This window comes from Pleurodeles waltl, chromosome 6, assembly GCF_031143425.1.
Source record: "Pleurodeles waltl isolate 20211129_DDA chromosome 6, aPleWal1.hap1.20221129, whole genome shotgun sequence".
Lineage (NCBI taxonomy): Eukaryota > Metazoa > Chordata > Amphibia > Caudata > Salamandridae > Pleurodeles > Pleurodeles waltl.
The window spans coordinates 1,570,471,392-1,571,614,187 of record NC_090445.1 but is presented as its reverse complement, the minus strand read 5'-3'; the positions used below and the strand labels follow the sequence as shown (position 1 = coordinate 1,571,614,187).

The 1,142,796-nt window shown below is 45.0% G+C and overlaps 1 protein-coding gene across 11 annotated transcripts; it reads right to left on the bottom strand.

The window, feature by feature from the left end:
- Positions 1-231,663: 231,663 nt before the first annotated feature.
- Positions 231,664-1,013,353, bottom strand: LOC138301142 (zinc finger protein 618-like). 11 transcript variants are annotated; one of them, XM_069241291.1, is made up of 17 exons: positions 1,012,692-1,013,195; positions 888,842-889,116; positions 849,309-849,350; positions 825,047-825,154; positions 800,666-800,743; positions 758,787-758,828; positions 670,999-671,088; positions 667,310-667,345; positions 624,974-625,063; positions 555,467-555,547; positions 555,288-555,323; positions 481,812-481,856; positions 384,058-384,213; positions 331,504-331,554; positions 308,037-308,114; positions 270,738-270,839; positions 233,561-235,843 (listed from the first exon to the last, which is right to left on the bottom strand). In XM_069241291.1, exons 2-17 carry the CDS (start codon positions 889,014-889,016, stop codon positions 234,333-234,335), a joined length of 2,721 nt encoding a protein of 906 aa, XP_069097392.1. In that variant the 5' UTR covers positions 889,017-889,116; positions 1,012,692-1,013,195; the 3' UTR covers positions 233,561-234,332. The 11 variants fall into 11 exon arrangements, with proteins under 11 accessions (XP_069097395.1, XP_069097403.1, XP_069097392.1 ...); XM_069241293.1 differs by having other exon boundaries at positions 233,567-235,843; positions 849,309-849,347; positions 1,012,692-1,012,829; XM_069241292.1 differs by having other exon boundaries at positions 233,567-235,843; positions 888,842-889,051; positions 1,012,692-1,012,772.
- Between the last annotated feature and the right edge of the window lie 129,443 nt (positions 1,013,354-1,142,796).

Below are 1,142,796 nucleotides of genomic sequence, written 5' to 3'. Positions count from 1 at the left end.
CTGGTAGTAGTGGTGATATGGAGGTACTGGTAGTGGTGTGATTAGTAAGGCTGATGGTCGTAGTCTTGATTGTGGTGTGATAGTGCTCTTGATGGTTATAAACACATTACTTGCCTTCGGAAACGCCTTATCTGGTGGAGCCCATATGTAGTTCCAGATTCCTTACCTTTGAATTTCCCCCAGGGGACCACTCAGTGATCCGTAGAATTTTTGTGAGCAGTACCCCGGCGCACAATTAGGTGGTGTTGATCATCTCTGCCTCTGTCGTCCACACCTAATATGATGTTGCAGTTCCTATATAGGTGCCACTCCTGCACCCTGGCTGGTTTCTTTTCACAACTTTCCATGCCAGAAGTGCAGAGCCATGAAGAACACTGACTGCTGCTTTATCAAAATTAACGCCCTGAAAGAGGAGTCCCTGCCCCTAGAAATCAGTTAGCAGAGGAGGGGGAAGATGGGAAGGTCGGTAAGGAATCTGCAGCTAGATATTGTCTCTACCAGATAGGCATTAACAAAGGTAAGTAACTTGTACATCCCTTGTCCTTACCTTTTGAATAGCTACCCAAGCAATACCATCCCCAGAGGTGGGTCTGCGACCAAGATCATACCAGAAGGTCCTGCAGGACTGAACGGGCTACACTTCTCTATGGATTGGACTGTCCGGGCAGTAGTGTTTGGTAAACATGTAGAGAAGCCCACGTTGCCGCCTAATAGATATCAAGGACTGGAACTCAACGTGCTAACGCAGTGGTCATGACTCTGGTAGAATGAGCATGCAAACCTTCAGGTGGTTGTTTTTTGGCCAGTGCATAGCAGATCTTAATGCAGAGTACTACCCATCTGGAGATGGTCTGCTTCTGTACTGCCTGACCTTCTTCACACCCACATAACCGACAAAGAGTCATCCACCCGGAACTCTTTTGTGCAATCAGGGTAGAACACAAACGCTATTTTTGGGCCCAGGCAACGGAGTCGCTCCTCTTCCTTAGAAGGGTGTGTGTAAAAAGTAGGCGAGCTGATGGATTGGCACACATGAAATGGCGTAACCACTTTTGGCAGAAAACAAGCCCTAGTGCGAAGCACCACTTTGTCAGGATAGATGCAAAGGTAAGGCGGCTTAGATGACAATGCCTGCAGCTCAGTCACGTTGCAAACTTATGTAATGACCACATGGAAGGCTGTTTTCAAAGTGAGAACCTTGGAAGGACAATTTCGAAGAGGCTTGAAAGGAGGGCACATCAAAAATGTCAAACCCAAATTCAGATCTCTTTGGGTCATAATGAATGGGGATGGATGAAAAAGATATGTAAGACCTTTTAGGAACCTATGTACAATAGGGGACTAAAAAAAAAAAAAAAAAAAGAAGATTGGTCAGGCAACCTCAAATAAGCAGAAATAGCAGACAAATAACCTTTAAGAGTGCCCGTAGCAGACCCCCCTGCTGGGCCAGGGAATGGATAAATAGGACCTCAAAGAGCGGATCAGAAACCGGGTCAGCAGACTTGTCTATGCACCATGTCAAATTTCTTCCAACGACCAGTGTATACTGTTTTGGTAGAGGGACGCCTGGCTGCTAAGATTACATTACAGACTTCAGGAGGAAGGTTAAAAGCTTTCAAATATTGTTTCTCAGTTTCCACCCAAGAAGGCAGAGTGGACCAGCTTGACTGCAGAACTCTCCCCTGCTGCTGCAACAGAAGATCCTCCTGAAGGGGCAGTCTGATCTGAGGATTGATGGACATGCTCGGGATGCCAGATTCTCCGGGTCTAGTCCAGAGCCACAAGGATTACTTGGGCCCGGTTGTTCTTGATCTTCTTGAACTCAGTGCAGAAGTGGTATGGTGGAAAGGCATACAGCAGGCCTGAGCTCCACTCGAGACGAAAAGCGTCTCTGAGCAATTGCCTCCTTGGAAATGCCAACGTGCAAACTTTTGACTGTGAAGTCTCTGCTGAGGCAAACCAATGTAACCAAGGTGCTCCCCACGGCTGAAAGAGACCTTGTGCCACCTCTGGCTGGAGATACCATTAGTGATTCGCTAGGCGTTTTCAGCCGATTTGTCTGCTGTAGCATTCAGAGAGCCCACAAGATAATGAACCACCGCGCATATGCCCTGTTGGGCCAGCTGCGTCCAGAGGCAGTCTCTCTTGACAAAGGGTCCACGACCCCACCCTTCCCTGTTTGTTGCAGCACCACATGGTGGTGGTGTTGTCCATGAACACCTGCACCAGTGAAGAAATGCATTCAGCGCTAGTCTGATCACATGGAGCTCCAACAGGTTGATGTGGAGTCTGGATTCTGTCGGAGACCAAAAGCCTCTGATCTCCACCTGTCCCAGATGATCGCCCCCATCTCAGGAGTGACGCATCTGTCACTTTTGTCAAATCTGGTTGGGGAATGGAACAGGATCTGACTCAACCGCGGTTTATTAACCACCACTTCAAATCTTGTGCAGTTCCCTCCAAGATATGGACCTTGTCAGAGATTCTCCTGATGATGCACCCACTGGAACTTGAGGTCTCACTGCAGAGCCCGCATATGCCATCTGGAATGTGTATACAGCAAGATGCAGGAAGCCGTGAGGCCCAGCCTCGGTCAATCTAACTGAAATCCAGGATAGAGGATTAAACAGCCTGAAAATCCTGGACTCGCAGCTCTGGAGGATAAACATGAAACTGCACTGTGTCTAGAACCGCTCCGATGAAAGGGAGCATGTGTGAGGAAGTTAGGTGCAACTTAAACACATTTATAGTGAACCCCAGCAAATGCAGGAGGTCTGTTATAGTCTGGAGGTGGTGTTGTGTAGCCATTTCAGCTATAGGTTTATACACCTTATTTTAGCTAACTAGGCTTGCTGCTGTGCACTTCAACCTAGATATGTTTTATTCTAGCTTCGTTATATTATTTTAATAATAGCCACATTTGCGGGCTTGTTTTATTGTCTCTATCTAGTTGCTCCTCGCCTAGGTCAGCACTGTATTCTTAAACAAGACATTTCTTTCACTCTGTGCCTTCTACAAGCTGCAGTGAGATAGGTTGCCGCAAAAGTGGTATGTTTTGTCTCCAATGTTTATAGAAACATACACACACTTACATGGGGATCCTTTTATGGAACATCAGCATTTTCATTATAAAAACACTACTTTGACCCATGTATGTTAGAGGGTGATTCCAGCCAGATGACCATGACTGTATGCTGTTTGCTGAATACTTTGCTGCAGCTGCTTATGTAGACTACAGGCCTCTTGCTCAGGTATGAGGGATAATGTCTGCCCAGGGGGAACCTGAAGGGCAGAATTAGAGCTCAACATGCTGTGCTATAACATAGCTTAGGGAGGAACTACCTTTAGAAACCCTAGTGACAATATGGTAGTGTTAGTCTTGTTTTACTTTACTTGTCACCATTTTAATCCTGTTGTGCGTCATCGTCCTAGTTATTACAATACATGCTTTATTCTCTAAGATGCAGCTACTTCAAGAAAACCTTATAAAACTTTATCCTGCCTCTGATTGTCCTTGCATATGTGAGACTAATGTAACTGAGAGAAACAGATGAGGTCTGAGTGACAACGATTCCCCTGAGGAGTCATTTGTCATGCGCTCAGTTGCCCAAATCATCCCTGCGCTTGGGTGGAGATGAGGCACTGCTAGTTAGCTGGAACATTTCATCACTATACACCTGCAAACATACCTGCACAATATAGTGCATATGCATATCTAGAAATACCTTTATCTTATCAAGAACATAATAATTGGCTTGATGGCGCCCTACTACATACAATACTACATGTAAGGTTAGGTCCTCTAAGTAATGATGGTCCTACCTGGCCTTTATTGGCCACATATACACACATACCCTGATGCAGCAACCTTGACGGTAGCTGAAGTCCGCCACTTATATGCTGAGCTGACAGAAATATATAGACGATTAGTACATTTTTTAATGCAAACATAAAATACAAACTCAGCACGTACTGCCCTGGCGCAACCACATGCAGTAACATCAGGTATTAATCCTGTGAATGTACATTCGATCATTAGTAAAGTACCCGCAAACCGAGAAGCAGTTACGTTTGGTTAGCTCAAAAAATAAATGCACTGGAAGTAGTATTTCCCCATACGGGACCTCAGGATGAGCATAGAATCTTAACTATGTGCTTGACATTTGGAATGGTTCCCACAATAGATAACTGCAATACTTGGAGCACGATATTTGCCACAACCCTATACTACCACACACTGTACACTAACACTTGCCCATCCACAGGAAGAGTTAAAACAGATTCAAGATGAATACGGGGCTGCCCCAGCCCTGGACTTGGGGGGTGCAACTCATGGGCAATTTTTCCACAGTATCTTCAATCATATTAAGTAACCTTAAAGGGGAAGTAGTTGCACTAGCAGTGTGCATGTGGCCCTGGGGCGTTCCTCCTCAGGATCAAGAGCGTGAGCTGCCAAAGAGTATCGCGGAGACCCACTCTAGTATTGGTCGAGATAGTCTGAGGGCCAGACCCCCAAAACCACAGTTTCAGGGTAAACCTAATAAAGATACTACCAAGCAAGCTCCTGAGGGTTCTAAAAAACGCTGGGATAAAAAACAACAAACACCTAAAAAAGAAGGGGGAAATCTCCCCATACGAAGACCCCACAGAATAGATATAACCTTAGAAATAGAGATTATATTAAAATGCCTGACATATCAATATACTGATACATGCCAATCTCGTTTCTTTCAGGACTCACTGGAAAAATGCAGAGAGAGGTGGGCGGTCAGAGCGAAGAAACCAAGACAGGAATCCAAACGCTCTACAGAAGTTTCTGTCAAAAAGAAGAGAAACTTCCCCAACACAAGACTCAAGCCACTCGAGAAGAGGGCTCTGTTGAAGAACAAGGAGTAGGTACTAGCTCTGCTTGACAGCGCAGCAGAGGTCACAATAGTGCGCCGGAATCTTCAAAAGCATCTGGAAGTGAAAGCAACTGATGACTGCTTACAAGTTGAAACAGCGGACATGCGTGTCTCAACGCCTGACAGGGTGTACAAAGTAACGTTACAGTTACAAGAAGACATTGAACACACAATCGATGCAATCTTTTGGGACCGGGTCGTAAACATGACATTCTACTGGCCTAAAGGGATTGGCCACTTGATTTTGTCCGTACTTTCCCATACGGGAAAGAGGTTATCAAACCTTCTTTTTCCACCCTTGTTCCAGATGAGCTTGCAGAGTCCTACCCCATTGATTGGGCACTGGCGCAGGCACTAGCGTTCTATCGCTACCACGTAGGGTAGGATAAAGATTCCCCCCCCATCATGTCATTCCAATTAAGAATCAACCCCAACCTCAACCACAGTATCCAAAAAATCATGATGGCAAAGCACCTGTGAGGGATATCCTCACACAACTATAGTACTAGGGCATAATCAAACCCTATGTCTCACCAATGAATAATACTTTGTCAGTAGCTAAACCGGACCATTCGTACAGAATAGTCTTAGACTACAGACACTTAAACAGTCATACATGCACATATGCTATACAAAACTTCATAGCACAGCACTTATGAACAACATAGTGCGCAAAAAAATCAAAAACAACTCTGGATATTTCCAACGGTTTCTTCTGCCAAAATATAGCGCCTGAGAGTAGAGACCTAACAAGTTTCAGCGCACTAGGCTCTCTGAAAAAATTCTGTTGCTTACCACAGGGGTACAAGAACAGTCCAGGGCTGTTCACGGCTCGTGTGACTTCAATATTGCACGACATTGATCCTGAAGCATTGTCCTATGTAGATTATATCTATCTTACGGATGATGAACAACTGCAACATCTAAAATGGGTAGCCCACATTGTTGTATGATTTGCCATATTTGGCTATAAATTTCACTTCAAGAAAACAAAAATAGCCTTCCTTAGCGTCTTGTTTCTAGGATGCAAATTATCAAGTGAAGGAAAGAGCCTAGTGCCACAATTCTTAGGAAAATGCGTGCAGTTACAACCTCCAAATACCATTTAAAAACTCCAATCCCTATTGGGTTTCTTACATTTTGGCAGAACGTACATCCCAGATTAATCATCATGCATAAAACCCTTATATGACTGCATACGTCCTGACTTTTCCAGTAAATTCTGGACAGTTGAACACACATGCATTCTCAGAGCTTTGCAAACAGACATGCTTGCAGCACAACACCTTCCCACAAGGGACAATAAAAATACATCTGGTCATCCGAGTAATTGCTGGTATCATTGGTTTCACCTATGTAACATTCAGTGAGGGTAAGGCGGTCCCAATTGCATACAAGTCACATCTGTATTCAGGAGCAGAGCAACGCTTTGCTCCCACCGAGAAAATCCTCACTGCTGTTCAGATGGCTGTCATTAAAGAAAGACCACAAGCCCAGGGGAAACGCATAATTGCCGTATCTCCAATCCCAGCCCTTGAGGCTGTTACCAAAGCCAGGTTTCCAAACGCTAAAGCATTACATCCACAGTGGATCCAATGAGCAACGTCTCTGACAGCCACTGATGTTCACTATATCTTTGACCCAAAGTTACAAACTCAAGAATTTTTGCAATATGAACTAGAATACCCAGTTGATCAATATCTAAGAGTCATGTACACTGATGCTCTGCACAACCCGCTTTGGCACAAAGCATCAATACTCCGCTGCTTGCACAGTCGTAAGTGGCTTTATGGAAGGTAGTAAGTTCTATCCACAACATACTTTCATGCAAACCCTAGGGGATTACACTGCACAACTAGCAGAGCTAAAGGCTCTGGTGATGGCACTGGAACATACGGATCCTGACCAGCCAACACTGATTGTCTATGATTCGTACTATTGTGTCCAGTCCCTCAATGAATATCTGCATTAATGGCGCTTGAATGGGTTCAGAGAGTCCAAAGGTAACGCCATCAAACACAGACTCCTGTGGGGGAAAGTAGCGGATCTAAAGGAAATGCTACCAAATGTCCATGTTGTACATACACTTGGACACCAGCGTGTTGGAATACACGTTGCTGGAAATACGCTGGCTGATGAAGCAGCCAAATCAGCAGTTGCTACGGCTTCTGTTGCTGCAGTAACTCATTCTAGAACGAAACTGGACAATGACATATGGGCTGCCATAAAAGCCACAGCTGAAGGCACGCCTTTACCAAAAGCATTCCCTGCTAAATATTCCTACTGGTTAGGAGGCTTCCTAGACGCAGAAGCAAAAATACCAGGCGTGGGAGTTTGAGTAATTCTAAAGACCTAAGACCAGAGTTGATCAAAGCAGCACATGAGGGAGTTGCTTCTGTCAATGCTGGTGTGGGGGCTACAATATCATTATTGCAGGCCCGTTCTTGGTGGCCAGGTGTATAAAAACAGACCAAGCAGTATGTCCTTTGTTGTGATATCTGCCAACAAATTAAGGGCTCCACCGTCAAACACCCACCGCAGACACCCCTCCTTATTTCTAACAAAGCTTTACAATGTGTGTACTTAGACCATTGTCGTCCCCTAACACCGAACAGTGCATACAAATACATCTTAGTCACTGTTGACTCCAGCTCCAGGTTTCTATTGGTGTGGCAGCAACGCTCAGCTGATGCTCGGACTGTTATTAAAGATCTGGAAGTCTTTATCAGCACATATGCAGTTGTGGCTTTCCACTCTGACGAGGGCCCTTCTTTTGCCTCACGGGCATTCAGTGATGCCATGCCTTCGCTAGGGGTCCAACTCCATTACTCATCTCCATTTCATCCTGAGGGAAATAGTGTAGTGTAGCGATGAAACTGAGATTTAAAGCAATACTTAACAGCCAGACTATTAGGTACGGGTCATAGTTGGCTTGATCACCTGTTTGGAGTCCAGAGAGCACTTGATAATCTGCCTAGAAGGTCCCTGGAGGGGTTGTGCTTCATACGAGTGTCTGCTTGGAACTCAAAAGTATATTCCAGATCTTGATGGTCCTAGCGTGGAGGCGGCAGAAACACCTTTTGATATAAATGAAGGTGTCACTGTCTTGCAGGAATTACAACAGTTCCGTGATGACAACCGTTCTGCCAGTGCTGCCTCTGTAGGAACTAAGGATGTACCAATAACATCTACCGGCTGGATTCCAAAGATTGGAGATCTAGTACGTGAAAAAGTTGCTGTGAAAAAGGAGTTTGATACTTCCTATTGTGCACCTGTCCCAGACCTGGGAATACACAGTACCAGAACTGTTATTCTACCACCGCTGCCTGGTTCTAAAGTAACCTGCGTTGTCTCCATCTACAATGTCAAGTTACACCATGTGGCTGATCCTGCACAGCAGACCAAGAGTAACAACTAGTAGTTCCTGAATCCCTTTCACTACTGGTCATGATGTCCATCAATAAGTTTTAAGCAGCAACGCTGACACCTCTCCAAGCTTGGGGAGGGTGTAAAATGATCTTGCATTAGTTCCACTAACATCTATTACAAAAAGCAACACAGAAATTGGTGATCGATTTGACTCGACTTCTACACAAACGGATGGCATCATTTACAGTGAAACACTGCGGGAGATCCCTACCAGTTCTCATCCTTCAAATATGGCTCCAGTTTTTGCACGAACTGCTTCTGGATGCTTTGCCGACATCAATTACACCTTTTTAGACTCATTTGCCTCTTCTACACCTGAACTGCCAAAAACACTTAAGCTGATAAATTGGCTTAAAACAAATTACTTCAGGTTTGCATGGAACTATGTGTGGCTTTCCTTGACTCTATTAGCTTTCCACCTTTTGGATTTTTTTTTTCTTTCTTTCTATTAATTCATGGCCATTACCTTCCTGAACGACCAACAGTTGAACTGGTGGATGATGTCCTAAAACCCCATTTTTCTTCTCACAAGGTCCGCAGAGACTTGTCTTTCGTGAACATTTCCGCTATACTAATTCCTGATGGGATTGTTTGGTATAAAGTCACATTTGATATATAAGGCCCGACTGAGGTCATTCAAAAACCATGTGTTTAAACTTTCTATGAATGATGTAATAATACCAGGAGTTGTTTCTGATGTCTGGAATGTAAAAACAGTTGATTCCATGATGACTGAATTGCAGTATTTGACTGTATTTTAAAGTGAGGGGTTTATCAATCCAAAGAAAATTATAGTGACATGTTCTGCTATAATTATTATGGATACCGTTTCATTCACAGAGTGAGTACCCCAAAGACTATTTTTAATTACACACAATGGGAACATTGTCCAACTCCACCTCAAGGGAGTTCTAAAACTCTGGAAAAAGTGCATGTTTTTCTGGGCACAGTGTTAAAAATGCTGAGTCATATTATTTAAAATTGCCATTTATGTAAAATGTACATATATTATTGACAGATACAAAATTCATTTATTCAGATTCCTTTGTTTACAGGTTGGCTAAAGAAGGCTTTGAATGTTGGTCGAAGTCGATTGACTTAAAAAGTGTGTGGGGAACAAACAATTGGCAAATGAGGAGAAAGGAAGCTTTGTTTAGAGCATGCCTGATAACTGTTGAGATGATATTTTTAAATGAAACTGTACCACAGATAGTTTGTTTAGGCTTAGCAAAAATTAAGGATTTGAATGCGCCCAGTATACCTGCCCCTGCAAAATTTGACAAATGGCAAAAGTATATCAATGCAACTGAAAGTCAGCTCGATGAATGGGTCTAAAATGGCATGTTTAATGCTTCACTTTCACATCCTGGTGGGTGGTTATTTTGGCCAATAGATACCAATGGGTGTCATAAATGTTTTGTAAACTCCACAGGGCTTTTTTTTAGAACAAGTAGGCCAGACCCTGCAATGTGTCATCTGAACATGCGGGTATAGCAACAACATACAGTGTCGAGAAACTATGCCAGCAATGGTTGAAGAGTTCCTCACTAGATGCTGTTAAAGAACACCTCCATCTCCTGTCTAACGATACTGACTTACAGGATTTCCTGTTAGGCCCCAGAAAACAACGCAGAAAGCACTTCTTATATGCAGTCTATAATGAAATTTGGAAGCTTTCCCAACAAGAAGCAGCCACTCAAGGCAAATAGATCAGGAAAACGTACAGAAGGCAATAGGTATTGTAGATAATGGGACTACTACCCTGTCCGACCAGATATGCACCTTAAACAACATTGTTTAGTCTGCAATAGACATAATACAAAGCGACATGTCTTCTTTACACCAAGGACAGAGTCAGCTAAGGTCCACTATGCAGTTGGGTTGGACACTACAAACATGGAAGGCAGGTCGCGTTCCCTGGCAACACATTTAGCGCAAGGGACATATTTTCTGCACTTAATTTAAATCGACAACAACAACTAATGGCTAAGAAAAAAGCGACTTATGTCATGGTTAATATTGAGAAATTAGAAAAGTTGCTATTTACCGTGGCTGAAATACCATCTGCTGAGTGGTTAATACACGGGGTCAGTAATCTGCCTATTTCAACATTTCAATTCACATCTGCTTCAATCACATTACAGTGGGCAGATATAAAAGGCTAGGAGACAGTTACGTCCATGAGGTGTGGGAGCTACCATTCTCGTATAAATGTCTCAGTGGCAAAAAAGAGGTCTTTCATAGTGGTAGTGAATGAGAGACTTCTGTCAGCCATTCAGTGGTTTGTAAACAGCTGTCCTTGCGCGTGGCGTGTAAAGCTTCGGCAGCAAAATTGGCTTGTTATCTGAAGGGAGTCCCAGTCCCCTTGATTAGACCTGTGTTCCAGCTATGTGCGCCTTAATAGTGAGAGCTTTTGTGGGATGCAAGCCAGAATAGTTTACATAGTTTCAGTCTCCAAAATTGTTACATCCTGCAGGGAATGTACTTTTTCCTCCTACTGGACAGAGGGAAGTAGCTGAGATTTGGCCCCATATCGCTACTTCAAATGTGAATTTTGACAAGTTGAGCAGAATCGAGGATTTATGTGGCACTCACATCTGCACGCGAGACCTATGCGCTTCAGGTTGCGAGGTCATCAGCAGAGACACAGTCCCTTTTAAGTACTAACTTTCCGAGACACTTTGGTGAACTCGTGGGACGGATATTTAATGCGTCCAGTACTACTGGAATCGCGAATTTTTTCAAGGCTGTTGGTTCTGGTTTTGTTCACACCTTCTCCTCTTTATTTGGCTTAATACCTTCAGCTATCCGCTCAATATTCTCCAGTATTTTGGGGGGATTTCTGATAACTTTGGCTATTATAGGTGGCATTGTGCTATTGTTACTTTTTCTGCGCAATGCCTGTCCCTTTCCAACAAGGGGGACAGAGGGCTTCCACCAGCGCAGATGTGTCAAGAATGCATGATGCAGTACTTTGGAGCACCACTCCTGGAACGATTGGAGTGTGACCGGTCTCTGTCATTCAGACCGGTTTTACATTGGCTCTGGTGCACCTTTGAATGTGCAATAAAAGTTTGTCTTTCTACGCAGGGCTTTCTTTCACTGGACGCTGATCTTTTGATGTTCTCGCTGAGGGCTCATTGCCAGACATGCACATTAAGGGTGCGTTTGCTACGGGAAGCTGTTTATGAGTTGCCCTTTGTGGATTCTGCAGCTCTAAACTCACTAGTGGGCACACCACGGAATGATGCTGCCTCAGTTGGAGCTCAGGCTTTGGAACACGAATGCTCCTGGGTTTTCCTTGGCGATGAACTTCCTACTTTACCACCTGCCGAAGTGGAGGATTTCCTGTCTTCAATTATCCTGAACTCAATTGGCGATTTTCAGAATGACTCAGACTTTTGAAATTCAGCTTTTTTGGTGCCTCAATTAACATTTTAAATTGTCCTTTTACTACATGCTCAAGTGTCTTTTGACTTGTCATTATTGACACTCCCATTTACATGCCTTAGGGTGAATTCTAGTAGCTTGTAAATCTATAGTTAGCCTTTGATCTACCTTTGAACCGGCAAGGGGAGGGTGTTGTGTAGCCATTTTAGCTATAGGTTTATACACGTTATTTTAGCAAACTAGGCCTGCCTTTGTGCCCTTTAACAAGATATGTTTTATTCTAGCTTTGTTATATTTTAATAGTAGCCACATTTGCGGTCTTGTTTCATTTTCTCTATCTAGTTGTTCCTCGCCTAGGTCAGCACTGCGTTCTTAAACAAGACATTTCTTTCAATCTGTGCTTTCTCAAGGCTGCAGTGAAATAGGTTGCAGGCAAAAGTAGTAGGCTTTGTCTCCAGTGTTCATAGAAACATACACTCTTACGTGGGGATCCTTTCTTGGAACATCAGCTGTTTTATTATAAAAACACTACTTTGATCCATGTACGTTAGAGGGAGATTCCAGCCAGAAGACCACGACTGTATGCTGTTTGCTGAATGCTTCGCCGCAGCTGCTTATGTAGACTACAGGCCTCTTGCTCAGGTATATGGGATGTTGTCTTCCCATGGGAAACCTGAAGGGCAGAATTAGAGCTTAACATGCTGCGCTCTAACATGGCTTAGGTAGGAACTATCTTTACAAACCCTAGTGACAGTATGGTATCGTTATTCTTGTGTGTTACTCTCCTTGCCACCATTTTAATCCTGTTGTGCGTCATCGTCCTAGTTATTGCAATACATGCTTTATTATCTAAGATGCAGTTACTCCGATAAAACCTTATTGAACTTTATCCTGCCCCTGATTGTCCAAGCATTCCTGAGACTAATATAACTGAGAGAAATGGATGAGATCTGAGTGGCCACAATTCCCCTGAGGAGTCATTTATGCCATGCACTCGGTTGCCCAAATCATCCCTGCTCTTGGGTGGAGATGAGGCATTGCTAGTTAGCCAGAACCAACCCCGATTAGGCTGACAGGCATCACCTGGAACAGGTTCAGACTCAGTTCCCCCTGCAGTCCAGGTGATTCTGCCACCCAAATCCAGTAGTCTCATTAGGATAATGAGAGCCTATGCAACAATGGGAAACGACATCCCGGGGCGAGCCCACCTTTAACAGCCAGTCATCGAGCTAGGGGAAGTCTAAAAACCCTAATCTGCGCAGATGAGCTACAACCACTGCCATCACCTTGATGAACACCTGAGGAGCACTAGTAAGGCTAAAGGGGAGCACAGTAAACTAAGGCCCATATTTATACTTTTTTGATGCAAAACTGCACCGGCGCAGTTTTGCGTCAAAAATATTACCGCCGGCTAACGCCATTTCTGGCGCAAACCACAGGTGTAAGTCTTTTTTTTTTTTTTACGCACGTCGCAGCGTCAAGTCGTAAAGCAAAACTACGTTAACGTGGTGGAAATGACTGTGGGTCGATTTACGACACCGCACACCGGATATGCAGCGTTTTTGACGCAATAGCGTCAAAATTCCCACGAACACAGCCATTTCAGCAGAGGAGAGCCAAAATGGATCCCAGATGCCTGTACAGACCCCAGGAAGATGACAACAGACCAGGAACCAGTCAGGAGGACCCACACAAGAATCAGGACAGTTTGAAGAAGAAAAGAAAGCATCGCTTCAGTGCAGAGGAACAGGAAATTCTGGTTAAAGAGGTGACGGAAACACCAGCACCAACTGTTTGTCACCTCAAAGTTGCCAATCAGTAGGAGAGAGGCAATATGGCAACAAATTGTTGACAAGATTAACAGTGTGGCAGAAGTACGCAGAACAGTCATCGAGTGCAAGAAACGCTGGCATGACTGCAAGCGCAGGACCAAGGAAAAGATGGCCAGGAACAGGAAGGCAGCACTGCAAACTGGAGGTGGGAGTCCAGCACACCAGGTGGCCCTGGACCACATGGAGGAGATCGTCACAGGGATTCAAGGACAGGACAGGACAGCGCAGACTACCAGGAGACGACACACATGCAGGGTAAGTTGCATGGGGAATTAAAATACACAAATGTTAACTGTAAGCGGTGGGGGATACGGACCACAAAATGTATGGAAGTCATCATATACATGGAGTGGCATGGGTAAAGGGGTATGGCATGAGGGCTGGGCCTGCACAGAAAGAAGCTGGGGCACACCATTACACAACACCAACAACAGTCCCATGGGGGCATGCTGCCATGCCAACGATGGAGCAAAGGTAAAGCCACGCCAGGAGGGAAGGGCACAACGTCAAACTGACATCCCACCACACGTCAGCCACTATACCCCCTACAATAACTAGGGCCCAATTAACAACCTCTAGTCATACCGACAACTGGAATGTAACAGTGACAACAGTTGCCACTACCACCTCCGCTCTGTGTGCAGCTCAAGTAGCCAATGGCAGTAATGTCCCCATGGATCATACACACCTAAATTAGAGGGTTGAGGATGACAACTTCAACAATCCCCTGAAACAAGACAAATGTTCCAGTCCTGTCAATTGTGAATGCCCATAGTTGCCGCTAACATCAGCCAATGTCATCAACATTAGGAGCTACACAGCACTAAGGACACACCCATGCTGCATATGTCAGGGTCCATCCTGTGCCTGGGTCACAATGCAACATCCCAAATGTCATACCGCTCAGACAACAGCATTGAGGGGGAGGACACATGTAACTGGTCACTGACATACACCTGCACAGTCAGAGGAGGAAATAGGACACTGCTACGACAATCAGGGCAATCCAATCTCCACACATTCCCCAACATCAGCTGTTTACATTACCAATGCTAACATCCATATCGTGCCATAACAATGCTATGCCTAGGACACGCTACATGTCAACTACGTATAAGTGGATGTAAAAGATCAGAGACTGGGGCAGGTCCAGATTGTTAAGTGTGCTGCTAGTGCCATCAGAGCACCCACAGCCAGTGAAAGGTCTCACCATGAGAATGGATGTAGATGGAGGCTTGAGTAGGACAAGAAGGTGGCAATTCATTATTTGGACTAAAACAACACTAGAGGAGATGATGCTGACAAGTATAATAACTTAACACAATACATGTGACATGCAGGTGGGCCATAGACCTGGGAGAATGCCCATCTGAAAGACTGGAGCAATGAACAGGAAACAAGATCACAATGTGAATTCATCACAAGGCAGGCATGTCACATCACAAATGCCACAACACAGACACACTAATTGTACCCTATTTAATTGCAGAAGACGATGGATTTCCTGCGGATATGCCTGTCCAGGAATACCCTGATGACATGGATGACGAGCTGACAAACATCCCCCAGCAGACCATCCAAGATGTCCTTGGAACCCTCTAGACCCCACCTTCAGTCACAAGGAGCAGCACAGAACAAGCAGCCATCGCAGAGGATCCACCCACCACCCCAATTGTAAGACCTGCCAGCTCCAATACAGCTGAGGACTCAGACGACACAGACACCAGCTTTGAGAGAACTGTAGTTGGAGTACAGTGAGAGCTGGCCAATGAGGTGCGGGTGGGGATGCAAACTATGGGAGCCAGCCTAGAGGGGGTGCGTTCGTGCATGATGTCAACTGAAGAACAGGCAGCAGCAATGCAAGGGCGAACAACTATGTTGCAGGAAGTAGAAAAAAGGCTGAAGGAAATCAGCACAGCTGTAATACAGTTGATTCAACACCTACAACAGCAATCCTGTCAACGTGTGCACGAATGCAACATTGAACCCCTCAGGGCCGACCTGGCTGCCTACCATCATGATGTGGCTGCTATTCTTAAGAATCAGCAGATCCTCCTTGCAGCAGTACTACCCTTAAGACCTTCACAGGTAGCAGCGACCGGGATGTCTGACTCCACGTCTTCTAACACGGAGGTGTATGTTTCCCCTTCACAACTACCACCACCAAGAACAGAGGAGGCAGCACACACATCAGAAGAAGGAGACATGGAACAGATCACCTTCACACGGAAGAGTACCCGGAAGCATTAGTCCCTGCCACATGGCCAACTATTACCAAGGTCCAGCGCTTTGTAACATGCCAGTCTTACAACAACTGTACTCAATGACTGTTCTGCAAACCACTGTTTATCTTGTCATCCTGCCCAGTGATTGTCTCTCACTTACTCATTGGCAAATCCTGTCCCTCTGCACTGTCTGACACATCACCCCAGCATGTCAAAAGCATTTTCCTTTACCACTTGTGGTGGATCACAATGGAAGATGTCACTATAATGGACTCGCAATCATGGCCAATGTACATATAGCACTACAGCACTTTTCAATAAATAGCACTTACACAACAACTTTGTCTCTGTGTAATGTGACACATCAACTGTGCAGTAGATAACTGAAATGTGACTCCTGTCAAATTACGTAGCTTGTCAATACAACTGTCCTGAAATTATGTAGGCAGATAACTTTGCACAGTGGCCAGGATTGCATCATACTCTGCCCTTCCTGAGGGTAATATCTGATGAAGAGAGAAAACATACACCATCATGCTGTGTTGGACAGAATAATGCTTCCTCAAGGGATATCTAAGTCATCAAATAGTGGCAGCAAAATGTTGTCACCGTGCAATACTAACACATATAACAGTGCCCAAAAATCTAAGCAAACACTCCAAAAACTGCATGAATGAAGGTGTCTGAGTTTCCATCCAAATAAGTAATCCTGCTGAACAGTGTCACAAATGATGTCTGTGAGTCATGAAGACAATACTACAAGAGTGCTTACGACCACTCACCTTATAAGGGTATCCTTGCAGTCAGACCTAAAACAGTTCCCCCAATATCAAATCTGGAAGCACTGTTTGTGACTTTGAAAACATACTTATTGACAAAAACACGTTGGGATCCATATTAACTGTGATTGGTGGTTGCAATGAATGGTGGAATCTTTGCAAGGTAGCTCTGGGGCAGCTGCCAATCTTACAGCTCAGTTGGGATTTGTTTGTAGCATAGGACACAAATGTAATAGAACAAAATTCATGTACACTTATGCCAAGGCCCTTATCAACAAGCATTTAACACATACTGTAAAGGGTTCACTATATATTTATTAAACGGTAATAACAGAAGAGGAAACTCGGGGAAAAGTCTTACCTACCCTAATCTACCCTAACTACTCATTACCCACAACTGTCCCTAAGCTAAACTTACTTATCACATGTAACAAAACGTTCTAAACATCAACTCCCCCACCCCCCCTTATGAGACGGGACACATGGAGGACAACAGATACTAACCTAAACACATACTATCCTATACTAAACAAATATATGTTTTTTTGTATTTTTTTTTTTTTTTGTAAACGCACAAGAACCCCAACATAGCCCCCCACCCACACACTCAAAAAGAAAAAATAGAAATAATCAGGACCCCCCACCCACTAACATTAACTAAGCTAACAGCCTATACTAACCTAACACTAAGCCCAGTAAGCATAAGAATAAGGAAAGAGGAGGGAGGGATTCATGTCCATTTTAAAAGTCTAGAGGTTGGCCCTCCGGAGGGTCCGCTTTATGGACCGCACAACCCTGTTCATATGGCGAACATCCCACTGCAGGTGACTAATTGTCCGTAGGACACAGTCCATTTTTCTTTCCATTGCCTGAAAAGCTGCAGGGTCAACTTTAGCAGCTGGGGCAGTGTGGGTACCAGCTGAGGATGTGTGTGGGCGTGTAGAGTCTATGCCTGTGGGCTGCCCTGAAGGTGTTCCACTGCTAGGGCCTGGAGCAACGGCAGACGTTGGGACAACAGTCCCAGCTGTGGGTGGTGCCACCTGGGTGGAAGTGGTGGTTGTGCTGGTGGTGGCTGTGGTGGGCAAAGTAGGGCCACCCTGTGGGAAAGCCCTCCATGCTCCGGAGGCCCATTCGTTCCGGTATCTTCGGGCCATCTGTCTGAACCCCGACTCTACCAGCAGGATATGCTGGTACCTCATTGCCCGCCTTTGGAACTCACAGACCTGGATGGGTGTCATGTTCGCAGCTGTGAAGACAAAGGCAAACAATTTACATTAGGAACTGCCTTGTGTGAAATGGCACAAGAAGTAAATCAGACAGTACATCTACTGTACTTGTAACAGTTCATATCATCCTACAGATCATTGAAAGTCCCTGAGGAAGTACATGGCAGGGCAGCCTACAAAGGTCATATCACATATAGCACATCCAAACCCTACAAGATGGGTAACAACTGGCATTAATTTGGCATCAGAGTTCTACCAGTTGTGAGCTAACAATTATGCTGCACATCCTCCGCCAATGCCAGGACTACAAATGTCAGTGTACGGGATGGAAATCTAAAGCCACATGATCTGCAAGTTGTAAATGGACTTGCTAGTATAGTACTCATGTGCTATACCTGAGTGTGTATACTAGGTTCCGACCAAAGATTCACTGATTTACATGTCTGTGTAACATACTGGTAGCATCGGTCCTAGGTACACTATTCACAAACCCATGCCTGTGTTTGAGGGTGGGGGGGTGGAGAAACAACTAACAATTCCAAACAACATGGACACCCAGGATTCTATAGAAAGCTGGACATGTGTTTGGCTCTACACACACACCACAGGTAAAGTCTATCAACAAATAGGAGACAGCAAACCCTTGACCAATCCTAGCGCCACACATGTCAGGAAATGCAGACTTTGTCCACATCATATACTTCCAGTAAGGCATGACTTACAACAGACAGAGTTGCAAGAACACCCATGATCATGATTTGCATGCACACCTAGGCCATTACACTCAAGTGCCACATACTTGTAGCACTACATGTGGAGCTACATGCTGCTAGGAAGTTCAACCTACAGTTTAATAAGTACTTTGGTGAATAGGGAAGCAGAAGTTTGTGGGTAAGCATTTTGCAGTCCCAATCTGGGAGAATGTGGGTCTGCAGGCAGACTAAATCGGAGATGAGTTCCAGTGCGACTCTTGTTGATACAAGTGTTATCCACATGACTCACCCCAGTTCTCATTGCGGGGCCTACAGGAATGACCTACAATCCCTAGATAATACAATAGGATACGCATTGGCCAACTAAAAAATGGTGAGAAAATGAAATCCCACTCATGGAACAAGACAAATGAAGGGCCAGCGCTTCATACTTTGCTATGTGTTCAACACACAGGAGTCCATCACACATGACCAGCAAACACAACACATAACCGACATATCAACACTTACTGGAGTTGTCGGGGTCCTCAAATGAAGCCACCGCTCCCACAGTGTAGGGTGCCGGTCCACCTGTAAGGAAGAAATGTGCTCAAAATCTGTTCTCTGACCAACAATTCCAAAGACAAAAACTATGTGTAAGATGACATAAGTAATTAAAGCCATTCAGACATGATGATACTGCATCCCATATAGCACGGCTAACATGTACATAGCATGGGTCTCCTGTGACAATTCTGCACACATGCAGTGGCCCTAACTATCATGTGGTGGCAAACATGCTCCTTCATTAGTGAGCAGAAATAATAATGGAGTGTAATCGTCTCATCATGTGCATCCAAGAGAGACATCCAAAGCCTGGTTACTTGAGGATTGCATTACCAGTCAAACAGCCTATGTGGCCATGACACATTTATGACACATAGGTACAATGTACAGAGGGGCAGGGACTTTTGTAAGCCCTCATGTTGTTACAGTTTCTTCATTTGATGTGGCCCAGCTATGGTGATTTGCACCAAACATAGAGATATGAACCCATGTGCATACCTTTGGACTGCCATCCCTAATTGGAATGTGGCACTACAAACTCCAAATACCAGTGTAAGATGTTAGCTGAGGGCACCTTACACCTTTTCCCGATGTTTTCAAATCCAGATCTGACATGTATCCAAAATGATGGAGGACCACAATAATCCCTAACATTCATAGAACTTCCAAAAACGCTTTCCTTACACACTCACTAGACACACATGAGACGTATGTCTGGCCCACATTGCTATCATCAATTGACGTGAAGCCAGCACTCATTTTCTGCATCATGTAGCTGCATCATGTAGTGTTTCTAAAGTCAGTCTAGCTATTGCGTCAACAAAGGTTGCCAATATTTTTGTAAATCTATACTTCACTGGCAAATGTGACCTATATAGACATGATTGGCTCCTATTTTGTGTTGCCGTCTGACACAAAGGCGGCACCAACTTACATTAAGCAAAAGTATTCTGTAAGTTTGCAGAGCACGTGCTTCTTGACAGCTAGCAATTGTGGTCCTTCACATAGTCCATCAATGACCCTGTATGTTTCCACAGCAACTTAGCTGGCAGATATTGTACAATTCATCTGATGTCACTACAGAGCTTTTAATTGTGCAGATTTACATGATTTGTACTCACCAACAGGGCCACCAATCACTATTCCCAGGTGGTCCAGCAGATCTTGCTCCCTGGTGATGAGGTCAGCCCAGCAGTGCTTCAGCTGGTGGTCATTCCTCTGGCTCCCATACACACGCTGCAAGTGATGCAGCACCCCCTCACCCCACCGGACCTCGTCGTGCCTCAGTGTGATACCCCTGTATCACCCTGCCTCGATCATCAGTGGGAGGAAATGGCACACCAGCCATATAAACCCCCCCAAGCTCCTCCTCACCCATCCTGCCAAGACATGGCCTACCCAACATCTCAGCACTGAAAAGGGGAATAGGGGATAAAGAAGAAGAAAGGAGAAAAGGGGGAAAGTAGAAGTACAAAAAACAAGTAAACTTAACAACTAAAGGAGCCCAACTATCCCCAAACTAGCACTACCCACAACAGACTCCTACAAACAACAAATACAATACAATACCAGACAATCGTAAACAAAACACACTCACAGTATACAACAACAATATTTATTTCACAAAGTAACAAGTAATGTAGCACACAGGACACAAAAGCACAATATCACTGGACAACACTCTGAACACAGCCACACTGTCTAGAAGAATCACAGACTGCAAAGTGAAAGTGAAAGTACACCCACTGTACATAATCTGTAAACAGGATATCCTATTACATCACTTCCTGCATAAAATGGCAGCTGTTTTTTATCATTATGCGTAATATTTTTTCCCGCATACAGATTGTGCGTCATATTTTTCGACGCACAGGAGTGAAAATTAGGCCGCATCCAAATAATTGTAAATAGTCTTTACAATTATTTGGATGCGGCCTAATTTTCACTCCTGTGCGTCGAAAAATATGACGCACATACTGCATGCGTGAAAAAATATGATAAAACGTCAGAATTTCAGGGCATGATCTGGTTCTGGGTATTTTTTCCATTTTAATGTAATGTTACATTTGGGATACAACTGAGATAGGCTGATTGCACCCACTTTTGGTGTTGATGGTGTATGTTCACATATGAGACATCATACTGCAGCGGACCATGACCCGCTACTTCCTTAACAGGATTTTGACGCTTGGCTGACGCACTAGATGGCCATATGTGTGGCCTACATATATGTATTGCACAATTTGGGCATGTTTGGCATCAGGAGAGGATAGAAAGATGATGCACATGAGTACAATACCTCAATGCCTAGGGCTCAATGTGTGTGCAGTGGCTACTAATGTATTAGTCCGACCCAGTGTGTGTGTGCGCATCACAAGATGCATTATTGCAAATATGCTTGTATGAATGTGAAGTCAATGTGTCCAAACCTTAGATGCAAGTCATTGTGGAAATGAGAGAGGACATGTGCTAATCATACATGTAGCAACATCTGTGTAACATAGACACCACAAATGACAAAGGATGCACCAGATAGATGGCAGACGCTTGTTCATGTCAATGGTCCACAAGTTGCCCATCCCATGTCCTAGATTTTTGGTAACTGCTTCCTAGGCACTTGTTGGTGAACCCACAGTGAGTCAGGCACATGCACAGATGAAGTGGGTACCATGTCATTGGCCCAGACAGCCAAAGGTGAACCACAAATGTAATATGACGCCACAATTGTGGTCATATGACGGAGCCACAACTCTCCAGTGGCAGTGGTGGACCAGCAGACGAGGCAGCACGTGTCCACATATTTCCAGTGATCAATTGCACAGAGGTGTCTTGTTCATGTGTGTGGTCCAATGTTGATCCTGTATATTTTTAGGGGTGTATGTTGTCACAGTTAAATCCAGGTCTCATCATGAGTCAGTGGCAGCTATTCCTGTTTCTACTGAGTATCCTTCGGAGAGCAAGGTGAGTTAAGTCGATGAGGACATGAGAACCTACATGGGGATGGTCCCACCCTGTCACTGAAGACGTGCTATGAGACTGTCAACAGGGCTACCTTGGTGTGCTGAGTGAGATAATGTCTCAGGTGTCATGTTCCGGCAGGTGTCATTACAGCATTTGTACACAGGTTGGCCTCTAAAATTCCCACTGCATCTGGGAACATCATAGTCTCTGTGCTGATTATTCTCGCAGCTATTCACCACGCATGGCCCATCAATATGTTGTGAGCAATGTGATTCAGCGTGTGAACTGTCAGGGTCCTAACATGTGTGGACTTTTCATGGACATTATCCAGGTAGCTGGTTCTGCTGGAGGCACCGTACCCAATCCCTGCATAAGGCCCTGGTAGACTGTCACACTTTGTCATTCATGCATACATGAGACTCAGACAAGGGATGGGCCATGATTTTGGTATTCAAAGACAATTTAACAAATATGGTACAATTAAAAGGCAGATGATGCTATACAATGTATTTGGGTATGCATTGATGAAGCACATGACAAAATACCCTCTGAGGAATGTGAGGTTTGGTAAAGCAAGTGTGGTACATATGTACTATTGTTTGTCTGTGTGTGTAGAGGAGGGAATATCGGGGTACACATATTACTATTCCAGGGACCTCTTCAGACAGGTGGGTTGTGACCAGGAGCATGGGTGTGTCAGGAGTTAGGAAATGGGCTGACATGTACATGGAATGTCATGTGCGCAATGCTTGTCATATGTGTGGCACTTGTGCTGTCTATGTTCTGCTTATATGGAACTCTAGTCACAGATAGTCCTTGCAAAGGTTGGATGCAGTTGGACTTACTGCTGTCAAGGGTCTGGTCATACATTCCTGTTACCAATGCAATAGCACATCAACTGCCTCATGTATGAGGCTTGTTTTCCCCTTATTGAGTGATGGTGTCTTAGTTGTGTGCCATATGCTGCGATGAACCATGTTTCCAACATGTATGTGTGAAATAGGTGTTGTCCTCTGCTATTGCCCTTCAAAGGTGAAATGTACAGGATATATGTCATTTACAGTGTTTGTGTATGTGACTGTTGTATGATACGCATCACAATTGCTCTGGGATTTTCTGTGTCCTGATCGGTATATCAGCTATGCTCCATGAGGCTACACTCTTATTCTGATAGTTAGAGATAAAGGTGAAAAAAAATGATTAGCCAGACCATGATATGGTGATTATTATCTGTGTTTAATTACATTAGTTAATACAGTGGTGATGGTGATTATTTTTAAAAGAAATTGTTCACAATATGTTGGCGCCTACGCAATCCAGCAGCCGTGTTTTGTTGTTCCCCCTCATGTTGCAGGCCAGCATCCTTCTCTTCCTCCTCTTCAGGCATGTGTGGCTCTGGTTCCAAGAGGGGAATGTTCATTCTTATGCAAATGTTGTGCAGGATGGCACATGTTAGAATGGTCTTACAGACCATTTCAGGGGAATATAGGAGGCTACCACCAGTGATGTCGAGGCACCTGAATCTCGACTTGAGGATGGCGAAGGTCCTCTCGACTATGCTGCGTGTCCTCCTATGTGCGTCATTGTAGGCACGCTCTGATGCAGTGCTTGGGCTGCCAAATGGTGTCATTATCCATGGCTGGATCCCATACACCTGATCAGCTGAAAGAGAAAATGATTGGGATCATGTTGATGTAGCTTGCCCCGTTAATATCACCTTGCATAGGCAGTAGTTGTCTTGTGTTGTCTGTGACTCTTTTGTGTTATTGTGTTGCTTCATAGGCTTCTAGGATGTACCATCTGCATTGTGTTGTTTCCTTGGCTGAACGAGTGTTTGGCTGCTGACCGGTTGTCAGCAGTATGTTTTGGGATTTGCAGTACAGTGTGCACTCCCTAGCATTGTGACTTGTGATACAGGTGTCCCTCTGTCTTCACTGGGGGGTGAGATGATAGTTCCATACACAGATTCATTTTGACAGTGTTGTTAACACATTCACATCTATGTACCCTGGATATCCCATACCTTTAGACTTATGCAATGGATTAATATAAACATAATTGAGATGCTTACATTTTGCAAGGTGACAATTAGGAAAACCACTCCAAACGTTGTGATCATTGACGTCTTAACATTAGTCTGTACACTAATTTCAGATGTGTGACAGGTTCAATGCTGACCTATGAAACATGGCTAACGAAGTCACGACCTCAGTGTGTTCCTGTCGACATGTTGCTGTTGTGGTGTATGTGTTGTGTGTCCTAGAGGGTTGCTGTGCAGTGTGTATATAAGTAGGTTTCTGTACTTACCAACAACTAGTCCATTGACATATCGTCCATCCTGGAAGTGTTGATTGATGGTAGAGTGACGGAAGATGAATGAGTCATGGACACTCCCAGGATATTTTGCCACGATGTTGGTAATCAATCCTTGGTGATCAACAATGGCCTGCACATTGATGGAATGTGTGTGCTTCCTGTTGCGGTAGAGGTGTTCAGTTGCAGCAGGTGGCACAAGGCGTACATGTGTGCAGTCGATTGCACCAAGGACGTGTGGGAAGCCACTAATGAGGTAAAACCCCTTTTTTGTTTCCTGCTGCTTCTGCAGTGTGTTAGGGAAACAGATGTGGCGGGTGTGAGTCCAATGATGGCATCCAGTACTTTGGGCAAAAAGGCAGAAAAATATGGCTGTGATATTCTGGCAACCAGGGCACCAGTTGTTTGAAAAGAGCCACTTGCCAGCATGTGAAGTACAGCTAGCAGCTTGGTTTCTGTTGGGATGGTGCAGGGTGTCAGCAAGGTGGGTGCCAACTGTGGCTCAATGTTTCGCAGCAGCTGCTGAATGGTCTGCCAGTTCAACCTGTACCTCTGGATATTGACATCTTCCCTGAGGCCATAAAGGGTTGTTCTGGTGCGGAATATCCTCTCCTGCCTTCTGCGCTGCCTTTGGAGTCCCTGCTGGTGTTGTGGTAGCTACTGTGGTTGTTGCTGGGCTCTGCGTCTGCGTGCACGCTGGATGAGAAGCACTTCCATGTCTCCCTTTTGCTTTTCTGCTGCTCTGCTGTTGCTTCTGTGTGTTCTGATTAAATACAGGTGTGTTTGCCCCATTTTAATACCTGCCCTGACCCAGGCGTTAATTTTTTATGCAAATCGGGCTGTGCGTCATTTTCCGGCTCCGCCTCCCGGCCGTGCACCATTTTTGCCCGAAAGCATAAATACGACGAATGGCCGTTTAAGTCATTTTTTGGGACCGGAACGCCTACCTTGCATATGATTAACGCAAGGTGGGTTGCCGTATCCAAAATATTATGCACACGGCGGGATTTTGACATCTGCGGGCTCAGGTGTCAAAATGTAAATATGGTGCAAGGTTTGCGTTGAATGTGCGTCAAAAATTTTTACGCACATTCGGCGCAGACAGAGTATAAATATGCCCCTAAAAGTGCTTGTGGCTCACTGTGAACTGCAAGTAACATCTGTGGGCAGGCAGAGCAGGAATAAGGAAATAAGGGTCCTGCAAGTCCAACGCTACCATCCAGTTTCCTGGGTCTAGAGAGGATAGAACCTGAGCCAGAGTGATCATCTTGAACTTCTCCTTTTTGAGAAAAAGATTGAAGGATCGAAAGTCTAGAGTAGGACAGAGGCCCCTGTCCTTTTTGGGTACCAGAAAGTAGTTGGAATATCAACCATGACCTACTTCTGGCACAGGAACCCTCTCTACAGCTCTGTTGCACAAGAGAGCAGTAGCTTCCTTGCGGAGAAGGGACACGTGATCCTCCGACATCTAATCGTAGGATGGTGGCATGGATGGAGGGGGTAGTCTCGAAGGGAAGGGAGTAGCCCCTTTGGGACTATCTGCAAAACCCACCTGTCGGACATGATGGATTGTCAGCAGAGTGGCTGATGCTGCCTCCCACTGCCCCTATGTGGAGGAGAGTCTGACTATGAAGGCTCAGAGGCTGCTGTGGGAGGTAGGGGTAGATGGGGGGGAGGGGGCTGGACTGGACTGGCCAGATCCCTACCTCTCTGATCCACAAGGTTGGTGGATCCCACGCCCTCTGCCACACAGAGGCTGGGCAGCATGCGCAGCACAGTGGCTGGCCGGGAAAAGATGCAGTGGGAGGCCCCTTCCTTAGCCATGAAAAGGGCAGAAGGCAGACTGAAGGGGACGAGGACCTGCCACGATGCTCAAGGACCTGGCGGTAGCTCAAGAATTCCTGAAATGCTGAGTCTGCCTTGTCTCTGAAGAGGCAGGTGCCTTCAAAGGGCATGTCAATCAAAGCACCTTGGACATCCCCTGAAAAGCCAGATGTCCTCAGCCAGGCATGTGGCACCTCGAGACCACTTGACGAAACTGCTCTGCCTAGTGAGTCAGTGTTGTCTAGTCCCCAACGGAAAGTGAACTTTGCTGCATATCTCCTATCAGCAGCAGTCTGGGCCTCTTCCGGGACCTGTGGCAATACTTGCAAAACTATATCCCACAGTGTGTGGGAATAATGGCTCAAAAGTCATGCAGTGTTCATGGACCCCAGTGCTTGGTTGGTGGGGAAAAAAAATCTTTTTCCCAAATGTATCCAGCTTTTTGGATTTCCTATCTGGGGTTGCAGATGGTGATGCACCCTGGGAAGTGAAGGCTTAGATAACCAAACTCTCAGGGGTTGGGTGTTGCATCAGAAAACTTGGCCTCCCCCTGGAGCGGGGTGATGGTGGCAGGTAATTGGCCTGTTCCCAGGAACTCCTGTGCTGGGATTGGACAAGGTACCCAGTAGGCCATCCATTAGGGTCTCATTAAACGGGAGCATAGGTTCTGAGAAGGAAGCTCGAGGTTGAAGCACCTCTGTCAGGAGGTTAGGTCTGATGGTAAGCAAAGGCGACTCAAGGTCCAGGACCTCAGTTGCTCTTCTCACCACCATAGAATAGGAAGCTCCATCCTCCGTAGCCATGGTAGGGGGGAGAAAGCGTGCCAATACTGGGGAAGTATCCAGTCCACTGGCTTCACCGAAGCCTGTATGCCAGTCAGTAGGTTCCTGGAGCTGGTATTCTAAAGGGTCCATTCTTCACTATAACCTAGCCCATAAGAAAGGGGCTCAGGATCTGACATAGGAGGCAATGTTCCTGCTTACGTGGAAGTCTGTTGTATGATGCCCATCCGGCTCAACGTCTGAGTCAGGATAAGAATGGGGATGGTGCCGTGTAGGTGGTGTCAAAACTAGCGTCGGGGAAGGTCAGAATGGTACAACTGATGTTGGTCTGGATCCATTGGTACCCCTCAGCACCGAAGCCCTTGGTGGGGAACCCAAAGGGGGGCCCCTTCTGACTGCAGGGCTCGAAGGCGCTCCAGCAGTGTCTGACTGGTCAAAAATGAGGTGCATGGCCTCATAAACTCTTTAAATTGGTCAGGGTCACTCCAGCTTCCAGAAACTCTGGGAGGTGCGGAGTCAGCCTAGGCACAGGCTCTGCAGAACAAGTTCTAAAACGTCAACACTTCCTCACTAATCAGTCGATGGACAAGGAGAAGTCAAAGAACGCTTCAACTTCTTAGATTTCTTCTTGTGCCCTGACTTACCTAATCTCTCTGAGGATTTGGAGTGGGGCGAGGACAATGGAGACTCCACGACCAATCCCGGGACCTTTCGCTCAAATGAGATATCGACTTCTGCAAAGTTAAGCATTTGGTTGCCATCAGCTTCATGGGCCACTCCCTGAAAGCCTTCAGATGCATGGCCCACACTCTGAGTACAACTTTGGTTGTGGTTGCGCTCCAGGCACCAAAGACACAAGAAGTGCGGATCCGTCCTGGACATCGCCTGATGACCGGAACCACAGAGCTTGAACCTGTTTTTTTTTGATGCACCAAGAATACAAAACTCAAAATAATATTTGACAAAAAGTAAAAAAAACACCTTTAAAAATGTCTATGGAGTAGCTCTCTTGGGACCAGCGCAAACTGTTGTGGAAAGAAAAGAACTGATTTGAGAGCACAAGGGTGCGTCTATATAGGAACCACAATGGCATATTCTGCGCAGCCCAGAATGGACACAGAATGGATCAACAACACTTAACGGCACGCAGGGGAGCTGCTCACAAAAATTCTTCAGATGCAGTCTGGCACCTGGGGGAAATTCAAATGTATGACTCTGCAACTTAAAGTCTTTATCAGATAGTTATATTGGCTGTGGGGGTGGTATTGTGAAAGTGCTTCTAATAATTACAGTAGTGGGAATGCTACCATCGAGTTTGGTATCAGACATCTGCTATTCAGCAACAAGATGCTCAAAGCAGTGAGCATGTGCTTTACAGATACACACAATATGTTTTAATGGTGGTGATGGAAAAAGTGTTGGCACTTTTCTACATCAAAAAAGGCAATAGATGGATTGAGGCTAAGTGTGAGTCTTTAAAGACAAGAGCCCTAATAGTCATATAAACCTAGACAAATTACTTGGGGAAACTCCACACAGGACAAGGTTCAACTTACAACCAGTAATGTTTCTTTAAAGTTAAGAATCAAATACAGGAGGCAGTGGTTAGTCAATCAAATTGAAATCCTCAAAAATCCAAATAACTGTAAATTGGCACTGGAAACTGTGCCCTAAGATGGTCGATAGCCAGAACTGATTTAAAAAAGAATAAGAATTAATGAGCATTTGTCATAAGGACTTCTCAGCAAGAGAGAAGGAATATAGGGGGTCATTCTGACCTCGGCGGTAAAATGCGCTTACCGCCAGTCAGAAGACCGCCATAACACCGCCGCGGCCGCGGGAAACCGCCACGGTCATTCTAACCCGCAACAGGCAAACCGCCAAAAACCCAACATCCACAAAAGTCCGCCACACCAACGGCCAGCGAAAAACTGGCGATGACCAAACCTCCACCGTCACGCCAACAGAAATACGCCCATTCCATTCCGACCCACGAATCCACGCGGCGGTCTTTCAACCGCGGTATTCCATTGGCGGTACACACCGCCGCGGTCAAAATACACACACAGCTCCAAAACTGCCACATTGGTCATTTTGAAACACACACACCTGATACACATACAAACACCACTCCCACACACCCAACACAATATAAAACACACACCCACATCACCCACAAACCCCTACGACCACCATTTATTGACTAAGGCCAGAGAGAGACACCACCAACTAGTACAGAGCATTCACAGGCACATTACACCATCATTCACACAACATCCACGCACAAAACACCACACACCACCACACTCACCACACTCATCACCACAAACACCACCCCACACCTCATCCACACCACCCCATGGCACCCCAAAGACACCCCAGGTTTTCAGACTCTGAACTCAGGGTCATGGTCTAGGAAATAGTTCAGGTAGAGCCCCAGCTCTTCGGGGCACAGGTGCAGCACACCACCATTGCCAGGAAGATGGAGCTATGGCAAAGAATAGTGGACAGGGTCAACGCTGTGGGTCAGCATCCACGAAATCGGGACGACATCAGGAAGCGGTGGAACGACCTACGGGGGAAGGTGCATTCCATGGTATCCAGACACAACATCGCGGTGCAGAAGACTGGCGGCGGACCCCCACCTCAACCCCCAGAATTTACAACATGGGAGGAACAGGTCTTGGCGATCCTGCATCCTGAGGGCCTCGCTGGAGTAGGCGGAGGAATGGACTCTGGTAAGTCTAATCTCAACTACTTCATCCCCCCCCACCCACCGGCATGCCAAATCATACCCCCACCCTCCCTCCCCACCCCCACCCCCACCCCCATCACACATCCTCCTTGCTAATGTCTCACCATCACAACCCACCCATCCCAACACCAAGCCCTGCATGCGACTACAAACCATGGACACCCATCACCTAAGCATGCCCACTTCACATACCCATCCCCCTCCAAACCACCGTCACAACAGCCCCCACAAGGGAATGCCAGCACTGGGGTACACGGGCACCCACCCATTGCACGCTATGGCACACACAAAAGCAATAACCATACTCATATACCCCTGCAGGACCCGAACGCCACGACACCGCCCAGGAGGGTCCAGAAATGTCCATTCCACCCCCAGAAGAGGCCCACAGTGATGACAGCAGCTCTGTCTCCCTGGACCCAGATGACCAGCCCGGCCCATCGGGGACCTCGGGACAGTCGGTTCTCCTCACACAGCCACAGGCCACAGCAGACCTACCCCCCTCTGGGAACACCAGCACAGCACCCACCCAGCGGGCCCATGCCTCTGTCTCCAGGACACGTCAAGCAGCGGTGTGTCCACCACTACAGGACACCCAGGTTAACCCATCACCCCAACAACAGGGACCTGGGGGCAGTGGTAGTGGGCACACGGTCCAGGGGACAGAGGCCCAGGGAAACAGGGGAACTGGGAGGGCTGCTGTGCGACAGGGGATGGACAGGCCCAGGGAACCCACTCTCCACGAGGCCCTCTCCTCCATCATGGGAGCATACCACCGCTCCCAGGAGACGATGGCGACGGTCCTGGCCAGGTTCCAGGAGATCCAGGTACTGCAGGAGCAACAGTTTATGGGGTTCAGGGAAGAACTCAGAAATATCAGTTCCGCAATGGGCACCATCGTTGTGGCTCTCAATCAGATTGTCAGCACATTGCGGGACCATGTGGCACCACAAAGGGCCCCCGTCACTAGCATGGACCAAGAACAGGCTACCACCTCCGCCGGCGCTAGTGGACAGGAGGCCCCGACACAAGAACAACAGGCCACCAGAACCCCACCCCCTGCAGAAGGAGAACCACCCCGCAAGCGGGGCCTGAGATCTAGGAAGAAGACCGAGTAGGATGCCAAGACCCCCGCCAGGAAAGGATACCCCCTGATTGTCATCCCACTGTCCCACATTGTTACCCTGTCCAACCTTATACTGCCCCTGCTCCACCTTCCACAGGCATATGGACAATGCACCTGTGAGACTGAAAATCTGGACTCTGCCATGGACATTCCTCCACCATCACCCATCACCGAATTGCAACCATTTCCCAAAATTTAACACTTTAATAAACACACTTATTGCACAAAAATAATCTGGAGTCTGCCTGTATTTTTGAACAAATGTATTACACAGAACCGTGCCTAAATGTGCAGTTACATTGTGATGACAACATACCACTGTCACACAGCTGTAGTCCATGGGGAAACAAAGCAGAGGTCACGGAGTGGGGCCCACATCTCTGAAATTGGAAGGGAAAGTCACAACTCAGTCAACATACACTGGGGGGAAACTCAGACAGAAGAGAGGCAGGAGACTTTAAGTAAAAGTAAAATGCCGGTGTTGATTCTTACCTGTATGTTATTGAAAATACTGCTGTATTACTGTGTCCCTGTTGTCTGTGTTGTCCTCTTCGTCTTCCTCCTCTTCACTCTCTGCAGGCTCCACAGCTGCCACAACACCACCATCTGGACCATCCTCCTGCAGGAAAGGCACCTGGCGTCGCAAAGCCAGGTTGTGAAGCATACAGCAGGCCACGATGATATGGCACACCTTCTTTGGTGAGTACATTAGGGATCCACCTGTCATATGGAGGCACCTGAACCTGGCCTTCAGGAGGCCGAAGGTCCTTTCTATCACTCTCCTAGTTCTCCCATGGGCCTCATTGTACAGTTCCTCTGCCCTTGTCCTGGGATTCCTCACTGGGGTCAGTAGCCAGGACAGGTTGGGGTAACCAGAGTCACCAATTAGCCACACACGGTGTCTCTGAAGTAGTTCCATCACGTAAGGGATGCTGCTATTTCGCATGATGTACGCGTCATGCACTGACCCAGGGAACTTGGCATTTACATGGGAGATGTACTGGTCAGCCAAACAGACCACCTGGACATTCATGGAATGATAACTTTTTCTGTTCCTGTACACCTGTTCACTCGTGCTGGGGGGGACCAAAGCAACATGTGTCCCATCAATTGCACCAATGATGATGGGAATATGTCCAAGCGCATAGAAATCACCCTTCACTGTAGCCAAATCGCCCACCTCAGGGAAAACAATGTAGCTCCACATGTATTTCAGCAGGGCAGACAACACTCTGGACAACACCTTGGAAAACATAGGCTGAGACATCCCTGATGAAATGGCCACTGTTGTTTGAAATGACCCACTTGCCAAAAAATGGAGTACTGACAGCACCTGCACTAGAGGGGGGATCCCTGTGGGTTGGCGGATGGGTGACATCAGGTCTGGCTCCAGCTGGGCACACAGTTCCTGTATAGTGGCTCTGTCAAGCCTGTATGTCAGTATGACATGTCTTTCTTCCATTGTCGACAGGTCCACCAGCGGTCTGTACACGGGAAGATTCCCCCATCTCCTCGCAAGTCCCAGCGGACGGTGCCTAGGAAGGACAACATGGAGCAGAGTCAATCAGCCCACAGGTACGTAACCACAGCTTGCACAGTACACGATTCTCAATGCATTGAATGGCTTGTATGAGTGTTGCTGCAAGGCCTAGGTATGTGTGACGCAGTAGAAATTAAGATATGGGGGCCCTTGAAATGGCGGCTGCCTGACCTGTGAAGTGCGACAGTGGGATGTGAGGTCAATGCGCTGGCGTGGCACACCGTGGCGGTAGGCGGTCGAAGACCGCAGCGCAAAGCCGCATTGGTTAACATTGAACCCTATGGGTTTCAGGAGCCAATGAGGATGTGCGCCGGCGGTCGCGGTACACACCGCTGCGGTACGCACCGCCGCGGGCGTGACCGCCATTTTCTATCTGCTTAATCACTTGATACCTGATCATCCACAGGAGAGGACCTATACTGCAAGTGCTGCTGTGACCTCGGTCTGGAAGAGACAATGGCTGCTGCGACTGGGGAAAGGGCCCCTGCCTTCACTTCTGAACAATCGGAGAAACTCGTGGATGGGGTCCTCCCCCAGTATGCGCTACTCTACGGTCCTCCAGACCAGCAGGTAAGTACACTGGGACCATGCTTTGTGGCCAATGCCTGGGTTGAGTGGGGTGAATGAAAGATGGTGGGGAGGGGAGCGAATGAGGCATGCATCAAACGAAAGATGAGAGCATGTGCCACATGGCAAGGGTGGGGATGGTGGGCCACTCACATCGAGCATGCAGAAGGTGATGTTTTTTTTTCTCCCCCTGCACATGTCACATAGGTCAGCGCCCATCAGAAAGTCGACATTTGGCGTGCCATCGCCAAGGACGTCCGGACCCTGGGGGTCCACAACAGACGGGGCACCCACTGCCGGAAGAGGTGGGAGGACATCCGCCGTGGGAGCAGGAAGACCGCGGAGGCTCTGCTGGGGATGGCCTCCCAATGTAGGAGGGGTGCCAGTCGTACTTTGACCCCCCTGATGTCCCGGATCCTGGCGGTGGCCTACCCCGATTTGGATGGGCGCGTGAGGACATCACAGCAGACACAAGGGGGTGTGTGCAAGCACATTCAGCTGATTTTGCGCACATTGGAGGTGTCTGGGTGGGGGAGGAGGGCTGTGGGTATCCCTAGGCCAGGGCGTTTTCTGTAGGCTAGGCCCCTACGTTAGGCATGGCCCTGTACCCCCGCCCCCCACCTCTGTAGGTTGCCTAGTACAGCTAATCATGGCCCTGTGTCACCTATGTGTGGAGTTGTTGTCCATAGGCTTGTAGGCCATGTCCCACGGATTGAGTAGTGTACCCCAAGTGCGCTGCGTAGTGCAGGGGGCTTCTGTGTCTGTCCTCTCCGCCAACGGTGTCGCCAATGCATGCACTCAACATGTCTTTGTTTCTCCACCCCCCCCCCCTTTTTTGTGGTCTTCCTGTTCATGTGTGCATGAGCATCATCAGGCGGAGGAGAAGTGGCATCGGAGCACGAGGGAGCTGCATCTCACATGGCCATGGAGGGCCATGCAACTGACTCTGATTTCACCAGTGAGACGGAGGGCGAGGGGAGCTCCACAGCGGGGACACGTGGTGACACCAGCGACACAGACACGTCCTCAGAAGGGAGCTCCCTTGTGGTGGCGGCAACATCCGTGCCCACCGCAACAACAGGTACAGCCGCCACCCAGCGCGCCAGCTCCGCCCTCCCAGCAGCCCCTCAGCCTTCGCCCCGTGCCCGCTCACCCAGGAAGGTGGGCATCTCCTTCGCCCCAGGCACCTCAGGCCCTGCCCCAGTTACCCCTGCTGCCCTCAGTGAGGAGGTCATTGACCTCCTGAGGACCATTATTGTTGGGCATTCTACCCTTTTGAATGCCATCCAGGGTATAGAAAGGGAGGTGCACCGGAGTAATGCATACCTGGAGGGCATTCATTTGGGTCAGGCTGCCCATCAGCGATCGTTCAACGCTCTGGCCTCAGCACTGACGGCAGCCATTGTCCCTGTCTCCTGTCTCCCTCCTCCAGCTTCCTCAACCCAGTCCCACTCCCCTGTACCTCTGCCTATCCCAGACACACCATCAGACCAGCCTGCACACACCTCAACACCCAAGGGAAGCTCATCCAGACATAAGCACCACACATCACACAAGCAACATCCACATGCAGACATGCCAACAGCCACTGCCTCCTCTGTGTCCCCCTCCTCCTCGTCTCCCTCCTCCCTCTCTGTGACGTCTCCACTCACACTTGCATGCACAACATCTTCAGCCACTACGTCCATCACCAGCACACCCACCAGAACACTCCGCACACGTGCAGTCACCACCCCCACTACCATTTACACGTCCCCTGTGTCCTCTCTCAGTGTGTCTGTCACCCCCTCTTCCAAACCACACAAACGCAGGCAGCCACCCACCCAACAGCCATCCACCTCACAACAGCCTCCAGCACAAGCACCTGCACCCAAAGACACCAGACTTCACTCTCCTACAACCACATTGTAGTATATATGCATGTTTTACTTTTGTTATTTGTTATTTACATTGTTATGTTTTGATACACTGTGTTTATTTTTGTTAATATGGAGTTTGTTTGTCGCGTGGCAATTGGAATCCTCTAGGGTTCTAGAGCCCGAGGAATGCCGAGCTCGGCATTGGCACTTTGGTCTACGTCCTGCGTGTGTGTGCCTCTGCCTGCCGTGGACCCGTAATAAATATACGCATATCTTTCCTGCTTCTTGTATTCAAATTATTTTAAGAAGATACCAGCGAAGCTATACCACACACATCCTCTTCCTCCACTCCCATACCCACTACAACTACCCGTCCCTGTCTTACTAAATTGCTTTTCCTTTCCAACCTTGACCTCTTTCCATCAACTGACCCACCCCTCCATCTCATAAGGCTCCAATCAGCACCTCAGCCATCACAAAACCTGGACCTACAAAGACAATAGTCCAGAGGATTTTGGAGTCCACCACCTTCAAGCCCAGCTACTTCGGCTAGGAGTAAAGAGACGGCCAGCCCACCCCCTGCAAAAAAAGACAAGAAAGCCAGTGCCCGGCGCGAGAGGCCAAAGACAGCAGGCTCAAAAAGCACTACCCTGGCACCGTCAGGGAGTGGGGTGCCACCTGGCACACCGGCAAAGGGAGGAAAGGGCCACAGACGAGCAGGGAAGGGTGGCAAGGGCAGCACGCCCGACAAGTCCGTCAGCAGGCGAGCTGCCCAGGAGGGCCCCGCCAGCCCCAGCCCAGCTGCCCAGGAGGGCCCCGCCAGCCCCAGCCCAGCTGCCCAGGAGGGCCCCGCCAGCCCCAGCCCAGCTGCCCAGGAGGGCCCCGCAAGCCACAGCCCAGCTGCCCAGGAGGGCCCCGCCAGCCACAGCCCAGCTGCCCAGGAGGGCCCCGCCAGCCACAGCCCAGCTGCCCAGGAGGGCCCCGCCAGCCACAGCCCAGCTGGGCAATGAAGGAGCGCCAGCCACAGCCCAGCTGGCCAATGAAGGATCGCCAGCCACAGCCCAGCTGGCCAATGAAGGATCGCCAACTCAAGCAACGCTGAACATGGCAAGGTCTGCCAAGGCAAGCACCGCTGAACAGGGCACCGCCATCTCAAGAACCGCTGAACAGGGCACCGCCATCTCAAGAACCGCTGAACAGGGCACCGCCATCTCAAGAACCGCTGAACAGGGCCCTTCAAGTCAAGAACCGCTGAACAGGGCCCTTCAAGTCAAGAACCGCTGAACAGGGCACCGCCATCTCAAGCACCGCTGAACAGGGCCCTTCAAGTCAAGAACCGCTGAACAGGGCCCTTCAAGTCAAGAACCGCTGAACAGGGCACCACCATCTCAAGAACCGCTGAACAGGGCCCTTCAAGTCAAGAACCGCTGAACAGGGCACCGCCATCTCAAGCACCGCTGAACAGGGCCCTTCAAGTCAAGAACCGCTGAACAGGGCCCTTCAAGTCAAGAACCGCTGAACAGGGCCCTTCAAGTCAAGAACCGCTGAACAGGGCACCGCCATCTCAAGCACCGCTGAACAGGGCCCTTCAAGTCAAGAACCGCTGAACAGGGCACCGCCATCTCAAGAACCGCTGAACAGGGCCCCGCCATCTCAAGAACCGCTGAACAGGGCCCTTCAAGTCAAGAACCGCTAAACAGGGCCCTTCAACTCAAGCACTGCTCCGCTGGGCACCGCCGTCTCTGCACCGCTCCGCTGGGCCCTTCATCTCAAGCACAGCTCCGCTGGGCCCTTCATCTCAAGCACGGCTCCGCTGGGCCCTTCATCTCAAGCACGGCTCCGCTGGGCCCTTCATCTCAAGCACCGCTCAGCTGGGCCCTTCATTTCAAGCACCGCTCCGCTGGGCCCTTCAACTCAAGCACTGCTCCGCTGGGCACCGCCGTCTCAAGCACCGCTGGCCCATTGGCAGAAGGGGCAGGCCCGCATCTGTGTCGGGCAGGGCTGCACGAAGCACTCTGTGCACCATGCCTCCTCCAGAACCAGTGGAGTCTGTAATCCACTTGTGAGACTGTGGCTTTGCACACCCCCGGATGGCACAGTGGGCAAACCACCCACTGTAGAGACTTGTGAGACTGTGGCTTTGCACTCCCCAGGATTGAACAGTGGCCAGGGAGGCCCCTCGTGGATCTGGCGTCGTGGACTCATCTGGCTGAGGTGCCCCCCCTTCCCTTCCCCCTGAGGTGCCTGTAGTTTTGCTATCTGATGCCCCTGCAGTGTTCTCTCCATTGGAGCCGGGTATCCTGTGTGGGCTTTGCCCATGTGTTTAGGCCCATTGGCCCACGAACAATGGCTGATACCCAATTTGGACTGGACAGTTTACATATGTATATATAGTTATAAATGTTTGATATATTTTTTTACTTAGCCGTACAATATACTTCATATTTCATGATCATTTTTTTTTGTCTTTGCATTCTTCCGGGGGGTTTGGGGGTGTCACTCTGAGTTGTTGCTCTGCATTGATGTGTATGTAGTTGTGGGTGAGGGTGAGGGTGGGTGTGTTGCGTATGTGTGTCCCCGTAATTTTTTGCCTCCCCCCTCCCCTGTGTCGTAGGTGCAGTACTCACCGTTGTCTTCTGCGCCGGCGTTCGTGCTCCTGGTAGAGGAGCAGGAAGACAATAGCTGGTAGGATGTGTAGTTCGGGTTCCATGCTGTCCAGATTCCTCGTGGAGTGTGTAGAGGTGAGCGTTTTCCGTTCGTAATGTCTGTTTCCGCCGTGTTTTTATCGGCGGGGCTACCGCCCTTGAAAAGGTGGCGGATTGGTGGGTTGTGATAGGGTGGGCGGTACATTGTCTCCCGCCTGTCTGTTGGCGGTGACCTCCGCGCTGTTTGTTTGTCCTGCCGTGGCGGTCTCTGTTGGCGGTTTCCGCCAGGGTCAAAATTCCATTTTTTTTACCGCCTGCCTGTTGGCGGGTTGGCCGCCGCTTTAACACCGACCGCCAGGGTTGGAATGACCCCCATAGTAAATATTCTACATTCTGATCAATGATGTGAAGTCTACTTCTGAAGAGCAAGGGGAAAATCTCAAGCTCATCCTTTAAAAGGAGAGTTTTTAACCATTTGTGGACAGAAAACCTGTACAGACACTATGGCTCGACATTGAAGTTACATATTACTACCCAACAGCAACACAGAAACCGCTTGACAATATGACTTTTAATGTAAATCTGTTGAATTATCCTGTATTATGCTCTTCAACAGAAGCGAAGGATCATTTGAAAATTTAAACAGCACTTTTTGTTTGAATACAGTTGTACATCCTTTCCCTCCAGGAACATCTTAAATAGAAAATAATACATTTTACAATTTTACAGTGCAAGAGTGAGCATAGAACTAACAGACTTTCCTAAATGTAATGAAAGATTGAAGGCCACGATTGAAGTGCCTTAGTGCACAGGCAGGGAAAGAGAAAACACAATTACGTGCTTTGCTTCTCAGACTCATTATAAATTTGGAGTTTGAAAACCCAGTTAGCCCTAGTTCAGTCAGCTCAGCACTTTGATATCAAACATAATTTTAAAACATCACACACACTCATTCTTTCTCAAACGCACGCACACACATCCATTAACAACACTCATAACATTCAAACATGCACACACGCACCAAACATTCATTTTAAAAGTTCACACACACTCATTCTTTCACACACACGCACATTCATTAACAACTCATAACATTCAAACATGCATACACGCACCAAACATTAATTGTAAAAGATCACACACACTCATTCTTTCACACACACGCACATCCATTAACAACACTCATAACATTCAAACATGTACGCATGCACCAAACATTCATTTTAAAACATCACACACACACACACACTTACCTTCAGCCTCGAGGTCCCAGGAGGGTTGGGACTGCTGCCTTCCCTCATTGGCTGACCTTATGTCAGCCAATGAGGGAAGGCAGCAGTCCCAGCCTCGTCACATAGTGGGATGGGGTCAGTGAGAGTGCTGACCCCACCCCACTCTGTGACGAAGTGTCACTGACACTCGCCCTGCGCGCTTCAGGGCTTAAACCTGAAGCGCCCAGGTCAAAATCAATGGGTGATGCTTTCCTCGTCACCCAGGGGAGGGCCTCGAGGCACCTTTGCTGAGCTGAGGAGCTCACGCCCATAGGAGCTGTGACCTCCTCAGACCAGCAAAGTTCAACTCAGGCAGCCAGGAGTCTGCGCAAATCGAGCATGTCTCACTCATGGTTGTCTGAGCTGAAAATGAAGAGTGTCTGTCAGGCTGACCTTTGGTCAGCCTGACAGACACTCTTCATGAGTGTCAAAAGGTGGGAGGGCATGGCCCCCCAGCCCGAAAGGACGGGCCACGCTTGCTATCGACTGCACAGTCGATGGAACTGTCTCAGACCGAAAAACTGATGACGAAAACCTTGTCTACGAAATCATTGCATATATCAACAACAGTTGCGGTGGTGACAATATCATAATCGACGGCAGATATAACAACAGTGGTCAGTTCACCATCAATGGCCCTCTTTTCGATGATTACTTCAGCAACCATCACACCACCGATCAAGAAACTGACGACTGCACCGTGGATGAAAGGAAAACGTTGTTCCAAAACCTTTAATGCCAGAGCCTATATCACCTAGTAAGATGTCACCTCTTCCACCAAGCACTTAACTGAGTGGAGAAAACCCAGTGGTTTCGGCCCAGTTTAAAGGTCAACGAAGACCTTCATGTTAAATTCCAGTAGTAGGATGAATATATGAAGGGTGAATATTTTTCTACGCAATTTGACAATTAAGAAGCATGCAAGGTCAGGCCCAATCAGTACCTTGAAGGTTATGATCCATATGAACAGAAAGTTCAGTACAACAAGGACATGATCCATGTTGCACGGGTTTTGGTTAAATACCTATGGCGTCTTTATGGCCAAGTGACAATACAGCAAGTAATCTTGCTGCGCTGCATCACAGGGAAAGGGCAGGAATGTGCCATATTTATCCCAATATGGCACATTCCAACCTTTCCCCAGCACTGGGGCACAATGGGCTGCCTAGCGCCAACACTGGCCTCTTGCACCATGGTGCAAGGGTGCCTCAGTTGCAGGTAGGATTGTTTTTTGTGGCGGAAGAGGCACCTTCCTGCACAAAAACAGTCCCTGAGGCTTTTTTTCCTCTTTTTATGTGTGCTGCACCTGTGCTCCTCACCTGTGGAGGCATAGGTTTTTGGCGCACTCCCAGGTTCACTACTTCTGGAAAATCTGGGAATTAATCCAGAATCCATGGATGTTGTCTGGGAAGACCCACCCAACACCCATGGAAATGCCTCACTGGTGCAGAGTAATGCAATGCAGTGATTTGGGCTGTGTTGCATTACTCAAGATTTAGGAAGCAACTCGGGCCACACAAGGTGGTCTTGCCCAGCTTCATAAATCTCAAAATTTTCAATTGCATCATTCTTGCACCACGTTGCATGGTGCAAGAGCAATGCAAAGGGGCTTGTAAATATGCTCCTAAAGGTTTATGTTGACAGATTACTTCAAAAGAGTTTCAGCGCTTTCAAAACCAGCATCGCCAAAACAACTTTGCATTTATCTACAATACCTGCTTGCTCGACCTAAAACTCCTTGCACAGCTCACACTCTTCCATCCTTTATAAGCCCTAAATCACAACTATTGTGAACACCGCAATTAAAACCATTTCACCACCAGTCAGTAAATTTACTTACTCTGGTGATTACAGAGAAGAGTGTGAAGTTCCTGATGACAAGGATGTAGACTTGGAATTTGACAACTACGTGGCCCGTATCTCCCTCGCAGCGGTCCACATCTGGATGACATTAGTGGGTTCCACGTACTCCTGGAAAGGGCTTCAGGCAGTTTGCTTACCTATTCCAGCCAAACAAACTGCTTTCTTTATGACTTCAAGGAACCTTCCTGGAAGTCTGTCAAGTTCCATAATTGATATTATTTTGAGTGAAGGTATCCAAGCCATGAAAAATCATGCTACAGTTTTGGCTGTCATACCTCATCTGAATAAGAAATATAAGGCTCCTCGAGACTTGCTTGCCTGTCTGATAAGACATCCAAGGGTGAAGCAATCATTGTAGCATCACTCAAGGACCTGTCCAAGCATACAGCACTCTACCAGACAGAGAAAGAATGCGTTTGGACATAATAGGCAATAGGGTATCTGCCATAGCAGCAACCACGGTCCTTAGTCATCCCTGGGTGCTATGATAGGCAGATGTGGTCAGACATAAACACTTACGTAGAATGTTTACCTGAAGACAAAAAAAATGGAAGCATTGAAAATTCTTCAAGAGGGAGAGCAAGCATCAATAAAGATGTTAGACTTTGTCTTGAAAATAGCACCATTAGTTTTAAACAACTAGCGGAAGCAACTTTTCTCCAGAGGCAAAGATGGTTAAAATCCACATGCTTCAGACTCTACAGGGAGTGCAGAATTATTAGGCAAGTTGTATTTTTGAGGATTAATTTTATTATTGAACAACAACCATGTTCTCAATGAACCCAAAAAACTCATAAATATCAAAGCTGAATATTTTTGGAAGTAGTTTTTAGTTTGTTTTTAGTTTTAGCTATGTTAGGGGGATATCTGTGTGTGCAGGTGACTATTACTGTGCATAATTATTAGGCAACTTAACAAAAAACAAATATATACCCATTTCAATTATTTATTATTACCAGTGAAACCAATATAACATCTCAACATTCACAAATATAAATTTCTGACATTCAAAAACAAAACAAAAACAAATCAGTGACCAATATAGCCACCTTTCTTTGCAAGGACACTCAAAAGCCTGCCATCCATGGATTCTGTCAGTGTTTTGATCTGTTCACCATCAACATTGCGTGCAGCAGCAACCACAGCCTCCCAGACACTGTTCAGAGAGGTGTACTGTTTTCCCTCCTTGTAAATCTCACATTTGATGATGGACCACAGGTTCTCAATGGGGTTCAGATCAGGTGAACAAGGAGGCCATGTCATTAGATTTCCTTCTTTTATACCCTTTCTTGCCAGCCACGCTGTGGAGTTCTTGGACGCGTGTGATGGAGCATTGTCCTGCATGAAAATCATGTTTTTCTTGAAGGATGCAGACTTCTTCCTGTACCACTGCTTGAAGCAGGTGTCTTCCAGGAACTGGCAGTAGGACTGGGAGTTGAGCTTGACTCCATCCTTAACCCGAAAAGGCCCCACAAGCTCATCTTTGATGATACCAGCCCAAACCAGTACTCCACCTCCATCTTGCTGGCGTCTGAGTCGGACTGGAGCTCTCTGCCCTTTACCAATCCAGCCACGGGCCCATCCATCTGGCCCATCAAGACTCACTCTCATTTCATCAGTCCATAAAACCTTAGAAAAATCAGTCTTGAGATATTTCTTGGCCCAGTCTTGACGTTTCAGCTTGTGTGTCTTGTTCAGTGGTGGTCGTCTTTCAGCCTTTCTTACCTTGGCCATGTCTCTGAGTATTGCACACCTTGTGCTTTTGGGCACTCCAGTGATGTTGCAGCTCTGAAATATGGCCAAACTGGTGGCAAGTGGCATCGTGGCAGCTGCACGCTTGACTTTTCTCAGTTCATGGGCAGTTATTTTGCGCCTTGGTTTTTCCACACGCTTCTTGCGACCCTGTTGACTATTTTGAATGAAACGCTTGATTGTTCGATGATCACGCTTCAGAAGCTTTGCAATTTTAAGAGTGCTGCATCCCTCTGCAAGATATCTCTCTATTTTTGACTTTTCTGAGCCTGTCAAGTCCTTCTTTTGACCCATTTTGCCAAAGGAAAGGAAGTTGCCTAATAATTATGCACACCTGATATAGGGTGTTGATGTCATTAGACCACACCCCTTCTCATTACAGAGATGCACATCACCTAATATGCTTAATTGGTAGTAGGCTTTCGAGCCTATACAGCTTGGAGTAAGACAACATGCATGAAGAGGATGATGTGGTCAAAATACTCATTTGCCTAATAATTCTGCACTCCCTGTAATTCCAAAGTAAAATCTTGGAAATTAAATGCTGCAGCACTTAAGACAGGCCTTTCCGAATAGATGATGAATCCATTTAAACCCATACACTAAGCCAGTGTGAAGTATCTTTCCTGGATACAGGCATTACTATAGGTGCTAACTTTGGCTAGAAGAGTTAGCAAAATACAATCTTTCATCTTCAAACAGACAAATTTAGGGATGATTACATTATTTTACAGACAAATTCCCGAGTCATTCCAAACGTTCTATTGCATTCCATTCAAATGAACCTCTGGTTTTAAAGACATTTTTCCCCCCAGAATCCTAAAGACATCACGGAAAAAACACTACACAATCTTGATGTTAATAAATGCCTTAAGCTCTGATTGGTGGAACTAGCAAAATCAGAAAAACAGATCATCTGCAGCAGCATATGGCACAGCTAATAATTGTTTTGCTTTGTTAAAACTAAGCATAGCACAATGGATTTCCACAACCATAGTATTGTGCCATCTTCCCTTGAATAGAAGAATAATGGCACATTCTTTACACTCTTATATAGCTTTGTTTGCTGGTGTATCTACGCAAGACATCTGTGAAGCAGCAACTTGGAAAATCCGATACACATTTACTCAGCATTATTGTTTGGACTCAACCCTACAGTATGATGCTGCAATGGAACAAACTGTGTATGGCATATTTTAAGCCTCATTTTACTATTTTCTAACCAGTATTCAGAATAACATTTAATGATGAACATATGTATATTGTTTAACTGCTTACTACTCTGATTCAAGCACGTTAATCTACGGAAGATCAAATAATGGAAAAGGAAAAATTTTATTTAACTGTAACAGTAGTGCTCCAATATTAGCATCTTTTTTAGATTGCCATATTACCCACTCTTCTTCCCTTAGAGATTCACCAATTATATCTCCCTTATTACTCTTCATACTTGTGCTGGAAAATCTGAAGTATGGTAGCCTCTGATGGGGAGTGGTTATGAGGGGGCTGCAACCTAATTAGCTGAAGTTTAGTTTTGTTTAATGATGAGAATACAATGATAAGGATGTTTCCTAGCCCATACAGGCAATGTATAACTTTGTAATACTTTCTAGGTATTCTGTAGGACATCCACTTTTACAACTGAAAATGATTCAAGCTTGTGACTATGATTGATGGAAGTACTAGAGAACTAGATTTACAGGTAAGTAACTTTTCTCCAGTCAATGCCTTTTGCTGTAAGCTCCTTCAGGAAAGGACAGTTTCATTTGCATTCTGACCTAAGTATTGCAGATCTGTCTTGCACATTCACAGAGCCCTTATTAGTGTGACCGCTGCACTATCAGGCTCAGTTTGTATTGCATTTTATTTTTAGGAATGTGTCACAAAAGGGAAGTCCCATCTTGCTTTGCGGAAACAAATACACTGTCCAATTTATGCTAAAACAAAACTCTTAAAGAACAGTGAAGAGGAACTTTAGGTTTTAAAAGAAAGAAAAGCTCCACACCACGCTACTGCAATAGTACAAGTCGGAACACCAATAGATGAATAACAGTAGAGACCTCAAATTAGCAATACATTTGGAATGGGAGCTAAATTCTGCTGTGCTGGAAAAAGTACTGTTATTGTTGCCGCAGGTGATTAAAAATGAACTGAGTTAAACGGAGCCAGGTTCATTGTGCCCTGAAATGCTGTCATCGTCACTCTGACAATTGCTGCTAAATAATAAGGAGAATGGACTTACCTCCCTCCTGCTTCCCATCGGTGTTTGATTCCTGCAGCAGCTTTTGATTTCTATAGAGTGCCCCAATCAAAAATTCCAATGTTGATCTGCAGGAGAGGTACTGGATCAGAGAATGTGGGCATCAGTTACCCAAAATGTCAGAGGTAGCCGAAGTGACATCAAACTCTCTATGACCTAAATTAAATCATATGACCTTTGACCCTGAATCATCCCAGGAAGTCATTTCACATGACAGTAATGTGTTGAATGTTCCATGGCTGACCCGTATGTGAGAAATTACCTCTAGTATGTCAGAGTCAGTACGATTCATGATTGCACAACTTCCATATGTCACAGTTCTCCCTATGCCAAGATTTTCCTCAAGTATGTTACCCGCAATTTCACAGGGTTGCTTTGTCTGCCAAAAATGACCTTGAGTATGCCAGTATTTATCAATGGGTACCTATCATGCCAAGAATTACCTCTAGTATGCCAGTATTTTGTCACAGCCACTCGTCAGTCTAAGAATTCCCTCCATTATGCTAATGTCAGTATTTTTCCCATGGGTATCTCTACAAGCCAAAACATACCTTTACAATTCCAGGGCCAACAGCAGACTCATAAACATAATGCCATATTCTGACTAATGCTTTCTCACTCACATGCTCTCATTCACTCTCATTTATTCTTACCCTGACTCATTTTTCCTCTTTCTCACTTGTACTCACTTCCTCATTCTAACTTACTTTCACTTTCTAACACATTGTTTCCCACTCAGATCCATTCTTATCCTCACTTATCCCCCCCTCACTTGCTTACAGTCTTATTCAGTCTCACTCAGTTGCACATATTGAGTTTTTTTTGAAAAATAAGAAAAAAGTGCTCTAGATAAAAGTGTCTTTTTTTCCCACTAAAAACGGCATCCACAAACGGGTTGTTGAACCAAAGTCACCCTCTTCACAGCTTTCAGGAACATGCAGAGCTGAATAAAAAAAAAGTACAAAATTGTACCACAGTTTTAGCATTTTTTTAAGAGGTAGCCTATTTTTCCTATTTTTTTTAGCTCTCATCCTATTTCCAGTGTGTGGGGAAACCAGTGTAAAACCCATGGATCATCCAGACAAGCTATAGATTTCTTAAAAGTAGGCAGACTTCTGGATTCAGTAAGGGGTCATATGTGTAGATCCTTCAAGGTTTTCCCAAGGAAAATAACTGTTGAAAAAAAAAAGAAATATTGAAAATGAGTGGGAAAAAGGGCATTTGTGACAACTATTTTGTCACGATGGCAGATTGACAAAAAGCAATATACCATTACTTCCATTAGACCCATCTGGTTGCAAGGATTTATTGGGTTTGTAGGTTCTCAAACAAACCAAGGTACCCCGAGCAAACGAATGAGCTGCACCGTACAATGTTTTTTCATTGAGTACCAAGTATAGACCAATTCTTATAATATCAAAATAGGCAGAGTGAAAAATAGGTATCAAGGAAACTTATGTATTTCTGAAATAGGCACAAGATATAGAGTTTAGGAGCAATGGATATTTGTGTATCTCTGAATTTGTTAGTATCCATCCTAGCGTATGATTTGGAGGGAATTTTTAAAAATGGCATCTTTCTTAAACGCTTGCTTACATTTGAAGGGCATAAATGCACTGAAATCCAATTGTAATAGCACATGTTCTAGTATTCTATGCCCATACAAGTCTCCTGATAAAAATGGTACCTCACTTGATTGGGTAGGCATAGTACCTACAACAAGAAACAGCCCTGAACACAACATAGACACATCACATTTTTCCACCAAAAACTGACCCTCTTTTTCCAATGTGTGTAGCTCTAGATTTTGGACCCTAGCTCAGCCGGAACCTACGGAAACCTAGCCAACCTGTACATTTTTTAACACTAGACACCTATGGGTATCCAGGGTGGGCTGACTTGCTTGGCACTCACCACGTTTTTTTTTTTACCCAGAATCCCTTGCAAACCCCAAATTTTCACTAAAACACATTTCCTCACATTTCTCTGATGGAAAGTTCTGGAATCTGTAGGGAACCACAAAGCTTCCTTCCACTTGGCATTCCTCCAAGTCTCCCAATAAAAATGGTACCTTACTTATGTGAGTAGTCCTGGTGCCCCTGCCAAGAAATGGCACAAAACACAGCAAGGACACAGCATGTTTTTCAAAAGAAAAGTGACCCTCTTTTTCTGATATGAATACCTCTAGATATTGTACCCTAGCTCAGTCAGCACCTAGGGAAATCTAGCCAATCTGTTCATTTTGAAAAACAGACACCTAGGGAAATCCAGGATGGCATGACTTGCGTGGATCCCATTAGGATTTTTTTTACCCACAATGCCCTGCAAACTTCAAACTTTGCCTGAAATCCTGCATTTTCCTTACAATTCCGTGATGGAAACTTCCGTAATCTGCAGAAATGCACAAAATTCTGTTATATTAAGTAATTTGACCCCTCCCCCAAGGTGGGAAAAGGCCCAGGAGTCTTGATTTGAATATGGGGTGTGGGGGCTTGAGTGGGGCCCCTTTCCCAGAGCCACTCCGGGCCCTGAGAACCCCAGGGCCAAATGCATATTCAAGGGGAGGCATATGCGGCCCCCCTCCCATGCCTCTATTGGGCCCTGGAGACCCCATCTCCTAGGGCTGAACACTAGTTCGAGGGGAGAATGGCATGCAGCCCTCTTCTGAGCCGCTAATGGGCCCCAGGGACCCAACCCCCTTTGACCGATTTTTCATAATCACAGCCCCCCTCACCTTCCTCGAATGAACTCTGGTAAAATTTGGCTTTGGTCCCCGCTTTAGAGAATGGGTCCCCTATTATATCAAGCCCCTATACCTATAGCAGCAGTTAGAGTTAATGGTGCTATGTCTTCTGAGTTCCGTTTTGGGAGGGGCACTAGGCAAGGCTGTCCCCTATCCCCTTTGCTCTTACCATAGAGTCTTTGGCATGTTTGGTCTGAGATCATCCTAAAATATACGGCTTCCAGGTTGGGAGAGGCGATGGAGTGGAAGGAAAATTTCTCTATATGCTGATGATATACTACTGTATGTGATGGAACCATCTGCCTCCCTATCGCAGATCTTTAAGTTATTTGAGGAGTATGGGAGCTACTCTGGTTAACTTAAGTGGGGCATCCATCAATACCCCACAGGGAGAGCTGGCCTTGCCCTCTCTGCCCCATTGCCTTCAGTGTACGCAGGTGGGCTTTAAATGCTTAGGAATATTTATGACACATATAGTGAACCTATGCTATGCCTGCTATCTGGGGAGAGTGGTGAGGGTATGCCGGATTGACATGGATAGATGGAAGTGTCTCCCCCCTTACTTTGGTGGGGCATACAGCCCTGATCAAAATGATCTCCCTCTCGAAATTGCTGTATAGTTTGCAAAACACATATTATCAGGTCGCACCAGAGGTTTCCACCACTAAAGAGAGGGACATGCTTTTCTTCCTGTGGAAGGGGAAACACCCTAGGATTGCTTTAAAAACTTAACAACATAACTAATATAATGGAGGATTGTCTCTCCCAGACCCAGAGGCATATTATTGGGTGGCCTACCTTATTATTATTAATGACTAGGTATTTGCCACCTGCACACCACCCCACGTTTCAACTGGAGAGATCTGGACATTGTGACTACATTACCCCTATGGAAGGAGGGGGAAACGGTTTCTTCTCCTGGCCATGCATGTGGCTCTGATAGTCTGGGGCAGGGTAACAACCCTCCTGGATTGGCACAGCTGACCTACAAGAGGGACTCCCTTGTGGAAGTTAACAATGGACTGAGTTGAAGAAACTGCATGGTTTTGAGACATGGGATTGTATTGGCATTTCTAAAATGGGGGACTTACTGGAAGAGGGTGATCTTATGCCTTTTGACTCTCTTCACCCAGTTTGCCCTAGTGAGACACAACTTTTGCACTATCTGCGATTAAGACACACCTGGAAGTCTCAAGGTCTCCCAGGGGAAGGGGAAGATTCCAGAATATGCCCCGTTGGAGGGACACTTGTTACTGGAAGAAAAAGGGGAGAGGGACCATATCATTGGCATATAAGTCCATAAATAATCACATGCCTGACTCCTTGATTAGACTGTGGGGCATATCGGAGGGCGATTTAGAGGAGTAAGAAGATGTTGATAGATCACGGCCCTGATTTTTCCAATACAAGATCCTGCATAGAGTATATTATCACAGGCAAAGACTACACGCTATGGGAAAAGCACAACACCCATGCTGATTGAGATGCCCCGGGGGGGAGCTGGCTCCTACCTTCATATGATTTGGGGGTGCACGTGGATCCAGAACTACTGGATAGAAATTGTGGATTGGAGCTTAGGGGGTGTTCTGCCCGAAAAAATACAGATGGAGCCCAAATTCATTCTCCTAGGCATCCCTAGTGACATAGACGTGCCCTGTGCTAAGTTACTGTTGGTGGCCTAGGGCTGGTAGGGCCAAAAGGGACATTGCTTGACATTGGGGTGTGCAAGACTGCCCAACGATGGACGAATGGAGTCTGGCATGGACACATTTGTGATGGCTGAGAAGGCTACCTATACTAACAGGGGTTGTCCAGAAAGTTCTGTAAGGTTTGGGGAACCTGGATGCAATTCAATTCTCTGGAAATTTAGATGGGGAGGGCACACAAAATGAGGAAGTACAGTGACAGGAGTGTGGAGGGAGGAAAGTGTGACTTAGATGAGTGGGCTTACAGAAGACAGCAAGCTTCTGCAACTGATTGGGCCCTTCAGTGAGCGTTGTTTGGGTTTGGGGGAGTTTGTTGTATTTCAGTATTGTTTTCTCTATTATGGGCGCTGGATGTATACTGCAGAAATACTGTATGTTGTTTACTTGGTTGCTTGATGTGCTCCTGAAAAACTGAATAAACATACAAAAGCAAAGTCCTGCAGGACCGAACCGGCAAAATGCACATCCCAACGGACCTGATTGTCCAGGCAGTAGTGCTTGGTGAACATGTGCAATGAGGACCACGTTGCTGCCTGATCAAGGTCCAAGACTAGAACTCTGCATGCTAACATAGCGGTTGCAGCTTTTGCCCTGGCAGAATAAGCATGCAAACCCTTAGGGGGTTGCTTTTTGGCCAGTGCATAGCAGATCTTAATGCAGAGCATGATCCAATGGGAGATGATCCATCTTTGCACAGCTTTTCCCTTCTTTTCTCCAACATCGCACAAAGAGTTGGACTTCCACCTAGAACTCTTTTGTGTGGTCAGGGTAGAACGTCAACGCTCTTTTTGGGTCTAGATAGTGAAGTTGCTTCTCTTCATTGGAGGGATGTGGTGGAGCATAAGCAGTAGGTAAGGTGATTGATTGCCTACATGAAACGGGGTGTGACTTTCGGTAGAAATGAGGCTCTAGTACACAGAAGCAGCTAGTCTGGATAAATGCTCAGATATGAAGGCTTTGATGATAAGGCCTAAATCTCATTGGCCCTCTGGGCTGATGGTATTGCCACAAGGAAAGACGTCTTGATAGAAGAAAGCCTGAGGGGACAATTATGGCTGAAAGGGAACATACATAAGGGATTAAGGTCCCACTGAGGCATGATAAAGAATGAAGCTGGAAACATGTTGGAATCCTTTCAAGAATCTGTTGATAACAAGGGATTGGAAGAGGGGTGGCTGATCTGGCAGCCGCAGGAAGACTGCAATGGCAGAAAGATAGCGATTGAGAGTGCCCAGAACAGAGCCCTGCTGGGAGAGTGAAAGAGTAAAGAGTAGAACCTGAGAGATGGGAGCAGAGAAGGGGTCAGTTTGTTTCTCCACAGGACCTGCCACTAACTTGGTCCAAAAACAGACATATACAGTCTTGGTAGAGGGATGCCTGGCTATCAAAATTATTTTGCAAACTTCAGAAGGAAGGTCGAAAGCTGTAAACTGGTGCCGCTTAATCTCCATGCATGAAGGTGGAGTGGTGACAGATGCGGGTGGAGAACCCTTCCCTGCTGCTGAGAGAGAAGAGCCTCCCGAAGGCCAAAGGACTGATGGTCATGTTCAACAGCTTGGGATACCAAACTTTCTGAGCCCAGTCTTGAACCACAAGGATGTCTTGGGCATGGTTGTTCCTGATCTTCTTGAGAACTCTGGGTAAGAGGGGTATGGGCAGAAAATCATACAGAAGGCCTCAGCTCCACTTGAAATGAGAAGCGTCTCCAAGCAAGAGCAGCCTTGGAAACTTTAGTACGCAGAACTGCTCACATTAAGCATGCTCAGCGGTGGCAAACAGATCTAACCAAGGCTCTCCCCACAGCTGAAAGAGAACTTGCCCCACCTCTGTATGGAGATGCCAGTCATGCTCTGCTAGGCATCTTTGGCTGAGTTTGTCTGCTCTGCCATTCAGACAGCCCACTAGGGGTCAGATTTATACTTTTTCACGCAAAACTGCATTAGCGCAGTTTTGTGTGAAAAAGAAAGGCGCGGCTAGCGCCATTACATGACGCCGGTCAGGCGCCATATTTATGGAATGGCGCTAGCCAGCAGTAATGCCCTGTTAACGTCCTTGGAAAGGACGCTAACAGGGTGGAGAAGGCGTAGGGGAAACTGGGGCTTGTGTGCTGAATTATGGTACTACACTGTTTAGAGGAAGAAAAATTGCCCCTAAGCAGTGTAGCGCCATGTTCTGGTGCACAACCCCCATGCACATGGCTCCTGTCTTAGTAAAGACAGGAGCCATGACCACCACCCCAATGGCCTTGCCCAGGGGACAAATGTCCCCTGGGCATGGCCACTGGGGCCAGCGTCATGCAGGGGGTCCCAGGTAGGGGCCCCTGAGAGGGAAAAAATAAAAAATAATACATACTTACCAAGACTTACCTGGGATGTGTCCCCCATCCTGTGGTGTCCCTCTGGTATGGGTGGGGGTGTCCCTGGGGCCAGGGAAGGGCAACTGTGGGCACTTTCCATGGTCTCTGACCATGGAAATATGCCTACAGGTCCCCTTATGCCTGCCCATACCCAGGCGTTAAATAATGGCACTAAGCAAGCTTAGCGCAATTATTTAAGGCCCCCATCTTCCCTGTGCTGGATTTTAGCACGGCGGATAAATATGGCGCAAAGGCCATATCGTCCTTTACTGGACGGAACGCCTACCTTGCATCTCATTGACGCAAGGTAGGTGTTCACGTCCAGAAAATGATGTTTCCATAACTTTGGCGCTAGACATGTCTAGCGCCAAAGTATAAATATGGAGTTAGGTTTGCGCTGAATTACCGTAAAAGAAATGATATTAATTCAGCGCAAACCAAGTATAAATATGGGCCGAGGTGTTTAACCACCAGGGATATGTCCTCATGTTCCATTCATACTCAGAGATGCATGGCCTCTTGACAAAGGGTCAACAATCCCAACCCATCCTGTTTGTTGCAGTATCACATGGGGTGGGGGTGTCCGTAAACACTTGCACTAGCCTTCCCTTGATGGAGGTTAGAAAGGCTTTCATTGCCAGACGGATTGCCCGGAGCTCTAGTGGGTTTATGTGAAGTCTGGATTCTAACAGAGACTAGAGGCCTCTGATCTACACCTCTCCCAGATGGCTGCCCCATCCCAGGAATTACCTTTATGTCACTACTGGCAAATCTGGTTGGGGAAGGCAGAGGGGTCTGCTGCTGACCAAATTGCGGTTTGTTATCCACCACTGCAGATATTTTGCAGTTCCCTCTGAGATCTGGACCATGTTGGAGAGATTTCTCTGATGCTGCACCCACTGGAATTTCAGGTCCCACTGCACAGCCTGCATATGCCGATGGGCATGGGTAATAAGCAGGATGCAAGAGGCCATGAGATGTAGCAGCCTCACTAAAATCCAGGACAGATGCTAAACATTGGTATCATAGTCTGTATATCCTGGGCTTGCTGTCCAGAAGGATAAGCCTGCAACTGCAACGTGTTTTGAATAGCTCTGATGAAAGGAAGCTTCTGAGAGGGAGTCAGGTGTGACTTTGGCATGTTGATGTTGAACTCCAGTGACTGTAGAAGGTTTGTCATAGTCTGGAGGTGGGAAATGGCAGCCTGAGGCAAGCCCGCCTTCAACAGACAGTTGTTGAGATAGGGGAAGATTGGCATCCTTGATCTCCGCAGATGAGCTGCAAACCTTGGTGAACACCCAAAGGGCGCTGGTGAACACCCAAGGGGCCCTGGTAAGGCCAAAGGGAAACACAGTGAACTCAAAGTGCTCATGGGCTACCATGAGCCATAGGTAATGCCTGTGAGCAGACGGGATGGGAGCGTGAAAGTAAGCATCCTGAACGTCCAATGCTACAATCCAATCTCCTGGGGACAGGGTAGACTCGACTTGAGGGAGCATGAGCATTTTGAATTTCTCCTTCTTGAGGAAGAAGATCAGAGGGCACAGGTCTAACATAGGAAAAATACCTCCATCCTTCTTTGGCACTAGAAAGTAGTGAAAATAACAACACTTACTTCTGGTGTTGGCATCCTCTCTATGGCTCCCTTAGCCCAGAGAGTTGCCACTTCATGGTGGAGAAAGGAGAGGTGATCCTCTGTCATCCTGTTGTAAGTGGGTGGCGTGGGTGGACGTGTAGTCACCAAGGGGAGGGAGTAGCCCCTTGGGACAATTTGGAAACCCCATTGGTCTGATGTTATAGACCATCAGTGGAGCAGGTGATGACGTATCCTGCCACCCACTGGCTACCCATGATGAAATAAGGGCAAACTAAAGGTGTTTGGAGGCTGTGGCTGCCGTGGGAGTGGTGGACTACCCTGACCTCTGGCTGTCTCATCCACGAGGTCTGTGAGTACATGTCCTCAGCTATGAGGAGGCAGGGAAGCTTGTGCACTGTGGTGGCTGGGCAAGACACAGCTGGAAGCCCCTTTCGTGGCAACGAAAGGAGTGAAAGATGGACTTGGGTTGGCTAGGATCCATGGATAGGTGCCAGAATCTAGTTGCAACAGTACTATCATTGATGTGCTCCAGCTCTGAGTCCGCTTTGTCTCCAAAGATACAGTGCCATCAAAGGCCGGTCATCCTCATCCAGGCATGGTGTTGTAAGGCCACCAACAATGAAACTGCTCCTTCTAACAAGTTTGTGGTGTCCAGTCCACATTGAGTCTTGAACTTTGCTGCATCTCTCCTGTCACCAACAACTTGGGAGAGTACGGCCCACGCCTCCTCCACGACCGACGCCGGCACATGCACAATCGCACAATCGTATCCCACAGTGTGTGGGAGTAACGGCCCCAAAGGCACGTAGTGCTCACAGATTTCAGGGCCAGGCTGGTGGAAGAAGACATTTTATTACCCAAAGAGTCCAGCCTCTTGGATTCCCTGCTGAGTGGGGTTGTAGGTAATGTGCCAGGATTTACATGGGAGGTTGAGGCCTGGACCACATAGCTCTGAGTAAGGAAACTAGTGTTCCCTTGGTTGGGGTGATGGCGGTTGGTAATCGTCCTTTTCACAAGAGCCCCTGTGCAGAGTTTGAAAAAGGCTCTAGCAGAACATCCGTGAAGGCTTTATTAAATGGGAGAAGCAGTTCTGAGGGGGTGACTATTGGCTGAAGCACCTCCATCAAGCCGTGACTGCCACTGAAGGCAACTAAAGTTCAAGGCCCTTAGCGGCCCTCCTTACCACCATTGGGAATGAGGCTCCCTCCTCAGTAGCCACTGTAGGAGAAGAGACCATGCCACTGTCTGGAGACTTATCCAATCTACTGGCATTCACCAGATCCCCACACCAGTCCAAGTTGGGATCTAGGGGATGGCAAGATTCAGTGACTCCTCTCATAGGAATAGGACGCGGGAACTGACCTGGGGGACATAGCCCAATCGGTCCCGGGATTGGCATCAGGTGACAAATCTCCAGCTCCAGCTCCATGTTGGAGTTGGGGATGAGAATGGGGATGGGGCGCTGCCGGGCAGTGTTGAGGAAGGTTGAGGTGGTATCACCGGCACTGGTGCTGTTGGTGGAGAACCAGCAGGGCCCCTCCCGAACCCACAGGATCCAACGGCGTGCTGGAGGGGATGGGATGCCAAAATATGAGGTGCATGGCCTTATAAAACTCACAGAGTTAGGAGGGGGTCACTTAAGCTCCCAGAAACTCAGGCAGGTGCAGACCCAGCCCAGGTGCTGGATCAACTGTAGAGCCAGGCCTCGAATGACGATGGTCCCTCGTCTGGTTGGATGACTTTGATGGATGGGGTGAAGTCCAAGACCTCTTCAATTCTTACTCTTCTTCTTACGGTGGGACTTATCTGAGTGGCCTGACTGCTTAGAGAACAATGAAAATATTGGATTTCTTCACTGATCTAGGGACCTTCCTCTTGACTGAGATTGAGGCCGTCTCAGTATTGCACGTCGAGCAGCCAGGAGCTTGAGGAACCGCTACCACAAGGCCTTGGGGTTCATGGCACGGTCGATGGAGGTCTTAATACCACAGTGGCACTCTAGGCACCAGAGGCAAAACAAGGTGCAGATCTGTCAATGACATTGGTTGGTGACAGGTGCCGCAGGGCTTGAAGCGGGCCTTCCTAGAGTAAATTCCTGCCACACCAGGAGAAAAACTTCTAAAAAAGTCAAAATCAAAAAAGTTCACTGAAATAGTGACTGGTGGGGAAGCTCTCCCTGGATCTGAGCTGACTGGCACGGAAAGAAAAGAACTGATGTCAGAGCTCTGGGGTATCGCTTGTATAGACAGCATGCATTTCCCTTCTGGCGCAGATGACGCCACGTGGAGTCGAACAATGCCACCTACCGGCATGCAGGGGTCCTGCTCACGAAAACAAATCTGAATTCCAGCTTGGGGAAAATTCAAAAGGTAAGGAATCTGCGGTCAGAAGTCCCTATTAGATTACATGTTTAATAGTGATATTAAAAGGAAAGTAGTTAGGCCCATATTTATACTTTTTTGTGCCACATTTGCATCATTTTTTTATGCAAAAGCGGCGCAAACTTAAAAAATATAATTGTATTTTGTAAGTTTGCGCCACGTTTGCATAAAAAAATTACAGAAATGTGGCGCAAAAAAAGTATAAATATGGGCCTTAATGTTTAATATCAGACTCTAATATAGATCTGCAAAACTGACCCACATACAACCCCTTCAGCACTTGACCCCCGGTGTTAGTGATGGTAAGTACTCACAGGCTTCTTAAAATGGGTGTGTGGGGTGTGCAAGCTCAAGACTCAACAATTAGTCAACAGTGGTGTAAGTGATTCTCCAACTCAATGCTTTATTTTGGTGAAGAAAAGTATTTCAATACATGTGTAAATATTAACACAGAACAGTCAACAGGTACAATCACTTTACTGGTGCTTGGGCTACTGTGCCTTGGACCTTGGTCTCTACCCCCTTTCCCGGCTGAACTCTCCTTCTGGGTTCAAGCTCTTTAGGACAGATGTCAAATAGTCCCTATGCTGTAGTTCTCACCACAGTGAGGCCCTCCTTTGTGGCTGCACATGTACTTCCTCCCTCTGATGGGAGGAAATGCTACACCTAGAGGTTCTTCCTGCATTTGGGTAGAGACCAGGGAAGAGGAGGCAGCGAGTCAGACTCCTAGCAGGTGTGCAAGGCTCCAGTGGTGATGCAAGCCTCTGTCTGTTGTGGTTGGGCCTTGGGGATAAGAGATCACAGCGGCACAGTCTGCCTCCGGCACAATCCTTGATGCAGTGCAATCTGCTTCGGTCAAAGTTTCTTGATGCAGCAACACAGTCCACTCACAAATATTTATTTGATATAGAGGCACAGTCCACTCAGACAGAGTTCTTTAATATACAGGTACAGTTCTTCGATGCAGTGGCATGATCCACTCAGCCACAATTCTGACTGCCACTGCATCAAAGAATTGTCTCTGGGCACATGATGCCACTGCATTGAAGACCCACAATGGAGGCCCAAAGAGGTGTGAGCTTTCTGCACCTTGTTATCAAAATCCACACTGAGACGTGATCAGGGAAGAGACAAAAGGCTGGACTCATCTAAAGGGGTGCGTTTGACCTTAACAACAGAGACTGTAGTCCCACCCTTAACTCCATTTACCCTACAGCAGTGCCACAGGAAGACTAATCAGCAGCTCCTCTCAGGAAATGGCCTAATTGAATTTCTAAAGGAACCTTCTCTCCTTTCTCCCAATTTAACTGTCTGTGTCTCTTTCGTCCAGCTTCTGGACTGCCAGCAATAGACTTCCATTGACTGGGAATACAGCCTCACCTTCATCTTGTGCACATAAATAGGCCAGTTGTTTCCAAAATGTAACAACAGCCAGTATCTGTGTTAATGTATGGTAGAGGAACTTTACATGAGTGTGGCAGTGGGTCTCCACTCCGGTGACACAGGTATAAAAGTCTGGTCACCACAATGGATTCACAAGACACACTACACTGCCAGCCCTGCTCTACATGCCAAATCTGTGACAGCCTCAGGAGGCAACTCGTAGTAAACGAGAGCACGCTCAGTGTGCCACTCCAGGTTAGAGGACAGGTCGAGGACCTCACTTATGTCGAACGATAGGCCTAGGGATCCCAACTCACATTGGATTAGTGTAAAGCTAGAGCTAGAAAAAAAGCAGGCTACCAGATGCTCTCAGTTGGCCACACTGTGCAGGGGAACATGACTACATTCCTGTCCCAACACAAAGCCTCACATGCTTGCTGTTTCACTTACACTGTCTCACATATACTCACACTTTCATTCACAAGCTTGATGCTAGGGCTGCAACCTCATCAGTCCTGAATAACATTTTCCATAGAAACCTTCATGCACCAGCTCAGAAAGATTTCATGGAGTCAAAATGCTTCTCCCTTGGGTCATCATTTTTTCTACCATAATAATAGTCAATAATAGTTTACTATCACACAATAGTTTACTATCACTATTATTAGAAAAAGGGGGCAGAAAGTACAAAGGCTGCAGCCCCAGTGTCCATATGAGGGAGCCACCCCTACTAACTTTTCTAATTTGGTATGGGGTTCTAAAAGACACATGGGCTATTCCTCAGGAACTACAACACTGGAATCTGATGGTCTTGAATTTTTATTTGGAATTATATTGCACAGATATGCAGTCTAGAAGATATATATATATATATATACATATACATATACACACACACACACACACCCACCCACACACACACACACTGAAAAAACAAAGGTTACAGGGATGTTATAGTTAGGTTCATGTTTTACCCACCCAAAACCATAGAAATTCAGCAGTTCTAGTTATACTTATATTAAGAATTTATCACTTGTGGCCTAAAGTTACTCAACAGCATGAGTTATGGTTTCTTCAGATTCTTCAGTTAGTTTCTTGAGTTACTCTGAGCCAGGGAGGCGTTCCATGGGTGTTGTGGTGGGTTTTCCCACACAACTCCCATGGATTTTTATAGTATCGCAGATTTACTTAATCATGTAAACCTAGGGCAGTGGCGAAACCTTACGCCTCCCAAAAGCAGGTGGAACAGGGAGAAATCAAAGAAGTTATAGAAATTCATCTGTTATAGTTAGAGTTACCTCAAGTAACCATAACTCATGGTCTAAGGTAATTATGACTTGCGCCTTCACCAGGCACTGCTGATTACCCCACAAATTACAGTACTCATGACATCTTTGATAACAATATTGATAATATCTGATATTTGCAGTAATATTTTTGATGAAAAAACTGTGCATGGCGGGGGCACTAGTTATAGCTACCTTAAGACACAAGTTATAGTTACTTGAGATAACTCCAATAAGTGAATTTCTATGGTTTTGTAAGTTTAAAATGTGAGCCTAACTGTAACGTCCCTGTAACCTTTGCTTTTTAAGTGAATTGCTGGTTTTTTTTAAATTCTATTTCCTAACTATAACGTCCCGGTAACCTTTGCTTTTTTCAGTGACTATATATAGATAAAGATATGTAGATATATGTATTAAATTACTTACTGGTGGTCACCAGTCAGTAGTTATAGTCAGAGGTGGGCAGTAAACTTCTCCCCGCTGGCAGATTTGAATGAGTTTAGCCCACTCCAAGCTCCACTTAGAGCATAGAGTTCCGGCAAAACTCTGCTTACGCTACGTGGTGGAGTTTACCGTTCATCCATAGCTTTTGCCCGCTATGCCATTCTACACAGGGGACAATAATATGCACATCAGAGATGTTCCTGCACTAAACAGAAATGAACGATACAGCTGAATGTCTGGTCAGAGACACCTACAAGGGGACAAAGAACACAATCCATTTCAAAATGGCCACCAGTGCCATTGAAAATATAGAGAATAGCCTGGCCATAGATGGCGGCCTCTCAGACAGCTGTGAATAGAATGTCATATTTTATCTGCCAATCCAACCTGCTACTACATCATCAGCAATCACCGGAAGGTGTTTATTTGAGCCACTCAAGTCCCAATTGGGGGCTCAACCTGACTGTCAGAGGATGCTGGGGAAGCCAGAGCTCAGCTTTGTAAGGTGGGTGGCCAAAGAGTGGAGGGTCATCACTATCCAAAACTGCAAGTCCCAGCATGCACTTTGGCAACAGTTTTAAAAATATCTACTTCCAGACATCCCAGAATGCTCCACGCAAAGGCTTTTCCAGTCCACAAGCCACTGAGTACAGTCTTTCATTTATACATCGCGAGCCTAATATCACCCATTCATGTCCGTTGTATTTGCCGCAGATTGCCTCTATATTATAATTGTGCCTGCTACTGAGGTGGATTGAATTATCTGCATCACTGATAAATGCACAGTAATGTCTTGTGAGTGGGTGCCTTAGGTGAAAAAGCCTCTATGTCAATGAGACTTGTGCAGCGGCACTGTGATTGACGACCGTCCTCTCTTCCTCTGCGTTGTGTGTGTAGCTTAATCATACACACTCACTCAAGGTGGGCAGGACTGCACATTATCCCATGGAGTTTTTTTGTGACTCACGGAATTCCACAAAGAAGAAATCAATGAGTTCCGCCCAACCTTAGTTACAGTTAGGACCTGGGGCCTGCTGTATGAAGCATTTTACCGGTTGCAAACGGCCCACCGGCCCGTTTACGCCCAGTAAAATGTTTTTTCTCATATGCCAACCCTATTTTGTCAGTAAGTAACCTAATACCGACTTGCAAAATAGGGTTTGCGAGCTGCTATTAGGAAGAGAAGTGTCAATGGCATCCCTTCCTATTAGCGAGTGGCAATGGTATGTAAGATTGTTTTGCAACCGGGAACCTTTCATTTTTATTTTTGAAAACGCATCCCGTTTTACTATAAGGTAAATGGTCTGCATTTTAAAAAGTGCTTTATTTAAAAGCAGTAACAGACATGGTGGTCTGCTGACACCAGCAGGCCACCATCCCTGTGAGTCCCTGTGAGTCCCAGCCATTCCCAAAGGGTTGCAAATTGCGACCTGCCTCATGAATATTAATGACCAAATATTAATGAGGTAGGTCCCCTGTGACCCACTTGAAAATCGCAAACAGTGTTAAACACAGTGTAGCACATAGCAGTTTGAGATTTCCTTATAGCGAATTGCACCAAAATCACAAAACACTTTTTTCTACATCTGGCCTCTAGTTTCCAATAAAAATGTGTTTTTTGACTTGCCAATATCTTTGGCACTGTTTGACAAATCTTCCTGAACGTTTCCAAAACAATTGCTTTCTGTAATCTTGTTGTGCATGGAAAGTTTTGGAGTGATCCGTCAAGCAGGGGCCAAGAAAAAGGGGGGGTAAAAAAAAGTGCATTACCCATTTAAATTCCCATTTTAGACGTAACAACAGCCCGAATCTCTGCACGGAATTACACCAAATTTGGCAGGAAGGTAGATCTTAGTCCAGAAAGAGTTCTTTTTGTTATTTGGTGAAAATCCATTCAGTAGTTTTGTAGATATTAAATCAAATCCAAATTTGTATATCTAGGGCCATGACAAATTCACGAATACTGCTGATCCTGTGCGGAGATCTGCTTGCTTGCTTACTTCAACCAGGAAGTGATGGCAGCCATTTTGAGACTCAACGTCAGCCGAGTCTCAAAATGAGAAAAAGAAAAGGGGGCAGGGTACCATTACTCTAACCCCCCTTGCCTTGGTCTAGAGGTCAATATGGACCCCGTCAGGGCTAAAAAGCTATTTTTTTTTAAAATAACAGTGAAAATCATAACTATTCACAAATTTCACTGTAATTTAAAAAAAAAAAAAAAAAACAAGCACCGTCTCCATCACTTGCTTTTAATTGTGTCCCTGGGTGGGTCAGGTCCCAGGCGCATTGCGGGAAAAATAGGAGAGGGGGTGCATGAGCCCCCCTCCTAGGGCTTATTAAAGCCCCGGAGACCACCCGTAGCAACATAATTATAACATGCAGAGGGGCCGCATGTCCCCCCATGACCCGGAGACCACCACCTCCCCGCGGCAATCACCTATTATGTATGGAGCATGACTGAGCTACCACCCCACAGCCCCAGGGACCGCTTCCTCCCTGAGGCAATCAGCATATTGTTTGGGGGCCACATGGGACCCCCTGCAACCCCGGGGATCTTGCTGTGGCAATAAACATAATGTATGAGGGGGCTCCATACCACCACCTCCCTAGGGCAATCAATATAATGTATGGAGAGGCTACATAGTCCCCTGCGCCAAAGGGAACCACCACCTCCCCAGGGCTCAAATAACTTAATGTAAGGAGTTCATCGCGGATCCCTGGCCCAAGGAACCCACCACCTCCCCAAGGCTAAATGCAAATGATGGAGGTTGGCTGCATGGCCCCCCTCTTGGAGCCATAGATGGCCCTAGGGACTGCCACCCCCCAGGGCCAGCTCCTGCAACCTCCTGTGGTATAAGTCTGCTTTCAGCAAGCGGGAACGGCCATACAATTCCCACTTGGTGAAAACTGAGTTTTCATCTCTTTCGCTGCATGCAAACATGCATGTAGGGAAAGAGATGAAAACATTGCTCCCGTAAGCAAGGAGTTGCTATTTAAAGCAGCTCCCTACTTGAGAGAGCAGTGCCGGCTCCCGCAGGAGACTGGTGCCAGCTGGGACCTCCGGGCATTCAGGCTCCCCTGTGGTCTCAAAAAGACTAAAACAATAATCACATTGGCAAAGTAAGAGACACACAAGGTCACTGAATACATTTCCTTGGCATCCTTTACGCAGCTGTACTGTAGGATATGTACTATACATTTACTTAACAAGGTCGCACTACCTAATTTGCCAGAGGAACTATTCCAGTTGGGCAGACATTTTGAACAAAACAGTGGCCTCTTCTTGAATAAATACACATGGCAGGATTCATTCTGGCATGATGCTCATTTTACAGTAATTAAACCTCAACGGGAAGCACTTACAGATATAAGCAAAGCAGGTGCTCAAGTTGAAGCTCCACTTGTATAAACTACTGATCACCCACATTTCTAGTGCATGGTCAAGGCAAAACATATTCACCTTGAAAACTGAACTCTAAATCTTGATGGAGGTGTTTGCATCCTTGCTTTTTTTTGTGTGCAATATCTCGTGTAGTGACTGTGATAAGTGGGTTCTTTCTTGTGAACTGCTGCTGAGAGCCAACCCACACCATGTATGACCAAGGGCTGTGCCTGATCTGGCTTCGGAGGGTATACGGGATTGGCTGCAGGCTCTGCAGCCAACCCCCGCCGCCTCACAAGGCCAAAGGCCATGGGTGACATGGAGTTGAGTAGTTATAGAGAGATAGCTGCAAGGCCTAGCTCTGTGGCCAACTCCTGCTCCTACAAAAATCATAAAACAAAAAACATAGAAATTCACTTAAAAATACCAAAGGTTACAGGGAAGTTATAGTTAGGCCCACATTTTAAACATAGAAATTCACCTATTATAGTTAGAGGTATTTCAAATAACAATAACTCATCTCTTAGGGTAACTATAACTCGCACCCTCGCCATGCATTGCTAATTTACCCGGATATTACATCACTGATGACATCTTCTATGACATCACTGATAATATCGATGCAACATTTGCAATGAAATTATTGATGGAATAACTGTGCATGGCGGGTGTACGAGTTATAGTTAACTTAGGGCACGAGTTATAACTATAGCAGGTGAATTTCTATGGTTTTGTACGTTTAAAATGTGAGCCTAACTATAAGGTCCCTGGAACCTTTGGTTTTTTAAGTGACTATATATATATATATATATATATACATATATATATATCTTCACACCAGTTTGACAATTGAGTCAAAATTGCAGCACTCACAGGATTACAGCAGGTTACTTTTATTTCATGACAGCACCCCAAACAAACTAACACCAACGCGTTTCGACCCTCACGGTCTTGATCACGGTAATTAACCAATCCATTACAAGCACTATTTATACTAATCCTCTAAGTCTAAGCCATGCCCTTAAGTGGCATTCTGGGAAATGTAGTCTATACAATGTGTGTTATTTCTAAAGCCAAACACAAAGCCTATTACACCCTAACGTGTGTTTCATATACAAACAAAACTAAGAAATAAATAAAAATAAAGACTTAGTGCACATAAACAATACTATTGAAGAAAAATGGACCGAACATAACAACAGCTATTCTATTCATCATTCCAGACTATTTTTTGTACCACTTTACACTTTGCTTGCAATCCCCCGTCAACAATGTCCATAGTTGTTAACAATTTTTATTCCAAATAATTTCTCTTTTCCCATTGCTCTGTAGGGATTCAATTCCCAATTACCATTTCACTTATTTCAATTAATACACCTCATTCAATTTTCCATTAACAATGGAAATTAATCCATGTTATACAACCAGGTTTTAAAGATGACAATAGAGTTCCTCATCGTGATTTATCCCAAATGGCATCTTAGTCTTTAACCTAATAATGTATCTGGATTCTAACCGTCTTATATATATATACGTGTGTGTGTATGGGGACTAGCACTACTTATGAATATTGTCCACATGACCGACTTTGCTGTTTGCTGGACTGCATGATTCCAGACCAGGAGCAACCTAAAGAAAAGAGGCAGCCAATGAGCATTCTCAGAAATGAAAGATGAAGCGCTAATCAAACTGCCAGCCTCGCTGTGGTGGTCTTACCGCCATGGACCTGTCGGTAAAGCCTGCCGCATTACAAGTTGTGGGGTTTGGCAGAAGCCAAACCGCCACAACGCTGCCTGGCCTGCAAGTGCGGTCGCACCAATGCGGCTGGAGGTGAGCTCCTCCAGCCCGGCGGCAGGCTTCTGCCTACCGGACGGATTACGAGGCTGCAGACCACCAGGCTTTCCATGGTGGTCACCCGGCACGAAAATCTTGGTGTTAACGCACCCAGCGACAGGAACCCATATTCCTGTCACCGGCACATGCACCCCACACGTCCACATACATGCAGACACCTCCCCCACCCGTCCACACACTTACATACCCCCCCACTCCTTCATGAACATATACATTCACACATACACCCCTCCGCATACGCATACATTCACACACACCCCCACTCACTTGCAGACTTGCACACATGCATCCCACTCACATGCATCCTAATACAAACACCTACTCACTCGCACCCCGACACACACCCTTCCCCTCAGCATACATGCAGACACACCCCCCAACCGCATCCATACATCCAGACATCCCCACTCGCTCGCTCACAAACATGCACTCAGACACTCCCATTTGCACACATACATGCACACACCACACCCCCACTTACACACATACACGCACACACCACACCCCGATTTACACACATAGACGCACACACATGCACCCAACACTCCCCTCCCCCTTTCGGACGATCACCTTACCTTTTCTGGTGAGCTGGTCGTCCGGGAGGGGATGGGTCCTGGCGGTTTTGCACCGCCAGCACCACCACCCCAGCAAGACTCCGCCAATCTGTATTACGGCTCATAATACGGCAGGCGGAGTTTTGCTGGCATGGCGGTACTGGTACTGGACCAGTCGGACTTCCACCCATAAATGGGCAGAAGTCCAACCACAACTCCAAATATGGCGGTCAGCATACCGCTAGCACTGGTGGTATGCTGGCTGCAGCAGCTTTGGCGGTCTCTGAAAAAGACCACCGAAGTTATAATGAGGGCCTCAGTGTAGAAACTGAAATTCATAGGGTTCTACTAGTGCATTCAGAACTTAGATGTGGGCTGAAATTAATATCTTTGCTGTGATGCTCCTCTGTTTGCTAACTAAACAGAGATTATGTGTGGTGGCTCGTTATGCAAGGTAGTTGGATGATGTAACCTGGCTGGATTTCTAAACATTTCATGCAGTGCAATAAGGGAAGTTGCTGCACTGTGTTGAGTCAAAGGGGCAAAGTAGAATTGTGCCATATTTTTGTAGAAATGGTGCAGTTTTGCTCCATTGGTGCACTTGCACACTTTGGTCTGCCTAGTGCCAAAGCAGGTATCCTTGCACCATAATGGAATTGTGTCTAAATTATGGTCAGGATAGCTCTATGCAGGAAGTAGTACTATCGTGCATAAAAACTAAATTTGGAAGCTTTTCTTCATTTCATGTTTCCTGCAGAATGCAACACACATGCAAAGTGGAAAAAGCGAGAACTAAATCTATTTCTCCTAGTAACGCCAGAAACATGCAGGCACGCCGTTTTGGTGCAAACCCATGTTTATAACTCTTTGTAAATAATGTACTGCGTCAAAATCCTTGGTGGAGTGGATGGGAGCACCATGCACCACCCATGAAATCGCTTCCATGACACACAGTAATTGTTACTGTGGGTTTTTATTTATTTAGTTTTTTTAACAAGGCAAGTTGCGCTGCTTTGTAAATTTTGCACCGGATCTGTGTCAAAACAATTAAGCAAACCTGACATAAAATCTTTGAAACTAGGGGGAGCATTTTATCTTATTGAGACAAGGTGTCTTGTGATGCATCATTCATGTGTGTCACGTTTAGCTACTTACATCTCACAGCCCCCTTCCCTCCTGATGTTAAATAGCTGCACCTGGAATGATTGGTATGAAGTTACAGATTAAAAGAATACTTAAAGCAGTACTCTTTTGCAGGGTAGCCACTGTGATCTGTTTGTTCTTTAAAGTTGTGCTTAGCTGATAAGTGTGGAACTGAGATGAGTAGAAATGGATCTGTGAACTTGAGATTTAATGGGAAATGTTTGATTACTGCATTTGTTTCTTTAAATTGTTTTCGACGAACCCAATTTAAGCTAGTTTGGAAAATAAATACCAAAACAAAGCCGGAGCGTGGTGACGGCGGAGCAGCAACTGCTGATATCCTTGTATTTTATAGATACTGACATCAGGGCCAATCAGTGCATCTACATTCACAGCCAGCTCAACCCTCAGACCTGAAGCAGGAATGCCTGGAAAGTCTGCTTCCCCTTGGGCAACGAGAACTTGTTTTAATACCAGTGGAATAAGAGGGGCATGATAATACTCAAATTGCTGAGTTCCATCCCAGTGGTACCACCATGATGTCCTCCCTTCCGGCTGGAAAAGGTGTGCCAGTCTTTTCAAGGTTCGCAAATCCTTCACTCAACGATCAGGGCTGACCTAGCTCTTCATCAGGAGCAGTCGAGAGGGGGTGTGTGGCCATATTTTCCAAGATTGCAGACGCACACTGACAGATCTCCGGACCCGATGGCCCAATTCCTTCATTAACCCATCCGAGCCCATTAGCAGCATCTACTCACAATGGGCACAGAGTGGGAGTGGCGGCGCCTGCTGGGCACACCACCGACTCTCCCTGGCGAATGCCTGTGGGCCTGTATGGAGCCTAAGCCAAGACCAGAGTAGTGCCATGTCTGCGGAAGTTGCAACGTCGCAAATGAATGCGTCCTCTCTCGTCTTCCAGCGTGACTCTGGCAACCGCTTACTGCTGTGCGGACTGCTCTACCTGGTCTAGATCCTAGTGGATGGCACTATGGAGCAGCTTCACCCACCGGAGAGGGCCCCTTCCAGAGCATGACCTGCGGGTCCTGTTTTCCTTGACCTGGAAGCTGCAGCCATACCTCCACCCCCTATTTGTGGCTGCCTTGACTTTTCACCCTAACTAGCAGAGTTGGCATTACTGGCTCTCCAGGCTCTTGATCACTTGTTGGCTGATGCTGGGCTGAGCTGGTGCACTTCGCCACAGTGCTTCAAGCAGAATGGACCCCATCCGATAAGCTCTGAGATGGATGGAGGACCGGACCACTGCACTCACATTGGCACCCGTGCCCACTGCTGCTGTAGACTGGATACACTGAGCCTGTACCCTCAAGAGCCCTCATGCTTTTGGCACATTGCGGCTGCTCGGAGTCTGGGCTGACGATTGACAAGCTCCGACACTGTCCAGATACAGCAGGTGAGTGCCTATTGAGTCTGAGTGAGCTTTGACATTGCTACTCTTCCATCAACATCTCACTATCTTAACAATGGGTCGCTACTAATCCGCTAAAACCCAAACGCACTCGTCCACACCTCCACCTGATGCCGAGCCAGCAATATGAGTGGACCGAGCCCCTCTTCCAAGGCCAACAACCTCCCAAGTCAAGTTCAATGTAAATCTGAAGGCATTGGAGACCTCCCATGCATCTGTGGAGGCGGAGATTGACTCAGTTGTAACAAACATTGGTCTCCTCAGGGATGACCACAGCAAACTCGTTGGCAGGGTAACTGAGGCATAGAACACGATGAAGGTGCTGCGACCACATGCACCATAACAACAGACACAGATGAACTATGTTCTGGACTGGCTCTGCTTCTTGGAGGGCAGGAATGAAGACGCCAAGGATCATGCCTGCTGGAGCCATATCAGGGTAGTGGGCTTACTAGGCAGTAAGGAAGGATCAAACATGGTAGACTTTTAAGAGAATTGACCCAAAACTTTCACACCTGCGTAGTCCCTCTCTTCATACTGGAACGTACCTACCAGGTGCCTACTTGGAGGCCCCTGCCGGGCTCAACACCACGGGCTGTAAGATGTGAGCCTAACTATAAGTTCCCTGTAACCTTTGTTTTTTAAGTGAATGTGAATATACATATATTCATGTTCATTAAACGCATGGATGTCACTGTGGATTGGTGCCTCGGCTGTTGTTTTGTGTGGATATATATATATATAAATATATATATATATATATATATATATATATATATATATATATATATATATATATATTCATATATGTATATATATATTCCAGATATGGCCAGAATACACCACTACAAGGGCAAGGATGCTATTCTTCGCAAGGCCCGGCAAGTAACATCACCCCACTGTTGAAGTTGATAAAGTGTTCTGGTGTTCCCCGACCATACTCTGGTGGTGCAGCATCAACAGGCCTCCTTTCTGAGGGTCAAACGTCTGCTCGGAGAACTGGGTCTGCAATACTTCCTACTGTGCCCATCAAAGTTAGATTATCCACAACCAGAAACCCACTTCTTCTCTGACTAATCTTCAGCCTGGGTTTGGCTAGAGCGCCAGGGTGGACTTAGTGGCATCAGTCGTCCTGGGTTACCAGTGCTAGGAACCGGCCATCTCCAACAGCAGCACACCAGGTGGCTGCCTGGTCAATGGCTGGCTCTGACACAGCATTCTTAGTAAGCATGGGATGACGAGTGCTGAGCTGCACGGTTGGTCGCTACTTCACTTCGAGACACTACCCTGAACACAGATCTGTGCAACTCTTCCACCGAAGATGATGCCTCCCAACAGTCACCTCTGCCCTGCTCTGAAATGGGATCCCTTGCGACCCTCTTAGCAGATATTGCCAGATGTGCCAGTGCAGTTCCCTCTTCTTTTTTGGAGCTTGGCTTGTCATTCCCCATGTGGTGCCAAGGCGTCCTCCTGAGCTTTTCCAGATGCCTCCTCCTGGAATAGCTGCTTCTATAGTACTCCCTAGGCGTCCATGTTTTAATTGATTGTGTAATGAGTTCAGGTCTTGTGTCAACTCTCCGCTCCCCCGCCCCTTGAAGAATGTACTTGAGCCTGCTACTCGAGAATTGTTTAAGCGTTGTAACTTGTTTGAATTTGCAGCCGTTTGCTGCAGGTCCTTAATATTTTATATATTTGTTAATGCCCTACTGGCTTGCTGAGCCAATGAATAACTGTGTATGGACCTGCTGTAGGAGGCGCGAGGGCAGCAGAGAAGCGGGGTGATCCCACACTACACCAGGGGACTCCTCTGAGCCCCTTGGCACTATCCACTACCTTCAGCACCACCATAACCCTCCCTACTAACCTGCACTGCCTGTCTTGGAATGTACAGAGGCTCGCATATGATATTCAATATATTCCTACATAAAGCAGCAAGGTGCGCACATCATCTTTCTTCAAGTAACCCTTGTTTTCTACCCTCTCAGACACACTGTCAGGCTGAGCAAGGATAGAGAGGATTTTTAGGGGAGATTTAAATTGTGTCCTCAGCATTCACTTGGCTTTATTGGATTACCCTTCACCGGAGGCGCCTACTACCTACGTTGCTGTGCATCTTGCACAAATGCTCTCACACTGGTCACTAACAGATGTCTGGAGGTGACAGTACCCAACCGCTTGGCTTTACTCACACTATTCGCCCTCCCACGACCTATAGATCCGCCTTTACCATGCCTATACCTCCATTGCTCTGCTCACTGCCTGCACCGACTACGCAGGCACAAAAATCTCAGACCACAAGACACAAATTGTGGATTTCTTTTGGGGTAGGTCACTCCCTTCAGTCCCGACCTAGCATCTTCAGTGTGAGACATTGACCACATCATCCACTACTTCGAGGAGAACCAGAACACTGCTTCAGTGCGAGGAGTGAAATGAGAATCCTTCAAGGTACTGACAAGGGATCACCGCATCCGCACGATAGTGGTAGCACACAGAGTTTGAGTGAAGTGTCATAGAAGTAGAAAAGTCTCTGACTTAACTGGAACAGGGAGTAACGCTGCAGGGGTAGCCACGTTAATGACCGCCAGCGCCAAGCATAATGCCCTGATAAAGGAGCTGTGCTGCTTGAACTATGGTGCATACACCTCTAGGTCGCATGCAGGGGTGGCAGGGCTGGAAAGTAGCCAGGCTCATACAACAGGATGCCCAAGCCACTCCCACTATATTCGTACATCTCCAACTGGACAAGACTCTGTATGCTCAAATTGACATACTGGACCTCTTCCACAATTATTACTCAAATTTATACTGCAGAACTCATAGGTCTACTACAGGTGCTGCTGTCCAATAAAAAACTTTCTAGCTATTGCGTCAAGAATTTTCAATTCTATTAAGGACACGGAGGCGAGGATTATGCTTTCTCTTTCTTTACTGACTTAAACAGCAGCCAATCAAATACAAGTAACAGAAAAAACTACACATCCCAGGATGCCTAACATCCTATCACATGGTCCAATCACTATCCATGTCCTCTGTCATGAGTCCTTTGACCTATGATGTCACTTCCTCTTTCTTTGGTCAGAACAGGTAAGATCAACTTGAAAACAAAACTTCTTACGCCATCCCGAAATCCGGAGTCATGAACTTCTTCTTCTTACTGGAGATCCGACTCCTGGATAGCTCAACGCCGGAGAAACAACCAGGTAAAACGTTAAAACCAAACTTCCCTGAAGATACGAATTTCAGGAATTCTTCTTATCAGAACCTGTAACAACAAACAGGCAGGTAATATCCCAATAAAATTGAAATGTCTCAAAATCTCTATAAGTGACAATAAATGGGAGGGATAAATAACAATAGATCATAAATATACCCAATAATTGATATTCAATATTCATTGTATATAAGGGGGGGATAATCCTCGCCTCTGTGTCTTTAATAGAATTGAAAATTCTTGACGCAATAGCTAGAATTTTTTTTATTCTATGTCAGGACCGGAAGCTCCGATTATGCTAGTATAAAGCTGTTCCATTTAGCTACATCCAATACTGGTTTGTGATAAAACTTATGAAAGGAATTTTCTGAAGACCAATCTGCTGCCTTCATAATGTCTTCTAATCGGGAACCTAAGGCAAACGATTTTGAAGCCATAGCACCTCTAGCAGAATAGGCCCTAAAGACAGAGGTATCTATACCTGCCTCACTCATCAACCATCTCATCCATCTGGCAAAAATGGCTGAGGTAACCGGTTTAAAAGGTTTTTGCAAAGAAATTAACAATTGACCTTTAACATCTTGTCGAAATTCTTCCGTGACAACTTCATAATCCTTTAAACACTGAACTACACATAATTTTGAATTTTCAGTATAAACTGGATAGGATACTGACCTGTAATTTGTTTTAGTCCTTCTTGTCACTGAAAATGTGACTCCTTCTGGTGAAAAGGTTCTGCCTGCTAAATCTAAAGCTCTGACGTCAGAAACCCTTTTGCAAGAGATAAGACATAAAAGCATGGTCAGCTTGGCTGAAAGCTGCTTACGAGACAAATACCTGTTGGTAGGCCAAGAATCTAAGAATTTTCAAATAATGCTAACATCCCATAATACAGAATATTTAGCTTGAGGAGGTTTAGAAAGACGTATACCCCTCAAAAGTTTGCAAACTAATGGATGTTCTCCAATGGGTTTACCTTCTAGATGAGAATGTCCTGCTGAAATAGCAGATCTAAAGTTATTGATCGTCCGATAAGCCAAACCAGAACTAGCTAGTTCTGCTAAAAAGTTAACAATCATACCAATATGTGCCTCCACTGGATTGGCACCCCTTCCATCACACCAACTAGACCATCTGCGCCAGGCTGAGTCACATCTCTTATGGGTACTACCAGCCCATGCCTGTTTAATGTACTCCGCAGCTTGTTTCGAAACATCTGGGGTACTCCATCTAGACCTGAAATTAACCAGGCTAGTAGAGTCAACTTCCCTGACAAGACCAGTGGATGTTGAAGGCCCTCTGGACTCAAAAGAAGATTCGGACGAGGAGGAATTAGAAGAGGAGAGGCACAGGCTAAATGAAGAGCAATGGGGAACCAAGGCTGTCCTCTCCAAAATGGAGTCACCAGAACAATCTCTGTCTTCTGTCTCCGCACTTGAGACAAAACACTGGCAATCATCAGAAATGGAGGAAAGGCATAACCTTGAAACTGGGACCAATCCTGAAGAAAGGCATCTGTCTTTATTGCACAAGGGTCTGGACGCCAACTGTAAAATTTTGGAATTTGGCAATTGAGTCGTGAGGCAAACAGATCCACTTCGCAACTGCCCCATTCCCTGACTATCTGAGAAAAAATCAGAGGATCCAATTTCCAGTCGCTGAAGTCCGACAGGTATCTGGAGTTCCAGTCTGCTATGATGTTCTGGTCCCCAGGAAGGTATTCCACTATGACCACTAGACGTTGAGTTAGGCAATAGTGCCAGAAGTCCTTGGCAATCTCCGCCAGGATTCTGGATTTTGTGCCTCCTAATTTGTTGACATACCTCACTGCTGAAACATTGTCCATCCGTAAGAGTATGCAACAATCTGTTTTCTGCGGGGAGAGACTCTTTATGGCAAAGGATCCCGCCAGAAGCTCCAGGCAATTGATATGAAGGGTTTATTCCCATTCTGACCATCTGCCCCCCGTCACTAGGGAGTTGCAACGAGCTCCCCAACCCCATCTGCTGGCATCGGATTCTATAACTACCTCTGGGTGAGAGCCGAAAATCGCCCTGCCATTCCAAGCTTCCATGTGGTGAAGCCACCACTGAACCTCTGATCTTATTTCGGCAGTCAATGGGATTTGTTCTGAATAACTCAGACCCTGTTGTAGATGTCTGATCTTGAGTCTTTGAAGTGCTCGATAATGTAGGGGTGCAGGGAAGATCGCCTGAATAGATGAAGCTAGTAAACCCACTACTCTGGCTATATTCCTCAATGAGACGTCTGACTGAATAAAACCGATCTCAATTCCCTCTTGATGTTGCGTATCTTCTGAGAGGGAAGAAGAAGTTGACATAAAATGGAATTTATCTGGAACCCCAGGAACTCTATCACTTGAGAAGGTTTCAACAATGACTACTGCACATTGATAAGGAAACCTAAGTCCTGTAGGAGACTGATGGTCCAATCCAAGTGTGAGAGTAGGACTTGAGGGGACTGGGCCATCAGCAGAATGTCATCCAGATATATAATCAATCTGACTCCCTTGGCTCTGAGCCACTCCATCACAGGTCTCAGAAGCTTCGTGAAGCACCAAGGGGCTGACGATAGACCGAATGGAAGGGCAAGAAACTCCAAACACTGTCCCTTCCACTGGAATTGTAGAAATATCATGTGGGGAAGAAAAATTGGAATCGACTGGTAGGCATCTTTTAGATCCAGCCGAACCATCCAATCCCCTTCCAAAAGGATATCCCTTAGCATGTGGATGCCCTCCATCTTGAAGTGTCTGTATAGGATGCAATGATTGAAATCCTTTAGGTTCAAGACTAAACAGTGACCTCCTCCTTTCTTTTCTACTACGAAAATAGGACTGAGGAAACCGTAAGGATGGGGAGAAGTAAACTGTACGGCTCCTTTGTCTAAGAGAGCTTGCACTTCTTTGTCTATAAAAATTTGATTTGCTTGGGAAAAACACATTTGTAACGGAAGGGAAAGTTGTATGGGAGTACTGATGAACTCCAGCCGAAAGCCCTCGACTGTTTGGAGAACCCATGGGTCTCCGGATATCCGTTTCCAATTTGCCAAACAAGATGCTACTCTGCCCCCAAGTCTCACCTGAGAGAAATTAATAATGCTCACCTGTGAAACTTGAGTCCTGAATGGCTCCTTGTTGCCCTCTGCGATGGCCCCTGCGGAAGCGGGGACGTCCTCCCCTGGGACGTGTGGGGTAGAAGGTGGAGTCTTGATCCCCGTACCAGCCACCTCTGCCTCTCGGGTAGTAGTTTTGGGGACTGTTATAGGATCCTCGGCCGGACATACGTCCCCCGTAACGACCGGCCCTGACAAAAAGGCCTCGTTTAAAAACCTTCTTGAGCAACATTTGTGCCTTGTCAAGGGAAGAAAAGGTGGAGCAGAACTTAGCCAAGTCTTTGATAAAAGAAGATCCAAAAAGAAGTCCTTCAGCCGAAGGGCCCGCTTCTGAGGTCGCAAGATCCGATAACTTAGGATCAATGCGCATTAGCACAGATTTTATGCGTTCTGCAGAAATAGCACAATTAGAGTTTCCTAACAGGCAAATAGCTCTTTGTGCCCATCCTATAAGAACATCGGTGTCCACCGGGGATCCTGATTCCTTGGCTACATACGCCATCTCAAGGATCAAAGGTCCCGAAAGATCGAACAGTTTGTCTTGGCAATTACGCCAGGATTGGTCCAAACCTTTTTTGGGGTCCTTAGCAAATTTCCTCATAAAGGTGACCATGGTGGGGTCTATTTCTGGGGTATCAGAAACCTTGCCCTCTAGGTCAGGTCTGGGGCACTCTGCTTTTAAGCGTGACCTGACTTCCTTATCAAAGCTTTTCCGCAAATTGGATTGAACATATTGAGCCACTTCGGGAGGGGGAACCCAATTTGAGGCTCTGGGGTGAATGATTTCTGTGGGATCGAAGTCTAGCACCTGGCAGGGAGGGGGCGCTTTCTTAGCTTTTTTGCTAGGCATAGGAATGTCGAAATCATCCGAATCATCAGAGGAGGAATTTTTATCAGAGGAAGAGGTAAAAAAGGAAGTTTCCTTTTTTGAGCTGTAATTATGCTCGCCACTGCGTTTCTTACGCAGTTTTTCGAATGCGTCTGCGTGGACACCACTAACCTCTGCCCCAGGTTCCAAATCTTTTGCTTTGTCTTTTACTTTTTTAGGTTCGTGTAGTGGTTGTTGTCCCTGAGTTGTCCCTGAGTCCAACCCTGTGATCGAGTGAAGTCAAATAGTTGCCCTGAAAAGGGACCCAGAGCTCTCACCAGGCCATCATTTACAGATTGTTGAACCCTGGTATCAAGGGCTTCCACCAGATCAACTTCAAGTTGATTGCCCAACTCCTCTTTATAATATTCTGCTTCTTGGTCATCCCACTGAGCCATGACCAATGTATAAAGGTACCAAAGTCTTGAAGAGAATTGCAATCAGGGATCAAACAGGGGGAGTGCAAAAACCCCAGTTCAGGCAAGGAAAAATGAGCCCTTTATTTAAAGTGTGGAGGGAGCTGCCTGAAAGGCACTCTCGGCAATAGCCTAATTAATATTTTACAACCCAGTCAGTAGATCTGCTGGGTGTCAGGGAGCAATTGAATGGGATAAATGGGGGCACACAGTCGAACACGCAGCACACTCGAGCCGATCGTTTCCAAAATTGGAAGGAGATCGGCTCGATAAGGTGCGCGCGTGCGTGCTAAAAATAGGAAGGAGACTGCCAGCGAGCAGATCCGCTCCCGCTCCCACTCCACCAGCAAAACGGACTCCAGAACTTGGCAAAACGCCAAGAAAACAAAGCGCGAGGACGCTTAAACAAGTATAATAAAAGCACGCTGAATCGCGACGCTTAAAACAATAATTCTTATAACGATTAACATTAGAAATAACACAATACGATGAGAGAGAATAAAAACGTGTACTTATCTGCTGCGAAGCAGCAAAGAAAGAGGAAGTGACATCATAGGTCAAAGGACTCATGACAGAGGACATGGATAGTGATTGGACCATGTGATAGGATGTTAGGCATCCTGGGATGTGTAGTTTTTTCTGTTACTTGTATTTGATTGGCTGCTGTTTAAGTCAGTAAAGAAAGAGAAAGCATAATCGGAGCCTCCGGTTCTGACATAGAATTTATTGCACCCCTCTTGCTCCCACACATACCTGCAGATCACCAGGAAGAACTAGATAGCCCTACAATTGAAAAGGAAATCAAAACAACCATTCGTGACCGGACAGTGGAGAAAACCCCAGGATTAGATGGGCTCCCACTCGAATATTACAAAACATTTGCTGCTCAATTGGTTCCCCGTTTGACTGTGATGTTCACTGAAGCCCTACAAATGGGTGCCCTATCTCAAGAGCGAGGCTCTTTTTGTCTCAATCCACAACCCTGATCAAGAGCAAATGCAGTAGTCTTCCTACAGACCATTAGCAATACTAGGCACTGAGAAACAAAGTCCTTAGTAAAATCCTAGCAGACAGATACTTACAAATACTGCCAGGCATTATCCATTCCCACCAAAATGTTTTTTTGTTCTGGGATGTACCACTTGTCTCAACAATTGTAGCCTACTTCATGTTATGGATAGAGTTTCCTTTAATTTACCCTATTCTGCCTACCTGATGTTGGACCTGGAGAAGGCATCTGATACATTGGACTGGAACTACCTTTTCCAGGTTTTCACTGGAATATTGGTTGATGGATGACTGCTTGCTCTTACTCGACTCCTGTATGCTGCCCTCTCCTTGCAAGTCCAAGTGGGTAGACTGATATATATATATATATATATATCTTCCCCTTTTCTCAGGGGCACAAGGAAAGGTTGCCCCATCTTCTCTGCATGTCATAATCTCAATGGAGCCCCTTGCAGTTTGGCTCTGGACCGAGGTCGCAGCATAGGGCATTCCTCTGCATATAATGAAATGGCACAGAGCATGCCATTTCATTATACACAGATGATATGCTGCTTTATCTTAGACACGTTCGTACTGGGCTTCCGACCACTGGTCCGACCTTGCTTTAATTAGGACATGCAGCTGGCCTGCTGATGAATTGGGGAAAATTATTTGTTTTCCCATTTAGGAGTGATACTCTTCATCTACCAGTAGATATTGGAGGAGACGGGTCCCCTGGGAGGAGCAGACATTTCGGTGCTTGTGTATCAAAATCTACCACATTGAGACTGACTTATACAAAGGAAACCTGGTCGGTGCTTAATCAGAGCTGTGGGCCCAGATTCAAGTTTGGAAAGTACCCCCATTGGCAACCACGGGTAAAATAGCCTTATCTAGGATGGTGATGCTTCTGCTGTTACTCTATTACAGGTGTCTCCAACTAGTAGCTCCCAGGCCCCTTCAGAGTAGCTCACAGCCTTAAGTTCATTTTAAATAAACACAGGGTCACATTTTTCCTTTGCTGAGGGAAGGCTATGTTTATTTTACATCATTATCTTCAGGCCGCAGATAGCAGGGCCTTATACAGAGCAGTGCTGAAATCAGAATTAGGACCCAGGGCACAGAGGTGAACAAATGAAGCACTGAGGTATTTAACTCTAGAATAAAATTCCTTGTCAACTCAGGATTGGAGGTGAGAACAAAATGATGTTTCTTGAAGCTTTTAAGTCGCTTTTAAGTCAGAGTAAATTAAAAAGAAACATTACCTTATGATTAAGTTAACTATTCATTTTAATTTTCTAAAATTGTTTTTAAAAGTGTTGCATTTACAAACTGCAGACCTCTTGCTCCCAAAGGCCAGTAGAACACTGTGCCCTATTTATAACTGTGCAGTATTTATAAATATATGTATTTTGTTTAAATGGGAAAATGTTTAAATGGGAGAAATGTAAAGTGCAGAAAAATGTTCCACATTATGACATTTTTTGTACTTTAGAAAAATTGTTGTATGTTTGTGTTATACATGTAATGGTGCCACACATGACAAAAGGGCTGTCATGTACCACAAGTACATACGATAGAGGCTCACAGTTACCCACACATATATATCTCATTTAAACGCACAGACGTTAATACATTTCCAAAGACCATGCTCTCACTGACACACATGGCAGTCCTGTCAGTGCCCCTAGTCAAAATATTTTGTTCAAGCAACAGTATCTGGCTCTACGGACATTAGAGTTAAAGCCAATGAAGCTGGGCACTTTGGTGTCTGGTAACATTAAGTGAATTATTTAGCCTTCAGTAGCTCATGATGATTTTCACTGATCAAAATTAGCTCTCACTACAGAAAAGGTTGGCAACCTCTGCTCATTACTTCTCGAACATCCTCACCCTTCCAAGGTAGTTCTTCCAATAGCTTTACAGCATGCTCAGTGATTTCATTTACAGGTCTGGACGCCACCCTGTAGCACTGAACAAACTTCAGCTGCCTGTAGGCCAGAGTGGACTGGGTGCTTCCTCCTTTAAGTAGAATTATCTAGTGGCTCAACTCCAATGATTGCCTCACTGCTTGCCAGCTGCTTTCTATGGGATGTCAGATGACGCCTGGGCTTGATGAACCCGGAGGCGTGCTGCAGCTTCTCTTCCCTAAGACTAAATTACAACCTGCAACCCCTAGATCGGTGACAATCATCAGATGATGCATTATTGAGTACTCCAACTCACACAACACGTCCTTCTATATGCCCCCCAGATACTGGTCTGGGGTCTGCCCAGAGGACCAGGACTTGTGATAATATGTATATGTATGTGTATACCCTCAGAGACCTCTTCTTAGATGGCCATTTTTTTACTTTTCAACAATATATGGCAGAACATGGCATCCCACCAGGGCAATTCCTAATGTACAGACTGCTCCAGCAGATCTTCTGTATTCTGTGCGCGAGTCCCCTAAGAGGAACCGCAAATCCATGCAGTGCTCCAAACATTGCTAGTAATGGGTACTGGTCACCACTTAATTATTCGGTTATTCAAAGCCCTAATGGAACATACTCTCACATGGCTACTTGAGTGCTGGGAGGTGGACTTTGGGAAAGGGATTTACGATTTAGGTGGATGTTTGCTCTGAAATATCCTAATCATGGGGCATATTTATCATGGTTTTGCCTTGCCCATCTGCGGCGCTAGGGGGTGCAAGGGTGTCGCAAAACATAAATTAGATTTTTCGTGCCACTCAAGGCCACCTTGCATGGCCCTGAGTGGCTTGATGAATCTGCAGTAATGCAAGGCAGTGAAAATTGCTGCCTTGTGTCCCCAGGGAGGTGTTCCATTGGTGGAGAGTGTAAGTTCGCACTCATCCACCCATGGATTTGGCACATTCCCAAATTTACCAACACTGATAAACCTGGGAATACGTCAAAATGCTATGCCTTCTCAGGGGAGGCCAATGAGGAGAAATATCTTTATTTCTTCTTTTGGTTTCCTCTTTCTAAGTGTGCTACATTCTGCAACACACTGAGAAAGAGGAAAAATCCTCTGAGGATTGTTTTTGTGCAGGAAGGTGCCCCTTACTCCACAAACCAGTCCTGTCTGCAAGGCAGGCACCCTTGAACCCTTACGTCTATTATTCCAAGGGTCTGTCAGAAGACCTGTGTAAACACGGGATGCTCTCTGATCCTAGTGGCTTTGGCCTGTTCGCTCCAGATTTAGTACTTGGACTTACTCAACCTACTATTGACAGGCAAACCTCCCACCGATCACACAGCTTGAGTTAATGGTTCCTGAGAAATTGATCTTTTAACACCTGGTCATTTACCTTGAGAACAAAAAACAAAAGGCAACAATGATTTTACTTAGCTGCACATCCCTCCTGTTCTCCTCAAATCAAATTGTACATATTTGTGGTGCTCAAACACTATAACACATCTGTTGCCACCACATGTAAACCAGAATCGGAAATACAAAACAGATAATCATAAATCAAAAAAGAACAGTGGAGCACACCATTTGTAATAATCACATGAATAATTACATCAGCTGCACAGATTCGATGAGTGAAAGAAAAAAATCAATACCTAGATATGTGGGTGTATATCGTCTTGGTACTTATTATCTTTAGTGATTCCATTAGCAAAAGTACTTATAAATATTCACATTCATAGTTTATATAATTTCATACATTTACATAATTTTAAACAATTTGAAAAGCAAACAACAGTTCACACAAAATTTCATTTGACAGTGGTTGTAAATCTCAGATGTTTCTTTGTAGATTCTCAGCCAATGAATGTAGACTTCAGCCGACAAGTGTTTTGTCACATTCCAGGGCTTTCTCAAGGCTTATTCCCGTTCCTAAGTACATCTTAATTTCAAAGAATGCAACACTTAAGCTTTGCTCAAAATGTGTTTAGTAACTCTGAAAATGTTAAGGTATGTCTCTGGTGTGATTGGAAGGCCTGATGAAACGTGAGCCTGCACAACCTTGTGATTTATGTGCACGTTCATCCGACCCTCTGTCAAAAACAGGGACATCTTTATTTTAACAAAGTGTCGGGACACCGGGAATGTCCTTATAAAACCTGGACTGTCTGGGCAAAACTGGGACATATAGTCACCCTAATGTTCGGCATCACGGTGGAGTTCATTCAGGCTCACCCAAGTTGATGCACATCCTTTTTTCCAATAGTTGACATCTGTCTCAGCGTTAGACTTCCGGACTTCGAAGACAGAAGTTCTCCATTTTCACTCTGCCGCCATTTCAGAGTACTAAAGAGATTTTTACTGTGTGTACTTTTTAGGGTCGAGCGCAAAGATCTCTGTCCCTGGAGTAATCTCTCTATAGGCTTTTATCCACGCCTATGTCACTCCCATCAGTTTGGTTGGTTTGTGGGCTTATCTTTTAAAATTCGCTTGATTTCATTAGTGAAAGTCATGCAAACATCATGCCTTTTGAGGTGTTTGCGCCACTCTGTAACCACTTGTGCTACATTATCCCTGCGCCAGGCATAATGCATGCAAAGGGGGTGTTCTCCCGTTTTGTGAGCCGGAAAAATAGCGAAAGGAAACCTATGAGATTTCCTTGCGCCATTTTTTACGGGACCTTTAATGCCTGCTAAAGAGCAGGTGCTAAAAGGGGGCTTCCATTCTTTAGAATGGGGATCTATGTACTCTGCAGGAGTAGCTCCAATATTTTCACATCAATAGCATCATGAGAAATTACACTATTGCCCCCTTGTGCCATGGTGCACCGTATTTTAAATACGACGCACACATGGTGGCCGTAGGGGGATGCCAAGGGGTGCAGGGAAAGTAGCACTGCACTCGGTGCAGCGCCACTTTCCATAAATCTGCCCCTTTTTGTTTTCTTTTGTGTGTCTGCTTTGTGCTGATGGCGGCCTTAGGCTTGCTTATGTGAAACTTTTACTTTTCGGTTTATGTGGCAAGAAAAGTCTGGTTAGTTATGTGAAACTGTTTTACTTTTCATTTTCTATTTATGTTTTTCGTTTTCACTCTATGTGTCCCAAAGCTTTGTTAGCTGCAGTAGACCAGCCTTTATGGCCTGTGCCTGGAACCCTGACCTTTAGCGTTGACCTAGTGCAGCACGCGCTCCTTGCCTTTTAAGCCTGAAACGCATCAGCATCGGTCCACAAGCTCTCAACGCGCGTAGCGTTTCTCTTCCTGGTTCTGCGGCATGTATCTATATAGATAGGTCATTTTATCTGCAGAGATCTAGCACGTTCATAACACACTGTGACATTATTTGGTTGTGTAAATACTCATATTAGACATATATAAATGTACACGGTATTAGTAACTCACGTAGAACAGCATGCAGCTATTAACATTTTCAGAATGTTCCTCCTTGGGCAAAAGAACACGTACCTCTCCAAAAGAGTGTTAGGTTTTGTTTTACCAAAATGCCCGGCTATATTAAAAAAAAAAATAGTCTGAATACCTCGAATGACTGATTCACACTTAAAACAGTGAACGTAGTTCCCAGACTAGTATAAAAAACAGATAAATACAGCAATCTGTCCACTAGATGGCAGGTTAAGCACGTAAAACAATACTGCACTAACCTTCAAATTGCCATGGCCCATCCAATAAATGTGGAAAACTAATACACACCTTGGACTTTTAGTGCAGGGTCAAGGCATATACTGAAGCTCCCCTTATTAATAACCTTGAATGAATTACTCACGTTCATCTAATACAAGCCGACATTATGCCAACAAACAATAAATAAATACCCTCGTCTTTCAGTAATGGAGGCAAGCCAGCAGATGGAGGTAGCAGACCTGAATAAGCATTCATAAAGCCATTTCTTTTTGCTCTTAAATCTATTTTTTTAGAGTCCAGAGCGTAAACGCTCTAGAGCCTGTTGTAATCTCTCTGTGGGCTTTTAACCATGCCCACTCTTGCTATTCATTCTTTGTTGTGCTTGTATTAAATGCTTAATTTTTATTGGTGCATTTTGTGAAATGTCCCTCCTTTGTGTGCTGAGTTCCCTCCCCTGGCGTATTAACTAAGTGAACCCTCCAGAATATTTCTGTTGGCCATCACACTATGTCACGCTTTCTCCTGTCACAGGGTGTGATGGCCCCTCCTCCGGTTTAGCTTTGCCTTTCATCCCACCCCAATCCTTTCTAGATTTTCAGGCAAGGAGCTAGTGACTTTCGCGCTCATGGCGGCTGTGGTGCTTTGAATCGGCTTGTTTTGTCTTGCTACTGATTTGTTTTGCTGACGTCATTAACCACGTCACAGTGCAGAGCGCACACGGACAGTCGGTCCGAGGCGGATCTTTGCCAGGCCTGTAATGTCAGGAGCCCTTCACTGAGGGAGAAGAGCCGAGGCTAACCCTGCACTCATGCTCAGATAATAGGTGTTTACATGCGCAGGAGTTGAAAAACTCTTTCTCCTATTTCCAACGATGTAAAGAAACACTCTGAAGAAGCAGATGCTAAACTGTCATTTTAACATTTCTTGCCTTTGGTAGTTTCCCTACAGTGCTGTTTCTAAGTAAACATTGTATGTTTACAAGCTATGTAAAGTTCTGAATTCGAACAGGATGTAGCCCATGTGATACTAAACAAACATAAATAAGAAAAGCATCTTTTCAACTTTCCATTCCTTTATGGTTCACGTCAACAATGTGCCTAAGTTTACAAAGCGAGACAAAGCACCAACAGGTTGCTGGAGACTTAAACATCCTTGCCCCGAAGACAGGCTACAGCCGAGAACAAGAAGTGCCGACTTGTCAGGTGCAGCAGTTTCTAGAAGCATAAATTAGTGCTTTTAGGTTCATTCTCTACTGAGGCATATCCAACGCCGCACTTTCCACTGCCACCACAGCACCTCCAGGGCTCGCTAGGCACCATCTGTGCAAGCTGGAGACCGCAGTATGCCCTAAGAGCCGACAGGCAGCTGGCGCCGCACCCTGGCACAGCCATTGCACCAAGGATGTTGCCAGCCACATATCTGAGTCAGACATCAAGGCATCACAAGGGAACTTCCAGCACAGATTAACAGCTGGGTGTAAACGAAAAGTGTCTCGGCTTCGGCAAATGCTAAAGTGTAACTTTCAAATCGCAGGCTCTTTCCACGACTTGGTGGGGGCATCTCGGTCTTTTCACTGCTAAGGTCGATAACACGATCATTATGTAATTAGACAGCGGGAACTACCGAAAGGGGTGAGAAAGGCCAGCGAGTACATTTAATCAGAGCACGGAACTCTCTGACACCACATGGACTACAAAACATGGAAACAAAGCAAGACGAGTCAAATCTTACTAAAAGCTGCAATTTTGCTGTGACTTCGTTTTTTTGGTGAAACCGTTTTGCAAGGATATGAATTTCTCAAAATGGCAAGTCTTGAAGGGCATCAAACTTCATAACGACATCATAATCACAATATGCATCATAAATTGTACTGTGATTTAAACTAATTTTTTTTGTGCGAGCCTGGGACATCATGTCCAAATAAGCGTAAACGAATGTTCTACTTCATCCCACTTCATTAAGGATGGTATTGGTAGATTTATGCCTGTCAATGGCGAACGACTGATTATTAAAACTTTTTCCTATTTGTTGTCATTTTAAACTGAACGATTTTTGCATCTGTCTAGGAACTGGATATAGATAAAATACACTATTTATTTCATTCATGGCTGCCATACACGAATCGACTTATAGACCGTTTCTAGTTTTTACTATTTTACAGGGGTGGGGCATTGGTCTTGGGCGGGCAGAGCTGACCTTTGTTTTTTTGACCCCCATGCATGAAATTAAGGAGTACAAGGAATGGCGAGTTCAAAGATTTTTTTTTTTTTTTACAAACCTCTTAAGTAAAGGCTATCAATACACAATAGTTTTTCAAGCAGATCGGAGGGAACCTGTTTTTTTCTCTGAAACGAGAGTGCAGAGGTGTTGTGGGCTACCAAAATTGTTTGTTTACGATGACCCGTGTCGTCCTAGTGCATGATGTCCTATCCTGCACATAGCGATTCACTAAAAGGGGTTAAACCTGGCCTGCCTTTGGTGTTAGAGCGGATTCTCCCTGCCCCCAGCAGTACATTGAGAGTGACCCCCCTCTCTTTCCTTGAAAACAAAGAAACACAGCCGCAACGTGAATAGCAAAAGAACTGTGACCTCAGCGTGAATCCTTGCTCCAACCAATTAAGCAATTACACGTTTTGTAAGAACTTACAAGGGTCTAAGAATGGCACCTTGAAGAAGACCTCACGTGGTGATCTACAAATCAAAGTACTAAATGACCACAAGCTCTTTCGGTGCTTGTCCAAAAAAAGAGTCACAATTTCTGAATATTTTTTCAGATCACTTTACACTTGTAAAATGAAGTGTTATGACCATGTTCCCAATTTCTTGTCATTATGTGTGTATTCCTGATGAGAGTTTTTGTGTGAACCACATAGAACTAGGCTTTGGGGAGTTATCTTAATCACATCGAGAGAGAAGGGGAGAGAAAACCCATACTCTCTCCCCTAAGAACATAAACAAATACACAAGGAGTATGGGGTATTTTATGAGTAAAAAATACATTTAATTTGCCCTTGACTGTCTACAGATCCCGAACTTCGGGACTTGTATGCTGTGGATGGTAGGCAGGGGAAAGTTTCCTTACGGACTAGGTGGTCTCACACACTAAATAGTGTCATGTTTCATCCTATGACCACCTAGCCCCATCCAGGGGTCATACCACCTGGACAGACTCAACCTCGTTGTTAAAAGAACTTGGAGGGAGTGCAGAGATGACATTTATCTGGATAATAATGGGATCCAGTTGTGCTACAGAAAACTAAAAACACCTAATCCATCCCCTGTATGCGTTTACCTTTATTAATGGTGATTGCTGATGAGACTGAAAACAAATGGGTCACTTCCAGAGGATAATGACTCGAAGAGTCACCTACTACTTACTGGCTTACTTTGGGGGGTTCTACAACTAGCCTCTGCAGCATACACAATACAAACAATTTGTGACCTTGAAAGGGCGTGGTTTTGAGTTTAATTGTCTAATGTGAAATCATTTTAAGATAAACATACATTTTACAGGCAAAACTGCTCAGTGGGTTGGTGCACCTGCTCCACAGCCCAGACCTCTGTGCAACCTGAATCTCCTGAGGGCAGTAAAAATGAGTTGATTTGGAGTGTGGAAAAAGTTAATACAGGATATTTACAGCTCCACCAAGCCTCTGCAAGGAAGGCTTTAATAGATTTAATTGGGATAACAAGAGTGTGTGTGGAGGGGGAGGGGGGTTGAAAGTAGGCGTGGTCTAATATCCTAACTAGTAATTCTTTCCAAGAGGAGTGGCATATTTGATTAAGGGCATGGCTTAAAACATATAAACTTCTGTGCTTTCTACAGTGTACCACCGGACCAGTATATTGGTGCCTCTGTGACCTTTGCATCCACAGTAATGTACATGCACCTAAATAGCTGCACCTAATGGCTTTACAATGCTTGTTAGCAGTATCTGCCAAATAACACTGATATCGTTGTGAATATTTATACGTGAAAATGTTTTGACTTTAGAAATATGACATTATGAATCAAACATTAGGGGGTCCATTCAAGGGGCAGTAGTCTTCGGAGTGTCACAGTCACTCCTGCCCTTCCTCTCACACCATTTTCCCCTGCAGTCTTTATGCCAGTTCCTTCCCACATCTTTCTGGAACCCTTTATCTGCATATCTCGCACCTCATGTTGTTTTCCTCAGCACCATCTTTTCACTCTCTCCTGCATGTCATTTCTTGTGTCTCCTTCACCGTTCCCCTACACACACAACGCACCCATTCACCACTAAGCACTGCATTTTGTTTTACTTTTTCCCCTCAATATTTCGACAGCTGCCTGCCTCATTCACACACACTTTACGGTAGAATCACAATTACAATTGGCACAAATTACCATAGCGCTCCGCGATCTGCAAAGAGGCCAAGGACTGGATGAGCATGTATACAGAACACCTTTATAAACCACTGACAGTCACTGTGAAAACTGGCACTACCTTCACCCTGAACTCCAAGCCCTCAGTTGTGGCATTATATACTAAACACCCATACACAGCCTCAGATTCAAACAGACACCCATAGGCAACTCAATTTAAAGTACGCTCTATACAAAATAAATATGCTGCCCGAAAAACAGAAGCATCGTTGGCCTCTATTGCTTTAGTGGTTTTTACAGTTATTGTTCTGAAAACAAACAGTGCTGTTTTAAGGTCAAGTGCACAAGCGCTCTGACTTGTTGTAATCTATCTGTGGGCTTTTAACCACGCCCACAGCACTCCCATCACTATCACTCGTTCATGGGCTTGCCTTTCAAAAATCCTTTGTTATCATTGGTAAATGCTTTACATTGGGCCCTTCGTGGGGCAGTTTTCTTACTGCCTTGGCCACAGACCCTGTTACATGGATAATTGCACGTTTGCCCATACCTTTGATTGCGAACAAACTTCTTTTTACTTTTGTGTCTCTCCGCACTCATGGCGGCCGTGGCACTTTGAATCGATTCGCTTCTGTCAACTGTTTTACTTTTCATTTTCAATTTAAGTGGCAAGAAAAATAACTCGAGAAAACGCAAGACCCATGGCATTGCCAATGCTTGTTTGTATTGTAACAACAATAGTTTACATGTGATGTAGTATCTAATCAGCCCTTTTCTTCAATTGTAAATAAAAAACACAGTAAAAGTCACCTGGTGGATATGTAGCGCCTAATATTGTAACAGGCATAATAGGCATATGCATTTAATTATAGAAATAGTAGCTTTAATTGGCAGTAATTTGAAATAAAAAAGTAACCCTCTTTGCAAGTGAAATTTAAGCAACAAACTTGAAAATCCCCCGTACTCTTGTCACGTGCGCACATGTTTAGCTGGTCCGCGCCCTCCGCTCTGCTGCGTGGGAGGAACAAGAGACAGAGGAAACCGAGCTAATGAGGATTCACTGTGAGAGAGAAGTAGAGGAGAACCAGGATGAAGTGGAGTTAGGAGGGAGAGGTAGGAGAGGCGAACATGCAGGCAAAGTAAAATCAGAAAAGTAGGGTAGAAAGAAAGATACAGAGAGGGAGGAAGAGGAGGTTGGAAGAGGTTGTAGCAAAAGACAGCAACAGGCAAAGTTTTCTTGTGAGGAAAAGAGGCAGAGGAGATAGGGATGGGGAAGGAAATGCAGACATGAGTACAGAGGGGTAAACTACAGAAAGACGAATACGGGAAGTGGCTAGTAAGAGGAGTGGAATAGACAGGTAGAGAGAGGGTGATGTAGTTAGAGTTGCAGACAGACGCGTGGTAGGGGAGTGCTGCAGTAGAGGGCAGAACTAGAAGTGATGTATAGAAAGGCCAGGCACAGAGAGTAGTGATGCAGGGAGAATGAGTGGGGGTGAAGGAGGGAAAGTAGAGAGACAGGTGAGATGAGAAAGAGTCTTAGGTTAATATAGAGGTAACAGTGAGGTAGATAGAAAGCGATTGGAGAAATGGAGGTAGCGAATGTGTGCAGAAATAGAGGTAGAGGAAACCTGGGGGAGAGCGGATAATCATAGCTAGAAAAGGTTAAAGGAAGAGAGAGGCACTGAGTAAGGAGCTGTAGTGAGAAGTGACATAACAAAGGAATGCTGAAGTGCACTTAGAGGTTATGTAGTGAGGGAGAGATGGGATAACTAGAAATGAGGTAGCAAATGAGATGTGAGGAAGAGCGAGAAATTAGGCACGGGGTGGTGAGGTACTGTATGAGAAGGTAAAGAAAGAGGGGTGAGAGGGAGGTAAGGAGGTGAGGTGTTCAGACACTGAGAAAGAGGGGAGATAAAGAGAGTTAAGCTTTAAAAATATATGAAGTACACAGAGGAGAGAGCCCGCGAGGGGAGTTAGAAACAAGACAGTGGCTCTATACAACACGGCGAAGAAAGGGAGAGGTTAGGTGGGAGGGACAGGCCGGGAGATGCCACAGAGGGTTAGAGAGGGAGGTAGAGAGAGGTGCAGCTGAGAGAGAGGGGAGGCAGACAGAGGTAGCAGGAGTGGAGAGGAAGACTGGATATACTGTAGAAATGAACAGATAGGCAGAAAGAGTGAAAAGTAAGGCGAGATGCCCGAGACAGCAAGAGAGTTGAGAAAGAGAGGTGACAGGTAGTCTAGAGACAGGCGGACAGCAAAGTCAGGTAGAGAGGAGGACTAGGATTTAGGGACCGATCAAGTAGAGAGATGAGGTACAACAAAATAGAAGTGAAGTGGAAGAAGGTTAGGTTGAGGGGAGTGAAAGGCAAGGTGGAGGTGGGTAAGGTGAAAGGTACGTTGGCCATCGGTAAACAGAGGAGTAAGAAGAGCAGGAAAACGTTGGTCAGGGCAAGTAGGTACAGAAATGACGGAGTAAGAGGTAAACGAGGAGAGACTGTGGCTAGGTAATGTGATTTGGTAGAAAGAGTCAAAGATAGAGGTAGACTGATACAGGGAGAGTTGAGAAAGATAAATCACTTTACCTGGGGACCCTTAGAAGGTGGGGTCCATAGGCAAATGCCCACTTCATACATGCCAACATTTTAGAAGAGGAAAGCGGTAGATTTAAAAAAATAATCCGGATAGTAGATTTCTCACTGATCTGAGCCAGGTCTCTAGTCATGTATGGGACTTCTAAGTGCGGATAGCAGAAATGCAAATATAAGGTGTTTTTTTCTTCCCTGTTAGGAACAAGGAACAAGCTCTACGGCAGGCAGAGAGTGGGTTACAAAAATGTTGTGCTGTGGCCTGCAGGAGCAGGTTACCGGCAGTGAGTACGCTGGGTCACACAAGACCAGTTCCTGTCAGCAGGAGTCCGCTGAGGAATCTGTTTTTTTTGCTTGCAGGAATGGGGAGACGGGAGACTAGCCTTGAAATCGGTAGTCTCCCGCCTGAATCGGGAAGGTTGGCATGCATGCTACTTTTTCCCACACATTAAACTCGCTCTGTGACAAAGAGCATAATTTCTGTAGTGGCAACTCTTAAATACTCTAAGGATCTGCCTTCTAAGTACTGGACTGAGAAGTTTCACAACGTCCCTGATGGCAGGTGAGTGTACATGTCTGTAACATAGTATTAGTTTCACACATAACATATGGGCCAAAGTCTCAATGCTTCCAGCCAGGTCAAAAGGGGAAGATCCCCAGAGAGATTGTGAAGTACACATTCTATGAGCAATAGGTTAAAGATTAATTCACAATACATTACAGCCCCAGCTTTCTTGGTGTTTTGTGCATGCTTTGCCAATGTTAGAGAGTTACGAGCCCTTTGCATTTCGAGCCCTTCATGATGTTCATTGGAGATAAAGGGGGTCACTGAATTGAACTTAACTGAACTCATTGCCGCCACTTCACCGCCAGTGCGGTAAAGCCCCCGCCGGCTCTATAATGATTTTCCTGGTGGGCTGGCGGGCGCAAACAGTGTTTCCGCCCAACAGCCCAGCGGTAAACAGGGCCTTCATATTGACACAGTCTTCTAATGGAGCCAGCGACAATGTGGCGGAGCGGCGGGTGCAGCAGCATCCGCCGCGCATTTCACTGCCCGCAATTCGGGCAGTGAAATGCACAACGTGGCTGTGCATGGGGGCCGCTGTACTGCCCATGCCCAGTGCATGGGAAGTGCAGGGGCCCCGAGTCACCCATTCCACCAGCCTTTCCCTGGTGGTGTACACCGCCCAGAAAAGGCTGGGGGAAAGGAACTCATAATCCTCAGGGCAGCGCTGCCGTGTTGGATTTGTAACACCGAGACTGCCAGGCTGCCTGGTGGCAGCAGCCTGGCGGTGGCGGCGTTTCTACCGTGGCATCTCCGCAATGGCGGACGGACCGCCACTACCACGACGGTCCGCCCGCCACCGTGAGTCTGGCGGTCCAAAGACCACAGACTCATAATGAGGCCCAAAGTGCTTTGTGTAACTCATGTAGGCATGAACAGAAGACTCAGAAAGTAGGTACTTACACTAAGCTATTTTTATTAAAATTGATCTATCGGCACTGTTACTTTTAATGATGAGGGAGCTTATCGCCAACGTTGCTGCTCTCTAAGGCTCTCTTAGCCTGGACTGTCTTGTTCCTCCCCAAACTTCTTGTCCAGTTTCTGTGGAAGGAACTAGTCTAGTGTTCCTGCTGCGGACCTGGGAGGACTCCAGTCTGCAGGGTCCTGGTGCCCTCATGACAAGTGTTTCTCCAGACTTCCTCTTCTTTTATTCTAAAATCATTGTTTGAATTCCATCCGAACAAAGACATTGTTCTACTGACGGTTTTTTACGCTACAGTGCCTTCTTGGCAAAGAAGATGGTGCACATATTGGGCATTATGCCTTGAACTTCTAAGTTGACTGAACCAGAAATCCGTTTTTGATAGACAAACATTTTGTGACTCCAGGGTGACAATGAGGTTTTCCGCGCAGCTCCTAAGGCCACCATTTCCAGATTTATAACATTATACATCACTCATTGCTGCTCTTAGCCTGGGGCCCAATCTCTATCTGGTGTCAAGGTACGTTCCACAATAGCTAAGACAAGCATCTATGGCATTCTTTAAGCATGTGGCTGTAAGAGGCATTTGCTAGGTGGCTGTGTGGGCTACCCAACATGCATTCTACGAACTTTTCACTAAAGGCTACAAAGTTTTGGTCAGAAATTCAGCAAAACCTCTTTAATTATGCAGAAATGCTCAGTGCTGGCATTTTTCTAGTCCCTTTCTTGTTCTCAATTGCTGTGGAATCTAGCCACCGGCTGAAAATGACAAAGAGATAGAATGTAAGAATATGATGTACTTCTTAGTGACTTTGTTAATGTTAGTCCATAGTCTGGCACCCATTATCAAATGCTTTACAGCTGACCAATCTTGAACAGGTCAGAAAACACTTACTGAATGCCTCCGTTTTAAAATTCAAGGGAGCTGACAAGGACACAAAGGGATGGGGTTTGTTGCCTAAGATGTCTGCATGCATACCAGGTATCAACTCGCAAAGCTTAGTACTACCAGTGTTTAACATCAGTTTTTGAGCCCATCATTGGTGGGAGGAATAGGGTGATAATGTGAGGGACTGGAAATAAAGGCCCTCATTATAAGTGTTCCGAAGTATTATCTCCAGGGGGAATAACACTCTGGGCCTTTCTGAAAGGTCCTGTGTTTCCAAGCCATGGGATTACTGGGTCTGAAATTACCAAACCCAGTGTTCCGAAGCCCAGAAGCAATAAATCCAAAACATTGTGGGATCTGTGGGCGTGCCTCCTCTCCTGGGAAGCAGCAAATGCTCCCAATAGCTCCCCCATCTACTCTGTCCTTCCCTCACTACCCGCACCACTGTTCTGCACACATTTGCCACCTTCCCAAACAGGTGGTAAATTGTTGTGAATTTGGGCCTATTTTGCCCTGGAAAGGAAACAAATATGCAGCTTTGGACCACATTTTCCCCATTCAAGAGAAATAAACTTTAATCCCCAGAATTAGGTGTGGTATTATAGTCTGTAATCGGAGACTTTGGTTTTCTGGTGGATGCACCTACTTCCAGGGAACTTGTGACAGGAACTACAGTCACAACGAAGGCAAACATCCCTTTTCTGTTACCTGCTAGTTTTATTTATGATTTTGACCCTATGAGTGGTTTGGCGACTTCAAGATGTGAGGCAAAGAGGTAGGTGTCATCTTTGCTTTACTCACAGTGTAGTTGTGGAAGATCCTAAGTAAGAATCACACACACATTATGCAAGCTCATGTTGTAAGACGCAGTGTTATCCCAAAGGTTAGAGTAGTTTTTCCCACCTATTCTTTACCGTCAAATTGCTAATAGAATACATGGTCTGTAATGTGTCCAGTGGCACCACTTTACATGGTTCTTGGGCTGAAAAGCTTGACAACCCCTGTTTGAATTAATCCAAAGTTAGCTGTATATAATCATGGGACCAGGATGGCAAGTCGGACCAAACAATCTGTCCAATGTGGAACCAATTCACAAAGGGCCTCCGCACTCGCGGCTGAGGCCCCACAATCATGGGTGGTTCGCACTTGTGGCAGGACCTCTGCTGTGCAGTTGGGAGTTCGAACCACAACTGCAAGGCCTCCGCCACGAGTAAGCAGGCCCTTTGTGAATCGGGCTGAGGATTTAGACATGTTACCTGCTTTCGCCCAACCATACAATAAAATGGGACAGGATCCCATTCTTCTCCTAGAAGTAGATCATCTGGAAGAAGTTGCAGAAAATTCCATCAACTGGCTCCAGGTGGCCAGCATTTATCTAAAAAAACACAGTGAGCATAGCTAGGATGCCAAGCAGCCAAGCCCAATCATAGGTTGGGCGAGGGTGAGATTTAAAGTCTTCAGCTAGCCACTAGAGCGAGCATCTTTGCAGGAATTGTATGTGTATGTATGTGTATGTATGTGTATGTGTCCTACACTGGAAAGACAGGCAAATAGTCTCAAGGCTGTGGTTGGGGATGTGAGAGGTCAGGATTCCAAGGTGAATTCGAGCTATTGCTGAATAGATCATGGGCTTGGCAGCTAAGTCAATTGGAGCATCAACTTCTTGTCTCAAGATGTGAGGTTACTGGGCAGGGAAACAGAAAGTAGTTCTGAATGCCATTGAACGAACCAGGAGAGCTCAGTGATGTGTCCCCTAGTTCAATTTAGGATGGTAGAGTGGCTTTGTTGGGGTACAAGCCACAGTGTTGGCGTAGACCTGGTGAACGATTTTTCTCATACCCAAGAGTGAGTGAGGAGGAAACCAGGACAGAGGAAGAAACTAGAACGGAGGATCGTATGCTTTGGACAACCATTTAAGCTACCTGTCTGGACCTAATTTCCGTTGACTGCAGTAAGGTAAACTACCCTTTAGTAACCTAGAAGTTCACATTGGATAATATTGCTCAAACTGGATCATATCTCGTCCACAGAACACGACAGAACCTACATATGTATGGTTTACTTCATTTTTATCTCTTCCATTTTCACTGAACAAAGGAACTTTTTCGATATTTTTACATTAATGACATTTTGTAAACACGGTTTCTAAATTTGAGTAGTGTCACCCCTTTAATGGTAATTTCTCCTTAACTATATTTGTTGTCATTTTAATGATTTTTTGTTATTGAAATCTTGTTTACTCCACCTTCCCCAAAGTTAGAAGTATGCTATTAGCCCCTTCTTTGCTCAAAGCTTGAGGTAGATTATGTGCTCCCCTCCATGCCAAAAACTAGGGTGGTGGGTTTTTATTGGAAACTGCCTTCCCCAAGTTTCAGTGGTAGCGTATTAGGTAGCTTCCACCTTGCCCAAGGGAAGGGAACTATTTAGTGCCCTCTGCCTTGCCTAAGCACCCGTCATCTGCCTTTTCCTAGTGGTGATGAGTGTATGTCATTCCCAAGGAAGGGGAGTAATCTGGGAGCACCACATTGTTCAAGAACATGTAGGTGTTTGCTAGATCCCCGGTCTTGCCCAAGGAGGGTATTTAGTAGCCACCTCCCCCACCTTGACCAAGGAGTGTCTTGTCAAAATTGAACCCCCAACGATGTACGGATGGTGTCTGCATGCCAGCTGCCTTGCCCATGTAGTATGTAGTGCCCAGCATGCTTTGACAATGTTGGGGATAGATGGGAGTTCTCCGTCCTTGCCTAAGGGTAAGGTGGGATGTGTACATTTTCCACCTTGCTCAGGGGTAGGGACTGTATTTGGTAGGCTACTATTAGCCCTAGTATGGGGTATTTTGTGCCTTTCTGCCTTGTCCAGTGGAAGTGGTGGTGGGGGAAGTACTTGTTTGCCCACTGTGCTGTGAAAGACAAGTGGGGGTTCTATTGGAACCTGCTTTGCTTAAGGAGTTTGGGGTATTTGTACCCTGTTGGGAGTAAAAGTCACTCCTGTGGCTCTAGAGCTCACGTCCCACCCCCACCCTATGTTGCTTTTCCTTCTTCTGGATTTGATGTTTTCCCAAGTGAGCCCATACTCACTGTGAGGCCTCTCTTTGATATGGATTGACACTACAGTGCAGTACTCTGAGGTCGAGGCAGGCACTCGGTATGTCCTGTCTTTGAGAAAGTGGCTACTGCCTTCTTTACCAGAGCTTTGTGAGAATGAGGACGGAGGCAGGGTAATTTATAGGGAAAGTGCAGGCCTTTTTTCCCTGCCTCTTTTCGGGAGAGATGCCCACCAGTTTCCCCTGTTTGAAAAGGTTGTTCCACTCTTCCTTAACCATGGGCCTCTACTGCCATCTGAATGGATAATGAGTGAAAGGTATATGTATTCTGTGAGTAACACAGGATGAGGATGGAGTCTGTTTCCATATGTGCTTGTGTGCAGCAGGGCTTCCCCGTACATGTATGTCAATAAAAGGCAAAGGAGGTCTTTGTGCAAGCCCTTGCTGGTCTATGACGACTTGGGAGCCTGCACCTCTGCATTTCCTCCCTTCTCTGAGTGTCTTACTCTAGACAGATGCTTTGTCCTGTGGGCAGTGGTGTCATGTTCCTCCCTTTGAAGTGGGCCCGCAGCTCCCCTGCCAGAGCACTGCCAGGTCTGTCCAGATCTGTACCCAAATACTCATCCAGTCCTAAATTGGAAAGAACCAGTCGACGACTAGCTCCTGTGGCCAATGGGCTTTGTGGTCAGACAGTATCTGACTGCAGGATCCTTTCCTGAAATCCAAACAGTGTGCAATAGCTGAGTGGTCAGTTTCGGGTTAAACAGTAAGTTGTTTGAGCAATACTTTGTTACAGAACTTTTCAATTGAAGGAGGAGTTACACCGCCCATATACATCTCCTGAAGTGCGCCCATTCAAATAGGGTTCTAGCCCACACTGGCACCCTGTTGAGCGCCAACATGAGAAGGCGTCCTATGATGAAGCATGCCATCCTCTGGCTGGGTGAGGACTGTAATCCTTGTAAAGGATTTCTCTCACAGTTGACAGACACACTGCTATCCTCCACACCATAAATGTTAATATAAACCACACTATAGCCAGAAACGAGACATGAAATAAGAATAAAATACATATTTAAACTTCTGTTACCTTCTTAACTGTCTCACGAAGACTACTAAATACTGCTGAAAATAAGCTGTTGAAAAGAAATAATAAATGGATAGAAACCGGGTTGAAACTCAAGCAAGAAAATGAGAGACTATAAACAAGACATTGATGATTAAAAGAATGAAAGAGCGTATTCATTTTGGAAAAACATTTCTGAGAATAAATGCCCCACACGTTTTTTTAATATACTCAAGGGATGCAGTGAGAGAATCTGAACATTCTCAAAGTTGTGAGAGAGTAGAAGAAGGCAGCGACCAGGTGGTGCCTGTGCGAAAAAAGGATAAAAGTGAAGAATGAGTAGATCCAATTTTGAAAATGAAGAAAACGAAGTGAACAATTTATCTGATTATAATTCACTAGTTGAGGATGAAAGACATTACAAAAAGGAGCTACATCTGTACCTGCAACTCACACGAATTTCTTCAAACGAAAATTGAGGTGTGTAAGAAAGTGAGGAGAGTAATTTACGATAGTCTTTTTCACAATCCCCGCAATTCTGGCCCAGATTAAAATGCTAGATTGAATGTAGGTTATTTTTATGAAAGGTTGCAAGTCATTGTCATAGGGTAAAAAGACAAGTTTCTGAAACAAACTAAGGAACTGTCAATTTAGTCCCACATTTATATGTCACCCAACACAATGCAGCAAGGCAACTTGGCGCGCTGCATGACAGGAAGAGGACCGGAATGTGGCACATCTATCAAGATATGACGCATTCCTATCCTCTTCTTGAAACAGCGTACTCAATACAGCCTAGCGCCAATGTAGGCACCCTGGCACCTTTTTGCAAGGCTACACGCGCTACAGTCAGGATTGTTTTTGTGCAGGGAGGGTCATCTTCATGAAAATAGTCCTTAGAAAAAAGGAAACAATGAGGAGAAATAAAGACATTTCCCCTTGTTGCACTTCTATCTGGACTGGCGTACATTTCTGATTCATTCTCAGGTCTACTAGTGTTGCTAAGTCTGGGACTGCGTCACAATATGTGGGTAGATGCATAGCAATACCCACGCTACTCCCATATAGCGCCTTCCCAGCGCAGTTTAACACAAGGCAGGGACTTGTGTCGCCTTGCGTTACACCAGATTTACCAAGCCATGCAGGGCTGCGCAAGGTGCCTCTGCATGGCATGGTAAATCTCATTCTAGATTTTGTGTCACTTTGTGGGGTACAAGGGCAAAAGCAAAACCTTGATAAAACTGGCTTTAATATCTAATGAAAATGTGCCCTTTAATGTAACTGCAAAAGGAGATGTTTTGGTAATTAAGGACTGACCAAAATGTCTGAGTCTTACAGCACAAAAGTGTTAAAATGTGGATTTGAAAATACACATACTATGGGCCTCGTTGCGACTGACCAAAATGTCTGAGTCTGACAGCACAAAAGTGTTGAACTGTGGATTTGACAATACACATACTATGGGCCTCATTACGAGTTTGGCGGGCAGCAGAGGCCGCTAGCTAAACTCGTTCCTCCATCAGGCCGCCTGCGCGACCTGAACACCGCCGGCCCTATTAAGAGTTCACCGCAATGCCGGCAAGCAGAAACAGGGCCTTAACATTGAGGCCAATGTGGTGGTGCGGCGGGTGCAGCAGCACCCATCGCCAACTCCACTGCCCGTAATTCGGGCAGTGGAATGCGCGACTGGGCTGTGCATGGGGGCTCCTGCATTGCCCATGCCAAGTGCACGGGCAGTGCAGGGGCCCCCGATGCCCCCATTCTGCCAGCCTTTCCTTGTTGGTGTAAACCGCTATGGAAAGGTTGTCGGTATGGGGACACGTAATCCCCAGCACAGCGCGTTTGCAGCGCTGCCCTGGCAGAATACAACCGCCAGGACCACCAGGCTGCCGGCATCCTGGCGGTGTTGGCGGTCAGACCGTGGTGGCTCCGCCATAGTCATAATGTGGTGTTCAGACCGCCCCGACTGCGGCAGTCGGACCGCCACCATGGGTCTGGCGGTCTGAAGACCACCAGACTCATAATGAGGCTCTATGTGCGTGGAAAGCAGTCTCTGCATACTGCAAGTGTAAAAGCAGCATGGATTAATTCTTGTGGTGGAAATTCTATTTAAGGAGTATCAGTGTTCACATCACAACATTTTGCGTGAATTGAATAAAGCACTAGTTACATAAAATTGTAGAAAAACCTCACAAATAGTACGGTTATTTTTATTGCTTTTTTAATCTGTTTCAAATCAAACATTTAGTGGAGGTTATTTATAGTGGGAGCGTCATGGCTTATCTGCACCAAGTTAGTCAGTCTTCAATGTTTCTTCCTGCGCTTGGTAATCCAGCAACTAAATGAAATTATGGGTTCCATTCTCTGAAAACTAACGGTTGCTATTGATTCCAAAAATCATGAACCATAAAGGAAAAGGCATTGGCAAAGCCAATAGATGTCACCTTTAAGACCTGCTGGATTTGTCAGTGCTTTTTGGTGATGCTGAACTACTTTGGTAAGAAAAAAAAAAAAAAAAAATTTTTTGTTTGTTTTGCTGGTGCACATTCAAAATCCCTAATCCCTCTGTTGGCAGTCACATCATTCTCTAGATGCTTGTATGCATCATCAGGCATGTGCGCATCAGGAGATCTTTTACTTTTTATTGACTGATCCAAGATGGCCACTTAGATCGGTTAATAATAATTTTTTTAAAAGACATAGGGGGTGATTCTGACCCCGGCGGTACTAGACCGCCGGGGCCAGGGTCGGCGGGAGCACCGCCAACAGGCTGGCGGTGCCCCGCAGGGCATTCTGACCGTGGGGGTTTGGCCGCGGTCAGAAAGGGAAAACCGGCGGTCTCCCACCGGTTTTCCGCTGCCCTTCTGAATCCTCCATGGCGGCGCAGCTCGCTGCGCCGCCATGGGGATTCAGACACCCCATACCGCCATCCTGTTCCTGGCGGTTCGCCCGCCAGGAACAGGATGGCGGTATTGGGTGTCGCAGGGCCCCTGCAGGGCCCCCGTAAGAGGGCCCCACATTGTATTTCAGTGTCTGCATTGCAGACACTGAAATACGCGACGGGTGCCACTGCACCCGTCGCACCTTCCCACTCCGCCGGCTCAATTCTGAGCCGGCGTCCTAGTGGGAAGGGTTTTTTGCACTGGGCTGGCGGGCGGCCTTTTGGCGGTCGCCCGCCAGCCCAGTGCAAAAGCCAGAATCACCGCAGCGGTCTTATGACCGCGTAGCGGTGTTCTGGAGGGGGGAACTCTGGCGGGCGGCCTCCGCCGCCCGTCAGGGTCAGAATGACCCCCATAGTAAGTGCACAAAAGCGGTAGAGGTGGTGACCACAGAGGAGAGGGTTGAGGGAGTGGGGGGAGAAGCACCCAAGGAACATAGGTGCACGAGGCGTGAATAAGCATGCAAGGGAGGCAATAATACAAAGGGCAATGTCAGGGGCATGCACGAGAAGAACAGAGGGCTAGTAACCACAAGAGAGAGCAAGCACGGGGAGGGAATATTGTGGGAGGGAGAGTAACACAAGAGGGAGAGAACTCAAAAACATGTTATGTTGATTTGTTTAGAGCACTAATCACCCATGAGGGTATTCAGACGCTTGGGCAGGTGAGTAGGTGTGTGGCCTCCAAGGTGCTTATACAAAGAGCCAGATCTTCAGCTTCTTGTGGAGTTAAAGAAGTGAGGAGGAGGCTCTGACGTGTTGACAGAGGTCGTTCATATTTTGGGTGCAATGTAGGAGAATGACTGACCTCCCGTTCTGCTTTTGTGGATGTGGGGAGTGTGCACAAGAGAGAGTGATGCAGAACGTAAGTGTCTGGTGGGTTGGTGAAAGTGTTTGAGTATTCGGCTCCTGTGTTATGTACTCTATTAGAGTGCTTAATCAAAGAGAAAAAAGTAGTTCCCAAAAAATGAGCTGTGGAAGGATATAAATCAGCAGTGAAAAAAGTTGCTAGAGAGACTAATGGCCTGATTTAGAGTTCGGTAGGTGGGTTACTCCTAGGGACATAATCAACACCCCAGTAGTACAGTCCCCAGTTTTGTGTACATTAATGTGGCCCCCCAGTTTGCTGGTGCTCTGTGGGTCTCTCTAAATCAGCTGCACGTGTGCAGTATGCTCTGGGCTGACACGGGCTGATCCAGGATTGAAGAGAAACAACATAATTATACTTGATTCTTTTCAGTGCCTGCGAGGCACATTGGAAGAGTGGGTGGGAGCCCATGAGAGGTAGTGTCCTCCATAGAACACTGCTCTCAGAGAGGGGAGAGGGGAGGGGGCAGCCCAGAAATGCAGGAGGCACAGGTAAGTTTGCCACCTTTCCCAGAGAAAAATACCATCTTATGTTCATATGTTAATGTTCTGCAAAGGCTTCAACATGATTCTTAAGTATAACTTTATATCTCCTGTATTAATTTTAACATGGCCTTTCTGTCTTTGTTTACTTAAATGATCTTTCATTGGTCATTAGGGCTTCTGTAGAACACATTTTAATAGGTAAATGATTTAAACCAAGGACTGAGGCTATCTGTCGCACCTGTCGCTGTAGTATCCTGTTTCCATCCCTTTGGTTCATAGAACTGGGGCGTCAGCCTTTCCCACCCTCTGTTTGGACAACAAGGTCCAAATATCAGTTAGAAAATAGTGTGTGCCAGCACCAATGTGTAGTTCTCTATTGGAATACTCTTATTTTTCAATTTCACGCATTATATAACATAATACTAATATCCACAGCAGAATGTATTAGTAGGTGAATAGAGTCCGAATTCCAGTACATGAAGCGACAAAATGTGTCCAAATGTCCAAAATATTTCATCCTTCCAAGTAGCAAATGCATTTCATCCCCCTCTGGGACCTTCTCAGGGCTTCAATGTTGCAGAAAAAAAATCCCCCTCATAAATATGGGACCAATTTCAAAACTCAATGTCCATCTTTTTATTTCTGTTATGACAAATTATCACTATGGGTGCTAAAAACCCTCCTCAGGTCCTAAAAGGAAAGCAAAAAGTACTCAGAAAGTGCAATGTTGTCAGCTAAGAGTCTTCCTCAAGATGAATTATCAATCTTCAGTTTATCTTATTGCTGTGATTCAACCTGCATCATAATGGGTCCAAAGCTCTCTTCAGGTCCTGTGGGTCCATAGCAGCCACTCCTCAGATTTTAAAAGGTTTTCCTCTCACATTAACTGTTTAAAGTATGTACTGATAAAGAGAAAATAAATATCAGCTTTAGGTGATTTTGCAATTATTTGTTTTTACTGACCGGGGCATTGCAGGGTACAAAATATAGGGAGAATTATAAAATGAATGGTAAAGATGTGAGGGGGTGATTGCACACGGGGTATTATGGTGGGTCAGAAGTGAGGAAATGCCCCTCCTGCAAAATAATTTTCCCAACACCTGCCTTTTTTGTCAGTGACTATAGTCCAGTTGTTTCTTGCACAGGGATGGATCTTTTTTTTGGAGTATACAGCAATAGCACTTTTTTGACATAGTTAAATGCATTAATTGTGTCACATGCATATGCTGTAAATGAAGGAGAGGTGTTCTCTAGGGATATGTGACTGCCAAGCACTAACCTGTTCATCCCACGGAGACACTATGTTGACCAGGCTGCCTGTTCCCAATTCCCCCTAAACGCTGCATGCCTCTCACTTAAATATACGTGATCAGCACAGCAACGTCCCGTGGGAAATGGGATGGATGAGAGAAGGAGAGAGACACTAGAATCACAGGGCTGGATTCAGACACCTAGTGAAGGTTCTTGAAGAGCCCGTCTTTCCTTTTGATAAAAAACACATCAGTCAAATAACGAATATCTCATAACCTATGTATACTCTACTGTTAAACTATGATGTGCAAGCTAGATGTAGCTGTTGAGGTCCCCTTTTCCACTTTTAATGGCTCTCCCTCTCGCAAGGAATTTTCGGAAACAATGAGGATTACCTGTACTTAAATCTATCCGACAGTCAAAGGAACAATTTGGTGACAATTTAGTGGCCTTCCCTTTATCAAAGACATCTGCAAAATCTTTGTATACCGAAGGTAACAAATTTTCTCATTTTTCTGCATTACCTACGCTTAAAGCAATACCTTTATCTGGTAGGGCCTCTGCCCAACAGTGGTCTTTACCAAACTGAGACTGTAAGGTAACACTTTGTGTAACCCAGTTTATGGTGGGATTATGTTTTTTTTAGCCATGGAATTCCTAATATTACTTTGAATTAAGGGGCACGTATCAAATCAAATTGTATGATTTCACTGGATGATTGGACTATAATCACATTGTTAAGTCTTGGTAACAGGGCCTGAGGACAAAGGGCTACCATCAATAGTTTTAACTACCTTAGGGCTATTTTTAAGCAGAAGCGGTATTCCAAGTTGTTTTGCAAAGTCAATATCCACGAAACTCCCAGTAGCCCCTAAATCTACCAGGAGGTTAAGTAGAACTGGGCAGTCTGAAGATAGCCATTCCATCTGTGCAGATATATAAAAGTGATGGAATTCTCTCTGGGAGCTAATTTGAGCCACAAAATGGGAGACATCTGGTCTTTTCACACCCAAACAACTAGTCTCCACAGTAGTTGGGTGTTCTAGTTTCCCTCAAACATTTCACGTTCTGAGCTTTTGACCCCTATGGACTCTTTCTTAGGCTTACAGTACAATCCTTAAAAAATGACCCTTTTTTCCGTAATGCAGACACAACTTTTAGTGGTGTCTTCACTGTCGTTCTTCTTTAGTAAGTGGGCCCCTAAGGGTACCAATTTGCATCAGTTCACCTTCATTAGTGCCTTTGTTGGTGTCTTGTTTCTTACCTTTAATCACCAACAACCTGTGGTCAGTGCAACCCTTGTCACTCCATCTCTCCGACAACCGATGATCCAATTTAACCACTAAATCAATTAGCTCTTCAGAAGAGTCGGTTGGATTAACTACTTGAGTTAAAGATCCTTAAGTTCATCTTATAACCCTCTATAAAACAAGGACCCCTCTCCTCTGTTGGCCAATCAGCTCCACTACAAGTCTTTTAACAGCAGTTATGTATGTCAGCAAATCCCTAATACCTTGCTTTAGATTGAGAAGCTCCAAGTCTAGTGCTTGGATAAATGTATGCTTTTCGAACATTTTTTTCATTTCTATTTTAAAGGCCTGATAGTCATAGAATAACAGATCATCCTGATCCCCTAACAGAATAGACCACGAGGCAGCAGTACTGGCCAAATCCAAGAGAACAAATGCCACCTTAGACTGCTAATCGGGAAAAGAGGTTGGTCAACCTAAAAAATGAAAGTGACATTGTGTTACAACTCTGTCGTCCCATTTCTAGGGGGTGCTGTAAGGGGACTGTCGGAAGCCTGGGAATCACCTTGAACACTTATCTAGAGTCCCTTGCTGACTCCCGTTTGTTTCTCTTTTCGCCATGGTATACTTTTGTAGTATTACATTTGCCTCCTGGGACTGCAAATCCCATAATGCACAGCCTGGTAGTCAGGAAAACCTGGATTCTGTTTTACATTGTTTTCTATGGAAGCTGTCCAGTTGCTCCTTTCCACCGGATCCTCTCCCCCAGGACTTGCGAGTGTCTGAAACTACACACACCTGAGACCGCTCCTGTGCAGCCCATTCATGTGATTCCACCTTGGGTTTTCTGCAGCTTGGAACTGCTTATAAGCAGCCATTTCCTCAAGATTCCCGTCGTGCATTGGAGTTCGATTCCTTTGTGTTACAGACCCTTTATCGGATGGTGTTCCAGTCTTGGTCCTGTTCTGTTCCAGCTTGAACCTGTTTTCTGTTTATCTGATTGTACAAGCCAGAGTCTGCTCCCTATCTCTTAGCCTTGTACCTGTTTGTTTCTTACAGAGCCTGCTCCCTGTTTCTCTGTTCTGTTCCTGCCTTGTTTCAGCCTGAACCTGCTCTCTGTTTCCCGGTCCTGTTTTCTGCTTATTCCTACTCCCTGTATTCCAGCCCGGTCCTTGCTTGTTCCAGCCAGAGCCTGCTCTCTGTTTCTCATTCCTGTCTCTGTTTGTTCCAGCCAGAAGTTTGCGCTCTGTTTTCCAGTCCCTTTCCTGCCTTTGCTTCAGCCTGAGCCTGTTCCCAGTTCCTGCCCCTGTCTCCTAGTTTGTTCCTTTTGTTTCTGTTTCCTCTTGGGTATCTGCGTCTGGTAAGTGTTCTATCAGTCTTCCCCAGTGTATAAGTGTTTTCCTTTGTACTAGGGTTTGCTCCTGGGTTCCAGGACGCAATTCCTGCCCCCATCCTTGTCTAGTGTTATACATTGTCTTTCGTGCCGAACAGTGACAGTGTGCTATTGCTGTTTTTCCAGGAATCGCCACTGTGTTTCCAGCTGGACCCACAAGAGCTTGTCTTGTGTATGTAAGTACTATCCTTGTTTGTGCTCTAGGGTACAGAGACAGAATCACTTCTGCTGACTTCTTTCTATGGGGCTTGTGGGGTTACTACCTATAAGAGCAAACTGCACAGAGGCATTGACATTCCCTGTCGCTGTGGGAGGTTCTGCGCCCTACACTGTGTACAACCCCAGTGTGTTTGTCCATTAGTAATCCGTTTCCTGTTTGTTCACACAAGGGTTGCTATGCTTTTACTTTCCTGTTTCCTGTGCCTGTCCATAGCTGTCCTTCACGTGTATGCCTTTAGCTAGTCCTCTGCCCCAGTACACTACCTCTTTGGGATATTCTGTGACCTCAAGGAATGCCCGAACCAGAGTCCTGATCAGACCCGCCCGAATCCGTGACACATTGATTTAAAAATATAGCGAACTTAGCATGATCCTGTGTATAGTGCTCTGGGGGGCTAATGGCACCAGAAATGGTGTATGGACCTGAGTTACCAATGCATTATTTTTTGATTGTTCTCAAGCAGCCCCCCACTTGAAACAGTTGAGGCCTTGCTCCAAAGAATGCAGGTTTACTTAAAGGTGGCGCTTCTGCTGCAAGTGTGGGGTGAAGAGCATCTAACTGCTGTGACAATACCTGGGTTTTTCATTGCAAACTCCCTAGCATGTGTGGCAAATCAGCTAGGGAAACCTCTTGAGCCTCCATTGTGTCTGGGTGGGAATTTAAATGTAGGCTTGCTGTACTGTCAAGCACTAACCTGTTCGTCCCATGAAGACACTATGTTGACCAAGCTGCTTGTTCCTAATTCCACCTGAATGTTGCGTGCCTCCCACTTAAATACACATGATCAGTACTACAATGTCCCGGGGGAAAGGGGATGGATGAGAGAAGGAGAGAGACACTGGAGTTGCAGGGCTAGATCTGGACGCCTAGTGATGGTTCCTGAAGAGCCGGTCTTTCCTATGATAAATGACACATCAGTCAAATAACTAATATCTCCTAACCCCTATATACTCTACTGTAAAAACTATGATGTGCAAGCTAGATGTACCTATTGGGGTCTCCTTTCCCACTTTTGATGGATCTCCCTCTCTCTAGGAATTTTTGGACATGATGTGGATTACCTGTAATTAAATAAGAGCCTTGATCCTCCTATACTGTCTAGAACTACTCCCACTGTGATCCCAGATTAGTCCCTTGTCACCTCAATTAAGCCTACCTAGATGTTCCTTGACATTCAGTGGATATCCTGCATGTTTCACCTTGATGAGATTTCCCAAGATGCTGACTCCCTCGACTCACAGACGTTTACATAGGCAACAATCATGACAAACTCTCAGGGAATTAGATTCTCCAGATAATCATGGGTTAATCATTGTAGTGTGCTAGTTAACGAGGAACACAATTCAGTGTTTAAATCACACTGAAAACATAGGGTTAATATCAAGGATCATGTTGTATTACTATGAAAACATAGGTTTAATCAATAGCGTTCAACTTCATGAACAACCAGCTTACCACTGTGACATCACAGCATCATTTGGAGTATGGCAAAGACAAGCTTCAACTTTAAGAGCCAAACACAGAATGTTCCACATCACCAGTAACAATTTGAAATGATGCAAATGCCACTTTGAACTCAGTGATAATAAACGTATTCACAGTACATTCTATTGCTAACAACAATAGTATGTCATCAGTACATGGCAGATAATGTTTATGCAAGTAAAAGAGTGAAAAACTAGTATAGAAAGCAGCACTAACATGCAATATAAATGCGAAATCGCTTGTATTTCAGAGTTTGACTTGGGTGCCTTTTGAATTAAATCATGTCAGAAGGATAAAAACATGTTAAAATGAAATTTAGACTCTAGACTAACAGTTTGTGATGAAACAATATTGATTTTTTTGTGATTAATCAAAGAATAATAAGTTTAAAAACATACAAGGGAGAGACATGCACTTCTCTGTTGTACCTAATTAAATCCAATAACAAAGCATTTTAATTTTAATTGAATAGTATTGCTCACACTAATGAGATATTATTAATGATGAATTTAGAAATTTTTATAATGTGTTTTACTACAATTTATAAATTAAATGCATTTTATATTTTTCTTGTGTTAACATAAGGGAGAACTGCTAAGCTTGCATTTTGTAGTCATGTAAAAGTGCTGAATTATAACACAAAGTCTTCTTTCAGATTTCGTTACCATGAGAAGCAAAGTCTTTATGTAGTGGACCCATTGTTTAAATGTGGAGAGATTCCCTGCTTTGGCCTTGAAAGAAATAACATTGCAGGAAGATGGACTAAGATCTATACATTTGTTTCAAATTTGTTTGGAGTCACAGGGAAAAGAGATGTTCCCATGACAGACCTGGGAACAAAGTGGACTGTTGCAGTTTGGTGTCTAATGATTGATTGCCATTGGACGATGCCCCTTCAATGTGACATGAACTGATACCATTGGCAAATGAAATTGATTTGTGAAAATTGAAATAATGATGGACATTTGAACTTTGGTCAATCCTGAGCAACCCTGAGCAGCTTGCTGAGAGCTCTTGATGCTTGCAGATGCCTTGCTGATTTTGGTGTCTTGCTGATGAAGATTCCCTGAATGCTGTACCCTTGGAGAGGTATCTTCCTCTCTGCCATTTGCCCTTACCCTTGAATTGCCCTTTATAGATTTGGTAATCCTTTTATTTGCCTCTTCAGATGACCTGTGACTGATATTCTGATATGCTGACGCTTTCACTTTTTACCTATCTTTTGCCAAACTTAGTTAGTGACCTATAGTCTGAGATTATCTTTTTCCAAATTATTTTTGTCCTTTTTGTATTTTGACAGCATGTGTTCCCCCCCCCCCCACACATGTATTGCCCTAATTTGGCTAGCTGTAGGGTTGACCTGTGCCCAGCCAAAGATTATTGACTCTGCTAAATTTGAATTGACTAATGATTGTAAATTCTGAGCAGCAAGTTATTTCTGTGACTAAGATATTCTTATTAATGTTATGGATTATTTTACTTGAATGCTTAGTTGTATTAATGTTAGTTTGCCTGAATTTATTCCAGTGCCTTGGGCAACCCTTACTGATTAGATATCTTTATAGCGTGGTTCTGCGCTCTGTATTCATGATTCTGAGCTTGTGTTTATAATAAATCTTTTAACTTTAGTCCTGATTGGAGTTTTCCTTCCATGGCCACATTGGTCATTGTGTCTAAATTGTTGGGGGTGTTGTTGAAAGTTTGGTTCACCACACTACTTACTGGGTACAAAAGGTCCATCAACCTTAATGAGCATTTGATTCCTATGAAGAATGAAAAATGCATCCACAGATTACGTAGCAGAGGATGGTTTTGTCCCATAAGAGGGGGAACCATATTTTTGCTATGTTATTGCACCGGCCAAATAGTGCCCTCTGTGTAATTCCAGCCATGGTCCATTCCAGAGACTGATGAAGTTCCAGGGTGCCTAAAAGTGAAGTGATGCGTGTGTATAAATAGGGTTTTGCGCTTGAAATGCTTTTGGCTTGAAAATTGTTGTGAAGTGCAATGTTCTAAACTGTTTTGTGGAGTCCTCGTACTCGAAGTGATTGAAGTTCTTTTTTGCTAAAAAAAAAAAAAAAGCCAATGGTTTCTGTTGTTGTTGTCGGTTCTGTCGTGGACTAAGATCCAGGGATAACGCACAAGTGTAGCAGACACTTGGTTAATTTATTGGTTGCAGTGAGGTACTTGTCAGAAGACATTGTTGACTGTGCCAATTGTTTTTCCTTGAATGAGTGCGAGTTGTTTGTTGGTATTTAGTGAATCCTAAAAGCCTACAGAGGATCTATATCAACCGGAGTGAGAACTGTTGGTCACATTTCACTCCTTGTGTAATTGTGAAAGCTACAGTCGGAAATGTAGCCCGTACAGCTTTTGAAGTCTTTTGAATTCCTACCCGTAGTGTGCAGACAAGTGGTTGGTTTTTGCTTGAAATATTTAGCATTTAGGTGTGAGTGAGCAGTTATGTGAGAGACAATTGCAAAGTATTTACAGGTGCTGAGAGAAGTGAATGTGATGTCAAATGTTTTGCCGCACTGGTATAGTTCAGTTAGTGTGAAGCCGCAGTTGGTATTGGTGGACAGTGTTGCGTTGCTATTGGTTGAGAACAGTTTGCAAAAAGGATTGTGGGATTGAAATTACTTCTTGATTCGATTGGAAATCATTGTAGTTATTTGAATTTGAGGAACAAATGACATTTTCTCAAGGCATTAAGAAGTGCGTCAACAGGAGATGTGTTTATTCCAATTACAGATGGTAAAGAAGCCCCACCAAAAGGAACCCCAGCTTATCATCTGGCATCATTAAAAGGAGTTTCCACATGTGTGTGGTTAGAACAATGGTGTAAAATGACTGAGAAAGAGGATCGCTTTTTCCTGTTATGGAACATTTAATTTGAGAGTATTAGACACCTTGAGGAGAATATTGTATGAGTCAAAGCCACCCCCAAGGCCCGCACAATTTGAAGCCATTAGAATTTGGGGACCTATTGCAAGACAGAAAACAATGACAAAATTTGGGAATAGATTGCAGAAAGCAATTAAGACATTAGTGGAAGCTAGATGAGACGCAGAACAAAAAATCTGGACAGCAGACATATTAGATGGAGTGAGAATGTTTCCAGCTATTACAGAGGAAGGTGATGGGAGTACAAAACCTAAGACTTGAAAGAAACAGACAGCAAAGGCAGAGCAGATAGCAGAAGATGAGGGTAAAAAGACAGTCACATATGGGAGTGTTTCGGAAGATGGGTTTATAAATCACCTTTTGATGAATTGTCCCTCAATGTATCATTCAGTTGTGGCACAAACAATTAGTGAAGCAGTACAGAATGTAGTCCCAAATGTGCCAATTGCTCCAGTTGCATAGATACCGAATCAGACATTTCCAAGTACACTTGCTAATTCAGTGACACAAGTGCCCATGTTTTATCCCCCAGTTCCAACTGTTAACATAGCACAACCCATTTCAAGTCCAGTTGTCAATCAGGTAATACCAAGTTGTAATGTGAATCAAACAGTGCGGACACCTAGTGTGACTAGGCCTGTGCAATATTTTAAGCAAAATCAGCCCTGGCCTATGTTTACACCAGTGCAGACAGTGTCAAATGCTTCCCCGAATCAAACAGAGCAGATTTTCAGTACTGTTTTAACAGGCCAACGTGCTGGAATGTCAATTCCACAGAGTCAGACACGTTTTATGAGTCCTGATGCACTAACAGTTTCTTTGACTATAGGTCCAGTTGTTCCCTTGTATGCTTCAGGTAATTCTGGAAGTAATGCCAATTCAATAAATGGGTTGACAGTGCCTGAAAGGCCAGCTCCATCTGCTGGGATACCACCAGTTGGTATGCAGAGATCAGTTAATTCAAACAATTCAGAAATGGAAAGATCAGCTTCTTTTGTTTCACTTTTGACTACTATACAAATTGCATACCGTAACCAGATGTTAAATCAGGCAGGACCAGTTCTTGATGCAAGGCTTCCACAGGGAATCCCACTTCCTTACATGCCCACACCTGATCAGTTCACAAGTGTATATTGCAATACCCCATAGGTAGATGAGCCCCAGAAAAATAATATCAGTTTGTAAGGTCACAGCAGTTAACAGATTGGTTAAACAATCTGATCCCGCAAGGTGCAACAGGTGCAATAAATGGCAATGTTAGATCAGAAGAGACACCAGAAAGAGACAGGACAGTGAATTTGCCCAGATTAAAATTAAAATTAAACACATTATTTTTGGGGACATTAGACACGGAGCAATTGGAGACATACACAGAAGATGCATTGCTAATTATGTGTATGGATGTTACTCAGCGTACAGGACAGGCTTAAGAAAAGTTAGCGGAATTGGCTGACAATTATGAAGTGGACCCCTGAAGAGAAGTTACAGATTAGAGTTTAGCACCAAAGATATTGTTAACACGGGATCACCCGAAATGAGAATACACATTAATTAATGAATTACATACATTCAAACATGGAAAGCATTAGATAAATGGGAAGGTAGATGTGCAAATAAAAGAGATCAGAAGAAAGCAAAGCAGAATTTGTCTCCGGCAATAGCAAATTAAGCTGAGGGCAATGTAAAAATGATGCCTATGGGAGAAATGCCAGGTAGAGGTTATGTGCATGTACCCTGGAGTAAGAATGATATATTGTAATTTACTAACGATTACTCAAGATTAAGAGAGAAGCCAGTGGAATGGTACAAGCAGACAGAAAGGTTTGTGAAGCTTTAAAATTGCCTGTGGGAATATTTGAATACTTTGTTTGACATTGTGGTTCCAGCTGACTTGTGGACTGAGTGCAAAGGAAGTGTTGTTTAGCAGATCATGAACCTCCGAGAGGTCCAGTAACAGATGTGCCATCTGAAAAGGTGATTAGAAGTTATTATACAGTAATTGAATTCCTGAAGAACAAAGTGTCTCCAAAAGATATTGACTTGCTGAAAATTGACAGGACATCACAGGAGCCCAAAGAGTCAGTTTGGGTTATTATTCGGGATTGTTACAAGCTTTCAAACAGCATAGTGGTACAGAGAACATAGAACTGATCAATATGGGTCATTTTGTGTTTAGGTTTGTGCAGGGATTGAAGCCAGACATTAGTTAAATTATTCAGCAGCATTTGATTTGTTGGCAGAAAACACCCATTGATGAGATCCTGAAGTATGCAAGGTACTGCAGCAATGAAATTGAATTGAAGCAGAAAAACTTGAAGGAAAAGTTGATGGTGATGCAACTGAAGGCTGCACAGAAAGGAAGTCAGAACCCACAGATGATGGTGAATGCAAGTGGAATGCAAGGTGTGAAACAGCAGATTAGCAACGTGGTTCTGTCTTGAGGTAGTGCACATGTTGTACAGGTAGATCATAGTGGAAATTTGGTTGTCATTCAGTCACTGAAGAAAACAAATCCTTGTCATGCTTGTGGAAATGTTGGTCCTTGGCAGAGGGAATGTCCCTATAATAAAGTGAATAATTTGACGCAGAATGCTGGTGTTGTTCAGACTCAAGGTAATACTCAGTCTCAAATTCAAAGAGTTCAAAGACCCCGTATCCCAAAGTTACAAGAGTCCCCAGGACAACAGATGCAGGTACCACAAGCCCAGATGATACAGCAGCAGGTGATTGTGCCTCAGCAAAACATGAATCAGGTGGATAATGCAAACATGAATCAAATTGCAAATGTAAACACAAATCAGATAGCATCACAATTTCCTTTGATTGATTTGAGTGATGAGGAATTCTTAGAAACATTTCACAATGATAGTTCTTACGATGAGGATTGCATGTTAGCCACATCCTTAGATGTAGATCAGCTAGTCCCTATGTAAAAGCCAACATTATGGAACACAATGTATCTTTCTTGGTTGACACTGGAGCTACACTTTCCACTGTTGAAACAGCAGAAGTGCCAAACTTGCCCCTATCAGGAAGGAGAATTCAGGTTATAGGAGTAGCAAATAAGCAGTTGACAAATCCTGTTACAGGATATGTTCCACTAAAAATTGAAGATAAGCAGAAAATTTGTGGTTTGCGATTCAAGTCCAGTAAACCTGTTAGGGCGTGACCTGTTGTGTAAGCTAAACTGTTCCATTAGCTGCACACTTAAGGGAACAGAGATATAAACAAATGAGGAAGAAGATGACCTTTGGAAAATTGTAGAACATTATCCACTTGTCTCACTGTATCCAGTGATCACATAATAACTTGCCCGAAGAATTGCAGGAGATAGTTTTTCCTGAGGTTTGGGATTTTTCAGGAAAGAATATTGGACTCATAAAAGGAGTTGAACCAGTCAAAATAACAGTGAAACCAAACGCAGAGTATCCAAGAATACCAACTTACAATATGACACCTGAGACAAGTGGAAGAATAACCCCCTTGATTGATAGCTTGATTGAGCAAAATGTTCTAAAGGAAATTTTGGGAAGCCATTGTAATTCCCCTATTTTAGGATTACAAAAGTCCAATGGAAAATACCACATAATTCAGGATTTGAGAAAAGTGAACAAGATTGTTGTTGGACTTTTTTGCTTACGCAGGGTCATCCCCAATCTTTTTTGCCTCCTGTCTCCTATTTTTTTCTGAACTGTTGCTGTTGGCTTTTGAACTCTGAGCACTTTACCACTGCTAACCAGTGCTAAAGTGCATATGCTCTCTGTGTAAATTGTATGTGATTGGTTTATCCATGATTGGCATAATTGATTTACAAGTAAGTCCCTAGTAAAGTGCACTATAGGTGCCAGGGTCTGATAATCAAATGCTACTAGTGGGATAGCGGCACTGGTTGTGCCACCCACATGAGTAGCTCTGTAATCATGTCTAGCTTTAACTGTAAATTTGACTTGGCAAGTGTACCCACTTGCCAGGCCTAAACCTTCCCTTTTCTTACATGTAAGGCACCCCTAAGGTAGGCCCTAGGTAGCCCCAAGGGCACGGTGCAGTCTATGGTTAAGGTGGGACATATAGTAATGTGTTTTTTATGTCCTGAAAGTGAAATATTGCTAAATTCGTTTTTCACTGATGCAAGGCCTGTCCCTCTCATAGGTTAACATGGGGGCTACCTTTAAATCTGATTAAAGTGTAGATTCCCTTTGGGAGCGGATGGACATGTGGAGTTTGGGGTCTCTGAGCTCACAATTTAAAAAGACATCTTTTAGTAAAGTTGATTTGAAGATTGTGTGTTTGTAAATGCCACTTTTAGAAAGTGAGCATTTTCTTGCTTATACCATTTCTGTGACTCTGCCTGTTTGTGTATTCCCTGTCTGGGTCAGTTTGACAGTTGGGCTGGTTGCACCTCACACTAGACAGTGACACAAAGGGAGCTGGGGTGTAGTCTGCATTTCCTGATGAGCCATCTGTGCTAGGAGGGAGGGGAGTGGTGGTCACTTACACCTGAAAGGGCTGTGCCTGTCCTCACACAATGCCGTCTCCGACCCCCTGGTGAGTGTCTGGGGCCTGGCCTGGGAAAGGCAGGATTTCACATTCAAAAGAGACTTTACTTTGAAGTAGGCCTACTTCAAAGGAGAAATTAGGTATAAGAAGGGCACCCAAAACCACAGACTTTAGATCACTTCTGGACATCAAGAGGAACCTCTGCCTGGAGAAGAGCTGAAGAGAAGTGCTGCCCTGCCTGTGACTGTGCTTTGTGGAGCTATCCTGCAGTTGCTGCTTCTGCCAGAGTAAGAGGGCAAAGACTGTACTTTGTATGCCTTCCATCTTGTGAAGAAATCTCCAAGGGCTTGATTTAGAGCTTGCCACCTGTTGTTTGAAGTCTCAGGGACAGCAAAGACTTCTCTCTGCCAGCACCTGGAGTCTCTGGAGAGACTCCTGCTCTGACAAGTGGTGCCCTATCCAGTCCCTGAGCCCTTGAAAGGAAAGCTGGTGGAAATCTGAGGAATTTGACTTCGGACCAACGGCGCTGCTGAATCCGGTGACGCCGCCTGCAACTGACTCAGTGATCTACGCTGGAATGCAACGACCTTCGCAGGCCCGACACCACTGCAACACCGCTGAAGTCCACGACTCAGTGGAAGTCGCCGCACCACGTCGTGACCGACGCCGCTCGAAGTGCGCGGATTCAACATTTCGCACAGACGCCGTGATCCCCGACTTCGCGCATCGACTTGTTTTCACTCTTCACCAAAGGTACTGTACTTGGGGGTCTACGCGACTCCGTGTCCGGCGCCACTGGTGTCGGCTTGTTGGGAACGACTCCGTCACAACGCCGTGTTAACACCTCATCGAAGCATTTTGTGTTTCTAAGCGCTATTTTTTAGTTTAATCTTGAAAAATTCATAACTTGACTTGTGTATGTTGGATGTTTGTTGTTTTGGTCTTGTTTTGTTTAGATAAATATTTGCTAGTTTTCTAAACTGGTGTTGTGTCATTTTGTAGTATTTCCATTAAGTTACTGTGTGTGTTGGTACAAATACTTTACACCTAGCACTCTGAAGTTAAGCCTAGTGCTCTGCCAAGCTACCAAGGGGGTAAGCAGGGGCTAGCTGAGGGTGATTCTCTTTTACCCTGACTAGAGTAAGGGTCCTTTCTTGAACAGGGGGTAACCTGACTGTCAACAAAAGACCCCATTTCTAACAATTGTCATTCCATGTTGTCCAGTGGTACTGAATCCATCAGTGACTTTGTTTCAGATCCTGTATGAAGCAGAGTGGGTTACGGTCATTGATCAATGCAGGCATTCTTTTCCATTCCCCTACATGTAGATAGCCAGTTCCTTTATGCCTTTAAATTTGGCAGTCTTATTTTAACATGGTGTGGTACTCCATAGGGGTATAGAGAGTCACTAGCAATTTTTAATCAGATTTTGAAGAAGAACTTGGAAACCCTTAAAATGCCCTATCATTCAGTTCTAGTGTAGTTTATTTACAACCTTCTGGTTGCATCAAATACTCGTGAAGCTTGCAGGAGAGAACATAGGTCTCTTGAATCATTTAGGAGAAAATGGACAAAGTTTCCCCAGCAAAATTGCAGTACTGTTAAAAGGAAGTCCGATATTTAGGTTATCTCATAGAAAAAGGTGCAAGGAAGGTGTCCCAAGAGAGAATTTCAGCAATCATGCAGAAGAATTCCCCAGTTACTCAGAGGGAAGTCAGAATGTTTCTGGAAATGTTTGGCTACTGCTGCCAATGGATTCAGAATTGTTCACTTTTGTCCAAGCCCTTACAGAGGCCGACACCCAAGGATGTGTCTGATCTGGTACCATTTGATGACAAATGCATGCATGCCTTCACCAAGCTGACAGGAAGCTTGTGCCGAGCCTTAGTTCTGGGAATGCCCGATTACAATAAATGTTTTTCTTTGTTTTGCTCTGAGAGGGATAGATGTGCTCCCTCAGTTTTTACAGTTACATGGAAATGCAAACAAGCCTGTGGCTTTTTTTCAGCCACACTTGATCCCGTAGCTGCAGCGTTGCCCAGTTGTCTAAGAGCTGCAGCAGGCTAGAGTGTCAGCATCCAACAATGCAAAGGTATTCTTATGGACCATCCACTGAACGTATTTATCCCCGACTCAGTGGAAATTGTGTTAACCCACACCATGACTCCGTACCTGACCAGCGCACGTTTGACCAGTTATAAGCAACTTATATTGGGTTCTTCAAATATCAGTATAAAGAGATGCAATGTATTAAATGTAGCTACTATTTTTCCAAATACAGTTAAAGATACAGGTAATCACGAAGATGGGGTTGAGCATGACTGTCTCGATGTGACTGAACCCTCCACCAAACCAAGACCTGATATTCAAGAAGTCCCCTTAGATGAAAATGACTGTCATCTTCATTGATGGTTTCTATTAAAGAAACCATGATGGTACCCTGAAGCAGGTTATGCAGTTCGCACAGTCTCAGGTGTGATAGAAGCTTCCTGCTTTCAAGGGGTCTTTTCTGCCCAAGTAGCCAAATTGATTGTTCTTACTAGAGAATGCTGTGTTTCTGAGCAGCTCAAAGCGACCATTTTTACTGATAACCAGTATGTGTTTTATGTTGTTCATGACTTTGGACAGTTGTGGTCCCAGAGGGGTTTCATGACCTCTTCTGGATCACCTACCTGAAACTGTGACAACGTTTATCAATTGTTGAAAGCATTACAGTTACCTATGACAATCGCAGTTGTAAAATGGCAGCACATCAAAAGTCAAATGATTATGTATCCTTGGGCAATACCTATGCAGACAAAGTAGCTAGGTATTATGCCCTGCATTGCACTTTCTTTAACGAGGAATGGAAATGACAATGAGACAAGTCAAAAATAATTTATGACAACCAATGATACTTGAGAAGAAGTTAAAAGATTTAAATTGGTTGCTGAAGCAGTGTGTCACGGATCTGTAACATGTCAATAGATGAATGTAGGGAAAAGTTACCCTGAGTCATTGAGGCAGGTCAGGAGAACCGTTCAACAGTATGCAGCTGGATTTCATTGAATTGCCAATGTGCTGAGCTATATTTTGGTTGTGGCGTGCATATTCTCGGGCTTACAGTGTGGTATGCTGTAAATTACATATTCACATGGCTTGATTGTATTCACAACAAGATGAGCATTGTTTATTTATTCACATATGTTTTTATCTTGGTATTCATGATTGTACCCTCATTTCTATGACTATTCTTGTCTGTAGGTGGCTGCCATGGTTTTTGCACTTCCTGTACCTCACAAAGACTTGCTCTGTGTTCTTTCTGCTCCCTCTAAATGGCCGTATGATTGCTCTCCCGGCATATCTGACTAATTTGGGTGCGTTCACCTCATGCATGGTTGCTTGGTTACAGGATCATATAGGATCATCGCGTATTGTCACGCTGCTGCTCTATGCGGGTGAGTGTTATAATTGTTACCAATTTGCATGGGACAGCGTTTTTTCTCGTATTAAAGTGTATTGCCTCGCTATTTCCTATACTTTGGCAGAAAAGAAGAAGCTTCTTTCTGCATACATGTTGACTATTGTTTTATTAAGTCACACATGTATTGTCCTTTGTGTTGGCGTTTGTTTCTTTCTTACCTTCTTTAAAATGGCTGCCATGGCTTCGCACTTCCTATCCCTTGTGAAGCCTTGCTTTGTCCTCTTTTTGCTCTCTTGAATGGCTACATGTTTGCTTTCCCGGTGTATCTGACTCTTTTGGGCGTGTTCACCTCAAGCACGGTTACAAGAGTGAACAGGATCACTGCATATTCTTGGGCTGTTGCTCTCCGCGGGTGAGTTTTAAAATTGTTACCAATTTGCATGGGACAGTGGTTTTTCTCGTATTATAGTGTAATGCCTTGCTATTTTCTATACTTCACTGTACCGAAAGAGCTCTATTCTGGCACGGTTTGCAATTGACCCATTTTTTGTTTTTTGTGGTAGTGATGGCACGTTTTTTTCCCAGCATTCTCAGTGTGACTGCTCTCAGCGAGGGCTGTGAGTGGGGCTGCGTATTACACTTAATTTCTGCCAAAAAGCTCTTGTGATGGATGCCCCCACATAGATTGGTTTTGGTTAGTGCCATTGTTTTATTGCATGAGCACTTCCTTTTCTATACTGTTTCGGTGGTTGATAATGGGTGATTAGTTTGCTCGTGCATGGTTTTAACTCACTGACTTGAGTCGAACATTTTCGTAATGCTATGGCTCCTGAATAAGAATGTCTAGTTTGTGCAAGCATGTTCAGACCGCACCAACTTCTATATTGGTTGTTGACCAATTACACTGAGTGATGGTTTGTCATGGTATGATTTCACTACACAGAGATGCGCTACTATGGATTGTCCCCAGCATGAAATATTTTCAACTACTTGTGGCACTAGTTGGTGAACGAGCCCTATTTTTTGGGACATAGTGACTACATTTCAAACTATAATTGTAACCTAGATGATTTAGGCATTGATAGCATGGTGCATTGCATGTCACGCACTGGCTGGCCCTAGCGGCAGGATTCCTATGATACATAGCATTATCTAATTCACTGCCCCTCCCCTCCTTTCCCTCGTTTTTCCTTTTCTTTGTTCTCAACAGGTTTTGGTTACAAAGATTTGCTATCTATTCAGGCTCATCTCAGGCATAATCATTATGTCCTGATGATGATCCTTAGATTGCAGCAAAGGGATTGAAACGTCGTCAACAATAGTACTTTGACCCATTACGAAAACGTATATTTGACAGGAGCAACAGTACTGTAATATTGTGACCTTTACTTAGTGTATACTCCTTGGTCACATATAAAATGCCTGAGCAATTTTAATTGGATTTTTTCTTAACTGAAACCGTTTCACGTTTGCCCGCTAAATTGCATTTGATTTTGTTTGCAATAAAAATGTAAATGTATATATATATATATATATATATATATAAAAAAAGCCACAGATTTCATTGTAACTCTATGTGGTATCAAGTCCTAAATAACTGTTTTTTTTAAGGTACCTCTGTTTCTCAGAAAAATACTCCCTTAGTACCTGTGGGTTGTCCCCTGTGTGTTTTGAAATACTGATGAGTATGTGCAGCACATCTGACAGGAAGACAGGATTGTCACCTCATGAGATCATCATGGGGCGTGCTATGAGATTGCCAGCAATGCCTGAAAATGCTCTTGGGAACATGATGACTTGGTGCTGGATTATTGCAAAGGACTAGCTGATGTGGTTCAATCTTTGTCTCGCCAGGTCTGAGAAGCAACTGTACAACCGCAACAAGATCTTCATGGGTGTTGGTGAAAAACAGTGTAAGAAAGACATGCTTGGAATCGCATTGAAAAGGGCTGTACCAGGGTATTTTAGTGGCAATAGCTGTGAAGTGTGCTGGTTTTCTGAACTGGATCCATGTAAGCCACACTTGCAAGGTTCTATGTCCTCTCGATGAAACAGCACCTGTTTCCAAAGGGTCGGTTACAGTGAGAAAGAGGGTCCAGATTAGTCAACCTGTGGAGACTGGACAAGTGGCTAATGCATAGCATGCATAATCTGGTGAAATTCTGAGTGTGTCAACTGCAGTTCAAGGTACAGAAGGGTTCAGACAAAGTCAGGTGACTCCTGCTAGCTCAGATCACCGTGGAACCACAGTGGTGACAAAGAAAAGAGTTGTACCCGTAGATGAGTGGCCTGAGAAAAGCCCACAGACAGTGATAAAAGTGCCTCCTACCATTGCTGAAGTAACTGAAGAATCAGATCAAAGTGACAGTGAAACTGAAGGTTGCGTAACAAGGAGGCCAAAGAGAAAAAGAGTGCCAAGCCGAAGATATTCGGCTCCTTAATGGACTTATTTTACAACTGATGACTGGGAGGTGGAGTCAGTGAAACTGAAGGTTGCGTAACAAGGAGGCCAAAGAGAAAAAGAATGCCAAGCCGAAGATATTCGGCTCCTAATGGACTTATTTTACAACTGATAACTGGGAGAAGGAGTCTGCTGCTTTTTGTGTGATAACAATTCGACTCCAGCTTCACATTTTGGAAATTGAAATTGCTTTGGAACTGAACTTTGAAATCTCATTGCCCCTTGATGAACAAAGACATTATTTGCTGGAACTGATTATCAGATGGTTTATTATTAGGGACATTTGATCTTTCAATAGGTAGTTTGAATCTTTGTAAATAAGGGATACTTTTAGAGAATGTTTGGATTTTTGTTTTTTCTTTGCTCAAACAAAGAAAAGCCTGAAAAAGGAGCGAAATAATTAAATCCGCCGTCGCGGGAAGCGCTGTTTGCTGCCGGGAGGAGTGTCACAGGGCAGGAGCCCTTTAAATTAACTTCGCGCTCCCGCCGTCGTGGGAAGCGCTGTTTGCTGCCGGGAGGAGTGTCACGGGGCAGGAGCCCTTTAAATTAACTTCGCGCTCCCGCCGTCGCGGGAAGCGCTGTTTGCTGCCGGGTGGAGTGTCACGGGGCAGGAGCCCTTTAAATTAACTTTGCGCTCCCGCCGCACGGGACGCGCGCGGGCGGCGCCCGGGCCCGTCCTTGCCCATCATTGCCAGGAAGAGGCAGGGCAGGGCCACCCCCCTGACATCTACCCAAAGACGTGGACCAGACAGCTAACTTGTCCATGGCTGCCTGAAGGAGATCCTAAGTTCCTCTGCTCGGTGCGTGGGCAGCCCACCCATAGAGCCCCCGGCCCCATCAAGCACGTGGAAAACTATCAACCTAAACCGGATACTCGCAGGTTTTTCTGTGTACCCAGTTGAATTTGCCTCAGTTCATCATATAACTGCTTATTGAATTACGTTTCTTGGAGGGCGGAAGGAGGCGGCACCATTCTTCTTCTCCCAAGGGCAGGAGCCCAAAATTCATTACCCGTTTTGCGCCTGTCTGCGCCCGATAAGTGGTTGGGCCAGGCTATATATATACGCTTTGGGCATCTCACTGTGGTCTTGTCTTTGGAATTTGTGAACAGTAGGGTTTGAGAAGCTCATTAATCACGCTATAGTGACAGAGGCTGGGTCCCATAGGCCTACATACCCCTATAAGCCGGGGGCTCACTAAAGGCCCCTGATTTAAAGAATAATGGGCCGACGACGTGGGGGTGGGTTGGAAGGAAAGCAGCACTCTAACAAAACCCTAGATGGTGTTCTGCAAAAGGCTGTTGGGGAACTTGAAAAAGAAATAGAGTTAGTGCAGCGACGCTTAGCTGCCCCCCCTTCTTCAACCAACAGCCTAGTTCAGGATAGCTCAGCCCCACAGCCTCCCGCGAACAGAATTACAGTCTGTACTGACTACCCCATTCCCCTCCCCCTCTAAAATCCCCCAGGAGAATCAGGATGTAACCCCAATCGTAATTACCACCCGTGCTGCACCAATTCTGCTGGCTCAGAGTCCCTCAAATGAAGGCCCCCTTACCTTAGCAGATTCTAATACCAAAGGAAAAAGGAAACGAAGGGAACCCGCTTTTAAAAACAAACGATCCAGGACTTTGAGCCCCTCTAACTTGGCCCAATCTTCTAATAAGGATACGGTATTAATCCCCTTACACAACACAAATGAGTGTCATGCTAATGAGTACACCAGGGATTTCATAAGAGATGAGCTTTCAAAACTATTTCTTCCTATTTTAACTCGCCTCCAATCAATTGAGGACAAATTGGAAAGCCTTATTAACAGCCAGCCACCAAAAATTGCTCCACCCGTAGAAATTCAATCCCATCCCCTTGCCAACCATGACCTCATCACTGCCAACAGACCCACTGGCCAAATACCCAAAATACCTTTTTCCTCTTTAAACCAAGATTGGCCCAGCTCCGTCAAAACAGCTAGTATTTTAATGAATAAGCCCCATATGGTCTCAGTTCCCCTTTCAAAAGGAACCGCCCCATGGAATAACTCAGTAACTATTCTGGGAGATGGCAACCCCACTTGGGAGCACCTGCAAACAGAACACCAGAAGAGTGACAAGATTAGGGGTCTGCTAGATCCAAAAGTGCTCCATTTACCACCAGAATCATGTCATTATGTGCTCATTATATCGAATGTTCCTGAACTCAAACCTCATTCCACTGAATCTTTTACCGAACTTAAAAACAAGGTCATCCATTGGTTGCACACGAATGCGGGGTTTGCTTTTTCCATGACACCCTCAATACTGATGGTGAGAAGGGTAGGGTGGGTGGGTTCCCTAGCGAAGATCGGTTCAGGGGACTGCATAGTTATCAACTTCAATTCTCCTGACCTTGTCCAACGGCTCTTTTTAAACGCTAATAGACCTTATCCTATAATTGAAAAAGCCTCTCTTTGCAGGTTACAAGTGTTTTATCCACCTCCCATGCCAGCTTGGAGTAGACAATTGCCAACGTTATACGGGGCTCCCCCGGCTATCCACACACAGTCTATCCCTGCACTTGGCCCTAGATGCCCTTTGTCATCTCTTTCTGAGACAGACTGACTAGGAGATGACCTTTCGGAAGTGGCTCCGAGCAATGGTGAGGCTGAGGACATTCACCCTACTGCCCTCAGCATCTCTAACTCTGTTGCCCCTTCGACCTTGGCAGATCCTGTTAATCAGGGATCACCCACAAGCACCACGAGCCAATCCAGCAAGGAATGTATTCCGTACCTGTCAATTGTTCCACACATTCTGGGGTCCACCCGTATGGCCAACCTACCAAATTTAAATATAGCTGGGGTCACATCCAGCGAGGTTTACAAGGCACATAGCGAGAAAGCTATTGGTCCTAATATACCTGAGGGAAATAGCATGGTTCCTAGCAGTTCCTCCCCCTGTAGGAAATATCCTCAGAATAAAGCAGGGTCCATAAAAACAGAGGATCTCGATAAGGTACTCAGCTGGAATATAGCAAGGTTGGAAAGCAAATTACAAAGCCCAGGATGGGGCAATCTCATTGATGATCACCTGATCTGCCTCTTCCAAGAAACGTGGGCATTAGAACCCAAATATAGACTAGGCTTTAAAAGCTATTGGGTTCCAGCACGCAAGTCATCTTCTGGGAGACCATCGGGAGGGCTGCTTGTGTGGATCAATACTTCTCTTAGGTGCAAGATAGAAGAAATAGATACGGGTTGCCCTGATTTGCAAGTCCTATTAATAATGATTTCTGAAGAGAGACCTTTACTTTTAATTAATATCTATAACAGGAATGTGAGCTCCCACCCTGATTCTGATGTTCTGTCCATTTTGGACAGTTTTCTTAAAAACAATCCCTCCTTCTTTGTTTTGATTGGAGGGGATTTTAATGTCACTTTCGAACCTAACCCTCTAGTCCAAGGAATATGTAAAGAAGAGGATGCCCATTGAGGCATCCCTCAGCTAGTCTCCAACAAAAGACCAAGGCTGAATAAATCTGCGCGCTTATTGGCCGACATCACACTAGCCCATGGCCTCCGAGCCTGCAACGGTCGCTCGCGCTCGGATGTAAATTTGCAAGCTACCTTTAGGCGCGGAGGGCACAGCAGTCGTATTGATTATATATTTCTTGACATCCGAGTGTGGAGCCACATGTTCGATATGAGGGTCCAAAAGCAAATTGAGAGCGATCATGACCCGTTGATCTTATCGACCAGAGGACTTTTTCCTTCGTTTAATGTGGCCTACTCTAAGATCCATGCCTCCCAGCTGGCCCTAACTAATAACAGACGCAACCTAAAATGGGAATCTGTTATTTCTTCCCCTAAACACCTGGCATCTATTTACAACCTGCTTGCCAACCAGATGGAGTGTATGATCCGGCTAAACGAGAATGGGGAGGGTGACAGACTCTTAGCAGCCCACACTGATTTGTTTCAATCTTTAAAGCATCTTTTTACAAAAAAGATTCTTAATAATCCTAACAAAAAGCACTGCGCTCCTTGGTTTGACAATTGTTGCAGAGAAGCACAACTATCTCTCCTGGAAGCAATAAAAGAAGGCCATGTTGGGCTGTTAAGAACAGCCAGAAAGGTTTATAAGAAGGAATGTTCCAAGGCACGCAGAAGCTGGGAAGAGGCCAGATGGGTTATTATTCCGGAGACTGCTAAATCCAATAACACATCTAAGTTCTGGAAACTAATAACTGATGACTCTAGTAATTCCCCTGCCGCACTTGGCTCCTCAACCCTCTCAGCATCATGGGTAGACCACTTTGGGCAACTATACGAAGGGCCATCTGAAGCATCTCTGTGGGCCCCTGATGCCTCAATAAACCAAGAGACCACCCCGATCACATTCTCTCTAACCGAAAAAAGAGCAGCAATAGACTCATTGAAATGGGGAAAGGCCCCTGGCCCAGATAAGATTCCAGGCGATCTATACAAATCAAGACCAGATATATGGGCACCATATCTCAACCTTATCTGCAATGCAATTGCAGCAGGGGCCCCCGCTCCACCCACTTGGAAAGGGGCTGAAATAGTACCCATCTTTAAAAAAGGAAATCCGAATATCCCTGCCAACTATCGTCCGATTAGTCTCCTTGATAACTCCCAAAAAATCTATGCAAAACATCTTCTGCTCCATCTTGAGGAATGGATTATGGAGTCTGACGCTCTTTCTGACCTACAAGCAGGATTCAGACCTGCAGTGAGTACAGTTGACCAAGCCCAAAGATTCATGTCAATAAAATGGAAGAACGTTGACCTGGGGAGGGGTAATCTCTATGTGGTCTTCATAGACCTCAGAGCCGCATTTGATTTGATCCCCAGGAACCTGCTGTGGTCAACATTATCAAATACGGGAGTGCCATCTGGTCTCCTGAAACTCATTGCTCAACTGCATGAAAATACTTTCGCTCAAATTAGATGTGGCCAGGGGGGCGAGTTGACTGACCCCGTAGCTATTAAAAAAGGAGTTAGACAGGGATGTGTCCTGGCACCCACTCTTTTTTTGCTATATATCAATAATTGCATCCACTACTTAGAGAACTGTACAAATGATTCACCTAAATTGGTTGGGAAAAAAATCCTGTGTCCGCTATATGCAGATGATACAATTTTGATATCAAAATCGCCAATGGGAATCCAAAACCTGATCAACCAATTCTGTGTTTTTTGTAGTGACTATGGTCTGGACATAAACATTAAGAAAACAAAACTTATGATATATAGTACCTCCAAGAAACGATCGCGCGTTAGTATAGAAATGAACTCGTTTCCATTGGAGAAAGTAGAAGAGTTCGACTATTTGGGTTTCAGACTATCGACCACAGGCAAATGGAAGGCAGCCATTGACAAAGGGACTCTCATTATAAGCCAGAGAGGCGGGGCCCTTGTCCGTACATACTTGCGGAGATTTACAATGTCCAAATCAGAGCAGCGGCCCTTTATGGAGCGGAACTTTGGGGGTCCCACAAAAACCTCGATACTCTGCAAACATAGGAAAAACATTTCCTTAGACAGATTGCCCGGTTAGGTATGGGCTAACCAATGACCTCTCTAAGGCTTGACCTAGGTTTAAACAGTATAAAACCACAGCGGCCCTAAGGCCTCTCTCCTATTGGATTCGTTTATGGAAATCTGTTTAACTCGAACCATATAGGCTGGCTATAAGAGAGCTCATAGCCGCCCCCCAGGCACTGGAGAAAATTCCATGGCTGAAGGAGATTAAATCTGCCTGGGTCAAAATAGGTTTTCCTTGCTACTGGAAATATCCGGATCAAATCCCCGATAATGCAAGGAAACTTGTCACAAAAACATATTGGGAGAAAGTTAATGAAGACTCCTTGCACCAAAAGGGGGCGGGCAGGCTCACAATGGAATTTCTCCAATTCAAGCACGAGCCCTGGGCTGAGAACTTCTTGAACCTTCCCATGCCTCCGTACGCCCGTGCTTTATATCTCCAACTAAGATATGGTACACTGCCTATTAATGGTTTTACGGCTCACTGGTCATCTAACATCGTTTCAAATGATAGATGTATCTCTTGCCAAAATTGCAAAGAAACAATAGAGCATATACTATTTTTCTGCCCTTTGTATAAGAGTCCCAGAGGGAGGTGGATCATTCCCCTCTGCAAAAACATGTCATTACAGGATAGAGCAAACGCCACCAGAATCTGTACATATGACTCATCCTCCGTGGTAGCTATTACAGTTACCAAATATTTATCGGAGGCCTGGTACATCCGGCGTAGGCTTATTGTATCAAAGGGCATGTGAGCCATCCTGACATTAGTCGACAGAAGGAGTCTCAACTGTTATTTTCTAGTAGTATCAGTAAGAATTTTTTAGCAGGAACTTGTTGCCCTCTATATGAACAATAGAGATTGTATAAGCTTATAGAGCCTTTCTTTTAGCTGAAATCTGATAGGCTTCTTGTTAAAGTATCCTATATCTAAATGGGAACTCTATTTGTTTTTTGGATTGACGAGGGCCAGGTCTTACGGGAAAATAACTGCACACATTGGTATGTTAGACAAACTTTTATATGCAAGCTTTTATCTTTTTTCTCTTAACATTTTTAGCCATGTCTTATTTATTGTACCTTTTATCTATGATCAAATACTTAGTCCTGTTGATTTTATTGTTATACTGTCCTGATTATTATTGTTTTTATATTGCTATTACGTGTTTTTTTTTAACAAATATTATCTATCATGTATGACTGTTATCTTTGTTACTCTAAATGGTCTAGATTCCTAGACCGAATGAACTCAAATAAATTAAATAAATTAAATCTGCTCTGAATTTTTTATTTTTTTTATTTTTTTATTTTTAATTTGGATAAAGAAGTATATTATGGTCTTAGTCTAGACAAGCCATGAAACCCAATTGCAGTAAGAGGAGTAAATGTAAGTATGCGTGAGTAGGTTTAGATGTGGTATGTGTGACTGTGATTGCTTTGATGATTGTTGGATTGAGTTTGCCTGTTGAGAAAGAGAATGAGAATTTCTGATGCAGTTGTGGTGCTTGGCTGGACTAGCGTAAAAAATTCTGAGGCTAATCCAGCAAAGCACAGGGATGAGCCCGTTGAAAACTGCTTAGTGTCACTTTAACGCCTGCACTGAGCAGGCATTAAAGTTTTTGTAGAATGATGCAATGAAATCTTGTAAATTTCACTGCACCATTTATGCAGGCCTTTTTGTGGGAGAATGCCTCCTGTGCATACATTATACCTGGCACAGGTATAATGTGGTGCAAGGGTTTACAGACTGGTGCAATGGTATCATTACACCAGTTTGTAGATATGGTACGGGTGGGGGACTGTTCTACACCACCATAGCGTCAAAGAAATGACACTATGGTGGTGCAAGGGGCTTGTAAATGAGCCCCTTAGTCTAGTAGAAAAAGTTAATTGGGCAAGTTGAGGAAACAAGGAGGGCCAAATTGGAAAAGGGAGTTGTAGTATCAGATTGGGAGAGAGACCCCAGCACATACAGCAGTGAAAAATATTCAAGGATTATTAGCTTTAGATTGGCAACATGTGGGGTAATTAAGTGCACATAGATCAAAATCAAAGACAGACGCTCATTTTGAAGGAACTAGTGAATATAGACATGTTTTTATGTTTCCGAAAACTTATTATGTAGAAAACATTAATGATCCAGTTTGGGATGAGAAATCAAACCCCAGAGTTAAAAGAGGAGCGAGTGCCTCAGAGATACTGGGAGATATTTTTGATGTAATTCCAACAGTGGGAACCTTGAATATTCTCAAGATTAGAAAATTGTCAACTGTAGTAGGCAAATGTTCTATTGACACTGCAGGAGCTATGTTGTTAATGGACACGGAGATGGTTGCTGTGATATCAGTGCTTTTGCAAAACCACCTTGTGTTAGATATTTTGCTCACAAAAGCGGTCAGATTCTGTAAAACCTTACATGTGCAACATTGATGCACATACATACCCAACAATAGTAAGGAGATAAGAAAGCACATTACAAATATGACCAACTTGAAAAATGACCTGAAAAGTTTGACAGCCACAGGTGCATGGGAAGCTATTGGAAGTGTTTTCTCAGTCACTGGTAAATGGTTTGGGAATATGGGAAAGGGAATCTTGGGAACCATTGAGAGACCCCTGTTGTTTATGGCTTTGTATGACATAATTACACTTACACTTTACAAACTATACAAGATATGGCAAGAGAGAAAAGCCAAGACTAGACAGGAGAAGAAGGAAATAGAAATGGAGACTAGGAGAAGCATTTATCGTTGTAGCCTCAAGAGACTGGAGTATTACAGCAGACCTTATCAGGATATGTCATTGAAACTTTGAACTGTCTCATTAAAAAAAGAATTTGGCCTTACGAAAGTAAAAGTGTGAACAGAAATCTGCACTGACACGCAATTTTAAATGTGCAAATCGCTAGTATTTCAGAGTTCGACTTAGGTGCCTTATGAATTAAATCACGTTAGAAGGATAAAACGTACGTTAAAATGTAGTTTAAACTCTAGACTAAGTGCATTTAGAAACAATATTGAATTTCTTGTGATTAATGAAAGAATATTGAGTTTAAAAATATGGGCAAGTGAGAGAAATGTAATTCTCTGTTGTACTTAATTAAATGCAATAACAAAGCTTTTTTGTTTTAATTGGATTGTATTGCTCATATTAATGAACAATTATTAACAATGAATTGATAAGTGTGTATACTATATGTGTTTTACTAAAACGTATTAATTAAATGCATTTGATATTTTTTCTAGTGTTAGCATAAGTGAGGCATGCAGAGCTTGCATTTTGCAGTCATGTAAAAGTGTTAATTTATTTTTTCTTAACATGAAGTCTTCTTTCAGATTTCATCCCCATGAGAAGCAAAGTCGTTTTGTAATGGATCCATTGTTTAAACATGGAAAGATTCATTGCTTTGTCCTTGAGAGAAAGAACATTGCAGGAACATGGACTGAGATGGTATACATTTGTTTCAAATCTGTTTGGAGTTACACGGGAGAGGTGTTTCCATGACAGACCTGGGAACAAAGTGGATTGTTGCAATTTGGTGTCTGGTGATTGATTGCCAATGGACGATGCCCCTTCAATGTGACATGAACTGATGCCTTTGGCTAATCAAATTGGTTTGTGAAATTTGAAATAATGATGGACAGTCAAACTTTGGTCAAACCTGAGCAGGCCTAAGCAGCTTGCTAAGAGCTCCTGACTTGCTGATTTTGATGTCTTGCTGATGAAGATTCCCTGAATGCTGTACCCTTGGAGAGGTATCTTCCTCTCTGCCATTTGCCCTTAACCTTGAAACACCCTTTTTAGGCTTAGTAATGCTTTTATTTGCCCCTTTAGAAAGACTTGTGACTGAGCTTCCGACACGACTGTGCTTCTGATACGCTCGCTATTTTTTCCTATCTTTTGCCATACTGTTAGTTAGTGATGTACAGTCCAAGATTATCTTTTTTCAAATAATTTTTGTATTTAGCCTTCATGTGTTTCTCGCCACACATTTATTTTCCTAATTTGGTTAGCTGTAGGGTTGACCTATGCTCAGCCAAAGATTATTGACTCTGCTAAATTTGAATTGACTAATAAATTGTAAATTCTGAGCAGTGAATAAGAACTGTCTCAGATATTCTTATCGATGCATTGTATTTTTTTACTTAAATGCTTAGTTTTATTAATGTTAATTTGCCTGAATTTATTCCGACTCCTTGGGCAACCCTTGGTGATTATGTATCTTTATAATTTGGTTCTGTGCACTGTCTTCATGACTGTTAGACCAGGCAGCTTTTTGGCATGTCTCCCCTGTCTTTTTGCCTTCTGACCTCCTATTTTTATGGTATACTGGACTCTGTTTTTTTGTCTCTGCGCACTTTACCACTCCTGATCAGTGCTAAAGTGCAAGTGCTCCCTATGTCAGTTGTATTGGTGATTGGGTTATCCATGCTTGGCATATTTGATTTACTGGTAAGTCCCTAGTACAGTGCACTAGAGGTGCCCAGGGCCTGTAGATCAAATGCTACTACTGGGCATGCAGCACTGGTTGTGCCACCCACCTTAGTAGCCCTGTAAACATGGCACAGAACTGCCACTGCAGTGTCTGTGTATGCAGGTTTGAACTGCCAATTCGACCTGACAAGTGTATCCACTTGCCAGGCCAAAACCTTCCCTTTTGGTACAAATAAGGCACCCCTAAGGTAGGCCCTAGGTAGCCCCATAGGCAGGGTGCAGTGCATTTAAAAGGTAGGACATGTATTGGTGTGTTTTACATGTTCTAACAGTGACATACTGCCAAATTTGTTTTTCACTGTTGCAAGCCCTATCGCCTTCATAGGTTAACATGGGGGCTGCCTTTAAATAATTTTAAAGCGCAGATTCCCTTTCAGGTCAGATATAAATATGGAGTTTAGGGTCTCTGAACTCTCAATTCAAAATACATCTTTTAGTGAAGTTGGTTTTTGGATTGTGAGTTTGAAAATGCCACTTTTAGAAAGTAGGCATTTTCTTGCTTAAACCATTCTGTGATTCTGCACGTTTGTGGATTCCCCGCCTGGGTCAGTTTGACAGTTGGGCTGGTTATACCTCTCATCTAGACTTTGACACAAAGGGAGCTGGGGTGTAGGCTGCATTTTCTGATGAGCCATCTGATCTACAGTGGAGGGAGGAGCGGTCGCTTACACCTGAAAGGACTGTACCTGCCCTCACACAATGCAGTCTCCAACCCCCTGGTGTGTGTCTGGGGCCTGGCCTAGAAAATGAAGTATCTTACACACACCTGAGACTTTGCTTTGAAGTTTGACACCTTCAAAGGTAGAAAGGGGTATACGTATTGGAACAAAAAACCCAGACTTTTAGAATGTTTCTGGAGTAAAGATGAACCTCTGCCAAGAAGAAGAGCTGAAGAGCTGTAGAAGTACTGTCCCTTTGCTGTGTTGCTTTGCTGGATTGGCCTGCAGTTGCTGCTTCTGCTTAAAAGAGAGCAAAGGGTGATCTTTGCTGTGTATCCTGCTTGAGAAAGTTCTCCAAGGGCTTGGAGTAGAGCTTGCGTCCTGTTGGAAGTCTTAGGGACACCAAAGACTTCAGTTTCCTTGACCTGAAGCACTAGGAATTATTTGTTTTGTGCTGTCCAAGAGGAGAAACCACTGCGACGCCGCTGTCCTGCACCGTGACCTGCCAACACTACACGGAGTCGCACTGCCCCGCTTCGCACAGTGACCCTGGTCTCACCGCCGCCGCCATCTGAGGACTTCACCGAGCCGCTGCTTGCACTCCAACCTGTGGGCCCAACACTCTGGCATCGCATTGCTCACACCACAGCCTGGGCATCCCCGCTGCCACGTTCTTGCTGACACTGTCCTGTGTCACACCGCTCGTGAGGAGCACGAAGCACTGTCTCGTCCTGCACCGCAGCCCAAGCCCACCAACGCCACCACCATCGACTCCATTGTCGTCATCAGGCATTGCTGCCTGCACCGTGGCATGTGGACATCGCTCGTGAGGGTCACAAAGCACCGTCCCGTGCTGTCGGCTTGAGCCTACCCACGACAGCGCTTCAGCAACGACGATGACGCGGTCTGCACCGTGAGCTGGTGACACCGCACGTCACACCGCCCTGCTTCACCCCAAAGCTATGGTCTCACTAACGCTGCTGGACATCATCACCGAGCTGCTGCCTGCACCGTGACCTGTGGGCACCGCACATAGCATTGTCCTGCTTCGCACCGCAGCCCCAACGCCATCCAAGCCAGCGCTCCTGACTTCATCAGCCCGGAGTTTAGTCTGCAACGCATTTGACTTCAAGGCCTCGATGACTCCCACACCGACTCCGGAACCGACAATGCAATGTCGCTCTCTGGAGCTGTTTGCAGGTATTTTGGACACCGTAGCTGGCAAACGATGCCACGCCCCACCTGAACTGTTGGTTTTGTTGATCACGACTGCATGATAGCCTCAGTTGAAGCTATCGTTTCAAGGAACTGTATTTCTTGAGTAAATCTTATCCTGACTAAAGAGTGAGGGTCCCTACTTGGATAGGGTGCAAACCTACTGCCAGCTAGAGACACCATTTCTAACAATGACTTTGAACTTTTTGTTATAATAAATCTTTTAACTTCAGTCCTAATTGGGGTTTTCCTTCTGTGGCCATATTGGTCATGGCATTTCATTGTTTGGGGTATTGTTGAGATTCTATAGATGGTTCACCAAACTACTTACTGGGTCCAAAGGTCCATCGACCTCGATGAGCATTTGATTCCTGTGAAGGATGAAGAATGCGTCCACAGATCTGGTAGCAGAGGATGGTTTTGTCCTATAGAGGGGGGGGGGGGAAGTATTTTTGTTTAGAATAGAGAGTGAGGATGGACCCTATGTTATTGCCCTGTTCGAAAATTGCCCACTGCGTAATTCGTCCCATGGTCCATCTCAGAGATTGATAAAGTTCCAGCGTTGTGCCTACAAGTGATGTGTTGCGTGAATATAAATAGGGTTTTGTGCTTGAAATTATTTTGGCTTGAAGATTGTGGTGAAATGTGAAAAATTTGTCCACAGGCCCGAACTGACCCCTTTGGAGATGTCAGTGAACACTCTATGGAGAACATTTATACAACCTTGGGGGCTGTAAATCGAAGGTGAACTGCAGGGGGAAGAAGGGTATTAAGAGCTCGAGACGAGGTGTACAGGCTCCATGTCATTTATAGCTACAGTAGACCTGTGAAGCCAGCAGTCAGAGAAGAGCCAGGCTGTTCAGCCATGGCTCCAGCATGTGCCAGATGCAATGAGAGCATGGTGCTAGATGAGAAAGCACCGGGAAAAATAATCCAGGGGCATCACTATTCGTGGTGCAGCCACTGCAGTGGCACTACAGCCCAGAGGCAAGAGGGGGCGTAAAGTGCATTGAGATAGCTGTAGCGGATTTAAGAGACCATCCTTTCCATTCAGAATGCCTTTTATTGTGTTTCGCTTCTGCATGGCTCTATTGACTCTATCTGGGGAGGGCGAGAGGAGAATAGTCATGAAGAAGGTAACAGACTTGTCCCCAGTCAACTTGTGTCACCAGCATATGCAGTAAACCAAGGGGAAGTGTTCTGTAGGGACACATGATTCATTTAAATCCATGCAGATGCATTGAAAATGTACCAGTACCTCTCACAATGAATTTTGATGAGGCCAATCTGCCCCCAAGGGAGGCAGAAACCACTAGACACCAGGGAGTTTTTTTCTTTGCGTGAATTTCACGCAAGGGGAGCGACCCCTTAGGCAAGGGTCGCTCCCTGGGGGGGGGCAAATTTATTTTAGGCCATTTCTGCCCCCCCTGGGGGCAGATTGGTCGATTTTAGGTCAATCTGCCCCCAAGGAGGCAGAAACCACTAGGCACCGGGGATTTGTTTTTTGGCGCCAATGCCATGCAGGGGGAGCGACCCCGTAGGCAAGGGTCGCTCCTGGGGGGGGTGCGGGTTGGGGGGGCAAATTTATTTTAGGCCATTTTCACCCCCCCCTGGGGGCAGAAACCTCTAGGCGCCAGGGCAAATTTTTTTTTTTTTTTTTTTTTTTAAAGTTTTTTTAGAGATGGGGAGCGACCCATCAGGCAAGGGTCGCTCCCCTGGGGGGAAAATTGTATTTAGACCATTTCTGCCCCCCTTGGGGGCAGATTGGTCGATTTTAGGTCAATCTGCCCCCAAGGGGGCAGAAACCACTAGGCACCGGGGATTTGTTTTTTGGCACCAATGTCACGCAGGGGGAGCGACCCCGTAGGCAAGGGTCGCTCCCGGGCAGGGGGGGTCAAATTTATTTTAGGGCATTTCTGCCCCCCCCTGGGGCCGGGTGAGCTAGAGGCCAAACTCCACATGTAGGCACTTTGCGAAAAACACCTCTGTTTTCTGTGAAAAAATATGTTGTGTCCACGTTGTGTTTTGGGCCATTTCCTTTCGTGGGCGCTAGGCCTACCCACAGAAGTGAGGTACCATTTTTATCGGGAGACTTGGGGGAACGCTGGGTGGAAGGAAATTTGTGGCTCCTCTCAGATTCCAGAACTTTCTGCCACAAAAATGTGAGGAACATGTTTTTTTTTTAGCCAAATTTTGAGGTTTGCAAAGCATTCTGGGTAACAGAACCTGGTCCGAGCCCCACAAGTCACCCCATCTTGGATTCCCCTAGGTCTCTATTTTTCAGAAATGCACAGGTTTGGTAGGTTTCCCTAGGTGCCGGCTGAGCTAGAGGCCAAAATCTACAGGTAGGCACTTTGCAAAAAACACCTCTGTTTTTTTCAAAAATGTGGATGTGTCCACGTTGCGCTTTGGGGCGTTTCCTGTTGCGGGCGCTAGGCCTACCCACACAAGTGAGGTGTCATTTTTATCGGGAGACTTGGGGGAACATATATTAGCGAAACAAGTGTTATTGCCCCTTGTCTTTCTCTACATTTTTTCCTTCCAAATATAGGAGAGTGTGTAAAAAAGACATCTATTTGAGAAATGCCCTGTAATTCACATGCTAGTATGGTCACCCCGGAATTCAGAGATGTGCAAATAACCACTGCTCCTCAACACCTTATCTTGTGCCCTTTTTGGAAAAACAAAGGTTTTGTTGATAGCTATTTTTTACTCTTTATATTTCAGCAAATGAATTGCTGTATACCCGGTATAGAATGAAAATGCACTGCAGGGTGCAGCTCATTTATTGGCTCTGGGTTCCTCGGGTTCTTGATGAACCTACAAGCCCCATATATCCCCGCAACCAGAGGAGTCCAGCAGACGTAACGGTATATTGCTTTCGATAATCTGACATTGCAGAGAAAAGTTACAGAGTAAAACGTAGAGAAAAATTGATGTTTTTTTCAACTCAATTTCAATATTTTTCTTTTTCAGTTGTTATTTTCTGTAGGAAACCCTTGTAGGATCTACACAAATGACCCCTTGCTGAATTCAGACTTTTGTCTACTTTTCAGAAATGTTTAGGTTTCTGGGATCCAGCATTGGTTTCATGCCCATTTCTGTCACTGACTGGAAGGAGGCTGAAAGCACAAAAAATTGCAAAAATGGGGTATGTCCCAGTAAAATGCCAAAATTGTGTTGAAAAATTGGGTTTTCTGATTCAAGTCTGCCTGTTCCTGAAAGCTGCTGAGTTTAGCACCGCAAACCCTTTGTTGATGCCATTTTCAGGGGAAAAACCACAAGCCTTCTTCTGCAGCCACTTTTTCCAATTTTTTTTAAAAATAAATACATTTTCACTGTATTTTGGCTAATTTCTTGGCCTCCTTCAGGGGAACCCACAAAGTCTGGGTACCTCTAGAATCCCTAGGATGTTGGAAAAAAGGACGTAAATTTGGCTTGGTTAGCTTATGTGGACAAAAAGTTATGAGGGCCTAAGAGCAAACTGCCCCAAATAGGCAAAAAAAGACCTGGCACAGGAGGGGGAAAAGGCCTGGCAGCGAAGGGGTTAAGGACCATTTCTAGAGCTGTATGTGGAAGAATAGCTGGCAGAAAGAGTTCTACAGGACAAGCCGTCCATTTTTTCTCGAGGATCACAGCGCTACCTCCACCGTCACCGCCAGGGACAAACCCACAGACGACCATTGACCATTTAATGAACTTTAGAGAAAGAGATGTGATCCCTTAGGCAGCAAGGAAACATGGTTCCTGGGTGATAGATAGGCATGAGGTTAATCCATTCCCGGGCTACAACAACCTAGTTCAAATACAAAGAAGGCCGTACATCCCATTCAAGAGGATGCAGCATCAATGGATCTGAATTATGCTCTCCTCTACCCAGCGACAGGTAGGGTATGAGGGAAAGACTCGCTTTATAACAACACCACAAGAGGACTGGGTATGGCTCGAGACGTGGTCTGGTCAGCGGCTCGGTGTAGAGGTCGAGGACGGTTGGAGAAAGGCGACGACAACGCAGGACAAGAAGAAGAAATACAAGGCCTCCCCAATTCAAGAACAGATGAAAGCTGCACAGGAGAAGGCGGTCCTATACAGTAGATTAAATAAAATAGACACATTTTTGGAAACAACAGGTGGACATCTCTTTTCCCAAAGGGAGAGGGCAGGAGTCCTGAACATATTGAGATGGAACTAGGCTCAGCAGACAACACATCACCTATGGTAACACCCATGACGTCAGATCAACTGGGTTAGCAGGGCCCGAAGGATTACAAGTCTTAGTATCACACGATTCATCTCGGGGCACAAACATCCCAGCAGGTGAGGGGGCCTGACACACAATCAGAGTAACATGGAACCATGAGTGTACGCTTGGACAGCTGAAATTCTGTGGCCTTTGGCTATGCCCCTTTGACAGAGTCACAAACAGGTTTTTTTGTTTATCAGGTTTGGGGGCTAAATGTATGTACTATGTGTGTTGGGGGCGGTGAGTTTTGAAATCATGACACAGTAAAGTAGGTTGGGGAGTAGTTTCTATGGTAGTATTTTGAATTTTAGCACACCACGGTTTTTCGGGGAACTTTGAACAGATGCCCACTTGGTACACATATGGCAATAGAAAATAAGACACACCCAACATGACAAAGGACCAGACAGTTGTCGATATTGGCTTGGAATGTAAACAGATTGGGCAATAAGGTCAAAATAGGTCTGGTCCTCCAGCCCTTACTTGAGATCAACAGGTCATAATGTATCTGCTAGAGACACGCCTTACTGACGCACAATACTGCAGTATGGGGAAGGTCAGGTAAAAACTGATAGGACATGCTCAATACACATCTGGATCCAGGGGAGTGATGATTCTTATTCGTAAGTCGATCCCATTTCATTCTATGCGCACTTAGATACACAGGAGTGCTATCTCGTGGTACTGAGTGAACATGAAGGTGAATCCCTACTACTACTCAATGTTTATGCACCTCTAGGGCTCCAGAGGGTGACACCCCGAAAAGTGGGTAGCTTACTAGTACAGACCTGGGGCACACAAAATCGTAGAAGGTGACTTTAATATAACACTAGATACACATCTAGATAGAACGAGCTCGAAACCAGAGAGGAAACTGGAGAGCTTCGCACAGGCTATGGGATTGTGTGATATATGGCGGGCAAATGCATGGGAAAGAGAGTGGATATTTCTACTACTAGGGGGCCCACAAAGTACATTCTAGGCTGGACTATTTTTTTTTGGAGCACCAGAGTATCTGGCTCACAGAATCAGCGCCCCTAAAGGTGACGCTAAACACAAATGTGAGGCCACACCGAATGGGTGGAAGATGGAGACATGGCGCCTAACAAACAAGACAGAGAAAAGATGCCTGGACACGGCCTCCAAGCTCTACTTTACAGAGAGTGGAGTCAGTGCAGAGTTGCATCACACTGTGGAAACTGTACAAGGCCATGATTAGCGGGGGTTATCATGGTAGGGAATATTGGGGACCGTAGGGAGAGACGTCACCGACCACACTAGAAGATGAACTGACACTATTAGAGTGCAAATATGCCGAGCGCTCACACCCACAAGGAAAATAGTGGTTGACCGAAAAAAGAGACGAATACCAGTCAGTGGCTAAACACGACGTCAGGACAACATATCAACGGAAACAGAAAAGGGTATACGAGGCAGGAAATAAAGCAGGTAAATTATGAGCAGGTATCAGTAGCAAGTAAAGGGAAAGTATGTTCATCAGGGAATTGAGGACGGCCTTAGGAGAGTTAGTGAGAGATAGTCAGGTAATAGCGGAGGAGCTTGCAAAACATCTTAAGTATTTCTATAGTTCACAACTTCGTATCACCAACCAGGATGTCCTAGACTTTATAAATGACTGCCCCATGAGACAGCTAGACACACACAACATACCTTGAGACCAACATATCAGTGGAATAGGTTTCCTCATTTATGCTGAAGATGCAATCAGGGAAGGCCCCGGGCTCAAATGGGTTCCTGGTTAAGCTCTTCCGCAAATTAAACAAGTGGACAGCAGCTCATCTGCACGCTGCCTTTGAGGAGGTGTTCCGGACAGGAGAATTCCCAGAAGATATGCAATCAGTAACAGGAATTATTACTCGCAAGGCGGGTAAACCCAGAGACAGATGTGATTCCTACCGGCTGATATCCTTAATCAACGCTGACATCAAAATCCTGGCTAAACTGCTGGCTAGCAGGCTGGGGGTGGCTGTGATCCGGCTGGTACACTCCGACCAAAACGGGTGCATGCTGGGTTGGTCGATAGCCCTAAACTTGCAGCGGTTCCAAAATAACGTGGGGATGGAGACAGCTTCTCCTGCAGGACAGGTGATAGCTTCGCTGGATGTCAATAACGACCTTGATTCTGTGGAGTGGAGGTACCTCTTTGGGGTTTTGGCCAAGATGGGCTTCAGTCCCAAATATAGGAGATGGGTTAAACAACTATATGAAAGGCCAACAGCAAAGGTACGGGTTAATGGGTATTCCTCTAGAGAGTGCTGCATGCAGAGGGTCTAATGATGGGATCCCCGCTCTTCAGGATGCTATTTGAGTTAGCAATAGGGGGTGAGGGTGGATGCATAGGTCTTGGGCTGGGCAGGATGTCTGAATAGGAGGAATGCATATGGTTATATGTAGATGTTATTCTGCAATACCCGACGCAAGCAACATAGACACTCCAAGGGCTGCAAGATATATTCCATGCTTTTGGAGAGGTCTCTGGGTTCGCCATCAATTGGAATAAATCCTTATTATTTCTGGTGGGGGAATAGGATCAGGAGGAGACACTCATCCTGCTGTTGAGGGTGGAAACCGGTAGAAATAAATACTTAGGGATATGAATCACTAGCGACCCGGATTTGCATTATGAGGCAAACCTGGCTCCCCTCCTAAAAAGGTTAGACCGAGATGTCAAACACTGGCAGTTGCTTTGACACTCCCTGCTGGGTAAGGCAGCATTGTTCAAGATGTTAGCACTTCCTCGGTTTCTTTACGTTCTTCAAAACTCACCGTACAAGATTCCAGATACATTCTATGCAAAGGTGGACATGTTGGTGTGACTACTGTTGTGGGCGAGAGGTCAACCCCGTGTGGCCTTACTGATCCTCCAGAAATCCAAGCATGAAGGAGGAATAAACCCTACCGAACATTCAGAAATACTGCGAGGCAGCAGAGGCGAGCGTGATTAAACACTGGGTATATGCGGACTGGTAAGACCCGACGTTTCGCCAAGATAGAGAAGAGTTACACGTATGCACTATATGGGGACAGGGTGGGGTCTGACGCCCAGCTACGGAAACAATGGTAGACATCTGAAGGAATTTGACTAAAGAGATGGGGTGGGGAAAAGGTTGATGCCTGTTAGATCTGACAGCCTTAGGGTGGTCACCCATAACTTTTTGCCTGCCTCCCTGCACTTTTTAGATACTGTTTTTGCTGGTTTGAAGACTGCATAATTTACCACTGCTAACCAGTGCTAAAGTGCATATGCTCTCTCCCTTTAAACATGATAACATTGGATCATACCCAATTGGACTATTTAATTTACTTATAAGTCCCTAGTAGAGTGCACTATATGTGCCCAGGGCCTGTAGATTAAATGCTACTAGTGGGCCTGCAGCACTGATTGTGCCACACACTTAAGTAGCCCCTTAACCCTGTCTCAGGCCTGCCATTGCAAGGCCTGTGTGTGCAGTTTCACTGCCAATTCGACTTGGCATTTGAAAGTACTTGCCAAGCCTAAAAATCCCCTTTTTCTACATATAAGACAACCCTAAGGTATGCCCTAGGTAACCCATAGGGCAGGGTGCCGTGTAGGCAAAAGACAGGACATGTACTTATGTAGGTTACATATTCCTGGTAATGTAAAACTCCTAAATTTGTTGTGCACTGCTGTGAGGCCTGCTCCCTTCATGGGCTAGCATTTGGGCTGCCCTCATACATTGTTTGAGTGGTAGCTGCTGATCTGAAAGGAGTAGGAAGGTCATATTTACTATGGCCAGAACGGTGATATAAAACCCTGCTGACTGGTGAAGTTGGATTTAATATTACTATTTTAGAAATTCCACTTTTAGAAAGTGAGCATGTCTCTGCACTTAAATCTTTCTGTGCCTTACAATCCACGTCTGGCTGGGTTTAGTTGACAGCTCCTTGTGCATTCACTCAGACACACCCCAAACACAGGATACTCAGCCTCACTTGCATATATCTGCATTTTGAAGGGGTCTTCTTGGGCTGGGAGGGTGGAGGGCCTGCCTTCACATAAAGGACTGCCACACCCACTACTGGGACTCTGGCAGACAGTATTGAACTGAAAGCGGACCTGGTGCACTTCTAAGCCACTCATTGAAGTCTCCCCCACTTCAAATGCACATTTGGGTATATAAACAGGGCCTCTGCCCCTACCAACTTAGACACTTCCTGGAGAAGAAAACTGGAACCTGCATCCTACCAAGAAGAACTTCCTGGCTGCCCAAAGGACTCACCTGACTGTTTTCCGTGAAGGACTGCTGCCTTGCTGTTGCCCTTCTGCCTTGGTGCTCTCTGGCTGTGGTGAAGAAGTGCTCTCCAAGGGCTTGGATAGAGCTTGCCTCCTGTTCCCTGAAGTCTCAGGACCAAAAAGACTTCATCTCTACAAGAAGGACTCCTTGTGCGGCGAAAATGTCACCACACGCCGAACCGGAACGACGCACACACCAGCGGATCGATGCAGAGCCAGCGTAGTGACCGGAAATTCAACGCACGGCCCACTGGATTGACGCACAGCCGAGCCAGAACAATGCAGTCCGACTTCCAGAGAGGAATCAATGCAGCACCTGCCGTGCGGTAGAACATTTGACTCAATGCCCACCGGATTGATGCAGCTCCTGTGACTTCCTCCTGCCAGCACAGGAAATCCATGCATCGTCCCCGGGGCGTCTGAAAACCCCGCAACCTGAAGAGGATCCACGACCGAGCACCAGAAATCGACGCACAGCCGTCCCTGCGTAAAAAATACATGACGCATCGCCGTTTGCTGCCCGATAAATCGACGCACACCCCTTTGTTTCCAAGCATCTCCTCTGCGATTCTTTGTGGAGATTTTTCACGCAAACCAGGTACTTTGTGCTTGAAAGAGACTTTGGGGGTGATTCTAACTTTGGCGGGCGGCGGAGGCCGCCCGCCAAAGTTCCCCCAACAGAATACCGCTACGCGGTCAGAAGACCGCCGCGTTATTCTGTGTTTCCCGCTAGGCTGGCGGGCGACCGCCAGAAGGCCGCCCGCCAGCCCAGCGGGAAACCCCTTCCCACGAGGAAGCCGGCTCCGAATGGAGCCGGCGGAGTGGGAAGGGTGCGACGGGTGCAGTAGCACCCGTTGCGATTTTCAGTGTCTGCATGGCAGACACTGAAAATCTTTTAGGGGCCCTCTTACGGGTGCCCCTGCCATTGGCATGGGCACTGCAGGGGCCCCCAGGGGCCCCACGACACGCCTCACCGCCATCCTGTTCCTGGCGGTCAAAACCGCCAGGAACAGGATGGCGGTGAGGGGGTCGGAATCCCCATGGCGGCGCAGAAAGCTGCGCCGCCATGGAGGATTCCTCAGGGCAGGGGAAAACCGGCGGGAGACCGCCGGTTTTCCGTTTCTGACCGCGGCCATACCGCCGCGGTCAGAATGCCATTGGGAGCACCGCCAGCCTGTTGGTGGTGCTCCCGCGGTCGTTGACCCCCTTTGTTTGCTTTTAAAAGACTTAAGACACGTTATATTACTTCTCAGTGATATCTCAACATTTACTTATTGCATTTTAATTGTTATTACCTGCATCTTATCAGATAAATATTATATATTTTTCTAAACACTGTGTGGTGTATTTTTGTGGTGCTATATGGTGTTATTGTATGATTTATTGCACAAATACTTTACACATTGCCTCCTAAGTTAAGCCTGACTGCTCAGTGGCAAGCTACCAGAGGGTGGGCACAGGTTAATTTGGATTGTGTGTGACTTACACTGACTAGAATGAGGGTCCTTGCTTGGACAGGGGGTAACCTGACTGCCAACCAAAGACACCATTTCTAACACTGGTGATCAGCGGTGGGGATAGGGCTTGTATTTGTGCAGTGACATACAGTAGCTAAGTAACTCATTACCTATCCACAGTTGAAGGTCAACTTGATTTTGATCTCTTTTTGCAAATTCGATTTTTTTCCTGACAATTTGTGACTAAAATCCTCACTCAACATGTCTCAGGCTGGGTCTCAAGCAGGAGATTTTGACCTGGCCCTGTTGGAGACATATACTGTAAAACAGCTGAAAGGGTTCTGCAGGGATATGGGAGTGCCCAACCAAGGTGCCTCCAGAAAGGAGGAATTGCAAATGGCGCTGAGGGCCTGGGCAGAAGCCCATTCAGAGGAGGATGCTGAGCAAGAGGGTCCAGAGGATGGCCCTTCAGAGGATGTTTTGCCATCAGTGGATGATGTTACCACTGCAATTGTGCCCCCTGCCAAACCAGGGAGCAGTGTCTCTGATCAAGGCCTGACCACAGAGGAAAGGAGAGAGAGTTTCAATTGCAGATGGCAAGGTTGAAAATTGAGGCTTTACAGGAGGAAAGGAGAGCAGAGAGAGAAGCCAAGCAAGCTGAGGCTGAAAGAGCAGCCAAACAGATTGAAGCTGAGAGAGCTGAAGCTGCAGCGGAGAGAGCCTTGGCTGAGAAAAAACTTTTGTTCGCTCATGAACTGAGTCTCAAGGAGCTGGAGATCAAGGCAAGACAATTTGAGTCCAGGAGTGATGGTGGCAGCATACATGGAGGACCTGTTGGGGAGAAAAAGGTTCGTATACCAAGAATGTGGTGCCAAGTTTTGTGGCGGGAGATGACATTGACAAGTGGCTGGCTGCCTATGAAGTTGCACTAAGGGCCCAAAGGACCTCTGAGGAGCACTGGGGGGGGGTCTTGTGGTTTTATGTAACAGCAGTGGGGAGGGACACACTTCTTGCACTAGCTCCACATGATAGGAAAGTCTATACTCACATGAAAGCCGCTTTACTGGCTAGGTTTGGGCTGACCCCTGAGAGATACCGTCAGAGGTTTAGGGACAGCACCAAACTTTCTACACAAACTTGGGTAGATTGTTATGATTTCTCCAATAAGGCACTGGATGGATGGGCGCGGGGCAGCAAAGCAGATGATTACAAAGGGTTATATGACTTGATTCTGAGAGAGCATATGCCCAGTATTTCTTTTACAGAGTTGCACCAGCACTTGGTAGATAGCAAGCTGAATGATCCCAGGAAGCTTGCTGAGGAGGCGGACCTCTGGATTAGCACCAGAGTGTCCAAGAAGGCATCTGGGGGGGGACACCCACAAAGGTGGTCAGGGTTCCCAACAGAAGAAAGGGGAGGGAACTTAAAGATAAGGAGTTCTCTAAAGGCCCCAAAACAATTCCCAAGGGTGGGGTGGTAACCATTCCTCTTTTAGATTTGGGAAGAAACCAGGGTTCTTTGATAGAAAGTTAGTGAAGTTTATCCCCAAATGCTTAGAGTGCTACCAGCATGGACACTCTAAGGGCGACTCCCAGTGTTCCAAGAGAGTACAGTCCACCACTGGACAGACACCTGGGTTGGCTAGTGTAGCACTCGGGGGGCAGACAGTCCCAGTTAGCTTTGGGGGCCAGACAGAGGTATCCCTAGTGTCCCTGGGAGATGTAGAGAGATGGTGCCTAAAGCTCACATGCCTGAAAATACTTTAAAGTATAGGCAGTGGGTCACCACTGATGGGCAAAGGTTGAAGGCTCTGCGTGACACAGGAGCCAGTATGACTACTGTCAAGAGTCAGCTGGTGTCAGCAGAGCAGATAGTCTCTAATACATTCCACCAGGTCATAGTCGCTGACAAATGTGAGAGTCACCTATCGGTGGCTCTGGTTCCCTTCGAGTGGCGGGGGGTCTCTGGTACTCTGAAAGTAGCTGTAAGTCCTGCCATGCCTGTAGATTGGTTGTTAGGTGATGATCTTGAGCATACTGCCTGGAAGGAGGTAGAGCTCAGATCCCACCTGGAGATGTTAGGGTTACCTGAGTGGGTCTGCATGACCACAAGGTCCATGGCTGCCCAGGAAGGGAATCAAGGGTGTCTGAAGCCTGGAACAATGGCCCAGACAGCTGCAAAGAGGAAGGGCAAGAGGCACGGGAAACCCACCTCAGATGTTCCCATGGTGGTGGTCGGGGCCCCTGAGGAGGAGGTGGCCCCTAAGCCAACTGGAGAGGACATAGCTGACCTGAGCAACCTGCTTGAACTTTCTGGCTGGCAAGTAGAGGGTGGGCCAACCAGGGTAGAGTTCTGGAAGGTGCAGAAAGAATGCCCCGCCCTTGAGGGTCTGAGGCAATAGGCCACAGCCCAAGCAGCCGGTGACGCCTCTGGCACTCACCATAACTACGGGGAGAATAATCTCCTTTACAGCGAGCCTAAGGTTCTGGGCCCTGGGGCAGCACCGTGTGCTGGTGGTCCCCCAGTGTTACCGAGCCTTCCTACTGGGTCTGGCTCATGACATTCCCCTGGCAGGACATCTGGGCCAAGACAAGACCTTTGACAGGCTTGTCACCCACTTCCATTGGCCTAGAATGAGGGTAGCCTCAGATAATTTCTGCAGAGCCTGCCCCACCTGCCAGGCTAGTGGGAAGACAGGGAAAAAAAATCCCACTCCCCGTCGTTGACACCCCCTTTGAAAGGGTATCGACATTGTTGGTCCCTTGGACCTCAGAACTGCCTTTGGCAACAGGTTTACCCTGGTTTTGGTGGACCATGCCACCCGCTATACAGAGGCAATCCCTCTGAGAACAGTGACTGCACCGGTGGTGACCAGACCCCTGCTGGGAATATTTACCTGTGTGGAAATCCCTAAGGAAGTTGTGTCTGACAGAGGCTTAAACTTCATGTCTGCATACATGAAGTCCATGTGGGATGAGTGTGGGGTGAACTACCGGTTTACCACCCCTTATCATCCTCAATCCAATGGGCTTTTTGAGAGATTCAACAAAACCCTTAAAGGCATGATCAATGGCTTAACTGAAGCCATGAGGCGTAAGTGGGGGCATCCTCTTGCCATGCCTGCTGTTTGCTTATAGGGAGGTGCCCCAGAAAGCAGTGGGGTTGAGCCCCTTTGAACTTCTCTATGGTCACCCTGTCAGGGGCCCGCTATGCACAGTTAAAGAGGGCTGGGAGAGAGCTCCCAAGAACTCTCCCCAGGATGAAGTCGGCTACATGCTGGCCCTCCGCAACCAAACCCAAAGCTTCTGGAAGCAGGCCAAGAGTAACCTTGAGGCCATTCAAGAGGTGATGAAGGAGTGGTACGTCCGGAAGGCGACTCTGGTTGAGTTCTCACCTGGAGACAAGGTTTGGGTGATGGAGCCAGTAGAGCCTAAGGCTCTCCAGGACCGCTGCTCTGGCCTATTTGAGATTAAGGAGCGGAAGGGGGAGACCACTTACCTAGTGGACCTCAAGATCCCTAGGCACCCCCTAAGGGTTCTCCATCAAAACAGACTCAAACCTCTCTGAGGTCACAGATAAGGGCATGGAAGAGGAGAGTGAACTTCTCCCCGATCTCCTCTCTGCCAAAGAAGGTGATGGGTCAGTGGAGGGTGTCATACACACTGACTCCCTGACTCTAGATCAGAGAGGAGGCTGCTATGAGTTGTTAGAGCAGTTCTCTTACCTGTTTTCCCTTACCCCTGGACCTACCCATCTGTGTGTCCATGACATTGACACGGGAGACAGTCCCCCTGTGAAGAATAACATTTACAGGTTCTCGGATAAGGTGAAGGCCAGCATCAAGGAGGAGGTCTCCAAGATGTTGACCCTAGGGGTTATTGAGAAGTCCAGCAGTCCCTGGGCCAGCCCTGTGATGCTGGTGCCTAAGGCTGCTGACCCCAGTGCAAAGCCAGAACTCAGGTTCTGTGTGGACTACCGGGGTCTCAAATCAGTCACACGGACTGACGCTCACCCCATCCCCCGAGCTGATGAGCTTGTTGACAGGCTAGGCGCTGCCAAGTTCCTGAGATCTCACATCAGGGTACAGGCAGATCGCCTTGACTGAGAGTGCTAACGAGATCTGCATATTCCACACCTGATGGCCATTACCAGTTCCAGGAGATGCCCTTTGGGTTGAAAAATGCCTCCGCTACCTTCCAACGGTTGGTTAACGGGGTCCTAGCTGGCAAGGATGCCTATTGCGCAACCTACCTAGATGACATAGCTGTCTATAGGTCCACCTGGGAGGAACACCAGCTCCACCTCAAGGAGGTGCTTCAGGCTCTGCAACAGGCAGGCCTGCCCATCAAGGCTAGTAAGTGCCAGACTGGGCAGGGTTCCGTGGGGTACTTGGGACACCTAGTAGGTGGTGGCAGTGTGCAGCCACTCTAGGCCAAGATTGAAACTATCAAGGCCTGGCAACCACCTATAACACAGACCGAAGTGAGAGCCTTCTTAGGCCTCACTGGATACTACCGCAGAATTGTCAAGGGCTAGGGTACCATTGTGTCACCCTTGACAGAACTTACTTCCAAAAAGCAACCTAGGTTGGTGAATTGGACAGAGGTTTGTCAGAAAGCCTTTGATTCCCTAAAGAAAGCCATGTGCACGGCCCCCGTGCTCAAGGCCCCTGACTACTCCCAGGAATTTATTGTGCAGACAGACGCTTCAGATCATGGCATAGGGGCTGTTCTAGCACAGCTAAATGAGGAGGGCTCAGACAAAACAGTAGTCTTTATTAGCAGAAGACTACTACCACGGGAACAGAGGTGGAGTGCTATTGAGAGAGAAGCATTTGCTGTGGTCTGGACACTGAAGAAGCTGAGACCACACCTGTTTGGGACTCACTTCCGGGTTCAGACAGACCACAGGCCACTCAGATGGCTCATACAGATGAGGAGTGAGAATCCTAAACTCTTGAGGTGGTCCATTTCCCTACAGGGGATGGACTTTACGGTGGAGCATCGCCCGGGGATTGACCACGCCAACGCTGATGGTCTCTCCAGATACTTCTGCCTTAGCGATGAGAGCTCCCAGGAGGTTCTGTAGCTCTCCCCACTTTCAGCTGGGGGACACACATGGTAGACCTGACAGCCTTAGGTTGGTCACCCCTAACTTTTTGCCTGCCTCCCTCCCTCCACTTTTTAGATACATTTTCTGCTTGTTTTAAGACTCTGTGCACTTTACCGCTGCTAACCAGTGCTAAAGTGCATGTGCTCTCTCCCTTTAAACGTGGTAACATGGGATCATACCCAATTGGACTATTTAATTTACTTATAAGTCCCTAGTAGAGTGCACTATATGTGCCCAGGGCCTGTAGATTAAATGCTACTAGTGGGCCTGCAGTACTGATTGTGCCACCCACTTTAGTAGCCCCTTAACCTTGTCTCAGGCCTGCCATTGCAAGGCCTGTGTGTGCAGTTTCACTGCTAATTTGACTAGGGATTTAAAAGTACTTGCCAAGCCTAAAACTCCCCTTTTTCTACATATAAGACACACCTAAGGTATGCCCTAGGTAACCCATAGGGCAGGGTGCTGTGTAGGCAAAAGGCAGGACATGTACTTGTGTAGTTTACATGTCCTAGTAGTAAAAAAATCCTAAATTTGTTTTTACACTGCTGTGAGGCTTGCTCCCTTCATGGGCTAGCATTGGAGCTCCCCTTATACATTGTTTGAGTGATAGCTACTAATCTGAAAGGAGTAGGAAGGTCATATTTAGTATGGCCAGAACGGTGATATAAAATCCTGCTGACTGGTGAAGTTGGATTTAATATTACTATTTTAGAAATTCCACTTTTAGAAAGTGAGCATTGCTCTGCACTTACATCTTTCTGTGCCTTACAATCCACGTCTGGCTGGGTTTTGTTGACAGCTCCTTGTGCATTCACTCAGACACACCCCAAACACAGGATACTCAGCCTCACTTGCATACATCTGCATTTTGAATGGGTCTTCCTGGGCTGGGAGGGTGGAGGACCTGCCTTCACATAAAGGACTGCCACACCCCCTACTGTGACCCTGGCAGACAGGATTGAACTGAAAGGGGACCTGGTGTACTTCTAAGCCACTCTTTGAAGTCTCCCCCACTTCAAAGGCACATTTGGGTATATAAACAGGGCCTCTGCCCCTACCAACTCAGACACATCCTGGAGAAGAAAACTGGATCCAGAACCTGCATCCTACCACGAAGAACTGCCTGGCTGCCCAAAGGACTCACCCGACTGCTTTCTGTGAAGGACTGCTGCCTTGATGCTCTCTGGCTGGGGTGATGAAGTGCTCTCCAAGGGCTTGGATAGAGGTGGCCTCCTTTGCCCTGAAGTCTCAGGACCAAAAAGTCTTCCTCTTTACAATAAGGACTCCTTGTGCGGCGAAATTCGACGCACAGCCTGCCAGAAATGACGCACAGCCTGCACCACAATGCAAATTTCACCGCACGCCGAACCGGAACAGCCCGACTTTGCAACTAGAGGATCGCCGCAGCGCCAGCGTAGTGACTGGAAATTCGACACACAGCCCACTGGATCGACAGCCGAGCCGGAACGGAGCAACCTGACTTCCAGATAGGAATCAACGCAGCGCCTGCCCTGCAGTAGAAAATTAGACGCAACGCGCACCGGATCGACACAGCTTCTGTGACTTCGTCCTGCCACTGGAGAAAATCCATGTATCGTCCCCGGGGCATCTGAAAACCCCGCAACCCGAAGAGGATCCACAACCGAGCGCCGTAAATCGACGCACAGCCGTCCCTACATGAAAACTAAATGACGCATTGCGGTGTGCTGCCCAAGAAATCGACGCATACTCCTTTGTTTCCATGCATTTCCTCCTCTGCAGATTTTTCACGCGAACCAGGTACTTTGTGCTTGAAAGAGACTTTGTTTGCTTTTAAAAGACTTAAGACACGTTGGCCCTCATTACAACCCTGGCGGTCGGTGATAAAGCGGCAGTAATACCACCAACAGACCGGCGGTAAAAAAAAAAAATTTGGATCACGACCACGAGGGAAACCGCCAACACATACAGCTACTTTAACACTCCGATCGCCACAGCAGTAGCAACAAACACTGTGGCGGTAACCGCCAACAAGACAGGTGGAAGTCAATGTACCGCCCACCCCATCACAACCCGCCCATCCACCAGCTTTTCTGGGGTGGTACCAACGCCATCAAAAGCACAGTGGAAACAGTACCCAGAAGGGGAACCACTCCCCTTTCGACACTCAACGAAGAACCAGGACTCCATGGAGCCCGAGCTGCAGGTCCTCCCAATGCTGGTGTACCTCCTCATCTACCAGGAGTACGAACGGTGGCGGCGACCATGATGAGTACTGCACCTAGTACACTGGGGAGGGAGAGAGGAAAAAAAGAGTGACACACACACACGCAACATGCAACATCCCCACCCACAACACCATACACACAAACACATGCAACAACATTACATGTACACCCCATAACCACCTGGAAGAACACAAGGACAAAAGGAATAGAGTCAAATCAGTGATATTTTAGAAATATTCAGATATACGTAATAATTTCAAAAACAGTATTTACAAAAATATACAATATGTACATAAGGCGGTACATTTTCCACTCAAAATGTCCGTGGGTCACTGGGCCAAAAGTCATAGGCCAAGCCAACACTTGACTCTTGCCTCAATATGGAGAGAACACTGCAGGGGCATCAGGTCGAAAACACACAAGCACCTCAGGGGGACGGGGAAGGAGGGGCACCTCAGCCGGAAGATGGAATAATGCCACTGCTCCTGGAGGGGGCTCCATGCCCACACTGATATCCTGGGGAGTGCAAAGCCACAGTCTCTCTAGTGGGTGGTTTGCCCACTGCTTGGTCCTGGGGAGTGCAAGGCCACAGTCTCTAGTGGGTGATTTGCCCACTGCTTGGTCCTGGGGAGTGGGTGATTTGCCCACTGCTTGGTCCTGGGGAGCGCAAGGCCACAGTCTCTCTAGTGGGTGATTTGGTCACTGCTTGGTCCTGGGGAGCGCAAAGCCACAGTCTCTCAAGTGGGTGGCTTATTCCACTAGTTCTGGAGGGGGCTTTGTGCCAAGTGTACTTCATCCTGCCAAGGATAGGGTGAGTGGATGCCTTTCTCCACTGGTTCTGGAGGGGGCTTTGTGCCCAGTGTGCTTCATCCTGCCAAGGATAGGGTGAGTGGATGCATGTCTCCACTGGTTCTGGAGGAGGCTTTGTGCCCAGTGATGCAACACTTGGGGTGTGGCAGTTCAAAGTCCCTCACCTGGGGGTCTGAGGCACGAGATTTGCAGGGACCAGGTTGCATGATAGCCCATGGAGGCAGGTCTAGACTCCATCTGGCGGCGGCTACGGCTGCAAACTGGTGGTAGTGCCGGTCTGGTGGGGGTGCTGCCAGTGGTGGAGGGAGGCTTCAGCCCTTCTCCTGCAGCCTCGGACGGCTGCCCACTGGGGCTGCTGCTGCTGGTAGTGGTGATACCGTCAACGGTGCAGGTGGCAGTGCTTGCGGTGGTGCTAGTGGCGGTGCTGCCCGTGGTGCAGGTGGCGGTGCTGCCAGTGATGGAGGGAGGTTCCAGCCCTTCTCCTGCAGCCTTGCACGGCTGCCCACTGGGGCTGCTGCTGCTGACAGTAGTGGTGCTTGCGGCGGTGCAGGTGGCGGTGCTTGCGGTGGGGCTGCTGGCCGCAGTGCAGGTGGTGGTGCTGGTGGTTGTGCTGGTAGCCACCAGGCCTTCACCTGCAGCCTCGGACGGCTGAAGTGCCTTGCCTGGTGTTTTCTGCCCCTTCCTCACCTTGGCAGATGGTGGTGTAACCTTGGGTCTGGCAGCTGGAGTCTTTGAGGTGGCCTTGCTGGGTGGTTGTGGCTCATTCCCCTTGCTGGATGCTGTCCCCCTCTTCACCTTGCCAGGTGGCGGGGTGGCTTTGGCCTTGGCAGAGGTTGGTGGCACACTGGCTGGGCTGACGGGTGCCCCCTTTGAGCCTCCAATAGCTGCAGGAACCACATTGGACGTCGACTTGGTGGCTGAGGTGCTGGGCTGGGTTCTGGCCACCCTGGCCCGAGGGGAAGGACAGGGGTAGGGGTAGGGAAGAGGTCAATGTCTGCCAGGAAAAGCTTCTTACGGACACTGGGGCGGGAAGAGGGAGAGGGGATTTGGGAGTGGAGGGAGAGGGAGTGGTTGTAGGAGGTGCCTGTCTGCTGAGTTTGGGTGCAGGTGCATGGGCTGGATGCTGTTGGGAGGTGGATGGCTGTTGGGTGGGTGGGTGCTTGCGTTTGTGTACTTTGGGAGGAGGGGTCACAAACACACTGGGAGAGGACACAGGGGACGTGTGCATGAATGTGGGGCTGGTGACTGCCAGTGAGGGGTGTGTTGTGATGGGCGTGCTGGTAGTGGATGAGGATGTAGTGCATGCGGGCGTGAGTGGAGACGCTACTGGGAGGGAGGTAGATGACGACGAGGAGGGGGACACAGTGGAGGCAGTGGATGTTGGTGTGTTTGCATGGGGATGGTGCTTGTGTGAGTGCCTGTGAGATGAAGTGTGGTGCTTGTGTTTGCCTGAGCCACTTCTGTGTGTTGATTTGTGTGAATGCTGGTCTGAAGGTGTGCTTGGGATAGGCTGGGGTTGAGGGGATTGGGACTGGGTAAAGGAAGTTGGAGGGGGAGGCTGGAGCCAGGGACAATGGCTGCCATCAGTGCGGAGGCCAGAGCCTGAAATGATCTCTGTTGGGCCGCCACACCAGAGTGTATGCCTTCCAGGTATGTATTTGTTTGTTGCAAATGCCTCTCATCACCCTGGATGGCATTCAGAATGGTTGACTGCCCAACAGTAAGGGATCTCAGGAGGTTAATAGCCTCCTCACTGAGGGCAGCAGGGCTGACTGGGGCAGGACCTGAGGCACCTGGGGTGAAAGAGATGCCCACCCATCTGGGTGAGCAGGCACGGGAAATGCGCTGAGGGGCTGCTGGTAGGGGAGGTGGCGGCTGTACCTGTTGTTGGGGCGGGCACAGAGGTGTCCGCCATGGAGCTCCCATCGGAGGAGGAGTCGCTGTCTGTGGTGTCCCCTCCCTGTCCCCGTTGTGGTGCTCCCCTCGCCCTCCGTCCCACTGGAGGATTCGGCCTCCTGGCCTATGTGGGATGCAGCTCCCTCCGTCGCCGGTGCCTCTGCCCCTCTGCCAGATGATGCTAATGCACACATGGATAGGGTGACAAAACAAACGGGGGGGGAGACAGAGGATAAACTTGGTCAGTCCCAGCAACACCACTACTGTTGGCGTACACAACACACAGGTAGCAGCCCTATGCACTAGGCCATGCACTACCAGTTACTAAGATAGCCACCAGCCCATGGGGTACAATGCCTAACGCCACTAGCTGCACAACTTAAACCCACAGGACCCTGCCCAGTAGTAGGGGGTGGAGTGCTTCAGAGCCTGCCCAACAAGGGACCTACCCTGCCATGTGCGCCCTGGCCTTGGGGCACCCACAGCCCACATCCCCCACCCAAGTAAACCTTAATGCGCGCACAGTCATGATTCAGAATCTGTACTCACCCCCTTGTGGCTGCTGTGATGCCTTCAAGCGCCCATCCAACTCCGGATAGGCCACCGCCAGGATGCGGAACATCAGGGGGGTCAGGGTACGACAGGCACCCCTTCCTAGATAGGAGGCCAGCCCCAGCTGCGCCTCCGCCGTCTTCCTTGCCCAGCGGCACAGGTCCTCCCACCGTTTGCGGCAGTAGGTGATTTGCCTGGTAAAGACCCCCAGGGTCCGCACCTCCTTGGCGATGGCACGCCAAATACCCTTTTTCTGATGGGCGCTGACCTGCATGGAAAAGACAGCAGGGAAAGGGAATTAGTTAACCGTCAAGACCGTCACACTCATGGCCCACCAGATCCCTCCCATCCCCTGACGCACATACATTGACCACCATACATGCAGCACTCTGGCCAGGACCCCTCAGCCCCACTTACATGTGGCATACACATACAGCAATCCATACATTCATGGCCCACGCATCATGCTCACAGTGTACTCACCTGTTTGTCTGGAGGACCGTATAGTAACGTGTACTGGGGTAGGACCCCATCCACCAGTTTCTCCAACTCCACCGCAGTGAAGGCAGGGGCCCTTTCCCCAGACACATGAGCCATTGTCGCTTCCAGACACAGGTCACAGCAGCACTTGCAGTCTAGGGCCTCTCCTGCTGAAGGTCAGGTAGCAAGTGAGTGAATAGCTAGAAAATGGTGGTCACGTCCGCGGCGGTGCGTACTGTCACCGCCGGCGTACATGGCCATTGGCTCCTGGAACCCAGAAGGCCCAATGATAACCAATACGAAGTTGCGCAGCACTCATTGACCGCCTAGCGCAACGACGCACAACGCCAGCGGAATTACCTCATTTCCACTTGTGCCTCCTCACAGGTCAGGCTGTCGCCATGTCAGGGGGACACAGGCCATGGCACCTAACTGCATCACAGCAGACATTAGCACAGCAACTGACTCTCTGATTCACATACAGGTTCTGTGAAGGACAACAAGCATCATTATTTCAATTGATGTGTGAATATGACCCTCTGCTCATCGTTTTCCTCCCTATGCTTCAACCGCTGAGGATGAATATGAGATGGCGACACCAGGTGGACCTTGCGACAATGGAGGACAGACACATTATACTAACATACAGACTTGATCGTGCCACAATCCAAGAACTGTGTGCCCAATTGGAGCCAGACCTGATTTCAGCTATCCGCCACCCCACAGGTATCCACCCTCTAGTGCAGGTCCTGTCAGTGCTCCATTTCCTGGCAAGTGGTTCCTTCCAGACAACAGTGGCCATGGCATCAGGGATGTCTCAGCCAATGTTCTCTAATGTGTTGACCGGTGATTTGTCTGCCCTGCTGAAACACATGCGCAGCTACATCGTATTCCCCCAGGTGGAGGATTTGACCACAGTGAAAGCTGACTTTTATGCCCTGGGACATATCCCCAACATCATTGGTGCCATTGATGGTACACATGTGGCATTTGCCCCACCCCGGAGAAATGAACAAGTGTTCAGGAATAGAAAAAGCTATCACTCTATGAATGTGCAGATGGGGTGTTTGACGGACCAGTACATCTCCCATGTGAATGCCAAGTATCCTGGCTCTGTGCATGACATCTTGAGGAATAGCAGCATCCCTTTTGTGATAGACCAACTCCAGAGACACTGGGTGTGGCGAATAGGTGAGCCCAAGGTCCCCACCCTGTATAAGTTGGTGTTTTGGTATGGGGTTGTCCCTAAGGGTTAGTATGTGTCTAACAGGTATCCCTCGATATTTGCAGGTGACTCTTGTTACCCCATTCTCTCATGGCTACTGACCCCAGTGAGGAATGCCAGGACAAGGGCAGAGGAACGTTACAATGAGGCACATGAGCGAACAAGGAGGATAAATGAAAGAACCTTTGGCCTCCTGAAGGCCAGGTTCTGGTGCCTCCATCTGACAGGTGGATCCCTGTACTACTCACCCAAGAAGCTGTGCCAGATCATCGTTGCATGTTGCACAACCTGGCCTTGAGACGGCAGGTGCCTTTTCTGCAGGAGGATGATCCTGGAGATGGGTTTGTGGCAGCAGTGGAGCCTGTGGACAGTGAGGAAGAGGAGGCAGAGGAAGAAGATGAGGACAAAAGAAGTAATATATTACAGCAGTACTTCCAGTGAGACACAGGTAAGGCACTGTAACTTCTCTTTACATTTCAGTTTTCTGTTGGACATTGTACATGGCAGCCTGATTTCCCTATGTCTATGGCCATTTACTGTACCCTTTGGCATCTCTATTTTCAGATATCTGTGCCCCACTCTGGCTCCTGGTATGTTTACTGCTGCCCACTAAAAGTCATACCAATGTATATATTACTATACATATGACTTGCAATGTTTTCAGACTGTTGAACTAATACATATTTAAATCATTTGACAGACTCAAGATTTGTATTTGTTCCAAGGGTATTTATTTAAGTGCTCATATGTAGAGGGGGATGTGCAATGGGTTGGGGTGATGGTAGAGGAATGTCCAGTTCGAGTCCAGTCTCTTGGTATCACAAGTGCATTGTCCAATGGGGCATCAAAAGGGGAGTAATGGAAGTTCAAGGTGGACAGGGTGACAGAGTGGGACAGAAGGATGACAATCAGGAGAGTCCTATTTCCTGGCGGGGTCTTGGCAATGTTCTCTGGCTTCTGCCTGGATCGCAGGGACCGTTTGCTGGGTGGTTCTTCTTTTTGCAGGGGGTGGGGTGCTAGTGGCCTGTTGGTCCTGTGGCGGGGCCTCCTGCCCACTAGCGCCGGCAGCGGTGGAGGGCTGTTCTTTGGTGTGGCTAGTGTCAGGGGCCCGTTGTTGTGCCACTGCCTCCCTCATGTTCTTGCCCATGTCAGCCAGCACCCCGGCAGTGGTGATCAGGATGGTGTAGATGTTTTTGAGGTCCTCCCTGATCCCCAGGTACTGTCCCTCCTGCAGCCGCTGGGTCTCCTGCAACTTGTACAGTATCTGGCCCACGGTCTCCTGGGAATGGTGGTATGCTCCCAGGATGTTGGTGAGTGCCTCCTGGGGAGTGGGTTCCTGTCAGGAATAAGGCTGTGTGCGGTCAAGGTCCCGCCCGAAACTCCGCTGCGCGGATTTGCGGTGCTTCATGCACACCACTTGTCATCCCCTCTTGTTCTAAAAGTGGTCATCAACGTCGTCTGCCCTGTGGTAAAGCTCATGGAGCTGCAGGGTCAGGACATTGGTGTACAAGATGCACTTATCAGTGCTATTCTATGAAGGGACTACAATTCCCATGTTTTTAGAGGCAGCAGCCATCTTGGGGTGTGGCAGGCCTATAAAGTCCAGCCACACCCAAGCACATTGCTCACTATTTTGAAGACTTCGATGCAGTCAGACCTCGTGGGGGTTCCTCTGAAGAAGAGCAGATTTCCTGCATGGCAGATTGACAGCAACTCGGAGTATCCTTGTTTCCATGGTGAATTCAGATACGAGTAGGTCGTACTCGTAGCGGTAAGGTCTTGATGAGTCCAATCTTGAAGGGAGTTGATACTTCCAAAGGTAAAGCGCCCCTTAGCACAATGAGCAAAGTGTTTTCAGTTTAAAGAGTAAAGCGGCCTTGGCACAATGATCAAAGTGCTTCGGAGCACAGAAGTAAAGCGCCACTTAGCACAACGAGCAAAGCTCTTCAGGCCACATATGTAAAGCTCCCTTGGCACGGCAATCAAAGCGCTTCAGTCCACGTATGTAAAGCGCCCTTGGCACGGCAATCAAAGCGCTTCAGTCCACATGAGTAAAGCGCTCTTGGCATGGCAATCAAAGCGCTTCAGTCCACATGAGTAAAGCGCCCTTGGCACGGCAATCAAAGCGCTTCAGTCCACATGAGTAACGCGTCCTTGGCCCGGCAATCAAAGTGCTTCAGTCCACATGAGTAAAGTGCCCTTGGCACGGCAATCAAAGCACTTCAGTACACATGAGTAAAGCGCCCTTGGAATGGCAATCAAAGCGCTTCAGTCCACATGAGTAAACGCCCTTGGCACAACAATCAAAGTGATTCAGGCCACATGAGTAAAGCGCCCATTAGCATAGTGAGCGTAGCGCTTCAGACAAGTCAAGTAAAAGCGCTTTCTGGTAAAATAATCAAAACGCTTCATGAACAATAAACAAGGCACTTCTGCCCAACGAATAAAGCGCTTCAAGTTCAATTAGTAAAACTTTCAGGTCTATAGTTGTTAATGTGAAAGGATTCCGGAAATAAGCAAATTATAGTTTCATTGTTCTTTTTGGAAAGCATAATATGTGAAATACATATTTACGTCTTTGAGAATTTCTAGGCTGTGATCAAATGTCTATGTTATGAATGCATAGTTGTTACAGGATTGATATTCAGAGTATGGCCAGAGTCCAAAGCTCTTGCCATCTCTTGATTCAGAGGTTGTAGTTTGTTCTTGTTCTATGATTCAAAGAAGGGGCTTCGCCCTCATTTCACAAAAGGGTCTCAAACTGATATCACAGAGACACCTTTATTTCAAGAGTCTATTGATGAGTTATACTGTTATGAATGAGTATATGCATTTTTTGTTCTAACCGTTTCCTTTCAGATCTCTCTTTCTGCAGTTCCCTACCCTAATTCCCTTCCCCTCGCCTGGCTTCATCATAACTCTGTGCTATAATAGCTTTCTGAGTTGGTGACGCCGGGAGGTGGGCCTTTTGTTCAGCAGCGTGCAGACCCAGAGGAAAGGACACTGTGACAGTTCCCTGGGCCTGTCCTCCCCCTGTTGCACAGCAGTCCCCCCTGTTGTCCTGTGCCTCTGTCCCCTGAACCATGTGCCCACTGCCACTGACCCCAGGTCCCTGATCGTCCTGTGTTTTTGGGGTTGCCTGGGGTCCCTGTAGTGGTGGACACACTGCTGACTGATGTATCCTGGGGACAGTGGCATGGGCTCGCTGAGTGGGTGCTGTGCTGGTGTTTCCTGAGGGGGAAGGGTCTGTGGTGGGTTGGGACTGTGGCAGGGTACCCGACTGTCCAAAGGTCCCCGATGGGCCAGGTTGGTCATCGTGATCCAGGCGTGCAGAGCTGCTGTCATCACTGTGGGCCTCCTCTGGGGGGTATTGGATGTTGCTGGCAACTCCTCTCCGGTGACGTTGAGTAGGGGTCCTGTGGGGAGGAAAATGCAGTGTTATTGTATCTGCATGTGCCATCTTGTGCATGGTTGTGTTTCCCTGTATGGTTGTGATTGCCCTGTGTGCGTGGTGATTTTGTGGGCTATGGGATTCTCTCTAATGGGCATGCTGTGGTGATGGGGGCCCATGCAGGTCTGTGATGGGGGTTCATGGATTGGTGTTACCTGCAAGGCTTGGTTTTGGAATGGGTGGGTTGTGATTATGGGTATATATGAGGTGGTGGAGTGATGGGGGTGAGGGTACGAGTTTGTGATTGCATGCAGGTAGGGTGGGGGATATAGTAGTAAAGATTTGACTTACCAGAGTCCAGTCCTCCTGTTACTCCTGCGAGGCCCTCAGGATGCATTATTGCCAGGACTTGCTCCTCCCATGTTTTTAGTTGTGGGGGAGGAGGTGGGGGTCCACCACCAGTCCTCTATACACCTACCTGGTGTCTTGCAACCACAGAACGCACCTTCCCCCGTAGGTCGTTCCACCTCTTCCTCATGTCATCCCTTGTTCTTGGGTGCTGTCCCACGGCATTGACCCTGTCCACGATTCTCCGCCATAGCTCCATCTTCCTAGCAATGGACGTCTGCTGCACCTGTGATCCGAATAGCTGTGGCTCTACCCGGATGATTTCCTCCACCATGATCCTTAGCTCCTCCTCTGAAAAACTGGGGTGTCTTTAGGGTGCCATGGATGTGGTGTGAGTGATATGTGTGAGGATGTGTGGGGTGATGTGTTGGGGTGTGCGCTGTGAGGTGCGTGGATGGTGTATGGGTGATGGTGTTCTGTGGCTTAGATTGAGTGGGTGCTCCTAGCTTGTCTATCTCTGTTAGCTATCTTTTTTTCATTTATAGGGTTGCTAGTAATGTGGGTGTGTGTATGTGTGTCAGGTGTTTGTAGTTTGAATTGTCCAATGTGGTGTAGTTTTTTAAGTGTGTGTGTATTGTGAGCGCGGCGGTGTGTTTACCAAGGTTGAAAGACCGCTGCGGTGATTCGTGGGTCCCGATACTGTCAGCGTATTCCTGTTGGCGTAACGGTGTTGGTTTTGGTACCACCAATATATCACTGACCTTTGGTATGGCGGTCTTGTGCAGATGTCTGTATAGTGGCAGATTTCTCAGTGTGGGTCATAATACTCGTAGCGGAATACCGCTGCGGTCACAGTATGTTGGTGGCCGTCAGCACAGCAGTAGGCGGCATTTACAGCCAGGGTTGTAATGAGGGCCTTTATATCACTTTTCAGTGATATCTCAACATTTACTTATTGCATTTTAATCGTTATGACCTGCATCTTATCAGATAAATATTATATATTTTTCTAAACACTGTGTGGTGTATTTTTGTGGTGCTATATGGTGTTATATGATTTATTGCACAAATACTTTACACATTGCCTTCTAAGTTGAGCCTGACTGCTTAGTGCCAAGCTACCCGAGGGCGGGCACAAGATAATTTGGATTGTGTGCGACTTACCCTGACTAGAGTGAGGGTCCTTCCTTGGACAGGGGGTAACCTGACTGCCAACCAAAGACCCGATTTCTAACAATGCCGAAGACACCGTTGTGGTAAGGTTCCAGGCTGCGCCCTGTGGTAGCCCTAGGAGGTGGGAAGGTATTAGTATCAGCAAAAAAATTATCTCATCAACGTATAGGACCATATTGAGAAACACCCACTAACAAGACTATTGGATAAGTGGACACAGGATTGTGGGAAACTAGACAAGGAGGACTGTGTTGTCCCCGTGGCCCTGGGCAAGGGAGAAATAAAGAGGCAAATTGCCCCAACAACTGGCAACAGACTCTCTGTTGTTCTAGGCTCACTGTAGGGGAGAGGTTGACACCCTCTACTGACACATCCTGATCCTTGGAAGAAAGGAGGTCAGGGAGAGGCTCACTCTCCTCTTCCACCCCATCATCCGTGATCAGAAGCACAGTTAACTCAGACCTCTCAAAGTGAGGTTTGAGGTGATTTTCGTCCAAAACCCTTAAAGGGTTCCTAGGGGTTTTGAGGTCCACCAGGTAGGTGACCTCACTCTTGTGCTCTTTCACCAGGCTGAATCTCGACCAGAGTAGCCTTCTGGTCATACTACTGTTTATTGACCTCCTGAGTGTTTTTTATATTTGCATTGGCTTGCTTCCAGAAGCACTTCATCTGGGTCCTGAGCATGTAGCTGACCACATCATGGGGGTCTTCCTTGGGAGCTAGCTCCACTCCTCATTTACCAGACTGAGAGGCCCTCGCACAAAGTATCCATACAGGAGCTCAAAGAGGCTGAAATCATGCCCTTCGGAGGCAACTCCCAGTATACAAACAACAGGCATGGCAAGAGGATGTCCTGCTTTCACCTCAAGGGCTCTGACAGGCCCATGAGCATGCCCTCAAGGGTCTTGTTTGTTGAACAGCTCAACAAGCCCATTAGTTTGAGGACTGTAAAGAGTCGAGAACTTGTAGGTTACGCTACACTTCTTCCCTTAACCTTGAAGTATGCAGACACGGACTGACACCACCTCCTGGGGAACCCTACATGGGTAAAGATCCCAATCAGTGCCCTGACCACTCTGGGTGCAGTCATTGTCCTCAGGGGAAAAGCCTCTGGGTCCCTTGTGGCATGGCCCACCAAGACCAGGATAAACATGTCTGCCATGGCAGTCTTGGAGTCCAGAGGCCCAACAAAGTTGATGCCCACTATTTCAATTGAGGTGCCAATGATAGGAAATGGTTGTTGGGGGGGGGGGGGGGCTTGCAATTTCCTCCTGACTTGCCACTGGCCTGCCAGGTAGGACAGGACCTGCAGAATGCACCTGGGATTCTCCTCCTCTGAGGCCAATAAAAGTGAGTGACAAGCCTGTCAAAGTCCTTGTCCTGCCCTAAATTATCTGCTAGGGGTACATCATAAACCAGTTCCAGTAAGAAGGCCCTGTAACACTGGTGGGCCACCAACACACGTGTTGCTCCAGGCTCAGGAACCTTAGGCCCGTTGTATAGGAGACCATTCTCCCAGTGAGTCAGGTGATCACCAGAGGTGTCACCAGCTGCCTGGACCTCGTGCTGCTGCCTTAGACCCACCAGAGTAGGGCACTTATCTGCATCTTGCAGAACTCCTTTCTGGTTGGACTCCCTTCCTGCTACCAGTTGGCCCGCTCAAGTAGGTTTCCCAGGGCAGCAACATCCTCCACTGTAGGATCCGGGACATTCCCCTCCAGTTCAGCCTCCGCAGGGACTGTGGGAGTTTCAGGAGTGGGTTTTCCATGCTCCATGCCTTCCTCTTTTTGGCAGGCACCTAGGCCATTCTAGGTCCTCCTGACTACTTTCTCGAGGGCCGTGAACCGCGTGCTCAGACACACCCACTTAAGCAACCCTAACATCTTGAAGTAGGACCTGAACTCCACCTCCTTCTAGATGGTGTGCTTTAGGTCATTGTCAAGCCTTGCCAAGCAGACAATCCACAGGCATGGATGAACTCACAGCTACCGTCAAGGACCTGGGATGACCCCAAATCCCCTACTCAAAGGAAACCTTAGCCAAAGAGCAGTGACTCTCAAGGTTTTCAGTTGTAACAACTTGGTGGAACACATTAGGGACTATCTGCTCTGAGGTCACCAGATGACCTCTGACAGTTGTGTTGCTGGCTCCTTTGTCTCTCAGAGCCTCCACCCTCTGAGCATTGATGGTGAACCGCAGCCTGTATTTTCCAGTATTACTAGGTATAGGAGTTCTCTGCAACATATCTCCGTCACCCAGGGACACTAGGGTAATCTCTGCACTGTCTCCCATGCGATCTGGGACAATCTCCTCCCCAAGCACTACACTATCTGACCTCAGTGTCTACCCAACATTGGAAGGCTGAGCCCATTTGGGAAACTTGGCACCCAACTTGTAGTGCCCAGACAATCATAGCACTTAGCGAGTGCCTTCCCTGAAGACTTACCATCAGGGTGCCATCTCTTTTATGCTCAGGTGGGGATTGGGAGTCCTTGCCCTTGGAACTATTTTGGGACCTTTAAAGAACTCTTTTTTTAGGTCTGTCTCCCCCTTCCTTCTTCTGACGGGGAGCCTGCCTACCCTTGTGGCAAGCCCCCCCCCCCCCCCCCCCCCAAGAGACATTCTTTTGGACCCTGATGCTTAGTCAGCGGTCCGCCTCCTTAGCAAGGTACCTGGAGTCGGTAAGCTTTCTGTCACTCAAAACAATTACTGGACTTGTGCAAACTTGCAAAAAGATCATACAGCCCTTTGTAATCATTCATCGCACTGCCCTTCACCCAACCACCCAGTGCCTTGCAATGGGAATCTACAAAATCCACCCAGGACTGCTGGGGCAACTCCTGGCTGCCCCTGAACGTCTGTCTGTACTTCTCTGGAGTAAAGACATATTTTCTGACAGGTGCTTTCTTCATAGGGGGATACCTCATCCTGTCCCCTCCTCTAGGACCAGTAGGGTGTACCTCCCATGGCTAGGGATGCGCTTCCACAGACTAGCCCCCCAATCCTCCTTTGGGGATCTTGTGCACCTGTAAAGCCACTTAATAAGCTTCAAACCATTTGTCAATGCCATACCCCACAACAAAGCCAGGTACCAGACCTTTAGGGATATGGACCCTCTTGTCTCTAGAGGTCACTGTAGGCACCCTGCCACCATTATTGCTGCACTCTACCTTGCTTAGCTCTGATGTCCAGCTCTCAGAGACTTAGCTCACAGGCCATTCTCTTTTCCTCCATGGCTAGTTTCCTCTCCTTCAAGGCTCTCCCAGCCACAGCCTTCACCTTTGGCAAGGCCATCTCAGCCTTCTTTGCCTCCATGAGTAGTTTCTTTTCTTCTGTCTCCATGGCCAGTTTCTTTTTCTCGATCTTGAATCTGGCCATCTCGGGCATAAACTCCCTTTCTCCCTCCTCTCTGCCAGCTCCTCTGGGACATGCTCCAGGAAGAGGCACTGCTCTCTGCCCTGGCAGGGGGCTCCACTTCAGGGGCCAAGTCATCCCTGTTAGCTGAAAGCTGGATCTCAGGGAGGCCCTCCTTGTCTTTTCATCACCCCCTTCTGGGACTTCCACCACAGACTGGTGAGCATCCGCCCAGGCACTCAGCACCTATTGGAGCTTCCCCTTCCTGCTGGCGCTCCTTGCTGGAAGTCCCTTCTCATAGGAGAACTCCTTGATATGGGCCACAGTGTAAGCATCAATGTTGGCCAGCTCAAATTCCATCCCTGTATGTATGGTGTCAGACAACAGTCAGGGGAATAATTTGGAAAAAAACAAAAAGTAGCCAATCAAATCTAGGAGAATTAAACTTGAATTGGTGTTAATTATGAAATGGTAGTGTACACCAAATCATTGTATGGCACTGCACAAACACAAGTCCCAATCCTCACCGCTGATCACCAATGTGGGAAATTAGGTTACTTGTTGACTGGGGTGTGAGCCCAAATTAACCTGTGCTCAACCCCTAGTAGCTTGGCACAGAGCAGCCAGGCCTAACTTAAAGGCAATGTGCAAAGTATTTGCAGGGCCAGTGGGATTGCACGGCTGCAGCGTTTTTCACATAATAATAGATTTGCCACACAATTCACTATCTGCTGCATAATCTGCAGATTTTGACAGAAATCTTGTTTCTAGGTCAAAATGTTCAAAAGTTACTAAAAGCATAGCAAAATGTGTTGGCGTGGAAAGGAAGGCCCTTTCCAGAGGTTGACTGCTCACCTATCTTGTGCTTATTGGTATATTTGAGTGTTAAACTGGAACATATGAGGTACAACCTATGCCAGACAATATTAACATGTGTAAAAATGAAAATGTGCTGCTTTACGCCGCATAATTTGGCTTTTATTGCTGCATAATTTACTCAACCCCACTACATAATTTGTCCTCTCCTGCTACACGATTCCAGTGACCCTGATTATTTGTGCAGCCTTTCAAACAGTAAAACGGTGAAAACACCACACAAAATAAAATCCCACACCGAGTTGGAAAGTTAGAGCAGAATTTAATAAGTAAATCGAGACCAAAACAACAAAAATCCAATCATCATCATCAAAAGCGTTATTTGGGACACAAAAGTGACCATAAAAGCACACATTAAAAACAGCTAAAATAAACAGCAAAACATTCTCCAGTTACAAAAACATGCATAAAATTAAAAGGCACAGTTAAAAAGTGTCAAACAAACTATTACATTGCATGAACAGTTGAACCATGCAAAGTGCAAAACATTTTAACAAAGATGCAAGTTAAAATTCAGTATAAAACTTGTAACTACCGGGCAAAAGGTTAATCTATCAATTGAAACATTCAAGAATTTCTTCTGGTAATTGCACGTTTGAGGAAAGAACATACACTGGCACAATTAGACAGGGAATCAGGCTGTTGCTAATCTCAAGGATTTAAGCCCCGGCTTCCTTGAAATCAGGATTAAAAACCTCTTAGTAAAGTCATTATAGAACTTACAAAAAAGAACAAAATGCAACAAACTTTGCCGTGAAGACTGATCACATGGGCATATCTGGACTTTGAGGGCTCAAATTGGCCAAGAGGAAAACCTAGATGCCACCTTACAAAGCCATACCTGAACCTGGTGAGTAATAACCTGTCTCTTGAGCCATCAATCCACTCTAAACAGGGTTCCAACAATGGGGAAGTTTGAATCTCCACATACTCTATGTTGGACATTTTTTTAGTTCTATATCCTCTCTAACGGCTGTCAACATTTCCTTAAATGTAGATTTTACCTAAAGTATATCTGGTTTACAAGTTAATGAGAATGGTGACAAGTGCCGGCCTACCCAACTTCGTGAGGTCAGTTTTTCAAGCTATAGGATATTTATGCCTTTCTCACGCTTAAGGCAATTGATGATGATCTCTCTATTTAGTGAGTCACGAGGGTTCGCCCAGATGGAGCACCACAAAACAAAGTCAAGGGGGCAAGTTTAATGATATCTTCGGCGAAATCCATCCCTAGCTCCTGATGTAAAATATAAGTGGAGCATGAAGAAGGGAGACCCAGAAGTCTCCTAAACACTCTATGTTGTCCACCTGAAGTGAGCTTATGTTGGAATGGCACCACATCCCTGCACCATAAGTAAGAGAGGGAAGACACTTCCTCCTATAAACTTCCAGGAGGGGGGCAACAGTTTTTTCCCCCCATACGCTTAGCCAGGTTAAAAATAAAACACACCGCCCCTAGGAATTTCTGCTTCACTTTGGCTAAACAGGGGCCCCAATTTCCCCTGGCATCCATAACAACGCCCAGATATGAAAAGTCCTTAGTCCTGGCAACCTGAAGACCATTCAAACAAATTCTCCACATCTTACAATTTTTAGGTTTACATACCATAATGAACGCCTTTGCTGGAATTGTGGCCAGTCTTGGGGTTCCCATAAAAGACACAAAGTCTTGGAAAAGAACGTTAAAGCCGTTTGGGGTTCAGGATAAAAGAACCACATTATCTGCTTATACCAATATGGAGCCTTTTCCAGAGCTTGACTGCTCATCTTTCTGGTGCTTAGTGGTATATGTGAGTGTTAAACTGGAACAAATGAAGTGCAATCAATGCCCAGGCAGTGTTAACAAGTGTAAAAATGTGCCACTTTACACTGCCTAATTTGGATTCTCGTGCTGCATAATTTACTCAACCCTGCGGCATTATTTGGCACTATCCTGCTACATAATTCCAGTGACGCTGATTATTTGTGCAACACATCAAACTGTAAAACGGTGAAAACACCACACTAAATAATATCCCACACCAAGTTATAAACATAGAGCAAACGTTAATAAATTAAACAGGACCAAAACGACAAAAATCCAATCAGTAGTACCAGAGTTATTAATTTTTAAAGAATTTAGTGAAAATAGTACCAAAAGGTACAAAGTACCAACTCGGGATATATGGTCATGCTGGACAGGGCCAAAGTCACACTTTGAGGCTGAACGCAATGGACCGCAGGGCAGATACAGTCACCAGGTTAGGCCCACTAACGTTTTAACTTCTCAAATTTTTGCAAAGTGTCCTTTTGCTTTGCAGAAGGCCGTGAGGAGCAGGGAGAGCTTTGCAAGAGGCTGTCAGGGAATAGCCGTCCGGCATCGCAGGAGTTACTGGAGCTTCACGCTGGCAGTCAGCACTGTGCGAAGAGTCGGGCTGACGGGGTGTTGCACTGGTCCAGGACATGAAAGGCACCCCTTGGGGGTCAGGAACTCACTGCAGCTGGGTCCTAGGGCTGGTGCAGGATGTTAGGGTGCCTTTTATGTCCCTGAGGCTCAGATTAGGAGGCTTCAGACTAACCCTTGGAGTCACTCTGGGGTCCTGGGTTCAAGATGAAGTTCCAGGTCCAGTGCTTCTTTCCGAGGCAACAGGGTAGCAGGGCAGCATGGCAGGGCAGCAGTTGCTTAAGAGCAGCAGCCCTTTCAGCAGCACATCAGTCCCTCTTGGCAGAGTATCCACAGCTCCAGAAGTGTACTGAAGAGTTGGTGTCTGAGGTCCAGTATTTATACACAGTTGTGCCAATGAAGTGTGGAGAAGCTTCCAGTGGCAGGTCCATGAAGTGCACAGATGCCATGGCTCCAGACTAACTACAGGGGGTATGCAGTCTTTTGTGTGGAGGTAGGACACATCTTATTCAAATGTAGGTTGGGCTGTGCCCAGCTCCTCCCTCCTATCCAACCAAAGATCACCCACCCAGTCACACCTAAGCTCCCCTTTGTGTGTGGCTGTCTAGGATGAATACACAAAGTCCAACTGTCAGATACACCCAGTTATATGATCCACAGACAGGCTGTAGGCTAAGCCAACTTTCTAAAAGTGGCAATGTTAGAATTGCAGTTTATAATCCGACTTTGCCATAAGTTAGGATTTTAAATGGCAATTTCAGTGACACCAAACATGAAATGATTTACTATTCCAATCTGGAAATTACACTAATAAAATGTGATAAGGTAACTCCACTGTTATCCTACAGGAGAGGCAGGCCTTGCAGGAGTGAAAAACAAATTTAAGAGTTTTTCACTGACAGGACATGTAAAACTTAAAAGTACATGCCAAACTTTTTATGTACATTGAACACTGTCCTATGGGCTGTCAAGGGCCTACACTAGATGTGACATATATATCAGAAAGGAAGGTTTGGGCCTGGGACAAAAGGTTTATTTTGCCAGGTCAAAATGGCAGTTTAAAACTGTACACACAGGCTGCAATGGCAGGTCTGAGACATGTTTTAAAGGGCTACTTAAGTGGGTTGAACTATCAGTGCTGCAGTGCCGCTAGTAGAGTTTAATTTACAGGCCCTGGCCATATGTAGTGCCACTTTATTAGGGACTTTTAAGTAAATTAAATATGCCAATGGGTTAGAAGTCAATGGTACCATCTTTTAAGGAGAGAACACAAGCACTTAAGCACTGGTTAACAGTGTTAATGTGTGTAGAGTTAAGGCCAGCAAAAACGAAGTCAGCAAAAACAAGAGGTTTGAAGGCAAAACGTTAATGGAAACCCACACCATGGATGCCAGGTCTAACAGACACACAGGGAGCTTTGCTCACTGCTCTCTAACTGCATCTCTTGGAATCTTAATACCCAATTTTACTATTAAGGCCTATCAAGGCCGTCCCCGTCTGACTTAAAGGCATGAGGTGCCAAGGTGCCAAAAAACTACCCAGCAACAGGCCCTAGAGTGAAAGAAGAAACATGGAATATTTGAAAAGGGAAGGCTTTTGAGTCAGTAGCAGAGACCACTTTCATCCGAGGTAGATTAGCCTTTATGAAAACCCAGAGATTTTTCACAACATGCTAGTATCTCTGAAAGGCCAGGTGGGGTGGGGTCAAGTCAGTCATGTCTAGTAAACACTTTCTACAAATTAACTTATTCTGCCCCAGCCCTACCAGCGTTTTAGAGGCACTAAACCTGCCAGTATCTATGAAACTTATTGGAAAGTCAATGGTGGCGCTACAAGACAGTGCAGAATACAAGTGCAATTAGCATACAAACTTCCAAACTTTGAGCTATGCCAGACCTCTCCAAAAACAGACTTGGTATGATTCACACTCATTCTTCGGTAACTTTAGGAAAGTGACCGCAAAACCTGCTAACACTTTCACCATTGATACCTAGGTTAACTGACAGCTGGTAATGCTAGATACTTAAATTCTTCCTCGTTTGCGAGTGACAGACAATATAACTGTCATCTGACAGTGCATAATCAATGACTTGAGTATCCAAAGAGATAAGAGAGAGTTGGCGGATTAAATTGGCATGAAAATCACTACGTTGGAGATATTCAAATATTATTACAAATATAACTATTAAATGCCCACATGATAGATAGTCCTGCCACCACAACCCCCATAACTACGTTTCAGTGGCCTGTCCTCTAAGCATCTACTTATATATTCCTATTTAAGATAGTGAGAATAGCTTTGTGGTGCTAGTGATATTCACTCAGAACACAATTGTTTGCTGTCCTTTCCCCAAATTAAAAAAATAAATGAAAAGTGACAAACGCGGAACAATAAAAATGCAGTAGAGTAAATAATGTGGTTTAATTTTTGCCCCCGACATCCCAGTCAGAAGCTATCTGGTCTGTTGTCTCCTTGCTAAAAAGGAGGAGCTTACCAGCCCTAGATCAGTCACAATCTCTGACTTTCGCTTAACCCTGCCCATTCCCACTCAGTATTGAATGGGTATGTCATCAATGTCAGTTAAGCCCCTCCACAGCCAGTGACTAGAACAGACATCCACTTATTCCTGAAAACCTAAAAAGCCAATGCACTCCACACAAGAGTTTATCGCCTGTACATGATGGCCATTGTTGATTCTCCCTATCTGGTATGGCAGGAAACCAACCTAAAATGGGGCAGACCTCCATGATGTGCTAATGGCATGGACCCGGGTGGACAGACCACCATCAATCATAGACTACTGGCAGACAAGGGCTCAACTTTTCATACCCCTTGACTTCACCATTCGGAGTTACTTGTAACGCTCATATTAGCAACTCTGAGAGTTGAAAGGACCAAAATTACCAGGTGGTACAGCTGGGCACTCAGAATAAGGCTTTAAATGGAAAGGGGAGATGCCAGTCTCAGAATGCAAGCTCTTAAAATTTATGATAGATTAACTAGCTCTTCTTTTGGTGGCTACATTTTGTTTGCATCTGCAAATCCAATACAGATCTACTTCCTTAGGATTAGGCTACGGTGAACAAAGTTTTTCATCTTGTTGATACAAAAGGGAAACAGATCAAGGAGATATGCACTCAAATGCGTGAATATTCAGTAAAATAATGGACAAAATCTTTCACAAACCCTTTTGTAATCTAAGATGAAAGATTGTAGGGCAGTGTAGCCCATATGTGCCAGAACACCTGGACCTCCAGTATACCATCATTCCTAGTGAGAGGCAGTTACCTCAGTCCTTTTTGTAGGTGGTACTACCTGAATTGAAGAAAAATCTGATATAATATTTTGTCTATTCCTTCAGTGAAGACGGAGGGTTGCTTATGACTATCATGGAAATACCTCTACGAAAGAACTGGAGTTACAGGTAAGAAACTATTCCTTCTCTCATAGGGGATTTCCATGTATAGCCATAAGCCCTGTATAGGGTAACAAGCCCATCCTACTGAAAGTGATGGAGTAGACAGAACAATACTGAGATAGTTGATCAAGCAAATAGATTTCTGAGAGAAGACTGTCCTACTCGAGCATCTGTCCTCTCATCAGAATCAAGGCAGTAGTGTTTAGTGAACATGTGGATAGACCTCCATGTAGCAGCTTCACAAATATCTAACAAGGGGATATTTTTCATTAAGCAGTCATGGCTGATTCGCCTCTGGTAGAGTGTGCTTTTGGTTTGCCAGCAAGAGTTTTATTAGCTAGCTGGTAACAGTACAGAATTCACAAGACAATCAATCTAGAAAGTGATTGTTTGGAGGTTGCAAAACCTGTGCCAACTGGACCATAGTTAGCAAACAGTTGCTGTGATCTGCAAATAGCTTTGGTTTTCTCTAGGTAACATTTCAAAACCCTCTACGTCCAGAGTGAAGTACTCTCTCATCTGGAGTAGATGGATTTTGAAAAAAAGTTGATAAAGAAATAGTCTGGTTTACATGAAATTCAGAGATAACCTTGGGTAGGAGTTTAGGATGTATCCTTAGAACTACTTTGGAAGAATGGAATACTTTGTATGGTTCGTGAGCACAAAGGGCCTGGATCTCATTAACCCTGTGTGCTGATATAACAAGGAAAGCAGTTTTCCAAGTGAGGTGTTGGAGCGATACAGTGTACATAGGCTTAAAAGGCTGCTGTATGAGACGTGAAAGGACTACGTTAAGCTCCCATGGAGGAGAATGGCATCTAATAGGAGCAAATACCTTCTTTAACTCGACTAGGAAATCTGTGATTACTTGTATTTTAAAGAAAGAGGTTTGTGAAAGAATTTTCCTTTATGCAGTGAGAGCTGCCAGATGTACTTTAAAGGAAGAGAATTACAGACCAGATTTATCAAGGTGCAATAAATATAGAAGAATAACAACCTCCCTGCAAAATGTGGTGTCCATCTTCTTGGAAGAACGCCAGATGCAGAATCTCTTCCATTTGAAGATATATGCAGATTGGGTAGGTAGCTGCTTTGCCTCTTTCAGAAACTCCATACAGCCTTGTGGTAGGTTAAGGTGACCATACTATACGAGCTCAAGAGCCATGCTGCCAAATTCAAGGAGGAAAGGTTGGGGTGCCTCATCTGTCCTCCGATTTTGTCAGGAGGTCTGGGCTGCATGGCAGCCTGAGATGTGGACAGAGCGACCTGTGAAGAAGGTCTGGGAACCACCATTGTCTCTGCCACTCTGGTGCAATGAGAATCACCCTGGCTGTCGTTGACGAGAACTTGAGTAGGACTGCTGGGATCAGGGGAATTGGTGGAAAAGCATAAAGAAATTTGTTGGACCAGTCGATCCACAGGTAACGATTCTGGAAGGTAAAACCTGGCGGCGAAGACGTGGCATTTTTTGTTTTCTACTGTGGTGAAGAGGTTGATAGAAGGTATGCCCCACAAGCGGATGATATTTTGAATGATGTCTTCATTCAGTACCCACTTGTGGTTCTCATTGAGAGCCCTGCTGAGTGCATACATCTGCTTGGACATTCTGAACACCAGGAAATTCCTGGCAAACAGCAAGCGCCAGATCTTCTGGGCCACTTATGACAGGGCTCTGGATTTAGTTCCCCTCTGCTTGTTCAGGTAGTACATAGTGGTTGATTTGTCCATCAGAACAAACAGAGTGCCGGTGTTGAAAGACGGGAGAAACGCCTTGATAGCTAGGTGAACTGCGAAGAGTTTGGGGAGATTGATGTGGCATGTCATTTCCCTTGCAGACCTTGTGCCTTGTATTTGTATGTGATCCATGTGAGCTCCCCATCCGAGCAGCGAGGCATGTGTCATGATGATCTGTATTGGCGCCTGTTGATGAAATGGCATCCCTTGTAGGAGACTGGTTGGAGAACACCACCAGCTGAGGGGTCTGATTGTGTGGAGTGATAGAATGATTGTGTCTTCCCAGTTTCCCGTCAATTGGTCCCACTGGTCCTCTAGGCACTCATGGAAAGGTCACATCTGGAGTGAGGCGAATGTTGGGAGTCAGAAAGATGCAGGAGGCCATGGAGCTGAGAAGTGAGGAGACTGTGCGCACTGTTGGACGATGCATAGTTTTGAGAGCGCGGCACTTCAGAAGAATGGATAAGCGGCGTTCCTCCGAAAGGCACACCTTTCCTTGAAGCGTGTTGATTGTAGCTCCTAAGTAGTGCAACTTTTGGACTGGTGTTGTTGTGGACTTGAAAAAGTTGACATGAAGCCCCAACCGATAAAGGAGATCGCAGGTACATTTGAAGTGCAGTTGGTTTTCTGGAAAGGTGGATGCCTTGATCAGCCAGTTGTCCAGATATGGGTAGACAACGATTCAGTGCTTTCAAAGATGTGCTGCCATCACAGCCATGCACTTGGAGAAAGTTCTGGATGCTGACTTGAGACCAAATGGTAGGACAGTGTATTGGTAGTGGGCCTGCCCCACAATGAACCTTAGGAACTTCCAATGCTTGTTTTGTGATGGAAATATGAAAGTAGGCATTGTGCAGGTCAACAGAGCAAAGCCAGTCTCCCTGGCAAATCTGGGGGTATATTTAGTGTAAGGCCAGCAACCTGAACATTTCCTTTTGAATCCATTTGTTGGCGAGCTTGAGATCGAGAACAGGTCTGAACTCTTGCTTGTCCTTTTTTGGCATAAGGAACATGCCTTTTTACCGCTGGCTGAGGGGAACAGGTTCCACCGCCTTCTTTTTCAACAGGATAGTGACTTACACCTTTAGAAGGTTGAGATTAGAAGGGGATGACCTTGGTGAAATAGACCGTGGTGAGGCAGAAAACCTGAGACAATACCCATTTTGCACAATGTTCAAGACCCAAGCGTCTGTTGTAATGTGTTGCCACTCTGTCAGATAATTGGTGATGCTTCCCCCCCCATCGGAGTGGGTAATGGAAGAGGAGGAAGAAAGCATTAAGGGTTTTGAGGCTGGAGGTTGTAGAATACCCTTCCAGGCAGCCAATGAGGGGTTTGTACCCTCTGAGAGGGAATGCGATGTTGGAAAGGTCAGAAGGATCTGCGTTGATCTTTGGATCTTTTAAGACGTAAGGCTTTCAAAGTGTCTACCTTAGTCTTCATCATGGCCATTTCATCATTAGCATGAGAGCCGAACAGTGTGGATCCCAAAAATGTCAAGTTCTGAATCCACTGCTGAGCATCCAGTTTTAGTGATGTTAGGCGGAGCCAAGCATATCTTCTCAAGGTCACTCCATGGAGGCAAGCATGCGCTGGGAGCAAGGATGAATCTGCTACCGCACTAATGATTTGATTAGAGACCATGGCACCTTCCTGGACGATCTCCAAGAAGTCCTCCCTCTTGTCTCTCAGACGTGGTCCGCAAAATAAAGGATGGAGTCCCACTGGACTCTATCATATCTGTCCAAGAGGGCTGTTGCACCGGTCACTTTCATAGACGTAGCCACAGAATTACAGACTTTGCTGCCTGTCAAATCCAACTTTCTACTCTCTTTGTCAGGAGGAGAAGTAGCAAAAGGAGTTTTGGCATGAGAATTGCGGACAGCCAGGATTACTACAGAGTCAGGTGGTGGATCGGAACATAGAAACAAAGGATCTTGTTCTGGAGGGCGATACTTTTTCTGGAGCCTGAAAGTCGTCAACTTAGCCACAGCCATGGCGGGTTCAAGAAGATCTGGCACTAGCAGGAGCACAGACCTCAAGGCTGTACGTTGATGGAGCAATTCAAATATTTTAGAGGAGCATGGCGTTGGAACAGCTGTTGGAATGTTGAGCTTAGCTGCACCCTGAACTTCCTGAAAGGTGGTTATATTGTCCACCGGTGAGGAATGAGGTTGAGGAGAGTTTGATAGTGTGGGCGAATAGCCCCTGGTGGACAATGACATATATCTGTGACAGCATCGGTGAGATTGTGATCTTGACCTATGTTGCAATCTGTGATGGGAGTGTCTTGATCTTGCAGATGAATGGCTAGAAGTATGATGGCCATGCCTGGACTTGTGGCGCAATTTTGAGAGTGGTCTGGGAGCTGCAGTGGTGCTAGGCACATGCAGCACTGGAGGAGGTGGAGGCACACGTGCCAGAAGGACTGGAGAAGCCAGAGGCAGACCTTGAGGTGGAGGCTGAGGAGGAGGTGTTGCAGCCAGCGGGGGAGAAGTGGCCGGAGGAGGAGAAGGAGATGAAGGGAGGAGCACCATTGAAGGAGAAACATCTCTCTCTGTGACTCCAAAGAATAAATCCTTCTTCGTTTTGAAGATTTTTCCTGCTCGACGTGGAGGGACTCTTCGATGTCGACCTCTCTCCCCAATATCTAGACATGATCGGCTCCTCAATGTCGAGCTGTCACGTCAGCGCTTTCTTCACAGCGAGTTCATCAACGTCGATGCAGAACTTCTTGACATCATGCAGTGTCTTGGCGTCGAGCTGTGTCGCTTGTACGATGTCTAGTCAATCTTTGACCTTTGACGGCAGACATGTTGGTGCTGTACCTCCTCTCAACGTTGATCTGCTCAACGTCGAACGGGACCGGAAGCTTTTCCTTCAAGAGGAACGTCTCTCAGACCTCCCACGTCCACTGGAGGCTGAGGGAAGAGCTCTAGTGGAGACTGACCTTCCCCTCGCTCAGAGGTCCCACTGGCTTCTTGCTGGCGTTGCGTCTCTGCTTTCCCCTGAAGGTGAATCTTCTCCCTGTCACACAGGGTACGCCTGGAAAATGTCTTACAGATGTTAGAGTAGGCAGGAAGACGTGAAGAAGGCAGGCAGATGATACATATGTCACGGAAGTCTGTTTTGGCCTTTTTTCTGCCACAACGTGGACATTTGTCAAAAAGAGAAGGCATTTTCAAGCAAAAATGCCTTATTTCCGGTCAGAAAAAGACAAAAACCAACAGGGAAAGGTAAAAGATGCTGAGTGAAGCTGTTGTCACTGATACTTTTTTATTAATTTTGGAAGAAAAAACCTAAATAGGTTGAGCTCAATGCTCCAGGGCCCTGTCAGCAGGAGACGGAAAAAAAGAACTGAGGTAACTGCCTCTCACTAGGCATGATGAGATATTGGAGGTCCAGGTGTCCTTAAAGACACAGTCTCCTTTTTCTTCCTTTATAATGGCAGCATATGGGCTACATGCCCTACACGCCATCCTTATATTAGATTACAAAAAGGTTTGTAAATTTGTTTTCTGTTATTTTACTAAATATTCATGCATTTGAGTGCATGTCTTCTTGGTCTATTTCCCTTTTGTAACAACAAGATGGAGAACTTTGGCCACTGTAGCCTAATCCTTTACACTGCATGATGACATTCTTATGTGACTATGCAGGCCTTCCTGCTGAAAAGCAAACATATTGAAAAAGTGCACCGGGTCCCTGCAGAATACGGGACTATTCAGTGCTTATGACTATACATGGAAGTCCCCTATGAGAGAACTTTTTTTTTATTTGACGCTAAACGTATCCCAGATAATGCCTTCTGATGTCCTGTAGATGCAGGTGGCAAACGAGAAATATTTCTATAGGGTGGTTGGTGTCCCTGAGGGTATGGGCATTGTTGGGGACGGGTGGGCCTCACCATTCCTTCCAGGGAGGCCCTGAGGTTCTGTTATACCACTGGTAAGACAGAAAATTCTCCTTGATCAGCTTGGGTTGAGGACAGGTCACCTTTCCACTCATGAATGATGCCGACAGTTCAGCATGATTCCAATTTGAAATATGAGCGGGATTGTATTTACTGTCCACACTAGGTTCTTTCTTGTTATTTAGATTTAATTATTTGTCTGAGCAATTGACAACAAATAATTCTATTTTTTAGTAAGTGCAAAGGGTTGGGAGGAGAAGTCCTAGCAACTAAGATATGAACGTGTGAATTAGGTCCATTTTAAAAGAGAAGGCTTAGAAAATGGGCAAGGGTTGCCTAGATCCCTAGGGCAGATGCTATTGGTTTCATGTGTTGAAAGGTACACTGCTTCAATGATCCTGGACTCACTGATCCTCTCCATGCCACAATGGGCTGTGACCTAAGATGTTACAATTGTAAGGGTGTAAGTGGACAAGCCTGCATGTAGCCACACCTGTTCAATCTTCCCTTCCCTTTTGTACCCTCTTTTCCCAACTTTTTCTACAAGGATGAGCATCAGCAAAAAGTGGCAGGCCACTTTAATGTTTACCCGGCTGTAAATGAGGGTGTCGTAAGAAAATGGTGACTGAGGGAGCCAAGATGTAAAATACCTCATTGAGAGGGCCTACCCAGGTTACATACCATTTTCATGTATAGAGAGAACTGGATTAAGTACAATGATGAAAATTGAAAACTATATTTTTTGAAGAAGGCACAGCTGATATTGAATGCTTGAATAACCTTAAGAAAAGACTGAAAGAAACTCAAAATAAACACAGTCGAGAACAGGGACTGGCTTTCCTAAATTGCTAGAAGGAGGCCATGAAACACCGGACTGAATCTCAGGAGTGGGGTCTTAAGGACACCCACAAGAAACTGATATCAGATTAGCCATTTGAGAGATAAAGTACAAGACTGTACCCTACTGCAGTGCTTCCTCTACATTTACCTAAAGGACAACTGATATACTAGAACAAATGAAATAAAAGCAAAAGAAATATTAGACATTCAACTTTTTCCCTTTCTGCAATGAGATGCTGGGGTAGCACCACTGATTGCACCTTGGAACTGTGAGGCACAAGGCGATAGACACATGCGTGGAACAGGCAAGACTGCTCAGCAAATTATAATATGTTAAGCAGGAGTGACTCGGACAGTAGTGCGACAAATGCTAGAGTGAGACGAGAGTCTGGCCTGACAACTCCACATCTACCACCTTTGATAAAAACTCAAAACTTACCCAACGGTTTGAAGCAACGGTTCGGAGAAATTAGGAAGGCAGTCTATTACCAGGTATAGTAAGCAACTGTGGGACAATGAGCCATGAACCAAAGGACGAGCTCCTTCGCCTAGTGATGAAGTCAGTGACGACTCAGTGACCACTTGGGTGCCCAATCTGATGTCCTCTTATCATTATAAGAATACCCAGAGCCAGTAGCAAGGAGCTGTATCACTATTCATGTCCCTTAGCCCACCCTATATAATCTTATGAATATTTCCTAAGAGTGGGGTGATCCCAAGATTTCAAAGAAGAATTGCAAACTGCTTGAATGGTACAATCCTAATTGGGCTGATGTTAAACAATTGCCATGTGTCATTATACTGGGAAAGGTAAGGACTAGCCAGAAATCAAGGTCAATTGGACACAAGAATGGCATGCAAATAATGCTGCTCTAAATTGCTGGCAGAAATGAATTGTTGAATGCTGTTATTGAACCATGTCTCTAAAGCGGACTGAATCAAGATTATTAATTGTAGAAGAAACAAAGGGGAAAGTTCTTATGATTTTCTTGATCATTTAAAAGATGTATTTCATTGATATTCTAATACTGCAAACACTGTCAAAAAGGTGCAAAACGGTTCAACATGGATCAGGGGTTATTTCCTAAGGTACAGCAGCAATTAAAAATAATGGGTACTGGTTGGCAAAAAAAAGTATTTGAATTGGTTTATGTAGCAAATTACTCTGTAGAACTGATTTCAGTAGCAAATGTAGTGTAATGTGGTTGTTCAACAGCATAAGAAAGAATCCACTGAATATGAACTGATGTTATGTCAAATGCAATCCTCCTAATAATAGATTGGATGGAGCAGCTGGGTAGAAATGGGGAGACATTGTGAGCATGTAGAACAAAATGGACAGGGAGGTAGGCGAGTGGGAAGGGAAAGAGAGATGAAAGTTTGCTCTACTTGGCAATTTCCCATATTTCAATTGTGTGCAAGATTTTCTAAACTTTCCCCATAACTTGCACAATCAAACGGAAAAGGTTGTTATCATCTCTCCCAATTGCCCCTCATGGAATCTATATCCCATATTTCAGAAGAGCCTAAGGGAAACTGGCTGCTCTGCACATGCTTTATTTTCTATACCTCATACAAGGCTTTATACCTTGCTGATACTAGGGCTGATCGATCAGCACAAGAAAATAAATAGTTGTTTACCTTAATCTTAGTTCACCTTCTGGGGAATCTCCATGGAAATCGTAAACACTAAATTGTCTCTCCCACACGTGGGATCCTAGAGCTCTTCAAAAAAGAAATCAATACATTTTCACTTTTCAATAGCCATACATTTCTATTTAATGTAAAACAACATAGGTGACGCGCGCAGCAGGAGGAGGAGGCGGCAGGAATCCAAATCAAAGGGCAGGAGCCCTTTAAATCTCGGGCAGCGCTCCCACCTTGCGGGACGCGCGCAGCAGGAGGAGGCGGCGGCAGGAATCCAAATCAAAGGGCAGGAGCCCTTTAAATCCCGGGCAGCGCACCCGCCTAGCGGGACGTGCGCGGGACGTGCGCGGGCGGTGCCCAGGCGAAGCCCGGGCCAAGGGTGGGCCCGTCCTGCGCCCGTCAGCGGCTGGCAGAGGCTGGGCTGGGCCACCCCCCTGAGAACTTCCTTGCGATCTCAGGATTTGGTTCTTAGGACTCCAAGCAGGTACTGCATCCTTCTCTCTCGATTCCCTGTGATTGTCCCTTCACAGCCTGTACCCCTGCCCCTCAGTTAAAAATCCTCCATTACTGTGAGAAATCCATTTACCCGTCCCTGTTTCCCCCTTCTCTATAAATAAAACGCCTGCTACTATATCTCTTAAAATAATTTTTGCCTCGCAGGCAATCAATAAAGAATTCTTTTTGCTCAAAGCAGTCAGTAAGAATGGGAAAAAGGAAGCAATCTAGTGCAACTGATATACCCTCCCGGAAAAATCATACGTCAATATTGAAATTTATCTCAGGAGCTATGGGGGAAATTGACAAACAGATTATTAATGTTGAAGGAAAAATACTTACCCAGAATGGGTTACTAGTCTCCCCCAACCCCCCTTTATTCGCAATAACTCCTGATAATTCGGTAAAGCCTGTGGCAAGTGGAGCCCTTTCTAGAGTTTTAAATTCCAGCAGATTCCGGAGAGGAATGGCTGGACATGGAACCCTTCCTTAGACAATTTGCCAAAGATGAATTGCTTCCAAGTGCCCCGTCTGAAAAATCGCCTACCTGCGTATTTACTTCTCTCGCACGTAAAGAAAGCAACATAATTTCAGGGAAAATTCAGGCAACCGACAAGCTACCCGTGAGGAAGGCCACAAAAACGCATAGAGAGCATTTTTCACTTTTATTCTGGAATGTGGCAGGCCTTCGATCTAAAGTGGAGAATGAGATTTGGTCAGAATATATTCAGCATTTTCCCTGGGTGTGTCCTCAAGAGACCTGGTCTGTGAATCCGATTCACATAAATGGCTACAGGACACTTCCTATGCCCATATGGGCAGTGCACCTGTGTGACCAATAGACTGGACTCTGCCATGGACATTCCTCCACCGTCCCCCATCACCATTTTACAACCCCCCTCCATTTTTGAGCACTTAAATAAACACCCTTGAACCACAAAGCAATCTGGAGTCAGTCTGTGATTTGGTAAATTTGTATTATCAAGGACAGTGTCAAAATGCGTTTTCTATTGTAAAGCCAACATACCTATGTCACACATCACAAGTCCTTGAAGGATGCAAGCAGATGACACACGTTGGTAACCACACCTGTGAAACCGTAATGGAAAGGTACAACTCAGTGACCAAATAGTGCTATGGAATGACAGACATGATAGAGGTAGAAGTGTGAAAGTGAATGTAATGGTAAGAAAGAAATGTTCTCACCTGAGTGTCACTGGAAATATTGCTGTATGACTGACTCCCTGTTGTCTATGTCTCCTTCCTCAGCTTCCTCCTCATCATTGTCCATAGGCTCCACAGGCTCCACAGCTGCCACAACACCGCCATCTGGACCATCCTCCTGCAGAAAAGGCACCTGGCGTCGCAAAGCAAGATTGTGAAGCATCGAGCAGGCGATGATGATCTGGCACACCTGCCTTGGTGAGTAGAATAGGGAACCACCTATCATATGGAGGCACCTGAACCTGGCCTTCAGGAGGCCGAAGGTGCGTTCGATCACCCTCCTAGTCCACCCATGGGCCTCATTGTAGCGTTCCTCTGCCCTGGTCCTGGGATTCCTCACTGGGGTCAATAGCCAGGACAGGTTGGGGTAACTAGAGTCCCCTAATAGCCACACATGGTGCCTCTTGAGTTCACCCATCACATACGGGATACTGCTATTCCGCAGGATGTAGGCGTCATGCACAGAGCCAGGGAACATAGCATTTACCTGGGAGATGTACTGGTCTGCCAAACATACCATCTGTACATTCATCGAATGATAACTCTTCCGGTTCTTGTACACCTGTTCACTCCTGTGGTGGGGGGGAACCAGAGCTACATGGGTGCCATCAATAGCACCTATCACGTTGGGGATATGTCCAAGGGCGTAGAAGTCACCTTTAACTGTAGCCAAATCCTCCACCTGAGGGAAAATGATGTAGCTCCTTACGTGTTTCAGCAGGGCAGACAACACTCTGGACAACACGTTGGAAAACATAGGCTGGGACATCCCTGATGCCTTGGCCACTGTTGTCTGAAAAGACCCACTTGCAAGGAAATGGAGCACTGACAGCATCTGCACGTCAGGGGGGATTCCAGTGGGATGGCGGATTGGTGACATCAGGTCTGGCTCCAACTGGGTACATAGTTCCTGGATAGTGGCACGGTCAAACCTGTAGGTGATGATTAAATGTCGCTCCTCCATTGTCAACAGGTCCACCAGCGGTCGGTATACCGGAGGATTCCGCCATCTTCTCACATGTCCAAGCTGACGGTGCCTAGGAAGGACAACAGCGACCAGAGTCAACAAATTTCCAGGTATGTACCCACAGATACACAGAACACGACACCAAACACAAAACTCTTCCTGTATGTGTGTTGATTGTAGGCCTAGGTATGTGTGACGCAGTAGTAAATGAAGCCATGTGGGCCCCTGAAATGGCGGCTGCCTGACCTCTAAAGTGGGACAATGGGATGTGAGGTATCTGCGCTGGCGTTGTACACCATCGCGGTAGGCGGTCGTAGACCACAGCGCAATGCTGCATTGGTTAACATTGGACCCTATGGGTCCCAGGAGCCAATGATGAAGTGCGCCGGCAGTGATGATACGCAACGCCGCGGACGTCACCGCCGCGGACGTGACCGCCATTTTCTATCTGTTCAATCACTCGATACCTGATCTTCGACAGGAGAGGACCTACACTGCAAGTGCTGCTGTGACCTAGGTCTGGAAGAGACAATGGCTGCTGTGTCTGGGGAAAGGGCCCCTGCCTTCACTGCTCAGGAGTTGGAGAAGCTCGTGGATGGGGTCCTCCCCTAGTACACGCTACTCTACGGTCCTCCAGACCAACAGGTAAGTACACAGGGAGCACGTTGTATGGGCTATGCCTGGGTGGAGAGGGCTGGTTGTAAGAAGGAAGGGGGCAGAGTTCAGGGAACATGAAGGACTGTGAATGCATGTGCCACATGGCAAGGGTAGGGATGGGGGCCACTCACATTGACGGGGCAGTTGGTAATGACTTCTCTTCTTCCCCTGTGCATGTCATGTAGGTCAGCGCCCACCAGATGAAGGACATTTGGCATGCCATCGCCAAGGACGTCCGGACCCTGGGGGTCCACCAGAGACGGGGCACCCACTGCCGGAAAAGATGGGAGGACATTCGCCGCTGGAGCAAGAAGACGGCAGAGGCTCAGCTGGGGATGGCCTCCCAAAGTGGGAGGGGTGCCTGTCGCCCCATGACCCCCCTGATGTTCAGGATCCTGGCGGTGGCCTACCCGGAGTTGGATGGGCGCTTGAGGGCATCACAGCAGACACAAGGGGGTGAGTACACTCTCATTTTGCGCGCAGTGGAGGGGTCTAGGTGGGGGAGGAGGGCTGTGGGTTTCCCTAGGCCAGGGCGACTTACGTAGGCTAGGCCCCTCTGTAATGCAGGCCATGTGCCACTCCACCCCACCTCAGTAGAGGGCCAAGTACAGGTATACATGCCCCTGTGGCATCCATGTGTGCAGATGTCCACCATAGCCATGTAGGCCAGATCCCAGGAATTGCATCTGTAGTGGCCAAGAGCACGGCGTAGTGCAGGGGGCTGCTGTGTCTGTATTGTCCGCCAACGGTAGCGGTAAGCCATGCACTCAACCTGTTTTTCTTCTGTCGTCCCCCCACCCCCCTTTTTCTGCTCTCCCTGTTCTTTTGTGCATCAGCATCATCAAGCGGAGGTACAGTGGCACCGGAGCACGAAGGAGCTGCATCCCACATGGCCATGTAGGGCCACACCACAGACTCTGAATACAGCAGTGGGATGGAGGGCGAGGGGAGCTTCACGTCGGGAACAGGATCACCAACCAGCGACACGGACTCGTCCGCCGATGGGAGCTCCCTTGTGGTGGCGGCACCATCTGTGCCCCCCAATTCTACAGGTACAGCCGCCACCTCCCCTACCAGCACCGCCCTCCCAGCAGCCCCTCAGCGTTCGCCCCGTGCCCGCTCACCCAGGAGGGTGGGCATCACCTTTGCCCCAGGCACCTCAGCCCCTGCCCCTGTCACCCCTGCTGCCCTCAGTGAGGAGGCCATTGACCTCCTCAGGTCACTCACTGTTGGGCAGTCTACCATTGTGAATGCCATCCAGGGTGTAGAAAGGGAGTTGCAACACACTAATGCATTCCTGGAGGGCATTCATTCTGGTCAGGCTGCCCATCATCGAACCCTACAATCTCTGGCCTCAGCACTGATGGCAGCCATTGTCCCTGTGTCTAGCCTCCCCCCTCCAACTTCCTCCACCCAGACCCAATCCCCTGTACCCCAGCCTATCCCAGGCACACCAAACAAGCATGCATACACCTCAACACACACAAGTAGCTCAGGCAAACATAGGCACCACACAACCCACAGGCACTCACGCAAGCATCACCCACATACAGACACAGCAACATCCACTGCCTCCACTGTGTTCCCCGCCTCGTCGTCTCCCTCCCAGTGTCGTCTACACTGTCACCTGCATGCACTACATCTACAGGCACTAGGACTCGCACCAGAACACCCAGCACCACACCCCGCTCACCTGCACTCACTACCCCCACTACCATTTACACGTCCCCTGTTACCACTCCCAGTGTGTCTGTGACGCCCCCGCCCAAAGTACACAAACATGGGCACCCACACACCCAACATCCATCCACCTCATGACAGCCTCCAGTACCTGCACCCAAAACACCTAAAGTTACACCTCCTACAACCACCTCCTCTTCCTCCACTCCCAGACCCCCTCCAGCTACCCATCCCAGTCTTCGTCAGCAACTCTTCCTCAGCAACGTTGACCTCTTTGCCACCACCCCCACCCCTCCAATTCATAAGTCCCGTAGTAGCACCCCAGCCAAAAAAACACCAGGACATGTGGTGCGTGTTCAAGGTGTGTGGAGTGCACCGGCCACCAGGGCAGCCAGTGTGACACAGAGCCAAAGCACTGCCAGTCCACTCCCTGTGAAGCACCTCAAGTTGGAAAGTGGCCGACGGGACAGGGTGAAGACTCCTGGCGGCAAAACTGCTCACAAGGGTCCCTGGGGAATTGCAGAGTCAGCTGTGACTCCTCCAAAGGTGGTGAGGGGCCAGAAGAAGTCTGGTAAGAGCAGCACGGTGGAGAAGGGCGCCATCCTCCCCGGCGGCCGGGACGCCACCGCCAGCACCGTCGTCACTGGTCAGGAGACCACCGCCAGAGTCAGTGCCCAGGAGGGCAGCAGTATCGTCACTGGTCAGGAGACCACCGCCGGAGTCAGTGCCCAGGAGGGCAGCAGTATCGTCACTGGTCAGGAGACCACCGCCAGAGTCAGTGCCCAGGAGGGCCCTGGCAGCCACAGCCCCGCTGGGCAATGAGGGAGAGTCATGCCACACACCAATGCACAGGTCAGAGACCGCCATGGCAAAGCACCGCTGCACAAGGAAAAGACCGCCATGGCAAAGCACCGCTGAACAGGGCAAAGCACCGCTGAACAGGGCAAAGCACCGCTGAACAGGTCAGAGACCGCCATGGCAAAGCACCGCTGCACAAGGAAAAGCACCGCTGAACAGTTCAGAGACCGCCATGGCAAAGCACCGCTGCACAAGGAAAAGACCGCCATGGTGAAGACTGCTGAACAGGGCAAAGCACCGCTGAACAGGTCAGAGACCGCCATGGCAAAGCACCGCTAAACAGGGCAAACACCGCCACATCAAGCATCGTTATCCCATGTGCAGCTGGGACAGTGACGGAACAGGAACCGTCACAGGGAGCCTGATGCAGTTTGGGCACCATTCCCCCTCCAGAACCAGTGGACACATGCATCCACTCCGTCTGTCCTTAACAGGATGAAGCACTCTGGGCACCATTCCCCCTACAGAACCAGTGGAGACATGCATCCGCTCCGTCTGTCCTTAACAGGATGAAGAACTCTGGGCACCAGTCCCCCTCCAGAACCAGTGGAGACTCTTATCCACTTGAGAGACTGTGGCTTTGCACTCCCCAGGATGTAACAGTGGGCAAACCACCCACTTGAGAGACTGTGGCTTTGCACTCCCCAGGATGGAATAGTGGGCAAACCACCCACTGTGGAGGCTTGAGAGACTGTGGCTTTGCACTCCCCAGGATGGAACAGTGGGCAAACCACCCACTGTAGAGACTTGAGAGACTGTGGCTTTGCACTCCCCAGGATGGAACAGTGGGCAAACCACCCACTGTTATCCACTTGAGAGACTGTGGCTTTGCACTCCCCAGGATGGAACAGTGGGCAAACCACCCACTGTAGAGACTTGAGAGACTGTGGCTTTGCACTCCCCAGGATACATCAATGGGTATGGAGCCCTGTTGTGGATCTGGCGTGGTGCTGTAATCCGGCTGAGGTGCCCCCCCTTCCCTTCACTTCCCCCTGAGGTGCCTGTTGTATTTCTATCTGATGCCCCTGCAGTGTTCTCTCCATTTGTGGACAGGTATCTAGTGTGGGCCTCGCCCATGCATTTTTGGACCAGTGGTGCACGGACATTGATATGTGCATACCTGCACTACTTCTCGTAATGTATATAATTTTGAATGTGTATATATATCTGTATATATTTGGAACTGTATTTTGATACATTACAATGTTTGGACTGATTTCCTTTTGTCTTTCCATTCTTCCGGGGGGGTTGTGGGTTGTTACTGTGATGTTTGGAAATGCATTGGTGTGTGTGTTGTAATGTGCAAGGGTGGGAGTGTTGCGTGTGTGTCCCCCTGACTTTTGCCTCCCCCCTCCCCTATGTCGTAGGTGCAGTACTCACCGTTGTCTTCGGCGCCGCCGTTGCTGGTGTTCGTAGATGAGCAGGAAGACAAGGGCAGGGAGTATTTGTAATTCCGGCTCCATGGTGTCCTCCTTCCTCGTGGAAAGTGTTGAGGTGAGCGTTTTATCCATTGCAAAAGCTGTTTCCGCCGTGTTTTTATCCACGGTGAATCAGCCCCGGAAAAGGTGGCGGATTGGCAGGTTGTGATACTGTGGGTGGTACATTGTCTTCCGCCTGTCTGTTGGGGGTGACCGCTGCGCTGCTTGTCTGTACCGCCGTGGCGGGCGGTGTGTTAAAGTGGCTGTCTATGTTGGCGGTTTCAGCCACGGTCATAATTCCCTTTTTTTGTCCGCCGGCCTGTTTGCAGTATTACTGCACCTTTAACACCGTCCGCCAGGGTTGTAATGACCACCTTAATACGTTATTTACATCTACAAAACCCTGATAAACACGAATTAAGCCTAAGGAGGAAGGAGTACAAAAACGCTATAAAGAAAAGAAAACAGAATTTAAAAAATGAGGCATGGCAATCCCTTTACGACGCAATCCTCCAGAATGATAATGTTAAGTTCTGGAAAATTGTGAATTCCCCCCTCCTATGTGATGGGAAGTCACCAAAAATTGAAATTGCCATCACGGAAGAGGATTGGGTTGCTTCCTTCTCTGCCATATATTCCTTTGAAAATCCGGCACTGGAATTACATCTCCCTAGCTTAGACTCTCATTCTACCATCTCACCATTTAGTTTATAACTGAGGTTATTAACGCCATTAATGCAAGTAAAAGTGGAAAAGCTCCAGGCCCAGATGGAGTCCCAGTTGATATTTATAAAACTAACGTGTCACTCTGGGGCCCATTATTGATGCAGGTGCTATGCGCCTGCTTTTCCACAGCTTTCATTTCGACCTGGGCCGAGTCTATAATTATCCCAATCTACAAAAAGGGAGATCGCCAAAATTCCGCATGCTATCGCCCAATTTCTTTGCTCGATACACTTGCAAAGATTGCGGGAGGAATCGTTTTCAATAGACTGCAAGACTGGACAGAGGAAAACCATATCCTCTCTGATTTACAATATGGGTTTAGGGCTGGGATAGGGACGACGGACACAGGAGAGATCATACTTGGTAAATATACAAGGGCCAAGGCCGGAGCCCTATATCTCGTCTTTGTCGACCTGACCTCCGCATTTGACTGCGTGGTGCATTCAAAATTGTGGTCTATTTTATTGGACATGGGGGTTGACACTACCATAGTTCACTTTATTAGTGAACTGTACGCCGGAGCAAACGCCAGGGTTCGCTACGGGCTCTAGGGGGAATGCACCTCATCTTTCCCTATCGAACGAGGGGTGCGTCAAGGCTGTGTGCTAGCTCCCTTATTGTTCGCCTTATACATTAACAGGTTAGAGGGGGCCCTATCTGATACCTGCAGCGATCTCCTACAAGTAGGCCCTCGAAAGATCCTGGCACTTCTGTATGCGGATGACGCTGTTTTGATGGCCCGTACCCCAGTGGCCTTGCAACGATTAACAACAACCTTTGATAATTGTATGGGTGCCCTGGGTCTTAGAATTAATCACACTAAAACCTTTTCAATGACATACTGCAGAAGTCGTACAAAGAATTGTCACATTGTGTTAAAAGGCGCAAAATTAGCCGATACAGGGACATTCTCGTATTTGGGTATCATGTTCGATAACAAAGGCGCATGGGCACAAGCTATAAAAGCAAGGAAGCTGCTATTTACAAAAACTATTATGGCGATAAAAAACTTTTCTAAAAAGGTTGGGAGAGTAACTCCTAAAGATATGATGACTCTGTATAACGTGAAATGCGTACTAGTTGCAATGTATGGGGCAGGACTCTGGGGCTATCGGGACTGCAAAATCTTACAGCTAGCTGAAAATGCTCTTCAGAAGACAGTTTTAAGCGTCCAGAAATCAACCTCAACGTTAGTATGCCACTCAGAAATGGGAGTAACATACTTTACAGACCTTATTCGTGTCCAACCAATTTTACTTTGGCATAAAGTATGGACCTCTGATCCCGCGAGGCTGAACAGGGCCATTATAGCAGATGCTCTAGCACTAACTCGCTCGCTTAAAATCCCATGGTTAAACTATATAAAGAATTTTCTTGCCGACCTGGGCCATCCTGAGCTGTATTCTACCCCAGACAAAATGAAAACAATCTCCAAGAAAGATTTGAAAAATATTTGCCTCACCCATCTGGCCGAATTGAGATGGGATATAGAGGCAAATAAATATAGTGTTAGGAGAAATCGTATGATACTGCAAACGAACGGCATGGAACCATACTTATGTAACGTTCTGAACCCAAGACACCGGTTTGTCCTTACGCGCTTAAGACTAGAGTCTCTTCATCGTCTTGTTAGTTTCCCTCTGATTAATGATTGGTCTCCACAATTGGAAAAATGCCCTTGTGACACAGTTTCTGACCAAAACACAATGCATACACTTCTTTTCTGTAAATTTTATTCAACCTCGAGGAAAACGTTTGTGATACCATTTTTAAAATCAATGCATTTTAAACAATGTCGCCCAGCTTTCCTGTATCTTTTCTCCCTTCCATCTATCATGGTTTGTAATAGATTAGCTTTATACCTGTGCGCAGTGATTAAGGCCAGATCACACCTTAAGGCAAAAGAGTGAGATCTTTTAAGCGTTATACCTGAGAGTATCCTTCCTCTTTTACTTGGTCATAATTATATATATATTTATATTTATACTTATTTTGTATTTGCCTTTTCTGAATATTGGTTTTATGTACAATGGCTTTTATGATTGTTAAATTCAATCGAATAAAGTATTTTCTGATGATGATGATGATGGTATTAAAAGGCTGCATTGAATAATTCCATTTATATTCTTTTAAATTCATAGCCCCCATTAACATATAAAAAAAAAATCACCAAGGAAACTAGGTGAGAAGAAAGAAACCCATTTCACAACAATATAGTCACGCAAGTCTTGAAAACTGACACTGCAGCTATAAGAAACGTCAGTCTTCCAGTGTCCCGTTATGCTCTCAGTGACAGATGCTGCAGATCTTTTTGTACAATAAAGCCACAGGAAACTACTATGGAAGCCATCAGAATCCTTTATTCCTTTCACCACCGAGAGTCCTGTGAAGGAAAACCAGAATTTGAGGTAAGCAACTATTCCTTAGCTTCGAAGGGATCTCCATTGATAATCACAGGTACTGTATATAATAGCAAGCCCATCACTGCTAAATGCAATGGAAGAGGGAACAAAAAGGAAAATAATGGACTACGCAAGGAGGTTTCTCAAGTAGGCCTGTCCTACTTCTGCATCTGCACTAAAGTCTGAATCAAGATAGTCACGTCCTGTAAAAGTATGCACAGACCTCCAGGTAGCTGCCTTAAAAATCCCAACAATGGGAATATTCTTCAGTAAAGCAGCAGTAGAAGCTAAATCCCTTTATAAGTGAGCTTTTGGTCTATGAGCCAAAATGCTTCTTGGCTTTCTCATCGGATAATAAAACGCAAGTGTTAAAGAATTTTATTTTGCTATAAAATAATGATTAATATAGGTATGCTTCAGTCAGCATTACAAGGACGCACCAGACCACAATGACAATTACTCATGAAATGCAGCAAGACAGTACATATATATTTAAATGTATAGAAACATCCCATGTAAATGTGTCTTTTTATATTCTGAAAATCAATGGCAATACAGCCTTGGCCATGGTCTGTCATAATACAAATGTATAATAATTTGCTTTTTTTTTCTCCAGAGGTAGGGATGTGTTTCTCTTACAAGTTTATGGTTACTTAGCCGAGCTCTGCTCTAGTTGAACAAGCTACTGCAATTCAGTGTTTCATAATGTATGACTTCATCTCCTTAAATATATACTGGATTCATTAAGAAGATGCTTTAGGAAGGAGGAGTTACTATATATTGTACCAACTAAGACATTGATTGGTTATCACGAATAAAACATTTTTACTCCAACACTATGTAATTTCATGCTATGAAAATGTGTGTGCTTTATGTCCTAAAAACATTACAAAAGACTTGTTATTTTGGAGAGCCAGTGATCTTTTGGGCTTTCTTTGGAGACGGACTGTAAGTCGGTATAATTGCAGATTGATTTGGATACTTGTAATTAGGCTAATTCTTTTAGTTTACTAATTAATCTTTTTTGCTTTCTATAACGATACTATTTTTTTTAATAAACCCACAAAGTTAAAGTCTTGGCATGTGCAGGTTTTATTAATAGCCTTAGACTAGGTCTACAAGAGGCTCCGATAGTCCCATTCCCACCTTATAACCTTTATTTTTCTTAACTAAAGCGTCAACTCAAGAGGCCACCCATCTGGACAGAGGCTACCTTAAAGTAGTCAGTCTTGTGAGTGATGGCCCATAGTTGACAAACAAGTGTTTAGTTTTTCTTATGTCTTATTATGCCCAACAAAATAAGTAAGCTCTTTCTTCTCATCTAATACATGAAGACATATCTCATACACGAAGCAGGATTCTCTAAGTCGCAAAACAATTTATGTGGAATTCCGAGATCACCTTAGGGTGAAACTTCACAAATGTCTGCATGATCACTTAGCAATTATGTAACTGTGGATAAGGTTCATGGGAAAAGACATAAGGCCTGATTCTCGTGAATCCTGTATGTAGTTGTGCTAACTTCAAGGAAGGCTGCTTCCCATGATAGATGTTACAGGGAAGCTATGTGAACTGACTCAGACGGAGGGCACATGAATCTTCATAGGGCAATATTTAACTCCCACCAAGGGGAATGTCTCCTGATTGAAAAAAAATCGTATTTTCTTCGAGGAAGCCTTTAACAACGAGGACTCTATAAAAATGGTTTGTGAAGGACATTTTTTTTATAGGCAGCAATAGCTGCAAATTAACTTTAACTGAAGAAAATCTACAATCCTGAACTAGTCAAATACAGAAAATGTGGTAATAGTGATTCTTCTTGACAGATAGTAGTGATGGCGTTTTTTGAGCTCACCAGATACTAATCGTGTTCTACTTGAAGGCCTACAAAGGTCTTGTGGGTAGGCATGTAGTTTCTTTTAAAATGTCCGTACGCTCCTAAGGCATGGTCAAGTACCCATATTGAATCACGTCAGGAGCCAAGCTGCCAAATTCAAAATGGTAGGTTGCGATGGAAGATATCGACATTCAAATTTGTGAAGGATAAATGGATTGCAAAGCAACCGCTCTTGTGGATGCTGTGACAGGTGAAGGTGGTCGTGAGCCACCACTGTAAGGACCACTCTGACTCCAGTCCTTTTAGAATCATCCTGGCCCTTAAGTATGTGAGCTTGATAATGACCACTGTATGGATCCACAGGGCATTTTTTTCATCTCTGGTTGGCGATACTTGGAGGCAAAGTCTAGGCATTTCTTGTACTCAGCACTTGTGAAGAGGCCAAACTGAGGAAAACAACCATCACAGAAGATGTTGTGTAGAACAGTGCCATTTAGTACCTATACGTGAGTTTCTTGAAATATTCTGCTCAGCAACTCTCCTTGAGCATTTTGGACCCTTAGGTAAGTGAACTGCAGGGATGAACAAGTTACTTTCCTTCTGTAATGCCTTTTTTGGTAGAGATTCCTTCTAATCGCAGATTCGTCACCTTGTGAATTTCCCTAGTCACTAGACTGGATCCAGAAATTTTCCAAGCAATTGCCTTGCACATCAGAACATGACTTCACGAAGCTCAGTGACTGATGCATCACACCCCATATGTGACATCAGGACCCTGTATTTACGCCACTGTTGCATACTGACTGATGTCATGTTCTTTCTGATTCCAATCCACACCGTTGGACACAGAGCCATTAGAAATTAGAATAGCAGTATGCAGATCTGAGACATGGGATCATATTTGAAGACTGTAAGAGTCCATTCAACAGAAAATGCAAGTGGTTGGGTTGGTGAGAAATCTGCAGAGTCTTTACTAGAAAAAGCATCACTTGCCCTTCTGATGGAGACTTCTCACCACAGATTCCTCACCTCATGTGTAGATACCAAAGCAGTACCTTCCCAGGTGGTGGGTCTGTGGAATAGCTCGGACCAGGAAATCTTGGCATACAGATCAGGTAAAGTGCCAATCCTGCGCGAACTGGCAGTCCTAGTAATAATGCTGCATCAATGTGTGGAGGGATACCCACGTAGTTGCCTGACAAATGTCCACAACCAGTACACAGAGCACCAGCGCAGTGGCTGCAGCTTTTGCCCTGGTGGTATGAATGTCTAAACCTTCTGAGGGTTGCTTCTTGGTCAGTCCGTAGCAGATTTTAGTGCATAGCAACCCCTCAAGAGACGGCCCTTTTCTGCACTGCTTTGCCATTTTTTACTCTAGAGAAACCGCCAAAAAATAGTTTGTCAGCAATCCCTGGTCCAATCTATTTAAAACTTCAGGGCCCTCTTAGGATCCAGGTGGTGCAGCAGTTTCTCCTCTTGGGAGGAGTGTGGTGAAGCATAGAAAGTCGGCATGGTGATGGATTGCCCTATGTGAAAGGACATGACTAAGTTCAGCAGGAATACCGCTTTCATCCTGAAGTCCAGTTTATCCAGGTAGGAAGAAGTGTACTGTTGTTATATGGACAAGGCTTGAAGTTTGCTCACTTGACTGACTGATGTTATGGTGATGAGGAATGCTGGCTTGATGGACAGTTGACAGAGGGGACAGCTGTGCATCAGTTTAAAGGGAGTGCACATCGGGTAGCTAAGGACCAGATAAAGGTCTCACTGAGGAATCACAAAAGGAGTTGGCGAGAACATGTGCATCGCCCTGTTAAGAAACACAACTCATTTTCAAAGCCAAGATGACGGTAGAGGTTTAAGGATGCTACGCGCTGCTGAACGATATTCCTGCAATTATTTGGCCCATCCTTTTTGCTTTCACCTCCCCGGGGGGCTGACCTCCCTTGTAGCATTGCCTGTTGTCCGGGAGGGGCGACTCGGGGCCATGATGGGCGTGAGTAGTCAGCCAGAGCAGAGGCCTCTTTCTGACATTTAGGCTGCAAGGTCGCTGGGAATTACATGGCTGGCAGGCTGCTGCACACTGGTCTGGCCTGGGGAGACTGCGATCAAGGGCAGGAGGACATGGGGGGGTGACCTCTGAGAGCAGAAGCAGAGGGGGTGGCCAACAGCTCCTCATGGACATTGACCTCCAGGCGACTGCGCCTCGGTTGAGTGGAGGCGCATCAGGCCACAGTGTGTGGCAGCTCTGCTGGACCGCCGGGGGCCAGATTTGCAGCTGTGAAAAGGCAAAATCCCTTATCTTAGCTGGCAAGGCTCTGGGGGCCACATTATCGACTCCATGGGCTGGGCCACCTCTGCTGCACGTGCGGGCATGGATTGCTTTGGGCCCTTCATCCCCGTTGCCAATCTCAACGAGTGACCCCACCCCTCCTGTACTCCAGACTACATACCTTGAAGCGGTACCATCCCCAGGGGCAGTAAGTGTAGCAAAGACTCTGGGACATGCCAGGATCAGAGTATCCATATCGACCACTAGGTGCAGAGACACTGGTGGTGGAATATTGTGGAGGGGCCTGGCTTCCATTTCAGTTTGTGAATCCGAAACGGTGATCCAAGGGGTCTGCTGAAGGAGGGTTGACAAAAGTGCTCTCACTTTTGCATCATGGTGAAGGATAAAGGGTTGGGCGTGACCAGCCAGACAAAAATGGATCACTTCACTAATCCTGCTCAGGTCGCTCTGGGGCCTGGAGATAAGTTGATGCCATTTACGTACCCCATCCAGGGATCCCAATTACCCAGGCCACGACCCTTCAGGTGATTAAAGACTCCCACAAAGACTTAAACAAAAAGATCGGGGGAATGGGACTGAGCTCTCCCTCCTCAGGTAGGATTTTAAGAACCTTTTGTCAAACACAACAGAATCAGAGAAGTGCATTACCACAATTGAGGATGGACTGAACCAGGCAATTAAGGAACTTAAAAGGCTGCAAACGATGATTGATAAGCTGGAATGGAGGATGGAGGATGCTGAGGGAAGGTTCAGGCAGAACAACTTGCCACTGAAGGGTCTCCCAGAGGGGCAAACACCAATCGCCTTCCTTACAGATTGGTTTCGGTCCTGGATGACACTGTTGGATCTGTCACAATGCTTCCTCATAAAACAGGCACACAGGGCACTGGCGCTGTACAAACATCTGGAAAGCCATTAAGGCAGTGACACAGGGACAGATAATCTCCTACATAACAGGGAGGCAATGTGAGAGACAGGGAATGTCAGTCCCTAGAATGCCAACTCTAAGCCCTAGAGAAAGAACTGATCTCCTCCCCGTCGGATGATGGGAAGCAACAGTTAAAAGGTGAACCACCAGGCCCTCAATCAAAAACTTGTGGATAATACAAAAGACTGCTTTGATAACCACTAAGCACTGAATACACAAATTTAGGGACAAAGGAAGCAGCCTCCAGATTGGTGCCAGGCTTGAGAGTGGCCCCTGATAGGATGGTGCACGATACCCAGGAGGTGGTGGATGCCTTTTGAGACTACAATGAGGCTCTTTCATAGTTCCCATCCACCGCTGGAAACGGAAGCACAACACCCCATCATAAGAGATTTAATTATCCCTAGGCTCCAACTGAAGCTTAAGAAGACACTAGAATTTACAGTAACAGCTGAGGAACTACTCTCAACCTCAATGGATACGCCCTTGGGAGGTCCCCCGGCCTTAATAGCTATCCATTGCAATTCTATCAGAGGTTGCTTCAGATGTTTTTCTCCACATGCTGGAGATGTAAAAGAAGGCCCTTGGGTCCGAATGTCCCATACCCTCCCTCACAAAACTATTGTAGTGGTGAAGACAAATAAACCAATGACAGACTGCATCTCATATAGGCCAATCCTCCAGTCACAATTCTTTCAATATTTACAACTAAGACATTCCCTGGAACAAGTAGGGGAAAGATCCAATCCACTTCCCAAATGCAACTTACAAGAAACCAGATTCACGATGGTGGAAATCGGCAGCAAAGGCATATCCCAGCTCTACAAAACCCAGGTGAACAATAGTGCCAACACCATGAATGATTAGAGAGCCAAGTGGACAATGTACCTCGGAGAACTGGATGAGGAGTGCTGGGTGGAAGCCAAAATGAACATTAACCTGTTAGTGATACTGGCACGCCTTAGATTAAGCCTATTAGAATTCCTCTCAGGGTTTATTATAAACCCCACAAATTATGCCTAATGGGGAGAGTCCAGTCATCAGAATGTCTTAGATGTGGGACCCCATCGGGACCTGGACACACTCTGTTTGGGATTGCCCAAATATATTTAAATATTGGGACAGAGTCTTTTCCACTCTGGAGGATGTGATAGGTCTTCTGTCGGGGTGAAACCCCAAAATAGGATTATTAGGTATATTACGGGGATGGCATAGTGAAACCTGGTGGGGATAGGATGTGCATTTGCCAAAAGGGATATAGCCAAGTAGTGGAGATCAGCACCCGCTCCCCTCCCACCAATGGCTGAGTGGCTTAGGGGCATGGATTACTGTGCAAATGCAGAAAAGGCAGATATGCGGCCCTTGGACTAGGCACCCCTAGGATCTAAGCAGACGTTTGACCTTGGTTGGGATAACACACAGTGGTACAGATCCAGCACTGCTGGGATTTGAAGGGAGGACTGGTGGAGCAGATTTGGAGTCCTTTTGCGCTGTATTGAAAAAACTCAGTTGTGGATCTGGCAAGGAGCATGGCATTTGTTCACTGTACCGAAAAGGAACACAACAGGTGATTTGAAAAGGGATGGCAAATGTAGAAAGGCTGAAAGGTAACCCATAACTTTTGTCACAGCAGGCCTTGCTGGGCTCAAGACAGACAAAATAATAAAGCATTAGACAACTGTGCGTTCAAAGGTTGGATGTTATGGGAGGAACACCAAAAAACAAGCTTCTTCCTATGTCTTACATTAACAGTTTTAGAAGATGGACATCTGGCTGCCAAGATAACACCATCTACTTTGGGAGGAAGGTTGAGAAGCTATTATCTATCGCCATTCAGTTTCCACTTAAGCACCAGGGATTGGTGTGTGTGTATGTCTGTGTTTTGTTCGGGGGGTGGGAGCAGCCACATGGGCAAGGGTCACTGCCCATGGGGGCACATTTCTGATCTGCCTATTTTTGGAAGGCCCATCTGCCCCCAAGTGGGGCAGAAAGCGCACCAGAGACAGGGAAGATTTAATTTTTTTAAATAAGAGGGTAGGGGTATGGTCATACCCCCACCCCAGATAAATGGGCAGATGGGACAATTTTCCCTGATCCACACTCTGCGGGGAGGCGGGGGGCAGAAAGTCTACTAGATGCCAGGGAATTAAAAAGCAAAATAATAGTGTGGTGGTGGCTACCAACCAGTATGGGCATGGTTATGTCCCCACCCTCACTGAAGGGGGTAACAGTCTTTCAACTCTCCCCCCCCCCCAGTACACTAAAACATCTTATCCCAAGGCAAGCAAGAGGACATTTGATTATTTTGGGTTTTGGTTTTACATTGGGGCCATGAAAGCTTGGCTAACTCCCAAAATCGTCCCACTTGGAATGGTGAGGGCTGCACTTTTTGGACTTTGGGATGCTGCCATGTAGAAAAATCCACAAGACCTAGACACATCTGAAAACTAAACATCTGGGCGAGTCCAGGGTGATGTGCTTCACATGCACCCACCACCATTTTCTTACCCACAATGCCCTGCGAACCTCCAACTTTGCTGGAAGTCACACATTTGTTCCATATTTTTGTGATGGAACCTTCTGGAATCTGCAGGAATCCACAAAATTCATACCACCCAGCATTGCTGCATCTATACCGATAAAAATTGTCAGTCTAAAAACATATATATTTTTTTCAAACTGCCCTTTTGGACCAACTTTGGTTCCCCTTTAATTTCGACATGTTTTTGGCTCTTCCCTGTCACAGGCACAGGTACGCCACGCAAAAACAGGTACTTTAGTGTTTGATAATTTTGATGTGTCCACATAGTGTTATGGGGCATTTCCATTCGCGGGCACTAGATCTACCTACACAAGTGAGGTACCATTCTTATTGGGAGACTTGGGGGAACGCTAGGTGGAAGGAAATTTGTGACTCCTCTCAGCTTCCAGAACTTTCTGTCACCGAAATGTGAGGAAAAAGTGTATTTTTGACAAACTTTTGAGGTTTGCAAAGGATTCTGGGTAACAGAACCTGGTGAGAGTCCCACAAATCACCCCATCCTGGATTCCCCTAGGTGTCTAGTTTTCATAAACCCACAGGTTTGGTAGGTTTCCTTAGGTGCCAGCTAAGTTAGAGGCCAAAATCCACAGCTAGCCACATTCCAAAAAACACGTCAGTTTCAATTTAAAAATGTGATGTGTCCATGTTGTGTTTCCTGTCGCAGGCATTAGACCTACCCACGCAAGTGAGGTACCATTTTTATCAGGAGACTTGGGGTAACACAGAATAACAGAACAAGTATTATTGCCCCTTGTCTCTCTCTACATTTTTTCCTTCCAAATGTAAGACAGTGTGTAAAAAAGACGACTATTTGAGAAATGCCATGCAATTCACATGGTAGTATGGGGGCCCCGGAATCCAGAAATGTGCAAATAACCACTGCTTCCCAACACCTTATCTTGTGCCCATTTTGGAAATACAAAGGTTTCCTTGATACCTAATTTTCACTCTTTATATTTCACCAAATGAATTGCTGTATACCTGGTATACAATGAAAACCCACTGCAAAGTGCAGTTCATTTATTGTATCTGGGTACGTAAGGTTCTTGATGAACCTACACGCCCTATAAATCCCCACAACCAGAAGAGTCCAGCAGACATAACAGTACTTTGCTTTCAAAAATCTGAAATCGCAGGGAAAAGTTAGAGTGAAATGTGGAGAAAAATGGCTGTTTTTTCACTTCAATTTCAATTTTTTATTTTATTTCAGCTGTTATGTTCTGTAGGAAAACCTTGTAGGATCTACACAAATGACCCCATGCTGAATGTAGAATTTTGTCTACTTTTCAGAAAAGGTTTGCTTTCCGGGATGGGTTGGTTTCACCCCCATTTCTGTCACTAACTGGAAGGAGGCTAAAAGCACAAAAATAGTAAAAATGGGGTTTGTCCCAATAAAATGCAAAAATTGTGTTGATAAATGCGTTTTTCTGATTCACGTCTGCCTGTTCCTGAAAGCTGGTGATTTTAGCACCACAATCAGTTTGTCGATGCCATTTTCAGGGAAAAAACCACAAGCCTTCTGATGAAGCCCTTTTTTCCCCATTTACTCTGGGTACCTCTAGAATCCCTAGGATGTTAGAAAAAAAGGACGCAAATTTGGCATGGGTAGCTTATGTGGACAAAAAGTTATGAGGGACTAAGCGTGAACTTCCCCAAATAGCCAAAAAAGGCCTGGTACCTAAGGGGGAAAAGGCCTGGCAGCGAAGGGGTAAAAGATCTTCCCAGATGTAGAGTCTCCTGGCACAGGACCCACAATCTCATGCCACCCTGTTTATTGCAGTACCACATAGGTATTCTGCTGTCCATGAGCACCTGTTGTCACTTTCAGAGCCAAGCAATTCACTCACAACTCCAGCAAGCTGATATGGAGGAGAGTCTCTGCCAGAGACCCGAGTCCTCTGAGCTCCACCTCAACCCAAATAACATTTCCAACCCAGCAACAATGGATCCTTCACAAAAGTTAGCTCTGGTTGAAATAGGGAGGGGGGTCACATGCCAATTTAATTGCAGTCAAGCAGCCACCAGTGCAGGCATTTCGCGGTCTCCTCTGACACCTTGGTGGACTCTGATAGGTTCCCTTGGTGCTGAGCACAGTGGGACTTCAAATCCCACTACAGAGTCTGCATGTGCAACTGATGTGGTCCACAAGCAGGAGGCCAAGAGGCCTAGAAGCCTCAGAGCTGCTCTCACTGAGACCATGGTTCAGGATTAAATTATCAGGGTCACAGCTCAAATGTCCTAGATGCGCTGAGGCGGAGCAAAGCTGCAGAAGTGCACTGTATCCAGGATAGCCCCAGTGAAGGGGAGCGATTGTAAAGGAATCAGGCGTGTCTTTGGCAAGTTGATGGAGAAACTCAACAATGTCAACAGGTTGGCCATCATCTGGAGATGCCTCACAACTGTTTGAGGCAAGCTTGCCTTCAGTAGACAGTCATCGAGGTATTGGAAGACTAATAGTTCCAACTTCTGCAGATAGGCTGCGACCACCACCATTACCTTTGTGAACACCCGAAGTGCACAGGTAAAGCTGAAGGGGAGCACCGAGAATTGAAAGTGCTCCCGGCCTACCTGAAACTCCAGGTAACGTCTCTAGGATTGCAGAACAGGAATGTGAAAAATCAGTGTCTTGGTAATCCAATGCAATCATCCAGTCTTCTGGCTACAAGGCAGACAGAACTTGAACGAGGGTGAGCATTCTGAACATGTACTTCCAGAGGAAGAAGTTCAGTCACAGTAGATCTAGCATGAGACAAAGGACTCTGTACTTTTTTGGCACCAGAAAATAAGAGTAATAACATCCAGTGCTGATACCTGATGTTGGAACCATCTCCATTGCTCCCTTAGCCAAAAGAGCCTGAACTTTGCTATGGAGTATGGACAAGTGGACCTCCCAGAGGTAAAGTGGTATAGGTGGTATGTCTGGAGGATATGATATAAGGGTAGGGAGTACCCATGTTCGATGATCTGGAGAATTCATGGGTCAGAAGTGATTCTCCACCACCACCCAGGGTGGAAGAAGCTGATACATTCCCCTTCGAACATGCGCTACAGAGAGTGATTTGAAGCAGTTTTGGGACAGTTTGGGGATTTGGATGCTGGGGTTTGGGTAGATTGTTGCCTCTGGATGCTGTTGGCCTGATCCTTGAAAAGGACTGAGATTCCTGTTGCTGTTGAGGCTTTAATTTGCTCTGACTCTCCTGGTATCCCCTGAAGAAGCCTCAAAAGGGGCGAGGTTTTGGGGGGGAGGGTCTGCCAAAATTGTGGGGCTAGGACTAGCGAGTGAGTAGTGGCCTTGCTCTCTTTTAACCTTTCTAAGGCTGAGTTTGCCTTTGCTTCGAACAGCCTAGATCCGTCAATGAAAATTGTTGGACATTCAAAGAGAAGCCTGTGCAACAAGTCCATTTGTGGTGCTGAAGCACTAGGCTGGCCCTGATTGCCCTACTCAGACAGTTGATCGTGTCCAAGCCCAAGTGAATTGAGTACTTTGCTGCATCCTGATCATCCACAGTAAGGTTCTGTAGGATTGATCGGAGATCAACTGGGAAAGCTGACAAGTTAGCCACAAATCCATCCCACAATGCATGTGAGTTCCTGCCCCGAAGGCAAGACATGTTAACGAGGGCAAGGCTAGTGGAACAAAACATATGCTTGGTGAATGTCTATGACAAAAGGACAACACAAGGGCTTAGTAAATCTGAGACTAAGTTAGGGGCATAAGAAGATTTGGAAAGACTTCAACAGAAAGAGAGAAGGGAAGTAACTTTTTCTTTTTGGATTCTCAATCTAACTGCACATTCTTCACCTTTTGAATTTTCCAGGCACCAGTCAGGATTTGGAAACTCTCCAATAGCTCTTGCATGCCGTCAGGGGATGCTGGCTCCACTTCGACACCATACACGGCAGTCCTGTGACATCACAGAGGTAATAAAGCACTCCGTTGGTGTGCCGACACTAGTTTCTATTTTTTGAGACCAACATCAGGAAGACAGGTGAAGCAATTTTGAAAATGTTGGGACCATATCAAGAGGAAATGTGGGAGAATCACCCACACATGTGGAGGTGGGTGAGTCAGTGAAGAATCTGCAGGTAGCTTAAGTTCCCACTAGAAACAGCATTGCCGAAGGTAAGTAACTTTTTCTTCATATGGATATTTCTAACTGCAGATTCCACACCTTATGAATAGATTACCCACACAGTCCTCAAACAGTACATGGCTCGTTATACTAATAAAACCCCAAAGGATTGAGCATGCAAAGGGCCCTTCCCTCCGCACTTCAAAGTCCAAGCAGTAGTGCTTTATAAAAGTGGGACGACAAGTCAAGGTTGTCGCCTTGCAGATGTCTGGTATTGGCACCCCTCTCACCACAGCAGAGGCAGAAGAACATTTCGCTTTGGTCACATTGCCTTGTATACCTACTGGTAGGTCCTTGAATGCAAAAGCATAGCAGATCTTGACACAGGAGTAGCCAATGAAGCGGTGGGTGTCCAGTCTCAATTAACATGCCCAATCTATGTGAAAGCTGCCCATTCCCTTTGGATCAATTCTGTGTAGTCTTTCTTCTTCCTTTTGTTGAATGTGGCAGAGTGAAGAAAGCTGGCAGAATGATAGATTATGTTAGGTGGAAAGGGAAACCACTTTGGGCACAATGCAACCCTGGTTCTCAGCACAAACTAGTAGGGGAAAAAAAAAAAAGAGGTTAATGGGAGTTTATACTCAATATCTATAACTCACTGACATGTCTGGTTGATGTGATAGCAACTGAAATTACTGTTTTGAAAGTAAACAGCTGCAACAGGCAGCTGTGTGATGGTTCAAAAAGAGAACACACTAAAAATATAAGAACAAGGTTGAGATCCAATTGATGCATTTTGAAAGGAGTTCGGTGAAACTTGCCTGTAAGCCCTTTTAAGAACCTCATAACTATGGATAACTTGAAAGGAGACATCAGATAAAGTAGGCCGTCAAGGACGATAAGTACCCCTTGACAGTGGCCACTGCACATGCCTGTGAGAGGGCGAAACATAGGATGTCAGACAGATGGGCCTGAACAGGGTCTACTGAGCTTTCTGCACACCAACTGACAAATCTTTCCCAACTGCCTGAGTACACCACCTTGGTGGAGTGTCTACCGGAGCATAAAATTAACATCCACCACTTCAGAAGGCAAGGAAAACTATCTCAGACAACCCTGCTCAATCTTCAGACACAGAGGTGGAGGCACTGGAGATTGGGGTGTTGAACCTCCCACTGAGATTGTGAGAGGAGGTTACCCTGTGAGGGAGATGAAGCAGTGGGCACAGGAAGAGGTGACTGAGTTCTGCATAACACAATTCATTGCCAGTCCTGGGCTATCAGGATTACTTGGGGCCGGTCAAGGCAAATTTTCCTCAAAGCAAGTGAATAATGGGGGTTGAAATGGGTACACAAGTGGAAAGTTCCACCTCAAGCAAAACCTGGTCACAGAAACAAAGGAAGGACTAAAAGTCCCTTCCTTTGATAAACCGCTACGGAGGAATTGCTATGCAGAAACAGCGCGCCTATACTAAGAAACTTGTTAATTGAAAATAAAATAATACAAGACAAGAGGCCAAACAATGGGCCAACATATTCAAAACTTTGAGAAAGATAATATTAAGGCACTACTGGTAGAAGTGCAATACTAATTGTGTTTTATATAATGAAGTACTGCTAGCACTCAAAGGGATCAGTGCAAGAAAATTAAATCCAAAAAAGGGGGCGGAAATGCACTGAGAAAAAGGGGCTAACATGGGTCCCCGACAAACTGTCACTTAGTAGTCTCTAAAGAAAAGACTTGAGGAAAAACATGTAAAGGTGGGAGTATAAAGACTGAAAAACTCCAAAAAAAGTAAGAACGATTAGTGTCAAACTCTCCTGAGGGAAGAGATTATCTCATACATGCTGCAACACTCATCCATGGTATGTCGTCATTCAAACCCTGAATCTGGGTTCCTATTTTGTAAACCCAGCGTTGTTCTACTTCTAGGAGCGCTCTTGAGGGGGATTGAACAACTTCAAGTACAATCCACTATAAATCATCTGGAGTATGTTGTGCTTCATGATAGTGGATGCTCAATATTGTAGTAAAACAACCACATCTGATGTTACTACGATGTTCATTCATTCTAATTTTTACTGTTCTTGTAGTCATTCCCACATATTGTAGGCCACAAGGACAGCAAACACATAGATACAGTTGCAGTGTTACAATTGGTGTGTTTGTAAAGTTTCCAGGGGCCAATAGGTTCCAGATGGCCTGTTTGTAAACTTTTGGCCAGTGGGCAGACATTACAATTACCACAAGGGTAATGGCCTTTCATAGGGGGTAGGCCCCACAAAGTCTGTTGATCTGAATCTTTGTTGTGCTGCTGTGGTCTAGTGTGTACCACTAAGGGCCTGATTACAACTTTGGAGGAGGTGTTAATCCGTCCTAAAAGTGACGGTAAAGTGACGGATATACCACCAGCCGTATTAAGAGTTCCATAGGATATAATGGACTCGTAATACGGCTGGTGGTATATCCGTCACTTTACCGTCACTTTTGGGACGGATTAACACCTCCTCCAAAGTTGTAATCAGGTGCTAAGTCCTTGATATTAGGAGATCGTTTGAAAGCAAATAAAGGTTTTGGTATGTTAACTCCCCTATCGGTGAGGCTGGAACAGCGTTTATTGATCAGTTTTATGAGAGAGTTAGACGACGGTGAAAAGGTCGACACACAGGTTAAACGAGATATGGAATTTGTTGGTGTAGAAGACAACAATGCCTCTTTATTATTATTCCGGGCTCTTTTACGTGCCATGTTGATAATTCTTGCTGGATGTCTCTCAAGTAGTTTTGTGGAGAGATCGCCAGCCTGCTGATGGTAAAAAGCTGTGTGCTGCAATTCAGACGTAGTCTTAAGAACTGGCCATACAGTAAGTTATCTCGTAGGGCTTTTGGATGATAACGGTCATATAATAGTAAACTGTTACGATCAGTTGTCTTATGATGTGTACAGGATTGTAACTTGCCACAATTGATGGTGATAGTATTGCCTTTTTGGATCTTACTATCTGTGGATACTGTGGAAGTGAACCTCAAGATTGTTAATCCAATCAGTGAAGGAGGAAACTAAATGTGTCTCTCCCTGCCATACAATGAGGATGTCATCAATATAACGTCGCCAGAGTCCAATGTAATCAGCAAAAGGATTGGTGGCGCTAAGAATGCAGCGCTGTTCAAAGTCATACACATACAAACAAGCTAGACTAGGGGCAAAAGTACTCGCCATGGAAATCCCGAGAGTCTGATGGTACAATTGGTCTTCAAACTGGAAAAAGATCACAGTAAGTGCTAATGTCGCACATTGTATAGTAAAATGTACAGGTGTGGGACGCTAGGTGGTCTTTTCAAAAGAGCCATCTCAATCACCCATAATGTCTCTTTTTGTGGAATGTTAGTGTAAAGTGACTAAATATCAAGGGTAATTAGGGCATGTACTGTATCCGTCTCGTTGATGGACTGGATCAAATTGAGGACCTCCTTCCTGTCCTTAAAAAAGGTAGATAATTCTCTTACAATTGGTTGTAAGCATTGAAAGCTCTCTGACAAGACAAGGCTGTAGTCATAAAACCAGCTGATAAGGGTTGAGCGATTGTGATTTTGGACTCTATAACATACAGATCAGAATACCTACGGCTATTGAGTGATTCAACCTACTGCACTCCTATTACACATGATCCGACTGAAAGATTACAGCTACAAATTCATGCTCTAATTCACAAAGCAGTATCAAATTCATGGATATCCCAGAGGGAGGCCAACTTTTTTGATACTAAAAATCCACTTATCTGGTATTTCTATTGTTTCCACAAAATCCATAAGGGCATTACACCTCCTCCTGGACGACCAATTGTCTCAGGCATAGGTTCAATACTAGAACCTCTTTCCACTTTTTGTGATTTCTTTTTACAACCAATTGTAAGAGAATCATCTATCTTTTTTCTTAAAACTTCTGGAAAAGAATTTATCTAGTCCTGATGATGCACCAATTGATCCATGTGGACGCAGCAAGGTGCGAAACATGTTGACTTACCGGAGTGGAATAAGTAATTGCTTTTAGGGCCACTCGTTTCTTAGAGTAAAGGACCAATACCTTCATTACTCTATTCTTGATTTTAATCTTGACCAACACTTCCTTATCCTAATAAAATTGGTTTTCAAAGGAGTGCCAGAGCGAATTTTAACATTTTCTTTTCTCTCCAGCTTTTTTTCAGCTCTTTGTCTTTTCTTGAAATTCTGGCAAAGAGGCCCCGTTAGACATTGCAGCGTCAGTCTGACGTGTAGCAAGCCCAATGATGACACGAGGGCCTCTGCTTCTGAATTTACCCATACCTGAGACACCTGAGTTTCGTTTGTGCTGTTGTGTCTGTTTTGTAACAGTGTACTCTGTTAATTGAAGTGTACCCACTTGCCAGGCCCACCCTAACCTTCCCTTTCTGAACATATAAGGCAGCCCTAAGGTAGGCCCTAGGTAGCCCCATGGGCAGGGTGAAGTGTATGTTGAAGGTAGGACATGTACGGATGTGTTTTACATGTGCTGACAGTGAAATACTGCCAAATTCGTTTCTCACTGTTGCAAGACCCATCTTTCTCATAGGTTAACATGGGGACTGCCTTTAAATATCTTTTAAGTGCAGTTTCCGATTGGGAGCAGATAGAGATATGGAGTTTGGGGTCTCTAAACTCACATTTTAAAAATATATCTTTTGGTAAAGTTGGTTTTTAGATTGTCAGTTTGAAAATGCTCCTTTTAGCATTTTTGTGCTTAACCATTCTGTGCCTCTGCCTGCTTGTGGGTCAGACTGACAGTTGGGCTGTTGTTAATACCCTCTAGACAGTGACACAAAGGGAGCTGGAGTGTAGCCCGCAAATCCTGACAAGTCTCCTGGGCTAGAGTGGGGAGTGAGGAACTGACACTTACACCTGAAAGGGCTGTGTTTGTCATCATACAATGCAGTCTTCAACCCCCTGTTGTGTGTCTGGGGCCACGCCTAGGCAAGGCAGGATCTTGTGAACAACAGAGACTTTCCTTTGAAGTTTGCCTATTTCTAAGGCAGAAAGGGGTATAAGTAGTGGACCCCAAACCCCATATTTTTAGATTACTTCTGTACTCAAGAAAAACCTCTGTCAAGAAGAGCTGAAGAGGAGTACTGCCCCTTTGCCCGTGACTGTGCTTTGCTGGGTTGGCCTGCAGTTGCTGCTTCTGCCTGAAAGACGACAAAGTCTGGACGTTGTGGTATATTCCTACTTGTGAAGTGTCTCCAACGGCTTGGACTGAGCTTGCATCCTGTTTTGAAGTCTCAGGGCAATCGAAGACTTCCTCTGCCAGCACCTGGACTCTCTGCTGAGACTCCTACTCTGGCAAGTGATGCCCACCCCAGTCCCTGGGCCCTAGAAAGGTGATGCTATTGGAACCAAGGTGAAAATCCACGCACAGGAGCCGTGCAGGGGAAAAATTAGACGCACCACCTGCAACACAGCTGTAAACGCAAGGCACCACCTGCATGGCTGCTCAGAAATCGCCGAATCACCTGCATCACAGCTGGGAAATTGATGCATCACCTACATCACAGCTGGTGAAACGCAACACCCGCTTGCAGCTACTGAAATCAACGCAACCATTACGCAGCACGGTTCCTCATCACTGTGTGGCCGGATTTCACACGCATCGTCGCTGGGCATCAAAATCAACGTGAACCTGTCCGGACCAGAGGTGCCCATCCAGAACTCAACGCATTGCTCTCTTGCGGCAGAGAAAAATTATGCATCACCTACCCGACCGGAGAAGAAACAACACACAGACTCACTTGTGAGTAAGGAATCAACACATCGCTGACTTTTCTAATGCACACTCGCCTAGCAGTTTTATTGTTGGCACAAACCCGATACTTTGTGTACCATCAACGCATTCATTGTTTTCTATGGAATAAAACTCTCTTTAATTTACAAATTCATAGCTTCACTTGTGTATGTTGGATTTTTGTTGTTTTGGTCTTGTTTGATTTAGATAAATATTGGCTATTTTTCTAAACTTGTGTCCATTTTGTAGTGTTTTCACTGTATTACTATGTTTGTTGGTACAAATACTTTACATGTTAGAGCCACTGCCATTAGAGAACCACTGGAGAGCCCTCATGTGCCAGCGTGCATAGGCGACCAACAGACTGTGCAAGGATAGCAGACCAAGCAGGTGTAGGACCACCGGGACTGGAATGATGGCTCCTAGTCTGAATGTCCTGAACTCTCTGAGGAGGAGGGGAGGCTTGACTCGATGTGGTATCCAGTACTGCCCATATGAACAAGATGTCCTAAAAGAGAGCACCAGATGAGATTTAGGCTCGTTAACTGAAAAGCCCAGACCACCAGCAACACAGCTGTTGACTGCAGGTGATGGCACACCATTTCTGGAGAGTTGGCCTTGTTGACTATTTTGTCGAGGTAATGGAATACTGGAAATCCAGCCATTCTGAGATGGGCAGCAATCAACTCTGTGAGGACCCGGGTTATGGAAGTGAAGAAAAATGGAAGGACTGCAAACTGGTAGTGTTCAGATTCTTCCATGAAGCTAAGATACTTCCTGCCTGACCAGGGGATAGAAATGTGGATATAGGCATCCCGAAGGTCAACGGACCCCATCCAATTTACCTTTTCTAGTGGCAACAGGACCTGAGCTAGGGACAGCATCTTGAACATTTACTTTTTCTGGAACCACTTCAGAACACTGGGGTCTAGGATAAGACGAAGACCACAATCTTTTTTTAAGGACCAGAAGGTGAGTAAAACACCTGACCCAGTTCCTTCTCTAGAACCAACTACATTACCCCCTTTTGGAGCAAAGACAAAACTTCCTGCTGTAGGCCATTTAGGCATTCTGGAGGGAGTGCATCAGTTTGTGGGGGGAAGGGATAAGAATGTTGTGTGAAGAGTAGGGCATATTCCCATTCCACAATATCTAAGACTCAAGCATCTGAAGCAATGGCCTTCCATGCTTGTGAAAAGGAGGATACCCATCCTACAACAAGAGGTTTCTGTACAGACAAGGTGAAACTATCTCGGCTTCCCTGCAGTGGCTCGAGAGGGACAGGAGGCGAGAGAGAGAGGGCAGGTGATTGTCTCATACCTTGGCGTTTGTAATGATTATTCAGGGGGTTTGCATGTTGTTGCTGACCTCAAAATGAAAAGTCTCAGGAGAAGCCTTGACATTCCTGAAACTGCCAAGTCTTTTCTCTGGGTCTGAAGTCCAAGTGAGCTGGCAGTGGCTTCGCTATCTTTAAAGATGTCCAAAGCTGGATCTGCTTTTGCCCTGAAGAGGCCCTAGCCATCAAAAAGAAGGCCCATCAGCACTTCTCTGGACAACCCAGGAGAGTCCAGAGGTGCGTAACCAGGCACTGTAGCATAGGGAGATAGTTGTCTCCATGGCTCTTGTTATCAAGTCTGCTGTGTCCAGGCCAGACTGTATGACATGATTGGCCTCAGTTTGACCATCTCCCACTATCTCTAAAAAGTGACCCCATAGATCATCCAGCAGATTATGGACTGCGTCCTATGCTGTGAGGTAGGTAGCATTAAGAGATTTGAAAGACATGCTCCATGCAGAGACCACCTTCTTCCTGTCTGATGGCTTGGTTGGAAAGGCACCAGGAGCCAACGTGGAAGAGCGAAAGGCTTATACTACTATGCACTCTGGTAATGGATGTGAGGACAGGAAAGCCAAATCTCAGTGCTGGTCTGTAGCGCCTTGCTATCGAACTGTGAACTGCAGTGGGCATTGGCCGCTTCTCCCATACTGCAACTATAAGCTCTGTCAAAGTGCCAGTGTAGGGTAGCCAGGGTTACGTAGAACGGGTCGCTTTATGGAGGACCTTGGTGAGGATATTGGCTTTTGTCTCAGTAGAGGGCAACTGGAGGTCCAATATCCCAGCTGACTTTGTGATCACAGAGTGGCAGGATGTAACCACCAGAGGAGGAAGTCCAGCCATAGAATGTAGCTTTTATTTACGGAAGGTAACAAGATCACTGTCATCTTTCAGGCTTTCAAATTCTAGTTCCAAGGTAGAATAGCCATTCCTCATCATCATCTGGAATAGGGTCTTCCTGAGGATCAAAGGTACCAAAGAAAAACCTGCCTTGCTTGACGGTAACATAGAAGATTCATCGGAGGGAGTGACTCTGGGCAAGCAGGGTATGATGCCACTGGAGTTGGTTCAGCAGTGTGAAAGAAGGGATGTGTCGGCAGCTGCGAAGGAGGCCAAGGTCGATCTCACTGTGGTGCTGGGGCCTGGCACCTAAAGTGAAGACGATAGGATGATTAATGGAAGTGGCAACGGTAGTTGTGCTGATCCTGACAGTTGGAGTGGCATGAATGTTAGAGTCGCAGCTTACGTAAATGGTGAAAAGGGAAGGAATTGTGTAAAGGGCACCAAATGGTATAGCGTGGGCAAGCCAACAAAATTAAAAGCCATTGGACTCATAGGGCAAGAGGGCGCTCCAGATAGAACCATGGATCAGTGGAAAACGTCATACATGGCATTTAGGAAAATCATTGGATCCATCTCAGGTGTGGGGAACTTGGGGTAAAGGCTGACCGGGCTGGTTCCTTGGAGTCAACACCACAGGCGGGAGCATCACTGGGAATTACATATAGAGCCACAGGATATGGATCCTCTATGGCTTCTTCCATTGGTTCCTTGATTGACAACAATGGTTGTGGTGAGGAGGAGGACCTTAGCAACTTACTTTTCAAACAGATGGTATCCAGATTCATGCCACTTCATTATCTAATGCTTCTTTTCAGATAACACTGACTGCTTCCAACTGGATCTTTAGTGCACTTGACGTTTGTCCTGTGCCCTGGCCTTGAACATCTTGGCCTTCCTTTCTTTATGGCCTTTGGATGCCTCCTCTGATACGACCTGTAGGCCTTCAGGTTATGATTGGTACCCACACACCAAAGGCAGACCTTATGAGGGTCTATAACAGACATCTACCCATCAAAGTCATGCTTTGGCTTGAAACCTGACAATACCATTTGGGCGAAGGCATTTCACTGCACCTGAAGAAACTGTTATAATCATCAACAACATCAACAGCTAAGGAAATAGAGAGCTCAGGGCCACATTAATGGCATGGATAACAGGGAGCGGACATCAGCATGCTGACTTGGGTGGGGGGGTTATGGCCCCAGTGACGTCACTGGGATGCTGCATTCGGTGTTGAAGTGGGACCAGTACCCCCTATCAGCGAGGAAGAGCTATTGAAGAGTTTTGGAATTCAGACTGGTGCCCGGGATATTCAGAAGGCAATTAATCTACAGGTAGAACTCCATAAGAAAGGTCAAGTTCAGTGCCCTAAGGTCCTTCACCAGGAGAAGGAAAATAGAACTAGAGTAACTGCCATTGAGAGGGCATGGTGGGTTTGCCCTCCTTACATGGCTGCAGCCTCTATGGCTACACTGTCCTAACATTTCCTTCACTCCCTTTAAAAAAGAAATATGCCATTGGCTGCTTTCTTATCACAGAGTTTGTTTGGTGGCGTAAATATTTTATTCTGGTTTTTCATTTTAAAGACTAATGGAATTGGTCAATACAGCCATTTAAAAGCCTGCTAAATTATTTTAAAAGCGTTTCTAGAAAAAAGCAAAAACAAATTCTACTTACTTTGAAAAGAGCTAAGAGATCCTTCGCGTGTGAAGGACAATAAAGTGTTTGTGATTAAGTGGAGATCCACAGAATCACTCTAGATTCTGTCTCAGGACCAGAGGCAGAGGATTATGCTATCCTCTGTCCACTTTCTTGAACAGCTTCCTTAATAACTGAGAAAAACATCCTTTCCCATAAATCCCGGGGAAGATATAACCAGTGAAGTGTCAGTGTCCATAATAGAGTCCATCTTTAGTGTTTAGGCCCCTCATTCTTTGCTGCTCAGCAGTCATGCAGTTAGTTGTTCCCTTAGCTCTGTGGTTTTAGAGTGACATTGGGACTGTTTCTCTGTATCATCCACATATTTGGGTGTGCACTGTTCTTCAAGGCTTTAATCCTTCTGCAGTGTTTTAAGGGTTCTAACCTCCCTTTTTCTCCCTCACAGGCCCACAGGATCACGCTTTAATGATTGAGACTGGGGTATTGGTTGGTGAGACTGGAGTTCAAGGACGGATACCCGACGATCCCAGTTTCCCCCCCACATTGCAGACACCTGCAGTTCATGTGGCAACACCAAGCATTCAAGTTCATGACCCTTCCATTCAGCCTGTCCTTGGTACCATGGTGCTTTACCAAGGTACTCATGCCAGTGGTGGAACTTTTTCAGTTAGGGCATGCGTCGGATTATCTATTTAGACGATTTAATCTTGATGAACTAGTGCCCACGGGCAATAACGCACCAGCTTCAGACGGCGGTGGATCTGTTGGAACTGCAGGGCTTTGTGATCAAGTGACTTGTTAGCATTGTCTATTCAGGCAGTTTTCCTGGGTCCCCTCCTTTACAGGGCACTTCAATGGCTGGAAGTGTTCCATCTGCGCAGAGGCCTCATGCACTGGGAGACTGTGCCGCTATTGGAGATGCACAAGAGGAATTGAGGTGCTGGCTTTCCTACATGGAGGCCTGGAATGGGAAAGCAATCTTCGGTTCCAGACAGACATTGTAATATAGAGTCCAATGCCAACAGAACAATCTAGGGGACCAGATGTGGATGCGGAAAGTGGTCTCCCAATGAACAGAGCATGCACTAAACTGCCTGGGGTTGCTGGCAGGGTCGTTCGCAGAGTATTTATGGACAAAAGACAAGGCAAGTTGTAATGTGGTGCTGAAGATGGACAATGTCTCAGCGGTCTGTTACATCAACCATCTGGGAAGGCACCCTTCCAAAGTTGCTAGCAGAGGTGCCGAAGGAATTCTGGCAGTACTGTCTGGACTATCACATATCAGTGACAGTGGAATACCTCCCAGGGAAATCCAACGAAGTGGGCGATTGGCATGCCAGACACCTGAGAGATCTCAGCGCATGGAAATTGCATCCGGAAGTCTTTTGAGCAGTAGCAGGTCTTTGGGGACCATTCTCGGATAACCTGTTTGCCTCCCACCTGAACCATCAAGTGAACAAACTCTTCAGTTGGTTGCCAGACCCGCAGACGGCAATGGATGCCTTTCTTCAGGCTAGAGTCTGGAGAAGGGGTACCCCTGTCCCTCCGTTCATCATGCGCATGAGAGTTTCAGCACTGGTCAGGAGGCAGACGGTGGATCTGGTGGTAGTCTCACCCTAATGGAGGTCTGAAGTCTGGTTTCTGGTGATGATGGAACTTTCTTGGGATTTTCCAATCCCTCTAACCCACAGGCGGGATCTTCTTCAGGACGATCCAGGAAATCCACACCACATGATTCTGGAAGGGTCGCTTCGTCTTATGGCATGGAGGATTACAGAACTCGATCGGCAGTCCTAGGACTTTCAGAAAAAGCTGAACATCTCCTGTCCAGAGCGTGGGCGGATGGAACAACTAAAAGCTACCGTTCCGCTTCGGCAAGATGGCTAGGCTAGTGTGTACAACAGGAAGAGGATCCCTTGGAAGGCGATGTTGTCCTCATAGTGAACTTCTTGTCGGCATTAGTCAGAAGGGTTAGCCTACTGGTCAGTGAATACCTTTCAATCCACCATTTTGGCATGACATTTCCCTGTTGATGGTTCCCCTGCACGGGAGCACCCTCTAGTCAGGAAACTGATGAGGGGCATCAGGCTGTCGGATCCACTGGAACTTTTTTTCTCATGGCGACGGAATAAACATCTTTTTAGAAAACCATGCTGTTATGCCTGATCCCCTGTAAACTGGTATTGGATGTGAGAGCAATGGATGTTACAGGTGGGGTAAATAACATTTTCCAGTTTTAGCAATGGCAAGTTTCAATGTTATTAAGGACACAGAGGGGAGGATTATCCCCACATGAATAAGTAACTTCTGCCCCCTCCCTTAAGCTGATGTGATGGATGATTTGATCTGGATATTCATATGGAATAAGTTTTCCCCCTTTCAGGTAAGGGGCAGTTTGCACTTGTCACGTATTGCGATGTTGATATACGGTTGTAAATTTATTGCTTTGAGGTTTGTTGGTTTTGGGTGGAGAAGTTACAAGAATGTACTTGTCTTACAGGGACTGACTGATCCAAGCAAGAATGAACACAACGGAACTGGAGGCTTCAGTTGCATGAAGAAAGAGGGGGCGTCACCATTAAAGGTGGACTATATGATGAACTCTGACACTTGATTGGTTATGCCTGGTTATTCATTTTCTGGGAAAGGTCGTTTATTCTCTGTTAAGGCTCCTGTTCAATAAAGTGGAAAAAGGATAGCACAATCCTTGCCTCTGTGTCAACAGAATTAAAACGTTCCATTAGTAAAGTTAGGAATTTTTATATTTCCTACTCTTTCTCTCTTGAGGAAACATGGAATGCATTTGGCATTTCTAACAAACATTTCTCAGTGTATTAATGATCTCATATCCATTTCCTTAAGTCAAATCTCGGAGCAGTCCACCTTTTTCCCGCATTCCAATTCTTAAGAGAACCTAATAGGGACGGACAGTATGTAACCTGAACTTTACTGTATTATATACCTGTGATTTGTCTATTTGGATGTGTCTATTGTAAATGATGTTTTATCTCTGCTTGCAAAAATGACTGCTCCTCTCCGATACACAATACAATGATTTTTTGAATTAAGTCCTGTCTTGACATCCTAGAAACAGTAGTGTAACCAAGTGTCATTGGCCATATTGCGAGGAAGGAAATGGGTCCTCTGGCTGATGTTTGAAATATAAAAAAGAGCAATAATCAAGGTTCAGTGGGCCACTCAGGCATCTGAGACATGGAGGCTCTGCATCTATGGAAGCTGCGCCACTGCCTAGAAATGTGGGTGGTATTTTAATAGCTGACGTGGTCAAGATCAAGTTGAATCCAATGAAGAATCTCCTTGCTTACACAAACACCTCCAGCGTCCTGAGGCGGAAGCAAGAATCCATCTGGTTATTGCTGATCTGTTACAACCCAAGGTTTTTGTACTCACTGTAAGCATCTGCAACACACTAAGTCAACCTACCAAATAGCCTAGTAAGGACACCTATAAATTTGTACAAGACCTAAATTATATTAATGCGTTTGTATTATTCAGGCTCCGGTTGTGGCCAGCTCAGCTTATATTTTGTCACATATTCCATCAAAAGCCTCATGGTTCGCTGTTGATTTATGCTCTGCTTTCTTCCCCATTCCTATACATACTGATAGACACTTCCGTTTTTTTGGCCTTCTGTTTCTCTAGGTCCCAACTAACTTGGACTAGGCCCCACGGGCATACATAGTCATATGCCACCTTTCTCCAAGCACTTAAGAAAGATTTGGATACGTTTGTCTTTCCAGGAAGGCCTATACTAGTTCAATACATGGACGGTTTTTATCTCCCTGTGACTCCTTGAACTAGTGGATTCACTTTGCCTGCTCACTAATTTAAAGAGGTTAAAGCTTCTAAGGAGCCACTGCAATTGTTAACCACTTGCTCAAGATTTAGGTCATGGCATCTTTGCTACAGAGAAACAGCTGTCAGCCAATGGCATCAAAGTTATCTCTTCCCCAACCTCACTTGTCTCTCAGCCACGCATTCTTTTGAGGGTGGCTTGCTACTGAAGGTAGATGATTTTAGGATTTGCTGGCATTGGTAAACCTCTGCAACATTTCATTGAAAGATGCTCAGAACTGACGCCCTGGTCCAAGAAGGCAGGACAAGCTATTGTGTCTTTAAAACATGGTTTTTCTTCTATAAATGCATTGGGTTTTCCATGATTAAGTTAACACTTTATACTGTACTCTCATAAGAAGACTTGGCCCTAGGGGTGTTGGCGCAAGATCGTTGTGGTACAAAAAAGGAAAAAAAAAGCTTACTCCCCATCTTCCCTGATGCCGGTGCAGCAAGGGGCCTTCATGTTCGTGAGCTTTTGTAGAAGCAGCACCTCCTGTGGAAGTGTCTAAAAATATTGTGCTTGGGTCACCCCTCATGCTCTGGTGGGAAGTTTGCTAAGCAAAACACTAAAGTATTATTGCTCTCTGTTTTCCATTTCACTTTAGCATGTGTACAGTGCAAAACCCTACATCACCCTTCCCCTACTTCCATCAAAGGATGGCAAACCACATGACTACATTCTACCCACTACTCATAACCAAGCCCTGTGTTGATCTTGCCTCATAAATAGGGCAGCTCTAGTAGATGCTTATACTGTTTGACCTATTCGTGAAGTTTTTGAGAGCGGTTTACCCCAGGGGCACTCTGTTTTAGGCAGCTGAACCGAGTTCTCATATATGCACATGGATTCTAGCACCTCAGAAAGCTTTTTACTGCTGAAAATGCACATTAGGTGTAGCCTTTGATTTTTGACTCCTCTACATGCAGCAAGGTTCCTTAAGTTAGCAAGGACTACAATAAAAAATGGGACCTGTGTCAGGGATGTGCTTGATGACCTCCACTTGCTCATGCGGGGGTGCGCAACTCTTGAGCTTTCCAAAGGTAACACAGTTGCTGACCATGCTTCTAAACATTATGCTTCGTCTCCGGACTCTCAGATATCTTTGGACATATCAGACTGTTGAGCCCCTTATGCCCAAACTACAGGGTTCAAGCTCAGAAATTGGAAATAATGCATGAGCTAGATAGAAGTGCCATCTTGATGGATTGTGGTGAGACAAACATGGTAGTGGGTTTGCCCAAGGGGCATTAGTTCTGAATCTTGTTCGCTTGTATCACTGTATTCCACATTAGTCAGCATGGTATGTGCCTTGCCACTGGTATCCATTGATTTGCAACGTATTTTCTTCACGTTGCTAAACAATATTTTTTTAACTTATGCCATGTGTCAAACCTACCATGTTGGTAAAGGTATCAAGAGCACCCCAGCTGCGGATTCGGCCCAAGGGGTCAAATTATCCAGGTACAGGTTGATTTCATCCAGTGCATCGGTGTTGTTCTTTTGTTTATGTATTGGCATTAGTGTATGCTTTCATGTGGGATTGAGGCTTACCAAGTGCTCGACCAACGCAATTATTGTAGCCATGAAACAGTATTGAGGATTAAGGGCCAGATGTAGGTAGAAAACATTTTGCGAGGTGCAAATTGCGAGTCCCAGCGACTCGCAATTTGCACCTTGCAAACTGTTATGCAGAAAGGTGTCTCAGACACCTTCTGCGACACGCTATGGGGTCGCAAAGACCCACCTCATAAATATTTATGAGGTGGGTCGCAGTTTGCGACCCCATAGCGAGTCTAGTCACTCACGGGGATGGTGGCCTGCTGGAGACATCAGACCACCATGTCCGTGACTGCTTTTAAATAAAGCAGTTTTTTTTTTTCTCTTTGCAGCCCGTTTTCCTTAAAGGAAAACGAGCTGCAAATGGAAAAAATACCGAAACCTTTTAGTTTCGTTTTTTTTTTTCAGAGTAGGCAGTGGTCCCATGGGACCACTGCCTGCTCTGAAAAAATATTATTGTGAGCATTCACAAAGGGGAAGGGGTCCCATAGGGACCCCTTCCCATTTGCGAATGAGTTACCATCCACTTCAAGTGGATGGTAACTGCCAGTTGATTTGCGACCGCTTTCGCGGTCACAAATCAACTCTACATTGCGTTGCGACTCGCAAATAGGAAGGGAACACCCCTTCCTATTTGCGAGTCTGAAACACATTTTGCGAGTCGGTACCGACTCGCAATATGTGTTTCTGCATAGCGTGAGGGCATTTGCGCCTCGCAAATGGCGTTTTTCGCCGTTTGCGAGGCGCTAATGCCTTCCTACATCTGGCCCTTAGTCCCAGGTTCAAATCGGACATTTCAACTTAGGAAGCGTGTCTTGTGTTTGTTCCTATCACCAGCCCTACTGTCAAGAGTTGCTGACTGCCTGCCTACATTCCCACATTACAGTACAAGTGCTACCAAAAAATAAATGTTGGTTCTGCTGACTGAAGCGCTCGTACTCCAGCAGGTCCACTGTGAGAACGTCATCAGAATACAGTCCATTTTCCTGCCCACAGCTACGTCTTGTGGCCCATTTACTGTGAAACTCTCAACTACATCATTCATTAATGGTTCTAGCTGGCCATCTTTGTTCAACGCTTGTTTGTTTGGATCGAGGGAGGTAGGTCAACAGCACGGTGCACCCCTGCCCAATTGAGGAACACTCAATTTACAAAGGCAATTTTCTCCAGGTATTAAACCAGTACAAGCAGGATCTGAACTTTTCTTACTTGTTTCTTGTTGTGCTCCCATGTGACCACTCACTCTAATGGCAGAGTGCCAATGATCACAGTTCCTTTCGACTGGAAGGCACAATGCAATGACTTACGCCTGCAAAGACACATTATTCCTGAAAACAAAAGTTACACCTGTGTTACGCTTGCCAACCTGACAGTGCCCTTTCCCGATCAACAAATTTTGCCCCCACTGTACATGTTTCAACTGGGAATGGTTTGTGAGGTCAGAAACTGCAGTATCGTCATTGATCTTGGAGATTGAAATGCGCACATTCTGAAACGTACATCCCCAATGCCTTTTCCAGTGTTCACCCACTGGTATATTATTCATCCACAGCGGCCCAGCTCAACATACTGGAACTTAATACATGAGTGACAACATAGCATGTGGGGTCAACCAAGAACTGGTCTGGATCATGTTATGTTTATGCTGCGTCTGACAGACATTTCTCCTGTCCTGTATAGGAGCAGACATTTCAGAAACTGCAAAATTCTTTGTCATATTAATCTCAAGCTATGGAGTGAATCTCTCCATCGTTGAGGGACTCAGAGTTGCCAAAGGGTAGGAGAAAGAATTAAATTCAACTTCAAATAGTCTAGTGTTAATTGTCACCCAATTAGTAGCTCAGTGCACAGTGATTTTACAAAAATTTAATCACTCTAGATTTTGTCCGTGATAACGAAGGCAGATGTGCCTTAACGGAATGAAAAGTTGCACCACTATTTCAAACTTTTCAGTGAGTATCCATGATAAGATTGATAAGACATGCAAACTTGTTGTTTACTTGCATACTGTTGACAATGCAATGTGCTTTTAATGGTGGAATAGTTGATCATGGTAGAAAATAATTTTTGGAGGATGGTATTGTTTCTGATTTCGTGGCACTTTTACTGCTTTATGAGTATGGAATGACTCGATCTCAATATTACCAAAGGCAAGACCCCTTACACATTGAATTCAGAATAATGAAGATTAATCTGATTAATGGGAAATTGATCACAGTACTTTGGAACATCGTGAAAAATGATGTGGATCAAGATATATTCTGATTAATGAGCATCAAAGTTTCCTGACTTGCACAAAAAATAAATAGCATAATAAGGAAGAATTGTGAAAAACCTTAAATGCACTTCGCTGTATTTGTGTAACTGTAACCAGCTTTATTCATATTTTCTTGCTCAGACTAACATTGCCCACAGGAAGTGCACATCTCTTTTGCATTTTAGGGCTTGGGGAGTGAAAACAATGAAGTTGCTTGCTCAGATACTAAATAATTTACATTTTTGTTGCTGGTGAAGGTCGTTCTTCCGAATTCAGCTTAGCGCTCAAATCTTTCCATGTGATCAAAACTGAACACTCATGTACAGTAGAGCAGTGTTTTCCAACCTGTGGTCTGGAGACCCCTGGGGGTCCGTGAAACCTCCACAGGGGGTCCACGACTGCTTAGAAAATGAGATATTCTGTATACTAGTGCAGTGGTAACAGCCTTAACTCTGGTAAAATGAGCTAGCTAGCACCAAACTGATATTGTGCCTACTAAATTCATTTGGAAGGCAGTTATCTTTGCACTTTTTAAATCCAGAGAAAAAGATGAAAATGTGGTTATCCAATTGGTAATCTCAGGTCTGGTCAATATAGACACATAAGGCCGTTTGAGGTTCCAGAAGGTGGAGTCATGCTTCCTTTTTGGAGGGCTGGGGCAGTGCATGGAATGCCAGTAAGGTGATCTATTACTCTATGTGGAAGGGTGTTGCTACCTTTGGCAGGAATGCAGCTTTTGTGCAGAGGACCAGTTTATCTAGAAAAAAGGAGGAATATTATGTACCACAACATTTGCAGACTCACCTCACAGTTGTTTGGGCGATGTGAATTACCATCTTGATTGTGCGCTTTGACTGCTGCCACAGCCAGGACTTACCTGCCTAAAGAAAGATAGAACACGAGACAACTTGGCATTTAAGGGAACAAACTTCACCCAGCGTCCAGCGTATACAATCTTGGTGGATGAATGCCTGGCTACAAAGATAACACCAACCACTTTGGAAAGCAGGTCAAAAGACATCAATTTTCACCACTCAATCTCCACAGATGGAGGTAGATATTGCACAGGCTCGGGTGCAGGACCCGGACTTGCTGCTGTGACAGGAAATCCTCCTGAAGCAGTATCCAGATCCGAAGACATGCTCATGCCTAGAAGCTCCAGGCACCTCACTCTTCTCGCCATGTCTGGAGCCACTAGGATGACTTGGGCCAGGTTTTGATCTTTTTTCAGCATTCTGGGCAAGAGAGGGAGGGACAGAAAGGCAAACAAGAGTCACAATTCCCAATGCAGGTGGAAGGAATCTCCAAAGAAGAAATGCCGTGGGAGCTCCAACATGCAAACGTTTTGACATTGTGTGTTCTCAGTGGTGGCCAGTTCTAGTAGATGCACTGTGCCACCTCCAAGCATAACTGCCATTCAGTGGAGTTCGCCCACCCTAGCTTCCAGAGATGCAGAGCATCCTGGTACAGGACTCATGACCCCATGAAGCCCTCTTAATTGCAATACCACATGGCAGTCATGTTGACCACGAGAATTTGTATCCATTCCCCCTTGATGTGGTTAGGAGAAATGCCTTCTATGTCAAATGAATCACTCGCAACTCTAACAAGCTAGTGTGGAGACAAGGCTCAGCTGAAGACCAGAGGCCTCTGATCTCCACCCCTCACACGTGGCCTCCCCAACCCAGAAACAATACAGCTGTTGTGACCATTAAATCTGGGAGGGGCAGGGAGAAGGCTCTGCTGCTGGCCCATTTGTGGTCAAACAGCTACCACTGCTGCTACTTTGCAGTCTCCTTGGACACCTAGATGGACTCTGATAGGTCCCCCTGGTTCTGAGCACACTGAGATTTCAGATCTCAATGCAGAGCCCGCAGGGGCCACTTGATAGTCTGAAAGCAGGATGAAGGAGACTAAAAAGCCCAGAAGCCACAGAGCCGCTGTGAGTGGCACCCAGGTCAAGAGCTGAAACATCTGGATCATAGACTGAATGTCCTGGACTTGCTGAGGTGAAGAGAAGACTCTAATAAAGGGGAGCCATTGCGAAGGAGTAAGATGTGACTTCGACAGATTGATAGACAAACCCTACTTGTCAACAAGTCGGCCCATATGTGGAGGTGACATATGACTGACTGAGGCAAGTCCGTCTTCAGTAGCCAGTCACTGTAGTACAGGAAGACTGGTATCCCCAACCTCTGTAGATGGGCTGCAACCACCATCATTAACACTCAAACTGCACCAGTAATTGCAAAGGGGAGCACAGTAAACAGAAAATACCTGTGGCCCACCTGAAACTGCCTGTAGCATTTGTGGGACTGCAGCACAGGGGGACAGCAGCACAGGGATATGGAAATAGGCATCCTGCAAATTCAATGCCACCATCCAGCCGGCTGGATCCAAGGCAGACAGCACCTGGGCTAAACTGAAAATTTTGAACTTGTCCTTCCGGAGGAAAAAGTTCAGACGACATAGATCGAGGATGGGGCAAAGGCTTCCATCCTTTTTCCGCACCAGGAAATATCAAGAATAACAGCCAGCCCAATCTCTGATGCTGGTGCCCTCTCTATTGCTCCCCTGTGCAAGAGAGCTTGAACCTATTCACAGAGTATGTTCAAGTGGTCCTCTTCAAAGTGAGTAGTATGGGAAACATATCCAGTATGTTGGACTGGAATGGTAGGGCATAACCATGTTCTAGGATCTGGAGCTCCCAATGGTTTGATGTGATGCTCCTTTGCCCGAGTAGTGAAAGCTGACAGCTTATTCCACCGGGCAATAGTCAGCTGCCAAGGTCAGTCTCAAGCGATTTTGGGGCTAGCGGAAGGGGGCTGAAGAGTAGGTTGGACATTGCCACTGAGGGCACGAACGCTGCCATCTGGATCCCAGGCCTCTACCCTGAAAGGAGTGAAAGGCCTGTTGCTGTTGAGGCACGTACTGCACTACCTCTGCTGATATCCCCTGCCAAAGCCTCAAAAAAGGGCTTGGTTGCACTGAGGTTTGCTGACAAAGCGAAGCTATGCTCCAAGAACGAACAGTGGCTAGGTTCTCTCAAAATCTTTCCAGGACTTAGTCCGTATATGCTCCAAAGAGCCTATAACTGTTGAAGGGTTGGTGTCTAAAGAACTAATGAAAAGCCTGTGGAGTGAATCCAGGTTAAGAACTACAGCACTCCGCTGATCCAGACTGCCATACTCAGTCAGTCATGTTCAAGCCTGAAAGGATGGAGTATTTCACAGCAGCCCAACGATCTCTGATCAGTCATTGCAGGGTTGGCTGGAAGTCATCCATGAAAGCTGGCAAAATGTCTTTCACATAACATGTACAAATACCTCCCCATGAGAGATAAGTGTTCACAGACCTGGAGGCAAGGTTGATGGAGGTGCCTCTGCATTTAGATCCCCTGTCAGGTGGAGTGGTGAGAAAATCATTAGGGTCCAGATGACTGGTAGATGCTTGAACCACTAGGCTCTCCGCGGTGGGGTGCTGAAGTAGGTACCCAGGCTCTGATACCAGGTCTATGCCACCTTGTTACCTGGCTGTTTACTAGGGGCAAGAGCCTGGTGCCTCATTGAAGGGCAACAAAGGTTCTTGATTGGTATGCCCAGAGTTAAGGACCCTCGGTGATGATATGTTGTGTGGAGAGTGAGGCCTAAACTTCCGCTGCCCTCCTAAACACAAAGGAGGCAAACTCCTCAGTTGCCATGACTAGATGTGGGAAGGTGAGACAAATGTCTGAAAAGGTGTCTACACCAATGGCATCTGAATGCCATCAAAAAGATTGGCATATCAATAGGGTCCTCATATGTGCTGTCATCTGCATCCTCCTCATCATGGTGAGGAGTGTACACCTCTGGGTTTGAATGGGCATATTATTGTTTTTTTCGTAGGTGGGAAATGGGTTTGAGCCCGATAAGACTATTGACTCATCAGTGCTGGCTGTGAAGTTTGGATTGACCACATCTGTTACAGTGACAGGGTATGGGGGTGTTGGATGTTGCATCAGAGGCACTGCACTAAGGAAAGGGGTGGCTTGAATTGAGACCAAGTGGCATAGTAGCTATCGGGGGCACATCTGCTGATGGTAACCCAACTGGAAGCCAATCCTGGAACCTTAGGGCCCAAAGGAACACCAGAGAAATCCGATGGGGCTCCAGAAATTGTGTACAAGGCCTGTTTCAGCTCTTGAAGTTGTTCTGGCTTCGCAAGTGGGCCAGGAAGGTCGGGCAGCACCAGGATAAACATCCCAATTGGTTCTAAAGAGGAAGAGCAACACCATGGCCTAGAAGTGACTAGGGCGTTGTGCAACTCCAAACAGTGGTGATGGCAAGATGATGGAGACCACTGCTTGGACCTCTTGCATTTGTTTTTGGCAACTTTGTTAACATACCTGAACTCAATGACTTTGATGCTGACTTGTTATAGCAGCCTCTGGAGGGCATCCATACTCTTGACTTCGTCCAGGACTGCTTTTTCAACTTCTTTCAGAGTTTGGCTGCAGCAAGTTTTGTTTGTGATCTCCGATGGCCCTGTAGTTTTAAGGGAGAGGTCTTCAATCTGTGTGGTGCGACCCCCAGTTGGGCATTGAGTCATGTGAAGGGAGTCGCACATTCCCCAGCCACACGTTCAGCACAAAAAGGATTTATGTAAAACTGTTCTCCTACTTTTTGTAAAACAAGTGATGGGATGGTTAATTCAGATAATGTAAATGCTGCAGCTGAATTGTCATTCACGGAGTGTCCTGCGCTGTAAAACCAAAGCCAGGCAGACAGATAAAGCACTTCCTGCCAGGGCCCCTGCTGCCTGAAAGAAATGCAAATGTGCACTACCAGTTAATCTGCAAATGTAAAAGACGCTTGGGAGCCGGTACTGGCTTTAATTGATGAATCTTTGTGATAGCAAAGATTTATTTTTAAGTGGTAGTGCAGTTAACAACTGAGCTGTGATGTGAGTGCCTTTAATTGTAATTGTATTACATAGAGCTTTCTACCACAAGGAGGTGCTGAAGGGTCAGTTATGTAAAAAAAATAGCATTACACAGACTGGGTATTGCTAAAATCTATATTTTGGAAGACCCATTTTATCATAAAGCTTTTAATGAGTTTGTATACTGTGTGTAATGCAAGTTTAAAATAATGACTTGCATATTCACAGTGCTTTCTGTTACAGGTTGTGACCTCATAGCACTAAAAATACACAAGTCACTATTTTCCACTGCACCACCCAAGATTTGTTTTTGATAAACATTTTTATTGAGTTTATATATAGCAACAACATAAAGCCCCAGCAGGTCACGGAGGGGTCTCATAAAACAGGCATTGTGTCAGACAATTGCACATAACATAACGAAGTCTCTTGGTCGGAACGCACATATAAGGAACCAAGACAGCGCATTTGGCAAGTGTACATTACCTCATATCGGTATTGTCTCCTCCCCAGGACCCCATCCATTTCCCCCACACCTTATCATGTTTATGGGGACAGCCCCTTGCTTAAAACACAAGCTTTTCTTTTTGAGTGCACCAGTCCACTCCCCTGCGCCACTTTCCCACAGCTGGGGCCGTCTCTGATTTCCAGCCTGCAGCAATGTCCCTCTTAGCCACTAAGCAGGCCGTTCCGATGAATGTCCGGTCTGCTCTGTTTGAACCCACCCTGTCAAGGACCCCCAAAAGGACGTGTATTGGGGCAACATCTAGCTCCTCGTGCAAAAGCCCAGCAATCTCAGCCACCACTGCTTGCCAGTAGGATACAACGTGTGGACAAGTCCACACCATATGAAAGAAGTCTGCGTCCGGGGTTGCGCAGCGCAGACAGTCAGCCTGAGTCCGGAGGCCCATTCTATGGAGTCTCGCAGGGGAGAGATATGCCGCGTGGAGATAGTAAGTTTGTACGACCGAAGTCGGGAGGTCATGGTCCATGTCCGGAGGGCCATCAGAGCGTCTCTCCAGTCGTCATCATCCTCCGGATCCACCCAGCGCTCCCATTGCTCACGGAGTTCTTCTAAGGGTTTTGATGTGTGGGTTGTCAATGTACGGTATATGCATGCCACTCCTCCTTTGCCCAAGTGACCCATCAGCGTCTTGGCCTCCACAGGGCTAAACTCAGGAAGGACCATCCCGGCCTGAACATGTACGTGTAGTGCATGGCGAAGTTGCAAATATTTATGGAATTGGGAGGGGGCCAGAGAGAACTGCTGCTGAAGCTCCTGGAATGATGGCATATGAGTACCAGCCCAGACATCCCCAAGCAGTGATATGCCAATAAGGTCCTATTGATGGAACCCCTATAGTGTTGAGACATCTTTGAGCCACTTTCCCTGCCACAGCGGGGTCTGCTGCGTGAGACGCCGCTTTCACCCCGTCGCCGTCTGCGCCGCCCTCCACCCCATCAGCACCACCCTCGTCACCTCTGGGAGTGTGCGTGGCAATGGGTCACCATATAGCAGCCCCATCAAACCTGGAAAGCCGAGTGTCACCAGTTCCCGCCTATAGGCCGGATCTGACCAGCCACCTCCCAGCCAGTCATTGATCACCAATACCTGCATCGCAAGGTAATAATGATAGAGATCGGACATCCCCAGTCCACCCTCATATACATCCCCCTGGCAAAAGCAAAATGTCACGCGGGGGCGGGAGTTGCACCATAGGAACTGTTGTGCTACAGTCTCCGCTTCTTTGAACCATTTCCTGGGGATAGGGTAAGGGTAGTTCTGGAGCAGGTAGAGGTATCGGGGGAGCACCATCATTTTGTAAAGCGCTATCCGGCCCAAGACATTGAGAGGCAGGGGCCGCCATCTATGGAGGTCCTCTTTAGCCCTCCGTGTCAGGGGTTCAACATTGAGGGACCAGGCCAGTTCAGGTAACACTGCAATCTGTACGCCCAGGTATCGGAAGCTATTATGACGAATTGGAATTGTACTTTGCCAATCATAGCAGTCCCTGGCTGGGTGGAGTGGGATCAGGAGCGATTTACTGGTGTTCAGCACCAGGCCGGAAGCCTCTGCGAACAGCTCGAGCAGGCGCATCACTCTAGGACCGCAACGAGCTGGACTAGCTAAGAACAAAAGCACGTTGCCCGCATACAGAGCGATACGGTCCTCTTCCCCGGTAGGCCATGACCAGCCCCCAACCAGGGGATCTTCCCTGATGAGCTTCGCCAGCAGCTCCATCGCCAAGGCGGACAGGAGCGGGGATAGGGGACAGCCCTGGCGTGTGCCGCGACGAATAGGGAACCGGTCAGACATCACCCCGTTCACTTGCACCCGGCCATTGGATTGGAGTATAGGAGTCATACTAGCACTCAAAATCGTGACCCGAGGCCAACTTTTAACAGCATTTGCTGAAGGTAGGTCCAGTCCACTGTATCGAAGGCCTTCTCGAAGTCTAGGAGGAGGAGCACCAGCTGAGGGGTCAGCAGGTTCCGGTGGGCCAGGGCCACATGTAACTGCCTGATACAGTGTCTGGTATTCCTGGTCGGCATGAAGCCGCATTGATCCGGATTAATTAATGAGGGTAACACCTTTTTCAGCCTAGTAGCGAGGATGATAGATAGTATTTTCAGTTCGGTATTAAGCAGCGAGATAGGGCGATAGGCCGCACAGCACTGCGAGGGGGGCTGGTCTTCGGGATCACCACTATAGTAGCCAGATCTAGATCAGGGGGGAGACACCCCTTTCTTTCGGCCTCTTCGAACATGGTAGGCAGGTGGTGGGTAAGGATATCACAAAACTTTTGGTAGAGCTCCACTGGGAAGCCGTCGGGGCCCAGTGTCTTCCCGGCAGCCAGCCCCGAAATGGCCTCTGCGACCTCCTGCAGGTCCAGCGGCTCGTCAAGGTCTTGCCTTTCCTTTGCCGAAATCGCCAGAAAGGACACTTCTTGCAGCAAGGGGGCCTCTCTCTCAACCCGGGGCCTGGGCTGCTCCTCAAAGTTTCCTGTAGTAAGTGGCAAAGCACTGTGCTATCTCATATGGGGTCCTGGAGATGGCACCGGAGTTGTCAACAATCTCCGGCACAATTCTGTTCGCCATTGGTCGAGTGGCGAGCCAGTGGAGGAGCTTGCCGTTTTTATCCCCCACATCAGTATACACGGGCTACTGACGCACGCCACATGTGTTTAGCTGCTTCCATGGTGGTGTGGCGTATCTCTTCCCTCACTAGGGTTAATTGCCGCGTCGCCGATGGAGATTTGGTGTCGTTTAGATGGCCCTCCAGACGGACTGCTCTGGCCTCCAGGGACAACACTTTCTGAAGGCAAGCACGTTCCCGCACTCGGAGGAGGTGTTTAGCGTGTCCCCCGAGGGTGGCCTTGCAGGCCGTCCAGATCGTACCTGGGGATGATACGGATCCAAGATTAAAGGCAAAGTAGTCTGAAATATGCTCCCGAAGAGCCTGGATGTAGTCCGCGTCCTGCAAGTACCAGGCATTTAGCCGCCACATCATGCGTCTGGCTGTTTCTACATCGTTGAAACGAAGGAGTACTGGCGCGTGATCTGAAATCCCCTGAGGAAGGATCTCTACTCCTGAGACTCGGGGAACATCAAGGGCCGGCAGGAGGAAGAGATCTATTCTGTCATGGGTGTGGTGGGCTGCTGAGGTGTGAGTGTACTGCCGTCGATGGGGGTGCCAAGTCCTCCACGAGTCACAAAGACAAACTGCCAACCCAGTTACGCAGCCCAGTCGCCCCAAAGGCCCAGCCCGAGGATGTGGGTCCAGCAGTGTCTATTTCCGGGTGAAGAACAGAATTAAAGTCTCCCCCTATTATGGTTAGACCCGGGGGGAGTCCGGTCACCACATCTCTAAGCTGAGCGAGGAGCCGCCCCTGCGCATCTGAGGGGGCATAGACACGGAGTATATTGATGGGTTGCCCCCCAAGAAGTCCAGTGGAGGCATTTATGGTTGTCGATGAGGGGTACACCAGGTTCTAGAAATTTTTGTCAGGAGTGAGTCCTTACGACTAAAAAAAGTTTGCCAGGGGGATCTCAGAATCAAAAAGTTTGAAGACCTCTGTTTTAGGGGGGGGAGCCATGTCTGCACACTAGAAATGTGTAGGAGAAAATTCTGTTAAAGCAACAGTATTCAAGAAGCTCTGGGTCAGAAGGCCCAGAAAGAAAGAAGCCGATGTCACTGCGTGTTTTGGTGCGCATATATGGGGGTGCCCCGATGTCACCTCTGGGGCGGGACGGATCTGACATTGAGCCACACAAAGCCACCTGACTTGAGAGAGTATTGCAAGCAAAAAGTTTAGGGATCAAGTCTGATGCCTGAGGAAATTCACAAGGTGAAGAATCTGTGGTTAAAAACTCTCACAGAAGCCCATCTATAGGGTGTGTAGGGGTGGCTAGACCTGAGGCAAGTCTAGCCCCTTTTTCCTCCCTCCCTGGGGTACACAGCCATCCTGCACTCGACCTTTGTCGTGGTCTTCTGGAAAGAGACCCTGCACACCTCCTCCTGCATAGCCAATAATGAGTCAGATAATGTGACTCGCCTGCTCCGCAATGACTGCACTCCCTCCACCCCAATGAGCTGTCACTTCCAGGGATAACAAACCTGTTGGTGTGGCCTGACGCTCTGCCACCCACTCACCTGGTTCTGCTCCACATTCACAAACTGTCCCCAGGTAGATCCTAGTTATCCAGACCTCCCCAAGAACCCCACTAACAGAAGGTAAGCATTTTCTTAAGGCCTTGAGATTCCAGCTTGCTGACAGTCATTGAGACAGTTGGATTAATACCCAGCAACAAAGTCAAAGTGGGAAAAGCCTGTGCCCAACCCTGTCTTATTTTTTTAAACAGAAAAATGAACAGGGTGCACTATCCCCCACATTCGAGGTGCCAATCTCCACTAATGGGGCACAAGCCAGAACACTGACTTTCGAAACATTCTCCTCCATCATCATACAACAGTTCATTCAGGGATCTCTCAAGGTGCTCAAAGCCAAGACTGGCGAGGTAGGGATGGACATCTGACTGCTCTGACAATCTGCGTGACAAAGTAGACAGGGTCTCTGAGATGAAGGGCAGCATCTCCTAATTAGAAGGCATGGTCTCTGAACTCAAAACTGTTGTGTCCCACCTCACCATGTCCTCCAGCACACTGGATGTACAGAGGATAAGGTGAACATTTTTGATAATTAGGTTTTTCTGAGGATGGCAGAGGGGCTGCCCCAGAAATTTTTCTTAAAGCCTAGATTGCCTTGTGGAAGCAGCCTGACAAGCTCCCACCCTGCTTTAACCTGGAGAGAGCCCACAGGGCCGCAACACAAAGGCCTACCCCTGGGTTTCCCCTCACTCCATCATCGCAAGGGTCTGGAACTACAGATGCAACCTTTAATTCAGCTAGAGCCATGGAAAGCTAGTCTTTCTAGTCCTCCCATATTCTAGTTTTCAGACTACACACATGCAAGCCAAAACATAGAAAGTCCTTTGACGACATCCAGCAAAAAGCGTAAGCAATGAATATTGAATATATGCTAATTTCCCCAGCCAGATTGATCCTGCTCTATCTTCTTTGACTCACCAAAGGCTGCTTCAGACTGGTTAGCAGAGAGAAAGAATCTGAAGCAGTGCCTCAGTGGTGTTGTGTGTTTACATTGTTCTTGTTAAGACAGTCTTATTCCAGCTTACAGCACTTAATACTTCAACAGCACTTTACCCAGAGGTTTCATTATGAGGGTCCTTCTTCTACATATCTGGTGAAGCTTTGCCTCGACTTACTCTGCAACCCTGGTGCCCAAGGCCTCCTTTAGAGTGATATAATGGAAATACAGCAGCGTAAATGATAGTATTAAAAGGGGCGTGATAACACCCCAGCAGTGACGTTTCAAGAAACCCGCCTGCACAGATCCTTCCTTCTATCTGTCTCTCATTTAAAGCTCATGCACAGGGACTCTTTGTGATGGTGCTGAGAGGACTAGAGGGGAAACAATATAATTGTATTAGTGATTACATCCCCTCTCAAATTTCCAGCCATGCTCTTAAATTTGAACATTGCTAAGAATGCTGAACTATATAAAGCTTATGAAAGAGCAATAGGCCCCCAGAGAGACACTGCCCTTGCAGGTGGGTTGCCTCCATCAGACTGTGCGAGGTTTGGCAGGTATGGAACCCCCACACAAAAGAAAACTCCCACATCTCAGCCACTCGCAAACCATGTCTATAATTAACTTAATTTTCTACCAGTTGCCAATGTCCAGTGGACAAAAGTTGCACACATCTTTCCCTGCAGAACATGAGATTTCTCACTTTCAGTGATTAAAATCGGGACCCTCTTTGTGGCACCTGAATGCATGGTACTTAGTGGATGCAGTTATCCCAAATGAACATAAGCAACTAAAATCATATTTTGAGTTGAACAATGGTTCAGTGAACTCAGCAGGAATGCTTTGGAGGTGTAGTAAGCCTCCCTTTGTGGCGAAAGCGTTTCTGAGAAGGACAGAAAACAGTGTGTTTCGGAGCTGGAAGCAAGAGTACTTTGCCTAGAATGTGAACACCTGGCCACACGTAGGGATGGACTTCAGCACCAAGTGGACATTAACAAGGCCTTCTTGCTGCAATTTTATCTAGATGAGGCCAGGCTGATCTGGATCGCTTGCTGCAATTTTATCTAGATGAGGCCAGGCTGATCTGGATTGCCTCTAATTGGCGTGTCTTTGAAATGGGAGACAAATATGTTGCTTTACTGGCTGGCCACCATGGACACTGTAGCCAGGGTGATACCACAGAAATAGACTCAGGTCCAAGTGTTGTCATTATTGCTGTGATTCCCTCGTTCTTTGCCTCTTACTATAACACACTATACGTAAAAAGGGTGCTTTCCAACAGCAAGCATTTCACTCCACTCACTGATGATCTTTTCCTCCGGGCTCTGAACAGGTGTGACAGGGAAATGTTGGAACAGCCTATTACAGTGGATGAAATTGAGACAGCTAGTGACAACATGCTCCCAGGCAAAATGCTCCACCCAGTTAGGTTCCTGCTTGAATACTATACTAAATTAAAAACGCTTCTCTGCCATCAATTATTTAATTTGTTCCAGGAGGTGACAGAGGAAGGCACAATGCTACCCAAACTTGATTTGGTGACAATTGTGGTAATACCTAAGTGAGGGCATCCACTGCTTTGCTTCTCCTATCATCTGATTTCCCACACAGATATGGAGACTAAGATTTTAGCTAAAGTCCTCGCCACAAAATTGTTGTGGGTTGTCCCTTCCCTGATCCACCCAGACCAGTATGGATTAACCCCCAACCGTAGCACTTGACAATGCATCCGTAGAGTTCATGTCACCCTCGAACAGGCTGTTACCCTCCAAGACGTCTATGCCCTCCTGCGAATAGGCGAGAAGGCAATTGATACTCTTCAATTGACTTTTCCATTTAGGGTACTGTTGTGCACAGGGTTTGGGTCCCGCTTCATGTCCTTCATTAAAATACTCCAAACTCAGGTTAAAGTGAATGGCACTTTGATAACCTCTTTTCTGACCCAACAAGCTACCAGGAAAGGGTGCTTCCCTCTCACCATTATTTTCCCCCTGGTGATGGAGCCTTTGGTGACCTGAATCAGATGTAATACTCAGGTAAGTGGGTTCCAATGAAAGGGAGGCACCAAGGACTGCATCGCACTCTATGCTGATGATGTGCTGCTCTTCATGGGTTGTCCTTGAGACACTGGCCTCCGGCTGATTAAAATGTTAGACTTGTACAGCAAAGTATCTGGCCTCAGGGTCAACTGAAACAAGTCAACCCATGACCTGATCTGGGGTGGCTTGGAAGCAGTTAACTGGCCGTCCCATTTCTTTATCCACAAACTCAGTTCTACATATCTTGGCATGTGCACTGCACTGGCCACCAGACTCGGACTTGCTTGCAGTCTAAACTTATCCCCACTGCTATCTAAAACAGGTAAGTAAATAATTGGTGGTCGAACATCCAGCTCAATTTCCTAGGGGAGAATAGCGCTCTTCAAGACAATGGCCCTACTCAGGTTCTTAAAAGTACTTCAAAACTTCCCCTAGCTATCCCCAAACAACTGTGAACCAGGACATGCTCCTTTCTGTGGGCAAACCTGACCCTGTGTATTCTGCTTGCTAAATGTACAAGATCTTAATAGGATGATGGTATGGGCAAGGCAGACACCTGGCTCTACTAGTGGGCATCACATATCCGGGTCTTGAATGATTGGCTTCACAGAGAGCACGATTCAGCGTGCTGACCTGAAATTTCCCTAAGTGGTCAAGACAACATAAGGGGCTTGACGTATGGTGATCCTATTCTGACTTGCTCCCAGAATTAACTAAAGTAACCATTCAATGCTGGTGCTCTGCTCTCCGTTAGACTGGTTGGTAGAAAACACAGACTTAGAAAATGCCTTTCTGACCTGGGAACTGGCTTCTATATAGTGCCGGTTGGCTAACATTGAGCTCTGGGACCACATTAGAATCTCAGAGTTTGGTGACGTTTGGCAAGGCAAACAAAGAAGTTGTGTCAGGACTTTCACAGTGAAGTTAACCTGCATAAGACACAATTCTGTAAATACCTTCAGCTCTGCCAGGCATTGGCCTCTCACCAGACAGCCCCGACTGGCCTCCCAGAATATAGCCGTTTAGAGGCCAAGATTGTTCTCGACCTGACAAGAAAGGATGAATCCAGTGCATTTGTAAGTCCCTCACCATCAGAGTCTCACATAACTTCGGGGTTCTTAAGGAAGATGGGAGGCCTGGTTGAGCCCATTAAATGAATGTGAGCGAAGGGACCCAAAAATAGCCACATGTGAAATTGTCAAGTCCGTCCAGCTGTGACCATATAGCTAAATTACCTACATCTTACTTCACAACTAAGAACTGAAGGGTCCATTCACCCTCGTGACTTCGATGTGACACTACTGACATTGATTTCTTTCATGTTGTTTGGGACTGCCCTGTTATTGCAAAATACCCACTAGTCTCTCTTGAATAAGCAGATCTGTGGATCGTCCTTCCCTGTATCTCTCTACTGGCCATTTTAGAAGACCTGAGTGGCAGCAGGATGGAACGTGCCCTGGTGGTACTGTGATTGCTAAGAGGCACACTGCTTGGTATTGGAAATTCCTTATCACCATCCTTAATTTGGTGTGGTAAGTCATGAATAACTGCGAAGATGGAGAAACCCATTTATAAGACCAGAAGATGTCCACGTAAGTATCATAAGATGTGGGGACTGTGGCAGACTATTATGACACACACAACAAATAATGCTATGTGTCTCTCTATGCTACAATATCCAAAACCTTTGCCACTGATGCTGCACTGTGTTGTATTTCTGTACCATTCTAAAAAGGAAAAACGGAATAACATTTGGTTTGTTAAAAAAAAAAAAAAAAAGAAAGAAAAAGAAAACTTGGCAGAAAATAAGGTGATCCAGTGAGGTAGTACTGAGAGCACCTGCAGTTCACGAACACAGCAACACAAATGTGATAGCAATCAGGAAGACTGTTTTGAGCATCAGGAGCCTCAATGAGCAGCTATGCACTGGATCAACAGGTATGCACATACGAAATGTCAACACTAGTTTCAACTCCATTATGTCAAGATGAATGGCTTCAGGGAAAACCTGTGAGTCAGACCTTTGACAAGCACATCAAAAGGTAAACATATAAGACTGAAAGGGCTGACAGGAACTGCTTAATTGCATCCACTACAAGGATTTGCTAGGCAAAAGAAAACAAGCAACAACATATTCAAGAGTTTGGCTTGTAAAGGGTCAGTATGACTAGCACTACACCATTCAATGAACTTAGTCCAGCACCTAGCATAGATGGAATTTTTGTTGCTGGGTGTCGTGACTAAAAAGATAACACTGATTACTGTGGATGGCAGATAAAACACATATAACTGTCGCTTCTCAATCTTCATGCATGGAGGAGTATGTTGCAGAGACTCCGGTACAATACCCTACTCTATTGGTGAGACAGGAGGCCCTCCCAAGTAATAGCTGGATTGGAGGACAAATGCTCATGCTCAAGAGCAGCGGGGATCCATACGTTCGTGGCCCAATCTGTGGAAATGACGACAACTTTGGTCCAGTCTATCCTCACTTTCCTCAGGACTCAAGGCAGGAGAGGTAGTGGCGGAACAGGTACAAGAGACCTGTGTCCCATCAAAGTCTGAATGTGTCTACTAGTAGCTTTCCTGCAGGAAAGTAAAGTCCATTATGCGATAGAGTTGGTACTGCATGTTTTCGTGGTTGATGAACACATCTAACAAAGCTATACCCCACTGGTCGAGTCAATGATGCTCCTTGCCACCTTGGAGAGGAGATGGCAATTGTGATCTGCCAGTCAATGTTTGCTCAACTCGTATGCCATAGCATTCAGAGACCCTGCCAGATGGTTGGCAACCAGAAAGCTGTTTTGAGGATCCAGTCATTCCCATAAGAGTAGGGCCTGCTGGAACCGGATCCATTAACTCTTTGTTTTGCTTGTTGCAGTACCACAATGTATTCTTGTTTTCTGGAAGGACCTGCACCAGCCTCTTATTAATGGATGACAGGAAGACATTCAGGGCTGATGCTGAGCTGGCTCTCTGCTATAGAACTCTGATCTTCAACTCTGCCAGACGATCCACCACCACAACAGTGATGCATCTGTCACACATTTTAATTCTGGGTGTGGAAAGTAGATTGGCCTCCCGCATATCAGACTGGAGTTTTTCTTCCACCACAGAATATCCTGAGCCATCTCCTGTGAGATCTGGACTGATTTGGAGAGGCAGCCCTGAGTCTAAAGTCACTGCAATCTGACATTCCAGCACAGAGACTGCATACGCCGTCTTGTATTTAGGACAAAGAGAATGCATGAGGCTAGGAGTCCAAGAAGCCTCAAAGCCGTCCTCATCGAGATCCAGGATTCAGCTCAAAACTTCAGGATCAAATTCTGAATGTCCCGAATTCGCTGTAGCTGTGAAAATGCCTTGATTGCCATACTGTCCAGGGTAGTACTAAGGAAGGGAATCCTCTGAATGCGGTGCAGGTAGGACTTACGTTTGTTGATGGAAAACCCCAAAGATATCAGGAGTTTATCTGTCACCCGGAATGGTGTAGGTCTGACTGAGGTGAGCCCAGCTTGAGCCGACAGTCAAAGTATGGAAAAACATGTATCCAAGACCATTGAAAGTGGGCAGTGACCACCATCATCACTTTGGTGAACACCTGGGAAGCCAAGGTTGTCCAAACAGGGGCAGGACAAATTGGAAGTGTTCTAAACCCATCATAAACCTCAGCTAATGTCTGTGTGACAGCAGGACTAGTACCTGAAAATGTGTGCACTGTGAGTACAGATACACCGTCCTGTCTCCAGGGTCAATGGCAGAAAGAATCGGGGGACAGGATAAGTCTCAAATTTGTCTTGCCACAGAAAGGCAGACAGTGGATTGAGGTCCACTAAGGCCTGAAGTCTCCATTCTCCTTCAGCACGATTAAGTAGTGGGAATAGTATCCTTTTCCCTTATCCGAAGCTAGCACCTACTTGATGGCACTCTCGGCCAGAAGAAGGTAAACATTTTGTAGCAAGATTGCAGAACAGCACTCTTGGGCAGCAGGTGATAAATATTTTGTAGCAAGAATGGGCTGATCACAGCTGACGTGAAATTGGGGGGGGGGGGGGGAGGAGGACAGAGCAGGGAGAAATTGAAAGGCAGGGCATAGCCCATATGAATGATTTATAAGATACATTTGTATGACACGATACTTCAGCAGCTGGGGAGGAAATGTTGTATCCTGCATCCCAATGGCTGAACATTGGCTAGGGAGATCAAGTTAAAGCAGCTTGGGGAGCAGAGCTGTCCCTGTTGGATCACATGGCCTCAACGGCTGCCACAACCTCTGCCCCAAAGGAACTGGACCTGCTGCTGTACAGGTTGGGAAGGCTGGTGATGTCCGGCAACAGCCTCCAAACTTACTGTACTGCTGGTGGACAACTTTGTGGCAGAGAAGAGCCTTCTCGCCAAATAATCTAGAGCCATCAAAAGGCATGTTATGAGTGACGTCTAGAGATCTCTTAAAAATTCAGATAATCAATTTAATTTTCTTTTGTAAGAAATTTTTCTTAACATCTTGGCAGTATAAAGCTGAGTAATCGGGGGCATTGTGAAATTCACAAAGCATTTACATAAAACACAGTGGCATTACTCCTCAAGGTAATCACATTTGTGTGTGTCTTCTATGCACCATACTGGTGAAACTAGCTCTCTCCACACAGTACTTGGTGTCCAAACCAGCATGTAAAACATACTTAGCCACATCCTTGCCATCATGTATCCTTTATGCCAGAGAGGCCATGATGTTTTCTGTGACAGCCAGTGGAATATTGCTTGCCATGTTCCATAAAACAATGGTGTTCTCGCCCTGAAACCCCATCACAATCAAGGATCTCAAGGCCAAACCAGCCCACGAGAACAATCTCTTTTCTGAAGTTTTGATTTTCTATTTGGAGGATTAGTTGGAAAACCATTAGGAATTACTTTATGTGTCAACGCATGAACCACCAAGCTTTCATAGTTAGAGTGCCTCATCAGGAAATAATGGGTCACTGGATGCCGGCTTATGTTGCCTAGCAAAAGGTTCAACTGACTGGAAGGCCAAAGCATGGCTCCAAGTAAATAGCCATAAGGGTATCAGTAAAAGCATCACTGAATGCCAATAAAGGAACACAATAAGCTAGAAGTGGCTGAAGGATCTTGGTTACAAAATTTGCTGTAGTTTCAACAACAGGCATCCATAAATAGAGCACTTCTACTGCCCTTCGCAAAGCTACTACAAAAGTGGCGTACTCTTCCATTGATGGCCCAGGTTGTGAGTCTAGCTCAGACTCATTAGATTGGAGAGGGGGCGAGTTTGGAGTGCAGGGCATTGGGAAGGCAGGTTGCCTGCCTCCATATCATCAGTGTCATGGGGAACATTTTGCATAACCTACAATGCATCAGTCAGATCCATATAAGGCAACCAACCTCTGATAGTACTTGCTTGTAGGCAGAGAAGGTCGAGGATTATAGTTTGGTTGCACCTTTGTGATGTTGTGTGACTGAGCCCGGAGCAAGCCGACGACGGCTCAAGCATTGGAAACTGGCATCAGGCTCTGGGACTGTACCAGAGCAGTTGACACCCGCAGGGAAGGGACTGGCATGGACCGTGTGGCCAAAGTAGAAGCATAGTCCGGCATTAGAATGGGTCCCGGCATGGGTCTTAAGCGGTCTGTTGACACAGGGAAGGCTAAGCAGTGGAAGTCCAACTGGAAACCCTGCGGCATTGTGAGGCTCAAATGCACCATAGGGAGCTGTAAGCATCTAAAAAACCTGCAGTCCAGCCTTTCCTTAAGATATAGTTTGCTGAGTGGTTGACAGTGGCATGGGGAATTGAAGGTGCACTGGGACCAAATGCAGGACCAGAAGAGGCCTGTGAGTCATGACCCCTTTATTCACACACTTGTGCGCCTTCTTGCCTGATTCGAGTGGCTTCACCTTCTTGTGTGTCTTTGACTAACTGGGAGTCTGATCAGAAGCAGAACTTCATCTAGGTGGAGTCCTTAAACAGGATTGTGAATGGCACTACGACTTGGAGAAGAGCTGGGTCTATTTTTTGAGAGTGTCCCCTTATGTTCAGTGAGGTAGAGTTTCACCTATCACACCCATATCACCTTGAAAGGACAGGTGGGAACGGGCAGAGGAAGGTGCATTCTTTGGACAAATTCCGAGTCATGACTGAAAAGGAACTTCTGACAGTCCATGACAGACATCTGCATACTGCAGTTATGGTACACCACAAATCCTGTCATTTTAAGGGAAGGTATTGTCATTGGCACATTGTCCTAGGGTAACGTTTTCAGTTACTGGAAAATAAAGAATGTTAGGAGCTGAGCAGTGGATCCACAAAGGGTGTGGAAAGAAAGGAGCCAACCTACACATTAAAGGGTGGTGTTAACATGTGGCTCTGCTCTGTCACTTCCAGAACGGTACGAAGTCACTGCAGAACCACATGGTGCCTTACAGCACGCATAAGCATTGCTGGGAAAATTCTCCAGATGCACTCTAGCACTTGGGGATATTCTTAAGGTGAAGAATCTGTGGTTAGAAATATCCATCAGAAATGTTAAAATATGTGAAAAATAATTAGATAATTGTGTAATTCAAAATGCAAACCCTACCTCAGTATAGTCAGTTACTAAATAACTAGCTAGGTTTGTCCTATATAAATGGCACTATGTAGGGAAAAAGCAGGGTGAAAACTTTACAAAAAATATTAATTGTTCTGCACAGCCCTCTTTGAAACAGCACACTGGCTATTAGACAGACGCCCTGAATTATACAGATAAAGAACACAGTTATTTCTTGCCTTGAAAAGACTGGTGTATTTGTACGGGTAAAGTTGATCATTTGAAAGGTACACAAACTGATTGACAAAGAGTAGTCTGCAATGTGGATTTAGAAAACATGACATTTCTTAAATTCTAAAAACAGAACAGTAAGACGTAAAATTATTAATGCATTATTTTCATTTCTAAATCAAATCTAAAAGTAAAACCTCTATCTAAAAATATCAAAACCACAAAATAGGAAGTGAAGACCGATATTATTAGTACCAATATTTTGAAATATTCCTCTTTTATGTAAAAAAAAAGTGTTCAATTCACTCTCTTTCCTGATTTTGAAGAAGCTTGTCACTTTAGAAGCAGCTGCCTTTCTGACATGCAACGTGTGTTATTAAGGCTGCACAAATGCCCTGAAGGTTTAACAATTGTTCATACCGTAGGAGCAAACGCTCAGAGTTGTATTCCTGTTTGAATGTATTGTTCATTACCACAGCGAATGAGACAGAGAGAATACACTTTCAAGTCACTTTGGAGCGTAGCTGCCTTTAGCGTTGAGAGCCATTATCCTCTATTCATCGGCCACTTTGAAATCACTGCTAAGTTCAAGAAAGTCAGCTCACTTTACAGATATTTCCCTTTACATGTCATCTTTCATCACCTGTATTTAATAAAAAAGCACATCTTTTCCAGGGGCATCTGCAATGAGGTCCACAGTGTTTTTAACTTACATTTTATTGTCTTACTTAGGAAAAGTATTTTTTCATTCAAGAAAACAATTTTAAAATATGAGGTTTTAAATCATGTTCGACTTCAAAAACAAGAGTTTGTTCATATTTTCTGGACTCAACAGTCTCCTTCTTTTGATTAGAAGTGTCTGTTCACACATACTGACACATTCACTTCGGGCCCCTACAGCAGGCACAGCTAAGAGCCAGAAGGCAAGTCTGGCTAGTTTTGTATGCTTTTGAGTAACAGAAGACCAGTACTGAAACAGATCAGGAGTGACCTGAAAAAGAGGTTCTTGTAAATAGTCATAAACTTCATTTTTCCCAAATCGGTCATCCTCTTGGATGTTTGGTGTATCATCTGCTGTTCGTGCTTTCTTATTCGTTGGTTCAAACTCAGTCTCTTCCACTCCAAGCTCCCTGACCTCATTGATCAGCTCACATACCTTGCCAATGATTTCTTCCTGCTGGTATGGTGGAACTGGTCTCAGCTTTTGCTGGGGGTCTAGGATCATAGCGACCTTATGTGCAGAGTCCACTTTGAAATTTTCCTTCAGCGCTTCCAAGAAGAGGTGGCAGAGTTTGCTTATAACCCCTGCATCATTTGCCTTAGAGGTGAACAGCTTCTCTAATTTTACGTATGTAGGCAGCACAAGTTGCAAGGTGGGCTTGCTTTCGTTGCTCAGCTCGATTACCGCTTGCTTTACTGGAGCCAAAATGGCAGCCAAGTTGCTCAGCAAATGTTTGTTCAGGTTTTGGATGATGGTCATCTTTTTTGCTCGAGTATAAAATTCACAGATCTGCTCATAGCGCTCATGAACAAGCAAAAGGGAGTCAGTAACAGAATTCCAGCAGGGTGGAGGTGAGGTTTCTTGTAAAGAACCAAACGTTTCCTTTGAGAGACCAGTGGATCCTGCTAGGTCTTCAGTGACATTTAGTAGTTCAATTACTTCATGCATGTTTCGTGCTTGTAGTGTCCGCTTATTCAACACGCTCTGCACCACAGAGTTCAATGCGCAAGCAGAGCAACGCAAGCACATACCTGCCTTTAAGAAGGCAAATGAGTTGACTTTGCAGTCTGTAACATAAACTGTTCTAATGTCCGACATTACAAACTCTGAAAGAACGTTCTGTACCCACTGATGGATGAAATCTCCATTATCTCTATTGTCCACGTCTTTGATCCCCAAGACGTACCTCTTTATTTGGTTGCATTCTACCTGATAAGCTGTTAGGATGAAACAGGAGTCAAGGCCAACACTTTGAGAATGGCATGTTACGCCGATACCTAAGCATGCGTTGCTGCCCAAGGCGCAGGTTACTTTTACTTTCACTTGGTTATACATACGAGGTAAATGCTTCAGAGCAAGTGAGTTCATGTTGCCCAGTATTTCAGTGACAGAAAAGGTTCCATAGCGAGCTCCAGCGTCCACAAGGCTTTGTGCTAGCTTGATGAACTCGGCTCCATTCACCACGCTCAGGGCTCCGAGATCCGCACACATCATTCTTAACAGTCTTTCAGCAATGCGCTGTCGTTCTTTTTCAGGTAAGGAGCTATTTGCTCCTAAAATTGATCCTGCTGTAGGAAACAAGACACAAACATAATAATAATATTTCTGTACAGTTCACTATTTACATTTACAGTGCAACCTGGCCACGAAAATATTGCTAAAAGTAGCAAGGCGTATTGTAACAGATTAATATCTTTATTGCTTAATTATGAACTTTCAGTCACTATGGTGGCACACACTTCTGCTAACACACTCATATCTGACTTGTGTTAAATGGTTACTAGGCCAACACAACACAGACTAGTGGCAACAACAGATTTGACAGCAATCCTGAGTCTATTTAACGTAGATGCAGTGATGATCTCTTTTTCAACACTTTCAAGCTCTAGCAGTCACCCCTTGACACAACAAAACTCACTCTTCTTTCTTTAAACTGTGGTTTCATGTTAAATGCCTTATTTGTAAACTGGCTTAACAAACCTTGAACGGAACTTAGCCATTCCTGAAAATGAATTTTTGTGTCTGGTGCAGGTGCCTTTAGGATAGAGTTCCATTAAGTGTTTGTTGTTATGCATTCTTCACGTGAAATTTAATGTCACATATTCTACAGGAGCTGCTCAAAACAGCATTTTGTGGGCACTGTCATTCTCTTTTGCCTCAACACTCTACAAACCTTCTGGATTCCCAACATGCTCCTCTCCAATTTGCCATAGCTTCAAATATCATGCAAGAACATTGCACCTTTCACCCCTTTGATTAACCCTGTATTCAACCAGTGGAAATCCATTGCAGATGACAAGCCACACGTCTTCTGTCTAATAATAAAGCTCCATCTATAGTACTAAATACATTATGTCAAATTGTATCTTGAAAAATGCAATCTGCCTAGTGCTATTTGAAGTGAGATCCAGTGCAGAAAAACATTTAGCGATACCTACAATTTTAACCACCTTTTTAAAGTAAATATACGTGAATCCATCCATTATACATAGTCAAATCTACACATATTCACCTGGTGCAAAGTGGACTATCACAAAAGGAGAAAGCTGCTCTGTTATCCCCCTGTTTTGCTATCTTCTTCCTCTATCTAATCCTTATGTTGTTCAGGCACAGCTTCCATCAACACACTCCTAGATTTACAGAATAGATTCACTTCCTTTCCTGTGCTTGGTGCTGTGGTGCATACAAATTGTACTCTAACCACAGATTCCTTACCTTTAGAATATTCCCAGGATCCAGACTGGATCTGGAGATTTTTTCATCAATGCTCTAACCACCCCCCCCAACTCAAACCCCTCCCAAGTCGGTAAAGTCATACCATTCCAGAAGTGAACGAGCAGTGCTGCATAGAAGCACATACATGCATTCTGATGTCAGTTTCCTCTTCTATCTCAGCCACAGTGCCAAAGTCTAACTTTATTAACATATTAGGGAGTCCATTCCACAGAAAGTGTAGGTGGGAGGACTGTGAGGAATCAGCGGCTAGATATAGTATCCACCAGAAAGTGCATTACCAAAGGTAAGTAACTTGCTCTTCTGATAGATACTTAAACCATACTTGCTTCACCTTTAGAACAGATAACACAGCAGTGCCTCTTAAAGGTTGAGCATCTGAGAAGTGGAATCCAATTAGCAAATTTTGCTGGACTGAGCATTTGACCTGCATGTCAAGGAAGTAGTGTTCCATCAATGTGAGCATTAACACCCATATCACAGTCCGGCAGATGTCCACAATCAGCAAACCTCAAAACCCCTGCCTTCAAACCAGCTAGCCAGTGTGTAGCAGATTTTAATACACCGGACTATACACCTGCCCTGCCTTGCCTTTGTTGGCCCCAGTAAACCCCACAAAGAGCAGATCATCAACACGAGTGTCTCTCATAGGGTTAATATGAAAATGTAAGTTCTCTTAGGATCATTCCCCTGGAGCATCTCTTCCTCCATTGAGGGTTGTGGCCGAGGGAAAACTTTCAATCAAATGACCAAAATGAAAGTGAGGTACTAGGCAAGCAGAGTTCTGGGTGCCAATCGGTCTAGGAGGAAGATGTGAGGTTGCTCAGTAATTGCCTGTAACATAACTCATGCGCCAAACAGAAATTATGGCAAAAACAGAGACTGTCTTGATTGCCAGAAGCCGCAAAAAGCAACTGAGCACAGGCTCAATTGGCGTGCACACAAGTTATGCTAGGACTAGCTTTAGGTCCCACTCATGCATCAGGCCCCCCAAAAACCCATCACAACTGCTGGCTTAAAGAAAAAGGGTTTCTCGGGCAAACAAAAATGCAAAAGGATCGACAAGTATTCCTTAACTGTACCCACTGCAAGGCCGTGCTTTGCCAATGATACAACAAACAATATATGACTGTTAGTTTGCAGAGGGTTGAGATAGAATACCCCACACCAGGCCACAAACATTTTCTAGTGCCCAGCACTGATAAACTTTACGGACAGGCATCTGGCTACAAGAAGAACAACTGGCACCAGAGACATCAAGTCAAAAGAACTCACTTGTTGCCGCTCAAATCTGAAAGCCTGGAAGTGTACGTTGTGAGTAAGGCAGGTGGTCCTCATGAGGGGAAAAGAGGATCGGAGGACAAATGCTCAGGTATTCTGAGCACAACACTTTTAGGAGAAAAACCAAGAGGCCAAAAACTTTGACACTGCACATTCAACAGTGACAAACACATCTAACCAGAGTATACCCAAATGATCGAACATATCCAGTGCCACCTCCGGGTAAAGACTTCGCTTGTGGTATGACAACCTAGGCACTTTCTTCCTTTGGTGGATGAGGTGGTGCGTCCAGCTCAGTCTCTGGTGAAGTAACTAGCCCACCGGTGAAGTACCTAGCCCACTGGCATTTTGCAAATACAAGGACAGATCTTCATCAGTGTAATAAGTGAGGACCAGATGTTTTGCCTCCTCAACATCAGAGTTGTAAGGGACATTAGGTATGTCCTGGATCAAAGGAAGACAACCTCTAGCCTCAGATAATACTGGCATTGAGGAAGAACCAAAGGCTGAAGGTCTAGTTGTACAATCAGAGGTTGAGTTTTTGTTATTATCATGGCATGGCACTAGTTTGGCACGGGTCATCAATGTTTGGGGTCAGAGGCTAGTGTTGGAGGAGTCTGTAAAGACACTGACATAGAAAGAACTCATATGGACTCTTGGCCAGAATAGAATTCTGTACCATTTTTGATGCAGGCCTCGGAACAGAGCCTGAAGAGACAGCATTAGAGGAGGACCCACAACAGAAGTCCAACTACAGGCCCCTTCAGCATTAAGGCCCCTGGGGCTCAAAGGAGCCCCACAGGGAGGCAGTAGCGTCTTGAAAATGTGTAGCATAGCCTCCTTGAAGGTCACTCTTTACAGTGGAGTCAACGAAGGCCCAGTAAATTTGTGATGTGCAAGAGACCAAATGCAGGATTGGCAGACTTTGAGTGGTGGGACAGGGGTAGATAATGGTCGGTTTTCTTGTGCTTACAGCATGTTACTGACTTTGAGCTACCGGAAGACTGAGTGGGAATGGGACTCTGTGAGAGACAGACTTGATGACTGAGAACAGCCCATGACCTGGAGCAGGAATGAGACCTGTTTAAATGCAACTGTTCCCCTGTGGAGCAGGGTTAAGACTGATTTGCACATGGCTGGGTACAAACTGGGGAGGCATTGTGAGCAAAAGAACAATGGATCAAACACAGATCTGTGACTGGGGGTGATTGTTTGAAATGTTTCAGCACTCTGTCATTCATCCTTTTGTGTTGCTAAACACAACCTCATCTTATGCTTGCAGATGTATAACATTGTCTCCCACTCACTGATTCGTTCAGTGGGCATGAGGATGTCCTCTCAAACAACTACAAATTATGACTGAAGCTCAGTCACCATAGGCGCACGTAGTGTGGGTCCGAGACTAACATCTGTTTATTTGCTCTTGTGGCAGGGGTTAAATGCAGAAGATTTTGGGAAAATTAACTGACACCAGTATGTAGGGATGCCAGTATGTAGGGATGTCGCTTATATGTGGCTCTGCTCCTTCATGTCTGGGGCAGCTTAAAATCACTAAGGTGCTACTCACTGGCAAACAGAGAACAGTACTGAAAAAATCTCCGGATCCAGTCTGGCACCTGGGAGTATTACAAAGGTGAGAAATCGGCACTTAGAAGTAACCATCGGAAAAGCAAGGTATTGTTATCGTCATCAGTATAACTATCTACAGAATTATCGCACCGCAGCTGTTGTTGTATTTGACCTTCCCCTCCTTTCCTCTACTCACTTGAATGCTTTCAGTATATTTTTCCTCCTTTTCAAATCTATTTTCTATTCTTTACTTTGTCTGTTTCACATATATTTCTTGGTATAACCATCTCTCTGTTTGCAATATACTATAGCTCGTCCAATGATATCGCATACAAACCTATTGCACCACCAAATTCTGCATTTCATGAAAATTTGGCTCATATTCGTTTGCCATTCATATCCTGAAATTTCCAGATAGCTGATAAACCTCTCAAGACTGTTAAAACACTTTCTGTATCTCAGCAGGATAATTTTACCTCACAGTAGAATTAGTTTTTACAACCGAACTAGTCATTGGATTCAAATGTTTAGCAATTTCTTTAGACATCTCCTAACCATTTATCACATCATTACGCATTCCATCCCCTCCCAAATGTAAGTTTTTTAAATTCTCATTAGCCTACTTCTCCCAAAGGATGCATTAGTACTGTTTTTTCTATCTTTCTGTTCCAAAGTTGAACAACTCACAAATACATAATGCACAATCCATTTTTTACAAGAACACAAAATTATTATTATTAAAACGTTATATACATACTCCTTCATACAGTAGGCAAAGCCAACATAACTGGTGGTGTTGGCTGTAGACACAGTTGCTTCACAAACGTTTATATATGGCTGCCCGTGTAAACAGAAACGTGTGGGAATTAAAGGGTGGCGGTTTTAAAAATAAGTGAATTAAATTGTATAAAAATACTTGCAAGAAGGAAACCCATGCATGTACAGAACCATCAGAAGTAACTTAAATTAAAGCTTCACAAAATGCTTAAAAGACGGCAGAAAGATCATGCACATGAGAGAGTGTAGCTTATATAATCAATATTAACAAGAAATGTTGATGAACTAATGTATAATAATGCTGCATAGAAAATGTATTAATGTATTATGCAATAATGCGTGCTTGAAATGTGCCCACGGGGAGTGACCACCAATATATAGGGAGACTAATGAAAATGACTAATGTTGATGAATTATTATGTTAAGACATAGTTTTACACTAATCATTATAGGTTATGTTGCTAAAGTTCTGCTAATAAATCATTAGGCCTTAGTTAGCATGAGTCGAGGCCTAGCTGCCTGACTCTCATATTAAATGTGTTTTTCTAACGTGCAGTATGCCGACTCGCTGAAGGACATGAACTCTTGTTTTTCCCCAAACTAGAAGCTGAATGTAACTGTAGTAGATCCGTTCTCATGAAATTCGACTTGCTTACAGAAACATTTTAGCTGAATGCAACAGTTTAGATTTGTACCTGCTACAAGGTCACCTAAACCGGTACAGACGACAATGGAGCCACTGACTGAAGATGTGAAAAGAATCACAAGAAGATGAAATCATACCGGACATTCTACCCACTAAAGACGTCAATCATAAGGACCAATAAACTACATGAGAACTGTTATGGGGTGACAAATTCGATGAGCTAATTTGAAGGCAATTGGATAAAGATAGTGGGGTGCAACCTCTCGTCCAACCAAATTTTAGGGGAATGTACAACGAAAAAGGGATAAAAACCCTTGACACCAGGAAGTAAATCAGAACGAGAGACCAGAGACTGCAGAATAGGAGAGTTAGATTTGTTAGGTAAATGCTACTGATATGACCTAGACACTTCGTCACTTTACTTGGTGACTTGCTAGACTGGTTCTTAGAACCATCCTTGTCCTTAGATTGCCCGTTTATACTTTACCTCCTTATGAGGGAAGTACCCTTTGCCCTCCCTGCCTGAGCTGAGTCCTGACTGATGGCGAACCAACTGATGTCCTGAGGACGAAGACCGAACCTGAGTGCTGACCCAATATGGAGAATAACTATATGACAATGATATTGTGATTGTCTGCTTGCTTTTCCTTTCTAGGTACCAACTGCTTCTTTTGACAGAGACCATAGATAGATGTTTTCCAAATTGGTGTTACTAAATTGTTTTTCATGAAGCCCAAAATGCCAATGCTAATTTGAGGGTAGGACAGGGGTTCACTAAACTGACGCAAATAGACAAATGACTGAATCTATGCTTTGTTGAATAATGCGCTATTGATACTCTGCTAAGGATAACCTATGTTCACGCCTTGTTATGTTCTAATATTCGTGATTCTTGCTTTTATGAAATCTTATCAGAGTTGCCATATTGTGACTATGCTAATGTGCTTCTTGGTTTTGAGATTAATAAACTTATTAGTAGAATTGTAATTAATAGGGAATAAATATCACTAAATCTTACTAAACTGGTGTGGTTATTCATGACTGAAAGGTCATGGTGGTATCCTGAGTTCATTAAATGTCTTTGACTAAGGTGAATTGCATTATTATAATAAATACTGCTGACATTATTGACATATTGATTGACATGTTGATTAGCTATTTCGTCCTAAGGTGTCTTCAATCAGGGTCAAAAGATTCATTGGCCTAAAACAAGTCCCTGAGTGTATAAATTAGTCATAAAGGGACGCGTTACCACACACATGCTTGGGTGACCACCTTGGAAGTATTCTTGTATTAAAATTTTACAAACATACTTGCAAGAAGACTAGCAGGCGCGGCCGGTTCTTTAGGGCAGAGGGGCCATGCACCCCCACCTTTTGCCCCTCATGAAGAGTGTCTGTCAGGCTGAACAAAGGTCAGCCTGACAGACACTCTTCATGCTCAGTTCAGGCAGCCAGGAGCAGACATGCACGATTTGCGCAGACTCCTGGCTGCCTGAGCTGAACTTTGCTGGGCTGAGGAGGTCACAGCTCCTATGGGCGTGACCTCCTTGGCTCAGCAAAGGTGCCTCAAGGCCCTCCCCTGGGTTACAAGGAAAGCATCACCCATTGACTTTGAACTGGGCGCTTCAGGTTTAAGCCCTGAAGGGCCCAGAATGAGGGTCAGTCAGTGACACTTCGGTGTGTGTGTGTGTGTGTGTGTGTGTGTGGGGAGGGGTGGGAGGGGAGAAGGGTGTGTGATCTTTTACAATGAATGTTTGGTGCGTGCATGCATGTTTGAATGTTATGAGGGCTGTTAATGGATGTGCGTGTGTGTGATCTTTTAAAATGAATGTTTGGTGCGTGTGTGCATGTTTTAATGTTATGAGTGTTGTTAATGGATGTGCGTGTGTGTGTGTGAAAGAATGAGTGTGCTTCCCCACCGCCCCTTTCCCTCTTAGAGCTGCTGGCCGCCACTGAAGACTAGTAGGTGCACGAGTGCAGATGGACATCTTGGAATACATTTCGCTAATTCCCTCCAGACTAAGGGCATCTACTGCAGCCCTGTGAGTGCATAATCCACAAAAGCGTGGGATTTGCCATAACTTCTGAGCCAAGGCCCACAGATAATGAAAGGCTACTGACTTCGATCTCCACGCAGCTTCCTCGGCTAATAAATCAAACTGGAGCTCCCAGTTACACTCTGAAAAACAGGAACTGGATTTCGTCGGTACACAAGTCTAGCATCAAGACGGCGTCTAGGCTAGCCCAAAGATCCTCTCCACCTAGTCCTACAGTTGCAGCATATTTCTTCAGCAGTGGCTTTCCAGTACAGCCCTCCTTTGAATTCTGCTGCTACCCAGTTTCCTCTTCAGTATTATTAAGGCCCAGTTAACCACCTAATCATCTATGGGCCATCAAAAAAAGATCAGTGTTAAGCCCGCCTTGTTAACAGTTTCACTGTAAACATACAATTCTTGTATCACAGTTTGCCACCTTTCCACAAGGGTCACCTCGTCCCTAATTCCATTAATATAAAGTACTGACTATAGCTACCATATCCCAGCAGGTGCTTCAAAGGTCACAGATGAGGTGCACACTCCATCCTGCAGCAGAGATGTTGAAGAACCCTTATCCAGTTAGGAAGGGAAAAGAGAGGTGTCAGACAATACTGGCGTACAGGCTTTCTTCCAAGAAGGGATAACAAAGGGGTGGAATATCAAAAGTCCAATGTGCCACATGCATTAAATATTCATATCCTGCCTAAAGGTGAACTCAGACGAGTTGGTGATGCACCCACGCAACTACAAAAGCATAATATTATCCACACTGCAAAGGTTTGGCAGATTACCCATTCTCTCTTCCTAAGCTGAGGGACAAGTCCTGTTACAAGTACTTGCCTATTTTGCATCCACCAAAGGTGCAGTCCCTGGGGATTTCTTGACCTCCATGCATGACATAATGGTGTTCTTCCAATGCTTTCTGTTGCCAGAGTTCACCTATCTTCCTGCCCTCCACTGGCTCCAGTGTCCCTCCAGGTTAGGCAGCAGTGTATGTGCAGTCTCTTGTACAACAGCAGATGCAGCTGGCAACCTACCACTCTGCTACCATACATATGCCGATGTTGCTTTACACTTACGTGGAGGAGGAGGATAAAGAGGAAGGCCTTTATAATGGCCATGACTGTTGATCAGGCCAGCAATCGTCCTGCAATAAGGCAATGAACAGGACACCTACATAATGCCCGATAAAGCTGTGCAGATCCACCTTAGACCCTCCATCAGATGCCATAGGGCATTTGCATAGCCTTCTTGCACAGGGCATTCCAAACTTTCAGACTACTCACAGACTAAAAAGAAACCAAAACTGGTATATACTATCTACAAGACCCACGGACAGAGAGTAGAACAGGAAAACAAAACATCATGATCAAGAGTGAATTCCCTCACAGTGTTATCAGTGTAAGTAATCAAAGCAGCGGCTATGTTCTGAGGCCAAGATTAGAAAATAGTACCATTATTTGCCCCTTTCTGGAAAACATGTTAAGGGAAGGTAAATCCATGCAAAGGCAGTTCTCAAAGCACAAGCGCAGGCAACACTAGCTCTCATAGATGATACTATAGATGCAGCAGCTGAAGGCTTATGATAATCAATTAGACATTCTTGAAACATTCTGGGGGGCACAACAGTGCTACATTCAGACCAGAAGTGTAGTCATGAATACTTGACATGCTGTTTCATAGGGAGAATCTGTCAAGCAAACATGAGGATGACACCTTCCAGTTTATAAAAACAGATAGAGATGGCAAGATCCTTGAGCTCACTTCAATGCTCCTACCACAGCGGACAGATCTACCCCAAAAAGTGGCCATCAACACCAGGGTGGATGTTTTGCCAATGAAACTCTCACAGCAACTATTCAGCCTACTTACAGCTTCAAAGACTGCAGAGGAGTTAGGTTGGACAATCTGTCAAGAGAAAACAAGGAGATTTTGTATCCAACTCACCAGGTCAGCCAAAATGTGCCCAAGCCACCCTGCCCTTCTGCCCTCAGCTTCATGATGCCAGAGGACATGATTCAGGGCCCTCTGACAATGGACAGTGCTTTCTGGTCAGAGTAAAATTCAGGGAAGCTTTGGAATTCACAAGAAGACAAGAATATACCAAAGAAATCAAATGAGCTGCTGGCGCGTCAAGAAATTTAGAAGCTTCAGTTGTGAGGAGAGAGTGTCCAAAGCGCAGAAATGCCTACGTTTCCATTCCATGTTTGACCTAGTCGGTAGGATAGAATCCCATCCTTGGGGGACAAAAAATTAATAAAATCAACTGATTATATTATATACAAGCAGAGAAGAACATTTTGAACACCGGGATGCACAACTGAATATCATGAGGAATAGTGTTCTTGAGGTAGTTGATACTCCAGTGAAGCAGTGTTTATGGACAAAATCATTTCTGAATCATTTTACTTCCAGATTTGTTATATTCGGCTTGTTAGACCTATTTGTCCACCTTCAATGGAGAGCACAGACCAGGTAAGTATAGTGTACTGTTCAAGTGATTATATTGGGAAAGGAGGAAGCATACTCTGTAATAATCATTGCTTTTATATGAGCTGTGGTGGTGATCAGCTAACATTTTCTCAGGGTCATAATCAGTCTGGCAGCCAAATGGAGTTTCGCATTGAGAGGCACAAGTGCACACTTTGGAGCATTTACTATAAAATGTCTAACTGGTCTAGAGAGAGGATGAAATGTATTGAGATTTCAACAGGCCCAGCAGCAATGGCTGCACATTTTTATTATGAGAGGGTATGAAAAGGAGGAACTATTTTTGTGGGTTCAGCATGAGGAACTTCTCTAAAACCCATGTAGGCAGTTTGTCAGGTTAAGCACAAACAGTGAGGATGTTCTCAAGTGCAGTCATTTTTCAGGTAGATGTGTGTCATGCACATACTTGTGAATGGAGATACCCACCACCGTTAAGATCACATTCAGTGACATCATGTATACGGTGAATAAAGCAAAGGAGATAATAAAGCCCTGGGGTACTTCATAAGACATTTCAGATCTTCCTGAGATATATTTCTCAATCTGACACACCATTTGGAGTTTGCTGGTAAAAAATAGGGAACCAACTCGGACCCTGACCAAGGGCACTCTTGCAGTTTTATAGAGTATCCAAGATGAAAGCAGAGTCCACAAGTATGAGTGAACAGGCGTATCATCTGATGAATATGCAGTGTACACCAGTCTGCAAATTCATTGTGGTTGTTTCTGTGATGAAACAATGACTAAAGGTAGATTGGAAGCTTGAAAGTAGATGTTATTTGACAAAAATTACATACAATTGATCTATAGTGACCTGCACTGACCCCACGAAGGTGGATGCGGCCGCGTAACACCGGAACTTGCTTTTGGTTAATCTATAGTGCTCCTATAAATGGCTTTCCATTGCCAAAGTAATAACATACCAGTTGCAAGTTGAGAGAGGCATGGCCTGGAAGCATATGATGATGGCCACAATCTAGGCTAGCTCCGCACCGGCCCTAAAATCCTGCCCCACATGGAATCAACTGTCAGAGGGGACAACTACCCACTTGTCCCCCACTGCCTATAGACCACATGGTAGCTGTGTCGCCCTCCCTGCAAGTCTACTCCCCGGAGCTGGGGGACAGGAAGTTGCGGACCAGGCAGGCCGCGTGGAGAGCAGCTGGCTGCGGAGCCATCATGGAGGTGCTGGGGCCGGGGCTGCCGACACTAAGGGTGACTGAATGTTGCTGACTTTAGGCCCCTGCCCACACTCAGGCTGCCTCTGGGCCGGGCAGAGTGGTGAGAGGATCGGCTGGGAGAGACAGAGGGCCCTAGGCCACAGTGGAGCCTGAAACATTGGGGGTAAGCTGAGACTGCAGGGTCTGGAGGCGGCTGCTTGACTTTTTTTTCCTCTTGTGTGCCGCTGGGGGCAGGAGATCGGCCAGCATAGATCCTCCAGACCCGGGAGAGCAACAATTAATTCTGAACTTCTCCTTCCTGAGGAAGAGATTTAGGGCTTGTAGGTCTAGGATAGGGTGCAAAGGCCCTTATCCTTCTTGGGCACCAGAAAGTAGTGGGAATAACAACCACAACCTACTTCTGGTGCAGGGACTCTCTCTACGGCTCCCTTGGCCAAAAGAGCTGCAACTTCCTCATGGAGAAGTGGCAAGTGATCCTCTGCTAAGCATATCATAAGACAGTGGCTTGGGTGGAGGGACTAAGCACTGAATAGAATGGCTAACTTGTTCCCTAAACCGCAAGGGAAGAGATAAAAGGAATAAAAATAAGCAAAGTGTTTTCTCAAAGTGGCTTTTCCTACTTGGGCATCTGCTCTAAAATCTAAAGAGAGACAATAGTGTTAGTAAAGGTGTGAATAGATCTGCAAGCTGCTGTCTTGCAGATCTTACAAGATAGATTGGAACATTTCCCAGTAATGCACGAGTAGCAGCTTTACCTTTGTTTGATTGGGCTTTTGATCTATCAAGTATATACTTGTTAGCTTTCTGATAGCATAGTTGCATGCAGGAGACTATCAATTTAGAGAGTGATTGTTTTGATGTGGAAAACCCTGTGCACAAAATCAACCATCATTTACAAACACCAATTTAGATTTTAAGTCTTTGGCTTTGTACAGATAAAACTGTAACACTCTTCTTGTGTCAAGTTTGTAGAGAGTTCTCATTATTGTCCTATTGCTGAAAAACACTGTGTAAGTTTCAAGGGAACTCAGACCTTGTATTTTGTTAACCCTGTGTGCAGAGTTTTTAGTGACCAGGAAAGAAGCTTTCCATGAAAGATGTAAGGAACTCTTATGTATAGGCTCAAAGGTAGGACCCATGACACGTGAAAGGACAGTATTCAACCCCCATGGAGGAGGTGGTCTTCAGGTAGGATGATAAAAAGTAAATATGTGAAGCACATTTTCTGTAGGCTGTGACTGCTGCAAGGGAGACTTTATTAGAGGAAAACTGTGGCTTTGCCTTGGGCAAATGAAGTAGAAGTGGAAGCAAAGCCTCTTCATGGTGGGTGATAGGGTCAACATTGTACTGAGTACACCAAATGCAGAATTTCCTTCACTTAAGAGCAGAAAGCGCTTCAAGATTGTCAACTGTCTTATCTCAACAAATCCATGCATTCCTGAGGAAGATTTAAGTGGCCATATTGTACGAGTTCAGGATCTAAGCTGCCAAGTCCAAAGATTGAAAGTTGTGGTGCAGTATTTGGCCTCCAAAAAAGAAAGTGCACTGTAGGCTCCTGTATGGTAGTTCTGAGCAGAGGTGAAGATCTGTGAACCTCCACTGACGGGGCCACTCCATAGCAATGAGAATCATTCTGGCCTTCATGGAACTCCGTTACTACGTCAAGGTTGTTAACAACATGGTGATCTTGAACAATATGGTAATCAGTGATTTCTCACCTTTGACCCGGACCTATGATGAGGTTTGAAATGTCAGGATGGTGACCTGGAACTTCTAAACAGGGGTCTACTGTAGCAGATTCTGGTTGAGTGTCTTTTGGAACCCTCAGATGCGTGGGTGGAGGAAGCTAAGCAAGAGTTACTGGGAGCAAACGTGTAGAAGACTTCGTAGGTGGCTTATGAAGTCAAGGAGGAGGTGGCACCGATGGTTGAGGAGAAGGTGAGTCCAGTCTGATGATGCAACAAGCTGGTCTAGAAGATGAATAGGCCCTTCAGTACTCTGAGTCTAATTCAGAGGGAAGTTTGCATGCCCACATCCTTAAAAAACACTTTCTTGTCTTCTGCTCTGCAGCGAAGGAATGTCTCAATGTCGAATAATGTCTAGATGTCAATTAAACCACTGCACTGAACACCAAACATGTAGGACCTGTATCCCCCCCGATGTTGATGTCCTCACGCTTTTTTTACCATGGATTTTCTTTTTGGATTTCCCTCTGCAAGAGTCCTCAGAGAGTGAGACAAAGGCACTGGTAGAAGGAGCAGCTACTCTTCGCCCCTCCTCAGATGTGTCTCCAGAAAAGGATTCCTGCCTTTTTCCACCTTCCTTTTTGGGCAAGCAGGCACATTTTCTCACACTCTTGGAGTGTGCCTTGAGAGGAAGCTGCAGTAACAGCATCATCTAAAAGTCTGTCAGTCACAGGCTACAGATTTGATGGGGGGTCTGGTTAGCCATTTTTCTGGGCATTTCACAAAAACAGATAGCATTTTGCAAAAAAGAGAACTATTTACAATCAGGAAAAATACTCCCAGGCCCAAAGGCACTGTCCTCACTTTCAACCACTTAATAAAAAAATAAAAATGTAAAAAAAGGGTCGTGAAGGATGTTTTTAAAATGTAACTTTTCTTTCTTCTAATGACTTTAAGTCTATGTATTTTCTTCCAATTTTTGAAGTAAATAATGGAGATGGCAATACAGTCTGCTTTTAGACAGCTAAACTATTAATTTCTTTTACTTATACTTCTGAGCCCATTTACAGTAAAACAAAGATAGTACAGAAAATGTGAGTCTGGAAAAAGCACTCTGGGATCCCCTTGTGTGGGTGGACTATTCTTTGTTTATGATCATCAACAGAGATTACCAGAAAGAGTAATAATTTTACAATAGATTTAGAATGAATGAATTTGGAAGTCTCAGAAGAGCCTTCCACAACTCAACTGATTTTTCCTTCAATTGTTAAAAGAATGCAAAGCTTCAAAGTGGAACATGACGAACAGTGGTGGCTAGATCATTGTGAGACAATACAAAAAGGTACTAGAACAGCAGTTGATTAAGGGAGTTGCCAGAAAAATAAGATACCCTCACTTTAACCATAGTTCCACTCACACTGACCACGAGGCAAGCAAACTCTTCCCTCCTTAGGAGAGTTACCTTCACCATTTAATCAGCCATATATCCACTCTTTCAGGCACCCAGCCACCAATATGTCGGGTAATATGGATACTTTCACCCATTCATCCTTTCACTTTTACCCAGCTTTCCATTCCTCATACTTCTGTGTCCTATTCCTATTGATCCACCTGCTCTTTCATCCATCCTCTCACCCATAACTTTATACTTTTACCCTTACGTCCTACCTTTCACCCTTTCCTTTTACTTTTCCTTTCTTTCTCTTCCCATTCTTTCTTTCCTCCTATTTACCCATCTTGTGTCTTTCATCATTACTTTATCTTTCGCAAATGCTTTTTTTCTATTTGTACCTCTGTTTTCCCCTATTTTTATGATTTCATAATTTTCTTTCTCTCTTTGCTTTGCTGTGCATGTGCATGCACCATCTCACAGCCCTCTATCATCTATGTTATTCATGAAAACTTTGTTGCCAAATCTGCAGACAGAGGAAGCCCATAAACAACCAATTAATATTTAGTGGGACCCATTTACCATCCCATGGCACTCAGTGGCAGCCTCCACATAATTAGCTGAGTGAGTGGAGGGTTCCCTATGGCCCTGATGTTGAATGTTGTCTTCTGCCCTACAGCTAGGCAATACAGAGACCTACTCAGCAGAAATGATAGAACTTTTTAGATCAATCAAAAAACGAATCTGGCAGCCACATTCTGCAGTCTCTATTATTAAACACATGACTTCCACATAAAGGAAGTTTACACAATACAACTTTTGGGTAACTGAGCATCCAATAACCGTTTTACAAAGTGGGAAAACTGCACAGCTGGTAGTTTAGAGAAAGGTCCGTGTAATATGGTCTCAATCTGCAGATTCAGTGTAAGTGATGTACACACCATATAATGCCCATGTTCTTAACTGTTTTTATAAGAGGTGGAGTGAACAAAATAAGTTACTTACCTAGACACTGTGGTTCTCCAGTATTGACATCTTTCATAGATTCACATTCTTGAATCTTCCCAGACGTTATGGTGGGAGCCTCACGGTCTTTAGAACAAGTTACTTTCCTTCAGTACAAAATTATCTGGTACAGAAGTATTCTAGTTGCAGGTTCCTTACCTGAGAATTTCCCCCAGGCATCACACTTGATCCAGGGTTTTTTCCTCAAGCAGTACCCTTGCGCGATGTCAGTCGTCTCCGTCGATGGCATTGTGGTCGCCGTGATTGCATTGCGGTCGTTTATAGGCGTCACCCCGGCACGCTCACATCAGTTTCTTTTCATGACTCTCCATGCAAGAAGCACAGAGCCATGAGGAACACAGACTGATGCCCCAAAACTATGGCCCTGAAAGGGAAATCCTTGTCCCTAGAAATCAGTTCACAGAATGGGGAGGATGGGTGGGTCTGTAAGGAATCTGCAACTAGAATATGTCTCTACCAGATAGTTTGTTACTGAAGGTAACTAACTTGTTCATCTGATAAAGACTTCTAGTTGTAGTTTCCTTACCTTAGAACAGATACCCAAGCAATACCATCCCCGAAGGCGAGTCTGCAAATAAGAGTTACTAGGAAGTCCTACAGGATCAAACAGCCAAAATAGCCATCCCTGCAGACCTGACTATCCAGGCAGTAGTGTTTAGTGAACGTGTGCAGGGACACCCACGCTGCTGCCTGGCAGATGTACAGGACTGGAACTCCGCAAGCTAACGCAGTGATTCCATAAAACGTAGGCAAGGTGATGGACTGATCTACATGAAAGGGAGTATCCACTTCAAGTAGGAAAGATGCCCTGGTAGAAGCACCACTTTGTCAGGATGGACAGAGTAGAAGGGTGGCTTCGAAGAAAGCTTTCAGACAACAATTTAAAGAGGCTCAAAAGGAGCACAAAAAAAGGAAAGTGAGTGTCAGGTTCAAATCCTACTGGGGCATTCTGAACTGGGTAGGCGGAAACATGTGGGTAAACCCTCTGAGGAATCTCGCAACAATGAGAGATGTAAACAAGGAAGGTTGATCAGGTAGTCTGAGGAAAGCAGAGATGGCAGACAGGTAACTTGTAGGGGCACCCAAAGCAGAGCTCTGCTGCGCAAGAACAAGTATATACAACAGAACCTCAGACAGTGGTGCAAAAACGGGATCAACAGTCTTGTTGGTACACCATGCTACAAATGTATGCCAACAGGTGGCTACCGCTTTGGTGGAGGGATGCCTGGCTTTCAAAATAAGATTACAGACTTATGGTGGAAGGTCGAAAGCGGTCAACTGCTGCCACTCAATCACCACGCAAGAAGGCAGACATTGGACAGGTTCAGGTGGAGAACTGTCCCCTGCTGCTGCGATAGGAGATCCTCCTGAACAGGCAGCTTGAGTGGAGAATCGAAGGCAATGCTCAGAAGCTCGAGATACCATACTCTTCATGCCCAGTCCGGAGCCACAAGAATTACTTGGGCCGGGTCATTCTTGATCTTCTTGAAAACTCTGGGCAGCGGAGGTATCGGCAGAACGGCGTATAGGAGGCCTGAGTTCAACTCAAGATGAAAAGCCTCGCAGAGCAAGTGCCACCTTGGAAACTCAAACGTGCAAAACTGCTGAAAATGCTTGTTCTCTGCGGAGAACAGATCTAACCAAGGATCTCCACCGCTGAAAGAGACCTTGCTCCCCCTCTGGATGGAGACGTCATTCATGATAGACCATGCATTGACAGCTGTGTTTGTCCACTCTGGTTCAGAGCCTGCCAGATGTTGAACCAACAGGGATATGCCCGGACGTTCCAGCCACAATCAGAGACACCAGCCTCTTGACAAAGTGTCCACAACCCCAATCCGCCCTGCTTGGTACAGTACCACATGGCAGTGGTGTTGTCTGTGAACATCTGTACCACTTTGCCTTTGAGAGAGGGAAGGAATTCTTTCAATGCAAGCCTGATAGCCCTGAGCTCCAGAAGATTAATGTGGAGCCCGGACTTCACCGGAGACCAGAAGCATCTGATCTTCGCCTCCCCCATGTGGCCTCCTGATCCTAGGAGTGATGCATCTGTCAATACTGTCAGATCTGGTTGGAGAAAGGAGAGGGATCTGCCTCTGACCCAATCGCTTTTCAAAAGCCACCACTGCAAATCTTGGGCAGTTCCCTCCTAGATCTGGACCATCTCTGAGAGACTCCCCTGATGGTGTGCCCACTGGAACTTTAGGTCCCACTGCGGAGCCCCGCATATGCCATCTGGCATGTGTGACTAGCAGGATGCAGGTGGCCATGAGTCCCAGCAGCCTCAGAGTCATTCTCATCAAAATCCAGGACAGAGGCTGAAACATTGGTATCATAGCCTGAATATCCTGATCTCACAGCTCGGGAGGATAGGCCCGAAACTGCACTGTGTCCAGAACAACTCAGATGAAAGGGAGCATCTGAGAGGGAGTCAGGTATTACTTTGGCACATTTATAGTGAACCCTACCGAATGCAGGAGGATCGCTGTAGTCTGGGGGTGGGAGACAACAGCCTGGGGTGAGCCAGCCTTTAAAAGCCAGTCGTCGAGGTAGGGGGAAGACTGAAACCCCTAGCCTGCGCAGGTGAGGTGCGACCACCGCCATCACTTTTGTGAACACCTGAGGGGTGCTGGTAAGGCCAAAGGGGATCACAGTAAACTAAACGTTCTTGTGACCTACCACGAATCACAAGTAACGTCTGTGGGCAGACAGGACAGGTATGTGAAAGCAGGCATCCTGCAAGTCCAACATTCCCATTCTGTCTCCATGGTTCAGGGCAGATAGGACCTGAACAAGAGTGAGGATTTTTAACTTTTACTTTCTGAGGAAGTGATTGAGGGACTGGAGGTCTAGGATAGGGCGGAGGGGCCCTTGTCCTTTTTGGGCACCAGAAAGTAGCGGGAAGTGATCCTCCATCATCCGATGGTGGCATGGCCGGACGGGTCGAAAGGGAGAAAGTAGCCCCTTTGAACTATTTGCAAAACCCACTTGTCCGTCGTGATGAGTCCCAGTGGAATCCTGCCGCAAACTGATCTGTGATGAAGCAACGGATTAGGAAGGTTTGGAGGTTACAGCGGGGGGAGGAGGGAGGTGGTGGTGGACTGGACCGACCGAGGGCTCCCTGATCCATGGGGACGTTGGATCCCGTGTACGTGGCCACACAGAGGCTGGGCAGCATGCGCAGTACGGTGGCTGGAGGGAAGTGGACACGTTTGGTGCCCCTTCCATAGCCACAAATAGCGTGAAAATTGGACTGAGGGGGGTGACTGAGCCGTAGCCTGGGACTCCTTAAAGCGCTTGAGCTTTAAGTCAGCTTTGCCTCTGAAGAGACAGTTGCCGTCAAAGGGCATGACCATAAGCTATTGTTGGACATCCCCTGAAAAGCCAGATGTCCTCAACCAAGTGAGGTGTCCTAGGGCCATCGTCGATGCAACTGATCTGTCTAGTGAGTCGGTCATGTCCAGTCCACAACGAATCGTGAACTTAACTGCGTCTTTCCCATTAGCAACAGCTTGTGAAAGAATGGCCTGGGCCTCCTCTGGGACCTGCAGAAGCACCTGCAGGATCGTATCGCATAAAGTATGGGAGTAGCAGCCCAAAAGGCATGCAGTGATCATGGAGCGCAATGCCAGAATGGAGAAAGAGAATATTTTCTTCCCAATTTGGTCCAGTCTTTTCGATTCCCTGTCTGGGGGTGTGGAGGGGAATACGTCGGAAGAGGAAGAAGCCTGGATGACTAGACTCTCAAGCGTAGGATGTTGGGTCACGATTTTAGTGTCGTTAGGCGCAGACTTATGGCGGTGGGCCCCTGTGCTGGGATTAGACTATGTCCCCAGCAGGACATCAGTGAGAGCTTCATTGAAGGGTACAAGGGGTTCAGATGTGGAACACCTGGGCTGAAGCATCTCAGTCAGGAGGTTAGTCCTGACTGCTACGGAAGACAGCTTGAGGCTGAGGACCTCAGCCAATCTTCGCACCAGTACTGAGTATGAGGCTCCCTCCTCGTTAGCCACGGTAGTGGGAGAAAGCATGCCAGAGTCAGCTGAGGTGTCTATACCACTGGCTTCACCCAATTCCTAAGTCCAGTCTACATAAGGATCCTTAAGTAGGTATTCCAGAGGGTCCAGCTACACCTCCATACTCTCACTGTACCTATACCGATAGGCATACGGGTCAGGATTCAACCTGGGGAATGAGATCCCCGTCGGGTGATGTTGTTCTGGCTCCGGGTCAGAATCGGGAATGAGTATGGGGTCAATGTCGACTGTGGGCCTGACCGACTTCGGGAGCGTCGACTTCTGTGCCAGCGCCAGGGAAGGTCGCAGTGGCATAACTGGCATCGGCTCAGATCCGGTAATGGATCAAGGGGTGCCCTCTGGAGCAGAGGATGAAGCCGCCGGTGTGGAAGCCAACCCTACCGGGGCTGAGGGCGTCACAGGAGGGTCAGACTGTCCAAATATGAGGTGCATGGCCTCATAAAACTCAAGCAGAGGTGACTCCGGCTCCCGGAAACTCAGGGAGGGGCGGAGCCGAGCCAGAAACGGGTTGCAAGCATGGAGGCCTACAAGGGCGATGCTCCTCCCGCGTTGCATCGTCCGACTGAAGGGGAAAAGTTGAAGGACGATTGTTTTTCTACAACTTCCTCTTCTTGCGACCCAAATGTCCTGAGGACTTGGAGTGTGACGAAGACGAGTGGTGATCGTTTCGCGAGCGGTCTCATGATCTTCTCTTGCGAGAGAAACCGGGAGCAATGAGGAGCCGGGGGGAGCTTTAGGGACTGTTCTCTCAAAGCCTTCGGGATCATGGCCCGGCACTCGAGAACGACTTTGGGTCGCAGTGGCGCTCCAGGCACCACAAGCGCACGAGGTGGGGAATCTGTCACCAACATCATGCAATGACCACAGTCACGCGGCTTGAATCCGGTCTTACGGGAAGACATCTCGATGCACCAAGAAGGTCAAACACCAACAAAAGGGTTCAAAAGTCAGTCAAAAAAGTGACTGTGCGTAGCTTTTCTCCGGATCTGCGAGTAGGCTGGCGCAGAAAGAAAAGAACTGACATCAGAGCACCAGGGTGGTGCCTACATATGACTGCGACATCATTATGATGACCACGACGGACACAAAGTCGAGCGACACCACCTGACTGCACGCAAGGGTACTGCTCGAAGAAAAATCTCTGTATCCAGTCTGAAGCCTGGGAGAAATTCTAAGGTAAGGAATCTGCAATAGAAGTCTCTATCAGATATTGTCAACCAATTCACATTGTTTTATTAGACCTAAACTTCAGCCAATCAGAGACAAGACCCTGAACCACTCTTCCACTGCAGAGCCACCCTACCTAAGATTTCACGCACAAGTTTAGTAACTATATAAATCAATGAGGTATAAAAGTGGTGAGCCTAAATGTGGAGGTGGGGGAGTCGCATGTGAATCTATGAAAGATATCAAAACTGGAGAACCAGTGTACTGGTAAGTAACTTTTTTTTCCAGTATGGAATATTTCATAGATTCACATGCCTAAATGAGAGTAGATAGCAGTAAGTAAAGAATAAATGGTGGAGGGTCAGGTGAAACCACTCTCAAAAGATATACTAAGGAAGTAAGACATGAACACACCGGGAAATACACCTAATAGATGAAACAGTGATGATATAAGCAATAACAATCTATCCTTATAAATACATAGCAATAAAATAGGGAAAATGCAATCTGTACCTTAACGAAAGACCATTTCACCATGTTGCTGCTCTGCAAATGTCTAGAAGTGATACTCCGGCAAACAAAGCAGTAGATACAGCAGTCTTTCTGGTTGAATGTGCAGCTGCTTTTGTAGAAAGTGTCATCCTGCTTTGTTGTGACAAAAATGCTATTGTCATTGACACTCAACAGTCTATACTGCTTCTTGAAATTGCGTAACCCTTTCGGAGTGGTGTGACAGAGATGAGAAACTGATCCGAATTCCTAAAAGCTTTTTTTCTGTTAATACAGAATTTCAAGCAATGTTTGACATCTAGAGCTGCATAAGAAGTGTTCTTAAAATATACTGACAGAAAGATAGGTTTATTCAAGTGAAAAGAGGTCAGAACCTTCGAGATCAGCTTAGGGTTGGTCCTGAACAACAGCTTATCCTCTCCGAGCTGCAGAAAAGGGTTTGTGACTGTAAAGGTTTGATTTTTTGGGGACCCTTCTGGCTGATGTGAGGGCCAATAAAGGGGGTCTCTTCCAATTTATGGACTGACTCAAATGGCGCTCTCAAAGTTGGGAAAGAACCGTATTAAGCTGCCAGGATATTGCAGGAGGTTTTTTTTGCATGAACGCCTTGAATATGTCCTTTTAAATGCTTTCACCAGTCTAGTGGACCATAGCGAGATTTCCCCTGCTTTCCGCTTGAACCTGGAAATTGCTGCTAAATGCACTTTTACTGAAGAGTGCGCTAAGCCTGATTTTGCCAGGTGAAGCAGATATGGCAATAGCAGTTCTGGAGAAGAATGAAAAGGATGCTGATCATTTTTACATCAGTAGCAGAACTTCTTCCATTTTGCCACATAAGACTTATTTGTGGAAAAAGCACATGACTGTTCTATGATAGACTTGCATTCCGCTGGGATACTGAGAGATCCAAATTCAATGTTGCGAGGTGTCATGTCGACAAAATGAGAGATTTAATTTGAGGGTACCATACCCGACCAATGCTCATGAAAATCAGGTTATCTATCGGCTGAATGGATGGGTGGACACACAGATAGGAGGAGGATCTGCGTGTACCAATACTGCCTCGGCCATGCAGGGGCTATGAGAATGAGACTGCATGGTTCTCTCTTCATCTTACGTATCACCCTGGGAATGAGCGGAAAAGGGAGGAAACGCATAGGCGAACATTACTATCCATTGTATCTGGAGAGCATTCCCCCAAGACCCCTCTGAGGGAATCTGCTAGCAAACTTTCTGCATTTTCTGTTGAGTAGAGTTGCAAAGAGATCCAGTTTTGGGGTATCCATTTTTTGAAGATCTGAGACAACTGATCCTGATTTATTTTCCATTCGTGACAGTGACGTGGTGTTCTGTTTAGGGAGTCTGCCCATTCGAGCTCCTGCATGGCACATGTTCGACTTGCAGAAAAATGCTGTGCATGAGTAACCACTTTCAAATTTGTGGGCTTGAGAGGAGAGATTTTTTTATCCGGTTCCCTCTTGTTTGGTGATATAGAACATGGTGGTGGTATTGTCTGTTCTCACCAGAACAGAGGCATTGCGAATTCTGGGCAGGAACGCTTGCAATTCCAGGAATACAGGTTTCAATTCTAGAACACTGATGTGCATTTGTTCTTCTTGTACAGACAATTTTCCATGGATTTCCAGCTCTTGAATATGTGCTTCCCAACCCTCCAAAGAAGCATCTGTTTTCATTATGAAGTTTGGTTGTGCAGCCTTGAACAAGAGACCCGGAGTGATATTGTCTTTCCTTCCCCACAATGACAAAGCTTGCTTCATCAAAGGGTAATATCTACTATGGCCTCAAAAGAACAGCAAATCTGTATCAACTGTGCATCCAGGCCTCACCTGCAGACTTTCACTTAAGGGGACTTTCTTTTTTAAAGGAAATTAGCTGTTTCTATTATTTATTTATTTTTAACTCTGTCTGCAGTCGGGCATGCTTTAGTGACTGTGGTTTCAAAAGGGCTACTAGAAACACCAGAGACTGCGATGGAATCAGAGACTATTTTTCTGAATTTAATGTCAGCCCAAAGTCTTGAACAGCCTCTGAAAGGCAAAGGTGGATCTTTTTGCAGAGAGGAAGGTTGGCCCATTGATCAACCAGTCATCCAGGTAGGGAAATACCTAGTGCCCATTTCTTCTTGAGAAAACAGTCCCTGGTGCCTTGCACTTTGTGAAGACCCTGGGAGCTGATAGTGAGTTTAAGGGTCACATGAACCTTGAACTGGTAGTGGCACCCAGCATCCTGAAACCTCATGAACCGCTGATATTTCATGTGAATGGTAATGTAAAAATATGCATCCAAGAGATAAAGAGACATCATGAAATCCCCTTTGTTGATCAGCAACCGAATTTCTTGCCGGGATAGCATCCAGAAAGGTTGTTTCTTATTCTATTTGTTCAGCTTCCTGAGATCCATCACCTGTCTCCATTTCCCAGACCTTTTCTTGATGAGGAAGAAGTTTGAACAGAAACCTCAGCTGTGCTGCTGGAAAAAAAAATTCCTCTATAGCTCCCTCTGAGAGAAGCAGACATCTCTCTTGTTTTAAGAGAGTGACATGTTGATGCGTTTCTCTTGGGTGTGACCATGATGGATTATGTCAAAAACCCATTCGTCCGAAGAGAAACTCTCCCAAAGATCGTAAAATAGTGGTTCAACAGTTGGTGGTGAGGTTGTGAGGTGACTAGTGCCCGAACAATGTCAATGTCTTCTTACAGCTTCCTGGGCTTTTACCCCTAGTCAGGGGTCGTCTTTGTGCTGGCTGTGTTGAGTAGGCAGTGTTGGGATTCCTGTATGACTGTTGCCCTTTGCTAAGAATACGGCTGACAATTGTAGGACTGATAAAAAGGCCCTTGAGTGAATTGTCCTCTTCCTCTTCCCCCACAAAAAGAATGAAAACACCTCTGCTGTAACGTTCCAAGTGAAAGCACTGCCTCCATATCAGTCTTCATGGCCTGAAGAGCGTCATCTATATGTTTGCCAAACAATTTTTTGCCATCGAAAGGCATGTCCAGAATTCTAGCTTGAACCTCAGGTGGCAAAAGGTGGCTTTTAACCAGCCCTGTTGTCACAATACTGCTGCACCTGCCAACTGCCTAAATGCGGTGGAGATGTCCATGACAATGTCTATAATTTCAGAGGATGCCTTAGAGCCTTCCTGTAAGATCGCGATCACTTCCTTTTTCTTTTCTTCTGGAAGAATGATAAGAAAGCTGATACATTGAAACAGGCGGAGCGACCTAGAAATGCCAGCGACTCTGACACTGATGGAAAACGCATGCCAATGTTATCTAGTTTCCTGCCCTCCTTATTTGGCAGAGCTGAACAGGGGGAGAAGGATTCCTAGAGTGTCGCTGTGCAGCCTGCATGACTACTGAGTCCAGGTGAGGATGTCCTATCAAACAGGCAGGTGAAGAATCTGATGCCTTATATTTCTCGTCAAGCCGGGGAAAAATAGCAGCGACTGAAGCTGGCTTCTTCATCAGTTTAAGGCATTCTTCCCATATATAGTGGACAATGGGGATAGATCTGATGGATTTCCTCACTGAGTCCCTAAAATCATACAGAAAGTATTATCTTTGTTTCACTGGGAGTGGCAGAATAAACCTCTTGGAAGCACGTTCCACTAATTTGTGGAACCCACCTGTGTCCTCAAGAGGAGAACTTGCTGCCGAAGTTGATGGTGATGAAGGAACAATGTAATCATCCCACTCCTGAGCTGATGCAGGTGGGTCTCTAAGTAGTTCCCCCTCCTCAGGCTGATCATCCGGATTGCTCTCAGCGTAATCATCCCTGATGGTGATGAGAGGTAAAACTGTCCTGCCTTCCTTTGTGCGAACCGGTACCAGACTTTTAGATGAGGATTTTAAGGAAATGCCTCCTTGGCATGGTCACCCCATGACTTTTTGCCTTTTGTTGATGCCAGTTATGATTGAAAGTGTGCTGGGACCCTGCTAACCAGGCCCCAGCACCAGTGTTCTTTCCCTAAACTGTACCTTTGTTCCCACAATTGGCACAGCCCTGGCACCCCGATAAGTCCCTTGTAAAAGGTACCCCTGGTACCAAGGGCCCTGTGGCCAGGGAAGGTCTCTAAGGGCTGCAGCAGGTATTATGCCACCCTGGGGACCCCTCATTCAGCACATGCACAATGCCTCCCAGCTTGAGTGTGCTGGTGGGGAGAAATGACTAAGTCGACATGGCACTCCCCTCAGAGTGCCATGCCAACCTCACACTGCCTGTGGCATAGGTAAGTCACCCCTCCAGCAGGCCTTACAGCCCTAAGGCAGGGTTCACTATACCACAGGTGAGGGCATATGTGCATGAGCACTATGCCCCTACAGTGTCTAAGCAAAACCTTAGACATTGTAAGTGCAGGGTAGCCATAAAGAGTATATGGTCTGGGAGTTCGTCAAACACCAACTCCACAGTTCCATAAAGGCTACACTGAAAACTGGGAAGTTTGGTATCAAACTTCTCAGCACAATAAATGCACACTGATGCCAGGGTGGAATTTGTTAAATGCACCCAGAGGGCATCTTAGAGATACCCCCTAAATACCAGACCGACTCCTGGTCCAGTTTCTGTCACCCTGCCACAACCAGATGAGTTGCTGGCCACATAGGGGGAGTACCTTTGTCACTCTGTGGCCAGGAACAAAGCCTGTACTGGGTGAAGGTGCTTCTCACCTCCCCCTGCAGGAACTGTAACACCTGGAGGTGAGCCTCAAATGCGCGTACCTTTTGTTACAGCACCCCAGGGCATCCCAGCTAGTGGAGATGCCCACCCCTCCGGCCACTGCCCCCACTTTTGGCGGCAAGGCTGGAGGAGATAATGATAAAAACAAGGAGTCACCCCCCACCAGTCAGGACAGCCCCTAAGGTGTCCTGAGCTGAGGTGACCCCTGCCTTTAGAAATTCTCCATCTTGAGTTTGGAGGATTCCCCAATAGGATTAGGGATGTGCCCCCCTCCCCACAGGGAGGAGGCACAAAGAGGGTGTAGCCACCCTCAAGGACAGTAGCTATTGGCTACTGCCGTCCCAGACCTAAACACACCCCTAAATTCAGTATTTAGGGGCACCCCAAAACCTAGGAAACTAGATTCCTGCAACCTGAAGAAACAAGAAGGACTGCTGACCTACAAGCCTGCAGAGAAGACGGACGACAACAACTGCTTTGGCCCCAAGCCTTACTGGCCTGTCTCCAACATCAAAAACCTGCAACCAGTGACGCATCCAACAGGTACCAGCGACCTCTAAGGCCTCAGAGGACTGCCCTGGACTAAAGGACCAAGAAACTCCTGTGAGCAGCGGCCCTGCTCAAAACCAGCTACTTCTTTGCAACAAAGAAGCAACTTTCAAAGACTGCACGTTTCCCGCTGGAAGCGTGAGACTTCACACTCTGCACCCGACGCCCCCGGCTCGAGATCCAGAGAACAACCACCACTGCGAGCCCGTGAGTAGCCAGAGACAACCCCCCCTGAATCCCCACAGCGACGCCTGCAGAGGGAATCCAGAGGCTCCCCCTAACCGCGACTGCCTGTAACAAGGGACCCGACGCCTGGAACCAGCACTGCACCTGCAACCCCAGGACCTGAAGGAACCGAACCTCAGCGCAGGAGTGACCCCCAGGCGACCCTCTGCCTAGCCCAGGTGGTGGCTGTCCTGGGAAGCCCCCCTGTGCCTGCCTGCACCGCTAGAGGGACTCCCGGGTCCCTCCATTGATTCCTATCTGAAACCCGACGCCTGCTTTGCACACTGCACCCGACCACCCCTGTGCCGCTGAGGGTGTGTTTTGTGTGCCTACTTGTGTCCCCCCCCCAGTGCTCTACAAAACCCCCCTGGTCTGCCCCCCGAGGACGCAGGTACTTACCTGCTGGCAGACTAGAACCGGAGGTACCCCTGTTCTCCATAGGCACCTATGTGTTTTGGCCACCTCTTTGACCTCTGCACCTGACCGGCCCTGAGCTACTGGTGTGGTAACTTTGAGGTTGCCTTGAACCCCCAATGGTGGGCTGCCTATGCCCCATGACAGACTTGTAAGTGTTTTACTTACCTCACAAATTAACCTTTACTTACCTCCCCCAGGAACTGTTGATTTTTGCACTGTGTCCACTTTGAAAATAGTTTATTGCCATTTTTACAAAGACTGTATTCTGAGTGAAGTACCTTCCATTTAAAGTGTTTACTGCAAATCTTGAACCTGTGGTTCTTAAAATAAACTAAGAAAATACATTTTTCTATATTAAAACCTATTGGCCTGGAGTAAGTCTTCGAGTGTGTGTTCCTCATTTATTGCCTGTGTGTGTACAACAAATGCTTAACACTACCCTCTGATAAGCCTACTGCTCAACCACACTACCAAAAAATAGAGCATTAGAATTATCTAATTCTGCCACTATCTTACCTCTAAGGGGAACCCTTGGACTCTGTGCACACGATTTCTTACTTTGAAATAGTATATACAGAGCCAACTTCATACAATACCCATAAGAAAAAGGGTTCTGAATCCGACCTGGGGCGAATAGGCCCCATCAAAGTCGAAGGCAGCGTCAGCCGACGCCGCTCCGACTCGTCGGGGATAAGAATTGGGTAGATGTCGATAGTGGGCACTACCGATGTTGGGAGCGTCTACAAACGACCCGGTGCAGGTCTCAAGGGTGTGACCGGCACTGGTGTGAATCCGCGCGCGGTTCCGGAGGTGACCTCTGTGGCCGGACCCAAAGCCGCAGGCGCGGAACCCGAAGGCCCCTCAGCCGTACCCCTTGGGCCCGAAGTCGCCATATCTGGGTCGGACCGCCCAAAGATGAGGCGCATGGCCTCATAAAACTCTTTCAGGCCCAACGTCTTCCACTCTGGGAAACTCAGGGAAGCGCAGAGCCAATCTAGACGCAAGCTCCGAGGACGGAGTCCTTGTGCGGGGATGCTCCTCCCGCGTCGCGTTGGCTGAGCGACGGGGTGAAGGCTAGAGCGATGGAACTTATTCGACGACTTCTTCTTACCTTGACCTGAGGATTTGGAAGAAGACGAGTGGTGATGACTCCGCGACCGATCTCGAGACCTTCCTCTCGAGCGAGACCGGGACCTATGCAGAGTCGAGTGCCGGGGCGCCATGAGCTTTAGGGACCGCTACCTCAAAGCCTTTGGGTGCATTGCCTGGCACTCGGAGCACGACTTCGGGTCGTGGTCACGCTCGAGACACCACAGACAAACCCGATGAGGATCCGTCACCGACATCGTACGACAACAGGCCTCGCACGGCTTGAAACCGGTCTTCGGGGACATCCTCGACGCACCACATTTTCACAGAAAAGCTCGACAAAACGATCGAATTCGGCCAAAAAATAGCCAGGTTAGCGCTTCTCCGGATCAGCGCGTGGCGCAGAAAGAAAAGAACTGACATCACTGCTCGAGGGCGGCATCTATGTACTATTCCCAATGTCATCACAGCGACTATGACGGCAACGACGCCCGCGGAGTCGACCGACACCACCAACCGACGCGCAAGAGTATTGCTCCAAGAAAAATCTCCAGATCCAGTCTGACGCCTGGGGGAAATTCTAAGGTAAGGAATCTACATCTAGATGTCTGTATCAGATCTAAAAAAATTAAGTGAACACGTACAATGCGCTGCTAAAAGAATATTCCCATGCCGCTGTCGAAACAGTGTGCTCTAGACAATGATTGGAGAAGACAAACGTGTCCAATATGAGTCTCTCCTCGTGGTGCCGGGACAAAACTCCTAACATTTAAGGATAGCAGCGGATACGCTTTAATGGAAAAACTGAGGGCAGTGCGATACGAAACAGTGTTGTAAAAATGCATCCCCTAAGGTCGGAACGAGATAGTGCGATCCCTATGACATTAGTGGTTCAGTTAATTTAGGGTAACCCATTGTGGCTTTTTAGTTGCAGCACAGTTCCTTGAACAAGACAATACTCCTTAAAAAGCTGGGAAAATATTCTCTATGCGTTTCCTCCTCAACCTCCTCTGAGTTTGAATGACAGCAGTTCACAGTATGGCATTGAAACTGTCCCTTCATTTCTAAACACGTTCGGCATTTGGTGGCTTGATACAAACATTTCATGGCAACAACGTGGCAAATTGTGGCATGGGATATTTGCCGAATGTAACATCGGCATATATTAGTTATCATAAACTGAAATTATGTGGCAGAGAGGACCAAATTATATGGCAGGGTGGACCACTTTATGTTTTTTTTCTTCCTTCCTTCACTTAGACGACCTTCAGGCTGGCAGGTGAGTAAACAGCAACGGTGTTGGTTTCTTAGTCTGAATTTCAGCCCCAGAAGGCAATCAATAGACAAATCAAACTGTGGGACCACTTACGCCACAGAGAGGCGGAAAAAGCGTGCAGCTGACAGGCGCGTGGAGGCAGCACATCCAACGTAGAAGGAGGAAGGAGCCAAGGGACTGAGGGAAGAGGTGAAACGGAAGTCTTTAATGCATCCGAGCACTAAGTGTTCTCTCAGAGTGGAATATAGCTTCGCAGGTTACTGTACATGCTGTAGATTGTGAGCTACCTGCTCACGGGTCCCCTAATATCCGCGATTCAGTTCTTTCACCGTTAGCAGTGATCAATTGTTATGAAACGTATAGCAGGCTGGTTACATTTTCGCCAAACTTCATGACTTTCCACATAAAATCAAATGTTTCATCTTCTTGATTTCTTGTTCTACTATGCTGTTATTTTTATTGTTATGGCTCAGGATTAATTTTCGACGTCATTGTTGACGTTTACTCTGAAAGGATGTAAGCTTATGGTTGCGTGCTCTGTTCACATGTGTTACATGTCTCTCCTCCGATCTCGACCCTCACTCTGCTAGCACCTTGGACTGACAATGTTTTTTGTTTTAAACCAACCCATCAGGGGCGTACGGTCCCCTGTCCACTTTAAACGCAGTATCTGGTGGATGAACTCACGACCTAGTACTTGTACATTTTGGTTACCAATGGCTGGAGCACCACTCTACCTAGATGAACTTTAAACTTTAATTTTGTAAACTGGCCATTTTTAGGGTTGCCACCTTTGTTTGAAAAAATACCGACATTACTCAATGCCGCAGTTCTCGTGCATAAATTAAGTTGCAATGCAGCACGTTCCATCTGCACAAGTAGTGTAGTGATCAGGGTTTTAAGTTGGCCGGGGTTCAGCACCAGTTTTATTTAAAAAAAAAAGGTATCAAAACGGGTCCCTATCAGGCTCTGTTTTTATGACCCACCCTTTTTATGCCATGTCCAGGCAATACTCACTGGGTGAGTACAGCCCTAACAAATAAGATTTACGTTTCAATATGAGTCACTAGTATCATATTCTTCATGAAACCGAAAACTCAAAAGTAACCAGTAAAGTAGGGCCCAGGACGTTGCTTTGTAAGCATTCAAGCCCTCTGTGCCTCCTTTCTGTGCTCGATTCAAGCAATATCGGTTGGGCGATTTTGGACCCTCTTGCAGCTTCCTTTTTTTGATTACCTGTGCACGTGACCTTTCTTTTGATGTTGGATATTGTGTTGTTTTAAGTCGGGCCGGAATCATCCCCTAGACAGATACCTCATCAGAATACGGTGACTCAGTAATGGCACTTGGCAGGGACTGGCCTATTTTATATGAATTTACCCTTTTTCTCATGCTTTTCATTCTCCTAACAGCATGACATTGCCTGATGTTAGGGATCACAAATGTGGTTGTAGATGTGGAGCCGTGAATGTCAACCCTTCCCCCCCCCCCCCCAAATTTAATCACAAGAAAACAAGATATGCATGGCATGAGTCAGGATATGGGAAGTTTCAATCATGTGGCATAGAGGAGAGACATTTGTATGGGCATTCACTGTCGGCATGCCGTTTGATTCCTATCACTACAATTGCTCAAATTGTGCAGGTAAACTGTGACAAACTGAGTGTGTCAATGCGCCTCCACATAGCACACTGACCATGTGTACTACTTACAGCAATTGCACATGCTGTAAAGTAAATATGTGATTTGAGGTACAAAGCTGGAACCTACCGTAGGATTCCCCACCACGCCTTCTGCATGCATGTCATTGTATCCTCCAGGGTCGACGTCTACTCAATGTTTCGCTGTAGTCAGGATCTGAACGTCAATGTAAATCGCGCAACAAACATCACCGTGCGCCTAAGCCTAACATTAGCCTCTTTACTTACATCAGAGGCTTCGTCCTTAATTTTTGGAGAATGAGATTACAGGATGGGCAGGGTCAAACTGGAACAGAAAATAAGCTGGATGCCAGAATAAAAGTGGCCTCCATGAGAAAAACAGACAGCTAAAAAAGGGGCCCATATTTGCAAATTCAACAGTTTTGGCACCAGTGGAAAAAAGTTACACTTTCTTTCAAAGTCACTTTAAATAGCTAAAATACTAAAGCCATTTATCCTCTGCAGTCTTTGCCATCCTTTCCCCCACACCTGACTCACTTCCAAGGGCCCTGAACCCTAAAGTACTACTTTATTTTGCAGTTCCAACACAACCAGTAGGGCCATTTCCATTCTTGAACTAGGGTCCAGGATACACTGCCTACACCACTATTCTTTTAAACATGCTAATTTGTATCTCTTGCCTGGCTGTGCTGTGCACACGTCTCATGTTTTGAGGTCGAGCATAGGCAACGCACATGCACGGTCTTTCAACATCTACTCCTGTGGGCTTTCACCACGTCCATCACTTTCATTCATTACTTAGTCTGCCTCTCAAACTTCCTTTGGTTTCTTAGGTAAATGCTTTAATGTTTGTCATGCCCTGAGGCTGTTGCGTGACCACCTTGGAGACTAACCCTGTTACATGGATTATTACATTATGGGCCATATACCTTAGTGTCAGCGCACTATCCTTTTCTTCTGCCTCTCTGCTTCGTGCTCCGTGGCAGTATGTTGTATCCGCTTCAGTGAGGCATTGTCTCTAATCAGAGTTTGGGTTTGTTTGTACCTGTAATTTATTGGCTATTCGTCCATAGTTGTTAATTACGGTGAGAGGGGTTGTAGCTGTTTGCTTAAGCTTATCTTTGTTTTCGGGCACTTCGCTGTTTTTTTGCAGTGTTTGAGCCAGACAAAGGCTGCAAGCTGGAGGGGGATCCTTTGTCTGGTGCTGTTGTGAGTGGGGCAGTCTGGGAAGTGAGGATTGGTAGCTGGAGGACCTCTTGCAGCTTTCACAGCTAACGCAATGTAACTTACACCTGAGGAGATTTATGCCGCTACATATTGTAAATGTTTCAGTAGAGAACAGTGACGTCCTTTTAATTACATGTTTTAGTGCAGTTATTGGACTGTTTAATGATGTGCTTCCTCTACACCATAAGACGTGGCGTAAGGGCCTGAGCTGACGACTCTAGAGCTGGGGAACCACGTTCGACGTCGGCTCAACAGCCTGTGATTCTGGTCAAATCAGTTAATCTCCTTGTGTCTACTACAAATTAATGTGCTCTTGTGAAAAGTAACTGGTGCTCATGTAAAGCACTCCAATACCGTTGGGTCGAGTTTGCTTTATATAAACCTCCTAAAAAAATATTGATAAAAAACTTGTGCTGTCTGAATTCACAGAGGGTCTTAAGCCATTCTGTGTACTCCATACATACATGTTCCATTTGTACTCCAAAGGCAAGGTTTTGATACTTGCGTTTCTTATGGGAGCATCTTTTGTTGCTTGCGCTCAGTAAAATCATGAGCATGCCCCGTCGCTGTTTCCGTTCCCACCTCCCACCTTTGTTTCTGTTTCTTCTCCACACTCCCAACCAACAGAAAAGAAAAAATGCTATGAGGTGACCCGCACTGCCTGCTTCATACTGCTTTTTATACTTCCTGTTACACCCCTAGCTGCCCCTCTGTTCTCCAATTTCATACACCCTCCTGTTTTCTACCCCACCCAGTTGCTAAAGCCAACAGTTTGCCCGTAGGTGAGTTCGATTGGCTTTACCAAAGCTGGTTTTTGTGCTTATGCTCCAGTGGACAGCGACTTGGACCCTCGTCCTCATCAGAACCAGATTCCAATCTGGATTTTTTCCTTTGGAGCCATAAAAGTAATCTGACTTCCCTGTCTTTCAGTGTCTTGGCAGAAAAGGCTCGCAGCTTTTACATTCCTTGGGCTTATGATGTGGATGAAGACGGTATAGACACCTTTTATGGGTATCTTCTGAGAAAAGTCTTGGCTTTTCACAAGACTTGCATGTTCTGCAAAGCCTATTCTCCGATCCCTCTGTCATGCTGGAAAAAATACTGAGTAAAAACAGTACCTGAGGGCAGTCCAAGGTTTCCTTCTTTGAGAGAAGAGAAAGGTAAAAAGTCGACAATTCTATAAATACTAAGCAGAGCTCAGGAAGATTTCCTCACACACACCAGAAATCTGAGGTATGGTGGCTTTGCAGGGGAAGAGTGGTTCAGGGTCTTGTCTCCGAGTGGCTGATGTTTGGGTCATTAAAACAATTTGAATTGGTTGACAATGTCAATTGCTTCTTTATGTCTTTTAATGTACTTAGATAGTACTGCTTGTTTTCTAAACACCGTGAGGTTTCTACCATGACGAGGGAGAAGATTCAAGCATGTGAATTCATGAAAGATGAAATACTTAAGAAGTTAAACATCACAGTGGAGACAATAGTGCAGAGGCTTTGTTAATGAGATGACATGGACCCAGCAAAAGTAACTTTATTTTGGTAGAATCTTACTTCAAGCTTAATAAATAAATGTGGATAGATGCAGATAAAATATGGAAGTAGATACAAAGTCTAGGGTCTCTGAAGACACTGAGTAAAGGTTCTCTGGTGAAACACTCACCTCTGCACCATTTCACCTGGTTATCTTCTACTAAGCACTAATAGAAAATGCTGGATGCTTTCAGTGGTGCTAGTCACAAAGAAACTTTCCTTTGTCCCAATTATGAGCTACTTGGTATTTCTGGGCAGTAATTCTACACCAGGAAGTATAGAGGGATTAACAAGTGATCACAGCATAACCTTCATGAAATTGACAATTACACCTAGATATCACTGTAATGCACCAAATTTCACATTTAAAACCATAATTTGGGCCTCTCACATGGGACAAATTATTTCAGTTTTGAAATGCAGTATTACTGCAGCGGACTCACAATCCCTTTATTGGTGGAAGCTTGTGTTTCTGCAGAAATCAAGCTTTATGACTCAACACCTAATGGGGGCATGGAAACCACTACTATGGATCAACACAGAGAACATCGCTATTCACTCTGAAGGATGATAAATATCAATTATCCTCTAACAAAGCAAGGCCCTGTTGCAGATTTGCACAGATTACTTTGAATTAGCTTTTGCAGTGTGTAACAAAGGTGATGCACTTTAATCCCCTCCCCACCACCACCCCATCAGAAAGGAGGAAAATAATCAGACCCCATTTGTCTAAAGAATATTAACAAAAGGATCAAAGAACTAATGAGCACAGGATATAATCCACAAATTAGGTCACAGCCCGAAGTAGTATGAACTGCGCAGAACGGGAGATGTACTCATTTTCAGTGGAGCAAAAAAAGACCATCAGTGAATTAGCAAGTATCAAGTGAAGGCTATAGTGAGAGGCCATTTTATGGAGAGTTCTAGATGAAATCAACTCTGATGAAAAAGGCCTGAAAAGGGCTAAAATCAAGCAGAACTGGCAAGCAGGAAAGGCATATTGTTTGTTTATGACATGAATGCATTGTAGTGGTGCTCATCACATCCTCACAACAAAACTGATGATCTAGCCACAGCAAATAATTTAAAAGTTGTTTATAACTGAAGTTGCCCGGTGATGTTTTAAGGTATTTTGCAAAATGACTTGTATATCTTCTGACATGCATGCTAATTGTGAGTAAGACTGATAGAGAAATTGTATATTGCTTTGTTGTGGGTTTGTGTACGTACATGTATGAAAAATTATCTTAAATGTACATACTGTTATTGGTATTGTTTCTCTGTAGAGATGGTTTCCAGTTTTCTTCCACAACAGTTGGGGAGGATTGAGATTGATTAGAAGCAATGTTGTTCTCGTTGTCAGCTACATAAAGAAAGAATATCAATTCATTACTAATAGAACTACAGAATGAGGCAAATGTAAAGATTCACATCTGCGATAAAAAAGTGAGTTATTATCCCCAAGTTTTACACAAAGGCAAAACATAACCAGAAAATGAGTACATTTCACCAGGAAATCCTTTGCCAATTATATAAAAAGCTAGAAGACAATTCTTACCCTCTCTTTCTTTTTTTAGATGCCTATATCATGCTCTTTGATCACACCACTGCAGGTAAAGTTCTATGTGTATGGGGAAAGGTAAAAAGAAAATTGCACTCCCTCAGAGATTACACAATGTGGCGAAAAGTTGGTCACTGGCAAATTGTGCTCTAAGTAGCGAATCCAAAACTCATTCTCCAGCTCTTTAACACAAAATGTGGAAATAGGGCCACCATGGTCCAAAAGCTGGAAAATGAGAGAGCGATATGTAAGTGAGGCTGGGGGCTATTCACGGTAAACCCTATATGCTTCTGCCCAACTTTGTTTCCACTCACTTACCAGTAGCGTCATTTTAGACTGAGTCAACACCATGGTTTAGGATGGTGAATCACTCAATGATGGAAGCTAACTGTCGTAGTGCATTGTTAGACTTTTCATCCTTGGCGTGGTCTCCCTTAACTTTTTGCCTCTGTTTCCCAGGTTGTTGATGGGTGCTGGACTCTGTTTTCGCTGTTTTTGTTAATCCGGCCACTTTACCACTGCTAACCAGTGCTAAAGTGCAAGTGCTCCTTTATAAAATGTGTATGTAATTGGCTTATCCATGATTGGCATATATGATTATATAGTAAGTCCCTAGTACAGTGCACTAGAGGTGCCCAGGGCCTGTAAATCAAATGCTACTAGTGGGCATGCAGCACTGGTTGTGCCAGCTATATAAGTAGATCTGTAATCATGTCTCAGACCTGCCACTGCAGTGTCTGTGTGTGCAGTTTTAACTGTAAATTGGACTTGGCAAGTGTACCCACTTGCAAGGCCTAAACCGTCCCTTTTCTTACATGTAAGACAACCCTAAGGCAGGCCCTAGGTAGCCCCAAGAGCAGGGTGCAATGTGCAGTTAAGGAAGGACATATAGTAATGTGTTTTATATATCCTGACAGTGAAATATTGCTAAATTCGTTTTTCACTGTTGCAAGGCCTGTCCCTCTCATAGGTTAACATGGGGGCTACCTTTAAATATGATTAAAGTGTAGATTCCCTTTAGGAGCGGATGGACATATCGAGTTTGGGGTCTCTGAGCTCACAATTTAAAAATACATCTTTTAGTAAAATTGATTTTAAGATTGTGTGTTTGAAAATGCAATTTTTAGAACGTGAGCCTTTTCTTGCTTATACCATTTCTGTGACTCTGCCTGTTTGTGGATTCCCTGTCTGGGTCAGTTTGACAGTTGGGCTGGTTGCACCTCACACTACACAGAGACACAAAGGGAGCTGGGGTGTAGTCTGCATTTCCTGATGAGCCATCTGTGCTAGGAGGGAGGGGAGGGGTGGTTACTCACACCTGAAAGGGCTTTGCCTGTCCTCACACAATGCAGTCTCCAACCCCCTGGTGAGTGTCTGGGACCTAGCCTGGGCAAAGCAGGATTTCACAATCAAGAGAAACTTTGCTTTGAAGTAGGCCTACTTCAAAGGAGAAAATGGGTATAAGAAGGGCACCCCAAACCACAGGCTTTGGAAACCAAGAGGAAACTCTGCCTGGAGAAGAGCTGAGGAAGAAGAGATGCCCTGCCTGTGACTGTGCTTTGTGGAGCTATCCTGCAGTTGCTGCTTCTGCCAGAGTAAGAGGGCAAAGACTGGACTTTGTGTGCCTTCCATCTTGTGAAGATCTCCAAGGGCTTGATTTAGAGCTTGCCTTCTGTTATTTGAAGTCTCAGGGACAGCAAAGACTTCTCTCTTCCAGCACCTGGAGTCTCTGGAGAGACTCCTACTCTTCCAAGTGATGCCCATCCAATTCCTGGGACCCTGAAAGGAGAAGCTGGCAGCCTAAAAAGAAGGGATCCACGCACAGGACGCAGTGCGGGGAAAAGATCGACACAACTCAGATCTGCGGCTGACAAATCAACATGCTGCAGGCTTCGCGGCTACAAATCGACACTCGCCTGCAACACGACCAAAGAATCGACACACGGAGCTGGGGAAACGACTAGCAGCATCGCTGACGGAGGCTGGTGAGATCGCAACCCGTGCTGCATTGTTTTTCTGATCATCGTGTGTCTGGATTTCTACCGCAAGTACTGCTGGGCATGTAAAAACAACGCAAGGCCTGCCAGGACATGAGTGCTGACCGGATTGACGCATCTGTCTCATGCAGAGAGAAGAAACAGCGCACGCCGACCCGACGAAAGGTCTCGCTCATGAGTGAAATCGACGCATCGCAAGCCCTTTTTGACGCACACTCACCTGAATGGGGGTATTTTTGACACGCTGAAGGTACATTTTCACGCTAACAGTGTTATTGTTGTGTTTAAAATTAATGAAGACTCTTTTTGTATTCTCAGTGATAACTTGATTTGTGTATTGTGGATTTTTGTCATTTTGGTCTTGTTTTGTTTAGGTAAATATTTCCTATTTTTCTAAACCTCTGTTGTGTCACTTTGTAGTGTTTTCATTAAGTTACTGTGTGTTTTCGTACAAATACTTTACACCTAGCACTCTGAAGTTAAGCCTACTGCTCGTGCCAAGCTACCAGGGGAGTAAGCAGTGGTTAGCTGAGGGCGATTCCCTTTTACCCTGACTAGAGTGAGGGTCCTTGCTTGGACAGGGGGCAACCTGACTGCCAACCAAAGACCCCATTTCTAACATTGGTAATCAGCAGTTGGGATTGGACTTATATTTGTACTTGACCTACAGTAATTAAGTGTACACTACTGTTTTGAGTGCAGACCACTACGTGACCACATACTACTTGTCTTGTGATTTTGGATTTTTCTCTTTTGCTTGAATTTTTCCCTACATCCATTTTTGTGGTAATCTTTGATTGACTTCTGAACTTCATTTGGGAACTTTTTTTCTGCCTTTTGGAACTTTGCACTTTTGTTGACTTTGTCATGTCCCAACCGGGAGATGCATCAGTTGGAGCTGCTTTTGACCTAGAGAAATTGGAATGCTATACCAAGGCTCAGTTAAAGCAGTTCTGTAAAGGTTTTGACTGTCCCATTAAGAGCTCATCCAAGAAAGAGCTTCAAAAGGCGCTGAGGGCCTGGGTGACAGCCAAGAGCACTGAAGGGCACACAGAGGAGAAGGAGGAGGATGAGGCGGAGGAAGAGCATTCCATACACAATGGTATTGTAGGTGAGCCTGTGATGCCCAGGCTGAGGTTCTCCAGGGCAGGTAGCAGTGTCTCATCTAAGGGTCTGAACCCTGAAAAATTGCAGGACAGACAGGCAGAGAGGGAGCACCTGAGGGAGTTGGAGAAAATGAGAATGGGCATTGAAGAGAAAACGGTTTTGCTGGCTCATGAGCTCAGCTTGAGGGAGCTGGATCAGAGGAGACAGTCTAGTAGGGATGGTGGCAGCCACATCACAGTGCAGCCTGAAAGGAGGGTGCACATTCCTAAAGATCTTGTGAAGGATTATAAAAGGGAGGACGACATATACTTGTGGTTTAAGGGGTATGAGTCTGCTCTCCATATGAATCTGGTCCCTGAAGCTCATTGGGGGTGGGGGGGCGGGTCTGTTGAAGCACTTTGAGGTAGAGGGGAGGGATACACTGACAGCCTTAGGGGATGCTCAGAATCTCACCTACACTATCATGAAGGATGCCCTACTCACAAGGTATGGTCTCACCCCTGAGCAGTATAAGGATAAGTTTAGATCTTACAAGAACAAGGAATCCCAAACATGGTTGGAATGTGTTGATTCTTATTGCAGGTCACTGGATGGTTGGGTGAAGGGCAGTAAGGTAAATACATATGAGGGGCTTTACAATCTGATTGCTTGGGAGCACTTGTAGAGTTTATGTTTTCCAGAGCTGCGCCAGCACCTGATTGACAGCAAGCTGACTGACTGACCCCAGGAAGCTTCCGCAGGAAGCGGACCTCTGGGAAAGCACCAGGGTCAAAAAGAGGTATAGGGGAGACCACGCCAAGGGTGCGCAGGGTCCCTCTCAGAAGAAAGGGGGGTAAGGGTAAACAGGGGGAGTTCTCTAAAGGGCCCCAAACGGATTCCCAGGTTAAGGATTCCCAACCCCCCCAGTGAGAAGAAGACATGGTTCTCCAAAGGGAAGCCAGTGGCAGGTGGTCCCCCACGTAAGTGCTATGCATGTGACCAGGTGGGTCATGTGAGGGGGAGGGGTACCCCAAATGCCCCAAAAGTACACCAGCACATACTGGTGCGCCATTCCCGGGTTTGGCCAGTGTAGTGCTTGGGGAGGAGTTGGTTTCAGGTGGGTGGGAGCCAGCTGAGATGACCCTTGTCTCACTAAGGGACAGTGAGATGGTCCAGAGAACCCTCGTGCCTGAGAACATTAAGAAGTGCAGGCAGTGGGTGACCATCAATGGACAGAGGGTGGAGGCTCCGAGAGACACAGGAGCCAGTGTGACTACAGTGAGAAGTCAGCTGGTGTCTGAAGAGCAAATTGATCCCCGGGTACTTCACCAAGTAGTTGCAGTGGACAACTCAGAGTGCCGGTGCAGAGTGGTGCATGTTCCCTTTGAATGGGAGGGGGGTCTTAGTTTCCTTGAAGGTAGCTGTGAGTCCAACCATGTCAGTTGATTGTTTGCTAGGTAATGACCTGGAGGATTCCCCTTGGAAGGAGGTGGGACACAGGTCTCACTTGGAGATGTTGGTTCTGCCTGGGTGGGTATGCGTATCCACCCGGTCAATGGCAGCTCATCAGGGTGGCCATGAGCCCCTGGAGCCTAAAACAGTGGCCCAGGGGACCACCAAGAAGAGGAAGGGCAGGGGGCGCAGGAAACGGGCCCCAGAAGTTCCCCCGGTCCAGGAGGAAGTTGAGCCTGAGGGTGACGCCCCAGCACCTACAGGGGAACAGGTGGCTGAACTGGGGGAGGTCCCTGAGCTGTCACAGTGGCAGCAGGAAGGGGGACCCACCAGGGAGGCATTCTGTGAAGCACAGAAACCTTGCCCTACTCTAGAGGGACTGCAGCAGCAGGCTGCAGCCCAGGCGGCTGGGCGAGGAGCCCAGTACTCACTTGATCTATTTGGAGGATGGCCTCCTTTGTAGTGAGCCTAAGGTTCCAGAGCCTGGGTCAGCTCGTATGCTGGTGGTACCCCAGTGCTTCAGGGCCTTCCTACTGGGGTTGACTCATGATGTGCCTTTGGCATCTGGTGCAGGAGAAGACCTATCAGAGGTCTGTCTCCCACTTCTACTGGCCCCAGATGCACAAACATTCTGTTGCACGCTGTAGGTCTTGCCTAACTTGCCAGGCAAGTGGCAAGAGTTGGGGGAAATGTAAGGCTCTTCTCCAAACTTTACCTGTGGTTAGAACTCCCTTTGAGAGGGTAGGTATTGACATTGTGGGGCCTCTGGACCCCAAGACAGATTTGGGCAACAGGTTCATCCTGGTCTTGTTGGACCATGCCACCCGGTACCCAGAAGCCATTCCTCTGAGGTCAGTCACTTCCCCTGTGGTGGGTCGTGCACTGATATAGGTTTTTACCCACATGGGGTTCCCCAAGGAAGTGGTACCAACTTCATATCCACATATATGAAGTCTCTGTGAAAGTGTGTGGGGTGACCTACAAGTTCACCACACATTACCACCCCCAAAGTAATGGTCTGGTTGAGAGATTCAACCGCACCTTGAAAGGCATGATTCAGGGCCCTTGAGGCGGAAGTGGGACATCCTCTTGCCATGCCTTCTGCTCGCGCACAGGGAGGTGCCGCAAAAGGGACTTGGGTTTAATCCCTGAGCTCATCTATGGCCACCCTGCGAGGGGACCTTGGAGTCTGGTGAAGGAGGCTTTGGAGAAAGCTCCTAGTAAACCCCCCCCAGGATGTATTTAGCTACATGCTGGCTTTGAGAAACCAGACTGCACGCTTCAGGAGTCTTGCACAGGAGAACCTAGAAGCAAGCTAGGAGGATATGAAATGGTGGTACGACCGGAATGCCACTCTGGTCGAGTTTCAACCTGGTCAGAAAGTGTGGGTGATGGCGCCAGTGGAGCCTAGGGTGCTCCAGGATAGGTGGACTGGGCCATTTGAGGTGGTGGAGTGCAAGAGTGAAGTAACCTACCTGGTGGACTTGCTGTCTTCAAGGAACCCTTTAAGGGTCCTGCACGTCAACCGCCTTAAACCTCACTTTGAGCGGACTGAACTGTCCATGACCTTGCAACAGATGATGAAGGGGAGGAGGAGAGGGAGCCTCTTCCTGACCTCCTGTCTGCAGGAGAAAAAGATGGGTCTGTGGAGGGGGTGATCCTCTCCTCCTCCCTGACTGAGGAGCAGCAGGGTGACTGTTGCGATGTGTTGGGACAGTTTGCCTCACTGTTTTCCCTGATCCCTGGAGTCGCACACTTGTGCACACATGATGTGGCCACTGGGGACAGTAAACCCATTAAACAAAAAGTTTACAGGGTGACTGACAGGGTCAGGGCTTGCATTAAGAATGAAGTATCCAAAATGCTAACCCTAGGGGTTATTGAGCACTCCAGCAGTCCTTGGGCCAGCCCAGTGGTATTGGTCCCAAAGGCTGCTGCACCTGGTGCCACTCCAAAACTCAGGTTCTATGTGGGCTACCCGGGACTCAATGCTGTCAGCAAGACTGACGCACAGCACACCCCATCCCCCGAGCTGATGAGCGTTGACCGGTTAGGAGCTGCCAAGTACGTTTGAGTTAACATCTGGGTACTGGCAGATTGCCTTAACTAAGGGGGGCAAGGAGAGGTCAGCATTCTCTACCCCAGATGGACACTTTCAATTTAAAGTCATGCCATTTGGGATGAAGAATGCCCCTGCCACCTTTCAGAGGTTGGTCAACCAGGTGTTGGGTGGGCTGAATGAGTTCAGTGCCGCCCACCTGGATGATATTGCTGTGTTTAGTTCCACATGGGAGGAACATTTGCAATACCTCTGGCGAGGGTTAGAGGCCCTGCAGAAGGCAGGCCTCACTATTAAGGAAAAAAGTGCCAAATAGGGCAGGGTTCTGTGGTGTACTTGGGACACCAGGTGGGGAGTGGCCAGGTGGCACCCCTACAGCCTAAGATCGATACCATTCTGGCTTGGTAGCCTCCCAAGACCCAGACTGAAGTGAGCGCCTTCTTAGGTCTCACAGGATACTACAGGAGGTTTGTCAAGGGTTATGGTGCCATTGTTACCCCCTTGACTGAATTGACTTCTAAGAAGCAACCCAGGAAGGTGATCTGGACAGAAGCTTGCCAGACCGCTTTCGATGCCCTGAAGGCTGCCATGTGCACAGCACCTGTGCTGAAGGTACCTGACTACTCCAAGGAGTTCGTTATGCAAACAGACACCTCAGAGCATGGTATTGGAGCAGTACTCTCACAGCTTGATGAAGAGGGCCTAGATCAACCTGTAGCCTTCATTAGCAAGAGGTTACTTCCCAGGGAACATACGTGGAGTGCCATAGAACGTGAAGCGTTTGCTGTGGTCTGGGCACTGAGGAAGCTAAGATCCTACTTGTTTGGGACTCACTTCCGAATTCAGACCGACCACAGGTTCCTCAGATGGTTAATGCAGATGAGGGGTGAGAATCCAAAACTGTTGAGGTGGTCCATTTCCCTACAGGGGATGGACTTTACGGTGGAACACCGTCCTGGTACAGCACACACCAATGCTGATGGTCTGTCCAGGATCTTCCACCTTAGGGAGGAGAACTCCCATGAGCTTGGGTAGTTGCTCCCCACTTTCAGCTGGGGGGGGGGGGGGGGTGTAGAGAGAGACAGACATGTGTTATACTTTTTATCCTTGGCGTGGTCTCCCTTAACTTTTTGCCTCTGTTTTCCAGGTTGTTTATGTGTGCTGGACTCTGTTTTGCTGTTTTTGTTACTCTGGGCACTTTACCACTGCTAACTAGTGCTAAAGTGCAAGTGCTCCTTTACAAAAGGTGTATGTAATTGGCTTATCCATGATTGGCATATTTGATTTATTAGTAAGTCCCTAGTACAGTGCACTAGAGGTGCCCAGGGCCTGTAAATCAAATGCTACTAGTGGGCATGCAGCACTAGTAGTGCCACCCACATAAGTAACTCTCTAATTATGTCTCAGACCTACCACTGCAGTGTCTTGTGTGTGCAGTTTTAACTGTAAATTCGACTTGGCAAGTGTACCCACTTGCCAGGCCTAAACCGTCCCTTTTCTTACATGTAAGACACCCCTAAGGTAGGCCCTAGGTAACCCCAAGGGCAGGGTCAGTGTATAGTTAAGGTAGGACATATAGTAATGTGTTTTATATGTCCTGACAGTGAAATATTGCTAAATTCGTTTTTCACTGTTGCACGGCCTGTCCCTCTCATAGGTTAACATGGGGGCTACCATTAAATATGATTAAAGTGTAGATTCCCTTTGGAAGTGGATGGACATGTCGAGTTTGGGGTCTTTGAGATCACAATTTAAAATACATCTTTTAGTAAAGTTGATTTTAAGATTGTGTGTTTGGAAATGCCACTTTTAGAAAGTGAGCCTTTTCTTTGCTTATATCATTTCTGTGGCTCTGCCTGTGTGTGGATTCCCTGTCTGGGTCAGTTTGACAGTTGGGCTGGTTGCACCTCACACTAAACATTGACACAAAGGGAGCTGGGGTGTAGTCTGCATTTCCTAATGAGCCATCTGTGCTAGGAGGGAGTGGAGGAGTGGTCACTCACACCTGAAAGGGCTGTGTCTGCCCTCACACAATGCAGTCTCCAACCCCCTGGTGAGTGTCTAGGGCCTGGCCTGGGCAACGCAGGATTTCACAATCAAGAGAAACTTTTCTTTGAAGTAGGCCTACTTCAAAGGAGAAAATGGGTATAAGAAGGGCACCCAAAACAACAGACTTTAGAACACTTCTGGAAACCAAGAGGAACCTCTGCCTGGAGAAGAGCTGAAGAGCTGAGGAAGAAGAGCTGCCCTGCCTGTGACTGTGCTTTGTGGAGCTATCCTGCAGTTGCTGCTTCTGCCAGAGTAAGAGGGCAAAGACTGGACTTTGTGTGCCTTCCATTGTGTGAAGATCTCCAAGTGCTTGATTTAGAGCTTGCCTCCTGTTATCTGAAGTCTCAGGGACAGCAAAGACTTCTCTCGGCCAGCACCGAGACTCCTACTCTGCCAAGTGGTGCCCATCCAGTTCCTGGGACCCTGAAAGAAGAAGCTGGCAGCGTAAGAGGAAGAAATCCACGCACAGGATGACGTCCGGGGAAAAGATCACCACGACTCCGATCTGCGGCTGAAAAATCGACGATCCGGCAGCTTTGCGGCTGAAAATCGATGCTCACCTGCAACACAACCGAAGAATCGATGCACGGAGCCGGGGAAACGACGCGCAGCATTGCTGACAGAGGCTGGTGAGATCACAACCCGCACTGCATGGTTTTCGGATCATCGTGTTGCTGGATTTCCGACGCAAGTACTGCTGGGCGTGTAAAAACAACGCAAGGTCTGCCCGGACCCGAGTGTGCTGACCGGATTGACGCATCGCTCTCCTGCAGAGAGAAGAAACAACGCACGCCGACCAGATAAAAGGAGAAATGATGCAAGGTATCGCTTTTGAGTGAAATCGATGCATCGCAGGCCCTTTTTGCGGCACACTCGCCCAAGCGGGGGTATTTTTGACACCCTCAAGGTACATTTTCACGCTAACAGTGTTAGTGTGTGTTTAAAATTACATGAAGACTCTTTTTGCATTTTCAGTGATAACTTGACTTGTGTATTGTGGATTTTTGTCGTTTTGGTTTTGTTTTGTTTAGATAAATATTTCCTATTATTCTAAACCTGTGTTGTGTCATTTTGTAGTGTTTTCATTAAGTTACTGTGTGTGTTGGTACAAATACTTTACACCTAGCACTCTGAAGTTAAGCCTACTGCTCGTGCCAAGCTACCAAGGGGGTAAGTAAGCAGGGGTTAGCTGAGGGTGATTCTCTTTTACCCTGACTAGAGTGAGGGTCCTCGCTTGGACAGGGAGTAACTTGACTGCCAACCAAAGACCGCATTTCTAACATGCATAAATAACTACACAAAACACAAGCATATAACAGCTGTATATATGAAGTTGCTGTTACTACCAGTAGGTGAGAAGGCTACAAATCAGGAAAGAAAACAGAAGGAAGGAAGCAACAAAGACACGAGTTGAGCATGGCAAAAAATTTGAATACTGCTTGCCTGAAATTAGCAAAATGTGCAAATATTCAAGATTTTGATTCCATAAAAGAGTGCTTGCAGAAAGCCCTTCTGATAGTTGACACGCTCGAAGAAATGAACGCCACACAAAATGAAGTGAAACTGTATTAATACAGGCTAAGTGGACACTGCTGTCCGGCACAAGGTGGCTATGTTGGATGGCGAAGGAGTTTCATAAACAGATTAACCAGTAAGAAATAGAAGCGTTGTAAGGAAGCTGGTAGCACATAGATTTAGGGGGCATCGAGATGGAATCTCTTAAGATAAATGCAGAAATACCAAACTATAATGCTTTTTCTATCGAACGAAGAATAGGGCCTAGAGAAGAAGCTAAGAATGTATAAATGGGAAACCACTTATTTGGTACCGGAGGGCATGGGCGTCTGGAAAATCACCATGTTCTTGTAAACCATCACCATGTTCTTGTAAACCAAATCAAAGTTGTTGTGTGAGAATTGCTTATGACTAACACAGTGTGTCAATACAAAAACGACAAAACAGTTTTGACTTCTACGAAATGCATTCACAGACACACAACATGCGTGCCACGATTAAGCCAAATAACATCTTCAAATTTACAAGCAGGGCAGCATATCTAGCCACTAGTCCAGACACGTCAACATTCCACTTGCCACCCATGTACAGAACAGCAGAAACATGTGCCTACCGACTTCCATACACCTGGACTACCCGACATATAGGCACCCAAAGAGACAGACTGGGGAGCATATTTCATATAACGTTTTATCAGTGGCATCTAGAGGAGTAGTTTGCTCAAAGGGCACATCAAAGTACTAGACAAGAAAGGAACAGGGAAGAGCCTCGTGAACGGAATGATCTTTCTCAAAATGGAGCATTAGTCGGTAGCTGCCTTAAAGTATCAGGTCAGAAGGAGACAAAAGTAGGCTGTAACAGTGGAAAGGAGGTGTAAATCAAGAGAGGGCTTAAATAATGTGAGGTATTGGGAACGGATGCCGAGTTAGGAACTGTAGACTTTAGATAAATGCAAGGGAAACTCAGGTGCACATGGCCAAGAACACAGACTATCAAACAAGGCAAACATTCCATACAGACACGTATACCTTCACAGTCAAATAGCACAAAAGCAGGTTCATGGAAGACAGAGTGAAGAACACAGAGAAAGAGGATGGATGCCTATCCACATATTCTTAGCATGTGTTATGTGCACTTAATATTCTGGTCCTTTGCTGACAAAATCAAATTTGACTAACAGTAAAGATTGGCTGCAATGCCTAATTAATCCCTGGCCTCCTCTTGTAGAAATCACTTCTACTGGGTGATGGAATAATTCACTCTTCTTGCACATCCAATCAAAGCCTTTCTTGAAACCACCTGTCGTAACAATTCAGTGTTCGCTACTAGTCTCTTAGCTATAATTGCACTTATGTAGAACTAAAGTTCAGTGGTTTCATTTCTTCGACACTAAACTGAAACAGTTTGGAGCAAGATGGTGCAATCTAGGGCCGTGCATCTATTCCAGGGCCTTCTTTTAACAAATAAATGCTATAACATGCATTTGTTAACAATGACTGCATAATATTTAATACTTCTCTACATAAAAGTCCAGAACCATTAACACAGTGCACAGCGAAACTAACGTAAAACCTCATTTTCATATTTCTGCTCTCCAACAAATTAAGTGTGTCTTGGCATTTTACAGGATGATAAAATAATATGCAGTGCTATGTGTGTTCATTTGAGTTTTTTTTTTTACTGTGATGGTGTCCAATTTTCGTGTTCCTACCTTCAAACAAAATAAATGTTTGCCATTTGCCACCAAGAGCTGCATATTCTTTACACGTTTTTCAATCTAAAACCTATTTAGATATCCGCATGCGTTAAATTGTTTCCAGGCAACACATTACAGTAGTTCCAGAACAAGTGGGTCCCTCCTTAGGCAACATCAACCAGACAAACATTAATTTGGATCGTACAGCTATCATATGAAATGTCTGTCTTTACGTTCTTCAGGACACGTGGACCATCAATGAGAACATCACAACTAAAGGAAGGCAATCTCCTCCAATCATAAAGCAATTCTACATACCAAACCATTGTCCAAGTTGTAGGGGTTAATTTATCTCGATTTCTATTTTATGGAAAGAGTATCCACCAGAAAGAGCTTTACCTAAGGTAACTTGTTCTTCCGATGGATATTTCTCCTCTTTAGAAAAAATTCCAAAGCAATACCTTTCATGGTGGAACAGATCTTAATACAGAAGACTATTCACCTTGAAAAAGTCCTTTTCTGCACCTCCTTGTTTTTTTGCCCCAGAAAGCCCACAAAACGCTGACTGTCTATCAGATGGTCTTTATCCAGTCGATGGAGTTATTCCTCCTATTTTGAGGGTGAGGCGTAGCAAAGAATGTTGGGAGGTTGAGGGACTGCTCAACTTGAAAAGGAGTCACAACTTTACACAAAAAGGCCTCCTTGGTCCTCAATTCCAGTGTATCTGGAAAAAGGCAGATTAGGGCAGTTGTCTAGAGTTAACTCACACCACAAGCTGAAGTGATTGCAATGAGAAAGTCAGCTTTTAGAGTCAAAAGACTCAACAAACTCAGCATCGGTTCAAAAGGAGCATACATGAGAAAAATAAGGATGAAATGAAGGACCCACTGCGGTATAAGCAACGGTTTGGGAGGGAACAAGTGTGTAAAGTTTTTAATTAAACTTATCACAACAGGTGATTAAAAAAGGGATGGCTAGTTTGGTAAATGCAAAAAGGTCAAAGGGAGCGACAAACAAACCGTAATGGTGCCCACTCATTCCAAGCGCTTGCTGGGCGAAAGACAAAACAAGCTATAAAACATCCAACAGTTTGGCTTGTGGCGTGTGTGTGCTGTGGACTCCACACCAGGCCAAAAATATGTGCCAGCGCCTAGCGTAAATGGTCTATGGCAGTGAGGACGACATCCCCAACCCTAGTGGAACTGCCACAGCTCAAGCACAACGCTTAGAGGTGTACATTGCTCTGTTCCAGGTGCAGAGCCCTGCTCTGCTGCTGAAGATCCTTCCGAAGCAGTAGACTGATCGTAGGGGACAGATGCTCATGCCCAGCAGTTCCTGGGTACAGCACTCTCCTTGCTCAGTCCACAGCCTCTAAGATCATTTTGGCCCAGTCATTCCTCATCTTTTTTAGAACTCTGGCCAGGAGAGGCAGGGGCAAAAAGGTGTACAGAAGTTCCATGCTCTACTCTAGCCACAATGAGGCTCCTAGAGAGAGAATTCTTGGGAACGCCAATGGGCAGAAAGTTTGACGCTACATGTTCCCAATGGTGGTAAAATGATCCAACCAAGGCTTTATACCACTGCGGAAAGATGCTCTGCGTTACCTCAGGATGCAACTACCAGTCGTGATTCATCACGTGTCGCTGGCTGAGCTAGTCCGCCCTAGCATTAACAGATCCTATCAAGTGGTTCATGATCAGGGAAACACCACGATGCTTCAGCCAACTTCAGGGAACTAGCGCCTTTTGGTACATCACCCACAATCCTATTCTGCCCCGCTTGCTGCAAAACCACGATACTCATGTCTGTAAAAACCTGCACCAGCCTTCGCCTGGATGGCAGGAAGGCCTTCAACAACAGGTGAATTGCCCTCAGCTCCAACAAATTTTATGTAGCCGGGATTCTGTAGGAGACCAGAGTTCCCTATCTTCACCTCTCCCAGATGACCTCTTCAGCCCAGCAGAGATGCATCCACTGCCGCTGATCAGGTTTCGGTTCAGCAGCCACCACTGCAGATCTTGAGCAGTCTCCTCCGAAACATGGATGACATATGACAGGTTTCCTTGGTGCTGGGCTCACTGAGATTAATCTTGATAGCAGAAATGCCCTTAACCACATCCAGAGCAGCTCATATATAGGTAGGGCATCGCAGAGGAGTAAGGAGCGATTTCAGCTCTTGGATCTAGTGCCCCAATCATGTCAGAAGGTTTGCCTTCATCAGCAGCGACTGACTGCGGCAAGGCTGCCTTCAACAGCTAGTTGCTGAGGTAGGGGAAAGCAGGTATCCCCAACATTAGAAGAAGGGTGGTGACCACCATTATCATTTTCATGAACACATGAGGGGCGCTGGTATGGCCAAAAGGGAGCACAGCAAAATTAAGATGCTCTTAGCCAACCCTGAACCGCAGGTAACGTCTGTGGAACTGAAGGACAGATGCATGAAAATATAAGTCCTGCAGCTCCAAAACAAACCACCCAGTCACCTGGATCCAAGGCAAACAGAACTTGAGCCTTCATGAGCATTATAAATGTCTCTTTCCATAGGACAGCACTCAGACAGCGAAGATCTAAAAATAAGACAGAGGCTTCAGTTTTTCTTCCCTCCCTGTGGCTCCTTTGGTTAGTTGAGTTTGAACATTTTGCAGCAAACTAATTCGGTGTTCCTCTGATAGCTGCTCTGATATCAGCGGAATATGGAGGTGTTGGCAAGGATTAGTCAAGCATAGCCCCATTTAACGATCTGTAGGACCCATCTGTCAGACATGATGCTTGCCACCCATGAAGAAAGTGTTTGATTCTGCCTCCCACAGGGTGGACATGCTATGCTAAGTGTAAACTAAAGTGTTTGCTGTCCCTTATGACCTGTACGTTGTCGGCCTGGTCCCCATTCACAAAAGGGCTGACAAATGCAGCGGAGATGAGGATGGAGTGGCCTTACAAGGGTCTAAAGTTATAAGCAAAGTGCCCAGCAGCAGTTGAACGGTCCAAAAAGTGAGCAGTAGACCAGCTTTCTTTGAAGACGTCACAGACAATGTTCTAGAGGGGGTGCGTATATAGTTCCAGTTGGCAACTTGTTTTGACTTACCATAAAGCTAGGCTGGTCTAAGAAAACATTTGGTTCTCAAATTACTTAATTCGCTTTGACTCCCTTTCAGGGGGAACTGTAGGAAATAGATTGGGATTTACCTTGCAAGTGGAAGCCTGGACCAACAAACTCTCCGAAGTAGGGTATTAAGTCCAAGAATCACAGCATCTGGCAACATACCTGTTCATCTGTGGGCAACAGAAAGGCTTAGACCAGGGGCCCATCTATGTATCAGTAAAGGCTTTGCTGAATAGCAGTAAGGACTCAGAGGAAGCCTGTCCAGGCTGTAAAACCTCAGTAACAACTTTCGTTTGGAACTCCACAGAAGGAAGTAGCAGATCAGCAACCTCAAGGGGCACATCTAACCACTACAGCACAGGAAGTACTTTCTTCCATTGTTTAGGGGGGTTGGGGAGGAGGGGGTGGTAAGGAAGACATCAATCCAGCATCAGGGAGAACATTTCAGCATCAGCAGAAAATTTAGATAACGCAGCCTCTAAAATCCTTCTCACTGATATGGCTGCTCTGGGTCTAACACAACTGGTCAGAGGTCCAACACAGGCTAAAGGCCACACCATCGATTTAGTTTTCAGTAATGTAGTAGGCTTAACCTCCATGCCCCCTCTTCCTCTGGCATGGTCAGACTATTTCTTAATCTCGCTTAATTTAGCTACCCCTACCACAGGTAGATCTCCCCAAATTATAACCCAACCTTATATGTGCTGGCACACGCTTAAAGCCAGTGACTAGATTAGCACTTTGGAGAGTTTGAAACCCCCCTCACTGGAGAATAAAGCTTGACCCTAGATTCATTTAACAAATGGATCATCAAATGCTTAGACACTCTACTTCCCTACACAACTAAATCTGGGGGGTCGTCTGAAAAAAGGCGCCCCTTGGTTTTCCTCTCATCTTCAACTGAAAAAGGAATGCAGACGCCTGAAAAGAAGATGGAGAAAATCCTACGATATCTCACTAAAAGAAGAATATAGGAAAGCTATTAGATTTTTCATGATGAAATGAAATTAGCTCAATGTACAATTTTATGCTACTAAAATTGAGCAGTGCTATAACTCTCCTAAAGAGATTTTTCATCTACTTAAAGAAAATGCTCAATCTGACTCTCAGAGAGAACTTGGTGAAGCTTCCCAAGAACACTGCAATATTCTGGCATTGTTCTTCCAGCAAAAACTTTCAGATATCTATTGGGCCTTCCCGACTGGTATTCATCACTCTCAAGCCCCTGTGGAGCAGAGCATTAACCGTTCTGCAGTGCTTTCGCAATTTTCTCCTCTCTCCTTGGACTTGTTTTCTAAATTACTCTCCACTCGACCCGGCTCCCCCTTCAGTAATGGCCCTAGGGTTTTCGGTCATAGCCCCAGTCCTGACTAACCTGCTGAACTCCTTGCTGTCTAGTAGCATTATCCCAGACAAGTGGAAACATGCTATAGTTAAACTCCTGCTGAATAAACCTAATCTTGACGCAACAGTGCTCAATAATTACAGGCCCATCTCCTTGTTGCCAGATCTATCTAAAATAATTGAAAAATATGTTAATGCTCAACTTTCAACCTTCCTTGAAGACAACAACTTTCTGCATCCCTCCCAGCTGGGTTTTAGACATCTACACAGTACAGAATCGGCTAGGACTGCAGTCACGGAAGACATCAGGAGCGTCTTGATCAGGTCTCTGTGTCAGCTATTATTATTCTCGATCTTAGCGCTGCCTTTGACACAGTTGATCACAAAACATTACTTTGAATGAGGGATACTGGAGTTAGAGGCAGCGCACTCAGCTGGCTCTCCTCCTTTTTGGAAGCAAGACCATTTCAGGTGCTAGACCGGTCATTCTTTTCAAGCTGCTTCAAGAGAAGCTGTGGAGTGCCTCAGGGCTCGTCTCTTAGTCCCACGTTATTTAACATCTACATGTCTCCCCTAGCAAAATAGTGGAGCCATATGGTCTTTCATTAGTGTAGGTCCTAGTGTAGGTCAAGGGTAGGTCGCTCCCCCTGCCGCTCCACCAGCCCAGGCTCCTGAGACCTCCTAGCAAGCCCAGCGAATTCACAGTAAGAACCCCCCCCCCCCCCCACCGCCCAGCCCCTCGCCCTGCCCCGCGCTACTCACCTCCTCTCCTGCTTCTTTTCTTCATCCCTGTTCTTCCTCTGTGCTCTTCTTCTGTATTCTTCATCTGTACTCTTCTTGCTTTCCTGCTCCCCGTCTTCTGTCTTCATCTGTGTTCTTCTTCTGTGTGCTTTCTCTCTCCTTTGCACCGCGACCTGCGTGTGCTTTCTTCTTCTGTGTCCCTCTTCTTGGCTCTTCCCTCTGCTGCTCGTCGCTCCTCTTCTTCTTTACCTTCTTCTGTGTTCTTCTCTCTTCCGCTCCTCTTCTTCTTTACCTTCTTCTGTGTTCTTCTCTCTTCTGATCTTCCGCTCCTCTTCTTCTTTACCTTCTTCTGTGTTCTTCTCTCTTCTGATCTTCCGCTCCTCTTCTTCTTTACCTTCTTCTGTGTTCTTCTCTCTTCTGCTCTTCCCTCTTCTTCTTTTACCTTCTGCTTGGTTCTTCCCGCGTCTGCCCTCCTGCTCCTGTCTCGTCTCCCTGACCTCCCTCACTCGCCACCCCCTCTGTAACGCCCCCATCTACCTATCGCTCTATCTACCTATCTCTCTATCTTTCCCCCTCACTAGTCACCTCCTCTGTAACCCCCCCTATCTTCCTATCCTTTCACTCTATCTCTCACCCTCACCCTAATCTATCTTCTACCTCTCACCCTCACCCACCTCCATCTCTATAACCCCCCCTATCTTCCTAACTTTCCTCCTAACTTTCTTCCTAAACTCCCCGCCACCCTTAACCCCCCTCCCCATCTTTTCTCCCCTCTACCTGTCCCCCCTCCCTCCGCTTTCCGCCGCCACCTCCTGCACGCCCCCAGCTCCCATTCGTCGCCCCACTCCCGTCCTCCGCCCCCAGCTGACCCCGCCCCCTCCTCCCTCTTATGGCGGCCGCTGCACGACCGCGCGCAGCGGGGGCGCCGCTGGCGCACCGAAGGCGCGCCAAAGGCAAGCCCGTCTGCGCCCGTCCACGCCTGGCCGGCGCCCAGCGCCACGACCCCTGGCCCTCAGCACTCCCAAACCCCGCTGCACCGCTACGACCCCATCACCCTCCACGCCCTCAACCCAGGGCGCTCCAGTACCTGCTTCCAAGCCAACCCGAAACGTACCCACAGACATGTCACACCTGCAAACTTACCTTCCACCACGAAACAACCACGACCACCAGCCCACGCGCCATCAACCACCTCAAATGCATCCTGATCAACGCTCGATCCGTCCACAAGCACGCCGTTGAACTCTGGGACCTCCTGGACTCCACCGCACCAGACGTCGCCTTCATCACTGAGACCTAGATGAACGCCTCTTCGGCCCCCAACATCGCCACAGCCATCCCCGAAGGCTACAAGATTTCCAGGAAAGACCGCACCAACCAAGTAGGAGGAGGAATCGCCATCGTCTTCAAAGACTCCATCAGCGTCACCACCTCCACCGAAGACACCCCCCTCGCCGCCGAACACCTGCACTTCCAGATCCGCACAGACCCCAGGACCACCCTCAGAGGATCCCTCATCTACCGTCCCCCGGGACCACGCGCCCTCTTCAGCGACTCCATCACCGACTTCATCTCCCCACACGCCCTCGCCTCGCCAGACTACATCCTCCTCGGCGACCTCAACTTCCATCTAGAACAGAACAACGACCCCAACACCACCGCCCTACTCGACAACCTCGGCCTCAAGCAACTGGTGAACACCCCCACCCACATCGCCGGACACACGCTCGACCCCATCTTCCCCGCCAGCAAACACGTTTCCTTCAGCCACGCCTCCGCTCTACACTGGACCGACCACAGTTGTGTTCACTTCACCTTCCGACGCGAGACTCGCCACCTCCGCACTCAACCCATCCCTCGTCGACAGTAGAACAAAATCCCAGAAGAACAGCTTTTCTCCACGCTCATCGACAACCAACCCACCTTCTCCGCCGAGCCCAACGACGCAGCCCTCAGCCTCACGAACTGGATCACCAACTGCGCAGACAACCTCACTCCCCTCAGACGCCTTCCAAGACAGTCCAACACCAAAAAACCTCTCTGATTCTCTGACACCCTTAAGGAATCAAAGAAAACTTGTCGTACCCTCGAGAAAGCCTGGCGTAAGGACCACACCGCAGACAACATGACTGCCCTCAAGAACGCTACCCGCGAACACCACCACCTGATCCGCGCAGCCAAAAGGAATTTCTTCACAGACAGACTGGACAAAAACAGCCACAACAGCAGAGAACTCTTCAACATCGTAAAAGAGCTCTCCAACCCCAACGCCATCACAAGACCTGTGCAACTCCCTCACCACCTTCTTCCATCGCAAGATCACCGACCTACACGACAGCTTCGGACACCAGACCCAGCCGACCACCACTGAACCCACACCCCCAGCCATCACCCTCAACGCCTGAACCCACAGAAGAGACCAAAACCACCATGAACTCAATCCACTCCGGTGCCCCCTCAGACCCCTGCCCACATTTCATCTTCAATAAAGCCGACGACATCATCGCCCGCACCTCCAGACCATCATCAACTCCTCGTTTTCTTCTGCCACCTTCCCCGAGAGCTGGAAACACGCTGAAGTCAATGCCCTACTGAAGAAACCTACGGCTGACCCAAGCGACCTGAAGAACTTCCGCCCCATCTCGCTCCTCCCCTTCCCTGCCAAAGTCATAGAGAAGACCGTCAACAAGCAGCTTACCAACTTCCTTGAAGACAACAACCTTCTCGACCCCTCTCAATCCAGATTCCGAGCCAACCACAGCACTGAAACCGCCCTCATCTCAGTCACAGACGACATCAGAACCCTGATGGACAACGGTGAAACAGTCGCCCTCATCCTCCTCAACCTCTCGGCTGCCTTCAACACAGTCTGTCACCGCACCCTAATAACCCGCCTCCGCTCCACCGGGATCCAAGGCCAGGCCCTGGACTGGATCGCCTCCTTCCTCTCCAACCGCTCTCAAAGAGTCTACCTCCCTCCTTTTCGCTCAGACCCCACCGAGATCATTTGCGGCGTCCCACAAGGCTCCTCGCTCAGCCCGACACTCTTCAATGTCTACATGAGCCCCCTCGCCGACATCGTACGCAAACACAGCATCATCATCACCTCCTACGCCGACGACACTCAACTGATACTCTCCCTCACCAAGGACCCCACCAGCGCAAAGACCAACCTGAATGAAGGACCTCGCAGATTGGATGAAACTCAGCCGTCTGAAACTGAACTCAGACAAAACGGAAGTCCTCATCCTCGGTAACACCCCGACCGCCTGGGACGACTCCTGGTGGCCCACGGCCCTTGGCACCGCACTGACCCCCTCAGACCATGCACGCAACCTCGGCTTCATCTTGGACCCACTTCTCACCATGACCAAACAAGTCAACGCCGTATCCTCCTCCTGCTTCCTCACCCTCCGCATGCTCCGGAAGATCTTCCACTGGATCCCCGCCGACATCAGAAAGACCGTGACCCACGCCCTCATCACGAGCCACCTGGACTACGCCAACACCCTTTACGCTGGGACCACCGCAAAACTCAATAAACGTCTGCAACAAATTCAAAACGCCTCCGCCCGCCTCATCCTCGACATACCCCGCAACAGCCACATCTCCGCCCACCTGAGACACCTGCACTGGCTTCCCGTCAGCAAAAGGATCACCTTCCGTCTCCTCACCCAGGCACACAAAGCACACAAAGCCCTCCACAACAAAGGACCAGAATACCTCAACCGTCGCCTCAGCTTCTACGCTCCCACCCGTCTTCTCCGCTCCACCACCCTCGCTCTCGCCGCCGTCCCTCGCATCCGCCGCTCCACGGCGGATGGGAGGTCCTTCTCCTACCTGGCGGCCAAGACATGGAACACCCTCCCCACCATCCTCAGGACCACCCAGGACCACTCCGCATTCCGGAGACTCCTCAAGACCTGGCTCTTCGAGCAGCAGTAACCCCTTCCCCCTAGCGCCTTGAGACCCGCACGGGTGAGTAGCGCGCTTTATAAATGTTAATGATTTGATTTGATCCTATGCAGATGACACTCAGCTGGTGGTCTCATGATCAACTAAGCCCAGCAGCTATGATTTGTTACACTCCCCCTGCCGGCAGGCAGTGTCGGAATGGATGTCTGAATGTAAGCTTAAGCTAAATGGAGATAAGACCGAAGTAATGATTTTAGGACACTGTTCCCATCCAGGCCTTAATCCACCTATGTTGAAGTCTTTAGGGGATTTGCCCCCTCCCAAGGAATATATCAAGAGCCTAGGCATCTGGCTAGATCCACGGCTCACCATAGATCATCATGTTAAGAAAATGTCTTTCACTTGCTTTGGGCTATTCAAGCTCCTCAGGAAGGTGTTTAAATTTTTTCCATCTATTGCGAAAAGACTTATCATCCAGACGCTCATCTCTCGTTTGGATTACGGCAACGCGTTGTATCTTGGTGCCCCGAATTATGTGAAAAAGAAGCTACAGGTGGTGCAGAACACCGCTGCTGGACTCCTTTTAGACATACCTAGGCACGAATCTGCCGAATCAGCCATTTCTTCTTTACATTAGCTCCTAGTGGAACAACGTATAAAATGTAAAACTTTGTGTTCTATCTACAGGGCACTATACAATAGAGGCCCCCCTCTTCTAAGGTCTCTTGCTTCTTTCCATAAGCCCAACAGACAGCTTAGGTCTTGTGTTAGCCTCAATCCACAGAGTACAAAAAAAACCTAAATGGGGTGGGAGGTCTATGGCTTATCTCGGAGCCAAACTGTGGAATTCTCTTCCGCTTGGTCTTCGACAAACTAGCCATGAACTTACCTTCCGACAAGCACTCAAAACTTGGCTGTTTTAAAGCTTTTCCCTCAGACTGTGCCTCCTTGGTCTGTGACTAACGCTGGGAGGCCTACATGTAGCCATGCATTTTACAAAAACCAATAACATAACATCCAGCCCACTGGCTTCCAGTAAGGCCATATAGAAATTGTTGTCATCATAATGGGGAAGAAAATCATCTTCATCATATCTGTTATCCTTGAATGACAGCAAACTCTGATCAGAATCAGAACTGAAAAGCTGGTTGAGCAACTGAGGGAGGCCCTGTAGTAGAGACTATGTTTTCTCTGAATTTTGATAGTACGTGAACCAGGAGCATTTGATTGAAGTTGGGACACAGCCTCGGTTGGAGCGGAGACAAGTTCAGCTCAGAGACTGACATCGGCACAGGGTCCCCCTTCTGCACCGTTGGCATTGGACCGGCATCGGAGGAACCGGTGCAGGTCATGACGCTAAAGTCAATGTCAGCACCAGGGTTGTTGCTGAACCCAAGGCAGGCTCAAGAGAGACATACTACACTGAGGATAAATTTGTCAGTGGGTACTCGACTGGACGCTCCAGCAAATTGTTGGTGTCTGAAGACACGCATAAGGGAATGAAAGAGTGCTAGAAACGGGCAATATGACCTAACGTCCCTGATCTATTGTGATATGCTAATGATCAGGGGAACTCAAGGTGCATTAGGAACAGTAGTGGACTCAGCTACTCAATCAGAGATCTGGAGCGACACCAAGTAATACCTCTACACCCTTGCAACTTCTCCAATGAAAAGAGTGGCGGAATGGGCTTGGACTTCTTGTGTTTCAATTTTGATTTGTACTTAGACCGACCAGACAACCTTGACCGCAAAGATGACCTGTAACAGGAATAGCCTTGAGAGCTGGAATGGGTACACACCCTCAACTTCAAGTGAGGCTTGCCTGGCTTTATTCAGAGCTCAGCAACATAAGCTTCACTTCTTGGTGTTGGATTGCCGATAGGTTCATAAAGGTGCATTCTTCACACTACTTGGAGATGTACCGTGGACCCAAATTCCAAAGACACAACTCGTGCGGGTCTGTCCTCCACATCTGTTTCCAAAAGACATGGCATGGTTTGAACCTTGTAGTTTTAGGTGGGAACATGGTTACCCTGCAAGCTGTTTTTAAATTTTCTGAAGAAAAATATTGTTAATCTGACAAAAAAGAGGGAACAGAACTCTGGATCTGCGTATAAAGTTGCAGAGAGAAAGGAAATGAGCCATAGTGCTGGGTTGGTGCTACTGTGCCGCTCTGCTCTGTCACTTCTGGTGCAGACCAATGTCATTGCGGAGCCGTATGGCACCACCCAGAAGAGCATGGCAGCACTGCTGTAAAAGTTTACTTATCCAGTCTGACGTCCAGTGATATTCTGGTGATATTCTCAGGGTGAGGAATCTGCACTTAGAAGTATTCATCGGAAGACACTGTTTGCCATTAGTCAACTATGTTTAGATTCTATTGAAGTGGTGGTTCCAAAACTAGAGGAATCAATGACAACGAATGTTGAAAACAGCTCTGTTCAATAAAATCAGAGAGGCGGCTAAGAAGAGTTCCTATATGCTCAAATGGTAAGACTTTAACCAATTTGTCCCTTTTCACTGCACAATCCATACTAAAAGAGGGTGAGTGAATATCTAGGAGGCAGGCAGCATCTTACTATTTACGCCCTACCCATCAGTAGCATTTTAGTCTCTTCCACTTGCTTGGCTGTGAAGACACCCACCCACTCTTATGAAAAAGCCTGCTTGCCTTTCTGATGGGCGTTGGGGCTTAAGTCTTATCACATCTGTCTAGCTAAGAAGAATTCCAATCTAATGGCTAAAGCAGGCAAACAATGGAAGAAACTAGTGATTTTACTATCACCCAAAACGGTATGATAATTATCATTGAGGACTGAGCAGTGAATATATCGTTAGCTGAAGTCGGCATTTTGGATTTTCCTACATGGAGAGTACAAACTATTTCATGCCCATGCCTTAAACTGGATGTCCATTTTATGTACATACTAAACGTTTAAACTATTAACATTTTTTCCATTCTATTTATTTCTTTGCCAGATTTTTTAAAGCACTTAATATGCAGAAAGACTACTGAGATTACCTGGATCAATACACACCCACACCCACACACAGTGCTACAGCCAGACCATAGCTTCATGCAGTGCGTCACAATAAGCAAATTACTAAACTCAAAAATAAGTTTTAAATATGATGCTTTTTTGGGGTGACAGGGGGATGACGGACAGTTCAACAAGATAACCACTTCACATACTACTGACCTTAAAAGCCCTTGTTGGAGGGAATAAAGAAATTCCGAAGAATAATCATCTCTGGAGCCTGCTTTAGCATGGGGGACACATAAAGGCTTTCCTAATCCTTATGAATACTAAGTAGCCCAGAACCGCAGAAATGGCATACCTTGTGAAGAAAGAAATTAAGGAGATCAGGCCCTTACCCAATAAAACACCATGTAAGATGTGTCAGCTGGAAAATCAGATGAGGGGGTCAACAACGTTAGGTAAACAAGAATACTGCAGGAAAGCAATAGGATAGTGACTAAACATATGAAACCTAAATCAGAATGTTGAATTGAATAATCTGCCGGCAATTATGATGGTGAGGCAATGCAACTCATAGCATGATGAATTCGAGGCAGATATGAGTGGGAATCTTTTTGGCAGCGTACAAGGAGCTTACATGGAAAGATATATTGCTCAGTTGCCAAGTACCTGCAATAAAGCAGGAGACCTAGCTTAGTCCACCTGGAGTGCCCTTGATGTGGAAAGGGATAAGCGGTTAGAGGGCTGGATGTACTGCTTTTGGAAAACCACAGCCCAGAAAAATAGAGGAAAGTATGGAAAAAATCAGTTACTTGAACAGTAATAGCAAGGGACAGAAGCATGAAATAGACATGGTAATGGGCACCATAACTCCCTTTAAAATAAAAGCCTATGCCACAAAAATCCTACATCTCAAGCAAAGAAAGGAGGGGCTGTGAAAAGATAAGAGCAACATGGTGACAGTCAATGACAGAAAAAAGGCTCTAGATTGCAAATAAGGAACAGTAGGTAAGGCAAAAGGGCCCTTTCCCAGCTGCTCAAGCCTAAACATCCCCAAAAAGCAACAGGAATAGTCTCCTGGCAAGTGGTGAATACCTTGCCTAATGGGGTGGGATGGAATGGGAAAGAAGGTGAGGCTGAAGCTAAGAATGAGCGCACAGGTCAGAACGATGGTAAGCAGGGCCATGGTCCACCTTCAGCAGGACCTGCTGCTTTGATTTAGTTTATTTATCTACCTCACCAATAAATATGCAACACTTTCAGCAGAGGCGAGGATCAGATTTCTGATTACTTGAAATATCAGAAGGTAAAATCTCTGCCCATCTTCCTCTTCACAGTCCTTACTCTATAGAGGTAAGTACTCGTCCAGGAGACAGGCATCTTACTTGTCCCAGAACCTAAAGTAACAAGTTTATTTTTAATTTCGAACTCTGCTCCTTTGTCGATAAAAGGGCCACACATCATTCCCACTCCCTTTTTTTTCCCCAACTGTCTTCATCCTGAGATGGGCCAATTTGTCATCGAAGAGCTGCCATGTGTGGCAATTCCACTCCTAAGTCTGTTTCCTGTGTCTCTTATCTGAGTGAGCTGTGTGCTTCAGAAGGCTTTCGGGTAGCACCTCAGGGCATCCTAGGTTTCTCAGTGGCTAACTTGGGCAGGACATGAAGCAGGTGTTTCACTCGAGGGTGAGGATTATTTCACCCTTTTGGACACTGGTTGTGAATCGTGGCTGCAGAGCTCTGTGGTGAAGCACGTAGGATAAAATGTTGGCATGAGCACCTTGGGCTGTTCTCACCTTGCGTCTGTTGGTGGTTACTTTTTCTGGGCAGGACCCAGGGGTTTCATTGTCTAGTAAACGAATCTTGTTGTTTAAACCCCCATTTTTATTCAGGATAATCATGCTTCCTTACTGGGCTGTTCAACACCTGGAATTCTCCTCAGCACAGGTGTATTTGCACCACCCTCGTCTTGCATGGTATGTTGCTCCTGAGGTCTGTCCTTACATGCAGTTTTAAATGCTGCTCCTGTGCTGCCACTCTAGTCAGTCTGCCTTTCTGTTGGCAGGTTTCTCCAGAAAAAGTTTGGTGCGGGCTGCACAACGGTCAATCGGATACTAGCTTTGGTCAATGGGTAGTAGCATTGTTTAAGTAATCTAAACTAATGTTATTGCAATTATAAGAAAAGCAGAAAGACGATCATGTTTTTATTGTGGGCAGCTAGATCATAAGAGGGACTGCCCAAAACCTTTTCCCCGTTCTTCAACAAAATCCATCCTACCAAACTTTGTCCAGACTAACTAAGACCAGCCTGAGAGGTGCAAACTATGTTATCAATACCCTTGCCCCTGTTCATGAGGTTGGCCCTTACAAGAAGTGTACCATTAACAGGAATCCTACTTCATACATCAATACCAGTGCCTGCCAGTCTGCCATCAAACGCTCTTGGGTTTCTCTATCAATGCAGTTACCATCTCCAATCAGAAAATCTCTCTTCACATTTCAGTTCCTGTTCTTGTTATTATAGATCCAATCACTGTGAAACATGCGTCCTTGCTAAGCACCACATCCCCTGAAAACATGTTAGAAGAGATCTGCCCTTTAAATTGAAATGCACTGTTTTCTGTATTAATGAGGATATCTTCTTGAATGTTCCACCACATCACGAACATGCGGTATTGGCCATCCTTTGAAAAAGCAAAAAGGTCTCCTATTAAAGTTAATCATCATACCACCAATGAACTGAATAAAATACTTTAACAGGTCCCTTCTAAATTTTGACCCACCTGAACAAATCACATTTCTTACATTGCAACATTCGAACCCGTCAGGATTACCGTTACCACACAATAACATCTCTGTTCTAAAGAAGAAAAAGGAGTTTGACCAGTAATCACTGACCTTATTAAACAGGGAATTCTTGTGCCTATTGTTAGCCACTGTAGTATGCCTATTCTTCCTACATATAAGGCCTGTAAGACCAATGTGTACCGTTTGGTACAAGACCTCAGAGCTATCAATAGGGTTGGGATTACAAACTTTCCTATAGTCCCTAATCCACCACCATCCCTTCCTCGATCCCGCCGAAAACCCCAGTGGTATATGGTGGTGGAACTTTGTTTGACCTTCTTTTCCATTCACACATATGATGACAGTCAATGCTGTTTTGCATTTTCATCTGGCGGATCTCAATAAACATGGCAGAGACTTAGACTTCCTCAAAGATTTACAGAGTCTCCTATCTTTCCCAAAACTTAACATAAATATTTGGAAACACTGATCTTCCCTAAAACTCCACTTTAGTGCACTGATGTTTTTTTATTAATAGCCTTAGTCACTATGAACCAATGTTGTATTTGTTAACTGAATTGGCCAACAAAGGACAAAACTTTTATAAAGAAATTACAATTTAATCTCTCTCATGTGTGATCCTTAAGTCACAAAATGTCTGCTTTTGAATGCATACGGTCATCTGAGTGATTATTGGGTAAATAGTTTCAAACTGTTGGTTGTATACTGTCAGAGGTGAAAGGCCAGTTGCCGCCCACCTTGCAGAAGCTTCTGAGTAAAATGGGTAGGATTCCACCCCGATAGAGGTGGTCCTCACAGTGGCAGCTAGCCTCCTTACAACCAAAACACAACATTAGCCTTCTAACGGGTTATCTTGATTTCTTATTGTTTGCCTCTCATAAAACCCTAACCTGTTGCCCAACTTGTACCCAACCTCCTTAATGCCCACCTTCCAAGAGGGAGAACTCCATGACAGCCCTGTGGTCATTGAGCCCTTCACAAACCCTGCATTGATCTCAATGACATACCAATACCCAATAGCAAACGTGTTTATTCTGCTAATGTCTTTGAAATGGCACAGGAAAATTAACTACTGGTGTCCCTGTGTGCGAAGATGTTGAATCCAGGCACTTGCCTCACGTTCATTCTGCACAAGTAGCTAGACTTGTAGCACTACTGGAGCATGCAACCACAATGGGAAAAAGAATGCTCCGATAGTCACAGACTCCAAGTATGCTTTTGGGGTAACCCATGCCTTGGGACGTTTGTGGATGCACCAAGAGTTCATGACCTGGGCAGGGACTCCTATTAAACTATTAAAAAAGGAATGTATACGACGGCTTTACTAAATGCCCTCCCACTGCTTAAATGCCTAGCGGTTGTGAAATGTGCTGCCCATTACCCAGTCCTTGATGAATTGTTCAGGGTAAGTCCTCGCAGATCAAGCTGATAAAGAATCCGCTTTTACATCTCACTATGAGGCTACTTTTGTGCTCTGATGTTTTCCCCGTGCCCACATTCAAGGACTGATCCCTGTTACAAGAACGTCTGATGCTGGGAAAAACAGGGCTAAGTTGAATTGTGAAAGGGATTTGGAAAGAGTGTGGTGGGAAAGCAGTGCTAGAGTGATGGCCCAAATATTTTGCTGCCCAAAAAAGCCAGACATTACCAAGGTTGTGTCCATGTGGGGAAGGATGCTATGATATGGGCTGCTGTTCCCCAATGGTTTGCACCCTTTCTCCCCTATGCTGTTTAGAATTGCTATCATGCATGTGAACATGTCGAGCCCATCCTCATGCTACCCACCCCCTTGGCATTAGTCCAGCAGTTCCCAATCTGTGCGTCGCGGCACCTCAGTGCACCACAACAACTTGCCAGGGGCGCCACATACAGATGCACACAACAATTAAGGTACATCAATATCAATCACGCTGCATTATAGAGTTCCTTGTGTAGACGGTGTGCAGGAACAAGTGTTCTTCTAATCAAAAACGTGCACCGGAAGTAGCTGTATCGCTCTCATATTTTCATGTTGGACTGTGTGCTAGGCTCCCACAAATGCTGCAGCTTTGAAGTTGTCAGGTCTGTGGCACTAGCTGCAACCTGGGGCCCTGAGTCAGTGCATGGACAGCAGCTGCTGGTGGAGATCTTGACGGTGCTCGCATGCCACAGGTGAGGGACCTTACTTTGCAGAGGAGGCCAAGGCCTGTGGCGGATTGGGGTCTGAGCGGCTGGTTCCCGCGCACCATTCTGTGTTTTTGGCCACAAGCGGGCTCATATATGCAGTGTTGAGGAGTGAGCCATGCACACTCAAGTTTTTAATGCCGGCTTTCCATGTCTCACTCAGCCTTTGGCGCCGTTAGTGATATTCGCGCTACCTCTTCATGTACTTCTTGTACTTGCCTTGAAATACCACTTCGCAGTAGTGTTCTGCATCTCGACATACACCTAACATACCTCTTAGTTTGATGTAATGTGTGCTACCTTTCACCAATTCAGGCTACTGGCCAGCAGCGTCCTGCATGCAGAATTGTGAACTGCTTTTGGTTAAACGTGTCTGTCTCGCACATTAAAGGAGCATTTAAAAGAGTCAAAGGACCCCTTTAAACGAAGACAGTTTCTTAAATCTTGCCTTAGTTATAACTGGATCGTCTGTGTAATTCAACAATGCACCTTGCCTAAAGCTGCAGTTTATGCTCACTTTTCTGTAGCCAACTTTCAGCCTGGGGCAAAATTTGACATGTGGAGAATTACTCCACGCAGTGCACTATTTCTTGTTTTGTAGACTTTCACCATTTAAAGATAAATGGTGTGACAGAAGCTTTACGAAGGATTTAATGTCATCTACTCAATTAAATGGGTCTAAAGCTCAAAGGATATCTTTGCATGGGTGCTTAGCGCTCGTTCCTAACTCAGCTGTTGAGTGCTTTAAACTGAAAATGTCACAACTCAACCCCCGCTACAATGCTCATTAGCCATGCATATAAGAATGTCTGTGTGCGTTTATATATATAGATATATTTTTTTATATTTGTGTGGGGTGTGTGTGTATATATATATATGTAGTTAATTATAGCATACTGTAGAATGTCAGGCAAAAAGACAGTGTGACCTTATATTTGATATTTTACACTTTTTGATTGGTGCTGCAAGAAAGGTATGAATAATGGGGCGTTTCACTGTTGCATGATGTGAATGTGGTAGTTGCTATTTTTAAGTGAGGGGCTACAATTAGTAATCTGTAGCTTTAAAGGGTCTATATTCTGATCAGAAAACTGGAAATGGGGAAGCCCAAAAAACTGGATGATACATATGTGGACCAGATGGGTTCATACATGCCCACCCCAGTGCTGAATAGTTTCCATTGTATTGTTTCTGATTTAACCAATTCAAGTTTTTATTAAACTTTTATATTTTTATTTAGTGACATCTATGATTATAATACATTCATTCCAATTATTTTCAGGTAGAAAATTGGAAGTACTGCCGAGGCTTGGGTAACATCCCTCCACCTGTGAAAAAATATTACCATAATGGGGAGCCACAGCCAATAGGTCAAGGGAGCCACGAGTCCAAAATGTTTGGGAACCAATGCATTAGTCTATTGGTAGATGGATTCTATGCTAATTTCAAGATGTGGATATTACTTGTATGTGCTAGCGATTGTCCATATATTCTACAGTTGGGTAGAGGCTTATCCCTATGTCTGAGCACATTGCCATCACGGTTACCAAGAAAATATTGCGAGACTTCATTTCCCGTTTCAGAGGTCCCCTGCGACTCTCCACCACCCAGGGGCCACACTTCATTTCATTTGTAGTTCAGGGGGCCAGCAAAGCAATTAGCAGAAATCAACAGTCACTATGCTGATCTCCTCGAGCTTGTAGGCGAAACCGGACCGCAACAATGTCATTCTCAGAAACAAGATATCAAAATATGTTCATGACACAACATGAATGGCGTCATGTATTACACTTAGAGCTTTAGTCAATCTGTGCTACTCCATCCAAGGTAACAAGACTGAACCACTTCAACTGAATGACTGTTTCTGCAGTTTATTCTTTCAGGTCCGAGCTTATCTTTTGGTCAGCCATTCCTTGCTACAAATTGAAGCCTGGCAAATGGGAACACATGAAGGTACACCAGTGAAAGACTTCTCTGCAACCACAGTGGAAAGGCTATCAATAAATGCTGCTTATGAAACTCTCTGTCAAGTGTCGGGGGCTGACGATCTGGGTCAACAGATCACACTGTAAGCATGCACTTGCTCTGCCAGACAATTCTTCTGCTGCTAAAGCAACTGCTCCCATTTTTGGACGTGATCATTAACCTAGCACTTCAAGGGGATTGTCTTCATTGCTCTCTGCTGCTACTGCTGGGAGAGTTCCGCAGAATGACTCTCCTCCCCTTCTTCGTTACCCCTTCTGTCCCAGATTAACAACTTGCTTCCCACCAGTAGAACCCATTGTGGGTACGGCTGGCTCTCTTTCCTTCCATTCTTTATCAATGGCTTCTTGTGATGCATCTCTAGGAATCGGAGTTGAGTGACGCAAAACTGCACAGCACCTGTCCCCGAGAGGGCCGCTAGTATTACCAGAATAATTCCTACTTGTATTTGCTAGGGATTTTTTTTTAGCAAGCAGTAAATATTCCTTCTTGCTGGAATTGCACCCACTTGCCCACCGATGCTTGGTAGTGGATGGGAATGGGAGGGCGCTTCTGATTAACATGCCCCTCAATAAAGACAAAACAGACCATGGTCTGCATTTCCATGGCCACCATTTGCCACAATGGGATGACACTTCTCTTGAAACTCCAAATACTGATGACATCTTCCACTGCAAATAATACTTCCTGTTAAACACTAATCATCCTGCTTATTCGGTACATGGGCTTTTTGTGAGCATCAAGTAATTGGAGTATCTTTGTGGACGAGTATGAGTGTGAAAGTGTTCTGGAAAACATACCACACTAGGTTATCCTTTTTTAATTCAATTTACCTACTGGGTGGTTGTATCATGAATCCTGGTTCCAAGAGAAGTATGATCATTTCATTTGTGGCAAGAACTGGACTGGGGTCTGCTATAGTGGCTATGTGGTCCCTGCTATTGGGCAATTTGCTGTACTTCCCTCCGAATACACATGAAGGTGCTGTGAAGTATTTGAGACAAACAGATTCTACTCCATTCTGTTTGCTATGCATATATCTGGCAGGCTATCTGTGAAACAAGTCTGAATCTATTGGAAGAAATTGACAATGCTACTGTTACTTCTTACGGGTTGCTCAATAAACAGTGAGACTCCCAAAGAATCTTGATCTTGCAGAATATAATGGCCTTAGGCTTCCTCTTTGCTGCTAAGGGTGGCGTTTATGCCATCACCTGCTACGAATAGTGTTAATTTATCCCCAACTCTTCTCTCAGCACTCACAAGCAAATATAGCACATTAAACACAGTGTTAAGGAGCTTCACACTATCCACGAAGAGTTGAAATTAAATAGGGGACTCTGGTTTACTATCTTATTAGAAATGTGAGAAGATGTTCACAAAACTTCTGCCAAGAATACGATTTTTTATGTGCTGATACAAATAAGAGCATGCATCATTCATCACACTGGTTCTAATAAAGGTATTGCCCATGCTTATCCACTCACAACTGGCGATCATATTAATGAAAAACAATGATGAAAAATGTCATGAAATTGAGATTGAGGTAGAGATTATAGACTGAATGCTCTGAATTTGCTCTAGGAAATTGTGGATGTATAAATAATATTGCACCTATCAGCATGCAGCTTTTGTATCAGCCATGTTGTTTTGAAACCACATTTGTAATGTACTCCATATCCTAAGTTATGCAGGCCTTCTCATCATTCTCACTTTGGCACTCGAAACGAGACAGTTAGTTTCCTGTTAACTCAGGAGAGAAGCGTTTGCCATGTATCTCCTTTTCAAGGTCATTTCAACCATTTCGCATTAGATTGAGGGTCACCTGACATAGCACCAGATAGCTGAAGTTTCAGTCTTGATCATGTGACTCACTCCTTTGTTTATATACAGAAAATGTATAAAATGTTAGCATTTTATCTCAATAACTTTGTAAAGGTAAAGCTACGCTAATTTCTAAACTCCCTCTTAATAAACATGCTTCAGTCTTCGAGTAGGCTGAGAAAGGGATTTTTATTTAACAGTGTTGCAGAAGTCTAAGTGTTCGTCCCAGGATGCAGCCATCTCGGTTTCCAGCGACTGCTGTTCTGTTCGGTTAGCGCGGTGGTCCAGTATGCTAGTTCTGTGCTGGTTTCTTGCTGGTTCAGCCTTTTATACTGTGCCAAATGTAAGAATGCTTCTGTGGATCTGATGGAAGGTTTGGTGGAGATTCTTTTCTAGGAAGGTCTGTATGTTAATCAGACTGTTCCTCTTTCTCTGTTTCCTTATTCTAACTCCCCTTGGTGAATGCTCTGTTGGGACTCAAACCACTTGCTTTTGCTGGACTAGTCTTGGTTGCAATTTTCCTGCTGGATCCTATATGAAATTACTGTGCACCCTGCTTTAGGGAGAGCATGGGAGGAATCATTTGTGGAGATTCTCAAAAAACATTCTCGGGTGGAGAAACTGAAATCTTGCCCAAGAAATTGAAGGAGTCCATCAGTTCCAGTTGGCAAATGAGATAAAATAGCTGGCTATGCTGATTCATTTCGGGAATTCTCTTTTGCTTTATCAAATTACTGCTGACTTACAAATTTAACAGTAGTTGTTGATATGACTCCTTTTCTACACACATTTCAGTCAGGCCATGGTAGACCTAAGACTGCACTTCCAACAGAACATTAACCCTCTTAACGAAACTGGAATCCAGGTGTTTTATGAGAAACAGCAACGCCCAATTAGTGGAATGAAAGCATGGTTTTCTATCTAGTTACACTGACTAAAGAGGGATAACAAAGGTTTCAGCAACAATAAATAATCAATCAATCAATCAAGTATTTATAGAGCGCACTAAACATCTGTTAGGGTCTCAAGGCGGTGGGGGTGGGGGTGGGAGCTACTGGTCGTAGAGCCATGTCTTGAGGCGTTTCCTGAATGTCAAGAGGTCTTGGGTCTGGCGAAGGTGGAGCGGTAGGGAGTTCCAGGTCTTGGTGGCTAGGTGAGAGAAGGATCTTCCTCCGGCGGTGGTGCGGCGGATGTGGGGGATGGAGGCGAGGGCGAGGCTGGCAGAGAGAAGATTGCGGGTGGGGGTGTGGAAGGTGAGTCTGTCGTTGAGGTAGGCTGGGCCTGTGTTGTGGAGGGCCTTGTGTGCGTGGATGAGGAGTTTGAAGGTGATCCTCTTTGACACTGGTAGCCAGTGAAGGTCTCTGAGGTGGGTGGAAATGTGGTCACGGCGTGGGATGTCCAGAATGAGGCGGGCGGATGCGTTCTGGATTCTTTGCAGTTTTGTTAGGAGTTTGGTTGTTATTCCTGCATATAGGGCGTTTCTGTAGTCCAATCGGCTGCTGACCAGGGCGTGAGAGACAGTTTTCCTGGTTTCGATGGGAATCCACTTGAAGATTTTGCGGAGCATGCGGAGAGTGTTGTAGCAGGAAGAGGAGATGGCATTGACCTGCTGAGTCATGCTGAGTGTGGAGTCCAAGATGAAGCCTACGTTGCGTGCGTGGGTGGTGGGTGAGGGCGCTGTTCCTAGGGAGGTGGGCCACCAGGAGTCATTCCAAGTTGAGGGGTTGGTGCCAAAGATGAGGATTTCTGTCTTGTCTGTGTTTAACTTTAGGTGGCTTGATTCCATCCAGCTGGCGATGGCGTGAAGTCCATTGTGGAGGTTGTTCTTTGCAGTTGTAGTGTCTTTCGTGAGGGAGAGGATGAGCTGAGTGTCGTCTGCGTAGGAAACTATGTTGATGTGGTGGGTTTGTGCGATGTTGGCGAGGGGGGCCATGTAAACGTTGGAGAGCGTGGGGCTGAGCGGAGATCCTTGGGGAACTCCACAGATTATTCTGGAAGCTTCTGACAGGAACGGTGGGAGGCGGACTCTCTGGGTTCTGCCTGAGAGAAATGACGAGATCCAGTTGAGTGCCTTGTCGCGGATTCCAGCGTTGTGTACGCGTGTGCGGAGAGTGTGATGGCATACCGTGTTGAAAGCTGCAGAGAGGTCCAGGAGGATGAGTGCTGCTGTTTCTCCTTCGTCGAGCATAGTCCTAATGTCGTCTGTGGCAGCAATGAGTGCAGTCTCAGTGCTGTGGTTTCTGCGGAATCCGGATTGAGAGGTGTCGAGTACCTTGCTGTCTTCCAGGAACTGGAATAGTTGGCTGTTTACAATTTTTTCGATGACCTTGGCTGGGAAGGGGAGGAGGGAGATCGGCCGGTAGTTCTTGGGGTCGTCTGGGTCTGCCTTTGGTTTCTTTAGCAGGGCGTTGATTTCTGCGTGCTTCCATCTTTCTGGGAAGGTGACTGACTCAAAGGAGATGTTGATGGTTTAAACAATGAGTTGGTAATTAAGTCAGCAATGAGTACATAAAATACTGCAATGAGCAGTCAAAAAGTGAACGTGGACTGTTAGAGGTATGACTGTAGTGGAAAAGAGGAAGTTAATAACAGAAGAAAGCAAATCTATCAGACAGGGACAACGGATTGACAGTAAAACTGTCTGGAAATTGCTTCAGTCTCCTATTCTTACAGACAAGGAAGTAGATGGGTTCCTGCTTCGGAGCGGCTAGTAGTTGACATTGTGGTGCTCCAACAGCACCAAATGATCCATGATTTCCTTAAAAGTTTGGAGTTGAAGAAGATGGTAGTTCCCTCCTACTGTAAGTAAGGGACCCAGCACTCATGGTAATTTAAGACATACCACTGGAAACAACCAAGGTAAGCAATAACTGCATCCCACAGAGATATTAGGTAAACTTAATAACGATCACAGAGGGAGACAAACTGCAAATTAATTCACATGAGCCATAACTTACTAATTCTTCTCCGAGAGTTCAATAGCATTTACAGTGGAGCCTTATCTCACAAAGGGGAAGCGGAGCATAATGCCAGTCACTCAGGATTTGTTGCTCTCTTATTGCATAAATTACAGCCACAGGGGTCGCTAGGCAGAAAATCTCTCCAATGTTGCAGCAGGTGAAAGGTGAACTGAAGCTACTGATAGCAAAACAGAGAAAATGAAGAACTGATGAAATTTGCTGAGGTGCACTAGGTACCTATCAGCTTCCAGGCTGTACAGCAGACCGTATGTAAAGGTTGCTAAAGAAAGAAACTAATGCCACTGACATATTTTTACCAAGGCACAGAAAATGTGTTTACCAATATTGAGGTGCAGTTGTTCATTATCAGGGCTAAACGCTCGGTAGCCTTTACTGAGAGAACAAAGTCTAGCATGTGGATAAAGGGGCATGAGCCCCCAACATATAATCAGAGCTTTTCAGTTCAGTTTAGATCTGAGGTTCTCAGTTAAGCACCATTAACTCAGCAGAGTGGATTGTGAATCTGGTGAAGTCTGAGGTGTGAAGAATGGTGAGACTGCCTCCGCAAGGAGCATGGAAACCCTTAACCCAAAAGGAACAATAATTGCTAGCAGTGAGGTACTCAGACTATTAAGACCAGGAGCTGGTGGCAGTTCCAATAAAGATGGGACTGACTTCCACATCAATAGAATCTTGCTATTTACAGATCTCAGGTCAGATATTCTCTAGAGAAAAGAATTGGCGAACAATCACAAAGTGTTCTTGAAAATGAACCTCGGTACATTTATGAGAAGAGAAGCCAAGTCACAGATTAAAATGAATTCTTCTATTATGTGGTGTATTCAAAAGTCTACTGAAGCAACCGTTTTTCATATTTAGTTGCATTCTTAATGCTGCACAGTACATATGAAGTCCGATGAGGGGGATAAATGCATAAAACACCTTGCCTCTTCTGTTGGCATTCCCGTGATATTCCCATTGTTAAAATTAAAAAGTGAATTTATTTAAAATAAATTAAAATTAAAGAATCTCTCATTCACTTCATTGCACCTGACACTAAAAACAAGCACAGCAATTTGTTCAGCCCAAGTTACAAAGAACATGGGTATCTGAGTTAGGTTTTATAGAAAGCTTTACAGAACTCTAATCACATGTCGTTTTGATGCATGAAACAAACAAGCTTCGCCACAGACTAATCGGATGGACATAAATACTTAATACACAAGAACTATTAAAGACATCGCCAAAGTAGCTGACAAACTTTTGAGCGGAACAGGTTATTATTGTGTTTCATTAAGTTAATGAAAGTTATTACTGCTTACCAGCATGAGACTGCATATGCTCCAAGAGATTATTATAAAACTGGAACTGAATCCCACAGGCACCACACGTGTAAGGCTCTAAATGGAATAAACAAAAGCACATAGGTATAAAACAGATTGGTGACTTAGGAAGTATGTCGACGTCCTCAGAATATATCATTTAAGGCAGGTTACAATCTCACCACAAACTAATCCTTGAAACATCAGCTTGCTGGCCAAGCCTCTGTTCTAGTACAGAGGATGATAAATCTCATTAAGATGGCTGCAAAAGGCAGGCGAGACGATACCAGCACAATCTGGAAGTTGCCTCGCATTGATATTTGTTTTCCATTTGCTTATCTTGACTATTTCACGTTAACATTTCGACATCACATTCATGCCACGCCTGACTGAAACATGCTCTTAAAAATACAAACATATTCGCACACAGTCTGCTGTGCCCTTCTGGATGAAGTGGGAACGCAATAATAAACCTGCCTTAGGAGTATATACTGCCCAGTGATCTTGAAAAATGTTATTACATCCCAACTTCGAAAGCCATTTCGATGTGGAAAGCATCCAAAATGAAACACAATGTGCCGCGTGTACGTTAAAAGTGAGGAATTATAAATAAGTTCTTGTGGAATGTTTGATTTACACTGTCTTAACAAAGAGGCTAAAGATCAGATCATGAATGGGACCAATATTTCTGAACAACCAGAAGTACAACAGTGCCTCATCCTTCAAAGTGTGCTCATTTTGTGGGGAATCGAAAGGATTTGTGGAATACTAGAGGTATTGGTATGAGAAAGGTTGCTTTATGTGAATACACCATTTACAGAGTTTAAACAATTCTGTGATTTATTTAACAGTGATGGGGAAATCAGATTACTTTTTGACGATTACACAACTGACTGTGAAAACGACTGGCAGAATGATTGGTGCTGATCGGTAATGGACGCAAAGAGGAAATGGAAACAATACTTTTCAAATGTTAATATTTATGATTTAAAAAAATGTATGTGCAAATGTCCTCTACACGAGAGGACTCTCAAGTCATTGGAATGGGGAAGTAAAGTTAACTTACCTGCAGTAACTTAACGGTTTGCAGAGCCCATGGGCGCTTACCATGCTGTGCTCTTGTTTCTGTTTGACACTTAAAGAACAGATAAAGGAAGGGGCCCCGTTCAAGTGTTAAAGCGCCCACAGTCTTTTTGTGCCGTAATTCCTTAGAATAGCACTAGGAAGCCAGTGGAGTATAAAGGTAAACACCCAGAAACTACCCGCCTTCATCTTTGATAAGATACTATAAGCTTAAAGGTCCTGAACAGTGCATAACTAAAAAGACTCCAGCACACAGGTGCACTGCACTCAGGTTACTATGCCCCAAATTCAATTATCTCTTCGCAGGACACTTAACATGTGGAGACATCAGAAGATGTTTGATGGGACTGGAGGAGGTCTAAAAGTCATGAAGTTCATTTTTGGGATTCCATTCCATAACACCCCTCTTTAAAATCAGAGCATCTTAAAAGATGTAACTGCTGGATACTTAGCTTACTGAGAATGATTACTATCTCATTCTATATTTTATTTCCAATCCCTCTCCCACCTCCAGGAGTAAACATGGACTACATGGTAGTGACACTTTTGGGAGACAAGTTTACAAAGTTAATAACCCTGTTTTCCAAATGGAATGAAATAGCCTTAAGCACTGAAACACAAATGGTCACTTTCAGTATCCCCACAGATACTTTTCAGTACCACATACTGGGAATGGTCCCAAAGGAAAAGGTATTGCAATGTTCCTTTGTCTTTTTCCATTGTATGAAAGTTTGGGGGGACTTAAAAACACTGAACGTTGGAATTGGCTGTCTCTGAAGTGTCACCCCAAACCTTTTGCCTTCATCCCTTCTGTTTTGCTGAATTCAGTTTTGTTGGCCTTAGAACTCTGTGGACTTTAACACTGCTACTTAGTGACTGTGCTTGCTCCTTTAAATGTGGTAAAATGGGCTTACACCCAAGTGGCACATTTAATTTACTTCTAAGTCCTCAGTAAAGTGGTATAACATGCACCAGGGCCTGTAACTGAAATGCTACTAGTGGGCCTGCAACACATATTGTGTCACCCACCTAAACAGCCTTTTAAACATTTCCCAGGCCTGCCATTGCAGCCTGCGAGCAGATTAAACTGCTAATTCGACATGGCAAAATAAACGCACTGCCATGCTTTAAACTACTTTTTAATTACATATAAGTCACCCCCAAGGTGGGCCCTAAACAACCCATAAGGCAGGGTGCTATGTATTTACCAAGCTGGGCATGTACTTTTAAGTTTTAAATCTCCTGGTAGTGAAACTCTCACAAATTTGTTTTTCACTACTGTGAAGCCCACCTCTCCCATAGGATAACATTGGGTTACCTTAATACATTTAATAAGTGATAACTTTTGTTTGGGAGCAGGTAGATCTATCATGGTAAGTGTCTAGGGAATTGTAATGTAAAATCATCTTTAATGGTAAAGTTGGACTGTAAGTCACAAGCCTGAAAAGGCGACTTTTAGAAAGTTGACATTTTCTTGTCATAACCATTTAATGTTGGCAGTGTGCCTTTGTGCACTTCTCTCAGACTGCCATACAATATAGGGACTAGATGTTGATAGGATGGGCAATTCAAACAGAAGGGGGGGGGGGCTGAGCAAAGCCCCACCTGCACTTCAAAGCCTCTGCCTCAGCTCACATACAATTAACTTCACACTAGTCCATTGTGCCTGCAGACAGACTGGGACGAGGGTAAGGAGGCAGAAAATTCCAGACACTTCCGTGGTGGGACAAATCCACAGGTTTCTTCTATTTCAAAGCTGGCATCAGATATAAAAATAGGACCCTCAGACTCACTCTTCAGTTCACTTCTGGAGTGACTGGACTGCTGGATGCTTCAGAGGATTGCCCTGCTGCACCAAGAGAAGTGCCCTGCTTCCTGAAGCCTGCCCTCTGCCCTGCTACTTGAGACCAGCTTTTCTGCTTGAACCCAATAATTCCAGTGAGACTCCAAGGGATGGTAGGCCAGCTTCCTGATCGGAGCCTCAGGGACAGAAAAGGCTCCAATCATCTTTAACCTGCACCTGGACCAGCTTGATTGAGTCCTGAACCTCCAAGTGGTGCCTCTCCAGTCCTGGACCCTTGGAGGTGGTGTTACCTGTACCCAGAAAGCCCACATCCAACACTTGGGACTTACAAACCTTTTCTGCCAAAAAGTGCTCAGAGACCTGAGAGGAGACCGGGACCTACCGTCTTGCCGATCTCCCAAAGGTGCATTATGAGTCAGCCTGACCTTGTGGCAGCTCCCACTACGTTCTACCCAGCACCAGCAAATGCTGTTCAGCAGCTCCCTGCAGAAGAGGTATCTGGCTTTGTGAAGCCCTCATCGTTACAGCCTACAGCTTCGTCCAGCTGGAGATTATTCACTTCTATGAAAAATACTAAGCCCAAACATAGAAATCTTTACTGTGACTTTGTCCAGTGGCTCCCCCACAATGACACCTACTCCTCAGACACCGTCAGCTGCCTTGCCCTGCTGAACTTTACCTTCTCAGACATTTTTCCTGAAAAAGTATTCTAACTCCGAAGGTAAGCAGAGACTGGGCCCAATCCACTTTGTGTATCCAAACTGCACTCCATCGCAGTCGCCATAACTTTCAACTTTGTCCTGGTCCTGAGTAATTATATGTCACAGCACCCCTAAGAACATGGGCAAGTCAATGGGATGGGCATATAACATAGCTAGATGTGGTCCACTGGGTATGTTTTAGCAGTGGAAGTAGAACACTTGACATACTTGAATGCTTCAGTTGCTAATTTCAAGAATCATAATACGGACCTGAACTGGTTAAAATCAGAAGGTACCTCTGATGGAGTCAGTGGATAAAAAAAAATTATTCAATCAAAATAATTTCTTAAGCGCACTACTCACCTATTAGGGTCTCAAGGCGCTGTGGGGGGAGGGGGTTGCTGGGTACTGCTCAAAAAGCCATGTTTTAAGGTGCTTTCTGAAGGAGGTCCTGGGTCTTACGTGGGTTGGTGGAGAGGGAGTTCCAGGTCTTGGCGGCGAGGTGGGAGAAGGATCTGCCGCCGGAGGTGATGCGTTGGATGCGGGGTACTGTAGCGAGGGCTAGGTCAGCGGAGCGGAGCTGTTGAGTTGGTATGTGGAAGTTTACTCATTCGTTGAGGCAGGCCGGTCCAGTGCCGTGGAGGGCTTTGTGAGCGTGGACGAGGACTTTGAAAATGATCCTTTTGTTGATGGGCAGCCAGTGTAGGGATCTGAGGTGGGTGGATATGTGTTCGTGGCGAGGGAGGTTGAGGATGAGACTTGCAGCTGCGTTCTGAATTCGCTCGAGTTTTCTTTGAAGCTTGGCTGTGGTCCCTGAGTACAGGGCGCTGCCGTAGTCCAGTCTGCTGCTGATGAGGGTGTGGGTGACTATCCTTCTTGTTTCTAAAGGAATCCATTTGAAAGTCTTGCGTAGCATGCGAAGGGCGTTGAAACAGGAGGATGATATGGCCTTGATTTGCTGGGTCATGGAGAGAGAGATGAGTCTAGAACGATGCCAAGGTTGCGTGTGTGGGTGTTGGGGGTGGTCTGAGGGTGGTGGGCCACTAGGAGTCGTTCCAGATGATCTTGGTGGCTGGAGATCGGAAAGGAGGGAGGCAAACTCTTTGGGTTCTTTCAGTGAGGAAGGAGGTGAGCCAGTCCAGGGCCTTGTGTAGAATTCCAGCGTCAAAAAGGCGTGCGAGGAGGGTTTGGTGGCATACAGTGTTGAATGCTGCAGAGAGGTCTAGGAGGATGAGGGCGACGGTCTCGCCCTTGGCCACTCTGGTCCTGATGTCATCTGTGCAGGCGATGAGGGTGGTCTCAGTGCTGTGGTTTTTTAGCAGAGGTCCAGAGAATAAGACAGGGACAGTGGGAGATAAATCGACGTTTGGTAGATCCAGGAAAACCAGACTGAGAGAGGCAGAGCACCCCGATATAAGGAAAGGAATGAAAACACGCTCTTGGAACAGGGGGAAATAGGAAACTCTGTCAGTGACACTATTAACGTCATTAACCTCTCCAATCTTGAACTCACTACTCATGATCTGACACTTCTGAGTAAAGGTCTGGGTTTCTGTCCAGGGGATGCTGGAGACTTTCAGAGTACCAAAATCGACTTTTTCAAATTTATTAGACGTCTAAAATTGAAAAAACATTTCATAAACCAACCCGACTATAAACAAAATGGTACCTTAGTGGACGCTCTCAATGAGGGCCATCCTTTATCCATTAAGGATATTCAGGATACGGCTACATTACTGTCTATTGCCAACTACGAACAGGATCCGACTACCTTAACACAAATCTTATCGGATCTGGATATCCCATCAGAGACACTACCTAGCGGTTTAAGGAACAAATCGACTTGGACTCCAACCCTCATGAAGGACAATTGTATAGATACCTTCTTCAAGGTGGTTTGGCGTGACTTTAACAAATTAGAATTGAAGAACACTACTCGACAACATGTCTGGCATCATAACCTGAGCCAAACAGAAAGGACTAATCTGAGACAGCTACGTAGTAATGAAGAGATTACCATAAGGGAGGCAGATAAAGGGGGTAACATTGTGATTATGAACACCTCAGAATATGAACAGGAGATCTTCAGACAACTAGGAGACAGTACTTGCTATGAGAAGATTCTTTCAGATCCCATCCCCGTACTGTCTAACAAAATCAATAAATTCTTACAAGAGTGTTTAAATCAGTTACTTTTAAAGGAAGAGGAATATATGTACCTCCGTGTTCATAGACCCAAGAATCCCTGCATTTACATACTGCCAAAAATACATAAGAGCCCTACATCCCCGCCGGGTAGGCCCATTGTATCAGGCATAGGAGGTCCCACAGAGAGACTTTCGGAGTATGTCGACATTTTTTTACAGCCATTTGTAATCAACTTACCATCGTATATTAAGGATACTAAACACATTCTTAGTATACTAACGGACATGACGTGGGAACCAGGTATGATCTTAGTTACACTGGATGTTACCTCCCTATACACCAGTATCAATCACGAACAAGGAAAGGAAGCTTTGCGTTACTTTCTATATAGGAGACCTGCGAGACTTTATGACCACACTACTATGCTAATCAATATGGTGGATTTGATTTTGAACAACAATGTTTTCTTATTTAAGAATGACTGGTACCGCCAGAGACAAGGTGTCGCCATGGGGTCTAAATTCTCGCCAGCTTATGCGAATCTCTTTATGGGGTTGTTCGAGCAAAATAAGATCTGGAGTAAAGAGGGCAGTACCTGGATGACGGACATACTCTATTGGGGTAGATATATCGATGATTGCTTGATGATCTGGACAGGTGACTTACAAAAACTGAATGAATTTATAAAGTATCTTAACAGTAATGATTGTAATATTCATTTCACTTCCGAACATAGTGTGACTAAAATTGCCTTCCTAGATGTGGAACATTTTATCCGTGATAACAAAATAGAGAGTCGGCTTTACAGAAAGAGCACTTCTTGTAACTCTATTTTACATGCAAAGAGCGCACATCCGACTCACCAAATCAATTCAATACCTTATGGTGAGATGGTAAGGGCAAGACGCAATTGTTGCCTTGAAGAAGATTTTGAACTATGTATTGAGGATATGAGTAACAGATTTAAGGCACGGGGGTATTCTTCCAATGTGATTAATAATGCCCGTACGAGGGCGATGCGTCTAAAGAGATCGGATACACTATGTCAGAAACCAAGGCCTAGAGATAATACCATCCGATGTATAGTCAACTATACGAAACCAGTTACGCTCCTTAGGAAATGTATGAACAGACATTGGTATATTCTTACAGCTGACCCTAATTTTAGGAAAGTGATCTCTAGAACTCCGGTTTTTACCTTTAGGAGAGGTAGAACTCTAAAGAAAATTCTATGCCCCAGTTTCCGCAATAAACAGAACCACAGCAACTGGCTGAGTGACCGTAATAAAGGTTTCTTCAAGTGTGGACATTGTGGCATGTGCAGATGGGCCAAGTCAGGTATCTCCACATTCATGAGCTCTACTGGGGTGCTATTCAATATTAACCACAATATCACACGTGACAGTAATTTCGTCATATATATGATCTTATGCAATTGTGGCCTGTACTATATAGGCAGCACTATTAGACCACTCAAAATTAGGGCGAGTGAACATTTCAGAGCCCTCAGACAAGATGATGGGAGATACCCCATAGTAAATCACATGCGGCAATGCCCTGAACGTAACAACTCATGTGTATTTGAATTCTTTGGGTTTGATCTCTTTAAAAGAGACCCTAGGGGGGGAAACCGAGAGTTAGCTCTCAGAAGAAGGGAATGTTACTGGATCTTAAAACTTAGAGCTGTGGAGGATGGTCTGAACACCAACTTTGAGATGGAATATTACTTAGGTGATTAACATTATGTCTTCAACATATCCTAAATATAACTTGTGTGTTTTGCCCACTTGTGGATTCCTACAACAAGTGGTTTTGAATGTTAGCTCATTAGATATGTACCTCTGTTTAATATTGCTAATTAGATATCGCACATTGTTATCTGCAATGATTATGTTTAATTCTGGACTTTTATTTAGGTTTTGACTGTACGTTGCTCCAATATATGACTTGGCACTGTATTCAGTTTCAGTTTTTACGCATGTCTAGTTGCATAGACTGTGATTTGTACTATAGATTCAATGTATTTTATGTAGATATACAAATATCATTTTTGAGGACACACCAACATTGCGATTCTCTATAGATGTCGAATTGTCTTTGTTGGCCTCACTATAGGTTACATATGGTTTGAATGTGGCACGTACTATCGTCCTTTTGGTTCAATTTCGACTATCTTCTCTTTCTATCCCACTTTTGAACTTATTCCTACAGCCTCAATACTAAAGGCATATATAGATATCTTTTTGAGTCGGAGGACAATACTAACAATAGGGCTTAGAGACTTTTGCATGGTGTATCAGGGAAAATGTATCAATTTTTTCGTTATTGTTCTTGTAATAGCAGCACTACGCATGCTATTTATTTTGACAATAATTTGAATGGCTGATTTATTGACATTTCTCCTTATAGAATAAGAGCCTTTCACTTCCCACCATGACACATTGGGCGTTACCTCGTTTTCCTAGGTATAGAGACCTGTGTAATTGCATATCGATATATAATTTGTCTTCATATTTAACTTTTAGACATTCCAATATGGTGCCCAGTTTGATAGTTATAGTCCCCTTTCCATTTCAGCAAATAACGCGGGCACGCTTTAAATGGATGTTTTTCCCAGGCGGTTTGTTACTATGCTGCTCTGTGTCACTGGGACGCTGCGGGGTGAATTGGACCGCGCGGTTGGTTTCCCCACGTTTATTTTGATAGATTTTATATGAGAGGTGAGTGACATGAAGTATAGTGAGACCTTGATATCTCCGTTTAGTCTATTTTCGGCATCTAGGTTATTGTTTTTGGAGTCTACGCGGTGGGGCTTACCGCATTATTGTTTACATACTTTTTAATCTACCTTAGATACGTACGGAGACTACCTCGATGCAATATTGTTTTGGATTGAATATATGGCATAAAGGTCAGTGGAGGCTTATTCGTCCTTTTTTTCATTTGGTTACTTGGTGGCGGATCTATATCCCGTACTTGATGTGGATTTTGGTTAAAGTATAGTGTTTTCTTTTTGTTCTCTACAGGCATTTCATCGAGCATTTGAGAATTTTTCTACTTAACGTTTTAATTGAAATTAAGGTATGTCCTAGATAAGTTCTTAAAGGGTTTATTACTGGCTATTGTAGGACTTTTTCCCCGACTCCATTTCTGTACATTCTGAAACATTGAGTCTAAAGCTTTACACGAACCTGGGTTCCTTTCTGCTATACTCACATGGAGTTATACTTAATTCTGGCTTTTCGTTGGTGACGTGCACATTCTTACTGTATGAACCTTCGGCACTTATAGGCATTGCACATGGTGTTCTTGTGTTTAGACTGAAATTTTTTACTGACTTGGGCATTCCTTTTGTGTTGAAAAAATTGTTGGTCTGTACTATGTTTAGTTTGGTCATTTGCTCTTATTTTGATGAGTATCACATAAGTCACAATATATCATGTCTTGGCTTATCGCACTATTGTCACTTTTGGTTTTGGTCCGGTTTCTGCTCTGACCATGGTTCTGTACCACATATGTAGACATTACTCTTATTTATTTTCAGCCCTCATGAAGTCCTTAATAGAGCAACTTCTCATAGGATGAAACACGTGTTGGCTGTACTTATGGAGGATATTAGAACATTATGAATAAAACTGGACTCTGAGATAAACACGAGTTTGCTGTTGATTTACAAAGAAGACTGGATACATTAGTAACTTCTAATTATGATATCATGAGTGCTCTGACATCTATTCCTTTACTGTTTGTTTCCCTTGAAACATTGGAGGATTAAGGAAGATCCTCTTGCCAGGAGCACCGTGCCATGAACAGAATGTATCATTACTTTGATGGACTTACTGTGAGCGCCCTAATCCTATGAATATCTTCCTTGTTGGCACTGCTTTTGTTTTTGTCTTGCGGAATCCATAGTGGGAGGTGTTGAGTATGTTGTTTTCTTCTAAGAAGTGAGACAGTTGAGCGCTAACTATCTTCTCAGCGACCTTTGCGGGGAAGGGGAGAAGAGAAATGGGACGGTAGTTCGTGAGGTTTTCCGGGTCTGCTTTGGGATTTTTGAGAAGAGCGTTAACTTAAGCATGCTTCCAGATGTCTGGGAAGGTTGCAGTGTCGAAGGAACTGTTGACGAAGGCGCAGAGCTGGGGAGCGATGACTTGGCTGGCCTTGTTGAAAATGTGGTGTGGGCAAGAGTCTGTTGGGGAGCCTGAGTGGATGGAGTTCATGGTTTTGACGATTTCTTCGTCGTTGTTGGGGGTCCAGTTGTGTAGTTGGTTGGTGCGGGAGGGTGTTGTGTTGTTGGTTATGTCAGTGGTGGTGATGGTGGGTGCTGATGCTGTGAAACTGTTGTGTATGTCTGCGATTTTGCGGTGAAAGTAGTTGGATAGGGAGTTGCAGAGGTTTTGGGAATGTGGAGGGTCGATGGTGCTGGATTTGGGTTTTGTTTGGGTTTTGACAATGGCAAAGGGTTCCTTGCTGTTGTGTGTGTTGTTGTCTATGCGTTCTTTGTAGAGGGACCGCTTGGTGGTCCGGATGAGTTGGTGGTTTTTGCGCATGGCTGTTTTGAGGGCGGAGAAGTTGCTCATCGAGGGTTCTTGGCGCAAGGCTTTCTCAATTTTACAACATTGTGACTAGCAGCAATGATGTCACAGTTAGTATGACAACTGCTGTTTATAAAATAAGCCATCACCGCTGACTGTGTTAACTATAATGGATATAGAAGAGGATATGCATGTTAATGGCTCCGAGTATTGTGATGGAATGGTAATGTCCTGCCATGGTGAAAGGATGTATACCTATGCCCTGAGTGCATGACTGTGTGTGAGAAACTGGAGACCTGACTTATTTCGCCCTGCTGTCATTGTAAGCTAGCATGTGCACAGATACCTAGGCTTGTTCCTGGAAATACGAGGCACAGAATGTGTTTGGTGACCCTTATGGATGCATAAAGCATGCCCTCATAGTGAGTAGTAAACTACTGTCCGTGCTCTGACTGCATCACATAAAACAGTGGTGGCGGCATACTGGGCTCTTTGGATCTATGGCGTGGCCAGGCTTTTTTCACTGTGTTACGAACAGGCAAGTCGACTGGCCACTCTCAAGTAAAGTTCTGCTGCTATGAGATACCCAGAAAGTTGCTTTGGAATTCTGTGCAAATTGCAGGTGTGTGTATGTGCAGTGTGTTTACAGCACATGTATGGTAGTAGGACTATGTGCGTTATACAAGTCAGAGTACTGGTGTCAGTGGGATCCATTTTGGCTTCCCATGGTTTTAACATGGCACAAGGAGGAGGATGAGGAGAGCTTCTCCAGACAGTGGAATTGTATTGCCTGCATTTATGTAGCTAAATGGTGGAGATCCAGACACTTATGTAAGGGAAGATGGAGACAGGGATGCATTTAGAAATTCAAGGTGGTGGATGTTAGCAAAGGGCTGCTGATTAGTGTCCCTGAGCATTGGCACTTAGTAGATGGTTTCAGGAAGGCTGATGACAGTCAGGTAAGGAGACCTTAAATTTCACTTTGCTCCTGTTTTTGTGTTTTAAAAACACTTGGAGTTAGTTCCTTGATGTGACTGTGCACAAAGTCTGTGTCTGGAAAGCAGCTTGAGAATGACACTTGAAATAAAACCAAATCAAAACAACTTATGAAACCTTAAGTGTGTGGATCCACATCCCGGCTGGAAAATGTGTCTAAAACTGGTATCCAAATCACTCCACTTTGCTGCAATCCCAAGGGGAATGCTCAGCGGAGGACTCAAAAAGCTGCTAGTGCTGCTGACTATACGTTTCCCAAAGGTGAATGGACATCACCTAAAGTCTGGACTTCCAGGTGGAGAAGCAGACAATCAGTCCTAAAGTGCCTAAAAGCTGCCCATTTGGCCCTGCATTAGGAGACAATGTTCTGGAGAAGCCCAGAGTGTTTCTGGCATAAGAAGCATCCAACGAAAACTGACTTGCCCAGAGACTAAAGCCAGGAGTGAGCTGTCATAAAGAAGTTCCCTCTGGTCACGGTGTTCTGTTTATTTGTGAGCTGCATATGAATATACTAGAACAAGTATCCCATGTCACCCAACAGTTTGCTAAAGGCTTAAGAGACTGATACTGCCACTGATGGCACTGTGCGTGATGGAGTGCCTCCACCGAAGCAGGAAGCCCTAAGGCCTCAAAGCCAGAAAGACAAGACTGTGAGGGATTTGGCTTTGAGGCCACGATTGTCACACCAGAACGCTTGTCTGCATTCACCCTGGAAGAACAACATTGCAGACAAGTGTTGCAGTGCAGGCCTGCCTCAGCAATCACCCCTGCAAACGTTGTCCCCATCTGATTCTGCAGATGGGATCCATATTAGAGATTTCAGCAGACGGGTTACTCCATCACAAAGATGATGGATACCGGTCTGCCGAAATATAAATCCAATTATTTCCTATGGGATTTATATTTTGGCAGACGGGATATCCGTCAACATTGTGATGGAGTAACCTGGTAACCTGTATGCCAAAATCTAAATCAGGCCCTTTGCCTGCATTGTGGACAACTGGGGTAAAAAAAAAAATAATAAAACAAAAAAAAGTACAGAGTCTACTGTGCACTATAAAACTTTTGACCAAAGTGGCAAAAAGACATTGAACTCAAATTTGACTAGTGGGAATATTTGAACCATTGGCACCTGTGCCTAATCTTTCCTGAATCCGTGGTATCTTATGACCTCTAGGTGTGTGATCCTAAACATGGTGAAGGAAAGGGGGCACCCGTAGGATACTGGGTTGGAGCTGGTGTAGTAACCTCACTGCTTAACAAAACTTAGTTTGCAGCCCTGTAGTACAAGTTACTTACTTTCAAGTAATGCTTTTTTCTTGTAGATACTCTTGTCTAACTGCAGATTTCTGACCTTCAGATTATGCCCGGGGTCCAGAGTGGATTCAGAAGATTATTCAGCACAGCGCCTGAGCGTCAATAGGAGGCGGTGTGGTTCTCTTGAGTTGAATCCGCTCTGCCCTGGGAGTGACCGCTGGAGCCATATATAATCACCACCTAACAACACTGACACAAGCTTCTTCCTTGACACTGTTAGCACCCTCAGACAGGAAGTTAAAATATCTTATATGAGCCAGTGTGGAGATCTCTAGATGGGACTTTGTGTTAGATGGAAATGAGTCCATTTTACAGAATGGGGAGCCAGACAGGTGGTGGGGAATCTGTGGTTAGAATGAGTATCCACCATAAACATCAATACCAAAGGTAAATACATTGTTGTTCTGATGGATACCTCTAACCACAGAATCCTCACCAATTAAAAAGAAACCTAAGTAGTATTTCCCTTGGTGGTGGGTCTGTGCAATGACCCAGACCAAAAACACCTGCAGGACCGAACAGCCAAAATGCCCTTCTATTGGGACCTGTCTGCCAAGGAAGTAGTGCTTTCTGAACGTGTACACGGGTGGCCATGTTACGGCCTGACTAAGATCCAGGACAGGCACTACACTTGCCAATGCTGTGGTACCAGCCTTGGCTCTGGTGAAATGGGCTCTCAATCCATCTGGAGGCTGCTTCTTGGCCAACAAATGCCAGATTTTAGTGCAGAGGACTATCCACTGAAACAAAGTCTTTTTCTGCACTGCTATACCCTTCTTTGCCCTGAGAACTCCCAACAAAGAACCTATTGTCCACCAAATGGTTTTTAGTATGATCAGTTAAAAAGCCTGGTGCTCTTCTGGGGTCCACACAATGTAGTTTCTCCTCCTCATTTGAGGGATAAGGTGTGACAAAAACACCATAACAGTGATCATCTGTTAAAAGTGAAAGGGAGTCATAACCTTCAGTATAAGGGCTGCTCTAGCCCTCAGCACCAATTTATCCGGAAAGAAGGTGATGTAGGGCGGCTGGATAGGTAGCTTGGAGCTCATTCATGTGATGAGCTGACGTTATTGCAATGAGAAAGATCATCTTAGTGGCAAGAGACATAGATAACAGCTGTGAAGTGGCTCAAAATGGGTGCAAATAAGAAGGCAAGAACTTACTTAAGATCCTACTGTGGCATTATGAAGGGCTTTGGGGGGGGGGGTAGATGGAGTAAACCTATGAAAAATCCCATCTCAACAGGTGATTTGAACAAGGACGGAGGGCCCCATAAGCTCAAATAAGGCTGAAAGGGCCGACAGATAACCTTTAACCTTAGCCATTCCATGTCATTGAAGGACCAAAGACAAAACAAAGAGGATATCCAGCAGTATGGCATGCAATGGGTCCATATTATAAAACTGTTACCACACCAGGCCACAAACTTTTCCCAGTGTCCAGCGTACACAGATTTTGTTGAAGGATGCCCCCGCCAGGATGACATCCAGTACTTTGGAAGAGAGATCAAATGCAGTCAACTTGCTACCGCTCAAACCCCACGCATGGAGATGTAAGCTGCACAGACGTAGATCAAGCCCCTACTGCTGCAACAAAAGATCCTCCCAAAGTAGCAGCCTGGTTGGAGGACAGATGACCATGTCCAGAAACTCCTGTTTTCAAATCACTTGGCCCAGTCTGGAGCAACAAAGAGCCAGGGGCACAGGACCCAGGATCTCACTCCGCCCTGTTTGTTGCACTACCATGTGGCGTTAGTGATGCCGGTATGGACCTGAACCAGCCTCTCCATGATAGATTTCACATAGGTTTTCAATGCCAAGTGAATGGTCTGCAACTTCAACAGACTGAGGAGTAGAAGGGTCTCCACCGGAGACCGAGACCCCTGATAAATGCCTCTCAAAAACAACCTCTTAAATCCACCAGCAATGCATCTGTCGCCGCTGTCAGCTTTAGGTGGGGTAGGGAGAGGATCCTGTTTTTGGTTCAACTGCGGTCAATCAGCCACCATTGCGGATACTTTGCAGTCCCCTTCAAAACCTGGATGAAATCTGACAGATTTTGTTGCTGTTGGACACACTGAAGCTTCATATCCCACTGTAGAGCCAGCATGCACAGCGTGACAGGGTCAATGAGCAGGATTCAGAAGGCCAGTAGACAAACAAGCCTCAGTCACCCTCACCAAGACCCAGGACTGAGTCTAAAACATTGGGATCTTACCCCAAATGTCCTTGACTCGTTGAACCAGAGGGAAGGCCTAAAAACACCATGTACAGGATGGCTCCATTTAAAGAGAGCCAATTTGAAGGAGTTGTGTGACTTCAACAAGGTGATCGTGAATCTCCAATGATATAAAGAGACTTGCTGTCATCTGGGAGTGGTCCATGACGGACTGTGGCCAGCTTGCATTTAACAGCCAGTCGTCAAGGTAAAAGACTGGTACATCGAACCTCTGAATGTATGCTGCAACTACTTCCATCACCTTCATGAACACCTGAGGGCCACTAGTGAGACTGAAAGGGCACACAGCACACTAAAAATGCTCCTTGTCAACCTTGAACCGACTCTGGGCCTGCAGGACAGGAACATGGAAACAGGTGTCCTGTAGGTGCAACACTACCATTCAGTCTCCTAGATCCAGGGTAGAAAGAATGAAGGCCAGCACAAACGTTTTGAATTTGTTCATGCACAGGAAGAAATTGAGAAGTTGAAGACCTAAAATAGGACAAAGGCCTCCACTCTTTTGACACTAGGAAATAATGGGAGTAACACCCAGTTCCTATCACCGAGGCTGAGACTATCTCTGTGGCTTCTTTCATCAAAAGAGCCTGAACTTCCTGCAGCAAAATGGGCAAATGCTCTTCCAAAAGCTGTTCTAATATAGGCAGAAGAAGTGGTGAGACAGAAAGGAATGTCAGGCCATAGCTTCGTTGGACTCGCTGCAGGATCCTCCTGTCGGATGTTATGGCCTGCCATCCATGGAGAAAATGACTGATTTTGCCGCCATGGGCAAACTAAACTGGCTTGAAGGATTCTGCCAGCGTGGCTAGGGACTGGGAAGTTCACTCCACCTATGAGCCTGGACACTGTCTGATGGACTCTCTTCCCTGACTCGAAAACAAACTGGATACCAGCTGTTGGAGTGGGGGCCTTGATGCTGTCTGTAAGCGAAGCCCCTTCTGATGGGGCAAAATTGATAGGGATACTGCCTTGCAGGTGTGGCAGGACCGAGGGAATGTGCAGTGGTTCTACTCTTTTTAAAAAAGCTCAAGGGCAGAGCTGGCTGACTCATCAAAAATGTGGCATCCCATCAAAAGACATATCCGGAGCTGCGCTTGGATGTCACAGAAAACCCCTCTCGATCTCATTTATGTGTGGTGCTGGAACACCACTCTAGTGCTAACCACTCTGACCGAATGCCATACTCGTCCATGCTCTGGCCATCTTGAATGGTTTGAGCCAAATTGGCAAGGAATTCCTCTGGAACTGCTGGCAAAATCCCCATGACCATTAATTCAAGGAGTAACTTCCCAACAAACAGCTACCTTCCTAACAAACATCACATGTTAACTGACCTAAGAGCGAGGCTAGCTGCTGAGAACATCCTCTTTCTTAATGCCTCAAATCTTTTCGATTCTGACTGAGGTGAGGGAGTTCATACGAAGAGAATTGGGATTAACTTTGCTAGTAGGTTCCTGAACTACAAGGTTCTCAGGAGTAGGGTGTTGTGTCACAAAGGCAGTTTAACCTGCTGATGGTATGTGGCACCATGTCACCTTTCTGTTTGTAAGTGAGCAGGATTAAGGTTTAGCTTAAATACCTATGAGGTTGTCAATCAGTGCTCCGTTGAAAGGCAGCAAAGGTTCGGATGAGATCCGGTCAGTTTTCAAAACCTCAGTAAGGGCCTTGGTTTTTGCCTCAGCAGAAGGTAACTGCAAATTTAGAACTTCAGCCACTTATGATTTTTGTGTGGCATGACTAAGGGGAACTCGGCCTTGTTTCAGAGGAAGTATCTAATCCCCTGGCCTCTTGTAGATCTACAGAGAGGTAACCATCATATTTTGAGGGAAGTTAGTCCCCATCACTACAATAACATAAAGAGCAAGTGGACTCTGATCAAAGTTCAATCCGAAAAGCATTGGGGGATGGCAAAAGTACTGTCCTGTTAGAGTCACAAGTCACGAGTCACTAAGTTAGAGCTGATCCCGAAGAGGGTTCAGGAGGCAGAGATGTTGCCAAGCACAGACCTAACTGCAATCATCCAACTTGAGGCCTGGGGGGCCATAAAGCATGCCAGAGTCAGCCAGCAAGGTGCCAAAGATTCCGAGCATGGCCTCCTTAAATGCCTCAACCTACTGTAATGCAACACACAGCCCTAGAATTTCACGATGCCTTTGGATCAGTTGTGGAATCAATTCCACGGTAGGAGACTTGGAGTGAGATGGAGAGCTCCATTACATCCTCGCAACTTCTCAGGAAATTGGCAGGCCTGTGACGAGGCCCACTTGCACTTCTTATGCTTCTTTTTGGACTCTGACTTCCCCACAGACCTGGACTTCGACAAAGACCTGTCGCTGGTGCACCCCACAAGAGCAGGAATAGGACCGTGTTCTTGATTAAGAGCAGAAACAGGATGTACACAACTTTGTGTGGTGTTCGGTGTTGTACAGCTTGGCTTTGTACATGCAGATCGTCGTCATGTGCATCAGCTCACACCTCACACAACTTGGAGACGTGGCCTGAATCCAAATACCAAAGACATGTCTTCAGGGGATCTGTCACAGACATCTGTTTGACACAGTCCCTACAAGGCTTGTAGTTTTAGGAGAGGATATGTTCCCGTGTACAATGCAGAAAACGTTTGAGAAAAAAAAACTTGTCAAATAATGAGGATTGGGGTAGGAGCTAACTCCTGATCCAGGTACGAAGGCACGAAAAGAAAGGAATTGACCTCTGTGGGCTTGAGTGGTGCTTATATGTGGCACCAATCATCACTTCCGGGGCTGAGCAGAGTTAAAGCAGAACCTTAGGAAACCACCTTTGGCACACAGGGCCTATAGTGAAAAGTCTTCCTGATATAGTCAGACGACTAGGAATATTCTAAAGGTGAAGAATCTGCAAGTAAAAGTACCCATCAGAATGTAGTGTTCATTAAATTGTGTGATATATATTTTTGCTACGTCCTTTTTATATAAGAGATACGCACTGGTCCTATCATCATCATCAATTCTGTGTGTACAGAAAAAAAAATGTGCTTTGTTTTTTCACTGCAGCAGGTTCTCTCAGTGTATTAATCCAGACTTAAAATACAAGCTAGACCTCTTAGCTTTGTCACTGCCTGTTTGAAAATGTTGTCTTTTCCAAGTACATACAACGCCATTCTCACGGGGGTAGCAAGAGTTATCACCATCTGTACACAAGTGCAATTTCCTTCATCCAGAAACAAGTAAGTAATTTTATGAGCTTCTGCTATTAGATAGTAGAACTCATGGTCTGTATTGAGACCCATCCTTTCAATGTAGAGCCTTAACATTATATTCCATTTAACCCTAGGCTGGCACCAGCCAATATAAGCCCCCTTAGACTGCGAAGTTGAAATATCATGGGAATATTCATAAACATATGCACAATTAACTAATGTAGTGCAACTATTTTTAGCACATAAACTCTTTAAATCACCGAGAAAGGAAGCCTAATAAACTTTAGAGGTCTGCCAATACAGGCCCTGTTACCAATAACCTGTGTATCCTTTCAGTGAGAAAATTAGCTGCTCAAAAGGGGTGACCGTCAAAAAGAACCCTAAACTACTTTGCCAGAAAGTGTTCCATGCTTCCCTTCCATTTCTTTTCTGCTCTCCCATGAACACGGATGCTATTTCTCCTGAAGAGTCTTTGCAGATTCTCCACCTTTGCCTGCAATCGCAACATCCATTATTTCTGTGTGTTGACTAATCTGCAGGAAGTCACAATCTTCAAAACTGGAATTAGCTTCTCTGCTTGCCAAATGGGTCACCTTGTTTATAAAGTTTGGCGTAATGTGTTGCACGTTAAGGCTTCAAGTTTTATGTCAATGGCAGGTTCCAGTTCTAGGAACATAGCTTTTGAATCTGCAGTATACTGATGTAGAACCAGACCACCAGCCCTCTCTATTTACTCTCGTTCTTATGTCGCTTGGCACCTGCTGCTCTCTTTTGCCCTGGAATATCAGTTTAGATTGCTGTTTATCAGCTCTACTCATGTTGAGCAGTGGACGTCTGCTACACACACCTCAAAGCCTCTATACAGATCACTGTCCCCACGCTTGGTCGTGGACAGAAAGAACCAGACTATTCCAGTACTAGAGCCCATATACTGATAGTAAAAAGAAAGCTGGTAATGAGTTGGTTTGTGTGATGCTGGTCTGCCAATGTGGGTCAATAACTCCAGTACCACATGGGCAGCATCCTATCCCTTCAGCAAACACTCAAATATGTTGACAGTGCCAATTTGTCCACAGCAGCCCTCGTGGGATACACTTTGTTGGTCTCACACGTGGTAAAACAGGGCTATTTTTGTTTTATTCCCTAGCATCTAGTAGACTTTCTGCCCCCCCCCACCCCGGGGTGAGGATAGGGGGTAAGGCCATACCTCCACCCTCTTATTTTGAAAAAAAATTATTCCCTGGTCTCTGGTGGACTTTCTGCCCCCCTAGGGGCAGATGGGCCTTTCAAATATATGCTGATCTGCCCCCAAGGGGGGCAGATATGGCCAACAGTAATGTGTCCCCCATTGGGAGCGACCCTTGCCAAAGGGGCTGCCCCCCCCCCCAAACAAAACACACACATACACACCCACCAATCCCCGGGGCCTAGTGGTTTCTGCCCCCCCAGAGGCAGATCGGCCTAATAAAAATAGGCCTAAAATAAATATGCCCCCCAGGGGAACGACCCTGCCTAAGGGGTCGCTCCCCTTGCGTGAAATTGATGCAAAAACCCCTGGTGTCCAGTGGTTCCTGACCCCCTTGGAGGCAGATTGGAGTAATGAAAAAATAGGCCGATCTGGCCCCAAGGGGGCCAGAAAGAGCCTAAAAACAATTTGCCCCCCCCAGGGGAGCAACCCTTGACTAAGGGGTCGCTCGCCTAAAGTGAAATTGACAAAAAAAAATCCTTGGTGTCTAGTGCTTTCTGCCCCCTTGGGGGAAGATTGGCCAAGTAAAAATAGGCCGATCTGTCTCCTTTGCCTGAGGGGTCGCTCCCCACAAATAAAAAAAAAATGTCCCTGTTGTCTAGTGGGCATTTCTGCTGAGAGAGACATGAAAGGAGAGGAAAGGCCTTTCCTCTCCTTTCATGCCTCTCTCGCACTCTCCATGTGATCGTCGGAGAAGTGCTTTTGTCCATCAAGAAGAGTGTCTGCTAGGCCGAGCAAAGGTCAGCCGGAGAGATACTCTTCATTTTTAGGTCAGGCAGGCAGGAGATGTACATGAGCCTAATGTGAAAGCTCCTAATGCCTGGGCTGACCTTTGCTGGGCTGAGGATGTCACAGTTCCTGTAAGCATGGCCTCCTGAGCTCAGCAAATGTGCTCAAAACCCTCCCCCTAGTGATGAGGCTGAGTGTCGCTGATTGCCTCAGACATGGCGCTTCAGTTGTAAGCCATGAAGTGCAGAGCGCGGAGTCTGAATCAGTGACATCTCGTAACAGATTGGGGTGGAGTCAGCAACTCTCACTGAGCCTGTCCCACTTTGTGACGAGTATGGAAGGCAGCAGTAGCAACCTCCATGCAGGTGAATGTGATGTTTTAAAAACATTTGGTGCATGTGTGCATATAAATATTAATATTTGGTTGTGAGAGTTGTGAATGGATTATTGTGTGTGCACACACGTGTGACTGTATGAGTGTGTATGTGTGCGTGTTTATCCCATCTGCGCCCTGCTAAAATTACCAGCCCCCACTGAATTAATCTTCTTGATATTGAGCTGAAGAAGACAATAGTGCCTTGAAGTTAATGGTTTGGCCTTTGCCCCCAAAGCGCCTCATCATGGGCTGTGATGTTGAGTTCTGTTGCTGGAGACTTGTTAGAAAAGTGGCCCTGGCCTTGAAAAATTGAAAATCCTTCATTGGCTGGACAGAATATTGGAGTCTAATAGGTACCGTTCAATGGCATTTAATAATAAATGTGATCTTGTACCACTGGAGGATAAGGCTGAAAAGAGATCAAATAAGATTTTTGCTGCTCAATGGGAAACTGTTGAAATTTACCTGAGCCTCCTGCTTTAGGTCAGAAGACTTCACTGATATTTCTATAAGCTGGACTGGGCAAGGGCTATGTACATGGCCCAGGCTGCAGTACTGATAATGTCATATGACATTAAAAGGCTGTGCTCAGCCACTTCTTTGCCTAATCACGATTATACCATGTTGAATTTGTAGAATCTATTAATAGCTTGTGGGAACTGTGTATAAAAACTCTTGGGTTTTGGAATCGTGGGGTAATTTTTATAGTTGTTTCCAGGGCTGCTGTTGCATCAGCTGCTGCTGGGGTGACTTTTCATTTTTCTCCTGAGACCCCATCCATTTGTCTTAAATTTTATATGGGGATGCTGTCAGTACGATATATGAGTGTGACTCTTAGGGATTTGCCAAGACTTGTCTAATTGGGGCTACGTTCTATGACTTCATATTTCTGTATCTGGGCCTTCAATGCAATTAATACACATTTCTCTGTACCTGATTAATAACTCTGTAATAGATTAATATTTGCCTTATTTCTGATCTAGAACTAATTTATTAATGTTTCCACATTTATTTTGTTTTATTCTACTGACATGTATATTTTTTATGAGGAATGTAGTCTCTAACTGCAAAATCTACTAGAAATGTTGGAGCTGAATTTAGTAAAAATCAGGGTGTTCTAAAAGAAATTGGGATTCAGGTGATTATTGTGGTTCGGCACCCACAACTCCATTTCCCACTGCAACCCCTTCCCCTAGCTCCCTTCAACCTGAAGTCACAGTTGCATATTTTGAATGTATCCTAGGGCATGACCCCACAAAGTGAGAAGTGCATGACCTCTTAGTACATGATGTCAGGACCACTGCATTAACAGTCTTGTTCAACATGCGAAGAAATAGAGTGGAACAAAGACTAACCCAGCCATACATGTTCTGGAGTAATTATGGGCTAGGTCCCTGAAGTGTCCTTGCTCAGTAGACAACTGACACACCTTTCTAGGACCTTATCAACTAGATCTGGATGCTGCCTGGAATTACTCACACTACTTGTGTGGAGCTAGCGAGAGTGACCTTTACGAATGGGGGAAGAAGGTCCCTAGATAGGGATGTAGTGAAATATGTGTTTTTGACCACTGACTTTGTGTTGCACCACTTTGCACCTGGATTAGCTGTCTAGTGTTCACCAGTTGCAGGTTAAATTTTGTATTCAAAAGTAGCTGCCTATAGCTGTCTATAGACTTTATTGTAGCGTTAGACATTGCCATGTTAAAGTTGTCCATATTTTTCCACATTGTAAACTGTGCTTATTTTTGCGTTCTTTCTCACCAAGGGCTTTGGTTGATAAGGATGTACTCAAGACAGCAGGGGACGGCTTTGTTTTGATTTAGCATTTACGACCGTGGCCAAATCCCAATGTGTTATTTTCAAAGCAGATCTAAACTAGCCAGCATGTTTTGAATTGCTAAATATGGGTTTTTTTCCAGAAAGCTCTTCTCCGGTTCTTTAAGATATAAAAAGATGGCCCTGCTTAATAGCAGTGAATTCCGAGACCTCGGTCAGCATTAGATGTCAAATGCCTGACACCTGTCCCGTGAGGGTGGAGATCTCGTTCTTGCAGTTGAATGCGGTCATCTTCTTGCTGGCATGTGAAATATGAAGAGCTTGGCCCCACGGTGATGAATTTTTACTTCACTATTTGCTTTGCATAATCATAACTATATATATTTGCTGTGTACATTGCAGTTGAGAATCTTTTTGGTATATTTTCCTTTCATTGCTGTGACTATTTTAAAACGTGTGCTTTTAACATGCTAACCTCCTTTTTAGGAACCTCGTGGTGAAATAATAATAAATGTCTTCTTTGAACCGAGAAGTTCATTCCAGAGTTTTTTGTCAGCTCGGTCAATAGTGAAAACAAAACAAGGGACCATCTGTTGCACCCTGACTAGAAAGGAACCCAAACTTGTATTTGGGTTCACCTATTGACTCTCCCAATGGAATGAACCCAACATCTCCTGTGGGATAGCAATGTAATTTCTCTACATGCATTACTGATTGCCCGGAGGGATCTATTGCCAATAGTAACACACAAACAACCATGTACTAATGACTGCACCATAAAGGGGAGATGGAGGAGTACGAAGCTCAGCGTTGATGGTAAACTTGGCATCACCGAACAATAGAAAGAAGGGCTGAAAGCATAAAATTAAAACAGGAAATTTGACCTTTACATGGACATCTTCATGCTATTAAAAGCGTTTCCTCTTTCAAACATGTGTTCCTGGGCATGGCACCGAGGCAGAGGTATTACGTGTTTGTGAGTATTGACTAGTATCTCATGATGGAGAAATAAGTATTTACTTACCAGCGGGTTCCACTTCAGAAATGGGATATTTAAAGAATTAGTTAATTTGCAGTCCTTAAGCTAAAGTATCATATTTTATCTTCACATGCATGAATATTGAATATTAATTAATATTGCCCACGTGAACGATTCCCAGAACACAAAACAACATAAGCTGTCATGTCACAAAGTTCACAAAACACAATGGATACATTATTGTCTTCTAACTGCAACAGTCTTAGTGGACATGACTGTCATTTAAAGTAAACTATAGAAATTTGTTCTCAGTTTTTGGACTGGTAAATATTAAAAAGGAATAAAAGTGGTCTGACCTGCTACTTTGGGTGTTCGAACCTCTCCTACACCAGTCCAGGGATCCTTTCCTATAAAAAAAAAAAAAATGCATTTACCTCAAGACGATCTGTTGGTTACAGTTCAGTTAAATTTGACATAACTTTACAAATTGTTATAGGTGTGTGCAGTTTTGGAACTGCTTCATTTATTTCTTATTAGGCAAAATGTGACTCTTGTAGAGAGGAGGCAGAAAGTGGTTGAAAATGTAGAAAGCCTTATTTGTCTCACTGGCTATCTTCATTAACTTGTGCAAAATGTGTCAGATATAATGAGGAAATATAGAGTTATGCATACATAAGTATGTGTGTGTGTGTATATATTTACATATATATGTACACACAAACACATCTCATATATATATATATACATATATGAAAATATTAACAGCGCTTCTGCACGGGATTAACAAAATGTATTGCAAAAGCAACAGCACTTGAAATTTCATATTTTAAAGGGATATTTATAGCAACAGGACAGGAAAGAAATTAGATACTTTTCTGCATCTCCAGTTCTCCAGCTTTGGTACATTTGATATATGCACATTATTGAAATATTCCCGGTCGTCAGCAAATGCTGCCTCCATTCAAGCAGATCTACTTAGTACATCTAAAGTTTATCTCTTGGAAAATGATACTTCTCTAGGTTCTTACACTGGCCTTTCTCTAAGGGCAGTGCAAATCTTGTAGACTTAGACTACGTCTAAAGTCATGCCTAATGTCCTACCTGACTTTTCAACTTCCGCAAGAAACTGAAGACCTGGCTGTGCAACTAGGCAACTAGGCGCTCCTAACCCTATGTTCTTACTCCAGCTCCTGGATAACCACGCAGGTGATAAGCTGCACCATAAAAAAAAAAAATCAAAATGACATAACTTCTGAATGAGCCTGTGATGTTACGTTCATTTTTCCCAAACTCTACCTCAGAGGAAAAATCCATGCTCTCACTAGAAGTTTGAAACTGCATTAGATATGTGGACAAGAAAGTGCATTAGATATGTATATTTATGCCCTTTCATCAGCCAGTAAGGGATCAACTTCTGTTCAAATAGGGGATAGTATGTGGCTATCATCATTACCCTTCTGCTACAGCAAATCAGTATCCACTCCACAGCAGAATGAGATTGCATTCCACCAGTAGTATGGTGATAACTTATGTGCTCTACACTAGTGTGTCTTTAAAAGATATTTGCTACACAGCTACCTGAAAGGGCGGACAGACGCTCACAAAGCACTGCAGCCTGGACACAAATGCAGTATACGGCTCAGTATTGGGGGCAGACAGCTCTCAATAATCTATTTCACTAAAGGTGAGCCTGCTTTATTCTAACTGTTACTTACTGCTTACTATTCTGAATCAAGTATGTGAATATATAAAAGATACAATGCTGCACAAGAAATTACTCACCCGTCTCCAGTGTTGGTATCTTTCATATATGCAACCCCCATTCTCCCTGGTCAGACTCTTATATAGATATTATGTCATTTACTCTCATTTGTGCTATGAAATCTGAGCTATGGTGGCCTCTTAAGGGACCTAGGGGAGCTTAGACTATCCATCTGATTGGCTGAAGTTTGGGTAATTTCAAATTAAGTGGATGTGCTAATTTTAGGGTTTAGGGTGGGTATGGGTTTTTGGATGGTAAGGGCATTTTTAGGTTATAGAGTGGTAAGGGTTTTTTAGGGTTAAGGGTAGGTGTGGGTTTTTGCGTTGTAAGAATATTTTTAGGGTTTAGGGTGGGTATGGGTTTTTGCATGGTAAGGGTATTTTTAGGGTTTAAAGTGGATATGGGTTTTTGGGTGGTAAGGGTATTTTTAGGGTGGGTATGAATTTTTGTGTGGTGAGGGCTTTTTAGGTTGGGTATGGGTTTTATGGATGCGCACACACACACACACATATATATATATATATATATATATATATATATATATATATATATATATATATAAAATACATACCACTTAAACTTTCACCACACATATGCCTTTACCAATCATGCCTTTACAACAAAATTTTCATTGTAAAGGTATGACTGGTAAAAAAAGAATTCTGTCTAAAGGAATGTATGGTAAAAAAAAGCATTCACTGTAATAACGGAAGGGTAAATGAAAGTGGGGTAATGGAGCGCATGGTTCTGTCATACAACCAACTAACTCTGTTGTTAAGGCCTATGGCTACTTTAACACAGCTTACAGCTATTTAGATTTACCAGGGATTTCCAGCCTGGCAACAAAGAATACCAGGAATGTTCAAGCATGTAAATATAGGAAAGATTCAATGCTGGATAAGGCACAATGTTCTATTTAATATATAATATACAATTGGTTGTACCTCTGAAGTTAAGGTTTCTCCATCCCTCCACTTGAAATACTGCTTCAGCACCCTTAACAATATTGCAACAAGGGCCAACAAGATGTCAAAAGGGCTCTCATTTGATCCATTGAGGGTTATTAAAAGCCTGTTCACTCCTACAAAACCTTTTGAGCTGCAGAGATCAACACTGGAGGGGAGAAAGGCTTCAGCTAAAAAAGAAGAAACAAGATGGTGTCTGCCATTGAGAACCGGGTATGTTGAGGGCCTCAGACAGATAAAATGTTGATTTGTTGGGTTAGCTGAGTGGACCCACTTACACCCAATGGGCTGGGCTCGTTAATTTGTATTTGTTTGGCAGTTCTTACTCTTCTGTGTTTGTTCAGGCCGAGCCAGGTGAGGAAGAGGAACGAGAGATCCTGAAACGGCAGGCTTCAGACAATTGACTGCCCGGTGCTACTACCTCATGGCGTCAAGAGCTTCAGAGTGCGGGGAGGAGGTGAGGGAAGTGAGTGGATCTGAAGAGAGCCACATGCTTGCCTTGTACAATCAGGGCTCAGGTAGGCCCCAAGGGGTGTGGATCAACCGCAACACTTATTGCTGGCTGCCAGTAACACGTTGATTGGGCTACGGCACTGATCTGTTGATAGTCCTGGAAGCTGTGGATGGTTGAGAGCATTTGTCTCCTTGGGACACCTCCAATTACTGCATTGTCTGGAACTAATCGCAGCCACTCCTTTCTATTTGCTGCCACTGACTCTCAGAGCTAGGCAGAGAAGCAGACACGCTAGGGGAGCACTATGGTCAGCTATGGCACATGAGGAAGTTGGACTATGCAACTCTACGAGCTTTAGAAGCTTGCTGATGGGCCTAGCACCATGAAATTTGCTCGCCCAGCCTGATCCTTGCTGCAGAGTAGAGCGAGTCATTAACAAGAGAGGACAAGAGGGGTGGAGACTTCTGCCATCTCTTTCCTCCTTTTGGTCTTCCACTGTGGCAGCCATAAAGCAAATATCACTCAAAATGCCATCCATAAAGGAGAAGAAACAATACTAAAGAAAGGATAAGCCCAGAATCTTGACAGCAGGATAATATCACAGAGAGCATGGGATCCCAGCATACCCTGATACTCAAGAAAATGGAAAATGGTTAAAACGTGTCTTAGAGAAACATCAGAATCAGGAGTAGCAATCTGAATATCCCCATCACAGATCTTGAATAGAACATTAAGGAACATTCTCACCATATTCTCCTAGACGTGGAAACCATGGACATCGAGCTTGACCTCACACAGAGTTTTCTCTGCCTAACAAACCTGCCAAAAACTGCTGCCTGACATGTGGACCAGAGTGAATCTTTTTGAAGCTGAAATAACTAATCATAGCAGATAAAGCACCATGGGCTCTATCTCTTTCAAGGAACTGTCAGTCTACCCTTAACTCAGTAACCCTAACAAAGTGTAAAACTTTCAGTGACATTGCATCAACAGTGTGGCAAATGTCGATTTCCAGCAGATGGGGCATCTGATTAAGCTATCCTTTACATACGATCAGAAGGAGCACACCGTTCACTGCCCTGATCAGGCTTGTAAAATCTTGGGAATCTGAGGTTCACACATAGCCATCGGCAATGCCACAGAGGACTGCCCAGCGCACACAATCACGGAAACACCTTTGAACGCAAAGAGGCATGAAGATGCAACGAAGACAGGGAAGTGCGCTCATCAACCTTAGAAGAAGCTTGATGTCCCTGCAGTTCAACTCCATCTACTTGCACCCAGCGTACTACCCTATGCTCTTCACCAATATGGATTTATTTGAAGTTCCCTTGGGATTGCTCATTTGTTTCCTTACACCTCTTTTATTTGCAGAGCCTTCCACCGATAAAACAACTGTACAAAGACAGCCCCTTTTGATTAAGGCACATGTGAGGGTTTCCCTGTCAAAGTGAGGTGGCTTCGGATACTGCCCCACACTGCTAGGGGTGTTTTTGACGTCATTATCAACCTCAAGTCTTCTGTGCTGATGTTGCTACTTTTTTTTAATGTTGTTTATATATAGTTAACTGTTTATAATTTAGTTTTGACACAATATTCCAGGAGGTTGTGGGTTGGGAGGAAGACTGGGTGATATGAAGAGTGATGGAGTATCTTGATGCAAGTCACTGGGCTCTGTTAACAATGCTTGAACATAGCCAGCAGTGTGTTGAATGTAAATCTTAGATGGGTTGCAGTTGCAATAAGTATTAAGCACTCGGGATTTGGTAAGGAGTATGCCCAAGCCTCGTACTGACTATTTAAAAAATACTCACATTCTACACGCAGGGCTTAAATTCCTTGATTAAGAGACATGTAACATTAAAGTAGCTGCAAGATAAAGAATTAGATCTAGTCCTATTAAAAGAGACACACAACACAGCAAGATGCACCCGACTCAAATCTTATTGGTTTCTCCATCAATATCACTCCCATGCAGCAAATAAAACAAAAGGCTTGGATATTGATATTGTTATTATGGAGGGAATCTAGCTATCCTGCCCAACACCCTCTTACAGTACCAATCAGGCAGAATGATAGGCATTAGAGGCCATTTACAGGGCAGAGATATCATTTTAACAGTATGTGGCCCCAACAAAGACAGAAACGTCTGCTATCAGTCCCTATTTCCTAGTGTATAGGTCTTCTCATGAAACTTATTGATAATCAGAAGAGATCTTATCGCTTTCATTGACAATGATCTAGACATTGGTTCCAAGACAAACTAGCTTTGGCACACCACAGGCACTTTTGGTAGGCATTGAATCCAAGTCTTTTGGAGGCTTGGTGTCTGCAACATACACACACACACACACACACAAACACACAAAGGAGAGGACTATACATATTCCTCTCTGGTGAATACAACTCACTCTACAATAAATTTCTTTTTAACTAAGAGCGGTGACAGATTCTACCTGCACTAAATAAAAAGACTGTCTACAAGGTACTCGCACGGTGGTGTCTGGCTACGGTCAGACTTAAAATTAAGTTTGGCGATTCCGACATGTGGTGGATGGAGTGTTAATCAAGGGGCCCTGTGGCCCATACTTAGTGGTCCTGTCCTCAGATACAAACCCTATTGGGCGTCCTTACAGAACCACATAAAGAACATAATGAGAGTCAATATCCCATTCAATCCAATTGTAATACTCTCCTGGCACCCATGGGAAAACAGGGTTTATACTATACACACACACACACAGGGAAATGTATTACACATTTCCTCCTAGCAAGCAGAATAACACTGCCCCACTGTTGGAAGCAAAAAGCCTCATCCCATGGGGTTTATAGTGGGAAAAGATTTGACACAGCTATACAATGGAGAACCAGCCTACGATCCTGAGACATAAAATGCTTAAATTTGAAAAGACATTTAAAGCCTATATTATGATTCAAAAAGGGGGCTGGAGAATGGTGCAACATGTTTCTGAAAGGGCCACATCTCAAAGTGTCTGGATATTCTGAAAACAACGTCACAGATTCTGAAGAGACATTGGGAGTTCAATGAAGACAAGAAGTCCCTCTTCTCCCATGGCCTTAACTGATGATACTTCATTATTGCTCCTTCCTTACATAGTGGAAGGACTGCAATGACCTCTCCCCATCTCCGTTGCACCTCCTTTTCTTGTATGCCTCCTCTGCAGTATACCTGTGTCAGATGGTTTCTTTTGATCTGTCCTGTGATTTAAAACTTTACAAATAAAGTGTGGGAAAAAAGAATGCCCTCAAATCTCGACTTGTCAATTTAACATGGGTTTTCTCATAGCCCACAGTGTCCAACATCATTTCGTGGAACATGAAACAGTGCCCAAATTTCAACTGTGAATCAGACACAACTGAGGGACATGAGGAGGAACGTGGCAGCTTATAACCACAAATTGAAAAAATTATTACCCCCCCCCCCCCAATCAGTCCTTGAACAAGGCGATATGGCAAACTCCACCTCCCCACCAATGAGCAACGTGGAAGGAAGCTATGTACTTCCAACAACCTGGGGAAAGCTCTGAGTGGAACAGCACACACTACCCCCTGTACTTCGACAAGGCAGACCCCACAGAATGTCAGTTGCTACTTCAGTCATTACATTGGGTGTCATTTAATAGCAGTTTTTATCTTTACATAGCATGTCATTATATCAAGGTTTTTGCCATTACATGGCATGTCATTATAATGGGAGCACCACATTTATATTATATGACTTTACTTTGCAGGTAAGTATTACCTTTAACCCCTTTTTATTTCATTTAAACATATTAATATAAATGTATACTGTATTTATAGCGTAAAATTAAATATGCATACCACACACATAGACTTAATTACTTAAATTCATTTTATTCGACTGCATTTTTAAATATTGAAATGTACTTTAATATTAGTTAATTTTAGAACACAAATAAACAAACATTTTAATCTTTTCACTACCTCTATACACTACCCATCCCTGAGGCTTAAAAACTCCTTACTAGCCCTGAACAGAATCCATCCCTAAGGTCTAAAAATTCCTTAATACCTCTATTCACTACCCGCGCCTGAGGCCTAAAACCTCATTACTACCCATTTGTGAACCCTAGAAAATGCTTACTACTGCTGTGCACTAGCCCATCCCTGAACCCTAAAATTCCTTGCTACTACCCCTGTACACTACACATACCTAAAAAACATATTCAAGTGTGATTTTGTGGGAAGTGGCGCTCAGAGATTCACTCCATCGTAACAAATATAAGTCCACAAGTACGGTGCTCCTGGAAGGGGAGATTCACCCAAATTCCCCAAACAACCATATTCAATTTAATTTCTTTGGTATAGAATAAGTGTAAAACGACACCCGAGGGGGCAAAAGAGAACTATTTCAACAAAGGAAAGAACGTATTTTGATTATGTGATTGAGAGCAGTGGAAGATAATCCGAACATTAACTATGAACTGGAGTATTTTTTAGGATAATTCAATTTTAGATGTTAACAGGAAGACATAATCAGCATATATATATATATATATATATATATATATATATATATACACACACACTGACGAGATCTTAGCTACGGGGGGAATTGAATATACAATGATGACTACATATAGGATTGTGAAAGGATTTTAAAAGGTACTATAGCATCACTTGCATATTGCCCCCCAGGGCTGACTTTCTTGTTTGTGCTGGCCCAATTTATCATGGGATGACATCTATTTGTAAGTTTTATAGGTCTGTTATACATTGCACTATTATTAGTAGGAATATTTAAGGTTCAATGGATATTAGTGAAACAAGCTTGGGCTGTATATGATTTTCCAGGGTTGCAGCAAAGTGGATAGTCATGCTTGTGATATTGAAACTTGAGGTAACAACAGTGTCCACACCTATGATTGTCCATTCCTTCTGTTGTTATATCTTAGTCTTGGAATTAATAATGATGTTCATGCATATGACTGAAGCGTACTAAGGGACAAATTGAGACGAGTAATCTAAGGTGACACTATCTGAATGGTATAACTGATACCGGGATACAAATTGTCCGGTTACAGTTATAAGAGATGTTAAATAGGTCGGAGTAAACACATTTAATTATGGCGGCTGCGATGTGAATAGTCACGTTTGTCATTCTTTTATGTTGGCAGTTTTAAAATTATGCCAACAATAGTGCCTGCACACACGATTCAGAAGCGCACACGCTCACAGGGAAACCTCACAAGAGTTATGTTAGGTAAGTGGATTGCAAATTCATTTTATGTACACCCTTTTATCTGCTGGCACTTTTAGAAACTGAGCTATTATAGTGTACACACATACGATGTACAAGCGTACACGCTTGTAAGGAGATCTCAAGACAATTATGCTACTATGTAACTTTGGTGAAGTGGATGGCGGGTTCTAGTTACATATTGTGTTTCGTTACACAGTATGCTCACTGTCTTAGCAGTCAAAGTATCTTTACCTACAGTATCGATAGAGAGTGAATTTATGTTATGGATTTTCATTCCACAACACAAAACGTTTGATTCTGTTTTCTATTAATTTATTATACATACTGGAGTAGTAATCACTGGAACCCCCAATAGTAAGGATTGGACATTAGATACGGTCTCCAAAGAATTTTGATCAAGAAGTTTGGAGATATTTGAATACGCAAGTACCAGCTTGCAGAGTTTACAATAGGGGTGCATGCAATGGAGGTGGAAAATTGGATTTTGTCAGTTACCATGTATGGGTCCAGCACAATCGGGTTTCTTTCCTGATACATTTTGAATTGTAGCAACTCAACCTGTCCCACTGACAATCTCTCTATTTCAATATTAACATTAAAAGGGCCTCCTGAGAATTTGAGGATTGTTCTCTGGGGTGTACATTAATTGTACTGGTGATCAGCTTTCCTTGCACAGGCATTTTCTTATGGATTTGGCACAAATTTGGTGAATGGAACATATTTATTCTGGACTGTATCCATGTGTTACAAGGGCAGTAGCCCTGACGAAGTCGTAGCGATGACCTTCGCTTGACGAAGCACATTTTGTCTGGAACAGTGGTTGGAATTGTGAACAATTGGAATTGCGATTGCGTGTCAAAGGAGAGCTCCTCAAGCATGAAATAAAACAATGGAACTGAAGAATTTATGAAAGAGGGACACTGACTTTATTGAATTTTTAGGTGTGCCTTTGATTTATTATTCATTTTTGCACATCCCTAAACCCTAAAAATCTCTTTCTAGCCCTACCAATCTCTGAACCCTAAAACCCATTACTACACTACCAACCCACAAACTCTTTATTAACCCTATTTAGTGTCCATCCCTCAATGCTAAAACACCCCAATGCAGGCGTTTCTCTGAATACTAAAAACTACAGACAATATTTGTGTGTATTATATGTGCAAATGTGATATATATATATATAGGATCACTTCGTACAGCGTAGCTTTTCCGCACCTTAGTGCTGGTGGTGCCGATGTCGGACGTGCCCCACTGCGTCTAAATATTCTCACTTGCCTTTTCTCTTCAAAAGCATTCGGCACTCCACAAATGAAAAGATACTTAAAAATCAATTTTATTAACGCGCAAAGGAACGCGTTTCGGCATTTCTGCCTTTGTCAACCTAGAGGTCGCCATATTGAGTTTCCTTTATATATCACATGATTAGTTCATCTCAATAACAACATTCTTTTTACTTTCTTATACATATCTTCGGATTTGCCAGTCTCTACAATCACTAAAACAATATTAGCAACTCTCACATTATTTTGCCATTATTTTTTTAATTGTTTTACCACAACTATAATATTGTTCATAAAACCATCTAAACAGAACAACATAATGATATGGATAGTTACACAATATTTATGTTAATTCAATCATGATCTCAATATACATGTGAACTTGATACTTCATCCTATATTTCTTTTACTTATTTTTATCCAAAATACATTGATTCCTTCATAATACCAATGATAACATTTTATTGTCAACACTCTTGATATTCATTTTAAATTACATTAAACTACATACCATGTGACTTACCCATACATTTTATTTTCTTAATCATAAAGCCTACTTCCAGGTTATTACCTTAATTTCCAAGGACATAGATGGCACTGAGTCCAATGTCAAAACCGGCATCTATCACCTTAACACTTTAACTTAATTCCCTTACCTCCTTCTCACTTCCTTTAATCTTATATAATTATCATTACAAATATTGTACAGTTCCTCTCTACTATTTAATCCATTGGGCTCTTTGGTATCTAACATTATTATATATCTTGATTCCAAGGTTCTTAATTTTTTCTCTCTAGTTCCTCCTCTAATATCTTTGGATATTCCATCAATCGCACTGTGTCCAGAACAGCCCCAATGAAAGGGAGCATCTGAGAGGGAGTCAGGTGTGACGTTTATAGTGAACCCCAGCGTGTGCAGGAGGTTCGCCGTAGTCTGAAGTAAAGCTGGCACATTTCAGCCCTAACTGCTGATACTTTTTCATCCCAGTGCTGAGCTCTTTTTAGCTATTTGGGGAACTCTGCACTTAGGCCTCCATAACCATAATTATTTCTCTCATAATGGGTCCATGCCAAATTTGTGCTCTTTTTCTCAATGTCAAGGTTACAAAAGGTACCCTGGGTTTGTGAATTTCCCTGGAGTGGACAGAGAAAATAGTGAAATGATTTTTTGAGAAACTGCGCTAAAGTCACCATCTTTTAGTAACATTCAGAGCAGTATTCGAAAACAATTTTTATTACCACAGTTTTGGCATTTTTATGAAATGCAGCTAACTTCCAAATTTCTGTAGCTTCAACCTTCTTCCGGTTTGTGGTGTACACCAGTGGGGAACCCATGGGTAATCTTGAAAGCTATAGATTTCTGAGAGGTAGACAAAATTCTGATTTCAGCAAGGGGGTCACTTCTGTAAATCCTGCAAAGTTTTCCCCCAAAAAAACTGTTGAGATAAAAAAAAGTACTGAAAACGATTAGGAAAAAAACAGCCAATGGTGTTTTTTTATTCTGTAACCGTCTTGTCATGATGGCTGATTTACAAAGGCAATATACCCTTACGTCTGCTGGACTCTTCTGGCTGCGGGGATATGCAGGGCTTGTAGGCTGTCCAAGAACCCAAGGTACCCAGTGCCAACAACTGAGTTCCACTTTACAATGGTTTTTCATTGTGTACAGAGTACAGCGTAATTCATGGAGTAAAATATAGAGAGTAGAAAATGGATATATAAAAACTACCATTGTTTCTTGTTTGATCCATTCTTGTTGCAGGCACTAGGCCCAGCAACATAAGTTTGGTAGTTTTTATTGAGACACGCTGGGGAATGCTGACTGTTAGGAATTTTCTGGATCCTGGTGGATTGCAGAAGTTTATGTCATAGAAATGCAAGGAAAATGTGTGATTTTATGCAAAGTTTGATGTTTGCAGAGTATTGTAGGTAGAAAAAGAATGTGGAATACATGCAACGCCGCATGAGTGTTTAGTGTTTAGTTTTCAGAAATTTTGGGGTCTGATAGATTTTTCCAGGTGGCAGCCTACCTAAGCCCGAAAATGCAGCCACTCGCCATGGCAAGTTGGATGATACGGGGATTTAGCTCCACTCTCATGGTTCATATTTTAAAAATCACCCATAAAAATCAAATGTCGCTTGCCATTGGGATGGGATGTTTTAGTCCACAGGGGAGCAAAAAGACTGCTGAGGCAATAGAGGTGAGGGTGGACACTGATGTCATGAAAAACAATCCTGCCCTATATTGCGTTTTCTCCCTCCTTCTCTCCATGGCCCAATGAGCTGTCCTTGGCCAGGCTGGTCTACTGTACATAATCAGCTTGTTGTCCCTGCCCTTCATTCCTCACCCCTGCCCTCCATTCTTAGTGTGTATGATCCTGCCCCCTCGCTCCTGCCCTTTTGGGGCCCATTGTGCTTCTCCTGCCTATGCCAGCCTGAGCTCCATGTTTAGCTTATTGCTACTGCCTCCCTCCCCACTGCTCCCCATTCTTATTCTGTGTGCCCTACCCACCTGCATCTGTGGTCAGCTTGGTGCAGGAGCCCATGTCAGCTTCTATGCCATGAACAGCTTGCTGTTACTGTCCCCTCGCTCTGTCCCGCGAATGAGTGCCCCCGCTCTCCCTCTGTGGTCTGTTGTGCAGACCATGCCAGCACCCCTGAATAGTATTGCTGCTCCTTTCGCCTCTTCTGTGGTCAGCTTGCTGGCCATGACATTCTGCCCCATGTGTCAGCTTACTGCTCTTCCCCCCGCCTGTCCTCTTTTATTTGTCTGTGTCCTCTTTGCCCCTCCCAACTGGTCAGTCTCCTGCCCCTGCTGATGCTGGCCTGCCCTTCGTGGTCAGCTTGCTGGTCCAGTCACACATCCCCTCAATTCTCCATGTGTGTGCTGCTGCCTCCTCCTCCCCTGCCCTTCATGATCTGTTGTGCTTCCACTGCCTATGCCGGCCTACCCTCAAGGTCAACTTTCTGACTCTTCTCCACTCTCACTTTCCGTCAGTTTACCATTGTGCCACCACTGTCATGCCTTCTAATCTGTGTCCCGCCCTCCTCCCCTATGCCACTACCACATCCCTCCTGCCCTCTGTGGTCTGTTCTGCTGCACCTGACCCTACTGTTATATGAGAATGTGCTGCTGATCCTACAGCTTTCATTCCATCAAGATGGGTTCAGCTGTGCCACACTATTGTCATGATACAAATGTTAGCACTCTAGTTGTTTATTTGAGCACTAGGGGAAGATGCAATAGCACACTGGGGAGTTCACTGGCAGGCTTCTGCTTCTATTGGAAGTGCATGTTTTATTTAGACTCTGGGGGTTATTCTAACTTTGGAGGAGTGTTAATCCGTCCCAAAAGTGACGGTAAAGTGACGGATATACCACCAGCCGTATTACGAGTTCCATAGGATATAATGGACTCGTAATACGGCTGGTGGTAAATCCGTCACTTTTACGTCACTTTTGGGACGGATTAACACCTCCTCCAAAGTTAGAATAACCCCCTATATCTTTCTCATATTGCTGAGAAAGATAGTGTTAATTTACAGGAAGTGCGCTCCAGTTTTAGCTTCTAGAACACATTTCATAACCTCAATGAGAGAATCATGAGAGAATTTTTTTTCTCAAACATGGTTCATCAAATATTTGATTGGGTAAAATCACCTTAGAACACACCAGAATTCCTAAAATGAGTGTGGTACCACTAAAAAATTATTTAAATTAAGACTACAGGGAGTGCAGAATTATTAGGCAAGTTGTATTTTTGAGGATTAATTTTATTATTGAACAACAACCATGTTCTCAATGAACCCAAAAAACTCATTAATATCAAAGCTGAATATTTTTGGAAGTAGTTTTTAGTTTGTTTTTAGTTTTAGCTATGTTAGGGGGATATCTGTGTGTGCAGGTGACTATTACTGTGCATAATTATTAGGCAACTTAACAAAAAAAAATATATACCCATTTCAATTATTTATTATTACCAGTGAAACCAATATAACATCTCAACATTCACAAATATACATTTCTGACATTCAAAAACAAAACAAAAACAAATCAGTGACCAATATAGCCACCTTTCTTTGCAAGGACACTCAAAAGCCTGCCATCCATGGATTCTGTCAGTGTTTTGATCTGTTCACCATCAACATTGCGTGCAGCAGCAACCACAGCCTCCCAGACACTGTTCAGAGAGGTGTACTGTTTTCCCTCCTTGTAAATCTCACATTTGATGATGGACCACAGGTTCTCAATGGGGTTCAGATCAGGTGAACAAGGAGGCCATGTCATTAGATTTCCTTCTTTTATACCCTTTCTTGCCAGCCACGCTGTGGAGTACTTGGACGCGTGTGATGGAGCATTGTCCTGCATGAAAATCATGTTTTTCTTGAAGGATGCAGACTTCTTCCTGTACCACTGCTTGAAGAAGGTGTCTTCCAGGAACTGGCAGTAGGACTGGGAGTTGAGCTTGACTCCATCCTCAACCCGAAAAGGCCCCGCAAGCTCATCTTTGATGATACCAGCCCAAACCAGTACTCCACCTCCACCTTGCTGGCGTCTGAGTCGGACTGGAGCTCTCTGCCCTTTACCAATCCAGCCACGGGCCCATCCATCTGGCCCATCAAGACTCACTCTCATTTCATCAGTCCATAAAACCTTAGAAAAATCAGTCTTGAGATATTTCTTGGCCCAGTCTTGACGTTTCAGCTTGTGTGTCTTGTTCAGTGGTGGTCGTCTTTCAGCCTTTCTTACCTTGGCCATGTCTCTGAGTATTGCACACCTTGTGCTTTTGGGCACTCCAGTGATGTTGCAGCTCTGAAATATGGCCAAACTGGTGGCAAGTGGCATCGTGGCAGCTGCACGCTTGACTTTTCTCAGTTCATGGGCAGTTATTTTGCGCCTTGGTTTTTCCACACGCTTCTTGCGACCCTGTTGACTATTTTGAATGAAACGCTTGATTGTTCGATGATCACGCTTCAGAAGCTTTGCAATTTTAAGAGTGCTGCATCCCTCTGCAAGATATCTCACTATTTTTGACTTTTCTGAGCCCGTCAAGTCCTTCTTTTGACCCACTATGCCAAAGGAAAGGAAGTTGCCTAATAATTATGCACACCTGATATAGGGTGTTGATGTCATTAGACCACACCCCTTCTCATTACAGAGATGCACATCACCTAATATGCTTAATTGGTAGTAGGCTTTCGAGCCTATACAGCTTGGAGTAAGACAACATGCATAAAGAGGATGATGTGGTCAAAATACTCATTTGCCTAATAATTCTGCACTCCCTGTAATATCTGTTATCACCCTTTGTGTGTGTTGTGTATTCATTTTTGTGACCTTCGAAACCTGCCTTTTACTATAATGTATTTGAGCGGGAACCATTACCTTGAGTCCTGTAATGGCTACCACAACATATTGTCCATGTTGTAGCCAGCCATTCAAGGGGTATTTATTTAGGACTCCCCCGCACTTGACCCTTGTGATCAGGGTGTGCTGTGCCTGCCCTCACTTTTAGGACACAAGGAATATATCACGGATTCCTTAATGTCACTTTAACCTTTGATTTTTCTATTTTTATTGAATTTAAGAGTTTTAATTAAATATTATTACCCAACCTAACTTCCCTTTAACCTTTGTTTTTTTCAGTGATTTTCTAGTTCTTTTTTTAATGCAAGTAAAGTAAGATCTTATTACTATTCCCAACCCCCTGTGGGCAGCAAACCCCCTCTGTGCACGAGTTAGAAGAAGGGTCTGGCCAATAGTCCGGTCCTACACCAAACCCCCTGCGGGCAGCCAACCCCTCACCTCACTTTTTTTTGGTAACTCATTTTCCAGTATGGGAATCCCTCAGTGACAACCATAATATATATATATATATATGTTTTTTCATTTTAGGCCGGGGGGAGGGGCCCTGTGAGATATGACCCCCCCGGAACCCCTGACCATCACACCCACACACACAAAAAAAGGGGCAGGGGTTCAGGCTACCTCTACCCTGTCCCCTTCTGTTTTTTAAAAACATTTCAGGACAAGGGAGCAAGTCCCAGAGTGCTCTAACAGCCGCCATTACATTTCTGTTCATGTTGCAGCCAGCCAGTCAGAGATCTTGCTCCAAAAAAGACCCCCCCCAGCCAATCAGAAGGCTTGAATTTTATCCCAACTGTCAATATATCTATACATTTTGAATCTTAATTTTTCCAAAATTACTGAACGGGTTTACACCAAATCACAAAAAGCACACTTTCTGGGTAAAGTTTTAGCTTTCTTCTAAATTTAGTGTAATTCCGTCAAGTCACTTTGGCTGTAGAGCTGTCTAAAATCCCATCCGGAAATTGCATGGGGAAATTGAGTTTTGGGACCCTCTGTATTTTTCCCAGCTCCCACTTCACAGATCACCCTGAAATTTAGCAGGAAGGGTCTGAGGTGCATGAACATATATTAGTGAACAATCTGTGAAAAATCATCAAACGGTGCTAGTAGTTACAAAACAAAAATACTCTTCCTATGTAAAGTGTGACCTAACTAGAACTACATATAAATCTACATAAATTTACACACACACACACATATATCTATTCTGATCAAAACCAAGCTGGGTTTGATGGGGTAAAGGAGGCTAATCACTGTCTTGCCAAAAGCCACACATTCTGGACATATCTAAAGGTCATGTACAGCCAGTTTTGGGTGTATGGGTGCTGGGTGTGGGTAACAGCAGTTTCTTATACCATTTGGGGACCAAGTCGATTATTAGAAGAAGTAAAAATATAACAAAAAATACACAAAAAAGTTAATTCAAGTAAAGTAATGGTTACAATGAAAATGGTAGACTGCCATTTAAAGGTTTAGTATTGAATTCCACAGCTTTATATATTTTCACTAGAAGAGTAGGTAACTTACATTCAGTAATGCTCTTTCTGGTGGATAATCTTGTATAACCAAGGATGCCTCACCTTATAATATCCCTCAGGTACAAGACTGAGAGACTGATTCTCAAAGTAAACTTACACTTTATAGTGGGTATACTAACTTTTGGTATTCATAAACTACATGCAGAGTTTTACTTCTTCACTCTCCCTGGGTTCTCCACAACCAGAGACTCCATGGCAGGGGCAGAGAACTCCACACACAAGTAAAGGGAGTGCTGACTCATAAAACTCTGCACGTAGTTTGTGAATTGTAATTTGCAATAATACAAAAAGTTCTAAAGTGAAGTTTGAGAATGAGGCCTTCCATTCTCAGATTTTTAACAGTGCTCCTTTGCCCTGCAAGGTTACGTTTTGTGGCTCCGTGCTGGCACCATAGTAGGCTGTGAGTAATAGATCGGAGCTACATACAAGTGTCACCCCTGAAAGCTGACATCAGTTTCTTCTTTTTTCCAGGTCCTCAAATGAGGAGTGTGAACAACTGTAGTAAGAGTATCAACCAGAAACTAAACCAGTATCTTTCCTAGGTGGAAAGTCTGTGGTATGGATTCAGACCAGAACGTCTAGCAGAACTGGGTGGGTGAAGTGTTCAAGCCAGACAAGACTGTCAAGGAAGTAGTGCTTCATTAACATAAGTACTGAAACTCACATTGCAATCTGGGACAGGTAAATCAAAGACACCCCTTGCACCAGCACAGTGGTAGCCACCCTGATCCTAGTAGAATGGTCTCTTAGACCTTCAGGGGCTGCTTTTTGGCCAGTTAGTAGCTGATGTTAATGAATATGACTATCAACCTCAATAAGGTCGAATTCTGCATAGCCTTCTGTTTATTTGCTCTAGTCTAGAGAATCCCACAAAAAGCTGATTGTCCATCCAGTGGCTCTTCGTATATCAATGTAAAAACTTTAAGACCTTTGGAGTTCAACCTCTGGTACTTCTACCCCTCTTTTGAGTGGTTAGGCAGAGTAAAGATGCAGGTCGAGTAATGGATTGCCCAACATTGAAAGTAGTCATGACTTTGGAGAATGTCACTTGAGTCCTTTTCAGAAATTTGTCCAGGGAACAGGTAGTGTACAATGGTTGGGTTGAGAATGTCTGTAGTTCTCACATAACAAGTTAGCCTAATCACAATAGGAAAGACAACCGCCGCCCGCCTGGCGGGAACCGCCATTTGGCCGCACCGCGGTCAAAAGACTGCTGGTGCCATTCAGACCTTCCCGCTGGGCCGGCGGGCGCTACCCAAGGTAGCGCCCGCCGGCCCAGCGGGAAGGAGCCCTGCAACACAGAAGCCGGCTCCTAATGGAGCCGGCGGTGTTGCGGGGGTGCGACGGGTGCAGTTGCACCCGTTGCGCTTTCCACGGTCTGCTAAGCAGACAGTGAAAAGCTTAATGGGGCCCTGTTAGGGGGCCCCTGGACACCCGTTCCCGGCAGCCTCTTCCTGGCGGTGTAAACCGCCAGAAACAGGCTGGCGGGAAGGGGGTCAGAATCCCCTGGTCAGCGCTGCTTGCAGCGCTGCCCTGGCGGATTTGCCCAGCCGGGGGAAATCCGGCGGGAAACCGCCGGACCCGGTTTTCTGACCGCGGCTTTACTGCTGCGGTCAGAATGGGCAGTGAAGCACCGCCAGCCTGTTGGCGGTGCTTCCTCCATTCGCGGCCCTGGCGGTCTTTGACCGCCAGGGTCGGAATGACCCCCTCAGTCTTCAAGGTCAGGAAGTGCAGCAATCCCTTTTGTATTGGCTTGAACGGCATATACACGAGGAATGTCAAGACCAAATTTATGTCAACTGTGACCACTGAGGCATTACAAACGGCTGGGGAGAAGGCATGTGTCAAATGGCTGAAATCTTTTACAGTGAACATGGCAATGTCATCCTGAGCTAAAGAGAAAATAAATAAAAGGTCATGCAACAGCTTTCACTTTAAGGGGTCTGTCTTCCAGGCTGCGCACCAGCTCACAAATGTGCTACGGTGCCCGGTATAAGTGGATTTATAAAGGGTTTCCTTCCCCCCCCCCCCCCCCCCGCCCCCCATTGGTGGAAGACGCCCTGAGCCTCAGCTTGATGTAAGTGCCACTTTTGAGTCGCCAGAAGATGCCTTCTCAGTTAGTCTACTCGGGCATTCAGAGACTCTGACAGGTGGGCATTGACCTGAAAGATACCCTGGAAATCTAACAAACTCCAGAGAGACGAAGCCTACTAACACAGGACCCAAGACCATATTTCGTCTACTTGTTGCAGTACCATATTGTGGTTGTGTTGTCTGTGAGAACCTACACCAGCTTACCTGTCACTGATGAATGACCCACAGGTTCAGGTAGATTCATGCAGAACCTGACCCAGCCCTCCACTGGAGACCAGACTCCTCAACTCTCCACCAACCCCAGTTAACCCCTTCCAACCCAGCAGTGATGCATCTGTCACCACTGTGAGCTCCAGGTGGTGAAATGAGAGTGGCCTACCTCAGTACAAATTTCAGTTGGTCAGCCATCAATACAGACCTTGAGCTGCTTCCTGCGAGATCTGCCTGGCATCGCAAAGGCAGCCTTGATGCTGAGCCCAATGAGACCTTATGTTCTACTGTAGGGCATGTGCCACATGGCATGGTTGATAGGGAGAATGCACAAGGCTAAGAAGCATGAGCCAACCTCACCAGGATCCAGGAGCGAGCCTGAAACATTGGATTATAGCCTAAATATTCTAGATTTGTTGTTGAGGAGGGAAAGCGTGGAACTCTACCCTATACAGGGTCGGCCCAAGGAGCAGAAGCCTTTGAGAGCTAATCCGGTGGAACTTCAGCTTGTTTATGATGACAATGATGTCAAAAGTTCCACCACTGCTGGCTCACTACCTCGTCCCAGGGGCCCAACCATGACCTATCATTGCAAGACTAATAAACTACAGGGATCAGGATGAGGCACTCCAGAATGTCCACGAACTGAAAGTACTGCGACACAAGGGCACTGAATTGTCTTTATATCTGAATCTTACACAGCAGGTACAGGAGGCGAAGTGGCAGTTCATACCGGCCAAGCGGAGGCTGAGGGAGCTACAGCTGGAGTACAGTATGCTCCATCAAAGCTATGGGTGATGGTTAACAGTAAGGCGTTGCTCTTTACTGACTAAAAAAAAACTGCAGCAATATGTCAAGAGACAGGAAGCATTTCACACTCATTACGAATTCCTCTATAGCTGTATCTCCCCTCCTCCTTTACCAGATATTGACTTGTTCCTCGCAGCAATATCACTACCTCAGGTTACAGCCGAGCAGTGCTCGGAGCTGGACGAGCCCCTTCTGCTGTCCGAGATACGGGAAACCATCCAGTCTCTTGCGAATGGCAAAACACCTGTCCCAGATGGCTGTTGGCAGAATTTTATAAGGCATACGCATCCCAACTAGCGCCCATAGTGCTTGCTCTCTACGAGGAGTCCTTAGCACTAGCGAACCTGCCACCTACAATGCGGGAAGACATGTTAGTCTCTCTTCTTAAACCACGTAAAGACCCTACTGATCTACACTCTTACAGACCACTGGCACTTTTCAACAAGGATTATAAAATATTGTCCAAGATGGTTGCAATGAGACTGGCTCCCCTGGTGCCATCATGGTCCATGAGGATCAAAATGGCTTTGTACCGGGTCGCACGACAGCCCTTAATCTGCATAGATTTTTTTGCATATGACACTATGCCCCCCAACGCTGGCCACAAGCGGGCTACCTTGTGATTGACCTAGAGAAGGCGTTTGACTCACTAGAATGGCCTTATCTTTTTGGAGTTTTACCAAAATATGGATTTGGTCCTCGTTTCATACAGTTGGTGAAGTTGTTGTACACATGCCCGTTTGCCCGTAACAGAACAGGGCGCCTCGTATGATCCCCCCTTTATGTTATGAAGGGCACATGGCCTTTTTGCCCTTGAGGAGGAGCAATTGGCAGTGGCGCTCCGCGAGGCGGGACAAGATTGGGGGATACCGCTGGAAGATGGGTTCCATGCAGTCTCTTTATATGCAGATGATCTTCTGATATATATTAGAGGTCTGGTGAATTTTCCTGGAGATATAATGCCCTTACTTAGCACACATGCGAGGATCTCTGGCTTGCGTGTTTACTGGGCCAAGTCCTGTATTTTCCTGTTATCCCCTACTGTATCTGGCTCCCACCTCCCATCTATACCCTCAAGTCATGGCGTGGCAGTCTACCACATTTAGATACCTAGGCATACAGTTATATCATGCAAAGTCGCATCTCTTTGATGGGAACCCCACAAGTACTATATCGGGCCTGCGACGACAGATGGTGTTTTGGAAAACACTGCTGCTGACTGTCATGGGTAGGGTTGCCCTTGTTAAAATGATACTACTACCTCGCCTATTATATTACTTTGTAAATCTACCATTCTGAATCTGGAAGTGAGACCCAAACAAGTAGGGTCTTAGCTTCTTCACTGCCCAGACCACGGCAAAAGCTTCCCTTTCAATTGCACTCCACCTCTGTTCCCTGGGAGTAGTCTCCTGCTAAGGAAGACTACAGGCTGGTCTAGGCCCTCTTCATTTAGCTGTGAAAGTACTGCTCCCACACCATGCTCAGAAGCATCTGTCTGTACCACAAACTCCTTGGAGAAGTCAGGGGCCAGTAGCACGGGCGCCGTGCACATGGCTTCCTTCAGGGTGTCAAACGCGGTCTGGTACGCCTCAGTCCAGATCACCTGTCTAGGCTGCTTCTTAGAAGTCAGCTCTGTCAAGGGGGCAACAATGGTGTCATATCCCTTGACAAACCTCCTGTAGTACCCGGTGAGGCCTAAGAAGGCTCTCACCTCTGTCTGGGTCTTGGGGGGGGCCCAAGCCCAAATGGCATCCATTTTGGGTTGTAGGGGTGCCACCCGGCCACTCCCTACCTGGTGTCCTAAGTACACCACGGTCCCCTGCCCTATCTGGCACTTACTGGCATTGATAGTGAGGCCTGCGGCTTGCAGTGCCTTCAACACTTCCCAGAGGTGGTGCAGGTGATCCTCCCAACTGGAGCTGAAAACAGCAATGTCGTCAAGGTAAGCAACACTGACGTTTTCAAGCCCTGCCAGGACCTGATTGACCAACCTCTGGAAGGTGGCAGGGGTGTTCAACCCGAAGGGCATGACATGGAACTGGAAGTGTCCCTCTGGTGTTGAGAATGCCTTAACTGAAGGGGCCAAGGAGAGGTCAGCAATCTGCCAGTACCCAGACATTAAATCAAATGTGCTGAGGAACTTGGCTACCTTCAACCGGTCTATGAGCTCATCAGCTCTGGGGCTGGGGTGGGCGTCTGTTGTGGTGATAGTATTGAGCCCCCGGTAGTCCACACAGAACCGAAGTTCTGGTGTGGCACTAGGTGCAGCAGGCTTGGGTACCAGAACCACTGGACTGGACCAAGGGCTGCTGGAGCGCTCTATCACCCCTAGAGCTAACATCTTGGAAACCTCCTCCTTGATGCTGGCCTTCACTCTGTCAGCCAACCTGTAAACCTTGTTTTTCACAGGCAGGCTGTCCCCAGTGTCCACATCATGCATGCATAGATGGGTGACCCCTGGAGTGAGTGATAACAGAGTGGCAAAGTGTTCCAGTAAATGGCAACACTCACTCTGCTGTTCTAGAGTCAGAGAAGGGAAGAGGAGCACACCTTCTACTGACCCATCCTGCTCCTTGCTAGACAGGAGGTCAGGGAGAGGTTCACTCTCCTCTTCTGTCCCATCATCTGTTGCCAGAAGCATGGTTAGCTCGGACCTCTCAAAGTGAGGTTTGAGGCGGTTCACATGTAGAACCCTCAAGGGGTTCCTAGGAGTCTGCAAGTCTACCAAATAGGTGACATCACTCTTCCGCTCCTTCACCTCAAATGGCCCGACCACCTGTCTTGTAGAGCACAAGGCTCTACGGGAGCCATGACCCACACTTTTTGGCCAGGCTGAAACTCAACCAGAGTGGTATTCTGGTCGTACCAGAGTTTCATGTCCTCCTGGCTTGCCTCAAGGTTCTCTTGTGCGAGCTTCCTGAAGCGGGCGGTCTGGTTCCGGAAGGCCAGCATGTAACTAAATACATCCTGGGGTGGCTTCCTAGGAGCTTGCTCCTAGCCCTCTTTCACCAGACTCAGAGGTCCTCTGACCGGGTGCCCATACAATAGCTCAAAGGGGCTAAAGCCAACCCCCTTCTGTGGTACTTCCTGGTAGGCAAAGAGAAGGCATGGTAATAGGACGTCCCACGTACGCCTCATGGAGTCTGACAGACCCCCAATCATGCCTTTCAGGGTTCGGTTGAATCTCTCAACCAACCCATTACTTTGGGAGTGGTAGGGGGTGGTGAATTTGTAGTTCACCCCACATTCCTTCCACATGGCCTTTATGTACATGGACATAAAGTTGGTACACCGGTCAGATACCACCTCCTTGGGGAAACCCACTCGGGTAAAGATCCCCATCAGTGCCCTGGCCTCAATGGGCGCTGTCACTGTCCTCAGAGGGATAGCTTGCGGGTACAGGGTGGCATGGTCCACCAAGACCAGGATGAACCTGTTGCCTAGGGCTGTCCTGGGGTCCAGAGGCCCCACTATGTCAATGCCAACCCGCTCAAAAGGGGTGCTCACGACAGGAAAGGGTTGGAGGGGGGCCTTACATTTCCCTTCACTTTTGCCACTTGCTTGGCAAGTGTGACAGGATCTGCAGAATGCATTAGAATGTCTTCTCATCTGGGGCCAATGAAAGTGGGTGACAAGCCTGTCAAAGGTCTTGCCTTGCCCCAAATGTCCTGCCAGAGGCACATCATGAGCCAAACCCAGTAGGAAGGCTCTGAAGCGCTGGGGTACCACCAGCACAAGGGCTGCCCCAGCAACCTTAGGCTCGCTGTACAGGAGATCATTGTCCCAGTATATCAGGTGATCCTTGGGCTCAGCACCAGCTGCCTGGTCTTCGGCCTGCTGCCTAAGACCCATGAAAGTAGGGCACAACTTCTGCTCTGTGCAGAACTCCTCCCTGGTGGGACCCCCCTCTTGCTGCCAATGGGTCAGCCCAGGTACGTCTCCCAGTTCAGCCACTTGTTCCCCTGTAGGTGCCGGGGCTTCCCCCTCGAGGTCAGCCTCCTCCCGGATCCTGGGAACTTCTGGGGCGGGTTTCCCATGCCCCTTGCCCTTTCTCGTGGCAGTCACCTGGGCCACTGTTTCAAGCTCCAGGTCTGTCTGATCACCCTGATTGGCTGCCATAGACCGAGTGGTCTCGCATGCCCACTCTGGCAACCCCAACATCCCCAAGTGCGACCTGAGCTCCACCTCCTTTCAGGTGGAAGTCTCCAGGTCATTGCCCAGCAGACAGTGAACTGGCATGGTGGGACTCACAGCTACCCTCAAGGAACCGGAGACCCCTCCCCACTCAAAGGGAACCTGCGCCACCTTACATTGGCGCTCTGAGCTGTCCACTGCAACTACTTGGTGGTATACACCAGGAACTATGTGCTCTTCAGACACCAGGTGACACCGGACTGTGGTCACACTGGCTCCAGTATCTCTGAGAGCCTCTGCCCATCGACGGTCACCCGCTGCCTGTATTTTTTAGTGTTATCAGGCATTAGGTTTCTCTGGACCATCTCACCATCCCCTAGTGAGACAACGATCATTTCTGTGGGATCCCCACACCCCCCTGGGACCACTTCCTCCCCAAGCGCTACAGTGGCCCTACATTGGCGCTACAGTCTGCCCACCGCTGGGTGGTGGTGTCCACTTGGGACACTTGGGATCTCCCTTCATGTGACCCTCCTGGTCACAAGCAAAGCACTTACTGTGCCCTGCTTCTGCAGGCTTTCCTTCAGAGGCCCATGGTTTCTTATATCCTGGGGGGTGGGATTTCTTACCCGGGTTACTAGATAGGGGCCCTTTGGAAGACTCTTTTTGTTTACCCTTGTCCCCCCCCACTCTGCTGCTGGGAACCCTGCACACCTTTGGCAGAATCTCCCCCATATCCTTTTTGTGGACTCTGGTACTCACCCAGCGGTCCGCCTCCATAGCAGGCTGACTGACCCCAGGAAGCTTGCTATCAGTCAAGTGCTGGCGCAGCTCTGCAAAACACAGACTAGACAAGTGCTCCCACGCAATTAAGTTGTACAGCCCCTGAAAATCTGTCACATTACTGCCCTTCACCCAACCATCCAGTGCTCTGCAAAACGAATCTACACACTCTAACCAGGTATGGACTCAGTTTTCTTACTCTGCCTAAACTGATCCCTGTACTTGTCAGGAGTGAGACCATACCGAGTGAGAAGGGCCTCCTTCATGTCAGCGTATGTGAGGTTGTACCCCTTACCCAAAGCTAGCAAAGTGTCCCTCCCCTCCTCTGTGAAGTGGTTCCACAATCCTGCTCCCCAATTCTTCTCAGGGACCCCATTCGTGTGGATGAACGCCTCATATCCCTGAAACCACCTCTGTATGTCATCTCCCTTCTTGTACTCTCTCCCTACGTTTTTTGGAATGTGCACAATTCTGTCCGACTGCACTGAGGAATTGCTGCCACCATCCTGGCTGGACCTGCTCCTCACATCCAGCTCTTTTACTTTAAGCTCATGGTCCAAAAGCATCTTTCTTTGCTCCATGGCTCGCTGCTCCCTCAGAGCCTCCATTTTTAATCTCTCCAACTCAATCTGGTGCCTCCTGGCTTCTCTCCTGTCCTCCAGCTCATCTGGAGGAATCAATCCTTTTGATCCACCACTGCTGCTTGGCACAGGGGGTACCTCCCCCCGGCAGCTCCTGCACCCTCAGGACATCGTCCCTAGAATTTGTGTCAGTAGACTCTCCATTTGGATCCTCAGACTGCCCACTGGCAGTTCTGGCTGCTACCCAGGCCATCAGCGCCTTCTGTAGCTCCTCCTTTTTGGTGAGGCCTCTGATCTGAACTTTGAGGTTTTTACAAACTGCCTTCAGTTCCTTCATGGAATAGGTTTCCAACCTATCCTCCTCAAAAACCAAATCCTGGGATGCAACTGAAGATGCTTTTGATTGAGACATGATGTCGTTGGGGTTCACTTGAACTCAAGATCAAAAATAGGTTAAAGAGAAGGAAATCAAAACCCCAAAAATTGTATGTGGCACATAATGGTCTGCGATATGGTAGTAGTGTACACCAATCACTGTAGGTCAAGTCAAGTACAAATGCAAGTCCTATCCTCACCGCTGATAACCAATGTTAGAAATGGGGTCTCTAGTTGGCAGTCGGTTTGCACCCTGTCCAAGTAGGGACCCTCACACTAGTCAGGATAAGGGAGATACCCGCTCAGATAACCCCTGCTCACCCCCTTGGTAGCTTGGTGTAGGAAGTTGGCTCTGTATGCACTATTTCAAAGTAAGGAATAGTATGTACAGAGTCCAAGGGTTCCCTTAGAGGTAGGATAGTGGCAAAAAGAGATAATACTAATGCTCTATTTTGTGGTAGTATGGTCGAGTAGTAGGCTTATCAAAGGAGTAGTGTTAAGCATTTGTTGTCCATACACAAGCAATAAATGTGGAACACACACTCAGAGACAATTCCAGGCCAATAGGTTTTTGTATAGAAAAATATATTTTCTTAGTTTATTTTAAGAACCACAGGTTCAAAATTTACATGTAATACTTCAAATGAAAGGTATTGCAGGTAGGTACTTTAGGAACTTTGAATTAGCAAAATAGCATATACAGTTTTCACATAAATGACATATAGCTATTTTAAAACTAGACTTACAACTGTTCCTAGGGGGAGTAAGAGTTTGTTAGTTTTTGCAGGTAAGTAAACCACCTACGGGGTTCAAGTTTGGGTCCAAGGTAGCCCACTGTTGGGGGTTCAGAGCAACCCCAAAGTTACCACACCAGCAGCTCAGGGCCGGTCAGGTGCAGAGGTCAAAGTGGTGCCCAAAACGCATAGGCTTCAATGGAGAAGGGGGTGCCCCGGTTCCAGTCTGCCAGCAGGTAAGTACCTGCGTCTTCGGGGGGCAGACCAAGGGGGTTTTGTAGGGCACCGGGGGGGGGGGGGGGGGGGGGGACACAAGTCCACACAGAAAGTACACCCTCAGCAGCACGGGGGCGGCCGGGTGCAGTGTGCAAACACGCGTCGGGTTTTCAATAGGTTTTCAATGGGAGACCAAGAGGTCTCTTCAGCGATGCAGGCAGGCAGGGGGGGGCTCCTCGGGGTAGCCACCACCTGGGCAAGGGAGAGGGCCTCCTGGGGGTCACTCCTGCACTGGAGTTCGGATCCTTCAGGTCCTGGGGCCTGCGGGGGCAGAGTCTTTACCAGGCGTTGGATCTTAGGAGCAGGCAGTCGCGGTCAGGGGGAGCCTCGGGATTCCCTCTGCAGGTGTCGCTGTGGGGGCTCAGGGGGGGGGGGCAACTCTGGCTACTCACGGTCTCGCAGTCGCCGGGGAGTCCTCCCTGAAGTGATTGTTCTCCACAAGTCGAGCCGGGGCGTCGGGTGCAGAGTGTCAAGTCTCACGCTTCCGGCGGGAAACGCAAGTTGTTTCAAAGTTGCTTCTTTGTTTCAAAGTTGCAGTCTTTGGTGAACAGGGCCGCTGTCCTCTGGAGTTCTTTCTCCTCCTAGATTCAGGGCAGTCCTCTGGGGATTCAGAGGTCGCTGGTCCCTGGGGAGAGCGTCGCTGGAGCAGTGTCTTTAGAAGGGGGAGAGACAGGTCGGTAGAGCTGGGGCCAAAGCAGTTGGTGTCTCCGTCTTCTCTGCAGGGTTTTTCAGCTTAGCAGTCCTCTTCTTCTTAGGTTGCAGGAATCTGATTTCCTAGGTTCTGGGGAGCCCCTAAATACTCAATTTAGGGGTGTGTTTAGGTCTGGCGGGTTAGTAGCCAATGGCTACTAGCCCTGAGGGTGGGTACACCCTCTTTGTGCCTCCTCCCTGAGGAGAGGGGGGCACATCCCTAATCCTATTGGGGGAATCCTCCATCTGCAAGAGGGAGGATTTCTAAAAGTCAGAGTCACCTCAGCTCAGGACACCTTAGGGGCTGTCCTGACTGGCGTGACGACTCCTTGTTTTTCTCATTATCTCTCCTGGACTTGCCGCCAAAAGTGGGGGCTGTGTCCAGGGGGCGGGCATCTCCACTAGCTGGAGTGCCCTGGGGCATTGTAACTCGAAGCCTGAGCCTTTGAGGCTCACTGCTAGGTGTTAGAGTTCCTGCAGGGGGAGGTGTGAAGCACCTCCACCCAGAGCAGGCTTTTGTTTCTGTCCTCAGAGAGCAAAAAGGCCCTCACCACATGGGGTCAGAAACTCGTCTCTCAGCAGCAGGCTGGCACAGACCAGTCAGTCCTGCACTGAACAATTGGGTAAAATACAGGGGGCATCTCTAAGATGCACTCTGTGTGCATTCTTAATAAATCCAACACTGGCATCAGTATGGGTTTATTATTCTGAGAAGTTTGATACCAAACTTCCCAGTATTCAGTGTAGCCATTATGGGGCTGTGGAGTTCGTTTTTGACAGACTCCCAGACCATATACTCTTATGGCTACCCTGCACTTACAATGTCTAAGGTTTTGTTTAGACACTGTAGGGGCATAGTGCTCATGCACATATGCCCTCACCTGTGGTATAGTGCACCCTGCCTTAGGGCTGTAAGGCCTGCTAGAGGTTTGATTTACCTATGCCACAGGCAGTGTGAGGTTGGCATGGCACCCTGAGGGGAGTGCCATGTTGACAGTCATTCTCCCCACCAGCACACACAAGCTGGCAAGCAGTGTGTCTGTGCTGTGTGAGGAGTCCCTAGGGTGGCATAAGACATGCCGCAGCCCTTAGAGACCTTCCCTGGCATCAGGGCCCTTGGTACCAGGGGTACCAGTTACAAGGGACTTATCTGGGGGCCAGGGTTGTGGCAATTGTGGAGACAATGTTACATTTTAGGTGAAAGAACACTGGTGCTGGGGCCTGGTTAGCAGGGTCCCAGCACACTTCTCAGTCAAGTCAGCATCAGTATCAGGCAAAATTGGGGGGGGTGGGGGGGGGGGAGGGGTAATTGCAACAGGGAGCCATTTCCTTACACTTGGCACAAGCAGTTAGGCTTATCTCAGAAGCAATGTGTAAAGCATTTGCACATAACACACAGTAATAAGTGAAAACACTACAAAAGGACACCACACCAGTTTTAGAAAAATAGCCAATATTTATCTATATAAAACAAGACCAAATACGATAAAAAAATCCAACCTACAGTAATCAAAATATGAATGCTGCAAGATGTACTTAACAATACAGTTCCTTGAAGTCGATAACTCCACCTGGGGCTATCACGGCGTCGTGAACAACAAAACCAAAAGTTCAGGCTGGCCTCAGCGTCGCGGGCCAGCTGCGGTGTCGGGAAGACCCACAAACAGTACCTTGAATTCGCAGGGCGTCGTGATCCTCACGGTGAGCTCCGGAGAGCGGCATCGCTGGCGTTGGTGCAGGAGTCGTCGGGCCCTTGAAGTCACGCACCTCGGGGATCGAACTCCAGGCTGATGAAATCAGGTGCACTGGCGGGGATGGTGTCGGGGCTGCGGTGCGAAGCGGGACGATGCGACATGCGGTGCCCACAGGTCACGGTGCAGGCAACGGCTCGGTGACTGCGTCCAGCGGCGTCGGTGAGACCAGGGCTGCGGTTTAAAGCAGGCGGTGCAATGTGCGGAGTCCACAGGTCACGGTGCAGGCAGCGGCGGCGGCGTTGCGGAAGCGCTGTCGTCTGTAGGCCCAAGCCAGCGGTGCGGGGCTGTGCTTCGTGACCCTCACGAGCGGTGTCCACAGGCCACGGTTCAGGCAAGGATGCCTGGTGACGACACTGGAGCCGATGGCGCTGGCGTCGGTGGACCGGGGCTGCGGCAAGGGACGGGACTGTGCTTCGTGCTCCTCACGAGCGGTGTCCACAGGCAACGGTGCAGGCAGCGGCGCCGGTGTCACGGTGTCAGCAGAAGCGACGTCGTCGGGGATGCCCAGGCTGCGGTGTAAGCAGGTGACGCCGGAGTGCGGGGCCCACAGGTCGCGGTGCGAGCAGCGGCTCGGTGAAGTCGTCCGATTACGGCATCGGTGAGACCAGGGTCGTGGGGCAATGCGACTCCGTGCAGCGTCGGCAGGTCACAGTGCAGGCCAGCGGCATCATTGGCGGCGTTGCAGTGGTTTCTCCTCTTGGACAGCACAAAACACACAGTTCCCAGTACTGCAGGTCGAGGAAACTGAAGTCTTTGGTGTCCCTGAGACTTCCAACAGGTGGCAAGCTCTGCTCCAAGGCCTTGGAGAATTTTCTTAAGCAGGACACACAGCAAAGTTCACCCTTTGCACTCTTTTCAGGCAGAAGCAGAAACTGCAGGCAAGTCCAGCAAAGCAACACAGCAAAGGGACAGTACTCCTCCTTCAGCTCTTCTCCTGGGCAGAGGTTCCTCTTGATTCCTGAAAGATTCTAAAAGTCTGGGGTTTTGGGTCTGCTTCTTATACCCAGTTCTGCCTTTGAAGTTTGCAAACTTCAAAGCAAAGTCTCAAGTGTTTGCAAGGTCCTTCCTTGTCCAGGCCAGGCCCCAGACACTCACCAGGGGGTCGGAGACGGCATTGTGTGAGGGCAGGCACAGTCCTTTCGGGTGTGAGTGACCACTCCTCCCCTCCCCTCCAGCACAGATGGCTAATCAAGATATGCAGGCTACACCCCAGCCCCCTTCGTGTCACTGTCTAGAGGAGAGGTGTGAACAGCCCAACTGTCAAACTGACCCAGACAGGGAATCCACAAACAGGCAGTCACAGAATGGATTAAGCAAGAAAAATGCCTACTTTCTAAAAGTGGCATTTTCAAACGCACAATCTTAAAATCAACTTTACTAAAAGATGTCTTTTTAAGTTGTGAGCTAAGAGACCCCAAACTCCACATGTCCGTCTGCTCCCAAAGGGAATCTACACTTTAATCAGATTTAAAGGTAGCCCCCGTGTTAACCTATGAGAGGGACAGGCCTTGAAAAAGTGAAAAACGAATTTAGCAATATTTCACTGTCAGGACATATAAAGCACATTACTATATGTCCTACCTTAACCATACACTGCACCCTGCCCTTGGGGCTACCTAGGGCCTACCTTAGGGGTGCCTTACATGTAAGAAAATGGAAGGTTTAGGCCTGCAAGTAGGTACACTTGCCAAGTCGAATTTACAGTTAAAACTACACACACACAGACACTGCAGTGGCAGGTCTGAGACATGATTACAGAGCTACTTATGTGGGTGGCACAACCAGTGCTGCATGCCCACTAGTAGCATTTGATTTACAGGCCCTGGGCACCTCTAGTGCACTTTACTAGGGACTTAACAGTAAATCAAATATGCCAATTATGGATAAACCAATCCACAGTACAATTTATATGGGGAGCACTTGCACTTTACAGGTCTAACAATTATACATTCTGGCTTCTTTTTTCGATCCATGGAGCGAGATGTACGTAGTTTGATTTGGAGTGCTTCCCGCTGCAGAGTGGCCCTCGCTAAGCTTTATCGCCCACTGAATCAAGGGGGTTTATCACTGCGTAATTTAGAACATTATTATTTAGCTGCACAATTACAGTGGGTAGCTCGCTGGCTCTCTTCGAGGCACTTGGTAGACACAGCCACTAATCTTACGGCGTGGGCATGGAGTAAGTTACTACACCTATTTCATCCCTGCACTAACTCCACAGCACAAACACCTGTATTGTTAAACCTAGCATATTGCTGTTTCCAAAGATGTTATCATCTCACGAGAGACACTACGCCCTATGTTCCAGCCATACCGTTACTGGGGACACCATGTGGCACGGTGGTATGTTGGCCGAAGAGCTAGCGGCCTGGCATGCAGTGGAAATACATACCCTGGGGGACCTTTACACAGATGGTACTCTCAACACTCATGGCACACTGATGAAGGCTACTGGGCTGCATCCAGGTACCTCTATGCTCTACAACTCCCTCAGACATACTCTGCAACGTGCGTCAGGTGATATCGTGGAGGAGCCCAGCGGGCATTCCACAATTCAATACCTACATGTGTTTGGGGAGGGGAGACACTTAATAGACTGGTTAGAAGACTATCTGCGTCTCCATGTATCTGGCCCATTGGTAGCTCTCTAAAGGAGATGGGAGGGAGATAGGGGGGAACCCTTCGCAAATAAGAGAGTGGGCAACCCTCATGAAAACCCCCATACAAGTTCCTGGTAATATGCATCTCCGACTCCTTCAATACTATATCACTCCAAGGGCCTACCTCACCCCTAATAAGATTAACAGATATTTTAACTGTGCAGATGGCATTTGTCGGCAATGTCGGTATCTGGGAGTGGACTTCTTACACATGATGTGGTCATACCCCACTTTAACTATTGGGCTTCAGTCCATGCCCTCCTCGTGCATTGTGTACACCGACATTTATTAATGACTTGGGAGGTATGCATTCTGGGGTTATTCCCTAGGGTAAGAAATGGAAGGCGATGTCCCTCTTTTTAAACTTGGGGTTCTTAGTAGCCAAACGCCTTATAACCCGTAAATGGCAGTCTACTGAGCCCCCGACATATGAAGCATGGGCACAATCATTGTCAGTTTGGGCACGAGCAGAGTGCACAGCACTCCGACGGGAGGATATATTAGGGCTGCGCAAGTATCCTCTTGCAGCACAGTGGGTGCTCTTGTTAACAGACCTCTGCACACCAGTAACATCTGCATCTGCACCACTTTGATCCTCCTGCTGGAATTGGTAGAGACTTGAAAAATTCCATGCCCAATGCAGCATGATATGTGAATATACACAAGGCTAAAACAGACGAGCACGCCCTTCAGATTTCGAGACGCTGAGCCAGCTCCGAACTGCATACAATGGATGAGTGGGGCCAAGGTACTATGTTTATGGAAACGGAAACACAAATTTGCTAAAACGGTAATGTGGGAACTTAGATTTGACATGCCAGCGTTCATTCCCCCTTGTGTTTACTGTTGGGAAATGGCATTGAATATCCACATGAAGATCATACGCAAGTTTATTCTACAATATGCCATGTTGAAATATAAATGCAATAAAGAAATATATTTAAAAAAAGAGAGACAGGAAGCAACTGAAAAGCAGTGCCCCTGCCCTAGACTGGACAGTGAAGGAATTGGTAACCAACAAGGCGAGGAGGATTAATACGGACCTCTGCTAGATGTGGGATTGGGTGCCCCCTATTGGGCACTTCTGGGCTAACTATAATTAAAGAATGTGGTTCCCCTCCTTTTCTGGACCATTAAAAAAGTTGCATGAACATGTCCTGGACTCTCACAAGATGTTCCTGGGACAAGTATGGTACGGGGCTTCAAGTGGCAGGCTCAAAGATCTCGCTTGTCTCAGACTTCTCCATGACAGATCACAACCTCATATGGTATTACAGTGTGGTACAGGTTACAGCTGGTACAATAATGTTTACTTGGTATTCTTATGGTTCTAGGCACACGCTATGCAGGTCACATGGCCCCCAGTGGCTATTAGATTTACTCAGAACGAGCTGGGCAACATTTGTCCCCGTGTGTGCACCATTCAGTTCTGGTTCAGTTACAGTGGGGAAGGATAAAGGGAAGTACAGGGAGGGAACCAACTCACTGTATACATTGAGGGAATTTACAGTGTGGCAGTGGGGTGGGCATTTAATTTTACAGCTGTTTTACATATGCTGGCATTAGCTAAGAATGACGAGTGAGACTGGGACATGGAAGCTCAAGGGAATAAAAGTTTTATGGAATGTCAGAGGGCTAAATGATTGCAGGAAAATACGTAAAGTGGTGGCTTATTTGCAGAGGAATAGAGAAGTTATCGCAGTTCTACACTACGTACTCATGGTGCTGGGAGAGGAGTTTTGTTGCAGCGCAAAATGCAGGGCATTTGCTGTGCGGCAGGTTTCACATCACATGTCAGGGGCATGCTCATCTGGGCTTGAAGGGGTTCGGAGATCAAGCTTCAGGAGCTACTCTGATATGTAGATCAGAGTGGCAGATACGTAGTGGCTCAATGCTGCAAGGATGACTGAGCGGTTCTGTTAGTCAGTGTATGGGCCTAATGATGAGGATCCACTGTTTTACCACATGCTCAATTACTGCAGTGGGGCGATCTATCACAATTATGGGATGCGGATTTTAACTGTGTGCTCTGACCTGAATGAGAGCGCTCCGGGGGTCCGCACAGGAGTCCTGAACCTCCACTGAGACAGCATTGCATGAGGGCTTAGTAGATGTCTGGCACCATAGACTACCTACAGGGTTGCTTTACACAAACTATTCAACTGTGCATGATATACTCACTCTCACTGATTATTGGTTATCTCACAGCTGCTGATTCCACAAGTACATAGATGTGAGCCCTCACTGCGCACAAACGCCAACCATTAGCCGGTCCTTCTGAATCTAGATTTGTACACCCCGCGACAGCCTGCATTTTCATGGCTATTTCACCCGTATTCACTACTAGTTGCACATTTCGGGGGGAGCTAGGACAGGCAATAGAGGAGTATTTTAGCACTAACATAGGGTATATGATAAAGTTTTCCATGGTATGGGAAGCCTTCAAGGTTTATATAAGGGGCGCACTTTGTCTAAACATGCTGGGGTCCTCAGGTCTATACGTGGAGGCCTGCAGCACTTGCAAATGGACACAGCAGAAGTAGAGAGGCAGCACAGTGCAATGGCAGATTGGGAGGTTCTGAGCATTATCAGAGCCAAGATGGATGAATTCCATGAGACGGCGCAGAGCAAAGTGAACCATTCGGGGAAATATGTATTGGCGTAAACGAATGGTGAGGGAGAGCACCCATGGGTGACATTGGCAGCATTGTTGCACCCTCGGCTGGAAGATGATTTGATCCTGTAGATTCAGGACGAGCATGGGCAGATTTTGAGTGCAATTAGGTTTTGGAGCGTTTCTGTAGGTACTATATTGACCTATACAACTTGCGGCTGGTGTATGACGAGTGCCGTCTCACAGACTACCTTATGCATAAAGCGATAAAATGGTTCTCGGCAGAACATAGGGAGCGCCTTATGGCACTGTTGCGCCCAGAGGAGATAAGCGCCGCTCTTAATGCCATCAGATAAGGTGCTGGCTACTGAAGGGCTCAAAGTGGCCTTTTATAAGATTTACCAGCACTGGCTCATCCCGCACTTGGTCATGCTGTATGAGGAAATTGCCAAAGAGGGTTGCTTACCACCCACACGCGAGGCTTTGCAGGTGGTCCTCCTGACGCCGGGCAAACCAGCGGATTACAGCTCATCGTATCGGCTGCTGCCACTTTTAAACTTGAGCACTAAAATCGATGCTAAGATTCTGCCCAATCACCTGACTCGGTTACCAGGAGTGGTAGGTAACAAACTACCCGACCTGTCCCTGGGCGCAGCCTGGTGTTTAACCTTAGGACACTGCTTGGTACAATTCCTCAACGCAGGGCATGCGTTTAGTTTGGTGAAGTGGGACTTTATGCTAGCAGTCCAGCAATGTACTGGGGTGGGAAAAGTCTTCCTCCAACTGGTCAAAGTACTGTACATACAACCAACGGCATGGGTTTGGGTTAATGGTGTGGTCACTGCCCTCAATGACATTAACAGCAGTACCTGACAGAGTGTCCCCTTTACCCCTCCTTTATGCTCTAGTAGCTGAACCTGTGCTCTTTGGAAATAATATTTGCGTAGGGGACTACATTTCCTAAGTTACAAACTAATTATCTTGGCATATGCTGATGACACACTACTTTATAGACATGTCTCTGAGCTTAATTTAACACCAGTGCGGCAGGAGGTGGCATTTTCTGGGGATACTCTAGGTTCACCCCACCCACGACACCGATGCTGTTGGATTACCCCCTGCAGTGGACAACAGATTTGTTGTGCTATTTGGGGATACAGGTGCATACAGATCTGGCGGTCGTGATGCTGGACAATTATGGCAGGCAGTGGAGTGATTGTTGCAAGTGGTGGACCACTGGATTAGGCTGCCATTGTTGCTTGCCAGGCATGTAGCCATCATGCAAATGGTAGTCCTGTCCTGTTTTTTATTTCTCTTTGTGAATATTCCAATACTCCTGATCGGTGTTTGATAAACTCCAGACTCTGATGATTCGCCTGGCATGGTCAGGCAGACAACTGCTGGTGAGATGGGCAACTATGAACTTACCTTACAATATGAGGAAGCTCAATGCCTTGACCTGGAAGTATACTTTTGGGCTGCACAGTCACACTTCGCCCACTACTGGGTTCATGGTCTGAGTAACATGCGACATTTGAGATTAGAACAGGGTGCTGCTTCCCAGTATATGTTCCCTAGGCCTTGTTGAAATGCCACGCCTTCGCCATGGTGTCCTCGACTTGCTGAACACTTCCCTTGGGTCTTGCATCGACTGCTGGAAAGACACTATGTGGTGTGGTGAGGTGAGGTGTGTCTGCTATATTCACCTGTCCCACTGGACTGAAGCCTATGGTTTTTGTTGGGGCAGGAAAGAGGAGACCCTAAGGTTCTGAAGAAACTGGGCATGCGTACAACAGGGTATTTCTTTACTCAAGTCGTGATGTGCAGTTGGGAAGCGATCCAGGAACGTATTGAACGGTCTTCCCGCCTAAATGCGATTCCATTTTTACAGAGTGTGTCACACCTTGCAGACTTTATTAGGGGAGAACCAGTTGTTGCGTAGGCTCTCATTATTCTAATGAGACTACTGGATTTTGAGCAGCAGGATCGTCCACGATGTCGGAGACTGAGTCTAACCCACTGCGGATGACACCTGTCGCTCTAAATCCGGGTTTTGCTCTGGCCAACTAGCAGTGCCTCATCTCTACCAGAGGACAGTGAGCGCATGACATATTAGGCTTCTCAGAGAAGTCGCGGTCACTCAGGTTGCATCCCGTTCTCTCATTTACAATTCAGTCTCATATATGAATGACAAACAGATGCAGTGTATGTTTCAATGATTAGTTTAATAAAACAACTGCATCTTAGATAGCAAAGCGTGAGCTGCAATAACCAGGAAAACACAATATGACAGTATTAAAATGGTGAGAAGAGTGAAGCATAAAAATAACGCTATCATATTGTCACTATGATCGATGGATCATTTCCTATCTAAGTTATAATTTGAGCACAGCATGTTAAGCTCTAATTCTGCCTTTCAGGTTCCCCCGGAAGACATCAACCCTCATACCTGTGCCAAGGCCTGTAGTCTGCATTAGCATCTGCAGCGAAGCATTCGGCAATCAGCATACAGTAGTGGTTACCTGGCTGGAAGCCCCCTCTTAACGTATAATGGGACTAGGAAGTGTTTTTATAATAACACAGCTGATGTTCTGAGAAAATGTCCCTACGTAAGGATGTGTATTTTCTACGAATGTTGGAGACTAAAATTCTACCATGTTAACCAGCAATGTACCAAACTGTAGCCTTGAATGAAGCACAGAGTGATCAAGAATGTCTTGTTTGAGGACACAGTGTTAGGCTAAGCAAAAACAGTTAGATAGATGAAAATAAAACAAGACCATAAAAATGGTTATTGTAAGAATAACAATGTGAAGCCGAATAAAATATATCTAGGGTAAGGTGCACAGCAGCATAGTGTGTTAAAATAACGTGCATGGAGCTATAACTAAAATGGCTACACAACACAGTAATGCCAGCATTGTCATCTCTATTGGAAACAAACTTGCCTCACTGCATAGTTTCGAGACTACGCATATGTACAATAAGCGAGTTGGCTTGAATATCGAAGGTCAGTCTCGACTGGCAGAGGAACATGAGGATCATAATGAGCAATAAGCAATGGAAGTACTGCAGTTTGGCTGAGAAGACTGTTTCTTTGAACTGCAGGCATAGGACTTTGCACTTAAAATATGTCAACAGGTGGTTCCTCATGCCAGCCTGACACTTCAGATATGGACTACATGATAGGCTGACTGTCACCGATGTGGCACGGCAGAAGCAGGTTGGCACACTTGGCATGGTTCTACCCTCGAGTGCAGGACTATTGCCAAGCAGTATTCAGGGAGCTGGGTGCGATCATTGGTGAATCACTGCCACTGGAGCTGTTTCTGGTGCTACTGGAATATAACAGGGAGTTACAGAATGCTATAAGGCAACTGGTTGTTATAGGTCAGATTCACTTTACTGGTCGAGGTTTGGAAAACAAGAGCCGGATTTACATATAAGTTTACATTGTGACGGAATAACCTGTCTTCCGATATCTAACTCAGGCCCTAGGGCTCTCAGGAGTGGGGTCCTTCATGAGAAATCCTAGGTCATCAGGCACCAGTTTATGGCGTCTAGCTACCTGCGTGTTAACAAGCAGTCAAGAACACAGGTTTCGACCAGAAGGCCACCATAATGTCTGTGAGGGCATCATTAAACGGAATAAGGGCTCTGATGTGGCTGGACATGGCTGCAGAATTCTTGTCAAAAGTTTTGCTTTAGAATCAACTGAGGGAAGCTGTAACTCTAGCACCTCAGCTTTTCTCTAAACTGGGTGAGGTCAAGCTTTTGTCTCAGGACTGGTCTCAAGCCCACCAGTGTTGCAAGTATCAAGGTATAAGAAATTATTTTGGGGGTGGGGTACAGGGTTAGAATTAGGCTACATAACAGCCGGTTGCATTTTTGTAATTTCGATTCAAGCTTGGGCCACTGTCTGTTTGAGGTCCAATGTGAATGTCAGTACTAGACCATCTACCAATACCGATGGCATCGGGATGGCTGGAAACTGTAAGTAGTATGGGGCCAGAGTAGAAGTCTGTACTGAAGTCAGCATGGGCTGGTAACATCGCCTGAATGAGACCACCGGCGGTAACTAACTGGAGGCCCCTGTGTTTTATGGGGCTCATAAGCGTTCCAGATTTAACCTGAAGCATACTGAATATTTGTAATATGGCCTCACTGATGGTCTTGATCTGTGGCACAGGGAACTCTGGACACGTCAAGACCAGGTGAGATATCGGCTCAGTGACTTCGACATTGACACATACATCTTGATGGCCTTATATATTCTCCTTGAAGTTGGAGTGGCAGGATGGTGTTTATCACACAAATGTTACACTGGGAAGTTCTCAGGAGGTCACCCCTGTGACAGGGACTGAAAAGACACCACTGGAAAGCTTATTTGCTAAAATAAAACACTACATAAAGGCTCCAATGTTCTTTGATTTATATCTGTCCCACAAGCACAAGTATCTGCCCCACTGGGAACGAAATTTGGGAAAGGAAATTTCAGAGGAGATATGGTTCAACATTTGCCACAGGGGCACAAAGGCCTCCATTAATGTGACTTACAAGGAGCATGCCTTAAAATTACTGACTTTGTGGTACCTCTCTCCCACCTGGCTATAGGCCACCATGGGGAATTTGGAGCTGTGTTGGAAGAGCTGTGGTGAGAGGGGCACCTTTATACACATGTGGTGGACCTGCACACATACTGAGAGGTACTGGGGGAGATTCTGACATGCATTCGAAAGATTACTGGCACCCAGCTTCCACTCTATCCACTAGACATACAGTTGGGCGACCCAGGAGACGTCTATTTTCTCACTGATCACTCCTATGGGTAAGATGATTTCTCAGCTTCTGATTACAGCCAGACTGACTCTATTGCAGGTATGGAATCAACGAGATACAGTGCCTATATATGTGTGGTGGAGTGTTGCTATCATGTAAGACACGGTTGGGGACGGACAGTTGATGAATGTAATAAGATCTATAAGATCTATGCAGGGTGGTGGTTTTGCAATGTGTTTTTTTTTAACCTATTGGTTGGCAATGTTATGTGTTTCACTTGTGTGGAACACAATTTATTAAATATAATGCTAATAAAAGAAGTATTATTCTGTCTTTACAGGTGCAGCCAGAAAGGAAATTGCAAGGTATCTAGGAAGAGACCAGGAACCAGGAAAATGATGTCTGTCGCCTGCTATTTTGTTTGAAGGTTCTCAAATATCATACGAACTATGGATTAATGGCTTGACTGTTGAGTTAACTCCAGCCCTTGTTAGAAACCATTTTTAAAGCACCTGGATCATATACTGGTGAAACTGAATACAGTCTGAGGATTGTAGAGAGAAAGCCAGCCAGTCCGAGGAACAATCCACATCTGGCACCATATGGCACTTTTAAGGACAGGGAGAGGAAGTCAGCTCTTTGGGCAATCTTTCCTTGACGATTTCATCAGATGCACAGTGCTTTTTGTGAGTGTGATATTCTTACTTTGAATGTTCATTAGTAGGTCTCTTGAAAGGTGTAGGAAAGTACCATCTTGCCTGGCATGTTATCCCCATTTTTACTTGTGTGTCTGTTTTTTCCTGCCTCACTGGGATCCTGCTAGCCAGGACCCCAGTGCTCATAGTTGTGGCCTGAATGTGTTCTCTGTGTGGTGCCTAACTGTGTCACTGAGGCTCTGCTAATCAGAACCTCAGTGCTTATGCTCTCTATGCCTTTAAAATTGTCACTGCAGGCTACTGACCATTTTTACCAATTCTGATTGGCACACTGGAACACCCTTATAATTCCCTAGTATATGGTACCTAGGTACCCAGGGTATTGGGGTTCCAGGAGATCCCTATGGGCTGCAGCATTTCTTTTGCCACCCATAGGGAGCTCAGATCAATATTACACAGGACTGCCACTGCGGACTGAGTGAAATAACATCCACGTTATTTCACAGCCATTGTACACTGCACTTAAGTAACTTATAAGTCATCTATATGTCTAACCCTCACTTGGTGAAGGTTAGGTGCAAAGTTACTAAATGTGAGGGCATCCTGGCACTAGCCAAGGTACCCCCACATAGTTCAGGGTAATTTCCCCGGACTTTGTGAGTCCGGGGACACCATTACACGTGTGCACTACATATAGGTCAATTCACAATGGTAACTCCGAATATGGCCATGTACATGTCTAAGATCATGAAATTGTCCCCCCATGCCAAACCTGGTATTTGGGTGCCAATCCCATGCATCCCCGGGGCTCCAGCATGGACCCCGGGTACTGCCAAACCAGCTGTCTGGGGTTTTCACTGCAGCTACCGCTGCTGCCAACCCACAGACAGGCTTCTGCCCTCCTGGGGTCGGGCTACCCAGTCCCAGGAAGGCAGAACAAAGGATTTACTCAGAGAGGGTGTTACACCCTCTCCCTTTGGAAAAAGGTGTTAAGGGCTGTGGAGGAGTAGCCTCCCCCAGCCTCTGGAAATGCTTTGAAGGGCACAGATGGTGCCCTCCTTGCATAAGCCAGTCTACACCGGTTCAGGGATCCCCCAGCCCCTGGGCACGAAACTGGAAAAAGGAAAGGGGAGTGACCACTCCCCTGTCCATCACCACTACAGGGGTGGTCCCCAGAGCTCCTCAAGTGTGTCCCAAACCTCTGCCATCTTGAATGCAGAGGTGTGAGGGCACAGTGGAGGCCTCTGAGTGGCCAGTGCCAGCAGGTGACGTCAGAGACCACTACTGATAGGTGCTTACCTGACTAGGTGGCCAATTCTCCTCTGAAGGCTATTTAGGGTCTCTCCTGTGGGCTTCTCTTCAGATAACGAATGCAAGAGCTCACCAGAGTTCCTCTGCATCTCTCTCTTCGACTTCTGCCAAGGATTAACCGCGGACTGCTCCAGGACGCCTGCAAAACTGCAACAAAGTAGCAAGAAGACTACCAACAACATTGTAGCGCCTAATCCTGCCGGCTTTCTCGACAGTTTCCTGGTGGTGCATGCTCTGGGGGCTGTCTGCCTTAACCCTGCACTGGGAGCCAAGAAGAAATCTCCCGTTGGTCAAAGGAATCTTCCCCCCTGCTAACGCAAGCACCAAACTTCTGCTTCACCGGTCCTCTGGGTCCCCTCTCATCGTGACGAGCGTGGTCCCTCGAACACAGGAGCTGGATCCAAGTGACCCAGACAGTCCAGTGATCCATCTGTCCAAATTTGGTGGCGTTAAGTCCTTGCCTCCCCATGCCAGACAGTAATCCTGTGTACTGAGTGAACTGCAGCTGCTAGGGCTTCTGTGCACTTTTGCAAGGAATCCTTCGTGCACAGCATGGCCCAGGTCCCCAGCACTCCGTCCTTCATTGCTCAACTCGCTGAGTTGACCACCAGCTTCGTGGGACCCTCCTTTGTAGTGTTGAGATGACCGCCATGCTCAGTTTTCTTGAACCCGTGTTCAAGTACTTCTGCGGGTGCTGCCTGCTTCTTTGTGGGCTCTCTGTCTTACTGAGCGCCTCCTCTGTCTCCTCCTCCAAGGGGTGACCTCCTGGTCCTTCCTGGGCCCGGGCAGCACCCATTTTCTTCAACTGCGACCTTTGCAGCTAGCAAGGCTTGTTTGCGGTCTTTCTGAATGGAAACAACTCTGCATCCTCCAGCACGCCATGGGACATCTTCTGTGCAAAGGAGAAGTTCCTGGCATCTTCCATTGTTGCAGAATCTTCAGCTTCTTCCACCCGGAGGCAGCCGTTTTGCACCTTCATCCAGGGTTTAGTGGGCTCCTTCCCCCCCTGCCCCCCCCCGGACACTTTTGTGACTCTTGGACTTGGTCCCCTTCTTTTGCAGGTCCTCAGGTCCAGGAATCCGTCTTCAGTGCTTTGCAGTCAGTTGTGGTCTTTGCAGAATCTCCTATCACGACTTCAGTGTGTTTCTGGGGAAGTAGGGTACATTTACTCCTACATTTCAGGGTCTTTGGGTGGGGTATCTTGGACACCATTTGTGTTTTCTTACACTCCCAGTGACCCTCTACACACTACACTAGGCCTGGGGTCCCTAAGTGGTTTGCATTCCACTTTCTTAGTATATGGTTTGAGTTGCCCCTAGGCCTATTGCATCCTATTGTATCCTACAGTGTTTGCACTACTTTTCTAACTGTTTACTTACCCGATTTTGGTTTGTGTGTATATTTTGTGCATTTTACTTACCTCCTAAGGGAGTATATCCTCTAAGATATTTTTGGCACATTGTCACTAAAATAAAGTACCTTTATTTTTAGTAACTCTGAATATTGCGATTCTTATGATATAGTGCTATATGATATAAGTGGTATGTTAGGAGCTTTGCATGTCTCCTTGTTCAGCCTAAACTGCTCTGCTATAGCTACCTCTATCAGCCTAAGCTGCTAGAACACTACTAATCTACTAATAAGGGAAAACTGGACCTGGCACAAGGTGTAAGTACCATCAGGTACCCACTATAAGCCAGGCCAGCCTCCTACAAAAGGTTTTCAGTAGATTCATCAGCACATCAGGTCTTGTGAGAGTGTTCCTTGGAAGCAGAACGTTTGTATCTCGGCATTGCTTAAGAAGAAAGAGGTTGTAATGGATGCCCACATTCCAGAATTGCACTTTATTTAACAGAAGCATATACAAATGGTTGTGTCTGGTGGGACAGACACTAAAGAAAACTGTTCAGGTCATTTGTGCAACCGTTTAGAGGTTCAGGAAATAGAGAAACTGTCTCATTCTTTTCAAAGTCTTGTGGATATTCCTTGCAAAGGAGCATGACCTCAACAATGGCATCAGAGAGTACTCGAACTGCGATAATGAGAGCATCAACTTGGAGCATCATTATGCCACCAACATTAAACCACAAGAATCATCTGATTGTAACAATTCAACTTTGTAGTAAAACTTTTAATTCAACTTCCATTAACAATACACATATGGTTCTGGGAACTATCAAATGTGCAGGAACTTCCCTTGGATCTACTACAAACCAAAATAAAATAAATTTATAGTGGCACACACCAGTTAGCACTGGTAAAAATAAACAGATTATGTATGGAAAAACCTTACTGAAAGTGCATGAAAGGAATCTTATGTCTTGAGCACGTCTTAACAGGTAGGAAAAGTGTGTCATAGCTTTTTCACATAATTCACATTTCCTTTCACGCTGGGACGGACCAGCAAAGGCTTCTGTGACGGATTGAAAAGTGTTACAATTACAATAAGATTTCACTCTATGACAAATACACTGGAAAAATCTATGAATCACTTGGTCAAAACCATCCTGACCAAGAATTCTAGTAAGCTACAAATTAATTGGCCAACACTTGTCAGTCTCCACAACTCAGCTCAAGATGTTTGAAGAGTTTCCTCAAAGAGTAAAAGGCATACGACTCAAAGACAACCCCTAATGGTTAATTAAAAATCGTCTTAGGGAGATGATATAGTTACATTTATGAGTGGCCCAAACAAATATAGTTAAAACCCCACATAGAAATAACTGGCTAGCCCAATACTTCTAAATAATGCACAGGTCTTCCTCAATGAAATACTGATCACTAAAGGTCAGAACAAATAAGTTCCTTATCTTATTTCAGGTAGACACTAATTGCAAATTCCTAACCTTATGATTGATTATTTCCCCAAGGCATCAGACTGGATTCAGAAACACAAAAGCAGTACTTCTGCGTGCCAGTATGTGGCGTCATGCAGTGCCACATTAATGACGTTTGACCCTGGAAGTACCACCCGTGACCACATATAACTGCCAACAAGATACGCTGATGTCAGTTGCTTTCTAAGGCTTGTCCATGCCCTTAGACTCCGAGCCCATCACAAAACTGGTATGACTAGTGCGCAGATCTCTAGGGTGAACCTTTTTTCCAAGGCTCATTGTACAGAACAGGGAGGTGGCAGGGTTGGGGAGGAATCTGCGGCTAAACAGAGTATCCACCAGAAAGAGTGTCACCGAAGTAACTTACTTCTGATGGGTACTTTTAACTGTAGATACCTCACCTTATAAATAGATACCAAAGGAGTAACCCCCCCAAGTGGTGGGTCTGTGGAACGGCTGGACCAAAAAACCCTGCAGCACTGAATAGGCAAAATGCCTACCCCGATGGACCAGACTGTCAAGGTAATAGTGCTTTGAAACATGTGCACTGATGCCTACATAGCAGCCTGACATATCTAGGACAGGTACTCTGTGTGCCAGCGCAAAAGTGGCAGCCTTGGTGCAAGTGGCATAAGCCATCAATCCTTCAGGAGGCTGCTTCTTGCTAGCACGTAGCAGATGTTTATGTAGAGGACTATCAATATTGAGATGGTTAATTTCTGCACTGAATTGACCTGCTTCGCTCCCAAGATGTCCACAAAGACTTAATCATCCACCGATGGTCCCTGGTATGGTCAAAATGTAGAAGCTGAGGGCTCTCTTTGGGTCCAAACGATGCAGTCTCTCCTACCTTCTCAAAGGGTGAGGCAGAGCAGAGAGTGTCGCTAGAAACAGCCTCCATGACGTGGAAAGGTGTTGCTACTTTCGGCAGAAATGCTGCTCGAGTTCTCAATACCAACTTGTCTGGGAAGAATGCTGTATAAGGCGGCTTGATATAAAGGACAGTTTACTCCGTCGCAACCAGAAAACAATGTTTTCAGGGACAAGAAACATAGCAAGCAGATGTGCATTGGTTCAAATGGGGTACACATTAGAAAAATGAGAGCCAAATTCAAGTCCCATGTAGCATCACAAATGGCTTTGGTAGCAATGTGCTATAAACGTTTGGGAAGTCTCATTGCAACAAGTGATTTAAACAAAGAAGGTTGATCCAGCAAACTCAAAAAAGCAGAAACTGCAGGCAAATCAAGTCCTTGCTGGGCCAATGCCAAAACAAATACTCAAGACTTAAGACAGCTTAGCTTGTATCAGGTCAATTCGATGGGTGCCATACCAAGCCACAAGCTTGTTGCAGTGGCTGGTATACACTGATTTTGTAAATGGACACTTGGCTGCCAGAATCACATCAGCTCACTTCCGGAGTTTGGTCAGTCTTGATCTTCTTAAGAACACGAGCCAAGAGGGGTAGAGGTGGAAATTCATATAGGAGTCCAGAACTCCACTCCAGGCGGAATGCATCTCCAAGAGAGAGCTTCCTTGGGACCTCTAGAGTTCAATAATGTAGACAATGCACGTTCTTGACAGTGGCAAAAACCATGAGCTCAGGCTCACCCAAAGAGATGGAAAACGCCCTGCGTCACCTCTGGGTGTAATAGCTATCTGTGATCTGCTAGGTTTTGGCAACTGAGTTTGTCCATGCTGGTATTTGAAGATTGTGCCAGGTGGTTCACGACCTGTGAAATGCACTGGATAGTGAGACACTTCCAAAGATGCAAAACCTCCTGGCACAGAACCAAAGACTCTACTCTGTCCTGCTTTTAGCAGTACCACATAGCAGTAGTGCTGACTCTGGGAACATGTACCAGACTCTCTTTGATGGATGATGGATGATGGGAAGGGAAGGCTTTCAATACTAAGCAGATTGTCGCAGCTTCAGCAAACTGAAGTGGAGGTGGGGTTTCACTGATGCCTAGAGTGCTTGGATTTCCACCTCTCACAGATGGCCTTCATAGACCAGTAGTGATGGATAAGTAATCACTGTCAGCTCTGGGTGGAGTAAGGAGAGGGAGTCTTGTTTGCAGATCTCTTGCAGACTCCTCTGAAATCCAGATAGAATCCAATAGATTATCTGGTGCTGTGACAGGTGGACTTTAGATTCCAATGCAAGGCCTGCATGCCCCATCTGCTGCGTTGGACTAGAAGGATGCAGGCATCAAGAGTCCAATCAGCCTCAATACTATCCTCAACAAGATCCAGGACTGCAGCTGAAACATCGGGATTGTAGCCCTAATGTCCTAGACTCTTCACTCTGGAGAGCAGGCACAAAACTGCACCATACCCAGGGAAACTCTGATGAACTGGAGCATCTGCAAAATAATCTGATGTCCCATCGGCACCTTGATAGTAAATCCCAGTGATGCACGTATATTCTCCTTTGCCTGAAGATGGTCTACAACTGCCTGGGGTGACTCCACTCACAGCTAGAAGTGAACGCATGGGTAGGCTGCTAGCTTCAGGCTCCGAAAATGAGCTGCGAACACCATCATCATTTTTGTTAACAACCAAGAACACAGGTAAAGCCAAAGGGAAGCACCTGAAACTTGAAATGCTTCTGGGCCACAATGAACCTTTGGTAAAGCCTGTGGGCATGCAAGGCCGGAACATGGAAATGAGCATCCTGCAGGTTCAATGCTACCATCCAGGGCAGACAGGGCATGAGCCTCTTGAATTTGTTCTTCTGCAGAAAGATACTGAGAGGGCTGTTATCTAAAATAGGACAAAGCCTCAGTTCTTCTTCAACACAAGGAAGTAGTAGGAGTAAAACTCAGATCCTACTTTCAAGTCCAGAACCCTCTCTATGGCTTCTTTGGCTAAACGAGCCAGCACTTCCTGCTACAAAATGGACATGTGTTCCTTCGTTAACTGAGTTGATGCTGGAGGCAAGTGCAGTGGAATGGAAATGAATGGGAGATGTAGTCCTGCCTGACAAGTTGAAGGACCAGTGCATCCTTGGAGATGTCTTTCCTCCTGTGGAGACAACATCTCATCCTGCCTCCTACAGGGTGTGTGTGTGTGGTGAAAAGGACATATTAAAGAAGCTTTGTGGTGCTGATTTCAAGAGAGGTGGAAATGTTGTTGCTGATGCTCTGAACGCTGTCTCTGTGTGCCGCTGCCTCTGTCATGAAATGGTTGAGCAGGCTGCTGTGCTGGAGGCAGGGTCTGGTGTTGGCAGCATTGAAAACCTCTAGCACGGCCATGAAAGAAGTCAAACTGCTGAGGTAATTGTCTTTTAGAGGTGCACAGCCTCAGGGAACATGCTATGGCACGACTCGCATTAAAGCGTTCCATGGCAGACACTGTTTCCACACCACAAAGTTTAGAGCTTTCAATTTGCATGTCTATCTAAGATGCATGGACAAACGCACAGAAGCCTAAAGATCTCATTCAGGTGTGGCACCTAAGCACCACACGTCCTTTGCTCGACCCAAGCAATCAATTGTATCAAGACCAGACCATTTAAAAAATGCTGCTGCATCCCAGCTGCCCTGTATGTGTTGGGCTAAAGATGCCCATACGTCCTCTGGAACTGCTGTTAGGATCTTACCAACTGCATCTTGTAAGGCATGACTATAGCACCCTAAAATGCAGCTTGCTCTAGCAAGCACATTTTTTTATCAGTTAGTCTTGTTTTGCTGTCAAAGGATTCCATGCCCTTAGACTTTTGGTCATGGGAAAGGTGCTAGGGTCCACCTCTGCTCGTGGATACCTGTGGCTCTCAGGGATAGGGGGGTGTTTAAAAGAGTAAGGAGAGGGGGTCTTGTTTGCCCTCCTAGGTGCCCTCCTATGACAAACCCCTACAGGACTATTAGATTGTGTAAGAACATGGCTTTGCTCAAGTTCCTAAGACGGTATCCCTGAAGGCCTCAGTGAATGGCAAGAGAGATTTAGTTGGTGCCTGGCCTGGCTGAAGGACCTCTGTGAAGACTGTAGATTTGACTTCCATTGAGGAAGCTGCAGGTTAAGGACCTATGAACGCTTCCTCATGACCATGCCAAAAGAGGCACTCTCCACAGTTGCAGGACCGGGGGAAAGACAAGTCCAGTTTCTCTGAAACTGCGTAGAACACTGGCATCCTGTAATTCAGCGTATACTAATTACCTTAATCGCATTTAGGGGCAAATTTGTCCCTTTTATCGTAGTCATTTTTGTTTTAGAGTCTGGTTCAAAGAGCTGATATAAGGTATGAGCTTGCTGCATGGTAAGGGCAAAGCACAAGAGCCTGAAGGATTGGGTATAGGTTGTGCCCCAGAGAATCAGAGAGTAGCCTCGTTGAGCTTGAGTCGAAGCGGGCTTACAGTCTGAGACCACTATAGGTAATGGTTCCTTTTTCTGTGTCGGCATGTCCCACCAGCATTGATGAGAAAGGAACCAGCACAAGGAGTGGCGACAAAATCAAAGCAGGTGCAGAAAGATATGCGCATTCAAGAGCCACAGACGGTGCCTAGAGCAAATCAGCCCATGGAAATTCGACTGAAGGTCTCTGCGGATCCTTTGGGCCTGAAGGCACACCAGAGGGTGACAGAACCATACCAAATATGCACAGTATGGGCTCCCTAAAGGCTTCTATTTGTTGTAACTTCGCAGAAGGCCTCCAAATTAGAGTTTTATTTGGACTAAACTCCGAATCAGCTCCTTAGTTCAGGATGCCCTCACACCATCACTAGAGTACAAGAGTGGCAGGAAGGGGCTGATTTCTTCAACTTCTTGTGTTTCATTTTAGACTTACCCATATAGACTTCTACCGTGACAAGGATATGCTGTAAGAACAAGACATCCTTTCAACTTCAATCGTGTTGGGTGTCACTTCCATAGAGGAATGATGTTGGTGCGGAACCACCCCCTACCGGCATACCGAAGTACTCCGTTTTTTAGTTTCTGGGTCCAATCTGATGCCTCAGGGAATATTCATATGGTGAGTAATCTGTGGTTAGAAGTAACCATCTGAAAAAATCATGTTATTTTGGATTAATAAATGGTTCTCATTAAAGACTGATTCTGCAACTAGCCACCCAATTCGTCATAAAAAACCTGCTGTTTTAAGATATTGCAGTAGGGTTAGCCACCCTAATACCCCGGTGAAACATATTCCCACAAACAATCATCACCCATACAAAGATGGCATGTATCATATATAACCTGTATCTGTCACTGCGCTTTGTGTAATGCCACACTTTGATGCAACATAAGAGAATCCTTCCAGTTTTCACTGCAAACCCACATTCTGTCAATCAAGGGCTGTGAATGAGTAGCACACTTATGCGCCCACTGTGAAGTATTTAGTTAAATGCCAGATGCACTAAAAATGTAATTAGAATACAGCATCTAGTTTTGTAATACTTTAAGCTATACCGACATACTTCATTTTTAAATTTCTACTTTTGCAGTTCACTCTGTCTTTTAACATGGAACTGGTAATTAAATTTTGAACAGACATTTTATGACAGGACAGCAGAGCTGACAAGTTTCTGGAACCAGACTGATGCCTAGGAATATTGCTATTTGAGAAGAATCTGCTGGAAGAAGAATCCACTAAAACTTAACTATGTAGGGAGTGCAAGTCACTAGGGCCCTCATTTCAAATCTGGTGGTCCTTGGTAAATACCACCATAAAACAACTTTGGCGGAAGCCAAACCAGTGCAATGCAGCCAGTATCGCCAGGGGTTGGACCTCGGGGCCAGAGGTAGCCGCAATACCATCATCGGCATTACGACTTGGCAGACCGCCAGCATTTTCGTGGCGGTCATACCGCCACCAAAATGCTGGCGGTCATGCACCCCGAAACAGGAATCTCTGTTTCAGACACCCGCACCCACACGACCACACACCTACATTCACGCACATCCACTCACCCACGCATTCACTTACAAACACCCCCACCCACTCAGATACTCACATTCACTCACACACACTCGAACATCACATCCACTCGCAGGTACGCACTCAGAAATATGCATCCACTCGCATGTACACACTCAGACATACAGCCCCTTCCACCCTGCATTCACACAAATAGACATGCACTCACACACACAACATTCCCCTCGGCATACACTCACTTACACACACACAAACACCCTCCTCAGCACAAATGCACTTACACACACGCAGACACCACTCACATTCACACAGCACCCCCCTTCCACCCTCTTCCTTTCAGACGATCAACTTACCTGCTTCGGCGAGGTGGCTGTCCGGGAGGGGATGGGTCCCTGCGCTTTCCACTGCCGGCAGCGCACCGCTGTGCAGGAAACCGCCGTGCCGTATTACGGCGGGCAGAATCCTGTTTGTGTGGCGTGCCGGCGGTGTAAGCCAACTCTATTACGACGTCGGCCAGGCCGAAGGAGATGGATTTCCACCCAAAATCGGGCAGAAATCGGCATGACTTCGTAATATGGCAGTCTTCAGATCGCCACCACTGGCAGCCTTTTGGCACCCACAGCTTTGGCGGTCTTACGAAAAGACTGGCGAAGTCAAAAGGAGCACTTAAGTTTGGCTGTATTGGCATCATCAGTGTCAGTACCTGGGTTCAGGTCTGCTAAACTTAGTTTCTTATGCGAAGGTGGTATAACATCAGGCAAGTTTCAAATTCAATGCTAGAAAGTAGTTATCTGCAAATCAAAATTTGATTTTGCCAGTTTGCAAAACAAAATAGTTGCTGGTACTTAATTACTTTGCAACTATTCCATACAAGAGAACACCGGTCAGTCTCTGTGAAGCATTTTGTGCAACAGAAATAGGACAACCTATTCATGCTCTAAGAGTGTCCTAAGTACATAACTTTGTACTTTAGTTCCACATCGCTAAGGAAAAAACAGGTTCTCTCTCAGTGAAAATGTCAATAACTTTGTCTTCTGTTTTGAATCTGAGATGAAAGTTGATGATGAAGGTCATCGAGTGGTTAAGAGGAAAACTGTCTAGGAATGTTTGTCTACAGAAGTCAGACTTCGCTATATAATAGCTATATTGAGAGAAACAACTATGGTAGACCTGCATTAAAAACAGTGGATGAGACAAAAATATTTAAATGCTCAGTGTGATCTAAATTTCCGAATTGATAATTAAATACACTCGTACAGAAATCGATCACTGCACAGTGTGACCTATAAATGGCTCTCACGCCATATAGTGTACAGGCTAATCTTGGCCATCCATTCTTTAAACACAAGCTATCTTCTCCCCTACTAATTCTATGTGTTTTCTTTAAAAAAAAAAAAAGAAAAGAAAAATGAAAAAAGAAAAAAAACAGTCCGACCACAAGATAGTTACAATGCTAGGATACTTACTGTATTGCTTTATTGTATCCACAGCAAGGAATTTATCAACATAAAAATGTCAAAATCCACTTTGGCATGGAATAGCACATTTACGTTAGCATTTCTGGTCAATCTTGCTCACACAACAAACCACAGAAAGTATTTTTCAACACGTTATTGGAAATTACTCCCCATCAAACCAACAGATTTAGTTTTCAGAATTTCAAGTTACAAAGTCTTTCCTTATCTCTGACCCATTTGGTTGTCTAATCTTAATGAAGCATCAACGCTTTACATACAATATTAAAACTTACCCATACCACAGTGCTAGTAATTATATTTTGCAGCAATCACACCCAGAATGTAGAATTCAATTATTTTATTCACCTTTATCCCACATTTCAGAATAGCTAACTAAGTCTACTGCTGCAGCTGTAAAGGAATGAACTACTGTAGAAGTAGTAGTAAAATACACTTTTTAAGATCATAGGCTTTTAAACATTTTCATGATAATTTTTGTACATTATTGCATTAAACAATTAGGGTAATTATACCTTTAAAATCAAGTAAAATCTTACAAGATAATTAAAATCCTAACAAATCTACCCACTACACACATTAAATCTAAGAATTGTACTGCATATAACAACCTAATTGCATCTGTGAATGCACCAACATCGTACTTAATTATTGCAGGTTTTAAAATAGGATGCCTTTGTACTGAAAGTTGTTTGCAATCCAGCAATAGATGTAAACGCGTGCAATGTACCATGAGGCCACAACAATAATTTCCCTCATAGTCTAAATATTGATTACATCCGTTCTATTGTGCATAAAATAGATTTAACCCTATTCTAAATTTTAATAAAACACTTCACCTTGAAGGACTGAGCTATTCATCATGATATGGGTAGACAGATATAGCCACCCCATGAGTCGTGTAAGTACTTGGAAGGAGCCGCTACATCCAAAGCACTTTGATAACCAGCCACTAAAGTGGCTGAGTATTTCTAGGAGACAATAGCTGAAGATACTGAATTTAAACCTCCTTATGTCAGACATGCCTTCACATTTTTACTAACCTCTAGTAACAAAACAAACAGAAGTGAGCACCCAGCGATTAATAACTGTTGCAGTTATCTGGTTGATCACTGGTTGGCATCACATTTCCATTATTTTTGTTTCGCATATTCACGACAGCTCAACAGAAAAGTGGTGATGAAATAAGGCAGCATATTGAAATGGAAGAACACTGGTTGGATCTATATTTTGCATGATTTGTTTATTCCTCTGCAGTTTCAAAACAGCCACTACAATTAACACAGAGGTCACACTTGTCTTCCGTTTACTCCACTATCTGAGGCGGGTTGACCTTGGCACATCCCCCCAGGACTCCTTATCCAAATCACTAAAACACTCAAGATATTGGCACTAACTAGCAACCTCATTAGGCAATACCTTCTACCAACTTCTATTTTAATAGTGCACACCCTGGCCATCGATATCAGTCGTCACATCTAATTTAACACACAAATTAATCTTATGTAGTGCTCAGAAATAAAAGGAAAGTGTGATTCAATCGGTCTTCAAAAGGAGTCATCCTTCAAGAACAGGGTTAAGGTGCTCTGCTTTAGCAAGCAGTGAAACGGAAAAACTTTAATTGCTACTTCTCCTATTTTACCTGTTCTGAGGGCAAAATGATTCCGGTTTTGCGGGACCAAGGACCCAATGGAGTTGGATGGTGACGTGACCCTCTCCATTGAAGGTGAAGCTTCCAGAGTGGGTCTGGGCCCACTGGCAGGGAGGGTGCACTTCTGATGGCCATGCTGCATCTGCTCTGTGGATAAATGGAGTATTTCAGTTTCTCTGGATTAACGAAATATTTTAATTTCTAGCAACTCAGTTAGCTATCATTAATCAACAACACATTCATAGGTCAAATAAAGAACAAGAGAGATTAAATGTTATCCTTGGTTAGGATGCAAGCTCACCTCTTCTTTGAAACTCACATACTACTTACAAAACCTAAATGCCTTCTGCCCTTTAAACCATATGACAAGGGACATTGTCTATCAACACGTCTGCTCAGATAGCACTGCTTGCTTTATATTTTAGCCCTGCAGACTGATGACAATAAACAAGTTGCTTAGGCGCGAAGAAAAAGGAAGACAATTGTCTCAATCTGCCTTGTCCGAATCCTTTGCCTCTAGATGGTAGAAGACCTCTACATTTTACATACTACAGGTGAAAGCATTTAAAGAGGTGGCACACATCTGTACAAATTTTACTACAGAGGAGTCAACACTTCCCCAAACGGACTCTGACCATCATCTGGTATACTGAGTAACTGTGCCTGTACATCAACGGTGAAGTCTGCAATCGCCTCATCCAGGCATGCCTGTGCATCACTGCACTGGATCTCATGAATTTGGGTCTGCATCATATGTCCCTAATTCAGATTGATAGCCTGAGATAACTCAAACAGAGAGGTGTTAAGTTTCGTCACCGCACAGGACAAAGCACTCATGTAAAAACAACTTTACAAACTTTTGAACATTTCTATAAAATGCTAAACTACTACTCCAGCCCGATTTGGGCAACGGACTCTGGCAGGGAGCAACACACAGGGGCCAAAGAGGCTTAGTGGGGCAGTTACCTAGCAGTCAAAGTGGTCTCCAGTTTCAGGTTATATGGGTGACCAGCCATAGACTATAATGGAGTGGTCCTGATGCATAGGATTCAGGAAGCTGAAAATACTGAAGGATACCGATCCGGTAATGGGCACTTCCTGGGGCTACTCCTCGGGCATAGTGGGGCAACTTTGCACGAGAGGTCGATGTCCCTCGTAGTCCAGTTGAAGTCCAGCTAAAAACCCACAGGTATACTCTTTTTTTGGGTATAGTGAACCCAGCAGTTTCCTTTAACTGGCCAGGGTGGCTAAACTGCACTCCAAAGCCTCTCCCGAGTCCAGCAGACTCGGATGCAACTTTTGAGGGTTGGGGCTCTGTTCCCAGGCTTTACTTCAGCAGACAGTGGCAGTCAGTCCTTCTTGGCTACCAACTCACCAAGGTACACTACTTCAGCTTTTGTGGCCCTGTGACTGTAACAGGAAGTCAGCCAACTGACTGCTGGAGTCACTTCTGCCTGAGGCTCGGGGTTGATTGTTATTGAAACAAGGCACCATAGGCAAGTTCTCTCTTGGCTAGCCCAAGGAGCAGCGGGTACAGTCCAGCTTTGGGGCCTCTCTTTCTTGGGTCCACGGAACACCAGGGAAGACCTTCTTTGGTCCACTCTTCACTAAAGAAGTGATCTGAGGTCTGAGTGCCAGAGGGGCCACTTTTATTCCCAGGTTGTGTCCTCAGAGGATGGATTGACTACTAGCCAATGGGCTACTAGGTCCCCTCCTTCCTAGTGACGACTTTGTGTGAAATGTGGCATCTAGCTAGCCCAGTATGCACTATTCCGATGACTATCAAAAAGGAAGGGCCCTTCTCCTAGTGTGTGGAGCTTCTTAGCCCACCCCAGAGGTATGGCTACCAACATGCTACATGCCCATGGAAAAAACAGTTTACCAACTGTGCTCTCCTCTCTGTCCGAGAATCCAACCTGTCTGCAAGAAAAAAAGAGCAGCCCCACACGTGTAGGTCCATCTTTTGCCTTTCAAAGGCAGCTTCCCCCTTGAAGCTTGCCTTTTGGGCTCACACCCAGTTTTTGCCCTTCCTGCCAGAGAGAGGTCACACATCTTCCTAGGAGTCATTCACATCTAGCCCATTCACAAGTTAGCACTGCTGAATTGGCTGCGTGTAACTTTGCACTTCGGAATGGGTCTATTAGCATTTCTATAGCAAAAACAACCATGTTGAGTTTTTAATCCAGGACATGACCAAACCTATAAATATAATACACTCTCCTTTTAGGGTTCAGTAGGCCTGCCTTAGGGTGACTTATAAACATTAAAAATGATGGGTTGGGCTTTGATATTACTGAAAATGGAAAAATTGAGTTAGCAGTCGAAAAACTGCTGTTCCAGCGAGCAATGGCGGGCTGGATACACTCTTTGCTTTGTCTAATTTGTGGTGGCACAATAGATGCTGCTGTCCATGAGAGACACTTGAACTCACAGGCCCTGTGTACCCCTGGTGCCATATACTAGGGACTTATAAGTTAATCCTATGGCAGCTGTCGGTGAACCAATCAGACATACACTTGTTAAGGGTCAGAGCACTGGTAGTGAGGACTGTTTGGCAGGACTCTGTGCACCTTCAGAGTAAAAAAAACAAAAAAAAACAGCATCATTAATCCAAAAACTTTGGGGTGATCACGGAAAAAGAGGCATTTCCTTACAGTAAAACTGAAGGATTTGTTTTTTCTGCCAGAGAGGGTGCAGAAGGTACTGGAGGGGGAGGGGGGGGGGGGGGGGGGTTGCTGGCAGCAGTGTCAGATGAAAATCATCAAGAAGACTGATTGATGTTCATAAAAATCTTAAACAACTTTGGACAAGAACTTATTGTGTGTGTTCATCACTAATCCACTGGAGTGGAAAACAGTATAAAGCTCTACTGATGAAGGAGCCTTCAAATAACTTATACTGCAGGCTAATGTTATGACCATTGTGAAAGCTATTTTCCTCTAGAGATGCTGCAAACCGAGAAAGTCATCATTTTATGTAAGACTAGATTACCATCCCATGAGGGAGAAGATTGGTCTCGAAAAAGACGCATTTTCTTTAACAGTTACAACAACAAAAAATCTTTGATTGCATTGTGAAAAATAAACCTTTGCACAGGGCCTCTCCTGTAAGCTGTAAGAGCCGCCAGATGCACTGACAGAATACTGCAGCTTTGACTGGGCAAGTTGGGGAAGATATGGTATAATCACAGTTTTTTCCATCAAAAAAGCTGGGTTGTGGTTATATTGTTGGCACTCTAAAAGAACCTCTCCAATTTGAAAGTATAAGAAGCTATTGTAAACTATTTGCCTCTTTCAAAATGTCTATTCAAGCTTCTGGTAGATTTAGATGAACATCTTACTTACCTTCGGTAACGGTTTATCTGGTAGAGGCATTCTAGCTGCTGATTCCTTACCTTAGAATTTCCCCCAGGTATCAGACTGGATCAGATTTTTTTTCGAGCAGTACTGTTGAGCGCTGTAAGGTGGCATCAGTTGACTCTGTGTCCATCGTTTGGATCGTGGTTGCAGTGATGACGTTGGGGTCGTACATAGGTGCCACCTCAGCGCTGTGATATCAGTTTCTTTTCACAACTTTCTACACCAAAGCGCAGAGCCATGAAGAACACTAAAAATGGTGTGCCAGAACTAAGACCCTGAAAAGGGAATCCCTGTCCCTAGAAATCAGTTTGTCAGCCGGGAGGATGGGCGAGTCGGTAACGAATCAGCAACTAGAATATGTCTCTCCCAGATAAATTGTTACCGAAGGTAAGTAAGGATAAGTTACTTACCTGTAAATCCTAGTTCTCTTCCAGGGGTATCCTCATCAAAGTCATAAACATTGAATATTCCCACCCTTGTGCGGGGACCCCGGAGCATATATAAAATATATACACATTATACATGTGTAACAAACAGTCATGCAGGCTATCATGTTAAAAACAGGCTAAAATGCTTTATTTCTATGAAGTTTTTTTTTTTTTTTTTAAATACTACAATAGAGCATAAATAAGTACCCAAGCTCCTAAAACTAGGCTTGGGGAAGTAAGCAGTAGCAAACTCTAGTGAAAAAATAGAGAAAACTGCATTGAAAAACAATGAAGCATTCTTAGCCAATAGGCTGCATGTAGGTTAACACAGGAGAACCATAAAAACTTTGGCACTGTGCCTTTAAGACCCTGAGCACCTCCAGTATCCCACCATGCCTCAGGGGTGAAGGAAAGGTGACAGTTGGTTCACAGTTAGGTCAGTTCTTTCTACGGTGACAATTTGTATAATTGAATCAAAATACTGTCTGTCCTGCACTTCCAGTAGACGTGTGTCCGGGGAGGAGGGTGGGTTGTTTATGACTTTGATGAGGATACCCCTGGAAGAGAACTAGGATTTACAGGTAAGTAACTTATCCTTCTCTTCCAGGGGATCCTCATCAATAGTCATAAACATTGAATAGATTAGCAAGCCCATCCCTAAACCCAGCGGACTGTCCGATAGAAGTGCAGGAATAGACATGTCTTACGCAAATAAATTCCTTAGAGAGGCCTGCCCCACTTGGGCATCCGCTCTTGCATCTGAGTCTAAACAATAATGTCTTGTAAAAGTATGTACAGACTTCCATGTAGCAGCCTTACAAATCTCAGATATAGGAACATTGTTAAGGAGAGCAGCTGTAGCCGCTTTTCCCCTTGTGGAATGCGCTCTAGGCCGCGCTAGCAATTGTCTATTAGCTAGCTGGTAAGTATTAACAATACAAGAGACTATCCATCTTGATATTGTTCGCTTAGATGCTGCTTCTCCTGTCCTTAAATGACCATAGTTCACAAACAAGCGGTTAGAGTTTCTAATCGATTTTGTCTTGTCCAGATAAAATTTCAGCACTCTTTTCAAGTCTAATGAGTGCAATGCTTTCTCAGCCGGAGTTTCCGGATTGGGAAAGAACGTCGGTAAAGTTATGGTCTGATTAATATGGAATTCTGACACCACCTTCGGAAGGAAAGATGGGTGAGTTCGCAGAACTACTCTATTGTCATGAAAAACCGTGTACGGTTCTTTTGCAGACAAGGCCTGGATCTCACTGACCCTCCTCGCTGAAGTAATGGCCACCAGAAAAGCCGTTTTCCACGTAAGGTGTTGTAAGGAAGCCTTATGGATAGGCTCGAAAGGAGGGCCCATAAGTTTTGCTAGGACTATGTTCAGTTCCCACGGAGGAGAAGGCCTCCGAATTGGCGGAAAAACTTTCTTCAAACCTTCTAAGAAATCCTTGACTACAGGTTTCGTAAAGAAGGATTCCTGAGAAGGTGACTTGCGATAGGCAGTAATAGCAGACAAATGTACCTTAATAGATGATACCTGCAGACCGGATTTCGCTAGGTGAAGCAAATAGGACAGTATGACGTCCTCCTGCGCCCGTATGGGATTATGGCCTTGCTGACAGCACCATATGTAGAATCTCTTCCACTTAAAAGCGTAGGAACGCCGCGTGGAAGGCCGTTTGGACTCTTTCAAGATGTTCATGCACTCCTGCGAGAGTCCTAGGTGCCCATACTGCAGGAATTCAGGAGCCATGCTGTTAAGCTCAGAGAGGGTAGGTTGGGATGCAGAATCCTGCCCTCCATTCTGCTCAGAAGATCCGGTCTGCACGGCAGCCTCCTGTGAGGTTTTTCCGACAGGTTGAGGAGATCCGTGTACCAGAATTGTCGAGGCCATTGTGGCGCTATAAGAATCATTCTGGTCCTGGATCCGTAAAGTTTGCTGATCACTGCCGGAATGAGGGGAATCGGAGGAAAAGCGTAAAGAAATGTCCCTGACCAGTCGATCAACAGGGCATTCCCTCGAGATCCTGGACGGTAGAACCTGGATGCGAAGTCTGGGCATTTCCTGTTTACATCGTCTGCGAAGAGGTCCAGTTGAGGCCGACCCCATTGCGCGAAGATGTATTCTGCGACTTCGTCGTGCAGTACCCAATCGTGAACGTCCTCCAGGTGTCTGCTTAGAAAGTCTGCTTCTACGTTCTGCTGACCTGGCAGGTGAACTGCTGTGATTGACATTCCTCTGGCCAGGAGCCAATGCCATATCGCTTGGGACTCTCGTGAAAGGGGTAGGGATCTCGTTCCCCCTTGTTTGTTCAAGTAATACATCGTGGTTGTATTGTCCGTCTGTATCAATAGAGTTTTCCCCTGAATTAGCGGTGTGAAAGACTTGAGAGCCAGATGGACCGCTCTGAGTTCTAGCAGATTGATGTGGTACTGCTTCTCCTTGTCTGACCACAGACCCTGCGCTTGAAAAGGACCCAGATGAGCCCCCCATCCCTGAAGAGACGCATCCGTTACCAGAGTGTCGGATGGAAGTACCTGGTGAAACGGAGCGCCCACTGACAGGTGAGGTCTGTGCATCCACCATCTCAATGACTGCAGCGCTACCTCCGGTAGCCGCATTGTGTCTTCCCAGCGACCTGTTCTTTGGCTCCAATTGGCCTCCAATGCCTCTTGGAGGGGTCTCATGTGGAGTCTGGCATTTGGGACAATAAAGATGCACGATGCCATGGAGCCCAGTAGTGATGTCACCTGACGTGCCGTAGGTGCGCTGGCTCTCAACAGGTCCTGGCACTTCATGTTTATTGAGGACAGTCGTTCCTCCGAAGGATACACTTTTTGTAGTTCTGTGTTTATGATAGCTCCTAGGTAGTGAAGACTCTGCGTTGGAGTCAAGGTTGACTTCTGGTAATTGACCTGAAGACCTAGAGCTTCGCAAACTCCTAGTACAATGTCCTGATGGCTTCTCGCCTGCTCCGGAGAAGAAGCCTTTAGTAGCCAGTCGTCTAGGTATGGATATATGTATATCCTTTGTCTTCGTAGATGCGCCGCCACCACTGCCATACATTTCGAGAAAACTCTTGGAGCAGATTTCAGGCCAAAGGGTAGAACCCTGAACTGGTAATGCTGTAACGCTACTCGAAAGCGCAGGAATTTTCGATGCTTTGGAGCTATTGGGATGTGGAAATACGCATCCTGCAGGTCGATGGAGCACATCCAGTCTCCCTGATGCAGTTGAGGGAAAATTTGGTGAAGCGCTAGCATTCTGAACTTCTGCTTTCTTATGTATTTGTTCAGCAGTCTTAGATCCAGGATTGGCCTGAAAACGCCCTCTTGACCCTTCTTTGCTACTAGAAAGTGACGGGAGTAGACCCCCTTTCCTCTGTGGGCAGGTGGAACCCTTTCTATGGCATTCTTTCTTAGGAGGGCGAGAGCCTCCTTGCGTAGCAAGGTGAGATGAGCCGGATTGTGTTTGGTTGGTGGCAAGTGTGGTGGAGGCTGCTTGAAAAGGAGAGAATAGCCATGTTCGACAATATTGAGCACCCATTTGTCTCTTGTGATAGAGTGCCACTCGTGAAGATGAGCAATAATACTTCCCCCCACCGGAGTGGTGTACAGTGTCGAGGGAAGCGAGACTTCATTGCTTAGTGGGTGCTTTTGGAGTGGACTGTTGAGGTCTACTTGACCCTCGCTCCCTTGTGTTTCTTCGCTGAAACAGAGGGCGTCCCTGTCGTTGCTGAGACCTTTGCGACCAATGAGGGGTTTGAACCCTCTGTTGGAAAGGGCGTCTATCATACGGTCTGTACCTCCGCCTGAAATCTTTCCTTCTTTCGAGGCCTACCGCCTTCATGGTATCCACCTCGGTCTTCATGCGGGCCATCTCTTCGTCTGCATGGGCACCGAATAGAGAATTCCCGGCAAATGGGAGATTCAGGATATGTTGTTGTGCCTCCTGTTTCAAGCCAGTGAGCCTCAGCCAGGAAGATCTCCTCGCACAGATACCATGTGCGTACCCATGAGCCGCCAAATCCGCCCCATCCGCTGCCGCGCTGATAACTTGGTTAGATACCAGGCATCCTTCCTGTAGAATCTCTTGGAAATCTTGCCTGTCTTCTCTGGGCAGTTTTTCCGTAAATCTACTGAGGGAATCCCACAGAGAACGATCGTACCTGCCCAGGAGCGCAGACGCACTAGAGACCTTCATTGCTGAAGCCGCTGTCCCGCACATCTTTCTTCCCAGAGAGTCTAAATGCCTGCTCTCTTTATCCGGGGGTACTGTGGATGAAGATGCCACCGAGTGGGTCTTTCGGGCGGCAGCTATGATCACTGAGTCTGGTGGCGGATCCTTCCTAAGGAATAAAGGGTCTTGCTCTGGAGCCTTGTACTTTTTAAGAATCCGAGCCGGGGCAGACTTAAGCGAGGCTGGGGCCAGAAAAGTGTCCATGGTCGGCTGCAACAAACCAGGCACTAGAGGCAGCAACTTTTTTGACGCTGATCTCTGTTGTAGTGTCTCAAATATGATTGATGAGGAGGTAGATGGTTCTGGAACCTCTATATTGAGTTTCTGTGCTCCTCTTAGTAACACCTCGTTGAAAGTGGTTATGTCATCCACTGGTGAGACTCTAGCAGGTGGTGAATCTGTAAGAGTAGGTGAGTAACGCCTGACAGAAGAACCTGATGAAGACCAAGAGGGTGATCTTCTTGAGCGCGACCTGGATCTCCGTTGAGAGCGAGATCTGCTGCGGGACGCTGTAGCCGAGCGCCTAGTCCTCGCGGTCGGCTGTCGAGGAGCTGAACGAGCCCGTTCTGCCCCGGCTGTCGGCGATGGCGTTCTTGGCGGGGAGGCAGTGGGTGAATACATTCGCGAATATTGCGAATCTGGGGAGGCCGCTGGTCTGTTGAGGCTCTCCAGCCATCTCGGAGATAGGTTGATGGGCGAGACATGCCCAGGAGATGCTCTTGACCGAGAAGAGTCGCTCGGTATGGAGACCACTGGAGACTGAGCCTTGTCTGGCGAGGGGCGATGTTCTGCTCCCTGTTGGACAGGTAAGACCTGCGTCGACGTCGATGGCTGTTTCGACGTCGAAGGACGCCCAGTCGGTTGGTCCTGCCTCGACGTTGATTGCCTTGACGTTGAGTGCCTTGACGTCGAACGGCGTTCCTTGGACCTCGACCTGCTCGCCGTCGTGTGCCTCGACGTGGAGCGATGGGAGGTTGACGGCGGATGTTTGCCGTGCCGTCGTGGAGATCTCGACGTCGTGTGTCCTGACGTCGGGGGGCGCACAGCCTTTGGCGGCGACCGGGCACGCCGGCGGTGGCTCGACGTCGATCGGCGGGCTGCCGTCGACGGAGACCTGCCCCTGCTCTGATGTTCCCTCGACGCCGTTCCCTTCGACGTCGGGTGCGTCGCCGTCGACGGCGATCTATGCCGGTGGGACGGTGGTAGCGACGACGTCGACGGTGAACAAACAGGTATTTTCCTACCTGTCGACGTCGACCGGGCCATTCTCTCCTGAGAATGGCCTTCTGGATGCCTGTGGAGCGAGGAGGACGATGTTCTAGTCCTCCTAGACATGTTCTTACAGTACTGACAAGTGTCAGGGCAGTGACTCTGAGGCAGGCACACTATGCACAGAGAGTGGGGATCTGACTGGGCCTTCTTCTTCCCACAAGCAGGGCATTTGACAAAAAGAGAAGGCATTTTTCTGTCAGAAAAAACCTTCCCAGCTCAGACAAAGATGTTATTTGTCGAGTGAAAAGTGAAAAAACGCTTTTTTAAAGAATTTTTCTGAGGAAAACTCAGAAAAACTGAGAGCTCAATGCTCCAGGATCCTCTCAGAAGGAGCCGGAAAAAAGAACTGACCTAACTGTGAACCAACTGTCACCTTTCCTTCACCCCTGAGGCATGGTGGGATACTGGAGGTGCTCAGGGTCTTAAAGGCACAGTGCCAAAGTTTTTATGGTTCTCCTGTGTTAACCTACATGCAGCCTATTGGCTAAGAATGCTTCATTGTTTTTCAATGCAGTTTTCTCTATTTTTTCACTAGAGTTTGCTACTGCTTACTTCCCCAAGCCTAGTTTTAGGAGCTTGGGTACTTATTTATGCTCTATTGTAGTATTTAAAAAAAAAAAAAAAAAAAAAAAAAAATTCATAGAAATAAAGCATTTTAGCCTGTTTTTAACATGATAGCCTGCATGACTGTTTGTTACACATGTATAATGTGTATATATTTTATATATGCTCCGGGGTCCCCGCACAAGGGCGGGAATATTCAATGTTTATGACTTTGATGAGGATCCCCTGGAAGAGAACTTGTTCATCTGATAGAGACTTCTAGTTGCAGATTCCTTATCTTATAATAGATACCCAAGCAATACCATCCTCGGTGGTGGGCTGCAAACTAAGATCATAATCAAAAGACCTGCAGGACCGAATGACCAAAGTAGCCATCTCTGTGGACCTGACTGTCCAGGCAGGAATGTTTAGTGAATGTGTGCAGAGGTGCCCATGTTGCAGCCTGGCAGATATCCAGGACAGGAACTCTGTGTGCTAATGCTGTGGTAGCAGCAGTTGTTCTGGTGGAGTGGGTGCGCAAGCTTTGATGCAAAGATGTACCCATTGTGAGATGGTATGCTTCTGCACCGCCTTCCCTTTCTTCGCACCCACATATCCAACAAAGAGTTGATCGTCCACCTGGAAATCTTTGGTACGATTAAGGTAGAATGTCAGCGCTCTTTTGGATCCAGATGATGGAGTCTTCTCTTCATGAGAAGGATGTGGATGTGCGTAAAAAGTAGGCAAAGTGAAGGATTGGCCTACATGAAAAGGTGTAACTACTTTGGGAAGGAAGGAGGCCCTTGTATGTAACACCACTTTGTTAGGATGAACAGACAAAAATGGGGGTTTGGAAGAAAGAGCCTGAAGCTCACTCACTCTGCGAGCAGAGGGGATAGCAACAAGAAATACAGTTTTGAAAGTAAGGAACCACAAGGGACAATTGTGTAACAGCTCAAAAGGAGCCCACATTAAGTAAGTGAGGACAAAATTGAGGTCCCACTGGGGCGTGATAAATGGAGTGGCAGGAAACAAATTGTTGAGTCCCTTAAGAAATCTACGAGCAATAGGAGACTTAAAAAGGGAAGGTTGGTCTAGCAAAAAAAAGGCTGAGATAGCCGATAAATAGCCTTCAAAGGTGCCAAAGCAGAGACCTCATGGGCTAAAGAAAGGATGACCAAAAGAACCTCAGAGAAAGGAGCAGAGAGGGGATCAACAGACTTGTTGGTACACCATGCCACAAATTTATGCCAACGACAGGTGTAAACCGTTTTGGTGGAGGGACGCCTGGCTGCCAAGATAACGTCACAGACTTCAGGCGGAAGGTCAGAAGCTGTCAACCGCCGCCGCTCAATCTCCACGCATGAAGGCGAAGATTGGACAGATTCTGGTGAAGGACCGTACCCTGTTGCTGCGACTGAAGATCCTCCTGAAGGGGCAGCCTGACAGGAGGATCTGAGGACATGGTCAGTAGCTCTGGATACCATACTCTCGATGCCCAGTTCGGAGCCACAAGGATTTCTTGGGCCCGGTGGCTCTCTCTTCTTCAGAACTCTAGACAGAAGTGGTATAGGTTGGAAGGCGTAAAGGAGGCCTGAGTTCCACTCGAGACGAAAAGCGTTGCTGAATAAGTGCCGCCTTGGAAACTCTAATGTTCAGAACAGCTGACATTTGCATTCTCTGCGGAGGGGAACAGATCTAACCAAGACTCTCCCCACTGCTGAAAGAGACCTTGCGCCATCTCAAGATGGAGACGCCATTCGTGATCAACTGTGCATCAGCGGTTAAGTTTGTCTGGTCTGGCGTTCAGATAGCCCACCAGATGTTGAACCACCAGGGTAATGCCCTGATGTGCAGGCCATGTCCAGAGGCGCAGAGCCTCTTGACAAAGGGTCCAAGAACCTACTCCGCCCTGTTTGTTGCAGTACCACACAGCGGTAGTGTTGTCTGAACACCTGCACCACTTTCCCTTTGAGAGAGGGAAAGAATGCTTTCAGTGCAAGCCTGATCGCCCAGAGCTCCAGAAGACTGATGTGGAGTCCAGACTCCACCAGAGACCAGAGATCTCTGATCTCCGCATCTCCCATATGGCTGCCCCATCCCAGGAGTGACACGTCTGTCACCTCTGTAAGATCCGGTTGGGGTAGGAAGAAAGATTTGCCGTTGACCCAATCCTGATTCAAAAGCCACCACTGCAGATCTTTCGCAGTCCCCTCCAAAATCTGGACCATGCTGGAGAGATTCTCCTGATGCTGCGCCCACTGGAACTTTAGGTTCCGTTGCAGAGCCTGCACATGCCATCTGGCATGTGTCACTAGCAGGATGCAGGAGGGCCAGCAGCCTTAGAGTCAGTCTCACTGAAATCCAGGATAGAGGCCAAAACATCTGAATCATAGCCTGAATATCCTGGACTCACTTTTCGGAAGGATAGGCCTGAAACTGCACGGTGTCCACAGCAGCTCAGATGAAAAGGAGCATCTGAGAGGCAGTCAGATGAGACCTAAGCATGTTTATAGTGAAGCCCAGGTGTGCAGAAGGTTCGTCGTAGTCTGAAGGTGGGAGATGACTTTCTGGGGCGTGTCCGCCTTCAACAGCCAATCATCGAGGTAGATGAAGACCGAAACCCATAACCTGTGCAGATGAGCTGCAACTACTTCCATCACTTTTGTGAACAACCGAGGGATGCTGGTAAGGCCGAAGGGGAGTATGGTAAAGTGAAAGTGCTCATGACCTACCACTAATCGCAGGTAGTGTCTGTGGGCAGACAAGCCAGGGGTAGGGAAATAAGCATCCTGCAAGTCCAACGCTACCATCCAGTCTCCTGGGTCCAAGGCAGACAGGACCTGAGCCAGGGTGAGCATTTTGCACTTCTTCTTGAGCAAGAGATTAAGGGCCCGAAGGTCTAGGATAGGACGCAAGCCCTTGTCCTTTTTAGGCAACAGAAAGTAGCAGGAATAACAACTACAACCTACTTCTGGCACAGGGACCCTCTCTATGGCTCCCTTAGCCAAGAGCCGCAACTTCCTCGCCGAGAAGTGCCAGATTATCCTCAGGTAGGCGGCCGTAAGATGGAGACATGGCCAGAAGGGCAGTCTTGGACAGGGAGGGAGTAGCCCTGTCAGACAATCTGCAAAACCCACCCGTCCATTGTGATGGATTCCCAGTGAGGCAGGTGATTGCGAATCCTGCAGCGAACTAGTCTGAAATGGGGGGACGGACTAGGAAGGCTTGGAGGCAGCAGCAGGGGCGGAGGTGGACTGGGCAGCCCTCTGGTTCCCTGTCCCATGAGCCCGTGGCATTCCGCGTCCCCATCCACGCGGGGGCTGAGCAGCGTAGGTGGCACGGTGGCTAAGAAAGGGACGTGACAGGGAGCTCCTTCCATGGCCACGAAAGGGGCGGAAAGCAGACTGTTTGGGGACGAGGGGCAGTCGAAAGGCCAAGAGACCGAGCCGTAGCCTGGGACTCCTTGAACCTCGCAAGCACCAAGTCTGCCTGTCTCCTAAGAGACGGGTGCCCTCAAGGGGCATGTTCATAAGGGTCTGTTGAACATCCCCCGAAAAACCAGATGTCCTGAACCAGGTGTGGCGCCTCAAGGTCAACCAATCTGCCCAGAGAGTCGGTTGTGACCAGCTCACATAGAATAGTGAACTTCGCAGCATCACTCCCATCAGCAACAGCTTGAGAGACAATAGCCCGAGCCTCCTCCGGGATCTGTGGCAAGACTTGTGTGACCGTATCCCACAAGGAGTGGGTATAACAGGCCCAAAAGGCATGCGGTGTTCACTGACCGCAACACCAGACTGGAGGAAGAAAACATCTTCTTCCCAAGTTCCTCCAGCCTCTTTGATTCCCTATCCAGGGGAGCGGATGGGAATGCGCCAAAGGATGAGGATGCCTGGATAACAAAGTTTGCATGTGTGTAGTTTTGGGACATGAATTTAGAGTTGTTCGGGGCAGGCTGATGATGGTGGCGATTGCCCTATTCACAGGAGCCCCAGTGCTGGGTCTGGACCAAGTACCCAGAAGGACATCAGTGAGGGCTTCATTGAAAGGGAGGAGAGATTCTGATGCGGTAGCCCCAGGCTGAAGCACCTCTGTCAGGAGATTAGTCCTGAAAGGTACAGTGGGCATTTAGATGACAAGGACCTCAGCCGCTCTACTGACCACCATTGAATAGGAGGCTCCCTCTGCCGTAGCCACGGTAGGAGGAGAAAGCATGTCAGCATCTGGAGAACTATCCAGACCACTGGCCTCGCCCAATTCCTGTGCTCAGTCCATGTTAGGGTCATCCATTTGGTATTCATAAGGGTCTGAATCCGACCTGGGATGAATAGGCCCCATCGAAGCCAGAAGCGTTGTCGGCCAACGTCGCTCCGGCTCTTCAGGGATCAGAATTGGGTCGATGTAGATTGTGGGCCCAATCAACATCAGGAGAGTCTATGACAGCTAGCGCTGAGGAAGTTTGCAATGGTACAACCAGCGTCAGCACGGATCAGGAGTGTCCCTCTGAGGCCTAATCCAAAGCCGCCGGCCTAAAACCTGGAGGGCCCCCAGCTGAAACCCCACGCCCTGAAGGCACCTCAGGGGGGTCTGACAGCCCAAATATGAGACGCATGGCCTTACAAATCTCTTTATTGGGCAGTGGTCGCTCTGGCTCCCGGAAACTGGGGAAGAAGTAGGCTGCGCAGACAGAGGCCTGGAGTGTCGACGGTCGTCCCGCGTCGTATCAGCCAAGAGACAGGGTGAAGTAGAAGAATGCCTAGCCTTCTTCGACTTCTTCTTCCCCGAGTGACCAAAAGACTTGGAGGATAGTGGTGGTGACTCAGAGTGGTCTTGAGACTTTCCTCATGAGGGAGACCGGGAGCGATGGGGATTCTAGCACCGGGCCGCATTGAGCTGCAGGGGCTGCTCCCTCAAAGCCTTTGGGAGCATGGCCCGGCCCACTAAGCACAACTTTGGGTCGTAGTCGCGCTCCAAACACCACAAACAGACCAGGTGCAGATCCGTCACTGACATCATGCGGTGACAGCCCTTGCATGGTCTGAACCCAGTCTTCAGGGACACCCTCGATGCACCAAAGTCACCACAAAAAAACCACGACAAAAGTGTCAAAATGTAGTCAAAAAACGACCAGGACAACTCTCTCCGGATCAGCACATGGCGCGGAATGAAAAGAACTGATGTCACCCCAGTCGAGGCGGCGCCTATGTATGACCCCAACTTCGTCATGGTGACGACAGATGCAGAGTCGACTGACGACACCTGACGGCACACGCAGGGGTACTGCTCGAAGAAACCTCTCCAGATCCAGTCTGACGCCTGATGGGAAATTCTAAGGTAAGGAATCTGCAACTAGAAGTCTCTATCAGATGTCCACACTTTATGACCTCAGGAGTCATGCTGCCAAAGTCCAGGAGGTCACGTTGGGATGGTATAGCTGTTCTTCCATGGTTCTAACAATAGGTGGGGAAGGTCTGGAAATTACCACAGCCAAGACAAGCTTGGCCACCCTGGAGGTATTACAATCACTTTGGTACTGAATTTCCACCAGAACTATTTGATTAGAGGAACTAGGAAAAAAGCCTAGAGAAATTTCTCCAACTAGTTGCTGACCAGATCCCAGTCCCTAAACTTTGGAGGTGAAGTGTGGGCTTTTCGTGATATTGCAAAAGGTCTATTTGCTGAAACTCCCAATCAGAGAAGAAGTCTAGAAGCATGCGATGTCTAGATGCATGTAGAGGACACTATCATGGTTTTCTATGGAAGACTTTCTTGGGCATTCTTTAAGCCCAGAAGCTGTACTGCTTGTAGGGATATATTCTACATCTACATCAATAATTTCCAGATTGTCTGAGGCTTGCATCTGGTGCCTCCTTGCATGTTTAGGCACCGTTTTGTGAGCATGTTGGCAATCTGTATCATGTTCATTGTGACAGATGGTAGATTGACTGCTCTCCACTCCAGGATGCTGATGTGAGCTAGGTGGTCTGTTCTCAGCAACAAGCCTTGTACAGTTAAAGTCTTAGGTTGCACTAAGGAAATGTCCTGTGCAATTGCTGGAGATAGAAGCGCATGATAAAAGGGAGCTCCTTGTAGAAGGCTGGAGCTCTTGCACCACAATGAAACAGACTGTCCTGATGGGAGAAATAGGAGCAGCATGCCTTTCCACTGAGACCACGGATCTTATAAGGATTTCTGTAAAGATCTCAGCTGCAGAAGGCTATCAACCCTAGGAGGGAGGGCAGCTGTCTGAATTTAAAAACATTTCTGTTAAATGGAAGACGTTCTCTCCTCCAAAGGGAATGCTTCTTTTTACTGTTCATGGAAGTTAACATAAAAGTCAAGAGAGTGAAGCTGAAAAGTCACAGTACTGAAACCCTTAAGAGTTTTCTCTGCTGAATAATACTTTACAGGTCAATTGTCAAAATGGAGATAAACACATATTCTGCATCTGTGAAGGAAAACTGCCACTTCTACCACACATCTGGGATAGGTCTGACACGCCAACTTCAGGTTAAAAAGAAGAACTGTGTATTGGTAGCCTGTTTCCACATTTTCTGTGCATCCCAGAATATAAACAGAATAACCCTTTCTGAGCTGTGAAAAGGTGTGATGGAGGGTCTGTATACATTTTGCCCTTCTTGAGACACGTGTTTGCAAGCTTCTGCAATATATAAATTGGTTTGAATTCTTGTTTTTTTGGAAACCAAAAATATATTCAATAGACGCACTTTTACTCTTACAGACAGGGAAACAGGTGTTATTGCTCCATTTGTAACAATGTTACACCTACCTCCCGGCACAGTGTTCTGGTGCAGTTCTTGGAGGAAGCGAAGGTGGTGGAGTTATGAACAGAACTAAATGACCATTATGGATAATGGTCAATGTGCACTTGCCTTTGGTAGCGGCTTGCCACTCCCTGTTTTGAGGCACTCATACCTACAGGAGTGGCACAGAGGTGAGGGGGAAGTGTGGCTGTCATTGTCTGAAATGAGATGGTGCTTTCCCAGTGGACGAAGAGAGCTTCCTCTATGTCTGCTTAGTAACGAATTTAGATTAGACCACCCGAGAGACTGAAACCTCTGCTTTGGATAGTAACAGCAGTTACGGTGGCAAAGCTGAGATTTAAAAACATATTTTCTCTTCAAGGCCTACAGTTTTTAGAGTTTTTGCTTCATTTTTACTGTACTGAATCTCATTATCTTTGTGAGGATCATAGAAGACTGGCCCTGGGAAGGGCAGTGTCACTATCATAAGCTAGACATTAGATTTGAAAGACGTTAAACATAGCAAGAAGATTTTCAAGATATGCCATTTCTGAATTCGGAAAGTGCCAAGACTGCTTGATGGGAGGGCTGATTCCCTTTACGGAACCCTCCAGGAGGCCTTTAATTCTCATTCTTGTGAGATGATCTGCAAAATTTTGTAAAGTTTCCCACAATGTTGTGTCATACATTCCCAATAGCACTTTTGGGATAGGTGTAATGAAAGCTACAACTGTGGTATTGCACACCTTTCTGTTAGCATCATCTATATATTTAAAGTTCACTGTCAAGCAGCATGCATGTTCAATGGCAAAAGCTGCTCCTTCATGATTGCAGATACAATCACAATCTGGTTTTGGTTCGTAACATTGGTTTATAGGATCATGGTTGTTAAAAACCCTTGAAGGAGTGATTTTCGTGTTGGCAGAAAAAAGCCTCTCTTCCATCTTTGTGAAGCCCTTTCCATAGAGAAGCAAAGGCCTGAGAAAGGCAATCACTGACACTGAAGCTCACAAACTTATACTAGAATATTAGGTTCTGTTGCTTTCCTGAACAGCACATCCTGAAAGGCAGTGATATCTGTTGGGGATGACCTTGATGGGGAGTGGCTGATTGTGGAGTATATCAAGAGGAAGAATCCAAGCCTGAAATGCCATTGATGAACAGAAGAAAGGACCTCTCCGTTCAATGTTGATACCTCAGTGTGCCCTGCAGCAGGAAAATATGAACGTGGAACTCTGCCATGGCACGGATTAAATCTCATGCTTTTTAGGAGGCTGAGAACTATCTCCAGAGCGGCATCATTCTGTCAGGAAACACTGAAGTGTCTCAAGGGACCAACTGTGGATCTGGTGAAAGACTTAGAGGCTGAAAGGATCACTGGAGAAGATACCTCAGCAGGAATATTTATCAATTGAGTCCTTGAGGGTAAAGAACACCACTGAAGGTGACAAAACCAGGCATCCACCTGCAAACAGGAAGGGCACTGTCAACAGTAAGTAGAAATTACCTGCAGTAACAATTTTTCTGTTGGATACTGTATCTACCTACAGATTCCTCACCTGTAGAACAATCCCAGGCAATAGACTTCAAAGTTCTCACATCAGTGGTAGCGGATGCTGGTTTGTGTTGACACCGAAAGTGAGAACAGATGACGACCCAGAAGCCATATAGCATGCCTGCCCCGGCACGACAATGCCAGTTTTCATCCATTTTTTCCCAAGCCTTTGAGGCGAGTAGACAAATTGTCATCAACAGAATAGTGCAGTACTAAAAAGATAAATTGGGATCCTATTAACCTGCCCTATAACTCAGCCATATCGGAGAGGTGGCCAGGTCAGCGAGGAATCTGCAGGTAGAGTAAGTATCCACCAGAAAGATTGTTACCGCAAGTAAGAAACTTTTGCTTCTGACAGATACTTCTACCCTCAGATTCCACCCTTGTAGAACACATTTCAGTGCAATACTCCATCCCTGGAGGAGGGCTGATGGATCGCTTGATGAAAAAATCCTGCAGAACCGACTTGGCAAAGTGTCCGTCCTTGGGCACCTCAGTATTCAAACACTAATGCTTGCCAAAAGGATGCAGAGATGCCCACGTTGCCGATTTGCAGATCTTTGGAATGAGGACATTTCTGACGAGTGTGAAAATAGTAGACTTGGCACTGGGGGGAACCATCTCTAGTGCCTTCTGGAGGATCTTTCTTTGTCAAAGCACAGCAGGTTTTGAAGCAAAGTGTGATACATCTTGAGAGACACTGCTTTACCCCTCTTAGCACTGGAGTATCAAATGACAGTTGGTCAACCAGACATATGGCCTTAGAGTAATGTCCAGACAGTAGTTGACTGCCCGCCTAGGATCTAACAGATGCAACCACTTCCTCCTTCGAGAAATGGGGGGGGCAGTGGGGGTAAATGTTTGGAGTGTGATGGACTGACCCATACGAAAAGGAGTCACTACTTTTGGCAGGAAAAAAGCTATTGGGCTCAACTCGAATTTCTCAAAATAAAAACAGGTAAAAGGAGGACAGGAACTGAGAGCTTGCAACTTGTTCACCTGTCTGGTGGAGGTAATAGCCACCAAAAACACAATTTTGAGCGTCAACATCCACAAGGGAAAACTATGTAGGAGCTCAAACGGAGTCCACATAAGAAAAGTTAAGACTAAATTAAGGTCCCACTGAGGCAGAAGAAAGAGAGCTGAAGGACACATTTGTCAGCCCCTTAAAAAGACATACAACAATGGGTGACTTAAAAGGGATGGCTGGCAGACAGAGGAATGCAGACAAGTCAGCTAAATACCCTTTTACAACACCTACCACATAACCTATTTGAGCAAGTTATATTTCGTATTGCAGCACCTGGGACAGCTAGGCCTGGAGGGGGGTCCACATTATTGTCTGCACACCATACAACAAAACTGTCCCACCTGCCTGAGTACAAATTGGTGGAGTTGTGATGCACTGACAAGATGACGTCTATCACCTCCTGTGGTGGCTGAAAGAAACTCAGATGTACCCGATCAATCTCCAAGTATGTAGGGAGAGGACTTAGAGATTGGAATGGAGAACCATTCTCCCTAACTGGGAGAGAAGGTCTGGCTTGAATGGAAAGCGTAACGGGGGACATGTGGAGAAGGGCAGAAGGTCTGAATACCTCACCGTTCTTGGTCCATCCAGGATGACTTGGCCCGGTCTTGGGGAATCTTCCTCAGAACTCTAGGAATCAAGTGTTAGGGGGAAAACAATTAATGTAGCTTAAAGTTCCACCTCAACTCAAACACGTCCCCCATGTCTCCTCTCAATGGATACTAGAGAGCACAGAACTGCTGGCATACAGCATTTTCCGAGGATGCCTACAGGTTCACCTGAGGAGAGCCCCATTTGGAAGAAATGTCATGGACTACCTCCGATTGACGATGCCATTCATAAACAAAGAAAATAACATGGGCTGAGCCTGTCTGCTATGACATTCAGAGACCCTGCTAGCTGATTTGTGGTGAGCCAGATCCCTTGATGGTGTGTCCAAGACCACAGTCTCAACCCTTCCAGACCTTAGTTCCCCTTGCTTGCTGACGTACCACACTGCTGTTGAGTTTTTCATCAGGATCTGGACTGACCGACCTTGAATGAAGGGGAGAAAGGTCTTGAGCGCCAGCCAACTTGCCTGCAGTTTCAGCAGGTTGATGTGAAGGACCAGCTCTTCTGCAAACCAGAGGCCTCTGACCTCCAGATTGGCTACCCATTATAGAGATGAAGCATCCATCACTACTGTAGTCACAGTCAGAGGGAGAGTGAAGGCCATCCCACTGCTGAAGTTCACCTCATTCCCACACCAAGTTACTTCCCCCACTGCGCTGGCAGAGAGCATGATCAAGTCCTACAGGTCTCCCCCGTATCAGAACCACAGACTTCAAAGACACTAATGTAGGGCTCTGATGAGCCAATGTGTGTGCGTGACTAAGAATACAGGAAAGCAGCAGCCCTAGGAATCTTACCATTCTCAGGACTGGGACTCAAGCACCTTGGTGAAAGGATGGGACCATATTCTGGATACCTGTGACTCTGTGGACTCAAGGCACGGAGAGGAGTTGTTTCCAGTACCAACCCTATGCGCTGTAGTTGCAGAGAGGGCCACAGGAAGGATTTGGCTAGCTGATGGAAAAGTCCAGGATGTACATCTGAGATGCTGTTGACTGCAGATGGAACAACACTACCTCCGCGACTGGCTTTGATTAGCTAGTAGTCCAGGTGAGGAAAAATAAGGCTAAACCCAAGATGGGCCGTAACCACTTTCACCTTCGTGAAGACTTGAGGGGCCAATGTTAAGCCAAACAGAAGTACTACAAACTTGTAGTATGTAGAACCCACCACAAATCCCAAGTACTTCTTGTGTGATTGAAGGATAGGGATGTGGAAATACACGTTCTGCAGGTTAAATGACACCGTCCAGTCTCCAAGTTCTAACACCAGTAACATTTGAGCTAGGGTCAACATCTTGAACTTTTCTTTTTTGATAAAGGAGTTTGGTTCCCTGAGGTCCAGGATTGGACACAGACCAACACCCTTCTTGTACACCAGTAAGTAACATGCATAACATCCTTGGGCCTTTTCCTGGTCTGGCACTAACTTTAACTCTCCTTTCAACAGAAGTGCTGCCACCTCCTTTTGCAGAATGAGCAAGCGGTCTGAGGTGGTGGTGGGGGTTGAATATGGGGGAGGGATAGGTGTAAAGCCTGAAGAAAGGGAAGGGTATAACCTCTCTCCACAATCTAAAAGACACACTTGTCTGAATTAATCCTCATTCAAGCCATTAGAAAGAAGGATACTCTTCCCCCTACAGGCTCTGGGTGTATGTTGGGAAGACAACTAGGACAGCTTCTGGGTGTCCACAACCTCAAAATTTGCCTCTGCTCCTTTACTGGTTGACCAAAGGGTTTTAGGGTGTGTGTCCTTGCGGCTCATAGGACTATTGTTGTTGAAAGGGAAACCCTGTGGCAAAGCCACAACATTTGCAGAACTGACAGTAGTCTCATAAAGGCTGGTTCTGTTGGAGCCCTAATGAGTGAGCTATTGCTTTACTAACTTTGAACATTTAGAGTGCTGGGTCTCCTTTCTTGCTTGATAAATTGCTGCCATCGAACAGAAGATCCAATAAGTTGGCTTGCTTTTCTGATGAGAAACCTGAGGCTTTGAGCCATGCATGCCAGCTGATGACAACTGAAATGCCCACCTAACAGATTAGTGTCTGCCCTTATAAGGCCTAACAGAGTTTCTGGAACATGATGAGGAACAAACACCTGTGTTGTTCCTAACAAGATGTGGATGTAACACACCAACACACATTCGACATTCAGTAATATCAAGGCCATGTTGCTGCCAGTGAAGCTTTCTTTTCCCAGACTTCCAAGCACTAAGATTTTCTGTCAGTCAGGGAAGTGTGAAACGCTCCATACAACTGGCCCACAAAGCATGAACCTTGAATGACAAGGATCTCTGGTGAAGGGGGAGCAGACAGAAAAATGGGATGACCAGAGGCAAGGCAGTAGCACTTGGCCACTAGTCGATTGTCGCTGGGGCAGCAGATTGCTTTTCTCAAGTAACCAGAATGAGGTCCAGCAAAGGATTGTGAAAAGGCAATCACAGTTCAGAGGCTGGTTGAGAAGGGAGAAACCCCCCCTTTATGATATTTGTTTTGACATCAACTGGTGGAAGTTGGAGATCGAGAACTTCTTTTCCGATGGCAGAATGAAGTGAAAGAACCTCCCAAGTAGGGAAGCCGACAGGGAACTCTATTTCTACTTCTGGTGATGTGCCAAGGCCACTCAAAGCAGATAATCCAGGAATGTCAAACCGGTTTCTCAGCCCCTTCTTCCTCATACAAAGGTAAGGGATCAGAGTTGAAACCAAAAACTGGAGTAACTTCTCCCTGTGACTTTCTCCCTTGAACAACCTTTGAGCTTCCCTCCTGGATTTTTGTCAGTGAAGTTCTGAGGGTGGAAGAGAAAGAAGTGGCGGTGCACTCGGGTCCGCTTTTGGCTGTGATGAAGGCAGAGGTAGCGTCATTAGTGCCTGGGCTGGCACCAATGGATGTAGCGTATAAGTGGCCACTTGGGTATAAGTCGGCCACTAGGGCATGAACATGGGGCCTGGTTGAATCCTGGTGAATATACTGAACAAGGCATTCAGGATGGCTGCCTAATCAGTGCCTGTAGAAGGGAACATTGAGCAGAGTAGTCAATGGCAACAGGCCATACAGTAAGTGAGGTACCCGGGCTGATGAAGCTTTGAAGATTCTGACGTCAGCAAGACGAACTCGAGGAGCAGGTCCAGCTGAGGAGCAGATGCGGAGCTACCCAGAGAGTATTCGTCTGGCTCCAAGGACATTCCAGGGGCTTTTTATGTTTCTTCCTTCTGGTATCGGAGGATGATTATCTCAAGTAGGATCGAGATAAACAACTTCATGAGGTCTGGCTCAGAAACAGCTTAGTTTCCTCGTGCTCCTTGATGGCTTTCGGGTTCATGCTGAGGCTGGAGTCGCAGTGGAGTATATCATGAACAAAGCTCAAGCACCACAGGAAAAAAGCATAGCAGTCAGTAATTGACATCTGTCCCTCGGAGTTTCAGAGCTTGAAGTCTGTATGCTTAGATGGAGACATTTTACTGCAACAAAGAAGAAAAAAATGTGTGAGGAAAAACTTCCATCTCTCAGCAAACAGAGCTCTGGATCTGCATCAAAGATGCAGAAAAAAATGGAAACCAACATTGCTGCTCCCAAGGGAGCGCTATTTGGCTCCCTTGGGAGAAGCCAATGCCACAAGGTATTTGACATACCTTGTGGCATTGACTGAAGCCTACCGGCGAAATGAGAGCTGTGATATTTCTGTATCCAGCCTGACGTCTGGGACTGTTCTACAGGCAAAACATCTACTGGTAGAAGTATTCCTCAGAAATACCTTAATGTTGACTTTCTTCATGTCAACTGATATGACATAAATTTTCTGGATGCCAAATTATAAGAAGACAGCCTCAACATCAAACATCTAGTTGACAGCTTTTCTTTGATCAGCATGATACCCATTTTCTTTTTGATGCAGTGTTGCTTCTGTTTCGGAGCTAATTAAAATCCTGCCGATCAAACCTGGTTGTGAAAAACTCGGGATGGTGCATTGCTTTGAGGTCACCATCTTAGACACCAGCAATAAGTCTCTGGAACATCGGGATTGAGACAAAGAACGCAAATGTTAAGGCCTCTATTTTATCCTTAGATCTCTCTGTGAGAGTCCTGCAGATTAGGACAAGTTTACAGTGTAAGCAGGACCTTCCTTGGCAAACCTGCATGTGGGTTTTCTTTCCTCCTCCGTCCTGGGGTCTTCTAGTTCTCTCAAGCCTCGTTCCCGGTCTTTCAGGGCATATTTCATCAACTTTTTATATCATTCATGCTCCTTCACAGAACATGAGGCAAGCAAACATTTCACACACAAATTATGGGATCTGGTGTGTTCTTCCTGCTGTGGGAGGCGCTTCACAAATAGTGAAGGATTTGGTCACAAAATCCCCCTTCAGAATAGCAAAAAAGAAAATGGAACTGCTTTAGATATGTAAAATGAACTGAATAAAATAAAAATTCTGAAGTAAAGAGTCTCACAGAATACATTGACAATAATGCTGAAGTGTTTTGAGATGTTCCTAACATGAGCCAGAAAAAGGAAGTGAGGCGTTCAAGCAGCTGCCAGTAGAAAGAATACTGGGATATGGAGGCTGCTTTTTAAAAATATAGTGCACTTTCAGCTTCTCTTTAAATTCTGCCTATCAGGCTACTTTTTTCCAATATTCAACTTTACTCATTATGAACGTAGGACTTCTGCAGAAAGCAGTACAGAGAACTGGTGTGCAATGTGGTCTTTCATGTAAAATTGGAAATTAAAAAAAAAAAAACATTTGCAATGCAATAGGTCTCGCATTTGCTTGAGTTAGAGGTACTTGTGTTGTAAATTCATAACTGGGCTTTTCTTGCCACATAAATTGGTCAACCCTGCCTCATAATTTTGTGTTTTCCTGCCACATAATTTGAGTGGCCTTGCATATAACTATAGCACTTAAATTTATTTTCTTTGCATCCTAATTTGTATCTGCCATGCTAATTCCAAAATAAACCACTTTCACCCCTCCCCCCCATCAGAGTTGCTGGTTGGCTAACACAGTTCCCCCCCCCAAAAAAAAGGCACAAGACAGCCACAGAGGAGTAACGAGATAAAAAAACTAGCAGGATCACCAAAACATATCAAGAGTGTTCAAACTGTCATAGTGTAATAAGGATGTTGGCCTGACTCATGGTCATCATTGCAATGAGGAGAGATTAATAAAACACATACAATTATCATGTAAACCCAATAAAAACCTTTATCAGAAATAAGCTTTTGGCATTAGACTGCAATGCTCAGAATAGCCCCTAGAGGATACAACACTGAAAACAGCATTTGTAAGAAACATGGTCATGTAACCATATAGTTAGCCCTTAGATAGCATAACTACATGAAAGAAAATGTCAGAAAGTAATGCACTGTAACCATCTATTTAGCCCCTAGAGGTCATAGAGCTTTACACGTTTTTTAGGGCTAGCAGGTCTACTGCAATGAAATTACAAACAAGACCTTTAAAACACAAACTACTCCCATATGTAAAACAAAAGTTGCAACCATGTGAGCGCTTAAAAAGACACAATGGTGGGAGGGTTAATAGGTTGGAACCCCCACTGACCTAGTGTGTGGACCCAGAGATGATGTAAGGAAAAAGAGCACAACGTGAAAATGTTTTCTAAAAGTAATGCCCTAGAAAGCATTATGGGGCAAGTTTCTGTGCCACGAATATTGTACTATGCTGACTGTAATGCTTAGAACAGCCCCTAGAGGACACCACAATGAAATGACACATGGTCACGTAACCATATAGCTAGCCCCTAGAGGGCATAACCACATGAAAAGAAAATGGCAGAAAGTAATGCACTGTAACCATTTATTTAGCGCCTAGAGTGTCTTACACATTTTCTGAGCTAAAACACTACTCCCAGCTGTAAAACAAAAGTTCCAGCCATAAGAGCTTCAACAGACACTGCATGGTGGGAGGGATTATTTTGGGGTCCCAACAAACCTAGTGTGGGGACGGAGTGATGGCGTGGACAGAAAGAGCACATTGTAGTGAACGTTTTAGTGGTGGTACCACTGCCCCAGGACCACCACAGGCTGAGTAATGAGCAAACATGTGTTGTCAAAGTAATGGCCTGCAAAGCATTATGGAGCTAGTTCTCCCGAGTGCAGTGAATATTGTAGTATTGGCTTTCCCGCTGTGTTGGGAGAGCTGCTTTGAGGATTTCTGTGTTTTTCCCTTAAAGCATTTATTATTTACAAATGTTTTTGTGAAAGCCACAGCTATGAGAGTGTGGAAAAAAGTAACTGACATCCGCAGATGCTGTGACTAGTTATGCACTCCTTTGTGGGATTGCAGCTCGATTGCCAACATCAATCAGTGCCACCTTGCACTGCTGAATTCAAATGTCCTTAGGGAAAAGATTTATGGTATCTCTGGGGCAAACAACCATAGAAATGTACATTTGTTGTATGTAAGGGGTATTTTTTTTATAGTGCAAACTTAGCAAAATGGGGACAGGATGTGTACAGGGTCAAAGGCGAGCAGGCATTCAACGAGTGTCAATAGAGGTAGGTTGATCCTTGTAACAGAAGTGTATTGCTACTACATTATAATGTAGGGTTCTTTATAGAGGGGCGCCTTCAATTCTTCCCTATCAATAAATGAATGAATCAATCAGTTATTCAAAGGCATTTGTATTGCGCACTAATGCTTCATCAGAAGCGTCCCGGCCCTCTTGGCTTAAGACTGATATCAGGCAGCATCTATCATTATGGGATAATTAATGTCAAACTGAAACGTTTTTAATTTTCTTTTGAAGCTAGAAACTAACAGCGCTCTAAGGAGGTCGATGGGCAAAGCAGTCTACAGTTTTGGCAGCTAGGATCATAGAGGCGCTGCCTCCCTGCCTAACTTTAGAAATTTTGGGGCCTGCATCAGATGCAGAGTATTTGACCTGAGTGATCTGTGTTGCGTACACGGGCGAACTAACTCTCAGAAAGAGTAGACCTTCCCGTATAAACATTCTAAATGTCAGCATGAGGGCTTTGAATTTAATGAGCTTGGCGAAAGGCAGCCAATGAAACTGCTTCAGATAGGGGGGAGACAGACTGAAAAAAAAATTAACTCGCTGAATAAATCTTGCTGCTGTAGTTTGAATAATCTGGAGTCTTTAAATTAGAAAGGCAGGAAGGCCTAAATAAAGACTAAGTATAAATCAGGTGGGAGGTTACCACTGTATGAGCCACCGTTTTCCGTGCATCCTCAGGTAAAAGGTATAGCAGCTTCCTTAAGAATTTCAGTTTGAAGAAGCAAGCTGATAAAATCTGCTTAACTGGAGCAGTAAAACAAAGGTCTGAGTCCAAGATTATACCAATATTTCTGGAAGAGGCAGTAGGAGCGGGATTGAGACCTTCAGGCACTAGAGGTTCGAGGGGGAAGGACCACTGGGACCAAAAAGGAGAACTTCTATTTTATCCGAGTTCAGCTTAAAGAATTTGCCTCCATAAAACCGGCAACTCCCTTAAGACACTCCTTGAGTTTGTTTAGAGCGACCTCAGACTGTTCCTAAAAAGATAGTAAAAGCTGTGTGTCATCCACATATTGTATCATCTTCACACCACAGGATTCAAACAGCCCCGCCAAAGGAGCCAGATATAAATTAAACAAGGCCTGGCTGAAGACTGAGCCCTGTGGGACTCCATATAATAGAGGTTTGGATGGGGGTGGGGGGGATGAAAAAGGATGAAGATACACCCGTTGAGATCTGACTTCCCAAAACATTTTTATCCATGAGAGAGCCTTGTCTTGAATGCTGTTAGATGTTTTAGTCTGTTCAAAAGAGTGACACGCAAAGCCGTACTGAGTCAGGCCGACAACCACCAAGGCTGAGCGTTTGCCATCTAAGTTCTCTTTGAAAAACTCTGAAACCTCCAGTAATTTAGTTTTGGTTCTGAATTCTGACAAAGTTTGACTGAGTCATGAAAAAAGCCTTTTGTTTCTCCAAATGAAGATACTTGACAATTCACCAGGATCTCTAGGATTTTTATTGGTGCAGGTAAAAGGGAAATAGGCCCGAAATGATTTAAAATGGTCGGGCTCCGTTTGTTTTCTTAAGGAGGGGCAAGAGGAACGCCTGCTTCCAGTCGGTGGGAAATGAGCCAGCTTCCAGGAAAGTGTTTCAGTTTTTATTGAGCACCGGGTTAGCAGAATGGCCATCATCATAAGTATTCAGGGCGGCCATGGATCCGCCAGAAAGCAAAAATGTGTAAGAAGAAGCTTTTAAGTATGCAGTGGATCAGCCTGGGTTCTGTAATCAGAGGACGCTGTGAAGGTAGAGTACAATTTTTGAATTTTGTCATGGAAAAAAAGTTGATAGCTTGTTTTAGAGTTCAGGAGAAGGGCTGGAGTTGTTTTGTGTGGCATCAGGAGAAATAAATGACTTAACTATGTTTGAAACTTCGTCTGAGGTATAAGTGGTAGCCGCTATACAGGAAGAAAAATGTTCCCTCATCGCTACCTATATTTGAACAACGTTGGGGTGGTCCTGATAGACTGCCTACGTTTGCCAAGAGAATTATGAATTCTTCACAGCTTTTAGGAAAGTATATTTATTGCATGGAAAATTTGTTTCATAATCCAGAACGACTGCTTTCCACGAATGGTCACCAAATACAGCCATTCATAGCAGAGGCGTTTCTGATTGGACGTAATGTGGTAAAATACACTCACCATTCTAATAAGAATTGTAAATGCCAATCTGACACAAGGTCACAACCTACTGGCTCTTATTTCTAGTCAATCCATAGTTAAGTATTCACAACAAAATACTAGTTGCAGGAAACATTTAGTCATTATGTACAACATGGCTTCAATCAGGCATATTACAACCACGCTTGCCTATGTAAGATTTAAACAGTTTTATCATTGTGGTAGCTTTGGGAAAATAAAGCCCTCAGGAAAAAGTCACCTCAGGAAAAACAAGAACCCCATCCTTTATGCCACTCCTAGATTTCCTAGTAAGCAAATTCAAAATAACCCTTTAAAACAAACTTACACTGACAAAAAATTAGGATGTTTAAGTGGTATAAGCCTTGGTTCCATTGACCTCCGAGCATAAACAATTGCAGGGGTTCCTTGAAGTGGTCAAATGCTCACTATACATAACAAAAAACTCTCTGAACTATAACATCTAGTTGGGGCTGCCATTATAGGTAAATAACCATATCAGAAAAAACTTAAGTCATCTTATGGGCCTTTTTTTACCTGGTGAAAGTAGTAAGAAATAAATATAAAGGCTGATCCAGGAGTATAAAAAGTGTATTATAGTGGCTAAAATTAAATACTACACTGAGATAATCAATTCTGCTGCTAATCCATCGAAAGAGAAGTTTAAAGCCATCAGGATGTTGGTGTGTCCTAATTCTCAGTGGGGTCCTTTTAGTCAGATCTTCTGTGATAAACTGGCCTTTTTAAAGAGAGGATTGAAGCAGTATATCAAGATTTTCATCGGACTTCATCTCCGCCCAGTCCCAGCCTTGAGTCCTCTATTCAGACATTAGATTTTGCTGTGTTAGATAGGTTTCCTTTTTTGACAGCTGATTAGGTGGTAGCGCTAATTAGGCACACTAAGTCTGGAGCCCCTTCTGATCCATGTCTGCCTAAGGTGTTTCATTACATAGCTGCTACAATAGCTCCAGTCTTAACAACTTTGCTAAATACCATCATCAATGAGGGATGTCTCCCTACGGATTGGAAAAAGGTCTTGGTTCTTCTGCTACTAAAGAAACCCTCTCTTGACTATGTCAGAAAATAGCTACTGGCCTATTTCACGACTACCATTTCCTGCCAAAGTGATTCAACAACATCATAATAAAACTTTATCTATCAGAATATCTGTAAAATAATAGTTTTCTGAATGAGAAACAGTTTGGTTTCCAGCAGCTTGGTAAGAGATCAGGCTGACTACGGATAAGGGTGATAATGCTGCAGTACTGTTGTCAGATCTTTCCTCAGCCTTTGATATAGTCAGCCACAAAATTCTTCTGGACAGGTTTTTGGAAATATGAGTTTCTGGGGTTGCTCTGGCCCTCCTCTGCTCTTTCGTAAGTGGCAGAGAACCGATGTTGACCCTTGGGGAATTCAGTTCTAAACCTTTATCTTGCCTTGCAGGGTCCCGCAGGGACCATCGATCAGTGCTACGCTATTTGATGTAGATGTGACCCCATTAGCTAAACGTATCCACTCCTTTGGCTTTGCCACAATAACGTATGCCAATCACACACAAATTGTGATATTAAACACTAAGTACATGGATGAGGTTCCAGATCGTTTTAACACCTTCACAAAAGCCATTGTAGGTTGGATGCGCAGGAATTGTCTGAAGCACAACACTCAAAACAGAGGCTCTCTTGTTTGGTAGAATTTAAATGACCTGGAATCGATCTTTAGGTTCTCTTCCAGTACCTGTCCCCAAAGTAAGAAATCTGGGGATTATCTTTGACACAGAGTTGTCTTTTATGGAACAAGTCAACAAACTTTCTTAATCAAGTTTCTTTTATAATAAATCTACCAAAGACTGTGTTACCTTTTATCACCACAAGTTTGTAGAATTAAGTTATCGCCTTAATTACATCCAGGATCGACTACTGAAATGCCCTCTATATTGGCATTGATCAGAGACCTATGAACAAGCTTCAGATGCTACAAAACGCAGTGTGTCACTTTCTAAAGAAAATCCCCAAATTTAAGTTGGTATCGGGCACATTGGCTGGACTCCATTGGCTTCCGGTAAGGAAGAGAATTGTCTTCAAGGCTTTTTGTTTGGCATGCAAAGCTTTGCATGGAATCGGCCCAGAGTACCTAAAAAACAAATTTGGTTGGTACTCTCCGAAAAGAGCTTTGTATTCTGTGACGTCAAGATCTGTGATAATCCCCAGAATTAAGAAGGCATCATGGGGTGGACGTAGTTTTGTCTACACTACTAGTCAATTTTGGAATAAAATGCCTAGGCATCTTAAAAGCCAGAAGAATTTTCTCCGCTTTCAGAAATGTCAAAAAAAGTGGCTGTTTTCATTTTCCCTACAAACCATTGTGGTATTTATGGTCTCCAAGTCTCAGATTGAGGGATGCGCTAGCTCGAACAATCGCATGTTCTATAAAAATTGAAATCAAATCATAAAACCACACTCAACACAGATTTGTCATTCTGCCGCACTCAGGTACACAACAGAAATATGTAGGACTTTCAAATGCAAGGTGAAGTCCTTAAAATGTGTTTCTTTTCCAAGGTACTTTACATAAAATGCTACTTAACCAGCAACTTAGTGCTTATAACTTTTTTCTGTAACTGATCAATGAATGGTGATAGCTCGTGAAGAAAAAAGGAAAAGCTGTAGGAGAAGAGATCAATAGGCCAATCATTTATGCTCCTCTTTCACACACATCGCACAACATCCACTGCTCTACTTCCCTTCATTTCATACTGTTTTGAGCTGGAAGGGCAACAGGGAATGAAGACGGTCACAGGCAGGAGAAATTAAAAAACAGGTCAAAAGCATGGCCTTAAGGCAAGCAAAGAGATTTACGGGTATTCATTTGTTCTTATTAATTTATTTCATCAATTTATTCATTTAAAAATACGCCAAAGAAAAAGTCTGATAAAACTTAACTCTATTCACATCTACTTTTTTTTTTTTTTTTTTTTAGAGCTTAGTACCGTAATGCTATTCAGAGGGAAGTTCAATTATTGTTTTGCTCTTAACCCAGGGATATTTATTCTGCACCAGGTTATTACTGAACCATTTCATCCTTTTAGAAGTAAGTAATATGGTAGATATAGAAGTTTGCAAGATTAATCCTTTCAGAGGTTTTTTTCAATAAAAGGAACCATTGATTTCTATTATTTATATTTCTTTCATATATATTTTGCTAAGTTTACTTTAATATTCAAGCGATACATTTTTTAATACAGTATGAAGACAAATATAGTGTTATAAGAGAACCATAAAACTGGGAGAGATGGGGTTACTGCACTTACATTTACTTTTAAACTGCTGGTGAACAAATGACTTCAAGTGCCCCTAAGCCCAACCTATGGGCCTGTAGGCTCCCCCTCCTAGGCAGGACTAAAATATCCACCACCTGCTTAGAAGCCCTAATTATATTTTTAAAATTAAACTATTTGTCTCCAAACATCAGCTTATGAGTCCAGAAAATACACACATTTACATCTTAAATGCACATTTCTCCGTTTTGGTACACATATTTTAATTCAATCAAGAAACAACTTCTTGTATGTTAGGCTGGACCTCACAGAGGAGAGCTATTTCTACCAGTAGCTCACAAGCTACTGCCTGGAGAAGTCTGCAGTCTTAGCCAGTTACGGAGCAGCGCCTGACATCAAAATGAATTGCTAATTCCACCCATCTACCATTGTTCACCAATTCTGAATAAACTAGAAACTCTGGCCAAGGATTTAAAATTTGTTTAGAGGCTTTTACAGTAGTAAAGGGGAAATAAATAAGGAGGAGGTTGGGGGACTGAAGATCAAACAATACAATAAGAGGGACAGCCTGTCTCTTAAATAAAATCAGTGCTATTCATGCAGCATCAGTAGACTAAAATTAACCTATCTTCCTCTGCTCTCACTAATCCTAGTAACAGATTGTAAACTCCTATCACCCCAAGCAAGCTAAAAGAAATGAAACAATTCAATATGATTACAAAGCTGATATGAAAGGCAGCCATATAGAACTGGTAAGGGGTGTAGTCTATTTAGGAGTAAAAATGATCATTTGTTCTAAAGAATGCGGTTCCTAAATCTACAACAGAAATTACCATTGGGTGATTCGACATCGACAAGTTCTTCAATGCAGTGCTTGTTAACCTTTTACTTGACACGAATGAGACAACAAGGAAAAGCTAACTGTAATTAACCGATTAGAGACCGTTACCTGCGAGTCAACAAGGAAAAAAACATTCTTTCAAGTAATCAAGTTCCATGCAATCTATTCGAATTTCGTCAGAGGTAAAAATGGATAATAGGATCAAACGATCTTTAACGATCCAGTCAGAAAGGTTCAGTTGTGGACAAAGAAAAGTCATAAGTTTTGTAGGCTCAGATATCATACAGCACATAACAGACCGAACTGGGCCACTGAGACAAGGGTTAAACCAACTAGGGAGGGGTTTTCTTTCCAGTCAATAAGTTGTCAAGTAATTCGTCAAGGACCTAAGAGAGAAGCTAACATTCAAATAAGACCTATTGCCAAGTTCTGGGGCAACTGTGGGGGTTGATTTAATAATTTGAATGGTGAAAATCCTCACGGTTCCCACTCCATTGTGCTGAGACCCTTCAATGAGGTGGAGTTCTTCAAGCCAATGTGTCAGACAACAAATTTCAAAATTCCGCAATTCAAAGTTTACTGCAAATGATTATCACCTCAAACAGATTGTAAGCTTATGCTTAGACCATATTATAAATTTAGGGGGCAACACAACATTAATTATCAGCAGGACAAACATTACAAAACACATTACAATTATTTTAAGTCTACTTGGATCTGCTAAGTAAAGGCTGGCACAATTGAATCCATTTTGTGGGTTTGTTGTTCCGCTTTTATAGAGGCAATACATTCTAAGAATGCAAAATAAAAACATGAACTGGACGCACTACTCGCACCTAGACCGGAGGAACCTGACAACTCTGAGCATATACACTTTGGAAGCATTCCGCTCTTTTAATGCTGATTTTAGTCCATTTTATTGCAAAGAATGTCTAATTTATGAAATCTACATCACTAAACAAACATAACTGCTTTGCTCTAAATCACGACAAAGTGTCATTCAAAATGTAACACTTATGGAATTGAAAAGTCACATAAGCATATTGGAAAGATGAAAATGTCACTCTTAAGCAATCTGAAAACTCGTCAGCTATGAACACTGAACTACAGCAGGGAGACAATGTGCCTAGGCCTTCCAGTGAGTTGTTAGGTCTGTGTTTGTATAATATGTCGGTCAGAAATCGCCCAAATTGCCGGCTAACACTGCACGTTATTGGGATATGCTAGCCAATACCAGGATGAATACAGGACACCTAGACATGCTCCACACCTGGGTGCCTTACATGTATCTTAGTGCCCTAGAAATAAATATAAACCTTGTGGTGTATGTTGTGTTGTTCTGCAACAAAAATGACACCACACTTCCAGTTTCTTCCTGAGATTTATTCAGCAAACTCAAGCCCTAAACCCCTTCAACATTTCACAAATACATTTTACCTACAGAATACAAGTTTATCAACCTACCTATAACTCAACACTTCCGCCTCCATTAAATGTATGTATATACAAATAAATACAATTGGTAACACTAGAAATACGATACCTTAATGATAAACACGGAGAAGAAGAATGCCACTACATACATTTAAATACAAAGGTGACATGCTCGACCTTGCGTGACAAATGCCACAAAATCAATATAATAATTAGACTCATCAATAGATCTTTCAGAACCCGGAATAAAATTTCTTGCTGCAGAATGTACAGCACGCTTCATCTTAGCAATAGAACTATCTATTGCAGTTTCCTCAAAAATTTCCTGTGGTACTCTATTTGTCTGGGTACTTTGTTTCCTGCTAGCGCTTCATCATCTCACCAATCACCCGTGGTACCACACCCTTACTGCCTTTGAACAAGTACAACCTACTAGCACAGTGGGTCCCAGCATGTGGTCCGGAGACTGCAGGGGGGTCCGCAAAGCCTCCTCAGGGGGTCCACGACTGCTTAGAAAAATAAATAATATTAACAGATTAGGTCCCCAGCTTTCTGTAATGACTCAATATGGGGTCCTCCGATTCAGATAATGATTCAGTGTGGGTCCCCGGGTTCCAGAAATGATAAAGTGGGGGTCAACAGATGTCAAAAAGTTGGCAACCACTGTACTAGCATGCCAAACTTTACCATCGCTCAACAATGCAGTTGCACAAAATCTTTACAACTCATGGCGGCTTTGAACATTTGCTCATACCCTGTCTCACCAATGGTCCTTTTTTGACTTTAACAAAATCTCCCACCTTATGGTCAACTTTTTTCACTTCATATAATGAATCATACCTTTGCTTATACTTCGCTGGAGTAATTTCTATCCTGTCTCTCACCACGGTAGGCGACCAATCAACCTCACTTGTAATAGAAATCCATAACATACTCTCCTTAGTTAGTGGGGGGGTGGTCCTTCTTCTCATCAATTAGAGGGACTATGCCCAGCCGACTCACAGAAAGTAAGCCCATACCATTTTCATGATTTCTCTTTCCCAATCCAAATTGTTACAAAAAAAACGTTCTACATTACCTTTCCCTTTGGGATGGCAAAGAGCAGTTGTTCTATGCTGCAACCTCATCCTAATGACGAATTCCTTGAAAACATCAGACACAAACTTGCCCCCAATGTCACTGATGACAACTTTGGGAAAAGCTTCCCTACTAAAATATTCCTACCAAAAACCCCACTACTATAAAATCATCATATTCACTTACAATCTTGACTTCCAGCAATTTTGAAAAATGACCAATGACCCTCAATAAATGCTTGTGCATACCATCTCGCCTGGACAGGACCAAATTACCTACACCAATTATTGGTATCTGTGGAGCTTCAATGGGACGTAAGACCAATGATTTGTCAGAATTTATACACTTCACACACATTATTACCACACAATAAATTTCTCTATACAAACCAGGCGACCAATACAACTGTTTGTCCCTACTGTTAGCTTTCACAGTGCCGAGAAGGCCTTCATGATTTAAGTTTATGATCTTACCGAGCAGACCACCTGGTGGAATTAACCGTCCACTTTTCATTAAAAACCCATTGCCCACGGACAGTTAATTCCCTACTTTCCAGAATGCAATTGAATCTTTCTTAAAATATGTTGTCTCTGGCCCACCATAAATGATGCAGACCTCAACTTTAGACAACATATCATCGTGTTCTAATTCTGTGATCTATATCACTACTTCAATAGACTTGTCAATCCCCAGAAAGCAAAGCTGCCACCAAACCATCACCCCATTCATTTTATGTATCCTCTTTAATAGGTAAAGGTAATCTACTGAGGAAGTAAGCAATTTTATTATGGGCACCAGGAACATACTGAACTTCATAAACAATCCAGAAGTTGAATAGAAAGCCTGGTTAACCTAGGTGAAACATTAAGACCTTCTGAAGTTCGTACTTCGATTAAAGATTTGTGATTACACCTCACGATCACTTTAGCTCTACAAATGAACTGCCTAAAGTGCTTAAGGCCCCACACACAGCGGGACACCGAGGACATATTGTTTGGTGTCAATGATAACAAGCTTTCATGTTTATTTTGTCCTTGGGACAAGTGGACTCGACACCCTGCAGCACAAACCCTCTGGCAGCCAGTTTACAGTACCACATTAAGAATCAGGGAAGGGAATTGTCTGCAGTTGAGGTAATATTTGTGTCCATATGTTAATGCTAGCTAAACTTGTATTTATGGTTCATTGATGCACATCATTTCTTATTAGGGGGAGCGCTCCAAATAAATGTTGTAAGCTCGGATGCACTACTGACAGTGGTTCCACAATAAAATAAAATATGTACACAATTTTACAAAGTTCAGCAATGTGAGGCTATGTATAATTCTCCCAGAAAGTTCTCTGATTAGATGTGACTATTTACAGAAGCTGGAAAGCAAGAATGATGATTCTTTGCTCTCAAAATAAAGTGTTCACTAAAATGCAACTAGGAATAAAATAATTTGCTAAATTACTGTGACCATTTAGGTACCATGCCTTTGAAATATCATTTAATAAAATGTGTTGATGCATACCAGTATTTCCAAAAAATACTCATAATGGAAAATCAGTTTCAACAAGAATATGAGAAAGATAAAAATAAACAAGCACTGGCAAAGCCAATAGCTCAGGCAATGGTGGTCAGTCATTTGGTTTTGTCAATGTGTGTCTTGTTTTGACATGGCTTTCGTAAAACACTGTTGTTGTGGGAGCTGCTGGGTACTCCCCATTGCAACAAACATAGGCAAAAAGCAAAAATATTTTTTGGTCTCAAAAACCACAACATGCCACAGTAGTTCCTAGCACTGAACACAACTACTTTGCGTGCAATATACTCCTTGAGAAAGAGCAAACTGCTATCACTCACTATGAAGCCAACCAACAAATTAATAGAGAGAGGGAGATATAATTCTAATAAAAAGAAAAGGTCTTGGTTAACGCAATTTGGGGTCCAAATCTTGAAGAAAGTCACAAAAGTGCACTCATGGTATACGTCTTTATATTAGTGCAGGTTAACGGAATTTACAGAAGTAGACCAGTAAATCATACTCCTAGAAAATATTTGTGAACTCATCTCAGCACAAGTAATATGCATGTGTATATTTAATCATGTGAAAACCTGTTGAGTATTTACAAATTAAATTTCCCTCTAATTGTTTCCAACCCTGGAAGAAGTTTTACTTTTGCCCTTATCAGGAGTACATTTCTAACCTTTCTCAGTATGGAAAAAGCCTAGAGAAGAGCTGTTGAAAACTCTTAAAACATGGAAGTTGTAGGTTTGCACAGACTCAAAAGGGCATTCCAACCCTAGCACTATTACTTACCGGTACCTCTAGCCCCAGTATGTAGGTGGCAAAATAAGGAAATTGCTAGTATTGAAGCCCTACTATAGTATCAGCCCTGGAATAATCAAAAAGGCTAATATCAGAGCTCTTACATAAGGAAACTGCTGCCATAATTTGTTGGTGCACTACTTGGCGCCAAAGGGACAAGTAGATTTATTTTTTTACAGGACAAATAGATTCATGAAGCAACCTGTTCCATGGACAAGTAGATCTTTTATTAAATTACACACCCTGCACACACACCCTAAAGGTCTCTCTTTCTATAATTGAGTATTTTTTCTCTGTGGGTTTCAAAGCATGTGAAGCACAAGTAATAACATGATCATTAACGTTGCTGTCAAATTGAGACAAAACTGCTCCCACACCTTCTCCACTAGCATCAGTATTAATGAAGCTTATACAGCTGGGATCAAACCTTTTTAGAGCCGGAGCGTCACAAATGTTTAGCTCAATATCATCAATAGCTTTGTGACCACACAAACTTACACCCGTTCTTCAACAATTGTGCGATATAGTACATTTTCCCTGAAAAATTGCGCACAAATTTGGAATAGATTTCCCCTAGTCCTAAGAAAACATACACTTTATCCTTATTTTGCAGTGGTGGGGCACGGTTAATTGACTAACTCTGCTTTTTGAACCATTTCTTTGGAACTGATTTCATGTCCAGAATATGCTACCATGTTCCTTGCAAACTTACATTCAAGATGCTTCCGCAGTCAACCGGCACTCTATACCATCTTCAATTCTTTGTCATGTTCCTCCCTTTGGCCACCCATCATCTAAATGCAGTCTTGAAAAAAAGCAACCCTCTTCCTCTTCTTAAATAACTGGTACATGAGTCCTTGAAACACTGCCCCAGCCAAACCAAATGGTACCCCTTCTGAACTAACAGCAGCCAAGCCCAAAGGTGCAATAAATGCAGTCAGATATTTGCTTTTATGATGCAACATCACCTGATGATGTGAGGCAGTAAGAGCTAGGATGGAAAACCAGTTCATGCCTTTAGTTACACATAATGACTCATTAATGCCAGGCAAAGGGAACTGATCTACAGAAATGTTCTTGTTTAGTTCCCTCAAATCAACATAGAGCCTGACACGTCCATTCACCTTACACGCCCCAACTAAAGGAGACACTCAATCTGAAGATCCAATTTATTCAAAAACCCCTGATTTCTCAAACTTATCCAATTCCCTAATCACTACCTCCTTAATGATAAGGGGAATATTTCTTACTTTGTGGACACAAAGGTTATGTGTGGTCCTTTAGTATTAGTATTATTTTTTGCACAAACCCCTTCAACTCTCCAATCTTACCTGAAAACACGGATGGAAATTCATTAGTAAAAAAAAATTCTCAATGTGTTTGCATCCTCCACAATTAACATAGGATCTGGACTGTTGGACAAGTAAAAGAACCCAACTCTTGTTGATCCCCACCACCCCACGACTGATGTTGCACTTCTGGCTACGTAGAATTTGCACTTTGCTACTCTGTCCTTGTATTCAAATTTAAATTTTCGAAACCCTAGTAGATTGATAGGTTTGCCTGTCAAACATTGGGGTTTAGTATCTGGTTTATACTGCTTGGTATTAACTTAGAGATTAAAAATAAGACCAGATCTTGTTAATAATGGTTTATGGAGATTCCAAGGAAGCTACCAATTTTACATGTACACCACCCGGTTCAATGTCACATACAGCCTTCTTTCCTCTATGTGCACTGATTTCCATCACACTTTCACGTATGCTAAGTACTTGCAGACATTCTCTATCTGAACCTGACTGGTCTTCTTCCTGACACATATCATCTTCAGTACATTTAACTGATTTAGAGTTACAACACACCCTCACAAAATGTCCTTTAACCCAAATGTACAACACTTTTGACTTCACATGGGTATCTCCTATCATGAGATAAATAATTAGAACTGGCACAGTGATAACATCTGCCCTTATGGTCGTCCACGCTTTTAATGAAATTAAATGCCCTAGTATTTTTCCTTTTATCAGTTTCATGACCTTAATTAGGAATTACTTTTTTGAGTGACTGCTTTAACCACCTCTCCCACATTCTCTTTTTCCCCAGACAATACTACAGCTTTCACATATAGAATTGAGCTCAGCCTTACTAACAATATGTAACTTCCTATAAGGTTAAATCTCCATAAATCCTTAACATGTCCTGTAGACTGGAATTATTATAATACATAATGACCTGATCTATAATTAATTCACCATGTAATGGGCCAAATCTACAAGTAATTGCTATTTCTTTAAAGCAGTAACATAGTCTTCTATTTTTTCTGTGTCACCCTGTTTCCTGTGAAAGAAGTTGTAACGGTCAATCACTATGCACGCTGAAGTAGGAAAGATCACCATCTAAATCTACAAGTGTGTGAGTGAAAAAATCTCCTTCATCCCCTAAACAGGGTTCTTCTCCATATGACTTTAAACTTTCAATCCAACTGGGCCTAAAAAACATGCAACTGCATTTTCTTTTTCCTTTCTGGTATACATTCCTCACTGTTGAATGTGCAAATGTAGTTAATAAAATACTTCTCCCATTCATCCCATTTTAAATTTATTCAAATTTGATTCACCATCAATCACCATACATGGTTGTGGAGCAGGCAAGTTGAGATTAGCCATATTGTTCCAGATCACAATTGAGGGAGTGAACTTTGACCAGCTAACAGATCCAGAATACAGATATAGGGGGTCATTCTGACCCCGGCGGTCCTTGACCGCCGGGGCCGGGGGGAGCACCGCCAACAGGCTGGCGGTGCTCCTGAGGGCATTCTGACCGCGGCGGTATGGCCGCGGTCAGAACCGGAAAACCGGCGGTGTCCCGCCGGTTTTCCGCTGCCCTGAGGAATCCCCCATGGCGGCGCAGCTTGCTGCGCCGCCATGGGGGATGCCGACCCCCTCACCGCCATCCTGTTCCTGGCGGTTTCGACCGCCAGGAACAGGATGGCGGTGAGGGGTGTCATGGGGCCCCTGGGGGCCCCACTTTGAATTTCAGTGTCTGCTCAGCAGACACTGAAATTCGCGACGGGTGCTACTGCACCCGTCGCACACCTTCCACTCCGCCGGCTCCATTCGGAGCCGGCTTCCTCGTGGAAGGGTGTTTCCCACTGGGCTGGCGGGCGGCCTTTTGGCGGTCGCCCGCCAGCCCAGTGGGAAACCCAGAATGACCGCTGCGGTCTTTTGACCGCGGGACGGTCTTCTGGCGGTCCCAGCCAGGCCGGCGGCTACCGCCGCCGGCCGGGGTCAGAATGACCCCCATAGTTTCAAAATATGATGGCTAGTAAGACAAGGTTATAGTTAGATTTCAGATGTAGCCATCACTGGCCAATGTGAAAGAATCACATCTTACTGGGAGGCAACCAACAAGCAAAACTCTTGTACCTTGTCCTAAAGAGTATATCAGGCCATCCTTCGATCTTCGTCCTGACCACTGAGCCTCAAATAATTAGATGATTCAGTGCTTAAAAGTGCACTTCTGATTACTGCCTAAACTAAGATGGCCGCCATAGGTGGAGAAGTGAGGAGAACCAATACAATGGTGCATCTGAGCAGAACCAATGAGTATCAGCATTGGGTTGGCAGTCAATCCAAAGCGATGCCTCTTACCCATTGAGGAGCATGGACCTTAGCCAGTCAATAAGCGCTATGCTGACTGCCAATCTAATGCTGCAACTTTCTTAACAAATGAAAAGCAAAGACTCAGTAAAGTCAATAAGTGTGCAGGCACGTGCTTATTTTCGTGCACACTCTGTACACCCCAAATAACAATCATCCCTCTTGCACCCTATTGCCAAAGAAGGTAAGAGAGCATTAGGGAACAGGGCAAAACAGCTGCTAATGTTCCCCCCCTCCCCCTCACTCAAATGTAAACTTGCTCCTGCAAAAGCACGGCGCAACTGGAACAACAGCAGTAAACAAAAATCTCTCCAGAGAAGGTTAAAATCAATACCAGTGGCTGCTTCCAACTCATAGATTTGCAATCTGTATCTAGTCCAAAAGAAGCACTGAAGGCACACAGCCAAAACTGTAGTCTACATGAGTGCAGGGCACAAGCAAATCCAGTGCCAAACTTGTTGTTGAAGCAGATATGCTAATTAAGAAAATTATTAGTGATTTATATGTTGTTACTAATGTGAAACTGCATAGAGAAATTAATCGTAGAAAAATAATGTTCATGTTTGAAAAATGTGCCCTCGGGTATGATCACCATGTGTACTAAAACAACTGAAAATTAGAAAAATAATGAAAATATATGAGAAAAATGTAGTAATATGTCATAATGAGACGTATAACCTCTGTTTTGTGTTATTAAGTTAGCTAAACTAGAGGCCTAGTTCCACTGGGCTTTGCACACTCTGAACATGGAGAAACCGGACGACTTGCAAAGGACAGGAAATCATGAGCTGCAGCCTTGACCCATTCGAAGTTCAAGTTATTTAGCTAGAACATTCTGCAATGTACCGACGGACAGGAGATGAAGACGACAATTTGATACAATTACGCGTAGAGCAGGCTAAATGTACTTAACCAGGACTTGAACAATAGAGGCACTGACTGGAGAGCCATATGCAACAATTTTGATACCTGAAGGACCAGATGATGAGGGCATTATAAGAAAAAACAATCTGTTTCATGTAATTTGAAGATTATTAAAATTAGAAGATTCAGTAAACAAAAACTATAGGTTAAATCATATCTGTTGACCGACTAACCAATTAGCAATTAGGGGGATGGACTGGGAGACCCTAATAAAAAGTCAAGACAAGGGGTGAGGAATCAGAACTGTGGGGAGAAAATTTATGACGTCAGGAGACGCTGTCCAAGGTGCTGAGACTGGGCTCATACTCGGTGAGCCTGATCCATAGCTGACTATCTGATGACCTGAAGACGAAGACTGACTTGTTGCTGATCCGTCCTGGATAGGTAGCTATGAAAATGTGACTGACGATTTGTGCCTTTTCTTCTAGGTACCAACTGCTCTGTAATAGAGACTCACACTTAGGTAGATTTTTCCAAATTAATGTTTTCTCTAAATAGTTTTTTTTGCATGAAAACCCTCATGCTAATGCTAATCTTGGTTAGGTAGGCTGTTAGGGGTGATGTTGACGGTAACAAATGACTGACGAACCTAATTGCCGAATTACATTATTAATGCTGATATTCATAGCTTATGGTGTTGCTTTGTCGCATATGATTTTTTAAAGAGATAATGTCTTAACTAATGAATTAATAGTTGATTTGAATAAAATTTGAACTAAGAGATGACTGAGAATTTTAAGCAATTGGGAATAAAATTTGTCAACCCTTTTCCTCAGTAGTGGTTATTAGTATGGTTATATTGTGACTTCATAAAGTGTTTATCTTGATTACTGATGTTGGTTATTGATTCAATAGTCACTGAATACTCCAGGATACTCCATGCGATTCAAAAGGTTCATCGACCTATACGCGGCTCCTTGTAAGTTTACTTACTAAGGACCAGGCACACTAGCATTGTTTTGTGTCACACCACAAATGACACCACACTTTGTTTCTTCCTGAGATTCACTCAGCAAACTCAAGCCTGTGAGCACTGCAGGTTCCAGATCTCCTGCCAGCACTAACCACCTCCCTCAATGAATATTCCACTACCCCTCAGCGCCAAAGCCATTCAACATTCCAAAAATATTCTACATATAGAATACACGTTTACCAGCATTCTCACAACTCAACAATGGACGCATTCTCTGTCAAGATAGCTTTACATGGATACGCTCAAATAAAGAAGGTTCCAATTGCCTCATTCCAAGCTTATGCCCAAATTAACATGGCCTATGTTTCTGACCACACAACAGGTGCCAGGTTAAGAGTACAGAAAATGTTTAGCCTCTGAAATTCTTATCTCATGTTTGTTCTATTTAAGCCAGCCACATCTAATTCCATTTTCTTTGCTTTCATCTTTCTTTTTTTTTCTTCTACTTTGGTCCCAGCGTTTTCACTGATTTTCTTTATCACCAGATACTTCCACAAAAACAGGCCATCCTTCGGAGGGTACCAATCTGTTAACATATACAAAGCCTGTTAATCAGCAGAGTGGTTTTCAGAAAAAGTCACCCTTACCACAGAGCACTAAAGTAAGAGGTTGAAAGAAGACCTTTACAGTACTTAACAAAATGCATAAATTCTTTAGTAAATCCATCATACATTTTGGCAGCAGGACATTCAATGTAGGGACATGGACAGCAGTTACACCTTAAAAGGAGAGTAAGCAGAAACCTTATCATAAGTATATCATCTGTTGATGCAAGGCAAAGCCTACCAAAGATTAAGGAAGATACAATCAACAATAAGAAGGCAATACATGAACCATACACTCCTGGCCTCATATCAAGGACATTTCCCTTTTTTGTGAGGGATCAGGTAGGTCTTTTTTTGGGAGACTATCAAATAGGTGGTTACACCTTGGGGCATGTAATGCTGGTAAACATGGTTTGAACAGTCATGTCAACAATGATAGTAGCTGATTTAAATACGCGAGTAGAAAATGATTTTGTCAACTGAGGCACACTCTTCATGACACGATCCCTTTCACTGCATCAATTGTTTGATCGCTTAGTGTGGTGTGCACATTTGCGACAATGATGACAAAATACCATGGCTCAGCAAAATCAGCACACTGCCTGCGATTTAATTACAGTTACTTTTAAGAAATAGAAGCTATTCTCATCACCTACTTTTGATTTGCAGTTACTTAGAAGAAACAGGAGGGATTCATATCACTAAATAGGAGGGTCCCACTGTACCATAAAAAAGAAGATGTGCAAAAGCGATAATAGGCTAAAATGGCAGCAGGCCATCAGTTTAATTGCCTATGTCAATAAAAAAAATAAAAAAAGATCCAAACCTGAACTTTGACTAATGTGGTGCCAGCACTCTCTAGAATATTCCCAAAAAATGCTGCTTCCCTCAGATTTTCAAGCACAAGTGGAGCCCACATCCTTAATTATAAGAGAAGCCTCTCAAGGGAGGAGGGTGAGTCGCATGTGAATCTATGAACGATACGAATACTGGATAACTGCAGTTACAGGTAAATAACTCAATTTCCTATCCTGTACTGGGCCTTTCATAGATTCACATGCTTGAATCAGAATAGCAAGCAGTACTGAAGACAACTGAAGTACTCCGAGGATGGTGGGTAAAAGCAAAACATTTTCATAATAGCCAGTATAACAATCATTTTTATGTATCTAGACATACATTTGAAAATGAAAGCATTCATGTCTGAACAGTTAGATCAATAAACACCAGCAGAACAAGAAAGCCGCAATATACAGTTGACTGAAAAAAGCACCTTTTATATGAATCAACACCTCTATTTAAAGAGGCTCATCTTATTGGAACAGATTACATAACAGAGCTTGCCTCATGGGTGAGTCACTGTGTTGTGTTGACTCTAGGAAACAGTGGTGCACAAACGAGTGGGTGTTTTTCCTCATGACAGCTTGGTTTATCTTCTCCAGTGGGATGCCTGTGAAAAGAGCAGCTGAAGTGGACACTGCTCTCATGGAATGAGTCCTAGCTTTTCTCGTCAAGGGCTTGTTAGCTCAAGAGTGGCAAAACTGAATTGTTGCTGAGATCCACCGTGCTATTGTGGCTTTCGTCACTGGAGTCCCCTGGTGCCCTTGACAAGAGGAGACTAGCCATTGATCCGTTCTGCAAAACTGTTTAGTACGGTGGAGGTAGAACTTGAGACACTGTTTGATGTCTAAAGTGTAGAGATTCCTTTCAGACAGTTTGGTGGGATTGGGACAAAAATATCCGAAGTATGATAAATTGGTTTGAAAGGGGATTTCATTTATTGTGAGAGGACCACGTTGACATGCCATTCCGGGGGAGGTGTTTGCACTGGAGGGAAAGTTCTGAACAGTCCTTTCACGAATTGTTTAATGAGTTTCATGGACCAGAGAGATGTAGTTTGTGTGAAATGTCTGTACCTTGACACTGCGGCAAGGTGAACCTTTATTCATGCATAAACAAGACCTGACTTGGCTACTGCAAGAAGATAAGGTATGATTTATACGCAAGAGTCTTTAAACGGGTGCAAGTTATTCTGATGATAACAAGAACAGAATCTTTTCCACTTTAGCATGCAAGTCTTCTTCATACTCTTCACCCGTGCTCTGGATAATATATCTCTGCATTCCTGAGTAATGGTTAGTTATCAGAACTCCTAGAACTCAGGAGCCATGTGTGCAACTGGAGAGAGGCTGGTGCTGGGTGAAGGACTTTGCCCTGGTCCCTTGTTAGAAACATTCACTTCTTTGGGAGACAGATGGGCTTGGTCACTGACAGGAGAATCAGCTCTGTAAACGAGTGTTGTCTGGGCTACTTGGGGGCTATCATTATGAGACAACAGTGCTCCAATTTCATCTTCTTGAGGATCCTAGTAAGTAATGGAAAGGGGGAAAAGCGTATCCACAAATCCAGGGCCATCACATCGAAAGGGCATTCCCCCATGACTCTGGGAGCATGTGTCGACTAGCTTAGAACTGGTATTTGGTGTTCTTGTTTGCTGCAAAAAGAGCCAAGGCTGGTGTGCCCCAGCATAATAAAATCTTGATCGAGTTCACACTTGTGGCAACTGTCCTCTGTTCTGCTGAGAATGTCGGCTAATGTGTTGTTCTCTCGCGACACGTGTTCGGCTCGTAGAGAAGGTTTGTGAAATGTGAGCCAATCCCAAGGAGCTTGGGCTTCGAAAAAAAGAGAAAGAGAGACCAGGTTCCTTTTTTGTTTGTTGATGCAATACATGCTGGTCATATTATCTGTAGGGACCACCACAGAGGAGTCTGTTATTTGTGGCAGAAATGCTTGCAGTGAGAGAAATATTGCTTTTAGTTCAGGGAGATCAATGTGCATTAGTTTTTGATGCCTGGACCATTTCCTTTGGATCTGCAGGTCCTGTAAATGGCCACCCAAACCCTCGAGGGAAGCATTGTCATGTTGACGAAGTCAGGAACATCAGGCATTGAGAGATATGATCTATGCGAGACCACCATGTTATCATTTCCACCATCCTTGGGGTAATGCTAGTCAAGTCTTTGAAGGAGCCTTGAGACTGGATCCATTGCTTCTGTAGCTCTTCTTGTAACGGTCTAATTTTCAGTCCCGCTAGTGGCTTTTGCTTCTGTAGCTCCTCTTGTAACGGTCTCATCTTCAGTCGTGCTAGAGATCTTTTGCACAGGAGATCATCCCCAGGAGCCACTCGAATAACCTTACAGAAACAGACTTTCTTTTGGAGATTTGTAAAGCCAGACTGGATAGTCTTTGCTGCCTGTCTCCCGACAAGTAGGCTTTGCTTTCGATTGTCAAGCATGGCACACAGGAAGGTTACCCTCTGAGTTGGCAAGGTGGAAGATTTTTGGTAGTTTACAGTGAGGCCTACATTGCAAAATAGTCAAAGGCAGACCTTGGTGGCTTGGGATGCACATTGCGGTGATGAGGCTTTCAGCAGCCAATCATCGAGGTAGGGAAATACCCAATTACTTTGTTTGCGAAGTATAGCCGCCATTGGAGCAAGCAATTTCATGAAAATTCGGGGTTAACTTTAGTCCGAAAGAAAGAAATCTGAACTGATAATGCGTATCGGCTACTGTGAAGCAGAAGTATTTGTAATGCTTGGGGTAAATGGGAATGTGGAAGTAAGCATTTTCTAAACCCAAGGAGGTCATGTAATCTCTGCTGTCCAGAAGATGAAGGATGTCTGGCAAAGTAATCATACGGAAAGACTGCACAGAAATGTGTTCAATTTTCTGAGGTCCAGTATGAGCCTCCATTTCGGTCTTCTCTCTCACCAGGAAAAAATGGGAGTAAAATCCTAATCCTCATTGATGCAACAAAACCTTCTCTATCGCACCCTTGAAAAGGATAAGAAAGGCTCTTTCCTCCGTAAGTGAAGACGGGGTGGGTGTGCTCCTTTCAGAGGATGGTTTGGTGTTCTCTGCACAAACTCCAATGTATGACCGTAGATTTCTACGTCCAACACCCATTTGTCTGATGTGATCTACTTCCATTGTTGGAGGTAGCTGGGGATCCCCGCGCCCACCTAGGTGGAAAGAGTGGATGTAGCGGATAGCTGGTCCAGGTCATTATTTGCAGCCTGTATCATGACCCTGGGCAGTTGCTTTTGGCGTGCACCTTGCTTGCTGTAGGCCTGCAGTGGGTGGCTGGCGATAGGCCTCAAGGTAGGAGGGCCTGTATTGGGTTGGGAATTGTTGCGGTCGTTGGTAGCCACCTCTGTTAGAGGAGAAACCTCTCCCTCTGGCACCTCAAAAGGGCAACTTTTTGAATTGCAAAGTGCAGAATGACCTGGCTGTGTCTGTTATTATTGCCAATAAGGTGTCATCAATATGCTTCTCAAATATTGTTTTGCCATCGTAGGCCATGTCCAAGATTTTAGATTGGACCTCCGGTCGAAAGGATGTGGCCTTTGGCCATCCATGGCGCCATAACCCTGCTGCTCTAGCTAATTGGCGGAAACCTGTGGAATCGATGTCAAGGGCACAATCCATAACCGCAGAAGTACATTGGCCCTCTTACAGTATCTTCTTTGCCTCACATCTTTTGTTCTCAGTGATGAGATCAAGCGGGCTGCTGACATCTGATCACATCTGGCGGTCATAGCACCCTAGGATTGCTAGACTGTTGGCTGTATGGATGGTAATGGCAGAAATAAGGAAGAACCTCTTCCCCGCGTTGTCAAGACGTCTGCCTTCCTTATCTGGTGGAAGGGTTTTTGGAATGCCTTTTAGCTGCTGAACGACAGAATCAGACTTGGGATAGCCAACAAGACAAGCAGGGGAATCCTCTGTGGCCTAATATTTCTTATCCAGGAGAGGTGGGACTGGAGGGACCGTAGTTGGAATTTTCATAATTTTAAGACCCTCATTCCACATGTAATCTATGATGGAATGGCTCTCATCAACTTTCAGGCCTGCTCTTTAAAGTCATGGAGAAAACAATCTCACTGCATAACAGAGGTTGGAAGAAGGAAACGTGACACAGCTCAGTCTATTAAGTTGAGGAAACCGTTGATGGGGGAGAGTCTGAGGCGTGAGGAGAAGGTGGAGTAGGGACTAGGTAATCGTCCCATTCATCCCTCGGCTCTTCTTCTGAGGAAGTATCATCCTCCCAAGGAGGTGCTGCAATGGTTGAGGCTGGGATAAATCTAGGTGTTAGTGGAGAAGGGATGTTTTTTGAAAAGGAGAAACAGCCTGGGGTTGTGTTGGCAGTTGTTCCTAATTAGAGTCTGGAAACCTCCTTCCATAATCTTGAATCATGGCCTGCAAATCCTGAATCAGTGATGTGTGCATCTGAACCACATCTCTTCTAGGTTGGGGATAGTCATTGTTCATAGTGTTAGCTACGTGGGGTGAAATAAGACTCATACCCTTGTTGGTCGTCTTCGTCTTCTCCCTCGTCTTGATATTTCACAGGAAGTTCTGAGGGACTGTGAGAGTCCCCAAAAGGTCCCTCATTATCAGACTCTTCCCAGTCTAACAGATGGCTTGGAAGCAAAGCTGAAACTTTGCTTGGAGAAGTCACTTCAGGACACAAGGCAGCCTTTGATATTTTATGATCTTAACAGTAGTAGTAGTAGTAGTATCTGTCGATGACATGGTAGAAGTGAAGTATGATGTTGCAGGCAAAACTGACGGTGTCGCAGACATTGTCAATGTGCTTTTGTTGAGACCGGCTTTGTCAACAGTATCTTTTTCTTCCACGGTGGTGATGTCAAATCCATTGGCGGTGAACTAGAGGCCAATATGTTCGTGGACGAGATGGGCCCAGTAATTGCTGTCATCAACGATGTTCCTGACGATGATGGCCTCGCCAATCAGATAGTGGTGACAGTGACTATGGTTGCTGTCGTCGACACTAATGTTGACAGTGTTGTCGACGATTGAGTTCTAAGAGGAGTTTTGGACTCAATGGTTCAGATGAAGGAGAGCAGAGATGCTCCCTTTTCTTTAGGGATGGAGTGGATGGTTGTAAGGAGGGATTTTCCCATTTTTGTGTGGGTCCTTGTGGTGAGAATTTCAGGCCCTCCTGCTCTCCTCGGAAACCCCTTGGTCAGAGGATCTTGAGCTTTTAAGGGGCCTTACAGTAATATCACTGTCCACACCTGAAGAGCTGAATCTTTGGAATCTGGACTTCTGTAGCCATAGAAGTAATCTTCCTTTTCTGTCTCTTATTGTGTTTCAGGAGAAGGTATGGCAGGTGTTACACTCCTTCAACTGATGCTGTGGATAAAGGCAATATAGACAGTCTCTATGTGGGTCATCCACATGCAGCATTTTCTTACCATAAGACTTGTAGGAACGAAGGAGACCTTTCTTGGAAGACTCAGACATTGTAGATGCTGAAGAACTGGGTTTTTAATAAAAAACTGAGCAGAGCTCAGGGAGACTCCAGTCACACAATGTGTGGTAGAAAATCTGAGGGAAGGGTTGGTCCTTTTTATAAAAACAAAAATCACATAGATAGGCTATTAAACAGTTGGCCTACTGACATTATAGCTTATTATAGCTCTTGCATACAGCTTTATTATGATACTGTGGGACTCCCTCTTTGACGACAGGGAACGATTCAAGCATGTGAATCTATGAAAGATCCAATACTGGACAACTAAACTTACCAACGAAAAGGAATTCACAAACTCATCAATTTTCACTTGGATACCTGAAAAATGTTTTAGCACGTTAGTAACACTCATACTTCCTCCAAAAACCCAAGCTTGAACCTCCAGAATAAGGAAGGAAGCATTTAGCTAGTACCTGTGGCGCGCAAAGAACCAAAAAGATATGGCCATTGCTGACATGTTAGCCTGGTCCTTTGTCTTAAGACTCACTGCCTAATGCCTCTGTGCTCTTGATGGAAATAATTCAACCTGAGAATTGATTGGAAGGGTATCTATTTTTATGTCCACCTTCTGCCATACGTGGAGATGTGCAGCAGGCCATTGTGATACCTAGGAAGTGTAAATCTACTCTTCTGGTCATAAATAAATATCCATACAAAAGGGACTCTTCTGCTTCTCAAAACACTGGCCAGTGATTTGGGCTATTTACTGCCACATACCTGCTCATCGCCAAAGTGTGCTAGAACTGTGTGTGTGTGGCTACATCACTGGAAGCAGAAGTCGCCCTTTTTAGGGCGGAAGCCCTTATGTTGACATCACGGAAATATGCCAGTTTAGCCTACCAACCTTCTCAGAGGAGAGGTCTTAAGAGGATGTGATAGAATGGGATCCCTATGAAGGTGGACTGTGTAAAGTGTGATAAAGGTGTAGAGCGAAGATATAAGGGCAAGGAAGTGAGGATAAAACTGCCTTTAAGTGGTTGTCTAAAATGTTATTGTTGACCCCCACAGGGTAGGGATGAGTAGCAAAAGGGAGCAATAATTCACCTGAAGAGAGTGAACAACATGTTTCTGTTGCAACTGTGCCCTCAGGAGAAGATGAAATGACATTGGTCAGGACCATTCCCTATCTACTAACATGTTTGATAAATGCATAACAAAGGAAGTTTTTATATACAACACCACATACATTTGTTCGGGTGCAACAGGTTTTCTCCTGCGTGAGTTCAAGTTCTTACCACAACTCACCCTCCTGGCCTAGCATTGGTATACCATGTCTTCCCAACAAGCGAGCCACCGTGCTTTCTGTGATGGTTAAGGACACCTTCAGAACCACATCGGAACAATTTTATGAGTAGTATCAAAAAACAACTCTGGTGAACACTGATGTCTTTCCTCATAATTATTTTCTTTCAGTCACATATATATTGATTCATCATAATGCACAAGTTACTTAACTTCGGTAACAGAATATCTGGTAGAGACATATTCTAGTTGCAGATTCCTTACCTTAGAATTTCCCCCAGGCTTCATACTGGATGCAGAGATTTTTCTTACAAGCAATACCCTTGCGCGTCGGTAGGTGGCGTCGGTCGACTCCACAGGCGTCGTAGTCACTGTGATGACGTCGGGAGTAGTATATAGATGCCGCCTTTGCGCAGTGACGTCAGTTTCTTTTAACAACTTTTCACTCCAAAGTGCAGAGCCGCTAAGAACACAGACTGGTGCGCCAGAGCTAAGGACCTGAAAGGGGAATCCCTGTCTTTAGAAATTAGTTCGCAAGCGGGGAGGACGGGTGGGCAGTAAGGAGCCTGCAACTGGAATATGTCTCTACCAGATATTCAGTTACCAAAGGTAAGTAACTTGTACATCTGACAGAGACTTCTAGTTGCAGATTGCTTACTTTAGAATAGATACCCAAGCAATGCCATCCTCGGTGGTGGGCTGCGAACCAAGATCATACTAGGCAGTCCTGCAGGACCAAACGACCAAAGCAGCCGCCCCGACGGACCTGACTGTCCAGGCAGTAGTGTTTAGCAAACATGTGAAGGGATGCCCACGTAGCTGCCTGACAGATATCAAGGACAGGAACTCTGTGTGCTAACACAGTGGAAGCAGCAGTTGCTCTGGTGGAATGAGCACGCAAGCTCTCAGGGGGTTGCTTCTTGGCCAAAACGTAGCACATTTTGATGCAAAGAAGCACCCTTCGAGAGATGGTACGCTTTTGCACTGCCTTTCCTTTTTTCGGACCCACATACCAACAAAGAGTTGATCACCCACCCGGAAATCTTTAGTACGATGAAAATAGAATGCCAATGCTCTTTTAGGTCCAGACGGAGGAGTCTCTCCTCCTCATGAGAAGGATGTGGGGGGGTGTAGAAAGTAGGCAGGGTGATGGTCTGGCCTACATGAAAAGGCGTAACCACTTTTGTCAGGGTGCACAGACAAGTATGGAGGTTTAGATGAAAGGGTTTGAAGCTCACTCAACCTGCGAGCAGAGGTGATGGCAACAAGAAAGACAGTTTTGAAGGTGAGGAGCTGCAAGGGACAATTATGCATCGGCTCAAAGGGAGTACACATTAAATAAGTAAGGACAAGATTGTGGTCCCACTGAGGCATGATAAATGGAGTGGGAGGAAATAAATGTCCTTTTAGGAATCTACTCACAATAGGAGATTTAAAAAGTGACGGCTGATCAGGTAACCTAAGGAAGGCCGAAATGGCAGTAAAATACTCTTTAAGGGTGCCCAAAGCAGAGCCCTGCTGGGCCAAAGAAAGAATGAACAGAAGAACCTTGGATAGAGGAGCAGAGAGGGGATCAATAGATTTGTTGGTGCACCATGCCACAATTTTATTCCAACAACAGGCGTAGACAGTTTTGGTTGAGGGACGCCTGGCTGCCAAGATAACATTGCAGACTTCGGGTGGAAGATCAAAAGGCGTCAACTGTCGCCGCTCAATCTCCACGCACGAAGGCGGTTGGTTGGACAGGTTCAGGTGAAGGACCGTCGCCTGTTGCTGCGACAGAAGATCTACCCGAAGAGGCAGTCAGAGTTGAGGATCAATGGACATGCTCAACAGCTCTGGATACCAGACTGTCCATGCCCAATCCAGAGCCACCAAGGTGACTTGGGCCCGTCGTTCCTGATCTTCTTGAGAACTCTAGGCAGAAGTGGTAAAGGTGGAAAAACGTAAAGGAGGCCGGAGTTCCACTTGAGACGAAAAGCGTCTCAATGAGTGCCGCCTTGGAAACTCCAACGTGCAAAACAGCTAACATTGCGCGTTCTCTGCGGAGGCAAACAAATCTAACCAAGGATCTCCCCACTGCTGAAAGACCTTGTGCCACCTCCGGATGGAGGCGGCACTGTGCATCGACGGCTGAGTTTGTCCGTTCTGGCATTGAGAGAACCCGCCAGATGTTGAACCATCAAGGTAATACCCGGATGTTCCAGCCATGTCCAGAGGGGTAGTGCCTCCGGGCAAAGGGTCGAGGACCCTACTACGCCCTGTTTGTTGCACTACCACATGGCAGCAGTATTATCCGTGAACACCTGCACTACTTTCCCTTTGAGAGAGGTAAGAAATGCTTTCAACGCAAGCCTGATCGCCCGGAGCTCCAGAAGATTGATATGGAGCCCAGACTCCACCGGAGACCAGAGGCCTCTGATCTCCACCTCTCCCATGTGGCCGCCCCAACCCAGAAGTGATGCATCTGTCACTAGAGAGATCTTCTTGGGGAAGGGAGAGGGATCTGCCGTGGACTTCATGAGGATTCGAAAGCCACCACTGCAGGTATTTCGCAGTACCCTCTGAGATCTCAACCATGTCAGAGATTACCCCGATGTTGCTCCCACTGGAACTTCAGGTCCAACTGCAGAGCCCGCATGCCATCTGGCATGTGTTACTAGCAGGATGCAGGAGGCCACGAGGCCCGGCAGCCTCAGAGTCAGTCTCACTGAAACCCAAGACAGAGGCCGAAAGATCAGAATCATAGCCCGAATGTCTTTGACCCGCTTTTCAGGAGGATAAGCCCAAAACTTCACTGTGTCCAGAACAGCTCCAATGAAAGGGAGCATCTGAGAAGGAGTCCGGTGTGACATAGGCAGTTTTATAGTAAAGCCCAGCATGTGCAGGAGGTTCGCGGTAGTCTGATGGTGGGACACGACTTTCTGGGGCGAGTCCACTTTCAACAGCCAGTCCTCGAGGTAAGGGGAAGACTGACACCCCTAACCTGCGCAGATGAGCTGCAACCACCGCCATCACTTTTGTGAACACCCGAGGGGCACTGGTAAGGCCGAAGGGGAACACTGTAAACTGAAAGTGCTTGTGATGTACCACAAATCGTAGGTAACATCTGTGGGCAAGCAAGATGGGGATGTGGAAATAAGCATCCTGCAAGTCCTAACCTACCATCCAGTCTCCTGGGTCCAAGGTAGACAGAACCAGAGCCAGAGTGAGCATTTTGAATTTCTTCTTCTGGAGAAAGTAGTTCAGGTCCCGAAGGTCTAGGATAGGACGTAAGCCCTTGTCCTTTCGGCACCAGAAAGTAGAGGGAATAACAACCACAACCTACTTCTGGCACAGGGACCTTTTCTATTGCTCCCTTGGCCAAGAGAGCTGCGACTTCCTGGCGGAGAAGTGCCAAATAATCCTCTGGAAAGTGTGCAGATTTGAAAGGGAGGGAGTAGCCCTTCGAACGATCTGCAAAACCCACCTATCCGTAGTGATAGATTCCCAGTGGGGCAGGTGATGGTGAATCCTGCCGCCAACTGGATGGGAATGAGGGGACTGACTAGGGGGTTTGAAGGCTGCAGAAGGGGCAAAGGTGGACTGGGCAGCCCTCTGGTTCCCTGTCCCACGTTCCGGACACGCAGAGACTGGACAGCATGGGTGGCGCGGTGGCTGGGTGGAGGACGCAACAGGGAGCCCCTTCTGTGGCCACGAAAAAAGTGGACTGCAGGGGGCGAGGGTCAGAGGAAAGACCAAGGGAATCCTTAAATCTCTCCAAAGCTAAGTCCGCTTTGTCTCCAAAGAGACGAGAGCCATCAAAGGGCATGTCCATGAGGGACTGTTGGACATCCCTAGGAAACCAGAAGTACGCAACCAGGCGTGGCGTCTCAAGGCCACCGTCGTAGCAACACTATGCCCAGAGAGTCAGTCGTGTCCAGCCCACAACGGATAGTGAACTTTGCCGCATCTCTCCCATCGTTCACAGCTTTGGAGACAATAGCACGGGCCTCCTCCGGTATCTGCGGCAGGACTTGTGCAACCGTATCCCACCAAGTGTTGGTATAGTGGCCCAAAAGGCATGCAGTGTTCACAGACTGCAGCGCAAGACTGGAGGAAGAAAACAACTTCTTACCAAACTGTTCCAGCCTTTTTGATTCTCTGTCCGTTGGGGTGCGGAAGGGAATGCGCCTGAAGAAGAGGAAGCCTGGTTGACAAGACTCTCAAGTGTGAGGTGTTGGGATAGGAATTCAAGGTCGTTCAGAGCAGGCAGATGGCGGCGTGCAACAGTCCTATTCACAGGAGCCCCTATTTGGGGTTTGGACCAAGTACTCAAAAGGACATCTGTGAGGGCTTCATTGAATGGCAAAAGGGGTTTTGAAGTGGAAGCCCCGTGCTGAAGCACTTCCGTCAGGAGATTAGACCTGACCTCTACAGTTAGAAGCTCAAGGCCAAGGACCTCAGCTGCCCTACTGACCACCATACCATAAGTCGCTCCCTCCGCCTTAACCACGATAGGAGGAGACAGCATGCCAGCGTCAGGAGAAGTATCCAGACCACTGACGTTGCCCAATTCCTGAGCCCAGTCCAAAGATCGGCCATCCTGGTATTCATAATCCCTCTACGTACCTGTCGGACTTTTTTGCTTATGCAGGGTCATCAATCTTTTTGCCTCCTATTTTTTCTGACCTTGCTGTTGGCTTTTGAACTCTGAGCACGTTAACACTGCTAACCAGTGCTAAAGTGCATATGCTCTCTGAGTAAATTGTATGTAATTGGTTTATCCATGATTGCCATATTTGATTTACTGGTAAGTCCCTAGTAAAGTGCCCTAGAGGTGCCAGGGCCTGTAAATCAAATGCTACTAGTGGGCCTGCAGCACTGGTTGTGCAACCCACATAAGTAGCTCTGTAATCATGTCTCAGACCTGCCACTGCAGTGTCTGTGTGTGCGGTTTTAACTGTAAATTCGACTTGGCAAGTGTACCCACTTGCCAGGCCTAAACCTTCCCTTTTCTTACATGTCAGACACCCCTAAGGTAGGCCCTAGGTAGCCCTAAGGGCAATGTGCAGTGTATGATTAAGGTAAGACATATAGTAATGTGTTTTGTATGTCCTAACAGTAAAATATTGCTAAGTTTGTTTTTTACTGTTGCAAGGCCTGTCCCTCTCATAGGTTAACATGGGTGCTACCTTTAAATATGATTAAAGTATAGATTCCCTTTTAGTAAAGTTGATTTTAAGATTGTGTGTTTGAAAATGCCACTTTTAGAAAGTGAGAATTTTCTTGTTTATGCCATTTCTGTGACTCTGCCTGTTTGTGGATTCCCTGTCTGGGTTGGTTTGACAGTTGGGCTGGTTGCACCTCACACTAGACAGTGACACAAAGTGAGCTAGGGTGTAGCCTGTATATCCTGATGAGCCATCTGTGCTTGGAGGGAGGGGAGGAGTGGTCACTCACACCTGAAAGGGCTGTGCCTGCCCTCACACAATGCAGTCTCCAACCCCTTGGAGAGTGCCTGGGGCCTGGCCTGGGCAAGGCAGGATTTCACATTCAAAAGAGTACTTTGAATTAGGCCTACTTCAAAGGAGAAATAGGGTATAAGAAGGGCACCCAAAACCACAGACTTTAGAAACACTTCTGGAAACAAGAGGAACCTCTGCCTGGAGAAGAGCTGTCTGTGACTATGCTTTGTGGAGCTATCCTGCAGTTGCTGCTTCTACTAGAGTAAGAGGGCAAAGACTGAACTTTGTGTGCCTTCCATCTTGAGAGGGACTCTCCAAGGGCTTGATTTAGAGCTTGCCTCCTGTTGTTTGAAGTACCAGCGACAGCAAAGACTTCTCTCTGCCAGCACCTGGAGTCTCTGGAGAGATTCCTACTCTGCCATGTGGTGCCCATCCAGTTCATGGGACCCTGAAAGGAGAAGTTGGCAGCCTAAAGAAAAGGAAAGCCACTCACAGTGCGCCATGCGGGGAAAAGATTGACGAGGCTCCGATCTGCGGCTGAAGAAACGATGTGCCGCCGGCTCCGCAGCTTAAAATCGACGCTCACCGGAAACGCGACTGAAGAATCGCTGCATGGAGCAGGAGAAACGACGCGCAGCATCGCTGACGGAGGCTGGGAGGTCGCAACCTGCGCTGCGTGGGTTTCAGATCATCGTGCGGCTGGATTTCGGAGTCAAATACCGCTGGGCGTGTAAAAATAACGCAAGGCCTGCCCGGACCCGAGAGTGCTGACCGGATCGACGCATCGCTCTCCTGCGGAGAGAAGAAACGACACTCCCGACCCAGCAAAAGGAGAAATGACGCAAGGTCCCGCTCGTGAGTGGAATCAACGCATCGCAAGCCCTTTTTGACATGTGCTCGCCCGTGCATGGTTATTTTTGACGCACTCAAGGTACATTTTCACGCTAACAGTGTTAGTGTGTGTTTGAAACTACTTAAAGACTCTTTTCGATTTTTAATTGATAACTGGACCTGTGTATTGTGGATTTTTGTCGTTTTGGTCTTGTTTTGTTTAGATAAATATTTCCTATTTTTCTAAACTGGCGTTGTGTCTTTTTGCAGTGTTTTCATTGATTTGCTGTTTGTGTTGGTACTTTATACCTAGCACTCTGAAGTTCAGCCTACTGCTATGCCAAGCTACCAAGGGGGTAAGCAGGGGTTAGCTGAGGGTGATTCTCTTTTACCCTGACTAGAGTGAGGGTCCTTGCTTGAACAAGGGGTAACCTGACTGTCAACCAAGGACCCCATTTCTAACAGTACCCATAGGAAAAAGGGTCCGAATCCGACCTGGGGCAAGTAGGCCTCATCAAAGACAAAGGAGGCATAGGCCGATGCCGCTCTGACTCAGAGTCATCCGGGAAAAGGATTCGGTCCACGTCACTAGTGGGCACTACCAACGTTGGGAGCGTCGACAATCGACCAGTCACCGGGGAAGGCATCAAGGGTGCAACCTGCGCCGGTGCGAATTCGCAAGCGGATCCGGAGGTGACCTTGGAGCCAGAGCCGGAGCTGCCGGCGCAGAACCCGAAGGCCCCTCAACTCAACCCCTTGGGCCCAAAGGCACTGTATCGCGGTCGGTCCACCCAAAGATGAGGCACATGGCCTCATAGAGCTCTTTAGGCTGGGCGGGGTCGCTCCGGCAAACTTGGGGAAACGTGGAGCCGACCCAGACGCAGTCTCCGAGGACAGAGGCCTTGAGAGTCTACGCTCTTCCCGTGTTGCGTCAACCGAGCGACTAGGCGAAGTCGGAGAGTGATGGGACCTCTTCGACGACGACTTCTTACCTGTACCTGAGGATTTATAAGAAGATGAGTGGTGATGGCTCCGCGAACGGTCTCGAGACCTTCCTCTCGATCGAGACCGTGACTTATGCCGAGCACGACTTTGGGTCATGGTCGCACTCGAGACACCACAGACAAAGCCGATGAGGATCCGTCACAGACATTGTGCGGTGACAGTCCTCGCACAGCTTAAAAACTGTCTTCTGGGACATCCATGACGCACCAAAAGTCTCACAAAATCTCGACAAAACGGTCGAAGTTGGTCAAAAACAGACCAGGGTAGCTCTTCTCCGGATCAGCGCATGGCGCGGAAAGAAAAGAACTGACGTCACTGCGTAAAGGCGGCATCTATATACTACTCCCGACGTCATTGCGGCGACTACGATGCCAACGACGACCGACGCCACCTACCGGCAGGGGTATTGCTCGAAAAATAATCTCCAGATCCAGTCTGACGCCTGGGGGGAATTCTAAGGTAAGTAATCTGCAACTAGAAGTCTCTATCAGATTTGCATGTGTCCACTGATTGACCAAGTGATGGTAAAGTAGTGTTACTCAAAAGACAGGCGCATCTGAAATGTAAGTAACCTAACGTTTTATCACATGCATACAAAGCTTAAGTGCTAGACCTTAGCAGTGACCTTTGATCATCAACCTATCAGAATACGCTTGTTTATGGATGCCTAACCCCTTTTAAAAACAGGCACTGGCAAAACCAACAGGTTGTGCCTATGGGAGGTACTGGCCTTGTCAATGTGTTTAGCCAAGTTATACAGCTGTGCATTGTTGTGCAGCATGGCTAAAAGCGAATAGCACTTTTTTAATTGCTAGAGAAGAGGTTGTAGGGAGGACGTGTGGTGGGACCATTGGAAAATGGATAATGTGGGACAACAATGTTATGATGCATCACAATGCTTTGGGGGGGGTGGATGATGAACAACACATATGACAGAGTGAGCCTTGGTGGCAGGGCCAACACTGACAACTGAGGGAGGGAGGTTGGCAGGGGTAACAGCCAATGGAGAGAGGGCGGTGGCAGGGGCAACACAGATAATGGGGGTGAAGGGCAAAGCAAGTGATAGAGGCAATGCAGGGAGGGTGGATGATGGGGCAACATGGACAACGGGGGCAGTGGGTGAGGCAACATGGATAATGGATGGATGGTCTGAGCTACAACTGGGACAATGGAGTGGTGGAAGGAGGGACAGCTGGTGATAAGGCAACACAATGGACAGCTAAACAAAGACAGTGCTTGAACACAAAGTAGTGCCTGAAAATGAGCAATTGAAGCATACAAGTATTACATTCATAATCCAGGAGAGGAACAAACATATGACGTTGAAGAAGTCTATGGCAGCTGACCAATAAGAAGAAAGCGAATGAAAATGAAGGCAAGCAATGGACAGCCTCTATGACCACTAGTAGAAAATAATAGGTCTTGCAAGTAACAGCGCACGCACTGTCATAGGCAAGACCTAATGCTAGCAGAGCAATGAACAATTGTTAAGTTTTCTTAGTCATTCCTTATGATGTTGTTTTGAGAACTACACATCTCCTTTCAATTATTACAGCACTCGTAATAATCGGAAGAAAAAATACAGTAAGGCTGTGGGACAAGAAAGTTAAGTGCAGTCAAAGGGCGAGTCACCCTTTCAGAGACTCTTTGATCACAACCCAACAACCCCTCACCAGTGTGAAGTTTTAGATAAAGGTGATTTCAAAATACTTACTTTTTCAGGAGACACGTGAACTGATTGCATTTAGGTTTCCGTTTCAAGGTCAGTCGGTTAATTGACCACTATTCATTTTAATCAGTTCAGGAACTATTAGAGAGCTCTGGTCCATATTGTTCAGAGTCCTATGCTCCCTTATTTGTACAAGAAAAAAAACAACCTCAATACACATATTGAACACTCCAATCAAAAGAAGCCTACCTTTTTGCAGAATCGTTTTGCAGCAGTCCCTGAACATCCTGAAAAATAGGGGTTGGAAGGAACTGAAGTACTGAATAAGGGGAGAGTAGAACACATTATTTTAGGAACTACAGAGAAGGGCCTCACTGTAGGAATTTGTTTTTTGGATTGGTATTCTTTATATAACAGAGGCGGGAATCCATAAACCACTTTTTACTTTAATTTACTGAAATTAACACAGCATCAATCTTCATCCTACTGTTAAGCTAAAAAAAAATATCACAATTTCCAGGGGGACCAAGCCTTACTTTTCTTACTGCTGAAAATGACTAGAAGCCAACAATCAACTATCCCACAGAAGTCTGGCAGAATACAAGCTAAGGGATGATCTGCCACAGGATTTCCACACACATACCATGACGTGCAATTTTTAAGCTTAGATAATGCAAACTAGGTAGGAGAACACAATACACAAATGGAGAAACCCAAAAGTGATGAAAACAGGGCAAAATGCTCAGCTACATGCCATAGGTAGTGTTACTATGCAAACTTGACCACAGAATATTCTCCTGTCTTTACCAGTCTATTAAAAAAGTTTCATTAAACAAAGTCTAGCGCGAATCAAGTCCTCTAACCCTAAAAGGCTTTCCCACTCTGAAAGCTAAATCCTCAAAACTGAGAAACACGGAGTTCAAACTTTGACCTGCCACTGCCTGTGCTATACCAGTTCTGATGGAAAAAGAATGGCTTCGACTGTACGGTCTGTCAATCTGGCACCTTTCAAGAGTAAAAATCAAAACAGATACATCCGATCAATGACGATCTTTTACGGTAATGTACAACACAGACAAAACGCCTCCGACAAACAAAGCTTAGTTGAGAGCAGGCACCAAAAACTATCCCAAGCTACTTTATGTTTAACCCTACCAGGAAAATCGTCAGTATATGACAGAAAAAGACAGAAACAAAATGTTAGGAATAAAATTCAAGTATATAAACTTTAGGAAACTATTATGCATTCTTGATATTTCCTTGACAGTTTTTAGGGTCGAGCGTAAAGCGCTCTGTTCCCTGGTGTAATCTTTCTGTGGGCTTTTAACCACGCCCATGTCAAGCCCAGTTTGGTTGGTTTGTGTGCTTGCCTTTTAAAATTAACTTGATTTAATTAGTGAAAGGCATGCATACGTCATGCCTTTTCCAGTGTTTAGCCCACCTCCAGCTCACCTGAAAACATAGGAGGCTCCATGTTTTCTATATGGTTTCTGCACTACCTTTTCACTTTATTATTTCGTAGGCAGCGCGATCTCGCTGGGCAGTAGTAGAGCGCTTAGCAGGACATCGATCCTGTTAAATGGATATTTTCTCTTTTGCCAGTTATATGGATAATTGCATTTTTGCCCATATGTTTCACTGCAAGCAAACTTCTGTTTCCTTTTGTGTGTTTGCTTTGCGCTCACGGCGGCCCGCTTATGTGAAACTGTTTTACTTTTCAGTTTGTGTGGCAAGAAAAGTCCGGTTAGGGGTTTACAAAGCTAATAGCTTTAACTCGTTTTTTTTTTTGTCGATGACTGACAACCAAGCATTTTTTGTTGTTTTTCTGATGTGGAAATTTGTCAAAGCCAAAAGGTCTGGTAACACCCTTAGATGGCGAGACCTATTGAATTTACCAGTGCTTACTTCATACATTGTCAGCTTAAAATTACTTCCACATTTTGGCCCCTATAGTGGCCAAAGGACGTGAGTTAATCTGCTAAGGGTCACACGTTGTAGTGCACCTACAATGGACTAAAGGGGTGTGGTAAGCTGCCCAGGGCCACGCGTTGTAGTGCTTCTATAGTGGGCTAAAGGATCCAAGGTAATCTGCCCAGGGTCACGCATTGCAATGAAGTAAGGACATCTGGCCTGGATCTCGAGGCTCTTCAATGTAATGTTGTCTATGTAGTCGAAGATCACAGTTACTGTATTGGTGCAAGCAGGACTACAGGTCCCAGAATGCATAGAAAGCCAGGCCTGAGTGCACTGTGCACAATTTTCATCATCTGAAAGGCTCCTGCCTTGCTCTGTGCAACTCGAGCCACAGGAGGGGGGAGGAATGCATCCTCAGGCACCACCTGAGGCATCCTGCAGGTTAGAACAAGAGTGAGGGGTCCTGGGGCCAGGAGGGGAGCGACAGGCATGAGCTGACGTGGAAGTGCAACAGTCCTGGCCTGCGGGGCGCACTCAGTCACAGCACTCAGCTCTACCGCTGCACCTCAGTCCTCAGTCACAGCACTCAGATCTGCCAGTGCACCTCAGTCAGTCACAGCTCTGCCAGTGCAACTCAGTCACAGCTCTGCTAGTGCACCTTAGTCCTCAGTCACAGCTCTGCCAGTGCACCTCAGTCACAGCACTCCGCTCTGCTGCTGCACCTCAGTCCTCACTCACAGCTCTGCCAGTGCACCTCAATCACAGCACTCAGCTCTGCCAGTGCACTTCAGTCACAGCTCTGCCAGTGCACCTTAGTCCTCAGTCACAGCTCTGCCAGTGCACCTCAGTAACAGAGCCGCTCCTGACTCGCAGCTCTGCCGGTTTACCTCAGTCCTGAACCATAGTGCTGCCTCCATGTACAGCTCTGCCAGTGCACCTCAGTCACAACACTCGGCTCTGCCGATGCTCCTCAGTCATAGCACTCAGCTCTGTGAGTGCAACTCAGTCCTCAGTGACAGCACTCAGTTCTGCCAGTGCAGCTCAGTCCCAGCACTCTACTCTGCTATGCCAGTGCACCTAAGTCCTGACTTGCACCAATACCTGGTATTCCAGCATAGGCACCATGAGGGCTCCAGACTAACCTAATGCCACAGAAGTCAACAGCTGTAGCGCCTGTTATTATCCTGGGTGCCAGGCCAAATATTCAGGCGCTATTAATTTGAGATGAACAGAAATGGAGGGAAAATGTTTGCACAAATAAAAGGATGACCATTATATTTATGCCAGTAAAAATAAAGGCCCAGTGAAGTTATTTATAGTCATTGCACGAATTATCACTTAGAGTCAGACACTCGTTACTGCAATGCAAATATCAAATTCATGTTATTACTCCAGTGTAGAGAAACTGACATGAGAAAAGCACTGTTTACCTCTTTGGACTGCAGGTTAAAATTACTTTATGCAGGGAACCGATTCTCCAAATAAACAAGAGACCTTTTAAAATTTGATCTTACCCTGCTGCACAGATTGAAATCCTTGCTTCCTGTTTTTGGTCAAACATTTTGTTTTAAACAATGCACATGAAAAGCTTGCATTGCTTGACTCATATATGCAGATTCACAGGGTGGTTGATGCTGCTTAGTACTATTGCAAAGTTGGGGCGCGGGGCATCTTGACCCGCTTGAGGCTTCGCCTTTTGTCACACTCTGCAGTTATAATGAATAGCACATGATCAGAGCCACTGAAATTATGCAGCAGGGGAGGGCCAAATTATGCAGGAAGTTTAATTAAATGATGAGGCAAAGAAAGGCAAAATATGTTCCTTAATGCAGCACATTTTTAAATAGTAATTCTTAATTTTGTCATTTTTAGGTCAAACGCAGGCGTATGACCTCTTGTATACTTTTAAGTATACATCTTCGGTAGGCTTCCAACTATTCCATTTGTTAGTTTCAGTGTCATTTAAAAATCCTTGCTTGCTAGTGGTCAGTCATGCCTCTTTTTCCCTTCTTCTGTGTGGGAGCAGGGACCAACTATTGTACAATTACTCTTTGTCCTGGTTATATACTCTGCAGGGGACTTTTTTATTCTTCTTTTTTAAACTTGGTTTCCTGCTCCTGTCCAGGGAAGCTTCCTTTTTCATTTGCAGAGCATTCTTGCTCTGAGCTTAGCTGTAAACAAGTCTATAAATCAGTCTGTTGTCCTGGTCACATTTGGTCTTTGTTGGCTCTGCACCCTCTCTCAGCTGCCTGGCCCTGCCCTTACCTAGCTTGGATTTTCTTTATGAATTCTACCAGAGATCCGCAAACCTTAGAAACTGTGCCCACTTCTGCTCCATACTGGGATCCCACTTGCAGCTCCATCAGTGCACCTCAGTTCACACATTCCAAGCCCTCAGCCATGCCAGGAACCCCACATATGCTGTCTGCCACAGCACCTCAGTTCTTCCAGTCAGTACACTCTGCTACTTCAGTAATGAGACCTCTGGCGCAGCTCCATCAGTGCACCTCAGTTCTACCCCAGCGAGGTCACTAGCTTTCCTATACTGGGACCCCACTCACATACAGTTCCATTACAGCAGCTCAATTCTAATATTCAGTCTCACTACCAAGCTAATACTGGTCCCAAAAGAGCAAAAAACAGCTCAGCCAGTGCACCTCAAGTCTAACATCCAAAGCCACTTCTGATGGGAACCATCACAGCTCCGACGGAATCCATCAATTCTAACATTCAGTGCACATTTCTTCGCAGTACTAAGGCTCACACACACCCTTCAGGACTTCTCCCTTCTGTAGTTCGGAGGCAATGCCACTCCTATGCTTGGCTCCACTCTCAGCTTCACCAGAGCACCTCCAGCTACCACTCTGCAAAACTTGCACACTAACACTAGGTTCCACACATAGCTCCATTAACATACCTCACTTCTTCTCTTGGGTGCCCGTTACTATGTCAGTACTGCAGCCCACATACAACTCTGTCAGTGCACCTCAACCCTAACCTGCTGCGCCTCATTATTCCAATACCAGGAATTATATAGAGATCCATTTCTCATTCCTCACCCGCTGCCTTTCTGTTATTCCAGCACTGGGCAGGGACACAGCACTGCCTATACCCCCAATCCTGATCTGAAGCACCTCAATATTGCTTTGCTTTATTGGGGTTCACATACAACTCTGCTAATGCACCTCCGGTTGTTCTGCATTGCCTCTTGCTGTTCTACACTCTGACTTCTGTTTGAGGACGTGGGAGAGCCAATTAAATCTATTCTTAGCTGTCATCTTTATTTGGGAGGGTCTGTCTCACCTATGTCAGTCCGTCCTTTCCTTTACTCTGTTTATTCTCAATGTTTTCTTTCTCCCCCACTTTTCTTTTTCCAGCTCTTAAAATCCACACATTAACAGTTCCGCTCTTTCAACTGTTTATTTCTACTCCTCGCCTTTTTTTTCCCTCGTCCTCTTGCTACCTCCTCTTTCAAACTCACAAAAACGTGGTTATTTCTTTCCTTGTTTCGGGCCTCTCTTTTTTCTTCATCAGATGTTCATTCGTTCACTTTTTTTTCTCTTCCCTTCAGTCTTTCTTTTTTATTTGCTCTTTTCTTTGACTCAATATGCGTCTTTTTTTTTTTTTAAGACTTTTCTTCCGTTCTCTGATGTACTTCTTTTCTTTATATGTCAATACAAGTTCTATCATAAATCCCTTATTTTCCCCGTTGGTATGTGGAAGCCACAAGTTACTTGTTGGACCCAAGTGTCAAAGTGGTTTTCCCATTCTGTGTCTCTAGGAAATGTGTCAGTCAGTACATATATGCCCTGGTTCTTTTGCTGCCTGTTTCTCTCACCATCTCTTTTTTCTCCAATGTTCATTTTTCTCTTTCTTTTCACACTTCTTTAATTATTTTTTCCTCTTTATCTTTTGTTCGAAAGTTTCCTTCCCTTTTTTCTTTTGTCCCACATTTGCTCTATTTCTTCTCTTAGTTGTGCTTTCAATTTCTCGTTCTTTCTTTCCCTTCTTTCTTTTATTTCTTTGGGACCCCCACTCTTTCCTCCCTTTGTCTGTGGTGTTCCTTTTGGTTCTCTTTATTTGCCCCGCCCACTTTCTCTCCTGAGGCCTAGTTATCAATGGAGCAACAGATGCAGTGGCACCGGGGCCCAGAGAACTACGGACGTCACTCAACTCCAATTACTGCTCTGTTTTCCTATCAAAATTCCAGTCAACCATTTTACTTTATTACTCCAGGGACCATGACAACTTTACTCCCAACTCGCTCTTTCCTTTCACCCTCCCATCTATCTCAAATGGTACTTTTGTTATGGTGTTTTGAGCATTACACTATAATGCCAAAAGTTTATTTCTCATAAAGGTTTATATGATTGTATGTTTATTAATTTCTAAAACACCACCAATAATATTTTAATCCTGTCCAGGCTGCACCAGAATAAAACAAATTAAGTGATCAGCCTGAGTCAGTTTTAGATATTTATTTCTGTTGTTCATCTTTGGTCCCTGTACCATAATTGTTGGTCTTGTCTTTTGTGTTTACATGGTCCCCCACCCTTACTGCTCCACTCCAAAGGGGATTTATATTTTTGGAGTGTGTTAGCAGGGCCCTATGATGAAGCATGCCACAATTTGTGGGTGAGGGCAGTTTTTTCAAAATATTATTGATTTTTTAATCAGTCGGGTCTGGATACCTGACTACATTCCTTGTCCTTGCTGTGTGATGAGTCATTATCTCTCTCACACATTTGAGTCACTACATTTATTGCAAGATTTCTGGAGAACCAGACTTTTGACATTATGTTTGTATAATAGCGATTAGAAAAGTCACGTATAACTTTGGTGTTCTCTTGCGCCAATGCCTCTTCTATAGATACTTTCATCTTAAGCAGGGCGTACCATGAAGGACAACAAACATCAAAATGCAAAATAACATACACTGAAAAGTTAAAACGTCAACTACACATCCGTAACAAAAAGCACAAACTTAAAACAGTGCACAGGAAATAACAATACAGACAAATTGAAACAGCAAAAAGCTACAACACAATAAGTTTCAAGGAAAAGTTAACCTTTTTGGGCTAAACTGTTACTTTATGATTATGCACACGACGAAGAGGTTGTATCTCCTAATTACCTCAATTTTTTTCTTGTTTAAGGTAAACTCCATTGATCACGTAGTCTCTGAAGTTCATCGCGCTCTAATCCATCTAATCTCATCTTTCTCTTGACCTTTCTAATTTCATGACGTCCAAAGACAAGATCAACCAGAATATTACCTTTTTTGATCACTAAAGAGGTTGCATTCTGTGCAGTGGCACACGCACATTCGAATGGAAAAACAACATTACTAGAAATGTACCATTCTCCATAATTAAGTTGTACATGCTTGGAATATTCTCATATTTTCACCACTGCCAACACCATTTGGGTAAACGTTTTGTTCCTATTAATGTGAAAGGAATTTCCTAATCTTTTTCACATACTCATCATTTTAGATCACTTCTGACGATGTCCAATAGGTACACCCAATAGTCTTAAAGCAATAAATGAATGCCATGTACACAACTAGAAGTGAAACTCACTTTTGCCACTCACGATCAAAGTTAAGGATCCACAAAAAGAGACAAATAACATAATCTTGTATGGACCAGGCACATCTTACATTTTCCCTATGGTAAACCCTGATATGGGTATGCAGTGACATTTCCCCTATGTCAGTGTGTAAGTGCTCGCACAATGCTTTCACAGGTGGAAAATGTTTCATTTTTTGGTCTTGGCTACTGATAGCTTATAGCTGTCTGTTGAAGACCTATTGTGACTATCTCAAGTCCATGCTTCTGATTCAGTGGCTTCAATGGCTTTAATCCAGGGGTCTCCAACCTTTTCTGTTGCAAGAGCTACTTCTGATTAGTGAATATAATTGTGAACTACCGAAGGCTAAACAACTTGCACGATGTTACCAGACACCCCCATGCCCAGCTCCCTTGACTTAAAGCCTAATGTACATAAAAGCCAGATACTATAGCTTGAACAAAATACTTTGACTAGGGGTACTATGACAGTACCACCCTGTGTGTGTGTGTGTCAGTGAGAGAGTGGTCTTCGTGGATGTATGAACATGTGTGCATATAAATGGGCTATATGTGTATGGGTAACAGAGCCTTTGTCATATGCACTTATGTCACAGGACATACCTTTCACCATATGCAGCACTTTTACATGTAGAACACAAACATACAACAATGCAAAAATGTTTTTAAATGGGAGAAATTTAAAGTGCAAACATATTAATAATGTGGAGCATATTTCTACACTTTAAATTACTCCCAATTAAAAAAAGGACTATTTTTCAGTTATAAATATGGGACAGTGTTCTACTGGGAGGAAGAAGCCCGCTGTTTCTAAATGCAACACTTTGAAAAAAAAAAAAAGAGAATGTTAACATGAAACTTCAACTAAATCATTAAGGTAAGGTTTCATTTTAATTTTCTCGGACTTAAAAGTATTGCAAAACATCATTTTGTTCTTGTGCTCCAGTACTGAGTTGATAAGGACTTTTACTTGAGATGTTAATAATTCAGTGCTTCAGTTCTTCACCTCTGTGCTCTCGGACATAAATCTGACTGCAGCACTGCTCCTTATTAGGCCCTGCCACCTGCAGCCTGGTGGTATTAATGTAAAATAAACACAGCATTCCCTTAACTTTAAAAGGAAAAATGTGAACCTGTGCTTATTTAAAAATGAACTCCAGGCTGAGAGTTACTCTGAAAGGGGCTGGGAGCTACTGGTAGCTCGCAATCCACTGATTGGAGACACCTGATACCTGTTTTTGTATTTATCCCGCCCGGACATTTCTATTTAACCGTGCCTTGAATGGTTGAGGTATCCTTCCACTCCTGATGTCAGACCTTGCAATGCAGCATATGTAAGGGTCAAGTTTGTTGATCCCCCTCACCCTTTCTCCCTGGTCTCTCCCATTTTGCCCCAGCTCTGCCGCCCCCTCCCCCAAATCCAGCTGCCCATTTCCCCATCAGCCTCTTGCTAATTTTTGGCTGCTGTCAGGCTTTCAGCAGGCAGCGTTCTAACATTTTTTTACCATTTTAGTATGGCTGCATGTATGTGCGCAGATGTGGTGGGTATTTTTAAGTTTTTATTTTTTACATTAATCTGAATTAAAGTTGACTAATGTGGACACGTGCATCCACACAAGCCATCTTTAACAGCACCTGTAAAAGTGAAATGCTTTCAAAGAGGGCCAACACAGAGGTGAGATTTGTAAGAAAATAAAATCATTTCAAAGATGCAGATGCCTGCGTAGTAACGGTGGCCATCTGCAGAAAATCAAAAAGCAATCCAATAGGTTTCAGGGACGATATATATTAGTTTTCAAATTGTTTAAGAAAAGCTATACAATTTAAAATCATTGTATGTAAAGCTGAGGCTGTTCTATATGAAGCTTGGTAAAAGAAGGTAGGGCACTTTTCAAAATAAAGATCTACCATGAAACGGACCACCCTTTTTCCATCAAAACTGACAAAGACGTTTTACAGTACCTACTTGGGAACTGCATGTAATGGTACAATCAAAGACAAGTATGTTGCACAGCATGCAAAGCGATGATTTCAGGTGCTCATCTGCAAAAATATGATTTAATGGGGTTGTAACCTCGACCAGAGGGATGAAATGACTCTTTTGTGCCTAGTCAGAAGACATTCACATATTTCTGACCCATCTTTGGTCTTACATCAAGTCATATATTTTTTTTTACTCAGTCCACTTCTCATCCAGTCTCGCACTACTAGTATGCATTTTCTCTCCCCTGTAAAACATTCCATCACGTTCTATAGGTAGTAAGTACTACTACGTGATACTTGGAAGAGAACAAAGGGTGCAAGAATAAAAAAAAATCCCAACACTTTTGGAGGAAGGCATCTGAAAGAGGACTTGTTTACTGCTTTCCTATATCAGACGTGATTTTAATAACAGCGGTAAAACAGGTGAAAGAGAAAAAGGCATACTGAGTCTGAACAGACGTACACTGAAAACGTATACCATAAATGATATAATCCGAAGCAAATTAATTGAGAAAGAATGTGTTATGGAAGGCATGAACAAGGAAGTCTGGTCAAAATTGAAGTCTGTTTCTGTTTTTACATCTCACGTACCAGACAGTGCAAGCTGTCTTTTGCAAAAAAAAAATATCTGTCAGCTTAAAGTAGGCAAACAGCCAGCCCACTGTTTAACATTTATTGGCTTTGTCACTCATTTGCTTGCTTCTTTTTAATTGCTTTAAACGAGTTTTCCTTCCTCTTTTTAGGGTCGAGTCTGCGTTTCGCTAGTGAGACGCTTTAGGGATTAATATGGGCTCGAAGCCCTGTCCACGTGACCTCAGTGTCTTTCATTGGTTTGTGGGCTTGGCTGATAGAATCTGCTTGATTTCATTAGTGTAAGGCACGCATACGTCATGCCTTTTCTGGTGGTTAGCCCTCCTCGAGCGCATCGACCAAGTACAGAAAACATGTGAGGCTCGCTGTTTTCCATTCGGTTTGTGGACTACTTTTTCTCTATTTTTGCAACGCGATCTCGCTTGTTCATGTGGTTGCATCCGGTATTAACAACGTGATATTGTTGCCGTAGTAATTTTCCCATGCCCGTTCACGGGCCATGCCAGGTGTTTAATAAGACTGTCTTTCCTTCTCTCGCTCGCTCCCTAATAGGAGCAAATATGTTTGCCACGTTTGCCAAGCCATAAAAACTGTGTTGCCCTTTTGAAATACTGTACTGTGAGACGAAATAGTGTCTCTTAAATATAGATGGTTCCTGAAGATTACATTGAACATTTAGCACGGGCTGCATATGTCACTGTTCGTGTTCTCAGCACCTAGCCACCTGTGCAGGACTCTCCTGACCATTTTAAGGAAGCAGCAGTTTTTTTTTTCAGGAGACAGTCGTGGATTTTTTCAACATTACCCTCTTCCAAATCTTAACTTTTGAATCTCCAGCGATGAACGTGGATTGAGTTGGCACAGCAACAAACTAAAACTTGACTGACTGGAATGTGGAGAGAAGGGTGCTCCTTGCAGGTCATCAGAGAAGCTCTGCCAGCGTTAACTGTTCTATAAACAAACGGGCCCAGCTCGGTTGTTTTTGCTCATCTACAAGAGGAGGAGCAGGCTGTGTGTACACATTAGAATTTGGCATGGATGCTTTGTGGATAAACATGATCTCGTGATCACTCGGCACTGTGGTGCCTTTCCATTCAGTTCAAGCCTCTTTTCCCTGGCCTAGTCGGCATGACAAAAACACCATTCCCTTTAAAGCCCTTCTCGGTTGTTCTCAATGTTTAATTGTACCTGGTCTGTGATCAAGGGTCCCAGGACAGGAGGACTTGCCATACGAAGGTCCGACTGATGCAGTGCAGGGTGCAGTTTCTGTTGCTTTCCAAAAAACTACGATTTTGTTAGTGTATTTTTCCTGTTTTCTTTTCAGTTTCTTATTTCAAGGGTAGCTTCTTAACGCTTCTGCACAGAGAAGTTACCATAGGCACATGCCCGTGTAAAGGGCATCCGAAACTGGTTTTCTGTATCATAGAGAGATCGCCCCTTGGCAACTGTGAAAAGAGCAAAAGCTTTATTTATAATCTGTTGCTAAATCTGGATTATCTGCGCTGGTCCAGAAAAGAGTATGATAAGTGGGTGTGGTCAATACATTTTTTGTTTTTCCTCCATAATGTGAAGGAAATAATTTGCAAATCATTTAGCAGGTCATAAAGACACCAGCCCATGTTTTGTGGTCTCTCGTAGTGCATCAGATGTAGCATGCATTTTCAGCACCCTGAAAAAACTCTGTATTATCTCCTGGTTGAGGTTCAGGGTTGTAATGTAGTCTGGTGGACAGAGGTTGAGATTCAAGAGCGGTCTCGAATGCCACAGTTTTAATTTCTCTTTCTTTACTTCAACTCCCTGATATTTTATATACTGTCTTATTTTACCTTTTGGTAACTGGCTCAATCCTACCTTTCTGGTTGTCTGCTACTTTTTTTTTCAGCTCTTGGTTTGTCAAATCGTTGAAGAACTTCTGTGGAGTGCCGCCTTGAAGACTATTTTCTCAAAAAGATTCATCCATTATATTTTCTACACTATTTTTAGTCAGAACAGTGTAATGCCTCACACTAACCACACTGATTTATGTTTTAATCTTCACACAAAAAAATCACTGTACTGCTGCTGGCTGTGTGATCAGTCTGAATTAGACAGCCATGCTGTTTCTATGGGTGAGCGCAAAGCGCTCTGTCCCTCTTCTAATCTCCCTTTAGGGGGATTTTAACCACACCCATGCTACGTCAGTCACTTTCATTGGTTTGTGGGCTTGCCTTTTAAATTCCACTTGCTTTCATTAGTGAAAGGCATGCATACGTCATGCCTTTTCTGGTGTTTAGCCCTCCTCGAGCACACCAACCAACTACTGAAAACATACAAGGCTCCATGTTTTCCCTATGGTTTCTGGACTACTTTTTCTCTTTATTTCGCAGCACGATCGCACTGCGTTTTACACAGCGCAATCGCGCTCGTTTTTTTTCTCATTTAGGGCCAGATGTAGCAAGCAGTTTTGCCCATTCTGTGTCTATCGGAAAATGTGTTCGTACATATGGCCCATAATGTGGCAAGAAAAGTCCAGTTAGGAGTTTATAATAGCTAATAGCTCTAACTCAACGCAATGCGAGACCTGTTGCATTGCAAATGCTTGCTGTTTTTGTCTCTCCCCTGGAGCAAAGCCTCATTACTTGTGTCCTTCCACTGCTTTCTTTTGAGGCACTACTTTCTAGGTTTCACCTACCGCAGGTGCATGCGCTGTCAGCGACAGCTATTGTCCTTAAAATAAATCTTAAGGAGTGCTTAGGGGCCATCCATTACCTACCTTTACTTACCAATGGATGGCTTCCCCCTCACTCTTGTTTTGTTGCTTTCCATTGGTCAGCTGCTCGTTCTGGCATCCAGCTTCCTCCTGGGCTTTGGAGCCTTTGTCCATTGTGTAGTAGGGACTAAATACTTCTTCCTGTGGCTAGTGTCCTTCCGCTGGCCAGGTTTTTTTTTTAAACCTACCAGAGCATTCACTCAGAGTGCATGTTCTGTAGTCCCTCTCCACTATCCCTGTCCTGCTCCAAAAGTAACTTTTCCCCACCACCACCCTCCACTGATTGTCACCCACCCTCTGCCCATCTCATGGTCTCCAAAGTGCCACTCCCTCCCCACACCCAAACACCTCAGTGCTGTTTTCTTTACATGCTGCACAGCAGAACTGGCTGCTGTGGAACTTGGCTTAAAGGTAATGGCTGATGGGCTGTGACGCAGACAATGCTAACTGTGTCGTAGTGCTTTTTTAACTTTAAGCTGTATTGTACAGTGGCTCAACTTGACAAAGACAATGGACTTCACATAGGCAAAACCTATATGCTTTGCAGATGCTTATTTCTTTTTGCTTAAGCTGTACATGATAGTGCATATTTTTCCAGTTGTGTCCCGTTTGTACTTCACTTTTAATCTTCCCTGTGCTCTATGTTGTTCTATCTTGCCGGTGTGCTCCCCCCACCACAATCTGAGTAGCACTTGCCAGTGCTTCTATTTCCCAATTCATGTCGAATCTGTAAATAAACAAAAAGGCTCCTCCATCATTTTGTAGGCATGCTTGCATAACAGAGCTTTTATCTCTGCAGAATGAAGCAGCAGCAGGAACATTGTGCTTTTTTAATTGAAGCTTTTCACTATGCTGCATAGCATCTTGCTGATGCTGTACAATGTGATTAAAGCCACTGGCAAAAACACTATGTCCAAAAAGTGAGAGGTATATTGGCTTTGCCAATGCTTGTTTCATTGAGGGAAGCCTCTAAAAGGAAAATATTACACTGTAAGCATCGGTTCTCAGTCTGAAATGCTGTAGATCCACATGCTCCGTATACTCCTGCTGTCTAATGTTGGACTTGGACATTTGCAAGTTATCTTCTTCAAAGACGTCTTTCGAGTTATGAGATGTGCTGTCACTCCTCCCATAGAGTGCAATGCGCATGGGAGCTAGTGCTATCTTAGATTGTTTTTCACAGAACAGAAAGTAATACGTATGGAGTGTTGCATGAGCACTGCATGGTGCACTATGTACATTGTGCAGTCAACTAGTTAATGTTGGAAAAGATCTGCTATCAGCACAAGCTCAGGGGAGGAGGGTGAATACAAGTTAATCTCCAGCACTACACACTACAGGCAGATGCTTACAGGGTAAGTAACATTTTCCATCTGTATGTGTGGCTGTAAAGACATGTTCTGCAAACTATAAAACAGCCCCCCGTAAACCAGTGACTAACATGTGTAAGGGTGCTGAAGATGTAACAATGTCCCTAAGCCTGCCAGGTCAACTATGGCCTGTATGGGGCCATAATGTCCACACAATAGTGTCTGACAACAGTGTGTGTGGTGGACTAGGTGGCCACTTTGCACACTAGCAGAATTTCACATATGAAAGCTATGGTTGTCCCATTCTTAAAGGTGGAGTGCACCCAGGGCAGATCAAGTAGGACTATCTTAACTTTATGGCTGGAGGTTTGGATGCACTTCACTACCTATCTTTCTATGCCAGCAGGTGACAAAGAGATGGTCAGACTTACGAAAGGGCCTAATGCACAAGATATATATATTTTTTTTTCACATCTAGTGAGTGCAAAGCTCCTTCCACAACTTCTGGCTGGGGGAAGACTGAGATCTCTACAGGTTGGTTAGGGTTGAAGGGTGATACCACCTTGGGGAGAAACTTAGAAGGGATTTGAGAACCACCCTGTCTTTGTCAAACTGAATGAAATGTCTTTATAAAGTGAGTGCTTGCAGTTTGTATATGTATCTGAGAGAAGTAAAGGCCACAAGGAAGGCTACTTTCCATGAAAGGAACTAGAAGGGGTACGAGTGCGTAAGTTCAAAGGGTGGCCCCATGAGGACTGTGTTAAAGTTGCACTTGGGGGCAGTATGTATTCTCGGAGGCATAAGCCTGAAGACCCCCATGAAAAGACATGACTACTGGAAACTTGAAAAGGGATAAATGAAATGTTCCCTGTTTTGAATGGTGGCTGCAACAACAGCTAAGTTCAGGTGAATTGAAATATAGGCAAGGACTGACCGCATGTGCAACAGATAGCATATTATGTTAAATGATCTAGATGTTTGGATGTGCAGCAGTGGACAAACTTCTTCCACTTTGAGGTGTAACAGGCCCAAATAGTTGGCCTATGTGCTTCTAGTAGAATGCTTGTACAGTCTTGCCAGGGGTTTAAATAATTAAATATGGAACCAACAGGTGCCAGATTGCTAGGTTGAGCTGTCTGGGGTCTGCGTGTCTGATCTGGGCTTGTCTAAGTGAGACGGTCCATCCTGAGTAGCAACGTATTGTGGGGGTTGACAGACATCTCCAAGAGCAGGGAGAACCAGAGTTGTCTTGCTGAGGTAAGAACCATCACGATGACAGTCAGATGTTTAGCTCATCTTCCTTACTAGGTGGGAAAGGTGGAGGTAAAGATCCTTGACCAATTCATCCCTAGTGTATTGCTCATGGACTGTGGGTACCTGGAGGCAAGGTCTGGGCATTTTGCACAGCGTTGGCGAACAGGTCTTTTTGCAACATACCCCATTGCAGCAAGTAGGATTTGGGGGTGGAACTTGTTGATGCTCCCTGCTGAGCATGTCTGAAAATTCGCTGTTCATTCCTACAAGCTGTTCCTTATGGCAGATCGCCCAATGCAAAAACCTCTGTGCTAGTGCCTATTGATGGGGAGGATGGGTGCCACCCAGTTTTTGTAGGTAATACAAAGTGGTCATGATGTCAGTCTTGATGAGGACTACCTTTTCTAGAATGGGCTGGAAGAATGTTTTAAGAGTTAGTTATGTGGCTATCAGTTCCAGGTCATTGATGTGGCAACTTTGCATTGAGACGCCCACACTCCCTGGACCATTGTAATGTGCACTCCAGCCAGTGAGGGAAGTACTCCTGGTGATGGTCACAGGTAGAATGAGTCTGCAAAAGGCCTGCCACGCATCAAGTTGTTGCTGTTTCATCAGTGCAGATAGTGGTGCATGCTGGCCTTTATCAACACTACATGTTCACAGAGACCCTTCACTTAGGACCATTCCCTTGCAAGGCTCTCTATAAGGGGGAACATATGAAGCCTGGTGTGAGCTGCAAAGGAAATGCATGAAGGCATCATCCTTAAAAAGAGCATAATGATTCTGACTAATCTGACGATTGACCAGAAAATGAAACAGCAACTGCTGGAATACCAACACCCTGTTGATTGTGATAGGCTTTTCCTGTAACTGCATTCCACAGGGGCCAGAGAGGCCTGGATCCGTTGAGGTTGAAGATGGGACTTGGTGGCACTTATGGTGAATCCCAACCTGTGGAGCAAGGAGGTAGCTAACTAAGTGTGAGCCAGGCACTGCTGTCTGCCACCACTCTCGATCAGCCAACCTTAGAGGTAAGTGAAGACTCGAGTGCCCACCTCCTTGCAGGTGACGGCCACCATTGCTGGCACTTCATTACCCACTGGAACCTTAGGGCCTCATTATGACCCTGGCTGGCAGCGGAGGCCGCCCGCCAGGATGCCGCCCTCCAAAAGACCACGGCGGGTATTACAAGTTTTCCCCTGGGCTGGCGGGCGGTTGCTGAAAAACCGCCCGCCAGCCCAGGGGAAAACGACCTTCCCACGAGGATGCCGGCTCGTAATCGAGCCGGCGGAGTGGGAAGGTGCGACGGGTGCAGTGGCACCCGTCGCGTATTTCAGTGTCTGCAAGGCAGACACTGAAATACTTTGCGGGGCCCTCTTACGGGGGCCCCTGCCGTGCCCATGCCATTGGCATGGGCACGGCAGGGGACCCCAGGGGCCCCGCGACCCCCCCTACCGCCATCCTGTTCATGGCGGCTTTCCCGCAATGAACAGGATGGCGGTGGGGGGGTCAGAATCCTCATGGCTGCGGAGCGCGCTCCGCAGCCATGGAGGATTCACACGAGCAGCGGAAAGTCAGCGGGAGACCGCTGACTTTCCGCTTCTGACCGCGGCTGAACCGCCGCGGTCAGAATGCTCATTGGAGCACCGCCAGCCTGTTGGCGGTGCTCCCGTGGTCGGTGGCCCTGGCGGCCACCGGCCGCCAGGGTCAGAATGACCCTCTTAGTGTTCCTAAAAGGAAGTACTATGCATTGGTAGTTGTCCACTTACCACAAAGCAAATGTGCTGGTTGTGGGCAGAATGGAAGTGTATGTGAATTTAAGCGTTCCAGAGGTTAAGCACCGTCATGTCCCCTTGTCGGAGCAAAGGGATAACATCCTGTAGGGTAACCATACCAAAATGCTCTGCCAGTCTGTATTTGTCGAGAGACCTGAGGTCACCAACCTGTTTATAGTTGAGAAAGTACATAGAGTACATGCTCTTCCCCTACTGGAACTTTCTATACTTCGCCTCTGCCTACAGAAAGTGGAGATGGTCTCTACTGTGGACATGTCTGTGGAGTAGGGTGTTGGGAGGAGTTGGGAGACGTTCTAGGCAGCAGCTGTGGCCAGCAGACCCATGTGATTTCGTCAAAGTCAAAGAGGGAATTATCTATTTCCCCCACAATAGGAGACAAGAAATTAGGGGAGAAATGTAGCAAGTTTGGCTGTGGAAACTTCTTTACCAGAGCAACTGGTTCCCTTGCCTTTATTTTTGCCCCAATCTACACCCCTTCTGTAGCCCCTACCATCCTACTGCTGGTGAAGGTCTGCTGTTGTCATTCGCAAGTCATCAGCTGATCTGGTGTAGTAGGATTGGTTTGCCCTCTTGGCTCGTGCTTTCAAAAATGAACACAGCCATTGGAGATTGCAGGGCTACTACAAACATTGCAATTTCGATGTGCTTCTTTATTTTTTCAAGCATCTCATCAACCTGTGGATCAAAGACCGGACACTTAGAAAATGTTGCTGGACCTCAGGTTTGAAACCGGAGATGTGGAGCCAACCATACCACCTGAAGGCAACACTAGTGTTATAGTCCTTTGAAAACTGTGTCCACAGCATCAAGCACTTATGTTGGCATTCGGGATGCTATTTCCTGCCCCCTTTTCCTCTACTTCTCTTGGAGGCGTTTGATCAATTCCTGCATCTTCTTCCACTGGGCACTGTCATATCTAGAGAGGATCTCAATTAATTGGCTATAAGCCTATTGATGGCAGCACCTATTGTTACCCTTTTGCCCCAGTGTAAATCTTTTTACTTTTCTTACCCGTTGGCAGGACACTGAATGTAGCTTTGGCATAGGCCATTTTCCGGGCAGTGTCAGGGGAAATTTGGCTTCTGATATAAATAGGGTCGCTAGGAGAGTTTTTTTTTTTTTTTTTCTTGGTTCTCAGTGTCCCCACCAGAGACTTGGCTGGTTCCTTAAAGTTGTCCGGGGCAGATGTGAGCATGTCCTTGAGGCTAGGTAGTAACTGCACTTTCCAATCTGATTCGAAGAGTTTCCATGAGGAAGTTCTCTTGCTCCTCTATGACATGCATGTCTACATATCTATATTGTGAAATGCTCTGGCTCTTTATATGACCTCAGGATAGGCAATGGTATCATCTGAAAGGGATGAACTGGCCGGGTAATGGTCTAAGTTCGGAATGCCACGTGGGTGGACATTATAATCATCCTAGGGGTTGTCAGTGGGCCCCAGATATAAAGGCTGATATAGTTTGATGAGATCATAAGGACTGCTCGGGTGTGAAAAGCGGCGTGCAGACCCATCAGGTAACAACACTGGTGGAGGAAGTGGTAGTGTATGAAAGCATGCTGGACTGAAAAGGTGTAGTTTGAGGCAGAGATGGAACATAAGTGAAAGGGGCTGGTGTCTGGGTCCTTCTGCTTCTTCGGTGTTGGTTTGGGATGATCCCTCAGAGGTAAGCCTTCTTTTATGAAGCAATGTCTCTAATGGTTGCAGCAGAGGTAGCTTTGCCAAGATCTTCCTTGTGACAGGTTGGATGAAAATACTCTTCTGTCTGGTCTTGAGTACATCCTAAAGTCTCTGCAAGATTAGCAAGTTCTATTCCTCTGATCTGGCTGCCAACAAAGCTTTCTTCAGCTGTCTTCAACGCTGACTTGGGGTGTGAGCGGGGAGGCTCGCTTCTCTTAATGAGGGTGGGATTTGACAACCAGTGTGGGTAGATGCCCTGGGGTAGAGCTTTAGTCAACTCCAAAGTCTCTGCCTGGTGCCAACTGGTGACTGAAGATAGTGGTGGCCCTAAACGGTCAGTCTTGTCTCTTCATGCTCAGGGCTTGATGCTATACTCCCACGGGTGTGGTGCTCTACCTTGGAATGGGCCTCTATGTGTAACCTTAGCTTGGTTCTCTGGCTGGGTCACATACTTATGATGCTGGGCCAGGTCTTGGTTTGAAAGACGGTGGCCTCTGGTGCTGGCTTAATGTCCTCCTCCTTGTGGTCTAAGGTGCTAGTGGGAACAGTCTTCAGAGTGGATGATGCCGGGGCTGCTGGGACACAATAAGGGGCCAGCCTCCTCACTTTCTTTGGCCCCGAAGTCATCTTCTTCTATGAAGATGTCAGGGGTCTTAGAGGATGTCTGCTGGTGCATGCTGTGATATTCCCAGTGCCTCTCCCTTCGATACCCTGGGTCTTCTTTAAGCGGAAGGTGGGGCAGGACTCGCAGAAGTATGGTCAGGAAAAATTCAGATTACAGACGTCATGGTGATCTGACCACAGATATTTAGAATTGCACCAGGCACTATGTTGAAGGTATGTCTGTTCCATCACCCCCTTCCAGCCTGCATTCTCTGGAGCCAAAGCTCAAAGGAGAACAAGGGCAGAGGCCCTGTGCCCAGGCCTCTTCTGTCTGTCATTGGTATTCCAGTTGTCCCAGGTGATGAAGCATGCAGAGAAGTCGTTAAAGCGTGAACTGGTTACCCTGATGCTCCTGTGTAGAATACTAACAGTGCAAGTCCAACCTACACATTCGGTCTAAAAAGCTGGACCCCTGAATAGCTATTTAAAGAACTGTTTCTTGTAATATAGGTCTTTGGGTCAGTATAAATACTAACAAAGAACCCCATTCATATCTTCATGCATAAATCTACCACAGTCTAAGTATCTGGAAAGAAAACTGGATGCAAAATACTCTGATATGAAATAAGTTAGAAAGACGCATGAGTCTTGGGTAGATCTTACTCCAGCGAAGGCCTTCTGCAGCAAAAACAGCCTGAAGATCACCTGCAAACAGCCCATGTGATGGCTACAAAGAGGCAAAATTACAAGTCAAGACTTGGAAGTCTACCTTCCACATAGGCTCAAAAGATGGACCCATTAGTCTGGATCAAGCTGGGTTCAAATCCCACTGAGGTGAGGGTTACCCAAATGAAAGCAAAACCTTTCTGAAGCTCCTTGTGAAATGCACAATCACTGGAACCATGTATAAGTTGTCTGATGAAGAAATTCCAGATAAGTGTTAAGGGGAATAAAATGAACACTGATACAGAACACTGAAACCAGACTAAGCCATACAAGGAAGAGGCTTCAGCACTGTTTCCCATTGCAATTTCTCCTGCACATATGCCTCTCCACAAAATAAATTGAAAGATTCAGGAGATCTGGATAGCACAATTATAAAAGAATGATAGCTAACAGATTCTGCGGATCAAGAGGAAGAACTCTATTAAAAGTGACGTCCTGGATTGAGCCGCTGGAAGTTAGAGAACATTTCAGGATTTAGAATTTTCTTTGAAAATAGATTACCTTCAGATAAAGCCAACAACGAAGAGACCCGAGAAAGTGCTTTGTCATTTAGAGCTGAACCATGCTACTTTAGTGGGTGTCTACTCAGCTCACACATTTTGGAATACTCATGTTTTTTGGAGGTGGGGTGGTGGCAGGCCTTTGTTGTGTGTTTATTCATTGGTAGCAACTGGTGCTGTATCATCTGTGCTTCCCATGAGAGAACTCTGGATCTTGTTCCTCCTCATTTGCAATACATGTCTGTATTTGTACACAAGCAAAAATGAATTATGGTCTGCTGTCTCATGAACAATCGTTTTCTTTTTGTCCTCAGATTGTGCATGTTTTGAGACCGTATAATTGTCAGTCTTATCCTATGATGGGCACACTAGAGCATTTTTTTTTTCTTTTGCAGCACCAAACTGAAGTGAGGAAATTGCTTTTCCACACTGATGTGTCACCCTCGGCCTTGAAATCCTATTGTTGCCCTAAAAGCTTATCAAATGTTCTTCTGAGAGTAGACCTTGAGGAGTAAGTTATCAAGGTAAATGTTGATGAACGAAGATGTACTTCTACAATGGCTATGCACCACAGGAATGCTGGAAGAGCAATCTTCAAGCCAAAATGGAGGACCCTAAATTTGGTAGATTTGGTAGTGATACTTGGTAATCTGGAAGGCTAGTAAACACCTGTTTCAGATCAGAAAATTAAGGTACGTCTACTGCAATTCTGTGGAGTGCATATAACCTATCTAATGTAGATTAGAAACTGTATGATGTAGCACCAACATTCTGTAATTTGCCATCTGGATCCGCATGTTTTCAATTTACGCACAATTCTTGATTTTGGCAGTTTGTTAAGATAAGGAAGTAGCAGAAGTATATGCCTCTGTTCTTCTGGCATATCGAAATGGGCCACACTATTTATTTTAATCAGCAGCACAGGAAACTATATTCTTGGTGGAATTCTGCATGGTAATCCTGTAAATTTCACACTGCATCCATTCTGACAGTACCTAATACCATCTGCCCCTTTCCATCATACGCCAATCCTTGAAAAGTTTTGAAACACTCCATCCAACCGGGGGAAGCAGGAATATGATCACTGCTGCTAGCGAGCTTAAGCCTTTCTAGCAATGGCCAAGGGGTTTTGGTAACCTCTCTCCCCAAATGGCATCTGCCCATAGTAGATGGCTTTTGGTGGTTCAGCTGTTGAGATCAAAGCCAAAAAGATGTAGAAACCCTTGGGTGCTGGCATTTGCGGTATCAATAAAATCAGATTTTTTTTTAACACTGCTCCTCTCAAATGCCTACAGCCATTCGTTTCTGCTTCAGTTTTAATCTTTTGTATCTCGTTAACACTATGTGAGGATAGACTGAGACAGGTGTAGGTTGAGTATTATCTATTAACCCAGATGAATAAAGAATGCAAGGCACAGCAGCAGGTGCACCACAATAGAGCCCAAGTAATGAACCCTAACTGCCAGACCAGTCTTTAAAAAACTTGTCAGGTGACGGATCTGTTCTCGAAGTTTGTCAACTACTGATTTGCACTAAATAGGTTTTAATAATATCCTGTGGATCACAACTCTGGATGTGAAACAAGGTTACCTAAACCTCAAACATTATTAGTAGGAGGGTGCTGATATTCGCTCTAACTAAAAGAGGCACTGCAATAGGCAACAACTGTCCATCGTTTCTGCAGCTCCAAGTGACAACAATATGGGTACGAGTCCTGTGGCACCAATGACTGACTTCACTTCACGCATAAACCCAAAACAACAGCCAGCCTGTGACAGAAAAAGGTAGAATCTGCGATGCTGTGATTAGGCCCTTTTTAACTCTTCTACATCTGCACCCCTCACCCATAGATGCTGTTTGTGTGTTTTCTTGCGAGTCTCATACATAATATGAAATTGTAGATAGGTGGCTGTCAAAAAGAGTTTCACAGGGGTCTTGATTTTTTAGCATGTCACTTGGAATCACTTAGTCGAAAATAACCAAATTGTTTAAAGTTACCATTTTAAAATTATTTATGCTATGCGTGGCTCTAATAGAGAGCTACTAACATAAATACCATATTCTAAATATGGTTATTCACTAAAATAACGCAGCTGTTAGAATGTTAAAGGAATTCTAGGATGCTCTCACAGGACTGTTTCAGAGCCTATCAGTGAAGTGCCGCCCCTAACACAGTTTTGGGAGGGCACGAAGTGAAAAGGATACCATTTTTGTTTTAACATTCGGGAGGAAAGGCATATTAGGAATGGCCCCCTCTTTCCTCCTCTAAGTTTAAGTAGAAAGAAGAGACGGATAATTTGGATGCAACAGAAACCCTAGAAATAAAAATGGGTAACAGTGAATAACAAATGTTTACCACTGCAAGGTTCTGAGTGGTATTATACACAAGTCAAGCTTCAGCCTTTTTGTCTAAAGAATGTCACTCAGAACTTCTCACTGAAAGACATCCCCATTATTCACTCTTACCAATCTGTAAGTCTATGCTATGTAGGACTCTCGATGAAAGTCATTAGAATGAACACCGGATTCTAAATCTGGTTATTCACTGTTATGATGTAGGAATAGTGGGTAACAATTATGGGTACGCTCTATTGCTGTCACAAAGGAAGCCCAGGCTTCTCAGACAGGGATCTCAGAGTATCAGGGCAGCACTGGGCATGTGCTCTGATGCGATGTAGAAGACACAACTTAGGAAGGGGATCAGGTAAGATTGCACACAGGATGGTGGATTGGATAGGCGGAAGCCAGTTTATATTGCATATGGTATGGGGATGGCAGGGAGAAGCATTGTTATGTATAGCTTCCCATTACTCCTCTGTTCCCGGGTAGCTGCTGAAAAGAGAACTAGATGATTTCAGGGGCCATACATATCATAAATGTATACATAGGTAAATGTGAATAACGGATGTTTTCCCCCTTGGGGTTGAGGGACATCATAGACAACATGAGCTTCACTCTCATCGTTTTGATGTCATTCAGAACCTCTCGGGAACAAAACATCCCTGTTATTTACGGTTATCCATCTTTAATTCTGCATGTTGCGTATGGCTCAGTGAGAGCCACTGGTGTAAGTACCAAATTCCATATCAAACCGAAAGCTGTTTCTGAATCATAAAGGTTTTAAAGTCTGCTTTTGCTGGGTTTTCAGAGAGACGGTCAAAATTGCGCTCTGTGCTCAGATGGAAAGCATGGGTATGGTGGGGAAAAGGAAGGCACAGAGGGTGAGTGGAGGTGAATGGCAGGACGCCAGGTGTTATATAGGGAAGGGGGTTGAGGCAGGATGTCACTGTTGTGTACAGCTCTCTCAGGGCTCCTTTAATCCTGTGTAGCTGTTAAAAGCAGGGGCTGATTATTTGGGTGGGCCCTACATAAAATCGAAGTTGAGTGACTGGCTTTGATCTTGTTGTCTATTTGATGTCGCTCAGAACCCTTGGCAAAAAACATGCACTTTATTCACTGATACCTATCAATAATTCTATTTATAATCTATGGCTTTTGAAAGATGGCATTAGTGCGAACAAGGATCCTAAGCAACTCTGACACAATTGAACTGCAGTGAAAAAGAAAAATCAGTTTATGCTGCAGGCAATTCAGAGCACTACACAAAGCACCCATTCGCCCTTACCTAAGGAAGTGGTGGACGTGCAGTGACATGCACAGTCTCCCCTACCTCACAGAATGTGTAAGCCTACTGGCCATACAAGATTTTTGCCACACTCTGCAAATGCATCTTTGACAGAAATGCTTGAATGTAGTGACAGCTTCTGCTCTCGTAGAGAGCACTTTTAGACGGAGGAGGTGATGTTATAGCTACAGTTACAATGCAAAATCCCCTGAATGTACCCAATCATAATAAGCTCCATAAACTATAACTCATGCCCTCATCATGCACTGCTCATGGCTTCATCCAGTATCACTGATGAGATGATACAACATCCGCAATGTCCAAAGCCGTGGAGTAAGAGGGTGGGTGTGCCCACTACTTCAACCCAGTCCTAACTTTGCACAGCCCAAGAACTTGTGCAGTCAGTTATTTGGACTCACATCTATGGGGTTCGTGGAAAAAAGTTTAACAAATGTACTCATCCTAAGGGCATAAGGAGCGGCCACAGAAATACGACATGTGCTTGCTATGTGCATAGTTGATTTTGGAGAAATGGAGAATGAGTGTCAGACCCGCTATTACAATCTATCCTCCAAACATCGTCCTTACTTAAAGTTGGGTCATGTTCAGTTCTTCAAAAATTTCTTCGGCTTTGTTCTCATGTACGCATTTTGGGTCACACCTTATTTAAAGGCCATGTGAAGCTCCTCCATAAATTTTACACATCAGTAAATTGCCCATGGCCAAATGTATGCATATTTGGTTTGTGGAGAACAAGGTACGAGGTACAGTCAAAGGCTGTGCGCAGTGGGCCTTGTGAACTCACAGTATTGCGGGGTTTCTGGGACAAGGATGTCCTCTGCATGCTAAACAGGCAAGCATCCCTACCCTGAGCGCCCAACTGCACATGAAACAGGTATTCTCACTTTTTTTTTGCCCTGGCATCACACTAAACTAGCATGTTCACAGAGGCATTGGTCTGTTCCTGGACATTCAAGGTGAAGAACTTGTTCTATGATGTGAAGAGGCACACAAAGCATGCCCCGTTAACAGGCATAGGTCTACTGTCCATATCCTGGTCTGTCACAAAGCGTTGGTGGTAGCATACAGAGCTTTAGTTTGACCAGACTAATTTTTCCTGTGTCATGAAAAAGCAAGATCCACTGACCCCTTTTTGTAAAAGTCTGCATTAAAGTGAAGCCCAGACCTTGTACAGACATCCTATGTTGTTGTCAAGTGAGGGTTATGCGCAAGGAGTGTATAGCACATGGAAGGTCTGTGTGGGGCAAGTCTGACCTGAGGGATATATTTTGGCTGGACCCAGATTTAGTATGCTATAACATGGAGGATGGATACAGTTTCCTTAGACTGGTGAAGTGTACATATTCTCTGCATTACTGTAATTAGAGGGTGGAGACAAAGAAGTGAGGGGGCAGGAAGGCAAGTATACCCTTACAAATGAAATGAGTTTCTTCTTAGTAGAAGGCAATTGATTAGCTCCCCCTCAGTACTGCCACATTGGAGATAGTAGCAGTCAGGGTGATACTGTAGTTGTTGTTTAAGGAGAATATGTTTCACAGCTGGGCCTGTCCTTTTCTCTAGCCCCGAATAATGCTCAGGAAGAGTGTGACAGCCAGATGAAGAGCTCTCAGTGTGCCCTTGTTTTGGGTAGCTTGGAGCCAGCAACATTGCTAATTGCTGTGAGATCCATCCCACCGCACAAAGGATGTGTCTGAGGTACAGCCAAATATTAAAATCTTAAAGAGGACCAACCCAAGCCAATTCTGAAACCTTAGACAGTAGATCCAAATTCCCAGTCTAGAAAATGAGTATAAAAGTGGAATCTATGCCATACCACTTGTTCACAGTTCCAAGGTTCTTTTGACGAAGGAAGAGAGTCCTCCAGTGACAGCTGCTGTGTGACTAGGACACATGTTTGCATGACAGGAGAGGGGATATCACCTGAAGTCAGAACTTTTTGATTTAAGAGCTGCAAAGCTGAGGATCTGTCTAGAGCCTAGAAGTATGCCTGCTCACAGAGGGGAAAAGACTGTGAAGGCCGGGAATCCTGGTGTGCTACCAGTCTGAGGGACACACAAAGGAATCAGACTACCAAAAGGGAGTGAAGCCAGGGGTGACTCGGTTTGTGAGGGGGTCTTGCTGCCTCCCAAAGTGGCTCCCACTGTCAAGACTATGAACTGTTAAACATTGTCATGTCTTCCAGCATCCTACTGTGCGCTCGAGAAACTTGTGCTGCCTCTGTCGATGTCTGAGATCCTTTGTTGCCACTAACAAGGAAACCCAGATCAGCCAGAAGGCCGCAATTGCTGAAGACACACATCTGCTGAAAACCAGCTCAGATACAGCCCCGAATGTATCCAGGTGCCTATCTACAACCGGCATAAGAGGCAATTACAGCCAAAGATGGATGCCACCAAAGGAGTCTGATATGCTGATTTTAGCCAGCAACACAGTTTCAAGTGAAGTTGCTGATGTGGTCTCCACCGTTATAAGAACAATAGGAATTCTGAGGGTGCAAGCTGCTGCATGACTATTAAAGTTGTAATTTCATCGTTCAGCCTGGTTTGCCTGCATACTGACATTCCGATTCTGGCTGGCATTCAAGTTCTGTTCTGGAACGTTGGATGTGTAAGTAGCAGTTGCAGGCTTGTCTTTTTTATACAAGAAGATACATACATAGCTGTATGCTAATAAATAAAATTCGCCAAGCAATGCGTTTTCAATTCCTTATTGATAAAGAACTTAACACCCACCTACACCAAAGGAACTGCACCTTTCATAAGCACATAAAAGCAGGATCTGACTGCATATGGAACAAGAAATCGAAAATGCAGAAGAACTCTCCCGTAAAAACTTTTGCTGTGTCAACTCAAAGTGGTGAAAGATGTTCAAACTGATTTCATTTTGGGGCATTTTAAGTGAACTGCATCGGTGCCTGATCCCCGTCTAGAGTCCTACTATAAATCAGAGGCTGTTGACTTAGGAACCTCCAATAGCAGGGAGAGGATACAAAGAAAGGTGCAGCGCCTCACTGAAGGCTGCAAATAAGATTACAACCCTGCAACTGAGAACTCTATTGGGCATTTCATACTGTATTTTGCTGTAAGATTAAAGTACTTTCTGTTAACGAAAAGATAGCATTGGGTTGGAAGGCAAATGTTACAGGCCTGTTGTGCTGGTCTTGGACATTTCAACTTGTTCATCTTCAAAGATGTTTTAAGTCACAAAATGTGCAGTAACTCCTCCCTTAGTCCATCATGTGCATAGGCACAGAGCACCTTAGATTGGGTTCCCCTCAGGTAGTGGAAGACTACTGTATTGTGCCGTGTTCACTGTAAGCTGCAGAAGTGTAACAAAATAAATCAACAGGCGCTATCATTGATGGCCTATGGGGAAGAGGGTGGTGTATGTGAATACACTGCACTACATGCTACGAACAGGTGCTTACAAGGTATCATTTTCCTTTCATGTCATATGTGGCAGTGGCTACACATGGTCTGCATCGACTCTAAAGCAGTTTCCTTCCAAGCAGTGGCTAGCGGGCAGATAATGATTTGTTTTAACAAGTTTTGGCCAACCATAGCCTTCAGAGAGCTAATATGTTCATACAGTAATGCTTTGTAAAGGTGTGTGGTGTTGACCAGGCTTCTAATCTCAAGATGTCTACCAACGAGATGCTACATATGAAAACCATGGTGGATCCCTCCTTACATGTAGGGTGTGACCTGGAAGGTGCAGGGTGTACATGTTTAATTTTGGTGCAGCAGGTATGGATGCATTTTACAGTCTACATTGCAATACCTGCCTCTAAATATATGGTGATCTTTGTGGAGTTTTCCAAAGGCTACATAAAGCTGGTTAGTTTCACAGATGGAATTAGTCCTGTCAGTGTAATTCTTGAGTGTCCGCCTACCGCATAATGTGTGCAATGCCCTTTCTGCTACAGAATCAGGTTGTGTAAACAATACAGGCAGCTCAATACTTTGGTTTATGTGGAGAGGTGAGACTAACCTTGGGAAGGAATTTTTGATTAGTCCTATGGACTTATTCCCTGTGTACCCGAATGAATTTGTTCCTGAATGGCTGGTGCTTGTAACTTGTTGATGCGTCTGCATTAAGTTATGGCAATGTGAAAGCACCTTACAAGAAATAACGTTGCGAGACGGGTGGATTTCAAAAGAGGCCCCCATAAGCCATGTAAGGACCATGTTAATGCCCCACACCTGGGCTGGAGGTGTTCTTGAGGATATCACACTTTTGGGTGCCTCCATTAACGTTTGACCACTGAAATCCTGACCAGGGATGTGTAATCCCTGTTATGCATGCAAGACATTAGACCAGCTACATGAAGACCCAAGGAGGTATAAGCAAGACCTGCCTACTGGAGGTGCAACAGGTAACAGATGGTATCTTGAACCTTGACTTTGAAAGGGTCTTGTCGCTTGGAGATGCAGCAGTGGACAAATATCCTGCACAAGGCTGCATATTATGCTCATGTAGTGGGCTCATGTGCCTCACACAATATATGCATATATTCCTCAGGGACAATTAGTCAAGCTCTAAGACTTCTAGTGCTAGATTGATAGGCTGAGCTACTTGGGATCTATGTGCCAGAGTGCCTGCATTGCTGTGTGAGAAGGTCTAGTCTGATTGACAGCCTCTCATGGGGACTGACGGACATATCCAGGAACCCTGAACACCAGGGCTGTCTTGCCGAAGTTGGAGGCACAAGAACAAGGGGCATGGACACCTGGCCTCTTTTTCCTTAACTCATAAAGAATGACTGGGAGAGGCATAAAAAAGCGTAGGACAATATCCCTCACCAATTCATCTATAATGCATTGTCCATGGACCATGGATATGGGTACCAGGAGGCAAAGCTTGAACATTTTGCGTTTTCTGGATTAGCGTAGTGGTCTACAGCTGGGTTTCCCCACCACTGGAAGAACCTGTGGAAGACTTGTGAGTGGAGTGCCTACTCGTAGACTTATTGATATGCCCTCCTTTACATTTTTGCCCCACATGATCCACTAGAAGGTGAATCTTGTAGCGGATTTCTCAGTCCCAGATCTCTTGTGCTAGTCACACAATTAGTACCTCTCCGTTTCTGTGTATAAGACATGGCTGTCATGTTGTTCATCTTTATGAGGACCACCTTGCCATAAGCAATCTTGTAAAAGGTTTTTAGGGCGAGGCAGATAGACATCAGCTCCAGGTAGTTGATGTGTTAGCCTTGATGGCGAGAGGCCCAAGTAACTTCCATAGTCATGTTTCAAAGATGTATGCTCCACCCAGTACTCAATGAATCCGTGGTATGGTCACCTGCAGAAAAGGGTCCAAGGAAGGCCTGCAGAGTAACAGGTTGTTGTCGTTTCACCAGTGCTAAAAGCTCTGAGTAGTGGCATTTATTCAGTAAGATGAATGGCACGCAAAAAAGGCAGCAGGTGTTGAAATGCCATCACTCCCTGTAGGTTGGGATATGTGTTTTTCCGGTAACAGTATTTATTTACTTTGGAGACCAGGAAGGGCTGGATCTGTTAGGGTTGGCGATCAGACTTCTTTGCGTTTATGGTGAACTATAGTCTTAGAGGTGACTGAGTGTGTGCTAGGCATTGCTGTCTGCTGCTGCTCTTGATTAGCCAGTCTTTGAGGTGGATGTGACTTCAACCACCAGATACCTTGGCGACACGGTGTCTCTGAAGGGTAGTACTTTTAATTGGTAGTGTTATCTAATTACAACACAACAGAGCTCCAGATTAAGGAAATGTGGATGGAGCTGCCAATGTAGGCATCCTTGAGTTTTAACAGCATCCTGAAGGTTATCATATAGAGGTGCTCCAAAAGGATTACTGATTTAGGTGGTCATTTTGAACACGGCGGGATTTCCCGCCGTGTTCAGGCTGGCGGTCTTTTCATCGACCACCAGCCTCCTGGAAAACCCGCCGGCCGTATAATGTTTTCCCTGCCAGGTCGGTGGGCGGAGACAGTGTCTCTGCCCGCCGGCCTTGCGGGGAACACAGGTACAACATTGAGGTACAACCAATGTTGGTGTGCGGCAGGTGCAGCAGCACCCGTCGCGCATGTCACTGCCCGTAAATTGGGCAGTGACATGCGCGACGGGGGCCTGCACGGGGGCCCCTGCACTGCCCATTCAAAGGGGCACTCCCTCCGCCAGCCTTTTCCTGGCGGGATATCCCGCCAGGAAAAGGCTGGCGGCATATGAAACATTATACGCAGGGTAGCGTAGCTACCCTGGCGGATGGTGTTTCATCCCACCGTCAGGCTGCCTGACGGCGGATGGGTACATAGCGGCGGGTAACGGCTGCCGCTGGCAGCCGTCCACCATTTCATTATGTGGCGGTTCAGCCCGCCATGCCGGCTGGTGGCTTCAGCCACCACTGCTGGCATGGCGGGACGAACTGCCATGTTCATAATGACCGCCTTAGTGGTTGGAGGTCCAAGAGAGGCCCGAGGGTGCAGCCCTCCTTTGGAAGGGGGAAGTACAGTGAGTAAATGGGAGCCTGGGCTGTATTGGCCCTTTTGGAGGAGCACATGTATCAATTGATATAGGGGAATGAGGTCATCTTGTTTGAGAGTTTGTCGGTGTTGTGGTATGTTGGCTGGGGTGGTATGGAATTCTAAGCAGTGGCCCTGCTGAACTCCTGCTGGCACAGACTGATCTGAAATGATTTCCTTTCAGTAAGGGTGGAAATTCTTTAATCTCCATTCCAATTTCCTCCCCTGAAAGGTGTGATCAGGGGTGTGTGGTTGAGTCACTGCTTACGAGAGGAGAGGAGGCTCCTTTAACAGAGGCATCTGTACACCTTCCCCTTGCCATTGCTGCCCCCTAACCATGCATCGAGGACCTTCAGTCAAGCTGGGACGCGTGAAAGACTGATTTTTGGTGCTCATAGGTTTGTGCTTGTTCAGAGGGTGTAGTCTTGTTCTGTTCTCTGGCAGTTGTTTACAAAAGGTGTCCCTCTGAGTGGTCGGCTGCAGGGTGCCCATGGACTTTGTGATCTGGACGTCCTTTTTTTTTTTTTCTAATTTCTCATACACTTGGAGTCCAAAAAGTTGTTCCCTGTCGAATACAATGTTGAGGAGGTATTGTTGAACCTCATGTGTAAACCCGAGATGCGGAGCCAAGCGGGGCGGCAGAGCAGGAAGCTGGTATTTACATTACAGGAAGCGGTATCTGAAGTATCAGATGTGCAGCGGATGTTCAATCTAGAAATAATCTTTCCCTAAATGACTAGCTCCTCACACCTCTCAATATGTCTCGCGGAAGTGCTGCACCTAGCACCTCTATCTCCTCCCAGTGAAACTTGGCATATTTCGAGAGCAGACCAACCAAGCTAGTGATATGCCAAGTAATGAGAGCACCAACTGCTATTTGATTGTTGGTGAGAAGTATCATCCTGGAGAAAGGCTTGGCCAGGTAAGGCTCTAAATTCTAGATCTGTAGGGTCGAAACTGTAGTTGCCCTAGGGGCTGTCCCCTGTCATTGCAGGCTGGTCATACTCTATGTTAACAACTACTTCTTACTTGTTGATGGATTATACCATGTATATTTCATAAGTGTATTCGCTTTCACAAACTGGCTTTGCTTTTTCTCCTCCAAACTTGTACTATCAGCCAATACAGCATTGTCTGAACGGATTCGAGTGAGAGACCATACAGAGGTATTAATTAGCCACCTTTCAATACCATGACATACAAGGACACATTACATCATGTCCCGATGCCATACCGAACTATGATGTCACTGTATACGATTATGGCAAATGGGTACATAAGACATGGGCTGATTGTCTTGACTTTATTGGTTCAAATAGGTGCAGCATGACATAACACAATATGAAGAATATGTAACATGAAAAACTTTCAAGAGTAGGTAAGACAATTACTTGTGAGTTTTTGGCCCATAAGAAGATATAACCCCTTCTTACATCTAATGCATAATATTTTGGATCCTAGGATATAAACATCTTGCGATAATTAATACAATATAAACACAAAATTTAAAGAGCTCAAGACTTTTTGGTATATAAGTGTACTGTAGATTAGGAATTGAAACACTATTAACACACACAAAGAGGTGTGCTTATTGGATTTCACATGGGTGACTACTTCTGTGATTCTAACTCATATTGCATGGATGGATTTCATTTCTTTATGTAACAATCACCAATCTCTCCAACTACCCCTCCTCTAAACTAGAACAAGTGGTTTGACTTCACTTAGGTGATGGTACAATTAATTAAAAGAAGCTCGTCCTGAAAAGCATGCATATTTATAATGTTATTATAGCCCTGAAGAAGTTAGCTGCCACATATGCAGCACTGACTAGACACGTGTTGGCATGGGCAATGGTGAGGTTAATTGGATGAAACTAAAGTACAAATAAATACCAAGCACACAGCGTCAACTTACTTTTGAGTGCTTGGATTTACTGTTAAATTGTGGCGAGCTCTCTAAGGAAGAGAAGGTGGCTTTCACTACAACAGTGAGTGCGCCGTCATTTCCAGCCACCTTCATAAATACACACACAATTGCTTATTTGTTAGGGTTATTGATAAGGAGGGTGACTGTATGCAGCTCCTATAACAATTAGCCATCAAAGCGTACAGAAGATGCGGTTCAGAAGGTGAGCACATTGATGATACTAGTCACAACTATATACCGTATATGGGTCAATATCATCAACAAATGGGATTTGTGTTTCACCATAAAGCTCCAAGTACACAGAAATTTCAACCTTTGGTCTCAATTATCGAAGATGACACTAAGCACGTGTGATTTAGAAATCTCACTTTTAGGTTACGTTTGGTTAAATATTTAAGTTACATTTTAAGTGCAAATCATAAGAACCTACAGTACAAACACTACAATAAAACACATATAATTATTTTTTTGCAAAGTTACGATTTGTCACATTAACAAATTCAAGCTCAAATGGATATAGTAATAAAGAATGAGGAACAGTTGAAAAAAATGCAATCATGTATCCTCCATGTTCCTTCCATTTGTCTGCTCTGGAAACCTTCAAAAATACACTCTTTGATTCCTAAAGTAAAAACACTGCAAATTTTCAGACAAAATAGATTCTGCCTCAGTCTTAGAAAGGCAACATTTAACTATGTATAATTACTTATATGTATTCTATGATGCATTTCAAAACCTATGTCAGTGTCTATTCTGAAGGAGTTATGGTTCCACCCAATGTCCATTCCAGGTTCAGAGGTACCAAGTACAAATACCATTTTGTTTTGGTTTTGTACTGTTACAGACTAATGTCCTTTTCAGTCTGGCTGAGACATTTGGTCAGTGGATACGCGTTCCACTTCCAGGAGTTGTGGGGACAAATCTTGTAATTGCCATGTGGAAACTCAAATTGAACACTGCACAGGTATATTTAGAAGTAATGGAGGCTAGCAAGAGAGTCAACCGTTGTCAATACAGCTACCGAAGACACCATCAAGTAGCTAGCAACAAATGAACACAAAACTGCATAGACACTTCACCATAGTTTATGGTCTAAGGTAAAGATGACCTGCTGGCAGATGAAGATTAGTAAGTAGTCCAATCAATGGTAATGCTCAACACAAAGTTTGAGGAGGGTGGTAAAAAGCCATAAAATTGAGGGGTTTACCAAACAACTGTTTCATACACGCAACAAACAAAATGGGGTAAGGGAGAGTCAAAGATCAAGAACAGGATGATAACTTTGCATCTGTAGTGCACATAAAGTTACACAGTGACATCCCATGACACACAGTCAACTAGTGCTGATCTTGAATGATACTGGGGCAGCAGTGGCCACAATGGATTATGCTTTTGCAATGTAAAACACTTCACCAATCCTGCAAAATGTCCTGCGTAATGCAGTGCAAAATCATGCGAAAGTATGTTCCAACATTAACATTGGGTCTAGTAAAGTCAGGTCACACTACTTCTTCAAATCCGTATGCAGATGAGCTCTAGATATTCATTATCATGGTACCAACCCTTTCTGCAGAAAGGTAAATAAAAAAAAAAATCTTAATTAAGGTATCCTATTCCATCCCACTAGGTGTACCAACAAACTAAGGGGGTGATTCTGACCGCGGCGGACGGCGGTTGCCGCCCGCCAAGCGGTTCCCGCCGAAAGACCGCTCCGCGGTCAAAAGACCGCGGCGGTCATTCTGGCTTTCCCACTGGGCTGGCGGGCGACAGCCGAATGTCCGCCCGCCAGCCCAGCGGGAAACACCCTTCCCACGAGGAAGCCGGCTCAGAATGGAGCCGGCGGAGTGGGAAGGTGCGACGGGTGCAGTTGCACCCGTCGCGAATTTCAGTGTCTGCAAAGCAGACACTGAAATTCTTTGTGGGGCCCTCTTATGGGGGCCCCTGCAGTGCCCATGCCATTGGCCATTGGCATGGGCACTGCAGGGGCCCCCAGGGGCCCCATGACACCCCATACCGCCATCCTGTTCCTGGCGGGTGAACCGCCAGGAACAGGATGGCGGTATGGGCTGTCAGAATCCCCATGGCGGCGCAGCAAGCTGCGCCGCCATGGCGGATTCCCATGGGCAGCGGAAAGTCGGCGGTACACCGCCGGCTTTCCGCTTCTGGCCGTGGCGGTACAGAATGCCCGGCGGAGCACCGCCAGCCTGTTGGCGGTGCTACCGCCAACCTCCGCCATGGTGGTAATTACCGCCAGGGTCAGAATGACCCCCTAAATCCTATTCCACATCCAGAAACAAATCCAATAATATCCTGAGAAATTCTAGGACATAGTATAAGAAGTGATATTATGCCAGGGTTCTCAAAATTTAACAGGAATTGAGATGAAAGCATAAATGAGCCTGTGCAGTGATACCCAAAAGAGCATCAACTGACACAAATTAATGATAAGTGATCAAATTTACTCCAAAGCATTAACATTCATCCAGCCTTCAGGGACATTACTAAGACCCATGTGGAAGATTTATCCCGAATGTGCTCGCTGTCAGGATACAACATCTACAGCAGTAACATTTGCATTCAGGAAACCAACAGGCGTAGCATTGGTGTCCAATGTCGGGGAATATACTTTCTCCAAGTCATGTTCAAACTCTGTTTTGTGAATAGGCTTGGGGGTAACAGAGCTGGAAACTTACCTCATTGTTGCAAGAACGGTCTGGCATCTTTATGCTGTGGTGTCATCCTGTCCATCTGGCATTGCAGGAAAAGGGACCGGGCCTGCTTGTGCCGTTATCTGGCTCCATATTCAAAGGCCACTGTGGATGGCTTTCAGCACTGTCGTTTTATATTGTGAAATGCTATCCAGAAGGTGTAGCGTGTAGAGCCAAAGTCTTGGGAAAAGTAATAGTCATTACTCTCTTGCTACCGTATTGTATCTGTTTCCAAATCCTTGCCACATGTTTTCTAGACTTCTCACCCAAACGAACTACAGGTTATGGTTTCCCATGAAGTTAGCACAAACGTTCTATGGTTTGTTCTTAAACAAAACCATTCCAAAATGGAGGTTTTATCACTTCCTGTTTTATTTCTCTTTAAGGTTGCGTCCGTCTGCACCAAACATTTAATGATGAAAGTTGCTGCAAATTCTCATACTACAAGAAATATGACTACTAGTTGATTAACACGTCTTTATCAATACCACAGCTATTGCAGCCAGATGCCAGTTTCTTGATATCAGAAATAGCTGCCCACGTTTCCCCTTTCACATTATAATAAATCTCTTTAACAAACTCCCATAGAACGATCTCAACCATTGCAGTAGTCTTCTTATGGCCCCTTTAAATACATCTTCCCTTGTCATTCATCTATTTTGTAATAAGACTACTTTTCAATGCCCCTCAATGCCGGGCCACCCACTGCACCTACTATAACGACATGCCGATTGGCATCAGAGCTCAGTGAAAGCTTCAAGTCGATGCACCACTTAACAGGCTATAACCATCACTTGTCGATCACCCTCCTCAACACCTGAGATCTGCTAACCTACACCCTGTTACTAATTTCCCCTTTGCGCCCAATCTTAACATCGGCATTCGATCTACTTGATTTCCTCTGTTGAAATGTTATCACACTCATTTTTAAATCAATTGCCTATGTGCTATTTTAAAACAGTGGTATCAGTTTCCAACTATTTCGAGGGTGTATCCCTTTTTTACTGTCCTGAGGAAGACCCAATTTCAAAGTATATATGGTTCGAAATGTCGACAATTAAATAAATTATGAACTTGATACAGATTGACTGTTACAGCTCAAAATAAGGCGTTTGGAAATTGCCCCTTTTTGGCTAACTTTAAACATAAAAGCTCACAGGGTCTTATTGGTGAAATATATATTGTACACTGTTTTGTTGTGATCTCACTTTCAGAATCACTGTGTTGATCTCACCGTGTCGAACGCCCATATATTATGTTATTGCCTAAAAATTCTTAAATATAGTGTGTTTTAGCTAAATTGTCACTAAGGTGTGTGTTGCTGTAAGTCACGGCACAATCTGTTAAGGATATTCTTAGACTTGACTCTTTACTAAATAATTATTTGTTAAATATCCTTTTTATTACTTTTTTCGACAGAATCAATCTGGAATTATACATGTAACAGACCCACAGGTAAGAAGTTGGTCTCACCGCCCGACTGAAGGCCAGACACTATCTAATCCCCAATTTGCATGGCCAAAGGCTGTGCACAGTGGGGGTTTGGTGCACAGGAGACTGGTCACAAGACCAGGAGACACACAGGAGGTTGGAGGCACAGCCAGGCCAGTCCCTGAATGCACAAACATTTCAGACATCCCCTTAAAACACAGTTAAGTGAATTATGGTTATGAAATTAAACCAACACCCCTCCCACCCCCCAAAACCCTTCAAACTGGTTAGATACAAGAACCATAACTGGCATCCCCCCTCACCCACCCGTGAACACCGTAACTCACCCCCAAATGGACTGCTGCTGATCTCACAACGGTTGTGGCATCTGATTGCAATTGCATAGTTGACATAACAAGAGACATTACATATCACATCACCACTGATATTATCAACAACATGCCTTTGGATAAAATATAATTTCTTTGATGGGAATGTGTTATTTATTGAGGATATGTTGTTACGTCCAGGTATTTACTGATATGAATACAATAACCAAAACGAAGTGTGAAAGTGGGCCAGATTCTAGATCAAGGTTTAGTACTATTGTATAATCTGCAATTCAAATATTAATTAGAACAGTAGCTGCACAACATAAAAACACAGAAATTACAACCATCTTAAGTAAAAATTTGAGTATGATAGTCACCACCTCAAATGATCGGGATGCATGCACCCACTTGTATTTTCAAGACAGGACCTGGACATTAAAACTACTTACTTTGTAGTAGAGGAAAAGCATTTGGCATTAAGGGACTGGCAGCTTCTGAAATAAATAAAGATAGAGCAAAAAAGACATGATCAAATATTTCCATTCAACACATTTGCAATATAATTTGATTTAGAGCAATTGATTGCAAAATAACCCATATTGTAAGGAACTCTACTCTCATTTTAGGAACTGCCAAAAGCCCCCACAACCATTCAGATAACATCAACACTTTGAATGGTGCAGTATCCCATATGACTAAAAGAGATCCTGAAACAAATACATGAATGCAATATTCACAAACAACCATAGAATAAAAAAATATAGATGCTAGACAAATGAATTTAAGAATTTTATTTAACCATAAGCGAGCTCAAATAAATACTGAAAAATAATTAAAGTGGTTTACAATACTTGTCAAATAATTAACAGCACAAAACTAAATTCAAAGTTCCAATCTAAGGATACATTTCTTTACAAAGTCTTAAAACAAAAGGAGGTCTTTAGTTGGCAAGAATGTGTTTTTTATTAAAAATTCCCATATTGGATTAAAAACTGAAATAGACTATACACCACCTCCGGGAGGAGACGCTATTCGTAATATGCTAAACATCTTCGGCTGATTTTGATCGCCCTGGGATTCAGAGACCCCATCAGGTGTTGAACCACCAGGAATGTGCCCTGATGTTCCATGTCCAGAGACTCACAGCCTCTTGAGAAAGGGCCCACGACCCCACCATGCCCTGTTTGTTACAGTACCACATGGTAGTGATGTTGTCCACGAACACCAGCACTAGCCTTCCCTTGATGGAGGTGTTTCATGCTAGTCAGATAGCTCAGAGCTCTAGCAAGTTAATGTGCAGTCTGGTTTCTGCCAGAGACCAGAGTCCTCTGATCTTCCCCTCTCCCAGATGGCTGCCCCATCCCAGGAAAGGCGCATATGTCACTCTTGTGAGATCTGGTTGCAGAAGGGGTAGGGGTCTGTCGCTGACCCAATCGCAGTTCAATAGCCACCAGTGCAGATCTTTCACAGTTCACTACAAGACCTGGAGCATATTGGAGAGATTCTCTTGATGCTGTTCTCTCTAGAACTTTAGGTCCCACTGCAGCGCCTGCAAATGCTAGCGAGCATGAGTCACCGGCAGGATGCAGGACTCCATGAGTCCCAACAGCCTCATGGTCTGTCTCACCAAAATCCAGTATGGAGGCTGAAACATCTGTATCATAGCCTGAATATCCTGGACTCGCTGCTCGAGAGGATATGCCCGAAACCGCAATGTCACCAGAACAGCTCCGATAAAAGGCAGCGTCTGAGGGAGAGTCAAGTGTGACTCTGGCATTATGATAGTGAACCCCAGTGAATGCAGGAGGTCCATAGTAGACTGGAGGGGGGAGACAGCCTGGGGCAAGACCTCCTTCAACAGCCAGTCATTGAGATAGAGGGAAGACTGGCACCCCTGATCTCTACAGATGAGCTGCAACCACCGCCAGTGATGAACACTCAAGAGACGCCGATTAGGCCAAAAGGCAGCATGCAAACTGAAAGTGCTCATGACCTATCATGAACCACAGTTAACGCATGTGCGCACGTAGGATGGTGATGTGGAAATGTGTCCTGCAAGTACAACTCTACCATGCGGTCTCCTGGGTCCAGGCAAGACAGGAATTGAGCTAAGGTGAGCATTCTGAACTTTTATTTCTTGAGCAAGTAGTTGAGGGGCCATAGATCTAGAATAGGACGAATGCCTCTGTCCTTTTTTTGCACCAGAAAGTAGCTGGAATAGCAACAATGACAAATTATTGCGCCGGCACCCTCTCTATGGCTCCGTTGGCCACGAGAGCCATGACTTCCTGGCGTATAAATGACAGATGATTCGCCGTCAGCCTGTCGTAAGATGGTGTTATAGGGGGAGTGTAGTCAGAAAGGGTAGTGAGTAGCCCCTTCGGACGATGTGCAAAACCAATCTGCCCAATGTTATGGACCACAAGTGGGGCAGGTGATGGCGAATCCTGCCACCAACTGGATGCCCATGATTGCATGAGGGCAGATTAGGAGGGCTTGGAGGCTCAAGGGGTCGTGGACTAACCGGACTGTTGGCCTCATGACCCACGAGGTCTTAGGGTACTGCGCCCGTACCCACGCTGAGGCTGGGGAGCATGCGCAGCAAGGTGGCTGGGAGGGTATTGGTGCACCTGGAAGCCCCTTCCGTAGCAAAAAAAAGGAGCAAAAGGTGGATTGTGGGTGAGGTGGTGCCATTGAAAAGGCAAAGGATCCTGTTCGTAGCCAGACTGTCCTTAAAGCTCTCTAATGCCAAATCTGCATTGTCTCAGAAGAGACTAGAGCTATCAAAGGGCACGTCCATCAGAGATGACTGGAGATCCCTTGAAAAAACAGTCATTCTCAACCAGGCGTGGTGCCTCAAGGCTACTGTCGATGAATCGGCTCTGCCTAATGAGTTGGTTGTGTCGAGTCCACAATGTATGGTGAAGTTTGCTGCCATCTCTCCCGTCTCCAATAGCCTGAGAGCACATGGCCCAGGCCTCCTCTGGGACTGCTGGCAGCACCTGCACAACCGTGTCTTACAGTGTGTGGGAATAGCAGTCCAAAAGGCATGCAGTGTTCACGGACCGCAAGGCTGGTTTAAAAAAACATTTTCTTTTCAAAAGTGCGCGATTCATGGTTGCAGCACCTCCGTTAAGACATTAACCTTGACTGCCACTGAGGGCAACTGAAGGTCAAGGACCTCCGCCACCCACCGCCGCAAATGACACTCCTATGGCCGCAGTAGAGGGAGAAAGCATACCTCTGGAGAAGTATCCTGTCCACTAGCTTCACCCATTTCCTCACACCAGCCCATATTAGGGTCTTCATGGGGCTGGTATTCTTCAGGGTTCAGCGACCCCGACCATTCCTCCCCAAGTCCTAGCCCATAAGAATAGGACTCGGGCTCTGAGCTGGAAGATATGGCTGCATATGGCACCAGAAAGGGCGTTGATTGACTCCCCCTCTGTCTCAGTATCCGTGTAGGGGTAATCAGAATGGGTGTGACACCGCCGGTGGGCGCTGGCAGTGTGGACAACAGGACCAGTGTTGGGGAAGGTCACGGCGGTACGACCAGCACCAATCCAGATTCAGAAAAGGACCCTCTGAGCATGACTTGAGTTGGGGACAAAGCTACAGATGCAGAAGGGGCCCGTGCCAACCCCTCGGGGTCCTAACTGTGCGCCGGAGTGGTCAGCCCACCCAAATATAAGGTGCAAGACCTCAGAGAATGTCTTCAATTGGGTGGGGGTCACTCTGGCTTCCAGAAAGTTGATGAGGGGTAGAGCTGGCCCATGCGCAGGCTCTACCCCACAGCCAGGCCTTTATGTCAGACACTCCCTCGTCAGCCAATAGATGAGTGAAGTCAAAGATATCTCTGACTTCATGTGATGAGACTTACCAGAGTGGCCTGACGACTTGGAGTGTGACGGGGATCTCCGACTCCGTGACTGCTCACAGGACCTTCCTCTTGACCGGGATCTCGAAAATAGTGGTGTCACATGCCAAGCCGGCAGGAGCTTGAGTGATCGTTCCCTGAAGACCTTCAGGGTCAGGGTGCAGCTGTTGCAGCACGACTTGGGGTCATGGTCGCGCTCGAGGCACAAAAGGCACACAAGGTGCGGTTCTGTCACTGGCATCAGTCAATGACAAGCATCGCAAAGCTCAAAGCCAGCTTTCTTTGATGACATCCCTGCCACACCAGGAGAAAAACCTCAAAAAATACTTGACAAACCTCAGCAAAAGGTCAGTCAAAAAGTGACTGACGGTGTGGCGTTTCTCTGGATCAGGGCTGGGTGGCATGGAAAGAAAAGAACTTACATCAGCACACCTAGGTGATGCCGATATAGGTGCTGCGGATGTCACTTCAGGCATGGAGAATGTCCACGACACACGCGGATCTGAACAATGCTACCTACCGGCGCACAGGGGTAAGGTTCACAAAAAGTCTTCTGGATCCAGTCTGACACCTGGGGAAATTCTAAGGTGAGTAATCAGATAAATAGACTTAGTAGAAGTGTGGTGAGCCAGTAAACCAAATTCAAAACTAATCAGCTAGTTCTGCTCCATTTCCATGCATACAGCCAAAGATTATGGTGGTTCAAAGTAGAACCCTGTCCTGTTGCTGGGATAGCAAACCATCCACTAGAGAAACCTGAATAGTAGGGGACAGGCTCTAGTCATGTATGTTGGAATGTCTGGGTCTAACACAATGGCCCTGGCTCAGTCTGTCCTGCTCTTCCTCAGGACCTATGGAATCAGGGGCAAAGTGTCCACCCAAACACAGAAAACATCTCCAAGATAACCTCAAAGATTAAACTAAACTTAAAGCCACAGAGGATCCAACAATACACATTCCTTGAGCTAGTGAACAGATCTAACAGGGGCAGGCCTCACTGGCAAAAGATTTGCTTTGCCACCTTTTGATGAAGACAACTCTCCTCTTGTGGTTGGTAGGATGATGCCAGCTGAGTTTGTCCATTCAGATGCTGGGAAAGCCTGTGAGGTACTGACCATCAGGGAAATCCTGCTATGCTCCTACAGTGAATGGAGGTAACACCTATGAGATTGCACTCTCAGACCATGAAAGTATACATCTTGCATGTCCATGGAAATCATCCTGTATCTGGGATCCAAGGCCTGGCCAACATCAGCATTTTACATTTCCCTTCCTCTAGAAGCTACTCAGAAGCCTGGAGACCAGGATAGGTCCAAATCCCCAGTTCTCCTGAAGGACCATAAAAATGACAAGAGCAGCAGCCTGTAACCACTCTACCTTGGGTAGTGCCTCAATAACATCCTTGGTAAGAAAGGACTGAACCAATGAGGATAGAATAGCGGCATCAGAGATATGACTTATTGAGATGAGTGGGAGTAAATAACAGAGGTAGAGTGTAGCCAACATCCACAGCATGAAGGGCTCATTGGTCCAAGGTAATGGCACACAAGGAAGGTATACAAAAACAAACCCTGCCCCTTACAGGCTTCTTATGACAGGACAAGGGTGATATGAAGCAGTTTGACAGATCCTGCAGAATATGAAGAAGTGGACTACTGCTCTAATTGCTAGTTATGACCATTGCCACTACCCCAGTCTCTGTAAAAGAGAGGGGCAGGCAGCTGAATTGTCTGCGAGAGCTGTGTAGGACAACAGGCAACGTCCCTCAAGAGGTCTTAAAATTTCAGGGGTACTGTCTGGCTGGGAAAAGCAGCCCTTCCATACTGGCTCTTAAGTGCTCCAGTGCAAAATTAGCCTTACCCCAAAGAGACAGTCCATTAAGGGTAACTGAACATCTTTAGAAAATCCAGTGGTTCTCATATATAAATGCAGCCAGTTAACCACACAGGTGCTCAAAGTGAGGCCAATACAATCCATAGTATCCATGCCAGCCCTCAAACCGTACTTAGCAGCATCCTGGCCAAATGCACCTTCTGTGCAAAAGATGTTCTGAAGAATTCATAAACATCTACATTCCCACAAGGCATGGATATAGCAACCCCAAAGGCACAGAGCATTCAATGAGGCACAGCTAAATCCACGCTTTCCCAAGGAAACAAATTGCTTAGCTTCCCGATCACAGACAGCTGAGGGAAATATTTTCAGTTGGAACGTACTAACAGAGGCATGAACCATCAGATTTTTCAGAGTGAGATATTGCATCAGAAAACATGCATCTCCAGGAGATATGTGCCAAGGACCAATTGGGAAGCTCACTGAAAGACCTCTGGTCTTCATTGTTGACCGCATGTCCTGGACCTCTGCAGCATTGTGAATTACCACTGCAATGGATGCATTCTCCTTCAAGGGGAAATAAGAGAGAGTTGGAGTAATTTTTAGATGAGGTGTCTAGGCTACTAGTATTTTATAAATCCAGGAGGAAGCCCTTATTTTCATAATGGGGGTGACAGTAGAGTAGTGGCTGATCGGCCTTCCTCAGGGCTTCAAGCAGGCCCCTGGACCAGGGTGACACTAACTGGTTTGGGAGTCGGAGCCACTAATGGCCTCCAGTCTCTTGAAATAACAGCACAAATACAAGGGAAGTGACAGGCAACCTGCCAGAGACTGGGCCTTTGAAATCCCATATCTACACATGGGCAGAGTATGAGTCAAAGTAAGTTCTACATCTGACATCGGAACTGGTTCAGAGACAGAAGTCGATCCAGGGATAATCAGCAGAAGTCGAAGCTCTGGGCAGACATTGTGGAAAGAGTCTCGCCTTAAACCCCCTTCTTATCTGTGAAACCCAGAGGCACAGCAGAGGGAACTGGAAATGCTCTGAATAACTACATATTGGGACCTGAAAGGGCTCCACTTCCTTCAGAGATTAATACAGCTCAAGAAATTCGAGGTAGATTGGTGGTAGATCCGGAATCAGGTCAGAGTTGGATGACACAGGAGGACTTGGGCCTTAGGAGAGAGTCGTATGTGCAACCGATATGGAACAGAAGCGGTGGGGAAAGGATTCTTCTGCCACTAATAGTGTATCATCTTCGCTTTAGACTTAACCAGATGATGGAAAACGAAACCAAGAATAGAAATGCAGAATACCTCGAGGATTTGAACACAACTTGCTTCTCTTTTTGTGTTCCATGAGATACAACGTGGCTCGCATTCCCTGATGCCCTTCACGTGCCTCAGGGAGCATTTGTTACATGGTGCTGAGGCACCAAAGACAGATGTCTCTGATGACTGCTTGCTGTAGTTTCGGCACAGCCTGAAAGCGGTCATCTTCAGTCAATACATATCCATTAGCACACTGAATGCTGGGAGTCTATAACTACAGCCAAAGGGTGGGAGAAGTGCTCTTGATTCATCTCAAAGGGCATGTAAAAAGAGGAACTGTGGTCAGCTTGCAGGGGTGGGGCCTATATGCATTTTTGTCTCATCTCGTCTGGAGGTGGTACAGAGCTGACACAGATTCTGATGTTTTCACCTGTCTATGCGCAGAAGCTAATGATAATTTCTAGATCCTGGGTAGCACATGGGATAATTTACTAAGTGAGTCATCTGCAACTAGAAGTATTCAGTAGAAGTAGATTTATCAACAGGGCAATCCAAAGTATCTTTTAGGAGCAAAGTTGGATGAGCTTGTAACACATCCTCGCTTTGATGGAGCATTGTAAACAAAACAGCCAACCCTACGTTCAGTGTGATAATAACTAAAACATGGCCTTTCCTGAAGAGTGACATGGTATGACAGTGAGCATGTTGTCAGAGGATGATCCAATAATTACACTGTACTATTTTAAACTCCTACGGAAAACCAGGACAGGTGTCCAGCAGGGGAAATACTTTAAGACCTTCCAAGAAATCCTTAAGCATGGTTATAGTGAAGAACACCATATGTGATGGCTTTTTTCATATAATTATTATTACATATTAATGAAACTCTTGACAAACAAAATAAAATACGTTAATCAGCATTATGGCAATAAATGTAAAATTTTGACCATGTGACCTCTGAGAAATTAGAACGAAGAATAAGAAAGGTTGCATTCCATCCAATATTTCCCAAACCCCAATCCCCCCAAATAACACTTACTGAAGCACCCTGAGATTTAAATCATGTGCAGTTCCACTCACCATTCAGTATAAGGTAATGAGCACCTTAACATTTCCCCTTCAATCTACTAATATGAAAGAAATGTAGAATGTGTGTCATTCCTAAAGTCAATTTGTAGGATTGTCAAGACTCTTGGATAATTTCCCCCTACAGAGGTCAGCAACTTTAAGGGTTGTTTAAATTCCTCGAAAGGGAGTATGTCCTCTGGGGTGTTCAAATAAAACCTAGTCTAAAATCAAATTAAGAATTTCAGACTTGATGTGACTAACTTTGAATCCTGCAAATTTCTCGTTTCTGTAGTTGGGCCATCAAGTTGTGGAGGGAAGTTGATGTCAGGATTAGGAGGATCATATCTGCATAAAGAATAATTTAATGCATATTCATCCCAAACAAGAGCCCCTTGATCAACTCCTCTTTGAAATGCATAGCACACTGCTCCACGGATAGGACCATAGAAGTGATGCGGGAGGACCACCCTGTCTTGTGCCCCTTTGAGGAGAAAACAGATCAATCACGATGGGTGGAACAAACCTAGCACCCCCACAAGGGCCAGGCCCAACATCATGACCAACCCCTCTGTTCATCGCCACCAGTCTATGCAATACACCTCAAGGTGCCTCACAGCTGAAGCATCCCTGTGCAGAGTAATGATGGACAGCTCAACTTCCTCCTGCCTTCACAACAGCAGCCATGTTGTGCCACTCCAAGGCATTAATCAGTCAGATCGGGTCCTCTAGCCCCAAGAAGGCAGCAATGATCTCATCCCTTCAAAATGCTCACACATATCAGGTCTAGGGGCTAGGATCGAGCAGGAGCTCAATCATGAAACCTACTAAAGACAGTGCCAACTTGGATGCTCTTTTCTAGGCTGAAATCAAGGCTAGCTGCACTTTTATAGATGTGCAATATAAATCACATTTTGCTAAGGGTAATAGATATTATAATAATGCATCATCCTGGTACTTCATCAGATCAATATTGAAATCAACAAGCCATACTGCAAAAATCCTTCATGTGAATGTGTAACATGACACTGTTAACAATGTCTTCTTTCTAGAGTATCTTATGCAGTCTACAGGAAGGCAGGAGAGAGTTCATATTTCCATAGTGAAAGAATTCAGGAGTCCGGATACGTAGGTTTAACAACCAAGTAGTGGTGGTGGATTCTGCCCTGTGCTGTTTCCAGAAAAGCCGGTCTGCATGTAAATTTACAGTGTAGTTGTTCAGAAAGGTGAAGCAGAATTGTGGACCAACACTTGATCAGAAACTCTGAGGCAATTAAGATCGCTCTTCTCCTGGACTGACTGAATATCTTGATAGCTTTTTATTTCAAGAGCATTGGGGGGAAAAAATTAAATATACATTCTTAAACCTGTGAGTGAGTTTGTAAAATCTGACAGCATGATTCACAAAGAGCATCTCCAGTCGTGGCGGAATCTCCGCACTTGTGGTGGAATCTCTGCAATGAGAAGCTGCAGTGTGGAGATTCCACCACAACCGCAAAACCTCTGCCATTACTGCAGCAGCTCTTTGAGAATCAGGCCATGAATGTGCAATAATGGAATTTTGCGTTTTCTGAGATGGTAGGCAGACCAGTTCTTCCCTAGTCATTGAAAATCTAACTCAGTACATCAACTGATTTGACCCTTCCCTGGACATTGGGCTAGTGCACTCTTGGTAGATGAACACGCTGTATTCTGATGCCTCTGGCAACCTGCCAGTCCATAGGGTTTGAGCTTTCCTTGAAATGGTCCTTCACTTCTTCCCCCTTGCTTGGTATGAAAGTAAAGGGTTGTAATGCTGTCTGAACAAATACATTCTCAGACCTCAATATGCTGGTTTGATGGTAAGATGAGGTTACCACTCATGACTAACAGTGTGATATTAGATGGCAACTCCTTGTGGGACCAAACTCTTGAACTTGTAAACCTTTACTAGGCACCTTCAGTGATAAAGTGAAAAATCTGCTACTATTATTTGTTATGGGCGAGCGCAAAGCGCTCCGTCCATAAAGTAATATCTCTTTGGGCTTCAAACCACACCCAGGTCACATCAGTCTCTTTCATTGGTTCCTGGGTTTGCTTTTTAAAATGTGCTTGCTTTCATTTGTGAAAGGCATGCATACGTCATGCCTTTTCCGGTGTTTAGTCCCCCTACACAGCACCGGTACTAGAATCATACGAGGGTTGATATTTTGAGCCTGGCTTCTGGACTACTTTATCTGTTAATTTTCCCCGCAGCGCAATCGTGCTGGGGTTTACATAGCGGATCGCGCTCTGTTTTTTCATTTTCAAATTCCGAACGATCGCGCTGCATTTTACATAGCGCGATCACGCTGTGTTTTTTTCTTTTAATTTGTGTAGCAAGAAAAGTTAGGTTAGGAGTTTACAACGCAAATAGCTCAAACTCAAGCAAAACCCAGCCCCGTTGCATTGAAAATGCTTGTTTTTATAATACTCCTTTCTTATCTTTCTTATTCTTTTTTTGACTCAACCACTAAGCAAGTGACTACAAAACATCATTCAACAGCTTCTTGCTATCTTCCCAGATTCATGAATGCAGACTCTGCTAGGCCTTCATGTATTCTTGCAGGGGGGTCATATGAGCAATCTGATGCTGGGAGTTATTAATCTTGCATAAAGTCATCGAGCCCAATGTGAACCAGTGTGGATGGTCGACAAAGGGGACATCATTAGCATAAGGTGACTCACACAGCATGGCAAAAGTAAGCACCAGGTATGCTATGACTGGAGTGAGGATCTGGGAGCGCTGCCTTGATGGAATACCTGTAACTGCCCCACTGACAGACACCATTTAACACAAACACTGGAAAACTGCTTACAGAGGCACAGGATGAGGAACAAGACCTCAGAGTAACACACATGCAGGATGAGTCTCTCTTTTTGGATCTCCTCAGAGACCAGGGTGCTACAACAAAAAGCAGTGAACAGAGGATGTTTGTAGTGGAGAACCGCATGGAGGAAATGACGAGGATAAAGGGGACTGAGCAATAAGTTCCTGGGAGACAATCAAAGGTGGCCAATCTGGAGGCCCTGTAGCAGTCACAGTCGGATTACGTCACAACACAAGACTTTCTAATAAGGTGTAATTAATAGTTAAATTGCATTTGAAAACCAATAATCAAGTGCTTGAAAATAAAACCAGAGTTCAGTATTCTCTGTTGGGCTTTCCACTTGTGTAGGAGGGTGAAGATTTAAGAGATTTGCTGCTCTAATTTTCAAACACTGGCGTACTTGCAGATAAAGGAGTCCTTCCCTTAGAGTTCTCCATTGGCAACCACATTTCCAAAAAAGGCCACGGGCAGATGTCATCTGGCACCAGTATAAATACTGTGGAGCTCAGCAGTTCTATACAGAGGGATATAGATAACATGTACGGCATTTAAAAAGAGAGACATACCTTTTAATGGGAATAAAACTTTGATCTTTCTGACACCTGTGCCTGGTAACACACGGGAGATGGCAGGACGGAGACTATAAAAAAGGAGCTATTGCTCAAGAATGTGATGACCCCCATGTGGTACAGAGCCCAGCTGTGTGACACTATGGAATATGTTACTTACCTGTATTGTGCTGTCAATTATATATGGAGCACCATCCCACCACCTGTTGTTGGGTTTGGAATACTAATTGCTATTTACTTCAAGATTTAAGTTTGTATTGAAAAAAGTCACTCAATCATGGAGTCGAAACTCAAAATGCAGCAGCATGCAAAGTCCACCTTAGATTAATGTATTCTAACGGAATGTCTGTGTGTGCTGTTAATTATGAATAAAAATGTTAGTGACGCTAAACTGGCAAGTGTCTTAATTTCCATCCACTTGGAAAGTTGCAAACTGCACATAGTTGATTATAATTAAGTAACAGTTTCTGCTTCAACGTAATAGCAGTGCACCATCCCCTGCCGTGACTGTAAACATAGTAATATAGTTAATATAGTGTGAATGTATGGTCAGAAGGTCACGTTGACATCTTGCAAATATCCTCAAGTGGGATACTGCCAAGAAAAGCTATGGTGGCCCATTTTCAGGTCTGGCATGAGAGAACTGTTGTTACCTGTCCTTGTATGTTCAACAGAAATGGAGCATTCGGAAGCACTACTGTGGGGAATGACTTGGCTCTGACCACATGTTGTACCTTCAGTAGTAAAAGCACGTACAACGGGCCGACGTTGTGCCCTCCCGTTGAAAACGAGTGCTTGTATTGCACCTTTTGTCTCTGAGGAAATCTAATGTTCAAATATAGTAGGATTGAGTTGTTTATAATGACAATGTTAACGATTAAGGTTCTAGGCCTCATCTGTTTACTTTTTTAAAGTTACTACAAACAGCAGTAGCCTTATTGTGAAAAAAGCATAAGTTAAAGCCAATAGGCGTTTAAGGGCAAATTATTCTGTGTGAAAGCATACAGAGGTATTTCATCACATGAGCTCTCACAGATTACGTATAAGGCAAAGCTTTTGATGTTACTTACACCCACCAACACACCATGGCCTCAGGAGTTCTGGATTTTCCAAAATATTACCTCGCTGCACAACTCCTGTTGGCAGAGTATTGGTTGGCTGCACACAACCAATGGGAGATAGGTCTTTCACAAGTACACATATAGGAGGACATCCTACACGGAGTCCTGTTATCTAGCACTAACTGCTCTAGATCATACTCACTGCTGTTGGGGGTTTCCCAGGGCTGTCTATAATGTTGCTTCCCCCGCACCATGAAGCCGAGACTCTATTCCCCAACCCTGCCACTAAAAGTGATCCCTATAGGAGGCAGTATACACACATCTAGAATGTTCTCGGCACCAGCATAAATATAATAGGGGATATGTTTTCTGGAGGGGTCTTCCTGAGCATTCAACATTTAAGACCACAATATGGCCTATGGAGTGGCAACAACCTGCTTAAGAGCACCATAAGACGCACACTAGCTACACATTGGAAGATAAGGGATCAGGAAAGTTGCAAACTGCACACAGTTGATTATAATTAAGTAATATTTCCTGCTTCAACCTAATAGCAGTGCACCATCCCCTACCGTGACTGTAAACACAGTAATCTAGTTAATATATTGTGAATGTATAGCCAGAGGGTCATGTTGCAGCCTTGCAAATATCCTCAAGTGGGCTGCTGTCAAGAAAAACTATGGTGGCCCCTTTTTAGGTCTGGCATAAGAGCACTGTTGTTACCTGTCCTTGCAAGTTCAACAGAAATGGAGCTTTCGGAAGCACTACTGTGGGGAATGACTTGGCTCTGACCACATGTTGCATCCTATCTATTTTTTTAAATATTTATTTGAGAATTATATAAAACGTTTGATCATTTCTGCACTTGTTTGTTTGATGAATGCTTCTTTCTGTATTTTTAGGACTGGCGTCAACCAAGGGCTTTTGATTTTAGAAAAAATTATATTTATAATATAGTTACTTAAACGTGCTTTCAGACACCTCTTCATTCACTTGTGTGTTACGTCATTCACATTTTGCTTCCCCCCACTATGACATATAGCATGGGACAAGGGTCAGCCTCATTCAGCCTCCTGGTTAAGCTCACTTTGACTGACTGCATTTTGCTCTTTCACAATGAGCATATCTGCAAAGGAGGTAGTTTCCTCCACTGCCAGTGTTTTTTTGCGGTTGTTGTTTTTTGTGTACTTTATAATTACTTTAATGCTGCCTTTGTGTTTAGACGTTTGGAGTTGGAGGTAAAAGGAGGACCATTCTACAAGATGTGAGTACAGGCCACATTTCACGCTTTATCAGCTCCTGTCAATGCTGTTGTAAATTCCTTTTGAAATGTCCTTTGTTAGCTGACTGCTTGGATTTCACAGCAGAACAGATTGTGTTAATTTTTCACTGTTCTGTTTTAACTTATTTACTTTTTAATATGCATGCAGTACACAAAGTAAAAGCTTCAATATTAAACATGTAAACTCTTAAGCGGTCAATTTTTGAGAACACGCTTATTCTGGATTCTTTGACTCCAGTGGCTCTTTAATAACTTTGCCCGAGAAAAAAACATTCACCTTTATTTATTCATTTACATCACTTGCAACACTGTTTATGCATTTTGTTCTTCCTCCTTTATTTGTTTTTTTTCCCCTTATTCCTTCTTTGTTTCTTTCATTTTTTCTTCATCCTTGATTACTTACCTTTTTCCTTTTTTTTTTTTCATCTTTCTTGCTATCTTCCCATCTTTTTTCCATCTTTCCTTCGGTCGTTCAGTCTTTATTTCCATCTTTCCTGCCTTTTTTTGCCAGTCTTTTGTTCCTTTTCTTACTTGCTTATTTCTTCTTTCTGTCCGTTTTCCTTCCTTCTTTCTCATCTTCGTGCTTTCCTCCCTTATTTTTTTCTTGCTTTTTTCATGCTTTCTTTTGTGCTTTTCTTGTTTTCGTGCTTTCTTGCCTTCTTTCTTCCTTGCCTTTTCCCTCCATTTTCATTTTCCCTTCTCTTTCTTTTGTACTTTCCTGCTTTCTTTCATGTTTCCTTCTTGCTTTCCTTCTGTCTTTCTTTTTTCTTTCCTTTTCCTTCTATTTTTTTTCCTTCTGTCTTTCTTGGTCAAAGCCAAAAAGCTGGAAGCTAATGTCTTCTTAAAGTATGTAATAGCCAAGCCAATTTGATTTTGCAAAAATTATGTGTATGCCGTAGTTACTTATAGGGGTTTTCAGCATACTACATCCCTTTGTATGTGGTTGTGTCATTCACAGTTTTCCCCAACCCACTAAAGCATGCATCAAAGGGCATGAGTCAGTACACTGATAGAGCTGACTTCACAATGAGTGAGGGAATTCTGACGTCTTGCAATGAGCACATCCACATACCCTAAAGTTCCTTTCAGTGAGAGTGATTATTAGCGTAATGTGTTCTTTTTTTTTTTAGATCAAAAATCATTTTGCCTTTAGTCAATGTTTCTTTTTTTCCCAGAAAAACAAACATCGGCATCTTCCCAAAAAATAATTTTTTGCTAAACACAAGACGAAAAGCAAAACTGATAAAAAGGCTGGCAAACAACAACACAACGGTTAGCTATGCCAATGCTTGTTTGAGTATTGTTTTACAGTTCCCATTATTGAAAATGCCTATGCGGGGATTCCTGTCTTCCAGTAATTACTCAGTGAGGGTCCCAGGTTCCAATAATGATTCAGTGGAGATCCCCTAGTTCTAGTAATGATTATGTGGGTGTCCACAGAAGTAAAAAAGTTAACAACCTCTGCTCTAGAGCGAGCGTTCAACAATGTTTGGCTACAAATCCTAGAATACCACTGTAAGGTCTCCCAGAATTTGCAATTTAAGTGTATTCAGTTTTACATTCTGCTTAGAGATTACTTACCCACCCACCGATTATACTTTGTATATCCAGCAAGGGACACCTGCCTGTGCTCTTGACCGCCTCATGGTGACATGATTCATATGTTTTATTCATGCTGTGTTTTGCAGCAATTCTGTGGTTTATTCTGCCTCATAACATACAAGTCACCGAGCAGACAGACATTACCAATGTCCAACACTGGCTACTGGTGTCGTTTCCTAGGCCCAAGAATATAAAAGTCACAACCTGATTCATGGACCCGTCTCTCCTATTGGAATAAAAGACAGTATATGAGATGGAAGTCCACCTTCTCACCTTTGATCCCGCGGGGGGGGGGAAGAAAGTGGCAAAGGCTGAAAGCACGGCACTCCAAAGGCAGGAAAAAAGACGATTAACATAAGCGACACCTGGTGTTTTAATGGGACGCAATCCTTCATGATTTTAAAGAACAGCCCAAAAATAATACTTGGCCAACGTAATACAATGTCCTCTTCACGAGAACAGAAAAGCTGTTCAATCAAGACCAAAACCGCTTTGTTAATAATGGCTAACCCATGCTTTATCCCCCAAGCCTCTCTCTATATTGATTGATCTCTTTGCTCCTAAGGCACCCCTCACACAGCTTCAAAATTTGTGATTCCGCCATTTACCCTTGAAGGAGTAAACCAAAACGATATTTTCTCATGTAGTGAGATTTCTAGGGGTGGGTGGCGGCAACAACTGTCTCCATGACTGCATTGCCTTAGAACTGCCTAATCGCACCAGTTTATGATAAATGTAACACACATGCACGTAAATTATATGAGCTTGTAAAACATTTATAGATGTATGTTTACTAATAAAATTTGCAAATAAAAACCATCTAAAAAAGATAGACGTTCACGTTTTAAATTCACACAGCATGCAAAGGGAAAGAATGTTTCGTCAATTACATACAGGCTCAATCTATAGTGCTATAGGCAATTTTTAGTTTTAACTGTATTATTCTTTTTCTCAGATACAGTGCCATCGTGATTCATAAAGAACGAAAAAACTCTCCAAATCAATTCTCCCCTCCCTACCAGCGTCTCCACTCACTACAAGTAACACCCGACCCACTCATGACAAGTTGCTACATTTCAAGTATGTTTACAGAGTTAACAATTGACATTGGTTCTCACCATCCAACTTTCTTCTGTTGATTGCCTCAATATTTAGGATATTTACCCAGGACTAAGACCACCACTCTGAGATACAGCAGGCAAGTTAGTTCCTTGTACTCCCCGAGACAGAATTAGGAGAAAAGCACCCTAGTCAACTTTATTGTCTTCCATCTTGTGTTCTAGTGTCTACACCAATGTTTTAGCTTCTTAAAAGCAAAACACAGAATCAAGATTTATAGAACACACCGGAATATACACACGCACATGTTTTGTGCAAAGTGTGTCGTATTACCTGTAAATAATTAAGGAACAACCTTAACAGTCTGCTACCATCACTGAGCTATCACAGGAAGAATTTGAAACAACCCAAGACAAAGATGGAATGCCCACAAATGACTAGAAAGATTACCCAAAAGAAACTCCCGGATGTGTAGTGAGGAGAAATAAGCTCACCTACCTCACACAATGGATAAGAGGCACTTTAGCAGCCACTGTAAATCTGCATTTGGGGAACACAGATAAATACCAAGACAGGACTGCGTTGTCAACCTTTAAGGCTATACCCATGACAGGCAGACATGCATTCCAAAGAACTCTCGTTCTGTTCATTCAAATCTACAGACAAAACAGAACTGTGCAATCGGCCAAAAGCATTTTTCGCCTCTGCGTGAAATAAGCTTTCCACACAAACCAGAACTGGGGCAAAACAGCACTGAAATTCTGTTAGTCTGCGACCGAACAAAGGAACAGAGTGCTGGAACCAGGAAACAGAGTGCTTTCTGAAACTTGATAGAAACATTGAAATGTTTGAGTCACATATACAATCCTGGACAAACAAATCAAACATTCATATAAAGTAATAGGAATGAGAAAACAGCCATTAAGCAAATTAACGACTACAGCAGCAGGCTAAAACCAGGACACAAGCAAGGAGCAGTTTTCATAATGAACACAAGTAAAAGCAAACTCCCAACAGGAAGATGTGAGATGCTGTAACATGTTGCAGAAAGACTCAATCAAACAATACAAAAGGGAACTTAACAGGAATATAAATAAAAATTTGAATGACCTACGGTAACACATTGAGAGCTTAACACCTGAGAACCTAACATCTGGTAGATTCTACATGCTCCCCAAGATATACAAAGAACAGCCCAGGACGCCCAATCTAGATCAGGTACACTAAGAACATATGTGGCTGGATGGAAAACGACCTAAAGACAGTTGTAAAAGAATCTGAGAGCAACATCCAGAACTACACAGATCTATTCAATAAACGTAGTAGTACTGGCTCTCTTCCAACGGTCACAAAGTCGTTAAGACATACCATAAGAAAATCTGAGTGACAAAACATTTTTTTTGTCCGTTTCTCTGCATTGTATCACATAAAGTCACCAGCAGCGATTGGCTTTTCTATGCGAACCAACATTTATTTGTTTTTACATTTTTGTTTCCTCAGTATGCAGGTCATTATACCATCACCATCTCTGGATCTGGTTCCATATTCATTTAATGTATATATGATTCACAAACATCACTGATCACTACTGACCACAGAGGCCAGACACTCTATTTCTCAGTATTGGCATGGACATTGGTCCTGATAAAAGCCCCATATCTTTCAGGGTCTTGGTAAGGCAGTGGAGTACGTTGGCCCAAATTTATTGTAGAATAACTCCCCCTCTACTTTTTAATCTTACCAGATGGTAACCCCAATAAAGTTTTTTGGTCAGTCATTAGGTAATTTTAATGCCACTTCCTTTTTGGTCCAGTACGTTGACAGTGTTCCTTAATTTTGACATACCATCTGTACAAAAATAACTCACTCAGCCTTCAGATGGAACACAGTCAGGAGCTCCATCATGTGAGAAGACTGAGCCTATGATGAAGCATGCTCCATAAGGGTGAGGGCTCAGCATCCTATAATAAAGAACCAAAACTAGTTTGCTTTTATCTTCAGAGAGAAATAAGTATCAATCCTCCTAGGGGCAGAGATTGCTGGGTTTCATGTGAGGATTGTGTCTCAAGGCTTTTCATCCTTTAGTAGCTTATGAGCATATGTAGTAGCTTGAGGGAGGATGTAGTAGCCTGGATAGTATCTGCTCTCTCCTTGTATGTTTCTTCACACCTCTTACAACTGGAACATTACTAGCAACCATCGATATGGAATCACATTATATCACTATTCAGCACAAAGAAGGGACAAAGGTTTGCAAAAATTACCTTGAACTCTGAGCTCAAAATCCTGCTGCTGATACTCAAGCGAAGAGCAGATAATTCTTCCTTAACCACAACTATTTCACATTCAGAAATGACATATAGATCCAACTGGCACTGGTACCACTTCAAGAGACATTAATGGTGCCTTCATCTGCAAACTCAATCACGGTACAATTGGAGAGTCCTGTCATCGTACAAAATCCTAAACACATCCACAGAAAATTTATGAATTTCATTCAATCATCATTCTTAAGCTTGTCAACGCTTCTCCTCTGCTCTACTTATTTCCTGGACTCAACCATCAAAATAAAGTAAAACGAACTGCCTAATTGATATTAATTGGGCAGGTTGCAAATTGTGACTCCCTCTGACTGGATGCAGCCACAGGAATGGTGACCTGCAAGGGTCAACAAATAACTATTTCTGTGATTGCATTTCAAAATTGAAAACTTTTTTTTTTAAAGCAGCCTGACTTGACTAAAGAAAAAAGGGGTGCTCAAAAATAAAAGTTTCAATTTTTAAAACCTTCATGAGCATTATCAATGATACCCTGGACCCCTCTTCCTTGAGGGTGCCACCTTTTTTTTTCAAGTAGGAAGGAATCCAAATGGCTGCTTTTCCTATGGCGAATCACTTACCACCCAAATATGAGAGTCTGTTGGCGAACTAGTGATAAATATGGTACTGAATAGAAAATTGGAAGGGACCTCACAAACCGTCTCTTCCGAATTGGATTTGGTATCCATTTCTTAACCCATTTTGGGAGGGAGGAAAACTTTATAGCAGTAACAAACCCTCTGATTTTATAAAATGGAGGAGTTGCGACTGCTAACAGGTTTAGTATCTGTGGTAGTTCAGAAACAATGGGCAGAACCACTGAATTGTGGATAACCAAATCCACAAAGCAACTAGGAATCATCCAATCAACTTCTAGGAATAGTACGAAAAAGAAGCCCAAGAATGGAACCAAGATGCACCAGAGCAACATCTTGGAATACTAAGAAAAAGGATCCCCTACCTGCTATCAAATACAATTCACAGAGAGAGAAACCCTACCACGGCTTCCAAGGAATTATAAACAATTCTACAGATCAACAACTGCAAAAGGTCATCTCATACATACCTTTATTTACATTCCGTAAACAGCAAACCCTCTAAAAAGACTTGCACTAAGATACAAATTACATGTTCATATAATGGCGAATGAAAAGGTGCCATGCAAAAGGAAGGTGCCCAACCTGCAAGGATATCCACACTTCTGATATAATCAAGATAACACACACTGGAAAAGACCACACAATAAACAGGGGTTTCACCTGTGCCTCAAACAATGTGAGATAATCAAGTGCATCAAATGTTCAGATAATGGTTATTATGTAGGAGCAACAAGCCAATCACTATGGCCCTCATTATGACTTTGGCGGTCTTTTCACAAGACCGCCGAAGACATGGGTGCCGGAAGACCGCCAGTGCTTGAGGTCTTCCCACCATCATATTAAGCATACTGAAGGATTTCTGCCACAATTTGGCGGAAATCCTCCAATAGTTGTGCTGGTGGTTGGAGGCGCAGGGGTGTTACACCACTGGCCCCGCCCTGGCAAAAGGACTCCGATAGCCATATTATGACCTGTAATACAGCCTGGCGGTGTCCTGATGACGGGGCACTGCCGGCTGTGGAAGCGTCTGTTCCCGTTCCCTTCCGGACAACCTCCTCGCCGGACAAGGTAAGTCAATCGTCCGACAGGGGAGGGGGATGAGAGGGTGGGGGGTGTTGTGTGTATGGGTGTGAGTGGGTGTTGTCTGCATGTGTGAATGTAAGTGTATATGTGTGTGTATATGGTTGTTTGAATGCATGTGTGTATGGGTGTTTTGAATGTGTGTATGATTGTTGAAGTAAGTGTGTGATGGAATGTGTGTGAATGCGTGTATGTATGCGTGTGAGTGAAAGCGTGTATGTAAGTGTTGGTGAATGAGTATGCAGGATGCGTGTCAGTGTGTGTGTGCGGGGTGTGGGGGGAATACTGTTCTGGAAGGGGGTGGGGGTGCTGGTATTGAAATTGAAGGTGGGGGTGCTGTTCTGGAAGGGTAGTGGGGGGTACTGGTATGGAAGGGTGTCAGGGGGTATGGGGATTGCAAGGGGGGGGGGATTGGGGGTGTCGTCTTCCGGTGACTGGAAAGCAATTTCCTGTCACCCGTAGCCTTTCCGCCAGGGTTTTCGTGGTGGTGCAACCGCTGCGGAAACCCTGTCAGAAAGCATACGTGTGATGCCCCTGGCAGTCTTCAGTGGACCGCTGGGTCAGAGATGCAGATCTCCAGCCCAGCTGTCCAACTGCCCTGCGGGGATGTGGCGGGTTGGCAGAGGTCAACCCGCCACACTCATAATGTGGCAGTCTTCACTGCTGGCCCACTGGTGGTGAGATCGCCACTGCGGCCCATTAGCAAACGAATCTCCACCAACAGAGCCTCAAGAAACCAAACAGGAAGAAAGAGCTGTGGGTGAGAATCTTTCAGGGCCTAGCATCCAAGAACTAAAGACTGCAGTACTCTAAGGTAATTTCAAGATAGATAGGAAAATAAATACGTAAATGCATCCAACTGTTCAGTACACTATGATGTGGCTTAAACTGGCACTACAGTTTCAAGAGTTCTGACTGAAAAACGCCTACTCATTTTCCTCCATCATCAGAAATTCACAGATTGTAACATTCTGGTGTGATACCCCAAAAACGTCTGAGCCACTAATCTGACAAGTGAATTATCTTGGCCCAGATCCTCCAGAGTCACTGACCTGACATTTAAATGACTCCACCAAATCTGAACCAGCCTTCTAGAGGAGCCAACTTAAAAAGCAATTGATTGTAACTTAGCTAGGCCAGCAATCCAGAAGTACTGACGTGGCATGTAGGGAACCTTGCGTAACTTATAGCTACATACACTTATTGGCCTCATATGCAATTAACCCCACCTCAGCCACCTCTGCCTTTAAAAATCAAAGTCAGGACAGATGGATAACTATGCCTAGATACAGTACTTCACTGAGACACCACCAAACATGTTACTGAGTCTGACCAAGGACTACTACTCTTTTTGTGACATCAGTGAGGTTTGTGACTGACTGTATTGCAAGTCATCAGCCTCTACAGGGACACTGACCTACCATATAATTAACTGTGTTCAACCTCTAATATGTTACTGACTCTGCCCCAGCCCTTGTGGCTGCCCAGAGACACTAACTCACCATGTAACTAGCCATACATTTGTACTGCTTTTCGTTCGAGGGCATATATCTGATGCTCCTGACAACTTACACATGAATCCAGACTAACATGCTCTACCCCAGCCATAGCGGCCTTCCAGAGGAACTGACCTTACTTAACTGATGCCACTCCAGCCTTGAAGGCCTACAGGTGTTGGCATGACATGTGACAGAACAGACATAAGCTCTGTGAATCACTCTGGTACACCAGCGTGTAATTTGAACAGCTACAGGGTGTTCTACATTTGTGAGCACAAGCCTAACAAAAACATTTTCTTGAACTAAGATCTAGCCCTTTCTATCTAATAAATGAGCATTTGTTTGACATCTAATGAATACTATATCCTTCCTAACCTGCTTGAAGGATTTTGAAAGAAGGTTCCCAGGTCAACAGTTTGACTGAGGTGAAATGGTGATAGCAATTTTAGAAACAATTGTGGATGTTCACGTTGTCTTGGTGAACTTGAATGAAAGGTCCTTTCACAGATGATGCTTAGAGCTCAGCAACTCTGTACAAAGAAGAAATTGCTAGCAGAAAGAAAGGTCTTACCCTGAGAGTGCCTGCAGTGAGCAGATTAGATAAAATTGCTCAGATAATGCAGATAATGTAGAGAATATACTGTAGGTGGGCTAACTCCACACAGCTCTTCTCTTTCCAAAGAGAAATTGATTTCCTGAGTTGTAAGCAGGCAGCCACTGCTAACGAATGTAGACTAGATCTGCTGCCTTAAATAAGTACTTATGTTGAACTATTTTTGGTGGATGCAGTAAGTGGAGGTACCAAGATTCACTGACAGTAATAACTAAAATATTTCCACTTTGCCAAAAGACAAACCCACGTTGTGGGGCGACGTGCTTTGTTAAGGATAGTCCTACACTCTGATGGTAAGTTTAGACACTCGAATTCTAATATTTCAGGACCCAAATAGCTATACTGGGTGAACGTGGAAAGTGGAGGTAGACCACCCTGCATTGGCAACAAAGTTGTGCAACCTCTGAGTTTGCAGTGGGACTGAAAAACAAGTTACTTACCTTTTATAACACTCTTTCTGTTGATTACTCTAACGCCAGATTTCTCACCTTCAGAATATTCCGAGGCACCGGACTGGGTCAGGAGATTTTTTTTTTGGCAGTACTCCCATCATGCCAGTGGGTGACCCCATATGCACAGTTACTTCAAACTGCCAGGAAAGTATTGGGGAAGCCCCATAGAAGCACAACTCCTGCATGCTAATGTTAGTTTGTTAATCTTTTTTCTTCTATACCCTTAGAAGCAGAGAACTTTGAATATATTGCAAGTGACAGTGTGCCAAAATCTAACTTATAACCTTATTAGGATGAACATGAGCCCACCACACAGAACTGGGAGGTGGGAGGGCAGTGAGGAGTCTGTGGTTCGATAAAGTATTTACCAGAAAGAGGATTATTGAAGGTAAGTGACTTGTTCCTCTAATGGATGCTTCTTCCGCCGATTCCTCAACTTTTGAATAGATAGTAAAGCAGTACCTCCCCAAAAGGTGGCAGGCCAGATGAATGGCCTTTATACCAGCAGGCTCTGGCAAAATGGCACTCTATGTGGACTTGAGAGTAGAGACAGTAATGTGCTGTGAGTGTTTGAATGGATGTACATGTTGCAGCCTAGCAGATGTGTCCAAGGCCATATCATCTCCTCTGCACCTCTGAACATGTAAAAGTAATCTTGTGGCTGATTTCTGAATTCTCTGGAGTGACAGTTTAGAGAGGAATCCCATGATTGTAACTATTTGCATAATCAGTTTTTGAGAGGATGAGTGAAGCTGTTGCCTGAAGCTTTCTTGTGAATTCAAGATGGGGAAAAATGTGAGTGCACCTTAATAATGTAGAATACCATCTTGGTAAATATGTCTGCTTATGCATTCATTGATAGAGCATCCATGACAATACCACAAATTTGTACTTCTGATATTTTTGACAGTGCTCCTCTCTCATCAAAGCCAGAGGTTAAAGAAAGCATAATGTTTACATTCTACACAAGTAATTTTGTTTTCAATGCATTTATATTAAGATAGTACTATGTGATCCATTGGTCTATGGTTTTAAGATCGTTTTAGAACTTTGAGTTTCCTATGTTTTGGGGTTTTCCAGTTAGAGTATTATTTGAGTGTCTTCTGCAGAATTGTAGCAAATAAGGTCAAAACTGTTGATTACCTCTGACAATTGTTTCATGTATATGTTAAAGACATGAGATGACTGATCTTTCGGAAACTCTGGCTTTAATTTTGTAAGATGAGGAGAAGAGGGGCATAAATGTAATGTTAGCCCTATCATCAAGATAGGAGATCCAAGCAAGAGTTCTGCCATTAATCCCTATTTCTTTGAGTCTGAGAATTAAGGATTGATAGTGACCTGTGTCAAAAGACGCAGACACATCCAGAAGTAGTTGTGTCACCATGCTGTTTTTGTAAACTCTATTTTTAAAGTTACCCCAGTGGCAATTAGAAACAATTCTGTGCCTCTTCCGAGGTGGAATCCTGCAGCACATGAATAAATTGTTAGTTTAAGAATTGAGAGATCTTTAGAAATGCTGCTTTTCAATTACTTTGCTAAGGAATGGGAGATTAGAAATTAATCAATAGTTATTTGATGCTTCTGGGTGCTGGTGCTTCTTCTTGATAAATGGTCGTTTGTATGCTTTCTGCAAGTCCTGCGAATGATTTCCGTGATAGAATAATTGTTTATATTCATTTTTGGTATAACTGCTGATGAGGATAGTAGAATTCTCTTCTTTATTTACTGGGATGGGATCTCAGGGAATCGCGGATCCAGAGGGCAGCCAGCTGGGCTGCTGGCTTTCATGAAAGCTTGAATTGTACTGCATCTCAGAAGGATAATGAAAAAAGCATGCATTATATTTCGATTACCTGTGGTGAGAGATGTTTCTCTTGTGTGCCAGATATGATTCTACTGTTCCTGCCTTGACAATATAGTGATTTGTCCTTTTGTTTCAGAAATCGTAAGCGTGAGGAATATTTCTTTCACTGCTTTCGTGATGTAGGAATTCCAATAGTATTTTATGGAGTTCTTAGGCTGGGGTTTTGAGGTTATAGACCCATCTTGAGCAGTGAATTTTCTTTACCTATTGGATGCATGATTTACACACACTAATGTGCCTGTGTAGACACTTTATCAAGAGGGTTCTTTGGTTTATGCTACATCTTATGAAGTGCTGAGATTTGTCCGGTTACCTTTTTCAGGCTGTCATTCTTTCTATTTCATTCTGGTGTGTTTTGATTTTTTGAGAGATTATTTTGTTAAAGGCTGTGGTCTTCCATTTACACAGTTTGTCTACAGAGTTTATTGTCTCCAGTTGTGTGTCTAGGGTTAGATTTTTTCAAAGTCTTTATTATTCAGCTTATTCAGAGCCTGTAGGTTGCTACCAAATGAGGTGAGTTTGATGCGAGTCCTGAGAGGGGCTTATGTGAGAAGGAGATGAGGTGATGCTTGGTCCAGCTGAATGATGCTTTTCATGGACTGGCATAAAGTGTGGGTTACAGAACATGGTGTCTAATGTGTGCCTGGTATAATGGTTGGCCTAGTGACAGTCTGGGTTAACTTGCGAGCGGCCAAGCCTGGTAAGATGGCACTTGGTTGAGGAATTTGAGGTCTGCTGAACCAGACACTTAGATCACCAAGAAAGTATAGGTTGTAATGTGTGAAGGACCAGTCGGATTTGTAAAAAAAAAAAAAAAAAAGACAGTAAAATAGTCATTACTGGGAGTAGGTCTGTCCAGGAGGAAGTAGCAGGTGAACAGAGGCTGCATCTAATAAGCTGCATTTAATAAAAACAGCTTCTCAGCGTTGTGTTATAATACAGTGCATTTCTGTGGCTGCTATAGTTTCCTTAAAATTATTAGGCATTCCTATTCCTTTCCTGTTAATTGTGAGTAAGACATCCATATACAGGTCAGATGTTTTCATGAAGTGTTATGTCCACTTCCTTTCCTAACCATATATCGGTGATGAAGAGTAGGTCTGCTTTTGAGTAGGTAGTAGGGCAAAGGCATGGTTCCTTTCTGCTCCTTGATCAGGCAATGATCAGAATACAGTTTTGCTAGTGTTGGGGTGTATTTATAGGGGGGAAAAGGTTAGAGCGGGTTTAGCTTCTTATATATTCCTTTGTTACCATGATCAATGTATCATTATTCTTCGGTAGACATCTTTTATCTTGTGTATTGTAAGGTAATAAATCAATAAGGTGAATAAGATATTTAAGGGCAAGTTGATTCAGCAAGATTGCTCTCTGGGCTATCACTGTTCTGCTCAACGCAACCTAATACAGAATTAGTAGGATCACTATGAAGGGGTGAATAGGAGACTGTATCTGGGAAGAAGAAATTGGTGTACAATCGTGGTTTGGTGATGTATTTAGGTAACATCTGGACGAAATGCACCTCCTGCATCAGATTAATGTGTTTTATGCATGCAGAGTGTGGAAGGGGTGTGAGTCAGGAGTGGAGGACTACTTAGTTCTAGATTCAGCGATTGTAAATAAGCCTGTGTATGTCGCTTTATGATGAGATATGGTGTGCCTTTCAATTGATATTAGTTAGAGCTAGACTGTGACTGAATGCTAGTATGTAGCTGGTTAATTAGCGGATAAGAGGTGATTGATGTGAAAGAATTGAGAGTGTGTTGTTTAGCAAATACTGTTAGAAATTTTATCTGTGACTGTTGTGGAAGGAGGAGATATAGATTGGTATTGTGGATTTTAAGTAGGAAGCTACAAATACTATGCCAGCCAAAACTGACCTTGCTCTCATGCCAAACTACATTCAATAGCATTGGAGCAGTGTCTGGATTGGTTGAGCAGATCAAGACAGCTGAATCTCTGGTACTTCAAATCTCTGATATAGTGCAATTTAAAAGACTAAAGTATACATGTCAGTCTGGCCATGCCCAGTCTAGCAGATCTGTAGTTTAAGATACAGTGGCAACATCATTTAAAAGTATTATCTTCAATGAGTGTCAGATTGAAATGCTGGGACAACTCAAAGCCCTTATGGACAACCTGCTGATGGTCATGGGCAACCCTAGCAATAGTAAAAAAACACTCAAATTTCAATACTTGAGGAATGCAGGACTTAGGCGACTAGATTTGATATACCCCATCTAATAAGTGCTGATTATATTGCTGGGAAATAAACATATGAGACGACTGAAAAAGGGTCCTCCGAAACTCCACTCTTTCCTCCAGGGTGTTCACGCACCACTTTGTTGTAACCCTTTTGAACTATACAATTTGTTGCACGTTCCTCCTATTTGTAATTTTGGTTGAAGTTTTAGACAGTTTTGTGATTTGAGTTCCTTAAATAATTTTCATGTGAAAGTTCACAATGCATTTTGAGCTTCAAAGAGCTCTTCCACAGAGTTACAAAAATATCTGTATCTCTGAAGGCAAGTTTGCCTTCTCTGCATTACAAACTAAAGAAGAACAAATCAATATCATGTTTCTCTAGCATATGCATTTTAAAGTGTATGAATGTAAACTATGAGTGTTTTTAAACCAAGCAGATGTGACTCAAGATGGAGCGATGTTGAAGATGAGAAGCAGATCAGACATATAAGTCAATCAGCTTCAAAGTAAAGAATGAACAGTGGTAGAGTTGAATGAGGTTTCTGGAGTAAATAGCCAGGGACTGTTCAAATGACTCAAAGGAAAAGAGGGATTCACTGGTGGCCTAAAATAAGCTGTGACGAAAGCATTATTTGCTTGCACAGTGTGGTCTATCTAATGCAGGGGCCATCACAATTCCTTAACTAATGAAAGATTCACTGAGAAGGTGCTTATGTTTACATTATTAGTTCTGTTGGTGGTTGCAGAAAGGGCTAAGGTTTGAGGAGATGTCTTTTCTGATCTTGCATAGATAAAAGCCAACTATACTATATATTTTTTATAAGATTTTATTACATTACTAGACATGGGAGGGCACACTGCTACTGGATTACATTCTTCACGAAGCAGAAAAGAAAACGTTTTTCTTATTTCAATAGCATTGTAATACATAAAAGAAAATCAGCATTAAATCTGCAACAGACTTTACTGGACTACCAAATTGAAAAAAAAATGCTCAAGGCAGAAATATGGAAAAAGTATTGGGGCCTTGAAGCATGTTACTTAAATGCCCAAGAACTGACCTTATTTGGCAAGATTAAAAAACTAACTATGATATTACAGAAGCAATTACACTAGATGAAAAGCTGATATAGTTATGTCGGGCTCAGATGCCAAAACTAAATATTAATGGTTTGGAAGGGGAACAACAAATATTTAATCTTTTTATTTGAGAGTTTCTAAATCACATATAATGTCAAGACAATGTCCGAGCACTGTACAATTGCTATGGTAAACAAGAATTATAAACAATTCACCTCTCAAACATGCAAAAATAGCTACATTTATTTGAAACATATATTTAAGACTGGTTTTAGTGGTACAAGCTGTCAACTAAATTGTGTCTTAAAAAGAGGTTATAGAGTCTTAGAATTACATACTGGTTCAGGGATGAATATAACTTTAAATTCATCTGGTTCAGCAGTGAGTGCCCATACTCGCAATGGGGCGCAAACTGCAATCCACCTCATTAATATTAATGAGGTGGGTCTTTGCGACCCCATTGCGAGTCGCAGAAGGTGTCTGAGACACCTTTCTGCATGGCAAATTGCGAGTTGCAATTTGCGAGTCGCAAGGACTCGCAAATTGCAAGTCGCAATTTCCTTTTTTCCTACATCTGGCCCTTTGTTCTTGATCAATGTAGTAATTTAGTGCAGCACTTTCTTATAGATTCTTGAATGTGAGCTAATTAACAATGTTTTCTACATTCTTTTATAGTCTGCAAGAGCTTAGAATAGTTTATGCAACATCTCTTACTTTTTCCACCTCAAGTGGAGATTAGGCGTTGTCAGTGAAGTTATGTTGTAGTTATATATGCTTCTTGGTGGGTTCTACAACACTACAATGAATACTTCTATCACTCATGCCTTTTCCACAGAACTTAACTGGAAGTAAGTCACTCTTTTTGGAATGGTTACCCCCACTTTTTGCCAGCTATCAGTATGCTTAGACTGTTTTCACTGGGATCCTGCTAACCAGGACCCCAGTGATTGTGCTCTCACCCTCTAAATTTGGTTGCCTAGGACTTTGCACACCCAACAACTGGCATACTGGTGCCCCTTTATAAGTCCCTAGTATATGGAACTTAGGTTCCCAGGGCATTGGTGCACCAGGGGTTCTCCATGGGCTACAGCATCTACTGTGCGACCCATGGGAGCCCATGCAAAATGTGTCTGCAGACCTGCCATTGCAGCTTGCGTGAAAAAGTTCATGCACCCTTTCACCACAGGTCACTGCACCAGGTCACGATAAGTCACCCCTATGGTAGGCCTTCCTAGCCCAGAGGGCAGGGTGCAGGTTTCTATGTGTGGAGTATTCCTGCATGAACAGAGGTGTCCCTACGAACTCCATTCCCATTACACAGGACTTTGTAAGTGCGCAGAAGACATTTTCAATCAATCATCAATCAAACAATCAGGTGCTTGTTAAGTGCAATTACTCGGCCACAAGGGTCTCAAGGCACTGGGGGGGGGGGGGGTGTAGCGTTCAACAGTGAGGTGGTTCTTCGAAAAGCCATGTCTTCAGCTCTTTTGTGAAGTTGAGAGGGGTAGTTCTTCTGAGGTGGAGTGGAAGGGCATTCCAAGCTGTGGCTGCGAGGTGGGAGAAAGAGACCCTTTTCTTGTTTTCCTGATGCGGGGTCCTTCTGCGAGAGAGAGCTTGACTGAGCGTAGGCTTCTGGTGGGTATGTGGAAGTTGAGTTCATGTAGGCTGGTCAGGTGTCGTGGAGGGCTTTGTGTGTGAGGATCTTGAAGGTGATTCTTTTCTCTATGGGAAGCCAGTGTAGTGTGTACAGGTGTTGAGAGATGTGGCAATGTTGAGGCAGGTCGGGGACCAGTCTGGTGGTGGCGTTCTGTAGTTTGTGTTTTTATTGTTGATCCCAGGGTAGAGCGCGTTGCCGTAGTCCAGTCTACTGGTAATGAGGGCGTGTGTGACGGTCTTTCTGAGTTCGAGGGGGATCCACTTGAAGGTCTTGCATAGAAGGCGGAGTGTGCGGAAGCAGGTGGATGTGACTGAGTTGATTTGGCAGTCCATGTTGAGTTTGGAGTCCAGGATGATCCCCAGGTTGCGGGCTTGGTTCGTGGGTGGGCGGGCTTCCGAGGGTGGGTGGCCACCAGGAGTCATTGCACACGTCGGGTTGAGGGCCCATGATCTGTACTTCTGTCTTGTTCACGTTGAGTTGAAGACAGCTGTTTTTCATCTAGTTGGCAACTGCTCCCATGCCTTCGCTGAAGTTGGGTTTGGCTGTGTTGGGTTTGTTGGATAGGGAGAGGATGAGTTGGGTTTTGTCTGCGTAGGAGACGATGTCTATGGCGGCCAGCGGGGCCATGTTGACGTTAAACAGTGTGGGGCTGAGGGAGGATCCCTGGGGAACTCTGCGGTGGTAGGTGTGGGGTCTGAGAGGAAGGGGGTGAGACTCATTTGTTGAGTTCTGCCCGAGAGGAAGGATTAGATCCAGTCGAGGGCTTTGTCTCTGATGCTGGCTTTGTGAAGTCTGCGTATCAGGGTGTGGTGGGAGACTGTCGAAGGCCGCCGAGAGGTCTAACAGCATGAGTGCGGAGGTCTCTCCCTTGTCCAGCAGGGAGCAGATATAGGGGGTCATTTTGACCCCGGCGGGCGGCGGTCGCCGCCCGCCTGGAGGGAACCGCCATATGGCCGCTCCGCGGTCGAAAGACCGCGGAGGCCATTCTGGCTTTCCTGCTGGGCTGGCGGGCGACCGCCAGAAGGCCGCCCGCCAGCCCAGCGGGAAACCCCTCCCCACGAGGAAGCCGGCTCCGAATGGAGCCGGCGGAGTGGGCATGTGCGACGGGTGCAGTTTGCACCCGTCGCGTATTTCAGTGTCTGCTAGGCAGACACTGAAATACACAGTGGGGCCCTCTTACGGGGGCCCCTGCCGTGCCCATGCCATTGGCATGGGCACGGCAGGGGCCCCCAGGGGCCCCGCGGCACCCCCTACCGCCATCCTGTTCCTGGCGGGCGAACCGCCAGGAACAGGATGGCGGTAGGGGGTGTCAGAATCCCCCAGGGATTCCAAGGGCAGCGGTAAACCGGCGGGAGACCGCCGGTTTACCCTTTCTGGCCGCGGCAGAACCGCCGCGGTCAGAATGCCCTTTGGAGCACCGCCGGTCTGTCGGCGGTGCTCCCGTGGCCGGTGACCCTGGCGGTCACCGGCCGCCAGGGTCTGAATCAGGCCCCATAGTCTGTTGCTGCCAGGAGGGCTGTTTCGGTGCTATTGTTTTTCTGAATCCAGATTGGGAGGCACAGAGGATGTAGTGGTTTTCGATAAAAGTGGCGAGTTGGCTGTTGATGGCTTTCTCGATTACTTTTGCTGGAAATGGGAGCAGGGAGATGGGCCTGAAGTTCTTGAGGTCGGTGGGGTCCGCCGAGGGTCTCTTGAGGAGGGAGCTGATCTTGGCGTGTTTCCGGTCGTTGGGTTAGAAGGCGTCAGCTTGGGAACGTTTGATGGTGAGGCGGAGCTTGGTGGCGATGGTGTCAGCAGCTCTGTTGAAGGGTCCGTGGGGACCCCGGAGTGTATGGACTTTATTGTCTTCAGAGTATCTTTGGTGGTGAGGGGGGTCCAGTTGGTGATCATTGGTTTATTGGTGTTGGGTTCTGGTGGAGGGGGGTTCTGCGCATAGGTTGTCCTCATTGAAGCAGTCATAGATGGTCTTGATTTTGTGGTGGAATTAAGTGTTTAGTCTGTCACAGAGGTCCTGTGAGGGTGGGATGTCCGTTTTTTCACTGTCGGGTTGACCGAACTCCTTGATGATGCTGAAGAGTTCCTTGCTATTGTGTGCGTGTGGGAAGATTCTATCTTGTGTAGATTTCTTTTTGGTGCTTCTGATGAGTTGGTGGTGTGCAGTGGTGGCGGCTCTGAAGTTGCTTTGGGCTTCTGTGGATTTGGGGTTTCTCCAGATTTTCTCGAGGTGTTGACAAGTGCGTCTGGATTCTCTGAGTTCTGCTGTGAACCAGCTGGCTTTCTTGGCATGGGTGCTGTTCTTTTTCTTTTTAAGGAGGGCTATGGTGTTGGCACAGTCGGCGATCCATTTGTGAAAGTTGTATGCTGCGGTGTTCGGGTCGTTGTGTGCGACGGAGGGGACGGAGTTGGCGAGGGTGGCAGTGAGCTGGTCGGCAGTGATTCTTGCCCAGCTTCTGCAAGATGGTTGATGCTGGGGTCTGAGGACTGTGGATGTGTAGAGATGAAATGGATGCCTCGATGGTCTGTCCATGGAGGTTTGGAGGTGTGGCTGAAGGTGACAGAGGTTCCTGTTGTGAAGATGGGGGTCGAGGGTGTGTCCTGCTGAGTGCATTGGTTCCATCACGATTTGTCAGAGCCCTATGCTGGGGAGGTTGTCTAGGAGGGATGCAGTGTTGGAGTCTTGTGGGTTGTCGAGGTGGAAGCTGCGGTCTCCCAGCAGGGTGTAGTTGGTGGCTGTGATGGCTTGTGCGGTGATGCAGTCAGTTCTGGGGTCGGCAAAGGGTGCGCGGGGTCCAGGTGGGTGGTAGATGAGGGATCCCCAGATGGTGGATGTCGCGCTGTCCTGTAGTTTGAAATGAAGGTGTACCATCAGGCTTCTGGGGTCTTCGGAGTGTATGCTCAGATGGATGTTGGACTTGTGGACGATGGGGATTTCCCCACCGGGCAGCTGGGGCAGTCTTTCTGGGTGATCTTGAATCCTTTGGGAATGGCGATGGACGGGCCTGAGGTGGTGTTGGTCCAGGGCTCGGAGAGGAAAGCAACGTCCGGGGCGGTGCTGTCAAGGAGGTCCCAGATTTCTGTAGCGTGTTTATGGAGGAAGCGGATGTTGAGGAGGATCTATTTCAGGGTCTTTGGTGTCGAAGTGTTGTTGTGGGTGGGTTGTGCCGGGTCCAAGGTCTTGGTGGTGGTGTAGGGTTGGCGGCAGTGGAGGCAGCTGAAGGGTCCGTGGGTGTCGGCTGGGGATGCAAGCTTGCAGTCGTTGTTGCATCTTCGGTTGAGTGCGAGGAGAGCTGCTGGAGTGTAGAGGTAGTGGGTGGGAAGTGCAGGGGTTCTGGTGCTGGTCGCAGTCGGGTATGGGCACAGACGGGTCTGCCTTTCAGTAGGGAGAGGGGGAGGAGAGGACAGCTGGGAGGAAGGAGCAACAGCGCAAAAAAGGGGAGCTGGGCCGTTGGGCAGCAGCGACGGGGAGGGTGGAGAGAGATATTTGGGGAAAAATGAGAGTGAGAAAGAGAAGAGAGTGTGTGTGAGTAGAAAGCAAAATGAGAATAAAAGTACAGAGAAAAGGGAAAACAGACTGAGAAGAGCACAGAAAGTGCAAATGCACCAAACACTAGTCAGAAGAACCCGAAAGGGGGAAGACAGAGAAACAGAGGCCGATGGCCGGTGGGCAGCCTAGCAGAAGAGCAAAGCTCTTCCACTAGACACCAGGGATGAGGCGCAGGCAGGGGCCTGCAGATGGTGGAGGGCCTCGAACTCCTGACCAGGGTCAGAGTTCAGACAGACAGGGGCTGCACTTGATGGAGGAGCTGCACGGAGGCAGACCAGTTCACTGACCATGTCAGTGGGATGCTCTTTCTACCGCGCAGCGGGTGCCATTAAGTAAGGAGAGGGGGAAGGAGAGGACAGCTGGGAGGCAGGAGCAATGGCGCAAAAAAGGGGGGCAGGCAGCAGGGAGGGGGGCAAGAGAGAGTTGGGTAAAAACGAGTGGGAGAGAGAGAAAAATGAGTCCGATTAGAAAGCAAAATGAGCGTAAAGGTACAGAGAAAATGGAAAACAGACCGAGAAGAGCGCAGAAAGCGCGAAGGCACGGAACAATGGTCTGAAGAGCCCGAAAGGAGGAAGACAGAAAGACGCGAGGGACGGTGGGCAGCCTAGCAGAGGAGCAAAGCTCCCCCACTAGACACCAAGGATGAGGCAGGTGGTGAAGGGCCTCGAACTCCTGACAGGGGTCAGCGTTCAGTCAGACAGGTGCTGCACTTGAAGGAGTTGCACAGAGGCAGAGCAGTTCACTGACCAGGTCATGTCATTTTAACCATATACTGGACACAGTTTACTATCTGTGTCCAGCTACACAATGGTAACCACGAACTTGGGCATGTTTGGTATCAAATATGTCAAAATCTGTTGCCAGTATTGGTTGTATGATTCCATGCACTCTGGAGGCTCCTTAGAGGACCCCCCAGTATTGCTCCTACCAGTCTTCTGGGGTTTTCCGTGCAGCCCGCCCTGCTGCCACCTCTCAGGCAGGCTTCTGCCCTCCTGCTGCTTGACCTGCTCAGGCAGGAGAAGGCAGAACAAAGGATTTCCTGTGGGAGAGGGAAGAAACACCCTCTCCCTTGGAAATAGGTGTTATAAGGCTTGGGAGGTGTGGCCTCCCTAAGCCACCGGTTTGCTTTGAAGGGTACATTTGGTGCCCTCCTTGCATAAACTCGTTTCCACCAGTCTAGGGACCCCTGGTCCCTGCTCTGGCGTGAAACTGGAGAAAGAAAAGGGGAGTGATCACTCCGCTGTCCATCACCACTCCAGGGGTGGTGCCCAGAGCTCCTCCAGGTGGCCACTTGATTCTTCCATCTTGAAACAAAGATGTGCTGCGGCCCATGGGAGCATCTGAGTGGCCATGTCAGGCTGGTGACGTCACAGCCTGCTTCTGATAGGTGGTTGTATAAAAGCACCCTCTTTTTGGCATGGTTACCCACACTTTTTGCCTGATGTCAGTGTGTTTTTGACTGAGTTCACTGGGATGCTGCTAACCAGGACCCCAGTTGACTGTGATCTCTTTTCCTAAATGTAGTTGTGAATGGTTTTTACACACCACAGTTGTCATACTGGTGCCCCATGTAAGTTCCTGGTATATGGTACCAAGGGCATTGCGGCACCAGGGGTCCCCCATGGGCTGCAGCATGTATTATTCGACCCATGGGAGCCCATGCCAAACCTCTCTGCAGGCCTTCCATTGCAGCCTGCGTGAAAGGGTGCATGCACCCTTTTCACTATAGGTCACTGCACCAGGTCACTGTAAGTCACCCTTATGGTAGGCCCTCCTAGCCCAGAGGGCAGGGTGCAGGTATCTGTGTGTGTGGACACCCATGCATGATTAGAGGTCCCCCCCAAGAACTCCAGCTCCATTTTCATGGGCTTCGTGAGTGCGGGAACGCCATTTTGCGTGTGTACTGGACATAGGTCACTACCTATGACCAGCTACATAATGGTAACTCCGAACCTAGGATTGTTTGGTATCAAACATGTCGGAATCATACCCCAATACTGTTGCTTGTATTGGAAGTATGATTCCATGCACCTTGGGGGCTTCTTAGAGGGCCGCCAGCATTGCTCCTACCAGATTCTGGGGGTTTCTGGGCAGCCCAAGCTGCTGCCACCCCTCAGACAGGTTGCTGCCCGACTGCTGCTTCATCAGCTTAAGCCCAGGAGGCAGAACAAAGGATGTCCCTTGGGAGAGGGGGATAACACCCTCTCCCTTTGGAAATAGGTGGTACATGGCTTGCGAGGGGTGGCCTTCCCAAGTCACTGGTATGCTTTGAAGGGCACATTTGGTGTCCTCCTTTGCATAAACCAGTCGTCACCAGTTCAGGGACCTCTGGTCCCTGCTCTGGGGCGAAACTGGACAATGGAAAGGGGAGTGACCACTCCCCTTTCTATCACCACCCCAGGTGTGGGGCCCAGAGCTCCTCTAGAGGCTCCCTCGATTCCACCATCTTGAATCCAAGGTGGGCAGAGGCCTCTGGGAGCATTTGAGTGGCCAGGTCCGGCAGGTGACATCAGAGCCCCCTCCTGATAGGTGGTCACCTGGCTAGGTGACCAATCCCCCTTCCAGGGCTATTTAGAGTCTCCCTCTTGGGCCAGTCCTCAGATTCGGCTTGCAAGATTCCAGCAGAACTCATCTGCAAACTCTACTTCAACTTTTGACTACTGGAATTGCAACTGGACCCTCCAGGAACCGACAATCTGCATCCATGAGGAAGACCCTGCTTGCAACATTGTTTACATATCTCCTTCCTCTTTCTGCAACATTTCCCCAACTGTGCATCCTCTGAGGGCTGTCAGTCTTCAGTCTGCATGAGGAGGAGGAAGGAATCTCTCCTGGAGTGAAGGAGTAACTCCCCTGCATCCGCAGGCACCAACAGCAACAACGACCGGCTGGATCTCCTCTCATCCGGGGTTGCGTGGATCCTGCATCACGAGGGTGGGCTGGAGTAGTCCTCTTGGTCCTCTCTACCAGCTGTCCAACTTTGGTGGAGGTAAGCCCTTGCCTTCCAATGCAGGACAGTACCCCTGTACTTTGCGTCTCTTACAGGTACCAAGACTTGTTGACATCTCCTCCAACAGATCCCTGCGACGTACAACTCTCTGCATGCTTTTCCTGCAGTGTAGGACCCTTTTTCAGTTATGCTGCGTGGGCTCCTCTGCAACTCCTGGGTTCTCTTCCAGTGAGTCTCCTGTGGGGCTGCCTTTTCTTCTGTGGACTCTTCACCTTGCTGAGCACCCCCTGAGACTTCCCCCTATTGGTTGAGTCCTCCTGGACCTCGCTGTTCCCCGGTAGCTCCACTTTAATTCTACTGTGACTTCTGCCTTTGCCAAGGCTTGTAGGTGGCTTTTCCACACCACAGACAGACTGCAATCTTCCATCCAGCATGGTACATCGACTGCATCCTCCAGGAACTCTTCTCCGGCTCCAGGGCTGCATTACTGACCATCTTCATCCAAACGTCGACCAACTCCTGCAACCACAGATGGGTGGGTAGTGGCTCCTGCCAACACCGGACAATCCAGCGACTTCTGGACTTGGTTCCCTTCTTTCACAGGTCTTCCTCTTCTGGAATACACCAATGGATTCTTGCAGTCTTGTCTGGGTGTTGCATTATCTCCTTTTGGGTGGTTTGGGGAAAATACAGTAACTTACTCCCTTCTTCCTGGTCGCTGGGGGGGCACTGTGGTACTTACCTTTTGGGTCTCCTTGTAACCCCAGCTCCTATCTACACATTACACTTACCTAGGCAGGGGTCCTATATTCGCATTCCATTTAAAAATAAATAAATAATTGTTTGGGTTCCCCCTAGGGTCACTATTGCCTATTGCTTCTTGCACTGTTTTCTATTGACTTTATGCCTACTTCTGATTACTATTGTACTTATCTAGTGTGTTACTTACTTCCCGATCGGAGGGTTGCCTCTCTAGTACTTTTTGGTAATTGTGTCACTAAAATAAAGTACCTTTCTTTTTGTAACATTGCTTGTTTTCAATCATGTGTGTAAGTGTTGTGTGACTACAGTGGTATTGCATGAGCTTTGCATGTCTCCTAGATAAGGCTTGGCTGCTCAGCCACAGCTACCCCTAGAGAGCCTGGCTTCTTGACACTGCCTACACTACACTAATAGGAGATACCTGGACCTGGTATCTGGACCTGGACCTGGACCTGGACCTGGACCGCCATTTTGCGTGTGTACTGGACATAGGTCACTACCTATGACCAGCTACATAATGGTAACTCCGAACCTAGGATTGTTTGGTATCAAACATGTCGGAATCATACCCCAATACTGTTGCTTGTATTGGAAGTATGATTCCATGCACCTTGGGGGCTTCTTAGAGGGGCGCCAGCATTGCTCCTACCAGATTCTGGGGGCCCAAGCTGCTGCCACCCCTCAGACAGGTTGCTGCCCGACTGCTGCTTCATCAGCTTAAGCCCAGGAGGCAGAACAAAGGATGTCCCTTGGGAGAGGGGGATAACACCACACACCAGGCCAGCTTCACACAGTGGTCACCTTGCTAGGTGACTAAACCCCCTTTTACAGCCATTTGGGAACTCCCTTGGGTCTCCAGATTTGACGTGCAAGCTGCAACTTGGGCGACGACTTTGCTTTGCAACAACGTTTCTCCAGCTCCCTTACAGCAACTGCAACATTTGCCTGGCTGTGCATCCTCTGAGGATGGAGAGACTTTAGCCTGCACCAAGAAGTAAGAAGGAATCTCCCTTGGAGTGATGGAGTCACTCCCCTGCATCTGCATGCAGCAACTGAAACGGCAGGCTGCGTGGGTCTGCTCACCTCTGGAACCGCGTCACAGGTCGTGGTCTGGAGTGGTTTCCTTTGTCTTCTCTACCAGCTGTCCAACTTGGGAGACGGTAAGCCCTTGCCTCTCCTTGCAGAACAGTACCACTATGCACTGCGACTCTTGCAGCTACCAAGGCTTGTTTGCTCCTGCTCCAAGGCATCTTCAGGCTCCATGTAGTCCCAGCCCCTAGCACTCCATCCTGCCAAGCACAGTGTCCTCTCTGCTGCTCCAGCAACATGGGAGTCCTCTTCAGGTTTGCTGACTTGGCCTCACTGCGACTTACTGTGCTTGCTGCCAGTGGGTTGCCTGTGACTGCTTCTTTTGGCTCTCTGAGGGTCACCTCAGACTCCTCAACAAGGGTCGAGTCCCCGGGCCTTGCTGGTCCTCTTCAGCCTTGAACTCCTCTTTTGCTCCTCTTGCATTTGCCAAGGCTTGTTGGTGGTTCTCCTGCACCACTGCCCATCTGCGAACTGACAACCGGTTTGGGACACAATGTGCACCACTCCAAGGACTCCTCGTCAGCTCCTGGGGTCCACAGCTGGTGTTCTCCCCTCGTCGACCTGGTTCTGCGTCCACAGAAGGGTGGGTAGTGGCTCCCGCCTGACTGGACACTCCATTGTGTACTGGACTCTGTCCCCTTCTTTTGCAGGTCCTCTTCTACCGGAATCCACCTTTGGTTTCTTCTCTTCTGGTCCTGTTCTTGTACAATCCTTTTTCCGAGTCCTCCTGTTAGTCCTTGGGGAGACCAGGTACTTACCTCTGCTCTCCTGGTCGCTGGGGGTCTCTCAGGTACTCACCTCTCGGGGTTCCTAGTTCCTCCAGTTCACCTCTAACACCTCCACATCCATGGGTGGGGGATTGCATCTCACATTCCACTTTTAGTTTATGGTTTGGCCCTCCCCTAGGGTCCTTGTTATTTTTGCTAAGTATTGCCAATACTTGTTGTTTCTTTGCTATTTACTGACTGCTAATGTGTATATCATTACTGTGTACTTACCTTCAGTTAGGGAGAACTGCCTATAAGTATTCTAGTGTTGTGTTATAATAACAAAGCACTTTTATTTTTGTAACACTGTTTTTTTTCATGTGTTAAGTTGCTGTGTGACTATAGTGGTATTGCATAAGCTTTGCATGTCTCCTAGATAAGTCTTGGTTGCTCATCCACAGCTACCTCTAGAGAACCCTGGCTTTCTAGACACTGCCTATACTGCACTAATACGGGATACTCAGACCTGGTATAAGGTGATAACACCATAGGAGTCTACCACACACCAGATTAGCTTCCTAAACTAACAATGCAGGTGCCTTTCACATGCATGGAAAGTATATGTAATTTAAGTAAAATCCCCAAATACATATGTTACTTACCTGTAAATGCAGTTCTCCAGTATTGGCATCTTTCATAGATTCACATGCTTGAATAATCCCCTTCGAAGATACCCACTGTAACTTAATAAACCAGTGTGTATATATATTACTATCATAGGCTATAATGGCAATGGAAAAGTCAGTTTAATAGCCTATCCACGTCTTTTTTTTAATAGGACCAAAGTTGAACTATAACCAATCAGGCGACAGCACCCTCTAGACCACTCCCAACAGAGGCTGAGTCCCTTAGACTTTCATGCACAAGTGGGAATAAATAATCCCGAGCTACAAGGGGAGCCTCTCCGGTGAGGAGGGTGGGTCGCATGTGAATTTATGAAAGATACCAATAATGGAGAACTGCAGTTACAGGTAAGTATCTTAATTTCTTCTCCAGTATTGCATCTTCCATAGATTCACATGCTGGAAAAAATAATATCAAGCGGTTACTGTATTTGTATATCTTATGGTATTATCAGAAATAGCGGATAGTGGGTAGAAAATATATACATACCATTCATATGCAATTTAATTAATATTTTCAAAAAAAAAAAAATTATATATATATATATATATATATATATATATATATATATATATATATTGAAAATGTCACTTACCCAGTGTACATCTGTTCGTGGCATTAGTCGCTGCAGATTCACATGTTTAGCATAGTCCGCTGCCTGGTGTTGGGCTCGGAGTATTACAAGTTGTTTTTCTTCGAAGAAGTCTTTTTTGGTCACGGGACCGAAGGACTCCTCCCTCTTCGGCTCCATTGCGCATGGGCGTCGACTCCATCTTAGATTGTTTTCCCCGCAGAGGGTGAGGATGGAGTTGTTTGCTATAAATAGTGCCCATGCAATGGAGTGAATACGTATGTACATAAAAAGTTTATAATAATTATTTACAAATGTACAAATGTTTAAGATTTAAGATCTACTTCTAAACGGCTACAGGCTTCCCGGGGAGGCGGGAGGGCACATGTGAATCTGCAGCGACTAATGCCACGAACAGATGTACACTGGGTAAGTGACATTTTCAGTTCGATGGCATATGTTGCTGCAGATACACATGTTTAGCATAGACTATAAAGCAGTTACCTCCCCTAAAAGCGGTGGTTTAGCCTGTAGGAGTTGAAGTAGTTTGGAATAATGTTCTTAGTACAGCTTGGCCCACTGTAGCTTGTTGTGCATTTAGTACGTCTACACAGTAGTGTTTAGTAAATGTATGAGGCGTAGACCAGGTTGCAGCCTTACATATTTCGCTCATAGGAATGTTTCCTAGAAAGGCCATTGTAGCACCTTTCTTTCTGGTTGAGTGTGCCTTTGGTGTAATAGGCAATTCTCTCTTGGCTTTAAGATAGCATGTTTGAATACATCTGACTATCCATCTAGCAATGCCTTGTTTAGAGATTGGATTTCCTATGTGTGGTTTTTGAAAAGCTATGAACAGTTGTTTTGTTTTCCTGATTAGCTTTGTTCTGTCAATGTAGTACATTAGTGCTCTTTTGATGTCTAATGTATGTAGTGCCCTTTCAGCCACGGAATCTGGTTGTGGGAAGAACACTGGCAATTCTACTGTTTGATTTAAATGGAATGGTGAGATTACTTTTGGTAGAAATTTTGGATTTGTTCTTAGAACTATTTTATTTTTGTGTATTTGAATAAATGGTTCTTGTATGGTAAATGCCTGTATTTCACTTACTCTTCTGAGGGATGTGATTGCAATGAGAAATGCGACTTTCCACGTTAGATATTGCATTTCACAGGAATGCATGGGTTCGAAAGGTGGACCCATGAGTCTTGTTAAGACGATGTTAAGGTTCCATGAAGGAACTGGTGGTGTTCTTGGTGGTATAATTCTTTTTAGCCCTTCCATGAATGCTTTAATAACTGGTATTCTAAATAGAGACGATGAATGAGTAGTTTGTAGGTAAGCAGATATTGCTGCGAGGTGTATTTTTATAGATGAAAAAGCGAGATTCGCTTTTTGCAAATGTAGTAAGTATCCCACTATGTCCTTAGTAGAGGCATGCAATGGTTGGATTTGATTGGTCTGGCAGTAGCAAACAAATCTTTTCCACTTAGATGCATAGCAGTGTCTAGTGGAAGCTTTTCTAGCTTGTTTTATGACCTCCATACATTCTTGTGTGAGGTCTAAGTGTCCGAATTCTAGGATTTCAGGAGCCAAATTGCTAGATTCAATGATGCTGGGTTTGGATGCCTGATCTGTTGTTTGTGTTGTGTTAACAGATCTGGTCTGTTGGGTAGTTTGACATGCGGTACTAGTGAAAGGTCTAGTAGAGGTGTATACCAAGGTTGTCTTGCCCATGTGGGTGCTATCAGTATGAGTTTGAGTTGGTTTTGACTCAATTTGTTTACTAGATATGGAAGGAGAGGGAGAGGGGGAAAAGCGTATGCAAATATCCCTGACCAACTCATCCATAGAGCATTGCCTTGTGATTCGCGGTGTGGGTACCTGGATGCGAAGTTTTGGCATTTTGCGTTTTCTTTTGTTGCGAACAAATCTATCTGGGGTGTTCCCCAAATTTGAAAGTACTTGTTCAGAACTTGGGGGTGAATTTCCCATTCGTGGACTTGTTGGTGGTCTCGCGAAAGGTTGTCTGCTAGTTGGTTTTGGATCCCTGGAATAAATTGTGCTATTAGGCGAATGTGGTTGTGAATCGCCCACTGCCATATTTTTTGTGTTAGGAGACACAATTGTGTTGAGTGTGTTCCTCCTTGTTTGTTTAAATAATACATTGTTGTCATGTTGTCTGTTTTGACAAGAATGTATTTGTGTGTTATTATGGGTTGAAAGGCTTTTAACGCTAGAAATACTGCTAACAGTTCTAGGTAATTTATATGAAATTTTGTTTGGTGTACATCCCATTGTCCTTGAATGCTGTGGTGATTGAGGTGTGCTCCCCACCCTGTCATGGAAGCATCTGTTGTTATAACGTATTGAGGCACTGGGTCCTGAAATGTCCGCCCTTTGTTTAAATTGTTGCTGTTCCACCATAGAAGCGAGAGGTATGTTTGGCGGTCTACCAACACCAGATCTTGAAGTTGACCCTGTGCCTGTGACCATTGTGATGCTAGGCACTGTTGTAAGGGTCGCATGTGTAGTCTTGCGTTTGGGACAATGGCTATGCATGATGACATCATGCCTAGAAGTTTTAGCACAAATTTTGCTTGTATCTTTTGGTTTGGAAACATAGCACTTATTACCTTGTGGAATGCTTGCACTCTTTGTGGACTTGGAGTGGCAATTCCTTTTGATGTGTTGATGGTTGCCCCTAGATATTGTTGTGTCTGACACGGTTCGAGGTGTGACTTTGTATAGTTGATGGAGAAACCCAGTTTGTGAAGGGTTTGTATGACATATGTGGTATCGTTTGTGCACTTTTTTACTGTGTTGGTCTTGATTAGCCAATCGTCTAGGTAAGGAAACACATGTATCTGTTGTCTCCTGATATGTGCTGCTACTACTGCTAGACATTTTGTGAATACTCTTGGTGCAGTTGTTATTCCGAATGGCAACACCTTGAATTGGTAATGTATTCCTTTGAATACGAACCTTAGGTACTTTCTGTGAGAAGGGTGTATCGGTATATGAAAGTACGCATCTTTTAGGTCTAATGTGGTCATGTAATCTTGCTGTTTGAGCAGTGGAATGATGTCTTGTAGTGTGACCATGTGAAAGTGGTCCGATATGATGTAGGTATTTAGTGTCCTGAGATCTAATATTGGTCTTAATGTTTTGTCTTTTTTTGGAATTAGAAAGTACAGGGAGTAAACTCCTGTGTTTTTTTGTTGTACTGGTACTAACTCTATTGCATCCTTTTGCAGTAATGCTTGAACTTCTAGTCCTAAAAGTTCTAAATGTTGTGGTGACATTTTGCGTGTTTTTGGAGGGATGTTTGGTGGGAATTTGTGGAATTCTATGCAATAGCCATGTTGGATTATTGCTAATACCCAATTGTCTGTTGTAATCTGCTGCCAAGATTGGTAGAATTGGCTTAGTCTTCCCCCCACTGGTGTTGAGTGAAGGGGTTGTGTGACTTGAAAGTCACTGTTTAGGTGGAGGTGTTTTTGGAGTCTGGAATCTTCCCCTACTCCTTGGGAATTGACCCCCTCTATATCCCCTGAAACCTCCCCTTTGGAATGAACCCTGATATGGTGTGGTTCTTGTTTGTTGGCTGGTGGTGTCTGTGGGTTGGCCACGAAACCCCCCTCTAAATGGAGTTTTTCTAAAAGAGCCTCTGCTCTGCGGGGAGTAGAGTGCGCCCATGGCTTTGGCCGTGTCTGTGTCCTTTTTAAGTTTTTCAATGGCTGTGTCCACTTCAGGGCCAAAAAGTTGTTTCTCGTTGAAGGGCATATTAAGGACAGCCTGCTGGATTTCAGGTTTGAAGCCTGAAGTGCGGAGCCAAGCGTGTCTCCTTATGGTGACAGCAGTGTTGACTGTTCTCGCTGCAGTATCGGCTGCGTCTAGTGAAGAGCGGATTTGATTGTTTGAGATTGTTTGTCCCTCTTCAACTATTTGCTGCACCCTTTTTTGGTATTCCTGGGGAAGATGGTCTACGAGAAGTTGCATCTCATCCCAGTGTGCGCGGTCATATCTGGCCAGCAGCGCTTGAGAATTTGCGATGCGCCACTGGTTGGCTGCCTGTGATGCTACTCTTTTTCCTGCCGCATCAAATTTTCTGCTTTTTGTCCGGAGGTGGGGCGTCGCCAGATGTATGGGAATTTGCTCTCTTGCGAGCTGCCCCTACTACTACGGAGTCAGGTGGTAACTGCGAAGTAATAAACACTGGGTCTGTGGGTGGTGGTTTGTATTTCTTATCCACCCTTGGGGTGATGGCTCTTGATTTTACGGGCTCTTCAAAAATTTGTTTTGCGTGCCGTAACATCCCTGGTAGCATTGGGAGACATTGATATTGGCTATGTGTAGCCGAGAGGGTGTTAAATAAAAAATCATCCTCTATAGGATCGGAATGCAGTTGGACATTGTGGAATTCTGCAGCCCTAGCCACCAGTTGCGAGTATGAGGTACTGTCCTCTGGCGGTGACGGCTTTGTGGGGTATGAATCGGGATCATTGTCCGGCACTGGGGTGTCATATAGGTCCCAAGCGTCTTGATCCTGATTATCTTGACTTATGGTAGTTTGCGCTGGTGAGTGCATTTGTGGCGGTGTTTGTGCCGGCGATGCCTGTTGTGGTGGAGAGGGCGGAGGCGTGACTTTTTTAACCACTTTGGCCTGTGGTTGTGCGTCATCCTTAAGAAGTCCGATCCTTCTTTTCCTTATTATTGGGGGAAGGGTTGATATCTTCCCTGTGTCTTGCTGGATGTACAGTCTCTTTTGTGTGTAGTCTGATTCTACACTTTGGAGCTCTTGTCCAAATCTGTGCATCTGGCCACTTATTCCTTGTTCCTCTGTGTAGGATGAAGGTGTGGAACTTTTCGGCGCCGAGAGAGAATCTTTTTTCGGCTTCGGCACCAACAGAATTTTTGTGGATTTCGGCAGTGTGTCTCGGTGCCGAGGTTTTTCGGTGCCGGCATCTTGTTTTTGCCTCTCGGAGCCGCTATCTCGGCTCCGAGGTTGCTCCATGGCGGTCCCTCGACCGGAGTCGGGTGTCTTCGCTATGGGCGTGCCCTTTTTCGGCGCCTTCGACGGCTCGCCGGTTTTATGGGTCGAGCCATGGCCTGTTGGCAGTGGCGTCCCCTGGGCTTTTGTCTTCTCGATGGTTTTAATTTTCGACGTCTTACTCACTGTTTGTTGCTGTTGTTCGACGTCGGAGTCTCCGGATTCTGATTCCGGAACCGAGAATGTTTCCTCTTCGTCGTCGAAACGTTGTTTTGTCGGCGTGGACGCCATTTGTAGACGCCTGGCTCTTCGGTCCCGGAGTGTTTTTCTGGACCGGAAGGCTCGACAGGCCTCACAGGTATCCTCCTTGTGCTCGGGGGACAAGCACAAGTTACAGACCAAGTGCTGATCTGTGTAAGGATACTTACTGTGACATTTTGGGCAGAAACGAAACGGGGTCCGTTCCATCGGCTTCGATGTCGCACGCGGTCGGGCCGACCAGGCCCCGATGGGGGAATCTAAGCTACCCCAAAGTCTTCCGATGATCGGTGTCGATGTACCTAACTATCCCGATACCGAACGGAACAATACCGACGCTGTCTTCCGAGATTCTGACTAACTTTCCGAACCGAAACACGGAGCGAAAAGGAATACGTCCGAACCAGACAGCGGAAAAAAAACAATCTAAGATGGAGTCGACGCCCATGCGCAATGGAGCCGAAGAGGGAGGAGTCCTTCGGTCCCGTGACCAAAAAAGACTTCTTCGAAGAAAAACAACTTGTAATACTCCGAGCCCAACACCAGGCAGCGGACTGTGCTAAACATGTGTATCTGCAGCAACATATGCCATCGAACATATATATATATATATATATATATATATATATATATATATATATATATACACACATCATACATTAGAATGTGCATAAATACATAAACACATGGAACCAAAAGACGCTCCTCTTATTGAAATAAGTAGTGTAGTAAAATCTGTGCTGTGCCGATTCCAGGTAATACTGCTGCATGAATTATATGCACACTTTCCAGAGGTAGTTGAGGTGGAAACTGCCCCAGTTGAGTGCACCCTAGTTGGCTCTGTGATGGGCTTGCTAGTCTTTGAGTGGTAGAACTGGTTTGCAGCTGAAATTCATTGAGTGATGGTTGCCATTGTGACTGGAGCACCCTTATGAGTGTGTCCATCTAAATCCAACAGTTGGGCAGTTCACATAAGTTGTTTGGTGCGATATAAGTAGAATTTTAGAGATCACTTGATACCTACATATGAATAGACCTCTTTGCTGGTGATGTTGAATTTGAGAGAAAAGTTTGAAATATTATAGGTTCATTGAGGAAAAATCTGAAGGAACCTTGCGAATAATTCTTTGGATTGGCTCAGAGAAGTTTTAAATTGCTTGTGAGATGCAAGAAGGTTCTTGAGTTGAAAAAGCCTGTATCTCCTCTGCCCTACTTGTCAAAGTGAGCGCTAGTAACAAGACAACCTTCCACGTGAGAAATATGAGGTGTGGTCCGTGAATAGGTTCGAATTAACTCTTCAGGTGCAAGGCCAAGAAGGGGCCCTTACTGTAGAAAAAAAACTCTGAATAATTATTTTATGAACTGCTTGATGATTCTGCAAGAGTAGAAGAAGAAAATGTGAAGAACATCTATATCTTGATATTGCTGTAAGCCGTACCTTAAAGGACATATGTACCAACCGGGACTGAGCTATTGAGAGGAGATAAGGCAGTTATTTGCCAGACCAGGCTAGTAGAGGATGTAGGTTGGATTTCTGGCACCATGGGCAGAAACATTTCCCTTAACGTTTACATGACTAGATTGTGGCTTCCACTTTGCCTTGGAGAGAATACACCTGCAATCCTGCAGAATATTGAGATCTTTGAATTAATCGAATTTAGGAGTTGTGCGCTTAAGAGGAGACAGGTCAGGTTAGGATGAAGGACTTGGTATTAGTTCATCGTCAATAGTTTACAGAATGTTGGTAGGTAAATGTGGTTGTATTCTGATAGCAAGAGAAGCTCTGTGAACCAATGCTGCACGGGCCACCTGGGGGCTATGAGGATGAGACAACACTGCTTTGCTTACCTCTTGGTGAGAACCTGTGGTATTAAAGGTATTGGGGAAAAAGGTAGGCAGAGATTCTGGACCAGCTATCAAAAAGCATTCCCCCACGATCGTGAATGTGTATGCCAACTTGCATAGAACTGGCTTTTGCAGGTTTCGTTTGTTGCAAAGGGATGCAAAGCTGGTTTGCCACAGAATGAGAAAATCATACTTACAGCCAACTGATCAAACTCCCCTTCGAGGACGCGGTTTACAGTTTTGATAGCATGTCTATGAGATTTCTAGTCCAGGGAACATGTTCAGCCCGAAGAGTGGGTTGTTACCCAGCTCCAGATTTCCTGATCTTAATTGGACAGCGCCAATGATCTTGTGCCGCTTTGTTTATTCACATATTGCATGCTGGTGGTATTGTCTGTGCGAACTAACACCGAAAAGTCTGCGACCATTGACAGGAACGTTTGGAGACTAAACAGATGGCTTTGAGATTTATGCAACTGATATGTATGCTCTTCTGGAGCAGAGACCACTTCTCTCGAATTAGAGGTTCTGTAGATGACTGCACCAGCTTTCCAGGGCAGTATCTGTAGTCTGAGACCACCAGGATAGAGCTTCCAACACATCAATGTGAATTGCACCAGGCCCTCAATCGATTTGTTTGATATAATCTATTGCTTTTGTAGCTACTCCTGTAAGGCTTTCATTTTCAGGCATACAAGAGGGATCCTATTAATTGCTAAGGACATGATGCCCAAAAGCTAATTGAACAAACGCACTACACACTAATTTTTTTCCAGGCCCAGTTCCTAGGGCCTTTGCTGCGTGTCTTAGGATAGATAAGTCTTTGCTTTTGGACAGCATCTAGTGTTGAGGCCGGGAACAGTATCATCTTGGATGGAGGAGTTGATGATTTTTGATAATTCACAAGGAGACTTTCTTTGTGAAACAACTTTAGGCAAACCTCTGTGGCCTTGGACAAAGAAATGCCGTTGGTGCTTTTATCAATGAGTTGGTTAAGTAGGGGAAGTCCTTCCTGAAAAAAGATGATTTGCAGCTAAATGGAAGAACTCTGATGAGTGGGAGGAAAAGTGGAAGTATTAATCCTGTAAGTTTAGAGCGGTCATGTGCTTTGGGAGAGGGTGACCAGATCAAAGGATTATTTCCAGAAATACTTGTTTAATTCCCGGAGGTCTATGATGGATGGACACTCCTCTGTTTTCGTGTCTGAGGCAAAACCGAGAATAGAAGCCTATTCCTTGCTTAGACTGTGGGCCTTTCTCTATGAAACCTTTGGCTTGTGTAACTAGCACTCCTTTCCGAAGGAGATGGAGATGAGGTGGGAGTCCTGGTTTTGGTGGAGTAGTGGGCAGAATCTGGGTGAACTGTAACATCTGTCTATATGCGATGAGATTCAGGACTCACTTGGCCAATGCTGTTTTCTGCCCTTTTTGGAAAGGTTTCTCCCACAGGATGTTGTAATCAGCATCAGAACATTGTCACAGTCGGTAAGGTAGCCTAAGGGCTAATGAGAGGGTTTACAAGTCAGATACTTCTGGTTTCTTCCTTGATACAGATAAATGTCTTTCGTGGGTCCCTCTAAAGATTGTTTATTTCGAAACTGTAATGTGCCTCAAGATCTTGCAGTGTCAGAGCCTTGACTGCTTGCAAGGAGTCGTCAACTTGCTTGCCAAAAAAAGCTTTGGCATGGTACGATAAAATTATTAGATATATTTGCAGCTCAAAATATAAATGTTGTGGCCTTAAACCAACCTTGGCATCCAAAGACCACTGACCCTGCCAGTTGTGGGAATCCTATTAAATCTACATCTATAGCGCAATTTATATTGTCAGATGAGGACATTTCGTGCCCCTGCAGAATCAATTGTTTTGTCCTTTATCTTCCGGGAAAACTTTATATATGCAGCCATGTGTGACCATATATGGGGGCTATACCTGTTCCGCATTGCCAGTGAATTGGCAGCCCAGACAGTAGCATTGGACATAGATGTTCTTTATGGTTAGGCTGAATTATGAATGACAGCGTTTTCCATGACTGTAATTTCTCCTGGACTTATCAACTATTTGACTAGGTTTTACAGCTTTTATATTTAAAAATTCCCTTCCCCCCCAAAAAAAACAAAAAACTAATTTCTTGTTTGCTACAAGAAGCTGGGAGTTTGGCTACTCGCTCCCACAGGTATGGAAACCACCAAAATTCACCTGGTGGGGAATCCACCAGTTGTGGGTGTAACATGCCCTGTAGGTCTAGTACTTGAACTACATAGACCTGACCGATGCTCTGCAGTTGGAGGCAGAGTGCTGTAATTGCTCCACATATTACCCCACCATACATTGCGGACTGTTGTAGCCATGCTCATATTAGTACCTTAATTCTTGACACTAAATTATCCTGGATTATGTGCGTTTTGTTCTTGTTGACGATTACGTGCTTTTGTGTTTATTTGTATTTCATTGAGCTCAACGTCGACAAGGCAGACATAAACTAAGCTGACGTAGACAATGTTTGTCGACGATGAGGTCTTCAGCGTAGATGAGGCTGTCGTAGAGGATGCAGTCATAGACAAGGCTGTCATAGACGATGCAGTCGGAGACAAGGCCATCATAGATGGGGTTACGTAGACTAGGTCATTGTAGATAAGGCAGTCGTCATAGACAACCGTCATAAACAAGGCTGTGGCAGGTGAACATCATAGATGAAGCTGTCAAAGGCGACCATTATAGATGAGGCTGTCATGGGCTACCGTAGTAGATGATACTGCTGTTGACGACCATCATAGATGATACGGTCGTAGAACCATCATAGATGAGGCCTTCAAAGATGACCATCATAGATGAGGCTTTCATAGATGACATCATAGATGTGGCAGTCGTAGACCATCGTAGATGAGGCCATCATAGACAACCATCGTAGGTGAGGCCATCGTATACAACCATTGTAGGTGAGGCCATCGTATACAACCATTGTAGGTGAGGCCATCGTATACAACCATTGTAGGTGAGGCCATCGCAGACGACCATCATAGATGACAATCGTATAGGAGCTGTCATAGACTACCATCATAATGAGGCTGTCATAGGCGAACCTCATCGACTAGGCTGTTGTCGGCGCCCACCGTAGATGACCATCGGCAAAGACTGCTGTATGCGACCGTCGTCAATGGCTACAGTAGACTACTGTCATAGATGAGGCTGTCGTAGATGAATGTCATAGACAATGCCACCTTAGATGAGGCAGTCGTAGACCATCATAGATGAGGTAATCCTAGTCAACCATCGTAGGTGAGGCTGTCACAAACGACCATCATAGACGACATTCGTAAATGAGATTGTCGTAGACTACCATCATAGATGAGGCCGTCATAGATGACCATCATAGATGAGACTGTCGTAGACGACCATCGTCGACGAGGCTGTCGACGACCACCACAAGAGTTGACCGCCGTACACTACCATCGTCAACGACCACTGTAGACAACCATCATCGACAAACACCGTAGACGACTGTCATAGACTATGCCACAGTAGACGAGGTCACTGTAGATGAGGCTCTTCCTAGACGAGGCAATCATAGACAAGGCCATCATAGTCGACATGGTTGTGGTCATCGACAATGTCATCATAATGGTTGTTAATGATGATTTTACAGGTAGTTTTTAGACGCTCCATGGTCAGGTTATGAGGATCTCTCTCATTGTAGTGTCAGGGTTAGAGAGGGAGTTGAGGGTCTATTTGTTTCCAATTTTCTCTCTCTGTGAGAAATGCCTTATGAAGACTCATGGTAAGTCTTTTTATGGTTTTTCTCCGCACCTTCTGGGGAACCTGGCACAACCTCACCCTCTGACGTCTCCTGTGAGGGGAAGAAATCCTCACCATAAGTGACATATTTACGATTCTGTAGTCCCAATAATAGTCTCGTCCCTCAGAACGTGAGAGTTTTTGAGGAAAAGATGAGACATTTTTGTAGTCTCTTACCTTGTTTTGTGCTTCTCTGACATATTAGTGTCAGGGTTAGAGAAATGAAACATGAAATATAATCTTGGATGATTCAAAAAGAAGTAAAAGCTGAAGAACTGAGCAGAGCTCAGGGAAGACTTACTACACACAATGTGTGGTAGAGAATCTGAGGGACTCGGCCTCTGTTGGGAGTGTTCTGTGGGTGCTGTCGCCTGATTGGTTATAGTTCAAATTTGGTCCTTTTTTTTTTTTTTTAAAGGACATAGATGGGCTGTTAAACTGACTTTTTCGTTGTTATCATAGCCTATGATAGTGATATACATATAATGCTTCATTCAGTTACCGTGGGACTCCCACTTCAACAATGTGGAATGATTCAAGCATGTGAATCTATAAAAGATCCAATACTGGAGAACTTGTATTTCTCTTAAGAAGTTTTTTGTGGCAGAAGGGGTAATGACTGCTTCTATGACTGGTAATGTGCATAGGCATCAGCTCCATTGGTAGACTGTTTTCCATACAGTGGGTGAGGCTGGAGACAGAGCATGGGAAAGGAGAGAATAGATGACCATGCAAAAGAGCAAAGAAAGTCTTATAACCAGAGGCTTCCTGTGAGGAGGGTGAGAGCACCTGCATCTATAGCACCACCAGCTACAAACAGATGCTTACAAGGTAAGTACCAGTCATTTTGTGGCATGTGTTGCTGTATTTACACATACAAATACACAAAAGGAGAGCACTGGGAGTGTTGCTAGCCCACACCGCCTCCCTAAAGAAATCTATATAATCACTAAAGGTGTGGGGTAGTAGGGAACCGAAAGTAAGACTGGGTCAGTCTTAAATCGGTGTTGGGTAGGTGGCTTTGGATCCTAACGCGGGGGAATCATTGTTGGAGAATATCCAGACAGGGGGGTGCTGTGTAGTCCCACAGGGGAAGGGGGAGTCTCCCTTACGGACTAGGTGGTCTCACACACATAATAGTGTCATGCTTCATCATATGACCACCTAGCCCCACCCAAGCAAGATGATACTGCTTGGGCGGACTCAACCTCTTGGTTAAAAGAACCGGAGGGAGTACTGAAATTAAACTTACTGGATAGTTACTTAGATCCAGATGAGGTGAGTAATAAAATTACCAAGCATGTCACTGATAGTTGCTGCTAGTTTTAATATAGGTGCATGCTGGTAAGACTAAAAGCAAGGGGAAAAGGCTCGTTGGAGAGTAATGTCTCCTGGAGTCTAAAATAAAAAATGGATGACCAACATGTTTCTGCCCTCACTAGGTGCTGGTAGGTCAGGGGCAATCGTCAGGATCGGAGCACACGCAATAAGTGGGGTGCTCAAAGTGGATAATGAATGGCCTACCTGAACGGGTAGTTCACGGTGGGGTAGGTCAAGGGGTAGGGGGCGATTTGCCTCTGGTCTGGCTAATGCCGGGGAGGGGTTTTCCCTTTTAGTCACACTCACTCCAAAGGGAATACCATGGGGGGTACCTACAGATCACTTTAGGGAGAAACTTTGGGTTGTCCTAAGAACAATCCTGTCATTATGAACCTAGAAGAAAGGTTCTTGCAAAATAAGATTTAGAAGTTCATTAAAATGTCTTAAAGATGTGATAACAACATGAAGAGCAACCTTCCATGATAGGAACTGTAGCCGGCATGTGTGTAGGGGCTCAAAAGTGGGGCCCAGGAGTAGGATATTGAGGTTCCAGATTGGGAGAGGGGGAGAAACCTGGGTGAAATAACTTGCTTGAGCCTATCCATGAACGCCTTAATAACAGGGACCATGAAAAGCAAAGAGTGTTTCCAGATTTGTAAGTATGTGCCAACTGGTGTGGAACAAAGCAGTACTGAACTGTAAGCTAAACCTGATCTTTGAAGGTGATAGAGTTAACACACTTTTACTTGTATTGCCGGTTTGAGTGGATCTGGGTGTTTAGGAAGGCAATAGTGGGCAAATTGTTTCCACCTGGTGGCATAGCAAGCACACATGTTGGGTCTAGGTGTTTCTTTGAGGACAGACATGCACCCTGCAGGGATTCAGGAAACCAAACTCTAGGATTACAGGAGTCAGAACGCAAGATTGAGCTTCCCGGCATTTGATGCTAATGGTGCATTTGTTCTGCATGAGATCTGGCCAGTTGGGCAGTTTCTCATGAAGGACCACTGACAAGTCTACGAGGGATGTAAGCCAGGGTTATCCGGCCCACAGGGAGCCATCAGGAAGAGGGTGAGAGATATTTACCAAAGCTTACAAACTAACCACGTAGAGTAGGCACATATTCCTGACCAATTCATTCACAGAGCATTGCTCATGGACAGTGGGTGTGGAAACCTGGAGGAAAAGCTATGGCATTTTGGGTGGTTGCGAAGGGATCTGCGTCTGGGAGCACCCAAGGGTAGATGTAACCGAAGAAGAACTTGAGGGTGAAGTGCTCACTCGTGGACTTGCTGCTGCATCCTGCTGAGTAGGTCTGCAAAGTCGTTGTCCACTCCTGGCAGGAGTAAAATGTGCTATTTTACTCAACATTCATATAAACACCAATTCGATATTCCAAAACAGATTACCTGTGTCCCATTCACCTATGTGCATTACAAAAAGAGCATGACTGTTGTTCATATGATTTTTACACAATCTTACGATCTCAATTCTCTTGCTACGTTTGTGTATTTCACAACACCAGTCCCCACAGCATTGTGGTCTTTGTAGTCATAATTTACAACTGATATATTGCTTTATGTGCTTACTGCAAGGAAGCTTTACTGACTACCAAATTTATATATATCTTTTGGGCACAAAACCTACCAATTATGAGACTGTCAATTGTGGATTACCGTAACTATTAAACTTGAACACATATGATGATTAAAACATTACATTTATAAATTTCAGGTATTGGTGCCCACTTTCTTTGTATGTGCTCAAAATTCTCCATTTAGGTAGTGGTATGAAGACTTAAGTGCCAACTAAACACCATTATAACTATAGATCTGATATTACAATTGTGTAATTCACTTTTCTGATCTACTCAGCAAGAATTAGAATGTTTGACTATCAGAGGAGGAACAAAAATTGAAAAGTGAAATCAGTAAAAAAATTGATAAACATGAAGAGACTGTTAAAATACACAAACAGTTTAAATTCCAGAGAGATAAACTGAATTATGAGGAAGGGAGATTTTTTACATTCGCCAGGAGATATAATGAGGCCAATGAAAAAGAACAAATTGATGCATCACGATCTGAAAAATCCAGTATGGGGTCACTAGCAACTGACACTGATTTGAGTGAGGGGAAAGGAGGAGCCATTACATAATTGGACAGAAATCAAGGCTGCAGATAGCCTCTTGGTGTGAGACACGGTCGCGGAATTGAGATCCCTATGCGTACTGGGTTTTCATAAATTCCCAGTCATGTTTCTCTCAAAAATCTGTAGTGTTTAACACATTTCAAATAAGATTTTGGCCCCGTTTCCATTTGGTGTACCATGTGCTCAGTGACCATTCTGTACTCTTGTTAGATATAAATGGAAAGCCTTGCGCTTTTCTAAGCATCATGCCCATGTTAGGAGCACGGTGACCACAATGTAAAATGCCCTGGGATTGAGTCCGGTGTGTTCTTAAAATCTGATCCTGGCTTTTCAGTATCTGACTGGTCAGTTTGGCTCTGCGAAGAGGAGTACTTCAGTGTGTTGGTACGAATGATGCGCCTCAGTGTGTGGCTGTTAGACTCTTGATTCTACACGCTGGTCATTTGCTGGCACTCCACATAAAAGGGGACATTTCAGCAGAATCACCACCGTCACTGATATTTGTAAAGGATGTTATTTTGTATTAGATGTTTGAATTTGCTTGTGTAGTGTGTTTGTGAACTGTGAGTGTGCCAGTGATGATCTCTGCTTTGCTACCCACCACTACTGCCCCAGCCTCACTCGATCTGGTGCTTATTCACAGCCCTACCTCACTATTGCAGGGCACCAGGGGTGTATTTGCTGAAGAGGCGGGCAAGGGTGCAGTTTTGCACTTGTGTCGTTTAAGATGATGGCTTTGCTGCACTTTCACACATGAGTTTTGTTGGAAAGTGACAGTAAGTTCCACTGTGTTGTGCGAGATGGGACCACATATGTCATTCATTCTGTACACTGAGTTGGTTGATAGGCAATGCTGTTCCTTGATCTTCAGGGTGACACACTGAACACTCAGTGCATGACTCTTTTAGCTTGGGTGGGTGTTTGTACTACACGTGAAGTCAGCATGTGCCCGTTTAGACAGTTCCTTTCAGATTCCAAGCCCCCTCTATTTTTCTGTGAGTTTCAGCTGTTTTAGAGTCTGACAGGTGGTGCAGGAGACAAGCCTGTGTCAAAGTGTTTTTGTACTTTGCATCCTGTGGAAAATATAATGGACTTCTCCAGTAGATTTGAGGCATAACACACAGACCCCAGAGACTAGGATGTGAATGATGGAATGGTATTTCTTTCGACCTCTCTATGCTATATACCTAGCTTTTTATGAGGTGGATGGTACAGGCAATGGTACCCATATGTGTGAGAGAGCCTGTGAAATCGGTGTTTTGAGAAACATAAGGCAGTGTCATATGTTCATATTTTCCCTCTGAAGTGATAAGAGGTTCTGCGTAGTAAAATGATACGGAAAATACTATATTCTTAGACCTCCCTTAACGGGTAGAAAAGGCTTGATTGAGTTAAGTCAGGAACTACAGTCTTGTACCATTACCGGTGGTTTAGTGGTGTGATATGTGAAAGCAGGAGGGTGTTATTGGCAGTACCATTTGTTCTACAGCTTAGAAGGTCTATGGGCGCTGACGATGAATGGTGACATTGTCTGTTTTTATAAGTAAATACACTTGGCACTTACCGCAGGATCAGCAGTGTTACTGCTGTGTACAGTGATCCGAGTATCAGCAGTGTGAAGGAAATAAAGAGTCATACTGATAGCACTGAGTTTACGCTGCACTGACATCTGTAACAGTCACGGGAGGATCAGCTGTACGAGGGCGATGAAAGGTGATATTAATAAGGCTGTTTGCTTACAGCGCTCTGTACGTGAGGGTAATAAAGGACGATATTAATTAGGCCATCGGCTTACAGCCCTCTATACGGTGACGGGATGATCAGCGATGTGAAGGTGACGAAGGGTGATATTTATAAGGTGTAGGAAGCTGCCTTGGTGTGTGGTGGGTACCTATGGTACTTACACCTTATACCAGGTCCAGGTATACCCTCTTAGTGAAGTGTAGGCAGTGTCTAGAAGTCAAGCTCTCTAGAGGTACCTGTGGATGAGTAGCCAAGGCTTATCTAGGAGACATGCAAAGCTTATGCAATGCCACATATGTCACACAGCATTTACACACATGAAAGAACACACTAAGTTGTACAATTTAAAGGTACTGTTTTCTGGAAGAAATCACCACAAAATACTAGGCAAGTAACCCACCATTAGGAGTTAAGTAATACACTAAATATATGCATACTGTTAATCAGAAACAAGCATGGAAAAGGTTAGAAAACAGTGCAAATAGCAAGAACCAATAGTGACCCTAGGGAGAGCACAAACCATAGTCTAAACAAATCGAATGCAAACAAGGTACACCCACCTAGGTAACTAAAATGTGTAGAGGGAAGCTGGGAGTACTAGAAAACCACGGCGGTAAGTAACACAGTACCCACCCACCCCCACGACCAGGAATGCAGGAGTAGAACACTGGATGTTACCCAATCCACCCAAAAGGAGGAAAACAAAAAAAAGAAAACACCCAGACAATCCTGCAAGAAAACCAGCGGTGGATTCCTGAAGAATAAGGACTTGGAGAGAGGGGACCAAGTCCAAGAGTCACTGGAGGAGTAGGAAGCTACTAACCACCCAGCTATGGATGCAGGAGTTGGTCAACGGTGATGAAGAACAAGTGAGCACTGCAGCCCTTGAGCCCGAGAAGAGTTCCTGATGGATGCATATGAAGTCCCACACTGGATGGAAGATTGCAGATGGGTGTCTGTGTAGGAATTCCACCAACAAGCCTTGGCAAAGGCAAACTCGCAATTAGTGGAAAAGAGGTGCTGCTGGGGACCAGCAAGGCCCAGGAGGACTCAACCCAGGAGGGGGGAGTCACAGGGGACCCTCCGCGTCGCAGACAGTCCACAGGAGCAGAGACAGCACCCACAGGAGTACCACAGGACGGAGACACAAGTCGCAGAAGAAGCCCACGCAGCACCACAACAGAGGATCCCCTGCCAAAGGAGAACCACACAGGAGGCTTTGTTTTTCAGTATGGAGTGCTGGGGGCAGGAGCTACACGTCACCTGAAGATCCCTTGGAGGAGATACAAACAAGCCTGGGAAGCTGCAAGAGACGCGGTGCATCGATGTACTGTCCTGCGTGGGATGGCAAAGGTTTACCTCCACCCAAGTTGGACAGCTAGCACAGAGGACCAAGAGGACTACTCCAGACCACCACCCGAGAAGGAGGATCCACGAAGCTCAAGATGAGAGGAGATCCACACAGCTGTTCGTCGCTTGTTGTAAGTGCCTGCGTTTGCAGGGAAGGGACTCCTTCACTCCAAGGGAGATTCCTTCTTCTTCTTGTGCAGGCTGAAGAGTTGCAGTCTTCTGAGGATGCACTGCCAGGGAAATGTGGCAAAGCTGGCAGGAGACGTGTAAACAAAGTTGCAGAAGAGTCTTCTTTGTTGTAGCAGCATTTGTCGGTTCCTGGAGGGTCCAGTCGCGGTTCCAGTGGCCAGAGGTCGAAGCAGAGGTTGCAGAGGAGTCCTCCTGGAATCTTGCAAGCCGAATCTGAGGATCCACACGAGAGAGACCCTAAATAGCCCTGAAGGGGTATTGGTCACTTACCAGGAGGGGGCTTTGACGTCAACTGTCTGGCCGGGCCACTCAGATGCCCCCAGAGTTCCCTGCCAACCTTGGAAACAAGATGGCAGAACCCAGGGACCCTCTGGAGGAGCTCTAGGCACCACCCCTGGGGTGGTGATGGACAAGGGAGTGGTCACTCCCCTTTCCATTGTCCAGTTTCATGCCAGAGCTGGGGGTCCCTGAACCGGTGTGGACTGGTTTATGCAGGGAGGGCACCAAATGTGCCCTTCAAAGCAAACCAGTGGCTTGGGGCGGCTACCCCTTCCAAGCCAGTCACACCTATTTCCAAATGGAGTGGGTGTTACCTCTCTATCCCAAAGGAAATCCTTTGTTCTGCCTTCCTAGGCTTGATCAGATCAAGCAGCAAGAGGGCAGAAACCTGTGTGAGAGGTGGCAGCAGCTGGGATGCCCGGAAAACCCTGTAAGACTGGTGGTAGCAATGCTGGGGTCCTCCAAGGAGCCCTCAGATTAGATACTTCCAATACTTGCAACAGTACTGGGGTATGATTACGATATGTTTGATACCAAACATGCCCAGGTTCGGAGTTACCATTATGTAGCTATGTCCAGTAGATGTGTAAAATGGCGTCCCCGCACTCACAAAGTCTAGGAAAATGGATCTGGAGTTTGTGGGGGCACCTCTGCTAGTGCAGGGGTACCCTCACACACAGGTACATGCACCCTACCCTCTGGGCTGAGAGGGCCTACCACAGGGGTGACTTACAGTGCCCTGGTGTAGTGACCTGTAATGAAAACGGGTGCATGCACCAGTCTCATGCAGGCTGCAATGGCTGGCCTGCAGAACCCTTTGCATGGGCTCCCTATGGGTGGCAGAATAACTGCTGCAGCCCATGGGGATCCCCTGGAAACCCAAGGCCCTGGGTACTTAGGTACCATATGCTAGGAACTTGCATGGGGGGACCAGTATGTCAATTGTGGAAAGAAAAAGGTACAATTTAGAAGAGAGCCAAGTACTGGGATCCTGATTAGCACGAACCCAGTAGACGCAGTCAAACATACTGACAACAAGCAATGGGGGTAACCATGCCAAGAAAGAGGGTACTTTCCTACACTAGGTGTTTGCTTATATTGTTCTGTACAGTGACCCGAGGATCAGCGGTGTGAAGACGAAGGGTGAAACTGATATCCCTAGTTTTTTACGCCGCTCTGTCCTCTAACAGTGATGGGATGATCAGCACTGTGAAGGTGATGAAGGGTGATATTGATACTATTGCTTGCTTATACCGCTCTGTACAGTGACGGGAGGGTCAGCGGTGTGAAGGTGATGGAAGTTGATATCGATAGCACTGTTTGCTTCATTGCTCTGTATAGTGAGGGGAGGACCAACAGTGTTATTGCAATGAAGGGTGATATTAATAAGGCTATTTGCTTATACCGCTCTGTATGGTTGCAGGAGGACCAGCAATGTGAAGGCTTTGATGAGTGATATTGATAGGGCTGTTTTCTTATACCACTCTGTACAGTGACAGGAGTATGAGCGATGTGAAGGTGTGGAAGGATAATATTAACAATGCTGTATGTTTATACTGCTTAGTACAGTGATAGGGTGATCAGCAGTGTGAAGGTGATGAAGGGTAGTATTGACAATTCTATTTGTTTGCACGATCAACACAGTTAGTAAATGGCCGGCTGTGTTAAAGCAACTCAGGAGGTACTGACAGTGTTGTTTGCTTAAACCATTCTATACAGTCAGGTGAAGATGAGCAGTGTGGGGGCACACGTACACCACTCTGTACAGTAAGAGAAAGGTCAGTGGTGTGAAGTGTCATATCAATAGCGTTGTTTGCTTGAATTAAACCACTCTCCCCAGCGTTTCAGCAGTGTGAGGGGAAATGGGATTTTGACAGTGCTGTTTGCTACTACCGCTCTACAATGAAAGAGCAATTTCAGCGGGTGAAGGAAGTAAACGGTGATACTGATGGAGCTGTCTGCCTAGTTGCTCTTTACAGTTAGAGCCAGGTTGGCTGCTTGAAAGCAGTAAATGGGGATATTGAGAGTTCTCCTCTCTCCGGTGGCATGAGATGCTGCAGATTCACATGCTGTGCATTATCCTGCCATCTAGTGTTGGGCTCGGAGTGTTACAAGTTGTTTTTCTTTGAAGAATCTTTTCGAGTCACAAGACGGAGGGACTCCTCCCTTTCGGCTCCATTGCGCATGGGCGTCGACTCCATCTTAGATTGTTTTCCCCACAGAGGGTAAGGTAGGAGTTGTGAATATACTAAATGTGCCCATGCAATGGAGTAAGTATGTATGTACATAATGTGTATTAAATTAGTATTTATTTACAAATTTAAAAATTTTCATCCAACTTATAACGGCTACAGGCTCCCGGGGAGGTGGGAGGGCACATGTGAATCTGCAGAGTTTCATGCCACGAACAGATTTACACTGGGCAAGTGACGTTTTCCGTTCGATGGCATGTGTAGCTGCAGATACACATGCTGTGCATAGACTAATAAGCAGTAATCTCCCCAAAAAAGCAGTGGCTTAGCCTGTAGGAGTTGAAGTTGTCTGAAATAATGTTCTTAATACAGCCTGTCCTACTGTGGCTTGTTGTGTTGTTAACACATCTACACAGTAATGTTTTGTGAATGTATGAGGCCTAGACCATGTGGCTGCCTTACACATTTCTGTCATAGGTATATTTCCTAGAAAAGCCATTGTGGCGCCTTTTTTCCTAGTGGAATGCGCTCTTGGTGTAATAGGTAGATCTCTTTTTGCTTTAATATAGCAAGTTTGAATACATTTCACTATCCATCTGGCAATGCCTTGCTTGGATATAGGATTACCTGCATGAGGTTTCTGGAAGGCTACAAACAACTGTTTTGTTTTACGAAACTGTTTTGTTCTGTCAATGTAATACATTAGTGCTCTTTTTATGTCTAATGTATGTAAGGCTCTTTCGGCTACTGAGTCTGGTTGTGGAAAGAAGACTGGGAGTTCCACTGTTTGGTTTAGGTGGAATGGTGATATAACCTTTGGTAAGAATTTGGGATTTGTACGGAGAATCACTTTATGTTTATGTATTTGTATAAATGGTTCTTGTATAGTAAATGCTTGTATCTCACTCTTCTAAGTGATGTGATAGCTATTAGAAAGGCTACCTTCCAAGTTAAGTATTGCATTTCACAAGAGTGCATGGGTTCAAATAGTGGTCCCATGAGTCGTGTTAATACAATATTAAGGTTCCACGAAGGTACTGGTGGTGTTCTCGGGGGTATGATTCTTTTTAATTCTTCCATAAATGCTTTGATGACTGGGATTCTAAAAAGCGATGTTGAATGTGTAATCTGCAGATAGGCAGATATTGCTGTGAGATGTATTTTAATAGAAGAGAATGCTAGTTTAGACTTTTGTAAGTGTAATAAGTAACTTACAATGTCCTTTGCAGAAGCATGTAGTGGTTGAATTTGATTATTGTGGCAGCAGTAAACAAATCTTTTCCATTTGTTTGCATAACAATGTCTTGTAGTAGGCTTTCTAGCTTGTTTAATGACCTCCATAAATTCTTGTGTAAGGTCTAAGTGTCCAAATTCTAAGATTTCAGGAGCCAGATAGATTGAACGATTCTGGATTCGGGTGTCTGCTCTGCTGTTTGTGTTGTGTTAGCAGGTCTGGCCTGTTCGGTAGCTTGATGTGAGGTACTACTGATAAATCTAGCAGTGTTGTGTACCACGGTTGGCGAGCCCAGGTTGGTGCTATAAGTATTAGTTTGAGTTTGTTTTGACATAGTTTGTTTACCAGATAAGGAATGAGTGGGAGAGGGGGAAAAGCGTAAGCAAATATCCCTGACCAACTGATCCATAACGCATTGCCCTTGGACTGAGGGTGTGGGTACCTGGACGCAAAGTTTTGGCATTTTGCATTTTCTTTTGTTGCGAATAGGTCTAATTTTGGTGTTCCCCAGCGTAGAAAGTAATCTTGTAGGATCTAGGGATGAATTTCCCATTCGTGTGTTTGTTGGTGATCTCGACTGAGATTGTCAGCTAACTGGTTCTGAATGCCTGGGATGTATTGTTCTATTAGGCGAATATGATTGTGAATTGCCCAATGCCAAATTTTCTGTGCTAAGAGACAGTTGTGACGAGTGTGTCCCTCCTTGTTTGTTGAGGTAATACATTGTCGTCATGTTGTCTGTTTTGACAAGAATGTGTTTGTGGGCTATCAGTGGTTGAAATGCTTTTAATGCTAGAAACACTGCCCACAGTTCTAACTGGTTTATGTGCAGTTGTTTTTCTTGATTGCCCCATTGTCCCTGAATGCTGTGCTGGTTGAGGTGTGCTCCCCACCCAATCATGGAAGCATCTGTTGTGATCACGTCTTGAGGCACTGGGTCTTGGAATGGCCGCCCTTGGTTTAAATTTATAGGGTTCCACCATTGAAGCCAGAAGTGTGTTTGGCGGTCAATCAACACTAGATCTTGGAGTTGACCCTGTGCTTGCGTCCATTGTTTTGCTAGGCACTGTTATGAGGGCCGCATGTGTAATCTTGCGTTTGGGACAATGGCTATGCATGAGGACATCATGCCTAGAAGTTTCATTAGAAACCTTACTTGGTAGTGTTGGTTTGGCTGTATGTTTAATGTAATATTCTGAAACGCTTGTACTCTTTGTGGACTTGGTGTGGCAATCGCTTTTTGGGTGTTGTGTTGTTCCCAAGTATTGTTGTATCTGGGATGGTTGCAGATGTGATTTTTGGTAATTTATAGAAAACCCTAGTTTGTGTAGAGTTTCTATAACGTATTGCATGTGAAGAAGACACTGTTGTTGAGTGCTGGTTTTTATTAACCAATCGTCTAAGTATGGGAATACGTGCATGTGCTGTCTCCTTATATGAGCGGCTAAAACTGCAAGGCATTTTGTGAATACCCTTGGGGCTGTTATCCTGAACGGTAACACCTTGAATTGATAGTGCACGCCGTTTATTACAAACCTTAAGTATTTTCTGTGCGAAGGACGTATGGGTATGTGAAAGTATGCATCCTTGAGATCTAACGTTGACATGTAGTCCTGTTTTTTGAGCAAGGGAAACACGTCTTGAAGTGTTACCATGCGGAAGTGATCTGAGTTGATGAAGAGATTCAGCGTTCTGAGGTCTAATATGGGTCTCAACGTTTTGTCTTTCTTTGGAATTAGGAAATATAGTGAGTAGACACCTGTTCCTTTTTGATGGTTGGGTACTAAACTCTATTGCTTGTTTTTGTAACAATGCTTGGACCTCTAGTTGTAACAGGTCTAAGTGTTTTTTGGACATATTGTGTGCTCTTGGAGGGACATCTGGCGGGAAATTTATGAATTCTATGCAATAACCATTTTGGATAATGGCTAGGAGCAGCCATGCGTCCGTAGTTATGTGTTTCCAGTTTTTGTAGTATGCAGTAAGTCTCCCCCCCACTGGTGTTAAGTGTTGGGGTTTTGTGACATTGAAGTCACTGTTTGGGTTGACTTGTTTTAGGGCTTTGGAATTTTCCCCTTGCTCTTGGGAATTGTCCACCCCTATATGAGCCTCGAAACCCTCCTCTCTGGTATTGCCCCTGATAGGTGGGTCTGATTTGCGAGGTGGAAGGCTCTGGTGTTTGCATACGAAACCCCCCTCTAAATTGTGGCTTTCTCAATGTGCCTCTGCTTTGTGGGGAGTAGAGTGCGCCCATGGCTTTGGCCGTGTCTGTGTCCTTCTTTAATTTCTCAATTGCTGTGTCCACCTCCAGCCCAACCAATTGTTCTTGGTTAAAATGCATGTTTAACACAGCTTGCTGGATTTCTGGTTTGAATCCTGAGCTCCGTAACCATGCATGCCTGCGAATGGTTACCGCAGTGTTGACTGTCCGTGCTGCTGTGCCTGCCGAGTCTAATGCGGACCTTATCTGGTTGTTGGATATTGCTTGTCATTCTTCAACAACCTGTTGGGCATGTTTCTGGTGCTCTTTGGGCAAGTGCTGTATAATGTGTTGCATCTCGTCCCAGTGTGCCCTGTCGTAGCAAGCCAGTAGGGCTTGCGAGTTTGCGATCCGCCATTGATTGGCTGCCTGTGCTGCCACTTGTTTGCCCGCTGCATTAAACTTCCTACTCTCTTTGTCAGGCGGTGGTGCGTCTCCTGATGATTGAGAGTTTGCCCTCTTTCTTGCTGCTCCCACAACCACTGAATCTGGTGTTAGTTGCTGTGTTATAAACACAGGGTCCGTTGGGGGAGGTTTGTATTTCTTCTCCACTCTAGGTGTGATAGCCCTTCCTTTCACTGGCTCCTGGAAGACCTGTTTTGCGTGCTTGAGCATACCTGGGAGCATTGGCAGACTTTGGTAGGAACTGTGGGTGGATGCCAAGGTGTTAAATAGGAACTCATCCTCTATTGGCTCCGAATGCATTGCTACATTGTGGAATGTAGCTGCCCTTGATAGTACCTGCGTGTATGCAGTACTGTCCTCTGGAGGTGACGGCCTTGTTGGGTAACAATCTGGGCTGTTGTCGGATACCGGAGCATCATATAAGTCCCATGCATCCGGATCATCCTGTGTCATCCCTGTATGGGTCGGTGACTGAATTGGGGGTGTTGTTACCGGGGACAGCTGTGGTGAATGTAGTGGAGAACGTTGTGGCAAAAACCTTGGTGGAGGTGTTTTATCTCTTGCCACCTTTGCCTTTGGCTGCATTTCTGACTCCTGAAATGCCAGCTTTCTTTTGATTTTAATTGGAGGAAGTGTTTGTATTTTACCAGTCTCTTTCTGGATATGCAGCCTCCTTTGGGTATGGTCTGGTTCCCCCATACTTATTTCCTGCTCAAATCTATGTTCATGCATTTGGCCGGAAAGTCCTTGCTCTTCCATGTAAGAGCCTAATTTCGGCTCCAAGGCTGCTTTTTTCGGTACCGAAGGTTTCGAAACAGTCTTTTTCGGTTCTGAGGTAACTTTTTTCACCTTGGGTGTGTCGAACTCTCGGTGCCGAGATTGTTCGGAGCCTGAATCTCGACCGGAGTCGGATGTCTTCGGCAGTTGTTTGGCCTTTTTCGGTGCTGATGGTTGGTCACCGTGTTTTCGATGGGTTAAGCCATGGCCTGCTGGCGGTGGCATCCCCTTGGCCTTTATGATCTTGGAGTGAGTCTTGGACGGGGCAGTTTTACTCACACTTTTCTGCATTGTCCCCGGTCGCTCACTTTCGGAGTCGTCTGAGTCCGTTCCCTGGATGGAGATTCTTTCCTCCTCTTCGACGTCGATCTGTTCTCTTGGTGTCTACGCCATTTGCAGTCTTCTGGCTCTTCGATCACGTAGGGTCTTTTTCGATTGAAATGCCCGACAGGCCTCGCAAGTATCCTCCCTGTGTTCCAGTGATAGACACAGATTACAGACCAAGTGTTTGTCTGTATAAGGATACTTCGCGTGGCACTCCGGACAGAAGCGGAAGGGGGTCTGGTCCATTAGTTTTGACGATGGATGCGGTCGGGCCGACCAGGCCCCGCTAAAGAGCAGAAGCCCCGAAGGGCCGCCGGAGCGCTTCTACTATCGGTGTCGATATACTAACACTAAACCGGTACCAAGCGTGAACAATACAGTCGAATTTTCGATATTTAGCTAACTTTCCCGATTCGAAATACGGAGCAAAGAGGAACATGTCCGAACCCGATGGCGGAAAGAAAACAATCTAAGATGGAGTTGACGCCCATGTGCAATGGAGCCGAAAGGGAGGAGTCCCTCGGTCTCGTGACTCGGAAAGACTTCTTCGAAGAAAAACAACTTGTAACACTCCGAGCCCAACACTAGATGGCAGGATAATGCACAGCATGTGTATCTGCAGCTACACATGCCATCGAACATATATATATATATATCAATACTTACTATATATGGTAGAAGATGTTTCCCTTCTCAGAGTGATGGATTGGTTTTATTCACTTATTTGAGATTAGATAACTGAAAGAATAGACCAGAAGGAGTCTAACAGTTAGACAGGTAATAATGTACAGAAATGGTGCTTTCTTGGTACAGCATTCCAAAGGAGGGGGAGCGATCATTATCTTGAATCGAGACAACTGAAGAGGAGAGAAAATGTCTTCTTGGTAAAAAGTCAATTTAATAGTGTGTTTCCCAGTGCGATGAGTATATCCAGAGAAAGGCCCCATATTCATTGTACCACAGGAACAAAGCAACACTTCACTGATGAGCCCTAAAAAAAGTAATTGGGAAGGAAATGCATGTGTGCAACGATGACTACAGCATATGCATGAACACGCAGGTTCCAGTCATGACTATGTAGGAGGGTTAGTCAAGGTTCAAAACTGGATACAGGCAGGACAAATGGGTAAATGTTTATAGTGAAGGTAACTTATGACATCACCAGCATTCCGTTTTATATTGAATACAAAAATATTCCAAAATAACTCTACCCACGAATGACACAGCATTAAATACAGCACTCAGGTGTGTCTTATTAAAATCTCCGTTCTTTTCCAGTCCCGAAATTACTCTTACAGAGGGTCCTGTGAATTAAGGGTGTGGGAAATAAAAGGGAATACATCATGTCATCGGGGAATAACACGTGGAAATCGATTTCCAAATGTTTTCGCCTGGAATTCCACGCAGAAAATCTGGTTGCTTTTGGCAGCCGAAATCTCCTTATGAAAAATAAAAACTTTATTCTGATGGGGTCAGTTACTCCTGTTAACTGTCCCAGTGGAATTTGAGTCACTCCTATCGAGGGTCTTAATCGCTTATCGGAATCTATAAATCTGATTTCACTCCAGCACAAGCATTCAACACTGCCTTACCAGATATCAGAGGTCTTTAGGTAGCTTGAAGAGTTAATTTGTAGCTTTCTATTTTAAAGAGAAGTAAACGCTTTCTCGATAAATCTATTTAATCTAGTGCCGCAAATTCATTTTGGATTTCTGTTTCTGGGTTCAAACTTCCTGGAGTCCTAATATGTAGATGCCACTCAAGTTTCTTTGTGACATAGGACGTGAAAGAACTAACTCATGCTGCTTCGACCACCTGCTTGTGGGCCTCGAGGGACGCCAGAGGATCGCCAGAGGAGGGGCGGGCCCCTGGAACTAGCGCGTAAAGCGCATAGCTGCCTCCCGCTGCGTAAGACGCGCGACAGCGGCACCCGGGCAAAGCCCGGGCCAAGGGCAGGCCCATCCTGTGCCCGTCAGTGACCGGAGGAGGCCGGGCCGGGCCCCGCCTCTTATGTCTGCAGCTAAGGAGACCTGTTCTATTGCTATCAATGACATACATGAGGCCTTAGACTTATTTTTTAGACTATTCTTCCTTGAAGTACAACATACGGATAACTGTCGCAATTTGGTCAGCATTGCTTACTTTCAAGGATAACATTAGGACAACAGGTTCCTCCCCTAAGCCTGGTGGGACTTCGAGTCCCAGACTTCACCGCTGCTGCTTCACACCTGGAGGCCATTGACTCGCAGGCGCTACATAATGCGCCGCGCCGTTGCACGGGGACGCCTGTCATCGCCCAGAAGAGGCCGGGCAGGGCCTACCATCTCGGCTACAGAAATAGCCAACACACAAGTAAGGGAACCTTTCTTTTCCAATTTGTATATATTGACCTTGTGACTACTTGTACATTACAGGGAAAAGAAAGGCCGTAGATATACCGGCGCCAATTAAGGGAACAAAAATTGCGAAAAAACGCTCAGGAAATCCTCGAACCCGGGACCCCTGAGCAGGTCAAATCCACTTGATGAAATTGACCTCTTACTCGAAGAAGTCGAGTCTATATTAAGCACACATCCAACTGGAGTAAAGCCCCTGAAGAAGAGTTCCCCCTAAGGATAGTAAAATCCTGGAACTATTTAATAAGATGGGAAAGAGACACTCTCCGGATGCAATAATAGAGGCTGACAAAAATGAGGGCCCGCACACTTGTAGGAACCCTACTGCAAGATCCACCTGCAGTGTAACACTTCTCCCAGCATCTCAGAAGTGTCTCCCACCTGCGCCGCATACGCCATCCCTTCTTCCACTGAGCCCGGTGATCAAGGTGGTCCCAAACCTATTGTGCACTAATCGCTTTGAGCCGCTGTCGGAAAAAGAGGACCTGCCCACGCCCATGAGTGCGCCCCAGTCTTCCCCTGGAATAGTTATCCCTACTGCCATCCCACCAAATCCTCAGCTTGACTTGGAAGGTACTGAGTCATCAGCCAGCAGAGTCAACTTGGCTACAGTCCTCAGAGAGTGGACGAAGTTAAGGGTTTGGACCTAGCATTAACAGGTCTTATGAAGGGAAAATCTGTGCACCAATGTGGATGTCATTTTATACGTCAATGGGCTAGTGGGGAGGCAAGGGGAAGCAAAGTTTTTACTTCCATTGACTCAAATATGGGGGCTGAGACAAGGGGAACTTTGGTTCTCCCTAACAGTGGGGAATTAACTACATCAGAAAGAGAGGGTCATCACTCCAACTATATAAAAGACAATCTGAGACATAAAAGGACGTCCGAAAGTGCACCTAGAGGCAGAGACCACCGAGGAAATTGGATAAGTAATTCTGATAATTCCGATAATTCCAATGATGACAAAGTTAGAGGAAGGGCAAGCGAATTTGATCCCTTGAAAGTCGACCATGAGTGGAGCCGTTTACAACCCCCCATTAGGCCATTTAAAATCTCACATAAAAGCAAAATCCACCCCCGTAACGACATTGGAGGTACAGTTATTAAGGTACAGGATTTGGATATGCGAAGTGGCACAAATAAAATCTATTTAACTGATGTTCCAAAATTGCCATTAGGGTTGGTCGAGAACCAGGACTCCCCGACTAATAAAGTCATATATTGGATATGCTCCCAACGGAATTGCCTTTCTGTTATTCGTTCAGACATACTGGCAGCCGAGAGAAGCTGCATTCCAGGCATCAACTCCGATATAATTACTATTCATTTTGAAGATAAGACTCTGGTGACTCAACTAATGGATTTTGACACCCGTACTCGTTCAAACAATGTGACGAACGGGGGGGGGGATAAGACTTACACTGGATCCATTTAATTCCAGACAAGATGTAGGTCCAGACGGCCCAATCTGTCCTCAGGGAAGTGCCATACCCATGGCAGTTGCCAACTTCTGTTTGCTGCCTGACCCTGTGTGACTGGCTACTGAACCGGCGGCTTATATGGAGAACTGTTCCAAGGTCCCACATCCCAAGGGGAGTGATAGGGCGCCGCTATTGGATACCTGTAGTAATGATTTGGTTTTCAGGGACATAGGTTGTTCAACCTCGGTGATCGACCGAGAGAAATGCACGTTGAAACTTATGTCTTGGAATATTGCAGGTTTGGATAGGAAATTAGACGATATAGAATGGGTTACTTACATCAAAGATATAGATATCTGCCTGCTTCAGGAAACCTGGGCAGAGGATGCCATTAATATAGACTGATTCCTTTCATTTAGTGTTCCTGCCCTACCTCCAGAGAAGGGGTTAGGCCGCGCCAGAGGTGGACGGCTATTGCTCTTAAATAAGAAATTGCAATGTGATTTTAAGCATTTGGAAATTGATTCTGCGTATTTAAAGGCTATGCGTATCACATATAAACAGGGTTTTACAATTGTTATTGTCAATGTTTACGTACGATCCGTTCCACGTAGCTCTGAGTCTCACACTCTGGTTATAGTGTCTGAATTTGTAGAAAGCCTGCAACCCTCAACCATTTTAATCATTGCTGACGATTTAAATTGTACATTTGAACCCTCTACCCTACTTAGAGGCCTAACGGACGAAGATGAGCTGTTGGGGATCCCGTAGTTAACCAACACTCGGTCTTGTATACGCTCTTGTGTGGCCACACAACTAGCCACATTGTGTTTAAAACATGGCCTTAGGGCTTGCAATGGTAGAACATCATCTGATCTGAACATTGCACAGACATTCAAAAGGGGTATGTCCATAAGTACTAATGATTACTTCCTGGTGGATGTCAGGCTGTGGCCACACTTGAAGGATATGAGAGTAGAAGTGAGATGTGACAGCGATCACTTCCCTCTGCTTCTTACTCTGTCTGGGAAAATGTTTAGGAGAACACTAAATAATCTTGTCACAGTGGTTCCATCACCATGCTGGAACAATAACTTCACTAAGGGTACTTGGCCAAAAGTGATGTCCAACCCCCATCTGATCAGAGCAATTTATCAAACCTTTTTAGATAACCTGGCTGAGTATGAAGACCAGGCTGATGGGAATATTCTGATTCTCAAAATACATGACAGCCTGGCCATTCAGTACAGAGCTTTTTCTTTAAAGTGGGTCAGCCAAGGCCTAGTGAAGGGAAAAGGGTCCGCAAGGGATGGTTTAATGAGACCTGTTCCAGGGCAAAGTCTGGGCTAAAAGCAGCAGTAATGTCAGGTTCCCAGGGGGAGATTAAACAAGCTAGGTGTATATATAAAGGAACCCTAACCCATGCGAAAAGGCTGTGGGAGGACCTCCTGTGGCAGGAACTACTAGATGCCTCAAGAATGAAGAACAACAAGCATTTCTGGGAACGTTTGTCTAAAAGAGAAAATGGAGGCAGGAATTCCCCTAATAATCACATACAACCCGAAAGTTAGGTAGAGCATTTTTCCAGTCTTTACGCCTTACCAGTGGATCTAACGGTTACCAATGTAGTCTATTCTCCCTCAATGCTACCAGATTTGGGTCCTAGTTTGCCCCCTCCAGAGGGGGACTGTTATGCCTTCGAGGGCTGTACTATTTTTTCCATAGAAGAAACTCTTGAGGCCATAGTTTAAACCCTGGCAAATCACCAGGGCCGGACAAGCTTCCTGGAGATCTTTACAGATCTGAACCAAATATTTGGTCCTGGTAAATCAATGCTATTTCGAATAGCATTGCTGCAGGGGGACAAATCCCAGACACATGGAGTGGGGCCAAAATTATACCAATTTATAAAAAAGGCAATGCAAATCTTCCAACCAATTATAGGCCAATTAGCCTTATAGATAATTTACAAAAGATATTTGCTAAACAAATTCTACAGAGGCTAACCAGCTGGGTTGAGGATCATCAAATTCTCTCTTCACTTCAGGCAGGATTTTGCGTGAAAACTAGCACGGTAGACCAGGTTTTCAGGTTGGCTATTCTGTACTGGAAATATGTAGCTATTGCTAAGCAGCGCCTATATGTTGTATTTATAGATCTGCGATCTGCCTTTGACCTGGTCCCAAGAGCTAAACTGTGGGAAGTGCTGGGCAGACTGGGAGTTCCAGGGGACATACTACTTCTGTTAAAACGACTACACGAAAACACTTATGCGCAAGTGAGGTGGGGCAATCAAGGCGAGCTGACTGAAAAGATTCCAATTAAAAGGGGAGTTCGCCAAGGTTGCACGTTAGCCCCTTTATTATTTACCCTATTTATTAATCAGGTGGTGAAGACTATGATTACTTGTCAGAATGATGCGCCCTCCCTGAATGCACAAAAAATTCCCATTCTTCTTTTTGCAGATGACTCACTCCTCATTTCAAAGACAACAATGGGGTTGCAAACCCTTGTCAATAGATTTAATTTATTCTGTAAAGAACATGGGTTGGAGGTTAACATCAATAAAACTAAATTGATGGTGCTTTGTACAGGTCCTAGCAAAAGATGCACCATCAATATTGACGGAGTCCCCTTGAAGAAAATTAGCTCCATAGATTATCTGGGTGTTAGGCTAACCAGTAAACTATCATAGGAAGATCAGACCATGAAGAGTGTGGGGTTGTTACAACATAGAGCTTCATCCATATTGCGTTTTTATCAAAGCTCTTTAATAAAAGTTGTATCCCCAGCAATAAAAATGTATACAGCCAAGGCGCAAGGAGCAGCTCTGTATGGAGCGGAAGTATGGGGATTTTCTAACTGTAACAAGATATCAGGGGGTGAAAATAATTGTCCTCGCAGCACACCCTTGTCACCATTATTTTTTTACTTGGGTTTAAATCGAGTAGCTGACTTAGTCATTTTAAGACCTCTTTTATATTGGATCAGGATATGGACCACTCCTGAATTAGATATATACAAGGTTTCATTACTCGATTTACTAAAATGCCAAAATGCTGCCACACTCCCTTGGATCAGACATATGTCCCACTGGTTTCGTTTGTTGGGTCTGAGCGATTATTGGGAAAATCCCCACAATTTAGAGAGACGTCACAAAAATGTTTTAAAGTCAATCTATAGGTCTTATGTCAAGGATAATTATATAATCTGCAAATCACATGGTTGTTTAATTAATTATTTTATTGATTTTAAATGGTTCCCACAGTTTGAACCTTATTTGGATATCATACCTGATCTGCAGGGCAAAAGCTTATATGCAAGATTTCGGTTTGGATCTCTACCTTTGATGTCATTGACCCACAGCTGGGGGCAGACCATTCTTCCCGATATATGTCCAGTTTCTGGTGGTACCTCAGAAACTATCGAACATTTTATATTCTTTTGCCCAGCATATTTGATCCCACGGTCAAAGTGGATCCGTAAAATCTGCAGGGTCATGGGATTAAAAAACTGTCTTTCGGCTATAAGGGTTCTAAAAAGTCATAATTCCAATAACTCAATTCTTGCAGTAAGTAAGTTTTTAGTGGCAGCATGGCATATTCGTCGCTGTCTTTTAAAAAAACAAGGATCCATACAACTGACCTAGACAAGACCTTATGTGCAAACCTGATTTTATTTAATGTATTAAATGTTTTATATTAGTTTACTGACGGCTGTATTTAAATATGATCATCTATTCTATTTTGTTGCTTTCATGGTCAATTGACCGAATAAAGCTGTTGTGTGTGAAACTAACTCATCCCTATCCTCATTTTCATTCACCCACCAACCTTTTCTGAGGCCCCTGTCCCAGCACTATTTATGTATCTAAGCAGTGAGCAAAAGGCCAGAAGGTAGTGCCCTCCACATCCACTGTCATCTCCACTCCCCAATTACATTTTGTTTTAGCCGAACAAGAGGTAGTTTTAATCCACTTTCCCTTCACCTAGCACTGTGCACATCTCACCTATACCAACAGCTCGTCTATGGCCTACGTTAATCAAAACACCTCAAAAGCTCCTCCCCAATATAGGAATTTGTAGCCCACACCAGACACCTCTGGTCCTGTGGTGAGGATGGACCCGTTGATGAAGCATGACACCTAAAGGGGGTGGGGGGGGCGAGGATTCCCTACATAACAAAACACTTGTTCAAAGTACAGAGAGACATGTTGCAATAAAGCACACCAGTGTCTCTGTGCTTTGCTGTGTGCTCAGCAATAATCCATCGGTGGTTTGATCAGATGCCCCCTGTACACCCTCTTTGTGTTGTGTCAAACTACATACTGACCAGCTTTCAATACAATGAGGATTTCATGGAAGGAATATCATCAATAAATGCAAATGACTCAGAGAGGTTATCCAAAACTTTATTTGATTACCTAATCATGTATTTAAGCAAAGGGTTATTGACAGGAGGGTACTAAAGATTCTCTTGTCTGGACCACTGTGTAATCCATCCTGTGGGGTCCGTCCTAAAACACCATCCTAATACATTTCAATGGGCAAAGAAAATAGACAGGTTGCAAGCCATCAATCAGTATCCTGCTGAAAAGTTTTCAGTGACATTCCTTTAACATGCATGAATACACATACACTGTATCAAAGAAAATATAGTGTGTGCTTGCATTTAGTGTTGAGGTGGCGGGTAGCAGGTGTTTGTCATGCTGAGAGAGGTACAGGAGAGGTATTGGATGGGGGAGCAAGTACTGATGGATCTGGGATTCAACTACTGTTCTTGCATTGGGGCAAACATCATCTAGCTAGGCAACTGCATTTACAGCTCTAGAAAGGAATGTGAAACCACATACCTCGTTCACTTGTGACTGGAAACAGTTGTAGTGGACCTAGCACAATATAATTGGGTGCAAATAGATAATGTTTTATTAATTGAATACAAAAAAACAATACAATGATCTAAGTTTCACATCCAGCATCAAATGGAAAAGAAAGTCACACTAGTATTACAACTATGAATGTTAAAACTTACCACTTGAATGCTGTGAATTGCTGTTTGCTTCATCAAAGTTGTTTTGTGATTTCACTTCTAATTTCCTGCAGAAAGCGCTTTCTGTATGGGTGGGGACAAGTATGTAGTAAATACTTCCCTTCAGTTGAAAATACCTTGCAAGAGCATTTAACGATCATCATTCCAACATTGATAGTAAGACTTTGTATACATGACTTCTGACAGTATATGAGATTACATATTTTTACATTAATGCATATCTCCATTATACACCATTTGGCGTGCAGGGCAAGTAAACCAAACTCTTATAATGCTTCAGCAAGTAAGACTACACATCTCACCATCTCTGTAGTTAGATAAATGAAAACTCAGGGATAGTTAAATTTTATAATATGGCCTTTCTATTCTGAGTATTACTGTGCTTAAGTTACATGTCAGTCATTTAATAAAAAATGAATATGTGTGAATAATAACAACCCCAAATAATTTATACTGTTATATTTTGCAATGTGATAATCAAGCTTGCATGAATATATTCACAGTATTTAATCTAAACGCTGAATATTTAACTGTTCATTAGTCGTTGATTTATAACCGTTTCTAGAAAGTATCTCTGGTTCCAACTGAAGGCTATGGGATGGCAGGCACTTAGCTTTCACGCACTGATTTATCAGAACAGCTGGCCTTGTGAGACGAGAGTAACAGACCTTGCTATCTCATTGAACATAAGCTCTATTGTTCAAACAGCTATGTTTGGAGTGCGCCATCTTTGAAATGTTTTGCTCTGCTAGAATTAGATTAGCACTTACAACTTGCAAAATGAGGGCAGGGTTGCTATACAGCTGTAACAGCATTCAGTGGTTCCTTTTATTTGTGCTTTTACTAAACATTGCTGCTGTCATGTTACATGCATTCAACCATGGTTAAAGATTATATTGTGCAAATTAGACTACCATTTTCATTTCAAAATAAATCTTTAAAATGTATCCATCATGTTCCAGTGTTACTGAGTGTGTCATTTCTTAACGAAAGAAGATTTTGGGGTGCAACTAATTATCCTGCAATGTCATATGGGATTCATAGCTCCCTGAAACATCTCACTCAAATAATGCTCAGTGGTCTGGGAGGTGGTTGCAGTACAGCAGTTTTTTTTAGTTGTGTTGGCACAATGACTGAGTCCTTGGTGCCAGTGGGTCTAGAACACTGACCTCCCTGTAACTAGAAATCTTATACCTTCTGCTGGCTTGCTCCTACAAACAGAAGCAATGAACAAGTTTCTTACCGTTTGTAACACCTTATCTGGTATAGACTACCTAGCTGCAGATTCCTTTGAATACCCCTAGGCATCAACCTGGCTCCACAAGACTTTTGAGCAGTACCGCTACGCGCCAGTAGGTGCCGTTGTTTTGCTCCACATCGGTGCCAGAAGTGATATGTGCAGTACCTATATAGGTGCTACCCCAGTGTGCTGACGTCAATTACTTTCGTAACTCAATGAGCCACCATGAGAACTGACCACTGGTGTGGGAAAACTAAGGCCCTGATAAATACTACATTTGGCTCGCAGAGCAAGGAGGATCGGTAAGGAATCTGCTGCTATATAGACTGTCTACCAGATAAGGTGTTACCAAAGTTAAGTAACTTGTTCATTTGATCGACAATTCTAGCTGCAGACCCTTACCTGTGAAACGATACCCAAGCAATGCCCTCCCCAGAGGTAGGTCTGCAAAGCAAATTCTAAATACGAAGGTTCTGTAGGACCAAACAGGTGAAATGCCTGTCACAACGGACCTGATTGTCCAGACAGTAGTGTTTAGCAAACATTGCAGGGAGGTGGTCGTTGCTGCCTGACATATCCAGGATAGGGACTCTGCAGGCTAACGCAGTGCTCACAGCCTTAACTATGGCAGGTTGATGATTTTGCCTACATGAAAGGAGTCAACCTTCAGAAGGATGGGAGCACATGTCCGGAGGACCAACTTGTCCAGGTAGGTGGTGCAGGGAGGATGCGCCGGAAGTACCTGCAATTCGCTGACCGACCTGGCTGATGTTATGGCTACTAGAAAGACAGTTTTGATGGTCAAGAGCCTAACAGGGCAATTGTGCTGAGCTCAAAAGGTACACACATCAAGAAGGTGAGAACAAGAGTCAGATCCCACTAGGACATGACAAATGGCCTGAGGGCGAAACATGCTGCATGCCTTTGAGAACCTAGCCACAACAGGTAAATAAAGAGGGATGGTCCAGCACCTGCACAAAAAGCCGAAATGGCTGAAAGATAACCTTTAACTGTGCCCAGAGTAGAGTCCTGCTGGGCCAAGGAAAGAGCAAAGAGAATAACCATGGACAGAGGTGCAGGAAAGTGGATCATTGTTGAGGGAATCACACTATATCACAGACCTATCCCAGAGGCACGCATACACAGATTTGGTGGAGAGATGCCTGGTTTCCAGAATAACATCACAGACTTTGGAAGGAAGGTTGAAAGATGTCTACTGTCTTTGCTTAATCTACATTCATGATAGTGTGAGCAGGTTTAGGCCCAGAACCCTCCCCTGATGCTGTAACAGAAAATCTAGCTGGCGCCAATGTGGCAGGTGCAGCAGCACCCGTCACGCATTGTACTGCCCGTAATTTGGGCAATGAAATGCGCAGCGGGACTGTGCATGGGGGCCCCCTGCACTGCCCATGCCAAGTGCATGGGCACCCCCATTCAGCCAGCTTTTCCGCGGTGGTATGAACCATCATGGAAAGGCTGGCGGAATGGAACTTGTAATCCGGCAGTCAGGCTGGAGACTGTCTCCAGCCTGGCGGTATTACTGTGGCGTTTGTACTGCAGAAATTCTGATCTCATATATTTGAAGGTGCAATCATATGTGAGAATGAAGAAAAAAGCAACTCTGTAAACTATTTGCCTAGGATCACACAATTTGAGACCCATTTACGGGTCAAGTACATTACAGTTAGGTCGAGTAGATTATTTGAGTGACTCGACCTGCAGGTTTAGTAAAATTTTCATGACTTTTTTGAGGCCTGCTATTGTCATGCTCAACAGATCAGTTTCAGAGTAAGAATAGTAAGGACACTACTAAACAGCAGCAACCTGAGGGTACTAAAAAGTGCTGGGAGAAAAAACAACAAACAACTAAAAAAGAAAGGGGTGAATCTCCGCAACCGGAGACCCCGCAAACTAGGTATAATCTTAGAAATAGGGATAATTTGAAGACGCCTGATAGATATCAATATACAGATAATTTTTGGCGTGGATTTTCCGATGTTGACATCTGTCGAAGTGGAGGATCTCCTGCTTTCCGTGGCTTCTATCTAAGAATTGGATTTTTTTTTTGTTAAATTGACATTGTATTGATTTTGGCTTTACCGTCACATGCTTCCCAATTTAAAATTGGTTTTCTGCTTTGCTGTCCTCTGACCTTGTCGAAATATATTTGATGTATTTTTTGTATCTGGGGCATATTGAAAATGTCACTTACCCAGTGTACATCTGTTCGTGGCATCAGTCGCAGTAGATTCGCATGTTCTGCAATAGCTCGCCATCTGGTGTTGGGCCGGAGTGTTACAAGTTGTTTTTCTTCGAAGAAGTCTTTCGAGTCACGGGACCGAGTGACTCCTCCTTTTGTCTCCATTGCGCATGGGCGTCGACTCCATCCTCGATTGTTTTTCCCCGCAGAGGGTGAGGTAGGAGTTGAATTGTAGTAATAGTGCCCATGCAATGGAGTGACTAAGTATGCACTTATTTAAGGTTGAGATGATACATATATAAATAATTGAAGGTAACTTCCAAACTGCTACAGGCTCCCGGGGAGGCGGGTGGGCACATGCGAATCTACTGCGACTGATGCCACGAACAGATGTACACTGGGTAAGTGACATTTTCAGTTCGATGGCATCTGTCGCTGTAGATACGCATGTTCTGCAATAGACTAGTAAGCAGTTATTTCCCCAAAAGCGGTGGATCAGCCTGTAGGAGTGGAAGTAGTCTGAAACAATGTCCTTAATACAGCTTGACCTACTGTGGCTTGTTGTGCGGATAACACGTCTACACAGTAGTGCTTGGTGAATGTGTGAGGCGTAGACCATGTGGCTGCCTTACATATTTCTTGCATTGGGATGTTTCCTAGAAAGGCCATGGTAGCACCTTTCTTTCTGGTTGAGTGTGCCCTTGGTGTAATGGGCAGCTGTCGTTTAGCTTTAAGGTAGCAGATTTGGATGCATTTAACTATCCATCTGGCTATACCTTGTTTTGAAATTGGGTTTCCTGCATGAGGTTTTTGAAATGCAATAAAGAGTTGTTTAGTCTTTCTGATGTTCTTTGTTCTGTCAATGTAATACATTAATGCTCTTTTGACATCTAATGTATGTAGTGCCCTTTCAGCTACGGTATCTGGCTGTGGAAAGAACACCGGAAGTTCCACTGTTTGATTTAGATGGAACGGTGAAATAACCTTTGGCAAAAATTTAGGATTGGTCCTTAGGACGACTTTATTTTTGTGTAGTTGTATAAAAGGTTCTTGTATAGTAAACGCCTGAATCTCGCTTACTCTTCTCAGGGAAGTAATGGCGATGAGAAATGCTACCTTCCAGGTTAGGAACTGTATGTCGCAGGAGTGCATGGGTTCAAAAGGTGGACCCATAAGTCTAGTTAGGACAACATTTAGGTTCCATGAAGGAACAGGTAGTGTTCTTGGTGGTATAATTCTCCTAAGGCCCTCCATGAATGCTTTAATGACTGGTATTTTATATAGGGAAGTTGAATAGGTAGTCTGCAGGTATGCAGATATTGCTGCAAGGTGAATCTTAATGGAAGAGAAAGCTAGGTTAGATTTTTGTAAGTGAAGCAAGTAACCCACTACATGTTCTGGAGTTGTGTGTAATGGTTGTATTTGATTAATATGGCAGTAGCAAACAAACCTCTTCCATTTACTTGCATAGCAGTGCCTGGTGGATGGCCTTCTTGCTTGTTTTATGACTTCCATACATTCTTGGGTAAGTTGTAAGTGCCCGAATTCTAGGATTTCAGGAGCCAGATTGCTAGATTCAGCGATGCTGGATCTGGGTGTCTGATCTTTTGGTTGTGCTGTGTCAACAGATCTGGCCTGTTGGGCAATTTGATGCAGGGTACCACTGATAGGTCTAGCAGCGTTGTGTACCAGGGTTGCCTTGCCCAAGTTGGTGCTATCAATATGAGTTTGAGTTTGCTTTGACTGAGTTTGTTTACCAGGTAGGGAAGGAGAGGGAGAGGAGGAAAAGCGTAAGCAAATATCCCTGACCAGTTCATCCATAGGGCATTGCCCTGGGATTGTTTGTGTGGGTATCTGGATGCGAAGTTTTGGCATTTTGCGTTCTCCCTTGTCGCAAACAAGTCTATCTGAGGTGTTCCCCAGAGTTTGAAATAAGTGTTCAGTATTTGGGGGTGAATTTCCCATTCGTGGACCTGTTGGTGATCTCGAGAGAGATTGTCTGCGAGTTGATTTTGTATCCCTGGTATAAACTGTGCAATTAGGCGAATTTGGTTGTGAATTGCCCAATGCCAAATTTTTTGTGCTAACATGCTTAACTGCGTGGAGTGCGTCCCTCCCTGTTTGTTTAGATAATACATTGTTGTCATGTTGTCTGTTTTGACGAGAATGTATTTGTGAACTATTATTGGTTGGAAAGCTTTTAGTGCTTGAAAAACTGCAAGAAGTTCTAGGTGATTGATATGCAGTTTTGTTTGATGTACGTTCCATTGTCCTTGTATGCTGTGTTGATCGAGGTGTGCTCCCCACCCTGTCATGGAAGCATCTGTTGTTATTACGTATTGTGGCACTGGGTCTTGAAAAGGCCGCCCTTTGTTTAAATTTATGTTGTTCCACCACAGAAGCGAGAGGTAAGTTTGGCGGTCTATTAACACCAGATCTAGAAGGTGACCCTGTGCTTGAGACCACTGTGATGCTAGGCATTGTTGTAAGGGCCTCATGTGCAGTCTTGCGTTTGGGACAATGGCTATGCATGATGACATCATGCCTAGGAGTTGTAATACCATCTTTGCTTGTATCTTTTGTGTTGGATACATGCGTTGTATGATGGTGTTGAAATTTTGAATTCTTTGTGGACTTGGAGTGGCTACTCCTTTTGATGTGTCTATTATGGCTCCCAGGTATTGTTGTACCTTGCGTGGCCGAATCTTGGATTTTGTGAAATTGACGGTGAACCCTAGTTTGAAGAGGGTTTGTATGATATGATTTGTGTGATTTGAGCACTCTATTAACGAATGGGCCTTGATTAGCCAGTCGTCTAGATATGGGAACACATGTATTTGCTGCCTTCTGATGTGTGCAGCGACTACCGCTAGACATTTGGTAAAGACTCTTGGTGCGGTTGTTAATCCGAAAGGCAGTACCTTGAATTGGTAATGTATTCCTTTGAATACAAACCTTAGGTATTTCCTGTGCGATGGGTGAATTGGTATATGGAAATAAGCATCCTTGAGGTCTAAAGTTGCCATGTAGTCGTGCAGCTTTAGCAATGGCAATACTTCTTGTAGTGTGACCATGTGGAAGTGGTCTGATTTGATGAAAGTGTTGACTACTCTGAGGTCTAGGATTGGTCTCAGTGTTTTGTCCTTCTTTGGTATCAGAAAGTACAGTGAGTAAACTCCTGTGTTTATTTGTGTGTTTGGCACTAATTCGATTGCATTCTTTTGCAATAGTGCCTGCACTTCTATCTCTAGGAGATTGGAATGGTGTGTTGTTAAATTTTGTGCTTTTGGTGGTATGTTTGGAGGGAACTGTAGAAATTCTATGCAGTAACCATGTTGGATAATTGCTAGAACCCAAGTGTCTGTAGTGATTTTCTCCCATGCTCTGTAATAATGACCTATTCGTCCCCCCACTGGTGTTGTGTGGAGGGGGTGAGTGACATGTGAGTCACTGTTTAGTAGTAGGGGTTTTGGGGCTTTGGAATCTTCCTCTATTTCTAGGGAATTGCCCTCCTCTATATTGTCCCCGAAAACCTCCTCTATACTGTCCTTGGTAACTGGACGGTGTGGCTTGTGAGGTGCTGGCTTGTGTGCTTTGACCCCGAAACCCCCCTCGAAAGGGCGTTTTACGGAATGAGCTGTAATTCCCTCTGCTCTGCGGGGAGTAGAGTGCGCCCATGGCTTTGGCAGTGTCCGTATCCTTTTTGAGTTTCTCAATCGCTGTGTCCACTTCTGGACCGAACAGTTCTTTTTCATTAAAAGGCATATTGAGAACTGCTTGTTGAATCTCTGGTTTAAATCCAGACGTTCGGAGCCATGCATGCCTTCTGATAGTTACAGATGTATTAATTGTCCGTGCAGCTGTATCTGCAGCGTCCATGGAGGAGCGGATCTGGTTGTTGGAGATGGCCTGTCCCTCCTCAACCACTTGTTTTGCCCTATTTTGGAAGTCTTTGGGCAGATGTTCAATGAGATGTTGCATCTCATCCCAGTGGGCTCTGTCATAGCGCGCAAGTAGTGCTTGGGAGTTCGCGATGCGCCACTGGTTTGCAGCTTGTGCTGCGACTCTTTTACCAGCTGCATCAAACTTGCGGCTTTCTTTATCTGGGGGTGGTGCATCTCCAGATGTGTGAGAGTTGGCCCTTTTCCTAGCTGCTCCTACAACAACAGAGTCTGGTGGCAGCTGTGTTGAGATGAAAGCCGGGTCTGTAGGAGGCGGCTTATACTTTTTTTCCACCCTTGGTGTGATTGCCCTACTTTTGACCGGGTCCTTAAATATGTCTTTTGCGTGCCGGAGCATACCAGGGAGCATAGGCAGGCTTTGGTAGGAGCTGTGGGTGGAGGAGAGTGTGTTGAACAGGAAATCATCCTCGACCTGTTCTGAGTGGAGGCTTACGTTGTGAAATTGTGCTGCTCTAGCCACCACCTGAGAGTACGCGGTGCTGTCTTCTGGTGGAGATGGTTTTGTAGGGTATGCCTCTGGGCTGTTATCTGACACTGGGGCGTCGTATAGGTCCCATGCGTCCTGGTCTTGGTCACCCTGGCTCATGGTGGTGTGAGCTGGGGAGTGTGATGGCGTTTGTGCTGGTGAAACGTTAATCACGGGCGGAGGAGAGGGTGGTGGTGTAACTCTTTTCACCACTTTTGGTTGTGGTGCTTGTTCCGTGTGGAACTCCAACCTTCTCTTTCTCCTAATGGGGGGAAGGGTGCTTATTTTTCCTGTCCCCTGCTGAATGAAGATACGCTTTTGCGTATGGTCCGCATCAGTTGCTTGTAGCTCTTCCTCAAACCTATGCTTCTGCATTTGGGAGGTTAGCGAGTGCTCTTCTGTATAAGAGCCTGAGGCTGGCTCGCTTGCAGTTTGTTTCGGCGTCGAAACTGTGTCTGCGTGTTTTTTCGGCTCCGAGGTGACTTTTTTCCTTTTCGGGGCCGAAACCTCTCGGCGTCGATCTGTTTCGGTGCCGCTGTCTCGGCGTCGAGCCGTGTCCACACCGGCATCTCGGTGTCGAGGCTTGTCTCCAGCACTTTCTCGGTCCCGAGAAGGCTGCGTGCCGGTGTCTCGACCGGAGTCGGACGATCTCGGCACTGTTTGGGCCTTTTTCGGTGCCGACGGTCGGTCACCGATTTTATGGGTTGAGCCATGGCCTGGTGGCAGTGGCGTCCCCTGGGCCTTGTAAATGTTTCTTTGTGTGGTTTTCGACGTCTTACTCACGGTTTGTGTATCGTCGAATCCTTCGGAGTCTGAGTCTTGGATCGAGAAGGTACCTTCCTCTTCCTGTTCCTCGAACTCCCGTCGGGCTGTCGGTGCGGACGCCATTTGAAGTCTTCTGGCTCGACGGTCTCGGAGTGTTTTTCGGGACCGGAACGCACGACAGGCCTCGCAGGTGTCTTCGCTGTGCTCAGGTGACAGGCACAGGTTGCAGACCAAGTGTTGGTCTGTGTAGGGGTATTTATTGTGGCATTTGGGGCAGAAACGGAACGGGGTCCGTTCCATCGGCGTTCTTCAGCACGCGGTCGGGCCGACCAGGCCCCGACGGAGGATCGAAAAATTACCCCGAAGGGCACCGGAGCTCTTCGATCTTCGATGCGGTGTTGAATGAAAGTATGCCGATCCCGAACGCGACAATACCGACGAAAATCTTCCGAAATTAACTATTTTTTCTGTTCCGAAACTCGGAGCGACAGGAACACGTCCGAACCCGATGGCGGAAAAAAAACAATCGAGGATGGAGTCGACGCCCATGCGCAATGGAGACAAAAGGAGGAGTCACTCGGTCCCGTGACTCGAAAGACTTCTTCGAAGAAAAACAACTTGTAACACTCCGGCCCAACACCAGATGGCGAGCTATTGCAGAACATGCGTATCTACAGCGACAGATGCCATCGAACTTTTATATTACTAGAACCACTTGCTACCGACAAGCGGAGGGTGTAGTGTGGTCCGTTTTATGTATCCTTTGCGCATTAGCTTCAGGCTTTAGGCCTTTGTGCACTTTGCCCTGGATGTATTTTATTCCTTTGCTCGCAGCTTAGAGCCTCTGTGCACTTTGCTCTAAATGCTTTTTATTCGGCTTCGTACTGTTATTTTTCAAATAACCAGTTCTACGGTCTTGTTTTATTTTTTATATCACACTGTTTAGCCTACTTCAGCACTGGAGTTCTCAATAACACATTCCTGTTCACTCTGTGCTTCAGTGAAGGATACAGTCTGGTACATTGCCGACAGAGGTGGTAGGAGTTTAGTCTTTGGCGTTCTTGCGTAGGGACATTTTGTGATCACGCTGACATGTTAGATATAAAAACACTTCCTTGTCCCAACACAAGCAAGAGGGAGATTCCGACCAGGGAACCACAACTAGACGCTGACTGCCTCGTTGCAGATTCTCAGTGCCCAATCCAGAGCCACTAGAATAACTTGGCCACAGTCATTCCTGATCGTCTTGCGAACTCTGGGTAGGATAGTATTAGAGGGAAGGTGTACACGAGGCTGGAACTCACTCGAGACGTAAAGTGTATCTGAATGAGAGTCGCCTTGGAAATTCCAGCATGCAAAACTGCTGACATGGAGTGTTCTCGCCGGTAGCGAACAGATCTAACCGAAGCATTCCCCACTGTTGGAAGCAACTTGCACCACCTCTGGATGGAGAAGTCATTTGTGATTCACAAGGCATCTTCGTCCGATTTCATGCACCCTGGCTTTTCGAGAGCCTGCCAGGTGCTGAACCACCAAGGAAATGCCCCTTACAGCCATGTCCAAATAAATAGATCCTCTTGAGAAAGGATATTGATCCCACCCTACCTGGTTTGTTGCAGTACCAAATGGCATTGGTGTGACCCGTGAACACCTGCACTGGACTTCTTCTGAGGAAACAGAAGTCCTTCAATGCCAAGCAAATCGCCCGAAGCTCCTACAGGCTAATATGAAGCTCAGACTCCACAAGGTATCAGAGTCCTCTGATGTACACATCTCCCAGGTGGCCACTCCATCCCACACTTTGGGTGGGGAAGGGAGAGGGATCTATCACTGACAGTCGCAGTTTGTCAGCCACCATTTCAGATCTTTTGCAGTTCCATCTGTAATGTGGACCATGTCAGAGAAATCACAGTGTCCACTGGGACAACCGGTCCCACTGCAGAGTTCACAAATGCCAACGGGCATGAGTCACAAGCAGGATGCAGGAGGCCATGATCCCCAACAACCTGAAGGTCATTCGCATTGAAATCCATGACAGAGGCTGAAACATCGGTATCATAGTCTGAGTATCATGTATTCACTGCTCGGGGGATAGGCCTGAAACTGCACAGTTCTAGAACAGCTTTGATGAAAAGGAGCATCTGAGAGGAAGTCAGGTGTGACTGTGTCATGTTGATAGTGAACCCCAGCAAGTGCAGTACATTTACATAGTCAGGAGGTAGGAGAAAACTGGCTGGGGCGAGCCTGTCTTGATCAGCCAATCACTGAAATATGGAAAGATAAGAAAACCCTGACCTCTGCAGATGAGCTACAACCACCGCCATTACTTTCGTTAACAACCAAGGGGCGCTGTTAAGGTGAAGAGGAGCACAGCAAACTGAGATTGTTCTTGGTCCACCGTAGGCCACAGATAACGGCTGTGGGCAGACAGAAAGGCGATGTGGAAATATGCATCCTACAAGTCCAATGCTACCATCCAGTCTCCTGGATCCAGGGCAGACAGCACTTGTGAGAGTGTGATTGTTTAAAATTTCTCCCTTTTTAAGAGGAGATTGAGAAGGTGTAGATCGGGGATAGGACGAAGGCGTCCGTCCTTCTCGGGCACCAGAAAGTAACAGGAATAGCAACTACGGCCTACTTCTGATGCCAACACCCTCTTGATGGATCCCTTCGATAAGAGAGCTACCACTTCCTGATGAAGTAAGGAGAGGTGGTCCTCCATCACCTGGTCTTAAGTGGGCGGTATGGGTAGAGGGATAGCCCCTCTGGACTATTTGCAGAACACAACTGTTTGATGTTACTCACCGCCAGTGATGTAGGTGATGGAGTATCCTGCCTCTCACTGGATGTCTTTGATGGTCAGAGGGTAAACTAAAGATGTTGGAGGCTGGGGCTCCTGGGGTTTGGGTTGGTAGGGTAGTCCACTGACCCCACTATTGGCTACCTAAATCATGTGCTTTATCGGGCCCACATCCTCAGCCGTGAAAAGGCTGGAAAGCCTATTGGTCATGGTGGAAGGTAGGGTATGAGCAGAACTGGAGAACCCTTGCGTGGATACGAAAGGGGCAGAAGGCGGATTGGGGGTGACGAGGAGCTATAGACAAGCCCAAGGACCTGCCCGTAGCTCTGCTCCAGCACTGACTCCGCCTTTTCTCCAAAGAGACGACAGCCATCAAAGGGCATGTTAATAAAGGGCATGTCAATAAGTGAGGCTTGGACATCCCTTGAAAAAGCAGCCGTTCTCAGCCAGGCATACAGTCGCAAGCCCACCGATGATGAAATTACTCTACCCAGCAAGTCTGTCATACCAAGTCTACATCTTATGAACTTTGCTGAGTCTCTCCCGTCAGCAGTAGCCTGAGACAATGACTTAGTCAGACTTAGATGAGTCGAAAAAGTCTTCAACTTCTCTGATTTTTTCGTCTGTTTGTGGAGCTTTACCTGACGATTTGGAGTGCTAATTGCCAGGTGTGGCTCTGCAAATGATCCCAGGACCCTCTGTGTGACCAGGATCAGGGGCATGGCATCACAAAGCAGTCTGGCTTCAGGGGGCGAGTAGCCTGAGAGATTGCTCCCTTAGCACCTTCAGATGCACGACGCAGCAGTCCTCACACGTCTTGAAGTTCTGGTCAGGCTCCAAGCACCACAAACACACCAAGTTGAGGTCTGTGACAGACATAAGGCTGGGACAGGTGCCACATGGCTTGAAACCAACCAGTCCCTTGGGTGACATCAATCCACCAGAAAAGAAATATCTAAAAAAAAAAAGGCGACAGAAGTTGGCAAAAAGCCATTCAGAACATGACTGAGGGTAGCTCAGACTGTACCAGCGCTATCTGGCATGGAAAGGAAAAAACTGACGTCAGCTCAACTGGATGGCACCCATATAGGTACCACGCATGTCACTTCCGGTACAGACGATCCGAACAAAGTAATTCACTGGCACGCAGGGGTACTGCATATAAATCTTCTGGAGCCAGTCTGATGCCTGGGTATATTCTAAGGAAAGGACTCTGCAGCTAGAGGTCTCTAAGGCAAGTTATTATGACTCATTCATTTAAGATGTTAAACAAACATGCCTATTTTCATAATAATCTGTACAGAACAATTAACTTTCATACAATCAGTCCACAAACATTCCAAGCCAGAAAAATCACTTAAAATAAAAAACATTCTAAAAATATCCAATAAAAATACAGGCTACACCAGTCGTTGAAAATATATTACGTATTCAATGCCAATTATTGATCTTAGTAGGCAAGACTATTAGCAGCAATTCATTAATGAGACTCAACATAAGATATCTACGCATTCACGAACTGATTACATAGGTTGTAATGCAGCATTACATTCCAAATTCTGGTGAGCCTTTACCTTTGCTTTAAAACCTATCATTCAACAATCATGTAATAATTGCCTTTAACAAGGCTACTGAAGATTTGACGAAAAAAGTAGATGTTCTTTGCTTTGTGGTCAGATATACAGTTGCAGTGTCTTAACCATTTTCCCTTGAAGAATTTGAGAAGTAAATAGCCTTATGTTAAACTGAAGGTAAAGTCAACATCAATATGGAGCAATAGGCAAATCTACATATTAATTTCTACAAAGTGTGGTTTTATATTGAAAGCAATCAAAGTCCAAGGCAGAGTCTATAAATGCTTTGTGTTAACACATATTCAGTGGTTCTGGCAAAAACAGCTTTACTATACGCCTATCAGCTATTGAACATTCGCTCAGGTTCTGATCACTAAGATATCATGCCAAGATAGACAAGTATCCCTTATGTGTTTAGCCTAGAACAGTTGCTAAAATGACTGCTATTAAGGATGCCGCAAAGTTTTTCTTGGTAGTTAACAGCTTCTGGCCTGGACAATAACATCACTCAAAAACAAAAGGTATCAATGCTTCCCTAGCAATATTTCTCACCCCTAATTAATCTCTTAGGTACAACACAGGTGTTGATTTGGGGTAACTCTTGATTTCCGAAACAAATCATGTTTGGCTTTCTGCAGTATTGCAAAGTTACAATCTAGTCCCATAAAACACTGTCACTTTAATTTACATACCAATAAGAGTGGGACTGCCATCTGCTTTAAAATTGTAAATGGAAAGAATTTAGCTAACGGTAAAGAACTCTTTATCCCATGGCATGAAAATTCTCCTTGTTATCAAATTGAAGACCTTAATCTAAGCTCAGGACAATTTCTACTATAGCAATATTTAGCTTAAGTGATTTCGTGAGAGAATACAGTCCATTCTCAACCATAATCTTACCTTTTTTTCTATTAATTCTTAAGATTTAATTTTAGAAATATGAATGATAATTAAACAGGACAATTTATTTATGGAAGAAAGTTTCTGTTCTTGGTTGGAGGGCTGCATTACCATCACACGGAAGACTCAGAGTTAGCCATCAAATATTGAATGTCTGGTTTGAAGGAATGAGGGGGTTACCAAGGCATTGATACAAATGTTTTACAACACTGAGGCAATAGTACATTCTGCATACCAATCCTGTTTATCTCATTGTGTATCAAAACAATTATGCCAAATCTTACCTGGGCTTAGTTGGCAAATAGTAACAAGATTTAATTCTGAGTTTTCCTACTGAATGATAAGCTTTGTTAATCTTTCAAAAGGAACGGATCAAAGTTGTTGAACCCACCTTTAAGGTCCTAAAAAGAAATAAACAGCTAGCCTTTTTAGATGTATGTACTCAATCAACAACAGTTTAATGCCTTGTACTATTGTTATGTCTAATGGCTCAAAGTCTGCTTGTCAGTGCTCCATTACTTTTTTCTCTTCTACAGTTAGTCAATCTGTTGTGTAGGGATATAAAGCAGTAACTTAATGATGACATCTGGCACTCTTTTGTATTGGAGATCTTTACTTTTCCACACAAGGACAGGTGCATTTGAGATGCCACCATAGTATTATTAGGGGGTATACCATGGGTCACTTATGAAATTGGGGCGAAGAGCCTACCAATTTGTACTGTAATAGAAAAAGTTCAGAAACCTCAGAGTTAGTAAGGAGAGCAACAACTACCTAAGATATACTACTCTCCATAGCCACATTTAACAAGTGAGTACAGTAATTTCAGTGTCAAACCACAAATTCAAATCTAGGTAAACACATTTCCTTCTGGAATGCGGTAATCTATATTAGAAGACTGACGTGTATTGCAATGACCATACGGTGCCAAACTGTAGCACAATCTTGACCGCTGTAGCTTGGCACCACAAGTCTCATCCTTTTTAGGTCTCATCTAAGACAGCACAATGGCTGTCTGTTGTGAGGTGTATTGCTAGGTTACTATGGGTTTTCAACCCACCTATCACTTACCATTTGTTGGATTCATGGTCACTCTTCTACTTGTTTCTTATCTATTAGTGTCTGTGTGCTTTCCTTCCTCTTCTTGTATCTATTACTCCCACAAACATGGAAGCATGACTCTGTCCTTACACAGCTCACTTTTTCAGGTGCTACTTTATACTTAAGCACTCTGCAAGCATGCATGTGTTTGTGTACTTCTCTCCACTCTCTGGAATGCTCTGTGTTCCTTTCTCTAAATAAATAGTGTCCTTCTCCTTCACTATCCAAATAGTGTCTTCTCACCCCACTACTTTCTCCCTGTCAGGTCAATTTTTTGTTTGATCATACCCCAGTATTGTTTTGGACTCTCGACCAGTGTCACCGCTATGTTGCTTCCCTTCTAGCATTGCTTCCCTCTATGTAGCTGCTCCTGCAATAAGAGTCCCAACTCATCCAGTGCTGCTTTCCATACACGCTTTTAAAAGTACTCTTTTTGTGCAATTTTTTTGTTCTTTCTAGAGCTGTGCTGCATTGCTGAAACAACTGGCAAAACGTATATGTACCAAATGTGAGACCTACTGGCTTTAGCAAGGTTTGTATAATATGTGCCTTTTTCTTAGAAACAACGGTCTTTCTGTATGTTTTCCTTTGCTATGAGGCAGGGACCACAGCTATTCCTGTGTTTTATCAGATGAGATACTGGCTTCTGAGCTGTCTCATTTCACTTGTAACAGTTCTTTAGAGGGGGCTGACCTGATAGCCCTAACCAATTATGAAAGTTAATTACTCACATCACAAAAAAGGGATCCTAAGCGTGTTAAGATGTGATTTAAAGGAAATCATGTTCTTACATTTTATTTTGTCAATCTCACAATCCTAATTCTGGTCCCATTTTGTAAGGGTTTGACTGCTATTAATTAACAGGGACCCAGGAAAGCTTAAATGTTGTCATGGAGATACTGGAAACACTGCATTACTACCAGACAGTTTATTTTGAATATGACAAGGTTATGTTATTGTAAACCGTTCAATAATATCCCATTATTCAACAAGACAACATGTATAATCTAATGTACAAATTCCCCTCCAATAGCAGAATGCTGGTTTTACAGGAATACCAGGGGAAAGGTTATTATTTTCCCTATGCAAGTGTAATTTCTGAATCAATTGTTTGCTGAAAAAGGTAGGTCTTGATAAAAAGTGGGCATTGACGCCCAGTTCAAAGCTGCCTTTGATATATTCATTTGTATGAAAATGGGCAAACTCAACAGGTCAAAGTCATCTGATATTAAAGTCACAGAATTTTGGTTGCTATTTACCCCGAATTTTATTGCAGCACTATGAGACATAAATCATTCAAGGCAGAGGTATAATTACCTTATCTGTTGTGTAAACTGTCCAATATGCATCTTTCACCACCTACATCTATAAATACTAAAGACTGCATGTTGGGAGTTCTGCAATCATTAATGGAGAACAAATTGTGGAATTGTTCAACCAAATCATAAACCCCTATAAAATGTACCCTTTCTCTCATTAGATGCCATATACTTTGGACAGTAAAGAGTCCCTGCCTAGCGAAACCACAAATGAAAAAATGAAGCACCCACAGGTTTTGGAACGGATCTTCATGTGATTACCAGCAATCCTAAACTGGTACGATTTGCCATGACAAATTTGAGTCAAAGGCATGAGCAATTGGGAGGGTTGCAGACTAACCTTAGAAGCATAGAACAGGATCCAGGTGCTAGGAGAGGAGGCACTTTACCCAAGAAGACAAAAATCTGGCACCATCCCAGCTGTTGAGGTCATGAAAACATAGTGCCCAAGCACTGCCTTCATCAAATGTAACCAAACTACTGATGTCCATAAGACTCCTACCTTCCACCCAGGTTTATGGGTGAGGATGGTTATGGTCTGTTGAAGGGCCAAATCTCCCAAATGGCTAGTCTCACTCTGCAGGAATTGAGCTGATGTGGGACTAGGAGAGAAAAGGCAAGTGCACTGTCACCTTGTTATTACTGAGCAGGAGTCTATTCATATACCTACTGCCTCTGCTTCCTTCCTATCTTTATTCTTACCTTGATCATAAATCGGATCTAGTCAGTGAAGCCTATGAAAACCATTAGAGCTGATTTTCACTTCAAGAAGGCAAGACAAACCAGTTCACGAGAATGAACTTAAACTCGGAAGCTATAACTTTAATGGTAGTCAAATGAGGTGGAGGAGGGAGGAACAGAAAATGGAAGGGAAGGTAGTGAGGTAGGGAAATGTCCTCAAGAACTGGAAACAGGGTGGGGTCAATAGAAGTGACGTTTTTATGGTTCCAATTGTATGAGGGGTGGATCAGGCAAAGATGCATTACATCTCTGTGGATGGACAACAATGCACCTGGTGTGCAAGGCCTGCTTTTTTTTAGCTATACCACAGATCCTGCTTTCAGTCTATGATGTGTGAGATTAGCATACTGCAGATGTTTAGAGACTGTGATGACCATATTGTACGAGGCCAAGTGTCATCATACACAGTGATGCCAAAACCTGTCTCATCTGTTTTTTCAGTGTCACATTAACTCCAGACCTCTTCTTTTGTGAGTCAGGTAAATATATAGCTGGAATTCACTGAAAACAAAATGTTACAGGGAAGTTATATTTAGGTTCTGAATTTACTCATCATGCACAGTTATCTGATCAATAATTTTACTGCAGATGTTACAGCGACATTATCAATGATGTTATCAAAGATGTCATGAGTGCTTAAATTTGTAGTTTAACTAGCAGTGCATGGCAAGGGTGTGAGTTCTAGGTACCTTAGGGCGCAAGTTATAGTTACTTGGAAAAGCTAACTATAACTGCTGAATTTCTATTGTTTTGTACGAGTAAATTCAGAACCTAACTATAACTCTTCGTCTTTTTTAGTGAATTACTCTTTTTTTTTTTTTAAACAGAGTAATTTTAAATACTATACATTAATCCAACCACCGCCGTGCACAGAGGAGGTTGGCCACAGTGCCTGGTCTGCAGCCACACCCTGCAGTCATACCCCATAACAACCCAACCCTGCACTGTGCCCAGTCGAATGATCTGTCTCTCTCGGTGTGGGATTAGGTGTGAGAGGGTGTCTTTGGGTGTGAGAATGTCTGTCTGGATGGGAGTGGGTGCATGTGGGTCTGAGTGGTTCTGTGAGTGGATGTGTGATGGTCTGTGAGGGTCTGTGAGTGGGTGCGTCAGTGTCTGAGTGGGTCGTGAGTGGGCACGTGAGTGCTACTATATGTGAATGAATTAGTGTAAGAATTACTTATTTTTTTCCGTTGGCACAGATATTTGCAAATTCATCGCAACGTTACATGAGGGGCCGCGCTGAGCATCACAACGTACTCACGAATATTGTGCGGTGTGAACAAAAATATATTTTTAAGGACATAATTTCACCCTTGCAGACCCCTATTATCACAGCTCTGGGGTTAGGGTACTCCCAACTCAGACCCCTTATACCATTTATCACATTTATTTTAAGCCACTGGGACAGTGTCCCGTAATATAAAATGGCAGCCGCAACTTTCTGGTCAAGGTTGTGGCCACCCAATCACAGAATTCCCGGTGGCGTCTGCATTCGCGAATCCACAGTGATCACGTCCCGATGAATCCCGGCCCTAAATACACAAATTTATTTTCCCTTTAATAACTCAAAAACTACTGAACGGATTTACACCAAAAAAAACGTAATATGTGTATGGACATCTACCTTTTTGACAAATTTGGTGTATTTCTGTCCAACAGTTTGGCATGCAGTCGTGTTCAAAACTCCTATGGGAATTAACATGGGAAGAAAATTAGTTACTTACCTGTAACTGTAGTTCTCCAGTATTGAAATCTTTCATAGATTCACATGCTTGAATCATTCCCTGTCGTCGAGATGGGAGTCCCTGGTACATTGTAATAGCAATGTAGTAACAACTATAATGGAAAAAGGACTAAAGGCTTCCACCTTAGTAGCCTATCCCTTTGAGAAAAAAGGACCAAACCAAGTTTCAGCCAATCTGGCTTCCCTTCCCTGTAGAACCCTCCTGTGAGAAGCTCCAGTCCCTCAGATTTTCCAAAGCACGAATACCAAAGTATCTGAAGAGAACAGATAACGGTGAGCTTCCCAGGGGAGAAAGGAGAGTCGCATATGATTCTGTGAAAGATTCCAATACTGGAGAACTACAGTTAAGTAACTAATTTTCTTACTCCAATATTGGAACTTTCATAGATTCACATGCTTGAATCAGAATAGCAAGCAGTAATGAAGCACACTGTATGATAAGTATTACCACAATCACTGAAATAAACATCACCATGACTGAGAGAAGAAAAAACATTAAATAAGGAATTAATATGCGAAGAGAAAATCACTGTAGCATGATGAATGATAAATAGTGCATTATCAAGGGAAGAAAACAATGTTATACAATGTGCGCAAAATATACTGGGCTGGTGGGAAAAAGAAATGAAGAAAATACAACAGCTCACTTACCGGAATAAATGTCGCAATACCATTTGTCCTACCGCTACATCACCCTGCGGTGTTTCTTCCAAACAATAATGCTTTGTAAACGTATGCGTTGATTTCCAGGTGGCTGCCCTGCAAATGTTTTGAATGGGCACACCTGCAAAGAGCGCTGTGGATGCGGCCACTGCCCTTGCTGAATGTGCATGAGTTGGTCTGTGCAGAGGTTTTCCTGCCGCTCTATGACAATATTCAATAGCAGAGGCTATCCATCTTGCAATCCCCTGCTTGGACAAGTACTGGCCTTTTCTAGGAGCACTGAATGCCACAAGAAGTTGATTTGATTTTCTAAAATGTCTAGTTCTATCCAGATAAAATTTAAGACACCTTTTAACGTCCAATGAATGAAGAGCCTGTTCCAACAGTGTTGAAGGATTTGGAAAATACGACTTTAGCACCACCGGTTGATTATTGTGGAAATCCAAAGGCACTTTAGGTATAAACGTTGAATTTGTTCGTAAGACTACCCCTATGGGTCTTGAACTGTAAGAAAGGGTCTAGGATAGTAAATGCTTGGATCTCGCTCACTCTTCTGGCTGAGGTAAGAGCGAGAAATAGAGCAATTTTCCAGGATAAAAATGTTAAATCTGCTTTGTGAATCGGTTCGAATGGAGGTTTCATTAATTGGGACAAAACCAGGTTAAGTTGCCACGATGGTGGAGATGGCCTGCCTGCTGGGAAAGATCGAAAAAGTCCTTTAAGAAATAGTTTTATGACCCTTGCAGACCACAAAGGAGGTGCGTTATCCTTACGCCTATAGTGGGAAATTGCTGCTAAGGGACACTAATCGAAGAGTTCGCCAAACCTGATCTGGCCAGATGGAGAAGATAAGGTAGTATCTGCTCTGGCAATGAAGAGAAAGGATGTACCTGAGCCTGTTTACACCATGTGCAAAACCTTCTCCACTTCAGTCGATAACATTTGTTGGTACTGTCAGCTGCAGCTCTGGCGAGGATGTCTCAACAGTCTGAAGGAATATTTAGGTGTGCAAATTCATGGTGTTCAGGAGCCAGGCTGTCAAGTCAAGTGAAGCTGGATCTGGGTGAAGAATTTGACCCTCGCTCATTGTGAGGAGGGACCGCATCACTGGAAGAGGTATGTTGTGGCTCTCTGAGAGGAGAAGCAGCTCTGTATACCAATACTGCAGAGGCCATGCCGGAGCGGTCAGGAGAAGTCTGCAGCGTTTGTTCTTGATCATTGCCAGTACTCTCTGTATGAGGGGAATGGGAGTAAAAGCGTAAGCATAAATTCCGGACCATGCCATCGAAAACGCTTTCCCCCCAAGAGCCCCAATGGGGATCCCGACTTGCAAAGAACCGGCATTCTGCATTCTGCGGGGTGGCAAAGAGATCCAGGTTTGGTTTTCCCTATAGGGAGAAAACTTAATTTAACACCCCCTGATCCAGTTCCCATTCATGGTTGGATGACACCTACCTGCTCAGAGAGTACGCTATGGCGTTCAGAGAGCCCCGGACATGTTCTGCTCGAAGACTTACTCTGTGACTAATGGACCAGTTCCAAATGCGCTGAGATACTCTCGATAAGAGGAGAGATCTTGTTCCTCTCTGCTTGTTGACATAATGCACAGTTGTAGTGTTGTCTGACCGAATGAGTACTGATGAGCCCCTTATCCTTGAAAGGAAAGTGCAAAGCGCCATGCAGACTGCCTTCAATTCGAGGTAATTGATGTGAAAAGACCTCTGATGTGGCTTCCATTTGCCCCTGACTTGTAAGTGCTGAAGGAAGGCTCCCCAACCTCAGAGAGATGCATCGGTAGTGATCACCCACGGAGCTGGTTGGAGGAGAAAATATAGTCCCACCGACAAGTGAGAATGTTGAGTACACCAAGCCAGTGATGTAATCATGGGTTTCGTTATCCTGATTATATCGTCGAAAAACCCATTAGGCTGCGTCAACTGAAGGTCCAGCTGTTCCTGGAGGGGTCGCATTCTGAAATGACAGAATGGCACCAGTGGAATGTAGGAAGATATCATTCCCAACAGGGACTTGAAGAGGCGAACTGAAACAGACTTTCTTTTTCTTACCAGCCTGGCCAGGGATATAAGCTTTTTCAGCCTCTCTCCTGTAGGAGTTGCCTTGATGTTGGACGTGTCCAAAACTGCCCCCCAGAAATGTTCTTCTTTTCAAGGGTTGGAAAGCTGATTTGTCGGTTAGGCCCAGATTTGTGAATAGCTCCACGCAGGCAAATGTTGACTCCAGCGCCTGAGATCTGGGCTTGGCCTTGATGAGCCAATCGTCCAAATACAGAAAGGCTTTATGGTTGTCTCTTCTGAGGAAGGCTGCGATTGAAGCCAGGCATTTGGTAAAAATTATCGGGCCGATTTCAGTCCGAAAGGAAGTACTTTGAACTGGAAATGCTCTCCGGCTACCACGAATCTGAGATATTTCCTGTGGGAAGGGTGTATAGGGATATGGAAGTATGCGTCCTGCAAATCGAGGGTGGACATAAAATCTCCCGGATTGAGAAGGGAAAGGATATCTGTTAAGGTAATCATACGGAATGACTGCTTCTTGAGGTAGGTATTGAGATCCCTGAGATCTAAGATTGGACGCCAATTTTTCCACTTCTTTTGAATCAGGAAGAACCAAGAATTAAACCCCCTCCTGTTGTCTTGAGGTGCAACTCTCTATATAGCTCCCTTGAGGAGCATTGACTCGACTGTTTGAGCAGACATAAGTGTTTCACCATTTGTTGATGGGGGGGGGGGGGGGGGGGGGGGGGTCTTGCAGGTGGGATCTGTAGAAATTTCAAAGTATACAAATTGGACCAGGTTTAAGACCCATTGGTCTGATGTACTTTTTTGCCAATTCTGAAAATGGTGGGAAATCCTTCCCCTTATTGTTGTATCCAAGGAAATGTACGTAGCCGGAGTCATTAGAAAGTCATTGCCTGCATCCTGTGTCCTTCGCTTGTCTTCCTTCTCTTCCTCTTTGTGCTGTTTTAGTGTATGCCGCTTGCGGATGCTGCCTCTGTTGGTACTGAGGACAAAAGGACTGAGACGTAGCAGAGACAGAAGGGTATTTATATTGTTGGAATCCTCCCCTGTAAGATGAATACCCCTGATGTCTAGCACCCCAAAAGGGCAGCCTTCTAAATTATAGGGTGCCAAGGGACATAGCTGTGTCCATATCGGTCTTTATGGACTGAAGGGCGTCGGCAATATGTTTTCCGAAGAGGGCTTCTCCGTCAAAAGGCAAGTCTAGAATCTTGTTCTGAACTTACGGTCTAAAAGAAGTTGCACGGAGCCAACTTTGCCTTCTTAAAACAGCCACGCCTGCCAGCTGCCTAAACGCTGTGGTAGTGATATTCATCGCACAGTCTAACTTCTTACTCCCCGTCTCGCTTCCTTCTTTGATTCCTCTGGGAGTTTATCTAAGTAGGGAGCAATGTCTGCCCATAACTGTCTGTCGTACCTGCCAATTATAGCCAAAGAGTTAGAGGCCCTTATCATAAGAGAAGACATCAAGGAGAAACGTTTCGCTATATTATCCATTCTTCTATCCTCCTTGTCTGGTGGAGTTGATATTGGTGCCGAAGGGTTTCTGGACCGGCATTGCGCTGCTTGGGTAATGACTGAGCCCGGTTTGGGGTGCCCCGTGAGGCAGGCCGAGGAGTCGTCGGGTGCCTTGTATTTTTTTATCTAGACGAGGTAAGACAGGAGTGACGGTAGCCAGATTTTTCATTACTTTGATGCCTTCATCCGATATGTAGTCCACGATTGGCATCGATTTTATACTCTTTTGAAAAGGTTCTTTAAAATCATAAAGGAAACAATTCATTTTTTTCTTTGGCATGGGCAGCGCAAACCTCTTCGCAGCTCTTTCTGGAAAACTGTGAAAACGTCCGATGTCACCCAGAGGGGAATCTATCGGGACAGGGGAGGGTGGAAAAGGAATTTGGTAATCATCCCACTCTGTTATTGTATCCAGCAACTCTCCATCTTCTCTGTCATCATCCGATGTCGACAGATCCTGCATCGGAACTGATATGGGCGTATGTGGTGGTAAATCGACTTTTGTAGTCGTCAATCATCAATTGCAAGTCCGCTATAAGGGATCCCGGCAAAGAGACCAATTGCTCCTGGCAAAGATATTGCTGTGCTAGTGAATACAAGGATTGGGGATCATGCTGGTTGTCCTCATTCAAGTCCTGGCACTTCACATGCACTTCTGAAGGGCTATTTGCAATCCCAAACGGGCCCTCATCCTCCTCATCCTCCTCCTCTAAAAGATGTGTAGGTACCAATGATGATACCTTACTTGGTGATGTGAGCAATGGAGAGAGCAATTCAGATTTTTTATATATATTTTTTTTTTTACAGTCGGTGGAGCCGTCGTCGATGGAGCCAGCTGCAACGATGGTGAAACTCTTGTCGAAGACGGTCTCACCGACGGTTTCGTCCACGGAGATGAAGTGATGACTACCTTGATTGTCGATGACGTGACTGAAAATCCCGTCGACGAGGACTTCGCTGAGGTAACCATCGTTGAAGCAGTGCATGCTGTAGACATAGTCGACATTGTAGCAGTCAATGATGAGGCCGTATACACTCCTTTTGACGCTGCTGTCAATGACATGGTCGTCGATGACGATGCTGTCGTACTTTTCTCAGATGGTTTCTTTAAAGTATGCTTAACCACAGGAGGTGGTGTGGGGGGCTCAGAAAAGGCTATGTTCTGAGGAAATAGAACGCTCTTTAGAATCTCTTTTGGAGGATACAGACATCCAGTAAGGAGAACTGGAAGGGCTGTAAGCTTTGGAACACACTTGTCATGTCATTTTGTAAGCTTTTTTGGGTGGATCCTCAGAATGATGAGCTTGAGGAGATCTGCCCCTTTTGTGGAACTTTCTTAATGGTGAAGACAACAACTCACTATCGGAACCAGAAACAGGGTTTGATCTGGATTAAAATTTTTGTAGCCAAATCAGTAGCCTGCCCTCCCTGTCCTTGAAGGTTTTGTTAGAGAATGTTCTGCATACCTTACAGTCCTTTGCCACATGATCAGGATAAAGGCAATAAATGCAGTTTTTGTGTGGATCTTCGGAATTAAGTCTCTTCTTTCAACAGGTTTTGCAGGCCCTAAAGAGGCTTTTCTTTTCCTTGTATGACATGTTTATAGTATGAGAAAATATAATTTCCCTAGACCAGGGAATAAGTTTGGAGCTTTGTTTGTCGAAGAAATCTTATTTTTCTGTTAGAAAAGCACTAGAAATAGATCCTTGAACATTTAACTGAGTAGAGCTCAGTGGAGACTCCCTAGCAAGATGTGCGGTAGAAAATCTGAGGGGCTGGAGCTTCTCACAGTAGGGTTCTAGAGGGAAGGGAAGCCTGATTGGCTGAAACTTGGTTTGGTCCTTTTTTTCTCAAACAGACAGGGATAGGTTACTAAGGTGGAAGCCTTTAGGCCTTTTTCCATTATAGTTGTTAGTACATTGCTATTATAATGTACCGGGGACTCCCATCTCGACGACGGGAATGATTCTAGCATATGAATCTATGAAAGTTCCAATACTGGAGTAAACACACATTTGTTTACCCCCTTTTTTATGGGCGAGCGCAAAGCGATCAGTCCATTCAGTAATCTCTCTTTGGGCTTCAAACCACGCCCTTGTCACGTCAGTCACTTACATTGGTTTGTGGGTTTGCCTTTTAAAATCCACTTGCTTTCATTTGTGAAAGGCATGCATACGTCATGCCTTTTCCTGTGTTTAGCCCACCCACACAGCACCAGTAAACTACTAGAAACATACGAGGCTCGATCTTTTGAGCCTGGGACCGGACTACTTTATCTGTTTATTTTCCACGCAGCGCCATTGCACTGCATTTTACATAGTGCGATCGCGCTGCGTTTTTTTTCTTCTTTACACCGCTAATAGCTCTAACTCGAGCAAATGTGAGACCCGTTGCATTGAAATTTCCCGCTTGACAGATCACCCTGAAGTTTCCCATAGGGAACAAGAATCACTGGCACATTTTTTGAGGGAAAATTTGGTGAAGATTCAAACAGTGCCAAAGATATAGGCAAGTGAAAAATGCTTTTTCTAGTGAAACATGGTCCTAACTATAACTACTTACTGGCACCCACATACACACACACACGCACACACATGCACGCACCCCGGGTCACTATTGTTCAATTAGTTAGGTCAGTTTCCATAGGAAAGACATTTGTTTTTTGTTTAGCAACTTCAGCACTGTTTGGTACAACTGCATTAAACTTTCCAAATAAAAAAAAAAAAAAGGGTATCCACTTTGGCTCCTTCATGGAACGTTTTTCCGATCCAAAAAGCAGGGACAAGTAACTCCCAAAAGTGAGACTTCTCATGGTAATTTTTCCACTCATCTCTCCAATACTTAAACAATGGCTCAACAGATTTATATCGCATTTGGGAAACAGTTAAAACTTTACTCTGAAAACATGTTGCTTCTGACTTGGTGTAAATCTGTTGAGAAATAAGCCTTTACAGAGGGGCTTGGGTTGGGCATGTAGGGGTTAACCCTCAGAAAAAAAGTTAACTATATCTGGAAGGTTGGTATTGCAGGAGTATCACAGGACAAAAATTCAAAACATACTCAAAGCTGATTGGTCGAGGACGTTTTTTCTCACAACGGCAATTTTGGTACTGTGGAATCATACCAAAATGATCTGATCAGATGACAGCAACAACGGAAAAAATTTGAGCCTGCCATTACATGACTTAAGATTTCATTCACCAAGTCCTGAGTGAAAAAGGTCATATAAGGTGAGGAAGGGCATGAGTACACCGTGACCCATGAGTGAGTACTCAGGGACCACCTGCAGTACATAATGTTTAGTTTTTTAAATGTACTTGTTTTCTTCGGTACCGCAGTATTCCCACACCATTAAGTGTGGGCCTCTGGATGGTGTCTGTAGTACTGCTTCATCCACAGGAGAACTGCAGTGCCAGGAATAATAATAAAAAATAAGACAACAGGAATCTACTACCAAAGGCAATCGGCCAGGCCCTGCAACCTTCCCTCGATGTGCAAGGCCAACGGCCCACATGCAGTCGGAGTTGGGTCAACCTCCTGGCTGCAGGCCAGTCCCTAAGGTTAACCCTGCTGCGCATGTCATGAGGGTGAATGTTAGCTGAAAGAACAATTTGCTCATTCAAGGTAGCAGCAAGTTTCTGAAGACACAATATGAGCAAGAAATTCCATGACCAAGCTTGTTAGAGTGCGAATGGTTTCAACATTTTTACGTCATATGGGAGCAACAATTGCTTGGGGTGTTTCTGCTGGCCATTTGTGACTGCATATATAATGTCCTGACTGAATGATTGCATAAGTAAGGCACCCCTTTTGGATAGCTTGTGTTTTCTGGATCCCCAGTCACAAGTCCTAATAGAAACTGTTTATGGTAATCAGGCACTGTAAATGAATCTTCAGCAAAGTCTGATGGATGATATGGTCACGGTGTTGATGTCAAGTTTGTTTTAAGTTTGTTCTTATCTGCGATGAAGTTTGATCAACGATGATGTTCATGTCTGTTGCCTTAACCTTTAAAACTGATTATTCTCTTTCCAAGCTCTACTTTTCTCTTATTCTCGTACAACATCTTGTGGCATGACACTATCAAGTTAGGCCAATCATTTTCCTTGGTTGTTTGGGAATATGTGGAGGCTGTCACCGAACTCGGCATCGAATATTCTTTTACTATGCTTTTTGGTTGATTTGTCTATTTCCTGTATTCCTCTGTCTGTCTTGAGGGTTTCAAGCCTTTCAGTGAGAGTTGTCACACGTACTACTTCTTTGTTAGGAATAATCATAGTTCTAATATATTGAAATAGTTCATCATATGCTTCATCGCTCGTACTTTTATAGTGATCATTGGTTTGAATGCAAGATCTTTCTCCTTTGCTTTAACCCTTGTATAGTTCCTATAAAAAGATTTATAATAATGGGCTTTTGCAGCTACTATGTCCCTACTACAAACTGCTAAGATCTTTGAATAACAATTAATGGTTGCACACTCTTGAAGCTTTTTGTCAACTCGAAGCTCCATGGCCTTGATTAATTTCTCACAAGTTTATGTTACCTTGTAGCATGTTATCTTTCCACAAAACATACATTCTTCACCATACACGTTTTCCTTTAATGATGTTCTTCTGTTCAAGCGTTTACTCGTGCACTCACTTGTTCTAGCATCATCAGTGACACTTGCTTTAGCTTTTCTCTTAATAGTTTCTCAATCTCTCTTCATAGTAAACAGGATCCTGCACTTCCTGTGGTAAAATATGTGGGTAATCGTGTTGCTTTCCACATTTCTTCCAATGTCTAACAGTGGAATGTGATTCTTTACTTGTGCTTTTACTATGAGCAACAGGCACTGCAATACTGTTTTCAAGTAAGGTGACTCCTAAACATGCAGATATTTTATTAAAACCTACAAGAGATCTTGGATGTTTATGCTTTTGAGGTAATCTCTAGGTTCAAACTTAAAATTAAATTGTTAAAAAAAAATAAAAAAGTGTGGGTCCTACAGTAATCTGAAAACTAATTTATGGGCTTTCAGATGTGATGTGACACTCCATCACTGGCTCAATGGGTCCCACGTTAGTATCTCTATAGATGGGACACCAACATTTTTTTCACATATTAAAAGAAGATCATCATTAAAGGCAAACGTGTTTGGTGAAGAATGTATGTTTTGTGGAAAGATTAAATGCTACAAGGTAACAAACTTGCGAGAAATTAATCAAGGCCATGGAACTTAGAGTTGACAAAAAGCTTCGAGAGTGTGCAACCATTAATTGTTATTCAAAGATTTTAGCAGTTTGTAGTAGGGACATAGCAGCTACAGAAGCCCATTATCATAAATCTTTGTGTAGGAACTATACCAGGTTTAAAGCAAAGGAAGAAGATCTTGCATTCAAACCAATGATCACTACAAAAATACGGGAGATGAAGCATATGATGAACTATTTCAATATATTAGAATTGTGATTATTCCTAACAAAGAGGTAGGACAGTGGAATGTGATTCTTTACTTGAGCTGCCGCTAACAAAGTTTCCCATGATGAGTAGTCCTTTGGGCTTTTCAGCGTTAACTCCATGTTGGACATTTGACCATAAATGAATTGTACACTAGGGATCAGAAGGACAGGGTGTGCTTGTTTCAGTCTTCTTCACAGTGCTGCCTGGTCACTCACCACCAGCCCTGGAAAAATAAATTAATTAAAGAATGTATAACTTTTACTTGGTGTACTTAATATAATCCTAATTACTATTATAAGTAGTATCAATTTATTACTGGAATTGTAATTTGTAATAATAAAATTCACAATAATAACAATTATTACAAAATTTCCATTTACATCAAGGTATCTTGGAAGTGGAGTGGTAACTCACAAGAGGCAAAAGGTTATGACTTGCTATCACATATTTTCCATCTCTAGGCGTCCATACCTTGCCAATAAATCATACTAGAACCCATCCCCTCAATTGATACTGAAAACATGGTTGGTTCAATGGCTAGAAGGAAGCCACAACCTTCAGAGAGGCCAGGTACCATCTGCACACTCTCCATGCTTAGGGAATTGTGCTCGTTGTTGTTGCCTTGGTAATCATATCCTCCTTACAATGTTAGTTTTGCTAAGACTGGCTGATTAACCTGCTTTCCTGACTATATTAATGGCACACCCTTCATGACAAGAGCTGAAAAGACACAGATGTTCCCTACTTTTAGTTTGTGTGAGCACGTCACACACAACAACACCGCTTCAATACAGCACCATCTGTGGCCCTTCTATTTTAATATTATACAATGATACTGCCATCTACTGACCAGAGCATCAAAGTACAAGCACCTTTACTAATTAAACTAATACATCATCTGTATCTTTTAAGTTGGGCATGCCCTATCGATTTTAACCCTTTAACAAAGCATACATGTGATAAAAGAAAGAAATCTCTGAGTTGAACCATAAAGCATCAAACTACTGACTATACCTCTATTTTTTTCTCATTCTAATTGCCTAGTTTGCCGCACAGACATGGAAGGATAGGTAGCACCTTGTGCATTCCTGTATCGTCCTGGTGAACCCTTTCTGGTCTGGGAGTAGTGGAAAGGAGGCTTGGAGGCTTATGTGGAGGCAGTAGGAGGGGACAGATGTATTCCTTCAAGGAACTTAGCAATGCTTAAACATTGCCTAGGGGCTGAAAGACACAAGGTGTTGAAGCACCTTCCACTGCCCTTATAGGAAGATGGCGAGGAAGAGGAGCTTAACTAGTATGAGACAGCAATAATTAACTTGAAAAAAACTGTGGAAAAAAGCAAAATGAAGCAATCCAAAAAATTTAAGTTCCGAGGTGACAGCAGTTACCGGGTGAACTGGTGGAGAACTTCAAAATAGCAAAGAGGCAGTTAGCAACATCTTGCAACTACAAAGCCTTCCAGGTTGAAACATTAAGAAGGTGTGGGAAAGTCCTCCTTTTTGCCTGGTCACCCCCAAACGTTTTGGACAGATAGTGGTGATTACTGACTCTTGGCTGTACCCAGAGTACAGCTAACCAGCCCCAGGGCCAGTGCTCTGTGTAAAGTAGATATGTAAATTAGGCTAATTATAATTGTCTATGCCAACCTACCTAGAAGTCCCTAGTATATGGTAGGGCATGGAGGTTAGGGACCCCTGCATAGATAGTACCCCTATAAGTGTACTGCTGTGGTGCCCAGTGTCATTTTAAAAGCAGGCTTGCCTGGCTGGTTGCTTTTGAATTAAAGTTAATCCCAAATTCGACTTCGGAATTAAAAGTACTTCCAAAGTCTTAAACTACCTTATTTTTTACATATGGTTGTGTGCTATGTAACAATAAGCAGGGACTTTATAAAATATGTTTTACAAGACCTAGTGATGGAAAAATAGGCACATGTGTTTCCCCTCACTGTAGTGAATGGGTTCCATAGGCTAACATGGTGAGACTTTATTTTTAATTAATAAAGTCTTAAGAGAAGCTAAATATTTCAAGTTTGGTATCAAACTGATTGCTATAATATATCTAACAACTTGCCATTGTTGAATTTAATGTAACTAACTCAGGGGAAGATTTTTAAAAGTCTGCCTGAAAGTTTGCAACTTCAGCCCTGTAGCGCCCTTCTCTGATTGGTTATCCTCTAGCAGCCTAGACAGACTGCCTTGATGAGGTGTGAAGGGCCTGGGCTGAGGACGAAGGAAGTGCCGGGAGGAGGAGATCTGCCTCAGCAGATGGTGAAACAGGATGGTTGGAAAGCAGCCAAACTGGACTTCAAAGGAGGGAAGGACATTTGCAACACCTCTGGACCTTCCCCATTTCCTGCAAACCCAGACAACCGTGTGCCCCTCTGATTAGATTCGGAGAGGGCAGGAAAGGGGTGTGCTAAGGAATTTTAGCCCCGCCAGTAGGTGGGCTCAGCCAGATCCAACCTCTGAGATTGAATTTGAGCCATTTGGTGCTCCCTGGGATTGATTTATGCCACAGTTCCCAGGAAGTGGTCATCTAAGAGGGTGGTGGCCTGCCTGTGACTGGACAGTTGGCCACCACTGCTTTCCATCCCAGGAGCAAGGATAAATATGGCAGAGCTGCACCAACACTTCAGATCCCTACAAGGAATAAGAACAAGAAGAAAAAGGGACTGCCTGCTGGACCCCTGACCTGAACCTGGACACTGCACTCTGAAGGACTGCATCAGCTGCACACATGGGCTTAACCACAGAAAGGACTATGCCTGTCTCCAAACACTTCAAGAAGGGACTCCCTGTTTGCTACAAGTAGAAAATAGCTAACCAGAGTCCCCTGCATCCAGGCCTGAAGAAATTGACCAGCTGACCACTGTCCTGTGGTCATTTTTTGATTTAAGCCAGGTTCATTCTGGGAGTTTAAGTCTAACTCTCAAGGAGCAACTCAAAGCTTCTGGAACCTTGGGGTGAGTTGTGGACTCTTAGAAGACCTTTGGGAAGAAGATACAGAAGTTTGGAGAAGATTTGGAGAGCTTTTGAGAAAAATCTCCATACGAGGAGAGACCCGCCGTCGTGGGTCAAGCAGGCTCACATCAACCGCGAACCGGCCTAACTGGCAGGTTCGTCCCGCTGAAAAGTTCCAGAGGCCCAGACTTCCAGGAATCCATTGGGGCTTGTAGAAAGGCAATCCAACAACGTTGACTTTAAATCATCTTGCTTTGGAGGCTCGTCCAATGTCGGGGAGAAAAAGCTCCACATAAGTGACAAAGTCCTAACGTAAAGAGTTGACAGAGACTTATCGTGAAAACGATCTGAGGAGGGCTCCAGGGAGGTCAGCTTGAATTTCGACTTTGACCACTCCCTCTTCCCCCACCCCCAATCCTTCTCCCTCTTCCCGCCCAATGTCCCTAAAAAGCTTTTCCTATCCACCATTGACCTCTTCCCTACCCCTCCCCCCGTCCTGCACATCTGGCCAGGGTGGCAAAAACCCATGCAAGCACCTCAGCTACCCACGTCCACGGGCCCAGTAGTCACCACACCCACTTGTGGTGGGAAAGGATCCAAGGCACGTGTCCTGAGGGTGAAGGAGTCTGAACAAGGCAGCCTCAAGAGCAAGGAGCCTGTCCCAGCTGATGTCAGGAAGAGCAAAGAGCCTGCCCCCAGCTGCTGCCAGGAAGACCAAGGAGCCTGCCCCCAGCTGCTGCCAGGAAGACCAAGGAGCCTGCCCCCAGCTGCTGCCAGGAAGACCAAGGAGTCAGCACCAGCAGGCAGTAAGGGCAAGTGGCCTGGGGCAGGGACTCTGACGTAGCCCCCACCACCAACCATGGTTGTGCAGCCATCCGAGGCTGCAGGGGATGGGCTGGAGCCTACCCCCACCAGCGGCTGCAGCAGCAGCACCGCCACCACCACCACTGAGCAGCTGTCACCGCCGGCGGACAGTATGTAGACCTGCCTCCATGGGCTGCTGTGCGGCCTTCCCCCTGCATATCCAGTGGGTATGACACCCACCTGAGAGACTGTGACCTTGCACTCCCCAGGATCAAGAGCACAGGGCACGATGCCCCCTCCAGAACCAGTGGGTAAGACACCCACCAACCCCAGCCTCCCCAGGATCAAGAGCACAGGGCACGATGCCCCCTCCAGAACCAGTGGGGAAGTCACCCACTTGAAAGACTGTGGCCTTGCACTCCCCAGGACCAAGCACAGGGCATGTTGCCCCTTCCAGGGCATGTGGGCAGGTTACCCACCTGAGAGACTGTGGCCTTGCACTCCCCAGGACCAAGTACAGGGTATGTTGCCCCCTCCGGACCCATTGGTCTTGTTTCATCTCCCAGCTGAGGTGCCCCCCCACCTCCCGTCCCCCTGAGGTGCCTGGCTATTTGCCAACTGATGCACCTGCAGTGTTCTCTCTGTGTTGGTGCAGGTGACAAGTGGGGCCTCGGACTTTGGTCTGTGGCCATGTGGCCCACGCAAACTGAGGACTGGTCAGTGTCCCTTGAACTGTACAATTGTATACATCTGTTGCATTGCATATTTCTTATTTCTACTGTGTTGATCTTATTACACTCACTTTAGTAAATTTCTGTTGTCCTTGCATTATTCATCTGATGTACGGGGTAAATATGTTTTAGTACTGCAGCTATATGTGTGTATGGTGTTGTTGGTGGTGGGGGGGTGGGTGTTGCGTGTGTGTGTCACTCTTTTACCTCCCCCCTCTCTTGTATGCTAGGCGGCTGTACTCACCATCATCATATCTGCCGTCGTTGGTGTTCGTGCTGGAGCAGCACGTAGAAGAGCATGGGGAAGACTTGCAGTTCGGGTTCCATGGTGGCATGGTTGTTCCCTGCGTCTCCAATGGCGAGTCCTTTCCCTTCTGTGCAGTGTTTCTGCCAAGCTTTTGATGACGTTGGTACCGCCCCGGAAAAGGTGGCAGATTTTGTTCTTGTAACATGGTGGGCAAAACATTGACTTCCACCTGGCTGTAGACGGCTAACACCATGGTGCCTGTTTCCGCCCTGGCGGTCGGTATGGTAAAATGGCTGGCTGAGTTCTCACCACCATGGTCATAATTTGGCGGTATTTACCGCCAGCCTGTTGGCAGTATTACTGCCACTTTAACACCTACCGCCAGGGTTATAATGAGGGCCTTTGTCTCCTAAGTTAAGCCTAACTGCTCACTGCCAAGCTACCATGGGTTGAGCTGGGGTTATTGTATTGAGACCGGACTGGACCTAGTTGGGGTTAGTGTAGGTACTTACCTGCCCTTACCAATAATCCACTTTAGAACAGAGATCAACTGGCACAAAAGGTCCATGACAAAAATACAGGGAACACTTTTGAACAGAGAGAATTTAACTCTACAGAAAGCTATGGAAAATGTACAGAGAGCAGAAAATACCAGTCAAGGACTCAAGGATATGTCTGTTCATTGTCTCTAAGCGGGGCACCAAAAGACTATTGATTCTGAGCAAGAGAAAGGGGAAAGTGAATCAAGTGTCTGTGGGAAGGGGTAATGACATAAAAGAAAAGTGTATCTTACAGATTAGTGAAGTGGGAGTCAAGCAAGGGGGGAACCATCAAAGTTGATCTGAGAGTGATGATGGATTTGAGGGCATGTTACACTCTCACTGTAGAGAATCACTGGCTGTTACTCAAATTATATGCATTGAAACCTCCGTACTTAAGACTTGTGGCATATGGAAATAAGTCCATTGTTGTCTTGGGATACTTTGCAGCCAAGCCAAGTTTTAGAGGTGTCCCAAGTGTATGTGACACGTCAAGGGTTTTCTTTACTGGGGTGGCCAGAGTGATGTGAATTACATATCCGCCTTAAACCCTATCACCTTAACCAGGTCCTCGGAAAAGGGAATCGTGAGAGAAATACATTTTTATCTAACGACTGGGCACAAAAGTTTCCTGAAGTTATTATGGAAAGATTGGTGTTGCTTAACAGGTTCTCACACAAACTATTTTTGAGGAGGATGTGGTACTGATTGGACACAGAGTGAGAAATATTTATTTGATTATGCGCGAATCCTGAGATAAGAGCTTGAATGGTTATGCAAAGAATACATAACTGAAGGGACTGAGGCATCGGAATGGGTAGCCCTATAGTTTTGGCAAGAAAATAAAAAAAGAATTCAGATTTTGTGTTGATCTACACCAACTCAATGCTGAGATCCTGGTGGATAGGCATTCCTCACTTAGCTTTGGTGTAATGTTCACAACAGTACAGGGAGCAGTAATGTTCTCTACCTTAGATCAGTTGTCTACACATTACCAAATTGCTCTCCATCCAGACTTCATAAACTGGACCTCATTTCACCTCAGGGGCTTAGAAATATAAAAGCATGCCATTTGGGCTGGCTTCTACAGCCACAGTATTTCAGGGAGCCATGTATCAGTTACTCAAAGACATACCGAATGTGGCCTGTTTTCAGGAAGATATCCTGCTTTTCAGTACTAGTAGAGGAACACAATGTTATCCAAAGTTTGAAATGTCTTAAAAGAAAATCGTTCAACAATAACGAAAGAAAGATGCAGAATTTGGGTTGATGGTGTAGATTACTTGGGTCCCTGGTTGGAGAGGAATGGCATTCAATCCAAACTGAATTTAGTGTAGGCCAGTGAGGAGGCTCATTCATCTCAGAACTGAGACAAGTTACGTTCTTTTCTGGGATGGGCAGAATATTATTCACATTTCATAACAAATGTTGCCAATAAGACTGTGTCCATGAGAGTTTTAATTAAGAAAAATTAGATATTTGTGTGGTGTGGGAAATGTGAAGAGGAGTTCAAGGTGTTAAAAAATTGCATTCTTACAGCAACACTGTAGCCTTTTGACACCAGAGCCAAGAGTGTTCCAGTAACTCAGGAATAGGGGCTGTTTTACCTGATGTTAGAGATTATGTTACACTTCAAGACCTTTAGGGGATGCAGAGAGTAACTACTTCATTAAAGATAACAGCATTTGCTTGTTGGTAGGGTGTGTGTGTCACTTTTGCGGTATGTTAGGGGCCCAGATTTTAAAATTAGGACAGTTCACCGCTTGTTGATGTTTTAGCTCTGAAGGAGCAAGGCGTGCCACCCCAAGAATATCAAGGTGGTTATGTAGATTGCAAGAGTACAGCTTTAAAGCTCAGTTGGAACTAGGGAAAGGAATGCTTTGGCAAATTACATTTAAATGCTACCTGCAAGTGAGAAAACTAAAAAGGGTGGTGTAAATTTTGTGTAACAATGGGCACATGTCAGCATAGAAGAAGTGACTTTTAGGCACCTTTCTATGGAAGTGTGGTTAGATGATGCTGAACATGATCAGGTTTTGTCTGAAGATTGCAGTTTGGTCAGTTCTGGATGGCCAAAACAAATGGGAGTATTTAAGGACGAAGGACGAAGTTGAGGCATACATGAATTTGAGTGTAGAATAGTCAATTGAGGGAGGACTTGTACATTCTGCAAAGATTTGCTGGTCGTGCTTGGAGGTTTGAAAAAGTTGAAATAAAAAGTTGTTGTTTTGCCCCTCAAACGACATCTGAGTATGACTGACACAAAGGCCCTCATAAGATTGTCGGCAATTGCCACCTACCGCCACGGCGACGGCCACCAACATACCGTTGCTGTGGCTAACGACCATCCACCGAACTATGACCGCAGCCGGAATTCCGTCAGAAGGCTGGCGGAATTCCAGCTATGGTCATGGCAGCGGATGGCGCACCAGCAAAACGCTGCCGACCATATCATGAGCCATGATACGGCCTGGCGGAGTTTTGCTGGCAGACGCTGCTGCTGGCAGCAGCACTGCGTCCCTGCCGGAAGACACCCTACAACCAGGTAAGTCGGGTTCTCCGACAGGAGAGGGGGATAGGGTGTGTTGTGCGTGTGTGTGTGAGACTGTGTTTGAATGCATGCGTGAATGGGTGTGTGTGTGTACGTGCATGTTGTGTTGTGTGATTGCGTGTTTGCCTGGATGTATGTTAGTGAGTGTTGTTGTGAGTTTGTATGAATGTGTGTGTGAATGTGGGAATGCGTGTGTGTATGGATGTGTGTGTATGTGCATGTATGTGTGTATATGTATATATGTCCGGGAGGGGGAGGGTAGGGGAGGACTCTGGGGAGGGGGAGACCCCTATCAGTGCCAGGGAAAGAATTCCCTGGCACTGATAGTGCCTACCGCCATGGTTTTCGTGCGGGTACAGAACCCACAGAAACCATGGTGGTGGGCAGGGTCAAATTGCTCTGGGCGGCCGCCGGGCTCGAGACTGTAGTCTTCAGGCCGGTTACCGCTGTGGCGGTCGGTGTGTTAACTTGCCGGTTTGGCTTTGGCCAAACTGCCAATGTCATAATAGTGGCGGTATGTACCGCCAGCCTGTTGGCGGTACTACTGCCACTATTACACCGACCGCCGGGGTTGTAATGACCCATAAAGTGTCGAATGAGAGAATTTATTCTGGGCAAGATGGATGAATGAGGATGGTGAAGCTATTAATGTAGAGAAGCATGTGGATGGCAACTGCAGTGATGACATTCATACCAACTTGCACGAGGTTCCAGGAAGGAGATTGGGTGAGAGTTAAGAGAAGAAGGGGAGTTAGAAAAGAATCATTGTTTCTTTTCAGAGCCACTCAGTCAAGAGAGTGGACAGATATACCTTACTATTGAGTGATGGAAATGTATGGAATTTAAAAACAATTGTGAAATTACCTGAATGCCTGATTCATCACAAGGATTCTGAGAAGATGCCCAGAACCATTGGTAGCAGTAGGAATGAAGTCGGGGTGAAAGTATCAAGCTCAAAGATGCCTAAAAAAACACCCTGGATGGGGGGGTTCTCTTCTGCAGTAACGTAACTGGGCTTGCTTTGTGCTGCGTGTGTTGAGAGGGGCTTTTTTAATAGAAATATTTTATTACTTTCCTTTTATTCAGTTCAGTTTTATTCAGTTACTCGTGTAAGAGGATCAAAATGTACATGGTCCATCCCTCATTTCTCACCCTACCCCTCTGCTGTGCCCACTCCCAGACAGGAATTAAATTGCCTATTGAGTGCAGAGGTGCTTGCAAGAGTTGAACACCAGTCAGGCCCACTGGGATCATACATCCCCATCCGGAGAAAAGGTCCCTGTAACACAAGTGTGGGGGAGAGCTGGGCCTGTGGAGTGCAGCTGATAACGACTGCTGGCGGGACCTACAAACATGTGAACTCTCAACCAACACACTGGTGCCCAGGGCTGTAGGCGCACCAGTCGTATTGGGGTGACCGATTAGGAAACCCTGTCTATGCCTGGAAGTAAAGGGGGCAGCGCGAGGCACAGTGAAACTGGTAGTGAAACGTCACCCAGCAATTACGTGGTCATCCTGTGGTAGGAGGAACATTGCGGGCCCACGCTCTCACAAGAAAGATGACTCACTTAGACTGGCTTCACAAACTCTGGGACCTGTTCAGCAAGGAGAAATTGACAGCCACAGCTGAACAAAGACTCCCCCAATTTGATAAAACTTGGGGACCCTGCTTGACATACCTTTCACAAGAATTTGTAGAACTTACATGCCCAACTTATTTACGAGCAATCCGTCTCACCCCCACAGACCCAGTCTCGGTTTAGCTCTTCATATCACAGATGAGGACCCTGGATGACTGTATGCCATAAACTCTACAATAGCTGTACAACTGTAAGCAGCCGCTCAATAACATGGGTGCTCTTTCTCCCTCTTTTTCTGTCTCTAATTAATGTTAATTCTCTTTTATTGTTCCTCACCAGCCTGAGGCTGTAGGTGAGTTTTGTATTGTACTGCAAGTTTTGATAAAATCAATAAATAAATAAAAAGATTTGAACCTAAAGTCCTGTCCCACAGGGAACCCCCCCCAGGAGATCTAGGATACCCAGTAGTGGAATCTTAGTATGTGCGCCCTGACCACATGAGACGGGAGGGTGGGGGGGGGGGGGGCGGGCGGGGTCATGATGGTCTTCAAATATCTGTGAATGATAGGACAGTACCACATCATGTCATAGAAAGGTCCCTTGGGGTCCTGGCATCTGGCGGCGGTCTGGGATGCGTGGACTCAGGCTTTCCATAAACAGCGGGGTGTAAGCTATACCAGATGCAAATATTTAAACTGTATGAGCCGAAGTCTTGTAGAGACTGCCAGAAACCACGGAACTATACACGCCTCCTGTCAGTTTGCTTCATCCAATTCCTCCACCCATTCCCCTCATTTCACCTTCAGAGGACTCATCAGGTCTGGGGAGTGTGATATTAAGGTCTTATCAATGTGTGTGATCCAACCCCATCCTAGAGGACCCATGAGTAGACGTCCTTTCAGTAAGCTGTACTCTGGGACAACTTCCAAATTACCCCAGCATTCAAGGAGCACGTGTCAGAGTTGTGAATAGCAGAAAAACCAGGAGCGGGCATGCAAAATTCTTCCCCGAGAGCGTGAAAAGATTGAATATGGTGTCTGTACCAGACCCCCAGGTGTGAGATCACAATGCTCCCATCTTCAAAATCCCTCTAGTTTTGCCACCTGAGCCAGCCACCTATCCTCCCACAGGCGAGTCTCAAGTGAGAATTTGTGGTCCCATTTCATCCACCGCAGTGCTGCCCTCCACACATGAAACACCACCTGGGTGCCCCGTAAAGGATGCCTCTGATGGCGATTTAGTCTAGTAGGGCTTGTTCTTCCTGATTCCCTCTGCATCCAGTTATTAATTATCAGAAGTTGGGCAGCCCAAAAGTGAAAGATACAGTTGGCCATGCCGAGCCCTTCCTCATACACTGTACAGACATATTTGCCAAAGGGCACTTTTGGGGGTTTGTGTGCCCACAGAAACCTTTGCCCCATTTCTGCTGAAGAACAGAACCAAGTCTGGGGAATGTGAAGGCAGTAACTCTGCATGGCATACAGGAACCGTGGGAGTATCATCATTTTAAAAATGGCTACTCTACCACTATGGTTTATCCCACCAAGCCAAGTGGTCTTGGGCCTTCTGGACAAATGAGCATAAGTTGAGGCTCTAGATGAGCTTCAGCTCCCAGGAGATATGAACCACTACATTCAAAAAGTTAAGACAGCATGTGGGAATCCCTAGATGCCAGGTCTCAGCTTTGTGGTCCCACCGGACAGGTACCAGAAGGGAGTTGTCCCAATTGACTCTCAGACCAAAGGCCACTCCGAAGGTCTGCAGGATGTGAAATAAACAGGGGCCCGTCTTGACCTCGTGAGAAAGGAACAATTTGACCTCATCCGCGTATAGAGCTATCCAATCATCCTTGACCAATCCCCAATCAAACCTCCACAACTGAATGTCTAAGCATACCCAAACTGCTGGGGACTCAATGGCCAAAGGGAACATAAGGAGGGAGGTCCCCGAATTGGGAATTTAGGGGATAAGACCCTTTTTGTGTGTATCTGAGCCTATGGGGACCCTTGCATAAGCCCGAAATTTGGACTCAAACCCCTTTTTGGTGAAAATCTTATAGAGGAAGATCCCATGCAATGAGTCAAACACTTTTTCAGAGTCTATCAACAGAATAGCCACTGCCCAAACACCCCCCTCCCCCTCCCGAGAGACTTAACTCGGGCTAGTGCCAATTGTACCCTTCAAATACAGTGTTCTGTAATCCAGCAAGGAACCACATTGGTCCAGATGGATCAACTGGTGTAGTTTCCCCAGCAGGCTTTAGCAAGAATTTTACTGTGGCTTTTTACCTCCGTATTAAGGAGAGGTAGGTTGGTATGAGGTACAGTGTTTCAGTGGTCACCTGGGCTAGGCAAAGGGAATCACCATGCCAGGTGAGTGTCCAAAGGGAGTGACCCTTTTCAATTCCCTCAGTAAATAATTCTAGAATACAGGGTAGGACCTCTGGCCAGAGTTGTTGATAGTATTCTACCGGAAACCCATCAGGCCCGGTGTTTTCCCCAGAGTTAACATCCAATAGGGTTTCACCCACTTCAAGTATGAAGGTGCGAACCTATCCCACACAATCTACTGCGGTCAGGAAAGACAGTGGAAGGTCAGCAACTAGTGAAGGGGCGGACTGAAGATCTGGGTGTACCTTTCTGCGTAGAGCTCTTAATAGTATTAGGAAAAGACCCCTGCAGTCCCCTTTGAGTCCTGCACCACTTGCCCAGTCCTATCCAAAATGCAGGCACAGTGTCCCTTGTGGCCAGCCAATTCAAAACTTTACTAGATTTGTCCCCCTATTTGTACACCAGCATTTGCGAGCTTCCTCCAGGCATAACTGCTGTAGTGACGACCTATCAACCGTTGATTGACGTTGCATCAAATCCGTACAGGTACTCCGGTTCTCCCTTTCCATCGCCAGGATGGAGGCCTCCAGATCTGTAATTGGATTAGTCGTTCGCAGTCTTTTACCACCTGGCAAGAGAGCAGGTGCCACCCCTCACTGATGCCTTGAAAGCCTCCCACAACACCCTGGGTGGGACCACAGTGCCTTTATTAAGCTCAAGAAATACCTTAAATTCATTAGCTACATGTTCAGAGAAATATTCGCCAGTAAGAAGTTAGGCATTAAGCCGCCATATTGGGCGCTCCCAGTTGACTGGAGCCCCAAAATGAATTACCTCAGGGGCGTGGTCTGAGAACCCTCACGAGAGGATCTGCGATTCAGAAGTACAGAGAAAGGCTAAGCTGGGGAGGAAGAAGAAGACTTTAAGGGACATCGGGCAGTGAGTGTATTTGTGCCTGTATGGATTCTAGATGCATCAGAAATTGCTGAGTCCAGCTGACAAGTTTTACAACCCCCTCCTTTGTCTCAGAGGACAGCTTAAAGGCTTAAACTAGTTCCGCTCATCAAGGATGAAATCTCCCCCATTATTGTAACCCCGGGTGGGAAGACGCTCAGTAACTCTCTAAGGGCCTGCAAGATGGATTGTTGTGTGGCTGGTGGAAGGCACACACTAAACAGGTTGTAGGATGCCTTCCACTGAGACTTTGAGAATCGTATATTTACCTTGGTCATCTTTTGTGCCCTTGGTCAGCACTAGCAGTAAGGTTCTATGCATGGCGATAGCTACCCCTCACCCCCCCATGATCCTCTGGCATAACCTGCATGAAACACCCGGTCATATTCTCTACAGGCAAGGAACTGGCAGTTATGCCCTTGCAGATGAGTTTCTTGGAGCATCAGGATGGTCAGGCAGTGTCTATGAGCAGATTGTAATACAGCCTTCTCTTAATCCAGTCCAAGAGCCCATTAACATTCCATGTCATAACTGATAATGTACCCATGGGGATGAGTGCAATATGGCTAACTGGTCCCTGTGTGGTGTCTGCCATGTCCAAGCGACGAGCCACAGCAGGGAGTAGGTAGCGTGGGTACATATCAAATCTTGTGAGCACAGGAGGAACTTTCAAAAAACCTAAAGGTTACAACAACAATACTTATCAAGAAACCAATGAAAACTGAAAATCGAACTATAACCCCATATCCCCTAAACGCATCTGTTGCCCAAATCCAACAAAAAACGAAATTTAACTTGGGATCAGTGAACCAGGCCGAGCCATATGGCGTGAACTCCCCCACCCCCCTCGAGGGACCAGGTCTGACAAACATTTAGCAAGGATATAGTAGTGCTGGTGTGCAACAAAGGAATATCTAGTAACGGTGAGTTGTGACTTCTCGGCTGTCAATCGTTCCCAGTCTCTGGCACTCAGCAAACTTGGGCCAGGTCTCCTCGCACTTTGCGGGCCCATGGAACACCGGCTTATCTTTTCATTCCCCCTCAGCTTCCGTGGAAGCTTCTGCATCTGATGGACTTCCTCACCTCGGACACAATTGTGCCCAGCATTGCTTCTTCATCTCCTCCAATCCATGGCCTTTGGCCTTAGAGGGGTCGGTCGACTGCCACGGTCGGTGTTGATTCACAGTTAATGGTCGCTGTTCTGTGAGCCAAGCCCAGGCCTCCCATGGGGTTTCCAGATTTGGATTCATGACGTATACGTAGCTTGGCCAGGTATAGAAGCATATATGATAGATTAGCGCATAAATTGTGCTTCACCTGATCAAAGGATTTGCACTGCGCTTGGACTCAATCAATCAATCAGGGAATTTGTAAAGCACACTTCTTACCCGTGAGGGTCTTAAGGCGCTGAGGAGGTGGGAGGCTGCTACTGTTCGAACAGCCAGAACTGCTCATTATGCAGCCAGATTGAAAGATCAGCTGTCATTTAATTCATGATCCTTTCAGAACTGAGTGACGGTCTCGCTAGTTCAAAAATCGTTGGCTCAGCAGGTGGGAAGGGACGCTGGGATGGTTAGGAGGTACCCCAGGGTGTGTGGCTTTGGGGCCAACAACCTCTGGGCACACTCAAGAATGAAGCATGAGGAGAGACTGTCTGCATCCATCCACAAATGTATCCATTGTTCCAGGAATGTCTATGGGGCCGAACCCTCCATCCCCCCCCCCCACCACAGTTAAACAGTCCACAGTTTGGCAGAGGTGCTGGCACAGCAGTGCCATGTCAATGTCTACCTTTCCTATTTTTGTCTCAAGTGCCACCTTGGAGACCTGAATAACCTATATGATAACCGCTGTTATATCTCGGGGTGGTGGGGCCACGGCTTCCTTTTCACCCTTGTTGATTCCTTTAAACATACCCGTCCTTTACTGGTGCTGCATATTTGTCCATTCTAGTTTGTGCCTGTGGGCAATGTTGCAGCCCATTCTGCTGATTCCTTTGTGCGTCTAGTTGTAAGAGGTGTTGGATTCTATAGGACTCTTCCCCCTTTTTCAGAATCACCCCTGTAGCTGTGTGGGACTTCTGAAGTCCATGGGCCTGGCCAGGCCCCCTGCCATGTCGGTTTTGTTGCACTTGTTAAGTAGGCCCAGAGTCACTCCCACTTCTAAAAGTCTCGTGCCAGAAGGTACTGTCGCCCCGCAACCAACTGTGGCCTCAAATTCGGCTGTTGTGCAAAGCTGTGGCCGATGCTTTGCACTGTGTTTCATGTCTTCCCAGGCTTGCCACTGTGAGGGCTGATGCCTGTGCACCGGCAATGCTGTGGCCACATATTGGCTGGCCCACTAAGGCCCAACCCGCTGGCCCGATCGCCCTCCACAGGCCCAGTATCCTTTAGGTCGCTCCGTCCGGGGCGCTCACTCTTCCCGACTGCCACCACGCACGTCCTTCGGGGCTCGTCTTCACTCTACTGGCCCGGTTCACAAGGGGTGCCAATGTTTATGCGGCAGGACTGGCGCTGCCTCTGAGTGTTGGCCACACCGGGACTCTCGGCTTAAAGACGGCCTGTCAAATTAGGATTCCGTGGCTGTGAGTCAGATCCCCCTTGCCCCTCAGGAGGCTGCTCTATAAGCCCACCTGGGACATCTTGCCCCATCAGGGAGTCTGTCAAACTCCACACCTACCTGTTGGAGTGCACCAGCGTCCGGGAGGGTGATTCCTCTGTGGTGTAGATCAAGAGCGCACCAAAGCATCTGGGCCACCCAGGCCACGCTCCCCAAGAGAAACTTTTAATTAACATAATTATATTTGTATATATTGTTTATAATATTGTACTATATTTTCTTATTTGGTTCTTCGTTATTGCATATATTATATTTGTATTTTGTCTTTGTTCTTGTAGAAGGGAGAATTGTAGTATCCTGCTGTCTTGCACTGCATTTACCCAAGGAACACTCTGTTCTCGAAGATCTACGAGGAATACTGCAACGGAGGGCTGCTTTCCAGGCAGCCAGCTGACTATTTCTTTCCCTGTTAAGATTAATATAATAAACTTATTTTCACGCTTTACTTTGGAGTACCTGGATTCTTTTACACCCATTTGCTAAGCTTGTGCTCAAGTGCAGAAGAGCTAAGCGCACAGGGAAAACAGACTGCACCAGAGGGAATTCTCTGTTAACAGGAAGAAGAAGCATTTTATTACATTTTGCAGGCACTGCATAAACGTTGTGGCCTCTGAGAAACAAATGAAAGGTATTTTTTTTTGGGGGGGGGGGGGTTTAAACTGCAATAAAATTTAAAAGACATTCAAACTAAACACGTTAAAAAAGATGTGCAACAAACACAAAAAACATTTTATGCAGAGGTATAAGTCTGAGTCCAATCTCCTCCGCACATAACCAGAGGTTGTGGGGAGACGGAGGGGGTCAGGCAGGATGCTAGCCAGAGCCCAGTCCTCAAGTCCAACCTCATACTACCCATGGTCATACACTATGTTCCGTGGGGTTCCTCACCAGAAGGAGATACACATGCTATATTTAGAATATGATAATAATTTAAAAAAAACAACTTCACTGACAAAAGAAACAGATTAAAGCGATGTTACTAGTTAGGTGATGAAGTGGCACAAGAACTAATGTATAAAAAAATGAAAAAACTCAGCAATTCAACAATTATATTTTATTCATATGCTGCATTATAGTAAACTATAATATGCGTCCCACATCTGCTGCTTCAGGGCTCGAAAAATCTACTTGACTACTTGCTATGGCAAGCCATTTTTCTATCAGGTCAAATTATTTTTAGGACCTACTCACTCCTTCTGGCTAGTTGACAAAGAACCTGTTCTGTTCAGTCAGAAAGTGAAAAAGATGTATTTAAATCATGTTCTTGTAACATTTGTTCTGTGTTCAATGACAGGGGTCAAAAGTCACTGCCTTTTTCCATTCTGACTGCAAAGTTCCTGGATTGTCTAAGGTGACCTGTCTGACCTGCTGTAACTGGAACTGGGAAATGAAAGGCTAGGTGGGGTTTCCTAACATACAACATTTAAATAACTAAGTCAATTGAACAAACATTTCAAAATACTTGTCAGTAGCTATTTAATACCATTTTTTATTCTTCAGTGAGATGTAATAAATATTTTAATAGAATGAAAATAAATAAGAACACTTTAATTAAGTGATGTGCAAATGATAATTTTGTTTCCTGAAACCCATTTTTCACAGATTATTCACTACATAGTTTATTAATAAAGCTGCAAGCTAGTGGGAAGGTTTGTGGAAATTTCTTGGAAATTTACTGTCTGTAAATGAAAGTGTGCTACCACATCATGCTGTAGTATAATATTTGTTGAAAATGAGTGTTTAAACAAACTGGGAAATGCATCTGTGCTGAAGGCAATGCTTATAGTACCTAAGGCAAGTTGCGGATCACGTATACCCTATGTGTACGCTAGATTTTTATTATACATGGACCAAACATTTAGGGCCAGATTTGCAATGTTTTGGAGCAGGGCAGCGCTGCAAGCCTTCCTGTGGTGCTACGTCAAAACAAAAGCACAGGTATGCACCATATCTACGAGATATGGCGCATTCCTGTCCTTTTTCCCCTGCGCTGGGGCACAAATTGCTGTTGTGTGCCAACGCAGGCACCCTTGTACCATGGTTCACCAAGGTGTGGCTGATCATTCACCAACTATGTACGTCAGGTCTCAAATCTTAGTCAGGCAGCACTGAAAAGTCAGAAATACAGTTCTTTGCAGGCCCCTCCGAGCATTCTTCTGAGAGATCATGGTAGTATGAAACATCGGCACCCATTATGAGTTTGGCGGGTGGCAGAGGCCGCCCACCAAACTCGTCCCACCATCAGGCCACCGGTGCGGCGTGAACACCGCCTGCCCTACTAAGACTTCACCGCAGGGCCAGCGGGCAGAAACAGAGTTTCCACCCGCCGGCCCTGCGGTGAACAGGGCCTTAACATTTACGCCTGCTCATAATCGAGCCGGCGTCAATGTGGCAGTGCGGCGGGTGCAGCAGCACCCATTTCGCTTTCCACTGCACTGCATGAGCAATGCAGGGGACACCATTGGGCCCCCGGCACCCCTTTCTGCAAGCTTTTGCATGGTGGGGCTACTGCCATACAAAGGCTGGCGGAAAGGGGACTTGTAATCCCAATGCCAGCGCTGCCCTGGCAGATTTCAACTGCCAGGAGGCAACCTGGCAGCGCCGGAAGTCAGACCGTGGCATTTTCGCCATGGTCATAATGTTGCGGCAGTCCGACCGCGACCATCACCCTGGTGGTCTGGTGACTGCCAGGGTCATAATTAGGGCCTTAGTCTGCTGGGAATGAGGAGAACAATTATCTATCTCCTTCATTACCACCATTCTGATACCCTTTCAAATTCTTACATAACGAGTGTAAAGCTTCCAAATAATGCTAATGGTTAGGGCAAACCTTGCTTATGAAAACCTTATTTACCATAGCACTGTTTGTAACTCCGCTGTCAGCTTTAGAAAATGAATAGCTTTCTACTGGATGGATGTTGAAATTGCAATTCTGTTAAAACATTTGCATGGAACTCAAATGAGCTAAGTGCCTCCTATCTGGTTTCTATATGAACACATATAAAACAACAATAGACCAGCTTAATGGCTCTGTGACTGCAGAAAAGGTATCTTTCATTATCTTCAAATACTACTGCTAGAGTCCTAAAATGTGGTCAGCTAATTGCATGCACCAGAATCATAGTTTTCAAAGAAAGCTTTCTCGAATTCTGCAACAACTGTCTGGACAACTTGAACAGGTAGCTGTGACAGGCTGCCTTATTAGCTTCACCACAGAGCAATCTAAATAGTCTCGAGCTACAAGTTTCTACATTTTACTTGGAAGTGTAGCGTATTCTGCTGACCAGCTGGTAAGTGGTCCTTGCTGTGTCAGAGCCCTTTGCAGAGGAGTTACCTCTAGAAACTGATTTTTAAATGATTCCAACGCCAACTGTAAAAATTAAATAAGCAGCTTTTTAGCCATGTAGTAAAGGGTTTTGGTGAAGTCTAATATGCTTTCACACAGATTTGAATGTACAAATGTGATGTGTATCGATAGTGCAGCAATGAAATCCGACCCAACGAATAAGAATCAGTCAACTGATTGCATGAATGATTAATGCATGATCAAATCGGTGAAAAAACAAGAACTGGGCTTGCGTGGTGGCTACACATAAGTAGTGGCGTACGCAGTGCATAGGGCTGAGACATTCACATTGGGTCACATGGCAAAATGTTTAACAGAGCCCTTTTCAAGTTCTGCTTGTGGTTAAGAAGATGTTCAACTACTTGGAATGAGAGAAAAGCAAGAACGGCATCGTAACAACAATTTACAAAATGAAGTCAAAAAGCTTTGCTAAAGACACGATAATTTGTCTTTTTTATCAACTGGAATTGAAACAATTATAACCTGTTAACTGGATGAAAAACTGGACACAAAACCTCATTTATCACCAGCTTCTTGAGAAACAGACAGAAGCCTTAGAGAAATTGTTTAATCAAAGACAGTATTGACCAAATTTATTATTTTATTTTTAAACCCTTCGCTGTCAGGCCTTTTCCCCCCTCAGGTGCCAGGCCTTATTTTGGCTATTTGGAGAAGTTTGAGCATAGGCCCTCATAACCATTTGCCCACATAAGCCAAATTTGCGTCCTTTTTTTCCAACATCCTAGAGATTCTAGAGGTACCCAGGGTTTGTGGATTTCCCTAGAGATCACCAAGAAATTAGTCAAAATACAGTGAAAATGTGGTTTAAAAAAACAAAATGGGAAAAAAGGCTGCAGAAGGCTTGTGGTTTTTCCCTGAAAATGGCATCAACAAAGGGTTTCTGGTGCTAAAATCACCATCTTCCCAGCTTTCAGGAAGAGGCAGACTTAAATCAGAAAAACACATTTTTCAACACAATTTTGGCATTCTACTGAGATATACCCCATTTTTACTATTTTTTGTGCTTTTAGCCTCCTTCCAGTTAGTGACAGAAATGGGTGTGATACCAATGCTGGATCCAGTCAGCTAAACATTTCTAAAAAGTAGACAAAATTCTGAATTCAGCAAGTGGTCATTTGTGTAGATCCTACAAGGTTTTCCTACAGAAAATGTTCTCCACAGATTCTAGCACTTTCCTTGAGGGCCTATACCTGGATGAGGTGGTTACATCCCTGGCGCCTGAGCACCAAGGCAGCGGATGTAACCACCTCGTTCCTGGCACCTGAGGGGTTAAGTAGTGAGAAAATCAAATATAACAAATTACTAATATATAAATCAGTCACTAGAACTAGCTTTCACAAATCTTTTTTAAAAAGAAAAGAAAGGAAAGCAGGGTAATGTAGGAAGACAGGCTGCAGAAAACACAGTTGAATAACAGTCACCACACCTTTACGTAAGCCAGCTCTAGTATCCCAACATGCCCTGCCAGCAACTGTTAGATTGTTTAATTTTATGGATAAGATAAGAACCTGTGTATTAAGACAAAAGTATTTCTGCCCATTTATCTGAGGTGGTAGAAGGCTTGCTAATGACTTTAATGAGGAGGCCCAGTAGGGGAACCATGATTACTGATAAGTAATTACTCCTCCTCTGGGTAATCCTCTTATTATGCCTCCACTGCATAAAATAGCAAGCCCATCCCAAAAAAAAGGTGAGAAGCTAACCAAAGACCCATATCATCTGCACAAATAGGTTCCTTAAGAAGTAGTAAAGTGAGGTTAAGTACTAAGAGCAATAGTTCTGTTTGTTAACTGAAAACACAGTAAAATATAAAGTACCATCTGCTAGGAAATAGATTGCTCGATAGTGATTAAACCTGTTCTGATCCCACTATGGATCACAAACAAATGCTCTAATTGTCTATTAGCTTTAGTTTGGTCTAGATAGACTTAACACTATTTTAACTTCTAGAGTGTGAATTGATTTATCCAATGGAGAAAATGGATTTAGAAAGAAAGTTGGAAACAAAACAATCTGATTAAGATGAAACTCTGACCCAACTTTAGAGAGAAAACTCTGATGAGTTCTCATCACTACCTGATTTTTATAAACACAGTGCAGGATTCATGGATACACAGGACTGGAGTTTTACTAACCCTGTGGTCAGACGTTACTGCTACAAGAAATCAGCTTTCTATTTCATATGTCACAATGATGCCTTATGGATTGGTACAACAGGGGGACCCATTAACTTAGATAAGACAATGTTAAGTTCCCAAAGTGGGGGAGGAGATCTACTGAGAGGAAACACCTTCCAAATATCCGCTAAGAAATCTTTCGCCCCAGGCATTCTAAAAAAAAAAAATACAAAAAAAGGTTTGTGAAGGAGACTTTCCATAAGTAGTAAAAGACAAACAATGTACCTTAAGTTAGGAAAAATGCAAATCCAGATCTCGCTAAGTAAAAAAGGTTGGGGAATGTAACCTCTTTGTTTGAATCTCTTTAACAGGAATACAACGTTTGTGCAATAGATTTGGCAAGTCATTGAGTATCAGTGGAAATATAATAACTCAGTGACTATGTAGTCAGATTGCAGGGCCATGGATTCTTGTGACAAACAATTTTAACATGGTTAACAACAATATAACACAAATAATTGCAGAGACCACAGAGATACAAGAATAAAGCAAGTATGCCCCAACCATGCCAGAATCCAACATATGTATTCAGTAAGTGGTAAGCTAAGTTGTATATACTACCGAAATCGCAGTTGACTAAAGTGTAGTAATAAGGAATACCCACCGTATTTTGTGGTGGCAGTGCGCTAGGGGCATGGCGTGGGAGTACTGGATTCACCAGGGTCCTCAGTTTCATGTGCATGCTCATGTTGAAATTGCATAAGAATGGTGTCACAATAGATGGCTATGGGGTATTTGCAGTGTCCTTGAGTGTCCTCTCTCCGCTTGTGCGTAATTGAGCATGGAATGGTTCCCTGCTGAATAGCTCGGAGGAGCGGGCGGTTTCCACCTTCATGTTATAAGTAGTTTGGCTACGATGACCCCCATGTCTAAGAAGTGAAAGGTCGTCCTCTGCGTCTTTTTCGAGTGTAAAGACCCAGCAAACATGTTTCCCAGTTGTGGAGGCTCTCTCGCCCCGTGCATTTTGACACAGAAGTAGTGATAGACAGGCAGTAATTGTATAATGTGGGACAACCCCATAGTATATGCAACACATAGGTGTATACTCTGTTGCAGCATGAGCATGCAACATCAGCCCTATGACAGAAACTCTTTATGTTGGCGGAGTGAGATACTCCCTGTGTACAATATGGAAAATGTCACTTACCCAGTGTACATCTGTTTGTGGCATGTAGTGCTGCAGATTCACATGCTATGCATAGATTCTGCCACCTAGTGTTGGGCCCGGACTGGTACAAGTTGTTTTTCTTTTAAGAAGTATTTTTTCGAGTCACAGGATCAAGTGAGGAAGGAGTGATAGAGTGAAATAATGGAAATGTGCTACAAAATGTAATAAGTAAATAAGATGTCCATGCAAATGTAAATATATATACATATGTACTAATAATAAGCTGCAACGACTACAGGCTTCCGGGGAGGAGGGAGGGTGCATGTGAATCTGCAGCACTACATGCCACGAACAGATGTACACTGGGTAAGTGAAGTTTTCCGTTCGACAGCATGTGTAGCGGCAGATACCCAAGCTATGCATAGACTAACAAGCAGTTCTTCTCCCCAAAAGAAGCAGTGGCTAGCCTGTAGGAGTTGATGTAGTTTGAAATAATGTTTTTAGTACAGCATGACCAACATGGGCCTGTTGCTTAGAAATACATCCACACAGTATTGCTTTGTGGTGACCATGTGGCAGCTTTGCATATGTCTGCCATTGGTATGTTTCCTAAAAATGCCATAGAAGCACCTTTTTTCCTAGTGGAATAAGCTTTAGGAGTTATCAAAAGTTGTCGTTTTGCTTTAATGTAACATGTTTGAATACATTTTACAATCCACCTAGCTAATCCTTGTTTGGAGATAGGATTTAGCTTCATGTGGTTGCTGAAAAGCAATCAAAAGCTGTTTAGTTTTTCTAAACTCTTTTGTTCTATCTACAGTTAGAGCTCTTTTAAGGTCAAGAGTGTGAATGGTCTTCAGCAGTTGAATCTGGTTGTGGGAAGAAGACTGGCAGTTCCACTGTTTGGTTACTGTGAAAAGGAAAGACAACATTTGGCAAGAATTTTGGATTAGTTCTAAGTACAACTTTATGCTTGTGTACTTGCAGAAAAGGTTCCTCCAGAGTGAATGCCTGTATTTCACCAACTCTTCTTAATGAAGTAATTGCTACTAAGAAAGCAACTTTCCAAGTTAGGAATTGAATCTCACACGAATGCCTGGGTTCAAATGGTGTCCCCATTAGTCTTGTGAGTACAATATTTAGATCCCAAACAGGAACTGGTGGGGTTCTTGGTGGAATAATACATTTTAGTCCTTCCATGAAGGCTTTAATAACTGGAACTCTAAAATGAGAGGTATGCTGTATAGATTGTAAGTATGCAGATATAGCAGTAAGATGAATTTTAATAGATGAGAAAGCTACATTTGCCTTTTGTAAATGAAGTAGGTAGGATACAATATCTTGTATTGATGATGTAAGTGGATCAATATTTTTAGATTGACAGTAATAAACAAAACGTTTACACTTGTTAGCATAGCATTGTCTAGTTGTAGGTTTGTTTGCATGCTTGTTTGAGAACTTCCATGCATTCTAATGGCAATTGCAAATATCCAAATTTTATGACTCCAGGAGCCGAATCGCTAAGTTGAGGGCACTGGGACTGGGATGTCCTATTTTGACCTTTGTTTTGTGTTAACAAATCCAGTCTGTTTGGAAATTTGCAGTGAGGTACTACAGACAGATCTAGGAGTGTTGTGTACCAATGTTGTCGTGCCCACGTGTTGGCTATGAGTATCATGATGAGAGAAGTTTGACACAGTTTGTTGACCAGAAATGGAATTAGGGGGAAAGGGTGAAAAGCGTAAGCCAATATCCCTGACCAATTAATCCATAGAACATTGCCCTTGGACAGAGGTTGTGGGTGCCTGGATGCGAAGAGGTCTATTCCTGGTGCCCCCCACCTTTGAAAGTACAGTTGAAGTACCTGAGAGTGAGTCTCCCATTCGTGTATCAGTTGGTGTGTCCTGCTTATCAGGTCCGCTAGATGATTGTGTATTCCTGGTTTGTGTTCTGCTAGTAAGTGAATGTGATTGTGAAACACCCATTTGCAAGTTGTTTGGACTAGAAGGGACAGTTGAGATGAGTATGTCCCCCCTTGTTTTCTCAGATAATACATGGTTGTGATATTGTCTGTTTTTATCAAGACAGTTTTGTGTTTGAGAAGGGGTTGAAATGCTTTTAGGGCAAGGAACACAGCTAACAATTCTAAATGGTTTATGTGATAAGTTAATTGTTTTGAGTTCCATTCCCCTTGTATGGTAAGGTTGTTGAGATGAGCTCCCCAACCTATCATTGATCCATCTATTATTGTGGTCTGAGGCACAGTGTCCTGAAATGACCGCCCCTTCCTTAAATTGCTGTGATTCCACCATTGAAGCGACTTGTGCGTCTAGCGGTCTAACAACACTAGCTCTTGCAACTGACCCTGTGCTTGAGACCATTGTTGTGAGAGGCACTGTTGTAGTGTTCTCATATTTAATCTTGCATGCAGTACTATTGCTAAGCAGGATGCCATCATTCCCAATAGTCTCATGATAAACCTTGCCGTGCAATGTTGATTTGACTGCATTTGTGGTTTGGAAAGCTTGTTTCCTATGTGTATTTGGATAGGCTAAGGCTTTTTGTGTATTGAGAATAGCACCTAGGTAAGGTTGAACCTGTGGTGGTTCAAGATGAGATTTTTGGTAATTGACAGTGAACCCTAATGTGTGTAGGGTTTGTATTGTGTATTGAGTGTGTTGTTGACATTGTATAATAGTGATTGATTTTTTTTGCCAATCGTCTAGATAAGGAAAGACGTGTATGTGTTGTCTTCTTAGGTAAGCTGCTACTACCGTTAGACATTTTGTGAATACTCTTGGAGCTGTTATGCCGAATGGTAGAACTTTGAATTGGTAGAGGTTTACCGCTATCACAAACCTTAGGTATTTTCGGTGCGCTGGATGTATGGGAATATGAAAATACGCATCTTTGAGATCCAATGCAGTCATGCAATCTTGTTTTTGTAGTAGTGGAATGACGTCCTGCAGAGTCACCATGTTAAAGTGTTCTGACAGGATATATAGATTTAGTGGTCCGAGATCTAGAATCGGTCTGAGAGTGCCATCCTTTTTGGGAATTAGGAAGTATAGTGAATATACCCCTGTTCCGTGTTGCGACTTTGGAACTAATTCTATTGCTTCTTTTAGTACTAGCGATTGAACTTCTTGTTGTAACAGACCGTTGTGTTCTGGGGAAAGTCTATAATAATGAGGAGGAATGTTTGGAGGAGTAGAAATCAGCTATAGACAATAACAGTTGTGGATAATTGAAAGTACCCATTGGTCTGTGGTGATATTTCACCAATGGGAGTGGAATTGCTGCAGTCTGCCCCCCACAGGAGATGTGTGGGGTTGTGGTATGCTCAGGAAGTCACTGTTTTGATGGAGTGGTGACACTTTTTGAGGCCTGGAATCTTCCTCTGGCTCTGAACTGTTGGCCTCTATAAGAGCCTTAAATGTTCTTCTTTGGTATTGCTGTTGGCCTTTTTTAGTTGGGAGGTGGAAGCCTCTGTAGATTGTGGCTTGAAGCCTCCTCTAAAATGTTGTTTACGAAATGAGCCTCTATAAGGTGTTGTGTATAGAGCTCCTATTGCTTTTGCAGTGTCTGAATCTGTCCTGAGTTTTTCGATTGTTGTGTCAACCTCAGGACCAAATAGGTGTTTTTTGTCGAATGGCATATTTAGTACTGCCTGTTGTATTTCTGGCTTGAAACCAGGAGATCCTAACCATGTATTTCTACGTATGGTTATAGCAGGATTTACGCTCCTAGCTGCTGTATCTGCAGCATCAAGAGCGGACCATATTTGGTTGTTGCTTCTTGCCTGACCTTCAACAATTTGTTGAGCCCATTTTTTGATGTTCTTTTGACAGGTGTTGTAACAATTCCTGCATTTCGTCCTATCATATCTTGCTAACAAGGCTTGTGAATTGGCAATGCGCTATTGGTTAGCTGCCAGTATAGCTACCCTCTTACCAGCTGCACCAAACTTCCTGCTTTTTTTTGTCGGGGAGGGGTATCCCCTGACGATTGACTATTGACCCTTTTTCTGGCAGTACTGACGACAACAGATTCTGGTGGTACCTGATGCATGATGTATGCCGGGTCTGAAGGTGCAGGCTTGTATTTTTTAATCCATACGTGGTGTTAAAATCCTAGCCTTAACAGGTTCTTTAAATATTATGTCTGCATGCCAGGCAACATTGGCAGGCACTGCTAGCGTGAATGCGTGGAGGATAGTGTATTGAAAAGGAAATCCTCTTCTAAAGGCTCACTATGCAGAAGTACCCCATGGTACGCAGCTGCCCTTGAAATGACCTGTGTGTATGCTGTTGCATCCTCTGGTGGCGAAGGTTTGGAAGGATATAGGTCTGGTATGGTGGTATGGGATCTGGATCATACAAATCCCAGGGATCAATTGTGAGAGTAAGAGTGGGAGTGTGCTGGTGAAGGTAATGGTGGTGGGCTAACGGGTGGTGGTGAGAAAGAAAGTTGTGGCGAATGTGGTGGAGAATTTTGCAAAGGGAATAGTTTCTCCTTCCTTTTAAAGATCTTTGCTGGTGGTGGAGCAGTATCAAGATATTCTTGAAACGCCAACTTTCTTGTTTGTGGAAGAGGTGAAGCAATGATCCTCACAGTCTTTGTGGATATGTATCCTTCATTGTTTGGCGTCCATGATCTCAATATAGGCTGAATGTCTGAATCTTCAGAAATATATTCTGATGTTTTTGACGATTTAGAGGACTGTTCATCGAATGTCTTTGAGCTCTGCTTTAATCAGCTCGAAAGTCCTTGTTCCTCTGTATAGAAATATTTTTTTGCCTCTGAGGTTGACAATTTTTTTGGTCCCGAAGATACAGCTTGTGGTTTCGACTTCGAAGCTGGATGTCGAACTTTCAACTCTGAAAAGTGTGGACGCCAGCTCGGCTCGGATGTGGAGCTTTTGATAGATTTGCTTGACTCCGGCATCAAAGCTGGTGTGGCATTTTTCGGCGACGAACCCAAAGGTCGGTCCCCGACTATTTTCTTTCGGGTGGAACCATGGTGGTGCACCCTAGGCCTTGACTGGTCTTTTGTTAGTGGGTTTAGAGGCAGTTTTACTCACATGCTGAGCCGCAGTGATGGGTTGGCTATCTTCCTCCGAGTCTTCTTCAGAGTCGGTGCCCTGAATGGAAACTGCCGTCTGGGCCAGTTCTTCCTCTACGGTGTCGACGTACTCTATTTTTCAACGACATCTCAAGTCTTCTGGCTCTCCGGACACGCAGTGTCTTTTTCGACCGGAACGACTGTCAGGCTTCACATTCTTCTTCTCGATGGTCAGGAGAGAGACAGATTACATACCACGTTTTGATCTGTATAAGGAAATTTATTGCGGCATCGAGGACAGAATCGGAATGGAGTCCGATCCATCAGGCTTCAGCGGGGTAGGCCCGAACAGGCACAAGTTGGGTGCGCGCACCCAAAAGGGCGTTTTGTGCTTTTCAACAGTACTATCGGCTCGACTATAGATGAAAATGTGATCGAAAAAATACCAACTGTCAAACAGAGTTTCGCAATCAAAAATCTTGGAGCGAGAGGAAACACATCTGAACCAGACAGCAGAAAGAAAACAATCTAACAAAGGAGTTGAGGCCCATGCGCTCTATGAGAGAGAGGAGTCACCACTCAATCCCGTGACTCAAATAAAGACTTCTCCTAAGAAAAACAACTTGTAACACTCTGGGCCCAACACTAGATGGTGGAATCTATGCACAGCATGTGTATCTGCAGCTGCACATGCCATCGAACAGAGCTGGATAAGTATAAATTGAGCGCTATGAGGAACATTTTTTGGGCCTTCAAGTATCGCCTGCCATTGCTATCTGTGTAGGGGTGTGCAGAGTCTGTGTCCTAGTGTAGGTGCAATTGTGCAAGCTAAGCAGAAGTTTAGCAAGCCCCACCCTACGTCTCGAGCCATACCAAATTAAAGACACACATCTGCGTGTCTAAGTCTCTGAAAAAGGCGACCGGAATATAAGTGAAAAGATATTTTAGTCTAGGGAGTAAAACCACTGTTAGCAGCGCTACCCGTCCGGTCACTGACAAAGGCAGTGTGTGCCAGAACGCCATCTGCGCTTTACCAGAGGACATCGTGAGTTTGATATTGCCATCAAAGAAGTCAGCAGGAGTACGGTACACTTGGACACCCGAATAGCGGAACGTATGGTGCTGCCACGTAAGAGATGTTCCCAAGCTGTCATCTCACGAGGCCTGGAGAAGGCAAACATGCAAGACTTTGTCCAGTTCTCCCGGAGTCCAGATATATTGACAAAGCAAGAAAGCATTTGAGGGATGGTATCATGCACCCTTTGAGTGTCACAGATGTATACCAGCATATCATCGGCGTACAAAGAAATTGCATGCATTCTGTCTCCTAGCGGGATACCCCAATGTTGTGTTCAACTGATACATATGCAGGGCCAAAGGCTCCATCGCCAGTAAGAAAAGCAAAGATGACAGCAGACAACCCTGCTGCGCCTCTCTGCATATGGTTATTGCATGTGAAATAAGGGGTCCAGTGCGGACATGTATTAAGGGGTCCTTGTGAAACAGTTTGACCAGATGCAGGTAATGGTGCCCAACGCCATACCTCGACAACACGGCAAAGAGATATTCTCAATTTAAAGAGTCAAAGGGCTGTTCTAGATTTAAGACGATACAGCCAGCTCCTGGCCAATCGTGAGTGGAATACAACATGACATCATAAATTTAGGGAGGTGTTGCGTGCTGAGACAAACCCATTTTGGTCATCATGTACTAGATCTGGACTGGAGGTGTCAAGTGGTCTGCTAGGATTTTTGCTAAAATGTTATAGTCGGTGTTTAGTAATGCCAGAGGTCGATAGGAACTGACTAGAGTGGGATCCTTGTTCAGCCTAAACAACACCACCACCAGCGCCTCCCTTTGAGAGTCAGCGAGTGTGCCCGCAGCTAAAGATTTATTGTACACTGTTAGTAAACGATCGCAGATCTAGCTTGGGCACAAAAGTCTTGTAGAATTCAGTTAGCAGCCCATCTGGTCCAGGGGACCATCCTGCTGCCACCAACCATATTGCCTTTGTTATTTCTAATGAAGTGATAGGGCCATCAAGCGCCTCGCGATGTTAGGCGGTAATACTCGGTGTAGTAATGCCGTTAGAAAAGGAATAGTAGGACTGTCATTTTGCAACTGAGGATTTAGGGTTCAGGGCCGGGGGGGGGGGGTCAGGGCAGGGTAGATTTTAGGTCCATGGCGAAGGATCAAGGTAGTTTTTAGGACACGGTGGGGTAGGTTTTAGTGTTCAGGACAGGGGTGGGGGTCGGGTAGTTTTCTTGACGGGGTGTTGGGATAGTTTTTAGGTTAGGACGGGGGCGTCGGGGTAGTTTTTAGGAGAGGACGGGGTAGATTTTAGGTTCATGACAGGGGGTCGGGGTACATTTGATGAGAGGGCGGGGGTAGGAATTAGGGTTAAGGGAAGGAGTTTAGGGTAGTTTTTAGAACAGGGCGGGTAGGTTTTACGGTTCAGGGTGGGGGCGTAGTGGTTTTAAGAACAGGGCAGGGTAGGTTTTAGGGTACAGGGTGGGATGGGCAGGGTAGTTTTTAGGACAGGGTGGGGTAGGTCTTAGGGTTCAGGGCAGGGGCAGGAAGGTAGTTTTTAGGACAGGACGGGGCAGGTTTTAGGGTTTGGGTCAGGGTAGTTTTTAGAAAAGGGTGGAGTAGGTTTAAGGGTTCAGGGCAGGGGCCAGGGTAGTTTTTAGGACAAGGCAGGGTAGTTTTTACGACACAGCGACATAGATTTTAGGTTCACGATGGGGGTCAGGGTAGTTTTTAAACAGGGTGGGGTAAGTTCTAGGGTTCAGGGCGGAGGACATCAGGGTATTTTTCAGGACAGGGCGGGGGCATCAGTAGTTTTTAGAACAGGGTGAGGAGTCAGGACAGTTTTTAGGACAGGGTGGGGTAGATTTTAGGTTCATTGTAGGAGGTTGGGGTAGTTTTCAGAACAGGGCGGTGTAGGTTTTAGGGTTCATAGTGGGGGTGGGTGGCTAGGGTCGTTATCAGGACAGAGCGGGGTAGGTTTTAGGGTTCAGGTGAGGGGGTTAGGGTAGTTTACATGATAAGGCGGAGTAGGTTTTAGGATTCAGGGCAGGGGGAGGGGGTCGAGGTAATTTTTAGAACAGGGTGGGGTCGGTTTTAGGGTTTAGGGTGAGGGTAGGGGTCAGGGTAGTTTTTAGGATAAGGTGGGGTAGGTTTTAGGGTTCAGTGTGGGGGCCAGGGTTGTTTTAAGACCAGGGCAGGGTAGGTTTTAGGGGTCAGGGTGTGGGAGGAAGGGTTGAGATAGTTTTTAGGCTAGGACGGGGTAGGTTTTAGGGTGGGGTCAAGGTAGTTTTTAGGACAGGGCGGGTAGGTTTTAGGGTTCAGGGCATGGTAGTTTCTACAACAGAGCTGGGTAGTTTTTAGGATTCAGGCAGGACGTTGTGGTAGTTTTTAGGACAGGGCATGGTAGGTTTTAGAGTTCAGGGCGGGGTTTGTTTTTAGGACACAACAGGTTTTAGGGTTTGGGCTGGATGGTTGTGGCAGTTTTTAGGATGGGGGTAGGTTTTAGGGTTCAGGGCGGGGTGGTTGGGGTAGTTTTTAGGACTGGGCAGGTTTTAGGGGTTAGGGTGACGGTAGTTTTTAAGACAGGGCGGGTAGGTTTTAGGGTTCAGGGCGGGGGGTCGGGATAGTTATTAGGACAAGGCGGCATAGATTTTAGGTGCAGGGCAGGGTAGTTTTTAAGGACAGGGCGGGGTAGGTTTTAGGATTCAATGCTGGGGTCAGGGTAGGTTTTAGGACAGGGTGGGGTAGGTTTTAGGGTTTATGGCAGGGGCAGTTGGGGTAGTTTTTAGAACAGGAAGGGGGAGTTAGGGCTCAGGGCAGGGGGCAGAAGGGGCAGTTTTAAGGGCTTGGTTGGGGTAAAGTATGGTATCAGGTGTATGGGGGCAGGGAAGGGGAGAATCTACCACACATGTTCCTTTACCAAACATGCTTTTACAAGCATGCATGGTAAAGGCGTGGTGGTTGTTGAGACCGCGTTGTAAAGGCAAGTGTGATATACGTAGGTGTTGTCCATCATACATCCGACTCAACACCAACACCACCACCACCACCCCTTAACAAAACATCCAAAAACAGTCCACTTCAATTATAGAATGATCCACAAAGTCATTGTACTGGTAGAATACAGCGGACAGAGGTAAAGAAGTCTGCTCCATAGAGGTACTTAGGCAGGAAAATTCCAGAGACAAATCAAGATCACCTCTAAAGTCATCAACGTCTTTTGATAAAGTGACTGATGCTCAACCTTCCAGTATCACTTCTTCGAGCTAGATGAGTTTATATATACTTGCAATGTTTTAATATAATTTTATTAGTTTTACTGCAGTTATTAGCTCTGATGGATATGATTAATTTCCTTTTTTCAAACACTGTTGTTCAATAACCATGTATATTTTATACTGTATTTGTATATTCAGATTTTCTCCTGGATGGACTTTATAACTCCATGGCGTGTTTTTTTTTCCTAATAATCTATTTACCATGAGCGACTTTCTTTTCTCCCCTGCAGAATCTGGGTCTAAAACTGAGGTTTTGATCCACCCACGAAAGATACCCATTCTTTGATCTGTAGTGTTCTTTTAAAGTCTAGCATTTAGAACGGTGTACTTACACCATTTAGAGTTTAGCGATAACAATATTTTGTGATTATAGTTCCACATACTTGTTTCAGATTGACTATACTCCAGATAGTTTTTCCCTCCAGTAAATTTCCATTATCACATTACCATACAATTTATCTACCTCCTCTTCCTTTTTTAGCATTTTGACCCATTTTCACACAGCACAGATATACTCTGACATTTCGAGTCAGAATCATGACAAGTCCTATGCAAATTGTCTCTATCAATGTCAACGTCTTTACTAATTACATTAAAAGGAAGAAAATTCTGTCCTAGTTAGCCTCCAAATATATCAATTTTACTCTCATCCAAGAGAAACATCTATCTGATATAGAATCAGAAAAATGTAAATGATATTGGGTAGGTCAGATTCTTTAAAGCTGCAAACCCCCTTCTCATGTATCAGGAGATCCTATATCTCACAACTACTATGAAAAGTGGTGTAGCCATTTTAATATGCAAAACACTGCAATGTCAAATACTACAGACATCATCAGATGAGGATGGTTGCTTTGTCTTAGCCAAGCTTAAAGTTGACGAAAATATATTAGAAGTGGGTTCCATTTATGCCCCCATTGGGACCAAAGCCTCTTTTTCCTTCATCTAAACAGAATTCTAACAGAAATGAGAATTTCCAAAATAGTTCTGAGAGGAAACTGAAATCTTTCCCCAGATGCGATCTTGGACAGAATGGGTCCTCTAGACACATCTCATGGCAGAGGTAGAGCCATACTGGGAGACATCCGAGAAGATCATGGTTTGATTGATATCTGGCGTTTACTACATCCATCAGATAGGGGGTTTACATTTCACTTGGTAGTACATGGTACCTATTCAAGAATAGATTACTTCCTCCTTTCACATTCTATTATACCGCAAGTACTAGATTGTCATATTTTAGAAATTGCACTGTCAGATCACACTCCTATCATTCTCCAGCTTGACTGGGGTCTGAAACGCCCTTGTAGGAAACCATGGCATTTAAACCTATCTCGATTCAAACTATTAGCAGAAAAGTCACAATTACAATCACATTTGACTACCAATATAAAAGACAACAAAGGCTGAGTTTCTTCTCCACAAACCTTATGGGGAGCTGCAAAAGCCACCACTAAGGGGCAAATTATGAGAGATTCTGCCATAGCAAACAAAGGCATAATAGAACAACAGACCATTTTGGAACATGATATCAAAACACTGACACATGCTCATTTTACCAATCTAACTGAAACTTACAGGTGTAGATTGGAAAAAGCTAAGATTGAGCTTAATACACTATATACTTTGAAAGCAGAATAGAGGTTATATAGACTCAAGGCTCACAATTACGAACAAGGAGAAAAAGCAGGCCGTTTACTAGCAGCACGATTAAAACAGAGAATCTGTGACAGCTATTCTAGTTATATATAACACTGAAGGTAAACTAATAACAGACTCAGGCAATAGATAATGCTTTTGCAGACTATTGTACCAACAGGAATTCTTTGATCAAATAACACACCCCTGCCCCAAAGAACCAGACCAGCTCATACTTGTCGGTGAAATAACAAAGGATGAAATTGTGCAAACAATCTCCAATCTACCATACAACAAAGCACTGGGGGAAGATGTTTTCCTGGGGAATTTTACAATTGGGTAAAACCAGAAGCAATAGATGCCCTTTGTGAGGTTTATAAAAAAAAACAGAGGAAACTGGTAGTCTCTCCTCACTCTTAAATAAAGCTATCATAACTGTCCTTCCCAAACCTGAGAAAGATCCATTATACTTCAGTAACTATCGCATGATTTCTCTTCTGAATACAGATTCGGAGATATTAGCCACCATTCTTGCAAAAGACTCAAACAAGTTATCTCTCAACTCATACATAATTCCCAAGTTGGAATTATGCCAGGCAGAATCTCTGTAATCATCTCCACACTTTGGCTCACGTACCTTGGCTTTCCAAGGTTGCTGGTGAAGACAGAGTAGCATTATCCTTAGATGCCGAGAAGGCATTTGACCGCATTGAATGGAGCAATATGTTCCGTACACTGCGTACGTTGGGATTAGGTAATTAATATAGCTCTAAGGGCAAATGGTTATACGAAACATCATCTGCACAAGTGAATTGTGGGGGTTTCCTTTCAAAATCCTTTTAAGTGCAAAGTGGAACACGCCAGGGTTGTCCTTTATCGCCCCTCTTATGTCTTCTTGCACTTGAACTGCTGGCTTGAAAAAAGTGTTCACAAATAGCAGCTGCTCCCACACCAGCAGCCATCTCAAAACTACTTCCATATGCGGATTACATATTAGGCACATTTACTGATCTACCTACTTCACTTTCGGCACTCATGTCTACTATCTCTGTCTCCTCGAACGTTTCTGGATACAAAGTTAGTTGAAATAAGAGTGAAGTTCTCCCATTATCCCGGGGTACAACAAAAGCAGCTATCTTAGGCTACAATTTTCAATGGAAAGTGGATCATCTGAAGTATCTAGGTATTTACATCAACACAGGTTTAGCTCATATGATTGAAGATAACTTTGATACACTTATTGCTAAAACGAAGTCAGAGCATGAAATATGGTCCCAACTTTACCTGTCCTCCTGGGGTAGAGTCCAGGCAGTGAAAATGATTACAGTGCCTCATTTCACTTATATTTTAGGTATGTTGCCTTTGACAGTTAAATTATCAATATTGCGACACACTGACAAAGGTATTAACACCTTTATTTGGGGATCTCTGAGACCTAGACTTAAAATCTCCAAACTGATTGCTCACAGGTGATATGGTGGCCTTAGTTTATCATGCATCGAGCATTACTATTCAACCCTCCATTTATTTCAATTGGTTTAACTTTGGCCAAGACAGGGTGACCCCTAATATGGGTTCTTATTGAAAAACTATCTGTACAGGCATCTTTAAGTTTACAAAAGTTTTATATTCATAAATTGCCTGCTTTACAAACGTCCAACCCTGTTATTCAATCTATGCTTAAGATATGGATATACACTCACAAACTCCTTAAGAGTAACCGGAGTCTACATAACAAGGCTCCCATATGGCATAACGCTGATATTAGAATAGGGAAACAGACCATTTCATGGACTATATGGGATAGAGCAGGTATTCTAAAGTTGGATCATTTATTCCCTTCAAAAGCCAAGCTTAAACCCTTTAAAATGCTGCAGATAGAATTTCAACTCCCTAACTCTCAAGAGGGGAAATTCTTACAATTGAAACAAGCTCTATTTAGTAGACTAAGACCATTTCTGTGGATACCTGTGGATTTCCCAGTGTTACAATACTTAAAAACTAGGAGCGGTCTCTGGATTTTATAATCTCATAGTGCATAAACTACAATCATCACCATTACTAGCACCACTACACCCCAAATGGCAAGGGTTACTTAATGTAGCTAATTCCAACGAGGAATGGGCGGATGTTATTATGAACATGAAGAAATAGAACCGGCAAGAATGACATTTACTCTTTTCAAAATTCTTCATAACTGGTACTGGCCACCACAAAACCCCATGACAGCAGGCTTACTACACTATACTACCTGTTAGAAGTGTTCCCATGAGGATTGTGATATGCTACACATTTTACTCAGATCTCCTGTTTTAAATGAATACTGGCCTTCCATAACTGCCTCTGTACACAGAGCTAGTGATGTACCTATTCCTTGGCACAAAAATTAGTTATATTACATGATGTTACTGATATTCCAAATCTAACAAACCATACACGACAACTGATGGGTATCACACTTACTGTAGCAAACAATATGTATATTATGACATTGGAGAACACCACAATGTCCTACACATGAAGAATGGCTTATTGAAATGTATAAAATGGCATCATAAGAAAAACTCATTTACAGATTGCAAGATAATGTTGGAATTTTCATCCAAATTTGTAAACCCTTTCTAGCTAATATATATTCTATTTCTATTCTTACCTAAATGTTTTCTCCTAATTAGAAAATACAACAAAGGAGACCCTTCCTCTTTTTTTGTCTCATTCTATCCTTGTTAAGTCATTTTCATTATTGTTTATAGGCATGCAGTTATTTTTATGAAAGTTGACACTTTAGCCATTAACACTGTTATTTTAATTAGGACTTACTGTTCACTTATTCGACATTGTTGAATTAGCAGGAATATTTCCATTTGAAATGATATGTATGTGGATATGTATGATATTACTATCACTGCTATCTTCTAACTACCTATAATATATGGTTTAATACATATTGCATAATTCTTTCTTTTCAGGTTTTCTTTTATAGGTCTACTTCTAAGATTTAATTGACAGCTAGATGCATTATGAATAATATCTCAGATATTGTGTTTATTGACATCTGTAGTGTGTTTTTTTGTGTTTAGAAATCTGAAAAGTTAATATTTCATAATATTACTGTGTGACCATAATGTGATTTATTGTTTCTCTTTCTTAACACACTGTTTATGTATTGACATGTACTTCTCAATAAAAATATACAAAAAAAGACTTCTGACCATCATGCATGACATCTATGGCTACATTATGAACCACACACTTCCTACACTACACAATGATGGTAGTTACAAAGTTTCATACTTCCTTGTACCTCTTCACATTCAAATATAGCTACACCTGATACAAACTACATTCACACTATCCACACACATTCTTCAAACCAAGCCCAAGTTACAGAGCAGCTTGCCATCCGCCCACTGAAAATCTCAAACTACCAGAGTGCCTAGCACAACGAACCAACACTATAATAGCATAACTAAAGCAGATTTATTGCTCAACCTAAGTTGCGCATGGCCCCTTCTTTACTACAGCGCTCACAACTTTACAGGCACTACCACACAGCTTACTTTCAAAGTCTAGGTGATTTTAGGCCAGACCTGCTTGTGCATGGGGCAGCCTGTGTTCAGGGCTAGTGTGTATGGATGGTTACTTGTGTGAAGGAATGGCAGTGTGACGGGCTTTCCCATTAGAGCTCACCTTTGCCTTAGCACCAATGTTTGTTGAAAACGTGTGTCCTCTTGTGGCCATTTATGGTGGTGCTACAAGGCTGCTTCTGACAACAGACTTAATCTAACTGTTGACGGAGTATTCAGGGCTGTCCAAGTAGGATTTAGCCATATCTTGCTCATTCTTCCGGTGCTATTCAGTCCGCACAGTCATACACACATGCACCGCTATGTCCTAACTATCCATGAACTTTAACACAGCTCTGACCTCCGAATGCCCAATTTTGTTTTGCTAATTTGAGGACATTGGTTCAATAAAATAAACAAAGCAAAAGTCAGTCAGAGAATAACACACATTGTATTGTAATTGCATTCATATAGCGCCTATTACCACTGACTAGGCCTTTAAGCACACTGTGGTGAGATACCTTTACTCTATGTTTACAAGTTATTTCAGCAAGAGTCCAGTACAAATCAACTGGAACCACTTGAGCCAGCTCTAATGCCACTAAAGTTAGACTCAGAGATTTCAGTAACAATTTGATTAGCAGCTCTCCGGATAAGAAGAAAACACAGAATCACAATTTATTGAAGAGCCTGTGACTTTGGGCTGCAGGAGTGACAGCGAGAGATAAGAAACCAGCCACAACATGTTCAGCAGAATAGATACCTAGGCTGCCAGAGGGTCTGACATAGATGGAGCACTGAAGCAGACACAAAATATAACCCAATGAGCACAAGGGAAGGAAGAGTGGAACGACGAAGACAAAAATAACAAAATACCTAAAAAATGAATATGTTCTTCCTTAAAACCTCATGCTGTCAAATATATGTTAAGATATAGACTATGACCTCTGTTTTTCCCCTTTCTTTTTTTCTCTCTCCTTTTCTTTTTTCCCTCTTTTCTCTCCCTCTTTCCCTACTACAAAATATAAAATGCAATTTTCTATAGTACCTTTTACTGCGCGCCTTATATCATTGGTCTATTGTTTAACAATGCAGCGCTTGATTATTACAGCTAAGGTTGTATTTTTCATTGCATTCAGTTTTATTCGATTTTTACCTAAAAATATATGTTTTGTATGTTCTACTATTCATTAAAATAATTCAATAATGCATTATGAAACTCACAAAAAAAGAACATCCAAAGCTGAGCTTCTTTGGCTCCCTATCACTTCTGAGGCTTCAGAGATACTCTCACCCAAGTAAATGCTGCACCCATTAAAAAAGTAAGGACCTCATTAAGTGGAGAAACCAAGGTATGTAGTCAGAATTGTGAAGGCCCTTTCAGAAACTAACCAACAAAATCTGAATAAAAAACCCCATTTTGAGCACATAAGGCAGATATAGCAGTCAGATATTTCTTCACTGTATCCTCATCAAGGCCCTCCTTTGCTTGAAAAATAATTTCATAACTTCTGTGATTTCAGAAGGCAGAGAATTTACATTTTGCACCCATATTAAGATGAATTCCTGTATCGGATGTTGGAATGCATGGACTTAGGCAAGGGATGCCTTGCTGATAAGACAGCACTAAACTTGTCGTTCAAAAGAGACCAATCTTTACAAATGCTTTACTCAGCCTCCAAGCCTGAAGGCCAAGGATGTTGATACTGAGGTAAAATAATCCAGTTTATGGCGAACAGCAAATCGACCTTCTGAGAGGGGCAAATCAGATGGGATAAGTAAAGCTTCAGGAAAACAAGGAACAGGTTCTCCCTTGTTAAATCGGGTGCATTCATCCTTCACCATCATCGGTCTGATCATTACAGGAAGAATCAATAAAGCAAAGGCACTGTGGAACATAAAATACCAATTATTCAGGAATGGTACCTCCCTAGAAATTGAAATTAGCAGAAATGAGCACACCTAGGATTCAGCCAGAAAAGACTATCTTTGTTACCAACCGACCACAACCTACATTAGGAAACAGCTGTCCAGCTCAGAGCATCGATTTCCTGCATCTGTCAAGGAATGCTGGGATGAAATCAGGATAAAGCGGATATAAATATTAACCCATTACAGCGATCAAGTACCTTTGTCTGAGAAAATGGATGCAGGTAAGCTACCAACTTGAATCTTGAGAAGCTCTGGTGGCAGTGTCTTAACTGGGAATGCATGTTGAATGTATAGCAATTATTGCTGAGAGACATCCCAGTGCTCCTGAGCCATAGTCACGGTCCTAAACAAGTGAAGACACAAAATTCTAGTCCATGATTACAAAATACTCATCCTTTCCTCTTTTTATGATTTATTTGCTCTTATTATGTTCAACGATTTGAGAGTGGGTCACTGTGCAAGTTACTTTCTATGAAACAAGTGAGTAGAACTGAATTAGTTGGAGATGACAAATCTTAAGCACTGGCATATTTAGACTTTCTTAATCATGGAGGCAGTGTAGCCGGGCAGCACGATCAAAACTCGTGTGAGCATGTTAAAATAGTGACCACGTTCCTTCGTTGCCCAGGAGTAGATGAGCCCAGAAAGAGTTTTGGCAATCTCTCATATTTTTGTCAAGTAGCACACTCCCTTCTTGTGCTTCAGTCTCCTACATGGTGTTTGAAAGATCCTGCACTTCTCACTGGTGATAGAATCAGAAAGGCAGAAGATATGTTCTTCTTTCAAAGATTTCATCCCACAACAAGAATGACACCTGACAAAGATCACGCATGGTGTCTGACAGAGCAGGAGCACAGGAAAAAACATTGGTAGAAACGTAAAGGTAAAAGGAGAAGTGTCTGTTTTCACTCAAATTACAGCCTAAGTATTAGGCACTATTTTCTTTTTATTTAAAATGCTTGTGTAGGATATTATATCCCATCAATTTTATTATGACTGATTATTTTGATCACCAGTATTTAAAAAAATTAACATCCTGCTTAGGGCATGGTTCTTTACTGCAGTAATATTTAAAAACTATGGGTCGATTTTAGATCTTGGCGGCGAGGTATACTTCATCACAAATGTGTCAGATATCCCTTCCTCTGTATTACTATCCCAATATATCATCAGCCAGGATATCTTTCAGATTGGTGACAGAGTATTCCATTTGCGAGATCTAAATAAGGCCCTAACACTACATTTCAAAATGTGTTCCAGCATACCGCCAATACAATGGGATATTACTTTCTTTATGAATACAGAAAAAAATCATATTAAGGAGACTACACTAGTTTACATTAGTAGAGTGTGGTGCTGCCTTGTCTCCATCTCGTTTCAAACACTATTCAACCTCTTCAAGGAGTCACAAACGTTATATTGATTCATGACACTGCCCTTCATCAATAGGAGCAAAGCACCCATCTTTACATAAGAGACTCATCTCTTGAAGACAAAGGTCATTTGAAATTCTTTCTTGACTCCACAGCGAACTGGGGGGCTTGCTTGTATCTCATACCAAAACCTACATTAAGTCTTAAATTTCTCATTGACATTCTGCAAATTGATCAATTCTGACTGGCTCCGTTCATTCCCTCTGGTATATGTCCACTTGTTTCCCTTCATACAGACCCAGTAGCTCTATTGACATCTGCCACATACAAGATTAGTGCCAAATTCACGAAGTTAGTTTTCAGATTGCTTATGGAGGACTTAGTTCTTTCTTTATGGATAGTGATAATCGCAACCTAGTACTTGCAGGTCTCTCAAAATCCTTCTTCACGTCACCAAAAATCTTCAGACCACATCAGGCATCTCTTAATACTTTTTAACCAGCTGCCTCTCAAGGGCCATGCAACTTTCAAATCTTCAAGTATTGATTGTAGGGCCTTCACCTTTCAATAAATTTTAACAATGTCTACAGTTTCATGGACAACAAGAAGCAAGTCTCAGAACAAATTCACTTAACACAAAAAAAACCTTTGAGCCATGAGTTTTCTAGTGATAGTCCAAATATTTCAAATTCTAGAAAAGACTCAAAACATACTTCTTCCAAGTCCACCTGACATTACCATAGCTCCTCTCCCCTTGCTTCTTTTCCTCACATGTATGTTAACTGTGATTTTTCATCATTCTCTGTACTTTGAAGAATTTAATGATGTTTCAATATAAAGGAACCCCCTGCCCCTTTTAGCACACATGCATATTGTAGGCAGTTGCTTTATTACACATTAGTGCAACATATAATATGTAAACATGTACTTAAAGTTGAAGAGAAATCAACAAAGAATTGCTAAAAGTCAAGAGCACTTAACCCACAGCTTGCACAGCATCTAACAACAGAGCCACCATTAAACAGCATTCCATGGCAGGTCATTAGAGAAAAGATTTTTAAAGAGATAAATAATCGAAGCAACAGATCATCAATGACTAAGTGATAACACATCAGTATAAAGAAAACAAGTAACAGGTAGCTAACAAAGCAGGCAGACTTACTAATTGGTGCATGTAGGGCCACATGTTCCTGGTAAGGCGTGTAATACTTGTACTGCTTGCCACAAAATTCACAGGTGTAATTTCCAGTTTCTGTTAAAATAAAGAGTAACATATTAATACCCTTATTTGGTATTATGTTATGTACATTCACTAGACTAGTGACCTGGTACAGAGCGATGCAAAAGGCTGAGAGAGAGACCCTGCGCTTTGAGGAGGTCTGACGTATGCGTAGGCATCCTGTCCTCCCCAACTGCGACGCTCTCCTCAACCACTTCCTTCAGCTTACATGGGATGACAAACTCAACTTGTAAATACAGAAATGTAACCCCTCATGGTCCGGAACTCCCTTCAGGCCGGAACTCCCCTTATTGCCCTCCTGAAACAACCCCCCCCAGGGGCTTGCTCCCCCTAACCACATCCCAGTTGACACAATGACGCTTAGCTCATGTCCCACGCCCAGACACCAACTGTATTCCAAATCAGGCTGTGCCACGGTCTCTCCCCGCCCCCCATCCAGAGAATATGCCCCCCCCCGTTTCACCCCCTTTCGGCACAACGTCTGCATGCACTACCACTGAGCCGACTGCACAGTCAAAACGACACCTACCGGTCGCCTGCCACTTTCTGGACCATTCATTATCTCTTTCAGAGCAACAGCTACACGGACACTCATATAGGCAATTCTCTTTGACCTGTCAATGTGGCTCTTGTTGATTGTTGAAAACCCCAATAAAAACATTAAAAATTGTTATGTACAGGCACATGATAATGCCTTACTGAACAATGATAAGCTGAGGTCAATGCTACTCTCTCCCCCCATCTCCCACACCAAAAAAGGTAACAAGCTTCAGCATTTGTTTAATCTAACATTAAGTGCAGCATAGCTATTTTTTTTTTTTTTTCATAAAGAATTAAAAGTAAACTGAGATCACAACACTTCATGATAGAGCTCCAAAGGGGCATATGTGAGTTTAAAAGTTTATAAATAAAGGGGAAAATGTTTTGCCATACAAAAATATTGAGCAACTGTGCTCTGCTTTAGCGGCCATCGTGATGAATTAATTGTGCTTGCTATACTGAGGCCTTACGTCAATATAGCTCTTTTTTACTTATGTACTCATTCTGTGACGCATGTCCAACTTAATACACCCATGCTTTTTTATACCACAGTGCTTAGATCAACAAACTGTTACAATTATGCTCTTGAAACATTTTTGTTCACTTTGGGGCAACTGAACCCAATAGCAGCTCACTTTGGTCACAAGGGGCAGGGCGGGCGCGGGGTGTGCAGGGGTGGCAGGGAGTAAACTATGAAAAAATATAATAACTTTTTTTTTTAAACTAACCTTTGCCGCTCTCGCCCCGCTCCTCTTGCTCCCATCACCTGCAGGCAGGCACAGGCTCCCAGCCTGCCCTGCGGCCAATCCTGCCGCTGCTCAGAGCAGCACCAGGATTGGCTGAGAGTACCTAGCCCCTGCACTTCCAGGCAGACTGGGAGCCTGTGCAGGCTCTCTACAGCCCGGCAACTGTGTTTCTGGGCTGGAGAGAGCCCTGTGTGCATGTGTTTGGCCGGCCCAATACGGCCGGCCAAACATACGCGCATACTGAGGGGAGGGCACAGTGCAGTCCTCTCACTTCTCGCACCCCCGTGGCCCCGTCCCTTTAACAAACAAAACGATAATAAACACAGTTTATTATTGTTTTGTTTGTTAAAGATTTTGCAGCATCTGTTGATGGTGGGGAGTGGGGGGCGCTCACTGAACCTCTACTGTCTTGTATCATACCTGTAAAGAATGTTAGTGGTCCTCCCTCGGGTGGGACGTAGCTTTTCTCATTTAAATCTTGCAGACTCTTTATTCCTGGCCAACGCTTTGAACTTGAGTCCCAATCCCAAGTATTGTCATGGAAAGTATATCTCAACTGGAACTCGTTATTTGCAACAGAACTCGTCAGGCTCCTTATAAACTTGTCTTCAGTTGTAAACCTCATCTATTCTCCCTAAAACAACTTTTCTTTATGTAATCTCTTTCGACATAATAGATGCAGGTCACCTGTTCCTAGACAGTTTCCTCCTTCTCAGTATTATATTACCCAACAAAATCAAGCAATTATAATTTTCATACATATCCTTGCTGGATGCCTGAAATGATACATAAAGCAGCAGAGCACCAATTTTAACATTCTGCTCACTTGCAGTTACTCAAAAGATAGCTTATGAAGTTAGAACAGACACAGCGCTCTACAGTACAGTTCCGTCAGGCACGTCAAATCTCCCGAAAAAAGACAGCCATACAAATAGATGTAGTACATTTCACTTAAATCTGGCCTTCGCACTTTCAAATTCTCAATCACTTAATCGCACTCATTCAGTCAGTCTCATTCACACTGATTCACTTAGTTCCTCCCATTCTGATTTACACAATCACTCTTACTCACTCACTCACGCATTTACACTAATTCAGACTGAATCTCACCCAGTCTCAAACAATCTCTCAGTCTCACTATGACTCAAACATTCCCACTTAGTCTCATTCTGACTCACGAAGACTCACTCAGTTACTCTTACTGTCATTCTCCCTCACGCATTCATTCTGACTTGTACTCACTATTCCTATCAATTATTCTCACTCATGCTGAGTCACTTCTTTCTTGACACTCAATTTCACACACAGACCCAAATATATGTTCATACATACACACACTCACTTACGGACACACAGCATTTAAAGGTGTTTTTTTATGTAGCGTGCTGCCTTTGCAGGTACTATTTGGGTTCCTGCTGCTTCCAGCACTTGAAACTGAAATCTCAAACCTGCGAGGTCGCAGATTCAAAGTTTTGGTATCTGCTCTTTCAGCCCGTCCTTTCTCATCTCTGTGACCAGTTAGGAAAGGGTGGGAGGCTGGGCTGATTAGAGTGTAGCCACAGGCACTGCAGGCCTGCTGTGGCTACCTTTGGCTATGACACTTTATCATGCCACAGATGAGAAGACACTGAGGTGTGCCAGGGCACGGAGGCCGTGGCTGTGGGGTTTCATCAGTTCTGGACAATCTATGATGACTGGTGCAGGCTGTTGCTGGACACCATTTCGTTATTATGCCAAGAGTGTATACTAAATTATTATTCACACTTGGTATAATAAAAATGGGTGAAAAAACAAGAGCATAGCCCTGGAACCTTAAAGTGTATACAAACCTAGTCATAATGCAAAGGTACGCCAACCTAATTCCGACTTATAAACCCATCTGAAAAGACAAGTGTGAGTGTAACATACTCTAGGGTCACCGAAAAGCAGATTCTGGTGGACCAATAGCATGTTCTAAGCCAGAAACTAGGCAATAGCAAGCCAAAAAATATTTTTCTAAATCTTCTTAGAGGATCTGAACTTAGAAGTGCAAGTGGATATTTCAACTGTGGCAAGTGGCTATTTCTGTTGTGGCTATGTCATTTATGTCAGACTGATTTTATGCACTGTTTTTAGATGTGAGATCCATGAAGCAGATTCATTTCTGGTATTATTTGTGCTACATAAATTAAATAAACACAAATAAACAGAAACTGAATTTCAGGACAAAGACTTTAGCGGCATCTTCGAGCAGTAGGCAAAATAGATCTATTTTTGTGCAAAAGAATGCAGAGAGCCCCGACAGTCTCATGGACAATGCCTTTCTTTGAAGATCAAGATAGTTATATACAAGACCATCGACTTCAAATTTGCAACTGGGGTGGCAGAACCAATGGTGATTAAGGAAGGGGTGGACAAAGAGGAAGAGTGTATTCGGGATCACTACATCAGTCAAAGCAGAATAAAAGGATTCCCGCTACTTCTACAAAGAAATCACTAACAGGGACTGTGTTCCCTCTTTCCTGATTTTACAAACGACCCTTTAGGAACAAAGGACACAAGGCAAATCTCAGATTAGTCATCCCATATGATTCCTGCTTTGTACATACCCTTACACAATACACTGAGAACTGTATTGTCCCTTTAAACAAACATCCATTTGTGCGACAGTTAATTAAGAAAAAATAAAATTTCATTTTTTTCCTCAAAACGTTTTCCATTTTGGCAAGAAAAACCAAGAAACACGAATCTGGTTGCATCTGGACAAACAGTAATGACAAATGACGTGGCGAGCTGAAACCTCATCCAGAGTGTTTTACAAGTTCATTTTTGACAACCAGGACAAACAAAAACACTATTTATGACACTTGCAGAAGCCTCCTAATATGCTAAACCCTTTTTGATCAACAAGAAATAAAAAACTAACCTGAAAATGGACAGATATTTCCTTAACAAATTTTCTCAAGTTACAAGGAATTCTAATAACTATGACCGATAATGTATTATTGGCCTACCAGGATAGACCTGGAGAGGGGTGTACTTTGTGTCCATGCACAAAGCACTGGTAGTGCTACTACCCAAACCCAGGAAAGACCCTCTGGAAACTGCCTCTTACCGCCCTTTGTCATTACTAAATGTGGATCAGAAGATACTTGGGCAAATATCAGCACAACATTTATGCTGCCACCTCCCGAAACCGGTCCACCCTGACCAAAAAGGATTCATCCTTAGTAGAAACATGCTATGCAATCTGCAAAGGTTGGTGCATGTCTTTCATGCATTTTGCCTGGAGAAAGATAAATACACCCTTGCTTTCCTAGATTTAGAGAAGGCGTTTGACTTGGTCAGCTGGGAATTCATGTGGCAACTATTTGAAAGAATGGGGCTGGGTCCTAAATTTATTGCCCGGATTAAATTGCTGTATGCTCAGTATTTGACGTGCATACATATGGAGTGCCTGGTGTCAGAGGGGATCCAGTTGCAGCGGGGAACCTGACAGGGGCACCCCCTTTCACACCTGCTGGTAGGCCTGGAGGTGGAGCCGGTGGCCTGCAGGCTGAGACAGGTGTTGCATGACTGGGGTATAAGAATGGGTCAGACGACCCATGTTGTGTCATTATATGTTGACGATGTCATGATTTATATACACCAGCCAGGCATCTTTTCCCTGATTCTGCAGAACGTAATGAGGGAAATTGCGGAGCTCTTGGGATTTGCATTTTAATCGGTCGAAATTGGTATTGTGTACACTGGGCATGCAGAAGGCAACTAAGGCCGCTTGCCTTCCTGAATTGGGCCTACTTTGGAAAGTTGGCAGCGATAGATACCTAGGCATGCATGTGGCACATGGAGTGCCCTAGTGCCATACTGGTGACTGCTAATCTTAAGACATCTATTCAATTCTGGAGTACCCTCTGGCTCTCCCTAATGGGGAAGATTGATGTACTTACAAACGTGGTTCTGTCGAAGTGCCTTTATGTGTTACAGGAAACCATGTACAAGATACCCCAGAAGATCATTCAGGACCTGGACAAGCTCCTAATAGACCTACTGTAGGGTAGAACTCGCCACACTGAGCCTGGAATAGGTTAGAGGAGGCATGAAAGTATCGGCCTTCAAATGTATTATCTTGCATCACACTCACGGCATGCTCTCCATTGGTTTGAAGACAAGTCAACATGGGAGAAAACGTTAGTGGCTGGTTCTATAGGGGGGAGGCCCTGGGGACTCTGCTGCTGCGGGTAATGGAATGCCTGGAGCTATGCTACATGTCCTGAGGGTGGTGTGAAGACTCTTGGGGCAGCTAGTGCAGGTTGAGGTTCGCAAGGCACCCTATGCGCCAGAGCTGGAGATATGGACAATCCATTCCTTTTCACAAATTGAGAGATCCATGACCATGGCTTGCTGGTGGGAGAGGGGGGTGTCCCACCTTGAAATACATATTTTCATTGGGCCGCTTTGTCACCATACAGGAGGCATTTGGTCTGAGCACTGGCCAATTCCTCCAAAATACCAAGATGGTGGCCCAGGTGTGAGGAATTTGACCAGAATTCCCGGATGCCCCTGTGCTTACTCATACGCTTGTAGCTCTACTAACTCTGGTGGGTGTTCAGAGGCTCATTACTCATATATATCATGTCCTGCAGGAGGACAAGTCCAGGCCTCCCCTTAGGAATGAAACAATGTGGCAGCGGATTTGTGAGTTCCCAATCAAGGCTGCGGAGTGGGTTGGGATTCATAGAGGAGTTTGGGAGGTTTCTGCCAAAGTGTGGTTTAAACTCACCCAATACAATGTAGTGCATTTCACATACCTTTCACTAAAACACCTGCACACAAAGTACCCCTCAAGGATCGCGGACTGCACACATCGCGGACCCACAGAGGCAGACTTCTTTCACATTGTGTGTAACTTCCCACAGATCGTTTGTTACTGGGGCGAACTACTGGGGCACCAGCATAACGCCACGTGATGGGTGCTACTCAGTGGCATGAAGCAATGCTTGTTGGAGCTTGTGCCTGCTAAGTAAAATAGGAAGCACAACAGAAAATTTGCGATCCTCTGACTGACACTAGCCAATTTGCGTATAACCATTAGATGGCTGAAGGCTGCAACCCACCTCCCCACCCCTAAACTGACTGTGGACTGGTCACGAGCCATGAACGAATGGGCTGGAGCGGACGAAGCACAAACGAAGAAAGACAGACCAAATGATAGACTGACGGATGACATAGGCATGGGGTGTCATGATCTTTGACCTTGATGGCACTGTCCCCGCAATATCGGAGAGTACGAGTGCAGAGGAGCCTGACGAGGCATAATGCGCCCACTCTCGGATACAGGCACAATGGTATAGTTGGTAATCTGACCTTTGAGGTCCTGACAATCCTAGCTGAAGATGGCTGAAGGGTTGAACAACCACGGTTCCATTGTATCGTCTGATGTCCTTCAACATATGATTATGTGAGTAGCAAAAGCATGGGGGAGGTGGGAGGAGTTTATTTCAAGTAATTTGGTTTGTTTCTGCATTGTATTTCAAGTAGCTCGAGGCATTTAGTGTTGTACATTATGGAAGTCATCGCTATGGAACCCTGCACAGTGACTGATTATCCTATGGAAATAGTTATGGATATAAAGGCTGGTGTTACTGTGCCTACTATGGGGAAGTTACTACTAAAATGCCAATAAAAATATTTACAAAAAAAGGTATATGGAAATGAAAACCTAGATGTCTACGGAGTTTGCAGTTGAGAAGAGGAAAGTATTTCAATTAGTGAATTTTGTCAATGTTTGCCCATTTTGGAATTCAAGACATAGGAGACCTATGAAGTCTTGACACCAAATTACGTACTCGTACAACAATTTGAAAGCAGTATATTATAGATGAATACTGCAAATATGGTATACTACGTCTTAGGAGTATTGAAAAAAATGACCATTTAAGAAAAAAAAACACCTCCAAAACGGTACACCGCATCACAGTAATGTTGTTTCAAGCTAAAAAAAAAATGAGAAAAGTCTTTCCTTCATTACAATTCACTGCCACTAGTATACTCTACAGTCCCTTTTTCGCTGTCTCATATAACCATGAATGTAGTGTAAGCCCTCAGAAGTTAGACACAGTTCTGAGTGAACAAATGCAACGTCCTCTGAATTCATAATTTTCAATCTGGCCTCATCATCACAAAAGGTAACAACCGAGATTAATCTAGGAGTACAGAAAAATGTAATTTTACACCAAAAAAAAACCCAGAAGTATTTATGTAGTCCAAGAACGGTGCCCTGTTCCATAGAAGAGGTACTGGTGGTCTTTTGGGTTCAAACTGAAAATCTAATTCTCTATCAGATAACTAACACCCACGAAGCATGTGCATAGCAGGTTTGGTGTTAATGTTAGCCTGTAATAAAGTCAAACGTACTAGCACAAGCACTTAATTGAAACTGAAGGACATTGAGCTTTCCATCCTTGACTTTAACAGAAATCAAAGTCTAACAAAGTTATCTGAACTCTTGTCGTTTGTTGAAGTACAACTGTTGGAAAAGAAGGCTGGCACCTTGGAAGCTTTGCTGAATCCTGAAAATTCTCAGTTGGGGGTCCTGCATACACCCATTGCAGCACTCTGCTACTCTTCCATAAAATTACTGTTTCCACAGAACCACGGTTTGTCTTTTATAAGCCAATAAAATAAAAATTTTGAAACCAATGGAGAAGCGCTCAACTGCTGATATAACCAAACCAAAAGTCGACACAGAACGCCACGCATCTTAAAGAGATCAGTAGTGCAGCTTCATATTAAAAGTTTACATAAATCATGCCTTATATCTGGTAAACCAATAAGTATAAAAAATAGTGGTGCATGGTATGCCTGAATTCATCTTAGCTACTGGTAATCACTCAGGGCTATATCCCAAATTCATCGTTATTTTACACATCATGCCACCTCAGTTTGGACCCAGCTACATGGAAATCAGTCTTGACTCTGCTCAAGCCAGGTCCTCCTTGAACAAGAACACAAAAAACCCAGGACTGGATTCGCCCTACTTATGGCCTCATCAACTAGGGCGAACAATTACCATCAGGTCCAAGCATAGAACTAAACCATTTTGATGCTGAGGCAGTCATTACGTTGAGATGCCACTTAATGTCCTTCATCTAAAGTGAAAAGTTACCTTAGGAATCACAGACCTTTCCGATTTTGTGTTGCAGAAAAAGGCAAACTATGAGGTACTTAAAATGAAGTAATTAAGTGCTAGATTGGATAGAAGTAGGAATTACACAATTAAACCTTCGTAAGGCATAGTCAGCGAAACCTGCCCCTTTCCTTTATGCATTTGAGAGCAGACTGTGTTTGTAAAAATCAAGAAGATCTATAATAAAGAAGCAGATTCCAGAACGCTGAAAACTATTTTCTAGCATATTTGCACCTCCCTGGACCGCAAAACGGAAAGTTCGTGGACAGGCTCCCTTTTCATGACTCCAAAGTGGTTTTCATTTAGAACATTCTGATCCGATATTGGGTAGTCCATCTGAATGGCTTTCGGCATTTGTTAAGTTGACAGGACAGCAGTGTCAAAGTGGTTGGTAATCCAAGACGGGATATCACTCACTGTTCAAACATTTTTTTCTGTCTGGATGTTGAAGCAGAATCCCTTGAAGGATGGGCTACTGCACTGCTGTGGGCATCCTCCTTTCCTATTTATTGGATGTAACCGATTTACAAAAAATGCGGTCTCCCAGGCAGGAGCGCAACTTTTCCTCAAATCTTAACTGAAAACCTCATCGTATTAATAGCCGTTTACGCTAATTCTTTATATTCCTCGTGAAGCCTGAAAGGGAAAGCAGTATTCCCCTACACCCAATCTTACACAAAGAGTGGCGATGCAGGAAATTCCAATTTAAAATCTCATTTTGTTACACGCTGGTTGTATTAATGTCAGGAAGCAGGGTCTCTACTAGCACAGGAACAGAACACAAGAGAAAGAACACTATCCCTGTCAGAAAAATTAGTCGGTACAAAGTTAAAATGATAAAAACCATCCTGTCCGAAAAACGAGTAGGTACAAAGTTAAAATGATAAAAAGCAGAAGGGACAAAAAAATGTTTTCATACGTAAGTTACGTGAGAAAAATAGTTTAAAGAGACAGTTTCACTCAGAAATGGCAGAAAAAAACAAAAGATCAACACCAACTGAGAGGCATTTTGTGGTAATGGATCTTCTCAGCTGACGTGAAAAAAACATTGCAGTTGTATTGTTCCGCTGCCAAGAAACCTATTTGTTTTAAACGAGAACCACAGTGGAGCAACGTGGCTGTATGTATAACTCAGTAGACAGTTCTAATTTAATTTTGGTACCTTATAATATAGCAATAGAGCAGTCAAGTGATTAAAGTTATGACGAAAGAACCCTTTAAAAAAAACTGCCGATAACCTAAGTTCTAGAACACTTTTTGTTTTTTGTTTCTTTTAAATAAAACACATCACAGCGTTATACAGCTTAATTTAACTATTCCTGAATAATGCATGGTTTCACGTTGTGGAATACAGGGAGTGCAGAATTATTAGGCAAATGAGTATTTTGACCACATCATCCTCTTTATGCATGTTGTCTTACTCCAAGCTGTATAGGCTCGAAAGCCTACTACCAATTAAGCATATTAGGTGATGTGCATCTCTGTAATGAGAAGGGGTGTGGTCTAATGACATCAACACCCTATATCAGGTGTGCATAATTATTAGGCAACTTCCTTTCCTTTGGCAAAATGGGTCAAAAGAAGGACTTGACAGGCTCAGAAAGTAAAAAATAGTGAGATATCTTGCAGAGGGATGCAGCACTCTTAAAATTGCAAAGCTTCTGAAGCGTGATCATCGAACAATCAAGCGTTTCATTCAAAATAGTCAACAGGGTCGCAAGAAGCGTGTGGAAAAACCAAGGCGCAAAATAACTGCCCATGAACTGAGAAAAGTCAAGCGTGCAGCTGCCACGATGCCACTTGCCACCAGTTTGGCCATATTTCAGAGCTGCAACATCACTGGAGTGCCCAAAAGCACAAGGTGTGCAATACTCAGAGACATGGCCAAGGTAAGAAAGGCTGAAAGACGACCACCACTGAACAAGACACACAAGCTGAAACGTCAAGACTGGGCCAAGAAATATCTCAAGACTGATTTTCTAAGGTTTTATGGACTGATGAAATGAGAGTGAGTCTTGATGGGCCAGATGGATGGGCCCGTGGCTGGATTGGTAAAGGGCAGAGAGCTCCAGTCCGACTCAGACGCCAGCAAGGTGGAGGTGGAGTACTGGTTTGGGCTGGTATCATCAAAGATGAGCTTGTGGGGCCTTTTCGGGTTGAGGATGGAGTCAAGCTCAACTCCCAGTCCTACTGCCAGTTCCTGGTAGACACCTTCTTCAAGCAGTGGTACAGGAAGAAGTCTGCATCCTTCAAGAAAAACATGATTTTCATGCAGGACAATGCTCCATCACACGCGTCCAAGTACTCCACAGCGTGGCTGGCAAGAAAGGGTATAAAAGAAGGAAATCTAATGACATGGCCTCCTTGTTCACCTGATCTGAACCCCATTGAGAACCTGTGGTCCATCATCAAATGTGAGATTTACAAGGAGGGAAAACAGTACACCTCTCTGAACAGTGTCTGGGAGGCTGTGGTTGCTGCTGCACGCAATGTTGATGGTGAACAGATCAAAACACTGACAGAATCCATGGATTGCAGGCTTTTGAGTGTCCTTGCAAAGAAAGGTGGCTATATTGGTCACTGATTTGTTTTTGTTTTGTTTTTGAATGTCAGACATGTATATTTGTGAATGTTGAGATGTTATATTGGTTTCACTGGTAATAATAAATAATTGAAATGGGTATATATTTGTTTTTTGTTAAGTTGCCTAATAATTATGCACAGTAATAGTCACCTGCACACACAGATATCCCCCTAACATAGCTAAAACTAAAAACAAACTAAAAACTACTTCCAAAAATATTCAACTTTGATATTAATGAGTTTTTTGGGTTCATTGAGAACATGGTTGTTGTTCAATAATAAAATTAATCCTCAAAAATACAACTTGCCTAATAATTCTGCACTCCCTGTACTCTTACAATTTCTTGAAACTTGAAAACGTGTATTAAATACTGCACTGTCAAATACTGTTGCGTGTGGGAAGATGAGATCTGTATTTTCAGAGGGATAACACAATTTCTGCAACAATGTAAAATTAATAATTTGCAGGTATGACTTCATTCCTTTGAAATACACAGTATTTAGACCACAGCTCAAAAGCCGTTATAATATGGATTCAAAGCTCGATGCCGAGTGCTATACAGGTGGTTAAAGGGCTTAAAAAGCCCGACATCGAGTAGGTGAGGCCTATACCCCGGGGGAGAGTCATTAACGCCAAGTGTAGCCCAAGCAGAAGGCCCATTAGAACACTGCGTTCACTGAGTGTAGGGTGTTCTAAGTTAAAAAGAGAAATACAAAAACAAGCATTGAAATGTTAGAGCAGAATGTGTATACAAAGCATAGTTAGCCCTGAGCCACTCCAATGCCTTAAATTGAGAGCACAGCATTGTAAGGTTAATCAGGATCCAAAACGTTAAAACATTTTCTCCATTCACCCCTAGTACCCCCAATTTTCAGCTTAAGCACCTCAAACATTCTTCCTACACCAAACACCGATGTCTGTGGTAATCACTGGGGATGGTTGTACCCAGCTAGCAACCCTTTTGGCACTAACTGCAGCTGTACAGTGTTGGCACTGGTGTCCTGTGCCCCATATGCTCACTTGCAGTACAAACTGGACAGTGGGCACAGGGCATGGCCAATATCATATCTATTAGACTTAACATTACTGGAGATGAAAGCTTCCCATCTTACAGCATGACAAAACCGAACAGATGCCAGTTTCGAAAAACATTAGGCCTACTAATCCCTTTGTTGATGTTTGCTCGCTCAACCAAACATCTTCTTGGCTCACTCATATTTCTTCATGGTTCTACCAAATCCAGAATCCTTCAGCCGGCCTGTTTGGAGCTCTTTCAGCATCAAGATCCAGCGGAGTTGCTTCAGCTGGAGAAGCAGAAAGCCTCATTTTGTTAACGGCCAAGCAAATTTCTTTACTGGTAGTAAGTAAGAGAGCACCTTTTAGATAATTAATGATATCATGCGGCAGGAGGGACAGTGTAAACTTATTTGGCTCATAAAACAAAGTGGTCTGACTTGCCTGTGGAATAATTTGCTTGCATGAAAATAGGCCGGGCTGTCATTGGCTAAAAACAAAAGTGTCTGAGAGACCCAAAGTTAAATTAAAATCTTACGGAGCACAGCTATTCAAATAAGCGATAGGAATAGACCATTCCACGAAAGTACCAGCTTCATTTTAAGTCCTGTTTAGGTAGTCTCCGATATCAGAAATGCAGCACTTGCAAAACCTCAACAGCGAATCAAGTATTCGGTATGCAAGCCATAAAATATATTTTCATACAAAAAACAAAGTAGTTGAAGAAATTCTTGAATTTATCTCAGCCACTAGCGAACACCAGGGACCACCATTCCACCCCATCATTCTGGCCCACTTGGAGAGAAAACATATTAAGCAAAGCAGTTTTTGTCCTGCGGAGCCTGTGGCAGTCGAACCCAAACTAGTCCGTGAGGTGCATCTTCAGTACAATGACACATTAAGCACACTATGCACACACCTAAGCATACCCATGGGTATGTGTATAATAAATTAACGACTGCCACCCACAATCCCTCAACGACATTTGACTACGCATTGGGCTGTTGCTATAATCTGAAGTCTAAACCTTCTCAAAACTAAACTGCTCATTTTTCATCTTTGTTAAGTTTGAGAATATTTTTCTTTTAGCCTTCATGTTTTCCTTAAGACAGAGCTTTGGGTTCCATGTATTTTCTTGTGAGAACCACCATGCAGTCGCTTAAAATATTAAATAATATGAAATAACAGGAAGAATGAAGTGGTTTTAAGCAGTGTATTCAATCTTGAATATCGAGTAAATTAGGATGAGCTCAGTAAGTATTCCTACGGTACATCACTGGACACTTCTCTGCAACTCGAAAGGCAGAAACACAAAAAACATGCTTTTAGAATGTTAGGAATTCATGATTACATTAACTATGAACTATATCTAATGTCTCTATTACATTGCATGTCTTTAAAAAAAACTTATGAACTATATTTCCAAATCCAATTACCTTCCACAGGAAGCACAATGGATCGTGGTAAATGCTGCACTGCAGCTCCGGCAACACATACATTAGTAAGCTTAAGCAAACTGTATGAAACAAACGCACTGTCGGCGAGGATGGGAGTGGAGCTTAGAGACACAGAAGATAGCCATGCACAGAAAGAAGGACGGGTATGTGCAACATCCAGAGCCTTCCAGGGAGGAGGATAGGTGCATATGAAACTACAGCATTACATGTCACAAACAAAAGTTTAAAGGGTAACTAACATTTTCCGTTAGTGACGTGTAGCTGTAGATACACATACTGTGCACAGGCTGTAAAGCAGTACTCCCTCAAGCTACAGGTAGCCAGAGGAGGTTTCAGAAGATTGAAAAAGTGCACGAAGGACAGCCTGGTCCATGTCAGCTTGTTGGCGAGCCACAACATCCACACAGTAATGCTTGGTGAAAATGTGCAGAGTACATCAGGTTGTTGCTATGCAGATAGCAGCTATTGGAATGTTACTCAAGAAGACCACTCAGTTCTCCTTTTTTTGGGTAGAGCGGGCTCTGGGAGAGATAGGCCAATGCCTTTTTGCATTAGCCCAACAAGTCAGGATATATTTGACCAACCAAGGTACCATTCCTTCCTTAGAAGAAGCAGGACCTTTTATGTGGTTCGGCAAAGGAGATAAAAAGCTGCTGTGTCTTACAGAAGGATCTTGTTCTGGCAATGTAATACATGATCAATCAATCAATCAATGTATTCGTAGAGCATGGCTATTCACCCGTTAGGGTCTCAAGGTGCTGTGGGAGGGGGTGAGGGGCTACCTTTTACATGTAGTGTGTGAAAAGATCCTCTCTGCAATGGACTCTGAACAAGGAAAGAATACTGAGTTCAACAGTTTGATTGAGGTGGAAGGAACAGACCTTCTTGTGGTGAAATTTGGGATTTGTTTCAAGGACTAATTTATCAGGGTGAACTTGAAGGAAGGATTTTTCCAATATAAGAACCTGAAGTTCACTCTCACATCTAAGGGAGGTGACTGCCACTAGGAAATCTACCTTCCAGGAAAAACTGTATAAGCATAAGTAAAGCGGTTCAAAAGGAACTCCCTTAAGTCTGGTGAAGACTATGCTGAAAATCCACGCGGGGGGCTGGGTGGAATGACTCTTCAGTCCCTCCATAAATGATTTAATCACTGGACCCCTGAAGAGTGGTATGTGTTTTCTGTTTTGAAGGTAATCAGCAACTTTAGCCAAATGAAGCCTAATGGAGGTGTAAGCGAGGCTTGCCTTTTCAAGTGAAGCAGGCAATAGAAAATGTCTTGGCTGCCTGTAGGGGGTTGATGTGCCTAGGAATACAAACTGCACAAATCTTTCTATTTGGGTGGATAACAGGCTCTCATTGAAGGCTGGCAGGCCTACTTCAGGATGGTCATCCATTCTGGAGGCAGGTTGATGTAGCCAAATTCCAAAGACCTAAAGAGCCAAATCTCAAGATTTAGCTGCTTATGGCTTGGGAGACAAAACACAGCGGTCATGTTTGTGTGAATGTGTACACCTTGTGATGAATGTGAAAAGGAACACCTTGTGGACTAGCTAGATGACCAGCAGTTCCAAGTATATGATGTGGAAACCCTGCTGATGGGATGTCCACGTTCCCTGGAAGGTCAAATCCTTTAAGTATGCTCCCAACCATGATGGTCCTGTAGGGCACCGGGTCAAGAAAGAGATGGCCTTGAAACAGGTTGCTGCAGCTCCAACATTGCAAAGATCGATGAGTGCGACCCCAAAGCAACACTAGATCCTCTCAGTGACCCTGTGATTGGGATCACTGTGCAGCCAGGCACTACTGCTCCAGAAGTATGTTTAACGAGGCATAGAGAACTATGGTGATACCAGAGGTCACTGTGAAGACGAGGCACATCACCATCCTGAACATTACTTGACGATCTGGCTGAAAAAAAATGAGCAGCAGTTGTAAAGCTAGCACCCTTGCAAGGCTGTGGTAGGCCTTACCCTGGGACAGAGAAAGGCCTACCCAAGCACTCTCAAGAAGGACTAGATTTGAAGTAGCTGGTGGTGGGACTTAGTGGTATTGATGGTAAAAGGAGGTCTATGGTGGCCTGTGTGTGAGCCAAGCACTGCTGTTCATTGGCTTTTTGATCAGCAAGTCATTTAAGTAAGGTACGTTGTGGGCGCATTCCTTCTTAGATGAGCGGATACCACGGCAAGACACTGTGAACACAATGGGGCCTGAGGTGACCTCGAATGGCAGCACTTTAGACTGATAATGCTGGCCACTTAAGTAGTGGGACAACTAGCAATGTGCAGGGTTGACAGAGATGTGGAAATAGGCATCCTTCAGGTTGAGGGTGGGCATGAAAGTGCCTTGCTGTAGTATAGGGATGACAACCTGGAGTGTCACCATGTGGAGGTACTCAGACAGTGTGTATTCACGGAGGGACCCAAGGCAGAGTATGGGACTGAGAGACAAGTTTTTCTTGGGAAAGAGCAAGTACAGGGAGTACACTCCTTCTGCAGCAGTGGTGCTGCTGCACAACCTCTAGGGCCCCTTTCCAAATAAGTGCCTCTACTTCCTCTTGAAGGAGGCACTGATTGCCTAGGGATAGGGTGTGTTTGCTTGGATGTTTGGTGGTGGGTTTGTGAGCTCTAAACAGTAAACCTTTCCAACTTTGTTGAGGACTGATTGAACCAAGGTGATTTCCACCCACCAGGTCTTCCCTCAACATGTGTTATGTGTTCAGTGGGAGTGCAAGCAGGTCACTGATTTGCAGAGGAGGCCCTCCTGGTGGCTATACCTCTGAAGTTATTGCCCTTGTAACTTCCTCTGTAGTAGACCAGGGGACATCTCTGGTGCATTTGCTGGCTCAGGAAAGAGGTGGATGCCTCAGGTGAGGTAGGCTTGGAAACTCCGCAATACTGAGAGCAACAAAAGGAACCATGGGTAGAAGGTGTTTGTAGTGCACCCGTGGCTTTTGCAGTATCAGTGTTCTTCTTTATATTCTCAAGTATCTGATCAACCTGCAGTACGAACAGCTATGCCCCATTCAACAGTAGGTTGAGCAGGTGCTGCTAGACTTCCAGCTGGAAGCCAGAAATTCACAGCCAGGAGCGTTAGAGAAGACATACACTTTAATTTATCCAACGAGCTGCAGTGTCAGCAGCACCGAGGGCACACAGAATTTTGGTGTTAGAGATGAGCTGCCCTCTGACAAAAGATTCCGCCCCCTCTTTTTGTACTTTTCTGTGAGGTGCTGAAGAAGTTCTTCTATTTTGTTCCAGTGCGCCCTGTTGTACACAGAAAGTAAACCAACAGAATTGACGATACAACTCTGGTTTGTAGAATGTTCAGCTAAGTGTTTATCTGCCTCATCTGTTTTGTTACTGTCTGGAGGTGGTGTATCATCTTTGCCCTGGGCGTTGACATGTTTGCGGGTGGGTATAGATGATAAGGCAGTCCAGTGGACGTTGTTCCCTAATGTATACTGGGTCAGAGGGGCAGAGCCTTATTTCTAATCCACCTAAGGGGTAATAATCATGCCTTACACATGCTCCCAATAGATGTAGGGAGTAGGCTTAAGCATGGAGAGGTAAAACATGGAGCTCTGGGAGGAAGAGACCGTCTCCTGGAAGAAATCTTCATCTTTCTGTAGATTATGCATCTCAAACTTTTATTATGTGGCCGCCTTATGGAGGACCTCATTGTAGGAGTGGTGTCATCAGGCAAGGAAAGCTTTGAGGGGTACAGGTCAAGATCAGTATCCTCAGGTGGGTCGATGTCATAATCGTGCCATTGAGCTTCTTGATGGTGTGGATCTAAAGGCATGTGATCAGAATCATGAGGAGATCCATAACCGTCTCCTCCAAACCCAGAGTGTGGTGATCCCTGTGGAGACCGAGACGAGGGTTCAGGAAGTGGTGGAGGTGAAGTGGTCAGAGGGGGGATTAAATAAGGAGGCAAAAGAGGAGTACGGTAATGGTGAGGTGGAGTCAGATGAGGCAGAGGAGGTGGACTGGTGACTCTGTCCTGGCTAAGTGGAATGTTGGGCGCTGGCTACGATGTTTGCTTGAGGTCCTCCTCAAAGGTCAGCTTCCTCTTGGGAGGAGCAGGGACTTTGGCTTTTGGAGGAGGCTAAGCAAGGATCTGACCAGTCTGTGGATGGATAAGAATCCGCTGCTGCCGGGTGCCAAGCTCATCCTAAGGGAATTGGAGGATGGGCTGATCCTGATCTTTGGAGGCAGAAGATTGTTTTTGGGCTGGTGGCACAGAGGTGGATTTTGGCTCTGAGGGTTTAGGGTCCGAAGATGGCTTTGAGAATGTCTTTGAAGCAGGCGCCAAAACGGCAGTCGGAGCCAATTGGCATGGCTTCAGTACATGCTTTGGCAGAGGGAGCTGAGTGGGTGTCGGGTCCAATGCATAGTGACGGTGCCGACCATGGCTTTCTGGCAGTGGCGGACAGGGAGCCTGCTGGTGAGCATCTTGGTTTGAACCTCATCCTCTTTGAGGGTGATGCTCAGCCTCTATTTGGTGCCAGGGATGTGTAGGGAGGTGGGTAGGGTAGGTGGTTTATTCACAGTGGCCATCTTCAATTGATGACTTTGGGGAGGAAGCAGTTCCTCAACGTACGTTTTGGGGACAGAGCTTTCTTCTAGTCAGAAGACCTGCAGGGGGTTGCAGCTCAGTTTCGACGTCCTGTGTGCCAAAGAGATCTGTTGTGTTGTCGCGCTGTTGAGATGGATGTGGTGTGTCATGCTCAACGGTAGAGCAAGGTCTTATTACGGAATGCAAGGCAAGCAGTACAGGAGACCTTGTTGTGGTCTGGGACAGAGGTTACACACCTATTGGAAGTCTATACATGGATGCTCAGCATGACACTTCTCTCACAGATGGAAGATTCTCAGGCATCAACCTGCAGTGAAGGGTCCAAAGGGCCGAAACCCCGAACAGGGTGCGGAGAAATCTCGGCTGTGGAACCGAATGAGGGTGCGCGACATTTCTAGATGGAGAAGATGCAACAATTATTATACCAACTAGTTTAGAGGATCCGACCAGGCCTGGCGACAACAACGCGAGGCCTCAACAGAAAGCTTGGTAGGAACACATCTGAACAAGAGGGCAGAAAAATAAAAAACAATCTAACAATGGAGCAGATGTCCATGCGCATTACCAGCAATAGGTGGAGTCACTAGACCTCGTGACTCGAAGACTTTTCCAAAGAAAAATGTTGCACTAGCTAGCAAAAGTATGCAAAGAATGTGTATCTACAGCTACACATCACAGACATCTTGTTCAACAAGATATTTGTGTGTTTGTTTTGGGGGGTACTTCTGTGAGAATGAAAGTAAGCCTCTTTCAGGAGAAAGGAAATCATAATTTGCAGGACTCACTGGTTCAAATATATGGCCACTGTTAAAGACCAACATCCATCCCATGACTGGTGTCCTATGAATCAGAACTTTACAGTGCACAAAGGCTTTGGACTGATCATTTTGGAAGAGAAGTGGAAGACACTGACCTTGCCTCTTGCCTCTGTGATCCACAAAACTGCTGCTATGGCAATTACTGTTGTCTGTACCCTTTCAACTTAATAGCATTGAAAATGAAAGCATCTTACAAGTGAGGCTAGATCTAGGACTCTGGCAGTTGCTTAGTTTTTGCTATACTCCCTCTTGGAAGGAATTTGCTATTCCCCGAATGAAAGATTGTCAAATGAAAAGCATGTCCTCATCCAAGGGTGGAAGACAGAGAACCATATTGGTGTGTACAGAAAGCTATGTACAGCGTAAAGACATGTCTGCATCATGTGTTTAGGAGCATGCATGCCATTTTGCAGGAGGTCTTAAATGCCTTCCTCGTAAACACTGCCAGACTCTGTATCACTTTGTTCACTAGCTTCCACAAGGCTGGAGAATATCTTGCAAGGAGGCACATATTAATTCCAAAATGTTTAACACAATAATCTTTCAACTAATCCTTCAGTTAACCTCGATTTGGTGGTGCAGCAGAAAGAAATGGTTTCTTACCTGTAATCCCAGATCTCTCTTAGGGGAATCTCCATTGACAGTCATACGCACTGAATAGGCCCGCCCTCATTCGGGAGTCCTGGAGCACTTTTTCATAGTATATTTTCTTAAGTATAGATGTTCGCCTTTCTTCATGAATGCCTCCAGAGTCACTTAAGAGGAAAACATTGTGCAGGCTATAGGAACAGGCTACAACGGCCCAATTCTTCATCTTGTACTTTAAAAAGGGGCCAAAAAAAAAAATGTGTATAATTTAATGTTTTTTTAAAAAAAAAAAGCTTACATTTCTTTCACAAGTATAGAGATTTAGGAAAGCAGAACAGTGTAGCCCCATAAGCTGTCATTATGTTAGTTAGAAACCGAGACTGTGCCTTTAGGAACCTAAGGACCATCACTACCCCATCATGCTCAGCAGGTGGCAGTTGCTTCAGTTCTTTTTAAGGTGATGTATGAGTGATGGGTAGGTCCTATAATTATCTCAGTCATCTCCACCAGGGAGGAGGTAGGGTTGCTTATGACTTCAATTACTTTTTTCTCTAAGAGAGAACTGGGATAACAGGTAAGGAACCATTCCTTCTCTCTTAGGGCATCTCAAATGATAGTTGTAAGCAATTAATAGAGTAGCACGCCCATTCTCACCAAGAGCAGTGGAAAAGACAGAGGAATGACTAAACTAGCCATTTAAGCAAATAGATTTCTGAGGGAGGCCGGTCCTACTTGAATACCTGCTCTAGCACAGGAGTCAAAGCAGAATTGAACATGTGAGCAGACCTCCATGTATCTGGCTTTTTGATGGCATAACAGGATACAGGACACAATCCATGGGGAAATTTACTATTTGGAAACGGCTAACCCTGTACGGATCGGGCCATAATTGATAAATAATTGGTCCTATCTGCGTATATCACATGTTTTATCTAGATAAAAATTCAAGACTCTCCTGATATCTAGAAAATGAAGGGTTCTTTCAGCTGGGGTTGAAGTATGACTTGTGAATGGGTTCGAAAGTGTCCTGCATGAGTCGTGAAAGGACTATGCTGAGCTCCCAAGGGGGAAAGGACGCCTTCAACCCTTCTAGGAAATCCTTGATCATGGTGATTTTGAAAAAAGAACTGTGTGAAGGACATTTTCAGTAGGCATTAAGGGCTGCCAAATGAACCTTTGCTGAAGAGAAATACAAAATCTAGTCTACTTGAAGGCATATATGGAAAGGGGTGAAGACCCATAGCCTCTTTGAGAATGTCCATACAGTCCTGTGACAGGTTCAAGTGTCCGTACTGCTCTAGCTCAGGAGCCATGCTGCCAAATTCAAGGAAGAGAGATTGGGTGAACCACCTGGCCTTTAAATTTCATTAGCAGGTCTGGTCTGCATGGCAGATTGAGATATGGACGCTCTGACCTGTGAAGAAGGTCTTCAAACCACCACTGGTGTGGCCACTTCAGGTCTATTAAGATCATCCTGGCTCTCGAGTGAGACTGTTTGATGAGGACTGATGGGATCAGGGGAATTGGAGGAAAGCTGTAGAGAAAGTTTCTGGACCAGCTGATCCATAGGGTATTCCCAAGTGTCCCTGGTTGGAAGTATCTTGAGGCAAAGCTTTTTTTGTTTTCCGTGGTGGTCAAAAAGTCTATCTTTTGTACGTTGTCCTTGAACAAGACCTGTGTTGTAATTTAGTTGTAATATTTTAAGGTAGCAACATGTAATTACATATAGGCAGATTTTGTTAGATTAGAGGTTATGACATATTTAAATATAAGTGGTACGTTCCCCCCCCACCTTCCCTTTAGAATGGAATGTTCTGACTGTTAGGTAGAGGAGTTCACAATAGAATGTTGGGAGAGAGAGCTGAGAGAAGAGGAGATGTGAAGAGCTGATGAGGAGAAGTGGAGATGAAAATAAAGCGTGATTCTAAAGAACCATTGATCTTTTTTCATTATAACAACCTGTTTGTGATTTTCTTGCAGAACTCCACTGAGAGTGTCTGCATGAGCATTTTGCACACCTGGAATGTGAGCTGCCATGATTCTCAGGTTCCTGGCTATGAGCCATTTCCAGTTTGGACTTCATGTGATAAGGGTCTGGACCTCGTTCCTTCCTGCTTGTTAAGGGAGTAGATGGTGGTTGTATTGTTCATCTAAATAAGTGGGGACAGGGTCTTGAATGATGGGCTAAAAGCCTTGAGAGCAAGGTGAACTGCCCGGAGCTCGAGCAAAATGATGCGATAGTTCATCTCTTTCGGAGAACATGTGACTTGAATTTGTAGGCGATCCATGTGGGCTCCCCACCCTAGTAGTAATGCATCCGTTACTATGTTCTGAGAGGGAACCTCTTGATGAAATGGTAACCCTTGAAGCAGGCTGGCTGGAGGGCATAACCATTTTAGGGACTGTTTTACATGAATGGATAGTTTGATCCTGTCCTCCTATTTGGCCGTTAGTTGGTCTTACTGGTCCTCAGACATTCCTGGACAGGGTGCATGTAGACGGGCATTTGGAGCCTCTGAATATGCAGGAGGCCATCAAGCCAAGGAGAGTTTATACTGCCCTGAGGTTTCATGAGAGAGCGACATTTCAAACGGATCGACGAAGGACACACTTTTGCCTGCACGGTGTGGATGGAGGCCCCCAAGTAATGCAAACTCTGAGCAAGGTGAGATGTTGACTCGCTGTGGTTGATATGAAGCCCCAACCGTCTAAGGAGATCGCAAGTCCAGTTGTAATAAAGCGTGCTCCAAGAGACGTGGACCCCTTGATTAGACAATTATCTAGGTATGGTTAGATGAAGATTCAATGTTTTCTGATGTGAGCAGCTACTACTGGATTCTGACTTGAGGCCAAATGGAAGTACTTGGTACTGATAATGATCCTGCCCCACGACGAACCTCAAGAATTTGCGATGTTTCTTGGCAGCTGGTAAGTGAAAGTACGCATCTTCAAGGTCTATGGAGCAGAGCCAGTCTCCCTGTTCTAATTAATCCATTTGTTGGCTACTTTCAGGTCAAGAATGGGTCTCAATTTGATCTTGTCTTTCTTTTTCACCAGAAAATATCTGGAATAAATGCCTGATCCCCATTGCCTTTGAGGAATGGCCTCCACCACCGGTTTTTGTAGCAGGGTGTTGACTTGTGACCGTATCAATTGTAGATGGTAATTGGACGGTTTGGGAGTTATCGTCAATGGGGGACTTGTGAATCTGAGACAATACCCATTTCGAACAATATTCAGAACCCTGGGATCTTGCATGATTTTTTTGCCACTCTGCCAGAAAATGAGAGACGCTTCCCCCTACCGGAGTGGGAAACTGAAGAGGGCGAAGGGAAGATTCATGGCTTGGAGACTGATGCCTGTTACCCCCTCTGAGGAGGATATTGAGTGGATTTTCCTCTAGTCTGCCTATGTTGCTGGTAAGGTCACTGGTGTTGTGCCTGCTGGCGACCTTGATACTATTGAGGGGATTGAACCTTCTGAGGATAGAAAGGCCAAAAGAGAAAATAAAATCTTTTATGCCCTACCAGTGTCCTTTCCCTGTGGCCTTGGTGTGCTATCAATTGTGTCACTCCATTTTGTGGCCTTGAGTGTAGAAATATAAATATGATGTGTGACTATTATTACATCATATTTTCTCTTTAAACAGTGATGCTAAGAAGTGACACAATAGCACACCGAGGTCACAGGGAAATGGATGGTTGATTGGCAATGCATTACTTTTGACACAACTAGGCTATGTTTGATTGATATCAAGGAGGGGTAAGTACCTCTTCAATATGGTTTGGTTTCTAAATCAAATAGGTACATTTTGTTTTTACCCTTATGAGGATCATTAGGAGTGATATATAAGAAAGAGGGGGGATCTCATGTCAAACACAGTTCTTATAGTTTCAGTGCATTATACGATGTAGTGCTGAATAACTAGATGCTCACCAGATGGAGGTAGAGTACTGATACATAATTTTTGTTTTAGGTGCTTCCTATAGCAGTACTCGGTCCAGATGATGACCCGCCTTAATTAATTTAATTGTTTTGGGGTCTAAACGACAACATTAAATTCGAAATGTGGATTGACTTTTGAAAAAAAATCAGTAGGCTCACAAAACCTATGTTAGAGGTGTTTATTAGAGACCTCAGGCTTTTAACCACAGTTTGTTTTTATTTTTTATGTAAATAGCTCTGTAGCATTTTTACTAACACATAATTCACTTACACTGCACAGTTATATAGGAGCACCTTGATTACTTCACTTTAAGTTGTGGAATTTAAGTTTCCAATAAATGTGATATATTATCGAAGAAACTTAATTGGTACAGAAAGTTCTTTGTGATACAACCACTGTCGTGGAAGTCAATTCATATTCTTACCTCGGAGGGACTATTTTTGTTATCTTATTTACTTACCGAGGTCCCAGGATACTGGGTTGCCCCAATTTCTAAGATTATACAAATATCAGGAAAGCTACAACCTAGATGCAATGAAAACTTTAGGATTCCCAAAATGTCGAAGTGTCTGTGAAGACAAAACCTTATTCCTTAACGAAGTACAAAGAGGCAGCAGCAGCAGCAAGTGCAGCTTTGCCTGTGAGAAAGTTTCCCAGTGAATTGGTCTGTCCTGCTGTTAGAGCCAGCACTCAATTAGAAGTAGTGGCCAATGAGGTAGAATTGTAATCCTGTGGAATGTGAACGGACTCAAGTCATAAATCAATGATTACTAGTTTCAATAAATCCATGAAGAGAAAAGACCACTTCATGGAACCGGTCCTGAGTTAAGGCTCACAAAACACTGATTGCATGATAAAATGCACTATCTTAGGAATGCTCGGAATAAGTAGTAAAAACTTTGCACACTCAAAGGACAGCACAAGCAGTGTGGGCAGCATGACGTGAGAAATGCTTCAGACTTGAATATTTGCCTTTAACCTCACAGGTAACTATTGGTTAAGGCAAAAGAAATTCAATGGGATGAACCCAGACAAAGGAGTTTTTACTATGCAAGACCCTCCTACTCAAGGCAGCCTACAGTACCATGTGTGTTGCTTGCTCATGCCTCAATTACATTAGCATGCAGGGCATTTCTGTTAGCTAGTTCTAGGAGGATTCACAGTTTCTCTACTTTAAATGCTCCACTGGAAGTCTTGGGGTTGAATTGGTTCCATAGTTAGCCAGCTTATAATGAACCCACTAGGTCCTCTTCTCCTTCTGGCCATTACAGGGTGCACACAGCTGCTATATGCTTGCTAGAAATGTCTAGGCACAAGCCACTGGACGGCTTAGGGCACCATGCTTGTCTTTGATTCCATCGTGCTTCACAGCTGTGTCTGACACAAACTGGACCTCTGTACATTAGATGTATTGCTTCCTCCGTGTGCCTCATGGATTAAAGATAGGGCCTATTTTGTATGGAATGCAAACCTATGCTCTAGCTGTCGGTTTCTTTTTCCCTCACATCAAATGGTGAGAATGAATTCTTTGTCACCTCTATTGTACCTTGGTCTCCTTGTGGCACTGCATTCTACTGTCTTTTCTATTGATATAAATTCAACAAATTGCCCTCCCCTTCTTGGAGCCTTGGGGTTCCATTTGCATCAGCAATGTCTTTTTGTCTTTCAATTTTAGTTCGTTGTCTGTAAGTACACCCTACACATTCTGCCTCATTTTGGATGAGGGACAAGCCCTTGGAATCATTTTAGTGTATGCTCTGCTCCCACGATTCACCTTTCATTTACCCTGCACACGTATCTGTGTCTGACATGCTGGTCGGTGTCTCTCCCCCACTCTCAAGAAAGAGTCTTTGGTTCCTGTCTAAACTTCTTCCTGTGTGTGGATACAGTGGGCCTGATTTACAAGTCGGCGGAGGGAACACTCTGTCACAAACGTGACAGATATCTTGTCCGCCATATTACGATCCCCATAGGATAGAATGCATTTGTAATACGCCGGACTGGATATCCATCACATTTGTGACAGAGCATTCCCCTCTGCTGACTTCTAAATCAGGCCCTAAGTTATAAATCAACCTCCTGTTATACTTTACCAAAGAGTTCCAGCATCACTGTGGGGGGGCTATACAAATCCATCTATGGCATGAAAAACATCACCAGCAAGTCCCCCACTCAGGTACTACCTCCTCAGTACTGGAAACCAAGATTGTTAAATAATCCCCCCCCCCCTTTTTGGTGGAGCTTTACTTCTTCTGTTTTGCTCATCAAGTTTCAGTTGATTAACACACAAACCATCAACTGCTTCTAAGCAGAAAAAGAGATAAAACTAGCCTTCTGATAATCAAGAAACAGCTACAACCTAAAGATCCAATGTGTCACCTGCACAGTTCTGTGTAGTTGTATAATTTAATCATAAGAAATGTTATCATGGAGGTAAGTGAAAATGTGCTAATGTTAAACAACCATAGCCACATGGCCGTTCCGTATGACACTCCAGAGTGGAGCCCCAGCCACTTATTATGATATAGTGGATGACCAGACCACCAGCTGAGATCTACCTTCTGTTCCATCCATAGGCTACATACGGCTAGTGCCTTTATCTGCATAGGCAGGTGAGCAGCACATACTTACATTTCCTTGATGGGATCCGCTGGTGAGTTGGTCATGCCTGTAAATCACTGAAAAGCACATAGCAATAGAGGTGCAGAGCCAACTTCAGGCACAAGAGGGTCCTCTCATAGACTTCTGATACTAAATAAAGTCCAAGTAAATGAAAATTATATTTTATTGGAGCCACTGTTTTAATTTCAGAATTCCAATAAATATCTTTCCTTTGTGCACACTGGGTACTGCATTCAAGTAATAATTTTTACTTCGACATACAGTAATCTGTAACCTATGTGCAACAAATGGGCTACAAAGGTAAAGTGTGTGTGCGTGTGTTTTGGGGGGAAGCAAGTGGGGGTCACTTTTGTTCCAGATTTAAAGAAAAAGAAATGTGGACACAGACATTTGAGTTCCATCACATTCAATTCAATATTAATAATAGAATGGAAATATCCGATTACGGCATAGTATGGCTTACGAACCTACACTTTCTTACATTAGATAGTGCACAGTTGATTGTATTTCAGTAAGCCCTTCTCATATGAAAACGATAAGTGTCACTTCACATATGTGTAAACAGTGTCTAGGATTTCTGTGTTTACTGTTCCAACCTTCTAACAAAAGTCTGTCCAGTGACAAAGTCAAGGGAGCGGCAGAACTTGTTTCAGAAAGCCAAGAATGATTTCTTTCTCAGGGCCACATGTGCGTACGTTAGAAACTGAGAGTTCCTCATTGCGATTCCTACAATTGAGAAATTGCAATTTCAAATGCAGAAAACTCTACTGAGTTTCATTTGCGATTCCCAGTGGGTCACAAATAGACCTGCCTTATTAATATTCATGTGAAAAGTCCATTCGGAATCGCACAAAAAAAAAAATATATCACAAGAATGGTAGCCTGATGGGGTCTGTATTGCTTTTCAATAAAGCAATCATTTTTTGTTAAAAGGCACCAGTTTTTCTTAAAGAAAGAAAAAAAAGTTTTAGTTCCATTTTTTAAGAGTAGACAGTGGTCCGCGGGACCACTGCCTGCTCTTAAAAAATGCTTTTACAATCATTCACAAGGGGGAAGGAGTCCCATTTGAAACTAGAGGTAGCCTGCAAATGTGTTGTGACTGCATTTTGGTTGAAAAACATTCATACATACCACTGCTGGTCATTCAGTAAGGGACGCCCTGAACACGCCTTTACTAATATTGAATTGCAAGGCAAAATTGCGATTCAGTAACAGGTTACTGAATCTCAATTTTGCATTGGTGCATACCAAAAAGCTTTTTTGTGGTTGCAAACTGTCAGATCCTGCAAACTGGACCGTTTGCACAGCTAAAAAGCTTTGTACATCTGGCCTTTATTTCGGTAAAAAGTGAAACGTTTACTGGCTGTTACCTAAATTATTTTCATTAAATCACAGCCCAGCGGTTTTAACCTTCCCCTGTTAAAGTTGTCAAGCAACTGCTTTTCATTGACTTACAAAGACCATTGACACCTTTGAACATTTTTAGTGCACATCACAAACAAAATCAATCTTCTCATCTGAAAAGTCCCATTATGTAGAGCATATCGCTCACGCAAAAAGTTTATTTGGAGTGCTTTTCCAAAATCTGATGCTGCAATGTTTAAGTCTCCACTATCAAATGCATGACTCCTTTTGGAGCTGTGCAGTTATCTTGAGGAGCACTCCCTAATTTGCATCAGGATCTTCCCCACATAAACAAGATAAGTCAGTTGGCTCGTTTCATGTTCCTATTACGGATCATGAACTGGGCCAATAGAGCTCAGAAAGTAATGCATCTGGTAGGTGGTCTGCCTTTTGTTCCACTTCCTGCCGATACTCCACAGACAAAGACAATCGCTGAGAACAATGAGGACCCACTGACTGAAAAGCAGCATTCGACTGCAATCACACAAAACAACAACTGTAGAAGAACCAAGCAGTTAAGCCATGCAGACTCGTGTTTTATCAGAGAACTGCTGCACCAATTACATCAATTTTCAAACATTCAGTCCAATTAAAGAAAGCATATTCACAAGGAAACTTAATTTTGAATGTTTATTAAAGTTCATCACTGTAGCTTGAACAATATCCAAAGCAAGTATGTACCTTGTTTTTCAAATCTATTCTCACTGATAGTCAACGCTTTCAGGGTATCCATCACCTCTTCATCACAAAGTATGCATTTATCATTGTAAATGACAAAGTTCTTAAAATCAAATGCAAAATAAATATATAAATATATATGTGTATATATATATATACATATATATATATATATAGTGATACGGAGAGAGAGCATAGCTCAAGTTATACTCAGAAATGGCTTAATGCAATAACAATAATAATGTACCTTCTCTATGTCTCCTGAGCACCTATTTAATTAAACACCAGTGTCATTTGTTCACTTGAGTTATCAGGCTAACTTTCCGTAAAGCAGCAAACAAGGACGCTAATATCATAATTTTCTTTGGAATGATTCATTCAAAGATTTGAGTGAACCCTTGCACGCAAATACTGAAAAGGTACCCGAGATCGGCCTAGAGAATGGGTATACGCAGGGCTGCATCCTACCTTGTTGGTACAGTCAAATGTCCCTTAGAGGCCAAGAAGAGGAAGGTCAGCTTAAAAACATAGTGACAACTCTGTGGAGATATGCCAGCCAAAACTGAGCAAAGCCACATATAGTAACATTAAGTGACTATGCAGACAGCATCATGTGCTAATGTGTAGTGTTCCAGGGGCAATCTCTCTACCCCCACACACCACAACCTCCAGCACATGTCCGTAATTCTCATCCATTGTATTATTAGAAGCCAATAGCACTGCATTTTATTAAATTAAGAGTGATGAAAGTCCATATTGGCCTTAACGAGTTCTAGAATTGTGAACTGCAGATTACAAACAAATATCTAAAGTGAACCCCCAACCCAAATTCATTTTCGCAGCAGTTTTCATTAACTAGCATGCCTTTCCAGCAGCTAAACTCTTATTATTGATAAACCGTTCTCAACTGGAGCATTAGAGAGCGCCGAAGGATGTATTGGTGATTTTTTTTGTTTGTTTGTTTAATAAAAGAAAAAACTAACGATGATGGGCTCTGTCTACATCCAGAAGTAACTTTATAGCTGAAACAGGACAAGAGCTCGGGGAATCTTGTGTACTTGCTTTCCCTTTTATAATGCCATTTCGTTTAGAGCAAAATATTTTCAACTATTTCAGGATAAAAATTTGAGACATGTTTCTATGTAACAAAAGTGATTAGGACTTTTACAAGGTGAAACTGACAGTGGCTGGAAGAGCTTAGAAACTGAATAAAAAAGAAAATAGTGAAAAAAACAAATTGTAAACCCGGTATCTATGACCAGAGAGTGAACAAGTGACTGAGCTTCCAAAGTATACTTAAAACCAAAAAAAACAAATCAAAGAAACAAGCACAGACCAACTTCCACTATACGTTTTTGGTTTCCAAGGTCATATTTTATGTTTTCAAATGGTTTGCGGTAATAAGTCACTAAGAGCCTTCATGAGGCATCCACACTCATTAAAACTCATATAAAGAGAAGAGTGAGAACTGCTGAAGGGAGTACTGGCATGAACAGTAAGGTCTTAAAATCAAATGCTGGCTGAGTTGGGGCACATACCACATTCAGGCACTGACTTGCTGGGAAAATCTACGACTCTGCTCATGCTAAACAAATTCAAGAAAATACTGTAATAAGGAACAATGCTTATGGAACGCAGAAACCACATTAAATCATACTTGGCACCATTTTCGGAAAGCCTTTGTCATCCTCTTCTTTCACCTCATCAACTGTTACTATTGTATGGCCGTAGGCCTCTACAAGAGAAAGGGAATCATCTTAAGGGCTTGAATATGATCAGACGTGCTGTGGTCTCCGTGTCCAACAGAGATCATGAATTTAAAAAGCGATTTTTCTAATATGGGTGACTGAAGTGCATAGCAGACACACATAAAAAGGAAGGTTTACGTGAAATAGCCACAGGATTAAGGCACCTCTAATTTCATATGTGGGTAAACAAATCAACCAGCATATTCACCGGGCCAAACACTTTATCAATTTGCACAAGAACACTCCACACCTTTTATTCCAAACCTTTTGTTTCCCGATGTTTTTGTATTCTTGCAGCAGAGAGAGCACAGATCAGCAGCCCACTAAATCTGCTTCCACCACCACTGAGGCTCTTGCATCTTTAAAGTTATTGAGACTCAGGGACATGGAGAAGTGTTGCCTCCCTGGCTAGGAGCCAGCAGAGAAAAATAAAACAATACTTCATTATTGTTTTATTTTTCTGCTCCTGGCTCAGCCAGCATGTAAAGGAAGGGGCAGGGCTGGGCCATTGGAGTGGGGAGGAGGAATGGAGAGCACTATGTGTGCATTTGTGTTTGGCCGGCCGTCTTAGGTGGGCCAAACATACATGCTGCTTAGGTTTCTCCAACCCAGCTGTGTTGAACAGCCGGGCTGGAGAAACTGCATAGACCCCAGGGCAGTGTCTAAGCGGCAGTCCAAACTGCTCTGACCAATCTTGACGCTGCCCTCATTCTAGGTTTAGCATGAGAGCAGCACCACGATTGCTGGGGAGCCTGTGGTGGTGTCCCAGTGAATACTGGGACACCAGAACAGCAGAGAAGCGAGGCAGTGGGAAGGGTAAGATTTAAAAAAAAAAAAAATGTTCCCCCATTCCCCCCCCCCCCCCCACACACACACCCCCCCCACATTTGTGGTGCCCACTGTTCTTTGTGCTTACTAATGTTCTAAAATGTGAAAGGTTTCAAAAATATGATAAATTCTCCATAGAATTCTGGAATGATAGCATGTAATGTTTTATTTGCATGTATTTCTAAAATGTATACACAAATATCCAGAACACTTTGAAGGGAGATTTGAACGTTATTTTTTGTTTTTAAATGGTTGTAATCATCTTGTCCTCAAAACTCACAAATAGTGTTTTAATAGTACTTGATATAGGCTTCCTCCTTTCTAAAACTCTCAGACGTTTACTGAGTGGACATTCAGTAATGTGAGGACATGATTTATGAGTGCCGATTTATAGTATCAGCTTGCCCTCGCACTAGAAAATTAAGTACCTTGCCAAGGTCGATGACAGGGAATAGTCCAAAAACTCTGCGATTAGAAAACAAACATATACACACATGAAAGTGCCAAGGCCGCAGACCTCACTTTTAACAGAATCCTTCCCTCTATGGAGCCTTGAAGTAACCCCTGAGGAAACTGAGTGAGAAGTGCCAATTTTCACTGCAGTTTCCATTGACTACGAAAGGGGGAACTCAACATGTGAACGTTCACAGTGAACGAGAAAAGGTGATAAATGCTCCTAGTTCAAGAGAAGTCCACCTTCCTAATACACCAGGAGATGAGAAAACAACTTGCAATTTAAATAACTGTAGAATATAATATTCAATCTGGATTCAGAGTTTGGCGTAACTTTTTAGGTTGAGTTTAGCAGCGCGCAATCGCTGCTCTTCAACCTGTTGTAATCTACTCTTTGGGATTTAACCACGCCCATCACTTCCATTCATTCCTGGGCCAGTCTTTCACAATTCCTTTGATTTCGTAGGTAAGTGCTTTACGTTTGTCCTGCCTTGAGGCTGCTTTGTTACGCCCTGCAAACCGACCCTGTTACATGGATTATAGCACCATCGGCCAGATACCTTAGTGTGGCGCACTTGTTTTTTCTTTGCCTTGCTGCTTTGCGCTACACACCCATATGTTGCTTCTTTCTCTTTTGTGTTTTAGGCATACTGCGGTTTTTTTGTGGTGTCTGCACACAAATGCTGCAAGCTGGAGGGGGGTTCTTTTAAATTAATTTATTTATTTTTATTCTAAAAGGTTCAAATAGCACAATCTCAATCGGAGGAGTGCTGAAGTTTCATATAGTGCGACCTCCATCAGAGGAGTTCTTTACACGTTTAGCAGTTGTAAATAATAATATATAAACTTATACAACAAAAATCAGCTCTCCCGGCACAGCGGGAGAGCCGATACTACAATATTCACTGCACTTGGGAACCTCGCCCCATAATGCTTTGCGGAGGATTTATATTTCAAAACATGTTTGCCCATAACTCAACCTGTGGTGGTACTATGACAATGGGACAACCACCAAACCATTCAGCTCGACATGCTCTTTCTATCTAGGTCATCTCTGGGTCACCACCTTAAGTTGGAGGGGACCCCACACTAGTAACCTCTCCATTCAGTGTCTTTTTAAGCTCTCTAATGTCTGGAACTTTTATTTTACAGCTGGAAGTAGTTTGTGTTTTAAGGGCCTTGTTTGTAATAGTACTGGAGTAGGCCTGCTAGGCCTGAAAACGTGTAATACACTACGCTCTTTAGAGGCTACATATATGGCTACAATGCATTACTTTTTGCCATTCTGTTTTCATGTCATTTCGCCCTTTAGGGGCTGACTATATGGTTACAGAACCATGTTTCTTAGAAATGCTATTTTATTATGGTGTCCTCAAGGGGCTGTTCTAAGTATTACAATCACAATACTACAATATTTGCTGCACTCGGAAAATCGCCCCATAATGCATTCCTTTTACAAAACATTTTTGCCCATAACTCAATGTATGGTGGTTCTAGGACGACGGGACCACCATCAAAATGTTCAGCATAATGCACTCTTTCCGACTAGAGCATCACTGGGTCCCTACACTAGGTTGGGGGGCTCCAAAATAGTAAACTCTCCCAGGGTGCCCTCTAGGGGAAGTTTTGAGCATTACAGTCAAGATATTACAATATTCGCTGCACTCGGTTTGCAGGGCATTCCTTTTACAAAACTATTTTGCCCGTACCTCACCACACGACCTGCTCTTTCAGAATAGGTCCTCACTAATTTCCCACACTAGGTTGAGGGGATCCCAAAATAATAATAAAAAAATATAATAAATAATGGCAATACTTTCATTTTTGCTGCCAATAGAGAAGGTAAATGGAAGTGTTTTAGTAATATGCAGGGCCAATGGAATCATGTGGCAGAAAGGACCAGCTTATGCAGCAGGGTTGACCAATTTATATGGCAAGCAAAGTCCAGTTATGCATTCACAACACCAAAAGCTCTAACTCAAGCAAATGTGAGACCTATTGCATTGCAAATGCCTGTTTTACTTGTGACAGACTCTGGTCTTTTCAATGATATCTCTGTGCAGACTTAATTTGCCCTAGATTCAACGTCTGTCACATAAGACGTCTTTGGTACTAAAGGTTGATTCAGAGACCTTAGGCCATATTTGTCCCTAAGATAAAAACAACTATACACAAAACCTTAACTCCTGCCTCTAATTATCAGTAAAGGGAGAAAAAAATGAAACCCCATCTTAACGAATATGGCTTTTAATGATCAATGTGACCTTTAATACTTGCTTTAGTGTAGTTTCCTCAGAATGAGATTCCAGTCTTTACAATATTACTTTTGTAAACGGTAATAATGGCCATATATTTTGGGAGAACATCTACATCTGTGTGCACTGATTACACCATCACTCACGGTAGATCTTCAGGAAGAGCACTCACGATTTATACACGTATTGTTCAAAGGATTGTTCATCACTAATCATTTCAACATTACGTAGGAAGGGTACATCACTCCTGGCAGGATCTCAATACTTCAACTGGCAGTACAAAAACAACCTCAAAGCAGATTGTTCTCTCCATTTCAAATCTAAAACACAAAGCATATTCCAGTCACAATCTAAATGGATACAGTTAAAATATGACGGGATTGATGTAGGACAATCCTTGAAGTTAATAAACTCAGTAATTTCCCATAAGGAGCTTCAGATCCATCAAGCCTGTGACGTGCACTTAAGAACCCACAGCCCAACAAAATATTTTCAGTGACTTGAGTAGGGCCTCTTAGGAGGGTGTTCCAAGTGCTGAACTTCTATTTCAAGAACCGGAATAATTAGCCAACATCTTTAAAAAACAGTATCCTGTGAGATTATCACAGTGTGCCAGAAAATACTAACAAAACAGTGGTGCCACTAAGAAAGAAGCCTACACCACATAGGTCGACTACCTCAAATGTCTTCCAATTTTTATAGATGCAGATAAAATGATACAATAAAATGATACAATACTCTAACACAGGGCCTCTATTTCTTCTGAAGACGTATCAATATTAATTTTGATTATAGGTTGTATGGTGGACACAAAAGAGTGACATAGGAGACTTCTATTTTACATGAGGCAACTTACTCGGGAGAAAGCTTTTGTAAGTGTGAAAACACAAGGATCACGTAGCTGCCCGCGAATTTCGTAATTTCAACACTCCAGCATGCTTACTGTAATTGAAAAACAATATTGATAAAAATGACAGATTTGCATCACTACCGTAAGTTTTTTCTTTCAGAAAAATGGTTAAATAAATTGTGTTTCCCAACCTTTTTTAATATTCAGTGGCACTTTTCAATTGTTTAACTGGTAATCATAAATTACAACTCTACGATACGATCGTGAATTAGGATCCATGTTCCTTCATCACCTTTCTAAAACACACTGCACATGGAATTTGGCCTGATACTCCAAGCTCTGTTTGTACAACTGAGGGTTTTTAGTTCGATAAACTGAACGTTTTCCCTATTTGTAAATATATAACATGAAAAGAGCTGTTACTTGTCAAGCTTTAAACCAGTTGTTTCAAGTAGCCATGAGAAAACCCAAAACAAAAAGCACATAGTTAGCATTTGAGCTTCCAAATGTCTATGCAGTGCCTGGTCTCATCATATGGCTAGAAAAATCTAATTAAAAAAGACATTTTCAGGGAAAACAATTAAGACTATATCAGCAACGAGCAAGTGGGTATTTGTATTCTGGTTAATTCATGAATTCAAGCACTGATTACACAAACTGTCTCTAGTTGGGTTTACCCAACTATCAAAAAGGCTACTCAAAATACTGCAGTCAAGCACATAGTTTTTAATAGTTCGCCATGGCCATTGCTTTATCGGTGTTCTTATCCATACACGTCTTCTGGCTAAAACGCTGAACGCCTTTGAAGCCTCGTCTAGAAATATTTCTCCACTGTAGGTACGGAATTCCTTTGACAGTGATCTATTTCGGACCTTTTTTTTTTTTATCTTTCAGCTTTCTGTACTTCAACAGAATTCACATCTCAATTCCTTAAGCATAACTGAATGAGTGTGTTTGCCCACAATTCACACAGTAAATGGAATCTCTTCTGTGCTAACTCCTGACTAGCCTACATTTGCAAGAGACCGGTCTTGAGCATTACAAAAAGGACCAAGTGACAGCTTTATTTTATAATCAAGTAAGAAAGAGCAAATTGAGCTGAGAGCCATCCATGGCATTCGTCCATTGTCCCTGTAACAACAACGCATTGCTTTATAGCAACAAATTTTGGGATCCATGGTGCCAAGAGACCACTAAAACTGCAACCTGTGCTTCTCAGGGACACCCTTTGGTGTGTCCTCAGATGGTGAGATTTTCCATTGGTCTTCCCACATTCAAGTAAGTAGTCTCCATTGAGATTCTTTGCATAAGCCCTAGCTGTCAGAAGCATACAGTAATTTTGGGGGTAACTAGCTGCAGCCGGTTGAGATATCTGCTCACCTCCCTGAATAAATTAATTACAGAGGCTTGGCATCCATAGCCGTCCATTGGTATGCTATGTTTCTTTTAATGTCTACATTGCTTTTGAACATTTTATGCCGAATTTCCAAGTGGAAAAAATTCATAATCTCAGTTTGTTATCTTTTTTTAACCCCTAAATATATGCAATAACCAAATCAGCCTATTGTTGATTAGGCTTGTCCGAGGAGTCTTAGTCATAAAAGTAGCCACCCTTATACCAGATGTAGTTTTGTGCCATTTGGACTACTGCAACAGATCACCCAAAGGTTTGGTGTGAGACACTGACTACATTACATAGGCAATGAAATACCTCCAGTAGGAAAGTGCTGAATAAAGAGCCAATTTCAAAACCCTCTCTTTAGTCCATAAAACGTTTCATGTGTGTTTCGGGCTACCTTTGTAGCTCTTCATCCCCCGCACTCCATACAGAAGTTTAGAGTTAACCACTGAAATCCTACCACGCAGTCAGCAGAAAATCTACAAACCTTTTGGTGGTAGATCATTTCACGAACTGAGCTCATACTACGGAACTCTCTTCCTTTAGATCTAGCACGAAAAAATATAATTGGCTACATTCGGGATGTCCTTTGATTATTATTTTTTACTTTGTTTAGAACTTTTATACATTTTAGCCATTGATGAAAGACACTGTACGATTACATTAATTATTATCTTTCTCCTGTTATCCATCATGCTACGCATCCAACTGTAATAGCTGACTAATCAAAACATCCACACATTGTGTTACCTGCATAAGCAACAGCTTTAACTTCTTACAATGAACAGTCAGCTTCGTCATTTTACAAAATAGGCAGATTTCCTAACATATTCTCTAGACTTGTTTTTAACAGGGTATTGTTTTGTTATCATCCCTTTTCGGGCCTATTCAATTACACTTACCGACTTGGTTCCCATGTCTTGTTCCTTATTACTGAGATCTCAGTCCTGGAAACATTGAATGTGCTAAATATTTTATCCAACAATCTTGGTAATGGACACCAACGTATTCCTCGTCTCTCTTCGTCCACACCCAGACCCATATGCTGCTTAATTATTATACGGGACCATCTGTTGACTGCCAATGCATTTCAATACAACATTTCTCTTGTGTATTAAGTTTAGTTCTATCCACATTTTTCTCCATCAATCACCAACTACTAGAAACAGTCTAGGGGACAAGGCAGCCTCAACCTACAAAAATTCAAGATGTCCTAAAAAAAACATTTTCTAAACAGTTTCTTGGAGGGGTAAACTCCCTCCAAGAACACTTGCTCACTCACCGCCACCCAACCAATTTTTCTCCTCAGCTACCACTTATGAATATTGTGTTAATATGCAAGTCATCTAACAACACTGCTAACGTCTAAGGATTCGGCATTATTTTGTGGCACATGCATGAGTATTCATTTTAACACTTTCTTTTGATGCAGCAGTATTTCCTAGGAAGAAGGGTAGCCTTCCCAGAAACCCTCTTAGGAGGGGAAATCTGCCCCAACCTGAATGGTTGGATTTTGACCATCTGTGAAACACGCAGACTGACATGAAGCTACTGCCCAACTATCAAGACAATAACTATAAACTGGAGTCTTCACAACTTACAAAACACAGCCGCTACCCTTTCATGGTTGAAAACACCCAGCCTGTCCAATGACTGACAATGCATAGAACCACTACCAAAAACCAGAGGAAGGCTGCCTTGAGAACTATTGCTACAGGTGCAGGTGAGATGAGTAGTAACACTTAAGCGAGCACAATTCCTCCCAACAGCACCTTTCATTATTTTCTTATTTGGAAACCCTAATACTTTGCCGGACGACCAACACGTTGTTGCCTTCCAAGCTAACCACGCCCCAAACAACACACATATGCCTGCAGGCCTGTGCTTGTTTCTATGGGTCAAAACGAGGTCTCCCTGCCTTTAACAACTAGGTTGATTCATCTGAGTGTAGGATCTCTGACCCGAAGCTTCTAGAACCATCAGGGTACAAAGTAGCTTCATTTTAAGATATCAACAACATCTAACACTAGAAGAAAGAACTAACAAGGCCAGACAGTGCATACCGAGCAGAGGCTGGAAAGGTGAAGGGCTGTCGTTTGTATCAGTGCAGCAGTTTTAAAAGCACTACAGAGTTCTTTGTACATTAAACAGTTTTCAAGCAACACTAAAGGTGCCAAGTCACTCTGGTGAGTAATGTACCTGCTGGAGAAACATATGAGTTTTGTTTAGTGGCAGTTTTGACTCATCGAAGGTAGCACAGAGTGTCAATATGCCTGCTGCAAAGAAAATAGACTATACAGATCAAAGAAAAGTATTTATGTGCATAGCTCAGTTGGACAACTGCTTTGTTCAGAGATCATTTTGTTACTGTGGAGTTCATAAGTTACAATCATAATCTAGCACAGTGAGCTATGAACTGCCATCAAGGAGTTGTATTCAAACTGCATGGTACAGGTTAGAAAGTAATGTTTTTTCGCAGTCTTTGGTTATCCTAATTTTGCTAAAATTGGGTTGTTTGGATAGAAATAAACTGTTACTAGTAAAGTCAATCCTAACCTCCGCGTTACGTTCTGAATTTTGAGTTTATGCTTCCCCAGACCAAGCACTCTTAAAAACTGCATACCACTATGGATGCCATGTGAATTCTACACCATGTAGTTCCCTTTGTCCTATTATTTATAACTGATTTTCACACTTGTGATTCTTTGTCCCCATATGTGTATGTGTGTGATGTAAAGTACTCCATTGCCCTACACCAGTAAGAGAGGCGCAATAAAGCAAATGAAATACATGTGAGAAAGGGACTATGGAGAGATGACAGGCACTCTCAGAGGCTGATGATGAGGGAATCATTGAAGAGCCCCAGTAAAGTCAGCCATATATTGTTCTGTAAGGTCAGTTACTATGTTTAAAAACCAATATAACTGAATATAATATTCATTTTTCCCAAATTTTCGGTAGGGGAGAACATCCCAAGCCCCACTGTAGTGGTCAGGCTCGCTCGCTAAGCATCCAACGGGGGCTGGTCTAACACATTTCTCAGGGCTGCTTTGGGTTCCCAGTAGGGCCAAGAGAACTCGCCTTATTATTCTGTTACAATAAGGCACTTTTTGAACTCCAAGGCACAACCCAGTTGCTTTGCACAGTGCTGGGACACTGTCGAGTGTAATAATACTTGCTTTGTTTCAGCGTTTAGAATAACCATGAGTGCAAAGAGGGTTTTTGAACCTATTACGAAGTATTCCTGTACTGGCAGAACGATTGAGAGCCTATCTTTTACACTCTTGACTGTGATCAGCTAGTAGCGATTATCAGTACAGGCTTGCAAACACTGTTAAAATATTTCAGCGTTCTAGTAACTGCTGCTACTGGGAGTCATTTTAAGGAGGGTCGCAAAGGTCAGATAGTGATCGCAAATAATACACTGTTTACAGATTGGAGACCTGGTTTTACTACTATATTGTAACGCTATAACACGTTGATGTGTTTTGTGTACTTCCTACTATTGTATTCTAATTTGTTCTGCAAATAGGTACATTTTGAATTTTCACTAAAGTGTGGTGTACTCACAGCTGGATATTCCTATTTTTATTGCAACTGCGTAACTTGTGGCGTACTGTACATCGACACACGACCTCTTTTGAACTAGGCTTTGACTGTTTATCCCCATCAACCGGGAGACTGAAGGTAGCTCTCAAGTCAACTTTCAAATGAAGACCAAGAACCAGGGTATTCTTTAGTGAGGAAAACAGCACTCTTATCTCTCATAATATCTGGTTGCCAAGGCTTTAAAAGAGGCCAAGGACAGGGCTAAATATAACAGCAAAACAAAATGAATGAGGGTGCCAAAGACAGGCCAGAATGCCATTAAAAGTATGTTTAACTATAAAACCTACGGAAGAGCAAATCCGTGGGATGGTTAACATAGGCTGGCAGCTGAGTATCTGACCAGCTGTCTACATGTCACCGTTTCAAATCAGGTGTTGGACGAAGAAGTATTTTTAACTATGTAGACAGCACCCCTGGAAAGGCAATCACTTTTAGAAACTAAAATTTCACAACAGAAAAAGGCTTTTAAGTGAACCGTTTACACTGTAGTGATCAGAAATGTCTTCAGGTTGGATTCAAAACATGTTCTACAATGATCGATCTGAGATCGATCAAATAAGTGCCAAGGAGTTGGGTAATAATAACAGCTATTGTTCACAACAAAAACTTCCAAAAACAATTTCAGGCTGCCTTCAAAATAAAATTACTCCTATGGATATCCTTCAGCGAAAATCTTCATTAGCTTGGGAACGAAGATGGAGACGTTTACTCTTTGTGTTGCCTTGATGGCTTAATACATACCTTTGTCATTCTGCTCCTTAATGTGCCTGGATGTATCAATTAAACATGTTAAGAATGTTTAGCTCCAGTCTTTAATGGGATTTTGGACTGTGTGTCAAAGTGAACAAGGCTACAAACGGCCTGGAAGTGTCCATGTTCTTTTCTCTTTAGGAACACAGTCAGAGAAACAACTGCCTGACGTTCTGATAAAAACATGCTGATGCCAACTATTCATGAACGTACACCCAATGAGTGAGGCAGTGTTCCACCACTAGTGTGGCAGTAGATCAAAGTAGGATTAGGCACACCCTGCACTGCCCATGATGACTGATCCCCCTTATTTAGGAACAAGGAGAAAGTAGCAGCAGAAGCCTTTGACAAGGTAGGTTGTCAAAGACCCAGGCGGCACAGACCAAGGTAATTGATGGTTACCCAAGGTTTGCCACAGGATCTGGCCATTTGTGTCATCACTGTCATAAGTGGCAGACATGCAGCAACAGCAAGAGTCCCTGGAAACCTATGAGTGACATTGTAGGGAAATAATGGTGCATAAACCAAGGTTCCATATAGGCACTGGGTCCAAGAAACCTAGATATGACTACTCAAAGAATGACTTGTATTGATTATGTTTAAGGAAATGCACAAAAAGAAATACAAGAAGCTGGGAGAATCTTGAGGGTAGGCAATGTAAATGGCACTGAGTGGAAGAGTATCTTCTAGGACGCAAAAACCTAATGGCCCCCCTTTTATCCATGACAGAATATGGAAAGGCCAACTGGTGTCGTGAATATGTGTGAACAAAGGTTCACCACCTTGTTGTCCGCTGTGTGCCTTCAATGACTTGACAGATATGCAGTCATATAAGCTTTCATAGATGTGTGACACCCAACTTTCACAAGCTACTTGGCTACCCGTAGACAAGTGGCAGAATTCTGACAGTTGCAAGAAAGTGGGCAATCAGAGGCTACTCCTGTGTTTTGACAACTTTCCACCTGAGGTGGATTTTGTATTAATATTGATTGTTTCTGTGCCATAAATGCGGTGCACAAATGAGAACTATTTAGAAGCATACCTGTAGTCTCTCTGACAATCACATAACATGCAAACTAAATGTACAAGTAATTTTAACAGTCAGGGAAACCTACAAATAGGTTACCCTCATAGATCGACAATGAATGGTTAACGTTAGAGGTGTTGGCACGATACTGTGCTCAATGTATATATATTTTGATGTATAATTAATGTTTTGTGTGAGAAACAGTTCCGTTCCCTTGGATTGAATTTGTGATTTTGACACGTTTTAAGAAATATACAGCTTGTTAGTTTCCTGTATTTCTTAAAATATGTTCACCAATTTAGTACAAACAAGCACAGTCTAAAAATACATGTTAACAAAGTGATAACATACTAGAAAAACTTTTTAAAAACTTTTTTGTAAGTACAGAAAGTTTTAGATACGCAAAGCTTTTGATTGTCATCACTAAAAAAATGTTTGAGAAAAATGCATCTTTGTTTCAGTATTTTCAAAACGACCAACAGAAAACTACAACATTTACATGGTTACCGTTAATGATAACTCTTTTATTGAAAAAGAAAAATCAGATACGTTTGCATATTGCATTAGCAAAAGTTAAAGTGGTTTTAAATTGCACATGCAACATTTTTTTTTTTTTAAACATGTGTTAGTGGTGGTTATAAACTATTTGCATTTGCGGGTTGCTTTTGTAGAGAGACCTCTATCCAGATGGAAAGAAGAACTGTAAGGATTTAGGGCCTCATTATAATCTTAGCAGATGGAATACTCCATCACAAACGTAACTGATATTCCGTCCACCATATTACAAACTCCACAGGATGTAATGGGATCCTAATACGGCAGACAGGATATCCGTCACGTGTGTGACAGAGTAACCCCATCCACCAAGATCTTAATCAGGCCCTTAGTCTGTACAATGGTGCATGCTGAAATGCTGAAGAAGTTATAAGACCATACTCTGGCGTGTGATGTGTCAGCTATTGGCTTGTATGCTGTATACAATACAAACTCAGGTACGCTTCCACAAAACACACAGTAGTAAAAATAATAAATATCCTGTTATGGTGAAAAAGTTACAGAAACTAAGAGGTCGTAGTGTTCAACCAGATAATCGAGAGTCTGTTTTATTCCACTCTGTTCACAAGCCCAATACACTATGTGTGAATTTAATGCTGCAAATCATTAAAGAAAGTATACAAACACTGTCAGCTTACCTGCCCGATTCTCTGGGGCCCCCTCCACACTAAAAACTAATCCAGAATATGAGGAGGGAAACACAAACAAAAAGAATACAAATTAAGTTTTTTTTAAATTGCCTCTTTAATGTGCTGAGAGGTGTACTAAATTCTAACAATTACCCATAACTGTTACACCTATACTTTACTCCCATGTGGTATTTTATTGAGCTATAGTACACACATATATGCAACACTTTATTTAGGAATATGGACAACAAATGTAATTTATTTAAGATGGAGGGAGCTCTATAATTATAACCCTACTCATACAGGCTTCCCCCAAAACAATTAATCTTCCATTTTGGCTATCTGGGACACTAGGAAGTCATATTGTTTATCCCAACTAAAAGTACATGCTGTTCCGTTATCTCATCATACTTAAAATGTTTGCGCATGTTAGAAACACAGTTGCGTGGCTTTCTCTGAGCTGGTAACATTTATTACGTTCACCAAATGTCGAAGGAAAAAAAAAAAAAAGACAGAATCTTCGGCATAATGGCTTTATTTAAGTGCCAGAATATTTTCAACTTACTCTGTTGTTGTTTCACTTTACTTATGTATAAAAAGCTTAAGGGCAAGAAAAATAGACGCGAGGCAAAAGAAGCTTAAGGGCAGGAAAGCTATATTTGTGGTGGTGATGTAAAACGTCTCTAATGTCAACTAAATTACAAGACGCTGAATTTCACACAATGGTACTGCGTTTCCAGCAATTCAGGCTTATGGACAAATGTTGTGCTAAAGTGATAGTGAATAGTATTCATGGCCATTCTGAGCTACCATCTTTTAAATGGAATGATTTTAAAACTGAACAGCGCTAAAATTATATTAAAAGACTAGGGAGCTTTTAAACCAGTCTGTTGTGATATGGTTTATGTTTCAAGAATATTTTATATATAGTATTCCGAATTTTACTAAACTAAATTTAACAGCAATAACTCTCACTTTATGGCGCTGGTTTGTCTGTCGCATTCACAAAGCAAACTAGGTTTATATACCCTGCATACAAGAACGTGTGCGCCGATTTTGGTGCCACCAAATCAATATATGGTATATTCGACTGTAACAAGTGTATATACATAACACACTATGTAACGGGTTGAACACAACCCAACACTTATGGGGAATTCACTATGCTAACATTTTCTAAAGAGATGATACCCAAAGCTCCAATACATAATGCAGGTACAGGCTGAGGATCTAAAAACACCCAGTGTATTCAAACGAGATAAACAAAAAAGGACATGAACACGTAAAAATCTACATGTTTGTTTTGCTGTTTAACACCAGTGTGTAAGGATGTTTTATCTGACTAGACACTAATTTGCTTCAAAAAGCATAGTACAGTATAATATATAACCCGGAGTCAAATGAGCTACACTTTAAAGACAGTGTGAAACAGGTGTCTATTGAAACACTCAGCTTTATTTGAACAGCGGAGATGTCTGGGTGACATATCCTGTCTTGTTTCTCCAGCCCTGACCATCATAACTGTGTTGCGTTTTCTTGGATGAGGAATAGTTCATATATAGTAGTTCACCTCACTGGATCGATCAGGAACGTTCAGACACTGAAATGGATTTATGTTGGTATCTCAATTACATATACCTTTTGTGCAGCAGAGCTTTCCTGTTAAAATGTGTTGCATGTTTCAGTGTATGCAGGACTTGAGACAACCAACCCCTGATGCCAAGCAAATATTTGTTTTATTCTTTATATTTATTTATATATATAAGTTCTGAACTAGATTGTGGCATGCTAGGTGAACTCATGAGAGCCAGCTTCTCGAAGACTGAAGCTGGTCACATCACATGCAGGGTGACAAGTTGGTGGGCAGCTGCTTAGTGTGGCTTTCCAAGCCTTGTTACTCTTTTCGCCACCCCTCATGACTTTGGGTAGGGACAGTTTAAGAAAGGGACAGGGCTCTGGGAGGACCCACACCTCCTCAGTTATGACACTTGAGGAAGGGGACAGCTCAAGGATGCGTACATAAACCAGGAGCCACCAAGATCCCTCCCTCACTGGAGTTAATGCCGCGCAATCTTGAGTGATTTCACTGTTTTTCAGAAGGCTCAAGGCACAAAATTAAAACAAATACTTGTAAATAAGACAAACATATGATGTCCTTGGTTAATTGAAGAGGCCAATGGAGAATGATACTGCATTACTGAAGATGTAAAAATGGACAGCCCTCATAAATTCCTACATTAGAAAAGCATACTTGCTCCAAAGTATCAGGAAAGAGATACACGTTTTCCTAATGGCACACACACTTTTATAAACTGGGAGGGAACGAACAGCATTAAATATAGGGCTGCAAATACAACAAATCATATTTAAAATGGCATTACAGAGTGGAGTTTTTGACGATTTTAACAAACTAGGCCAGGGTCTAAACGTGGATGAGGACTCTCTGGAAAGAGTGGAACATATATTCTACCTTCTCATAGTAGAATTAAAAAGAATGTATTCCTCTTTAATACGTAGATAGTTATCACATAAAAGGGAACCTATGGTGTTATTGTTTCATTCTATAAAAGTTTGATGAACCTTAATTTTTATAAGTGTATTTTTATTTTTATACAGATTTCCTACCCTCAGTTTTTAAGACTTATTTCTCAGTCATTAGGTTTAAAGACGTATTTCATGCTTTACCACCAAAAACACCTATGTCCCTATGCCAGTACAATAAAATGTCCTGCTTACTTTATGAGACCACATTTTAGCCACCCAGTTCATTATTATTGACAGCTTTGTTTCATACATTCAATTTGTTTAATGCACACATTTTCTTGGATCAAAGATGTGGCTTAGTTTTCAAAGGCAGTTCTGAATTTTGGGATCTCACTCGGAGCAGGTGGTGATTAAAGACAGCTGCTTAACAATCTCCGTCTTTGTTATATGGTATGTGCAATATATTCTAAGTGTTTTTTCATCCTAATGTAGGCTTTGAAAAAAGCACAACAATGTATAGCACTTCTCCATTCCCTACATGTGGCAAAGAAGAGGAAGTAAGATGTCAAAGGGGAGTACCTGAATGTGTGGGGATCCATGGTGCGGTGAAATATTTAGTAAATAATTCTTTGCAAGGAAGGGGCACTTAAAAACTTCTAAGCTGAAGTGTGCAATTGATCATTTCCAAAATTGAAACCGTACCACGACAAGCAACCTATTAGCTGCTGCGTTAGTGGTTGCTTTGATTTACTAAAATTATTATTGATTGGGTGTTAAAATATGTTTAAAAGTGAAAACTAACAATTTTCTAAAGCAGCACCTTCACACAGACACCAACACATCAATTTGAAATGCTTATTTGGTGAATGAAAACGGCCTGTTTCCCAAAACTACTTTAATTTAGCCTGGTTTCTTACCTTAAGGATATTTTCACAATAAAGGAAACCTAATAGCATCAGAACATTTTATACAGACTATGGATTTAAAAAGAGTTTATAAAAGCCCAAACTGATTTCCAGAATAATACTGTTTTCTTGGGAAATTTTGAGAATTTTGTTGTAAAAATCACTGAACCCATGCAATATTGCGAAAGTGCAGTTTCATATGTGCAAAAAGTGTCTCCACTTTAAAGTTCTTCTATTTGGTTTATAATACATATTCTAATCCCCACGTACAATCAAGCAAACAAGTTGAAGTGAGATTCAAGTACTTACCATCCACAGCATGCAAGTCCCTGTGTTCTTGAAAACAGCTGTAATATTTGTATTTTTTGCCACAAATGTCACACGTGTATCTAAAATTGTCTGAAAAAACGAGAACATAATGTTTTATTTTAGAAATATTAGGGTGAATTGCAGGACCGGAGCATAAAAGTATCCATTTTTGGTGGCAGAAGGCCCTAAAGATATAGATTTTGTGGGGCTGTAGTGCCTATCCTGAAATGCTTGTTAGAGCCTGTATGAGTAAAGCACGATGCTTAGATTGGCACTGCAGACCAGTAAGGAGAATGCAATTCGTCCATAAGTACTTAGATGGGCTAATACGTAGCAAGCAAAAACACAACTGCACCGTGGTCACAAGTATCCATTAAGCTAGCAGCTGCGCTACAAACCAAAAGGCCCAGAAATAACAACTGATAAGCCCATGAGGCACAGGATCTCCATAACTCAACAATGACAAATCAATACTGTGGACAGAGACAGCCTGTGACTAACACTGTGATGATGGTATCAAAACTGTTTATTTGCTGTTTAGAGCTGTTCCAGTCCAGGGCATTAGCGTAGCTTTACCATCGCTCAAGTAAGCAACGCCTCTGTCAAAGACCAAAAGCAACAGAAAAGCGTGACTTTAGAAAGCTTTCATAAAACATATGTACCACAAAGAAAAATAATATTTTGCACGTTTACTATATAACATATTAGCAGTTAAAAAAAAATAAAGTTTTGATTTGCAGTGTTATTTAGGGTTAGACTAAAGAGTAGTTTACCAAAAATATAACATAGCCAAGGCAGCCACAGATGCGCTGCTATGAGCTGCATATTTTCCCAAATTCACAAATTGTAAATCTCTGCATAAGTGGTCTTCAAGCCTTGAAAAATCATAAAAATATTACAAGACCCGCAGGTCGAGTAACTTGAATAATCAACTCGACTTAACTGTAAAGTACTTGACCTGTAAACGGGTCTCAAATTGTGTGATCCTAGGCAGATATTTTAGTTTACAGACTTGCATTTTTCTTCATTCTCACATGAGTGCACCTTCAAATTTTTGGGCTCAGCATTTCTGCTGAACAAAAAACTAATTTGTTTGATTAAACAGACTAAAAGTTTGCTACATGTAGAATAAGAATCTAAGCCACATATAGGGGACACATGATCCATGACTTGCCACTTAGTTTATTAACTGAATTGCCATCAGGGCAGGAGTGTTTCTCAGTTTATGTAAACACTCACATTTAATAAATATATTACTAAAGCATGATGTGGTAGCATACTGTCATTTACAGACAATACAGTTCCAAGAAATGTCCAAAACCTTCCCACTAACGTGCCACTTTACTGATAAACTATATAATGTATTAACAATAATCTGAAAATTGGGTTTCAAAAAACGCATTTATCCTTTGCACATCACCAAGTAAAGTGTTCTGATTTGTTTTCATCCTATTAAAATATTTTTTCATCACACAGAAGTACAAAAAATGGGCTTTCACAACTACTGATATATTTTGAAATGTCTGTACAGTTGACTTAGTTATTTCAATGTTGTGTTTTAGTAACAACCTGACACTATATCCATTCATTTCACACACTCTGTGCAGCAGGTCAGACAATTCACCAAACAAAATACTGGAACTCTGCAGTCAGAAGGAAAATTAATTGTAAGAAAAAAAACTGACTTTTGACCTCTGTCTCCGCATGCAGAGCAAAGGTGACAAGAACAAGATTTAAGGGTCTTTATTGCTCCTTCATTTTCTGACTGATCAAAACACCTGTTCTTTGTCAACTCACCAGAAAGGGGGAGTAGGTCCTAAAAATAGCTAAATTTTTCCAGACCTGGTCTTAATGTCAAAACATATTAAAGAGTGAACTTCCAATCCTGACTGACAACGTCTGTATACTCCAACTAAACTGCAATTGTTTTCTGTTTTTTTTGGGGTATCCCGGGGTCACTTAAAACTATGAGTGCCGACTGACACTGGAATTTGAACCTGCAGGCTTAGCAAATTAGTTACAAGGCAAATCTTTGTAAATTTTTTGCACATGACGTTTTTTCTTCCATCACAACTCATGAAATATGGGCATGCGCCTGCACACTGACCACGTACTATTTAACTTGCATTTAAAAACCCTGGTAAGTGTCCTACTTAGTGTTGCAACGTTCACCAAACTAACCATTTTAGTAGGTTGGAGGGCAGGAAAGATATATATATGCTCGGCATAGGTACACAGGCGCTGCATACTTGTCATCAAGTGCTCGACCTGCTGTGGCTCCACCCTTTATCCACAATGCAATAGCCCACTGGCTCCAACTTAGAATATTTTCCCTCTCAGTGGGTGAGTAGTGTAAGTGGAGTGCGGTGTTAAAGAGTGCTGGATACATCACAAAGAAAGTTAAAGTATGTGGAAAAATATGTGTAAAAATTCCTTGCTTGCTTCCAGGGAGCAGGATGGACGTATGTGAATCTACAGCACTTGATACGACAAACAGTTACAGGGTAAGTAAAGTTTTAAGTTTGCATGATAGCATTGGTGGTTGTAGGTAAAAATGTTCCACATAGACTATAAACTAGCTCTTCTTAATAGCAGTGGTAAGCGAGCAGGTAATACAGAGATTTGAAAAACTGTTCTTGAAAAGTTCGGTGCGGAGGACGGCTCTGTGCTGTCCTCCAACCAGTTCTTGGCCCTAAGCCATCCTTGCACATGAGGCAGGAAATCTCTCTCTCAAGAGATTTCCTTTATTTTAACCCTCTGGAGCCGAGGAAGAGCTTCCCCAGCTCTCGAGGGTGTTTTCTTTTCCTGTGTAATGGCGATCGGCATGCATGGTACTTCGCTGTTATTATATAGAAACCAAAATTAACTAATCAGCTCATTTAAATTTTACTGCATCAGTGGTCGGCGGGATATCTCGTCACTCCAAGCACTGATTCAGACTGAGGAGGTGCCATTGGAAAAGGGAGAATCCCCTCTGATGGTACCATTCTGCAGTGAATTCTTGCTTGGGGAATACCGCAGGAGGGCGATCAAGTAGAGACTGATCCACTAAACCCCAGGGACTATGTTTTGAGAGAGGGGTGCCCACCATGCAATAGTCTAATGCGCTACCCCCCCCCCCCCCCCCCTTCAGTCCTAGCCATTCGGCCCCTTCAGGGGCAGATTTGTGGGTGGGGGGCAAGAAATCCCACTAGACACCAGGGATAGTTCCACTTTGTTTACCACAATAGGTGGGGGGCCCTCTCAGGCATTGGGCCTAGCCCCCTTCCACCCAACTCACCTCCAGCAGTTTTTCTGAACCCCATAGGGGGGAAAATATGAGGAATTTGGTCTACAATACTCTCCTGTTGGGGGCAGAAAGGCCACTAGATCACCAGGGATTTTATCTATCCCGATGTGCTAATGCTCCTTACCCTCCTCCCAAGGCCAAAAAAGCTGTTACCTCCAAGGGAGGCAGAACGCCCACTAGACACCAGGGATTTTTTTGTGTGGAGAAATGGGAGGTCTGCCGAGGCACTGGGCCTAGCTCCACTCCACCCCACAATGGTCTTTTTGCCCTCCCCCATGGGGCAGATAAGAGGTCTTTAACAACAATCAGCCCCGGTGGGAGGGGCAGAAAGCCCACTAGACACCAGGGAGTTTTTTATTTTTTATTGCTACAAGGTGTTGTGGAGGGCTGTGCATCTGCCCACTCATCAGGCCTAGCCTCCATCTCCAATATGAACCTACAAGCCTTTCTGCCCCGCTGGGAACTAAAGCATCCCCATCTTTTTGGCAAGAAGGGAAATTCTGATGTTGGATGCTTTTTTTTGTTTTAATGCATATAGGTAGCAGAGTTGAGCTAGGTCCCAATATTGTCCCCATTTTATGCTGAATGGCAGCACTTTTCAGGCTTGGGTCAGCTGCCATCTGGGGAAACCTACCAAACCAAATATTTCCGAAACTCCCACTGGTCCCTATAAAAATGCTATCTGACTTATGTAACTGGGCCTAGTGCATGCAATAGGCAAGCATCAAACAAAAGTTAATGGGGGTCTTGAGGAGCGATTCTCATTGACCCTGGTTTGATTTGTGCCTGTCGAGGGCACTAGACCAAGACACACAAGTGAGGTAGTATTTTTATCAGAACATGTGGGAGGACAGTGGGTGGAAGGAATTTTGTGAATTCCTGCTGATTCCGGTAGTTTATGTCACAGAAATGCAAAGAAAAGTTGAAATTTTAAGCAATATTTCAGGTTTGCAGGGCATTGTGAGTAAGAAGACATACACAAGGAACCCCCCCCAAGAGTCTAGTTTTAAAAAAATGTACAGGTTTTCTAGACTTATCTAGGCCAAATTGAGGTAGGTCCCAAAATACACAGCTACCCACTTTGCAAAGGACAGGTCAGTTTTATGTGATAAAATGAGATGTATTCATGTTGAACAGGCCGTTTTCTGTTGCGGGCTCTGAGCCTACCCACTCAAGTCAGGTACTATTTTTAGCAGAAGACTTATGGGAATGCTGGATGGACACAAGTTTGTTGCTTCCTGCAGATTCCAAAACATTTCATCACAGAAATGTGAGGAAAATGTATTTTCTTGGTCAAACTTTGAGGTTTCCAAGGGATTCTGAGTAAAGCAACCTGGTGAGAGCCATGCAAATCACCCCATCCTCGATTCTCCTAGGTGTTTAGTTTTAAAAAATGTACAGGTTTGCTAGGTTTCCCTATGTGCTGGCTGAGCTAGGGCCCACAATCCACAGCCACCCACTTTGCAAACAAATGGGTCAGTTTTGATTGGAAAAATGTGATGTATCCATGTTGGATTTTGGGCCGTTTCCTGTTGCGAGCACTAGGCCTACCCACACAAGTGAGGTACCATTTTTATCAGAAGACTCGTGGGAGAATTGAACAATAAGATATTTATTATTACTCATTCAACACATATAACACCTTGCTGAATTCTAAATGTTGTCTACTTTTCACAAATATATAGCTTTCCTGGATCTCCCATGGGTTTTACACTGGTCTGCACCACAACTGGAAGTAGGTTGAAAGCACACAAAAAATAGGAAAAATGTGCTACCTCTTTGACAAATGCCAAAACAATGGTAAACAACTAGGTTCTTAGATTCAGCTCTGCATGTCCCTGAAAGCTGAGAAGATAGTGATTTTAGCACATCAAACCGTTCGTTGATGCCATGTTTATGGGGGAAAAAAGTCACTTTTATGCAAAACTCTTTTTCCCTATTCTTATTTAGCTATATTTAGGCTATTTTGTCTAACCCCTCCAGGAGAATCCACAAACTCAATATTTTGGGAATCCCCAGAAAGTATGGTGAAAAAAATAAGGACACAAAGCTGGCAAAAACAGCATATGTGGACAAAAGGTTATGGAGGCCTAAGCCAAACTACCACAAATAGCCTAAAAATGCTTAGCACTGAGGAGAAAAGGCCTATCAGCCGAAGGGTTAAGGCTGACCCACCATACTTCCCTTGAGAGGGCCTGTGCATAGGCTACAGGAGAGGCTGCCCACCTGACAAGGAGTCCAAAAAGTTCAACACTGCCGGCAAGCAGGTGGTGCTTGATGCAGCCACACACTACACATACACAAGCCTGTTGATGTTTAAGAACATCAACATACAACACCTGATGAATGTATGTTGTGTTGACCAAGTAGTAGTCTTGCAGTTACACATTAAAGGTATTTCACCAGAAACAACTAGTGTTGCACACTTTCTCCCAGTAGAGCAGTCTCTAGTGGGAGTGAATGCTCAGCCATTGCACAACATGTTTGAATACACAACTAACCATCATCTGGCAATGCCAGATTTAGAAATGGCAGAAACCCTTCAGGGATCTGCCAAAAAGGGGAGAAAACTTTCTAAATGGCTTTGTTCAGTACATAAGCAATATTAAAATCCAGAGTGAGAAGGGCCCTTTGTAACACAGACTCTGAGTTCAGATAAAGTCAGGTGGCTCAATTACTTGTTTCCAGTGGAAATGGGAACCATCTGGGGCGGAAATATGGGGTTGATTAGGAGAATTACCATTCCTTTATCATCCTGAATTAAGGGTTCTTGAGCTTTAAGAGCCTGAAGATCATTTTGAGGAAGGTACTGTGATTAAGAAAGCAACTTTCCAAGGCAAAAACAGTAGTTGAAAAGATTATGGTGGTTCAAAAGGAGAATTCACTGAGTCGAGTCAGAACTACAGTGATGTTCCAGGCAGGTGTCAGTAGCACCTTTCGAGGTATTTCTTCCCCCTAAATGATTTAATGACTGGCATTTTAAAGGCAGAGGAGTGGTGTCTCTTTTGAAGATACACTGCAACTGCTGTTATGTGTAAGCATACAGAAGTGTAGGCAAAACCTGCCTTGTCTAAGTGTAGGAGGTAGAAAACAACGTCCAGCATTGAAACTTTAAGAGGATCTAAAGTAATGCATAAACCTTTTTCAATTAACAGAATGGCATGTGCGAGCAGTAGGCTTTCGCACTTCCCGCAAGATACCAAGCACTCCTGTTGGAGCTTGAGGTAACCAAATTCCCAAGAACTTAGGTGCCGAATTGCAAGATTCAGCTGTTTGGGATCCAGTTGTCTGACCTGACCCTAATGTGGAGTAAGAAGATCTGGTATATCAGCTTCACATAAAGGTTGACTGACCTCCTTCAGACCATTTAATACCAGGCTGTCTGGCCCAGGTTGGGGGTCTCTGGTATGAGGGTCATGGACCTCTGCCTGGTCATCCTCATCATGTATGGAAAGCGGGAGAGAGGCAGAAAAGTGTAGGCAAATATTCCTGAACAGTTCATCTTGAGTGCATTGCACGCTGACCAGATGTATGGATACCTGAAGTAAAAGTGTTAGTAATTTGGGAGTTTGGGGGGTGGCAAATAGGTCTATTGTTTTTGTTATAACCTTTGAAACTAATAACTGTATCTATGTTATGCTGAACATATAAGAGCCATTGTGAACAGGAATAAGAAATACTCCCTTGCAGATCACTTTAATGCTCCAAATAAGATAGAAACCTTGAAATACATTAAACTATTGGGTATTGATGACTTCAGTCAATATATTAGTCAATATCCACTAATGAATTCTAATTGATTAAATCAACTTGAAATAACATTGGCTAAAAAACATTTGTGAAGCAACAATAATGGGTGCCATATCATACAAGAAAAACAGTAATTAAGTCTATCGTAATTTTCATGCCTGTAATAGTAATAAACTAAATACAATTTATTTTTTATAAAATGTGTTTAGAATGTGTAATTTATATTCTTTGATACTGGGTTACATAAATTGGACACATTTTCAAAACATAAGATATTCTCTAAAAGAGTCATAGATTTGACAATACTGTGCTAGGCAGTATCTGAATTGCTATCCTTTTACCAGTATTCTCTACTTGCCATCATTACCTCAGAAGAGTCAAGTGTAAAAAAAGAAGTAACTTCATTCTTGAACTGGAATGAAATAGAATTGCACAATATAATACCAAAAGAACTATGATCAATCCTGGCTTAGCCACTTGATAAAATTGTGTGATCCTTGGAAACTGTTCTATTTTACTTTGTCTTACTTTTCTTCATTTCACATGTAAGAGAACCTTGAACTATCCATGTTACGGTATGCAAAGTACAAAACTTTCTACTGTGTTTGATTTAATAAACTATAATGTTGTCCATGTACAGTAAAAACCGAGGCCACACAGAAGGTTAGACAGTACAACTGACCTGCCTCTTAGTTCGCCATTGGCATTGTTGGCAGGGTGAGAGGAGGTATGAATGTTTCTATGATCATTTTTAAAAACTATCACTTTTAAAAATACTTCTCAATGCACTGATATGCACTTATGTACTAAGGCGATTCACTTTTGCATATGCGCTTTTGCATGTTAATGAAAAACCTTTTGGAATTTTAAAGAGACTTTGGGCCCAATTTAGATCTTGGGGGAGGACAATACTTCATCACAAACGTGACTGATATCCCGTCCTCCGTATTATAATTCCATTATCTCCTATGGAGATCACAATACCGCGGACAGGATATCAGTCACGTTTGTGACGAAGTACCACCTCCACCGAGATCTAAATCAGGCCCTTTGTCACTTTTATATATGTTTTTGCAAGATGCCTTTAAAATGAATGTGTTCCGAAAGTTACGTGCTGCAGGATACCTTTTTTTTTTTTCTTCTTTTCGTTCACTTTGGTTATATTATAAATAAACGCTTGCCCGTTTACTTGACATCTTTCTGAAAGTTAGTGCTCTCGTACGTAAACAGGAGCTGAGGGCTGCTGCTCACCAGGGTGCCGCGTGTAAATGGCAGGAGGGCCGCAAGCCACCCACGAGCTGTACTTTCACTATCACTGCACCAATTGAACTTGGAAAAAAAAAAAAAAGATTTGTGGAACGAAAGAAGACTTACCAAAAAAAAAAAGATCAGAGGGTTCACGAAAACCACATGAAAGAAAGAATTGGGAGAAAAAGAACAAGATGTAAACAGCTTGTAGGGTACACAAAAGAAGATTATTCAGATGGATAAAATCTATCTAGTTGACAGCTTACAGCTATTGAACTCCAAGTATTGAACAAAGGTTTATCATGTACTTCTAGCAGACATTTCAATCTATTAGATATTAAAGTTGACTTGTTTAGATTCACCAAACAACTTGCACTTGAAATTTGTTTTGCAACAAATCCAGAGAAACACAACAACAACAAAATCAAAGAAAAAAAACTAATATTTCCTCTGTAGCAATCGGTGGATACACAGTCTATTTGTTATCTTGAAACTGGAGATGCCACTGGCTGAAAGAATACAGAAAACACTTTTGTACGCTTAGGACGCCTTTATGACAAAGTGGTTTGAAACAAAGTCTAATTTTGTAGTACAATTACCCAGTGACAACTTGATCAATGTGTCCCATTCACGTGTGTTAGAAGATTTGACTAAAATCAAATGTAACAACAAACTGGTAAGCTCACCAATAAAGAAATACTGCAATTACAATTGTTTCATAATGATTTGTCAAACGCCATTTCAAGAAGCAGTAAAAAGGAGGAAAAGTGGTTGTAATGCACTTTCTCAATTCTAATAAGGCAGACTCTGGCTCCCCACACCAAGTTATTATATATTACAATTACTGCATTGTTTTCTTTCTTTTTTTTTTAAAACCTACTTTTTAACTTTCATTTCTGGGGTCTTTGCTGGGTGGTTGGGAATGTCTTTTTAGTGCTTTCGACCGTAACCCTCCGGTCCGCTGCAGCTTTACGGCTGTTTAAGCAGAGAGGGTGCCGGCACAGCAGAGGAAGTTTTGGTTGTTTTTACCCACTTTCTGGCGGTTTAGTGTCGCCCCACCAATTTGGTAGTTTGTGGTATATTTCTTTAGAGCACTCAGTTCCTTCTAGCAGCACCTAAATGGTGCGCATGCCAGTGCGGACACCCAGTGGACACTGGCTCCCCGCACCCAGTAATTGGATTTTACATTTACCGCATTTGGCTTCTATAGAAAACAAAAAAAAACATTTTTTAACTTGCATTTCTAGGGTCTTTGCTGGGTGTGTGGGAATTTCTTTTTAGTTTTTTCAGCGATTACCCTCTTGTCTGCTGCAGCTTTGTTGCTTTTTAAGCGGAGAGGGTGCCGGCATTGCACACAAAGTTTTGTTTTCCCACTTTCTAGATATTTAGTGCAGCATTTTTGAGCACTTAGCTCCTTCTAGCAACACCTATTTAAGGCACATTCCGATGCGAAAAGCGTGGTGCGCCTAAGGCAAGTCAGTCTGCGCCTGTCTGCACCCTGACGGTGCCAGCGGCCAGGACCCCTGATCGGCTTAAGTCAACCCCCTGCAAGTACTCCTCGACTGTACTACGAACTTGGAGTCCTCATCATCTAATGGGAGTCCTCATGTTTTGGACCTCTCAAAGGTGCAGATTAGCTGTGACAAGTGCGGGCTTCGTACCATGACTACTCAGGCTCGGAGCAGGGAAGTATGTCCCACACCGCAGACCCTGCTCTCTACCAAACTTGTTTCAATGAATTGCAGGTCTTTAGTTAAACAAACTATAGATTTATGTATGAATTCTTCATCGGAAATTTAGGAAACATTCCACAAAGCTTTGCTGTAGTGGGACAGGGTAGGTACTCTCAGAGGGGAAGGAACTGCTATTATCTTTAAACAATCTTTGGAATGCTCCTTCTCAAAGTGTTCTATTGAGGGAAGTGAAGCAGCCTTGTTTTTACTTGGTCTTACAAAAAAGTTTGGAGTTTGAGGGATTCTGCTCTTCTGCCCATCTGGGCTGGTGGCTAATTTCTGCACGTCTCTTGTAGTTGATTTGCCTCCCTTGGTTCTCAGATATGCCACCTTTTTGGTTGTAGGGGATTTCAATATTCATTTTGATGATTCAGCATGCACAGTAGCATCATCCTTGCTTGCAGATCTAGAGGGCTTACAGCTCACCAGTTTGTCTACAGACTGAGGCATATTCTAGATCCCATATTTTTCAACCAGGCTCAGTTACTTTCCGGCCCTTCTTTTCCACTCTTCTGGTCAGACCACTTGGCTATACTGTTCTTGGTTCCTTATTCAAAACCGACTGTGTATCATCCTCTTGCCCGGAAATGCACCAGTGGGCCAAAGTAACTAAAGCATTGAATGACAGAAGATCTTGGATGTTCGGTTGTGATGAAAGAGATAATCTACTGAAAAATTGCATCTATGGGTGCCCTAGATTAAATAGCCCCTTTGACCCACAGTCTTTTCAAAGACAGGAACTTTCTGTGGAACGATGGTTCAATGATGAACTTACAGGGTTGAAAAAGAATTGCAAGATCTTTGAACGCCAGCAGGGCAAATGATCCTGATCGCAAAATCAACAATTTGGCTGTTCTAAAGCAGTATCAAAGGCGCATCAAGTATGTTCGATGAGTTTACTACTTTAACCCTTTCCATGTGTCGGACAGCTAGGAGCCGTCCGACAACACTGAGCATGGGCTTGGACGGCTTCCGGCTGTCCTGGCACCCACACACGGAGGAAGTGCTGGTGCTCCACCCGTGGGCTGCCCTTGCGCAAACCCCCACCCGTGATGGCAGTGGAAGCGCTTCCACTGCCACCCCCAACACCCCCTTAGCGATCCAGGACCACACTGGAAACCATTTGCTTCTAGTGTGGGGAGGAAAAAAGGTGAGTCTTTTCCTCCAGGGAGGGTTTTGGGCCAGCCAAAGAGGGATCTGGGTTTTCCTTTCCACCGATGTCTTTTTGGTGTGCACTCCTGCTGCACGATCGCGGATGGGGCCACAATCGTGTAGCAGGAATGCCCACCAGACATCAAAAATTTAGTTGGGGACATGGTAAGGATGACAGGTCTAACAATATATATATATATTGTTAGACTTGTCATCCTTACCATGGTTTTCCCTGTCTTTTTCCCTCTGTCGTCTGTGTTTTTGATGGTGTGCTGGGTTTCATTTTTGATGCTTTTGATACTCTGGGAACTTTACCACTGCTCATCAGTGCTAAGTGGCAAGTGCTCCGTGTGTCAAATGTGATTATATGTTATCCATGTTTGGCATATTTGATTTACTAGTAAGCCCCTAGTATAGTGCACCATGTGTGTCCAGGGCCTGTAAATCAAATGCGACTAGTGGACCTGCAGCCACCCACATGAGTAGCCCTGTAAACATGTCTCAGACCTGCCACTGCAGTGTTTGCGTTTGCAGTTTTTAACTGCCAGTTTGACCTGGCAAGTGCACCCAATTGCCAAACCTTCCCTTTCACTACAAGCAAGTCACCCCTAAGGAAAGCCCAAGGTAGCCCGATGGGCAGGGTGCAGAGTATTTAAAAGGTAGGACATGTATTGGTGTGGTTTACATGTCCTGATAGTGAAATGCTGCTAAATTAGTTTTTCACATTGCAAGGCCTATCTCTCCCATAGGGTAACATGGGGATTGCCCTGAAATCTCTTAAGTGTGATTTCCCATTGGGAGTGGATAGAAATATGGAGTTTGGGGGTCTCTGAACTCACATTTTGGTAAAGTTGGTTTTTAAATTGTAAAGTTTGCAAATCCCACTTTTAGAATTTGAGCATTTTCTTACTTAACCATTTTGTGCCACTGCATGGCTAATGAATACACGTCTGGTCAGACTGACAGTTGGGCTGTTTGTGAATTTACTCTAGACAGTCACACACAGAGAGCTGAGGTGTGCCCTGCATATCCTGATGGGTCTTCCTGGGCTAGAGTGGTGGGAGGAGCTGGAACTTGCACCCGAATAGGGCTGCGTCTATCCTTATACAATGCAGTCTCCAACCCCGTAGAGTGTGTCTGGGACCAGGGCAGGAAAGGCAGGGTCTTGTGCACTACAAAGACTTTCCTTTGAAGTATGCATCCTTTAAAAGCAGAAATGAGTATTAAGTACTGGACACCTTGCCTCCTCTCCCTAGCAGTAAGGAACCAAAACATCCCCTCCCCAGAAGCAGTAAGGAACTGACACCGCACCGGCTCCAGCGACACCTCACCTCCCCGACTCCATGCGACATCCGTTTCCTCATTTCTAAGGTACTGTCCCTGGGGTCCATGCGACTTCATGACCGGCACCGCAATCCCTCCCAACTAGCGTCAGACTGCTGGGAACGACTGTCAAACATGTTGCGACAGCCCCAGTTGGAGCTATTGTGTTTCTAAGCACTTTATTGGGATTTAATCTTTAAAAATTCATATCTTTGCTTGTGTATGTTGGATTTTTGTTCTTTTGGTCTTGTTGTACTTAGATAACTATTGGCTATTTTTCTAAACTGATGTGGTCTCCATTTGTAGTGATTGTTTTCACTGTGTATCTGTGTGTGGCTACAAATACTTAACACATTGCCTCTGAGATAAGCCAGACTGCTCGTGCCAAGCTACCTAGGGGGTGAGCAGGGGTTATCTTAGGTGTGTGGCTCCCTTACCCTGACTAGAGTGAGGGTCCGGACTTTGACAAGGTGCAGACTGACCGCCAACTAGAGACCCCATTTCTAACAAATATGTATTGTTTTTGTGTTTTGGGAGCGTCCCCTTGGCCAAGGGTCGTTCCCATTTTAGGGAAGAAACTTTTGGTCGTTTGTAACCCCTTGGGGGCAGATCGGCCATTCTGATTTAGGCCCACCTACCCCCAAGAGGAGGGGGTGGGGAGCAGAAGCCCACTAGACACAGTGAATTGTGTGTTTAGGGAGGGCCCCTTGGGCTAAAGCTGCTCCCCTTTAGGACGCAATTTGTTTGCCCATTTCTGCCCAATGGGGACAGATCAGCTATTTTGTTAGGCCTACCTGCCCCCAAGTTGTGCGGAAAACCACTAGACACCAAGGAAGGTTTCTGAATGTTGGGTGGTGGGCTATGTGTGGACTGGAACTTAATTTGAATTTGTGATCATAATGTTTTATTTTGCCTTTTATTCTAGTGCAAACCTTTTGATTCCTTTGCTGTGACTTTGCTTGCGGTTCGAGCTCTGGTAGATCTGCAGTTTGCGTAGTTGCATGTGTTTGGTAAGAAAAACGTTTTTGTACTGTCTTCTCCAAATGAGTATCATTGCCATGCATGAATGAGTTTGTAAATGGTGTAATAATAGCAGCATATTTAGCTTATGTTTTATTGTGTGTGAAATTCTCCTTGGATTTGTGCACGATGTGTATTGTCTTATGTGTAATTTTATTTTGCTTTTCCTTTTTAGTGGGATATCGATGGTGCTTGCTGAGTCTGAGTAGAGTAGGTGCTGGTGAGGCTAGCTGTCTCTGGCAAAGGAATTGTATCGTTTTTGAGTATTTAGGTCTTTGTGATTAAGCCACACTTGATTTATTACTTATTTGCCACAGTGTACGTTGTTGTAGACTTATTTGTCAAGTTACTTTTATTATTAAGGATTATGACTAGCCACAGGATTACCGCTCAGCAGGTTGTTGGTATGCTTTTTTAATCTTCTTCTGACCGTGATTATGAGACTGACTCTGCATCTGAGGCAGAGGAGGAAGTGCAAGGCTCTGGCAGTGAATTTTCTGTCCAGGAAGAATCATCTATTGATGAAGCCACTCTCAGTGCAGAGGAAGTGTTTATTTTAGAGGAGGACACTGATGTGCCGATAGTGCAGCAAGGGGCATCTGGATTGCAGACTGGGCCTGAAAGGCTTCCCACTGGAAGAGCTGTACTCTGGGTTGCCTCAAACATGGTGCAGCCGGGTTGCCTGTCTTGTCTGGTGTTGCTGGGTGTAGAGTGAAAACTTTTTGCCTATAAATTTATTTCAATTGTTTATGGACAATGTTTTTTTCGATGAGACTGTTGAACAGACTAATTTGTACGTTGAACAGTATTTGAAGGACAACAGTGCCAGACTTAAGCCCCACACTAGAACAACTTGTTGGACTCCCATAAATCTAGATAAGTTGAAGAAGTTCTTGTGTTGAACTTTTTTGATGGGCTTGATAAAGCAGAATCATGAGTCGTGAACTGTATTTGTTTCTGCTTCAACAGCTGCATTTTTGCTAATAATGCTTCAGTGTTGCCACAAGATCACCCTGATTGTGATTATCTTTTTCTGATTCGGCCCGTCTTTCATCACTTTGTAGATCGATTTTCATAGATCTTTGTTCCTGGAACATAAATAGCTGTGGTTGAGTCTTTGGTCCTGTTCAAGGGCTGTTTGGTTTTTAGGCAGTACATATCTAACAAGAGGTCACATTATGGAATTAAGATGTATATGCTGTCCGATAGAAGCACAGGATATGTCTATCATTTCCAGGTGAAGACTGGTAGAAATTACACTATTACCCCCTCCCCCCACCCCGCCCTGTTTACTGTCCACTTTCGGAGTTAGTGAGAAAATTGTGTGGAAACTTGGTAGACTTTTTTAAAAAAAGGACACCTTTGATACGGTTCTGTCTGTTGATGTGAGTGTTGTAATGTGCTGGGCCTGCGCCTGACGGCCTGAATGGTCTTGTGTGTGAATGTACTGTAAAGTGGTTGGGGCCTTGATGTGGCTTTACAGCTCACGAGCTGAGTGATTGGTTCAGTTTTTTGACCTTTCAATTATTAACAGTGCATTACATTTTTGGGTGAAATCTCTTCTTAATAAAATTGTATTTATTGAACCATCACTCACCCTCATGCCATCAGTATGTGTGTGTGTAACAATAAAGAGTGAGAAGACAGAGCTTGCTCACCTTCCTAAATTACTATTAACCACAAGAAGCAAGCACGCCACCAAGTCTCTTACTTCTGTGATGTCCAAAACACTCAAATTATGAAAATCACAGTTTTTAACCTCTGTCCAAGGTTACCACGATTAAATACATGCCATCTTGGTGGGTAACCACAAGACAATTTTGCACTTCTCTCAGTTGGACTTCAACTCACAAAATAAACCCGCTCCAGTGTAATCAAGCATCAAAGCACATGCTAGGTGTCTCAAGTGGGACTCCAATGATGAAGCATGCCACCAACTAGGTTGGTGGGTGAGGGGTCTTTTTAACAGAACCTAAGGGTGTTACTTCACAATTTGAGTGTTTGGGACATTATAGAAGTAAAAGACTTGGTAGCGTGCTCACTTCTTGTCTAGGGAAAGTCTACCTAGTCTAAATATGTTGAAAAACTAGATACCCAAAGGAGTACAGGGTGGTGTGCCTCTCATGAATCTCAACAAGTTTTCTTACCCACAATGCCCTGCAAACCTCAAAATGTGTCGAGAGCCACACATTCCCTTTCATTTCCGTGCCATATTCTTCCAGAAACAGAAATAAACTACACATTTCCTACCACCCTGCATACCCCTCGGTCTCCTGATAAAAATGATACCTCACTTGTGTGGGTGACAGAAGAGGAGTCAGCCTAAAAATGTATTTTAAACAAAAATGCCCTTTTGGGCCCGCTTTGGTTCTCTCTAAAACTCTACACATTTTGGCCCTTCCCTGTCACAGGCACTTGACAAGTGAGGTGCCATATTTATCAGGAGACCGAGAGGAAGGCTTGTGGCTCCCCTAAGATTCCAGAACTTTCCATCACAGAACTGTGAGGAAAATGTGTTTTGTAAACAAATGTTGAGGTTTGCAATGGATTCTGGGTGACAGAAACAAGTGAGAGCCACACCGTCTTCTCACTGTGGATTTTCCTCGGGGTCTAGTTTTACAGGTTTGCTAGGTTTCCCTAGGTGCCGGCTGAGCTAGGGCCCAAACTTTACAGCTAGACATGTTGCAAAAGAAAAAAAAAAAAGTCAGTTTTCAGATGAAAAATGTGATCTGTCCACGTTGCATTTTGGGCCGTTTCCTTTTGGAGGCACTAGGCCTACCCGCACAAGTGAGGTACCACTTTTATCAGGATACTTGGGGGAATGCTGGGTAGAAGGAAGTTTGTGGCTCCCCTCATATTCCATAACTTTCCACCACAGAATTGTCTTGAAAATGTGTTTTTTAGACACATTTTGAGGTTTGCAAGGGACTCTGGGCGAAAGAACCTGGTGAGAGCCACACAAGTCACCCCATCTTTGATTCCCCTAGGTGTCTAGTTTAAAAAAATGTACAGGTTTGCTAGGTTTCCCTAGGTGCCAGCTGAGCTGGGGGCAAAATCCACAGCTAGGCACATTGCAAAAAAGAAGGGTCAGTTTTCAGAGGAAAAATGTGATGTGATGTCCGTGATGTGGCTGTTTCCTGTCATGGGCACGAGGCCTACTCACACAAGTGAAGTACCATCGTTATCGGAAGACTAGGGGGAACAAAAAATAGTAGAACAAGTGTTATTACCAATTTTCTTTCTCTGCATTTGCGCCTTCCAAGAAAGAAGTAGTTTTGAGAAATACCCTTTAATTCACATGCTAGTATGGGGTACCCACAAATTTAGAGATGTGCAAATAACCACAGTTTCCAAACTCCATACCTTGCACCCAATTTTGGAAAAACATAAGTTTCCTTGATACCTATTTTTCACTCTTTTTTTAACCAGATGAATTGTTGTATACCCAGTACACGTTGAAAAACCATTGCAAGGTGCAGCTCAGTTATTGGCTCTGGGTACCTCGGGTTCTTGGTGAACCTACAAGTCCTACATATCCCCGCAACCAGAAGGGTCCAGCAGAGGTAACAGTATATTGCTTTTGAAAATCTGCCATAGTTTTTAAAAGTTACAGATGAAAACGTAGACGCAAATTGCTATTTTCCTCAACTTTAATTCAATATTTTTTTTTCATTTCAACTATTACTTTCTATAGGAAAGCTTTGGAGGATCTATACGAATTACCTCTTGCTGAATTCAAAATTTTGTTCACTTTTCAGAAATGTATAGCATTTCGGGATCCACCATTGGCTTCACACCCATTTCTACCACTAACTGGAAAGAGGCTGAAAGCACACAAAAAACATAACAAATAAAATAAAAAAATGGGATGTGTCCTATTGGAATGCCAAAACTGTGTTCATTTTTTTTATTTTTTCATTCAAGTCTGCCTGTTCCTGAAAGCTGGGAAGGTGGTGATTTTAGCACCACAAACCCTTCGCTAATGCCATTTGCAGGGCACATACAGACGCTTTCTTCTGCAGCACTTTTTCCCCATTCCCCCCCACCCCTAAAAAAATGTAGCTGTATTCCTAAAGAATTTGCAAGCCTGAATTCATGGCTTGAATCTCCTGAGGAGAGCTCAGGGCTTGGTTGCAGCATTTCAAACAAATTCAATGTGAGGTGATGTCTGCATTGCTTATATCTGTCAAGTTGGGTCCCCCCCTCCATCCAGTTTCGGCCTCCATCTTGGAAGGAGGAGTGGAAGATGTGTTGCCTCTGGTCTATGAGCTGCTTAATAGTTCCATGACAGCCACTGCTGAATATTACTAACCTGGAACACTATAGACCTGTTTCACTGCTACCACTTTTGGCTAAAGTTATTGAGAAGCAAGTCAACCACAGGTATCTCTGTTCATCGAGGCTTAACAGCTTCATAGGACACAGCTGGCGTTTCGACCATCCTATAGTACGGATTCTGCCCTACTAATAGCCTCGGAATCCAATCGCCAAATAATGGGCGCAGAAGCCACGGCTGCTCTGTTGATGCCAGAGCTCAGTGGGGCATACAACACCATATCGCACAACTAACTCATTGAACGTTTGTTGAGATGCAGTGTCAGCCACACAGCCTTACAGTGGTTTGCTTCCTTTTAACAGAGACACATCTTCCAGGTGTGTCAAAAACCACACTACTCTAGTGTTTAATCTGAAGCGTGGAGTACCTCAGGGCTCTACCGAGTCCAACTTTATTTAATATATACATGCTCCCCTGGCTAAGATCATTGCAGGTCATGGGTTTACAGTGATCACTTGGCTGATGATACACAGCTGATCATCACCCCTCTCCTATGATGTTGCTAACACAACTACTTTGCTACTTTGATGCTTACACAACTACTTTGCTAAGGTCATGTCTGCAGGAGGATGCCGGGTGGATGGAGCAAAGCTGTTTAAAGTTGATTGCACGGAAGACAGAGGTCTTGATCCTGGGCAAACAACCCAGCTGATGGTCAATCTCTTGGTAGCCTGAAACTCTTGGCCCTTTGCCTTGCCCAAGGTCCAAGATTAAAAACCCTGGGTGTTTGCTTTGACCAGAAGCAGTCTTTTGGAGTCAAAAATACAGTGTTGGCTGGGAAAAGCTTTTGAATCCTTAAGATCCTGAAAAAGATCCTAGACCCGCTCCCAGAATCTCCAAAAATACATTGTGGTCCAGGCCTTAGTCATCTTGAGGCTGGACTACTGTACTGTGCTGTACCTGGGGGTGTCACAGTCTTGCATGATCTGACTCAGAGTGCAGAATACAGCAGTTCGTCTACTACTCTTTCCCCCAAAGTGTGTCTTCATGAGATATTCACTTGCTAAGTTACACTGGCTTCCTGTGAAGCAGAGGATCTCGTTCAAGGTTCTGTGCTACTGTGATAAAGCTTTGACCAACAGTGGCTTGCGGTACATACAGCCTTTCATTTAACCCTATACCCCTATGAGGAATCTCAGCTCTTCAGGAGCTAGGAGGGTTTGTATCCCAAAAGTTAGAAAAGTGTGCCTTGGTGGCAGTTCTTTTAGTTTTCTAGTTTTGAAACTGTGGAATTCGCTGCCTCTTTCTGTCCGAAAGGACCCTTCGGAACTCCTTTTTAGGAAAATTCTAAAAACTTGGCTGTTCAGATAGAGATGACTGGTTACAGTTTGCGAGTGTGTAGAACGTGGGATTGTGGACTGCAGTGCTGGAAAACTTTGTTGTTCCGAAGTAGCTATGCGCTTTACAAGCTCCATTATTATTAATATTTTTAGGCACTAAAACAACTGAGCATTTTGACTGGTTATCAGAAAGTCATAAGGAAGAACTTAAAACTGCAAAAGAGATGCTGCATTGTTTATTAATAAAATACTTCTCCAGTAATGTTTCAGATTCAGAGAAACTTAGAGATTTTAATGTTGAAACACAAACTATCCCTGTCATTTATTTTCTCCCCAAAATTTATAAGGGTGCAAGATGCTCTCCATGTAGGCCCCTTATTTCAGGCATCGGATTTTTAACAAAGACGCTCAGAATATATTAATATCCATCTAGCACCAATAATAATACAATTGCCATCATGTGTGAAAGATACGAAGGATGTCCTAAACAGGTTATATGGTTATGTATTACATGGGAAAAAGCTTTGTACTTAAAACCCTTGATGTTAAAGGTCTACACCATCCCTGTTAACGAAACAAAAGTAAGAGCACTGAAACATTTTTTTCAGTTAGACCAATCAGTTATTTACATCATGTTGTGGAACTTACTAAGTTTGCTATGAACATTTTTTTTTTCCTGTACTAAAAAGATCTACACCAGAAGTTAACAGGAATGGCAATAGCAGCCATGTGTGCTCCTCCCTACTCCAACCTGAGATGGAGCATGCTTGGACTGAAACCTTCTTAGTAGGTCATAAATCCATGATTCTATGGATTAGGTTTCTTGGCAATAGCCATATGATTTGGGATGGTCCTGTGGAAGATTTAATGATTTATTTTGCCTTCTAGAATTAAAATGACAAATGTTCAATTTAGCATGGAATAAAGCACAAAAATGTATTTTAGGACTTACATCAAGATTAATGTTTTTCCGTGTAAGCGTTCCCCAAAACTCACTTCCCTCCAATAGCATTTTGCATTACAATTCTGGTCACCCCACAAGTCAAAAGAGTAATATACTGTATGGTGAAATGCTGAGATGAAAATGCAACTGCAGTGAATTAAAAATATATGAATTAGAGGTTTGATTCTTCAAGAGAGGTTAATAATATAGCCCTTAACTAAACAGTAAAAATAGATTTAAAGGTACATTGAGAAAAATTCATTTGTAAGAAAAACCTCCATAAAGTGAAAATAAAAAACAGGATCAGATTAATCACAGAACAGAATGAAGAACACTATGTAGTATTACAAATTCCAAACAAAACATTAGAAAATTCTACAATCAGTTAAGGATATTAATATCTGAGAGAATCAACGGATTACTAATAAGAGAACTAAAACACTACAGGGTTTTCTTAGTCCAAAGTACACCATTAGGTTTAATGTCAGTAATATGAATTCACTGCGGCTCCCAAATAACCCCAATGGTTGTTTCACATGCTACTCATGTGCTTGCTGAGAATATGTTCCTAATGGTATTCAAACCCTTAAAAGTTTAAAATCAACACATTAATAGTATCCTCTTTTATAATTTATAAACCTAAGAACTGCACCTAAGACGGAGACTTTGAAACACATCAAGGCATTGAAGGTGTAAAATGAGCTGAAGAGGAGGCGATAGTTGTCTTTATATTTGGCAATATTCACTGATGAATTCCCCTTTGGGAAATCAACTTGAAACTGAGTTGGCTAAAAAACATTTTGGAAGGCACAATTAGGGTTGTCATATCACATTACAAAAACAGTGATTAAGTCTGCTGTATTTTTCATCATGTCATAATGAACTATACATAATGTTTCTACAAAGGGAATATTGATAATATGTATTTAACTTTTTTGATACTGTGATACAAACGTTTTAAAAACATATAATATTTTTGTTTTATATGTTATGACTCCCCTCCAATTGCAATAGCTCCTTTTTGTAAAAGTAAAACTATTGTTGGAGTCCTCCACCATTGGGAGTACTTGTGGGAGGAAATCCTACTCATGGACTTGTTGATGTGCCCTGTTGAGCGAATTCGCTGAGTTGTTCTCCACTTACCTCAAATATTCCACCAGCAGGTGAAGGTTGTGGATTGCCCAGGGCCAAATCTGTTGTGCTAGTGCAGAGAACTGGAGTGAGCAGTGTGCCACCTTTTTCTGGATGTAGAAAATGGCTGGGCTGGCATGTTGTCTCTTTATCAGTACTGTTTTCCCCCAAGAAAGTAAGAGGAATGCTTTGAGGGCTTTCCTGCTGTCTGGAACTCCAGGTAGATTATAGGACACCTCTGGTGCTTAGAGGTCCAGAGGCCTGGGCAGTTATCCCACCCCCATAACAGACTCCTCAATGGTGATGGCCACTTGTGGAAGGGAGTCTAGAAAGGGTCTGACAAACAACAAATTGTTGCTATGCCACCAAACCAGAGTATGCAGGGCCCTGGTCAAAATCAACGGCAGATGCTCCTAAAGCACTTCCACTTGTGGCCACTGCCTTGGGAGGTATTCCTGTAGGGAGAGGATGTGCAATCTACAGTACGGTCCAACTACTAATCGTGAAGACAATGGCCCTCATTACGACCCTGGCGGTTGGTGGAGAAGTGGCGGTCTTACCACCAACAGGCTGGCCGTAAAAAAATTGGAATTATGATCATGGCGGTTACCGCCATGGTCATCTGCCACTTCTGCGTTCCGACCGTCAGGGTGGATACGACCGCTGGGCTGGAGAATTGGATCTCCAGCCCGGCGGCCGTCACAAGACCTCCGGCGGTATCACGACTCGGCTGACCGCCATGGATTTCATCCCTTGCAATGATAGGGGTCTCTCCGTCTGGAAAAGGACGGAGGGCTGCCAGCAGTCATTATTCGCCGAGCGGAAAACTGTCTGCACTGGCGATCTTCAGCACAGCGGTCTTGCAAAAAGACCGCTGAGGTTGTAAGGACCACCACTATGCCCAACAGTTTCATGACCGTTCAAAAAGTAATTGGTGTGTCTGAAAAAAAGAGCAACTGTTCCAATACTGTCACAACCTCTGGTGATTGAGGTATGCTTTGCCTGGCACTGCACTGAGGACTGGCCCGAGAAAGGGCTGAATTTGCTGCAGCTTGAGATGTTTGTGTTTTTTCTTTTTTGCACTGATGATGAAACCTAGATAGAGATAGATAGAGATATAGATATAGATAGAAAGAGGTACAGAGATAGGGATAGACAGAGATTCTGTGCGAGTGTGTGAGTGAGCGAGTGTGTGTCTTATTTTGATCAGCCAGTTTAAGAATGGAAAGACCTGAACGCCTTTTCTGCACAGACCTGATGCTATCACCGCTAACTACTTTGTGAAAACGCTTGGAGCTGCAGGGACTCATAAGCGTAAAACCTTCATGTGGTAGTATCATCCACTTACCAAGAAATGAAGGTACTACTGATGTGCTGGGTGAAAGTGTAGTGTAGCCATTTTTAATATAGGTTCATGCATGTTAGTTTAACATACTAGGCCACTGTGCACTTTGCCCTAGATACATTTTATTCAGCCTCGTACTGTTATTTTACAATAACCAGTTTTACGGTCTTGTTTTAATTTCCTTCTATCACACTGTTTAGCTTAGTTCAGCACTATTTTCTCAAACAATGCATTCTTGATCGCCCTGTGCTTCGGTCAAGGCTACAGTCTGGTACATTGCCGGTAAACGTGGTAGAAGTTTAGTCTCTAGTATTCGTAGAAAATACACATCCTTACGTAGGGACATTTTCTTAGAACATCTGCGTGTTAGTTATATAAACACTTTCTAGTCCTAGTACACGTCAGAGGGAGATTCCGATCAGGAACCTACAACTAGATGCTGACTGCCCTGTTGCAGATGCTGATGCAGATTACAGGCCTTTGCACAGGTATGAGGGTTGATGTCCTTCCGGGGGAACCTGAAAGGCAGACTTAGAGCTTCACATGCTGTGCTCAGAATATAACTTAGAGAGAACATAATCTAGTTGCACTATGATAGCCTTATTCTTGTGCTTCACTCTCATCGTTACTATTTTAATCCTACTGTGTTGTGTAGTTCTGGTTATTGCAGCTCACGCTTTGCTATCTAAAATGCAGTCATTTTATTAAACCAATCTTTAAAACTTAAACTGCCTTTGTCATTTCTATGTGAGACCGTACTGTGTATGAGAGAACCGGTTGTGACCTGAGTGACCACGACTTCCCTGGGAAGTACTAAGATGTCATGCGCTCGGCTGCCCAATTGTCTCTTCCCTTTGGGAGAGATGAGGCACTGCTAGTTAGCTGGAGCAAAACCCGGATTTAGAGTGACAAGGGTCCTTCACCATGGGTCCGACTTAGTCCCCCACACCGCGAACGATCTTGCCGCTCAAAATCCAGTAGTCTCATTAGGATAATGAGAGCCTACGCAACAAAAGTAGGCGTCCTTCACATCCAGCACTGACATGAAGTCGACTTGGTGCAGCAGAGCGGATGACGTCTTGTAGAGGAACCATGTAAAAGTGTTTGGATAGATGAACCTGTTCAAGGCTTGACCGGAGTGACTCATCCTTTTTGAGGATTAAAAAGTACAAGCAATACACTCCCCCGTGTGTTGGCATACATACTAATGGTTCTATTGTGCCATTTTATAAGAGTGCCTTAATTTCTTGCTCCAAAGGGTGAAGCCGGTTGAAACTCAGTACATGGTGGTCGGGTATGATGCTGTGAGGGGTGTGTGAAATTTGAGGAAGTAACCTTCCTGCACAATGGAGGTTATTCATTCATCTGAGGTGATGTTTTCCTACTGAGCTAGGAAGTGCCTCAGACTTACCCAACAATGTCATGTGGTCAAGGAGGAAGAAAGGTAGTCAATGCTTTGTAGCAGAGGAACCACTTGTGCACAACTGCTGCCTTTCGCGCATTCATTTCCTCTATAGGCCCCTCTATGAAAGGACTTGAACAACTAGGGGTTCTGAAACAACTGCTGGCATGGGAGTCTCTTGTTTAAGCCCCCTGGATTGGAACATTAGCTGTTCCCTGAAAGCGGGGTTGGAACTGGGCTACTGCAAGGCACCCACAGACCGGGCTATGTCTGTATCTTTTTTTAAAAAAAATCTTAAGCATCTGGCTGCCCTGCGGGCCAAACAAATGCCCACAGTCAAAGAGTGCATTCAGTATGTGCTGCTGCACCTCACACCCTAAGCCAGAGGTGACTACAGATGAGGGTGTTAGTGTTAATGCCTTTAACAGTAATGCCCACTGCATCAAGGCCACACCGAATACTACCATTGCTAATAGTTTGAGCAACCAACTCCAGTACTCTCTTTTGGTGGGTCTCTTGTAGATGCTTCACCAGCTCCTTCATCACTTGTCAGTGTTAGCGATCATACCTGGTGAGGAGCCCCGCTAAGTTAGTAATACATCAGTGTGTGGCTGCATCAAGCACTACCTGCTTGTCTGCAGCATTGATCTTTTGGACTCCACGGGCAGGGAGCCTCTCCTGTAGCCTATGCACAGTCCCCATACATATGGACTCCAGAACTATCTGACCCCTAATATAAGCTGGATTGTCTGGGACCGCTCATATATTTATTTCTAGTTGTGGGTCACTACCCTGGACTTTAATGGCTTCCTTAAGCTGTAAGTGGCAGGTTTCAAATTCCCCTTAAGCGTGACCATGTGTATATGACTACCATGTGTGGTGTTCTAGACAAGGTGTCCACTAGAAAGCAGTGCTCCTCTACCACACAGAGTTTTACATAGTGGTGCTGTGCAGCCCTTTCAATTACATGCAGCAGTATCATCCGGTGGAGATGACTGACAAAGTTTGTTTCTAAGTCAGTGCCATCCTACAGATAGACTGCATAATCCTCTTGTTGGTTATCCCCGCTTGTGGCTAAAAGGTTTGTCATAGGAGTTCTGGGGGTAATAAGGATTGCCTGGCTCTGAGTCTATATCTTTTGACTCAGGTGGGGGTGAGTGAGGTGGTGGTGAAGTGTATGTGTGTGTGGATGGTAGTGGTGTCAAATGTGTAAAAGGAGTGGCTAAGTCTTTAACCCTTTTGGAACTTAGTGTAGAAGGAGAACTCTGGCTCCTCCTCAAAAATGAGGCGCCTCTTCTTTGGTATGCGGACGAGTGCTGGTGGTCAGGACCAGCCTTAGCACTGGTGGCGTCCTGTGTGACAGTATTTTTGGCACCCTGCACCCCATGACCACCTCCTTGGATTCCCTCACTACCACCCAGCAAATATGCCCCTCATCTCTCCATAGCCCCCCTTTCAGATGCATGAATTTGTTTTAAATTGCTTGTAAAGTCTGGCTTTACTAATCCACTCAGCTATCCACATAACATATAGTTCTGTTCTTTGCAGCAGGCATATTAACACTATATGCTACTTTATGGCGAGTTAAAACTGCCACTGGACAAAACTCCCATCTCTCTCCCTAGCAGGAACATAAATCACAAGAGGTATCCTGACATTTTAATTCCTTCCTGAAAGCTGGACGCACAAGAAACTTTTCATTAGGTGCTTTTAAATCACAAGTTTCGAAGTTATTGCTGAAACACAGCACCCCCAAATCAGCGCCGCCAATCCAGGTCACCACCCGGTGCACCTGCACTGCTCGCACCGCCATAAATCCGGCCCCGCTAGTAGTTTATTATTTTTTTTAAGGAAACTGCATCAGAGTGGATTAAAAATGTTCTTTGGTTTTTCATCCTTGACATCCACCACCTTTTCCCGAAACCCCCTGGCATGTTCATTTCCAGACTGACAGGTGGGTTTGGTGACAGATGTGATGTGGTTTTCGGAAGCAGCATTGCCTCAAAAAAAACGCTTGTTATCTGCGCTAGGGATCTTCATGGACGCTTACGCAACCCACTGAATCTGTGGCATATCAGATGGAAGTACTGCCCACAACAGTTATGCCATGTCTGGCTTGGCTATGGCGTTGCTGACTGACTCCCGTCGAAGCAGCACTCTGCCTCATCTATTGGGCATTCGGGGGCTCGAGACTGAGCTTGAGTAACGCATGCAGAGTCAAATTTGTCTTCGGCCCAAAGATTGGCGTGCTCTGCGCTGCTGGCTCAACAAACTATCTCCTCCACAATGTTGGGGATGTGAGAGGTGCCTACCTCTGGATCTTCCCATATTTCACATGCTGGAATGTTGGAGGGTCTGGCCTCCTCCTCCTGAGTGCCTGCCATGTCTTCAGCAGTGAAAATATCAGACAACTCTGGCAACTCTAACCGCTTCAGCTTATTGTGTGCCCACCGCTTCTTTCACTGAACCCTGACAGTCTTCTTACAACAGATGTCAAGGAAGGCATCACATGATATTTCGACATGCTATAGATATAGGTAACTACAGAGGTTGCAGACCCTGTGGTGACATACCCAGGGGTATTTATTGTTACACCTAGAACTGAAGTGGAATGCAGTGCATTCCATAATTTTGTCCGAGGTGCATTCTTAAGTGTCCCTTTGGTAGACTCCAAAGAAGATGGTGGCTCAAGGTCACGATGCTTTGATGTGCCCAGGGCATTGGCAGCTGGTTCTAAAGACCTGTTATGAGAGCAGAAGCTTTCCTTAACGCAATATGTTTTCACACACAGGACTGCTGGACCCAGAACAGGCTTCAGAAATAAGGAACCCAATTCATTTAAACGCATCAAATTCAAAGTAGCATTCATGAACATCTGAGCCCAATGGCAGAAGAACGAATCTTAAGTGTAGCGAGTAAGCTTTTGCATTGTTTGCATTGTGGACAAAGGATAGAGTCAAAAGAGGTCCTGAAACTAGCTTTTTAGAAGAAAAACAGGTTGCAAAAGTATGATTAATAGATGGCAGTAGCAGGTACAGCATGTGTTTCAATGAACGCATGTGTACTTACAGCTGTATGTGTGTGTGTATATATATGTATATATATATATATATATATATATATATATATATATATATATTGTCACTTACCCAGTGTGCATCTGTTCGTGGCATGTTGTGCTGCAGATTCACATGCTATGCATTGGTTCCGCCATAAAGTTTTGGACTCTGAGTGTTACAAGTTGTTTTTCTTTGAAGAAGTCTTTTTGGAGTCACAGGATCGAGTGACTCCTCCTCTCGGTCATACTCACATGGGCATCGACTCCTTTGTTAGATTGTTTTCCCGCAAAAGGGTGAAGGAAGGAGTGATAGAGTGTAAGAATGTAAATATGCTATAAAAGTAATAAGTAAAATAGATGTCCATGCAAATGTAAATGTATATACATATGTACAAATAATAAACTGCAACAACTACAGGCTTCCGGAGAGGAGGGAGAGTGCATGTGAATCTGCAGCACTACATGCCACGAACAGATGTACACTGGGTAAGTGACATTTTCCATTCAATGGCATGTGCAGCTGCAGATACACATGCTATGCATAGACTAAAAAGCAGTTTGCTCCCCAAAATAATACAGTTGCTAGCCTGTAGGTGTTGACTTTGTTTAAAACAATGTTTTTAGGACAGCTTGACCAACATTGGCCTGTTGCTTTGAATGTACATCCACACAGTAATGTTTTGTAAATGTATGTGGTGTAGACCATGTGGCAGCTTTGCATTTGTCTGCAATTGGTATGTTTCCTAAGAATGCCATAGAAGCACCTTTTTTCCTAGTGGAATGTGTTTTAGGTGGTATTAAAATTTGTCTGTTTGCCTTAATGTAGCATGTTTGAATACATTTACCAATCCATCTAGCTAATCCTTCTTTAGAGATAGGATTACCTTTATGTGGTTTTGAAAAGCAACCAAAAGCTGTTTAGTTTTTCTAAACTCTTTTGTTCTATCCACATAATACATTAGAGCTCTTTTAAGATCAAGAGTGTGGAGGGCTCTTTCTGCAGTTGAATCTGGCTGTGAGAAGACTGGCAATTCTACTGTTTGGTTTATGTGAAAAGGTGATACAACCTTTGGCAAAACATTTAGATTAGTTCTAAGTATAGCTTTATGTTTGTGTACTTGGAAAAAAGGTTCCTCAAGAGTGAATGCTCGTTTTTCACTAACTCTTCATAATGAAGTAATCGCTACTAGGAAAGCAACTTTCTAAGTTAGAAATTGAATCTCACAGGGATGCATTGGTTTGAAAGGCGGACCCGTTAGTCTTGTGAGTACAATATTGAGATTCCGAACAAGAACTGGTGGTGTTCTAGGTGGAATGATACATTTTAGTCCTTCCATGAAGGCTTTGATAACTGGAACTCTAAAGAGAGAGGTATGCTGTATAGTCTGCAAATATGCTGATATGGCAGTGAGATGGATTTTAATAGATGAGAAAGGTACATTTGACTATTGTAAATGGAGTAGGTAGTATACACTATCTTGAATTGATGCTGTAAGTGGGTCAGTATATTTAGATTGACAGTAATAAACAAATCGTTTCCACTTGTTAGCATAGCACTGTCTAGTTGCAGGCTTGCATGTTTGTTTGAGAACTTCCATACATTCTAAGGGAAGTATCCAAATTCTATGACTTCAGAAGCCAAATCGCTAAGTTAAGAGCACTGGGATTGGGATGTCTGATTTGTCCCTTGTTTTGTATTAGCAAATCAGGTCTGTTTGAAAGTTTGTAGTGAGGTACTACTGACCTAGGTCTAGGAGTGTTGTGTACCAATGTTGTTGTGCCGACGTGGGGGCTATGAGAATGATGGTAAGAGAGGTTTGACACAGTTTGTTGACCAGAAATGTAAGTAGTGGGGGGGGGGGGGGGGGGTAAGTGTAAGTAAATATCCCTGCCCAGCTGATCCATAGAGCATTGCCCTTGGATAGAGGGTGTGGGTGTCTGGATGCAAAGTTTTGGCATTTTGAGTTTTCGCTTGTTGTAAATAGGTCTATTTCTGGTGTTCCCCACTTGTGAAAGTACTGTGGAAGTACCTGAGAGGGAATCTCCCATTCGTGTATCCGTTGGTGTGTTCTGCTTAGGACATCAGCTAGCTGATTGTGTATTCCTGGAATGTATTCTGCTAGTAGATGAATGGGATTGTGAATTGCCCATTTCCAGATTGTTTGGGCTAGAAGGGACAGTTGAGATGAATGTAGTCCCCCCCCTTGTTTCTTTAGATAATATATGGTTGTCATATTGTCTGTTTTTATCAAGACAGTTTTGTGTTTGAGAAGTGGTTGGAACGCTTTTAGGGCAAGGAATACAGCTAACAATTCTAAATGGTTTATGTGATAATTTAGCTGTTTTGAGTCCCATTCCCCTTGTATGGTAAGGTTGTTGAGATGAGCTCCCCAACGTGTCACTGATGCATCTGTAGTTAAAGTGATCTGAGGCACAGGGTCTTGAAATGACCGCCCCTTCATTAAATTGATGAGATTCCACCATTGAAGGGACTTGTGCGCTTGGCGGTCTAACACTAGATCTTGCAATTGACTAGACCATTGTTGTGAGAGGCACTGCTGTAGTGTTCTCACGTTTAGTCTTGCATGTGGTACTATTGCTATGCAGGATGCCATCATTCCCAATAGTTTAATGATAAATCTTACAGTATATTGTTCATTTGGCTGCATTTCTGGTATGAGATTTTGGAAAGCTTGTGTCCTTTGTGTATTTGGATAGGCTAAGGTTTTTTGTGTATTGAGAATAGCACCTAGGGAAGGTTGCACCTGTGCTGGTTGAAAATGGGATTTTTGGTAATTGAGAGTGAACCCTAATGATGTAAGGTTTCTATTGTGTATTAAGTGTGTTGTCGACATTGTATAAAATTGCATGATTTTATTAGCCAATCGAAAAGATAAGGAAAAACATGTATGTGTTGTCTTCTTAGGTAAGCTGCTACTACTGCTAGACATTTTGTGAATACCCTTGGAGCTGTTGTTATGCCGAACGTCAGAACTTTGAATTAGTAATGCTTTCCTGCTATCACAAACCTTAAATATTTTCTGTGAGCTGGATGGATGGGTATATTGAATATGCATCTTTGAGATGTGGTAATGTAATCTTGTTTTTGTAGTAGTGGAATGACGTCCTATAGAGTTACCATGTGAAAGTGTTCTGACAGGATATATAGATTTAGTGGTCTGAGATCTAGAATGGGTCTGAGTGCAGTCCTTTTTGGGAAAGAGGAAGTATAGTGAATATACCCCTATTCCTTGTTGAGATTTTGGAACTAATTCTATTGCCTCTTTTAGTAGTAGCGATTGTACGTCTTGTTGTAATAGTACGTTATGTTCTGAGGACAACCTGTGATAACGAGTAACATTTGCAGGGGTAGAAATCAATTGTAGGCAATAGCCATTGCAGATAATTGAGAGTACCCATTGGTCTGTGGTGATATTTTGCCAACGAGAGTGGAATTGCTGCAGTCTGCCTCCCCACAGGAGATGTGTGGGGTTGTGGCCTGTTTATGAAGTCACTGTTTTGATGGGGTAGTGAAATTTTTTGAGGCCTGGAATTTGCCTCTGAAGTGTTGTCCTCTATAAGAGCCTCTAAATCTCCCTTTCTGGTACTGCTGTTGATGACATTGTTTAGGCTGGGAGGTAGAATCCTCCGTAGATTGGGGCTTGAATTCTCCTCTAAATTGCTGCTTACGAAAGGAGCCTCTATAAGGTGTCGTGCATACGGCTCCCATTGCTTTGGCAGTGCCTGAGTCTTTACTAAGTTTTTCTAATGTGGTGTCAACCTCAGGACCAAACAGTATTTTTTTTTTTTATAAAATCGAAGGGCATATTCAGTACTGCCTGCTGTATTTCTGGTTTGAATCCAGAGGAACGTAACCATGTCTGAGTATAGTGACAGCAGTATTCACACTTCTAGCTGCTGCATCTGCATCAACCTTATCTGGTTATTACTTATGGCCTGACCTTCCTCAACAATTTGTTGAGCCCTTTTCTGATGATCTTTTGGCAGGTGTTGTTATAGCTCCTGCTTCTCGTCCCAGTGAGCTCTATCATACTTTGCTAGCAAGGCTTGTGAGTTTGCAATTCGCCATTGGTTAGCTGCTTGTGTAGCTACCCTCTTACCAGCAGCATCAAATATCCAGCTTTCTTTGTCAGGGGGAGGGGCATCCCCACACGATTGACTATTGTACCTTTTTCTGGGGGCACTGACAACTATTGAGTCTGGAGGTACCTGATGGGTAATGTAGGCAGGGTCAGTAGGTGCAGGCTTATATTTCTTATCAATGCGTGGTGTTAAAACCCTAGCTTTAACCTGCTCATTAAATATCTCATCTGCATGTTTGATCATGCCAGGTAGTATTGGGAGGCACTGTTAACGTGAGTGCGTGGAGGATAAGGTATCAAAAAGGAAATCCTCTACCAAAGGCTCACTGTGCATAAGTACCCAGTGGTACGCTACTGCCCTACAGATGACCTGGGTGTATGCAGTAGTGTCTTCTGGTGGGGAAGGTTTGGAAGGATATAAGTCTTGGTCATTAGCAGGTATGGGATCTGGATCATACAGATCCCAAGGATCAACCATATCACCTTGAGAATAAGTTTGTGAGTGAGTTGGTGAAGGCAAAGGTGGTGGGATAGTGGGTGGTGGTGAAAAAGAAAGTTGTGGTGAATGAGGGGGAGAAGTATGCAGAGGTAATGGCTTCTCCTTCTGTTTAAAAGGTTTTGCTGGTGGTAGAACAGTATCTAGATGTTCCTGTAAAGCCAACTTTTTTTTAGTCTGTTGAGGAGGTGCAGTAATGATTCTGCCAGTCTATTTATGCATATAGATCCTTGATTGATTGTCTCTCATCCATGATTTCGAGAATAGGTTGAATTTCAGTGTCCTCAGAAATATATTCTGATGGTTTTGATGATTTGGAGGACTGTTCATCATATGGCTTGGAGCTCTGCTTTGGATGGCTCGAAAGTCCTTGTTCCTCTGTGTAGGAATACTCTTTTGGCTCCTAAGTATGCAGTTTTTTCGGGCCCGAAAATACAGCCGGTTGTTTCGGCTCCGAGGCAGGACGTCGAAGTTTCGACTCCGAAGAGTGTGGACGCCGACTCGGTTCAGAAGTTGAGCTTTTGGTGGTTTTGCTTGACTCCGGTATAGAAGTAGGAATGCCCTTTTTCGGCGCCGAACCTGAAGGTCAGTCGCCAAGTATTTTCTCACGGGTCGAACCACGGCTCTCTGGCAGTGGTGCACCCAAGGCATTCGAGGACTTTTTGGGACGTGCTGGCCAGCAGTGATGATTTGGCTATCTTCCTCCGAGTCTTCTTCGGAGTCGGTGTCCTGAATGGAAACCGCCGTCTGCGCCTGTTTTTCCTCAAGTATGTCGGTATACTCAGTATTTTGACGCCATCTCCAATCTCCTGGCTCTCCGGTCACGTAGCGTCTTCTTGGATCGTAGAGATCGACAGGCTTCAAAATCCTCTTCTCAGTGATCGGGAGAGAGACACAGATTACATACCAGGTGTTGATCTGTGTGCGGAAATTTCTTGTGGCAGCGAGGACAGAATCGGAATGTAGCGCGATCCATCAGGCTTCAACGCACTAGGCCCGGACAGGCTTGAGATGGGCGCTCACGCCCAGAAGAGCGAAAATTGGTTTTCAACAGTACTATCGGCTCGACTATAGATGAAAAGCGCGATCGAAACAATACTGACGGTGAAAGAAAGTTATCTAGAGTTTCCGATTCGAAATCTCGGAGCGAGAGGAAACACATCCAAACCTGACAGCGGAAAGAAAACAATCTAACAAAGGAGTCGATGCCCGTGCGCAGTATGACCGAGAGGAGGAGTCACTCAATCCTGTGACTCCAAAAACACTTCTTCGAAGAAAAAACAACTTGTAACACTCTGAGCCCAACACTAGATGGCGGAAGCAATGCATAGCATCTGTATCTGCATCTACACATGCCATTGAATATATATATATATATACATATATATATATATACACATACATACACATATAAACACACACAAACACACACACACACACACACACACACACACCCCCCAACACCCACACACCAAGACATTTATAGGACACGGTCTCCTCACATGTACCCACAGTCACCTTTTAATCAAGAACAGCGACGGTACACCTCTAATATAAGACCATGTCCGTCTTTTTAATATGTTCTAAACAGAGATAAAAGTTTAGGGCGCACCGTGTCATAAAAAAAAATCCTGACAAATTTTGCACTTTCTTTCCCTGTCTTTTGCAGTTAGTTCTTCTGTAAGTATTTGTGGGTTTTCACTCAATCCTATACTTAAACTTGCTTACCTGTCAGTATGCTCAATTGTTACCCAAAAGCATTATGCGGAATTCAATTCCTTTACATTTGTTTCTGCTGCTGCTGTTTTTTATATTTAGCAGCCTAAGTTGCAGCTGTCAAACAACATCAAAGTAAAAATATACAAATTTGCAATTGCAGCAAGCACCTTAGTCATTTACACAGGCATATAATTCTTCTTTAGAGTTTTTTAAAGCCCCTTGTGATTGTTCTTCAAACCATCCCAATGTCAGGTTTGTTTAGCTGGGAGTGAAAGGAATTTCCATCACAGTTTCGCAAACCTGACGTTAGAGTATTTGCTGGAACAGAAATACATTATTTTCCCAGACAGAACAGCAACATTTGCAAAATCATCATTCTCTGTGACCAGCAGTGGATAGATCATACAAAGTTCACTCATCCTCATGTCAATTACTTTTGTACAATGAACATACGTCCACAGTAATAATTAGAAAGCTATCTTTTCAAGGGATATTTTTCATTCTCATAGAGTAATCTGTGCTTCCCCTTACGTATAATGGTGAAGTTCACACAAAGGGCTGTACAAACTGATCTAGGTATTCTGACTTCGGTCTAATAGGCTTCCTAAAGATGAGAAAACTTGGTGGCAGTTTTGGAATTTAGTATATAACAAACGTTCTTAGACATTTGACTTTCAAAATGTGTTACTCTTCCTATTCCATTAGTCCTTAACTGTACCATTTAGTCAGCATATCACAGCAATGGGGAATTACCTATTTAAATTGTAAATTTGTATATTCTTTCAACATGTACGGTGGCAGGTACTCGTCCTCGCACCGGGTTCCTGAGAGCCGGTGACGAGACCAGCCCATCCAGCACCGTGCCGACTGAGGGGGGGGATGGATGGTGGGGTATAGTGCTAGAGCTCCCCCCATGGGATAGAGGACCGGGATGGAAGAGGAATTGCTTCCCCTTCCGCTCCCGAAATCCCCTCCAGCCCCACCCTCCCCAGTGACGTCTGACGTCAGCACGCAAATCACGTGCTGACCTCAGAGGTCACCTCCGAGTGATCCCAGAAGAGAAATGCATTTCTCTTCCGACCAGGAGGTGCGGCGGGGCGGGAGGGGCATGAAAGGAAAGACCTTTCCCTTCCTGTCTCTCTCAGCATTTCTGCTGCACGATCGTGATGTGATCGGGCAGCAGACTAGACACCAGGGATTTGTTTTTTTATATATATATATATATATATATATATATATATATATATATATATATTACAGTAAGGGGAGCGGCCCCTTGGGCAAGGGTCGCTCCCTAGGGGGGCAATAATTTTTAAGGCCTTTTCTGCTTCCCTCCCCGTGGGGCAGATCAGCCTACTGTTATTAGGCCGGTCTGCCCCCTGGGGGGGCAGAAACCTCTAGACGCCAGGGAGTATGTATTATTATTTTGTTTTGCAGGAGGGGAGTGACCCCTTAGGCAAGGGCTGCTCCCATGGGGCAAATTATCTTTAGGCTATGTCTGCCCCCCTTGGGGATAGATCGGGCTATTTTTATTAGGCCCCAAATTTTTATTTATATTTATATATAAGGGGAGCGGCACAATATTTTTGGTTAAAAGGGGTGGGGCCACGGTGTGAAGAGCAGTGAGGGGGGGTGCTCAGCACTCCCCCCCCCTCAGAGCGCATGTATGTTTGGCTGATCGTCTCGGGCCATCCAAACACACATATACAGATGGTTCTCTCCAGCCCAGCAAGAGAGTTGGCGGGCTGGGGAGAGCCTGCACAGGCTCCCAGTCTGCCTGGGAAGGACCTGGCTGGGCGTTCCCAGCCAATCCTGACTCTGCTTTGAGTAGCATCAGGATTGGCCGCAGGGCAGGCTGAGAGCCTGTGCCTGCAGCGAGGAGACAGAGGAGTGGAGCGGCGCACAGCATTAAGGTAAGTGTTTGTTTTTTAAATTATTTTTTATTTTATTTTAATCCCCTCCCCTTTCCCTGCACACCACTCAACCCCGCCTCTTCTGCTTGCTGCGAGCCGCTGCTGGTACAGGGTTTCCGGTTTACAAAGTTAACAGTGAGACAGCCAATAATTCACAGAAGTTGCACACTTAACATGGGCTATACATTGGGTACAGTGGTATCACACTCCAAAGTTCCATAATGACAGATTTGCAAACAAACAACCACAATACACAACAACAGTTACCGGGAAATAGGAAGGGCAGACATGGGAAATGTGAGTAGCCTCGATAGTGCAGAGCAGGGATGAAATTACAATTTATGGTTATTGGACAGTGTTGGCAGGTCAGGGGGACGCATCACTATGCATCGCTTCCATGCGGGCCACAGGAATAGAAGAGAGAAAAAACAGAGTGGGTATGAGGCAAGTACATGCGTTAGATCATGGAATAGGTGGTCCTCTGCAGGATATGGGGTCTGCATAAGCTGCCACCAGTCTCGGGGAGGAGAGTCGCCTGGAGATGTAAGGCAAATTAATTGTTTGAGAAGTGCGTCCCACTGCAAGGATATAGGGCACATGCAAAGGTGTTGCATTTCTTCGTAATAGAAGTCTGTCCCTTCAGCCGTCCCCCATTTGCATACTGCATTCTGCGAAGCTATCAACAGGGGTGCAGCTAAGACCTTCCATTGTCATGTAAGTATTCTCTTGGCAAGCAGGCGGGCCAGCCCAGTAAAACACATCTACACAGTGCTTTTTCCTACGTTGGAAAATACCTAGGGGCACAGGCCTCCCAATTGGATATGTAAGTTCAGAAACCTCACCCAACGGAGTGTGGACACCATCTTAGAGCTTTATTAGTAGGATTTCCATTTCTCTTACAATCTTATATGCCTCTTTGCACCTTGTTCTGAGTAGTGTAAGAGCTCTTGCTCCTCAGATTTTCTAACTCACTGATCACTGCTTCTTCAAAAACATCAGTTGCATTATATGTTGCTCTTGGTACTAATTACAATGACAGATGTTTTCAAATAAGCAAGAAATATAAATTTAACAAAACATATTGCACTGAAAGAAACTGGAATAAGTGATGTAAACAAACAGATACTAACTGTCAAGTGATGACACAGCAAATTGAAACTCTGTGAAATGGACAATCCATATAATTGGATAAGGCAATTTCATACAGACTGTCAAGTGACCGAGGTATAAAAAGAAATTCATAATATATGCTTGATATTTTTCGTCTTCTCAAATTACAAAATAATATAATTTCTGACAAAGGTATCTAAGAGTTTACATGCTTTGGAGAGTTCTGTGTAGGGCACTAAGAGACCAATAAGCTCTTTCTTCTAGTTATCATCCCCCGTCAAGTAAGCAAACAGCATGAACTAAGAAGAGTTTGGAGCGATATCTACTGTGCTACAATAATGCAACTCAAGATAATTGGACTTCCTATCTATTAGTTTACCAATTATAGAATTGTCTTATATTAGTGTAACTCATACTGTCATAAGGTTGTACCTTTCCCTTGGACGCAAAGATTTCATCCAAGAGCTTTTCCTCCTCCTTATATTGATCATTGTGTTCCAGAAGCTACGGATTATGTTGATCAGGTATAAAATCATAGGAAAGTTTTACACCGTAGTAAGGCCAAAATGAAGGAATAAGCAGCTAAATAAAGATGACATAATTCAGACTTTTACTCCTGGAGAGAGTCTAGCTGTCTTCTCATTTCCTTCCTGTTCATACACTGCCAGTTAAATTTCAAGCAGGGCTGTTGGTCAATTTATTGTAACTCATCAGATGGCTCCTTTGTTGCCTCCTACTTGGAAGAATCAGTCTTTCAGTCATCTCAACTGAAGGCATAAGTGACTGATCCTTATCACCAGCACGGTCTAAACCTTGGCCCTTTGTGGTAAAACGGCAACTAGTATATTTCATTCAAGAAACATGTGCCTCAAGTTTCAATGTTGTCTTCAATTCTTCGATCCATTAAAAAGATTATCCAGCTAGTGATTGTTTACGGGAAGATGCTTCTTCATTTTGTGTCCCCTTGTAAGTCCACAGTTTGTTTCGATGGCTCCTAAATAAGCCCAAAACTCAGAAGGGGAGCTTACTGATACATATGTGCAAGGCGCTTAATGTACAAGTTACTTACCTTCAATAACAAAATATCTGGTAGAGACATATTCTAGTTGCAGATTCCTTCCCTTCGAATTTCCTTCAAGCGTCAGAAGGGATCCGGAGATTTTTCTTCGAGCAATACCCCTGCGCGTCGGTAGATGGCGTTGGTCGACTCCGCAGGCATCGTAGTCACTGTGATGACGTCGGGATTATTACATAGACGCCGCCTTTGTGTAGTGACGTCAGTTTCTTTCAACAACTTTCCACACCAAAGCGCAGAGCCGATAACAACAACACAGAGATTGGTGCGCCAGAGGTAAGGACCTGAAAGGGGAATCCCTAACCCTAGAAATCAGTTCGCTAGCAGGGACGATGGGGGGTGGAGAGGAGGGGGCCGTAAGGAATCTGCAACTAGAATATGTTTCTACCAGATATTTCGTTACTGAAGGTAAATAACTTGTACATCTAATAGAGACTTCAGATTCCTTGCCTTAGAATAGATACCCAAGCAATGCCATCCTCTGAGGTGGACTGCGAACCAAGATCATGCTAGGCAGTCCTGCAGGACTGAACAACCAATGTAGCCGTCACGATGGACTTAACTGTCCAGGTAGTAGTTTAGCAAACGTGTGCAGGGACGTCCACGTAGCTGCCTGGCAGATATCCAGGACAGAACTCCATGTGCTAACGCAGTGGAAGCAGCAGTTGCTCTGGTGGTGTGAGCACGCAAGCCCTCAGGGGGTTGCTTCTTGGCCAAAGCGTAGCACATGTTGATGCAAAGAAGCACCCATCGAGAGATGGTATGTTTTTGCACAGACTTCCCTTTTTTCGCACCCACATACCCAACAAAGTGTTGATCGTCTACCCAGAAATCTTTGGTACGATTAAGATAGAACACCAATGCTCTTTTTGGGTCCAGACGGTGGAGTCTCTCCTCCCCATGAGAAGGATATGGGGGTACGTAGAAAGTAGGCAGGGTGATCGGCTGGCCTACATGAAAAGGCGTAACCATCTTTGGAAGGAAGAAAGCCTTAGAGAACAACACCACTTTGTCAGGGTGCACAGACAAGTATGTAGGTTTAGACGAAAAGGCTTGAAGCTCACGCACCCTGCGAGCAGAGGTGATAGCAACAAGAAAGACAGTTTTGAAGATGAGGAGCTGTAAGGGACAATTGTGCATCGGCTCAAAGGGAGTATACATTAAATGAGAATGGACAAGATTGAGGTCCCACTGAGGCAAGATAAATGGAGTGGGAGGAAATAAATGGGTGAGGCCTTTTAGGAATCTACTCACAATAGGAGATTTAATAAGTGAGGACTGATCAGGTAACCTAAGGTAGGCTGAAATGGCAGATAAATACCCCTTAAGGGTAACAGAAGAACCTGGGATAGAGGGGCAGAGAGGGGAATCAACAGATTTGTCGATGCACCGTGCCACAAATTTATTCCAACAACAGGCGTATTCCGTTTTGGTGGAGAGACGCCTGGCTGCCAAGATAACATTGCAGACTTTGGGCAGAAGATCAAAAGTCGTCAACTGGCGTCGCTCAATCTCCACGCATGAAGGCAGAGGTTGGAAAGGAGGATCGATGGACATGCTCAATAGCTCTGGATACCAGACTCTCCATGCCCAGTCCGGAGCCAAGAAGATTTCTTGGGCCGGGTCGTACCTGATCTTCTCGAGAACTCTGGGCAGAAGTGGTATAGGCGGAAAGGTGTAAAGGAGGCCGGAGTTCCACTAGAGACAAAAAGCGTCTCTGAGAGAGTGCCCCCTTGAAAATTCCAACACGCAAAACAGCTGACATTGGGCATTCTCTGCAGAGGCAGACAGATCTAACCAAGGCTCTCACCACTGCAGAAAGAGACCTTGCGCCACCTCCGGATGGAGATGCCATTTGTGATCGGCTGTGCATCGACGGCTAAGTTTGACTGCTCTGGCGTTAGGAGAACCCGCCAGATGTTGAACAATCAGGGTAATGCCCTGATGTTACAGCCATGTCCAGAGGCTTAGTGCCTCCTGACAAAGGGTCCAGGACCCTAATCCTCCCTGTTTATTGCAGTACCACATGGCGGTAGTATTGTCTATGAGCACCTGTGCTACCTTACCTTTGAGAGAGAGGGAAGAAATGCTTTCAATGCAAGCCTGATCGCCCGGAGCTCCAGAAGATTGATAGGGAGCCCAGAGGCCTCTAATCTCCGCCTCTCCCATGTGGCCGCCCAAACCGAGAAGTGACGCATCTATCACTATAGATAAATCTGGATGGGGAAGGAAGAGGGATCTGCTGAGGACCCAATGCGGATTCGAAAGCCACCACTGCAGGTCTTTCGCAGTCCCCTCTGAGAGCTGGATCGTGTCGGAGAGATTCCCCTGATGCTGCGCCCACTGTAACTTCAGGTCCCAAGGCAGAGCCCGCATACGCCATCTGGCATGTGTTACTAGCAGGATGCAGAAGGCCATGAGGCCCAGCAGCCTCACAGTCAGTCTCACCGAAACCCAAGACAGAGGCCGAAAGATCGGAATCATAGCCGGAGTGTCTTGGACTCACTTTTCGGGAGGATAAGGTCGAAAACGGCACTATGTCCAGAAGAGCTCCGATGAAGGGGTGCGTCAGGGAGGGAGTCAGGTGTGACTTTGGCACGTTTATAGTGAACCCCAGCATGTGCAGGAGGTTCGCCGTAGTCTGAAGGTTGGAGACGACTTTCTGGGGCGAGTCCACCTTCAACAGCCAGTTGTCGAGATAGGGGAAGACTGATACTCCTAGCCAGCGCAAATGAGCTGTAACCACCACCATCACTTTTGGGAACACCCGAGGGCCACTGGTAAGGCCGAAGGGGAGCACAGTAAACTAAAAGTGCTTATGACCTAACAAGAATCATGGGTAACGTCTGTGGACAGGCAGGATCGACATGTGGAAATAAGTGTCCTGCAAGTCCAACGCTACTATCCAGTCTCCTGGGTCCAAGGTAAACAAACCTGAGCCAGGGTGAGCATTTTGAATTTCTCCTGCTTGAGGAAGTAGTTTAGGTCTCGAAGGTCTAGGATAGGAAGTAAGCCCTTGCCCTTTTTCAGCACCAGAAAGTAGCGGCGATAACAACCACGACCTACTTCGGGCACAGGGACCCTCTCCATAGCTTCCTTGGCCAAGAGAGCTGTGACTTCCTGGCGGAGAAGTGCCAAATGATCCTCTGGAAGGAGACTGAAGGATGGCGGCATGGCTGGTGAAGCAGATTCGAAAGCTCTTTCGAACGATCTGCAAAACCCACCTGTCCGTAGTGATGGATTCCCAGAGGGACAGATGATGGTGAATCCTGCCACCAACTGGATGGGAGTGAGGGGACGGACTAGGAGGGTTTGGAGGCTGCAGCGGGGGCAATGGAGGACTGGGCAGACCTCTGGTTCCCTGTCCCACACCCACGTGGGATTCCGCGTCCCGGCCACACAGAGGCTGGACAACATGGATGGCATGGTGGCTGAGCAGAGGACGCGACAGGGAGACCCTTCCATGGCGACGAAAGGGTTGAAAAGTGGACTGCGAGGAGCGAGGGGCAGAGGAGAGAACAAGTGACTGAGCTGTAGCCCGGGAATCCTCGAATCCCTCCAAGGCCGAGTCCACTTAGTCTCCAAAGAGACGGAAGCCATCAAAGGGCATGCCCATGAGCGACTGTTGCACATCCCCAGAAAAACCAGAAGTATGCAACCAGGGGTGGCGTCTCAAGGCCACCGCTGTAGCAACCGATCTGCCTAGAGAGTCGGTCCAACCCACAACGGATTGTAAACTTTGCCGCATCTCTCCCATCGTTCACAACTTGGGAGTCGATAGCACGGGCCTCCTTCGGTATCTGCTGCAGGATTTGTGCAACCCTATCCCACAGGAGTGGGCATAGCGGCCCAAAAGGCATGCAGGGTTCACAGACTGCAGCGCAAGACTGGAGGAAGAAAACAACTTCTTACCACACTGTTCCAGCCTTTTTGATTCCCTATCCAGGGGTGCGAAGGGAATGCTCCTGAAGAACAGGAAGCCTGGATGACAAGACTCAGGTGTGCGGTGTTGGGACAGGAATTTAGGGTTATTCGGAGCGGGCCGATGGCGGTATGTGATAGTCCTATTCACAGGAGCCCCTATGTTGGGTTTGGACCAAGTACCCAAAAGGACATCGGTGAGGGCTTCATTGAATGGCAAAAGGGGTTCGGATGTGGAAGCCCCTGGTTGAAGCACCTCCGTCAGGAGATTGGACCTGACCTCTAAAGTAGGAAGCTCAAGGCCAAGGACCTCAGCTGCCCTACAGAGCACCATACCATAAGTTGCACCCTGCGCCATAGCCAAGGTAGGAGGAGACAGCATGCCAGCATCTGGAGAAGTATCCAGACCACTGGCGTCACCCAATTCCTGAGCCCAGTCCAAAGATTGGTCATTCTGGTATTCATAAGAGTCCAGGGACCCCTCCAATCCTTCCCCGAATTCGTACCCATAGGAAAAAGGGCCCAAATCCGACCTGGGGCAAATAGGCCCCATCAAAGACAAAGGCGGAGTTGGCTGACGCTGCTCCGACTCAGAGTTGTCGGGGATAAGGATCGGGTCAACGTCGATAGTGGGCACTACCGATGTCCGGAGCGTCGACAATCGACCCGCCTCCAGGGAAGGTCTCAATGGTGCGACCGGCGCCGGTGCAGATCTGCAGGGTACCTCGGTGGCCGGAGCCTAAGCCGCTGGCGAGGAACCCGAAGGCCCCTCAACCGAACCCCTTGGGCCCGAAGTCAGGGTCGGTCTGCCCAAAAATTAGGCGCATGGCCTCATAGAATTCTTTAAGTTGCGTGGGGGTCGCTCCGGGAAACTATGGGAAGCGTAGAGCGGACCCAAAGGCAGGCTCCGAGGATAGAGGCCTTGAGCGTCAACACTCCTCCCGCGTCGCGCCAGCCGAGCAACGGGGCAAAGCCGGAGAGCGATGGGACCTCTTCGACTTCTTTTTCTTACCTGCAACCAAAGATTTCAAAGACGATGAGTGGTGATTGCTCCACGAACGGTCTCAAGACCAGGACTTACGCGGAGTCGAGTGCCGGGCCACCATGAGTTTGAGGGACCGCTTCCCCAAGGCCTTGGGGTGCATGGCCCGGCACTCAAAGCACGACTTTGGGTCGTGGTCACGCTCGAGACACCACAAACAAACCTGATGAGGATCCGTCACCGACATTGTGCGGTGACAGTCCTCGCACGGCTTGAAACCGGTCTTTGGGGACATCCTCGACGCACCAAATATCTCACGAAAACTCGACAAAACGGTCAAAGTCAGTCAAAAAGAGACCAGGGTAGCTCTTCACCAGATCAGCGCGTGGCGCGGAAAGAAAAGAACTGATGTCGCTGTGCAAAGGCAGCATCTATGTACTACTCCCGATGTCATCACGGCGACTACGACGCCAACGACGCCCGCTGAGTTGACCGACTCCACCTACCGACGCACAAGGGTATTGCTCAAAGAAAAATCTCCAGATTCAGTCTGACGCCTGGGGGAAATTCTAAGGTAAGGAATCTGCAACTAGAAGTCTCTATCAGATACAGATTGCAAGCATTCAAAATAAGACAGTACACTCCTTGTGCAGTCGGTCACCATGTTACTAGGTGCTGTGCTCTGAGAGAGTTTAAGTCATCACTGTGTAGCCTGCACTACCATGTTCACGCCTGTGGTCATCCGCAGGAATATTCGCAAGCCACGTCGAATAAGAAGAGTAGCAGCAGGCCTGCGAAGTTCAGGTCTGAGCGAAGGAAATTAAACTTGGTCTTTTTCTTGTGCTAAACAAACACCATGAATTTCAAGAAAGAGGAATGCACAAATCTATAAACTGCTCTTCCCAAGATAAAGGTCTCTACAAAGAATTCTATTCAAGGTTCCTAATATAAGATGGAGAGTCTTTTGCTGTGATGTCAGTTCCTGTTTGAATCACAACCATACTTACGAGTGATGGATGCATTGCAACACATTTGTGCCCTAGGTTTCATCCTATTCTTCATCCCCTTGGTACTATTTTGTCTGATTTTTTCTTTTAGTAGTAGGAATTTTTGGTGGAAGTACTTTGAGTCCATCCTTTTTCCAGATGTCTAGGGGACTTTCAGTGCCTTGTTAGTAACTAAGGAAAAGTTGTATACCATTTCTTGTTTGCTCTCCTTATTGGAATTGCGTGACACCTTTTAAGTGTATTATTAAGTGCAGCAGTGTTAGACCAAACATCCTTGGTGTAGTTAACCCCCACTTTTTGTCTTCACCCCTTCTGTTTTCTGAATTGCTTTTTGATGGCCATATGACTGTGCACTTTACCATTGCTAACCAATTCTAAAATTCTTGTACTCTCTTCACAAAAAAAAAAGGTAAAAATGGCCTACACTCAATTGGCACATTTAATTTACTATAAAGCCCCTAGTAAATGGTACTACATGTACCCAAAGACAAGCTTGCTTGCAGCACTTACTGTGCCACCCACTCATGTATCACTTTGAAACCTGTCTCAAGCTTGTAATTGAGCCTCAAGTGTAGTATTAAACTGTCATCTCAACGTGGCCAGGCCAAAAACGTTATCTTTAATATTATAAGGCACCCCTTATGTAGGCTCTAAAAGCCCACAGGGCAGGATGCATGGTTTTGAAAAAGTAGGATATGTGGGTTTAAGTTTTTCCTGTCCTGCTAGTGAAAAACCTCTAAATTTGTTTTTCACTACTGTAAGGCCTATCTCTACAATTGACTAACACTGGGTTACCTTATTACATTTACTAAATTAAAAACATGCTAGCTGTGAATTAGGAGCAGACAGAGATTTCATTTTTAGATTTGTAATTTAAAACCATGTTCAATGTAGAGTCAGATTTTAAGTCACAATTATGAATATGATACTTTCAGAAAGTGGGCATTTTCTTGTCCTATTTGGGGCCTTCTGTCCGTGCCCTCTGTTACATGATTGTGACTGTGACTGTTTTTGGGTGTTTGTGTGTGTTCCTCCCAAAGACACAAAGGAGACAAAATGAGGGCAGGAGGGAGGATGGGCCATCCTGCCTGGATGGCTGGGGGCGGAGCTGTGCTCTGTCCCACTTCTACTTCAAATGGCTTGCCTTGGGGCCTTGACAGCGAAGGGAAGTACTTTCCATAACCAGGTGTGGGGTAGGACAAGGTGTTCCCTCTCCCAAAGGAAGGCAGCAGATATAAATATAGGTCTCTCAGAACAACACTTCAGTACACTCCTGGACCTGCTGATGATTCAGAAGGACTGCCCTGCTGCTTAAAGACCAGCTTTTTGAACCAAGGGCCACCAAAGTGACTCCAGCGACTTGTTGGTTGGCCTCCTGTGTGAGCAACACGGACATAACAAGCTCCTGATGCCTTGAACCACGCTGCTGGCATGAATTCTAACCCCTCCAAGTTTTGCTCCCTCTAGGATCTTAACCATTGGAAGTGGTGTTGGTGGTACTGCTCCATCCTAACCCTAAAAGCTGGGACTTAAAAATTGTTTCAAGAAAAACTTCCTGGAGAAATTACAGAAGATCGGAACATACCTGTCAGCCAATCCGCCCAAGTTGCATTGTCAGTCTGCCTGACTTCACAGTAGCTCCCGTTTTGTTCCCCATAGCAGCAAACTATTTTAGCGGGCCCCTCAGCAACAATATCGGGTCTCGTACAGTCCTTCAGCTACAGCATGCAGCTGCGACCCGCTTGAGAAATCCGACTTCCAAAAAGCTATTGAAGGTAGAAATGTTCATAGAGCTAACCAACAATCTCCTCGGCCTCAAAAATCAGCTTTTCCCACCATCGTTGACGGCTTCACTAAGACTTCATCCAGCAACTCCCCGGCCCATTGACTCCTCTTTGGACACAGCCTGCTGTCTTGCCCCACTGAACTCTACCTTCTCCAAGATGTTTTGACTGAAATTTTTATAAGCCTGAAAGTAAGCTGAGTGAGACCCAATCCACCTCTTGTATCTGACCTGTATGCCATTGCAGTCAGTCTAAACTTTTGACTCTGTCTTGCATGACCAGATGCCCGCAGTTGGCGTTTTGATCTTTTAGGTGTTAGATTTAATTTAAAAAAAACTCATGACTCCGGTTCTATTAACTGGATAAAATTCGTTTTGGTGCCATTTTATTATATTTTTCTCAATTGGTTTTGGATTTCTCTAGTGTTGTCTTTTCACTTTATTACTATTTGTGTGCTGCATAAATGCTACCAACCCTATCCACAAACCAATAACCCAATTTCTTATGGGAATTGGGAGAAGCCATCCTTTCCTCAGGAAGAAAGAAAATCAACAGATCTTCTCAGGCTCAATTTCTTAACACACTTTTGGCACAGTTTTCTCACGATAATTTCTCCAGGTGCATGGGTTGTTGGACATTTCACCTGAAAAAGTGTTCTTGGGGCATTTCTTTAGCACAATGTTCGTGGGGGGCTTAAAAATCCATGTATTTCTTCATGTAAGACCTTTCCCTTGCACAACGCTATTGTGGCATCTTCTTATAGAGCATACAATACTGTAAAATCCAAATCCCAAAAGTAAACACACACTTTCCAAAGCCAACCCGTTTGAGCTGCATCACTGTCTTTCTTAAGGCATAAAGCCACTGTTAAATGTCTTTTTTAGATCTAGCTATAGGTCGCGTTAGCTCTCTGGAAGAAATCATGTAACCAATACTTTAAACAAGCATTGGTAAAGCCAATAGGTCGGTCTTCATTGTGCCAAAGCATAGAAACAAAGGCATTTACAAATGTTTACACACTTTGCATGCACAAGTGTTGTTTAACACATTAAAATCTGCAATACTGGCTTTTACTGTCCTTTTCAGATAGAAAATAGTCCTTCATGCATTTCAATGGAAGCATTTCCTAGCAAGGACACTGATACACCAAGCAGCCCGAGGCAAGAGTGTGGGGGGGAGCCAAAGCCCACTCTGTGTATATTTTGGTAACAGTATGTCTTGCAACCAGCTACAAATTACGTCTTGAAGACCTACAAATCACATCTAAGAAGCAGTAGAGGAGAGTGGGCTTCGGATCAGCAAGTTCAGCCACGGAATGTGTATTTTTGCCTGGTTTTTTAATAAGCTTGTCCATCAATGCCACGGACTTCCGTGGATGGCAACTCGGTCGAATAGTCCTTTAGTTTAACTACAGGAGCAACAAAACGTCTATCTTGCAATTGGTGTGTATTGTTTGGTGCATTCAATTTACTGACATTACATTTTAATTTCTGGTTTATGGCTTTTTGTTTAGAAAGTGTGTCCTAGTTGTCTTTATGATGAGCGAAGTTTATACGCTAATAATCCTTGTATATTCATTTGTTCTGCCATGACAACGTCATCTACACAGGTTATTTGCTCACAAAGTAAAGAATTGTGCACGTACAGGGGTTTCTTAGTTACAGATGCACCAAAATAGTGGTTTCTTGTGGAATGTATTTACCCAAGCAAAATTTTGCTGTTAAGCCCTTCGAAGTACACTACTTACAGCACAATCTTAATCTCTTGACTAACTTTTATAACATTCTTCTAATGGGGTACATATTACTCCTGCAAATGCAGTCCGTTCAACAAAAGAGACGATACTCCAAGATTCCATATTGCTGTAGCCAGATAGTACGTTCTTTCTAGGGCAGCCGGGAGCAACACACACAGTTTCCCAACTATTACCACTTTTTTCACCTATCTAGTCTTTGACAATGCTTGTTTATAATTTAGCCCCCAGGTGTCAAGTTTCTTTCTTTAGTCCCTACTCCCCAACAAGGATGGTGGGGGAGGAAAGAATGAGAGCTGTAGGAAAGCAGGTGGGAAAAGAAGCTGATTTTTCAAAACGTTCTTTTTGCTTAATATGTACAAACCATTACATTAAAAACTGAGAAACATGGGCAAATCTGTAATTCTTGTGGGACAAACTAAATCACAGTCTAGGCATTGAAGAGATGCGGACCTCAGAATGAAAGACTCGTGCACAGGTGCACACCTTACCATTACTCTGCCCAACACGCAAGACATGTACACACGATTTACTATGCATAGAAACTCAAGCGGGCGGAGGGAGGGGGGGGGGGAGGGGGGGGGGGTTACGTTGAACTGCCGCATAAACTGACCTGTATCGATGCCGGTAAAAAAAAGTACTACATATACTTGCTGCCTTTGAGTTTAAAAATGCAAAGAATGTTATAAAAAATAACTGCCAGGCAATTCACAAATTCAGTTCCGCAGACGGATGTGACATCTGGAAATCAGGCCTCTACATCAGCTAGAAGTGGGCACTCTAAGTGACCCCAGGGTACTGGCCACCTGCAGTCACAGGAATATAATGTAAATTAGGGCCAATATTTTTGACTGTCTGAACACCCACAGATATAGTTTACAGGGCATTCAGAACTAGAAAATGTGTTGGGATTCATGCAAGCCACACAACCAGCACAACTGCTAGCCCATATGTCAACACCACACCAAAAATAATCCAAATTTCCGCTCCCTTGAGATGGGGATGAAAACCACTGAGTGACCAAAAGTCTTTTCATATAAAGGAAAATCACTCGCTTCTAGCGGGCTTTCTGCCCCCAACCATGATTTGAGTTGGGGTATTGGCCCAAAAAATGGTGTCTAATGGGCTTGCTGACCCCCTGTAGGAGCAGGCTGCGGCTAATCGTACCAACACTTGCCCCAGAGTGCCAGAAAGCCTGAATGTCACTTTTTTTTAAGCGAGGGAGTACTTGGGCATGCCTGGGGGCTGCTCCTCCTCCACCCGAGTGGCTTGGTCTCTGCTTGGGCATCTACCGCATTCAGCGGTTCACAGAGATGGAGAGAAACTACTGGGCAGTCTTTCTCTTTCCAGTGGAGCCTCTCTCCTCGTGATTGGTGCTTGAAGGGCTGAGATATGTCCCCACCTGAGCATCAACCACAGTGAATGTAAAAGGACCTGTCACTTTAATTTTGTACAACCATGACTTCAGTGTACTCAGTGCACTGCCACTTAGAAAAAAAGGTGTGGGTTCACCAAATACAATCTTCCTTGAGGACTTTAATTAGATTGAGAAAACTAAAATAAAAACCCGAGTCACACAACTGACTGCTTTTATACACCACAATGACGTGATCTAACATTATCTGCCTTTCTCATAAATAGGAAAAGTTCCTGACCCAGTGGCTAGAGGAGAGTTAGTTAACCCCCAATAGAATGATCGGGCCAATGCTTGATACTATTCTTCCTCATCACCTCAAAAATACCGCACATTATATAGCAGTATTATATAGCTGTTTTGTCCATTTAGTGCACTTGGATGTAAAACGGATCCCAAAAGCATTGCAAAATACAAAGGCTTCTTGAGGAAGACAACTAGACAAATTCACTCAGTTCTACCGAAAATGCCGCTCATCAATTACCAATTGTGCATTGCTTAGAAGCTCCATAACACTATTTTATTAACTATTCTTACTAACTCCCAGAGTAAAATATTGTGTGTTACAAGAAGTAGGAACATATAGGGTTGTTTTTTGCTTAATAAATTTGCTCAGATGTGCCCTTCCTCAACAAAAAAAAAAAAAGGCTATATGTCCGTCTAACCTGAATGGGCGGGTGGACATTTCGCCAACATCCCTTACTCTGTTCGGTATTGCCAGCACAAACTCTGTCACTGAATTGATTTATCTTGTGCTCTCGCATTTTATTTCCACATTCAGTTCACAACTTTCTGCCGCCAGGATGGTCAGTCTTCTTGTAACATAACTAACACTTTATTTACACTTTACTTCCACTTTCAGATTGGCACAGCCTGATGTCAAGATGGTCGCCCCAATGCTTCAGTCAGTATGTACCAATGCGGGCTCCACCAGTTGGCAAGAAAAAAAGTCCATCTCAGAGAAAGAGTACTGGATGTTACCCATGAAGGAAAACTACAAAAGTAACTGGTCCTTGTTCACGTCGACTGCTATAGACTGAGAAATAAGCCCAGTACACTGGAATGAAATAGATTTATTTCCTCGTGCCAACAAGCCAGGTCCCCTTAACGTATGATATACTTGTATCTGCCACCACCCTTGTTATCTTCTACTGCAACTGAGACAGGCAAAAAAAATCAAACATGTTTTTCTTTTAAAGTCTTTATTGAAGTGTATTGCTGCTGGATACATCAGCACATATTACTCCACATTCTTCCTATTTTATCACAACCTTTTAGCTGTGCAATTGAATAAAAGGAGGCCTATCACAGTTGCTAGTACTACACCATTACACACCAAGGTAAACGTATGTAAACTTATGATCTTGGTCGGTCTGTGATAAGATTATCATAGGATTTATTGGTAACTCCATGCTTACCACTAGCAATAGGCTGGCATAAACTGGCACACTTATGTTGCAGCTGAAACTCAAAGGAAATCGTAAACAAGTGAAGAAACTTTCGTAATGCACTTACCTTAGCTCATCTAAGGTTTTAATATGTCTTACGAAACTATTCACATAAAGTTGCAAATTAGCATCCAGCAGTTTCTGTATTTGTGAATACCGGGTTTATAATTTTTATCTGAGTTTTCACACACTGAATTCAGTACTGCAGGTTACAAGCAAACCATTCTCTGCTTCACTGGCATATTTTTTTCTGTCTGCAGTTACCTACATTTTGTGCTCCTAATTATTTAAATAACTGTACTACTGGGGTAGCTTTTCATCATATTAACAACAAGGTTTCAGGTGATACTTCAATTACATGCATACATTTGCGTGCCCCCGAGTACAAATTCATTCTTAACTAAATATTCAGTCATACGCCTAAAAATATAAATTGCTCCCGAACGGATACGTGTAACTATGATTTTAAGATCTATTCGTATTTCTTACTCAATAGTCGAGTGCTGCAATGTTTTTAGACATCTCCAAGGCGCTACGTTTTTGCCTTTTTAGTGTGTGTGAATTCAAGAGACACCCTTGTTGTGCTTTTGATATTTGCAGTGGCATATATGTTTTGTTACTGTGAATATATGAACAATACCAGGCCATACTTGGGCATTACGTCTTTGGCACCTTATCTTTGTGTAAGGCTTCTCGTTTGTAGATAGACCTAGAACCTGTCAGTTAACGCAAAAGAAGGTACTGAATAACGCAAATGATTCCTTTGAAAACGTGCCTGGCAACCAAAAACATTTCTAGCTACTGCTCTGATATTCTTGGGATGCCACAAACAAAAGGTTACACCAAATGCTGATGTGTGGTTGCACTGGAAAATGGAGTTTTAGAATTTAAAAAGAGAATCAACGATGTGCAGGTCTTATTTAGGCATGTAAACAAGTGGGACGCTGATGTATCTCTCATTAAAAACGGAGCAGATGCTCTTGAAAATATAAACAGACAATTACTTAAACTTTTTTGAAGGCGAGGGCATACAGGGAGTGCAGAATTATTAGGCAAGTTGTATTTTTGAGGATTAATTTTATTATTGAACAACAACCATGTTCTCAATGAACCCAAAAAACTCATTAATATCAAAGCTGAATATTTTTGGAAGTAGTTTTTAGTTTGTTTTTAGTTTTAGCTATGTTAGGGGGATATCTGTGTGTGCAGGTGACTATTACCGTGCATAATTATTAGGCAACTTAACAAAAAAAAATATATACCCATTTCAATTATTTATTATTACCAGTGAAACCAATATAACATCTCAACATTCACAAATATACATTTCTGACATTCAAAAACAAAAGAAAAACAAATCAGTGACCAATATAGCCACCTTTCTTTGCAAGGACACTCAAAAGCCTGCCATCCATGGATTCTGTCAGTGTTTTGATCTGTTCACCATCAACATTGCGTGCAGCAGCAACCACAGCCTCCCAGACACTGTTCAGAGAGGTGTACTGTTTTCCCTCCTTGTAAATCTCACATTTGATGATGGACCACAGGTTCTCAATGGGGTTCAGATCAGGTGAACAAGGAGGCCATGTCATTAGATTTCCTTCATTTATACCCTTTCTTGCCAGCCACGCTGTGGAGTACTTGGACGCGTGTGATGGAGCATTGTCCTGCATGAAAATCATGTTTTTCTTGAAGGATGCAGACTTCTTCCTGTACCACTGCTTGAAGAAGGTGTCTTCCAGGAACTGGCAGTAGGACTGGGAGTTGAGCTTGACTCCATCCTCAACCCGAAAAGGCCCCACAAGCTCATCTTTGATGATACCAGCCCAAACCAGTACTCCACCTCCACCTTGCTGGCGTCTGAGTCGGACTGGAGCTCTCTGCCCTTTACCAATCCAGCCACGGGCCCATCCATCTGGCCCATCAAGACTCACTCTCATTTCATCAGTCCATAAAACCTTATAAAAATCAGTCTTGAGATATTTCTTGGCCCAGTCTTGACGTTTCAGCTTGTGTGTCTTGTTCAGTGGTGGTCGTCTTTCAGCCTTTCTTACCTTGGCCATGTCTCTGAGTATTGCACACCTTGTGCTTTTGGGCACTCCAGTGATGTTGCAGCTCTGAAATATGGCCAAACTGGTGGCAAGTGGCATCGTGGAAGCTGCACGCTTGACTTTTCTCAGTTCATGGGCAGTTATTTTGCGCCTTGGTTTTTCCACACGCTTCTTGCGACCCTGTTGACTATTTTGAATGAAACGCTTGATTGTTCGATGATCACGCTTCAGAAGCTTTGCAATTTTAAGAGTGCTGCATCCCTCTGCAAGATATCTCACTATTTTTGACTTTTCTGAGCCTGTCAAGTCCTTCTTTTGACCCATTTTGCCAAAGGAAAGGAAGTTGCCTAATAATTATGCACACCTGATATAGGGTGTTGATGTCATTAGACCACACCCCTTCTCATTACAGAGATGCACATCACCTAATATGCTTAATTGGTAGTAGGCTTTCGAGCCTATACAGCTTGGAGTAAGACAACATGCATAAAGAGGATGATGTGGTCAAAATACTCATTTGCCTAATAATTCTGCACTCCCTGTATTAAAATGACAAAAAGAGACATCCAAAGGTTTGTTGGTCACACAGGACTTTCGGTACTAAACATTCAGAGAGCGCATATTTTAACAAATAAATCTAGAGGCATAATAATGCTGTTTTTGAAACACAATGAAACTTTACTAGTCCGGCGAATCTACAAAGAAAAAGACGCTGATTTGGTCTGGCTTCGTATTTAGGTCTCTCAAAATGCATCTATCAGCAGAGCCGAAAAAGCCTTCTAACGCAGATGCTCATGCATTACATCCTCGTACAGTTCTGCTTTTCAAAATAACTCATTAAGTAGGTGCTCAGGCCTCTCCCGTCCGATGTATCGTAGACCAGTCATCTGACTGGTAGAGGCCCTTACGGACCCGGCAGCAGCACTTTGAGGCTCCCGTCTCCTTTCAATCCACACGGTCATGCCTGTGCCGCATCTCGTTCTTTCTCTCATCCCTTTGACTGCCACTCGTTGCCATTCTTTTGCCCTTTGTCTTTACTTTGCCTTTCTTGCTCTCGGTCACAGTTGGTTCCTTGTACTCTATCTCACCATTGCACGCCTTCCTGCTTTTTTGTGCTTTTTGTTCTTCCCTCACTCTTTCGTGCCCGTTTGCTCCTATTGTGACATCTCCACTCTTTCTGACCCATCTGTTGCCTTTTTGCTCTTTCTCGCTGTTTCTCATCCTTCTGCTGCCTTTTGTCACCCTTTTATGTCTTTTTGCACGTTTTCACTCTTCTGTTGCCTTGTCTGCCTCCCCTCGTTTTCCACTTCCCACCCTCTGCACCACCTCCTTCCTGATGAGGGGTGAAACCCCGAAACCGGTCCCAGGATGCTTGTTTCCGGTCCAGTAAGGACCTGGCTTGGCAGTTCGGTCTGGGCTGTTCCCATGAGGAACAGGGTCAAGACTGATTTGCATATGACTGGGTCCAAACTGGGGTGGCATGGTGAGCAAAAGAACGATGGATTAAAACCAGATCTATGACTGGGGGTGAGTGTTTTACAATGTTCAGCATTCCGTCCATCACTTGTTGTTTTTGCTTTGTCGCCCTAAGTGGGAAGGGTATGCCCAGACGTGGGTCCCGTGCTTCCCATGCCACTGGATTCAAGCTAGCCTGGCTGATGAGGGGTGAAACCCCGAAACCGGTCCCAGGATGCTTGTTTCCGGTCCAGTAAGGACCTGGCTTGGCAGTTCGGTCTGGACTGTTCCCATGAGGAACAGGGTCAAGACTGATTTGCATATGGCTGGGTCCAAACTGGGGTGGCATGGTGAGCAAAAGAACGATGGATTAAACCCAGATCTATGACTGGGGGTGAGTGTTTGATAATGTTCAGCATTCCGTCCATCACTTGTTGTTTTTACCACCTCCTTCCTCCTCTTGCTCCTTACCGGTTCCTTCACACGCTTGCTCCTTACCATGCTCCCAACTATCCCTGCCCTCCGCGCTCCTCCTCCACTTCGTGTCTATTTTCCTTAAGAAGGTGCCCAGGATCCTGCCCCTAACTTAACGTTAGACAAATTTATCTAACCGGTCCTGGCTCTCACATACCCAGCAGCAACTGGAGGTGCTCGCCTCCTCTACCATTCTCTATCGTGCCTATGCCAACTCTGGCTCTTTGTCTCTCACCCTTTTGCTTCTCACTTTTTACAATTGCTTTGCCTTTATTTTGCCTTTTTAGGTCGAGCGTAAGCATGCAACACCTTGTATAATTTTAAGTATACTCCTCCTGTGGGATTCCAGCTATTTCATTTGTTAGTGTCAGTGTCATTTAAAAATCCTTGCTTGCTAGTGGTCAGTCATGTCTCTTTTTCCCTCCTTCTTCTGCGTGGGAGCAGGGACCAACTACTGTATAATTACGCTTTGTCCTGTTTATCTGGTCTGTAAGGGACTTTTTTTTAAAACTTTTTCTGCTCGTGTCCAGGGAAGCTTCCCTTTTCATTAGCAGAGCATTCTTGCTCTGAACGTATCTGAAAACAAAGCTATAAATCAGGCTGTTATCTTGGTCACATTTGGTCTTTGTGAGCTCTCTGCACCCTCACTCAGCTGCCTGGTTCCCGCCCTTCCTTGGCTTGAATTTTCTTTACCGAGTGTGCCGGCCTGTGGTCCCCAGTGCTGAGAGCAAGGGTGGAGAATCACTTGTAATTGCTTATAGCCTAGGCCCCCAGCTCTACCAGGGCTTCGCAATCCTTAGAGACAGTGCCCACTTTTACTCCATACTGGGATCCCACTCGCAGCTCCATCAGTGCACCTCAGTTTACTTACTCCAAGCCCTCACACACTCCAAGCACTCAGCTGTGCCAATGCCAGAAATCCACACACACTGGCTGCCAGAGCTCTTCAGTCAGTAAACTCTACTGCTCCAGTACTGGGACCTCAGATGCAGATCCATCAGTGCACCTCAGTTCACACACTCCAAGCATTCATCCGTGCCAGAACCCAACACTCGCGGTCTGTCAATCAATCAATCAGTGTATTTGTAGAGCGCACTACCACCCGAGAGGGTCTCAAGGCGCTGGGAGGGGGAGGGAGGGTGCTGCTACTGCTCAAATAGCCAGGTTTTGGGCCGCTTCCTGAAAGTCAGCAGGTCTTCGGTCTGTCGTAGGGGCAAGGGAAGGGTGTTCCAGGTCTTGGCGGCGAGGTGGGAGAAGGATCTGCCTCCGTTAGTGGCTCTTCGGATGCGGGGACGGTAGCGAGGGCGAGGTCGGCTGAGCGGAGTTGGCGGGACTGGGTGTAGAAGGTGAGTCGTCTGTTGAGGTAGGCTGGACCGGTGTTGTGGACCGCCTTGTGTGCGTGGGTGAGGAGCTTGAAGGTTATCCTTTTGTTGACGGGGAACCAGTGTACTTCTCTCAGAAGGGAGTGATGTGGATATCGAGGATCAGGTGTGCGGAGGAGTTTTGTATACGTTGCAGACGTTTGAGGAGTTTGGCCGGGGCTCCTGCATAGAGGGTGTTTCCGTAGTCAAGTTTGCTGCTGACAAGGGCTTGGGTGACTGTTCTTCTTGTATCTGTAGATCTTGCGGAGCATGCGGAGGGTGTTGAAGCTGGATGAGGAGACGGCGCTGACTCGCTTGGTCATGGAGAGTGTTGAGTCGAGGATGATGCCCAGGTTGCGTGCGTGGTTGGTGGGTGTCGGGGCTGCCCCCAGAGCGGTCGGCCACCTCGAATCGTCCCACGCTGAGGGGTTGGCGCCGAAGAAGAGGACCTCCATCTTATCTGAGTTCAACTTCAGTTTGCTGTTCCTCATCCATTCGGCGACGGCCTTCATTCCTTCGTGGAGGTTGGATTTGGTGGTGAGGGGGTCCTTGGTGAGGGAGAGAATCAGTTGGGTGTCGTCGGCGTAGGAGATGATGTTGAGGTTTTGCAGCCGGGCGACACGGGCGAGCGGGGCCATGTGGACGTTGAAAAGCGTAGGGCTGAGGGACGAACCTTGGGGAACACCGCAGATGATCTTGAAGGCTTTGGAGCGGAAAGGGGGGAGGCGGAAGCTCTGGGTTCTGCCGGAGAGGAATGAGGTGGTCCACTTCAGAGCTTTGTCCCGGATCCCTGCGTTGTGGAGGCGTGTGGGTAGGATGCGGTGGCAGGCGGTGTCGAAGGCGGCCGAAAGGTCCAGGAGGATGAGGGCTGCGGTTTCGCCGTTGTCAAGCAGGGCCCTGATGTCGTCAGTGGCGGCGATGAGGGTGGTTTCAGTACTGTGGTTGCTGCGGAACCCTGACTGGGATGGGTCCAGGATGTTGTTTTCTTCGAGGTAGTGGGTCAGTTGTCTGTTGACGATCTTCTCTATGATCTTGGCCAGGAATGGGAGCAGGGAGATGGGGTGGAAGTTCTTGAGGTCTCTTTGGTCCGCCATGGGTTTCTTGAGTAGGGGTTTGATCTGAGCATGCTTCCAGCTCTTGGGGTAGATCGCAGTCTTGAAGGAGAGGTTGATGACTTTGCGGAGGTGGGGTGCGATGGTGGCGCTTGTTTTGTTAAAGATGTGGTGCGGGCTTGGGTCTGATGGAGATCCAGAGTGGATGGTGCCCATGGTTTTGATTGTGTCGTCTTCGTTCACATCAGCCCAGACGAGCAGGGGTCGTAGTTGAAAGTGGGTGGAGAGTCTGAGGAGATTGGCGGGTGGTCTGGCTGTTGAAGCTGTCATGGATGTCTGTGATCTTGTGGTGGAAGAAGGCGGCGAGGGAGTTGCACAGGTCTTGTGAAGGTGGGATGTCGTTTGTGCTGGAGCTGGGGTTGGAGAGTTCATTCACGATGTTGACGAGCTCCCTGCTGTTGTGTGCCTTGTTGTCCAGGCGGTCTTTGAAGGAGGTTTTCTTGGCAGAGCTGATGAGATGATGGTGATTGCGGATGGCGTTCTTGAGGGCGGTGGGGGATTTGTTGGGTGCAGTGGTGCGTGGTGGGTTTCTGGAAGGTGAAGTGGATGCAGCGGTGGTCGGTCCATGGGAGTTCGGTGGTGTGGCTGAAGGTGACGTGGGGGCAAGTGGAGAAAACGGGGTCCAGTGTGTGGCCAGTGGATTGTGCTGGGGTAGTGACGAGTTGTCTGAGTCCGAGGGTGGCGAGGTTGTCGATTAGGGTGGTGTTGTTGGGGTCGTTGTTATTCTCCAGGTGAAAGTTCAGGTCACCGAGGAGGACGTAGTCGGCAGAGGCTAGGGCGTGTCTCCTGACAAGGTCGGCGATGGAGTCGCAGAACTGAGGCTGTGGTCCGGGGGTCTGTAGATGAGGGTTCCTCTGAGGATGGTGTTGGGGTTGGTGTGGATCTGGAAGTGCAGGTGTTCGGCGGTGTTGAGGGTGTCGTCGGTACAGGTCGTGACCCTAATGGTGTTCTTGTGGATGATGGCAATTCCGACTCCGTTGTTGCGATCCCTGCGGGTGATCTTGTAGCCATCCGGAATGGCTATGGTGATGTCTGGGGCTGAGGAGGCGTTTATCCAGGTCTCCGTCAGGAGGGCGACGTCCGGGGTGGAGGTGTCGAGCAGGTCCCAGAGTTCGACGGCGTGTTTGCGTGTGGAGCGGGTGTTTAGTAGGATGCATCGGAGGTAGATGCGGTAAGGCTCGCAGGAGGTTTGGCGATTTGGAAGCTGGTGAGGCTGCAGTTCCAGCAGGTGAAGGGTCCATAGGCGTGCTTAGGCCAGGAAGCAGGTGTGTGCTCGTCCGGTGTTGAGTGCGCGGAGGGTGCTGGCGGTGTGATGGCGTTGCTGGCCATGCTGGTCTTGGGGACCAGGGGTCCTGGCGCTGGGTGCGGTCTGGGCGCAGACGGGCTTGCCTTAGGTGCGCCTTTGGCGCGCCTGCTGTGCGCATCTGCCATATAAGGGGAGGTGGGAGGGTCAGCAGGAAGGAGGGAGGGGACAACGAATGGGAGAGCAGTGGGGCGGGGACGCAGAGGCGGGAAGAAGGGAAATTGAAGTGGAAGGAGGGGTTAGGGGCGCAGGGACGCAGCAGCTGGAAGAAGTGAAACTGAAGGGGGGCGAGGCCGCAGGGACGCAGCGTAGGGAAGAAGTGAGATTGAAGTGGAGGGAGGGGGGCGGGGCCGCAGGGACGCAGCGGCTGGAAGAAGTGAAATTGAAGGGGGGTGGGGCCGCAGGGACGCAGCAGCGGGAAGAAGGTAAAGTGAAGTGGAAGGAGGGGGCAGGGACGCAGAGGTGGGGCCAAAAAAAAAAAAAAGGGGGGACCTTAAGCAGCGGCAGCACCGGCACGCAGTGCCCTTCAGAGCACTTCAGTTCTTGCAGTCATTACACTCTGCTGCTCCAGTACTGGGACCTCAGACACAGCTCCATTAGTGCACCTCTGTTCACACCCTCCAAGCTCCTCAGCTGTGCCAGAACACCTCAGTTCTTACAGTCAGTAGATACTGCTGTTCCAGTAATGGGACCTCAGGCCCAGTTCCATCAGTGCACCTCAGTTCAAGCCGCCCAGCTGTGCCAGTGCCAGAACCCACACACGCGGTCTGCCAGAGCACCTCAGTTCTTACAGTCAGTACATACTGCTGTTCAAGTACAAGGACCTTGGGCGCAGCTCCATCAGTGCATCTCAGTTTACACACTCCAAGCCCCTCACCTGTGTCAGTGCCAGAACCCCAAACACACAGTCTCCCAGAGCACCCCGGTTCTTACAGTAGGACACAGCTGTTCCAGTACTGGGACCTTAGGCACAGCTCCATCAGTGCACCTCAGTTCAGACATTTCAAACCCCTCAGCAATGCCAGAACACCACACATGCTGTCTGCCACAGCACCTCAGTTCTTACAGTTAGCACACTTTGCTGTTTCAGTACGGGGCCCTCGGGCGCAGCTCCCTCAGTGCACCTCCTATCACACACTCCAAGGCCCTTAGCCGTGCCAGTGCCAGAATCCCACACACGCTGTCTGCAAAAGCATCTCAGTTCTTACAGTCAGTACACACCATCAGTCCACCTCAGTTCACACACTCCAAGCCCCTCAAGCAATGCCAGAGCCCCACACACGCTATCTTCAAAAGCACTTCAGTTCTTACACACTGCTGTGTCAGTACTGGGACCTTGGGCACAGCTCCATCAGTGCATGTCAGTTCTACCCCAGCGAGGTCACTTCCTTTCCTATACTGGGACCCCGCTCACATACAGTTCTGTTACAGCAGCTCACTTATAATATTCAGTCTCACTGGCAAGCCAATACTGGACCCAAAAGAGCAAAACACAGGTCTGCCAGTGCACCTCAAGTCTAACATCCAAACTCACTGTTGATGTGAACCACCAAAGCTCTGCCAAAATCCATCAATTGTAACATTCAGTGCACACAATACTAGGTTACACACCCAGCTCTAGTAACATACCTCACTTCTAAACCTGTGTGCCCGTTACTATTGCAGTATTGCAGCCCACATACAACTATGTCAGTGCACCTCAAGCCTAACCTGCAGCACCCCATTATTCCAATACCAGTAAATACACGGCACTCCGTTTCTCATTCCTGTCCTGCTGCCTTTCTGTTATTCCAGCACTGGACTGTGAAACAGCTCTGCCAACCCTGATCTTAAGCACTGCAATATTGCTGTATTGGGGTTCACATACAACTCTGCTAATGCACCTCCTGCCGTTCTGCAGTGCCCCTGCTGTTCCACACTCTGACTTCTGTTTGAGGATGTGGGGAAGACAATTAAATCTATTCTTAGCTGCAATCTTTATTTTGGAGGGTCCGTCTCACCTATCTCACTCCGTTCTTTCCTTTAACTCTGTTCACTCTGTGTTTTCTTTCTCCCCCACTTTTCTCTTTCCAGCTCTTAAAATTCACATGTTTTCATTTTTGCTCTTTCTTTCAGCTGTTTATTTCTACTCCTTTCCATTTTTTTTTTATTTTTTTTTTACATTTCCCTCTTCCTCTTGCTACCTCCTCTTTCAAACTGGCAGAAAACATGGTTATTTTTTCCTTGTTTTGTTCCTCTCTCTTTTCTTCATCAGGCATTCATTCTTTCACTATATTTTTTCTCTTATCTTCATTCTTTCTTTGACTTTTTTATTAGCTCTTTCCTTTGAAAAGGTATGTGTGTTTTTTTTTTTTTAGATCTTTCTTTCTTCCTTTTTCTGGTGTTTTTCTTATCTTTATCTGTCAAGTCACATTTTACTGTAAATCCCTCTTTTTTCCATCTGTATGTGGAAGCCACAAGTTACTTGTCGGACCCGAAGTGTCAAAGTGGTTTTCCCATTCTGTGTCTGTGGGAAATATGTCAGGACATACATGCCCTGGTTCTTTAGCTGCTTGTTTTGCTCACCATCTCCCTCTTTTCTGTTATTTTTTCCACTTTCTTTTTGCCCTTCTTTCATTATTTTTCTTGTTTATCTTTCGTTTGCTGGCTTCCTTCCCGTTTGTCTCATGTTTGCTCTAATGCTTCTCTTAGTTGTGTTTTCATTTTCTCGTCCTTTTTTCCCCTTCTTTCTTTTATTTGTTTGCGACCCCTTCCCTTTCTTCCTTTTGCCTGTTGTATTCCTTTCGCTTCTCTTTTTCTGCCCCACCCGCATTCTCTCCTGAGGCCTAGTTATCAATGGAGCGACAGGTGCAGTGACACTGGGGCCCAGAAACCTACAAACCTCACTCAACTCTAATTACTGCTGTATTTTCCTACTAAAATTCCAGTCAATCATTTTCTTTTCTTACTCCAGGGCCTACGCCACTTGTCCTGTCCATCTTTACTCCCGACTCCCTCTTTCCTTTCACCCTCCAATCCATCCCAAATGATATTTTTGTTATGGTGTTTTAAGTATTACACTTGAATGCCAAAAGTTTATTTATGATAAAGGTGTATATGATAATTGTATATGTTTTAAGATAGAATGAGAGGGTAAATGGAAGTGCTTTAGGTAAATGCTGGGCCACTGGAATTATAATGCAGGAAAAGACAAAATTATAAGGCAGGGTTGACCAATTTATGTGGCAAGAAAACTCCAGTTATGAATTCACAATGCCAATAGCTCTAACTGAAGAACATGTAAGACCTATTGCATTGCAAATGCTTGTTTGCTCTCTGTCAGCATTTGTGCCTTTAGTTCTTTCTCACTCGTATATGTCTTCTTGCTCCTTCTGTGCTTTTTGCTAGTCTCACTCTTTTGTGCCTTTTCGCTCCTTTTATTAACGCACTGCATTTTCTCACCCTTCTGTTGCCCTTTTGCTCTCCAAACCTTCTATTGCCTTTCTTTCACTCTTTTGTGACTTTTTCACCATTCTGTTGCTTTGTCTGCCTCCTCCTGTGCACAGCTTTTTGCCTTTCACACCTCCCCCCTCCCCCACTTCTTACCTGTTCCTTCCTGCGCTGCCATTCCTTGCTGTGTGTCTGACTAGCCCAGACACTGCCCCCTGTACACCTCCCCCTCCCAGGGCCTACTTAACACCAGGCAAAGGGAGAACTCTACTGAAATGCTGGCCTGTCTGTTCCTGTACAAGCCTGTACCACACCAGGCACCACTAGCTATGGTCCTTCCGCCTCCTACACTACCTCGCAGAGCTCCTCCAGTCTTTCAACCCAGGCCCCGCATCCAAGCACTGCTGGCCATGACGCACCATGTCAATCAAAGGGAGCGCTTGTTTGCCCCCACTGCTGCTTCACCTGAAAAAGATCACCCACCCTGCCTACACCACAAACACAGCCCACAAACAGCGTACCTCCCACACCCACTTACATACACGCAGCCCAAGACAAACTATCATGCATGCTCCTCAACAACCTCTCATTCAGCAAAATGCCATGGACATCTGGAATCGTCTCTTCCCAACTGAAACATGGCTGACCTTCAGTCAGCACCCAACATCGCCACAGCTTTCCCAGCAGGATACAAGCTTGAAAATCAGGACCGCAACAACAAAACAGGATGAGGAATCTCAGTAATATTTAAAGATTAATTCAACTGCAAAACAACCACAGAGACTGCAACCCCCTACATGGAGCACCTATGTTTAAAGCTACCTGCAACATACACACCCTGAGCAGAACCCTTCGCTACTGACTGCCAGAACCTAGAGCCAACTCCACCAACATTGTTGACTTCATTGCCCTCACACCATCTACTCCAACAATTACATTCAACTAGGAAACTTCAACTTTAACTTTGAAGGCAATCACAACATCAACACCACCACCACTGGACTCCTCAAGCACCTAGGGAACCTGAGAAGGACAGCACATTACCGGAGCCACATACTCCTCCACACACACCCTCGACCCTGTCTTCACCACCCTCAATGGCATTGAAATCACCTCAATCACACCGCTCACCTGGACCGCCCACATCATTATCCATTTCCAAATCAGCATCCCCTACTTAACTAGACCCGCCACCACAGGCATGGGCCGATGCAGCTGGAGCAGCATCTGGGAATCCAACTAGGGATACAGCCTGCTCCTGAATCAACCAACCTCTACTGCCTACTTAAACAGATCCATCAAGGATCTAAACAAATGAATCTCAACCTGCACAGACACTCTGCCATCTCGTAAACACAACACACAAGAGGAAAACAAGAAGCAGGTAGGTTGGTACACTGAGGAACTCCACACAACAAAAATACTACAACAAACTCAAAAGAACGAGAACTAGCTACCTAGAAAACCACAAAAAGATATAAAAGACCGATCTGAGATGCTACTACCAAGATGAAAGCCCTGGCAGAGCACCTAGACAAGAGCGTCAAAGAAATCTATGCGATCATTAAAGACTTCACTTCACCAGCTGCCACCATAAACAGCATTACTCCTGCCAAGAACTATGTGCCAACCTCTCGGAATGCTCCATCAACAAAATCTGCAACAACTTCGACCCCTAACCGTACCCCTGCACCCTCACTCCTAGCCTACCAATGAACAAATAAGGAAAAGCCGTAACTGCCTGACAAACATTCACTGTAGAAGAGACAGCCAAACTTGTGAGGACTATCCACTTCAGGGCACCAACAAGCCCTGCCTCCACCACATCTAAAATAGGAGCATCACCCACCCCCCGCCCCTTCAGCTATGTCCCCACCTGCATCCTGGACACCTCCAAGACCTTCCCAGACACCTGGAAACATGATGTGCAATGCATTGCTAAAGAAACCATTGGCTGCTCCACTCCCACCCCCAACTACCGCCTGATCTCTCTTCTACCCTACCCAGCTAAAGACACAGAAAAAGATATAAACAAGCAGCTCTCTCACTACCTCAACACACACCACCTCAGACACTACGCATTCAGTTTCCAGTCTAACCACAAGACCACGACTGCCTTCATCATAGCAAATGATGACATCAGGCTGATCCTCGACCAAGGAGATTCAGCTCCCCCGATTCTGCTTCACCTCTCTGCAGCTTTCGACAAGTCGCGTACTCCACTCTGATCGGAGACTTCACATAACAGGCATCCAAGGATCCACCCTCAACTGGATCTGTACCTTCCTCACAATAAGAGCACAACATCAACCTACTACCCTGCCTGTCGTAGGCCACGAACCTGATACGTGTAGTTCCCCAGAGGATCATCTCTCAGTCTAACGCTATTCAACAAACACCTGACCCTGCTAGCAGACCTCATCAGATCATGTAACATCAACATACTCTTCTATGTAGAAGAGACAACTAAAAGACTCCCTGTGAGACCAGACCCTCACTGCAAATAACTTCTCCACCTGCATGACCGCAGTAACCACATGGATGAAATCCAACTGCTTCAAACTAACCACTGACAGAATTGAAGAGCTGAGCTTTGGAAGGAAAGCCTCTGCTTGGGACTCAACCTAGTGGCTAACTGACCTCTGCCCTTCACCCTCCTCCACTGTCCACACTAGAAATCTTGGAATCATCCTGGACAAGCTTGACATGGCCCTCAAGTAAACAGAGATCTCCACTTACTTCCACATCCTTATGATGCTGCAACAGATCTTCAAGTGGCTACCAGAGAACACCGGAAGAGTAGCAATACAGGACCTGGTCACCCCCAGAATCAACTACAGAAAGACTTAAACTTGAATCATTAATAAGCTCCTGAACAGAGTAGAAACCATTCGAAATGCTGCAGCAAGACTAATCCTTAGCCTAGCGTGTAGCACTCATCACCCCACTTCTGAGAGGACTGCACTGGCTCCCAATACACAAATGCACCCAGTTCAAATTGCTCACATACAAAGCACTAAACAACAATGGCATTGCCTACCTTAAGAGCTGCATACACTTCCACACAGCTTCCAGGCACTTTCACTTAGCTGAACTCCCTTTGGCGCACACACACTCTGCATCTGCAAAGCCAAAGCTAACTTTGCTGTATCTTCCCCAGAGCATGGACTAACCTCCCTCATTACATCCGAGCCACCTCATTGCTTCTCGAGCTCCTCAAGAACCTGAAGACCTGGCTCTTTGAATAACGTAAACTAGGAGACAGCAGCCTGATGGGTGATTTTCATGCTATACAAATACACTTAACATGACAAACATGGTTTATTCATATCATCTTAAGGCCTATTAAATATGGGAAACACTTTGGAAAGTCTATAGGACTGGCATACTGCACAAGCTGCAGCCCTATCAAAGTTTTTGTCAAGTGCTGTATCATAAATCTGCTACTCACACTGCTAGTAGGCTGTCTTAAGGATGTCAACAGGGCTTTACACCTGTTCCTTCGGTGTTTATCCGGTTCCAAACTATTTTTCTTGAACAGCTCTATTAATCTCTTATTATTTCTCAATAGATTCCTTTCTCTAGCGGACACTTTGTCACAAGAAAACATCTTTACATTTTATTTCTAAGCTCCTTTAGCTTCATGTCTTTATGTAACACTTTATATTTAATGATGCGAGATACTAATGTCGCGTTCTAAGGGCTAATATGTTTAACTTGAATGTGAAGGGATCAGATAATTCTATAGAAAGTATTTACTCACATGCCAGATTTTGAAGCGTCGGTGCGATAACTCTGACCCACAAAACTTTGATCATTTTATTTGTATTTTTTATCTATCGACCACAAGAAGGGGGCTGCTTATCTCTGCCATAAAAAAATCATTTGTGGGGTGCTGTCATAAAAGGATGAGGCACAAGGTATCTTCTGGATGCCAATATTAGTAGTAATTACCTCGCTGTACTTAATATTTATGGCTCTTTTTAAAATAACACCTCCTTTGGGAAAACAAAATGTAAAACTAAACTTGGCTAGTTTAAATAACGATAACTATATCATAGCTGGTGAACTTAATCAGGTAAGGGACCCGTTTTAGATAGAAAATCGAAATGAAAATTATCTCTGCTAAAATTCAAAAAGCCCTTAATTATTTATTACGTCAACCAAACATTCTTATCCAATGCAGCTTTTTACAAAGAATGAGTCCCTTTACCAACTGAAGTGTTACCTTTAATACATTAATCAATATTTCCATATCAATGTGGCTTATTTTCCTCATTTCTCCACTATTATTTCCAACGCAATCTTAATTGAGAGTATTCCGTGTTGTCAAGTGCCACCGTAGTTATTATATGGCTCATTCCGCGCCCTTGCCCAACCACAACAAACAAGCAGAGAAATACAAACTCCTCAACAGACTAAAAAGATTGAAGAGACAGTCACAGATACTACTATTAATGCAACCCTAAACGCACCAGAATAAAAATTAAGAACTTAAAACAGATCCGAATACAGCAAGCATTGGTAATGCCAAGAGGTCTTGCCCTTTGCCTGCTAATGAACAGATCCAATAATATTGCCTATACAGCCTCCGAATTGCCATAAAATGCTTTTCACCACACAGAAATACTTTTCAAAAATAAATAAAAAGCAAAGATGTGAATGTGTGCATGCCTGATGATGCTATGGCCACACAGTGTTATGAAGTATACCTTGTTAAGTACACATTCGGCAGGTATCTGTCATCACTTTGTTTATATTTATAGTTCCAAGATAGCAGATGCTTATCTTCAAGCAGTAAAAAAAAAAAAAAAAAAAAAAAAGGTCATTTCAACACGGTGAAACATGCATTTAGGAAAACGAGCACCAGGGTAGCAAACTGAAGCTTTTGGGCCACTCAAAAAATGTTTAAAAATAAATAAAACTTGTTTTAAAAAGATTGTGCATGGCAGGGGTGCAACACTGGAGCTTTAGGCAGGAAAACTAAAAAAAAAAAAAAAAAAACTTTAAACAAATGCCAAAAAAAGCAGAGAGGATGGGGAAAGCAACAGGAAGGGAGTGGGCAGGAGCAATAAGGAGCATGTGGGGACTGCTTCAGGTCGGACGTGGGATAGGGCAGAAGCAGCACAAGAGAGAAGATGCATGAAAACATGCGCTCCCTTGGAGTGCTGAAAGAAAAAGAAAAAAGTAGGCCCCCTAACGTGAACAGTGGAACGATATAAGTCCCCCAACTGAAAGAATGGTACAGAATCTATAATCCACGGGAGGGATAAACACAAGAAGAGGAAGGAAACCCATTGAATAAGAAGCGAATGAGACTGACAAGAAAGCCATCTAGTGGTAAACAATGGGCTGGCACAAAATCCACTGGATGTATTGGTATGGTCTACAATAGGTCTTCGACAGACAGCTATAAGCTACATAACGAATCAAACAAAGATAATGCTAATCAAACTTAAACATACAAAGCAATAGAATTGAATATTTAACCGTTCAGTGCTCTTCAGAACCTGCAGGAATGTATTCTTCTGGTCTTCTGAGTTTATTGCTCACGAATTGAGCACTCCCAATCATACTGTACAAAAATGCATTTGGTAAAAAATATCATGGCCGAAGCAGCTGATAAGTAACCCCCTACTACCTTACTGCTGGATTAGTCTGACTGCACATTGTTCACAGCTTCATATAAAAAGCAGATCTTTCAATGTAATCCGCTTTTTTATTACAATTCATTATTAAAAATCATCCGAGCATCCAACTGGCTACAGAGATCCAATGAGAACTGCTTGTGTATTACTGGGCTTAATTTGCAAGTCTTTGGTCGTTCATATTTCCCCCTGCGCCCTCCCCTCAAACTTATTCCTGTTCCTTTCGTAATCGCTGAAAGTAGAAATACATTTATAAGACGTCATATGTTGTAAAATGGCCATCGTAGCGTAACGTAGGACCCAGGAGGGGAGAGTCTCACTTATTCTCGATGCAAAATACAGTTTCAGCATGTAAAGATTTGCAACTAAAAAAACCCTGATGTAAAGCAGTGCAGAAGTACTTGCCCGTGTGTCAAACAAAAACCTTCACACCCAATGGGAGATTTAGGGTTTTAAAACATTTGGGTCTCTCGGGAAACATTCCGGATACTTAGCCATGTGGCAAGCACGTGCAGCGCGTACTGCTGTCCCATTTAATGGCCAACCAGCTGTCCCTTGAACCACACGTAAAACATTAAGGAGAACAGTTTTGTAATATTCTCTCCATTACTACAAGATATTCAATGCAAAATCCTTAAGCAAGAATTTCTCCCACTGTTCCTCGACACTAAAGCAACACGTCTAGAAACCTCCACACTCTACAGTATGCGCAGCTCTAGTAACAAACAAATGTCCTTCCCTCACGACCTGAATTGATCGTAGTCACGTTAAATCCCTTCGGCAAGAACCCATAGAAGAGGACAATTAAAATGTCACATGTATGTTTCTCCAAATGCTAGAGCTAGAAAAGGGTCAGAGAAAGGCAGCTGCTATTCAGTATTAGTGGCACTGCAAAACTCAGCCCGTAAAGTACCACATATCAGGGACTACACTATCGCACTTTAACATTAGTCACACATTTACATCTATTCAAATTTAATGTGCAACAAGGCGCTGCAGAATAATTAACAAAAGCGCTTTGGGCACTTACTGAGCTGCCGCCTGCTCCATGCAATTTATGGGACAGTGATACATAGTTACCGCAGTTGCACGCGATGGGGGAAGAAAAACGAATCTGCTGTGGCCAGGACAGGTATCAGTCTCTGGGACAAGTGGACACAACCTATCTCATCCGGAGGCGAAGCCACAATGCTCTGTAACAAACAGCAGCAAATGCACGCCGGGTCCAGCAGCACCGTCCATTGTTTTCCAGATAGTAAGATCATGCTACACCTGATGGTCCAGGCGGCAGCTCCAGACTCGAGCAGGATGCTTGTAATTGGACTTTTTGCCTTGTGGGAAAGTGGATGCTGAATACAGGAGGACTGATTTGGTTTGTGTAATCAACGATCAAAGCCTTATCAGTTGATGGTGAACAGTTACAATGAATGCGGAAGGTCCGACATATTAAGGGCCTTGTTATGACCGTGACAGAGAGGTTTCTTCCATCACAAATGTGACGGATATCCCGTCTGTCATATTACGATCTCCATTGAATATAATGAGATCATAATACAATACATACAATAAAGATAGTATCAGACTTTTTATTGTAGAAAGCCTACGGGAGAGCCAAGAGCCCTTGAAAGGTATTAAACTTTGTTAATGCCTTTAGATAGGTATTTAGCTATATGAAATATCATAGATTACCATAGCAGTTTGGTCTTGGTTATCCTTTTGAAACAACCCTGGGAGCAGAAATGTTGTATTGTAATAATCCTTGATATGTTCTTTTAGGAGGAGTTGTACACATTTTATCAAACCACAATTTTATTTAAAAAAAAAAAAAAAAAAAGAAAAGAAAAACTTATTTTGCATCTTGTGAGAATGCAGTAAGCCACGGTTGGCTACTGTGACAAGCCAATGACAAAGCCTATAGGCATGATTGTTTCCATGGAATGCCAGGTCTCATCTGTGTATGACAAAGCTATTAGCATAACTTGTGAAAAAATTATAAGGCTAATAGTAATAGGCCTTTGAGGATGGACTGTTGTAATGCTTTGCTAAATCCTGTAGTCAGGCATTTTATTTTATGTAATCTCATCATTTAACGTAGCAGGCAAGTGTTTTTGCCTGCACACCCCCTGAGTCTGACAAACACAGGGTACAGAGGGAGATTTGCATTGTTAGAAACCTTTTAGGTCTGAAGAAGGTATTGCTTTTCCAAACGTAAAGTTTATGCGTATTGTAATATTATGACTGTCTGCCTGATGAGTGCCTTGTGAGAACTCTTCTGCTCAATAAAGGAGTGAGTTGATATGGAGAGAGACCAATTTTAAAGGCTATAGGATCAATTGGTGCATTGGGAAAACTTATGCCAGATGCCATATGTCCAATATATGTATTATCTATATTAACAACTACGGCTGTAGGCATAACTTACTTATTATTAAAAATATGTTAAAGCCTATTTATTTTTGGTGTTAACAACACTAGGTGTGGGCAACCTGTTTCAGAGCTGGGTTGGACTGTTATACTCTGAACCCCTGCCATGGTCAAAACTGGCACGTGATCGTGGCCTTTGGGTGGTGCAGCAGGGGACAAGGCAGGGGTGCTACCTTTACCCATGCTCTTTGCCATCACAATGGAACCACTATCATTCACAGAAGGGCCTGAATAGAAGGTCAGAACAGTTGGCCAGAACATGTCATTTCCATGTACACCAATGATGTGTGTGTTATAATACTTGGGTTAGCCTTCCGCTTTCTTCTATAGCTATAGTGGCAATAGCTAAAATGTTGCTGCTTCCCAGCAACATAATAATATATTATATTGTAGCTCTAACAGTCCACGTCAAGATATCACTTTTTCACAAGTTTCAGGGTGTGCTCTGCAGCTTGATGTGGCGATCGGGCAGACTGCTGTGGCGCAGAGACTCCTTATAGATTGGGCCTGAAGGCTTCCAATTACAATGTTTACTATTGGGCTGGTCAGTTACAGTGGGCAAGGAGGTGGACATGTGATAGCGGGTTCAGAAGAAAAGGAGAACATATAAGTGGCACTATCACTGGGGGTTGTTTGGGTTTGGCCTTTGGGTGGAGAGAGGCCCCTATCTTTGGACCAATTGTTGTTGAGTATGGCAGGTCAAAGCTGTATTCACTGGAGAGATCACTGTGGTGTATGCCTGCCCGCATTACAATCATTTGCATTGGCACACAGCTGTGAGTTTAGACGGGGGTGTTTATTGAGAGGGTAGGGAATGGCATGATAAGGACATTCGCCAAGCTCCAGGAAACTTGACATATGCAAGTTGGGCATTTCTTAACACATGAAGGAATTTGTGGGAGCTACTGGGGAGCCAGGGTCTCTGATTGGAAAGTATCACAGGTCCTACATGTACTGCTTGCACACAGGTGCTTGCACATGGGATAGCGATGAAGGTCATTAGCAGACTGTATAATATACTTCTAGTAGCCTACAAGTAGACTAGTCAAAACTTGAAAACAGAATGGGACACACTGGTTGTACCCCCCTCACAGATTATCAATGGCTGCGTTGCATAAAATAAACAAAGAGGTTAATGCGAAATTCATGCTTTAAGTACACCCATTTTAATTACTTGAAGCAGACATACCTATCCCTGTAGAGGACTAGTAGGATGTATGTTGGGGCATCCTCCGAGTGCCTGTGCTGTGCCTCAGATGCAGCAGAATTACCACGTTATGCCTCTGTCTCCTTTTCGTGCCCTACTGAACAGCTGTCATGACGGTGGCATTGGAAATTATGAATAAGCAGATATCTTTGTCCCCTTTGGTTTGCCTCTTGGGGCAACTGGCTAGATCAAAACAAAGTATGTTTGTCGTTTTGATGTTGACACTGGTGAAGGGATGATTAGGTATGGCTTGGAAGGCGGCCACTGCTGCAAGCCTGAGGCTATGGCTTTGCAATGGTAAACCATGGGCGAAAGCCTAATCAGACACTCTCAAAAGACTTACAAAGAAATGATCAAAGGACATGTGATGAGTGGGATAGGTTAATGATTAAACCTGAGGCGAAATATGAGTTTCCCCGAGGTGCATGCGCATACATGATATCAAGGGCTCCTAGGCCATAGGGAGTGCATGGATAGGGTTGGGTAGAGCTTATGTCAGTAACTGGACTCCCACAAGGCAAACCTCTGCCCATCCCTCACTTAAACATCAATGGATACCTAGCAGTAATGCATTTGCTTTAGTTCATGTTTGGTTGATACAGATAAGTCTGAAATGCAAATACATGCCTTCAAGGATGCCATGTTGCAGATTTTAAAGATGCTACTGGCTCCCTCTGGAGTATATTTACAGCAGCAGGGGCCTTTAGTTGCGCTTCCACCTTTAGGCCATTCCTTAGCACCTACTGTCCCTGTGGGAGCCATCATCAGATGCTTGCGGACACCAGTCCTGACATCCACTTAGGCCTGAAGGTCCATGTCAGTCCCTTCCGCACTGGTGACGATGGCATTCTCTGACCCCACATTGGCCTGGGCCAGACCTGTGTTGCACTACTATCACTAAGACGCAGCCATCCACGACTGAACCTGGACTTCCAGCCTCTTCTACATTGTCTGTATTACCATAGCCTTAGAAGCTCTGTTCAGCTCCAATTCGGATGCAGTCCAAGGTTTCAGCAAATCAGGCTACCCCTACAACACTCCTGTGAGAAGCTCCAGTGCCTCAGATTTTCTCACAGTACAAGTGCTGAAGAAGTAGAGGTATCTAGTCTGTAATGGCCAGCTTCTCAGGGGCGGAGGGAGGGTCGCATGTGAATCTATGAAATATTCCAATACTGGAGAACTACAGTTACAGGTAAGTAACTAATTTCTTACTCCAGTAGTAGAACTTTCATAGATTCACATGCCTGAATCAGAGTAGCAAGCAGTAATGAAGCACATTGTATGATGAACACTTTATATCAACTGAAAGATGCAATTCAATAAATTACAGAAAACCTTACATGATTATGGAAACCAAAGAATCATTATTCAATACTAAACAACAAATGGTGTATAGTGAAAGAAAGAAAACTTCATTATCATACAATGTGGTAATAATTACACTGGGTAGGAGGGAGAAAAAAGGAGAATAGTACAGCTCACCATTACTGGAAAAGATGCCTCAGCACCGCTTGCCCCACTGCTACATCTCCTTGAGACGACTCCTCCAGGCAATAGTGCTTCGAGAAAGTGTGTGCACACCTCCAGGTGGCCGCCCTGCAAATGTCCTGTATGGGCACACCAGCGAAGAGCGCAGCGGTTGCTTTAACAGCCCTACTGGAGTGTGCACGCGATGTTCTTGGCAGGGGCTTTCCTGCAGCTTTGTGGCAAAAATCAATAGAACTAGATATCCATCTAGAAATTCCTTGTTTAGAAATCGGCTGCCCTTTTCTAGGGGCACTGAATGACAAACATTGGTCTGTATTCCTAAAACTTCTTGTCCTGTCCAGATAGAACTTAAGACAGCTTTTTACCACCAAGGAATGCAGGGATCTTTCCACTGGCGTTGACGGATTCGGAAAATACGACTTTAGAATAACTGGCTGGTTGATATGAAAACTTAAAATAAAGAGAAGGGATCGGAGGATTTTGTGGTCCAGTGTACACCCTCCAGTCAAACTGATAATATAATATGATACACTGTTCCAAAACTGGTGAAAGGGAAAAGGGGAGAAGTCCTGATAATCAGGAGCATAAGTCCTCACACACCACATTTGGTGTCATGCTTCATCATAGGACAGCTCCTCGTCAGGCCGGCACTGCAATGCCTGACGGGCACCCCCCGAAGGGGGGCTCTTTGCCGGAGATCTTTTAGTTGATGATGAAGCCGCGGAACCACATGTGGGTCCGAGAAAGAGGAAAGAAAAAAGACAAGAAGAGGATAAAATTGGCTCAAAACCCTCACTAAATAATTTATTGTTCGCTGTTGGGAATTGGTCAAGATTAAAAAAGTAGCAAGGGAGTGAAACAAGAGGTAATGCTCAGACACTCGTACAAAAATCAAGATAAAGGAAGACGGTAATTATCCGAAGTCCCTCAGTATAAGGTCAATATACGGTCGACATGTTTCGCGTCTCTCATGGTCCAACAGGATCCCTTGACGCTTCTTCAGGACCTATTAATTCATTGGACTTCTCCAATTGAAAACAAAGGAAAATTCATCAGCTCCTGCAACCTAACGCGTGCAATGAGACACCTACCCCCGCGGCTGCGTTCCCAGTTGATATGAAAGTCAGAAGGAACTTTGGGTATAAATTTTGGATTTGTTTGCAAAATTACTACCTCATCTTTAAACTGCAAGAAAGGGCTTTGGATCGTGAAAGCTTGAATCTCTCTAACTCTTCTCGCCAAGGTCAGGGCAAGAAGAAGTGCAAACTTCCATGACAAGAACTTCAAGTCTGCACTGTGAATGGGTTCAAATGGATGCTTCTTCAATTGAGACAAAACTATATTAAGCTGCCAGGATGGCGGTGGGACTGGCGGAAAAGAATGAAAAAGCCCTTTAAGGAACTGCTTGATAATTCTCGTTGACCACAAACATGGTGAATTTCCTGATCGCCTATAACATGAAATAGCAGCTAAGTGGACCCTAATTGAAGAGTTTGTTAAACCTTGTCTGGCTAATAGAAGGAGGTAAGGTAGCACTTGCTCCGGCGATGAGGAAAAAGGATGAGCTTGTGTTTGCACCACAAGCAAAATCTTCTCCATTTAAGCCGATATGATTTAATCAGCTGTCGCTCTGGCCAGAATGACCCTACAGTTGGAAGGAATGTTCACATGTTCGAATTCATGGTGTTCAGGAGCCAGGCAGTCAAATGAAGCGATACTGGACCCGGGTAGAGAACCTGACCATTGTCCATTGTTAACAGGCGAGGTATCACTGGCAGAGGTATGCTGCGCCACTCTGACATGAGAAGTAATTCCGTAAACCAATGCTGCCAAGGCCATAATGGGGCTATCAGAAGTATCCTGCAGTTCTTGATCTTGGCCAGGACTCTAGGAATGAGGAGAATGGGAGGAAAAGCGTAAGCATAAATTCCTGACCATGCTATTGAAAATGCATTCCCCCAAGAACCCGGGTGGTGATCCCCACTTGCATAATACAGACATTTTGTATTCTGATGAGTGGCAAACACATCGAGGTTTGGTTTCCCCACTGAGAGAAGATGCGATCCAGCACAGTTTGATTTAGCTCCCATTCGTGATTATTTCTGTCTGCTGGCAGAATCCGCAATAACGTTCAGAGTGCCCGGAACCTGTTCTGCTCGAAGATGCACGCCATGTAGAATGGACCAGTTCCAGATATGTTGAGATTCTCGAGATAACAGCGGGGATCTGGTTCCCCCCTGCTTGTTCAGATAGTGCATGGTTGTGGTGTTGTCTGCAGGTATGAGCACCGACAAATTCTTCATCTTTGGCAGAAAGGCTTGAAGCGCTAAGTGAACATCTTTCAGTTCAAGATAGTTGATATGATAAATCTTTTGATGAGTGTCCCATCTGCCTTTGACTGATAGATCCTGAAGGAAGGCTCCCCAACCTTCCAGGGATGCATCCGTTGTGATCACCCATGGGGCCATAGGTGGAAGAAAAGACAGACCTACTGATAGATGGGACGCTTGGGTCCACCAAGACAGATATAATTTCATTGGTTTCGTAACCTTGATTATGTTGTCGAAAAATCCCTTGGACTGTGTCCACTGAATGTCCAAATGCTCTTTAAGTGGACGCATTCTGAGACGACAAAATGGTACCAGTGGGATCCAGCAAGACATCATTCCCAGTAGGGACTTGAAGAGGCAAACTGAAACAGACCTCTTTTTTTTTTTTTTAACAAGACTGGCTAAAGAAATCTTTTTTCTCTGTCATTCCTTTGTAGGAGCCACTTTGGAACTGGATGTGTCTAGAACTGCACCTAGGAAAGTCCTTACTTTCAGGGGTTGGAAAGCTGACTTGCTGTGATTGATAGTTAGGCCCAGCTTGGCAAATAGGCCCATGCAAGCTTCTGTCGCTTTCCGAGTCTGCGAGCTGGACCTTGCCTTGATGAGCCAGTCGTCCAGATATGGAAAGACCTGAAATTTGTGCCTTCTGAGGAAAGCCACTACTGGAGCCAGGCACTTGGTGAAAATTCTGGGGGCCGATTTGAGGCCAAAAGGAAGTACCTTGAACTAGAATTGTTGCCCGGCTACTACGAATCAGAGAATGTTCTTTAAGATTGATGTATAGGGATATGGAAGTATGTGCCCTGAAGATCTAAGATTGACATATAATCTCCTGGATTGAGAAGGGGAAGGATATTCTGCAACATAATCATATGGAATGACTCCCTTTTGAGGTAAGTATTCAGGTGTCTGAGATCCAGGATTGGACGCCAATTTTTCCACTTCTTCTGGAAGCATAAAACCCCTTGTTTCTGTCCCGAGCCGGGAACCTTTCTATACCTCCTTTCTTGAGCATCGACTGGATTTCCTTTTTGAGAAGCTTGAGGTTCTTCAGTGAGCATGGAGGAGGGGGTCTTGGAATTTGCATGAACTCCAGTGCATGGCCAAACTGAATAAGGTTCAACACCCAACGGTCAGAGGTGATAATATGCCAACTGTGCAGGTATCCGGAAATCCTTCCCCCTGTTATGAGACTTGTAGAAGAATAAGTAGCCGGAGTAAGGGAGAAGTCAATGCATGCAACCTGTTTCTCTGGTTTATCACCCTGCTCTTGTTCTATTCCCGGTTCTAGCATATGCTGCCTGCGGAGGTTGCCTCTGCTGATATTGGGCTCGAAAGGATTGAATATTTGATCCAGAAGCAGGGTATTTATACTGCTGGAACGCCCCTCTGTAGGATGGATATCCCCTTCCTCTGGCACCCTGAAAGGGCTGCTTCCTGAACTGCTGGGTTCCAAGGGACTTTGCTGTGTCCGTATTTGTCTTAATAGCCTGCAGAGCCTCAACATGCTTCCTGAAAAGAGTTTCCCCATCGAAAGGCAAGTCAAGAATTTTGCCCTATACCTCCGGTCTAAAAGATGTTGCGCGAAGCCAGCCCTGTCTCCTTAAAACAGCAGCGCCTGCCAGCTGACGAAAAGCTGTAGTAGCAATAGCCAGTGCACAGTCGATGACTTCTGCTGAAGCCTTTTCCCCCTCCTGTACTATTTTCAGTGCTTCTGCTTTTGATTCCTCCGGAAGTTGGTCTATGTAAGGAGCTATGTCAGCCCATAGCTGCCTGTCATATCTTCCTATTACAGCTAATGAGTTTGACATTCTTACTGTAAGGGAGGACATCAAGGAGAAACGCTTCCCAATATTATCAAGCCTTCTATCTTCCTTATCAGGTGGAGCAGAGACTGGAGCTGAAGGATTTCAAAACCTGCGCTGCGCTGTGCTGCTTGAGCAATAACAGAATCCGGCTTGGGGTGTCCAGTAGGCATGCTGGGCTGTCATCTTGCACCTTATATTTCTTATCCAAGCAGGGCAAGACCGCAGTAACGGTGGAGGGATTCTTTGTAACCTTGATTCCCTCGCTCCATATGTAGTCTGCATCGATTTTATGCTTTTTTTGAAAGGGCTCCTTAAAGTCATAGAGAAAGAAGTCCATCTGCTTCATCAACATAGGTAGTGCAAACCTTTTCACTGCCTGTTCCGACAAACTGTGAAACCAACCAATGTCCTCTGGTGGAGAGTCTGCAAGGACTGGAGACGGTGAAGATGGTGAAGGGATCTGATAGTCATCCCATTCCGTGGTATGATCTGTCAATTCCCCCTCCTCCCTGTCATCGTCGGACGTCAACGGGTCCTGTGGTGGGCCAGAAAGAGGTTAGTGTGTGGAGGCACATCCAACGGTAATACCCGTGGTCTAACGGCGTAGATGGAGGAAGTACCGGTGAAGGCATAATTGTCTGTTGGTCTTCAGATTCAACTGGAGGGAATCTTTTCCTATAGTCCGCTAACATTAGTTGGAGGTCTGAAATAAGAGATCCTGGCATAGGAATCATTTATTCCTGATATGAATACTGATCATCAGGAGAATAAAAGGACTGAGGATCATGCTGGTTATAGTCTCCCAGATCCTGACACTTTATATGTAGCTCAGAAGGACTATGGGCCCCTCTGAATGTCCCTTCCTGATCCATTTCATCGCCCTCTAAAAGATGAGCAGGAATCAAAGGTGAAACCTTACAGGGTGATGTGCGCAACAGTGTCAGGGATTTTAACTTTATTGGTTTCTCTGAAACATCCACTATCGACTGCGTCGTAGACGGGCCCATCGATAATATTGTCAATGCTGTCGTCGACGGTGATGATGATTGAATGGGTGTCGTCGACGGAGCAGTCGACAACGACAAGGATGTCATTGTTGACGATGTTCTCGACACTGGAATCATCGACAGAAGTGAGGCAACCAACAATTTCAGAGTCGACGACCTGACAGAGGAGGCCGTCGACGACATTGTTGAAGACATGTAGACATTGGAGACGAAGCACACTGTATAAGTCGTCGTCGTAGTAGGTGTCGTCGACAATGTCGTGCAGATGGTTCTCGTCGATGTAGTTGTCGGCGAGGTCGTTGACAGCTTGACAGATGGCGTTTTAAAGGACTGCTTAGTCGTTGGAAGTGGCAGAGGAGGCTCCGAAGACGCTTTCCGACTACGTTCTGAGGAGAAAGATCACTCACCTCTCTCCCTGTGTGATGTTACAACCCTTTTGTGAAGAGAACATGAAGAGCTATGTGTTTTGTAAGACCCATGTTTGGTCTTTTAAGCCGCCTTTTTAGGTTGTTCCTCCATCTGACATTCTGAGGTGATCTGTCCCTTTTTTGAACCTGCTTGGAGGAAACAGAAGAGTCCTCACTGTCCGAACCAGAAACAGGATTCTGCCTCGTTTTCATCCCCTGGAGCCACATAAGAAGCCTACCCTCTCTGTCTGTAAGGGTCTTGTTAGAAAAGGTTCTGCATAACTTACAGTCCTTGGCAGAGTGTTGTGGATAAAGGCAGTAAATGCAGTCTTTGTGGGGGCCCTCAGAGTGAAGCCTCTTTTTCCCCACCAGTCTTGCAGGCTCTGAAGAGACTCTTCTCCTTGTCAGACATGCTGAAAATTCACAAAAACGTAATGTAAAGCATTCTGGAGAAGAAACCTGGAAGCCTTTGACTAGAAATAGCAAATCCTGAGGAGAAAAAAAAAAATACTAGAATAAATTCCAGAAAAGGTGTGATTGAGCAGAGCTCAGTGGAGACTCCCTAGCACGACATGCAGTAAAAAATCTGAGGCACTGGAGCTTCTCACAGGAGTGTTCTAGGGGATGGGGTAGCCTGATTGGCTGCAACCTGGTTTGGGTCATTTTCCTCAAAAAAACATAAATAGACTACTAATGTAATAGGCGTGTACTGACTTTAGTTATCATAACACTGCTACTGTAATAAACCGGGGACTCCCACCTCAACAACGGGGAATGATTCAAGCATGTGAATCTATGAAAGTTCCAATAGTGGAGTAAATGCGTGTACTCTGGTGGTGACAGAGTTTTGTGGTTTTTAAGATTCATAGCATCACCAGACCTTCATATCTGCGTCACAAGAGTGGAAGCCTACTGGCACACCGGTGTAAGGTTCTGTGGCTTCAGATAAACCAGGATCCTTGGGTCAAGATCCTGAGCACACGGATAGATGTATGTTGAATTTGGTAATGGTTGTACATCAAATGATTGTCTGAATGAATCAGAGTGGCACAGGCCTGAAAGCTCCACTTTGGAGGACCCTGAACTTCTTATGTGCACAAGATGGAGGTGAGATTATTTCCCCAGAAAGTGGAAGTATATTGGTGACATTCACAACACTGTATGAAGGGAACCTAAACACTGAGGTGGGGAATAAGGAGATAGGCTTCCTCTTATTATTTCTATTAGGACCTTCAGTCATTGAGGGATGCGGATTAGTGTTCCTGGAGACTGACATTTGGAGTATGGCAGGAGTTAAGGGTGTGACTGATGTTCCTGTTGTCAAGGTGTGAAGGGTCTTTTCGAACAGAGTCTGCCTTTGTCTCTCTGATTACTATCAAGAGTATCATTGATAGCCATGTGAAACATACCCACACCTCATTGTGTTTCTGTTGTGGATTCTCCAGCCTGTGACTACCCTACTGAGAAAAGTCTGAGGCAGTCTGGAAGGCAGTTTGAGATGAACAGAGAAAAGATCCAAACTTGTTCTGGAAGAACAGACCATGAATACACATTCCTACATAAAAGTGGGAGCTGTTCATCCAATTTTTGTTCAAGTTCCAAGTTCTCTTTCACCAAGGGGGCTGTGCTCCACAAAGTACCCAAAGGACTACTGCATGACCAGAACTGGTGTCTGCCTGACAACCAGATTTCCAGAGAGTGACATCACATATAATCTGATGTAAGAATGCATGTACTGGTTGCAACCCTGCTATTCAGTAAATGGCAAGGTTTGCAATCAGTAAATGTGTTTTTCAAATATACTAAACCCACTTAGTAATTTGGTAACAACTTTGGGTTTAGAAAGCCATACCAAATTGGTATTTGGAAGGGACGTGTATTGCACTTCCCTCTCAAATACAGATCCCTCATGGTATGTGTTATTGTTGTCAGGCTGAAGTACGTACTCAAATCACGAATACTTTGCTAACTACTGAAAGGTAGTGATAACCCATTTGCAAAGGGTAAGAGAGGACCCCTTCTCCTTTGTGAAATGTCCTAAAAACATTTTTAGGAGTAGCCAGTGGCCTACTCTTTAGGTTGTGAAACCTTTTTTAATTTTTTTTTTTTTAAATGCAGAACAATGGATTTTTAAGAAAATGAACATACAATGGAATATATATATATTACTTAAGAACAATCACCCATGCTCGTCTGTTGACCCCAGTAGCCACCACCCCATGTGATGGCAACAAGTCGTAGTAGGGAGCAATTTTTGACCTACTTCATCAATATGCATGAGGTAGGTCAGATTCTGACAAACTATGATTCGGATTTTAACAGCAGGCTATTAGTGCATAGGTCAGTTCTTAAAAATCTTTACTGGTCACAAAAATAATGAACTCAAATTGCAACTAGTATTTTAAAATCAGTTAATAGTACATCTGACCCCCTTGAGTCTATCTGAAGGAAAAACTGCTTCCCCCATCCTTGAGTGACTGGTGAGTCCTGCTTGGGAGAAGGGGGAAGAGTGAGCGAGCCTGGCATCCCTGCAGGATGAGCTGACTACTTGTAGGGACAAGAGCAACTGGCCCTGCTGCCGCAAGCCCATCCACCAGAAACTCATGAAGAGTGACACTACTGTAATACAGACTCAGTCACCGACGCCCAAGCAGAGGATTTGAAGTACCTTAGCCTTCCCGAGCCAATCCTATTGCAGTTGAGACCCATACTTATGTGTGCACGAGAAGTCTGCACTGCTGAAGAAGGTACCACCCTGGCTTGTGGCGGTTGCATGTAGGCCTTAAGTGACTTACCAACGTAGATTGTGGCATTTGCCCATGTGTCTCTCAGCGGTCTCAAGCACAGAAAAAGAAACCTGTAGGGTGTAGCACTCCCCCAAGTCTGATGAACAGGCTAGGATTGTGGCTGGCCCCTGGCACTTGTCTATTCTGTGCCTGGAAGTGAAAGCTAATACTGCTTGTGAAAGAACCTGCTATTGCTAGTCACTCATGCTCACCACAAAGCACAGGAAGAATAAAGTAACCCTTCTGCACCAGCTGATGTAGAAAATTTGGTCTTGATGCCATGAGTAGAATTTGGAACGAAGAACTCGGTAATCTCATTTTGTAGGAATATTTGCAATAATTATTACCCAAATATGTTTTTGTATAATATGTCATGCTAGAAGATGAGGCTGTATGCTTCTACCAACTGGAGTGCTTTTGGGTGAAAGAAAATTTGGGAAGTTATTAGCAAGATGGTGGAAAGGCATTCCCTACGACAGCTTAAGGTTGCTTGCCTGCTCCTGTACCAAGGCTTGACTATTTTTTTGGTGGAAATGTGTCTTGGAATGGTGGTGTGTTTACTGACTTTGGTGGCTTTTACAGCAAGAACTATGAACAAGCGTTTACTACTGTTCCCTTTAGCTCTTCAATTGCACGCTTGTGAACTCTTTTCTCTCTGCCAAGTTAACTGTTTTAAGCATAGGCGAAGATGCTAACAGTGTGAGAGCCAAAAGTTTTGTTGTGTACTAGGACATGTCACGATGGGCAATGAAGTTCTTCACACCACCAGGGCATGACCACAACCATGAATTGATAAATCTGCTTTTTTCTTCTCCATGCTTAATGAGAGAATTGGATGCAATGATTACCACCTCCAGAAGGCTGGAGAACAAAAAATAACCTCATCCGGAGCACAAAATGTAGTTTTCTGTATCCTTTCTGTGGCCTTAACTACGTATGAGTAATCAAGGTCTCTTCTAGGCTACAACAGAACTGAAATCACGGAATGACTCAAAAATAACTTCGGTTTCTTTCTCGGGAAAGAAGATACTGATGTTAAGCTTCTGCACAATTCTCTTGGTTGACTACCCTTGGGCAATGCTCTTTCTGATGGATACTCTAACTGCAGATTCCGCACCTTGTGAATTTCCCCAGGTGTCAGATTGGATCTGTACTTCTCAAAAGAAGTGCTCCTGCATGTTAGAAGGTGGCACCGTGCAACTCAACGTCAATGGCAATCAACTCCAGGAGTGATAAATAAGGCTGCATATGAGCAACTCCCATATACGATGATGTCAGTATTTTTTCATGAACTCTTCGTCGCCATCAGATGTGGAGCCAATCGGCGAATTGAACGAAACAGTGTGAAGATTCCAAGATCAAGATCTTCCAATAACTAAGAAACCATATCATAAAACATGTAAGTTGGAATAGGTGAGTGGTAAGGAATCTGCTGTTAAATAGGGTAACCACCAGAAAGAGCATCACCGAATGTAAGTAACTTGTTCTTCGGATAGATACTTCTAACCGTAGGCTCCTCACACTGATGGGAAGATTCCAAAGCAATACCTCTCAAGGTAGTGGGACAGTGGAATGGCTCACATCAAAATGTCCTGCGGGATCAAAATGCCCATTTAAACAGACTGGACTATTGAGGCAATAGTACTATGTTAACGGCTTCACAAGTCCCTACGTAGCTGCCTGACAGATATTCAGGACATCAACTCCATGTGTCAATACAGCAGAAGTAGCCTTGGCCCCTAGTAGGAGTGAGCCCTTAGGCCTTCTGGAGGTTGCTTCTTAGCCTTAATCTTAATGCAGAGGACTATCCATTGACAGTTCATTTCTGCACTGCCTTGCCCCTTCTTTGCTCCAGAGATCCCATGAAGAGCAGATCGTCCACTCAAAGTTGTTTGGTAAAATAGATGTAAAACTGAGTGCTCTCTTTGTCCAAACAAAGGAGGCAGAGCGAAGTAGTTTGAAAGATTGACGGCTTATACAAAAAAAACAAGATGTTACCAACTTCAGTAAGAAAGTAGATTGAGTCCTTTACTCTAGTTTGTCTGGAAAAAAGGTGGTAGAAGAGGCTGGACCAAAAGGGCCTGAAGTTCACTCAAATGCCATGTGAATTCTATCACAAACAGAAATACCATTTTAAAGAGAGTAGGCACATTAGACAACAGTGCAGTGGTTTAAAAGAGATACATATATAAGAAATGTGTGAACTAGATTTAATCCGACTTGTGGCATCACAAAGGGCTTAGGTGGAGGGATGCTGTAAACCTTTTAGGAAACTCATCACAACCGGTGATTTCAACACAGACAGTTGGTATAGCAAACGTAAAAAGGCTAAAAGAGCTGACAACAATCTTTAACTGTGCGCAGTGAAAGACCTTGCTGGGCCAAAAACAAAGCAAACATATGAAAATTTTGCCTACACCGATCCTGGTGGTACTGCACTAAGCCAAAAACATGTATCTGTACCCTGGATACAAGATTTTGTTGAAGGATGCCTGCCTGCCAAAATGGCATCAACAACTTCTGGAGAAAGATCAAGGGGATCAACTGTCAACGCTCATTCTCCACAAATGTAGGTGCAGGTAGTACAGGCTTGGGTCCAGGACCCGCCCTGCTGCTGTGACAGGTGGTCTTGAGGACATGCAGCCTGATCAGAGGAGGGGTTCTCAAGCCCGAAGGTTCAAGGGACCACAGTCTCCTCGCACAATTCAAGTCACTAGAATGACTTTGGCCTGGTTGTTCCTGATCTTTTTTAGAGCTCTGGGTAAGATAAATAGTGTAAGGAAGGCATACAGGAATTCCGTTTTCCACTCTAGATTCAATGAGTTTCCAAGAGAGAGGCTTCTTAGAAACTGTGCTAAAGTGATGACATTGAGCGCTCTTGGCCGTGGCAAAGAGATTGACCATGGTTCTCCTTAACGATGAAAGATATCCACCATCTGGATTTATCTGCCATGTGTGATCTGCTGGGCACTGCCTGCTCAGTTTGACCACCCTGGCACTTAAAGACCCTGTCAGATATTGATCATTCAGACAGAGCATACAGCCTCTCTTGGCCCAGGATTCCACCCTGCCATGCTTGTTGCAGAACTACATGGTAGTGGCGATGTCCGTGAGAACCTGCACCAGGTGTCACTTGGTCCAACTCAAACTGATGTGGAATTGGATCTCTTCCAGAAACCAGAGTCATCTGATCTCCAACTTTCCCAGATGACTCCCAATCCAAGATGAGATGCATCCGTCACCACCAACTGTGGAAGTGGCAGGGACAGATGCCTACAGCTGGCGCAACTGCGGTCAAGCAGCCACCACCGCAGGTTTGTTGCAGTCTAATCTAACAATTGGATGGAATCAGACAGTCTTCACTTGTTGCCAGGCCCACTGCGCATTCAGGTTCCTCTGCAAATCTTGCATGTGCCATCTGGCATGGTTGGCAAGCAGGATGCAGTAGGGTAGCAGGCCAAGAATCCCCAGAGCCATGTTCACTGGGATCAAGGAGAGGCTGAAACATCAAAATCATAGTTTCAATGTCCTGGACTCGAGTACCAGATGAACGGCTTGAAAGAGCACTATATTCGGTCTTTGATAAAGGGGATCTCAGAGAACGAGTCAGGTGTGACTTCAGCAGAATGATTGAGAAGTTCAATAACGTTAAGAGGTTCACTGTTGTCTGGAAGCTATCTGCGATAACAGTGGCAAGTCGTCAACGTAGGGGAAGGCTGGTACCACCGGCGTCAAAGATAGGCAGCGACCATGGCCATAACCTTTGTGAACACCCAAGAGGGCAATGGTGAGGCCAAAAGGGAGCACAGCAAACTCAAAGTGCTTGTGGCCGAACTTAAACCACAGTCAGCATCTGTGGGCCAGCAGGATGGAGAAATTAAATGAAGCGTCCTGCAGGTCCAACACTACCATCCAGTCTCTGGGATCCAGGACAGAGGAAACTTAGGCCAGGGTGAGTACTTTGGTTCTGTACTTGTGCAGAGAGGAGTTGAGAGGGCGAAGATCTAGGATAGAACAGAGGTGTCAATCCTTCTTTGGCATACGGACGTAGCAGCAATAATAACCAGTCCCTACATACGAGGCTGGCACCCTCTCTGTGGTTCCTTTGGCCAAAACAGCCTGCACCTGATAGTATAAAACGGCTTTAGGGCCCATTGATGTAGGTGGCAGTGGGCCGGAAAGGAATGGCAGGGCATAGCCCCATTTGATAATCTGCTGTACCCTTTAGTCATTATGTAATATTTTGCCATCCATGCAGGACGTGGCTAATTGTGCCTTTCACTGGATGGCTGTGAGCCGGTAAGGGAATACTAAAGGAGTTTGGTGGTTCTGGCCGCAGGGGAGGAAGATTGAGATAAGCACTGCCACTGGTGGCCAGGTCGAAGTCTATTGGGCCCACCATCCCAACCTCAAAAGAGCTAGGAAGCCTGCTGTGAGGGAGGTGGAGCCCAACATTGGTGATACACCAAGCCCCTGGCACATCACTAAAAAGGACAACATTTTTGACGAGGGGATTACCTGACTTAAGCTGAAAGGCCCAAGAAGCATCACATAACTCGACTCTCCTTAAACTCTTTACCGAAAACACCTTCTCACCAAATGGGTGGAAGCAGTTGAAAGGCATGTCCATCAAGGATGCCTGGACGTCTCCGGCGAAATCAGTGGACCTCATCCAGGTGTCAAAGCCCATTGCTGATTGCCTGGGTAAACAGTAGTACCCAGGCAATCAGTGGTGTCTAGGCCTGAGCGAATGGCATTTGGCAGAATCCTGATGATCTTAAATGGTTTGGGCTTCGGAAGCCTGCAAGTCTTCTGGGATCCAACATAAGATCTCACTCCTCATGTTCTATAGTGCATATGTGCATTAACCTAGTAAATAACTGACCTGAAGGCAAGGCGGACTGAGGAGAACTTGCGCTTGCGAGATATATTCACCCATTTTGACTCCCTGTCAGAGGCAGTGGTTGGAAAGGCATTAGGGGCCACTCTACTGGTACACACGTGTACCTCCAGACTTTCAGGGCTTGGATGCTATACTAAGCTTTCCAAGTCTACTGGTGCAGGTTTATGGTGGCAAGCAACCTGACAGTTGACTGGAGGGCCAGAACATGGTTTTAGCCAAGTTCCCAGCAGTGTGTCAGTAAGAGCTTCTTTGAAGGGCCTAGACAGACTGTAGGACCTCTGTTAAGGAACTAATCTTTAGCTCCATAGTGGGGATGTGAAGGTCAAGTACCTCAGTAGCCCTCCTCATCACTGTAGCAGAACAAGTGCTTTCCTCTGTCCTGGCCAAGAAGGGGAACCAAGCCAGAAACGGGTGAGGTTTCCAGCCCACTGGCTTCCTGCAGGCTCATACACCAGTTATCATCAGATGAGGCAAACCTTTTCCCATTCCCACCACTGTATTCTCCATAAGGTTGGCTTTGGTCTGAATCCAAGCCCAAAAGATGGTGTAATCTGTGCACCAATGGGCAGCAGTTTAATCGTATTGGAGTCAGATGGATTCAGTAAAGACTGCAGCACATCCAGATCTGTACGTGGCTGAGATGAAGCTGGTTCAGAGCGGACACCATGATGGATTGAGGGTCGTCCTCTGGCAGTGCCAGCATTGACTCAAGGAACAGCAGTGATTTCAGCACCTCTCCTGGCGCTAGTACAGAAAATAAATCAGGTTCAAGAGGTCCAAATGGCACTGAGAGCAGCTGGTGGTAATCGGATTGGGAGAGCTTGGCATACTTGGGGGCCCAAAGACGCACTAGTGAGAGCATGAAGCATTCCAAAGATGTGCAACATGACCACTCGAAAGTCCTCGACCAGCTGTGTTTTCAACTATGGAGCTGGAAACTCATGGTGCCTAGAGACCAGGGATGGATTCAGGTCCCCAGTGGAAAGAGAGCAAGATCTGATGGCATGTAGAAAACATTGTGCTTTCTCAGCAGAATAAGTGGCAGGAAGGGGATGAAATACTTATGTTTTTTCTTCGATTTACCCTGATATTTTGATCACAAGGAAGATTTAACTTGGAAAGGACTTTGGGAGGGGTCCTCACTTTTGACTGAGTTGAAGCAGGACCAGCATGCAGCCTTCCCTTGTTTCGCCACACAGAGATTCACCTTGAGTGCTTGGGTGGCTTTAGGGCTTAAAAAAAAAAAAAAAAAAATCAGTTGGCAGCATGCAGGAGGACTTGCTTTTGAGTTTTCTGGATCCAGTCTGGCACCTGAGGAAATTCACAAGTTGAGGAATCTGTGGTTAGAAGTGTTCATCAGAATTCAGCATCTAAGGGGAGAATCCCTAAACTGATGTTTTATCTTGGGCTGGTATGTAACGAAGTACATTTAGCCTGCATGGTATAGTAGGTTGTAGTCCAGTACCCACCCCTTGCTCTTTCCTTTTCATTATGAATTTCCAGTTTCTAATCGGATTGAGCCTTGCTAGTTCACGTTTATTAGTGGAGGCACCATTATGTGTCGTACAAGTATTAGAGGTCGATCCCAGATTTTGAAGTTTCAGCATTTTATCATTGTGTTGGAACTGGAACGTATCCTCCAGCTTGAAGGCATTTATATCCTCTACCACATCACTGGTCTTGAACACAATAATCCGCTTTAGAAGAATGGTAACTTGATGTTGAGATCCTCAGTAGCAAAGCTCTGGACATTGGTAACACTTCAAACAGAGAGTTGATGTTGAGCAAAACACCAAAGAAAGCCTACACATAGAATGTCTTGCTTAAATGGCAACCCCTCAGAAGGCTATTTCCCAAATGGTGCAGGACGTTCCAAAATTTGAAAGGTAGCGGATTCACCTGCCCTAAATCAGTTGTGGGGGACCCCAAGGTAAAGGCTTTTGGATGTTTCTAAGAAGGCAGTCTTGCACTTAAATGAGCTAACCCACTGTCCTTTCGTTTCACATATGGCATCTTCTGACCTACGCTCCCCAACCAAGGGTTCTTCTGTGCACTGTTGTATGGTGGTTGCAAAAGCTTATGACCTACATGCCAGTTTGTAAAGGTCAAACAAAAAGTTGACACCAGGTATATTTGTGGTTTACTTGTTGCTGGTCATAATGATACTATAAAGCAGACAATCAAAAATATCCACAATAATGTTTCTCGTAAAAATGCTCGGGGGGATTGATTTCGTAACATTTAATAGGTGCCGCATGAAAGCTGTACATGTCAGACACGAGACAGGGACACTTAGAAACTATTTCCTTTCAGACACATATGCACACCATATTAAACGCTGCATCATTCACGATTGAAATATAAATGACTGCCCCTGTCCTACACAAGGGCGGGCACGCCTGTAATGATACCCCACGTTTAGGGTATTTATTTTATGTGACTTCAAAAAATAGAATATCTGGGTGATTGATGCCTACATTTATACCTCTAAACTGAACTTTACAGCCAGCCCTAACCTCGTTAACTACTGTCTTCAGCCTTGAAGTTTTCTTTTGAACGATTTATATAATAATCGCTGCTCTGAAATTTGAACATATACTAATATCCCTAACCTCTACTTGAGATTGATGATTCAGAAAAGAGAATCGAACAATGGTAAACATTCATCAAGATCAACAAATCAAGTTGAACTACCCAAAGGTTTGACAAGTACAGGCAAACAACTGCTAAAATTTACCAAGACCTCCTAACTAATGAAACGTCCAGTTGCTGAACGTAAGCATTATGTCGGTTAACAGGTAACAGAGAAACAAGACAAACGAACAGACAAGAACACAATGCATATAAATAATTTACTTACTTCCCCCTGGAGGAGCTGGCTCGCCAGACGTTGATTCAGTGTCTGCAAAATAAATTAACAGATTATAAAAAAATAATAAAAACAAGCATTTACAAATATAATGAATTTTACCTTTGGTGTGTGGGGTGTTATTTCACCACAATCCTTTATAGTTCCCAGAAAATACGTTTTGTTAACCGTAGCTGCACAGGGGCTTTTTTTCATGTGTAACATCTTTCAGCCAGTCGTGTTTTTTTTAGCAAGTTGGACGTGGCATGCTGGTTTGCCTGAGCACATGCCCACAATGTTAAATAGGCACTGGCAAAGCAAATCGTTTTTACTTTCATTTTGAGAGCTGACTAAAGCCCTAAAACCAACGGTCACAATGAAAAGGGGTAAGCGTACCAGTCACAGATTTTGAGATATAAACTTCGAAACATTTTACTGTTGGAAACAATACGGTCGACTAACTTAAGCAACATTTTTGATTAGCTTATATGAACTGCCACTGTGATGATTAATAGTACTTCTGTGCACTCCTTAGGCGGTGGAATGATACACCAAATAGACGACAGCATGCGGTGAGAGAAATACTCCTCTGGGTAAAGTCAAAGCCCCCACTATGTGAGTTTTATTGAACTAGCATCAAAAGGCGAAGAAGGCAGTTGCATTGTGATGCAAGACGGCAAAAACCCTCAACTATATGTTCCATTATGGGACTTGCTACAGGCATTTAAGGCCGGAACTAGTTAAAGGGGTTACATGGCATTGGGCCAGATGCCAGCTATACTACAATTCGACATGTTGCGTGCGTGGAAGTGACCGTTAAAGGGGTAAGCATACAAGTCACACATTTTGAGATATAAACTTCGAAACACTTTTCTGTTGAAAACAATATGGTCGACTAACTTAAGCAACATTTATGATTAGTTTATATTAACTGCCACTGTCTTGCCTATCCCTGTTGTTGGTTTATATGGTACTACTTTGTTTTCTTCCTTCTTTCAGGTGGCAACTTTGGATGTTTGGCCTAGTGGTGCACCATATTCTGCTTCAATGGCTCCGGTCAGTGGCAACTACGAGGCTCTTTTTCCTGATTCCGCTCCAATTCGCCAGGACTCCTCTGGTGGTTGCATCCTCCTTCTCTGGCCCATGGTTTTCCTCTTCTATCTCTGACTCCTTTGGTCCTTACCACAGATTCCCGCAACCTGGGCTGGGGGCGGTCTTGGGGGACCTCTCTGCTCAGGGCCTCTGGTCCTTGGAGGAGGCTTCAATGTTTTCCTATTGGAGGGAGCTTTCAGGGGTCGGGAATGCCCTCCAGGTCTTTGCTTCCCCTCTCTGTAATCACTTGGTGGTGGTCAGAATGGAAAACCAAGTGGCAATGTCATACATTGACACTGGGTCCTCCTCCCTCAATTTCATTGCCCACTGCATTGTGTCCAGGGCAGAGTTCCATCTCCTCGGGTTGCAGGCCATTAACATTCAAGAGGTGCTGAATCGTCAGGTGGATCTCCTGAGTCGGGCGTTCCATTCCTCCCTGGAGTTCATTCTGGCTCCTTCGGGGTTTTCCCAGATTTGCAGTCTGTGGGGTGCTCCAACTGTGGATCTCTTTGCTACCCCCCTTGAATGTCAAGCTTCCCCTCTTCTTCATCCCATTCCTCCCTCGGGGTGTGCTGGGGACTGATGCCATGACCAGTCCTTGGCCTCGGGGTCTTCTTTATGCCTTTCCCCCGATTTCCCTGATCCAGCGGTTCCAGTCCTGCCTGCTTCGGGAGGTAGCAGAGGTGGTTGTGGTCCTTCCTTTTTGGCCCCAGAGACCTTGGTTCCCTCGTGTCCGTCTCCTGGTGATGGAGCCAGAGTGGTGCCTTCCTCTGACGCCTTCCTCTCTGTCCATCCTTCTTCCTCTGCAGACTCTGGCACGTGTGCATCTCACGGTCTGGAGGTAGAGAGGGAGGGCTTCCCGAAAGAGGGTATTTCCTTGCAGGTTTCTCGTTCGCTCCAGTCTTTGACGAGGATCCACTCACAAGGCTTATGCATATCATTGGGAGTTCCTTTGAAGCTTGGTGCAGGGCCCGGTCTTTATCTCTGCCCCTTCCTATGCAGTTTTTCAGATTCTTCAGGAGGATTTTGATAAAGGTCTCTCCATGGCTACTCAAACTCCAGTGGTGACCTATTAAAACTTTTCGGGCTCCATGGAATATTTATCTTCTTTTTCTGGCAAGGCTTTTAAGTTATTCCGGGGTTTCCGCCTTCTTCATCCTCCCCTTCAGAACCTTTCTCCCCTGCCTCCCCCCCCCCAAAACCACCCCACCCCCAGAGACCTTCCTGTGGTGGTGATGGTTTACCATGAGCCCCTGCAGTCGGTGTCCCGTAAGTTCCTGACTTTGAAGTGTTTCTTTTCTGGTTGCCATTACCACTGCCAGGCATTTGGGTGAACTTAATAACTTGGTCTGTCGACCTCCTTAAGTACGCACTTTTGGGGACGGGTCATCCTTTCCCTGGATCCTAAGTTCCTCCCTAAGGTGAATTCTTCCCTCCATTGGGAGCAGGAAATTGTTCTCCCTGTCCTGCCTCCGGAAGCCTTGGTCTCTGACCCTTCCTTGTTTCTTTTGGATGTTGTCTGTACATTGAAGACCTATTTGGTTAGGTTGTCGGAGTTTAGTCTCTCTGACCACCTTTTTCTCAGCTTTGGGCCTGTGCAGAAGGGCGGGCGGTCTTCTTCTTCCACCTTGTCTCATTGGATTAAGTCTTATCTTTTTGGCTTACCAGGCCCTGGGCAGGGAGGTTCTGGGTGGGGTTAGGGCACATTCCACACAAGGTATGGCTGCTTCCTGGGCTGAATGGTCAGGGTTTCCCTCTAGATATTTGTAAGGCTGCCACCTGTTCCTCTCTTTCCACTTTCATTACCCATTACAGGTTGCTTAGGGTTCCAAATTGTCCTTTGGCTCCGAGCTCCTGGTCGCCGCTGCTTCCTCCTAAGAAGGCTCCTTTGGTATGGACGGAATATGTCACTGGCTTGTGGTCTGCAGTGTTCCAGGATCTCTATCTTTTGTGCCTCATTAAACTTTCCACTGCACTGACTGGGTTCCTTCTGATTCTTTGTGTGGCTGCTGAAAGTGGTTTTGTTTGGGCACTCCTCCATTTGTACGGAATGGGACGAGGAAGTACAATGAGGAGGTAATGCTTGAATTACTTACCGGGAATCTTCATTACTCCGATTCTTCCTTACTCGTACAATTCCGTATGTCCCTCCCTCCCTGTTCTTTCATCAGCCAGTGTTGTGCTGCTTGGCGATACACAGATAGTGCTGGGGGAGAGGAGGGGCTATATGCTCCTTGACCTTCTTCCCTTTCATAGAAAGGGAAGAAGTAGCTTTCTAGACGTGATGTGAGGAGTGAATAGGACACTTCACTGCATTTGTTTGGAATGGGATGAGGAAGGAAGAATCAGAGTAATAAAGATTACCGGTAAGTAATCCGAGCAATATATAACAATGTTCTTGTGCATCAGAACGTTGTGATGCACAAGGTTCTGATTGCACAATACAGTCAATGGTGCACCCAGCATAATACGGCAGAATTCTCAATGTTCTTTTGCTTGTCATGTTGTGAATGTTCTAAAGGAGTCGTTGTGGAGCTGCCAGTAGAGTCAGGTGCTTGTTATGTACTTGGGTACTGGAACTAAAACTTACATTACTTTTGCAAGCCTACTAATCATTTCCTTGAAGACAGAGTTTAGAATTGGGAAAGAGGAAGAGGCCTACATGGCATAAGATCACACATGTTGAAGGAGTTTTGCTATCCGAAAGTCCTTGTCGATGAGGAATAAAGAAACCGAGAAATTTGGCATGGAGTAAGTGGCTGTTGGCAGCATTGTGAGGAGCATTTTCAGCTGCACCTGGATAGCCTGGGTAACGATGCAACTTAGCATGACGATCATGTTAAATTTGAATCCAAAAGAACTGGAAACATGGTGTTGAACAATTATTAGTGACCATTTTAACACTTTACTTTTTACTGATTATTCCTCCATCTGTTATTGCAAAGTCAATATTATTTATTTAAGCCAATAGTATGATGGGGAGATTTGTGTAATTATGTGACATGAGTGAGGAGACATTCAACTCATGTAGATACAGTTGGCTGTAATTCTTGTTTGGCTTTCAACATGTTGTGTACAAATAAGTGGTGAAGAAAGGACAGTGGAGTAGTCCATCTTTGGTGAATCATCTATGAGGTAGACTGACTGAAAATAATATTTTTCAAGCTATATTGCAACCACTGATGAAGGAAACGTCAAGTCTCCGGAACAGAAAATAATCCTTTTGCATTAATTTGGAGCTCAAAAGAATACAATATTTAATCAAATGACAAAGAAAGGGGCAGTTGGAGGTACTAATGTTTTCCACTACGCTTTGCTGGATTTTGGTAATCACGGTCTCCAAAGATTTGCATAGGTATGACTAGATACACTTTTTATTATTATTATTTTTTTTTTTACAGAAGAAGCAAGGCAAACAATTGAGGACTAGGGGCCTGATTTAGAGTTTAGTGGAAGGGTTACTCTGTCACAAACGTGACTGATATCCTGTCAGCCATATTACATGTCCCATTCAATATAATGAACTTTTAATACGCGGACAGGATATTCATACCATTTGTGACAGAGTAACCCATCCACCTTAGTCTGAATCAGCTCATTTATTACTGCACTGAAAAAAACTTGCAATAGATTGTAGATTTGGGTCCTAAAATGATACATTGATAAAATACAAAGCTGTTATGGATGTCCAGATCAGTTGATAAGTTGTTATGTATGCCTGTAGCCTAAGTACCTCTACAGGAGGCAGTGGCTACATGTCAACAGGAATTCAGAATTGAAAGACATTTTAGCAGAGGTGCATAAGGCAGAAATGTCTGTAAGGTGTTCGAGTGAATTCGAGCTTGACTATAAAAGTAGTGAATGCGAGGTGATGAGTAAAATTAAAGTGTCAATAAGAGAGAAGAGGCTAAAGCCTATAAAAACATAGTGGTCTCATGAAGAAAAAGTTTAAATATAATATGAGATGTAACGATTGCAACAATAAGGAACAATAAACTTTTAGTAACTTGTTCTGCAATAAAACAAATACACTGCATTTTTGTAAAAGAGGGCATTATGCAAAAGTGAGTTGTAGGAAAATGGACAAGACAATTGTGTTGGTAATGAAAAGAAAGAAACTAATGAGAATGAAACCAGTTCAAGTGATAATGTTAGAAGCTTGGACAACATTTTTATTTTGAACGTTAGTGAAGATTGTAAGAAAAGGTACAAATCGGAATGAAGCATGACAATTAGAGATGTAGCTATACAAATCTTAATTTATACTTGGTCTCCTTCTACCATAGAAAATGAATAACTTTGGAAGGACAAATTTGTCAACAAAATTGGAGATATGGTATTTATGCCAGACATATGGCCTGAGGGAAATATTGGGAAGACAATAAAAATGACGAAAATACCTTTCACATTAGCAACTGTTTTAGAATAGTCAGTCTTATCCAAGTAATTTTGAACCCATCAACCTTTCAACATTTTGACAGTGATGTGACCACAACCTCACAACGGCTGCAAGCAACAAGGGACTGGGAGCTGTCCTATCACAGGCTAACAAAAGAGGAAGGGAGGAGAATCTAGCGTATGCATCATGTTCATTGTTGCCAACAGAGAACAAATACTCCGTTGCTGAAAGGGAAACAGTGACTTGTGTTTGGGCTTTGGAACATTTCAGGGCTTTTGTGGGGAAAAACATTTACTGCGCGATGTGATAACAGCACCCAGGAAAAATGTAGAACTACTTGAGGCACCATAAATGCCTCTGTTAGGACTGCAGGACTGTGAGTCAGAGTGCAAGACTTTGCTTACAGGATAGTCTACGTACCTGTAAAGCCAAATGTAATTCTGGGTTATATTTCAAGAACTCTCACACAACTGGAGGAATGAAAGGATGAAGTGTGGAATTAATTTCAAGTGGGATTTGAGCTTTACAATGGGTTTCCTGTTGTTGGTAAAGATGAATGTTTTCACAGATATGATAGACGGGGTTTTGCAAAAGGTGATGTATGTGAGGAAATGTTTGGATTCTAGAGTAAGATGGTTAGAAAAATACATTTAGGGAAGTGGGGCAAGAGTTGACAGTGGAAAATAGGATGGTATTTAGAGGTGTCAAAGTGGTGCCAGAAGAAGCATTTAAGACTCCTTATAAAATAGGGAAATAAAGGTCACTTTAGAATTCTTAGGCCCATACAACTAGTTTTGGGAAAGCTGTGGAGAGATGCGTGAACTGATTTTACAGCTGATTAATTCCTTCAAGACAAATAAACCTCTGCAGTGTGAAGTGGCAGTCCCAATGGTCTTTGGGCGTGTTTAGCCATGAATATTATGAGTCCTACGGGTATCACCCAGCAGTACATTGTTTTATTTTATACTTTTTCCCATCGGTCAGTTACGAAAATTGTAGCTAGGGCAGATACCTATCCTGTAATAAGTTCTTTGGACCAAGCAGTTTTAGTTGAATGCTAACTTCCTTGAAGACTTACTTACATTTTCTAATCATTCAGCTTTACTGCGCTCTTCTTCTCTGCCTTGCAGCATGAAAGAGGCGATGTGTGGGCATGTGCCAGCAAAAAGAGTTCAGAGATACTAACTCTTTGGGGCATGATTATGGTGTGGAAAACTGTAGCCTGAAGTGCCTGGATCAGAGCCATAATCGTTATGACTGCATCATCTGCAAACCTTCCATAATCTGGCACCTAGCTCTGCATGTCGTGCTCCTTGATGCTTTGCATGGCATAAGATTCTGGCCATGTCGTTTTACGCAGCAAAGGAGGGTACGGAAGCATAGTCTAAGGCATACAAAGGAGTCGGGGGGGAGGGAGACTAAAAAATACTTATTTGTGCCACTTTTAGGCCTCACCTGCAACAACATATGTGCTGTATGCCCTCTCACTCGCACGAGATATTGTACACAACAAAGGGCTTACATCCCACCCACTGCTTAACAATTGTTGGCTTCATTATCACTCTTATTTGCTGCCTGCTAATTGGCCACCGTGTGCTGGCTTCATTTTCTCTTCTTTTAGCTGAAGCAGGAACCAAGTACTGACTAGTTCAGCTTGACTGTTGTCCCTCCACTTATCACTCTGTGATTGAGGTACTCCTTTTAATTTGTATTCTTTCCAGTCATCCTTGTTGGACCTCTTGCCATTTGTAGCTATGTTTTACTATGCTATAGGCACTTTAAAGAAGCCCTTTTCTCCTTTGAAATTGATGTTTATTGCGGCAACAGATGTTATCTGCTTTCAAATGTATTTTCACTAACACATGGGCACAATTGTTTTCTTTTTATGATAGGGTTTTTTGCTAAATATTTTTTTTTCTTTTTCACTTATGGGAGAGTAACTGATTTGCTTAGAATCACAGGGGAGTTGTGCCATGACCTGAAATGCATTAGCAATGCCAGTAGATTTTACCTTTGAGACTACTGGCTATGCCACTGCCTTTTGTTCATGCTATACAGCATGGGCATTGCAGACCATATGGCAATGATTTGTAGCCATGCAGTATAGAAGCGTGGCCTCACAGTAGCATGGCTAAAAATTAATAATTAAAAAAGGGCTATGATTCATGCACTGAAAGAAAAGAAAGCACATTAGCCCAAGCTGCATTATAGCATTATTTTTTTTAAATGCAGGTGCACTGCTGTATAGCATAGCTACAGGACATTCCAAAGTCAATAGCTCTCATAGGTGTGAAATACTGGCTTTGCCAATGCTTGTTAAGTAAGCCACTTGGTTCATGTAAGTTACAGGAAAACAATTCCTGCATTTCATACCAGAGTCCTGTCTACCCGCGGGATATCGATCATTTGGAGCACAGAGTCTCACTGCTCTGCCAATGTACTTCAATGCTAAACTGCACATTCGACTTAAGTCCCAAATTTGCAAGCAGAAATAAACAATACCAACCACTTCTCACTGGCTCATCCCACCGATTTCAGCAAATATGGGTAATTCAATTGCGGCTCTAACATTTACAATTGTTACAGCCTGAAAGTCGTCACTTGGTTCTCATCTCACGCCAGGAATGACTCGAAGCGGGCTTGTATTGTGCGAAACGGATGATGACTGGATAGGCTACAGAACACAGCGGGCACCAGCCGGGCCGTAGCACAGGAAAGACGTGTGGCTGTGCCAACAGTACCTACAAGGGAAAAGAGTAGGACCAAAGTTCAGGCTGAGAACAGGTCTCTCGCTGTGCTGTCAGGCTGGTTGCACAGGCATGAAGTCCGAGGTACTGCTGCAATCTAAGCATCCTGCTTTCACAGCAAGACTAGGGACTAGGCACCCTCTCTTATGTGTACTTTTTCTAATTGGCAGACCAATACAGTGTTCTGTAAACCAATGGCCAAACCAACAGGCCTCGCAAATGCAAGAGCTACTGGTTTGCCAATGTGTTTTAGCCATGTTGTACAGCAGAGTGGCTGCTGTTCAGCATGGCTAAAAACAGTGCGACTGGTGACATTTGACAGTGCCGGGGTGTAAAAGTTGGGTATGACTTATCTAGCGAGCAACGCAAGGAAGCTTAATGGACAAACATCGGGTCCAGGTTGGGTCCTTCTCCTGAGAAAGAAATGAAATAAGATTTGCAAAAAGGTGCATTTTAAGGCAAATGGATTTAGTGATAAATCAAGGGTTATTAAGCAGTGGAAACGTTTAACTTTGAAATATCAAACACATTAAAAATGCCCCATATCTTAATGCATTAATATGTTCACCAGTTACTGTAATGTTCAATGCATGTTAAATCACAATCTAAGTACGGGAGAGAAGCAAAATCAACTCACCTCACAGTGAAGGGGTATGAAATAAGAGTAACCTTATTCCATACAATACAAGCAGAATTGGCAGTAGAATACTAGATACTGTATGAGAATGCTGCAGGTTGTAGTTACTTCAGCTAAATATTAAACTCAACAGCACTGTGTCACATCGACCACAGCAGTGTAATCGTGCACCAGCCTTTTCAGATTACATACAATGGCGTTGTGTCACATTTCCAGATTACACCAATTGCGCCGGTGCTGGGGCAAATGTACACTGGCATTATCCTGCCTGACAAGTTGACCGATGCAAAAGCAACATTTGCACTAGTGGGCCTGTCCTAATGTAAGTGGGTATGGGTATTTGGTAGAGCTTGCACTAGTGAAATATATGTATTCTTGCCCAATTCCGACAAAACAGACACTTCACAAGAAAGCATTTTATGCCCCAAAGCACAACACAGCCAGTTCAGCAGCAGGCCTCTTTGATCCCATCTTCCCATATACCCCAAATTCACCTCACTGTACTTCCTTCTATCAGAAGCCCAAGTAAAAAGTACGTCTCCGAAACTAATGTGACCTTGGGTCTACCACGCATCCCTCTGATAGTTGACGGGTTGTAGATGAATCAGCAGTAGCACAGCAACATTCTAGGATAACTCAGTGAGTTATAAGCTTAACCCTCTGATAGCATGTCACTAGTCAACTCTTGTGAAGCCAGGGCCAGCTCAGTCGTTCATGCTGCTGAGGCTGCTGAGGACAATACTGCAAACGTGGTTGATAACTGCATGCTTAAGCTGTACAATTACAACATTGTAAAAATTAGGTAGCTGGTTGTTAGAATTAAGATGAATATAAGACTGATGTTTGTTGGAAGAAGTTTATTAATCTCATGACACCTACAAGTCCACAAATTATCCATAATGACAGTTCTCCTGTCAACATTCTAAGTCAGATGCCCGGACATTCCATTGAGAGGGTGGATGCAGGGGGGAAGGGAACAAACCATGACTATGGGTTATTAACTTGGGGAAGGAGCAAGTCAATTATTACTTATTAACTTTTATTCATTAATTCATTAATACATTTGCCATTAACTATATAAATTACAACACATGTTCCTTATTTATTAAAGACAATAATACATCAAATTTTGAAAGTGATGTCATAACAATTGCAGGACACAGACCATATTATTTAAGGGACTTTTAAGGTAAACTCAAATTTTCAGTGTGAATGCACTAATCAGGTTGATGTAAGGTGCAATTTCTTGGTGATGAAGTCTTTGAGCCAGTAAGGATTATTTTTCATTCTATCTGGCTTTTCACTTTTCATGGAATTCACCTTAACATCAGACGATGACTGGCCACAGGGAATTTTGTTTGTTGTAGTGTACAATCTTGCTATCTTATCCGTACTCCATGTCTTGCCATCATTTAGCACAACAACATTTCTACACACCTTAATAATGGTTTTCCGGGTGGAAAATTTACTATTGGTATTTCTTCGGGAGGTAGGAAGGTTAACTACCACTAGATCTCCAATCTCCCATTTCCTTTGAGAAGTGTTATGTCTCATGTTGTAATGGTCCCTGTACCCAGCCTAATGTTGTCTTCTATTTTTACCAATTTCTTCTCTGTGTACCCACACTGGTAGACCGCCTCCCGTACAGCTTAGCGACAGTTTTGTCTCGGGTATCCTCCCTTTCAAAGAAGTGAACAGCGAAACACCTGTGGTACTATTGGGAGTGGTGTGGTATGATCACAACATATTGCGTAAAGATTTTTCTAAGGGATCCCCTGAAACAGCAGCTAACTGAAGGCATTCTTGATCATTCTATTAACCACTCAACCAATCCAATGGCTCTAGGACAATGTAATGCATTCTTGAGATGTTTTATAGACAATCTTTTAAGGAAAGCAGCCAGTTCCTCTGAGGTGAATTGTACCCCATTGTCTGTAATGAGACAACGAGGGATACCCTCTGTGTAGAATGTGTCTAATACGAACTCTATCAAGACTTTCGTAGTTATATAGTTGTATCACCTTTGTCACAATCCACTTTGTATGGTAGTCCACTAATACAAACATATACTTTCCACTCCAAGTTGAAAACATAATGGGTCCTATTTTATCTAGTACTAACTTGTCCCAGGGCTTGCATGGTATTTCTACAGGGGAAATTAGAGCTCCCTTGGTTACTTTTGTTTTATCACGTTGTGCACAATGTATGCAATCTTTAACTTTCAACTCAATTAATCTGTCCATGCCTGGAAACCAATAGTGAGCACGTGCTTTGTTTTTTGTCAGATTTCTACCTGGGTGTCCTTTGTGTACTAGTTCAACAATTCTGTCCCATATGTTTTGAGGTGGTATTAACTTTTCCCTTCTTCTGACCAGGTTACCTTCTATGTTGAGTTCTTGTCTCACCCACCAAACATCTTGGATTATGTCTGTTAATTGGGATTTTCTGGTTGGCCACCCTTGTATAATTTTGTTTATAGTAGGGATAATGCTTCATCCCATTTTGTCCCTGCCTCCCATTCGTCCTTTTATATTCCTGGAGCAATGATTTCATGTACAGATTCTGCTTTTAAGTGTACTTCATATTTATGTTTATCAAGAGGTAGCCGGGAGCGGAAACCTGCTGCCTTGTTTTTTTCAGCTGGGACATATTCTACTTTGGTATTAAACCCTTATAGTCCCAGAAGCCATTTATCGCTGCCTGGTGTGGAACTGCCCATGCCTTTAGTTGTAAGATGATATGTTAACCGTTTGTGATACATTTTTAAAATGAAGGGAAGACCCCATAAGAAATACTTGAAATGCAGTATTGCCCAATAATAGGCAAGAGCTTCTCTTTCTACAGTTCAGTAGTTTGATTCTGCTCCTTTGAGATTACGTGATGCAAAAGCGATTACTCATTCTTCATTGTCTACTATTTGGGTAAGAATTGCTCCTAGCTCTATTGTGCTTGCATCAGTGGTAAGTATTGTTTTCCACTTCACGTTAAAGTTCCCTAATGTGGGTGCCTTAATTATAGCTTGTTTTATGATTCCAAATATTTCTTGCTTGGACTCACTCCATTCAAAGTGAGCCCCTTTCTTTGTAAGCTCTCTTACGGATACAAATATGTCTGCAAAGTTCCTTACAAAGAGCGACATGTATTCAACTAACCCTAGTATTGATTTAAATTCTTCCTTGTTGGATGGAGGTGGTGCATTCCTTACTGCTTCAATTAGCTCTAATTTAGGTTTTAGTCCAGCTCTTGATATTGTGTGCCCTAAAAAGTCCATTGACCCCATGCCTATCTGGCATTTTACCAATTTTAAAGTTAATCCTGCATCAAGTAGAGCTGTAAACACTGACCTCAGGGATTTATTATGTTCAGTTTCAGATTCACCATAAACCAGAATGTCATCTCGGTAACTGCAGACATTTTGTATATTTTCCAAGGTATGTTGTATGATCCTTTGAAAAACTGCAGCAGTGGACGCTGGCCCAAACAGTATTCTGCAGTATCTGTAATCTCCAAATGGGGTTATGAAAGAAGTGCATGATTTGGAGTCCCTGTGTAGTTTTACTTGGTGGTAAGCAGACAATAGGTCCATTACACTGAAGTAGGAGGCGTTACTAACCATACTTAGCATCATGCATTCTTGGCAGGGGAAATTTATCTACCCATATGCTTGCGTTAAGAGATCTTAAGTCCACACCTAATCCTATACCTTTTCCATTCCCTTTGTTGGCAACTACAATGGTTGCTAACCATTCAGAACTTTCAATTTGTTTGAGTACTCCTAGTTCCTCTAGCCTTTTAAGTTCTTCTTTTAAAGGTTCTTCCCGAGGTGAGGTCAACCCTTGCCTTGTACACTGTAGGACAAGCATTGTTTTTCAGTTTTATTGTGTTGGTATTTCTTAAGGAGTCCCAGTTTGTTCTCAAACAACTCTGGGAATTATTTACAGACTTCCTTTCCAATGGATGATCTTTTACATAACAGGACTTGCTCCGGGTTAGTGGGGTCTAATTTCTTTCCTAACTCTTTTTGAAGTCTCCATCCAAGTAGGTTTGACCCTCGTTGTTTACATACACTTTACTTACTGTAGAGCGACCCTTAAACTGTCTGTATACAGTTATCATCCCCAATAACAGGATTTGATCTTTGTTGTACTCACTAGGGTTTATGTCTGCTTCTTGTAGTTGAAAGCCTTTTATACCTAATTTATTGTCAAATACCTTTTCAATGCATTTATATGGAGAGAATGAACCCGCAAAGACAGTAACCACTTCGCCATTCAAAGTCACATTGCATGTAGGATATACATTTTTGTTAATTGTGCAGTCTGTTTCTACTTGAAATATGGATTTCTTCTTAGTTTATTCCTCAACTCCACCCATCTTCTGTATTTGCCTAACCTTGTTGTTTCTGCATACTCTGGCGTAGTGCCCCCTCTTGTTGCATTTCCTACATGTACCTTGGCGGGCTGGGCAGTTGGGGCTATTTGCCAAATGATTATTGTTTCCACATCTATAACATTTAAATTTGTTATTAATTTGTGTGGTTTTCTGTTTATATTTTGTGTCTGTGTGTTTTTCTTTAATTTATAGTGCCTTGGGATTATTTTCTATGCTATCCTGTAGTACATGCACTTCCTCATTGTGATTTGGTAGCTTTATTTCCTTTATGCATTCGGCTGTATTTTCAATTCCTTTAGCTATGTCTATAGCTTCTTTTAGATCTGGATTCAGGGTGAATAATTTCTCTTGTATTTTGTTACTTGTACACCTGACTAATTGGTCCTGAATCAATGAATCATTCAAGTGTATTAGCAAGCCCCCTCAGTACAGTGATATAACTAGCTACTTTTTCACATTGTTCTTGGACACTACAAAAGAATTTGTGTCTTTTTAGTACCACATTTATTTTACCAATAAAATGCTCCTCCAGTTTTTTGAAGGTTGTTTGGTAGATGTCTAATGATTCCGCATCTAAATCTTAATTATTTATTTTAGGTTCTCCCAAAGTCTCATATTTTTCTTCCTTGCACTCCTAGGTTATGTAATAATATACGCTGTTTCCTAAAAGGTGAAAACTTCTCTCCCCCAATAGCCAGCAAATAGGATTCAAATAATGTTGCCAACTCTTTCCAGGGTGGTGGAGGTTCACCTATATCATTCAAGAAGGGAGGTGGTTGACTCATGCTTGCTGCTGCCATGTTTTATATTGACTGTTTTAATATATACAATATTTTCCAAACGTTGACAATATTTTTTTTCTCTAGAATAATAACTTTGGGGTGGACTATAATTTGTCAATTTTAAGTAAAACAATCACTGGGTCAATTGGTGTTTAAATGTTTATAATTCAATGCTTGCTATAATCAACTTCTATGTTAATACTAAAATCGTACCTTTGCCTTAAAGTATTGCAGAGGAAGCAGTTTAAGGGATGAGGTTACTATAGGTGGAGTTATTTCCTTGTGATGTCTGTCAGTTCGATGGCTCCGGTTTATTCGTGAATATTTAGGTATGAATTGTGTTATTTATGTTTACGCTGGGCCTGTCAGCGACGTGGTGGTTGATTAAATGAATTCCTTTCACAGCTGTGCTTGTCAGTGTGACAGGCTTCCAAGGCCTCCGAAATTCAAAGGCTCGATCATGCAAGCTAGTTCAGCTTACACTGTTTGAAAGTGGCACTTTCGCTACTTATTGAGTGGTTCATTCTCTGAAAGCTGTGCCAGTCAGCAAGACAGGCTCAGAAGAAATTCACATACGATTGATCAAATTTGTTCTTCGGCGTAATCGACCAAACTAACCATTTCTTTCTCTTAAGCTATCTGTGTGACTGACTTCCGATATGAGTTCAGCCACAAGGAGAGGTGCGATTCCGGCCTCCACTCTGTTGTGCTGTGCCTGTCAGCGACACAACAGGCTGCAAAGTGGAGCACTCCTGGTGAAAACTGTGCTCCTACAACTCATTGGCAATACCAACATAGTTAAAGACAGAAAGGTTTGACATAGAAACTTCTTATTGTACATGTTGCGTTTTTTTTGTTTTATTTCAGGGTAGGGTCAATAGCACGTACTTTGATTGTACGGAGGGAATTTAGCTCTTCTTTGTAGTTGGTGATTATTCTGAATTAAGATATCATTAGTGCTGAATTTTTTTGTCAACATTTTAACAAATACCGGGTCCTCCTTCAACCAGCCGGTCAGCTATACCTTTTCTTTGTACCAGTTCTTCTTGAATTCGTGAGTGGCTCACAATCACAGGGGTAGAGGTGTTGTGCTGCCCCCTGCACAGCAATATCCCATCTCTCGTCGCCAGTGTCAGAATTAAGATGAATATAACGCTGATGTTTGTTGGAAGGAGTTTATTCATCTCATGACACCTCCAAGTCAACACACTATCCATAATGACAGTTCCCCTGTCAACATTCTCAGATGCCCGGACATTCCAGTGGGAGGGTGGATGCGGGGTGGCGGGGGTGGTTGCGGGTTGGGGAGAGAGTGTCTGGGGGGAGGGAACGAACCATGACTATGTGTTATTAACTTGGGGAAGGGGTAAGTCAATTATTAACTTTTACTCCTTATTCATAAATACATTTTACATGAACTATATAAATTACAACACATGTGGTATACAAAAAACAAAATCATCAGATGTGCTTCTTTTTTCCTTCACCATGAGCGTCCTACAATGACGTCATAGAACTATGGAGCTGTGTGCTTTGCGTTTTAGTTCCATTCAAAACCTCAACTATTTACTTGGTATTATTAAATTAATGCCTATCTTAGGATAGGGTTGGGGAAGCCTATGACCTGGTGCATGAGCCCTGCTTTCTTTTATTTGGATTTCAGCAATTTTCCCAGTGAAATTACACCAATGGAAGCAGACGTTACAAACTGTTGCGTTAAAGTGCTTAGAGGTGTACACCTGCCCACTATGTATTGGTGAACCTCAACCCTAATTATTAGACAGATCATAACATTCGTATGTGAGGTAAGCCACGAAAAAAAAAAATGTATGCTCCAAAGAAAAGTGTATTTGCTTTAAGTTATTCCTGACAGAACAGTAGCATGACTCCCCTTGTGCCGTCAACTTCGTGTGAAAGCTTCTGGCTGGGGTATTCGTTTGCTTAAGGCAGGGAGCTATTTACAAACACAGTAAGGAATGTTTGCCATTCTTATATATAAGATTTCTAGAAGTCTCTAGACAACTCCCACGCTCCCATTCCCTGTTTGCCCACCCTAACCAGTGCTAAAGACACATATCGGAAAGACGAGGATGAGAAAGACAAGAAAGTGTCACAAATAGAGAAAGCAAAAAGCTGCAAGAGCAGGGTTCTGAGTGAGAAGGGCCAGGTCGGGGGAGCGAGGGGGAAGCTTCTTTTGTTGCACTACTGATAGGTCTAATAGAAGGGTAAACCATAGTTGTTAGGTCCATGTGGGTACCACTAGAATGTGAGTGACAGAAGCTTGCCTGAGTTTCCGAACCACATACAGAAGAAGAGGGACAGGTGGAAAAGCGTAGGCAAATAACCCTGACTAGATCAAAGCATTGCCTTGGACTGAGGGAGTGGGAACCGGAGGCAAAGTTTGGCCATTTTACATTTCCTTTTGTTGCGAATAGGTCTATGTCTGTAAATCCCCACTTTTGGAAGTAGAGTACAACAACTAGGGGTGGAGTTACCACTTGTGGACGTGTTGCCGCATCCTGCTGAGGAGGTCAGCAAAATTGTTGTGTGTTCCTGGGAGGTGTTCCGCTAACAGGTAGATGTTGTGGCGAACGGCCGAATGCCAAATCATCTATGCAACGTGAGATAACTGTAGTGAATGTGTTCCCTCCGGGTCTGCACATAATATATAGTTGTCATGTTGTCTGTGCGTATGAGAACTACCTTGTTGATGAGATGAATTACAAACACTGAGTGCTAGGTGAACACCTAGCAGCTCTAGATAACTGATGTGTAGAATTCAATGTATGAAAAACCATGGACTGTGAGGTCCTGGAGATGAGCACCCCACCCTGTCTAGAGGGGTGTCCATTACCAGAATGATCTGTGGAACAGGGTCCAGAAATGGGCTCCCCTTTAAAAAGGTTAGTTTTGTTCTAACACTGCCTAGAGTGAAAGCTGGGGCTGTCTGTCAACTCTAGATTCTCTAAGCGACCCTGTGCCCGAGACCCTTGATGTGATAGACATTATTGCAATGGGTGCATGTGAAGAGGGGAATGTGGCACAATTACAATGCAGGAGTTTCATGACTGATTTTACTGTGACTCTGTGACTGGGGCAAAAGTGAGAGAACTGGGTTTGAAAATTATGGATACTTGCTGCATGCAGGTAGGCCATTCCCAACTATGTGTTGATAATGGTCCCTAGATAGGATTGTACCTGAAGGGGATTTAGGTGTGACGTTTGGAAATTGATTGTGAAACCTAGTTGGTCAAGCAAGTATGGTGCTGGATTTGATAAGCCAGTCGTCTAGGTATGGGTAGGCTTGAATTTTTGCCTGTGCAGGTGAGCTGCTATAACTGTGAGGCTGTTGTGACCCTGAAGGGGAGCACGTTGAATTGGTAGTGTTGTCCTAGCACAAAAGTGAGTTGTCTTAAATCCAGTGCTGATAGAAAGTCATCCTGTTGCAGCAATGGGACCACATCTTGAAGTGTGACCATGTGAAAATGTTCTGATGTAATGATTTGAAGGCTTGAGATGCTTTACGGAGCCTTGTTTTGGGGTATGAGCAAGTATAGTGAATATACCACAGTTCCCTGATGTTGGAGAGGAACTGGTTCTATTGCTCCTTTGGCTAGTAAGGCCTGCACTTCCTGTTTGAGGAGAGTAACATGATCCGGTGAAAGTTTGTGAGTGTGAGGGGGAATGATTGGAGGGGTAGAATTGATCTCCAGACAATAAACATGTTGGATATTATCCAACACCCATTAAATCTTTGTGATTTTTGCCAGTTTTGGAAAAAGAGCTGAAGGAGTCCTCCTACAGGTGTTGGTAATCGGACGGAAGGTTGACTAAGTCACTGCTTGGTTGCAGTGGATGAGGTTCGGTGGGTGGGTTTCCCCTTCTTCTGTAGTTGTTCCCTATATATATATGAACCTTTGTAAAATACTCTGAGAGGATGCTTGGGGTTGACTCTTACTATATGACAGCAAAGTTTATGACGTAGAAGGCTTAGAGGCTGTCTTAAATTGAGGCCAACGAAAAGCACCATCTGAGGCAGGAAGTTGGAGCACCCCTAATGATTTTGCTACTTCATTATCCTTTTTCATCTTTTCTAGCACCTGGTCTACTTGTGGGCTGAAAAGGTGTTCTTTGCAAAACGGAACATTCAAGATTGTTTGCAGTACCTCCTGCTTAAAACCGAAAATGCGTAGCCACCAAGGCCAGTGTAAAAGAACGCTTGTGTTTATCGCTTTCGCTCCTGTATCAGATACGTCTAAAGGACAATGGATGGAATTACTAGATATCAATTGCCCCTTACTAACAGTTTCCTGGCCTCTTTACCTGTGCACCTCTGGGAGGTACTGGAGAAGCTCCTCCATTTCATCCAAGTGGGCTTGATCATATCTGACAAGTAGTCCTTGTGTAATGGAAATATGCCAGTGATTGACTGCATGAGCACCAACATACTTGCCAGAAGCAAAAAACGGAAGCATCAGAAAACGGAGCATCATGAACAGCTTGTGCGTTGACTTTTCTTGGCAATAGATACCACTAAAAAGTCTGCAGGTATCTGCTGGAGTAGGTGGAGGCGTGATTGTTGGTGCAGATATAGGTAGAGGTGGGTGAATCGCAACCAAGTCTTTGTCTATACTCCTTTGTTAGACTAGAGTCAACCTCTTCAAAAGAAAGTTGCTGTTTGGGAGGAGCACTAACAGCAGCTTTAACCAAAACTCACCGTGTTTGTGGTTGCATATGCGGCTGTGACTGCTTGGCATGGAGCTGTTACTTCATACCAGCTGTTCTCGACTCCCAGGCTGTAGGTATGCTCAGTCTTTTCGGTGCAGAAATGCTCTTGACTCTCTGTTCCGAAGTTGTCAGAGCTGAGGCAGGCAATCTTTTCGGTGCCATGACAGTCAGTGCAGAGTGGGAAGTGGAAGCTTTTGGTGCTGAGGTTGATGGCATTTGATTCAGTATCGAATTAGGAGGCTTTTGTTTAGATTTCGGTGCCGAGCTCGATGGCAGGGCATCTGAGTGAGTTTTTCAATGCCTGCCATAGGCTGAGGGCAGTAGTGGCACAGTAAGCCTTCACTTCCATGCTTGTGGACTTTTTGGTCAGAGTAGGGGGACTTTTGCTTATGGTTGGTTGACCTGGAGGAATTTCCTACATCTTGAGAGTTATGTTGGCTTCGCAGTCCGAATCGTGGATGGAAAAAGCCTCCTCTTCAGCAGCTGAAGCCTCGTGAAGTTTCTGCTCTTGTTCAGTGTAAAACATTGTGTCTTGAAGTCCAAAAATGTGTGATGTGCCCTCAACTTCTTCCCTCTGCATGTCTCGACGGCGGGGCTCTCTAATCTTGCAGATTCTTTTTTCAACCGGAAAGACTGGCAGGCCTCGCAGTCTTCATTATGTTCCGGTGACAGGCAGATGTTGCAGACCTGGTGCTTATCAATCTGCAGAAACTTCGAGTGACACTTCAGACAGAAACAGAAGGGCGTCCGTTCCATTAGGATTTAATTATCTGAGGTAAGGAATCAAGAAAACGGCAGCCCAAATGTCACGGTCCTGACAGCCTTGATCCAAGTATGTTGATTGATTAAAAGTTTCTTCGGTCCTGGAAAGCAATGGAATAGAATCACCCATTTGATGAACAATGACGAATTGGAAAGGTTTCCTGAATGTAAGAGGCCTAAGATGGGCTCGAACCAGGTCGGTGAAAACACAACCGGACCAGACAGCGGAAGAAAACTATCTGAGAACAGAGCTGATGCCCTTGCGCATTACTAGCAAAATGAGGACTCACTACACCTCATGATCAGAAAAACTTTTAGAAGAAAAACAACTTGCAACCTTCCGGACCCAACACTAGATGACAGAAGTATGCAGAGCATGTGTATCTACAGCCACATATGCCATCAAACATGAGTTACAAACTACAAAGCCAATGGCAAGCAACTGGGAGAGTGCATTCCTAGGTCAGCTTTCCTAATGTCCCCAAGATGTCTTTAACAAACTAGACAGCTGCACTCTGGTAGGCTGCAACCTAATAAAAAGAGACGCTCTTTGCTGACGACTGGCTAGACGCTACTGCTAAGCACAAAACAGACAGTAACACATGGTCCCTGTTGCTTGTAATGCTGTCATAAGTGGGTCCAGCTGTCTAGAAATAAGTGATACAATGATAGCACCACCAAACGGCGAGACAGTCTAAGTGCCCGTTAAGTTGCTTATACTTATATGGAGGCAGAGAAGAAAATTGTTCCATTGTTCAGGAGCTGGCAAGAGACAAGTCAGTTCTTCAAGGACTACCCGAGACCTATTGTAAGTACCTGTATGAAATGAATACATGCAGATGAAGGGAGCAGGGAAGGAGCACTGCAGAAAATCTTTTCGAGGTGCACAACGATTGGACATTCACATCCAGGATTATTCAGAATATTTTCTAGATACCTAAAAAAATGTCAGGCAAGTTCCCAGTAAGGGCAGGGAGAGATGTGGTAAGCCGTTTTTATATGGGTCTTACCATATAACTAGTCCACTTTTTATCCTCATTTGTCACAAACGCCTCATTAACATTCAAATATAGAATGTGAACATAAAATACAGCTATGAGCCAAGCCGAGTAACAAATGAGAGTTGCTGTTGATAATAGTGAGAACGTTATGTACTAAGGATAAATGGTGATGGAGAATACAAGTATTCACTAATAACTATGGGAACAATTACCAAGACTAAAATAATAAGGAAGTATGGTTAAAATAATACTAGCCCAAAAGGAGCCAAGGGCACACAATGAAACCAAGGATAGTTGGCACCAGTTACTTCTCAAAGCTGGAGGGCAGTAAGATTATTAGCATACATGTACTAAAAGTCAGTTCTCTCATGTCTTACGGTGCTTCCAGTGTCCTTGCACCACATCTAGGGACAGATGTAGCAAAGGTTTTTACCCATTCTGTGTCAATGGGAAAAAGTGTTCGTACATATGGCCCCTAGTCCCTTTGAAATGACACACTCTTATACGTGGCCTAGCTCACCTGCTTAATGGTTTCCACTCACAACACATCTCCTTCTCATCTACTCCCCACAAAACCCTTTAACAAGGGGTAACTTTCACCACGTCCCATTTTCCAATGAAAGCATCTGGAGATTCTCAGAGAGTACCACTTGACCCTGACACCCAAACATAACAGTTAAAGATTCATGCTGCAAAACAGTTGTCCCTCTCTCTTACCAGACTGGGAGGAGGCCCCAGAAAATGTAAATTACAACCACATTTAGCAGTGTAATTTCACGTTACGCTTATTTTGCAAAATTCCCAAAACTACACCATTATGCCACGTCAAATAATTGTGCCTCCATTTGAGGAACAATTATAGCACAGGAAAACGCTAACAACTGGCACACAAGCAGGTGTTTGCAGCAACTTTTTTGTGTTTTGCATGAAATACGTCGTAGCAACAAAAATTGACGTGAGGCTACATTTCGCTCTGTAATACAGCGCTAAATAGCAGATTTGTTTTTCATGTAATTATATGCAAATTTCGCACACCACAGTTGGCAGTACAGTGGTCCCTTCCCCTGGCACCTCATTACAGGTAGAAGAAAGTACGACAGTCAAGAATGATGGAAGAGAAATCAAAAACACCAGAAAATCTAGATGGGTACATTTAGCACCCCAGAATTCTGATCTGTCAACCAGAAAAATATTAAAAGGCAGCAATACAATGTAGTTACAGTCTGGTGATGAGCTTAGCATATTTGAATATTCCACACCACTTGCTAGCATGTTAGAGCAAAGGGTGTTAGAGGATCTAATCCAAACAGGACATAGAAGCTTTATAAATGTTCTTCCCAGAACGCTTTCCCAATGAATCACCAGACAAATGATGTGAAGTACATATCAGCTGCATTGGTGGAAAAAAATAGAGCAAATGCTTTCCCGGTGATTTGTCTGCTTGCTTCGTAGCAAACGGGGAAGGTTAAAAAAAAACTGCACTAACAAAGAGGCTCTATTTATGTTTTAGTTGCATATGGAATAAAAACATTATGCGTTTCATTTTTTAAATGTGAAAACTGAAACAATTTCATTGAATTCTATTTAGAGCCATTAGAACAAATACAATGGTTTTGGTTGGAAGTAGATGACAGCCTAATTCTAGTATCATCCAAGCTTTGGTAACCAAACATGAGTTTTTTTATGGGGGATGGAGAAGTTGCTTATCTGTAATCTTAGTTCTCAGTCATGTGTACCTTTTTTTAATTCATAAACAGTAGAATAAGTTGGCTAATGTGCAAGTCAATAAAATATATTTTAATATATACATCTTCAAACCTTGCTCAGGGTACCGGGATCATAAAAATTGAAGGACAGAGTATACACATTTTTCAAACACTCACCCCCCCGGTCACAGATTAAAATGAGTTACTTACCTAAAACTGCAGTTATCCAGTATTGTATCTTTCATAGATTCACATGCTTGAATCATTCACTGTCGTCGAAGTGAGAGTCTCACAGTACAATAACATAGCAGTATGCATCATTGGCATAGGCCTTAATGGCAATGAACAGTCTCTTTAATAACATATCTATGTCCCTTTAAAAAAACTGACAAAACATGGACTTTGACCAATCAGGCGAGAGCACCCTCTAGAGCACTCCCAAGAGAGGCTGTTTCCCTCAGATTTTCAAACAAAAGTGTAATCATTTGTATATGAGCTATAAGGGGAGCCTCTCAGGGGAGGAGTGTGGGTCGCATGTGAATCTATGAAAGATACCAATACTGGATAATTGAAATTAAAGGTAACTCATTTTCATATAAAGTATTGGATCTTTTACAGATTCACATGCTTGAATCATAATAGCAAGCAGCTATTATAAGTATGTTTGAAAGCAATATAAATATCTTTTGCGGGTGGCGGGTAATAAAAAACGATGTAACACAGCTACACTGTCTAATCATAACATGCTAGAAACAGAATGACAGGCATACAAATAAAAGCATATGGGAAGTAAACCAGTTAACTAGTAATATACAAACCACCCCCCCCCCCAATAAATAGAGGCTTACCTTATTAGAACAAATGCCATAGTACCGCCTGTCCTAGAGCTACATCTTCAAGGCGGGCCAATGGCAGGCTGTAATGCTGCATAAATGTGTGGGAGCTCTTCCACGGTGCAGCACAACAAATTTTTACAATGGCACACCTGCAAACAAAGCAATTGAGATAGATACCGCCCTTGTTGAGTATGCTCCGGTTTTAGCTGTAAGCGGTTTACCCACCTTTGAATGACAAAACTGGATGTCAGCAGAAATCCATCTTGCGATTGTGACCTTACTAACTGTAGATCCTTGATGTGCTTGATTATATCATATGAAAAGTTGATCAGATTTGCATATGTGTTTAGTATGATGCAAATAGAATTTTACATCTAGAGTATGAAGCGATTGTTTCGCTCGCGTGTCAGGATTCAGGGAAAAAAGTGTGAAGAATGTTGGGTTTATTCAAATGGAATTGAGTTGGTACTTTGGAATGAATCGAGGATTTGTTCGTAAGAGAGCGTAGTCGTCGGTGAAATGCACAAATGGTTTCTGTGTAGTGAAAGCCTTTATTTCACTATCCATTCTAGCAGAGGTAAATGCAAGTACCAATGCTACTTTCCAAGAAAGACATTTTTAGTCTGTTTTGTCAATGGGTTCAAATAGTGGTTTCATTAGTTGTGAGAGAACTATATTGAGATGCCATTCCAGGGTCAAAGCTAATCCTTTCATGAATTGTCTAATTATTCTTTCAGAGCAGAGGTAAGAAGAATGAGATGACCGTCCATATTGTGATATTGCTGCAAGGTAGACCTTGACCGAAGCATGCACCAATCCAGATTTAGCAGGCGATAAGACATTTGGCAGAAACTGTTGGGAGAGAGTTAGTGATTGTGTGCCAACTTGCTTGCTTATGTAGTGCATACCGGTTGTGTTGTCCGTACGACCCAGCACCTTTGAACCTGCCATCCTCTGAAGGAACGCCTGTAAAGTGAGTAAGATGGTCTTGAACTCCAGACTGTTGATATGCAAGTTTTTCTGTTGCTTTGACCATTTGCCCTGAATTTGCAGGTTGTGTAGATTGTCACCCTAACCATGTAAAGAGGTGCCTGTCGTTATTACGAACTCAGCAATATAGGGAAGAAATGTCGGGCCCTGAGACAAATGGAAAACCTGGGACAAACACACCAGGGACTTTAAGTCTGGAGAGATGGTCACAATGTTGAACGATCCCTCTGTCTAGATCCATTGCTTCTGTAATTTTTTCTGATTTGGTCTCATCTTCAGTCGTGCCAGTGGTACTAGACTGATTGCAGAAGACATCATGCCTAGCAAGGACATGTACAGACATACTGAAGTGGAACCTTTTTGAAAGCTTGACTGCCAGACCTCTTAATTTGTGCCGTCTGTCTTGGGATAGATATGGCTCGCTGTGGCTCATGTCCAGAAGAGCTCATATATACATTATTTTGTTTTGGGGTGGTAACTGATTTCTGCAAACTGATCTTAAGACCTAATTTGTGAAATAGGTCGAGACAGGCCTGTGTGGTTTTGGATGTTTGTTGCACTGTTGGGGCCTTCAGTAGCCAGTCGTCCAAGTAGGGAAGCACTTGATGACCATGGTTCTTGAGAGTGGCTGCTACTGGTACCAGGCACCTGGTAAATATGCGGGGTGCCGATTTCAGATCAAATTGGAGGACTTTGAAGTGGTAGTGGGTACAAGCTACAGTGAAGCGAAGATATCTGTGCTTGGGATGAAATGGGATGAGAAAATAAGTGTCTTGCAAATCGGGAATTGTCATAAAATCTCCGTTGTTGAGGATGTTCGGGATATCGGAGAGAGTGACAATCTGAAATGATTGATTGTTTATGCATTTGTTAAGTTTTTTTTAAGTCCAGGATGGGTCTCCATTCCCCTGCTTTCTTTTTTTATTTGGAAGAATCTGGATTAGAAGCCTATGCCTCTTTGAGAAAATGGAACTGTCTAATTGATCCATTTACAAGCATTGTCAGGGCTTCTATTTTCATTAAGTGAAGATGAGGCGTGTACGTTCCCCTTGGGGGATTGTTTGGTGGTATTTGTATAAATTCTAGAGTATGACCATACTCTATCCGGTTTAAATCCCAATTGTATGGTTTTATTAATTTCCACTGGTGTAGATGTTTGGAAATTTTCGCACCCATAGGATGAAGAGAGGTTTCTGTAGGCACCCATTGGATGAAGAGACGTTTCTGTAGGCAGTACCCAGTGAAAGTCACTGTGTGACCTCTCTCTCCTGCCTGGGAGGTTTGTTTTAGTATGTGGACTTGTTTGGTGTAGCTGCTGCAGGTGGCTGGCAATACTGCTGTTGATCATTTGCCCTGTACTGTTACTGAAAGGGCTGATACTGCTGACGCTGGTCTGAACCTCTGTAGGATGAGAAACCTTCCATGAACTCCACAAAAGGGAACTTTTTTTATACTGGAGGGTGCTGAGGGATCTCGCAGTATACATATCTGTTTTAATGGCTAACAGTGCATCGTCAATGTGCTTACCGAATAATGTCTCTCTGTCATAAGCCATATGTATAACTTTAGATTGTACCTCCGGTCTGTAAGATGTTTATTTCAGCCATCCTTGGTGTCGAAGGACTGCTGCTCCAGCCAGCTGTCAAAAGCCTGAGGTGATATCTAGTGCACAATGTAGAGCAGGTGCGCTCGCCTTTCCTGTGAAATCTTTATCTCTTCTGACTTTTTAAGTTCCGGGATGAGGTCTATTAGACTGCCAATGTCCGACCACATCTGCCTATTATAGTGGCCTAAGACAGTCAGGCCATTTGCCACTCAGACAGCAGTGGATTCTTGGAGCATCTCTGCGCCGCCTGTGAAATAACTGAGTCAGGTTTGGGATGACCAATTAGGCATGCAGGGAAAGCCTCAGGGGCCTTATATTTTTTGTCTACCCGAGTTGGCACTGACACCACTATAGCCGGGTCCTCCATAATTTTGATCCTCTCCTCCCAGATGTAATTGATTATGGGAATGGCTCTCACTGATTTCCCTGCCTGTTCCTTCAAATCATAAAGGAAACAATCAGCCTGCTTGATGGAAGTTTTTAGGTGAAATCTGGTCACTGCTCTGTCCATCAAGTTGTGAAACCCCACTATGTCCACTGGTGGAGACTCTGGTGGATGTGGAGGTGATGGTGTGGGAATGAGATTCTCCTGAATTTCTCCTTCTTTCATTGTCAGAGTCTTCTCTAGGAGGTGCTGTCATCGTTAGACATGATGTAATTCTTGGAATTACCAGTGGAATACACTGAAGCTTAGAAGGTGCACTAGGTTGAGGTGGTGGCGCCTGATGTTGTCTCAGGGAATCTCCTCCTATAATCTTGCAAAATAGCCTGCATGTCTTGTAGCAAGGAAATGGGAAATTGTGGGTCCTTCGGTCTTTGCTGATTATGATATTGTTCTTAAATTCTATTTTGCGGGAAGCATAGTAATGAGGTTAGTATTGCTCATCATCCGCATAAATGTTATCATCATTCTGACATTTAACCAGGAGTTCAGATAGACTATGTGCAGTTTCACATGGTCCTTCTTTATCAGACTCCACTATATCTAATGGATGTGAAGGAGGATAAGGAGAGAACTTACTTGGAGTGGTAATCGCTGGTGTAATTGTCTTTTCGGCCACTTTCATTATCATCATTGATGGTCCAGTCGATGATGGCTGATACGATATCAGGCAGCTTGGTCATCGTAGTAGACATTTTCATTTTTTCCATCGATGGTGCCTTCTTTGGCGTGGTAGTTGATGGCACCACCATGGTGCTGTTGAAGGAGCGGTCATCGATGGTAGCGTCAAGGGTGGTGAAATCCTCATTAAGTATATGGGCACGTCGTCCGCTGTCATCATAATTGTTCCTTCCGTCAACGACCTCGTAGATGAGACTGTCACAACCGTTGGTGCTGTAATCATCGACGAGAGTGCTGTTGATAAGGATGTCGATGATGGTTTTTGAATGGTTTTGGAATAGAAGGTTCTCCATATTTTTTTTTGAGATGAAGCTGCAAGGCGGCCTTCTCTTTTGAGCTATGGTGTTTTTTTTCTCCCTTCTTAGGGGGTCTTTATGATGGTATTTGAAGGACTTCTTACCTTCCTCAAATGTTCTTTCACAGGACCTTTCGCCTTTTTTCTTGAACTTTCTGAAGATTTGCTGTTCTCTTCAGAGTTGGTCGCCTTTTTAACTCAGACTTCTGGAGCTACAGAAGTAGCCTAGCTATTTTGTACCTTAATGTCTTTGAAGAAAAGATTCTACATATTTTGCAGTCCATCAGTTGGTGACTGTGATATAGGCAGTAAAGGCATTCTTTATGTGGGTCCAACATGTAGATGTTTTCGGCTACAGGGCTTGCAGTATCTGAAACCTTTTCAGAGGTTTCAATCATTTTTAATTGAAATTGTAGTTATAAGAAGTGAAAAACTGAGCAGAGCTCATGGAGGCTCCCTTCACACGGCATGTGGTATAAAATCTGTAGGAAACAGCCTCTCTTGGGAGTGTTCTAGTGGGTGTTCTCGCCTGATTGGTCATAGTCCAAGTTTAGTTCTTTTTTTAAAAAGGACATAGATATGTCATTAAAGAGACTGTTCCTTACTATTGAGGCCCATACTGAGGATGAATACTGCTTTGTTACTGTACCGTGGGACTCTCACTTCGACGACGGGGAATGACTCAACCAAGTGAATATGAAAGATCCAATACTGGATAACTAGGTTAAATCCACTGCTATTTTGCGAGCATTGTCACCCCAGTTTGGACCCAGCCATATACAAATCAGCCTGGATTCTGCTCCCCATGAGAATAGTCCAGCCCGAACTGACAAGCCAGGTCCTCCCTGGATCAGAAAAAAGCCTCCTGGGACCGGTTTCGGGGTATCACCCCGCATCAGCCAGGCTAGCTTGAATACGGTGGTGCAGCGAGCAAGGGACCCACATCTGGGCATTCTCTAACCACTTAGGGTGCACATAGCTACATCACAAAATAAAATGATGGGCGGAGTGTTGAAACTTTTCAAACACTCACCCCACAGTCACATACAAAATTAGTTACTTACCTGTATCCAGTCCAGGTATCTTTCATAGATTCACATGTTTGAATCTTCCCCGTCGAAGTGGGAGTCCCATGGTATCCTATAAAACAGTATATAATAATAACCATACAGGGAGTGCAGAATTATTAGGCAAGTTGTATTTTTGAGGATTCATTTTATTATTGAACAACAACCATGTTCTCAATGAACCCAAAAAACTCATTAATATCAAAACTGAATATTTTTGGAAGTCGTTTTTAGTTTGTTTTTAGTTTTAGCTATGTTAGGGGGATATCTGTGTGTGCAGGTGACTATCACTGTGCATAATTATTAGGCAACTTAACAAAAAAAAAATATATACCCATTTCAATTATTTATCATTACCAGTGAAACCAATATAACATCTCAACATTCACAAATATACATTTCTGACATTCAAAAACAAAACAAAAACAAATCAGTGACCAATATAGCCACCTTTCTTTGCAAGGACACTCAAAAGCCTGCCATCCATGGATTCTGTCAGTGTTTTGATCTGTTCACCATCAACATTGCGTGCAGCAGCAACCACAGCCTCCCAGACACTGTTCAGAGAGGTGTACTGTTTTCCCTCCTTGTAAATCTCACATTTGATGATGGACCACAGGTTCTCAATGGGGTTCAGATCAGGTGAACAAGGAGGCCATGTCATTAGATTTCCTTCTTTTATACCCTTTCTTGCCAGCCACGCTGTGGAGTACTTGGACGCGTGTGATGGAGCATTGTCCTGCATGAAAATCATGTTTTTCTTGAAGGATGCAGACTTCTTCCTGTACCACTGCTTGAAGAAGGTGTCTTCCAGGAACTGGCAGTAGGACTGGGAGTTGAGCTTGACTCCATCCTCAACCCGAAAAGGCCCCACAAGCTCATCTTTGATGATACCAGCCCAAACCAGTACTCCACCTCCACCTTGCTGGCGTCTGAGTCGGACTGGAGCTCTCTGCCCTTTACCAATCCAGCCACGGGCCCATCCATCTGGCCCATCAAGACTCACTCTCATTTCATCAGTCCATAAAACCTTAGAAAAATCAGTCTTGAGATATTTCTTGGCCCAGTCTTGACGTTTCAGCTTGTGTGTCTTGTTCAGTGGTGGTCGTCTTTCAGCCTTTCTTACCTTGGCCATGGTCTCTGAGTATTGCATACCTTGTGCTTTTGGGCACTCCAGTGATGTTGCAGCTCTGAAATATGGCCAAACTGGTGGCAAGTGGCATCGTGGCAGCTGCACGCTTGACTTTTCTCAGTTCATGGGCAGTTATTTTGCGCCTTGGTTTTTCCACACGCTTCTTGCGACCCTGTTGCCTATTTTGAATGAAACGCTTGATTGTTCGATGATCACGCTTCAGAAGCTTTGCAATTTTAAGAGTGCTGCATCCCTCTGCAAGATATCTCACTATTTTTGACTTTTCTGAGCCTGTCAAGTCCTTCTTTTGACCCATTTTGCCAAAGGAAAGGAAGTTGCCTAATAATTATGCACACCTGATATAGGGTGTTGATGTCATTAGACCACACCCCTTCTCATTACAGAGATGCACATCACCTAATATGCTTAATTGGTAGTAGGCTTTCGAGCCTATACAGCTTGGAGTAAGACAACATGCATAAAGAGGATGATGTGGTCAAAATACTAATTTGCCTAATAATTCTGCACTCCCTGTAGAGTCTACAATGCAAATAGACCTGCAATTTGCTAGTCTATCCATGTAATTTTTTAAAAAACGGACCAAACTCTAACTATAACCAATCAGGCGACAACACTCCGAAGAGAAGCTCCCTTCCTCAGATTTTCAGCATTAGAGTGAATTATGTCACCCGAGTCAGTAAAAGGGAGCCTCTAAGGGGACGAGGGTGGGTCGCATGTGAATCTATTAAAGATACTAATACTGGATAACTGCAGGTACAGGTAAGTAACTAATATCTTATCCAGTATTGGATCTTTCATAGATTCACATGCTTGGATCAGAATAACAAGCAGTATAATAACTTTGAAGCGGATGGTGGGTATGAATGAATTTTCTATTTCATATATCATCAGATATACATAGCAGTCATAGCAACACAACACTGTATCCAGAGATGTTTACCTTATAACAGTAATAATAATAATAAAATGACAAGAACAATAGATATAATTACCAGAAATAGAAATAACATTTTTCATTACCATAGAGGCTCACATTACTGGAATAGCTGTCGTAGAACTGCTTGGCCCACGGCCACATCTGTCCTATGCATGGACTGAAGGCAGTAGTGCTTTGTGAAGGAGTGGGTACTCTTCCAAGTAGCAGCACAGCATATTTGTTCTAACTGAACTCCAGCAAACAGAGCAGCAGAGGTAGAAACTTTCCCTTGTTGAATGTGCTCTCTGCTGCCTTTCTAGAGGTTTTTCTGCTGCAGAATGGCAGAACTGAATGGATGTCGATAGCCACCTCGCTATTGTTGTCTTTGTTACTGCAGAACCCAGTTGCCCAGGTCCGTAGAAGAAGAACAATCGATCCGACTTGGGAAAAGTTTGAGTTCTTTGAAGATAGAACTTAAGACATTTCTTCACATCCAATGTGTGGGGTGATTTTTCTGCTGGCGATGCTGGCTTGGGAAAATATGTTCGGAGAATAACTGCTTGATTGAGATGAAATTGAGAAGGAACTTTAGCAATGAATTTTGGATTTGTTTTGAGAATGACAAAATCCTCAGAAAAACGCAGAAAGGGTTTTTGTGTAGTGAAAGCTTGGATTTCACGGACCCTTCTAGTGGAAGTGATTGCTAGGAGGAAAGCTATTTTCCACGTAAGGAACTTGAGGTCTGCCTTATGTATAGGTTCAAACAGGGATTTCATTAATTGTGAGAGTACAACGTTAAGGTGCCACTCAGGAGGAGGCAACATTACTGGAGGAAAGACCCTGAATAAACCTCTCATGAATTGCTTAATCAATCGTGATGAGTAAAGGGAGACCGTGTCTGAAGAGCATCTGCATGTGGAAATCGCTGCCAAATTCACTTTCACTGAGGAATGCACGAGCCCGGATTTTAACAGGTAAGGTAATATTTGTTCCAGAGAGGCCTCATACAGTGTAAGTTATGTTCTTGACGCCAACAACAGAACCACTTCCATTAAAATCTATACTTTATTTTGTGCTGTCTGCCTTCACTTTAGAAAGTATGTTTCTACATTCCGGGGTAATCCTGAGATGCTGGAACTCATGGAATTCAGGAGCCATGCGTGCAAGTGCAGTGACGTCTGATCAGGATGTAATATCTTCCATTGACGCATTGATAGTAGCATTGGAGTTGGAGGGAGACTTATCAGTGTGGTTTTCGACATCAGAAGAAGCTCCATGTACAAGTTTTGCCTGGGTCAGCTAGGAGCGATTAGTATTAGGCGACATGGCTCCGTCTTCATCTTGGCTATGACTTTGGAAATATTGGAATGGGGGGGAAGCGAACGCATAGATCCCGGACTTTCGGATCGAAAGGGCATTCCCCCAAGTCCCTGGGTGGTGATACCGACTTGGGTATACTTGGCATTTGTTATTGCAGTTTGTTGCAAAAAGATCTAGAGTTGGCCTCCCCATGTTTCAAATATTTTGTCTAGTTGGGCTTGATCCAGCTCCCATTCGTGACAATCACTGTTGGTCCTGCTGAGTGCATCCGCTAACGTGTTGCGCACTCCTGGAACATGTTCAGCCTTCAGGGAGATGTTGTGTTTTGTTTGCCAGTCCCATAGTACCTGAGCATCCTGTGAGACCAATAAGGAGCTTGTGCCTCCCTGCTTGTTTACATAATACACGCTGGTTGTGTTGTCTGTCCACACCAGCACTCGAGACCCTTGTATCCTCTGGAGGAATGCCTGTAACGTGAGGAAAACGGCTTTGTGTTCTAAGCTGTTGATATGCATCTTTTGATGGCTTGACCATTTCCCCTGGATCTGCAGATCTTGGAAATGACCTCCCCATCCTTCCATTGAAGCATCCGTCGTAATTATAAACTGTGGGACTAACGGGAGTTGGCGTAGCAAGAATGCGTTCCCCGAACGATCCTTGCGATTGGTTCCACTGAACTTGTAATTCTTCCTGCAATGGTCTCATTTTGAGAGGTGCATTTAGTACCAGGTTGATTGTGGAAGATATATCTAGGAGCGATTTGTACAACCTCACTGAAATGAACTTCTTAAATATTATTTTGGCCAAGGATGCTAGCCAATTTTGTCGTTCCTGTGTAAGGAAAGCCTTGTTCTGCTGCGAGTCCAGGATAGCTCCGAGAAAGGTCATTCTCTGAGTGGGTATTGTGGAAGATTTTATCTCGTTGAGTGTGAGACCTAGTTTTTGTAAAAATGCAATGCATTCTTTTGTCGCTGCTAGTGCTCCTTGTGGAGTTAACGCTTTTAGTAGCCAGTCGTCTAGGTATGGAAAGGCCTGGTGACCTTGTTTCCTGAGAACGGCTGCTACTGGGGCTAGACACTTGGTGAATATGCGTGGTGCTGATTTGAGACCAAAGGGAAGGACTCGAAACTGATAGCAAATACCAGCCACTGTGAATCAAAGATATTTGCGATGCTTGGGATGAATGGGAATATGAAAATAAGCATTCTCCAAGTCGAGAGATGTTATATAGTCTCCGTTGTTTAGGAGATTTAATATGTCTGAAAGCGTGATCATTCTGAAAGTTTGTTTGCGGAAGAACTTGTTGAGATGCCGGAGATATAGAATAGGTCTCTATTCCCCTGTTTTCTTTGGCATGAGGAAAAAACAGGCTCTTCGAGCCATTGGAACATCTTCTATAGATCCCTTGAGAAGCATCACTTTGGTCTCTTTTTTCAGTAAGGGAAGATGCGGGGAATGCATCCCTTTTGGAGGATTGGTTGGTGGTTTTAATGTGAATTCTAAGGTGTGGCCATAAGCCACTATGTCCAATACCCATTGATCTGAGGTGATAGTTTTCCAGTTATGGAGATAGTTGGATACATTTGGCCCTACTTGATGCTGGGAAGGTTGAGCAGCTGGTACTTTCACTAGGTCATTGCTTACGTCCTATGTCTCTGGGTTGATGTGTAGTTTTGCGACAGGCTCCCTGTTTGGAGAAACCAGCCGTAGTTGGTTGGCGATACGATTGCGAAGCTCTGTATTGTTGGTAAGGTTGAAATTGCTGGGAGAGATAGTATGAACCTATATAGGAGGAAGAAGTACGTCCCCGTGCCCCCCTGAAAGGCCATCTTTATTGCCTTTCAGGGGGACAACCCTAGGGCCCCTGCAGCACCTAGGGATTTAGCGGTGTCAGTGTCTGTCTTAATGGCAAGAAGGGCTTTGTTTATGTGCTTGACAAGGAGCATATCCCTGTTGTATGCTATATCTAAAATCTTTGTTTGCACTTCACGTCGAAATGAAGTGGCTTTGAGGCAACCTTGACGCCTCAGAACAGCGGCGCATGGGAACTGTCTAAACTCTGTCGAAGCTATGTCCTTTGCAGTGTCAATGATCTCAGAAGAGGCTCGTTATCCTTCTTGCAAGATCTTTTTTGCATCCTGTCGTTGCTCCTCAGGGATGAGATCGATCATAGGTTAGATGTCGGACCACATCTGCCTATCATAACGTGCCAGGATGGCTAAAGCATTAGCAGCTCTCACTGTAACGGCCGACATGAGGGAAAATCTTTTGCCTATACAGGGAGTGCAGAATTATTAGGCAAGTTGTATTTTTGAGGATTAATTTTATTATTGAACAACAACCATGTTCTCCATGAACCCAAAAAACTCATTAATATCAAAGCTGAATATTTTTGGAAGTAGTTTTTAGTTTGTTTTTAGTTTTAGCTATGTTAGGGGGATATCTGTGTGTGCAGGTGACTATTACTCTGCATAATTATTAGGCAACTTAACAAAAAAAAAATATATACCCATTTCAATTATTTATTATTACCAGTGAAACCAATATAACATCTCAACATTCACAAATATACATTTCTGACATTCAAAAACAAAACAAAAACAAATCAGTGACCAATATAGCCACCTTTCTTTGCAAGGACACTCAAAAGCCTGCCATCCATGGATTCTGTCAGTGTTTTGATCTGTTCACCATCAACATTGCGTGCAGCTGCAACCACAGCCTCCCAGACACTGTTCAGAGAGGTGTACTGTTTTCCCTCCTTGTAAATCTCACATTTGATGATGGACCACAGGTTCTCAATGGGGTTCAGATCAGGTGAACAAGGAGGCCATGTCATTAGTTTTCCTTCTTTTATACCCTTTCTTGCCAGCCACGCTGTGGAGTACTTGGACGCGTGTGATGGAGCATTGTTCTGCATGAAAATCATGTTTTTCTTGAAGGATGCAGACTTCTTCCTGTACCACTGCTTGAAGAAGGTGTCTTCCAGGAACTGGCAGTAGGACTGGGAGTTGAGCTTGACTCCATCCTCAACCCGAAAAGGCCCCACAAGCTCATCTTTGATGATACCAGCCCAAACCAGTACTCCACCTCCACCTTGCTGGCGTCTGAGTCGGACTGGAGCTCTCTGCCCTTTACCAATCCAGCCACGGGCCCATCCATCTGGCCCATCAAGACTCACTCTCATTTCATCAGTCCATAAAACCTTAGAAAAATCAGTCTTGAGATATTTATTGGCCCAGTCTTGACGTTTCAGCTTGTGTGTCTTGTTCAGTGGTGGTCGTCTTTCAGCCTTTCTTACCTTGGCCATGTCTCTGAGTATTGCACACCTTGTGCTTTTGGGCACTCCAGTGATGTTGCAGCTCTGAAATATGGCCAAACTGGTGGCAAGTGGCATCGTGGCAGCTGCACGCTTGACTTTTCTCAGTTCATGGGCAGTTATTTTGCGCCTTGGTTTTTCCACACGCTTCTTGCGACCCTGTTGACTATGTTGAATGAAACGCTTGATTGTTCGATGATCACGCTTCAGAAGCTTTGCAATTTTAAGAGTGCTGCATCCCTCTGCAAGATATCTCACTATTTTTGACTTTTCTGAGCCTGTCAAGTCCTTCTTTTGACCCATTTTGCCAAAGGAAAGGAAGTTGCCTAATAATTATGCACACCTGATATAGGGTGTTGATGTCATTAGACCACACCCCTTCTCATTACAGAGATGCACATCACCTAATATGCTTAATTGGTAGTAGGCTTTCGAGCCTATACAGCTTGGAGTAAGACAACATACATAAAGAGGATGATGTGTTCAAAATACTCATTTGCCTAATAATTCTGCACTCCCTGTAGTGTCAAGGCGTCAACCATCTCCATATGGTGGTACTGAGATGGGAGTTGCTGGATTTTTAGACTGTATCTGCGCAGCTTGTGAGATTACAGAATCCGGCCTAGGATGTCACGTGAGGTATGCAAGAGAATCATCAGGAGCCCTGTCTTTCTTGTCAATACAAGGTAGGACTGCTGGCACTGTAGCGGGGTTCTTCATAATTTTAACACCTTCCTGCCATAAATGGTCAACGATAGGAATGGACCTTACTGATTTCTGCGCATGATCTTTGAAATCGTAGAAGAAGCAATCCGACTAGTTCACTGCGATGGGCAGGTGAAATCTTTCTGCCGCCCTTTCCATAATAGAATTAAACCCCCCAATGTCTTCCGAAGGGGAATCGGCGGACGGTGTTGAGGTGGAGATGGAGTAGGAATGATGTAATCCTCCCAGCCGTGTGGCTGAGATGGTAATTTGTCTTCTTCCCTGGCATCATCCTCTAATGTGGAACGATTGTCTCTAAGAGGGGAGACAGCGTGTGGTAGTGGTGTCAATCTGGGCATAATTGGAGGCGGAATACTTGATGCCGGAACAAAAGCTGTAAGTGGCGAGGGGATGGTGGTACCTCTGTTACTAAACGAGGCATAAATGCGTGTTCTGTGGACAATGGAATTCCGGCTAGTACTGCTGCTCAGTGCACTTCTGAGTAGAGGATGTACAATAGTATCCCTCAAAGTCCTGACCTTGGTCACCTTCATAATATTCTTCTTCCTCTTCCTGATATTTTACATGGAGTTCTGAAGGACTACGAGTCTGCCCAAAAGGACCTTCATCCTCTGACTCTCCCATGTCTAGAAGGTGGCTTGGGAGAAGGGGTGAAATGTTTGTCGTGTGTGCCAGAGTGGGTTTATAGCAAGTTTTTATTTTTAGCCTTGTCGGCGGTGGTACCGTCGAAGATGGGAGCGTTGACGAAGGACACGTCGACTATGGGAGCGCCACGGACGGTACCATTGGCAAAGTCTTAGGCCTCTCCGAATTTCTCGTGGACAAAATTGGAACCTGCATGGAAGATGTTGTCGTCATTGACGCAGATGGACTCGTTGACAATACAGTGGTGACGGTGGTCGTAGACGATGTTGCAGTCGACGGAATAAAGACAGGAGATTTTTTTTCTTTTTTGCGTAAGTGGCTTACACGGGGTAGGTGGAGCCGACGAAGCTACCTCTGTGGAGGATTGTTTCTTTCTCTTTCTTTTTGCATCCTTTGACTGGTGATGAATTTTGAGGGATTTTCTGCTCTCTTCAGAAGTTCCCTCTAGAGATCTAGGGCCAGATGTAGCAAAGGGTTTTACCCATTCTGTGTTTGGGAAAATGTGTTCGTACATATGGCCCCTAGTCCTTTATGAGACTTAGGGACAGAATCACTATACTTATTAGGAGATGTTTTTTGAGCTTTAGTTAACTGTAGCCACAGCAACCACCTGCATGCTCTGTCTCTCAAAGTTTTTGTTGGGAAGTTCAACAGATTTTGCATTCTTTTGCCTAATCTGTAGGGTGAAGGCAACAGATACAATTTGTATGTGGATCATCCACATGAACTCTCTATTTCCAACAGGTCTTGCAGGGATGAAAGAGGCCTTTAGAATCAGACATAATTGGATTTAAATGAAAGTCCAAACCTTATCTGAAGTAATCTATGGAACTAACTGAGCAGAGCTCAGAGAGACTCCCTTCACACTCGACGTGGAGTGAAAATCTGAGGAAGGGGGCTTCTCTTGGGAGTGTTCTAGAGGGTGCTGTCACCTGATTGGTTGTAGTTCAAGTTTGGTCCATTTAAAAAAAATGACTTGCAAATTTCAGGCCTATTTGCATTGTAGACTCTATGGTTATTATTATATACTGCTTTATAGGATCCCGTGGGCTCCCACTTCGACAACGGGGAAGATTCAAGCATGTGAATCTATGAAAGATCCAATACTGGATAACTGAGTTGAATACATTGATATTTTGCTCACCATATCACCCCAATGTGGACCCAGCCGTATACAAATCAGTCTTGACCCTGCCAAGCCAGTTCCTTCCTGGACCGGAAACAAGCATCCTGAAACCGGTTTCGGGTTATCACCCCTTATCAGCCAGGCTTGCTTCTATCCAGTGGGGCAGCGAGCAAGGGACGCACACCTGGGCATACCTAATAAAATGATGGACGGAGAGTTGAAACTTTTCAAACACTCACCCCCAGTCACAGATTTGGGTTTAGTCCTTTGTTATATTGCTCGCCAAGTCACCCCAGTTTGGACCCAGCCATTTGCAAATCATATTTGACCCATTGCATTTAGAGTAGGAAAAAGAAAAAGAGAAACAAAGAAGAAGCTGAAAGATATAAACAAAAACATCAAAGCCTGGCTACACTGAAAGCATCCTTTTTAAAGGATGAATTCCCTCATCCACCCAAAAGGTGGCACATTGAGCCTCCTTGGCCATGATCACTGATCATGGTCTGAGCTACTACCCCTTCCACTAAAGGAGGTGGTGGTGGTGGGGGATAGGGGGAGAGCTCTTATGGTTGTTTTCAGAGGTATTACAATCCTACGACACTGAGCTGAGGTGGAGTGAGAGGGCAGAGTGTGAATTAAAACTAACTCCAGGGCATGCTTACAAACTGTATTAGTGCATCCCTGGGTCAGGATTAAAAATCAGGACAGATTAGGTAAAATTAGAACCTGTATGTTCACATTTCAATAGGAGATCGGTATGTTTCTGCCTATAACTTTCAACAGATCTGTTGTGGTTTTCTTTAGGACCTAATGTGAAACTTCTGGCTAGTAAAGTGCTCCAAAATAGTAGTGTAGCAAAGAAATGTATACAGCATCGTCCAGTGGTATATCAGGAATCGCCTGTCCAGTTACGGTGAGAGGTGCAGTTCATTCTGAGGAAATGACTCTTGCTGGTCTTTAAAATCCCTGAGCCCTCTTTTGTGAAACAATGGTCTGGAAATCAATTGGCAATTTTTGTGGGCTCCTTGCTTTTATCCACCAACTATATAAGTAAGGGTTTATATTCCTGGCTGATAACTTTAATCATATTGGTAAAAAAACTGTACTGGTAATGTGTTCAGTTCATCACAATTGTTGGGAATGTCCTGTGATTTTCCTAGGGAATGTAGAAAAATGTATCCTGTTGCCGCATGCAGTAGGTTCCCATTAACTCTCAGGAAGCAGAGCTTTATCAACTTACTATCCAGAGTATGAAAAACAGACAGGGAATATCTGATGACACTGTTTTGGAGGCTTATTTGAGTTGTGCTACAGCAACCCACAAGCCTTCCCCTTAATGAGCTCCATCCTGGTTTATCATCAGGATGCTCTCAGGGCCCAAGTTACACCTGCTTCTCAAATAATGTTTTCCTGGTATAGGCCAGGTATGTCCTGACAGTTGTTGTGTCTATGCTGTGGGCATTTATTGTATATCGAAACTAAGTGCCTTCATATTTGGGTTCTAAGTGTTAGTTTGACCATCAGAGACATGTGCATCTTGATAAACAGAACCTGACCTTTCTGTACTTTCTTTTCCCTTGGAAATATTTTAGGGGCACACATCTAGGATCGGGTCTAGAACCAATAATAAAACTTTGGCCAGAGGTCAAAGACCATGGCCTCAGTAGTCAATAATTTACAACAAGTTGTCTGCTTACTCACTCTTCATATGCTCAGTACCAAGAAGCTTCCCCAGTCAGTTTTTCAAATACCTTTACAACCTTTGCATCTAAATATGGAGAGGACTGCTTCTCAATCTGCAGGACATTTCTTCATTAGAGAAGTAATGTTACAGATAAGAAACCACTTTTCCAGAGTTAGGCAATTAAAAATAATTAAACAATCAAATTCAACAAATGAAAGGGCTACAATAAAAAATAGTGATCTATTATTAAAGATGATGCAGAAGGGATAGATGTAGTAGTAAAGTCAATATAAAAATACTTACCTTGAAAATTTGGTAGGTGATTGAGGTGATGGTTTGGTGGCTGATACCATAATACTACCATAACGAAGGAAGGTTGAGAATCTTGGCTAAATAAGTATTAGACTCTAGTCAGTAATGGGAGATAATAAAAGGTTGAGAACCCACTTATTTTTTAATAAGATATTGAGTTTGCAATTCTGTTACGATTTATAGTCAGAGATGAATACATCGAGTCAGAGCTTTGAATCCAAGTGTGTCTATTAGTGCTAATGTGGTCTGGAAATCAAGGGCACTTGTTGATATCTTTTTTGCTAAAGAATTTTTGACCTGTAGACGAACAGCTGACACGTGTTTCGCCCCCTAGTGGTGGAGTCACCTGGGGCTTTTTTAAGGCTGTAAAGGATGCATGGTGGTAGGATCAATGGTGAGACATGGAGTAGTGTAGATACTGTAGTATAGTGTAAATAGAAGAAATAAATCTTCTACTCCTGTTTAACCTAACACAAGTCCTTTCAACCGGATATACCTCTGTGCAATCCATTCACAGTTATAATCCATTAAATATGGTCGACACCATTCCCCCACACTTACAACAGTTCAACCAGGACCTTGGAAATTGAAGTAGGACTCCCTCTCCAACTATGTATTAAAAACAGGAGAAGGACTATCCAGTCGTATTACATTCAATATGGGGCTGGACTAGAACGCCGCAACACTGACGAGGGATTTATCCTGGGACACCCAACAGTTACAGGATTGGTAAGCGACCCGCTATCAGGCAAGACATAACAAACTCATTCATGTCTTACATAGAGACAACAATATATCCACTCGGTCACCAGACATTATTTTCAAACATTTTGTGCTCCGCTCTTAACATGAATCGCTGAAGTATGATGTATACTTTACACACTAAGTGCATGAGGATCTCTCTGCTGCTTTATACTTCATCCTCTGTAGGACTTGGGTCATACTTCCATAAGTAGACAACACCTGTGATGCATATTCTTTGTTTTAGCGACGCTCCATCGGGCACAACACTATAATCTCTTTCAGTTTTACATTAAGAAAACAATATATTCACTCGGTCCTCAGCCACTTCTTTCATATGTCTTGTACCCTGTACCCAACAAGAATTTCTCAGGTATGATGTATATTTTACAAACCAAGTATACATGTGTTGTAGGCTCGGTCTGCTGTTTCCTATTTTACCTTCGCACCAATTGTATGGGCCAGCTAAAGGCACAGACTGGAATAACAAAAAGCACATCAAAAGGGGGAAGAAAGCACACCAAAGGCACAAAAATATTTGCAGTATGGCCTCGGTCTGCTGAGGGAGCTAATGACGGCCCAGAGAAATCGTGTGCATCTGGACCAAGTTAGCTCTGCGGCAAGTGACCTAAAAGGAGTACCACTTAAATCTTGATGTCTTAGTGCCTTCTCTTTGGAGTCCCAAATCATATAAGGGTGGAGGTTATATGCGTCCCTGCTCCATCATTTCTGGGTAGATGTGGAGTCGGAGCCAGACAACATCACCTACCAGCACACAGGAGCACAGCTACAATATTCTCTGGATGCAGACTGGTGCATGTGGGATAATCTAAGGTGAGGGATCTGCAGTTAGCAGCAGCCATAAGAAACTCTGAATTGGCTCTTGCTCGATGCAATATTCAAGGCAATAATATTTACTCCTCAAATATTATTGGACAGCCAACTCACTAGACACATGGCAGAAGGCTTCAGCTGGTTTTCCGACCATATGGTCAGAAGACAGCAAGTATATGAATATCAACTTCTAAGCTTCCATCCATAGTTCGTGTGGAAGGATTTCGGGAAAGGTTTGCATCTGGTCCCACTTTAGTTGTAAGGCCTGATAAGAACTACCATAGTACCAGCCAAAAGAACACATTTGCACCTGGAAAAAAAAACATAACTGCTGAGCAATTTAATTCTAATGTTAAATCTTTAACTCTATGAGCGTAGCTAAGCAACATATTACAGTAAAATACATAAAATATTCTTTAGACCATTAGCCGCATTAAATCAGAATAGATAGGGGTACAAAGTGACTTCTAGTAAAATAAAAAGTGGAGCTCAGGCCTTAGACTTATTTTCTTATCTAGACCAAAAGACACCGTCGCTCATGACATACATTTTTGGGATGCAGACAGCAATGTCTTAATCAAAAAAGTTATCCAATGTTTGCTTTGCTGCAATAGAATATTAATTCAGGACTGCCTTCTGCACGAATCAGAAAGAGATGACAGGACAGCTCTGAAACCGAGAGTCAGAGGCGAGACCAGTTTAAACTTCTCCCAGGAGATCTATGGACTTCATGTATAGTGAGGTCTGTCTCTGTTCTCACTATTAACGGCAGAGTTCTACTCACTTGCATACACCAGTCTAATGATGGACTAATGCATACAAAATCTATGTTATACAAGTAATTGTAAAGACTGTCAGTAGACATGGCAAGCTACACGTGTCGCAAAAGTGTAAAAAAAAAAAGAACACTGACTTAACATAGGGAAAACAGGATTAGAAGAAAACAAAATACCTCTATGTGCTCGAACATGCGTCTGAAAGCAGTTGTAGTACTTGTACTTCTTTCCACAAATCCCACACTCATATGAACCTGTTTAACAAGACAAATACATGGCATAAGAAAGCTCAGATAAACCTGATTTAATGAAGGTTAATCACCAGCAATGAAAAGTTACTTATCTTTAATTTTACCTCTTCGGAAGTCAAATCTTTTCTGAAGTCATAATCACTGAACCTGTCCTTAGTAGGCAGGATTCGTAATATTACAAAAAAACGTTTTTTTCCCACACAAATGTTTTTTATATGCCTATCCAAAACGGGACAAATTAATTGAAAGACTGTACGTATTTTCCTTTTTTTAAAGAAAACCAATTGCAATCCAATCAGCCAAGCCGAAAACAACAGCTAAGGAGATTTTTCCTTTCTCTTTTTTCTTTTTCAAAATAATTAAGGAGTCTAAATGAGCAGCGATCTTAAAACCTGAAAAAGCCCACTGCTCCATAAACTAGCAAAGCTGCCCCATGATGTATAGCAGCGGTGGTTGACCATCAGTTAATTTCATCCCACAAAAGCAGCAATGGAAAATAGTGATGGAACAGCAAAAAGCTAGCCCAACACATAGTGCTGAGGTCCTGACCATGGAGTCAGAATTCAAACAGTAGTGCTTTTTAAACACGTGCAGTGATCTCCAGGTGGCTACTTTACAAATGGGAGTGGAGAAGACCTGCAGTAGCCGACATAACAATAAGCTTTGACTTATCTCGCTGTTTTGAATGAAATGCCTTATTTAGCAATGTTTTCAGATGTGGTTAGGGAAGACTGGGCAAAAGGTGGCAAACATTTCTTTAGATTTTCTGATGTCCATTGTTGTGTGCGAATTGGTAAGAAGTGGTTCTGCTACAGCATCAAGGAAAAAAGCATTGGCAAAGCCAATATATGTCTTGGCTTTGGAACCTATTAGCTTTGCCGATCGTTCTCGTCATGCTGTACTGTATGTACAATGCTGTGCAGCATGGCTTAAAAAAGGAAGAATGATGAGCAAAGGCCTTCTGTCATATTTGTTGGCGCAAGTGCAAAGGATGCCCACACCTACACAAATTATGTTTGCCACTATGAGCTGGTCAGTAAGCAAAAAAAAAAAAAAAAATAGGGGCGGTGGGGGAAGCAACACGGATTGAGAGTGGGGAAGGGGAAGCAACACAATGGGGATGCGAAAACAACAAGAATGGCGGGGGAGGAATCAAATAACAGTGGGAGATACAACATGGAGGGTGTGCAGGCCGTAACAGATTGAGGTCTGGAGACAAAGCAACATGGGGGGAGGGCATGCAGGGGTGAGGGATGGTAAAGTAATATGGAGGGCGGAAGATCGAAGCAACACTGAGGAGGAGTACAAGATGGAGACTACAGAAACAAACATGCACTTTAGTCAAATGCTTAAACAAAAAAGAAAAAAGTAGTGCGTGATTAAGGGTGCTGTGGAAGGGCACAGTACCTCGGTGTTAACACAAGAAGTGAAAGCGAATGCTGCATGCGCCAGCACCCGAAGAAGGAAGCCCGACCCTGTGGGCCACCATCCCCACTGTCAAAACCATCACTACCATGAAGTCCACCTACTCGGAAGCCCCATTTTACCCTTGACCCTACAATGCCTGCACCATAGAACTACGACTGATCAGCTAGGCATTAAAATCTATTCTCAAAGCCTCTGTCGACTTTGCAACATTCCTGGCCACCTGGAAACACACCATCATGCCCCGGCTCAAAACTCTATTAACAGACCCAGCCACGTTCTCCAGCTATACACCAACATACATTCTATCATACCCGGCCAAGGTCTTACAGAAATAAATCAACCACCTGGGTAACCACCAGTTCAACATCACTGTTTGGATTCAGGCCCAACCACAGTACAAAAACAGTATTAACTGCTGGCACAGATGGCATCCGCATGATGCTTGACATTAGAGAAATAGCAGCCCTCATTCTCCTAGATCTCTTTTGAGCATCTGACACAATCCCACACCTCATCCTCATCAGGCACTTGCACAAGATTGGCATCCAAGGACCAACTCTCTGCTAGATCTGCACATTCTTAATGGATAGAACACAAGTTATCAGCTTGGCACAATACTCCTGCGAAGCCTGCAAACTCATATGCATAGTGCCTCAAGGTTCATCACTCAACCCCACCATTTAAAATAAATACATTATCCCTCTAGTCAATGTAATCGGTGCACATGACATCAACATCCTTTCCTATGCTTACTACACACAGGAAGTAGTGATTTCAGCATCAACACATCGCCATGGGAATCCAACCGGTGGCCGGCCAAACTCGGACCCACCCCCAGTATCTCCAGCACTCATGCCAGGAACCTCAGTATCATCGACATCAAACTAGACATGACCACATAAATCAATGCCATCATTTCATCCAGCTTCCACACCCTGAAGTTGCAGAGAAAACTCTTCAAATGGCTCTCAACCCACACCAGAAAAACCGTCACTCACACCCTAGTCACAACGAAGTTGGGTTACAGGAGAACCCTCTATGGTGGGATCACCAAGCAACTCACCAGATTACAAAGCACCCAGAACTCAGCAGCCAGATTCAATCTCCTTCCACCAACCACCCAGACATTACCACTCGGAAGGACTTTTTCTCGCACACATCCTACCCATACACAGAACCAAATCAGGAGGATAAGCATTCTTCATCTGTCCTAAAGCATGGATCAACCTCCGACTCCATCTCAGAGCCTCCTCCTCTCTTCTTGAATTCTGCAAGAAGCTGAATACTCAGCTTTTCCATTAACTAACTTACCCTAGGTATTGCTAGAGGCACACATCTGCTCATGGCCAGGATACCCTTGCTAGTGATAGTCCATTTTACAAATATACATAACATAACAAAGAAGCCTGGAGCAGCCAAGGGGTGACTGAGATGACCAATAAAAATCTCTTGACTGCTGGACCAGTATCTTAAATCTGACTTTGGGTTCTGTGAGAGTCGGAGCCTGAGATTTTCCTTCCATCATCCAACTTTAATACCTGTATTGTAAAATGAAATGAGGCCTGACATGTTCTGCCTATCTTGTATATTTTTATTTACAGTATTTGCACTGTTCACAGTCCCTATTACAGAAACAGTTAGTTACCTTCTGCAACAATATTTCTGGTGGCTACATAATGCTCCCACAGATTTCTTATCTTGTAAGTACTTCTTCCAGGCTCCAGACTGTCCTGCAGCTCCAGCAGCAGTTACGCCTACAGGCATGACGTCACCCGAATAACTCAAGTGCCACTCAGCAAACTGGTGTTAGTTCTGAATAATCATTCCAGCTTATTAAGGAGTACAGAGAGGAAGAAACAAAGCTACAACAGCAAACAAGCATTTGTAATGCAATAGGTCTCGCATTTGCTTGAGTTAGAGCTATTCGCGTTGCAAATTCCTAACTGGACTTTTCTTAGCACCCAAACTGAAAATAAAAAGTAAAACAGTTGACATAAGCAAACAGATTCAAAGCGCCACTGTGAGCGTGAGTGCGAAGGACAGATACAAAAGGAAAAATGTGTTCACTTGCAGTCAAAGTTATGGCAAAAGTGCAATTATCCATGTAACAGGGTTGATGGCAAAGGCGGTAACAAAACCTCCCCGAGGAGGGACAATGTAAAGCATTTACCAATGATAACAAAGGATTTTTGAAAGGCAATCCCACAAACGAGTGAAAGTGATAGGCGTGCAGTGGGTGTAGTTAAAAGCCCAGATACATATCAACACATCAGAAAAGCAGCTGTGCGCGCTGCTATGCTCAACCCGAAAATACAAATTATAACATTTTTATACTGTGAAATTTTATGAATCAAAGTGCTAACTCAATAGGAAAAAGGCTGGGTAGTGAGGATTCTGCAATAATATGCAGCATTGTACAAGTCAGAAATAAAATGTTATCGCCAGTAGAAATATAATTATCATTCACATATTATTTTTCCTGTAGGAGATGTAGAGTCTGTGTCCAAGTCTTATGGACTGCCTGGAGTGCCCTTCTACTCCTATGCTATGTGTGCCTGCATGTTTTAAATTGTATTACACAAAACCAAATTACTGGGAGAAACCGTGAGCGTAAAAGTAAACTGACTGGTCTGTACAGTTTTATATTTGTTGTTCAGATTTCACGGTTGGCATTAGTGTGATGAATTTAGTCAGCGCTCTTATGTTTGAAGTTATAACTTTCACCTACATCAAACTGGTTTGTGTTTTCTTTTTGTTAAAAAAAAATGTGATGGCGGTGTGCGTGGATCGGTGTTTGGTCTGTAGTGCGCGTGAATGGCGCTTGGCTGCAAGTGTGCGTGGCCAGGAGTTGTCTGGCCATGTGCGTGGACTGGAGCTTGGCTGGCCGTGTGCGTGGACTGACACTTGACTGGTGGGCCTGCATGGACTGATGCTTGCCTGGCGGTGTGTGAGAGAGCTCATGCTTGGCTGGTGGTGTGTGGTGGTTGCTGCTGGTCTCTTCTCACACTGCTAGCCAAATGCCAGTCCACACACTGTCAGCCACGTTTTATTGCTGGGTCTGTCACTTTTAGGAAGATGAAAGTGACGGGCCCTTGAATGGTGCGGTCTGTTGATGTGAGTGTTGTAATGTGCTGGGCCCACGCTGGCAGTGTTAATGGTGGTGTGTGCGTTGTGTGCATCATGCATGAAAGGTGTGTGAATGGCCTGTAAAGCGGTTAGTGCCCTGCTGCAGCTTTACAGCTCACAAGCTGTGTTATTGGTTCAGTTATTTAAACTTTCAATTATTAACAGTGTATTTCATTTTTGTGAAATCTCTTGGAAATATAATTTACATTTTGAACCTTTCACTCACCCTAATGCCAAATCCAACTAGTAGGTATGTGTACTTGGGGACCGATGATTGTGCAGTAATATTCGTCTTTTCGGTCTTTCTCTGCTAGGGTGTACATTGTCTCTAGGGAAAATCTATTTTCTTAAACTAGATACTCAGGGTAGTACATGGTGGAATGCCTCTAGTGGGACCCATCACGTTTTCCTACCCACGGTGCCCTGCAAACCCAAAATTTGACTACAATCACACATTTTTCTTCCATGTCTGTGCCATATTCTTCCAGAAACAAAAGGAAACCACAATATTCCTACCACCTAGCGTTTCCCCACTTGTCCCAATAAAAAGGCTGCCCCACTTGTGTGGCTGGGCCTAGTGCTTATGGCAGGAGCAGATCAAACTAACAAAAATGGAAGTCCTCACAAAGGCACCGTCATTGACCTTGGTTTGATCTGTTCTGTTGCAGGCATTACGCCCAGCCACACAAGTGAGGTACCATTTTTAACAGAAGACTTGGCAGAGTCCTGGGTGGAAGGACGTTTGCAGCTCCCCACAGAACCTGGGCTTTTCTATCACAGAAATGTGAGAGAAAAGTGTTTTTTAGTCAACGTTTAAGGTTTGCAAAGGATTCTGGGTAACACAACCTAGTGAGAGCCACACAAGTAATCCCATCCTGAATTTCTCTAGGTGTCTAGTTTAAAAAAAAAATATAGGTTTGCTGGTTTCCCTAGGTGCCCGCTGAGCTAGGGCCCAAAATCCACAGCTAAGCACACCACAATAAAAGGTCAGTTTTCAGTGGAAAATGTTTGTTTCCACATTGCATTTTAGTAGTTTCCTAGGCACTAAGCTTACCTATACATGTGAGGTACCATTATAATCGGGGGACTTGGGGGAACACACCTGTAGTACTTCTATGCATCTGAGCCTTCCAAATGTAAGGAAGTGGTCATTTAGAGAAATGTCCTTTAATTCACGTTAGTATGGGTACCCATAAATTCAGAGATGTCCAAATAACCGCTGCTTCTGAACTCCCATATGTTGTTTAATTTCGGAAATACATAGGTTTTCTTGTTACCTATTTTTCACTACTTATATTTTTGCGTATGAATTGCTGTATACCTGGTACACAATGAAAAACAATTGCAAGCTGCAGTTCAGTTAATGGCGCTGGGTACCTTCAGTTCTTGGAAAACCCACAAACCCTATATATCCCTGCATGCAGAAGGGTCTAGCAGATGTATTAGTATATTGATTTTGAAAATCAGCCATTGTGAGCAAAAGTTGCAAGTTAAAACTGTCCCAAATGGCCATTTTTCCCCACTCATTTTCAATATTTTTTATTTCAACACTTATTTTCTTTGGGAAGAATCTACACAAATGACCCCTTGCTGAATTCAGGATTTTATCTTGTTTTCAGAAATGTATAGCTTTCTGAAATCCACCATGTGTTTCTCACCCTTTTCTACCACAACCTGTAAACAGGTTGAAAGCACAAAAAAATAGTACAAATGGGCTATCTCACAGAAAAATGCCAAACTGTGGTAAAAAAAACTGGTTTTCTGAATCGAGTCTGCTTGTTCCTGATAGCTGGGAAAATGGTGATTTTAGCACCGCAAACCTTTCGTTGATGACATTTGCAGCAAAAAATTAAGAGACCTTTTTCTGCTGCACTTTATCCTCATTTTTTCCACACAAAAAAAAAAAAAAAACAACAACAAAATGTTGCAAATTTGGGCTAATTTCTCAGGCCCCTCCAGGGAAATCCACAAACCCTGGGAACTTTAGAATCCCCAGGATGTTGGGAAAAAAGGATGCAAATTTGGCATGGATAGCTTATGTAAACATAACGTTATGGAGGCCTAAGTGCGAACTACCCCTAATAGCACCCCCCAAAAATAGGGGGGCTAGCAGCAAAGTGGTTGAGCATAGACTTGCGATATTTATATTTGTGATATTTGTTTTAGATTTTTTGTCAATATTTGTGTATGTTGATATTGTTTTTATCAATATAGCGTCCCACAAAGAAGGCAGAAGGCCATCAAAAAAGGGCAAAACAAAGTCCAAATCCAACACACCCAACGAAGGAACAACAAACAGTGTGGAAGGGAACAAGTAAAGCAAACCTTTCTGAAAATGTGTGACCTAGTAAAGGAAGACTGATCAGCCAGACGCATGAAAACAGACAGGGCTGCAAGATCACCCTTAACTTGCTGGGCCTTGCTGAGCAAAGTACCGTACAAATCATATAAAGTCAGAAAAGTGGGATTAATAAAGCCTTATGCCTTCATTTAATAGCAGGCTTCCTGACTACCAAGATGCCATGAGTAACAGGACCAACAGGTAACCATCCAGTCAATGTTCTGACATTGAACTTGGAAACTTATTACAATGTTCAGAAGTTCTCTCCACAGAATGAGGAGGTTGGAGGGCAGTGAGGAACCTGCACTTATATCCACAAATATCCAAAGGAAAGTAACTTGTTTTCTGATGATTACTTCTAACCACAGAATTCACCCCTTTAAAATCTGCACCACAGCAGTATTTCCCAAAGGTGTAGGGTTTGAGGACTAGGCTTAGATTATGAAGTCTTGCAGGATGGAGTTGGCAAATGGCCTTCCAGTCAGGCTCATTGTCAAGACAGTAGTGTTTTGTGAAGATGTGTGCTGATGCCCACATTGTATTGTGGCGTATATCATGAACTGGCACGATACTTGCCAACTTCTTTATCTTAGGCAGTATGGAGCACATTTAAATCCAGAGGACTATCTACGTGGTCCCTGTCCTCTTTTGCATGTTCTTGTCTTTCTTCGAACCAGTCAACTTCATGAAGATCCTTTACATGATATTCTCTTGTTTCTCTTTCGAGGGATGTGGTGGAGAGACGAATTTCTGCAAGGTGATAACCTGACCGACAAGGAAAACACCACCTTTGGCAAAGTCTGCAGCACACATTTGTCCAGGAAGTAAATGGTGTAGTGAGGTTGCACAGGGAGTACAGTTCAATCACTCAGCATGCAGAAGTGAAGGCAATAAGAAAGACTGTCTAGCCTGTGAATAGCTGTAGTGAGTAACTGTGCATATGTTCAAATTATGTGCACAAGAAGAGTGGCAGGACTAGGGTTAGGTCCCAGAGCGGCAGGACAAAAGGTTTTGTAGAGAACATGAGTTAGGACCTCAAGAAAATGAAATATGTGATTTAAAGAGGCTTGATCAGGCAAACACAAATAGGTCAAATGAGCCAACAGGTAACCAGTTACCATGCACAAGGCACAAGGCACGGTCATGCTGAGACAGTGACAAAACTAATACTATTTCTGGGAATTTGAGTGTAGAGGGGTGAGATGAGACACCCCACACCAGGCTACAATTTCACCCACCACAGATGAATGTTCTTGGATGGGCACTGGCTACAAAAAGGAATCTACCACTTCAGGCAAGTTAAAGGAATTCAACTGTCACAGTTCAATATCCACGCATGGACGAGGAGGATGCAGAGATATTGGTGTTAGATTTTTCCATGTTGATAAGACACAACATCCTCCTGAAGGAGTAGCCAGATCGGATGAGAAGTGTTTGGTTAAGGAGCACTGGGTACCATACTTTCCTGGCTAAGTCTGGGGTTGTGAAGATGATTTGGGCCCAGTCTATTCTGACTTTCCTAAGAATTTTAAGCAAGAGAGGCAGTGTCTGGAACATATGCACGAGACCCATGTCCCAATGCATACAGAATGCAATACACCACCAGTGTGGAGAAAGTGTGACTGTGCATTCTCAGTGGTGGCAAACAGAACTAGCCAGGGCACAATTCACTGACCAAATATTCCCTGTGCTACCTTGGAAAGAAGACGCCACTCGTGGTCCTGCAAGGTGACATCTGCTCAGCTCACCGGCACTGGTGTTTTTGAGGAACCTCGCTAGGTGTTTGGCTATCACAAAGATTTTCTGCTGGTCTAGCCACCTCCAGAGAAAAAGAACCTCCTGGAGCAGAATCCAGCTTCCCCCCACCCCCAAACTTATTAGAACATAACATGGTGGGCATGTTATTTGTTAGAACCTGCATCAAAACAGCTTGCTGGTCAAAAGGAAAGGCTTTCAGTGCTCCAAAATTTTGATGTTGAGCTGGCTCCCTGCTGGAGACCAGAAACCTCTGATCTCCATCTCCCCCACATGAGTCGCCACCCCGCTCCCCAGCAGTGACACATCTAGCATAACCATTGGAGTTTAAGTGTAGAAGGGAGAGTGGTCTGCCACAGGTCAGGATGGTGTTCATCTGCCACCACATGAGATCTTGAGATTGTGAGATTTGGACAGTGTAGGAGAGGCACCCCTGGTGCTGGACCTATTAAAACCTTAGGCTCCATTGTTTGGTCTGTGTGTGCCATCTGGCATACAAAATGAAGAAGAAGCTTCAGGACAGAAGACTAAGAAGCCTCAGAATTATCATCACTAAGACTGAGCCAGAACCATCAGAAATGTCCCAAACTCATTATGGCGGAGTAAAGATCTTGAAAGGTACAGAGTGCAGGACTGCCCTTACGAAGGCTATCATCTGCACAGGGTTCAGGTGGGACTTTAGTTTGTTCACAAGAAAGCACAAGGAGATCACAAGCACAGTCATCTGGAAGTGGTCTGTGAAATACTGCATTAGGACTCTTTGAACAGCCAGGTGCCAAGGTACAGGAGTACATGTATCCCTGACCTTTAAAGATGGGCAGCTACTACCACCACCACTTTCATGAACCTCTAAGGGGCCGATGTGAAGTCACAGGGTAGCATGGCAAACTGGAAATGTTAAGACCCCACTGTAAAATGCAGATATCAAGTGGGGCTGGAGGACAAGTATCTGAAAATATGCGTGCAGCAAGTCCACAGAAACTATCAAGTCTCCAAGAGTGAGCATTTTATTTAGTCTTCCAGGATGGCAAATCAATGGCCAGAGTTATAGTATAGACCTGAGGCCCTCGTCCTTCTCAGAGACGAGGAAGAAGCATGAAAACCATCCCCCACCAGTCTCTGCCTTCAGCACACACTCGAGGGCACCTCTGGCTATCATGGGATTGGCTTTGTGCATCAATATAACATGGTCCACCAGAAATCGCTCTGTGTGGGAGAATAAAAGGTAAGGACAAAAGAAAAGGCAGGAAATCATTGGCTGCATGTAGGGGCTTTTTTTTTTTTTACCTCTGTCCACTTATCACAAGTCAAAACTCCTTTGTTAACACCTGCCTAGAAATGGAGAAGCCTTTCTTGATATGCCCAATGTACATCCAAGTGATAAGTGGAGAGAGTGATGGAAAGCCTTAAATGCAGTGCACAGATATTACTGATTAAAAGGCACTGAGGCCTTAATGAGTAAGCCTATCCAGTGGACATGTTAAAAACAAGGATACAAAAGGATATCTACCAAATATAATAAATAAGGGTTAAATAAAGGGATGTTTGGGGGGTTTTCCGGACTGTACAGACTAGGTAAACTGATGTCCTTAAAATGAAGGTGTTCTCAGCAAGAGTGAAGGAATATATAAAGCCCATTGATAGTTTTATATTGTAACCATATTTGAATTTTATATAGAAGACTCCAATTTGTTTGTTCCGAAAAAGGTGGCTTTAATAATTCTGACCCACCAAAGCATGTCGATGAATACATAGGACTCATGTCTTGTTTCGCGTTAAGGCCTTTTTTAAATAAGAATTAATATTTATCACACTGCTATATAATGAGAGTTATAACAAAAAGTCATAACAGATGTACGGGTCCCGTAGATGTACGAGTCCCGCAGGTAATCTTCTGTTGCAATTGATTTTCATGTTGTTCATGTTTTTACTTTTTAACATTTATGCAACTGTATATAAGTAACATGTACTATACATGTTCCAACCTGTGAAATATCCTGCATCCTGCCTTAGGGCTTGATAGGCCTGCCATAGGAGTGACTTACACATATTATAGAGCAGAGGTCTTCAAACTGGGGGGCGGGGCCCCCCTGGGGGGCCTCAAGTGATCCTAGGGGGGGGGCAGCAGACTCTGACCAAAAGTAACACTACACAGATAACAGGTCTTTGTTTTAAGCAGAAGCATGTTATTGCATTTTTTAAAAGGTAACAGTACTTAACTGCAATGTTTAAATAGGTCTAGGCATATTCAAACATTGCCATCTTTTTAAAATAATCATGAAAAATCCTGAGGGGGGCCCAATGATTTTTATTTTTGCAACTGGGGGGGCGCGGCATTAGAAAGTTTGGATACCACTGTTATAGAGGGATGTTTGGCTTTGCCATTGGTTTAAACGGCAAAGTTGAGCTAGCAGTTTAAAACTGCCCTTTCAGTCTGCAATGGTGGACTGGGTAACCATTCTTCCTGTGTCACACCCACGGTGTCAAAGCCAGTGCTGCAAGCCCTGGGGTGAGACTAACTTACATAACTGCAAGGATACCCAGGGTAAGTTACCCTATGACAACTGGGTATAGCCAATATAACATGCACGTTTTGGGTGAAGGCACTGCACAGAGGTCTGATTAAAAGGCCTCACTGCATTCTCGGAGACGAAAAACCAGCAGCAGCAGTCCAAAAACCTAGAGGTGACCATACAAAAAAAAAGCCATTTGCTTCCAGTAGCTGTCTACAGATCCGCGCTGACTGGCGTGTAAATAAAAGTACTGTCAGCACACTGGAATGTCGCCTTTACAGGCTCTGTGCATGCCACTTCTGGTGCAAATTATTCTGATGTGGAGCAAACAACACCATCTACCAGCGAGTAGGGGTACTGCTCAAGAATTTACAGATCCAATCTGATGCCTGAGGCTAATCTTAAATTAAGGAATCTGCAAATGGACGACTATCAGATATCATGCCACATCTGTCAGCCCCGGATGGTCAAGGCATTTGCAACCTTTTATTGAGGTTGCTGCAAAGAACTAATCCTGCACTTCAGGATGTCTGTCCTTTGTCATCCCTGAAGTGTGATGCTGAAGCCAGCATTAAAGGATTTGATATTTTTTATCATTTTGTGCTGCTTTTACAATGAATGAATCTTGATTAGGACGGCACATCAAACAGGCTGAGGCCAAATCCACAGCCCTGTGCTACTTTTTAAAGAGGGCAACAAAAAAATAGGTGATGGATGGAATCCTTGAATTAATCACAACTACTGGCAATTGCCTGTGCCGCATTCCAACCTACTGTTTTTCGCCCACCATTCCACCTCAGTTTAGACCCAGTCATATGCAAATCAATCTTGACCTTGTTCCCAAGTGAATAGTCCAGTATGAGCTTCCAGGCCAGGTCCTCCCTGAAGCGTAACAAAGGCAATCCAGGACCAGTTTTGGTCCAGTTGAGGCTCATCAGCCAGGTATAGCTTGGTTCCAGTGGCATAGTGAGCTCGGGACCCAGGTCTGGGCATACCAATCACACTTAGGCCAACAAAAACAGAGTGATGGATGGAATGCTTGAATTAATCTCAGCCACTGGGAATCACTCGAACCACATCCCAATCCATTGTTTTTCGCCCACCATGTTACCTCAGCTTGGACCAAGCCATATGCAAACTGTTTAAAGGGCCTTTTAGTAGTCAGACGGGGGGTCCCCACTGTGTTTTTTAATGAAACTCCTGTTTGGTTGTCTTAGGCTAAAATGTAATATGCTTGTTCAATCTCTTACCTGTAGGTAAATTCCCTACCATGAGAAACTAAAGACTTTAAGCTGGTATATGGTCACTGCTCCTAAATTGATCTGGTTGATGTCACTAACCTTAAAAAGCCTATGGCTGCTCCCTCGAATTTGACCATGCAACCGTGGTCTAACGTAATAAGAAACGTATGAGAGAGGGGGTAGGCTAACAAGGAATTGTTGGTTTTGAGGGAACATACAGACTAGAAGCCCTTTCACCCCCAGCGGCTAATTACTGGCTTCAGACCGATGAGAAAGTTCTCCCGATATGTAGAAATATGGTACGAGGTGTGGTTGGACTTATGATCAACCTTATAAACAACTGGCTAACCTAAAACATTGCTGTTCAGAATGCCTGGTGTTGATCTCCCTATGCAGACTGCAGTCCCTGAAGTGGGAACCTCTACCACTACTTTACAGTTTGTGTCTTGGAAAGCTGCTAACCTGAAGGGTATAATGCTTAACAAACAATAGATAACGTTTATATCAATCTTTGAAGTTATCGGTCTACAAGAATGTTTGTTATTGGAACCAAGTCACCAGAATAGTATAAGACCTTTTTTATTCCGCCTCTGCTGTGGTACGAGGGCATCATTCTTGAGGGCTCGTAATTTGCTTGCATGTTAGATCCTTAACTGTCCCAGTAAGCTCAATATGCCACAAGCTAGAAAAAGCCCCCAGTAATGGAAGGAGATTGTGATGAGCCATGTCTGACCCATGTTAAGAATTTTCAAGCCATTGTTAACGGTTCTAATTAAGCTGCAACTGACTCCACTGTACTGGAGGCGTTTCAGAAAAAGAAAATGACTGTCAAATTATTGATGGCTAATGAAAGCAAGCCCATACAGAAGGCAGCTACCTGGCTTAGTACTTATTGCTGAGCCTGCAGGGAGCTCTGGGATGCGATTTAAACATCCCAAGACTGATGGGTTTATAGTTTGAAAATAGAGCAATTTACAAAGTTGCCTACTGGCGCAACATCATACCAGGAGGATGGTGATAGGAGAACTATCTCATACATGAAGGGCTAGTGACAGTAGATGATTTTAGAGATTAATGCCTGGAGAGAGGGGGCAACATGCAATGCCATTGTTGTTCTAGAGGCCAACTGAAACACTAATTTTAACAAGCGTTATGGATGCTTGGGGTTGGAAAGCAGTTAGGGTTTTGTACTACAGAAGGGCTGCTTTGATGGTCAGATCAACATATGGGAGGGTCTGAAGTCAAGAGATGCTAGCCCGCCAATAAGAAAGAGTTTAGGCCTTTGCTGTGTACTTGTAGAGCTATATTAACACAACCCCTTTGTGGGTCTTGTGCTGACCAATGTATTTAATGTGATGTGTAACTCTGGCCAAGTTCCCAACTCTTGGGCCCATTGTATTATACCTATATTCAACAACATAAATAGTAGCAAATATTCCTATAAACAGTTGAAATTACAAAGATAAATATAAATCATAAAAGACACACATTAAAGTATCAATTCATCTAAGAGTAGAAATTCCCATTGATTACCGTTTCCCCATTACTGCTCTAACTTTCGTTGACACAAAATATACTACCGCCAGACTAGTCAAGTTAAAGGCAAAAGTCCAGATTACTTGTATGCAGTTGTCTTGACATTAAAATTCATTTTAATTTTTTTCCTGGGATAACCACTGTAATAGCAAAAAACAGGTTTGCCAAGTGGTTGCATCACAAAGGTACAATGTGCAGGTTTCCTCCATTATTCGACCCTTAGGAAATTGAAACTTGTTTGAAAAAAGTCAAACCTAAAACTTGTTTGAAGGGCCCTTTCTCGAGGACTAGAAACCCATCCTCTCAGTAATGCCCATCCTCTCAGTAATGCCCTAGTCAGAACATATTTTGATTAAATCATGAGCCTTCACAGAATGTTCAGTCAATTCAAAAGACACCTACTGTACAATAGCTGAAAAGTGCACATTCTCCTTGAATGGGGCTGGAATTAGCATGGCTGTACATTTCCCAGCAGCTGATCCTTTCCAAACAATCCTTCAGGTAGCTCAACTAGGGTATAGCACTAAGGCTTTACAAACCAAACCTCAAGCACAACAGATTTAGGGCCTCATTCCGACCCTGGCGGTAAAAACCACCAGGGCCGCGGACCACGGAAACCACCGCCAACAGGCTGGCGGTGCTTCCTGGGCCATTCTTACCGCCGCGGTCAGAAAACCGGGTCCGGCGGTTTCCCGCCGGATTAACCCCGGTTGGCCCAATCCTCCATGGCGGCGCTGCAAGCAGCGCCACCATGGGGATTCCGACCCCCTTCCCGCCAGCCTGTTTCTGGCGGTTTTCACCGCCAGGAACAGGATGGCGGGAACGGGTGTCCTGGGGCCCCTGGGGGCCCCTGCACTGCCCATGCCACTGGCATGGGCAGTGCAGGTGCCCCCTAACAGGGCCCCATTAAGCTTTTCACTGTCTGCATAGCAGACAGTGAAAAGCGCGACGGGTGCTACTGCACCCGTCGCACACCTGCAACACCACCGGCTCCATTCGGAGCTGGCTTCAGTGTTGCAGGCCCTTTCCCGCTGGGCCGGTGGGCGCTCCCTTGGCAGGCGCCCGCCGGCCCAGCGGGAAAGTCTGAATGGCCCCAGCGGTCTTCTGACCGCGGAGCGGCCAATTGGCGGTTCCCGTTTGGCGGGCGGCAACCGCCGCCCGCCAAACTTAGAATGACCCCCTTAGTCAGTTCAACAAACCGATTTGACCCAACAGAAACCTAAAACTGAAGACAAGAATATATATTTTTCCCTCCAGACAGGCTACTGTAAGTTCCTAAAGTATTGCATAGGTAGGTGCGAATTTTAGTACGCCTAACAGCCTATTTTCTTTGATTCGTGACAAATGTCTGCCAGAATTTCAACATAAACGTGTCCCATTGGTCATGTACATTTCCCATATAGATGACATTTGCATTCCACCCTCTTGAGGGACTCAAAATCCCTCCCTTGGGGTTTTTCCCCAATAGCCAATCTTTTCAATGTAGGGGGAGCACATTGTAAACTGGTATAAAAAATATGTTCAAAAAGGGAAGAAAATAAGTTACTTACCTGTAACTGCAGTTCTCCTGTATTGGTATTTTACACAGATTAACATGCTTGAATCATTCACCGTCGTCGAGATGGGAGCCCCCGGTAACTTAATAAAGCAGTATATATATCACTATCATAGGCTATAATGGCAATGAAAAGGTCAGTTTAATAGCCTATCCATGTCCTTTTTAAAAAAAAGGCCAAACTTGAACTATAACCAATCAGGCAACAGCACCCTCTAGAACACTCCCAACAGAGGCTGAGTCTCTCAGATTTTCAAGCACAAGTGGGAATAGATAATCCCGGGCTGTAAGGGGAGCCTCTCTGGGGAGGAGGGTGGGTCGCATGTGAATTGCTAGTCTGAATGGCAGAACTGGATTGCATCTGAAATTCATTCGGCAATGGTTGCCATTGTGACTGGAGCAGCCTTACGAATGTGACTATCCAGTCCAACAGTTGGTCAGTTCACATGAGCTGTTTAGTGCGATGTAAGTAGAAATTTTAGATATCACTTGATACCTAGAGAATGAATAGCCCTCTCAGCTGGTGATGTTGAATTCAGGTGAAAAGTCTGAAGTATTATAGGCTCATTGAGAAAAAATCTGAAGGAACCATGGGAATTAATCTGTGGATTGGTTTAGAGAAGAACCAAACTGGCTGTGAGATGCAAGAAGGCTCTTGTGTTGAGAAAGCCTGCATCTACTCTACCCTGCTTTTCAAGGTGAGCACCAGTAACAAGATGACATTCTATGGGATAAATAGGAGGTGTGCTCTGAGAATGGGTTTGAATTAACTCTTCATAAGTTGAAATAGAAGTATGTTCAGGTGCAATTCCGAGGAAGCAGCCCTTTCTGTAGGGAAACACTGAATAAATATTTTATGAATTGTTTGATGATTCTGCTAGAGTAGAAAGTAAAAATGTGATCAACAGCTATATCTTGATAATGCTGTAAGCTGCTCCTTAAGGTACGCATGTATCAACTGTGATTGAGCTAGTGATAGGAGATAGGATAGTTATTTGCCTGATTATGCTAGTAGAGGATGTAGGTTTTATTTTCTGGTGCCACAGGCAGACACTTTCCCATTAACGTTTACGTGTCCTTATCATGGCCTCCTCCTTGACTTGGAGAGAATACACCTGCAGTCCTGAGGAATATTGAGATCTTTGGATTGATGGAATTTAGGAGCTATGCGTCTAAGATGAGAGAAGTCAGGTCAGGATGAAGGGCCTGGCCTTAGTTTATCATCAAAGGTTTACAGAATGTTGGTAGCTGAATGTAGTTGTATTCTGATAGCAGGAGAAGCTCAGTGAACCAATGCTGAACTAGCCACCTGGGGGCTATCAGGACAAGAGAACACTGCTTTGCTTTCCTCTTGGTGAGAATCATTGGTATTAAAGGTATTGGGAAAAAAGGTACATATAGATCCTGGAGCATCTGTCGAAAGGCATTCCACCATGATCCTGGATGCCAACTTGCATAGAACTGGCATTTGCTGGTTTCATTTGTTGCAAAGGGATGTAGAGCCAGTTTCCCCAGAACAAGAAGATCATGCTTAGAGCCGAATGATCAAATTCTCCTTCTTGGAGGCTGTTTCAGGTTTTGTCTAGCAGGTCTATGAGATTTCTAGTCCGGGGACTTTGTTCAGTCCGAATAGTTATACTGTGTGTCATTAGCTGAAACCAAATCTCCTGGTCTTCCTTGGACAGTGCTAAGGATCTTGTGCTGCTTCGTTTATTCATGTTTTGCATGCTGGTAGTACCGTCCTTGCGAACTAACACAGAAGACTCTGCTACACTGGCAGGAAAATTTGGAGACTGAACAGCTGGCTGTAAGATCTAGGTAAGTGATGTGTATACTCTTCTGTAGCAGAGACCACTTTCCTCAAATTAGAGGTTCTGTAGATGACTGCCCCAGCTTTCCAGGGAAGTATTTGTAGTCTGTGACTACCAGACTAGAGCTTCCATCACCTATGTGAAAATTCATCACGCCCTGAAAATATTTGTTTGATTGAATCTATTGTTTTTGTAGCTGCTCCTGCAAGGTATTGCATTTTCAGTCGTACAAGAGGGATACTATTGATCGCTGAGGACCTGACGCCCAAAAGCTAATTGAACAGAAAGCATATTCTTTGATGGAGGAGTTGATTATCTCTGATAATTCACAAGGAGACAGCCTGTGAAACAACTTTAGGCAAACCTCTGTGGTCTTGGATGCTTGAAATGCCATTGGTGCTTTTATCAACGAGTTGTCGAAGTTGGAGAAACCGTTCCTAAAAAAGATGATCTGAAGCCAAACGGAAGAACTCTGATGAGTGGGAATACAAAAACAAAAACATATATATCCTGTGCTGAAGGAGACCATTTAAAAGGATGTTTCAGAAAATACTTGTTAATTTCTGGAGGTGTATGATGGATGGACACTCCAGTTTTCTGGTTTATGAGGCAAAACCAATAATAGAAAGTGCTTTCTTGCTGAGAATGTGGGTTTCTCTCTCTGGATCCTTTGGTCAGAGTAGCTAGCACTTCCTTCCGAAGGTAGATGGCAGAATCTGGGTGCACTGCAACATATATCTATATGTGACGCGATCCAGGACTTATTTGTCCGATGTTATTTTCTGCCACAGATAACATTTTTGGAATGGTTTTCCCACTGGATGGGGTAATCAGCACCAGAACGTTTTCACTATAGGTAGCCTAAGTGCTACTGAGAGGGTTGCTAAGTCAGATACTTATCAATGGATAATTGTCTTTTTTGGGTCAATCTAAAGATTGTTTCGTTCGAAATTGTAATGCCCCAAAAGATCATGCAGTGTCAAGAGTCACCGTTGACTGCTTGCAAGTAGTCGTCAACATGCATAGCATACAGAGCATCTGTATGGTACTATAAAATAATAGATATATTTGTACCTCAAATTTTCAAATGTTGTGGCCTTAATCCGTAATATCCAAGGACCACTGACCCTGCCAGTTGTGGGAATACTATTGAAGCTTTATCAATAGCACAGTCTGTGCTGACACATCTCACCCCACTACAGTAGCATTTTTGTTTTCCATCTTGCGGCAAACATTTGATTTATGTGGCCATGTCTGACCACATCTGGTGGCTATACCTGCCCCATATTACCAGTGAATTGGTAGCCCGTACAGTAGTCTGGACATAGATGAGAATCTGGTAGGCGGAATTATGAATGATAAGGTTTTCCATGATTGTAATTCCTCCTGGATATATGAGCAGTTGGAATAGGTTTTAAAACATTCCTATTTAAATTCATGAAGAAAATACAAACTAATTTCTTGTTTGCTATAGGGAACAAGAAGTGTTTGGTCACTCGCTCTGAAGGGTATGGAAAACCCCAAAATAAATCTTGTGGGGAAATGCACCAGTTACGGCTGTAATATGCTTTAGTATGAGATACAAGGACCTAACCCATGGTCTGCAGTTGGAGGTGGAGTGGCTTAATTGCTCCATATATTGCACCTCAATATATTGACTGTTGAAGACAGGCTCATATTGGTACCTCAATGCTTGACACTAAATTATTCTGGATTATGTGTGTTTTGCTCTTGTTGACAATTACGTGTTTTCGCCTTAATGTGTATTGTGATCAAGTTCGGCGAGGCAGATGTAAACGACTAGGCTCATGTAGACAATGTTTGTTGTTGACGAGGCCTTTGTAGAGGATGCAGTCATAGACGAGGCCGTCAACAAAGCATACAGAGACAAGGCCATAGAAGATGTGGTTCCGTAGACTAGGTCATTGTAGGCAAGGCCGTAGTAGTAGACAACCATCAGAAGTGGCTGTTGCAGATGAACATCGTAGATGAGACAGTCACAGATGACTATAATGGAAGAGGCTGTTGTATATGACCATCGTAGACGATCATCGTAGATGAGGCTGTCGTAGACGACCATCATAGATGATATTGCCATCATATATGAGGCAGTCATAGACGGCCATCATATATGAGGCAGTCATAGACGGCCATCATATATGAGGCAGTCATAGACGGCCATCATATATGAGGCAGTCATAGACGGCCATCATATATGAGGCAGTCATAGACGGCCATCATATATGAGGCAGTCATAGACGGCCATCATATATGAGGCAGTCATATAGAACCACCACAGATGAGGATGTCATAGCAACCATCATAGATATGGCTGTCGTGGATGACAGTCGTAGACTAGCATCGCAGATGAGGCCGTCGTAGGCGACCACCGCAGATGAGGCCGTCGTAGGCGACCACCGCAGATGAGGCCGTCGTAGGCGACCACCGCAGATGAGGCCGTCGTAGGCGACCACCGCAGATGAGGCCGTCGTAGGCGACCACCGCAGATGAGGCCGTCGTAGGCGACCACCGCAGAGGAGGTCGTCGTAGGCGACCACCGCAGATGAGGCCGTCGTAGGCGACCACCATAGATGAGGCAGTCGTAGGCAACCACCATAGATGAGGCAGTCGTAGGCAACAACCATAGATGAGGCAGTCGTAGGCAACAACCATAGATGAGGCAGTCGTAGGCAACAACCATAGATGAGGCAGTCGTAGGCAACAACCATAGATGAGGCCGTCGTAGGCAACAACCATAGATGAGGCCGTCATAGGCAACAACCATAGATGAGGCCGTCGTAGGCGACCACCACCGTAGGTGAGGCCGTCGTAGGCGACCACCACCGTAGGTGAGGCCGTCGTAGGCGACCACCACCGTAGGTGAGGCCGTCGTAGGCGACCACCACCGTAGGTGAGGCCGTCGTAGGCGACCACCACCGTAGGTGAGGCCGTCGTAGGCGACCACCACCGTAGGTGAGGCCGTCGTAGGCGACCACCACCGTAGGTGAGGCCGTCGTAGGCGACCACCACCGTAGGTGAGGCCGTCGTAGGCGACCACCACCGTAGGTGAGGCCGTCGTAGGCGACCATCAAAGATGAGGCCGTCGTAGGCGACCATCAAAGATGAGGCCGTCGTAGGCGACCATCAAAGATGAGGCCGTCGTAGGCGACCATCAAAGATGAGGCCGTCGTAGGCGACCATCAAAGATGAGGCCGTCGTAGGCGACCATCAAAGATGAGGCCGTCGTAGGCGACCATCAAAGATGAGGCCGTCGTAGGCGACCATCAAAGATGAGGCCGTCGTAGGCGACCATCAAAGATGAGGCCGTCGTAGGCGACCATCAAAGATGAGGCCGTCGTAGGCGACCATCAAAGATGAGGCCGTAGTAGGCAACCATCAAAGATGAGGCCGTAGTAGGCGACCATCAAAGATGAGGCCGTCGTAGGCGACCATCAAAGATGAGGCCGTCGTAGGCGACCATCAAAGATGAGGCCGTAGTAGGCAACCATCAAAGATGAGGCCGTAGTAGGCGACCATCAAAGATGAGGCTGTAGTAGGCGACCATCAAAGATGAGGCTGTAGTAGGCGATCATCTATAGGCGACCATCAAAGATGAGGCTGTAGTAGGCGACCATCGTAGATGACTGTCAGACAATCATCATAGATGAGGCCACCATAGATGAGGCCCTTCGTAGATGAGGCCATCATAGACCACTGTAGATGACTGTCGTAGACGATCACTGTAGATGAATGTTTTAGACGACCACTGTAGACGACCGTCGTAGACAACCGTCATAGATGAGTCTGTTGATGACCATCGTAGATGAGGCCACCATAGATGAGGCCCTTCATAAATGAGGCCCTTCATAAATGAGGCCATCATAGACCACTGTAGATGACTGTCGTAGACGATCACTGTAGATGACAGTCATAGATGAGGCACTCATAAACGGCCATCATAGACGAGGCCCTTCGTAGATGAGGTAATAATACTCAACACTGTCATCAACCACCTCACAGTAATTCCTGTGAATGGTGATTTTACAGGTGGTTTTCAGACGCCCCATTGTAAGGTTATGAGGTTCCCTCTGACCTCTCCCATGAAGTGAAGGAATCCTCACTGTCGTCATTGTTAGTGAGAGATTTAAGATTTTGTAATCCCAACCAGGAATAGCCGCATCTGTCAGAACGTCAGAGTTTTTGAGGAAAAGGTTAGACATATTTATGTAGCTTTTTACCTTGGTTACTGCTACTCTGACATATTAGTGCCAGGATTAGAGAAATGAAACATGAAATATAATCTCGGATCATCCATAAAGAAGTAAAAACTGAAGAACTGAGCAGAGCTCAGGGAGAATTCCTTCACACGATGTGCAGTAGAAAATCTGAGGGACTCAGCCTCTGTTGGGAGTGTTCTAGAGGGTGCTGTCGCCTGATTGGTTATAGTTCAAGTTTGGTCCTTTCTGTTTTTAAAAAAGGACACGGATAGGCTATTAATTGCCATTATAGCCTATGATAGTGATATATATCTGCTTTATTAAGTTACCGGGGACTCCCATCTCGACAACGGGGAATGATTCAAGAATGTTAATCTATGAAAGATCCAATACTGGAGAAAAGATAGTACTCATTGAGCGGTTTACTACTCACCATGATGCATCTGGTTTTCAGATTCTTGGGGCCCACAGACATTTTCTATTCTGCCACATTTGTCCTTAGGCCAAAGTGATTGTTATCAGGTAGTTTTTTTTTTAGAAGCACAGTTTCCTTCCAAGTTAGCAGCAGAAGACACAAATTGTGTGCATCTTTCAAGAAATAGAGCACTTGCAGGAAGCAGTTGGGTTCATCATGTCTTGCTTTAGCAAAGGAGTGCTTTCTGTGATATCTATGTACCTATGATTCGGTTTAATGGTAGTTTTTTGACATCTCTTGGTTCAATTCTCTTATTCCTTTAGTTAACAGATCCAAGTTACAATAGTGACTCTGTAATAGTCTTGGACCATTGCTTGCAGATTGAATATCAACTCTTATTGCATGTGGACTGCTTGGTCCTGTTTATCATGTGGTGAGCAGATCTGGTAAAGCTGTTGTGCATTTTGATAGATTCGGAAATCGTTCTGGTAGTACTGGTCATCATCCTGTTCGTCATCTTGGTAATTAACCTGTAATTCAGAAAGGCTGTGAGCTACTCGGAAAGGCCCTTTGTCATCTGATTCTTCATCTAGTAGATGATGTGGTGGAAACGGGGTGATCTTACTGGGTAAGGTGTGTTCTGGAAGTAAGAGTTCCTCTGGGGATAGCCCAGACAGTGACATGCTTGTCGTAGATATTCAGGGCCTCATTGGCATGTTGGTAGAAACATTGATGTTAACACTGTCGACAATGTGGCTGTTGTCAGTACTCTCATTGATGGTGGTGTCATCGACGGTACTCTTGTTGACTATTGCTTCATCATCGGTGTCGTCGTTGACGCTATTCTCGTCGACGGTGGTGTTTTCTTGGAAGCCACTGAAGGTGCTGCCCATGACAGCAGTGGTGTCAGCATTATGTTGCTTGTCGACGAGCCAGTTGACAACAGTGGTTTTGGCTCAGATGTCTTTCTATGGGGCTCCGAAGGCTCACCTCCCTGGCGGGATTTTGTGGTGTGTGAAGAGTCACCACTCTTCCTCAGAGACTGCATGTTCTTTTGATTAAGTCTCTGTAACCACAAGAAGAGTCTTCCTTCCCTGTCCTTCAGGGTTTTCTGTGAAAGTTTTCTACAGATTTTGCAATCTACAACTTTATGTTCTGGATAGAGACCGTGAATACACTCTCTATGAAGGTCCTCTAAGTTAGTCTCTTTTTGCCACAGGTGTTACATGGCTTAAACAAGCCTCTTCTTGGAGATTCTGACATGGTCAGAGTATCCTAGGGTTACTTAAGAAAGCTGAAATTACATTCAAAGATGACCTGTGAAGAATTCTGCTGGAAATAGCTGCTTTGAAGAGAAAACTGAGCAGAGCTCAGGGAGACACCCATCACCTGATGTGTGGTAGAAAATCAGAGGAATTGGAGCCTTTATGGTGAGGGTTCTAGAGGGTGCAGGTGCTGTCGGCGGATTGGTAAATGGATAACTTTGGTCCCTTTTTAAAAAGGACATAGACAGGCTATTAAGTGAAAGTTTGCATCTCCTTTGCAGCCTATTGTTTTATTGCATACTGCTTGTTATGATAATGTGGGACTCCCACTTCGACAATGGGGAATGATTCAAGAATGTGAATCTATGAAAAATCCAATAATGTGAAAGTGTGATTTCCCTTTGGGTGTTCTTACTAGGAGAAAGTGGACCAGGTGGACCTGTGAATGGGTCATGATTGGGCACGGGGGGGGGGTTGACTTCCCAATTCCATTCATCATTGGTGGACTCCTTAGGAAGACTGCACTAAAACTGTAGTTTGACCTTTTTGAGTTAGTTATGAGGCAACACTTTTCTCTCTGTTAGATGTATATTTTGATTAAAAAACATACTATTTCTAATGATAAGCTTAATATTAATTCAAGTTGCAAAAATAGAACTCTCATGAGTATCAGGACAGGCCATTTGCCATTACTGTAAGTTATAGGGCCATGACAAGGGCTAAAATTAAGTGAAAGGAAATATAGGCTGTGCCCAAAAACAGCGGGAACACTTGAACATATTAAGTTTGACTGCAATCAACCACTGAGAGGGATATCATACTGAAATACTCCTTTTGTTATTACCTGCACAGGTATACATACATTGCAGGCACTTTTGGCAAAGAAGAATTGACCAGATGCAAATGTACTGAAAATGCTCATTAATTACTTCTTTTTAAATATTAGGTGTATTGACAACTGATCAAATGAAATGGCTTTACTCAATATGTATTTATGTATGCATTTACTCTCGAGACTTATTAAGATGAGAAGAGTTTATACAGTTTGAATAAACCAAAAATAAACTGTAATAATAATATAAATACATCTGATTACATCATACCTGGGGAGGAAGTGTTGATCCTTTGACTGACGCCCCGTTGCCGGTTGCTGCCACTCCAAGAAGATTCTCTGCTCAAAACTGCTGTTCTTCTTTCTGGTGAATCTCCCCCTAGTGTGGTGCACTAATATAATTAGGGATGCAATCATTCATTTCCAATATCCAAGATGGTGCATAAACCACAACTGTGCTTATATGCATCCAATAATACATTTAAAGAATGGTAATGGGGAATAGAGAATTAGAAATTGTAACAAGTAGTGCAGTGGAGCCATTATAAATATACATTTTCAATAATATTCCAATTGACACTTCTCAGTTTTTGAGAGGACTTAACATTAAGGCACTGTGAGAAGCCTTATTAGGCACCTCACCAAAGGCAAGAAAAATATAAGCAGGGCAGCACGGCTGATACACTCTCTTCAGTGAAGTGACATAATCTTTCAGTTGTCCCGCCTGTTTCTGACAGTGAAAAGAAATATTCGCAATAGAATTATGGAACGCTTACAGAATAACACCAATAACAGAAATACCTATTGATATAATAATGTGAATTGGGGAATCTGATAAAAAAATATAATGTGATCTGTATGTAAAAATGAATGGTATTAGGGAGTATACAGAAACCCCATATTCTTAGCAAAAGGCTGCAATATTGCATACAACAAGTGCAAATCGCTCACCTTGGGAATCTCCCAATGTGACCAACTCGATCCACAAAACTTCTGTAATAACTCAAGCATGACCACAGGTAGTGTTTCAGCTTTCATTGCTAACACGACCACTGGGGACCACTATAAGGCCGAAAGGCAGAATTGGAAGTGATATGATCCCACCGCAAATCAGAGATACTTCCTGGGGGACTTCAGAACCTATTATATAAAAAGGTAAGCGTCCTTCAAGTCCTTGAACAAAATCCTTTGCCATGGTCAAAGGCCAGCAAGATCTGCACCTGGGCCATTTTCTTAACTTCCTGAGGGACTAATTCACAATTCTACGATCTGTTGCAAGTTTCCAACCTCCATGGGGACTAAAAAGCAGTCAGGCTGCACCATTACCTGCTCCACCTCTATTTCCAATTGGCAAGCAACATCACCCCTTACATGGAAAGGATATTTTAATTGCAGGGTTTTTCTGTTTGATCCACTTCAAAAGGTCAGAACTTTCTTTAAAGCTTTTTTGAGTTTATACACACACACACACACCAGTCGTGTGCATTTCAGCTCTTCACTCTATTGTTTTAGATAAGCCTTTGAAACAACTCTTTTTGGGGTTTGACTGTAAATAAAAACATTTATATGGAGATTCAGGATTGTTAACATGGATAGAAGTCTACAAATACAGGGGTACAGACTTACCAGCAGATTTATTTACTTAGACTGTGGCAGATTAAATGTTCATTGTCACCACCTTTGGTGTCAACCTAAACAGCAATCAATTATTTTTCTGACATATAATGGGTGTCATTTTAGATCCCTACATATCAAAATCTGTCTGTCAAAATAGTATCCAACAAATGAAACAGAACACTATTTAACACCTTTTTATGCTTATGGCTTGGTAGGGACTTTTTTTTTTTTTTTTTTTTACTCTGTGGTCTTTTTGTCTCGTATGCTTAGCCCAGGTCCTGTGCTGCGAGACATATTGCTTGCAATTCAGTGGGCTTACAACTCACCCACAGCATATCATTAGTTATTTTCCTTTGTCACTCATTTACCATCTTTAAATTGCTAAGCTCGCTTCCTTTCTTGTATTAGCTCCTCCATGGAGCAAGTACATTTTTTTCTACATCTTTGTTCTTCCTCTGCTTTTTGCAACAAACTATACTTTTTAATAATAATTCGGACATGCAATGAGCTTTCCTACTTTAACCCCTTGGGTAGTGAGGATGGCTCCAGCACGTCCTAGCACCCAGCTACAGAGCAAGCAGTGACACTCATTCTTGGGCATGTGGAGTATGGGGGGGCACCAGCGCGCTGCCACCCTAAACCCTCCCCCGATGAGCGAATGGCATCACATACATGGAGCACCAACATATGCAGATGTCAAGGATGTTTTTTGAGTAAGTGCTTATGTATATATGTTGGAGGATTTCTTGTCATAATTGATCATTTGTATTTGTTAAGTTAATATTTTATTTCTCCTTTCTATTGTATTTAATAGCTTTCAATTTTCTTGGTGGCTACTCCTATTGCAGATTCGGCATTTGTAGATCTGCAGTTTGTGTAATTTCCTGTGTTTGGTAAGAAAACATCTTTTTGAATGTTTACTTTAAAAACGTATAATTGCCCTGCTAGAATGTGTGCTTTTAAAAGTTAAATAATTGCAGCATTTTTTTTTAGCTTTGCTATTACTGGGTTTTCAATTCGTTTGGATTTGTGCAATATGTGTATTGTTTTGTCTTATGTGTAATTTATTTTTATCCTTTTTAGTGTAATATCGTTGTTGCCTGTTGTGTCTGTGCAGAGTAGATGCAGTTGATCCTGTCTGCCTGTTTCTTGCAAGCGAGAGGTATCTTTTTTGGAGTATAAAGTTCATTGTGTGGTCTCTAGCAATAATTTGTTATAGATCATTGTATATCAATAGTTATATTACTTTCTGATGCAGCCACAGTTTGTTTTGGTTCGAAGTAGACACAGTGCTGTTTATTGTTGTTTTAGTTTCATTAGCAAGTATTATGGCAGCCAGTAGGCTGACTGCCCATAGCATGTCAATAGTTATGTTTACTGTTTGATACAGCCACAGTTTGTTAAATTTGAATTTGACACAGTGCTGTTTATTATTGTTGTTGTAGTAGTTTAATTAGCAAGCATTATGGCTGCCTGAAAGCTGACTGCCTAGTAGGTTGTTGGGTTGCTTTCTGAATCTCCTTCTGAACATGACTCTGCGACAGCCTGCATCTGAGGCAGAAGACTAAGCTGAAGATTCTGGCAGTGAATTTTCTGTCCAAGTGTAATCATCTGATGATGAATCCATTTTTAGTGCTGGTGAGGCGCCACTTTTAGACGAGGACACTGACATGCGAGTAGTGCAGCAAGAGCAAGCTGAATAGCAGACAGGGGCTGGAAGGTTTCTCATCGGAAGGGATGAACCGTGTATGCTCCCTACATGGCACAGCCTATTTTGCCTGTCTGTGGACCCCCACTTTATCATTACTGGAACTCGAGGACCCCCCCACTGAATCATAATTGGAATCTGGGGACTCCCCACTGACACACTACTGGAAGCTGGGGACCTAATCTGTTAATATGTTTTAATTTTCTAAGCAGTCGCGGACCCCAAGTTGGGAACCACTGAGCTAGAGTAAATAGAAAACTTTTTGCCCATCAGTTTCTTCCAACTGTTTATCGATTATGTGTTTCTGAATGATACTAATAAGCAGACCAATTTGTATGCAGAACAGGTTTACAGGAACAACAGTGCCACACTTAAAACAAACTCTAGAGCTACCCAGTGGACTCCCACAAATCTCCACGAGATTAAGCAGTTCTTGGATTTAACTGATTTTGTGGGATAGCTAAGAAAACCCAGCAGTGTCTTTATATTTGTCTACTAGTCTTTTGATGACAACTACTATATTTCCAGCAACCATGAGTAGAGATTAATATTTGCTTCTCCAGTGGATGCAGCATTTTGTGGATAATGCTACAGCATTGCCACACGATGACCCGACTTTGAAAGTCTCCTCAATATTCTGCCTTTTCTTGACCATTTAGTAGATTATTTCCCTATGCTCCAGCGAAAGATATACCTGTGGATAAGTTGCTGGTCCTGTTCAAGGGCTGTTTGGTTTTTAGACAATCTATTCCCAACAATGAAGCATGTTTTGTTATTAAGATGCATATACTGTGTAAAAGTACCACTGGATATGCCTACAGTTGTAGGGTGTATAATTGTAGGGATTCTTCAATTGACCCCACTTCCCCAAATAACCCTTCCAGTTCCCATTCTACTTTTGGAGACAGTGCAAAAATTGTGTGAGAAGTTGCTAGATGAGTTTTTCATAAAAGTCATCATTTATGTAAGGTCATTTCTACACAGGTGTGCAATTATTGAAGGAACTGTTCAAAATTGTCCGTAAAGGTTACCCTAAAGTGCTTGCATGTAAAACAAACTTCAAAGGGGACAGAGTAGTGCCTTGCGCAGCAATTAACTTCTTTCTTTAACATTTTCAGACAGATGTTCAGACTATGCGATAGGAGAAGCCAACATGCTCACAACTATTCACAATGAAAGCACTTCACCTTGACTATTTTGGGTCAGGTAGCAGAAGTGTGCAAACCTGTGTGTATTTTAGACTAAAGCAAGCACATGGGAGGTGTAGAGTAAATCAAACTTTGGATCCTTACAATGTTGCTCAAAAGTCATACTTCTGATACAAGAAGTTGGCTGCTCATTTGTTTTATTTGGCATTCTTCAATGCTTATGTTGTTTTCAAAGATTGTTTTCCAGATTACAAGAGGAGTTTTGTACAGTGCTGGCAATCTGTAACAGGCAGCCTTGCGGCAGTTGAGCAGGCAAGTGATCTTAGAGTGTCATGGCAAGTGTGGCTAGAATGAAAGAACACCACTTTCATGAATACATTGCTATAAAATCCCCCAAAAAACTTTATTTGTAGGAGATTTTGAGTCTGAAAGGGGAGTTTTATCTACTGCCCAGAGGGTCCATCTAATCCTGGTCTATGTCTGCCCACATGTTTTAAATTGCAGCACATACAACTCACGTAGTGGAAGCAACCCTGAGAGTAAAAAGGCAACTGATTGTGGTCTGTCTTGCTTTTTATCTTCTGTTTAGTTATCTGGTTGGCAGTAGTTTGATGTGCTTAGTTACAACAGTTGTGTATGTAATCCTAGTTTGCATTTCAGCTTTGAACAAAAGATTGGTTCCTTCTACTTTGGAAAGAATATGCTGTTTTTAGCTGGATTTTTTATTTTTTCCTGTCTGTGCTTTGTGTGTATTCTGGTCATTGTGGGAGTGTTTTAGAAATGCCAGTTTCACTTTGATGTCTGAGTAGCGTTTGGCGGACAGTTGTGTGGAATGGCATCTGGTTAGCAGTATGTGCGGACTGGAGGCTGGTTGGTGGTGTGTATGAACAGGCGTTTGGCTGAGTGTGTATTGACTTGCTGCTGGTCTTTACACACACACACACACACACACACAGTCAACCTCAAGGTGGTGCGATCGCTGTGTCTGAACCGGCATCTGGCTGGTGGTGTATGTGTGTGGCTGGCATCTTGCTGGTGGTTTTTGTGGCTGGTGGTGTGTGTGAAATGGAGTATGGCTAGCTGTGTGTGTAGTGATTTTCATCACACACACACTCACACTGGCAGCCAAACATCAGTCCACACATTCTACCCGCCACCAGATGGTGTCATTGTTGCATCAGTTCTATGGGTGTATTAAATTGTGTGGTTTGTTGATGTGAGTGTTGAAATGTGTTGTAATGTGTTGTAATGTGTTGGGCCCGCAACTAGCAGTGTGAACGGTTGTGTGTGTGACACATGAAAGGTGTGGGAATGGTTTGTTAAATGTCTGGTGCATTGTTGTAATTTTACAGCTCACAAGCTGTGAGTCACTGATTCAGTATTACAAAATTGAAATGATCTAATTAACAGCTATTTATACGTTTTTATTTTTGTTAAATATTTTGTTAGTAAGATTACTTTTTGAACTTTTCATTCACCCTTGTGCCAAATCCAACCATCATGTGTGTGAACTCGAGTAGTAAATGTCTGTGCAGTAATATTTGCTTTTCTATCTTCCACTGTCAGGGTGTACATTGTCTTTAGGGAAAAACTACTAACCGCAGATATCTTTGTAAACTAGACACCTGGAGACTCCAGGCTGACAGTTCTCACTTGGATTCGACAAGATTCTTACCCGGAAGTCCTTGCAAACCTCAAACATGGGATAAAAACACATATTTTCTTCACATTTCTGTAAGTCAAAGTACTGGAATGTGCGGGGAGCGACAAATTTCCTACCACCCAGCATTCCCACGTCTCCATATAGACATGGTACCTCATCTGCGGGATGCCCCTAGCGCACGCAAAAGGAAGGGGTCCAAGACACAATGTGAGAACATCAACAAAAGAGATAGCTGTGGTTTTTGGACATTGGTTCGGGGGCCACCCAGGGGAACTTACCAAACCTATGTATTTCTGAAAACTAGACACCTGTGTGGTACTCCGTACATGGATCCCACAATGTTTTCCTACCCACAATGCCCTGCAAACCTTGCCTAAAATTGTGCATGTTCCTTGCATTTCTGTGACGTACACTTACAAAATCATCAGGAATCCACAAAATTCCTACCACCCAGCGTTCCCCCACTTGTCCCAATAAAAATGCTGCCCCACTTTTGTGGCTGTGCCCAGTGCCAGTGATAGGAGTGGATAAAAATAAGGTCAATTGGAGTGTTCGCTAATGAGCTCTTGTTGACCTTGGTTTTATCTCTTTCTGTCCTCGGCACTAGATCCAGAGACACATGTGGGGCAGTTTTTCATCTAGAGCATGGGGAACCTGGTGATGGAACAGACGAAGAGACACTTGACCGGGAGTCCATTGGAGTGGGCCTAACGGAAGTGAGAAATGTTGCTTACCTTTGGTAACAAATTATCTAGTAGAGACATATTCTAGTTGCAGATTACTTACCTCTGAATTTTCCCCGGGTGTCAGACTGGATCCGGGGAGTTTTCTTCAAGCAGTACCCTTGTGTGCCATCAGGTGGCGTCTGCCTACTCTGCGTCTGCTGTTGTGGTCACTGTGATGACACTGTGGGCATATATAGGCACCACCCCTGCACGCTAACGTTAGTTTCTTTCCACGACTTTCCACACCAGAAGCGCAGAGCCCTGAATAACACCGAGACTGGTGCCCCACAACTAGGGCCCTGAAAGGGAGTCCCTGTCGCTAGAAATCAGTTTGTAGAGCAGGAAGAATTAGTGGGTCAGACGGAAATCTGCAACTAGAATATGTCTCTACTAGATAATTTGTTACCAAAGGTAAGTAATTTGTTCACCTGAAAGAGACATCTAGTTGCAGATTCCTTACCTTAGAATAGATACCCAAGCAATACCGTTTCCAGAGGTGGGTCTGCAAACCAAGATCATACTAAGAAGTCCTGCAGAACCGAACGACCAAAGCAGCCGTCCCCACGGACCCGACTGTCCAGGCAGTAGTGCTTAGTCAACATGTGCAGGGACACTCAAGTTGCTCCCTGGCTGATGTCCAGGACTGGAACTCCATTTGCTACCCAGTGGTTGCAGCAGTTGCTCTGGTTCAGTGAGCATGCAAACCCTCAGGGGGCTGCTTCTTAGCCAAACCGTAGCAAACTTGATGCAAAGAAAAACCCATCCATAGATGCTCCTTTTCTGCACTGCCCGACCTTTCTTCACACCCACATAACCAATAAAGAGTTGATTGCCCACCCGGAAGTCTTTGGTAAGATGGAGGTAGAACGCCAATGCTCTTTTTGGATCCAGACGGTGGAGTCTCTCCTCTTCACGAGAAGGATGTGGAGATGCGTAAAAAGTAGACAAGGTAATGAATTGGCCTACATGAAAGGGCATGAACACTTTTGTCAGGGTGGAGAGAGATAAAGGGTGGCTTTGAAGAAAGAGCTTGCAGCTCACTCACTCTATGACTCTATGAGCAAAGGTGATGGCTACAAGAGAGGCTGTCTTTAAAGTGAGAAGCCAAAGAGGACATTTATGAAGGGACCCTAAAGGAGCACACATGAGGTAAGTGAGTAATCCCATTGGGACATTATGAACAGGGTAGGCGAAAACCTGTGGGTGGTCCAGATGTTCTTGATTTTCTTCAGAACTCTCGGCAGAAGTGGTATTGGTGGAAAGGTGTACAGGAGGCCCGAGTTCCACTTGAGCCTAAAAGCATCACAGAGTGAGTGCCACCTTGGAAACTCCAGTGCGAATAACAGATGATATTGTGCGTTCTCTGCGGAGGCGAACAGATCTAACCAAGGCTCTCCCCAATGCTGAAAGAGACCTTGCGCCACCTCCAGATGGTGATGCCATTTGTTATCAACCATGCACTGATGGCTGAGTTTGTCTGCTCTGATGTTCTGAGAGTCTGCCAGATGTTGAACCACCAAGGATATGCCTGGACGTTCCAGTCATGTCCAGATGCGCACAGCCCCCTGACAAAGGATCCACAACTCCACTCCGACCTGCTTGCTGCAGTCTCACATGGCGGTGGTGCTGTCCGTGAACACCTGCACCACTTTCCTTTTGGAAGGATTTCCCTGAGCTCCAAAAGGTTCATGTGGTGCATGAACTCCCCCAAGAGACCAGGTGCCTCTGATCTCCGCCTCCCCCATGTGGCCACCACATCCCAAGAGTGACACATCTGTCACTATTGTCAGGTATGGTTAGGAAAGGGAGAGGGACCCAATCCCAGTTCAAAAGCCACCATGCAGATCTTGTACAGTTCCCTCCAAGATCTGGACCACGTCGGAGAGATTTCCCTGATGCTATGCCCACTGGTACTTCAGGTCCCACTGCAGAGCCAGCATGTGTGACCAGCAGCATGCAGGAGTCCACGAGGCCCAGCAGCCTCAGAGTCATTCTCACTGAAACCCAGGACAGAGGCTGAAACATCAGTATCATGTCCTCAATATCCTGGATTCGTCACTTGGGAGGATATGCCCAAAACTGCGCTGTGTCTAGAACAGCTCTGATGAAAGGGAGCATCTGGGAGGGAGTCAGGTGTGACTTCAACACATTTATAGTGAACCCCAGCGAATGCAGGAGGCTTGTCGTAGATGGTGGTAAGGCCCAAGGGGAGCACGGTAAACTGAAAGTGCTTGTGACCTACCACGAACCACAAATAATGTCTGTGGGCAGGCAGGACCGGAATGGGAAAGTAGGCATTGTCCAAGTCCAACGCTACCATCCCACCTCCAGAGTCCAGGGCAGATAGGACCTGAGCCAGGGTGAGCATTATGAACTTTTCCTTTCTGAGGAAGAGATTGAGGGACCGGAGGTCTAGGATAGGGAGGAGGCCCTTGTCCTTTTTGGGCACCAGAAACTAGCAGAAATAACAAGCATAAACTACTTCTGGCACAGGGACCCTCTCTATGGCTCCCTTGGCCAAGAGAGCTGTAACTTCCTAGCAGATAAGTGCCAAGTGATTCTCCATCATCCGATCATAGTATGGTAGCATGGCTGGAGGGGGTAGCCTTGGAGGGGAAGGAGTAGCCCATTTGGACTATTTGCAAAACCCACCTGACCACCATGATGGATTCCCAGTGGGGAAAGTGACTGCAAATCCTGCCTCCAACTGGTCCGTGATAGAGCAATGGACTAGGGAGGTTTGGAGGCTGCAGCAGGGGGTGGTGGACTGGGCCGACCGCTGGCTTCCTGATCCACAGGCACATTGGATCCCGCACCCGTGGCCACACAGAGGCTGGGCAGCATGTGCGGCACAGTGGCTGGAGGGAAATGGATGCAGTTGGGTGTCCACTTCTGTAGCCACGAAAGGGCGAAAAGCGGAGTGAGCGGGGTGAAGAGCAGCTGCGAGGCGAAGGGACCGGGCTCAGGACTACTTAAAGCACTTGAGCGCTTTTTCCACTTTGTCTCCGAAGAGATGGGTGCCATCAAAGGGCATGGATATAAGCAATCGCAGGACATCCCCCGAAAAGCCAGACGTTTTCAATCAAGTGTGGTGCCTCAAGGCAACCGATCTGTCTAGTGAGTTGGTAGTGTCCAGCCCACAATGAATGTGAACTTGGCTGCATCTCGTGCCAGCCACACCTTGGTAGAGAACAGCCCAGGCCTCTTCCGCAACCTGTGGCAGCACCTGCGTGACCATATTCCATAAAGTACGGAAATAGTGGCCCAAATGGCAACAGACTGGAGGAAGAGAACATCTTCTTCCCAAGTTGGTCCAGTCATTTTGATTCCCTATCCGGAGGTGCAGATGGTAATGCGCCAGAAGAGGAAGGCGGCTGAATGACCAAACTCTTAGGTGTGGGATGTTGGGTCAGGAATTTAGGGTCGCTAGGTGCAGGCCTGTGGCGGAGGGCGACCGTCCTCTTGACATGAGCCCATGTGTTGGGTTTAGACCACGTCCCCAGCAGGACATCATTGCGGGATTCATTAAAAGGCAAAAGGGGTTCAGAAGTGGAAGTCCCTGGTAGAAGCACCTCAGTCAGGAGGTTAGTCCTGACAGCCACAAAGACAGCTCGAGGCCCAGGAATGCGGCCGCCTCTTGTCCCCACCATCGAATATGAGGCTCACTCCTCCATAGCTTCAGTAGGGGGGAAAGAATGCCAGCGACAGTGGAGGTGTCAAGACTACTGGCTTCGCCCAATTCCTGAGCCCAGTTGTAGGACAGTGCCCTTGTTAGCATGGTCCCCCCCTATTTTGACTGATATTGATGCTAACTTTGATTCAGAGTGTGCTGGGACCCTGCTAACCAGGCCCCTGCACCAGCGTTCTTTCCCAAAACCTGTACCTTTGTTTACATAATTGGCACACCCCTGACAAGCAGATAGGTCCCTTGTAAAAGGTACCCATGGTACCAAGGGTCCTGAGTCCAGGGAAGGTCTCCAAGGGATGCAGCATGTATTATGCCACCCTGGGGACACCTCACCAAGCACATACACACTGCCTTCACAGCTTGTGTGTGCTGGTGAGGAGAAGACGACCGTCTACATGGCACCCCTCGCAGGGTGCCATGGACACAAACCACTGCCTGTGGCATAGGTAAGTCACCCCTCTAGCAGGCCTTGCAGCTCTAAGGCAGGGTGCACTATACCACAGGTGAGGGCATAGCTGCATGAGCAATATGCCCCTACAGTGTCTAGGTCCATTCTTAGACATTGTAAGTGCAGTGTAGTCATAATGAGTATATTGTCTGGGAGTTTGTCATTGCAAACTCAACAGCTTCATAAAGGTTTCACTGAATACTGGGAAGTTCGGTATCAAACTTCCCAGCACAATAAGCCCACACTGATGCCAGTGTTGGATTTATTAAACAATGCACCCATAGGGCATCTTAGAGATGCCCCCTGTATTTTGCCCGATCCTTTAATGCAAGACTGACTGGTCAGTGCCAGCCTGCTACTATGAGTTGAGTTTCTGGCCACATAGGATGAGAGCCTTTGTGCCCTCTGTGGCCAGAAACAAAACCTGCACTGGTTGGAGGTGCTTCACACCTCCCCGTGCAGGAACTAACACCTGGCAGTGAGCCTCAAAGGCTCAGGCCTCTTGTTACAGTGCCCCAGGGCACTCCAGCTGGTGGAGTTGCCCAATCCCCCCCCCAGACAAAGCCCCACTTTTGGTGGCAAGTCCGGTGGGAAAATTGGGAAAGCAGGAAGGAGTGGTCATCCCAGCTAGGACCACCCCTAAGGTGTCCTGAGCTGAGGTGACCCCTCCCTGCAGAATACTTCATCTTAGTTTCGAGGGCAGGGACCAATAGCATTAAGTTTGGTACCTCTCTCCAAAGGGAGTTGACACAAGAAGGGTGTAGCCACCCACACTGACCCCTGTAACACTGCTAAATCCAGGATTTAAGGGCTCCCCTGAACCCAAGTCGTCAAATTCCTGGCGACCTCACAAGAAGAAAGAAGGACTGCTAAGCTGAAACCCCAGCAGAGAAGAAGGAAGACTAAAACTGACTTGGCCCCAGTCCTACTGGCCTGTCTCCTGCTTCAAAGAACCTGCAAAAGAAAGCGACTTATCCTGCTGGTACAGCGACCTCTGCCAAGCTCCTGAGGACTGCCCTGCATCACAGAGGACCAAGACCTCCCGTGGACAGCAGCCCTGTCCAAGAAGACACTACATCTAAGGACTCCAGAGCTTCCCCAGATCTGCCAGTCTTGACCATTGTGCACCCATTACCAGGTGCCATCGCCCACAAATCTTTCCTCAAGATCCTCAGCCACACGGACGACACCCTCAAGTCAGCCGAACACCTCCACTTCCAGATTCACACGGACCCCAACACCACCCTCAGAGGAACCCTCATATACCGTCCGCCAGGAGCAAGAGCCCCCTTCGCGACACCGTCTCCGACCTCGCAAGCACCCACGCCCTCGCCTCTCCAGACTACATCCTCCTGGGAGATCTCAATTTCCACCTGGAGAACAACAATGACGCCAACACCGCATCACTGACCACCAACCTCTCCAACCTCGGACTCCGTCAACTGGTCAACACCCCCACCCACATCGCAGGCCACACCCTTGACCCACTCTTCACTTCAAAAAACCACATCTCTTTCAGCCACACCTCCGAACTCCATTGGAATGACCATCACTGCGTACACTTCACCTTCAAGAAAAACACCGAACACCACCGCACCCCTCTACCGCCTCACCGCCGCTGGGGAAAAGTCACCAAAGAACAACTAGCCAGCACCCTCGCCAAAAACCCACCACCTGACCCCACCGACCCGGCCTCCGCCGCCATCAACCTCCATCAATGGATCCTCAACTGCTCCAACATCTTAGCTCCACTCAAGAGACCCACCGCCAACCAAGATAAGAAAAAAACAGCCTGGTTCACAGACGAACTGACCACCTCCAAACGCACCTGCCAGAAACTCAAGAAAAAATGGATCCTTGAGGGTACACCCAACTACCTTGCCACCCTCAAGGAAGCCAACCGCAGACACCACCAACTGATCCGACTCGCCAAGCGCTCCCACTTCACAGAACGCCTCAATAACAACGCTCACGACTGCAAAGAACTCTTCTGCATCGTGAAGGAACTTTCCAACCCCAACGCCAACGTCAACGATGTCCCTCTTTCCCAGGAACTCTGCGACGAGCTCTCCACCTTCTTCTACCAGAAAATCGCAACCATCCACGACAGCTTCAACACCTCACCTCCGCCGGACCCCACCCCCAGCAACTCCTCCCACGCCTACCGCATCACCACCTGGACTCAAGTAGATGACGCCGAAACACGAAAAACCATGAACTCCATTCACTCAGGATCCCCCGCCGACCCCTGCCCACATCACGTGTTCAACAAAGCCGACGCCACCATCGCCCCCAAACTCCGCAAGATCATCAACCTCTCCTTCGACACCGCTACTTTCCCGGACAGCTGGAAGCACGCAGAAATCCAACCCCTCCTCAAGAAACCCAAGGCTGACCTCAACGATCTCAAAAACTTCCGTCCGATCTCCCACCTCCCTTTCCCAGCGAAAGTAATCGAGAAGATCGTCAACGCACAACTCGCCCACTTCCTAGAAGACAATGCCATCCTAGACCCCTCTCAATCTGGTTTCAGACGAAACCACATCACTGTGACCGCACTCCTCGCTGCCACAGATGACATCAGACAACAAATGGACAACGGCGAAACCTCAGCCCTGATCCTCTTAGACCTATCAGCCGATTTCGATACAGTCTGCCACCGCACCCTACTAAACCGTCTCCACGAGGCCGGCATCCAAGACAAAGCCCTCAACTGGATCTCATCCTTTCTCTCCGACAGAACTCAGAGAGTCCGACTCTCACCCTTCCGCTCCAAAGCCACCAACCTCATCTGCGGCGTCCCCCAAGGCTCCTCACTCAGCCCAATGTTGTTCAACGTCTACATGGCCCCCCTCGCACAACTGGCCCGCCAACACAACCTCAGCATCATCTCCTACGCCGACGACACCCAACTCGTCCTCTCCCTGACCAAAGATCCTTTCACCGCCAAAACCAACCTCCACGAGGGACTGAAATCCATCGCCGAGTGGATGAGCAACAGCCGCCTGAAACTCAACTCCGACAAGACGGAAGTCCTCATCCTCGGACGCACCCCCTCTGCCTGGAACGACTCCTGGTGGCCCACCGCCCTCGGCCCACCGCCCTCGGCCCGCCACCCACCCACCCTTGCCAGCCACGCGCGAAACCTGGGCTTCATCCTCGACTCCGCTCTCACCATGTCCAAACAGGTCAACGCTGTCTCCTCTTCCTGTTTCAACACCCTACGCATGCTCCGCAGGATTTTCAAGTGGATTCCAACAGGAACCAGAAAGACGGTGACCCAAGCCCTCGTCAGTAGCAGACTCGACTACGGCAACGCACTCTACACAGGCATCCCAACGAAAGACATCAAACGACTCCAACGCATCCAGAACGCAGCCGCCCGCCTGATCCTCGACGTACCCCGCCGATGTCACATCTCCCCCCACCTGAAGAACCTCCACTGGCTCCCCGTGGAAAAGAGGATCACCTTTAAACTCCTCACCCACGCACACAAGGCACTCCACAACACCGGACCCACCTACCTGAACTCCAGACTCAACTTCTACGTTCCCTCACGTCAACTACGCTCAGCCAACCTCGCCCTCGCCAGGGCAAGACCTCTGGTGGCAGATCCTTCTCCTACCTCGCCGCCAAGACCTGGAACTCTCTCCCCACCTCTCTTCGCCAGACCCAGGACCTCCTCACCTTCAGGAGACTCCTCAAGACATGGCTCTTCGAACGTTAGCAGCACCACCACCCCCCCCCCCAGCGCCTCAAAACCCTAACGGGTACATAGCGCGCTTTATAAATCTTTGATTGATTGTAGCCCAACCAACTAGAGAGGATCACCAGGTGATTCTGAGCAAATGTCCACCGTGGGTTGACCTCTCCTGTCCCCCACGACAACACCTGCAGTGTGAATCCAGAGGACCCCCCTGACTGCGAATGGTCCAGACGAAGATATGCAAAGCCAAAAGGTACACGGCAACCGCAGCCCCCAGGCCTTGGAGAACCTGACATCCGGTGCAGCAACTTTCAGCAGGCGGCCCTCCTACTTTTCCAGACTGTGGTTTTATGTAACCAACCCCCTGGCCCCAGCCTGTCTGGAATTCCTATGAGCTGGACTTGAAGCCACTGTATTTTAATTAAGCTTATTAGAAGAATCCCAACAACAAGGCTTTCATACGTAGGATAAGATGAAAGGCAGGGTGGGCCTGAAACATTAATTTTTTTCTGCAGCCTTGTTAAGAACATAAGCATTGTTGGACTTTGTCCACCACATAAGGAACCATTCTAGTAAGGATTTCCCTCTACAATGAAGCGTTAAACATTGGTGTGTGGTGAAGATCCGTACAAAGGGCAGTTTTTGAGTCAAGAAGAAGCAATAACTCCTCCTCACTGTCATCAACATCTTCTTCCACTAGTTTCAGAGTTGTTAAAGAATCATGCAACTCATGTAATTTGAACATTTTATGAGTGACATAAGTGACTTACAGTATAGGTATCTTTCATAGATTTAAATGCTTGAACCATCCCAGTCCTCAAGCAGTGCACAGTAGAATACTAAACGTAGCTGAGCAAAGCTTAAGACTGCCACATTGTTAGGCCATTTCTTGTAAGGAACAAAACTTTAACCAATAAGGAAACAGCTCAGAGAACATCATTCCTGTCAATGGCCATCATGCCTCAGATTTCTTAGAGCAAGTGTTAAAGTAAGGTATTTCAGAGGTAAGATTGAGCTTGGGAGGAGGGTGGTTTGCATGTGAGTCTATGAAAGATACCCATACTAAAGAACGAGGGTATACAGGTAGGTACCTTGCTTTTTCTCCAGTAATGGAACTTTTCTAGATTCACACACTTTAATCAGAATATTAGGCAGTAACTATAAAGCAGCAAAATAGAAATACATGTAAAAAGAGGTGGGAACCACATGGAAAGATGGAAAATGCCCATCTTAATAAAGAGGACAAAGAACTGTGTGTCATGATGGATGCAGTATCATTCTTTACTGTTGAATCAAAGCAGTAATGTCAGGTACGTGTGCCTGTTCTTCCAAGTAAGTGCCCTGCACATGACTGTTAAGAGTACAACAGCAAATGGGGCAGTGGATGTGGGCATACGTCTTGTGAAATGCACTGTAAGTTTAACATCTAATGGACGCCAAGCCTTCTGATGGCAGAAGGCAACGCTGCAGAAAGCCAGCATAACACGCTCTGCTCAGAAAGAGTGTCCCTTCCTGAGCAGAGCATAGGCTTCTAAAAGCTTGTGAGATCTCTCAAATGTTTTAGTTTGTTCAATTTGTTCAATGTCAAATCTGACACATCTGACGTCTAGACTACAAAGTGCTCAGTCTGTTGTATCATTAGGATTTGGAGAAAAAAAAACAAAAAACTTCAAAACCATGCTACTTTTCAAATGATCCGTGGGGCGTCCCAAAACTGCACTTAATGGTTCTCTAGTGGTAAAAGCCTGAATTTTGCTAACTCTTCACACCAGCAAAAGAGCTATCTTTAATGATAGGCAGTTCAAGTCTGCTTTGCTGTAAAGTATGAAGTTACTTTTCATTAGGTAAGAAAGACTGTATTCAGCTGCCATGACGCTGGTGTTTATTTAGGCCAAATTCCTTTGAAACGTGAAATTGCTGCTAAATGGACACACAGAGAAACATGAGAAAGAGTCAAACATGCTACATGTAAGAAGTGTTGAAGGACCTCTTCAAGTAAAGACAAAATTGTGTAATATTACATTTTAAACACCAGAGAAAGAAAGGTTTCCATTTGGCACTGTATGTTCTGCTTGTTGTTCCAGCTCTGCTTTTAAATAGTACTGATATGCAATCTTCCTGAATATTCAGGAGATGGAACTCTCAGTATTGAGGAGCTAAGCTGATAAATCAATTGAATACTGGCAGGGATGAAGGGCCTGGCTTCTTCATTTGTAAAAGGTTGACCACTTGTCTGAGTCTGCATCCTGGAGATCCAAAAATGTCATGAAATCTCCTTGATTCAGCAGTTGGAGGATTTCCTGCAGTATTACCACGTAAAATGATTGTTTCTTTAGAAACCTTCTTAGCTGCTGTAGCTAGAGGATTGGTCTCCACTCCCATTATTTTCCTGGTGAGGTAAAAACTGGAACATCAACCAGTATTTTGCTGGGGGCAAGGATCTTGTTCTATGGCTCCCTTTCGAAGCAGGGAATGAATCTTCAAATTTAACACATGAAAATGTAGATGAGACCTTCTTTGAGGTGGATCTGGAGATCTTTGAAAGAATTTTAAGGTGTGTTTTTTCCACAGTAGGTCCAGAACTCATCAATCAGAGGTAACAGATTTCCAGCGACTCGGATAATTACAGACTCATCGGCCCACTAATTGCATTTGAGGAATTTTGATCAGCGTGTGAATAAAACCACCGGATTTTAAAGAGTGCTTTGCTGAACTGAAGCCTTCTTGCGAGGTGGGCTTGCTTTGTGTATGCTGAGGATTTATATTGCATTTATACTGTTTTTGAGAGAACTGCTTACGATAACCCCGTTGGGTGTGTTGGCATGGTTGGTGTCCATAAGGCTCATAAGTTTCTCTGTAGGAAAAATTGCCCTCTTCCTTGAGCTTCATGAAAGGACTGAAGTTGCAGCTCCTGCAGGATTCTAAAAGAGCTTGCTGTTTTCATGTCTGACTAATGGACTGTAAAATGTCATCAACACGTTATCTGAATAAACCTTCTCCATCGTGAGGCGTAGCTAATATTTTCCCTGTGCACTTCTGGTCTGAAAAATTTGACTTCTGCCAGCCATTCTCGTCCTCATAAGTCTGATCCCCCAGCAAGTGGGCAGAACTCAGTGGAAGCTATATCCATGGCTTTGTCTACGATTTCTGCAAACATTTTCTCTCCTTCCTGTAGAATGAACTAATAATCAGAAAGAATTAGGTGCCTAAATTGAACCACGTCTGTCTACTGTATCACCTGAGAATCTCCAGTAAATTGGATGCCACAACTCAGCTGCAGCCATTATGGAGACTCTCGTGCCTATATTGTCTAACAGTCTAAAAGCCGACCCCCATCAGGTGGAGTTAAATAGGGCGTTGTTGGTTTTCTTGACTTCTGGGCTGCCTGCGTAACTACAGAGTCCAGGCGAGGATGGCCAATAAGGCAAGTGGCTGTATCATCTGGAGCCCTATATTTTTTCCAGATGAGAGACAACCGCTGCCATCGTTATTTAGATTTTCATGACTTTTAAATCCTCTAATGAAGAAAACAGCAATGGGAATAGTCTTAAACTGAAGTGTGAAGCAATTTCACGCTTGGTAGATTTAAAATGCATAAGAGGATGGAATTCCTGTATAAAACTCATATCTAATTTACCTATTACTGCCTCACACACAAGAAATGCAGACCATCATGAAACATAGATCATATTTGCACATTTCTGAACCCATTAAAACATCAAAAGGAAAATGGTTACCATTATGGATAAGCATTATTAATCTGTTGCTGTATCAAGAAGGTAAGAATGGCTCAAAGTCAGTCAAGTCAACTGTAGGAAAGTAGCCTCTTTTTAGCACGGTTACCCCCACTTTTTGGCTGTTGTCAGTGTGTTTTGACAGTGTTCACTTGGATCCTGCTAACCAGGAACCCCAGTAACTATGCTCTCTCCCTTTAAATTTGGTTGCTTGGAACAAACACACTCCACATTTGGCATACTGGTGCCCCCTTGTAAGCCCCTAGTATATGGTACCAAGGGCATTGGGGTGCTAGGGGATCCCCATGTGCTGCAGCATGTATTATGCCACCCATGGGGAGCCCATGCAAAGTGTATCTGCAGCCCTGCCATTGCAGCCTGTGTGAAAGGGTGCATGCACCCTTTTCACTACAGGTCACTGAAAGTCAACCCTTTGGTAGGTCCTCCCCAGAGGGCAGGGTGCAAGTACCTGTGTGTGAGGGCCCCCTGCACTAGCAGAGGTGTCCCCATGAACTCCAGTTCCATCTTCCTGGACTTCGTGAGTGCGGGGACGCCATTTTATGCATGTAGTGTATTATGTAGTGGGACACTACCTATGTCTCATTAATGGTAACTCCGAACCTAGGCAGGTTTGGTATCAAACATATCGGAATCATACCCCAATATTGTTGCCAGTATTGGAAGTATGATCCCAGGCACTTTGGGGGCTCCTTAGAGGACCCCCAGCTTTGCTCCTACCAGCCTTCTGGGGTTTTCTGGGCATCCTAAGCTGCTGCCACCCCTCAGACAGGTTTCTGCCCTCCTGCTCCTTGAACAAGCTCAAGCCCAGGAAGGCAGAACAAAGGATTTCCTTTGGAAGGGAGGAGTACACCCTCTCCCTTTGGAAATAGGTGTTACATGGCTTGAGAGTGGTAGCCTCCCCAATCCACTGGTATGCTTTGAAAGGCACATTTGGTGCCCTCTGTGCATAAACCAGTCTACACCAGTTCAGGGACCCCAGTCCCTGCTCTGGCGCGAACCTGGACAATGGCAAGGGTAGGGACCACTCCAGTGTCCATCACCACCCCAGGGGTGGTGCCCAGAGCTCCTCCACAGAGGGTCCCTGGGCTCTGCCATCTTGAATCCAAGGTGGGCAGGGGTCTCTGGGAGCATCTGAGTGGCCAGGTCAGGCAAGTGACATCAGAGCCCCCTCCTAATGGGTGGTAACCTGGCTAGGTGACCAATCCCCCTTTCAGGGCTATTCAGGGTCTTCCTCTGGGGTGGGTCCTCAGATTCAGCTTGCAAGATTCCAGCAGGACTACTCTGCAACCTCTACTTCGACTTCTGGCCACTGGAACTGTGCCTGGACCCTCCAGGAACCGACAATCTACATCCACGACAAAGACTCTGCTTACAACATTGTTTCCACGGCTCCTTTCCCCACCTGTGTATCCTCTGAGGGCGGCAAGTCTTCAGCCTGCATAAGAAGGAAAAAGGAATCTCCCATGGAATGAAGGAGTCACTCCCCCTGCATCAGCAGGCACAAACTGCAACGACGACCAGCTGCGTGGATCTCCTCTCATTCTGAGCTGCGTGGATCCTGCATCACAGGTGGTGGTCAGGAGTGGCCCCCTTGGTCCTCTCTGCCAGCTGTCCAACTTTGGTGTGGGTAAGCCCTTGTCTTACCACGCAGGACAGGACCCCCGTGCACGGTCTCTTGCAGCTACCAAAGCTTGTTGGCATCTTCCCCAAGGGATCTTCAGGGTCCGTGAAGCCCCAGCACTCCTTCCTGCAAAGCACAGCCCTCTGTGTGCTTCTCCTGCATCGTGGGACCCTTTTCCAGTTGTGGTGCGTGGACTCCTCTGTGTCACCTTGTTATTCTTCCAGTGGGTCTCCTGTGGGGGCTGCCTTTTCTTTGATGGACTCTGCCTTGCTGAGGGCCCCCCTAGAACTCCGCCGTGGGTTGAGTCCTCCTTGACCTTGCTGGTCCCCGGCAGCTCCACTTTTGCTTTATTGTGATTTCTGCCTTTGCCAAGGCTTGTTGGTGGCTTTTCCACACCACTAACGGACTGAATCTCCCATCACGTGTGGGACGTCGACTGCATCCTCCAGGAACTCTTCTCCAGCTCCAGGGCATGCGTTGCTGACTGTCTTTGTCCTACCGTCGACCAACTCCTGCAACCACAGACGGGTGGGTATTGGCTCCTGCCACCACCTGACACTTCTGGGCTTGGTCCCCTTCTTCCACAGGTCTTCCTCTTCAGGAATCCACAACTGGTTTCTTGCAATCTTGTCTGGGTGTTGCATTTTCTTCCTTTTAGTCCCTTTGGGTGGTTTGGGGAAAATCCAGTAACTTACTTTCTCCCTGGTCGCTGAAGGGCACTGTGATACTTACCTTTAGGGTTTCCTAGTTCCTCCATCTCCCCTCTACAAAGCCTACGTCCCTAGGTGGGGGTCCTGAATTCGCATTCCATTTTTTTAGCATATGGTTTGTGCTCCCCCTAGGGTCACAATCGTCTATTGCTATTTGCACTGTTTTCTATTGCTATTTATGCCTACTTCTGATTACTAATGTACTTATCTAGTGTGTCACTTACCTCTTATTGGAGGGTTGCCTCTAGTACTTTTTAGTAATGGTGTCACTAGAATAAGTACCTTCATTTTTGTAAACCTGAGTGTTTTCTTTCATGTGTGTATGTGCTGTGTGACTACAGTGGTATTGCATGAGCTTTGCATGTCTCCTAGATAAGCCTTGGCTGCTCATCCACAGCTACTTCTAGAGAGCCTGGCTTCTAGACACTGCCTACACTACACTAATAGGGGATACCTGGACCTGATATAAGGTGTAAGTAGCAGTTACCCACCACACACCAAGCCAGCTTCCTACATCAACAACTCATTTAAGAGGAACAGATTCTGACACCGAGAATCAAAATAACTTAAATCCTTTTTTAAACCTACCATTACTCGTTTAAGCCTTAGAAAACTGTGGCAATACAACTGACCCAAATCATAACATTCTGGATGAATATTAGGAGGCTTCAGGAGAGGGTGGCCACAGTTTCTGTCATTGTACATAGAACTGATATAGCAGGCCTGGCCCAGCTTTAGTATTGGTGGCGCACGTTGCAACAATCTTTGCTGGTGCCCCCCCACAAATAGCTTCTTCATGGATTCCCTCGTTACCACTCGCTAAATGTCACTACCATCCTCCATTTGCACATGAAAGTATGCTCCAAAATAACACTTTGCACCAGTGTTAGTAAATCTGCCCCATAGGCTTAACACAAAGATAGGGATGTCATATTAACAAAATTGTATTGCTCCATAAAAGGAACCCTTTTTAGCAATCTTAGAATAACGAAAGCCTGAGGGGAGAAACAAAAAGGTTCTACAGCTATGCCTTTCAATTTCCATGCTGCAGTTTTACGCCTGTTGGAAGGATTGTTACTGACAAGCTCCAAGTAACAAAAGGACTCTGTGACAAAAGCAATAACCCACTGAGCTATCAAAAGAAATATAAATCTAATATCTGCATTTCATATGTTATGCCTTGCATCAAGAACATTAATCCTCTATGTTACAATATACACTCAAAATTGTAACTGGACAAATGGAGGGTCTCTCCCGTAGGAGCAGTAACCATGATTGTTCTGATGTTGTTGTAATTATCGACTAGAAATGTCTCACACACACACAGATCTCCGCAGGCTGCTCTTACCTCAGTTCAGTCAATCATGCAGAGCTTGTCCTCTGAAATAGGTACAGAGTACGAGGGCACAGGTCACAACCCTCTAAAGCCGGCCCTGGGTGCTAGCCTGAGGAATATGGTTTCAGGGGACTCCTGTCTCCTTTTCCTTCTAGACCCCTCAAAGGTATTTAACACAGTTAACTAACTCGCACTGTTAAAGTCTCTTAACAGACAGGAGGAGCTTCAAAGCCAGAGTTCTCAAATGGTTCACCTATTTTCTGAATAACGGAGATCAAAGATTAAACACACTCTTTTTAACTCATGTAGGGTGGTTGAAGGAGTCTAACAAGGTTCAGCTTTTTCACCTACACTTTTCAACATGTAGGTGGAATCACTCCTGAAAAAAATAATAGTGCTCGTACCTGATCCAGACCAGTACAAAAATAACTCAATCTGGACTCTTTAGATCACAATCCAGAGATTTTGTTCTGCCTGAACCACTTGGTTTTGTATCACACAGAAAATCACTTGGCTTTGTATCAGACAGAACAACGGTCACTATTAAGACAAATTATACTCCTTATCCCTGAAGCATGACCTCAAACCTACAACTAAGAATAGTGCTCTCTAGTCTCTACCATAGTAATTCCTTTCCAAGCAGTATTCCCGAAATCCATATGCACCTCTAAATGAAACTGTTTATGCAGCGGCCAGACTCTCTATTAGACCACAAAATTACAACCACCTCACCCCATTACTGATCTCACTCAATTGACTATTATTTGTAGCCAGATGCAAACTCAAAAAGTTCTCTATCAAATGCAAAGCAATTCAAATACAAAATCGGTTAACTACCTGGATCAAAAGTTGATCCTCTTAGTTAGATAGACTGCAAGCTCAAAAAAGCTAAAACAACTTATTTCTATAAAGTCTTATCTTCAATAAAGACAAGACGAGAAAACATCTCAGGAAATGCTTCCAGGATTTGGAACTTCATTCTCCAAACAATCAGTTCTCTAATCAGATTCCAAATATTCAGGTAGGAATTCAGAGTCTTCTTGTTCCAACAATACTTACTTCCTAAATAATACTCCTGTCACCGATCCACAATATATTTTTTCATTTAAGGTATCCTGTAATTACTGTGTAGCATATCAACAACTATTTGCACGGTGCTCTGGTGCTTTGTTGGTCTAGTTTGTGCTTTATAAAAACTATAAATAAATACATTGAAGCTATAATTACCGCCAGGGCTAACCACAGACTAGCCAAGTGGCTAACTTATTTGCAGATGGATACCTTTTTCAAAGGTTACAATGCAACAGTGATTTGCAACTAAGGTTAATAACCGGCAATGCAGCGCGTGATGACAGCCAGTCAGGTGTCGCAGTGGACCATCACCTGCAGCTGTGTAGAGTGTATTTTCTGCTTTGAAGTGAGGTTGATGCTGTGGTATGCTGCACTGAATTGCTGGCAAATTTGGGTTTTCAGTAATGGTTGGCTAGGTACACCCACAGCAAGTTACCATATTGTGAATGGCAAGACACGCATTTGTGATTTGCAGGGCACCATATTGGGCACCATTTATTGTCAATCACAAAAGTCATCTTGCCAACCACAAATGCAAGTTTTGACAATCGCCACATGCCATGTTGCCATGCAAAGTGCACTCTCCTCTACAGGGGTGCCACACGCTTGTAGATTATTGCCTATATTGTCCAGTCTGTTTAGTCTCTTTAGGTACATCAGCCTGGAAACACGTAAGGAGCTACATAAAAACATATGCATAAAGCAGAATTAAGAAGACCAACATAGCAAGTCCTCAAAAACGAAGGCAATACAGTGATGGTGAAAGAACAAACTCCCCAATCAGCATCTGCTGTACAACGCTGCCTTGGAAAAATATCAGTTGCCTGGGCTTCGGAAAAAACTAAACTGGAAGAGAAGCATTTCGACTTTACCAGTTGACGTCTTTTGGGTGAAGTGGTATGGCTGCCTAAAGGACAGATGTTTCAAAGCATTACAAGGGATGACAAAGGTGCATAACTCTACGGAGATTAACACAAATCTTTCAGAGAAGCAAATAACCTCCCTGATTTCCATACTATTGGTGCAAGGGAAAAGAGAGGACACTGATTAACAGGAGAAATAAGGGAGTTCAGATGAAAAGTATGGTAAAACTGGACCTGGTGGGAGGAGGTGGCTGCGTCCTAAATCCAACAGGAATCTTTTACTAGGTCTTAACCCCATTTTAAATATAACACATGGTCAAAATTCCCATAATGGCAGAACAAGTATTGGTTTCATGAAGAGTTAAAACTATTCACACATAATGGAGAAAAATGTTTTAATGCTGTCTCCCTACATTTCAATGTGGCCTGCCTAGGCCCATGATAAAAAGGTTACTCAAACGGAAAACTCCTTACCTGAGACTTGGTGTCTGTCAACAATGATCAAATTATTTTCTGCTGGAGAGTGAAGAAAAAGAAGTATACATTACGAGATATTCAGGGAAAAGGCAGGAATTGAAAATATTCACTCACGCCATTTTCATTTTAAGTACTCACTGTCAAAAACATTCAACTTGGAGAAAAACTTTCAAATAATGTGGAAACAGTGCTAGAGAAACAACCTGACAGTTATTGTGAAAAAGATTCCATTAAATTTTAACTATTCACAGCATTGTGCTGACCTTCTCTGAAACCCATGTACATTTCGAACACACAAATGATTCAGCCATAGGTCCAGTGGCGGCTTGTGTCATTTAAAGGTGGTGGGGCGTAAATGTTTGGGGTGAGTGCTTTGCGGCCAGCGAACATGGTGAGTGAGCCCGACCATCCTAAGAGAGGTTCAGGGGGGTTCTCCCCCCGGAAAATGTATTTTAAAAAAAAGTGACATCAAGGAATAAATATAAAAAGGCTGTAGGGCACCCTACAACTAGAGTACAGCCCGAGGCAATATGCTGGCGCCATCCCCTGGAATCAGTTCCCAGGCCCTGTGATTTTATTTATGTTCTGTCCATTGTGAAAAGTTTATTTACATGCGAGTGAGCCGCGAGCATTTTTATAGATAAGAGTGCCCTTTATAAAAGCCAAGGCTCTGCTACAAAGATATGTAAAAAAAATATATATAAAATAAACATTGCAGCTTACATAGTGTTCACCACACACACTGTAATAATTTTTCCTCCTGGCATTGCTTTCTATTGGGTCTTTCTGTTACCCTCAGTATCTCTCTCTCTCTCTCTCTCTCTCTCTCTCTCTCTCTCTCTCTCTCTCTCTCTCTCTCTCTCTCTCTCTCCTTCTCTCCCCCCCCCCCCCGCTTCCCCCCCTCCCCCAGTATTGTAGTAACAGTTTTGGGGCAAGGGCTATGCATTTGGCAAGTGCACTTTGCTTTACAGCTAGCTGTTTACGGGCTGTCTTGTAAACATCTGAGAGACATTTGCTGTGAAATAAAAGGGTTCGGTATATGGTTGCGCACACTTTCTTTGAATGGCGCTCGCTCACACAGTAAATGAGGGCCATGCATCCCTGGTGTCTAAGATGCGCAGCCCTGTTACTGGGTGTTTCAGTTTTATTTACTGAAATTCCACTTTTTAGCTGCTCGCAAGTGTCCGCTTCAAGATTTTTTATATTTCACATATTGTCCCCCACCCTATTTCCATCCGTGCCCCAATGTATCCAATACAGTTATCTCTACGGTAGTGAAAGGATCGCTCCAAAAACCACTTGCACACGCCACCGTACGCTATATTTAAACACGAGTTAAGCAATCGACGTATCTTCATTCGTTTTGCAGTTTTTTATATAGTGTGGAACAGCTCTCGAGGCGCTTGCGTGCTTTACATAGAAATAATACAGGAAATCTGCATGTAATATACAAACACCGCCCGGTCTCTGACCTGTCATTAGAGGCAACAATATGATGGGGCAAAACGTGTATAAATAAGAGGGGAAAAGTTTCACTCTAAAAGGGATTATTCACGTTGGCAATAAACGTAAGTCGACAACTTGCAAAGGGAAACCATTTACTTACACCAAGCACTCCTGCAAAGAGCAGAGCAGGCCTCATTCCAAAAAGTTATTCCTTTAACATTTCTGCTGTTGATGGTGGCAAATCCTTTACTGCAAACAACAGTTCTCAGGGGCACTGCGCGGGGCAAGAGGGCAGCACCTGCGCCGGCCCGGAGCACGGCCACGAGGCACCTGGAAGCCGTGCTGCTGCGGGCTGCTCAGGAGCAGGAGGCGCGGGAAGCAAACACCTCGTGTTTGCTAACAGTGCCTTAGCTGCGCAGTGCGCAGACTCGATTTTCGCTGCCTTCCTGAAGCCCCGCCCACCATTTCCCAACTTGTCACAGGGCTACACCCATACTCCGTGACAAATTGGGAAAGGGTGGGGTGACCATCCTCCACTACCCTGACTGACGTGAAGCCCCTAGCACTACAGGGCTTCAACCTGAAGTGCCCGGGGCTAAGTTTATTTCCACGTCATTAGGGGGTGGAGACTGGTCCTCTGAGCTATGTCTGTGCCGAGCTGATGACCTCACAGGCCTCAGGCTGTGAGCTTATCCGCCCGGCAAGCATAGACTCAGTCAGGGGAGGGCCTGGCCTGATCCTGCCAGTCTAAAATTACGTGACCCAGCCCCAAGCAAGAAAGAGGTGTGTACATTTCTTTTAGGGAGGGACTGGGAGTTAGGGGAGTTTGTTTTCACCTTTTTTTTTTTGTTTGTTATGTTTACGAGGGCGGAGCCCCGACGCCCTCGTGTAGAAACCGCCACTGCATAGGTCTCCTATCCAACCACTAAAATAACACTGATTACTACCACATGTTACAACACTATCAAGATCTCTGCAATAGAGTCGTTGCCAGAGTGGCGCCGAAATTGCCACCACAACCATACACATGGTAAATACTTGGTTCTCGGACATAAAGGCTGTCTGTATGTATGAGCACACAGCTAAGGCACAAATAGTGGAAATTTAAGCAAAACCCGGAGGTCCGCATTACAAAAATTATTAGACAAAGTAACTTGCTTGAAATCACAACATCGCTTCCCAGTCTTAAAGGGATGTAGTTGTAATTTCAGGCCAGCTACAAAATGAAATGGTGAATGTCTTGAAACAAGGTTAGAGGAAGGAAAGTCAGCTATATGATTTACAAATGGCACTGCAAGGTCCTCAGAGATCAAAATAAAAAACAACAAGCATTTACAAAGCAACGGGTCTTGCGTTTGCTCATGTTAGAGCGGATAGCGTTGTAAACTCCTAACCGGACTTTTCACCTATCGGCAAAAGTGCATTTATGTACGTAAGCCGAAAAAGTGCAATTAACTATGTAAAGCGCTCGACTTCTGCCAAGCGAAATCACGCTAGTTAATATGAGAAAAAGTAGTCCACGAGCCGGACAGAAAACAGCAAGCCTCGCGTGTTTTCTGTACTTGGTCGCTGCGCTCGAGGAGGGCTAGCCACCGGAAAAGGCATGACTTATGCATACCTTCGACTAATGAAAGCAAGCAGATTTTATTAGGCAAGCTCACTAACCAATGAAAAACACTGACGTGACGTCGACAGGGCTCCAAGCCCTTTTATAAACACTAAAGCGTCTCGCTGCGATACGCATGCGCGAGCACATGCAACGCAGGCTCGACCCTAGAAAGGAGGAGTGAGGAGGCAAAGGTTATATGTTGAGAGACTGAGAACAAGTTACTTACATTTGGAAATGTTCTTACAGGTGAATACTAAAACAGCCGATATCTCACCTTTTAAATAATCCCAGGCTCCAGTCTAGAATTTCAATGGCAACTGATCCCGCATGCTGACGGGTGGCGTCATTGGAATCCACAAAAGTCTTGCGCCGTCCCAGAATTGAACATGGGAAGCCACATAAAGTCTCCATTCCTGCACGCTACCAGTTTTATTTTGCACCCTCTAGCGCCCTCAGATGTGGATGAATCCGGACTAACCAGAGGTGATGGCGTACCGAAATGAACTTGAGACTTTTTTAAACAGCACAGCTGTCCATTCCACAGAATTTGGAGCAGGGAATCTAGAGTTAGAGTATCCACTAGAAAGAGCATTACCGAAAGTAACAGAATGGTAATTTACCTGCTGGTGTAGTGTTAAGCTTGAAGAATTTTCTGGAATCACATGCTGTGTGGGTCTGAGCTATGTCTCTATTCAGTGTCCTTGGCGTCTGTAGTTTGCTACGGGCCATAGGGATGCTATGAAAAATGCTTTTCTGGTTTTAAAAAATGGTCCAGATTTATTCAGAGGTTTGAAGGGTTCCCTCATTATCCGTGAAATTATCACCAAATTTTCGTTACACAAGAATGTGTTAGCCAGGGGTTGTTCAATCCTTTTGGCCCCTTCTAGCAATTTTGTGATGACTAGCGTACTGAAGAAGCTCCATCCTGAGTGTACCCTCGCTTACACTATTATGGCTGGACTTTAAAGTTTAGGTTAGGTGTTAGTCTACCAAGTATTTTGGGTATCTGAAGTCTTGTGCTCTACCGTCCACAAGACTCTTGTTGTTGCACCAATGGATACAGCTCTTCGACTCTGCACCAAATCGTTACCTTCAGCTTGGTCTTCAGGGTTTCCTCAGGATGTGCATGGTTCTATTTGGAACCTCTAGATGTACGAACTCTAAGTCTTCAGGAGCTAAGTTGCTGGACTGAGGCTGGTTTGTTCTGGTTGATGAAACTGTCCTCTTTGCATTGACATGAGGTCCTGTGACGCGGACAGCTTTATTACTTTTCCCTGTGACATCTTCATCAGGTAAAAGAACCAGGTTTGTCTTATTCATGGTATTCCTATCAAGATTAAATAATGGGAGATTACTTGTACTTGCTTAACACCAAAGGTATCAGTGGTATTGAGGGGAAAAGTATATGCAAAATTCCCTGATTAACAGGTTATTCCCTTTGGAAAGGTTGTCTGGGTGCCTCGACACAAAGGTTTGGCATTTTGTGTTTCCTGGGACTGCAGTTCTGGTGAGCCCCATTGTTGTTGTTGCAAAACCTTTCAAATACTTGTTGTATTTCCCATTTATCTGTGACTATTGCTTGTCTACTTATTATGTCTGCCTCTACATTTTGCACACTTGGTAGGTGTATTGCCATCAAAGTTACAGGTGTTAGGAAGGCCCAGTTCCAAATGTTTTGGGATAGTGATGGCACAAATGACCTTGTGCTCCCTTGCTTGTCATGATTAAACATTGTGGTCATATGGGTCATCTGGATTGGTACCATCATCCCTTTTTCATGTGCCTGAAATGCCCTTTGTGTCAGGAAAACGGTCTTCAGTTCCATCATATTTATGTGTTTGACTGCTTCCTTTGTTTTCTACAGATCTCCGAGACTGATTCCCCATGTGTGCTCCCAATCCCGTGTGGGAATCATATGTAGTGATGGTCACTTAGGCAACTAGTCACAAGAAAGGTCTGCAACTACTGCTAAATTGCTCAAATTCCACCATGCCTGAGTAACTGCCATTATGTTCTCCTAACTCCCCGTGTCTTGTGAACACTGATTTTGTATCCATTTTGAACTGGTCTAGTACATAGTCTGGCATGTGGAATTAATAGGATGAATGATGCCATCATGCCCATTAGTTTCCCAACTGTCCTCCCTGTCAGAGTGTCCATTCTAGTAAAGGTGAGTCGGCTTTGTTGATGCCAGGATTCTTTAGTCTGTGGTGAATACTTCTGCATCCCTGAAACTGAGTCTTGATCCTAGAAAAATATTTTTTTTCTCCAGTACTGGGAAGGTTTTAACCATGTTCATTGAGAAAAGTAATTTGTGCAGAAAATGCATGCCTGTTTTTACACTACTCCTCCATTTTGTAAGTTCAACTGTGTTTACTAACCAGTCATCGAGGTAGGGGTATACATGTGTTGCCTGACTTATTAGGTGTGCTTCTACAGCTGTCAGAAATGTTGTAAACACTCTGGTTTTAAATGTTACCCCAAAAGGAAGTACTTTGAATTAATAGTGTATCTAGTTCACAAAGAATCAAAGGAATATTTGGTGCTTCTTGTTCAATGGCACACAAACAGGCGTTCATCAGTTCCATGCTTGCCACTTTTCACAGCCACGGAATGACATCTTGAAGTGTGAGTATCTTGACTTTCTGGATCTAAATGAATTTCTTTAAGCACCAAAGATCCAGAATCAGTCTCACGGTTTTGTCCAGTTTTGGCACCAGGAAATCTAAAGAGAAGATTCCCTTGTTCATCTCTCCCCTGGCTACATATTCCATTGCCTGTTTTCAAAGGAGCACTTACATCCTCTGTTGCAAGCGTTGTAGCTCTTTCTTGGTATGTGTTCTCTTCTTTTTTTGGCCGGGTATTTTTTTGAGGCATTTGATACAGTAACAGTGTTGGATAATGTGAACTATCCATTTGTTGGAGGTGACTGACAGCAATTTCTAGAGTAAACCACCTATTCTGATCCCCAATGTTCTTCTGATGGGGCACCTACTTGTACGAAGTAATTTGCGTCACACACACACCCTTTCTAAGGCTGCCTCCTTTCCCTTCCCTTGACGAGGAGGCGAGTGTTTGAGGGGGAACGGAAACTGTAGTGGTGTTGAATGTTGTGCACCTGTTTGTCGGAACAAAGACTTTGAAATCTCCTCTGTCAGCCTTCTCATTGCAGAAGCCCCCATTTGCATGCGTCAGCGCAACTGCAGGGCTCTTATATCCTTTGCGGAGTCATTATCCTTGTTGAATCTGCTGGCCAGTGTCAATCACTGCTGCTCCAAACAGCCATTTTCCCTTGAAGGGAGTTTTTATGATATTTCACAACACATCTTGTTTAAAGCCAGAGACTTGTAAGCAGACATGTCGTCTAATGATACTGCCAGTACAGAGTTCTCAGTTTGCTGTGTGTGGGGCAGCCAGAGCAGACAAAACTCATGCACCGGAAATAGCCTTGCCCTCTTCTACATACACTTTTAGGAGGTGCTTCATTAACGTTGCAAATTCCCCCCACGGTTGCTGGCCATATCAATTAAGTAGTGCATTTGCTTTGGTTATTCCCTATTGTGTAGAAGCTGCTCTGTATACTCTTTGTCCCAGCATCGTCAAACTTTTGCTTTCCTTTTCCTGTGGAGGAGCCGTTGAACTTGGGGCATTGGCTCAGATTGTGGCAACAATTATTTTGTAGGTTATTACATTGTCTCTTAAGCACAAGGGGTCCTTTGAAGCATGTTTATATAGTTTCTTCACCCTTGGAATTACATCTTTATATGATGCTGGTTCTCCCTAAACCTCTCCCAGCCTTGACCAAGAATGCTCGAAAGCCTAGGAAAGTTCTGACTCTTTCTTTGTAATGTCAAGAGTTTGGGAGGGGGAGAGGGGTGCGTTTGGTTGTATGACGGCTTTGAGGGGTAGAATGTGACACCCTCCTCCGGTAAATCTGTGTTGAGGCCTTGTCATTCTCCCACAGTGCTTTTAAGGCTTTGAAAAAAACATGCACATACATGTGTCCCCTTCGAAGGAGCCTTCGTATCCCTCCTCCAGTGCAGTCCATGGCGGTAGATCAATTTGTTCCTCCTCATGTCCCTTTACTCTGACCGGTTTTGCAGAGATTCACTAAAATACCTCTTCTTCTGGTGGATCACGGCTATTACATCCTTAAGGCATTTTTTTCTTATGACTTTGCATGCTTTTTTTTTTTTTATTCGGGGTCACAAGCAGGTTCAGGCATTCCTCTTCGGGGTCAATGTGTCTTGCTTTCACTCCTGGTGCTCCCTCTCGAAGTCAAACTTGCATCGGAGGCACATCCTCCAAAGATGTCCTTGTGTTGGGACTAGTGTTTTTTTTTGGTCACCTGCCTTCGCTCATCAAGGGTTTCAGTGTTGAGTGTCTTTGGGGTCCTTGAACCCTGATGCTTAAGCTTAGGCTTACTATGCTTTGGCAGTGTTACCTGATCAGGTCTCTTGGGGTCGCACTCCCTCATCACCTTCTTCTAAAGCCCTTCTTTTGCCAGCTTAACAGTCTCCCTCAACGTCAGATCCCATTCCCTACTCCACCTGTCTTGTCCTATTGATGTTTTCTTCACAGTCAATTAACAGGCCGGGGTCCCAGAGAGAAAGCTGATCTTTTTTCTGCGTCATGACGTAATGCACCTATGTTTGCTTTTCTCTATAAAGTGTCTATGGTCATAACTTTGTGCATGCGTTTCAACCCTTGGCACTGTGACTTCTCAGAAAACAGAGGATGTAGAACCTTTGGCTGTCTTTTTGACCAAACTTATGCTGGTACTTTAGGCAGAACTATAGGAGGTGTTCTTCATTTCACTAGGTGATACGAGCCCTCTAGATGCACATCCTTTGGCCTCATGGTGGTCTACACACATGGTGCACATATTTTATTCAGTGATACCCGGTGGTTATCAGCTGCCCCTTAATAGCTCTTTCCATATGCATACTCACCATCTTCCAGCAGATCTGTTTGATGATCTGGCAACCATTCCCTGAATTGTCCTTAACGATTCCAGGGCTCTCACTTCCGCTTCCAGACCAAACAGTTGGAAAAATAATCTAAAGCGCCCAGACCCAACAGTGAGGGAAAAAAATCTAAAGAATGTGACCATGCCTAGGGACTTTCGGGGCGCATGTCTAAGTGTCCAAATAGTGAAATGGTGGATGACAATGCCTACATGAAAAAAAAAAAAGAACAAAAAGATAAATACTCTAGACCAAGGTACTAGGTGGCAAAAATAACACAACTATATGAAGCCAGGAAAGATTCACTTTGCAGAAATTGTTGTTTGGATGGATACTTCTAACTGCAGATTACCTTTGGTACAGATGCTCAAGCAGTTCCTCCCATAAGGTGGAAGGTCTGTGGAGTAGACGTATACCAAAATGTCCTGCAGGGCCACAAGGGCAAACTGATCATGTCTGCAGACTTGACTTTTGAGACAGTAGTGCTCAGTGAATGTATCCACTGGCATCCATGCAGCAGTCTAGCAGATGTGCACGGCAGAATCATCGCTGGTTGATGCAGTTAAGGAAGCTTTCGCTAGGGTGGAATGCACTCCTAAGCTCTCATGAGATTTCTAATTGGCCAGGGCATAGGATGTCTTTAGGCACAGGATGATCCCCCATGGACAGATTTAATGTATGTACCAGTTTCTCCTTCCTGGTACCAGAAAAGTACACAAAAAGCTGGTCAGCTACATGGCTCCATCGAGAAATGTATCAGGACTTAGGTGGAAACCTCTCTGTATAACCATTTAAGATCATCATCACAACGGGTTACTTGATTAAAGAGGGTTGGGGCAGCCAAACACAAAAGCAGCTGACATATAACCTTTGAGTGTCCACCGCAAAAGCCTTGTTCGGCCAAGGATAAAAACAAAAAAAAATATCTAATAGCTTGGACTGTAAAGGATGAAGTTGACAGTTCCTTCACCACCCTAAAATCTGTTAGATCTGATTACCTTTGGCGTGGTATTCCCCCAGACGTTTTGCCTTCAAAACTTTGTGTTTGCTGAATCTGTTTTTGTTGGCATTAGGACGCTGTGCACTTTACCCCTACAAAGAAGCAGTAAAATGCTTGTACTCTCTACCTTAAACATGGTAAAATTGGCCTACCTATGATTGGCACATTTAATTTACTTTTAGGTCCTTAGTATATGGTACCACTTGTACCATTGGTCTGTAAATTAAATGCTACTACTGAGCTGCAGCACTAATTGTGCCACCCATTAAAGTTGCCCCTTAAACATTTCTCAGGACTGCCACTATAGCTTGTAGTGCAGTTTTAATCTGTCATTTAGACCAGACTAAATAAACCTTTTGCCAGGCCTAAACCTTCCTTTTTTAATACTGAGCCGTTACCCCTAAGGTAGTCCCTAAAAGCTCATAGGGCAGGGTGCATGATATTTCAAATGTAGGTAATGTGTGCTTACGTTTTACATGTCCTGGCAAAGAGAATCTTCCAAAGTCGTTTTTCACTGTAGCAAGGCTGTAGGTCTTGTTACAATCCAGAACAAGGGTAGTGAGGAGGAAGCAGGTTGTCAGCCTCGTCGTCATCATGTGGAATGTTCTGGAGTCAGTGAACTACAACCGAATCTGAGCCAAACAGTTTAAATGGCGTTGAAGGAGCGGGAGGGATCATTCAAGTGTTGGGAGTGTGCTTTGGGGATGTTTTGGCTTGGCACAGGTTCAAGTTGGCCTGACTTTGTAGGCACTGATGTGGTTGTGACAGGACAGTACAAGGACAGGAGTGGAAATATGGACTTGGGTCGGCAAGGAGGCTCAGTCGCACCGGGTAATGGCCCTTCAGTCTGAAAGATGCTAGTACCCCTGATGCGCTAGAAGGCCCTCCAGATGGATTCGGCATCAACAAAGATGTGCATCAGAGTCTGCTTAAAGGCTTCCATCAATTGTGGCCTTTTGCGCTCCATGACACAGAGCTCAGCTCACTGCTCCCAGATCGTCTAAGAGTGCATCAGAAAGCATTTGAAGCATGACTCTGAATCCTAACCAGAACCTAGACACCACAAGCAAACATTGTGCTGATCCATAACCAACATCTCCTGCCTAGAGTCACGGCACAGGTTAAAACCAGTCACTTTGAGAAGAGACCTTTTTCCTGATACGCTGTATATTTTATTGAACTTAGGCATTGGTACAACAAATTAACTTGGGAGTAGAGCTCCCGATCACCCCGCACCATATTCGTACCCACAATGCCCTGCAAACCTCCAACTTTGCTGGAAATCACACATTTTTCCCACGTTTGTGTGATGGAACCTTCCGGAATCTGCAGGAATCCACAAAATTCCTACCACCCAGCATTGTCTCATGTATACCGATAAAAATTCTGCTGCACTTGTCAGCCTAAATTTTTTTTTTTTTTTTGCAAACTGCCCTTTTGGACCCGCTTGGTTCCCCCTCAATATTGACATGTTTTCAGCTCTTCCCTTTCACAAGCACTTGGTCCACCTACACAAATGAGGTATCATTTTGCCGGGAGAGTGAGGGGAAAGTTGGGTGGTATGAAATTTGTCACAGTGCTTTGATCCCACACAGAAATGTGGGAAAAATGTAATTTTTTAGCTAAATTTGAGGTTTGCTGAGGATTCTGGGTAAGAAAACATTGGGGGATACACGCAAGTCGCACCTCCCTGGACTCCCTCGGGTGTCTAGTTTTCAGAAATGTCTGGGTTTGGTAGGTTTCCCTCGATGGCTGCTGAGCCCAGGCCCAAAAATGCAGGTGCTCCCCCCCTGCCCCCCACAAAAACAGGTAGTTTTGTTTTTGATAATTTTGATGTGCCCAGATAGTGTTTTGGGGCATTTCCTTTTGACGGCAGTAGGCCTACCCACAAAAGTGAGGTACCATTTTTATTGGGAGACTTGGGGGAACGGTGGGTGGAAGGAAATTTGTGGCTCCTCTCAGATTTCAGAACTTTCCGTCACCGAAATGAGAAGAAAATTTGTTTTTTTAGCCAAAGTTTGAGGTTTGCAAAGGATTCTGGGTAACAGAACCTGGTCAAAGCCCCACAAGTCACCCCATCTTGGATTCCCCTAGGTCTCTAGTTTTCAAAAATGCACAGGGTTGGTAGGTTTGACTAGGTGCCAGCTGCGCTAGAGGCCAAAATCTACAGGTAGGCACTTTGCCAAAAACACCTCTGTTTTCTTTAAAAAAATATGATGTGTCCACGTTGCGTTTTGGGGCGTTTCCTGTCACGGGCGCTACGCCTACCCACACAAGTGAGGTATCATTTTTAATCGGGAGACTTGGGGGAACATAGATTTGCAAAACAGGTGTTATTGCCCCTGGTCTTTCTCTACATTTTTTCCTTCCAAATATAAGAGAGTGTAAAAAAGACATCTATTTGAGAAATGCCCTGTAATTCACATGCTAGTATGGTCACCCCGGAATTCAGAGATTTCCAAATAACCACTGCTTCTTAACACCTTATCTTGTGCCCTTTTTAAAAATACAAAGGTTTTCTTGATAGCTATTTTTCACTCTTTATATTTCAGCAAATGAATTGCTGTATACCCGGTATAGAGTGAAAACGCACTGCAGGGTGCCGCTCATTTATTGGCTCTGGGTACCTAGGGTTCTTGATGAACCTACAAGCCCTATATATCCCCGCAACCAGAGGAGTCCAGCAGATGTAACTGTATATTGCTTTCGAAAAATCTGACATTGCAGGAAAAAGTTAGAGTAAAACTGATGTTTTTTTACCTCAATTTCAATATTTTTCTTTTTCAGTTGTTATTTTCTGTAGGAAACCCTTGTAGGATCTACACAAATGACCCCTTGCTGAATTCAGAATTTTGTCTACTTTTCAGAAATGTTTAGGTTTCTGAGATCCAGCATTGGTTTCAGGCCCATTTCTGTCACTGACTGGAAGGAGGCTGAACGCACACAAAATTGTAAAACTGGGGTATGTCCCAGTAAAATGCCAAATTTGTGTTGAAAAATTGGGTTTTCTGATTGAAGTCTGCCTGTTCCTGAAAGCTGGGAAGCTGGTGATTTTAGTACCGCAAACCCTTTGTTGATGCCATTTTCAGGGAAAAAACCACAAGCCTTCTTCTGCAGCCACTTTTCCCCATTTCTTTTTTTTTTTTTTAAACGAAATTTTCACTGTATTTTGGCTAATTTCTTGGTCTCCTCCAGGGGAAACCACAAACTCTGGGTACCATTAGAATCCCAAGGATGTTGGAAAAAAAGGACGCAAATTTGGCGTGGATAGCTTATGTGGACAAAAAGTTATGAAGGCCTAAGCGCGAACTGCCCCAAATAGCCAAAAAAAGGCTTGGCACAGAAGGGGGAAAAGGCCTGGCAGCGAAGGGGTTAAACAGCTTAACAATCTTACTAACAATAAAACTATCAACTTTCAAGAACTACAACTGCCAGAAGGCCAAGCTAAAAAGAACAACATTCACCAATCAAATGCGTCGGTCATTGTATAAGCATATCCTCAGGAAGCGTCACTTCCTCTTTCTTCCCTTCTCAGCAGCCAGTTAAGTGCTTACCTTGTGGATACCCTTATGTTTTTTACAGCGTGAATGCTATTGCCCTAATTGTTGTCGAGTGACCCGATTTTTAGGATATTATTGTTAATAGATGAGTTTTGAGTGTTTACTGACAGGAATATAAATTAAATCGTTTTCATGTTGGACTGCTAATTGTTGCCAGAGATATCAAATATTACACTTATTGCTATAATGCAATTTATTTTGTTGGAGCATGTACACCTCTATATTTCGACATATTTACTCGACAATTATTTTGAGCTACTGCCCTTAAATCTTCAACTTGCTTAGCTTGGTGCCTCAATGTACTCAGCTTTTGCTATCAAACTATTTTAATTTCTAGAATGAGAGGTGTTTTGACATGATACACAGAGTAATCAGTGTCTCACCTTAACTCGAGTACGGAATACTTCCCAGGGCTCTGATCATAATGCACAGTCATTCAGACTGTAAAACAACATGCGCCGTTCTGCAAGGATTTTAGCAAGAAATCGTTTTTTTGCCAACTTCTTTATTCAAAAATTACTGAAGAGAACGACACAGCAGTGCACCACAGTCCACTTCAACAAAGCACGTTCATGCTCACGTTTAGCTGCACATCTAACCTAGGACATAATTTAGAGTTAGGTGGATGGATATTCTGTCAAACATTTGACAGACCTCATCCGCCTAATGACAAGTGCATTATATCGTAATGCATTCATAATTTGGCCGACAGAATACACGTTACGTTTTACAGATAACCCATCCTCCAAACTCCACATCAGGCATTAAGAAAAGGTTTCTTAATGATGAGCAAACCTCCCCACATGATCACAATCCTAAACTAGCAGAGTGACAACTTATAATGTATATCCTACCAACCGCAGCTGTCAGCAGACTTATTGAGGACACAAAACAAAAAAAACACAATACAATTTACAAGGATGTCACTATCTAAACTTCAAAGCTCTCATTCATCTCATCAGGGTTGTGGACTGCATTACTTTATCTTCACACGTTCATCTCATCGAAAACGCACTTTGTTTGCCAGTGCTCCTTCTTCAGATTATGAGTTTAATTTTTATCCACTATAAAGAATGTCTTTAGTTATGTTATTTCATTGTTAAGTGTCATTTTATCCCAGAATTTCACACCATTCTACACTGATGCAAGCTATTCCCCATTCCAAGGAGAAAACTTGCACTAAGTGGGTTTTAGGGCAGAAATGAGTTGTATCCTTCAATATACCAGCACCAAACCAAACTCATGAGGGCATAGTGTCTGCTTTGTGTAGGAAATGCTCAGCGTGCGTGACTTTATGGGCACCTTGAGTCAAGGATAGGCTTAACTCCAAAGTTTCTTAATTACATTGATGTTCCTGGTGGTTCGTCCCAATATTTGGGAGGCCAGTCGCTGTGTCATGTTCCTGGTGTGCAGAGCTGCTATGAGTTCTCGCCATCACTGACCTACAGTGCAATCCAGCAGTGAGGAAACTACTCACGCGTGGTAGCGATCTGAAGATGATTGTGAAAGGAGCAAGAGAAACACTCGACTGAAAGTTCACTCTCAGACTGAACTCAGCATAGGTTGGGAGCAGTACCAAAGGCTGCACTGGTAGATGTTTGAGGATTCGCAAGTCAACATGCTTCAAGGTTCTGGATGGTCTTGCTAGCCCGGAAGAAGAAGCAGTCAGAACAGAGGTCTCATTATGATTCAGAGATAAGCAGAGGCTGTAAATTGGATGCTGATCTGACCACAAGTACTTTGGAGTGGCAGTGTGGACAGTAACAAAATGTTTTGTTTTTTTCCCATCACCAGCTCACAATGTCCCGTGCAAAAACTGTTGGAACAGGCACTGGGCCAGCCGTCGACAAATCTGAAGACGCAGATCTGAAGAAAGCACCATGATGGAGGCAAAAGAAATGTGATGCACAAAATGACTGTCTGAAGCGAATAGGAGGGAAAGACTTGGGAGACCAGACAAACAAGTTACTTACCTTTGTTAGCACATTTTCTGGTAGAGAATATGGGTCTGTTTAAATGTCGGAGTAGGGAATACTACATCACAAACATGACAGATATCCCTTCCCACATATTACGATCCCCATAGGATAGAATGGGGTCGTAATATGGTCAACGGGATATTTGTCAATTTTGTGACTGTAGTCCGCGCCGCCGACTTCTAAATCAGGCCCTATATCTAGCTGAAGATTCAATACCTGTGAATTTTCAAGGCGTCAGACTGGATCTGGAAACTTTTGCGTGAGCAGTACCCCTGCACGCCATTGAATGGCTTCATTTGGTTCTGTGTCTCGTCTGCACCGGAAGTTACATCGCTGTCACCTACGTAAGCGCCACCCAGGCCCGAAGACGTCACTTTTCATGACATTCCACTTGTTCATCTGATAGACACTATTAGCTGCAGATTCCATACCTTCAAATAGATACTCAAGCCACATCCTTCTGGCGGTGGTTTGCGGACACATTTTCTAAACTAGAAAGTCCTGCAGGATCGAATGGGCAAAATGCCTGTCCTTGCGGACCTCATTGTCCAGACAGTAGTGTTTGGCAAACGTGTGCCAGAACGCCCACATTGCTGCCTGGCAGATGTCCAGGACTGGCACTCCATGAGCCAACACCATGGTGGCAGCTTTTCCTCTGGTAGAATTGACTCTTAAGCCCTCGGAAGGCTGCTTTTTGTTGCCATGGCATAGCAGATTTTGATACAGAGAATGACCAGCATGACATGGTTTGCTTCCGTACTGCCGACCTTTCCCCCCCCCCCCCCCCCCAACATACCCCACAAAGAGTAGGTCGTCCAGCCAGAACTCTTTTGGGTGGTCAAAGTAGAACAACAGCTGTCTTCTTGGGTCCGAACAGTGGAGTTCTCCTTTTCTTTAGAGGGATGTGGAGGAGTTTAAAAGGTGGGAAGTGTGAAGACTGCCCACAATGGAATAGGGTCACCACCTTTGGCAGGGAAGAGGCCCTGGAGCGAAGCACCACTTTGTAAAAGAACACACACAGATAGATAAGGATGCTTGGATGATGAAGCCTACAAATTACTCACCCTCTGGGCAGATGTTAGTGCCACTAGAAAGGCTGTTTTGATGGTAGGCAGCCAGAGGGGACAATTGTGCAGGGGCTCAAAGGAAGCATAAATGAGGTATGTGAGAACTAAATTAAGATCCCACTGAGGCATGATAAAGGGCGTAGGGGAAAACATATACAAGTCCTTTGAGAAACCCATTTACATAGGGGACTTAAATAAAGAGGATTACTCTGCAGGCTCAAGAAGGCAGACAGAGCAGATAAATGACCCATAAGAGTGCCCAGAGCAAAGCCCTGCCTGGAAAGGGTAACAACGAAGAGAGGAATAGCAGAAAGAGGGTTGATCGACTTTTCCGTACAATATTTTACACATTTTTGCTATCTGTAGGAGTATACCGTTTTAGTGGAGGAACGCCTGGCTGCGGAGATAACATTACAGACTTCGGGAGGAAGGGCAAAAGCTACCAATTGTCGCTGCTCAATCTCTACAACAGGAGCAGCAGAAGATCCTCCCAAAGGGGCAGCATGGTTGGAGGATCGATGCTCATTTTCAGAAGCTCGGGATACCAGACTCTCCATGCCCAGTCCGGAGCCACCAGGACAACTTGGGCCTAATCGTTCCTGCTCTTCGTCAGATCTCTGGGCAGAAGTAGTATGGGCAATAAGGCGTACAGGCTGCCTGAAATCCACTCGAGACAAAAAGCGTCCCTGAGCGATAGCCGCCTTGGAAACTTCAACATACAAAATGTCTGATATTGCGCATTCTCTGCGGAGGTTGAACAGATCTATCCAAGGCTCTCCCCACTGCTGAAAGAGTCCTTGTGCCACCTTCGAATGGAGACACTACTCATGATCCACTAGGCGTCAACAGCTGAGTTTGTCCATCTTGACATTCAGAGACCCTGCCAGGCGTTGAACCACCAGGGTTATGCCCTGCTTTTCAGGTCAAATTTAGAAAAGCAGGGCGCCTTAAAAGTGACCACGACCCTATCCCATCCTGCTTGTTGCAGTACCACATGGTGGTGGTGTTGTCTGAACACCTACACTAACTTCCCCTTGACCGAGAGAAAAAATGCTTTTATTGCTATCCAGCCCAGCAGCCTTAGCGTCATTCTCACCAAAATCCAGGACAGCGGCTGAAACATCGGTATCATAGCCTGAATATCCTGGACGTGCTGCTCTAGAGGATAAGCCCGAAACTGCACGGTGTCAGGTGTGACTTCAGCATGTTTATATTGAACCTCAGCAAATGTGGGAGGTCCGCCATAGTCTGAAGATGAGACGACAGCATGGGGAGAGCCCGCCTTTAACAGTCGGTCACCTAGGTCTGAAACCTGTGACCTGCGCAGTTGAGCTGCGACCACCCCTATCACCTTGGTGAACACCTGAGGGACGCTGGTAAGGCCAAATGGGAGCACAGTGAACTAAAACTGTTCAGGGCCTACCCTGAAATGCAGGTAACGTCTGTGGGCAGGCAAGATGGGGATGTGGAAATATGCATCCTGCAAGTTCAGCACTACCAGCCAGTCTCCTTGGTCTAGGGAAGACTAGATCTGAGCTAAAGTGAGAATCTTGAATTTCTCCTTTCTGAGGAAGAGATTGCTTGTCGGAGGTCTAGAATAGGCCGAATACCTTTTTGGATTTCAGAAAGTAGCATGAATAGCACCACTGCCAACTTCTAATACCAGAACCCTCTCTATGGCTCCCTTGGCCAAGAGAGAGAAAACTTCCTGACGGAGCAGGAATAGATGATCCTCCGTCAGCCGTTCTTGTGTTGGCAGTACTGTGGGAGGGAAAGAGAGTAGCCCGTCTGAATGATCTGCAAGATCCATTTGTCCGATGTAATGGACTGCCAGTGGAGGAAGCAATATTGAATTCTCCCTCCAACTGGGCACCCATGGTCTTGCAGAACCAAACTAGGAGGGCTTAGAGGCTGCAGCTGCCGGAAGATTGGTGGTGGACGACTTCTGGCTACCAGACACAGGGGTCGGAATGCACTGCGACCACGTCCTCACACAGCTTGGGAACTCTGTGTAGGGCAGTGGCTGACATATGGCTGGTACCGTGGTACGCCCCCTTTATATAGCCACAAAAACTGCAAAAGGCAGACTGGGGGCGAGGTGTCACTGAGAGGCCGAAGGACTTGTACGCAGCCTGCAAGTCCTTGAAGCGCTCCAGCACAGAGTCCTCCATTTCTCCAAAGAGACTTGTACCGTCAAAATGCATTTCCATAAGATTGGCCTGGATATCACCGGAAACGCCAGATATTCTCAGCCAGGCGTGGTGCGTCAAAGCCATTGTTAAGGAAACCACTCTGCCCAGTGAGTCAGTTAAAACCAAACCACACCTAATAGTAAACTTCCCTGCATCTCTCCAATCTTCCACTGCTTTGGAGAGGATGGCCCGTGCCTTCTCCGGGACCTGTGACAGCACTTGCGCAACTTGCGTATCCACAAGGTATGGGAATAACGTCCCAACAGACATGTGGTGTTCACAGCTAGGCTAGTAGAAGAAAACATTTTCTATCCTAATCTATTCAGCCTCTTGGATTCCCTGTTAGAGGGGAGTGGCAGGGAACGCGGCATGGAAAGCTGAACCTTGGACTACCAAGCTCCCAGGGGTGGAGTGTTACATCAGAAAACTTGGGTCACCCAGTGGCAGTTGATGGTGGCAGGAAACTGCCCTGTTCACAAGAGCCCCTGTATTGGGTTTGGACCAGGTACACAGTAGGACATCCATGAGGGCTTCATTAAAAGGAAGCAGGGGTTCACAGGATAAAGTCCTAGGCTGAAGCACCTCTGTCAGGAGGGGTCTTGGAGCTAGTATTCTAAAGGATCCAGCTATCCCTCCCCTACGTCACTGTAATATAGCCTATAGTAATAAGGCTCAGGATCTGACATAGAGGGCAAATCCTCTGTGGGCGCTTGATTTGGCGTCGTACAACGCCCATCCAGCTCTCTGTCAAAAGTAGGCAATAAGGATGGGACGGGACAGCCCAGATGCGCCGGGAGCAGACATTGAGGCTAGCACTGGAGAAGGAAGAGATGGCTCCCAGGAGTGCCCATGGATCCCTTGCTGGATCCAGACCGGCGCTGGTCGTACCAAGGCCAAAGCCATTGGCGCAGAACCTGAAGGGCCCCATCCAACACCGCTGGGCCCAAAACCTTCCAGATTGATGTCCTGGCACTCGGAGCACAATTTTGGGTTGTAGACGCGCTGCAAACACAAGAAGGCACACAAGGTACGTATTGTCACAGTTAGAAATGGGGTTCCTGGTTGGCTACGGTAGGCACTTCAACCAGGCAGGGACCACCACTCTAGTTAGCATGAAGGCGCTACACACCCAAGATAACCCCTGCTCATCCCCTGGGTAGCTTGGCAAGACCAATCAGGCTTATCCCAGAGGCAATGTGTAAAGGGTTTGCACAACACACACACACCAGTGACACAATAAATACACCACAAAAGAGAACTCCACAACAGGTGATATAAAAATAAACTGTACTGCACCAAACAAACATCATTAGACCAAACCAAACATGTATCAGTAATACCCTGCAACACAAGCAGTTGTCCCATTATCAAACCAGTTATTAGAACTCTGCAAAAATAAGCAGCTGTCAGGTAAACACATAGGTTACTGGTATCCTGTCACACTAGCAGTAGTCAGGTCAGAATTATCCCAAAATAAAGGCACATAGCATGAAACATTCCCCAAAGACAGATCCATATTGACATAAAAAATAACTGCACCTGTCCTGAAACGCGTCCCCATGAATGACCATACAAAGCAACATTTCTATATGTCCTATGTCACAAACAAAGCATTACTGTGCAAGGTTTACAGTCCCTGAAAACTGTCCCTGTGCTCTTATCAAAAGCAAGACCTACTTCCATTTTGGAATCTAACCATGCAGTAACAATGTGGGCAAAAAGAACCCTGTGGGGAAAAAGCAGCGCTTGCAAGAGACACTGCAAACACCTCCTTTCCGAGGGTTGCAGTGTACTTCTGCTTTCTTCCGAGTTTATGTGGTAACAAGGGACACATCTGTCCCAATCCAGGAGCTCCTGTGCTCCAATTACAGAACATGCAGTGACTGAGGCACACTCCGGCCCCACAGGAGCTTCTGCAATAATTATGGTACGTTAATGGCTCAGTAGGAACTGGGCTTCCGTCGAGAGTTCCCTTCCCGTCCTGCTGGCGAGTCACAAAGGCCCCTGAAAGTTTGCCACCTACAGGAAGGTGCATGCACACACAAAGCTCCCCCTACAGCAGGGAACCCTCCCAGGGTCCCTCGTGTGTAGGGAGATCACCGGACAGCCATCTGCGTACAGGCGTAGCGGCTGCTCGCTTCGGCTGCCCCTGCGCAAGCCGAAAGTATGCCGTAAGGGTATGGGGGCACACAGTAAAAAAATGGAAGCAGAACTTCCCTGGGCTCCCTTTGTAGGATCTCAAATAGGCCACTGCCTACGCCGACTGGCAGACCTCACCTGGAGCTCCCCACAGGCAAGAGCCTTCCTAGTCGCTCCAGACGCCGCTCCTCTCTTTTGGGAATAAGGTACTCCCTTTTCTCTGTGGTTGGAGCCACCCACAAAGGTAGCACTATTGTCACTATGCTGCAACAAGGCCCGGCTCAGGCTTCCCAGTCAGCTTGGGCTGCGGTGGTAAATCAAGGGGAGGGGAGTGATAATCCAATCCGCGTCTCCTCTCCCCAGAAGTGGAAGCCTGTCTGTGCCCGGTTGCGGGCTCCCACTCCTCCATCAATGCGCCCGCACCCAAGCGGCGAGCGAGCTCCTTCTTTTGCATTGTATTCACCTCAGGGCAAAAAGAGAGCCAGCTTCGTCCACGCTGGTGGGTTCATAGGGCCTGCGGCAGTGAGAGGGGTAATCAGATGAACAAAACAAAAAAAAAAAGGAAAGTGGACGGTCTCCACAGGCTCCAGTAAAGCAACCATATCAGGCACTCCACATGAGCTCAGAAGGCAGGGACACACAGGAAACCCAGGAGTTGCAGGTCAACTCTAACCCCACGCTTGCCCCTTGGAGAGTACTGGTAGGGCAAATCCACTGCAGACAGCCACAGACAGGGAGGCCAGCTCACTAGGGCAATCAATGGCAGTTCCTCCTGGCAGCCTCAATGAACCTTAGCAGTCCAGAGCCAGGGGACAGGCTGGCAGCAGGGCAACATACAGAAAACCAATCCAGAAGATACGAGGCAGTAAGGCAAGAAAAGAAGAGCAGTTCGGATGAGTCTGTTGTGTAGTCCAGCTCTCTGACAGAGGTTCAGACTCAGTTCCAAACTGCTGTCTCCATCAGGCGTAAGAGTCCTCTACTTATACTCAAAAATGGCTTTGTTTAGGGGATAACTTCAAAGGAATCCTTTCAAGTCAAGCACAACCTTTCAACACAGCCCTGTCTCTAGACATTACTAGGGGGTAATCAGTCCATTGTGTGAGGGCAGGACACAGCCTATTCAAATGTAAGGTGTGAGCGACTGTAATGATTGATATTTATGTTTTGACCACTGACCCCATGTTGCACTTAGCCTAGCAGCACACTGTCACATTAGTGACCACCAGCTTAATTTTGCCTATTGACTTTACTTTAGCATTAGTCACCGCCACGTTAAAAGCTGCAAGTAGTTTTCCATGTTGTACAATGTGCTCATGTTTTTATTTTTCTTGTTATTTCCCCACCAAGGGCTTAGGCTGATAAGAATGTATTAAGACGGCAAGGAACAGTCTTGTTTTGAAGTGGCACCTTGGGATTGTGGCCAAGTTCTGACGTGTTATTTTCAAAGCTGGCCTAAAGCAATCAGCATTTTTTTAATAATAAACTTCTGCAGTGAGCAGGAGGTTCTAGAATTTTCCTCTCGTTTGTTCAAAGTATAAGAGGCAGAGACCAGATGGAACGGGGACTGAGAGTGATTTAGATCTCAGACCTGCGTGGATGCAGGGGTGAGTCATCCTTCCCGTGACGATAATTGATCTCTCTCTCCTCAATCGATTCTGGGATCTGGCTATCTGATGCTGAATAGGAGGGAGATGAAGCAGTTGCGCCCTTGCCTCATGGGGATGCATATTTTTGAATTCATTATTTGCTTTGCATTATAGTATAGATGCGTCTATTTGCAGTGTATATTGCAGTGGAGAATCATTTGGACATGTTTTCATTTCATTGCTGTGACCATTTTTAAATGTGTGCTTTCAGCATGCTGCAACCTTGCGAAGTGAAATAATAGATGTCTTCTTTGGACTAAGAAGCGCATTCCAGAGATTTTTGTCAGTGCATGAGTATTTCAGCTCGGTCATTAGTGAACCAAAACAGCGATCCTCCCACTCCCCAGCCCAGGAAGACCAGCAGTATGCAGATGCCTCTTCTGTCACACCCAGCCCCTCCTGTGTGATGGCGGTATATTGGAGTCAGGCTGCAAAAGCATTAGAGATATAAGCACAGAGAAATGCCCATTTTCTAAAAGTGACATTTCTACAATGGTAATAAAAGTCCACGTAAACCAGTAAGCAGCATTTCTCACTACCATTCCAAACATACTAAACATGCCCACGCTACTCCTCATAGATCTGAAGATACCGCTTAGACATATGTCAGGACATTTCCAATGCAATTCTTGCGAGAAGACATCCCTCGATGTACAAGGAGTCAAAGACTCAAAAATGTTTTGAGAAAAGACAAAAAAAGGAAGAACAGCCAATAAAATTACGGAGGGGTAGCTCCTTCTTCGGATCAGCGATGCCTGGGGTGTTAAAAAAAAAAAAAAAAAAAAAGAATTGACGTCAGCACGCCGGAGTGGCGCCTATATAGAAAACGCAAACGTCATATCCAGTGCAGATGACGAATGCGGAGCCGATCAACGCCACTTAATGGCGCACTGCTCAAGAAAACTCTGGATCCAGACTTGCGAATGGGGAAATTCTAAGTTAAGGAATCTGCAACTAGATAGCTTTATCCGATAAGATGTTTACAGCACATCTTTCTTATCCGCATTTTCCAAGAGTAAATGCATAAGAATAGTAAAAGTCAGGTATACTTTAAAATTCAATACTTCTCAACCATTTATCCTAATTCCCATTACACCCAAATGATAAACAGGACAATCATAATTAGATAACATTAACAGAGTCTGGCAATCAACATTAGTCCTTCATTCCAGATCGTCCTTTTAGGACAACTGGGTGTGATAACCTCAAAGCGGTAGATTAATGCCTTCTTTGGTAATAGCTTAAGGCTTCCAAGCAGAATTTGTATTCATAAATGTATCATTTTAAGTTCTGTTAAAGTAGTATCTACTGTGCCAGGGGGGGTGTTTTTGCCATGATCAATTTCTTGTTCAAGAAAACCTTTAAAGGAGTTCTTGTCGGCTTGTTTTAATTTGCACCAGTATCTTACTAAGCTCTGTTCATTGTGAGCGCTTGGTTAATTGACCTGAATTCTAATTAGATCAGATCTATTCTTGGGTGGTTAGGTTGGGAAGCCCAAAAATTGATTTATAAAGTTTACTATGGGCACACCAGAAACAGAGCCCAACAGAGGTTAAATGACTAGAGTGCCAAAGTGAGGTCCTGATGGATCACTTCAATGTTAAATGAAATACAGTTGCCAAAACGGGGAGGATAGGAGGGTCGCTAAGGGATCTGCAGCCAGACAGTCTCTACAAGGTGAGGCATTCCCAAACTTAAGTAACTTGCCTATCTAACACTTGACTTTTACCCACAGGTTCCTTACCTTAGAATAGATGGCAAAGAGGACGGTCTGCGGACCGTGTTACGCCAAGAAGTCCTGGGGGACCGAAAGGCAAAATGTCCATCGCACCAGACCTGACTGTCTAGGCAGTAGTGTGTGGCAAAAGTGTGCAGTGATGTCCACATAACTGCCTGACCGAGAAACAGAACTAGAACTCTTTGAGCTAATGCTTTAATTACAGCTTTAGTTCAGGTGGAATGAGCTCTCAAACCTGCAGGCAGCTGTTTTTGAGTCACCTCATAGCAGATTTTAATACTGATGACAATCTATCTGGAGATGGTTCTCTTGTGAACTGCCTTGCTTTTCTTCGCACCTTTAAAACCAACAGAGTTGATCCTCCACCAAGTAGTCTTTGACATGAGACGGTGTAACCACCTTTGGTAAAAAGGAAGCACAGGTCCTAGTGCCCAGTTTGTCTGGGGAAAATGTTTGTGTAGCGAGGTGAACCAAAAGTGCCTGCAATTTGTTAACCATCCTGGCAGATGTTATAGCCACAAGGAAGACTGTTTTGATGGTCAGTGTCTCAAAGGGCAGCTGTGCTAAGGCTCAAATGGTAAGCACATTAACAATGTGAGGACTAAATTAACCACATGATGAATTGTTTAGGGGGTAACATGTAGTAAACCTTTCAGGAAATGAGTCACAACAGGTGACTTGAAAAGGGAGGGGTGATCTGGCAACCGCAGAAAGGCTGAAATGGTGGAAATGTACCCTTTAACTGTACCCAATGGAAGGCCTTGGTGGCCAAGGTAGATGACACACAAAAAGACTACAGAGAAAGGTGCAGATACAAGATCAACTGATTCAGCAGCACACCAAACCACAAATTTGTCACATTGTAAAATCGTTTCAGTGGTGGTATGCTTGGCTGCCAGAATGATGCTGCACACTACAGGACAGAGCTCAAACACTTTCAACTGCCACTGCTCATCTCAACGTATGTAGATGAAGAGTGTGCAGGTTCGTTTGCAGGACCCTGCCTTGCTACTGGGACAGGAGATCCTCCTGAAGGGGCAGCCTGATGGAAGGACAAATGCCTATGCTCAGGAGTTCATTATACCAGAATCTCCTTACCAAAGCAGAGGCCGCTAAAATAACTTGGGCCTGGTTGTTCTTGATCTTCTTGACAACTTTGGACAGGAGTGGTATTGGTTGAAAGGTGTATAGGAGTCCCAAAGGCCACTCAAGATGACATGCATCTCAGAGAGACAGCTGCTTTGGAAACTCCAGCATGCAGAAGTGCTGATATTGTGTGTTCTTGGCAGTTGCAAATATATCTAACCAAGGCTCATCCCCAATCTCTGAAGTGAGCTTGAACCACCCTCTGGGTGAAGATGCCATTCGTGATCCACGAAGCATCACGACTCAGTTTTTCTGCTCTGGCATTCAAAAACCCACCAAATGTTGAGCCACAAGGAAACTGCCCTAGTGTTCCAGCCATGCCCAGAGATGCAGGGTCTCTTGAAACAGGGTCCACAACCCCATCCTGACCTGCTTGTTGCAACAAAACCTGGGGGTGGTGTTGTCCGTGTGCACCTGAATCTGCCTTCCATTGATTGAAGGTAGAAAGGCCTTCAATGCCAGGCAAACTGCTCCCAGTTCATGATGATGTGGCGTTTATGACTCCACAGGAGACCAGACACCTCTGATCTTCACTTTTCCCAGATGGACGCCCCAACTAAGAAGTGACGCATCAGTTACTACTGTGAGCTCTATACGGGTCTGCAGTTGATTCAGTCATGGTCCATGAGCCACCACTGCGGAGCTGTTGCAGTTCCCTCCAATATCTGGACCAGGTCAGAGAGATTTCCCTTGTGCTGTGCCCACTGGGACTTCAGATCCTACTGCACAGCCCACATAGGCCAATGGGCATGTTTTACATGGAGGAGGAAGGAGGCTATAAGACCCAACAGCCTCAGACTCCGTCTCACCGAAACCCAGGATAGAGCCTTAAACATCATAGTCACAGTCCAAATATCCTGGACTCGCTGTTCCTGAGAATAAGCCTCAAACTGGACAGTATACAGAGCAGGTTCAGATAAAAGGGAGTATCGGAGAGGAGTCAGGTTTGACTTTGGCACGTTGATGGTGAACCCCAGCGAATGCAGGAGGTCTGCCGTAGTCTGGAGATGGACGGCAACTGCCTGGGGCTATTCCACCTTTAACAGCCAGTTGTCAAGGTAAGGGAAGACTGGAACCCCTAACCTCTGCAAATGTGTGGCTCAGACACTCACGTCACTTTCATTTTTCCTCAAACAATATAGTTCAGGAAACTTCAAAGCTTCAGAGTCTATATCAAGAGGTCATATAATCTGGGAAAAAGCCTTTGGTTTCATGTTCCTTTTCAGGTCTGGCAATAGCAAAGAGCTTCTGATTTTGTTAAAATTAAATGTCATACATATACATTCCACTACTGCATACAGCATGAAGCCTTAAGTTAGGCATCTTCAGGTAGTGACAAACGTCACTGTGACTGACAACATCCTGTCTTTTTGCAAGGAGCACATCCTCACACGAATTCCTTATTTCAGGCCCCAAATCTTTTTTTGCTTTTAGCTTCTTTTTTTGTTTTTCAAACTGAGGGGGGGCTGGCAATTTCCCAAACAATAAACTTTTGTAAAAACTATGAAAAAAAGCATGGGCAAATCCAAAAGGCTGTCCACTAAAGCCAGATCTATTGGCTTTGACAATGGTTCTAGCATATTAGTCTTTAAGATAGGCAACTACTGCCTAGCAGTGTGGTGAATTAATCGGTCACAAGTGTAGGTAGCAAGGTGCAGTCTAGGCATTGGACCCTTGGACTGGTCCCATGCCCCATACTGATGCCCCCTAATCGTGTTTCAGAAGAGGTGGAGCAGAAAGTGACAAGTCTGACACTGGCTGAACTGATGCGAGAAGATGTAGGTAAAACAAACCTAGGCATCAAACCGAGATGTATAAGTGAAGAACTGCAGTTTTGCGGGGCTTGCCAGGTTCCTCACTCAGAACTGAAAATGGAAATAACAGCTTAATGAAAAAACGTATTTGCTCAATAAATGAAAAAGTATCGGGGAGGGGCAAGAGGCCAATCATCTTTTCCAGAAATTGTAATGCTTCAGAAGCGAGTAGCCAGACTCTTGCTTGTCTCGCTTTCTATGTTGTCTGCTCCTGTGAGCCAAAGATGAGAGTGGTGATGGGGGTAGCTTAGACAGAGAAGTGCATGGGAGCCTAGCTCCATCTCTCCTCCCGGCACGGAATACATGGCTCGTCTTTAGGTGTTTCAAGCCCCTTGAAATGCAGAGTAAAAAAGGTTTACAGCATCGGAATATGAGGACAACTGCAACAGTGAATATTGTGGCCTTATCTTCAAATGAAAACTCACCACCACAATGCCCTTGGAAAGAGGATGGTGGCCTGCAAGATCAGAATGAAGACCGAAACACGCTACATACCAAACTAACAGGTGGGTCAGTACAATAACTGGATCCTTTCATTGACAGCCAATATCACAACGCATCAACAGAACCAGGTATGACTTTATTTCCCTAAACACTCTACCAAAACGAATGAATGATATCGGAGCTTCTAACGCTTAACATGAGTCTGCATGACTTCAAAATGGCGACCACTGTGCAACAGGGGCAATAAAACCCCTGAGTACATGTATACTGCGCCATACGCCTGCCTCCCACCATGTGTGGATAAAAGTGCTTAAATTCTGTGACATGCTTACCACAGGGAAGGCATAGGGAAGACATAGCCTGACTCTGCTGTGACACCTGTCTGCCAGTAAACTCCTATGAAATCTTTAAGTTTTGATGATTTTGATAACCTCGAGTGAGATGCCCACATTGGCTCAAAAAGGACATTGCTTTGTTACAGCCCGAGGTACCCACCACTGCACTGCTGCCTGCAATTGTCTTGGAAGCCTTGACTGCAATGACCTTGGATGAGAGACCTACCCTCACACTACTGCTGCTGGAACCTCTAGCTTGACACAGAATATCCTCTTTATCGGACCCTCATGCGCTGTACTGAAAGCCATGCCTTGCCCTTGAGCTATTTGATATTGCACTCTTGGGAACAGTTCAGCCTCAAAATAAGGAGTGCTTTCCTCTTCTATATTCTATTCCCGGGCACCTATATATACACATTGGGAAATATCCTGCTGAGGCACTCCTAAATAAGTACCCACTATATCGAGCTACACCAGTGTCTGACAGACCTCCTGCTATAGAGCACTCCTCAGTCACATCAAAATGGCTGACAAAGACTCCAAAGCTAACTCCAAACAGCCAAATGCTGAGCCACCACTACCTGAGTCACCAATCAAGAACAAACCAGATATTAATAGCACTATCACCATGATATAAAAAAACAAAAAAAAAAAAAACGGAAATACATGACAGGGCTCAGTTTTATTTTATGAGGTCGAGCTATTTTTAGATTCCACTGACCCTTCTGGCAAGTGGACAAAGAACATGTGTTCTGTTCAGTCAGAAACTGAATTAGCAATTAAGATGCCTTTAAATCTTATTCTTGTCACATTTGCTCTGTGTTCAGAGACAGAGGTCAAAGGTCAGTTTGTCTTCTTGCAATGCAAATACTTTTCTTTGTGACTGCAGAGTTCCAGGATTTTCTAAGGTGAATTGTCTGACCTATGTGAAATGAAAGGATTTTGGTATCAGGTTTTTGCTAACACACAACATTGATATAACTAAGTCAACTTTAGAAACATTTCACAATATATTTCAGTACCTGTGAAAGACCATTTTTCACTTCTGTGTGATGACAAAAATATTTTAAAAGAATGAAATAAATGTCAGAACACTTTACTTGGTGATGTGCAAATGATAAACGTTTTCTGATACCCAATTTTCATAGATTATTCTTAACAAACTATGGGGGTCATTCCGACCCTGCCGGTCCATGACCGCCAGGGCCAGGGACCGCGGAAGCACCGCCAACAGGCTGGCGGTGCTTCCAGGGCCATTCTGACTGTGGCGGTAAAGCCGCGGTTAGAAAAGGGCAACCAGCGGTTTCCCGCCGGTTTACCCCTGGCCCAAGGAATCCGCCATGGCGGCGCTGCTTGCAGCACCGCCATGGGGATTCCGACCCCCTTCCCGCCATCCTGGTCCTGGCGGTAAATACCGCCAGGAACAGGATGGCGGGAACGGGTGTCGTGGGGCCCCTGCACTGCCCATGCCACTGGCATGGGCAGTGCAGGGGCCCCCTCACAGGGCCCCATAATGATTTTCAGTGTCTGCAAAGCAGACACTGAAAATCGCGACGGGTGCCACTGCACCCGTCGCACACCAGCAACTCCGCCGGCTCCATTCGGAGCCGGCTTCATCGTTGCTGGGGCTTTCACGCTGGGCCGGCGGGCGGCCTTTTGGCGGTCGCCCGCCGGCTCAGCGGGAAAGCCAGAATGGCCGTCGCGGTCTTTTGACCGCGGTGCGGTCATTCGGCGGTAACCGCATGGCGGGCGGCTACCACCGCCCACCACGGTTGGAATGACCGCCTACATTGTTTTATCAGTAAAGCTGTAAGTTAGTGGGAAGGTTTTTGGACATTTCTTGGAAACTTTCAGTCTGTAAATGACAACGAGCTACCACATCATGCTTTAGTAATACATTTATTAAAAGTGAGTGTTTAAACAAACTGAGAAACTCTCCTGCCCTGATGGCAAAGCTATTAGTAAAGTAAGAGGCAAGTCATGCATGGATCATGTGGGCTAGATTTCTTATACGTTCAGTGTATTTAATCAAAGAAAAGTGGATTTTTGTATTTATTTTTTTTACAGCAGAAATGCTGAACTCACATATTTGAAGGTGCACTCATATGTGAGAATGAAGAAAAAGGCAACTTTAAAATACAATATTTGCCCAGGATCACACAATTTGAGACCCATTTCCAGGTCAGTTAGGTCAAGTAGATTATTCAAGCTACTTGACCTGCAGGTCTAGTAACATTTTTATGATTTTTCGAGGCCTGCATGACCTTGCAAAATCAACAAAACAAAACAATGATTCAATGCAACTGACAGTGATAACAGCAGACAAATGGTATCAACAATAAAATAGTAGAGACAGAAAACAAACAGCATCATTAGAAGACTTTTCTGCTCAAATGACCAAAGACTTAAAATCCTTTCAAATATCAACACAAACCATGGAGAAGGATTTAGCTGAACTAGAAGATCAAAACAGAAGAGGCAACCTAAGGCTCTTCGAGATCCCTGAAGGAACTGACGACTCAGTCAAGTCATGCATAACATTTCTAGAGAACTGGCTCCCATAGGTTACTGACCTAAACTTACATAAAGAATTAGAAATAGAACAGGCCCATTTAACCCCAACATTCAAGCAGCCGAATAGAAACATCAAGACCGATAGTCTGCAAGTCACTATGACTCCAACACACTGAAGCAATACTGGCCTAAATGTGCAAAAATAACCACATTAACTGGAATTTCTTTAATACCCCTATCCCACAAAATTATTATAAAACAACTGTAGACATCAGAAAAGGCTTCTTGGCACTCCAAGATCGCCTAAAAAACACATGACTACAATTTTCCTTCACAGGTTCAGCCAAATTCAAAGTTATGGCAAATACTACATCTGTGAAGACCACAAATGCTTGTGCAACTTTCTTAACGAGATTGAAGATCACAAGATGGAAATTTCCCACTCCAACAAAAGGAAAACAAGAACCATCTCGCCTACGACCAAGATTCAGGTCCTGACTGAGTAACCCGTCCGCCGAAATCTAAGTTGCAACAGTGACTGATATCCCATCTGCTGAAATGTGAATCCCATTATTTCCTATGGGATTACGTTTTCAGCAGACAGAATACCTGTCACTGTTATAACGGAGTAACCCGTCCCCTGAAATCTAAATCAGGCCCTCAGTCTTCAATTGCAGAACTGTGCCCGATTTAAACAGCTGATATAAGCCCCACGTAAGTACACAACATTCATTAATGCCTTACACCTGTAGACTGTTAATAAACAAGAGCATTTGTGTTCCATCCTAGGGTTAAGACCATAATTCAAATGTGATATTCATCCTGCTTCCTCACAGCTAAGATATGGGTTTCCTCCCATAGTTGAGAACACAGTTGAGACCTTATTTCAAATCTGATATTGAAATGTGACATTCAAGCTCTTCTGTTTCTATTACACAGTTAAATAACAATCTCAAAGTTGTTACTTCTAACCGTGTTTCGCTCAGTCACCAAGTTTGCTGACCCAAGGTCACTTGCGCTATATAACAATTATAATAAAACGTTCTTCATATCTAACATAGTTGAAATGTAGCTTTCTTCATGTTTTTGTAACTTGCGCAAAGACATGCGCCACATCACTTGTATCATGTTATGTTTTCCATTGCCGATGGACAGACACTCTTCTCTGTCGCTTCCGCGATGTCAATATTCATGGGGTGGAGGTAGGTGGGCTGAAATAGAGGGCAAGTGTCTACTTTTTTCAGCTGCTTTTCTGTTTTGTTACTAGGAATTTGTTTGCTTCTACTTTATTCATTGACACGTGTAGAATATTTTACTAAGGACCCAAGTATACGCTCCGGCCTAGCTCCGCACAAGTCACTAATTGGTTCCTACCAAAATAACAGCACCTGATGGTAGAATAACAGACCAAAATGCCAGCAGTCACCTACCTCAAGCACAGACCTGTCTCCTATATCCATACTACTTGACAAGGGACCACAAACAGTCAAATGTTTTAACCTTTTTATACCTCTACATGGCAGCACATCAACTCTACCTACATAAACATGAGAAGCCCCACACTCCGCGACAATCTCAATATTGTCTCCCTGAATATCAAAGTGTTAACACACCCGGTAAAAAGACGCAAAATAACTGACTACTTTTTCAAGACCAGAGACGGTATAATCATATTGCAAGAAAAGTAAATCTCACACAAAAAAGCCAATACCCTCAGAAATAATTGGATATCAGAAGTCCTCTGCTCTTTTGATACACAAAAAATTGCATCATTACACTAATCAAAAAAAAAAAAAATCAAATCTCAAACTCGACTTCCATATTACCAACACAGAGTGAAAATGGATACTATCTAACTTAAGCAGAGAAGACTTGAACATTCATGTTGTCAACAAACATGGATTTAATAATGATGACCCCTCCTTATGGAGCACTATCTCAGACAACATAAGCCAGTTAACACCTAATTATTGCAGGGGCGAAGACTTTAACCTACCATTAGACACAATCCTTGATCATCCACCTAGCTGTACATACTATCCTCCAAAAGCCTATAAGGTACTACAGAAGCTTAAAACACAAGCTACTCCCAGCAGCAAAACAAAAGTTTCAGCCATGACAGAGCGTAAAAAGACACTGATTGGTGGGAGAGGTTATTATTTTGGGGTCCCCAACAACACAGTGTGGGGACTCAGAGCGGACCTATAACGCATCATGTTGAATGTTTTGATGCTGGTCCCATTGTAAAAGGAATGCCCGACAAAGCATCATAGGGTGAGTTTTCTGAGTGTAATGAATATTGTAGTATTGGCTCTCCCACTGTGCCGGGACAGCTGCGTTGAGGATTTTGGAGTTTTTACTTATGAAACGGCTACTGCGCTCCAATACCTCCGATCGAGTTCACGCTTCAAACTGCCATGGAGCGCGAAGGAGAGACGAAAGCAAAACTGAAATTACCCCGATTCGGTAACAGCACCAGAATGCACAGCGTGGCTGAATGATGCGCTATGACACAGAGTCACTGAGACAGAAATGGAATCCCCTGCCACAGCGCCTTGAGTCTTAAGCTAGTGTTACAAATGCTGCTAAAGTAATGCTAAAATACAATATTGGCGACGAGATGCTGAAATGGTCCCTCGCAGGGAGCGGCGGTAGGTAACAAGATAAAACTAACAAACCACTAGTAGGGATAGGTGTAGCAGATGAGTCAAGTCACGTGACAACTAGTTTCCAATCCCGGGCCTCAATTAGCAAATTTGTGCGTTATGGGTCTTGTGGTCTTAGTTTAATTGATTTGAACCATTTAGACGAACACGTAAAATAACATTTTTAAAAAACGATTGTAACAGGAAACCCTGCGGGATCAAATGTTGTGCTGTGACATGAAAAATACTTTTAAAACTGTTAATGAGAGAGTGAAACATTAAAAGTGGTCATCACAGAGGGGAATCATCCATCGCAGAAGCCGTCATAACAATGTATAGCTTTTTGTATAACACTTCATGCCGTTTCTAGGCATTATAAATACTAGATGGTACTGTTTTGAAACTGGAACCTTTCTTGTAAGGGTGAAACAGCCTACCAACCCCCAGATAAAGAGAAACACGCCAACACTTTCCATCAAATGTACGGAGAGGGTGATATACTCCATAACGTAGTAAGAAGTATTAACACAGCTTCTGACAAAGAACAGATACAATGAAATCACCATTAATGGGGACAGGCATACTGAAATACCCAAAGAAAGATACAATGATCACTTCTCACCGGTAGTGAGACACTGGCATTCAAGCCTGTTGTGTGCAACACTGAAATCACCCCTCACAAAAGGCGCTAAACACTTTGCTCAAAGGGAACAAAACATGGATGCCTGCTCACCTGCAATAATGTTTTGTAAAAGGAATGCCCTGCAAAGCGTTAAGGGGCGTTTTTTCCCCGAGTGCTGTGAATATTGTAGTACTGCCTCTCCCACTGTGCCGAGAGAACCAGGTTGAGGATTTCAGTGTTTTTACTTATGAAACAGCAACAGTGCTCCAACACCTGTGATCGGGTTTGCGCTTTAAACTGCCATGGAGAGCAAAGGGGAGAGACAAAAGCCCAAATTAAATGACTCTGATTCGGTAACAGTGTGAACAATGTGACTTGGCTGGTAGTCATGCAAAGCGCTCCAATACCGCTGACTGAGTTCATGCAGTATAAAACTTGAAAGTGCCAAATAGTGTGCTCACACTAAAGTGTATGGCAGATGGTGCGATAATCCGTGTAACGGGGTCAGCCTGCAAGGCAGTAACAAAACAGCCTCAAGGCGGGACAAACGTAAAGCATTTACCAACGACATCAAGGGATTTTTTTAACGCAAGCCCAGGGACAAATGAAAGTGATGGGCGTCAGATAGGCATGGTTAAAGCCCACAAAATATATTACAACATGTTGAAAAGTAGCACTTGTGCACTGCTATACTCGACTTAAAATGGAAGTGACCACTTCCCCTTTGAGTGAATGTTTGTAAAAACATTTGTAAGAGCATCTTAAGAAATCAAAAGAAAACTTTTCATTTTCTCTTTGAAACGCATCCCATTTTCCATTACGAAAAAGGGGCTGCATTTTTTAAAAACAAAGATGGCTTTATTTGAAAGCAATCACAGGCACGGTAGGCTGCTGTCCCCAGCCCAGTGATTTTTGCGATTCCTAATGGGTGGCAAACCAAGACCTACCTCATTAATATTCATGAGGTAGGTCTATTTGCGAGCTACTGGGACTCGCAAAATGTGTAAAACACACATTTGTACACAGTGTATGCGATTACCAAATAGTGAATAGCAAAAATTCAATATTTGGTAATTGCAAACGATTACCTCCGTACATCTGGCCCCAGAACGCTTAAGAACAAAATAAATACTACGAGACACATATCCAGCATGGCAACCCCATTATCTCAAATACCTCATGATCGAGTTTGGATCGGACTTCATAGGTAAACATAACAAAACAATTACGCTTAAAAAAGGTCACCCAAATTCATCACGTGGGGGGATGCATTGGAACCTTTGAAATGATGGTAAAATCCATACTTAACTACTAAATCAAAATGATCCTTCTGTTGCTATCAGACTATTTTCACCACAAACTTGATTAACTACAAATTTCATGTGGCAAAATAAGAGGCCCAGAATAGCATTGAAGAAACTCTGTCTCCCCAGAGAACGGGATGGCATTAACCTCACCAATTTTAGGAACTACCAGACATCTGTTGTAGCAAACCAATGGGAGCATTGTTCGTCTAAAAAGGCTAACTATAAACCCACATGGTTGATGGTAGCAAAAGACATCCTAGTCAATCTAGTCCCCATAACGCTTCTTTCTATCAACATCAAATAATGTGTCTCTTCTAATTACATATTCAAGAACCCCAAAAAAGCTCTATTAAGCATCATCGAAAAATTGGCCTCATTGATTAAATCCACCAACTTTGTCTCGTTCTGGCATAACCTGAAATTCATATGGGAAGGGCAAACACTATACTGGTATTCCAGGTTATCCAAAGGTATTTATTTCCCCAGCCAACTAGGCTCTAGTTCTTCCCCCTTGTCCTTCTCTAACCTATAAACACAATATCACATAAACAATACAGAATCCTATATTTGTTTTTAACTGTAAAATGTGCATCGCCAAAGTAAAGGCCCACAAAGAACTATCCCTTTTGGTTTTTATCCGGCCATCAAGTATACAAATTCAATAAACCACTACAATCCAGAATGTCAGACGTAAACTGCAAAATAATGAAGAATTGGGACACACATTGTCCTTACTGCATACAAGATCTGGAATGTGGTAAAATATGGAAATCAGTCACCTCACACAAAATCTCACTAGTCCTATCACACACTAAATTTTGGCTAATCCACAGAGCTTATTGGAACCCCTCCCACTTAAATGAGCTAATACTCTAGATATCCCCCATGCGCTAGAATTGCCAAGAAGAAGTCTGAAACCTCGCACATTTACTTATTCGCTGCAAATCAGTAAACCCAAGGGAAAATGCTTTCTCTTTCATCACTAAAATCTTTGGTATACACCCCAAACATAAATTTGCATATCTCATCAATGTATTTTTGAACCTCGGTATCAAAAATAGCAACAGCCTCTTACTTGACCTTTTACTAACAACTGCAGTCAAATCAATTACCTGTACCTGGAAAGACGTGAACAAAACCATAATTCACAGCAGAGCTGAACTGAGTAACGCATTTTAGAGGTGTAGACAACCTCGCCCTCCACTATTCTCCATGGAAACCTCAACACAGACCCATCTGGAAGTCCTTAGATACATACTTTACCACCACCAAATCCCCCCCGAATAGCTCGAAACCCCATTGACACTATGCACCTACACCAGAATAGAGCTTCAACCCATACCAACAACCCATATACAGGAAACAAAATCAACCGCTTATCCAATTCCGTTATATAAGCAAGTTAACTGACATTCTCACTCCATACTCCTGCATACATTACTTTTTCACTCAATACTCGTAGACTTTACACAGCATTCATTCAGCGGGTTTATGCACACCACTAATGTTAAAATTGGTTTATATATGCATCTGATGTAATTATTTCATGACCATGTAACAAGTAGTTTTAATTGGACACTCCTCTCTCACGACACATTCTTTTATTGTTTTATATTCAACTGTTGTGGGCTTTTGTACTTAACTACATTTGTGTTTTGTACTCCCTACAAAATCAATAAAGATTATTTGAAATTAAAAAGAGTGACGACGATGAAACTTCTGAAAGAGTGACTTCGGCGAGAGCATCATTTAACAGGACCTAACTTCCTTTTCTGAAGCAAATGTCTCTTTATGTAAGGCCTTAAAGAGCATGACATCCACCTCATAATTGACTGGAGATGCATGATGACACGAAGGGTACACTTGCACACCTCATGTTAGGACTTCAACAACATGGATCTGTGAGCGACATCTGTCTTATGTTCCTGAAACTCTAGTCAAGGGTTCTGAACGGATCACATTCTTCTGTACAAAGTCATTCAAGCTATAAGTAATTGGCCATCACCTTCTGCCCTATGTCTAACGTGCCATGTAGTTTCAGATGTCATTTTCAGTCAATACCTTTAACTCTTTTCGCACTCTGCCGACACTACCAGCTCATGCTCCCAAACGTTTTCATAACAGAGTGTGTCACCAGTCACAGGGACCAACCTCAATCCAGTGGAAGTATTATATTAATAACATTGCAGTAAACAAGGACTGTGGCAGTGCTCACAAAGCAGCACAGAACTGTTCTAAGTGCTGTACTAAACAGAAGTAAGGATATCCTCAATAAATTCAGTGTGCAACTAGCAGAAAGGAAGGCCTCGGTAACTGTAATATGTAAAAAGTGCAAAATCTCATATTTCAAAGTTGTGACGGACAACACAGACGGGCATCAAAATAAGCTTTCAGCACCAACAAATCATTTTCGTCAAACTTTTTTATATAATAATTAAATAATTTTATATAAACTCTTCTTTAATAACGAAAACACAATACACAAAAATAATTAAATTTAGACCTGTATAGTTAATAGTAGCTGTCTATCTCCGGATACAAATTGGTAAAACAAAATTCATAAACTTCTATAAAAAAATAAAAAAATAAAATAAAAAAAAGACACCAATATAATCAAATCATGGGCTCTGAATAACTATCCGATACAAAACAGCAAACACATCAAGGTAATCCGATCATGTTATGCTGCAGTCAGATGACTGGCCGCCCACATTAAATGCATCACTGTACATTTCTGTACTTTTATAAACTTCTAGCCCACCTTCTTCAGAACTGCACAAGTACCTGATGTAACATTTTGGGGAGTCTAAACATTAATTCACAAAAATATGACCAACAAAAACTTCAGTCACAATTATAATAAAATAATAAGCAAACATTGCAAGCGATCAGATTGGAATAATTTAAAAGGGGAGAAAAAGATACCAATCACAGAATAAAAGCAGGATACCATCCCCACCTGGAAAGAAATAGATGTAATTTCCCACAAGACCTAACTACTGGAATGCTGGGGTAAAAGATACAATTAACCTCAGTCAACCACATTACCCAAGTGAGGTGGAGTATATCGAACTTCTCTCCACTCTTACCCTTCTAAAATTGTCTCTAGTCCTCTTAGGTATGAGCAAGGCAAGCATATCTATCAATGGACCTAAAACAATCATATCGATGAGGATAAAAGCCAAATGCTCCTCTAGTGGGGAGCATAAACCCCCGCACTAAGGTGCCCAAATATGAGTGGCATGCCTGCCACTATTAAGTTAGCACAAACAGAAGATATACACACCACTGACAAAGATACAACAGCCTCCAAGAAGCAGATCCCACGTTTTTTCCAATACCATGGATGTGACGAGTATAAGTGGGAACAACAACATCTTTTACTATTAGAAGGGTCAAAGATGTCTCCATTTCATGCATCCTTACATGTGGCAATATATGCAACCCTCAGGAGAATCTTCAAACAGGCGATGTTCGGGGCTAAAAGAACAGGCAGGGCAAACATTGAAATCACATATGTAATCTAAATAATCTCAGTCAAGAGTTCATTAAAGTAACCCAATCAATACATGTTCTGAAACCAACACAAATGCAATCTGTTGGTAAAAAAATTCCTACTTTAAAAAGAATAATCACAACATATAATAAATAATACCCCCCTAATGCATTGCCAATACTATACAAATGACAGTATGACAGGCACACCATGAGGTAAAAAAGAACTAGCTGGCGTCATCACAGCCTTTTGGACTGCCTAGGAAGCAAAGTGGCAAAATGTCCATGAACACGAGCAAGCTCATTTTAAACACCCACAAGTATATCAGACTGAATCACAGGTAAGGGGAATCAAAGAAGGACTGCCGGCAATGAAGTAGCGCATTCTGAACAAATTGCAGTATTGGAGCTACATGCACTGCTGGCCAAAATCCATAATATGCAACACCAAATCAACCTGAAATTAAAATAAATTAGGAAACTATAATTTTACAGTGACAACTGAACATCAGAGCCCTCATATACCGAAAGGATATTCGCACCACGAGTGTGTTTGGTACATCTGGTATAAACGGCGGGGAATACTAGTAAAAAAAAAAAAAAACAATTCAAACCATAAGCTTGAGAAGGACTACTTCAGAGGCTATGCTATAGCCACAGTAAAGGCCTGGACTAGGCACAGACAATCAACATGGATAAGGTCTTATACTCAAAGCACTAAAAACGAATATGCTTCTGAAGAAGGTAGTGGTGCACCTATGCCACAGGCAAATGACGACAGCTGAAAAGACTCCATCCAATACAAGCAGAAAGGTCTATAATAAATAATATTTATATGGTGTTTTCACTATTATATATATATATTAAAATTATGTAATGATTGTTTTCAACAACGTTTTAACAACAACAAAAATTGTGATGAATGCTTATTTGACGTCTTTGTGTTATTTCAGCCATAACCTTGAAATATAAACTTGAAGTGTATGTTTTTACACTCTTTGCATACCATGACTAGAGAGAGCCCCCTGGATTCTACTCTAAGGGATGTGCTTCAGTAAGGCTCAAAAACATGGTTCAATCATTCCTAATTATTCCTAAGCCTGTTACCTTTTTCTTAACTGACCAATCGATGATTGCTGCGGTAAAGAGAAAGAGAAGAGTACCTCTAGCTTCTCATTACTATTAAGAAAGGGCCTAAAATGTTGTCACTAAAAGACCAAGCTCCACAAGAGTGTGGAATTATGGACAACACTGAAAGGGAAAAAAGACAATATTACTTAAAATAAAAATCCACCAAGAGACAGCTACTGTACTTATCCACGTATATTTGATAGCGGTCTAACAGCTAATTCTGATGGGATGATACAAACTAAGACTGTGTGACTTCAGCAAAAGAATATTAAGGGGATGAACAAATTAACGGAGTACCAGCAGAAAGTTTAGTTAATTAATGAACTACACAATTCCAAAGTATACCACTTCATCACATAACTGGATTATTCAACAATGTTTGTCTCGTAATATTCACAACTTACTTGTGTTTTAATATACTGGCTTACAATACCACTTCTGCCTTCTTGGTAAACACAAGAGTGACCATTATAAACAGCAAGGACAGGTTCTGATGAGACAATAGGCTACATGCTTGGGGCTACTTGGTGTCTGGAACGTATGGTAGTACTGTAGAAACCAACAATTAATTCCATGAATTAACAGGCTTTCATTCTTCAAGTAAAATACATTTTTAATGCAGCTTCATGACCCACCACACACTAAATGTGCAAGTGAGTAATGCTAATAATTAGGCACCTTCAGAAAAAAAAAACATATATATATATAAATATATATAAAATCGTGATTCGTACCAAGTGGCTGCTGATTTCTGGCATCACCAATTACTACGCAGATCTCTGCTGGCCCTTCTACAGTTGCATTGTCCATGCTGTTTTTGCTGGATTCTTTGGCATCATCCTGCCAGATAACTGCTTGTACCTCTTCATCGGGTGCCTCGGTTTTCACGGTCACATCAGGGGCAGACATAGTTCCCTTCTCAGATCAATGGCCCACTGGAATTCCTGCAGGACCACAGGACACAGTGGAAGGATTTCTTATCATCAAACAGGTCCAGCTCTTCAATATTCTTAAAAAGATGACCAAGACACAAATATGCTCTGTTAATATCAGTAACAATTTAACTATTACAGATGTGTCTAACACAAGTTACCAGACAAATAATCTAAATATATAAAACAAGCCATTATCACATTTTAACAGACGTAACCTTGACACAAAAAAATATCACCATTGATAAGACAAAACATTTTACTGAAAACTATTTAATTGCAAGCATTAACTGCAATTCAATTGAGAAAACAAATCTTTCAACTCTCTGCTGAATAATTGTTCTTGGAACTGCAAGTACGAAATTATAGATATTTAAAAGACTCAGAATTAATTTAGGTTAGCATCACACTCCTCATATCACAAAAGGAACGATTACGTTACCGTACACATAATATGCTCAAATATTTTGCAGAGAAATAGACCCTTCTACAGCTAGCGACAAAAACTGTTTATGAACCTGATCTCAAGGGTTCGGAGGGATAGTAGAAACTTAACACACCTGAAATTTAACACCACTGGCATAATTTATAGAGTGCAATTAAGTACGCCTATTCTGATTTTTCTGGGCATAAAATTTGGATTTTGGTACCTACTGCATCAAAGTCTACATGTGATTGTACATACATTTTCCACTGTTAAATTTCAGTAGGTTTGAGCCATACAAGGCTGGAAAACGGCTAAGCACACACTACAAGATCAATCTCAACCTGTGCTGCTCTGTTTCAAGGCATCCCTTAAACAAGAAATGCCAAGCTGCAACGTTGAAGACTACTCATTCTTTTGCGCAGCATTACTGTTTGGAATCGGCACAACGCAGCAATTCAGTTGTCGGACAGGCTGTCCTGCGTCATCTATTCCGTTAAGGTCAGCCTCATTACAATTTAACTTACTTTCATTTTCCTCATTTAATCCTTCATGCTTCTGTGTTTACTGTGCTTTACAATTGCTTATAATCTTTGTGCAAAATATATATATATATTTTTATACAATTCTTGTATTAGTAGGATTGTTTATATGAACCGATATGTCTGCTCCCACCATACACTCTGGGCATTCCAGCAATTTTGAGTACTGCTGACTATTCATATTCAAGCATGTGAATATATGAAAAATTACTTTCCTGTAACTATCCAGTATTGGTATCTTTCATAGATTCACATATGACCCACCCTCCTCTGCGGTGAGGCTCACCTTCCTTTGCAGTGTATATTCTTCACTCTAGTGCTTAAACATCGGAGGGAAGGAGCCTCTCTTGGGCGTGTTCTGGGGGTGCTGGCGCCTGATTGCTCATGGGTCAAATTTGGTTCTTTTTTGAACAAACATAGATAGGGTATATGTTCAAGTTTGCTAGCATTGTAGCCTATGGCTATTTGTCACTTACTGCTTTTCTAAGGTACAGTGGGACTTCCACTTCAACGACGGGGATGATTCAAGCATGTGAATCTATGAAAAATCCAATACTGGATAACTGTGATCCCTTCCCAAAGAGGTGTCAGCATAGCAATAACACTTCTACAAGCCCATTGTAATCAGGCCCAATATTTGAACAAGCATTGGAAAGGCCAATAGGTCTTACCTTTGGTACCTATTAGCTTTGCCAGTAGTTTTTAGTGATGCTTTAGATCATATGTACTTGCAAAACTTTCCTGGAAGTCAAAACGTATTGTCTTTGGTGTGGCTGAAGGCAGCACTGATTCCGGGGGGGGGGGGTTTAGGGGAGAGGTGGATGAAAAGTGGGCCTAGGTGGAGGGAAGCTTGTACAGAATGTGGACAGCGCTGCCCTGCCGGATTAAGCTCCAGCAGGATGGTTCACCAGTAGTCGAACTGCCAGGGTTGTTATGTGGCAGTCCGATTGCCGCATAGGCGGCGGTCCAGACCGCCACCGCGAGTGTGACGGTAAGACTGCTACACTCGTAATGAGGCCCTAAGTGTATTGATTTGTCTTGTGCCTATTAAATTATTTGTTTCTAGCACACTCCAGAACTACCAAAGAATTGTGCTTTGTGCTTCATTTGTGCTTTACTAACTGCTAATACATTCTGAAAAATTAGTACTGTTCATTTAGAAGTATATAAATTTAGTTATGCTCTATAAAAGAAAATTACATCCTGCAGCTTTACCCTGCACACTTCCTGTACCCACTAAGGGCCAGATGTAGCAAAGGTTTTTACCCATTCTGAGTCTATGGGAAAAAGTGTTCGTACATATGGCCCAAAGAGTGTTGCATAGTTCACTTTACAAGATCCTCTCTTTTTGCAGTCAGCGTAAAAAAAAACAAAAAAAGTAAACTCCAATCGCCCTTTTAAAAGAAAAATGAACAGCAATGTGTTGGAAGGCATAGCTTGACATTTGATTTCAGTCTTTAAACACACAGCAAATGTGCCAAGATAAAAACAAAATTTAAAGGACTCTTATGTTTTGTTCATTTGCCTTCTGAACTCCTGCAATGCGATAGGCACGGAGATAGATATAGTTGTACTGCCAAAGATAAGCAAAATTAGTCACAAAGAAAGAATTCTTAGAGGAAAAGAAAATTGCTGGACACAGGAATGCGGACAGAAACTTGAAGTGGCCTGTCGTCAGTGGTGGGTTGAATATCAATAATCCTTGTCACCAGAAATGTAGCAACGTACATAAGATGTAGGAAACTTTTTTTAAACGAAATACAGCACTAAACTGCAGCACCTGCTACACGAACACGCGTACAAGGGAGATGGCTGGAAAAGAAGCATTCTCATGAAGTGCCTCATGAAAAAGGAAAAGTTCCCAGAAAGAGAGCACTCATGGAAGAGTACAAGGAGCGAGACAGTGAGCCTGTAAAGAGGCTATGCTCCATGAGCGGGGCAAATATATGCTGGACAGTCTAAAACAAATAATGCCAGCAAACAGAACACAAGCAAATGTGAGTTCCAAAACACAAAACCCAATGGTGAGAACTGGGAGGAATGCATTGCTAAGTCAGCTCATAACATGTCCCCAATATGCCTTTGCAACCAGACAGATGTGCTGTCTGGTAGGCTTAGACCTAAAAATGAAATACCTACAGGCATTTGTACATAATAAACATTGCCAATAACATATCCTATTGAGACCTACTAATCATTTTTCATAGTGAAAAAGACAAATAATTATTCAAGACCTGTTCATCAGATCCACTTATAATGCTTCACTTCAAGCCCGCGGTTAATCAAAATAACAGTGAAACGAATGTTATCAAAATAACCGTCAAACAAATGCTGCCGTTTTTAGGCGTGACTTAATGACAGTAGCAGTATTCATTTCAAATTATTGGATTTAACTAAGAAAAAGGGGCTAGGAGTCGGCATGTAGGATTGTTCACTAGTTGAGTGGGAGAGGTATGCAGGAGCTAAGGCTCAGGAGTTAACATTTATTTTCTAACAGTAATTCCAAGTTTGTTGTTTTCATTAGTAGCGCACTTACGCTAGTAGAAACAAGGTACCATTTGTAGAGAGAGAGCACACAGAGAGGCATTTGTTGCCATATCAACATGATCTGTTAACGCCTGACTTGAAGATAGCAATTTCCTCATTCTTAAACCTATACAATGTGTGGTGCATCCTTCTCGGACATCTCCGTAGAAATTTGCAATCCCTAACTTTGCATCACCCAGATTCCTCATAGTTTGCCTCCTCTCCCCTGATTTATATCCCTTATACTCTTATGTTCTTTCTCCTCCTCAGAGATGGCCTTAGAATTGCATAATGCACTCTGCAGAAAACCAAATGTGTATGGCTCACTTCATGTCAAGTGGTCTATGAATATGGGTGCGTGTCTGTGTACAGGTATTCCTGTTTGCCCACTAGTCTTCGTGAGTGTGAGCGCAGGTATGCTGCTCTGCATTAACATGAGTAACAAACACATGAAGCTAGCTTGCCCTTCAAAAATCCTTTAATGACATTGGTAAATGGTTTACGTTTGTCCCTCCTTGAGGAGGTTTTCTCTCATTGGCCATTGCCCCTGTTACATGGCTAATTTCACTTTTGCTGCTAAGTTTGACTGCGAGCAAACATCTTTTTCCTTTTGTTTTTCTCTTCACGCTGATGCTTATGGCGGCCGTGGCACTGTGAATCGGCTCGCTTATGTTAACTGTTTTACTTCTAATTTTCAGTTTATGTGGCAAGAAAAGTCCGGTTAGGAGTTTACAACGCTAACAGCTGTAACACCAGCAAATGCGAGACCCATAGCATCGCAAATGCTTGTGTTTTTTGGGCCGACTTTTGGTTGTTGGATTTTCTGCACACAACATTAAAAAGCGTTCGGGCCAGATGCATGAACGTTTTTATTGCTAAAAAAAGCACGAGTTTTGCAAAGGAGCAAAAACAAATCAAAGTACACTGCGAGTCACGCCTATTATGGGAACTTGAAATTCGCACATTGTAAATTGCACATTGCAAAGTGGGGTCATCTTTCATGGAAATCTGAATTAATGTGCATGAACAGTTTGTGAGAGATCTGATAGTCGCAAAGCATTGAAAAGTGATGACTAGTTATCAACTGACATAGCAAAAACACTTTGTGGAGTCTGAGTACAAAGGCCGAGCACTCATTGCACATCCGTTTGAACCAAAGATATAACCACTATTTAATTAGCATCACATACCACGTTTAAATTTAATTCTATTTAGGTCGTACCATAAACACAATGTAATATTGGGCTTGCAGAAGGTGAATGGAGTTGCTGAGGTGGTTGCTCTGCAGATGGCAGCAAAAGAAACGTGACCCAAGGAAGATAGTGGATCACTGATGCATTGGACTTTACAGCATGAATACATGTATGAAAATAAGAGTGTACTATAAATGCTCATCACCCCACAAAACAAACCATGTAAGAGAAATCTTTAAGACTTCTTGGCCAAGGTACAAACTACCGCAGATGACAACGATACCCATCAAAGGAATAAAAGGCTTTTTTTTTCCAAACTAGGGTGGAAAAAAAGACTCTTAAGAACAGAATGGTGATGGTGCTTTTAGGAGCACAAATAAGATATGACAAAGTACAGGGCACAGTACACCTTTGTTTTTTGTTAAAGTTAGGTATGCTAGTGGTAATGAAAAATCGAAAGGCAAGAGAATATATTTTGTGAATCTTCTCAGATGACACTGCAATGAGAAAAGCAACTTGTCATGGCCCAGCTAAAGGTCATTGGAAACCACTGACTCAAATGCATCAAACAATATTGGGATTCTAAATGCACAGAGGATGAACGAAAAGCACAAAGGAGCATGCTCTCCAAGACGAGCAGGTACACATCTCTAGCAGTGAGACATTGTTCTTATCTGCTCAAGGTATAGCACTTCACAAGTTTACAGTCTAAAATTATGTAGCAAGGGTGTCCGTAAATTGAAGATAACGGACGCTACCTTGTTTTGGGACCCACAAGAGTGGGTTATATATTTGAGTCTGCTGGGCAGGTCGAAAAGATTACCTGAACAAGAAATAATATAGAATATGTACACATGTACATTCATTGCTGCTGAGTGAACCTGTAAACCTAAGGGTAAAGAAATGTCAAGCTGCTTAAAATATAGATTATTGATGCAGTGTTTTCACCACAGAGATGGGTATGTTGGAGCAGATATGCTAATATGAGAAATTTCTAATGATTTGCATATCAATACTAATGAGAAATATTGATAAAATAAACCAATATTTGAAAATAACATGTATGAGTAAAATGTGCCCACGGGGAGTGGTCACCCTGTGTATTAACAAAATGCTAAATAATAAAAATATATATTAAAATGTGTACTAATATGTCATATTTGAATGTATAACCTATGTTTTATGACAATTCATGTTCTTAACTTAGCCGAACTAGAGGCCTGGTCTTCGCTGGGCCTTGCTTGCTTAAACGTGGAGACGCGATGAGCTGCCGAGGACTGAAACTGGAGAAAAGGACCTTGAACTGTACAGAGTTCAGACGGAGCTCTGCTAGAAAATTCTGCAAATGTACCAGTGGACAGGAGATGATGAGGACAAATTGATCCGATTATGTGTAGCGCAGGCTAAACGTACTTTCCCAGGACTTGAACAATGGAAGCACTGACTGAAAAACTGTGAGCAACAATTTTGTTACCTGAAGAGCCAGATGATGTTCTCATCGACAGAAGGACCAATCAAACTAATGGAACTTGAAGGCTGAACCAACGCAAATATGTGGTAAACAAAAACTATAGGTCAGAGTCATAACCTCTGATAAGGTTGACCAATTAGCAATTAGTGGGATGGACTGAGAGTCCCTAATAAAAAGTCATGACCAGGGAAGGAAATTTAGAGCGGAGAGGCGAAGGTTGATGACGTCAGGAGATGCTGTCCGAAGTGCTGATATTTGGTCTTGCTTTCTGTGAGCCTGATACTTGCTGATGACCTGGAGACGAAGACTGACTCGTTGCTGATCTATCTTGGATAGGTAGCTATAACAATGTGACTGACTAACGTGTGCTTTTTCTTCTAGGTACCGACTGCGCTGTTTAAAATTGTTTTGCTCTCTTTAGCTAAATTTTTCCAAAATAATGATTTTTGTCTAAATTGTTTTTGCATGAAGACCCACATGCTGATGCTAATTTGAGTTAGGTAGGCTGACAAGGGTGACTTAACGGTGACAGCTGACTGACTGACTTGCATTGCTGAATTATTCATAATGTTAAAGGATTTGCTGACTTATGTTGATGCTCGTTTATGCTCCAAAATTCTTGGTGAATAGTTTGTTTGTGAAGATTAATAAAGTTTGATTAACAATAAAGTTGAATAAAGGTTTTGATTAGAATTTTAACTAATAGGGAATTAAAACGATTAATCTTCTTGAGAGTGATGGTATTTTCTTATTAGATAGGGGTTTTTCTGATGGTTGTTATTGATTGTAGTGCTTATTGATGGTCCATTGGTTTACCACTTGACTAGGATATTCCATGCGATCCAAAAGGTTCATCGACCTATACGCGTCCCCTTGTAAGTTTACTTACTAAGGATCAGGCGCGCTAGCAGGTAACACTTAAAATGCGAACTGCTTTCCTGTCCACATAAATGCAAGTTGGTCCTGCAATTCCAAATTAACAGGTATTGAAAAGAAAGCATTGGCCAAATCAATCACTGCATGCCATTCTCCTGCCCTTTCCCCTATCTTTTCAAATGTAGTCACCATGCCAGGTAAAGCTGCTGCCAGTGGGGAAGCACCTTGTGCTCCATACCCAACAATCTACAGTCATTCTCCAGCTTCCATCTGGTTTCTTCACAGGCACCACACAAGGGAGATGAAATAACTTACTGCTGCTAGAATCACCCCAGCTTCCAATAAAGCCCCTACCATTTCTCCTCTCTCTCGGTCACTTCGATAAGTGATACCGTATCAATGCCACTGGCTGTGGCAGACTTGGTATCTTGACTGGTGTACACTTAGTCTGCCCAGTGGCTATGGGCTTCACTGCTTCTACATTATAGGGTTTGTTAGGAAATTCAACTGTGAACAGTCCCCAGGGGGCCTTAATGCTTCACCCCACCAGCACATCAATCCCTACAATGTTTTCTGGGAGTAGAAACGCCACAACAGTACAGGTAAAGACCGGCCCCTTGCTTAAGGACTTTTGCACAATGAACTTAATCACTTCACTACTATCTTGGTCTGTGGGGCTTTTCTACAAGATATCGAAAGGTAATGGTAGCTTCTGCCCCTGTGTCTACTAATGCAGTAGTCTGCTGCCTCCTCTACCCCTTTCTTCCATCAGAGGGCGACAGGCACATAGGGAGCCATCCTCTACTGACAATCCACACACCTTTACCACTACAAGGGACCTGCTGTCACAGCATAATGTAAAGGTGAAATACCAACAAAGGTCCTCCTTTCAGAGAGTTAGATTTGGAAATAATCTAGCAGGCCCTATTTGTTCAACGACATGTACCCCTTGGTGTTCCTCAATCAAATCCTTTTCCTCACTATCTCTCTTCTAAACCTGGGCAACTCTGACCTCATTCTAGTTAACCTTTCCCCTGCCTTCACTTGCTACCTTAGCCATCACTTCCCTTCATTTCTTCAGCAATGTCCCTGTAGTTAACTCAGTTATGTCCGACTTATCCACTCTCACCTTTAATAAGTCTATCCACATCTGTCTTCAACTTGTCCTCATTTCATCCTCCACACCAGGGGCTGCCATAAGGGTGCTATGCACTGCTCAAATTTTTGTCTCTATGTTTCAGAGTTGCACTATTAATTCTATTGCCTCATGTACTTTGTTAGATATATTTGTGCCTACCAAGAGGAAACAGTAGGGGGTCCCTCTAGTACGGGACAGGATAGAAGCAATTAGTTTATATATCAGTGGGTGTAAAGGAAGTCATATCTGGCCCCTCTCAAAGGTTGTCTCTCAGCCCTTGGTCTGCTGCCATGGATCTCAAACTTGCTATACCCTCAGTAATGTTCTTCCACTGCCAGGTGGGAAGCAAGTCAGCAGAGTGAGTGCACGCTAGCTGTACCATCCCGTATCATATCCATCATGAAAAACATGGTTACTCTTGAATTCCCATCCCTTCAGCAAACATTGCCTCAGTTTGAGGTCAATGGTCAGAGCTTCTAATGCTATTGCCTCATGAGGGATGAGAAACACTATCAGCCGTCTCATATCACCACACTCCATACTTTAATATTTTGTCCCACCTTGTTTATAAGTGGTTACCTTCAAGTATATAACCATATGACTTTATGCTGTCTTACCAAATTGGTCATAATATGAAGCACTTCAGGTGTTGCATCTATCTTGGAGGTTTCCTTTAAACTAAAACTACAGGTCAATGGCGTGACAGTCTCCATATCTACACCAGTTTCTTCTTACCAGTCACCATCCAAGTTTTTCCCTACTCTATCTGCACTCTTGTTTTGTCTTTCCTCCCCTGGGCAGTACTATGCCAGGACATAAGGTCTTTCTCAAAGACATTGAAGTTCTTTAGTCAACTGCTCAATAACAGGATGGTTTTCTAAAGGAAGAGGAAAAAGCTACCTTAGACAGAGAGACGGGAGGTTCAGGAGTTCCTGATCAAAGGACATACTATTAAGTTCATTGTTGACTGAAAGAGTAGGGAAAGCTACGACTTTTTCTTTGTATATTACTGACCGCCAGACCACTATAGGAAGATTCAGGATTGCCAAAACACCGTTGTGATGCCAAGCCGTATGTTCCACTAATCACAAGAGCATTTCTAGAAGTTTGGGATGAAACTGGAGCCAGGATGGGAACCACCTCATTCCTTTCACCCTTAGACCACTGTGAGGGGCACTGCCTAACTCACAATGGTTTAGAACGCTGATCTCCCTCTCTCTGGCTCCCGCCTGCATTCTAACCATCAACAGCAGCATTAGAGTTAGCCGCGGACCTCCAAGTGGTGGGCAAAATTAGTTCTCCTCCCTCCGGCACCTACGGTGAACTGTAAAAAGTGGAGTGTGACGGACCAGCTCCACTCACAGCGCAACAAAGAGAATGCTGAAGCCTAGCTGCCGCAGGGCCGGGCAGCCACAGGGGAACTCATGGCCTTCCTGACTGACAAGAAGCAGGTGTATGTGGTGCCCTTTACCGGATCGACTGCTGGCTACCGGGGGAAGCTGATTGGCAGTAAGTGCAAAGTTAGCTTGGGCTGCGGAGCTGCGGCCTATCTAGCCGGGTGATGGGGCAGACTGCGCAATCCCATGCAGGAGACCTGTGGCGGCTACGACGCAGCGGGAACATCCCTACCTGCTGGCGAGGAGGCCTGCCTCTGGAAGAGCCCAAGTACAACGGGTGGAGGAGGTGAGCAACTGCAGGGGAGAGCGGGCAGCGCACCTTCCACCACATCAACACCCCCCCCTACTTCACAGATCCATTCATGGGAGCACCGCAACTGGCGCGCAATCACACCACAGGTGTCCAACACCCTCCCCAACACCTGATTCACATTGAAAGCACCCAACCTATAAGGGACCAACTTCCAATATAAAGTCAGCGCTCTGCCCCCGGCACCCCCCAGTCTTACTACCACCGCCAGCCTCCGCATTGTGCCTGATGAAGGACCCAACACCATGGCCTAACGAACCACACCCCAGGGCGGACACACTGATGCATTAACAAGAGAGGATCACTAAGTGCCTTGACACTTGCTGAGACTGACAGGGGACTTGCGCTTCCACAGCAGGTCTATTGGTGGGGCAGAGCGGACATTCACCCCAGCACTCTCCTCCCTGTGATAGCGCTATCTCACCACTGGAGCCTCCTTATTCGGAGGAGTAGCAGCGATACACAACAATACAGTGGCGGAAGATCGTCCATCTGCTGAAAAATCGGCAGGAAACTACACAGCACCCTCCGCATCACGGACATACCCTACCAGGAGGTCTTGACCCATGTGTGTTATCCTCTCATAGGGAGAGCAGGTTCTTTTTCACCCAAGGTGGCTGAAGCAACCACTAAGTTGAGCCCAACTACCTGACAGCCACAATGGGCTTTTTGGATATCTCTGCTTTTATCCACTGCCCCCTCCTGTGTGGCCACTGCCACCTCTGGCCGGACTCTTTCAGTCATGACTGAACTTTCTCCCCCGACTGTGGTCACTTGGTGAACATTCCCTGCACCAAAACTACTCCCCTATTACCACACTCTGGGGAAAGACCTCACCGATGGATCCAGAAAACTCCACTGAACCGCATTGCTTATCTACGATAGCTCACCATCCGGTAGCCCAAATGCAAGAATACACAAATCATTTTCTGCAGGAAATCCGCTTGGAGATCGGAGCACTGAGAGTAGACTTTACATCCTGCAGCAAAGATGGTAAGATGAATGTCTCAGAAATTGAGGAGAGAGTAGGTGATTTAGAACACGCAATAGACACCTGCTCAGAGGATCAAAAGCTGCTGTGGCACCACATTCAGACCCTGGAGGAACAACACCTTGAGCTACAGGCCAAGCAGAATGACCTGGAGAGCCCTAGTGGAAGGAAAAACATCTGCATAAAGTAGAGTTCCACGGGGTCAGGAACACAACGACAACATGGCATACAAGGTGGCCCTCCACGCACTAAGGGGCGATACTGACGCACCCCTCACTATGCTTGACAGAGCCCATTGTGTGGCCTCCACACCAAACCGCTCAGGAGCGGCACCTAATATCTTAACTCAAGTACACTACTTTTTGGAGAAAGAGGCTATCCTAAAAGCTGTCAGAAGAAAGGCAGACCTGACTTTCCGAAGCCACACAGTATAACTGTTCCAGCACCTCTCGCCCATCACTCTGAGTCGTTGCTGTGATTTCAAGCCAGTGACAGATAAATTACGCCCAATGAACATTCCCCATCAGTGGGGACACCCCTTTGTGCTGCTCTTACCCTGGGAGGGCAGGCAATGCTCCATACGCTACATCACAGAAGCTAAACAACTACTGGGCATAGCCTCCTCTGACCCCGGGAACTCAGCCTCACCAATGCGTGACAACCGAAGGGCCACCTTTTGACCTACATGGACCATGGTCAACATACAAGGATAAAACGCAATTCCCCGCATCACTGGAGCAAGATTACAAAGGATCAGTTAAGCCCAGTCTTAACTGCTGGGTGGGAAGCTGCAGGTAGCTTCCATATGTCTGCTTTAGATGGCTTTAATTTTGGCATTAATTCCGCTTTGAATCAATTTGCTCCAGTGGTGACGAGCACTTCGTCAGTTAACAAAAACCCCAGCTGTCCTTGGTTCAATAAGGATCTCAAGCTTTTACAAAAGGAGATATTGCCAACAAGAAAGGCAATGGAAGCTAACTCCCAATTCAGTGGAGAAGGATAAGTTGAGAATAGTCTTGAAGGTCTATAAAGATGCTTGCTTTGAGGCCAAGTCAACTATTTTACTGCTAGGATTAAAAGTGCATCCAACATCCCTAAATAATTATTTAAGGTGTTTCGGTCCTTGACTACACCCCCGCCTTCCACTGAGGTGGAGAACTTGCAGGAATTTTGCAATAAAGTGGCATCTTTTTTTTTTCTTTTTTTTTTTTAATCCAAAGTTCTACAAATTCACTCAAACTTTTCGCACTCTGTTGAGATGCACTGTCCTTCCAATGTCTTGAACTCCACTTCAGTCATCGACATTCCACTGCTTACAGATTTTCAGCCATTACTGCCTGATAGGATCACAGAACTTCTAATGGGAATTAAGTCAGGCTCCCCGAATGATCCCTGTCCACCCTATATCCTACAGATGATTCCTGAATTAGTTGCGCTGGCGCTTGTGCCAGTCTTTCAGGAGGTGTTATCTTCTGGAGTCTTCCCCCCATCTTGGAGGGAAGCAACCTTCATCCCTCTAAGAAAGAAACCGTACCGAGAATCACATAATCTGAACAACTTAAGACCAATTTCCCCACTCACCACGTTGGCTAAAAATGTTGTGAAACACATTAACCACAAGCTATCTACTTTTCTTCATCATGCAGGGAGCTTAGATCGGTCTCAACATGGATTCCGGAAGGCCCATAGTACTGAATCAGCGCTTCTGATGACATCTGACTCTAAGTGCAGGTTGTTGGACGAGGGAGAGGGTGCAGTCTTGGTCCTGTTGGATCTTTCTGCTGCATTTGATACAATTTCTACCCAGATTGTGGTATCTCGACTCTATCAAGCAGGGATTAGAGATTCCGCCCTTAAGATTTTGGAATCCTTTATAGGCGATAGACTGATTACAGTGAGCTGGGCCAACTTTAAGGCTCCTGCCTTTAGTCTGCCATGTGGGGTTCCTCAGGGCTCAGCTCTCAGCACTACTCTGTTTAATGTTTATGTTGCCCCTTTGGCCAAACTGATCCGTTTGTACGGCTTTATGCCTACTTCTTATGAGGATGACACCCAACTGATCATTCCAGTGTCCAGCCCACCTATGAATTGATGCTGCAATGGTACCTCAAGCCATCCCACCTTGCTACCATTCATAAGGGATCTCCTGACGTGTGCTGGAGGAGCCAGGCCGACCGAGGGGACTTTTGTCACATTTGGTGGACATGTGCCACAATTGCCATTTTCTAGAAAGAAGTCCTTAGTCATATCAAAAGCAAACAAACACAAATGATGGACGGAATGCGGAACCAATCAAACAATCACCTCCAGTCACAGATCTGGGATTAATTAATCAATTCTTTTGCTCACCATGCCACGCCAGTTTGGCTGATGAAGGGTGATACCCGGAAACTGGTCCCAAGATACGTTTTTCTGTTTTAGTGAGGGCCTGGCCAGGCATTTCGGGCTGGACCATTCCCATGGGGAACAGGGTCAAAAATTATTTGGATATGGCTGGGTCCAAACTGGAATGGCATGGCAAGCAAAAAAACTGATGGATTAAACCCAGATCAGTGACTGGGAGGAAATGTTTGATATCGTCTACATTCCGTCCATCATCTGCTATTTTTGCATTAGTCATTTCAAAGCCACACTGGGCTATCCTTGCCCTGCTACTTACCACATGGTGATCCTGGGGATACGGCCTACATCACTTAAAGCAATGACACAGGCCGAATGTTCGCTAACCAGTAATATGCTCCACGTCGCTATACAATTGATAGTCCCAACATGAAAACACACAGCAGAGTCCAACATAGCTCAATGGTTTACCATGCTGTGGCATGTGCTATCTATGGAACAACTTGCACGCAACCTTGACGTGACTGACCAATTCCATGCAACATGGTGTCCCCTTATACAACACCTCACAAGTATTGAATTAATATACTTCAACCCCCCCACCCAGACTCAAGGCATAACTCCTCCTCTTGGATCTGTAACGCACAACACCTTGCCTTTCACGCTGGAGACCCCCCAGCGCGCACTGTCATGTGGTCACTGTGCTATTCGATCATTTAATAGTATCCCCATGTACTCCTGATACTGCATTGTGAATATGTGAGTCTATGTTTTGATGCCAATGGCTATGTAGCTTACTAGTTCTTCCCCTCTTCTTTGTTCCCCTTCCCTTTTCTTACTTCTTTCTTGTGCCTTATCATACCCAGTACCTAGGGGAGGCCCAGACTCCACACCCCTCCCCACCTTCCCTACTATGCGCAACAACTGTTTGGATGAAAAAGAATATCTTTTACTGTATAATTGTAAATTATGGCGCCAGAAAGGTTATCCACCCACTACTGTACTGTATTTCATCCCACAAGTAACAATCCCTAATAACACGATTCAGACATAAAAAAAGACCACTGTAGGGAAATAGAGAATTTACACCAGATCAGGTCAACGGAACGTAGAGCACGTGAAGAAGCAGCTGTTGCACACTTCGTACAATGTTTGAAAAAACGTATACTAAAAAAAACTTACACAAATACAAAAAATAATAATGCTTCAGGTGGTAAATGGCTCTCGATTCCAGTAATGTATCCACACTCTAAAAGAGGCGCCACAGCAGTGTGGTCACAATTGGAGAATTTCCTCTAGGAGTGGAAGACCACAAAAAACATGGTAATTTCCATACGAAACTTGTGAAAATATGTCGAAAATGGCATTTCTTATATAGCAAGTAGTTAGTAGACATTAGTGCCTCCCTTTTGTAATCCTCTTCCATAATGATTAAGAATGCATGTAAAAAATGCTGTGCTTGTAAATTTCCATGAGCGTGCACAGAACGACCAACTTCAAGGTCTTGTCTGCATGGCACTCTCACAACCCTACTCTCAAAACTTATCTAAGCCCAATTCTAGTGAATCCAACCCTGTTTTTTCACCAGTTATCAATCTGCCTTTTCTCTAAAAATGTCCCTAAAAAGCAGCTACTCAATCTCAATATACCATTACCTCTTGGTCCACTGCTGTAATGATATTGAGTCTGTCTGCCTGCCTGCCTGCCCACTGAACATAGAAAAACTTGCCTTTCACTTCATCCACAGCACTGACACACATTATATGCAGTCCTTGGCAACTAGCCATCCAAGCACAAGCAATCTAAAGGCATCACTGCTCCTTCAGATTTCTGCCACATAGATCACATCATATTCCAGAATGTGTACATGACACAACATAACCTGGCAAAAAAAATAAACGGAAAGGAACCCAATCTTCAAATAATTCATCAGACACTCGAAAGCCTATACTATACTATAAGATAATTCTAGCTTGCATTACCACCATGCCCGGTTCTCTCCTAGCCATACCCTAAGTCCTAGTCTTCGTCTAAGTCTATAAGGCAGACGACATCCAACTTTTACCAGAGAATGGCAAATGAAAATTGACAAGATGACAAAAATACACATTAACGTTGATAATTGTTACACTTTGGAGTCTAAATATCACCAAAGCAGAATTAGTTACTGTTTGCACATATATGAAATTACCTTTACTCCTTACTGTAATAATTTGCTAATGAAAACAGTAATTGTGAACACAATTTGAACTGATACTGTTCCCGAGTCAACCTCAGAAAGACCACCATTCTGTTTCACTACACTGACACTGAAAATCCTCACCTCAGCAGACCTTTTAAATAGCAAAACACTGGGCTTCACTCTCAGGATAAGACTACTGTACTGTGATGTATTCTGAACAATTGAAAGCTGATTTATTAGAATGGTGTGATATCCTGTAACGGAACAAAGCCTTGAAAACGTGATGTCTGCTCACAATCACGTACACATAATATATTATGTGACTTGAAGGACAAACATAATAACATAATATGAAGAAAGGTGAGATTCATTTGGAACTATTTTGCAATTTTTAATTATCAAGTCGTTGATTTGACTGGAGAAATTAAGGGCCCGATTACAACTTTGGAGGACGGTGTTAATCCGTCTCAAATGTGACGGATATACCACCTACCGTATTACGAGTTTCATAGGATATAATGGACTCGTAATACGGTAGGTGGTATATCCGTCACATTTGGGACGGATTAACACCGTCCTCCAAAGTTGTAATCAGGCCCTAAATGTCTAAAGTGATTTAAAGAAAGTATTAAATGATAAAAGAAAGCATCAACCCAACTCACAAACCCACCCACCCTATAGCACTTCCTCAACCAACAACGGCAACTATTCATCCACTAATATCCAACTGATACAACCCACAACACAGAAAGATGAAGCACTGAACTGCCCTATTGAATAACTCACCACTATAACAGTTTATCATATTCATTACAAACACTACAAAGGCACAAATGTCAACAAATACACTCCAGACACACACTACCTCAAGTACCAGTACACCCATAGATTCGGCTGGACGACACAGTGAGTGGCCAACACCCAATTAAAAAGCTTGATAACGCAACTTTTATGGCACAAACTATTTTAACAAAAACAAATAAACTGATCACTGGCACAGCACATAAAAAACGCATTTACAATGCATATCCTGGCACAGATAAACGAGCATTCATCAGACAAAATCTACAGTAAAAATAATACAAAACAAAAACTCTGCTGACATCGCAAGGGTACTAAAAGTAACATTCATTTGATACATAACGCTACATACCAAAAAACACCAACTGAGCACATATTCTTAAGTATGGATCAAATTAACATTCTCTATAGGAAAAAGACCTAAATAAAACGCATGAGAAGGGCAAGACTGACTGTATTTCCATTCCCGTGTTCATAATCTGAATGTTTATACTTAAAACTAGGTCCAATTGCTTTAACAAAGGTTACAGATTACGTAGCTCACTCAAAATTAATAAAGTGAAGGGTTTTCTGTAAATTATGTTTAAGTGCTTGTACACAAATGCATTTTTAGCAGTTTATTTTTGCAACAGTTATTTATTCAACTCCTGACTGATATTGCAACCCATTTCGTGCTCTGCCTAAATGCTTTTCCATGGCCTTTCCTACAAAACCTTGGTTTGAGGTACGAGGTCCATGAACTGCAATTTCTGAATTTATATAAATAAACTGCAATAATCACACTGGCTTTATATTTCAGAGTGGGTGAAAATTAAAGTCACAATATCTGCATCTCAGCACTCTGCCAGCTAAAATTTCTTCTTCCCGGCAATGAATTCACAAAATAAAAACGTTTTTTAATTTAAATGCTAATGCGCTGAATTAAAATTTAATAACAGAGGAAATTGAAATGCTGAGCAGGAATATTGGAAATAAATCCAAGCAGAAAGAGCAGAAATTAAAAATTCTACAGTGTGGGAGGACAGCAGCTAAGCTTTCCTATTATGATTACATTTTTGTCTTTTTAGAGTGGAAAAAAATCATATCTTGTCAGCTGTAGAGCAGTAAATCCACCAGACTGATTTATTGCTCAATTTTCTCCAAGGGAAAATGGCTTTACTTCACATGGAAATATTCCACGAATTTCAATCCTGAATCCTTTTATACTGTAACGTCATAGAGGTCAAAGTAATTGTCCTTGGCCATTTCATAACTATTCAAGGCACAGACACCCTTAAATCTGCATTTTGCATTGTTATTTTTAATTGTGAAATGAATCAGCTGGAAATGCAAAGATCTAGCCGATACAGACACAAGGGATGTTACAGTTCTTACTAGATAGAAGTAGTATCAAATGAGAACGTTAGAGAGGATTTCAAATAGATTTCCAATCGAAAATATTTTCTGTACATAGGAAATCTGGTGAAATGTTTTATTGCAAGGAAGTTATCTTTTTGTCACCAGTTTCACCGGTTCAGCTAGTGGGTAGGTTGTTGTGTAAATTTGTTATTCAGATGTAGAAAAAATAGCACTGCTCCTGAAGGTAACATGATAAATCAATGCAATGATTTGCTCTACTCATGCATGGCAAACAGTCGCATTTCACCACACAAAAATAGGCCAAAAAGGTTATCTAGAAGAACATTCTTTTTAGTTAATAGGTCAGATCATCTCCAAGAACCAAAAGCCAAGAAGTGCAAACACAACATATTCTGCTCAGGTTCTCTTTAGCAAATTCGGAGCAAAACCAAATCACAACAGCATAAGAATATCTTCAAACCCATTTTTTAGAAAATGTGGAGTGTTAGAAAATTAAACGTGACAATTCCACCCAGTCCTGCCTTCAAATGACTATAAGGCAGCCACTTTAACCTCATTCTTTGCTGTTCTGCAACCAGATATTGTTAATGTCAATATCCCTTACTACTAGGTTGGAAGTTTGTTGTCGTTTGCACTTTACTATTTGGGTTATTTTATTGGTCTTCTGTATCAGATGACATTGCTTACCACTGTGGTGGTCATTAACAGATTACTTGCAGGAGTGTGGAATGTAATGAAATGTCTACTTGTCCATGGAAGAGGTTGCTTCAAAAGTCTATTTGTCCTGTAAAATAATCAACTTGTCCCTGTAGGGCCATGTAGTGCGGCAACAAATTATGGCAGGAATCTCATCATAGCTCTGATAACAGCCTCTCTGGTTATGACAGGGCTCATAGTATAGTAGGGTTCGAATACTAACAACTCACTTATTTTGCAACCTTTCCACATATCTACAGACTGGGGCTGGAGGTAACGGTAAGCAATAGTTCCAGGGTTGAAATGCCCTTTTGAGCCTGCAAACCTAATAACTTGCATGTTTCAAGGATTTTCACCATGTTTTCTGTGGTCGTCTGCCAAACAGAGGCTAGAAGTAAAAACTTCTTCCTTGGCTGAAGCGAAAGTGAACTTACATACGCTCAACAGATTTTCACATGAGCAAATCTACACATGCATATATGATCATGCTAAAATGCAGCTCACAAATATGTTCTAGGAGTATGATGTCCTGGCCCACTTCTGTAAATTCTTGCAAATTCATGAAAGCAGTAAATCTGCACTAATGCAAGGACATATACCATAGAGGTGCACTTGTATGACTTTCTTTAAGAATTGGGCTCTCAACTAGGTCTGGCGTCCACAACACCTTTTTTGTTTTTATTTATTAAAATTCTATCTGTCTCTCTATCTTCTGACTTCACTGTGAGTGACCGATTTCTGCTCTTTCACAAGGAGCATGTCAGCATACAAAGTAGTTGGCTCCAGTGCCAGGAACTATTGTGGCAATTTGAGCTTTTTGAGACCAAAAAATAATTTTCTTTTTGCCACTGTTTGTTATAATGATGAGGGCTCGGCAGCTCCCACAACAATAACGCTCTACAAAAACCGTGTCAAAACAAGACACACATTGACAAAACCAAAAGGGTGACCATAAAAGTCAGACCTATTACATTTGGCCATGCTTGTTTATTTTCATGTCCCTATAGTCTTGTTGAAACTGGTTACACTGATTTTCCAATATAAATATTTTTTTGAAATACTAGAATGCATCAACACATTTTAATAAATGATGCTTCAAAGAAATGACACCTAAAATTTCACAATGGTTGAGCAAAACCTTTTTTTCCTATTTGTATTTTTTTTTGTGGCCATTTTATTGCGAAAGCAAAGAATCGCCACTTTTGCTTAGAAGCATCTGCAAATATTTGAATGTAATCAGAAAGCATTCTGGGAACATTATACGTAGCCTTCTACGGTTAATGGTTGCAAACATGTGTACACATTTTTATACAGGAACCACTGTCAGCTTATAACATTTCTAAGAGCGCTCACCCTAATAATAAAGGCTTTGCATTAATGAACCATAAATATAAGTTTGAACAGCATTAATATATAGGCACAAATATTGCCTTAACAGTAGACAATGCCCTTCCCCGCAGCACTAAACTGGCAGCCAAAGGGTTTGTGCTGCAAGGGGTTGGGCATGCTTGCCCATGGACAAAATAAATATGACAACTTGTTGTCCTTAATCACAAACAATATGTCCTGGGCTTCAGGCTATAGGAATTCCACATCCCTGACTTGAACTGCACAGCCTGTCAGACTTGCCTCCCTAGGCCTTCAGTCTCATCCAAGATAAGATCTGATCAATATATCTGATCAAGTTTCCTCAAAAGACTGCAAGTTGTAGCAGTGAGGTGCAGTTTTGGGGTTCAAGGAGAAATTGCTGAGTGCAGTCTAGTAACAGTGACGATCTCTCAGATTTGAAGAAGTGCAATAAGGGGCACGGAGTTGGTGACAATGCTCTCTGGTCAGCCTTCTGTTTCAAAGGCCGCAGATTGCAATTGTTAAGGTTTCCATCACACACAGAGTCAGAAACAGACTGGTCCCAATAACGGTCCTTTCCTTTTTCTCTGCAGACTCCAGAGGAAACCTTCAATTTGTTGCCATTCTGACAGGAAGTATTCCTCACAGAAGAACCAGGCTGAATGGAGATTTCCAAAGAGGCATTCTGAGTTTTCTGGCAAATCTGCCCCAAATTTTTGGCAGAAACGAGGCAGACGACCTCATGCATCACAGATGAAAATCTAGTGTGTTACATGTACGTACATTAAAAGCTCTGAGAGGGAAGAGCAAGATGAAACTTCCCTCACTTAAGTAGAGCGAGGCAAGATGTCTCCCAATCAAGGAAGGCATATCACATATAAACAAATCTTTCACCAGGGTTACATTGTGTACTCCACTAGAAGTTATGCCTAGTTTGGAGGGTAAGACAGACCCAGTCAACTAATCACATCTTTGCTGAGATCCTAATTTGTCTTATGTACATCATAGCATGCTTCATAACTCTGTCTCTTAGGTATAGTATGACCAGTTTCCACACCCATTCAGTCAATGGTCAAATTATTAAGAATGAAAATCAATACCAATATTTCATTATAGAAATTAACTGTCATGCTTATTTTACTCCTCCATTAAAAAAATTTAGCAACTCAGCAGTGAATCCCTGGCTCTGTCAGTTTTGTTTTAGTCTAGTTGCTCTGCTGAGGAGTTTTGTACCACCTCATTAGAGGTAACACACCCTTTTGCAGAGTGCTAGAAAAATATCTTGGGGACTCTAGCGACTGGATGCTAGATCCAAATATATTCAGAACACTGCTGGTCAGATAGGTATGCTGCTAGTTGAACCTGTTTCGCCTGAGGCTCAATGCTCCGCTTTCAGGATTCTTTAGCTGGAAGCCAGACCAAGAGTGAGAAACAATGGGTGGCTCCCTACAGGAACGGGAAGCTATTACAAGCCGATGTGAAAGTTCATGGAATTTAAGGGGGTCTTACAAATTGGCATTGGAAAATACACACCTTATAGCTCTACTGTAGAGATCAAGTTCTCCCGGTGAAGAAGCTTTGGAAGATCTGACGCAGGTCTAACATGCAGAACGTTTTCCTCTTTAGTCATTTGTTGACAGACTATAGATCCAAAATGGAACATTACTCCAGATCTGGACATTTCTGTTTAACAAGAAATGAAAGGAGTAAAAGTCCTTGGTCTTTTGCAGTATGAGAGGCATCTCTATCTCCCTTTGCATAGAAGAATATGAACCTCCTGAGTCAGTCAGATGCGTGGGATGAAAGGGCTTCGACCACCCTGTAGGGATGGCGAGTTTGACAGGTGGAATTTGATTGGTTCCCCTCTTCTTGACAATTGTAACCTCAGTACTTAATTTTGTTATCGTCTGTAATGTAGGGGAAATGGCTGAAGTGCCCCCCTCTCCCACCATGGAGCTGAACAGAGGTGGCAGAGAGACAAAGTTCTAGCTTGGTGTCTTGGAGCTTTTACCACAGTTTGGGAAGGATGTTGAGGGACGCTCTGCCTCCGACATGAATATGTGACATATTCTGCTACTATCGCAAAAAGAACAGTTGATGGACGGAATGTATAACAAATCAAACATTCACCCCCAGTCACAGATCTGGGTTTAATCCATCAGTTGTTTTGCTCACCATGCCATTCCAGTTTGGACCCAGTCATATACAAATCAGTCTTGACCCTGGGGGTGAATGTTTGATTGGTTCTGCATTCCGTCTATCAACTGTTCTTTTTGCATTTGTCGCCCCAAGTGGGAAGGGTATGCCCAGACGTGGGTCCCGTGCTCACTATGCCACCAGATTCAAGCTAGCCTGGCTGAAGAGGGGTGACACCCCGAAACCGGTCCCAGGATGCTTGTTTCTGGTCCGGGGAGGATCTGGTCTGGCAGTTCGGGCTGGACTGTTCCCATGGGGAACAGGGTCAAGACTGATTTGCATATGGCTGGGTCCAAACTGGAATGGCATGGTGAGCAAAAAAACTGATGGATTAAACCGAGATCTGTGACTGGGGGTGAATGTTTGATTGGTTCTGCATTCCGTCCATCAATTGTTCTTTTTGCATATTCTGCTACTATGACACTCCGATCATCCTGAGGCTGGAAAAATGTACATAAATCACTGCTCTTAACTGCTGCAGTCTAGGATTCAATGAGTTAGAAACTTCAGACAATCAGGACACAGACACAGTTTCTGAGCTTGGTTCAGAATCATGGAACTGCACAGCTGGAAAAATGCGACGTGATTTACAAAGCCAGTTTTGCATGTAGCAGTGTCATGTATATGTGAACTCTACTAAAGTTGCAGATTATCTTAATTTGTAAGTGGCACTTTAGAGTGATAGCGGGTTTGTATAAGGGAGTGTCAGGTGCAAAGACAATCCAATGCACATCAGGGGACAACGCATAGAGGAATTACTTTTTGGATGTGCACAAAAACTGATATGTCACACTGGTCATTGTCTAAAGTAACAGGTAGGGTAGTAAATGTGTAAAAGTGGGGAGGGTGTGGCTTGAGGCAAATGGAGTAACACATGATTTGCGGCTCTCCCGGGGGACCTCCGTGGTTTGCTATAAATCCTTGTTTCCTGCCTGGTAACAGGATTCCTGAGGGCTGGAGACGTGTTGCCTGAGTGGGCTGCGGTATGACGGTGCAGCTCCGACCCCACATAACCAGCATTTCAGGCCCCAGGGTGCAGCGCCCTCCGCTGCAAAATGGCAGCACCTGACGATGGGCTCCCCAGCAGATGGCCGGTCGGTGGGGGCCGGCAGATGGAGAAGTGTGCAAACCCCCTCCCCCAAGAGCACCCACAAGCTACTTCACTGAACCCCCTGATCGGGAGGGCACGCAGCAGCAGTCAGGAGCAGAGATTGGTGGGCTATCTGTGCACTGTATGGTTTGGTGCATTGGTGGGGTGGCCCTGGTGGAGGGTGTGATGGGGGGGTGTATCCCCATACTCAAATTGTCAACTGGAGAGAAAACGTCCTTGGCGCAGCAGTGCTCAACGTCTTCGGGCTATGAGAAGACTGTTACCCGGTGAACCTACTTAGTGCTGGTCACGAAACTTGCTCCAACTCTATCGCTGCTTCCATACTGATGAGCACTGTGGCGACTGTGCTCTGCACTGGAGTGTGGGGGCGCCGCCGAGGGTGGATGAGCTCTAGGTGTGTAAGATACATCATTACATAGCACCCTCTGAGGATCGCTAACCCATTAAAACTAATTAAGTGGGGAACTACAATACATTGCCACTCCTGCATTATGGGCAAAGAGATGAAGAAGGAAGAAAGCACACAGCAGGGGGGTTCAAGAGGTCTGCGTTCATCAGGCTCTACATATGCAGTACCCAGGTCCTAAGCTTACCCTGGACAGCCGCCAGAAACAACTTTGGACACCACATTGCAAGCAATAGCGGCATCCCTGGAGGCGTTGGAACTTAAGATGGATATGACAGCAAGTGACTTGGGGATTTTGCGTGATGATCACAGAATACTTTCGGATAGAGTCTCCTCCACAGACCGCACCCTGTAAGGCATGTCATCGGACATTCACAAGCTCAGGGAACCCATGAATACATTGAAGGATAAAGTGAAATTGCTGGAATCCCGAGCAGAAGACTCGGGAAACAGGTCCAGGAGGAGCAATATTGGACTAACCGGCTTACCAGAAATAACTAGGGGATGAAACTGGACAGGACTGACTTTTTTCCCACTACTAGGCGCTCAAGCGTGCCCACAGAGTGCATTCCCGTCCGCCTCCGCCGGGTGCCCCTCTCCAGCCGGTCATAGCTAAACTCTTGTACTTTAAGGACCGAAACTATATTTTGGCCCAAGCAAGACAGAAGGATGAAATTCTGGTGGACAATAACCGTGTCATTATATTCCCAGACTTTGCCAAGGAAGTCCAGAAACAGAGTGCCTCCTACACTGACGCAAAAAATCTGAGATCTTTGGGAATCCAATATGCTTTGTTATTTCCGACCAAACTGCGAGTAACACAATGATAAAACACTATTTATTTTTTTTACAACCCCCCAACAAATTTGGCAATGGCTGGACCCCACTCTCATGAGATCCTCCAAAACACTGGAGGAACCAGACCCAAACACAAAAAAAAAAACAACAACAACGAAAAACGGACAGAGAGCTGAGAGGGAAAGAGTGGTGCGGCTCCCTCACACAACCAGGCCTTGCAGGAGCGTAGAAAAGCAGTGGACGTGGCAGCCGCTCAGATGTGACCAGCCAGAGCCCCTCCTAAAGAATGAGCAACGCCTTAGATAATGCTTCAGATTCGGAATGCACCTTGATATTCTCCAATGACTGAGGACCAGCTGGTGATGGTGAGCCCTGGAACTTAAGACTAAATTGTTTAAGGAACTGGTGCTCTAATGTCACTGTCTTTACTGGGATATAACAATAAGTGCAAATGTATACTTTAAACATTTTACTCTTTGATGACAGCTTTCTACTTGCAACCAGTGTATACACAGCCTAAGCTTCATTGCCGCAGATCTTATCTGTACCAGCTGGTGATGGATTTTCTGGTGACTAGTTCAACTATTAACATGCCTGGGGCTTACACAGAAGTGGCGGGCGGAAATAATAATGTGATATTAATAACCTAGCTGACATGATAGGATGCTGGGAGGGCCCAATTTGAGCGCTTTCCCCCACACTAGTTCAAAACTGTGCACCTACAAGTGCACAAATGTTGCTGTTTCACAAACTGGTTTGGATGGTGAGGTTATATTTCCTTGTCCTGGGGAAGGGGAGTTGGGTAGCTTGCGTTATGGTTGTGTTTGAGAGCTGTTCTAGATTTGCATCTGCACACTCGCTGCCACTCATATATGGTCTAACCGTGTCAAGGCAGAGATGGAGGTCCCTTTCACACTGCCCTAGGTACTGCTGGTTCTATGTTCCACAGTCCGTATGGCATCCTTCCTAACTTATAACTTTATATGCTGGAATGTTAGGGGACTCAACAGCATGGCAAAACGGTACAAGATACACTCATACCTGAAGAGGAGAGGGAGCCATATAGCATTGATCCAAGACACCCATCTTAGTGCCCCAGAACACAACGCGCTTTAGAGACGCTGGCGTAGCCAACTATACACTACAACTAATTCTGCATGTGCTAGGGGAGTTCTAATATGGGTTCACCCAGGGTTCCCTTTGCGGATTACGACAGAACTGACTGACCCGGACGGTCGTTATGTCCTAGTGTCCGGACAGCTAGCAGGCCAGGACCTCACAATAGTAGGAATATATCTACCCAACTATGACCAGGGAACCATCCTCACTGGGCTTTCTGTGATAATGGCCCTATTTTGACCACAAGCAATATTACTGGGAGTTATAACTGTTTATCTGATACTTGCCTTGACAGGTCGCACCCTCCTTTGGGTAAGTATCCGGTGACACGTGCAGCCAAATCATTCGGAGAATGGCAAAATAACTGGGGCTTGGTGGACTCTTGGAGACAAATGCACCCTAGGAAGAGGGATAACTCCTTTTACTCAGGGCTGCATGACCTTCATGTTAGGCTTGATAGATTCCTGACTAATCCAGATGTCCATAGTACTGCTCGGTCATCGGAGTATTTATGCAGGACACTGATCACAACCCCTTATTGTTATCATTAGAGTGGCACAGAGAGTGCCCTTGTATAAAGAGTTGGAGGCTCAGAGTAGAAAATCTGGATGATAGTGTGTTTCTTCAGACTATTGGAGATGCCCTTTGTGGCTACTTTTCGGAGAATGCAGCGTCCACCTCCATCCAGACAACAGAAGGGGAAGACTTTAAAATAGTACTCAGAGGAAGTGGTGGGGGTCAGGCGTGCTCTGGTTTAGGAAACTGAGAACAAGGAAAAGTTCCTTAGTACAAAGAAATGTGAGACCAGCCAACTCTGCCCTTGGACCGCGATTGTTGGAGGCAAAGGAGGTGTAGCGGCTTCAGTGTAGAAGCTGCAATGCTTTGATTATAAATCCTGTAGGACACAGGAGCACACCGAAATTCACAAGACTGTAACTCTATTGGCGTCGTTGGTGAACCCTGCCCCCATAACCCCCTGATATTAGAAATAGAGGCCGCAAACGGTGAGCGCCTGTGTCATCAGACTGATATTAATAATAGATTTTCTGGGTATTACACCTCCTAACATGCACGACCTGGGGCTGACCTTCCTCCCTCTCAACTGCAACTCCTGGAAACAGGAACGCTCCCACGCCTTTCAGAGGAAGATGTACAGGTCAGGTCCTAGGGGGACCGATAACCATTACCGAGATAAGAGCAGCCATCAAAACTAGGACTAGAGGTAAGGTGCCCGGTGCACATGGTCTCCAGTGGAGTTTTATGCCACATACTGTAGTGAATTAGCTGATAGATTGGTAGAGCTTTATACAGAGGCACTGGAGATAGGTCATCTCCCCCCTATGACGAGTGAGGCCTTTACTGAAACCGGGCAAATCAACTATAGGAGGTGCAGTCATACTGCCCCTTGTCCATGCTGAATATGGATTACAAATTCCAGATTAGAATCCTGGCTACATGCCTTCTCCCACACATGCCTAAACTGATCCACCCAGATCACACTGGCTTCATCCTAAACCGTAATACAGCCACCATCATTTAACAGCTTATCTCCTTCCTCAGCCTTCTGCACCCAGAGACGGATCGAGTGGTGATAATAGCAATCGACATAGAAAAGGCGTTTGATAGTCTTAGGTGGGACTATTTGTATAGAGCTATAGAGAAGATAGGACTGGGACAGGAATTCATCAGATAGACCAAATTGCTGTTTGCAAAGCACACAGCCCGCATTAGGACGGGGAGAACATTTTCAGAATCATATGTAGTGGGCCAAGGTACGAGACAGGATTGCTCCTTCTATTTGCAGTAGCGGTGCAGTAACAATTTAAAGGGTTTCAAATGGGAGGAGTACACGTCTCAATATCTTGGAGTGCAAATTTATCATGATCCCTGTGACCTACAGGAGGGAAATGTGGGTGAAGCAATCAGGAAACTTAGATGAAATGTGACATTCTGGACGATACTCCCGCTGTTGGCGGCAGGCCGCATAGCAGTATCTAAAATGGTGACATTACCAAGGCTGCTTTATTTCTTTGCTACACTACCAATGTTTCATCCAAGATCCCTCTTCTGGAAATTCAATACGATACCAATTGAACACATTTGGGCAAAGAGTACGTGCAGAGTAGCTCTGAGCAAGTTGCAGCGCCCTATAGAAGAGACTAGACCAGCTACCCCGGATATGGAAATATATTATCTGTCAGGTCAACTCCAATCCCTACATCTCACTACTCTGCATCCTGACAGCACCCAAACAGGCTTGCTCCTGCAACTCAGCAGAATTACAAGTAGTAAGATGCTGCTGGCTGAGAGTTCTGCGGCGTACTCTGACATATTCATCCGCCCCTGACCTCCCGCTGAGATGCCTGGTAATCCTGCCTGGTGGACAGGACTCGAGGGGACTGTTGGGATGGGCAGAACACAGTACCACCACCCCAGGAGACCTCTAAAGGGACGGACAGCTTATGACCTTTTATGTCCTGATAGACAATTATGGACTACCATAAGGACAATTCCTACTACATTACTCACAACAATTAGGCGGCACTTGAGAAAGGAGCTCTAAGAACCACAACCTCATTTGGGTTGTCAGAAATTATGTACCATAAGCGGCAAAGTTAAAGCAGTCACGCAACTTCAGAATGCATTATGAGGCGACACACTACACCCGCTAGATGCCTTGCGCCTTAAATGGGAAGATGATCTTGGCCTCCCTATAGACGAAATAAAATGGTCCTCCATTTAGCTCACAAAAGTACAATATCTAGGAACACCCGTTTTAATTAATAATTTTCTTTATACTGCACAGGGCGCGTCACCCTCCTGGTAGAATATCACAAATGTTTCATACAGAGGATACCAGTTGCCCTCGCTGCTCAGAACTAAAAGCCAGTTTTTTTTCCACATGATGTGGTCCTGCCCGCAGGCAACGGGCTTTTGGGAGGGAGTATTTAATTGTTTAGTTGAGGTGGCGGAGATGCAGATTCCGGCCACTCCTATAAATGACCTACTTGGGGGGTTTCCACGCCCCCACTCACTAAAACTAACTACGAAATGTACATACCTGGCTCTCACACTAGCTGAAATAGACATCATAATGCCTTGGAAGGCTTCCAGGAGCCAGGATGTAAACAGAGAAAAAAACACCTTGTTGCTATGGGCGGACATAGAGGGAAGTGTGTTATATCTAGTAGTGGCAAAAGGGCATTATACTACTGATAAAGCCAGGGAGGGGGGCCCTCTGGTTGACTGTTTAAGTGCTCCTGATCAGACTACCCCTGACACTTCCATGTCTCCTTCACACCATGCAGACACTGAAGAAGGGACAACATAAGTAATATTACATCAGTGTAAATCATTTCATTCGATAGGATAAGTAGATAGGGCAGTATCATTTGCTCGCTGTGTAGAAGATGCAATGCAGTTTGTAAGTTGACAATGTTACATTGTTCTTCACCGGGTGGGTTGTATGCATCACTTAAAGTACATAATTGCTGAGATGATTATTACTGTATTACACATGTATGCATCCCTCTGTAAAGTGTGTGTACTGTGAAATACCAATAAAATATGTTTAAAAAAATAATAATTTAAAAGTGCGCCAATTTTCACAAAGAACATGCGACAAAGATGACAAAACACTTTATGAACAAAGGAAAAGTATTTATTACCAGGGGTGGCCCCTTCGCTACAGCGAAGGAGCATCGCCCCCCGGGCTGAGCTAGCAGGGGAGGGGCTGAGCCACGGGAGGTGGGATGAGGGGATGAGGAATGGAGTGCACGAAGTGCGCATGTGTGTTTGGCCAGCTGTCTCAGGCCAGCCAAACACACATGCACACTGTGTTTAACAGCCGGGCTGGAGAAACTGCACAGACCCCAGGGCGGTGTCTGAGAAACAGTCCGAGCCACTCATACCAATCCTGGCGCTTCTTTCATACTAACTTTAGCATGAAAGCAGCACCAGGATTGCTGGGGAGCCTGTGCTGATGTCCCAGTGAATGATGGGACACAACATCGAGGGAAAAGAAGTGAGGCGGCAAGAGACGGCGGTAAGGTATGTTTAGTATTTCCCCACCCCCCCTCCGTCCGCCCTTCAGATTTGCGACTGCTGCAGCTATTTAGTACACAAAATCTTCCAACTAACTCAAGTCACTGCACTGTATTGTGACATGCATAGCGCTTTTTAAAAGAATTTAAAATAAAGATGTACACCTGAAATGCATACACTAACATAGATCTATGCACGGTCAATCAATAATTAGGAATTTCCACACATGAACACATGACTCAGGGCCCAGGATTCCATATGGACTATCTTTCCTGCATCATATGTATTTTAAAAGTGACAGGGAAATACCTAACATCTTGGCACTATTTCCACTGTCTCCAACAAGCAAGCTGAGTATTTTAACAAGCCGCTAATTAATTCTGAATAACACTTCGTAGGTTTGGGAACAGATCTACTCATTTACAATTGTCTCAAAATATTCTGTATAGCTACCTGAGCAGTTTTCTAGTTTATATACAAAAAGCACATCTTTGGATAACATTTGTTTTGTATTCTTTTTAGGTACCTTCTCAAAATAATTTCCCCGAGGGTCACACGTTAGCCACCTCAGAATACTGGACTTTGAAACCTCAAACCATTCAATGTTCAATGCAGCTCAATGGGGCTGAATGAACATAAATTGAACTCAGAACAACTCTTCCTGCTCATCCTTCTATGAAGCTTGACTCTCTTACTCTGGAAGTGGATTTATCTCTTGTCTTGCTCTTCAGGCCTAATGCAACTACAGACCAGGCAAATACAATAGGAATCTGCAACAAAGCAGAACTAACCAAACTGTGCCCAGACTATTGTTTACAAAAATAATGACCCACGGGAGTCAATAAGAGAACATGTACATCAAATAAGACAGTCTTATTGTTAACAGTATTTATCTCATATTTCTATCCTATAACAATTTTGCTACGGATACTGAGACATTAAACTATGCTACGAGCCTGTAGGAACAAGTGAGGAATCTAGAAAGAAACAAATTGCAAACATACTCTACCACAACACTAACATTGTGATCTACAAGGGGCTTCATATTGCTACACTCGGTCCCCTTGGTCTTAACCCAGATAATCTAGCCACACAGACACCAGGGCATATAACAAATCTGCAAGAGGGACCACATAATTAGACAAATTGTTTGAGAGGGTAGATAATCCTGGTTGTTTCTTCTGTATTGTGAATGTTCTAAGATGTTGCCTTCTTTTATATATGGTGGCAAGCGGTGTGTGAATTCTCACCCGAGAGTATACTCCAATACGCGACCATCCCAAGCAGACAACTCAACTTAAAAAAACAACAACAAAAAAAGAACAAAAAAATAAAAAGAGAAACCCAATGATCATTTAGGTACAAAGGCATTTAAGCCCAGGGCCTAGAAAATGAAAAGAAATAATTTGCACTAGCAGGAAGCCAAGTATTAGACAATAATAATGGTTTGCGAATTGGAGATATAACTTCTTTTCTATGCACAAAATACTTAAAAATAAAAATAAAAAAAAACATTATTTTATCACAAGATAATGAAAGGATTCATTTGAGAGAAACAATGGAGGAACTGAAAACTGACTTAGTCAACTAAAGAGGAGTTCACACAGTATAAAATGGTGTAGAAAAACGTTGAAAGTGCAGACGTCCAAATGCTTTAGAAGATGGAAATGTCCCACAGATTCCTCTACCTTTATAGTAAACGGTTTCAACATCCCTTGAGAAACCCACACCGTATATCCCCAAAATCCAGCCACATTCACAGAAGCCTTATACTGCACAGACATTGGATCAACTTGGGCGATCCAATGACATCATCAAACACACCGGGGGATGAGCTGGAAGACATTTACTTCCAGTGTGTCAGGAAGGAGGTACGTTTTGAACTCTCGGAAGGGTTTGGCAGGGCAAAACAACAGGGAGGTCCGAAAGAGCCTATCCTTTCCCAGGTGTCTCTCTGCAGTGCTGTCCTGCTGCAGGATCGCAGGTGGGACCCAATATTTGTGACATGTTTTGGCTGTTTTCTGCCTTCCTGGGAGCAAATTGACCATATTTGTATGCCGGATCTGCCCAATGGAGAGTAGAAAACCACTAGACACCAGGGACTGCTACACATACATGTGGGGAGTGACCCCTTTGGCCATTTTCTCCCCCAAACCACCCCCTAAACACCTCCATGGCAGACTGGCCATATTTTTAGGCAGCAGGAGGCGGAGGTGTTGGCAGAAAGCCACTAGACACTAGGGAATGGAACATTGGTGAATGTTGGGGAGCGGCTCCTTGGGCTTGGTTCACTCCTCATTTTTGGCATGTTCTAGCCATCTCAACCTCCCCCCCCCCCCTTTTCCGATCTGTTATAAGTATTGTGGACTTTTAACCATGTCACGGCCATCACTTTCATATGTTCGTGGGCTTGTCTTTCAAAAATCCCTTGATTATGTATGTAAATGCTTTACGTTTGTCCTGCCTTGAGGCTGGTTTGTTAGCGTCTTGCAGACTGACCCTGTTACATGGATTATTGCACAATCTGCAATAAACTTTATGGTGGGTGCACTATTTCTTCTTCTGTCTCTCCCCTTCAAGTTGTGCTCCTCGAGATTCATGGGGCTTTGAAGTTTCATACCACGCAAATATGAACAAACACGATTGCAGGTTTAGTGTTGGGATGTGGAAGAGATAGTGTTCATCTTGCTTTCATGCGGTGTTTCAGCCATCATTAAGTATTCTGGGCTAACAGCCATTCACTGATGCTCCCAGGAGTCTCAGACTCGGGCCCCACATATGAGCAAATGTTGCAGAACTTGAATCGTTCAATAAAAACTTGCAGTGCCATAGAGCTTGTGCAACCATGGAGTGCCACATTTGAAGATTCATGTGTATTATTTCCCTGGGTCTTGTTTACAGAGCGTTAAAACTTCTCTGACATCTAAGTTTACTGTCTGATATGCTTTTTTAAGACTTGTTAAGTTTCAAAGAGGGCGCTGCCCAAAAACTAATGGACTCAGTAGATGAGAAGGAGTGGTGCATGCCACAGCTTTGCAAACATCGAAGAACTGAACCAGGCAGACAAGCAGAATGCCAATCTTAAGACCTAAATTAAATATCGTCTACGAAGCACAGGAGTGTAAAGTGAAAAGTACTGTGGCCTGATACACTTTATGTCTCTGAAGTGTTCTTTTGTTGTATGCTCATGTGTGGCTACGTCCTCACTTTTGGGAACAAGAACTGTGAAATACTGTTTTTAATGCTCACTGTTGATTAAAGAAGCCACTTGCATCCTGACAGATTGCCCTGATCGATTGCCCAGGGATGGCATAGCACTGCCCTCCCACGAAGGCTAAAGTGATTTTTCTTGTGTGTATGCACAACTTTATGTACTTATCAAAAAGCAACAAAAACCAAATTTGACATGTTTTAGTTAATTATTAAAAGGAAATTAATCATTATCAATAGTAGATTTTGAGAGGAAGAAGGTAAATGGAAGTAATTCAGTTATATGCAGGGCCACTGGAATTATGTGGCAGAGGGGACCAAATTATGAGGCAAGGTTGATCAATTTATGGGGAAGAAAGGCCAGTTATTCATTTACAACAATAATAGCTCAAAATCAAGCAAATGCTATTGCATTGCAAATGCTTGTTATTCTAGTGCAAAGCTTTTGATTTCCTTGGTGGCGACTCCTACTTGCGGATTCGGTCCTGGTAGATTTGCAGGTTGTGCAGTCACAAGTGTTTGGTAGGGAAAGTTTTTTGTAATATTTGCTTCAATTGAGTATCATTGCCCTACATGAATGTTTTTTAAACTGTTGTAATAATTGTAGCATATTTAGCTTATGATTTTTCAAATTCACATTTGTTCAAGATCTATATTAATTTGTGTTTTTTTTTCCTTGTTTGTCCTTTCTAGTGGGATGTCGGTGCTTTTTAGATTATCAAGTTCAATTGTGCGGTAGTTTTTCAAGATAATTATATGTCAATATTTATATTTACTCATTGATACAGCTGAGTTTGTTGAGTTCTGATTTGATACAGTGTTGTTTAGTGCGGTCTTGTTTGTTGTGTCAGTTTCCTAAGTAAGCACTATGGCTGCCTGCAAGCTGATTGCCCAACAGGCTGTAGGTTTGCTTTTTGATTCTACCTGTAAACATGGCTCTGAGACTGGCTCTGCATCTGAGGCAAAGGGCCAAGTTGAAGATTCTGACACTGAATTTTCTGTTTAAGAGGAATCATCAAATGATGAGCCCACTATTAGTGCTGGTGTAGTGCCTCTTTTAGAGGAGGACGGACAGTGGCATGCCAGTAGTGCAGCAAGAGCACACTGGACTGCAGCCATGGCCTGGAAAGCTTCCCACTGGAAGTGCTGAACCCTGGGTTGCCCCTAACATGTTGCAACCTGTTTTGCATGTCTTTAGATCTGTTTCAGGGTATAGATTCAATACAGGGAACTTGCTGTCTATGAGTTTCTGCCAAATGTTTATTGATGTGTTTCTGGATGATACTGTTGAGCAGACTAAATTGTATGCAGAACAGTTTTTGAGGGACAACAGTGTCCCACTTAAGACCACCTCCAGAGCTAACTGTTGGGCTCCCACAAATCTCCATGAGATAATGCAGTTCTTGGATTTAACTTTACTAATGTGGTTGATGAAGAAGCCATCACTGTCTTTATATTGGTCTACTAGTACCTTGATCGCAACTGCTATATTTACAGCAACTGAGTTGAGATCAGTATTTGCTTCTGCAGTAGATGCTACTTTTTGTGGATAAGGCTACAACACTGCCACAAGATCACCCTGATTGGGACCATCGGTCTGTCCTTGATCATTTAGTAAATTGTTTCTTAGAGATCTACGTTCCAGGGAAAGATATGCCTGTTGATGTGTCTCTGATCTTGTTCAAGGGGAGCTTGGTTTTCAGACAATACATTCCCAGCAAGAGAGCAAGTTATGGTATTAGGCAGTAAATGTTGTGTGAAAGTGACACTACTTATGCACTTAATTTCAGGGTGTACACTGGTAGGTTTTCTTCAAATGGAATCCCCCCCCTGGTTGTCCTCCCACTTTGGACTCTGAGGATATTGTGTGGGAACTTGTAGGGCACTTTTTCACAAATGTCACCATTTATACTTGGATAATTTCTACACAGGTGTGTAATTATTTAAAGAACTGTTCAGAGTGGGCACTGTGGCATTTGGCCCAATCCACTCTAATAGTAACGGTTACCCTAAAGAGCTTGAGCATCTAAAACTTGAAAGGGGACAGAGCCCTCCTGTCCATAATAATTAACTTCTCGCTCTGAAATTTTCAGACAGAAGAGATGTCCATATGCTGACAACTATTAACAATGAATGTATTGCCCCTGTTACAGTTTGGGGTCAGGATGCAGAAGTGTGCAAGCCAGTGTGCATTCTAGACTACAACAAGCACATGGGAGGTGTAGATCAAAGGTTGGAGCCTTACAATGCTGCTTGAAAGTTCTACATTTGGTATCAAAATTTGGCTGTTCATCTATGTCATTTTGCATCCTTTAATGCTTATTTTGTTTTCAAAAATTGTTCTCCAGGATCCAAGAGTTGGAGTGATGGAGGAGGTGGCCAGATTGAAAGCTCACCACTTCCCTGAATACATTTCTCCAACACCCAAAACAAATTTCCCTTCTTGGAGATGTAGTCTATAAGGAGAGTCGTATTTTCTGCCTTCTAATACTGGTGTATGTGTAACCACGTTGTAAATTCTACCATACAAAACTCAAGTGTAGGAAGCAACCATGACAGTAAAAGGGAACGGACTGTGGTATGTATTGATTAAAATGTTCTGTTTAGATAGCTAGCTGGCAGTAGTTTGATGTTCTTAGTTACACCTGCTGTGTTTGCAATCATAGTTGGTATTTCATATTTTACCAATAGGTTGTTCTTTCTATTTGAAAAAACAATTTGCAATTTTTAGTTGGGAGGTTTTATTTTTTCCTGGTCTGTGCTTTATGTGCGTAATCTGTTCATTGTGGGAGTGTTTTAGAAATTGAACCCTCATGTGTGGAGCACGCTGATGTCGAAGTACTGTTTGCCTGATGCGGTTGCTCTGTCTTAACTGGCATCTGGCTGGTGGTGTGTGTAGCTGGTGCTGGTGGTGTGTGTAGCTGGTAGTGTGCGTGTAGCGGCTTCCTGCTGGTCACTAAGCACACACTTGCAGCCAAACCAAACCAAAGTCAAGACACTCCGCCAGCTCCCAGGCGATGTGACTGCTGTCAGTCCTGTGGGAGTAAGAAAGTGATGGTCCCTTGAATGGCGCTGGTTGTTATTGTGAGTTTTGTGGAGTGCTTGGCCCGCGGATAGAGGTGTGAATGGTTTTGTGTGCGTGATGCATGAAATGTGGGTGAATAGCCTGTAAAGTGGTTGGTGTCTTGACATGGCTTTACAGCCCACAAGCTGTGAGTCATTGGTTCAGTATTCTGAACTTTCAATTATCTTATTAACAGTGCTTTTCAAACGAGTGGTCCCTAAGTGTGATTTAAGCTTACGCTGCAGCGTAACTGGAACTGAAGGTAGTTGCAAGTAATATTTCTGCTTGATGATGCACAAGGTTGTAGTGTGTATGATAAATGATGAATTCAAATTAAAAAATACCCACAATGCCCTGCTAACCTCAAAATTAGCCTAAAATACTTTTTCTGTGCATTCCTGTGACTTATTCTACCAGAATCACAAAAATTCCTACCTCTCACCGTTCCCCCACTTGTCCAAATAAAAACTCTGCCCCTCTTGTGCGGCTGGGCGCTAGTGCCTGTGACCGAAATGGACCAAACTAAGGTCAATGGGAGTCCTCCCAAAGGGACACTTTACCTTGGATTGATCTTTTTATTTTGTGGGCACTAGGCACAGCCTAACAGTGAGGTGCTATTTGTATCATGAGACTTGAGGTAATGGTAGAAACTTTGTTGTTCCCTGCAGATGCCAGAAATATCCATCACAGAAATGTGAGGAAATGTGTATTTTTAGTTAAAGTTTGAGGTTTGCTAAGGTTTCTGGGTAAGAAAACCTGATGAGAAACACACAAGTCACCCCACCCTGGATTCCCCTGGGTGTGTAGTTTTCAAAAATGTGCAGGTGTGCTAGGATCCCCTAGATGCTGACCAGTGCTTAATTTGTCAATAAAAACGCACCGGTGCTCAAAGCCCTCCTCTTAAACATGCAGCTGCTGTAATTAAATGTGTGAACACGAAATACTGATGCAGCGTAATCCTGAAGCAATCTTGGGCCTCTTTAATCCATTACAGCCACTCCCTGCCCCTTCAGCTCACTCTTGCAGCTATCTGCTTTCTCCCATTGTGCCGCTTTTTCGTTTTTCTCTTCCTCCGTCCCTTTTGCTCGCAGTAAATGCTTGAGGGAGAAGAATAAGCGCCGGCCCTCAAAAGTAAGTTGCCCTTTGGTGCCTCTCCTGCCACAGCTAGTAGCTCTACCTACCCAAATGTGGTACCGTTTTTATCAGGAGACATGGGGGAATGGTTGGTGGTAGGAAATTTGTTGCTCCCTACATATTCCAGAACTTTCCATCACAGACATTTGAGAAACATGTGTTTTTGAGTCCTAGTTTAAGTTTTGCAAGGGCTTCTGGGTAAGAAAACCTGATAAGAGTCACACAAGTCACCCAATCCTGGATTTCCTCATGTGTCTAATTTTCAAAATTGTGCTGGTTTGCTAGGTTTCCCTAGGTGCTGACTGATCTAGGTCCCAAAACCTACAATTACCTACATTGCAAAAAAAAAAAAAAAAGTCAATATACAGTGGAAAATGTGATATGTTAATGTTGCGTTCTGGGCCGTTTCTTATCCTGGGCACTAGGCCAACTTACACAAGTGTGGTACTATTTGTATCGGGAGACTTAGGGGAACACGGAATAGAAGAACACATGTTTTTATCAACTGTAATTCTCTCCATTTGTGCCTTCCAAATGCAGGCTAGCGTGAAGAAAGAAGACATTTTGAGAAATGTCCTCTCGATTACATGCTAGTATGGCTAACCACAAATTCAGAGATGTGCAAACAACCACAGCTCCTAAACTAAATAAATGGTGCCCATTTCAGAAATACATAGATTTCCTTGAAACCTATTTTTCACTCCATATTTTACCATATAAATTGCTCTACATGCGTAACACAATTAAAAACCATTGTAAGGTACAGCTCAGTTATTTCTCCGAGTACCTCGGGTTCCACAAAAAAAAACAAAAAAACGATATATAATCAGCCAACGTGACAGTAAGTTACAAATGAAAACATTGTCACAAATTGATGTTTTTTTCCTACTAATGCTTTATTTTTTATTTTTTTGACAGGATTTTGTTTTGGGAAAACAAATTACCCCTTGCTGAATTCAAAATGGTCTACTTTTCAGAAATCAATAGCTCTCTGGGATCACCCATGGGTTTCACAGCAGTTCCCACCACAAATTGGATTCAGCTCTGAATATTCCAGAAAGCTGAGAAAATGGTGACTAACATTCAAACCTTTCGTTAAAGCCATTTTTAGGAAGAAACAGACACTTTTTGGTTCAGCCCTATTCCCCGTTACCCTCCCCCCTCCAAAAATAAATATACCTTTAGATATATTTTGCCTATTTTCTTGGTACTTTGGCATGGATACCTTATGTAGAAAAAAAAGCTATGGATGCCTAAGTGCGAACTACCCCCAAAGAGCCAAAAAAGGGCTTAGCATTCTAGGGGGAAAAGGCCTAGCAGCCAAAAGGTTAAAGTGAAGATTTATCAACTTATGTCAAAGCAAATGAAAGACACACATAACGGACTCGCAATCATACTGCCCAACACGGAGAACACATCAGATGAACAGGCATCAACAGAGATGAGGCAACAGCAGTACAACTAAGGTCATAAACCTGCACAGTACATGCTAGGAATAACCATTCTTACCAATATAAGACCTCCAAGCACAGCAAGGAACTGTAAACCTCCACATCCTAGACAGTATCGAGCTTATAGTGCAAATAAAATATCAGATACTTCCCATAGCAGACATGATGTATAAAACATTTCAAGAAAAACATGTGTTGCCCAGCCAATCAACTTTCTGTCAATTATGTTATTGTGGGAAGTCTGCCTACTCCAGAGCATGTTGGAGGGGATACAAAAGAAGTACAAAAATACCAGGCTTACAATACGGGAAAAAGTGAAGAAGTGTAAACAAAATTAGTGTAGCCTGTTAGGTCCACTCTGTATAGTAAAAACATCAGCTACATTTTAAACGTTTCTGCAGAGAGCAGATATATTTTGGAGAACACAGCAATCATCAGTCATTACATTCAGTGTGTAACCTAGACCCCTCAGGAGAAAAATGCGAAATACTGGGCTCAGTCGCCTGAAAACAATATAACGGTAGGGAAAGAGGACAAGGAAAGAGGTAGGGTAGATGGACATACTGCTTGAAGGAAAAGATGGGATAACCCCAGGAAAATTTTAGGATGCAGAAAAGAATGCCTCTATAGTAGGAACTGCAGAGGGCATAATCAGACCTTGGACTGATAACCAGTAGCAGGCATCAAGGGCTGAAGAAGAAGCTCTAGACAGAGTTCAGAAAATACCACAGCAGGTTCTCTGATAAGGAGCAGTACCAACGGCTGTATTTGACCCTGATAATTGTGAGGATTTAATGTTCATTAATACCTCACGAACGGAGATCCATTGCACAATATGCTAAAGGAAGATTCAGTACTAGCTGACTGAGACAGTGACAAGTCCCCCTCGCCCAAAGTTTTAACCACAATAGCTCCTTCACAAGCAGATAAGTGGGATCGAGCACAAATAAAGGACATCGTACAGGAAGAATGAAGTCTCATTGTTATTAGATACCAGTGCAGGAAAGACAATAGTTACCTATGATCATCCACAACAACCTCTAATGTACAACATGATGTTGCTAGGCACATATGGTCCACCACATGAGTTAGCCATTAAAAACTCCCAACAGTTGTACTGAAAACCATATTACAATTTTAAACAGAAGTGTTTTTGGGGAGGACACAATCTGAGGGGCAAAAGAAATAAGACTTCACAATCTAGTTGTAGATATGTCTTGTATGATCCTATAGCAGTGGCCACAGGGTACACAGCCAGAACAATTTACATTACCATCACAACCTCAAATACAAATGACTGCATGCACCCAACCCACTCTTACAACTACTGCAGACCAGTGATTTCTAAACATCCATATGGCATAAAGCCGGATTACAAGTACAAAAACATGAACATATTTGGAGTCAAACAAAGTACAGATAAAGATTAAGATAATGTGAGATCCAGTGCATCAAAAGATATATCCCATTCCTAGAGACTGCATACCTAGCAGTAGTGCAGTCATTAAAGAGCTATTGCAGCACCATGTGATTGCACCTGCAGAAGTAAGGCTCTATAGCAACTGTTGGCTAACAGTAATAAACATTGGTAAAGCCAATAGGTCTTGGCAATGTGTGAGCTACTGGCTTTGTCAATGTCTTTTAGCCATATTGTATAGCAGCTTTTTCCTTGACTTTCAGCTATGCTGAACAGCAGCCAAGCTGTTATATAACATGGCTAAAAGACATTTACAAAACTAATAGCTCTTGCATTGCCAAGACACTTTGGTTTTGCCAACGGTTGTTTAGCTTAATATGGTTTTGATCAAGCTGTGGTAAATTCAGTAGGTTGCCGATACGAAAGCTGCACCCCTTGACATCAGCTTCCCTGGTAGACTGAGGGAAAAGCCTGGCCCCTACCTGTGGGTTCACACACCTCCCCAATCTGGCATGCCTGCCTTCCAGAGTCTCTGTAGCTGGCCTTCTTTACAGGATTCAAGGTTAATGCTTCTGCCCCCGTCACTGACAGGTCACTGCTAAACAACTCATACATCCCTCATTTCTATAATCATGCAAGATGGCTTGCCCCTTCACTGCTGCCAACAGCAGCTGGCAAGAGCCTTGCATGCTTGTTTTTAGGTCCAGCCTTCGACCTGTTGGATGGAGTATAGTACTTTGCTTCCACCTGCTGCTTACCATAGGTTAAAGGCAGTGTTGCTCTTGTTTTGCTGCCTCCTAACTGGTTTGGCAGCCGATGTGTCACTTCCCGTACTTGGCTGAGGAGCAGCAGCCAAGTACAGTTTAATTACGCCCAGAATGTTTTTCAGAAGCTTGGATGGACTCTTTTTTTTCTTTCCTGCCTCTCGTGTTTGTCAGTAAGCACTTGTGTTCGTGTGCGCAGTTCGCTTTCCGTGTTTGCCCTTCACTTGGTCCTTACTTTACATAATCAGTAATTAGAGGTAGTTGTGTTGTGCGTATGTTTTGCATATTTTATATGGCTTTATATAGCATGAAATCAACTGAGGATGAATCCTCAAAATTGGCTCCCCCTGGACAGCGCAAGAGTCGATACTACAATATTTACTGCACTTGAGGAAACTCATCCCATAATGCTTTGCAGGCATTCCTTTTACAACACATTTTTGCCCATAACTCAGCCTGTGGTGGTCCTAGGGCAATGGGGCCACCACCAAGACATTCAGAACGATGTGCTCTTTCTGTCCAGCCCATTTTGACGGTCACACTAGGTTAGAAGGGGGGCAAAAATCATAATCCCTTCCACCATCCAATGCATGTTTAAAGTCTCTTATAGCTGGATCTTTTGGTTTTACAGCTGAGAGGTGATTGTTATAAGGGCCTTGTTTGTAATAATAATCTGATAGCCTTGCTCAGCCTGCAAATGTGTAATGCACTATGCTCTCGAAGGGCTGAAGGATGATAGTTGCCACAAGGTACTACTAACTCAGTTGGTTCCACAGGGACATCTAGCCAGGACCAGTTGTATTGCACCTTCTGCTAATGCACAAACATAGTTTATTTCTGATAAAGGTTTAATGTTCCAGCCATTTCACTGAGGACCTGGTACATCTCCAGCCAATTTCGAGTTTGGGGGACATTCTGAGCTTCTGATGTCAGAAGAAGTTCTGGAAGTGTTCTGAGACATTGTATTCCCAGTGCTTTTGGCTCCACAGGGTCATCTAGCCACAACCAGCGGCACTGCACCTTCTGCTGTTGACTCTTCAAGGGCATTTAGTAACTATCTGCAGCACTGCACCCTTGTGCCCCCGACTCCACAGTTAAATTAAACATTTAAAAGGCCTGCTAGGCCTGAAAATGTGTAATACATTATGCCCTCAAGGGGCTGATCATATGGTTACACTGCAATGTTCTTTGTCATTCATGCAAACATGACAACAATGCTATCAGTCCTCAGCTGTCATGTAACTAATGCGTATATTCTGTGACTTATAGTACTCAATTACTCCATTTAAAACAATTGGAAGACCTATTAACAGTAAATTTGTAAAATGTCAACACAGCACTGCCCTTCTAGGCACATTTTAGGTGCTCGAAACACACAAGTAAACGAGCTGCTTTCGGCCTTCAAAGTCTAGGTTGACAGATAGTAGGGCTACTCATGAACCTTCTAAAACTATTTTTGTATCAGATAGCAGACTTGACAATCACACACACACCATTGACAAGTGTATCAGACGCTGACACCTTCACCAGCCTAAAAATTTCATAACGGACTAGAATACACCTCATGGGTTAGGGCACATAGTTAGGGGAGGGGGGTATATGGTAGACGATGGGAGGAAAGGCTGGATCAATTGGCTTAATATGCACACCACTGAAGCAGAACCAATGTTCTAATTAAACATGTGTAAAGCCGAGCCTGCCAACCCTGCAGCTAAATACAAATAAGACAGTGAACATGGGGTGGGAGGGGATCATCTAGAAATTGTATATTTTGCGCAGGAGCAGAAGAATCTTTCCGCGTTCCACAGTATTAGGAGTTAAGAAGTGCTTGCTCTCACTGTTTTGCTAACTCCTGGCGCTGTGAAATACCACGGCTACCACTGCGCCAATTAAAAAAAAAATTGCTCCTGGAGATACAAAGTCACAGTACGTAGTAACGTGATACACTCTGCCTGCTGCACCTTCAGTGGGTCCCTGGCAGACATAGCTGCCAAGCAAAAGGGAGACAGGACAGACAGAGGGTACATTCCCTTTACATATCTGAGGGTGAGAGCTAATAAAAAGAAAGCTGCAAGACCTTGAAGAGGAAACAATAACAGTGCCCTGCCCATCTGTCACCTCTCAGCCCATGCTAGGAAGCAATCCGTAGGAGAGAGAAGGCTGCAAGTAAACACAGGGCAAGGAGAGCTAGCAAGGGGAGGCAGGATACAAGAGAGAATGCAACACAATAAAAAGATTTTATAGTAAGCAGGAAAGGGGAACAACACTGAGGACCGGTAGGGAAGGCCAAAGCAATGAGGAGGACGTGGGCCAGAAGAATCAGAGAAATATGCAAAGCGACACTCTGGATTCAGCAATGTTTTGCTGGGGTAGAGAAGAACACAGCAGCATGCCCAGGGAAGACTTGCACAACAGAGACAGTAGGAAAACACTGCATGCTCGTAGAGTGCTTAACAAAAAGAAAATAATATCACTTTTAAAGAGAACAGTGGAAGGACTCAAGTAATGCATCCATGCTCCAGGGGAGGGACAAAGCCAAAAAGAGGAAGTTAAGCCTACAAGTGATGCAAAATTAGAAGCAAGCAAATGAGTGTGACAATGAAGGCAATCAATATTAAGTAGCGGACAGCTCTGAGCCCACTCTTACAGCTAACAATACATCTCAAAGAGACATTGCATGTGCAGTCTAGCTGTGACCTAAAACAAAGAAACACTAATGGGCAGCGAGATGACTGCTTATGTGTAGATTACTGAGAACTAAAAGTTCTAGCCTCTATGGCACAGACAGTGGCCATTTTCCTGAACTCAGTGCAAAGGTCTGCCCCAAGGCCACAATATACTCTTCACTGGATTTGAAAAATGGGTTTGGGAGTTCTCCCCTCATTGAATGTAGCAGGGAGTACACCACCTTCCACTTCAGTCATAATCTTTAGGTCTCCAGGTATTCTGACTGCCAGTTAAAATGCAGTAAAGCCCTGGCCTGATGCTGCTGAGGTATGCCAGGCATTACAGCAGAAGAGGCTCCTAATAAAGACAAATTGACACTAGCAACATCTCAGTAAAGTTTTTAAGCCTCACAATACACCAGAAAGGGAGATCCACTGCACAAGACCAATTGCAGGCTTTGATGCACTGCATCTACCTACATGTGTTAATGACCTCTGTCCCTATTTGGAATATTGGATTTTTCAAGAACATTCACCCCTTTAGTTGCACAGTATGCTAAACCTCCCCATGGCCTAATATGTGCCAAGAAATGGATATGGATAGAAGAACATACTGATGCAGCTGCTAAATGACAACGCTGTTTAAAGGATGCACTAGCATTAGTCAGCCCCAATCCTGAACTTTCAAGTTATTTATGGCCCAGTTCAATAACCAACACTATGGTGGTGATGATATCACAGGGGGCGTGGCTATGGTGCGGAACATGGCGGACGCGAGCTAGAGGAGCTCCGCGTCCTGCCCGGCAGATCTGCAGCCGTTTGGGGGATATATGAGTCCGGCGGCGCCCGCAGTAGACTGCCCTGGGCTGCGGCGAAGCTCGAGCGGCGGCAGAGCCTGGCGCTGGCCCCCCGGTGGGCGGAGGCGACGGCGCAGAGTCGGGCCTGCAGAGACGTGGCCCGCAGGGGCGGTGAACGCGGCCTACCAGTGCCGCTTGAGTGCGGTGCGGCACGGGTGGGCCGCAAGTGTGGAGTTGTGGCGGGGCCCCCAGGTGAGCGGTTGCCCCGGCGGGGGCTGGAAGGGAGAGGGGGGAGCCTGTGAGGCCCAGCAGAGGTGGGAGTCAGCTCCCTGCAGATGGCGCCTGGAGTGGAGGAGGAGAGACGGGCCGGCCGTCCACGTGGCTTTGCTGGCCATCTCTCCCAAGTGGAGCTGCCTTGGAGGGGCCACAGCCACGGCCCGAATGGACAGAAAGAAGTCCTGAGCGCCCGCAGAGTGTGAGCAGTGGAGGAACGACAGGGGGCCGGGCTGCTCGTGCTGCTGCACAGCTTACAATTGGAGGTGCAGGCAAGCGGGCCGGCCCTGGGAGCAGGCCTGGGGAGAAGATCCACCACATGCAGTTGGAGTTGGCAGGGGAGCGCCGTTATTGCCAGCCAAGGAGGTGAATGCGCTGGAAAGAGGGCCCCATTAGAGCCTGACCGGGAGGCCCTGGGAAGGCGTGTTGGAGAGCAGTGCGAGGTTGGGGGTCGCCACAGAGGGCCCAGCCTGCTGAGAGAGTGCTGCATTGCAGAAGACAGACCCTGGGCCTGGTCTCCTGAAGCAGGTGGTGTGCACCGGCGGGCTTTGGACTACCGGAGCTGGAGGTGAGGCAGCTGTGAGAGGAGTGGAGCTGGTTGGAGCCTGTGCTTGCCCTGGATATGGCGGGGATGGGCCGCCTTCGATCTGGTACTGGGGCTGGGAGGCCTCAAGAAGCTGCAGCGCAGGATAGTCAGAAACAGCGAGCCCGCACATCTTTGGAGGCTAAGATCGATAAAGTGGCCAGCGACCTTGTACTCCTGCATACTGACCACCGTAACCTGGTTGACAAAACAGGTGCGATTGAAGCGCGCGTGGATGAGCGGACACCAGTGACGACGTAGCTTGAAGTCCACGATGGAGGAGGTTTTAATGCGAGTGGCGGAACTTGAGCGTCGTGTGGAAGATGCGGAGGGCCGCACCAGAAGGAACAACATCCGCGTGGTTGGTCTGCCGGAGGGAGTGGAGGGCCAGGATGCGGTGGCCTATTCGGAGGGCTGGCTCCGGGGACTAGAGCCGGCTGGGCACTGACTCCTTTCTTCTAGGTGGAACGTGCTCATCGCATTCCCACGCGGCCCAGACCACCGGGGAGTGGTCCCCGCCCCTTCAGAATTCGGTTACTCCACTATGTGGATCGTGACATCATACTCAAGACTGTGAGATCGTCCTCGCCGCCCAGAGTGGACAATGCACAAATAATGCTGTTCCCAGAATACACGCTGGCGGTGCAGAGAGACCGTGCCTCCTATATGCCCCTGAAGCGCAGACTTCACGCTTTGAGTCTGGACTACTCTCTATTGTTTCCCGCCAAACTCCGTATTGTGGCTGAGGGCAAGGCTCATTTCTTCACCACGCCGGAAGCGGCTTGGGAATGGTTGGAGTCGACGGGGCGAGTCTCGTGCCGGGAGGAGAGGAACCCACCCGAATTGAGGAAGGGCGAGACGAAGCCGTAAGGGAAGCGGGGCGAACGTGGAGGCAGCGGTGCACGCGCCAGAGCTGGAACAACTCATACAGGAACGGCGTGAGGCGATCCAATCGGCCGCGGCTATAAGTGCTTCGCCAGCTGCTTCGGAATCAAAAGCTGAGACTTCGCAGCCTGCTAGTGAAAGGCCGACCACGCCGGACTGACTCTCGGAGTTGGGCATCCAGGCGTGCCCGGCGGTGACTTCCGCCACAGCGGATGAACTCTTCTAGGCCCGGAGGAGCTCTGTTTGGTGGACTGGATGATGCTATGGCTCCCCTAGTTGGGACTCCTGTGCCCCTTAAGCAGTAGCTGTCGTTGACTGCGACTTACAAAAACTGCGGATAGCTGCCGGCCCCCACTCTGTTATTTGCTTTGGCCGTGCTACCTGATGTAGTAATCGTTTCTGCTGTTGAGTGCATTGGCCTACCCCAATCTCCTATTAACGGAGGTTTAGAATGTGTGATTATGTTGTTGGTTGGTTGAGTTGTTGGGTTTGGGCAGAGGACGGTTGTCTGTCTGCTCTGATGGTTTTGATTTTGTTTGGTTCCGCTGGAGACTATGGGCCTGATTCTAACTTTGGAGGATGGTGTTAAACCGTCCCAAAAGTGGCGGATATACCACCTACCGTATTACGAGTTCCATAGGATATAATGGACTCGTAATACGGTAGGTGGTAAATCCGCCACTTTTGGGACGGTTTAACACCGTCCTCCAAAGTTAGAATCAGGCCCTATGTGTATGGTACTTGCTCGGGTGCTGGGAGCTTGTTGCTGCGCGTGCAATGGCAGGCCTGCAGGAAGAAGGGGTGGTGGTGGGGTGTTCTAGATTGACGCTACCATGAATTCCTATGTTGCGATCACTTGGAATGTGCGTGGTATACATACACCTAGGCACCGATACTCCATCTACTCATACCTTAAAAGGCACTCAGTCCACCTTGCTTTTTTGCAGGAGACTCACTTGGTGCATTCGGAACTCCCTCGTTTGCAGTGGCGCTGGAGGGGGCAGCTATATGCTACAGGACACTCCACGTATGCTAGAGGTGCCCTGATTTGGATTAAAGCAGGTGTCCCCTTTGTAGCTGAGGAGCAGATCATTGACCCGCCGGGGAGGTTTGCCCTGGTTCGCGGCCGACTTGCGGGCCAAGCCATAGTGCTGGGCTCTATATTTGCACCGAATGTGGACCAGATTCCTTTTTTCGCAGTCTGTCCTGTCATTTAGCGAGCTGGAGCGAATACCCCTGGTTACTGGGAGGGAACTTTAACAGTGTGCTTGATGTTGATTTAGATCGTTCTTTCCCCCCCCCCCTTTACCTACGTCCCAGGTGGTGGCTGCAGCGCGTGGGTTGCTAGATTGGACACAACAGTGGCATATGATAGATATTTGGAGACAGGGGAATGCTGTAGATAGAGTTTATTCGTACTACTCTGCCAGCACTCCCTCCATGTGAGGTTGGATAGAATTCTCTGCACAGGGGTTCTGGCTTCGGCGGTTGGGGAAGTGGATTACTTAGGGCATACGAATTCAGATTACAACCCACAGATTTTACGGTTGATCTGGGACCTCCCCTACCCAGCTGTCCCTACCTGGAGGCTTCTTCCTGAGCTCTTAGAAGATGCAGCCTTTAAGGCATCATTGGAAACAGCGATCCCTGAATTTTTTTTAGCATAACGATGGTACGGCCTCTTCGGGCCTAATGGAAGGGGACAAGTTCAAGGTATTTATCCGAGGTCACTGTATGGGGACTCAGTGGAACTTGCGTTGTGCGATTGAACATGACCTAGCCCGCATAGAACGAAACCAGTTACACCCGCAGAGAGAGGCTGTAAGTAGCCCCGCGGATGAGGCCGGGATGGCTGGGGCTCGAGCGGAACACCTGGCGCTGCTTGAAAGGCTGCGATACCTGAATTACGCTGCGCACTCGGCGAGAACACATGCTTCAGCGGATAAGTCAGGTAAACTGTTGGCCTGGGTGGTCCGGGGGGGGGGGGGAAATCGAGACCATGGCCTGATTATGGCGATCCGCTCGGACTCCGGGAGGCTGTTGTATACGCCTAAGGAGAAAGACAATGCGTTTATGTGGCATTACCAGGCCCTGTATGCTTCAAGGGTGGGCCCCTCTGGACAATCTTGTGTGGAGCTCCTCGCTGGGGTGGAGCTCCCACGGCTGATGAAAGAGCAGAGGATCTCCCTGGAGGAGCCCCTTGGTCTTGCTGAGATACAGGCCAGTATTCAGGAGCTGGCGTCCGGTAAGGCACCGGGACCGGATAGTCTGCTGGACGACTTTTACAAAGCATTCAGCTTAATACTGGCACCCAAGTTGCTCCATGTTTATGAGGAGGCAGAGCGGAGAGGCTGCCTGTCATTATTGCAGGGGGAGGCGCTGCTTGTGTCCCTTCCCAAGCCCGTCAAGGATCCGGTAGAGATGGGGTCGTATCGGCCGCTAGCAATGCTTAATACGGATTACAAACTTCTTGCCAAAACTCTAGCAATGCGGCTTGCGCCTATAACGCCAGGTCTGCTGCACCCAGATCAAAATGGATTTGTGCTGGCAAGGGATACGTCACATGATATCAGGAGACTGTTTCGCGTCATACACTATGCTAGGCGGGACTGGCTGCAAGCGGGCTGTCTTGTTCTTGACCTGGAGAAAGCATCCGATTCTCTGGAGTGGCTGTACCTTTTCAAAGTACTGCAGCGGTTTGGTATCGGCCTTATTTTCTTCGAATGGTTAAGTTACTATATACTAATCCTCAGGTTCGGGTGGGGGGGGGGGGCATTATATCCGAGCCCATCAAGGTGTGTAGAGGTACGCGACAGGGTTGCCCCCTCTCCCCATTGCTTTTTTCCTTAGCAATGGAGCCTCTGGCGGCGGTTTTGCAGGAGAAGGGCACTGACTGGGGTATTGCCCTTGGGGATGGTCTGCACGTGGCCTCACTGTATGCAGATGACCTTCTGCTGTATTTCCGTGATATGACCAGTATCCCCCCAGAGGTTGGGACCCTGTTGCAGCAATTTGCCTCGCTGTCAGGCTTAAAAGTCAACTGGTCCAAGTCATGCCTCTTCCCCTTTGATCCTATGCTACCGGACCCGGAGTTTTGTAATGCAGGGACTGTGGTTCCCTGGTAGCCTCATACATTCCGGTACCTATGAATCCGTATTTACCATAGAGAGGAAGACCTAATGGATGGAAATCTTAAAAAGGCGGTGCCCTCGATCAAGTCCCAGATGGCTTTTTGGCAGACACTCCCGTTGTCAGTGGCAGGCAGGATAGCACTGCTTAAAATGATAGTTTTACCACACCTGCTCTATTACTTCTCTAATCTCCCGTATTATAGCCCTCCTAGTTTTTTTCCCAGAAACTGGAATCTACCTTGAGGGACTTCATCTGGAATGGGGGTCGTTGCCGGGTTGCACTGAAAAAGTTGTATTTGCCATTGGAGAGAGGTGGCCTGGCGGTCCCTAACCTGGAGCACTACTACCTGGCCTCCCAGCTTCAGTGGGTGTCTAAGTGGCTGGCGGGCCTTCATCTTGCAGATACAGCGACTACGGAGGGCTCCTGGTCCCTTGTGCAGGTGGCACATCTATTTCACCCACTTATGTGGGAGGGGGGGGCTTGCGGGGGAGGCGGGGGGTTCACAGGGGCAAATATTGCTCAAGGTGGCCTGTAGCTGTTATCGTAGGTCATTGCGTCTTACTAAGGGGGTGGTTCCCTTTGCTCCGGCTCTGGTGTTGCTGGGAACTCCTTGTGGCCCTTCGATTAAGTCAGGTCCGGAGCTGCGTTTGTGGCACGAAGCGGAGTTATACACGCTGGGTGGTCTCTATGAGGGTGGTGCCCTGATTCCGTTCCCTACATTGGCACAAGAGTCGGGGTTGCCGACAGGGCAGTTTCTATTGTACAATTCACTGTTAAGGTCTTTGGCGTCCAGGTGGGGTGACATGTCGGTAGCCCCCCCCACACACATTTGCTGGTGCAGTACATACAGGTGATGGGACAGGGAAGGCATCTGATCAGGTGGTTCACTGATGTGTTGCGTATGCACACGCCCTTAGAATGTGATGCCCTGCGCACAGCCTGGGACCGAGATGTTTGCCTCATTCGCGGACACGCATTGGAGGTTAGCCCTTTCTGGACATATTAATGTCCCTCAGAATTCCAGGTTTCGCCTGATCCAGTTCTAGATCATTCACAGGGCTTATCTTACTCTGGCTCGTGTGAACAGGTATTTTAACCGACAAGACGCAGCATGCCCCCGTTGCCCTTCTGTGGATGCTGACCTGCTGCACATGATATGGGTCTGTGGATCCCTGCACCACTATTGGAAGGCGGTGGTCGACTGTCTCTCGGAGTGCAGGACCTGTCCTGTCCCGTTCAGTTGGCAGGTCTGTGTGTGGGCCTGTTTCCCAGGGGTAGGCGACATAGGGCGGAGGTGCGATTCCTGGACCTCGGCTTGATAACAGCTAAGAGGTTGATCACGCGTAGATGGAAATCAGTTGACCCGCCGGCTGCGCAGGCTTTGCGACAATCTTTCGGGGTGTGGGGAGCAGCGGAGTGCGTAGCGTTGAAGCGGGAAGACGCTATGGGGCTAAGACAGAATCCGTTATCAGACAGGTGGGGAGAACTAGAGGCCTGCCTGCGGGCTGGGAGTCTAGGCTCGAGTGTGTATGAATCTGACTAGCTGTAGAGGCAGATGCGCAACGGTTTCTGGGCTGGGAGTCAGGGTGGGGGAAGGTGAATGTTTGTGGCACTGGGTTTGCCTTGGTGTGGTGTAGAGTGTTGCATAATTGTAAGGTGGCTGACAGTTGTGGCCTGTGCGCGAGCCCATCTTACAATGGTATGGAAAAGCAATAAGCAGTGAATCCTGTACTCCGAGTGGCATGCTTGAACTGCACTTTATGGACTGTACATGTAATACTCCAGCGGCTGTTCTTGTTCATGTTTTGGTTGATTGTTGTCTGTGGAGAGCTCACCCTATGTATCTGCCAGCGATCAGTTTTATTGGGTCGCTGACACCCTGGTGTAGTTTGACGAGACAATTGGTTGTTGCCCTTTCTTTAGGGCGGCTACGTGATCTGGACTCCTATGATATGAACTCCCTTGTTGACAGTGAACTATATCCTATCTTACGTTATGTGAAATCTGTGCGCAAAGAGGCTAGCTGTGATGATTGAAAATCTGGTTACCGGCTGGCTAGCATCCAATGATAGGTAGGATATAGGCGCAGGCCTGTGTCGTTACAAGATTCTGTTATCTTATTGTTGATGCAAGATGCAATGTTTCTTATGTATTGAAAAAGCTAATAAACAGATGTTTAAAAAAAAAAAAATGGTGGTGATGATATCACAACTAATGAGACAAACAAGGTACTATTGGGTTTGCTTCTAAATGCTATATCCTGTAGAACAGTGCACACCAACTTGTGAGTGCAGTGCTTAAATGTGTATTGGGCACTGGCCAAGTTCAACTACATTACTGAGGACTAAAAATAATTATTAAACCTATCACAACACACTGGAAGTTCTAATATCAGGGAAATTGCATCTAGGGAATGTCAGCAGAGTCCCAATAGCCTAATCGACAGCTGCTCAACAGAGCAGAGATTTGTAGTGCCTTCCATCCAGTTACGCCTTCCCATCCTGGCTCTCATTACAAGGCACTTGTACACAGTGGAAATCCCTAATGTGTCTCATTATTTTCAAAACCATATCCTGAGGAAAATGTCCCACATGTGTACATAACATAAGTAATAGATGGACACTCACGCATAGAGGGCACAAATATATATTGGTGGCATAGGGGTATTTATCATATACCCTTACAAGGATAACAGGGGACTTCCAGTCACTGGCACTTTGGTAGCAAAAAAAAGCAACAGATCTGGACAATGTGTACAACTGGCTTCACTTGTGGTCACTTTATTGTATGCCAAAGAGTAATTGACAGAAACAGTCACTAACTCGGACTTTGATTTCTGAAGCGGCAAATCTGCCTCCATGATTTGGTCCCACGAGGATTCCACAGTTCAAACAGGGGACTAGTCAAATATGAAACTCCCTACAGAATGACACATAACACAGCCTTCCACACTGACAAGACTGAAAGAACATTGCAAACCAGGACCATCAGCAGGAGAGAATTCAAGGAAAGATGCCCTTGCTGCAGAAGGAGCTAGGTGGGGAACATAATTTTCAAATGAGAACAGTCCAGTAAATACACTGGAGATTCATGCGGTCACTCAAGCCCAATACAAACAGCAAACAACAAAAGGAAACAGTCCAAAATGTTAGGACAACTGCATACTAAAGATGCTGAAATCACAGACACTCAAGGGGAGGGGCATATAGCAACCACAGCACACTAGAGAAACTGTTTCTCCTATAGAGGTATGTTGCAGCACCCAAACAGTATACACTCATCACTCAGGAAGAGAGTCAAAATGAGATCTCTCAAGCAGATCAATTCAGGAACGCACACTTTGTAAAACCCATTCAAATGAGGAAAATGGTTTTCCGTATGTCATGGGAACTATAGCCACCCCAACAGACAAAATGCTAAAGATATGTTACTTAACTTTGGGTGATGGCACACCTGGGAAAAAGATCCTCTGTCATATTTACAGTTGTTTGCCTAGCTCAAGACATGCTCAAACACACAAGAAGAAAGGTACCCTATAACAGAGACCACCAGAGGAGGGACAAATGCAAGTAATACATGCTGAAAACAGAAGTCCTATCCCCAGAAGTAAAACAGGCAAGAGGTGCACCTTAATTATAATGGACAGTTTCTACAGACGGCTGGAGGCTATCCCTGAGGTTAACTGCACAGCACTCACAACATGCCTAGTACAGATAAAAGTTATATTTTGCAGGTTCAGATTGCCCCTTTGCATTTTGGCAGACAAAGGGTCCCATTTCAAGTCCACAACTGTTGCAGATAGGACAAGAGTTTCACATCTCCTATAGTCCACAGAGTTCAGAGAAAGTAAGCGGTCTGAATTCTAAATTAAAGAGAGGCATGACAAAAGGGACTGATTCACAAAGAACTTCATGGGAAGAGCTGCTACTACTACATGTCCTGCAATAATTGCGCTGACAAAAGCACTCTCCTACACGAGTGAAGCCATATGACACAGTGACTGGAAAAACCAAACCAGGGTGGGATTATTGGCATGTGCTATCCCAAAACACCACAGAAAAGAAAGTGAGATAGCGTCAGATGAATGTTTTAAGAACTCATGCAAACAATACAAGAGATACATGTACACATGGTGCAGTCCAATGAGAATTGGCGAAAGATAATGAAGCAATATTTTGGTATTCATTGCGTCAGGAAAGAAATGCAGGGTGGTGACCTGTGAATGATCCATGGACAACATCAACACCTCCACTTACAGGCATCTGCAGAAGAGTCCTATTACAATAACAGTTGTCAGGTACCTAGTACACATACCATAACTGCACACTTGAGGCCATATATCACAGACAAAGCCTGTCACAATAAGAAAAGCTAAAAATGCACCACAAACTACAGACAGGTAACCGAGGATTAAAGACATTAAGGCAGACAGAAGAGGCAAGACAAATAGCAAAAAAAGACTTTAAAAAAGCTAACAATTGGTGGGGTAGAACCATCCAAAATTTCTTCTTCCTTTTCTCAGGATCAGTCAATCAACAATGACGCTGCGGCAACCAAACCTAAGGCCAAGCACCAACACCATCCATTAGCCAAATGCACAATCACCGCTGACAGCAACAAAAGCCACAGATCACATCACAACAAAAGGGCAAAGCTACAGACTAAAGATTATGTCGTAACATCAGTCATACACCACAAATGTTACGTATTACATGTTGATAATGATATCTTGTAAAATTCCACTGACATTTTCAGAGTTTACGCCTAGCTGTCAGAGTGGAGGAGAGGGAAATAACTGTTTACCATCTTCGTTTTAATGAAAAGGGTTCAATCAATTAAATATTTTTAGAGCGTGCTACTCACCCATAGGGTCTCAAACCGCTGAGGGGTATGTCTTCATTGTTCAGTCGAAGAGCCAGGTCTTGAGGTCCTTCCTGAATTGAGGTAGCGATGCCGACTGTCTAAGGTACAGAGGTAAGGGTGTTCCAACCTTTTTCTACCAGGTAGGTAAAAGAACTTCCTCCATCCGAGGACTTCTTTATGCGGGGTAAGTTGGCGAGTGACTGCTGGGATGAGCGGAGAGGTCTGGAAGGGGAGTACCAGGTGATGTAGTAGTTGAGGTAGCTGGGTCCAATGTTGTGGAGGGCTCTGTAAGCGGATACGAGGAGTTTGAAGTTGATCCTCTTCACGACAGTGACGCAGTGGAGGTCTTTCAGGTGTTCTGTGATGTGTTCTCGGCGGGGGATGTTCAGGACAAGTCTGATGGCGGTGTTCTGAATTTGTTGCAGCTTGCTCAGGGTCTTCTTGGAGGTTCTGGCATAGAAGGCGTTGCTGTAATCAAGTCTGCTCAGGATTAGGGCGTGGATCATGTTTGGCAGTCCGTTAGTATCATCTGAAAATCTTCTATAGTAGTCTGAGGATGTGGATGCAGGTGGATGCGACAGAGTTGATCTGTCTGGTCATGGTGAACATGGAGTCGAAGATGATGTCAAGGTTTCATGCATGGTCTGTGGGAGTGGGGGGCCTGCCAAGTATTTAGGGCCACCATGAGTCGTCCCAGGCCGGGGAGGAAGGTCCCAGGATGAGGATCTCGGTCTTATCGGAGTTCAGCTTAAGGCAGCTCTCCCTCATTCAGGTGTTGAATGCTTCCATCCAGTCTCTGAAACTCTTGATGGCTTTTGAAGGGTTCTAGGTCAGGGAGACGATCAACTGGGTGTCATTATCGTAGGAGACGATGGTCATACCATAGCTCCTGACGACAGAGGCGAGCGGGGTCATGTAGATGTTGAACAGCGTGGGGCTCAATGAGGATCCTTGGGGTACTCCACAGCTGATATCTGTAGGTTTTGACAGGTGTGGTGGAGCCGGACTTTCTATGTTCTGCCTGTCATGAAGGAGTGTATCCATCTTAGGGCCTTGCCGTTTATGCCTGCTGTGTGGATTCTGGCGCACAGAGTGCAGTGGGACATTGTACTGAATATGGCTAAAAGATCTAGTAGGATGAGGGCTGCTGTTTGGAAGCAGTCAAGGAGGGAGCAGGTGTTATATGTGGCAGCAAGCAGGCCAGTTTTGGTGCTGTGGTTAGTTCTGAATCCTGACTGGGAGATGTCCAGGGTGTTGTTGTCCTCGATGTGTTGGCCGAGCTGAATTTTCTGCTTTCTCTGCGACCTTAGCTGGGAAGGGCAGCAGCAAGATGGAGTGGTAGTTCTTGAGATCCGTTGGGTTGGCTATGGGTTTCTTCAGAGGTGGACAGATCGCAGGGTGCTTCCAGTCCTCAGGAAGGTTGCTGACTCTAGGGAGCAGTTGATGGTCTTGCAGAGTTTGGGCGAGATCGAGGCGCTGGCCTTTTTGAAGATGTAGTGGGGCAGCGGTCGGTAGGAGCCCGAGTGGATGCTGCTCATGGTGGAGTGATTCTCGTCCGTCATGAGAGGGTTCCAGGCATGCAGGAGTCGTGCGGGTTTGGTGTATCCTGGTAGGGGCGTTGTTGGTGAGTTCAGAAAGTCTTGTGGACTGAAGACTCGTAGATGTCTTTGATTATCCGATAAAAGAAGGTGGCTAGTCTGTCGCAGAGATCCTGAGAAGGAGGGATGTTAGTGGTCTCGGCTTGTAGTTTGGTGAATTCTTGGATGACGTTGAAGAGTTCTTTAGTGTTCTGTGTGATGGCGTTATTGTAGTCATGCAGGGCAGGTCTCCTGGTGGATCTGAGGAGGAGTGTTTTCCTGTGGTCGTTCGGAGAGGAGCTAGGGTTTTGGCGCAGCCTGTGCTCCATTTGTGGAGGTTGGGTGCTAAGGTGTTAACATCTGTTGTGTCGGGCCGCTGATGGGTTGCTCCTCTGTGATATGGTTCTATTTTCTGTGGGGGGTGGGGTGGGTGTTGTGTAAGTTTGCGCTGTAGGTGTGGATATAGAGAAATGGATGCATTGGTGGTCGGTCCAGTGTAGTAGGGTTGAGTCTATGATGACATTGCTGCTTGAGGAGAAAATTAGTGTGTCCGGCGGTGTGCGTTGGTGATGTGACCAGTTGCTTGAGCCAGATTGTGTTCAGGTTTGAGTAGCAAATGAGGTGTTGTGGTCACTGAGATAGTTGAAGTGGAAGTTGAGGTCTCCGAGGAGCATGTAGTTGCTGGAGGCAAGTGCGTGTGGGGCTATGATGTCGATGAGAGTCGTTGGGAGTGGTCCAGGTGATGTGTAGATGAGGGTGCCACGGGTGGTGGTCTTCACAGTGGTGTGCACTTGGAAGTGGAGGTGCTCAATGAGGGAGGAGAATTCCTCTGTGGTGATCGTTAGTCGGAAGGTGGTTTTGTGGCAGATGGCTATGCCACCTCCTGGTCTGGAGGGACAGTCCTTGAGGAGCAGCTTGTAGTCGCTGGGGATGGAGATGTCTGGAGCGGATGTTGTGTTAGTCTATGTCTCGGTGAGGAAAGTGATGTCTGGGTGGGTTGCGTCTATCAGGTCCCAAATCTCCACAGTGTTTGTTTTTACTTAGACTCATTTAGGTGTAAAGGGGGCGAAGACTGCACCAACACCCTTGTTGCACAATGGGTCAATGCCACCAATTGTAAGGTAAGAATAGTAGCAATAGGTGGCTTTACCCCTTGCCCTCAGTTACTGTTCTCATGCACACTCTTAGCAGTATACACTTTTCAGATGAGTTTGTCCCCATGGCCACGGCAAAGATTGGCACTCTTGACTCATTCTAAGAAGAGTATGTACCTGATTATGACAAGGACGAGTACATGACAGTTACCTTCACAGTCAGACAACTGACAGATTTGGAACAAGAGCTACCCGGACTTGAAAACAGCTATACATATGTTGTCAGTTGCCTTGAACTAATACTACCAGAGAATTAGGGGCAGGAAAAAATGGCAATGCAAAGTAATACTATTACATATGAATATGCCTTCGGTGCATGCCAGAGAATGGCAATATCAGTGTAAGGGAACAGGAATTTGTATATTATAACACTAGTTTTCTACATGCACCTGTAACATTCATTTTTCCTATTACAATTAAGGCTGATATAAGTAGACAGTTACAAGGAAAGTGGGAAGAAGAGCTGCGTGTATTGATACAAATACCTGAACCACAAACAAACTAGGAGGACAAAACAAAAAGGTTTGTTAAATGTACTAAATACTGGAGTGGTAACTGGCAACTCAATATGGCTCATATGTGAAAAAGAAATAATGAACATTTTGGCCCAAGCATATGCCCAGATATGTGTCCTTTGCTCACTGTGCCACTGGAGCGGAGCTACATCAGACTCAAGAGCCCCAACTAGGGTGGAACTTAACTTGGTTTTCTTGAATTCCTGTTTAGGGATGGCCTGGCTTTGCAGTGTGGACAGGACTGCTCCTGTTGTAGTACGGCCAAAACTAATTTTTATATGACAGAGTCCAAACTGAGCAGGTGTAGTGCACAAAATAACAAGGTAGTGGGATGCAGCATGAGTAATTACTAGTAGTTGAAATTAATTAGAACATCCCGCCAATCACTTTATTGTATATTTCACAACTGTCAAGAAGGCAGTAATTTTGTATTTTAGACACTATTGGTTCAAAAGAACCAGTCTGAGGTCCATGGGAAGGAATGACCCGGTATTAGAGGGGAACTGCATTAGGCCTGTCAGCCATCTCTTTACATACCTAGTATTTATGAAGAAGAACTCACTATGTCTATTGCAATAGGTTCCAGTGTCACCGAGTATTCACCTGCCATTGGGCATCAGCAAGACATCACAACGTTACTAGAGTAAATCTGTGGGTTGATTTTCTTCACCAATGCCCAGTGACAGAATATTAGACCCTATAAAGGGTTTAACTGGAGGACTTCCTTTCAATCACTAAAATCTTTGAAGATATGCACAGGTGTTGAAAGTTAAATCTTCAGGAACCATACATGCCAGCTGGCATTAGTAAGGAGCGGTGCAGAACATTCCATCTTCAGGTGGAGAGAAGGTCTTCTGCACAGGGGAGGTGGATGTGGTCTCTCTTTAGAACTTGGAATAGATCAGAGTATCAAAGATGGCAAAACCAGGCCAGAGCCATCATGCTGATCAACTCTGAATTATTCACTGCATCACCTCTGTCACAGGTCTATCAAGAATTTTAGACTAAACGATGCAGCCTAATTAATAAAGATGGTACAACAATGGAGACTTCTTCATTTTAACATTTTTAAGAATACATACAAATAATGTTTCTATAACCCCTTAGCTGCTGGACCTTATACTAATGCCTTCCCACCCCCCAAGCGCTCCAGGCCCATTGATGAACCCTGTTTTTGTTTATTTGGGGTAGATCATGCATTGGCCTCCGTAACCTTTCGTGCACATAAGCTTTCCATGCCAAATGTGTCTTTTGCTTCCCAACATTCTGGGGATTCTAAAGGTGCCAACGGTTTGTGGATTTCCTGGAGGGGGCTGAGAACACTGGCAAAATATAGTAAAATTATGATTTTTTTTTTTTTTAAAGGAGAAAGTGCTTCAGATTAAATTTCTTTTTTTTTGTTTTACCTGAAAATGGCATCAACAAATAATATGCTGTACTAGAGTCACCATCTTCCCAGCTTTCAGGAATATGCATAGCTGAATAAAATAAAAAAAGAAGAAGTGTCCCACAGTTTTAGCATTTTTCTAAGAGGTGGAATATTTTCCCTATTTTTGGTGCTCTCAACCTACTTCCAGTTTGTGGTAGAAACCAGTGTGAAGCCAAAGGTGATCCAGAAAAGCTGTAGATTTCTGCAAAATTAGATCCAATTCTGAATTCAGCAAGGGGTCATGTGTGTAGATCTCTTAAGGTTTACCCAAGGAAAACAGCTGTTTAAAAAAAAAAAATTAGAAAGGAGTAGGAAAAACAGGCATATGGGACATGTTCATCTGCAACTTTCTCACAATGGCAGGTTGACAATGCAATATGAAATTAAGGGGGTCATTATGACCCCTATGGTGAGTGGAAATATGGCAGTAGTACCACCAACAGGCTGGCAGTACATACCGCCACATTATGAGAATGGCGAATTAGCTACAGCCAACCCACCACTTCTCCACTCATACCGCCATGGCATAGTACCAGTGGCGACATTATGAGCCTGCCTACCACCATGGTTTTTGTGGCATTAGCAATGCCACGAAAACCATGTAAGCCCTACTGGTGACAGGGAACTCCTTCCCTGTCACCAGTAGATAGCTCCCCCACCCCAAAACAATCACCTGACGCCCACCATCCTCCTCCGATCCACACACACACACACACACCCTGACCCCCTCCGATCCTCAAACTCCCCCAACCCCCCTCCGATCCTCACACACAGACCCCCACCCTCCATACACACACACACCCGCAGACACACACCACGCATACACCCAATCTCTCACAGTGGCATACACGCATACTTCCAGACATGCTAGCACACATTCTTACACACAATCACACTGACATGCACACACTCACTTCACCATTCTTACACACATTCACTCACATGCATACACCCACGCAAACACCACAACACACACAGACGCATTCACACACACTCACAAAGCCATGCACACAACCAGACACAGACAACATCCGCCCCCTCTCCCCTGTTGGAAGCCCGACTTACCTTTGTTGAGGGGGGTCTTTCGGCAGGAACGGGAAGGGGCGCTGCTTCCGCCAGCAGAACACCGCCAGGCGGTATCACAGGTCATGATACAGCTGGCAGCGTTCAACTGGTGTGGCAGTGCTGGTGGAAGCAGTGCCAGCTTACCACCGTCCGCCAATATGATCACTATCGAATTTCTGCCCTACTTGTGGCGGAAGTCCAGCAGTGCTCATAATCTGGCAGACAGATGGTAGCCGTGGTGATGGTATTTTGGCAGCCATCACCGCAGCGGGAGGTGGTTTTTAACGCCATTGTTTTAATGAGGGCCTATGTCCGCTAGACCCTTCTAGTTGTGGCTGCATATGGGGTTTGTAGGTTCTCCAAGAACCCAGCGTAATGTATACAGAGCAAACTGAGATGCACAGTACAATGGTTTTTCATTGAGTACCAAGTATAGACCAATTCTTATAGCTAAAAAGGCAGAGTGAAAAATTGGTATCAAGAAAACCTATGCGTTTCTAAAATGGGCACAATATATAGAGTTTAGGAGTAGTGGTTATTTTTACAAATCTGAACTTGTACTAGCGTATAATTTAGAGGGCATTTTTAGAAATGTCATCTTTCTTATACATTGGCTTACATTTGAAAGGCATGCATGCAGAGAAATCCAATTGGTAATAACAAATGTTCTACTATTCTATGCTCTCACAAGTCTCCCAATAAAAATGGTACCTCACTTATGTGGATAGGCCTAATGCCCGCAACAGGAAACGGCCCAAAACGCAATATGGCACAGCACATTTTTCCATTGAAAATTGACCCTCTTATTCCAATGTGCGTAGCTCTAGATTTTGGAGCCTAGCTCAACTGGCCCCTAAGGAATCTTAGCCTATCTGTACATTTTTGAAAACTAGATACCTAGGAGTTTCCAGGGTGGACTGACTTACGTGGCTCTCATCACATATTTCCCAGAATCCTTTGCAAACCTCAAACTTTGACTTAAAAAAACAAACAAAAAAAACATTTCTGTGATAAAAAGTTCTGGAATCTGCGGGGAATCACACAAACTTCCTTCCACTCAGCATTCCCCCAAGTCTCCCAATAAAAATGGCACCTCATTCTGTGATTAAACCTAGGGCCTGCAACAGAAAACGGCCCAAAACACAACATGGATGCAGCACATTTTCCTAACGAAAACCGACCCTCGGTTTCCAATGTCAGTAGCTCTAGGTTTAGGGCCCTAGCTCAGGCGTCACCCAGGGAAATCTAGCCGACCTGTACATTTTAGAAAACTAAATACCTAGGGGTATCCACGGTGGGCTGACTTGCAGGGCTCTCACCAGACTTTTTGTTACCCAGAATCTCCTGGAAACCTCAAACATTGACTAAAAAAATATTTTGTTACTTATCCTGTAAGCATCGGTTCACGGCATGTAGTGCTGTAGATTCAAATGCTCTGCATACTCCTGCCATGTAGTGTTGGGTCCAAACTGGTGCAACTTGTTTTTCTTCGAAGAAGCAATTTTGAGTCACGAGATTGAGTGACTCCTACTCTCAGTGATATTGGCATGGACATCGACTCAGACTGTTTTCCCAAAGGCGGGTAAGAAAGAAGTGGAAAGAATGAGAAGAAAAGAGATGCCCATGCAAAGTGCAAATACACATGTACAAATATTTACAAGTATAATGTAACTGTAACGGCCACAGGCATCCAGGGAGAAGGGTGGGCATATGTGAACTTACAGCATGCCACAAACAGATGCTTACTGGGTAAGTTACATAATCTTTTTGATGGCATGTGTGGCTGTAGCTGCACATGCTCTGCAAAAACTGTAAAGCAGTCCCTCCAAAAAAGTGGTGGCCAGATTGCAGGAGTTACAGTTGGCTGTAAAAGTGTACATAGAACCACCTGACCTACACTGGCTTGTTGGCATGCTAAAACATCCTCACAGTAGTGTTTTGTGGAAGTGTGTGGAGTAGGAAAGCCATAATAGCGAACCTTGTTTCTAGTAGAGCACACACTGGGAGAAACAGGTAAAGGTCTTTCTGCCTTAGCATAGCAAGTTTGCATGCATTTGACTATCCATCAGGCTATGCCCGATTTGGATATTGAGCTGCCTTTATGAGGTAGGAAAAAAGCTACAAAGAGCTGTTTGGTCTTCCTAAACTCTTTAGTTCTGTCTATATAGAATATGAGTGCTCTTTTGACATCTAGTGTGTAACTCAATAGATTGATTTAGGTGAATTTGAGAAATCACCGTACATGTCTGAGTGAAGTGATGTCTAGGAAAGCGACTTTTATGAAAGAAATTAAAGTGGACATTAGGGAAGCAGATCAAACTGTGGACCCGTGAGACTAGTGAGTACAATGTTAAGGTTCTAGGGTGAGGCTGGGGATACCCTAGGTGGAATGACGCGTCTGAGTCCTTCCATGAAAGTCTTAATGACAGGAATTCTGAATGAAGAAATATGTTCTTCGTTTTGGAGATATGCAGCTAGAACTGTGAGGTATGGGTGAATGGAAGCGTAAGCCAGATTTGCTTTCTGCAAGTGGAGCAGATAGACAACTTCTTGTACTATGACTTTCATAGGATTAGCAAACAAAACAATTCAGTTTTAATGCATAACAGGCTCTAATAGTGGGTCTACGTGCTTCCTTTAGAATTATCATACATTCTGCAGGCATGCCTAAGTAGACAAACTATGACCTATGACCACACTGCAAGGTTGGGTGATTTGGGGTTTGGATGCCTGATTTGTCCTTGATTCTGGGTGAGATGGTCCAGTCTATTGGGGGATCTTCTCATGTGGGACTACTGAAAGATCCAGAAGTGTGGTGAACCAAGGCTGTCGTGCCCAGGTGAGAGCTGCAAGGACCATGGTGAAATGTTTGCCTGATCTTCCAAACCAGAAATGGAATGAGAGGGAGAGGTGGAAAAGCATAGCAAATATCCCTGACCAACTCACCCACAGAGCATTCCCTTGGACATCAGGGGTGGATGCCTGGAGGCAGAGTTTGGGCATTTTATATTTTCTGCTGTGGCAAAAAGATCTATGCGAGGATTTCCCCACTTTTTGAAGTCTGTGTGGAGGATGTGTGGGTGGAGTTCCCACTAGTGGACTTGTTGCTGCATCCTGTTGAGCAGATCTGCAAAGTCGTTGTCCATTCCCAGCAGATACGCCATAAGGTGAATATGGTGATGCAGGATGGGATAAATTCCATGTGGTCTGAGACGGGTGTAATAGTTGTGAACGCCATGTCACCCCCCGTTTTTGTAAGTAATACATGGCTGTCATGGCGTCCGTCCAGACTAGGAAAACCTTGTGAGACAGGTGAAGCAGGAAAGCTTTCAGGGTAAGAAACAATGCCTGAAGCTCCAGGTAGTTGATGTGTAGGGACTGGTGTTCAGCATCCCAGAGACCTTGCAAAGTCAAGTCTTTGAGGTAAGCACCCCAATGTGTCTGTGGTTAATGTGATGTGAGGCACAGGGTCTATCTAATAAAGGCCACCCCTTATTGAGGTTGTTGGTGTTCCACCACTGCAGAGAACGTTAAGTTAGGTGGTATAACAACATTAGATTATCTTGATGGCTCTTTGACTGAGACCACTGGTGAGACATACACTGCTGTAGGGGACATGTGTAGTCTGGCATGGGGAACTATGGCGATGCACAAAGCCATCATCCCTAACAAACACATAATGGTCCTTACTTTGTAAGATTGGTTTTCCTAAAAACTGAGGCAGAAGTGTTTGAAAACTTTGGATGCAAGCTGGACTGGTGTACGCTTGTCCTAGCTCTGTGTTAAAAATTGCCCCTAGGAAAGGCTGAACTTTTAGAGGCTGGAGATGGGATTTGAGAATGTAGATAGTGAATCCCAGTTTGTGAAGGAGATACACTGTCACCTCAGTGTGTTGCTCACACTGGTACAGTGTACTGGCTTTGATGAGCCAGTTATCCAGGTAAGAAAACACATGGACTTTCTGTCTTTGCAAGAGTGATGCGACTACTGCTAAACATTTTGAAAACACCATGGGAACAGAAGTGACTCCGAAAAGAAGGACTTTGAACTGATAATGCGGTCTCCAAAGATTAATCTTAAGTACTTTTTTGTGTGCAGGGTTAACTGGTATGTGAAAGTAGGTGTCCTTTAGACCTAGAGCAGTCACAAAGGCACCTGGCTATAGAAGCGGAATGACATCCTGAAAAGGATGTATTTGTTTAGAGGTTGGAGATCCAATGTTGGTCTGAGGGGCCTGTCCTTTTTGGGAATTAGGAAATAGAGGGAGTATACTCCTGAGCGCTGATGTTCTAGGTGAACGGGCTCTATGGCCTCCTGGAGAAAAAGGACTTGGACCCCTTGCTTGAGAAGAATGATCCTATGATAGCTTTGAGTGAGAGGGGGATTATTGGGAGGTGTAGTAAGAGCTCCAGACAATAGCCATGTTTGATAATAGCAAGGACTCATTAGTTTGTGGTGATGGTGTCCCAGGTGGTGTGGAAAAGTTGGAGGCTTCCCTGGATAAGTGCTGGATGATCGGGGTGAAGGTGTGGGTAGCCACTGCTTGGCAGTGGAGGAGGATCCGCATGTGGTGATGCTCTTACCTGTCCCCTAATTATTGGGCCCCCTATAGGAGCCTCTGAAAAAGTTTCTAGTGTAGGAAGAATGAAATCTGTTGTGGAGGATTTCTATGTCCCTGTGTACCCGGGGTGAGTAAAGGAGCCCCTCTGTGTGGTAGTTTGGAGGGCACCCATGGCCTCGACCGTGTCTACGTCCTTCTTTAATTTTTCTACAGTGGTATCCACCTGTGGCACAAACAATGCTCTTTATCAAAAGGCATGTTGAGAACCGCCTTCTGGACTTCAGGTTTAAAATTGAAGCACCGAAGCCAAGAATGCCTTCTTAGAAGGATACTGGCATTAATTCCCCGGACTGCAGTGTCTAGTGCATCAAGGGCGCACCGAATGGAATAAATGGTGAGGGTTTGATCCTTCTATACAATCTGTTGTCACCTGCTTACGGTGCTCCTCTGGGAGGTACAGCTGTACCACCTCCATCCCATCTCAATGGGCCTGATCGTACCAGGCCAAAAGAGTTTGAGAATTGGGTATGCACCAATGGTTTGTGGCCGGTCTCTCCACCCTCTTCCCTGCAGCATCAATCCTCTTGCTCTCCTTTTCTCGGGTGGAGGGGAGTCCCCGGTGGCCTAGCTGTTAGACCGTTTACGGGCAGTTGTTGCCACTATGGAGTCAGGTTGTACCTGTGCCCTGATCAAAAATGGGTCAGAGGGAGGCCGCCTTGTATTTCTTGTCCACCTGTGGAGTGATCAGCCTGGAACATATAGGCTCCTTAAAGATATCCTCTGCATGCCTAAGCATACCAGGGACATGGGAAGGTATTGCATATCCCTATGCGTAGTGGAAAGGGTGTTGAACAATAAATCTTGCTCAATGGGATCTTTGTGCAGCTCCACATGGTGAAAGGCAGCTGCCCTAGCAATTACCTGCTGATAAGAGGCAGAGTCTTCGGTGGTGAGGGGCGTGCAGGGTAAAGATCAGGGTCATTTGAGAGGATGGGATCAGGATCGTAGGCATCACATGGGTCGGTGTCGGCAAGAGGATGCCCTAAACTCCCAGGGTAGGACTGTGGTGACCCCTGAGAAGTGTAATCCCATTGTATGGGGAATTGCAGAGATTGAGGAGGGGAAGGGGGTAGCGGTGAGGAAGGGGGTGGAGGAGGTGGGGGGAGAAGGACAGAGGTCAGGTAGGAGGTCTGTCCTTTTTCCACTTTTTTTTAGAAGAGACAGAAGCGTCCAGGGCCTCTTGTAAGGAAATTGCCAGTGGCAGTGATCCAACCTGTGCCTTCTTGGATCTGGAGCTTGCACGGTCTAGCGTCCATTTTCACCAGAATCAGCTTGACCGGAGAGGGGCTGCTGGAGGACTGGCACAATGCTCTGGCTTCTGAGATTTTCAGCCCTGAGTGTTTCGGTGCCGTAGTCTTGTGCTTCGGAAGCTTGATCGGGGCAGATGTCGAGGCTGGGTCCCAAGGGTCGGATCAACACTGAAACAATCTCTCAGTCTAAGGCTGTTGAGGACAAAACCAATGATGAGGCTTTGGCCTTGTGGCCATTTTCAGCGCCAAGCCAGAAGGCAGGACAGCCGAAACAGTCTTATAGTACCGACCATGGCCGGATGGCAGTGGTAGACCGGCGAACTCTGACGGACTGTAAGGCCTGTTTGAAAGATTTGTGAGTGACAGCAGGGGCCACAGTACTCATGCACTGGGCAGAGAAAACCTCTTGGCTTTCGATGTCAAAATCAACATCTGACACAGAGCTCTCTTGGGATGGAAAAGGCTTCCTCCTCCTGTGCTTGTTCTTTTTAAGCACATCCTTCTCTGAAGAGACCTGTGGTGTCATCTGGCGTCTTCTGAGCCATTTCCAGCCAACAAGCTTGTCTGTCCCAAAGAGTCTTTTTCGACCAGAAAGATTTGCAGGTGTCAGTCAGTCTGCAGTGGTATGGAGAGAGACAGAGGTTGCACACAAGGTGTGGGTTAGTGTGTAGGAACTTGGCGTGGCGCAGAGGACAGAAGTGGAATGGAGTCCTTGCCATCAGGGAACCATTCACGTTGGTGCCGGAATCACATGGAAGTTAGGCCCGAGGCAGGTACTGGCACCCCAGAGGGTCGGTTGGTCGGAGCCCGAACCGATGCAAGCAGTGTGAGCGCTAAGATAGGAGATGCGCAAATGATAACAATATTGTCGGAAAAGAAAGGACAGATTGAGAGAATGAAACAGAGTAGACAGACTGAGCGGAGGCACACACGTCCGCTGAGAGAAAACAGAATATTTACCGTAGAACAGATAAAGCAATCTCTCCATGGAGGTGGGTCTGCGGACTGTTTTAAACTAAAAAGCCCTGAAGGACTGCAGCGCCAAAAAGCTCATCTCTCTGGACAGGACTGTCGAGGCAACAGAGTTTGGCCAACGTGTAAAGCGATGCCCATGTAGCTGCATTGGCTAGAGGACTGGGACTCCTCTAGCCAAAACTGTGGTCACAACTGTAGCTCTGATGGAATGGACCAATAAGCTCTCGGGCTGTTTTTTTGGCCACTGCGTAGCGGATCTTATTGAAGAGCATGACCCAAAGAGAGATGAATTTCTTCTGAATTGGCTTCTCTTTTTTTGCCCCTGCAAATCCTGCAAGAGTTCTTTGTCCACATGAAATTCTTTGGTATGATCAACATAAAACAAAAACGTTTTTTTGGATTGAGGCGGTGGAGTCTATCCTCTTCTGTGGAAGGATAAGGAAAAAAAAAAAAAAGGTAGGCAGAGTGATGTTCTGCCTGATGTGAAAAGATGTGATCACTTTTGGCAAAAAGGATGCTCGAGTTCTAAGAACCAGCTTGCATGGAAAGAATGAAGTGTAGGGAGTGTTAACTAAGAAAGTGCATGCAGTTCGCTAAGCCTCCTGGCAGATGTTATCACCACAATGAAGACAGTTTTGAAATTTTGGAGGCATAAGGGGCAGCTTTGCATCAGCTCAACAGAGGAACACATGAGGAAGGTGAGATCTAAATTCAAGTCCCACTGGGGCATAATGAAGAGTGAAGAAGGAAACATATGCTGCAAATCTTTAAGTTTAGTCATTACAGGTGACTTAAACAAGCAAGGTTGATCTGACAACCGTAGAAAGTTGGAAATGGCTGACAGATATCCTTTAACAATTCCACAGCCAAACCTTGTTGGGCCAGGGACAGAAAGAAAAAACAGAAGAGCTTCAGACAATTGTGCAGACAGACGACCAACCGCTTAGATGAACACCAAGCCACAAACTTGCCCCATCTGCAGGAGTAAACAGTTTTTGTGGAAGAATGTCTGGCTGCCAGAATGACATCACATACTCTTGGAAGGAGTTCAAAAACCCTCAGCGGTCACTGCTCAATCTACACGCACTGAGGTGGAGAGTGGACAGGTTCAGGAGCAATGCCCTGCCCTGTTACTACAACAGAAGATCCTCCTGAATGGGCAGCCTGACTGGAGGACAGATATTCATGCTCAGGAGTTTGGGGTACTGTTCTGACCATGCCCTGTACAGAGCCACTAGGATGATGTGGGCCCAGCCGTCCTTGATCTTCTTGAGAACTCTGGACAAGGAATGGTATCGGCGAAAAGACGTTTAGGAATCCTGAGCTCCACTGGAGTCGAAATGTGTCTACGAGGAAGAGTTGCCTTGGAAACGCCAGAGTACACAACTGCCGACACTGTGCGTTCTTGGCAGTGGCAAATAGACCCACCCAAGGCTCTCCCGAATCTTAGAAGAGAACTTGCACCACCTCCGGATGGTGACGTCATTCGTGATCCGCTAGGCGTCGACAGCTGAGTTCGTATGCTCTGGCATTCTGAGAGCCCAACAGATGGTGAACCACCAGGAATATCCCAATCAATCAATCAGTGTATTTGTAGAGCACACTACCACCACTGAGGGTCTCAAGGCGCTGAGGGGTGGGGGGGGGTAGGGTTTGCTGCTACTGCTCAAATAGCCACTTCCTGAAAGTCAGCAGGTCTTCGGTCTGTCGTAGGGGCAGGGAAGGGTGTTCCAGGTCTTGGCGGCGAGGTGGGAGAAGGATCTGCCTCCGGTAGTTGCTCTTTGGATGCGGGGGACGGTGGCGAGGGCGAGGTCAGCTGAGCGGAGTTGGCGGGACGGGGTGTAGAAGGTGAGTCGTCTGTTGACGTAGGCTGGACCGGTGTTGTGGAGTGCCTTGCATGCGTGGGTGAGGAGCTTGAAGGTTATCCTTTTGTTGACAGGGAGCCAGTGTAGGTCTCTAGGAAGGGGAGTTTGGCATCGAGGATCAGTTGTGCGGAGGTGTTTTGTATGCGTTTCAGTCATTTGAGGAGTTTGGCCGGGGCTCCTGCGTAGAGGGTGTTTCCGTAGTCAAGTATGCTGCTGACAAGGGCTTGGGTGACTGTTCTTCTTGTATCTGTGGGGATCCATCTGTAGATCCCACCATTCGAGTCATGTCCAGAGACTGAGAGACTCTTGACATAGGGCCCAGAGGTATGAAATTTAATAAAATATCTACTTTCCCATGGGACAGGTTGCTTCATAAACATACTTGTCCTGTAAAAAATCCACTTGTCACATTGGTGCCACGTAGTGTGGTGATAAATTATGGCAGCAATCTCATTATATAAGAGCTCTGATAAAAGCCGCTCTGATTATGCCAGGGCTCATACTATAGCAGGGTTTCAATTGCAGCAATTCCAGCATTTTACCACCTTTCCACAGATCTACATACTAGGGCTGGAGGTAGCGTTAAGCGATAATTCCAGTATTGGAATGCACTTTGAAGTCTGTGAATACTTACTAACTTGCATGTTTTAGGGGTTTTCACCAGCTCTTCTCTAATCTTTTCCCACCTTGAGACAGTCGAGAAATGTACTCCTGGCAAGGGCAGAAGTAAAACTTCTTCCATGGCTTGGGAAAAAGGTAGTTGGAGGGAAAGTGAACGCTCAGCAGATTTTCGCATGATCAAATATACTCATTCATATTTGCTCATACAAAAATGCAGTTCACAAATATTCTCTAGGAGTATGATTTCCTGGCCTACTTCTATAAGTTATTGTCAATTAGTGAAAGCTGTAAATATGCACAAATGTACCACAGGTGCACTTTTGTAACTTTATTTAAGAATTGGGCACTTAATTAAGTCTTGAGTTAACCAAGACATTTTGTTTTTATTAAACTACTGTCTTTCTCTTTCTATCTATCTATCTATCTATCTATCTATCTACAGACTGGCTTCACTGAGTGAAAGCATTCTGGGCTTTCACAAGGAGCATATTTGCACACAAAGTAGTTTTGTTAAGTGCAAGGGACTACTGTGGCAATGTGTGCTTTTTGAGACCAAAAAATATTTTTTCTATTTTACCGATATTTGGTATAATGATGAGGGCCTGGCAGCTCCCACAACAATAGGTTTACAAAACCCAGGTCAGAACAAGGCACACATTGACAAAACCAAAAGGCTGGCCAGCAATGCCAGCCCTATTGGCTTTGCCAATGATTGTTTATTTTCGTGTTTCTCATAATCGGCTTGAAACTAGTTGCACTGATTTTCCATTCTGAATATTTTTGGGGAATACTAGCATACATCAACACAATTTACTAGATGATGCGTTGAATAAATGGTAACTAAAATTTCACAGTAGTTAAGCAAAACATTTTTTCCCTAGTTGCATTTTTTTGTTAACATTTAGTTTGAAAGCAAAAACTCATCAAGCTTGCTATCAAGCTTCTGAAAGTATTTGCATCTAATCAGAGAAAATTCTGGGAACTTTGCAAACACATTTTTATACCGGGACCACTGTCAGCAGTGCATTTCGAACTTACAACATTTCCTTAGAGCACTCACCCTAATAAAGGCTGTGCATTAATGAACCAGAAACACAAGTTAGAACAGCATTAACATACGGACATAAATATTACCTTTAACTGCAGGCAATACATTTACCTGATCCATGTGGTACTGTAAATTGGCAGCCACAGGGTTTGTGCTGCAGGAGGCTGGGCCAACTTGTCCCAAGGGCAAAATAAACATGAAAACTTGTTGTCCTTGACCCCAAATAATATCTCCTGGGAGTCGGATTATAGGAATTCCACACCCCTGGTAGGGTCCACAACCCCCTCCCAAACCTGGTTTTTGCAATACGACTTGGTGGTGGTGTTGTCTGGGAACACATGAACTAGCCTTCCCTTGATGTATATGTGGAAGAAAGGCTTTCAAGGCCAGTCGGATCGCTCTCACCTCCCAACTGATTTATGTGGAGCTGAGACTCTGCCGGAGACCAGAGGCCTCTGATCTCCACCTCTGAAAGATGAGCACCCAACCTAGACGTGACACACTCTGGGTTGGGTGGGCAGTGGGGGGGGGGGGGGGGGGGGGGGGAAGAGGAAGTGAGAGGTAGAGAGAAAGAGGAAGAGAGAGAGAAAGAGACAGAGAAAGAGACAACTTTTGCAGTTCCCTCTGATATCTGGACCAGGTCAGAGAGATTTCCCTGATGCTGTGTCCACTGGGTCTTCAACTCCCAACTGGAGAGCCTACATATGCCAACTGGCATGTTTTATGAGCAAGATGTCGGAGGCAATGAGGCCCAGCCTCACTGAAATCCAGGAAAGAGACTGAAACAGATTAATTGCCTGAATATGTTCCAGGGAATAAGCACAAAACTGTACTCTATCCATAAAAGTTCAGATGAAAGGGAGTGTCTAAGAGGGAGTCAAGTGTGACTTTGGCACATTGAAAGCGAACACCACTGAGTGCAGGAGGCCCTCCGAAGTCTGAAGGTGTGCGACAACTGCCTGGGGTGAGCTCACCTTCAACAGCCAACTGTCAAGGTAGGTGAAGACTGGAAACCCTGACCTCCTGATGGGTGCAAACAGTACCATCACCTTTGTGAACACAAGAGGGATCCTAGTAAGGCCAAAGGGGAGTGCAGCAAACTGAAAATGCTCTTGGCCCACTGTGAACTGCAGGTAGCATTACCGGGCAGGCAGGAAGGGAATGTAGAAAATAGGGTGTCCTGCAAGTTCAACACTAACATCTAGTCTCAAGGGCAGGCAGGACCTGGCCAGGGTGAGCACCTTGATTTTTTTATTTTTTCAAGAAGAAACAGAGAGGACACAGATCTAACATAGGACAGAGGCCTTCAACCTTCTTTGGCACCAGAAAGCAGCAGATTTAGCAACTAAGACTACTTCTAATGGTGGCACCCTCTCGATGGCTTCTTTGCCCAGAAAGGCCAGTACTTCCTGCTGCAAGAGCACAAGGTGAGCCTCTGTTAGCCAATGTGGGGACTGAGGAAGTGGCTGCAGGGGTTGTTGAAGGGGGGAGGGCATGACTGCCATTAGACAATCTGGAGCACAAATTTGTCTGGCATTACCTCCCATCACTGGGACAGAAGGTTTCAGATTCTCTTGCCAACTGGATGCCCATGGGCATACTAAAAAGCCTGTGACTGGGAGGCTGGCCAAGGGGAGTGGGGGGAAATGGGCAGACCCCTGGCTTTGGGTCCCACAAGGCTTGTGGGGAGCTGCATACACAGCCACAAAAGCAAGGAGCCTGCTGGCCGTGGTGGCTCTGATCAGTGAGTCAGTCATATCCAACTTGCATCCGATTGCGAACTTTGCTGCGTCTCGTCATGCAGCAATAGCCTGGGAGAGTATGGTACACAGTGGGATTGTTCAGGCCTGGATCACCAGGTTCTCATGGGTGGAGTGCTGGGAGAGCAATGCTGGGTCCACGGGAGCAGCAAGCAATGGTCCTGTGCACAGGAATGCCAGTTCACGCCTTGGACCAGGCTCCGAGCAGGACATCAGTGACAGGTTTGTTGAAGGGTCATAAGGGTTTAAGTGAAGTTATCCCTAGTCTTTCAAGACGCTGGTCTTGACTTGAACCGTGGACCGCATTAGGTCCTGGACCTCAGCCGCCCTCTGGACCATCATCGCAAAAGAGGCCCGGTCCTTCGCAGCCACTTTGGGAGGATACAGGAGACCATTGTCTTGTGAGGTGTCCAGACCACTGGCATCAGAGGGTTCTCTTACCAGTTGTCATCAGCCATGAAATCTACTAAGGGGTCACTGTAGGTAAAGGGATCCTCACCATTGAAGTTTTTCAGGGGGCTCGTCAAGGAAATAAGGCTCCACTGCCAATTCAGGCTTCCTGAACAGATATCTTGCAATACGTGTCTAGCTCAATATCCGAGTTGGAAATCGCAATGGGTTCGGCGCCACTGATGAATGCTGTCGGCACCAGAAACAGCACTAAGATGAAGGTTGCGGAGCCGCAGAGAAGGCCAATCGGATCCATCAACGGATCCTATGGGGGGGGGGGGGGGGGGGGGGGAAGAGTTTGGTCAACTGGCACAAAGGGCAGACTTGCTGGTGGAGCCCCAGTAGAAGACTCTTCCGAACCCATGGAACCAAAAATGAGGCTCTTGACCTCATAAAACTCTTGGAGGTGGGCCGGGGTCGCTCCAACTCCAAGAAATTTGGGGAAGTATAATGTGGATCCAGTTTCTGACACTGGTTGCACAGGAACCACATAAGAGCGAGGTTGAGCTTTAAGGTGGCCTTCTCTCATGCCACCCAAAGAATGAGAGTGGCATGAAGTAGTCGAAGAGTGCATTGATGAATGGGACTTCTTCATATAGATGTCCAGAAATATGACAAGGACCAACATAAGGACTTATGGGAGAGGTCTAGAGACTTCTCATGCAAACTGGGCCTGGAGCAGCACAGAGTTGCATGGCGAGTGGCCAAGAGCTTCATGTCCCACTCACGGATGGCCTTGGTGCTCACGGTCTTGCACTCTGCACGCAACGCGGAGTCATGGTTCTTTTTGAGGCATCAGTCATACCTAGTGGGGGTTGCTGGCCAACCTCTGTCGATGGCAGGCTCCACAAGGTTTGAGCCCGTTTAGTTTCTTTGGGGACATCTCAAAGAAAAAAAAAAGAAAAAAAAGCACACTAGGCACCGACAAAACGTCAAAAGAAGTCAGTCAAAAAGTAGCTGGAGGAAGCTCAATCCAGATTCGCACTGATGGTGCGGAAAAAAAGGAACTGAGGTCAGTGCGCTGTGGTAGAGCTTTTAAAGGCCAAGCGGAGCTGAACAATGCCACCTACTGGCACACACAGGATTGCTCAAAACAATTCCAGACCCAGTCTGACGCCTGGGAATATTATACGGTAAGGAATCCATGGGTATAAACCTCTATCAGATAAAGGACTTTAGCTTTTCTCACTCCTAATCTTTAGGCAGTTCTGAAGTAAACACTTAATTTTTGGGGGATATTTTGAACATTGTAAGAGAAACTGGTGTAATCCCTGGTATATTTACATCATCATAGTATCTTTTCATCACATTCTGGGGGCATTCACCACCTAAAACCTGTAATTGGAGCCGTAATTACTAGTGTATGATAGACAACCTTGGTATTTGATGATTGATTATTTATGGCAGTGAAAAGCAGAATTTGCCGTCTAGGGACGTAGTATTTCATAGTATGCAATAAAAGCAACATGACAATGTCCACATCCAAACATATATACTAAAAATTGCATTTTACAAGACCAATAGTGTTTTGGTATTCAAAAAGCCAAGCTTTTGTTTGCAAGAATCCTGCTCAATTATCCAAAATGTCTGTATTAAATAGCAAAATGTGTATGTGTTTAGAAACTGTCAAATTAAGGACTTTAGGCAAAAGGGTTGCCTTCCTGAAATATATTTAAAGTGGTCACCTGAGTGATAATTTATGCTTGGTTTGAGAGACTTATTTGTAAAGTAGGTCATTTGGTTTTGGTATGAGAGGCTACTTACCGCTATAGTATTAATGCAACATCTTTGTAGATGTATTTCATTAGCTAGATTAAGAAAGTTTTTTAAAAATCATTACAGCGGTGTGGAGGCCCGAGAATGCAAGGCGTGTGCAGTCAACCTGCCCAATACAGTAAAATCTTAAATCTCAAGCTGAGCGTTAGCACCGCTTTATCTGTCAGTAAGGTTGATGTAGCTCTTCTGTCTATGACCTGTGATTATTAGATTTGTAAAACATTGCATTCCTCGACTACGTCTCTTCAGTCGTATGTTTATGATTGACCAATTACTTGATTGTTCAGTCAAACATATGACTGAATCTACCAGGAAGGGTTGCAGAAGGAAGCAAAGAAACATGCAATTTGCAAATTCTGAAAAAATTAGCATATGAAATTGTATGGCAAGACCGAAGGCTCCTATTTTGCTTCTCTAATCTTGCTTTAATTAACTCAGCAGCAGTCAACAATATTCAAAGACTACAAATCCCATCAGGCTTAAGAACAGTAAGTCAATGGGAAGGAAACATTAGTACTACATTTGACCAATCAGGCCCCTTGCACCCCTTATAATACCTATTTTTACTACAAACAGTCCTTTATTCTTGCTGCTCACAGTCGGGATACATATTACCCCTTATTTACAGTTACATACTAATACTATACTTATGTTCTATTCTGGTACGTATTTTGAGTATTGCATAATTGTATATCCTTGCAATGTATTCAATTCTTTCACTTTCTCACATTTGGCACAGCGCACATTAACCCTATCCTGCCTCCGTTGGCTGCGCCCGCCATTCTCCTTGTGGCACAGCATAATGAGCACACGTTGTGCACAGTTTGGCCTTCTTTAGTTATATTTTCCTGCATTTCTGGTTCATTCTGTGTTCTGGCCCGCTGTGCTCCATCACGTTCCTACTCTAGTCGGCTCTTCTGGCGTCAGAGCTTCTCAACACATCGTAGGGGCGTGACCTCGCTTACCGCCCCTCCCACTTTACCTCCCACTTCAATTTAATCTACGCGTCTCCTTTTGGGTGGGACCTTTTTCCCTTGAGCAGTTTGCCTAAATTTTTGCTAACCCATTAGCACCTATACTTTCATTGTTGCTTTTCTCAGCCAAACACTTCAGATCTTTCATAATCCTGTCATGGAAGTGGGCAATTCCTCTATATTTCACAACAAGGACGATGATGGGAGGATTTCAGGAATAACCTTATTGATTTTATCCAACTCTCAGTGGCTCAAGCGGTTTCTTCATCTATGAATAACATTACAAAGCATTTTGAGAATACGGTCATCAATATAATGTCAAACTATGCTGGACCAATCTGCGGGGGAAAGCAGAAAGAGCGAGGCTATGGCAATGCAGTCATCAGCAAAGTCAGACGAAACAACCTTTTCAAAATGAAATGTTGTATAGGTGGTTGGTGAGGTTTCCTCAAACAGGTTAGAGGACGATGTTCCTCCAAGGTCTCCTGTTAAAGAGGGGACTACCTCTAATATGAATAAAAACAAAAACAGAAATTCCAAAATTGTAATCTCGGATATATAAGGCACTGATCACAACATTTGTTATCATGACACTGATGAGGACAATGATGAGGTGTTTGATTCAGGCTTCTGGCTGGGCCCTCAAGAGAAGTAAGGTTGCATCAGCCCCGAACGATCTCTATAAATCTAAAACAGAGTTAGATGCTGATGGTCAACCCAAGTTTGACCATAAACTGATCCATCATCCGAACTCCATGGAATGGCTTCCGGCTGACCACTTGGAGGGGGATATTTCCAATAGGCTCGGTTTACCCAAAATATAAACTTAAGTTTAAATATCCCATACCTTTGCTACCGTCCAATATTACGTCTACTCCTAGCGATCACAACATGCTTACTTTCTTCTGAAAATTTGGAAAAGATCCTTGGAAAGGAGTGGATAAGGCCTGGTCAACATGTCAGGATAGATTGTTGGACACTCCAGGTCCTCTCTCTCAAATTCTAGATTTGGCTGAGTCTGCCAGGATGGATAGTACTTCCACTGACACTGAACAATCGTCCATGTGAACCCAAAAGCTTTTTGTTTATTAAGGAACACCAACCCATCTATTACCCATGAAAGGAGAAAAGGTTTACTCTTAAAGCTAGATACTAAACTACGGAATCTGGCAGCAATGGGTCCCGGCATTAAAGTGGAAAGGTTAATGCCAGGCTCCTTCATAAAGGAACTAAGTAAATACATTACTACATTTGCTTCTTTGGATAAAGCCCAACAGTGTCTCAAGGAAATCTTTTCTCATTGGGGTTTGCCAGGGCGGGTAGAAGCAGGAGCCACTTTACCAGCCACAACTTCAGAAATCAAGGCTTCAGAGGATCCTCCAATTTCAACTACCAAGACTTTAAACCTCAATTCTACCAACAAAGAGGCAGAGGTTTCTTGGCCGTGGTCCAAGAAGTCAGAGGCACAAATCCAACAAGTAAGACTTCTTTCTGGTCCACATGAGGAGGGGGTCATTTAAGATTTTTCCTAAACAAATGGTAATCAATCACATCATCTCCTTGAGGGTTGAACACAGTTTGGAGTTATTCTATGGAACATTATGCAATTGCTTATCAGATTCTCTTTCCTCCTCCTCTAAAGTTCTCAAATGAAAGGTAGGCCATAGCATCCTAAGAAATGGTTTTTTTTACACACATAAGCAATCCAAGAAACTCGTCCCCATTATACAGGCTTCTTATGTTCGCTTTTCTTGTTTAAAAAGAAATGAGACCCGTCATAATTCTCAGAGACTTCAATAAGTTTATCGCTTATCGACATGTCAAAATGGGAACTATGATACATCTCAGAGAGGTGCATTACTATAAAATGACAGCATGATGCATTTGGATTTGCAGGACGCATATCTCACCATTCCCATTAATCACACCTGCAGGAAATATCTTCAACTATATCACTGTTCCTCTCTCCTTTTCATCTTCTCTGTCGCACCATGGTGCTTCACGAAAACCATTAAACTGCTTGCGGCCCATCTCAGGTCTCAAGGGATCAAATTAATAATCTATCTGGACGATATTCTATTGTGTCAAAATAGTCAGACACTTCGGTCTCAAATTGACATCACCTGTGCTCTCCTACTAGATCTAGGTTTTCTCATAAAGAAAAGTCGATTTTGGTTCCTGCCACATAGATGGAATTTCAGATTTTCTAATAAATTCAGTGGATGCAACTCTTCACTTACACCCAATCCAAAGACAAAGCATCAAAGCTGAAATTTCTCAAACTTTACAAATTTGTACCATATATCTCAGGTTCCTTGCAAGGACTGTCGGCCTGCTTTCCATATCGACGCAGGCCATTTTTCCTGGCCGTCTTCCTTATTGGGCTCTTCAGAGACTAAAATTGGGTCATCTTCGCAGAGGACTGGCTTATTCCAACATCATACAACTAGATCACAAGACATAGATGGAGCTTCATTGGTGGTAGACCATTTAGATGCTTGAAACTGCCAGACAATTGTCGCTTCTACCTCAGATCTTGTATTAGAATCGAATGCAAGACTGACAGGTGGGGTGCCCAGTGTGGTTGGAACTCAACTGGGGATACATGGTCTGTGCAAGAGTCAAAACAGCACATAAATTGTTCAGAGATGCTTGCAGGCTCCTTTCCAATCCAAAATTTTGCAATGCACAAGGTGAGATGTTCCATTCTTCTTCAGATGGACAATTTCACTGCACTGAGATACATCAATCATCTCGATGGATCAAAATCCAAACCTCTTGCGGAACTGGCCAAAAGCTTTTGGGAATTCTGCCTTCTTCACAAGTTATCAGTTTGTGCAAATACAATTCCTGGCCGTCTCAACACAATAGACAGCTAACATTCTTGCTACCTTCACGATTTCTTGGAGATTGACTGGAGACTTCATCCCTTTGTTTTCAACATTCTCTGTTGAAAAGGGGGGCCTTCTCAAGTAGATCTCTGAGTCCAGACTCAACTCTGATCTTTCTCCGTTTTTTCAGTTGGCGTCTGGATCTCCTAGCTCAAGCAATGGATGCCTTCCACCAAGACTGGACTCAGACAACCAATTACACTTTCTTTCCCTTTCTCGTGATCAACAGACTACTAGCTAAGGTCAGACGGCAGAAAGCTACCTTGGTCCTAGTAGTACCTTTTTAACAAACACAGGAATGGTACACTCTGCTTTTAGAACTCGTAGTCAACTACCCCATTTTACCTTCCTTTGCCAACCTCCGCCTAAATCCAGAGGGACACTGTCACAACTTAATCCTGGCAACACGCTTATTCTCTCTGCTTGGAAGGTAGCAGGTCTTTCCAATCTTATCCAGGCATTTCAGCAGAAGCTTCAGAATATATCAATAAATTCCGGCCTTCAGGGTCGACCAAAGTTTACAGATAAGCCTGGTCTATTAGGTTAAGCTGGTGTGTCGGAAAATCTACTAATCCCTTTTTCAGCAGCTGTCACCCTCATAGTAAACGTTCTAGCCTCAGAAGCTAGTGGAGGTAAAACCTATTGTCAATCTTTACCATTCAGCAATTTCAACAAATCACCCCATATCAAGTGTAACCTGTGGGCGAACACCCTCTAGAGTGTTGTCTATGAAAGAGAGCCAGATTTTTCAATCCTCCACTTCCAAAGTACAGTCAGTTATGGGATGTGAATGTGGTTTTCTAAATGTTCATTTCTTGGCCAAAAAGTGTCTTAGTTATGTTTAATTTCTATCAAACGTCTTTCTGACCTAAAACCACTGGATATTTCCTCACAACACTTCAATCCCACAGGTGTTGTCTTCAACATAACAAAACGTACAAAAACTAATTTAACTTCTGATTTTTATCCCCATTTCCCTAACCAACACAAATGGTGTGTAGAAAATTGCCTAAAACCCAATGAACAAAAGTCCATCCATTTCAGAATGTCCTCTGTTACCCAGCTCCTTATTTCCTTCAGAAAACATCATAAACCAATTTCTTCTCCTACACTCGCGCACTGGGTTAAATGGATTATGTCCCTTGCAGGGACAGATAACACTATTTTGGTGTTCATTCTTCCTTGTGAGCCATGTCTTCTAAAGTTTTTTGGGCAGGCTCTCGTTTGGAGGACATTTTGAGATCAGCTGACTGATCCAATGATAACACTTCACACTATCTACTGCAAGCCTATTCATACTGCCTCTTCTGTAGTAACAAATTTGCCTTGAAGTATGATAGGAGCCTCTGGTCTTGCCATAAAATGTACATATTCCTAGTAATTATGAAGGAAAGCCTCAATTTTATTAAAGACACAGAAGAGACTATTATCCCACTGCAACACTGTATTAACCATGTGTTTTCCTCCTGTAACATTGTCTTCTTCAACATCTTCACCCACGTAAGAGGCATCTGGATTCCCTCAACTCAGCTCTACTGGCTTCAACTGCTGCAGAAGCTCCAAAACATGCCTATTCTACTACTATGTCACCTCCATCTGGACCCAGTCTGCTGGACAAGAAATATTTAAGTCTGTTTTCACAATCGCCATTGTGTTTCTCATTTTTCCTATGTTAAATACTTTTTTATAACTTTTTGCTTAAAAAAAAAAAAAGGACTCTTTACAGGAAAGATAGGTATTATCTGGGTCCCAGAGTTCCGATTGGACAAATACAGCATTACTGCTTGCTTCCCACTGGCTCACTGTTCATAAGTCTAATGGAATTTGTACTCTTTCAGTGTTCTAAACGGTTACTGTATTAAAGAAAGATTAGAGAAGCATAATACACCACGTCTTTAATAACATTATGACATTCCTTCACAATTACTGGGAAAATCTACATTTCATAACAGGAATTTGGTACTGCTTGTAGCTCTTGGGCTGATATTTGAGGAAGTTCTGCAATTTGTTTTACAAGGAGTTCTTGAGAAATAGGAGTTTTTTTATGTACCAGAGAAGGATAAGGATATACTATTTGAGTATCCCCTTAGTGCCCATTCAGAACCTTCGAGTTTTTGGAAGATGTACGTGAAGATTGTGCTTAGAATGCATCATTTGCCCACTTAATCTTTTTTCCACATTTTCTCAGTAGGATAACCTCACATGCTCTGCTACCTACTTCTGGATCCTAAAGTTCCTTTAAGAATTCTGGAACATCAAACCTAAATTACCCAGTGTCAATTTGGAAAGGGGGTGACTGGCAAGTGACAGATAACAACTGGGGCACTCTTGTTACTGCCTTCCTTATTTTGAGACGTATGAACATTTTGAGAGTTGCAAAAGGTCTACACAGAAAAGGAATGGTTTCTCATGGAGGACACTGGTCACCGAAGATGGGTATAACTATTTGCTAGCAGCAAATAAAGCCAGACATATATCCCTTTTAATTTTTATTTTGCTTAGAAAGTAGCCTTGGAGAAAAACAATTTAAAAATTCAACAATGTACTTCATTTGTAGACTCATGTCCCAATGGAATGTAAAACAATCTGATGAGGTACGGCCTGCCAACAGCTCTTCTAACCACCCAGTAATCAATAAAATGGTCTTACAACAGATACCATTTCAGATGTTTTTAGGGCAACCAAAATCTGTTAACTGAATACTGGTAGGCCTATCCCTTAATAGAATGGACAGACTGGAGACTTTCAACACTTTGTGGAGCACAGTGATTTCTCTCAGTAGGTTCAAGAGCAAATCCCAGAAACAGTGAACATTGCCTCACAATTCCAGCCTGCTTTCCACAGACATAACATTTGCCCACACATGGCTGTAAAGATGCCCATGTGGTTATGACTCGGTGCAGCCAAGCACTCCGGCCTCACAGTAGATATGACAGCGGGGTGACCAGGCTGTATAGGTAAGCTGGACTAAGGCAATGAATTGAAAAAAATTAACATATAGAAGAATCATCATAATGTGTGTACTTAAAAAGGAAAGGTTTATCTATTTTCATATGAGACACTGAGCTCTAAAAAAACATTTCCATTAAAGAAAAAAAGTGGTATTCATCTATTAATGCAGAAAATTCAGACGTATCAAAAAGACAGCAATTAGATATTGGGGGCAGTAACATAATATATTTTCATTGCTTAAGTAAGGATTAAAAATTTCCTAGCATTCGTAACAGAAAGTTTCAATTCTACTAAGGACACAGAGGTGAGGATTATGCCTTCCCTTCTTTGTCTTATTAAACAGCAGCCATCGTTAAGAAACACAGCAAATCTTAATTTTCCATAACACTTGGGGAAAAAGAGAATCAGGAAGCAGGATCCTCTTCATATGCCCTGTCCTCCCTCATGCGTCTTCTTTGTTCCTGCGGCTCAAAAACTTTGCCCCTCTTTGGACGACTCTGATCCTGCAAGAACTCAACGGATCAAATTGTAAATCACCAGATATCTCATAGGTGACCACATCACCATACAACCAGTAATAACACAAAGCATTAGAAAAGACAGACTGCACTTCTACTAACTTATCCTAATAACCAGCATGTAAGAGAATAGAAAACCCAGTACTTACACCCAAGTAATCGTATCCATTATTCCCAGGTGAGTGATGATCAGAGCGCTGGGAGGGTCAATCATCTTCTCGGCATCCTTTATAGATTTGAAACTTTCCATTACAAATGCAAGGAAATATTTAATAATATATGTCAGGACTCCGAGGCGATGATTATGCCAGTTTAAAGCTTATCTACCACTAGAGCTGCAATAGAGGGAACTGGTTTGAAACAGAACCTTTTGAAGGTCGCATTTAAAGACCACTGCTTTCATAGCGTCCTCTAAGCGACTTCCTAGAGCGATGGCCTTTGAAGCCATAGGCCCTCTGGTAGAATGTGCTCCAAATTCCTTGGTGTCAATGCCAGTCTCTTGCACGGCCCATCGGACCCAACTTGCAATAGTCGTGGAAGAGACCATCTTATACTGAGTAATGATTATGTTATGATGAGTAACTGCCACTCCCATGAGGGCGGAACTCCTCAGTTAGGCTCTCCTAGGCCTTCATAGACTGAACCACACAGTTTTGGAGACTACAGAAGGGCTGGGTATGAATTTAGCTTAGAATTGCACTTTGTATATCTAGACACGTGGAAGGTGACCCCATCCACGGGAAAACATCCTTCCCATAATGTCCAGGGCCCTGATAACCAAGACCCAACGACATGACACTAGACACAGCAGACTGGCAAGCTTCGCCGACAACTGCTTCTGAGAAAGTTATTTGTTGTTAGGCCAGGAAATTAATAGTTTCAGTACCTTGTTAATGTACCAAAGAACCTAATATCTCAGCTCCAAAGGAACAGATAATCTGATGCCTCTGAGAAGCTTCGAGACCAGAGGATGTCCCCTTCCCTTCTCCCCCCCCCCCCCACCATGGGCATGCCCTGGGGAAATCACGGACTGAAAAGTGTTGACCAATCTACTCACCATTTCATTTGTTTCCAAAGAGGCTAAGAAATTCAAGATATGGACAACATCCATCTCCAAGGGACCCAAGTCCCGTTGCTGACACCAACCCAGCCATCAAGACCAAGCCAATTAGTAGTGTTTCATCGTGCTCTCCGCCCAAGCTTGGGAAAGGAGATCCACTGCGTTTTTTTGAAAGACCTGAGACTTGCCATCAAGACCTGTAATCCTCCATGCCACAAGTTGGAGGGTTCTGTCCGTGAGGTGATGGGATTTCCAGAGTGATTCCTGAGGAGATTCTGATCTAGGGGCAGATGGATTGGAAAATCTCAAGAAAGCTCCATCAGAACCAGATACCAAACTTGCGACTTCCACAACGGTGTCACTACCAACCGATCGGCCTGCTGCCTCCGGCTCGGCTGCGGTGAGTTTAATTTTCATGGCAAAAGGCGGAAAGGTATAACCCTTCTCCACTGACCAATCTTAGAGGAAGGCATCGGTCTCTACCACACCAGGATCCAGTCTCGAACTGAAGTACTGGTGACGTTGATGGCCCAAGCAGGACACAGAGGTCTATAATGAAGGGTCCCACAGAGGTCCGCGAGGGCTTGAAACACGGCAGGGAGCAGGTGTCACAGGCGTGCATCCCTGAAGTGTCATGATTGCCAATCTGTGACCGAGTTGGCCGTGCCCAGGTGTTCTGCCACTACAGACACATGGTGGTCGAGGCAGTACTTCCAGAAACTGTTCACTAGATACGAGAGGGCCTCTCTGGACCTCGTGCCAAACACTCCCCCCATGATTGATGTAGGAGACTGCTGCTACATTGTTCATTTTGTGGAGCACAGCACTGGGCGAGGTCCTTCTTCCAAAATTTTATAGATGTGCAGAGATTGTTCTGCTGCAGACTACCCACCTATGGTAGTGAACTCCCCACAAACACGCCCCAACTAGTGCCATTGGCATCGTACTCTATCACCAGGTCTGGTTGAAAACTGAAGATTGCATGCCAGTTCCAGGCTTCCATGTGTGTGAGCCACCATCGTAGGTCATCCTTGGCCACTTCCAAAACAGGAAGATGTTGGGAGTATGTGAGAGCGCAGCGCAGATGGGATGCCTTTATCTGTTGCAAGGCCCAGGAGTGAAGGGGTCAGGGAAAATGGCTTGGATGGCGGACTCTGGCTATCTATTGAAGTGCAGCGGATGGTCTGGACAAGGTTCTGCATACCTCGTGCCACAACAGCGTAGTCTTCGACAGTTGGTGGAAGTTCAGGCGGTAGTCAATGTACGAAGTACTTGGTTGTGTAGAGCCTTGTGTGCATGGGTCAGCAGCTTGAATTGGCCTCTCTTCTGTACGGGGAGCCAGTGAAGCTGCCTGAGGTAGGGTCGTCAGGGAAGACCAAGGATGAGTCTGGTTGCGGCGTTCTACATGGTCTGAAGTCTCTGTGGAGGTGTGTGGTGGTTCCTACATAGAGGCTGCTGACGTAGTCCAGTCGAGTCGACTGCTGATGAGGGCCAGTGTCACTGTGCATATTGTGTCTAGGGGTAGTCACTTGAAGATCTTACATAGCATGCACAAAGTGAGGAAGCAGGCGGAGGAGGAGGAGTTTATATGTGATGATATGGTAAGCTTGTTGTCACTGATGATTCTGAGGTTTCTAGCATGGTCGGAGAGAGTGGGTGCAGGTCCTAGGTCTGATGGTCACCAGGAACTGTTCCAAGTGTAGCTGCTATTGTCAAACATCAGTACTTCTGTTTTGTCTGTGCTCAGCTGCAGGCAGATAGTCAGACGCTTGTGATGGATCTGTGGAAATTGGTTCTGGTGGTGGAGTCGTTGTTGGTCAGTGAGAGGATGAGCTGGTTGTCATCTGTGTAGGAAATTATGTTGAAACCATGAGATCTGACAATGTTGGCCAGCGGGGTCATGCACTGAAGAGTGTGGGGCTGAGGGATGAGCTCTGGGGGATTCCGCAGGTGATCTCACAGGTGAAAGTTGGGAGGCGGATTCTCTGGGTTTTTCGGGTGAGGAAGAAGGTGATCCATCAAAGCGCGCCCCCTTGGATGCCGATGTGGTGAAATCTTTCTATCAGCATGTGGTGGGATACGGTGTCAAAGGCTGCCGAGAGGTTGAAGAGGATCAAAGCTGATGTTCCTCCTCGGTCGAGAAGGGTTCGGATGTCATCAGTGGCTGTGATCAGGGCAGTTTCGCTGCTGTGATTGCTGCGGAAGCCAGACTGGGAGTCGTCGGGTAGCTGGTTCTGCTCCAGGTAGGTCATGAGTTGTTTGTTGATGATCTTTTCCAAAGGTAAGACACTGGGAACGGGAAATGGCCGATTTCTTGAGATTTATAATGAGATCTGGGGAATGGAGGAGGTCTACAGTCTTCTGCAAGTGCGCTAGTCACATGGGCAGGCATTGATCCATGAGAAGAAGTTCATCCAAGTACACAATCATGCGTATCCCGGAGTCCCTTAGACGCTCGGCCACAAGCATGACTACTTTGGTGAAACACTATGGGGAGGAATTTGAAGGTCTGACCCAGCCACCGGAATTAGAGAAACCGATGATGTGGCAGGAATATCGGGATAAGCTTCCTTCAGATCCAAACGCACCAGCCAATCATTGGGCCTTAGAAGATCCCGGGGGAGATGAATATCCGCCATCTTGAAATGATGCGAGACCAGCCATTCCTTGATTTCACAGAGATTGATCATCAGGCGCTGACCCACGTTTCACTTTTCCATTAGGAATAAGTTGCTGAGGAAGCTTGAGGGATGGGACGTGGACAGGGTAATGGCCCCCGTGGAAAGGAGTTCCTGCATAAGGGTGGCTTCAGTCTCTGAAAATCAGATAAATCGAGGTGGGATAGGTTGAAAAGGGGATCCATAGATTTCTATATGGAAACCCTGAATGGGATGAACCCAGGTGTCAGAGGTCAGAATGTACCAAGTGTGCACAAAATGTGCCAACCAACCCCCCCCCCCCCCCCCCCCCCCAAATGACTGAGAAATGAGAATTCGACTCACTGTGTGTGTTGGTGGAAGGACCCCCTCTGCAGGAACCACCTCCCGATCCTCTGTAGCGAGGGTACCCCTTGGTGGGGTAGAAACCCACGAAGTAGGAGAAGACCTGCTGCTGACCTCGCTGGGAGGTCTAACCTCTATTGGAGACTTGGAATTGGGGGTGGCTGGCCGAGTGTCCCCCTGCCACGGCAGGTCCCTGAGAAAATCTAGAGGGCTGAACATCCATTTAATGGAGGACTGTGCTTTGTTTAAGGACTTAAATGTTGATACAGATTTTCGAAGCTCCTTGATGAAAGGTTCACCAGAGTCCACCCTGGGCCACTTGCCCTGCCTCTGATGCCACCAGATCCCCCAACTTTGGGTCTATTTTAAATCAACAGCGATCTGCACCGCTCAGTACAGATGCGCAGTTGGCGTATCCCAGGAAGATAATTGCCTGCTGGGCCCAGCCAGAAAGTACCTCTGGGGAGATGAGTGCCTCGGATGATTTAGAATATTCCCCCATTTACTGAATGGCCCCATTACATCCAGTAGTTTATCCTGGCATGACCACCATGAGCTGCCAATGCCTTTCTTCAGTCCCTGATGTATCGGTCCAAAAAGGTGGTCAATTTAGAGTGCTGCAGCTACTTTTGCCATCCAACGAGAGATGGAGACATTCCGCCCAGAGGCAGTTGTCTATTTCCTTATCAAAGGACTTGCGCAGTCTATCAGCCACTTATGTGGCCACCTTAACAGAAGAAGTCCATTCGGAGGAACAAGAGTGCATCAGTTCCTCAGAGTCAAGTGTGCTGGATTCTGGTCCGCAGATCCCCTCTGTGGTAGGGCCAGTCCCCATGACCTGCAGTGGTCAGCTACCCAATCATGGGGGGGGGGGGGGGGGATCTGTCGAGAAGAGGGTTGGGGAGAAGGCCGTTAGGCCTTGGTATCTGCAGTTCTCCTACTGCATCGGCCGTGGGGGGGGGGAAGGGGTAGTGCATGGCCCATGAAGGCCCTCTTACGCCTGGGAAATACACCCAGGTCCACCCCAGGGGTCTCCAGGGGGTTGTTAACGTTCAAGATGGCAGTGGGTAGCAATGAAGGTAGGGGGGCCGACGGCCCAGTTAGATCTTCCGTCAGGGCGAGGGGTTGTAGTCACTTTTGTGCCATAACAGAAAGCTACTTCAAAGGCGCCACCGCATCTGAGGCCACCTTGAGAATAACGGCATCTATAGACTTGCAGAATGAATCAGTAACTGGGAGGTAGAAAACCTCCTCTTTCTCAGCTTAGAAGTCCTCAAATCCCTCCATAATTTAAGGTGAGTAAACTCACTGTGTGCAGTATAGAGGGCAATCAAACTTGGAACCCAGAGAAGTAGAGGGCAGCCTAAAAAACACAACAGTTACGTAGCAGGGGAGGCTGTAGGCCTTACAGGACACCACATGCCCGTGCTTTAGATGGGCTAAACACAAACACACACACACACAACCTGGGTCAGTGTCCATGCAACTTCCTGCAGCTACTGCGGTAAGCATGCGTCAGATACAGACTCCAGGTGGGCGTAATGACTCCAACCCGATGGGGCACTCCCTGCTACTAACTATATGTGCGGTTGGAGGCACTCAGCTCCTGGTCAGGTATAAAGTGCCAAAGTCCTCTGACCTGCGGAGGCCAGGGGGAACGCCCATGTCAGAAAATGCAAGATGTGAGAAGCGCATGCCCTCTAGCAGCTGGAGGAACGCTGCAAGACTACCCATGTCTCATCAGAAGCCGAACACGAAAGATCATAGCGATCAAAGCAGCCGCAACAGAAGCGTACCCGTGGGCGATTATTATACACATTCAATAGCCAACAGTAAAATATGAGCAAAATAATAAATGTCAAACAGGGGACCGTGGTCCTGATACTTATCTTGATGGCTGTAGCTGCAAAGAAAGAGGACGAACGAGGGCGGACAGGGGAGTATGAAGAGGATCCTGCTTCCTGGCTGGATGATAAACTTTTCTTTTTTTTCCCTAGGTGTTATGGAAAATGAAGTTTTGCTGTGTTTCTTCAAGAGGGCTGCTGTTTAATAAAAAATGAATGAAGAAAGGCATAATCCTAGCCTCCAGGTCCTGACACAGAATCATATTTTTACCTGTGATGTACGTTAAAACTAAAAAGGGTTTCCATTCCTGTTCAAAGTACACCTATCTGTGAGGAAGCAGCCATTGTACTATTTAACATATACGAGTGATTCATTTATTTTAAGTGTGAAACTTTCATTGAAAGCATATGGACACGTTAGTGGGATGTTTTTTCCTTCTTTTCAGTATTATTATATATACTTGCAATAATAAATTAGAAACAAAAAATATGTGAACTAGCTTGGCAAATGCTTACTGAACTTAAATGTATTCTTTACTATGAATTGTATTTGCCTTTTTAGACAAAGGCCTCCTCTGGGGATATCAAGTAGTAGTCAACACAAACCGGCTTATCCAATTAGTATTTTGCAAGGAATGAACATAAAAACAGATAGTAAATTCATACTCTCCCTTCACTAGTCACACCATGGTTCCTGAATTCACCAATGACAGGCTACAACTTCCCTCTGGCAACCTATAAAGGCAATTTATCTGCCCCATACACCTGCATTCTTTCACTTAATTCGTTGTATTCCAATGACAAAGTGTCTTTTCTAAAGAGGAGCAATATCCATCTTTAAATAAAAGTTTCTATGTTGAAATATACGGTTTCTAACTTGCTCAGCTTGGAAAGGGCCTAGCCATGTGATTTACATCTTTCACAATATAGACTCTAGGAAAATTACAGAGTAAATCTATATTCCGTCATAGTTGTACTGTGGGGCACCGGCATATCTCAATGCTCCGAATGATAGATTCAACCAACGTATTACGGTATTAAAAGTGTGCATCTCAATGTCACCCAACACAGTGAAGAGCTACTGATGTTACTGTTCAGTTAAAGAGCACATGCAGAGTTCTAAATAGAGATTTGTGGGTTTTTTTTTGTTAGTTTTGTTGAGACGAGGTACAACAGAGTTACAGAAAATCTATCTGCCCTATACTGAACGCAAGATGACTTTGCTCTCAGAACCTCCATATTGACCGATAGTTCTGGCATGTGCACGTTTCTTAGCCTTTTACCTATAGCCTAAATGGCAACCTATACTGTGTAAAGCCGACTGTCGTCTAAGTTAAGAAGTTAAGCATAGATTCAGTCAAGTCAACATTAAAAATATTACAGAGGTACATATATTTATTTCTGACAGCGAGTTAGTGTAAAAAACTTATGAGTCTGAGTGTAAGGACTTAGACAAAGAACGTGCCTACCAATCAGTCTCCTTCCTATGCTAGGTGCAACAAAGCCACAGTCAACAATAAACAGAAACTTTATAATGTTCTACCAAAATTTTACTATTATAAATGAAAAGTATGGAATGCACAAATACCAGTGTCCCGATGCTTAAAGATCTGAAACTAACAGAGAGCAGCCTACTGTGAAATCAGCCAGGTTTTAAGCTGCCTGTGTAAGGTCAGATGATGGTCAGTTTCTCAGAAGATGCAGAGCGAAAGTTCAACTCTTTGCTGTGAGAAAGTAGAAAGAACAGCTAACCCTAGAGAACTTTCTTGCTCTTAGGAACAACAAGATGCCTGGCAAAAGATGAATGAGAGGTTCTGGCAGCCAGGCAGGAAAACAAGTCAAATATCTATTTAAGGAAAACGAGCCCGGAGTTAGTTATGGTTTTCTGATCGAAACAAAGGCACGTGAATATTATCCGCTCATCTACTGGCAGATATGGAAGCCTGGCAATTTGGCAGAGGTAAGTACTGGCATGAAATACCTAGCAGACAGTTGTTCGGCTCATTCCAAACTAGTTCACTGTTTTTTAGAAGGTACCCAAGGTCCAAATGCCAAAGTGTTTCAACAATTTAGTCTAGAATCAAAGTCTACAAAACAATTTTGATCAGGAAGGAATGGATATATTTTTCAATGCTTCCTTAGATAATAAAAACAACTGAAGAACACTTTGATCTAAGAGGAGAAGGCAAGAGAATTATGAAAGAGAAAGCCTGATTTCCAGACAGCACTGAATTAAGGATAGGGAAGAAACCAGAATTCCGCCAGCTATCGTTCCAGAGAGATGAACCAACAATAAGAATCTCAACCTTAACAACATTTATTTTGAGTGAATTCCTGGTCATCCAGGAGGCCAAAGAAAAAGATCTGAAAATGAGGGGAGCAAACTGAAGATCCACGTCGATAGGGATAATCTTTGTTATATGCGTATGCCACAACAGAAAGGCCAAAATATCATATCAAGTCTGAAAAAGTGGAGATACAGATGTTAGAAAAAAAAGTTAGAAAGAGTGGATGCAGAAGGCTTTCGAAACAATTGCCTCAACATAAACTCACACTTCGCACACTGTTCCTCTATTGAAAGTGAAAGGCTTACATCAAAGCACTCAACTCAAGACTTATCCTTCCATGGGTTAGAACTAGAGTTCTATCAAGTTGGTAAAACGCCTGTTTTGGATAATGCTACAAAATAGCAAAAATACTTTTTATACACAGGTCACTCTTTCCATTACTTATGTTACACATTTCATTCTAGTTAGCTAACACAACATATGATTTAAATTCATATCGGTAGTAAACGTTTGATTACTAAATAGTGGCAATGAATGTACTGAGCTCGTAAGAGGCTCTGGCCAAAAGAAGCATTATGCAGATAACAATGCTTTATTTTAAGCAGACAAAAATAAATGCAATTTCAGAACTGAACTGCAATGTTTAAACAAGTCTAGATATATTTAAACATTTGCAACTTAATAGAATAATTGTGAAAAATTCATGATGACGATGATTATTTTCTTTCCGAGGGGCATCAGAAAGTTTGAAAACCATTGCTGTAATTCCGAGGAGCCTTCTCCAAGTGACTTTGCTCCTTCCCCGTCCTAACGAAGACTTTGAACATTTGACACGTCCAAAAGTCAATATCTTTCAAAAACCTGCAGATGTGTTGAAAATTAATACATAGTTATATGTAATGCGGGGTTTTTGCACAAAAATGAATGCACTAATTTTTACTTGTAATCAATTCGCACCAAGCATCATTGCTCACTAAGTCTACAACTTCATAACGCGCTGTTGATTTAGGATACATAATAGAACGTTTCTTGCAAAAAACACAGACTGCTGAACACAATATGAAAAGTATGTTTATAAAACAAGCGAGGTGAGATTTAATTTGCCCACATCCTTTCTCTGGATGCTTTCCACAATGACTAGTGCCATCACATAGTGATTATCATTGTTTTCCAAAAAAGGCTGTTAAATGTTCTCCATGTGGAACATAGTCTCTTTTCCCACTTACACCCAGTCTTCACATGGAATATATTCGGTTGTGCCGTCATTTTGAAATCAAGTATTGAACTTCGACTTGTGCTGCCCACAGATTTCATTTTTGATTCTCAGCTACTCACTCATGTTTTAATTAGAGAAAACTGTGATGCTCCAGTTTTACCATTTAGATTAGGAAACAAGACAGACTGTATGCCATATTCCTATTTCTGTCTGCTGCTGGCTCAAGCAACATCAACTGAATAAACTCGTAACTTTGATCTTCCCTCCAAAAGGTTTAAGAAAGGGTGCGCGATAATGTAATGGCGTGCTGAAATCGGTCAGCTGACTAGCCAGCCCGTACCGTAACATTAGTTCACAAAATTCAAGTAACTTATGAGAACTTTGCACAGTGTACAAAGGTTTGAGGAAGGTATACTTTTGTCCAGCTAAGGTCCCATACAAACAAAAAACTGTAATAGAATTAGGCGTAGGGGATCCAAGAAATCTATGCCAGTGTTATCCCAATGGTCTCCAGAACTGAATATGACTTAAAGAATGCACATGTTTTCACCTTTCAAACCTGCGCAATGTAAATACCCCAGAAAAGCATTTAAGATTAGCTTGCTCCTAAGGAAAATAAAAATAATTAAACAGAAAACAAGCAGAACCATATCAGAGCAGAGCAGAAGCGCGCAGGAGGAAGTACAAAGAAAAATCAAGGCGTAGAACTGTTGTGTGAACTAATGATCGAGAAAGAGACGAATAAGGAATGGTGGACGGTGAGTAGGACTGTGGAAGAGGCGGTTGCTCAGTTTCCAGCATAGCAGAGAAGGTAAACAGAGGAGAGAGCAAGGATAATAGGTGGCAAAACAGACATGCTGTACCACAGGTCTGCTGTGCTGTACATGACATTCAGCAGAGAGGGAGGTTACTATCAGGCTATTGCATTAAAAAAAAGCCATTTCCTCCATTTATTAAGACCGAGCGTCCTCCAGCACGCACAAAAGAATGGGATCAGAGTGGAATTAAAAAAACACAATGGTACAGTAATCCATGTAGACTTCACGCCATGGAGAGCAAATACAAAATGTCACTTTTTAGACAGTCTCAAACAGGCCCACTACTACTCCAAGAGTTCTGGAGTAAGTGGTGAAGGAATTTGGGGTAAAGCAACTCATTTGCTGCGTAGATGAGACATAATTGCAAGATAGAACAAGTAAACAAATGTGAACAAAGTAAGAATAGGTTTGGTAAACACACAGCTTTGAAAATATAACTGACATATGGATAACAGAGCCCTGGGAAAAAGATCAAAGCACACAGAAAACGTCTAGGAATAAAGCAATAAATACCATTGGATGGTTTAGCGACTGGGGAGATCGTCTTACGCAATTTCTACTTCGGTCACAAACCAAACAGGAATGACCACTCTGTAATTCTACAAAGATTCATGATTTCATGGCCAGAAAATTGGAGACCCTGCACCATTTTTGCCTCAATTTTCAGCTCTCAAGGATTGGAACAAAGCATGGTTAAGACAACGGTAATAAGTATCTAACAGGTATTAAAATTAATTGTAAAATACCGTAGATTGGATTCGTACTTATTACACAGCTTGCATGTTCAGAGGGAAAAGATTATGTTTAGCAAACAGTTAAGTGGTTAAAAAGGAGTGGCAGTCCATAGAGAAAAGTAGTACATCTCGAGCTATTGTTGATGAAGCAGACACCTTGGAGCTAGCAGTGCTTAGACAGAGAAGCGTTAAGAGGATGCCTACTACAACAATAAAAGAAAGCAGTGTGGCTAAATTTGTAGCAGCCACTAAGAGGGGGCAACTCTTACAAAATTGTAGGCTTTCAAGTATGCAGCACTATCACTTTTTGCTGTGTTTACACTTGGAGAAGATAAGCATACTGGAGCAAGGGAAACAGCATGTTTATGTGATAAGAAAAGTAATGTAGTACCTACGTTGGAGACTAATATTATGCCAGCCTCATACTTTCTCAGAAACCAAGTCTTTTGCTTATGGGGATTATAGGTGGTTTAAAGAGAGCAAATGTTCATGGAAATGTAAATTATGAGAACTGAAGATGTGAAGTCTGAGATTCCCCTCAGATGTCAATGACAAAAAAGATCAATGAAGTCAAGAAATGCTTTACTGTTTTCAGGGGCAGGGTGCAGTACATACGCAAAATTACCAACACCAATTAAACTAAATCAAGAATTCAATAGAAAAATAAAGCATCTCTTCTCGGACCTCAATAGCAGCATCTCTTCTGAAAGCAGTAACTGTCCTCTCCTCATTCCTAATGTTGATAAATATAAATGGCTACTGTTGCAACAATGAGGTGCAGCTCTCTATATCCCCCAAATATAAAGAACTCCATTAGAGGTTCAAGATGGGGAAAAAAAAAGAAAGAAAATGAAAACTGTACGGTTTAAGTAAATATATGTGTAAATGCATTTAAGACGGGGCTATAAAAGTACTCGAGGCTTTCTACATGGTAATGGTCATTTAAAGTGATATTACAAAAACACCATAAAGTGTACCATAAGCTGTCTGGGCAAGTCATTGTTATGTTAACTTCTTTGCCTTTCTGCCTCCTCCACATTTTCTAAGAAGACTCTCCAAAATCTTGCTATTCTTTCTTGTTAAGTGATGTTCTCCCATGTTCCAGGTAGTTTTTGGTTCTCACCTGAATTTTTGGATTCCTTTTTAACTTTGACTCCCTTCCTCAATTCTATAGCACTTGTAACTAGTTTATAATGTGAACCCCAGGTTTACTAGACCTTTAATATCAAGCACACATCTATGGCAACGTTGCCTGGCTTCACTAGCTGCCAGTAGAAAAACGCATAATATTCAGGTGTACATGTATTTGTCATTAGGCCATTACTAACACTGGTCTGATTTTCCTTCAACAGCTTTTAAGGCATACTTTCATGCCAGAACCCTTCATACTGCTCTTCCTACTCAAAGAAAAAAACATACAACCTTTTCTAGATGCTACAATGGTGGAGGTACACCGGATTTTAGGGTTGAAGGATTCAACAGATGACGAGTGCATGCAGACCAGTTCCAACTCAGCCAACTGTTTTGCCTTGGCCTCTCATGTTACTTGTCTCTTCTTCTCAGCTCATTAGGTATGATGCTGTAGATGGAAGGTTGTGCATGTCAAAATGTTGAAGACTGCCAGCTAGACCAGGGAAAAATTAAGTGATACAGCAGCAATGTATGTTGCTCCTTGTGTTGTGTGATTAACTTCCGTACATATTTGAGAATAATAAAGGCAGCAAAGTCTCCTGGCCCATGCTTAATATGTGCATACAGAGACAGCTTCATTGTCATGGCACCTAGATGTCAACAGCACAAGAAGGAAAATAGGAGGTCAGTGGAAAAGGGGATTTGAAGAGTCAGTTCAAAAGACAACTTGTTGGGACCTCACTCACAAGATCATGGGGTTTTGAAAGTTAAAGGCGTAGAGCCCAGACTGCTCTGATACAGGGAATGTTGACATTTAAAGAATGCTTTGAGGGCAAGCATGATCACTGTGAAGCCCTTGACCGATGACAAGGTGATGGAACTACGAATAGAGTGTGAAACATGTAGGACTTCACACAGCTAATAACTTTATGCCTCCACTTTTCTCAAGTCCAGGAGGTTATCTTGGCACAGTGGTCCTGGTATAAAAACATAATGGTACAGTAATGTATGGAGGCTTTAAGTCATGGAGTGCAAATACAAAATGCAACTTTTTAGACCTAGTCTCATGCAGGTCCAGTATTCCTTCAGAAGTGTTCCAGGAGAGGTGGTGAAGGAATTTGGGGTAGAGCAACTCATCTGCTGTGTAGATATGAGATAGCCGCAAGACAAACAAGTGAACAAAGGAAGGATACACGTAGTAGACACACAACTTTGAAAACATAATCGACTCTGCTTAGGGATAACTGAGTCCTGGGAAAAATACCAAAGTACACAAAAAAATCTAGAAATAAAACAATAGCCATGGATATCATGGAAGTGGGTTGAAAGGAGGTGTTGGAGTAATGCAGCCTTGCAATCTTCACAGGTGGCCATTAGGGAGGAAGGTTCAGAGGTAGACTTTGCCTGGTCAGGGTTGCTTTTGGTGGTGGAGGAGGATATGGAAGACCGGGAAGTCCAGCTGATTCTGGAGGCCACAAAGTTCCCAAGGCGGCCTCTGAACCACTTAACGATCTGGGAGTCAGAGGTAAAACCAGCAGAAGGACTGCAAGGCCTAGGATGACTGAAAAGGGTGAACGCTTCCCAGGTTTGTTGAAATTGTTCTACTGTATAAAGTGTGACCCCTGTATCATCTGCAGAGTAACATACACTGCAAAATGTGTTTTTAAACTGTAAAAAATATATATATATATATATATATATATATTTATTTAAAACTGTGTATGTATAATGGTGGAGAGTACCTCTCGGGCTGTGATGATTCCAGGTCTATGTGTAGTGTTTTTGACTGTACGTTTTGTGGTTAAAAATGTCCTGTAATAATGGTTTTAATTAAAAAAACAATGCAGTGTGTTCTCTGAAAGTGCATTTGTATTCTCTGTGCCTTAGACTTCCAGATGGTGAACTGTGTGCAATAGAAAGGTATCATAATCTGTTCCCTAGAAGGTACACATTTCAAGGGCCATGGCCACTACTTCTGCCACTGTCTATTGCCTATGCTGCTTTTCTTTAGTTGTAAGGTAGCAGAACGAGACTCTGACCTCTTTTTGAGCAAGGAGAGGCCTATTTACCTCTCGTATAGTGGAGATTCAGAAAACATTTGAGAAGAACAGTGATATCTTAGAGGGATCGAACATAGTTCTAAGTTTTGATTCCTGCCGGACTGCCTTAAATTTGAGACTACAGACGTTTTGCTACAAGAACCAGTGGCCCCATGCCATTTATTCTAGATGCTCATCTACTGGTCTAGGAACCAACACTGAGTAGACATTTAAAAATAAATGGCTTAATAAACGAAAATCACTGCACAAGTATAATATATTTATCACAAAACAACAGAAACAAATATGTTCTCTCCTTTGCTGCAAACATTTGCAGCCTCATCGGCACAAATCTCTGGTACAGACAATATCTAGCTGTAGATTCCATACCTTTGAATTTCCCAGGCATGAGACTGGATGCGGCAGATTTCTGAGTGAGCAGTACCCTTGTCACCTCGGCATGCAGACGTCCGTTACTTTTCACAACTTTCCACACCAGGAGCACAAAGCCATGAAGAACACCGACATTGGTGCGTCCAAACTAGGGCTCTGATAGGGATCATCCCTCACCCTAGAAGTCTGTTCGCAGAGCAGGGAGGAATGGGTGGGTCTGTAAGGAATCTGCAGGTAGATATTGTCTCTACCAGATAATTTGTTACCGAAGGTAAGTAACTTGTTAATCTGACAGAGACATGTGGCTGCAGATTCCTTACCTTTGAATAGATACCCAGGCAATGCCATCACCAGAGGTCGCTACAAATAAATTCTAAACTAGAAAGTCCTAGCGGCGTGACCAAGATGGTGACTGTGTTGGATGCTTAGCAAAGAGCTCCGCTTCAGGCCTGACTGTAATCCTGCTCAAATCACCCTATCCAGTGACCGAATTGCGTTGCCGTCCTTGAACGGCCCTTTCTGACTATTGACGGTGAAGTCTTTGGGGCTGGCAGGGATAGAGCAGCGGCCTGTCGAAGTGGCCAAGCTTAACTCGCCCTGCATTACCTTCACCGCCACCACCTGCGCTGGTGAAAACGGGGCCCCGGTATCACCGTGCAGCACGAAGTGTGCCCTGGAGAGCAGTCCCATCTCCGGACTGTCTGCTTGCCTCCACGGCGAACCACGCCTGATCAGGGAACGCAAAGGGGTGGTGCCTTACCGAGTACCTGCTACCTCCTAACCCCTACTCTTTATTTCTCTCACCCTCCACGATCACCTGGTCCTTGAGGGCTTGAAGTTACTCATGCAGGTGCAGCGCTGCTGAGGGGGCAGCACAGAAACACCACGCGTCTCCAGTACCCCAGCCCGGCTGGGAGCCGGCCTACATCCCTGACCACGCCACTCTGCTCCCCTTGAAGCGTCTGGCCCCAGGGTTTTCCCACAACCAATACCTACAGCGGTCCCCACCTAAAAACCGTCTCCTCCCTTAGTGGTGAATTGACAGGGCTACTACCTGCCCTTCTGGGAAAGGCTGGACGAACTGTAAACTGTAAAATAAGAAAGACCCACATGCATGCACAGAGGAGACTGCCCTCTTCCTCATTACATGGCCTGAAAGTAGTGGTGCCTTCAACGCTGCATAGATGTGATGCTTCCCCAGCCTGGTGCACACTCATCAGTAGGGTGAGAAGGGCTCCTGTGCCTGTCTGCCACCTCCCAGAGGATCTGTAGGGCCTCAGCACCTATACGTGGGAGCTGCAAGGTCACACTTTTGCCATACACTATCACTGTACTTGGGATATTGCTGTCCTTCTGCGGTTCCCCGTATATCTACCGCTTAGGGCCAGTGGGTTACTCGACAGATATATACGTGCTGTCACTGAAAAGCATAAAGACCAGGTCATCCAGTGCTGGAGGCTCAACCGGACAGTTGTTCTCCCTGCCTCCTGGTGATGACCAGCAACGGCAAGTACACACCCTGCTGCGGCCCAATATTCCACCGCACAGCATGATCTTCAAGCCTAAAGCTATAAAGCCCTCCTTACCCAAGGGGTCGATGCCTTCTACAGCACCTAAGCACTGCACCATGAGTGCCCTACAGCAACTGGAGGCCACGTTCCACACGCACTCCACCCAATTTGAAAAGGTCCTACAGGCTATAGTGGACACCAAGACATCAATGGAAGTCAGGATTCAGTTCACAGGCCGTAAGCTCCTGCGCACCGACCACCATAAATTGCCTGATAGAGTGGAAGAAGCAGAATCATCCCTGGTCACCTTACAACCCAAGGTCCAGGAACTGCAGGCACAAATGAAAACCCTGAGCACCAAAGTGGTATCCCTACGCCAAAGAGGGGTGCTCTAGACGCAACAAAACCCGTTCCATAGGCTTCCCCAAATGGGTAGAGGGCCCCAGTGCAGAACTTTTCATTGAGAAATGGCAAACGGACACTGTGCTCACTGGCAAAGGTGCCAAACATTTTCTTTTTGGTTGAACGGAAGCATTGAATTTCTGCGGATCTCCTCCTTCTCCTACTACCCTCTGCACCCCGACTGCTCATAGCCAATCTCCTCAATTGCCAGGACCGGATACTCCATCGCTTTCGAGTCCAGGGGCCTTAATGAGGATGCTGCTAAAACGACCTATCCCGACTTTACAGCAGAAGTGCTGTGGCTGCAGAGCTCTTACACCAAGGTTAAACAGCGTCTTTGAGATCAAAACATTAAATATGCCCTGCTGATCCCTGCAAAACTGAGTTGTAGATGGCAGCATGACCCATATCTTAGCCTCAGTAGAAGACGACTGGTCATGGCTATACACCAATGTATGGCCACTCCCTGCCAGAGGAATCTGAGACTAGCTGACCCCTCGCCCCTGCCGCTGACAGCGCAACTCATCCAGAGCAAAGCCCACCAGGACCCAAGCGGCAGAAGGAGGAGCTAAAATGCTTTTAGAGCCCGCCCACTACACCGCAAATTCTTTCACGGTGCTCTGTGAAGAACGCACCCCGGATTCTGGTTCTGATGCGGATAGCTCCCACACCTCATTTTCAGACACTACTAAGGGGCCTGTGGTCACTCAACGCACAGGGGACAATCTCCTAGAGAGGACCCAAGGCCTGCCTACCCTTGGTTTTTGCTACCTGTGGCACAGACCGCCTGTGATGCAGGGCGCCTTACTATTTAATGGCAGAGGCGCACCTGATGCCTACCTTGCTTATACCTCAATAAGGTGGCATTGACCTGGGGCTCTGCAAGACTGTCACCTACACTCAGTTGTGGGTCACTGACCCTCTAGTGTTAGTGACTGAGCATTCCTGAGTCATCAGATCTGAGGGTATATTTCTGACATGCTGTAACTACATCCTATAAAAGGGACAGGATGTGGTACCACATTCTTGGGCCGAAGTCATGACGTATGACACCTTCAAAGACTCCGCACCACACCAAGAGTCTTTCACATGGAAAGTTCAACACCATGCATGGTTTTTGTTGCACAGATCACTACCTAGGGGTGTTTGGTAGGTGACCTGTTCGTCATCTGTCTTGGGGGGTATTCACCAGTACTGTCTCAAATAATTTTACCAGTTTGTTCCGGTGGATCCATTGTGGGTTGATGGGAGAAAGGTGGTGGGTCCCATTGAGGGGGTACACTCACCCTTTGCATGCCTTATGAAGAGGGGGGTGCAGGTGTGCCGTGGTTGTGCCATCATTTGGGGGGCGGGGAAGGGGGCTATCGTACTCTACATGTACTTAAACACCCACACTGACATTACCACTCCACGCTATAATCTTCTGACATGAAATGTGCGAGGCATGGCAACTCCTGCCAAACGTCACCAAATGTATGCAAATCTTAATCGCCGCCACACACACATTGCTATTTTTGCAAGAAACTCACCTTACTGATACGGAGCGCAAAAGCTCATATCTAAATGGCGAGGGTAGGTATACAGCACAATCAAATCGGCGTCTGCTCATGGAGTATTAATTTGGGTAGCACCTGGAGTCCCTTTGTTATGGACCTACACAGTAAGGATGCGGGGGGTAGATATGTGGTATTAGAGGGACACTTATATGGGTCTCCCCTGACATTAGTGGGAGTATACACTGATCTCCGTCTACCATCAGGAAGAAGACGGATTAGTTGAAACAGGTTATTCACTACAGTTTATTTTATGAGGCATGGCGAGCAGAAAGTAAATTGCAGGTTTCACTTTAACTAAAAGCATGGAGGCTGTTGAAGACGGAGATCAGTTATGCACGTTTGTTATGAACATCGAGTTGGAGGAAATGTGATGTGGAAAGTTGGTGGTTGCTATCAAATAAGAAGTTGTTATTTTACACAAGGATGTACATTACGAGCGTGAAGAAATCTTGAAAATCTGAAAACAACTTTAAATGCATATGACCTTTAATCAGCAAGAAACGAACGTGCGGCAGATAGGGGAAGTGCCTCTATTGCTTTCAGGTGAAAAAACCTTGTGGACTATAAATACCAGAATGCTGCTCGTAAGTCATGACGGCAGAAACCACCAGGAAGAAGACAGATGTGTCGAAACGCGTTGTGGTGCTGGACATTAGCCTCATTTGAAATCAAGAGGAATAAATGATAAGTCTATTGCAGTCTCCGGGAGTGCAGCGTCTCCTTTTTCTGTGCAAATATTAAGGGTTGGTCCTTTACCCTAATGCAGCACCGGCAGTTAGGGCAAAATGCCCGTCCCTGCAGACCGGACTGTCCAGGCAGTAGTGTTTGGCAAACATGTGCAGGGAGGCCCACGCCGCTGTTTGGCAGATATCCAGGACTGGGACTCCATGTGCTAACGCAATAGTTGCAGCCTTTCTCCTGGTGGAATGGGTCCTTAAGCCCTTAGGAGGCCGTTTCTTGCCCAGAGCGTAGCAGATTTTATTACAGAGAATGACCCAGCGTGAAATGGATTGTTTCTGTACTGCCCCACCATTTTTTGCTCCAACATACCGCACGAAAAGTTGGTCGTCCACCCGGAACTCTTTTGTGCAGTCATGGTAGAATGACAATGCTCTTTTTGGGTCCAGATGGTGGAGTCACTACTCTTCTTTAGAAGGATGTGGAGTAGCGTAAAAGGTGGGCAGGGTGACCGATTGTCCCAAATGGAATGGGGTCACCACTTTTGGTAGGGATAGGCCCTAGTGCAAAGCACTACTTTTTCTGGAAACACAATCAGACATGGAGGTTTGGATGACAAAGCCTGAAGCTCACTCACCCTCCTGGTAGATGTTATTGCCACTAGAAAGGCCGTCTTGATGGGGCCAATTGTGCAACAGTTCAAAAGGAGCACAAGTAACGAAGGAGAGGACCAGATTAAGGTCCCACTGAGGCATGATAAAGGGCAAAGGGGGAAACATGTACAAAGCCTTTGAGAAACCTATTTACAATAAGGGACCTAACTAAAGAGGGTTGGTCAGGCAGCCGTAAAAAGGAGGACCGAGCAGAGAGATAGCCCTTAAGAGTACCCAGAGCAGAGCCCTACTGGTCAAGGGTAAGAACGAAGAGAAGAATATCAAAGGCAGAAAGAGGGTCGATAGACTTTTCTGTACAATATAATACAAACTTTTGCCATCTGCAAGCGTATAAGGTCTTAGTGAAGGGACGCCTGCCAGCCAGAATAACATTACAGACTTCTGCAGGAAGGTCAAAGGCTGACATCTGTAACCGCTCAATCTCCATGTAAGAAGACAGAGAGTTTACAGGTTCGGGTGGAAAACCCTCACCTGCTGCAGAGACAAAAGATCCTCCAAAGGGGCAGCCTGATTTGAGGAGTGATGCTCACTCTCAGAAGATTGGGATAAAAGACTATTGGGGTCATTACGACCCCGGCAGTCGGTGGGATAGTGGAAGTATTACCGCCAACAGGCTGGCGGCACCTACCTCCACTATTATGATATTGGCGGTTTGGCTGAAGCCAAAACGCCAATGTACCACACCGACCGCCATGGCGGTAACGACCGCCGGGCTGGAGACTTCAGTCTCCAGCTCGGTGGCCATCACTAGGCCGCCCATGGCATTATGACCCTGCCCACCGCCATGGTTTCAGAGGTTTCGGTACCGCCACTGAAACCATGGCGGTAGGCACCATTAGGGCCAGGGAATTCCTTCCCTGGCACTGACAGTGGTCTTCCCCGCCGCACTACCACAGTCCTCCCCCACCCTCCCCCTCCCTCTCCCGAACCCCCCCACACATTTACACACAAACACACACCCATACACACATTCCCCCACACATTCATACACACTCACAACAACACTCCCAAACATTCATCCAGGCACACACGAAATCTCACGAGACAACATGCACGTACACTCACACCCACTCATGCACACATGCATTACACACGCATGCACACACAGTCACACATACCCCCACTCACGCACACAACACCCCCTACTCCCCCTCTCCTGTCTGAGAACCTGACTTACCTGCTTGCAGGGGGTCCTCCGGCAGGAGACGGGACACGGCGCTGCTGCCAGCAGCAGCACCCACCAGCAAAACACCGCCAGGCCGTATCATGGAACATGATAGGGTAGGCGGTGTTTTGCAGGTGTGGCGCTGCTGCTGGCAGCAGCACCACCTTGCTGCCATCCGCCGCCATGACCATATACGGAATACCGGCAGCAGTCTGGCGGTATTCCGTCTACAGTCATAATGCCATGGATGGTCGGTAGCCACGGGAACGGTATGTTGGCAGCCATCGCCGTGGCGGTAGGCAGCATTTGCCGTCAAGGTCCTAATGAGGGCCTATATATGCCCTTTCCTGTGCCACAAGAATGACTTGGCCCCGATATTCCTCATCTTCTTGAGAACTCTGGGCAGAAGCTGTATGGGCTGAAAGGCATACAGGAGGCCTGAACTCCACTCAAGATGAAGTGTCTCCGAGCGAAAGCCCATTTGCATATTCCAACGTGCAAAACTGCTGACATTGTGTGTTCTCTTTGGAGGCGAACAGATCTAACCAAGGCTCTGCCCACTGCTAAAAGAGTCATTGCGCAACCTCTGAATGAAGACACCATTCATGATTCGCTAGGCATCGCTGTTTCAGCCAAGTCTAAAGAAGCAGGTCCTCTTGAAAAAGGGTCCACAACCCCACCACACCCTGCTTGTTGCAGTATCACATGGCGGTCATGTTATCCATGAACACCCACACTATCGTCCCCTTGACAGAGGGAAGAAATGCTTTCAATGCCAGTCGGATCGCTCAGAGCTCCAGCAAGTTGATGGGGAGTTCGGATTCTGCCATAGACCAGAGTCCTCTGATCTCCACCTCACCCAGATGGCCACCCCATCTCATGATTGATGCATCTGTCACCATTGTGAAATCTACACGGGGAAGGAAGAGGAGTCATCCTTTGACCCAAATTGCGGTTCGTCAGCCACCACTGCAGGTCTTTTGCAATTCCCTCCAAGATCTGGACCACATCGGATTCTGCGCTAACTGGAACTTCAGGTCACACTGCAGTGCCTGCTTATGCCATCTGGCATTATTCACCAAAAGAATGCAGGATTCCCTGTTTGGTGGAGAGGCAGGGAAGGCGTTGTGGGCAGTTGAGACTTGGACTATCATGCTCTCAGGGATGGGATGTTGGGTGAGGAAATTCGGGTCACTCGGGTGGGGAGACAGCGGTGGGCAATGGTCCTGTTCACAGGAGCCCCTATCCTGGGCTTGGACCAGGTTCCCAGCAGGACATCAGTCAGTCAGTGCTCATTGAAAGGGAGCAAGGGTTCTGGTGAAGAAGCCCCAGGCTGAAGCACTTTTGTGAAGAGGTTAGTCTTGACTGCCACTGAGAGAAGTGCTAGGTTGAGAATCTCTGCTACCCAGATTGCCACCAACTCATATGATGCTCATTCCTCCATTATCACAGTAGAGGGAGAAAGCAGACCAGTATCCGGAGAGGTGTCCAGTTCACTAGCATCACCCAGTTCCTTATACCAGTCCATAGATGTTTCTAACTGGTGTTCTAAAGGGTCCAGTGACCCCCGCCAATTCCCCCCGTGCCCGAGTGCTCAGAAAAATGCTGAGGCAGCAACCTGAGACAGTGGGCCCTGTCGGCACTGGAATCGATTGATGCCATTCCGATTAGTCAGGGATGAGAATGGGGTTGTCGGCCTCTGGAGGGAGCAGCGGCAGAGAAGGTTGCGTTGGCATGATCAGAGCCAAAGCCGTCGGTGTGGAACCTTATAGGGCCTTCTCCAACCCCGTGGGCCCGATGGCGCTCCGGATGGGGGTGCTCGCTCACATACGCAGCACATTGCTCTGTATAATTGTCTTACCTGAGCAGCGGTTGCTCTGGCTCCCAGAAATGCGGGGAGGCGCGGAGTCAGACCTGGCAATGGCTCAGCTGAACCGTGCATGGAACACTGTTGTTTTGAGGTTGTCACACTGGCAGACAGACAAGGAGAAATCAAAGCACACTTTGACTTCTTACTCTTCTAATGCCTCTTCCCCAAGTGTCCTGATGACTAGGAATGAGACTAAGAGGACTCCTGGAGCGGTTCTGCGACCTTCTTGATCAGACCGAGATCTCCGAGGAGCCATGCTAAATGGAATCATCAGCTGGGCTGCAAGCAGCTTTAGGGACTGCTCCCTCAAAGCCTACCAACTCACACATGCCACTGTGTGTCACACGATTTCGGACCCTTCACATATTCACCCAGCGAGGAGCCAAAAATCACAGGCTAGCAGGCAAGGCGAGCTGGAAACCACTGCAGAAGGTGGATTTCCAGCTAGTCTTTTGAGGCTGCAAGAAGGCGATGTCCATTAAGGGGTGTGAAAACACCCCAGGGCATCACCAGCCTCAACAACCTTTTGATCGAATTTTTTGGGTGGAAGGAGGAGGTCCATGAGGGCAGGGAACAAAGGAAGAAGGCCCCCTTGAGACATTCTCAGCATAAATCCTCATCCCCTTCAAGGCCTAGCACCCTGCTCACACGGCCGATATTGTTCGCATGTTGACAGGTCTGTATTTGCGCAGCACAGATGACTGCTTATGAGAATTATAAGACATATGCACTCGGCCTCTCTGATCCCATAATTGAAAGCAAAATGAATCCATGTCAGTGCCTCCGAGTGAGAAACAGGGCCAGACTAACGCGGTCACGGATTCTAGCTCTTCCTGACATGCCACTAACCGACTCTGCCCTAACTCTCCCTGTATCTCAGTACTCACCAGACAGATTATATTTGTCATAAAAATGTAAAACGCTGTTTTATTTGGGAAATGCAAACAGCTGATGCTTCTTTTGAAAATAAAACAAGCACTAACTTGCAACAAGATAGCACAGTGTAGGTCAATGTTAAATTATCTACAGGTTGTATGCAATACCCTAGTTATTAAAGACTATTAAAGTTTTACCTGAAATTGAATCTTTAAAACACCTACCTCATTTTATTGTCATACAGCTGAAACAAATAAACATCACATACATCATACCACATAAAGGTTGCTTGTATTAAAACAAGTCATTATCTAATGAGACATCATGCTGCTGTGTCTGGTAGTAATGTAGAGAAAATGGTCATAAACCAACTGTTTTTTAGGGTCGAGCGCAAAGCACTCGGTCCCTGGTGTAATCACTCTGTTGGCTTTTAACCACGCCCATGTCATGCCCATCAGTTTGGTTGGTTCATGGGCTTGCCTTAATTAGTGAAAGGCATGCATTCATCATTCCTTTTCCGGTGTTTAGGCAACCGGCCAACTATTGAAAACATACTAGGCTCCATGTTTTTGGTATGGTTTCTGGACTACATTTTCTCTTTATTTCGTAGGCAGTGTGATCTCGCTGGGCAGTAGTGGAGCGCTTTGCATGACATCAACCCTGTTACATGGATATTTGCACTTTTGCCGATTACATGGATAATTGCACTTTTGCTGATACGTTTCACTGCGAGCGAACTTCTGTTTCCTTTTGTGTGTCTGCTTTGCGCTCATGGCAGCCGTCGGCTCGCTTCTGTGAAACGGTTTTACTTTTAATTTTCAGTTTATGTGGTAAAAAAAAAAGTCCGGTTAGGAGTTTACAACGCTAGTACCTTTAACTGAAGCAAACGTGAGACCAATTGCATTGCAAATACTTGTTTCACTTGCTCTTGAGTGGGTCAATTAGACAAATGCATCAAATATCACAAAGGGAGAATGGAGTGGCTGGAACTGGCTCCTGGATTTAAGAAATTGGTCACAAAAAGATTTTAGGAGGGCTGGCTCCCAAAGTATTGGCAGTCTAGAGCTCCAAAAATAGTAATATGCTTTTGTTACTCATCTGAGTTCCTATTTAAAAAACACGAGGCTGGTTAAGAAACGGAAAACTGCACTACGATCATTTGAATTGCTTTTCTTTCAAATTTGCTACTTGGGTAAAAGGTGAAATGTTTCCCTGTACTGAAACAATGTCACGATATCCTAGTGCATAAGAAGAGATATTCAGTGCTCTAGTTAATGGCAGTATCATGATATACAACTATATAAAGTGCAACTTAAGGTAGCTATAAGGTTACACCCCATAATGGGTACTTTAATAATAATTATTTAAGGGTATCTTAACCACACTTCTAATAAGATGACAAATCATATGTCCAAACACACAAATTAAACACATTTGTATATTAAAGCCATGTTTAAAAAACGATAAATGATAAAATCCTGACATTAAACAAATAGGACAACACAATTTAATCCACTCTATGCAATAGTGCAGAGAGTTTTACGCCAACTGTGCTCTCACTGAGATTTGCCCTCCATCCTTCTTGGGCAAACCTCTTTGAGGAAAATCCACTAGAACAGATTGGGTTGGGTTGTTATCTTACCACATCACAGTAGGTAGTAAAAGGAGCGCTGATTTTGGGTGTTTGTTTGCCACTCAATCTTTTGGCCTTTAGGTAAACACTATGATGCATACAGAATACGTTCGCTAACAAAAGGCATAAGTGAATTTATATTCACAGTCTCATATGCACTGAATGGAATTATTTGAAAACTCTTTACACTTGAGAAGTTTCATGCTGGTCTTGTTACCGTCTAATGTGACATACAGCAAGGCGTGCATAATTCAATCTAATTATGTCCTTGCCCAATACGATTTTTTTTTTTTACATTTTTTTAACTCCAATATGATATTTTTTAGCCCGTTCTAGAATTATGGCTGTATTTGTTCCCATTCATCAGCGACACATGGCTGGAGCGCTTGATGAGATACAGAAGCCCTGCAATATCTGAACTTTCTAGTGTGTCCAACTCTCTACAGTCTATAAATACAGAATTTGGTCAATAGTACATCTCTTCACTACACAAGGAGGTAGATATATTTTTGTTTGTTGAAAAATTCACATGCTCCCAGCTAGCCAGTCATCTAAATAACCAGCAGAGATGCTTACCCCTTGGATCTTGTCAAGCATTGTCTCAACACAACATATAACATACATGGTAAAATTAACTAGATTTTTCTGATGCTCGGAGTCTTAAAGGTGGTAGAGTATCAGTAAACAGGGACCTTTTATGCTTTTCATCTTTCTGCTTTATTCAAAATGTGTTCCACCAGGAGCTTTGTTAAAGTGTGTTTATTGGGATTCTTTATTTACATACACTATGCCTGACAAATCTTTTTGGGGGCCCAGAACCCCCTCTCCATCGGGTATATTTATAAAAATTCTCACATTAAGAGAAAGAACTAGCCTTCAAATGAGATAGCACACATCTCTTCAGCTTCCTCTGAGGACTGCCTTTCCCACTCCCCTGAAGGTTCTTTCAGCTCAACAGATATGTTTTGTGTACAGCAGTCACAGAGGGAGATCGGAATAGAGGGGAGATTGAGCAGCCCTCGCTGAATGCTATTGTTTATATTGTCAGCACTGGAGGCGTGTACATCTAAACCCTTTCTCGCCTGCAGTATAGTGTGAGGAATCTTCCAGGGCTGGCAAAGGCAACCACATGCATAATACTTTGGCCAGAGAACAGTTGGCAAAGGCCGGAAGTTGAGAGACCAGACAAGAAGAGAAATCAGAGCCTAAAGTGTACTTGGCACCTCCTCAGGAGAAGCAAGGCGCCTGAGGGTGTGGTAGTGGGAAGCTTTTGAGGGTGAACTCTTCAACCACAATCTATAGGCTGGAGGTCATGCTGGAGCAAGCATCTACATGAGAGATTGAGGGGCACCAAATTTCACACCTGCCTAGTCAATGAGCAGAAAAATTTGTAAGGCTGCCATGTTTTGCAGGATTCATGTGGAGCACTGCTTCTTTCCTCTTGTAATTAAGTGAATGCTGAGAACACTGAGGTCTCCGCCCACGATTCATTTGGACACACAAGATGACAGACAAGCAGAAAGGAGCAGGGGCTTTCCCCCCTCACACTGGCAAGACAAACAGCAATCAGAAATAAACCCACAATGAGGAATACTGCCTCTCACAGGCAGCGGAAAAACACAATTTATGTCTATCACTGCAATACATGGAAAACTGATGACGAAACGTACATTGTAACTTGAAAGCTGTTAGAAGTAAAAGAGAACATAACCCTCCATTCCTAGGTTTGCTAAATTCCTCACAAGACTCCTATGTTCACTGGACTTAAGAACTTGTATTGATCAGCACAATCCGGAATGAGTATAGTGCAGAGGCACCCATATAGGCATGTTCCCAGACAGGCAGTCCGACATTAATAAGGAGGTGGGAAGGCTTGATGGCAATCAGTTGTTCTTATCATGTGTTTCAATTTCTTTTCCTACCTCCGTACGGTTCGTCTTTGCCCATAGGGTCTTACTGGACAACAGATATTTCCTTAGCCTTGATGCTGATTAAGTTTTTGAAGTTGGTATATATTTTTTTTTATGCTGAAATTAAGCATGGAACGAGTTGACTACTGTTTTCGTGTAGGGTTCTTTAATACCAATAAAAACGAATTAAACATAACATAGATTTTTACATACATGTAAGGGTGTGGGGGACTCTTCTCACTTTGAACACAGAGATTCTATAATAAGGATGCAAGGTCATAAAACTACACATTTAGTGAATAATTTTACTTGTCAACCTTTACAGAAAACTTCTATCCATTCAATCTGGTAACTGCAACACACCAAATTACCTGGAAAAAAAACACAATTTCAAGTTAATTGTCAACTCACACCCAGAGACAAAGGGCCACATGTACAAAAATCAGGTTTTGCGACTTGCAATCTGCAAGTCAGAGCGACTCGCAATTTGCGAGTCGCAAAACCTGATGTACAACAGTGTCAATGACACGGTTTGCGATTCCCAGTTGGGTCGCAAATGACCTACCTCATGAATATTCATGGAGTAGGTCGCAATTTGCGACCCCATTGGGAATGGCCGCCCTCACCGGGATGGTGGCCTGCTGGAGACCGCAGACCACCATGTCTGTGACTGCTTTTAAATAAAGCAGGTTTTTCTGTTTTTTTTTTTTTGTTTGTTTTTTTTTAAATGCAGCCCGTTTTCCTTGAAGGAAAACGAGATTCATTTCAATATCAAAAATTAAAAGTTTTCTTTTCATTTTTTCAGAGCAGGCAGCGGTCCCATGGGGACCTCTTCCCGTTTGCAAATGGGTTAGCACCGGTTTGAAACTGGTGCTAACTGCGATCGTTTTGCGACCGCATTTGCGATCACAAAACAATCATACATACCATCTGGAATCGGTATTAGGAAGGGGCGCCCTTGTCACACCCGCTCCTGATATCAAATTGCAAAACCCAAACTGCGATTCGGTAACAAGTTACCGAATCGCAGTTTGGGCTTTGTACATCCCAAATCGCATTTTTCAAGTCGCAAACGGGCAGATTAACCGTTTGAGACTTGAAAACCGCTTCGTACAGCTGGCCAAAAATCTTGATCAATCTGCCCTCAGTAATCAAAGCATTGGCTGGGGTGAGATGGGATGGAGGAGGGTCTATATTTCACCCCTTAAGCATAATATTGTGGCATTCACTGCTTAATGAGCAATGTCATCATAGCAAAATGCTGTCACTCAGAAAGATGATAAAAAGCATTATTTCAAGTCTAATTAGCCTAAAATAATGATGTTATTTATTCCACGAAAGGACTGATGCCTTATTGATGTTGACTGTATAGAAATTTGCAGTTCTCATATGATAAGTGTAATACTTTTAGGATGTGTCAGTCTGCCATGCCCAGTTTATAAATAAAGCATTTGTTGTCAAGAATAGTCCATGTGTTCTGATATGTATTCAAAATCTGGAATCAGTACCTTTATTTGGATAAATTCTCTCAGCTGAGACATAATATTTTTTTAATGGCTGAAAATTAACAAATAAACTGGATTACATTGATTTTGTTTCCTGGACCTTGTCACACCCAACAGAAATTCCAGTCTTCCTAAAGTGGTGAATGTACATTTGCTTAAGTATCTTTTTTACTAAGATTGTGGACTTCCACGTGCAAGTTCCCGAAGCTTTGGCCATTACTAAGAATTACTTAATCACAACCACCTTAGTTACGATTACATGCACAATTCAGTTTGCAATTATGTATGTTAAGTCCTATTTGAAAGCTTGTAAAGTGCATAAATACCAAAACATGCATTAAGGAGGACACAATGTGTTTTTTAGGTCACCGAAGGGCCCACAAAACTAGATCAGAGAATTCCTCAGCCATTTTTAGTTCAAGCATGTGATAATGCATGCATTGCATGCAGTCTCACTTGCGATACAATAAAGGGCTTGGAGCCCATCCGTTGCTCATCATTTGTTGGCTTCAGAGTCAGTTGTCATCCACTGCAACTCATTTCCCAAAATGTAACCGCTGAAAGCATTAGGTACCTTTGTTCTACTTGTAATGTTACACAGAAAGTAAGATGGAAAAGAGATGGCTGCTGCGAAGTGTTAACTTTCAGCCATTAAACATGTAAACAAACAAAACAAAAAATGGCAGTTTCTATATTGACCTTATGATTCTGGGTTTTGGTTTACAGACCATTCAATCAGTAATACATACTGGGTGGAACTTAGCCCTGTCAGGGCTTCTAAATGTTGCGGTTTGTTTATATCATCGGTTCCAGATTTGAAGGCTACAATTATTACAGAGGCAGCTATCTACTTGCAATCTCTAACATTTCCTCAACTAACCACCTCCACTCTTTCCAGTAAGATCTGTACTCCTGTCGATCGTACTGGCTGTGCTTCCTTCTTCATTGCCCTCAGAACAGAAGACTGTAAATTAGAATGAACTGCTTGCCCCTTCATTCAGCTATCCACTACTATTTAGTTTTTATTTTGTGGGTGCAATTCACTCATCATTTAGTTATTCAGAAGAGGGAATGACACCCAAAGGTTTATTTGTGGAATATTATGACTCTGGCTTCAAAGAAGCTTTGATTAGATTTGTGCGGTGATATATTTTTTTTTGGCTCACAGAGTATGGCATTTCAATACGCAAAAACATATGGAGTTCATAAAGTGGCATCTATGAGCACTGCCTGCTGGGACTTCTGGCCTCAAAAAAGTATTTAAAAAAGTTGCAAGACCTGCAGATCTGGTGACTTAAATAATCTACTTGACTTAACTATTGTGTGCTTGATCTATAAATTGTGCTCAAATTACGGCGATCCTAGGCAAAGATTTTATTTTACCGAGTGGCCTTTTCTTCATTGTTAAATATGAGAGCACCTTCAATCATGCAAGTTTAACATGTCTGCTGTATAATGTCTATGTACAAGGGAATCTAGCCCTAACTTGCCTCATAGTTAACTAGCATTGCCATCAGGGCAGGGGCAGGAATGTTTCTCAGTTCATGTTTAAAAACTTTCACTTTTAAGAAATATATTGCAAAGCATGAAGTGGTAGCGCACTGTCATTTACACAAAGCACATTTTCCAAAGAAATGGGCACAAACGTCCACATTGACATGCAGTTTTACTGATGAAAGTATAAATGTAACTTATAATTTGTAGAAGGTTTCAGTAAAATATTTATAATTTGATTTGAACTTATTAAAATCTTTGTTTCCATCACAGTTCAGAATTACAACCAAAAATGTGCTTTCCTAACTTCTTATTTATTTTTAAATATTTGTACAGTTCACTTACAAGTTACGTAAATGTTTGTGCTAGAAAAAAAAAAAAGAAAAAAAAAAAAAACGTACATTCTACAGACTTTCATTTCACACTCCATGTGTCCCCGTTTGATTGTCAGACATTTCACTCAGTAAAATCCTTTAACTTTGCAGTTTCAGAAAGAAAAGTAAACAATCTCGGATAAAATAAGCAGAAATTTGTAAGAAGACATAAGCTGACATTTAACCTGTCTTTGAAAACACAGCTAGTGTGATAAGATAAACAAGATTTCCACCTATCATTCCCAATTGTTTCTGGCTGATGATTAAGTCGCTGTTTTCGATTAATTACACTACTGTTGTGCACATGCATATAGGTGCTACTCCCATAATTAACCTTATTAAGCATTTGGGATTTCAAGGATTAGGAGGTCTGATGATGGTCTTGCTTACTGATTAAATTGGAGACTCAAACATTGACACGCTTTTTGCATCTTAGTCAACAAATCAAGGAGTGCCAAAGCATCACCTATAAGTTCTATTTCTACTATATATTTACACTATATTAAGAAAGAGCATAGTATCACGTGCGCACCTAAGCATGTTTTCATGTTAATATTCACTCTGTTGCTGGACATACATGTGCATATGCTTCTACAAGAACCCATATGTTTTCATGTATTTAAATGACATTTACTCCATGCGTATGCTTGTATGTTTAATTCATCACTATTCTGAATAAAGTATTTTCTGATTCAGTCAAATGTAATGTTTAGAGACTTTTGCATATGTCTTTATCATGTTTGTTTCAATTTGCATCTATTGCCAAATTAGGGTTGCATCACCTTCATTTTTTAAATTCAGTTTAAGTAATGTTCTACTTCAAAATCAATTCCTTTGAGAGCAGCTTGTTTAAAATGTTTGTTCATGTACCCCAGCTCGCAAGGGATTATGGGTAGACTTTTTCATACTGACTAGTATCACTGCAGAACTCAAGCTGTTCAAAGCAGTTTCAGGGTGACATTCAAGTTTTACTGGAGATGTGTGTGGCTGCTGATTGTTCTTTGTGGAAAGGGGTGGGTGTGATGCTTGGGGTCCAATATTGGTTCTCGTCATGATGAGGTGAACTTGATGCTACAGATATTCATCTAAATCTTTATGTAGATATACAGGAGAAATAGTGATATTCCATGCAGTACCCATTCTTCAATCCTAAACGAAGAATCACTGCTTTGTGGGTATAAAAACTCTCATTACTACTGGTGATGGTCCAACCCAAATGAATCAACAAAGTCATAGTATAAGGGTCTATGGAGCCCACCAAGAGGAGGTGATGTTGTTAACCCGAAAAATCAACAAACACTTCAGCCTATGGTTATACTTTAGCGAAAAGAGTTTCCAGGAAGGAAGCGGAAATAGCCAGCCTTCAATATGAGGGATTTTTCTCATATCTGGTGTTGCTCTCTCCCTGGACCCCATTATAGGACCTAGAGATATCTTTACTGGAATGCTAATGGCTACCCAAATGAGCACGTGTAAGACCAGCACTCTATTAGAAACTTTGACACCCACTGACAGCCAACAAGTGATCCCAAAATGGCAGGGATCAACATGTTTAACTCACAAGCCCTTCATGCACAGATCTACTGTGCTACAGACAGTCGTAACACTCTGAAAAGAGGCCTGAGTGTTCTGTGTAACAGTCCTACTGCTAAACCTACACATAAGGGGAACTTTGATGTCAGCAGGCAGCCACAATACAGAGATGGAACTATAAAGAATAGGGAGGCAATGCCAGATTGGAGCTGGTGACAACAGTTATGGTGGTGCGAAAAAGGACCATTAATTGTAATGAAGGGAAGGAACTGTGTGGATTAGCTCTTTCACATTTCCCAGCATTGGTCATCAACTGTTCTTTGTGCAGTGATGCACCCTAAAGAACACAAGTAGTACTCTGGAAGAGGTGAAAGCTCAGAGATGGTGGTAGCCAAAGGCTAATAAAAGCTGCCCTGAACAATCTGCAATGCAAGGCAACACACAATGAATTAAGAATAAAGGGCCTGATTAGGAGTTTGGCAGATGGAAGCATACGTCCCCCAGACTCTGACAGGGAGGTCACCACTGTGCTGGCAACCTTCTCGCCAGTCCCATAATGAAGTTCCTACTGGGCTGACAAGTTTCCGCCGGTCAGCTCAGTGGGAAAGGTGCAGCAGCATTGCCACTGGCTCATAATAGAGCTGTGGAAATGCTGCTGCATGCAGGGGGCACCAACACCCTTGAAATGCACTGCCTGCACAGCAGACTGTGTGCATTTCAAGGGTGCTGGGAAGGTGGCCCCCTGCACTTTTTCTCTGCCAGCCTTTCCGCCATGAAAAGGCTGGCAGAGAACAAGGTTCTAATCAGAAGGGCGGCGCTGAGTTCAGCGGTGCCCTGGCAGATCACAACCAAGACTGACGTCATTCCGTTGGGATCAGAGATCCTGGGGGAGACCGCGGTCAGACTGCCAGGATCGTATTGTGGCGATCGGACAACCACGGAGGTCCGACAGCCACCACAAGTCTTGCGGTCCTAGAACCGCCAAACTCAAAATCAGGCCCAAAGCGTCTACTGTACAAGTAGTATGGAAGAAATGCAAAGGTTGCTTTAAACTAACCAAAGTCTTAGTGGGGAAACTGGACAGGAGTATTATCAGTGGGAGAAAAACTTTGCATAAATAGAAGAAAGCCCAGATCACATAAATCTTCAAAGTATTTGCATTTACTTTTATCTCATACCAGGAGTTCAAGGTAGAATTTCTAGAAAATGAGGCTAAAGGCTTCCAAGATTCGTATTTTAGATTTGCCCTGTTTTGCCAATATTATATTCTTAAAAGCCAAAGTGAAACATGGGGTTTTAGAGCAGGCTTTTGGTATTTATGTGTAAGTGGTATTGGTTTCACATATCTCTATGAAAAGCTCCTCTGACAGAAGCAAGGAAAGTACATTAATCATGAAGTGGATGACCCCCAAAGGCCACAAGCTGCTTTGCAAGGCTGCAGAGAAAACAAATCTGATCATAAATAGCTCAATGATCTATATATTTTCAGACCTGAACTACACTACTATGGTCATGTCTTAAAACTTAAAGATGATCAAGAAGGAAATGCACTGCCTGGGGATGGATGTCTCCTTGTGATACCTCACCACGTTTAAGGTGTGTTCTGGAGGAAGAACTCTTTTGTAACACTGGGCTGGCCTATGCGTATATTTTATTAACCAAAGATAGATGGAAACAAGGAGTATCTTTCGGATGAAAGTAATACATGATCTCCTACCTCTAATATTAAGCTATTTTATAAGGAATCCTTGGTCTTTTTTATGCCCAGGCGTAATTTCCTCGACATCGGCATAATCTCTGGAATTTTGAGATATGCTTGTTACGCAAAATTCCAAAACTTATGACATTACAACATGGGTGTAATTTTAGGACAGAAGCACAGTAGTAATGAAAACCACCAGGTGCCACACGAACACTTTTTTGCACATTTTTTGTGCAAAATGCATACTTGCATGGAAAATAGATGCGAGGTCCCACTGTGGTCTAAAATATAGTGCCAAATGCTGGTTCTGCATTTTGCATAATCAAGCTGATGTTATTTGTTTAAAAGCATGCTAAACTGAAAAGGTTTGCCAGTCACAATTACTGCAAGATACGTATGCATAACTTAATTAGCATGGAATAGTGGCCTGATACCCCAGGAAAGGGTGAATCCTCATATAACAGTTGTTGTTCACGACTGTAAACTGGGTCCTAAAGGGTTCCTTTGAAAATCCAGTAGGTAGCTAGCAACACAACCGACTGGGAAGGGGATAAACTGGTGCTATTTCAACAGTGTGCTGTTCTCAGTACTCACAGTTCCCAGTGTCACTTCCTGGTGCACAGCTTCTCTCTGCAGCAGCATCACTACCTGTTAACTGAAACTCTGCCTGTAGGCACGAGACAGGTTCACCACACTGTTTTGAGGGATTCATACCCCAGTCATAGGAGCAATAAGACAATATGTTGACCATGACCTGGGCCACTGGAATTATGCTGCAGCTTTTTTCCACATAATTATAATTTTGCCATATAACCCATCATCTGCTGCATAATCTACTGATTTTAACACAAACAATGTATCTATCTCAAGCGGATTAAATGTTACTATAAACAAGGTGACGTTCAAATGCAGTAGAAAGAAGGCAAATTTCCAAAGTTAACTGGTCTCCTTTCAGTTGCTTATTTTTGGATTTGTTTGTGATACTCGCACTAATGAGGTGAATGTTTGCCTAGATAGTATTACAATGTGTACAAGTTACAAAATAATTAAGTAATACTATCAAAAAGTGTCAAATTATGCCGCAAAATTTGTCTTTTCTTGCAGCATATTTCAGTCAACCCTGCTGCGTAATTTGCTGCTTCCACTACTGCATAACTCCAGTGGCCCGGAGCATGACCCATGTTACGGAATCACATCAGGGGTGTGGAACTTAATAAAAAAATTACTTGTGCATGGAACAGGTTCCTTCATATATCTATTTGTCCCATAAATCAAATCACTTGTCCCTTTAAACAAGCAGCAGCAAATTATGGCAGCAATCTCATTATATAAGAGCTCTGATAATAGCTTCTCTGAATATGCCAGGGAATATAAAATAGTATGGATTCAATACTAGCAATTCCTTTATTTTGCCACCTTTCTGCAGATCAACATATTGGGGCTGGAGGTAGCGCTAAGCCATATTTCAAGGGTTGGAATGCCCTTTTCAGTCTGTGCAAACCTACTAACTGGCATGTTTTAGGGGTTTTCACCATCTCTTTCCTAATCTTTTCCCATGCTGAGAAAAGGTTGGGGAAAGAGTAGTTTCAGAGAAAGTGAACTTGTAAACTCTCATATGAGCAAATCTACACATGCATATTTGCTCATGCTAAAATGCAGCTCAAAAGTATTTTCTAGAAGTATGATTTTTGGTTTTCTTCTGTAAGTTCACGAAAGCTGTAAATCTGCACTAATACAAGTACATATACCATGGGTTCACTTTTGTGACTAAGAATTGGGCCCTTAATTAGGTCTGGCGTTAATCAAGATGGTTTGCTTTTATTCACGTTCTAACTCTCGTTCTATCAGCTGCTTCACTGTGAGTGACAACATTCTGCACTTTCACTAAAAGCATGCTGGCGCAGCTCACAAGTATTTTCTAGAAGTACGATTTTCTGGTTTACTTCTGTAAGTTCTTGTGAATTCACGAACGGTGTAAATCTGCACTATTACAAGTACATATGTCATGGGTGAATTTTTGTGACTAAGAATTGGGCCCTTACCTAGGTCTGACGTTAAGACGGTTTGCTTTTATTAAAGTTCTCTCTCTCATTCTATCAGCTGCTTCACTGTGAGTGACAGCATTCTGCACTTTCACAAAGAGCATACTGGCACACACATTAGTTTTGTTCAGTGCAAGGAACTACTGTGGCAATGTGTACTTTTTGAGACCAAAAAATATTTTTGCTTTTTGCCACTTTTTATTATAATGGTGAGTTGCTCAGATCCCACACACAAAGGGTGTGAAATTCCTATAGACTGATGCCCAGGACATATTGTTCAAGGTCAATGGCAAGTTTTCATATTCATTTTGTCATTGGGACAAGTATGCCCAACACCCTGCAGCACAAACCCTTTAGCTACCAGTTTGAAGGGAACTGTCTGCAGTGGAGGTAATATTTATGTCCATGTGTTAATGCTGTTTGAACTTGTATTTATGAGTCATTGATTCAAAGCCTTTATTACTAGTGTGAGCGCTTTAAATAAATGTGGTAAGCTCAAACTGCACAACTGATAGTGGGTCCAGTAACAAAACAAAAAAAAGTGTACACACGTTTGAAAAGTTTAACAATACGCGGCTACGTATAATGCTCCCAGAATGCTTTCTGTTTAGATGCAAATGTTTGCAGATGCTTGTAATCAAGATTGATGATTAATTGCTTTCCAAATAAAATGGTCAGAAAAAGAATGCAACTAGAAAGAAAAAAAAAATTTGCTAAATTACTGTGAAATTTTAGGTACCAATTTTTTGAAGCTTCATTTAGTAAAACATGTTGATGCATGCTACTATTTCCAAAAAAATATTCATAATGGAAAACCAGTTTCAACAAGATTATGGGAAACATGAAAATAAACAAGTATTTTGCAACGCCAACAGATCAGACATTGGTTTTGTCAATGCGTGTCCTGTTTTGACGTGGCTTTTGTAAAACTGTTGTGGGAGCTGCCAGGCCCTCACCATTGTAGCAAGCATTTGCAAAACCAAAAAAATGGTTTTGCTTTTTCTCAAAAAGCACACATTGCCACATTAGTTCCAAGCACTGAACAAAACTACGCTGTGTTGCAATATGCGCTTTGTGAAAGATTGGAATATTATCTATCCCTCACAGTAAAGCCAGACGATAGCGGACTAGAGAGAGAAATAGGATTTTAATAAAAACAAAAGGTCTTGGTTGACTCCAGACCTAATTAGGGCCCAATTCTTAAAGAAAGTCCCAAAAGTGCACCCATGGTATAGGTCTTTGCAGTAATGCACAATTATGGCTTTCATGAATTCACAGGAATACACAACAAAAGATCTGTGAAATCGTACTCCTAGAAAATATTTGTGAACTGTATTTTAGCATGAGCAAATGTGCACATGAAGATTTGCTCATGCAAAAATCTGTTGATCGTTTAGAAGATAATTTATCCTCCAACCACTTTTTTTCCAAACCCTGGAAGAACGTCAACGTCCGCCCTTGTCAGAAGTAAATTCCCAGCCTCTCTCAGTATGGGAAACGATTAGAGAAAAGCTGGTGAAAATCTTTAAAACATGCAAGGTAGTAAGTTTGCACAGACTCAAAGACATTCCAACCCTGGAACTATTGCGTACTGCTCCCTCCAGCCCTATTGCATAGATCTGCAGAAAGGTGGCAACATAAAGGAAACTTTTAGTTTTCAAGCCCTACTATAGTATTATCCCTAGCATAATCAGAGGCTAATATCTAGTGAGACTGCTGCCATAATTTGTCACCGCACTACATGGCACCAAAGGGACAAGTAGATTTTTTGTACAGGACAAGTGGATTTAGGAAGCAACTTGTCCCATGGACTAGTAGAAATTTTAATAAATTCCACACCCCTCCATATAAATAAAGAGTTACAGAAATCATGTCAAAACAAGACATGCATTGACAAAACCAAAAAGCTGACAACTAATTCCACCCCTATTGACTTTGCCAATGCTTGCTTATTTTCCTTCCCATGATCTTGTTACACAGGTTTTCACTTATGAATGTTTTGAAATACTAACATGCATCAACACATTTTATTAAATGATACTTTAAATAAACGGTACTTAAATTTCACAGTAATTTAGCAAAACGTTTCCCCCCAGGTGCATTAGAACCATTGATCTTGTTTTTGAGTTTCTGCAAATGTTTACATCTAATCAGAGAATGTTCTGGGAGCATTATATGTAGCACCATATTATTAAATTTTGCAAATGTGTACACAGTTTGATGTTGGAACAGATTTCAGTAGTGCAGTCAGAGCTTACAACATTTCCTTAGAACGCTCACTGTAATAAAGGCTTTCTAATAAAGAACAATGCATATACGTTTTAACAGCATTAACAAATGGACACAAGTATTACTTTAATTTCAGACAACGCCCTTTCCCAGATCCATAATGTGGGACTGTAAACTGGCAGCCAGGAGATTCGTGCTGCGGAGTATTGGGCCTACTTGCCCCAAGGACAAAATAAACATGAAAACCTGTTGTCCTTAACCCAAAACAATATGTCCTGGACATCGGGCTATGGGAATTCCACACCCTTGTACATGTGCTACATGGTCTATGGGAAAGACCTGGGACTACGGGCACACCCCAGAAGCAAAGGATTAGCAACAACGTACTCACTTTGTATAGAGCCAACCAACCTGCACTGGGAGCCCAGGCTGTTCACCCTTGAGCTCAGCAAGCGGGCTAAAAGTCCTAAAAAATTAATCCAGTGAAATAATTAGCCCTTCTTCATAAAAAATAAAAAAGGCATTACAACCTTATTATATCTGCATTTGCAGTACAAGGTTTAAATGCATTCTGCAGAAGCGGGTAAATATACAGCCTAATACATATCAGATATGACAGTGTGATAAAAGTAATGGCTTCATATCCAACATAAATGACCTACTGCTTGCTATTATGCTGACAAATCTGACTTTTTTTATGTGTAATGTATTTTTCCTGTCAGTCTACCTGTCACTGCAAAGCAGAGGCAGTGCATGAGCCTACATTAAAAATAAATTATGTTTACATTTATTAACATTTGCCCTGACATAAAATGAAATACTGGCTAAGGACTGAACAAGTAGTATTAGAAACTATGCACTGTGGTATAGCATTAGAAGGTATGCAATGTGGTAAGTCATTATTTTTGGATCTCTTGAAATTAATATCAATGACCAGGTCTGATGTCAAATCTGTGCTAGACAATAAAAAGTTCACCAATGCAAGTTTTATAAGAAGGGAACTCGGAGGTCTGTGATCATTATTAGGTTGAGCATGCAAGCGCTTTGACCTGTTGTAAATATTGTGGGTTTTTAACCATGCCCATCATTTTCATTTGTTCCTGAGCTTGCCATTCAAAAATCACATAATGTCCCATCTTGAGGCTGTTTTTGTCACGCCTTGCAGACAGCCCCTTTTACATGGCTTTTTGCATGATTGCCGATATACTACATCGAGGCCAAACTATTTTTTTTTTCGTCTCTCCCCTTCCTGCTGCATGGTGGCCATGGCGCTCACAGCAGGAACAGGCACAACAGCGTGAACATGATCGGCAGGATTGGAGCGCTCGTCACATTGTTCACAGTTACCTAATCAGAGACATTTCTTGTGGCTCTCCCCTTAAAACACTTGAAATTGGTAAATGCTTTACGTAAAACAGAAATCGTCAAAAGCAAAAGCGGCTCTCTTGCCACAGCGGGGGAGCAGATACAACAATATACACGGCACTCGAGAAACTGAGCCCATAATGCTTTGCAGGTCATTATTTTCACAAAACCTTTTTGCTCAAAACTCAGCCTGTGGTGCTCCTGGAAAAATGGGATCACCTTCAAAACACTGTCTACATCATCTCTGGGTCCCCACACTAGGTTAGTGGGGGCCCACAATAATAAACCCCTCTCACCATTCAGTGTTGTTTAAGCTTTCTCATGGCTAGAATTTTTATTTTAAAGCTGGGAGAAGTTCTGTTTTAAAAGCCTTTTATGTACTATCACTGCAGTAGGCCTGCTAGCCCTAAAATACTAGGGGCTAAGTCTATGGTTACACTGCATTACTTTCTCCTGTTTTTTGTGGGGTTATGCCCCCTGGGGGCTAATAATATGGCTACATGACCATGCTTCTTACAAAATTATATTTTTGTTACAATGCCCTCTTGGGGCTGTATTGAGCATTACAGTCCAATGCCAAAAATGTATTCCTGATAAAGGTTTATATGACAATTGTAGATCTTTTAATAATCTCTCCTTATTACAAGTATGACCATGATTCAGGCCAAATTAAAATCCTTATTACACTATTACTGTTTAAACACTCTTGATATGTTTGGGTGACCCTTCCAGTTTATTTCTCCTCTGTGGTTGTCTTGTGTCTTTTTTGGGGGAATTATGTTAGCCAGCCAGCCAGCACGTCTGATGGTGGTGTGGTGAAAGTGGTTTTCTATTGGAATTAGCATAGTAGATTTAAACTAGGATGCTAAATGGCAACATTTTCATTTGTTGCCGCAGATAAAGGAAGAAGGTAAACAGAAGTGCTGTAGTTATATGCAGGAGCACTGGAATTATATGGCAGGAAAAGAAGAAATTATGAGGCAGGGTTGACCAATTTATGTGGAAAGAACAGCTGTGTATTTGCAGTGCCAATAGCTCTAACTCAAGCAAATGCAAGACCTATTGAATTACAAATGCTTGTTTGTATTTTATGTGTGCTTTGGAGCACCATCCTGACTGTGTGAGGGATAAACAAAAACAATTAGAATAGAAATGTGAAAAAATATATATAAATATTTTACATGGTGCAACTTTTCGTATACAAACTGGTCCTAAAGGACAGATGACAGTTTAAGTGATGCAAAATTACATTTTAAAGCAAAAAGGGGGTACACTTTGGTACATTTAAAAAGCATTGGCAAAGTCAATTAGTCTCTTTTGGCTTTACCAAGGCAGACCGACTGGCTTTGTCAATGCTTTTTAGCTGCAGCAAAAAAAGAGAAAAAAATGCTTATAATATAAATGATGCAATAAATCACCATGGATTCTTGCATCAATTACACATTAGCTATGTATGATGAGATATTAGGATGAGGAACAACATTGGGTATTTTCAAAATCTGAAATTTATCAGAAATATATCAAAGGACTAAAAGCAATCCTGATTTTCAGGGATATACATCCACAAGTTAATTTATAAATTGGAAGCATATTATCAGTCTGGGATACACGTTCATAAAATACAAAGTTTATAATATTTCATTCAATTGAACGGTTCTCTTTGTGTACTTCCAAGTTGAAGGCTAGAGGAAACATTCCAGTTCTCAAAATAGACAAAGTAGAAGAGACAATATCTTCCAAATGAAAGGGCAATGTGTTCTGTCACCACAGACAATCACTATCCTACTCAACACATACAGAGGTCACCACATGATGACATGCAGATGTGCATGATGCACCAGCCATCTTTTTTTAAAATTTTATTTACCATTCCAAGATAGTGAACGTTAACATTGGAGCAGTAGATTTTTTTTTTTTTTTTTTTTTTAAGTGCACTGAAAAATGTTATTTATTTATTTTTAAAATTAAGTGTCAGAGAGGCATGAAAGCAGAGGAGGGTTTTAAATATTTTTCAAAAAGCAAGATGAGGGTCAGAAGGTGGCACAAAGAAATAAAACACACACAAAAATAAAAAGTAGTTTCCTGAATCAAGCAGCAGAAGGACAAATAGCCCAATCAGAACATGGCAAAGAAGAAATGCTCCAGAGGCAGGACAAAGAAAGAACAGGAACAGAGCCATCAAATAAGAAATAATGAAAGTAGCACAGACAAGAAAGCCATCTTGTTAGAGCAAAGGGCTGAGCCAAAGCTTTTCTAGTTTTTGAAAATCAGTGGGAAATTGAAATTTCAACAAATCTTACAAAACGTATAACATATATGGAGGACAAGGTCTAAAACATAACAAAAATGACTGAACTGCTGACAACATATTTCAGACAATTATTTGACCACTAAGCAAAAGATAGATAAATGTTGACATTCACTAAAATCCCTGAGGGGTAAATTAAAACTGAAATGTGCTTTTTATTTAACGCACAATTTATAACTCACTGAAAAGGACTCTAGCATAGTTGAAACTATAAACAACTATTAAAAGGTTAGGCAGCCATTTCTAGCATTAACTAATTTTGCCAAATATTCTAATAAGATGTTGCCTATCTAATTAGAGGCCTAAACCAAAAAGTTATTCTCCTTGCATTACTGGACTCTAAAGCGATCATGGCTACCTTTCCAAATTACAAGAGTTAGCTTTTCCGTTACACTTTATGCAAGGCATAATATAGATTTTCCTAAAGTGTAACATCTATAAGTAGGCAAAAGCAGCTCTTTGCATCTCCAAAATCAAAAAGGCTTATTTTCAAAAGTCTAAAATCCAATGTTGCCAAAAGTACATATACATCTAAATGTTAATTACCAATTTCCACTAGAACTGGCAAAATCTTATTAATGAGTAGTAAAAGTGGTTCCTTTTCTCTCAAGATTTTTTGTATTTAAACACCTACAATGCATTGGCAGAAGCAGGTAACCTGCCCAAGAATATTAGAAAAATAGACGTACGAAAATCCTATACACCCGAAAAATTCCCACCACGTTGTAAAAAGAAAACAAAAATCCAACTTAATTTAAAAAAAAGAAACTAAATATTTCTTTTTTTCTCCTTCACAATTTTCATTTCTCGGAGCAACAAAAAAATGTCCCTGTAGATGGCGCTATTTAAATGAAACAAACTGCAGTTTCGGGGAGAAGAACACAAATTTAGAAGGAAAAAAAGAGAGAGAGAGAAAGAATTAACGGCCTTTAAAGATTCAACAAAAGTGGGGGCGATGTGTGAGCGGAAGAATGGGGCGGCAGGGGGTTCCATATATATGGAGGGGTGTGTTGCTTGCGGTAGGGGCCAGCTGCGTTTCTTTCTGAAACGTGAATTTGTACAAACTGAAATGGCCGCTCAACCCGGCTTTGTTTTTCCGCCCTCGCAGCCCACTGTGGTCCCCCCAGATGAATTTTGCTGAAAGTAATGAGCGGAATGGAAAGGCGAAACGTCAAGTCGTTTCTCTGACAAGTTACACGTGCGAAGAGATTTTCGGAATCTATTACTTTTTTAGTAACAGATTAGGGGGGAAAAAATAATCGCTTTACTGCAGCGCGACACATCGCTGGCGCTCCGCCCGCCCTTCCTGCGAGTGCCCCGCCGCGCGCTACGGAGTGCATGGCCGGAGTTTACCTGGTGTCAGTCGGGTGGCGTCCAGTGCAAGGCCCGGGCTCCGCAGCTGCTCGGGGTGCGCTCCCTCTCGCACACACCGGTGGCGTCGCACTAGCGGCCGATTCCGTCTACTTTTTTTATCTTCCTTCTGTATTATTTTTTATTTGAGTGGAGGAGGTGAAGGCGAGTAAAGTGGCCGGGCGGGTTCTGCTGGGTAAGCGTGCCCGGCCGCCGTAAGATCTTTAAGGACTGAAGGGTGAAACGAGCGGCTAGGGACCCGAAAATTTCACGCGGAGAGGACTACCGCCACTAGTCTCCGGGGACCAGATAAAAACAGCGCCCGCCGCTCTCTGACCCCCACCGCCCAGGAGAAACCGGCGACCCCAGCACCAGGGGCCAGAGCAGAGCGGAGGCCAGTACACCCTGGCTTCAATAACAAACTGCGAATTTATTTTCTTCTCATGGATTCCCAAATATCTCCCTTCCCCTGCCTAGCTCTCCCTGGTCCTCCTTTTTTCCTCCTCCCCGAACTTGTATTTTTTTTTTTTCTGTGGAAACTCTTCACAAATCCGAATTCGAAATCTCTTTTGTGAAATCTGAATAATGAATTGAGTCCCCGCCCTTTCAAATCCCTGGGATTTCTGTTACGGTTCTCTCATTTTCTCTCTGAGAAAGAAAGAGAGGGGGCGTTTTGTGGTGAAAATTGGAACTACTTTTTCTTCGATTTTTTTTCCAAACCAAATATTTAAAATAGAAATATTTCTCCACTCGAATGTTGTCTGCCAATGAAATTAAAGAGAGTTCGTTACATATTTTCTTCCTACTGCCTGTGAGAAGGCAGCCACAACCTACGGCCCTTTAGGAGCCTGGAATGTACCAGAAGGCCTTCGGGTTCTGATAAATACGAAAGCTTGAATTCACCCTCTAGCCTTCCATTTTGAATTTGAAATCAATTACGAAAAGGTTATTTGCGGATAAGCACGAGTCTTTTGATGGGTTCTATGAAAGAAGTACAATGAATTTCGTCACATTAAAATTATTGGGAATACCCTTACCTCATAAACCCCAGTGGTGTGGGTGGGAAAGATGGCTTTTTTTTCTGTATCATGAACTCAAAAGGAACATTGTGAGGCAGCAGACGGAAAGCTGCTTGCATAAATAGAAATTACATTTTTAATTTGAAAAATGCAATTTGTAAATTTTAGATTTTCCCAAGACTGACAGATTTTTGTTTTTTTTGGGTACAATTCTGACGCAATATGTTACAATTTAGGTGTATTTCATTGAGTTTGTATTTTAACCACCATATTTTTTCTGATTCGGATTTACCACTCACATTAAGAAAACTACCTTTGTGATTCATTCAGATTTTGAAACATTGCTGATTCGGGATAACTTCAGAATGACCATTCAGAGCAGGGCGATTCAGGCTTAGTGACATGCTCTCCAGTGAATCTGCACATTCTACAGGAACTTTATTTAAAATCTGATAAACTATAACAATTGGTAAAATAAATCAATGCTGAACTTGCCAACATTTGAAATGCCCACCAGTGTTGTGTTTATTTTGTTTTTTGCTTGCCAAATATTTATTTGAATGTCAGAAGTCTTTTTCAGCAGTAGGACTTAGTAAATGTGTTCTGTCAGAATATGTTTTAACCCAGAGTTCCAAAATATTATGGATCATTTTCTTATCCAGTAAACACAGTTGTTTGCTCATCTTCAAAACTGCATGGCAGCCATTATTGTGCATAGCCTTAGATTAAACACTATACCAATATTAAAACATGTTCCATGTGGCAGGTGAAGTGACTGCACTCAACAGTTTCCTGTTAAATAAAAAACGTAGAGTGAATCTTTTTGGCATTAGTATTATTCAATATTTTCTTCAGTGATGTCCCAGCTTTCCACAATCTTTTTGGTGATAATGTGCCTTAATTGACTGCTGTGACAATAAAGAAATATTTTGTGGTGTTAATAAAAAACAAATTTAAAATAACGTATTTTTTAAATATCAAATACAATGTCACATGCAGCGGCCTAAATAAATAAAGTAAAACAGTGATAGTTATAGGTCTAAAACAATTAGTGTGTACTTTTAGCATAGAAAGTCGGCCTACAACAGTACAATGGATATTAAAACAGAAAAGATTAACAAGAAGATGACTGCTTCGTTGCATTCTCTAATTCCTTTATGATGAGCAATGGTTTCAAATAGCGCTGTTTAAAGGAGATCAGTGCCCGGCAAAAACGGGTTATGTGTACAAGGGATGCTAGTTTATGTCCACATTCCCTGAAGCATAACACTTCTTCATTGACTTTCCAACTTGACGGAAATTCCTGCAAGGGAGCCAGGCTGATATTAAACATGCAAAGCTGCATTTAATAGATGATAAGGTTACTTTGCAAGCAAAGCGTAGGACTCTGCAATCATTTGTACATGCTGGTTAGCCTTGATCGTGTCCATATTTGAGGATGGATTTGACCTTAATAGCTATTGAATGTATTGTTTTTATTATTTCACTCCAACTCTTTTTCTATCTGCAAATCAAACAAGGCATGATTTAAATATTTGAGCTAAGAATTGGATGCACTAGAGTTCAAAACTGTGTAAGTTTTCAGAAAGTTTTATTTTTGACCCAGTAACTTGCTCTTCAGATTAATTTGGTTGGATCTGGGCCTGAGATATAGAATCAAAGAGACCGAAGAGATACTGATTGGTGCAGCATTGTGCTACATCTAACTATCTCAATAATGTCCCATGACCAGAATTTAGGATGGGTAACAGGTTGGTAGATCTGTCACAAAATACTGGTTCCATGGACAGACCAGATCAGTTTTTTTTGCCTGGTGCCAAAATGCTACATTTAAGTCAGAAGCTTTGAACTTGGCATGGCATGATGAGTCTAGAGTCCATCTTTTACATCAAATGTGACTAGATGTTTGTAGGTAGTGACCTTTTCTAATTTCTGGCTGTCCAATAACGTCATGTCAGTCCTTACAGTTTTGCTATCAACAATTGTTATTTTCATTTTGACAATATTATTGGCTAATTTATCAACACAGTACGTAATGCATTCAAACCTCTGTAAGCCAATCCTGGTTTTATCACAAAGGATGGTGTCCCTGCAATATTGTAACACAGGCTAAGGTCTTGTTTGAGACTTTGGCATGGGGGGTGGGGGGATTGAGGGAATATGTTGGCCTGATGGAGGTATTCATTTTAGTCAGTCATGTAAAAGAGGAGGTGCTAGCATACACCTCTGTTTTAACCCCTTTTGTTCTGTAGATATTCTCAGAAGTAATTGAAGATGGTCACAGCTTGATCCTTACCCAAGTGTCCATATAAAGCAATACTATTGCATGTAGCAGGAGTAGAGGGATTCCCCGGATAGCTAGTTGAAACCAAGGCATTTCTCTATTGACACTGCCAGGTGCAGTTTTTAAATCAATACATGTTGCATACAGTAGACAGCCCTTTGCACGTGGTGTGTATTTGCATTGGCCAGGTTGGCAGAGTATCCTCTATGCTACATTTTTTTGAAACACTGTTTGATAAAAGAAGCTTGGCTTTTTTTCAGTGGCCGAAAGTTCCAGCTCACATAACATCTTTGCAAAGTGTTTTCCATCAAAATCTAATATGGCTATTAGTCTGTAGTTAGTTGGAAGCACACGGGAGCCCCCCTTTTTTACTGAAAATAAAACATACTCCTGACAGACAATCTAGCATATACCAGTTTGCAAACAGTTGCAAAATAGTGATCTAAATCGCATGGCAGGTTGGGGCGTGTTCAAGATGGTGGAGCGCTAGGATGTTCCTGTTTGCGCTCCGCCGCCTCGGCCCGAGAAAGTGTCCTGCGGCCAGCTTAGGGGAAGCCTGGAGGCTTCCCCTACATCGTGCAGCTCCCCCGGGGTGCTCTGAGCTCGGCGGCTCCGGTCGGGGCCAGGTTGCGCTGCTCCCACGGGAGGAACAGGGCTCAGGCCCAGCAGTTGGGGTGCGGCCGTGGGGCGGCGCGAGGCGCGGCCTGGGCCGCGGGACGTGCCTTCCCCTTGGCGGCCCTTGCAGACAGGGCGCCGGGGATTGAGGGCCGAGGGGCCTACCCTGGGTCCCTAATAATAGATGATCGCCACGGGACCCGGTGCCTGGTGATTGGAGCGCCTGAGGGGTGAGTGGTGCTCCCGTGTGCCCTGTTGGACCGGCGGCGGTTGGTGGAGCTTCCTTGCCCTGGCGCCATGGAACGGGGTCGGTGAGGCGCATGGCCCCGGTGGAGAGAAGGGTCCCGGTTACCTGGCCTCCGGGTGGCACAACCCCAGCATTTGAACCTTTAAGTAGCCTGGCCCTGCAGTCCTGCGAAAAGGCGAAATGAGCGGACCGTTGTACGTGGTGGCGGATGGGAGCTGGACCCTAGCGCGGTTCCGGACAGAGCGGTGCACGCTGACCGGCCTTGGAAAGTGATCTTGGAGGACTTGAGGAACTGAGCCGGTGAGGTGAGATCAGGCTGGTGCGCCATGGCGACATCAAAGCCCAAACGCGAGCGCTCAGTGAGGGATATGTTGTCAGGGGCGCGCTCTGCACCTGGGTCTATGACGGAGGACTTACCTGAGATGAGGGCTTTGGAGGGCCGAGTTGAGACGGGGCCAGAGGAGAGTTCTTCCGTTACGAAGGGCTTTCTGACCTCCCTGTTTGAGTCGCTCCGGGGCGATATCCAAGAGCTGCGTAGGGACATCTCACGCAAGGTGAAGGAGATACGAGGAGAGGTTGCCTCCTTGGGTGAACGTGTATCGCAGCTAGAGGACAGTGAGATCCCTCGCGGTGAAGAGGTCGCCGGCCTGCAACAGGAGGTAGTCCGCCTCCGAGAGCAACAGGACCTCCAGATGGCGGTCGAGGATTTGGAAAATCGCTCAAGGAGACAAAATATTCTTATACGAGGGGCCCCGGTAGGCGCTGAAAAAGGGGACATTGGGGGCTACGTGGTGGATCTGTTTCGCTCCTTGCTTGGCACTGAAGAGACACAGGAGGTAGTCCTGGACCGGGTCCACTGAGTTGGGCGCGCTGGGGCCCCTGGAGACCGCCCCCCAGACATTTTAGCTTGTCTCCACAATTTTGTCCTTAAAGAAAAGATTCTACAGCGGGCCCGCAACCTCCAGAGTGTCCTCTTTCGAGGGCATGAACTCCAACTCTTTCATGATTTATCTGTGCGGACTTTGCAGAGACGGAGAGAGTTTAGGCCGATCACGGATCACTTGAGGGCGCACAACGTGTCCTACTCTTGGGGCCATCCGTTCCGCCTGGTCTTCCGCTGGGAGGAACAGCTTCGGCAGGTGAACTCTGTTGCAGAAGCTGGCCGCGTCCTGGGCCTTGAGGATATAGGCCGGGAGGCGAGTGAGGGGACGGCTCTATCGGCGGGGGGCCCTCCTCGGTGGCGGAGGAAGGAAAAGAAAAGGAAGTTGCATCGCCCGACGGCCTAGGAACTGAGATCGGAGAGAGAAGTCGCTTTGAACAGCGTGGCAGCCTGCACTTCAGCCTAGTTTGGGCACCCGGGGGCGCCCGGGATTACTACAGGCCGCAGTCGTAATATTATGTTGATTGTTGCAGGGGGTCGGGGCGGCGGAGGCAATGGACCGAGTTACTGAAATGGTGGGATATACTGCCCGTGGAGATGTTACCTCGCGATGATGGACGATCGAGGACTTGTGTGTCATATGCACCTGTTGTGCTTTTTGTTTTTTTGTTGTTGGTTTTCCTTGCGATGTTGGTCTCTTGAGAGGGCATCCTCAGGCCTGAGTACACTAGGCGGTCTAGATAATATTGTGGGTGGTGTGGTAGAGTGTAATGATAGAATGCAGCATTAGAATGTGAGGGATCTCATCTCTCTCTGGCACTGATGTGGCACTGATGTCATATCTGACATCAGAGTAGAGTGTGAGAGAGAAGGGATTCCGAGGAAGCTGTTGAAGCTGACTGTTGGCTTGACCAGATCTGTATGTGTCTAAGATACTCCTATTAAAGAACCTACATTTTGTACCATCAAGATTCATCTTTATTACACTTGGCGACGAGGATGGGATCCCTCACATTCTCATGCTGCATTCTATCATTACACTCTACCACACACCTTCCCCTTTTTTTTAGAACAATTACAGGAGTATCTTAACACTATATTTTTGGGACTTTACTTTATCCAGCACTTCTAATCCAGCCTTCATTTCCAGACAATTAGACCGTTAGGATTTCTACATCGAGGGAGCTGGATATTTAATTCAAGACGGTGAGAAACAAGATTTCCTACCTTACAGTGAAGCATGCAGAATCAGATTTTCAGCCAAATCTTCTTCGTCTCTAACTTGTTTTGTTGTGGAAGGTGCTTAACTCCAACCTCCTCTAGAAAACAATCTGTTGGTTTATAAATTCATACAACAAAGTGAATAGGAAGGTGCTTAACTCCAACCTCCTCTAGAAAACAATCTGTTGGTTTATAAATTCATACAACAAAGTGAATAGGAATATAATTCCATTTTTGGTTGTTTTCAAGCTTTATAGTAAAAGCATATTTAACATATATTTTTCAACTTTAAAATCGTTTTGGAAATAAATCACAAGGAAGTATGCAAAACATCTCGCCCCCACCATTTTTCCTCACTACACCAGGGGAACCTCTTATAAAATGGTCTAAATGGAAAAAAACTTTCCTACACTATTCCAGGGTGTGTGGAACTAATCTTTCTAATGAAAGAAAAAAAGCTCTCCTGATGCATTGTCTAGGATGCGAAGGACAAGAATTTTTTGAGAACTTACCTGACACTGGTGATGAGGGAACAGATCTGAACGAATTTGAAATCTGTTTAAAAAAATTAGATTTGCACTATTTACCAAAAGTCAGTACCGTTTTGGAAAGATATCACTTTGGCATGAGAGAGCAACAACGAGGAGAAAGTGTTGAGGATTATATTACAGCTTTGCGGAAACTTGCATCAACTTGTAAGTTTGGAGTAACCATAGAGGAACGTATAAGGGATCAATTTATGCTGAGATGCTCAAGTGATAAAGTTGGTCAGGAATTGTGGAGCAAGGACGATCCTTCTTTGCAAGAGGTCATTGTAGTAGCAAAGGGTGTTGAGCACACTTTGGCATGTGTAGAAGAATTAGAGAAAGGAAAGAATAATTCAGTAAATAAGACATATGAAAAAAAAGAAGATCATAGTAAAGAAGCATCTGGAGACAAAGGGGAAGATAAACTCATGCCTAATGGTTAAAATCTAAGGATTTGAAATGTTTCCGTTGTGGGAATGCAGGTCACTTTGCTTCATATAAGAAATGTCCAGCGATCAATAGCATATGTAAGTTGTGTAATAATAAGGGACATTTTGCTAAATTCTGTAAGTCAAGCAAAAGTGCAACATCGGTGAAAGTGGTGGAAGATTGCATTTTGTCGATTTCAGCAAATGCCCAAAGGAAAAATCATCCGAGGGACACAATTTCGATCTTAAATGAAGATGTGGAAATATTGTTTGATTCTGGAGCGTGGTTGACTCTAATTTCAAATAAGTTTTTTGATGAAAATTTGACTCACAAGATCCATTTAAAAGATCCGGATGTTATCCCAGGAGGATATGGTGGCCAAACCATTCAACTGAGGGGCTATTTTGAATCAGAAAATTTCATTCAGAGGAAATACTATTTTTGGTAAGATTTATGTTCCAGTTAAAGGGGACAGTGTGTTAAGTTGGCCGCACCAACGAGACTTGAACGTCATTTTAGATCCTAACTCAACTTCTCCGATAATGTTGAGGGATGAATTCATCAAAAAAGTGCAGGATGGTGGTGAATTTCCTGGGCAGGAAATTAAAGGAAATGTCTGGCCAAAGTTTGTTAAGGACTATGAGGATGTATTCAGTGACAAATTGGGATGTCTTAAGAAATATGTCCACCGCATTAGAATAAAGGAAGGATCAGTTCCTGTAGTTTCCAAAGTGCGTCCTGTACCAATTGCCATGAAAGATGATGTAGAAAGAGAAATACAAAGATTGTGCAAAGATGGAATCATTGAGCCTGTGGAGTCATCAGAATGGGTATCACCAATTGTAGTCGCACAGAAACAATCAGGTGATATTAGACTGTGTGTCGATTTGAGGAATCTTAATAAATGTGTAGTGAGTGACCAGTTTCCTTTGCCTAATATAACAGAAATGGTGACTTTGCTACATGGGTCCAAGTATTTCAGTAAGCTGGATCTCACGTCGGCCTACCATCAGGTCATGCTACATGAAGACTCAAGGGACTATAACACTTTTGTCACACCTTTTGGGACCTTTAGGTTCAAAAGGATGCCTTTTGGTCTGGTTTCAGCTGCTGCTGTTTTCCAGCGTTTGATGTATAATATGTTTGGCTCAGAACCAGGCGTTAAATGTTTTCAGGATGATATCTTGATACATGCTCAGACTGAAGAGGAACATGAAAGAATAATCAGGAAAGTTTTGGGAATTTTAAGAGAACATGGTTTGACTCTTAAAATTAAGAAGTGTTCATTTGTTAGACCGGAGGTAGAATATTTAGGTCATAGAATAACTCCCAATGGGGTGTATCCTAAGTAAAAACTTATTAAGAACATTTTGGGCCTATGGGAACCTGAGAAAAAGGAGGAACTGTTAACATTTTTGGGAATGGTTGAATTTCAGGCAAAGTTCTTGCCAAATCTAGCATCCAAAACCACAAACATGAGGAAATTGTTGAAGAAAGAGAAGGAGTTTGTGTGGGAGGATGAGTGCAGAGTGGAGTTTGAGAGTATAAAGAAAGAATTGACATCAGTTGGAAGTTTAAGCTCATTTGATCCTAAGAAAATGTGTGTGATCATGACCGATGCGAGTATGAAAGGGTTAGGAGCGGTACTTTTACAAGACCTGGGGGAGCAAGATTTAAGACCTGTGGTGTACTGCTCTAGAACTCTGCGAGGAGCAGAAGTGAATTATTCGACAATAGAGAAGGAAGCTTTGAGTGTGTTCTGGGCAATTAATACATTAAAAAAATTCCTGTGGGGAAAAGAGTTTCAGATTTTTACTGATCACAAACCCCTGGTAGAAGTGTTCATGAAAAGAGGTCTGGATATGATCTCTGGAAGAATCAGTAAGTGGATTGTTGGCCTACAAGACTTTTCTTTTAAGGTGTTTTATGTACCAGGTCCAAGCAATAGGATTGCTGATTGCCTATCAAGATTGAGTACTGAAGTTGAAAGCAGTTCAGAAGAAAGTCAAGATGATGTCATTAGTGTGTGTAATGTGACAAGAGGTATTGTTGAACAAAATGAGTGGTTGAGAGCGGTTATGGAAGATGCTGTGCTACAACACGTGTGTAAGGAACATAGTGAGGGATGGAGTTCATCTGTCAAGGGGGATAAAGAGTTAGGCGGATTTTGGAAGGTGAGAGAGGAATTATCGATGGAGAATGGAATTTTGCTGCGGGGAACAAAATTGGTTGTCCCGGTATTGTTGAGAGAAAAAATTATCGAACTAGCACATGAGGGTCATCAAGGGATGAGTAAAACTAAAGCAAGAATTCGCCTTAATTATTGGTGGCCAGGAATGGATCTTATGATCGAAAGGAGAGTAAGGGAATGTTATGATTGCTGTAACAGTGATAAGGTTTATAAAACCAGAGTTCCGCCGATGTGTACTCGTGAATGTTCCTCTAAGCCATGGGATGTTGTGGCAGTGGATGTAGTAGGACCTATATTTGGTAATGGTGGTTGCAACTATATTCTAGTCTTAGTGGACCAATTTTCAAGGTGGACAGAAATAGCAATTGGTAGTAGCATGGAGACTACTAAAGTGATTAATTTCTTTAATGAAATTTTCAGCCGTGAAGGTTTGCCGAACACCATTCTCACGGACAATGGGCCCCAATTTGTTTCAAATGAGATGGAAGAGTACTGTAAATCCAGGGGTATTGTGCATAAAAGATGTTCCTTGTATCATCCTGAGGGTAATGGGACAGTAGAAAGATTCAATAAGTGCATAAAAGAATGTATACAGTTGGAAGTTGCAGCTGGCAGGAATTGGAAAGATGGTCTTAAGAATTTTCTCCATGCATATAGATTTTCTCCTCACGTCACTACAGGGAAGGTACCGTTTGAAATTTTCAGGGGACGGAAAGCTAACACACGTTTGGCACCAGGTTGGGCGCGTTGGGGTAAGAATGAGTGTGTTACATGGTGTGACGGAAATAGGGAGGAAAGGGCGAAAGAGGAAAAGTGCTTAGTGAAAAGAAAGGAAAACTATGATAGGAGGAAAAGCACATGCAATGTTGAGGTGAAAGTGGGTGATAAGATTTTGATTAGAAACCCTAGATTTAGCAAGTCTGGAAGTAAGTTTATGGATCCTTCTGAAGTGGTCAAACTCTTCAGGAATGCGGTGAGAATTAAAGATGGTAGAGTCTGGAATCTCAACCGTGTGGTTGTTTCAAAGAAAATGTAACCCAATTTTATTCCAGTTTACAGTTTGTTGTTTTGGTATTATATTTTTTTCCTGTATATAGTTTCTTTTGTTCTCACGGGTTTTGTAATTGTTCTAAAAAAAAGGGGAAGGTGTGTGGTAGAGTGTAATGATAGAATGCAACATTAGAATGTGAGGGATCTCATCTCTCTCTGGCACTGATGTGGTACTGATGTCATATCTGACATCAGAGTAGAGTATGAGAGAGAGGGGATTCCGAGGAAGCTGTTGGAGCTGACTGTTGGCTTGACCAGATCTGTATGTGGCTAAGATACTCCTATTAAAGAACCTACATTTTGTACCATCAAGATTCATCTTTATTACAGGTGGTAGTCCTATGTTGTGCTTTTGTCTCCCCTGCTTGCTTTCTTCAGTATAGGCTATGACCATCAAATGTATAAGCTTAAATGTTAGGGGGCTAAATAACCCTACTAAGAGGCTAGCCATCCTCTCAGCTTTAGAGAGATCCGGGAGTCATGTATGTCTTTTGCAAGAGACGCACCTTGTCCTTAAAGATACCTCCCGCATGCGATCTAGGTGGTTTCCCAGGCAGTTCTGGTCCTTGCTACTGTCAAAGCATGCAGGGGTGGCGATTCTTTTATCACGCTCATTCCCGGGGGAAATCATATCCAAATTGCATGAGGTTCCGGGGAGGCTCTTGGCCCTGCGGAGTCGATTGGGGGGGGCTTCTCTTTCACGATCGCTTCCCTATATGCACCCAATTCCCAACAAGAAGCCTTCTTGAGACAGTCTCTGACTCCGCTGCTCCAATCCCCTGATGGTGCTGTATTGCTGGGGGGTGATTTTAATCTGGTGATGGATGGGGACCTGGATCGCTCAGGCCAACGGTATGGTCAGACTGGGTCTTTGTCGGATGCTGGGCGGCAGTGGCTGAGTGAGTGTGGTCTGGTGGATGTGTGGAGGAGTGCGCACCCCACGTTGAGGGACTACTCCTTCTACTCACGGGCAACCAAAACATACGCTAGATTGGACCTTTTTTTGGCATCCCAGGAGCTTCTCGCCAGGGTTAGAGACCCGGCGATTGTGCCGCAGGCTTTGTCGGACCATGCCCCGGTAACAATTGAGATTCACACGGACATGGAGAGGGTCAGTCCATCGGGTTGGCAATTTAGGGACTCAATGCTTCAGAACGTTGCAACGGTAGAGGCGATTCGAAGGGCAATAATAGATTACCTTAGCTTTAACGACAACGGGACAACAAGCATTGCAACACTGTGGGAGGCACTGAAGGCTGTCTTGAGGGGTGAGGTGATGTCGCTTTCTTCTAGGGACAACAAGGCCAGAACTCGACTCCGGGGGGACTTGGAGCAGCGAGTGAGGGGGTTAGAGCGCTCACATAAACGCACCGGTGCTCCTGGAATATGGCGAGAGCTCGAGAAGGTCCGAAAGCAGCTGAGGAGGCTGGACTGGGACAGGGCACAGTATGCGGTAGTCCGCCTCATACAAAAGTATTATGTAGGCAGTAATAAGTGCGGCAGGCTTCTAGCGCATAGTTTGAGAGCACAACTCGAAGCGTCACTGATAAAAATGGTACGATTCCCCTCTGGGGCGGAGGCGCGCACGAGCGACCAAATAGCGCAGGCTTTTGCGGAATTCTATCAAAGTCTGTACAAGGCTGAGAAGCCCGGTGACTTAGCCCCAGGATCCTTCTAGAGGACATAGCAATTGTGCCTCTGTCTGTGACACAATCAGCCTCGTTAGACCAACCTATAAGGGCTGAGGAGGTTATATCTGCGATTGCTCGCTTGCAGACCGGGAAGTCACCTGGCCCGATGGTTTTTCTGCGCTTTTATATAAATCCTTCTGTGCGGAACTTGTTCCTGTCCTTGTGCGACTTTTAAACTCTTTTCGTCAAACGGGTGTTCTTTCGCCTAGTATGTTAGACGCTACTATCGTTGTTATCCTGAAACCGGGGAAAGACCCCGAGGAATGTGCCTCATATAGGCCGATCTCCCTCCTGAACATCGATGCCAAACTGTTCACTGGCATTTTGGCACACCGTCTCAACTATTATATGCCGGGGCTCGTGGACCCCGACCAGTCGGGATTCATACTCCATAGTCGGTGCAGAGATAATACCAAGCGATTGCTCCATCTCTTGGATAAAACTGAGCGTTCCCGTAGGGCGGCGCTCTTCCTGTCTATTGACGCTGAGAAAGCCTTTGATAGGGTTCGCTGGCCATACTTGTTTTGGGTGCTCAAACGCTTTGGACTGGGTTCAGGCTTTATGACATGGATTCGATGCATTTATCAAGAGCCCCGTGCAGCGGACCGGGTTAATGGGATGCTCTCTTTGCCATTCGTCGTCCAAAGAGGCACCAGGCAGGGGTGTCCGCTTTTGCCCCTCCTGTTTGGGCTTTACATGGAGCCATTGGCGCAGAGGCTCCGGGACAACCCTCAGATCACGGGAGTGAGGTTTGGGGGGGATGAGCATCTCATTTCGCTATATGCGGACGACGTCATTCTTACTTTGGCGGAGCCCATGACCTCACTACCAGCGCTAATGGGTGTTATAGAGGAATTTGGGCAGGTTTCGGGGTTCCGAATGAATATGCTTAAATCGCAGGCTCTGGGCAAGTTTATCACTGCGGAGCATGAAAGGGACCTGAAGGCCCATTTTCATTTTACATGGACCTCTTCGGGGCTCCCATATTTGGGGATCGAGCTGGGCTCTACGGTCGCCAGTACAGCGAAGCTGAACTATTCTAAACTAACGCGAGATGTGCAGCGCGACTTGGAGTCATGGGGAGGCTTAAATTGTCCTGGTTGGGCAGAGTTGCGGCGGTGAAAATTACTATCCTACCACGTATACTTTATCTGTTCCAGGTGCTCCCGCTGGAACCTCCCCCGCAAACGATAGCGTCCCTCCAAACGGCGGTCTTAAGATTTATATGGGAAGGAAAGGCGGCGCGGATATCACGGCAGGTTCTGTATCGTCCTAAGAGGGAGGGGTGCTGGCGGTCCTCTTCCTCCTTCGATACTTTCAGGCAGCACAGTAGCGCTTCCTTTTGGAATGGAGCCGGCCGTCTTCGGAGAAGCATTGGTGTTTCATGGACCAAGCAGTGGCTGGCTGTCACATATGGAAGGAACCCTGGCTTAGGCGCCGTCACAGGGTGCAGGGGTTGTATATATCGCCGGTTACGGAGGTTACGATGAGAGTGTGGGATCGGGTGGCCGGCAGGGCAGGTTTGACGACCTTCCCGTCCCCATTGACTCCACTGGGCGCAAACCCCGATTTTGGCCCTGGCCTACAGTCGGAAGCACTGCGTCGGTGGTATGAGGGGGGATGCAAAAGGGTGGGATACTTAATTGATGAGCAGGGGGTTATCCCCTTCGACCAGCTGAGGGAGCAATATTGCCTAATAGAGGCCGACAGGATGATGTACTACCAAATAAGACACTGGGCCCTGCTTCCAGCCAATAGGATATTAATCGACAGGCCGTTAACCCCGTTTGAAAAATGGATTCTAATGAAAAAGGATGATAAGCGCGTGGTTTCTGAACTCTATGCCCTCCTGCGGGGAGAGACTGGTTCAACCAAGACTAAGGGGGTCATTCCGACCCTGGCGGTAAAAACCGCCAGGGCCGTGACCGACGGAAAGCACCGCCAACAGGCTGGCGGTGCTTTCCTGCCCATTCTCACCGCGGCGGTAAAGCCACGGTCAGAAAAGGGGATCCGGCGGTTTCCCGCCGGATTACCCCTGGCTGGGCTGAATCTCCATCCATGGAGATTCTGACCCCCTTCCCGCCATCCTGTTTCTGGTGGTTTTTACCGCCAGGAACAGGATGGCGGGAACGGGTGTCGTGGTGCCCCTGGGGGCCCCTGCACTGCCCATGCCACTGGCATGGGCAGTGCAGGGGCCCCCTAACAGGGCCCCAGCATGATTTTCACTGTCTGTTTAGCAGACAGTGAAAATCGCGATGGGTGCAACTGCACCCGTCGCACCCCTGCAACACCGCCGGCTCCATTCGGAGCTGGCTCCTGTGTTGCAGGGCCTTTCCCGCTGGGCCGGCGGGCGCTCCCTTGGCTGGCGCCCACCGGTCCAGCGGGAAAGTCGAAATGGCCCCCGCGGTCTTCTGACCGCGGAGCGGTCTTTTGACGGGGGAAGTTTGGCAGGCTTGGAATGACCCCCCAAGGGTCAATTGAGATGGGAGAAGAATTCGAGAGGAAGCTATCGGAAGATGAGTGGGAGAGTGTTTTTTATAGGGTGCACCACACAGCTTATAACTCAGCAGAGACAGCCTATAAAGTAGCCTCCTCCTGGTATTACACCCCAAACAGGATCCATGCTTGGAATCATGACAAATCTAGTCTCTGCTGGAGGGGGTGTGGGGGTGGGGCTCGCTTGTGCACCTACTATGGCATTGTCCCAAATTACATCGGTACTGGAAGGAAATAATAGACACTGTGGACAGGGCTTTTGACACTCAGATCCCTAGATTTCCTGCGTATATTTTTCTGGGTCTCCCCAACCCGCTCACTTTTCCCCTAAGATCTTTGAAGGGTCGGCAGATGGCCTTAGCCTTGAATGCTGCCGTACAGCTTTTGCTATCAGTGTGGGTTCAGGCTTTATGACATGGATTCGATGCATTTATCAAGAGCCCCGTGCAGCGGACCGGGTTAATGGGATGCTCTCTTTGCCATTCGTCGTCCAAAGAGGCACCAGGCAGGGGTGTCCGCTTTTGCCCCTCCTGTTTGGGCTTTACATGGAGCCATTGGCGCAGAGGCTCCGGGACAACCCTCAGATCACGGGAGTGAGGTTTGGGGGGGATGAGCATCTCATTTCGCTATATGCGGACGACGTCATTCTTACTTTGGCGGAGCCCATGACCTCACTACCAGCGCTAATGGGTGTTATAGAGGAATTTGGGCAGGTTTCGGGGTTCCGAATGAATATGCTTAAATCGCAGGCTCTGGGCAAGTTTATCACTGCGGAGCATGAAAGGGACCTGAAGGCCCATTTTCATTTTACATGGACCTCTTCGGGGCTCCCATATTTGGGGATCGAGCTGGGCTCTACGGTCGCCAGTACAGCGAAGCTGAACTATTCTAAACTAACGCGAGATGTGCAGCGCGACTTGGAGTCATGGGGAGGCTTAAATTGTCCTGGTTGGGCAGAGTTGCGGCGGTGAAAATTACTATCCTACCACGTATACTTTATCTGTTCCAGGTGCTCCCGCTGGAACCTCCCCCGCAAACGATAGCGTCCCTCCAAACGGCGGTCTTAAGATTTATATGGGAAGGAAAGGCGGCGCGGATATCACGGCAGGTTCTGTATCGTCCTAAGAGGGAGGGGTGCTGGCGGTCCTCTTCCTCCTTCGATACTTTCAGGCAGCACAGTTGCGCTTCCTTTTGGAATGGAGCCGGCCGTCTTCGGAGAAGCATTGGTGTTTCATGGACCAAGCAGTGGCTGGCTGTCACATATGGAAGGAACCCTGGCTTAGGCGCCGTCACAGGGTGCAGGGGTTGTATATATCGCCGGTTACGGAGGTTACGATGAGAGTGTGGGATCGGGTGGCCGGCAGGGCAGGTTTGACGACCTTCCCGTCCCCATTGACTCCACTGGGCGCAAACCCCGATTTTGGCCCTGGCCTACAGTCGGAAGCACTGCGTCGGTGGTATGAGGGGGGATGCAAAAGGGTGGGATACTTAATTGATGAGCAGGGGGTTATCCCCTTCGACCAGCTGAGGGAGCAATATTGCCTAATAGAGGCCGACAGGATGATGTACTACCAAATAAGACACTGGGCCCTGCTTCCAGCCAATAGGATATTAATCGACAGGCCGTTAACCCCGTTTGAAAAATGGATTCTAATGAAAAAGGATGATAAGCGCGTGGTTTCTGAACTCTATGCCCTCCTGCGGGGAGAGACTGGTTCAACCAAGACTAAGGGGGTCATTCCGACCCTGGCGGTAAAAACCGCCAGGGCCGTGACCGACGGAAAGCACCGCCAACAGGCTGGCGGTGCTTTCCTGCCCATTCTCACCGCGGCGGTAAAGCCACGGTCAGAAAAGGGGATCCGGCGGTTTCCCGCCGGATTACCCCTGGCTGGGCTGAATCTCCATGGCCGCGCTGCTTGCAGCGCGGCCATGGAGATTCTGACCCCCTTCCCGCCATCCTGTTTCTGGTGGTTTTTACCGCCAGGAACAGGATGGCGGGAACGGGTGTCGTGGTGCCCCTGGGGGCCCCTGCACTGCCCATGCCACTGGCATGGGCAGTGCAGGGGCCCCCTAACAGGGCCCCAGCATGATTTTCACTGTCTGTTTAGCAGACAGTGAAAATCGCGATGGGTGCAACTGCACCCGTCGCACCCCTGCAACACCGCCGGCTCCATTCGGAGCTGGCTCCTGTGTTGCAGGGCCTTTCCCGCTGGGCCGGCGGGCGCTCCCTTGGCTGGCGCCCACCGGTCCAGCGGGAAAGTCGAAATGGCCCCCGCGGTCTTCTGACCGCGGAGCGGTCTTTTGACGGGGGAAGTTTGGCAGGCTTGGAATGACCCCCCAAGGGTCAATTGAGATGGGAGAAGAATTCGAGAGGAAGCTATCGGAAGATGAGTGGGAGAGTGTTTTTTATAGGGTGCACCACACAGCTTATAACTCAGCAGAGACAGCCTATAAAGTAGCCTCCTCCTGGTATTACACCCCAAACAGGATCCATGCTTGGAATCATGACAAATCTAGTCTCTGCTGGAGGGGGTGTGGGGGTGGGGCTCGCTTGTGCACCTACTATGGCATTGTCCCAAATTACATCGGTACTGGAAGGAAATAATAGACACTGTGGACAGGGCTTTTGACACTCAGATCCCTAGATTTCCTGCGTATATTTTTCTGGGTCTCCCCAACCCGCTCACTTTTCCCCTAAGATCTTTGAAGGGTCGGCAGATGGCCTTAGCCTTGAATGCTGCCGTACAGCTTTTGCTATCAGTGTGGGGGACAGAGCAGATCCCGTCAACAGTCTCTTGGCTCCACAAGCTCTGGTTTATCCTCGCCATGGAAAAGCTTACCCTGACTTCACAGCTGTGGAGTGGGGACTTTAGGGAACTTTGGCAACCATTTTTACGTATTCTATCTGGGGAGTTTTCAGAGCTGACATGCCCAATCTATCTGAGGGTTCTGAACTTGAATTTATTGCCAGGAAGGTCACCTATGAGGGGATGTTTGTTCTGGACTAGAATCATATGGTAATAGAGCCTGATATCGTTTGATTAATGTATTTCCAACCTGCAGTGGGGAAACATAGTTGGGTTAAACATTTATTCTTTTTCGTTTATTGTTTCGCATGGAATAAGCTAACTATGTGCCTGTTGGCAATACTGTGATGTAGTACATGTACATGTGCGATGTTCTATAACTGAAAACTTAATAAACAGATTTGATCCATAAATCGCATGGCACAAAAGTCAAGGTTTTCTTAAAAAATTGATCCAGGTATTCCATTCCAGCCAAAACAGCCCTTTTTATCTTCCAGCCTTCAAATATATTGTCTGAAGTACGAACTAGGATTCCTGTATCTGCCCCCTGGTTTACAGTGCAGTTAATTTTAGATGATGGATTTTGCACATATAACTGTTTTACAACCGTGTTCTATTTCTCAGGCAGTATAAATTCTCTACGACACCTGTTACCATATTAAAGGTGTAAGAAATGGGGTTGAAGCCCTAGTCAAGCAGCAACCAAAGTCCTGGAGAGGGTGAACCACGAAAGTCACTAAATAAAAATATGCTTAACCCTCATGTAGCTTGGTACAAAAGCAGTCACGCTTAACTTAGAGGCAATGTATAAAGTATTTATGAAGCACACAAACAGTAATAAAGGGAAAACACACCACAAGGAAAATGCCAACCAATTTAAAAAAAGAGTACTTTTTTTTAAATAGAATGATACCAGAATCCAATGTGTGGAAACAGAGACACAGATTTTTAAACTTTTTAGTGAAAATAATGTTATTAAGCAGGAAGTGCCAACTTTGGGTAACTTGGTGCGCTGGAACCTGGACGAAGTCACAAGTTTAGGCCAACCACAGTGGAGCACAGGCTGGGCATAGGACAGGGTGTGGGCTGCTGGGAGTTGTACCTTATTTTGATGCTAGGTCTGCACAGTTAGGCTTTGCATTAGTTCCAGTGAAGCGTTTAGCTGCGTGACATGGCTTCCCAGCGTTTCGTGCACTTGACATCAGTTCCGATTAAACTTTCAGCTAGGCTTTGCTTTGCGTGGCATCAGATCCAATGCATCTTGGTTATGTGGCAAGGCTTTGCAGGGCTTTTTTCATTTCCGATGAATCTTTAAGCTGGGCAGCGAAGCTCTACAGGCTTTAAGTCGCTCAGCATAGTTTCTGATCAACCTCTCAACTGGGTGGCAAGGCTTTGTGAGGCTTGGCATCACTCCGAGCTGGATCTGGTGAAGCTTTCAGGCAAGCTCTGCACAGCTTTGCGGAGCCCTGCGCCGCTTCGTGCCGGATTTGACTGAACCTTGAGTTTGGCAAGGAGGAGTGCCTTCTGATGCCAGCAAAGGGTCCAGGACCTGGGGATACTTTGTGGGGAGCAGGACTCACTCCAGCAGCAGGGCCCAGGCAGGTCCAGTTGGTGCTGGTCAGCTGAGCAATTGCAGGGCAAGTCACTGGAGGCTTGTTGTGTCCCTGTAGCTCAAACTGCAGGCCAGCCAACTGACCTTGGAAGTCACTCTTGGCAGCCTGGGATTAAGGCAAGCATGTTCAATCTTCCATTATCAGACAGCAAGCCAGTCCATCAAGCAGCAGGGCAGTCTTTCTTCTGAATCTCTGTAGGTCCAGGAGTGTTAAGATTAGTGGTACTGAAGGCCCATTTCGGTACCTGGCACCAGCCTTTGTGTAGGGGAATTACCTGACCTAGCCCACAAAGCCTTTTCTGGTCAGTTCTTCCCCTTCCCCTGGTCCAGGCTCCAAACTGTCTGGGGTGACAAAATGCAGGGCAGGCTTGGTGACAGTGTCAAACAACATTCAGTGTTTTTCACTGCCAGGGCATGTCAAACTTAAACCCACATATCCTAATTTTCAAATACTGTGCACCCTGTCCTAGGAGCTATTAGTGCCTGCCTTACTGGTGACTAATAAGTATTATTAAAAAAAAGGTTTTGCCATGTGTTAGACCTAACATGCCTTATGGTGGTCACCCCTAACTTTTTGCCTGCCTCCCTCCACTTTTTGGACTCTGCTTTTGCTGGCTTTTAGACTCTGCGCACTTTACCACTGCTAACCAGTGCTAAAGTGCATATGCTCTCTCCCTTTTAACATGGTAACTTTGGATCATACCCAATTGGACTATCTAATCTCCTTATAAGTCCCTAGTAATGTGCACTGTATGTGCCTAGGGCCTGTAGATTGACGGCTACTAGTGGGCCTGCAGCACTGGTTGTGCCACCCACTCAAGTAGCCCCCTTACCTTGTCCCAGGCCTGCCATTGTCAGGCCTGTGTGTGCAGTTTCACTGCCAATTCGACTTGGCATTTAAAAGTACTTGCCAAGCCTAAAACTCCCCTTTTTCTACACATAAGTCACCTCTAATGTGTGCCATAGGTAACCCCTAGAGCAGGGTTTTGTGTGGGTAAAAGGCAGGACATGTACTTGTGTAGTTTACATGTCCTGGTAGTGTAAAACTCCCAAATTCGTTTTTACACTACTGTGAGGCCTTCTCCCTTCATAGGCTAACATTGGGGCTGCCCTCATACATTATTGAAGTGGTAGCTGCTGATCTGAAAGGAGCAGGAAGGTCATATTTAGTATGGCCAGAATGGTAATACAAAATCCTGCTGACTGGTGAAGTTGGATTTAATATTACTATTCTAGAAATGACACTTTTAGAAAGTGAGCGTTTCTTTGCACTTAAATCTTTCTGTGCCTTACAATCCACGTCTGGCTAGGTTTAGTTGACAGCTCCTTGTGCATTCACTCAGACACACCCCAAATACAGGGTACTCAGCCTCACTTGCATACATCTGCATTTTGAATGGGTCTTCCTGGGCTGGGAGGGTGGAGGGCCTGCTCTGACACAAAGGATTGCCACACCCCCTACTGGGACCCTGGCAGACAGGATTGAACTGAAAAGTGACCTGGTGTACTTCTATGCCACTCTTTGAAGTCTCCCCCACTTCAAAGGCACATTTGGGTATAAAACAGGGCCTCTGCCCTACCACCTCAGACACTTACTGGAGAAGAAACCTGAACCAGTACCTACATCCTGCCGAGAAGAACTGCCTGGCTGCTCAAAGGACTCACCTGTCCGTTTTCTACAAAGGACTGCTGCCTTGCTGTTGGCCTGCTGCCTTGCTAAACTCTTGTCTGGCTGTAAAAGTGCTCTCCAAGGGCTTGGATAGAACTTGCCTCCTGTTTTCTGAAGTCTCAGGACCAAAAAAACTTCTTTCTTTCAACTGGACGCCGATCCGGAAAGACGCCGTTCGACGCGACGGAACTTCAACACACGGCCTCGCCTGGACAACGCCGCCCGACTTCCAGAGAGGAAATCGACGTGACGCCTGTCGTGAGGAAGAAAATTCCACGCACAGCTCCCCGGAACGACGCGCAGCCGGTTAACAAGTCTAGGATTCCACGCACAGACCCTGGGACATCTGGTAATCCCGCGAACCAAAGAAGGAGTCGACCCGCGTGCCGGAAAACGACGCACGTCTTCCCCGAGTGAAAAATAATGACGCAAGTCCGTGTGTGAAGGGGCGAAACCGACGCACACACCATTTTTCTTCCCGCAGAACGACGCACGTCTCCCCGCGTGAAAAATAACGATGCAAGTCTGTGTGTGAAGGGGCGAAAATGACGCACACACCATTTTTCCATGCATCTCCTGCTCTGCGGCCCTCTGCGGAGATTTTCCACTCCATACCAGGTACTTTGTGCTTGAAAGAGACTTTGTTTGCTTTTTAAAGACTTAAGACACTTTATATCACCTTTCAGTAATATTTCTACAAATTCTTATTGCATCTTTTATTGTGTTGATCTACAAATATCCAGATAAATATTCTATATTTTTCTAAACACTGTGTGATGTATTTTTGTGGTGCTATATTGTGTTATTGTATGATTTATTGCACAAATACTTTACACATTGCCTTCTAAGTTAAGCCTGACTGCTCGTGCCAAGCTACCAGATGGTGGGCACAGGATAATTTGGATTGTGTGTGACTTACCCTGACTAGAGTGAGGGTTCTTGCTTGGACAGAGGGTAACCTGACTGCCAACCAAAAACCCCATTTCTAACACCATGGCAAAAAGGTTTTGTTTGCCAGGTCTAAATGACAGTTCAAAACTGCACTACAGGTACCAGTGGCAGGCTTGAGATGTTTTAAGGGCTACTTTAGTGGATGCCACAATGAGTGCCCACTAGTAGTGTTTGGTTTACTAGTGACTTACAAGCAAAGTGAATGTACCAATAAAGTATATGCCAATTGTACTATATTTTATAGAGAGAGCACAACCACTTTACCACTGGCTACCAACGGAAAAGTGCACAGATTCCTAATGACAACAAAAACAATGGAAAGAAAGCAAAACTTTAGATGTTACCTGGCAAAAACAGCAGGTCTAACAAAAATTCACATAAATCTAGAATTTACTTGGATTATTTCCCTGCAAATGGGTACAAGATAAGCTCACCGACTCTCATTGGCCTTGATGTTTAGTTTGCCACAATTATTTTTATAGTCTGCTTTCGTACTGTTTATTTTTCCTAACTTGGGAATGCTTAAATGCATTTGTTTTATTTCCCTTGTCTATTAAAATACTTCCAACGAGGATATACCACAAAATCAAATTATAATTCAAAAGCAATCTGAAAATCAACAATAACAAAAAATATAATTGATTTGCACATATCTTTTTTTTAGTTAAAGTTCAGCTAGCAGAATATAACATCTTATACTTCTAAATAAGGCTCTCAGTTTTCAGTTTTTACTGATTTGTACAGATAAATATGGACAGAAAACAATGTGTTTCCTGTCTGTATTTAATTTTAAAAGCAGAAATACACCAAAAATGTTGCTTTATGTGAAAGACTCTCCATGCTGTCTTACATGAATTTCAGACAAAAAGCTGAGCAGATAGACTGATGGGGAGTTACAAAACACAATCAGATTTCCTTAAATACAGGCATATGTTTATATACTCTCCTTTCACTGACTCGTGCTTCATCGGTGGATTCTGCTTCCGGTTCACGGACGCTCTTTCCTGTTCCAGGGCGCAGCGGCAGCTGCGCGAGAGAGCCGCAGCGTAGCCGGGGGTCACGAGAGCTGTGAGTGCCCCGGCAGGGTGCCACGGGCGCCAGGAGTGCCACGAGAGCCGCGAGACGCAGACCCGACCCTGCAATGGAAGCGCAACCAGGGACACAGCGAGAATCGCGGCCGTGATCCACGAGAACCAGGAACACCGTGAGATGCGGACTGGAGCCGGCGCTAGAAGTAGCGAGCGCCACGTGGAGGGAGCCAAGCGGCCGAACGGGACCGGGAGGATTGCGGTAAGAGGCAGAATGCCGCTCGGGTGTTCTTCTGCTCCCCGGCATCCCCCACCCTTCCCTCTCCCCTCTCCAGTGGTCCCCGCACATCGCCTATCGGGTAGGCCCTACCTGCAGGCTGTAAAACACCACCCTCCTGGCTCTCTTTCGATGCCCAAGCCACTGGCCCCTGAAGGGGCCCGAGTACTCTACAGATTGTCTGTGCTACAGTTCGCCAAGATCACTAAGACCGCGCCAAGTCTGCACAGTCCACCGGAAGGCAGCCCCCTTGAAGGGCATAAAGAAGCTGAATCATAGGCTGGGAGGCCTAGCTATCCAACCAGCTGGCAACCTAGCCGTTCAACCAGCAGGCAGCCAATTTGACGTGGTCCTGTAACTATCTGAACACAGAAACTTTATACTGGTCCAGGCGGCCCCGTCTAAAAGGCCTAAGCCATACAAATTCCAGCCGCATTGATACTGAGATTTCCTGTGCGACCTGCCCCTGGAGAAGACGTGTGCAGCATCTCAGGCTATCAGCTCCGAGAGCAGCATATCCAGAAAAGCATTAATCCTTTTGCGGTCCCAGGTGGCCATGAGGCCCTAAGAGCTCCAGAGGGGTTGCTCCATACAGGAGAGAACATACAGGAGTGTCCAACAGAGACTGGTCAGCGGAAGTGGCCGCGGATCCCCGTGGTGCGGTTTGCTGCCTTTCTCCTTCCTCCTCCTAGTACCTCCGGCTCGTCTCACCTTGCTCTTTATCATCCGTTCCAGCCTGAAAATAAGGCATTGCTGCCTCAACTTCTGAAATTGCTCTGATTGGTCTCCAAGGCGTTAGCAAAGGTACAGTGACTGCCAACAAACTGAGATCTGACCGTCTACTCCCTGGGAGGTCTTGCTCCAAAACCAAAACCAAATCCAATCCTCTCCGCACCAAGGGTATAGCCGTCCCGGGGTTGAAATGTAGAAACCAAATCTTCTCCATCTGGGATAAAGCTCCCTCTGTACCCCCAGAGTCTTTACCAACTGGCAACAGGACCACTCATTTGCCAGGGGTCCAACAGCATTCTAGCTACAAGGGGTTAGCATGCCTCAACGTCTCTGAAGATGTGTTTCAGGATTTCCCCGTTCCCTTAGTATCCCCCTCCCATACCGAGACCTTTGCTCCAAGTAAAGTTGCCGCACCCTCCCACAATACCATCCTTCCTTCAGTTTGTAACTCCGATGGCTTTGCCCTTAAAAGGGTGGGCTCGTACATCGGAGCTGTGGAAATAATCCCCTCTCAAAGTACTGTTCTGGGTCACCGGTCGGATGACTTCACGCTTCCTGATGTGGACTTAGATTTATACAAAAGATATGGTCCTCAACAGGGAGCGAGCACCCTCCAGTCCTCCCTCCTGCCACTGTCTACGGGCCTGAAACTCTTCAGTAGTACCCCTTCTAACCACTCCTCATTATGCTTGCATCTTTTCAGCAACTCCTGACTTAAACATCAATGCCAATCTTCCAAGTAATCCTCTGGATCAAAACATACAGGTCTCTTCTCTCCTTAGTCTAGAGAGACTACTTTCATCTATTTTAAACCTTTTGGAAAAATTAGTTGGGGGATCCGACTGTATTATTGACACCGTTACAATCATACTAAAATAACTAATCGCCAGCACAGGAGATAACCGTGAATCTTCTACATCGCAACAAGAAGATGCTTTGTCACCGTCTAGTGCCATAGAGAACAAGGCGTCTCAACCTGGGATTGACTTCAGCTCCCAGGCAGGCAAGCCTCTGGAAAAGGCACTCCCTGCGAACCCAGTTCCACTTGAAAGTCCCGTCGACGCTATCAGATTTATTTTGAATGATTTTTCCCCAGAAAAAACCCGGAACTCTGAACCCCAAAGCACTGGACAAGATTTCTTCCCAATTTTTAAAGCACGTCTGAAGCCAAATACAGTGACTGAAGAAACTTGTCGACAAATTCTCACGCACAAAAAGAAAAACCTCAAAAGGGCCAAAAAACGAAATCGTAGGTTCTCCAAAAAAGGTCGGAGAAAGGTGCACTTCCCAGAGGGTCTCCTTACGTCAGAAGAACTCCCTCCCCCGGAGGATGTCGCTCCTCAACACCATGCTGTATTCTCTGATTCTCAAGTACAGGTTGCTTCTCTTTGTACTGCCTGTGGGCCTAGTATGATCAGTCCACCTTTGAGCCAAAATCTGCCTCCATCACAAACAAGTATGCTTCTACTGAATCCTTTTGCACAACCGTTCGGAGCTCCAACGTGGTCCAAGCCTCAGCCGGTCAGGTCGCCACCTCTGCGAAGGATGGAGAATCGAAATTATGTGGACACTTTGGCTTTAGACTTTAAGCTCCTGTTTGACACTGAACCACTTCTAAATAGATCTCTACTTCTAAAGTGTTTCTCAGAGGTAGAGTCGCTTAGCTCAATAGTTATCAATGACTTACACTTAGTAACCTTGGAGGACTTGGCCTTTGGCACCATAACTAGAGTGTATTTTTACTCCGAATTGTTAGTCCATAAAATTCTAATTAATTCAGATAGCTTGCAATGCAAAGGTATTGATGTTGCCCCCACTCCAAGGGTCCCAGGGAGCACCCCAACTGGTAAGATTACGCAATATTTCCCCACTGGCATCAGGAACCATATGTCTTTGCCCTCACATCACACGTCCAGGCCCCCTCACTTATGTCACTCAGACAACAACTTCCTCAGACAACACAGTTTGCAAATCTAGATTACGCAATATTTACCCACTGGCATTAGGAACCATATGTCTTTGCCCTCACATCACATGTCCAGGCCCCCTCACTTATGTCACTCAGACAACAACTTCCTTAGACAACACAGTTTGCAAATCTCTCTAGGGAAACATGGCAGGGAAGTGTTACTTAGGATCCCTTCGAAGAGTGCATCACAAAAATGAAGTGCTAATTGGAACTGGTTACCGGCTGCTTTAAGTAGTTCCTCCACAATATCCCATCCAATAGTGCCATCACTTTAGCAATGAACTTATTATCATATCCTGGAACATTGCCGGTATAAGAAATAAGGGGGAAAAATGTAGCTATTCAACTCTATTAATGCTGATGTAATCTGCTTACAAGAGACTTGGTCCACTATGGAGCTCTCATATGATAAATACTACTCACTTTGTTGTAATTCCACCCCCTCAAAGAGAGGCCATGCCAAGGGAGGGTTAGCCTGTTTGTTGACTAATAGGCTTAGCTGGCAATATGAATGCTATAAAGATCCTAGCAATTTATTCTTGGTTATTACTCTATACAGTGCTGGTGAAGGGTCTGATGGAGCTCCTCGAGTACTGGTAAACTCCTATATCCCCCCTGGCCTTTCCCATGACATCCTCTTAGATAAGGTATTCCTTTTTATTAATGAACTTTGCGATAGGGAGCCAGCTATTCAAATTATCATGGTTGGGGACTTAAACTGTAAAGTTTCTAATTCAGCCCTCTTACGTTTCTGGGATGAGGAAAAAGAGGAAGCATTTGGCATTCCCACTAGCGTCTTTCCCACGAAAATAAGATCAGATAAACACGGGAAGCTTCTCCTTGAAAATTTGAAGGCGAGCGATTGTATCGTAGCGAATGGTAGATTTCCCTCCAATTCGCCAGCCCACCACACGCACAAATCCTCGGGGGCACTACCATTTTAGATTATGTGATAACCAACTATCAGACATCCTCCATGGTACAGGACATAAAAGTAACAGAGGCAGCACTCAGCGATCATAACATCCTGGTTGCATCTATTAACCTGACAGTTCACCCCGCAGATTCCTGGTGCCTGGATGGGTCGAAATCAAAGTTAGATATCAAAACTGGCAGAACGCATTGGTCCAGTGACAGGATTAAGGGGCTCGATGGTATTCTAGAGACCATCTCAGGAAATCTAAAAAACTGGGCAGGAAATACTTCGGAATTTTTTTCGGAGTTCATGCAGTAGCTAATTATGATCACCTGCATAAGTCCCAGGGCAAGCATACAGTAAAACCTCGTCCCCTACTTCTCCTAAACAGAGAAATCAATGCTCTCATTCAGAAACAACACAGGGAATACACTCTGGAAAGGTATACTCAATTGAGCCTATTAAAAAGAAGAAGAAGCCGCATAAGAGCACATCTAAAACAAGAAGCTATCGATAGATTCTGGACTGATGTAAGAGAAGCAGCTTTTAACGGCCACTTCTGGTCATTGGTAGCAGACTGGTCCTGCTCGAGAACCAGTTCTCTCCGAATTACCATTAACGAATCAAGTTGGAGCACTTTCATCTATGATCTTTATGCATCCAATGGCTATACCGTGGTGCTTCCTCCAACTGGTGATGATCCCTCAAACTCTCACCCTACTATGAAAGAAATTGAGGTTATAATTAGAGGCTTGTGTAGCTCTGCAGCAATGGGTCCTGATAAAATTCCTATTTTAGCTATAAAACACGACATTCCCACCTGGAGCAAAATAATATTTCAGCTCTTTAAGGGGGTCATTCTGACCACGGCCGGTGGCAGAACCCGCCGGCCTGGCTGGAACCGCCAGAATACCGATGTGCGGTCAAAAGACCGCCGCAGGTATTCTGGGTTTCCCGCTGGGCTGGCGGGCGACCGCCAGAAGGCCGCCCGCCAGCCCAGCGGGAAACACCCTTCCATGAGGATGCCGGCTCCGAATGGAGCCGGAGGAGTGGAAGGGGTGCGACGGGTGCAGTTGCACCCGTCGCGATTTTCAGTGTCTGCATGGCAGACACAGAAAATCTTTGTGGGGCCCTGTTACGGGGGCCCCTGCAGTGCCCATGCTGTTGGCATGGGCACTGCAGGGGCCCCCAGGGGCCCCACGACACCCCATACCGCCATTCTGTTCCTGGCGGCCAAAACCGCCAGGAACAGGATGGCGGTATGGGGGTCGGAATCCCCATGGCGGCGCAGCAAGCTGCGCCGCCATGGAGGATTCCCCAGGGCAGCGGGAAACCGGCGGTACACCGCCGGTTTTCCGTTTCTGACCGCGGCTGTACCGCCGCGGTCAGAATGCCCATGGGAGCACCGCCAGCCTGTTGGCGGTGCTCCCGCGGTCGTTGGCCCTGGCGGATTTTACCGCCAGGGTCAGAATGACCCCCTAAGTGTTGCTATGAAACCAGGAACATTCCAATATACTGGAAGGGTAGTATTATTGTTCCCCTTTTCAAGAAAGGGAACCGTAATTGTCCTGTGAATTATCGTCAGATTGCTCTGTTGGATGTGGTGGTTAAAATATTTGCTTAATACTTGCTCTCCCAGATTAGTGACTGGGCAGAAAGAAACAAAATCATCCCTCTAGAGCAATCGGGCTTTCGAGTTAAGCATGGTACAACTGATAACATCTCAGCCCTTCAGGTAATAAATGAGAAATACGTAACTCTGAGTGAAGAGGTGATCTACGCAGCCTTTACTGGCTTTTCCACAGCATTTGATAAGGTAGATCGGATTATGCTATGGGCAAAGCTTTCTCGACTAGGCATGCCAGGTACACTCCTAGATTTAGTGATCGCCCTGCATTCATCCACCTGGTGTAGGGTGCTGTTAGGGGGCGATAGGGGTATATCCCATCAAATACCACCTCAGAATGGTCTAAAACAAGGTTGCATGTTAGCCCCAATGCTGTTCTCCTTGTACATCTCTGACTTAGCCACTCACTTATCCCGGTGCAAGGGTTTCGCTCCTATATTAGGAGGAAGGTCCATACCCTGCTTGCTTTATGCCGATGATATAATTATACTGGCTCGCACTCCAATAGGGTAAATAATCGTCTTCAGGCCTTGGGGCATTTCACAGAAGCCCATTTTCTAAAAATAAACTGCTCCAAAAGGAAAATTGTGTGTTTTCATGGCAAAAAAGGCTCAAATACGGTAACTACTGTTGGTCATTGGGTGCTCAGAAGCTTGAGAGGGTAAATTCTGATACATTTTTGGGTAAAATTGTCTGCGGGAACCTCGGCGACAGGGCACACATAGAACTAAACCAACGGAAAACTCTGTCACAAGCTAATGGCTTGAATACCCTTTATAGGACTACTGGCAAGAGACATTTCAAACACCTCTTAGAGGTGTACCGGGCAAAAATCCCTCTATCCTTACTTTATGGCCTAACGCACATCGCAGTTTCAAAATGTTTTTTTTTAGTTAAACTAGAGTTTCGCGTTTTGAGGAAACTGTCTTCCACAAACTCGGCCCTCTCCGCAGCAACCTTAAGGCTTGAGATGGGCCTGCGAAGCGCTTTTGTTCAAAGTTTCGCTGGGGTTGTACGTTGGGTGGTTAGTATGATGAACTGTGGTGACGACTCTTTGAGATCACTGTTAAAAAAAGAAGTCTTGGCCGGTAGCAGATCAAAATACACCATTGGCAGGAATTTCATACATGCCATAGATTTCATACAGTTAGACCCTGCCCCCATTCCCACAGTTCCTCAGTCACAGTTAAAAGCCATCCTCAGGCAATTAACCTGGCTTGCTAGCCTTCGCCGGGATAAAAAGGCCTGCACACACAGGTAGGGCTTTCAATCTGTAACCAACACCATTCTGTTGCGGAAAATGCAGCCCTACCTTAGCTGGAACCTGCCTCACGGGATCAGGTGATTCTGGCTTCTATTGCGTCAGGGGCTGCTTCCCCTCAACTCATTGCAGGCCAGATGGTATGGTTCTTCAGCTACTTGTAATCTTTGTCATAATGGCGATCAAGACCTGAACCATGTAGTTTTCATATATCCGGCCTTGTTGTTTTTCCGCTGTAAGTGGATACGCCCTATCTGTCTCCAACTTTCATTACGCACAGCTACCGAGCTAATGTTGGCCTTTTCTGACCCCCCCGATGAGATGTTTTGCTATACCGTTTTTAACTTCTTTACACGTTTTTTATCCTTGTATTAAATACATTTTTCATATTTTGTTAAAGTTTGTCCAGGAATAATGTTTGCTTTACGCAATTAGATGCTTTTGGGGGGTGGGTGGTGGTCGTATATATAATATTGTGTTATTTATCCATTTTATGTATTTATTCTTTTATGTGAATAGCTATGGAGTTCTGTATCATCATAAACTTGGTTGGTGTATATATATATATAAAAGCGAATATGCATCTATGGGTGTAGTGTTTTGCTATATGTGGCTGCTTAATTTGCCAAAATGTTACAGGCTTTAACATATAAGTGCACATCTAAGAGTAAAATAAATGTGAATATATACCATTTTATGACTCCATTTGTTCTCAAAACACAAAATAAATATGGACGAATTCCAATAGGATCGACAAAAAATAGAAATGGATAAGTACAGGCAGAAATGTAAAAAAAAAAAAATAATACCATAAAACCGGGAACCCTACTTCTAATACAATAGAAACCAAAACATTTTGATGAGAGGTCACTTTCTGAGTAGGTTGAAATCTCAGTTTGCAGTTTTATAAAAGACAAAAAGGTGACCAGAAATGAAAGTGTTGTTCAATATTGGATTCCAATAGGACAAAAATTATTCTAATGGGATGGCTTAACAGAAACGCCATCATAAACAGTGCAAAACATCCGCAAAGTGTTTTCCAACTATACCCCATCTTACGGTGGTTTAGATGGGGATCAGTATTTTCCATCAATGAATATCAACCACATATTATTCATTTAACTCATCACAGACAGACAGATTTGGGTTAAAATCCTGTTACTATTAATCCTTGCACCTGATGTTGCGCCTGTATGCTTCCTAGAAGGCCAGGGAGCTGAGTTGGCTCTTAACCCCTTCGCTGCCAGGCCTTTTCCCCCTCCTGTGCCGAGCCTTTTTTTGGCTATTTAGAGCAGTTCGCGCTTAGGCCCTCATAACTTTTTGTTCACATAAGCTAACCACGCCAAATTTGCGTCCTTTTTTCCCAACATCCTAGGGATTCTAGAGGTACCCAGTCTTTGTGGGTTCCCCAGAAAGAGGCCAAGAAATTAGCCAAAAATCAGTGAAAATTTCGTTTTTTTCAATAAAATGGGAAAATTGGGCTGCAGAAGAAGGCTTGTGGTTTTTTCCCTGAAAAGGGCATCAAAAAAGGGTTTGCGGTGATAAAATCACCAGCTTCCCAGCTTTCAGGAACAGGCAGACTTGAATCAGAAAACCCAATTTTTCAACACAATTTTGGCATTTTACTGGGACATACCCCATTTTTACGATTTTTTGTGCTTTCAGCCTCCTTCCAGTCAGTGACAGAAATGGGCATGAAACCAACGCTGGATCCCAGAAACTGCAACATTTCTGAAAAGTAGACAAATTTCTGAATTCAGCAAGGGGTAATTTGTGTAGATCCTACAAGGGTTTCCTACAGAAAATAACAACTGAAAAAGAAAAATATTGAAATTGAGGTGAAAAAAATATAAATTTTTCTCTAAGTTTTACTCTGTAACTTTTTCCTGCAATGTCAGATTTTTGAAAGCAATATACCGTTACGTCTGCTGGACTCTTCTGGTTGCGGGATATATAGGGCTTGTAGGTTCATCAAGAACTCTAGGTACCCAGAGCCAATAAATGACCTGCACCCTGCAGTGGGTTTTCATTCTATGCCGGGTATACAGCAATTCATTTGCTGAAATATAAAGAGTAAAAAATAGCTATCAAGAAAACCTTTGTATTTCCAAAATGGGCACAAGATAAGGTGTTGAGAAGCAGTGGTTATTTGCACATCTCTGAATTCCGGGGTGCCCATACTAGCATGTGAATTACAGGGCATTTCTCAAATAGACGTCTTTTTTACACACTGTCTTACATTTGGAAGGGAAAAATGTAGAGAAAGACAAGGTGCAATATCACTTGTTTTGCTATTCTACGTTCCCCGAAGTCTCCCGATAAAAATGATATCTCACTTGTGTGGGTAGGCCTAGCGCCCGCGACAGGATATGCCCTAAAACACAACGTGGACACATCACAGAAAACAGAGCTGTTTTTAGCAAAGTGACTACCTGTAGATTTTGGCCTCTAGCTCAGCCGCCACCTAGGGAAACCTGCCAAACCTGTGCATTTCTGAAAACTAGAGACCTAGGGGAATCCAAGATGGGGTGACTTGTGTGGCTCGGACCAGGTTCTGTTACCCAGAATCCTTTGCAAACCTCAAAATGTGGCTAAAAAAACACATGTTCCTCATATTTCTGTGGCAGAAAGTTCTGGAATCTGAGAGGAGCCACAATTTCCTTCCACCCAGCGTTCCCCCACGTCTCCCGATAAAAATGATACCTCACTTGTGTGGGTAGGCCTAGCGCCCGCGACAGGAAACGCCCCAAAGCGCAACATGGACACAGCCAAATTTTTGAAGGAAAACAGAGGTGTTTTCTGCAAAGTGCCTACCTGTAGATTTTGGCCTGTAGCTCAGCCGCCACCTAGGGAAACCTACCAAACCTGTGCATTTCTGAAAACTAGAGACCTAGGGGAATCCAAGATGGGGTGACTTGTGTGGCTCGGACCAGGTTCTGTTACCCAGAATCCTTTGCAAACCTCAAAATTTGGCTAAAAAAACACATGTTCCTCACATTTCTGTGGCAGAAAGTTCTGGAATCTGAGGGGAGACACAAATTTCCTTCCACCCAGCGTTCCCCCACGTCTCCTGATAAAAATGATACCTCACTTGTGTGGGTAGGCCTAGCGCCCGCGACAGGAAAGGCCCCAAAGCGCAACGTGGACACAGCCAAATTTTTGAAGGAAAACAGAGGTGTTTTTTGCAAAGTGCCTACCTGTAGATTTTGGCCTGTAGCTCAGCCGCCACCTAGGGAAACCTACCAAACCTGTGCATTTCTGAAAACTAGAGACCTAGGGGAATCCAAGATGGGGTGACTTGTGTGGCTCGGACCAGGTTCTGTTACCCAGAATCCTTTGCAAACCTCAAAATTTGGCTAAAAAAACACATGTTCCTCACATTTCTGTGGCAGAAAGTTCTGGAATCTGAGAGGAGCCACAAATTTCCTTCCCCCACGTCTCCCGATAAAAATGATACCTCACTTGTGTGGGTAGGCCTAGCGCCTGCGACAGGAAAGGCCCCAAAGCGCAACGTGGACACAGCCAAATTTTTGAAGGAAAACAGAGGTGTTTTTTGCAAAGTGCCTACCTGTAGATTTTGGCCTGTAGCTCAGCCGCCACCTAGGGAAACCTACCAAACCTGTGCATTTCTGAAAACTAGAGACCTAGGGGAATCCAAGATGGGGTGACTTGTGTGGCTCGGACCAGGTTCTGTTACCCAGAATCCTTTGCAAACCTCAAAATTTGGCTAAAAAAACACATGTTCCTCACATTTCTGTGGCAGAAAGTTCTGGAATCTGAGAGGAGCCACAAATTTCCTTCCCCCACGTCTCCCGATAAAAATGATACCTCACTTGTGTGGGTAGGCCTAGCGCCTGCGACAGGAAAGGCCCCAAAGCGCAACGTGGACACAGCCAAATTTTTGAAGGAAAACAGAGGTGTTTTTTGCAAAGTGCCTACTGTTACGTCGCGGCAAGCGCCGCGGCCGCTGGCTCGGGTTGCCGCGGCGCGGCACGTGCATTCTGCCGCGGCCGGCGCCCCGATCGCGGAGAGCGCCGCTGGCCCTATTTCAAGTTCTGCCGTAAGGGCAGAAGCGTCAGAGCCTGAGACCCCAAAGGGGGTTTCAGGCATGGCCGCATTTAGCGCAGTTTGCGCATAACATCTATTTTTTCTTGCATGTCTAGTACCTGCCAATCACTTACCGATGTTATCAGAACAAACCGAACCCTTACACTTGGGGAACTTTATACTTGTCTCTTTTCCTCTCAGCTTGCTGACCACTTCCTCTCTACCCAGCATGCATTGTTTTACGCACATACCTAATTCACTATTGTTATCTCTTCCCCAATCCAAGATGGCGGTGTTCTACTTCCTGTTTCCTGTTTCCTGTCCAGGGGTATATAAGGGGATTCTAACTGCCTGTTCATTGCGTTGCAACACTCCTTGGTGATAGTCACGCTCCTATTTGATATCCTTCTGCGAATCTTGTCTGTTCCTGATCTGCCTTGTTTTCCTGCCTTCCTGATCTACAGTCCTAATACCCCGGTGTCCTCCTTTTCGTTTCAGGGAGTTCCTGTGGAGGTTTTTTACCCTACTGGGGTTTTTCCTCTGGGACTCCTTCTGGAGGGCACGGACTGTAGTGGTTCGCTCATACCAAACAGCACCGTGGCTACCGGAAGGGGTCGCCCCTACCTCGGCCAGAGCAGAACCCGTCGGAAAAAGGACCGTTCCCCTACACCTCTCAGCTGCGAGGGTAAGACCATTGAAAACCGCGACAGATTGCAACGCCCAAAATTCCAGTTGCAGTCCGGAACTATGGATAACCCAGTGGCAAACACGGAACCTACTAACCAGGACCTACTGGCGACGATACAACAACAGGCTCAAGAACTCCAGCAACTACGTACTGAGAATACTGTTTATCGACAAGCCTTTGCCTCCAGGACCACAGATGTCCCTGCAGTAGCCACCTCTACGCCTCGATTTTCCGGGGATCCCACCTCATTAAAAGAATTCCTGGATGCCTTAACGGTGTACTTTGCCTTTCGCCCCTCGCAATTTGTACAAGATAAGACCAAGGTGGGGTATTTGATTAGTGCCTTATCAGGACCAGCCTTGGCCTGGGCCACACCTCTAGTAACCAGAAACGATCCCTGTCTATCTAATTATTCCACCTTTATCACTACTTTCAAACAGATGTTTGAATGCCCTGGACTCGAGGCGTCAGCAGAAGAGGCTCTTTGCGAAGTCCAACAAGGGAGTCAAGATGTATTACAGTACATCACCCGTTTCCGACAATTAGCTGCAGAAACAACCTGGGTGGAACGTACCTTGGTGACACTCTTCCGTAGAGGTCTAAGAGAGGACATCAAAGATGAACTAGTACATTCTGCCAGGATAGAAAACCTTAAAGGGTTGATGGACCAGGCACTAACGATAGAGTATCGGTTGAATGAACGAAGAATGGAGAAAAAGAAGAGTTGTTTGCCTTCTCACTCATTACCATCTCGTCCCTTCGCCCATCGTTCCGAGGAAGTCCGCCCTGAATCCAAAGGGAATATCGAGGAAGAGCCCATGCAGATTGACACAGCTCGCAGACCTCTATCCGCCAGTGAAAGGGAACTTAGACGCAGGAAGGGGCTTTGCCTATATTGTGGTGCAGCTGGTCACCTAATTCGCGCCTGCCCCATTCGTCCAACCAAGCCCTTGGGAAACGCCAACTCCCGTCCCCAGTAAGAAGGGTGAGGACGGGATATCGTGATATACCTTCTATTTGCTCTTCCAGGGAGGAAGGAACAGCTCTTTTTCTCCTACCAGTTACCCTCCATTTAACTGATGGCCGCGAAGCAAGAACCTTGGCTTTATTGGACTGCGGAGCCAGTGGCCTCTATTTAGATGAAACCTGGGCCAAAGAACGACAGATAACACAAATACCCAAAGAAATACCAGAACAGGTACATACCGTTGATGGGTCGCTCTTGGCCTCTGGGCCTGTACAATACACCACCCCTACTTTCTGTTTACAGTTCGGTAAACATCAGGAAATTCTCTCGTTTGACTTAATCTCATCACCACACCATGTCATGATCCTGGGAATTCCATGGCTTACACGGCACAATCCTTACATCAACTGGGAAACAAAAACCATTTCGTTATCCTCCCATTTTTGTCAACACCATTGCTATCCGGCCGGGGATTATTGGTCCCCAAAAAATCTCTCAACAGCACCTTCTCAGGTGGGAAGATCCATTAATGTCCTACAGGGAGTTCCCAGACAGTATCAGGACTATATTGATGTATTCCAGAAGCCAGAAAGACCTGAATTGCCACCCCACAGAGAATACGACTGTGCCATTTCTTTAGAGCCAGACACTGTAGTTCCTTTTGGGTGGATGTATTCCCTCACTGAACCAGAGAAACAAATTTTGAAGGAGTACCTAGATGAGAATCTACAAAGTGGGTTAATAACTCCCTCCTCTTCACCCGCCGGGGCTCCTCTTTTCTTTGTACCAAAGAAAACCAAAGATCTGCGTCCCTGTATCGATTTCAGAGGGTTAAACAGGATCACTATCAAAGACCGGTATCCGTTACCCCTCATCAAAGACATCTTAGAAGCAGTCAGAGGAGCCAGGAGATTCACCAAGCTGGATCTCCGAGGAGCCTATCATCTACTAAGAATCAGAGAAGGTGATGAGTGGAAGACCGCCTTTAGAACACCTTTTGGTCACTACGAATATAGAGTAATGCCCTTCGGACTCACTAATGCCCCATCCATCTTTCAAAGATTCATGGATTCTATCTTTTCTGATCTTTTGCAACAAACAGTGGTAGTGTATCTTGACGATATCCTAATTTATTCGGTTCATCCAGAGGAACATTCCAAGCACGTCCGCCAAGTCTTAGAGAGACTCCGACAACATCATTTGTTCTGTAAGCCTGAAAAATGTGAATTTGATCAGATAGAAGTAAAATATTTGGGGTACTGTATAGACCAAACCGGAGTTGCCATGGACTCAGACAAAGTACAGGCAATATTGGATTGGCCATCTCCTTCTTCCATCAAGGAGACTCAATGTTTTCTGGGACTAGCCAACTTCTACCGACAGTTCATAGCAGACTTTGCCCAGAGAACCAGCTTCATTACCCAAACCCTCAAAAAAGAACACCTAAAGAAAGGTTTTTGTTGGACACCAGGCGCTGAGTCAGCTTTTCAGGACTTAAAGAAAGCCTTTATTCAAGCCCCTATTCTTCGACACCCAGACACCAGCAAACAATTCATTGTTGTCACAGACGCCTCAGAAAGGGCCATTGGGGCTGCCTTGTTACAAAAACAAGACGATGATGACCTAGAACACCCTGTATTTTATCTATCACACATTCTATCTGATTCTGAGCGAAACTATTCCGTACTAGAACGCGAATTACTCGCCTTAAAGGTCGCGTGCACCGAATGGAGACACTTTTTGATGGGATCCAAGGAGCCCTTCGAAGCCCGGACCGATCACAGAAATCTACAGTGCTTAAGAAATTTCCAGTGCCAAAACAGCCGGCAGGCTCGATGGGCCTTCTTCTTCAGCCAATATGATTTCTATATCACCTACATCCCTGGTTCTCAGAACATTCTGGCGGATGCCCTGTCCCAACGTTATCCTGGGTGCGGTGATTCTGCGGTTCAAAACTTATTTGACAACAATAAAATCATAGGGGTAGCACAGACCTTTTTAGATCAAGTCAAGTCTGAATATGCCCGTCTACACGAAACAGAACTAAAAAGATTACGTCCACAGTTGCACATAGATCATGACTACTATTATCATGATAAGGCCCTGTTTTTACCCACAAAAACAGTGCAAATCGAAGCTTTACGCATGTGCCATGATTCCCCGTTGCAGGTCATCGAGGAATGAAAACGACTCAAGATCTTTTGCTTCGCTCTTTCTGGTGGCCGACTCTTAAGGCTGACACTGAGGCATATGTGTTATCCTGTCCTACATGTGCTCAAGCCAAGACACCCCGAACCAGACCTGTGGGGTTACTCCGCCCATTACCTGTTCCCCCAGGCCCATGGCATACCATATCCACCGATTTTATGTGCGCATTACCTTCCTCAATGGGAAACCACGTCATAATGGTAACTGTGGACTCCTTCACCAAGATGGCCCACTTCACAGCCTTGAGAAAGTTACCTACGGCAAAGGAGTTAAGTCAGGTCTTTACTCAAGAAATATTCAGGCTACATGGGCTACCCCAAGTTATTATATCGGACAGGGGTCCTCAGTATATCTCCCGTTTCTGGAGTCAATTCTGCAAGATCTTGGGGATCCAGGTAGCCTTATCCTCCGGGTTCCATCCTCAAACCAATGGACAAACGGAACGACTCAATCAGGGTCTCGAACAGTACTTACGTAGCTTCTGTAACGCTACACAAAGTAATTGGGCTCCCTACTTACCGCTTGCTGAATTCTCCTATAATAACTCTCTACACAGTGCCTCTAAACTCTCTTCTTTCTATGGCTCCTATGGTTTCCATCCCAGGGCTTTCCCAACTCCCCTGAGAGACAACTCCAATCTTCCCGCCATCTCCTCCTTCGTTCGACAGCTACGGGGTATACAGCGAATTATCCATTCCAACCTTGTGTCCACCAAGTCCCGCATGAAGAAAATGGCAGATAGGAGACGCTGTGCGGCTCCTCCGTATCAGGTCCATGATAAGGTCTGGCTCTCCTCTAGATTCCTACCTCTCCGACTCACCCAAAACAAATTCAAACCCCGCTTTTACGGTCCCTTTCTCATTCTCAAGAAAATCAACCCAGTGTCTATGCGTCTTCGCCTACCTCGGACATGGAAGATCCACCCTGTATTCCATGTCTCACAACTGAAACCTTACCGTCCTGATCTTTTTCATAGGCAGTTGCCCTGTCCCCCTCCTCTGTTGCTTGACAATGTGCCTGAGTACGAAGTTCAGGAGATCTGTGACTCCCGGTTTTTTCATGGGCGTCTTCAATACCTTATTCATTGGAAGGGATACCCTTTGAGTGAGTGTTCCTGGGAGGATGCCTCGTCAGTCCACGCTCCTCTGTTGCTCCGCCGCTTTTTTCGGCTCTTCCCTCACAAACCTGGGGCCTCGGGGGGGGCATACTGTTATGTAGCGGCAAGCGCCGCGTCCGCGGGCTCGGGTTGCCGCGGCGCGGCACGTGCATTCTGCCGCGGCCGGCGCCCCGATCGCGGAGAGCGCCGCGGCCGGCGCTCGGGTCGCGGTGGGCGCCGCGGCCGATGTCCGGGTCGCGGGGGTTGCCGTGGCCCAGACAAGAGCCATGGAGGCTCCAGGCAGCCAGTCTAGGGGTCGCGGCACTCGCCGCTAGCCCTATTTCAAGTTCTGCCGTAAGGGCAGAAGCGGCAGAGCCTGAGACCCCAAAGGGGGTTTCAGGCATGGCCGCATTTAGCGCAGTTTGTGCATAACATCTATTTTTTCTTGCATGTCTAGTACCTGCCAATCACTTACCGATGTTATCAGAACAAACCGAACCCTTACACTTGGGGAACTTTATACTTGTCTCTTTTCCTCTCAGCATGCTGACCACTTCCTCTCTACCCACCATGCATTGTTTTACGCACATACCTAATTCACTATTGTTATCTCTTCCCCAATCCAAGATGGCGGTGTTCTACTTCCTGTTTCCTGTTTCCTGTCCAGGGGTATATAAGGGGATTCTAACTGCCTGTTCATTGCGTTGCAACACTCCTTGGTGATAGTCACGCTCCTATTTGATATCCTTCTGCGAATCTTGTCTGTTCCTGATCTGCCTTGTTTTCCTGCCTTCCTGATCTACAGTCCTAATACCCCGGTGTCCTCCTTTTCGTTTCAGGGAGTTCCTGTGGAGGTTTTTTACCCTACTGGGGTTTTTCCTCTGGGACTCCTTCTGGAGGGCACGGACTGTAGTGGTTCGCTCATACCAAACAGCACCGTGGCTACCGGAAGGGGTCGCCCCTACCTCGGCCAGAGCAGAACCCGTCGGAAAAAGGACCGTTCCCCTACACCTCTCAGCTGCGAGGGTAAGACCATTGAAAACCGCGACAGATTGCAACGCCCAAAATTCCAGTTGCAGTCCGGAACTATGGATAACCCAGTGGCAAACACGGAACCTACTAACCAGGACCTACTGGCGACGATACAACAACAGGCTCAAGAACTCCAGCAACTACGTACTGAGAATACTGTTTATCGACAAGCCTTTGCCTCCAGGACCACAGATGTCCCTGCAGTAGCCACCTCTACGCCTCGATTTTCCGGGGATCCCACCTCATTAAAAGAATTCCTGGATGCCTTAACGGTGTACTTTGCCTTTCGCCCCTCGCAATTTGTACAAGATAAGACCAAGGTGGGGTATTTGATTAGTGCCTTATCAGGACCAGCCTTGGCCTGGGCCACACCTCTAGTAACCAGAAACGATCCCTGTCTATCTAATTATTCCACCTTTATCACTACTTTCAAACAGATGTTTGAATGCCCTGGACTCGAGGCGTCAGCAGAAGAGGCTCTTTGCGAAGATGGGGTGACTTGTGTGGCTCGGACCAGGTTCTGTTACCCAGAATCCTTTGCAAACCTCAAAATTTGGCTAAAAAAACACGTTCCTCACATTTCTGTGGCAGAAAGTTCTGGAATCTGAGAGGAGCCACAAATTTCCTTCCACCCAGCGTTCCCCCACGTCTCCCGATAAAAATGATACCTCACTTGTGTGGATAGGCCTAGCGCCCGCGACAGGAAACGCCCCAAAGCGCAACGTGGACACAGCCAAATCTTTGAAGGAAAACAGAGGTGTTTTTTGCAAAGTGCCTACCTGTAGATTTTGGCCTGTAGCTCAGCCGCCACCTAGGGAAACCTACCAAACCTGTGCATTTCTGAAAACTAGAGACCTAGGGGAATCCAAGATGGGGTGACTTGTGTGGCTCGGACCAGGTTCTGTTACCCAGAATCCTTTGCAAACCTCAAAATGTGGCTAAAAAAACACATGTTCCTCACATTTCTGTGGCAGAAAGTTCTGGAATCTGAGAGGAGCCACAAATTTCCTTCCACACAACGTTCCCCCACGTCTCCCGATAAAAATGATACCTCACTTGTGTGGGTAGGCCTAGCGCCCGCGACAGGAAACGCCCTAAAGCGCAACGTGGACACAGACAAATTTTTGAAGGAAACCAGAGGTGTTTTTTGCAAAGTGCCTACCTGTAGATTTTGGCCTGTAGCTCAGCCGCCACCTAGGGAAACCTACCAAACCTGTGCATTTCTGAAAACTAGAGACCTAGGGGAATCCAAGATGGGGTGACTTGTGTGGCTCGGACCAGGTTCTGTTACCCAGAATCCTTTGCAAACCTCAAAATTTGGCTAAAAAACCACATGTTCCTCACATTTCTGTGGCAGAAAGTTCTGGAATCTGAGAGGAGCCACAAATTTCCTTCCACCCAGCGTTCCCCCACGTCTCCCGATAAAAATGATACCTCACTTGTGTGGGTAGGCCTAGCGCCCGCGACAGGAAACGCCCCAAAGCGCAACGTGGACACAGCCAAATGTTTGAAGGAAAACAGAGGTGTTTTTTGCAAAGTGCCTACCTGTAGATTTTGGCCTGTAGCTCAGCCGCCACCTAGGGAAACCTACCACACCTGTGCATTTCTGAAAACTAGAGACCTAGGGGAATCCAAGATGGGGTGACTTGTGTGGCTCGGACCAGGTTCTGTTACCCAGAATCCTTTGCAAACCTCAAAATTTGGCTAAAAAAACACATGTTCCTCACATTTCTGTGGCAGAAAGTTCTGGAATCTAAGAGGAGCCACAAATTTCCTTCCATCCAGCGTTCCCCCACGTCTCCCGATAAAAATGATACCTCACTTGTGTGGGTAGGCCTAGCGCCCGCGACAGGAAAGGCCCCAAAGCGCAACGTGGACACAGCCAAATTTTTGAAGGAAAACAGAGGTGTTTTTTGCAAAGTGCCTACCTGTAGATTTTGGCCTGTAGCTCAGCCGCCACCTAGGGAAACCTACCAAACCTGTGCATTTCTGAAAACTAGAGACCTAGGGGAATCCAAGATGGGGTGACTTGTGTGGCTCGGACCAGGTTCTGTTACCCAGAATCCTTTGCAAACCTCAAAATTTGGCTAAAAAAACACATGTTCCTCACATTTCTGTGGCAGAAAGTTCTGGAATCTGAGAGGAGCCACAAATTTCCTTCCACCCAGCGTTCCCCCACGTCTCCCGATAAAAATGATACCTCACTTGTGTGGGTAGGCCTAGCGCCCGCGACAGGAAACGCCCCAAAGCGCAACGTGGACACAGCCAAATCTTTGAAGGAAAACAGAGGTGTTTTTTGCAAAGTGCCTACCTGTAGATTTTGGCCTGTAGCTCAGCCGCCACCTAGGGAAACCTACCAAACCTGTGCATTTCTGAAAACTAGAGACCTAGGGGAATCCAAGATGGGGTGACTTGTGTGGCTTGGACTAGGTTCTGTTACCCAGAATCCTTTGCAAACCTCAAAATTTGGCTAAAAAAACACATGTTCCTCACATTTCTGTGGCAGAAAGTTCTGGAATCTGAGAGGAGCCACAAATTTCCTTCCACCCAGCGTTCCCCCACGTCTCCCGATAAAAATGATACCTCACTTGTGTGGGTAGGCCTAGCGCCCGCGACAGGAAACGCCGCAAAGCGCAACGTGGACACAGCCAAATTTTTGAAGGAAAACAGAGGTGTTTTTTGCAAAGTGCCTACCTGTAGATTTTGGCCTGTAGCTCAGCCGCCACCTAGGGAAACCTACCAAACCTGTGCATTTCTGAAAACTAGAGACGTAGGGGAATCCAAGATGGGGTGACTTGTGTGGCTCGGACCAGGTTCTGTTACCCAGAATCCTTTGCAAACCTCAAAATTTGGCTAAAAAAACACATGTTCCTCACATTTCTGTGGCAGAAAGTTCTGGAATCTGAGAGGAGCCACAAATTTCCTTCCACCCAGCGTTCCCCCACGTCTCCCGATAAAAATGATACCTCACTTGTGTGGGTAGGCCTAGCGCCCGCGACAGGAAACGCCCCAAAGCGCAACGTTCACACAGCCAAATTTTTGAAGGAAAACAGAGGTGTTTTTTGCAAAGTGCCTACCTGTAGATTTTGGCCTGTAGCTCAGCCGCCACCTAGGGAAACCTACCAAACCTGTGCATTTCTGAAAACTAGAGACCTAGGGGAATCCAAGATGGGGTGACTTGTGTGGCTCGGACCAGGTTCTGTTACCCAGAATCCTTTGCAAACCTCAAAATTTGGCTAAAAAAACACATGTTCCTCACATTTCTGTGGCAGAAAGTTCTGGAATCAGAGAGGAGCCACAAATTTCCTTCCACCCAGCGTTCCCCCACGTCTCCCGATAAAAATGATACCTCACTTGTGTGGGTAGGCCTAGCGCTCGCGACAGGAAACGGCCCAAAACACAACGTGGACACATCACATTTTTTCATAGAAAACAGTGCTTACCTGTGGATTTTGGCCTCTAGCTCAGCCGACACCTTGGGAAACCTAGCAAACCAGTACATTTTTGAAAACTATAGACCTAGGGGAATCCAAGATGGGGTGATTTGCGGGGCTCTGACCAGGTTCTGTTACCCAGAATCCTTTGCAAACATCAAAATTTGGCCCAAAAACACCTTTTCCTCTCATTTCGGTGACAGAAAGTTCTGGAATCTGAGAGGAGCCACAAATTTCCTTCCACCCAGCGTTCCCCTAAGTCTCTCCATAAAAATGGTACCTCACTTGTGTGGGTAGGCCTAGCGCCCACGAAAGGAAATGGCCCAAAACACAACGTGGACACAACATATTTTTTCACAGAAAACAGAGGTGTTTTTTGCAAAGTGCCTACCTGTGGATTTTGATCTCTAGCTCAGCCGGCCCCGGGGGGGGGGGAAAAGCCCTAAAATAAATTTGACCCCCACCCCCCCAAACCCCCCCTGCCCAGGAGCGACCCTTGCCTACGGGGTCGCTCCCCCTGCGTGACATTGCCGCCAAACAACAAATCCCCGGTGCCTAGTGGTTTCTGCCCCCTTGGGGGCAGATTGCCCTAAAATCGACCAATCTGCCCCCAAGGGGGGCAGAAATGGTCTAAACACAGTTTGCCCCCCAGGGGAGCGACCCTTGTCTGATGGGTCGCTCCCCATCTCTAAAAAAACAAACAAACAAACAAAAAAACACAAAAAACAAATTTGCCCTGGCGCCCACAGGTTTCTGCCCCCCCTGGGGGCAGATCGGCCTAATAATAGGCCGATCTACCCCCGGGGGCAGAAATGGCCTAAAATAAATTTGCCCCCCGAACCTCCACCCCCCCCGGGAGCGACCCTTGCCTACGGGGTCGCTCCCCCTGCGTGACATTGGCGCCAAAAAACAAATCCCCGGTGCCTAGTGGTTTCTGCCCCCTTGGGGCAGATTGACCTAAAATCGACCAATCTGCCCCCAAGGGGGGGAGAAATGGTCTAAATACAGTTTGCCCCCCAGGGGAGCGACCCTTGCCTGATGGGTCGCTCCCCATCTCTAAAAAAACAAACATACAAAAAAAATAAAACACACCAAAAAAATTTGCCCTGGCGCCTAGAGGTTTCTGCCCCCCCCCTGGGGGCAGATCGGCCTAATAATAGGCCGATCTGCCCCTAGGGGGGGCAGAAATGGCCTAAAATAAATTTGCCCCCCCACCCCCCCCCTCGAAACGACCCTTGCCTATGGGGGCGCTCCCCCTGCGTGACATTGGCGCCAAAAAACAAATCCCCGGTGCCTAGTGGTTTCTGCCCCCTTGGGGGCAGATTGACCTAAAATCGACCAATCTGCCCCCAAGGGGGGCAGAAATGCTCTAAATACAGTTTGCCCCCCAGGGGAGCGACCCTTGTCTGATGGGTCGCTCCCCATCTCTAAAAAAACAAACAAACAAAAAAACAAAAAAAATTGCCCTGGCGCCTAGAGGTTTCTGCCCCCCCTGGGGGCAGATCGGCCTAATAATAGGCCGATCTGCCCCCAGGGGGGGCAGAAATGGCCTAAAATAAATTTGCCCCCCCCAACCCCCACCCCCCCCTCGGAGCGACCCTTGTCTACGGGGTCGCTCCCCCTGCGTGACATTGGCGCCAAAAAACAAATCCCCGGTGCCTAGTGGTTTCTGCCCCCTTGGGGGCAGATTGACCTAAAATCGACCAATCTTCCCCCAAGGGGGCAGAAATGGTCTAAATACAGTTTGCCCCCCAGGGGAGCGACCCTTGTCTGATGGGTCGCTCCCCATCTCTAAAAAAAACACACAAAAAAAATTTGCCCTGACGCCTACAGGTTTCTGCCCCCCCTGGTGGCAGATCGGCCTAATAATAGGCCGATCTTCCCCCAGGGCAGGGCAGAAATGGCCTAAAATAAATTTGCCCCCCGAACCTCCACCCCCCCGGGAGCGACCCTTACCTACGGGGTCGTTCCCCCTGCGTGACATTGGCGCCAAAAAACAAATCCCCGGTGCCTAGTGGTTTCTGCCCCCTTGGGGGCAGATTGAGCTAAAATCGACCAATCTGCCCCCAAGGGGGGCAGAAATGCTCTAAATACAGTTTGCCCCCCAGGGGAGCGACCCTTGTCTGATGGGTCGCTCCCCATCTCTAAAAAAACAACAAAAAAAAACAAAAAAAATTGCCATGGCGCCTAGAGGTTTCTGCCACCCCTGGGGGAAGATCAGTCTAATAATAGGTCGATCTGCCCCTAGGGGGGCAGAAATGGCCTAAAATAAATTTGCCCCCCCAACCTCCACCCCCCATCCTCGGAGCGACCCTTGCCTACGGGGTCGCTCCCCCTGCGTGACATTGGCGCCAAAAAACAAATCCCCGGTGCCTAGTGGTTTCTGCCCCCTTGGGGCAGATTGACCTAAAATCGACCAATCTGCCCCCAAGGGGGGCAGAAATGCTCTAAATACAGTTTTCCCCCCAGGGGAGCGACCCTTGTCTGATGGGTCGCTCCCCATCTCTAAAAAAACAAACAAACAAAAAAAATAAACACACAAAAAAAATTTGCCCTGGCGCCTAGAGGTTTCTGCCCCCAGGGGGGGCAGAAATGGCCTAAAATAAATTTGCATCCCCAACCCCCACCCCCCCACCAGGAGCGACCCTTGCCTACGGGGTCGCTCCCCCTGCGTGACATTGGCGCCAAAGAATAAATCCCCCGTGCCTAGTGGTTTCTGCCCCCTTGGGGGCAGATTGACCTAAAATCGACCCATCTGCCCCCAAGGGGGGCAGAAATGCTCTAAGTACAGTTTGCCCACCAGGGGAGCGACCCTTGTCTGATGGGTTGCTCCCCATCTCTAAAAAAACAAACAAACAAAAAACAAAACAAAAATTGCCCTGGCGCCTAGAGGTTTCTGCCCCCCCTGGGGGCAGATCGGCCTAATAATAGGCCGATCTGCCCCTAGGGGGGGCAGAAATGGCCTAAAATAAATTTGCCCCCCCCACCTCGGAGCGACCCTTGCCTACGGGGGCGCTCCCCCTGCGTGACATTGGCGCCAAAAAACAAATCCCCGGTGCCTAGTGGTTTCTGCCCCCTTGGGGGCAGATTGACCTAAAATCGACCAATCTGCCCCCAAGGGGGGCAGAAATGCTCTAAATACAGTTTGCCCCCCAGGGGAGCGACCCTTGTCTGATTGGTCGCTCCCCATCTCTAAAAAAACAAACAAACAAAAAAAACAAAAAAAAATTTGCCCTGGCGCCTAGAGGTTTCTGCCACCCCTGGGGGCAGATCAGTCTAATAATAGGTCGATCTGCCCCTAGGGGGGGCAGAAATGGCCTAAAATAAATTTGCCCCCCCAACCCCCACCCCCCCCTCGGAGCGACCCTTGCCTACGGGGTCGCTCCCCCTGCGTGACATTGGCGCCAAAAAACAAATTCCTGGTGCCTAGTGGTTTCTGCCCCCTTGGGGGCAGATTGACCTAAAATCGACCACTTGGGCAGAAATGCTCTAAATACAGTTTGCCCCCCAGTGGAGCGACCCTTGTCTGATGGGTCGCTCCCCATCTCTAAAAAAACAAACAAAAAAATACATAAAATTTGCCCTGGCAACAAGAGGTTTCTGCCCCCCCTGGGGGCAGAAATGGCCTAAAATAAATTTGCCCTCCCAACCCCCAGCCCCCCACCAGGAGCGACCCTTGCCTACGGGGTCGCTCCCCCTGCGTGACATTGGCGCCAAAAAACAAATGTCCGGTGCCTAGTGGTTTCTGCCCCCTTGGGGGCAGATTGACCTAAAATCGACCACTTGGGCAGAAATGCTCTAAATACAGTTTGCCCCCCAGGGGAGCGACCCTTGTCTGATGGGTCGCTCCCCATCTCTAAAAAAACAAACAAAAAATAAAATAAAATTTGCCCTGGCAACAAGAGGTTTCTGCCCCCCCTGGGGGCAGATCGGCCTAATAATAGGCCGATCTGCCCCCAGGGGGGGCAGAAATGGCCTAAAATAAATTTGCCCTCCCAACCCCCACCCCCCCACCAGGAGCGACCCTTGCCTACGGGGGCGCTCCCCCTGCGTGACATTGGCGCCAAAAAACAAATCCCCGGTGCCTAGTGGTTTCTGCCCCCTTGGGGGCAGATTGACCTAAAATCGACCAATCTGCCCCCAAGGGGGGCAGAAATGCTCTAAATACAGTTTGCCCCCCAGGGGAGCGACCCTTGTCTGATGGGTCGCTCCCCATCTCTAAAAAAACAAAAAAACAAAACAAAAAAAATTGTCATGGCGCCTAGAGGTTTCTGCCACCCCTGGGGGAAGATCAGTCTAATAATAGCAGAAATGGCCTAAAATAAATTTGCCCCCCCATCCTCGGAGCGACCCTTGCCTACGGGGTCGCTCCCCCTGCGTGACATTGGCGCCAAAAAACAAATCCCCGGTGCCTAGTGGTTTCTGCCCCCTTGGGGGCAGATTGACCTAAAATCGACCACTTCTGCCCCCAAGGGGGGCAGAAATGCTCTAAATACAGTTTTCCCCCCAGGGGAGCGACCCTTGTCTGATGGGTCGCTCCCCATCTCTAAAAAAACAAACAAACAAAAAAAAAAAACACAAAAAAAAAATTTGCCCTGGCAACAAGAGGTTTCTGCCCCCAGGGGTGGCAGAAATGGCCTCAAATAAATTTGCCCCCCAACCCCCACCCCCCCACCAGGAGCGACCCTTGCCTACGGGGTCGGTCCCCCTGCGTGACATTGGCGCCAAAAAACAAATCCCCGGTGCCTAGTGGTTTCTGCCCCCTTGGGGGCAGATTGACCTAAAATCGACCAATCTGCCCCCAAGGGGGGCAGAAATGCTCTAAATACAGTTTGCCCCCCAGGGGAGCGACCCTTGTCTGATGGGTCGCTCCCCATCTCTAAAAAAACAAACAAACAAAAAAACAAAAAAAATTGCCCTGGCGCCTAGAGGTTTCTGCCCCCCCTGGGGGCAGATCGGCCTAATAATAGGCCGATCTGCCCCCAGGGGGGGCAGAAATGGCCTAAAATAAATTTGCCCCCCCAACCCCCACCCCCCCCTCGGAGCGACCCTTGTCTACGGGGTCGCTCCCCCTGCGTGACATTGGCGCCAAAAAACAAATCCCCGGTGCCTAGTGGTTTCTGCCCCCTTGGGGGCAGATTGACCTAAAATCGACCAATCTTCCCCCAAGGGGGCAGAAATGGTCTAAATACAGTTTGCCCCCCAGGGGAGCGACCCTTGTCTGATGGGTCGCTCCCCATCTCTAAAAAAAACACACAAAAAAAATTTGCCCTGACGCCTACAGGTTTCTGCCCCCCCTGGTGGCAGATCGGCCTAATAATAGGCCGATCTTCCCCCAGGGCAGGGCAGAAATGGCCTAAAATAAATTTGCCCCCCGAACCTCCACCCCCCCGGGAGCGACCCTTACCTACGGGGTCGTTCCCCCTGCGTGACATTGGCGCCAAAAAACAAATCCCCGGTGCCTAGTGGTTTCTGCCCCCTTGGGGGCAGATTGAGCTAAAATCGACCAATCTGCCCCCAAGGGGGGCAGAAATGCTCTAAATACAGTTTGCCCCCCAGGGGAGCGACCCTTGTCTGATGGGTCGCTCCCCATCTCTAAAAAAACAACAAAAAAAAACAAAAAAAATTGCCATGGCGCCTAGAGGTTTCTGCCACCCCTGGGGGAAGATCAGTCTAATAATAGGTCGATCTGCCCCTAGGGGGGCAGAAATGGCCTAAAATAAATTTGCCCCCCCAACCTCCACCCCCCATCCTCGGAGCGACCCTTGCCTACGGGGTCGCTCCCCCTGCGTGACATTGGCGCCAAAAAACAAATCCCCGGTGCCTAGTGGTTTCTGCCCCCTTGGGGCAGATTGACGTAAAATCGACCAATCTGCCCCCAAGGGGGGCAGAAATGCTTTAAATACAGTTTGCCCCCCAGGGGAGCGACCCTTGTCTGATGGGTCACTCCCCATCTCTAAAAAAACAAACAAACAAAAAAAAAAATTGCCCTGGCGCCTAGAGGTTTCTGCCCCCCTGGGGGCAGATCGGCCTAATAATGGCCCCAGGGGGGACAGGGGGGGCAGAAAAGGCCTTCCTAAAAAAGTGCCCCCCCTGGGAGCGACCCTTGCCCAAGGGGTCGCTCCCTTTTGACAGTTTCATTGCAAAAAAAAAAAAATCCCTGGTGTCTAGTGGGGTTTCAAAAGCCGGATTGCAAGCAATCTGGCTTTTGAAACCCTGTGAGAGACTTCAAAGGGAAGGAAATACATTTCCTTCCTTTTGAAGCCTCTCGGGGCCTCCTCCATGGGATTGAAAGAGAAATGCAAAAGCATTTCTCTTTCAATCGCGCTGGAAGCTCTGCTTCCAGCGCGATGGGGGAGACCCTGTGACTAATCAGCGCGCGCTCGCGCGCTGACGTCACAGGGGGGGATCGAGGGTGGGAGGGGAAGGGCTTCCCCTTCCATCCCTGACTTGGGGGTGAACCCCACTGAGGGAGCGCTAGCGCTCCCTCTGGGCTCTGTGCACAGGACGTAATGGTTACGTCCTGGGCACAGCAGCACTGTGCCTCAGGACGTAACCATTACGTCCTGGGCACAGAAGGGGTTAAAGGCAGCACTGACAGATATACTACAAAAAAGGAGGCCTTTCTTTGGTGTTTGTTGTCTAGTTCATTGTCAGTCGCAAAACAAAATACTAAAATGGAAGGGAAAGCCAAACCTGTTTTTTGAGCTCTAACGGAGTGGTGAAGGGCCAGATGTAGCAAGCAGTTTGCACGTCGCAAACAGCGATGTTCCCTTCCTAATTGCGAGTCGAAGTGCAATGCAGGATTGTTTTGTGACCGCGAATGCGGCCGCAAACAAATCGCATTTTGCACCCATGTCAAATGGGTGGTAACCCATTCGCAAAAGGTAAGGGGTCCCCATGGGACCCCTTCCCCGTTGTGAATGGCACTGCAAACATTTTTTCAGAGCAGACTGTGGTCCTACGGACCACGGCCTGCTCTGAAAAAATTCAACGAAAACGTTTCATTTTTCGTTTTTGTAATGCATCTCATTTTCCTTTAAGGAAAATGGGCTGCACTAAAAAAAAAAAAAATGTTTTATTAAAAAGTAGTCACAGACATGGTGGTCTGCTGTCCGCAGCAGGCCACAATCCTTGTGACGCCTGCCATTTGCAAGGGGGTCACAAGTTGCTACCCACCTCATGATTATTCATGAGATGGGCATTTGCGACCTCCTTGAGAATCGCAGATGGTGTCAGGGACATCATTCAACGTTCAGAATTGCGACTCGCAATTTGCGGGTCGCAATTCTGAATGTTGTTACATGTGGCCCGAAATCACATAAACAAGGAATGCCCATTGAGGCATGCCATATACCTGCTACCCCTATTTGTAGGCATATAATATTCACTGAAACCTCTCACTAAGGGAGGTTCCAGTGTTCATTTTTCCTGTTAACGGATAATGTCAAAGCTGAAGATGTAGTTATTCAAATCAGTGTCATTTAAGGCCTTCTGAATGCAGCTTATATTCCATGGGCAGAACATTAGATAGTTAACTTCCTGGTGGTTCCAAATGCTACTTCTGCCATAGCCCGCTCAGAGTCTGTGGATAATGTGTGCTGGGGCCCGGCCTACTATATAGATTCTGAGCAGCTGGGCCAAGTACCCCTTCAGCACTTGAGTCTGAGAAGTAGTATGGTCTGAGCAGTCGAAGGCTTCGTCAGGGGAGGTGGATACAGTGGAGTGAACAATAGCTGACTATGCAACGTGTGAAGAGCAGCAGTAATAAAGCATTGTCCAGCAAAATACTCACTTTTATAAGGTAATTCTACCATTAGCAACACAATGGAAAAATATGGCAATCACAAGCAACTACACAGTTCCCATGCGTCCCAGCTCCTCCTTGTAGAGTAAGTGCCTGATCTGTCCGACGGTGGGGTGGAGAGGGGTTATGTGACATCCTGAAGCCGGTCCCTAACCTTGATGACAGTGCCCAAGTACTCCAAATTCAGCCTCACTTCTCCAGTGGGGGGATGTTGATTAGGTTGCATGTCTTGTTGCTCCTGGTGAAGCCCTCCAGCTTACTAGGTCACCGTATCCTTTCTGTACACAGGCTATGGCCCGTTCAGCACAGCAAGGTCCTCATAGACAGCCACTCTTGGCATATGGGGTCCTGGCTCACCATGGCACAAGAGCTATGGCCTTTACAGCATGACAGTCTACTTGCAACAGTCCTTCTTGGCATATAGGGTCATGGCTCATCACAATGCAGGGCTTCGGTCCGATTTGTGCCGCAAACTCACAGCTCAATTCGCGGCAGCCCTCCTTTGGCATACAAGGGTCACCAACTACTTCCTTCACATGGTCAACAACCCGATTTGTGCAGCAGCCATCTCCTGACACATCTCAAAGGGAGTCCACTCGACAGGGCTTCCAGAGGACTTCGCTCCCTCAAACACTTTCCTCACATGACACACTGGTCTTCACATGTAGGCAAGCTCTGGTGCTCCAGGCTGCGTGGCGAATGATCTTGGATTTCCTGTGTGATGTCAACTAACCCAGCAAAAAGGCTAGTAGGCCTTGTCCCCTAGTCCTGGTCACAGGCTGAAGTCTTGCAGAGCTTTTCCTCAAAACACGGCCAATCTGGCTGCTAGGCATATAACAATCTTTGGGGCTTCAATCTCTCATTCTTATAGTCCATATAAAGACACCAAATGTGATTTAGAGTCTGAGTCTCTGAAGTTTATGTTGGAGAACTGCTTCTTTTGAAGTGACTACTCATCTGCTCTCTCTTCCTCTCGAAAGCAGTCCATCACAGCAGGAGTGACTCCAACGCTGATAATACTGCAACACAGGACATGGGTGCGACTAGAGCTACATGTGGATGCCACCACAGTGATATGCATATCAAAAGATTAGCCCAGGGCCCCTACTTCTACTATTTATGATTCTATTATCAGCCCTATGTGCTTCCTGAGATGTGTCCTGGCCTCTTTCATGTGACCTCTCACTGAATCAAAGAGCGCCTTTTGAAGTAGGGGGACAGCCTGTATCTCGTTTCCCACCGGCTTACAGCAATGCAGCAATACAATAATCTGTCTAGGGGGTTCCTCTAACTCCTTTTCTCATGTTTCACCATACAGGCCTGGGTCCCCCAAAAAAGGCACTTGGGGTCCTCCATTTATTGTACCATTCTCAGATACACGTACACCCAGTGCACTGCACGTATACAGCATGCACACATTGCACAGCACTGTACCCTTCATGCACTGTACCACTCATAGGTACCCATTCACTGCTCATGCTCTGCACAGCACTACATCCTTCATGTATTGTACTACTTATAGCACATAGACCCAGTACATACATTAAACGTACATGCACTGCACAGCACTACATCCTTCATGTTGTTGTTATTGTAAACTTTATTGTTTAGTTAATTAAAACCATTACAATGAATAACATCATCAATACATACACAGTTATCTAATATTAAAAGCTTCTGTATAAAAGCATGTGCAATTAGGAAACTTTGTAAGCAGTCAATCAATATGTTACAGAATGTATTTGCTAAGGTCTGACAAGGAGGTCTTTGTTGACTTGCCAGGCATACGGGTAGTAGGTCAGTAGTTTAAAGTAGTTTAACAACATTTGTGCAAAAAGATTTTAAGATTATGTGGACGGTCAGTGCTTTTCGGTGTGTCCCTTGCCACCGCTCAGGCACCTTCTATCTGGTTTATGCAATGTTGACCCTCTGTCCGTTGCGATGGTCAAAGATTGGGGCTGCCTGAGTAAGTTGACACATTTTGCGCATCTTGCAAAAGCCCATGCGCCCGAGTGTGGAAAGCAAACAGAGGATGCTTTTTAGGCATGATTGTGCCCCCAGGGCCAAGGCTACTGTTTTAATTAGTTGTCTGTTCTGGTGTTCTAAGGTGGGACAGCAACAAAAGAGGTGTAACCATGATTCGTTTTGAAAAGAGCAAAATCTGCAAACTTTTTTGTCTCTGTGAATAGCCTAGGAAGGGTTTAAATCTATAATTGTCAGGGCTAGCAGTTGCATATAGAAAATCTGCTGAGGGGTTTCCACATTTATGGATTCCAATAAGTATGGCTGTCCTAACCAAAGGTGTTTGAAGGCCTGTGCCACTACAAGTTATTAAGGGTCGGTAGATCTTATTCTCTCGAGATTACCTGTAGTTGTCTGTTAAGTTTTTCCCCTAAGTGATGTATGGGTTGCTTCCTACCAGGTGGTGTCAGGCTCTTACCTTTTTGCAGGAGTGAAATGGACATGCAGAAAGTTCCCTATAGGCCAAGTAGAACAAGTAATAATGATCTGGCCTGACCTACCGGGACAAAGGGACGATAGCTGATGGACATCAGACTGCCACTCGATGCCTTCTGAGCAGCCTTGTCTTCTCTCAGCTTCTATAAGACAAGTGACAAGATTTAGTGCCCAATATAACAATGATGTGAATGACTATTGTGATGCAATGTATTTGTGGATTTACCTAATATCCCTTCCTCCCTTTTGACAGACTTCTGTGAAATGACCCAGCTCCTAATAGCTGCATCTAGAAGTACAAGACCTTACAATGTTAATTCCCCTTACAGCATGTATATACATAAAGGTAAGTATAGTTCTAGCTCCTGTAACTGCATACCAAACTATGTTATTGCAAGTGTAGAGAAATACTGCTTCCATCTATGTTCCAAAAATAAATAAAACTTCTTATTCAGTGTTCAGGAAGAGATAACATAACAACTCGGGTTCCATGAAGCAGAGTATTATGTCCAATTAATATATAGCCATGATTGACTTGTTCATGACTACATTGTCCAAATGTACAACTGTTCTAATCTTTGCTTTTTTTTTTTTTACATTTTAGGAAGTTCTGGGAATTAGGATAATTTGTCAAGAGTGCTATGTCAACAGAATAATATCAAATAAGTAATTAATAGATGTATAGTATGATAAGCATGTTACCACCTTGGAGGATATGGCAGCTTTTTAAATGTTGTTCTGTCGTGTTGTTTTGTAGGGCATGACAGACGGCCCAGAAATTGGCAGGACTGTCGCCCGCCCTCTTGTTGTTTTGCAGGGCATGATGGATGAACCAGGAATCAGCAGGACCACTGGCCACCCTCAGGACAGCCAGGATAGATGTATGCCAGGATGCGAACAGTGAATCGTAGCAGGACGCGAACAGCCGGTGAAAACCTAGTGAAGAGCAGAGGACGGATGGCGCAGGACGTAAGTTCTATAGGTAATCAGAAGTGAGGCTAGGAATCGCAGATGACAAGCAGTCGTTCAAGGTGCAGCGCGCAGCCTAAAAAGGCTATGCGCTCCACCAAGTAAGTGGACTAGGCGATCAGAGCACAGTGCACACGCCATTCCTGACAGGTGGGTAGAGTCTTTCATCTCGAACATCGTCAGTGCCTTATTTTCTCCTGATTGCCAAGGGTTGCCTGGGGTTTCAAAGATACATTTTAAGTTGCTTTTTAATGATTGTGTGTCTGCCACCCTGACCCTGATATGATACTTCACTGTGGCTGCTTGGCATTCTAGAGTCTAAGACTCCAAGTATAGCTCCAGGCTTAACCTGGAATGATGGATGAAGCGTGATTATTGAAGGAATTTCTTGTAAGCTCTACAGTGGCATTGTTCTAAGGTACCTGGATATGTAAAGTGGCCATATTGCACATCAGGGAGGAAAGTTGCCTTCATTCCCGATAGTATTGGGGCTGCTGATGCACTCCTTAGTTATTGATTCGGTTGGCCAATCCCATGTGTGATTGCAGCTCCCTTGTTTTTTTTATTGTGCTTATATGTGCCTCTGTGGTGCTATTTTTGCTGAACCACATGCCGCAATAGTTGTACTTCCTAGCTGTGTGGATGCACTGGCTGCCAAGATGCAGAAAGATTATCTTTTTTTTCTTACACCTTCCGAATATAAGGACCTTTGTTTTCTCCTGATTCACTTGAAGCTGATTTGCAGTTTTAAATACATTCATCGCATTCAGTGCCCACTGTAAACCGGCTCTTGTATAGTACACAATCACTGTGTCGTTGGCGTATTGAAATAATTGAAGCTTGGTAGAACTTATATTCCTTTGGGCCAGAATGCTGGACTCCAGGCTTTTCCCTAAATCGGCTGTATAAAGTTTGAACAGCAAGGAGGCCGGGACACACCCCTGCTTTAAGCCGCTATTAGTTTTAATTCTCCGGGTAATCAGGCAAGGGCCTGTTGTCACTTGGACCCATGTTTCTGAATACAGTGAGATTATGGCACTTAGGAGCTTTGCGGGCATGCCCCAAGCATACAGCTTCCACCATAGAACGGCCCTGTCTACCCTGTTGAATGCCGCACTGTAGTCAGCGAAGCAGCAGATTAGTGTGAGACTATTGTGATTGACGGCTATGTGCCTCAAGAACAATAGTGCAAAAATGTTGTCTACTGTGGATGCCCTGGCTTTAAAGCCGGATTGAAAGAACAGTAGGATCTGTTGCTTGTGAAGCCATGCCTCCCATTGTTCCAGCAAGATGTGAGCATATATTTTGACCTCAACAGCTAAAAGTACTATTAAACATTAGTTTGAGGGATCTATCGATTCTCCTTTTTGTATATGTGCCAGAGTATTGAGCCTCTCCACAGGTCCAGCACGGTCACCATTTGAAATACGCTGTTATAAAGCGTGTCAGCGTCATTGCCCAGTATGAAGAGCCATGTCCATTAGGGCCTGGAGCCCCACTCTTCCTTATGTGCTTGATGATTTGTTCGACCTTCCTGGAGCTTATATGTTCAGGACCATCCTGTACTGGTTTGTCAGATACAACAGGCAGCTGAAGCTCAGTGATTTCTCTGTTCTTTTTGCGTTCTTCTAATTCCCTAATAGGCACTTCAATGGGAGGAATATGGTTGGCCTTCATCTCACTCCACTGACTGATTGTTGATGGGGATGCCAGTTTGTCAGTGTATAGATTTGTAACATGGCTGACCCAAGCAGCCTCTGGGCCGCCATCCTCCAGCGATTCATTGATCCTTTTTAGTTTGTTCACATGCTCCCAGAAGGGCGCATGGTTAGGGTATTTTAGCCACTGAAATAGGATTTCCCATCACTTTTGTTCCCTTGCCACCTTGTGTTCCCAAGTTATTTTCTTGAGAATACGTCTTTTATGTTTGATCTCTGACGCAGTGTTAATTGTAGATGTTTGTTTATGTGCTTGCTGTGTCAGCGAAGGGCCCTTCTTGCTCTGATGACGGTTTTGTCATATTGTGTTATGGGCCTTTTGACCACTCCAGGGTCTGTGGGGTAGGGCCTGGAAGCGTCTCCTTTTAAGAGGGATATGAGGCCCTCAACGATCTTCTCCCATCGCTTGAGGATCGGGTCCTGCAGCCTCAAGTTTATTACGAGGGCCTACTTATTTAGCCAAGTTGCTACATGTGCTCAATATTCCGGCCTCCATTTTATTCTTGCGGCTATGTGCCTTTTCCCTATGTCTGTTGAAGTACCACTGGTGTGCTCTTCACAGGAGGTTGTACATGAAGGTCCACGATCCATTTTAAGGGGTTTTGATTGCTTTCCGGCCTCTCTGTGATTTGGAAGGGCACCAGCCTCCTGGCCAGGCGCTCAGAAAGAAACACATACTCGATTATTAAGCCACCTTCATAGGTGGAGTAAAATAAACAATCCTTCTCTTTTACCAGCATTTCCCATTGTGGTGATACCAATTTGTAAGATGCCCAGAAGTCCTAAACGACTTGCCACCCTCTTTCCTGGGAGACAAAATTCAGTGGTCCACGTAGGCCGCTGATGATAAAATCATCCACCATTTTAATTTCATAGCCATTGGTGATTGAGAATGAGCACTTTTAGTCTCTCTCCAGCAAGCCCTGGATGGTAGCCAACTTGGATTTTGCTTTGGCTGTTCCAACTAGAGCTCCCAACATCTCTGGATGTTATCTTTTCCATGTTTGGGCACAATGGGCACAGTTTGCCCTTCTCAGTTGCTTTTAATTGGACATCCAGAAGGTTTAGCTTAGACCCACGTTCGACTAAGTGGGTGGCCACTGACTATATCAGGTACAGTTGTAGCTCAGTTTTGTTTGACTTCCAGAGGAGAGCACTTGCAATAATGTCCTGTGAGGCTCTTGATTGCCACCAGCTCTTGTGAGTCAGATGTAAACGATCTCCTGGGTGCTGGACCGGCTCCTTTTCCACCAGTTTCCCTCTCCACTGATAGGGTTTGGCTGAGTGTTTTGTCAATCTGTGCTTCTATATTGTTAAGGAAACGTTCCAACAGAAACCTCAGTTCCCGAACTGTGAAGCTTGCTCTTCTGGGATTGGTGAAAAAGGAGTTTGAATCTGGTGGAGAGCTGTTGCTTTGTTGTGTTTCAGGCAGCGAACGCCCCCGCTTTGGGGACCACTCCATTTCTCAGATGACTTGGGTAGCTATTGTCATCAGATTTGTGCTTGGTTCGGGCTCCAATGTAGGCATGATAGCAGAGGATGGTTTGGGGTGCATGCTAGTTTTATCAGTAGTTATGTTGTTGTGACCGTTAAGGGAAACTGGAGTTGGTGTGTGCTGTTGTGTTAATGACTGTGGTTAACTCAGTTGAATGATTGTTTTCTGTTAAGCTAGGGCAGGAGAAAGATCTCTGTGCGCTAAATTCCCCTATAATTTCAACATCAGATGCGGAGAGCTGTGTATCACTGTTTATTACCATCTGAGTTGTCTTTCTGAGCCCCCTCCACTTCATTGGATCCTTCTTGCAAACTCTCTGTGACCGATTCTGTGGCTTTTCGAAGGAACCGTCTTATTTAGTTTTTTGCCAGGGGAGACTCCTGAGGCATTGAGGGACCATGACTCCAGCTTTTCTCCTTCTGGCTGATGGTCTCAAGGACGTCCAGGGTGAGAGGAAAGTGTGGCCAGCCCATAAATGGGTTGCAATGCCGAACTATCCACCAGCCCATTTATGGGAGTTAGGTATTTCCATTTCGGCATTGTTCTGCTTGGTTGTCCTTCTATACAATTCTGTATGGCTGGCACAGCTACTTGACTGCGCCGCCACACCTCCTAATTATTTTTACTGTACTCTGGAGGTGACGAGCACACAGTTGAGACCTTGATCTACTGTTGGACAATTTAATCTAGCTGCATGTCTGTGCCGCCTCTCCTCCGAGTTATTGGCCTGCTGTGGAGGGCACAAGCATGCAGTTGAAAGCCTTAATCTGAGTCGGACTCCGAGGGTTTCGCTTTACGGTTTTCTTGTGTGCCTGATGGCTTAGCTGCGCCACCACCCCTCCTGACTACGATAGAGGTCAGAGGCCTTATCTGGTCTGTTGGCTTTGTGCTTGGTCCTTTGCTACGCCACCCTGTCTCCTAAGATTTCCCAGCAGTTAGGACTGTTAGTTCCATTTCTGTGTGGGGGGCACCTGGCGGGGCGGTAGCGGGCTCATGTCAGTGAGGCACAAGCCGCACCGGCCTTACACCGGCCACCTCCGCACCTGCTGACTGAAGGTCCTGACGCTAGATCCTTGCCAAGCTATTAGAGGATGTTAACTGGTGTTTGCAGTGTTTTGCGGGTGACTGCTAGGGCTGCTGCTGCTTGTTGGATTATCCTTCATGTATTGTGCCACTGATAGTCACACGTATATCCAGCACATGCAGGAACACATACTCCCAGCGCAGATACACCACTTGTGTTGTGCAAAACTACACACCAACCTGATGTAGGTCAAGGGTGAGCTAAGCACTCAGCAGTGGAACTTTAACTGAGTGAGCATGTAGATCTCAGTCCAGTGACACAGGTTAGAAAGGACCTTCTCACTCAATCAATCAGTCAATTAGTAATTTGTTAAGCGCGCTACTCACCCGGTAGGGTCTCAAGGCGCTGGGCGGGGCCTCCTCACTCCTACTGATAACTACAAGGTATGCTGCCACCACTGCACTTGGCCTGTTTAGCTGTTCGTGCAGGCAGTAGCATTCGAATCCTATGAGTGTAGTGCTTTCCCTCATGTTCCAACAAGACTGCAATCTTTGAGACAGGCCTGTGTCATGGCATACACAGATGATGACAGCACACATCAGCATGGGTGAGACAGACATCAGTACAGTGGGGCACTCAGGGCAGGATTGCAGTCCATTCACCATGTAGAGGAACTTTCCATCCCAATATACTTATATTGTCTACGTCACAGGTATTATTCATCCCCTGGTGCCCCTAGTTTCTCTACCTAGCACTTTTAAGTAATAACCTACCAGCTGTTATTGTATTTGGACTTGGTTCCAACATTTGGTAAAGTGGGATTCAGCATTATGGTTGCATAGCATTCAGATTGTGCTGTTGACACCAGGATTTCCCACTTGTGCAACTGTTCTCTAATGTTAAAAACTAGTTGTGCAGTATCAGCTGATTGCCAATCTACCCCTGTGTCACAGAACTGTCATGTTTCACCATTGTTATCGCACAAAGAAAATGCAGCGCTGTGGAGACTCAGCGCTAGTGCCTCTGTGTTCCGGATTCTGGAGATTATCCTTTTCCTGTGAACACCAAAATGTTCCTAGTTTCAACAAACATAGGACCTTTGGAATATTCTTACAAATTTACGGGATGAACTCACACAACCCCTGGGTGTCATGCTTTATCATTGGCCATCCCTCTGTCCCAAAGAATCCAGTTGTGTTGAGGGTACTTGCAGGGATATTGGGTGAAGGATTAAGGTAAAGAACAAATATAAAAATCTCGCTTACCTACCCAACGACGTTACTCTTTTCTAATAATGAAGTGGTGATGAGGTGATTAAAAATTTAATTAGGATGCAAATGGAGAGTAGTATTTCTCCTGTATCCTACATATCAACGTGCTTAAGCCCTATCCATTGCCTGAAAAGGTCCGGGGCTTTTGACAGGGCCGGAATTCCTAGGTTTCTCTAGATTGAGTCCCTGACTTCATGCTTACACATCCAGCAGTCACACATTCAGAGCCAGTATACTGTTTCTTCTAGTGTGCAAAGTAATCACTTCTCATATAGTGTTCATGATGTCCTTTGCATTTACAAAAAAAAAAAAAAAAATTGTCAATGAAATTTGAAGAAATAAGGACACAGAATTATAATAAAAATGAAAAAGAACACAAGGAACGTACAGATACGAAAAGGAAGAATGGTCTCCTCGAAGTCACATGCTGTGCCAATTGTGGGTACACTGCAAACATTGTGTGCATACCTTTTTCATACATCATAACGCTGGGTTCACTACAAAATACATTTGGGACCACACGTGCCAGCATATACCACACACTTACATCTATTCATTGCCTTACCCTCACTTTGGGAACATCTAGCCTCATGGAAGTGTGAACAAAGCGAGCCATGTAGTCACACACCATAGAGAAAAGGGTGTGTTCTCTTAATTAAATGGTGAGAAGAGGTGAGTGGAGAAAAGGCCCCAACTGAGTGTAGGCATTTACTTTGTCAAAGGTCTTACCCTCGGTCTCAAACCTGTTTGCCATTTCTTCCTCCTCCCAACAAGTACGGAGAGTGTTTCTCGTCTGCTTATGACTACAGCCTGAAGCCTGTATGCGACATGTCACTGGGTGTTGACTTGGGCATCATTAGAATTGTAGTCCCACATAGCCCCATGGTCATGTAGCTTGTGAGGGTCAGGCTCTGGACATTGACCCTGTATTTAGATTCACGGGAAATGTAGTCCCAATTGGTCCCACGGTCGCAAAACCATCGGAGATCAATGCAGAGGTGCATAAAATGCTATGCAACTCTCCCATAAGGTGACTCCTTCGTTTTTTAAAAATATTTATTTAATTCAGGGTAAATAAGCTACAAACAATATGCTCCGTATCTGAAACCATTGTAAATAGATTTTATAACCTTTTCTTATTTTCTCTAGAAGGCTGTTTGATACCATTCAGGACTGAATTCTGACTTTTCAATAGATCCTTGCTCTGAGCTACAGTTGCCCTTTTTGGTAAACTCGGTGGATTATGTTATTCTGTAGTTTTACTAGCAACTTTTTTAAGGAGCTTTGGGCAAACCCCCGGCCTGTCACCTGTGTTCTGTTTTCTGCTTTGTGTTAGATAGTATTTCAGCTATTATATTTGTTGTTTTCTCATTGTATGTAACTGGCATATTTGTTACACGGTCAACCAGCTGATTAGTGTTGAGTGCCCTATCATGTTGTGTCTATTTTTGACCATACTAGCTTACAGAAAGTCTTGATATATTATTTCATTTACTAATGAGCTTAATATCTTGGGCAGTGTCGATCGCTGGTCAGGGATTGGAAAGCAAGTGTAATCAAAGGAAGAAAGTTTGGCTTTTTTTTCAGGCTCACTTATGTTGTTCAGACACCAACATTTTTAATGTATTTCAAACGCATATTTCTGCAAAAGGTGAACCTCAAATTTGTCAAACTGCAAAGATAGAGCTTTTACCATAGCTTCTAAAGTGCAATTCCCAGTTAATTGTAAGGCGTTACAGTCTTGACCTTGTGAAGATCCTGCTCTTTTTGGTTTATTTTGAGTGCTGCAAGGTTAAATGTCTGGAATCCCAGTCCATGAAGTCAATTTCGGCCATGGTAGGATATGGGTGTTGCTTTTTAGTGGTATAGCTACTTACTGGATTGACCAGGTTTGTTATGGCCATCATTGTCAAGTCAGAAGCACAGGTTTAATCTGTGGTTGCACTTACCAGTGAAACATTTATAGTTGTGGCTTGTGGAGCTTGGAGGCGCATCTTAATTTGCCACCAAAAAAGACTTGCTTGTTTAAATAAAGATATGAGGTGATGATATAGGAGATTGGCAGAGATATATATTTATGATCCACCTTCTGGCTGCTGGGTGTGTAGCTGGTGAAAAAAATACAGTGCAAATATGCTGCTTCTGGGATTCTGTATTAATAGGTTAATTAAATCACTTATATACAGACCAGAATACAACTAATTTCCCAGATTCGACACCCATTAAATTTATTACAATTATTATAGCAACAAAAGAAAGAAAATCAACTCTTTGTAAAAGCTGGCCACATTTGCCCATCCTTAGTCAGATCTAGTCACACCTGCAAATACAGTTGAGAGCTCTGCACCACAGCCGGGCCAAAATGAGCAGCAGGAAAAAAATCCTTCCAAAAGCTGTTTCCTAGTTGAAGGGCTGGAAATCCAGGTTTCACAATCTTCAGATTTCAACCTCTACAGATGTTCTGATGTTCTCCACTATGCTCACTAGTGCTGTAAGTGCTTCAAGTGTTGTAAGTGCAGTAGACGTTATAAGTGCTGTAAAGCTATAAGCATGACTCCAACATAAAAAAATACATGCAGCCAGAACCAGTGGTGGCGTCAGAGGGCTTACTTTGCAACCTTACTGGCCGCTTAACCCCTTCGCTGCCAGGCCTTTTCCCCCTCAGGTGCCAAGCCTTTTTTTGTCTGTTTGAAGCACTTCGCGCTTAGGCACTCATATGTTTTTGTCTACATAAGCTACCCACGCCAAATTTGTGTCCTTTTTTCCCAACATCCTGGGGATTCTAGAGGTACCCAGACTTTGTGAGTTCCCCTGCAGGAGACCAAGAAATTAGCCAAAATACAGTGAACATGTCATTTAAAAAAATAAAATGGGAAAAAAGGGCTGCAGAAGAAGGCCTGTGGTTTCTTCCCTGAAAATGGCATCAACAAAAGGTTTGTGGTGCTAAAATCACCATCTTCTGGGGGCGTGTCCAAGTGTGCGGAGCGCTAAGACGTTCCTGCTAGCACTCTGCCGCCTCAACCCAGGAAATCGCCTTGTGGCCCGCTCGGGGGAGGCCTGGAGGCTTCCCCCGCATTGTGAGGCTCCCCCGGTTGTTTGGTGCTGCTCGGCTGCAGCCGGGCCTGGGATTCGCCGCTCCTGTGGGAAGATCTGAGCCCGGCCCCGGAGTCAGGGTGGGGCTGCGGAGCGGCGCGAGGAGCGGCCTGGGCCTCTCCCTCGGCGGCCCTTCTAAGCGAGGCACTGGGGGATTGAGGGCCTAAGGGCTCACACTGGGCCCCTTAACAGCTGGTGGGGGCCACGGTGCCGGCGCCTGGTTATTGGAGCGCCCGAGGGAAGGAGGGCGCTCCCTCGTGCGCTGTTGGACCGGGGCCTGCAGACGGGGCCCCCCCACCCTGGCGCTTTGGAGTGGGGCCTTGTGAGGAGCGGGGCCCCAGTGAAGGTAGGGGCCCAGTTGCCTGGACTCTGGGTGGCATTACCCTAGCATCTGTACTTTGGAGGAGCCTGGTCCAGCGGTCCGTTGACGGGATGTCAGGAGTGGACCGTTGCAGGTGGCGGTGGCTGGGAGTCGGACCTGGGCGAGGTCCCGGACAGAGCGGTGCATATTGGTCGGCCTCAGGCGGTGACCTTGGAGGCCCTGCGGAGCTGAGCCGGCGGGGCAGGATCAGGTCGGTGCACCATGGCGACATCAAAGTCCAAGCGTGAGCGCTCAGTGAGGGACATGTTGGCAGGGGCGCGCCTGACGCCTGGGACTGTGGCGGAGGACTTACCTGAGATGAGGGCCTCAGAGAGTCGGGTTGAGATGGATCCAGAGGACAGCTCCTCCGTTACGAAGGGCTTCCTGACCTCCCTGTTTGAGTCGCTCCGGGGCGATATCCAAGAGCTGCGTAGGGACATCTCACGTGAGGCGAAGGAGCTACGAGGAAAGGTTACCTCCTTGGGTGAACGTGTGTCGCAGCTGGAGGACAGTAAGATCCCTCGCAGTGAAGAGGTGGCGGGCCTGCAACAGGAGGTAGTCCGCCTCCGAGAGCAACAGGACCTTCTCCAGATGGCGGTCGAAGACTTGGAAAATCGCTTGAGGAGACAAAATATTCGTATAAGAGGGGCCCCGGTTGGTGCTGAAAAAGAGGACATTGGGGGCTACGTGGTGGATCTGTTTTGCTCCTTGCTTGGCACAGATGAGACACGGGAGGTAGTCCTGGACCGGGTACATCGAGTTGGGTGCACCGGGGGCCCTGGAGACCGCCCTCCAGACATTTTAGCTTGTCTCCACAATTTTGTCCTCAAAGAGAAAATTCTACAGCGGGCCCGCAACCTCCAGAGTGTACTCTTTCGAGGGCATGAACTTCAGCTATTCCAGGACTTATCTATGCGGACTTTGCAGAGGCGGAGAGAGTTTAGACCGATCACGGATCATTTGAGAGCGGACAATGTGTCCTATTCCTGGGGCCACCCATTCCGCCTGGTCTTCTGCGGGGAGGGGCAGCTCCGGCAGGTGAAATCCGTCATGGAGGCTAGCCGCATCTTGGGCCTCGAGGATACAGGCCGGGAGACGAGCGAAGGGACGGTTTTGCCGGCGACGGGCCCTCCTCGTTGGCAGAGAAAAGAGAAGAAAAGGAAGCTACAGCGCCCGACGGACTTGGAGCTGAGGTCGGAGAGGGAGGCCGCTTTGAACAGTGTGGCCGCCGGTACCTCGTCCTAGTGTGGACACCCGGGGGCGCCCAGGATTACTATTGGCCGCATTGCTAATACTATGTTGATTGTCGAAGAGGGTCGGGGTGGCGGGGGCGCTGGACATGGTCATCGACATGGTTGGCTCTACCGCCCCGTGGAGACTGCGCCTCGTGATGATGGACGATCGAGGACTTCTGTGTTATATGCACCTGTTGTGCTTCTTGGTTGTTTGTTGTTGGGTTTCCCTGCGACGCTGGTTTTTTGTGGAGTCACCCTCAGGCCTGAGTGTTCTAGGAGGTTCTAAATAACATTGTGGGTGGTAGCCTTTGTTGTGCCCTTGCCTCCTCTGCTTGCTTTCCTTAGTATAGGCTATGACCATTAAATGTATAAGCTTAAATGTTAGGGGGCTCAATAACCCTACTAAGAGGCTAGCCATCCTCTCAGCGTTAGAGAGATCCGGGAGTCATGTATGTCTTTTGCAGGAGACGCACCTTGTCTTTAAGGATACCTATTGCATGCGCTCTAAGTGGTTCCCCAGACAGTTCTAGTTCTCGCTTCCATCAAAGCATGCAGGGGTGGCGATACTTTTATCACGCTCGTTCCCGGGGGAAGTGATATCCAAGGTGCATGAGGTTCCAGGGAGGCTCTTGGCCATGAGGCTTCGACTGGGGGGTTTCTCCTTCACAATCGCTTCCCTATATGCACCCAATACCCAACAGGAGGCCTTCTTGAGACAGTCTCTGACTCCGCTGCTCCAGTCCCCTGATGGTGCTCTATTGCTTTAATTTGGTGATGGATGGGGACTTGGATCGCTCAGGCCAACGGTATGGTCAGACGGGGTCCTTGTCGGATGCGGGACGGCAGTGGTTGAGTGAGTGTGGTCTGGTGGATGTGTGGAGGAGGGCTCACCCCTCGTTGAGGGACTATTCCTTTTACTCATCAGGATCCAAAACATACACTAGGTTGGACCTTTTTCTGGCATCCCAGGAGCTTCTCCCCAGGGTTAGATACTCGGTGATTGAGCCGCGGGCCTTGTCGGATAATGCCCCGGTTACAGTTGAGATCCACAAGGGCATGGAGAGGGTCAGCCCAACGGGAAGGCGATTTAAGGCCTCGATGCTCCAGAACGGCGCTACGGTAGAGGCGATCCGAAGGGCAATAATAGATTACCTTAGCTTTAACGACAATGAGACAACAAGCATTGCAACACTGTGGGAGGCACTGAAGGCTGTCTTGAGGGGTGAGGTGATGTTGTTTCTTCAAGGGACAATAAGGCGAGGGCTTGACTCAGGGGGGACTTGGAGCAGCGAGTGAGGGTGTTAGAGCGGTCACATAAACACACCGGTGCTCCTAGAATATGGCGAGAGCTCGAGAAGGTGCGAAAGCAGCTGAGGAGGTTGGACTGGGACAGGGCAGAGTATGCGGTAGTCCGCCTCAAACAAAAGTATTATGTAGGAAGTAACAAGTGCGGGAAGCTACTGGCACATAGGTTAAGAGCGCAGCGGGCAGCGTCAATGATAAAAATGGTGCGCTCCCCCTCTGGAGCAGAAGCGCGCACAAGCGACCAAATATCGCAGGCCTTTGCGGAATTCTATTGAAACCTATACAGGGCTGAGAAGCCCGGTGACTTAAGCCAGAATCCTTCTTAGAGGACATTGCAATCACTCCTTTGTCTGTGACAGAATCAGCCGCGTTAGATCAACCTATAAGGGCAGAGGAGGTTATATCTGCGATTGCTCGGCTGCAGATCGGGAAGTCACCTGGCCCGATGGTTTTTCTGCGCTTTTTTATAAATCCTTTTGTGTGGAGCTTGTTCCCGTTCTTGTGCGACTTTTTAACTCCTTTCGTCAAACGGGTGCGCTTTCGCCTAGTATGGTAGATGCTACGATAGTGGTTATCCCGAAACCGGGGAAGGACCCTGAGGACTGCGCCTCGTACAGGCCGATCTCCCTCCTGAATATCGATGCCAAACTGTTCACGGGCATCTTGGCACACCGTCTCAACTACTATATGCCGGGGCTTGTGGATCCCGACCAATCGGGATTTATACCGCATAGACAGTGTAGCGATAATACCAAGCAACTGCTCCACCTCTTGGATAAAACCAAACGTTCCCGTAGACTGGCGCTTTTCCTATCTATTGACGCTGAAAAGGCCTTCAATAGGGTTTACTGGCCATACCTGTTCAGGGCGCTTGAACGCTTTGGACTAGGTTCAGGCTTCATGGCATGGATTCAGTGCGTATATCAAGCGCCTTGGGCGGCGGTCTGGGTTGATGGGACACTCTCTTTGCCATTCGCCGTCCAAAGAGGTACCAGGAAGGGGTGTCCGCTTTCGCCCCTACTGTTCGTGCTTTACATGGAGCCTATGGCGCAGAGGCTCCGGGACAACCCTCAGATCACGGGTGTGAGGTTCGTGGGGGATGAACATCTTATTTCGCTATACGCGGATGACGTTATCCTTACTCTGGCGGAGCCCAAGACCTCGCTACCTGCGCTAATGGGGGTTATAGAGGAATTTGGGCGGGTCTTGGGGTTTCGAATGAACATGCTTAAATCGCAGGCTCTGGGCAAGTTTATCAGTGCGGAACATGAAAGGGACCTGAAGGCCTGTTTCCACTTTACATGGTCCTCTTCGGGCTACCACACTTGGGGATCGAACTGGGCTCCACAGTCGCCCGCACATCGACATTGAATTATTCGTAACTAACTTGAGAGGTGCAGCGTGACTTAGAGTCATGGGGGAGGCTTAAATTGTCCTGGCTGGGCAGGGTTGCGGCAGTGAAGATGACCATCCTACCATGTATACTTTATCTGTTCCAGGAGCTCCCGCTGGAACCCCCGCGAACTATAGCGACCCTCCAAACGGCGGTTTTAAGATTTATCTGGGAAGGGAAGGCGGCGCGATTATCACGGCAGGTCCTGTATCGCCCTAAGAGGGAGGGGGGGGTTGGCTGTCCCCTGCCTCCTTCGATATTTTCAGGCAGCACAGTTGCGTTTCCTTTTGGAATGGAGTCGATCATCTTCTGAAAAGCATTAGTGTTTTCTGGATCAGGCAGTGGCTGGCTCTCACATATGGAAAGAACCCTGGCTCAAGCGCCGTCACAGGGCGCAGGGGCTGTATATATCCCCCGTTATGAGGGTTTCGATGAGAGTGTGGGATCGGGTGGCCGGCAGGGTGGGTTTGACAACCTTCCCGTCCCCAATGACTCCCCTGGGCACGAACCCCGATTTGCACCCGGCCTACAACCTGAAGCATTGCGTCGGTGGTACGAGGGGGGCTGCAAAAGGGTGGGATACTTATTTGATGAGCAGGGGGTTATCCCCTTCGACCAGTTGAGGGAGCAATATGGCCTAACCGAGGCTGGTAGGATGATGTACTACCAAATAAGACACTGGGCTTTGCTTCCAGCCAATAGGATATTAATAGATAGGCCGTTAACCCCGTTTGAAAAATGGATCCTAATGAAAGAGGGTGATAAGCGAGTGGTTTCTGAGCTTTATGTCCTCTTGCGGGGAGGCCCGTCCACCCAAGACTAAGGGTCAACTGCGATGGGAGAAGGAACTATAGAGGGAGTTGTCGGAAGATGAGTGGGAGAGTGTTTTTTATAGGGCGCACCACACAGCTTATAACTCAGCAGGTACAGAGACAGCCTATAAAGTTGCCTCCTCCTGGTACTACACCCCAAATAGGATCCATGCTTGGGATCATGACAAATCTGGTCTCTGCTGGAGGGGGTTTGGGGGCTCTCTTGTGCATTTACTATGGCATTGTCCCAAACTACATCGGTACTGGAAGGATATAATAGATACTGTGGACATAGCCTTTGACACTCAGATCCCTAGATTTCCCGCGTATATCTTGCTGGGCCTCCCTAAACCTCTCACTTTTCCCCTAAGATCATTGAAGGGACGGCAGATGGCTTTGGCCTTGAATGCTGCAGTACAGCTGTTGCTATCGGTGTGGGGGACAGAGCGGATCCCGACAACAGTTTCTTGGCTGCACAAGCTCTGGTTTATCCTCGCTATGGAGAAGCTCACGCTGGCCTCTCAGCAGCGGAGTGGGGACTTTAAAGAACTTTGGCAACCGTTCTTACGTATTCTATTCGGGGAGTTTTCAGAGCTGACTTGTCCAACTTATGTGAGAGTTTTGAATTTGAACTGATTCCCGGAGAGTGCATATACAAGGGGATGTTTATACTGGACTAGAACTATATGGTAAAAGAGCCTGAGATTGTTTGATTTATGCATCGTCAGCCAGCAGTGGGGAAACATAGTTGTTTTATATATTTAATCTTCTTTTTTATACTGTTCCGCATGGAGTAAGCTAATAACGTGCCTTTTGGCAAGATTGTGATGTAGTGCATGTGCGATGTTGAAAATTTAATAAACAGATTTGATCCATAAAATCACCATCTTCCCAGTTTTCAGGAACAGGCAGACTTGAATCAGAAACCCCCATTTTTCAGCACAATTTTGGCATTTTACTGGGACGTACCCCATTTTTCCTATTTTTTGTGTGCTTTCAGCCTCCTTCCAGTTAGTGACAGAAATGGGTGTGAAACCAATGCTGGATCCCAGAAAGCTAAACATTTCTGAAAAGTAGACAAAATTCTGAATTCACAAAGGGGCAATTTGTGTAGATCCTACAAGTGTTTCCTACAGAAAATAACAGCTGAAATAAAAACATATTGAAATTGAGGTAAAAAACTGCCATTTTTCTCCACATTTTACTCTGTAACTTTTTCCTGCGATGTCAGATTTTTGAAAGCAATATACCGCTACGTCTGCTGGACTCTTCTGGTTGCAGGGATATATAGGGCTTGTGGGTTCATCAAGAACCCTAGGTACCCAGAGCCAATAAATGAACTGCACCTTGCAATGGGTTTTCATTCTATACCGGTATACAGCAATTCATTTGCTGAAATATAAAGAGTGAAAACTAGGTATCAAGAAAACCTTTCTATTTCCAAAATGGGCACAAGATAAGGTATTGAGAAGCAGTGGTTATTTGCAGATCTCTGAATTACGGGGTGCCCATACTGCATGTGAATTACAGGGCATTTCTGAAATACACATCTTTTTTTACACACTGTCTTACATTTGGAAGGAAAAAATGTAGAGAAGAACAAGGGGAAATAACACTTGTGTTGCTATTCTGTCCCCCCCCCAAGTCTCCCGATAAAAATAGGACCTCACTTGTGTGGGTAGGCCTAATGCTCGCGACAGGGAATGCAACATGGACACATCACATTTTTACATTGAAATCTGACGTGTTTTTTGCAAAGTGGCTAGCTGTAGATTTTGGCCTCTAGCTCAGCCAGCACCTAGGAAAACCTAAACATCCTGCTCCTTTTTTTAAAACTAGACACCTAGAGGAATCCAAGATGGAGTGACTTCTGAGGCTCTCACCAGGTTCTGTTACCCAGAATCCTTAGCAAACCTCACAATTTGGTTAAAAAAACACTTTTTCCTCTCATTTTGGTGACAGAAAGTTCTGGAATCTGAGAGGAGCCACACATTTCCTTCCACCCAGCGTTCCCCCAAGTCTCCCAATAAAAATGGTTCCTCACTTGTGTGGGTAGGCCTAGCGCCCGCAACAGGAAATGCCCCAAAACACAGCAAGGACACATCACATTTTCCCAAAGAAAACATAGCTGTTTTTTGCAAAGTGCCTAGCTGTGGATTTTTGCCTCTAGCTCAGCCGGCACCTAGGGAAACCTACCAAACATGCGCATTTCTGAAAACTAGACACAAGGGGGAATCCAAGATGGGGTGACATGTGGGTCTCTCACCAGGTTCTGTTACCAAGAATCCTTTGCAAACCTCAAAATTTGGCCAAAAAACACTTTTCCCCTCACATTTCGGTGACAGAAAGCTCTTGAATCTGAGAGGAGCCACAAATGTCCTTCCACCCAGTGTTCCCCCAAGTCTGCTGATAAAAATGGTACCTCACTTGTGTGGGTAGGCTTAGTGCCCGCAAAAGGAAATGCCCCAAAACACTATCTGCACACATCAAAATTATCAAACACAAAACTACCTGTTTTTGCGGGGGGCACCTGCATTTTTGGTCCTGGGCTCAGCAGCCATCTAGAGAAACCTACCAAACCCAGACGTTTTTGAAAACTGGACACCCGAGGGAGTCTAGGGAGGTGTGGCTTGCGTGGATCCCACAATGTTTTCTTACCCAGAATCCTCAGCAAACATAAAAAATCTAATTTTTCCCACATTTCTGTGTGGGATCACCGCACTGCGACAAATTTCCTACCACCCAACGTTCCACTCAGTCTCCTGGTAAAAATGGTACCTCACTTGTGTAGGTGGGAAAAGTGCCTGTGACAGGGAAGAGCCAAAAACATGTTGAAATTGATGGGGAACCAAAGCGGGTCCAAAAGGGCAGTTTGAAAAAAAGAAAATTTAGGCTGACAAGTGCAGCAGAATTTTTATTGGTATAGTTGAGACAATGCTGGGCGGTAGAAATTTTGTGGATTCCTGCAGATTCTGGAAGTTTCCATCATAAAAATGTGGGAAAAATGTGTGATTTCCAGCAAAGTTGGAGGTTTGCAGAGCACTGTGGGTAAGAAAATGTTCCAGGGTGCATGTGAAGCACACTACCCTGGAATCAACCAGACTTTTAGTTTTCAGATGTGTCTAGGTCTTGTGGATTTTTCTACATGGCAGCATCCCAAAGTCCAAAAAGTGCAGCCCTTACCATTCCAAGTGGGACGATTTTGAGAGTTAACCAAGCTCTCATGGCCCAAATGTAAAACCAAAAACCAAAATAATCAAATGTCCTCTTGCTTGCCGTGGGATAAGATGTTTTAGTGTGCGGGGGGGAGCTGAAAGACTGTTACCCCCTTCAGTTGCGTTGGGGACATAACCATGCCCATACTGGTTGGTAGCCACCTCCACAGTATTTGTTTTGTTTTTAATTTCCTTGCATCTAGTAGACTTTCTGTCCCCCCGGAGTGTGGATCGAGATTAATTGCCCCATCTGCCCACTGGTGGGCAGAACAACTTTGGCCCCATTTCTTTGGGGTGGGGGTATGTCCACACCTCCATCCTCTTATTTTGAAAAACAAATCTTCCCTGGTCTCTGGTGGGCTTTCTGCCCCCGTGGGGGCATATGGGCCTTCCAGAAATAGGCTGATGTGGCCCTAAGGGGGGCAGATATGGCCAACAGTAATATGTCCCCATGGGGAGCGACCCTTGCCCAAGGGGCTGCCTCCCCAAACAATACACACACATACACACACACCAATTTCTGGTGCTTAAGTGGTTTCTGCCCCTTCTCGGGGGCAGATCGGCCTACTAAAAATAGGCCGATCTGCCCCTAAGGGGGGCAGAAATGGGCTAAAATAAATTCCCCCCCCCGGGAGCAACCCTTGCCTAAGGGGTCACTCCCCACATATAAAACAAAAATAAAACAAAAAATGATCCCTGGTGTCTAGGGGGTTTCTGCCCTCCCCCCGGGGGCAGAAATGGCCTAAAAATATTTTGTCTCCCCGGGGAGCGACCTTTGCCTAAGGGGTTGCTACCCACATATACAAAAAAATATATATATATTTTATTTTTACCTCTGGTGTCTAGGGGGTTTCTACCCCCCTGGAGGCCGATCGGCCTACTTATTTTAGGCCATACCTGCGACCCGGGGGGGCAGAAATGACCTAAAAATAATTTGGCCCCCTGGGGAGCGGCCCTTGCCCAAGGCAAGGCAAGGCAAGGCCCTACGCTCCCCTTATGCGTAAGTATCGCCCAAAAAAATTCCCTGGTGTCTAGAGGGCATTTCTGCTGCTCGATTACATCGCGATCGGGCAGCAGAAATGCTTACAGAGACATGATGCCTCTGCCGGCCCCCTCCTCCCGAGCAAAAGAGAAATGCTGAGCATTTTGCTTCCAGAGCGCTGGGAGGTGACCTCTGATGAGGTCAGCACGCGATTGCGTGCTGACGTCATCAGACGTCACCGAAGGGGGGGTGCAGGGGTGTAAGGGGAAGGCCTGCCCTCGGGGGGAGAGCCAGCATCCCCGAGGGCCTATACCAGAAAGTAGTGGTTACATCCATGGCACCTCAGCGCCGCCCCACCGGACGAAACCACTACGTCCATGGCGGGGAAGGGGTTAATGGTGAAGAAGCAGAACAATGCCCTCTATAATGCCTTTGGACAGGGTCCGGTCCTAGGAATATCAGCATGTATGAATGTTTACCATTTAACACTGAAACGTCTGTTTAGTCGGGTGTGATTACAAAGACAGTGCCATATGCAATGATTTACAATCCCTTCATGTGGGCCATTCAAGGTTTAGCAAGTTTGAAAGGCTCGGATTAAAGAAGCTTTTGTGATGCACATATTTTTAGTTCAGCTAACAGGTGTGAGTTCATGGTGTTCTATAACTTGAGACCCAAAACTCCAAAGGGTCTGCCTCCACACTTTTGTTTTTCGAGGGTGTGTGTTTGTGGAGGTTTCTGGTTAGTATGTAGCAAGGGAAGTAGATTTGTATGTCCCATTATGGATTGTGAATAGTACAGAAGACCATGAACTTGATAATTGCATCTAAGGAAGCCAGTGTTGGTGTGTTTTAGGTCTGGTGTGATATGGTTACGTCTGCAAAGGCTCAGGTGCATTCTGGATGGCAGGATTTGTAATCTGGGGTTTGATTTGAAGGAGCAGAATGATATTCTGTAGGATGGGAAGCTGCATGCTGTCCCCTCTTGCAATATCATTGACATGGAACATGAAAAAAAGATCGACGTTGAAGATTATTACTAGGTTTCTAACTTTTAGTGACATATTTGGGAATTGTTTGAGGGCTGGCGCCCAGACAAAGGATGAGCATTCAAGTTCTGTCACTCCCAAAAACAGTATTTCTGTTTAAATTATGTTTGTGCATAAGAAGCTGACATTTTGATTTGTGGAAGCCGAAAGTATTTGAACATGCTCAAGTTAAGTATGTTGCATTATGACAGTGTGAGTTTTTAATTGGAATTGAGAAATTGATTTTAAGCGTTTATTTTTATATGTATGTTTTGTCAAAAAATAGAAATTAAAAGCACAAATTTGAATGTTGACACTTCATCATAATCAACAAGACTTTATTCGGCCCTCATTAGGCCATAAAGGTACAACAAAGGCATTTGACAAATATAGCATCACTATAGTATTTGTTATGTAACATAAAATGATAATTCTCCATAAATCATGTCATAAAATACATTAAAGGGAAACACATTTCATAAGTAAAACATAATTACACTATTACATGTCAAAAATCATTGCTTAAAATTCAGTAAAAAACACCATCTAAAAATCCTAGGGGGGAACCTGGGTTTAAACTCAACAGATCTAAAAGTCCTGTTACCGTCAAGGGAGGAATCATTATACTGAGCCATATCTATCTCTAACTTTCAGAGCAAGACACACAAAGTTTTCCACAGCCAAGCAAAATTTTGAAGGAAATAAAGGAAATAGAGGAAAAAATCGAAGCATTAAATAAAGAGGAAGAAAGTGGCAAGTTAAGACAGACTATGAAGAATGTATTGGAAAAGTATGAAAAAGTGATTGAGGAACAAAAACAAAGGAACTTTAGAAGAGATGAGATTGATTATGAAACAGGAAGAATTTTAACCTTTGCCAAAAGATTTGATACATTGAAACAGCAAAATCCCAATGTTTCAGATAAGAAGATGCAATCTTCAGAAACATCTATCAGTGAATCAGATGTGGAATCAAGTGAGGGAGGGGAAAGACCAGTACTGACAAAAAAGATGACTTTTTTAGACGAGATGAAACTAGTCTATATGGACCGAAGAACACCGGGGGAGGAGGACGGGGGCTAGCACGAGGCCGAGGAAGAAAACCCATATGGGACCAAGGAAGCATCGGAAAACAAGAAGGGGGTCTAGAAAAAACAAGATTATCCACTGAGAAGCAAACAAACAAACAAACAAACGAACAAAACCTAGTAACTGAGGGTAATTTAAGTGAGAATTTGGTTGTAAATCTCTCAAATTATGAATTGACGCAACAAGAAATGACCCTTCGGAACAAAGGATTGTCCTTCTGCCCGGAAATGCATTATGATCATGCTGAAACAAGGATTGATTTATATAAATTTGTGTGGAAGCTAAAATTGGCCACATTTTTCGCTAAACAAGTACCAGGAGCACAAGTACTAAAGGCACAAAACACATCATTGACCAATCTAACGATTGAACAAAAATCAGATGTGAAAACAGTATATGATCTAATGTATGGTCTTGAGGATCATGAATTGTCGGAAACACAAGTACTGGAAGAACTAGATTAATATGGATGGACACTGTCATACAAACTTTAAACCTAAATCAAAATTCTGTCCAATACTATCACCGGGTAATAGGATGGATGTTTTTTACTATCTGGTGGTTGAAGATCTGGACAGATTAAACAAAACCAAGTATGTGACAAAGGAAAATTTAACTAAACAGGAACGTGAGGCCCTCAAAGCACTGATGGAAAATCAAGATGTGGAAATCAAACCGGCCGACAAAGGGGGAACTATAGTGATTATGGAAAACAAAGACTATATGAAAGAAGCATATAGGCAGCTTAACATCAAAAATCATTATCTAAAACTCAAGGTAAATACTATTAACAAATTAACCATTCAATTAAACCAACTTTTGGATACATGGTACAGTGATGGTTTACTAAATAAGGATGAGAGACTATTCTTGGGTAATGATAATCCAATTATGCCAGCAATTTACTTCCTCCCAAAAATACACAAAAGCTTGGAAAAACCACTGGGTCGTCCAATAATCTCCAGTTGTGGTTTATTATATGAGAACTTATCAATGTATGTGGATTCCTTCTTAGCCCCAATAGTAACAAGTCTGAGTTTGTATATTAAAGATACAGGGGACTTTTTAAGAGCACTTTCGGGAATTAATTGGGAACCGGAATATAAACTTGTCACTTTAGATGTTGTATCCCTATATACATCGATCAAGCATGAAATGGGTCTGATGGCGGTACAATATTTCCTAAAACAGCAGAATATGAAGTACCTTAAACACTCAAAAATGTTAATGAAGATGATTGATTTATGTTTGAGGAATAATATTTTTCTTTTCAATCATCAGCTATATGCTCAAGTTTGTGGGACAGCGATGGGTGTTTCCTTTTCGCCCAGTTATGCGAATCTGATGATGGGATGATTGTTGCGCCGCGTGGTGCGGCGCGAGCCGAGCATTCGGCTCGCGCCGCGCAGCGCGTTCCCAGGACGCGGCGCGCCCCGAGTCTTCTTGCACAGCGCGAGGCCCCAGATATTATTTTGGGCCTCGCTCTGTCTTCTGTGGTGTCCCTGTTCTCCCCTGACCCCTCCTTACCTGTTTCTTTTTCTTTCTTCTTCTACTTTTTCTTCTTTACCTTTTCGAGGCATTTTTGTCCTTTCTTTATGTCTTTCCCCCTTTCCCATGTTACCTTTTTCTTCCCAGCATTCCTTGGTCCCTATTTTCTATGGTTCCTGTTCTATTCTATCCTATGTACTTTTTCCCTATCTAAAATGGTGTCTTTTTACTTCCTGTTGGTCACTTCCTGTTTCTTGGTATATAAGGGCTCTATTTTCTCCCTTTCCTTGCGCTGCATCACTTTCTGCTCAGATTGTGTCTTCGCTCCTGATTCTTAGCCTTCGGTTCTGAATCTTTTTGATTTTGCATTTACCTGCATTTTGTTCCTATTTGATTCCTGGTTTTGTTTTCGTTTCAGGAATCCATTTTTTGGAGGTTTTTTCCCCTTTATTGGGGTTTTTTCCCTCTGGCACTAATTCTAAAGGGCACGGTCTGTTCTTGGCGTTTCCACTGCCTGCAGCACCGTGGCTACTAGAAAGAGTCGCCCCTTTCTGGGCCAAAGCCGAACCCTCAAGACCTACGCCACTAGATCTGCGGTTTCCAGGCGCCAGCAGCACGTGAGTCGTGACAGAATGCAGCGCCACACCATTCCGACATCTTCTGATACTATGGATGACACAGTGGCGGCGGCTGCAGATCCTGATTCATCTTTTTTGACTACTATTCAACAACAAGCTCAGGAATTGCAACAATTGCGCAACGAGAATGCGGTCTTACGACAGGCTTTGACCCTCCGCAGTGACGATGTTCCGACTATCTCCGCCTCAACGCCTCGCTTCTCTGGTGAACCAACTAAACTGCGTGAATTCCTGGATGCATTAACGGTTTACTTCGCCTTCAGACCTAGCCAATTCTCTCATGACAGGACAAAGGTGGGATATCTTATTAGTGCATTATCCGGTCCTGCCTTGGCCTGGGCAACACCGATGGTGTCATCCAACGATCCAGTATTATCGGACTATTCTGCCTTCGTGACCCGCTTCAAACAAATGTTTAGTCGCCCAGGATTGGAAGCCTCGGCAGAGGAAGCATTATGTGATATCCAACAAGGTTCCCAGGATGTCCTCCGATATATTACACGTTTCCGTCAATTAGCGGCAGAGACCACTTGGGTGGAGCGTACCCTGGTAACTTTGTTTCGCAGAGGACTTAAGGAAGAAATTAAGGATGAATTAGTACATTCCACCAGAGTTGAAGATCTTCGTGGCCTCATGGATCAAGCACTTTCCATCGAGTATCGTCTTCAAGAACGACGAATGGAGAAGAGAAGGAGTAGAGGAGCGTCTCAGCCAAGCTCTTCACGGATGTATCCACCTCATCCTGAGGAATCTCGTCCTCCTGCTAGAGATATAGAAGGGGAACCCATGCAAGTGGATACTGCTCGAGGGCCACTCTCTGCTAGTGAGAAGGAAGACAGACGGAAGAAGGGATTGTGCCTCTACTGTGGTTCTGCTGGTCACCTGCTTCGTACATGTCCTGTACGTCCACCTAGACCCTCGGGAAACGCCAACTCCCGTCCTCTGTAAGAAGGGAGGGGACGGGATCATCGGCAATACCTTCAATCAGCTCATTCAACGACAATACAACTTACTTGTTCGTGTTACCAGTCATATTACAACTACCTGATGGCCGCCAAGAAAGAACTATGGCATTATTGGATTGTGGTGCTAGTGGTATATACATGGATAAGACATGGGCCACTAATCTGCAAATTCCCACTCAACCCAAAGACATTCCTGAACAAGTACACACCGTGGATGGATCTTTAATATCCTCAGGTCCAGTCGATACTACGACCTTGATGTTAAACTTACAGTTTGGTAATCATCAAGAACACCTCTCTTTTGATCTCATTTCATCTCCCAACCATACCATTATTCTCGGAATTCCATGGTTAACTAGACATAACCCATATGTGAACTGGGTAACCCGGACAATTTCTTTATCCTCACAGTTTTGTCAAGAAAATTGCTTCGCTTCCGATAAATATTGGTCACCAAACAGATTAACACCTATGAAGAGTACTACGGAGTATTCCATCAACACTGTCCAAGGGGTTCCTGAACATTATTTAGAGTTCCAAGACGTGTTTCAAAAACCATCCAGACCTGTATTACCTCCACATCGAGAGTACGATTGTGCTATTCCTTTGGAACCTGGAACAGTCGTCCCCTTTGGGAGGATGTATTCTCTCACGGAACCTGAAAAGGAAGTTCTTAAGGAGTATCTGGAGGAAAATGTACAGGGTGGTCTCATTGTTCCATCATCTTCTCCAGCAGGGGCTCCTCTCTTTTTTGTACCCAAGAAGACCAAAGATCTTCGTCCTTGCATAGACTTTCGAGGCCTAAACAAGATAACTATAAAGGATCGTTATCCTTTGCCCCTCATTAAGGATATTTTAGAGGCAGTCAGAGGGGCTCAACGTTTTACCTAGTTGGACCTTCGGGGAGCTTACCACCTTTTACGTATAAAAGAAGGAGACGAGTGGAAAACAGCATTCAGGACACCGTTCGGTCATTTTGAATATAAAGTCATGCCCTTTGGTCTTACGAACGCTCCTGCGATATTTCAAAGGTTTATGGACTCAATATTTTCCGAACTCTTGAACCAGACACTCGTAATCTACTTGGACAACATCCTTATTTTTTCCAGACGCCCCGAACTCCATTCTTCTCATGTGAAACAAGTCCTTCACAGACTCCGAGCAAATCAACTATTCTGTAAACCCGAAAAGTGTGAGTTCGATAAGACGGAAGTCAAATATCTGGGTTATCATTTAAGTTCCACCGGTATAGCTATGGACCTCGAAAAGGTACAAGCAATTCTAGAGTGGCCTTCTCCCTCTTCTATCAAAGAAACACAATGTTTCCTAGGATTAGCAAATTTTTACCGACAGTTCATTCAAGACTTTGCCAAACAGACCAGCCATATAACCCATACCTTAAAGAAGGAAAATCTAAAACAGGGGTTTGTCTGGACCAAGGCGGCTGAAACAGCTTTTCAAGAATTAAAGAAGGCATTCACTCAAGCTCCCATCTTGAGACATCCTGATACCAATAAACAGTTTATCGTAGTTACCGATGCTTCCGAAAAAGCTATTGGAGCAGTCTTGCTTCAACTTCAAGAAGATGATGGTCTTGAACATCCTGTCTTCTATTTGTCCCATATTCTCTCTTCAGCTGAACAACATTACTCTGTACTAGAAAGAGAGTTGTTAGCTCTGAAGACAGCCTGCATCGAATGGAGACAGTTTCTGATGGGATCCAAGGAGCCTTTCGAGGCGAGAACAGATCACCGTAATCTGCAATGTCTACGTAATTTTGTATGCCAAAATAGTCGCCAGGCGCGTTGGGCCTTTTTCTTTAGTCAGTATGACTTTTACATCACCTATATTCCTGGATCTCAAAACATTCTGGCTGATGCTCTGTCTCGACGCTATCCAGATTGTACTCCTTCCCCATCTCAGTTTCTACTGGAGCCTAGTAGAATCATTGGAGTTGCTCAATCTTTTCTGGATGAGGTACGACTGGAGTATTCCAGCCTGTCTAATAGCGAAATAGAGAACTTAAGAACCTTTTTATGCAAGAAAGAAGGATTCTTTTTTCATCAGAAGCTGTTATTCCTCCCTACTAACAGAGTGCGAGACAAAGCATTACAGATGTGCCATGATTCACCGGTTGCTGGACATAGAGGTATTAAGGCCACACAAGAACTTCTTTCGCGATCTTTCTGGTGGCCTACCTGGAAATCAGATGTCGAAAGATATGTTCAGGCTTGTCCCATATGTGCCCAAGTCAAGATTCCCCGTAGTAGACCTGCAGGATTACTACAGCCGTTGCCAGTTCCACCAACGCCATGGCATACTATTTTCACTGACTTTATGTGTTCACTTCCGCCATCAGCTGGAAACCAGGTTATCATGGTCACTGTTGATTCTTTCACTAAGATGGCCCACTTTACTGCTCTAAAAAAATTACCAACATCCCAAGAATTGAGCCAGATTTTTATCGACCATATTTTCCGTCTCCATGGACTTCCACATACCATTGTGTCTGACAGGGGTCCCCAGTATATTTCTCGGTTTTGGAAACATTTTTGCAAGACACTGAATATCAATATAGCACTATCATCCGGTTTCCATCCTCAGACCAATGGACAAACTGAGCGTTTGAATCAAGGACTAGAACAATACCTTCGTTGTTTTTGTAATTCCACCCAAAGCAACTGGAACACTTATCTTCCTATTGCTGAATATTCCTACAACAATTCTGTCCATAGTGCCTCCAAGGTCACTCCCTTTTTCTGTTCCTATGGCTATCATCCGACCTCTTTTCCTACTGCTCCTCAATCTACCTCTCCTCTGCCTGCCATTACATCTTTTTCCAAACGTCTCCTGCAACTCCATAAGCTCATTAGATCTAATTTATTGCACACTAAGAGGTATATGAAGAAGATCGCTGATAAGAAACGTGGACCCACTCCCGATTATCACCCTCAGGATAAAGTCTGGCTTTCTTCCAAATTCTTGCCCTCTCGTCTTTCTCTGAATAAGTTCACGCCTCGCTATTATGGGCCTTTTCGTATTCTTCAATTGCTCAATCCTGTCACTGTTCGTCTTCGCTTGCCTCATACTTGGAAAATTCATCCGGTCTTTCATGTATCCCAACTCAAACCTTATGTCCCTGATCCTTTCTCTCGTCAGTTTCCTTGTCCTCCTCCTGTGTTGGTGAATGATGTCCCTGAATATGAGATTCAGGAAATTTGTGACTCCCGCCTTTTTCACCGGCGTCTTCAGTATTTGATTCACTGGAAGGGTTATCCTCTTATTGAATGCTCTTGGGAAGATGCTTCTTCTGTTCACGCCCCTCTTTTGATTTCTCGTTTTCATCGTTTGTTTCCCTTCAAACCTGGACCTTCGGGGGGGGGACCTACTGTTGCGCCGCGTGGTGCGGCGCGAGCCGAGCATTCGGCTCGCGCCGCGCAGCGCGTTCCCAGGACGCGGCGCGCCCCGAGTCTTCTTTGCACAGCGCGAGGCCCCAGATATTATTTTGGGCCTCGCTCTGTCTTCTGTGGTGTCCCTGTTCTCCCCTGACCCCTCCTTACCTGTTTCTTTTTCTTTCTTCTTCTACTTTTTCTTCTTTACCTTTTCGAGGCATTTTTGTCCTTTCTTTATGTCTTTCCCCCTTTCCCATGTTACCTTTTTCTTCCCAGCATTCCTTGGTCCCTATTTTCTATGGTTCCTGTTCTATTCTATCCTATGTACTTTTTCCCTATCTAAAATGGTGTCTTTTTACTTCCTGTTGGTCACTTCCTGTTTCTTGGTATATAAGGGCTCTATTTTCTCCCTTTCCTTGCGCTGCATCACTTTCTGCTCAGATTGTGTCTTCGCTCCTGATTCTTAGCCTTCGGTTCTGAATCTTTTTGATTTTGCATTTACCTGCATTTTGTTCCTATTTGATTCCTGGTTTTGTTTTCGTTTCAGGAATCCATTTTTTAGAGGTTTTTTCCCCTTTATTGGGGTTTTTTCCCTCTGGCACTAATTCTAAAGGGCACGGTCTGTTCTTGGCGTTTCCACTGCCTGCAGCACCGTGGCTACTAGAAAGAGTCGCCCCTTTCTGGGCCAAAGCCGAACCCTCAAGACCTACACCACTAGATCTGCGGTTTCCAGGCGCCAGCAGCACGTGAGTCGTGACAATGATGGGAGAAACATGAAGCATGGAGTGATGATAATGAGGAATTTGCAGCAAAAGCCATTATGTGGCTGAGATATATTGATGATCTATTCATCATTTGGAATGGAACTGAAAAGGAATTTGTACAATATTATGAACGTTTGAATGAGAATGAAGTGGGTTTAAAATTCACATACAACATCAGTTCCCAAGCCGTTCAATTTCTGGATGTTCAAGTATACATTGAGAATAATAAGATTGAAACCACACTATATTGAAAAGCCACTTCCACAAATAGTATATTACATGGATATAGCTTTCATCCAATATCCCTGAAGAAAAGTATACCGTATGGAGAGTTCATCAGGATCAAGTGTAATTGTTCTACTGAACATGAAATGGAATTGAATTTCAGAGAAACTCGACAAAGATTCATACAAAGGAAATACAAAATGAAAGATATAAACCTGGGAGAATGTAAAGCCAGGTCCAAAACGAGAGATGCAATCTTGAATAAATCTAAACTTGATGGTGATGACAAAGACTCCATTATAAGGATGATAATGACATATAGCAGTGGTTCCCAAACATTTTGGACTCGTGGCTCCCTTGACCTATTGGCTGTGGCTCACCATTATGGTAATATTTTTTCACAGGTGGAGGGATGTTACCCAAGCCTCAGCAGTACTTCCAATTTTCTACCTGAAAATAATTGGAATGAAGGTATTATAATCATAGATGTAACTAAATAAAAATATAAAAGTTTAATAAAAACTTGAATTGGTTAAATCAGAAACAATACAATGGAAACTATTCAGCACTGGGGTGGGCATGTATGAACCCATCTGGTCCACATATGTATCATCCAGTTTTTTGGGCTTCCCCATTTCCAGTTTTCTGATCAGAATATAGACCCTTTAAAGCTACAGATTACTAATTGTAGCCCCTCACTTAAAAATAGCAACTACCACATTCACATCATGCAACAGTGAAACGCCCCATTATTCATACCTTTCTTGCAGCACCAATCAAAAAGTGTAAAATATCAAATATAAGGTCACACTGTCTTTTTGCCTGACATTCAACAGAATGCTATAATTAACTACATACATATATATATATATATATATATATATATATATATATATATATATATATACACACACACATATATACACAAACACACCCCCCACACAAATATAAAAAAATAAATATATATATATATATAAACGCACACAGACATTCTTATATGCATGGCTAGTGAGCATTGTAGCGGGGGTTGAGTTGTGACATTTTCAGTTTAAAGCACTCAACAGCTGATTTAGGAACGAGCGCTAAGCACCCATGCAAAGATATCCTTTGAGCTTTAGACCCATTTAATTGAGTAGATGACATTAAATCCCTCGTAAAGCTTCTGTCACACCATTTATCTTTAAATGGTGAAAGTCTACAAAACAAGAAATAGTGCACTGCGTGGAGTAATTCTCCGCATGTCAAACTTTGCCCCAGGCTGAAAGTTGGCTACAGAAAAGTGAGCATGAACTGCAGCTTTAGGCAAGGTGCATTGCTGAATTACACAGACGCTCCAGTTATAACTAAGGCAAGATTTAAATATAAAGTCAAGAAACTGTCTTCGTTTAAAGGGGTCCTTTGACTCTTTTAAATGCTCCTTTAATGTGCGAGACAGACACGTTTAACCAAAAGCAGTTCACAATTCTGCATGCAGGACGCTGCTGGCCAGTAGCCTGAATTGGTGAAAGGTAGCACACATTACATCAAACCAACAGGTATGTTCGGTGTATGTCGAGATGCAGAACACTACTGCGAAGTGGTATTTCAAGGCAAGTACAAGAAGTACATGAAGAGGTAGCGCGAATATCACTAACGGCGCCAAAGGCTGAGTGAGGCATGGAAAGCCGGCATTAAAAACTTGAGTGTGCATGGCTCACTCCTCAACACTGCATATATGAGCCCGCTTGTGGCCAAAAACACAGAATGGTGCGCGGGAACCAGCCGCTCAGACCCCAATCCGCCACAGGCCTTGGCCTCCTCTGCAAAGTAAGGTCCCTCACCTGTGGCTTGCGAGCACCGTCAAGATGTCCACCAGCAGCTGCTGTCCATGCACTGACTCAGGGCCCCAGGTTGCAGCTAGTGCCACAGACCTGACAACTTCAAAGCTGCAGCATTTGTGGGAGCCTAGCACACAGTCCAACATGAAAATATGAGAGTGATACAGCTACTTCCGGTGCACGTTTTTGATTAGAAGAACACTTGTTCCTGCACACCGTCTACACAAGGAACTCTATAATGCAGCGTGATTGATATTGATGTACCTTAATTGTTGTGTGCATCTGTATGTGGCGCCCCTGGCAAGTTGTTGTGGTGCACTGAGGTGCTGCGACGCACAGATTGGGAACTGCTGACATATAGTAAAGAAAATAATTTGATCCTGAAAATACTCAACAAGTATTGGGATATTGTAAGGAAAGATCCAGATATTGGAAAACTCATTGGGGAAAGACCCATGGTAACATACAGGAAGGTGTCATCAATACAAGATCTTTTGGTGAATAGTCATTTTCAGGTAGCTAAATCTTTGAATTGGTTACAGACCCAGACAAGAGGCTTTCCATATTGTGGCAAATGTAAGGCTTGTCGTATAGGTGTAAATACAAGAGAATATCCAGACTCGAAAGGAAGATCAATAAGAATTACAAAAAGAATCACTTGTGATACTACCTATGTAGTTTACATAATTGAATGTGACTGTGGTCTTCGGTACGTGGGGAGTACAATTTGTCCCTTAAAAAAACGTATACTTGAACATATCAGAGCTGTGCAAAACAAGGATGTAAACTATGCTCTGGCTAAACATTTACTTACACATGAAGGGAAGAATTGGACGCATCTGAGGTTCTTTGGGATTGCGACTATTGAATATAATGAAAGAGGAGGGAATCGTGAGCTTAGACTTAGACGCTTGCAGTCCAGATTGATAATACAACTAAAAAAAAAGACTCCGAGGGGACTCAATGACGACGAAGAACTTCATTATCACCTATGAGGGTGTAAGCGATATCATTGGGGTGCGGTTTTAAAAGGAGTCAGCATAATTAGAGGCCAGTAAACGAGGTGATATTGCCAAAGGTAAATAAGTACTTAATGATGGTGAGGTAATTGGCACTAGGTCAATCTCTTGGAGAAAAGAGGCTAAAGGTACAGAGATCACAGGCATCCACATATATCAAGATGAGCATTATGTCTATAGAAATCCTTAGAGATATAGAGGTTGTTAGATATATGATAAAGAATGAAAATGTGGTTTTGAACATCATACTAAGTATATATAGTAGATTGAGAGATACAAGGAACACAATTGTCCTGGGAATTAGGTTTACATTATTACTCTCACAACGTAGGTACTTCTCAATGATATATCAATGCAGAAGTTAACAAAATTATTAGTTAATTATCCTTCATACATGAGAGGTATGGCAACTGCCATCCCCATACATACTATTCGGCTCTGTATATATGTGAACTATGTGCATCAATACTACTGACCTTTCTTGGCTTCATATTTATTTCTGTATTTAATGATTTAATTATAGTTTGAATGTTCAATAATAATAGATAAGTTAAAGTGGGCTTCATTATGTTTTGTTAGTTATCAGATATTTGTAGGGGACTAGGTGTCCCAGAATGCACTGGGGTGGTGATAGGAAAATGGACTATAAATAGAGACTTATGGGAAGGTTTCGTTTGTAAACTGTGATCAAGACCGAGAGGTCGAAACGCGTTGGAGGTGTCTTCTCTTTTTTATACTTCTTTGGATAGAACCAATAAAACTCTCCTGGAGTGCAATAAATCAATTGTCTTACAATTGTTGGTGTTGGATGTGTCAGAGGAATGGTCCCTTCCTCACGTTTGCACCCGTAAAATTTGTGCGCCATATATATATATGTATATATATATTTATATATACACAAATGGGGGTAATCATTATGGACAATGTTTAGTCACTTATTTATTGTTATTTTTCTTGTCTAATAATATTAAATTAGCAATACAATAGACAAGAATTAACTGATTGGAAAGACAATGGCTACGATAACCTTGATTATTTACGTTGAATGTCATATGATGTTACTATATCAATTTATGTGGCTTTTTGGTTGAATTTTCAAGTGACAAGGGACTCTTTTGTTTGTGGCTCAGTTTTAATTAATTAGTATGGGCACCTATGCTTCATTTGTAATGGATTTTAAATATTCTGATAAAATCAAACTATATCTTCAAGTTAATATACCTATTATTATGATTGCCCAATTCGACTTGTTGTTACTTGCTTTACATGTGATGAAATAGTACTTTGCATATGTTTATGCTTCAGTGATGATAAATAGATTTTTATCACTATGTGGATTTCATGACATTTTGTACACGTAGTTTTGTTGTAATCATATGGAAAATTTGGTATTTATGTAATGTATTTTGACAAAGTTTTATCTATGTACTTTATTGGTTCACTGGGATAAATGACCTACTGCTAATTGTGATGACAACAAAAATGGATGTTTCTAGACTTGAACTATAAACAACCATGTGATCAAGACCCTTTCTGTGTCAAAACGTGTCTCGTCCATCTGCACAGCACTTGCTTTGAATAAATAGCAACGCAACAACTCTTGAATGGCTCGTTATTGTCACCACGTTACATGGCATGTAGAAGGGGCGGTGCTGCTTGCGGGGGGAAGGGGCCGGGGAATATTAAAATTACATTTAAAAAAAAACACTTACCTTAACGCAACGCGCCCCTCGAGCTTCTCCTTGCAGCAGACACAGGCTCCCAGCCTGCCCTGAGGCTTATCCTGACACTGCTCAAAGCAGCGTCAGGATTGGGTGGGAGCACCCAGCCAGGGCACTCCCAGGCAGACTGGGAGCCTGTGGAGAGAGCCTACAGCGTTTGTGTGTTTGGCTGGCCTGAGACGGCCGGCCCAACACACATACGCTCTGAGGGGGAGTGCTGTGCACTCCTCCTCAGTGCTCGACACCCCAGTGCGCTGCCCTTTTACCAAACAATGAAAATAAACACAGTTTATTATCGTAGTTTGGTAAAAGTTTTGCAGCTGTTGTTGCTGGCGACGCTCCTCCGTCCTCATGGAGGAGCCGTCCCTGTATGTATGTATAAATATATATATATATAGCGATAGCCTATTACCTTATGCACCCTCACAGTTTTCAAAAGTACTTTACCACTCATTTCAGCCTCTCAGTGGCAACTTTCAAGGTGATTCATCAAGTGGAGGTTGAGAAATAAGTGGGGGGTGCAAAATGTGTTTTCCCATGCAATTTCACATAGGGATTTTAGACATGAATAAAGGCCAAACCGCTGAACGGAATTACACCAAATTTGTCAGAAAGATAGATTTTGGGCCAGAAAACATGCTTTTTGTGATTTGGTGAAAATCCTTTCAGTAGTTTTAGAGTTATTAAAGGGAAAAGTAAATATAAATAGCTAGGGACACAGATCCTTTGCAGATCTGTAGGTGCCTTTGGGGAATACGCAGGTGCCTGCAATTACCCGTGGATCTGAAGCCCAATGGGAAAAAACCTCACCCACTGACACACCATACCCCTGTCGCGCACAGTCAAAGGCCATGAGTAGAGTGGGGCTGGGTGCATGTATCCTATGGGCTGCAGAGCCTGGCCTCAAGCCAGGCACTGCAGCCAACCCCTGCTGCGCACGGTCAGAGTCCGTGCATGGCGTTGGTTGTATTAATGTACTGTATTTATGTATCACTTTACATTGAAAAAAACATAGAAATTCACTGAAAACTTCCAGGGTTGCAGGGACCTAATAGTTAGGTTCATGTTTTATCTACACAAAACCATAAAAATTCAGAAGTTAAAGTTGTACTTATAGTTATAGCTTTCTGAAGATACTATAACTCGTGCCGTTCTAACTTTAGACCACGAGTTATAGTTTCTTAACATAATTATAACTAAAAGTATTAATATAACTGCTGAATTTCTATGGTTTTGTGTGGATAAACTGTGTACCTAACTAAAATGTCCCTGTAACTTTTGTTTTTAGTGAATATATATGTGTGTGTGTGTGTGTGTATATATATATATATAGTTAAGTCTTCTTATGGAAAATCATTGATAACATGACTGCGACATCTGAGTTGACTTTATTGATGACAATATTGTACACGGTAAGGCGGAAGTTATAGTTACTTATATTTTGACCTAACTATAACAATTGAAGCTTTGTTTTTTTTCAGTGAGTTTCTAAGGTTTTAAAAACAAAATAAGATATTATTACCATACCTAAATATAATGCCACTCTAACTTTTGTTTTTTCAGTGCCTCACAGACCCCTCTATCAGTCCCATGGGGTACCACTACCCTCACCCCTTCTCTCACTTGTAAATTTTTATTTTCCCCACTGGGTATATATATAGATCTTTTTACTTTAATAACTCCATAACTACTGAACAGATGTACCCCAAATTGCAAGACCAAGATCTAGCTTTCTGCCGAATATGGTGTAATTGCGTCCAGCGGTTGGGGTTGTAGTGGTGTCTGAAATCCCTATGGGAAATTGCATGGAGAAAATGCATTTTGGGAATCCCCCTTTTTCTCTCCCCCCTCTCCCCCACTCGATGGATCACCCCAGGGGGATCCCAGCATTAAGGCTAGGGAGTTAGGGTATTCCTACCCTGCTCCCTTTTCTTTTGTTTTCCAAGCCTGTGGTTGAATGCTTAATAGGGTTTTGGGCGACCAACCCCTGACACTGGTGGCCAAAGGCCATGCGTGGTGCAGGGTTAGATGTTTATAGGGGGTTGACCGCAGGACCTGGCCTCAGGCTATGCCATGTGGCCAACCCCCGGTGCGCACGGACAAAGGCCGTGCGTGGCGAGGGATTGGGTGCTTATAGGGAGATGGCCGCAGGTCCTGGTTGCAGGGATAAGGTAACTATAACTTGCGCCCTTTCCGTGCACTGGAAATTACCCCACATATTACAACACTTATGACATCTTTGATAACATTATTGATAATATCAATGTAATATCTGCAGTAAAATTATTGAGGAGAAAACTGTGTAAGGCGGGGTTATAGTTACCTTAGGGCACAAGTCATAGTTACTTGAGATAACATAACTATAACTGCTGAATTTCTATGATTTGGTGTGTGTGTAAAATCAGAACCTAACTATACTGTCTCTTTCACCTTTGTTTTTTTAAGTGAAATTCAATCTTTAAAAAAAATCTATTTCCTAACTATAAGGTCCCTGTAAACTTTGTTTTTCTTCAGTGAATATATATATTATATATATGTATATATATATATATATATATATATATATATATATATATATATATATATATATATATATGTACACACACACATATATACATATATATATATATACACACACACACATATATATAAATAAATATATGTATATTTACTGAAAAACAAAGGTTAAAGTAATAATATAGTAAGGTGTAGTAACATAATCAGTTTTTGATTAAAGAAAACCTTAGAAATTGACTAAAACAACCAAAGGTTAAAGTAACGTAGTACATGTAGTAGTGTGCATGAAGAAACTGACCTCTCCAGTAAGATCCCTCTCTTGGATGATGGGTGTGCATAGTAGACCGTGATGAGAGACTGGCCTCTTCCCTTAGACCTCTCTCTTACATGAAGGTGTACATAGTAGGGTGTCTGCATGGACTGCCCTCTCTTTCCACACCTCTTTCTCAGACAATATGAGTGCATAATAAGGTGTGTACATGGACTGCCCTCTCCTTCTAGACTTTCCTCTCAGATGACGGGTTTGCATATTAGGGTGTATTGAGAGAGATGACCTGTCCACTAAGTCCTCTCTCAGGTGACAGGTGTACGTATTAGGGTGTGTACATGGACCAACCTCTTCTGTCAGACTTTTGTCTTAGATGATGGATGTGTGTAGTAAGGTGCATACATGGACTAGCCTCTTCTGTCAGACCTTTCTCTCAGATGACAGGTTTACGTATTAGACTGTGTACATGAACTGGCCTCTTCTGTAACAGCTCTGTCTTAGATGATTGGTGTGTGTAGTAGGGTGTGTGGAGAGAGACTGGCCTCTCTGCTGAGACCTCTCTCTTGGATGACAGGTGTGCATAATATGCTCTAACCAGGGAATGCTCTCCCTGTTAACACCCCTCTCTCTGTTAGTGGATGTGCATGGTAGGGTGTGGGAAGAGACTATAACATACTCACAACTCTTACAAATCTGACAAACACCATCTCCAGTAATACTCCTTCCTAGAATAGCATGTGTGCATACTGCAATCTATTCAAAGATCACCTACTCCTTTCAACTGTTCATGATCCGGCAAGAGTCTTGCAAGATTGTCACTTTTTTTGGAAAATAGGAATTAACCATCTACTCATCATAGTACGTATCTCTTACACATTTTCGCTCAAAAACAGTGACCACAAAATACATTCTTAGAAATGGAGTGTATTCAGAACTCATCTACCCCTTTTTACTATTCACATTACCTTAAGAGTTCTGTGAAATTGTAAAAGTTAATTAAAAACAATATACATTTATTTTCTTCACAGTAGTTATCCCTTAGACACCCACTCTCTAAACTAAAGAGTAAAGCATGCCTTTCTGCTACCCCCTTATATAGCTTTTTATTTCATGTGTGTAGGAAGTTGGCTCTGTATGTGCTATTTCAAAGTAAGGAATAGCATGCACAGAGTCCAAGGGTTCCCCTTAGAGGTAAAATAGTGGTAAAAACAGATAATACTAATGCTCTATTTTGTGGTAGTGTGGTCGAGCAGTAGGCTTATCCAAGGAGTAGTGTTAAGCATTTGTTGTACATACACATAGGCAATAAATGAGGTACACACACTCAGAGACAAATCCAGCCAATAGGTTTTGTTATAGAAAAATATCTTTTCTTAGTTTATTTTAAGAACCACAGGTTCATATTTAACATGTAATATCTTGTTTGAAAGGTATTGCAGGTAAGTACATTAGGAACTTTGAATCATTTCAATTGCATGTATACTTTTCAAGTTATTCACAAATAGCTATTTTAAAAGTGGACACAGTGCAATTTTCACAGTTCCTGGGGGAGGTAAGTTTTGGTTAGTTTTACCAGGTAAGTAAGACACTTACAGGGTTCAGTTCTTGGACCAAGGTAGCCCACCGTTGGGGGTTCAGAGCAACCCCAAAGTTACCACACCAGCAGCTCAGGGCCGGTCAGGTGCAGAGTTCAAAGTGGTGCCCAAAACGCATAGGCTTCAATGGAGAGAAGGGGGTACCCCGGTTCCAGTCTGCCAGCAGGTAAGTACCCGCGTCTTCGGGGGGCAGACCAGGGGGGTTTTGTAGGGCACTGGGGGGGACACAAGCCCACACAGAAATTTCACCCTCAGCGGCGCGGGGGCGGCCGGGTGCAGTGTTAGAACAAGCGTCGGGTTCGCAATGGAAGTCAATGAGAGATCAAGGGATCTCTTCAGCGCTGCAGGCAGGCAAGGGGGGGCTTCCTCGGGGAAACCTCCACTTGGGCAAGGGAGAGGGACTCCTGGGGGTCACTTCTGCAATGAAAGTCCGGTCCTTCAGGTCCTGGGGGCTGCGGGTGCAGGGTCTTTTCCAGGCGTCGGGACAGGTTTCAGAGAGTCGTGGTCAGGGGAAGCCTCGGGATTCCCTCTGCAGGCGGCGCTGTGGGGACTCAGGGGGACAGGTTTTGGTACTCACAGTCGTAGAGTAGTCCGGGGGTCCTCCCTGAGGTGTTGGTTCTCCACCAGCCGAGTCGGGGTCGCCGGGTGCAGTGTTGCAAGTCTCACGCTTCTTGCGGGGAGATTGCAGGGTTCTTTAAAGCGGCTCCTTTGGATAAAGTTGCAGTCTTTTTGGAGCAGGTCCGCTGTCCTCGGGAGTTTCTTGTCGTCGTCGAAGCAGGGCAGTCCTCAGAGGATTCAGAGGTCGCTGGTCCCTTTGGAAGGCGTCGCTGGAGCAGAGTTCTTTGGAAGGCAGAAAACAGGCCGGTGAGTTTCTGGAGCCAAGCAGTTGTTGTCTTCTGGTCTTCCTCTGCAGGGGTTTTCAGCTAGGCAGTCCTTCTTCTTGTTGTTGCAGGAATCTAAATTCTTAGGTTCAGGGAAGCCCTTAAATACTAAATTTAAGGGCGTGTTTAGGTCTGGGGGGTTAGTAGCCAATGGCTACTAGCCCTGAGGGTGGGTACACCCTCTTTGTGCCTCCTCCCAAGGGGAGGGGGTCACATTCCTATCCCTATTGGGGGAAACCTCCTTCTTCAAGATGGAGGATTTCTAAAAGTCAGAGGCACCTCAGCTCAGGACACCTTAGGGGCTGTCCTGACTGGCCAGTGACTCCTCCTTGTTTTTCTCATTATCTCTCCTGGACTTGCCGCCAAAAGTGGGGGCTGGGTCCAGGAGGCGGGCATCTCCACTAGCTGGAGTGCCCTGGGGCATTGTAACACGAAGCTTGAGCCTTTGAAGCTCACTGCTAGGTGTTACAGTTCCTGCAGGGGGGAGGTGTGAAGCACCTCCACCCAGAGCAGGCTTTGTTTCTGTCCTCAGAGAGCACAAAGGCTCTCACCGCATGAGGTCAGACACTCGTCTCTCAGCAGCAGGCTGGCACAGACCAGTCAGTCCTGCACTGAACAATTGGGTAAAATACAGGGGGTATCTCTAAGATGCCCTCTGTGTGCATTTTTTAATAAATCCAACACTGGCATCAGTGTGGGTTTATTATTCTGAGAAGTTTGTTACTAAACTTCCCAGTATTCAGTGTAGCCATTATGGAGCTGTGGAGTTCGTTTTTGACAGACTCCCAGCCCATATACTCTTATGGCTACCCTGCACTTACAATGTCTAAGGTTTTGCTTAGACACTGTAGGGGCATAGTGCTCATGCACATATGCCCTCACCTGTGGTATAGTGCACCCTGCCTTAGGGCTGTAAGGCCTACTAGAGGGGTGACTTACCTATGCCACAGGCAGTGGGAGGTTGGCATGGCACCCTGAGGGGAGTGCCATGTCGACTTAGTCATTTTCTCCCCATCAGCACACACAAGCTGGCAAGCAGTGTGTCTGTGCTGAGTGAGGGGTCCCTAGGGTGGCATAAGACATGCTGCAGCCCTTAGAGACCTTCCCTGGCATCAGGGCCCTTGGTACCAGGGGTACCAGTTACAAGGGACTTACCTAGGTGCCAGGGTTTTGCCAATTGTGGAAACAATGGTACATTTTAGGTGAAAGAACACTGGTGCTGGGGCCTGGTTAGCAGGGTCCCAGCACACTTCTCAGTCAAGTCAGCATCAGTATCAGGCAAAAAGTGGGGGGTAACTGCAACAGGGAGCCATTTCTTTACAATGTGCACAACACCTCCAATTTTTCACCTTAAACTGTAATGGCTGCAATTTCATTTCTAACATGCCAACAGCCAGCCAATTGGAGCTCTTGTGCAACTGACAGGAGCATTTCACTCATATGACCGAGTGAAGGGTCACAGCAAAAACAGGCCTCTGGACCAATCAAAGGGCTCTATTTTTTAATTTGCGCTCTTGATGGAGGCCCGCAGGAGTCTCCAGAGCCCAACCGTTCAAATATACAATTATATTTGACCCTTAATTTCTCAAACAAATCCATATGCAGAATTTTCCCATTTAAAAAATAAAATAAAATGCTTTTTAGCCCTAGTGGTGTCAATGTTGGACCCCTAGATCAAGGCTAGGGGCTCAGGGTGATGCTACCCTGGCCCCCTTTCTTTTTTTGTATCTTTTTTGTGGGATAAAATGACTGCCAACACTCCCTTGTTGAAGTGTTGGCGTCCAATCTGCTATCAGCTCTGGGACAGTTGGCTCTAAGGAGGATCCACATCCCTAGATATCTATTTTTTTCACCTGTAATATCTCCAAACCTACTGAATGGATTTGCACCAAATCACACAAAGCACAATCTGTACAAGAAGATATAGCTTCCTGCTAAAGTTGGTGTAGTTCCGTTCAGCGGTTTAGGCTGTAGGCATGTCTAATGACCCTATGGGAAAATGAATGGGGAAAACGTGTTTTGTGACCCACCCATTTTGATCAGCCCCCCACTTGATGGATCACCCTGAAACTAATAAGACAGCAGGTGAACCGACTGTCCTATTAGTTTTTAAAATTTCATGAAGATTCCTCAAACTGTTCCAAAGTTATCGGCAAAACAAAACAACGCTCTTCCTATGGAAACCAGGGCCTAACTAGAGCTACCTACTGGTGACCGCCAGTAGGTAATATATATTAATATATATGTGACCAAGGCTGCTGTGTCAGTCGAAACGCGTTGTGTTTGGATTAAAATGAATTTTGCTTCCCTTGAATCCTGAGTGTGCGAGTAGCATTTGTCTATCCTGTTTTTTTAATATATATATGTGTGTGTGTGTGTGTGTATATATATTTATTTATTCACTGAAAAAAAACAAAGGTTACAAAGACGTTATATTTAGGCTCATATTTTAAATATACAAAACCATAGAAATTCACTAGTTATGTTACCTCAAGTAACTATAACTCGTGTCCTAGGGTAACTATAACTCGCGCCCCCGCCATGCACAGTTTTTTCATCAAAAAGTTAACTGAAAGTATTACACTGATATCACGTTCAGTTTTTCCTATGGGAATTAACATTCAAAACGCTCTAACTTTCAACCTCTTTTATCTCAGCCCCCCTTGACGGACCACCTAGAAACTTTCCAGACAGCAGCTGATGTGACTGTAGAATGTTTTTGGGAAAGTTCGTGAAGATTCGTTAAGCGGCACCAAAGATATAGGTAAGCAATTAACAGCTTTTTCTGTAGAAACTAGGTCCCAACTATAACTACCTAGTGGCGACCACCACTAGGTAATATATATGTATATATATTTAAGTCCTACTGGTGGTTGCAACATTTTGGCCAAAAACAACGGTAACCCCGGAGTGGAGCGGAACTCACCGCACTAGTGTTATGGGCAACACAGCGTATGCACAGATTGTCTGTGCTTGCACTGTGCGGCCGATACCGAGCCTGCAGCCCAGTAATGGGCCACCCAGCGCAAGCGCAGACAATCTGTGCTTGCGCTGTGTGGCCCATAACTGGGCTGCACATTATTCTGCCCGGCTGCTGCGTCAGTGTGGAACTGTTGCTGAGGGGCTGCGCCAGCTCCGGATCCAGGCCACCCTCCTTTCACTGTCCTCAGCAGCCCGGGGCAGAGGGAAGCAGAGAACCAGGCCGCTAGCAATGGGGACCCTGGACCCAGACAGCATTTGAGGCAGGTAAGACCGGCCTAGTTTCACTTTCTCTTCTGTGTGCACACGGGGGCCAGCATTGGGCATGGACAGTATTTGCATATGAGGGATGGAGTCTGTGCTTGGAATAAAGGAAACCTGCAGTCAGACCTTCACTTGAAAAGAATCTGCTGTCTCGCCAGAAAGGAAAGGAAAGGAAGCAGTGTTATGGGGTACGGTGCTGAAGCCAAAAGGGAGATCTGGAGACCGGTTGAGCATCAGCTGCTGAGTGGAAGTCCGGCAGCCCCTGCCAGATGTGTGTGGCCTGATAGAGTGCCTTAGAGCCCAATGGTAAGCAAGGCTAGGCACGTTGTCAAAATAGCAGGCTGCTGGTAGTAAGCCGGTTTGCTGCTAACTAGTGCTGGGCCCTCAAGAAACGGCGGTCTGAGGCTGTGTGTAAGTGGAGACTTGTGCCCGCTCTCGGAAGTGTTAAGCAGGGTCTGGCTGCTGCTTCCAAGATTGGGTGTATTAGTCTGAGTGGTAACCAGGCGGCACTATGCTGCACACGGAACTCTGCAGAATTCTACAGATTTTTTAACCAACTGTGCAGAATTCTGTGGAGTAGAACTCTGTGAGCTCCACCCGGGCCTAGTGATAGGTAGGAAGTAGAATAAAAAAATAAAAACATAGAATTTCACTGAAAAACAAAAGTTATAGGGACATTAGAGTTAGGAAGTAAAATTAAAAAAAGATGGAAATTCACAGAAAAATCCAAAGGTTATTGGGACGTTATAATTAGGAAATAGAATTAAAAAACATAGAAATTCACTTGAAAAAACAAAAGTTACAGGAATGTTATAGTTAGGGTCTGATTTACACGTACAAAACAACTTGGAATTCAGCAATTATAGTTATTGTTATCTCAAGTAACTATAACTCTTGCCCAAAGGTAACTATAACTTGCACTCTTGCCATGCACTGCTAAATATCCCACATATTATATCACTAATGATGTTTTTGATAACATCATTGATAAAATCAATGTAACGTTTGCAGTAAAACTACTGAGGAGAAAACTGTGCATGGCGGGGCGAGAGTTACAGTTTCCTTAGGGCACGAGTTATAGTTACTTGAGATAACCATAACTGTAACTGCTACTTCCTTCTACTTCATAACTATAACATCCCTTTACCCTTTGTTTTTTTCAGTGAATATATGCATATACATATACATATACATATACATATATATACATATGGCCGCCATCACCAGTAGGTAGTTATAGTGGACCATGTTTCCATAGAAAAAGCGTTTTTTGACTTGCCTATATCTTTGACACCTTTTGACGAATCTTCAAAAATGTTTCCAAAAAAGTGTCTCAGTGAGTCTTGTTACACATGGAACGTTTCTGGGTGATCCATCAAGCGCGGGCTAAGAAAAATGGGGAGTCAAAAAAGCTGTGTTTCCCATGTTAATTCCCATAGGACCTTTGAACACGACCACAGCCCAAACTGCTGGACGGAATTGCACCAAAATTGGCAAAAAGCTTGCTGTTGGTACATAGATTGTGCTTTTGGTTATTTGTTGTAAATCTGTTCTGTAGTTTAGGAGAAATTAAATCCAAATTTGTATATCTCTGGCACCAAATAAATTGCGAATATTCGCAATTTTTTGCAAATGCACACATGAATAGAAGCAATTTAATCAGCTGGCCACCACCTGACTAGAAAGTTGCGGCTGCCATTTTATGTTATGGGAGAGGGTCCGCAGGGCTGAAAATGGAAATGATAAGTGGTACAAGGGCCAGGGTGGATGTACCCTGACCCGGGGGTGTGATATAGAGATGTTTGAGGGTCAAATTATGGGTCTAAAATGATTTTTCTTCACCATGCTCGATATTCTCGAATATTCACGGATATTTGAGGATATTGGGGAATTAAAAAAAAAATTGACAAAAACCTTCACAGACTCATTCATACACTAATTCATTCACTCATGCATGCACTCAGAGACTCATGCGCCCAGTCACACACCCACTCAGGCACTAATGCACCCACTCCTAGACTCACACACCCACTTTCAGACTCACACACCCAATCACAGATCCACTGACAGAGAATGGCCCTGTGGCCAAAGGCCATGTGCGATGCAGGGTTGGGTGGTTATAAGGGCTTGGTAGCAGAGCCTGGCCCTAGGCCCTGCAGCTAACCCTGGCAGTGGTTGGATTAACGTATAGAAATTAAAATTACTTTATGTGAAAAAACATACTGTAGAAATTCACTGAAAAAAAAACAAAGGTTACAGGGACGTCATAGTTAGGTTCTGAATGTACTCATACAAAACTACAGAAATTCAGCATTTATAGTTAGAGTTAAGTAACTATAACCCATGCCGTAAGGTAACTTTAACTTGCATCTTCGCTGTGCACAGCTGATTACTCCACATATTATATCGTTGATGACATCTTTTTTGGCATCTTTGATATTATCACTGCAACATTTGCAATAAAAGTATTGATGAGAAAATGTGCATGGCAAGGATACGCGTTGTAGTTACGTTAGGGCTCATTTGCTGAGTTGCTGCACCCATGAGTGCATTTTTTCTTCAGTGTGTCCACGGCGTGCATGCTCGCAGTTAAGCCTAAAACGCACCCAACATCTCAGGAAAACACTGCCTAAACTGAACATTGACTGTGAACTTTACCACTGATTTGTGTGGGATCCATGTTTTAACAATGACCCCTCTTAAACAAATTATACAGTAAAGGAAATGCGGATTGACCTGTGGGTCACAGAAACCAGGGAAACTGCTTATATGCACTCATTGTGACTCCGCACCTGTGCTTTATTGATTTATGTGTAGATAAACCCTTGTGCACCAGTGGGGCACAGCCTTGGGATGATTAACATTCCGTTTCTGTAGTATCTATTTTTGATTTGAATAAAGTATTTATCTTTACCAAGTGAAAATTACTTCGCTTGGTAATGAATAATTATCACTGGCCAGTGCCACATCTCCATTTGCCCTGGAATCTTTTAGCCCCACCAACACAGCGGATGAATGTGCTGGGATTGGCAGTGCAAAAAACACAAACAATGCACGTTAATGTTCCAAATACGTTTCACTGCAGAGCGGCGATTGCTTGAGCCTATGCAGGCTCTAACATGTTTACTTATTTTTTTTTTATCTGACTTTCTATGTATGAGTATCGATATTAATAAAGACCTATACTCACAAACTTACAAATTTAGATTTAAATGTTTAACGAATGCATTTCCCCCCAAAAATGAAAAGTTTTCTTTCCATTTTTTTAGAGTGGGCAGTGGCCTACGGAACCACTGCCTGCTCTAATGTTTTGAGATTGCATTCCCGGTCGCAAACCATTCCTACATACCAATGCAACTCACTATTAGGACGGGACGCCCTTAACACACCGCTTCCTGATAGCGACTCGCAAACCCTATTTTGTGTTTCAGTAATAGATTACTGATTCACAAAATAGGATTAGAACTTGCCAAAAAGCATTTTAGTGGTCACAAACGGGCCAATGGGCTGTTTGCAACAGGTAAAATGCTTCGTACATCTGGCCCTAGTCCTTTAGGAATTAGATGTCTTGACCAAGATCCATCTAGCCAAATCTGGTGTAACAACATTGTAGCACAGTTGCCTAGCAAGGACCCCAAGCACCACAAGCAAATTTATAGCTGAACCATTGGCTAGTGTCGTCCAGGCCCTGATACCAACCCGCACTAGTGCCCAACCTTTGTTGCACAGCGCCAAGAATGTACACAGAGGGTGTTGGCGCGAGGGCTCCAACCCCCTGCATGCAGCCAACCCCCAGTACATGCAGCCTTCAGCTGCGCACATCCAACCCCATTCTGTCCTCCCTTATTGTTGGTCATTTTTTCAGGTACGTAGTACGTACCATGCAAGCTTCCGCCAATGGTAACATGTGGGCTTCTTCAGGAAGGCTTGCATTTTCATGAGGCACCATAGGGTGGAAGCTAGTAAAGTGACTCCAGCAGGAGTACTGCAGTACCTGGTGAGAGGGCAACGCTGGGTCCCCAAACAGTGGTACCCGCGGCCCCCCCCCCAAAAAAAGTAAACTTTTTCAGACCACGGGGGCCTCGAATCCTGCAATGGCGGCTACCACATTTTGAAACTTTGACATATGTGTGTTCATATACATTTTTTTATCATATATGTATATACATATAGATATAGATATAGATATATAAACATGATCGAAAAAACATGATATGTAATTTTATTTTGTTAGAAATGGGGTTTCTGGTTGGCTAGGGGTATGCGCCTAAGCCAGGCAGAACCCACCCACTCTAGTAAGGGCACGGGAGGTACACGTCCAAGATAACCCCTGCTCACCCCCTTGGTAGCTTGGCACGAGCAGTCTAGCCTAACCCCGGAGGCAATGTGTAAAGCGTTTTCAAAACACACACAACACATGTGACGCAATATATACTCCGCAAAGTAAACACAACGCTGAGCTATGTAAAAATAAACTGTATTGCACAAAATATAATTAGATCAAACATTACATGTCAGAAATACCCTGCTACCTTAGCAGTTGTCAGAACGTTACACAGGTTGCTAATACTCTGCAAGAATAAGCAGTAGTCACATTAGAACACATAAGTACTCTGAATTCTGCAACATAAGCAGTAGCCAGGAATCATAAAAGAAATGCACTTGTCATGGAATTATAATAAATGCCTATACTAAGAGCATTATACAAACCTATGGCAAGTCATAAAAAACATATCATCCTATCATGCCCATACCAGGAACAGCAGAACATATATGTAGCACATCATCATATAAGGAAGGTTAACATATAAATCCTTAATGTCCATAAAAGGAACATAGGATTATGTATGTCCTTTTTAAATACCTGGCTTCTGATGAAAAAGGCACTCCGGGTGCCAAGAGAATCAATCGGGGGGAGGCACGCACCCCTTCTGGTCTTTATAGTCAGACACTCCTGGGGCCCCCAATCTTTACGACCTACCCCGGACCACGACCGGCCCTCCTGGGGGGGGGGGGGGATGAGGCAGGCCAAACCAACACCAAGGGCCACAGTGGGTGGCCGCAGAAGGGGGACCTGCAGTGTGATGGGGCCTCCGTCGAGGCTTCTGCCCCACTCGCGGTCTCCCTGAACAAGATTAGGGCTTCGTTGGGGCAGGGGGAGCCTTCGATGAGGCTTCCTTTCCCCCCTGCCCGTCTACAACACAACAGATGCTCTGGTGGTGCGGGGAGCCTCGTACGTGGCTTCCTTCCCCGCCCGACGTCTCCTCCCCTCGGATCGGCCCACGCGGGCTGCGGCGGTGTGCACTCGCTCGCTCGTTTCCTTCCTTTTGTGGTGCCCTGGGGGTACTGGATGAAGCACAAGGGCGACGTGCTCGGCAGAAGCAACACCCGGGCTGCGGCGGTGATTTCGGGATTCGGAAATGCGCTTCACGGTGCTGCGCTAAAAAACACAGGGGGGGGGCAGAAAAGCGCTCTCCAGTCACTACATATAAAAGAAAGAGCACTTCACATATTTTTGGATGGTTGCAGGGGTCAGGGGCTTCTGCACCCTGCCTTTGGAAACAGAAGAGGTGAGGGAAGCACAGGGCTAGCAGGCCCAACAACAGGCCATCACACAGGATGCAGATGGTGGCAGTTCCTCCTAGTGACTAGGCAGGTCACAGGTCAGCACAGCAGCAGCAGTCCAACGTGGGTTCTGGTGAGTCTATTCAGCGGCGTCCTGTGTCCAATTTCAGAAGAGTCTCTGGAGTCACAAGAATGTCTATTCATGTCTGAATTGTGGGGAAAAATCCACTGTAATTATACCCAGCTTACAGTGTGTTTCACAAAGAGAGGGGTGAGGAGGTTCCAACCAGTTACAACTGGTTCTGTGAGGGCCCCCTCTCTCCTCCAGCACAGGCTCCAAACATCAGTGGGGGGGTAAACAACCCTATTGTGTGAGGCCAGGGCACAGCCTTTACAAATGCAGGTGTGCCCTGCCTCTCCCTTCTCTCAACCCAGGAAGACTATTCAGTTGGTAGATGCACCTCTGTGACACCTCCACCCTCCCTGTGTACAGGCTGTCTGAAAAGTATGCACAAAGCCCAACTGTCACTCTGCCCAGACGTGGATTGGAGTCAACCTGCAAAACACCAGTCATAAGCACAGAGAAATGCGCACTTTCTAGAGGTGGCATTTCTGTAATAGTAATAAAAAAATCCACTTACACCAGTAAGCAGCATTTCTCATCACCATTACAACCATACCAAACATGCCTATGCTACCCCTCATAAGTCAGACAATACCCCCTACACATAAAGCAGGGCATTTCCAATGCAACCCTATTAGAAGGCAGCACTCACAGCAGTGAGAAACCAAATAGGCGGTTTGTCACTACCAGGACAGGCCACGCTACCTGGCACATGTCCTGCCTTCTACATACATAGTACCCTCCCCTTAGGGATATCTAAGCCTACCTTAGCGGTGACTTATATGTAGTAAAATGGGAGTTCTGGGCCTGGCAAGTAAATGTAGATGCCAGGTCCCTGTGGCAGAAAACTGCGCACACAGGCTCTGCGCTAGCAGGCCTGAGAGAGGTTTGAAAGGCTACTCCAGTGGGTGGCGTGAGCAGTGCTGCAGGCCCACTAGTAGCATTTAATTTACAGGCCCTGGGTATAGGGATACGACTTTACAAGGGTCTTATAGGTAAATTAAATATGCCAATTAGATATAAGCCAATCCTACCAAGTTTACAAGGGAGAGCACATGCACTTTAGCACTGATTAGCAGTTGTAAAGTGCTCAGAATCATAACGTCAGCCAAAAAGGGTCAGAAAAATGAGGAAAAAAAAGGCGAAAAGTTTGGGGAATGACCCTGTAAAAGGGCCAGGTCCAACATATTTTAATTCAAACTTCCATTTAATTCTAGTTGAAGATTTTGTAAAAAAATCCATGCTGTACACACATTTAAAGAATAATATTTTTGTTTTTAGTTACATTTTACTAATAATCATATAAATATATTACAACCCATTCATTGGATGGGTTAAGATGACCAATGCATCAGTGATGAAGTACACTGTGGATGGGTGTCAATCCGTCTTTAATGTTGTCATCCACCGTCTGTTGTGTACTTTTCCATCATCCACCATGGTGGATCTGTCAGTTTTCTAGATTAGTGTAAATAATATAGCTTCATGGCATCATGGTGGACAAGACCGTCAAATATGACGGACGGAACATGGCAGATATTGGGTGTGTCCTTCAAAGATTTTGTTCCTTTGTGACAGTGACAAAAAGTGTAAATCTTAGCAAATGATCCATGGTGGATAACATACTAAGTCGACATAGAGGGAGGGAGAATGTCTTCTATGAAGTACAATCGCGATCTGATCATCGTCATAGGTGAACTTACTTTTCGATTGATGGTGATACGCTGTCATTCAGTGAAATTCCATTACTTGACCAAGCTCCTTTAAAAGCTCACCTGCCTAGCGTCCAACGGCTTGCCAACACATCATCTATTGCTGCTGCCGAATTGTTCTGCTGGGAAGTTATGTTATATAAAGGATCTCACGACAAGACAGCTTGCTTCACCCCAGAAGAGCTGCAGAAGTTGCGAGAGGTTGCCCTGGCCAGGTATGGCCAGGTATATAGCTTAGCAGATGAGTCGATTAACCATTATTACTTGAGATTTAGACCTATGAGCTTTTGGACATAGTCATTTTTTAACGTTTATTTACCTTTTTGTAACATTGTAACATAAAAGATAAAAATATAACCATCTAAATTCAGCACATACTAATTGCAATTGATGCACTCTATATTTTTTTCAGAAAAAATGCACGGTTATTTAAAACCGTTGCATATGTAACAATACAAACAATGTTAAAATGCAGAAATTTCCAATATAAACTATTCTGGCACACAATTAGTCAAACAGTTAAAAAACGTAAAGTGCAATTCAAAGTGCAGAAATAACAGTGAAGAATCAGTGCCTTAACTAGAATGTGCAATGTTGTAATTAAAAGATGTGTCTTGTTTAAGTTCCTTGTGGAGCACTTCAGGAAACAGCACTAAGGCCCTCATTATGAGTGTGGCGGGTGGCAGAGGCTGCTTGCCAAACTCGTTCCCCCATCAAGCCATCTGTGTGGCCTGAACACCGCCTGCCCTATAAAGAGTTCACCGTTGGCAGGTGGAAACAGCTTTTCCGGCCCTCTGGTGAACAGGGTCTTAACATTGATGCTGGCGCCAATGTGGCAGTGCGGCGGGTGCAGCAGCACTTGTCGCGCGTTCCACTGCCCGTAATTCGGGCAGTGGAAAGCGTGATGGGGCTGTCCATGGGGGCCGCTGCACTGTCCATGCCAAGTGCATGGGCCCCAATGGGGCCCCCTGCGCCCCCTTTCTGGCAGCCTTTGCCTGGCGGGGCTACCGCTATGGAAAGGCTGGTGGAAAGGGGACTTGTAATCCCCAGGGCAGGGATGCAAGCAGCACTGCCCTAGAGGATTACAACCACCGAGACCACCAGGCTGTCCACTGGTGGCAACCTGGCGGTGTTGGCGGTCCAACCGTGGCGGCTCTGCCATGGTCGTAATGTTGCGGTCAGACCGCAACTTTGGTGGCGGTCCGACCGCGACCATGACCGCCAGGGCCATAATGGGGCCTAAATCTGGTGCACTCACTTATGTATCGATGGAGCCCTGCCCAATTCCTACCACTAAAACCTACTTGATGGTAGTGCCTTGTGTGCCGGCCAACATTTTATATAACCAGACCTAAGAGTGCTGCCTTTTTAGTTTCATCTTCAGACTCCTCGGATTGTATTGTATTTTGTGTCTCTGTTTTCTAGTTGTCTGCCAATGCCTGAACCATCCTCACACAATGTCAGATCCTCAGCTGCTTTTTCATCGCTTCTAGTTGCCCTCATATGCCACTTCTATGCAAGTACCAACTCTGTCACATCCAGGCACTCTCAGTGGGGCCTCAACGGTGAAGCCAACCAAAAGCTATGCGTCCCTTTGCAAACACCAGTCCTAGTGATTTAAACCTCTATTAAATATTTTTTAGCTTGGGAATAACCTCCAATAGAAAAAACATAAGGAGATTCCCGTCATTCGTTGTAATTTTTCTACCACAGCTTCTCAGAATCTTTTTAGACATGCTACTATGTGGATTTTTGTTGGTTTAGTGTCAAATCATTTGTTACATTTTACTCTGGTTTTCGAAAATGGTGTGGGATTTTTCAGGTGTTGTGTTTTCACTTTATTACTGTTTAAAATACTGAATAATTACTTTACGCATAGACTCTAAGTTAAGCCTGATTGCTTTTTTGTCATTACCAGGTTAATTCGGGGTTTAGTTGTGTTTGACACTGACAATACTTGTGGTTGCAGCTTAAGTAGGGTTTACCCTTTACCCCCTTCAACCAGCCATCCAGTATCCTACAGACTTCATGGTAGTGGCAGTTTCTTCTGGGGTGATGATAGGCCAAGTGGTTACATTGGTTCTTTGGATAAGATTGGGCGGCATTTAGCGAGGTCTGTCGGTTTCGATTGCAGGCTGAAGTTGGTGTAAATGGCAGTGGTTTAGTTGCTGAAGAGCTGAGAGGGATTGTTGCAGAGGTCCTTTGAGGGGGTGATCAAGTTTGAGGTGGCCGATGGTGAGGTGCAATCTGTGAATATTTGGGTGTATTATATGGTATGGCCTTGTGGCCTTACCGTCAGGCTTGCTTGATCAACATTAAACTTACCCCTGGGTAGCTATGGCTTCAAGTAGAAAGCCTTGCACAAAGGAACTTAGTACATAGCTTTCAACAGTACCAAACAACAAAATAAGAAAGCCACACAACACCAATTTACAACAATAGAATATATTGTTATGAATTATTAGAGTCCAAGAAGAGCAAACATTACTGGTAAGTTTCAAAGACACAGAATTTTAAAGATTTATCAACTTATAATTCAATTCCAAACAAGTATTGGTCATTTTAAAGTTTGCAAACGTTTGAAATGTTTATAAAACTTAGTTTGGCTACTCCAACCCAGCTTGGGCAACCAAATCTAACAAGGAGAAGGTATGGGACCAATGGGTAGATTTGGACTGTTACCTGGCCACCAGAATATTTTCTAGGCCAGTTCCAAGCTTTACAGCTGCCTCTCCTTTTGCAGTCCAAGGGTCAGCAGGGCAGCCCTTCTTCAGTTCTTGTTCCAGTACTTATGTGATGTTAGGTACAGGGTGCCAGGGGGACCCTATTTATCCCCATAAAGTGCTGTGGGGGTGGGTGATGTGGTCACTAGCCAGTGGGCTACCAGGTCTACTCCGCTTGATGACGACATTCCAGCAATGTCTGGCATCTAACAATCCCGGAGTGCACTATTCTGCTGACTTCTAAGATGTATGCACCCTTCCTAGACTGTTTGGAGCTTGGTAGCCCACTCTAGAGACGTGGTTACCTGTGGGCTACACACCCACAGGAAAACCATTTTGGGCACTGGTCTCCCCTCTCTGTCCCTGTCGCTGGCCCATCTTCCTGAACAAAGGGCAGCCTCTCAGGATTGTTATTACCATTTGCCCATCAGAGGCAGCTTTGTCTTTGAACCTAACCTAAAGGACTAACACCCTAAATAACTTCCTCTGAAGGTGAGGTAACACCTTGCCCTGCAGCAGACTCCTATTATTCCTCAGCCTGGGGTTCATAAACCCTACTCCCCAGACGGACAGAATGCTGTCTGGTGGCCAGTGACCTTGTGAGCCACTGGACAAACTGGGGTACAGAGTGGCAACTTTCTAAAAGTTGCATTTCATTAAAAGTGAGAAATTCAACTTGGGCAACAATGTTGAGTTTAATGCCACAATTAATTTGATACCTTACAGTACCCAGCTCGGTGGTCCCATTCAGATGTTAGCCAGACTGAGGGATCAGCCAGTAACCCTGTGTTAGCCAATGGGGCTTCAAGCCGTTCCACAGCAAAATGACAATTTTGAGGTTTTGCTGATAAGACGTATAAAAATACATGTCCTACTTCATAATATATAGCTCCCAGCATTAGGGCTCCACAGGCCATCCTTATTGGAGACTTATATATATGGTTAGGGGTGATTGGTAGCGTTGCCATTTGTTTGAATGGCAAAGTCCAACTAGCAGTGTGACCACTGCTCTTCCAATCTGCAGTGGCAAGTTAGGAGCCATTTTGTACTTTGTCACCCACAGGGCGATGCAATCTGTGCTACAGACCTGTGTGGACACTCTGCTCTACATGCCCTTGGTACTCTGGGTACCATATACCAGGAACTTTTAAGTAAGTCAGTATTGACTATTGGGGATAGCCACTTCAACATATATTTTGTAAGGGGTTAAGAACACTGACACAGAGGTTTGGTTAACATACCTCAGTGCACTCTCAGAGTCAAAAAGCAGCCGCTAGTCATCCAGACTAGGGCAAAAGGAGGGGCTAAACCTTCAAAAAGCCTGTTTACTTACAAAATTGGTCGTGATGGCAAACATGTATTTGCTTCTGTTGGTGCTGGCATTGATGCGTCCGCTTGAGTGGGCATCTGGGGGTCCAGATCATTTGGTCGTAGTGTCTTGCGGGAGATTTTAACTTGCTCCTGTCTGCATTGTTCTGGCTCGTTCGCCATTTACATTTCAGTTTTTTGCAGTGGCGTTTCATCAGCCTGAGTTTCTTTGTGTACCAACTGGCCTGGGGACTGGATTTTGTATTGCTGTGTTTAGCGGGACCAAGGAGTCAGCACAGGAGGTGATCCAGTTGTGTAAATTCTTGATGGCTTTAGGGGGCTGTTGCTGTGTTCAGCTTGGTGGGTGTGGAAAGCGGGGTTCCAGTTGATGTCAGTGATGCTGTTCCACTTTTGGCAGGCTGGTCCGGAGGTGGTGTGTGTGCATCTGACTGGGACGGGGATACTGAACTTGACAAGGGCGTGGCTCGTCCAGGGGACTAGTGTGGGCTTATCAACTCTGTTGCTGAAGTTGGTTAATATGAGTTCCATGTGGATAGCTCACTGGGTGAGGCCCAGGCTTCTAAGGTCTTCAAAGGGTGCCCATGAATTGGGGTTGAGATTGTCTTCAAGGTGGATGTTCAGGTCTCTAAGTAAGATATCCTTGCTAGCGTTGAGAGTGAATGGTGCAACAAAGTCCTTCATGGTGTCGGTGAAAATGGAGCCCGGTCCGGGTGGTTTGTAGAGGAGAATGCCACTAAGGGTGAAGTTGGCTGTAACGTGGAGCTTGAACAAGAGGTGCTCCATGTTAGAGGATGATGTGTCCATGGATGTGGTGCAGCTGATGGTGTTCCTGTAGATGGTGGTGATTCCACCTTTGGGCTTGTGAAGTCTGTCTTGCCTGGCAATCTTGTAGGCAGGGAGGATGGTTGTGGTGATGTCAGATGTAGATACAGTTTAGCTGGGTCTCTGTGAGGAAAAGCAGGTCAGGGGCATTATTGTTCAGCAGGTCCCAGATCTTTGTGGCATATTTAGTCAGTGAGTGGGTGCTGAGGAGCATGCATACGAGTGTGGAGTGTGTGTTGTGTAGGTGGTTGCAGGACTGGGTGAGTGTGAGAGAGTGGGGTGTTGGGTGCTGTTAGTGCAGTGAGTGTTGGGTGTGGGTAAGAATATGAAATCTTGCAGGAAACGCAGGAGAATGCTCCCTCTGTGTTGTTTGCTGTGGAGAGGCAGCTGCGGGTGGAGCAGTGGCCGTGAATGAGGGCATGGAGGGCCGCAGCATAGTAGCAGCGGGAAGGTAGAGGACTAATGTTCCTGACACTGGGTACAGTCTGTGTGCAGACAAGTGCGGATGTTATTGTCTTTGATGTGCCCCCGGGGAGCAAGTGGGGTGTCCACACTGTAGCACCATAAAGTAGGTCCTGGGAGGAGAGAGGAGTGATGTCACTTACAGTGCAGATGGATGATGGGAAATCCAGTGATGTCACTTCCTATGAAGATGGATGATGAGAAATCCAGTGATGTCTTTTCCAATGCAGATGGATGATGGGAATGACTCCTCTTACTTGTCTTCTTCTTTTAAAGACCGTTATGGTGGGAAACCAGTGATGTCACTTGTTGTGCAGATAGATGATGGGAAATCCAATGATGTCAGTTCATTTTCAGATGGATGATGGAAATGACTCATCTTATTTGGCTTTATCTTTTAAAGACAGTTTTATGTTTACACCTTGTAACCGGGCGTCTATTGCCATGGTTACGAACCATAACCCCGAGCCGATAAACCCATGCCCCGGGGGTACGGGAGAGCGAACAACTAAACAGGAAGTGAAGTCGGAGGAGGAGTTCCGAGTCACAAAGACGGAAATAGGGAGAGCCGTGGAATGAAAAGTGTGTGGGTCCGACAAGCCAGAAGAAGACTTGTGGACGGAGCCAGGAGAGAGAGGAACGCCCGGAACCAAAGGAGGACAGCGACCCGGGGAAACTGAAGGAAGGGAGACCGCAAACGAAGACCGACGGAGACCTGGGACCGGGGAACAGCTGCGGGAGGATCCGAAGATCCCCAGAGAGACGCCGAGGAGAAACGAAGGAAGCCGCCACGTCCTAGGAGGGGCGTGGCATACTCAGGTACGATTGTACCTCACATTAAAACCCCTACCCGAATGGCTGAAGTGTGGGAGAAGCCTTGAGGGAGTGGAGGGATGATTGGGGAAGAGGTGTTTAAAGGAAGGCGATACAATCTAACTCATAGATGAGGTGGTGAAAATAACCATCCTACTATACAAAAATACTACAAAGAGAGAGAGAGAGAAAATCTGTACACGGGAAGGTGAACACACTATAAATCTAGTCCCCATGCACAACCCTGCACCCCTACCCTCCCACAACCGCACTAACCCTATAAAAACCCTAAAACCAACATCTACACTTACCTTTTTTCCGTTCTTTCTATTGTTTTGGTGAAACTGGTCCACCTCTTCTGGGACGAGCTCCTGACCCTACTCGACCATCAGACAGACGGGCTTCGGGCATCCACCGGAACGACCTAAAGGAAAGCAAATACATCACATCACAGTTATGAACTAAAAGGAAAGAAGAAAAGAAGAAGAAACGTTCCCCCAAGAAAGAGATAAGAAGGACCCTGAAATAGAATACAAATAAAGGAAATAACAACCAAGCCCTGTGCCTATAGAGTCATTTCCATACCCATCACGTATGGACCAAGAACCCATTACACACCTGTTCCTTTGTTTGAGCCTGACTGCTAGGAGCCACCACTACCCAGGGATGAGCTAAGGTTTGACAAATGAGCCTGAATGGACCGAAGTTGGTTTCATGAGTGTATATCACGATGAGGTGGCACAACCACACCATAAAATACACCACAGTTCCTCACACAGTTCAAGAGAATGGGGTATCCTAACGGTTCTTTTAATGGCATCCTCCCAGATTATCCCATCTGTCTTATGATATAAAGATATTTGTTCTATATACCCCTTCCTCTCATATGTAGTTCCAGAAGCTGCTCATCTTTAGGAATGCCCTTCAGCAATGTCTTCTTCCAGTTGTTTTATTTTGTGCACCATTTCACTGCATGTTGTAGGTGAGCCATGATATAATACAGTTTTAGTTCTAGTAGAGCCAAACCCCCTTCGGCTTGGTCCAGTTTCAATGTGCACAAGAATGTTCTACTCATATTGCAGGCCGTGCAACAGTTATCATTAGGCTGGTTAGTTACTTAAATTTAGATATCAGCAATAGGCATATAGGCCCTCATTATGACATTGGCGGTAAATCCCACTTACCGCCACGCTGACTGCCGCCAACATACCCCAGCGGCGGTGGATATCCGTTCACCATATTATGACACACACACCAATCCGACACTATTCAGCCACAGACAGAAGTCCGCCACACCAAAGGTCAGTGATAAACTAGCGGTATCAAAACCCACACCGTTACGCCAACAGAACAACGCCCACTACATAATGACCCACGAATCTCCACAGCGGACATTCAATGGCGGTAAATCATTGGCGGTACATACCGCCACGCTCAAAATACACACACACATACCAAACACCACCACATTGGACAATTCAAACTACACACACCTGACACCCATACACACACCACACCCACATACCCACACCACCATAAAACACCCACCCACATTACCCACAACCCCTTACGAATACAAACCATTGGCACGAGACAGACAACACAACTATAGACAAGACCAGAGCCACACACCACCATCACCTATACACCACCCATGGACCCCACATCACACACCCCAACACATCACCCTACACACCCTCACCCACACAACTCACACAACACCCATGGCACCACAAAGACACCCGAGATTCTCAGAGGAGGAGCTAAGGGTCATGGTGGAGGAAATCATCCGGGTAGAGCCACAGCTATTTGGAGCACAAGTGCAGCAGATATCCATTGCAAGGAAGATGTAGCTATGGCAGAGGGTCATGGACAGGGTCAACGCCGTGGGACAGCACCCCAGAACAAGGGATGACATCAGGAAGAGGTGGAACGACCTACGGGGGAAGGTGTGTTCCATTGCAGCAAGACTCCAACTCGCTGTACAGAGGATTGGCGGTGGACCCCCACCTCTTCCCCAACAACTAACAACACGGGAGGAGCAAGTCTTGGCAATCATGCATCCTGAGGGCCTGACCGGAGTAGCAGGTGGACTGGACTCTGGTAAGTTAACTCTATACTACTGTCACCCCGCTACCTGCATGCCATCACATACCCCCACCCTCACCCACACTCCCATCACTCCACCACCTCCCCCACCATAACATATCACTCATCCCAATGCCAAGCCCTGCATGCCACACCAATGCATGGACACCACTCACAGACCTGCATGGACACCTATCACTAAAGCATGCACATTAGAGAGAATCAACTAACCCACCATATACCAACTTACACAAGTGAAAGCTGCCAGGGCAAATACAACCAAAGAGGGCAAGCCACCGATGCACAATATGTCAGACACAGAAACAATAACACAGCATTTACATCCTCATAGGTACCCAAGCCAATGTCAGAGAGGAGGTGCCAGCAATATCCAGTCCTCCAGCAGAAGAGGCCCACAGTGATGACAGCAACTCTGTTCGCATGGATCTGGAAGACCAACCTGGCCCAACAGGGACCTCTGGACAGTCGTTTACCCAGGCACAGTCACACACCACCACAGAGCCTCCCCCATCAGGAAAGAGCACCCACCCAGCATACCCATCCCTCTGTCCCCAGGACACGTCAATCAGCAGTGTGTCTACCACTACAGGGACCCCAGGGCACACCTCATACCCAAGACAATCGGGGACCTGGGGTCAGTGGCAGTGGGCATACGGTTCAGGGGGACAGAGGCACAGGACAACAGGGAAACTGGGAGGAGTGCTGTGTACCAGGGGGAGGACAGGCCTAGGGAACCGACTATCCAGGAGGCACTCACCGAGATCCTGGGAGCATACCAACATTCCCCGAATACGCTGGGCCAGATCCCGGCCAATGTGCAGGAGAACAGGCGGCTGCAGGAGGGACAGTCCCAGGGGATCAGAGAGGACATGCAGGCCATAAACACCACCCTGGTTTCCATTGCAGGGGTGCTGGCAGACATGGCCAACATCATGAGGGAGGCAGTCTTACAACAGCAGCCCCTGCCACTAGCCAGACATCTGAACTGCCTTCCACCTCTGTTGCCGCTATTGGACAGGTGGCCCGCCATAGGACCAACAGGCCACCAGCACCCATCCCCCTTCCAGAAGGAGAACCACCCCACAAATGTTCCCTGCGATCCAGGCAGAAGCCAGAGACTATTGCCAAGACACCCACCAGGAAATGAGACCCTCCTGATTGCCACACTTGTGTCCCACTCTGTCACCCTGTCCATCTTGAACTGCCGTTGCTCCCCTTCCTATGGCCCCTTGGACAATGCACCTGTGCTATCAATAGACTGGAACAATACCCTGGACTTTCCTTCATCATAAACCCAGCCCATTGCATTTGCCCCTCTACTTCTTAGCACTTAAATAAACACACTTAAAAAAAAATACAAGTATGGTGTATGTTAAACATATTTTAGTATGTATTTGTTTAACCAGGTTCAAACATTGCAATTCAACTGTACAGTAAATTTCAAATAGGAAAGACCTGTAGTTGGCTGCAGTGATCACACCAGGAGCGATAGTGGGGCACCAATATCTGCAAAATGAGTTACCAAAGGGTACAGTGAGTGGGCATAGAAGTGGGCAATAACAGCATGCCAGTGACAAAGATTAACCATAAAATGAAAATGTAATATGAAGTAACACTGTCTTACCTGTGTGTAATTGGAAGTATTGTCGAATCACTGCTGTTCTGTAGTCCTCATCCTCATTCTCTGCCTTCTCATCCTCACTGTCCACAGGGTCCACTGCTGCCACATGGCCATCTCCAGCCTCCTCCTCCTGCAGAAAAGGCACATGGCGTCTGAGGGCCAGGTTGTGCAACATGCAGCTCCCCACGATTATCTGGCAGACCTTCTTGGGTGAGTAGCACAGGGATCCACCTGTTAGATGGAGGAGATGGAGGCACCGAAACCTGGCCTTCAGGAGGCCAAAGGTACGTTCGATAATCCTTCTTGTCTGCCCATGTGCCTCATTATAACGTTCTTATGCCCTTGTCCTGGGATTCCTCACAGGGGTCAGTAGCCATGATAGGTCTGGGTAACCAGAGTCACCTGCAAATATCGAGGGACAACGTTTAGCCACACACTATCCCATATGGCCCACACCATACCCATACCCCAACATCTAGTGGGTGGGAACTAGGGCTCACCTATTAGCTGCACACAGTGCCTCTGTAGTTGGGCCATCACATTTGGGATGCTGATATTCCTCAGGATAAAGGCATTGTGCAACAACCCAGGTTACTTAGCATTGACATGGGAGATGTACTGGTCTGCCAAACACATCATCTGCACATTCATCGAGTGAAAACTCTTTAGATTTTAGAAGTCCTGTTTTTTTTGGCGGGGGTGGAATGCAATATGTGTTCCATCAATCGCCCCAATTATGTTGGGGATATGTCCCATTGCATAGAAGTCATCCTTCACTGTGGGCAAATCCTCCACCTGGGGGAAAACAATGTAGTTGCACATGTGTTTAATCAGGGCATCCAACACTATTGTCAGCACAATTGAGAACACTGGCTGTGACACTCCTGCTGCCAAGCCTACTGTCAGTTTGAAAGAACCAGTTACCAAGAAATGGAACACAGATAGCACTTGCACAAGAGGGGGATCCCAGTGGGTTGACGGATAGCAGATATCAGGTCAGGCTCCAATTGGGCAAACAGCTCCGTGATTGTGGCCCTGTCAAGTCTTTAGGTGAGGATAATGTGCCTGTCCTCCATTGTTGCCAAGTCCACCAGGGGTCTGTACACAGGGGGATGTCTCCATCTCCTGTTCATCCGAAGCGGTTGCAATCTATGGGGCAAAAGAGCGATGAGCCAGACATAAAATGTACTTTGTAGCCACTACAGTTCAATGCATGATGTGAATTTTAAATGTATTACTGGCATATGTCCTATATGTACAATTGTGATCTGTGACGCAGTTATGTTTCATCCACTAAACCCCCCCCCCCGAAATGGCGTCTGCCTGTCCTGTATGGAGGGACAGGTGGAAGTGAGGTAATTACGCTGACGTTGTGTGCTGTTGCGGAAGGCGGCGGGGATCTGCCGTGCAACGCCTCACTGGATAAAATTGGGCCCTACAGGGTACAGTGGCCAATGGTGATGTATGCCGGCGGTGATGGTATGCACTGCTGCGGACGTCAGCGCCATTGTGACCACCCCAGCTACAGGTACAGCTGTCACCCCCGTAGCAGCACCGCCCTCCAGGCAGCCCCTCATCAAGTTGCCCGTGCCCGCTCACCCAGGAGGATGGGCATCTCCTTCGCCCCAGGCACCTCAGGCCCTACCCCAGTTAGCCCTGCTGCCCTGAGTGAGGAGGCTATTGACCTCCTGCGATCCATTTCTGTAGGGCAGTCAACCATTGTGAATGCCATCCCGGGGCTGGCAGCCCAAATGCAACAGAGTAATGCATTCCTGGAGGGCATTCAAACTGGCTTAGCGGCTCAACAGAGATCAATCCAAGCTCTGGCCTCCTCTCTGATGGCAGCCATTGTTCCTGTTTCCACCCTCCCCCCTCCAACTTCCACTTCCTAATCCCATTCCCCTCAACCACAACCTATCCCAAGCACACAGGCACACGAGCATGCACACAAGACAACACACAAGAGTGGAACAGGCAAACACAAGCACCACACATCATCCCACAGGCACTCACACAAACACCATCAAAGGTACACAAACACAAGCACTCAGACACCCAACAGCCATCCACCTCACAACAGCATCCAACCCAAGCACCTGCACCCAAACACAGCAGACAGACACCTCCTACAACCACTCCCACTTGCTCCACTCCAAAACCTTCTCCCTCTTCCCTCCCCAGTGTCCCTCAGAAGCTTTTCCTCTCCACCGTTGACCTCTTCCCCCTCTTCCCCCCCATCCTTCACATCTGGCCAGGCTGGAAAAAACCCAGGCAAGCACCTCAGCCACCCAGTCCACAGACCAGTAGTCTCCACACCCACTTGTGGTGAGAAAGGTTCCAGGGCACCAGCCAGCCTCAAAGAAAGTGTGCCTGCCTCAAGTACTGCCTGGAAGGGCAAGGAGGCTGCCCCAAGTGCTGCCAGGAAGCGCAAGGAGTCTGCCCCAAGTGCTGCCAGGAAGGGCAAGGACCCATCCCCAGCTGCTGCCAGGAAGGGCAAGGAGCCTGACCCAAGTGGTGCCAGGAAGGGCAAGGAGCCATCCCCAGCTGCTGCCAGGAAGGGCAGGGAGCCTGTCCCAAGTGCTGCCAGGAAGGGCAAGGGGCCTGCACCAGCAGGCAGGAAGGACAAGAGCCCTGGTGCAGGGACTCAGTCGGAGCCCACACCACCAACCATGGTTGTGCAGCTGTCCGAGGCTACAGGGGATGGGCTGGAGCTTCCCCTCACCACCACCAGCAGCACCGCCAGCAGCAGCAGCAGCACCGCCACCGCCACCGCCACCACCAGCAGTAGACAGCTGACTGAGGCTGCAGGGGATGGGCTGGAGCTTACCCCCACCACCACCAGCAGCAGCAGCACCACCAGTGGGCAGCCGTCCGAGGCTGCAGGGGATGGGCTGGAGCTTCCCCCCCACCACCACCAGCAGCAGCACCGTCACCACCACCAGTGAGCAGCCATCCGAGGCTGCAGGGGAGGGGCTGTAGCCTCCCCCCCCCCAGCGGCTGCACCACCACCACTACCACCACTGAGCAGCTGTCACCGCCGGCGGACGGCCTGTAGTTCTGCCTCCATGGGCTGCTGTGCGGCATACCCTTCTGCAAATCCTGTGGGAATGACACCCAGCTGAGAGACCTTGCACTCCCCAGGATCAGAAGCGCAGGCCACAATGCTCCCTCTGGAACCAGTGGGTAAGCCACCCACTCACTTCATCCTCCCCAGGATCAGAAGCACAAGGCACGATGTCCCCTCCAGAACCAGTGGGCAAGTCACCCACTTGGGAGACTGTCGCTTTGCAGTTCCCAGGCCCAAGCACAGGGCATGTTGCCCCCTCCAGAGCATGTGGGCAGGCACCCACTTGAGAGACTGTGGCCTTGCACTCCCCAGGACCAAGCACATGGCATGTTGCCCCCTCCAGGACTAGTGGTGTTGTTCCATTTGCCGGCTGAGGTGCCCCACGTTCTCTGTCCCCCTGAGGTGCCTGCCTATTTTCCAACTGATGCCCCTGCAGTGTTCTCTTCTTGTTGGTGCAGGTGACAAGTGGGGCCTTGGACTATGGCCTGTGACCCTGTGGCCCATGCACAATATGGACTGGGCTGTGTCCATTGAGCTGTACATATGTATATACCATTAGTTTGAATTGTCATATTTCTACTGTATTTATATTATAACACTCACTTTTCATCAATGCCTGTAGTCCTTGAATTATTCCTGAGGGGTAAGGGGTAACTATGTTTTATTACTACATCTGATTGTGTGTATGGTGTGTGGGAGGGTGGTGTGTGTGTGTGTCACTCTCTTTTTCCTCCCCTGTGTGCTAAGGGGCTGTACTCACTGTGGTAGTCTTCGCCGTTGTTGGTGTTCATGGTGGAGCAGCACGTAGAATAGCATGGGGAAGATCTGAAGTTCAGGCTTCATGGCAGCGTGGTTGTTCCCTGTGTCTCCAAAGGTGAGTCCTTTCCCTTCTGAGGTCTGTTACCGCCAGGCTTTTGATGTCGTTGGTTCTGCCCTGGAAAAGATGGCAGTTTCCTGTCTCATAATTCGGTGGGCGGAACATTGACTTCCGCCTGGCTGTAGGCGGCTACCGCCATGGTGGCTGTTGTATCCGCCCTGGCGGTTGGTGTGGTAAAGTGGCTGTCTATCTGAGTTCTCACTGCCATTGTATTAATTTGGCGGTAGTTACTGCCAGCCTGTTGGCGGTATTACCGCCACTTTATCACCTGTAATGAGGGCCATAGTGTTTTGAAATTGCGGAAGACGGACCATTTTCAGTACAGGAAGAAGGACCATTTTCAGTATGACGGTTCTACAGATAATGGAAAATGGAAGAGTGCTCCATAAGTGTACCAATGTCTAATGGCTGCATCTCTCTACCCATGTTGAATACATATTGTTTCTCAGGGGTATGCTCTGCCAATATTCCTAGATAGCTAAACCTCTCCCCTTAACAACTTAGGGCCTGATTACAACTTTGGAGGAGGTGTTAATTCGTCCCAAAAGTGACGGTAAAGTGACAGATATACCACCAGCCGTATTACGAGTCCATTATATCCTATGGAACTCGTAATACGGCTGGTGGTATATCCGTCACATTTGGGACGGATTAACACCTCCTCCAAAATTGTAATCAGGCCCTTAGTCCTAATTCCAGCTAGGGGTCTACTCTGAGAGAGTGCCTAGCAGAAACACTATAGTCCTATTCCAGTAGGTTTGTAGTTCTCTTATATTGCTTAACCTTAGCTCTGGTAAAAAGGGAACACAGGATCTGAGTTGCCTCAGATGTATCAGTACGTCATCCACATATTGACAGATTGTGTAGGTCGTGCCTCTCACTCTTAGCTCTCAATTCATGGCGTGCCCTTTGTGCTAGAGAGTACCACAAGGGTGAACTTTAAGTTGCCTGGTGCCTTGCTCGATCTTCCAGCTGTAGTAAATCAATCTACCAGATGTAGTTCATGCTGCAATATCAGTATATGTACCTAGGTCAATATTAGAAAGTTGTGTCTGAAGCCCATATACTTTAGCACAGCCATAAAGTAGGTCCAGCTCAATAAATAAAAGCCATTTTCTAATCAAGGGCTGCAAATGTACAAACCTTGTTGGTTATGTGCGTGGAGTGAATCATATACATGAACTAATGGATAGTCATTATTTGTTATTTTCTGGGCAAATCTACTTTGGTCCTTTTTGAGGCAGACTGCTCACAAGCTTCTGTAGCAAGGACCTTGCTAGTCTTTTAGTACTGAGTTTGTCATCCCAAGAGGTCTATAGGATGTGGTGTCACTATGGCCTTTTTCAGGTTTTAAGATAATAATAATGATAATTTCGCTCATGTAGTGTACCTATTGATCGGACCTCATTGACAGTCTCAAGTAATATCTAAGTAATATCTCTGTGAGTTCAGGTGCTAAGGTTTGGTAAAGCTCTCTCTGTAAACCATCACTACTGGATGTCTTTCTTGAAGGCATCGACTCTATCACCTACTTCATCTCATCTAATTGACACTTCAATTCCAATCCCTCCTTCATTCTCTCTGTTAGTCTTAGGAGGCTTTGTTCCCTGCAAGTAGGCCTCTATTAGGCCTCTATTAAATCCTCCATTCCTGAGCATGTGTCTTTGCAAGGATGTTCTAAGTGCTGCTGCAAGACTTTGTTTATGCCAGCTTGTGTTGTCACACGGGAGCCATCAGAAGAGTTCAGGGCTAGTATTGAGGAAGTATCTAATTGTCATTTCAATAACCAGGCCAGAAGCCTGCTGTGTTTGTCTTCCACCCTGTGTGCAGTCTCTACCTATGCTCTTTTACTGTAAATCTGTCCAGCATGTTAGGTGTATGTCAGTGAGACGGTGAGGGTCTGTAAGAAACATAGGGTTCATTTGTAAGTAGAAAATGTGTGTGTTATTTCTACTGTCGTCGTATTTCACTAACATTGGGGGACTGCTCTGATAGAACTCTACTTAAATACTTGACTGCCTGTATTTTAGTTGACAGTTTTGCTATGAACTCCCTCAGCTCCCTCACCGAATAAACACTCTGTAAACCTATGATAGTATGTCTTTCATTTTCTTTCCTCTCGGACTTGGGTCAGTGCGTACACCCAAAAAATGCTTCCATAAACTAATGAAGAAAATTTTAGAATAACTTGCATGTGAGAAATTGAATTTTACCTATCTAAATTTCATGATCATTTTACAGGGGATCAATATCCCTTTAACGCAGAGGACCCCTGTAAGCTGAAAAAATGACTTTCTCCCTAATTGATCTTCCTCCTTATTATATTCTGTCTACCCATATGAAGTGGGCATAGTCCAGAGCATCCTAAAGTGTGTCCATAAATATCTTCTCCCCATACAGAGGTCTGAGATCTGAATTTTGGTCCCCACTGAGCCATACCCACTCCCCCACCTCCATACTCATTATGTATATGTATCTGAGTTCCGGATTAGTTCTCACAGGATCATCTCCAAAGTCCTTTCCAGAGGGAGGGGCCTCCCAGAATCAGATTGTGCTTTCATCCTGCAATATCATCTTGGTGGGTCTTCGGAGTCCCTCTGTTCTTGCTTGAGGATTAGTCTCTTCTAATGGTGCTCCTGCTGTTGAAATGCCACCTCAATAGGTCAGCCCAGGCATACCCCATTTTGTTGCCATGCTCCAGCCTATCACAGATCACCTCTGGGCTGTTGACGCAGTGTCATTTTCCACGGTGTAACACTTTCAGCATGGCTGGAAATAATAACATATATTTCAGGTTCATAGCTGTACGTTTTTGCTTTATAGGTTCATAAGATAGTCTGAGCCTTTGAACTTTTTGGGTGTAAACCGGAAATATTCTAATCAGGGATTATTGTCTCTCAAGTCTAGTGTTTTCCTGTCTTATGTAGGATGAGGTCCCTATCTCAATAATTTCGAATTTTGTTGACAATAGCACTTGGAGGTGCCCTGGTGGTGAAGAAAGAGAAAGAACTCTGTGCGCTCTCTCAATGATAAAACACAGGGAAAAATCCAGTAGGCTTGAGGTTGTTCATGATCTAATTTTCCAGGAACCTTTCCAGGGCCTGCTCCTCCACCTTCTTGGTGAATCCAAGGAATCAGAGGTTGCACTGGTGCGTCCTTCATTTCGCAACCCTCAACCTCCTCTGGGGCTATTGGGTGAGATCAGACAAGCAGGGCTGGTGCTAGGCATGGGCAGTGTCGCCAGCTGCCCAGGGCCTTGCACCCAACCCACGAACATGGGACCTCGCACCTTTGCCTTGGAGCCACACTGGCTCTCTCATCCTTTTGTTCCCCTCACCCTCAATTAAGAGCGAGGAGTGTCTTCTTGCTGTGAAAGAGGAGAGGGGCCCTTGGCCTCGCAGCTATAGTGTAGTGCTGCAAGGTCCATGGAGGTCCATGGAGGGTCCCCCTCCCTGGGCACAGGTAGGCGAGACACACTGAAGGGCTATTCAGGACTCCTGTCTCACTGTAAAAAGCACTGCAGGATGCCCATTGTCTCCAAGTTTGTGTGCTGCCTCCTTTAAACCTTTTAATGGACAGCCAACACTTTCTCTTTCAGCCCTTTCAGCGTTATGAAAGAGGTGTCATGTTGGTTACTTTACAAAAGTTCATTTTTTTACCCTTACTTATTAAAATTGATAGTTTATAGAGGTTAACCAATAGTACACTAAGAGGAAAGATAGTTTTCATGTAAACCCTGTATTATTATAGAGCAACATTATGGTCTACTAAAACAAATACAATAAGTTTTTGTACAGCAGCTATTCTGAACTTGCATGTTTGAAAGCACTTTCCTACAGTATAATGAAAAAAAGGAGTATTGGTGAAATAAAATATTGCCTAAGATCACACACATTAGACGTGGATCCGTGATTTATCCAGGTTTTCTTGATTCACTTTGTACAACTCAGTCACTAAATGGGTAGCTATTTATCTTTCTTTTTTATGTTAACACTTTGGGGGTGATTCGCCGCCCGCCTCGCGGGAACCGCCATATGGCCGCTCCGCGGTCGAAAGACCGCGGAGGCCATTCAGGCTTTCCCGCTGGGCTGGCGGGCGACCGCCAGGAGGCCGCCCGCCAGCCCAGCGGGAAACCCCAACCCACGAGGAAGCCGGCTCCGAATGGAGCCGGCGGAGTGGGTATGTGCGACGGGTGCAGTTTGCACCCGTCGCGTATTTCAGTGTCTGCATTGCAGACACTGAAATACACAGTGGGGCCCTCTTACAGGGGCCCCTGCAGTGCCCATGCCATTGGCATGGGCACTGCAGGGGCCCCCAGGGGCCCCGCGGCACCCCCTACCGCCATCCTGTTCCTGGCGGGTCTGGATGGCGGTAGGGGGTGTCAGAATCCCCATGGCGGCGGAGCGCGCTCCGCCGCCATGGAGGATTCCCCCGAGCAGCGGAAAGTCGGTGGGAGACCGCCGACTTTCCGCTTCTGACCGCGGCTGGAGCACCGCCAGCCTGTTGGCGGTGCTCCCGTGGTCGGTGGCCCTAGCGGCCACCGGCCGCCAGGGTCAGAATGACCCCCTTTATTTTTAATTCCTTGTGTATTTGTTTTGTAGTTTTTGTACAGCACAAACTCGACCCAAAGGTACTGGAGCGCTTTACGTGAGCACCAGTTATATTACAGAAGGACACATACATTTTTTATAGGCACACACAATTAAGGCCCTCATTACAACCCTGGCGGTTGGTGTTAAAGCGGCTGTAATTCCGCCAACAAGCCGGCGGTAAAAAAATTGGGATCACGACCACGGAGGAAACCGCCAACACAAACAGCCACTTTAACACTCCGACCGCCACCCCATCACAACCCGCCAATCCGCAAGCTTTTCCGGGGTGGTACCAATGATATCAAAAGCATGGCGGAAACAGGACTTGGAAGGGAAACCACTCACCGCTCGACACAAATGAAGAACCAGGATGCCATGGAGGCTGAGCTGCAGGTCCTGCCCATGCTGGTCTACCTCCTCATCTACCAGGAATACAAAAGACGGCTGCGACAACCACGGTGAGTACGGCACCTAGTACACAGGGGAGGGGGGAGCAGAAAGAGAGTGACACAAACATGCAACACGCAACACCACCACCCCCATCCTCACCCACAACACCATACACACAAAAACATGCATCAACATTACATTTACACCCGGTAACCCCCTGGAAGAACGTAAGGACAAAAGGAATAGAGTCAGAAATAGGCAGATATACGTAATAAATAGAAAAACAGTGTTAGAAATGGGGTCCTTGGTTGACAGTCAGGTTACCCCCTGTTCAAGCAAGGACCCTCACTCTAGTCAGGGTAAACGAGAATCACCCTCAGCTAACCCCTGCTTACCCCCTTGGTAGCTTGGCAGAGCAGTAGGCTTAACTTCAGAGCGCTAGGTGTAAAGTATTTGTACCAACACACACAGTAACTCAATGAAAACACTACAAAATGACACAACACCGGTTTAGAAAAATAGGAAATATTTATCTAAACAAAACAAGACCAAAACGACAAAAATCCAACATACACAAGTCAAGTTATGAATTTTTTAAGATTAAACTCAAAAATAGCGCTTAGAAACAAAAAATGCTTCAATGAGATGTTAACACGGCGTCGTGACGGAGTCGTTCCCAACAAGCCGACACCAGCGGCGCCGGACACGGAGTCGTGTAGACCCCCAAGTACAGTACCTTTGGTGAAGAGTGAAAACAAGCCGATGCGCAAAGTCGGGAATCGCGGCATCTGTGCGAAACGTTGAATCCGTGCACTTCAAGCGGCGTCGGTCACGACGTGGTGCGGCGACTTCCACGGAGTCACGGACTTCAGCGGGGCTGCTGCGGCGACGGGCCTGCGAAGAGTGTCGCGTTCCAGCGAAGGTCACGGCGTCAGGTGCAGGCGGCGTTACCAGATTCAGCAGCGGCGTCGGTCCGGGAAGTCGATTTCCTTGGATTTCCACCAGCTTTCCTTTCAAGGGCCCAGGGACTGGATAGGGCACGACTTGTCAGAGCAGGAGTCTCTCCAGAGAATCCAGGTGCTGGCAGAGAGAAGTCTTTGTTGTCCCTGAGACTTCAAACAACAGGAGGCAAGCTCTAAATCAAGCCCTTGGAGATTTCTTCACAAGATGGAAGGCACACAAAGTCCAGTCTTTGCCCTCTTACTCTGGCAGAAGCAGCACTGCAGGAAAGCTCCACAAAGCACAGTCACAGGCAGGGCAGCACGTCTTCCTCAGCTATCGCTCTTCTCCAGGCAGAGGTTCCTCTTGGTTCCAGAAGTGTTTTCTCTAGTCTGTAGATTTGGGTGCCCTTCTTATACCCATTTTAGTCTTTGAAGTCACCTTTCTTCAAAGGGGACTCACACCTACTTGTGAAATCCTGCCTTGCCCAGGCAAGGGGTTGGAGCCGGCATTGTCAGAGGCAGGCACAGTCCTTTCAGATGAGAGTGACCACTCCACCCCTCCCTCCTAGCAGAGATGGCTAATCAGGAAATGCAGGTTAAGCCCCCTTTGTGTCACTGTCTGGTGTGAGGTGAAAAACAACCCAACTGTCAAACTGACCCAGACAGGGAATCCACAAACACGGCAGAGTCACAGAATTGTTTAAGCAAGAAAATGCTCACTTTCTAAAAGTGGCATTTTCAAACGCACAATCTTAAAATCAACTTTACTAAAAGATGTATTTTTAAATTGTGAGTTCAGGGACCCCAAACTCCACATGTCCATCTACTCTCTAGGGGAATCTACACTTTAATCATATTTAAAGGTAGCCCCCATATTATCCTATGAGAGAGACAGGCTTTGCAACAGTGAAAGACGAAATTGGCAGTATTTCACTGTCAGGACATATAAACCACATTACTATGGGCCTCATTATGATCCTGGCGGGCGGCGGAGGCCGCCCGCCAGGATGCCGCCGTCCAAAATACCGCGCCGCGGTCAAAAGACCGCGGCGGGTATTACAAGTTTTCCCCTGGGCTGGCGGGCGGTTGCTGAAAAACCGCCCGCCAGCCCAGGGGAAAACGACCTTCCCACGAGGATGCCGGCTCGTAATCGAGCCGGCGGAGTGGGAAGGTGCGACGGGTGCAGTGGCACCCGTCGCGTATTTCAGTGTCTGCAAGGCAGACACTGAAATACTTTGCGGGGCCCTCTTACGGGGGCCCCTGCCGTGCCCATGCCATTGTCATGGGCACGGCAGGGGCCCCCAGGGGCCCCGCGACCCCCCCTACCGCCATCCTGTTCATGGCGGCTTTCCCGCCATGAACAGGATGGCGGTAGGGGGGGTCAGAATCCTCATGGCTGCGGAGCGCGCTCCGCAGCCATGGAGGATTCAAACGAGCAGCGGAAAGTCAGCGGGAGACCGCTGACTTTCCGCTTCTGACCGCGGCTGAACCGCCGCGGTCAGAATGCTCGTTGGAGCACCGCCAGCCTGTTGGCGGTGCTCCCGTGGTCGGTGGCCCTGGCGGCCACCGGCCGCCAGGGTCAGAATGAGGCCCTATATGTCCTACCTTATCCATACACTGCACCCTGCCCTTGGGGCTACCTAGGGCCTACCTTAGGGGTGCCTTACATGTAAGAAAAGGGAAGGTTGAGGCTTGGCAAGTGGGTACACTTGCCAAGTCGAATTTACAGTGTAAAAATACACACACAGACACTGCAGTGGCAGGTCTGAGACATGATTACAGAGCTACTTATGTGGGTGGCACAACCAGTGCTGCAGGCCCACTAGTAGCATTTGATTTACAGGCCCTGGGCACCTCTAGTGCACTTTACTAGGGACTTAACAGTAAAACAAATATGCCAATCATGGAGAACCAATTACATACAATTTACACGGAGAACATATGCACTTTAGCACTGGTTAGCAGTGGTAAAGTGCTCAGAGTTGAAAAGCCAACAGCAACAGGTCAGAAAAAAATAGGAGGCAGGAGGCAAAAAGACTGGGGATGACCCTGCATAAGCAAAAGTCCAACAAACAGTATTTACAAAAATATACAATATGTACATAAGGCGGTACATCGTCCATTCAAAATGTCTGTGGGCCACTGGGCCAAAAATCATGGTCCAAGCCCACACTTGACCCTGCCTCAACACGGAGAGAACACTTCAGGGGCATCAGGTCGAAAACACACAGGCACCTCAGGGGGATTGGGAAGGAGGGGCACCTCAGCCGGAAGATAGAATAATGCCACTGCACCTAGAGGGGGCTCCATGCCCATTGCTTGGTCCTGGGGAGTGCAAAGCCACAGTCTCTCAGGTCTCTCAAGTGGGTGGTTTGCCCACTGCTTGCTCCTGGGGGTGCAAAGCCACAGTCTCTCAAGTGGGTGGTTTGCCCACTGCTTGCTCCTGGAGAGTGCAACGCCACAGTCTCTCAAGTGGGTGGTTTGCCCACTGCTTGGTCCTGGGGAGTGCAAATCCACAGTCTCTCAAAGTCTCTCAAGTAGGTGGTTTGCCCACTGCTTGGTCCTGGGGAATGTAAAGCCACAGTCTCTCAAGTGGGTGGTTTGCCCACTCCTTGGTCCTGGGGAGTGCAAAGCCACAGTCTCTCAAGTGGGTGGGTTGTCCCCTGCTTGGTCCTAGGGAGTGCAAAGCCACAGTCTCTCAAGTGGGTGGTTTGCCCACTGCTTGGTCCTGGGGAGTGCAAAGCCACAGTCTCTCTAGTGGGTGCCTTTCTCCACTGGTTCTGGAGGGGGCTTTGTGCCCAGTGTGCTTCATCCTGCCAAGGATAGGGTGAGTGGATGTCGTTCTCCACTGTTTCTGGAGGGGGCTTTGTGCCCAGTGTGCTTCATCCTGCCAAGGATTGGGTGAGTGGATGCCTTCTCCATTGGTTCTGGAGGGGGCTTTGTGCCCAGTCTGCTTCATCCTGCCAAGGATAGGGTGAGTGGATGCCTTTTTCCACTGGTTCTGGAGGGGGCTTTGTACCCAGTCTGCTTCATCCTGCCAAGGATTGGGTGAGTGGATGCCTTTCTCCACTGGTTCGGGAGGGGGCCTTTTGCCCAGTGATGCAACACTTGGGGTGTGGCAGTTCACAGTCCCTCACCTGGGTGTCTGAGGCACGAGATTTGCAGGGACCAGGTTGCATGATAGTCCATGGAGGCAGGGCTAGACTCCATCCTGCAGCAGCTAAGGCTGCATATTGGTTGTAGTGCCAGTGCTGGTGGGGGTGCTGCCAGTGGTGGTGGGAGGCTGCAGCCCTTCTCCTGCAGCCTTGGATGGCTGCCTACTAGGGCTGCTGCTGCTGGTAGTGGTGCTGCTGTCAGCAGTGCAGATGGCGGTGCTTGCGGCGGTGCTAGCGGTGGTGCAGGTGGCGGTGCTGGCCGTGGTGCAGGTCCTGGTGCTGCCAGTGGTGGGTGGAGACCCCAGCCCTTCTCCTGCAGCCTCAGACAGATGCCCACTGGTTCTGCTGCTGCTGACAGTAGTGGTGCTTGCGGCGGTGCAGGTGGCAGTGCTTGCGGCGGGGCTGCTGGCGGTGCGGGCCGCGGTGCAGGTGGCGGTGCTGGTGGTTGTGCTGGTAGCCACCAGGCCTTCACCTGCATCCTCCGACGGCTGAAGTGCCTTGCCTGTTTTTTTCTGCCCCTTCCGCACCTTGGCAGATGGAGGTGTCACCTTGGGTCTGGCAGCTGGAGTCTTTGAGGTGGCCTTGCTGGATGGCTGGTGCTCCTTACCCTTGCTGCATGCTGTCCTCCTCTTCACCTTAGCAGGTGGCAGAATGTTTTTGTCCTTGCCAGGTGTTGGTGGCTTACTGGCTGGGCTGACGGGTGCCCCCTTTGCACCTGTTAGCTGCAGGAACCACAGTGGACGTTGACATGGTGGCTGAGGTGCTGGGCTGGGTTCTGGACCCCCTGGCCCGAGGGGAAGGATGGGGGGTGGGGAGGGAAGAGGTCAATGTTTGCCAGGAAAAGCTTCTTAGAGACACTGGGGTGGTAAGACGGAGAGGGTTTGGGAGTGGAGGAAGAGAGAGTGGTTGTAGGAGGTGTCTATCTGATGTGTTTGGGTGCAGGTGCATGGGCTGGATGCTGTTGTGAGGTGGATGGCTGTTGGGCGGGTGGGTACTTGCGTTTGTGTACTTTGGGAGGAGGGGTCACAGACACACTGGGAGAGGACACAGGGGAGGTGTGCATGGATGTGGGGGTGGTGACTGCCAGTGAGGTGTGTGTTGTGATGGGTGTGCTGGTGATGGAGGTAGTGGATGAGGATATAGTGCATGCAGGTGTGAGTGGAGATGCTACTGGGAGGGAGGTGGATGACGAGGAGGAGGGGGACACAGTGGAGGCAGTGGATGTTGGTGAGTCTGCAAGGGGATGGTGCTTGTGTGAGTGCCTGTGAGATGAAGTGTGGAGCTTGTGTTTGCCTGAGCCACTTTTGTGTGGTGATTTGGGTGAATGCTGGTCTGCTTGGGATAGGCTGGGGTTGAGGGGATTGGGACTGGGTAGAGAAAGTTGGAGGGGGAAGGCTAGAGACAGGGACAAGGGCTGCCATCAGTGCTAAGGCCAGAGCCTGAAATGCTGTCTGTTGGGCCGCCACAACAGAGTGAATGCTCTCCAGGTATGCATTTGTTTGTTGCAAATGCCTCTCGACACTCTGGATGGCATTCAGAATGGTTGAATACCCAACAGTGAGGGATCTCAGGGGTCAATAGCCTCCTCACTGAGGGCAGCAGGGTTGACTGGAGCAAGGCCTGAGGTGCCTGGGTTAAAGGAGATCCCCACCCTCCTGGGTGAGCGGGCACGGGAAACACGCTTAGGGGCTGCTGGAAGGGTGGTGCTGGTAGGGGGGGTGGCAGCTGTACCTGTTGTTGGGGTGGGCACAGAGGTGTCCGCCACTGCCTGGGAGCATCCATCGGAGGGGGAGTCGCTGTCTGTGGTGTCCCCTTCTGTCATGGTGCTCCCCTCGGCCTCCGTCCCATTGGTGCCCTCACCGTCAGTGGATTCGGCCTCCAGGCCCATGTGGGATGCAGCTCCCTCCGTTGCCGGTGCCTCTGCTCCTCCGCCAGATGATGCTAATGCACACAAGGACAGGGTGACAAAACAAAAAGGGGGGGGGAGACAGAGGATACACTTGGTCAATGCCAGCAACACCACCACCGTTGGCGTACACAACACACAGGGAGCAGCCCTATGCACTTAGGCCATGCACTACCAGTTACTAAGATAGTCACCAGCCCATGGGGTACTATGCCTACCGCCAATCAGCTGCACACCCGAAATCCACAGGACCCTCCCCAGTAGTAGATTCCCACTAACACCATTTGGGCAGGAGTGCTCCAGAGCCTGACCAACAAGAGACCTACCCTGCCTTCTTTGCCCTGGCCTAGGGGCACCCACAGCCCACATTCCCCACCCAGGTAACCCTTAACGTGCGCAAAGTCAGGATTCAGAATCTGTACTCACCCCCTTGTGGCTGCTGTGATGCCTTCAAGCGCCCATCCAACTCCGGATAGGCCACCACCAGGATGCGGAACATCAGGGGGGTCATGGTGCGACGGGCACCGCTTCCTCATTGGGAGGCCATCCCCAGCTGGGCCTCCGCCATCAAAGACCCCAGGGTCCACACCTCCTTGGCGATGGCACGCCAAATACACTTTTTCTGGTGGGTGCTGACCTGCATGGAAAAGACAGCAGAAAAGGGAATTAGTCAACCATCCGGACGTCACACTCATGGCCCACCAGATCCCTCCCATCACCTGACGCACATACATTGACCACCATACATGCAGCACTCTGGCCGGGACGCATCTGCCCCTCCTACATGTGGGTAACACACACAGCAATCCCTACATTCATGGCCCACGCATCATGCTCACAGTGTACTCACCTGTTTGTCTGGAGGACCGTAGAGTAACATGTACTGGGGTAGGACCCCATCCACCAGTTTCTCCAACTCCTCCGCAGTGAAGGCAGGGGCCCTTTCCCCAGACACATGAGCCATTGTCGCTTTCAAACACAGGTCACAGCAGCACTTGCAGTTTAGGTCCTCTCCTGTTGAAGGTCAGGTGAGTGAACAGATACAAAATGGCGGTCACGTCTGCGTCGGTGCATACCGTCACCGCCTGCGTACATCGCCATTGGCTCCTGGAACCCACAGGGCCCAATGATAACCAATGCAAAGTTGTGCGGCAGTCTTTGACCGCCTACCGCAACAGTGCACAACGCCAGCAGAATTACCTCATTTACACTTGTCCCTCCTCACAGGTCAGGCAGCCGCCATTTCAGGGGGGCACAAGGCATGGAACCTAACTGCGTCACAGCAGACATTGGCACAGCAACTGATTTTCCGATTCACATACTGGTTCTGTAAAGGAAAAAATGCATCATTAGTGCAATAGATGTGTGAATATGACCCACTGATCACTGTTTTCTTCCATAGGCTTCAACCACTGAGGCTGAATATGAGATGGCGACATCCTCCGGTGTACAGACCCCTGGTGGACCTTGCGAAAATGGAGGACAGACACATTATCATAACATACAGACTTGATTGGGCCACAATCCAAGAACTGTGTGCCCAATTGAAGCCAGACCTGATGTCAGCTATCTGCCAGGCCACAGGTATCCCACCTGAGGTGCAGGTCCTGTCAGTGCTCCATTTCCTAGCAAGTGGTTCCTTCCCAACTACAGTGGCCATAGCATCAGGGATGTCTCAGCCAATGTTCTCCAACATGTTGACAGCCCTGCTAAAACACGTGCGCAGCTACATCATATTCCCCCAGGTGGAGGATTTGGCCACAGTGAAAGCTGACTTTTATGCCCTGGGACATATCCCCAACATCATTGGTGCCACTGATGGTACACATGTGGCATTTGTCCCCCCCCAGAGAAATGAACAAGTTTTCAGGAATAGAAAAAGCTATCACTCTATGAATGTGCAGATGGTGTGTTTGGCGGACCAGTACATCTCCCATGTGAATGCCACGTATCCTGGCTCTGTGCATGACGCCTTTATCTTGAGGAATAGCAGCATCCAATATGTGATGGGCCAACTCCAGAGGCACTGGGTGTGGCTAATAGGTGAGCTCAAGGTCCCCACCCAGTATAAGTAGGTGTCTGGGTATGGGGTTGTCCCTAAGGGTTAGTGTGTGTCTAACTGGTATCCCTCGATATTTGCAGGTGACTCTAGTTACCCCAACCTCTCATGGCTACTGACCCCAGTGAGGAATGCCAGGACAAGGGCAGAGGAACATTACAATGAGGCACATGGGCGAACAAGGAGGATAATTGAAAGAACCTTGGGCCTCCTGAAGGCCAGGTTCCGGTGCCTCCATCTGATAGGTTGATCCCTGTACTACTCACCCAAGAAGGTGTGCCAGATTATCATTGCATGTTGCATGTTGCACAACCTGGCCTTGAGACGCCGGGTGCCTTTTCTACAGGGGGATGAGCCTGGAGATGGTCTTGTGGTAGCGGTGGAGCCTGTGGACAGTGAGGAAGAGGAGGCAGAGGAAGAAGGTGTGGACAACAGAAGTAATATAATACAGCAGTACTTCCATTGACACACAGGTAAGACACTGTGGGGGTCATTCTGACCCCGGCGGGTGGGGGTTGCCGCCCGCCTGGAGGGAACCGCCATTTGGCCGCCCCGCGGTCAAAAGACCGCTGGGGCCATTCCAACTTTACTGCTGGGCCGGCGGGCGCTACCTAAGGTAGCGCCCGCCAGCCCAGCGGGAAAGGGGCCTGCAACACTGAAGCCGGCTCCGAATGGAGCCGTCGGTGTTGTAGGTGTGCGACGGGTAGGCAGACAGTGAAAAGCATGCTGGGGCCCTGTTAGGGGGCCCCTGCACTGCCCATGCCATTGGCATGGGCAGTGCAGGGGCCCCAGGACACCCGTTTCCGCCATCCTGTTCCTGGCGGTAAAGACCGCCAGAAACAGGCTGGCGGTAAGGGGGTCAGAATCCCCATGGCGGCGCTGCTTCCCCATGGCGGATTCGCCCAGCCGGGGGAAATCCGGCGGGAAACCGCCGGACCCGGTTTTCTGACCGCAGCTTTACCGTATCGGAATGAGGGCCTGTATCTTCACTTTACATTTCAGTTTTCTGTTGGACATTGTACATGGCAGCCTGATTTCCCTATGTCTAAGGCCACTTACTGTACCCTTTGGCATCTCTATTTTCA

Coding starts and splice junctions, on each gene's coding strand:
- LOC138301142 (XM_069241291.1), bottom strand. CDS start 889,016: ATGTCTGCCCCTGATGTGACCGTGAAAACCGAGGCACCCGATGAAGAG. Junction 800,744..825,046: donor GATCAACACTTCCTCCCCAG/GTATGATGTAAT, acceptor CTTGTTAAACAG/GTTCATATGAGTGTGGGATT. Junction 235,844..270,737: donor GAGAAACAATACCAATAACA/GTATGTACATTT, acceptor TGTTTCCTACAG/CAGGATCAATTTTAGGAGCA.